The 1,153,433-nt window shown below is 35.3% G+C and overlaps 1 protein-coding gene across 1 annotated transcript; it reads left to right on the top strand.

Moving 5' to 3' along the window:
• Positions 1 to 200,797: 200,797 nt before the first annotated feature.
• Positions 200,798 to 944,249, top strand: nan (transient receptor potential cation channel subfamily V member nanchung). The gene is made up of 17 exons (XM_081734312.1): positions 200,798 to 201,006; positions 318,460 to 318,638; positions 323,148 to 323,235; positions 385,220 to 385,396; positions 457,115 to 457,304; positions 479,876 to 480,029; positions 615,746 to 615,896; positions 643,400 to 643,503; positions 669,119 to 669,201; positions 671,783 to 672,084; positions 675,577 to 675,968; positions 740,162 to 740,313; positions 800,507 to 800,616; positions 823,633 to 823,814; positions 928,890 to 929,006; positions 930,182 to 930,307; positions 943,434 to 944,249. Exons 1-17 carry the CDS (start codon positions 200,916 to 200,918, stop codon positions 943,674 to 943,676), a joined length of 2,841 nt encoding a protein of 946 aa, XP_081590438.1. The 5' UTR covers positions 200,798 to 200,915; the 3' UTR covers positions 943,677 to 944,249.
• Positions 944,250 to 1,153,433: the final 209,184 nt, after the last annotated feature.

Genomic DNA, 1,153,433 nt, shown 5'->3' on the forward strand with positions numbered 1-1,153,433 from the left:
TGATTAAAAATGTCCAGGCTGTTACACAACGGCACTTATGCTTTCGAAAGCTTGAAATCTCTTTGACTAGTAGCAGGAATTCTGAGACTTGCATAACTTTTCTTGAAATTTCAAATTCCCTGACTCTTCCAGAATACCTCGCTTACCTCGCCACCATATTGCAAGTAATACAAATCTCCTCATAAGAAAGAGTAAGCAAAAGGTTCCTGTAGTTTTCTTTTTAATTTTTAACAAGAACAAGAAAACTGATCCTTCTTTTTGTCATTTCATTTTGTTTTATCCTTCTTTAATTTTTTCATTTCTGGTCTCGAAGGGGGGGTCCGGACCCTCTGGACCGCCCCCTTGGCTACGTGCCTGCTCTCAATGCTGAATCGATTCCGAAAAACCGGTACACTTTGGAGGAAACCGATTCAAGTGTGACACTAAATTGTGGACGAGTTTATGCGCAAACGAAGTGTTTTTGTGTACAATTTAACCCATTAGTGGGAAAAAACTCTCGATCTCAACCGTTCTGGAGATATGGATGTATAAGGGGAAGCTGATGCTCCGATATTTTGCGAATTTTTGAATATGTAGCGATAATACAAGCAAAAGAGTTTTAAAAATAAATAATTCCTTCATCCACGAAACTTTAGTAATACGTCGTCTTAAACATGAGGATTACAAACCCGAAGAGTCCATGAAAATTCTAGAAGGTTTTGGAGGGGGAAGGCGAAATTAACGGAATTTCATTGCTGCCTAAAATAGGTGTGTAAGGTGTCTACGTATAGGATTTTTGGTACGCTTAATCGAATAAGAACATCGTCGGGTCAAATAGGATGAAAAATGTAAAAAATGGCGGTCGTCCGAACTTTCCATTGACCTAGTGTTTACAACTTTGTATCGTTTCACAAGGTATGCTCTTACGTACGACGGTATGAGGAACTACTTTACTTTGTGACGTCAGTGCTGTTTACATGCAACATGCAACAACTTTATGTTATATACAGTATATCAGGCGTACATGTTTTCAATTTTTAAGTGGAAGATACAATTTTTGTTTATTTATTCATACTTTGCGTTTTAATATATGTCACACAACTGCACACTGTCGTACTTACGTTTGCAACAATATGTGTTTATGTTTTATATTATTTGGTTTGTTTTTCTAAAACGCATTTGCACAATATAACCTTGTATTTTTGTTCACACAATAACGTCTCTAATTCTTTGGCAATATAATTAATACATTTTCATATCAATTTTCTCATTGTCTACGAACTGAAGACATGATATATTAGCAAGTAATATCATACAATGTTGTTCTTAGTGTCAATGGCGTTTATTATTCTTCATAGCACCATCTTTTTCTGGCCCTGGGTAAAATCTATACCACTCACCTCAACATTCTACACCACTTTTATTCGCTTTGGTGCATCTTTCTTAACGTTTAAATGCAATTTTCAAACATATTCACTCGCAACACAGCCGAAAATCCACAAAATATTAGAGGACCAGCTTTCCCCTTACCCCTCTATATCGCCGGAACGATTGAGATCAAGGGTCTTTTTCCTCTAATGGAATTCATTGTTCACAAAGCACTTCGATTACGCATAAATTCATCCACATTTTCGTGTCACACTTAAATCGGTTTCCTTGTTAGTATACCTATTGCCTCATTTGTTCCACCGTTTATTTACAGATAGACAGACGGACGGAAATAGTTCTATACTTTCTGACTAATACATAGCATGCTTTGTATTCTAATAATATCTTTTAAGAAATTATACCCGAAAACCAGTGTTGTATATCTTTTTAGCACGGAAAGGAAATTCAGATGACGTTGCAAAGGTTTCTACGTCCGGCTTATTTCGCAAATTCTGTTCAAATTTTTCCCTAGTAAATACGTCAAGATCGTCCCTTACACTTAATAACTTCTTTCACCATTTCTCCTCCATAACTTCTTCTTCCAAACTCTGAATCACATCTAGTAAATACTTGTAGCCATGTACTTCGAAAAGTCTCACCTGGAGGTCTTGATCGTTGAGCATTTTCTGGTCATGTTTGATGGCTGTTGTATCTGTTGTATTTACTGCAGATGTAAACTGTTTGAACTTGTCGAAGTTTTCATACAAGAAAACCGCACATCTTATCATGTACCCCATCTGGTTATGACAGCAAATTGTGGCAGAGGAAGGTCAATGATTTCTCAGTACAAAACTTGACGATTAGACGCCTTTACAAGAAGCTTCTTTAGAGCAGCGATGAAGTCAGTTACCTTCTGCATTCTTCCCTTATACTTTCACAAACACAGTGCAGACCATGTGCAGTACACGCGACATTATTAAGATTGAGGTACATGTCTTTTATTTGTTGAAAAGATGAAAGCATGTAACGTACTTGATCGGTCACAACCAGTCTGACTTTGTCATATTGTATGCCTTTTGACCACAGCTTCATGCATGAATCATTGAAGGATTGCATTACTGTGGAAGCATTTGCCTTCTCGAGTTGGTACACCTTGAACAACATCGCTTTCACACACTCGCCAGATATGGGAACACCAATACATTTAGTACATATCTTTGCAGCTCTTCAGTTGTTTCACCTAGTATGAAACCCACTTCATGTTTGCCGAACACTTCTTTGATTTATACGAAAACATCCTCATAAAATCGAATTTAAGTAGATTTTCCTCAGGATGCTCTCGTCTGGTACTGATCTTGGCGCATACTTTTCCAGAAACGATTTGCAGGTAAGATTATTTACTTTGTGCACTGGAATTCCTGATTGAATTGATGCTATAGTAGGTTCTGCGTAAAACACGTTAGATCAGGCCTGCCCATGAATTGGCTCCCGGAGCCGAAGCGTGAGCGACAACGAGTGGAGATAAGAACAGGTGAGCACAGGTGTTGGTAGCTCCGCCCCTTCCACTGCATCCGATAAGTGTTGCCAACCACACATGATGGTAAAAAACCTACGGCCAAGCCTGGTCACAAATTTGCACGATGTTGAAGCATTGAGCAGACGCAAGCGTGAAATGTGCAGGTGTGCTCTCCCCCTCCCCATTTCGAAAGCAGTGACGCGAAAACACTGCAGAAAATAAAATTGGTACGTTTTTTGATCTAGGAAGACGCATGATAGAGGTTACAGTTAGCGTTGAAGTAACTAACAAATGAAAAAGAAAGAAAGAAAGAAAGAAACTAATATTAAACATGTCAGCTTACAGACGTAAAAACGACTGCAAAAATCGGAAACGAATTGTTTCAGGCCTTTTTTAGCTTGCTTACACAATTCGTGACATTGCATTACATTAGCACTCGGTCTGTAACTTGTCACTCGCTTCACGTTTGCTAAGTTGTGAATGCCTTTCGTTGCTAGATTGATAGCAGAACGACGGGAGGTTGAAAATAATAATAATAATAATAATAATAATAATAATAATAATAATAATAATAATAATAATAATAATAATAATAATAATAATAATAATAATAATAATAATGCGTATTATTATTATTATTATTATTATTATTATTATTATTATTATTATTATTAATAGTAGTAGTAGTAGTAGTAGTAGTAGTAGTAGTAGTATTCGGACCAAAGACGGATGAAAATGGGGATTTGAGGAAATTCATAACGAGGAATTGCATAGTTTATACCGCTCACTTAACATTGTTAGGGTCATTAAGTGTAGAAGGCTCAGGTGGCCATTCCGTGTAGCCAGAATGGAAGAAATTAGAAACGCTATCATAATTTTAACTGAAAACCCAATTGGAAGAAGACCACTAGGAAGACCTAGACGTAGATGGGAAGACAATATTAAGATGGATCTTGCAGAAATAAGAGTACAGAGTAGAAACTGGATCCAGTTGGTTAAGGACAGAAGTTAGTGGAAATATGTTGTAACCGCCGCATTGAACCTTCGGGTTCCATAGGCCATAGAGTTAGTTAGATATTATTATCTAAAAGAAATGTTCAAATGTTGTTAAGAGACAATTACACAGAAGAACTGAGTTCCGACCAAACACTAATTTGCCGGAAGGAAATTCCAGTGCAGTTCAGCCCACTTTAAGCGTTATCCGTGCAATCCACGTTTCATGTTCAAGACATTGGGAATAATTGTTCGTATCATTCAGTTGGAAAGTTCCCTTCCAAGTTTACGCTGTTACAGTAGGCCTACAACATCGTGACTTTCAAAACCAGTCAGTAACTATCGAAGAAAGACAAGCATGTAGCTTCAGTCGTTGATATGATTTAACATTCTTTTTCACTTTTAACAAGCCACCGGCAAGCAACCAGCCAGGGACAATATATTTTTCCTTATTAAAAAGACACTCCTTGTTAAAAAAAAAAGAAAAAAAAAAAACTAATGGTACCCACTAATGGTCACTCTTAAAAATGGAAAATCTCTTTGGCTCTCTTAATATTTTGTTTGATTCTTTGCGATCAAAGTAACATTAAAAGTGGAAAAAATGAAATGAAATCTTTGGGTTTTACGTCCCACGGTTATACCGGTTAGGCTAAAGGAGACGGTGATGATGAGTAATGAATGAAATGATAGAATGAAGAAATTGGGAGGAAATGGGAAAACCCCAAGAAAACCCACGCATACGGTGTTTGTCCACCGCAAAGTTCACTTGGCGGGGGCTGGGATCGAACCCGGGACCCCAAGCACCAGATGTGAACGTTCTACCACTGAGCCACCCCTGCCCCACTTTAAAAGTGGAGTAAGAAATACTATTCTTCCTATTGATAGTGTAATAGTGGCTTCTAATCTCCACAACCAACCCCTTGCTAAGCCTATTCGTACACACATACATGCATAAGCTAATTTTCTGGAGATAATACTTAGATAATTACAAACAAGTGCTACAGTATTTTTTTTCGTATCAACAGATTATCTCTTTTCCTAAAAAGCGAAACAATATACCCACACTCGGATTAAGAACTTGATAATATATATATATATATATATATATATATATATATATATATATATATATATATATATATATATATATATATATATATTGAAAACTGGTTTTCCATTGGGCAAACTGGCAAATTTTTATAAATGTAAGCGATGGTTTGGTTCCACCACATCCTTCTTTAACAAAAGGAAAGAAAAAAGAAGAAAAGGAACGTACATAGTTTATCATTTGATTGCTGTTACCAGTTTGTGTTTTAACAAAAGAGACACTGACCAAAGCTTAAAATTTTACTTTATTTTAAATTATAATTTGTAACTGTTTCGGATATCTAGCATATCCTTCTTCAGTTACGTTAAAGTAAAATTTTAAGCTTTGGTCAGTGTCTCTTTTGTTAAAACAATTAATCCAAAGCCATGAATAGTCTTACTATCAGTTTGTGTTGTCTATAGTTAACGGTTACCACATTGTAAAAAACACTATACACTAAATGGCAATCAGTTATCATACATACTTTTTTTTTTTATTTGGTAAGCTAGTGATTACCGCCAAGGTTGACAACACTTCCGCTCCTCTAAGGACAAAACCCGAAGATTCACGAAGCACCAACAACGGTATTTGCTCGTAGAATGCTCGTGAGCGTTCACGAAGAGATTTTCCACTATCTGCTCGCCGTGGCCAGGGCTGCGTTAGATAATCGCAGTTTTTCAGATCCAGAAGCGAAAGCATTTATCAAGGTAATTTACTTTGGTTGTAACCTGCGAAGTTCCATGTTCTTAACATGCTTGCTGTAGTTGATATGAGGGTCTATTCTGTCTCTACTATAAATCGAAGAATTATATCATCACTTTCAATGCATCTTTTTTTAAATACTGCTGCAAATGCATGCAGCTTCTCCTTCTTGATCTTTTTCATGTTATCCTTTTATTGAGAAGGATAAGTTCTGGTTCAGATTGTTTCAGAACTGATTTGGGTAGGCAAAGGCAGAGACTTCAAACTCCAAAGTGCGAATAAAGCGCTCGACTTTCTTTTTTCCGAACCTTTTTTTTTTCTACATGAAACCTCGACGGCATGCGCATCAATGGCGCTAGAGAAAGCAGCTTTCTTTCTTCTATCGTGGAGTTTTGAAAGGCAAAGGGAAATTGCCATTCTTCGTCGTACATACAGAACACTATTTCTTGACTGTTTGTGCCGCTATTGTTGTCATTGTGTCGCCTAAGTTTGCCTCTAAATTTATGGAATTTCTTTTATTCTGTCCATTATTTTTTTTAAAAAAAAAAGAAAGAAAAAGTGCCAATAAAGGCGATGAAAGTTAAAAGAAGTGAAAAAAGGGAAATTTTATTAATCTAGCAGAAAAAGGTGCAACATTAACGAAAAACGTGCAACAAAGCACGTTCATTTCAGTTCGTTTTATGCCCGGAAATACATATTTTGAACTTTGGCTGTTATAACAACATTTTAAAAAAGGTGCTGCACCTTAAAATCCTCTCTCTAATAATAATGACTAACACTATGGTGTATTCTTTTGTCTCATAAATCCAAATTTCAATTAAATCTAATTAAAGACCCGGAACGAATTATTTTGTGTAATAGGTTAGAAAAACTTATAATTACAGCCATAATAATAATAACATGCAAGAAACACAATGATAATCGTTGTAGACAATAAGAATAGAAATACTGTAGGGCCTATGATGGTTAAGTGCTACAGTAAAGCTAAGTATTTCAAAAGTGTTCTGTTTTGAAGTTTCTAGGCTTGTTGGCTGATCTTGAGTTCTTGAAACTACACCACGTCTTAGCAAATATTTAGAAATAAATAGCTACAAAATAGACACGACATTATTACTGCAGTTCAAAAACGTATCATAAGAGAGTCAAACTTGGTGGAAAACTGTGACGTTCGTTATTTTGGGTACATCACCTTTAAAGAGGGATTTGAAAGGTGACTTTGTATTTGTAGTATCAAACGTCGTCACTAGATGGTACTACATGCTCCGTATTTCTCTACCATCTTTCGGCAAACTTCACAATTACATTCCTGATTCAACAAGTTAGGTTTATTGATGTTATCTTTTTTCTCCTTCAACTCTGGCATAACAATAGTAGAAGAGTTATTGTTCTGCTTCCACTTCGTTGACCAGCACTCTGAAATTAATTTCATCCACTAATATAAAATTTGTCAATTAAAAAATATAATAAGAGAATCTTGGCTATGACTGTAGCGGAAAATATTAGAAAGAAATTGAACAGGACGGAAGAAAAACTAGGTTTAATTACACTTTTCTCATTTTCTCATCTGGTTTTGTTTCTTTTCTAACTTTAGTATGAAACAGTGAAAAAGAATAAATGAAAATGGAAGAACTATGAAAAGAGGGAGCACGTTTTAATTTCAGCTAACGAAATATAAAAAACATTGTTGGAAAAACATACAGATCGCTCACAATTTAAAGGAACAACTTACAAGATCAATATGGCGTTAGACCACCTTTCGCCCTCAGAACAGGTCTGATCGTCTGATGAGACATGGAATGGAGTCATAGAAGCTGTGAATGCTAGCAAGTACAGTATTACACAATTTCGTGTGCAGTGTATCACTGAGTTCCATGAGAGAGAATGAAGGCGAAATTCTTCAGAAGAATGAATGGAATGTTTGAAATTGTGAAATTATTTTTAGATCCCTCCCGTTTTCCCTATTTGATCATTTTATTATAACGAGTTTCGAATTTTCATTATAAATAATGAAAATTTCGTCCTTTTGTGTATGTTTCACTTTACGGCTTTCGAAATATAATTGAGATTCGTCTTGCTTATAATGAAACATTTTTCTTATTACATTATTTCATTATTCAGATGATGTGGTAGCCATTTTTCATATATGCGCGCGATCAGTCGAACAGGATAGGGATTTTAAAGTAACCATCGAATGTTATTCCATTAAATAAGTTTTGTGAATCTTCCAAAGCAAGAAGTAGTACTACTGGATAAGTAGTAGCCCAGAGTTTAAAATCAACCAATGATCACTTCTATTTTACATCTCTGGCTTATCATTTCATTATTTACATCACATCTCGTATTATGTTCAGAAGAAAATCGGTCTTTTTTTTAATACGTTCAGTTCTTCTGTTTTTTCATCTGAAGATATTTCTTGATTATAAAATTCTCGATGAAGATGATGTGAAAGAAGCAGTGTAGACTTTGCTTTCATCACAGGCAACATGCTTCTATGACAAAAGGATACAAAAAATTGTTTCCCGTTACGACAATAATGACGGAAACTATGGGGAGAAATAATTTAAAGTGTGTTGTGTCCTATAGAAATAAAATAACTTGAAAATGATTTTCTTTTTCTTTTTTTAAAAAAAGAAAAAAAAACACTAGTACCTACTTTAAAACACTCCTCTTACCAGCATTTCCCAAGTCTAGATCGTCCGTGAATAAAATTTTATGAAAGTTAAAGCGTGATGTTGCAACACAGAAAGTTACATTTCATTTTTGTGTTGCTAAACAGGAAGATCGAGTTTTGGCCGATGAGATGGAACAAACTTTCTGAAGTTTTTCGAAACTTGCTTTCAGATGGCTTTCTCCATTGTTGGCAATTTCCCAAATGTCATTGCTATCTGAATTGCTTTCTCGTGCTTTTAAAATATCTCATTGAGTGTTGAATTCAGAAACTTTCTCCTGGGGAGAATTTGGGTTTTGGTAGACAAGTAGAACGTATTTTGTTCCTGTGTTTTTAAGTTTTGCCCTTTCGCATATGGTCATTTCCAGAGGCTCAGCCAATCACGTGTCAGAATTTGCCTCCTGTGGATGAACTATGCGACCTGTGTGGTGAAAGATTCTGTTTTCTCTCATTGAAGCATTGAAGCACTTTTGATGCACCGATGCCTATGCTTTGAAGAGGAAAAGGGAGCAAACGACCATTCGCCCCTCCCTGGATCCGCCTATAAGTATACAATCTTTACAATTTGTACAAATATTATCCTTGCATGTAGGTTGTATATAAAGAGGAACTTTGCGAATCGCGACCTATAAGCCAGAAAAGGGAGCTGAATTAAAAGTTTGTTTGTTATTCACAAGATCTCTGAAACTATGAGACATAGAACCTTCAAAGTTCAAATGAATAACTTCTCGTATCTTAGGCTGCACATAATAGAGGACTTTCGGGGTTGGGATTTAGGATTTAGATTTTTTGTTGGCTTTCGGCATCTATGGCCATTTAGCCCGTCACGTTTGAGGGATTAAGTCACTCGACGAGCACACTATCTGGGGAAAGGGAAGGAAGGAAGCAACTTAGGACCTATGTTAGGTACCATCTCGACATTTGCCTGGTGTGAATGAGTAAAACCCAGGAAAACCTCATTCAGAATTACTGGCCTGGAAAAGCGTTTTACACTCTTTCGACCGAGTGCTTCCACCAGAATCGAACCTGGGACCGCTCGCACCGAAGGCGAGAGAGTAGAGAACTTTCCGAGGTGTGATCCCTAAAAAGGGACTAGAAAGTTTTGTTTATTTTTTTATTTTATTGTCTTCTTTTTCTTTTCTTTCTTTCTACCGTTCTCCAGATCTGCGAACCTTTAGGAGTAGAACCTTGATAGGGTCTATTTGGAATAAATACTCTTCACGTAGTTACATCGTAGGATAACGATGAGATGAAGTTTCACCAAATGTGAAGTCTATGGGGGAAAACTTTAATAAACATTTAAGTTCATCCAGTAAAATCGAACATACCTTAAGTATTTTGAAATCTGAAGAAGGTAAATATCTTCCACAAACTAATATTTTTCACAAACTTTACACTCCTCATTCTGTTAGTTGATATTGTAAACCATATACTGCCAGGATTTTGGAACTTTTCGGCACTCAAACTATATGAAACACGAACATTTGGTTTAAGCTGTAATCTAAACTACGTCCATTCCAAACACGATGGAACTTGTCTCCAGCATGAAAGGCTAAAATTCTATAATAAGTATTCGGCTTAAAAAAAAAAAAAAAAAAAAAAAAAGCCTGGAGACGTAATAGAAAATATGGTAGCAACGGACAATATTATAGCTGATAGCTGATGAGCTATATTTTATGTAAAATTAAAGAGATTCACCGTACTTCTTGTATAACGTTTTATAATTATGTTCTGAGGCTTAAGAAGACAGTGATGATGATAATGAACGAAATTGTGGAATGAAGGGAGCAGGAGGAAAGGGGAGAGCAACGAGAAAACCTACGCACATGTATTTGTCCGCTACATGGCTTACTTGGCGAGAACTATGATCTAATCTCGAATCCTACGCACCATATATGAGTGCTCTATCAGTGAAGTAACGCGGTTTTTACTTGTAGTTTCGCTAAATTCACTTAGTCAATAATAATAAGATAGCGAGATTTGGTTTTGCTTTTCAACAATAGGGATTACCTCCAACGTTTTATACTTGTACTAAATCTTCTAGCTTCAACATTGATCACGATAGCAACGCATCTCAAACTCATTTCAAGTGCAGATAATCAGGAAGCACATTTTCATTTTTAACAATCCTTTGAGCACACGTTAATTTAAACTTACAAATAGTACTACAAATTAAAATTCCCTTAATTTTATGTTATTGGTCTATTAGGACTGAAGGGAGAAAATACATATTAGTTTCTTTAAATAATTAAAGGCTGTGAACAATGTCATGATTAGTTGTGGTTTGGCATCCCGTTCAGCATCGAGGCTATCAGACGTGGATCTACTGTTAACGTGGGATTTAAACCGCGTGTTCCCGCCGGGAATCGAATCCGTACGTTAAATATACAGCCACCAAATGAGCTAGGTTAATATTCTCTGATATAATTATACATTTCATAAGGCACTAATCTTGGGTGAGAAAGTGAAGGATACCTGTTAATGTGTAATTTCCAAATTCCGTTTGAGATTTTGAAGTATATTGTGTTATACCAAAATCAGTTGGATTTCCCAGGATCACAGTTTGAAAAGCATTTTCATAGAAAAGAAACGGTAATATTAATGGATAGCAAGTATGTTTTTACATATTGATTCAGCATCGGAAGAATAGATTCTAACTACTCCTCCGGAAGCAGTATAGTAGCTGCACGCGGCCGAGTGGCTAACGTATGTACTTATATGTGCATGATCCCTCATTTAATTCCCGTTGGGAATACTTGCCTCACATACAAACCCGAGTAGGAGTTCGGATCGCACATTAGACAGAACATTCCATATTGCTTTGAAAGTGAAGTTTTTAATTCTGTTTTTCTCTTGTGCAATAGATAGTTAATGTCCTTATCTCAGCCGAGTTCATTAAAACAGTTAATCCGCTAACATCTTCACGAGTAGCGATGAGTAACGATAGCCCATCCGTATCTTATTGTCTACTTTTGGAACAAGAGGCAGTAGAAGTTACACATCTCGCCGTTAGATGATAGCAATATTCTTCAGCAATTGACACCTACCGCACAAAAGTGGAAACTTCTAGTGAGTGATCCTCTTTACTGTCGACCAGCTTATTAAACATTAACTTAAGATTAAGAAAGTAAGTGATGAGGCTGTTAATCAACTGTGTTGTAAATGTAGGGCTTACTTTATATATATAAAGTACGCACTACATTTACAACATATCTATCTATCTATCTATATCCCTTTTAAGATCTTGAGTTTTGGGGGTATTTTTTAGACTTTCAGTCAAGCAGCTACTGCAACGTCACTATTTATCCTAGGATCATGGTTCATACCTCATTGTCTTCAGAATGGAGCAGGCTTTTAAATGGTAATACGAGGAAAGGAAAGTGTTAGGGGAAAGGTGAAAAGTAAAAAAAATCCAATTTTCCACCCTTTGGGCCTCTCTAGACCGGCTCTGTGTTAACGCAGAGTACCAAACTCACTTGAAAAATACGAAGTGGTGAACTGCGTACCTGTATCAAAAATCGATGAGATACCTTGAAAACTAAGGACGAAAAATATTTACCACTGTACAAATGCATATCACAAAATAAGCCTAAAATTTCCCCAAACTAAGAACATAATGTAAAAATTTCCTAAGAAGTCACTATTTTCGCACTAAAACGTAAAAAAAAAAAAAAGTTTGCAATGCTTCTGTGGCTGAAAAGAAAAAAAAATAACGGACAAAAAGACTCAAATTGGAGAGTTATAACGCAAAGTCCCAGAAAACACCTAAGAAATACATCATATTGATGACGTATATGATGTCACTACACTTACGGGGCGTACGCATTCGCTCTGAAACGTAAAGAAACTTTGCAATGCTTCTCTGGGCGAAAAACAGAAGAGATCCGGACGAAAAAGCTTAAATAGGAGAATTATAACACAAAGTTCCAGAAAACACCCGTGTAGTAAAAAGAATAACTATATCATATTGATGATGTATATGACGTCACTACACCTCGGGCATACGCATTCGCTCTAAAACGTGAAGAAACTTACTCTGCGACCCTTGTGTAGCTGAAAAAATAACGGACGAAAAAGCTTAAATAGGAAAGTTATAGCGCAAAGTTCCAGAAAATACCCGTATGGTACAAATTGTATACACGACTTCAAAAGTGCATTACCACCTGCAATTCTCGTTTTCCTGCAATAGCAGGCAACCCAAAAAGCTCGGCGGTTAGGTTGGTTCCGAATTCGAAAGGCGTTGGACCAAACCTCAATTTTGTTAAAAATATATCAGTGTGGCAAACTGAAAAATAAGGAAATAAAACAAATTGTTAAGAATGACAATTTTATTATCGTGACGGAGTTGGATGACATCAAAAGTTACAAAATGATCTTACTTAAGCAGTTCAAAAAAGATGAATGGCAAAAGACACATATCAGAAAAAACATTTCTCTCCTTCTCCCCCCCCCAAAAAAAGAATTTTAAAAAAGAAAAAGTTACATAAAGTAAAGGTTTAATATAAAAGACTCACCCAAAATTTTGAAAATTGACACGCGAAAGGCAAGAATAACTGAACCCAAGTGAATAAAATTGTGCACAGATATTGCAGACGTAAAATGTGGGAATACAGGCTTCATATTTTCCTGAAAAAAAAGCGGTAGGGTGGGGCACGGACCCCTCCAAACCCTTGATCACGAGACATCAAAAATGCTTGTAACAGTATGTCAGATGTGTGTAAAGGACATGAAGAATTGTAACGAAACTTTTTCTATGGACAACACGTAAAAAATAAAGGAATACGAGGTTTTAATGTTCTGCAGAAAACAGTTTTAGGGGGCAAAAGCCCCCACGAAAAATTTTGAAATTTGACGTCCGAAAGGTAAGAAGAAGTGAACCGAACTGAATGAAATTCTGCACAGATATTATAAACGTAAAATGAGGGAATACGGGTTTCTTATTTTCCTTTAAAAAATGGCTGGGTAGGGCGCGGAATCCTCCAAACATTTGATCATGAAATATCAAAAGTACTAGTAACAAATGTCAGATGGGTGTAAAGGACATGAAGAATTACAACGAAACTTTTTGTATGGACAATACGCAGAAAATGAAGGAATACGTTTTTTTATTTTCTGCGGAAAGACAGTTTTATAGGGTAAAAGAACCCACCCCAAAATTTTAAAGTTGACGCGAGAAAGATAAGAAGAAGTGAACCGAAGTGAGTGAAATATTGCAAAGATGTCGTAGGTTTAAAATGAGGAAATACGGGTTTCGTATTTTCCTGCAAAAAAAGGTTCAGTGAGGCACGGACCCCTCCAAACATTTGATCACGAAATATCAAAAGTGCTAGTAACAGTATGTGAGATGTGTCTAAAGAACATGAAGAATTGCAACGAAACTTAATGTATGGATAATATGCGAAAAACATACGAATACTGATTTTTTTAATTTTCTGCGTAAAAATGGTTTTACGGGGAAAAGCACCCACCCAAAATTTTGAAAGTTGACGAACGAAAAGCAAGGACAAGTGAATCGAAATGAATGAACTTGTGCACACATATTCTAAACGTAAAATGAGTGAATACGGGTTTTGTATTTTCCTGGAAAAAACTGTTGGAAAGGGCACGAACCCTTCCAAAGTTTTGATCACGAAATATCAAAAGTACTAGTAACAGTGAGGTGTGTGTAAAGGAAATGAAGAATTGCAACGAAACATTTTGTATGGAAAATAACCATAAAATAAATCAATACGAGTTTCTTATTTCCTGCGGAAAAACTGTTTTAGGGGTCAAAGGCTCCTACCCAAAATTTTGAAAGTTGACACCGGAAAGAGAAGAAGAAATGAGCCGAAGTGAATGAAATTTACACAAGTACTGCAGACGTAAAATGAGGATAAGGGTTTTATATTTTCTTAGAGAAAACAGTTAGGTGGGGCGCCGACCCTCCCAAACGTTTGATAACAAAACATCAAAATAATATTAATAGTATGTGAGATGTGTGTAAAGGAAATGAAGACTTTCGACGAAACTTTTTGTGTGGGAAATGTGCTGAAAACAAAAAATACGGGTTCTTCATTTTTGCGGAAAAATGGTTTTATGGGGCAAAAGGCCCCACCCCAAAATTTTGAAATTGGGCACCGAAAGGGAAGAAAAAGTGAACCGAAGTGAATAAAATTTTGCGCAGATATTGTAGACATAAAATGAGGGTATACGGGTTTCGCATTTACCTATAAAAAACCGGTTAAGTGTGGCACAGACTCCTCCGAATCTTTGATCACGAAATTTCATAAGCGCTAGTAAGAGTATGTCAGATGTCTGTAAAGGACATGAAGAATTGCAACGAAACATTGTGTATGGAGAATACGCAAAAAGAAAATGAATACTTGTTTCTTATTTTATGCGGAAAAATTATTTTGTGGGCAAAAGAACCCACCCCAAAATTTTGAAAGTTGATGCCCAAAAGGTAAGAAGAATTGAGCCGAAGTGAACGAAATTGTGCATAGATATTGTAGGCATAAAATGGGGGAGTATGGGTTTCGTATTTTCCTTGAGAAAACGGAAGCGTGGGGCGCCGACCCCTCCAAACCTTTGATCACGAAATATCGAAAGTACTATTAATAGTATGTCAGATGTGTGTAAAGGACAGGAAGAATTCCAAAGAAACATTTCGTATCGACAATACGCAAAAAATAAAGGAATACGGGTTTTTTATGTTCTGCGGGAAAACGGTTTTAAAGGCTATAGCCCCACCCAAACTTTTGAAAGTTGAAGCCCGAAAGGCAAGAACAAGTGAGCCGAAGTGAATTAAATTGTGCACAGATACTGCAGACGTAAAATGAGGATACGGGTTTCGTATTGTCCTGGGGAAAACGGTTCCGTAGTGCGCCAACCCCTCCAAACCTTTGATCACCAAATATCAAAAGTACTAGTAACAGTATCTGAGATGTGTGTAAAGGACATGAAGAATTGCAATATATCTTTTTGTATGGACAATACGCAACAAATAAAGGAATACGGGTTTATTATTTTCTGCGGAAAGACTGTTTTATGGGGCAAAACAACCCACCCCAAAATTTTAAATTTGAAGCTGGAAAGGTCAGAACAAGTGAACCGAAGTGAGTGAAATATTGCACAGATATTGAAGGCTTAAAACGAGGGAATACGGGTTTCGTATTTTCCTGGAAAAAGGGGTTGGGTGAGGCACGGACTCCTTCAAACATTTTGATCACGAAATATCAAAAGTACTATTAACAGTATTTGAGATATGTGTAAAGGACACGAAGAATTGCAACATAACATTTTGTATGGACAATACGCAAAAAATAAAGGAATATGAGTTTCTAATGTTCTGCGAGAAACGGTTTTAGGGGGCAAAAGACCCCATCCAAAATTTTAAAAGTTGACGCCCGAAAGGTAAAAAGACATTAGTCGAGGTAAATGAAATTCTGCACAGATATTACAGACGTAAAATGAGGATATGAGTTTCGTATTTTGCTGAAGAAAAAGGTTGGGTGAGGCACCGACCCCTCCAAACCTTTGATCACGAAATATCAAAAGCGTTAGTAACAGTATGTCAGATGTGTGTAAAGAACATGAAGAATTGCAACGAAACATTGTGTATGCAAAATAACCAAAAAATAAATGAATATTGGTTTCTTATTTTCTGCGGAAAACTGTTTTAGGGGTCAAAATCTCTCACCCAAAATTTTGAAGTTGACACCCGAAAGAAAAGAAGAAATGAGCCGAAGTAAATGAAATTTGCACAGATATTGCAGACAGAAAATGAGGTTACGGGTTTCGTATTTTTCTAGAGAAAACAGTCGGGTGGAGCGCCGACCCCTCCAAACGTTTGATAACGAAAAATCAAAAGTGCTACTAACAGTATGTCAAATGTGTGTATAGGACATGAAAAATTGCACCGAAACTTTTGTATGGACAATGCACTGAAAACAAAGGAATACGGGTTTTTTATTTTTGCGGAAAAACGGTTTTATGGGGCAAAAGACCACATCCCAAAATTTTGAAATTTGACGCCAAAAAGTAAGAAAAAGTAAACGGAAGTGAATGAAATTTTGCACAAATATTGTAGACATAAAACGAGGGAATACGAGTTTCGTATTTACCTAAAGAAAACGGTTAGTTGGGGCCCGGACTCTTCTGAACCTTTGATCACGAAATATCAAGAGTGCTAGTAACAGATTGTCAGGTGTGTGTGAAGCCCACCAAGAATTCGAAAGAAACTTTCTGTATGGACAATACGCAAAAAATAAAGGAATACGTTTTTTTATTTTCTGCGGAGAAACAGTTGTAGGGGGCAAAAGAACCCACCCAAAGTTTTGAAAGTTGATGCCCGAAAGGCAAGAAGAAGTGAGGCGAAGTGAATTAAATTGTGCACAGATATTGTAGACATAAAATGAGGGAATACGAGTTTCGTATTTTCCTGGGGAAAACGGAAGCGTGGGGCGCCGACCCCTCCAAACCTTTGATCACGAAATATGAAAAGTGCTAGTATGTCAGATGTGTGTAAAGGACATGAAGAATTGCAACACAACCTTTTGTATGGACAATACGCAAAAAATAAAGGAATACGGGTTTTTTATGATCTGCGGGAAAACGGTTTCAGGCGGCAAGAGACCCACCCAAAATTTTAAAAGTTGACACCCGAAAGACGCGAAGAAGTGAACCAAATTGAATCAAATATTGCACAGATATTGTAGGTTTAAATTGAGGGCAAACGGGTTTCGTATTTTTCTGAGAAAAACGGTTAGGGGGCTCGGACCCCTCCAAACCTTTGATCACGAGATATAAAAAATGCTGGTAACAGTATGTCATATGTGTGTAAAGGCCACGAAGAATTCCAACGAAACTTTTTGTATGGAAAAATACGCAAAAAAATAAAGGAATGCTTTTGTATTTTCTGCAGAAAAACAGTTTTATGGGGCAAAAGAACCCACACCAAACTTTTGAAAGTTGACTCCCGAAAGGTACATGTTGTCTCAAAGGTCGAGGGCATTCTTTATTGCTATTTTAAGGAAAAAATTTTCTAAGTCCAGCTTCGGGTATCTTCGGGAAAAAGTAAACCAGGTTCGAACCTCGAAGTCAACCTTTGCAATCGGGAGAAATTTTGCAGATGTGTTTTTCTAGTTTTAAATATAATAAGACTTGTTATTAATTGTATAAAAAAGCAACATTGATTGAAATACTTAATAATTCAATATTTCGAAACTTTGTATTAATATCAGCACATGCCTGTTTGTCATTTAGCTCTCCATACGTAATGAAACATTCAGATACGTAAACGAATCTTTCCATATGTGAAAGAATGCAGAAAATTAAGACATAGAACACAATTCTCGTCTGAGTACTAAAATAAAAGTCAAAATGGAACAAAAACAGCGTTTGCAGTGGATATGAATCAGAGCCCTGCACCAGAGCCCTGCACGGGCCGGGCGCGCCCGATTCGGCCCGGTGCCCGGCCCGGCCCGACCCGTTTCAAGTAATATCAAACTGGACCGGGCCCTAACCGGGCCGGGCACATTTCGGCCCGATAGTCTGAAAGACGGTTCGGAAACTAATGTTGTCAGCCTACTTGTTTTTTTAATGTCCTCCACTACCTCTATTTTTGCCGTGTTTGTACGGTCTTACTGTCAGCCTATGTTAATCGTAATGTGTTTGGGAAACTGACTCTTTATTCAAGACTGTGATGTACTGGTAATACTATTACTATTACTACTTCTACTACTACTATTACTACTTCTACTATTACTACTACGACCACTGCTAATACTACTAAAAGTGCTGCGACTTCGCGTCAAGTTGACATGTCTGATGGTACCGAATTTACCTTGTAAGTACAGAATAAAATTGAGAAATGCTAGTTATTATGGCCGGTCTGCGTAGAATGCTTGATCTACGAGGGAGAATAATGGCTCAATAGAAAAAACACTCACATCTGGTGCTAGAGGTCGTCGGATCAATCCCTGTTCATGCTATGTGAGCTTTGTTGTGGACAAACATCGTGTGCATGGGAGTTTCTGGGGTGGCCCCGCTTCCTCCCACTGTTTTCTTTCCACCAATTCATCCCATCATCATCCATTCAGCCTGAGCCATAGTTACCTAAAGAACGCATGGTAAAGTCAAGTACTTGACCTAGTAAGTAGAATTTGGTACGCTACCATTGGACCACGGAGGGCAAAACCATAAACTGGCGTGCTCATAAGATCAGTGCAATTTGTAGTAATGTTCAATTAGCAAGGCAAATATCGAATGGTGTTACATGTTCATGTATTGTTTATAGTATGATGCTACAAATATAACAAAATATAATTATCAAATAAATCACCAAATTGCCAGGGTCGATTAGGTGTTCCTGGAACGGTGGCTCAGCGGTTGAGCGTTCACCTCTGGTGTATGGGGTCCCTGGTTTGATCCGAGCTCTCGCCAAGTGAACTTTGTGGTGGACAAACACCGTGTGGGGGGTTCGCGGCGTTCTCCTGTTTCCTTCCACTTTATTTACTCCACTATTTCATTTATTTCTCACCATCGTCTCCTTTAGGCTAGTTGGCATAACTTGGAACCACCTACCAAGAAGAATAAACTAATGGATTGGGAAGATAGACATTCAGTCTCTGGTGAATTTGATGATGAAGTAGACATCTACCTCAACATGTCATCATGTGTAAGAGAACTAGATATACTGCAGTGGTGGAAACAACAAGAACAAACATTACCAAAATTGTGAAAATTAACGCGTCAGTATCTCGTCATCCCTGCTTCTAGTGCGTCTACTGAAAGAGATTTTAGTACTCAGGAACGGAGAAATACTCTAAAGCCTGAAACTGTTGAATCTGTTTCCGTGCTATTCGATGCGTACAAGGACATACAGTAAAGCGATGTTCATTTTGCACTATTGGTTTCTTAGGAAACCTTATATTTTCATTTTCTTAATATCAACTATCCCTTCTATTATATGTGATGTTAAGAGGCATTTTTGATAGCTGATATCTATACATTTTTCATTCAGGGGACTTTTGAGGTATTTTTTAATCAACAATGATATGTGTGGATTTTGTTTTGATTTACTGCCTCGCATTCCGTCATATAGCTCTGTTATTTACTTGTTACGCACCGTTCCAGGAACACTTCATCGATCCTGGGGTCTGGGTGATTTATTTGATCATTGTTTTTTGTTATTATTATTGTAGCATCGAATTATAAAGAATACAGGAACATGTAATATGATTTGGAATCTGCCGTGCAAATTGAACATTACTACAAATTGCGCTAATCTTATGAACACGCCAGTTCATGGTTTCGGCCTCCGTGGTCTAATGTAGCGGAACAAATTCTAATTAGTAGGTCAAGGACTTGCCTTTCTCATATGTTCTTTAGGCAATTACGGCTCAAGACGTATGAATGATGATGGATGAATTGGTGGAATGAAGACAGTGGACGAAAACGGTCTAATCCAAAAACTCCCACGCTCACGATTTTTGTCCACAACAAAGCTCACATAACACGAGGAGGATCGATCCGACGACCTCTAGCACCAGATGTGAATGCATTCTACTGGCCAGACTACGCAGACTGGCCATAATAACTAGTATTTCTTCGATTTTTTCTGTACTTAGATTGTAAAGTATGTACCACCAGACATGTCAACTCTGACGCTCGTAGCAGTTGTAGTAGTAGAAGAAGTAATAATAATAATAATAATAATAATAATAATAATAATAATAATAATAATAATAATAGCAGTAGCCAGCGTTGCCAGAGCTACTGATTTTGCAGGAGATCTCCTGCTTTTTATACGTTCTACTGATCTACTGCGAAAGAAAATGAAAAGTGAACAATCTCCTGGTTTTTCCTTACTTCGAGAAGTTAAAGAAATATATTATTATTAATATTGAATTTTCATTTTTTCCTTACATAAAAAGAGGAAATTTCTCTGTATGCATACACAAAGCTCTCTAGAAGCATATAGTTATAGAGCTATATAATATGAATACAAGGATATAACTGTGCGTCGTCTTCTATATGTATGATGGTTGGCGATCTTTATGTCTTACTGTAAGATTTACGAGTAAGTGTTGTTTAGATTGGGACTTGGGTTGGAAGCAGGGTAAAAGTGAGGGGTATGCTGGGGGGACGTCGTTACCCCACTTCCAAAAATATCTATGGCGTCCCCCACTTCCTAAAAATTACAGTAAATAAACATAGGCAATGAGGACGGCCTAGGGCCTATCATGCGTCACCCTACTATTTCAGAACCACTTTTACCCCTGGTTGTATCACTTCTCCACGATCGTCAGCTCTTATTTTGAAGTAATTAAAATTCAAATTTATGTTTTGTATGTATTGTTTTATTTTCAAATTAAAGTAATAATGAATTCTGGACCTCTTGTTTTGACCACTGTCCCCTTAATAATGGCAAATTTTTTGGTTCCCCTGGATTTGTACTCAAATGCCGCCACTTTATGTGCCTACTGCTTTCTCCTGTTTTTTATGTTCGAATCTTCTGCTTTTCCAACTGATCGGTCTGGCAACACTGGCAGTAGCAGTAGTAGTAGTAATAAGAGTAGTAGAAGTACAGTACTTTACAGTCTTGAATAAAGAGTTAATTTCCCAAACACCAGTGGCGGCGGTTGGACGTTAAAAGTGAGGGGGCAAGACATGATCTGAATATTTGTATATAAATGTTAGTTTTCCTGGTTGTTTCTAACATTTTGTTTGACGAAAGTTTGTATAACTAATAGGATACTATATTTTCAGTTAAAATACCGTATATCGTATATAATAGTTTATTAAGTAAATTGAGAAGAACAACGCAAGTAGATACTAGCCCTTTGTACTCTTAAACAACGAAAGTGTAAGAAGAGATTTGATTCCTTGCTCATGAACATCTTAAAATTCTGTCTGGAAAATTGTGTGATCAGGTTATTTAATAAATTTGCAAAACAAATAAATAGAAAGGATAATATTAATCATAGTAATGAATAATGATGCTTGTTTTGCAAAAGTTATATTGAAACTGAGGATTAATGAAAAACTTAATATTTAATTCCAAACATGATATTAAATGTATGTTATTACTCTTAGAAAATGAAAGACAGTAAATACTACAAGCATATGCTACGACATTTAAAGAAATATTTGCTTTTGGAACTTCTTGAAATATGTTCGTTGCCATTAGGTGCAGATTTCACTTTCTTGGAACACATCAAAACACAACAATACTTGCAATCCACACTTCAGTTATACAAAATAAACGTAAAACCTAGAATTGTGTTCAATTTACTAAATTTTATTGTATATACACTCGTACATCCTTAAACACAACACTTCACTCGTATATTACACTACAAAACAATGAAAAAGGTAGAAGTTGTTTCTTATCACGCTCTTTTTAATAGATATTCCTTACTTTAGAAAGAAGAAAAGACATTTTAGGAACTGTCAATTTTTGTGCAATTAAAGAATAACTTGTGAAATAGGCCCTACTTTCTTGCATAATGTTCTTTCGATTAGCTTCAAAGTGGCTCACTAACATATCGAGCCCTTGTAAGAAGAAATGAAAGTATGCTGAAATTGTGCTCCAATAGGTTATTTTTTTGGGGTTATTTTCTGTGGCGATTAAAACGCAATTACTGTAGCTTTCTTTACTCCACGGGAAGACAACCAATACATATTCACGCAACAGCAAATATTATATGCCAGCATTTTTTCCTATTAATCAGTAACACATACAAAATCGTTACATTTCCAAATGAAACTATATACATTAATTGGTTACTTAAAAAAAGTGCGGGGGCAACTGCCCCCCTTTGCCCCCCTAATCGCCGCCCATGCCAAACACATTACGATTAACACAGGCTGCCAATATTAGTTTCCGATCCGTCTTTCACAGTGTTCGGCCCGATTTGTGCTCGGCCCGTTTCGGCCCGATTTGTGCCCGGCCCGTTTCGGCCCGGCTCGGCCCGAAATGTGCCCGGCCCGGCTCGGCCCGAAATGTGCCCGGCCCGGTTAGAGCCCGGCTCGAGATTCGGGCCGGGCCGGGCCGGGTCGAGCCGGGCACAGAATTCAGATCCATTCGGGTCGGGTCGGGCCGTCTTCGGGCCTGGGTTTGCAGGGCTCTGTCCTGCACGGGCTGGACGTGTCCTGTTCGGCCCGGACACAAATGCTATAGGACCGAACCGGGCGCACGTATTTCCGGGTTGGAACCGGGCACTCAAGGACGGATTGGAAACTAATGTTGTCATTTTTTCCCTTAAATGTCCTCCACTACCCCTGCCTTTGCCGTGTTCGTACGGTCTTACTGTCAGTCTATGTTAATCGTAGTGTGTTTGGGAAACTGACTCTTTATTCAAGACTGCAAAGTACTGTAATACTACGATTTCGCGTATAACTGCTACGATTTCGCGTCAGAGTTGGCATGTCTGGTGGTACAGAATTTACCTTCTAAGTAGAGTATTTTATAATAAGACTTGTCAAACAGGGTGAAATATCCCTATTTTCATTTTCCAACCATTTTTGACCATAAATCGACATTTGCGAGGTGAGAAAGGAAGATACGACAGATGGAAAACAAAGTTATTGTAGAAGCATTATCATCAATATTTTGTATTCCAAAATACGGAATGTTACTTAAAAAACATAACTTTAAAAGAAATATCTACTAAAATGAAAGAACAATCATGGCATTTTAGGCGTGTGCGTAACAGTAATATACAAAATAAATATTACAATACTTTTGAGGGTCTAGATCATTTAGATTAGATATTGGTATTCCAAAGGTAAACAAATGAAATGTTTTTTTTCTTTTGACTGAAAACGTGATTTTGAATTATATATATATATATATATATATATATATATATATATATATATATATATATATATATATATATATATATATATATATATACAGACTGTTATACAATTCGTGTAATTTTCTACAGCACTGGGAGAAGATGAAGTTTTCACACCATTAATATAAGATTTGGCACTCTTATTGAGAAATATCTGAATTTTTCGAATTTCTAAAGGAAATTGAAGAAAATTAATGTTTAGCCCCTCTTTTGGAAGTGTAAACACAGAAGTTCATTTTCCTTATGGGAGGTTCAATGTTAAATTTTGGAAGCAGTTTTCTCCAATAATTATTCGTAAAGATTTTGGGGCAAATGAGTTGTATTTTTTACGAAATGCAAAAACACTCATTCACAAAGCTAGTAAAGCCGTCTCAAACAGTAATTTGGGAAGGCCCCCCTTCGGGGGGCAAGGGCCGTAAAAAGCTGGTGGGTGATGTGTTACCAAATCTCAAAATTTATTTTCGGAGTGCCAGTAAACGTCAGATTAATCACGAATGTCACATAATTAATGCTCCAATGCTCCTTACATGTAAGAGTGACTGATAATGGGGCTACAGCCCCCTTTCAAAAGTAAGAAAATCACCAGAAATATCCTTAGTAGGGACATACAAGAAGAAGGTGTTTTTGTTAATTAGTGTGAAATTTGGCGTCATTGTAGCAAAAGAGTATGCATTTTTGAAATATGGAATGCTATTTTGGTAACGCACCGCCTTAGGGGGGCACAGGGGACGAAGCATTAGATGATGTACCTTTATAAAAATTCAAAATTTTGTTCCGGAAATGCCAGTGAGCGTCAGATTTTTCACAAATGTCACAGAATTAATATTCTAATGCTCCTTGCATGTGCCAGTAACTTGTGTGGGGCTATAACCCCCTTTCATAAAATATCCCCATAATTCTTCAATTTATTTGAGGTGACCATTGTGCTGCCTCTGTACCATATCGGGTTGTGCATTAATGGAAGCCATGGCTAAAAATAATATACATTTCCTTTTCCCCGACTTCGATCCGACATTTTGTTCTCGAGTTACGGCTGTTTTGGGCATTTTTCCGACTGGTTTTTGGCTGGTCATAGCGCCAAAAGGAAGTATTGTGCACCCAGGTTGTCTTATCACGGCGTCAGGAATGAGCTCTCAAACGTTGTAAGTGTTGTTTTGAAACACCCTCTATATTTCTATCCTGTTTCTGATTAGCTTCTCTTTGCCAATCAATTTCCTGTATTCCCAAAATAAACCAAAAGTGAACTAAATTCACTAAATCGCCTTCCCCCTATGCTTTCTTCTTGTATAGTACTTATTATATATTTATATTGTAATTGACAGAGATTGCCAATATTGATTGAAATATCTGGTTAAAATTCTATTAGAGGAATTCCCTCTTCAGTACAGAAATTCCCTCCTTGCATCCTACCGCCATTTTAGGCGAGATGGGATTAAGTAAGATGGAAATTCCCATCTCGCCTAAAATGGTAGACATTCTTATTTTGGAGATATAAGTCGTTAGGCTAATAAATCGTTAGGCGAGGTGGGATTAGGCTAGATGGGATGGAATCATCTGAAAAGGTAGGGGTACGGTAGGTAGCGGTATGACGTCACGCCGTCCCCCATGCCTATCTTTGCTCATTGTAATTGCTTAGGAAGTGGGAGGACGCCGTACACAGTTTTTTGGAGGTGGGGATAGGGTCCCCCGCGTTCCAACGCGCTTTAACCCCTGCTGCTAAGTATTAATTGCTGTGAGGACTAACGAAAAATATTATGTAATAATAATAATAATAATAATAATATTAATATTAATAATAATAATAATAATAAAGTATCTGAATGATACAGATATTTTTCAACTTTTATTACAATTGCTGTGGGTTCCCATGAATCTGGTTATATTGTTTTTGAAAGGAATAAAGAGGCTTCAAACAACAATATGATTTGTATAAAAGAAAAAAAGCATTATCAGTTGCAAGAACTGACAAGTGGCCTTGTGTCTGTTTTTTTAAACACAATGTTACGAGGCACAGAAGCCACCACGCCTGCGGTGTGCTTGCTTTTTTGCCTCAGGCAGCTTTAGTACTAAAATTAAGACTTTGCCTCAGGCAGACAGTACTAAAATTCTGTCAATTTATGTGTAGCTATCAGCAACCACACAGGTTCTTTGAAACGCTGAATTTTACAAGAAAGGTTTTGTCCATCGGATAGGAAGCGAACGAAGCCCATCGTACGTTGTAATCCCTCCCCTCTTTTGCACACTGTGTGGAATTTAACTTGTATACTGTAGTAAGTTACAGAGAAGAGAATGTTTTTTTAAATGACATTATCGAATAAGATTGACCATTATTACAATATATTCAAGATGAAAAATATTCTTTTAACAGTCGTCGTACTTAGTTGTCTGCACTGAAATTCCCATAATGTGCTTTCTTCTTTTCTAATATGAGCTCCGAGCTTCTTCGTGTCTAAGTGGTTAGCGTACGTGCCTTTGGCGTGAGAGACCCGGGTTCGATTCCGGTGAGAGCTCATGTAGTTCGGGTTTGTCAATTAATCAGTAGGTCCCGTCTTATATAGCCTCGCTGCTGAAAGGGACGACAAAATCAACTCAACTCATATTGAGCACCATAGGAGATATAACTCCGAGGTGAATTTTGTCCCTGGAAAACCTCCCAAAATCATCAACGGTACGAAATATGTCTGCAATGCAACATGTCCATCATTTCCAACTCTATGCTCTGTGATCTAGTTTGCTTTTCATGTTTTCAGTAAACTAGACAGACAAAAGGAAGAATAGAGGCTTTCTTCCAGAAAATTGTGTTCGAGGGTGGGGGTCACACAGGCTCGTATCCACGGGGAGTCTAGGGGCCGGGCTCATCAAAACTTTTTACATTAGAATGATTTATGAGCATTAAAGTAGTCAGCCATTAGGATTTTTTTGTTTTAGGATGATACCAGATTCGACTCCTGGTGTAAGCTCAACTTTCAGTATTGTGTCATTTGCAGGTCTCGTCTCATACAGATTCGTTGAAAAACCTCTAAACATGTGCTATGACTAGTATGCGAACTAAAGTTTTTTTTAGCAAAAGAGAGAGAAATTTCTTGCTTTAGACTCTGCCCTGTAATCCAGTTTTTCTGGAGGCGAGATAGTATGGTTGGGAACGACCTATCAGATTCAAGTTCCGAACCCACATATAAAAGACCTTCCTTTATAACCTTGGTGTTGTATAAAGACGAAAAACAAAAATATACTGATAGCTCCAGTAATAGATATTATAGCAAAGAGATTTAAAAAATAGGTGGTTTTGAAATAGAGAAAGGACAGTACCTGAGCTTTATTAGTATTACTAGCATATATTACCCGCTTTGCTAAGTTAAAATGAAAATTTTAAAGCACAACTCCGTATTTCATGTGTTTAGTACCCGTGAAATATGCTGTTTTCGTTTTTAATGGCATCGATTTAAACAGCATCGGAAAGATCATTGATCAACTCGGCGACCCCAAAAATCATGGATTCGACACCAATAATGGTCATTTTCGGTCATTTATATATATATATATTTCCTCCTCCCCTATGTTGCGGGCCATGGCAACGAAAGTGTCACTGTTCATCTCAGCGACCCCCCACAAATGTGGATTCAGCACTAATTAACGGTCATTTTCCATTATCTTTAAATTTCCCCCAAGTTGTGGGGTTGAATTTGAATTTAAACATGATCGAAAGTACCACTGCTCATCTAAGCGACCCAGAAAACTATAAATTTGACACTGATAGTGGCCATTATCGATCATTTTATATATCACTTTCTCCCCTTCCCGCAAGTGGCGGAGCTGATTTTGCATTTAAACCGGATCGAAGATGTCACAGTTCATCAGAATGATCCCAAAAACTATGGATTAGGCACTAATATTGGTTATTTTCGATTATTATTATTATTATATATAGCTTCCCCTCCCCCGTGCTGCGGCACACGAAATCAGAATTGTCACTGTTAATCTCAGCTACTCCTAAAACTATTGATTCGACACTAATATTACTCAGTTTCGATCATTTTTAAACGTTTATCCCCCTCTCCTCCATTGTACCCTCCAACTTCCCAACTATTAGGGCTGAACTTGGATTGAAACAGCATCAGAAGTGTTACTGTTTGTCTCATCGGGCCCGAAAACTATGGATTTAACAGTAATATCGGTCATTTTTGATCATTTTTAAATTTTTCTCTCTCTCTCCTTCCCCTACGTTGCTTCGTCAAAGTGAATAGCCTAAAGTAATCCCTGCCCCTATACTCATGTATATTGAAAATTTGATTTAGATCGGTCGGGTGGTTCAAGAGTGATGAAGTCACAGAGACAGGCATTTTTATTATTATTTTTTTTACATATATCTGCCCCCTCTCCCTCCCCTACGTTGGCTCGTCAAAGTGAAATGATAAAAAAAACACCCAAGGCCCGACCCTCATATTTATTGAAAATTAGATCGAGATTGGTTGGGTGGTTCAAAAGTTATTAGGTTTTATTAGTTTCTATTTATACGTTCCCCCCTCCCCCCTAGGATGTACCGTTAAAGTAAAATTACAAAAATGTTTCCAGATCCAAACCTCATACATCTTGAAAATTTGATTGCGATCGGTCGGATATTCAAGATATAGTTCAAGAGTTATTAAGTTACAAAAATAGTGGCTTTCAGTCTTATATAAATTGATTTTTATATCTCTCTCTCCTCCTTCTCCGCCCCCACGTTACTTCGTCAAATTTAAATAACACGATCCCAGGCTTGAGCCTCATCTATGTTGAAAATTTGATCAAGATTGGCCGAGTGGTTCAGGAATTATTAAATTTTATTTATTTTTACACCCCCCCCTAAGTTGTACCATCAAAGTGAATAGCCTAAAACCAGCCCAGCCGTAAAACTCATCCATGTTTCAAATTTGATTAAGATCAGTGGGGCGGTTCGGGAGATTTATAGTCACAAACATAGTGTTTCTCAATTATATATATATATATTAGTAGTGTCGAATCTAGATTTTTTCCTATGGGTGCAACGTAAAATTTTACGGCACATTCCACCAGCCCCCCTTCCAACAGAACGGCGAATATGCATCGTTTTTACCACTACCACTCTACATTGAGACTTTTCCCAAATAGGCAGTACTGGCTTCGATAGAAGGAAAAAAAGTTTGAAGGGCCGGATCGGGACAGTGAAGAGAAGAGTGGCAGTGTTGGGCAAATTTCAATTGAATTGACATTAATAATTAATCTGTAAATTTAATTGTTAATTGCAATTGACAACGGAAGTAAGTAATGGTTAATTGTTAATTGCAGTTGCCCACTAATAAAGGAGAATCAATTGCAATTAATCAATCGATTGAAAGTAATTGCAATTGAAATTAATTAGCAATTAATTCAATTGCAATTTTTGATTTCCACAGCAATTACTTTCAATTGATTGATCAATTGCAATTGATTTTCACTGATTAATTTTCAACACTGTAGTTCAGAGAGAGTGTGGGGCAATGAAAACTTTAGCCACGACCAACTGACCCACCACTCACCGTGACCCACTCTGTCCCACCACCCACCATGAACCACTGTCACACACTGTGACCCAAGACCCACCGAAACCCATTGTCATCAACTCTGACCCACGAATCATGCCCTCTTCTCTACTGACTAAAGATTTTAAACTTGTAATAAAACAAGGCTATGAAATTATCACTCATTGGATTTTAAATTTCTACGATCAATCACTCAAGCACCGCTCTATTACAATAACGGTGGATCTGACCTTTCTAATATAAATAAAATAGAGTTTGCTTGAGTGTCTGTCTCTCTATCTGTGTGCGGCCCGTGGACCAGACGAGTGGACGAAAGTTTTTAAAATTTGGTCGCGGGTAGCTTGGTCTAGGCCACAGATCAATACGAAGAGTTTTTTTTTTCAACCGGGACCGGCCTGGGAACCAGACAAGTTGGCCGAGAGTTACCAAATTTTGGACACGGATACCTTGGTTCAGGACCCAGACCAAGGTGAAGCGTTTTTGACTAAATTCGAACCAGGGGGGTCTCAGGAGGGAGTTAACCCAGACATGTAAAAGTAGTAGAAAATGACCGATATTAGTGTTGATTTCATAGTTTTCGCGGTCGCTGAGATCAATGGTGATACTTTAATTAGCGATGATTTTCTAATTCAGCCACCATTGTATGTGGGCCGGGAGTCACCGGGGTGGAGATATGCGAGACATGCAAAAATAATGGAAAATGACCGATATTAGTCTCAAATCAATAGTTTTCACTGTCGCTGAGATGAATGGTGATACTTACACAGGCGTTGACTTCCAAATACTGCCCCCATCGGCTGCTGGCCAGAGGCATGGTTTTTTTCAAAATTGGAACCAGAGGATCATAGGGGCTTTTATCGGAATATGTAAAAGTAGTAGAAAATGGCAGATTTTAGTGTCACATTCAACGTTTTCGCGGTATCGGCTGGAGGCTAGAGGCGATTTTTTCACAATTCGAACCAAGGGGGTCTCAGAGGGCGTTTACCGGGACATGTAAAAGTAGTAGAAAATGACCAATAATTTGTCGAATCCATATTTATCGGGATTGCTCAGATGTATAGTGACAACCCCGATAGTGTTTACGTTCAAATTCAGTCCCCATCGGCCTTCCCAATGAAAACACATGTATATATATTATTTTGTTTTCCATGTAGTTAACATTAATGTCATAGTAGATTAAATGATAAAATTCGAATTAGTAATTCTGTTTTACATTGCTCCATACATACACTGAAGCAAATCCCGGGGGGATGAAGGGGACATGTCCCCTCCAATCTTGGAACTGGGGAGATTGTCCTCCCCAATAATCCGATTTGAAATGTGTTTTTTGGGAGAGAAATTTGATTATTTGTGTCCGATCGCTAGAAAGGAAAGTTAGATGAAATTAATGTCCACTCAGAATAAGCCTCAAATCTGCCCGCCTCCCAATGTTGAAGATAATTCTGCTCCCCTGATCCTCTACAGCATTGTTTCTCGGCTACAGAAATATTTTGAACATCGCTATATATGTATATATATAATATGGGAACGATCTTACCCGCCCCCCTCCCCTAATGTTGAAGACAGATTTGCGCTGTTGCATACATACCTGTCATTTCTCGTTTCTTTTTGTCCATGAACTCAAAATCCTGGACAAGGCTTGCATAAATTTCTCGCCGTGCTTTTTGCTTTTCAATCCTGTCCTTGAAAGAGGTGAGGTGATTTTAGTTTAGCGTCCCGTTCAGCAGCGAGGCTATATGAGACGTGGACCTACTGATTAACGTGGAATCCGAACCACATGAGCTCCCGCCGGAAATCGAACCCGGGTCTCCCACGCCAAAGGCGCGTACGCTAACCGCTTAGCCACGACGGAGCTCTGTCCTTGAAAGAGTCTGTTATCCCATATGCAAAGTCTACATTCCACAAGTTCAATAACGGTTAAAATATCGAATGGAAAAATTCCTGCCATCTCTAAAAATCTAAGCAAAACTAGAAAGGTAAGAATGCAATAATACACAACCTTTTGATCCAGTCACTGTAGCTAAAATGCAGAACTCTATCAGGGGGTCGATCCCGGTACAAAGGGGAGAGGGAAAACTTGGATACATAGCTTTGGTCTTTGTTTTCAATTGCCATTCTACACATTATTTTTTAAAATGGGAGATTTGGGGTAGTTTTGGAAGTGAGAGAAAAAATCTGTAACAAGTGAAGCATGAAGTCACATCCCTATTGTTGAGATCACAATCAAGAAAATGCCAAGTGAGTAACTTGTCCTTGGAGCTTGGGAAAGAGTGTTTGATTGTGTTGGTTTCGTTTCAAAATAATAATTCTACTTTGACTTGTCAAAAAATATTGTATTCAATCACTGCTTATTGAGTGGAACCGGGAAAAGTGATCTGCACACAATTCTAATGAAAATAAAAGGAAGTAATAATAATCAGGATTTTTTCCATATGCTTATGTTCACAGTGTATCAAAATTTGAAAATTACGCTTAAATTAATTTCCAGAATGTATTGAAATTTAAATGCATTAATAGATTAAAAAATATACCATCAAAGAGTGTGTGTGTGTGAGAGAGAGAGAGACAGAGAGAGAAAGAACAAAAATTAAAAATTAGTGGAAAATAATCAAGAACTTGGTTATCTAAATTTTCTATATTCTATTTGGTAATAGCTATTTAGAGGGAAACCAGTACTCTTCAAACTTTCCACATTTTATACTTATTTAATAAAGGGAATTAGCTACTCCAAAACAGAGACTGTAAAAAAATAATAAGCTGTTCCGAAGTTGTTTATAGGACAAGATAATAATAATATTATTATACAATTATAATAGAAAAAAATGGAAACAACAAAATTCCAAAGACAAGAAACGAAACAAAAATATACAGCGCCTTGTCACTCACTCTCTTCATCTAACCCACTGGCCGGCCGACATTATCGGCCACATGTGCATCCAATCATAAGAAAACATTGCCACCGACAAAATCGGTGTCGGCGATACCGCCGACATTATCTGGGGCTTGGCCGACAGCATCTGCGTGTCGGAGGATCGGCCGATAATATCGGTGGCGTGTGTAAGCTACGATTTGAGTACATTGAAGTCGATTTCACCGCCGACATTATCGATGCTTCCACCGATATTATCGTTGCCGTGTGCAAACGCACTAAGACTTCTCTTTGATCTGTATGTAAACTTTTGTCAGTTGATGCAAAAAATAAGTGAGTTTGTTCTACGCTCTACATTTCGAAACTGATTTTATAAGATGAACAGACTCCCCACACTTGAAAACAACATAGACAGATTTTCTGAAACTTTCGTACGTTGTTAGCTGCAATATTCCTGTACAGGTAATTATTCGCGGAGATATTTACATAGAATCAAGGAAATCTTTACGATCTATGAAGAGAAAGAAAACAGGCTTTGTTCTTATTTGCTGTCAATCTACATTCCATCGGTTTCTTTTTCTCCGCGGACAATCCTAAGTTCACGCACGTGACCTAGCGAGGGAAGAGAGAGAAAGAAATCTACCTGGTTAGATTCCTATCTGCTGTTCTGCACTGTTGCAAAATGCAGCCGATATCTTAAACAGCTTTTAAATGGAAGAAAATTAATTTTTAATTAGCGCGCTATAATATTACCTTAGCAAGAAAAAGTAAAAGTGAACATGCAATATTAATACTAATAAACATTTGGCCGAATTTTGAGCTCTATAAAATAAATCGTTTTTATAAAATTTTGGAAAGAAATATGCTATGTTATTATATATATTAGGGATGGCCAAAAATTTTCGGATCCGGATATCCCGGATCCAGTGAGATCCGGATCCGGATCTTGCCGGATCCGGACCTAGATCCGGATCTCGGATCTGGGTCCGGATCTCGGATCTGGATCCGAAATTCCAATCTCAGACCTTGATTCGTATCCAAACCTACATCTGAAATTGTGATCTTATAAAATTGAATATCTAAAATTCGTTAAAACTTTTTTCGGATTCACTGATATAGTAGGTTGCTGTGCTTTTAAATGTTTCCGTAACACGTTTGTGCTACCTTTGTTCTTTATTTTATTTTAACCTTGCAATATTTACATGTTGCCCTTTCTGTCGAAGTCGCTTTAGTAAAATGTTTCCAAGTTTGATTTCTTCCCATTTCAGAGTATAGTGAACTGTCTGAAAACTGATGTAAATGGTAACAAATTCTTCTGTTTAGCTGCTCTTCGAAACTTAATGTTAGCTTCACATTGATAATATTTATTTTATTCTTAGAAAATAAACTTTCTCCTTTTGTCAGATACAAATGAAATATCTTTTAGATAAGGCCCTTTTAATCGCAGGAATACTAGACAAAACAAATTCTTTATTAATAGTAGTTTCTGACTCACTAGAGTCCAACCATCAACAAATGTAATAATGAATATCTTTCACTTCGAAGGTATATGCAACAAAAAATATAGACTGGTTGGCGTGAGAATTTCAGGAGAGCGATATGGTTGTGTTCGTTGTATGACTTTATTACCTAACTTATGGCTTGCCCTTCTGAGGTCGGTCGTTTGTTGAAGGAGTAAATATAAAAGAGATTTCTATTATTTTTTCTTCACCCTCCATGTTTCTTTAAACATACATTGCAGGAGGTAACCAAAACATATCCATGCGTCGTATCATTGAAGCGTTTTGTGTTTTGTATATTAAAGTGTTCAAAAATATTTAACATATTCGCATTTGTTCATGTGACCTCAGGTTCCATTCTCGGTGGGAACATACATGAGAAAATTGAAAGCTGAAACAATATGAAAATAGTATTTAAAAGTCAGGAAATTGATATTAAAACTTTAGCTATATATTGGGACTGTAAGGCTGTAGTTAAATTAACCCACACGTTTCGTGAAGATATATTACATCGTTATTGTTTTTTCACTATAAGCTACCAGATACATCTTCAGAGGCTACTTTACACTGTAGTAATCAACAGATGAAAACATTGGAAAAGGAATGGAAGGAAGGTCTCCAGAGCCTTAGATCAAGGTACTAACCTAGCATTTGCCCAGTATAACTGAGAAACAACCCTGGAAAATCCTCAGTCAGGATGGCTGGTCTCCGAATTCGAATCCGGTATTATCCAATTGCGAAGCAAGAATCATAACAAGTAGCCTGAGCTCGCTCCGTATTATTATTATTATTATTTAATTAATGTAATGTTTTAAAATTAGTGCAAATTAAACCGTACTTTATTTATTGCTGATGTTATAGTTAATAAGTCTACATGAGACATCAGTCCGCTATCAAGAAAAAATACTAGAACTGGAATTCAGGAAGCGGGGGTAAAGAGATTAATGAGGATGAGGAAACTATGTACGATGCAAAACCTGAGTAATTATGACTTCGTCACAGATATATTCACTTACATACGTCAATTAATATTTCTCTGATACAATGCACTCTTACTTTCTATAGTGGCAGGAAAATGGCCCGCTTTTGTAAACGAACACACTAAGCACGTGGGTATAGGTGCAATGTCCGTGCAAAGAAATATAGGTAAAACCAGAAAAAAAATAGGGAAAGCGAGGGGAAATGATAAACCGCCCTTCAACTTTAAAAAAAATAACTAAACTTAGAGCTACGAAAGACGCGAGACGAATTTTATTGAAAAGATTGTTTTTCCTTAGTGATTAGTTCTTCTAACTATGAACATGAATTAAAAAGAAAACAAGTAGCTAGCTCCGAGTTTCGCAAACTAGTTGAAAATAAAATATTGGATAAAATTTAATAATAAAGAAGGCATTTATGATAATTAAAACAAACTAAATTCTTGGTACGACAGTCCTTTGGTTCCTACCAGCGGCCTTACGTTCAAAGTGGGGATGTGTAGTCAACGCATCGACACCCGAAGTCCTTATGCCGGCTTTCTAGACTGGAGTCCGCTACCTCTTACTTAAGATAACTCCCCCACGATGCTGGGTCAACATCGAAATTGTTGAGTGCCTCTCCGGAAATTGAACCCATGACCACGGGCACCGAAGGCAGTATTTCAGTCTTCTATAGACGAAAAGCTATAGTTACCCACATTATCTAATACAGAAATAAGTTCTGATTCTCTAATAGCTGCTGATGGTGATAGTCAAGGTTCACCGAAGCATGAACCCAAACCCAAACTGAGATATTGATGTCACTGGAACGCCTGAAAAGTCATTGTGGGTAAGTGAATTGCCCGGATGTCCGGAATTGTCAGGATGAAGGGCGATGGTGATGTGAAATGCAGGGCTGTCAGAGGTACTACTTATGATAATTGGATTTATAATCTATGTTGCCATAAACCCTCTTCAAGAACATAGCTGTTAATCTTAGCTTTGAAAATGTTACATAAGGAGTTTTATTGCTATTATTAGGTTGCATTAGGAATTATCGGATTTATTTTAACGCTTAATTTTTACATCTCTTCTAATTTACGAATATTTAAATCGCAATTATACCCTTAAGGTCAATTAGTGATATTTTAAATCATGAAATGAAATGAAATCTTTAAGTTTAACGTCCCGCGGTTATGCCGGTTAGGCTAAAGGAGACGGTGATAATGAGAAATGAGTGAAATGGTAGAATGAAGGAAGTGGGAGGAAACGGGAGAACCCCGAGAATACCCACGAGCACGATGTTTGTCCACCACAAAGTCCACACGGCGCGTGCTGTGATCGAACCAGGAACCCCAATCATCGGAGGTGAACGCTCTACCACGGAGCCACCGCACCCTTCATTTTAAATCATTTCGAACCAACTTTATATACGGATAGTCTTACTATATTTGAATAATTGAGACCAGAAGCAGTCTACACGCTAAGTCCAAAAGAATCTTGGCCGACCTCCTGATAAACCACGTCTTTCAGAAAGGTGAATTGTGGCAATCCGATACCCACATGAGGAAATCTTAGGTTCAGTGTGAAAGCTTCCATAAGAACCAGCACTCTCATCAGTGAAATGTGCTTTGGTAATTTTTATTCAATGTGAAAGAACCTAACTTTATTTCTAAAAAAATGGCATTTATTTCAAACATGTCGCCATTACAGTTTTCGTATTTAAACACAACACTCATGAAAAGTCATGTTAAAGCGCGACTTGCCCCTGAAAAAGAATATATATATGTTTTTAGTTTCTCGTGTTCCCCAAAGTACACCCGGACTTAGTGCAAGTGCCTTCCGCTCGCACTACCTAGGTACAAACGGCTACGATCTTGGTACTAGCACTTGTTTCGGTTTCCAGATCTCAAATATTTATCTTTCAGCCTGATTCTATGTATAAATCCAAAATTTCAAATCTAGATAAGGGGCACCAAAATTCATAGTTTATTCGGTGCTCATATTGTGATTTATTAAATAATTATTAAATCTAATTGTAAGTTATACATTTGATATTTTGAGCAGACTGAGCAAGATAAATATACGTAAAAACTAGTCAATACTTATCTTAACTGTTTATGTTTTCTTAACTGTCAATGAAATAGGTGTATTGAGGAATTTTAAATATTCGTGTTTTGTATTCCGGTTTCAAATATAAATATGTGTGTATTTCATCTCGGTCCTGCAACCGGGTGGACTTAGATTCGACATTCGAACTCTAATCCGGATCAAATCAGATTATTTTTTAGTTAGGCAAGCATTTAATCGTTAGTGTAGATTGAAGGAGACAAATAGACTTGCCAGTATTCTTCTTAATTTTCTGTTTTCTTCTTCACTGTCAGGACTTCGTGAAATTTCTTTCTGCGAATTTTTGATATTCAAGTTTATCACACTTTGGGTGGGATGTGGGTTTGGATAAGAATCAAGATCTGAGATCCGAATTTCGAACCCAGATCCGAATTTCGAATCCAGATCCGAGATTCGAGATCCGGATCCAGATCCGAGATCCGGACCCAGATCCGGATCTTCGAATCCGACCAGATTCGGATCCGGCCATCCCTAATATATATAACGTTACCCTCGCGTTCCCCCTCAGTTTTACCCGTACTATATATGAGAATTAACATTTCCCTTTATACTTATTATGGACATAACAAAATGGATACTCAGAACAGTTTTAGTTTTCAAACAATAATGCCAAGAAGCAAGCATATCTCCATGAAACAAGCATATCGTTTTGTTTCTTTCTTTCTTTCTTGACTCTTCGATCTAGTCGATCGCCTGAAGGCAAAACATCGCACAACAAACAAGCTGCTTCGACACGTGCCAACGACAGAACGAAAGTCGATTTTAGTAGTGAAACTACACTCAGGCAAAAAAAAAGCAAAATGCCCGCACGCTTCTGTGCCTTGTAACATTGTGTTAAAAAAAAACAAACACAAGGTCAGCTGTCAGACACCTTATAAGACTTTTATACAAATCGTCGTTGTTTGAAGCCTCTTTATTCCTCTTAAAAACAATATATCCAGATTCGCGAAAGCCCACAGAGATTGTATTAGAAAGTTAAAAAATATCTTTATCATTCAGATCATTTATTATTATTATTATTATTATTATTATTATTATTATTATTATTATTATTATTATTATTATTATTAGTAGTAGTAGTAGTAGTAGTAGTAGTAGTAGTAGAATTACCACATAATATTTTTCGTTAGTCCTTACAGCAATTAATACTTAGCAGCAGAGGTAAAAGTGCTTGGGAATGGAGGGGACGCCGTCCCCCACCTCCAAAAAATGTGTACGGCGTCCCCCCAGTTCCTAAGAAATTACAATGGGCAAAGATAGGCATGGGGGACGGCGTGATGTCATGCCGCTACCTACCGTTCCCCTACCTTTTCAGATTCATTTTATCTTTGTTTAGCAGGAAATCGATACAAGAGTTAGTAGGACAGCCACTCTTTATTGATAAAAATTGTAATTTGGCGTTATTAAGAACAAAATTTCTGTGTCTAGAGGTAGAAGAGAGGGGACCATGGAAGTTACTATTGCCACGTACAAAAATGAAACCTGTATTCAACACTGACTACGTATAATTCAAGGATTTTTTTTAAAGCAAAATGCTTACACCTTTTCAAAAGTAAAATTAAAATAATTACTAAGAAATACATTCATTGAAAAATTCAGGGGTGGCAAGTCCACCGTTTTAAATGTGCTGCAGAGCGTTTGAGTTCAAATTCAAGTAAAGTTCAAGAGTTCAAATTCAAAACATGGAAGACCGAGGTTCGATTCCCGGTGGGAGTTCATGTGATTCGGATTCGACGTTAATTAGTAGGTCCACGTTTTATATAGCTTCGCTGCTGAAAGGGACGTTAAGTTCAAAATCAACTCAAGAAAAGTTAAAACAATGAGAATGTTAAATAAAACTACATACACTATTTGATAATGGAAGCATCGTCAGAAATACAGTATCCAATAAATAAAACTTTTCACGGAGGGTTTATCTGAAGATACATACAAATATTGAAAATAGTTTGAAAAGGTGCATAATGCGGAAATACTATTTTATCGCGTATGAACTTAAGGCTTCTAGAACAGCAAGTTCTGACCAGATATTAACACCGCAGAACCAGAATATGATCGAGGGATGGACTAAACCAGCGTTTCCCAACCGGTGTGCCGCGAGGAAATCGGAACAAAATTATTAATTCTATAGCAATCAAATTGCAAGACATACAGAAAAAGGTATATTTGTATTTCAAATTATTACTATGAATCTAAAATTTAAAGTTTCATACTGTGTTACTTTTCTGTAGAACATTTTTCTGTACATTTCTAATTTTGAAAAAAAAAGTATTTGTTATCATTGTTATGACCATTATTGCTTCTTTATTGTTGCAGACTATTTCGTAACTTGAAATTTTAAAATATTATTCAATCCTTCCGGCAAAGTAAACATGCATACGAATTACCTATATTTGTGTTTTAAAAGTAAAAGAGATTCGTTTGTTCGTTCGTTACTTAGTGATCTTCCTTCTTAATGAAAGGTTGGATACACTTTTCGAAAAAAAAGTGTATTTTTAACAACTTGAGCCCTATATCTGATTGTAATTGTTTTCTATTTTTAAATTAAAATGAAAAATAAGCATAATGATTTACCACGGGGAAAAAACAGTGGTCTAGCTTTCTTCTCTGTGAGAAGGATGTCAGTAATCAGACAAAAATAATACAGTATTTTATATTTTCAAATAATAATAATAATAATAATAATAATAATAATAATATGTGTGCCGCGAGAATTCAAGTTACCCTGAAGTGTGCCGCAAGTTAAAAAAGGTTGGGAAACGCTGGACTAAACCATAGTTTCCAACTTTACCCAGTGTAAATAAAGTAGGATTGAAACCCACTCTATCCAGTGTACACCTGAGCGTCATGGGGGGGGGCTGTATCCCTATCCCCTATAAAATTCCTCTTGGATCCGCGCCTGTTGAAACCAATTCATATTTCATAACTTCATACACGGCACGATCAAGCACTGAATCTATTGAAATCTTACTACATAAAATAATTATCGAGTGTCTACACTTTTTCTATTAAAGCTCATAGTATATTCTATCATAATATAAATTGTCACTCATGTAGTGTGTGCTAATATAACTAGGAATGCGCACGAGACAAGATTTGTGGCTGTCTCGTCTCGAAAATGTGCTGTAAAAGTGATGTCTCGACTCGAAAAATGTATATTTCTCTATTGGAAGTGCCATGTCTCGACTCGAATTTTGTCAGGAAAATCCTGTCTCGATTCGTCTCGTGCGCATCCCTAAATGTAACTCATGACAAAGATGTTTTGTTTTAAAACAAAATTAAACGGTTGAAGTGGACTCCGCCGAGTAGAAGACATCCAATTTATTAAACCGTCTCGCAACTCACTTGGCAGCACACTTAGGTTACACTCTTCACCTTTTTCCCATGCTATCTAAAGTATCGGCTAATCTTAAATTCGCATTGCCGATTCGGGTTTTCTAACAAGAATTATTATGTTGCAACTTAATTTGGATGTGAAATCCTGACTTAATTAGCATTTAAGAACTTCGAAGTCTGCATTAAAATCATGACAGAAATATAGTTAAATCTCAGTTCTAAATTTTATGTCTACCTTGCATCTAAATACTTGTGCTGTCATTTCTTTCAATGTTGGTAGGAGCCGAAGTTCCAATTGATCCCAATTTTTCGCTTTAATTCCCTCTATTTGTTCATAAAATTTTAGAGAAATATTATTATTAACAAGCAACACTTCTGAAGTGTAACACTCCGATCTTGATAAAATTTGGAAGGTAGATACTATACATGAAATAAACGAATACGTGTTTCTTATATTCTGCGGAGAAAAGGGTTTTAAGGGGCAAGAGACCCCACCCACAATTTTGAAAGTTGACGCCCCAAAGGCAAAAGCCAAGGAAACCGAAGTAAACGAAATTTTACACACATATTGCAGATATAAAATGAGGGAACACGTGTTTCGTATTTTCCTGGAAAGAACGGTTAGGTGGGGACAGGATCCCTCCAAAACTTTCATCACGAAATATCGAAAGTGATAATAGCAATATGACAAATGTGTGTAAAGGACACAAAGAATTGCAACGAAACTTTGTGTATGAACAACATACCAAAAAATAAAGGCACACGGTTTTTTTTATTTTGTGCTGAGAAACGATTTCAGGGGGCAAAAGCTATCACCCAAAATTTTGAAAGTTAAGGCCCGGAAGGCCAGAGGAAGTGAACCGAACTTAATGAAATTGTGCACAGATATTGTCGACATAAAATGAGGGAATACGTTTTTCTCATTTTCCTGAGAAAAAAAGAAAACCGTTTAGGTGGGACACACACACCTCCAGAACTTTGATAATGAAATATCAAAACTGCTAATAACAGAAGTGTTTGAAGGACATGACGAATTGGAACGACACATTGTGTAGGGACAATACGCAAAAAATAAACGAATACGGGTTTTCTTTTATTTTCTGCAGAAAAACGGTTTTAGGGGGCAACATCCCCCATTCCAAATTTGGAAATTTGAGGCCCAAAATGCAAGAAGAAGTGCACCGAATTAAATGAAATTGTGCGCAGATATTGTAGACGAAAAACGAGATAATTGGGTTTCGTATTTTCCTGGGAAAAGCGGTTGAGTGAGGCACGGACCTTTTAAACCGTTGATTACGGAATACCAAAAGTGCAAATAAGCATACGCAAAAGTTCCTAAAGAATATGGAGAATTGGAACGAAACTTCGTAAAGGGACTATTTGCAAAACAGTATATGAAACGTGTTTTAATTTTTGCGGAAAAACAGTGTTGGGGCATAGGTCCCATCCCCCCCCAAAAAAAGGAAATATTACCGTAATAGCTCAGAAAGGAGTGGACCCAAGCAAATCAAATTGTGTGTAGACATTATATGTAAAATAAGGGCTCTCGTGTTTCTCAAGTGTTCCTATCCGTTTTGCTTAAATTTGGCATACCAATAGCAAACTGGAAATAAATCGACACGTGTTTTTCTTTACGCTGAAAAAACATTGCAAGGGTTAAAGGTGCCTCCTGAAATACTATAAAATACGCTATACTGTTTGTGTTTGCTGTTACTTGATCTGCCAAATTTGAAGAAATCGGATGGAGACACGACACTTGTGAAACACGAAAGGCCATATTTTACATATCCAATATCTACATACAATTGCTTTCGCTTCGGTCCACTTCTCCCGCGACTCAACGCCTCGGTTCACTCACAATTTTTTTTTCTTTCAGGAAAATACGAAACACGTATTCCCTCACCTTACCTCTACAATATTAGTGGACATTTCATTCACTTCGGTCCACTTCTTCTTGTCTTTTGGGGTCAAATTCCAAAATTGTAGACGGGGCTTTTGCCAACCAAAACCGTTTTTAACCAAAATTAAAAAATGTATTCGTTTATTTTTTGCGTATTGCCCATACTCGCAGAGCTCCTCCGTGGCTAAGCGGTTAGCGTACGCGCCTTTGGCGTGGGAGACCCGGGTTCGATTTTCGGCGGGAGCTCATGTGGTTCGGATTCCACGTTAATCAGTAGGTCCACGTCTCATATAGCCTCGCTGCTGAAAGGGACGCTAAACTAAAATTAACTCAACTCAACCCATACACGCATTTTGATGCAATTCTTCATGTCCGTTACACGCATCTGATATGCTGTTACTAGATATTTTGATATTTTGTGATGAAGGGTTTGGAGGGATCCATGCTCCACCTGGCCGTTTTTTCCAGGAAAATAAGAAAACTTATTCCCTAATTTTGTGTCTACAATATCTGTCCAAATTTCATTCACTTCAGTTCACTTCTTCTTACCTTTCGCGCGTCAACTTTCAAAATTTTGGTTTTGGGTTCTTTTGCCCCTAAAACCGTCTTTCCGCAAAAAAGAAAAACATATTCTTTATTTTTTGTCCACAAAGAAAGTTTTGTTGCAATTCTTCATATCTTTTACACACATCTAACATATTGTTACTAGCATTTTTCATTTTTTTGTGATCAAAGCTTTGGAGGGGTCGGTGCCCCACCCAACCGATTTCTAAAGGAAAATACGAAACCCGTATTCACTCACTTTATGTCTACAATATCTGTGCACAAATTCACTCCCTTCGGTTCACTTCTTTTTGCCTTTCGGGAGTCAACATTCAAAATTTTGTTTGGGAGGTTTTGCCCCCCAAAAACCGTTTTCCCGCAGAACATAACAAAACCCGTATTCATTTACTTTCTGCGTATTGTCCATACACAAAGTAATGTTGCAATTCTTTATTTCCTTTACACACATCTGACATACTGTTATTATTACTTTTGATTTTTCGGGATCAAAGGTTTGGAGGGGTCTGTGCACCACCCTACTGTTTTTCCCAGGAAAGTACGAAACTCGTACCCTCATTTCACGTCTGCAATATCTGTGCACAATTTCATTCACTTCGGCTCACTTCTTCTTGCCTTTCGGACGTCAACTTTCAAAATTTCGGGTGGTGGCTTTTGCCCCTGAAACGGTTTTTCCGCAGAACAAAAAAAGTATTCATTTTTCTGCGTATTGTTAATACACAAAGTTATGTTGGAATTCTTCAAGTTTTTTGCACACATCTGACATACTGTTGGTAGCACTTTTAATATTTCGTGATCACAGGTTTGGACGGGTCCATGCAGCACCCAACCCTGTTTTCCAGGAAAATAGAAAACCGTATTCCCTCATTTTACGTCTACAATATCTGTGTAGAAATTCATTCACTTCGGTTCACTTCTTTTTGCCTTTCGGGCGTCAATTTTCAAAATTTTGTGTGGGAGCTTTTGCCCCCTAATACCATTTTTCAACAGAACATAAAAGAACCCGTATTGCTTTATTTCTGGCGTATTATCCATACAAAAAGTTTCATTGCAATTCTTCATGTCCCTTATACACTTTCTACATACTGTTATTAGCATTTTAATTTTTTGTGATCAAAGGTTTGGAGGGGTCCGTGCCCCACACGACTATTTTCTCCAGGAAAATATGAAACCCGTATCCTTATTTTATGTCTACAATATATGTTCACATTTGCACTCACTTCGATTCACTTCTTGGGGCCGCGGTGGCTCAGTGGTAGAGCGTTCACCTCTGGTGCTTGAGGTCCCGGGTTCGACCCCAGCCCCCGCCAAGTGAACTTTGTGGTGGACAAACACCGTGTGCGTGGGTTTTCTCGGGGTTCTCTCGTTTCCTCCCACTTTCTTCATTCCACCATTTCATTCATTACTCATCAACGTCTGTCTCCTTTAGCCTAACCGGCATAAACGTGAGACGTAAAACTGAAAGATTTCATTTTTTCTTCTGCCTTTCGGATGTCAACTTCCAAAATTTTGTGTTAGAATTTTTCCCTCTAAAACCGTTTTTCCGCGGAAAATAAAAAACAACAATATTCATTTATTTTTTTGTCCACACATAAAGTTTCGTTGCAATTCTTCATGTCCTTTACACACATCTCAGATACGGTTACTAGCACTTTTGATATTTCGTGTTCAAAGGTTTGGAGGGGTTAGTGCTCCACCGAACCGTTACTTCCAGAAAAATACTAAAACCGTATTCCTCCATTTTATATCTACAATATCTGTGCACAATTTTATTCACTTCGGTTCACTTCCTTTTGCCTTTCGGGCATCAACTTTCAAAATTTTGGGTTTGAGCTTTTTTCCCTTAAAACTGTTTTTTTTTTCACAGAAAATTTAAATAAATGGTTTCCTTTATTTTTTGCGTATTGTCCATAGACGCAGTTTGATTAAATTCTTCATGTCCTTTACACACATCTGACATGCTGTTACCAGCACATTTGATTTTCCGTGCCACGTTCCGTGTCCCACCTAACCGTTTTTTTCGAGGAAAATACGAAACTCGTATCCTCATGTTACGTTTGCAATATCTGCGCTTAATTTCGTTCACTTCGGTTCATTTCTTGGCTTTCGGACATCAAGTTTCAAAATTTTGGGTGGGAGCTTTTGCCCCTAAATCCGTTTTTCCGCAGAAAATTTAAAAAGGCCGTATTCCTTTAGTTTTTGCGTATTTTCAATACAAAATCTTCCGTTGCAATTATTCATGTCTTTTACACACTTCTGACATACTGTTACTAGCAGTTTTGATATTTCGTGATAAAAGGTTTGGAGGGGTCCGTGCCCCACCCAACCGTTTTTTCCAGGTAAATACGAAACTCGTATTCCCTCCTTTTACGTCTACAATATCTGTGCACAATTTTATTGACTTTGGTTCAGTTGTTCTTGCCTTTCGGTTGTCAACTTTCACAATATAGAGTGGGGCTTTTATATTAAAACTTACGTAACTTTATGTAACTTTTTCTTTTTTATGAGATTCTTTTTTTTGGGAGGTGAGGAGAGAAATGTTTTCTTCTGATATGTGTTTTTGCCATTCATCTTTTTTGAACTGCTTAAGTAAGATCATTTTGTAACTTTTGATGTCATCCATCTCCGTTATGATAATATTATTGTCATTTTTAACAATTTGTTTTATTCCCTCATTTGCAGTCTGCCACACTGATATATTTATTACAAAATTGAGGTTTGGTCCAACGCCTTTCGAATTCGGAACCAATCCAACCGCCGAGCTTTTTGGGTTGCCTGCTATTGCAGGAAAACGAGAATTGCAGGTGGTAATGCACTTTTGGAGTCGTGTATACCATAAGATTTTAAAAGGATATAAATTATCTATCTATCTATCTATCTATCTATCTATCTATCTATCTATCTATCTATCTATCTATCTATCTATCTATCTATCTATCTATCTATCTATCTATCTATCTATCTATCTATCTGTAAGGGGTGCAATGGAATTGCGCAAACTTTCACTCTCTTATCTGTTGACACCGTTAAAGCGTTAATGAACAGGCAACAAAATTGGAAATCGCGCAAAAAATGTTGTGTGCAACGTTGCCATCATTAAATGCATCATTATCATAAACATTTCGACTTATAAAAGTAATAAAATCGTTTAAGCAGAAAGTATAAAGTAATGGATAATAATAGCATTTTCAGTTATCGCTATTATATGTGTGCACGGGCGTCACTTAGAGATGGGGATTGCAGAACATGTCCCAGACAATAATTTTCTGTATTATGTCTAATTGTAAGAGTAAAACTATAAGAAAATAGTCGTTGTAAGCAAATAGTTACTGGAAAACTGTACGGAAAATAAAATTTATAAAATAAAAGTATTTTTAGAAGTTCCCTTTAAATATCGTGGAGAGGTGTTTGCCAATTAAGAGAAAATAATTTGTTTACATTTTCCAGTTCTGGCCAATCACAAATAAGCCTTTTTGTTACGTATTTCAGGTGTGTCTACCATGTATTTAAGTAACTATCTTTCCACTTTCCATAAATGATCCATATATTTGCATATGCATCTTATGTTATTGTTCTTAAATGCTGTGAGAAAGATTTGTTATATATTATTATCGTGTCTACAAGAATAAGTGGTCCATGTACTGGTTGCGGATATAATAAAACAATAATATAACAAGCCAATGAGGAACGAGAATCATAATGAACCAATCAGGTATCCACCTGTCATGTGGGCATCTATACCATCCGTGCTGCGTCAGAAGTTTTTCATAGACACTACAGTAGTCAATTTTACTTCCCTGCTCCTGATGTTCATACGGTGATATGAAAATGACATTGATGGTGAAAGGAATATCAAAGGCCCAAAAAGCAGAACTCAGTAGGAGCGAGTTCGTCATGAGAAAACATGCAGAATTTAGGAATTAACAGATAAACCATGAGAAGGCACATATGCCAGTTTTAAAAGTTGTAGAATTTACATTCCAAGGTTTCAAACTGTAAATGTGAAATGTTCTCTCTCTCTCTCTACATATATATATATATATATATATATATATATATATATATATATATATATATATATATATATATATATATATATATATATGTGTGTGTGTGTGTGTGTGTGTTGCTTTGTAAATATTAGAATGCAATACAAGTATGGCGTTTACATTTTTTATTTTGGTGCAAAATTCCACACAATTTCCTGAAACCTGTTGTTGGCAACATCGCAGCGGAAATTTGTGCAATGTCAGCACTTTCTGTTCCTCGTTAGTAAGTCGAAGATTACAGAGATTATCAACCATCTAATCCTTAGAAAAATTTGCGCAGTGTCGTTGCACCGATATCAAGATCCGGTATAAAAGTCAATAAAGAAGCTTTTTTCCGCGACAGAGAAAATTACTACTTTAAAGTGATTTCTACTAATGCAACTTGGTAAGGAATGAAATTCAGTAAAGCAGTTGTATCGCAATCAGAGTGAAGGAGATATTTAACTGATTGAAATAGATATATCTAGTTCATCATTAGAAAACTCGCATGAACTTACTTGCTATGCATGATGCAGTAAGTTTTACGTGTGAACTTCGAATGGTCTCGTGCAAAAGCGCTTAATGTTTCTCTCACACAACAAAATTGCATGACCTTAACATTGATTATTCTGTTATTTACGTGTGCTTTATTTGGTTCACAAACATGCAACGTAAACGGAAAGCAATGGAAATGATTTCACACGCAATTTTATTAATAAATTAAACGTACGGATCTAATTTTTTTTAAAGTAATTCTTCTTACGTGGAACTACGGGCAAACAGATGGTGTACGTTCCACACACTGACACACACATATTGACCTCTAATACATTTTTTATTTCTCGGTAACTACTGGCCAGACCTAAATCAAATTTGGTGGGCAAGTACGTACATTTGGTCAGTGGCATAACTAAAACCTCGATTTCCCCCTTGGAGACAACGTGAACCCTTCTCCATATTTGTATTGAAAAAATTACGAGAAGCACTCCAATTATTGCAAATTTCAAAGAGGACTCACTGATGCTACAATAGCTTGTGAAATTCACCACTATAGATTGAAAGCTACCACTGCACAGTGCTTTAAAAAGTCTTACTTATAGAAATTGTTCAGTTCCAAACCGCCTTTTACCTTTGGTGGGTGGGGTCCCTGGTTCTATCCCCGGCCAAGTAAGTTTGTGGTGGATAAGATCGTGTTCGCAGGTTTTCTCAGAGTACTCACGTTATCAATTGATCAAGAAAAATATAAAAATATGCATGTATACAGAAGTTAAAGCACTTTCCGCCCAGTGATTTATTTAGTATCTTGGAAAACTATAATTCATCAGCATGTTTTGATAAAATTTGAGGTGCAAATTAATAGTAACATATTAAAATTAGTAACAATAAGTTTAAAATTAAATAAACAAGTGTTTACAATAAAATTAAACAATCAATAATCACAATGTGAACCAAGAAAAAAATCAGATTTGTAGCGATCAGTTTTCATATCGTTACAACGATTCAAAAGCAGTAATCGTTTGTTTCGGTCATACGACTAGGAAGAATATTAATAGCCAATTTAAGAAAATGATATGAAGGATATGAAGGCTGGATATGGATATGAAGGTTTATCCTGTAATAGTTGAGGCATGCAGATTTTTTCATAATTTCTCGCTATAATCTGCTTCTGAAAGCACAGAACTAAACTCAATGTGGTTTCATACTGTGTTTGATTGTAAGAAATCAAACATCATAAAGATAAACGTGATTTCGTATGTGAGAGAAAGAAACATAGAACACATACGTGTAGAACAGAATCTTAGGTACACTAGAAGCACTAAAAATTTTAAAACAATTTCGGCCAGGAGAAGACTTGGCTGAGCATTAGAGACTTTGTTCCATAGCTGTGTATACTGGGAGCTTCACCAACTGCATTATTTTTGTTTTGTATAGATCACCACAGGCCCGTATCCACGGGGGGCTAGGGAAATTTTAACTGGCCCTCCTAAACTTTTCACGGTAGGCTTGCAAATGAACTATAATATGGTGATAAACTGAGAAAGAAATGTAGGTGGCGTACTTAAAAAGATAGGTTACATGCGTAATTCCTGTAGTTTTTGGACTTAACGTACAGCAGACGTATAACTGAAAACGCATGTTTTATAATACTTTCTGTATAAGTGTTCCATCTATACGTACTTTCCGTATGAAATAATGTAGGCGGTCAAGATCTCACATACAAATGGACGTATATAACATATAGCTGACGAAGGTAACATAAGTATATGCATGTGATATACGGAAAACTGTTAGATGTCAGACATCCTGCAACGGTATGATGTAACATCTACGGGTAGTGCCTATGTAGCATACGGATAACGTATGCTCCGTACTGATTTCTATAGTAAGCAAGAGGATACCGTATATTTGTACAATATACCGCTGTCTGGAGAACGGATTTCTCTCTGTGTATAATATGGTTGGATAGGCCCCCCTAACTTCTACCGCCCCCTACATTTTTGGGCTGGCTACGAGCCTGGATCACACTCCTTGAATTAATTTAAACCACCAAATTGCTAACGATGCTAGGATAGCACCAATAATTTTGTGTATTTATCAGTAATCAAACTCTGGTCATGCACACTACGGCACGCCCGCTAATCTTGGTTACATGAGACCAAAAACTAGATATATCAATTATTTTATTTTTTTCTTTCTACTGATTGCTTTTAATTTCGTTATTTAATATTCGACTTAGGTATTCTTTAAATAACAAAACTGACTGATTTTTCTGTAATATTTAATTGCCAACTGAATATACAGCCATTTGAAGTATTACTGAGAAGCATGCCTACAGTTTAGTATACACTCACCTTCTTATTTTTTAAAATATTTTTGAAACAGAACATCATTGCAAAGTTTCTCCCTTTCGGAACAGGATTTGAATGCTATAGGACTCTGTATGGAAATAGAAGGTGTACACTTCAGAAATCATGGAGGTACGATGTAGTCACCATAAAGCGCTGGATTCCTTTATTTTCCCAGGTTGTCCCAAATACCATTTTAAAGAAGTTTGCTAAGACTCAGAGTCGCACTGGAACCAGAAAAGTTGACCGATGAGTTAGTGAACATTATTGTGTCTAGCTTAAACAACAACACGTTATCTATACATTCCCGTTGGTATATCGCAGGTACTTTTGTTGCGCACGGTCTCGGCCTTGATTCTCGATGAGAGATCAATAAAATTTGAATGCATTACAGTAGTTCGGATTCTACCTCAAATTGCAGATCCACGTCTTACATAGCCTCGGTAACGGCGGATACTAAATTTCGACAAATAAACTACGTCTGTCTACTCTATATACACATTATTTAGGTAATTTCATTAGTTAGGAACGAGTGTTATTGTTATAATAATTCACTATTGTCAACTTACAAGATTATAGAATTTACTAATATTATGGTAATGATACTAGAAAATACAACTGCTGAACAATAAAAAAAGACACCAACAACTGGAAGAACAGGGACATTGGAGATCCAAGGAACTATCATAGTTAACATAGAAGATTGGAATTTGATGGTAGGTCGCTAGAGGGCGAAGTAACTTATGGGGAGGGACAAGTCTATGCAAATGTAAACTTCTGAAGGTCGTATCTTCAAAAATCGAATAATTACAATTCAAGGAGATTCAACTTACTATGCAGAGACTTGGAAGGTTGGCGACGTAGGCACCACGCTAGTGAAGTTCTACTGTAGTATATTGTACAGGGTAATTCATCTAGAACTTTCATCACGAATAGGTCGGAAAGCGAAGATACATTCGGTACTGTTTTCACAGACATCAAATGTATAGAAGGTTTGATATTTGTAGCACATTAGAAAAACAGTGAATTGTGTTATAAGAAGAAGCTATGTATTTTTAAAGAGAACAATGCTTTGAAATGTCATGTAAAATAAGATAGAAGTGATGAAAATGTTAATGGTGTTAATTGTACTCGTCTAGTTCAAACATATCAAGAGATATTGTCGAAAGAAATCAAGGACGACTGTCCCATTCAACAGTACAAGACAAGCACCATGTGCCAAACGATTATCTGATGTTCTCAATACAATACACACATTCTTAAATTGAGATCAACATGATGTCCATTTGCTTATAAAACAAGCCTATTGGCTAGGATGCAAAGATTGGTGTATTGATGTACATGAATAATTTCAGTCGAAATGGTAGAATATGCTGTAGTAATACGGTGTTTCGTATTGTCAGAATTCTTGGTATGTCTTTGTTTACGATATATCCTTTACAATTCTCTATGGTAAAAAAATCCAAAAGGATCAAATCGGAAGAACTGGTTGGCCAATAAGCAGGTCCACTTCGACAATTAAACGATGAGAAAACATTTAATTAAGACAGACAGTGACGAATCGTGCACTGTGGAGTGGGACAGCTGTTGCGCTGGAACCATATTTTCCTTTTGGTCTCCAGTAGAATATATTCTAACATGGGTGAAAGGTTGTTCTTTAGTTAAGGAATATACATTCGGGAATCCAATGCACCTTCAATGAAAACGGCCCGATGATACTCGTATATTGGCTTACTATTCCATACAACACATCTACACTCCACGGATGTTGTCGTTCTACTTGACAAGCCAATGGGGATTGTCAACAGTTTAATAATATTGACTTTGAAGGTTCGCCTGTTTTTGATTAGTAGATGTCGCTTCGTCAGAAAACAAGATGCAAGACAAAATAAAATGCATTCTGGATTAATGTCCATTCGCAAAATTTTGACATATTTGATAATCGTTTCCATTTAGATCTTGGTGGAATAACATATGCTACGGGTGGAACTTAGGTCTTGGTGGAGTGACACATGATACGGGTGGAACTAATTCATGACACATGACACATGACAACCCACATGACAGTCACTAATTTGTTTCTCGTACGACGTCAAAGTGTTACATTTCTGATTTCCTGTAGCTAGTTAAACAGTTTCACGAATGATTGTCGGCTTGGTTTACACTTGTTAGGATAGACCTTGGAATACGCTGTGCACAACAATATAGCATTTCTTCATACACTCACTATACACTTACAGAAGGTCGGCTTTTTCAACATTCAAAAGCACCATTTTCTCGAGTAAATCCAGCGCATCCCGCTTCACTGAAGTCTTGTAACTTGTGACGAGGACGTCCCTACGTAATACAAAACACCTCCTTCCATCCCGAACTACAACATGGAAGACATCGTTTGGTCATTGTTCCTGATGTACTGTTGAATGCAACATTATCACTCATCTTCAATTACTTTCGACGACATCTCTTAATGTATTTGGACTAGATGTGTGCAATAATACCACAGGCATTCTCGTCACTTGTAATTTCTTTTAAATGACATTCGAAAGCATTGATCCATTTAAGAAACACACACAACATGTTATATTACAAAATCCTGTTCCAACTTTATCTTCTCTTGCTTAGGCTTCAAATATCAACCATTCTTAATTGACTTCTGTGAAAACACTGTACATTTTATTTTATTTCCGACTTATTTGCGGTAAAGGTTTTTAGGTAGAATCACTTTGTATAGAGCCTATGTAGCATATATATAACTAGATAGGTAGTATATAGATGACTATGTGAAGATGTTATGTAGATATATAGATGTTAATCCCTTTTCATCTGTAGATGTTCTTTGAATCTTAGATAAAGATAGGAAATTCATTATTAAAATCTTCTGAAATTAGATAATGGATAATTCGCACAAGAAACGTATATTTTGCGTTACTTCACTATTAGTTCCTACAATACACACAGCGAACATCAATACAATACACTGATATATGTATTATTTTCGCTTATTTTTTGTTATTACTAGTTTCAGAATGTATATACAGGTGATTACTCCATGCGAATATTACTGTTAACTTTTGTTTGCTTAATCCCACTTTTACACTGAAAATATCGAATGAGAAGTAACAAGGAAATGTTTGGAAGTAGGGCAACCAGAGACGTAAAACATTTATGATATGCTCTGGTAAGAAATTTATTTTAAAATTCTGGAGATATTGAACCGAAAACACTCAGTCAACCGAGGGATACGAACCAGGTACTTTCCGATTGATAAGGAAATGCATTACCAATCTACAAGATCTACTCGCTTTCGGTATTGTTTATGATTTTATATGCTATTTTGTTTATGAGAAAAAAAAAGATAACTGTTTAAACTTAACTTCTCTTTGTATAGTAATAACAGAAAGTAATGTTGAAACTGTCCTTGTACTTTTAAAAAGGGAATTGGCATTCACAAATATTTGCTTTTATTTTATTTTATTTATTTATTTTATTATTAGGGGATAATCATCGCAATAGTGGAAGAAAGTGATGAGTAGTGCTCTCAACGGGTCGGGTCGGGTTGAAGACCGACCCGACCCGACCCGACTGACCCGAACCGTGATCCGACCTCACTAACCTGACCCGACAACCCGACCCGAGCTGACCCGAATGACCCGACACGACAACCCGACCCGAATAACCCGACCCGACAACCCGACCCGAGCTGACCCGATTGACCCGACCCGAGTTGACCCGACCCGAGCTGACCCGATCCGAGTCGGGTCGGGTCGGGTCAACCCGATCCGTTTGAGAGCACTATGGTCGCGACACTGGGTGAACGCCAAAATGCACTCCCATTGGGAATAAAACCCGGACCACGTGTACCGAAGTCTTACACGTTAACCACTAGCTAGATCAAGCGGGGAATTTGTATATGCATCTTAATGAATATTTGGCACTTTTGAGGTTTGGTTATTTCTTTTTATAACTGATACCAATGTCCGACGTGGGAGAAATTTATTTTTTTCTTGCTTTAGTTCTATGTGACGAAATTTTTATTCAAGGTCAGTGTTCTCACCTGTTTGAACGGCAGGGGGTCTTCTCGGAAGGCAATAGCAAGAGTCTCTTGGCGGAGACAAAAGGAAATCGTTTAACTACAATGATAAGGGTTGAGGTAACAGGAGAACGCCTGTAATTTTTTTCAAGCCTTCAACTTTCATTCCAAAATAGGTTCTTATGATTCCGGGACCTGTGCCACTTTGATTTTTCTTTCTCGGTAATTAAAACGTATTTTACAGTATATATAGTTGCACGTAAGAAGATACATAATATGAATTTTGTAATTTAAAATTTAAAAACACATTATGATATTTAATTACAAAGTACTAATTTTATTTCATCACTTTCAGCCCAACAAATGAAATCCAAACAATTCGCTCCCTGGGTCTTGATCGTCAATACTGCGTCTTATTCTTTGTCTTGCAGTCAAGTCTTGGTCCTGCATTTCGTAGTTTTGGTGGTCTTTTATGCTATACAAGATCCAAGAATGCTCGCCTCATCGGTACAAATGAAGACCAAGTGTGATTTTGATTATGGTATTTCATACTATACGGAAAGCAAGAAAATATGCTCATCGCTACTTAGTGATCACCAAAACAAGGCCAAGAGCAAGATTACTATGCACTTCGTCTTGCATATCCAATCTTTATCTTGTTCTTGTATTGATGTCCTTGGGTTTGGTGAAATAAAATGAAATATTCAGTTTAAGGTCCCTCGATTCTGCACCGAGGCTAAGGGATACGGTGTCCATGAGAAATGAATGAAATGGTGGAATGAAGAAAGTGGGAGGAAACATAACCCCGAGAAAACCCACTACACGGCGTTTATCCACCACAAAGCCTACTTAGCACAAGCTGGGATCGAACCATGGACACCATGCACCAGAGATGAATTCTCTACCACTGAGCCACCGCAGCCCTGCTTGGGCTTGGTCATCCATATCCAATCTTTCTTTTAGTCTTGCTTAAACAACTTCTAGTTTTGTTCTAAATCCAGACTCCATATTGACGTAGATATTAATATTACAGTCGATTGGTAAAATCAATCTTCCACATTTACAAATTAAAGTAAACACAAGTACAAAAATAAGCATTTACCATAAAAACACTAGCTGCAAGTGTTCAAAATAGATTTATGTCTTCTATAAAATCAATTGAAAATTGCTTTTTTTTAATTAGGCAGCTAGTGAAAAACAGCAGCTTTCGACTCCAGATGAGTTTAAGCTCAACCTAAACTCAGTTGACTAAGTGAGCTGACCCGACTGACCCGACCCGATAACCCGACCCGATTGAGCTGACACGGTAACTCGACCCGATAACCCGACCCGATTGACCCGACCCGAGCTGACCCGATTGACCCGACCCGAGCTGACCCGACTGACCCGATCCGAGTAGCCTGACCCGACAACCCGATCCGAGTAGCCTGACCCGACAACCCGACCCGAGTTGACCCGACTGACCCGACCCGAGTAGGCTGACCCGACCCGACCCGTTTGAGAACACTAGTGATGAGTGAAGAAAGTTTCACAATGTTTAACTTTATAATAGCTGTAGACAGGGTCTTCCAGTGAGTAGGGCAACTAAGGAGATCGCCGAGGAGAAAAGAATAGGCCCTTTAGGGAAAGTAGCACGTTTACTATTTCTAATCTCTTCTTGGATTCAAAATATTTAAATGTGATGATGAATTATTATTTTGTAAATTAGCACAAAATATATTATTCATGCTGAGTAAAGAATTCTCGCTCCATCATTTGGCTCCGCAATTTGCGCACACCATGTAGATCGACAAGACAATTCTGACTATAGTTACCGTATGTTATGTGGATGAAACTAACAAGTAAGGTTAGAGAACATTGCTTGCATGAAGAATAAGCGTGGGTTGTACGAAGCTTTCCTTGGGAAACCTCGGGGGAGAATAACCTTTGAGTATACGAAAAGAAGATGGGTTAATAGTAGAAAGTAGAATTGTAGAAAATCACATAAGAGCAATCCTGATTCGATCGTATGATTGATTGATGGAATTTCGCTCCTTACGTCTTGCAATAAACCTAGTATGTTAAGGATTCTTCAGTTTTCACAAGAATACTGATTATATTCATCCTAGATATTTCTACATTACATACTCTACTTTTTAAATTGTTTTTTTAAACTTTACGCAGCATATGATAATTGTAAATTAAATACCAAATTTGACTGAGTGTTGTTTAATCTTTCGAGAAGCAAACGTGTAAGAGTATTTAGAATTCACAATATGAATCCTGAAGTGACTGTGATGTTTGACAAAATAATAGATCGACTGACCGCTCAATAAAACCTTTTGTTACCTTATCTCAGCATTCTCTGTGTTCCAAAAGCTCATTCGACACTCCCTAGTAAGGTGCCATTGCCTGCTACAGAATGATCACTCTATTTTGTCTCCTTCCAGTTTCACATACGACACATTTGTTTGACACATGACATGTATATGTAATACTTCATATGAAGATTCAATCTGGTATTTAATTCCATCAAGAGAAGTCTTATCGCTAACGAACTTGTGAAAAAATATGTTCCTATGTTTTTACACTCTGTTTGCTGGTGAAATATTTTTATGTTATAGTTGCATGTGTATCTGTGGTAAACATATTGTCGAGTTGAAATCTAGAGCTGAAATTTAAGTAAATACAGCAACTCTTTCTCATATATTTTTTTTTTCAAAATAACATCTGTTTTGTTACCGAAATGACTTGAAGAATTGACTTACCATCCTAAATCAATGTTTAATACAATACTTCTATGTTTTTCCCTTTATCTGTGGTAGCATGTTTATTTTCTTTCTTTCTTTCTTTTAATGTGATATGAGCCCCGTAATGTTGACTAGATTCGTGCTATCAAAACCCTGAAGCGAAAGTAAGGGAAGTTAAAAGTGTTTTCTTTACAGTACTTCGTTTGATTCTTGTTGAAATCTTATCTTTTGATTCTCGTATTACTTGATTTCAGTATTAAATTTAGTCACTCAGAAGTTTAATCATCATAGATATTCTGGCTTTGTTAGCACATCACTTGCCGCGAACTGAGAAGCGTCCATGTACCAGTCTTGAACTAACCTCTTCATCTTCACCTAAATTAATTTTCCCCTTCATGTAGCGGGAAGTGGTGGAGAAGAGAGTGGCTTCGTTCATTACACACAAACACACACACACGAAGGCAAGTTAAAAATTATCTACACTTTTGTCATAACTTTTCTTACATTGCGCACTTTGTCTTCTGTCCTCGCATACTTTATTGCTACACTGTTGTGGTAATGCTATGAAAGTGTGATCTTAATTCCTCCATTTTTATTCCTTCTCTTGCAGATATATAATGGCTGCTCCATTAGAAGTTTGCACCAAAGAGGAACAACGATCAGTGATCCGATTCCTCTGTTCAGAGGGTGTCAAAGGGTCAGACATTCATCGCAGACTATCATCGTAATATAGGAGAAGTTCACTATCACGTAAAACTGTGTTTTTGTGGCTCGAGAAGTTTAAAAGTGGTCGAACAAGAGTAACGCATGAAGAGGGAGCAGGAAGGCCATCAACTTCCACTACAGATGACAACATTCAGCAAGCTCGAGAGATGGTTCTGGCGAATAGGCGAATACTATCGACGAGGTAGTAGCTGTTTTGAACATCAGTCATGGCTCTGCCCATCAAATCATCCACGACGAGCTCGTTTTTCATGAAGTTTGTGCACGGTGGGTACCAAGAAAGCTTACTGCAGAACACAAGCTCACTCGTGTTAGGGTTTGTCAACGCTTACTCACTCGCTTCAGCAACGAAGGTGCAGCAGAATAGTCACCGGCGATGAAACATGGGTTCATCACTATGAGCCAGAATCAAAGCGCCAAAGTATGCAGTGGAAACACCCTGGATCTCCGACGAAGAAAAAAAAATTCAAGACTGAGCCATCCGCAGGAAAGGTTATGTTAACTGTGTTTTGGGATTCACAGTGTCTCATAATGGCAGAGTTCATGGAAAAGGGAAAGACGATCAACAGTGCGAGTTATAGTGAAATGTTGGAAAAGAACCTGAAGCAGGCAATTCGCAACAAACGCCAAGGTTTGTTGTCGAAGAAAGTTTTGTTGTTGCATGACAATGCACGGCCACACACTACCACACACGGCTCATCACACTATTGAAACCATCAACAAGCTGAAATTTGAGTTATTGGAATACCCTCCCTACAGCTCAGACCTAGCTCCATCTGACTTTCACTTGTTTGGGCCACTCAAGGATGCTTTGCGTGGTCGCCGATTTACCTCAGATTTAGACATGCAAAACGCGGTGCAAATGTGGCTTCACGACCAACCGAAAATCTTTTATTTGGAAGGAATACGTAAGCTCGTTGACCGTTGGGCCAAGTGCATAAGGAGGGAGACTACGTAGAAAAATGATGTGCATAGTATAACCCTAGCTTCATGTAAATAAACTGTAGAATGAAAAGTGTAGATTTTTGATTTGTGTGTAGTGTAATTTTTGATTTGCCCCCGTAAAAGTTTCGGTACAACATAGTTTGTGTTACTTTACATGTATTGGAGCAAAATGTTAATACATAACCATGAAGTTAATTTATACACGTATTTGTGAAGTACAAATACGAACTACAATATGTATTTGAGAGGATAAAACAGAAATAAAAGATAAAGGGACCTTTCTTTTGTCAAAAAACTTAGATATTTGATTCATGAAAGTAGCCTCCGCTCGCTTTGATGACAGCTTGACAGATTTTGGGCATTCTGCGTATTAGATCCTGTTAGTTTTCAGGTTGATTCAAATCCAGGTTTCGTAGAGGCACCCAAATGAATGCTTCTTGCTGGTGGGACACATTTTCGAACTACCCTATCAAGTTCATTTCACACATTTGATTGGATTACAGTCCAGTAATTTTTTTTAATTGTGCAAGTCATACCATATTCTTGAGATTCCCTTGTTTCTCTTTTGTTAACAAATACACTTTACAAGGTGTTTTGGATAATTGTCTTCCTCCATGATGAACCCACGACCAATGAGCCTTATACCAGATGACACGGTTTGTCTGATCAAAATCTGATGCTGCTATTCTTTTGTTAGTGTACTCTGTATTTGCATTAAATCCCCTTGGTTGTTACCAACGCATTCCTACCATCACAGTAACACCCCAGTGATTTTCCGTTGACAAAATACACGACGGAAGCAGCCTCTTGCCCCTGGAGCGATGCACGAAAACTCTGAGCTTATGACTCGTCAGTAGGTAAGCATTTTTCCAGTCCTCTAGTACTCAGCTTGCATATGTCTTTGCTCACAGGAATCTTTTCTTTTTGTTTTGAAATGGTTTCCTAGCTGCCACACGACCTTTTAGTCCCGCATCTGATTTGGATTAGACACGTCATGCCATCTGGGATGAGGCTCATTAGTCGTGGGTTGATTATGGAGTAAGACAATTATCCAAAACACTCATCCCAACTTTGTAAGTGGTATTCGTTAACAAAAGAGAAGCAGAGGGATCTCAAGAGAAATTAAAATAATAGATTACTTGAAAGGAACAAGATATTTTTAATAATTACACTTACAAAGGTAGCGAATTCCCACGCATCATACACGTTTCATTCTTTTTTTTTTTTAAATGTTAAGTCGTACACTTAAAGGATGTATCAAGGATGTTGTTCCTCCAAGAGTTTGTACTGTGCTGCAACAAAGTAAATCAAACATATATATTTTGCTTTTTTCGAATTCTAACAGTGTTCTTCTAACTTGAACGATATTAGTGAGTTTTCTAATGGTATCCCGTGTGAAAGTTAATGGTAGAGTATTGTAGATGGTATCATTTTGTTCCTTATAAGGTAGAGAATGAGAAAAGTGATGGTGGACATGTCAGACCAGCGACTGGGAGGGGGAGGGGGTGGGGAAATATGATGAGTCATCGCTCACTTAACCCATTATAACTTCGCTCCTAATCATTCGACTTTAATTTTTTTTTTTTTTTTTAAAGGAAGGTCTAAGTACATTCTACACATTCTGTTATTAGTCCCTTTTACGTAAATGTAGCCGTTTTGGTTAAAATTTCAAAAAAAGGATTTTTCCTAAGAAAAAATATTTCATTTGACAAAGTTATTATTTTTGTATTATTTATTTATGCGAAATAGCTAAATTTATAAAAGCAGCATGAAATACGAATAAATTTTTATTTTCAAAATCGTTGTTAGGTAAAACAAAAGGAAAAGAACAGTATACAAAATCTAATATTTTACTAAAGAAAAGCAATTTATATATTTTTAATTATCATTACACTTATTCCTACAATTTATTATATTATGTGATCATACGTATTAATATTAATTCTGTAGACGTTCATAAGTATTTTAGAGATGTGTTTTAATTATCATGGAATAAGTACTCCAGTTATGTGTTTTCTTGTTATATTCATTTACTGAAAAATAAAAGATACACTTCTTCAGGTGTGAGTCCACACGTTAGTCATCGGGCCACTTCTAGAATCCGAAGTTGTCCTTCTTACTTCAATCTTCATAACATTAATTCTTCTGAATATTATAATATACACTACCTACACCATGCCATCTCATTCAGAACGCACTAAGGAAAAATAAGAAATAGTTAAAAGGGGGACAAAGAATATACACAAACACTTCCTGATTTTCGTTCCTTCACGTCACAGGGATTTTACGTTGTTCAACCGATCGATAGCAGGTCGAAAGACGGACGGACTGGTTCACGAAAAAATAGAATAAGAAGCCACATAACAAAGGCTTTCCCTTAATCGAATTATGACAGTGCTCAGTTCCTTCTTACTTCACGAGAGTTTATTATCCTTCGTATTATCCTAGTAACGGATTCCATATCTGCATACTCCGCTTCAAGGTACCCATCTTATAACCATGATTCAAGTTCATCGCTGAGAGAATCTCTTTAGGTCTACAAGGAATATCACACATTATTGACCCGTATTGCCCTTTTTCATTAACAGTCTAACCCCAGTCAATCACTGTAAGTAGTTCAGGATTCGCAATATGTGCTTTCCTCCATATTAAGGATTGAAAATGTGCTCTTTTTATGGTCGAACGCAGAGTATCTTGTGTTGGAGACATGCATGATCCATCGACTTGCTTTTTAGTGAAACAGCACCACCGTAATTCTTTCAGGGATATTATTTTCGGGATTCTTAAGTATAGAGAGCGTATAAATGCTTGCAGAACTCGAAACGTTACTTTATTAAAAGTATCTGTTCCCAGTGATAGCAAAGGGTCAAGTATTGTCTCATTAACGTCCATAAATGTATTAAAGAAACTTCTTTTCGTTTTACCATAAAATGAGTCGGTGGTATCAGTCCCTGAAGGAGAATGCAGTCCAATCAAAGCATCATCTCGTTTGTGATCTAACGCTTGATATATCATACGAACGGAAATCTTACGTGTTTTAGTTCCTGAGACAACAAACCAGGTACCCTGTGAAAGTTGAGTGTAAAAAATTGTCGCCAGCGCTTATGAACATCTACAGAATTAATATTAATATGATCACACAATATAATAAATTGTAGGGATAAGTGTAATGATAATTAAAAATATATAAATTGCTTCTCTTGATTGAAATATTAGATTTTGTATACTGTTCTTTTCCTTTTGTTTTACTTAACAACGATTTTGAAAATAAAAATTTATTCGCATTTCACGCTGCTTTTATAAATTTAACTATTTCGCATAAATAAATAATACAAAATGATAATTTTGTCAAATGAAATATTTTTTTCTTAGGAAAAATCCTTTTTTTGAAATTTTAACCAAAACGGCTACATTTACGTAAAAGGGACTAATAACAGAATGTGTAGAATGTACTTAGACCTTCCTTAAAAAAATTAAAATCGAATCATTAGGAGCAAAGTTATAATGGGTTAAGTGAGCGATGACTCATCATATTTCCCCACCCCCTCCCCCTCCCAGTCGCTGGTCTGACATGTCCACCATCACTTTTCTCATTCTCTACCTTATAAGGAACAAAATGATACCATCTACAATACTCTACCATTAAATTGCACACGGGATGAGAAAAACATTAGAAAACTGACTATATACAATGATTGTTGTTCATTGAAACATTGTACTAGGTTATTTCTTATTTATCTTTTTCAACGTTTGATAAAATGCCTCAGGAATTCTTCAGTTTCCTTTGGGCGTCACACTTGCGCCTCCTGCACCAAGTCCAATTGTGCATTAATTAAATCTACAACAAAAATAATAGATATTCCCTTTTGTCCGACTTCGATCCTACAGTTTGTTCTCTAGTTACGGCTTTTTTTTTTTTTTTTGCATTTTTGCGTTATTGTATTAATATACGAAAACTCCATAAAAATATAATGATATTTTATATTGAAGAATAAATTAACAAGTGAATATCTGCTGTATCTTGCCTAAGTGCTTTCTTTACGAGAATGGAGATTCCAGTCCACTCAGCTAGCATAGTAATTGGGGTCAGTGAGCAACTTTGTTTACTCTGTGGTTCAAAAACGTGTATGCTAAACTAACAGTCAAAGGTTTGGTGTGAGAGATACATTAAAATTAGGTTTAGGGATACCTTGCATATTGAACAGACGTAATTATGATTTAATTAAAGCCATTCAAGTGCACATTTCAATTAATGTTCTTCCCATGTAATTATGGCTATACTAAACGTAGTCGTGAACAGCTCAATAATACTCTCACTATGAAACTATGGCTTCATTAAAGAAATTCAAATCCAGATGTTACCTAATGTTTTTCCATTGTCACCCAATCTGACTTGTTATAGTATAACAAACCAGATATTTCAAAGAGGACAACTTGCGTAGTGTAGCTACAGTAGTTTTTTTTTATATGCGAAAATCCCTAATCATATTCTAAAAATATTCTTTCAATGTCGTCTCAAATTTTAACTTTCTAATGCAGCCTTTTAAACCATAGGAAATATTAGATTATGTTAGATTTTGAGTTTAGCGTCCCTTTCAGCAGCGAGGCTATATAAGATGTGGACTTACAGTTTAATGTGGGATACGAACCATATGAGCTTCAGCCGGGAATTTAACCAGGATTTCACACTGCAAAGGCGTGTAATGTAACCACTTACTCATGATGGAGTTTACCAAAGGAAATAGGTTATGGCTAACATGTTCCGCCTCTGTTACAATAGTAATTCTACTGGCTACGTTAGGTAATGGAATTCGAATGTCCCTTTTGAAAGGACACTTAGACAGGACTTTTAGCATACTATTATTTTTTTTGCTTCTACTTATGAAGTATTTTTTACGCGCAGCGATTAAATTCTAATGTAATCTCTGCGAGGAGGAAGGGGGGGGGGGCGAATTGTCTAAATGTTATCTTGACTTAGGAGGGCAGAGTAAAGCATGTACCCCTGTCCCAGTAATGTTCTTTAATGTATTTAATATTAAATGAATTATGACGTTGGACGCGTTGCTCAGCATTGCTAGGTACACTGCATGGCAAAATTCATCATAGGTGTGCAAAACGAAGCAGACATATCTCTATGGTGCCATCTAAATCTCATAGGGCATGATGTCATTAAAAATATTTTTATTACATAATATTTACAGAATCCGTATTTTTAAATATTTGGGACCGATTAGGTGTAGTTTTAAGTTATCGACTTGGTTGGCGGGGAGGCGGCACACCGTATAAAATTGGTGGTATGGCTCAGCCCCTTAAGGCTAGGGTTGCCATATGTCCGTATTTTGTACGGACTGTTTGTATTTTTGGGTCCGTGTCCGTGTCCGTATTGTATAAAACATGAAATAGGAAAATGTCCGTATTTGACAGTTTTTGGAGCTGCCCGAAAATTTACGAGTCGGGAATCGCTAAAATCTCGGGCGAAAAGAATTGTAATTTTTATCACATAACTTATATTTTAGTTACTATCAATAAAGTAAGCTATATTTGTGTAAAGTGTCTCATTTCTCCATTCCAAGGTTCTTTGGGGTAAATTTAATATACGTAATTTAATGGCATGATTTATTATATTTGTGTTAATGAAAAAAAGTAAATAAAGCATGTTAGTTTCCAATAGTGTTTTAAGTATTACAGTAAACAATTGTCTGATAACCGAAAAAAAGGTGATTTTTAGGTAAGAAGTTTCAAAATATTTGTTTTTTTTTAATTTAGGTTCAATTTAACACAACTTAGTAAATTAACTAGTGTTCTTTGCTTTGAAAGAAGTGATTTTGTAGCGTCACATTTTTTTTTCTTAACATTCAGCAACTAAATTCACATTAGGGCGGAGCGAAAAATCACATTTTTATATATTGGAAACGCAATAGTGCGGAAAAGTTGTCAATTGATATTGTTAAAATACTGTGAAAATTTCGTCTCTGAAATCAAATATCTTCCGGTGCAAATCGCCAGAAAAGATTTTGTGTCTTTATAAGGTATGCAAACCCGCTGTACACACCACTTTTTTGTGTTTCTACGCTAAATGAACAAAAGTGTTACCTATATTTCTTAACTTAAGCAATCTATAAAATTGAAGAAATAATTTCTAGATGATTTAGGCAGATTTTGAACTACAAAATAGCCCATTTTAGCAAAACAAAGTATTGTATATCATATATTGTACTTGTGGTATCATATAAGGTTCTAGCATTAAATTAATATGCCGATAAAATGGGTTTATTGTTCATTATATCTTTTCCTTCAATACTATTTTTCTTTTTTAAAAAAATTCTCGTACTGCTTTATAGAACTTATCTTCCTCCCCTGCGGAAGAATTCTATTTGGACTAGTCCAATTAAGGGGGTCTAACCCACAATTTTAAGAGTAGAGAAAAATCAAGTTAAACACTTTTTTTTTGCAATACAATGACACATTCAACCACTTGTGGTTGCTTTAGGTACAAAAAGCACACGTGTTTAATTTTAACCTGATTTTTTTCCATTTAAAAAAAAAAATGTGGGTTAGACCACTGTTGCGCTCACCTCCTCAATTGATAGCAGCAGTATTAAAAAGATACAACGTTAGTATTCGATAACTTTGTTCGAGTGTGAGAAACGATTTTTTCAAGGTAATTTTGCGGTGTTTCAGAGTTTACTTCGTTGTACGTTGTTGGTAAGTGTATAAACAGTTGTTTGTGTACTGTAAATTAAACTATGTAATGTGTGTGAGATCTGTATTTTATATCAATAATGAAACTCTAGCTATGTCGAAGATAAGAATAAAATTAAGAACGACTTACCCCGTGTTTGGACATTCAGATGAGCTGCCAGGTGTACAGTTGCGCACAAAATTTGATGTAATGAAGCATTATTTTCAATTGGTAGAGCTTGAAAAGTGTGAGAAAGGGTATGATCCATGTGTAAAGAGACGTTGCTCAGTATGTGAAATCTGTTCAGGACCAGGCTTCCATCCCTACTGTGTCGTTAGAACGTATAGTTCAGCTTCTACTTTCCTTGCACGGAAAATATACAAGAAGTTTGTTAAATCTGAGAAGAAAACGAACGCTTCTGCTAGTTTCTAGAAAAAAGGGGATATACAGAATTTAAACAAGATTACACGAAATTCTTTGATATATGTTCCTATAAATGTCATGAATTTTCCATGTGCTCATGTGAATTGAGAAAGAAAGTACCTAGGAAAGAGTGGAAGGAGTGGCAAGATCAGAGAGCAACACGAGTAGGCACAATAGAGGGAGTTGTCTATGAGGAGATTTTAAAACTAATCGTACACACTAGAAGGAAATCACAAGAGACCACCCGCCTACAGTCTTCTTACATATGACAAACGAGTATTTCTAATGAACTCCAGACATAATCTTTTGATGATTACGTTGAGTCAAGTGTTGATGATTACGTTGCGAAACAACAGGACATTAGAGAAAATAGAAGCAAGTAGCAACAACATGTCTATAGAGCTCTCATTATGCTGGCAGACTTATTGGAATATCTCATCGTGCAACTGCTTTGGTAGCAACAGCTACGTTGCAATCTTTTGGGATAATTCATTCAAAGAATGGCCGCTCAAAAGAAAGATAATTGACTGCTCAAAAATCCGGCGAGAAAGGGAAAGGATATGACAAAAGGAAGTGCTAATGGAGAAAGGAAAGGTTCTTAGAGGCTTGTACTTTGACGATCTTAAAGATGAAACTCTACGCATGAAAGAGACTGGACTTCGCTGGATTTCAATAAAAAGATACTCTACTTGTAAACATGGAGCTAAATACGTGTGACTAATGAGAACGTCTTCAAGATACATACCACAAAAGGAGTGGCAATTGGTTCAAGAAATAATTCAACATAACTGTTAATTCTCACACCCGGAGAATATATTGTTCTCTATGGTTGACAATGAAAGATTTCACGTCAGAAAAGAGGCATGGAGAAAGATAGTCAACGCAAGGGGAAAGGCTAGGAACGAGAAAAGTAGAGTTAATGACGGTAGCAACAGTAGGAAGATGAAACAAGAAAGACCAGCTAAAGTAGACAATTAGTCACATGTAAAAGAAATCATGCTACCAAAGCTCAATTTCAAATGCAAACGATTACACAGACCTTATTAATTGACGCGACGCATCCTCCAGCGCTGTCTTGTTTCCCAGCAAAGAACTTGAAATTTACAGTAATAACCATGAACATCCAGGCATAAAAAGAGCTTTGAAATATTCCTGTCACACCCAGAGTGCAGAACTTGTAACAGAAGCTTACGCAGCAGTTCGTGACAGAGATGGTTTTATCAGACGTAAACTAAAATCCCAATGTGTAACCCCAAAAGTAGAAACAAAGGCAAACTGTGCTCTGCAAAGAACCAAAGATCTAATTTTGACACACGTGTATGGATGGTATGGTGGGCATGGGAGAGACTCGACCTGCACCCATGTCCTCGTCGTGGGTCCTGGGTCATTTCACTAACAAGCGGAGAGGCGCAGCAAAAATATGTATTTTGTATTTAGTAGATTGTTATTTTGATCAAATTGGCTATTGTGTGATTCCAAACGTGCCTAAATCATGCACAAAATATTTCTTAAATTTTATAAATTACTTAAGTTAAGAAATGTAGGTAATCCTTTTGTTTATTTACCATAGAAACACAAAAGAGTGGTGTGGATGGTGGGTTTGCATACCCTATAAAGAGACAAAATCTTTTTTGTCGATTCGCCACCCGAAGATATCGATTTCAGCTATGAAATCTTTACAGTATTTTATCAATATCAATTGGCAACTTTTCCGCACTATTGTTTTTTCGATATATAAAAATGTGATTTTTCGGTCCGCCCTAATTGACATATCTAATTGAACGAAATGTAGGATTATTTTCTTAATTAAATACTCCTAACATGTAAGTTAAGTGGAAGTTCCTCTATTCTTGAACATGTAACCCCCTCTAGCGAGCGGAAAGAGAAGAAAATAGTGTGTAGGATGACGAACTAGTTTCGAAGGTTCAAGATCAAAGGAACGTAAGTTCTGATAACACAACAAAAATTCAGTTTTTTCTTATTTTATTCAACCACTGTGAGATTTAACTGATTTAATAAGTTTTCCAGTATTTTGAAGTTCAAATTAGTATCAAACATTTGTTTAGTTAAACATGATAGTTAATAAAATTCAGTAACTGTATTTAATGCTTCATGAAAGTTTCAACTTGTTTCAAAGCAGTAAAATCGAAATGGTAGCGAAGTTGAACTAGTTTCAGTTTCACCGTTAATTAGTGATGAATGAAGAATTTTAATATGGTTATCAATCTTCAACATTTAGAGTACCTTTGCAGTAAGTTTTGAATTTAATTAGCAACATTGCAGATAAAGAAATAAATACATAATCTCTCACTTTCATAGCTAATACCGATGGCCTATACAATTCATAGTAATAATTTCTTGTACAATTCGTAATAATATCCATTAACAGAATTTCCAAATTGATTTCAGCAACGAAATCTATTTCTTCGATTACTTAACTTAAAAGGTTATGATGAAACAATAAGGTCTTGATGAAACATTTACAGTAAAACATATTTTACAGAAAATTGCATTTGCAACTGGATTTTACATGTCGTTACATTTTGAATAATAAAAAAAGGGCTTATCCAGTTTGCCGTAAGGACAAGACTGTGTCACGTGATCAGGTCAAAAGTCACGTTGTGTTCTAAATCGAGTCTGGAGATTCCAAATCCAGATGGGATATTTCAAGCACGTAATCTCCGCGTGGGGCGCCCTGGGTAATTCGCAGAAGAAGCATATACTTTATCACTATTATTAATTTTACTCAAACAACTCGAATTTTGACATTGCTCCATCCATATTTTCCTTACGCGCTATACATCGTTTTTAAGCTTTTCATTATGTCTTTGTAATAAGCTTTTAATTTGCCATCTCCTTATTATAGTTTTTGAGATATGTGGAGGACTTTATTTTTTCATTGATTTTCCATCTATTTTAATGTTAATATTTTGTGATGTTTTACTATGTTCCATCCATTCTAGGACAATTTGCTTTTCGAATATAGAATAATACACAGTCTCTTCTACATTTGAGCTGAACTTCAGGCATCTCCATCGTTTGGTGTTTGAGATAAGTGGAGGAATTATTTGTCCTCCCGTCGGTAGTACACAACTCAACAATGACACATGGGCTCAGCACACAACAATGATTTCAGGGAATTCGTGACGATCTTTTCACCAAATGAAGGAAATATTCCTCAGAAATCACTACTGTACAAGAGAAGCCATTATCCATGCCACATGGTTGTCAGTGAGGTACATCGACAAACATTGACGCGTTGACGGTGTATGAAGCCTTCCACACGTCTGGCAGAAGGTAATAAAGATGGGAGGCGATTACACTGAAAGAATGTAACAGGTATCCTAGTCAGATAGAAAAAGTCAGTCAGATAGAAATCATAACAATTTTGCTATTACGTTTTATCCTGTCCTTGTTACCACCGCAAAACATGTCAACACAGCTGTCTAATACAGAGTTTCGTATTTTATGAATTCCATTTTCCTATCTGTGGATTATTAATGCATTTTAGAAATTACAAAAAAAAGAGCAAATGCTCCGTACTTCGACTGAATTATTTTACAATAATTCCTTACACTCTACTTAAGAATTTTGTATGTTGAAAAATCTTGTTTATTACGAATTCTGAATAAGTTTTCCACCATCTGTTACAGAAAAGTAAAACTAAATTTATCAGTTTTTATGAAGTTTGACTGTGTAAGTAAAATTTACATTTAAAAGAACGTTTTATTTCCTAAACAATATTAGATTATCTTTAGTTATATAATTTGGTTTTATTTCGTATTTTCTGTTACAGACAGCAATAGAGGGCCCATGGAGCTATGAGAATACTTGAATAATTACATTAAACACTTTGAAGTTAAATTCCGCAAGATTTTCGAAATTAATTAGCTTTAACAGAAATAGTACTAGAAATTACTAGAGTATAACTAAGAAAATATTTCTCTCTCTGGCTGCTTGTTAATATGGGAATGTTTACGACATTAACAGTAAATCAATACAATTTATTTGAAATTTACAGAAGAAGCAACAAGTAACGTTTGAGTGTGTTCAGGAATGACTGGGAACTGAACATTTACATTTTCTGTGCAACTCTTTCTCGCTTAATGACCCAAAAAATGTAGGGGTCTTTATTTAAAACTACTCTCTGGAGTTGGACATAAATGCACATTGTACCACTATTCAATCATCAATAAAATATATAGAATTTCTTCTCACTTACCTCGGTAAAGTAAAATTCTATAGAGAAATGGTTTCCAAAATGAAACACTCAGTAGAGATGAAATCACAAAAATAAATGTCTTAACTGTACAGTTGTTATCTATTTTGCTTCTCTCAGCTGGCAACACTAGTCAGTTCACTTAAGTAGAATTTTTGTGCACACGCATTTAAAAGTTGATTCTATTCCACATATGACAACATTAGTTTATCCGCGATCAAAGTGGATAGAAACAAACATTTGTTCCTTGTAAGTTCTCTTTTCGCTTAAAGTTTTGCCTTTCTTTTCGTGGTTGTGACTTCTTTAGCTTCAAACATTTTTTTTTGTGTTTCTGCAAACGGAGAACTCTTTTTTACAAATAATGTAATAACGTCGCTTTAGAATACTTAACTCATCCCTTAATACAGACTGTCGTTTCAGTTACCTGTCTGCACTTCGTGATTTTTCTGTTCGTATAAAGTAGGGAAGGAAAGTTTTCTTTTTTTTTAAAAATAAGCTTTTTCTAAATGATCGATAAATTATTTTAGTAGAACGTTTCGTTTGATGTTTCCTCATTCTTTCTTTCAATTCTCGTTGATGGATGATTATGTGGTCTTTCCTTACTTCTGATGTGTGTGAACATTTCCTTGTGTGTGTGTGTGTGTGTGTGTGAATGCACTGTTTTTGCTTTCATTCGTCTAGTTTCGTAAGTTTTCGTCACGAAGTACAACCTTTTAATTCGTTCACCCATTAAAAGTTAAAGATGTAAAAATAAACTTTTTGATTCTAACAGCATATCTTCTTTAAACGCTGTTTTAATATGTTTTTAATTTCAGGCATTTCTAAACTTAACAAAAATAAACAAGCTTGTATAAAATCGATAATAACCCGTAGAAGTTTATTTTATTGTAATACTTCTCTTAAAAATTCTGAGATCGTATATCAATATAATTCTGCTATATTATATCTAATTGCTAATCTAACTGTGATAATTTCAAGCTTCGCAAATTAAAATATAGTGATATAGGCTATCATCTGAAATGAAACTTCGTATTCTGATTTTTACTTTATTTTTGAGTATTATTACTGTAGCTAGCTCAAGAAAGAGACTGGGGGACACGGAGGTTCAGTGATAGAGCGCTTACCTCTGACGTATGGGGTCTCTGGTACAATCCCCAGCTAAGTAAGTTTGTGGCAGACAATATCGTATCTGTGGGTTTTCTCGGGATACTTCTGTTCCTACATTCTCATTCCACCAATTCTTGCATTACCATTCACTTGCTTTAATCATCCGTCTCCCTTAGCTTAAAAGGCATAATCGTAGGAGTTTTCAGCAAAGGAACCTTTTGTTTTAAGGTTGATTTAAAGAAACACGTTTTGCCGATAGATGCCACTACAATCTTCGTATATCTCTGAGGTATTTGTTATCTTTTACGAACGTTTACAATTTCTCGTACAAATTTCAACCTAGAGGCTTCAATTTCTTTTTTTTAGAAGTAGCTTCATAGCCTATGGAACGCAACAATCCGTCCCGATCTTTTATTTAGAATTTTCTTCATTGTTAAAATGACTTCATTGTTGAAATTATTATTAAAACCTTTAACAATGGAAATGTTTCAACAAGTTTCAACCATTATATTATTGCTATTATTATTGTATTATACTTCTTTCTATAACTACGTGGATAACGACTATACGATAATTTTAAAGACGAAAATCTATAATTTTTGTTTCCTGAGGTTGGCAACTCTGGATTAGTTTTCATGGCATAATCACGTTAATGTGGTTCAACACCTACGCAATCCAATCGAAAATTGGTTACAGGAATCTCGTTCAAAGGGCGAAGTTGCCAGTCACTCAGGCAATCTGAAATTTATTAACATTTTAGAGCTATAGTTTGTAAAGATTTTATTTTTCATTTTGAGTTTAACGTCCTTTCACCAGCGAGGCTATATAAGACGGGGCCTACTGATTAACGTGGAATCCGAACCATATGAGCTCCTGCCGGGTTTGTAAAAATGTTACTGCGATTACACAGGTTGTTCGGTCTACATTTGACCAATTTCGACTTACCTAAAAATTTAGAAGAATCCATGGTTCTAGGTCCGTAAGTGCTCGATGTGTTTCCCTTGGTTCCTAACAATAGCTTGACAGCGTAATTTCCACTGTAATAGGCTTCTCTGAAGAACTGGAAGGGGAATCTTGTCCCATTCCCTTTGCACAGCTTTCCACAGTCCTTCCACAGTTGTCACACGCCGTTTTCCCAAAGCCCGCTTCAGCAATCCAAATCCACAATAGTCCATAGAACTTGCATCTGGAGATTTAACAGGTACCTCATTGAAAGGTATCACCTGTATACCACTTGCCTCCTCCATCTCCCTGTAGAATGCGAGGGACGATAGTGAGGTATGTGATGAGGCTTTGTCCATGCGAATGTACACCAGATTGGCTCATTTCCGTACATTGTTGGAATCTCATGCTTGTAGATCGGCCGCATGATCTGCTCCTGAAAATACTGCTAATTTATTTTGCAGTTCTTTGTCACCCTACGAATCTTCAGTTTACCTCGGTAACACTAGCCAGTAACGACCATGGACCCTTTTGGGAAGGATTCTTTACAGACGCGGATCCACCTTCTGACGTTCTTGGTGCCTTTCACTCTGTACATGATAGCTCTCGGTTCGGCGCTGTCGTAAAGGTTAATCCATGCTTCATCGAGTGTTATGACGTACATCCACATTTGTTTTGCCAGATGCCGTTCGTACAGCTTCCGGGCGTTAAACTTTCCTTCCTTTTGTTGGTCATCCGTGAGAAGATGGCCGCGAGCTTTCATGACTTTTTCCAGCTGAGTTGATGGTGTAACGTCCGGCTCTCAGTCCCCAAAGTCACGTCAAAACGATTAGCCATACACCTTTGTGTTGGCGGATTTTCTTGCATTGCCATTTTGCGAAGTTTCCTCTGCATGGTGGAGGTGACCTTGGTGCATTCCCGCTTCCTAGGCAACTTCGTTGGTGATCCAAATGGTGGAGCTTTTTAATAACATTTTTATTCGATTTAAACTGATGTTGCAACAATTCTTCTTGCACTGTTTTCTAATGACAGAAATACTAAAGTGGGCGTCATAAAGAGTCACAACATAGCCTTCCCAAAACCGGCTTAGTTTGGGCAGCATTTTGGTCACAGATGGGCGGCATTTTGGTCACAGAGCGGAAACCCACACACTTGGAAGCAAATTTAACACATCACTCACAATGGTTCTGTTTTGTATGTTATTATTGTCTGCGCGGAAAAACAACTCCATTCCCAGGAAGCCACTGCACAACACTGCAGGACGCCACGAGCCAGGTCGGGTGAGTCCATTCTGCCCGGCAGGGGGAAGGAACGAAATCGGCCAAACGTAGACTGAAGAGCCTCTGTACACCTCTAATATGATTATGCCAATTCTTGTAAATTTCGAGATTCGCTGATTGCTGGATTGGCTTCTATTTATGTCTCTGGTCAGCAACAAGGCTGTACAGGATGAGACTTAGTTTAAAAAGGGAAATTTCGATGATCTCCTAATTCCGAATCAAATCGAATATTTGACCTACTGCACTGAATGAATTTGCTCTAACCATTCGACTAGAAATGAGGGCACATCAAACCCTTCAGATATAATTTCATTTGGTACTTTTGCAATGTCTTATGATTTAGACTGAGTGGAACAATCACACAGGCATTATTGACTCGTTACAAGAGTACAGTTTTCAGGGTGTTTAACACGTTGGGGCGTGTTTCGACCTATTTTCGTCATACACAACCGTGCTTGTGGGTCAATCAGACAGAAGACTGTCGGAATTGCCTAGGTCCCTTCCTATCTCTGCATCAAACAAATTTAAGTTCTGTTCGTATTACATATTTTGAATAACATTGATATTTTGGTGCAAAACTTAGAATAACAATTGGTTACATGGCTAGTTAGGAACCATCACAAAAATATATAGGTAACAAAGAAAGTTCTGTCGCTTTTTGTGGAGGTCTGTGTTCAATTGGCCTTCACACACTGAGTTGAACGTGAATGCAGATAAGGCGAAGACCAGTTGTTGGTGTGGGTACATCGAACATACTACCTTGTTGTGGCAGTTCAGTTACGCCGTAAACTTGCGTAAGGAGAGAGTGAACATGCTACCTCCACGGAGCGTTATAAGAGCTTATACGCTCTACGAGTTCAAACTAGTGTCAAACGCCACTGCGGGAGGGGCGAAAGATATGTAAGGCCCTTGGTGAGGGTGTCGTAACTACGCGGACAGTACAGCAGTGGTTTAACAAGTTTAAGGACGGTGACGGAACACTCGAAGACGCACCACGTGCCGGAAGAGCAACATATGTTCAAAATGAAGATGTTCAGGCATCAATTGAGACGGACAGTGGCCAAACAAGTGAGGAACTGGGACTATATTCAATGTGAATGGAGAAACAATTCCACATGATTTGACTTTGGGCTACAAGGCAACTTGAGCACACACCCGTGTTTCTTTGCTGTCTCGTGTGAGGAAGGAGCTACTTCTGTACAGGTTGTTGATATGTGATGACAAGTGGGTCCTGTACGAAGGCCATGGCGCCGTCATCATTGGTTAGCATCCCATGAACCGGTTCCAAAACAGTCGAAACCAGCACTGCACCAGAAGAAGATTCTCCTGCGTGTTTGGTGGACTGCTCGCGGCATTGTTTATCGGGAATTGCTATCAGCTGGTCAGAGCATCAATGCAACTGTGTAATGTCAACAATTGAGCCCTATTCAAGCAAAACTCAAAACTCTGCAGCCAGCACTTCTGAATGGCAAAGGGATCCTCCTGTTGCAGGACAATGCTAAGCCCCACGTGGCTAGGATGACCCGGGACACCATTCTATACCTTGGATGGGAAACACTATTGCATCTGCCATACTTACCGGACATTGCACCATCCAATTATCACCGGTTTCATTCCTTGGAGAATCACCTTAGAGGACGCCAGTTCTAATCCCTAGTAGAGGTGCAAAATGTACTTGACACTTTTTTCGCTTCACGGCCCACTAAGTTCTACCGTGATAGAATCCATGGCCTTCCAGAACGTTGGCCGAAGGTTGTAGATCATGACTAGGACTAGTTTTGGTTTTCCAGGTACATCTTAGATGACATGTCGATGTTCGAAGGTGGTGGATGAAAAAACGAACTTTCTTGGTTACATTTATATGTTTGAATACCGATACTATCTTCTTTCTTTCCTCAACCATATGTTGGTGGGCAACAGTGAAATTTTGAAACTTTTCTTTCCCGTGGGAAAGTTGTTTCTTACCGACACTATAGAAAGATCAATAGTTCATAATGCAGAAGTACAAATTTTTGGTTAGATTGCAGTGGTTAATAAATAATTTATCTTTATAAATAATATATCTTTATAAAAACACTTTATTTTCGTTTTCACACCTCAATTTGATAAATAAATGGAAATATATGTACGTGCTATAATATCAAATAGCTTTGCAATCTACTAAAACGCCCCATAATATCTAAGTAAAAGAAACGTTTTATTATTGCCTTCGTCAGTTGTTTGTTTGTGTATATTTTGGTAAAATATTCCAGTGAACACAGAACGCAGAATTATTCGGTTTCAGTCAATCAATTTTTAATTAACACTGTAATGAATGTTTTATTTCTTGGAAAACCTGCCAATTTATTTTAATTAGTTTTTGCAAGAATCAATTCATGTACGTTCCAGGAACTGAATAATTGTACTTATTTCTTTGGTGATGTTTTATTAGGTACCTTTAGATCCATCATCCATTACATACGTTCCTAACTTATTACACCAAGTGAACTTTCTGATGAGCAAACACTATTTGCATGAGTTTTTTCGGGGTTCCCGTTTCCTCCCACATTTTCATTTTATCATTTCATTCATTCTTACCATCAGCATCTTCTTTAGGTTACCGGCATGGATACGGACGAAAAACTGAAAGATTGAATTTTTTAGTTACATATAAGTATATTAATCATAAGTCTTGCTGTGTATTATACTATGTTAAAGTTAATAAATATATACAGGACGCTGCATATTGAATGGCCACAAAATCAATTGATTTCACGTTAACATATGAATTGATCAACATTTGTTTTCACAAACATGTTAATAGCTATATTTGTATTATACTATTCATTTTATGCAATCTCCGTAGGTGCTTCGATTGGATTACGTATTAAACGAATTATGGAGTTGTTAGGATAAAAGATCCAACCACCATTAGTATCCCAGGCAACTCCCCCTGTCGTGTACCCGACATTCTAGCCAAAAGTCTTAGGAAATCTTTTAAAATAACATTAGGTCTATACGCCTCTAGACTAAAACAAAATAGAACAGTTTTTTTGGGGGGTTGTATGCAGAGTCCGTTTTAGTCTCGTCTTAAAGAGTTCCACTGATATGTGATGCTAACTTCCGCATTTAGAAACACAAGAGTCCGTTTTTGAATCGTATTAAGAGTCTGACTAATATGTGATGAAAACGTCCGTATTTAGAAACACGTTGTTGTAAATTTAGCAACCGTTTTTTTTTTTTTATCGAAAAAGACCAACCACGCCTTTTCCGCAGGATTACCCAAACGTTAGGAGAAATCAAACTAACAGAAAGGTTGGTTAAATGTAAAGGAGTAAATTTCCCAATAAAAAATAAGATGAATATTTAACCTAACGTCCCACGATTATTCTCTTTAGACTAAATGGAACGGATGATTAATGAAAATGAACGATTATAAAAGAATTAATTTATAAAAATATGAGAGGAAACGGAAGAACTCGAGAGAGAACCAATGAAATGATATCGAACCAGGATTCCTCGCACTGGAGATTAGTGAGCTTCAACCAGTGAGCCACTTTGACGCCGAATTTTTAGTAATAATAATAATAATAATAATAATAATAATAATAATAATAATAATAATAATAATAATAATCTTTGTTGTATAAAAGAATAGAAGTAGGTGATTCATCATCGTTCAGGGCATACTACTATTGATATTAATGTAAAGTTTAAATAGAATACTCCTTTTGTCACGAAAGTAAGGAATATGGAAATACCCATTGTAAGGGGGAAAAGAGGGTTCAAAATTTTCCCTAATAATAGTGCATCTCACGAATCCCTGGTGAAACCCGCTATATAAACTCTTAATTAAAAATAAAGTAAAGCGTGTCTCAGCGTTTTCTAAAAGTCTACTCCGGAGGGAAAGGGGGATAATTATATAATACTCAAATTTCTTTTTGTTTAAATCAGAAAGTGCTGAATGTTCGAATTTGCTTAAGTTGGAGATGTGAAATTCGGCATAGGAACTTTTTATTAAATATAAGGAAAAACGTGTTTCAGCGTTTTCGAAAACTCCCTTCCAAATGGGAGAAAAGGGGACATTTATAAAACAATTCAAATTTCTCCTTGTTTAATCAGAAGGTGGAAAATGTGAGGATCTGGTTAAGTTGGAGATCTGAAATTCGGTATATAGACTTAAATGTATGTGTGTATGTGTGTTCCAGCATAACTCTGGAACATCTGGGGTAATTTTAACCAAACTTGGTACACATAATTTATTACTTGCAATCTGGAAAACAACATTGATGTCGTAAGATCCCCCTACTACACCCACGGGTGGAATGGGAAGGGAAACATATTCACATAATTGACAATAACTGATACTATAATGTCAAATCTATAGTTTTTGGGTGCATAAGCTGATTGGTGACAATTCCAATTCAATTTAAGTCCAAGTTCATCCCCCAGTGAGGGTAAGACCTCCTAGCATAGTTTGAGGAAGTAGGAATTGTGACATATAAAAACGACCAACACCGACCAATATTTGTGTCGAATCTGTAGTTTTCGGAGTCGCTTAGATAACTAGTGATACTCTTGATGCCGTTTAAACCCAAATGTAGCCCCCTTAATATTTATTTCTGGGGGAGGATAACACCTAAAAATAATTGAAAATGACTGATATTCTTTATAGTACCGAATCAATAATTTTCGAGGACACAAGTTTATACTTTTGGCCAAATTTAGTTGGCTTAATTATTCTCAGCTTCTTTTCGCAACTTATTTTTATAAACATCTAGAACTTGCTCATCGTCTGAATTTGAGTTTAAGTGTAAAGTATGTAAAAACAGATTCAGTAAGTCTCCTGCGATGGACTGTCATGTTTCAAAGTATGTAGGTCCACGAAAGCAGGATACTTATCTATGCCAATGGTGTTCGTTGTCGTTTGACAAGCTAAAAAGTGGTCTTGTAATTCATCACACAAGCTAAAGTGGAGGAGGAAAGAAAGTAAAATTAAAGTTGGGTAAATGAAAGGATGATGAAGTAAATTTGTTGGTTCAAGTGGCTTTTGAGAATGTGGGTAAACATAATGTTAATACATTACATTAGTTCTTCCTAACCAGGTGATTGATGATGTATGAAATGAGAAATGTCGTCTTGTTTCGCAGAATAAGTTACCTATGGAGATTCTTAATAAGAACTCGGGTGGTGGTATTGTGGATAGGATTGAAGAAACTCAGAGTGTCTCTATTGGAGAAGGTTTGCAAGATTAGTATAATGCTTGTATTCAAGAGGAATGGACTAACACAGTTCCAAATGAATGAAAGTGTAGAGATTGATTATAAACGGGATTATGAATTGGGTTAGAAGTTGTATACTAAGCCGTGTAACGTGGGTTCCTGTCACCACGGCATGGCGCGTCCTCAGGTTGCGGATAGAGGAGAAGGCCTCTAGATATAGAGGTTAGCTGCGAATATACTGAATAAGCAGTCGCGGACAGACGACTAGGAGTGGTCCTCCAGCTTGGGGGTTTGGGTAAGGCTAACACCCTCATCCTGTAAAAAAAGGTACTTGTTCAGAAACATTCACAAAAGCCTCGGACAAGGACTGATAACTTGGCACGACATCAGCAAAAGAAAATGGACATGAGATTTGGAACATGGAATATTAGAAGTCTGTATAGGGCAGGCGCGTTAAAATCTGTAACGAGTGAGTTAGAGAAATACAGGATGGACTTAGTAGGAGTTCAGGAAGTTAGGTGGGAAGGAAATGGATCTGAGAATTCCGGAAATTTTACGTTCTTTTACGGGGAAGGAAATAAAAATCACCAGTTAGGAACAGGGTTTTTCGTTCACAAACGAATATTACCAGCAATTAAACGGGTTGAATTTGTTACTGACAGACTTTCTTTCATTACTCTTAAGGGACGGTGGTGTGATATTATTGTTTTAAATGTACATGCTCCAACTGAAGATAAGGGTGACGATATAAAAGATAGTTTTTACGAAGAAGTGGAACGGATATTTGACCAACTCCCGCGATATCATATGAAGATTCTATTAGGGGATTTCAATGCGAAGGTAGGACGAGAGGATATTTTCAAACCGATTATAGGGAACGAAAGTTTGCATAAGGAAAGTAATGACAACGGTGTTAGACTCGTGAACTTTGCAACATCCAAAAACCTAATCGTGAAGAGTACAAAATTCCCACATCGCGACGTTCATAAATACACTTGGACATCACCAGACGGAAAAACACATAATCAAATTGATCACGTTTTAGTAGATAGAAGAAGACAATCTAGCATAATTGACGTCCGGTCGTTTAGAGGGGCTGATTGTGACACTGATCACTACCTGGTAGTAGCGATAATAAGAGAGAGATTATCGTTGAATAAAGGTAATATTCAATGTCCGAAAACGGAGAGATTTAATTTAAAGAAATTAGAAGAGAGCCAGGTAAGAGAGGAATACCAGATTGAAGTTTCGAATAGATTCGCGGTTTTACAAGACTCGGAGTGCACTAGTGTTGAGGATACTTGGATTGAAATTAGAGATAGCATTAAAAGTTCAGCAATAGAAAAATTGGGACACGCGGAAATACGTAGGAACAAACCATGGTTCGACCAAGAATGCATTAAACTAGCAGAGAAGAGAAAACAGGCAAAATTACGGTGGCTACAAAATCCGAATGAAACAACTATACAAAATTTCGCAGATATCAGGCGGGAAACTTCCAAAACTTTTAGAACAAAGAAACGGGATTTTTTGAAAGCTAAAATTAAGGAACTTGAAGATAATAGTAAAAATAAAAATATTCGGGACATGTATAAGGGGATCAGCGAATTTAAGAAAGGCTATCAACCTCGTGCTTATATATTAAAGAAATCTGACGGAACAGTTCTCACCGATACGGATAGCCTCTTAAATAGATGGAAAGATTTCTTTGACGATTTGCTGAACACGCAGTCAAAAACTAATGTGCGTGGAGAAAAGGAGATACACACCGCAGAACCGTATATTCCAGAACCCAATCGAATAGAAGTGGAAGCCGCTATAAAGAAATTGAAGAAACACAAATCTCCGGGTGTAGATGAAATTCCGGCTGAGTTAATTTTAGCTGGAGGCGAAAAATTGTGGAACAAGATACACAAACTCATTCTCCTTATCTGGAACAAGGAAGAATTGCCACAAGAGTGGAAAGAATCAATCATTGTTCCAATTCACAAGAAAGGCGACAAAACTGACTGTAATAATTATCGAGGCATCTCTCTTCTGTCAACATCCTATAAAATCCTTTCAAATATTCTGTTAGCAAGATTGACCCCATACGCAGATGAAATTATTGGAGATTATCAGTGCGGATTTAGACGAAATCGATCAACTATCGACCAAATATTTACCATTCGCCAAATACTCGAAAAGAAGTGGGAATACAATACCCCGGTACATCAACTATTTATTGATTTTAGAAAGGCTTACGACTCGGTTAGGAGAGAAACATTATACAACGTTCTTACAGAACTTGGAATACCGAGAAAGTTAATTAGATTAATTAAGATATGTTTAAATGAATCCCAAAGTAAAGTCCGGGTAGGAAAATTTTTGTCCACGAGCTTCCACGTCGAAAATGGCCTGAAACAAGGAGATGCGTTGTCGCCATTATTATTTAACTTTGTGCTGGAATACGCCATAAGGAAAATCAAAGATAGCAACCAGGGCCTAGAGTTGAACGGTATTCACCAGGTTATGGCATATGCTGATGATGTAAATTTAATAGGGGATGATAGGAGAACAGTAGAAATAAATGCAGAGATCTTATTAAACGCTTGCAGGGACATGGGCTTAGAAGTAAATGCAGAGAAAACTAAATACATGGAAGTGCGTCGGGACCGTAATACGGCAAATTGTGGAGGCGTTAAAATATTAAATAATGCTTTTGATAAAGTGGATACTTTCAAATATTTAGGATCAATATTAACAGACGAAAATCATATTCACGAAGAAATTAAATGTCGACTAAAAGCAGGGAATTCGTGTTACTATTCGGTTCAAAATCTGTTGTCGTCGCGAATTCTATCGAGGAATTTGAAGCTTAAAATATATAAAACGATAATCATGCCTGTTGTTCTGTATGGTTGTGAAACATGGTCGCTTACTCTGAGGGAAGAACATAGACTGAAAGTATTTGAGAACAGGATCCTGAGAAGAATATTCGGACCCAAGAGGAACGAGAATGGGGAATGGCGGAAGCTTCATAACGAGGAGTTACATAGTTTATACGGTTTACCCAACATTGTTAGGGTCGTCAAGTCTAGGAGGCTTAGGTGGGCGGGTCATGTAGCTAGAATGGAAGAAAGTAGAAACGCTTTCAAAGTCTTGACTGGTAGACCCATAGGAAAACGACCATTAGGAAGACCGAGGCGCAGATGGGAGGACAATATTAAGATGGATCTCGCAGAGATAGGAATACAAAGTAGAAACTGGATGCAATTAGCTAAGGATAGAAGTCATTGGAGAGCTTTTGTGAACGCGGCACTGAACCTCCGGGTTCCATAGGCCATAGAGTTAGTTAGTTAGTTAGTTGTATACTAAGTGAGTTGCGAGAGTCGAATAAAAATATTGAGGATGTAGATCAATTGTCTTTACTAGATTTTATTTCGTGAGTTTCTCGGACAAATAATGTGTCAATTAGAACATTTGGTTATTGAGTCTTGCAGATGAATGTAACAAAGATATTTCCATTTACAGATAATCAAATGAAGGAATTTAAAAATAAGATTGAGATATTAGACATAAAAAAATTAAGGATGAATAGTGCTTCGTTAAAATTGGTATTAGAATAAGGAAGATAATGAACAACGGAACTAGTTGTAGCACAAGAAACTTTATAATGAGATATTATAAATGAAAGAAAGTAAATTTCTGTTTTAAAAATTCAGATTAAAGAAATGAAGGTGTACGTTTGTAGTTATAAAAATGTATTCCTTGAGTTAAGGAATAAAATGAGTAGGAATATGCAAGAAGTTGTGAAGAAGGGAGAGATTGAGGAGAATAAGCTTTCGCTAAATATAAGTAAATAAGAAAATATAATGCAAATGTATGTTGGAAAAAAAGGATTATGGTGTAACTAATGATAGGGTAGTCGATATGGTAAAGACAAAAACGAATACTGATAGGATTATAGAGGCTCCTATCGACCTGATAATACTATGTTGGTTCATAATCAATATAGTATGGTTTTCACCCAGCAGATGGAGAAGGTGATATACGGAGTACTTCAATTGAGGTTGAGGCACAAGTCTGTGTTGATAGTGGCGAAGATAAAGCGATTGATATTGTTGAATATTGCAATTCAATGCTATCGAGGTATATGAATGAAAATAGTAAAGAATTGGATGGATTTATTTGTATTTTTCAGCAAACTAGAGTAGAATCTGATTAAATTGATATGTAGTACAGTTTTAAAACTGATAAGTGTCAAAGAAATTAAGGTGACTTTTAAATGTAGAAGAGAATAACAATGGTAAAATTAAATGGAATGTTTATATTAAAGCGAGATATGCTAATATAAAGCATATGTTTAATACTAACCCTAATAAACTAAGCTCCTCTTTGAGGAAAGAATGTTAGATATTAATTAAGAAATGGGAAATAATAAAGAAGTAGGATCTAACGAGATTTATCGTTACTATGATGATGGTATAGTAAGAGAAATGCAGCGTCTTTCAACCTTCCAAAAAGTGATGAAAAAGGTTATGAAAACATCAGGTGACATTTCTTAAAGAAAAGACCTAACAATAATAAAGAAAGAAGTAATATATATTCCTTGTAGGTTATGTAGCGTTTTGTTAGTAGTAGGGAAGGTTTCAACTGCATGGTATTGTGATAGAACCTCCCTTATTCTTAAGCCAAAGGAAAAGATTAAGATAAGATCTCAAATTGAAGAGTCATTACATTTCTTCAATGATTTGTAGAGTGTTTTCGGTAATAATTGAAGAAAGGTTGACAAAGGTTCTGAATATCAATGAGTTCCAAAAACGGCTTATTCAAATAATATGTTTGTAATTGGTTTGCGTTAGTTATGCCTAATAAACTTGGGAAAGCTAAGAGAGCAGTATATGGAGGTACTCAGATGTCTAGAAGGCTGTTGATTCAGCACCACATGTAGCCCGTCTTCGGGAGAAGTCCACCAGTGTGATTCCCTTAGCCCTAAATTAAGCGAGAAGTTCGCCAAAGGTGATCCTGTTAGCCTTAAGTTAAGCGAGAAGTCCGTCAGGGTGATCACCTTAGTCTTCTAATTTCTAATTTCTTATTAGATTCAGCTGTTTAAGATTGAGTTATTATATAAAATTGGTTGTTATCAAATTCCTCTTCTGTCCTATACGGATGCTGTTCTTCTAATTAGTAATAATGAGAATGATTTACAGAAATTGGTAAATAATTTTAGAAATATTTTATCTAATATGGGTATGAAGATAATTGTTGAAAAATGTACATGTTTTTTTTAATAAAAACACAAATACAAGTACAAATACATATTATGCTTTCTTACCCAATTCCAACTTTTAATTTCAACTTTGAAATTAAGCGAATGGAGATGAATGATCCTTTCAGTTACTTGCGTTGTGCTTATACAATACAATATGGAGTGGAAAATAAATTTCTTATAGTTAACTATGAGCATTTCCTGATAAGAATAAATCGGTTGTAATTCTTTAATTACTTATTTGCTTCTTTCGCTTATATAAATATCTTTAATGACTTAATATCCACAAATTATTATCTCTCGAATAATATAATCATGTATTATTCTGATTATCAACATATTTCTTTCATACATATTCATTAATTAATACATATTCTTATTTGTTACTTAGGGGTCGTAAAAGCAGCTACTTACAATGATTGAGGATGAAACCCAGAAAACAGCTTTCTTATCAAACTTCATTAAAGCAATTAAAATTTTGAGGGTACGTTAATGTGAAGCTATACAATAGACATCAGGAACATTATGAGGACCTTATGGGTCAAAGGACTTCTAGAATTGCATTCGGATTAATTCCATACGTAGAGTTCGAGGATCTTAATATCTTCTTCTTCTTTTGAGGGGAAACTCATGTTCCCTCCCCTTTCATGTTCCGGGTATTCCCTTGACCAAACCATTGTAGTACACATGTTTGTAGAACGAAGTTATATTAGGGGCATGGTGTAGGTGTATCTTACTGGGACCACAGGACACAAGTTAGAGGTCAAGATGGTTGAGGATGAAGAGCTGTATGAGATGATAGGTTAATGTGGTGTGTTTCAGTGAAAGTATGGTGCTGATAGGAAAAGGACCATTATCAAGCAGAGTGCAAGGAGGTAAGAAATACAGGAGTTTGGGCGGTATGGAGTCGGAGGCGACTATATAAAATGTGATGTGCATGTGTCCAGGAGGAGTAATGAGACCATTTACGGGTAGTAGGAGATGGTTCAATCTGCCAGTAATATTTACCTGGTACTCCTCTTGTCTGCAGTTGGAAATTATACCAGTATCGGTGTCGTTGCTCGTTTAGTTGTGGTAGAAAGGTACTAGCCGGTAGTTTAAGTTTTGGGGGCTGTAAAAAAGGCCCCCGTTAACTTAGTTCATCATCAGTTTCATTGCCAGGTATGTTACAGTGCGAATAATTGTACAAAAAGTTTACCTGACATCCCCGTTCTTGTAGTTGAGGTACCTGTTGAAAGATGTAGAATATCCAGTTGTTCAGCATCTGGCGAGCGCTGGGTTGGAGGCATCGAAGAACACACTGACTATCGCTACATATGCAAGTGTTAATTAAGCGTAGACGGAGCGCATGCAGAAGTGCAGTTCGAACCGCCATTGCTTCTCCAAGGAAGATGGATGTGTAATCAGGTAATGCTTGAGTTATGCGCAGGTTAATGTGAGGAATGTAGACTCCAATACCTACCTACGTTCGTCCTGCTCGGTACTGATTAGAAGTGTCCGTGTATATGAAAACAACGTCTGAGTGGTGCTGAGTAATGTAGTCCTCCCATAAATGCGATGTCATGGATGTAGGAACGGTGCGTTGTCCATGTTGCGTACAGAACGGAAATTCCAGCTGGCAGGTAGTTAAAGATGTCTGGTAAGGAGATCAATAATAAGGAAGTTTAGGTCCTCGATGAATATAGTTGCACCATTGTTGAAGTTTGACATAGGCAAAGTATATCCAAGGAAGTTGGTGGTGATAAGGTAAGCGTTCTTGGCGATTACTGGAGTATAATAATTGCGTTTTTGGGAATGACCGGCGAGGTTGTCATAGCCATACGCTTTAAGAGGAATGCCTTAGCTACATGGAACTATACCTGCTTCTTCTAGGAGGGCCATGGTCGTGCGTTCCGAGGTTTATCGTAATAAAATACTGGCTTGCAGCTTTATGCCCGAAGCGGTAAGTTTTCGGGGTAAAGGCGATAGAGCTGGACTGCCGTAAAGAAGTTTTGCCTCCAGGCATTGACGATAAATGCACAGTTGTGGCCTTATATCCATGCCCCACTGTTTGGTGCTCAGTCCTGTGAGTAAATTGAATACAGATTGCACTTTGGTAACAAGGGAAGCAAGGTGTAGATTCCAGTGAAGCCAATGATCCAGTGTCATTCCAAGGTACGTGATGTGAGTCTACGGAGAAAGCGTTACATCTGGAAGATGCAGAGGTTCGTGTACGTTTCGACGTTTGCGAGAGAACACAATATACTTGCTTTTCTTCCAGTTAACTGTAAGTCCACGTTCTCGACACCAGGTTTAGAGGGGGATAAGAGCGTGACGAAGGGTACGGACTCCATTTGTCACTGTCGGCGAGCGATCGTACAGTAAAAAATCATCAACATACTGATTAATCCGTAGTTGCGCTCGTAGCTCTCGACGCAAGGTGACTGTGAAGAGGTTGAATAATAAGTGACAAAGGGCCGAGCCTTGTGGAAGTCTTTGGGATACTGTACAAGATTGAGTATAAGGGTGCCCAATTTTCCCCGAGACCTGTCGTTGAATAAGCCAGTTGTGAATAAAACGAAGATACCCTGCTGGAACGTGGAGATCAGAGAGTTCTTGAATAAGGACGTCCAACCGAATGCTATCGTACGTATGCGTTAGAACAATATGAACTGCTAGAAGATATTCTCGTCGTTGGAAAGTAGACCAGATATCCTTGACGAGGCTAGTGAGGGCGTCGTGTATACTACGTGCTTGACGAAAGCCATCGAGGGTCGGAGGAAAAAGGTCGTAATATTCAGCCCACCATAGTAAGTGCTGGAGCAGGATTTTCTCGAATAATTTAGAAATACAGGGAGGTAAAGTGATGGGTCTATAACTGGCTGGGTCCCCAGAGGGCACATTAGGCTTCGGAACGGGTACGACCAGGTGTTGTTTTCAAGCGACCGGAACCTGGGAATTGTGAAGAACATTGTTATATAATTGTAAAAGTCGGTCCAAACCTGTATCGGGAAGAGCTTGAAGGTGTTGGTAGGTTATGTTATCGTATCCAGGAACGGTAGAGGGCGCAGTAGAAAGAAGACACTTTAGTTCTGTAGATGTGATGGAACGCAAGACTGAATGGTCCTCAACAGGTGGAAATAGGCGTAGCTGGCGGATGGCACGATCTGGTAGGAGGTAACCGGCGTAACCATCGCATAAAAGGCGTCCAGCAATTCCGCTGTGAGAGTCGAAAGGAAGAAGTGTTTCGAGTTCCCATGCATGTTAGTCCTGATATAGTGTCATAACTAACGAGGAGTAGTAAATAACATGAGGCGTTGACAAAACTGCAGCCAATGGTTCTTTTTCTTGGTCTGTTGAAGGCGATGAAATTGGGCATGCACTTCCTTGTATTTAAGTAGGAGTCTCTAGTTCGAAGACGGAGGTACTCGTGTTGGCAACGTCGTCAATAATTGCATCGGCGTTGACATTCGGCATCCCACCAGGGTGGATCACGATGAGGGGTACGGCGTGTGCGAGCATGAGCCGACGAAGACGTCGGGGTCATAGACGCAGCACGCGCGGCGGAGATAATAGTAACCTGCAAAGACCTAGCGGCATGTGGAAAAGGAGCTGGATCCTTATTCTGTATGAGCTCTTGAAACTTTTAGGCGTATGTACTTGTCCGAAATTGACTAGGTACATGAGGAATGGCATTCGGTAGCAAGTGGTCTGAACCGAGTGGTTTGTAAAGAGCCTGTGCCAAGTGAAGAGACAAGAGGTTGGGGGAGTGATCACTGCCGTATGTATATCCATGGACCTGCCGTGTATGAACCATATACAGCTCCGGGCTGAGTAGTATGATATCAGGAGTGCTAGGCCGTTCACGTGGTGAGGGCAAACGAGTATAGGTACCATCATTTTCTATTAAGTAAGAACTAAGGTTTAAGGCAGTAACCAGTTTCGTACTCGCTTCGTTAGTGATCTTATCCCACAGAATGCTTCTGGTATTGGGATAGCCACAAATAATAGTGTTGCTTGGGAATTGCTCGAAGAGGTAGATCCAGTATGTCGCTGGAAGGGGATGGTCTGGTGGTGTGTACATATTGAGGAAAGTGGTAGCACCAATACGAACTGCCTGGATTTGGTTAGACAAAGAAGGTGTACATATGGCAATCCTCTTCGGATCCCCAGGTCTATACTGCCGTAACAGTCCTGGCGGTTCTCCTGTATAATGCCGTAGCCAGGTAACTTAAGGCGAATTTCTGGAAGGACCAAACTTCTTGAAGCATGATGACTGTGGGTTTATATGTGGATCAGAAACGCCGTAATGCCGCAAATTTACCTCATGCCTGTCGAATGTTCCATTGCAATATTTTAATCAGTTTTTGTCTGGCCATCCTAAAATACGAGATATGTTGTTCAATGCTGGTTGTAAATCAGCATCAGTGAGAAGATTCGTAGTAACCAATTGTTGAAGAAGGACATAGCGGATGGTTTTATACTGATTCGTGGTAATAAGTGGAGGAGGTATAGAGTCCAAACAAGGAGAGTGCTCCGTGCGTACAAGTTCTTTACGTGGTTCTTGTTTCTCTTGAGATGCTGTGATTCGTAGCGTAGGAGACAAGGCCGCAGAGTAGGAAATACCCATTTTTTAACATAGGATATCTTGAAGGATGCCAGGTGTATTGGCTCATCCTGCAGCTGTTGTAGAGGAGGTCGCTGAAGATGATCCTCTCGGAGGAGTCGGCGGTGGTCTTGGAGCGGGTGATTGAAAAGTTGGAGAGCGAAGTGGTGCACTGGAACCATCATTCGAGGTAGGAGTCCCTTGCACCATTTGGGCATAAGAGGTGTACCGTGGGAGGAGACGCCGAGCTTCATTATAAGATATTTTTGATTTAACCATCAGTTCCTGTAGGCGTTGTTGGTGCTTCCGTTCAGGGCAGTTTGGTCATCAGCAGAGTGTGCTGCACCGCAATGAGGACACACCACCGCGTTGATACACTTGTCAGATGCATAGGATTGGCCACAGTGGCGACATCTATTGGCTGATTTGCACGTCCTGGCCAAATGTCCGTATCGAAGACAGATGCGACACAGCTTGATCAGGGGAACATAAAGGTTGACCTTGAGCCGATAGTAGTATAGAGAACACTCAAATGGTAGAATTTGACTGTCTTTGGGTGGGGGCCCTTGTGGAAGATTGAGCCGAGGGAAGAGTAGAGTGGTGGACAAGAATCGATGTGAAGACTGCTGTAGCAGGAGAAGCGGTTGCAGGTTGTTGAGGTCCCACTTCGATGCGTCTCGCATGTGTAATCTTTGCTCTATCACACTGGATGTCCGCCATAAGGTCCATCATACAGATGTCCGTGGGGACACCCTTAATCACTCCCATGGATGTAACGGCGTAACGGGGAGCATACGCTTTCCATCCTTGTTGTGTTAGTAACTCATTGTGCAATAAACCATTGGAATTTGTGGCGGTGTCACAAGTAGCTTTAATTAAATTGAGTCTTATGATATCAAAATGCTCTATGCCAGCCACATTTGCCTTAAATAATGCCCGTCCTAGAATTATGGGATGAGTTTTGCTAACAGGCTTGGCGAGATCTTGGGATGTAATGTGTATAACGTACGGAGGCATATATTGTGGTTTGTAGGTGAGTTCTACTGATAGGGGGTTAGGTGAATCTATAATAATCTCTTGTCTTCATATGCAGTACAATTTTATATTGTTCTTTTTCTTTTAGACAACATCGTAAATTTATGGTACAGACTAAAATCCAAATTATCTACTGCCTGCGTAAATTTTTGAAATACGTATATTGTAACAATATAAGAGTACCTTATTAAATGGATAAACAACTAAACATCACAAAATCTGAACCTCCGCCATTTTGGATGGGGTCAACATAGGAATTTGAAACTTTCGGGAAAATATTTCTCTTGTTGAGTCCTTTCCAACGATATATTACTCGACCCCATTTGCCATTTAAAATTTTCAAGTTGACTCCACTTACCCCTATATGGGGAGTCTGGGTTGGATCTTTTATAGCTCAAAATTCAAGCCCCTTAAAATAATAATGGAAGTGTTTTTGCGTTTTTCTATGATTGCAGTCGATTCGAAGATACAGGGGGTGCCAATGGACTTTATGGACACCTTGTATACCTAGGTTTAAAGGTAACCAAGAAAGTTCTGTAGCTTTTTCATCTACCATCTTCGAACATCCATATATGTCACCTAAGACGTACCTGGAAGATCAAAAATAGTCCCCGTTAGGATTGACATCTTCTATCAACGTTCTGGAAGGCCATGGATTCCATCGCAGTAGAACTTGGTAGGCTGTGAATCAAAGAAGATCTCAAGTGCATTTTGCACCTCTACTAGGCATTAGAACTGGCGTAATCTAAGGTGATTGTTCAAGTAATGGAACAGTTAATAATAATAATTGGAGGGTGAAATATCTAGGGAGTTTGGTGGACAGAACAGGGTTTTCCATCCAAGGCATAGAACAGTGTACCGGGTCATCATAGTCCGTGGCGCTTAGCGTTGTTGTCCTGTAACAGAAGGACCCCTTTGCGATTCAGAAGCTCTGCCTCCAGAGTTTCGAGTTTTTCTTGAACACGCCTCAAGTGCTGACAGAACACAGTTGCATTGATGCTATGACCAGCTGGTAGTTTGTTCCAGATACACGATGCCGCAAGCAGTCCACCGAACACAGAGGAGGACTTTCTTCTGGTGCAGTGTTGGTTATGGTTGCTTTGAAACCGATTTATGGGATGTTAACCAATCATGACGGAGCCGTAGAGCTTCGTACAGGACCCACTTCTCATCACATGTAAACATCATCTCCAGAAATGGCTCCTTCCTCAGACGAGGCAGCAAAGAAACACAGGTGTCTGGCCCGGAGTCAAATCATGTGGAACACACGACCCAACTTGTAGTGATGGAGGTGCTGCCGAATTGTTTTCCACTCATACGGAATTGTAGTTCAAGTTCTTCACATGTCTGGCCACTGTTTGCCTCAATTGATGGCTGAAGACCTTCATTTTGTACATGTATTGGTCTTTTAGCACGTGGTGCCTCTTCGAGTGTTTGTCGTCCTTAAACTTGTTAAACAACCTGTGAACTGTCCCCGCAGTCACGACAGCTTCACCAAAGGCCTGACATATCTTCCGTCTCGCTGCAGCGACGTTTGACCCCAGTTTAAACTGATACAGCATACACACCCTATGACGCTCTGTGGAAGTCCCATGTTCAATCTGTCCTTACGGAAGATCACGGTGTAACTGAACTGCCACAACCATGTAGTATATTGGATATATTCACAGCAACAACTGACTTTCGCTGTATCTCCGTTCGCATTCAACGTATGGTGTGAGGTTCAATGGAACACAGACCTCCACAAAAAGCGACAGAACTTTATTGGTTACCTTTATATACAAGGGTATATCCAAAAGTTCCTGGACTGAATCTGTAAAATGAAAGTTTCTTACCTTTGAAGTTAAATTCCTTCATCACCATGAAAGTACTCCCCTTTTGCATTAATACAACAGTCCCATCGTTTCTTCCATGCTTGGAAGCATTTCTGGAAGTAGTTTTTTGGAATAGTGTCAAGTACCCGCTGCGATTCTTCTTGAATTTCTGTAATGATGTAGAATCTTCGCCACTTCATCCGAAGCTTCAGCTTGGGGAAAAGAAAAAAGTCACAGGTGGCTAGGTCAGGTAAGTATGGGGGATGGGGAACCACTGTCATATGTTCTTAGCCAAAAGCTGCGCCACTTTAAAGGCGCGAACTTTGCTGCAATGCGAAGCATGTTCATCTGTTCAGTGAGAATTCGCTAATAAGTTCCATACCCAATTCCAACCTCTGCACAGATATCGTGTATGGTACGTCGACGATCCTTGTTCAAAGCAGCCCTCACTTCTTCCACTTTTGAGGGGTTTGTTGCCGTGCACGGTCTACCCGACCGATCATCATCAGCAGTCGATATTCTGCCTTTCTTAAAACGTCCAAACCACTCAAATGTTCGGCTACGGCTCATGTACGAATCACCAAAAGCATGTTTCAACATTTCATAAGTTTCACTTCCCGTTTTACCCAATGGCACATAGAATTTGATACACACCTTTTGTTCTTCAACTTCCACCATATCGCCGAGATAAGAAAAATCGCAGACGGCTAATGCAACAAACACACGAAAATACGCGCAACATTCAAACGCTTCCACTTCAAACCACGCTAGTGGGTACACTGACTCGCAATACTCCACTGCAACACATCCTAGCGGGAAACTCGTGAACCGCAAGTGGTTTGCGTGTTATGAGCGCTGTCATGGAACTTTTGAATTCACCCTTGTGTATATATATATATATATATATATATATATATATATATATATATATATATATATATATATATATATATATATATAGGTAAAACAATTTATATATTGAAAAGATGCGTTAGGAAAAGTTTTGAAGAAATGTAATAAAATAGTTTATACTAGATTGTGTCACGACCTAGGTTTTTTTGTCTATCAATGTTTTCCATAAACGTATTCTCCCGTACGATGAACGTTCATTTCAGCTAATAATAATAATAATAATAATAATAATAATAATAATAATAATAATAATAATAATAATAATAATAATATTAATAATAATAATAATAATAATAATAATAATAATAATAATTATTATTATTATTATTATTATTATTATTATTATTATTATTATTATTATTATTATATACTGATCGATTCTAGTATGCTTTACATTATAAATATTTTGTGAGTGTTCATTGAAATTCTGAATTATGTGTGAATGAAATGCAGAGACATATGGATGGCTTATTTTCTTAAACTACAAAATATGTATTTTAGAAATTTAATTTTGTTTGACAGAGATCACATTTTACGTTATAAACAAATATGATCTTTAATTATCTTTAAAATTGGAATTTTATTTTGTTTGTTTTCTGTTAAATGAAGAGATAACTACACAAACTATATCCTAGGTAAATCATCCCCCTGTTTTCAAAACGGCTAATGTCAATATAATTTCAAATTCATTTCCACTAAAAAACATTCCTCAGAGAAACACATGAAAAAAGAAACAGAGTATTTTCCAAAGTAATATTATATGTCTGCATTCTATATTAATTTTTTGCTACACAGGATTGGAATGGGAAGAAAATAAACAGAGTTTTGATTATAAGTTTTGATTATTATACATTATTCAAATATTTAATACCCTTTGGGATTTTGTTGAGAGATTATAACACACAGGTTGATGTCTGTGTTGTATAGCATCAACTTTAGTTTCATTACAATTTAATTTTTGCATTTCTAGAATAAAAGTTTTTTGTCAAATAGGAAAGGGGAATAATAAATTGAACTTATAGCTTTCACCAGCGCGGAAATATTCATCCATCATTGTTCTTTTAAAAGAAATCTTTGTTATACATACTTCTATTCGCCACATAACTACAGGTTCGATTCTGGGTGGAGACACTAACTAAGTAACTCTATGGCCTATGAAACCCGGAGGCTAAATGCCATTTCACAAAACTTCTTCAGTGACTTCTGTCCATAATCAATTGGATCCAGTTTCTATTTTGTATTCCTATTTCTGCGAGATCCACCTTAATATTGTCTTTCCTCTGCGCCTAGGTCTTCCTGATTGTGGTTTCTGATTGGATTTACAGTAAAAAAAACTTCGAAACCGTTCCTCATTTCTTCCATTCTGGCTACATGACCTTCCCATCAGAGCCTCCTAGATTTAATGATCCTAACAATATTTGGTAAAGGTATAAATTATGTAGTTTCTCGTTATGAAGTTTCCTATTCCATTACCAATTCCTGTTCCTCGTGAGTCCGAGTATTCTTCTCAGAATTTTATTCTCACTCTCAGTCTGCCGTCTTCCCTCCGAGTAAGCGACCATGTTTCTCAAAATACAGCACAACAGCCATAATTATCGTTATATACTATTAATATTATTATTAAGTGTTCGGAATTTTGGCGGGCTCTGGAACCAATGAGTTTTTTTGTTTTTCTTCTTGTTAATATTCAGTTTGTCCTTGGAAATGTTTCTTCCATATTTCTCAATTTTCAGCTTCCTCTTTTAACTCCCAATACTTTCCTTTATTTTTCAAATCATCGATCACTTGTGTTCTTCCTATCCCTCGCTTTCCTTCCATCTTTCCTTCTATGACAGTATGAAGAAGACAATTTCTTCGTAAGGTGTGTTCAATCTATTTGGCCTTCCTACGAAGGATGCTGGCTGGAAGTGTCTTCTTCTCTCCTATCCGTTTTAAAACATCTTCGTTTGTCTCTCTCTGTCCATTTTATCTTCTCCACCTTCCTTTAACACAATGTTTCGAACCGCTCTAAATATCATATTTCTTCTCTAACATCTGTAATATCTAATTCTCTGAACCATACAGTCCAATACTTCAGATATATCACTTGACCAGCTTCTTCACTAGTACAATATTGAGCCTGCCTGATTTTTTCCTTGTTGAATGCTTCTTTAGCTATGGCAATTCTTGACCTGATCTCTTTGCTGCAGTAAACGTCCCTCGTCATACCTCTAATAGAACAATTTAATCTCAAACAATGTTTTCAACAATTTATTTCCCGTTATTGAATTAGGTTGTTTGCAATAGACAGCTGCCACCATCATTCTGTAACCACCACCATTCGTAATAATAGCTTCAATGCGAGGTCGAAAACGGTTTTATGCATGAAAAGGATGAACAAGTTTGACGTTGGACATTGCTTCAGCAATGTGGCTTCTGGAAAATGAATTGCATTGTAGGAGTGTTTATTAGTGTTCCATTTAACAACGCCTTACAAATAATAGTGGAGAAGATTTAAATCAGGAAAATTAGGTGGCTACATGTTTTGTGTGATGTGGTCGTCACTACCTGAATAGTCACAGCTTTATGCTGAGGTGCAGAATCTTGCTGAAACACTTACAGCCTTATTGCACATGCTGTCTACCAGGACTTGCTAACCATTTCCACAACTTTAATGTAGTCAATAATACTCACCCAAAGACCCTGTGGAAAGAAGTGTGATGGGATAACGTATCCTTTGGTACTCGCTACAGCTGTGGGAAACTTGGTGTGTATAACGGGAGTATAGAAAATATTTGTACTTAACCACGGATAATTTCTCTTGTTAATCTCTTGACTCTGATGAGGTTTTTAATCAGAAAAAGTCCAGAGCATGCGATGTTCTTCTGATGTTTGACTTTGTTCAGTAATTTCTTTGCTCAAGAACACAATTACGTGAACTGTCCGTTTCCCATTGCATTTGACTTGCAGCAAATGACCTCATGCATCACTATGCGAATTTTGCTCTCAGACACCTTCAGATTTCTGGTAATGATCCTCATAGACTACTTTCCAACGCTCGTATCAATAACGTACTTCGCCCTTTGTATGAACCTACGCCCCATATGTCCGAATGTTGTGTATTTTTAATTTTTTTTTTTTTTTGCTTGACAAAAGATGACATACTCCTGTCAGGAGCTTCCAACTTCCTCCAAATTAACATTCACAGTGTGTCTTTTCACTTGTTCCGTTAACTGTGGGGTATGACATTGCTGCTCTTAAATGATAGAACAACAGCAATTAATAACTGTAGAGCATACAATTGTAGATTGAACAGACTAACAATCACATGTCCTCAAGTAGCTTATGCATTGTGCTACACATTAAATCTGTAAAGAGTATTTTCTGTTTATCTGATTACCTATAATATATACTTTTCTTCTTCCTAAAAGTGTCTCTCTGTAGCATAGTGACTAACGCTATAGCCTTTGGTGTGAGTGGTTCCAGGTTCGTTTTCTGGTGGGGACACAGTTGGGAAAGTGCAAGAGCCTTTTTGAGGCAAACATCCAGAGTGAGGTTTTTCCTGGGTTTTCTTAATCACTCCAAGCAAATGATGGAATGGTACTTAACGTAAAGGTCCCAGGCTACTTTCTTTCTTTGCCACTGCTTTCTTTCTTCTCAACTTCTCCAGGTAATATTTTCGTTGAGGGACATAATCCTTTCTACATGACGGGCTAAAATGGCCGTAGACGCCGAAAACCCAGAAATAAAATTTCTTTTAATTTGTAATTCCTTTTCCTAAAGTTTTTGCTTCTTATTCTTGCATTTATTTCTTGGTCTCACACCAAATTATCGCTAGCTAAAGTTTTTAAGCCTAGACATCTGTTCCGCCTGTACTTCTTTTCATTTCCAACTTCCAAACTTTACATGGATTTTTTGTTCCATTTGTCATTGCTTTAGTTTTTGTTTTTAAATTTCATTATACATCTTTAAAAGTTCTTATTTCAAATATTATATCTTCTACTAGGATCTTCGTTTCGGTTATATTTTTTGTACTGATAAATTGGCTGAATGTTTAATATAATTCTGTTTTCCATAAGGCTGGGAAGGAGGGAGAAAAGTAAAGGTAATATTTTCCTGATTAAAGTAATTTTTCTCAACTGCACATATAGCAGTGGATTTTATCTTCTGAATCTCTTTCATCACATCTTGTGTAGCAACACAAGTAAAAGAACTTTTTCAATACTTGGGTTTTGTGCAAAACTTGGATTCTGTGTAATATCAAATGTTGTATTAATCTGTGTAATCAATTCTGAAAAAATTGAGATAAAAGATAGAGACAGGTGCTCCTTTATTACAACTAAAGCCAAGTAACTTCAAATTTCTCCAAAGATGGCTGGAATTCTCATTCTCAATCAGAGTGTAGGAAAAGTTTAATTTCGCATTGCATACAGCCTGATTATGTCTATCTCTAAGAATCCTATATCCCTCAAATTTGCCATTTGAATTGGGTACATTTAATTTACGCGCTTTTCTATATTTACTATACGCTCTCGCGACAAGCCATTAAGCTTGAAATTTCATCTGTAAACTAGGGTGCAGGAGGACGAAAAACACATTTATTTCTTAAGGGAATATTTAACCGATGCAAAATTAGCTCATTTAAAACGATAGTCGATCATTCATTCGATACCAAAGCAATTACACAGCATCACCCACGGAATGCTTCATTGTTAATGTTGGCTAAATTTCTGTATAAAATTAGTCTTGACTTGCATTTAGGAGTCTTAATAGATTAGTAAACAAAGATAAAATCATGACGCAAAATGCCAGGTACAGAAAATTTCCCGAAATGAACAACACTTATCAATCTTAAAAGTTAAAATTAAGTCGAGAAATTAATCAGAGGTAGCAGTATAAAACGTAGCTTCGAGCTGACAGGTGAAAAATATTTAATGATATAATAGCTACGGGGAAAGTTTCTACTTTACACTTGGAAAACAATAAATCAAAGTTCATGTCTCCAAGTATCAGACTTTGTCTATAAAATGGTTAGGTATGAGAATCTTCTTCAAAAGTTTTGAATGATTCTCCTGGTGGGCGGTACGCACAATATAAAAGACATTTTTGTTTCTCGGTACATATCTCACAGATGATGTGTTCAGATTCGAAATTATAATGGTCAATTGATTAATAAAGAATTTTTGCTTCAATGTCTTTTCGCAGGAACATTGCAACTCCACAACTAACTTTGTTAATTTAATCGTTTCAAACAATCTTTACAACATAAAATCATTAGAAAGAGTTGACTTCAACCATGTTTCAGAAACTAATATGGCATGCACATTCTCGAAGAAGTGAAAAGTAACTTCGAAAATAGTATAGTTACTGACAAGGATCCGTAAATTAATGTCTGCTGAATTAAAAGTTGGTTACCTCAGCTTACTGCGAAATAGTATAGTATAGCTTTTAAATGGAATGCGGATCATGGCAGACAAGTTCAGAAAAGAAATTGAAAACTAGCCTGCGCTGCCATGACCATGTTATACACGAACAAGAGTTTTGGATAAAATCGCCGATTTTGAGGCTCCGTAAAACCGATTCTATTAAGAAGAAAAATATGAGGTTTAGAATTTAAGAAGATATTTGAGAGATGTTCTCATACACCAAATCTCACATTTCTAGCTTTAACCATATTTGAGCACCGGACTCCTAAAATATGCAGTTTTCAGACTCACGGATTCATTGACTCACTCACCAAATTAATTAGGTACTTCCCAATGAGAGAGAGACGTGAAACTTTGCATAAACGTACCCTATAATGCCTTGAGTATGGAAAAAGTCCGAAATGTGAGAACATCATGGGATTTTTTTTATGGAGGAAAAATTGTCCTTAGCCAAGCAAGAAATCGTTTCATTCACTCGCTTATCACATTGATTAACTCGTTCAAAATGAGATAGAGACGTAAACCTCTGCATAAAGAACCTTATAATGATGAGTGTGAAAAAGTCCGAAATATGAGGAATATATTATGGGAAATTTTCATGGGTGAAAAACTCTCCTTTAGCAATCATAAATATGTTTATTCAGTCACTCATTACATTGATTAAGTACTTTTTAATCGGATAGAGACGTAAAACTCTGTGTATTGGCACCTGATAATGACTTAAGTATGAAAAAAGTCTGTAATTTAAAGAACTTGCTATGGGAAATTTTTATGGGTGAAAACTGTCCTTAGACAGACAGAAATAGGTTCACTCACTGACCGACTCATTCATAGCATTGATTAGGCACTTTCCAATGAAATATAGGCGTGCATCTCTGCATAAAGTTACCTCATAATGACTTGAGTATAGGAAATGTCCGAAATTTAAGGAATATGCTATGGGAAATTTTTATGGGTGAAAACTACTTTTAGCCAAGCAAAAATCTTTTCACTCACTCACTCATCACATTGATTTACTACTTCCCAATGAGATAAACCGTGCAACTTTGCACAAAGGTACCTTATAGTGACCTGAGTATGGGAAAGTCCGAAATGTGAGGAATGTGTTATAGGAAATTTTTAATGGGTGAAAAATTATCCTTAGCCAAGCAAGAAATCGTTTCACTCGCTCGCTCATCACATTGATTAGGTACTTTCCAATGAGATAGAGACGTGAAACTGCATAAATGTACCTTATAATGACTTGAGTATGGGAAATGTCCGAAATTTAAGGAATATGCTTTGGAAAATTTTTATGGGTGAAAACTACTTTTAGCCAAGCAAAAATCGGTTCATTTACTTACTCATCACATTGATGAGGCACTTCCCAATCAGAGAGAGAGAGACGTGAAACTCTGCATAAAGGTTTCTAATAATGACTTGAGTATGGGAAATGTCCGAAATTTAAGGAATATGCTTTGGAAAATTTTTATGGGTGAAAACTACTTTTAGCCAAGCAAAAATCGGTTCATTTACTTACTCATCACATTGATGAGGCACTTCCCAATCAGAGAGAGAGAGACGTGAAACTCTGCATAAAGGTTTCTAATAATGACTTGAGTATGGGAAATGTCCGAAATTTAAGGAATATGCTTTGGAAAATTTTTATGGGTGAAAACTACTTTTAGCCAAGCAAAAATCGGTTCATTTACTTACTCATCACATTGATGAGGCACTTCCCAATCAGAGAGAGAGAGAGAGACGTGAAACTCTGCATAAAGGTTTCTAATAATGACTTGAGTATGGGAAATGTCCGAAATTTAAGGAATATGCTTTGGAAAATTTTTATGGGTGAAAACTACTTTTAGCCAAGCAAAAATCGGTTCATTTACTTACTCATCACATTGATGAGGCACTTCCCAATCAGAGAGAGAGAGAGACGTGAAACTCTGCATAAAGGTTTCTAATAATGACTTGAGTATGGGAAATGTCCGAAATTTAAGGAATATGCTTTGGAAAATTTTTATGGGTGAAAACTACTTTCAGCCAAGCAAAAATCGGTTCATTTACTTACTCATCACATTGATTTACTACTTCCCAATCAGAGAGAGAGAGACGTGAAACTCTGCATAAAGGTTTCTAATAATGACTTGAGTATGGGAAATGTCCGAAATTTAAGGAATATGCTTTGGAAAATTTTTATGGGTGAAAACTACTTTTAGCCAAGCAAAAATCGGTTCATTTACTTACTCATCACATTGATGAGGCACTTCCCAATCAGAGAGAGAGAGAGAGACGTGAAACTCTGCATAAAGGTTTCTAATAATGACTTGAGTATGGGAAATGTCCGAAATTTAAGGAATATGCTTTGGAAAATTTTTATGGGTGAAAACTACTTTCAGCCAAGCAAAAATCGGTTCATTTACTTACTCATCACATTGATGAGGCACTTCCCAATCAGAGAGAGAGAGACGTGAAACTCTGCATAAAGGTTTCTAATAATGACTTGAGTATGGGAAATGTCCGAAATTTAAGGAATATGCTTTGGAAAATTTTTATGGGTGAAAACTACTTTTAGCCAAGCAAAAATCGGTTCATTTACTTACTCATCACATTGATGGGGCACTTCCCAATCAGAGAGAGAGAGACGTGAAACTCTGCATAAAGGTTTCTAATAATGACTTGAGTATGAAAAAGGTCCGAAATGTAGAGAATATGTCATTGGAAATTTTTATGAGTGAAAAACTGTCCTTAGCGAAGCAGAAATCGGTTCATTCACTCACTTATCACATTGATTAGATACTTCCCAAGAAGATAGAGATGTGAAGCTCCGCATAAAGGTACCTTATAATGATTTGAGTATGGAAAGAGGCCAAAATGTGAAGAATGTGCTATGGAAAATTTTTGTGGGCGAAAAACTGTCCTTAGCAGAGCAGAAAACGTTTGACTCACTCACTCATTCAATGATTAGGTACTTCCCAATGAGATAATGCATGAAAATCTGCATAAATATACCTTATAATAATTTGAATATGGAAAAGGTCCAAAATGTGAGGAATGTGCTATTTGAATTTTTTTATAGGCAAAAAACTGTCCTTTGGCAAGAAGAAATCGTTTCACTTACTCACTCATCACATTGATAAGTTCGTTCAAAATGTGATAGAGATCATAAAACTCTGCATAAAGGACCTTATAATGACGAGTGTGTAAAAAAGTCCGAAATGTGAGGAATGCATTATGGGAAATTTTCATTGGTGAAAAACTCTCCTTTGGCAACCAGAAATCGGTTTATTCAGTCACTCATTACATTGATTAAGTACTTTTTAATGGGATAGAGACGTGAAACTGTGTATTGGTACCTGATAATTACTTAAGTAAGGAAAAAGATCTGAAATTTAAAGAATGTGCTATGAGAAATTTTTATGGGTGAAAACTGTCCTTAGGCAGAAATAGGTTCACTCACTGACTGACTCACTCATAGCATTGATTAGGCACTTTCCAATGAGATATAGGCGTGCATCTCTGCATAAATTTACCTTATAATGACTTAAATATTAAAAATATTCGAAATTTAAGGAATATGCTATGGAATTTTTTTGGGGGGAATGGGTAGGTGAAAAGCTGTCCTTACCCAAACAAAGATCATTTTATTCCTTCACTCATCACTGATTAGCTACTTCATGTAGGACGTGAAACTCTGCATAAAGGTACCTTATAATTATGACTTGAGTATGAAAAAGGTCTTGCTCATATGAAAAAAGTTTGATTTCATGACTTGAATATGAAAGGAGTATGAAAAAGAAAACTGGAACTTGGTGTGATTTGTCAAGGAAAATTATGTTAAGGAGCCTTAGGGATAGTGGTGGTGGGCGTGTTGGGTTTGGGGCCATCACAAAGCTTAGGAATCTCAACTTCGCTAAGGCATATATACAGTATACTGTAGTGAGATTGGCGGTTCAAAACCCAGACAAGGAATACTTATAATCCTACACGAGGTGTAAGGAAAATTATGTTGACGAGCCTTAAGGATGGTACTTATGAGTATGGGGGATTTGGGGGCCACCACCAATCTTGGGGATGAAATGTCCCGCTCGTGAAACTAGGAACAGACATCTTGGTGTACTCGAATATGTTCGATATCTCGCGCCAAGTTCCAGTGTTCATTTTAGATGCAGTGGCCAAGGAACTTGGCTCATCCATCCTCATCTCAACACTTTTCGCACTGACGAACTTGGTTGCACTTTTTGCACCTCTGGTGTTTTTGTTCCGATAAGGTTTACATTTTTCAAGATAAATGCTAGAAAGCTAGCTTTCGATGCATGTGTTTGCAGATTTAAATTCTCTTAGAAATATAATGTCTTATTAAAACAATTAAGAGTAATTGCTATGTTTTGATTGCTAGTTCTCGAACTTGAAGGAAATATTACATCATACGGTATTGGTCTGAATATAAGCCGAATATTTCATTTAAATTTCAATTTTAAAAAATAGGATGCATCTTATATTTGTAATCTTACTGTATTTCTTCACAGTAGTCATGTCAGGTTTTGACAGGAAGGAGGGGCAAGATGATTCACTGATTTAAGATTTTCATGTTTTTTACTACCATATTAACATACAATTAGTTAAAAAGTATGGACTTTTCAAACTCAGAGAAGGAGGCAGTTGGTCCTCCTGCTCTCCCCAAATGACGCCTCTTTAGTAGCGTCATTTTAGATTTTGCCCTGGGGCAAGATGGTTCACCGAAATAAGAATGTCACGTTTTTTTAATAATATACAAGTTAATAAAAAGTATGGACTTCTCAAACTCAGGAAGGCAATTACCCCTCTTGATCTCCCCAAATTACACCTCTCTTCCTTCATATCATAGGGTTTCAAAAATGTGCTGATTTCTTGAATTGAAATAATGATAATTTAACAATAGCACTGTATGTACTTTAACTTATCAAACAATAGCATTGTCGAAATGAAATTTCGATGCTTAATAGGAAGCTACCTTTAAAGTAAAGTAGCACACAATTGTAATCTTATATTTAACAATGATGCTGAATTTTGTATACACTGTATTTATGATAAAGTAAAATATATACCTACCCAATTATATTTCCCTAAATCTGCCGGAAAATGATTACCGGCATTTTTTCTTATATAGATTTATATTCGGGTATCACTATTTTCTTTTCCACTCCATCAAATTTTAGGGTATGCATTATATACAAGGGGGGCTTATTTTTGAGCTAATACGATAGTACCCATATACATTAATGTCAATATATATATTTTCGTCGATATAATACATTTTTTAGAAAGTTAAAAGAGCTCTCTAATGGATATACAGTCAGCGTACGCACCTCTGATGTGGGACAGCCGAGTTCGATTCGCAGTGGGATAAGAATGATGTGGATCATATTCCAAGTTAAGCTGAAAATCTACGTCTCTTATAATCTTGTTCTGAAAGAGACGCAAAACTCTAATTCAATAAATCTTTAGAATGTTGAGAATAGGCATAGTTAATACTAGAAACACAATAAGTTTCAAGCTCAATTGATAAAAAGGACTAACAGGAATGATCCGTTTAATTGTTATGAATCTCTATGTTCAGATACTAACACCACTTTTCAACACAAAAGCTACCTATGGCACACTGACTTACTGGTACATAGTTTAACGTGGATTCAAATTAAACTACATAGACTCCCTCTAGAAATGAAACCAGGAACGCGTATCGATAAGGTAGCCTGGGAGTTTTCTTGGAAACGACTGAACGAAGATTATTAGTAAAGACAGCAAATATTCTTTAGGGAAGAATTTAATTAGAAGATCAGGTGACGTTACTTCTTTCTAACTTCACGGTTTTTATTTTTTGGCTAAATCTCCCTTTCATTATCGATTCCTGTAACCACTTTTGCCAGTAAGCCATCAGTGTTATTATTTGATAACAAGAGAGTTTAGATATTCTAAAATATATTTAACAGCATTCCTGCATTCCTAATTAATACTCTCAAATAAACCCATCTGTTGGTAGGATTAGAAAACTACTGCAAAAATGAGAAAAAGTTCGAAATCTGTTCTTTTTGCGGTGTTTCTTCAAGACGTCGCATCGTTAACATCAAGGAAGCAAAACCTTGATCTCCCTCAACACTTTTAACAAAGGTGACATGAGTGTTGCATAAGAACTAGGCTTTAATTATCGAAACACAGTGTGCGTGTTTATGGAAACAGAGAGTGGCATTAAATTATTTTCAGAGATGGAAGTGGTATTCATGTTCAAGTTTTAAAAAAAATAAAATAGACAGTTACAGACATCTAAAAAAGAATCGTAAGAAAAAGAGAAAATATAAATCAAATTTAAAGATTATTATTTTTAGAGATTCGAGGCATCGAACTTACAGCTATGTTTGAATCTGCGATTAGATATAATTACTTCCTTCACCAAATACATCAACATAGTAAAATTGCTTTATGGGATGGTTTCATGAACATGGAAGGAAGGAAACACCTATCTTGAAACAAAAGGGAGGAATGGAGCAAACCAATTCAAAGCTAAGGAAGAGGTAAAAATTCTTGTCTGACAATCAAGAGTTCCAGTGTAACAGATGACACCGACCATCCTCACGGAGTCTTGTCACGAATATGTTAAAGTTAACTTTAAATTGTGTCTTCGTCGCATTACTTCCACAATTCCTTCCATTGTAAATTTTTTAAAAAATCTCTTAGAATTGTATCTGAAAGTTGATTACTAAATAAATAAAAAATGTAAGTAATTGCTACATTCTGATTTAAAATTGATATAACAAAGACCGACTATTAATTACTACGACTACTAACTACAATGGCCGACTACTTTCTTTCTGTTCCAACAAGGTGAATGCCAAAATGAATTAATATATGCTCAAATTTGTTTTTTTAAAATGAAAGACAAAAATAAAATAAAGTAATTTGTACCAACCAATTACTTTTTCACTAATTCCGTACAGATATATTCTATATGTTCATAAGGATAATGACTATAAGTATTATAAATACGCTAGAGATGAATTACTAGTCCCATTAAAGGATATATTAATGTAGCGACTTACCATTTTCAGCTTAGGTTAGCTTACGATTAAGTTTTCTTACTTTTTAATAATTTTGTATTAAAAATAATAAATTTAAATGTGGTATTGACATGCCCAACCTAAAGTTATCTATACTAAAGCATACTAATCTAAGAATATCTAAATGAAACCAACCAAATCTAACATTACATAAAGTACACTAACCTGACCCATACATAACCTAAAGTTAACAAAACTAACGTTGCTATAGTGTGTAACCTAGAGGTGCAATGAAAATGAGAGGGAGTAATGAAACTAGAACTCCGACCGGTGGAGCCACGAAAGTTGTCTCATAGAGACTGGTCATGCGTTAGTTGCGTAGTGAAATACAGTAGCGAAAGTCGTTGAATCCCGGCAATCGAAGCTGGATACTTCGAACTGACGACACTCCCCGCTCTCTATACATTATCACTTCATTTGGAGCGTGTTGCGGAGATGAGTAGTCCTCTCCATTACTATTTAAACTCTATAAACAATAATTGCATAATATTCTTCTTTTTCGAGGACCAAACACTGGCTTGTGTTGTCGACTTTTCTCAGAACTTTCATCCGTTAAGATGAAGTAAAAAGAAGAAAAAAAGAAACTATTTGCCTCTTGTCCCAAGGTTAGACTGCTTTGTGAGCTTAATGAGTTAATAATCAATTATCGATAGTGGAGAGTGTAGAGAGATTTAAACAAGAAAGAAAAGCACCACAAGGTTGGAAAACAAAAACACCGCACTGCAAAGAGCGCTCGTAGCAACCATATTTAGAACGCATGCAGCAGTAGTTAAGAAATAAGAGCTTCAGTATTAAACCACTTTGGTTGCAATAATGATTCTTGTTTCCATAGTTCATAGATGAGTTTAGTGTGTGGGATTAAATTAATTTAATGAGATTTCTCTTACAACTTTTCATTTATAAAGAACAATAATGAAAAAAGCATTTTCTTCAATATTACGTTTACAATATAGTGTTCAAATTGGAGTACTTCGCATTCCAAAATTTTTGAAAATTAGAACAACATATTTGTGGTTGAAGAAATTATTCAAAAAATGAATAATTATAGGGATAGGTATTAATAACTCATGTAAAGTTTTTCTTTGTGTATTTTTTTTTTATTTGTGATACAGTAAGTTTGCCAAATATCAGGAAAGTCCATTTCCCATATGCAAAATTATTTTTAGTGGTATAATATAAATTTCCTTAATTTCAAGAAAATGCCTTTATTTTCATGATAAGAGTGTGTTCACCATTCTGCATAAAATATGGTCTTCAACAGTGTTGTAATGTAGAACACTTGTCGAAGTGCAATGAATAAACATGTAATGTATATGAAAACATGATATGAGGAAACACATGAAAACATGATATGTATATGAGGAAACAACTATTGATCATGAAACATACACGCACACACATGCAAAAAATGTAAACAGTTCATCAGCAATTTGATCTTTGAAATGTTTTCTAATGATAAACTTAACGAAGATGATAGGATTCGTTGATCTACATCACTTCCGGCGATCAGCAAGTTGTAATATTGAAGTTTATTTTCATGGTTGATCTAGTGCTTACATTTTGTAATGTACTCTTGCTTTTCATATGAAACCAATATAGTTCTATAATTTTTTCTGACAGTACAGGTGGCAGTATTTAAGAATTATATATAATCCTTTCGAATGCAGAATAACGTTCAAGACTACACGGACATAGTGTTTTGTAGTATTGGACTCCCCCCCAAACTTTGGACTTTCATAATCTTTGAAGCCATTCCAACAAAACATTTGGGTGCGCGTCTGCTGTGAACACTCCACATATGTTTGGTTTAAGTATTGGCGAAGTTAGTAAGTCATAGGGTCTTTCTTCCTAACTTAACAATAGATCGAATCTTTTTGTTTGTGTGGTGACATTAGTATCTCTTTTCGTCATCAAGATTATACATCAAGATTATATGAGAGACGAGCCTATAGTATAAGCAGGAACCTGAACCAAAGTAATGCGATTAAATTTTAAAAAGTACTCTCTGACTAAACATCAAGCTCCAGACCACTTGCATCTTACGTGCATGGACTAGTCAATAAACCAGCGAGGAAGGCAGATACAATCTGCCACTTAATAGTGGACATTTTTAGGTGTACAGCACATGTAGCACAACACTCTGACTCTGTGAATAAAAGCAACATTATTCTTATTGGGAACGAACAACATATTTTTAGCACCTTATGGTACGGTTATACGAAGTTTTCTTATGTTATTCTTCCCTTTTTCACTTTAATATCTCGAACGAACCTTTATTTTATATACAACATCGTGTTTATGCCGAATTTAGTGATCTGTTTTCCCGTCTCAAAGACAAATCAGAGTTGGCGGCAAAAATGTTCAAAGAGTTATCTGCGGCGCAGGCAGCAACAGCACATTATCAATAAAGACAACATCTTCAATCCTGTTTCGAACGTCAATGATCAAGTAGAATTGCTGTGTGTGTGTGTGTGTGTGTGTGCGAGTACTCAATTAGCCCACCATCCACTCGATCGTCCTCTAGAAAAAGTAAACACGTTTATTTTTTAAACAAAGTATTCAATTTCAGTTTATTTCTGCATTTTTGTGAATTTGAATTCAGCTTCTCTTTCAGCAGCGAGGATATATGAAGCATAGACGTGCAGCCTACCATAGAACCCGAACTACATGAGTTCCCAACGGGAATCAAACCCGAACTTCCCACGCCAAAAGCGCATACCTGAGTTTAGTGTCTGTTGAGAAGCAAAGCTATAAGGGACTTAGATCTATTACCTAAGGTGGGATTTGAAACACATGAGCTCCCGGCGAACTCCTACGCTGTTCACATAGCCTCAAGGGAGCTCTTTCTGAAAAAGGAAAGTTTCAATCAGCATGCCATATCACCAGGTTTTATTTGAAACGATGTATTTCTTTTGCTTTTCACGTCCTGTTGAAGGAAGTAAAGGGAAAATGAAATAGGAAACTTTCGGTATCACCGTACCCTGAAATATTTATTTTTCTCAATTTTCTCGAAAAAATTATAATCATTCTCAAGCAACTCACTATGTTTAGCGACTGATATAATATGTCGTATGTTTCTACAGTATTATAATTAAATAAAACTAAAATATAAGAATGATAATTTGAATTAAATCTCAGTAACCGTACTTTCCTGTCATGTTGCTAGAAGGTATGCAATAGTTTAACATAAACTCCACCTTATGAATTGACTTGGTTATCGATATCGATTTTATGAAAAACTAGGCATAAGAATGTTCACTCACATCATGTCATCTTGGTTAGCTTAATGAGGTCTATTGATTGATATATGCCTGATCTTTGGACATTTTTCGTTATACACTTGTGATACAGAAGTTCAGATCTTTGTTTGTCAGTACTAAAAGTTACGTTTAAATCTATAGTGTTTCAAACAGAATGTTTAATTTTATGCAATCATTAAAAGAGAAGAAGTAAATAAATCATGAATACTTCTAAATGTTGAAAGTAGCAAATGTTTTAATTACTTTTTCTGGCAAATATATAGGCTTACCGTTAGTGTTTTATAAAATGACAGAAAGCCCGCAAGGTATGTACTGCACTAAGAACTTAACAAAAAACCCAATTAAGCTCTTTCTGTCAATAAATTTAACTCAATTTTATTTACGTTATTTAAATACTCTTTTCAATTTGGAAGCAAAACTGTTTGCCAAGTTAATGACAGAATTTTCCCTATTTTATTTGTTTGTATCACGAGAGAAAACTTAGAAAAAACAATTTCCTTCTATTGCAAACATGAATAACGAGGATTTATTTGTTCAAGAGAAAGTATAAATAATTTTTGGTTGTTATAATAAGGAAACGGCCTGTTGATTTATGGGAATTTACAGATGCATCACAGTGTGCTTGGTTCTCAGCATATTGTTAAACACAGTTTCTTCTGCTGAATATTATCTCAAAGTCTCTCCAGACTTTAAGCTTAACTTTCGCTTTAATTAAAATGTCCATGAAAACCAGTTTGCTAAAAAAAAAGAAAAGAAAAACAGAAAAAGAAAGTAAAAGAAAGAAAGAAAAGAAAAAATGAAAGAACCTGACAGTGTGTTTTCCCTCATCTCATCTCAAAATAGAGTAACCTTAATAATAATAATAATAATGTATAACAAGAAAATGTCCCAAGATGAGATATATATTAATTAATAGAGTAAGAAAAGTTAAATTATTTAAGTGTTGAATCAATTCTCGTCATTGACCAATAGAAATCAGTAGTGTTGCTTTATCAACACAGAGAAAGTGATATAGATGTAATAAAAATACTATCAGTAGACTTCAATATCAATGTGTAACCTTACATTGGTGTGAGAAGAACATAACTATTTATTGGTTAGAAAATATTGGGTTTTGTGTAAAAATGCGAGAAGTATTACTTTTCTCCTTTTATCCCATGAAATCTGATGCTGAAAATCACCGTTTGCTAGTGAAAGTTTATGGAGAATACGCTCCATTTGAAACAACGTGCAAAACTTGGTTTTGACAATTCAATGAAAGCAATTTTGACGCGAATGACAAAGAGCGTCTTCATCAGCCGTAAAAGTTTGAACATGAAGTATTAGAGGTGTTTGCTGGAAGAAGGTTCATCTCAGACGCCTGAAGAGTTGCCTGGAATACTAAATGTCAATGTGTCAACTGTTAGTAAACGTTTAAAACCAATGGAAATGATACAGAAATGAGAACACTGGAGACCATATGAATTGACAAACTGAGAAGTTGCAAAACGTTTAACCATTTTTGTATTGTTAGTTCAAAGACAAAAACGAAAGTCATTTTTGCATCAAATTGTGGATGGAAATGATTTGCTACGGGAATCCAAAGCGCAGGAAATTATGGATGAATCCTGGCAAACCATCAACGTTAGCGGAACAACAGGATATTCTTGGAAAGAAGGTTATGCTGTCAGGGGTAAAAGTGGATCTGAAAAGGTAGGGGGACGGTAGGTAGAGGCATGACGTTGCGCCGTCCCCTCTGCCTATCTTTGCCCATGGTAATTTTTTAGGAATTATGGGGACGCCATATATACTTTTTGGAGGTGGGAGGACGGCATCTCACAACGTTCCCCCTCACTTTCACCCCTACATGCTGTGCATTTGGAAGGTTCAAGTCGTGTAGTCTATTATGAACAGCTGTAACCAGATCAAACTGTTAAAGCTAAAAGTTACCAAACACAAATACTGAATTTGAATCGAACACTGAAAGAAAAACTCCCACAAAGAGAATGAACGCATTGTCCTCCTTGACAATACTAGACCTCAATTACAAACCTAGTGAGGAAATCTTGGAGACACTTCGATGGATATCTTTCCCCACCCACTCTTTCACCAAATGTTGTTCCTGCAGTATACCGTTTGTTTTGGTTTGCCTTTCTGAATGACACTACAGATCTTTTGGATATACCAAGAAATTGCTCGATAGGTGTATTGCCTGAGAAAAACCTGATTTTTTATCGAGAAATCCATGAGTCACGCGAAAAGTGGAAAAGAGTTGTATCCTCCGACAGATAACGTAAGGTACCCTTTTTTTAAATATAAACACCTGCTTTTGTTACAGAAAAGAGTAATAATTAATCCAAGTACATAGTATTGAGTTTTCCAAAATCGAGAGAAAGATTTTTTTATAAACCTAAAATTTAAAAATATACGATAAAACTACTAGTTTAGAAGAAACATCTATTTGGAAGCATATGAGATATCCAGGTTGACAAAATACAAGTGGTGACCGCAGCACTGATCTGTTAGTAATGGTGTGTTAAGGAAACTCAGCACTACATGAGGAGCACAAGAACGACACTATGTAATGAACTGAACATACGGTGTGAAATGGACAATCTTTCTAATTTCAAACCGGGTAACTTGTTGGTGCCTGATTATGTGACGAAAGTGGCAGTATGTTGGAAGTGCCGTGAGAAACAGTGACCAGGGTGATAATAGCCTACAACGCACAATAAAATTCGCGGAAAAGAACACATCGGCGAAGAACAGTGGTCAGAGGAAAAAACCTCAGTGACGCCTCACCGAGCATTAAAGCGGAGTGTGTCTCAAAACCTCCGTATGACTGCGCGTAAGTTGTGGAGGAATTCAAACAACCTCTCCATCAATCTGCGTCGAGAATCACGGTTCGCCGTGAATTACTTACATGGAGATACGGGTCGAGTTGTATGGGTGAAACCGTTGATAAGACCATATGCTGCAGCATGACATGATTGCAAACCGTGATATGACCGAGTACGACATGGTTCACCTTATTTCAAATCACAGGCCATGTTTATGTGTGGTGGATACCCAAAGAATTGTATGATTCGCAGTGTTTCCGCCCAACTGTGAAACATGGCACCGGCTCTTCCATGCTGTGAACCTTTAATGCCCAGGTTTTCAGTGGGCCCTGTGGTGATCCTTACCGGTCGCTTCACTTCGATAATTGTGTCGTCCTTTTAGAGAATCCCATGCATCCTGTCGTCTACGTGTTGTTTCCGGCCAATGATGTCATATTCGAGGATAAAAACGCGCCGATTGACACAGCTGGACCTGTTGCTGCCTAGTTTGAAAAATATTGGGATGTTCTTCTGTCCCTGGCTTGAAGATAATTGAATATGTGCAGTCTGTTTTGTAGACACAAATTCTTCGAAGATTTCCGCCCGCATCCTCTTTCACGGAACTGACAAAGACAAGGCAAACTTTGGTAAGTGAACTTCGGGGCCATTTTTTGCGAGTTGGTAGTGGAAATTTAAGGAATTAATATTGCAAACTGGGAGAGCGCAATGGCCAAAATTAACGGAGAAAAACCGTCTTAAAGTTTTCTACTCGCTGCATATATTGTACGCCGCACACATTTATCAAGTGTCGGCGTGGAAAAGTGAGGAAAATCTTTGACTCATGGGAAAAGGGTTCCGGGTTCGATTCCTGTTCGAGTCATACATCTTTCTTTGCTTCAACCAATAAAGTAGTCATTTGTAACTATAAGTAAAATATTAATTCACTATATGTTTATAATGAATAAAACAATAGACATTTTCAAATCACTTGTAAAATCTTTCAATGTTCCATGTTAACTACGGTAGAAACAAAATTTAATCTATTCCGTAAATATTATTGATACCGCAGTCCTTGTGTAAAAAATGTTCTTGACGCTTCGTGTTTACATCTGTAGACAGTGTGCGAATTACAAGGGGAGTAAAGAGGAAATCTCCTTTGGTTATAGCAACATCCAGTATTAGCAAAGGGGATTTTCCTCTCAACTCCTTTGTAATTCGCAAACTGTCAACAGATGTAGTCACGAAGCGTCAAGGACATTTATTACACGACTACCGTAACCAGTGGCGTATTTAAGGGGGGCGCTTCCAGGCTTAAGGTTCCCCGAAATGTTATTTGCTATATTAAAGTAAATGAAATATCTCGGAGAATTTTCACATTTCCAGGACTAAAGTTGGCGAAGCCCCCCGAAATAAAATCGTAAATACGCCACTAGTCGTAATCATAATATAACTCGTAATATCAGTATATTTACGGAATAAATTAAATTTTGTTTGCCTGTTAACATGGAACATGGAAAGATTTTACAAGTGATTTGAAAATTTCTATTGTTTTATTCATTATAAACATACGGTGTATTAATATTTTACTTATAGTTACAAATGTCTACTTTATTGACTGAAGCAAAAAGAAAAAGTTGTATGATCCCACTTTAGACTATATGTCCGTGTCTCACATAACCTTGCTGTTAAACGGACGCTAAGCTCACACCAAACCTAAAACCAAAGTAATGACGGAAAGTCCGTTTTTTGATGCCTGGCTAATAATTTTACCTTACGATTCCCCTCAAATGGGTTCCATCCACCGTTTCTAGAAAATTTGAGAAAATTCATTATTGCATCAAGAATTTTATCGAACAAATTACATAAAATGTGATGAACTATTTTTGACGAGGGTAAGAAAGTAGAGAAAAAATTATTGAAGTAGAAAAACTTCGGAAAAATTCATTTCTCAAAGTCTAATGCTATTACTGAACCTAATTCTTTTGTTTGTATATTGTTGGAACATTGAATGGAACAAGTATAGCTTATTGTTTTTGATTTTTAGAAATCAATTTGGCTAGTTCTTACGCTGCAGGCTTAGGGCAATACTCCATGGGGGCTTAAGAAACACCTTGAAATCGAACATACGACAACGAGTATCCTACAACCAAACTCTATAAACTATTACATAATAATCTTTTCTTTTCCATCACTAATAACATATACTTCTGCTAGTATCGGATAATCATTGTTTCTCATTTGACGTAAAATGTGTAGACACACTTTCTTATATTGTATACAAAATCCTATGAAGGTACATATCCTATGAAGTATTACGAACAGCTATGCCGTGTATGCAAAAATGGAATGTTACGAAATATGTTCCTTCAAAATACTAACTTTGAGATCAGACTGAATAACTGTCTCAAATTAAAAATTAAAAATTCTTTCGAACTTTCAAAGAATACATTTCGATTTGCATCTACCTGTATACTTGTAAAGTTTTGGATCAGGCATTTTTAAACAATGTGCTCGAATCCCCATTAGGGAATATAATACACGTTTTAGAGAAAAAAATCTTACCTATATTTCTCAAAATGGTAACAATAAGTACTCATATTATTCGGTTTTTTTAAATACTAAGTCAGTTGCAGTTCCGTACGACATATCCTACACAGCGCAATGACTTTTATGATAAACAATACGAATGAAATGAAATGAAGTCTTTCAGTTTTACATCCCACAATAATGTAATTTGGGCTAAAGGAGACGGTGATGCTGAAGTTAAATGAAATGGTAGAGTGTAGAAGGTGGGAAACTTCGAGAAAAATCACGCACACAGTGTTTGTTCATTACAAGGCTCACTTGGCGCGAGCTAGAATTGAATTAAGGACCTCATGCACAAGAGATGAATGCTCTACCACTTAAGCCACCGCGGCCCTGATAAAAAAAGTACGAATAGCTTGGCATGAACTACGGAAAAATAAGTCGTGTTGCTTTGAGATTTTAAACTACACAATAACTGTGTCAAAAAAGAAACATTAAAAAACTGGTCTAGATGGTATCTTTCTTTCTCTCTCTCTCTCTCTCTCTCTCTCTCTCTCTCTATCTATCTATCTTTATATATATCGTAGATAGATAGATAGATATAGATATATGGGGTAGAAGGGGGAATTGGGAGGTATGTTTTTGTCAACATTTTTTTAAGGTGTTTTTCTAGTATTTAAGAACTGATTGTCTGCCGCAGGTTCTTCTGGATCTACTGTTGTAGTGGTAAGTTTTCGGCATCTTTACTTTTGATGCTACAACATTTTTATTTTTGTGATCTGATTTCCACCCAATTACTCCTAAGAGGTAATTGGTGCAAAATGATTACAGCCATTGCCAATGCACATAAACCTGTGGGAGTGATTGGGTGTAAATGAAGAAAACTCAAGCTTTGATTTGGTGTATTTAACTTTTATTCCATTTAAAAAATAGTAGTTTTATATGGCCTAGAACAAAATTATACCTTTGTTTACGCAAAATAACGAGTAATGTATTTCTAAATTTCATATTTCAATGCCTTTTCTAGCCTTTCAGTTATTGTTTGTAGCACAGTATATTGTTCTGTGAACTTAATCAAAACATATTACATACGAAAAAACCTATGAGTGGTCAAAACTTTGGCCGAAAACGTAAAAAAAAAAAAAAAAAAAAAACAAGAGAACAGTCTCTGATATTCAAACAAACATAGGAAAAGATAATAAGACTAACGGTAAATAACTATAAACTATTACAATAGAACATGAGTTGGAACTCTGGATTAATAGACAGGTCCTATTTACAGCATCAGCACTATTGGCATACGCAACGGCTGCTGGAGGTCTATAAGTTCAACAAAATAGCTTAACTCTCGCCTTCAGTGTGAGCGGTCCCGAGTTTGATTCCGGGGTAGGGGTATATTCGATCGAAAAGGTGTAAAACCCTTTTAAGGCCAGCCATTCTGAATGAGATTTTCCTGGGTTTTCCTAGTTCACACCACGCAAATACCGGGGTGGTACCTAACTTATAGGTCCCTGACTGCTTCCTTCCTTCCCCAATCCTTTCTCTCTTCCCTCGCCCGGATATTGTTCTGCCGAGGGACGTCATTCCTCATACGTAACGGACTAAATGACCTTAGATGCCGACAGCCCAGAAATCTAAATTCTAAATCCTAAAATAGCTTAATAAGCACAATGCACTGTGAAAGAAAAGTGTACGCCACAAAACATAAAGATAGCACAGCATTCAAATGAATTCTAAGCAAAAAATTTCACTTAACGCATTCCACCCATTTATTACCACATCATGCGCCCAATTACCCCGTGGGGGTAATAAGGAGGTACAAATTTTAACAAAATTTTAACTGCCTTACAGTGGGGATTCAAGATTGCTGTTCTTCACGGCACTATCCTTATTATGTTTTTAAGCAGCAGTAAAAAATCTGGCAAAACATTAATAGATGAGCAATTTATTGTAACTCAAATCAAAACACACACAAAGCTGAAACTCGATTTCAAATATGTCATTTCTAAACCAAATCAACCTTTGTTTTCTTGTCATTATTACAAAATTCGAATTCATCTAAGCTTTTTTTTTCTGATCAACATCTACCCACCCAAAATTTTGGTGCAATTAAATTCTATAAAAATATACTGAAATGCAAAATATAAATTTTAAAAAGTTTTACCCCAGCGCCTAACTACCCCTTCTATCCTACTACCTAGACCAGTTTTTTAATCTCTTTATATATATAATTAAAATAAAACCATATATGTAACTGCATGCCCTTGCAATGCTTCCTAATTTGTTATAATTTCGAATACTCTGTCTATAATGAATTGTGATGTGCTACTTGTCACAGTACAAGTTACGCTAACACGAAATTAAATGACTGGAAAAAAAAATGTTTAGCTCTAAAAACAACCCACTTCGGACTATTTTAATCTATTTTAATAAGGTTGAAAACAATTCCATATTCATTTTTGTTTTTCGTAGAGGCTCTGTTCCAATTACTTTTGTTTCTGATTATAAGAGCATTACCTATCATTGAATCAACATTGCTTTTTCCTTTTCTAAATATCATTAAAAAGTAATTTAGCTAACATGACACTTTTGAAAATTCATATATATATATAAAAGAGAGAGAAAGAGAATCATAAAGATAAACGTATTTTTGAAATTAAGAGAAAAAAAAATGCTGAGATTCTCATATGTGGAACTGAATCCTGCTGCATTGGACATTGATATAAAAAAAAGAGAGAAAAATTGATATTTAATAAGCAATTTAGAAAATATAAAAAATGTTTTCTAATTAATTGTTTGATATTTTGAGCCGCAAGTTTATTTTTACACATTTTTAATATACTGTATACATACTGTATGTTTACTATTCAAATGTTTATTTTGTAAACTGAAAGAATAAAGATTGTACGTAAAATTTTCTTATGTATTTTATATTTGCATAAGGTAGACAAACGTTATTTTGCGTAAACAATGGAAAGTTAGATCTACAAAGTTCAATTATCGTAAAAGAAAATTGTTGAAAAGCATGAAGTTATTTTCTTGAAAAACAAATAACTGCCATTCCTCATAGTAAAACTACGGAAAACTATGTGAATTCAGTACCGAAGCCGGAAGTAGTATATATCTAAAATTTCCGGTTATAGTTAAAGTTCTGCCACTTTCCGTTGCATGGAGAAAACAGTTGGAGATAGATCCTATTCCCGCAGTACTAAATCCATACGAGAAAACTGCTTCACGCTGTCTATTACTATTTTCTTGGCGATCAGTATAGAAACCGGAAATCATGATTTGCTACAACTTCCAGTTTGCTCAGAGGAATAAAGGTCAAAATGACACTTGCTTTCGGAATACTGAATCCACATCAAAATAGACATATTTCGCTACCTCTTAACCGTTTTTGATCTATGGAGATCGTCGTGTAAACTAGAAGTGGTAGTTGGTTTCTACCATTTTTGGTTGCAATAGGAGAAATAACTTGGAGAAAGCACTTACTTTTTTGGTATTTAATCCGTATCAGAAGACTGTTTCTTCTTATCTTTTACTATTCTTGCTCTATGTTGATTAATATTAAACAGGAAGTGAAGCATGCATTTCTACCATTTTCAATTTTATTAGAGAGAGAATGGTAAAAATGAAATCTGTTCTTGAGACAATGAATCAATTAAAACAACTGCTTCTCGCTGCCTATTACTGTTTTTGTTGTCAGATGATCAAAGTTGAAGCCAAACTGATTAACTTCTTCCACTTTCGGTTTGAGTATAGGGATAAAAGTCGAATTGTCACTTCTAGTGGGATCCTGAGTCCACATAGAAATTCGATTTCTCTCTACCATGTACGGATATTACCCTATTGAGATCAATATTGAAACCAGAAGTAGCAGTGGATTTCTTTTACTTTCGGTTTTAGTAGAGAGATAAAGGGATAATAATTATTCTTGAGAGACTGAATCGATTTCAAAAAGACATTTCACGTTATCTATTACGATTTCTGCTCTATAATGATCGACATGGAAACCGGAAGTAGCTGTTCTATAGCTATTTGGTTTGAATAGAGGATCAATGGAGTAAATGAAACTTTTTGTTGGTATGCTGAATCAATCCCAGAAAACCCGCTTCTCGGCATCCCTTACTTCTTTTCTTATTTTTTAAATTTTATTTATCTTTTTGCTCTGATACCCGTGAACAAATGGATGAACGGACAGAGATAACTGGCATATAAAACATTTTGTGTTTATGCATAACAAAGTTTGGAAGTCTAAGAAATTGCTTATAAAAGTGGGCTCATTAACATTGTGCCAACTGCATCTGTATATATATATATATATATATATATATATATATATATATATATATACACTATGTGATCAAAAGTATCCGGACACCTGGCTGAAAATGACTTATAAGTTCGTGGCGCCCTCCAGCGGTACTGCTGGAATTCAATATGGTGTTGGCCCACCCTTAGCCTTGATGACAGCTCTCGCAGGCATACTTTCAATTAAGTGCTGGAAGGTTTCTTGGAGGAATGGCAGCCTATTCTTCACGGAATGCTGAACTGAGGACAGGTATCAATGTAGGTCGGTGAGGCCTGGCACGAAGTCGGCGTTCCAAAACATCCCAAAGGTGTTCTATAGGATTCAAGTCAGGACTCTGTGCAGGCCAGTCTATTACAGGGATGTTATCGTCGTGTAACCACTCCGCCACAGACCGTGCAGTATGAACAGGTGTATGCGATCATGTTGAAAGATACAATCGTCATCCCCGAATTGCTCTTCAACAGTGGGAAGCAAGGTGCTTAAAACATCAATGTAGGCCTGCGCTGTGAGAGTGCCACGCAAAACAGCAAGGGGTGCAAGCCCCCTCCAAGAAAAACATGACTACATCATAACACCACCACCTCCGAATTTTACTGTTGGCACTACACACGCTGACAGATGACATTCACCGGGCATTCGCCATAACCACACCCTGCCATCGGATCGCCACATTGTGTGCCGTGATTCGTCACTCTATACAACGTTTCTCCATTGTTCAATCGTCCAATGTTTACGCTCCTTACACCAAGCGAGGCGTCGTTTGGCATTTACCTGCGTGATGTGTGGCTTATGAGCAGCCGCTCGACCATGAAATCCAGTTTTCTCACCTCACGCCTGTCATAGTACTTGGAGTGGATCCTGATGCAGTTTGGAATTCCTGTGTAATTGTCTGGATAGATGTCTGCCTATTACACTTTACGAGCCTTTTCAACTGTCGGTGGTCTCTGTAAGTCAACAGACGAGGTCGACCTGTATACTTTTGTGCTGTACTTGTCCCTTCACGTTTCCACTTCACTATCACATCAGACACAGTGGACATAGGGATGTTTAGAACTGTGGAGATCTCGCCTACAGATTTCTGACACAATTGACACCCAATCACCTGACCACGTTTGAAGTGAGTGAGTTCCGCGGAGCGTCCCATTCTGCTTTCTCACGATGTCTAATGACTACTGAGGTCGCTGATGATGAATACTTGGCAGTAGGTGGCAGCACAATGCACCTAATATGAAAAACGTATGTTTTGGGGGTGTCCGGATACTTTTGATCACATAGTATATATATATATGGGTAGCATTATTAGTGATAACAGTAAATGATAAGCGTTTAAGGAGAAGAATAGAGTCTATATCTGCGTATCCTTGAATAAAGACTCAGGAGAAACACTTATAAAATGTTATGTGAAGAGTATCATACAAATCATACTCCATGAAAAAATAGAAACAAGGATACTACGCAAAAGAAGTTTTAAAAAGGAGCCTGCAGGTTTTTGTAATCCGGATAATAATAATAATAATAATAATAATAATAATAATATAATACAGGAAAATAGCTAGGTCAAGGGAAAAATAAGTGAGGAAATGTTAGAAATATAAGGCAGGATAGAATAATTTCAAATGTAATTTTAAAGAGAAACTTATTGGAACATTTCGAAACTTATCTACTGCTCAAACGAAAGTAGAAACATTCACATGGCAGTTGTTATGGCAGTGACATATAAACTGTTTTTTTTTAACGATCTCCCAAAAGGAAAAAATTGAATGAGGTCTGTGAAACAATTTGCTAATACAAAAGAGAACATCAATAGCAAGGCATCTACTGTCGAAGAAAATAAATGAGGAATACTCATAAATTTGTAGGAACATACAGTGCAAAGAGCTTCGTACTGTCGAGATCGCATCTCAGATTTGAACAACAGACCTTTCTAATGGCACTTGTTACGTTCAGTACGATAGTAAATAGTATTTTTATTCATTTACAACATTCTTTTCTGAATATTCCATGAAAATTTGAAGCCCAATGTACTTTTTATATGTTAACAAAATTTAACGACCTTGAAATTTTCTTAACCTCGTAAATAGAGGTTGCCAACTGTGCCTATCCTTCCGTCATTTAGATTCCCTCTAAAAGCGAAGTTTAAGGAAAAAGTGTTGGAGAATGAAAATGCCTAGTAAAGTAGCGCATTGCCAATGTTTGGATAAGAATAATTATATTATTATTATTATTATTATTATTATTATTATTATTATTATTATTATTATTATTATTATTATTATTACAAAATAATTGTTTATTTGTTAATAGTACTTTGGAGAATCTTTGATTACGCTTCTTGGATTATAGATAGTATGAAACAAAAGGCATCTATTTTTCTCTATTTACAATGTTGTATTATTATACAGAAGGTTGTTAGGTTTAAATCCAACTGTATTTTCAATTTCACTGTCACCTATATATTTGGACATAGAAACATGAAACCTGTGTGATTATCAGTTTGCTGTTACAGCTCTCATATGCCGGAGTGTCGTAGTGATGCTAGTGGAATACCACTGAAAATGAATCATTTGTTTGGGAAGAATATATCATGGTTCTTTTCTAATTATATTTTTCAACAATCAAATAGTAAAACAGTAAAATGTTTAACTATTGGAATGAGCACTGATAAAGATATCATGATCAGTCAAACGAAAATAGCATCCATGCACAAATATTCAACAACAAAACAGGTCCATTCGACATTACCAGGGAAAATATCACCTGAAGTATTTCACGAAATTCGCCGACTGGAAGGGCAGGAAAATCCACCACCCCAACGTGACATGACTCAGACGGTGATCTCACGCGTAGTGCGTACCGAATTTTACCGCCAATGCACAGAAAACTTTTTACAGGGAACCGTGACTGTCACCGATTCCGATTCCAAAAAGGAATTTTGAAGATAGGCTTTCAAAAGGTAAACTAAAGTATGAAGGTGAATACTGCCTACTTCCAGTTATTCATCATGACCCCAATAAATAAATTAAATAAAAACACACACACCTCGTTCGCACGGAGCCAACAGGAACTAGGTGAAGATTCACATAGATCCAGCGGACACACATCCCTTCATATATTATTATGACATGAACAATAAACTGGAATTTGAGTTATTCTCTTTATGACATACCTGCCAATAAACTCTAATGCCAGAACAATTGATTTTTATGCGTTTGGACTGTTAAAATGACATCTACAACATCACCCTCATTGCCTATGGAAAATCTGTAGAGAAGAATGCAATACCATGACTGTGCTGCAACGTAGTTTGTTGCAGCGGAAATTGCGATGTCAGGTACTAGTTCATAGTTTGGGCACGATAGAACACAACCACTGGTGGTGCCATTACTTTTCATTGAGTAAATACATTTTAAAAAATACGTGGCAAATTAACCAAACAACTGCCTCTATTTGGGGAGACGATATAGAAATGAATAGTTATTAGAGACTGTCTGAGTCGTCATATTCCTAATTAGCTCTTGTTTAGTGTATATCTAGTGTATTTGCCGTGTTCGAGATGTACTATATATCTAGAAAAGTAATTCCACTTACTCATTTACTGATTCACTCATCATCAACTTTCCGAAACTACTAGGGATTTAACCTTGAGATCTGGTATTAATATTTTTCTTACATCCTTCTCTGTGTGGATAAGACAGCATTTGCCACCTTTAAATGGAGGTTGATGAAGGCTTGGTCGCTATCCAAATCTCCGGAACTATTAAGCGTTCAGCCTTGAAATTTTGTTGAAATAATATCTTTGTACCCTAGGCTGTAGGTAATTGATATTTTGTAAGTTGCAACTCTTAAACGGGGTAAGGAAGGAAGGTTAAAAGTTTCTTTTATTTTCTTTCTCGATCTCCAAATCTCCAAAACTATTATGCGCAGAAGTTTGAAAGCTTGTATTCTTCATATATACTTAAGCTTATAATAGGACGGAGTTTTCAGAAATGTGACCCCTAAGCGCGAAACGGAAGTAAACATTTACCTAACTTCAGTGTAATCAAGTTTACAGCAACAAGTATCTTGAAGCTAGTAATAATTACATATACTTTCCATAAAGTGTTTTTCTTCTTTTCGTGTGATGAAGGGCTATTCTCCTAGTTTATTATTATTATTATTATTATTATTATTATTATTATTATTATTATTATTATTATTATTATTATTATTATTATTATTATTATTATTTTGCTGTTTGGAAGCTCTTTTTTTTTCTTATTCTGAAGGCATTTCCACAAAGAAAAGAAAAACATACCGAAACTGAGTCAATAGAACGTTGGACACTCTGGCTGCTGGTAATGTCTGAAGCTATCTGGTAAAGGATTTTTTCAACTGTAAAAGCGTTTATGAAGGAGATTACTTCTTGTATCGTAAAAGCATGTTCACCGGTGTCATTCACTGTCTATTCTACTGATCGCTACCAAAAATCAGAGAAAGAAGAGAACTTGCAGAGAATGAATGAGAGAGAAAGAACAGGAGAGAAAATATATAAAACGAAGGAAGGGTCTGATTTGAAAGGTGTTCTTAGCGACACCTTATTTTGTCTGACAACCTTTCGCAGACGTTGATATGACATTTTGACGATGCTTGGAGACGAAAAGACATTATTCTTCCCCCCCCAATCTCCAATCCAAGAGTCTCTCTCTCTTTTCCTTTAGACGCTCTTACAACAACCAACTTCTTTGTCCTCTCTTCTTCCGTAGCCTAAAGGATGTTGATGATGACAATGATGAGCTGTAACATTAAATTGGATCCTCTCACATCATTCGACAAGGTGACAATGTTTCATAGAGTTTCTAGAACAGCGCCTTCGTTTCCTTTATGAAAGCAACTGAAGGAAAGATAATGCCTTTATGCTCCTACCATATAACGTAGCAAAGGCTGAGGATTGGGTCGTGTTACGTTTGTTAAAGGAAATATACGTAAGGAAAAAAAAGGAATGCATAAACACTGTATAATGACGCTGTACAATAATTTCCCGCTTCCTATTTTGCAGAATAACGAGGCATTAAAAGTTTTAGGCTTTCTAGCCTTTTGTGCCCATTATACTTTCCTTTTAGTTTTGTTCACTTTAAAATTTTATTGAATGCGTATTAATTTCAACAGGATATTGCAGTTAGCGAGTTTTTCCCTGAGCCACTTTCTGCTAAATTGCTTATTTTGCTTTGCAGTTCGTCCTTGATTTTCCTTTTGCAAATCAATGATTATATATATATATATATATATATATATATATATATATATATATATATAATTCTATGGGCTATGGAACCCGGAAGTTCAATGTCGCGTTCACAAAGCTCTCCACTGACTTCTACCCTTAGCTAACAGCATCCAGTTTCTACTTTGTATTCCAATCTCTGCGAGATTAAACTTAATCTTGACCTCCGATCTACGCCTAGGTCTTCCTAATGGTCGTTTTCCGATTGGTCTTCCAGTCAAGACTTTGAAAGCGTTTCTACTTTCTTCCATTCTAGCTACATGATCCGCCCACCTAAGCCTCCTAAACTTGACGACCCTAACAATGTTGGGTAAACCATATAAATTATGTAGTTCCTCGTTATGAAGTTTCCGCCATTCTACATTCCCGTTCCTCTTGGGTCCGAATATTCGTCTCAGGATCTTGTTCTCAAATACTTTCAGTCTATGTTCTTCCCTCAGAGTACGTGACCATGTTTCGCAGCCATACAAAACAACAGGCATGTTTATCGTTTTGTATATTTTAAGCTTCAAATTCCTCGAGAGAATTCGCGACGACAAGAGATTTTGCACCGAATAGTAACACGAATTCCCTGCTTTTAGTCGACATTTAATTTCTCCGTGAATATGATTTTCCTCTGTTAATATTGATCCTAGATATTTGAAAGTATCCACTCTATCAAAAGTATTATTTAATATTTAACACATTCATAATTTGCCATATTACGGTCCCGACGCTCTTCCATGTATTTAGTTTTCTCTGCATTTACTTCTAAACCCATGTCCCTCTAAACCCTGTTAATAAGACCTGTGCATTTCTTTCTATTGTTCTGCTATCATCCCCTATTAAATTTACATCAGCATATGCCATAACCTGGTGAATACCGTTCAACTCTAGGACCTGGTTGCTATCTTTGATTTTCCTTATAGCGTATTCCAGAACAAAGTTAAATAATAATGGCGACAACGCATCTCCTTGTTTCAGGCCATTTTCGACGTGAAAGCTCGTGGACAAAAAATTTCCTTCTCCGACTTTCCTTTTCCGCCTCCAGCTAAAATTAACTCAGCCGGAATTTCACCTACACTCGGAGATTTGTGTTTCTTTAATTTCTTTATAGCGGTTTCTACTTCTATTCGGTTGGGTTCTGGAATATACGGTTCTGCGGTGTGTATCTCCTTTTCTCCACGCACACTAGTTTTTGGTTGCGTGTTAAGCAAATTGTCAAAGAAATCTTTTCATCTATTTAAGATGCTATCCGTGTCAGTGAGAACTGTTCCGTCAGATTTCTTTAATATATAAGTTACGAGGTTGATAGCCTTTCTTAAATTCGTTGATTTTCTTATATATGTCCCGGATGTTTTTATTCTTACTATTATCTTCAAGTTCCTTAATTTTAGCTTTCAGAAAATCGCGTTTCTTTGTTCTAAAAGTTTTGGAAGTTTCCCGCCTAATATCTGCGAAATTGTGTGTAGTTATTTCATTCGGATTTTGTAGCCAGCGTAATTTTGCCTGTTTTCTCTTCTCTGCTAGTTTTATGCATTCCTGGTCGAACCATGGTTTGTTCCTACGTATTTCCGCGTGTTCCAATTTTTCTTTTGCTGAAATTTTAATGCTATCTCTAATTTCAAGCCAGGTATCCTCAACACTAGTGCACTCCGAATCTTCTAAAGTAGAGAATCTATTCGAAACTTCAATCTGGTATTTCTCTCTTACCTGGCTCTCTTCTAATTTCTTTAAATTGAATCTCTCCGTTTTCGAATAATGAATATTACCTTTATTCAACGATAACCTCTCTCGTATTATCGCTGCTACCAGGTAGTGGTCAGTGTCACAATCAACCCCTCTAAACGAGCGGACATCAATTATGCTAGATTGCCTTCTTCTACTAAAACGTGATCAATTTGGTTATGTGTTTTCCCGTCTGGTGATGTCCAGGTGTATTTATGAATGTCGCGATGTGGGAATTTTGCACTCTTCACGATTGGATTTTTGGATGTCGTAAAGTTTACGAGTCTAACACCGTTGTCATTACTTTCCTTATGCAGACTTTCGTTCCCTATAATCGGTTTGAAAATATCCTCTCGTCCTACCTTCGCATTGAAATCCCCTAATAGAATTTTCATATGGTATCGCGGGAGTTGGTCAAATATCCGTTCCACTTCTTCGTAAAAACTGTCTTTTATATCGTCATCCTTATCTTCAGTTGGGACATGTACATTTGAAACAATAATATCACATCACGGTCCCTTAAGAGAAATAAAAGAAAGTCTGTCAGTAACAAATTCAACCCGTTTAATTGCTGGTAATATACGTTTATGAACGAAAAATCCTGTTCCTAACTGGTGATTTTTATTTCCTTCCCCGTAAAAGAACGTAAAATTTCCGGAAATGACAGATCCATTTCCTTCCCACCTAACTTCCTGAACTCCTACTACGTTCATCCTGTATTTCTCTAACTCGCTCGTTACGGATTTTAACGCGCCTGCCCTATAAAGACTCCTAATATTCCATGTTCCAAATCTCATGTATATTTTCTTTTGCTGAGGTCGTGCCAAGTTATTAGTCCTTGTCCGAGGCTTTTGTGAATATTTCTGAACAAGTGCTTTTTTTTTTGTTTACAGGATGAGGTTGTTAGCCCTACCCAAACCCCCAAGCTGGAAGACCACTGCTAGTCGGCTGTCCGCGACTGCTTATTCAGTATATTCGCAGCTAACCTCTATATCTAGTGGCCTTCTCCTCGATCCTCAACCTGAGGACGCGCCATGTCGTGGTGACAGGATCCCAGGAACCCACGTTATATATATATATATATATATATATATATATATATATATATATATATATATATATATATATATATATATATATACACACACACATATATATATATATATATATATATATATATATATATATATATATATATATAATTTTATAATATAAATAATTTTATACCTTTTAGGTCCATGTCTGGAGACACGAATTGCACTATGTGGCATCGTCGCAGATAAAGAACCACAGAGACGATATACCAATCCATCAAATAGTTACATAGATTCTTTCGATGGCAGTTACAAGTCGACAAATATTCACACTAACACTACTTATTAGCGATAACCGCTTGATTGATTTGTGCAGCAACGCTAATGGGTTCCAAGTTAATCTGCAACTTTGACACATAGTGAAATTTTGATTACCATAGCGGCTGAAGGATCCCATTAGCTGGATAATAGTAATTGTTGGTATTTACTATATTTATATTTTGTTCGCTTTAAGATACGAAGCGTTAACATTTCTACACTTGAGTTTCGAATTTCATTAATGTAAGAATCTAATTTGAGCCATGCATATATGGAAGCCCGATACAAATGATCTACATTCAGATTTTCACGCAACAGTAAACAGTGGTTTTCGTAATTCAAGGTATGAACTGGAAAAACTTCGTAAAAAATGTTATCTGGAGGTCTCACAACGATTTATAAAGCCACAATTTTCGTTACTATCCTTCAGAAATTTGATAACTAATGCCCGAGTCAAGAGTGCAAAAAGAAGACTTTTAACCAGTGCTTATGTGGATAGCTTTTACAAATCTTCACAATTATGAAAGGTAGCCTCAGGATAGGAAATATGTGCTAATGAGCTGACTCAAGAGCAGGATAACTCTTTCTTGTTCCTCACAACAACGTCCCCAAGAAGGGAGAAAGAATCCCGCTTTTGGACTAAAATGTTACTTGTGAGGAGGAATGATAGAAATTGAATTCTTACAAACAATTGCCAGTAGTTCGGTATAAACAACCCTCGTAGCAAACAGCAAACACCATAACCTTCAGATAGGATCAACGAGTCTTTTCCTGTTTATATGTATATACAGACGAACTGACAACATAAAGTAGTTCGGCCTTGAATTTTTTTTATAACGCAGATTAATTCAAAGATGGAGTCAAAATCTCGACCTGGGATTTCCCATCTCTTTTAATTTTTTTGGTGCGCTATCTGTGGAATTTAAAATCATATGGTACATTTATAATTGCCAAAGCTAATGCCAAATTTCTTCGTAGTTTTCACCATAAATAAACATGCACCAACGAACTGCAACTGTCTGGTTATTAAATAACTAAAAGGGTTTACTGTTACTTCGTAAAAGATATAAATCAAAATATTTTCTATAAAGTCTTAATTTTCTCAGTTATTAAAAAGTATTTACATGTATAGAATGACAGTCGGATGTGTATAATCTAGATTGTCCTTTTCTAATAGGACCACTATATCTTGTCTTGGACAGACAGTGTGGCTTATGATCACGACGTATAATCACATTGAAAGCGTTACTTACATTTAATGATGCCTAAATAGATCTGTCAATTATCTATTCAGCTATGCTGGAATGGTGAAGATTTGGTATTAATCTGTTTCTCTTAATTCTTAATGGTTATAATGTCACTTTCAAATAAATTGAAGGAAAGTTAATTTTACTTGGGTACACACTTCGATATTTTATTGGTCATCTCCGTAACCTCGCTCCTGATGCGATTCAGCCTTTTAGTACACGTGGTAGAAGATTCGATTCTAAGCAAAATAAGTTAAAATTTCAAAGTATTACAGTGGTTCCTGATTCCACCTTAAAATTAAGATGAGTTGGTTTTGAGTTTAGTGTCTCTTTCAGCAGTAAGGTTATATGAGACGTGGACTTACTGATTTACGTGGATCCCGTACTAAATGAGCTCCGGCCGGGAATCGAACCTGGGTCTCCCACGTCAAAGGCGCGTACGGTAACCGGTTAGCCACAAAGGAGCTCTAAACCTTAAAATTTCAAGAAACAAACAAATAAAGTTACTTTCAGGAGCGTGATGTAGTAACACACTGACAGATAGAAACAAAGGTTCATGAAACAAATGATGCGAAGACGTATATTACGTTCAATTTAATCGAGATTTCCAAGGTGAATTATCACACAAAAGTACTTTCCAACCCTTTCCTAATTTGTTACTAATAGTAGGAAATACAAACATGAAAGTAAGTTAATCGAGGTCATGAACTATGATTGTAAAGTCTGTGCTAGTAAAAGAGAAAGTTAGAACACACAACTTTGGTAAAAAGTACTTCCCCCTTCCCCACAATCCGATAATATCATTAACTATTTTCTCAAGGGTGAAAATAAGACTCTCACAAATATTCAATAGTCCGTCAGTTCAGGCATTATAGGATAGCACGATATTAATGAAAAAACGAGTTCAAAATGTTATTCTCTAATTATGAATTCTAGTGATTTACAATAGCTCTGGAATAATTCACGAAATTGTGCTCCTAGCTATTGTTTTATTCCGTGCTCACATGTACGATTTTGTGTGAGGATTCGTATTCAGCGATAGAAAATTGCAAATTAAGTCTACCAACAGCTATACATGTAAGCTAAAGGAAATGGATGATTAATGAATGAAAGTGAATGATCATGAATGAAATAGACGGAGTGAGAATGTGGGACAAAATGAGATAACCTTAAGAAAATCCACGGAGACAATGTTGTCGACCACAAACTACTATGTTCTGGGATCGAACCAGGACCCTCTCGCATCAGAGATGAATATTCTTTCTGTGAGTCACCATGACTCTCTTCAGTAGTAACAGTAGTACTTACTGTTAGTATTGATTCTTATAGCGACGGTTCTGAAAGAGACATTAAAATGCAATCAATCACTTCACGATTACAAAGTCTTGATAGTGTCAAATTTAATTGATTTGAACACTTAGAACGCGAAAAACATAGCATAGGAGTACGTATGTGGAAAAAGGGGGATTTAGTTTAATACCTTTTCCTTCTTGAAATGTAACAGACTGCGAATTCATGTCTGTGACTTCTTATACGAAGAAGATAAGGTCACATAACAGAGCATTGGTTCTTGTCATGACTTATCTAATAGACCCATCACGTCGATAAATTTTGATGGGAGGTCGCGGAGAACTTGCCAAAGGCGGGACAAGCGAATGACGCAACTGAATTACGAGCAAAATATCAAGAGAGAAGACAGAGCAGGAAAAGAACGAAAGAAAGAGTAAGAGAACAAGTAGTGAAACATCGAGTTCTGCGTCGTTTTGGCAACCGACCAACTAAAGAAATTGCGTCTAACACGTCACTTAAAACGTCGCAACTGGTGCCGAGAACAGCAAGACACGACTGTGGTTGCTGAATGAAAGCCACAACAAGAACAAAAAATAAAAAGTAAAAAAATAAAAAAAAGAGAGAAGAGAGAATTGATTGAAGAACCTAACGCAATCACAATTCGTTTTCACTTTTCCTTCCTGCTCATAAGCGCGCAACGAACAGTAAAATCTGAAATAAAATGTAGAAAACTCAATTTTAAGCAAGAACATAATGACTAGTTAACACAGTTTTCCTCATTTCATTTCAATGAAATTTTTATTTTTATTAGCTCCAAAATGGTTCGAGTTCTCTCAATTGGTACGCTTACTTGTTCTCATTACAGTAGCTACGGTACATAAATTTTAAGATAAGGTTAACCTATTAGGAAATACTCTTGTATTTCACAGCATATCTTGTTAACAGAAACATGCACAGCATGAGTATGACTTATGGTGCATCATAAAATAAAACGTAGTTATTATTAGTAAATTATTCAAATAGCGAAGACAGCACAGGCTTCATAACATTGAAGTTTCATAATAACCAACAGTTATCGTATCTAATGCAGGTAAGTATGACATTCGTTATACAGTAAAACCTCTTAAATTGTGCACCTTTGTAATTTTTCAATGTGCTAAACTTGACAACTCATTCTCTAAGTTGGTTACCTTTCTATCTTGGAACATTATCGTATTGAAACAATGTTATTGCTTGTGGTCAAGGATAGATTTACCTCTGTATGTTGGACACTTAAATATTTGATTATACACATGATTAACATCATTTCTGAGAAACCCTAGCAGAACACATTCTACAGCTTTATGTTTCAGGAAGTCAATAAACTCTAGAAACAAAAGGGGAAAATTTGCCTGTTAAATGTAACTTCTGCATAAATACACGAGATATTGCTTTTAACATTTATTGTTCCTTTGAAGGTAGATATTCTAGAAGCTTAACAAATTAATGCCATATTAAATTTCCATCTAAATTTATTTGATATTAGGCATTAAGTTATTTGACTTGACACATACTTAATTTTTTATAGATTATAATAATGAATTATTAATCTAGTTTTAAGAATTTTTATATAAGAATGTTGGAAAAATTTCTTTCATTTCATATAAAGAATCATTGCCTGAAAATTTTCGGCGGAGTTACTTTTCACCCTGATTAACCACGAGGGATCATTTGTTTAAGGAACGATCGTGATCGAATGCATTCTTGAATTTCAATGCATCATGAAAATATTATCGTGCTTTTAATTAGAAATTAATAAATAAATTAAGTATATGAGAAAATAATCTAGTTAACTTTTAACAATCATTTAGTTGTTGTTATCCACTTCAAACTACACTGTTAATAAGTATATATGTGTTAATGGTATTGTAGCGAAATGATTTTTAAAGAATCTATTGAGAAATTAAGATGGATATAAAAAAATGAAATGAAATCTTTTTAAGTTTTATGTCCCACGGTATGCCGGTTAGGCTAAAGGAGACGGTGATTATGAGAAATGTACAGTGTTTGCCCATCACAAAGTGCACACGGCACGAGTTGGGATCGAACCAGGGACCCCAAGCACCTTAGGTGAACGCTCCACCACTGAGCCGCCGCACCCCCTGAAGATATAAAGTTAAACAATGTTGGGAACATAGATTATTTTCCACTTTTTGAATAGTTTGAATTCTTTGTGTTTTAGTAAGGAATTTGAAACTAAATTTAAGAATTTAGTACGTAAGACATATAGTGGATTCGTCCTAAATACGTAATAGAAATTTGTTGTCGTCTTTTCTGCAATATTTTTGACTCACATCGGAATTTAAATAATACCTTCAAAGGGAAAAATCACTGAAGGCCCCAAAGGTGGACGGAGGAGGCCGATATTTCTTCCAATGTCGATACGACTTCCTTCTTGCAGAAGTCTGGAGCCGCCACTGCTTGAACCCTACATAAGATTTCAGTAAATTAGTTACCAGTACAGTATGGTCTTTACCACTTGCTGTACCACGAGTTAGCTCTAGAAGATAAAGAGTACAGTATCCACATTTATCTTGTTAACTCACTCGTGGTTAAGCAGTTGGCATACGCGCCTTTGACGTGAGAGATCCGGGTTCGGTTCCCGGTGGGAGATCATGTCTTTCGGTTTCCATGTTAAGCTGTAGGTCCACGTTTCATCTAGACTCGCTGCTGAAGGGGATGCTAAACTAAATATTAAATCAAATCTATATTTTTCTAGAGCTCTTTCCCGTTACCATTTGCACCAAAGTTTGCCAATGGGTGTTCACAAATTGTTTTACTAATGCTGAGCTCCTGCTTAGCCGAATTCTTACAAGGGAACATCTTATATTTATAGTAGCATTGTCCAATCAAACAATGTGCAATCGATAGAGAAGTGGAGAAAAGTGAGAAATCCGAAGTTTTACGGGCCGACACCCAGAAACACAGGAGATACGGTGGAAAGAAGAATCTAGAATCATGTGAAGATAGCAATGCGAAAGATACACTGACACAGAAAGAACTTCAAAATAATTAAAATAATCAAAATGACATTTATACAACAATATAGTAAGCAAACATTGTACCCACATACATACTCAATAACATCATATGTAATGCAGTGTTGCCAACTGAGCACAAAATGAAGTTTTGTTAAACGGCACGGAACGCAAATTATAACATGCAGAAAATCTAATTATGTGTAGAACCACACCTATGAATTCATGGTGTACAGTATTGCCAACGTTTGAAGATAGGCCTATATGAATTCCTACATGAATCTCGGATGTAGAAGAGTGCATACAGGGCCAACACACTGCGGAGCGCTTTATCAACAGCAACACTGAAAAAATTGACTACCAAAAATGTGTGAGGTGATACAATATTATGTGCATCAAAAAAGTGAGCCTGCTAATCAATTGTCAATCCAAGAGCATGTATCATTTCAGTTTTGTGTGTTGTGTTTGTGCTATTCTGATTTTCCACTTGGAGAAACCTGCTTCGACACTGTGCTTTGTTCCTTATTTTCGTACTTCAGTGATTATCTTCTTGTTCGTGGTCTCATATTTTGGTTTTAGTTTGAATCGTGTACTTACTATTCTACATCCGAGATTCATATAGGAATTCATATAGGCCTATCTTCAAACGTTGGCAACACTGTACATCATGACTTCACAGGTATGGTTCTACACATAATTAGATTTTCTACATGTTATAATTTGTGTTCCGTGCCATTTAACTAAATTTCATTTGTGCTCAGTTGGCAACACAGCATTACATATGATGTTATTGAGCATGTCTGTGGGTACAATGCTTGCTTATTATACTGTTGTGTAAATGTCATTTTGATTATTTTAATTATTTTGAAGTTCTTTCTGTGTCAGTGTATCTTTTGCATTGCTATCTTCACATGATTCTAGATTCTTCTTTCCTTTGTATCTCCTGTGTTTTCGGTGTTGGCCCGTAAAACTTTGGATTTCTCACTTTTCTTCACTCCTCTATCGATTGCACATTGTTTGATTGCCCAACGGTACTATCAATATAAGATGTTCCTTTGTTAGCATGCACTGAGAAAAAAAATGTATGTGGTATACTTAAAATCGTATGTTACATTTGTAAATCCTGTAGTTCTTGGACTTAACATACAGCAAAAGTATAACTGAAAATCCATGTTTTATAATACTGCCTATATAAGTGTTCCATCTGTACGAACTTTCCGTATGGAGCAACATAGGCGGTTAGGATCTCACATACAAATGGAAGTATATAACATATAGCTAACGAAGGTAACATACATATATGTATGTAATATAACGAAGATTGTTAGATATCAGATATCCTGCAACGGCATGATGTAACATGTAAGGGCAGTGTCTATGTAGTATACGATTAATGTGTGCTCCGTACTGATCTCTTTAGTAAGCAAGAGGATTCTGTATATTTGTACAATATACCACTGTCCAAAGAACGGATTTTTTTCAGTGTGTGTGACTTCTATTTGTTGTGTGTGACTTCTATCTTGTTATATTACCAATGAGAATACTGAGTTTTTTGAAATTAATCCAGCATCATGAAGCAATTTGAGAACTACCTGAATTAAGAGGTATCGAATTCCTGAACGGAAATAAAGATATCAGAAAACCAGATGCTCTGACGACGCGTCATTACGTTGAATGTGTGGCATCTGGCCCGCCATAGCCTCTTATGGGATGTAGCACCGTAACTTTAGCATTAGATAAATTAGGTAAGTAGCAAAAACAACGAACCAGCGGAAGGGACTATTTTCTGCTCTTCTGTTGGTTGAAGCTCTAGTAAGGAATCTGTATGTGACATGTACTCTACATAGTTACTTCATAGCATTGCCACAGAAATAATAGCTTTGGGAGGCCTTATATTTTTTTTTACTGAAATAGTAAAAGGGAAGTAATATTCGGTTATCAACTTCTACAAACTAGATTGCGGTAACATTTGGCTAAATTAAAATATGTGTTACGAAATAGAAATGAAATGAAATCTTTAAGTTCTACGTCCCACGGTTATGCCGGTTAGGCTAAAGGAGACGGTGATGATGAGAGATGAGTGAAATGGTGGAATGAAGAAAGTGGGAGGAAACGGGAGAACCCCGAGAAAACCCACGAGCACGGTGTTCGTCCACCACAAAGTTCACTTGGCGGGGGCTGGGATCGAACCCGGGACCCCAAGCGCCAGAGGTGAACGCTCTACCACTGAGCCACCGCGCCCCCTGTGTTACGAAATAATCACATATGTGAAAATAAGCCACTTCTTTGTCATAGGAGTAAAGATTTACTTCGTGAGGTGTATAACGCCAATTTACTGTTTTTTGATGGCATTATGAATTACTAGCCCAGCCATGATGTTTCCCTGTCTACACTACTGCCTATTATAACATCATTCAACAATTTAGTGTGTATATTATACCGCACTAAACTCAAAGGTATTAATTTGCATATTATTTGCATAAAATATTAATACTTTTGGGATCACCTCCTATTAACATACTTAATAATGTAATTTATTCCTATCCAGAAAAAAGAGTGTAAAAAATAGGGATTTAGGATTTAGATTTCTGGGTTTTCGGCATCTAAGGCAATTTAGCCCATCACGGTTTGAGGGATGACGTCCCTCGGCGTGCACACTATCCGGAGAAATGGACGGAAGAAAGGATTAGAGAAGGAAGGGAGCGAATTTGCCTGGTGTGAATGAGGAAAACCCAGGAAAACCTCATTCAGGGTGGCTGGCTTGAAAAAGCGTTTTAAAGTTTTTTGACCAGGCGCTTCCCACCGCGAATCGAACCCGGGACCGCTCGCACTGAAGGCGAAAACGTTAGCGACTACGCTACGCGGGGCCACTGTGTAAAACATAATAACAGAAACTTGTTCAGATCCGAAGTCCGGATTTTTATTCAAGATTCAGATTCCTCTGCAATCCGGGTATCGGAGAATATCCGGATTTTATCCGAAATCGTAATTTCATCCAAAACCCGCATCAAAATCCGAAAAGTAAAAGATCCAGTTTCGGAAAATAAAGCTTTCGGATTTCGATTTTATTGGTCATCCCTAGTATGTACCCTACATTATTAGATCTGCATAATAGCTTATGCCTGGCCCATGATTACAAGGACCTAGCAGTAACTGCTCTTTTGTTCTAATTACCATACAATACTAAAAAAGTCAAACAAGCTATTGATTTATGCCCATTAAGCGTGACCGACCTCAGTCTTCTTATTAAAGTCCTTGTGGTCTCCAGAGTGTCTGTACCTCCTGGCTAAGGTAACTTCCCTTGCGAACACCAGTCTATCAGCATCTGCAAGTGGGTCACCTGTTTAAGTTGTCCATTTTCCAATGGAAATGATAGTGGATAACAGTGACTGGTTTCACAGTATTTGTGAGCAATGAAAATATGATGAAAAACTAGATTCGAAATTGTATTAAAAACGTTGAGTGCTCTCGCCATCTTTGTTTATTTAGCCCATTGACTGCTATTGAAAAAAAAAATCTTTTTCCTTTGCAATGAACTGCTATTTTAATGCTTTGATTTTACTGATTTGTTATTCAAGACTCGCTAAATATACCTTACTTTGTCGGAATATATTTACATTACATAAATTTAGCGTCATTGAATTTAAGTTATAAATATAAAAATTAGAAAAAAAAACAGAATTATTTTTTACAAAGCAATGTACTATTACGTTCTTCAATTGTCGTTTAACGAAAGAAAATGTCCAAATGTTCAAATGTCCAAAATGAGACAAATAGCAATCTATTGACCTTATTTAACTCACAAAATCGTATACATGACTAAATTCTCATAAGAAGCACGTCATCTATTAAATTGAAATTATACTGATGCATATTCTCACCAACTTCTTCCTTATGAAACTACCAAGGCGACAGTAATTGTTAACGAGATATAGTCTGAAATTAACTTTACCTATTAAATTTTAATTTATGTTTAACTAAAATATTGTCCAAATGTAAAATAAAATGAAATGAGATTCATTGAGTTTTTCGTCTCATGATTATGCCGTGTGGGATAAAGGAGACGGTGAATGAGAAATGAATGAAATAGTGGAATGAAGAAAGTAGGAGGAAACGGGAGAATCCCGAGAAAACCCACGCGCAAGGTGATTGTCCACCACAAAGCTCACTTGTCGCGAGCTGGAATCGAACCAGAGATTTCACGTACCAGAGATGAACGCTGTACCACTGAGCCACCGCGGTCCCTGTCTAAATATAAAATATATATCAATCAATAGGTCAAGTAAACAAGGTAACATGCTTCAGGGTAAATTATCATGCGTATTTTTCGAACAAAAAATCGAAAAAAGGTAAAGAACTTTTGTGCTAATAAAACGTATATCGTTTGTTGCCAAGTTGTTTTATTTTGCTTGAAGAAATTATTATTTATTTATGTACTGTATTATATGTAGAACAATATACTGTTAGCTAGCAGAATGTTATTTGTCTTTATTTAAGTGTAGTACACATGGTCTTTAAGCACATACTACTTACAAATTCGGGGAAGAAATCAGTAAAAGCAAAACATTAAAATCCATGTACGTTAAAAGAAAAAAGAAAAAGAATATTTCTGGATATGAGCCAATGGTCTTCAAATAAATAGACGGCGAAGATATCCAGCATCCTTAGGAAATCTTATAAAGATTAGGTCCTATATATACATTCAGAGAACTATAATACTTGTCTTCAGACGTTTGAAAGGGAATGTACGGGGTAATTTTCCTCTGTTTCAATTAAACCTTTTATCTCCTTCATTATAGGATCACGCAGTTGAGTTTTAAAAGTGTACAGTTAGTACGGCCGTCTGTCAGTCTGCTATTCCACACACGTTAACTCTTGAACAAAACAAAATTTTCGAATTCTGCTTTTTCGCAATAAACAGCTAGAGCTATCATTTCGGTCGATGAAATCAATCCGTTACATGTTCATGGTTAACCGCCAGGTTTGAGCCCTTTCTCATTATCCGGCGAACTACCGTGTACGGCGACGGCAAATTGCCAGACAAGGTAGAAAGACATTGCTAGCAATGGAGCTTTTCACATGTGCACGGCAGTTGCCGTTCATTTATCCAGCAAACAAAAACAGCCGGATCTCCCTGCTAGAATCCGGCGCGGCAGATCGCCGTGTATAGCCAAGCGGTACATTACAAGCAATGGAGCTCTTCACATATAAGAGGCAATCTGCCGGATTGATAGGAAAAAATAAATACAATATATAGGAAAAAATAACATGTGATAACAATCGAAAACGCCCGATACTACCGGTGTCGAATCCATAGGTCGTTGATTAAAGAGTCCAAATCAATGTAAATTATTTTTTTTCTATCTAATAGAAGATTGGGAGAAATAAATGTCCGGATACTACTGGACAAATGACCTTGTAATTTTATAAATTTGTGGTGCCCCAAAATTGAAATATACACTATCAAATATTTGAGCAATATTACATATTTAGTAATAATACCTTCATGTACTTTCGCAACGCAAAAGAGAATTCATAATGTGATATTTGATAAATATACCATACTTTTTATATTTTATAATTATCTTTAACACTTCTATGGTTGTAATTTCTTGAATAGTGATTTGAGCACAGGGACTAGAGCAGTGCTATAAAAACACTTGAGTCAATAGTCGGAACGCTTAAAAGAAAAGAATAAACCCGAAATACTATAATAATAATAATAATAATAATAATAATAATAATAATAATAATAATAATAATAATAATAATAATAATAATAATAATAATAATAATGCCTTCAAAAATCAGCCTTGGGCTCAGTGGTTTGGTTAAGTGTTGACTTGGGATTCTGGCAGTGGCGGATCTAGCATGGGGCCGGAGGATTTGCCCCCCACATTTCAGGGTGACGAAAATAATTTAAGCTATTATTTATATATTTTTTAAACTTTACAGCAAACTCATGATATACCGTACTTCTCATAGTCTGGGATCTGGCAGCCCCCAGTTTTTACCTTCTAGATCCGCCACTGGATTCTGGGATAGATCTCAACCATCGACTATCTTGAAAGGGCTTTATCCTGGCTTTCCCAGTCACAACAGGTGAATACCGGGATCGTATATTAAATATCCAAGAACCTGGCCGCTATTTTGCTCAAGTCTATCAATTGTGGAAACAGTATAGAAAAATCTCCTTCAAGATATCACTTCTCAAAAAAAAAAAAAAAAAAAAAAAAAAAAGTAAACGATATGTGTCTAACTTTCTTCTGTCTATCTTAACAAGGCGAGTAGAAGACATTTTGTGCATGTGTCCATTGCAACCACCACAACACGACAAGAGTCACAAGGTTTTGTTTCTTCAGTTGCATAGCAACCCTGCTCGCATATTTTTATCCACGGCAAAACGCCGGATAATATGAACGGGTACACTTCTCACACGGCAAACTGCCGGAAACGACGACGGCAAATCGCCGCATCAACGTGGAAGAAGCCTTAATGGTGGCTAATCTGTTTGAACTCCATAATATTCCCCGACTTCTGTACAATCTGCACAGTAGCAAAGAAATGTTGGTTGCCTACGATAAAACGATATTCAATTGTTGATCTTTTCTACTCTGCTTCTTATGAATTGCAATTTTTACTCTAGGGACAAAGTACGGTAGCTTGGATGTCATTGGCGGAGATCCATTCCGCAGCGATCCTCCTTAGTTTGGTTAGCAGAAGCCAATTCATTATTATTTCAGAAAACTGAGACAATATCGTAAAGTGCCAAAGAAATGTTATATAGAAAACAAGATACACACGTCACATTAAAATATCGTGCAGTATGCAACGATATAATAGTAATTAAAAAATGTTTGACCTTAATTATAATAGTTTAAGTTAATTTGTTTCCCTCAAGCTTGAGGCAAATTTGCTGCACACCAGCGACATATCGTGTTGTCAGGTGGAAGGAAACGCAGCCAGTAAAACCATTAGCCTGACTGAGAACTAATAAGAGCGTGACAGACTGAAACATTGTGCTATTATGATAGAGATTATCTTTTTAACAAAGCCGAAGAAAAAGATAAAAAGATTGATTGATTTTCAGTTTAGCATCCATTTTAGCAACGAGATAATATGAGATGTGGACGTACAGTTTAACATACTCTCTGAACGACATCAGATCCTGCCGGGACTCGAACCAGGGTCTTCCACGTCAAAGGAGTGTATGTGAACTGCTTAGTCGTAAGGAAGCTGAAAAAACAAAAGAAAAAATATCAATTTGCGATATTTTGTATAAACGATAAAATAGAGTATCTGAAGTGATATTAGTTTGTTAATTTATAAGCTATGTTATATTGAGAGGAAAACCTCGTTTCCTAAAGTTCCTTTACATGTTCCTGACATGTTAAGAAAATTAAAGTACTTACTCTTAGTTACCTATAGAGACACGGAGTATTACATTAAGATGGGATTAAAAGAGTTTAATAGCGCCACTCTTACTTTAATTGGTTCAAGGGTAATAAGAGATTCCGAGGCAAAGCTTTGATTTACAGTGCCTTTGCCGAACTGTGAGCTCAATATAACTGGGAAATTTCAAACAAGACGTCAGTATCATAACTACCAATAAAACTATGATATGATGTAATAAACCAGAAAATTCGACTATAAGAAATATCGACGCAAGAAAATGTGCTTCTTTCCAGATACGCTGTGTTCCAGGTAAAATATCCATTGCTTGTAAAATAGAAATGATTGGATGAAATAAGAACTGAAATCGGAAAGTATCAGAGGAAGAATCGAATGAAACACTCTGCTTGGCTGACAGAGGCTCCTACTATGGGATCTAGGGGTCACTAGAAAATTTAAATTTAAAAGGTGTGTTATTTGATATACGGTATCATTAGAAAGTAAATGAAAAAAGAAACTTATACAGGAAAAAGTTTTTCGTGTGAGACACTAGTTATGAAACGATCATTATTCACAGTGAATTCTCCAATCAGGTAAAAATTACTACTAAATAGTGACCATTTCGTAAACAGTGTTCCATAACAATTTTGATTGTTTTCCATAATCTTTTCAGTGGTGTATTAGATGACATTACCACAAAAAACTTTGGAATACTATTATTGGAGAGGAAGGGACTCTGTGGACCATACAGAGCCTTGTATTCGATATGCCTTTTGACATTTTCCTATGCCACTTTTTGTTTCATCCTTTTTATTTAGCCGTTGTAATTTACCAACGTTGAATATTTTTTATTTAGAACATCCAAGCCCTCTTCTTGAAACTCAACTGAGGCATTTAGGACTTAAAAGTCACACCTCTGTATAACAACACAAAGCCTCAGTTCGTACATATATCAGTACACATTTTAGATGCTAATCATATTGAAGATAACTTAAAGAAACATATACCGCTCTCCAATTCACAGAACTCTTTATTTTACGAAAATAGCTTGTTTCACTTCACAATTCAAAATTACACGTCTAATTATAATGGCGTTTTACACAATTATATATTGCAAACATGTCCTTGATAACAAATACTACCACCATAGCAACGTATTAACAAAATATATTGCTCAATCAATAGCTCAATGGTTGCAGATCTCGGTCACTATTACATGTACCGCATACGTGGACATGTGTAGGGGGTCAGCAATTTGCTGGATGCTCAATCGACAGTCGAAACGCAAAACTTTGCACACAGGATCCACGTTTTCGTTGGTTCCTGCCGTTGTTGGGGGTCCAGAGCGGGATTCGTCGGCGACCTCCTCCCGGCCCTCCTTGAACGCCTTGTGCTCCATCCCGGCCTGTGACCTTGAAATGCAGTCGTCCTTGAAGGCCTCTTAAATCAAGCCCGTAGCCAGCCCAAAAATTTAGGGGGGCCCGGTAGAAGTTAGGGGGGCCCCGATCCAATCATATTAGACTTCATCACCATATAATAGTTCATTTGCAAGCCTAGCGTGAAATTTTATGGGGGTCAGCCAAAGTTTAGGAGGGGCCCGGCCCCCTTGCTGCCCCGTGGATACGGGCCTGTCTTGAAGAAGCATTTGGAATGTTTCGATTTCATTCTTTCCAAGCTTCACGCAAATCTTGATGTTGTATCGCTGTTCAAGTGAACGCTCCATCGTGTCGTGTTACAAAGTCGAAAACAACACTTCACGCGGAGGCACGTCTTTCCGCTCACACTGCAACTAACAAATATATATATATAAAAAAATGTGCACCTTTCGAACATCCTTTGTATTTTAATAATTTGAAAATAAATTTTGATAAGGTTTCATCCTATTTATTGTGTTTTGAATAGCTGATGGGTTTGTCAGATAAATTTTCCTAATGATGTCATGGATTTTGATCGCCCAATTGTTTCTTTGTTTGCCTTAAAAAATACACAATATGGCGCCTTATGATGAACACATATTTATTAGGTACTAAGTTTTGCTTCTGAGAATTTATTAGTGTTTGATTAATTAGAACTTGTTATAAAATTCTGCATGTAGTGTCTTGAATAGGATTTTTGTTTAAATTTGATTGATTCATATGTTGAATTTTCAGGTCTGTTGCCAACTGATTGTTATTTGTTTTGCATACATGTAAATTGTTCTTTTCAGTTACATTTTCATGTTACCTTGTAAAATTATAAATTATTTAAATACATTACAATGTATACCTATTACTATCAGTGAAAAAAAAAATCCCATGTTTTTCATAAAATATATTCTAAAAATCACTAATAAATACATAGCGTTTTACTGTCCAAGCCTTCTTTACTGGTCAAGTGGCTGGTGTGCCCACCTTGGTGCATAGTCCGGGTTCGATTGTCGGTCGGAAAACATTATAAATTTGAACGAGTTACTGTGTTTTGCATTACACCTTCTACTCTAGGTAAACGTCTCGTATAGCATTGATACTGAAAAGGAACATAAAAATTCAAGAAACGACTAACAAATAAACTGAAACACTCGGAGTGTATATAATCAATCTGAAGTTTCTTAGATTCCTTTAAAAATACCTTATGTCTAAAAGGACCCAACGGTTGACAACGCAAAATTTGCTGAACACAATTTGAAAATGAAATAAAATGCAATTAGAAGTTTAATGTCCCAAGATGATGCCTTGTACTGGTATGCTTTAAGGAGATGGATGGGACACGTAACTGAATGAGTGGACTATCTGTGGAATGAAAATATAAAAGGAAATAGAACAATCTCAAGAAAATTCGTTGATACAGTGTTCTCCACTTCAAGCTCGCATCGTGAAGGATTGAACTACGAAACCTTCATACTACAGGTGAAGGTTCTACTACTGAACAGCTGTACCGACGTCCATAATTCTGGTTCAGTTCTATTAGGAGCTTAGTTTAAAAACAGAATTTAGCAAGTAACAATCTTATGTGTTCACCACGTGAAGGAAAAGCGTGAAATAAAATCTCTCACTTTAACATTGCACGACTATGCCCTCTAGGCTAAGGGAGGCTGATAATTAAGGTAAGTGAATGACAATGGAAGAATTAGTTGAATGAGAACGTTGGAGGAAACGAAAGTACCTCGAGATAACACAGAGCACTATCTATTACAAATTTCCTTTTTCGGGGATCAACTAGGGATATCACTCTTCAGAGGTAAGAGTCTACCACTCAGGCACCGTGTACGCCACTGCGTAAAGGGGTTTGGTTTGTGTTACGTAATATTATCTCAAGTGAAAGTGAAACTACCAGAAATTGTAGTAGATTTCTACAATTTTTCGGTTTCAGTACAGATATTAAAGATGGAATATATTCTACACTGATAAAAATCCGTTCTCCGGACAGCGATATATTGTACAAATATACGGAATCTCTTGCTCACTACAGAAACCAGTACGGAGCATAGACACTGTCCTTAGACGTTACATCATGCCTCTGCAGGATATCTGATATCTAACAGTCTTCCTTATATTACATACATATATGTATGTTACCTTCGTCAGCTATACGTTATACGTTATACGTCCATTTGTATGTGAGATCATGACCGCCTATATTGTTTTATACGGAAAGTACGTACAGATAGAACACTGATACGGAAAGTATTATAAAAATGCGTTTTCAGTTATACGTCTGCTATACATTAAGTCCAAAAACTAGAGGAATTACGCATGTAACCTACCTTTTTAAGTACGCCACCTACAATTTTTTTTCTTAGTGTAGGGATTGTTAATTCATTGGAGAAAATTTCTTGCTATTTGTGTCTAGCGATCAATGTTAAAACAGAAAATGCCTTCCCTCCACTTCCGGTTTGAATATCATCTCCATAAAACGAACTTGATTCCTGATCTTTGGTCCTCTACATTTTGATCGTAAATGATGATGATCTACCAAGTAGTTCTTTAGATTTTTTGTCTCCTGAACGAACGCTTAGAGAGGATAAATACGTATAACCAAATAGAGGAGTTTTCACAAGTTCTCGTAAAGCATTAAATTTTCTGAAATTATAGTGTAAACAATAAGTTGAATTAAGTATTTTTTCCTTTTCAAGTTTCATTTTTACAGGAATACATAAATTGAAAAATACTTACAATTAAGATTTAACGGTTAATGATAATTTTAGGTTATTTTATCTCATTCATTCTAATATATTCTGCAGTTGCGGATATAGCCCGGGTCGGGGAGCTTTAGGGCCCCAGATTTTTGAATGACAAAAATATTTTAAGTTATTATTTATTTTTGGAAGTTTATAATACGTAAACTCATGACATACCTATCACAGTCTGGGTTCTGGCTGCCTCTCATATTCTGTCATTTTGCTAGTGTCTAGTAATTTTCCTTTAATAGATAGCTCGTTTTTAACCTGCTTTTGTAGACGATGAATGATATCTTTTAGCGTCATGAAATTAGTGTTAGTCGACTTTATTGAAAAGTACGCGTGATGATTTGTCCTTGAGCACGTCATTTTTTTCCAGCTTATTGAGATATTTCGATTGATATATGTTTTACCTCTCGAAAAGATATTCCGATTATACACTAACACTCTTATAGAATATTATTACATTTTGTTTCTGCTAGGTATCGTGGAAAAGAATATTTCTTTTAAAAAATCATAGAGTATTACCTATTGAACGACAACAAAGTTTCTCGAATTTATAGAACAATGCTATTGTCGAATTACAGTAAAAAGGATTACCCTAGACTAGAGATCTGCATGGGCTTCAATTTTTTATCCCGGGCCCGTCCCGTCCCGTGAATTTATAATGTGAGGCTCGACCCAAGTCCAAAACATGTTTTAACATTTAGTCCCGAGCCCGGCCCAAGCTCGTGTGATAATTAAACGAGCCCGAAATAAGCCCGAATTACAGAAATTTTATAATTAACGCAAAATTTAATTTTTATTTACAGCAATTAGAAGTTAATTTTGCAGTTGTGCTTTAGAAGTTCTCAGAAAAAACAGTCTAAACGTCCAATAAATATAATTGTACAGTACATTTACGAAGTTAGGTCCGAAAAGGTCCGAGAAATATGACTGTATATTTGAAAATTTACGGTCCGAGTCCGGCCCGGGCCCAAAGTGATATATGCTTTTTAGGTCCGAGCTCGGCCCACGGGCTCGGCCCGAGCCCGTGTAAATCTCTACTCTAGAGATGTACAGTACATATGTATCTAGGTATTAATCAGATTGAAAGTAACATCAAATTTTAAATAGATAAATTGGTCTTAATGTGTAGTGAACAATTGTTCAGAACAGTGCAGCGGTACAATTTTGTCAAATGATAAGGGCGGCTGGTACTTTTTTTTAACACCAAATAATGTTTCTTAAAGTATTAAAGGAGCATTTCAATGATACATCTCTACAACATTGATTTTAAAAACTGAAAGAAAGATAGAGATTTACATTTCCAGTTGGAACAAGTGTTGCCACTGGATCCAGTAACATTCAGCATATGGCTAGGAGCTTCTATTTCATAACACAGATAACTGTATTTGTACTTGCATCGCTGCTATGTTCCCATATTGTCCACTAGCAGTTCCAATCACTTCGGCAGCCGGTAGTTAGCTTCTGTAATAGTTACAAATTCCTCCACATGGCTGCGCTCGACTCAATTGGTAAGATGGTTAACATTAGAAGAAAAGGAGACAGATTCACAAAACACACAATCTCAAAGGATAATATGAGTCTGGTGGTAGTACTGTTTGTTATCTCCGAGAGTTGGACAATCACCCTCCGGAGATGAGAACAATTAAAGTACTGTCCAGTTCAGTTCCCTGATATTTTGATTCGGCCCCTCTGACAAACTTTTCTTGAGGAAGCTTTAGTGTATTTTAACAGCGTGGAACTCTAGGGCCAGCAATGCAGAAGGGCTCGGCATGGTTTAGGCTAGCAGACTTCGTCTTTTTTCTGATTGAGAGACGCCAGACTATGTATTATGATAATATTATAGTATATTCCTAAGCATTGGCACCCACAGAGAGGAACAAGAGAGGGAAATTCCCTCTCTGAATTTTCGAAAGGGATTCTTTTCTTTGAAAAGCGAAATATATGTTAAAACATATTAAATTTGGTTACTTACTCACTACAGTATTTATTATTTTTACTTTAGATAATACTTATGCAATAGGTGTAAAATAATTGTTATTGATGGAGAATTGATTGCACTAAGGTGTGTCGCGACTTCATTTGTGTATCGGTCTCTCTTGCGGCCGGAGAAAATCATGCAGGCATTTCTGGTCCTAAATATTAGCTTAATTATGGGTAAAACAGAAAAATTATTAAAATATAAAATTTCATATTTTAATTTTGTGCTGTTATTAAGAATGTCTCAAAAACTGTCCAATATCGACTCTCTCTCAAGTAAAATGTTCCCCTTCCATTTGGTATTTTTGTGAAAACAGAAGATTCCTACATGGAATACCAGGAAGTATGTCTAATAAAAAATAAGTATAAATGCAGTTATAACGATGCACAACACTTTAATAAGACTTAATATCTATGATACTTGAATTCATTTATCCAAATTAAGCAATTAAAATTAATCTCTCATCAATATTTTTCATTGCCGTATAAGTAATTTTTATGCAAATAAATTTTTCAGTTTTACGCCCCATAATTATACCGTGTAGGCTAAACGAGACTTTGAGGATGAGAATGGATGAAATGGTGAAACGAAGAAAGTGAGAGGAAAGAGGAAAATTCCGAGAACACACACGATCACATCTAACCATATTATAATAGAATGCAATATGGTTAGATGTGTTTTAATTAAATACAATGTATTGATTATAATTATGATAAAGATTACGAAAATACATATATTTATTCAAACATATATATATGAAATAGAGGATAAATACAATCGAATTAACTACGTGGTGGTTTGATAGTTGTTCTCAGTGGTATATTTAAGCCCCTGGGTTTAAGCCACCCAAAATTTTATTTACTATTTTAAACTAAATGAAATAACTTGCAGAATTTTCACATTTCCAGGTATAAAGTTAGCAAAGTCCACCCCGAAACAAAATCGTAAATACGTCACTGGTGATTCTAGACTAGTATCTATAGAAGCACTTCATACTAATAGGTTTTGTATTACATGGCAAATTTTAGTAGAATTGATTCGAGATGGAATAATGTCATGGTACAAATGCACTTAAAGAACCACCAATTACCAACTTCACCTGCAAAAGAAAACTCAAATTCTTACAGTATAATAGATCTGAATATGTAATTAAATATTTGCTTAAACATTGTGAAAGGTCAGTTAGTTTCAGCAAATATGTCTCACCTAGCTAAATAAAATATCGGAAAGACCAAACACTGCTTAGTAGAACTGGTTAAGTGAGAGCATTGAAGTATTACATATGAAAACCGTAGGTCTCTCCTTACTTCCTTAATTGTTATTCGGCCTTCATATTATCATTACAGAGGTAAGGATGCAAGGTTTGTGTTTCTCCCTAGTGTTGTACACGAGATGAGATTTGAGGTTATCTCGTCTCGAGAAGGTACATATAATCATCTTGACAAGTTAAATATTATCTCGTGTCTCGTCTCGTCGGCAACACCAATTTTTGCAAATAATGACACATTCACTAGACACCTGTGATCGATAATTATGTTGCGTGGATATGCAATTAGATCTAAATTTTTTCTGGCTGCCTCTCATATTCTGTCATTTTGCTAGTGTCTAGTAATTTTCCTTTAATAGATAGCTCGTTTTTAACCTGCTTTTGTAGACGATGAATGATATCTTTTAGCGTCATGAAATTAGTGTTAGTCGACTTTATTGAAAAGTACGCGTGATGATTTGTCCTTGAGCACGTCATTTTTTTCCAGCTTATTGAGATATTTCGATTGATATGTTTTACCTCTCGAAAAGATATTCCGATTATACACTAACACTCTTATAGAATATTATTACATTTTGTTTCTGCTAGGTATCGTGGAAAAGAATATTTCTTTTAAAAAATCATAGAGTATTACCTATTGAACGACAACAAAGTTTCTCGAATTTATAGAACAATGCTATTGTCGAATTACAGTAAAAAGGATTACCCTAGACTAGAGATCTGCATGGGCTTCAATTTTTTAACCCGGGCCCGTCCCGTCCCGTGAATTTATAATGTGAGGCTCGACCCAAGTCCAAAACATGTTTTAACATTTAGTCCCGAGCCCGGCCCAAGCTCGTGTGATAATTAAACGAGCCCGAAATAAGCCCGAATTACAGAAATTTTATAATTAACGCAAAATTTAATTTTTATTTACAGCAATTAGAAGTTAATTTTGCAGTTGTGCTTTAGAAGTTCTCAGAAAAAACAGTCTAAACGTCCAATAAATATAGTTGTACAGTACATTTACGAAGTTAGGTCCGAAAAGGTCCGAGAAATATGACTGTATATTTGAAAATTTACGGTCCGAGTCCGGCCCGGGCCCAAAGTGATATATGCTTTTTAGGTCCGAGCTCGGCCCACGGGCTCGGCCCGAGCCCGTGTAAATCTCTACTCTAGAGATGTACAGTACATATGTATCTAGGTATTAATCAGATTGAAAGTAACATCAAATTTTAAATAGATAAATTGGTCTTAATGTGTAGTGAACAATTGTTCAGAACAGTGCAGCGGTACAATTTTGTCAAATGATAAGGGCGGCTGGTACTTTTTTTAACACCAAATAATGTTTCTTAAAGTATTAAAGGAGCATTTCAATGATACATCTCTACAACATTGATTTTAAAAACTGAAAGAAAGATAGAGATTTACATTTCCAGTTGGAACAAGTGTTGCCACTGGATCCAGTAACATTCAGCATATGGCTAGGAGCTTCTATTTCATAACACAGATAACTGTATTTGTACCTGCATCGCTGCTATGTTCCCATATTGTCCACTAGCAGTTCCAATCACTTCGGCAGCCGGTAGTTAGCTTCTGTAATAGTTACAAATTCCTCCACATGGCTGCGCTCGACTCAATTGGTAAGATGGGTAACATTAGAAGAAAAGGAAACAGATTCACAAAACACACAATCTCAAAGGATAATATGAGTCTGGTGGTAATACTGTTTGTTATCTCCGAGAGTTGGACAATCATCCTCCGGAGATGAGAACAATTAAAGTACTGTCCAGTTCAGTTCCCTGATATTTTGATTCGGCCCCTCTGACAAACTTTTCTTGAGGAAGCTTTAGTGTATTTTAACAGCGTGGAACTCTAGGGCCAGCAATGCAGAAGGGCTCGGCATGGTTTAGGCTAGCAGACTTCGTCTTTTTTCTGATTGAGAGACGCCAGACTATGTATTATGATAATATTATAGTATATTCCTAAGCATTGACACCCACAGAGAGGAACAAGAGAGTAAAATTCCCTCTCTGAATTTTCGAAAGGGATTCTTTTCTTTGAAAAGCGAAATATATGTTAAAACATATTAAATTTGGTTACTTACTCACTACAGTATTTATTATTTTTACTTTAGATAATACTTATGCAATAGGTGTCAAAATAATTGTTATTGATGGAGAATTGATTGCACTAAGGTGTGTCGCGACTTCATTTGTGTATCGGTCTCTCTTGCGGCCGGAGAAAATCATGCAGGCATTTCTGGTCCTAAATATTAGCTTAATTATGGGTAAAACAGAAAAATTATTAAAATATAAAATTTCATATTTTAATTTTGTGCTGTTATTAAGAATGTCTCAAAAACTGTCCAATATCGACTCTCTCTCAAGTAAAATGTTCCCCTTCCATTTGGTATTTTTGTGAAAACAGAAGATTCCTACATGGAATACCAGGAAGTATGTCTAATAAAAAATAAGTATAAATGCAGTTATAACGATGCACAACACTTTAATAAGACTTAATATCTATGATACTTGAATTCATTTATCCAAATTAAGCAATTAAAATTAATCTCTCATCAATATTTTTCATTGCCGTATAAGTAATTTTTATGCAAATAAATTTTTCAGTTTTACGCCCCATAATTATACCGTGTAGGCTAAACGAGACTTTGAGGATGAGAATGGATGAAATGGTGAAACGAAGAAAGTGAGAGGAAAGAGGAAAATTCCGAGAACACACACGATATTTAACCACCAGAAAGCCCTCTTCAAACGAGCAGGGATCCCAAAGAATTTTTAATATATGAAATAATTTGTTGAGTTATTTTGAGTTCAACTTCCCGTTTAGCAGCGAGGCTATGTGAGACGTGTACCTACTGTTAACGGGGAATCACATGAGCTCCCGCCAGGAATCAAATTCAGGTCTCCCACGTCAAAGGTGCGTACGCTAATCTCTTAGCCACGAAGGAACTCGAAATAAGTTGTGACAATGAAAGAATGATACTGGGGTTTTTGATAATAATTAATCTTACTAGGTATAGAAGTCTATTGTTTTTATGCCTCGTCCCTGCCTTAATTTTGATTGGATTTCGCCCAGTTTTCCGATTTTAAACATCGTTACAGCTCAGAAGTGAAATGAGGACGACTTAATGGGCAGACGTATTTTTAACATGGTGTACTGAATGAAAAATAAATCAAATTAAATCAGATGAACATTGATAATAGCAGAAACATCTAGTGTTTACAATTATTACACGTTCTTTTTCTCCTACCTTAAAATACTCTCAATACTCCTACCACTCACAAAAGAGAAATTCCTATATTCAGAGTGTTTTCAGCATCAAATTCAACAGTTGTCCCATTCAAGGGATTCATATTAATTGAAAACAGACAAATCACTCCAAATATTCATATCTATTAAATGCTGTCTCGAAGGGAAAAATGTGCTGCTGTACGTCTAATGAGTAGCGCGTGTGCCTTTGGTGCACATAGTCCCCGGTTCGATTTCTAGTGGAAGAGCGCAAAAAATTAATCTCACAATTATTCACTTTCGATATTTATCTCTCTCTTTTAGACTAAAGATCAACATTGTGGGACGTTAAATTAAAAGTTTCATTTCATTTTGGAAGGAAAAAATATAGATTTCATTTTTTACAGTAAAATTACAGGAAAAAGTAAGTGGGCACTTTGGGTTTTTGCCCCTATATTCATATAAAAAATGCTAACAAAATGACGAATGTCGGAAGAGAGATGTGGTTCTCTACCCTCAAGAAAATAAAGCTGAAAACATCTGCAGTAGCGATTCTTTCTATTCAGAGAGACTTGGTGAACATCATTCAAGATTTCAATCAGAAGGTACCTGAAAAACTATGATTCCTACCTTTCATGCATCAGGCCACAATTTGTACGCATAAAGTACTTCGCCTGTATCTTTACTTGGTACTTGAATACGAACATCGAATGTCAGCACAAAACTTCGAATAGTTTACAAAAGAAGGATTCTTCTCCTTTGGTTATTCTGCAAGATATTGGACGGGAGTATCCACTGATATGGTTATAGAGCAATCACTGAACCGCTCGATAAAATGTGTAGGTGGAATTATTCATGGTAGAGACATAACAAATGAGACTTTGTTGCGATGGATTTCTTTCTTACCACTTAGTACAGGAAATATCAAAAGTAGTAAAGAAATTAAGAACACATTTACATCTGAGCAGCATAAGGAAGAACAAACCTCTCAACTAATTCGTGATTACCGGGAGGCAGAAACATTTTAGCAAGTGGCTCTTGGAACGTAATCCAATTCATCAAGAATCTGAAGAACTAATCGCGTTAGGGCTGGATGCAGATGATACAGTACTTTGTGATCAAACCATAGAAAAGAGAATAGCTTTCTTAACAGCAAAAGAGAGAAAAGATTTTGGGACTAATCATTCACAGGAAAGATAAAGTAATTCCTTTTGCAGCATTAAACTCTGGGATTATCATAAACAATGAAACAATAATTGTCAATACGCAGCAACTTTTTTTAACAGGATAATTATTGTTCTTAAAGATCCTCAGGAATTGAGAAGGTGCTTCAAGTACGAGTTTGCACTAAAACAACCATCTTTATTTGACAGTGTATCATTAAGAAAAAGTAAAAAAGGCGTCTCTTTTCAAATATTTTAAGTCTACCGATATGTCGTATTTTCCCGAAGACTGCGTTCTCGTTTTTGATGGTGGCTACTTACTTCATTGTGTGATGTGACTCAGACCTGCAACTTATGATATTTTTTTTCAAAAGCTATATTTCCTACATAAAATCACATTATGGAGGATCATGTACGATACTACCATGTTTGATGGACATCCAACCAATCCAACCATTACGAGATGTGAACAGCAAAGGAGAGCTGCTAAGAGAACATTATAAATCTAAACTCTTCAGCAACAAGTACACATACTGATTTCCTTGCAAACAACAGCAACACAAAATAATTCATAGATATTCTGTCAAGTCACTGCCGAGAATCAAGCACAGATATTTATCAAGCCGAATCTGATGCAGACAGATTCATTGTCTCAGTAGCCATAGATAAAGTAAACACTGGAACGAATGGCGTTATGGTTAGTCAGAATATTGATTTGTTTTATCTTCTCACTGCTAAGTATTCTCTACCTGACAAAATGTATTTCTTCAAACCAGCTCTAAAGCATGGGAAAGATGCAAAAACTGTTCAATATTCCAGACCAAAAGGCTTTTTTGCGTGAGGTTTGGGTGTTCCTTCATTTTGCTCATGCAATTTCTGCATGTGATGCCACTTCAGGCCTCTACAACAAAGTAAAATAAAAGTTCTAGATATCCTTCAGAAAAATTCTGAACTTCTTTCGACTGTAAATGTTTTCAATTTGTCTTCGACTTCGAAAGATGAAATTACTTCAGCAGGAGAAAAAAATCTACTTTAGTTGTGTGGTTGTATGAAGAGTGAGAACCTCAATAATTTGAGATATTACAGGTACAGTAATGCAATAGCCAAACAAGTATATCAAACATTTGATGCTTTCATCGACCAGTGATGCGGCTTCACAGCACTCATACTGGGTCTATTCACAAATCCAGCATTAGATAGGGAACATGCAGGACCCAACATTATGGAGATGAATGATCAAGAATCCCGTGATTTTTTCAAAACAACCTGCACCACTCGAATTGATGAAACTAGTGTTCTGTGTACTTAAAATACTATGCACTAACAAATATTGTGATGCATAAAATGGGGAGTGGCCTGTTCACAAATGTGTGCCACACGTCAAGGACTATCTTGTGACAATCGTAGAAAAGTCTTCGATAATGATTTGGAAGATAATGTTAATTATAGCCTTTAGAAAACCATAGGGCTAACCTATGATATGAAATAACCCATGCTATATCGTCATATCTCGACATTTCATGCTATCAAGATCGGGAATATTTTAAAAAAAACTTTGTAATATTATAAATTTATCTACCTCTTCCTTCATAGCTTTCACTTGAGAAATGTAAAGAGAGGTATAACACAATCTTCTAAACTTTTCAAATAAAAATTTTGAAGAAACGACTTAAAGCCTTCTTGACTGCAATTTCACTTTTTCTTTCGTATATTACGATACAGTAAGAGCTCGACTACTGTGATCTCCCATTGTTGCTGGAAAGACTGGACATTTCCAAAATTATGTTTAATATCTGTTAATGTCGATTTACAACGTTTTGATCTTGTTTCTATGCAGTATTGCCTCTCTATAACAGCAATAATTCAAAAAGAGGAAATTTTTAGAGTTAAATTTCCGAAAATTCCCTCCAGTACTTCCTTATATTAAACACTTTAAACAACAGCGGCACACCAATTCAATACCCATTTTATTCTGATTTGAGAGATAAGTAACTCATTTATAGTTGCAGGTGGAATGGTCAAAAAATCTCTTTGCGAAACGTTATTATAGAGTTCTTTAAGCAGTTCAGACAAACGCAATTATAAGAACTAAATTATTATTCCCTTTGGTTTCGTCGAAATGGTGTGTAACTTTCAGAATATATTTATTATGTATTAATGTACTTGTACAATATTTTTGTGTTTGAATTCCATGTAGTGTTGCCATGTTACAGCCGAAACTATTCGAAAAAAGGGAATTTTGGGCACTATATCTGTAAATATTTCTCACCATTACTTCCCTTTAGTAGGTACTGCGGACAATTGCTATATGTCGTATAAAAGCTTACTTTATTGTGATTTTAACGAGGTACAATTTGTACCAATTGACCAATTAGTGTGCTTTCTATATTACTTTAAACCTAAACCTGCGACTTTCTTCATAAATATTGGGTGTCCGCCATTTTCCAAGATGGCGGCTTGAGCACAACTTTTATTATTGGGAACTTTATATATTTTGAGTCCTAAAGATATATAGAGTGTTCATACAAAGTCCCTTGCTTGTATGATTTTTTTTCCTAAAATTTCGTGTAATGACTGGACTAGGAGAGGAAATCACTTGCGCGTGCGCACATACCTTTGATATTGCAACCACTGCCTCTTCAGACCACGCTTCTGCACTACTGCTAATGACATCAAGGAAGATTAACTGACTACTGCAAATTACATTTAAAAGATTAACTAACATAAATAAACTGCAAACAAATAACTAAGTAAATAAAACATCCAAACAGAACGTGCATAGTTATACACGACTAAAGCATAAACAATTAGAAATCTAGAGCCTTATTATCATTGCATGGATGAAGATACGCAAATAAAGCTACTAGTTCCAGCTCTCTAGTACTAGTTCTCTGAACACAATGTCATGTCTTTATTAAGGCTCCATAGTTAAATATAATCAGTGAGACATTTAAAAAACTACTCTCATAGAGTTTTAGAGTAAAATTGAGAGAAAAATACACCCCCTCCCAACAAAAACCTTCTCAAAGTGCTCTTCTCTAGGGATCATCTTGCGACACATACCGGTAGGGAAATTGTGAATCCCTGTTGTAAGCAATAAAAAATAGGTTGACATTTATCAACAGCTACGTGGATGAAATAATTTAGAATTGCAACGATATATTTTATACGCGTCTGTTTTGATTGCTTCATTCACAACATGCAAATGTCGAAGAACTATCGAAAGCGTAAATGTAGTTACCTAAATTTATATTTAGCTATCATAACCCTTATGAGACTAATTAGTGTATTCTATACGTAGGTTGGCGGAAAGTGCTTATGAATCGAATACTAGTCTTGTTTTTATATTGTTGATATGATATTTGTCGAGATAATTGGATAGAGTTCAGCGGTGACCTCGTTAGTGATAACATCTCTTGAAGTGTTGTGGAGAAGAGGAAGTGATTAAAGTGAAAAGTGTTCATCTTACATTTAACATACACATCCACAATTACTCATAAATACATATACTTTCATCCACAAATATTCTTTTCATCTATATTTCATTTATTTTTACTTTTTTCAACTTTTACACCCTGATCAACTCGGTTGCTGGCCCTCTTAGTATCGCTAGACCTTCTCCCCGATTTTGACTTTGATACTTCCGTACTACGACAATTTTATTCTTCTCCCGATTTTGGCATACTACACACTTATTTCACGATTATACTGAATTTAATTTTTTAAAAACTTATTTCAATTTTTAACAATATAAATCAGGCAATTCGACTCTCAAGTCAGCCAATAATTGCAAATGGCTGCGTCCGCCATTTGTATTTTTAAAAAAATACAATTCTATATAAATAATTCATTTCTACACAAATAATTCACTATTTCTACATTTGTAGCACATAAAACCTTAGTTGTTGGTGCATCAAATAATTAAACACCATTAATGGTGATGAAGACAAGAGAAAAGATAATTGGATAGTTTTGTAAAATTAGATTTTAATGATTTGGTGGTAGAGTTTCAAACTATAAATAGATCTATCTGGTATAACATAGAGTTAGAGAACATCAGTAATGAGATAATAGCCCTACATATAATAATGTTAATGATAAGTTTTGGCACAAGAGGTATATACATATCATATTATGGATATCATATTATAATAGAATGCAATATGGTTAGATGTGTTTCAATTAAATACAATGTATTGATTATAATTATGATAAAGATTACGAAAATACATATATTCATTCAAACGTATATATATGAAATAGAGGATAAATATAATCGAATTAACTACGTGGTGGTTTGATAGTTATCCTCAGTGGTGTATTTAAGCCCCCGGGTTTAAGCTACCCAAAATTTTATTTACTTTTTAAAAGTAAATCAAAATAACTTGCAGAATTTTCACATTTCCAGGTATGAAGTTAGCAAAGTCCACCCCGAAACAAAATCGTAAATACGCCACTGGTGATTCTAGACTAGTATCTATAGAAGCACTTCATACTAATAGGTTTTGCATTACATGGCAAGTTTTAGTAGAATTCATTCGAGATGGAATAATGTCATGGTACAAATGCACTTAAAGAACCACCAATTACCAACCTTACCTGCAAAAACAAACTCAAATTCTTACAGTATAATACATCTGAACATGGAATTAAATATTTGCTTAAACATTGTGAAAGGTCAGTTAGTTTCAACAAATATGTCTCACCTAGCTAAATAAAAAATCTGAAAGACCAAACACTGCTTAGTAGAACTGGTTATGTGAGAGCATTGAGATATTACATATGAAAACCGTAGGTGTCTCCTTACTTCCTCAATTATTATTCGGCCTTCATATTATCATTACAGAGGTAAGAATGTAAGGTTTGTGTTTTTCCCCCATGTTGTACACGAGATGAGATTTGAGGCTATCTCGTCTCGAAAAGGTACATATAATCATCTTGACAAGTTCTATATTATCTCGTGTCTCGTCTCGTCCCGGCGGCAACACCAATCTTTGCAAATAATGACACATTCACTAGACACATGTGATAGATAATTATGTTGTATGAATATGCAATTAGATCTAATTTTTTAAAAATCTTTTAATTCAAACGTGTTTTATTCAAAACTAATGCTATTTTGAAGATACAAAATATTCACTCAAATAGTAGAGAAGCATTTAAGCTCTAAACATTCTCAACTGCCAAGTCGGAATGAAGCAGTATATTCTTTGTGAAATAAGCATTTCACAATTCCCTTCATTCTTTTATGGGAATTAAAAAGTGGATGTTCCAAAACATTGTTTGGGTTTTCAATATGCTCAACACCAATTGATATATAAATATATTATTATACTCATTTCGTGAAATTGGTGTGATCTACTTTTTCTTTATTTCTTTCATTTTTCTGGGTGCAAACAAAACAACAGCCTTTGGACTATCTACTTGATAACCTCTGGTTTGTCTGAAGGCCAAATGTCACACAGCAAACTAGAAAGGTAGTTCAGTAATGGTTTGCGTCTAAGGAAGCTAAATATGCGTTTTAGTTTGCGATAATATGCATAGCAGTTATAATTGATTTTTGCATGTAATACATCACTTTGCGTTGCATTACATTCAACGTCAAATTTTGCGAAGACAGGTACAGAATCAGTCCGCCAAACTTCGACACGTGTCTATTAACCTACCAACAGCGGATTAATGTGGAAACGCATTACGATTTTTTAAATAAAATAAAATATTTAAAAAGTAGAACCCCAACGATTTCTGTTTCGCATCTTTCAATCTACTCGGAGATAAGATATTGCTTTGAAATAATTTGAGTTTCAAGTTACATAAATCCTTCAAAACAAGTGTAAATCATTCCACGTTTAAAGTTTTCTAGATTTAAAAAGCCCGATTTTTAAGTGTTAATGTTTCTGAACCTTATTAAAGAGCATCTTCTCCTTGTTTATGATTTTGGCGAACGAATACATTCTTTCACTTCTGTACGCAACAAATCAAGCTAATAACCAAGAATAGGTTGATTTGGAATATTTTTGCATTCATTTGATTGTAATATTTATGTGTGTATCGTATCCTACATACCTGATGAAAGAAAAGATGAAACAATATTGAGTGTGTACAATGATGCACACAAAAATTACAAAGTGTAATGCGCTTATTTATTCATTGTACTCTCTACTATTGATTCTGAATATTTTACAAAATGCTTAAACTTTTGATTTTCTTTTAATAATGGAGTTGTAATCTACAAAACTGCTCTGAGTTCCTATGTTATATTGAATGTGAAAATTTTCATTTCCGAAACGTCATTTTATGATCCGAAATCGATTATAATTGCATGTTGTATATAGATATACATATATACATGGATGAACTATTTTGTACTGTGGTTTATTGTAGCAACAACTCCATTAAACTACACGAACGGCAGACACAATGTAAGTTGGTAATTGAGATAAATGTCTAAATATAGTTCATAGTTTAATTTATGAGGGTTGAAATACGTTCCTTCAATTCATTGAATGATACGTTTGTGGATAAACGAAAATTACGAGGAAATTATTTCGTAGCTGAAGTTCTCTCCTAAGTGTTCTCGTATTTGTAAATAGTTACAAAGAGCTAGGAATACAAGAATGGAAACTTGTATGCTGACTTTACATTGCCTATCTAAAAACGGCCAGTCGACCGTTGCAATTCGTACTTCGTATTGTTAGGAAGTTAATAAAATTAAATATTTCCCCTGAACATGCATTATATCCATAAGACAACAAAATGTAATTCATTGTTTAGGAACCATCAATATTTCAGATAGATTTGCAAGACAAAAAGGTGAATTCGTAAGTGGAAATGAACCTATTTTTTAGTTTTAGGTCACACATTAGTTTTAGTTTTAGTTTTAGGTCCCTATAGGCTAATGGAGACAGATGATTAATGAAAGTGAATGATTATGTAAAAAATTGGAGCAATGATAATGTGTAAAGAAACGAAAGCAAACTAGGAATAGCCGGAACCTAATGGAACCAGTCTTCGGCTCTGAACGGATACATATCTAGAAGGTCCGGCTCCTGAACCGGGTTTTCGGATCCAGGTCAGAAACCGGTTCCTAAGATCCGGTTCTGAAAAGAAGATCTCCAAGACCGGTCCCTAGCGGAACCGGTCCGGCCGAAACCGGAACTTTGTGGCCATCCCTAAGCTAAACTCGAGCTGCTGGCAGGCTGTGAACAGTGTGCTAGATGAAATGGTGACAGTGACAGGCAGGTGCCAGGGTGGCGGCCGCTTGTCTCATTTGGCTAAATGGGTAACTGGCAAACTCATTGGTTAAACAGGTAAACCGACAAATTCATTTGGCTGAACACCCACTGGTGGATCGAAATTTTTTTCTGGGGACATAAGCAGGTCTGAGCGGGGAGAGCACAATCGCGTGATTCTCTTTGCAGTGTTCTGAAGGTGAACTTTGTATCTCCTCTACGGGTATTTGGGGGGCATTTGGATCCAGGTCTGGAACCGGTTCCTAATGTCTAGTTCCGGAACCGGGTTTTCGAATCCAGGTCTGAAAATGATTCCAGTTTTTGAACCGGGTTTTCGGATCCAGATCTGGAAAATCTTATCTCCAAGAACAGATTCCTCGCGGAACCGGTTACGCCGGGAACCGGAACTTTGTGGCCATCTCTAGAGGAAACCTCCAGCTACGATATTATCCACTAGAAACTCATTTGGGCTGTCATCAAACCAGGACCCCTTCTTCAAGAGGTGATTCTGCCCATGAGCCGTTTTGTCTTCAAACTATTTATTTTATTGACAATAATGAATTAAGTTCTTTTTGTTACAAAATATTACAATAGCCAATGTTAGATGTATAAGTTACTTGATTTCATGGCAAAATAGACTAATCTTAACAAATGCTTTTTTTGAACAGATACTTCTAAGTTTAGGCAGGTATGATTGAAATATGCATTATCTATGCATTACATATATATTTAATGTAAACTTCTGTCTATTCTAACATGTTGTTTATAAGATAAATGCCAGTTATGCACGGGAAGTCATAAATCTTGCAACAGTTTTCAAATACAAACAGCAGGCTTGTTTATACGACATGATCGACCGTAAGTTGAAAATCAAACTGACCGAAGAAGCAGTGTGACAAGAGGATTATTTAATTAGGAGACCGCTACTTCCTCAGATCTTCAGTCAGTTTTTTTGTGGCAGTGACGATCATTGCTCAACAACGGTTGATGCGTGAACTGTTAATGTATGAGCTCCAACCCGGGCATAACGTTGCAGCAGCATCCCAATACATTTGCCATGCAAAAGGTGAAGGTGCAGTGATTCACAGCATACCAACTCGTTGCTTCCAGAAACTTCGTGTAGGTTCTAAGAATGTCGAAGATCAGCCAAGATCCGGCCGTCTCACGGTAATAGATTCTGAAGTCATACGACATGCCATTGGTGAAAATCCATCATTTCCACGAGGATTGTCAAACCAATTCGGTATAGCCCAGTCAACTTTAATGCCTCACTTTCATAAACTCGAAGAAAACCACCAGGTGCTGCCACACTGTGCATTTAAAGTGACCCAGCTTAGGTTCAAATGAAAGTAGACATGTGTATATAACTGCTGCAGAATCTGCGTGATATGCGTTTCCTGAAACAGATTGTGCAACGAAAAGGATGTTTTTCCTAAACCGGAAAGAGAAAAAATCGTGATTGAGCAGCAAGGACCAACTTCCAGAATTGATCGCCAAACAAAGTTGTTTCGAGCATAAAGTCGTCCCTTGTATATGATTGAACTACAAGGTTAAAATTCAATCTGAGTTAGTTTCTAACGGTCGTACCACCGAACCTTTATCCCGAACATTTGGAGTATATGGTGCACCAGACCAAAATATCTATAATTGATAAACAAAGTCTCCCGTGTTGGAACACAATAACGGAAATACAACAAAAAATCAGAAACTTGATGGTATCAACCTGGTACCGCAGCCGCCATATAATCCTGACCTTGGTCCTTAGGATTACTGTCTGTTTCAGTCTATAGTACACTTTCTGAAACCACGATGCTTCAAGAACTAGCAGGAGTTGGTAGCGACAGTGATTGACTTCTTTCCCTCTAAGTACAAGGCAATAAGCTTCTTTTAAATGAGTATTTGTGAAATTATATACTCGTAGTTCAATTGTTTCTGATCTTATAGTTGATTTTTATTTGGCTCTGTACACTCGATAGACCATTTATCTTGATATATCTTTATAACTTTTAAAGTAATGGATACCAAAGGGTGAAATCTTGTATCATGCAAATATCGATAAGGTGACATTATTTGGCATACTCTTTTACCTCAAGATTAACAGTGTGACCATCCCAACATAAAGTTGTATTTTTTTCAAATGACACTACGCCTGATTATTATATATATCAAATCTATATCTATATGTATCCATCTATCTATTATGTACAATACCACACTTGTTAGGACGCAGTGTTTGACACTGAGGACTCTACACTATCAAAAACAGAAATTTTTTTTTGAAGAGTTCTACAATAGTAATAACGCAAGTGAAACGGACGAGGCAATACACATCCAAAGTATCTTTGTGTCAAATACTTCGGTCATCATATATTGTATTTCGAACAAGTAAGAACACAGTTACAAAGAATTGAAAATATGACATTTTTAAAAGAACTTTATTTCGAAAAACTATTTAGGTGAGTGTCATAGTCAATTACGCACATGAAAATTTTGAAATGAAAATAAAAATCTTTCAGTTTTAGGTCCCTCATTTATGTTGGTTAGGCTAAAGGAGACGGTGATGATAAGAAATGAATGAAATGGTGGAATGAATAAAGCAAGAGGAAACAGGAGATCCCCGAGAAAGCCCACGCACGCAGTGTTTGTCCACCACAAAGCTCACTTGGCGCGAGAAGGGATAGAAGCAAGGACCCCATGCACTAGAGATGAGTGTTCTACTACAGAGTCACTGTGTCCACGTACATCGTTTTGAAAACACGTAAAAGTCATAATGCCACTTATAGAAGTTTGATATTTCAAACCATTCGAAAGGTATGAAAGAAATTATAAAATTTGACATATTATTTAAAATGGCGTACTTGTGGGTAGTATTGAAAACATTTTTTTTTCAATTTACTTACCTTGTGTAACATTACAGTAATACCCTTGGTAGATATAAATACAACAAGTTCTTGAAATTATATAATTTTGAGTAGTGCTGCAAAATTTACAATTGTATGTCATATCACCAGATCGATTTGGGATATTAAATTACTAGAAATGGCATTATGATCTTACATCTATTGAAACTCATCTCTGTGATTAGATGTTGTACTTATCTAAGCAGTTTTTCGGAATAAGAGCTTTTAAAAAAATCAAATTTTCAAACCCTTGCAACACTATTCATATACATTCGAAATCTGTCATGTCGTGATAGTATTACTAGGCACTAGAAGTACTTTGGACGTATATTATCACGTCTGTGTCACTTGCGTTAATACTACTGTTCCGGCCTTCAAAATTTGGATGTTTGTGATACTGTAGCGTCCTTGTTTATGTTTTCGTTTAACTGTAAAGTTGAAATATGCAAATACCTGTCGAAGTGCCATTAAAAAAATAGAATTTTATATTGAGTTGGTAACATTGTCAAACTTGTGATATCATACAACATTTCAAAGAATGTCTCCATGCCGATATTTGCATAGTGTAAAATGTCAGCGTTTTTTGTTCATTAGTTTAAAAGTTACAAGGGTGCATCAAGATGAATAGTCCATAGATGATATGACATTTCTGTATTTATATAACGATTCATACATACATTCTTTCTTTGCATATACTTTATACACATTAATTTTATTGACTTTTATACAACTAAAATAAATGAAATTTAACGGTGAAGATTAATTTATGGACAATTAATATAATTGGTTTGGATTGAAGTACAAACATTTATGAATAAAGCATAACACAAAAATGATGGAAATTCTGAGAAGAAAATTGAATGAAAACAAAAGAATAACGATGAAACAAACAAAGCTGTAAAAAAATCAGTAGAGTAAGCGTGGGCAAAAATCCGCAGTTTGGTGTTTGAGTTGCGCTGGAGCCGAAAGATATAACGGCAAAATAACGAATTTCGCACAGAAGTATAAGTGAACATTCCTCTATATGGTATTCCAACTCCAAGAGCAATTTTCACACTTCAACAGATGGATTCAGCAATACAAACAGGTATGTGTTCACACTACTGACTATTAATCCTAGGCTCTGTTTACACCGCTGAAATGTGAGTAGTGCCCTTAGTGCCATCGGTGCACTAATCAGTGCTGAGCGTGGCTTGTCCAAATTCAAAGATTAAACTCCATACAGGCCTACATAGCTTTAGTTAAGTTAAAGAAAGCCTGAGTCGCAAACGAATTTAAATAGGTCTACTGTGGGAAACTGGAATTTAAATTTAAGAATAAAATTATTTACAAATTTGAGAGCTGGGGCAAAAGTCCGCGTTCGGATTCTTGCTTCACAAAAATCGGACTTTTTCCCATTCGCACTTGTTTTAATTTCAATGAAATGCTGACGTAATACCTGATATCGGGAAAAGGGAAGATAGTGTATATTGTTATTCAAGAAGTGTTTTCATATGAAACAGCAATAAAATAAGTCGTGACTATAGTACTATTTCCCATAAAACAAAATATTACTTTAAAGTAAGAAAAAATATAATTTATCTCGTTGTATTAACAAATTTCACCGCACATCTTTACTGACATGGACAGTACACCGCCGCCATTTAATCTTTCTGCAGCACAAGCAGTGTTGCACAACTCCAACAAAAAGTACCCCAAAACCCCAAAAAGGACTTTTGCCCCCTGCGGACTTTTGCCCCCGGACACACTACAACAGAAATATTGTAATTTCAGCTAGGAAGTTTGTTGTTACCAGGTGTCGTTTCTGACTATGTTGTAGACGAAGGTTGTAAATCTATTTCAATATTGTATTCGCATTATTTGGAAATCTACTGCAGTTCACAACTGTGAAAGAGAACATACTTCCATCATTAAGATATTTTATCTTAGTGTTTTCATTGAAGGTGAGGAATTTACAGAATAGAACTTCAATTAACTACTCTCGTGGTTATTCTTTTCTGTGTTACATTTAACAGTAAGTGGCGAAAGTCTAACAATAACAATCACCATGACAGTTTAATGGGGTTCTTTTCAGATTATTGACACAGTAATGCATCTTTGTTACATAGAAAATGTGAAATTATATAGAGAATTTTTTTTTATTTTTGTTCGTGGTTTAAAGTCTCCTTTCAGAACCTAAAGTATCTGAGACGTGGCCCTATAACTTAACATTGGGTCCGAACCACACACATTCAAAGAAGAAAGTCATCATTTGAAGCAAACGAGGATTGTTTGCAAGTTCAATAGAATAGGCATTGTTTATATAACAATATACTTCCAGGAAAAATACATTTGAATGCTTTAGTTCACGTTTAAGTGTCTTTTTTCTTAGATGTAGAGTGCCTTTAAAGCTACAGCGCTACCGTAATTAATTGTTTGTGCTCATCGGACAACAATTTGCATCTCTCTAGCTAACGTATTCTGTAGCAAGCAGCCGAGAAGCTCTCGACGTAGTCTATTAACGTCAAGAGACGTTCAAGAGTTGTAAAGTTCTGTGCCATCCTCAATAGATTGTATTAATTTAGTCTATGATCTCAAGAATGATTGAATAAAACTTTCAAACTCTGAGCTACCTCAATGTGCTTTAATAGAATTACAGTTGTTAACAATTGCGAAGTCGGTAGAATCAATGGACAAAAGGATTTCTTGAAAGTAATCTTTTCTTTGGTTTGAAAAAAAAATTCCATTTTACGTAATGAAAACGTCTTTATTCTGTATACATTACAAACAGTACACCTCTATTTGTCTCTAACGCGGGCTGTTTGAACTAAGTGGACTCCAAGAACTGTTTCAATATTCAAGAAATCTTGTAGTTTTAAAAGATGACAAGTTTTATTTCAACAAAGAAATTCAAAAAGCATTATATTAGGTAGTCTAAAACGTAGTGAGCCATTTGCGAATGAAATGAGGTTAGTGTCCTAAATCTCAAAGAATTAGAGTTGCAGCAGGTCAGGCCCAACGTCATTTGACAACTGACAAAGCTTGTAGAGGTGCAAATAATGTTGGAATTCTTATGTCCAGACGTAAGGTGTTTTGCCGTAAGGATGAGAGAGCTTCTCCCCAAACTGAGCTACAGCTTACAATTCTGTTTCGTTAAAGGTGTAAATGATGCGCAGGCCTGTGAAGAAACTTGTGCTGCTGATTGTTCGTGTAAAGAAATTTGTGTTGCTAACGAAACTTATACGTTATCAAAAGCAACACTTAGAAAATGTTCAGTCATTTTCGTTTTGAAAGTTTCAATGTCCAAGATTCTCTTCACAGTGAACAACTAATCACTGTAAAAGTAGAGCAAAACTAGCATATAAGCAGTCATAACAGCATTAATTGACCTAAATACCCACCCTAAACAGTGTTAAACCATTTAGAGAAAGCTGGCTACGAAATGAAGGTGAAAGTTTGGGGGATGCATGATCTGACTCAAAAACATTTACTCGATCGAATTTCTTTCTGATCATCCCTACTGAAACGTATGTAAAGAATTCGAGCCAATTCTGAAGCAGTCGATCACGAGTGGTGAAAAGTAGATAACTTACGCCAACAATGTTAGAAAAAATCATAATCAAAGAGACTCCACGGTCAGTGCCAAAGTTCACGCTGACACCCTGGAAGATTATGCAGTGCGTTTGGTAGGATTGAAAGAACAGCGTGCACTACGAGCTGGTGTCGCGGGGCAGCATGACTGATTTGTTCAATTACTGTCGACCATTAGCACGAGTACTCACGGGTTGCTTTCACAATATGATTTTGTGAGCCGCTCACGTGACCCTGTTGTGTGAAGGCATTGAATACTTCTGAGCAGCTCAAAAGATCGTGATATCAAAATGGCAGCCATGCTAGACTCAGAAGAAGCTGCAGCTTTAATCTTGGTGATAATTTGCAAGAAAATAAGGAAAAAAAAGAAGATATAGAACAATGTGGATGCATCGATCAAGGCAGAAAGAATGCTCATTTTACAATCTATTTCCTAAACTGAGAGAAGAAAATTTTTCAATTACTGTAGGATGTCCATAGCTTTGTTTGAAGAATTGTATAATAGTATAAAGTGTGCATTTCATCAGAGTAACACCAAACTGAGAAAATTTTCATCAAATAGATGTACACTTTTCTCCATTCCAACTGAACTCACGCACACGTGTGAAGGGCTCTCATAAGACTGCATGTTATTTTCTTTCCCGACAACAGCCCGCTCAAGCCAGCTACTGGCAGGGTGATCTTCATAGTACCTCACTATCAGAACCGCAGCTCACTTTCACCAAAGCGCATGTGCGAAGGCATTATTTAAGACAAGGTAAAGCTAGCAGCTGCAGTTTACTCGAGCGGCTCACAGAATCCTAGTGTGAAGGCTACCTTGGAAATTCGAAATAAATAACCGGAACTGATCTACAGTAACAATTTGGTATACCACACGGATAGCGCTAGATCGCATACATCTTTAGCGACCTGTCAGTAATTGAGAGAGTCTGGCTGGGAATTTCACCATATAGGCCGGACCTGGCATCAGACCATTCTTTGGTTTTGTTTCTGTAGAACTCCACGAATGGTGTTAAGTTAATTGAGAGACCTATGAAAAGCCTGGGTTACAATTGTTGACATAGAAGTCCAACAGTGACGGGATTATCGTGTTGCCGGAAAAGAGGCACGAGGTCATCGAGCGGAATAGTGCCGTGCATATAAATTATTTTCAAATCACAATAAACATATTCCCCATTTTGATATCCACAGACTCAATACATTTTAGACAACCTGATATCATTTTATGAGACAGGCGTGTTATAAAGAGTGAACACAAACTTTTTCCTGGTAGAAATGTAATAGCGTACAAACTACAGAAGATGGAAACATTTGGGAACACTTGGTCGAAAAAGTACAAAACGTTTTTCAAACCAGCCATCCCGAGTAAGGTTTTCCTGTGTTTTTCTCATTCACATCGGGCAAATGCCGGGATATTACCTAATATAATAGTCCCAGGTCGTTTCATTTCTTTCCCAATTCTTTCTTTCTTCCTCCCCAATTCTCCGGGTAGTGATGAGCTAATAGAGCCATAGATTTCGAAAGTCCAGAAATCTAATTCCTAATCCTATACCTAACGTAAGATAAAAACATTTGGTTGTTGCTGCACCAGTTAATCTGATATTTGTAAGTTTTACCGCTGCACAGTGCTACCATCTACGTCACCTGATCTCATCCTTACATTGAGTTGTCCATTTGGGGCAAGAGTTGCTAAACTTAGGAGATTCGACTTTCAAGTTAGCGTCAAAAAATTATTCAAATTGTCAATTTTTAAATGACGATTTGCTGACATGACTTTCTAGTAACTTTCGTCCTGCGAACAACGTCAAATATGCCGTCAAAGATAGCAACGAGATCTCTTTCGGCGGTAAATACATCCTATAAAATGGATTTGTGTTGCCGCGAAATTGAAAATTACTTAAACAAATGTAACTGGAATTTATGTTGTATAGCTCGTATTATTGGTGATTGTGGGCATTTCTGAAGTTCTATCTGACAATCTATTTGATAGAAGAGGTTTATCGGTTGTCATTTGCAGTCCATAGGATTAGCATGGAGCTAAATAGAATTCGGAACGGTCCGTTCCAATAATATCAATTTTTAGATTGAACCCCTTCCATTTCCTCCACATAAAGTTCTCATAAGAAAGAGTAACCAAGAGTTTACTGTAGTTTTATATTTTTAACTCTGATTCTTCTTTTCCTCGTTTCTTCTTGTTTCATCTTTGCCTTTTTTCATTTATGGTTTTGAAGGGGAATTCGAACCCCCCGCACCCACCCCTTGGCTATGTGCCTGTAGCTGTACGTATGCGAAATAGAGGAAATTTAGAAATATTCGTGGCGTAGCAAAGTGTAGGGATTATGGTAAGCCCCACAATTTGGTTGAAAAGGGAGGAGAAATTGATATAGTGAAAAATTCGACCAAGGCGATTGCATCACAGCTGCATACAGAAATATATTTCGATACTTGGAATCAACAAGTAGCGTCCTTCTGATACAAAGTCTAGTATAGCAAAGTCAATAGGATTTCGCTGTAAATGATAAAATATAAAATTGGAAAATGTCTGTTTTAAGCTATTGAAAAGAAACTTTATCATACCCTGAATAGCTGCGTATTTTGTTTCCATATGGTAAGAAAAAATAACGCTCACTTTTGCGCGTTGCTAACACCTCGTTAACAGCATTCGTATATAGTAGGAGGCCCGAATAAGCTTATTTCATTGATTCATTGATTTTTCCCATAAGAACAATTATTTCTTCATGCGAATTGACTGAACTATCAAGTTAGGTGATTATTTGGGCAAATTAAAATAAATAGTCTGGTTCCGAGAAATGATGTATTCAACATTAAGAATTAAAAAAAAATAAATAAAAATGTTGCAGGTGGGTCATATTGTGAACAGGGTATTCGCAATATGGCCCACAGGGTATTGCAAACGTGGCCCGCTATATAAGATATAAATATTATATTAATACATATGTTTAATGCCAAAATTTGTGAAGTGCAAGGAAGTGCTATTAAAAATGCAAAACAAGTGCAAAGTGCAACAAATATTAACTATTCAAATAAAAGGGTACAGGGGAAACACGACAAAATCCAAAAGATGCAAAATTGATCCAAATGACATTGGGAATACGTCATGCCTTTGTGGTGTTAGTATCAGAATATCAATATTTATGAAAATTATGAATACTGTAACATAGGGTGTGAAACCCTAGGGGTAACACAAACTCAAAACGGGGGAAACATTTCGAGTGCTGCTCAAAATGACCCGCTGTGGCCATATTGCGTGGTGCTTGACATCTTCACTTCTGTGGTCACTTGTTACTTACACAATACAATGCATTGGGTCACACATATTTTATGTTCACTTTTGCACACATAGCTACATTATCCAGGTATAATACTGATTAGGCTCTCAACAATAGACACTGAAACACAACATTACTTATTTAGATAAAATAACAAGAGAAAATTTTCTTCTTCCAGTTGACACTATATATGGAGCTACTGCCGGTCACACCTCTCGAAAACAATTGAGCAGCGCAAAGATATTTGCTGTTGTCACGAGGGATAGTTTATATTGCAATCTGGTAGTACCAACGTAAATCTGGTGGGTGGGCCATATTGGGAACCCGGGCCATAATCAGTGCACTTCCATAGTCCAGGTAAATACTTAATAGCTTTCGTTGCGTCGAAAGTACTATGGTACCAGATGTTAGCTATTTTTCATTCAAGATTGGAATTATTTTATCTCTCGTTTAGCAATATCATAGTTTTGGCCACACGTAGTTGAAAAATTGTGTCCGTGCAAGAGTGCCTGTTATGAACCAGGAAACAAAATGTTACAGTGTAATGAACGTTCAGAGTTGCATTTCTCAAAATTCCTATGTAGTAATAACAATGTGAAAACTTTCAACATCATACATTTAATTATAGCACATACCATAAAATCATGAGAATTTTGGTATATTTGCGTTAGTATTTAGAAATTACTTTTTCTCTTATTTTAGTGTTTCTACTTAATGATATTTTACGATTGTATATAAACACATTACAAGACTAGCAGTTTTGAGAAATAGGCCTTAGGAGGATGAATGGACAACCATAATCACATCTTAAGTGTATACTGGATGGTATACGAAGTTCAGATGGTATGTTTAAAATTTCAATAGAATTATTAAAGTTCAGTGAGAAATGGATGGAAGATATGTACCAAGCTTTCGCAAGAAACCTACGGAAATATTTGCGTCTCGTGAACTGGGTATACCCATATTGAAAATTTTGTAGAAATTGTTACAATTATACAGTATGATATAATGTGCTTTACAAAAGCCCTTACAGAAGACAACATCTTGGCCTTTGTCCGTAACAACTTGGCAAAAATTGACAATAACAACAATTATCTGGAATGAGCATGTTTTTCGGGTGAAAAAAGTTCTACATCTCGGATAGGGATATACACATGGAAGTAGCATGATTAAAATTTTATCAAGGGGGATTCAAGCATTGACACTCACATAATTTCAGGAGCCGATCTATTTTTTTATACATATTGTGAGTAAATAGGTTATTTCTCCATATCTTGTTGAAGGGAGAATTGTGAAATTCTCAAAATCTTTCTTGTGTATATCGCTGTTATGTAAAGGCACATGTGAAATTGGGTGTCATTCGCATAAGACTTAGAGGGAAAAATAACGAAAATCCTGTTTACGCACTTCTCAATATTCGTGACGGGATTTTAGGAGAACTTTATTATTTTTGTTTTTGGCCTGGTGCAGGATAAAATATCGAAACACGTTGTTACATTCTGTTTACAATACGTAAGCTTAAAGTTAAATAACATTTTATGTTGTGAACATGAAAACCTAGTTTTCCGAAAAGTTTTTGTATGGTAGCAATACTGTGAGCTTCCAGACCTTATCATGCATGTCAGACTTTAGGTTCCAGTAGAATAAAAAGGAGATGATGAAGTACTGTTTCGTTCTAAAAATTATGTAAAACCTAATTATACACCTATCGTTACAGCAACACGGGTTTTTTATGTTATTAAATAAAATGATGCTTGAAGCGCCTCTATCCTCCAGGTATACATCACACGCAGCTGTAAAGTATCGAATTCTTGTTTCAGAACTTGGAGGCTAATGTTAGGAGCATGTTCAATGTTTGCCTGTAGAAATTCTGCTCTGTAGATTGATGTATTAGTCTTCACTTCACTAGCTCTACAAGAAGGAATCAAGTGGGATGAGACAGGAGAAAAAAGAGAGGAACCATCCTTTCCAAGTGAAAGAATCTATCTACATAGAACTACGAGATAATACCCAAAAGTTCCGACAATTGTAATACGTGAATTCCGTCCGAACCAGCAAGGGCGCCGATCCTGCGGGGGGAGGGGGGGCGCCCCAAAGCTCATGTGGGCTCCCCTATTGTATTTATGAATATACAATATTTGACATAATTTGAATGCAATTTGTCTTAAAATCCTCATATATATACCTTCTGCATCTGAATGCACCCCCCAAAAAAAATTACAGAGAAATCGGCGCCCTTGCGAACCAGTAACAGCACAAATTTCTGCTGTTGGTTGCATCTTTGCATGTGCTACGTCAGCTAGCAATCTGCCAAGTTGCATGTTCTGTGATTCTTAGTTTTTTTTTCTAGTATCGTTAGCCGTGCTCTATGTCTGCGAATTTCAAAGTTAAGGATTATTTGAAGCTTAAGGAAAATGCAACTGAAACTCACTATGCTGAAGGATACTTTTGCTGACCAAGCTTGAAGCTAAGCAAGAACAGTTGAGTGGTTTAAGTTTTTCAAAGCTTACTGGAACTCTGTGGAAAATTGCATACATTCAAGGCACAAGTCCGAAAACGATCGGAAAAGTGTATGAAATGATCCTTAAGGAGAGAGAACAGACAATCAATAAGGTTTGTAGTTGAATTAGACCGTCTTGCTATAAACGTGAACGCATTCTAGTAGATAAACTGAAGATGTAACAAAGTTTGATCCTCGTGTTTCAACGGCAATCAACGATACCATCGGCTCTAAGTCTAAAAACATAAGCACCGTCGCCCACCCATTTCATCCACTGACCTGTCCCTTGAGATTTTTACCTATTCTCCCTCGAAGAGATCCAAGCAAAGCTGAGACATTTCTTGAGTATGTTATAGCTAGCGAAGTTCCATCAGAGCATGGAAAATGTAAAGATTTGCTGGAATCGTTGCATACAAGTTCTAGATGAGAGTGAAGTATTTACCTGATTTGTTTTTGACAAAATCGTTTTTGACAAGTATCCCTTGTCGATTTTTACCAGAGAAATGATATACCACATGATAGAGTTGTTTTTTGGAAAATTGATTTACGAAATACAAACAAAATTAGGGATGGTATAAGAACAAGACGAGACGAGACTTTATATAATCTTGGTTGACAAATAGTTGTCTCAGTCTCGTCTCGGTAAACAGATGCATGTCTCGATCTTGGTCTCGGTCTCGAGGATCAAGTCTCGGTCTCGGCTCGAAATAAATAGTGTAAAATTGAAATTCTGAAATTATTATTATCGTACAGTCTGTTGTTCCTTGTTCTTATCTTTTGCTTTCATTCCTGACTTAATATTATGGTATGGTGTACCTCTTCATAGCTAATTTGCTAGCGCTAATGCTTTCCATGCGTGTGTTCCAGGTTCAATCATCAGTGGGTATATCATACCTATGATAAAACCCTAACAGTAATCTATATTTCAGTTTCAGCAATATGTCTCATATAGCCTCAGTACTGCCTATACAATTAAACTCTATTACATTAACTCCAGTACTATACAGTAGTTGATTTCCTTCCTTTGGATTACAATTGTTCAATACCTCCTAACGGATAACGCAACACACAGCAGCACGAATGTATTTAATCATATCGAAATTTGAATTTTACTATTTCTCATTTATTATCCAATACATTCTGCTTTCACTGTCATTTTAGAAACAGATTATAACGTTCATTATCTTAACAAATAGCGGAAATTATTACTACAATATATTTTGTTTCAAATTGATCAAGTGCTTTATCTCCGTTTCACATCTCTGTGTTTAATTCGCACTTTATAACACGAACTTCTTGAACCTTGTGGTGGGAGCTTATAACGACTCACCAAGGGTAGTCGTCAACCTGGTCCGTCTAAGTAAGATATACAAATATTGAGTGGTAGTATTAATTTGCATGTAAAAATTATCTTTAATAATTATATAGCATTATTCTCACCTTTTCTGTTAAAATGATAACGTCGATGAACGTTGCTAAAATGATTTATTAGCTGATATACTTTATAATATATTATCCTTCAAACTGTCAAGCACACAAACTTGCTGACTAGGTATCCATAAAACATTTACATAGCAACAACTATCCCATAATAATTTACATATCTCAAAAACATTCTTCTTTTGTTATTATCAAATTAACATTCTATTAAGTATAGTGCACATGTGTTAGCACTTTCTGCCCAAGGTACAGGTAATTATTAATCTATCCAAAGTATTTTGTTATATAAAATGTCGCCCGACAATTGGACTGAATGTAAAAGTCATGAGTGAGCTTGGCTTTTATCTTCAAGAACCACTGGTCCGTTCACAATAATGGTTTTACATTACATATGTCCATCACATTTTGATCGCCCCTCGTATGTATCTTCATTACATATTATAGATATAGATACATTTATAGCAAATCTTACACTTCATCAATACTTATTTTTCATTACATTAATTATATTTATTTCATTATCATTCATTACATTATTATTATATTTTATTATTAAAATGTCGTCGCCTATTTATTTAATCTTTGAAGGGTGCGAAGTCAAAATCGTAAGAAACAAACATGAGTTACCATTATCCAGGGCGCATTATATAATAATTATATTAGGTGATATTTTAAAATAAACATTGGATCAATAAGGCATCAAAATATAGAAGAATCTCATTCAAGATAGTCGTTGAATAATTAACTTAATAGAATGAATCTTACACTTAACATAATCTTTGGCAGTTAAGTTTTCAACACAAGTCAATCTAATATAAATAATCTTTGCTTTTAATCAATTACAAATCGAATTATAATTCTTCGCATTAACAAGAGAGAATTAAAAATCATTTGAAAATTAGCTTTTCAGTCTACCTAAAACTCTATTTAAGCACTTCAAGTATTCATAAGAGTCGTTTTCATTATCAACATTAACTCATAAAATTGAAAATAAAAGTTCACAAGAATCTATAACTGATATATGTTTAACCTAATTTCATTAACGGTAATCAGGTTACGTTCGTACTTGCATATGAATTTAATAAAGTACATTGTACTGCACAATCATTATTATGTCCCGTATTATTATTCGGTACAGGAATTACTTCGATACCTGGATCTTGATGCGAAGTGCCATCTCTTGTCCTTCCATTACGTCTATCCACGTAGTTCGCTGAATCCCTAGAATTTCGCCATACATTTCGTCTATTGTTAAACCTATTTTGATTATAGGGTCTAACATATGGATTACTACGATTAATTGGGTTAGGCGGATTCCCTACATAACTTTGTCTATTTTGCTCATTTTGATTGCTAGAGTGTACTCGGCTTAGGTTACGTTCCGTATTATTCACACTTCGGATATTTAAATTCCGAACAGGCACCAAATGATCTGAATTATTCCTATTTTTAACCATTCCTGCTTGTTGATTCATGGCATGGTATCGCGTTTCATAGCATTGGACAAGCATTAACAAATGCTTGAAACTCATACACTGTGTGGAAAATAAGGTCTGTTGCAATTTAAATGGAAGCAAATTTCGAATCGATGCGATTATTCTCGATTCCGATTGCAATGGATTAACGACCTTTAATTCGTTGTATGTATTTACAACAAATTCTACAATAGATTTATGCACTCGAGGATTGAAGTGTTGATTTCTAATGGTAGCATCTCTATTCGCAAGCAAAAAGTCATTTTCATAATTTGCGATTAGTGCCGCTTTGAATTCATCATATGTATTGATGTGATCACGTACAGCTTTAAACCATAATGAACAAGGTGGGAGTAATACATGAGGAATTAATTTCATATATTGTGATCTATCTATACACATAATATTGCATTCGTCCTGGAATTTCTCTAAGAAAGAAGTAGCATTCTCGTTACACTTACCACTGAATTTGCTCATAGCTCGAATTTCACTCATCTTAACACTTAATTTCACCTTCCTTTTATCATTCCGTGTACTTATTGGGTGATAGTTCTTATCCATAACATGATGTGTCGTTACACCATCTATGTTTCGCCCATCTGTACTCTTTGGATGTATTTCTTCCAATATAATATCATCATCAGACACCGGCGAAGGCGAGTTCATCTCTGGTGAGTGGGGAAACTCCAAGCGATCACTACACATGTTATTACGGTATGTGTTGTCCTTAACCTGTAGCATTCTAATTTCTTCCTGTAACGTAGCTATCGACTGCGTATTTGCTCGTATGTTGTTAGCATTATTGATGACCTGGATCTTTTGTTGTTGAACAGAAGATTCGGTTACTTCTAAATCCTTTTTTATATCACTGATTTCTTGGCTCAGATGGTTGTGATTACCTTGGCATTCCTCCGATATCCCTTTTAACTTTTCCTCGAATTGCGAGGTAATATCGCTCATCGTCTGAATAATTAATTGTTTCGTTTCATCCGACTTCTGTTCCATCTTCTGTTCTATCGTCTGCTTTAATTCTTCGTATTGCTTGTTAGATTCATCAGACTTCTGTTCTAACTTCTGTTCTATCGTCTGCTTCAATTCTTCGTATTGCTTGTTAGATTCATCAGACTTCTGTTCTAACTTCTGTTCTATCGTCTGCTTCAATTCTTCGTATTGCTTGTTAGATTCATCAGACTTCTGTTCTATCTTCTGTTCTATCGTCTGCTTTAATTCGGTAGACATCTGACTCAATTGCTGCTGTAAAACTAGCAAGATTCGGTCTTCCGATGTCATTCTTGATGTTACACTAGGTTCACCGTTGTCACTATTAGTGGATTCATTCTCCATTATTTCAGTGTCCATTTTCCTTATGATTATTCTACCACTTCTCAATATGGTCAAATTTGTATTCATTAAATTAATTGTAAAAGTAAATTCACCCTTACTTTACTTCGGGGTATAGAATTTATGAAAAGGTCCCGGGTGAGGTAAACCAAAATTTTTATAACGACTCACCAAGGGTAGTCGTCAACCTGGTCCGTCTAAGTAAGATATACAAATATTGAGTGGTAGTATTAATTTGCATGTAAAAATTATCTTTAATATTTATATAGCATTATTCTCACCTTTTCTGTTAAAATGATAACGTCGATGAACGTTGCTAAAATGATTTATTAGCTGATATACTTTATAATATATTATCCTTCAAACTGTCAAGCACACAAACTTGCTGACTAGGTATCCATAAAACATTTACATAGCAACAACTATCCCATAATAATTTACATATCTCAAAAACATTCTTCTTTTGTTATTATCAAATTAACATTCTATTAAGTATAGTGCACATGTATTAGCACTTTCTGCCCAAGGTACAGGTAATTATTAATCTATCCAAAGTATTTTGTTATAAGCTACGGCATTCATCTTTGCTACGTGTGGTCTCGGGTTGGATCACCTAACAAGTTAGATTCAAAATCCGATGTTTCGAATAGTTCGCATCTCACTTTAAGTACATTCTGTTTCTTATACAAGTTTATAAGGACATAATGCATTGCATAAGCATATATCCAGTACCGTAACTAGGCAGGAACAACTGGGATTGTGCTCCGGGGCCCTCACTTATAAGGGCCTAGAAAAAAAAACAGTAATGCTTACAAAATTTCTACTCTGAGAACGGTATAAAGGATAATACCTAAGAAATTGAAGAATTTAGTACTAAGTTTTTATAATTTGAATAAACTGTCACGGATATTGTAGACCTATCTGTTTGTATGCTAAGAAAACTGTCGTCCTTCGGTTTCGACGAAATCGGCTTTGGGGGCCATAGAGATATTGTTACTCAAGTAAGTAGGACAAAACACCTGGGTTGTTTAGTTTGAAACAAAACGTTTAAAACAAATGATTAGAACTTATTTTAAACAACTGATTTTGTTTAAAACAAATTTTATATACGTTTTAAACATTTGGTTTTAAACACGTGTATTTTTAAGGCTTGTTTTAAACATATGTTTATTTTTATTTTATTTTATTTTTGTAAAAAAAAAATTGCCAAAGAAAATTACCAAAAAGTGATCCCGTTCAGAAGGCTATTTTCTTAACGTACAGTGTTGCCACACTTGGTACAATTATCAAATTCAGTCATTTTTTCATTCATCGGTCCGTTGGTACTACACTGGCATTTTCAGCCCCTTTTGTGAAAAAAGTTGGTACAATTCTATCCAATTCAGCACCATTTAACAGATACTTGGCACATTTTCAAAAGTGTCAGTAAGACTTTTCCTACATCTCATAGAGGCGCGTTTGATTTTCCTACAATACATATCGAAGATGATAACTGCTTTCCCTTTTAATTTGTGGCCTCTGTTATACTTCCTACGTGCGAGAAAAGTTTCATCTAAAAATCATCTTTAACAAGTGGCCAATAAAAATTCATTAAAAAAAAAAACTATATAAAAGTCACTTTTAGTCAAACGATTTTATTTATGTTATCAATGTTGCACTAACCAGTAGATACAGGATGAATCTGTAATACTGGCTGCAATTAAAGAGTAAAAAGTCTTAACAAATAAGTCATTACACGATTTTGAAATATGTTTTAAACTGTTCAAAATGTTTAGACCATGTTTTTTTCGTTTGTGCTTTAAAACATGTTTAAAACATTTTGAACATATTTTTCATGTTTTAAACACATGTTTTGTTCTTTTTTTTTAAAAAAATCGTATTTTTTCCAACCCTGCAAAACACTAATTTGTTTCCTTTCGGAAAAATCTTGTTTTACTCTTCATACAACTCTTCGAAGTAGTTTGTATGAAGTATAAAAAAAGTTACTAAACATTTTTTTTTGCTCTGATTAACCATAGAATTTCAATGATGTCATCAGAGTAGTAAGCATAAATTTATTTTGGGGAAGGGGGAACCAAAGCTTTTCGAGGTAGTACAAATTCAATATCAGGGCAAATCGTATTAACATTTGTAAAATCGACACAAAAATTAGGTAAAATTTCCAAAAAAGTCGGGATTTCAAGGGAGGGGAGTTTGGACCACTAAGACCCACCTCCTGCGTATTCCTGATGTCATTTTCTTTTCATGTAGCTACGTTGAAATTTTAATAAATTATTGCCACATTTTAATTGTAAACAATGATACCGGAAAAACGCCATTTTATTGTAGTATATGTTCGATTCTTGTCATTTGTTTATAATACAAAAATATGAGAGGGGACCTCACGTTGTTAATCAGTCCCGGAGTCCCAACTACCTACGGTTTGGGACTATATACATATATATTTTTTTCTTGCGCATACCAGTGATTACTTGCCAAATAATTCATTTCTATATACTTGGACAACATCAAATCTAGTTTTGGAGCACAGACACAGTACTTCTTAATCTTCAGATATGGTAACACTGACTCAATGATTTAAATCAACACAAGATGAGGACTCATATTTGGTCTAGCGGCTAGCAGGCTTGACTTCGGTTCGCGTGGTCCCGAGTTCGATTCCTCTTGGAGGTACAGTTGAACGACCGAAGTGGTTCGGATTCCGCTATAGTGAGTAGCTCCACGCTCCTTTAGCCGCCATAGCATAACTATGGGACGTTAAACTAAAACAAGCTAAACCAAAAATAGACACAATGTGTATTACTAACTGTAAGTCCTTGAATAATTGCATATAGCTGTATGGTATGGATCGAGTTTGAGGTGGTGGTGGTCAAGCTAAAACAAGTGAAATGTAATTAGACTTGTGATTAGAACTTTTAATTAAACACGGTTTTAATCTAAAGTATGCACCAGGCCTAATGCTTAGGGGGAACAACTAGTGTTAGTGAAAATTTATCACTTACATTTAATTTCATTTACATGTATTGCTGGAACGAAAACTTTGACATTAACATTATAAGTAGTCCAAAGACTATGTAAAACGTCGTCTTTTGAAAACACTCTCGCAACATAAAACACATTACGAGCAATTTAAAATATTTTTGCAGTTTAACTACGTTATTTGCACTATATTTATAACTGTCCTGGGTTCTTGTCCATGTGAGGGAAAGACATATGTAACCGTACGTTCCTGTTAGTACGGTATCATCTATAACTGTTCTGGGTTCGTTCCTGGTTGTCCCTATTCGGGAAGACATCTATAACTGGTCAGGGTTCGACCCTTGGACGTTCACGTTAGAAAGGCAAAAATCTATACAGTTCAGGTTCGAGTCCGTTGCTCGTTTCTATTTAGGTTTAACGTTGGTTTGGAACTTCTACCAAATCTGACCATATAGCCACAGGATAATATGGTACGGAACACAGAGTTCAGGTCAGAATATTCTGGGAAACTTACATTAAAGGCGAATTCTAATTGTTTCTCCAATGCCAATACAATTCAATAATAATATGAATATTATTGTGTTGTATGGGCATTAATCTAATAATACTGGAAAGAGAAAGTAAATTAATTCTCTTAAACCTTAAAACAAATTTAGACCATTGCAATGTGTATGGTTGATTACTGTGAAAGGATACGTGCATTTGTGATATTGTAACTTTAATTAATAACACTGAAACTACACTGACATAAATTAGATTACACTTTGGCACTTCAATTTAACCAATTTAAATATGATAATACAATTTGACACTTGGCCCAATAATCATCACTACGATCGCGGAAGTCGCGGGTGTCGCGGGCTACTGGTTGAACTTCACAATATTATTTGTTTCCGTTATTTTCACTTTTACTGGTCACACATATTGATATGGATGAAGGAGAATTTTTGGATGGTTTCCTGATATGCTCTCCAAGTTAGATGATTGAATTTTCTTTGTCTTCCCATTCCATGTCTTCTTTTTAGACGGTCTTGCAGTTAACCTACAAGAGTAGTTCCGAAGGCTTCCGGGTCTAACGGTATTTTACGGTTAATAGAAATGTTAATTTACGTAATAACATAGTGCACTTGATTTTTGTTGCACTGTTGACATAACTGCACTAGCAATATTAATATACTAATTTTTAGACACTACATGGTTGTACGTTGTTATTCGTCTTGAAGTACCTGTCAGACTAACTTGGCTTTTGCCTCTACCGGGGGGCTTTCTGTTGGTAACGCAATGTAACCAACTGATGTCAGATCTAACAATAACCATCATAGCCTGAAAATAGGAATGCACCGAGAGGAAATTTACTCTCTACGTTACATTTTAGCACCTTATTTGGAGAAGCGAGAGGGTCCAGAAGACTTCCGCCGCAGACGCAACACACACACACTACTCATATTTTTCAGTTTCCGAAGAGAAAAATTCTTGAAACTGCGTTTGCAAGAAGTTCATTTAAAAAGTTAAAAATTTTGCACTGGATTCTTATGGCATTGCCAATAATGTTATAGGTTTAGAATAATATTTAGCAATTTAAATTGGCAACACTGTTTAAAATAATGTAACTGCGGCTTGTAATTAAAATCACCAAAAACTATTGTTATAATGTTATATAAGCAAAGCAAAGCAACAATCATTATAAAAATTTAACACAAATACGTAATTTTAACAACCACTACCCATCTGTTTGGTAACAATTGTTGTAAATGTCATTATGATCATTTAAATCTTTCGCAAGCATCTACATGATGAGACGTGTTATGTCAGTACGTTTTCCAAATCAAGTCTTTAGAAAAAGTTAAATTTTCCATTTCTTATCACTTTGTCCTTCCTTTATTTGAAATGCATTTGATGCTAAGATGCAATTGATGCGCATTGCACCGTCCTTGCCATTTGAGTTATTAGAGAACTCCAAAATGTTGACGTTAGTGATACTGTATTGATCTTTGTTACATTGCATAATGTATGTGGTATTGTGGTTTTATTTAATATCTAAATTAGAAATATGTCATACATTACATAGTGTAATTTGAGAAAATACAACTTTATGTTGCGTTGGCACTGCTTTTTTATCTAGTGGTATTACAAAGTATCTAGAAGAATTTTCCCTTCAATATTTCACACAACATGGTAGAAAATTTCAGCATTTTAATATATATAGAGTTGCCATATGTCCGTATTTTGTACGGACTATTTGTATTTATGGGTTCGTGGCCGTGTCCGTATCGTACAAAGCATGAAGTAGGAAAATGTCCGTATTTGACAGTTTTTGGAGCTGCCCGAAAATTTCTGAGTAAGGAATTGCTAAAATATCTGGCGAAAAGAATTGTGTCTTTATCATAGATTGTTTTTAAAAATGTCTCATTTTTCTATTCCAGTTTTTTTTAGTTAGATTTAATATACGTGATTTAATTGTATGATTTATTATATTTGTGTTGATGTTAAAAATAAAAAAAAACATATTGGTTTCCAATAGTGTTTTAAGTATTACAGTAAACAATTGTGTGATAACCTAAAAAGGTGATTTTTAGTTAAGAAATTTCAAAATATTTATTCTATGTTTAGGTATCGTCTCATTTTAAGGCTTGTCCATACTTTGAATCAAAAAATTATGGCAACCATATATATATATATATATATATATATATATATATATATATATATATATATATATATATATATATATATATATATATATATATATATATATATATATGCAGGCGCGGATCGAAGGGGATGGCCCCTTTACGATCAGGTATGCCGTAGATAAAATTGACTTCAATCCTATTTCATATTCCCGATTCGCGGCTATAGGTACAAGTAAGAAACATTTGTGTTGTACGTGCACAACACGAAAAAAGATTATAAATTTATTTCGGGAGGGGTTTGAGCCCGATAGCCACCCCCTAAATACGCCATTGTACATCAGTCAACCGTTTCCGTACTATCTAACACAGCAACAAAATAAATTTTGAGTGAAGGCAGTTTTAATAGCTATCAATATTCGAAACGAGACCGAGATTTCGAGACTAAGCTAAGGCTCGATCTCGTCTCGATTTATAGAGGTCTATCTCGATCTCGGTCTCGGTCTCGTCTCTGTATATAAAATTCGTCTCGGTTTCGATACCTTACCTAAATAAAATCGTTAGAGCCGTTTTTGGGAAAATCATATTAAAAAATATCCTGAAGTAAACATCCTGATTTAATTTAGTTAAAAACCTTTCTTGCACGAATTACTCCCTGTTGTGAAATCAAGATGAAATCAAGCTTAGATTAACAAGTAATTATTGCAGTTTCAGTTTACCAGATTGGCTTCACTTCGCAACATGGGGAAGATACAGCATCTGCCCATCTATCATCTATAGATCAGTGATATGATGATATGCTAGTAAAAGAAAAATAAAATATAATTGATATTTTCTTAGACAATCCATTATCATGTTACACACGACAACAGTAATTCAGATTGGTGCACGAGATTCTGGTGGTCGAAAAGTATTGAAATTTGTGCAGGATGGTGGCTCGCATTCCACCTTAAAAGGTAGGTGGTAAACATTTCAAATAGTTTTGGTCCTAAAGGAGACGCTAAACGCCAATTCTACCAACAAAGTAGGGATGATACCGAAACCGAGACTACTCTCCAGTCACGTCGAGTCGAGTCTCGAAATTCCGAGACAAGACCGAGATCGAAAAAGATTTTTTTTTTATTCGAGACGAGAGTAAGTTCTGTCTCGCTTAGAACACTGACAAGAAATTACTGAAATTACTTTACTCAAAATTTGCAAACATATTGAATTGTTAATCTATACTTAAGATAATAGAACGATTACTCTTGTACGGTCAGAATCATAGCCGTATACACAGGTTAAAGGGTGAATTACAACTTCTGGTCACTTGGTGGTAATAACATTGCTAAAAAATTCCTTTTATTGACCAATAAGTACTAAAATGTCTCTTTCCCTGTTTTTTCTACGTGGATTAAAATTTGAAATGTAATCCCAAAGATTCTGTGTTAGCAACACTGCATCTGTTTTACACACAATAACGTAATCCTATTCACATATGACTCTACTTGCTCCAAACATAGTCTTATACTAAATTAATGTTATTTCTCTATTAAACAGATTTTTTTTTTCTATGTATGAAATATGAAAAGTTTTCCTGATGCTTGCCCTGCAATATCCTTAATGTCCACCTTTCATTAAGTTGTATGCAGGTACACGGTACAGACACACTATGAAGTACGTTCATTTATGAACTTAAATGTTACAGGTACGCTCTGCTCTCGGATCAGAGCGAGATATTCTCAGGTAGTGTGAAGGTACGGCTTTATACTTTTATGAACTTAGTATTGAGAGGAGGTAAAGGGGTAAGCGCCACGCTCCAGCCACCATTATATCCAGGTTTCCCAAGTTACCCCCTTTTCAAAGATTTGGAGTAATTCTGGGAATAAATCCTGCCAGTCTCGGACTGGGGGATGTAGGACTCCGGCAGGAGCCTTACTTGGAGGGCCCCATTTTCTCTCCCCATGTAGCATGAAGGAGCTTTACAAAGTATATATGTTTTATCCTGTTTATTTTTATTTTTATTTTTATTTTTATTTTTATTATTATTATTATTATTATTATTATTATTATTATTATTATTATTATTATTATTATTATGCTTATTGTAATGTCACTCTATTTCCAATGGAGTTTGATAAAATACTAACTGAAATATTTTCAATATAACCTGAAATTAGAGTTAATAATCACATATCAAATATTATGAATAGTTATAATACAAAGATGAAGTGGTTGCTTAGGAATGCTGTTTCAGTGGACATGCAAAAGGCTTCAATTATATGCTGAAACATATTAAGATTTTATCTTATGTTTCTTAATGTATATATGTACCAAATTTTATTTATAGTCTATATGTCTTTAGGAAATCTAAAGCTGTTATAAACACACAGGCGTATAGTTTACTGTAAGTATTAAAGTACATATGGCATATTACTGAATCATATGACACTGCTGGTAGACTCAAACTTAAAAGAAACACAAGAAGTTAATAACTCTCTAAGTTAACAGCGCAACAATCTCTCCAGCTCTACGGAAGATTCACAGAGCACTTCTAACACCTTTTCAACATCAATAATATTAGAGACATCATATTCCATGTTGATAAACATAAACGTTTTCAAGTATGTTCTTAGACAGAAGAGAGCACAATTTGGTTTTAATTAATTGAGTTTTGAGAATACTCGCTCACAGCACACTTGTGTACATGATAATTTTAAGGCATATTTACAAGCGACATAGAATGAATTTAATGAACTAATGTTGTATAAAGTTTAAAAAATAATTTAAAAAAACCCTGCTGCACAGGACAAACAGGTTCCACAGCTCTATCAGTTTTTACACTTTTTTGTCCTTCCATTCCTTCGAAGTTTTTATCAAATCACCTTCGACGCATCTCTGGTAGTTTGTCCACTTTATTTGAAGGTTACGACGCCAACAGATAAAACTTAGTACACGTTTGTACAGGTTCTTTCGATAGTTAAGCCTTATCGAGGTTTAACTTTGCTGCAAATGTGTATCTGGAAGCCGTTCTCTTATTTCGTTGAAATATTTGGGATCTACCAACCACAAATCTTTAAGTAATTCAGAAGGAGGTTCAAACCTTTCTTCCATTCTGTTTACTGCTAAATTCAAAATTTCATAATAACGTTTCACTTTAAAGAGGTCTGATGGGGTTAAGTCTTTGCCCCTCTCATGAGATGATTTTCATCAGCCATTATTTTCTTTTTCGATAGCCGATGAGTAGGAAAATCTTCTTCAATCTCAATATCAGTATAATCCCTTTTATTGAGAATCGTTGCTTTGTAAAAGTCTTTCGCTTTGCCATATGCTTTTGTAAATTCTTCATCCTGGTATTGAAGTTTCTCGCGTAACTGTTCACGTAATTTTGCTACTAAATTCCAAGCAGTAGTGTAATTCAGAGTTTGCGACTATAAATATTTTGAGATTGGGGTTGTTAACGCAAATAGGTCATCGTACACAGAACACATCCCAATGGTTTAGAACTCACATTATTTATGCAACAAGGTCTGGACTTGAAACTTCGTTTTTGTATCGAACTGTGTGCTGGTTGTAATGTCTTTCAGGAACAGTAGAAAAGTCAGAAATCAGTTGCTTTGGAAGTCTGTTGCATCTTGGTCTTTCCCTTGATAAATGTGGGTATCAATGATCACATTTAAAGCTCTGTGTTTACTCCACCAACGAGTAGTTCCATTTTTTTGAAGCCTTCAAAGATTGTCACTTTCAGTATAATTCTGCTTTATTTCTTCCGTCCACACATCCATTCGCTTCTGTGATTCACACAGAAACACTGCGCTCGTCCGAATAAAATCAAGTAGCTTTACTGCTGATTCGTCTTTTTCTGTGGAATCTACCATTTTCAAATTAAGGACATGAGCCATACAATTTGTGTGTGTTCAGGATTGTCCTCTTTCATATAACTCTGTACGCCTCCGTAGCAACCCTTTATATTCGACACTCCATCAAACAAACAGCCCACCGCACTTGCCATAGACACGCCATGCTTATCGAACATGTCTTTCACCAGCTGATATACACCCAATCCAGTCGTATCATGAGCCAAAACAAGACTCAGAAAACGTTCAAATGCTTGTCCATTGATTACATAACGAACAACCACACCAAGCTGTTCCACTGACGATACATCTTGAGTCAAGTCAATCATTACACTAAATGTTTGAGCTTTTTATGTCAGATAGAATGTTCTTCTGACTGATATGTCCTATAATGCGCATAAGTTTGTTTATGAATGTATTCGACAAAACGATGACTAACGAACCACGTCCTTTTCCCTTTGCTCTCCCCTTTCTTTTTTCTAATTCTTTCCTACGCTTGTTCAGTTTTATGGACTCCTGCGTATATTCGTTCAGCTGATGTGTAGAACAAGCTCAAGGACGTTTCCATAATTAACCTCTGTTTTGAAGCGTCAATGCTGATTCGAAAGCACCCCTATGTGAAAGGTTCTGGCTCTCTATAAAGGTAATGATGTCGACTAGTCTTTTCATTACCAAACGCCTTCTTTCAATCTGTTTGCCTTCGGTTCTTTGCACTGATGTCAATCATACCAGAAACATCATGAGTTACTCTGGCAATAATGGCTGCCTCTGCTCCATCGGTATGGAATGTTGATTCCTCGTGTCGCTTAATGTCTTAATAAAGGCGTTACACGTTCATTCATAATCTGTAACAAATAAAGACTGTCTCATTTCTGCACTCGGTGTTTTAGGAAGTACCATACAACTTGCACAGTAAATTGAACGATTAGCACAGCAGTAGAAAAGCCAACGACATTTTACTTTCTCTCCATTTGATAAAACTCTGTTATACAGACGGTTTGAATCAAAAGGTAGATCATCTTCACTAGGTTGAATTGGATGATTAAAAAAATCTGTTTTAATTATTGGATCATTTCCCTGGGGTATGATGAAGTGAGCGATGGGGAGGGGGGAGCTTTTCTTCATAAAGCTGTCAGCTTCATTTACCCATGGTGGGGATCTGTTCTATTTCTTTATGGTGTTGCAGTAATTTGTCAAACGCAAACAGAGGGCCCCAGCAGGAATTTATAGAAATCAGTCTCATTTCAGCATTTATGGGCCCCCCATACACATTTAGACAATGCGATACTGGAAACCCATTCTTCATATTGTTGAAATATATTCTCACTAGGCCACAAACAAAGGGCCTCAAACAGGATTTTATAATACTGATTCCAATAATGGGACCCTACCACCGAACTCTGAGAACGGAACAAACTATAACGAGTAATTATGCTCCAACACAGCAGACATGTTTTATCTTATTTCCTATGTTATTCCATATTCACTATATTTATTTGTTTATTTAGAGAGAGCCCCGGCAAAGGATTCCTGCCTTCCTGCTCTGGCTAGTTCGAGCCTGAATCCTACCCTATTGAAGATATGGATGTCTTCCCGACTAGGCCCGGATGGCGCCTCTAGTTCTATCACGGCAGTACTGATTGATTCACAAAAAGTTAATATTTAAACTTATTGTGCAAACAAGTAACATATTTTGTGCTATGTTGCTCTTCGGACCAACTTTTAACACTATATTAATTCATATTTAGTTCAGTATTTAAAGTAACTTCTTTTGATATAAGAATAGAGGAAAAAAGAAACTGCTATGAAATGTGCCTTCTTTGAACGGGGAAAATAGATTTATTAACCCCTCTCCCCTTAAGATACGTACTTCAATAAGAGTGTAACGAAGTATATCTGTAATGTCATCTCCTTCCAACCTCAATCTTCACACCATCGTCCTGAGGGGCATTGAACTTGCTTTTAAATTGTATCAGAAGTGTCACCAATTATCTCAGCGAAAGCTATGAATTGGATACTATTTAGTAATATCGGTTGTTTTCGATTATTTTCACATATCACCACTTTCCCCCATGAAAATCCTAGATAAAGTTTGCTTTTAACAGCACCGGCAGCATGATTATTAATCTCAGCGGCCCCGAGAACTATGGATTGCACATCGAAAGATATCGGTCGTTTTCGATAACTTTTACACGTTATAACTTCCCACCAGCCTCAACTTTCATGATGAAAATTGACAACGCAATATCATAAGATCCTTGGAAGGCTTAAAGTTGATAATCGTTTCAAGTACGATTTTAATTTCTTTTATAGTTGCTACGTTATTCGATCAAACACATTTGCTTTTATACAGTATACTGTATAGGTCTTATACAATGATTATGGAGAAATCATAGATTATGCAGAATAGAAATAAGATCGAATTCAACCCTTAGAATACTATGTCTACTACCATTGATTTAAGCACTTATACTTCTATTTTGCATATCTCTCAGCACTAATTCGCAACTTTTCTTTTCCTTTAAGTTGTATTCAATAATGCTTCAATAGAAGAAATTAAACTAGTATTACAGCTGATTGATTAATGTTCCTTTCCAGAACCTAGGCTATATGAGACATATCTATTAGTTTTAAAGTGGAACCTAAATCACTATTCAAGTTTCATCCAAAGGTTTAAGTATTTACTGGGAATTAATCTCGAGAAAACATATACAGAAAGTATGACCTTCAGTCATTTAACTACGAAGGGGTATCGGCCTACAATAATTCTACAGATACAGGCAAGAAAGAAACGAAAAAAATAAAAAGTGCGAATGATAGGCTGTAAAACGATAATACTTGTATGTTTTTCTTTTTAGTTTTATTCAACTTATTTCGAGACATCCGGAACGAGACTAACTGTAAGATCGAGATAAGCATCTATTGTTCAAGACGAGAAAGAGAAGAGAACAAGACGATGATTTCTGACTTAAGATGAAAGCAAGTCTGAGACCGCTATCTGTAGATCGAGACAAGACCGAGATTGTGTGCAGTCTCGCCTCAACTTATCTCGATATCACCCTTACAGCAAAGTAATTCAGATTCTCTAAATGTAAACAATCTCGAGAACATTCAAAATGAGCACGAACTTTCACTGTATAATTCGCCTGCTTCCCCCTAGTAGTTGAGAGAAGAATGCGCAACAAGAGACAAGATTTCAATTTTTTTTTAATTACTGAAGATCAGATGACCTGAAATTAAACCAAAGGACTGGAACAGAGAAAGAACATTGAAATGAAATATTGCAGTTTAACGTCCCATGATTATGCACTTTAGGCTAAGAAGGACGATAATTCAGGCAGGTGAATGATAGAAGAATTGGAAAATGATGAATTGTTAAGAAATGAGAGTACTCCGAGAAAACCCATCGATACAATGTTTAATAGGTAAAGAGAATCATATTTATGGGTAAGAAGAAATACAGTTTGTGGGTTGCTGAGTAAGAGTTGAACAAAACAGTTGTGAATGAGAAATAAAATAGTTTGAAACGTGGAAAGAAGCTCATGAGAATGAAGAAGAAACATATATTTTGGGTCATTGAGTAAAGAGTTAAGAAGATTCATCAAATATTTTATGCTGATCGGGAACGTTACCAAAAGGGCATCCTGGCTGCTGAACAGGACGCTAAAGTCAAATACGAGTCCACGATACTCTCGAGATTTCTGTAATATGTGGATGGATTAACTAGGTAAAAGTTTCTTCAGAAATTTTAATAAGTCATCTAAGTTCATTGTTTTCTAATTATTGAGCTCCCTTGTGGTTATATTATTAGCAGACGAATAGATGGATAGAGATCTTCATAGTTGGCAAATTTTCTATCTCAATTATATTGTTTCTCTTTCATTATTTCGTAGTGTTTAATGCAAATCGAATTATGTAAAATTAGATTCGTTATTTTTCTATCGAAAAATTATCATTAATATGAGCCAAGGCACTGCATTTACAACTAAAATTTTATTCCTTTCTTGTTTACTAAATGAGTAGATAGTGGCACGTATAGGTATTTTGGATTCAGGGTCTTCAAGTTTAGTGTATCAACTGGAGATGTCAGTTGGTGAAGCCTTCCCTGTTAACAGACCTCTGTAGATAAAATAGATGCTTCAAATACATAAAACACACTAATACTTCATTAGAAACAACCATTGAAGCAACAGAAAATATAGCTTCACCATAACTTCTTATTTTCTGACATGTCTGAATCTGTATCGAAGATTATTCCGTCTAGTTCTGACTCTGGGATATCATCTAGAAAGCTACCTTCAATTGTTTCGGTTCTGCTACCATCTGAGTCAAGGGTGGTAAGAAAGTTGGAAGTGTGCAGAAAGCATGAAAAGGTATTGTTTGAAGGTAATTCGTCAATATCTTCAACATCGTCACCTGCTTCATCTGCAATTAACGAGCTCGAAGATTGATTACAATGTAAAGCGAGACAGTCGTCACTGGCATCGAGTCTATGTATTTCAACAAAAGATCTCAAATCAGATCGAATACTAACATACGGAAGTATTCAAGTCACGGACGTTTCTTGTGGATGAATCGAGAATACAGCATATGCTCGCAGAGTGAATATGAAATATTTTGTGACTACTTCTTCCTCGAACTTGAAGTTTCATGTAGTATTACCATTACTGTCCTTACTTTGATATTCGGTACCCCTCCTGTCGCAACTGATGGTATCGATAATATCGTCTATGTAAGGAAAATGTGCTTTGTACTTCGCAATATAAGAACTTCGAAACCAATTCTCCACATTTATTTACGAGCATTTTCTATATACGTCTTATCGATAACACCTAAGTCCCACCACTGAATTTTCCTGTTCTTAGCAACGACAACACTAAGCACAAGAATAAAAACTATGATTTTATCAACAATGATTTAGAATATTCTGTACTAGGCATAAAATTAGAGAATAAACAAGGAAGTTCAGCGGCGACTGTGATAGTGTTATATATTCCCTGGTGTGTGGTGCAGAAGAGGAAGGGGATAAAATGAAAAGTGCTCATCCTACGTTCAATATATGCATTAACATTTACTCGCAAATTCATCTACACTCACAACTATTCTATTCATCTATATTATATTTATATTTCACTTTTTTCCACTTTTCCACTCTGACCATCTGGGTGGCTGTCCCTCTTCGTCTCGCTGGAATTTCTTCCCAATTTTGACTTCAATTTTTCCTTATTTTGACAATTCTCTAATTTACCTGATTTTTGTAGGATATGGGAATAGGGCACAAAGTGCTTAAAAATAAGAAACAAGCTGTTACGGTTTGGGTTTGGTTAGTGTAGGGTTTGATTTATGTAAAGGGAGGAGAAGTGTAGGATATGGGAATAGGGCACAAAGTGCTTAAAAATAAGAAACAAGCTGTTACGGTAGTTAAGAGATATAGTACGTGGTAATAGAGTTAGATTATGATGGAACTTAGAATATAATGGAAGTTAGAACATAATAGGAGTCAGATTATATTGGAAGTCAGAGTATAATTGTAGTGATTATGATATATTGTTATTGAAGACATAGATAGATTATGAAATTGATGTGTAACAAGAGGAGTGTAATTGTGGAGTATCATTTAGATAGATAGACGTATTATAGAACGGCACAGATTGAGTAAAGGGGGAAGAATGATGGAATAAGAGAATGGTGGTACAAAGTGCTTAAGAATGTGACACTGACTTACTAGGTAAAATGAGAGATAACCTGTGCAAATAGAATGCATATTAGATACAGTTTGAAGATGGTTTGATCTTATGATTCAAGATTACTCAGAAGATTATAAATGTTAGTAATACGATAAATATTGGAATGATATGCTAAGATAATTAATTTATGAATGATGTAGAGTTGAGAGATTCAGAAAATAGTCAAGGTATAGATTGAAAATAAAGAGATTTAATAAGATATTGTCTTTTGTGGTTATCGAAGAGTTTTGGTAGTGTCACGATAGTCATACACTTTTTGTAACGCAAGAGATCGTAGAACTGATCTTCCTGTCTCTTTGTTTGGATAGAATTAAATAGATTAACAATGGCGCAGTCGCACGGAAACGGATCTACGTTTTCAGCAGCATATGAAGAAAAATACAAATCCTTAGATTGTGTTAAGAAACGATGGATGGCAGGAACTGGAACAACGAGACGTGCAGATAGCATTGTTAAAAGAAGAAGTTTCAATCCTAAAACAGATAATAATGTGAAAGCATGGTGTCTCAAACGAGAATCAAGGATCCAGCTACACAGGACATATTATACCGAATATTCCAACAGCTCATGTATGCAAAAGATGTAGTAGAGCACATGGAAACAATGTTTGCTCAGCTAAAAACAAAAGATGTCATCGTTGCTTATTTTTTGGTCATCTGGCTCGAGCGTGTCTAGCCAAAAGACTTAATCCAGCTTTTAAATATCATAAATATATCGAGGGTGATGAGGTCGGTTGTTTTTTGTCTGAGACACCAGCTACCCAGGAACCATACACTAACTCAACCAATAATAGATTGCGATCCAAACCAAGAAGAGATCCTAACAATTTAGGCGTAGGAGAAGATAGTAAGAATTTTGCTCAATCTAATAGAATAGATGAACATACTAAAGGGTCGCCATCATCGTTGGAAAAAGGCAGGAAGACTGAAGAAGGAAAGAAGATGGCTAATCAAAAGCAGTTAGTTCAAATATTTTCTGAGGAGTGTGATTACTAGTGTTATAGATTACAAATAAGTTTGAAGATAACTTATTATTAAGTTACCAACACTAGCCAAATATCCTTTAAGAAAGTAGCATCATTTCATTTTTGAAAGCTAACATTGGCGCAGTCGAATTAGAAGAAAGCTACGTTCTTACAATCGCACAGTTTAATTTAAAGGACTCTACACTCTCATCCTCATGGGAAAAACTCAAGAATTGCCTACACATAGATGTTAAAAGATGGATTGCATATGAGTTAAACCAGAGAGATCAACAGCTTGTTTCTTATTTTTAAGCACTTTGTGCCCTATTCCCATATCCTACAATTTTGACATATTCTCTATATATTACATAATTATACTGAATTCCCTTTTTAAACCTTTGTCAATTTCTCTACACTATAATTCAGGCACTTCGACTTTAATGTCGGCCAATCATTGCAAATGGCGACGTCCGGCATTTGTAAAATTTTATACAATTTCTTATACAAAAAAGTCAATTTTACACAAAAATTCAATAATTCTGCATTTATAGCACTCTTGACCTGAGTTGTTGGTGCACCTAATCATTAAACACCATTAATGGTGGTGAAGACAAGACAATAATAAACAAAAATATACACTAAAACGTATATTGTTATAGTTTAACATCCCTTGATTGTGCACCGAGGCTAAGGCGATGATGAGATGGATGATTGTGGTGGAAAGACGAAAGTGAAAGGAAACAGGAGAACAACAAGACACAGTGTACGCTAGGGTGGAGCGTTTTGCATTTTTGTTGGAAATTTGATGCCGGCTAGTGCGGAAAAGGTTCCATTAATGGCACCGATCTTACTATTTTTTTTTTATTTTTTGGACAACCCCTTACCCTGCCCCAACGGACAAGTTTTTTAAGTGTTTGGTTAGGCAACACGCACAACACCAATGACAGAAAAGCTACTTGTCGTCTTTTTTAGAGTTACCTGATGGCTATAATACAATTATTGTATTAAAAGAAACTTGTAGCAATGCCAGTAAATAATTTTTAAAATGTTTATGAGTCAAAGTACAGCCATATTAGCTCAGTTGTAGGAATTAATGTCCAGATTTTGCATGGAATGCCACGTTAACGATTAGTATAGACATAGCCCTTAATATAACACGATTTTCTCTGTGCTACTCTTCGCTTATTTTGCTCTGTACACAAAATAACCCTGAACTCACTACGGGGAGGTGGTTGCACATCGAGTTCCGCCCACCCACCCAGCCAGTACGCATACGTTGACATTTGACGTTAGGTCACGTAGTTCTTCTTGGTCTCGAAACGGGGCATTCTTGTTCTAGACTTCAGTTTGGCTCTAACGCAAATATCTCTTTTTCAACGCTGCCTCAGACACCAGCTTCACTGTGCGTTTCACAGCTTGACTATGGCAAAGGAATGTTGTTGTTAGAATAGCTGAAGTTCGGATGTTTTCTTCAAGCTGATGATTCTTTATGTTTCGTGTGATTGGCGACTCTGTTAGACATTTAGGCCAATTAATTATGTGATAGTAATTTTCAGCTGTAAAGTTAAATTTCGGAACAATGAAGTCACGTGGGCGGCTTGATCTCGGAGTCTTCTGTCTGCGGCAGTTTTTTTTATCCTTCTCCAGCCTAACGCTCAAATGAATTTTGTAATAGGACATGAGCTGATCTATCTTGGCAACTCCCCGAATACTTCTATTGTACAGATTCACAACTTCTGGACAAGTTACTTTGTCGTACTTTTCCTTTTTCTTGTATCTTTCCCTACTGTCTACTTTCCCAAAACACGACATTCTGACTGCTTTCTTATCAAACCACTTAGTAACCACTAAGTCCCCTTCTTGTGTTACTATTACGGTGGTCACAGTTTCAACTTGCAATAGTCGTGTGAATGAAGAAATATTTACTATATGCAAATGAAAACCAGGTAGGTGAGAAGACCTCGAATAATACTATTACGGAGAAGAAATAACAATACATTTCAATACACAGTGCTGAGACCCAGTCAAACATTATTTGTATTATTTTATGTCTGACTGTCCAAAACAAACACAAATAAAATTTTACACGAAATTACTGAATTTGTACTAGTAGCATAATTTAAGGTAAAAATCGCCAAAGAATAAAAACAATATTGATTCCGTTGTTTTGAAAAGACACGAAAATCTGCTTTCTCTTTAACAAAGGAAATAGAAATATCTAGATTTCTGAAACAAGAAAGTCTCTCTTTACTGGCTACCCTCACAATTGTGATGGCCGAAATTTACGACGTTCCAACCAATTTGATAGACATAACAAATTGCCCTAATGAAGAAATAGATCTTAATTCATAATGAAAAGCAGATATACTTACCAAATGCACTTTAGGCGATGAGTAACAGACCTCCAAAACTATGGTTCTCGAGGGTTTTCTTCAACTCCGCAGAACACACTACTCATAAAGGTTGTGATTTCCAATATACTCAACAGATGACCATTCAGTACCTGACAACTTGTCATTCAGACACTCACAAATGTGCTTGTTGCTAATTTGTGTACTAAAATCCTTTGATTGGGATTTTTTGAGACAGAGAAATTAGCACTCACAATTGTGAGGGTATCTGCTGAAAAGGATAAAAGGCGAAGAATACTTACTGGGTGTCAAAACCTGCAAATTCTGACTGATGTTGGGACGTTCTTTTTGTTTAATTGGTCTGATGTTTACCATTTGGCTATAGAGGAGACGTGCACCTACAGCTTTACGTGGAATCCATACCAGCGAGCTCTCACCGCGAATCGAACCCAAGTCTCCTTTACGAAAGGCGCATATACTAACCATAAAGCTACGAGGAACCAATAGACGTTTCTACTTGTGTTTGTCTACTCTCGTGGAGCAAGCAAGTGAAAATGAAATTGAGAAACCTAATGAGAGTCAACAAAGAAGATGATTTGATTTTAAGTTAAACGTTCCTTTGAGCAGCGAAGCAATAAGAGACGGGACCTACTGATTTACGTTGTAACCACATGAGCTCCAGCCGGGAATCGAACCCGGATTTCCCAAGCAAAGCGTGACCGATTGGCTTACTCTGCAAAGATGAATTGCGTGGTGAACGGCGAAATAAAATTCTCCCGTGTTCTTTTCCGAATCACTTGTCAGTAAAAGGAAAAAAAGTTTGTATTAATTCAACACACAGGTTTTGCATTTAATCTTGACTCATGCCTGATAATACTTCAAATCCATTGTATTTTGGAGCAATCTTTAAAATAGTAGTACTATGAAATTGAGTATCTGACATAGTTACTTGCACTTGTTTCATGTACAAGTCTCAAATAACTACATCTACGAGAAAACTCTCTTTCTCCCTTACTCTTGATGTATAATCGAGTTAAATTAAACTAAAAATATCTTATTAAATAAAAATGTCTGATATGAGTGATAAAGTGTGCCATAAATTATTTATAAGTGGTTACAGAGAACGAAATATAGTCGCGTGAAAGAAGAACATAATGGACTTTAATGTTGGGATTTGGCAATGACGCTTTCTGAATGAAAGATGAACATGAAGACATGACCCGCAAAGTAATCAGACACGATGAAATGTGTTGAATTGGCACTATTTTGAAGTCTTTGTGGGTTTAAATACACCAAAAACGTGTGTTGAAACATCGAAAATAGATTTCGGCATTTCTCCTAATACAAATTACGCCAGAATTTATACATTCAGAAAATCTTTTTTCATACAGTAATACTTGGTATAAATATCAAATATACAGCTTTAGAGGTTTCCTTACATCGCTAAACAAAAATTATTTCAAATTCTCATCATCAGTAACTTCGACACTTTTGGTATCTCCAAGATAATAATGTACGCTAATAATTATACTGATTCACTCTTTTTAGTAAATGAGAGAGTTGGCTGGTTGTTGACGAATACGATTTGGCTCTCTGTAGTTCTGAATATTAATACCTCAATGGCTAGTTTCATCATACGAGCTGGTGTATTATTTACAATATAAGATAGTCAACTAATGCTATGGTGCAGTTTCTTTCTTTATTTTCCTTCAATCGCCTAGTTATTTTGTACGCCAAACACTGGTTCAGCTCACAGATGACGAGAAAAAAAAACTAAAACAGAGGTAACGATGAAAGGTCAACGATACGGTCAAGTTCACCTTCGGTTTTTGAGGTGTGGTCTATACTTAGATGTCGTCTGCTATTCCAGGTAGTTATCTGTGTGCTATTCCGTGGTGTCATTTGAAACCCCCGTGCGAAAAGTGGGCGAGCCCATACCTACGTCACACTACTTCTGCTAGGGTTCTTCTCGTCATCTGTGAGCTGTACTGTGTTTAACCGGTAATTTTAAGACAGTACAATAATAGTAAGCAGATATTATTATTATTATTATTATTATTAATAATAATAATAATAATAATAATAATAATAATAATAATATTATAACAATTGGGTTTACAACTAGGGTTCTCTCTCTTTATCTTGCATGGAATGTCCGCAAATCTGCTACGTCACTGGTGTCCCTTATTCTGTGTTTGTCTCTCTTTTCGTTCAGTGTGGATGTTTGTTTTTGTGCTTTTAGGTCTTTCTATTAAATTTTTACATTATGTAACTTTTTCTCACTTACGAGATTTTTGTTATAGAAAGGAGAGAAACTACTTTTCTCTGATATCTGCTTCTTACCGTTCAATTTGTTTGAACTTCTCAAGTAAGATCATTTTGTAACTTTTTATGTCACCCATTGCCCTCACCATAATAAAATCGTCATTCTTAACAATTTATTTTATTCTCTTATTTGCAAGTTGCCACAGTGCTATATTTATAACAAAATTGAGGTGTGGTCGAACGCCTTTCTAATTCCCAACCACTCCAACAGCCGTGCTTTTTTGGGTAGCATACTATTGCAGGAAAGGAATAATTACAGGTGGGAATGCACTTTTGAAGTCCTCCACACAATGTCTAAAATGCCCATGTATTGCCTCGCTTTCACAAGTGCTTTTTCTTTCTCTTCCTCTGCGTGAAGACATCTGAATGGAAGATACATGGAGTCCCAATAATGATCTGTGTTATTATTTAAAAAAACGCTTTATGTATATCTCTCGTATTAACAGATAAAATCAAGAACATAAGTCAATGTTGCCGATTGCTCATAAATTCCAACACTGAGGCTGCTATCAACCACAATTATTTCATGAAAGTAGGACAACCAACAGAGTAATGTACTTTTAATCACACCACTACCCAATCTGACAATGCAAAATGCACGCTACACTGTACCTAGGCACATATACATTATTATATAGTTAATTCAACATTTGTAGTTTAAGTGACAATGGGTCTCACGCCGTAGCACTCTCTGCAAACTTTACATACGAGAATACAACTTGAAAAGATTTTAAAAGCAGTACCGAATCTAACTACGGACCAGGTGTGCCTAGGCTTTTCAGTTTTTGAGTGACAAAATAATTTAAAGTATTATTTATATATCTTTGAAAGTTTATATTAAGCTCATATCTATCATAATCTCGTTTCTTGCCTTCCCCCTACCGTAGTTTTTACCTTCTAGATTTGACATTGGCTAAAAGCCATTATAATTGCTATGGCCATTATCGCACACCAAAAATACAAATTTCGCATTGCATTTTGCAAATCATTACGATATGTACTTATAAGTATATGCAATTTTGAACTCTATATACACTGATGTCCAAAAAGATAGCATAATTACGAAAAATGGGAAAACCTGGAAACACACAATGGGAACAGCGGCATACAGCCGTCATAGAACAGTGGGATTAGAATTGACCTTACACACAGAAGAAAGCGTTCTGAAGGTCATACAAGGGCTGCTGAAGGGAGGGAAGAGATATGCCCGAAGAAGAGCTGATAACAGCACACCACACCACAGTCGATTGCTGAGTCGTAAGCATAGCAGACGTGTAGCGAATAGTGTTAGTGCGTCGCGAAGGCTTCAACTTTCCACGAGGACCCACATTAGACCCTGCCTTGCGGATCAGGATAATCGGAGGGCTGGAAGCTCGGCAAACACAAATGAAGGTGTCCAGAACACTGAGTGTACCACAAAGTGTGATCTCACGGCTGTGGCACAGGTTTCAAACAACCGGCAACATCGCATATGCATCAACTCCGAGTCGCCTAAGAGTCACAACCCCTCGACAGGACCGATATCTGTCAGTAAGAGCACGTCGGAATCGGTCGATGTCAGCACAGCAACTGTCATCAGAGCTTACAGCTGCTACAGGAGCACGTGTTTCAAAGCAAACGGTGTACTGGCGACTGCATGAGGTTGGTCTTTACGCAATACGCCCCGTCGTGTGTGTTCTGTCTCGTGTGCAGTACAGAGCCCGCTTGAGGTGGAGCCAAGAATACAGGCACTGGACCATGAAACAGTGGGGTCACATCCTGTTCTCGGATAAGTCGCGATTCAGCTTGCAGTCAGATTATCGACGGACACTGATAAGGAGAGAACACGGGGCGCGCTACATCCTGCAGAACATCATTGAAAGGAACCAATTTGGTGGTGGGGTGTGATGGTTTGAGCGGGCATCATGCTGAATGGCCGTACTGATCTACACGTCTTTCAGGACGGGACTTTGACTGCCCAGAGGTACCGTGATGAGGTGCTGGAACCGTACGTGAGGCTGTTTCGGGGTGCAGTTGGACCATCATTCATATTCATGGATGACAACGCACGTTGTCATCCGGTAGGTGTGGTGGATGATTTTTTGGAGGAAGAAGATATTCAACGCATGCGTTGGCCTGCACGGTCACCAGACATGAATCCGATAGAACATGTGTGGGATGCATTGGGAAGGTGGATTGCAGCCCCACGCCCCCCCACGAACGATTTCGGACTTGTGTATTGGCCTTCGGGCGGAGTGGCCAAGGATACCGATGGATCTCATCAACGAAATGATCGGAAGCATGGAACGATGTTGTGCAGCCTGTGAAGGCGCGCGGGGTGACTACACGTCTTACTGATGCTCTTGATGCACTACAAACTCATTTGTCTTCTCGCCACACACATTGGGTCATTTTCAATTATGGTGAGTTTTGTCAAATAAAGGTGTTGGAACTGTGTGCTCTGTATTTTCTTCTTCCCTTGCACACTTTTTTCACGCAGGTGTCCACGTTTTGGATCCCTAAGATCAGTCAGGTATGTTTGCTCCATATGGACTATGATTATTGTATCTTTTCGGCTGTGGACTATGACTATTCTATCTTTTTGGACACCAGTGTATTAAAAATGAAGATGTAAGAGATTTCTATTTTCTAATTTTAGAAATCCAAATACGTAAACCCTTTAAATTGCATGAAATTACGATATATAAAAGAAAATAAAGGGCCCCTTTCCTTAACGACTTACATAAACGCAATGCAAATTTTGCGTTTGAGTTTGCGATACTCGCATAGCACTTTTGATTGCTTGTTGCCAGGAGCATCATTTCAGATTTTGCTTTGGGGTGGGCAAGACCCCTTGATATAAGTAACTTTTCACGTTTTTCACTGATTTACTACAATTTTATTGATAAAATCTACATAAATCTCAAACTTGCCCCACCCTGTCCTCCCTAAATGACGCCCCTGCTTGTTATCTTTATTAGCGTTGCTTTTCAATCCATAACATTTCTAAAGTCTGTTACTGTTACTGAATGAGCCGCAAACAAAATGGTTTAAAAATTATGGGGAGGAAAGATAATTGCACTGCAGCTTCTATCAAAATGTTAATTAATTAGTCAATTCTTAAAAATGTTAGAAAGGAACATCCTTAAATAAATCGAAGTAATTACGTACGTGTTACTCCTGACATGATATGGAGAACCAGGCTGGTAGCCAGTACAAAAATGTACGGGGGGGGGGGCTGAAGTTAAGAGCGCCCGATCCAACCATATTATAGTTCATAACCATATTCTAGTCCACTTGCAAGCCTTCCGTGAAAATTTTAGGAGGGGGCAGCAAACATTTAGGCCCCTCCCCTAGACCCCCCTGGATACAAGCCTGCGGGGAACCGGCCGGTATGATATCGGATTACATCTGGTAGTGATTCAGGATCTCTAACGAAACAACGGTATTTAGTAGTGAAACAAGTTGTGTCTGTAACTTTTCTAAAGCTGATTTATAAATTATCATTCGAAGTGGTGATTCATTCATAATTTCAGAGGTTGTTACTGTCAATAGATTGCGCCTGCTTGGTCGCTCTTTACGTCCCCTGAAGCTTGCGTCCCAGTTTGAGAACCACAGATTTAGATCAACAACTTTTCTTTCGAAGTTCATGTTGTTTTAAAAATGAACTTTATGTTTTAAAATATATAGGTTCACAGTTTTTTTTTTTTTTTTTTGCATAAGTTACGTCGGATTTTCCGAGGAGTTTGGAAAAAAATCCTTTAAAACAAATATTTTTCATACATTTTTCTTCTCATCCATTGAAAATATCCCCTGCCTACGAATGTCTCCTTCTGTTTGTAACATGAGATTAAAAAAGGATAATCGCTGTAAAACACATCCACTTAAAAGCGAAATTCAATTAGGAAGCATGACGCAATTTGTGTGTGAGAGCGCTTAATTGTTTATGTGAAAGTGTGCAAGACTTTTCTTTACTACAAAGACTAGCACTATATTTAGCCATTTATGCAGTTATGTAGGGAGAAATTTCATTCAGGAGAGGTGTAAGAAATGTATATATATATATTATGGAAAAAGACTAATTTTCCATAAAATATACGTACATTTCCATTTCCATCATTCCAAAATAAACAAGGTATTTGGATATGAACAGTATATGACAAAATTCAATAGCGTGTTTTATACTGATTTTCTAGCTATTTGAAATATTCTGCTAACTTTTGTTGCGTATTTTACATAAATGTAATTCTTAATTACAAAATGTTTAAACCTTAATGTTTAAGGTAATATTTAAACCTTAGTAAAATTACTTTTTTCATATTTTTTAAACAAAAAAGTGCAAATGTTATACGGCTTACGAAATCACGTCGCGCACTATAGCAATCTGTGAAACCAGTTCTTCAGAATTTACAAAAATCTCCCGATAAACATTTAAAACAGCTAGGCTATTAAGTTAATATTGACCGATTAGATTTTTGGGTAGTGTTCCAGATTCTTTAAATTGAAGTTTCTTCGATATGAAGGAAACCGCACAGGTATACTAGCCAGTATTTGCAACATTTTCACAATTCGAGATATAATATTTGATTGCACTGTACCAATACGTCAATACTATTTGAAGTATCTGACTTTGCATAGTATCGATCCTCTTTGACTTTCATAGTTCAAATTCATTAACTAGTTTTAGATAAGGTACAGTATCTTAATAGAACTGTATACTTCCATGTTTAAATATCTTTACCTAAAAAGAAAAAAGCTCGAAATGAGTGTCGTAATATTTGTAAGGATGTGCTTGTCATCTGCCCAGTTCTGAAATGACAATCTAGAAATAATGTCAAAACAGATCTTCTGTAATATTTTTCTGAATCAGATATCTTAATTTATAAAGGTAACCAAGAAAGTTCTATCACTTTTTCACTACCACTTTCAAACATCGATATGTCATCTAAGACGTACCTGGAAGATCAAAAATAGTCCTAATCAGCATTGATGACCTTCGGGCAACGTTCTGGAAGGCCACAGATACTATCATGGTAGAACTTACTGAGCCGTGAAGCGAAGAATGTATCACCTCGAATGTAGAATGTAGAATGTGAAGCGAAGAATGTATAATGCGAAGTATTTTGCACCTCTAAAAGGATTTGAACTGGCATCCTCCAAGATGATTGTCCAAGGAATGAAACAGGTAATAATCGGACGGTACAATGTAAGGGAAGTATGACAGATGCAAGCTACTACGTCCATGTAGTATTGAACAGGTATTTTTCTGTATCTGACAAGTAATTGTAAAATACTTCACCTCTATTTTCAAAGAAAATGATAGAACTAAATTGTTGTTATAAGAGCACAGGTGAAGTGCAAAATGAAACATGCATGTTACATCAATGATTCCCCTAGTTTTATTAAGAAAATGTACAAATGTAACGAGTTAGGAAGTTCTGGGGTTCTGGACCTGGTGGACATCCCGTGAGCTGCACCCTTCCACTACACATTTATTTGAAGAGCTGGAACGCTTATAAAGCCCTTTAATCTTAAAACCATATTTGACAGGAATATTTTATAAAACATTTCTTACATATTTTGTAAAACATGTACATTTGTAAAATATGTAAATATGTGGTCTACATGTTTAAAACAACCATAAAAATTGTAATTTGTCGCTTACAAGCTATGTATACTATAGAAACACAATCCATAGAAAGCACACACCCGCAAGGAGCCCATTGAATTTAATAACCTGGAAACACAGTTGTTTTAGGAATAGAATTTAAGCTTATAAGTATTAACAAAGGAAAATTTAAGAGCGAAACAACGAGTATTAGAATTTGCTATTGTGCAATTGGATGGTCTTAGTTGATGCACGCAAGCTTCATTCTTTTAACATGTCCTGATTGGCTCTGCTCCTCACGCTGTTGCAGTGAAATCGACCTTTGTTGTACTTGACAAAGTTTACAATCGAGCTCAGTTGTGCCACATTCCACCTTGCGGTGCCAGGCACGGATGGAGAGAGAAAGATGAAAAAGTAGCTAATAAAAAAACTGTGCGTTTTGATCTACGTTTCTAGTATTTTTAACTTTAAAAAAAATATATTAATCCACCCCACTCCCATTCGAATAAAGCTTTCAAACTAGCAAACCACGATCCCTCTTTTTTTTTTTACCCCTTCCAATGTGTTGAAACAGTACTTTGCTATTGTGTATTTTTATTATAGTCGAATGACCGATCACACACACATTGCATGCTACTAAACAGTAGTTTCAGTTTGATTCTTGATAGAATCACGGATGGGTCTGACTTCGTTTTGTGCTTGTGCGTGTTTATAGAGAACAAACTGATATGTTGTGGTGGAGTTTTAGTTATTCACGCATATGTCTGTCAAGTTCTCATCATTATTCTAATTAATCCTAGTTTCGTGAAACACCCACAACCAAAGTTTCGGGAAGTTTGTTGTCTGTGCTCATTACAAAATGCAAAACAAATTACCAGTATTTACAAATCATGTTTCATCCACGGTTGATAGTGCTATCATTGAGTGCATCGGGGTTATGAAGTGCTACCCTTAACTATTGGTATTAATACGGAAAGATAAAGAATTTGACAGATTCGTTACACTTTGACCAACGAGCGACGTATTGTTCTTGTCAAACTATTTTCTTGATAGTAATATTATATCGTGCTTGTCTACCATAGAAGTAAAGTAGATATTTCTTGAGCAGATAATGATAGAAATTTTTAGAGTGAATTATTTTCAGTGGCATGTAAGCATCCACTATTGCTTGATAATTTGTTCATAAGAAATTTTTGTACAGTGTTTTTCGAAACCAAACGTCAGAAATAACAAGAACCAAACCGGAAACACATTCGAATGATTTGACAACTACCATTCAATTTGTAAAATGAAACAGTTTGTTCAGCTGGGAAATGACGTCACAAACATTTTAAATCAGTGATTAATTATTTAATTTTAAACCATTCAACAAGAGTGATAATTGTATCTACTGTGTTTAAGTTTAAATGGTTGCCAATATTATGATAATATTTTATGTGAAAAAGTGTCTGATTCTGAAGTATTGTCGTTGATCACGTGTCTCCAACAACAACATTGAATTGTACTGTATGTTCTTTTAATGGAACACTGAAAAACATACCTTGAATGAATCACTAATATTCATATTCTTTTTCTTCTTTCCTCTGTTTTCATTGTCTGTGGCATCATGGGAAATACCGAAAGCAATGTTACTAGTGGAGTTAAGAAGCAGGCTGATACTTCCTCACAGACCATCTACAAACTTGTGGATTTAAAAGGTATGACATCTTTCTTGTTAGATCTACTTGCGATTTGTGAAAGAAACAGTTAATGATTATCTGCTTTAATTCGCAAGAAATAATTATAAGAGTCGAATTCAGGCTTATTTCGGGTAGAATAGAGAATGAGCTAACGCTAAACTTTGCTGATAATAATAGCTATGAAGTATTTTTAGTTTAACGTCCTACGATTGTGCTTCGAGGTTAACGGAGATGGGGATAATCTAATGAACGAAATGGTTGAATGAGGAAAGTGGAAGCAAATGGGAGATCACGGTATTTGAGCGGACAGAGTCCACTTGCTGAGAGCTGGAGTCGATTCAGTAAACCTAGGCACCAGAGATTAAGCTCTCGATCACTGTGCAATCGTGGATAGTCGATAATAGCTATGAGAATTAGTAATGTATGATAAGTTTAGGGGTATATCTTGAGAATATAAAGAGAAAAAATTAAGGAAAATGAGAGAAAAGTATTTCCACTAATTTGACTTTCCCATGTTTCTCATTCAGAATTGAAGATTATCAATAGAAAGCCAATTCATGTAATTTGCTCAAATAATATTGTGACAAGTATCATGTATTATATTTACATGGTAGTGTATTTGACGTGCCGGTAGTTTATTGCTAAAGTGCTTTATGAGAAACACAGGACATCCGAAGCAGATGTTTCACGCACTGCATCCTGAAAGTACTAGAAAGCACTAACAATATCGAAAGATTCATTCTGATCTTACTTATGGAATCGTGGGCCTCAGTGCAACTTTGTGATTTGTTGCTCGGCAAAACTGGATTTTTTGAACGGCTCATTTGGATGAGTCAGTGAACCGTGGCTCACTAGAAATGAGCAATGATACCTTGGGCAGAACCCTCGCGTGGGCGGGGCGACTGCCCCAGGCGCCGCAACCAAGGGGACTTTGCGACGACAAATCAACAAATTTGGTTCTCGGTTTTGGCAATTCGCGTGGACTATTAAAACGTTCCTTCTTTCTAAGAATTTAATATAGACTTACTTCGGAGATTTAGTGCTAGTGTCTTAGCATTTTAGTTATCTGATTGGTGTTCTGTTGTATATGCATGTGTGTGCATGTGTGGGTGTTACATGTTGTATTTGGGTCAAATTGAGTAGAAATTTTCTTTTTTGTGTGTTGCATTGTATTGTGTGGTAAGTGTATACTATTTACAAAAGTCAATGCAAAAAGAATGTCTCGCTGTGCGGTTGCCAGGTGTGCTAAAAGTACAAACGTGGTTGTTGTTGTATGAGAGTTTAGCGTCTCTTTCAGCAGCGAGGCCACATGAGACGTGAATCTACTGCTTAAAGTGGAATCCGAACTTCACGAGCTTTCGCCGGGAATCGAACCTGATATTCGCGCCGCCGAAGGTGCGTACACTAACCATATGTCCACGAGGAAACTTGGGTGGAAACATATCATTCTTTTACAGAATACCCATTTTTACAAACATACAAATGGAATCCATCATGTTTACGTTGTACTCCTATGCTCTGTAGGCTTAAGGAGACTGGTAATGAAAGTGAATGGTTATAAAAGAATTGGTGGCATAAGAATGCGCGAAGAAACAGAGAACTCCAAAAAACACCCACACACACTATGTTGTTTACAAGCTTATATGGCCTGCGATTGAACCAGGGACCCTCGCACTACAAGTAAGAGCTCTGCCACTGAACCCTGTATCTTCCATGTGTACAAAACGTGGAATGGCCATTTCAATGTTTCAACTTTCACTATGTGTTTCGTCCAACATATCAAACTACTGGAAAGGTTGGATACATCGCTCATTGAGGAGGAAAATATGACATGTTAACGGGTATTACCTAGAGATGAATTTCCTCTTAATTAGGTAAAGCATTTAGGAGTTGAACAGAGTTTCTGTGTCACATGGTAGTCTCCATGAGTGCCGAGCATGGGGACTGTGGAAGGTCATCCCGGAAAGGTTTGATTAGACTCCACCTGAATTTGGATGTACTGTATTTGCTTGAATATGCTTGCTTATATGACAATGAAACATATACCTGAAGCCCACTTCCCCTAAGTCATACAAAAATCGGCGCCGCTGGTAGTATCCACGTTTGATCAGAAAAATAGGCGACAAGAATAAAAGGATTCTAGCTGATTTTCAATTATGTAAGTGGCAGCAAGACAGTGTTTTGTACATAAAATAAAAATAAAATCATAGCATAAACAAGTGAAAAATTCCTAATGTGCATGTGCATTAATCAAGCTATTGTGGAAATTAGGATGTTCATTCACATGAAGTACATGAATAGGAACAATAACATTCAGTCTTCATCCTAAACAAGAAAATCTCGTTAACTGAAATGAAGCTCAAAATAAACAATTGACCAGCAAGAAAAAGTACGCAGCGATTAATACGGGTATAATTAATTCTGCAAACGCCAAGCATCGTCAGCGCTCGAAAATTTCAGCAGATTTCGGTACTTAACTTTAAAAAATTGTCAAACATTGAACAACCAATCTACAAGCGTTTTAATGTAATCTCAGAGCTATATCGTTAAAGAAACATTTACAATAATGTTTAAATACACTGCACTAATTTATTCTAAAGTAAAGAAAACCATACACCCTTTTTCTTAGTGAATAATTAAGATGTTAGGATCATGTTTTAAGGAAAATAAGGAACTTTCCTTATTTATCTATGTTATTTTTTCAATCATTGATGCTGCTTGTTTAATCTCTTTTCTTCTCTCCTCCTTTTTCTGACTGTCGTACATGCCAACTTCCACTCTTTTCCTCATTGAACTTGTAACTAGAAACGAATAACAGTCGGAATTTGCAAAGAGTCTCTTGATATGTTGTGTTTATTTTTCCATGTTTTAGTTTTCCGCAAGCTAACTACAGAAAATATAAACTTCACTGCTGCGCTAGATTGAGGAAGGCTTAAAATACACCAAACGATTTTTAGGCAAAAGAGTAAATAAAATCTAGAGTTCTCATAATATTTTAAGGGTGTGAGGCAAGAATATGGTAACCCACGATTTTACTATTTTAAGAAATTAGAGGTTTTCTGCTGCATAATTCGTTTTCAAAGTCACAAAGCTGATTTTTCACATAAGACTATACATGATGGTTTAAACAGACAAGGTTAAACGTAGCGGTATGCGTTGCTCTCTATAGGGTGTGCCTCACACCCTTCATTTGTTTCTAACACTATTCGAAAACTCTTGTGTGCTGTTACCAAATTGAATGATACTGTTTCGCATCAACTGCCATGCAGTTCAACCAGTTGGAATTGTTCAGATATCACTATAATCGAAAACGTTTTTACAAGAGTAATATGGATTTAAATGACGGTATTTCTGTGGGATATAATATCTCAACATCTTTCATGATACTGCCTTGAAAATTAAATCTTTGAAGAAGTTTCCTATACAGAAGTCCAAAGACTTTGTTTTGAAAATATTTATATCTTGCGTAGGGATGTTTATTGACAGTGGAGAAGCTTCTGCCGTCGGGCCAGAATACATTTGCTTAAAGGCAAGATGCTACCAGGCTCTCGATAGTCCATACTCTCGATCCCTCCATTCTGTAAGGGCTCAAACTTTATGTAGCAATCAAAAATAGTTCTCAAAGAAATATAAATATCTCTGCGTAGCATGAAAATTTTGGGATCTTCACAGTGGCTGATCCAAAAGGTAAAAACTGGGGTGGGCAGCTAGAACACAGATTATGATAGAGATATCATGAGTTCACTTTAAACTTTCAAATCGGTGCAACGACATTGCGCAAATTTTTCTAAGGATTAGATCTTTGATCATCTTTGTCTTATTAACGACGAGCAAAAAATGCTGGAATTGCGCAAATTTCCACCGCGACTTGCCAAGAACAGAATTCAGTAAATTGTATGAAATTTTGCGCCGAAATAAAAACGCCATTCCTTTCTGAAATACACTTGTATTACATTCTAATATTTCGATCCTGATTAGCTCGTTGTGATTCTTGTTTCTCATTGTCTTGTTATATTATTGTCTTATTATATCAGCAACAGCACACTGACAACTCATTCTTGTAATAGTTTATACGATAATATTACATAACAAATCTTTCTACAGGACTAAGATGCTAATGCAAATATAAGGACCATTTATAGAAAGATGAAAGGACAGTTACTAAGATACGCCTGAAATATGTAAACAAATGCTTGTTTGCGCTTGGCCAAAACTGGAAATTGTAAACAAATCCTTATCTCTGATTGGACGAACGCCTGTGCACGATATTTAAAGGCAACTTCTAGAAATATTTTTTGTTTATTTTATATAAGTTTGCTTTTCTTATAGTTTTCCAATAACTGTTTTCTTTCATTTTTAATCTTATAAGCGGTAATCTTACAGGTAGACATGGTACTGAAATGCTTATGGTAATGATGGCAACGTTGCGCAACATTTTTTTCGCAATTTCCGATTTTGCTGCCTGCTCATTAAGATTTTATCTGTGTCATCAGATAAGGGAATGAAAGTTTGCTCAGTTTCAGTACATCCTTTCCAAAATATATAAATAATAGCTTAAATTATTTTTGTCACTCGAAAAAAATGAGATCCTAGTCCCCTCTGGCCCCCGGGCTAAATCCGCCACTAGAACTTCACCTTCATCTGTCTATTTAAATTAGAAAATATAGGCAACATAAAATCAAGAAATTGCATGGATCCACGAGATTCAAATTGCTTCAAGATTCACAAGACTTGTTGCCACTATTTATAGTTGAATAAATTTTAAGAACGAAAATGGTAGAAAAGCTACTTGTTTTGACCTTCCTTTAATATATTTTAGTCATGTAAAAAAAAGTGAGTCTTTTTAACAGTTTCAATGTGTACTAACAGTAAAAAGTTCTAATAAATAGAAGGTTTCAAAGGAACACACAATATTTCTTTGTTCTTATTTTAGGTATGCGCAATCAGAAAAAAAGTGAAATCTTCTGCACATGCTTCCCTTCTATCATTTATAATCATTTCCATATCCTTTTCCAGCGGAAATACACTGTACTATAACTTCTCAAGTGACAAAAGTAGTTTGAATGCTTTCGATGAAAGGGGAAATCGTGTTGGAGAAGTATACGTGACCTCAGAATTATTCAACTTACCGGAATCAAAGGATTCGATCCAGAGAGAAACAAATCATAGTCTGGAGGAATCAAATTGAGAAACCAACTAACTCAGAATCTTTCAATATTACGAAACGAAATGATTCGATCCAAATGAACGAATTTTTTTCTTGGAATGAGATGAAAGGAATCGACTCCACGTAAAAACCCAAACTACCCAATGCTAGTCAACTGCCCAGTTAATGTATTTAATTGTTCAAATTGCATATAACTGGGTTACGATTAGCGTATGACAACTCCGTAAAACAGTGAAATCACATGATTATTAATTTGGCATTGCATAATGACTATAATATATAATAGTATTGCTTTACTTTAGAGCGTAAATTTCAGAAGATGTAATAGTTCTCAAAATATCCATCAGTAGATCACTTGGAAAATTGAAAATTCAGTAGATCTACTAAAAAATCAGTAGGATTGACAACATAGTATACGTGTATTCAATCATTCATATATTTTGTGTAATATACATAGAAAATCTCAAAATTGTGGTGTATTAAATGAAACATATAATACTCGTAAGTTGTACGTACAATATTAGCTGAACCTTATGAAAGCACACAGGGTTGGGATGGTTAGGTCTTATGTCCCTGTTGAGAATATGTACTTAAACCATTATTAAACGCACAATATTATATAATACATAAAATTGAACAAAATATTGAACATTTACAGCAAAGGTGCATGCTATTCTTTGCCTTCCTTCACATCCTTAGAAACATAATTTTCGAAACCGCTGGAGTACTTGTCCGATTATTTGCAATGAGGTTTCATGTATCGAGTTTCATTTTCTAGCTTCGGAAACCCGAGATACTCTACTTTTGGCATAAATTTTGAATTCCCTCTCCACTTAGGAGAAGCATTAAATAGGTACTAACTGTGTTCCAAAATTATATTTAATACTGTGTGTGTTTGTATAGTGGGTAACTATATTAACTTGCCCATTTTCTGACATTAGAAGCTGGAGTTTCGAAAATGTTAGGACATGTGTTCAATTATTTTGATGAAGAGTTTATATATCCACTTTCAGGGTCTCCTAAAACATTCTTTTTCTTTCTCTCTCTCTCTCTCTCTCTCTCTCTTTTTTTTTTGAAAATTTTAAACCCACTTCTCTATTAGGAAATTTAATTTTAAAAATTCTATATAGCCTGTAGTATCTTTCCTACAGTTACCTAGAAATATGGCAAGCTAATGGTATCGGTTTATATACGGGACAAACGAACAAATATTTAGCTTTATGTAGAATATAGCTTAAGAATTTTACAAGATATTTTGCACAATAAAACTTCACAGAAAATTTTACATATACTCTTTAATAAGATATGGAAGTCCATTCTTAGTACTGATAGTTTATATAACTTATTTTTCTACTATGCTGCTCAACATATTCGAAATTGTCACAGCATTTCAAAAATATTCCGTTATATTTGTACGGAATGGATATAAAGGAAAAGAAAACAAAACATTAGGTTGGGCAACATGGAAAACATTCGCTGCGACGCTTACCAAATGATTTTCAAAAATAAATAATATTAGAATAATGCATTTTGTGCTCATAATTCTGTAGGTTAATGCTCTTAAGATGTGACGTATTGAGCTAGTGAGTATGAGCATTAATGTAACTAGGACACGAACATGCTAGGAGGGGGGGGGGCATGGGGACTTACTTCTGCAACGATCATAGAAGATTTAGTCTGTGGTTTTCCAGTTCTAGGGACGTAAAGGTTGTTCTAAGACACTCTGCGACTACTGGCTAATTCTAGTTACCCATATGAGTATCAAACACCGTCACCATTATTTGCTGATATTTGATTTATGTATGAAAAATGTTTTTCAGTTTATTCTGAAATAATGAAACCTTTGAAAATTTTGTATCTAATTTTAAAACTATTGTATTTGTTTTAAATATGAGTACAAACTTTCTCAATATTTCTCGAAAATAACATTTTTTTGCAACTTAGAAAGAAAATCCTGGGCAAATAAAACACTTACGGAAAGCTCAAAGTTATTTTATGCAAAAATAGGAAAGAAAAATAATAGTGACTAATGTACCAGCAAAGCATGTGAGGAAAGACATCCCTGGTACTTAAAAGCTACACAAAATTTAGATGCCTAGAGCATAAATTTCGATTTTCCTAATACTTTATTTTTAATTTTGTAAATTGTTCATAACTTTTGTCTGCGTTTAGTTTTATTTTATAATTAAACACCATCTCACTTTTTGACTGTAATAAAACGGAAGTGACGTTCAACGTGACGTTGTGCATTGAGACTAATAGTTGTTACACTGGTACCGGCTCAAGACACACACACGCACACACATATATATATATATATATATATATATATATATATATATATATATATATAGAGAGAGAGAGAGAGAGAGAGAGAGAGAAATAAAACACAATAACAAAACAACGGTGACTCAGTAATAATGATAACGCCGATGCAGCTGATCCAATTTCAGCATTTCATTCGTTATTTTAAGGATTAGTTTTTATTCTTGTCAATTAACAAATTCGCGACACAAATTCACTGAATTTCTCAAACATTCAATAGGAATTGTAAGCCATCCGAGATAGTGGCAGCTACTGATTTCCATATATTTACGCAAACTACGCTATCGCAAGGATTTTTTCACCACAAAGACTCAGCTTCCAATATCTTAATTGTTATTCTGACAGTCATTTTTATTTCCATCCTTTATCTAATGCAACAGTAACGTTATTACTTAAAGTTTGACGATGCACTTTTATTTGAAGCTTAGAAATCTGACAATCTCCCGTCCGTCATGCTTCTCTTTCTGTCGGATGCAATTAGGATACTACGCATACTGTAAAGCTATATACGTAACAAATTAAATACACACACCCGTAAAAAACCTTGATTTGGCTTTTATTTGACATTTAATTGCAATTTAAATAGCATTTATTGTTTTATTACGTCCAATGAATTGATGTCAAAATTCGATTGTGCATAACTCGGGAACCAAAAGCCTGCACATTATATTATTACGCTTATATAACAGGTCAAAGTCAGTTACAGAGATATTTATACAGTTTTATTTATAGATATTACAGTTCTATAGATATTACTGAGTCTGATAAGAACCACCATCCACAGTTTCTGGAATTCGAAATAGGGCCTTTTAAATTTGGCCTTTTCTCTAGCCATGGCTTCGCGATTTTGGACATCCCTAGCTCTGAAACTATGCATTTTTCGCCATAGGTCCATATGAACTTTTTTTTTCTTATTTTGATGTGAGGAATCACCTCTTACAGTTTGGCGGTATAGTTCATTAACACCCTTTGTATATATATATATATATATATATATATATATATATATATATATATATATATAGAACAAGGGTACTTAACACATTGTCATGTTGGCTTTACTTATTCATATTTTTAATAGATCTGATTCTTTAACAATTATTTCTTGGAATACAAGTACCAAAACAATAGATCCACACTTGAGCTTAGAAAATGCAGACGAAAATTTTTACTCTGAAAATGCGGAGAAATCCGTATAAATGCTGACATACGGTATCCCTATTTATGGAGGACGATTACGTGCATGCACGCTCACATTGCTTATACTTTGTTTTAGCTTAGTACGTAGTTTGTAAAAATAGGTTGCTTGGACCTTGATCTTTCTCTGTGCATGTAAAATTTCCATTTTTGTGGAGAATCTTCTAAACCAGTACGAAATATCTTAATTTTCAAACTGCCCCTACCTTAATTACATTGATCGGTGAAAAACATGAGACTTACGTATAGGTAGTTGTGCTGTTCAGCCGGTTCGCTAGAACCGATTGTTAAAATACTTCGAGTTCTTATTCCGGACATGAACACACACACACACACACGATCTAGCCAAGAGTGAAAGAAAGAAGCAAAACCAATTATGTGCGTGAACCTATAGAACCCATTTTTGGAAACCGAAAATAAACCAAGTAGATTGTTTGTTTATGATTGTTCTCATAAAATTTTCGTTTATTCATGATTTATGAACAATTTATATCAAAAACAAAATAGGCGTTGCCAACTTCACGTAACGGAAATCAATTTAGGAAATAGAAAATAAACCTAGCAGATTAAGCTGTCTTTATCTTTTGTATTTCTTTTAGCACAGGAAGTGTGTATGTGTACTGCAAATTTCATCTGGAAGGGAGAGCTTGTAGAATACAAATTATTCAATGTCATAACAATTGACCTATTTGAAGAACATTACTTTGCTCTGTACATACCAGAAGAGGAGGGCAGAGTGGACGAACAGTAAATTTTATTTTAAGTGTCTTTGTTCTTAGAAATTCTTACAGGTTTAGGGTTAACACATATGGGACCTTATGCAGAGTCGTTCTGACGCATGATTAATGCCATACTAAAGAGTTCGACTAACTTATGGTTCTTGTAGTAGTCACTCCTTTAGTATGACGCTAATTATACGTCAAAACAACTTTGCATAAGGCCCATGATCTTTAAGAACAAGGTATAGGCATTTATTCCTTAATCTCAAATGTTCAGATATCAATAATGAGAACTGGGATCATATGAGTGAAGGGGTGAGGGTTCTTTATACAAATTTGACACACATACAAACCTTTATCAACAACTGAGGAGTTTGATGCAATAAGGACGTAAGTCTGAAACATGCAGTTGGAGAAAAACGTTATTGAAAATTTAAGTAGTGTTTTTCTTACATAAAACAATGTAATATGCAGCATTGAAATGTTACCAGGAGGTTAAACAAGTACGGCAAAAGCCACAAATGCGTTTGATGCAAAAAGAGCGTAACTCGCTTACTCCTCAATTGTCGATCCGTTGCTGGATGAAGATATTTCCAACACTTTTTGACAACCATCTATCTTAGACAATTCGTTTCCAAGATACTCAAAGTGCTGTATAATTTTGTTATCAGTATGCTGTGTTGGTCACTACATGTAACAAGAGAATTATATCTATCTATTTACCTGTTGTTAAAAAATTAGAATAGCACCACTGTGCATAGGGGAAGGGAAAGATGGATATACCCTTTTTCTCTTCAAACATACAAAGTTATTTTTATTAAGAAACCTAAAGTTCTTACTTATCTTTTTCCTAAGTTATCACTACGTACTTAATATGAATTGTCCCGAATGAAGCGCTTGTTCAAAGGCTGTGGGAAAGAAGGTTTAAAATTTCTTTCAAAAAGAGAATTCTGAGTGTGTTCTCCACTCATTATAGATAATGTATGTGTTTTCAATTCATGGTAATAAAGGATTCTCTCGTGTTGAACAACATAGCTCTCCTCAATGTCGCCTCCAGAAGGGCGGAGATAAATACGTATTATGAAGCACTGCAGTCCACATTTTCAGTTAGCGACCCAAATATCGAAAAATGTCTCAAGTTTATTTTTTAGACCTGCTCCCCCCTCGAAAATTCCTGAACCCGCTCCTGGTATCGGCTGTTGACAATTGTAGTTACAGCGTACCTTTTGAAACGTTTTTAAACGCTCTTGAACAGCTTTCCGTATTCTTTTTTTTTTTCCTTTTACTGCGCGCCCTGGAGCAACTGCTCCACTCGCTCCATTGTCGTTACACCACTGATTATCACAGTCCATCCATTTCAGTGTGGAGCAAAAAAAGTTCAGTGTCCGAAAGACTTCCGAAATTGCATGTCGTATTTGTCTATCTTCAATATCATCAGCAGCACAAACGCTTCCATCTAGTTACAATCACAACGGAATACGACATTTCACTGCACTTCAATCGACAGCACTGAAACTACTTTGCTTCGTTCGACCGGTTTTCAGCGGTGTTCTTCCGACGTCAACAAGTTCTCTATTACTATTCTATAACTGTTGACTTTTAAGTTTATATTGGCCTTGAGTTTTCATAGAAAAATGAAATGAACGATGAAAATACCTTCATAAGTAACTACATAAAGTTTCTTGTTATATATTTGTTTGATTTATTTTGCGAATAGAGGCAATTGTCAGATTTTAAAGAGATATTGTTTAATAACACCATGCATAACTGTTATTAATAGCTCCTCATATTTCCTGACGGAAATGGACACCATTTGCTGATAGATACGGGATCAGGTCATTTCCTCAAGTATGTTTTGCCCAAGCGTTAAAATGTTGGACATTTGCTCAACTACCTTATCTTGCTATTGATCATGAACTTGAAATCCATGACAGGCACGAAAATCTTGACTAATGGCCAAAACGGAGGGTTGAGATTTTCATATATGATAAAATATACGCAGGGTTGCCACAAGTTAGATAAAAATTTTACTATGATTTTTTATTAATAATATTGAATGTTTTTCATGAATCATTTATGTGAAAGATCTGAATATTCCTGAAGTATGTGCATGCGCTTCCAATTTAGGACTCAATCCTAGCAGTTATCACATTCTCAGTATTATATTTTCCATACTACGAAGGTAAAACACTGTATCTGAGCAATTCAAGGTACAAACTGGATTTCTTTCATTGCTTAAAAGACTTATGAAAAAAGAATAATTAATTACAGACGATATTTATTTAAAACAAACTGTCCTTTTACACCGTATGTACGAATTCTTCAATAAATCACATTCATTTCTCAGGTTATGTCAGTATAATTCAAATGGTTCATTCCCGTTTCGCCTACGGACCTTCCAGCAATATATATCATTATCTCAATCCTATCGTAGATGTAAGCCAAACAGGCATTCCCGTTTCGCCTACACTCAATCGACGAGGGATATTTAGTTTTTTTTTTTTTTTTTTTTTTTTTACAAAGATTTATGAATAAGTTTAGTTTTCAACGTCAGCAACAGTTTTGATGTGATTGACTGGTTCTAACCAAGCGAGTGTCGTGCCACTAGTAGTTCAAAAGGTCATCATTTCAAAACAGATATACGTTCTAATTTTTTATGGGCTCACAGAACAATTTAAAACGGCGAGTGACTAGCTATTCAAGATCATTTTCTCGAACTTTACAAGGCTGGTCGGTACTCCGGTGATTCTGACTGTGAGAGATGAACCATTATGCCTCCCAACTGCCCTGCTAGTAAAATTTCTTAATGTAATTTTTCATCCTTAGTGGTGGGTGGAAGTAACTTTGTAGTTTTTCTGCCTGAATGCAGAAATAGTTGTAATATTGCAAGTAGAGTAAAACTGAGGCCCGGAGTGAAGGTTCAGGATAGCATGAATGCTGGTTTTTAAATTCAATTTTGAATGCTTGATTTATGTCCAGAGTGGTGGACAAGTATCGAACCAAAGGTAGCAGAGGTGAAGTGAACGGAGTCAATTCTCTCCCTCGTTCTTCCTGTTTGAATAAATTGAACACGAGTTTCTCTAAATGAAATGATGTAGCTGTTTTGCTTTGATTATATTTAACGCGGCTCTGGAGTAACGAGCGGAATACCTCGAATGAAAGCTAATTGCACTCCAAATCTGAATTTCTTTAAACTTATTTTAGCTAAATTATTTTTATACCAAATTTCTCATAATGAAGGTATTAGTTTTATAGGGTTAGTGGGCCAGGATGAGTCTTCAGTCAAGGCATATCGTTTAAAATGAATGTAGTGATAGTAGACAACGTCTAGATTTGAACGTTACTGAATCATATTTAAAAATATTATGGGGACTAACACATTCAATTTACCTCAATCGTAACCTTAAAAAATAAAGTTGAGAAATTTAAGCACAGAAACTTAGTAACACATAAGAGAGAAGTCAAACTTACTACAGCATTTATTAATTAGTATGAGAATTTTCGACAATTAAAGGATTACTATGCAGTTTTATTCTGGAATTCTTTTCTGAAAAATTCAAGTTAATTGGTTTAATTTATTATTCCCTAGATTAATTAATTTCCATCGATTTAACTTGATTGAAAAATCACATGACTGCATTTAGTCGATATATTGATATTTTAGTTATCTCTATATTGCGTTTCCACCTCAAACACTCAAAAATTCCCCCAAACTATAAATATCCCTCGTCGAGCGAGTGTAGGCGAAACATGAATAGGCGAAATGGGAATACCTGTTTCACTTACAGATGAGATGAGATTAAGATAATGATAGAAGTTGGTGGAAGGTCCGTAGGCGAAACTGGAAGACACCATTCAAATGGGTTATGAGCTGTATTGAAGGAAATTATATTAAATTTTCCATTGTTTGAAACAAAATGTTTTATGCGTAGAGTGTAACGAAGATTAAGAATAGTGTTAACCAGGAGACGAGATTTAAGGCTGTTTCGTCTTGAAAAGGAGGCGTGAAAGTGTTGTCTTTAAAAACGTGTTTATTGGAAGAGTTCGGTGTCATCTCGAAAAATCTCCCTCGACATTATGTTGGGCAATACTATTACCATAATCTATATAGAAGAGTGGAAGTGATTCGCTCATCATCGCCTAGATCATACTTCTTTAGGTAAAAAGAAATGTGAAATTTGGACAGTCCTTGGGTGTACCCCACTAGCTCACAAAGAAACGAAAGAAAGTGCTTATGGTATCGCGAGCACACAATATTCGATGCCCGCGTTGTCATGTTTGGATTTGTTTTACAAATTATATAAGAGATCGTTTCTGTTACATGGAGAGGCAAATATCAAGAAATTAGACGTTTATCATAACACGAGTAATTGCTACATTTTGATTTTTGAAAAATATGGGAAGATGTTTTTGTAAGAAAGAGTAAATAGCAAGAAGTACAACATATACGTATGTAATATTATTATGTCGTTGTGTGCATATGCTCCTGAGTCTTACCTGGTCTCAGGGCACAGCGCACATTGAACGTTCTTGTCTAGGTGAGGTTTCCGTACCTGCAACCTAGAACGTACCTTCATTTTTATACTATTAGGGAGAGCATTTTGGGTGAATGAAAGGTACACAGTTTTCGAGGAGGAAATGTGCGAGTAGAAAGGAAACATTCATTCACAGCAAAGGCAATGTGTGAGGCTTTAATGCGAGTGTCTTTGTTTCTTAAAACGAATCTAATTTGAAATTTAATTCCCGATAAAATTTTGGGTTAGTGTTGGATTGGAAACAACACAGCCTAAAAGGAAACATTCAGATATGAGAGCAGAACGGTGAGTATATGTATAGAAACTGCAACTGACTCGGATTTGCCAATAAATGAGTACTACTTACGGATTTAGTTCTATCCATTCCAGTTTGTTGTAGTCTGTATTAACATTCACACTAACACTTCACTAATACACAGTTCTTGAAGGTTATTCAGTGACATTTGTCTTAGTCCGAAAAATGAGGTGGGAAGGTTTTTAGTCCATTAAGCATCTAAATTGCTTGGAGATTAGCTCTGGGCGGTGACCAATTAGGAATCTGTACTCCAGCATCGTAGACTGCTAGGCAACCATCTCTTCCTTCTTTTCTGTATGGGCGAAGTTTTCGGTGATTTTCCCTCTTTTGGGAGGACCACGAGGGTGTCTCCTAAGGTTCTGAAATACCCTAAAAGTCTATGACAGTCCTTTTCTCATTTTAGGTATTTTCTTCTTCAGATTCGTATATGCTTGAATAACAAAGTACGACAAATCGGAGTATCTCGCACGCAGAGGTGTTGCGAGTTTGAAATATCGAGGTAAAAAGCTTAGTGTTACAAGTTGTTACTTCTATTTGTAACTTCGCTTGGCGTTGTTCGAAGGATCTGGCGTCCCTATCTCAGCAAACCAATTGCTTATGATGAGAACGTTCTCTTCAATGTATTTCCATCTTATGTCTGCAGTTTCGTTGTATGTTTTTTTTTCTTCTGCTCTATCTGCATGTTTGCTTCCGGCTAATGTTGAACTATTGAAAGCTAATTGCATGAGACACGAAAAGTAAACGTTTCTATGCAATGGAAAATTAAATTTAGAATAATCGCGTTTCTTTATTATTTCCTTTGTACTCTTTCTGATTTATTTTGTTTTCCTTTTAGAAATTACAAATTAGATCTGTTTTACGATATAGTAAATTTTATATCCACGATTTGTCTTTAATTGACATTTACCCATTTTTAGTTCGCACTTATAAAAAAGAAAAAAAATGAGCACCAATATAAGTACCGGCTACCACCACAGTATGAGTGCCGCTAAATGTGTAACTTTCGTCAAGGGGAAGATTTAAGTTTGTGTACCAGTTTTAGACAATTTAAAATAGGACTCTTGAATTTCATTTATGCACAATTATCCATGCTGTTCAACTTTAAAATTATTACCTTATATTAATGGAGAACAGCAGTTGACATTTTTTTTTAATATATGCTGACAATATGAAAGTATAAAGACATGATACGTAATATGTTGACCTATCTCCAAATTCTGTTTTCTTCTCCTGCGCGAAATAAATTAACTAATCTTGTACCCAATGATAATGCAATATTTGTTTCGAGAGTTGTGGATGGTGATTTTGAAAAAAAAAAATCACTATTGCCAAAAACTGTTTGACACAATGGACTATCATCGCATCATATTTTGTGCACTCGAGGTTTGTTATTTATATTGATTGCACATAGGCCCTTGTTTGTGTGCTCCCGGCCTAGGCCTATTCCTTTTATCACGGAGGCAAGAAATAAGAAAGGATTTTTTGGAGCATGTATTCCAAGGGAAATAAAGATATTTTTTAAAGTTTTTTTTGTTTGTTTAAGAATTTAGTATATCACACATTCAAGAAATTAGAGAGATGAAACTCAGCACATAAACTCTTCTTTAAAATGAGGGAATACGTATTTCAGCGCTTTCAAAAATCCCGTTTCTAACGGAGACATTTCTATAATATTCAAACTTCTCTTCCTTTCTTCAGAGGCTGTCGAATATCAAGATTCCCTTAAGTTGGAGGTGTGGAATTCGGTACATAGATTCTTAATTTAAAATAAGGGAACACGTTTTCAAGAGCAGAAATAAGGTCGTGTTTATTATATTGAAATTTCCTTTTATTTATACATAAAGTGCCGAGTGTGACAATTTAAATTTCAGGTTTTATATTCATTACACCTTATCTTCCCAAGAGGAGAACGGAAACTTCTGCTACTGTATGTATAATCAGAATATAATAAAATATATATTTAATAACTAGCTTTCTGTTAGCTGGGGACCTCACCCAGAAACCGTGGTGTTTTCTCGGTCTACGGCCTCACATCTCATACACCTGCAAGCACGGTCTACCGAATTTCAGTTCAAACATCAAGTTTCATGTTTCTAACTTTCAGGATCCCCAGATATGAATGTATTATTATAATAAACTCAAAGACCGTAAAGAGGAATACGTAATATTTTATCATTTAATATGGAATATGGAAGTTGTATGGTTCTTTCAATTCCGGTTTAAGTAGATAGATTGGTGTTGAGATGGAATATATTCTTGGGACACTTAATTGATTAAAGAAAATCGCTTCTCGCTATCTATTACCGTTTTGAATTTATAGTGATCAATATTATAACCGGAAGTGAGTAATTTCTACTTCCGGCTATACTAGAGTGTTAAGGATGGAGATTAAATTTGTCCTTGAAACATGTAATCGATTTCCAAAAATCGTTTATCTCTGTCTATTATCATTTTTCTTTTACGGTGATAAAAATGTTAACTGGAAATGACTCATTTCTACTACCTCCGGTGGGCGAATCACCTCCATCAACGAACTCCCTCGAGATAATAACTCTATCTATCTATGGCAAAAGAAAAACAATTTAAAAATTCGCATCCGTTCAAAAGTTATCGTGCAGAGTAACGGACGTACGGACGGAAGGACTAACATTATAATCTTATAAGTACCAGTACGTGATCCTAATAATTGTAATACTTCGACTAGCTGGGTGCTTCGCCCTCAGACTCTTGCATTTGTTCAGCTATTGCCTCGCACCTTATAAACCTACAAGCATATCGAATTTCAGTTCAAATACTAACCGTCCTGAATGCCCAGATACACTGAACATTTCAATCACCAGGGACTTCGCCCCCAAACCCACGTTCGATCGGCCTAGGGATTCACATCCCATGAACCTACAGATTACTGAATTTCAGTTCACATACCAAGTTTCATGCCTCTAATCTTCAGGGATCCAAAAATATGAACGTCTTATTGTAATTATGATACTCACCTTTTTTTCTTTCCTTCTAAGCCAGATATAAAAAATACATATATAACGTGGCATCTTACTATAATAACTGCAGTCCCTACCTTTTTTCCCACCACTTTTCTTTCTCTTTTTACTAAAATATCAGAAAACGCTTAAACACGTCTCACATTAGTTTAAATGAGAAAGACAAACACCAAATTTCAAGTCTTCAAGTCTCTGGCTTCATTGAGATTCCCAGTTTACCATGGATGCAACGCCCTCGAAAAACAACAATTCTCGCCTTCCAAAAGTAATAGTTGAGACAGGAGTTGTTTTTGATCAAACCCTGATAACTTGCTATGTAAAATAACTTTTATTCAATTTCGGGAATTTTTTTCATTCTTAACAGTATTATTATGGTACAATTAAATGTTACATCCTAAAACCTGCCTGAGGATTTCAAGTCAATACAGACACAAAAAAAGAAAGAAAAGATCCAGTAACAAATCTTGTATCCAAGCAACACTTGTGATACATAGCTCACTTCTGATGAGGACTGTTTAATCCCGGCAAGTGCAAGTTATATTTTGTGGTAAACAAATCTCGTGGGGATGGTCTCTCTTTGGAATATTCTTAATTTCATCGATTCTTCCATTATCATTAAGTTCTTTCATTCATCATGTCTCATATAGCCTTTGAGCGTAATTGGGAGATGTTAAATTTAAATATATATACTACATAGGCTTATCCAGAAGTATTCGATGGGAGGGGATATATAATAACTATGATAACAATAATATCTTCCTGTTGTGTTTCGTAGAGTGCATGTTCACTTCTGTTCTTAACACTCCCCCTCTCTACATAAACATGAAGAGTACGTGGGACGAACGATGAAAGTCATATTTTCACATATCTGAGATACCAGATTTTTAAAAAACTGTTTTACATAGGAAAATTGACTTTCATCGTTCTTCCCGCGTACTCTTCATATGTTTTCTCCACTCCTTGATATTCAGGTTCCAAATACCAAATCCCGATATTCCCTCTCCCCATTATTTGTTTATTTAACTAAAATAGTAAACTTGATTTTCCTTCTTTACTTACAAATAATAAAATATTTGGAATTTTATCTTATCTCCCCTTCCAAAAGTTCTTGAGGTACACTATGCAATACAATGCACCACTCTGAAAAACTTTGGAAATGTATAAAATACAATCGGGGATCTCATCCAAGTCTCCTGTCCAATGCAGTTATGGTGTGGTGCTTGAAGTAATCGTCTCTACATTTCCTTCACGGTTTGGTTAAAATAACCCTTAATCTCGTTTCCCTGGATAAGTAAAAACCTCAGCTTGTTAAAAATTTTCTAGACATTTGGAAGCGATGTAATGTAATGCCTATAAATTAACCCTCCTCCACACATTAAGATCTCACTTTTCAAAAATTTAAGTAATCTGAAATTCACTCTATTTAAGTAGTACATGAAAGTTCAATGCAATGGGTTACAACCCCCATCAACCCCGCTTAGATACGCCCCTGATATACTGTTACTAAAGAGGAATTTCAACCAAAAAGCAAGGAAGAAATGCATATATATATATATATATATATATATGTACAGTAATTCTTTTCTTTTCAGAAATTTCTTTACTCACTTTATAATGTTGAGATAGATACTGATGCACGAAAAACTTAAAAAGAATGAAGAACATGTGCCCATGTTTTCTGAAATCCCTCCAATATAGAATTTCCGAAAGTGAATGTCTGAGTTTCTTGAACATGAGTGCATATCACTATTTCTGAATAATACAAATACATAATGATGTAGCGACACAGAAAACTGTTGCCCTTTTGCTGGTGGTAAAGCCCCGGAGAATTGAATTTTGCAAGAGTCTACTTTTCCTCCTTCAGAATTCCTAATTATGAATATTGATCTTTCCATTTCCTTTCAACTAGTTAACAAACTGAATATAATCAAAATATATTATACTTATTAAAAAAAAAAATACAATTTTTTCCTTTGCCGAGGAATAAATGAATGTGTGCACTAGAACAGTTCTAAGTGGGTCGTATCCGTGGTGTATTGTTTCAATCTAGAAGTAGTATTTGAAATAAGCTTAATTATTTCGAAAAATGATACTAAATTTCTTTGTTGTTGTTGTTGACCTGTACCTTTTGGTTTATCTAGGTTGGACGCTAGTGACATGCGAGCGCAAGTATGAACCTTATTCAAGTTACAAGAAAGAATGTTAGTTACAATTAATAAATCTAAATTGAAATATAATACAAATAATACTTAACGTACGTAAAATTATGCATATTATTCATTATTCCAATGTTCAGATATGCTGCGTGGTTAATTTAATACTGAATTGCAGAATTGAATTAGTCATTGTTAAAAGGGATTATGTGTCATTTTGGGCCAAGTTGAATTATGAATAGATTCGTATGTACTGTATATTAGTAAACCTGTATGTCTGTGGGAAACTATGTTGTTATTTCACTCATAACCCCGCTTTTAAACACTGAAACAACTATGCTTAGTTTAACATATTTTTAAAAACAACACAATTTTATCTGACACTCTGCAACCCTGTCTATCGGAGATATTTCAGAATAGCCTGCAGCGAAATATCACCCATTCCCTTTCTGATATTTGCTAAGAATGCAGCAGGTGTCCCTTCTGTTTCGGTTGATGATCATCAGATTAAGAAAAAGATAACCACTGTAGGAAATGACCCTGGTTTAAAGACTTGAGGAAATAGACACTTGGGCAAATGACGCTATTTCGATAGATACATAGCTATGACATAATTTTACATACGTTCTGCTTTAGTATCTTCTAAAATTAACTTTGTTAGATACAGTTTAATTAGCCTTTTTTCCTTAGGAGTTAGGATTCTGATTTCTGGGCTTTCGACATCTATGACCATTTAGCCCGTCACGTTTGAGGGATTACGTCTCTCGGCGGCCACACTATTCGGGGAAAGGGAAGGAAGGAAGCGGTCTGGGACCTATAAGTTAGGCACCATCCCGGCATTTGCCTGGTGTGAATGAGGAAACCCAGGAAAACCTTATTCAGGGTGGCTGGCCTGAAAAAGCATTTACGGGAACCAAGTGCTTCCACCGGAAATCGAACCCGGAAACCGTCGCACCGAAGGCGAGAGTGTTAGCAACTACGCTATGTGGGGCCACTTCTTTCTTCTTAATACCTAACGAATGCCTTACAGCTGACAATTATCTCACGGATGTAACAACATTTCTGCCCTTTTTTCATCAATCAAAATATATAATTATACATGCCCGTTGCAATTAACGAGATATGTAGCTTAGCATCAACCAAGCTAATTAAATACTCGTAAAATGTTTTATATGATAGTTAATTTTGCTCATCGAATTTTGTCAAATTACTAGCGTCTAACGGAACACATTTTATCGAAAGAAGTTACATATTCCAATCAATATATATTATCGACTTAAACAAATTATATATGTGAGTGATAAATGTTGCGCTTAATTCTTCTGAAAATGGAGGGAAAACTAGTTTCTTTCTTAAACCTAAAAACAATAGAGTACACAGTACGATTAATGAGATATTCACTAAAATTGTAATTAACTTCCAAATTTTAATTTCTATTTAACGAACACACTGCACAAAAATAAGATATATCAATCAAAATGCGGCATTTAGTGGAGCAAAATAACGTGCTTGATGGTAAATTCTCATCCGTAATTTTCGAGAAAATCGAAAAAAAAAAAATTGTAGTACTATAAAGTAAGAGAAACAATCAAAATGTTCTCGGAATTCTGCACAGTAAGAAATTGTTGTGTTAATTCAACTCAATTTTAACACAGGACAGTGGTTCCAGCGTGACTACCACTATGCGGTGTTAGTTCAACACAGACCCCGCGGTGTTGACGTTTAACACAGGGAGTGTGTTAAGTCTTTAACACACAATTGCTGTTGAGCGGTGTTAAATTTGGATCTGTGTTAGTATTTTCGGTGTTGATTCGATACCATGTCAAGGTCGGTAGTGTGGAGAAAAGTGTTGAGTGTTACTTGTGACGGTGTTGCACCAACACGAAGAAAATAACACAGTGTATAGTGTGTTAATTTTTTTGTGTTAATATTACACCATGTCAAGTATCAATATAATACAGTCTCTGTGTTACTTTAACATCATTTTTTTATTATTTCAATACACAATTGGTCATAATTCAAGGTCAAAGCCGTATAAGTAACACCGTTTTGGTGTTAATCCAACACTCCCTGTGTTAAAATTCAAGGTCAGACCACCAGATTAATACAGTTTTTAATGTTAGTTCGACCCCTCTTCGGTATTACTACGACACCTATTTCGGTTTGAAATAACTCTGTGTGTGGTGTTGATGGAACCATTTTCCTGTGTTGGAAAATCAGGTGGTGTGCATGCTTACGCTTACCGAAGATTCTAATTTTAGAATATGAATAGTAAACTACAGAACACTTCATATAGAAAATCTTCATAAAAAATTTTGTCGTCCTCCCCAACATTTATTGTGAAGTATTTCTTGATGGTGCGAAACACAACCTTCACCAACATCTTGTTCAAGAATGATAGGAAACTTTTACCTATATCCTTATAATATGTTTGTCTCTTAATCGTGATTTTACTTGTTTTCTGCCATTTTCGAAGCACAGTCCCCGGAGTTGACTCGTGAGCTCTAGTGTTCTGTAGAAGTGACACAGTAATACGATGTTGTTTCTCGTTATTGACATATTTCTTTTGAAACATTATGTAAAACAATTGAGAACACATCGCGCGGTTTGCAATGTCTGTGAAGTTGTCCCGCCCACCTAACGAATTTTTCTTTTTCTTATCTACATCGTTAGTTTATCGTTAGTTTACGTTAGTTTGGCTAAAATTATCGTTAGTTTCGAAAAAATAAAATTTCTATTCAACAAATAAATGGGCAGGCCAACTTCACGGTTCCCCACGGTTTGCATGTTGAAATTTTGCATATACCTGGATTTGTTTAAGTATTTCTTTCTACTGTGTTTGTCTGTAGCTCCAATTCATAAGCCTTTATAATTAGATGCCCAACATATTTGGCAATCACGCAGAAAACAACACCCAAGATTCTACACTTGTGCTAATTTAACACACAGGCTGTGTGTCATTTCAACTACCGGCATTTGACACGCAACTCCAAATGGAGAGTGAGTTGTTCTAATTACCTCTTTATGTTATATTTTAACTCAATCGTGTTAACACATAGGTATGTCGTTGAAATAACACAACGATTTTTTTACAGTGTGTTGTAGCTCTTTATTACCGCAATATAACTACACATTTACATATTGGCCTTCAAAGTTAACACCTTCGGGACAACGCACACACATTTGTTTTACCGTTCCTGCGATTGGTGGAAACACCGACGGAAGTCCTCTTTTGGCATCTTTCGAAGTTCAGCCGTCGCATTGGTTTTGATCTCTTCAGCGTTGGCGAAACTAAGGAAGCCCCATTTTTAGCTTTGGGAAGAGCCAAACATCCGGTGGTACTGAATTACTTTTATTGCAATCGAACTCTCAATCAGATATTCCGCAATTTGCACATTAACTTGATATATACCCGTTACTCGATCTGTGAAATTGTACAACTCAGTGTTCGTAGGTTTCTTTAAGAAAATTTACCTCGACTGACGCAAAATTTTACCTTTTCTTATCAAATTTTGCCTTAGTTTGTCGAGTGTCTAATACCCTATGACAGAAGTTATATAGTAAGATTAATTGAGCTATATTAAAGCAACTACGAATCACATGTTTTATTTATTTGCTTTTTGCTTCTATTTTCCGTTTACTTTTCATTTACTTTTCTTTTTTCTTTTTTTCTTTTTTTTCTTACAAAAATATACACCTAAATACTCCCAACCAACAAAATGAAATGTAATGAAATCTTTCAGTTTAACGTCCCACGTTTATGCCTTTAGGATAAGGGAGACGATGTTTAAAGCAAGTGAAAGGTAATGGAAAAATGAGAAGATAAAAGGAAATGGGAGTAACTCGAGAAAACCCACGGACACGATGTTGTTTAAGGTTTTCTACGTACACGATGTTACCCGCCGACACGCACAAGAGGTAAGCGCTCTAGCACTGAGCCCACGTGACCCCCATAAGGCGAACAATGTTTGCAAATTATGCTACTTATGCCACACACAAACTATTTCTATTATATTAGTTTATTTCTGAAGAAGAAAGAAAAATTTAAGCATTGATATTAGTCAATCAGTCGCCTACAGAATTTCCCTGATTTTTATCGAAAAATTCCCTTTTTGCCAAATTTAGCTATGAAATTTCCCTAGATTATTGAAATTTCCCTCAAATTACGAACAGTGCACCAACTGGCTAAACACCTCTTCTTTCAGCTACATTACTCGTACAGTGCCTGCTGTAACGTGTTAACACTTGCTAAAATTCAGTATTGCACAAGATTCATTATGATTGCATCAGAAATGTCAGAACAACAACATTTCGGGAACTGTTTGATTGCCCTCGTATGTAATTCTTTTTTATAATTAATAATTTTTGTTTTTCTAGGAGAAGTTATTTATTTAGATATTTTATATGGAGCAAAGTACACCGATAATTAGGAAACTATATATATGATTGTATTGTGGGCCGGATTTACGGGGGTGCACGTGCACCTCTCCTTCGTTGTAAACATACACTATCTAAAATGAGAAGCTAGCAGTAAAAATAGCAACACTTTCCTAAACTTTCTGTCATCATGTTTCCATTTGTGGGCTAAAATAAAGAGGAGTTTTGCAAAAGCAACAGTTTAAGTCGATTTTCTGAAGGTTGAAGGAAAGGATTCACCAAGCAAACCAATATAACACTTCTCAAGTAGGGAAGAAAACAGAAGCCAGGAAGAGACAAGAACAATTTTTCCTGTAGATCACTTGCGACCCTCTTTAAAATACTCCCCTCCCACTTCGTTCGATGTATCAGCGTTGTCAGGTGAAAAAGAATATTGTCACATGTCACTTTGAAGTGTTTCAATGAGATTGGTTATTTTGGTACTTATAGTGCCGCCCTCACCTCAAAAAATACTAGATAAGACCCTGATTTATTTCTTTTCTTAAGAATGGCCCACATACTTCTTTACGCATACGCCATACTATTTGTATGTTCATAAACGTTTGTTATCAAATCTCTAACTGCATGAACATCATTTTCACGATATATGATCAGGAAATGAGATTTTGAAATTGCCAATTCGGAATAAGCTCTATACTCGAAAATTATGTCATTAAGAAGTTCACTTTAAAATTACCTTTTTAAAATGATATTTTAATATCATTGTACTTTATTACCGACTTGCTTTTATCTTTGTATGTAGTTCGATTCTACATAGTAGTACAAGATGTTGTCCTTGTTTAGGCTTGCAAAAGGGTCAGGTAACTTTTGAATTCCAAGATGGTGTTCAAAGATGCTTTCCAATGGACAAGAAAAGGGAGATATAAAAAAATTGCATAGTTACCGTCCAGTGCAAATTTTGATATTATTTCACAGTTGTGCAGCGTTTCTCAACTTTTTTTTTTTTTTTTTTTTTTTTTTTTTGCTTTGGGGCACACCAAAGTACGTTTCAAACTTTTGCGACACCGTGCATATGATTGTTTTCCTAGATGCAAAAAACCGCACACTTAAAACTATATACAAACCTTTTTTAAAAAAATAGGGAACGATTATGAGATATAAATCTCACAAGCAAATTACGTAAGACTCTTGAATAGAAACATATTAGCATAAAAGAAACTTATGACTCGTAATCAGGAATATGACGAAGGAATATTGCCATCAGAAATATATAGACATCAAAGTTAAAACTAGTGAAATATTTGAGGGATGTAGATGCAAAAATGGCAATCTCCACTCGTCCGAAGTTTTCAGGACGAGCGATTAATTGATATCTCGTAAACCCCATAAGATTTTAACAGACAGATTTTTTTGGCATAGTAGATCGTAGAAATATTAGAGGGTTGAACAGAAATTTTCCCCACAGAAAGTCCCTCAGTTTTTGTAATTACTGTTTCAAAATTGGAGATTGCAAGCTTTGAAAATGAACGTGGAGATTTTTTTTTTTTTTTACAAACATTTCCCTTTGGGGGAATTTTTTCCCCTCAGTTGCACGATAGTGATATGCATTTTATATCATTCGAAAGGCCAATTCATGCCGAAGAGATCGAGGTACGATGCATGATTTTAGGATACATAGTGATAATATTGTAGATACTTTACTAAACTCATTGACTAAAAATGTGTAAATAAAGCAAAAATTCAATCATTGAAAAAGTTCCTGGGACATTTCTATTTACTCTAGGATCATGATTTGTATCTGGCTTTGTTCCAAATAAGAGTAGGTTTCCAACGGTACCACTTCCATATGTCTGTAAATGTCCCTGAGGGGAGAAATTTAGGACGAAATGTTAATTTTCTCCTAAAAAGAACAAGCTTTTCTTTCGATTTGGGCGGGATTTTCCCGCTTCTGGTACATAATAGGGAAATTTGATTGCTACATTTGGAAACTGCTTTATAACGAAACCAACGAGGTACATACTATGTTTTTACGATTAATAGGGATGCGTCACGTGATGTTCGCTTTCAGTTTTTACCGGGAGGATGTAGGTTTTGATCCAAACAGACTTCACCGTTCGGTCGGGAACACTTAAAACAATACAGTCCTACCTCTAACACAATTTCTCAAAAAATTGGAGATTGCCACTTTTGCATCTACACCCCTCATTTGTCTCTGGCAATTTTTGCAAAACATATCAATGCATGGACGAAAACTTGACAGACACACCCATCTCGGCATCCACATCAAGGAGGAGAGACCTGTGGTTGCATTTTATGTTCTTCAATTTTTATTTTCTACTAAAGATATTTTTTGCGGAAGACCTTAGAAGATATTAAAAATAATTGTACAATTGGCCATTCACCTCTCTTTAGTCCTAACCGGTGTCCATGTTGACTACGAGCAACAATAATCAACTTGCGTACCGTTATTATATTTTAGTACCATATTGATATTGTTACCTCCCTTAGATTTCAACTCTATTACTCATGAAATACAGAGTGGACCAAAACATTATACACCCCAAAAGTAGGTATACGTTGATCAAATATAATATTCTAGTTTATGGGTTTATTTGCTTCGGTTCTTCCGAGCTTAAGATATAAGTAAAAACACATTAAGAACAAATAATAAAGAAACTAAGTCTGCCTGATGGATAACAATAAAAAATAATGTAAAACGAAATGAGCTGATCAGTACAGTACTGCATAATTACTTTTCAGCCATCCTGTACGTTACGTTGTATACACTATTCCTTAGAGTTGACGAAACTAAACTTGTCAAGTTTAAAATGCAAACACTTAACGATCAGTGTCTAGAGTGTAGAGAGAGAGAGGGAGAGAGAGAGAGAGTACAGACAGCTTTAAGGGTTAATTAAAATTGGGTTACCAAAGGTCAATCCAAGTTTATTTCATGAACTCCCGTCTAATGTTTTGTGTGTTTTGTAGTAGAAGAGAAAGTAATTAAGATCATAAATGTCAGCGCATACTAATGAGATTTAAACGAAAGAAAACAACAAAATGCAATAATAGAATTAACTGCAGAGCAAGAAAAAAAAGGTTACTTTGTAGGTTCTTCTCTTTTAAGCCGTTTTCCTTTGAGAAGAAAAGCCGTGGTTCCGCTGTGACGATACAATACAAAATCTGTTCTTTGTAGACGGCTTTTAAACTTCTCCCAAAAGAAAAACGAAGGGATTTCTTGTTTGGCTCCCAAGTCACTTCCAAGCAGTAATTCTGTTCACGTAGTCCCCTTTAGTGTAAACAATAGATAATCAGAAGACCATCTTTGCTCCTTTGTCTTTAAGAGCCCATAAACTTCGCAGCTTTCAGAAACGAGAACGCCGCGCCATGGAGAAAGCAATGTGCTTTGTTATATATATACTTTCACTCGTATCGTATTGATAAATTTTAAAGCAAATCTCTTCGTTATTTATTGCCAGCAATGGTAGCATTAAATTTCAGTGTTGCCATAATCTTTCACTATAAATGTACGTCTTCTAATATACAGGACATTTTTAAAAGTATGTGAATAAAAATGTTGATTTCCATTATATTAGGTTTTAGATGAGTTATTACGTCGAGTCCTCAGTGGTAGGACGCTCACTTCTGCTGCATGGGGTCCTTGGTTCGATCCCAGCTCGCGTCAAGTGAACTTTGCTGTAGACAAATAACTTGTTCGTGGGTTTCCTCGGAGTTCTTCCGTTTCCTTTCACTTTATTCATTCCACCATTGTATTCATTCCTCAACATCAGCGTCTCCTTTAGTTTAGGGTTGCCACATTTTAAAATTAGAAAACCGGGGAATTCTAAATTGTAAGTACTGATGTGAAATTTTAAAACTTTTGCTGATGTGTGCTGATTGATAAATGTGAAATTTTTGCTGAAATTTTAATGTTATATCTAATTTCAACCCAAGTATCCTGAACACTAGTGTACTCCGAACCTTCTAAAACCGAGAATCTATTCGACACTTCAATCTGACTTCCCTCTCACCTGGCTCTACTCTAATTTTTAACGTTAAACCACTCTGTTCTCATATAGACCTTATTGTATATTTCCTTTATTCAATGATAGTCTCTCTATTATTATCGCTGCTACCAGGTGATAATCAGTATGACAGCCAGCTCCTCTGAACGACTGAACATCATTTGTCGTACACTGTTTTCTTCTCTCTATTAAAACATGATCAATTTGATTATGTGTTTTTCGATCTGATGAAATCCATTTATATTTATAAACGTCGCGATGTGGGAATTCTGTAATCTTCTCGATAAAGATTTGTTGCAAAGTTCACGAGTCTAACGCTTAGAACGAATAACAAATCTATTTACTCTTAATCGATGTTCTATAGCCCTGATCCTTGGATATATTTTGAGCTACACAAATAAACAAAATTAATATGGTACCAAAATGACGTTTATTATACCTTTTATGTTCGTTGTGATCTCCCTGATGTTATTTATATTATATCTTACAGTAACTCCGTTTCTATGTCGACACTCAACATATCATCATGGTTACCAAAACAAACAAATACATACACGGAAACATCGATTTTTAAAATATAATAATTTTTGTCTTCTTCTTCTACCATAGAAATAGCTGACTAGTACATGTTTAAACGAATATCACATATTGCCCAGAAAAAAGTTTAAAAGATTACAATATATCGTTGTATTATGGCGCCTCGAACTTACCGACTTTCTTTTACTTGTTTTACAATTAAAAGAAAAGGATCCTGGACAGTTAAGATTTACATATTAATTATTTGTAATCTTCGGACATCCCTCATGTATAAAAATTACATTTCATAATACAATTCATATATCACATTTATTTTATATATCAATATTAATACTGTATTTACGTTAATTTCATAATTAGCTATATATATTTTCATATATTATAACGTCGATAAGGAATGTCAGAAGTCCGATCTATAAACTTATTTTAAGTCCGTTTCGGGCCATAAAATGTTTGTTAACAAAATTTAACTTATTACATTCGGCATGATGAAGAAGGATTTGACAGAGATGTATTTTATGATATTCATATGGTTGTTCTTTGTACGAAAAAGAATGAAATATAGAATTTAGTTAAACAAAATATAAATTAAGATTGAAATATCGATAATAATCAGAACATAACATAATAATTAACTTCTTATTAAAATCGTAAGAGTACAAATTGTTCCATTCGTTAATTCATTGAATTATCTTCGTAGAATTCAAACAAGGTACGAATAACAAACAAAATCATAACGATATTTACAGTGAAATAAAACAAAAATGAATTGAATATATTCTTTCGGACGCCACAACATTGAGTTACGTTGTTAAAATAGGATTGAGTTAAATTACATTGCGTAGCATAATCTTGTGTACAGTCTTATCATGTATTTCAACAGTATTTCGATTTCTATATTGTTGAATTCCTGCCACCTGTGAATCTATTAGTAAATTCATTTCGTAGAAAATTACACCCATTATTCGATTGATTCCTAAATGTCCTATGATTATTATTTCTGTTGTTATTCCTGTAATTAGAATCGGTTCTGGTACCATTCCTGCAATGAAGTTGGGTCTGATTACCGATAACACTTTGCCCATTTGCTCTATTGTGAAAATAATGATTATTATTGCTTTGTGAATTAGGAATATTTTCACGCTGGATATTCAAGTTGCGGACAGAAGCGTAATTGAGATAATTACGACCAAAACTAACCTGCCCTCTGTCCTGCCCTATGTTACTATTTTGCATCAAAGACTGACTTTCAAAATTCTGTACAAGCATGACCAAATGATTGAAATTAACATATTGGGCCGACATCAACATTTGCTGCAATCTAAAGGACAATAAAATACGGATCGAAGCTATTATTCGTGATTCAGGATGATTTGGATTGATAGATTTTAATTCGTTGTAAGTTGAGACTACAAACTCTGTAACAATTTTATGAACTTTAGGATTGTAAGGCCTTGTTCAAGGTAAAGCGTCCCTATTAGCCAACATGAAATCACTTTCATAATTGGACAACAACGCATCCTTAAAATCAGAATATTTACCTCTAATTGCCTTAAACCAGGTCAAACACGGGGGCAATAATATGTGAGATAGGATTTTTAGGAATTTGGACTCATCTACTCCCATTAACTCACATTCATCTTCAAATTTCTCGAAGAATACCCCAGCAGGCATATCCTCGGGTACCCTACTAAATTTTGTGAGAAATCTGATCTCACTGAATCGTAATGGTTTACCTGTACTATTGGACTTCGAATATCGGGAACCACCATGTGCGTTTTTACTTCTACGGGATGAACGCTTCGTTCTTCTTTCCCTCTCTCTACTATCGTCACTATATCCTGAATATTCGCTATCTTCCAAAGTTGTTCTGGGGTACTGTACAGATTCCACTCCAATAAGGGAGGGACGAATATCAATCCTGTGCTCTCCATCACGCTCTTCATTCGCAGAAGTACACTTTTCCTTGAGGAAGTTCACCTCATCCTGTAATTCTCTAATCTGGTTTGAATGTTCATTCACGACAGTTTCGATGGTTTCAACTGAATCCTGTACCACGGTGGACCTCTGTAACATTTGTTCCACTTTACGATCATACTGTTCGAAATTTGCACTAATTTGCCGATTCATCTGAGTTAATTGCTGCTGTACTTGATCCAATTTACTGATATTTCGCTGTTGTATTGCTCCAATTTGTTGTCAAGTAGTTGTGACAGTTTGTGGGCAATTTTGTGTTGAAGTTGATCCAATTTATCATCATTTTGCTGTTGTAACTGCTCCAATTTTTCATCATTTCGCTGTTGTAATTGTTCCACTTTCTCATCATTTCGCTGTTGTAATTGGTCTAGCTTATTATCAATTTGCTGAGACAATTGTTTTAGAAGATCAACTATATTTTCCGCTGAATTTGTTAATGATTACTTCATTTTCGGTAGCACTCATCATAATATTTCTATTTATTATCGTGCCACTTCTTAAAACGGTATAATTAACGTTAGGCTCAATGAAGTAATCGTTTTACTTAACTTCTAAACGATACACAACTTCCTGGCGTGTCGGCACCATTTATAGGACAAATAATAAATCTATTTACTCTTAATCGATGTTCTATAGCCCTGATCCTTGGATATATTTTGAGCCACACAAATAAACAATATTAATACGGTACCAAAATGTCGTTTATTATACCTTTTATGTTCGTTGTGATCTCTCTGATGTTATTTATATTATATCTTACAGTAACTTCTTTTCTATGTCGACACTCAACATATCGTCATGGTTACCGAAACAAACAGATACATACACGAAAACATTGATTTTTAAAATATAATTATTTTTGTGTCTTCTTCTTCTACCATAGAAATAGCTGACTAGGACATGTTTAAAGAAATATCACATATTGCCCAGAAAAAGTTTAGAAGAATACAACATATTGTTGTATGCTGTTGTCACAACCTTCATTATGCAGACATATATTCCCTATAATCGGTTTGAAAATACCCTCTTGTCCTACCTTCGCATTGAAACCGCTTAATAGAATTTTCATATGGTATTGTGGGATTTGATCAAATGCCCGTTCTATTCTTTCGTAAAAACTGTCTTTTATATCATGATCCTTATTGTCTTTTGGGCCGTGCACATTTAAAACAATATCACACCACCAACCCTTAAGAGAAGTAAAAGAAAATATATCGTTAACCCGTGTGATTGCTGATATTATTCGTTTGTGAACGAAAAACCCTGTTCCTAGTTGGTAATTTTTAATCTCTTCCCCGTAAAAGAACGTAAAATTTCCGGACTTCACTACTCACTTTCCTTCCCATCTAACTTCCTGATATCCTATTAGGTCCATCTTCTATTTCTATAACTCACTCGTTACAGATTTTAACGAGTCTGCCCTATAGAGGCTTCTTGTGTTCCATGTTCCAAATCTCATGTCGGTTTTACTTTCCTGAGTTCAGGCCAAGTTATCAGTCGTGATCTGAGGATTCTGTGAATGTATCTAAGCAAGCTTTTTTTTTTTTTTTTTTTTTTTTTTACAGAATGAGATTGTTAGCCTCACACCAAATCCTCAAGACCGCGACTGCTTATTTAGTATATTCGCAGCTAACCTCTTTATCTAGAGGCCTTGTCCTCGATCCGCAACCTGAGGACGATTTATGTGGATGCATATTAAGACTGTGTAAGCTTCGATACTGTAAAAATTGTAAATTAGAGCCTAGAATTAATGTAGTATTTCATTAATGTATCGCTCGTTTGGCTATCCGAACTATTCTTGACGTCTCACATTCTTTTGTTTTGTAAATACGTAACTTTATAGATATTTTTGTAAGTGATTATACTCTTTACCTGTTCTCTGCCAATAGCTACCGTATGAATTTATAATACAAAACTGGAATACAGAATAATAAAAAAAAACATTTATCTATAATGCGATATTTCGCAGGGCGCCTTTTGTAAAGGGCGCCTTGCTCCCTTTATAGGTTCTTTATTAACACCTACTATTTGAATTTATTATATAAAGCTTGTATACAGAATAACTGAAACCAGTTATCTATAATGTGACGTTTCGAAGGGTGCCTCATGTAAAGGGCACGTTAGTAGGGGATAAATGTATGTTCTGGCGCACTTTCATCCCCACCCCTCAATAACATAGCGCACCCCTGCTTCCAAATATCTTCTCATCTACCCCCTAATAATTTTTAACACTTCCTATCCCCCAAATAAATTCTATCTTACTCATAATAACTTCTAATGCATTCTATCACTAAATCTGGTTACAAAAAATCACTAAATCTGTTACAAAAAAAATCACTACATCTGAGTATCATAACCACTTAAGTTGTGAGTAAATACTGGAATAAAATTAGGATTTCGATAGCTTAAGTTACAATGACTGTGAGCTGAACCTCTAAACTTTCCAGTTAAATGATCATGATCTCTTACTTTTGCTTTATTTTTTATTTATATCCTTTAAACATTTTCCTAATTCATGTTTCCATTCTTCTAACTTTTCAATCATGCTATCATTACCTTTAGCGAATTGCATTTTCTTATTTAACATATTTATTTGTTTTTCAATTGCTGGTGGTAAATCATTCAAGTTTCTCTCACATATATGACAACTATTATCTCTCACATATATATATCTCGTTCTCATCTTTAGTTAGGTCATTCATTTCAACTTTTTTGTTATATATTTTCTTTATTTCTATTGCTTCTTGTTTTAACTTCTTCACAAACACCTTTGCAGCATCTAAACCAATATAACTAACAGGACTTTTATACATACCATTTGAGTATTTGATGTAATAACAGAAAGTCATTGGTAAATGCTTTTGATACTTCACAGTTTTAGAACAATTATGCTCTACTTCCATTTTACATAACAAACATTCAAAATCGGCATATATTGCAAATGGTATTCTCAATGATCTATTATAATTTTGGAACTGTATTTGATTGTCATATGGTTTTGGAAGTTATATTCTAACAGATTCATGCTCCTTACAATATAGCTCATGTTCTTGTAATTGCATCTCATTTCTACAACGTCTTGTTAATTGCATCTCATTTCTACAACACAGAAGTATAATTTTTCAGTATGTTTTGTTACTTGACTTCTTATTAATCTCGATAAATCCTTTATCCAACAAAAATGATCGTTATTTTCATTCTTTACATATAATAAATTAACGTGTCTGTCCTGCTTATTTTTTGTAATTTGAAGTGGGTATATATTATATTCATCATCATAGCTATACACGTTAATGGATATGTTACTTTTCTTTTCAAACTTTAGTATATCTTTTAATTGTACAGGAAATTCAATACCATTAGTATTTATTTTGTAATTCATCCACAATTTCTGTATAGTGTGAAGGTCGTTGATGATCTTTTTCTGCTGGTTTTGCAATAGAATATAAGAAACATTTATTATCTTTATTTTGAACATTAATTACTGCTTTCTTATCTTTCATTGGTTTAGGAAGGTCAATATAGGAAGAAGCTCTCAATGGTACATATTTATTTAATCTGATTTCTAAATATTTAATTTGGTGCAATGTCCATCCTGATCCTCTACCTTGAAATTCCTCCATCTCTCTACAAAGTTTTTGATTTGCGTGAGTTATGTATTCATCTAGGTCAGTTGATTGTAATATTCTTTCATTCATAGTTTTAAAATTATGTTCTTGTACTTCTTTATCTTTAATATAATCACAAATGAATACAAGGTTGACTTTTAATGGGTGGTGCTTTAATTCTTCCTTGATTTTGTTAATAACAACCTTTCCACTTATATTTAAAACTTCACCGGATCTTTATATCCTTCTATGTTTTCAATTGTGATAGTTTGTAATCGTTTCTGTATTGCTGTTCCCTTTGTTTCTGCTTTAATTGGTATTCGTTGTGGTTTCGATTCTTCAAAAACATCTTGTTTAAATGGGAATATGTTTCTAATTTGTGATCTGTTTTGTTCATCTTCATACTTTTTAATAAGATCAATAAGTTCAACCCTTTTTAATCTTGAATAACCCTTTATTCCTTTCCTTTTACAATGGCTTTTAGTTCACCAACTTTCATTGTGTATATAACTTTCAATTCATCTGGTTCATTTTGATATTGTTCGATTTCTTGATTAATTCGCTCTTATTTAAAGAACTATAGTTACGGATTTTCTTGACTTTACATATTAGTTTTAGTTTTGTAATCGACATCTCCCTCATCTCCTCACCAGTAAAATTAACATTATATATACTCATCTTACATGAAAAAATACTGTATCGTTTTTTTATATTCACCAAATTTTTAGATCATTTTCATAATATTTTTTTCATGTTATATATACCAACATTAGCATACTCAATTTTCCTAAGACAACTGCAATATTTGTACACCCCTGTCATTGTCTACATATATTAGTGTGTTGTCTTAGTACACGACTTTTATGGGATCACCCCATCAAAGTCACTATTAATATGATAAAAACTAAATCATTTTCATAATCTTATTCATCATCATAATCATCATTGTTACATTCATATTCATCACTCGCCTTCTTATCCTAATTATCTTTTATGGAATAACCATAAAATATAAAATTTATAATATTATATTATTTTTATTTAACTATTATGTGAATTATTAAACTCTAACCATTTAACAAACACTTTATTACCTTTTATGAAAATATTCATAAAAGTTAAACACATTAAATTTACACTACAACATTTTCCTTATCTATCAAACTATTATGTGAATTATTAAACCCTAACCATAAAATATAACATTTATAATATTATATTATTTAATTATTATATGAATTATTATACCGTAAAATATAACATTTATAATATTATATTATTTAATTATTATGTGAATTATTAAACCATAAAATATAACATTTATAATATTACATTACTCTTATCTATCCAACTATCATGTGAATCATCAAACCCTAACCATTGAACAAACACTTTATTACCTTTCTTTCTCAATATTTTTTCTATCAAATACTCATCCTTATATTTAGTTTTTAATAATTGTGGTTCATAAAATCTTCCTCTAACTTCTTCATTGTTTAAATCTTTAATATTATATGTTGGAGGATTAGATGGTATAACTTCGTTAATAACAAACACTTCTGCTGACCAATTTGGTGTATAACCTTTTTCAAACAAACCTTTAATTTTACTTACACGAACATAATCACCAATCTTATACTTTAACTTAACAGACTTATATTCTTTCTTATACACTTTTTTGAATATCACATGCTCATTTTTTTTATTCACTTCTACAGGTTTCACACCAATTGTTCTATGTACTTTGTTATTATATTCATCAAACAAACCTTGCAATATTTTTAACCACTTAAAATTATCTTGAACAGTAAATTTCTTCCACATATTTTGTTTAAGTGTTTTGTTAAATCTTTCAACAACAGAAGCTTTTTTACCCCTATATGTTGAGTAATGATTGATATTGTTTTTTCTCATGAAATCTTCAAATTCTTTATTGTAAAACTCTTTCCCTTGATCTGTTTGTAAATTGTATGGTTTTCTTACTTTTAACACTGATTCAAATGCTTCTGTAACATTCTTCCCAGTCTTATCTTTAACAGGAACAGCAAATGCATATTTTGAAAACACATCTATAATCGTTAGCAAATACTTATACCCTTTATTGATTTTGGAAATACCTTTTAACACACCACTATCCATTTCTACAAGATAAGCTTGCCAAAGATCATCAATACCTCTAACAATAACACTTAACCTGGGATAGTTTTTCCTTACAGGTTTATGAATTTCTTCTGTAATGTCTTCTCTAACACCTTTACCTTCTTCTAGTCAATCGGGCTTTTTAATGAATTGAGATTTATTAGCACCACATACAACACATATACCTTTCTTAATATATCTTCCATTCTTTGTTTGTTCTATTCTAATGTTATCTATTTTTGTATCTGTTGATTTCTTACACTTAACACAATACATCATACTATTTATTATATGGAAAATTATTAACCTCAATCTATAATTCAAACACTATATCAACTAACAACATCATTCTAAAGATCGGTCTAATTCAAACTATAACTTAACTAACAACATTCTAAAGATCGGCCTAATTCAAACTATAATTCAAGCATATGTCTGTTTGATGCTGTTGTCGATATTTGATGATTAATACTATAATTAAAGGGTGTCGGTATTTGATGATTAATACTATAATTAATGATGTTGTTGATTAATACTATAATTAAGGCTGTTGTTGATTAATACTCTAATTAATGCTGTTGTTAGTATTTGTTGATTAATACTATAATTGATCACGAACTTCAATCTATAATTCAATCTTTAATCAATCTATATATAATAACTTCTACAATTCAAACACTGTTCATCTATATAATTTAATCAATATAACATTCTATAACTTAGTCTATAATTCAAACAATAATTCGATCTAACGACAATTTATAATTCATCTGTATAATTCAATCTAGAATGTTGTTATATAGATTGAATTAGAATGTTGTTATATAGATTGAATTAGAATGTTGTTATATAGATTGAATATAGCAAATGGTTTTATGAAAGCCCTCTTTCTATGTACATTATAACAAACAATAATTGCCCTTCTTCCATAGCTGAATTCTTATTTGCTTTAAACGTAATTATATCACCCTTTTTATTGTTTACAGGTAAATTTTCAAAGTATCACCCTTTTTAATGTTTACAGGTAAATTTTCAATTAAAGTATCACCTAAATATATTTCTAAAAAGTATTGATCCAAACTTAATTCCATGCGCATTATTTTCCCATTATAGGGAAATTTATAACCATTAGATAGATTAAATATTCTGAAAATTGGATCTGGAACATTTCTAGTTCTCAATCGAAATAATAAATTTATAGTTTCTTTCTGCATAATCAATTTAGTAGTATCCATTCTAACCTTTTGAAATTCTTCTTTTCTTGTAAGTGTATTTAATAGGGATCATATTTCCGACTTATATTGATTAAATTCTTCCATATATTCACCTTTTAAAACCTCAATATCATCTTTCTTTATATATGTGTCTTGTAATGTTTTTAATACATCTTCAAATTTGTTTCTATCACCTTCCAATTGACTATTAACATTACTATTTATTGAATCTAGATGTTGTAAAATTACTACTCTTGTTGGTCAATGGCATCACCTACATTAACAAGTCTTTTTTTTAAATCAACCCATGTTATATTATTTGATGTAAAAACTTCACTTACATGATTGTGGTTTGTAGTCCTCCTTTTAGTATTACCAAAGATATCCATATTTATTATATAACAATTCAAATTATTTAACAACAAGGAGAACAGTTATACGAGCTCCACCAAAATCAATCAAATCACCATTCTCATCTTGAATTGAAACTATGAAATTATTAAATTTATTGTGATGTATTGAGAAAAATATCTTTTCATTAGGTTCATATATAATTGGTTCTCTAAACTCTGCATTTGTTCTAAATGTTGCAATTAAGTCTATTTCGTTGTGTATTGTATCATTGTGTTTTAAAATCATACCTTCTGCTAAATCACAGTGAATATTTATAGTATCAAACGGATGAAACCTTGGCACCTTATCTCCTACACGCTCTATGTTTCTGATAAAGTTTTTCTCACTAAACCTAATACAGTGTTAATGCTATCTAAGGTTATATCACACAATCTGCTAAATATTTTATCTCTGTTTTTCTTTCTATCCTCAGTAAATTTAATATCTTTTAAAACATCGGTGGAGTATGGAAGATTTGATTTAATATATTCTTCTAACTCTTTTAAATTATATTGACCAGGTTGAACGATAAGTTGTTTTGCAAGATTAGAATAGCCAGGTAAGTTACAAAACGTTAATTTATTATTTTTTCTGTAATGTTTGGAGTTAAGTATGTATAAAATCCTGCAAGAGCTACTTCTAATTCGTTATCAAATCGGTAGTGCAAAGATAAGTTTAATACAGACGAATAACCATTTAAATTAAATACTTTCATTTATTATATAATAAATAATTAAAATGAATAATTGGGATATTCAAGTAAGGTTACCAGATCAAATTATAAAAAAGAAGAAAAATGGGAAGTTGTTATCTGATGATATAAGCTGTTTAATTGTAGGACCTAGTGGTTGTGGTAAAACAACACTTCTGATCGATAATTTCTTGTTAGCACCTGAATGGTTAAAATATGCAAATATGTATATCTATTCTAAAAGTCTTAATCAACCTAAATACCAACAACTAATACAACTTTTTCGAGATATAGAATCTAATATTAAAGATACAATAGCAATAGTAAAAGGAAATAGTGAGGATATAATTCCATTAGATCAATGTGAGAACGATTCTTTGGTAGTGTTTGATGATTTCATTTTAGAAGAACAAAACCATGTAAGAGAATATTTTACTTGAGGTCGTCATAAGGGTTTAAACTGTTTCTATCTTGGACAAACCTATTCTAAAGTGCCAAAACAATTAGAGATAACTTAAACTTTCTTTGTATCTTTAGACAGGACAATGTAAATTTAAAACATATATAAGATGAATTTGTTGGATCTGATATGTCGTTTGAAAAATTACAATTGTTATGTAACAAGTGTTGGAGTGAAGTGTATGATTTCTTAACAATAGATATGACTAGAAAAACGAATAATGGTAAATACAGAAATAAAATTAAAGACTTTTTAAATGTATAGTGAATTAAAAACGAACCTAGATGAAGTCAACCTTAAACGTAAACAAACGCAAACTAACATACCTAAACATGATTGAACGTACCTAAACGTAGAATGAACATAGGTGAACGTGTATGTTACGTTGTGTTGTATTATGTTTTTGTTATATTATGTTTTATTATGTTTTTATTTTTTTCTTTATATAATAAATGAGTCAGTTAAATGTTGCTGAAGCTAAGAAATATATAAAGTTAGAAGAAGAACTTGTTAAAAAATTTAAGGAAATCAAAAGGAGTAATCGAAGTTAAGTATGAGAAATTTAAAGAACAAGATCAGCCTGTTATTGATGCAATTAAAGATTTAGGGCAAGATATATCAAAAGTAGCAGAAGAAAATAAACATCTAATTCAAGAGTTAGTTCCAGTTGTACATAAAAGTTCGAGAGTAGATTCAAGCTTATTAGAAACACCACCTTTGTATGACAGTTTTATAAATGAAAGTGATACGCCTATAACAGAAGAAATAAAACACATGAAAAAACAAATTAAAGATAAAGTAGAAGGAATAGAGTCTTTAACAACTACTCATTTTGGTAGGATTGCCTCGAAATATTATGCAACTAGAGATGATAAAAGTTTTGGAATACACACATATGATGATGATGGGAAAATCATACATATGATAGGAGATGCAGAAGTTAAAACTCATGGTGATGATTTAGTTATTAATAATCGACATTACACAGGAACAGAAGGTTTATGGGAATTACTAACAAAACATAATCCAAAAAGGTATAATGATGATGATCTAGAAAAATATACACAAATAGTTGTTGATTCTAATGTAGCATTTCACAACAATGATCCAAATACAAGAAAACAACGATCTAGTAGAAGCGAAAAATATAAAGAAATTATCAAACCTATTTGGGATACATATATAAAACCAACTTTAGCTCCAACACCAACAAAAAAGAAAACACCAAAGTCTGGAGAGGGAATAAAGATCTAATGAATTACCAAAACAATACATATGGGTGGATGATGTGAGAAAGTTAATTGATCGATTAATACTTATTGATAGAGAGGAAAAATCTGGAAATGATAACTTTTATAATGAGAAAGTAGGTAGAATGGATATGATTAATTCTAAACTCTCACAATTTATTCCTAATGATCCAAAAGGTATAGGTTATTTGATAAGGATATTGAATACGTTGCCACCAAAATTTTGGAATAATGAGAAGTATGGTAAAGGATTAATGAATGGGATTTTAAACATAAAGGCAATACCAGAATTACATATTCCAGGCTATGAATTTTGTGGACCTTTTACTAAGTTACAAGAAAGATTAGAAAGAGGTGATAAAGGTATAAATTTATTAGACGAAGCTTGTAAAGAACATGATATTTACTATAGGGATAATAAAGATACAGCTTCTAGACATGTTGCTGATAAAGAATTAGAAAGTAAAGCTTGGGAAAGAGTTTTTGCTAAAGATGCTAATGTAATAACAGAACGGTTACCAGCTTTAGGAACTGCATTAGCTATGAATACCAAAGTAAGGTTTGGTTTAGGCTTATAAGTATTTTTTAGATTTAGGTTTATAAGTATTTTTAGATTTAGGTTCATATGTACTTTTTATGGAAATTTTTCATAAAAAGTTTTTAATTATATAATCAATATGCAGTTAAAAGGTTTTGCATTTACGATTCCTAATGAGGAACTTAAACAATTAAATTTGATCACATTTTATCCAAGCAACAGTTAAATGATAAAGCTAAGAAAATTAAAGAAAGTAGAGATATGCAGTTTTCTCTTTCTATTCCACAACTTAAGAAAATAATTAAAGAAGTGAAGAGTAAAGACAATATTCATTATGGAGGTTTTATATTTTAGCTTTAATAGGTGCTCTAGGTTCTGTTGCTGGAGGTGCTGCTGCTATTGCTAAGACTGTAGATGATGTAAAAAGAATAAGGAGGAATTAGAAGAACAAAAGAGACATAACTTGGCAATGGAAGAAAAACAAGGTGGTAAGCTTTCAAAAAACGTAAAATCCAAAACAGTAAAGAAAAAAAGAAATTAACCCTTTAAGTAATTTAGACCTAATACAACTTGTTAAAAAATTTAAGATAAGAAACCTTAGAGGTGCATTTATGAGTGATGAATTGCCTAAACAACCAAGGAAGAATGAGTGTGGTATTGTTAATTTTGATACGTCTAGTAATATAGGAACGCATTGGATTTGTTATTGGAAAGAAGGAAATTGTAAGTATGTGTTTGATTCATTTGAAGGTAATCCGCCAAAAACACTCGTAAAATATCTTGGTCATAATATAGAGTACAATAGCAGCCGTATAGAACATTTTAACGAGGTAATCTGTAGACATTTATGCATTATAGTGTTAAAAATGTTTACAGGTTTGGTATAGTTTTCTAAAAATCATTACTCAAGTGAATAGGAATAAGGATATTTGGAGAAGTTATATTTAAGTTGTTTTATGAGTTTAATTCATAAACGATTACAAATATTTTTTCTGTATAATAAATAGATAAGATAGAGTCATATGAATTACAATCCTTTAAACCTAATCAAAAAACAATCGAAAATTTAAATAAATCAAATAGATGTATTGAGTTTGATATAGATGTTGGAGATGGGTTTGTTCATCCTTATTATGCTGATATTTATGTAACTTTTCAAATTAGAGGTAGAGATGCTAATGGTGAATATACTACTGGTCAAAATATTAGACTTATTAATAATTTCTTCCCACATTTGTTTTCTCAAATACAAGTTTGTAAACATGGACAAATATTGGATATAATAGAATATCCCGGTTTAACTTCGACAGCTATAAACACATGCACGATTTCAAAACCAGAAGCAAATCATTATGATGAATGTGGATGGGAAGGAATTACATGGCGAAGAACAGATGAAGAAATTGTATTTCTATTAAGACTTTTACCAGGCTTTTGTTCTGATTATAAAGATATTATGTGGAAAGGTGGATTAAAATATATATTTAAAAGAAGTGGTTCTGATGATAATGCATTTGCTATTTGGAAAACAAAAAAGGAAGATGGAACATATGAGAATGATCAACCACATCCAGGTAAAGTTAAGATTACAAATATGGAGTTAAGAATGCCTTTTGTTAATTATGAACCTAACTATGCTACCTTGCTATAATCTAATATTTTAAAAGAAGGTAAGATTCCTATTTCCTTCAACACATATCAATGTTTACAGAAATCAGTTAGTGGCAAATATTTAGAATTTGATTTAACCACACAATTTAACTCAAGTGAATTTGATATGCCTAATTTTGTGATTGCTTTTTTTCAAACTGATAGAAATGATAATCAAGAAAGAGATTCAAGCTATTTTGATCATTGTAAAGTTCAGAATATCCATTTTCGTAATTCTAGAAACGAATCTTTTCCATTAGAATCTTTGAACTTAGATTTTGCGAAACATAAGTATTTGAAAGCTTACGAAAGGTATACGATATATAAGAGAGCTACAATTGGAAACACTGAGATGTATTACTATCCTAAAGAGTTTTTAAAAAATAGACCGATGTTTGTAATTAATACAAGCAAACATAAATCAATAACTGTAAGTGATATAACTAATTTGAAACTGACTGTTAATTTTGAAAGCGATGTACCAGATAAAACGATTTGTTATGTTGTTTTGATTGGTAAGAAGAATTTAGAATACGATGTACAGAAAGAAAAAATAATTGAGAAGATATAAATCAATTATATGTTTATTAGATCTGTTTAGTTTGTAAGTGTTTTTATGACAATATCATAAAAACTTATTTAATAAATGAATATTCCAGATAACATACCACATGAGAATTTAATTGCGTTAATTGAAGATACTATATTAAATCTTGAGAAGTTATTATGAAAAACAAAAGGAAGTTTAAGAGAATAAAATGTGTTTATACTACTCTTATTACGTTATCAATTCTACTATCAGCTTCTACAGGGTTCATCAATGTGTTTATTCCTGTTACAGTATATTCAATTATTACAAGTGCATTTGCTTCGGCTTCTGCTGTTATCACTGGTCTATCATCACGGTTTAATATAGCTTGAAAGAAAGAATATTATAAAAATATGGTAAATCGAATTGGACTGTTTAAAGATGAGCTTAATGTAATTAAGCTAATGAATGGGGAATTGACAGATGAAAATGTAAGAGATATTGTTAATAGAATCAATGACATACTTAACGAAATTCAAGATTATTAGAAACAAAAAAGAAGCTCGAATACAAAATTAGAGAAAAAAATTAGAACACATGATGAAGAAGATAAAATTACCTATATAGAACAAGAGGTCTCGTTTCAAGACCCCTTTCAAACTCGCAACCACACACAGTCTTTATTAATGAGTCAGGATTGTATTCTCTTATCGATTTTTCATATATAATAAAAGATGGCTCAACGCATTGATTTTTTAAAATAAGCTTGGAAGTCTTGAACAAAAACAAGTTATTGGATTAAGAGAATTAGAATTAGATACAGAATATAAGATTGTGAAAATGGAAAGGATTAAAACTAAGTTTGGAAAGAGCATTTTAGTTGAGTGTGAGGAGTTTAAGGTATTTCTTCCACCTAGATTTACAAAACACTTAACAGATAAGATGATTGATGAAATTGTTAAAGATGGATGAAAAATCAAATATACTGGTTTAAAAGATAATTATCCGACTGTTGAATTCTGTATGTAAATTTCAAATGAGGATCGGTTTTGTGAATTTTTTCATAAAAATGACTAGAATATGTCTTCAGAAGTAAAAAAATTGAGTGGTTATTATGGATTCTCAAAAGAAATTTATACTTACTAATAATTTCAATGTAATTGTGAAAAATGTGCAAACCGAAGTTCAAGTTTTTTTATATTAACGGCTGTCTATTCAGCTTGAATTATGATCAGTGGACAGAGTTTAAGAAGTCATTGTTTCCTATAGAGAACGAGGTTAACAGAAGATTCCATTATCAGTATCCGAACTTGTAACTATCAATATACTAATTTGTAACTATTATGTAATTATGTAGAATTTAGTTAACTTTTATGGTAAAATCATAAAAGTGTTTTTGTAATTTTATTTGACTAGATTTAGCGATTTTTTGTAACCAGATTTAGTGATATTTTATTTTTGTAACTAGATTTAGTGACTTTTTTGTAATCAGATTTAGTGATTTTTTAATTGTTGTAACCAAATTTAGTGACTTTTATAACCAGATTTAGTGATTTTTGAAGTCGAAACCGGTTATAACCAGATTTAATGATTTTTGAAGTCAAAACCGGTTATAACCAGATTTAGTGATTTTTGAAACTAGATTTAGTGATAGAATGTATTGGAAGTTATTATAAGTAAGCTCGTAGAAGTTATTTTAGATGTGATAGAAGTTATTTGGGGGGATAGGAAGTGTTAAAAATTATTAGGGGTAGATTAGAAGATATTTGGAAGGAGGAGTGCGCTATGTTATTGAGGGGTGGGGGTGAAAGTGCGCTAGAACATACATTTATCCCCTACTCACGTTGTACTCTTCACAGGTTCTTTACCAGCAGTAACTCTGTGTATTTACTATACAGAACTGGGGGATAGAAAAGAATAAATAAAATCGTTCATCTTTGATGTGGTTTTGCAAGGGCGCACTGCAGTTTTCACGGATTCTTTTCCAATACAACTACAAAAATTTATTATTAAAAATTTGTACCTTTATTTATACTGTGATGTTTCGGAGGATGCACCGGGACGTGTCCCGGTGGGCCAGCACGGGCCTGCTCACAGCCTGAACCTGAGTGCGAGTCCAAATTTAACTCAATCGAGATTGAGATTGACACAGAAATGTAGCAGTTTACGTTGAATGTAACAACACTTCATCTCATCAAAGTCGTCTTAGATTTTTCTCCAATCCAAAAAAGCGGTTGTTTTTCTGTGATTAAGAGATGATTAAGCGGGGGACGAATACAGGACCTACTCGCTAAAATCGGGTAATATGGCAACCCTACTTTAGCCTAGCGGGCTTAATCGTTGGACGTAAAACTGAAAGATTTTATTTTTTCATTATGTTGATGATGTCCTGGTGACCTGGTCTATTATATCTGGATGGCTACATATTTTATACTCTGACTACAAAACTACTGAAAAGTTCAATTATATCAGAAGATTATTGAATTTTTCAGTTTTACCTTACCCAATAAGCGAGGTTAAGGTACAGTATATGTTGAAAGTCACTGAAGCAATTTTTATATTCTTTTGCAACCTTTAAAAATATACCGCGTAATTTAATGTTATGTCACTATCTGCATGAGTATTTACCTAATGGTAAAGAGGAAAGTTGTTTCGTCTGCATCTCATGAAATTTCAAGTGAAGCACGTGGATATATTCCTGTCACTGTGACTAAGCTACTCGTCTCAGTCTCAGACAAAATGGTCAAAGCTATATAATCCAGCCCCTCTATAAGTATTATTTTATCAAATTATAATTACAGGTGAAGTTACAATAATTTATTTCCATATTATCAACTAAAGGATTAAGTGATGACGCTCATGTGTAGACGTAAGCAAATATATTTATTCGTATGGGAAATTGTTTATTTCCTATTAAGTACCTAAATCATTAATCAAATCCAGGAATACAGATTATATATACATACATACAGATTATATATATATATATATATATATATATATATATATATATATATATATATATATGTGTATATATATATATATACATTAAATATCGGCTTAACCCTTTCGATCCAAGATGACCAAAGTGGCACACACGTTTGTGTCACTTTTTTAATCCGCTCCTGTGTGGACACCAATAAAGATATCGGGATAATATTTTTTTAGACAGATATGGTTGGACCATAGTTTATCATATTAGCATCTTTTTCTTTTGGGTGTCTAACTTCCTTCTCAAATTTCAGCCCAAAGTAAAAAAATTGAGAATTTTCTTTTCTGCTTTTTCCTCTAGATTCCTTCGTTGTAGAGAGATCTCCTTAAGACTTCTCAGGTAGATACCTAGGATGGATATCTAATTGTTGATATCAATTTATTCGGTTCTCGCGTAGTGATGCCAACAAGGGGAATTAAAATTTAGGAAAATTTGGCCAAAAATTCGAAATTTTCCACATTTTTGTTTATAAATCCGTACCTATACGTCTGAGCGCAAATCAACTTACGCCAGTCGAACATTGGTCCTGACGGAACAAAAGTGGGTACATATAGTTACAATGAGGTAATTAGAGGGCGCACGAAAAATTCGTATTTAGATCTAACCTCTTGATTTTTCTAGTTTTTCACTATTTTTCTGTTTACCGTAATCTATTTTTTATAATTAGAAGCTTTATTTCTTAAATATCATCATGATACTTGTGGGATATATTAGTGATGTACCAGTGTTTATTTTAAGATAGTTTTCTTTGCCTGTTAAAAGTGTTGCCAGCTACAGAAAATGTCCGATTTTAGAGGAAAATTTGGAAAAAATCTGTTTTTTGTCTCTATATTTCCCTCCTGTTGGCTACATTCGAACAAACGTAGCACTGCCTGAAAGCGTCGTTCTTAACCTACACAGCGCACTATAAGAAGTTTCAGTAGGATAATTAGGGGAAGCACAGTTGAGGTCTATGATAAACCATATTCTGTAAATGATAAGAAAATGATGTTTTTCTGAGGTAGAATAAGATATTTTTTTAATTTCATGCTTACTTTGTTAGATATCTCCATGATACTTGTAGGATATATTAGTAGGATAGCAAGCTTTATTTTCAGATAGTTTGCGTCTGTCTAGTGGCAGTGTTTCGAGCCAAAAGAAATTAATTTCCGATTTTAGGTGAAAATTTTGGAAAATTTCTATTTTTCCCTCTATTATTTTCCTTTACTGGCTACATTGGAACAAACGTACCACTGTCTTAAATCCTCCTCTTTGGCCTACAGAACGTACCATAAAAGCTTTCAATACAATAATTAGGGAAGATGTATAGCCGGTATATCTGTTGAGTTTTGCTTCTGAGGTGTAAAAGTGTCAAAATTTCATGTGTATGATGACAGAGAATTGTTTCCTTCTCTCATTCTATGGTAGCCAGCAACTTCAGATTTTCACTGTGACTTGCCAACATAAAAAAGAATTTTTTTAGGTGGCTTGGACTCATGTGGCGTGAGTGATGCCAGCTACAAAAGGTCTTGAAATTCTGTTAGGGAATTTTTGTAAATTTTCACTCCCACATTTCCCTCAATAATTTCCCTTCTGTTGTCAACAGTGCACCGTAATTTACATCAAAAACTAGCCAGATTTCTCTTTTAAAAAGAAGGTCTGAACTATATCAATGGGGTAAATAGTTTTTGAGTAATAAGTCACTAACTGAAAATAAAGGAAAACGCCAAAAATGACCTGGGTCCGAAAGGATTAAGGCTCCAGTTCCCGATGTGTATTTTCATTTTGTAGTGTGCGAACATACTTGTAGTAACTTCAATCATACAAACTAAACAAATTATTCTATTCTATTCTATTCTATTAAACAGATTCTATTCTATGATAACATGAAAATTACTTACTTAAGGTCTTGATTTTCTTTATGTGATTAGACGACATCGATATCACTTGATAAGCTATTTGATTTTGTCCTGGACTTAAGTAGAGCTTCCTCGTGCTAAAAGATTAGCGTATGCCCGCTTTTCACGTGAGAGACCGGGATTCGATTACCGAGGGAAACTCATGTGGTTTGGGCTCCACATTAAGCTGTAGGTCCACATCTCATATAGCCTAGTTGCTGGAAAGTCACTCACTTCCATGTTCGCATTGTTTATGTTTGTTAGAACAATTGGGAGCAATGGGCGACCTGTCTGCTTGCTTGGGCTGCATGTTTAAATAGTGGAGTTGCTATTTACTTATGGAAGAATCTACTGCAATTCGTGCCATTCTCAGTGCTGCTAACTTATAATGCTTAATTTTTCCTTGAAGAATCAAGGAAATTAAACTGAGACCAGCGATGAACTCTAAGAATAGTATTTTTGAACAACTAGAAGAAACGCTAAAAGAAATTACAGAAGAAATAAGAGAAGGACAAGTGAAAAATATATGTTAAGAGCATGTTAGGAAAGATAGAAAACAGGAAAGGCAAAAACAGTCTTGTTCACTGTAGATGTTCAACGCAGTGTTTCCCAGCATTAAGAGAGAGGCTGTAGAAGGCAATAGTGGACTCCTTTCGACCTCTATTTATATATAATTTGTTATTCTTGAATTGATATTCCAAAGTGTGTTGAAGGTAATGTTACCTTACCGAAACTGTTACACAAGTGCTATTAATGTACACATTTAGTGCTTTGATTTATATTTAGTTTTCCTTTATTATTAATATAAGTTGATTAATTTTAAAACTATAATGAGAACAGTTTAGAAATTTAATAGAGAAAAGTTAAAATAATAACTACCTCTGTCACATGGAAAAGGAAAACTTCCTTTAAATGAACTGAATTTGTATTTTAAGGGATCAAAAGATCTATCAGACACAAGTCCATCAATGAATCCTATCTGACAAATATCAATATAGACCCACGTCTCATGTAGCCTTGGTGCTGAACTAGACGCTAAAGTCCACACTAACCAATCAATCGGTCCTTCCAAATGTATTTTGCTCAATATTTTAAACAACGATCTCAAGAAAATGTTTATTTTACTTCCCTTTCTCACTTCAAAGTTAATTTTCACACACACACACAAAAAGGTGTATTGGATGTCGTAGTAATAGCCGATCATCACACCAAACATGATGATCAATGTAGTTTCAGGTAGTGATGATGAGGCCTAAAAACAGATGTTATCTTTTATATTAAAGTTTATTAGCAAATGAAAGCTTGTAAGAACAAATTAGAACTCTATATTCAAGTCATTTGATTGTTTTATGAGAATACAATAACTTTTTATTGTATACTTGTGATCATTTGAAGATTATGCATTAAAAATTAGATTCCACTTAGTGTACAATCCTAACATTATTATTCAATTTAACTCAGCTGCTAATGTATTTGGTTATGAATTTAATAAGCTTGTGCTGGATAATATGTTTGTGGCTGATTAATTTTTTATTTTTCAATAATCTTCATAAAGTGAAAACGTGAGAAATATGCCTCCTGCGCCTTCCTTGTCCGACCATATTTCATCAGCTGATGAAAACTTATTCAATCTTACACTCACAAACTATTCAACGTATATATTCCTATCCTACGCATTAGTATATTATAATAATGTTTTTTTTTTTTTTTTAGTTTAACCGGGACAACTTGAAGTATTAATTGATTGTAATTTAACGATTGTTTTAAGGAATCAACAGATCTATGAGACAAAAGTCCGTCAAGGAATCCCATCTCACGAAATTCTATAAGAGACAGGATTACTGTTTTAGGCAGAAACAGAACCATTACTCGTGTTTATAGGACGCAAGCACCCTTGCTCGTGATCGAACCCGGGAACAAGTATGTTAGTCACTTCTGACTTTATTTAGAAATAAAAATGTAAAAGCCACACAGAACACGGGGTTGAAAAGGGATCTACTGCCGATTATCATTCAACGTTAGAATTATATTGATTACATGTGTAAATGCGCTAAAATTCATCATTTTTATGACTTAAAACGCAAAAATCTACTTCCGTGAAAGTATTATTTCTGTTAGTTATTAATTACTAGTTTCCGTTAAAGTACAAACATTTTCCAGATGAGTAATTTTATCTTTGACATTTTAAATAAATGTGTAGAGCACATTGTTTGCTTTTGTTAAGAAGTTTAACGTTCTACGAGTATACAGAGAGGCTAAAAAAGCCTCTGTTGATGAGATGGCTGTAACAGTGAATGACAAAAGTGGGAGGAAACAGAAGAATTAAAGCAAAAAACACCCAAGCAACGTTTGCCCACCTCAAAATTCACTCGGCTAAAGCTGGAACCTATCCAGGAAAACCACGCATCAGTGGTGAGCACATGTTAGAATCATGTTACCAGATAATTGTTCAATAAACTTAAAGAAAATTTCCACCAGTTCAGTAGATTTAGCTTACCAGGGATGTCTATCTCCCCAAAGGCTTAAGCGCAGCTTCATAATTTACTTTTATGCCTCCAAAACTTATCACTCTGCCCCTCAAATATAGTTTAGGCAAATGTTACGCGGACACCCAACACTCAATATTACAATCATTGGCCAATTGCACCTAAACGTTTGAGAGGTAACTAGCATATTTTACTCTCAGTTTGTTGCCAACGCTGACGTAATTCGTAGATTTTGCCTGGTTTCGGGCAGTTGAGCATAAACTTGCCTCCAACCGATAAAAATATTGGCTTCTGCGTTACGGGGCCTGATCTATGGGATTAGATGTGATACTTATCGTAGAAGTTTCTTAAAAAAAAAACTTTTGAAAATGGTCAAATTTTCAATCCCGTGGGCTTTGTTCCCATTCAGTCGAAGTACATGATCTCATCATTCTAGTGTTTGACATAAGGATGCCATTTGCCCTGATTGTTTGACTTGCGCTTTCATTATAGTATAGTTCTCCAAAAGTTTGGTATTTATGATTATAGCGTTCGAAATTTGTAACACTGAATAATAAATGTGGCAATGCAAGTTTTACTTTAGCATTTAGATTTGAAACATGTACACTTCTGACTTAGCGTCATTTTAAAATAATAAAACTTTACATTTGTTCAGTAACACTGTTAATCTGGTCGAACAATTTTGTTCTTTCGATATTTGCATTGTACAAAATTACCGCGTTTTTCATGTATTAGTTTAAAGGTTAGAAGGTCTTTTCAAGACAAGTGGTTCACTTTGTATATTATAACTTCTTTGAAATGAAAATGAAAATGAAATCTTCCAATTTAACGTTCCACGATTATGCCTGTTAGGCTATGGGAGACGACAATTAAAGGAAGTGAATGATGGTGGGCAAATTGATTTAATGAGAATGTGGGATGAAACAGGAGTAACCTCAGAAAGCCCACGGGCATAATGTTTACCACCAACTTACTTGACCGATGATCGAACCAGGGTCCCTACGCACCAAAGGTAAGCGCTCTACCACTGAGCTACTGTGCCACCACTAAAACTTCTGTGATAACTTTAGTCATTGAGCTTCACTAATTTTTGTTACATCTAATAGCCTTTGATTAAATCAATCGACATATATAATAATGCTATTAAGAAAATTGAACCAATTTTCCTCTTCCAGGAAGAACTTTCTTTCAGTGAATGTTCACATGTAGTAAACGAATGACAGTAACTTGCACGTATTTACATAAAAATAAACAGAACATCCTATTTCAGTTTGTAGATACGGTAGAAGGAAATATTACCGTTAATTTCAGATGCTGAACTACATTATAGATGCTTAATATGCTTGATATATTTGAGATAAGAGCATGCCTCACGAGATTTATCTTGTAATAAAGTTAGTAATAGTCCTTCCGCTCTATTTGCAAAAGCAAGCTATTGGCGGACATTTTGTCTAATACGACACACATCAAACGTAGACAGGAAACGTGATTTCCAAGTTAACGTCGTTCTAGTTACAGTCTGTATATAGTATATAGAAAGAACATCTCCAAATGCAGCAAAACGGCGCCACAAGTTTTAGCTAAGTAGCACTTACTGGAGACTGCATTGTCCGTGGTTCGAAGGTCATTTAGTATCCTCTATATCTCAAGTTGCATACTCTTAGAGGAACATTGTGTTATTTTTCAACCGATGTGGGTATAGCATAAGAAATAAGGACGGAAAAGCTTCATACACTTAAACCTTGATACAGCTTTCTAAATATATATATATATAGTTATCCTAAAGTTGTATCATTTACGAAATGTGGCGTTTCTTCGCGACGACAGACAAACAGAGTAGAATTAGGGTAAAACCTCCTGCAACAAGATATTTGCTAAAATTACACGTTTTTATTTTTAGACATTCATCTTGTTGCTGGAGATTTTCCTTTTATTCTATTTCTCAAAAAGAAAAATGCACTTACCAAAAGTAAGCAGTAATACTCGTGTCTGCCTAAAACGTATAGGCTATACAATTAGTATTTTACTTTTAAAATTTTTAGGTATGGTTGACGTGCGTTTTCGACTCTTTGGTAATATCTGGCAACATCGTGCAACAGACATCGTTTTCAACGAAGACTTTAGATTATTTATTTCATACTATAATATATAAAAAAGCTGATAACTTGTTCGAAGGAATTCTCGGAAATATTCGATCGAATTTGATACTTCTTATCCCTTGATACGGCCATAGAGTATTTTTTATTACTCTCTAATACAGTGGAACTAATCAATAGCATAATCAGGGGAACAAGCTTTGTAAAACATTGATTGATTCCGCGCGAGAAGAATAAAGTTTTAGGAAAAACAGTTGAACCGATTTTCTTGCCTAATAACAATCAATGTAAAATTATAATTATAAATAGCTCGATGGAAGTGCTAATCATGTTCGAAAACTCATTTTTAAATGGTTCAACCGTTCCCTCATATCGGGAATTCTTTAAATAAGAAATCAGGTATTAAAATATAGAAATTGCCTCCTTCTCCTAAGGAGCTTGAGTTTTGAGAAGGCTGGAATATTTATCCAATTATTTCTAACGAGGAGTTAAAGTACCGAGTTTAGATATTGCTGAGATACTGTAAATTGGGATGCTTCTGATACTGGTTTTGAATGTATTAGATTCTCAAATAGGGATATTATGCCTAATTTTATATATAAGCAAGCACACATTCAGCATAATGTGTAAGATGAGATCCGCGTTAGAAATATTACCATAGTTACGAATTCTTCAATTTTGTATATACAATATCGAGCCAATGAAAATTTTAGAGAATTAAGTAGCCACTCAGTTAATTTACGTTCAATTATACAGTACTTTGACTTCAATTCAATAGACAACAGCAATAGAATGTATATATTAGTAAATCCTTACCTCGCAAAAGCGATCCACTACTGAGCCACCGCGGATCCATAATGTTTGTGAATTAGTAACAACGAATCATCGTATGTTGCAATTTCTTGTATTCAGTGATGATTTCAGGCGATAGTCCGATGGGGAATTCCCAACCCACATATATCGAAATTTTGCAGGAAGAAAATCTGAAATTATCGTTGGTGCTGTAATTGTTGGGTGATAGTATGTAGTACGCGAGGACAGATTTATGTGTTCAGTAAACCTGACGTTAGTGGTCAAAGTGGGACACATCTAATATATTTTCAAAAAGGGCAAGTTGAGGTGTGTGTGGTTGATTGAAGTAAGTATATCCAAGGATGATATTGTGTTAAATGTATAAAGAAAACAGCATCGAAGCTGATGATACCTACAGCCTAGCCCGCATAATTGTGGGACGTAAAACCCAAAAATTTCATTTTCATTTTTTCCATTCACCGCTTTTCGCCAGAACGAGATCGCAACCACGTTTTCAGTCGGTGCAATATGGATTAAAATCGTTCTGCACTGGCCACACTCGAATGCAGGGTTACAAGTATGCACAGCAGTTTTCGAATAGTTACGTGAAGATCTTCGTCACTGGTGGCCAAGGCTTACAACGCAGTCCGTGATAGAGTTTCACCTTCCTCTTTAATTCTCTTCCATTTAGAAGTACAGATTGCAAATTCAGAACAAGGAGGGAAGACAGCAATTTTTCTTCAGTTTTGATAGTTTTGTAAAGTCCGATAGTTTTAGAACGCAGGGGCGTTGCTCAGAGTTTTGTCAGTTGCACGTGTTGGCAATAGAATGTTGAGTCCGTATACGTTTAAAACTTCCGGTGCAAGACGCATTTTGAGGTCTTCTACGACCGACTCTATCAATGGAATGTAGACAGTTCTTCAGTAGTGAGATGTCGTGTCATCTGCCCTGAAGTGAGTACGATGTGTTTGTCTTTGGGTGAGATGAGGAATTCGAATCTGCACGTCGACACTGGCAGCCATTCTGGATATTGCTTCGAAAATTGCCTTGAATTCTTCTTTGCTGTTTGAACGCTTATTGTTTAATACTGCGATAGTGTCCTGAATGACATCTGACGCTGCGTTCATGTCTAAATCTGTCTTCTGAAAAAGTCGATGACGGAGAGAGTTATCGTGAGAACATCATGAAAACAAGTAATAGTTACGATAAACTCGCTGTCGTGCATGGCAGAAGAAAATGCCCGTGCTTTGGCTGTATCTAACTTGGATCACTTGGAACACACTGTAGAGTCTCACTAATTTTTTTGAAATTTCAAGTGAAATTGAAACACCATGTCGTTCCGTTCAACCCAACTCGTTTCACAAAATGTCTCCAATTGGCCACCAAGCGTTAGCTTAAGGACAGTATTACGTTTTGACGATGCGGTGGAAAACACAATGATCTCTTTCATTGTTCCCAGACATTTCCTCACGCACTATACTGACGATGACCTGAAGATGGACAAGTTGAGGCTGTGATTGCAATATGAACAGTACAGCGCGTTTGAAGCCTCCTTCTGGATCTTGCACTGCCTCGCGAATTTGAGAGGTCATGACGGTGCAACCATCTGTACCAATACCAACGCAGTTTTTCGGGTCGAGTGAGAAGTCTTGTAGCAAAGATAGAGCAATTTTTCCAATTTTTCCTCCAGTCAGTGAGAGTTCGGGCAGTTCTGTGTCTTCGAATTCCGAGTTCGAACCAATGTCCTCACGTTTCAGCTCTGCTGATCGAGGATCAATGAAACTCAAGCAGTCTTCTCTTATTTCACCCATGTGTTCGTACTTTAGAATCAAAGATAGCTTAGATATGTGCGAAACATCCGTAGTCTTATCAAACATAATAGAATAAAACTGATCCTCCCGCACTCGATTTACAATATTATAGACGTGATTTCTCATCCACAACCCTCAATGAGGGCATTTTGTGTGGTTTTATTGGCAAAAATTTCCCTTTTCGATGCTTTCTTCAAGTGATTCTTTAAGACATCGTTACCACAAGTCATTCTAAATTTGTCCAATTCTCAAAAATTGCCCTCGTTGAACTTAGTTTCTACACCGTCACCATCTGAGGTCCAATTATCCGCACAAGCATCTTCCCTGTGGCCTTGAAAAGCAATGCCTTGCCTTCAAGGGAATATCACATTCTACAAGATTAATTTCAGTTTGTTGCGATTTAGGATTACTTGTCTTCTTGACGAGTTGATTTGATTCTCGTCTGGTTTCACTGGTTCCCAGTAGTTTTTCAGAAACGCTTTTCCGACATCAACAGCGTTAATGTACTATTATGCCTTGTTGTGAGTTTCTAAATTACCGTAGAAAGTAGCGAATTTCTTCAAAAGTTTAGTCACAAGAGTTTGGAGAGGCATGTTTATTCGATAGCCCCCAACCAAACTCGTTGCAAAAAAATGAGCAATATTTACAAAAAAAAAAAAAAAAAAAGACCCCTCTCATGGGAAAGAACCAGCCATGGATAGTTTCCCTGATGTTATGGCCTCAAGTAAAATCGTCCTTCTTCCTGAAATTTATCTGATATTATGACTCGAGTTATCGTTAGCGTAAACGCGGCATGCTGGACAGTTTTTAAATAGAATTTAAAGAATTAACCCTTTTGAAATAACGCAAGAACGATCCCAAACTTTCGTTCGTGTGGCGGTAAGCTACAAGCAGCAGTGTGTGTAATTTTAATATTTTGGAGGGCTCTTGGGGGGGCCAATCGCCCCCCTCGCCCCCTTTAATCCGCCTTGGGTATCAGGATAAAGTATGCAACGCTCACAAAAAGATGCCGAACCAAACCGAATCTTGTAAGTGCAGTACAAGTCGCCTACTAAAGCCTGTGACAAATGTCTTGGCATTTCAGCTAAACGAATAAAACGCAAGCTTTGACGCGACGTTGTCGAGTGCTAAGGGGTGTAGCTATGGCTAAGCAGACAAACTACAGCGTGATCAGGTGGCAGAGGATAGACGTGGGTGTGTAAAAAATAAACGCGGCAATACCGCTGGCCTCTCATTTGCTAGCAGTATTTAAAACGAACTTGGAGCGACGCCTTCAAATGCCAAAATGTTTGTCGTGCCGTTTAGTTGAAACATTCCGTAAATGCGGCAATTGTAGTATATGTTCCAAGTGTGTTGCCAGGGTCTCACTGATGATAAAAAAAACTTCTAACTAATGTCAAATATTCCTCATATTGGAAAAACATCCCTACACTTAGTATGGAAAGATATCACATACAGGGCATCCACGGCGGGAGGAGTCACTGTGTCCGGATCCTCCACATCAAAAGTTGACAACTCTTTTTGAATAATATACTTGTGTTTTGCCTGCACCACAGATGTATTCACTGGGGTCCAACCAGTCTGGATCAACTCAAATCTTTTACTTTGGATCCTTTCAAGAGAAATTTGGCGCGTATCTGGTTGTATATTACCATACGCAACAACATATTAACATGAAAAACAGGAAGATTAAGTGTAATTTTTTAAAATTAAACTCCACGGTCCGTGTAAGGCAAAAATAATGCAAACATGAGACAGTAAAATCATAAACCATGCTCTAAACAGGACTCGATCCCATAAACTAGCTCATGTTTCACTCGTCGATCCTTTCTCTCATATATCTCAACAATTCGCTTTAAAGAAAAATATAGGGCATGACTTCAATGATTCGTTGTGGCAGCAAAATACATTAATGTTGATAGTGCAATTTTCCAACAATTTTATAATAGACTTTTGTGTTTGAAGCACGAATACAAATGTCGCTTAACACACCATATATTTTTGATCCCGATGACAGAACTTTCTTTTTCTTTCTGCGATGACCTTTTGTAAGTCAAAAATTTTCTGCAGGAATTCTTCAAAAATTTTCTGCAGAAGAAACACTTGTGATTGTTAAAAATATGCTTAACGAGACGTAAAAATAAGTTCAAATCATATTTATGTTAGTTATCCGAGCATTTCAGACACCAACACATACCAAGCATGTTTTTAAATTTTTCTGTTATCTATATAATTTTTTTCCTCTGGCAATTTTTCTGCACAAGCGCGGGAAATTTTCTGTGATCATATCGCAGATCGCGGCATGTTCTGCTATGGGTTTTTGTCTTTTGTCCGTTCACCTAGAGAATCAAATCTAAGCATGTGATAGCATCGCAAGTAAAACTATTGAAAGCTATATTAAACTAATATATGTACAATATGTAAGCCTACGTTTGTCATGTCGTCAAGTCTAGGAGACAGACCCAGTAGTACTTGCGGGAACGTTGATTGGCTTCTAAAATTCCGCTCAAGTTTCTTTTCCTCAGTAGCAAGTACATGTGGGATGGTACCTTTACAGCAGGCCAAATGATTGTATCTAATTCTTTCCCTGCATTCTGTTGAGCGTAAGGCATGTAATATCTCTCTAGACTTGAGATAGTATATTTAGGGTGCAGAGTCTATCACGCAAGTAATTAGAAATACGCAAATAATTGACAAACGGGAAAGTGGGTTATGCTACAATTTATTTTAGAAGTTATTTTAAATAAAGCATTAATTCAATCATATATGTACTACGTATTAAAATAAAGATGAAAACGACGTCATTTTAAATTAATGTGAAATTAATTTCTCTCTCCTCCTCCCAAAAAACACCAATGCCATATTTATATACAAAATATTAATTATAACAAAAAAATCAGAATTCGATACACTCCACATAGGAATAAAATTGTATAGTAAACTTCTAATTTCTGTTAAGACAAATTCCCAATTTTAAAATGCTGACAAAATTATGATACACAAACAACTGTTCTATAGCATAGTGGAATATACCAAGAATACTAACATATGTAAAGTGTTGTTACTATCAACATTGTGTATTGTCTGACGATACCATGAAGTCAGAGTTCTCAAGGTAGAAATAAATAAATAATAATTTTCTAGTTTTACATCTCATGATTATGCCCTTTAGACTAAAGTGACCGACTGAATGAAGAAATTGAATGATTATGAAGAGTTACTGAGAACGGAATGTGGAAGCGCTCCGAATAAGCCCAAGAAACACGGTGTTGTCCGCCACACATTCGCATGTCTAGGATCGAACCAGGGTCATTGCGCATCAGAGGCGAGCGCTCTACCACAGAGTTGCCTTATCTCCTTCCTCGGAAATCAATTTGAATCATTACATGATATGTAAGATATTGAAAAGCGCTGAGGTGTTTACACTACTTACGTAAAACTAATCGCGGATATGCTATTAATAATAAAGCAAGCAAGCAAATGAAAATATTTTTAAGAAAAGAAGAGAATTGGCAGGTCCTACTTGGCAGGGAAGGGGAGGTGTACAGGCTATACAAACGACCAGGGAGAAGAAATTGTGAAAACTGACATCCACTCAGAAACCAAAAGCAAAACTAAACTCGATTTAAGCATTTCTTCAAGAAAAATACATGCTTCAAGCGTAAGGTAACCAGAAAACCCTTATATTTCAGAGATTCTTCGTGGCTAAGTTGTTAGCGTACGCACCTTTGACATGGTGGTCCCAGGCTCGATTCCCGGTGGGAGCTCATGTTGTTCGGATTCCACGTTAATCAATAGGTCCACGTCTCATATAGCCTCCCCGCTGAACGGGACGTTAAACTCAAAATCAACTCTTCTCAACCTATATTTCAGACGCATAACCAGAATCTTCCTACAATTCCTCACCACGTCAAGAATTCTTACACCGCGGTATTTCTCAACATGGCAACACTAAATATTGTCCATCGTGTTGTGCACACATGTCCATACGATACCGCACATCTTGTTATATGAAACGATTTTTTTAGTTATAACATGTCATCATTATCAATGATACAAATAATAATAATAATAATAATAATAATAATAATAATAATAATAATAATAATAATAATAATAGAACAACATGTGTGAATACTAAAAATTATACAATTTGTTTATTGATTGACTGTCGATCTCGGTCGTCTAGAAGTCTTCAAGAGGCAAGGACATCCTTCACGAGGTTATGGTTTGAGTTCCGGACGAGCAAGTATTCGGGCTCGAGCCAAAAATTGTTAAAAGTTATAGGTCATGTGCTAACTATGTTCATAACTGGTCGTCCCGGGTTAAGGGTTGTCAACGGCTCGAGTGGCTCAGCTCACAGCTCATTCACTATCGAGCCAAACAAAGAAATGAGCTGAGTCAACAGCTCACTCATTCGACCCGACTCGAGTCCTCAAAAGTTGATTTCAAAAGTTCTCTCAAAAGCTTTTAATGTGCTTTCATATATTGACGTAAGAGACAATGTTTCATACCCATACAGCACTACAGGCAAAATAATTGTTTTATAATTCTAGTCGTTAAATTCTTAGAGAGTGCCTTGATTTGTTAATATTTTCAGTATAGATAAGATATTCCAATGAAAATTAACCCACATTTTCTTTATAAGCAATTAGCATACGTGCCTTTGATGTGGGAGAACTGGGTTCGAAGTCGGCAGAGGCTGCTGTGGTTCGGATTCCACGTTAATCAGTAGGTCGTGTCTCATATAGCCTCGCTGCTGAAAGGGACGTTAAACTCAAAATCAACTCAACTCAAAAATTCGACCGTGCAGGCCTGAGCCTAGATGGTAAGAACTACAGTAATTATATATTTATATTGGTGTTCACGACATTTGAGACTGTCTCGTTGTAAAGGTCTGTTATGTTCTCGTTAACGAGACGAGACGAGACGAGATGCCAGTATTGTCCCCTGTCGTGAGCAACACTAAAATTATTCAACATTACTGCTTACGTTACTCATGGCTTTCGCTTTCCAGCCTAATGAGACCATGATTTCAAAACGAGCTAAAACGAGCTGAACGAGCGAGCCATATATCAAACTCGACTCGACTCGAAACTCGACCTCAAAAACAGAGACTCGACTCGGAACTCGGCTCGAGAAAATTACCTTTGACTCGACTCGTGCCCATCCCTATTTTGGCGTCGGTATTCCTCGGTTATAATTCAACGCCATCATTTGTTACAATTTTTGTTTTTAAAAAAATCAGACTATGTGTCTACACCAGGGTTTCCCGACCTCGGGGTCGCAAAGACAAGCAGAAGATAGAAATATAATTAGAACCTAAGAACGGAAATATTTTAAAATATTATTTTGAATTTTGTTCTGATAGGCATATTTTTATTTTTATACATACTGTTCAGAACAGAAAAAAATAGGTCTAACAAACATTTTCGGCAGGTGCAGAGTTGTTTAAAAATCAATTTAAATGAACGAGATATGATATGAAACTAGTGAGAACTGCATATTGAAATACCAGAAAAATATAAATACAACAAAACCTTCAAATTGAAATACAATTAAAATTGAAAGGTAATGAGATACCTGAGCATGGTATGATTCCACTAGTGCGGTAATATCCGGTTCAATCTTAATGACGCACATTATCAAATCATTTTCAACTGATTAGCGATTTCTTGTCTTTGTTTTAATGGTTACTATTGAAGAAAAACCACTTTCGTACAGATACAACTTAGCAAATGGAATTATTACTTTTGAAACAGCAGGTACCAGGCCAGGATATTCTTCTCTCCTCTTCAGCCAAATCTTGTCCAAGTCTACGTTAGAGAAAACCAGTTGCAAGGATTTCCCAGACGATAATTCTATTAGCTAATACCTTTATCTTTTTTATCACATAACCCCCCAAAAAAAAAAAAAAATATGAAATTTTAAAATATTTATACGGCTTCTATTTTGAAATAGTATGACGGATTAGATTCGATATTTGTAATATAAATGAACTGACAAAATTTGGTTTTAATCCATTCACTTTTAGGGAAGTTACTGTATACAAGAAATGGATTCTACTATTATATAAATAGATGGATATCGTGAGATCTCCGTAATAGGTACATCTAAAATCCTATACAAGTTTATTACAAACCAGAAATTATAATGGGAGTGTCACTGGTGAGGGATGTGATAAAATTAGGGTCGTGATAGGAATTAGGTTGAGAACCACTGTTCTACAGTATCAGACAGAACAAAATATTTCACTAGTCTACAAACACAGTATTTAAAGTGAATATGCGAATTTGATATGAGAGAAAAAAAAGCTTAATGTCTTTGAAATATTATGTATCAGTTAACATTTCTAGTGGTCTGGAAAATATTTGTATCTCTTCGTAAACAGAGATAAATAATAAAGACAATTTCTTTGTTTATGTTTCATTTCGTCCAAGTATTCACTTTGGCTGACTACCAGCTACCAGCAAACAAACATACTTCAGGGGCAAATAAAGTCTTCTATCATCGAAAATAAAAGATGTTTTCGGTTGAATAAAATGATGTAATCTGAGTCTGTTGCTTTGGCTATAAAATGTTTAAAACAAATCCAGCCTTGTTTGTGATTTACTTTGAAGTATTGAGGTCAAGTACTACTAACTTCCTCCACCGGAAAGATTTTTCCTTATATCTTTTATAAATGCTCCATTTTTATCTTCAATTTCGAATGAATTTTCCTTCCAGTTGAAGTTTAATTATGTACAGTAGCCGTTATACGCTATTCGTTACAACTTCAATAAAAAGAATTCCGACAACGATCTTCCATCCATTCTTTGAAAACGGTTCTTTAAGATAAATGAAAAGCACTTTGATTTCTTTCGATTGCTTTCTGTTCAGTGATTAATGTGTAATGATATAATGCTAACGTTGTTGATTACCTATATCATTTTTCTTGTATAGTCCATTGATTTGTTTTCTGTGAAATGGACTGCACTGATTTCTTCGTCAAGTTTAGTTAAATGTCCCTTACTTTCTCAAAAAGAATTTTCAGTTTACATAAATTTAATATTACTTAAATTCAATTTAATGACGCCACACCCACATCTACATCTAAATACACACTTATACGAGGGTAAGTCAATTAGTTTATGCAATCAATTATTATTTATTACCGAAAGAGTACAATGCTTTTATTCATATCATTCTTCAACATAGTCACCCTGTTTTTCAATGCATCTGGTCCACCGTTACACAAGTTTCCGATATCCTCTGCAAAAAATTCTTTTGTTTCATAGGCAAGCCACGAATGCCCCACTTCCTTTACCTGTTAATCGGAGCTGAATCGAGGGCCTCTGAGAGCATCTTTAAGTGAACCAAGCAGATGTTAACTCGACGGGGCAAGATTGGGACTATATGCAGATGCTCCAACACCTAGAGGCGCAGTGTCTGAAGAGTTGGAGAGTGGTCGGCGGTATGTGGACGCACAGTCATGCAATACAAAAACACTTTCCGATAATCGACCAACTGCGTTTATTACGAATTGCAGGCTTCAACTTGCTTACTAGCGTTTATCACTTCACCTTTTACTTTTTATTGTTGACCTTCTTTCCAGGGAATGTTCCAAGATTGGCCTTTCTGAGTCCCAAAACACTGTGAGAATCACTTTCATTACATAAGGTTGACTCTTGAGTTTCTTTTTGACTGGAGATCCGCGGTGCTTCCATTCCATGCTCTCGCGTTTGCTCTCTCGTTCAAAGTGATGAATCCACGTTTCATCTTCAGTGATGATTCGCCTGAGAAATGCTTCACATTCGTTAGTGGAACGGTTCAGTAGGTGTGAGAGAAAACGGGTGAACCCCGAGAAAACCCACGAGCACGGTGTTTGTTCACCACAAAATCCATACGGCGCGGGCTGGGATCGAACCAGGGACCCCAAGCACCGGAGGTGAACGGTCTACCACTGAGCAACCGCGCCTCCCCACTCCAAAATAGTACCTACATATTTTTTCTGAACATGTTCGTATTTGAGCACCGTCTCTGAGAACTTCTTCTTTCGACTCTCTACTATAGGCAGATAATGTACATTATCACTTGCTGTACGTATACCATGCTTCAATTTGACCCTTCATTTCTTATGAATGTGAAAAATATATAACCATTGTTTGCCTGATTTTTTCCGTCCTTTCTGGTCGTTTTAGGTAGCGGGCGTTTCGTGCATGTTGTTCCACATTCGATTCTTAGTGAAAGATACTTGAAATTTGAAAGTATTATAGTAGTTCGTATTCCACCTTAAACTGTAAGTCTGTGTCTCATATAGCTTTGGTGCTGGAAAGGGGAAGTAAACTCTGGCTGATATTTGTTTTGTTGTAGGAAACATCTCCAACCTGTCTACTCTGTTTCTTGCAAGTCATTACCTCTCCCCTTCTCTCGAGTTATGCATCCATATAAACTTTGAATGTCATCTTGCAAGCGCTTATATTGCATTATATGTAAGTGCTCATTCCACATACACACACTCGACCTATATTTCCCTTAATAGTCCAAAAAATGCCTTTTGTTCTGTGGAGAATTCTTACGCACTTATTTTACTATTGTATTTTTAGGTACAGCACCATAGTGTAAAACTTATTTGAATTAGTTTTACTAGAAACTAATTTTGCAATAAACCATGTAGTGGATAACTTTCCACGGAACGTTTCTACTTGAACCTCTATGTATTGTACGGTCACCAACCATGTCATTATGATCACCCCCTTATATCTGGTATGCCCTCCAGGACAATAGCAATGCGGCTTGGCATGGAAAGACTGAAACCTTGGTACGTGGCTGAGGCATGACGCACCACATCTGTACATACAATTTACTTAATTCCAGTAAATTCTGTGGAGTGGGTGGTAAGCTCGATCTAACATTCAATGACACCTCAAAGGTTTTCAACTGGGTTAAGATCGGGTGAGTTTGGAGGCAATTAAGCAATTAAAATTCACCTCTGTGCTGTGCGAATTAGTGCAGCATATTGCTTTGTAACAAGGAGCTAAAAATGTTATTGTCATCTGGAAATATGGTCGACATGAATCGATATACATGATCAGGAGTGATCTGCCAATATCTAGAAGTTGTCATGGTGCCCTCCACACAAACTACAAGGCCCATAGATGACCATGTTATGGTTCTCCAAATCATAATGCAACCACCACCGGCCTTGTAACCTACTATGCACGTCTCGAGCAACTGTTTCCCTGGAAGGCGACTGATTCTGAGCTGGCCATCGATGTGATGAAGGCAGTATGGTGATTCATCGGACATGTAACATTGTGCAATTTCTTGCACTGTACAATCACCAATCAAGACATTATGATCACCCGCTTATATCTGGCATGCTCCCCTGTTGCACATGCCTATTCCAGTCGTAATCGAAGATCCTGTGCTGTTAAAATTGATACACATGTGGGATGTCGGCTGTGAAAGTCCATATCTAACAGGCAGTGGTGAACTATGGGCTTAGACACACTCTTTCTTTGTTCACTGTTAAAGTCTGCTGTTAACTGAGTCATGGTTTGAGCTTTAACCTATATTACCAACCATGACAGTTTACGACGTCCGATATATTTAATGAGATGTGGCTGTCCCACGCCTTGATCTTTAGTGTTGGTTTCATCGCTGTTTTCGCATCTTTGGAAAACACTAAACAAAGCAACTCCCGAACTCCAGCAAGTTGTGCTGTTTCCGAAATACTCGTTCACAACCATCTTGACATCACAATCTAGCCCCTATCAAACTCTGATATACTGCCGACCTTACCCATTCTAAACACAAACCTAACACTGACTGATTGACCGAGATACTTGTCAATGTCTGGCAAATGGTTCTGTTGTTGTTCGTGACTTTTACATCAACCCAACGATCTCGTTTGAAAAGTAGCAGTTGGCCATAATGATTTGGATTGTGTGTGCATGTTATGGAGGGGAGAAGAAAAAGCATTTGTTCAAGTTCGATATTTTGATTCTTTATAAGGTTACTTTATACATAGACATAAGTGACGTATTTTCTTAGATAACCATGAATGGCTGTGTCTTTACGCACTTCAATAAGAATATTCTTCATACCCGGTAGAAATTTTTAAAAAATGTGAATTTTGCTTCAATTTCACTTTTTGGCACTTGGATGAGCCAAATACCTTCAAAAATAAGGAAGTTATGGTAATTTAGTTCCATGATGCTGAGTACAAAAAAGTGAAATTGAAGCAAAATTTACATTTTTTAAAAAGTTCTGCCCGGCCCATTTCTTATCCAAAAAATCGGATCAAATAATTTAGCATATTTTCATTGGTATTTATGTATGAAAATTTTTTGAAGAGAATCTGAGACATTGATGATCAGTGCTCTAGGTGATTTGACATGGAATGACCCTATGGGACTGTTTGGAATCAGTGCAACGATTATACAGAAAGTAGAATGAGCTCTATCTAAATATCCATGTTTTACTCTCCGATACCAGCACAACGAACTTGATAAATGTAGCTGGGATACTGGGATAACACTTTTAAGTCTAAACTAGCTGATCCTGCTAAGTTTTGTTACAAATTGTGTCATTGCTCGTAAGTTACAAATATAAAACTTTTGAAACTTTTTAATAGAATCATCTTAGCACATATATGATATGGTTAAAAATTAAAAAGGGTGCTTTTGGTATTTTTGTAATTATTTTTTTCGTATTTTACGTATACGGAAATATACAGTTTTAAGTTTTGTTACAAATTGTGTCACTGCTCGTAAATTACAACTGTGAAACTCTTGAAACCTATTTTATAGGATCATTTTAGCACATACATGATATGGTTAAAAAATTAAAAGTGTGATTTGGTAATTTTGTAATTATTATTTTTATACATCAGACTGGAATTCATGAATCGCTCTGGGCCTTCTATATTCTACTGACCAGAAAATAAAAACTTTTATTGGATACCTTTTGAAAATATCATCTGGGAAGTTCCTGTTCCATCACTTACAAGCCATTTAGCCCCGACTTACCAAACTGAAAGCAAAATTGAAAGAAAACATCATATTATCAATGAAAAGATGAACTGTGAAATATAGGACACATTTTGTATGTAAATCTATGTAATTCTTTGAAGTATTACTGGTATGTATGTTTATTGTTTTCATCTATGTGCATTAGTCTATTATATATTATTTCCGTTGATAGGGTTTGTAATAATCACTCAACCCTTACTGTGCTAGGCCTATATTTTCCATTCACAAAACCGCAAGATTATTACAAAAAAGGTATCCCGTTTTGTTATTTAATCATACCTAGTAAATGCAAACTAATCCTATAAAAAGTTACAAAAGTTTGATAGTTGCAAGAAAATGGTACAATTGGGTAAAAAGTTGAAGGTCATAGTTAAAGTACAAAAATATAGTATTATGGTAATACCAAAACTACACATTACACCAGTTCTAATTTTAAGCATACCTACTATTTACTAAGATGATTATTTGAAAAAGTTTTAAAGCGTGACATTTGTCACAGTAAAGCGTGACAGTAGGTATGATCAATATTTTCCGAAATCGGAAACTTACCTTTCCGGAATTTTTCCGAATTCGTGATTTTTCGAAATCGGAACTTTTCCGAATTCCGAAATTCTTCCGATTTTACTTTCCGGAATCCGGGGAGTAAAAATTCCGGAATTGGCCATCACTACTACGGAGGAAAGGCATAATCTGTTAACAACAGTATATCTATATATTTCTGTACACTTAAAACACAAACAATAATAATAATAATAATAACAGCAAAATAGCAAAAACACCTTTTTTATTTTTTAACTGTGTCGTGTATGTGATAAAATAAGTCTATAGAAAGAAGCTTCAAGAGTATCATAGTTGTAACTTATGAGCAATGACACAATTTGTAAGAAAACTTAAAACTGTATATTTTCGCACACGTAAAATAATAATAAAAAATACAAAAATACCAAAAGCAGCTTTTTCATATTTTAACCATATCATTTATGTGCTAATATAATTCTATTAAAAGGTTTCGAAAGTTTCATAGTTGTAAATTACGAGTAAGGACACAATTTGTAACAAAACTTAAAACTGTATATTTCCGTACGTAAAAAATAATAATTACAAAAATACAAAAGACATCCTCTTTATTTTTAACCATACCGTGTATGTGTAAAGATGAATGTACAAAAAGTTTCAAAAGTTTCATAGTGGTAACTTTTAATTAGCAACGACACAATTCGGGAGAAAACCCTTAAATTTACTTTGTGTGCCCATAAATGTTTGGCAGTGTAACTTTTTGCAAGGTTCTTAGGATTTGTTGAAAGAGCAAACATTAAGCTTTCATTTGACACCTGGACGAGCCAATAACTTCAAAAATAAGGACGTTATGGTAATTTAGCCCCATGATGCTGAGTGCCAAAAAGTGAAATTGAAGCAAAAATCACATTTTTCAAAAATTTCTCCCCGGCCCATTTCTCATCCAAAAAGTCGGAAAAAATTAATTTAGCATAATTTCATTGGTATTAATGTATGAAAAATTTTGAAGAGAATCTGAGACATTGAAGCACGGTCATGTTTTAAAATTTTGTGATTTGGCATGGAATGATCCTAATGGAAGATTAATAGGCATATTAAAGTTCTAATTTATTATATTAATTATTTATTTCCATAGATTTTGTGTTGTTTCTAATTACTAATATAATAAAATACAACTTTAATATGCCCTATAAAGTTTTCAATAGTACAGCTTTAATAACTCTATCTGTCATTTGTATTAGACTATTGTGCCATTAAGAAAACAACTTCGCAGACCTGAGATATATGTATAACGAAAAGTGTGTGTAGTTCATGTTCAATTGAACCTTTTAATTCATACTAGCTTAATCCATTCCTGCTTCTTCTTATAAAAACAACTACCTTTAGACCGGTTACATTTTGACCAGTGAACAGAACAACTGAGCCGAGGTTCAGTACTGTGAGCAAGGAGCAAAGGCTTGTGCCACAATTTCAATTGAGTACGCACTAGACACTCTCCAACGTCATGATTGAGACACAGCCAATGCACTCAGACTTCTCTCTGCCTCGAATTAGTTGGTCTTTCTCTGGCGAATTTACGGCTGACCTTACTGGTTCCTCTGAACTTTCACACTGCTATTTTCTGAAGCTTTAAGAAATCAAAATTTTCCTATTAAGGACTGAATATACGTGGAAATGCTAGTAAATATACAATATGTGTTAGAATTAGTAAATATATGTGTAAAGAAGTCATAATTACTCATTTATATGCTATACTTTTAACCGATCTTAATTTAGATAATACTGTATATCTCTTCCCTTCATTCTAGATCTCTAATTTTTAGTTTCCAATATAACCATAAAAGAAATGAGTTGACAATTCTATCTTATCATTGCTTTTCTGAATTAGTGGCTGAACTCTCTTTTGTCTAACCTCCGGTGCTTGGGGTTCCTGGTTTGATTTCGGTTCGCGCCGGAACAAACACCGTGCTCGTGAGATTTCTCGGATTTATTCCGTTTTTTCCACTTTATTTATTCCACCATTTGCATTCATTTCTCATCATCACCGTCTCCTTTAGCCTAACCGGCATATCCGTGGGACGTAAAACTTAAAAAGTTTATGTTCTCTCTTGACTATATTGTTAACGAGCTCGTCTTCGTACTGGAACTCCTGTGTTCGATTCCCTGTTGGAGCTCGTGTGGTTCCGATCCCATGTTAAGATGTAGGATCACATCCCATACATATAGTCTCGGTGCTGAGAGAAACTCTAAACTCTAATCCTAATGTTATGTAAATTGATTAGAATAAACTTTACAGATTGAACACTTTGAAACAAACAGCATGAGACTTCCCCTAATTTCAGTGTGTAGTTCTTCCTTTAAATTTTATTGGTTTGATTTCTTTGAATCTTTTGAAACAGAAGTGTGTATATCTATCATGGAAGAAAATACGTGGTCGTGTTGTGAGTGTTTGGATCGTCTGAGTGGAAGGAAAACATCGGTATACTTGCTCATCATTAACTAATGTGACTGTGCGTCGTAATATGCTATTAAGTTACTGATAGAATATAAAGTAAGAGGAAGACAAGTTCAAAGGTTTAATGAGAGACTGATGAAAGACGTTACATAAGCTTCACTACTTTCCCTCATCATTAAGATATACAATTACCTTCTAATTAGCTTTTCTAGAAATGTCATTGGTAAATTATAAGGTTTCAAAACAACGTGACTTCTAAAAGTTTTCTTTATAGATAATATATAGCAATTTTCTTTTTACATTCAGCTACCTTTCTTAACAATATAGTAGCAGACCATTTTCTTTTTTTCCACTAATGATGTTTTATTTTCTTCTTATTTTCCCAATCTTTCCAGCAACATTCATTTATTTCGTGTCTTGAAGGCTATGTGCCGTTTATTTTATTATCTTTTTTTTTGCACCAAAATGTCTATCTTTATTTCCGCCAATTTAGATTGTCTTTCCAATTAAATAATGCGAAAACTGCGAATAGTAGTGTGCAATATATTCGAGAATTATCTGTGCTATATATATTACATAGAATTATCTGCCTAAAACCTACCACTTTCTATCATTCTATTAGAATTATCTATCACATTCAAAATTATTTTTTTATTTGCTAATTCATCAAAATCTGAATTTCAGATGTCCATGAACTTGGCAGACCACAATTTTGATTTCACACACTGTTAGTGTTTCGTTATTGCTGCGAACCCCATCGTTAGTGTTACAAAAATAACGTGTCAATATTTAAGAGTCATCACTGGCCAGCTAACTTCATGCCAGCAGGCCAACATATCAAAATCACCCCATAAATGAAACTGTTGGTTCGAGCAGCGTCAGTGCTTGTTAATGCCATAAACATTAACGTTAGTGCTCCCATATATACAGTTTTTAGGGTAACAAAATTGGTCCGTTTTATGAAGCCAGCAGGGCACCTATGGCAGAACACAATTTCGACCTCATATATCATTAGTTTCGTTAGTGCTCCTTAGTGCCATGTATCACATCGTTATTGCTCCAAAGACAACGAATATGCATTTTTAAAAAAGAAATCCTTTTCCCCACCTAAGTTCATGTCAACACGCCACACGGAAATTATAGCAGACCACAAGCTCTATTTCACTCTTCGCTATTACACCACCAATGCTCGTTAGTGCGCATGTCCTATTGTTAGTGCTCTATAAATAACGCCTAAGTGTCTGCACACCCTAAAATTTTTTGAAGGGTGGATCAAACACTAACAGTCACTGTGTTTAAGCATTATTGAAGTAGCATTAATCTACTTTCAATAAAATAATACGTAATTTTACAGTATTGTCACCTATATTCTCAGCAAAATAGTACACTAACTTCTTTTTATAAGAAAAGAAAGAGTACAGGGGTAGTTTAACATCAACTTTTCTACAGTATAACAAGCATTTCTCTTCTACTGCAACCATGATTTCCTTAAAAGTGTTGAAATATTTGTCAGGTTATAAAGTTTTAAATGTGGTCCGGGTCCAAAGGATCCCAAGCGTGGGTGCGCCCTTGAATCAGTGCATTTTGCATACAAGGTTATATGTTGTTTTTGATTTAAATTAAATGATTAAAGAAAAGTTTTAAAGTCTTCATATCATAAACTAAATACAATGTATCAACCTCACTGACTCCCGTTAAATGGACAACAGTTCATCATTCACTTACGTTAGTAATATCTGTAGAAATCTAATATAAAGTATTAAATACTTTCAGTTTCCTTCCATATTATTCGAAAATAATTATTTTTCTTCTAATGCACTGCTTCTTAAACACCAGTTCCTTCATATACCATGCAAACAACAAGAGATTATATTTACTATTATCAATTTATTTCTTTTAAAAGAAAACAATACATTACTCTCACTGACAATTCAGTTGCCAGTAATTCAGTATATTCGCTCTAACTATTATTTACATTTTTAGTTTAATGTTTGTAGCCTATTGAATTCTTAATATTACAATACTACAAATTAATCCGTTTATAAAATAATATTTACAGTTTACAGTTCAATTGCCTTTAATCTTTTGTAATTTCACAACTTACAACAAAGTATTTAGAACTAACATATGAGGGCCTAATATGTTATTCTACTCATTTACAATTGAATGCGTATGCTACAGTGTTTCACTGTTCATTTACAGAATTAAATAATTATTTATCTTTCTTCAAAAACATTTCAACTAATTCTTTAATATAACAATCACACTCTGTAATGTGCTCATATACCAGACTAAATTTTTTCTCCAGAGTATAAGTGTTCTTAATAGTACAACCTTAAAATGCTTAAACAAACCTTAAATAAAGTTTGTAAATTTTCTCTCTCATTTCACGTTTAATTACGATCGTCCACACCTTCTGTAATAATTCGTAATCGTACTGCAGCAAACACTTGTGTACTTTTTTATTTTCATTATGGTCAGAACATGCTTCACATAATAATAATGAATTTGGTGTATACTCATTAAATAATTGTATAACACATGTATTACTAATACTTTCACTAGTACACTCGCACTCATTCACTTCCACTTCAAAACAGTTAATATTTGAAACACTGTCATCATCACTTTCCGGGAGTATTTCATCATTATATCTATTATAGCATCTAAAATAATACACTTCTTCTGTTTCTTGTGATGGAAATATAATTCTCACTTTATCACGTAATTGATCAGGTAAATCGGCGTCAGACGGGTAAATTAACACCATAAGGTTTTCGTTTTCACATTGAATTTCTTTTTTCTCTAGGGGAAACATAAGCAATCTCCCTGCTAGTCATTTTTCTGCTCTTCAACAAAAACAAAACAAATACATTAATTTTTCAAGTGTGCTACATCTATTTATATACCTACGATAAAAGCTTCTGCGCATGAGTAAAACACACTTTTCCTTACATTTAATAAAGTGTTCTATGCATTCTCCGTCTTATATTAGAAATCAAATAATATTTTATTCGAATTTCCTGTTTAATAATATGTTTCATGGCGATAAAAAATAAATCGTTTCCAAGAAACAATTCGTTAATATGATATGACCACGTATGTTCTATTATTTTCCAAATCTACTCCATGAACTTATATTCCATTAAAATAAAATACATAAATGTATAGTAGTAAAATATAAAAATATATATTTGTCTTATTATTGTTATTGGCAATATCTTCTACACATAATGTACAAACACTAATTCAAGATAAAAAAATCTTTTACTCACAATAAGGTTACATTTAACACACTTTGTATATTCTTCTTGCCATAATCTTTGTCTAGTAAACTTTTAACTAATGTCGGCCTATATTCAAAGTCACCCAGAAGATCCCCAAAACGTTCAATAAAGTTCTATGTAATCTAAAACAAATGTCCATGTTTCTTCTGTAAATTGATAATTCTTTACGAACCACAACTTTTGTTACAACATCTATAGTTTTCCGTTCGAGAGATTCCGTATCCAACATCAAACAATCATGCTTTAACTGTCCACCTTCTAATAACCGCATACAATACAAATAAAAATTCGTCTGGTTTCCAATATATTATACACTCTTTTATACAATCCAATGATGTACGTTCTAGAGTACACTCACATTGTAACTTCAAAAATTCTTTCAGCTCCCAATTCTGCACCGGGAAATTACTCACTGTTGGTGAAGGTGTAGGGGGATATTCTTCTATTTCATGATCAACATTAAGTGGCGGGAAAACTTCTGCTTCCAGTGGCGGAGGTTGAGAGCTCACCACCGGTTGGAATGTCCCCGATAAAGACGTTACTACATCCACGTTGGCCGGGCTACCTTCTATTTCTAATGGGGTAATTGCGGAGTCACTTCCAACAATGTTGAAAACTCTGCCCTCTGCAAAGATGACGACTCTGTAAAATCACTCACCTCTTGTACTACGATCCAAAGGTTTCAGTGAATCCATGTTTTAAAACCAATCTATAACTCTTTTACCCTAAAATCTCCGCTATATTTCAACAGCAAACAATGCACGAAACTAAGTTTTATACTCCAGTTTTTCTATTAAGTTTTTTATTTCCTTCACTACCTAGAAATAACAATAAAAGAAATTGAATATTAGTTGTTTGTTCTATTACGATTTCCAATTACAATATATAAGTACAAAGTTTCCCTGTCAACTTTTTTGTTTTAATCACTACAATATTTCATCCTGGGTAATATGTTCAAACAATCTCGGATCTATTTTTATTGCATTAGCTTTCGGCAAGAAAAACCCTCAAGTTCGATCTGTGGTAACGTTAAGTGTTCTGTCTCCATATAAGCTCATTGTTGCACTAGCGTTTATGAAACGGAACACAAAAGTTCACAATAATAATAATAATAATAATAATAATAATAATAATAATAATAATAATAATAATAATAATACATACATACATACATACATACCGACTGTTAGTTTATCTCTGTTTACAGTTAAAATTCACGTCTTCTGTCGCTCTGCTTTTTTCACACTTCTATCGCTTTCTATTTCCTTCAGCATCTAAACAGAAAAAAACAAAACTGCAATTATTGTGTTACGACTTTTCAAATTACAAAAATATGATATTCAAAGTAACACCAGCGTTCCCAACCATATTGGCTTTGCATGTGAGAGAGCCATGGTTCGATTCCCGGTGAGGATTCTGCTAACTATCTATCCAATATAAGTTTGTTCTTACACAGTAAAATTTATAACATTTATAAGTGAAAAGTTCACAGTGCAAGCAAAAGGTTTAGCGTACGGTTTTCCACATATGAAATTCTTGTTTCGAGTCCCGGCAGTGTCATGGCTCCCTATTCAATATAACTTTCTTCTAACATATACTTTATAAATACTAGTTATACGTCTTACACAATTCATGGCTGCATATAAGTAACAAAGTCTAATAAGCAAAAGGTTTATCGTACGGTTTTTCACGTGGGAGAGCCCTGGTTCGATTCCCGGCGCGGATTTTGCTGACTTCCTGCTCAATATAAGATTGTTCTTAACATATATATACCTGTTATGTCTTACAAATTCATAGTTATATATAAGTAACAAGTTCGCACTGCAAGCAAAAAATTTAGCGTACGGTTCTCCACGTGGGAAATTCCTAGTTCGATTTCCATTGTAATGAATAATATAGATTCCATTTAACCTACATATTACATTACACTCTATCTTAGTCAAGTTATAGTTCCATAAAAGTACACCGAGTCATATGGTATCCAATGCCGGAAAATCTTCAATCAATTTCCGATTAAAACAAACACTTCTTTTTCTTTATACTCCCGGCAAATACAATGTTTTACATGTATTTCGTTTCCAATGTCACTTCCCATAAAAATAAACACGTATATAACAAAAATGGAAATACTACAAAGTTAGTACCTACCAATAATTTTCTCTTCCAGTGCCTTCTACGTGTCAATTTTCTTCTTCCAACTATACTTGCGCTTCTTATCTCTTATACGTTGTGCGAGTCATGCAAATGAATCTATATTAATATAACTCTAATAACCTTAAGAACCTTTGGAAACTTCGAGAACATTCTTTCCTCTATTCCAACGATAAAAATCTTTAGAAAATCTGGAAACTTTCAGCATTTTCTTTCACCCATTCCATCGACCAACATCCGCTGCCGTGTTACATGTCATGCATATAAATCAAACAAACAATATATTGCCTTGTTATACGTATGTGATCTGTATATTTCAATTCTAGAGGTCTTTTTATATTCTGCTTGTAAAATTAACATTCCTTCAAGCGGAAAACATTTATTATACGTTTTTCTCTTTTCCATAACATCCGTACGCATATATTATCATATTTCTTCTCTGTCATTTACAAGATCATTAAGATGCGGAAAAAAAGCTGTATCAATTATTCAAACTGTCGACCGCCTGTGAATATAATTACAACATAGCATTAAGAACACTTACAATGTCAAAAATATCCACACTTATGAATATTTATGAGTGTGGAAAACTGTCTCCACAACTACTTAGGTTCACACGAACTTACCTGAAATTTACGTGGACCAGCTACTTCGTTCTTTACGTCTTGGGCTCTAGTGTCCATTTTTCAGTACAGCATTTAATTTTAATACGATATCCGACAAAATAAATCTGTATAAACTATTGTAAATCACACAGTGCAAACTTGACAGAGCTTCCACTGCCGCGAAACGAAATGGTGTTTTGTGCGTCAGAGCAATTTTAACACTACTTTCAACATGGATCCTAATATGAAGTAACTAGAAACCTGGAGTAAGTGCGGTAGTACCTTTCTTGTGTCCACTAGAACACATATAAGGATACCGCATTGCCCAGGAATACTAACCAATTATATTTTCTTGAAAACCATAGATGTAATGTAACCACACCACAGATGTAAATGTAACCATAGACATAATTATTATCGTGTTGAATGTCATTAATAAATATTAATAATAATATTAATAATAAGTAAATCTGTGTTGAAACAAAAACATCCAATACTCGTTACCGAGATAATTTCCTGAGTAGTGACCTCTGCGAAATGACAGGGGTCCTCGGACCACATTTTGGTAGCCACTGCATAACCCCTTATTACTCATTATTTTTTCTAACTACAAAGACTTTAATTTCACATGTTCTAACACACTAATTTCTTATTTTATCTTCTTTAAAGAACTTGAGATGTAATTTGTGTCCAACACCAAGGTTATGAAGGATGAAACCTACTATCTTAGTTGGATCCAAACTACCAGTGGTTTTAATCCAGTAATTTTGGAAGGCACACACAGGGTTATGGAATACTGACCCCCACAAGTAAGGTCATTCCCCACCTTTCATTACTGGCCCATGCTATTAACCCTTGGCCCTCCTTCAAATAAAAGTTTTCGATATCCAACTTGTTGCGATTGTTTTGAATTTAGCAATTTTTTCAACACCGAAACTACATGAGACACGGACCGACAACTTAAGATAGTATCCAAACGACATGAACTCCAATTTAAAATTGAAGCCAAGATATCCACTCTGAAGGCGCATTTGCTAAATATTTAGCTGCAAGGGACTTCATTAAACTTACTGTTTCAGATTTTGCTTTTCACTATGGTTTTTCTGTTGGATACTCTCCTCAGAAGAAGAAATGTCAAAATAGAAAGAAAAAGAAAAAAAATTAAGTTCGTCAACTAACGGAAAGAAATTCATCAAGCAAAGAGAAACTACTACACAGACCAATGGCTAGAAGAGTGATAGCCATAAGAAAATTCTCTGACAGTGTGAAGCATGAATAGATGGGGAGCGACCAGCGACAAAGACAGATAAAGCTCACATCAATCAAGTGCAGTAATTAATTGTTGTAGAAAGATTGACGTTAGACCTACAAAGAATTCACTTCTTGGCTAAGGAGATAATAATTTCTCCTGAATCTGTTCATAGTAGCATACTAGCAAAACATCCAATCATGGAACACCCTGACAATATTGAGCTCTATACAGGTAGAATGAAGTGCAAACTTAGTACCAGTTTAAAGTTGAGAAATTACATTTGTCTCGATACAAAAGTAAACAGAACGTTTTCTAGAATATAACCTCATCATGGACGAAATATCAACACTTTCGAAGGAGCAGCAATTTTCAAACGACGACAAAGTTTTTCATTCTAGTCCTATAAAGAACGGTCTTAATAGTTTCTTTAAAAAATTTTCCTATTGGATACTTTACAATACACAGAGAATACTTTACAATACACAGAGAATACTTTACAATACACAGAGCACTTCTAATTTTTATTAAAACTTTCTCATCATCTATTGTTGCTGCATCCGGTAATTGTAATACGAATTTAAAGCGCTGAAATTATGATGATAAAAGTGCTTGTATCGATGATATTTTCTCGCCTTACTTTCATACCTAACTTTTAAGAAACATCTACTTCTTTTCAAAGTAAAGTTGCCTTCAAGACGAGAGTTGAAACTATCTCATCTCAAAGGGTTTTCTCGACTCGAAAAATACATCTATTTCTACTTTGTCTCGTCTCTTCTCCTCTCGTAGGCAACCCAGAAATACTCTGATATAAATAAAGATATTCCTTTGTTTAACATGGCTAAACATTACCTTACAATCTTGAAGCTTAATTTTTAATTAAATTGCTTACCAAAATTTCTTTATATATTTACTCTATCCGTCCATCCGAGAGGCTAAAAGTCCAACCAACTACCTGATGGATCAATATCAATTTCGGGTAAGATGTAAAGGACGAAAGTTAGTAATATATTCGTTTTCAATAGAGGTTATATTGAAGCCGGAAGTGATAGAAATCAACCATTTCCGGTTTTAACGTTTGTCTCTATAGAACAAAAACTAACTTCTAATACTTGTACGCAATGAGAAACGGTTTTCTGCAACCGATTAAGCGTTCCAAGAATACATTTCATCTTTAACTCTCTACTTAAAACCGGAAGTGATATAAATTCACTACAACTTCCGTTATCAGAATTGATTTACGAATAGCAAACGATATGAGATATCAAGAAACTTTTTGCAAACCATTTAGCGTTCTAAGAATAGATAACATCTTGTCTCTGAACCTTTAGCTGATTAATATAGAACAAAAACGTTAAATTTTAGAAAAATGCGGTTTTCTGCAATCAATTAAGCATCCTAGAAATATAAGCTTCACTACTAGTTAATCCTCTATTAAATGAACTAAAAATTGTTTGCACACACTAACCAACACATTGCATGTTCTTTATCAAAATATTTTGGTGACACAATCAGAAAATTGAGACTCATTTTCTTGAATTTACATTGAGAGTGAATAGCGCCCGCCCGTGAACTTTCGACTTAATCTCATATTGTTACTCTCCTGTTTCTCTCGCTCCTGCGTTTGTCGAAAGTCAGAAATTTTAATTATCATAATTTTAAAATCTTTCTGTAAAATGGAAGAATCTGAGTTTTGTGGATTTTTAAGGGAATAATTGTTTGGCGTTACATAACCGAGAATTACTTCTTATCGAGGTTCTTTTGCGCTATTTAAAAGGTAAAAACCTTGATTGAGAAAAGTATAAAGGTAACTAAGAAAGTTCTGACGCTTTCTATGATGGTTTGTGTTCAATTGGCCCTCATACCGTGAGTTGAATGCGAATGAAGATAAGGCGAAGGTCAGTTGTTCGTGTCGGTATATCCAACACACTACCTGGTTGTGACAATTCAATTACACCGTAAACTTGCGTAAGGACAGAGTGAACATGGGACCTCCACATAGCGTCATAAGGGCTTGTATGCTGTACAAGTTCAAACTGGGGTCAAACGCTGCTCCAGCAGGGCGGAACGTATATCAGGCCTTTGGTTAGGGTGTCGTGACTACGCGGACAGTACAACACTCAAAGACTCATCACATGGCAGAAGACAAACACATGTACAAAATGAGATCTTCAGGCAATAATTGAGGCGAACGTTGGCCAGACATGTGAGGAACTGGAACTACAATTCAGATTGAGTCAAGAAATCATTCGGCAGTACCTCCGTCAACTTGGGAAGCATTACAAGTTGGGTCGATGGGTTGCACATGATTTGACTGCGGGCGAGAAAGCAACGCGAGCAGACATTTGTGTTTCTTTGCTGTCTCGTCTGAGGAAGGAGCCATTTCTGGACAGAGTGTTGACGTGTGATGAGAAGTGGATCTTATACGAAGGTCCACAGGGCCGCTACCGTTGGTTAGTATCCCACGAACCGGTTCTAAAACCAACACTGCACCAGAAGAAGGTCCCCATGTGTGTTTAGTGGACTGATCGCGGTATCATGCATCGCGAACTGCTATCAGCTGGTCGAACCATCAATGCAACTGTGTATTGTTAGTAGTTCAGCCATGTTCAAAAAAACCTCAAAACTCTGTAGCCAGCACTTCTGAATCGCAAAGAGGTCCTCCTGTTACAGGACAACGCTAAGCTCCATGTGGCTAGAATGACCCGAGACACCATTTTACGCCTTGGATGGGGAACACTATTACATCCACCATACCCCGGTACATAGCACCGTCCGACTATCACACGTTCCATTCCTTGGACAATCACCTTAGAGGATACCAGTTCAAATCCCTAGTAGAGGTGCAAATGCACTTGATACTTTCATTCCTTCGCGGCCCACCAAGTTCTACCGCAATACAAGCCATGGCCTTCCAAAACATTAGAAGAAGGTCTTCGATGCTGATGGGGACTATTTTTGATCTTTCAGGTACGTCTTGGTGACATATCGGTGTTTGAAGGTGGTGGGCGAAATAGCGACAGAAGTTTCGTGGTTACCTTTCTAATTGTGTGAATAAAAGAAATCAAAATACGTGTCATTAAGTCCGTCAGCACATTTATTGTCCAGTTTACATTTTATATATATAAGGCACAGCTTTTTTCCCTTTAAACTTCTTGGTCATTGTTGGTGTAAGAAACTTTAGTAGTTGGCACTCTTTAAGAAAATTAGACATATTTCTGATTCATTCTGTTTTGTCTCGTAGTGTCTTTCGTAATATCTTGGTCGGATGGAACCCGATCTATCTCATGGTCTTCGTTGAAGGACCCTGATTGATTCTCACTTTAAATTTGCATATGAACAACATCCTGCTTACTGCAAGAAACTAAAGACGATGCATGAGGTGAACGTCTAGACTTTGTAATTCAGACAATGTTTTGATTATTAAATGGATGAGAGAGTACGATCGTCTCAATGTGACATTTTGAAGATTAGGATTAGCTATTATGTTTCTTGGCTTTCGGGACCCATATCCATTTTAGCTCGACACGTATAAAGGATGACGTCTCTCGGCAATCACACTATGCGAGAGAGCAGGGAAGAAAGAAAGAAATGTGGAGGGAACAAAGCAGCCTATGCCTGGTCTGAATTAGAAAAACCCAGGCAAAGCTTACTCAGAATGGCTGACTTGAAAAGGCTTCTACAAATTCTATGACCTAGTGTCCCCACCAGAATCGAACCCGGGATCGCTTGCACCAAAGGCGAGAGAATTAGCGACTATGTCGCACAAGGCCACACGTGACAATTTAAAGTCAGTGTCTGGTACAAATTATTGTAATAAGATTGTAATATAATAAAATCCAATATACATTTGTAAATACAACTATGTTTGCACTTACAAGGTACATTCGCGAAGTGTCCCCTAGGGATTTGTGTAAAATTGATCTAAATGGAAAGTTCTCCGCTGCCCAATATGTATTGGACTAATTTTAGCATCCCATATCGGTAATTTAAATATTTATGGGAGTTTCATATAACCGGAATTCAATCATACACTACAAAATTACTTTCGATGTAAAATCCGAAAGAATAGATCTTTCTATATTTAAAATGTCTTCTCGTATCTGTGTAACTGGACATGAATGTGGGTATATGGAAAACAAATTGGATCAAGTACTGCTTTTCTGACATATGTTACCCACGCCGGCCGCCATTTTGGATCTGCCATATTGGATTCAACTTTCAGTTTTTCAAATCGGAATAGGTGCAAATGATACATAAAATTCATGTACATTTTTTTTCGAAATTCATTGGAACAGTGATTTTTTTCGTAGCTTGTACCATTTGGAAGGTATTGCATGTTAAATCCCTCCAGGTACTTCGCGAAAGACATTGCAGAGTAATATCAGTTACGCTTACGTTTTGGATGTTCACAAATCGAAACAATTTGTAACTGAAAAAATACTGTAGATATAAACAAACTATTTATAACATTGGTATCATAATCTTATTATATTTATGTGAGTGATTGTTATTACTTCCATGTTATACCGGTAAAGAGCCGCTAAAATTAGTACAATACGCATTGGGCCGCGGAGAAATTTTCATTTGTATAAATTTTACACAAATCCCGAGTGAACACTCTGCGAATGTACCTTGTTAGACTATTGCATCATGATATTATCAGTTTAAAATTATGTGTGATTCAAGAGAAGTATTGATGTTTTTAAATGGTAAAAAAGCATTAATTGGACGATTACAATGGACATTGAAAGTTACGGAGCACTGTAGTTCTTGCTGGGATAAAATCTGAACATTTCCTTGTGATGTTATCTTGTACTTACAATGCAAATTCATACACTGCCAATGATGCCATGTTGTGACATGTATACGAAGACTGCTGAAAAAGTTTCTGCAAACTAATACTTACAGAGGCTCTAGTGTTTCGATATAAAATCCGAAGGAATATACCTTTCTGTATTTAAAATATCTTCTCGCTTCTGTGTAAGCCTATTCCATTTATTTTTTTATAATATTTTGAAGATGTACCTCGCAAACCGCTGTTCGAAATGCATTAACAGCTGCTTCCAGAGATGCAGATTGCTCACCAAGCATCTTACTTTTCATATATGGAAACAAAAAGAATTCATTAATTCAGACGAATACGGACAATGAGTCATTAATTACACATTTTTCTGAAGAAGAAACTTAACAGTTTGGCGTGGAAACTGGAGTTATTGTGGTGAAGAGTGATGAGACAACTTGGATTTATTTGATGCACTTTATTGATGACCTCTGGAAAACAAATTGTTGTCTATAGCTCGGTACTTACAATTCTTTGATCCAATAAAGCTACTGTTGCCACACGTTCGGTGTAACCGAATAAATAAGCAATGATTTCCTTGGTGGAACTACTCGAACGAACAACTTATGTTGCTTTTGATTCACTTTGAGACACCCAAGCAGTAGAATGCTGTTTAATTTCGGGTTCTTATGAACACATCCAAATTTCTTCTCCTGTAATGATGTAATATATCAAATTTAGTTCCTTTGGATATTTTTAAGCACTTCTTTACACCATTTGACACGAGCCTGTTTCTGAGTTTTGGTCAAGTTTGTGAGATCCAATGGCTTTAAAGTTTCCTTACATTCAGGTGAACACGCAAAAGTCGTATGTATTGCTTTCATACCAGTATGTAAGGATGCTTGAATCTCACGGCATGTCACACTCCGACCTCTTTCAATCATTTCAGGCCCAGTATCAACATTGTTGACAACAACAGATATGGATAGAAGACTTACTAAATTTATCACTAAGAAATGTGCAACTATGCTGGATTTTGGAAAGTCAATTGTATATATACATATATGATCGTACCTCATCCTCAAAAGCCAATGAAAGTCGTTTGATACATGTTTACAGTGTTGAACTACACTTGAAACCATAAAAGAGTAATAATTCAAAAGTGTTCATTTTTCGCATAGAGCTACTTCTTCAAACTAGTGTAAAAATAATCATATTGTTTAAAGAAGCAATCAAAGATAATTTAAACATAGAAAAATCTATTCTTCCGAAGCTTATAATAGCGGAAGGCTAACGCCATTGTAAGTTAGTAGTTCGTAGAAACTTTTCCAACAGCCCTCGTGTATATGTGGTGGGCAGGAAATCACATTTCCCAAAACAAGTATTCAAATATTGGTGTAAGCGACATTACACCCATCGCACACACACACACACACACACACGCATATATATATATATATATATATATATATATACAGTGGCGTATTTAGGGGGGGCTTCCGGGCTTAAGCCCTCCCCGAAATATTACTTACTATGCTAAAGTATATGAAATATTTTGCAGAATTTTCACATTTTCAGGCAAAGCCCTCCCCGAAACAAAATCGTAAATACGCCACTGTATATATATATATATATATATATATATATATATATATATATATATGTGTGTGTGTGTGTGTGTGTGTGATGTGTGTATACGTACATATGTATGTATACATGAGGTTTCTAAACAACACTGAGAACTTTCGGAAGTGATTTCTAATATAAAGATAAGCCATGCGAATGCTTCTTCTTTCGCTATTATTAGGCGGAAATTTGACAAACATTGCAAAAATAGCCTACGTCGAGAAAAAATGTCGATTCAAAGTCGGGTAAAAGGGAATGGTCAATTATGTTCAGTCGTAGATTCTATGAATATGCTATTGGTTGTGATGCAGGTAGGCGTAAGGGTAACCTCAAAAAAATTAAAGATTTGCTCGAGTATTTTAATAAAAACTGCAAAACAGACACATACAGAGAAAGAACACAGTTTTATTTAAATGTAAAACTTCTCATGAATTCTGAGAGAAATAAGAAAAGGAGTACCGCGCCTTTTGTGTCAGTAGAAGATCAGTGAAAAAGGTATATATATATATATATATATATATATATTATATATATATATATATATATATATAATTTTGTGTTGAGAAAGGTATTGAAGTGTTAAGCTGGCTTCAATGTAACTCATATACACCTACAGGGAGAGTAAATACATCTTAAAAGATGAACAAACGAAAATAAACACAAACGAACAAAACCGAAAGGAGTAAAAGAAATAAGAAAAGACAGATAAATACTTTAAAAGAAGCGAAGCGTATGAGAAGGACAAAAGAAGTGGAAGGTGTAGTTTAAGAAATAAACTGCGTCGTCTACTACAAACAGAAAAGTTTTCAACAGAAGAATAATTCGTACTCTGATCCTTCCCTTCCCCGCAGACGTTTTCCTCATTTTTTTTGAAGGAAAGAAAAATAATTTAAACCCAAAGAATGTAATCGGTTGTGAACGAAAAGAAAGAGGATAAAAGTAAAAGGTTGCATTACAATTTCTAGAAAGGAAGAACAGAAATCTCCAGAGAGCTGGAAAAGTGGAATTCGAATCGTTTTCTTCTCAAGCGTGCTCTGAATGGAAATCAAGAGATTTTTTCTGGAGGAGGAAATTGAATGATAAGAACGTTTACCGAATTTAAATAATTTAAGAAGAACCATTGGTAAACACGGCTGGTAAGTACGAGAGAGAGAGAGAAATATATACTTACACATTTAAGATCCCTTTTCTGCAACGTTCAAACTAAGTTCTCAGATTATTCTCTAAACAGTTTATCAACCTCAGCATTTGTTGTAGTACTCTTTGTACAATTTACAAATAGATTTATATTTATGCCGACATAATATTTAGGTTAGACATAATGTGGTAGACGAACTATTCCAAATATATCTTAAATATTCTATGAATAGACAATGAAATCTAATCCAGAAGCGAAAGGTAACTCCTACATATCATAGTAATTTTACAATTGGGTTAAGCTCTAAAATAAAATTTAAAAGAAAAAGGTAATAATAATAAAAGATCTTTTAAAAAGAATGTTTTTGCCTAATACACTGGAAAGGAGATGAGAAAAAATAAACAAGTGGGACTAAGAACTACTAAACGCGTTGAACACTCTTCCTTAGATTGAAGACTAAAAGTTTATGGATATTCGGTATTTAACCCATTATATTCAATCGCGCCCAATGTTTTCAGTTTTAATACAATTTCCATATTGAACCCAATACTTTCTATCCTTATCAGTACATTTTACAAAAGCACTAGCAGAATATTCATTGTTCATATGGAACAATAATTTTTATAACAAAAGAGACACTGACCAAAGCTTAAAATTTTACTTTATTTTAAATTATAATTTGTAACGGATATCTAGCATATCCTTCTTCAGACACGATCGATTTTTTTATTTTTATTTATTTATTTATTTATTTATTTTTCTCTATGTTATTCAAACTTCCTTGCCATGATTCATTAATTGGTAAGCCCCCTTTCCAGTTCATCAGTTTATCTCTTCCTACCTTCTTTATCCAATCCGCTTCTTTCCACTTCCTTATTATCATTCTTTTCTCCATCTCCAATACTTCCGTCTTATCCCAATTAATTGCGTGATTCGTCTCCTTAACATGTTTGTATATGGCATTGGTATCTTTTTTCTTCCTAACATCATCTTCATGTTGTTTTATCCTTTCTTTCATTCTCTTTCCTGTCTCTCCTATATATATATGACATATCGCAGTCCTCACACCATACCCGGTAAATGACCCCTTCTTCCTCTTCATTAATCTTTTTAGTTCCTTTTCTATTCTTCTTCTTTATTGATCTTAATAAAGTTTTTCCACTCTTTCTATAAGTTCTGACCCCTCCTTTCTTCAATAAATTCTTCAGTTTCTCCGTTTCTTCTCCCATACTTTCTATGCCATGCCATTTTCCACTCTCATCCTCTTCATTCTTCTTTCTCCCTCTCTTCCTCTTCCTGCGTTCTTCTTCCTTCTCTAACTCTTTCTTGCTGTAACCGTTCTTCTCTAACTGTCTGTAGAATTTCTGTATGCTCTCCTTCCTTCCTTTCTCTTCGTCCTCCATCATTTCTATTCTTCTTACCATATTTGTTATGAAATTTCTCTTTGTACTCCTATCCACGTCGCTCCTCTCATGGCAGTACACTCCCGCTGAGCACTCTTTCTGGTACCACCTCGGAACCAGGCCTTCTCCTTGTTTTATTATGGTCATGTCTAAAAAGTTTATTCTTCCATTTTCTTCCAACTCCATTTCCAAGCTTATGCCTTTTTCTTTATCTTCCACACTATCTTTGAAGTTCTCTAATTGTCTCCTAGTCCCTTTCCACAAGTCTAGACAGTCATCCACATACCTACAAAATATGATCAAGTTCTTACACCCTTCTTCTTTCACCTTTTTTCTCCCATTTGTTCATAATTATTTCTGCCAGTACTGGGCTCAGCCTCGAACCTACTGATTCCTTTATTAATTTAAACTCTGTTATAACAACATTTATATATATATGTCTGTATTTTCATTAATTTCGATCGTATCTGAAGAAGGATATGCTAGATATCCCGAACCAGTTACAAATTATAATTTAAAATAAAGTAAAATTTTAAGCTTTGGTCAGTGTCTCTTTTGTTAAAACAATTAATCCAAAGCCATGAATAGTCTTACTATGGAAGAATAATGTTTATGGAAAAGATTTGAAAGATATATATATTAACAATTTTTCCGGTTTCAAAATACTTGTTCATGGAAGTTTAGCTTCACTGCAATTATGGGAACTTCCAAATAATCACTTCCAAATGACTTTCTCGTTAATACCTTCTAGCAGTTTCGAAAATTAACCAAATCGACTTCTCGCGTGGGATACTAATATTCTGTACACCGAATATATAGTATAAAAATCCCTTGCTTTATGCTAAGAGTTCAGAAAACGTAATAGTGAGGAAAGACTTTTTAATCAATCTACATATGCCTCAGAGTAGAAATAATATAAATTCCGTATTAGACATAGTTTAGGTCTACAAAAAGTATTTGTACGAAATTTCAAATTCCTAGAGCAAGAAAATATTTAATATCTCGTCCCTTGCTCTTAGAAGTTCAGTTTCACAAATGTCCTTAATCAAAAGTCTGAGTATAACTTTACTTCAAAATTGCACTGACATAGACCAGTTTGTTTCGAATATATACTGAATGACGAAGAAAGCTGAAAGACCCCTTTTTCCTCTTAGTGGTAGTTTTTCTTAAAATGCTGTGTTATTCTCAGCCTAAGAGTTCAACAATAACATTAGCTCAAAGTTTCAAGTTCCTACACCAAAGAGTTCAGGAGCTCTGGTAATTGACTAAGAAGAAGTTCAACGTTTCGTTTTCTCGGTCATTTCAGAAATTTCAGACGTATCATTAACCTACTGACAAAATTTGTACGTACAAAATTTCAAGTTACTTCAAGTAGTAGTTTCGGATATATATAGTCTTACCATAAATACTATCTCAAAATTTTAAATATATTGAAAGAAAGTGGTAAGACATATTTTAAGATTCTAATAACATGAGTTACATGGATGCATTATATATAAAAAACGATTATTCGAAATTGTGACCATTAGCACGCACATAGTCTTTAAGTCGTTGTGGACACTAATCAATCGGATTACGCAACACATCAACTGGAAAATCTGCAGCTGCCTTCCGAAGAAACCGCTTCAAACTTTCAATACTGGGATGCCTCTGCTTCCAAATCATCTCTTGAAGCTTGGACATCAATTTGTTGTCCAAAGGTTCTAGGTTCAGTCTTACAGAAGACCAATCTGAAGTGGAAATGAAATCTGGGACATTTGCTTCCAGCAGCCACTTGTGAGTTGACCGTGCCTTGTGGGCTGGGGCTAAGTCTTTCTGGAAGTCCAGTTCTTTCCACGGAAGAGGGTGTTGCTGAGATTCTTGATTAGTCTCTCAAGCTCTGTCTCTTGGTACACTTTGGCTAACATTTTGATTCCTTTTTCACAGAAATGGAGCACCGTTGTGCCCTCGTAGCTCACACCTGACCACACATGACTGAAGCAGGATGCTGACTCTTCTGGAACCTTGGAGCCTTTCCACCATCTTCTCTAGAGAATGTGGCATATATCCTGTGATTGTAGGCATTGAAAGTCTCCGTTGTTTGTCTTCAGGTTTGTGGTCTTCCTTGCCGCGGGCGATCTTTCACAGTCCCAGTCCCAACAAAGCACTGGATAATGTGGTAAACGTACTTTTCTACTAATTTGCAGCTTCTGGAGTGTTTTGAAAATCTCTTCATGTGATTTGTCTACCTTTTGCAACGCTGTCACGGCCACCCGATTTTCATACTCGCCCCATTCCATCTTGAACATTTACAACTGACACCTTTGCACTTTTTCGACTCATCCAGCAATGACTCACCTTTCACGATACCGCTCTTGATGTCTCTCGTTTGTACGGGCGAAAGTGCAGCTACCCGCAAAATAAAATGTTATTAAATCCTCGTCTTTCCTCGTATGGAGTGTGTTTCGTAAAATTTCTTGTTGTTCTCAGTCATTTCGTTAGTTCCTATCATGGCCAATTTACTTTCAGTAATACGCGTATTGTGTTTGCTTTAGCCTACAGGCAGTGGTGCTATTCTAATTTTTTTTAACAACCGGTTCTCTCTCTCTCTTTATATATATATATATATATACACATATATATATATATATATATATATATATATATATATATATATATATATATATATATATATATATATATATATATATATATATATATATGAGAGATATAGTAGACGGATAGGTAGGTAGATAAGATATTATTCTCTTGTGACATGTAGCGACCTACACAGCATGCAAATCGTGTGGCGAAATTATGTTGCACTTCGAATATCTTGAAACGAATTATTCAAGATAGATGGTTGTTAAGAAGTACCGTATTTAAAAGACGTTCATCCAGCAATGGATCGATAATTGTTAATACTGGTATGTATGAGTTTCATATATAAATAATCCTCACTGCTTCACTCATATGATCCCAGTTCTCATCCTTGATATCTAAGCATTTGAGATTAAGGAATAAACATCTATACTTTCTTCTGAGAGATCTTACGTTTAACCCTGTAGCTGTAAGAACTTCTAAGAACAAAGACACTTAAAATAAAATTTACCTTTGAACCCCGTTCCCCTTTAATCGTCTCGTATGTACAAAGCAAAGCAATGTTCTTCAAATAGGTCAATTGTTCTGGCTGTGAAAAATTTGTATTCTACAAGCTCTCCCTTCCGGCTGAAATTTGCAATGCATACACTTGCTATGCTAATAGAAATACAAAAGATATGGAAAGCTTATCTGCATGGTTTATTTTGATTGCCGAAAATGGATTCTACTACGTGAAATTGCCACCGCCCATTTTGGTTTTGATATAAATTGTTTATAAATCCCGAAGAAACGAAATTTTTATAAGAACAATCGTGAACAAACGATCTGCATGGCTTAATTTTCAAATTCTGAAAATGGGTTCTGCCAGATTTAAATACATACTTTCTTTGGCTTCTTTGTTTCACGCTTGGCTTGGTGATTTGAGTGTGTATGTATACATGTAGGTTTATCTCGGTATAACAAACGGTTCTGCGAACTCGAAATATTTTAACAACCGGTTCGCCCGAACCGGTGCGAACCGGCTCAATAGCACCACTGCCTGCAGGGCATAATCGTTCAACGTAAAAGTGAAAGATTTTATTTTTCATTTAGAATGGAGGGCCTGGTGTAGCTTAGTGGTAGAGCGTTCACCTCTGGTGTTTGGAGTTCCGGGTTCAAACCCTGCTCCCACCAAGTGAACTTTGTATTGGACAAATACCGTGTGCGTGAGTTTTCTCGGGGTTCTCCCGTTTCATTCCACCATTTCAATCATCTCTCATCATCACCGTCTCCTTTAGCCTAACCGGCAAAACGTGGGACGTAAAACTCAAAGATTTCATTTCACTTTCATTTCATTTAGAATGTCAAAATATGTACGTATTTTTATTTTGTTTCTTTACGCTTGAAAGAGATTTCTGTATTATTACTTAGTTTATAACAATTCATATTTTATTTTCATTTTTAAGCTTTTTATCCTAAATTTTTGTGATAATGAAATTAAATTTGAACCCATTACAAATAGACTTTCAGTAACATAGTTTTGCATAGACGTTGTTTAGAACCAATCAACCGTGCTATACGAGGTACTCTTTGTATTAAACACGGAACTGACACACGATTGCATTGGATTTTGAGTGTAGCGTTCCTTTTATCAGCAAGACGATATCAGAAGTGGTCCTACAGCTTAACATGGAACCCAAACCACTTGAAGTCTCTACGGGAATCAAACTGGGATGTCCCATGCCGAGGACACGTACGCTCATCATATAGCCTTGAGAGAGCTCCTGGAACTGAGATTTACAGCAAATCCATTCTACCAGTAATGAAATAAGGTTTTCCGCCCTAAAAGTATCCTTTATTAATAGTAAGCAGAAACGGAATGCATGTTAGTTTGGTTATATTTTGTTGCCTGCTTTGTTATTTTTTTCAAAAAAAAAAAAAAAAAAAAAAAAAAAAAAAAAAAAAAGATGAAAATAAAGATTAAAGACTTGAAAACTTCGTGACCTTTGATCAGCATAAATTGTCTATGCTCTGCGGAAGTGAAATTTTTCTCTAACTCGGTGCCCATTTCCATTTGAATAATAATAACAATATAAAAAAAAGTTCTCGAAACTTTCTTACTTAAAAATTCACTTGTAACCCCCAGGAAATCATTTCCTTATAAAACTTTTTCTGCTACAGACTATTTTGTTCATGAAAAAAAAAAAGTGGCAGGAGTAGAAAGCGGATACAACAACTGTTTTTGAAGTTCAAAAACTTTTGTATTCCTTGTGTTACAACTGAGTTAACTTTCTTCTCTCTTCTCCTATTTCTTTAGTGAGAAAAACGAAAATAATTTTTCATTCATAACGTCGTCAGTCTTATGATTCATTCAGAAAAAAATTAGTGAATCCTATAGTAGTAAAGTTTTACGCTCATTTAAAAGAATTTCTCGTTGAACTACTAAGAACAACATGGTACTTTAAAACAGAAATAATTTGTGTGGAATTTTTAACTTTTGTAGTGTTTTGCATGCATCGTTCCTATTTTATATAGTCGTATTAAATATTCATTCTGTTTATTAATCATTTGTAATGTAGATGTAGATGTAATAGAAACAGGAAGAAAAGAAGCTCGCTCAAGAGAAATTAGCTGTTAGTGCTACTTAATTTGGAATCTAGAGAGAACTAACTAAATTCCCAAATCTTACCATTTTCACAGTTGAGTTTCTTTCGTGTCCTTTGTCTTCACGACACCAAATGAATCGGTGTCGTTCCAAAAGTTCCTTATCGTTTCCCATTGTTTACGTTTCCTGAGAGCTGATAGGTAACTTTGTGTTTTGAGTGCCAAATATACACAGGGTGCACATAAAAGAATATCGTAGTTTATAAATTTCCTATTGTGTCTCGTAGACGAACAGTGTTCATTGATGAGCAGATTCAAGGAGCAACGGTACGAATTTTAGCTGGATATGTACCTTCGCCACCTACAGGCCTACTCAATTTAGAGCGCAAAATTGCAGCAGTTGTGGCCTCCATTGCTCCAGACATACTGACTAAAGTGTGGGAAGAATTCACCTATTGGTTGGATATGTGTTGAGTGGTAAAAGGGGCTTACATTGAACATTTGTAAGGAAAAACTGTAAGAGTCGATCTTTCATTGCATCATTGTAAACCAAAGTTCAAACATACTATACAGCTTTTAATGATCGAAACTTCTTTATGTACTTTCTGTATATTAAAACTATAAGCTAGATCAATGTTCCCCAATTACGATAAACATGTGGCCCCAAATCTTGTTTACTAGTAAGATGGAGAGCTGCAGCTATGAAAAAAAGCATCTAGTTAAAAAAATAAAAAATATAAGAAAGATCTTATTTGAAAAGTGAGATATCCAGGAGTGCCCACATGTGGGTTTTAGGATGGAGGTTGCACCCTTGAGACAAATGAGAGGCTGGGGGCATAATTTCTCATTGAAAGTGGTACATTAATTATACCGTAATGCTGCTTTTATAAACAGTAACAAGTACCGAAATTGAATAAAACTTAATCTACAACCAAGTTATCTTAGTTTTGTCACAACCAATTCCGGCCCCTCTAACTACATTTCTTGAAGGGGGATTGGTAAATTGTAGGGAGTTGAACCCATACATTTAGAGGGATAGGTATTACTGAACATATTTGTTCAATGTGTGAAATGAGGGCCACCACAGCAGTGACGTGGGCTGCGGTATCCACATCAATTTCTGTTGTTGCGAGCTAGAGAAGATGTAAACAAGATACATCTCCACACAGTTTTTTAAGCGGTTCTTAATATTCGTCATGCTGGGGAAACTTCCTTTCACACAATTAAGTACTCCCAAATATAAATAATTTTTTCCAATCAAATCACAACAGTTAGGAAAACTTTTGTTAGAAAGTGACCTGAAGAAGTCTGCGACTTTCTCTATTCTTGTTTTAATAGTCATCCTGAAGGGCACGGAGTTCTTACTGTAAGTTAGTAGGTTCATCTTCAACGTCCAATGTCAATGCATTATTAAGCAATACAATACTTTTTCACTTTGTTAAAATCCAAGAATCTTGAATTAAACTCGTTCATCATATTCCATATGTCTGTACGGATGTCAGGGAAAAAATGCATCTTCAAAATCTTATGTCATGCAACAGAAGTTTGGAAAGTGTGTTTAACTTTTTTTTCCTAAATTAGAATGTAAAAGATTTTGGTTTATTTTGGAATTTATCGATATATTCCATAAGATCAGAAATTAATTGGCGCTTTCTCTGTAGTTTTATGTTCAGCCCATTTAGATGCTCTATGATACACCTATGTATCATAGATGCCAAATGTCGAAGAAAATAAGTACTTTCAGAATCTCTTCTAGGTATGCAGTATATGATGGAACAAACTAGTTAAGAAAATCAGGGATTGTCTTTCTTAGTAAAAAAAATCTCTGAAGATAATTTCATGCAATTAGCCACTGAACGTAACTGTAAAGAAATTGGCCTCTAAACTCTGATGTCATAACCTCTAACGTTGATGACATTGGTGATATAATAGAGACCTATTATCGCACCTTATCATGTTTGATAGTTTGATAATCTTTTGAGAATTTTATATTGCTTTAATGACTTGCCATAAAGAGCGAGTTAGTCCAGACCTCTCTCCTATCATCGACAGTGCATTATCTTTTACATTTGGTGAACATTTCTGAAAAAAAAAAAAATCCGAATTTGTCAACAGAATGTTTAACTGCTTCATAAACATCCATTCTCTTTACGTTACCATGAAGGAAACATACGTTTAACAGCTTCTCTTTACTCGAAAACCTTCATTTGATGTGCATATAAAAGTCAGAAGTTGACCTAAATCGGATTTATCTGTTGTTTCATCAAAGCTCAAAGCGAAAAAACGGCTTCAATTTCATTTGATTTTTAAAATTTAGTCATTCGTTAATTACGTTTTTCCTTGTACAATCTGATGAGAAAATAGTCAAAATGATTCACCTGCTTTATATATATATATATATATATATATATATATATATATATATATATATATATATATATATATATATATACATATATCAACTGAAATTTTTACTGTTTATAAACTAAATATGTCTGTTTGCTTTTTGTTAACCTTCCATCAACATTTTTCAAGCCTCACCTTCATATCCATTGTATTTGCTTTTATGTACATTTGTATATTGTCTCTTCTGATTATATTGTGTAGTAACACACAATCTGTATGCACATTAAACATGGCAGCTTACCCAGACGGTTTGTTTTGTGAAACAAGTCGTTTTCCCACCATTTGTGATATACTAGATTTTCGTTTTTCTGTTTTACATTTTCCCATTTATTTCACAAATAAAGCGAATACATGTTGAAACAAAATTAACACTTACAGAATATTTATCTCTGGAACAAATTTCACTGCAGGAATCACTCAACTGAATTGATGGATACTAAAAAGTAATAACTAAAATAAATAAATACTATAAATGAAGATCCACAAGTCAAATTTTAAATTTTATAGGACAGAAGACATTATTGCTGTTAGTAGTAATGAGCACTCAAATATTAATCTGATCCTTAAAAAATACATTCCATTTTTAGTTATATTGCCGACTTCGTTGTTGGGTGTATACAATAAAGAAATAAATTAGAATTAATAAAAATTAAAATCATATTAGTAAATCACAAATTATGAAACTAATAATGGGCCGCACAAAATGGTTTGACTGGCCGTCATTTGGCCAACTCTGATCTTGATCTAGTCATAAATTTATATAGTTCGTTTACAAACCCGATAGTTAATTTTCTTGCTCCTGAATATGTGCGTGGGTGTATTACAGAATATGACTTTTTCTCTCCCAATAAACAAGCTTTTGAAACGATGGATTCCTCTATTGCATTACTCTTTTTCTGTGGCAAAATATGAAACAAGCACATCTCTTTCGTGGTTTCGAGTTTGGAACAAACGTCCGAGTTACTGAAGTTGTAAATTAGCAACACGTAAGCCTCGTTTGGCCATTCTAACCACGGAAATGGATTCTGGTAATGTCCTGAAGCGAGCGATAAAAAACTCCCTCTATTTCCTACCCCCAAAAAACATATCGTTTGGAAATCTAGTGTGACTAGCTCCGTGATGGCTTTTAAGGTAACATTTCTCAATACATTTATTTTTTCACTTCTCCCCTACGTACCACGCTATATATATGTGTAACGTGGTACAAATTGAGTATGGAATTTCATGTGCTATTTTAGCCTCTCTTTTAACGTAGGCAAAGCAAAAATTCATAACGTCATTTTATTACTTAGCATGAATTAAAGTGCTTAAATGTGCGTGACACTAGAAGCAATTACGAATTTTAACGGTCCAAATTACACTTTATGACAATATGGAAGTTACAGCCAGTTTTACAAAAATACACTATGCTCAACGTGGAAAGTATATTATACATTATATATTATAATGTATAATGTATAATATATTATATATTATATTCTCTTCTATACCCATGACCCTTGTGACCTAGATTGGTATTTATACAGTAGAATAATATTAAAGGTTTTTTTCTACAAAAGTCTTAAAGACTTCAATACACCATCCGTTGAGGTATTTCACGGTCTAGTTCATAACATTATCCTCAAATCTTTAATAAATTTATATGAGTTCACCGGGAAGGTATATTCTTTCAAATAAACTAAAATAATCAAGTTTGGTTTACATATGTCGAAATTATTTGTGAACATACCCACAACATTTGTAGTACGTAAACGTGTTGAATTGAGAACCTCACCTTTTTATTTGAATTCGGTTAGAAACAAATGGAAAGTGCAGTTGAGAAGAGAAATGAAGTGAGATTATGTGTCTACAGCAAATTTCGAATTTCAATGCGAGGTCCACTGTAGCTATATCGTCAGTATAGGTGACTTCCACGAGAGATTCCCGATTGCTTTCCAGATATCCCAATAGACTGCAAAACCACGTTTCAAATAGGTTTGATGTTGAATGGGAACATTCTACTCTAAGCGATCGTATGTTTGATTCCATTCCATGTGAGTTCATTGATAAATCTACCAATTTGATAGAGATGAACAGCGTGATATGTGTAAGTGTAAATTCTTACGATTAATTTTAGACAAAATAGAGAAAAACTAAGATTTTCTTGATAATTAATACATTTACGTTGTAGATAACCACACTACCTATTCAAACGAAACTGGTTTTGAAATATACTCACAGAGGGCAAGGTGGCTCTGTAGTAGAGCGCTTACTTATGGTGCGTTAGGTCCCTGGTTCGACACCCGGCCAAGTGAGCTTGTAGTACACAGCATCCTGTCAGTAGGTTTCCTCGGAGTACTCCCATTTCATCCCACATTCTCATTCCACCATTTCATCCATCATCATTCACTTGCCTTAATCACCCGTTTCCCTTAGCCTAAAGAGCATAAACGTTGCACGTTAAACGGAAAGATTAAAAAAAAAAAAAAAACTCGCATCAAGCTTTTCATTAGGGGTCTATAGCACTAGCAGCGTCACTGTTTACAGGATGGTTAAGGAAACATAACCCAAAATTACGGTTATCCCAGAAACTTTGTTTTTCGTTTAACTATTAGATAACATTGAGGTGAAGCAAATTACATGCTTTGAGTATAAATCTCTAGCGAAGGATTCGAGAAAACCGAGAAAAACTAATTTTAATTCCGCTGAAAAATGTTTTTTTTTTTCTCGCATTACCAATAATAATTAACCCTTAACTGGAAGGATGATTTTTATTACTTAATTGGAAGTATGTGTCTAATAGACACGGAACGTCAAAACTTTGGTTCCCTTGGCAAAGTATTTCATAAATTTATTCTTATCACCTAATAATATAAAATTTGTTTCAAAATACGTACATAATGCAAGTGGTATGTAATAAAAAAGAACTATTATTCAGAAAAACTTTTCTTTTTTCATTAAAATGATATTTTGGAACACACTTTTTTTCTGTGAACAAAAGTTTTCTTGAAAGGACAGTGAGTTTCAAAATTAGATGCTTCTCTCAACCAAACACATCTGGCACTCTTTCCTGGAACATTCGAGACAAACTGGCTTTTCACATTTGACGTACATATGTGCTGTGTTCCTATTCTTCTGATAAGGACAAAGGCTACATTTTCTTTTGTGTTTCATTTTATCACTTTTCGTCAACTGATGCTTACGTTCCTTGTTCGATGTTGTCGTCCCGAGAACATTCTCGATTTTTGTTGTCAGGTCTCTCCTCAAATTATGAATCTTCAACCTCCTTCGAAGATGAGGTCTCATGAGGTTCATGGCTAGTTCTTTCACAAATATGCATCTGGAAATACTTGGGCTGTTTTTAAAATATGAGTACTGGGCCGCGGTGGGTCAGTGGTAGAGCGTTCACCTCTAGTGCTTGGGGTCCTGGGTTCGATCCCAGCCCCCACCCAGTGAGCTTTGTGGTGGACAAACACCGTGTGCGTGGGTTTACTCGGGGTCCTCCCGTTTCCTCCCACTTTCTTCATTCCACCATTTCATTCATTTCTCATAATCACCGTCTCCTTTAGTCTAACCGGCATAACCGTGGGACGTAAAACTCAAAGATTTCATTTCATTTTCATTAAAATATAAGTACAGAATGCAGCTATTTACCGTACTTATATTTACTAACGTGACTATAATGTCGTCATCAAAAATTAGAGACCAATTATCTTCCATTTTAGGATTTTCACCTCTTCCCCATTTGTCCTCGTGACAATGAAGAATCCATATACAAGCAACAAGAGCTGGTAAGCCATTTTCCCATTGAAAACTATTAACAATGAAAAATGAGAAGGGAATTTGAAAGATCACTCAAGTTAATTTTTTTCCCTTTTGTTTACTTGATTTTCTTTAACTGACAACGCTTCAATTTGCTTTGTCCTCAAATCTTGCAATCTTAATTTAATTTAACTAATTTTTTTAGACGTCTTTCAGTGATGAAATTTAGTATACTGACGTAAGTAAGGTGACAATGCTGTATTTTATTGTAACTTTCATATTTATATATATATATATATATATATATATATATATATATATATATATTCATACACTTTTCATGAAGAGAACTTTTAGTTTCATCGTGTGGAGATGGACTACATGAGAAATAAAATATAAGTAATAAATATGTGAAATAGAATAAAATGTAAATAGATAATTATTTGATTGTGACTAATGTGTGGAAAAGTAAAAGAAATATGTTTTTTAAAACATCCTTTCTCTAAAGAATAAAATAAATCATACTAAAACGTAAAACAAATCATACTAAAAAGTAAAAAAATATCATACTAAAAAGTAAGAAGCGTAATAAAACAAATCGTACGTAAAGTGAAACAAATCGTACTAAAAAGTAAAACAGATTGTACTTAAAAATAAAACAAATCCTGCTGAAAAGTAAAATAAATCGCACTAAAGGTAAAAACTAAAACAAACCGCACTAAAAGTAATAACGAAAATCAAACAGCTCACCGTCATCATAAGAAATGTAGAAATCTGAAATGGCAGCTTCATTTATCGCTATTATTTACTCGATCATATTTACATAATCTCTGTCTGCACGCTTAGTTGCGAATACCACTGCAGGACTCGCAAGTGGTTGGTCAGATTCTTAAAATAGAATGATCAGTGAATATCTCCACCTGTTTTTACACCATTCCTCCCTTAGTGTTTTGTTTATTTTTTTTGTATAAAAGCTCCAAAACAAACTATACAAGGTGTTTCAAAAGAACACCGACAACGTTTGGAAGGTAATTCCTGACACCAAGATAAAACAAAAAGCATAGACCAAACTGTGTGCACAAATGCTCCTTTCTGAGTTATAACCTGCCGAAAACATGAAAAAATGAACTTTAAAGGTCCATAGCTAAAATACTATGGGACCTACCATGTCGGGTCAATACTTTATTTAGGAACTAGTATGTGCCCTATCCAAATATCCATGTTTCAAAATCCTGCGGTACATCCGCAGCAATTTTTATAAAAGTAGTTAGTGAATACTTCAAATTATATGCCTGTAGCGAAACTGCCTCCATAAAAATTATTGCGTGAGTACCTTAGGATTCTGAAACATGTATTTTTGGATAGCGCACATTAGTTTAGTTCCTAGGTGAAGTCTTAGCCCGACTACGGCATTTCCCATGGTTTAGGAGCTATGGACCTATACATTTCATATTTTCATGTTTTCGGCAGCCTATAAGTCCGAAAGGAAGGACTTGTGCTGCCAGGTTGGTCTATACTTTTCGTCTTATCTTGGTGTCAGAAATCACCTCCTAAACGTTTTCGGTGTTGTTTCGAAACACCCTGTATATATTTAAAGACGTTAAAAGATTCGCATCGTTGTTTGTTCTTGTTGTTCGTTCATGAGAGTAGTATTTTTGTTTATTCTAATATTTTCTTATTTTTCGCTACTGTTTTTGTTTATTCTTATTTCCGAATCGTGTGCGTTTGTCGACGAGTATATAGTTTGATGCACCTCCTGTTTTCCTTGACTATAGGGCCTACTGGTCCTACACTGATTTTGCGGTGAGCGGTGTGCCTACGAGATTGCTAGAGAAGTACTGTTAATTCCCCTCAAGAACGCGTCGATGTGGTGTTGCGGTGACCACGCACAATTTTCGTTTATGAATATTGAAAACAAAACACTTTGATATGGGTAAAAGAAATCAATAATTTCGGGTCCGATTTCATTCTCTAATAAGAAGTCAGAGCTTGGTATGAGCCTGATCGAAAAGAATATGGAGAGGACTATGGCAATTTCTGTAGTCGAATATCTCGTCGGATATCCTGTACTCGGATATCTATGCCTAAAGTGTGCAGGACAAATACATTATTTCATTACACACATATCTTAAGTTTGAAACATATGAATTTTATATTTTCTATTCTCGTGAAATCAACTTAATTCACGATTCAAACAAAAATTGCGTTGGATTCGATGTGAGTTTAGCATCCTGTTCAGCAGCGAGGTCATATGAGATGTGAATTTACAGCTTAACCTCAAGATTCGAAGCACATGAACTCCCGCTGGGAATCGAAACCGAATCTACAACAGCAAATCAGACAAAAATAGATATGTCCTTAAATCAGAGGTGCGAATTACGGCCAGAGATTGAGGAGAAAACCCCTCTCTGAAAAGATTTTATCCCTGGCTGGAAGGCAGAAAAAAATCCCAGGAGGTTAAGCTATTTTCCCCTCCTACCCTCAGTTATATTTCTTACATCACCCAAATTCTTCAATTCAATGTGCTAAACGTAAATCCGTTTGAGTGTTGTTAATAGACAATTTATTGTAAAAAATAATTTGGTTAGTTTGGGTTAGAGTTGGTGTGTGTTGGGAGCTTTGTGTGTATGTTTTTGGAAAAAGAAATTTTAGTGAGATCTGCATCTGTAGGTTAGGATAAAAATGGTATAATGCTGGTGTACTTTCCCCCAATCCCAAACCAAGTTTAATCGTTGGCACGATTATAGCAAGTTGGTTTAAACTGGGTGTTTTTTTAACTTTATCCCCCCTGGAAAAATCGCCTAATTCGCACCCTGCCTTAAATACTTATTACTATGTTTGAGATTCGTACAATATAAACTTTCAGTTTTACGTCTCGCTCATATGCTGTGCGTACTTACAGAGACTGTGATGATCAAAATGAATGGAATGGTGGAATAAAGAAAGAAAGTGGAAGGAAACGAAAGAAAGAGAAGAAAACACTTACACGGTGTTTCTCCCACACAAAACTCAGTTGGAGCGAGGTATGAACGAACCAAGGACCCCACAGAGCAGAAATGAATGCTCTACCACGGAGCCTCCGCGTCCCCTAAAGAGATTCGAAATACATAAAATGGATAATCGAAGAATAACTAATGACATGTACTTGAGGTAATTTCTGAACACATTCTACACATTGGTAGCTTGCTCATTTACCTATTCGTAGAAAATAAAACTAGTTTAACGTTACACGAGTACACCCTTTTGGGCTAAAGATGAAAAATGATGATTGCAAGTGAACAATGATTAAATTAAATTTTTGTGCTCTGTCATCGGAAATCTAACCGCGGAACTACGTGCACCAATGACACGCGCAAGCCACTAAACCAGCGGCGAGGACTTACCTCTTCGTCTTTCAGTTCAGTTCATTCCCTCTCATTGCTGTGGGTGTGGTGAAACGTTGTTGCGGTGGGTAAGCACATTACTAATCTGTAATGCGATGGAGAAGTTTTCAGAAATCCCTAACTATATAGATATATGTTGTCTGTAATATTGTATAAAGATATAATTATGTAATTTCGTACACTATCTATGCCAAACAAGGACAAACGTCGTCTGCAGGGGCACTTATGACGTGGGCCAATATAATTGTGTGTGTGTTCTTTTTTCGGAGAATTCGTATGGTATTTCTTCCTTGATATCTACAAATTCTGAAAAGTATTTGAAGAAAAAATTAAGGAACGTTTTATATCAATGTTTTACATTTATTTTTGAATTTAAATGTTAAATCCGTATTTTAGTGGAAATCCTCATTACGATGCATATTTCAAGCACTTCATCTGAAATTAAGTGCTTTCTTTTAATTGAAGTTAAATTAAGTCCTTTTCTACTAAACCGAGTGTGGGACCATGTTCACCATATGCATGCGTATTAGCAACTGGACCAGCGGAGAGATAAAAGTATTAGCTTGTGGTACAGATAAAGTTGGCATATAGGCGAGATTCGAAATCAATACATTTTTAAAATGCATTATTCAATAAAGGATATAAGTAATTGCTTTGCGGTGGTGCGAGAAACTCGCTAGAAATTTGTACAGTACGCGAGGTGTAGCATGAGCTATGATCTTGAAAGCCTCAGTCAACACACTTGAAAGAAACAGGCAGTCCTAATGCTACCAATTGCGTCAATGCTGAACTAGAGTTTTGGCGATTTCAAGTATTTCTGGGAAAGAATAACAAACATATTTTGAATCAATTTGTAGCCTTCCTTTTCTCATCTTCATTTAGAATGATTTAAACAATAAAGTAGCGTACTTATTTAATAAGATGTAAAAGGTTTCCTTATTTGGTTATTATTTTCCTTTTTTTTTAAAAAAAATATGCATAATGATTGTAAAGTAAGTTTTCTAAAAAAGTAAAAATTACATCAGATAACATGACTTATATTGGTAATCCATTCATTCCAGGTACCACAACTCATGTCCTAGCCTTAAGGAAATCATAGCTACAGACCTGTCGATTCCTTCCCCCCTCATATAGAGAAGGTTGCTATTTTCGCTGGTAAAACAAAGTGGTCTTATTGGTACCCTTCCTCCCGGTGTGGTTCTTTATGCCACAGATGGGGAGTCTTGAAAGACAAATATAGAACCCGAACTGGACACAATGTTCTTGTGTTCAGTGAAGTGCGGTTTTCTTTGTGTATAGTTCTATGTAGGCCGGTAGCCAACCCAGAATGTAGGGGGGGGATCCATCAATATTATAGTTAAATTGAAAGCCTATCCTGAAAATTTTAAGGGGCCAGTAAAAATTTAAGTCCCGGCTCCCCAGACTCCTCGTGGGTACGGGCCTGGTTCTACGCTGTTATAATCTGTCTTATGCCATATCATAATGAAGGGTAAGAAAAGCAGGAAACTTGGAAGAACAAAAAGTCATTCACAACCAAAGCAGAGAAATTTTGGTTAATGTGAGTATCTGAAATACCGATGTTTCAGTAAGTACACTGAAACGTGTTTTAAGTGAGCGAAAAAAAAATAATGGGAACGAGCTTTTCTACTCCCAATAAGAAGCGATCACAACGATTTTAGAAACAGCATTCAGCCTTTATAAATACTTGAAGCTATAGGTAAGCCTATCGAGTTACATTAAGTAGTTATTATTCATTGTTTTTACTTATGTCTGAGGTTAGTATTGGCATTGGTTAGAAAAACTAGCAAAAAATTCTTCGTTCTCTCTCTACTGTCAACCTTCCAGAGGATAGTGTTCTTCCTACTTCTCATTTCTCATAACTCATGCTATCCTTCGCGCCCTTTAACATTAGTAAGTACAGTTATACGAAAGAAATCAGGGCATGTTACATGAAATTGATGAAATACAGGAAATTTTTTGTAGTTTTTCCTAGAATCTTACATATATCATTTCTAACTGGCTGTTGTATGGTTTTGAGTGGGAAGACTCCAGAAGTAAATAAGAAATTCAATATGGAAAAGAAAACAAGGAACTAACTATCTGTGTACAGAATCAGAATCTAGTGAGTTGAATAACAAAACGTAAAGAGAATGTGAACATTTACAGTATTTTTGTGTGAAGTATAGAGTTTAAATTGATTGTATTTTTAGTAATGATATTGTTAAACTGGAATGAAATTATAATTAATCCTATGGTATAATGTAGTAAGAAGACCAGGGATTGCTTTCATAACGCATATTATTATCTAATGAAATTATTTCTAGTCCTGATGAAGTCTGAATGTACTTCAGGGACAATTTCGAATCAGATATATTCTTTGTGTGGCATAGGACAACTGTATTAGACTCCGGTTACTTACAAATGTTTTAGGCTATTATGGTTGAAATACTGCACTAATGCAGTCGTTGTTGTAGTGTCTTAAGTAAGCAAAGAAAATTCAAAGTTGGAACTTACGAAGAGTCTCTTCTCCAACTCCTTGAGTCAACATCTCGAGGTTCTCACGTTATCTCCTCTTGGAGATAGCTGACCTCTTTGTCTCGATGCCATGTTTACTTAAATCCTTTTATGAAACTCCTTACACACATAGAAACAGTTTCCACGCGTTTGAAACGTGGTATGGTCTGATGCTTATTAACTTTTGTTTTCTTAAATAAGGATTTTATATAATTATACATATTGAATTATAAAATCTGATTACAAAATACATTTGAGAATAATTGTAATTTTACTTTAAATAGTTTTGTACTTTATAGTATTGATGATTTTAATTAAGTCTTCAGAAATCAATTCCTTCATCTGTTGTGTACTATAATAATCTCCATGTATATAACAAGTCCTGGGTGAGTGAGTGACTGGTCAATACTCAGGTCAAACCGTTTAACCTATAAACTTCTATTTGGACAGTATATAGGGCTTATGACGGAGTACATTATGGTAGAATTTTTGGAAATTCGTTTTAAGGTTAGAAACATGAAATTTGGTATATGGATATTTCACTTAAATCAATGAGACACGTGTTCCACCTGTTTTTGGTATTTGACCTTGAATGAAAAAAAAAGTAAGAAGAAAAACGAGAGGGAGTTACAATTATTATAATAAGATGCCCATATTTCGGAATCTCTTAAGGTTAAAGACACGAAATTCAGTTTTTGGTCTTCTTATGGAAATAATTAGAACTTTGTTTCAGAAATTGGCCCCCATATTTGATATAAAAAAGAAAATATGGTGAAAAGAATATGAGGTGGAGATTACAATTATTATAATGAGAGTCCATAACTAAGAATCTCTTAAGTTCAGAGACATATAATTTGGTATTTCAATATCTCATTCTTTTTTTTTAATGATGTTTCAGTGCCTTTTTTTTTTACTTAAAATGCAATTAAAGAAAATGAGGTGGGCAAGATGTTCACGTTATCTGCGAGGCTAAGAGTTCAGACGAATTTTATATGCAAGGTGCAGGAGGAGGAACGCAAAATATTTCCCACAGTAACACGTGGAGACATTTGGCAACACTGTATATTTTCGAACGTTATTCTATACATATGGCATTACGTAAGAATAACGTAATCCATCTTGAAATTAACGAACGTTGTTCCATACATGCGGCGTAACTTGAGAAACATAATCCATCTAGGAATTAACGAACGTTGTTCCATACATACGGCGTTAGGTTCGAGATAAGTGTTGAAATCAAAAATCGCTAATTTGAAGCATTTACGATTTGAATAGAGGGTTAAGAGAAGAGGGAGAAAGAGCCTATCTTTGGGACACTAAATCGAATGAAAACAACTCAACATCTTTTAGAATTGCTCTATGAAAATCTGAAACCAGATGTATTCGTAAATTCAACCACTTCTGCTTTCGATATAGTGCTGCGAGTCCTGATTATATATATATATATATCTATATCTATCTATCTATCTATCTATCTATCTATCTATATATATATATATATATATATATATATATATAGATAGATAGATAGATAGATATAGATATAGATATAGATATAGATATAGATATAGATATAGATATATAGATATAGATATACAAATGAGTGGTTGTATCCATTACAAATACCGTTTATTGCTATCTACTACCATTTGTTCTATGGTGATAAATTTTGAAACCAGAAATAGTTAATTTTAACCACTTCTGAATTGAACATAGAGTTGATGAAAATGAAACCAATTCTTAGCAAACTAAATCAATTGCAGAAGATCGCATCTCGATATCTCTTAACGTTTTTGCCCTATAGAAATAAGTATTACAACCAGAAGTAAGAGTAACTTTGAATCACTTTCTGTGTTGAGAAGGTGGTTGATAGTCATTTTATATTATCTTAAGACATTGAATCGTTTGTAAAACAAACCCTTCTAGCTATCTGTTACAGTTTGCTTTTTTGCGTCTATAAGCGTTAAAGTCGGAAACTGCTAATTTTAACCATTTTCAATTTGAATAGAGCTTCAACGAAAAAGATGGAACCAATTCTTGAGACGCTAACTTATTTGCTAAAGGACGCAACTCTATGTTTTTACTCTATGGAAATCACTATTGAAACCGGAAGTAATATAACCTTGAACCTTTTCCGTCTCGAATCGAGCGTTATAAGGGGTGATAAAACCTATTCTTGGGGCGCTGAATCGATTGCAATAAACAACATTTTGATAGATTTTTAGCATATCTTATCTAAGGAAATCAGTATTGCAACCAGACGTAATAGTAAATTTGAACTATTTGGTCTAGGAATTAATTCGTGCGGTTGGTACGCACACATTGAAGCTGTAGTACAAACACAAAATACATAAATACCTTAAGAAAAATATTGTCCATCGCTAGCCACCACTTTCGCCCATCTGTCAGGCAATGTACGGATTCCGTGGCGAAAGAAGTCCTCATCCTTGGAAGCGATCCAGTCAGAGACCAATGTTTCGATATCTTCTGAAGAAGTAAACCGCTGTCCAATCAAATCGTTGTTCATGCAATCGAACAAGTAGTAGTCTGAAGGAGCAACGTCTGGTGAATACGGCGGGTGGGGTAAAACTTCCCATCCGACATTTTCTAAATAGGTTTTGACCGGTTTTGCGACATGTGGGCGAGCGTTATGATGTTGAACAATAAGTTTATCATGTCTGTTCTCCCATTCTGGTCGTGTTCTGGCCAGAGCTTGCTTCAAACGCATTAATTGTCGTCAATAACGTTCTCCATTCATAGTTTCACCCGGTTGCAGCAGCTCATAGTACACCACACCTTTCATATCCCACCATATGCACAGCATAACCTTTGCACAGTGAATATCTCGTTTTGGTTGTGATGGACCTGGTTCACCTGGTTTCACCCAGGCCTTTTTTCGTTTAGGGTTCTCGTAATGGATCCACTTCTCATCACCCGTAATAATTCGATGCAGAAACCCCTTTCTGCTCTGTCGTTGAAGCAGCAATTCGCAAATGGTTTTTCGTCTTTCAACGTCTCTGTCTTTCAATTCATGTGGAACCCAATGTGACATCTTTAGAATCATTCCCATGGCTTTCAAGCGTTTGGAGACTGTTGTTTGATCAACGCCTAATGCTGCTGCAAGTTGTTCCTGCGTTTGACACGAATCCTGCTCGAGCAATGCTGTCAATTCTTCGTCTTGAAATTTTTTTGGCTGTCCAGCTCGCTCTTGGTCTGCCAAGCCGAAATCACCACTTCTAAACCGTGCAAACCACTTCTGACACGTTCGCTCAGCTAGAGCATGGTCACCATACACTTCCACCAAAATACGATGACTTTCAGTCGCACTTTTCTGCATGTTAAAGTAATGCAGCAGGACACCCCGCAAAAACACTTTATCAGGCACAAATTGCGCCATGTTCACTTAACTACAAACTGGTGTTGTTGACGCTTTAATCCACTGCCCTATACTACGAACGATACGCGATGACAGGGGTTTGCAACACATGTGTGGATACACGGAACTGTGGGACGCTCCGTTCGTTGCGCCATCTCTTGTCCACCCGCACGAATTAATTCCTAGACCAAATATTTTCGTTTTCAATATAGCGTTATGGACAGTTATTATATATTGTATTGAGTCGATGAATTGTTTGCATAAAACTGCTTCTCATTATACGAGGGCCACTCTTTATATTTTGAGCCTAACAATTAAAAAAAAGACAGTAATTTGTTATTGAAAATTGATTTATTGTTTTTCGAAATATTCTCCTTTATAATCAATACACTTTTGCATTCGTTCGAACCATTTGTCAAAGCATTTTTTCCAATCTTCTTCAGACACCTCCATGATATGGTTTTTGAACGCATCAACGGCTTCTTCCGCCAACGAAAATCGTTCTCCTCCCAATTTATTCTTGACATTCGGGAACAAGAAGAGGCCATTGGGTGCCATATGAAGACTGTACGGCGGATGACCCATCAATTTGATTTTTTGAGAGTACAAATAGTCGTTTCTTAGACGAGATATGTGAGAGCTCGCATTGTCTTGATGAAGAATGATCCTACGGCGCTTGTTTGTTTTCCGTATTTGACCGAAGCACTCCGGCAAAAAAAAAATAACATTCAAAGTTGACCCTTCTATGTTCCTCTAAAGGCACAGTTGCCACATGACCAGTTTTCATGAAAAAACAGGCGACCATTTGTTTCGATTTGCTTCGAGCGTGAATAACTTTTGTTGGATTTGGTTCACCTTGAAACATCTGTACAGTCGACTGATGTTTACGTGCCGGCTCAAATGCATATCTCTATTACTTGTTATCTGTTACAGTCTTATACACGTCTTTTGAAGCACCGCCATTGCATTTATTGAGCATTTGTGTGAACCAATCGACGCGAGCTTCTTTTTGAGTTTTTGTCAAATTATGCGGGATCCAACGAGATCAAACCTTTCTCACAGCTAAATGATCATATAATATTTTATATATGCTGGTGGAACTAATACCTAGGGTTGCCTCAATCTCACAGTATGTCACATGAAGATCTTGCAGTATTAGGTTTTGCACAGCATCAATGTTTTCTTGAATAACAACTGATTTTGGAGGACCTTCTCGAATTTCGCCAGTGAGGCAATGGCAGTACTAGTAAAATCGTTATACCAGCGTTTCACAGTGGTAAAGGATGGGACTTTATCGTCAAATGTGGAAGTAAGTTGATCGATGCACTCTTGTCTTCATAATCCACGTCGAAAATCGTAATAAATCATCGCACGAAAATTTTTACGAGTTAATTCCATCTATCTATTGTCACGCAATCTTCATGTCAACGTAAACAACACAAATAAAGCTATCGACAAAACATTTAAAGTACGTTATGGTTAACAACGTCAAACGTTTCTATGCAAACAAATAAATAGCGCCTAACTACAATCAGTGTTGCCAAGGCTCAAAATATAAATAATGGCCTTCGTATGTTAACATTCTTTATCTATGGCGATTAGCGTTAAAAGACATTGAAACCGTAATAGTAAATTGAACCACTTTCGGATTTGGTAGAGTGTTGTAGATAGTCATGATATATTGTCTTTGGAAGCTGAATTGTTTGCAAAACGCTGCTTCTCGCTATCTATTACCGTTTACGTTCTATAGCGATAAACGTTGAAACCGGACATGGCTAATTTTAATCAATTTTGATTTGAATATGAATTGGCGGCAAATAGAACATTTTTCGAGACTCTGAATTGATTGCAAACAACCGCATCTAGATATCTCTTACTTGATCTATAAGTAAGTATTGAAACCGGGAGTAATAGTTAATTTGAATCACTGTTTTTGTTAGAGTATTCACAATAATTATATAATGTTGTCTTCAGATTCTGAATCGTCCCTACACAACAACAAAACACTTTCTTGCTATCTGTTACTATTTTTCTTCTATGACGATGAATGTTCAAACCGACAATGGCTAATTTTTACAACTTCTCTTTGAGCAAAGTTTTAACGGAGAAAAAAAACTATTTTTGAGAGGCTTAATCGATTGCAACAAGCCGCTTCTTAGTATCTTTTATCGTTTTTGCTCTACAAAAATAAGTATTGGTATCGGAAGTGCATGTACTTGTAAATTTGAATCATTTCAGGTTTCGGTAGGATTATGTGGATAGTAGCGATATGTTTTGTTTGATGAATCTTTACCAAAAGCCGCTAATCGTTATCTGTTGCCGTTTTCGTTATATAGCAATAAACGTTGAAAGAGGTAGACTGTTGAAACCAGAAGTATTAGTAAATTTTAACTACAACCGGTTTTGGTAGAAAATTGTAGATTGTCATAATATATCGTCCTTAGACTCTGAATCGTTTGCAGAAATGGATTCCCGCTGTAACAGTTTTTGTTCTATGACGATAAACGCTGAAACCGGAAGTAATAGTAACTTTGAAACACTTTCAATTTTGGTAGAGTGTTGTGGATAGCAATGACATGTTGCCTTTACATTCTGAATTGTTTGCAGAATACCGCTTCTCCCTATATGTTGCTGTTTTCATCTATGGTGTTAAACATTGAAACCGAAGATGGCTAATTTGTACCACTTCCGGTTTAAATATAAAGCTAACGGAGGAGATGGAACCTGTTCTTAGGACGCTGAATCAATTGCAGAAAACCACATATTGATATCACTTACTGTCTTTGCTCTCATACCTGTTAACAGACAGACGGACAAAGCTGTTCTAAAAGACTTCCGACAGTTACGCACAGCACAGTTTGGAAGCTTTAAAATCTGTATTTTATTTCATAACCATAACCATTATCAGTGAAGTATTTAGGGGTGGCTATCGGGCTCAAGTCCCCGAAATAATTTCATTATTAGTTTTTCGTATTATACGTACAACACAAATCTCTCTTACTGGTTCTCAAGCCCCCTCCGAAACAAGATCCTAAACACGCCACTGACCATTATTAACAATAACTTAATCAAAGATACATTTGTGTATACTTCAAAGCGTCATCCGTAATATTATGCCAGATTCGGAACCAGTTGTGAGACAACCGCTGTGGTGTATCAGATTTACAGATGGTGATAAGAAAAATGGAAACACTTGTAGTTGGCAACACGTCAGATGTATCGGTTGGCAGTGGTGTCGTGGCGCCCGCGGCGCCGGACCGCTGGTGGTGGTGTGTTAGGTCGGTCTCCATACTACGTCAGGCGCAGTGGAACAGCAGTGTCCAGTGGCTGCAGCAGACGGAGGTAGTGTAAAATGGGAGACCTCTCAGATTTTCAAAGAGGGCAAATTGTTGGTGCGCGGTTATGTGGAGTGAGTGTGACAGCAGTGGCTACTGTGTTAGGTGTGTCGCGTGGGACAGTGTCGAAGGTGATGACGGCCTACACAACACACGGAAAAACCACATCGGGGAAGCGGAACAGTGGGCGGAAGAAAATCATGAGTGACAGGTCACGCCGGGTATTAAAGCGCATTGTCACGCAGAACCGTCGTGCCACTGCGGAGCAAGTGACGGAGGAATTCAATCAGCACCTCCCCCACCCTGTTTCGACAATTACAGTCCGCCGCGAATTACATGACATGAACTTACGGGGTCGTGTTGCACGGGCCAAACCGCTCATCAGGGACTATAACGCTTTCGCACGCCGGAAATGGTGCCGCGACCATGCAACTTGGACTGTTGAGGACTGGAAACGTTTGATATGGTCGGATGAGTCATTCTTCACCCTATTCCCAACCACGGGCCGTGTTTATGTGTGGAGAACGCCGAAAGAAGCTTATGATCTGCAGTGTCTCCGCCCAACTGTGAAACATGGTGGCGGCTCGGTGATGCTGTGGCCCGCCATATCCTGGTTTTCATTGGGTTCTGTGGTCACACTTAGCGGACGAATCACTGCCAACGATTATGTCGCTATTTTAGGAGACCACTTGCATCCTGTGGTCCGGATGTTGTTCCCAGACAATGACTCCATCTTCCAGGATGATAATGCACCCATTCACACAGCTGGCGTTGTTGCAGCGTGGTTTGAGAAACATCGGGATGAAGTTCAACACCTCTCCTGGCCCGCTCAATCCCCAGATCTCAACATAATTGAACATCTGTGGTCCATCTTGTAAACACGACTCCGGCGACGATTTCCACCTCCATCCTCTCTCACAGAACTGGCCGATGCCCTGTACGAGGAATGGTGTAAAATTCCACTTGCTATCATTCACGACCTTTATGCTTCCATCCCACGTCGCATCAAGGCTGTTCTGAAGGCGAAAGTTGACCCGACACCATATTAATTTGGTAAGTTGCAACTTTCGTTCAGATGTTTCCATTTTTCTGATCACCATATGTATGTGTGTTCAGGTAAAACCAATATAAATCTTTCTATTTTACATTGGGATAATAATGCATTGTCATTTTTACATCGTCAGGGAGTTAAGGAAACTTGTGACCTCAATGGAAAGGCATTTATTGGTCCTTCAAGATCGATACGAAAAACTAATAATACAGCTTCTGACACACTATGAGTATCTCAGCACGCAACTTGGCTACTACGATACAACAGAACTCTGCCTTAACTTAAGTGTTTACGTGCACAAAACTAATACCTCTGACATTTAGTGAAAGACATCTGGGTGGAAGACACGCGCAATAACTTTCTGTGTCAAACTTATTGCTGTGTAAAGAACGTGTTATGGGGTTGTTCTGTCTGTGGTGCATTCGTGACCACCGCTAACCCATGATCACTATAAATGCAAGAAATAAATTATTAATAATAAATGTGAAGAGATGGGAATGTATTTTGAAATATAGAAACAAAAGTGTATACATACGTAACCGAATCTGAGAATCTGAGAGAGAGAGTTCTGACTTTACCTAACCTATCCTAACCATGATCACTAATCTAAGATAATGTAGGAAAAATGCAATAAAGCAATTAATAATAATGCATGTGAACATATAGAAGTATATTTTGAAGGAGAAAAAGGTTTTCTTTACAGGACTTGAGGCCAGGACTTTTTACTCCAAACGCCGAACTGTTAAATACCAAGCCATCGAAGGGATCTTGTAAAAGTAGGTTGATTGTTGTGTTCACAATTAGAACAGGCGAAATTGGAAGAAGATGGCATCGAAAGGGTTCAAATAGTTCGTAAAGAAATCTGCGTGTTAAACACAGCACAATTCCTTCAAGAATACGGTCTGGTCGGGTACTAACCCACACCATCGGAAGAAAGAAACAAAATTGTAAAGATAAATGACCACGCCTTATTTCAATAATCCATGGTCACTAATTTAAGATAATCTACAAAAAGTGCAAGAAAACAATTATTAATAAAAATATGAACATATTGAAATTAATTTTGGAAGGAAACATCGTACCATCCGAGATTTGAACCGGGGTTGCTTCGCTCGAGAAATCGACACCTTACCGACTTATCTACGTCAGAGCTTACGTATCAACGCTACAAGATGACATTCGCCCTGTTATTGGTGAGACTACCTCCTTCAAAAACTAGAACTCATTTCGTACTTTTAAGAATCACTTATTTAATCCTTCATTAATCCAAGATGCATGTTGCTGTAACAGTAAGTTTTCAATACTGTGGATTAATTCTTGCTTGATATTGATCTACAGAACAAATGCTTTATATGAAACCAGGAGAGACTGAGTCATAGACGGTTAGAGGCCGTAAATGTAAGTCAAACTTCAAGTGGAATCGGGGGTAACTCGCTGAGATTTCGAGTTTAATAGCTGATTTAACAACACGTCTATGTATGGTCTTTGTAGCTAAGTGAACAGCGTGTGAAGCTGTCATTCTAAAGAGTCTTGGTTCGATTCCCTGGATTTACAGTTTTTCGTGAAATTAAGGATTGTTAATGATGTTGCCGTTTGCTACTGAAAGAGATTCCTCCCATATAGAAAGAATCACAAGAAAAAAGTTAGGAGCAGGGGAGGAAGATGCATATTATTTATCGTCAAATTTCATTTATTCCCATGTCTTTCGATTTTGCTTTCCCTCTTTCTTTTCCTGTTTATTTCACTCTTTCCAGGCTTTCTATGTCTGTGTGATGCATATTATTATTTTTCTGTCCTTTGCATTAATTTCTATCTCTGAGAACTTAACGTGAATGGAATGTCTGCCTATCTATGTCGAGTTCCTGTAAATGATGATAATATTTCTTGCTTCAGATTGAGGGAAATCCTGACATGTCATGTTTTGGGGTATGTGTCTGCTGTTATGTTGGTTGTCCAACTATCAGGCGTACACTGAAACAATTCTGAAACTATTCTCCTGGAGAAGAGAGCTATGATTTCTTTATGTTTGTAACTGTACAAACCTATTTTTAACTAGAATAATTAAGTAAGCTGTGGTTTAATCTTAGAGACGCCCGCAAAGTTCATTTTTTTTTAAATACGCAAAAGACCGACACACAAGCAAAGTCACTTGAATAGATACCAATCTTGATGCCCGCGTGCACATAATATTTTGTGTAAAGTTACATTTATTGAAACATATTGTATAATTTTATTAACTACACAAAGCATAAAAGAACAAATCATCAGGAAAGTATCTGAGCAAATTGCAAGGAAACACCTTACAAATGCATATACAGGGTGTTTCAAAACAACATTAACAACGTTTGGGAGGCGATACCTAACACCAAGATAAGACAACAAATATAGACCAACCTGGGTGACGAAATCCGTCATTTTGGAGTTATAGGCTGCCGAAAACATGAAAAAATGAACTTTAGAATTTCATACCGCCAATAGTATAGGACCAATACCGCCAATACCGCTAGAGTAGTCGGATCAAGACTCCACTTTGTAACTAGTAATTGTTTCAGAATTCTGCATTACTTAAGCAACAATGTTCGAATCTCCATCAATTATACATTTTTCTTCTTTTCGTCGAAAGAATAGCTATAAATTGTACCGTGTCCTGCGAAAACGAACTAAGCGCCACTTTCATACTTTTAAGAAAATTACGTTTAAAGGTTGATGTCCAGCATTAATGTAGCCGTAATCAAAAGTGAAATTATGTTTCTTTTTTTGGAAAGGTGTTGGTTTTCCTCTCTTTTCGATTGTGCAAAACGTTCTAATGCTTGTCAGGAACCAATCATCGCATTTACGTGGGTTTTCAAAATTTGGCGCTTAGTTCACTTTTGCATAACACGCTACAATTGTAGTATTATAGTTTTAGATCTGCTTTCATTCTATAAGATGTTTCCTCTTTGGGGTAAAATAGTACTATAAGCCAATGAGTATAATTCTAGAGTTTAAAAAATGAGGATATTTTAGATTTTTCTTCCATTAATAAACGGTGTTTCCACGTTATCAACAGTCAAACTGTGAATTTTGTCTTTAAGATTTCTTTTACGTTGAATTTAATCTATGACACTAATAGCAAATTTTATTTCCTCTGCAGCCATTATTTATCAATAGCTTACAAAACACTGGCACAGAATTTTCACATGCATTACTTTTAAAACCTTTTCCCATACCGTTTCCTCACTTTCTCAGATGTAGTTGAAAATTTTCCTCAACACCTTTTTAGTACTGAATATTGTTCATGTAATAATTTACCATTAGAACTTAGCTTAAGAAGTATTTTTGATAAATATATATATATATATATATATTAAACTGAAGACACACAGTCTATCATGCTTAAAATGAAATCAAATCTTCCAGTTTAACAACCCACGATTATGTCCTTTAAGATAGACAGATGATTAAGGCAAGAAAACGATAATGGAAGAAATGGTGGAATGAGAATGTGGAAGGAAACGGGAATACTCCAAGAAAGACCACGGGCACGATATTGTCCAAACAAACTGTGACCGTTGTTATGCCTAGCCAAACTTTTACAGATACTGCTTTGTGAAATATTTAAGCCTATGAGCGGTTTTCCCGTTTCAAAGATGAATCGTGTCAACTGAACACTTGCCATAGCCTTGCCGTTCTTCGAAAATAAGAAATGAAAAGAACATTCGAAGTTCGATTCTCATTAATGAAGAGAATACTAATATTAATGAAGATTCTTAAACTGCTATCGAGCAAATTTCTGAAGAAGTGAAGTTGTTCCTGGAGTATCTGCCAACACATTTTAACTGACAATTTGAAGATGAGATGGATTTCCGCGCAATTTGTGCCTCGCTTGCTGTCAGAGGAACAGAGAGACATTCCAGTGAATGTTTGTCGCGACTTGAAGACTGAACTGCACAATGACCCAAAAGTTTTCAAACGAATTTGGATTGGGAATGCGTTCTGCTGCTACGGTTAGGATCCTGAATCAAAACAATCATCCAGCCAGTGAAAAACTCTAAACTCAGCACATCCAAGGAAAACATGTCAAGTTCGATTCAGTATGAAAACAATGTTGATTTGTTTCTTGATGTGAATGATATTGTCCTCAAGGAATTTGTTCCCCAATGGCAAACAGTGAACCATCAATTTTCCTTGTATGTCTTAAAAAGATTGCATGAAAGTATATGACGGAAACGTCCAGAACTTTCAACAAGAGGAATGTGAAAACTGCACCACAATAATGCTCCAGCTCACACGTTATGTCAGTGCAACAATTCTTGAAAAGAAGCAACATGGTTCTTGTGTCTCATTCTCCGTACACATCCGATTTAGCGCCCTGTGACTTGTTTTAGTTCTTTTGGTTGAAGAAGAATCTGAGAGGAAAATGATTCAGTGAAGTCAATGAGGTAAAAAGCATTACGGGAAAAACTCAAATAGTATTGCACCATAAGAGTTTCGAAACTGTTTTCAGTAGTGAGAAAAACGTTGGGACAAATGCATTCAAGCACATGGACAGTACTTTAAAGATGACTAGAGAAATGTACATGCAGACATGCGTACCTAAATGTATCTATACAATGCACATACAAGTAAAAATAAAAGAAGGTAAGTTTTTTAAAAATATCCCTTCGTATGTGTCTAGAAACCATAAGTTTCAAGTTGTGCAAGAACATAGTTTTATTTTGTTTTTATTAAGTTTTATGATAGTTCTACAGATACTTGTGTAAACTGCAAAGAGAAAGATAATGGATTTATAGATTTTGATAGGGATTGGGTCTTTAAAATCTTCAAAATATTTAATCAAATCGCGAGGTGGTAGAAAGGTATTCGTATCACTTTCATTCCCATAGTGAGGGAAAAAAAATACTATCCCACGAAGTATATTGACTTTTTTTTAATCTTATTTTCATAGATAATAGATATGGGTCATTCTCATTTAACTCCGGCAGGTCATGCAAGAGAAAAGCTAGAAATAACTTTCAGTAAATAACTAAAAGAACGTTTTTGTTGTGATCCTTGGAACCAACAGTAAAGATTCCATGTTTTGGTGTACACTTTTCATCTCTATTTTACGAAAAATTAATGTTTTTAGAAATATATCATAATTCATGTCACTTACGGTACTGTATGCGCTTCTTTACTAAAGCGAGTTATTTTATGCTTGTATAAGTGGTTTGTTTTTCAGAATTAGACAAGATATGTATTATGGCGTTGTAACATATATTCTTTATATATTGAATGTAGAAAGAAAAGTATTGCGTATTAAGTATTTATTATTTAACCGTTCCCGCTATAAAAACAATACAAAATAAAGGGCCTGGTATCTTCCAGGGAAAACGAACACAATATAAAAAATAAGAGAAAAGAATGAGTTATGTGTGTCTGCAGAACTATCTGGATCTGTAGAAAATAGTAAAATGTTTTTCCTTTGTATACAAAGGTAATATATATATACAAGTACGAAAGTAACATATGTGACAAGAAAGTAACATATGTGACATGTACGTGCAATTACTGTACTAAAGTTCAGATTTTAGTAGAAGAAAGAGAAGAAAATTAAATTCTAAAGCATTTATCAGACTTCACATTGAAATTTTCCAATTTTCTTCCGTCTCAGTACCTACATATTTGCAGATAAAACACACCGAGTACACAGAAGAAGCTATGTTCATTACGGTCTTAAATAATGTTTCGTTTGCATTTTTAAATCTTAAAGAAAATTCTCTTATATTTTAATATAAAAGAATTGAAAGATAATAATGATATATGTTTTAAATAATTTTTCCTGTACTTGACACATTTATAAAAAAAGAATGAAAAAAGATTAGATTATATAATGAAATGGTCCATAAGAAAATCATGTTTAAGAATGTGACCAACATTTAATTTAAAACATATAAAAGCCTTATTTGGACTTTAATACCAAACGCGCTATTTAATAATTTAATAATTTATATTTAATAATTGTATTTAATAATTTTGGCACAGTAATTGAGTCAAAGATATCAGAAAACTGAGTCTTTATGTTAAAGAAACAATAAACCAATCCGACGATTTTTATTGCAGATGCAGATGCGTTTTTCATTACATTGAAGGAGAAAATTATTCATCACTTTAGTGATTGTTGTTTATATCATTGTGCTATAGAATGACAATTTATTGATGAAATAATTCTAGTTCTATGTCAGAGGCGTTCTTTGAAGTCACATAAGTTACCATGGTCACGTAAGTTACTGAGACATTTGGTAACATATGTGACAATTTGTATATTTTAAGAGAAACTTATCGGACTACTAACTTTGAATGCAATCTGTTTTAATACTTTAAAAACGATAGGACAGCGCTTCGGATCATACTAAGTATAATTTTTTAGCAACATAAACAGTCCTGAAACATTGGTAACTTACGTAACACATATTAAACCTACTTATGCATTCATTTACATGTTTTCTTCCACAAGATCAAAAACATATAACTGCCATCGGCACTACTGATTACACTGAAGCATGAAACATTCAGAGAACAAAACTAACTATGCCACGCTATATTTTGAATCCTGCCATGTGTTGGAAAATCATTGAACAAGAGAAGGTCAGTAGTGCAATATGGTTTAAAACCTATAATGCAAGGCGGTAGAGCATGAGGAGCAGTACTGTGGTTATGTGAGATCGATAAGTTACGTACTGACTGAGATATTCGGTATTTTGTTGAAGGTGAGAAGTGTGGTTTGTAAAAGATGACAACGCTGCGTACGCCAACGGCGTTTGCATTTAAAACATGTTTCGTCAAGTTGACACGGGTTAACTTTCTCGTAAAATGCTGCTATTTCACCAATGCGTGTTTGCAGCCACATTTCGCGGGTGTGTGTATCGTAACACGAAATTACCTTAAATAACTGACACCCTAATATACATATATAATACACATATAACTTATCATAACTACTGTTTGTCAAACAGAAATTGTAGTCGGCGAGATGCCTCCTTGGCGAATCTTGTAAGTGACATGCTCTATAAACACAGCATACATCTTACCCTATTTTGAAAGTCCAGAGGTCTTCAAATGCCACTCCTTTTGTTTCTGTTTTTACGGACAGCTATATTTGCTCCATGTCAAGTAATTTTACACATTCAACGCAAAATGCCTTGAAGTACGCACACGACTATTCATACACGAATTCGATAGGTTTAACTTCTTCCTTGTTTAAAAAAGCATACACGTGGAAGAAATGATAATAATGTTTGACTTAAAATCAATACTTTTGGCAATACCGGTATATGTCTGACTACACTTGTTGTCTTCTGCACATATCTAGCAGACGTGTAATACTTGGATACTAATTATTATTGAAATTGAAGGAATATTTTAAAATTATATATATAAAAAAAATCAATCCATTCAGCAAATTCACATTCTTTTGCGTTTCTTTCCAGGAGGAGGTTTGCTTGTAGAGTTGATGAAGAGAGCAACAAAGACAAAGCAATATGCTGAGCTGGACCACGCAATCAAGACGAAGGTGGAACCATTTCTCTACAACAAGGGGCAAGGGCGATTGATTCCCGTTTCACAGCTCGTGCTTCTTCGCAATAAAGAGCGGCCAAGGACAAAACAGGTAACAAAGGAAAAACGTTCTCTCTTTGAAAGAAACAAAAAAAAAGAAAGAAAGAAAAATAAAAACGAAAAGACAGAACAAACAAAGAATAGAAAAGAATAATAATAACAACAACAACAAATCGTTGACCGCTCAACTAGAATTAATTTGCAACTCGAACGCTAGCAGGAAACAAAGCCTCTCTTTCGAATTTCTTTGTGAGCGTCTTGTTTGTGTTCAAATAGTTGTTTGCTTTGTTCGAACACTCAAAATAAAAAAAAAATCTTATTTTTAGCTTGTATAGCACATTCTATTTCCAGCGTCAATATTGCTTACTCAACACGATTCCATAACAATATCACAATATTTAACGATGCAAATTAATTCTATACTCTTTTTTCCGTAAAATCAAATGGAACTAGTTGAGAATGCTCGAAGATCATTGCTTGAATGAACTTAAAATCAATTATTTTTTTTTCGAAATTTATATGAAATTGTATATTAAATTTATTTCATTAATTTCAAAGTATAATACAAATTGTAGACAATTAATTTAATAAAACAAAATATGATAATATTTGCATTTACGAAATCGGAACTTTTTAGCTATTATCTCGGGAATGGTAAGAGTGACGCGAAAAATTCCATAATTTCTTTCAGATTGATTTTTTTGATGATCTATCGAGTGGAGGGCTCAACATTGAATCATCAACACCAACATCATCTCTCTATGACTTACGTTTCCAAAGATATGGTTCCTTAAATCTCCCGAAATCGGTACTCTTTAGGCCAATATCTTGGGAACGATAAGAGTGACGCGAAAAATTCCATAACTTTTTTCCATATTGTTTTTGATACTATGTCGCATGGAGGGCTCAAAATTGAAAAAAAAATGCAAATAACAGACAGACAGACTCTCTCTTACACACACACGCACACATAGACAGAGAATTTAGTAATTAACTTTTTAAGTTCGTTTGTAAATAGAATAGAATGAAAACTACCAGAATAATAAGAACTACTAATTAGTATGGACAACAACATGCTTTCTTAATTTTGGTGGGAGGCCATTTTCTTGAAATTTAGAAAGGAAACATACTCTTACACACACACACACACATCTATCTGTCTATCTATCTATCTATCTATCTATCTATCTATTATTCAGTTCGTTGCCATCTATTGATTTATACAGTGGGACATCTATAAGTCGAAGGTCAATGAAATAGATAAAAGTGCGAGTTATCGAGTTTTTCGTGTAATCAAAATTCGAGTGATCAAAGTGGCAACAACAAAAATTCGAGATACCGAGGTTCCGGGTTCGTCATGGAAAATAACTATATACCCTCTACGACTCGAAGTTTTATTCATTCAACCTCTGTATCACGAAGTTGTAAAAGGTCCTTAAATTAAAAAGACGACTAGTAAAAATAAACATGAGTAAACATGAGTAAAACACAATTACAGTACACATTAGCAACATTGACAGGACTAGCAATAATGACAATTACGTAAAAGCATTAAAGCTATAGTTTCGAGCTATCTAGGTCGCATTAAGAGAAATTCGACACGTAGTGGTACGCTTATGGAGGTTGTAATTTTTAAACATTTGACTTACAGAAGTTATTTTAACATTAAATGTTATGGAGACTTCAAAGTAATGTGAAAAAAAAAATAGAATTATCAAGGAATTCGACTTATCGAGGTTTGAGTTATCGCTGTCGAACTGTATATATTTTTGTTTACGCAATATTACAATTAAAAAGTTTCGTGTTAATTATAATTTGGGTGATATGACAAGGAAAAATGAAATCTTTGAGTTGAACGTCAGACGTTTTTGCCTGTTAGGCTAAGGGGGAGAGTGATTAAAGCAAAGTGAATGATGATGGAGGAATTGGTAGAATGAGAAAGTGGGAGGGAACGGGAGTACCGGAGAAAACCCACAAGCACGATGTTGTCCACCACAAATTTACTTGGCTGGGATTGAACCATAGACCCCATGTACAAGAGAGATAAGCGATCTACATTTGAGCTACCGTGCCCCCTGGTAGTTATGCATTCAGGAGGCAGCTAGAGGAAATTTAGCCATGAAAAAACATTTCCCCAAGTAAAAATAGTCTAAATTCTGTACTGAATTCAACACTAGGGCACACAAACATAAGATGATAATCATATCCACGAGTTTTCTGAGAATTATCCAATGCTATTATCGAACACTTTTAAACATTAACAATGTAATTTCACCATAATATCTTCGCGCTTACCGTCGTTTTGATTAACGAATGGAAGATACTCGTAAATTATTTATACTAGCCTAGCTGAACATATACAGATAAACTGAAGTGTTTTGAACACGTAAGTTAACATTTAAATTAACACATAAACAAATATGACAGTAAATTAGTTCCAATTTGCTGATTATTGAATGAAATTTCTGGTTTCACGCCCCATGAAATATGGCCTGTGGGCTAAGAGAGTCGGGTCAGTAAGGAAAGTAAACGATTATAAAAGAATAGGCGGCTTTGTCATGTGTGAAGAAATGCTATAACAGCTAGAAAACTCACGGACAGGATGTTGTTCATCACAAACTCAATTACCTCGTCTCTTAAAATTTATCCCGTTGCTATAAATGGATTGGAGTGGATTTTTGAGTTTAACGTTCCTTTCAGCAGCGGGGCTATATATGAGACGGACCTACTGATTAACGTGGAATCCGAATCACATGAGCTCCCGCCGGGAATCGAACCCGGGTCTCTCACGCCAAAGGCGCGTACGCTAACCGCTTAGCCACGAAGGAGCTCCCGCTGCTATAAATGTTGTCCCTAACACATCACAGATTGTTATTGGAATTTATTGATTAAAATGGCTACTACAATAGATTTTTTATAAAGGGAAAAGATGGTATCTGAGGATATGGTAGTAGAATGATAGAGCGCCCAGCTTTATTTACGAGTGCCCCCTGGTTTATATCATGTATTTTATGTTATGTCTGTTTGTGATGGACAACTTCGTGTCGGTAGTTGCTCTTGATGTTGAGCTGTTCTATCCACATTCTCATGCTACCAGTTCTTTCATTAATCATCCGTCTATTTTTGCTTAAAACGCATGAACGTATGGCATTAAATTGAGAAATTTATTTTTAATTTAAGAGGATGCTTTGAACGAATTTAGGCACATTTAATAGAACACAATATTTATTGAATTAAATATTTCAGTTATGTATTTTTTTAATATGTTATGATGATAATTCTGTATGCAGGCACGTAGCTAGGATTTCGTAATAGGAAGGGGGGGTCCGTGACGAAATATTACGGTTATCACGCCAGGGGCTCGATCATTCTGAACTATTTTACTGTAAACATATATTGGTTCGTTTAGCCAGGATTTCCTAATGCTGGGGGGGGACAACAACATGAAGTACTCTGGTTACACACCAGGAGCTCGATCAATCTAAACTATTTTAGTGGCAACAAGTATATTGGTTTGTTAGGACAATAAAATGAGGATATGCTAGTGAGTATTTCAATAACGAACTATCTCTCGAGTAAAAGAATATTTAAAAAGTATTGAAAAATATATATTGCGAGTTTCTTAAGTTCTTCTTAGAGTCTATCTGATCGAACCGGTTTCTCGGTCATCATTTGTTGTCCATAGGTTTAGCATGGAGCTAGATGAAATTTGGAATGCTCCGTTAAAATAATATTCATTTTCAACTTGACCCCCCCCCCCCCACACACACGGTTTCCTCTACACAAAGCTCCTCATAAGAAAGAGTAACCATACGCTTGCTGTAGCTTTATATTTTTAACGCTGATTCTTCTTTTTCTCGTTTCTTATTGTTTCATCCATCCTTAATTTTTTAAATTTCTGGTTCAGAAGGAAGGGGTCCGGACCCGCCGGACCCACCCCCTGGCTACGTGCCTGCTGTATGTTGACTTGAGTTTGATGCGACTTTAAACTTTGCAATTTTACTTTCTAATTACAAAGTGTGCTACGTGTGATTCATGTTAAAAAATAGTTTCAATTCTGACAATTTACATTTCAGATTAGCATGCTAATTTATCATTCAATTTTCATCAGCTCGAGAGAGAGAGAGACCGAAACACATAAAAAATGCAAAATCCTGTTCTTAATTAAGGTTTTTTTCTATTTCCGGAATTGTTGGTGTATTTGAAGCTAATAAAACCACGAGTCTCTACAAAGTTGAAATTGGGTAATTTCTATTGCTTGTGTTTGAGGAATTATGATTAGTTGTAAATACACGAAAACCAAATAAATACACTGAGATTTGTTTGAGTTTCAGTGTATTGCTACCTAACTGCCTTTACACTGTGGTTTTCATTCATTGGATGGAGGATAGCGTAAATTATGAACATGAATTTTATTTGAACTGTTATCTTAACAAATTAAAACGAGCTACTTACTGTATAATGATATTTAAAAACATACCTAGAATAGATAGAAAATAAATTGTCAGAAATGAAGTAATAAAAGACAAATAATGTATGTATTCTTTTTTTTCTTTTCTAGCTTCCCATATTACGTGCTATGGAAGACCCAGAAGATTTTGACATCGACAAAAATTTGGAGTCAATAAACGGAGATATTGACAAAAAAGGTAAATGCTCTCCAAATAAATTACTATAAGATATAAGCAATTATACTGCTTCCCAATCAAACACTATATGCCTGAATTTCCCATCTTCCATACGGTGTTTCAATAGTTAATAATTCCTTATTACCTACAATGCTACAACTGAATCAAAAATTGACCTCTTTACGATCTGCCAATTTAATATTGCTTCTTCATTTGCTTCAGTAATTTGCACAATTTTATTAAATTTAAGTTTCGAGTAACTATCTGTACAATCGTCCACGAAGAATGAGTGTGTAAATGATTTTAGAACAGTGTTTATTCTCGTTCTAATACAGCTCAAAGGTTCAGACAGACTGTGAAAATGGTACCTGGATAATTCTGGAGGGTAAAAGCCTCCGGAAATCTGTGCTGACAAAATTACTTCTAGTATGTATGAATATCGAGAGCAACATCCACCCAGTTTGGCCCTGATGTAGCTAATTCCGAATAGAGACGTCTTTTACACTTTTCAGGAGTTTGGTTTACTAAAATTACTTTGTATATACAAATCTATGCTTAATGTTGTCAGACAAGTTGCAGTTCCTGTCTCGTAGTGATAACTCAGATTACGTGACCGTGATTTACGATTTCTTTTGTTTCTGTTATTCTTTCCTATAAAGTCTTGGTTCTGATTCCCTTTAAATTTCGTATTGTTTACGATCTGATCTTCGTATCTTTGCTTATTACAATAACTATAATCTCGTTTGTGCTTTTTCTCTCTGTGGCTCGTGGTAGTAGCTGTTTTAGTGCGCTTGGGACTTCTGTTGTCTACAATCATAAGTTCGTGATTTTCCACTACTACTACTACTACTAGTGGTGTCATTACATTCAGAATAAGCAAAATCGTTAACATGTCTATTACGAGGTTGATTCAAAATATCTATCTCTATTTGGGACTGTGATTCCTGTATTTCGTTTTCACTAGAAGTATTTGTGTCTAATTCAGGTTCCGATTCAGATGTTTTGTTTTCAATAGAAACATCTGACTGTAATTGATGTTCAGATTCCAGAGTTCTGTTTAGAGCGCTCTCTGTCTCTTGGTTATTTTCATGAAACATATCCCGGAAAGCGTCTATCTTTTGCCCTAATTCGCTCTTGTCTCAACGAGATTCTCATTGTCTTCATCTAGTTTTCGTTCTAACCCAGCAATGTTCTCATCATATATCTTTTCTAATCTATCAAAATGCTGTTGAAAAAATGAAGTTATCTTAGTAAACAAATCTGCTTCGTTGTATGCCATCTTGAAGAAAATATATTAAACTATCACTAAAGCATATGATTAGAATCATCTGAAAGAGATTATTTTTCAGATTACTGGTTTCAAGCTGGAAAAGAAATGATGTATTAAAATATTGATCTTATAAGTATATTCGATCACAAACGGTCTCGATTCGGGTCGCTAGTTCGGGCGTCATTTATTCGTAATCGATGAGGTTTCGGATCGCTGTTCGGGCTGCCATTTATTTGTAATAGCCAGATCGAAGTATGTCCTCCGTTGTCCATCGTGGTCCTGCCAATAAGTATTCTCCTGAGATCTGAATTTACCTGGGTAGGACGTTGAAGGACCTCTCCAACAAAGGATTACAAAATTGTTTCCAAAGTGCTTGTCGGTCTCAATGATGAGATGAGCATTAGGCGCCGAGAGGTTCGGATGGCTCGTTTCGAAAACCTCACGGACTATCAGACGGTCATCCAGACCATAACGCACACAAACATCATTCACACACATAACGAAAACACATTGGGTTAAATGACATACTTATTTATTAGAATACTATTAAAAAGAAAAATAATGAAGAGTAACGATCACAACACTTAACACTGGATATATATAATTATTTCCATTATCGAAATCGCACTTTACTTTTTCAATACACTGTAGTCCTTTATCACTTTGATTTATATATAGAAGATTATAATTGATATTTCACTATAAATGATTTTTTCACACCATTGACGCAGTTGGGGGATTAGCACTGGGGGAAAAGTTGCCGGGATAATCCCACGTAGTAATCTAGTTGCTGCTCCAAACAGTCCTGAAGAGTCGACACGAGTTTTCGGTAAAATAACACAGTCTCCAAAGTGGAATGCTAATGTTGGAGGGCGCGTTTATAACTTTTCGGCGCACTAGGTATATGAACCTGGGACGTATTGGGGCTAGCCGTAAAAAACGTCGTTCACCGGTTAATAGCTTATGCCCCTTAGCACAACATTATGGTTGAAGCTCGACGCAACGTGTGTAATTATTGCTTCAAAACCTGGAGTCACACTCTCCGAACCAAAAGGTTCGAGATACGAACTGCGTTGGTGGATTCGTCGATGTTGGCAGTTCATTCTCAAAAGCACTCAGGTTAGATCACCTGTAGATACATGCAAACAGAATATGGAAAAGAATTTATGTTAATTTTAGTCCACTGGCCACAACCCACGAGACCTTCCGATAACTCGGTCGTGTGAATGTACAGATAACGAACTGGAAAAGCGGTGTGGCTGGCGACGATCAGACGCTTGGACGCCTATTCTACTCTGATGTGCTCTAATCTACTGCAATATTTCCATAAACGATTAAAGAAAGCACTTAAATCAGTTCCAAATAACTGTAAAATATATACGGTGAATATTAATAAGTCAGGGAGAAACACTGAAAAGGTTCGTCCCTCACTGCAACGCTCTCACCACAAAGCAATGTTTTATATATATAAACAATGAAAGACTTTTTTGTCCAGTTGCGTGGGAAGGAAGCAATTCCCACCGAAGAAAGAACTTACATGTGTCGCAGAATAAAGCATAAATCGAAAAAATAATCACTGTCTTTACGAAATATACAGAGTGTCCACAAAAATACTTCCATAACCTTGTGGCGGTTATACAGTTTGGAAGAATTATGGGTTATTTATAAGATTTGATGTTTCGAAGTGCCGCTAGAACAATCGAAAATACTGTCTGTAAGATTTATGTGTCCATTTGCCTATAGAAAATAAATAATAACATCATTCTAAGTTCAACTAAGTTCTTAACTCGCTGCCAAATTTAACATTTGTTTCTCTACCTATTTTCTTGATATTCAAAACTCTCTGAGATCTTTTGAACTATCTTCCAACAAATAACAACAACTTACTTCAATTTCTCTTTTTACTTTGCAAGCGTACTTCTGACTTAAATCCACTTGTCGAGTTCCTGTTTTCATCGCTATTTTCTTCTGACCTTCGGCTCCACCCGCGGTTCGTTCCTATGCTGTTCGATAGGAATATATTTAATATTTTTTTCTAACAGTCAGCATTATGACATTTTTGAGTCTTCAGAGCTTGTATTTGGTATAATAAATGGGAGCTTTTCTAGGAAATGTCTGTATAATGTGAATCTCTAGAATCTTTTTGTCTCCCTCAATAATGAGGTCCTTGTCTTTCTTTCTTACAGTCCTAGAAAGTTTTGTGAATCCTTCCATTTCCTTCTCGGACCTCACCATTGTACTCAAACTTGATGTTTGATATGCTAGTTTAGGTTGACTTCCAACGCCAATGTCACCGGTTTTTTCTCCTCTGGGAATTTTTACCCGTAGAAACTTTTACTCTTGGAAATCTTTATCCCTGGAGACTTTTACAGACTGGAGATCTTTACCCCTTGTCGTATTTTTGTTATTTCAAAGAAAATATCAGAAATCACGTTAGAAATTGATAAAATTGAGTATGATATCTCAGGATATGCACTCACTTTGAGCAAAATAGCTTTACACGTATATCCAAAAATTCGATAGGGAATTCAATTTTCTTAGGAAATGAATACTCCCTGTTGATTCTTGATTATTTGAAAGAGAAAATCAAATGTTACATTGTAAAGTACTATCATTACCTGTTATTTCTTGAAAAACACACTCACTTTCCTGCAAGATGGATTATATCCAAAAATTTGATAAGAGAATAAAATTTTTCTGGGAAATTAATATTCCCTTCGTCGGTTCCTAGTTACTTCAAAGAGAAAATCAAATGATATTTTATAAATTGACATTATTCTGTGTTATCTCTTATCAGATGCAGTCACTTTGAAAGATTTTCCATAAGCAGGACACTTTCCTTTTGCACGTGCATCTTGTCACACAACTTACATTTAAACTTGCTTGCTATGATTTTGTACTGACAGCTAGAACAAGGTGGTTTAGAACATTTACAGCAAGGAGTTGACTTACCAGTTAGGATGGTTCCGACTTATTACTTTTGTAACTGGAAGACAAAGACGACTTTGGTGAATACTTGGGACGAAGCCACGCCTCTTACCAAATTACAGCAAGAACCTGAGCTCTATTGAGAAAAATACGTAGTTGCCTTTAGTTTGTTCAACTACCGAAGAAATAGCAATAACTTGTCAGAAGGTAATGCTTTTCGTAGCAATGAATCTCCTTCTTACTGTCTCGTACTTGACTTCCAATAGGAATCTCTCTCTTAGTGAGTGTTCCGAACAATTTTCGAAGTTACAAAGGATGCTCGATATCTTTCCATTTACAAATTGTAAGACGGTACGATATTTTGATTGGCTTAACGATTGGGAAAACGATATCTTGCAGCCATTTGATTTGTTTGATTCCATAGTAGTTAAATATTAATGTTTTTAGTTCTGGGTAGGCTATATCACGTTTTTTTTTTAAATGCTAACATGTCGATGGCCAGCCAGCATTTCAAACCGTAACTTCACTCGCTTAGGTTGTGGTCCAGGTAAATGGCAACGATGCATTTTTATTTAACATTGGGCGCACAAAGAATGTACAGCTCAAACGGCTCGTCCGTTTAAAAAAATCCTTCATTTTAGATTGAAAACATCACATTTGGAGACGGTTTTGCCTCTTACATTTTGTTGTAACTCTGATAATACCAGAGTTGCCCTATATCAGGGGACTTTTGAGACACCCTGTATATAATTTCAAAGATAAATTGGTATGCGGGATCTCCAATCTAAATATGTAACACGCCTGTTCCTATTAACATTGTCCCCTTTAACCAGCTGGGAGGTCTGACTTTCCGTCCCACTTATCTCCCCATATATATCATTCGTGGTATGCTGCATAGCGGTGCGCAAAAAAGTGTATAGGGAAAAACCTAAAAAACCGTCATTAATTGAACGCCAGGAAATAAAGAAAGCATTATATACCGGGTGAGGCATTTAAAACTGTTTTTTTGAATATCTGGAAAACTACAAATCGGATTTTGAAAAAGTTGTAATAAAAGTTATTCGTCTCAAAGGGGGTCATCCAATGATACCACACTCGACCCCCTGCTCCACCCCCCGGGGGCGGGAGGGGAGGCAACTTTGAAATCTTAAATAGGAACCCCCATTTTTTATTCCATATTCTGATTCCTCGTGAAAAAATACGTAACTTTTGTATTGAACATTTTTTTCGTTGCGTGATAGATGGCGCTGTAATCGATAAAAATCAAAATGGCTCACAAACATTTGAAAAATGAGGCATTTAAAACTGTTTTTTTGAATATCTTGAAAACAACAAATCGGATTTTGAAAAAGTTGTAATAAAAGTTGTTCGTCTCGAAGGGGGACATCCAATGATACCACACTCGACCCCCTGCCCCCACCCCCGGGGGCGGGAGGGGGGGCAACTTTAAAATCTTAAATAGGAACCCCCATTTTTTATTCCATATTCTGTTTCTCCGTGAAAAAATACGGGTGCTTGTTTTAGGTGAGTCCTCTTGAATCTCACCATCGGGGTGCTTGTTTAAGGTGAGTTCCCTTGCCTCTCACCATCGGAAGCTCCATATTTTACCGAAGCAAATGTTCAAAATGGTGTCCGTTTTCTGCAATACACATTACAACTCTGTTTCTGAAGAACAATTCTACTGCTCTAAGTGTCTCTTCGCTAATGTTTGCACATGCATTGATTATGCGCTGCGACATATTTTCTGGGGTTGTTGGTTCTTCCGTGTAACATTTTGCTTTTAGCGTTCCCCACAGGAAAAAGTCGGAAGAAGTTAAATCAGAGGATCGTGCAGGCCAATTTTGAGAACCACCTCGTCCAACCCATCGATCAGGATATTTTCTATTCAAAACCTCACGAGATATCCGTGAATAATGCGCTGGACATCCGTCTTGTTGAAACCAAATATTCATTCTTGTTTGAAGTGGGACATCTTCCAGTAGTGTTGGCAAAATATTATCTAAAAAATCGGCATACATTTGACCATTCAAATTCCCGTCTATGAAGTATGGGCCAATTATTCGAGTACCTAAAACACCGCACCAAACGTTCACACTCCATGTACGTTGACGCTCGGCTTGCCTTAACCAATGTGGATTATCTACTGACCAATAATGCATATTATGCCGATTCACTTGACCAGTATTCGTGAAAGTTGCCTCATCAGAGAAAAGTATCTGTGAAATAAAATCATCATTAATTGCTAATTGCTGTTGTATCCAATTGCAAAAGTTCAAGCGGTGTTGAAAGTCGTCCCCATGTAGTTCCTGATGCAACGAAACGTGATATGGATGGAATCTGTGTTCATGCAGTATGTGCAGAACACTTCTTTGCGACATTCCAGAACTTCGTGCGATTTGCCGAGAACTGATGTGAGGATTTGCAGCAACTGCAGTTAAAACATTCACTGCGGCATTTTCGTTCGTCACAGGCCGTGATCGGACTCGTTGTCTGGGTTGAATACTTCCAGTTTCAATAAATAATTGAATAATACTGCGAAAAGTCGTTGCAGAAGGAACATTCCTATCAGGGAACAGGTTAGCATACCTTAAACGTGCTTCTTCTACTGTCTATTTGACTCAAAGTATTCCTTAACTTCGTCACCTAATGTTACTGATATCTTCAATTGATCCATAATAAGAATTTTTCTGTAACTAATGAACAACTATTTTCATCATTATTGATCACAGACTCTAACTACATAGCAACGTCCAACTTCATCATACGATACGGACTATTGTCTTGTTGCCCATATTCTTTTCTTTCAGTTAACATCTCATTAAAAGTGAAATCCACAATCGAACTCCACTCAATAGAATTTCATCAAGAAACTAATCCTTGAAACTACATGTTATTCTCACCAATACAAACAACGACATAACCCTGAATGACATGTGAGTACGTTATGTAACATTGTCTTTCTTGGCGCTGTCTAATAGATAGCGCTCTAATAGACAACAATCAAAATGAGTAAACACCGCTGACAAGTGATAAGAAAATGTTCGAAATTGTGACTATTTTTTGCGATATATTTTGCATTATTCAAACTACCGTCTACGAAGCAAGAACTGCTATCACGCGTAGCAGTCCATGGTTAGATTTCCTGTAGGTGTAACACTTGCAATTAGGGATGGGCACGAGCGAGTTCGAGCAAGTTTTCTTTGAAACTCGACTCGACTCGACTCGAAAAACTTCCTCCAACTCTACTCGAAATTCTACTCGAATTCGGGTTAAGTTTCGAGTCGAGTCGAGCCAATTCGAGCTAAATCCTGTGTGTAGTTCCAAATACTCTTTTCAAATATCCTACGTAGATAATATAATTATCAATGATATTACTAGTAATATACTACCACTACTACAACTTATTATTATTATTATTACTATTATTATTATTATTATTATTATTATTATTATTATTATTATTATTATTATTATTATTATTATTACGCGGTTTGTATCTGAATACTAAACACTAGTTGACTGTCTATCTGCGTAGTTGACAAGTCTTTAGGAGGCAAGGACATCGGTCATGAGGTTCTGGGTTTGAGTTCCGGAGGAGCAAGCCAAAAATTGATAAAAGTTATAGGGCGTCGGTTAAACATGTTCAAAACTGCTTGGTCCGGGTTTAGGGTTGTCATCGGCTCAAGCGGTCGGCTCACAGCTTATTCACTATCAAGCCAAACAGAAAAGTGAGCCAACAGCTCACCGAAGCAAGCCGGCTCAGCCATAGGCTCAGTTAAGATGAGTCGAACCGAGTCGATGGGCTGCTTTTAATGGAGCTGGCTCGAGCCGATGGCTCACATGAGTCGAGTTGGTGGCTGATCCGAATGGAACCGGCTCGAGCCATCGGTTCAATTGTGCCGAGTCGCTGGCTCGTCCCAACCAAGCCGGCTTGAGCTGTTCGCTCAGTTGAACCAGCCGAGCCTGTTGACATCACTGCACGGATTGGGCTTCTTCTGGGGCTCAAAAAGTCGACCGTGCAGGTCTAAGCCTAGACGGTAAGAACTACAGTATATACTTATATTGGTGCTCACGAAATTTGAAGCTGTCTCGTTATAAAAATCTATTGTTGTCTCGTTTTCGAGACGAGATGACATATACTAAACGTACCCCCACCAGATGTACCTCTGTCGTGAGAAATATTGAAAGTATTCGACATTACTGCTTACATTTCTCATGGCTTTCGCTTTCCAGTCTAAACAGACCATAATTTAAAAACGAGTTAAAAAGAGCTGAATGTGCGAGCCATTTATCAAACTCGACTCGACTCGAAACTCGAGCTCAAAACAAGTCGAGAAAATTACCTTTGACTGACTCGAATTCAACTCGAGTCGAGTTTAAGCTCGACTCGCGCCTACCCCTGCTTGCAATGTGTAGTCTATTGCAGAAAAGGGGGACCATTTCGAACGTTTGTTCGTTTGTTCAGTAAACAATGAAGATGTGTGAGAGGCAAAGAGACAACCCCAAAACAAACACCCGAATGGTAGGATGCAAGAGGCTCAACTAAAACAAACACCTCGATGACGAGACTCAAGGGGACTTACCTGAAACAAGCACCTCCTTAGTGAGAGGCAAGGGGACTCACATTGAATCAGCAAACAAAAGGCAACAAACTAATAGATACTACGTCCACGTAGTCCAATTGAAGTAAATTTCACCTACATCGGTAACAGAAATTACACCAAAAATATGGGCAAAGTAATGAATTATGTTCTGGAGAATCAAGTGTTTTGCTTAAAACATTACAGTTTCTCATTAAAGATTTTAGAATAACCACCTTTCAGAATAACTGAGATAGCGTTACGGTAGTCAACTATGGTGTCATTTGATAGTATTTACAAAGATATCAAAACTATCTACTTTAATTTTCTTAATCTGATGCGTATTTCTTGGATATTTTTCAATTGTTCGAAACAAATTTTCGTCGATTATGTAACAAACCAAGTACCGGTTTGTTTACATTGGATCCGTATTGTTATGTGTACCGGTTGAAGTCGAAGTTGGTTCCCGCATAATATTACTGTGCCCAGTTTTCTTTACGTGTAAGTCTACACTAATTTAATGTTGATTTGTTTTGTATTGTTAGTACAAGGAATGGCACCAAAAGAATACACGCACTCAATTTTTATATGATATACGCATATAAACACATTCGGAGATCTTCTAAATCTAACTCTTACCGGTGACTGCTTCTTTACAGTTTATACAGTATCTTAGAACAATTAATATAAGTAAGACTAGATACAACTAAAACTTACCGAATATTTCAATATAGTTTATTATTAGATTTCATTCGTTTGTGAACTAGCTCGATGTTCACTTGTCACACTATATTACTGCTGACATGGCGATTTCTTCGGTTATTGCCGCAAGAGGGCGTTCGAATCGCTATACGTGGAACTAACAGTGTCAAAGATGGCGGCTCGGCGGTAAAAAGAAATCCTCTGTTACTATGACGATATCCAAATAATTACCGGGAGAGGATAATCTTTTAATTAGTTAATTATTGAATAGAGTTTTCGGTAAGTTAGATATTAAATTAGATATAGAAATTTCATGATTTTTACAGTTAGATTCTTGTGTTGATATGTATTTATGGTAAAATTATGCGAATTATAATCAAAGATATAATAGTAGAAACCGCGTTTATAGAGGCCTGGCTACGAGTGTAAGATGACGTAGTGGAATATTAGATTTCAGTGCGGAAAAACGATGGCTTGTTAGCTCCTTCAGAACTTTTGAAATTCTATAACTAAAAAGTGTAATTCGGCCTGTAACCTAATCAAAATCATGGTTTAGACTAACCTAAGACGTTATTTGGAAGAAATAGATACGGAGGAGTCTAACAAAAGTCAAAATTTAGTGAAAACCTTTTTCGGCCACAAGCCATCGAATGTCATCTCCGCCATTACTAGACATATGCAGTAATGGAATGGGAGATGTAATTTATCGAAGCTGATTGCTGCGGCGGACCGGAAAGATATTCTACGTTCGTGGAGTGTGTAGCCGGTGTACCGAAGGAGTCATTTCTCGATTTTAAATAAGAAAGTAGTTGAAACCTACTTTGCGAAGTTTGATCGCCCAGCTCAATATGGGGACTATTATTCTGTGAAACCTGCGGATAATATGGTAACATCTTTTCTTATTTTTCTTATAAACAGTATAGCAGTTCAGCAAATGGCATCTTTAAGAATCAGGATGTGTAACTAAATTAAAGTGCGTTACGCGTCTCTGAACTTGTCAATCGTCATTATCCACTTATGCTACGTAATTGAATTATTAAATCTTATGTGTGCCTCTACGTAAATTTGAAAAAAAAATATGTATGTTGATATTAGGGTAATATTTTACTTTGTACGTACCTTTCGATGGCAATGTACCTTGAAAATTTTGAATATTTAGATTAGATCGTTTATGTTAAATACATTACTGAATTATGTCTCAAATTATGTCCCGTGATGATGCCTTATTTTGTGAAATATTTGCTGTAGGTTAGGTTAGGTCTAATTTTGCAAATGTGTGATCCATAATATCTATGTAGGTGAGGTTAGATTTTCTTTTACCCGTGTTTTCCAAATTTAATACGTGTCTTTTATATATTGCAATGTGATATATGCTATTTTGTTGGGAAATCTTTATCATGAACGCACATGCGAATATTCCGCGTCTGAGAATTTAAGTATTTCGTAATTCATTTCATACGCTTCAATATTGCTTCATGATGTATGTCAGTCGTAAACATTAAGATGAAATTTCTTTGAGAGTGCTCTGATATATATATATTAAAGTGTCTTTTAATCGTATTTGTAATACATGCATGTAGGTTAGATAAAATTTCCATTTCTTACGTGTAGAACCGGTAACAATTGTGATTTGAGCGTGCTTTCCTATATTTTGTCGTGTGTCCCTTTGATATTAATTTGTAATGTATTTTTGTATCCGTGCTTGCCATATTTTGTCATGTGCATATTCAATACGTGTAATGTCGATAAAATTGCATTTCAAACGTGTCTATTATTATTATTTTTTTGTCGTGTGCCCTTTTATAGTATCTTTTAATACATTAGTGGTTTAAAATCTTCTTTCGTATGTATGATCTCATTTCGTTGCACCATATATTTAGTTTTGTAGGTTAGGAAAAATTGAATATAACATATCCTCCGATGTTAATATCGTATCTTGATGAGTGCGAGTAATAGATCTGTGCCGATGTGGGAGAACCTTACTCTGGACATACCTCCGGAGTTCGACATTCGACATTACTATTTACAAAATACTATTTCGTGCTATGTTTGTTTATTTTCAGTTAGGTAGATATTTACTTTGAACGTGCCATAATTACAGTGCAGAATTAAATGTTCGTGCCTACATTGATATTTGCCTCGTTGGAAACCAATAACGTTGGAATGTTTTTTCAACTTGCTATTCTCCAGTAGAGCGTATCCATCCCTCTATAAGTTTAATTAGTTGTAAACAGAGATAATAAGTTAAAAATAATAATAATTCTTTAAAGAGGCGTTTCAGTAATTGGACCCTGTCGAGCATATGTAGATTTTTTTTTTCGTTCTCGCTAGACATTTGTAAATATATTGCTTTCATTATTAGTAGTGCTTTCATATTAAATGTATTATGCGAATGATGCATAGGCTAACGTAAAGTAATACATGATGCTACTCGTATTTTTTTTTTATTTAATTGAAAAATGGAATTGTAGTAGCGATGATACTGCCTATGTCTGCATAACTTGCATATTGTTTGATGAATGACAGGGACATTACAAGCAATGAACGCCCAAGTAAAAGAATTTTCTGTAACTACATAAGTAGAGGGGATGGATCGCCAATTCTTTGATTGATAATGAGTTTTATATGTATTAATGAGATATGTTTGAGAATCATGTTGGAGACTAGATATGTTAAAACAATATAACAATATCATTTCATAAAATGTTGATAAAGTATCTTAGAGATACCACAATGGAGGCAAATGTTTTTAATTTTTTTTCTTTCAATCTGTTATGATGTAAATTGTTAATAAATTGGCACGAATAAATAGTCATAAAAAAAAATTTAGCCCTGTAATTTCAAATATAATTTATACAATTAGAATTTATGAAGTTTTTTTTTTCTTCTTAAAAGTACTCATTAAGCTGAACAATGTTGACTCTTATTCTTGGTTGGCCACAAAACAAGAATCTGGAAACTTCTGATGATAAATAATAGCTTTATCGTTGTGTTGCTCTTTTCTTTTGCTAAAGCTAATGCAACCTAAAAATTAAACCTAATATAACCTTGAATTTTTTTTTAATACCCTGAAAACGTATTGTTATAATTGGCTCATCTCAGCCAGGATTTGCCTGATATGTATTCATTTCTTTTACGACCGTAAAATCGGTTTGTTATAATTGGCGACCTCAGCTTTAGGATATTTGTTAAGTTGATAATTTGTGTATGTCTTAATATATTTTATAATTATTGTTTTGTGTGCCAAATTGAGATAAGCATGTAAAGTAATGAGTGGATAAAGTAATGAGTGGATATGACGATGACAAGTTGTTAGACGCGTGACCCGATTAATGTAAAAAAAAATGAGTGACGAAAGTCTTAGTGTAGATGGTTCTACCGAACATTTTAAATGCTGTGATAATAAGTGTAATACTAGTGACAGTGTATCCATACGCTGTGAAACTTGTGATCAATGGTTCCACATCCGTTGTTTGAACATTCCTGATGAGGAACAGGAAGTGTTACGTACCACTAACAATAAATGGGTTTGTTTTGACTGCAAATTGGATGGTGCGTTGGATACAGAAACTGAACCACCTGTGGTGCGAAATCCGAAAAAGAAAGGTGTACCCGAAATCGAAATTGGTGGGGGACCATTACTTAAAACCTTAATTGGGATCATTAAAGATTTGAGAACTGAAATGTCAGTTATGAATAATAAAATGGATGCTAACAAAAATGAATTGAAGGTAGACATTGTCTCAATTAAAGAATCTTTGTCCGTGGTACAGGAGGATTTATCCACTGTCAAACGTGAATTGAAACGTGAGGTGTCACAATTAAGAACTGAATTGGAGGAGAGTAATCAAAATTTAGGCCAAACTGTAGAAAATGTCAAAGAGTTTTGTAGTAGAGAAGTAGATAATTTGCATGTTGAAATTACCAAAGTTAGGTCAGACTTAGAAAATACAAGTAAAATTTGTAAAGAAACTGCCGAAACTGTAGATTGTAAGGTTGAAACTTTGGCTAAAGATATCGAAACTCTGAAGGGTGACATTAGTAAAGTAAATGTAAGGTTAAACAGTGAACTTCAAAATGTAAAAGAGAGGCAAGTTGAGGAACATAGACAATTTCGGGAAACTAATGAGAAGACAGTCAACATGATACAATCGATAGAAAAGGATGTAATTGATGCGTATCGTCATAGTCGTGATCGATGTGAACGAAATGCCGAAACCTTGAAAAATTTGATCGAGAACCGTGGTAATCTAAATTTAACTGAAACTCCTTTTGAAAGTTGTAGATCGGTTCGAAATGATAAGGCATTGCCGAGAACTCCGGTATTCAAACTCGATGAAATTTTAGCAAATGATACCGAGAATGACATGAATTATTCTTCATCTTCTTCGTCGGACTCTGAAAAATGCCGCAAAGAATCTCGCAGGGCTAATCGTTTGAAAAAGATGAAAAAGACAAAGAAATCGGTTCGTACGGGTATTAGTGAGAATCAGTGTGGTCATAGAGATTTGGTCATTAACGATCAGGACAATCCAGTAAGTTTGGAGCTAAATCAAAAGATTAAGCCTTGGGAAACTAGTCCTTCTTATAAAAGGGGGGCTGGCACGTATCTCAAAGAAATTCATCACTTCCCAAAATTTGACGGTCAATTGACGCAAGGGGTAGCACAAATTTTCTTAGATGATCTTTTACAAACGATGAGTATGTACGTTCTCACGGATAGAGATCGTGTATATATAGTGGGACGAGTTCTAGAAAAGTCAGCTAAAATTTGGTATCGTAGTGTCGCCTCTCAAATCAAATCTTTCTCTGACTTCGTGCGGCTTTTCAAGCTCCAATACATATCGGAACGACTAGAGAGGGCACAAAAGCGCCACCTATACTCGTTACGGTATGATAAGTCAAAACATGCTTCCTTGTTAGGTTTTGTGAGGCACATTGTAGAAAAATATAATTCAATTGTAACTTCCCCGTCAGATCAAGAGCTGAAGGATCTGATCCTGGACTGCCTTCCTGAGGAAGAAGCAAAGATTTTAAAACTAGGCTCAGTGAGTACAGTGCAAGATTTAATGTTAAGAATAGCTGAGTTAGAGTGTAGTCCGACTCCCTCGTTAGGAAATCAGGGCAATCAAAAATTTCAATCTAGGAAACCACAGGTTAGGAAAACATTCTTCTTACCTAATAGCTCTAGTCGAACTGACAATGCAGTACAGACCGAGCCGATTTGCAATGAAGGTAGTGTACAATTTGGAAATAAACCTCAAAATTTTAACGGGAAATTATACCGTAATAGCTGGAAAAGTAATCGGAACCAAAAACAAGGATGGGATAAAAATAGAAATAATAACTTCAGACCCATGAACGGTATTCAGCCGGTTCCGATGTATGGGGGTGTACCAGTGCCAGTACCATATACGGTACCGGGCATGTATAACTTTAGTAATATGAAACCGGTTATGATGCCAGGTCCTTCCGTTACTATGGTAACTTCTTCGTTTCCCCAAAACTTACCTGTTGTGACTACTGTCACTTCCGCTCTACGTCCACCGTACCCTTCGGTGACTGCGGAACCAACAAGTCCGGTAGTTGTTTCGGAAAACATGTTGAGCAGTCGTCACTAAGGGGAGACGACGGCTGCTCCAACCAACTTCTCTCCCCGAATCAAAATGTTAGTAAACTTTATTCTTTTGAGAAAGAAAATGTTTCGATTGAAAATGAGTCTTCCTTGAACTTACTAACATATTTTGTGTTAAAAGAGGAAGAAGGGAATATGTCCAAACAAGATTTCGAGATATTCCCTTCCCCTTCTATAGATTGCAAGGTGGGGGAAATGCAAATTAGGTGTATCCTTGACACGGGCGCTGAGTTAAATCTTTTAAATTATAATATTTGGCAGAACCTACAAAATTCCTTTCGTTCGGCAAAACTCAAACCAGTGCCAAGTGTGCACTTAACTGCGTTTGCAGGCAAAGATAATTTTCCTGTTAAAGGATTGCTTGAATTAACCTTAAATATACAAGATAATCTTTTTAATGTCCCAGTCTTTGTAGTGAAGGACATGAAAGCTGGACTGTTATTGGGCTCGCCATTCTTTGCTAAGTTTAGAGTTACTTTGGATAGTCATAACAGAAAGTTAATCTTGAAAAATAATAGTGAGGAAGAAGTAACTTTGGATATCTCTTATCCAAAGATACTCCTTGTTCATTTAGATACCAATTCTGAATCATGTGAACCTAACCAAATTCTTTCTTTTTCTAGCGAACAATGTAAGGATTATGGTGAGATTTCGGAATTAGAAATTAAAGAATATATTAAAGGTCGTGATGATTTGGATGATGATACAAAATTAAAACTAGAAAATTTGCTCCTTAAATTCAAGCACTTATTTTGCGAATATCCTAAGCCAATCCGATGCGAACCTTATAAAATAGAATTAACAGACCAAGAACCCGTGGTCGGAAAGATCTATCCAATCCCTCAGGCTATGCAAAAAGAGTTTGAGGAGGAGTTGAATAAATGGATGAGGTTCGGGATAGCTAAGGAACATCCCAGCAGTTATCGCAACCCAATTCATTGCGTGCGAAAATCCTCAGGGGGTGTTAGGCCTGTAATCGACCTGAGATTACTGAACTTAAAGGTCGTAAGTCCTAAAATACAGGTCGAACCTATTAATGAAATTCTCACTCGCATCTCTGGAGCTAAAATCTTTAGCTCCATGGATGCTACAATGGGATATTATGGTATTCGACTGCATCCAGATTCCTTCGCATCCACAAGCTTCATATATTTAGGTCGACAGTATGTATTATGTGTCCTTCCAATGGGTTTAAAGTCAAGTCCTAGTATCTTCCAAAATGTGATGAATTCATATTTTGGACTAGATACTAGACATTTTGTTGTAGTATATCTGGACGATTTAATGTGCTTTAGTTCTACTTTCGATGAGCATTTCATTCATTTAGAACAACTTTTTGAAATTCTAACCTTTGGAAATTTTGCGCTCAATTTCAAGAAATGTCAGTTCGTCAAGTCTGAAATTTTATTTTTGGGACACATTGTGAATGGGAAGGAATTAAAGCCGAATCCCAAACATAACGAAGCGATAAAGTACTTTCCGATACCGAAAACCAAGAAGAAACTTAGATCTTTCTTGGGCATTCTTTCTTGGCGGAGAAAATTCGTTCCTCAGTTCGCTGCTCTAACAGCGCCGTTTTTCGATTTGTTGAAGAAAGACAAGAAATATTGTCTAACTGAGGAATTGCTGAATAGATTCCAACAATTGAGAGAGTTGTTGAGTGAGCCTCCAGCGCTCAGTCAACCCAATTTCGATCAACCCTTTCACTTATTTTCAGATGCGTCACTAGAGAATTTGGCCGGCTATCTGGCTCAGTATGATGATACTGGGGAACTTCTCGTTATCGGATACGCAAGTAGAAAATTAAAGTTATATGAAGTTTCCTATTCGATCTTCCAATTGGAATTGCTGGCAGTATTGTTTCTATGTGAACATTTCTCATACTATATTTTGGGTAGAAAAGTCACGGTTCATTGTGACAACAGCGCAGTGACATACGCTTTTACGTTACAGAACCTAGATCCCCGAACCACAAAAATTTTGCTGAAGTTACAGAGGTTCGATCTTCGGTTCGAGCATATTAAGGGAGTTGACAATAAAATAGCCGACATATTGAGTCGCAATACTCCGGAACTCCCTGCCGAACCTGAAGAATACCATGTTAATTCTGTTAATTTTGTTAATTTTGTTTGTTATGATGAGAGTACGTGGTTCACTGTAGATGAGTTAATGCAAATGCAAGAGGGTGATAGGTACTGTAACGAATTAAAGGCGAAAATGTCAGACAGTACCGATTCTCGAATTCGGCTAGTGAACAATTTGGTTTATATTCAAAATTCAAAAACGAAGCGTTGGCTGCTAGTAATCCCAGAGTTATTGATTGGGAGGACGATTAGGAAGGTTCATGAAACGGGGCATTTTGGCGTTAGTAAATGTTTGAAATTAGTTCAAGAATTGTTTTTCTGGAAAGGACAATAACGTACGTTCCAAAAGTTCATCAATAATTGCGAATTGTGTGCCCGAACGAAGTTCTCCAACAGAATTATTGCTCGTGAGGATCTACATATTGAGGCAGATAAGCCACATATCAAGTTGTGCATAGATCTCGTGGGAAAATTGCCATGTAGTTATGGATTCTATTACATCCTCTCAATTGTTGATGTCTATTCACGGTTTCTATGTTATTTACCGTTGAGGACTGCCACAGCTGCTGAGATTGTTCGGACTCTAGAAAAGGAATATTTCTATCTCTTCCCTTACCCAAATTCTATCATATCCGACCAGGGCCCACAGTTCCTCTCGAACACGTGGAAGAATTACTGTAAGGACCACCAAATTCAGCATATTTTGGTCTCTCCGTACAACCCTTCTGGGAATGGCATTATCGAACGTTCGCATCGAGAACTCAACCGAATTATTCGATTATTGTGCAGCCATAATCACACTAAGTGGAAAACAGTGCTAAAGACGGCACAAGACCTCTTAAACTATTCTTATAATAGCACCATTGGATGCACACCTGCCGAGGTGTTCATTTCTTTTTCAGCTACCGATAGATTTCGAGAAAAATTTCCATGGCCGTCTGAACTGCAAACAGTAGAAAATTCTAAACGGCATATTCAGGTGGAACCCCGTTTGTTATCAAAACGAAAGCGAAAGTCGCAAAATAATGTGATTGAAATTAAGGAAATGGATTTGGTTATGGTTAAGACCCATTTTCACTCGGATGCATCTAAGAAGGTCACACACAAGTACATGCCTGTGTTCACGGGGCCTTTTGTTGTGACTCGAGTTCATCACAATTCCGTTTCTTTAAAAGATTTGGAGGGGAGAGAAGTGCCGACTCAAAATTTATCGAATGTAAAATTGTTCAATTGCTCTCCGGAAAAGAGAGAAGAATTATTAAAAGACTTTAAACAGTCATAAAAAAAATATAAATAAATAAAAATAAAAAATAATTGTTAATGTTCTAAGTAGTTAAAAAATTTTTTTTTTCAAAGCCGCCGGGAAAAAAATGTAACAAACCAAGTACCGGTTTGTTTACATTGGATCCGTATTGTTATGTGTACCGGTTGAAGTCGAAGTTGGTTCCCGCATAATATTACTGTGCCCAGTTTTCTTTACGTGTAAGTCTACACTAATTTAATGTTGATTTGTTTTGTATTGTTAGTACAAGGAATGGCACCAAAAGAATACACGCACTCAATTTTTATATGATATACGCATATAAACACATTCGGAGATCTTCTAAATCTAACTCTTACCGGTGACTGCTTCTTTACAGTTTATACAGTATCTTAGAACAATTAATATAAGTAAGACTAGATACAACTAAAACTTACCGAATATTTCAATATAGTTTATTATTAGATTTCATTCGTTTGTGAACTAGCTCGATGTTCACTTGTCACACTATATTACTGCTGACATGGCGATTTCTTCGGTTATTGCCGCAAGAGGGCGTTCGAATCGCTATACGTGGAACTAACAGTGTCAAAGATGGCGGCTCGGCGGTAAAAAGAAATCCTCTGTTACTATGACGATATCCAAATAATTACCGGGAGAGGATAATCTTTTAATTAGTTAATTATTGAATAGAGTTTTCGGTAAGTTAGATATTAAATTAGATATAGAAATTTCATGATTTTTACAGTTAGATTCTTGTGTTGATATGTATTTATGGTAAAATTATGCGAATTATAATCAAAGATATAATAGTAGAAACCGCGTTTATAGAGGCCTGGCTACGAGTGTAAGATGACGTAGTGGAATATTAGATTTCAGTGCGGAAAAACGATGGCTTGTTAGCTCCTTCAGAACTTTTGAAATTCTATAACTAAAAAGTGTAATTCGGCCTGTAACCTAATCAAAATCATGGTTTAGACTAACCTAAGACGTTATTTGGAAGAAATAGATACGGAGGAGTCTAACAAAAGTCAAAATTTAGTGAAAACCTTTTTCGGCCACAAGCCATCGAATGTCATCTCCGCCATTACTAGACATATGCAGTAATGGAATGGGAGATGTAATTTATCGAAGCTGATTGCTGCGGCGGACCGGAAAGATATTCTACGTTCGTGGAGTGTGTAGCCGGTGTACCGAAGGAGTCATTTCTCGATTTTAAATAAGAAAGTAGTTGAAACCTACTTTGCGAAGTTTGATCGCCCAGCTCAATATGGGGACTATTATTCTGTGAAACCTGCGGATAATATGGTAACATCTTTTCTTATTTTTCTTATAAACAGTATAGCAGTTCAGCAAATGGCATCTTTAAGAATCAGGATGTGTAACTAAATTAAAGTGCGTTACGCGTCTCTGAACTTGTCAATCGTCATTATCCACTTATGCTACGTAATTGAATTATTAAATCTTATGTGTGCCTCTACGTAAATTTGAAAAAAAAAATATGTATGTTGATATTAGGGTAATATTTTACTTTGTACGTACCTTTCGATGGCAATGTACCTTGAAAATTTTGAATATTTAGATTAGATCGTTTATGTTAAATACATTACTGAATTATGTCTCAAATTATGTCCCGTGATGATGCCTTATTTTGTGAAATATTTGCTGTAGGTTAGGTTAGGTCTAATTTTGCAAATGTGTGATCCATAATATCTATGTAGGTGAGGTTAGATTTTCTTTTACCCGTGTTTTCCAAATTTAATACGTGTCTTTTATATATTGCAATGTGATATATGCTATTTTGTTGGGAAATCTTTATCATGAACGCACATGCGAATATTCCGCGTCTGAGAATTTAAGTATTTCGTAATTCATTTCATACGCTTCAATATTGCTTCATGATGTATGTCAGTCGTAAACATTAAGATGAAATTTCTTTGAGAGTGCTCTGATATATATATATTAAAGTGTCTTTTAATCGTATTTGTAATACATGCATGTAGGTTAGATAAAATTTCCATTTCTTACGTGTAGAACCGGTAACAATTGTGATTTGAGCGTGCTTTCCTATATTTTGTCGTGTGTCCCTTTGATATTAATTTGTAATGTATTTTTGTATCCGTGCTTGCCATATTTTGTCATGTGCATATTCAATACGTGTAATGTCGATAAAATTGCATTTCAAACGTGTCTATTATTATTATTTTTTTGTCGTGTGCCCTTTTATAGTATCTTTTAATACATTAGTGGTTTAAAATCTTCTTTCGTATGTATGATCTCATTTCGTTGCACCATATATTTAGTTTTGTAGGTTAGGAAAAATTGAATATAACATATCCTCCGATGTTAATATCGTATCTTGATGAGTGCGAGTAATAGATCTGTGCCGATGTGGGAGAACCTTACTCTGGACATACCTCCGGAGTTCGACATTCGACATTACTATTTACAAAATACTATTTCGTGCTATGTTTGTTTATTTTCAGTTAGGTAGATATTTACTTTGAACGTGCCATAATTACAGTGCAGAATTAAATGTTCGTGCCTACATTGATATTTGCCTCGTTGGAAACCAATAACGTTGGAATGTTTTTTCAACTTGCTATTCTCCAGTAGAGCGTATCCATCCCTCTATAAGTTTAATTAGTTGTAAACAGAGATAATAAGTTAAAAATAATAATAATTCTTTAAAGAGGCGTTTCAGTAATTGGACTCTGTCGAGCATATGTAGATTTTTTTTTTCGTTCTCGCTAGACATTTGTAAATATATCGCTTTCATTATTAGTAGTGCTTTCATATTAAATGTATTATGCGAATGATGCATAGGCTAACGTAAAGTAATACATGATGCTACTCGTATTTTTTTTTATTTAATTGAAAAATGGAATTGTAGTAGCGATGATACTGCCTATGTCTGCATAACTTGCATATTGTTTGATGAATGACAGGGACATTACAAGCAATGAACGCCCAAGTAAAAGAATTTTCTGTAACTACATAAGTAGAGGGGATGGATCGCCAATTCTTTGATTGATAATGAGTTTTATATGTATTAATGAGATATGTTTGAGAATCATGTTGGAGACTAGATATGTTAAAACAATATAACAATATCATTTCATAAAATGTTGATAAAGTATCTTAGAGATACCACAATGGAGGCAAATGTTTTTAATTTTTTTTTTCTTTCAATCTGTTATGATGTAAATTGTTAATAAATTGGCACGAATAAATAGTCATAAAAAAAAATTTAGCCCTGTAATTTCAAATATAATTTATACAATTAGAATTTATGAAGTTTTTTTTTTTCTTCTTAAAAGTACTCATTAAGCTGAACAATGTTGACTCTTATTCTTGGTTGGCCACAAAACAAGAATTTTGGAAACTTCTGATGATAAATAATAGCTTTATCGTTGTGTTGCTCTTTTCTTTTGCTAAAGCTAATGCAACCTAAAAATTAAATCTAATATAACCTTGAATTTTTTTTTTAATACCCTGAAAACGTATTGTTATAATTGGCTCATCTCAGCCAGGATTTGCCTGATATGCATTCATTTCTTTTACGACCGTAAAATCGGTTTGTTATAATTACAGCGCTACCTATCACGAAACGTAAAAAAATGTTCAATACAAAAGTTACGTATTTGTTCCCAGGGAATCCAAACCTTTATTAAAAAATGGAGGTTCTCGTATAATATTTTAAATTTGACCCCCTCCCGCCCCCGGGAGGTTGGGCAGGGGTCGAGTGTGATATTGTTGAATGTTCCCCTTCGAGATGAGTGATTTTTTTTACGTTTTTGTTTTAAAAATCCGATTTTTAGCTTTCCAGATATTCAAAAAAACAGTTTTAAATGCCTCATTTTTCAAATGTTTATGAGCCATTTTGATTTTTGTTGATTCCAGCGCCATCTATCACGCAACGAAAAAAATGTTCAATACAAAAGTTACGTATTTTCTAACGGGGAATCAGAATATGGAATAAAAAATGGGGGTTCCTATTTAAGATTTTAAAGTTGCCCCCCATCCCGCCCCCGGGGGGTGGGGGCAGGGGGTCGAGTGTGGTATCATTGGATGACCCCCTTCGAGACGAACAACTTTTATTACAACTTTTTCAAAATCCGATTTGTAGTTTTCCAGATATTCAAAAAAACAGTTTTAAATGCCTCATTTTTCAAATGTTTGTGAGCCATTTTGATTTTTGTCGATTCCAGCGCCATCTATCATGCAACGAAAAAAATGTTCAATACAAAAGTTACGTATTTTTTCACGGGGAATCAGAATATGAAATAAAAAATGGGGGTTCCTGTTTAAGATTTCAAAGTTGCCCCCCTCCCGCCCCCGGGGGGTGGGGGCAGGGGGTCAAGTGTGGTATCATTGGATGTCCCCCTTTGAGGCGAACAACTTTTATTACAACTTTTTCAAAATCCGATTTGTAGTTTTCCAGATATTCAAAAAAACAGTTTTAAATGCCTCACCCGGTATATATGGAATTATCGTATATTTATATTCCAATTACATTTATAGAAAAAACACATTAGTTAATATTTTATGTTTTAATTTGCTTGAAGGGAAATAACTAAGCCATTGTGTTTTGTTTTTGAAATTAGTGCGATGCTGGACAAGGTAACCACAGAAAAAATAATTTCAATTGTTTTCTTTCTCCAGGGGCACACAGCTGAACTAATTCGCTACATATGGTTGTTTACGAGGTAGCAAGTCCTCATTGTGTGTGGACCATTTTCCTGAATAACCAGTTGTTCATTTCTCCCAAGGTGTTAATTCTTTTTGATGTTTAATTAAACCTTTTGTGATCCTAGGACTCCATGGGTACGATATGTTGTTGGGCTTCCAATGGCTGGTAACTAGCAAATTTAAATTACAATTTTCAAAACAAACACAATTAAGCGATGTTTCTGATCTTATTTTCCATCCTGCTGTATAGTGTGGATACTTTGATTTAATTGCTTTACATGTAAAGTTCAATAAAGAATTCAATAATAGAGCAATAGGATAAAATTGCTTTTTATGTTTTGAGAAGCAATTTAAAGCATTGTTTAAAATTTCTGATTATGTTGAATTTATGCGATTTATTGGTACATTCACAGTAATTTCTACCTCTGAAGATCATACATAAGTCAAGTATGAAATCAACCGTCGTAAAGTTTAACTATTTTTCTTTTATAAAAAAGAAATTACAGTTTCATTTACACTATGAAACTAGGATAGACTTTCAAACTACAGGTCTAATGTTCCAGCCAGAGCTAATAGATTTATCAGTTCTGGTTTCTATAGAGTGAAAAGTAGGGTGATGGAACTTAATCCTGAGTCTACTGTATACTAAAAATATTACTTTTAATTTTAACCATTTCGCTCTATTAAAATCTAGTGTTAAAGTCGGAAGATTTCTACGTCTTAAGTCTCAATAGGGGCAATTAAATAAACAAATTAGAGCTTAGATAGATCATATTTTTTAGAACATCAACGTGTTCGGGAGGAGTCATGAATCTTGACCTAAATTTACCAATCTCAGCACTCAATAGAACTTGAGTGTGTCCCAATCATCAACTTTGCCGGTGTCAACTCTCGCGCTATACGAAAACCATCTCCTGAGGCTGCAGTGTTGTCGGATTGCTTCTACGTTTTGTTTTGTTGTTGTCGTTGTTTTATATTTTGCTATTATTCTTGTTAGCAATTGATTCAAATAATTATTAGTGTTCGTATTAGAGTTGTTTAAGTGCTTTTCTTTCTTATTGTAGTTTGATTAAATGCTTCCTTTTGTCACTCGTTCGCCATATCTTTTAAGTTTGGCAACGTTTTGGTGCACTTCTGCTGCTTAGAGCTGTTTTGGTGCGTTCGGAAGGCAGCTTCACGAATTGTGCCAAATTCTTCCGATGCATCACACTTAAAGGAAACCAGCTCTACGATGCATACGAGGTCGTAGTCACTATAAATTCAAATCAAAAGCCGTTGCTTGTTATTAAGGAGTTTGTTATACCAAAACTTTTTATATACTTACCATGTCCATTCGTCCGACCGGCCTGGAGACAAAAAGGTCCCCAGTACTGTCAAACCAAATGATCACCAAATTTAGTCAGGATGTAGGCGGTGGAAGGGCAGGAATCGAATTCGTTATTGAAGCCGATATTCAAACCGGAAGTGAATGAAATAAACCATTTCTAGTTTTAACGTTGATTGCTATAGAGCAAAAACGGTAATATATAGCGAGAACCGATTTTCTGTAATCGATTAAGCGTTCCAAGAATATATTTCATCCTCATCTTTAACTTTCTATTAAAAATAGAAGCGGATAAATCCACTACAACTTCCTGTTTCAGGATTGATCTACACAAACTGAAAGCAGTGAAAAACGAATTTTTGGAATCGTTGTAGCGTACTAAGAATATGTATCATGTTCTCTCTTAACCATCTAATTGTAATGAAAGTGGCAGAAACCAACCACTTTCGGTTTTAACATTAATCGCCACAGAATAAGAACCTGATGGATAACGAGAAGTGTCTTTTGTGTAATCAGTTAGGCTCTGCAACAATATATTTAATTTATACTCTAAGCTGTCTATTGATACCGGAAGTAGGAGAAATCAATTACTTTTCTTTTTAACTGTAATCGTTGTAGAGTGAAACAGATAACAGACAACAGAAATCGGTTTACCACAATCGATTAAGCGTCCCAAGAATAAATTTCATGTCCCTTCTATATTTTTTTATTTAAACCAAAAGTGGCAGAAAATTAACCATTTCCGGTTTTAATGGTTATCCCTATAAACTTTAATAGATAGGAAGAGACGGTTTCTTATAATTGGTTAAACGTCCCAATTTTACATTTAATTTCAATCCTTAGGCCTCTGTTTAAACCGGAAGTGTTAGAAATTAACCACTTTCGGTTTAACTTTGATTGTTATAGAGTCAAAATATGATAGGTAACGAGAAGTGGTTTTCGGAAATCGATAAACGTCTCTAGAATACATTTCATTTCCACTGTATAACGATCTGTTAAAATTTTTAATGAAAAAAGAAAAATATTTTCTATCCGCGAGTTTCACCTCTAATAGTACACCCAATAGAGGAAGATTACGGTTTTCAGCCAGAATACTTATTGAGATTTAGTTTTTGAAATGATCTCAAATTTATTTGACTATATTTAGTAATTATTATAATTTTGAACCTGCCAAAACTCTTACTGCGTGGATGTGCCCGAAGAGTGCGAAGACGACGATATTACTTGTGTGGTCTTGGTATGTGAGACTCAACTGCATTACAACTGTAATTTCTTCACTGAAACAGGAAATGTCACTCTTATCAACCACTTTCAGTTTTAACAGTGATAGCTATAGGTCAAAAACGGTAATACACTGAAAGAAGCGCTTTTCCGCACTCATTTACGTATCCGCTACTAACTCTCCACCGTCATCTCTTTACGAAAATCGGAAGTGCTATAATTTACTACCCCTTTCTGTTTCAATAATTTAAAAATAGATTACCACACTAACCAAACTCCTCCACGTTGTGAACACGTGGCGCTGATACTTGTTTCTCTCTATGAAGATCAATATTAAAACCGGAAGTTACAGTGGATTTTAACCAATTCCGCTATAGTAAAACCATTTTCTCGACAGAACACATCCTAGAAGGTTTTGTGCTATAAATCTGAAGTAATATGATCTGTTAAACCAATTTCTACGCGTCCTTGAATTGACTATCTTTCTAGGCTAATGTGCTACATATTTTTCACACACCTATCATAGTTTCTCACCAATCCAATTAGTGTTCCTAGAGTACGATTTCAAAGCTATGACGTTATTGTTAGCATTTTGACGTTAAAGCCTAACTTTTCAACAACATTGTAATCAGACATGCTACATCGTTGTAACTGGTGGCTCAGGAGACTAAATTCGAGTATGTCTCATCTCAAAAAGATTTAGTGAAAGTGCTTTCTCGACTTGAAAGTTATATTAGTATATATTGGAAGAATCCTTTCGTCTCGTCTCTTCTAGTAGACATAAATTCTTGAGGTATTTATTGTTATATATTTTCAGGGACATTATAAGTAGATCAGAAGAAGACATTGTGAACTCGGAAAATGTCTTAGTATAGACTATAAAAATTTACCTGACCCTCTGAAGTTTTGAACTAGATTCTACTAACAAAACAATTTTACGAGAATACTTGTTTGGACTAGTGTACAAATCACGTAGTTCTGTAAACGAGACCGAGAATTCAATGGAGATAGAAGAAGGAAAGACAAGGAAAGATATTAGAATGTGTATTTTCATAGTTAAAACTCTGAGTCTAGTACACTGAAAAAATCTGTTCTCCGGACAGCGGTATATTCTACAAATATACGGAATTCTTGTGCTTACTATAGAAATCAGCATGGAGCATACGTTATCCCTATGCTACATAGACGCTGCCCTTAAATGTTACATCATGCTGCTGCAGGATGTCTGACATTTAATAGTCTTCCGTATATCACATATGTATAAGTACGTTACATACGTCAGCTAACTATATGTTACATCCGTCTATCTGTATGTGAGATCCTGACCACATATATACACAATGCTTTCTTTCGTACAGAAAGAGCTTCCTCGTGGCTAAGCGGTTAGCGTACGCGCCTTTGGCGTGGGAGACCCGGGTTCGATTCCCGGCGGGAGCTCATGTGGTTCGGATTCCACGTTAATCAGTAGGTCCACGTCTCATATAGCCTTGCTGCTAAAAGGGACGCTAAACTAAAATCAACTCAACTCAACACAATTTCGTACAGAAAGCACGTTTATTCAGAACACTTATAAGAAAATACGTATAAAATATATGTTTTTCAGTTTATACGTTTGCTGTACGTTAAGTTAAAAAACTATAAGATTTGCATATGTATCCTACGTTTATACGTACCCCACATGCTTTTTTTTTGTAAGTGTACCTTGTGTATTTTCATCATAATATTTCACGATGTTCTCTTCAATAGCCATCTAATCTCTTCAATAGCCAAAGACTCTAGCATGTCTTTGCTCTAACTGGCCCTTTGACTTTTTTCTCTAAGTCTTTTGAACAAAGTAAAACGTATGTTACACTACAGTTTGGTCATACTTTCGAGATCATTCCATGTTTTACATTGTCTCCGTTGTAGTTAGACAACGATCTGTAGGAGTCATTGCAGATGTATGTTTGACGTAACACATACTTAAAATAGAATCATAGGAAGAAGCATCGATTTTCTTGTTATAATAAATCTTTAGAATTTTTTAACGTATCGTGATATTTGAGTATACGAACGGATCAAACATGCACATCCTTGGTGATTCTCCTTCAACATGGAGATCTATGTACTTTCTAGCATTTCAATGTTTTTATTTACAATTTATTTTATGGAAGCTTATGACCTTACCAACCTCTGAATGTAAGTGGTCTAATAGCTAATTACGCACAGTTGTGTACACAAACGTCAAACCCAGATGGTCTAAATCTATGTCCAGGGATCGTTCTTTTGAAATTTTTATCCAAAATTCACAATATATCACTTACGGATGTTGAAGAGATTTTGAAAATGACTGTACTTTTCTATAATGATCTTCCTCTAACCTGTATCTTAAATTGTTTCAAACACAATAAAATATCTTAACCCTTATCAGGAAATGCTATTTTTAATCTTTTACGGAAATTGCGTGTCTGCGGAACATGGACAAGTAAGAAAGCAAACTGCCTTTAAAAATTGCTTATATAACGGACATTAATGTATGTTTATTTTAGTTGAGAATACAGTTTGACAAACAAAAAATAAAATAATAAAATTCCAAACATATTTCTCTAGAGCTAACAAATTTATTTTTTCCATTAATGTAGCAAATTGTAATAGTGTAATTGAACTTGACTGTTCTTCCTAGTACAAATTGCCCACGCTAAGTCGTAGTTGTCAACTCTACAAGCATTGTGTACTCACTTTTTGTGTACACTCCAGGTAAATTGGTCTCTCACTAATTACACATTTATATTCCTTGTTGGTGTTTTCCTAGTAAGGACATGGAGTGCATATTTTTTCTTTTATGTTTTTCAATGAACACAAGTATTTGATTACTCTTTTCACCCTGTAAAGTTTTCTTAGCTTGTCAGTTTCAAATTCAAGTGCAAATTTGGTATGACATTGTAATATCAAAGCTGACATATCAGTAGTTCTAAAGCTAATTCTTTGATGAAGATATGTCTTTATATTGAACGACTGTCTTGTCTATATTGAATCCTAAAGAAAAAAGCATCTTTACCACTGTATCTTAGGGTTTTATTATCATATAAAGAATCATGAGTAGACCTATTTACTTTTACAGGCATCTCACGACCTGAATACATCCGAATCAGAATTAAAGAATCATGAGTAGACCTATTAACTTTTACAGGCATCTCACGACCTGAAGACATTCGAATCAGAATTATGTTTACATTCACTTTCAGTAAATAAGTTTTGGTTCCTAGTTAAAAATGAGGATCATTTCATGAGAATATTATAAACTTCTGCTCCTCATTTTCGTATTTTACTAGTTTTGTTTCCAATTTTTGCCGCAAATTCGTTATCTGTTATATTTAATATCTCATACGATTCCTCTCTGAGGTAGTAAGATAATCCACTTTCTCAATTTAGTAAACAATCTAGTAAACGTTACGAGTATCAAATACATGCTACTGATAAAATTATTTTGAAATTTAAAAGTTACTTTCTAAAATTCGTTGTCTAACAGATATGTAATAAATTTACTTTAATGGAAATCCGTGTCTGACATCGTAGGAAACAGTTATAAATGCTCACACAGACGATATTCAAACAGTGTGCCACTTGCTTAAACGTGAAATTAAATAATGAGAAACTATTGAGAATATCAATACTTTATTTGAATCAATGTTACCAGGATAACACATTGAAAACACATACGCGTCTGAAAGACAAGTATTTCCTATTAAGGGTTAGGGCAGGGTCGATAGGGTGGGCCTCTAAATTTGCTATTTTAAGTTGGCGGACACAAAGTAGGAGATATGACTAACATTTAGAAGGGTCACTCCTAAATGGCAGGACAATAAATAGATGTTAGTCTTAACACATGTAGTGCTCACTTCAGTCACTGTGGATTTTTGTGGGAATTTCTGATTTGTTTCTTTTGCGATATATATTTAAATCTTAAGAGTCTTCATCCCGGCTAAATTAAAATACCACTAATTTTACAGTAATTATGTGATATCTTTAAATAGATAAAAGATAATCGAAATGTGGAACTAGAGCGCCCTAGACAACATTATTTTACATGAGAAACCGTTATCACGACTCACTTATCTGCTTTCGATTTCGAGCCATTTTGAAAATCGGTATTTATTTTGGCGTTTCTAAACAGCTGAAAACGGAAAGCCACTAGGTGACTTGTGATAACGGTACCTCATGCAAAACAATATTGTCTAGGGCGCTCTTGTTCCATATTTCAATTATCTTTTATCTATTTGAAGATATCACATAAATACTGTAAAATTAGCGGTATTTTAATTTCACCGGGATGAAGACTCTTAACAGGTGAGTAGAAAATGACTCTTACCTTATCTGTCCGCGTTACAAAAAGAAAGAAAGAAAGAAAGAAAATTAGGCAGTGCGAGGGTTAATATAAGACCCGACTTCATAACTTTGGTGTTGTATAAGGACGCAGGTAACGGTCAGTTGTTTTAGCAGTATATTTACTCGTCCAGAGGAAAAAAGAAGAACAAAAAACAACCAAATCTAAAACAAATAATTCAGTTGTAGAACTTGATGCTAACGCATTTTGAGCCCTTTTGCATCCAAGTCTATTGAATTGTTGATCTTGAAAGAAACTGTCTTTTACTTATTTTCTCCACTCGTTACATCAATTTCAAATTATGGAATATTATTTGTAAAATAGTGGAAAAATGTTTAAAGATGGAACACCTATCTATGGATTAATTAAAATGAGCTAAACAAAATACGAGTATACATTGTCATGCCTAGTTTTTAAGGAAATCGAAATCTTTCTATAAATCTAAAAATCGTTGTTGTACAATAACAATGTCACTTGTTAACTGGAAAATAATACTGATATTCTCTTATGAAGATTTTTATGATTACATTAGCAAAACGGTATGGTTAGTGAGATACAGCCCAAAATTATGATTAACTATGAACCTTCAACTTAACTCTATTAAGACTTGCAAATGATTTGGCTAATGAAATGTATCCGAAAATTATGATTAACACTGAAACTTCAACTTAATTCTAATATTTTCCAAAGATGTAATGTATACATTTGATAGATGTACCAATCGATATATGACATCGTTGCTGCAAAGGAAAGCTTATTTGTGTCTAATCATTTTCAAAAATAATGATCAAGGCATGTTGTGTGTGGCCTATTTAATTCCATAAGTTTGTTTGTTAATAACGGTAATTTAGATGCTCTCAATCTTCTGAATGGTTAGCACGCGTATGTCTATTGAGCATAATACAAGGTTTGAATCTCGTTTGGGATGCATGTTTTTCAATGTTAATCCATCATTTTTACGCAATCAATTCTCTTTTATTTGTATCTGTGTTGGGAAAAATGATTTGTGTTCGTAAATTGTGAACTAATGGAATTATTACTGCGTGTGATTTGAGGTTCGATTTGAGACGGACTGCAGAATTTTCGTTTTTGTCTTATTATGTGAGTTGATGGATGATAATATTGAATTAAGGGGCAACGAACTTTGAACTGGAGAACAGAAAGTTTCTGGCGAGACATAGGCCTTGATAAACAGTAAAAGTATGTAGGAATTTTCTAATAATGGCATATTATGCATACTTTCAGTATTATCGATCCAAAATATTAGATACATTTTTTTGTAGTTTACCAGATTACTAGAGGACACATTTGCCACACTTATTCCCCAATATGCCCAGAATGTCCCAACGGATTGTTCATGGAGTAGTTTCTGACTATGGCAACGATTCTTATTTCCGACACATCATGTAATAAAGTTTTTTTTTTAAAAAATAAGTTGAGCTTTGACTGAATAATATTGAAAACAATATCAGATTTCTGGTATTGCTATATTACTTATTTGTTTTTTTTACAACAAAAGGATTCATTAATATTATTTATTTATTTATGCTTCTCTTAACATTATATATGAATACATAGTTTTCGCTTATAAATGTTTGTGAGAAAATTACGTGTGGTAGTATTCTAAAAACAAACAATACAGTTACTTTTTGTGAACTATAAATACTGCATGACGAATTAAAAGTAATAACTTTTACTCTTCGTACAGCATTATATATATAAACTCTATTAAGCCTTGAGCAGTTTTCGTCCCATATATTTCACGTAACAAATGAGATTGTTTTCTAAAATAACAAATGAATCACTTAGAGGATACATATGTTATGTGACAGATTGTTCATTTCGAGAAAATTGAGATCGAAATTTTTATGTTTGTAATTTTTACTTGGATCAATACACATATTATAAATATGACTTTCCTTGTTGCTATATGTATGAAAATTCATCCTAAGGCTTCTCACTTTTAAAGATTTCATTTTTCCTCTTTCTTGAAAGAAATTGTGTACATAACCTTTTCATCCGCTAATAGTATAAACAGTATTGATATCTCCAAAAACTTCTTTAGATGCTATGAATAAAGTTATGATAATCACCTACATATGCTAGTATCTATATCTTAGAGCAACATATTAAACAGAAAAAAGAATTTTCCATAGATACTTTTAACACTAGTTCCATTCATATTTCATAATATGTTCGTAGTACCAATGATACTCGTTAGGAACAAATTGTAGTATTTTGCTTTTTTCTTTCTTCAACTCTCAAGTTTTGTGGCCAATAGTTGGAACTACAATGTTGTTGTGAACATTGTGTTGTGTGTCTGTTTCATTTCGAATAATGTCCACTTTTCTAAAAGGTGTGAAAGGATTCTAGTTTTTTTTGAACAAATAAGAAACAAATTCTTTTACTCATATGTATTTAATACATTCTCTGAAGCAAACGTTTTCACTAAGCATATCCTTTTTCCTATTTGTGAGTTTCAAGAACGACGCCAGGTTATCAACATCTCCAAAGTGTGGCTCTATATCGATTACACGATTTTCTTTATTTGCTTGGATATTAATACGATAAAATTTATCTGGCACATATACATGTGGATGACGTCACATTTCCTTCTCAATGAGACAAAATCACGATTGAGTAGGAGTGACCCATCTGGGGTAATTTGTGTTCTATTGGCTTAAAATAACTTTTCAAATTCAGTTATTGATACACAAATGACTTGAAAATTTTTATTCTCTCATGCACATGAATCTGTCCATGTTACAAGATTGTATTTTAATTGTACTGATAATTAAAAATTATTTATTTTGTACTCTTTATTACAAAATAAATACAAATATTATTTAAAAAAGTAGTTAACAAGGAACACAGACAACATTATAGGTCATCAATGGCCATTGAGTTCATTTTTCTAGTCGCTGTCATTACCTAGATTTTTGGGTAATTCAAATTCTGGTCACACTATAATTTCTATGGATGGCAACACTAAAAATTCTTCCGGTTCATATCTTCGGATGTAGAATAACATTATCTATTACTGAGGTAAGTTACATTTCATTGTCTCTTGTCACTTACGAAAAACTGGCGAAAGAAAAATTGTTAGCTATTGGAAAAATATTTAGTAGTCTGCCCCCTCTGTATGCGGTATATTCTTTGTAAAATTTATCTTTCTAATTGCTCTTATATTTGTAGAAGAAATATGTTATTGTTTCTTGTTTAAAAGTTAAATATCCATAATTCAAATTTCAAAAACATAATGGCCAATGTGATAGTTTTCAAAATGTGATACTTTCTCCAAGTGGTCGCATTTTTCTATCAAAAATGTAATTTATTATAGACAGTACTTCCTCCAGAACGTCATTTATCTTTTGCCACGAAATTCTTTAAAAATTCGAGGGCTAAAGGCTTCGAAAAAACTATGGCCATCTTACCTGAAATTACTCTATGCATGAAAGTTATTTTTTAAATTTTCAAGTGCCTTGTTTTAGAAAATTAATAATGCGTTAGTTTTAAAGGTTGTTCTAGTTGTTTAAACCGAGTGCTTAAAATTATCATAATATTTTCCAGATTTTTCTTAAAATATATTTTTCATTACATTAGATGATAACGGTGTCTTCCTGGATGATATTACCGTAGTTTGCTCCCTATTATTCCTGGTTAGACTCCTTCCAATCGAATTCACTGACAATGAAATATTAATTCTTGAATTAGATATGACGCACGGTGGTTGTATTAATTAACATGTGAGCTTATTATTCATCATCAGTTATTGCAACGTATAATCACATTCTGTTGTTATAACTGACAGTTCTGCTTCGCGCTTGCAGAGACGTGTTTGACATGTCATATAAATACAAACCACAATTCTAACAAACAACAATATGCCACAGCGTTGTCTGAGGTTTCCGTTATATGCCATGTTTTATTTACCTTCCAGTGCTCTCTGCGTTTTGTTTGACAAATGTTATGCCGTAACAACGTTACATACGAAAACTCTTATAAAGCTGCAGATAAAAATGTTGAAATTCAACATGGAAAGATATGGGCTTCTTTATTGATCAACAATATTTTAAAAATTGTTTCACTTTGGAGAAACACGCATAACACTGTCGATTTTTACATAAATTCTCAGTAACGAAGAATTATTTATATTTAAATTTCTAGGCTACAATTTAATCATGGTCCAACAATTTCAATTTAGTATATTAGACTACAACAATACTTAGAAAAAAGGGAACGGTAGTGTATAAATGATATACGCAGCTTCCTCTTCAAGCACAATGAACACCACATTACGAATATATTTTTGTGTTGTAGGAGAAATAACAGATAACTGCCAAAGTTTGCCAGCACTGTATTAGTGTGGGATGACGGTGAGTTTTGAAGCTAGGTGACTCACTAAGTGTAGAAACGGCATCTCTGCAGGACAAAGCTGCAGGGGAATGTGGTTCGAACGAGTGGTCAGGTACCAGGGCTACCTCATTCTTCTGATATAGCTTAGTACACTTTGTTTCTTTGGGGCTATACTAGGAATATTGTCTACTAGACAAAGGTGAGGTCTGTCGATAATTTTGAGAACAGTAAAGCAATCATGTAATATCACACATGAGTGCAATCGGACTATTTAGATATCCTACAGACACCAATGATGGTATGATGTACACAATTTTCACTTTTTTGCACATGTATGAGGAAAACAAGTTGTTTGCTCTGTCTACTACCAGGAAGTTTCATTTTGCAAGTAACCTTAAAATATGTACTTCATTCCTAGACATTTTGTATATTTAAAAAAAACTATATAAAATAGGGTCTAGTTACATACTTTACTAAATCTATGAGAACGTCATAATTTACAGAGGTCAGATATACTATGGAATTACATGCTCCTCTTGTCACCTCTGGTTGCCGTATATAGTAATTAAACAACAGATTTAAAAGTAATAATTATATAGTGTTTCAAAACAACACAGATAACGTTTGGAAGGTGATTGCTGACACCAAGATAAGACTAAAAGTATAGATTAACCTGGTTGTAGAAATGATTAATTTCGAGGCTATGGCCAGCAGTGCGAAAACAGACATAACTCGTGAACAAATTGTCAGATAGAAGTCGGATAAAAGGAAATGTCATTTTTTAATTGACAATGCCACTAATGCACAATTAAACGTGGTGCTGGATTGGCGCAAGGGTTGTCTCAAGAAAATGGGGAATTCACAGGTATTTCGTTAAACGTTGAATGAAGAAAATAAACAATGAAATACAATATTTCACCAAACGAATATCATAGTACATAGTTCAAGTTTGAAGAATACTGTTAGAATTTGAAAGAAACAGAGACATACATGTTTGATTGATCTATTTTATCTGACAAGGAACGGATATGAACGTGTCATCCAGACATCCGAATCGAACCTCGTCTATTCGATAAACATAATGAAGATATGCTCATGAACGAAAAAGTTGGTGCCATGGACAACAGCGTAAGTCCTGGGGTCCCAGTAATCCTGTAACTGAAGCACTATGTATTGGGGCCCATAACGTACTTGAACAGGGAAAATTGAGAGAATGTCGGGAAACTTCCCTTCAAAAATCCCTCCCATCAACTTTCACTCCCTCTGGAGTGACACCGGGTGAAAGCACACAATCCAAATATATATCGAAAAATATTATAGAGAATAAGAAATGAGTGTACCAACTTTGTTTTGATAGACTGAATAGGTATAAGGGAAAAGTTGTGTACCAATACGCTCTGTACATTAGAAACAGAACCTATGACCTGATTTATAAAGAGAACATAATTTAAAAAAATATAAACGCAGTACTATTTACCCTGATCTTTTCGTTTAATCTCACTCAATGGAATAAGAGTACTTTTGTTTGATCTCACTTCATGACAGTTAGTGGTGGACAACATCGTATCCGTGAGTTTTCCCGGAGTTACCCGTTTTCTCTTATACTAGCATTCCATGAATTATTTCACAATAATTGGCTATCATTTATCATTCGTCTCCATTAGCCTAAAAGACCAAATCGTGAAACGTTAATGATTTCGTACCATTTAGTTCTTCTTCTAGGAATTTATTCTGTACTGAGACAAAGAAGATCAATTAAAGTATGTATCTATGCTTCTTTCGAATTCTAATGTTCTTCTAACTTTAATGACTTAGCTAACTGTAACTAACTTTTATCCCAGCAATTTTGCAGTTGTTTAGAGGATTTCTATTATACTGCCCCTACAGTACGTCCCTACTTATGCAATAGTGGAATTTACGATTAACCTCATTTCCCTTTACCCGACTTCAATTTTGTAACTGTTTCTTCATTTTTCCGTCAAATTTTCGGTTATTTGCAAAAGCTACTTCGTGGTTAAGCGGTCAGCGTACTTGCCTTTGGCGTGGGAGACTGGGGTTCGTATTCCAAGCGGAAGCCGATATACGTCGGATTCACATTAATCAGTAGTTCCACGTCTCATATAGCCTCACTGCTGAAAGGGACGATAAACTCAAAATCAATTCAACTCAACGATTATTTGTAAATACGAAAAGTATTTTTTTAATTATATTTCTAAAATTGTCTGGTTCTCCTGTTGAATCTTTTACCAAGTAACTCACACTTGATTGATCTTCACCTCCTGTGGTCCATTTAAAGTTGATTCGTCTTCATAGTGCAACATGCTAGATTGAGATGTCACGCATATGAGGCATTCGAGCCTCTTCAAGTATTTGCTTCGACCTCTTTAAAGAAGATTCGAATGAATATGTTAAACCTTTTAGTTTCATCTACTCCTGTCTTCAGAGTAGAAAATCATAGAAGTATATATATATACGCACTTGTAACTTTAAACTAATGTCATGAAAATGCTGAAATTTTGTATCATGCAAATATTGGCAAAGGAGCTTTACTTAGAATACTCTATAATACCACAAGGCTAATAGCGTTGGCAACCCAGCTAAAGTTGTATTTTTTTTTTCAAATGTTACTACGTAAGACTATTTCATATTTCAAATCCAGACATAAAACTAAAACTTTCAGTACCACACTTGTTATGAAGTGTTACAAACTAAGGACTATATATTATCACAAATACAGACAATTAAACAAATTTGGGAGGGTTTTTACAACAGTAATAACACAAACGAAAAATGAAATGAAATGAAATCTTTGAGTTTTACGTCCCATGGTTATGCCGGTTAGGTTAAAGGAGACAGTGATGATAAGTAATAAATGAAATTGTGGAATAAAGAAAGTGAGAGGAAACGTGAGAACCCCGAGGAAACTCACGCACACGGTGTTTGTCCACCACAAATTTCACTTGGCGGGGGCTGGATCGAACCCGGGACCCCAAGCACCAGGGGTGAACGCTCTGCCAGTGAGCCACCGCGGCCCCAATAACACAAACGAGAAGGATGAAATAATGAGTGTTCAAATTACCTTAATGCCAGATACTAGTATCATCATATGTCGTATTCCAAGCTAGTAGAAACAAAGTCACAAAATGATTTTTTTTTAAATGTCTATATGGCTTAAAATATCGTACTTGTGGGAACTTTAAAAGACGATTTGTGATTTATTTTTTCTTCTACAACATTACAACAATATTTTTGGTTGGTGTAATTAAAAGTTCTCGGAATTACTTAATTATGAGCAGTGTTGCAAACTTTAACAATTCTTATATATTTCCTGAACGGTTTGAGGTATCAAATTGCCGTAAATGGCATTGTGATCTTCACATTTATTGAAAATCACCTATGCAATTAGATGAGATACTTTTATCCAAACAATTTTTCGTCATAAAGCCTTTTGATAAAAAGTAGTATTATCAATCCTTGTAAGTTTGTTTCTACTTGCTCAAAATACACCACATGATTCATTCATGCCATATCCGTCGTATCATGATCATTGTGTGAACATATCGTGTCAAACACGATAAATGGTGTAATAATAATAATAATAATAATAATAATAATAATAATAATAATAATAATAATAATAATAATAATAATAATAATAATAATACATTTTGGACCCACGATATATCGGACTGAAATTCTACGAAAATGACAAACATTATTTATTTGAAAGCAAGGACAGTGAATTCTCATTAGCAGACCATTGATAGAACTATATTTTAATTTCTGTTTGTTTAAAGCGTAACTTTCAGTTCATTTACACGCTCAGTAATGAAAGAATTACTATTTTGTGTTGAAATCTTTCTTTAATATATTTGTTAACCAATGGACTTGTAGATTGTTAACTCACATTTCAGTAATTACCTCATCCGACGTCAATCTACACACCTTGCACTTCATCAGCCAACTGTCGATTCATTGAACAGGGGATTCAAAGACCAAGGCCTTCTAACAAAACAACGGAGGAGAACACACGTCAAGAAGTAATGGAAAAAGTCAACGTACGAACAGAATGTATGACAGCAATCCGATATTCTCGGCTTTGGAAACGAAATGTTACCAATGTTTGTTAAGGCTAAAATCAGCATTTGCGCCTTCTTGTATCAACGATAAGAATGACATTATTGTCAGAAAAGCGTCCGGACTCCGAACTGTTTAACGACGTAAATCGATTTGATTTTCCTTGTATTTGTGCCGAGCTTCTGTTTGAGCCGTCTGACCGTTCATCACCTACATACATGTTCGTCAAGGAAGATGAGAACAACAAAAGAGACATCAATGGATAAGTACCGAAAGTTCCAGGCAAGTGTTGTGTATAGCTATCCTTACCCTTCCAAATCATACCCTTATTCTCTTTTAACCTATCCTCACCCCTTCACATCACAATCTATTTCCAATTAAAAGTGTTCAATTTCACTTGTAAAGCAACTCAGGTCACGAACTCATTACCTCTGCTATACAATTTTAGTTTACAAAGTTCTGAGATGGATTGTCCCTCCTAAATCCCTAACATATTAATTTTATCGTTGTTTTTTGAGCTATAAGAACTGACGAGACGATACCGCATAATAGTATTAGACGCCAAAGTTATTTAGATGGGTGGGGCCGCGGTGGCTCAGTGGTAGAGCGTTCACCTCTGGTGCTTGGGGTCCCGGGTTCGATCCCAGCTCCCGCCAAGTGAACTTTGTGGTGGACAAACACCGTGTGCGTGGGTTTTCTCGGGGTTCTCCCGTTTCCTCCCACTTTCTTCATTCCACCATTTCATTCATTACTCATCATCACCGTCTCCTTTAGCCTAACCGGCATAACCGTGAGACGTAAAACTCAAAGATTTCATTTCATTTCTTTAGATGGGCATTGCTCTGTCTGTCTCATCTGTGTTATTATTGCTGTAAAGGCTACCAAAATTTAGATGTTTGTGATCCTGTAGCTTCCTTCGGTTGCAAACTGAATCATAAATGCAACATTTAAGTTTTCATTTAACAAGTACATTTGAAATCTGTAATAGTAAGCTGACGTGTCATTTTAAAATTCAACCATATGTAGGTTGACAACACTGTTAATCAATACCAAACAATGTCCTACTATCGATATTTGCATCGTACAAAATGTCAGTATTTTCTATTTATTAGTTAAAACGTTAGAAGGAGTTTCATTGTCTAACTCCAAAAATATCAGATTCTGATAAAATTTATACGAAACCTGCGAGAAAGTATATGTTTCGAAACTAAGAAATAATAATCAAAATTCGTAAATTTATTTTCAAATTATGCTTCAACACGCACACAATGAAGTCAGTTATTTATGATATTACCATTCTGTCAGCTGTTGAATAGTTTCGTGGTGTAGTTCCAAAGACTATCATCAGACCATATTGAAATTTATATGGAATCACCGCCAAAGCACACTCTTTCAAACAACTGAAGAATGATTAATATCGATACACCTATGTTGGAGCTATGCGTGATTATACACACAATAATGGTGATAACACTGTCAGACACTGACAAGTTTCATGGTCTAACTGCAAACACTGTTGTTATATCCTCGTAAAGTTTATTGGAACTACCAGAAAAGAACATTCTTTCAATAAAAGAAATCAAAATCGGTGCACCTATATCGAAGTTATGCTCAACATAAACATATTTTAGTCAGTTAATTATAGTTAATTATGAGTTTTACACTACACTTGTTGAAGTGTTTCATGACCTAGCACTAAAGACTAACATTATATCTTGAAGAAATACATGTGCTACCACCGGGAAAGCATGTTCCTTCTAATAAAAGATAATTAAAATTGATGCAACATGTAAGTGGTTTGAATTTCACCCAAATTTTCTTGGTTTCTAAAAGCGCAAGTATAGTGAACCCATTTGAATTTGTTTAGAGCCTTTGAATAAGTTGTTTATGACAGTGCTTTGTCTTCTCTCTCTCAATCTCTGCCATCTGGTGGCACGGAAGCAAACCAAAAGATGAGGAAGAAGTGAAAGAAAACAGTAGCTCTGCTAAAATTGTGTGTTTGTGTAAAGTGAAGTTGGTTTCTAGAACGGCAAAACTGCAATGCATTGTTGTTATTGCACTAGATTGAATCTCGAAACAGATACAAAAGAAACTAAATTCATGGAAGAAAAATTCAATACAATAATTAATAAAAGTTTATTAAACTCTATACAGAAGTTTTCATAAACGTTGCGAAACAATCATGAACACTTCAAGAGAAACAAGTAATTATGTAAAAGTAGTTTCGGGACAAATTTACGTAAACGAAGCGCACTTATTAAAGTCAGCGAGACTTATTAAAGGGCTGAAAAAAAAACTTATTAAACAAGTGTTAGAAATCATGCTAAGTTTGGCACACACACACACACACACACACATATCTATATCTATATATATATATATATAGAGTATAACAAAAAGGTACGGCAAAATTTCAAGGGTAGATTCCTTATGGGTGGACAAGCAAAAAAGTTAATAGGGCCATATGCCGGGAAATGCATCGTTACAGAGTTACGCCGTTGAACCAGTTGAGGGTGTGAAATAGTCACATTTTGGTCGCCCATCCATATGACTCAATTTAAAGTTCAATAACTCAACCCCGAACTAAGCTAGGAAGATAATTTTGGTACATTCATAAAAATTGGTATATGAAGCAATGAAGTAGCTCACTGTATGGTAATAGCCTGTATGTGTGCTTGTTGCTTACATAGGGGAGGAGGGGGAGGGCATATTTGGTCAATTTTTTAAGCCTCAGTTTGAAAATTACATTTATTTTCAGGGCGGCTCCATATAAGAGCTCTACACAACAAATACGCGTATAGGGTATTGCCATATAGTGGACTATTTCATTGCTTCACATACCAATTTTTATTGAGTGTACCCCCAAAGGGAAAGGAATGCCATCGCCAAAATTCTGATACAAAAAACGAAAAAAATACGTACTTTATCCTCCCCTGCCCATCGTGGTACCCCTCATATACATAAAATGCATAACGGCGTCAAGAAACACATTGATACCAAAATTATCTTTCTAGCTTAATTAGAGGCTGAGTTATTGAGGTTTAAATTGAATCTCCGGTCGCATTGCGGGCGACTAGAGTGCGACTATTTCACACTGTCAGGTGGCTCAATGGCCGTAACTCCGTAATGATGCATTTCCTGACATAAGGTCATGTAAACTTCTTTGCTTGTTTACCCATAAGGAATCCACTCCTGAAATTGTGATATATATATATATGCATGGTTTAATTATTGTTGTACTTTCAGGGGAAGAATAGCGTAGTCGCCTTTATCTTTCCTTCAGCGACGAGCAATTTGACCAACTTACAATTGCTTAGTCCCGAATTCTCTGTATTACGAGTTTGTGTTTATTACTTCCGCGAGTCGCTATTTCTGAATCAACCGCAGCGGTTGAGACTGCTTTGCCGCACCTTCTCATTAGTTTGGTCTTATACCAACTAATTAGAGAGTGAGGTTCTGGACGGAGCTCAGCTTATGTTTCCAGGATTGTGACTGTAGGTTATCTTACATTGAAAAGGAGTAAACACAATACTGTAATAAACTATGTCAGTTATGCGTAAACATATACGTAACACACACACACGCACACATATCTATCTATCTATCTATCTATGAAATAGTCGAATAGAAACCTACTCCTTTTCTGAAGCCGTTAGAAACTCAGTTCTTGACACAACGTTCCAGATTAACTGTAAGTACACAAGATAAGCAAGACTATTTGGAAAATAGTACAAATAGTAGAAATACACATCATAATATTTAGCGCCATATAGTGTTCCCAAATCAAATTTGTATCAATGTGCGAACAGTTTATTAATGTCCATTAGTAGGAAGCTATTTTTGGCAGATATTTTTGGTTTCATAGAAGTCAAGGAAATCGGTCGGAAACTTACTATTGCAATAATATTTAAAACAGGTGATGAAACTAATTCCGTTTTAAATTATTACATGTTACAATATTACATGTAATACAATATTACACGTACAACATTCATTCCTACTTATTTTATAATTTGACGGAGCTTATAACAGATGTCGACATCGAGATTCTTACGCAAGATCTAATACAATATGTTCAATATGGCAATATGATAATTTCAATACAACGAGTACATTATATGGATCATCACATAAAGCTAGCGCCTAGGAAGAAAGTCACAAAATTAAACTCCCACACGTTATCAAAAAAGTTAAATCATACTATCTAAATTTACTGGTGAAAATATTTATTCCATTAATGAAATAATATAGCGGTGCCCATTCCTCTACGACTCAAGAAGAGCCTCTATTTTCCTGATAAGTTTCCCCTATATCAATGGCTACCTTTAAGTTTAATGAAAGATTTTTTAGTGTTAATATATCTCTTTCTCTGCAACATATAATGAATAAGAAGCATTCTTATATTTAGATATTTATCCAGGATATATTTTTGTTCTCCTCTCCCCTCCGCGCTCAAATAGCGTACGGGACAATGCTTAAAGCTTTAGCAGAACTCACTAGATCTTTGCTACTGAGGAAAGAAAAAGCTAGGAAACGAAGTTACTTACTTCCATTAACGAGTACAACATTCAATATGGTGCCTCATACATACAATATTCGAAGCACAAGGTGCTTAGCGAGAAAGATGACACAAACACTGGTCTCATAACAATTCTTTCCAATGTGAACTAATTATGGTCTGGATGTCTAACCCTTAGGAGGTTAATTCGAATTTTACCGATTGGTGACAGTAGGATCGGACCATTTACAAGTTAAAATTGACATTCGTTGAAAATACCTATATGATAAGTTCCGTGCCGTGCTCAGGTATTTGGATATATTTTGATCCATACTACAAATGTAGTTCTATGCAAGGACCGTTACATCTATTAGCAACGGAACAGCTAGAAATTCAAGCTAAAACAAACTGGATAGTTCTTAACTTAATCAATGCAAGTAACAGAAAGATAATCGAGTACTACAAATCCATTTAGAGAGAAAATGCAAAGGACTAGATTCTAATGTTCCTATTTCCAAGCCATTGAAGTGTAGGTTCGAGATAACTTCGCAGAATTCTAATAACTATGTGTCACCTAGCAATGAAAATTAAACTCCCAAATGCTACAAGTCTCAAGGATCAATGCAATACCATTTATATAGCTGTGACAACAGGTACATAATGTTTAAATCAGTGTAAAGAAATTGCCACAAGTTCAAAACAAATTCAGAAGGGTGTAGATAATATACAAAATAATATTACTGGAAATACACAAATTTACTTAAAAGTAATGTATCAAATACAGAGTTTTTTATTTTACAGGAAATTAAAATCAAAAAATCAAAATGAGAATCATCTGAAAGATCAATCATCCCCTCAAATCTCTATAATCAGACACTGTAGACGGAGTAGTTTAAAGAGCAACTTAAACTGAAGATTAATTAGAATTACATACCTATTGTTTTCATCAATGAATGGAAAGTCCATACACCGAGCAAGTGGAAAGAGGACTAGCTCGGGAGAGGAATGCTCCCGAAAGTATGAACGAAATACACGGTTCTGATTGGCTGGTGTTATCCATATCTTGCCACATTGCATTCATATAGCAGAAATCAAACGCATGTTGCTGTCGGCCCTCATGGCCGAGCGTGCTAGCGCTACGTGCTAATAACGGAAATCGCTTTAGACGTGGGTTCAAACCCGGCCCAAGGAAAGTTTTTTTAAAAACTTTCATAACATTCTTTTAAAGAATAAGATGAAAATAATACTCATAAATGTGATTTACTTACTTTTGTGAAGATAAGTATTAGTAGGAGGAGTAGGAGTAGGAGCAAGTCGGTAACCAGCCCAAAATTGTAGGAGGGCAGCCAAAATTTAAGGGGTGCCCGGCTCCCCTAGACCACCCATGGATACGGGCCTGAGTAGGAGGAGTAGTAATAGGAGGAGTACGTGTAGTAGGAGTAGGAGGAGTAGCAATAGGAGGAGTAAGTGTAGTAGGAGTAGTAGTAGTAGTAGCAGTAGGAGTAGGAACGGGCTAGAAGCTACGCAGGGCTCATTTTGTTCCACCTTGACCCCCATGATATAAATTTTGTGACCAACTTAACACTAGAAGGACGGAGAACCGTTAATTGACGGTTTCGATTTTTTTCCTACCTGTTACTTGCAATAGGTTTGGTATATCGTTTTGAAGAGTTCTGACTTTTAATTTTTTCTTTTAAGATTTATTGTGATGATTTACTGTGTAATACTTTTGAAAAAATAAGGATTTATCATCGGGGACGGAATGCCTTCAACTGATGGGTTAGTCCTATTACATATTTCTCTTTATTCTACCGCTTTAGTAAAATGATCTTCCTTGTAATTTGGTATTTGTGAGTAAACAATGAAGCTTTGGATAATTTCTAATATTTGTTTCAGGCAACCTAACCAAGCGCATCCATACTGTAAGTACTGCAACAATACATTTTCTTGCTATCAGATATATGATGAAAGTTCGTATACGTATTGAAGAGTATTTATTTCACTTGTTTTCCGGCAACTAGTGCTGACGGTTTTTGATTGTTCAGTAGTTGAATTTTAGAGCGCGCCACGAAACTACGCCAAGTTATGTAAACAAATCAATCAGTTACGTATTACGGTATTAGCCAAACGAGCATATCGTCGTATCGCCAGCAAAATGGCACCAGAGCGATAGAAATTATGTCAGAACTCTGGAACATATCACCATCGGAATGTGAAAATAAGTGTGAAGATGTGAATTCGGACATTATTAGTGATAGTAGTAACGATAATTATTGTCCTTCATATTCTACCAGTGCAGTGTTGACGAGGGAAAACTCGTGGTTTACAATGTGAGAATAGCAGTGTCTTGAATGTGACCAGTAGAGTTGTGAGGTATAGGGAGGACATGGGGTCATTCTAGTAGCAAAGTAGGAAGCCGATCAAAATCAAGAATTCGGAATCAACATTCTGCGACTCTTGACACTGAAGTTCAAGGTGAAGGAGATAATGGTGCATCAGGAGGCGTTAGCAGATCGACTTCATCAGGAAGAGCAGATATCAGAGAAACGCAGCAAGGATAGAACTAATTGGGTTCGAATCGCACCAGGTCATTCAACAGGTAAGCGAAGTAATCAAAATATTTTGAGGGAAACTTAGTGGGCCAAAAGGGCATACCAAACGATACATGAATAAAAATTCACCAGTTACTGCGTGGAGATTGTCCGTTAAAGGATCCCTTGTACCACACAGTTTGTACCAAACTAGTGACTGCACTTTGACATCAAACCAGGGAAAAGTTAACAAAAATGTTTTAGTTTTGAGCAGCATGCACACTGATGGAGCAATTGACGAAGTAAGCGAAAAAAAAGAAACCTAATTCTGTAACGTTTTATAATGAAACAAAGTGTGGCGTATATATAATTGTTCAAATTGCGCACAAATATAGTGTTAGAGCAATGACTAGGAGCTGGCCAATGCATGTGTTTTACAATTTGCTGGACCTTTCCATGATAAATGCACGAACGTTGTACAATTTAGCATTTGATTGTAGAATGTCTAGGTGTGCCTTTATCTTGAAAGTTATTGACGGGTTTCTACCTTCTGAAGCACCAACGTCAAAGGTCACTCCTCCCGAAGTGGTACACACTGTATGAAAGCAATGTCATATAGCTTTTTGCAATAAAAACAGAACAAAACTAATTTGTACAAAATGTTCCAGATATGTTTGTGGAAAATGCGAAAGTCATGCAAAGACCTACAGAAAATGTGAATAGGCATTACCGAAAAAAAGAGTTCAGAGCACTTTATTTCTATTTCGACTGAAAAACAGAACTTGTGTCTTACAAGGCTGTTACGTATCAGAAATGTATTTCAAAGTTTTCCTTTTTATGTTGGTATTATTTCCGAATATTCTTATTTCTTGATACATACATAGGTTGAATGTAAGTTTCTTCTCAAGTGTAGCTTCCATTTCATTTGGCATGTTCTGTACTATTATTTGTAACAATTGATATGTTGTGTTTTTCAAGGAAAGACTGATTAACTATGTATACTTTAACTTTGCATATACTGTATATTGCAATTTTGTGCTCAGAGAAATGAAAGTTTTTGAAACGTATTGGTGTTTATCCTTCTCTATCACTCATCTAACTTTAACAAAATTTATACTACAGCAATCCGATTTTATTAATTATAAAATATAATTCAAATATAGAAGCAAATACATTAATTTGCACTAAGTATTTGTAGTAAATGCATCAGCCGTCAATTGACGGGTGTTCGTACTTCTCGGGGCGTGGGTCTCTTCAGTCCTGCTAGTGTTAAAACAGCTGGCTAGCTTGGCGAGTAAATCAGCTGGCTAGAGTAGCGCTCCAAGAAAACGTACTTCCGGGAGCATTACTCTCCCGAGCGGGTCGTATTGACCAGTGTTGATTTATTGAAAGTAATAATTAAAGTTATTAACTAATAAACGCTCTTTTAACAAGTGCTATATTAAATTTCATTTATAAACAATTCTACTTAAAATGTTTATTACACATAAAATAATTTTACATTTGTAACTCACGGGAACCTCAAAGCTGAAGAGATTTCACCACCTGAACAACGGAGAGAAAGAAATAGCTACAGTTAGATATATTTGAAAGTTTATCATATTAAAGTTTGTGAAAAATCATATCAATACAGCTCTAATGGAGGAAACAAGAGTACTTTAGGGGGTGCAGTTACATTCATGAAATATTAACTTCTCTACGTACGAAATGCACCCTTACTGCCTTAAAAATGTTTCTTGACAGAAAAGTTGCATTACTGGGTGACGATTGACTTTAAGAGAGCTAAGCATAAAAGTCGAACCAACTTAAAAACCAACCTACTTATACTAGGTGGAAGCTAAAAAGTACAAATGCTATCTAAACCAGTCAGGGCAGGAGCGCAGCAGAGGGATCAGGACGAATTGCGTTCGTAGGGAACGGGCGCGTCAGTGATGGTGAGTATACACATACCAGGAAAGTGAAAAGAAACTTCACATGACAAAAATACATACCTTCCATATAGCACAACCTTCCGGCGCCTTTATAATCATTGTACTGTCTTCACATTGAATTTTAGTTTATCATGTCTTCCTTATGGAGTAGTACATGGTAAAGAGGACACTTTGTTTCATACTAGAACCTCATTATACGTGTGAGAGTTAATATCACGATATATTTCGATTACTTATACAATCCTATTGTGAAATCAAATAACATACTTATTCCATAGATTTTACAAATTTATGCTCCCCTTAAATAGGATAGCACCAAAATAAGAATATTTAATATTTGCTACTTAGTTTAATCAGAAGGAATCAAATGTAAAACTCTACTGAAATAAATCTTTAGAAAAGATTTACAGTAAAAGAAAAATTCGGATTACTGTAAATTGTAGATATACTTAAATTAACATAATGAAATGAAAGTTTTACGTCCCACGACTATGCCGGTTAGGCTAAAGGAGACGGCGATGATGAGAAATGAAGTAATGAAGAAACTGAAAGGAAATGGGAGAACCCCGAGGAAACCCATGCCACACAAGGTGTTTGTCCACCACAAAGTTCACTTGGCGTGAGCTGGTATCGAACAACTCATGCAACAAAGGAGAACGCTCTCTCACTGAGCCACTGCGGTCTCTTAAATTAATACAATATTAAGCTTTTCTTCTCTGAGCATTCTTTTATTTCGAAACGTAGTTGAAAGACAGTAAAATGAAGGAGTGTAATCGGACAAGAAAACATTCATTCTTTCTTTGTCTCCAAACTCGTCAGAGAAAGTAACTATTAATAGACGTTTATGAGATAATTAAGCGTAACGGTAAAATTATGGTTATAATATTACTACAAATTATCTGAAAATTAAAGAGTACAATTAGCAGGCATATGAATGAATATGGTACATTAATCTGTGAGCGAAATATAAAATTACGCGCTTAATATCCAGTATGCAAAAACTTTTCGAAGATACGAAAACTTTAGATCAGCAACATACTATCATAGTTGCTTTCTGAAGTATAACATACATATGAATATGTTAACTGATATAATACTCACGCTGTAAAATGGAAATGTTTGTGGGATTCTCCTGGAAATTTAAGATAAATTAATGAAAAATAAAGAATAATGTTATATTGAGCAACAATGCAGCAATGTTTAATATATTTACAGAAAATAAGTATTAACTATGAGTATTATAAGAGAATAATATTAAAATAATGCTGAATTATAAATTAATAGTGTAAATGAGTATGTACAAGTTATTAAGTTTTGACCAAGCATCCTTTTTCGCGTTACTTTTGCTAAGCTACGAGGACCACTATTTATATTTTGAGCCTTAGCAACATTGATTGTAGTTAGGTGCTATTTTTTGTTTGCATAGAAACGTTTGACATTGTTGAATATAACGTACTTCAAATGTTTTATCAATAGCTTCATTTGTATTGTTTACGTTGACGTGAAGATTGCGTGACAACAGAAAAATGGAATTAACTCGTGAAAATTTTCGTGCGATGATTTATTACAATTTTTGACGTGGATTATCAAGGCAAGAATGTATCGATCAACTTACTTCCACATTTGGCGATGAAGCCCCATCCTTTGCCACTGTGAAACGCTGGTATAAGTATTTTACTCGTGGTCGCCATTCTCTCATTGACGAAATTCGCGAAGGTCATCCAAAATCAGTTGTTATTCAAGAAGACATTGATGCTGTGCAAAACCTAATTCTGCAAGATTTTCATGTGACATACTGTGAGATTGAGGCAACTCTACACATTAGTTCCAGCAGCATATAAAAATATAACATGATCATTTAGCTGTGAGAAAGGTTTGTTCTCGTTGGATCCCACTTAATTTGACAAAAACTCAAAAAGTAGCTCGCGTCGATTGGTGTACACAAATGCTCAATAAATACAATGGCGGCGTTTCCAAAGACGTATATAAGATTGTAACAGGTGAAGAATCATGGATATATGCATATGAGCCAGAACGTAAACAGCAGTCAACTGTATGGATGTAAAAAAAATGAAATGAAATTTTGAGTTTTACGTCCCACGGTTATGCCGGTCAGGCTAAAGGAGACGGTGATAATGAGTAATGAATGAAATGGTGGAATGAAGAAAGTGGGAGGAAACGGGAGAACCCCGAGAAAACCCACGCACACGGTGTTTGTCCACCACAAAGTTCACTTGGCGGGAGCAGGGTTTGAAAACTGTATGGATGTTTCAATATGAACCAAATCCAACAAAAGTTGTTCGCGCTCAAAGTACATGAAAACAAATGGTCGCCTGTTTTTTCGGGAAAATGGTCATGTGTCAACTGTGTCTTTAGAAGAACGTAGAATAGTCAACTCTGAATGGTATACAATTTGTTTGCCAGTGGTCTTGGGTCAAATACGGAAAACAAACAAGCGCCGTCGGATCAACAACCGACTATTTCAACACTAAAAAAATCAAATTGATGAGTCATCCACCGTACAGTCCTGATTTGGCACCCAATGACTTCTTCTTGTTTCCGAATGTCGAGAATAAATTGCGTGGACAACGATTTTCGTCGGAGGATGTAGCCGTTGATGCGTTCATATTATGGAGGTGTCTCAAGAAGATTGGAAAAAATGCTTTGACAAATGGTTCGAACGAATGCAAAAGTGTATTGATCATAAAGAAGAATATTTTGAAAAACAAAAAATCAATTTTCAATGACAAATTACTGTTTTTTCACTGTTTGGTTCAAAATATAAATAGTGGCCCTCGTGTACAGATTATGCTAGTTTTAATTTAACAAGCTGCAACGTACATTCTATAACCATAATATGAAACCTAGTCAAGTATTTAAAAACATAATGAATACTACTAAAATGTACCAAGTGGATAGTAATACTAGTTTAATAAACTACTCAATTGTAAGCACATTAAAGCACATGACGCTGCTACTTACTATCGCCTTACTAAATAAGCAATTATATTTAGAACAAACATTTATGCGTGAAAATACTTTACTAATTGCTTATTATTATCTACCTAGGTAGTGTAACGTACCTACTACCCGATATAAGTTCAGACTTCGGTATCGTTCCTGGGAAAGGGAGTATTTAAAACTCCCTCCATATTTTATAATTAATAATAAAGGCAGGTATGGGTCTATCAAAAGGAATATATATTCTAACTGGGTTAACCAATCCCCGTAAACTATCGCAAATACGAAAAATTCCGTTCTCTTGTAGAGACTGCAAAGTGAAATGATTATTATACATAAATATATCTATAAATCTAAAAACACAGTGGATTCTAATTGAGGAAAAAGAAAAACTATATCCATGTGATTTAATAACAAATTTATATGATTAAATATCAAAATTGAGTAGATCCAACAATAACTTTGGTGTTAACTTCTTCAAATAGGACCTTACAAAAGGCCTGAAGGGCTGGTTACTACATCTCACTTAAAAAAAAAATATTTGCAAATTGGTCCCTATTATCTTACAAATTAAATATTTTAAACAATAGCGATATAATATGTAAATTTTACAACTTACCAATACTGCAGAATAAATAAGTACGTAATATATGAAAACTATGCCAACTTACTTGCTTCCCACTTAACAACACCAAAGATTTTAATTTAAATATCACATCTTTTAATTTTTCAACACATAACTATAACTTTTAAGAAACGTATACCATATGGAACTAGGATGAACTACACATGAGTTGAATACACCAAAAAAACCATACACTTAACTTTTATGCTTATATGTGTTTTATAAATTTGATTTCCATTCCATATCACAAACGTAAACCCGAAGGTAACCATGAACTAGTACAGTAAATCGACGTAATACATTATCAAAGTCTGATGTTCCCAGTTTGAAATATAACTTCATTATGACGCTCGCCTGTTATACACCAAATCATGTACAGGATAGTTCATCATAACGCCGCTAATGGCGCTACTAGTTTTCCACTAATCGTAACAGGAATTTTTTTTCTTTTTTTTTCCGAATAAACATGTAAGTCATTACATCAACTAACACCCCCCATAAAATCATTATGATTTTCCGGAAGGATGATAGTCTAGTTGTCGACATTAGTCATAATTAACCCAAGAATCTATTCTACTAATACTAATTCCAATTCATTCTACCATTCATTGCAAATAATATATAAAGAAAATAAAAATATCCCCCTAATAATCCATTCACGCAAACATTCATTCATCCCTTACATTCTATCTACATCTATACCTAATATTAGTAAATTCTAAAGTCCCAGGTCAATACCTTCCTAGAAATTCATAACCTTACATGTACAAAATGAAAATAGAATATATATATATATCCATTAACCAACCATATACATTATAAATAAATAACTTACTTTGAATATCCATAGTAATCCAAACAGGTCATGCATGACGTACATATATTCATAATATGAGACATACCAATCTAGGTTACAACTCCAGTATTCATTCCTATTACAGTCCGTACGTATATCCAAAAATACATATATGATATTTTCCACGATTACAAACATTCAAGGTTTACGGATTTTTTCCAGGCCTGGAATTTAAAAACAGACATTAGCACAGAATAACAACTACATTGACAAAAACATAATAACAATATTTATATTTTCTAATATAATTAAAATTCAAAAACACACTAAAATCCTCTAAAAACCATTCATTTGAAAGAGACTAATTAAAACTGACTATTTAACACCATAACATCTAGTTGCAATTATTAAATAATAATAAAACCAAAATATTATCCATACACACACATATATGTATGTATAATTAGACCAGAATTAAGAATATACCCAAAATTTATTATTGTTTTCCGAAATACACTTCATGTTACACCTGCGTTACGAGGTTGACGGTACAGTTTAGTTTGAGAAACATGAGCCTTCCTAATATCCAATGGATCGTCAACAGATTTTAATTGAAGTGAGTTAGTCCCCAATAGTCTTTCAATCCGATAAGGCCCCAGCCACCTTGGGCACAATTTCCTGGTTATCTTGTCAGCCAAAGACGACTTATAATGCGACTTTAATAAAACTTGGTCACCCACTGAATATGAAGTAGCAACTTTAGACTTATCATATATACGTTTGCGTCGAGACCAAGCTAGTTCCATGTTCTTCATGGCATTGGCCCATACATTAGGGTCCTTTTTACGTATATCTAACTCATCTATTTTCCAGCGAATATCCAATGGGTCGCACACATTATAATTAAATGTCATCTCCATTGGGGAACATTTTAATTCCGAATGTTCGGCAGAATTTATTGAAAACTCTATTTCATGAATGCCTCTGTCCCACATCGTCTGTTTGTTGGAAAAATAAATTCTAAGACTATCACCCAATACTCTTAGATATCTTTCAGCATTATTAGAAGCACAATGATATGGAGAACTACGAATATCCTGTATACCATGGCTATACAAGAAATCTTTAAATCTAGCTGATACATATACTGACCCATTATCATGACTGACCGAGAAAGGGAACCCAAACCTACACATGATCTTATATAACTTATTAATGATCGATTGACTCGATAATATTCTTAATGGTTCCAGCCAAACTCGTTTAGAACAAGAGTCAACTATGATCAAACAATATCTTCCCGATTGGGATTGACATAACGGTCCATAAATATCAGTGTACCATCTTCCATTTACAGTTTTATCGAAAGTGGATACTAATTGACCCATTTTCTTACGATTATCGCTTTTATTGAGCTGACAAGATTTACAACAGTGGACATATTCACGTACCTGATCTACCATCGAAGGCCATGTATATCTAGCTGATATTCTACTAATAGTTTTCCTTGCTCCCGAATGATTTCCTGGCAATATCGAATTATGATAAAATTCTATAATAGGTAATACAAGTTCTTTCGGAATACAAACTTTCCATGGATTCTTTTGCGCTTTAGTTTTCTTACATAATGTACCTTTAATTAATTTATAATCATCAATTTTTTCTTTCTTTTCTAACCTATCGATTATATTCATCAATTCTACATCTTTTCTTTGGTGTTCTTTAATTGACATACAAGCATATGGCATGTTCCACATATTGACTAACAACAAATTCTTTACCTCATGATCATCTGTTTGATCTATCTCCATAGGTTCGAACATTTCTCGATCATGGACCCTTGATAGGTAATCTGAAGAAATATTTAAATTAGATGGTACATGTTTGACATCAAAATCGAATGAAAACAATCGATACAATAAACTGCCATATTTCTTAATGCGCTTAATATTTCTTATGGCATACATTAACCCTAAATTATCTACTCTCAGTTCGAACTTTGAGTACAAATAGGTACTAAAGCGTTCAATAGTCTCAACAGCTGCCATAAGTTCCAACAGATAGATTGGTTTATTTAAATCATAAGGTTTTAAACGTCTAGAATAAAACCCAACAGGTCTTAATATATTATTCTCATCATATTGTTGTATCGTTCCGCCCAAACTTTTGAGTGTTGCATCCGAACTGACAAAAAACTTAGCATTTAAATCCGGTAATTTCAGAATTACATGAGTCTCAAATAACTCCTTAACTTGATCTAACGCTCTCTGTTCTTCATCACCCCACTTAAATTGTACTTTAGGAGACCTCATTCTATTTAATGGTTCTACTACTTCTTGAAAATGAGGAATAAACTTTGCATGGTATTGTAGAAAACAAAGAAGGCTAATTAATCCCCTTCTATTACGCGGAGCTGGTAACTTTCTAATTACTTCAACCCTGGAAGGATCCAGTGACATATTCCCGTTCTCTAAAATATATCCCAGATAAGATATTTTTCTCTGGAAGAATTTTGATTTATTCAAAGAAATTGTTATACCATACTCTTCAAATTTATTTAAGACCTTATCTAATAGTTTCTTATGACTCTCGACATCGGGAGTGAACAATATTACATCATCGTAGAACCATTCAAGACCTTCATTTTTCAAAGGATATAAAATGTCAGTTAATACCTTGGACAACATAAAACTACCAGAAGATAAACCAAAAGGTAAAAATTTAAATTCCATAAGGCCTCGGTGAGTCATAAACGCTGTATATTTATACGAATCTTCTGATAATCGTAAATGTAGATACGCTTTTTTAATATCAATAGCGGAAAATACTTTCCCACCAGATACGTTAGCTAATACATCCTCTATACGGGGGGTAAACTGCGGATTTAAATATAATCTCCGATTAAGACATTGGTAATTAATAACAAGTCGTTTTTTTTCTCCAGACCTTCCTTTCACTAAAAAACATGGGAAAGACCAATTACTATTACTCTTTTGAATTATTCCCTGTTTTAACCAATCATCTAAAATGGAATCAAGTTGTTTTTGATCGCATCTACTCATAGGATAAGCTTTCTTCCTTATAGGATCCTCATTGTTCACCTTAATTTCATATTGATATCCTTTAATTTCACCTATTTTATCTTTAAACACACTAGGAAATCTATTAGGGAGACCTTCTACATACCTTTCCAATGAGGAATCATCTTCAGCTAGCAGTGGATCGACCAATATCTGATTGGATGGCTCTTTTCCTTCCGCAACTTGAAACAAGTAATATTCCCTAGGACATTCCATATGATTGGCAACACTGCTGGTCTGCTCCCTTGTTCTTTGTACCTTATCCCCTCGGTATGCTATAGAAGACTTAAAATTTCCCGTATGACTGGAAAAGCTACGGAATAAAAATTTTACGGCAGAATCATTTAATTCGTTAAAGTCACTATTAGGATAATAACTTATGGGAATAACCACTTTCTCACTTGCCAGAACTAATTTATTCTCGACTAAGTCTATAAATGCACGCATATACTTTAATTGCTGAATTCCAATTATAAAAGTGGGCTCTAACTGGTCCATCAAAAAGAATTTAAGTCTATAAACTTTAGAGCGAAAACGTATTGGAATAATCACATATTGAGTCAATGTTATTGTTTGTCTATTAACACCTGTCCCTGTAAACTTTTCATTCATCACTTTAACAGGCACTTTCAATTTAGTATTCCAATCCAAAAACTTTCCACGATTTATAATCGAAACCGACGCACAAGTATCAATTCCTCCAACATAGTCATTCCCCAAGACGTATCCCTTTATAAACACTGCTACCAATTTATCGGAACTATCCCTCGGTTTGCTAGTCGCATTATTAAGTTTATTTAATGTTGACCCTGAAGCACTAACATCCAAAGGATCATTCAATTGTCCAGTCTGTTTACTATCTTTTTCTCCCTTTAAAGTACTTGTACCTAACCACTGCACCTTTCTCCTCGAGGTAGTCAAGTCTTGTTGTTGTTTTATCCGCCTACGTAAATAACAGTCTTTTTCCCTATGTCTTCCACCGCAGGAATAACATTGGATAGGTTTTTTCTCAGGAATCTGTTCCTTTCTAGTGATCGCCTGGTAAACCTCAACATTCTTTTGATATAATTCATAACGCTGCACTTCACTTATTAGTTCATATAAAGTTGTAGGTTTTGAATAACGGAATAGTTCGTGTTGTATTTCCGGTTTAATCCCTTTCCATACATACTCAAGTATGTCTCTATCATTACGTATACCCATACATATAGTATAACTATCTACTATACTGTTAATATATATAGAGGTCAACTCTGTAGGTGATTGTAACCTATCCACATAACTATGGATTAATTGCCTTTTTGCCAAAGGGGATATAAACCTCTCAAATAGCTGACCACATATCTCAATCCAATCATGAGTAATACAGAAAATATTCATTAATTCCTGATGCAAACAATTACTAGTTTTTCCTAATGCAGCTATTAATACAGACTCCACCGGAAATAAGTTCAGTTTTATTATCTTATGAACCTCAATAGCAAACAAAAACAATTAGTGGTGCTCTGTTGCATCACATTCTGGAATTTTATTTATATATTCCTGAAAACTATACTTCGCTGCATCTACGGTCAGTTTAGAAAAAGAAGTGCAAAAAGGAACGAACGGGTTACTAGTATTATGACTTGAAAATTCTTTAGTTTGTTTATTTTCAACGCCTGAGTTCCTTTTCAATAGACTACCAGAACTAACATTTTCTAACAAGCACCTGCTTTGTTCTTTTTCCTGACCTACCGCAAACAGTACATCACCACCAGTTGTTCCCTGGGTCATCGCCCGCTGAGTCGTACCAGCTAACACCTCCGGGCTGTCGCTCATCGCAGTACTTCTCCCCACCCCTCTTTCTACAAACGAGGTGTTTTCTTGCAGAAATGCTAAATCCCAAACATCGTCTGTTCTATCAACAAACAATCCATGATCACCATTATCGAAATTATTTAAATTCAACTGAGAATGAGCCATAATTAACAATAAACATACAATCTTAACAACCAACATATAAATCTTGATAATTTATACAAAATACAGCTATATTAATATGGATGTTATATACGGCAGTCATATACACTGCTGAAAATGAAAACTGCAACCGAATGTTGAGCTAGTCCCTTTCCTATTCTTTCGACAAAATGATAATTGATTACTGTCAATCGGTAAGGTATTTCTATACTTTTCCTTCCACTACTGCAAAGTCCATATAATAGTATCAAATTCCATATAATGTACCTCATAAAACCCAACCTGCTTCTAACTGCAAAAATGTAAGCAGTATAGAAATATAATGAAGTTATATTTTTATGTAACGTACCTACTACCCGATATAAGTTCAGACTTCGGTATCGTTCCTGGGAAAGGGAGTATTTAAAACTCCCTCCATATTTTATAATTAATAATAAAGGCAGGTATGGGTCTATCAAAAGGAATATATATTCTAACTGGGTTAACCAATCCCCGTAAACTATCGCAAATACGAAAAATTCCGTTCTCTTGTAGAGACTGCAAAGTGAAATGATTATTATACATAAATATATCTATAAATCTAAAAACACAGTGGATTCTAATTGAGGAAAAAGAAAAACTATATCCATGTGATTTAATAAATTTATATGATTAAATATCAAAATTGAGTAGATCCAACAATAACTTTGGTGTTAACTTCTTCAAATAGGACCTTACAAAAGGCCTGAAGGGCTGGTTACTACATCTCACTTAAAAAAAAAATATTTGCAAATTGGTCCCTATTATCTTACAAATTAAATATTTTAAACAATAGCGATATAATATGTAAATTTTACAACTTACCAATACTGCAGAATAAATAAGTACGTAATATATGAAAACTATGCCAACTTACTTGCTTCCCACTTAACAACACCAAAGATTTTAATTTAAATATCACATCTTTTAATTTTTCAACACATAACTATAACTTTTAAGAAACGTATACCATATGGAACTAGGATGAACTACACATGAGTTGAATACACCAAAAAAACCATACACTTAACTTTTATGCTTATATTGTGTTTTATAAATTTGATTTCCATTCCATATCACAAACGTAAACCCGAAGGTAACCATGAACTAGTACAGTAAATCGACGTAATACATTATCAAAGTCTGATGTTCCCAGTTTGAAATATAACTTCATTATGACGCTCGCCTGTTATACACCAAATCATGTACAGGATAGTTCATCATAACGCCGCTAATGGCGCTACTAGTTTTCCACTAATCGTAACAGGAATTTTTTTTCTTTTTTTTTTCCGAATAAACATGTAAGTCATTACAGTAGTAAGCAGCTCTAACGACTATCCACTAAAGTAACTAGAACAGGTAGCCTAACTATGCAAGAAACTAATTTACTGGACTAGAATTTTACCAAGTAATAAACTATAAATACTTACCTTTTCTTCTGAAGTATACTATTGATATCGATCAAGAATAAACTGACGACTGATGACTTCAAGAATAAGCTTCTTCGAAATTTTCATTATAAAAGTTTAAATTTAGATATATTCACATACTGAACTTACCTCTACGTGTTGTAATTTTATCTCTTACGAATTTTCTTTTGTGTTCTTGTGTCTGCCTATAAAGACATATAATATATGCACTTCTGATTAAATTTTGTTTCAGTTCATTGTGTAATCTATAGTTATTAGTCATAGTAATTATTGCAACACATGATACCATTAGATTCGGATTTATCGCTCATCTTCGTCAGATAATTACTCTCGCAGCGTTTTCTCGGCTAGCATACATCTTCGGTCGCTGAAATCTGGTTGTTTTTGAAAATTCCTAAAGCAATTAGATGTTGTTTTCAGATCACGTGTCTCGTAGCGATCCATTATGGCTATTTAATAATTAAATTTACCATGAGACATTGATCGAAACAGCTAGTGACACACTTCCTAATGTTGGAAAGTGTGTTACCCGTAGAATTCAAGTTTGTAAAGGATTAAGTGCTTAGGTGTAACAACTACTTTATTAAATTTAAGCATGCGTAATGTGTTGCTTATTTGATGTGATTAAACTTAATAAAATAGTTGTTACTCCCAATAAACCTTAATTCACAAATATAACTTTAAAAACGCCATGGAATTCCAATTACTGCATTCTTCAAAATTAATTGAAAAGGAATCTATCCTTTTCCCTGAAAGAGTGAAATCTCTGTGACGATGTGACATTCATAATAATTTATCCAACCCATGATAAGATAATTCAAAGATTCTTGGCGTAGAAACAAAGGCCGATACTAGGTTCTATCTTCTGTCCATACATTTACATCGGAATTGAGAAGGTACTTACTGTTTGACCTTGACTTCACGTACTGTACTTCAACCTTCTTCTGGTCTACCCAAAAGTCTCATTTAACTGAAATGTTATGAATTCATGTATACTGTTTATGTGTGGGAGACGTATCCTGTCCATTTTAAACATGTTTGGATTGTTTCCACATCAACAGAATGATTCGCTTGTGATATTTACATTTATTTGCACTTCTCGAAACGTTAGTAAATTGATACTTTTTGTTGCATAAATATTTGTGAGGAATATGCACACGGGAAAAGCAAACAATATCAGTTATTTGTTTCTATACTGATATATATTGCGTAACGAACTGAGAAATTTATAAACAGAGACAGAAACTAATCTTTCAGTCTCCATGCAACGTTATTTGTATAATCGTCAATTTGATTATTTCAACTCTATTAACCCATAAGTCATTATTTGAGTCATATATATTTCAATAAGGTTGATTGATAAAATAACAAATGCATGTACATACAAACCAATATTATTGTTTTTATTTACAGAAAACATCTGAAAAGGTAAACTAAAAATACCTAGAATGTCAGGCGCAATGATTACCTTGATGGACCACTCCCTATATTCCTAATGGTAATTCAAATCGTTCTCACAATGCAACAAAAGTGACTCTGCGACATTACCGGCTAGAGTTGTAACTGACTGCGTCGTCTGCTACTGGCAGTGGCTTAGTGTATCATTGGCTAATTCTATCAGACTCGCGCGCTCTGAATGATTTGATTCGTTCTTGCTTTTAGTTGTTCGTAGTGCCCAACTTCCTTGAGTGGCGGCGCCATAATCTTCACAGTTTTAGCGGGAAGAGCAGCTGAAATCTTTTATACTATATTATTACTTTATGGACAGACGTGTTTGGAATACACGTAGTGCAGTGTAAAAGATGTTTGTACCAGCCAATGCAATGTGTCTGTGTTACCCGAATTCAGTTAAACATTTACTCAACTATATTATTTCAATTTTCTCACACTTTGGGGTAAAATGTTACAATGGTAGTCGCTAAATCAATCACCTAATATGGTGTGAAGTCTTAGTTGTTGTTTGATATACAGCTGTCAAACACTACTTTAGCAGAAACATTTTCTTTCTTATTCAATAGGTATGACTCTTATAAACGATAATAAAGTGTGACATAAAGTCATAAAGACATAAAGTGTGACATAAAGTCATAAAGACATAAAGTGTGATATAAAGACTTTTGGATAAGTAGTTAGGGAGAACGAAATCTAGTCGGTGACGAAGAGTAGCACAGTGGACATAGGAACAATAGATGGTATTTTTATTTAAGTAAATATTATCAGAAAATTCATGCGCTCACAAAACTATTTTTGTGATCAATTACCGGAAATATAATTGTTCAATGCTTGCTACTAATTCAAAATATGTATCTTGTACATATTTGATCATAGCAAAAACTTAAAACTAATAGAAATTTTCACTGTCAGTTACGAGACATTTATGACATGGACGCCTGAAATTGCAGAATGGATGTACCTTTCTGATACACAGGATTTTGACGAAGCTGAGGAATGTAATTATTAATAATTATGAGTTGAGTTGATTTTGAGTTTAGCGTCCCATTCAGCAGTGAGGCTATATGAAACGTGGACCTAGTGATTAATGTGGAATCAGAATCACATCAGCTCTCGTCAGGAATCGAACACGGATCTATTACGCCAACCGCTTACCCAAGAAGGAGTTATTTATTAATATTAGAATATTAAAGGTTTCTATTCATCATATGCTAGCTGGAATGTTACTAACTACGCATGGTAACACAGAGAGATTATATTTTAACTGTTTCTAATTCCAGTTCTTTCGTTCATTCACCTAATTCTATAACATCACCTCTGTATCAAATCGGAACATAAAGCCTGCGCCAACCACAACATCAGATCCGTATTGTTGAAATAACACGCAAAAGTGGTAGTCAAGCGGGGATCATTGATCTGTTAAAATTGTGTTGAATTAACACTACCATATTTTACTGTTTCATAAACATATCTACAAATAAACAGTTTCGAGTGTCAGGGTTATGTCGTCCAGATCTGGGCATTCCGGGGCTAATTGGATCGTTTAGAATCAAACCATTTCAATCATAATTTTCTGGAAAATGGCTTTTCCCCGCGTTTCCCAAATTTGTATGGGATTGTAGCCTGTCAGTCCAACATATGAAAGATATAAAAGCGACTAGCTAAAACGCCCCTTTCTTCGCACGAGAAGAAAATGTTATGGAAAGTATTTAAACTCTCTTCTGAATAGTACTTGAACTTGGACTTAAAGTGCGTCTGAAGTATCATACCATTCATCTTAGTGACTCCAGAACTGTGAATTGGACTTTAGTATCAGTCATGGAGCCGTGACTGTTCATTAATAGAGTGCTTACCTCTGGTGCGTGGGGTTCTTGGTTCGATCCTTGCTAAATAAAATAGCATTTTGCTGGGACATCTTTTCTACATTCGATACGAAAGTTACACTTTGTTGATCATGCACATTGTGTACATTTATATGGCAAGCTACTTCCTGTAATTTGGATTCTACTTCTAAATACGTTAGTATTACGATGCCTTACTTATTGGATTGATTTCGCATAGTACTACAAGTTATACCAACCCCATACACTTCAGCCTTAAGAGATTATTTTCTGCATATAGGATAGTTACATTGGTTATTTACACACATTTATTATGATACATTTTAATGTTCAAAAATGTTTCCTGATTGCTCTTATGTTGATATTTGTTATGTTATTCTTATTTTGTAGACATGAGCAAATACAGAGATGTGTGTTGGAATCTGAAAGAACGGGGTGCTGTAGGAGAGACCATTCTTCATCTATGTTTGTTGAATGCTACATCTGTACATGCCGACCTTGCGAAAAGACTTGTTCGATTCTACCCGAAACTTATCAATGATATCTACATGTGTGATGAATATTACGGTAAGTACTATGATTTAACCTTTTCCCTCGTATATGGATGAACAGCTTACGTTATAGTGATAGTAGAACACTTCAAAAGTTATATTATAGAGTTCATACGTTACTATGTTTACAACAATACGTGTAACATACGTTTAAGGTACAGTAAACACGTAACGTATTAAATTCCTCTATGACTGTATAGTGTAGGATGCACTTAGAATTTTGCAAGAGATAACAGATCCTATGCTTCCGGTGCGACTAATCCTTAGCAGATGCAAAGATTGAAAACATGCATTATTTTTCTTTAAGACGAAATTTTATTTTCTCTTTCGATAAATAAATTTATTGTCAATGTTTTGTGCATAAATTGCATTCAGCAATAGAATCACTGTACAAAAGTTAAATAAACTCTGAAGGTATTTGATGAACTGCCGTAGATACAAGTTATAATTTGGTTTCGTGTAAACTCGTGAAGCTCACATGTATTCACAACTATGTATGACCTTCCGATGGGTTTTCGGAGTTGTAGGAGCATTTAATCATGACATACCATGCAATTTTTGATGGCCAATATCAATAGAGGAAAAGATTTAAATTGTGATTAGGCGTTTATGTGCTTCTGTAAGTAGTGACATCGCTATTGAGAATATTATATTATCATAAGAGTTTTAAGTTTACTTACTATCTCTGTTTCTCTGCCAGATTTCGATTCAGCATATGTGTGGAAACGTTGCAGAATACCAATGTTTCTTACTGATTAGACTAAATACAGAATGCCACTCTACCCGGTATTCTCCAAACCGATAAATGGAACCAGATAAATCTTACAGGATTTTATACTGTTTAATTATCAGTTCCTGAGTGCCATGAAAATGCAGCTTCACTGCTATAATCCTGCAACATCGTGACACCAACTCTTGCACGATATACAGAGTATATAAAATTAATGGGACCAATGTTTTCTGACTCGACTGTACGTCGCAGCACGCTTGCTCTAGGTGGGTTCGAAATGAAACTTTAAAACGCACCAAGCGTCAGTCACCTACAAGCTTACGTGCAGTGCGTTTCATGTTTTAAGAAGACGCCTCTCTATATACTCAGTCGAAGTTTAAAAGTGCAATGTCCTACGCCATTTAATTCTACATGAGACTCAGGAAATGTGATATGGAGACGTTGGTCATGATGCAACAACTGTTCAAGAGTGAAAGTCTGTTAAAAGTTCTTGTTTTGATATGGTGCAAATGCTTCAAAGAGGGTAGAGAGAGTGTGGAAGACGAACCCGCGTAGGATGCCCGTCCATGTACAAAACTGTGAACACGTGCAACGTGTGTGTGAGCTCAGACCGGTGGTGATTGGAGATCATAAGCCGACTGTGTGCACCACCATTAAAGAAAACCTGTGGCAAGTTCGTTCCGAAAGTTTTAGGTTTAAATATAAGAATTTAGTAAACCTAAAGTGTAATAAACTGATACAAATAATCAAACCAGTAATCTCGTAATATATTATTTCTATTTTAGAAGCATGTGAGCAACTACGAATTTGAAATGTGTTATTGTAGATGACGAAATTGAAGAATAACATTAGAAATCTTAATGTGCGTTATGTCATGGTTGCTTATAAGTCTAAGTTAAGACGTGTACGTAGGCTCAGTTGTAAGTGCTCATCTCTGGTACACATTGTCTCTGATCTCAAGATGGATGAGTTTGTGATGAATAGAGACCGGTTGTTTAGGCACTAAAAACCTGGAAAATAGGCAGGCAAATAGGCATTAAAATTTAAAAAATAGGCAGTAAAATAGGCACTAAAATGTAACTCAAAATAATGAAGATGAATACTCAATACCATTAAGAAATAGATTAAAGTCATAGATAACGCTCAAAGAATATAGAAACATACTTGTTTGTTAATATCTTCTTTTATTGTATATATAAAAACGAAGCTTGTTATGTATTCCATATGTACTGGGTGAACCTGAAAGATGTGCACATACTTCGGGAGATGATTGTTCACATGAAAAGAAGATAAAACGGCCTGTTGCATGCTGTGGAATTCCGCGTGGTGTGCTTGTGACAGGGGGGACAACTTGGAATTGAAAATCAAATTCTGACAATTGAAACGAGGCACAAAAGTGTGCACATACTTCTGGAGGTAATTCGTGACATTCAAAAATACATTTGGCTTCTTTTCATGTCACGAATCACCTCCCGAAGTATGTGCACATCTTTGAGGTTCACCCTACACACACACACAAACACACATACACACACACACACACACACACACACACATATATATATATATATATATATATATATATATATATATATATATATATATATATATATATATATATATATATATATATATCAAATATAACGTTTTAAAGTTTATATGGGAGGTTATAGTTTCGATTTAAGCCAATTTTATTTGGCCTATTTTGCCTATTTCGACATTCACTGCCTAAGTAATTGTTTTAGTGCCTAATGTTGCCTATTCTATGCACTTTCTTCAAAATAAACTTAAACTTCACTGGGAAATATATATCATTTATATAACATAAATAATACACATATATATATACGTATATTAGGTGTTTGTAAACACAAACACGTGGTACATTACAATATATATATATATATATATATATATATATATATATATATTGTCCGTGTGTGTGTGTGTATATACACATATATACTGTAATGTATATACATATATAAGGTTTATTTTGAAGAAAATGCATAGAATAGGCAACATTAGGCACTAAAACAATTACTTAGGCAGTGAATGTTGAAATAGGCAAAATAGGCTAAATAAAATTGGCTTAAATCGAAACTATAACCTCCCATATAAACTTTAAAACGTGATTTTTGATAATATCTTTAATATTAAATAAAGAATAGGCATTTTGCCTAACATCCGGTCTCTAGTGATGAACAACATCGTTTCAATGGGTTTCCTAAAGGTTTCGCCGTTTCCTTCCACATTCCCATTTCACCAATACTTCCATAATTATTTATTTTCATTAACCTAAAGGGCTTAATCGCGGAACGTTGAATTGAAAAATTTATTTGATTTAATTTCAAGTCTAAGTTAAGAGAATCATGGAAGCTGTAACGATTTTTAAAAGTTATATCTGTATTTTATTATCTTTTTATGTTAGTAAACTTTTATATTATTTTGCTATGAACATATTTCCTCAATTTTAATAGTATAATAGTTTAATTTTAATAACTTAGATGTAATTATGATTTAATTATTTTGTAGATTTAAACTATCAATTTAGATTATGTATAGTTTTTAATTGGTAAACAAATACTGTGTGAACGAATAAAACTATTTGAACACTTAATACAAACATCATAATTAATAGAATATAAAATATCAATATATGGATGGTATCTATGCATTTAATTAAATTATAAGCGAACAAGAAAATATTATAATGTAAATGATACTAGTAATTAGACGTAATGGGAAACAAAACGTTCTTAAATATTTCTGCCCTCAGAGAAAGTTTCGTTGTTTCAAACATTTAAATCACATGAACCAGGGTCTATGTTTCAACCACATTTCTCGTAATTACAAACTTTCCTCTTATTTAACTGAGAGAAAATTAATTATATTACAAATCAAATTATTTGCTTTTCTGAGTGAACATTGCTTCAACTTTACAGTAATTATGAAACATTGCACAATTAAGAGTAAATTATCAAATGCTTGCAAAAACTATATTATTTACTGATTTATTTTTTGTCTAATTGAAACTACGTATAGTGATTAATATTGATATATGTTCCCTCAGTTGTGAAATACTGCAACATAAGGTACAAATTATCAATCATTATATATATATATATATATATATATATATATATATATATATATATATATATATATATATATATATATATATATATATATATATAACGAGCTAAACGAGCGAGATAATTTTCAAACTCGACTCAACTGAAAACTCTCCCTCAAAACAATGACTCGGCTCAGAACTCTACTCGAATTCGCTTCAAGGTTTAGCTCGGCTCGTGCCCATCCCTAGGCAATATTACGTGCAAAATTCTACAGATATGTGAATATCTTGAAAATATTGTGAACAAAAATATGTATGCGCAAATGTTGATAAAATGGTGAGACATATTTCTTCTGGCAGTTACCCAGCCTAATTTGTTTATCTATATATTAAAATGCTAGATTTATATGTTTGTCTCCAAAGAAAAGTTTATATGTTTCTCTCCAATCCTTCCGACACTGAGATCTCGAAAACCACAAGTCCTAGAAACGTGCCCTTTTCGCTCGTCGATTTCAAAGTTTGTGTAGATCTTCCAGTTGTAATTCAATATTTTAGAAACCTTGCTGTTATTTCTTTATTACATTTTCTAGGAGTACACTAGAAATGTAATTTTTTTTAAAAAAAAACGTCATATCCTATGAGTTATACGTTCCAACAGAACATAGTTGTATATAGGGGTTGTATATCTCTCAAGCGTTTCTTTCATGGTTAAATATAATGAAAAACGAAGGATAAACATTTCTCCACCCCAAGATGAATCTTTATTGTTTGGAGTATTTTGCCCAATGAACACCTACATCACTGGCATTATAATTAATTGTGTGTGTAAACCTAAAAGGTTTTGAACCACCCAACCAATCTTGATCAAATTTTCAACATATATGATGGTTGGGTTTTGGGTGTTTTTTATCGTTTCACTTTGACGAGCCAACGTAGGGAAAGGGGAGGAGGAGATATATGTAAAAAAAAAGTAAAATTAAAATGACTGCCTTTGTGACTTCATCACTCTTGAACCACCCGATCGATCTCAATCAAATTTTCAACATACATGAGTTTGGAAACAGGGAATACTTTAGGCTATTCACTTTGACGATGCAACGTAGCGGAGAGAGAGGAGGAGGGACATTTAAAAATGATCGAAAATGACCGATATTAGGGTTGGATCCATAGTTTTCGGGGTAGAAGAGAGAAACAGTGACACTTCTGATGCTGTTTCAATCAAAATTCAGCACTGATAGTTGTGGAGGGGGAGGGTACAACATATGGGAGGGGGATAATATTAAAAAATGATCGAAAATGACTAATATTAGTGTCGAATCCATAGTTTTAGAACTAGCTGAGATTAACAGTGGAAATTCCGATGCTGTGTGTCGCAGCACGGAGGAGGGGAATCTCTATATAACGTAGGGGAGGGGAGAGAAATTTAAGAATGATAAAAAAATGACCGATATTAGTGTAGAATCCATAGTTTTCGGGGTCGATGAGACAAACAATGACACTTCTGAAACTCTTTTAATCTAAGTTCAGCCCTGATAGTTAAGGAGGGAGAGGGTACAACGGAGGGGAGGGGGATAAACATTTTAAAATGATCGAAAATGACTAATATTAGTTAGAATCTATAGTGTTAGGAGTAACTGAGATTAACAGTGACAATTCTGATGCCGTGTGCCGCAGCACGGAGGAGGGGGAGGGGAAGCTATATATAATAATAATAATCGAAAATGACCAATGTTAGTGTCAAATCCATAGTTTTCGGAATCATTCAGATGAACAGTGACATTTACGGTCCGGCTTAAATCCAAAATCATCCCCACCACTTGGGTAAAAGATAGAAAGAGATATATGAAAATGAATGAAAATGGCCACTATGAGTATCGAATTTATAGTTTTCTGGGTCGCTTAGGTGAACAGTGATACTTTCGATCCCGTTTAAATTCAAATTCAACCCCGCAACTTGGGGGAGGAGGAGGAAGAGATCTTTAAAAATGATCGAAAATGACCGATATTACTGGTGAATCCACAGTTTTTGGAGTCGCTGAGATGAACGGTGACACTTCCAATGCCATGGCCCGCAACATGGGTATATATGTAAATGATCGAAAATGACCAATATTAGTGTCGAATTCATGGTTTTCCGGATCGCTGAGATGATCAACGATCTTCCGGAGCTGTTTAAATCGTTGCCATTAAAAACGAAAACAGCATATTTCACGAGTACTAAACACATGAGATACGGAGTTGTGCGCTTATTTTTTTTTTCAAGCCAGCGAAACGGATAATATGTGCCAGTTAATAATAATATTTAAAATAAAGATAAGTATTGTGTAGACTAATCAACTATGTTTTGGAAACCTACATGTGATCATATTTTGTTTTCCTTTCGTCATCCTTCCGCGTAACTGTAGTCTCAAACGTTCTTTTTCATCGCGGGAGAAGAAATAGAAACTCCCAAATACATCTGGCATTACTGGAGTGTGGAGCTTTGGAAGCTGCAGGAAGCAGAAGAAATTTGGTGCATACCCTCAGAAACTCACTTATTTTCGCTTTATTGGAATATGACAACTCCTTTTCTCATATGTATGTAATAAAAGGAATGTGTGTGGATATATTTATAATGTTCATGTATAGTTAACTTTGTTTAACAAGTAATAAAAGTTCACTCGCTAGCAGGAATCTGTAGAACATCACTAGTTGCGCGCCATGGACGTAGGTAGTTGCAAAATAACCACGGTAGATAGCAGTAAAGATCAGAACAGCAAAACATGCTGACAGAGAAGTGTTTGTAAAATATTTAATATCGAATTAAAAAGGTATTGATTTAAAGGTGTTATCAGAAAGAGATCACTATGTATTTGGTATCGATGTAAAGCTAAAACTATGGAGTTTATGATACATTACCTAGTGTGAGATGACAATCAAGAATAATTATAAAATTAACCAATATATTTAATGTAAACAATATAATCAGAGACTTCCGTTACCAAAACCCATTAGGTGGTTAAGATTGAAAAGAAAAAGGGTTAGACCTATTTTTCCATATGAATAATCTACCATACGCGGAGCGAGTGTAATGTTTTTGAGAAACGACAAGAGAATTAAAACTAGAATCTTTAGGTTTCAAGAGTTAGTTCGGTATTGAACACGATAGTGTCATGTCAAGTTGTGTTATGACGGTTTAGACTCAAGAACTTCGTAATTTTCTAACTTCGGAAAGCATGGTCAAGACTCGGACAGTTACACTTAAGTTCTGACCATCACACTGCATTTTTTATTTTATGTAATTATAGGTGATTTGTCATAACAACTCAAGTAGTTTTAAAGAAAAGCTATAAAGGAGTCAGAGGGTAGACGTTAATTTGGATACTGTGAATTTTGAAGAAGTTTAGTGAAATATGAATTAACACACAAGGTGCTCTTTTAGCGTCCAGTTGATTCTTAGTACCAGCAAGATAAAGCATAAAACTGGTGTAAGAATTGAAATAGTGAAAACATATTCAGACTGTGTAGTATAGATACATAGTACTTCAATGGAAAGGATCTATCTTGTGACAATATACATAATCATCAGACCCAAGGAAAGTGACAATATTCTATTGCAAATTTTTAGTGGAACATCCGCAAAATAAAACATTCTTTTACACAAACTTTATTCCGTATATTTTTAATATACAATGGCATATCTCAATTAGTAGCATTATCGTCATTCTCAGGCAAGAAGGACGTTAAGTTAGCCTGAATGCTATCAACGCTGTAAGAAGGGATAGTTCTTTTTCAGGATAGAGAAACTATTCATCATCTACGAAGACAAAAAGAAGTGGAATAACGGACAGACTTCTCCAGAAAATTAAGAAGAGGACTGTTACAGAAATACCTGTCCGGAGTGATTTTAAAATATTAACTCATTAAGCTAACTTTCTAATGAAGACATTTGAGAGAATGTCAGAAAGTTTTTATTTTTTATTTTTATCGTGTGAAGTGTAATTATCAGTGCATAATTGTTTTATTAGTGAAGGTCAATAATAGTGAGTGAATGAAATAAATGTGTTTAATCTCAATTATCCTGGGCTTGTTCTCTTCGAAACTGAGTTTCAACCGGTATGGTGAGTACCAATGTACTAATTCTGTTCTCTTGCAGGTCTTCTGAGTTGCATTCTTTCTGATGCCAGATGTTCTACTGATCCGAAAGTAATTACATACCTATTCTTTGATACATTAAGGTGGCAGATAACTAATGCGTAAGTCCACATATCACACAAAGTCCGAAAGGGGCTACAGGACTTTAAATAAGGAACTCACACTTAGAATGGAATTATAGAAATTATATAAACATTTTGTTTTCATTTTGGCTCTACCAACTTTTATCTAAATCTAATTAATTCTTATTATTTATCTGCAATAATCTTAAAATTTTCATTAAATTTGTATGATACAACATTCCTGTAGGTAAAGGGGCAGTAAGAGAGACATTTGCATATGATTTCCATATGGAGATTTTTCTTTTCTTTTCCTGCACTCCACAGAAAATACTAATTTTTGAATAATCGCAAGGGAGTTGTGGTTAACAGAAAGATAGAGTGTTGAATAAGTAGTCAGGTTTAAATTCGTTTCTTTCTAATTTAAAGCCTTCGAAGAGGAGATGTTTCTGTGCTACGCATATCTTCTAATACTGGAAGGAGAGATTAGGATATTAAACACGTATAATAATATTAAAAGATAAAAAACAGAGAGAGAGAAGTTGCATTATTATATTGGCATTTTAATCACGTTTGCATCTCTGTACGACGTTTTTAGAAGGTAAGATTTTAAAACTCAATTGTCCTTCTTCTCTCTCTTATTATTATTTTGTGAGTCAAGTAGAACTTCAAGGCGTCATATATATAGTCTCCCTTGTCTCTGAACATGAATGTAAGCTCCACGTAAGCTCCAGAGGCTATTTTCAAAAATAAGACGATCTACACTGTTACTGATACATATTTTGTTGATTAGCTTAACGCATCAGACAAGAAATCAACAAATTGAGAATCTGATTTTTTCAGATATGATATAAATCCACTCCCTACTTCTGTAGTCAAATTAACAACTCTAACACAAATCCCTGTAACCTGCCTTCCAATACGTAAGTCGTGGTCACATAGTCTACAAGGTAATGGGTGAGAAGGCACTTTCGATCGTAAGGATACATTGAAAATCAAATGACACCATCCTCTCTGTCAGTACCGTGGCTACAAGATGAAGAGATTTCTGCCTTTTGCATCGCAAAACAGGTTTAGCATTGAGTGTTATACATTAGAGTTTAGCCCAGGAAACGGCATAACAATTTGGTAGTGTACCCGATTGTAATACCTTTACTGCAGTTCCTGGATGAAAGCACTTTAAGCATAATAAATGTGACTTCTTGCGATACTGAACTTCATGGGATTTCTGGAGAGCACAATGCTTTACCTCTTCTTTGGCTGCCGTGTTCACCTGATCTCTTGGCAATTGAATTTATTTGATCCAAGATTTCGCTTCTTGCGCATCATACAAATCTCTCAGCTACAGTTGATGAGCTTCAAGAAAATGTTAGGCCTATAGTTGCATAGATTCCTATATCTCACGAGGACATTGAACGTCTTTCCTTTTCTATGTCTTCTATTGCAGCCGTCTAGGACCTTCACACTACACTTTCGCATTATTGATCTCTTTCAATGTGTTAGGGTCCCGCGGCGCTGTCACTTTTCGTACAAAGCGATAAGTGTAATCCTATTACAATTGTATCTAAAGCCATCTGTGAGCAACCTGCAGCTGCTATCCGTTTGTTGCATTTTTAATATCCAGTAGTGTATTTACACAAGAAGGTATATATTCCATTTCGTCTAAAATTAGACTCTTTTAAATTTAATATGTGTATGTATGTATGAATGTAGGTGTCGTCACAAGTAATCTGATGTAACGAGAAGATTCATGTGTATATTAAAAGACATCTAGCTAGCTTACTTACAAAAAAAAAAAAAAAAAAAAAAGTGGAAATATTTTTTAATGAAAGAGGGAGTAATATTTCTGTTAAGATTAGAACAATTTTTCACAAATATTTTCTTTACATTTAAGCCTCAATTTAATTGGATGGAAGGGAAATGTAGAAAGATATTAATCATGCCAATTTATTATTGTTCAGAGTTTTAGCCTTCTTCTGTTCTTTCAAATCGATAACAAGCAAGTTGTCATTTCTAAGATTCATTAGTCTTCCAATGACGGTACAATCTTGATGGGTGAAAATAAATCAGGGAGATCGAATGCAATTTGCAAAATCTTCAAGCATAAAATCACCATGGGTTTAATACACGCGGAGGTCTTTTCGTTTTCTGTTTTTAACCTACGATAAAAAAGAAAATTGTATTTTAAACGTGAAAAACAATGAGTTTGAGATTTCAATCGATTTACATATTTCATGACCACACCACTACCTTGGAATATTATTATTTGAAATGAATTAATGAAACAACACATTGCGATCGGTAGATGAAAGGTAATACCAAGAAATTGGACAGAAAATATAAAATGTATCGAAAAATGAATTTTGGATTTCCTTCGTTTATACATCAATCGTTCATTTATCCGCTTGCAAAGACCCGTCAAACCAACATCTCTAATGTATAGAGATGAAGCATTTTATAAAATTTTAGAATATATAAAAGGATTTTATAAGATTGACATATTTTCGTATTTTTGAAGTACAACCGGAAGTCAGATAGTCTAAAAAGGGAAACAATCGTGAGAATTATGTTTTCTTAAAAAAAGTCTTTAACCAGTTTGTTCACACTGAGGAAAATAAAATATTTATAGAATTATTCTGAGCACGAAAGTAAAGAACCTCTAACCTAGTAGGCATTTTCGAGGAAAAGTTGGCATACAGCATTTGCACAAAAGTTCAATGTCTACATAATATAGATCCACTGTATGCCACCGAATTTAGGTCTCCGTTGTTTTGTAATATTCACCAGAAGAAATGTAACCATTACGTAATATTTTGTGTATCGATATTGATAGGTACATTGCAGAGTTATATGAAAGTCACTAGATGACAAGGACTTAAAAATTTTGTTTACTGCAAATAATATTACTCACCAGAGTTTTTTTTTTAAATTAACAACAAAGACGCATAAAATATGAAATATAATAAATGAAATAATTAAAATTCCTAATTTTTTATATAAAATTAGAAATTTTAATAAAATAATCTTTGAAATCCGCATTCGCTATTCCAACGTATTTTTTTTTAGGTGATTTAGTTTACTGAAAATAAAGTCAACACTATCATTAGTCTCTAGTTCTTTCATTCATAAGTGCTGGTGTCATTGAGGTAGTTTCGGATTTTGTTATGTTTCTGAATCGAGATTATTCAGATTCCAATATTGAAGCTGTTTGCAGCCTCAAAAGGAATAAGAAGCACGATGTTGATGAGTGCCCTATCTATCAAGAAAGAAGTTATAGTTTAATATGTGGCACTGAACGAGGTCTAGGGACTTTAAATCAAGGTTCCGATCCAAGCAGTGGTACAGAAGTCAAGGTATTGTGGTGGCATATGTCAAGTTTTTCATCCTTCACAATCAAGACTAAGATTCAGCGACTACAAAAGAGAGCTAACAGCTCAGGACCCGAAAGTTGCATTCACCCAAAAAGCTGAGAAGCTCAACATCATCAATCAATTGAAAGCTTTGTATCTTCTGACAGAACTCTAATATTAAAGATTTACCTCCGTAGTTTAAGGGTTAAAGGAACATTATGCTCTGTGACCAAATTCAAAATGAGTAACTATATATTGAAGTTGTCCCAATATGATCTACACATTTGTACACGAGCAGCCGGAGTTACTCATCTTATCGCAGCGGAAGGGAGATATCACCCAAACTGCTTCAAAAAGTTTCGACGAAATGCACCAAGAAGTAAACAAAATTCAGCTGAAACAGGCATTGCTATGGAATGGTTGATTGTTGAGATCAGAGACTCAGCGAGCAACTAAATGAAATGTGGAACAGATACTGTGTCTTAGTAGTAAAAGCAGAGCTGAGGTACCATCCTTCCTAACTATATATAAAACTACATGAACTGAGATCAAATAAATGGGTACTTCCGGTTGACATGGGAAGTTGAAATTTGCCATGATTGTAGCTTTCTGGGACTAACCGACAGGAAAATTGCCAAAAGTGAATATTTTTAATTTTTAGGGGGTCTAAAGGAGGGATGAAGAATTTCCCCATGTTATTTAAATGGGTCTTTTTTCGACTTTAATTTCATGTTTTAGGCACTTGGAATTGGAACAACAACTTGAAATTCTGTATGCTTGAACGCATTTGTTAGCATTACCTAAGTAAATCAGTAAAAGCAAAAATTTCCAACTTTAAAGTGGTTTTCTGGAGAACTGGAAAATCTTTCCCACGTTAATTATATGGGGCACCTTTTACACACCCAGAATTATTAGTCACTTTCTGTAGGGCTATAACTATTAAATTTGACATGATTGTAGCTTTTCGGGATTAACCGACAGAAAAATTGCCAAAAGTCAATATTTTAAATTTTTAGGGAGTCAAAAGGGGAGATGAAGAAGTTCCCCATGTTATTGAGATAGGCCTTTTTTTGGACCTATAATCTCATATTTTAGGTATATGGAATGGGAATACAAACTTGAAATTCGGTATGCTCGTACGTTTTCGTTATCGTTACTTAAGTAAATCAGCAAAAATAAAAATTTCCAAATTTAGAGTGGTTTTATGAGGAACTGAAAAATCTTTCCCATGTTATTTAGACCCTATATGGAACATCTTCTACCCCCCAAACTGTTTAGGCACTTCCCTCAGGATTAGAAAGGTGAAAGTTGGCACGATTGTAGACTCCCATGACTAATCGACAAGAAAATTGCCAAAAGTGAATACTTTTAATTTTGAAGGGGTCTAAACGAGATGAAGAAATTCCCATGTTATTTAAATGGGCGTTTTCTTGGGAAACAAAATCTTACATTTAGATATTTGAAATAAGAAAAGAAACTTGAAATTTGATAGAATTGTGGGTTTGAGTGGTGCGAGGCCGTAGACCGAACAAAGGCGGGGTTGTGGGGGCGAAGCCCCAGCTGGATAAGTTCAGGAAATATGACGAGCAAATGCACGAAATTCACTGTCGATGCAAAAGCTGATATAAAAGAGATGCGAGGCAGCAGGCCGAGCAAACGCGGGGATCTGGAAGTGGAGCCTCCAACTAGCCAAAGGCTAGTCATCATATAAAAGCAGAAGAATCATATTCAATGAAAAGCTTCAAATCTATGTGCAGGAATATTATGACTTCATTGTGGTGCCAAAAGGAGATGTATTGCTTGTTCCTGGGGAATTTGAGCATTTGCCCATTTCAGATCGCACTTCAGAGGAGGAAGAGGAGGAGAAAGAACAAGATCAGTTGGATGCCTCTATTATTTTATTCTGGGTTAAAACGAGAGCAAGAAACATTGTTGTCTCGACTACAGACACTGGTATCTTAATCTTTCTGGTTAGTTATTGTCACATGATGTGCCAGAAACTATGGATGACAGCAGGGACAGCAGAAGTAGAAAGTACATTCCAGTTCACAACATTGTTGGAAAGCTACAGGTGGAACCACAAGTTTTAAAGCTTATTCCAGCTTTTACTGGATATGACTCAACTTCGTACATTACTGGACATATGAAGAGGACACGCTGGGATGTGTTTGCACAACATAACCATCTGCTGAGATGATTAGGAGCTGATACAGTCCTTAGCGACCACACCATTAAGAATGGTGAAATCTTCTTCTGCAAAGTGTATGGCGCACTAAATGCTTACATCAGTGAAGTTCGATCTAGTATGTTCGTCAAAGGCATTACGGAAAAGGAACTGCCATTAACAAGAGATTCCCTTTAATTTCATATACAGTGTTCTCTTACTAGGAATTACTGTGGAGACAAGCCCATTTGCAGCACCCAGCTGTGCCTTCCTCTTTAACAATACGGTGGAAAATATAGAATAATTCACTTGTCCCTCATTTATTAACATTGCCACCAAATGCTTGTGACGAGTTGATTACCTGTACCTGTACCACTGGATGCTAGACAGTTCGGTGCAACTGTCCAAACTTATGCACAGCGTCTTCTAAATGTAGGAAGTTGAGTGACATTTGTATGAATTAGAAACTGAAATTTGATCGGAATTTTAACGTTCTAGCTGCTATAAAATCAATAGTTTGCTACAATGCATCAAGTACTTCACATATGTGTATTACCATTAGAAAATACCAAATACCCAAAAAACCGGTGCAGTGTCATTTCAAGAAAGTAATGTTCGTAGGGTACCGAATAATGTTCATATCAAGTTTGGAACATATTCGTTGAACGGCTGGGGGCCGCGGTGGCTCAGTGGTAGAGCGTTCACCTCTGGTGTTTGAGGTCCCGGGTTCGATCCCAGCCTCCGCCAAGTGAACTTTGTGGTGGACAAACACCGTGTGCGTGGGTTTTCTCGGGGTACTCCCGTTTCCTCCCACTTTATTCACTCCACCATTTCATTCATTACTCATCATCACCGTCTCCTTTAGCCTAACCGGCATAACCGTGGGACGTAAAACTTAAAGATTTCATTTCATTTTTTTCGTTGAACGGCAAGGAATGCATCAGAAAATGTAATTTTGTAATAGGTTGGTAACACTGACATCTGGATGCAGGAAGGTTTTGCAATCACTTTTCTAGAGCATCGAATAATATCCATGCCGACTTTAATAAAAAAATTGTTGAGTGATGTGCAAATTTTCGTCGAACAAACACATATTTTGAGTTCTGTATGTTACAAAAAATACTTTTGACCGCCATTTTGTTTTTAGTGACTTTTTGAGAAACACTGAATGTTACAGCGTGGCATACGGCAGATATAAATTGAGCAACAACAAATCATACTGAAACAGGACTTGAAGTGTTTTTCCTCACAAATGTCTACCCAACTTTATCCTTAAAGTTCATATGCGCAACTGAGTAAATGGAATTAATTGTTTTCTTCCCTTCAAGAAAAAAAAAAAAAAAAAAAACACTACAATAATAATTTACTAATTGAGAGGTCAGTTTTTGTACAGAGAATTTATGTACAAAAATTATAACGATTTTATTTATTATATGTCATAATAAATATTGCAGGAATTGTTTTACGATAATTCCTTTTTTGGAGGGGAAGGTTAAATGATATTTTACTGACAGGTTTAATTTTTTTCGGGCGAATTTAATTTGAATCACAGAATACGGCAAATACTTTACTCCTTTTTCATATACAAATAACACTTATATGGAGTTTTACTATTCATCTTAGCGACCCCGAAAACTATAGGTTCAGCACTAATATTGGTTGTGTTTTCTTTTTTTAACATGTGACCTCTTCTTACCCGATAGGTATGCTAGGAGTATCTTACCCACATAGTATTTGTTTCCAGATTGTAAATCACGTGTAGAAAATATATGAAATTTTGGGAGTTGCTCCAGACGTTCCAGAGGAATGCTAGAAAATACACACGTAAATTTACTCATTATATATATATATATATATATATATATATATATATATATATATATATATATATATATATATATATATATATATATGCACCCTTGTCTCCCTCTTAAATCAAAAAGAGAGAAATTAAAATGCTGGAACACGGTGTCACTTCATTTTTAATGTAGAGTTTATACATCGAGTTTCATGTTCCCAGCTTGATGGATTCGTGAGATGCTGGATTTTTCGTATATTTTAATCGATTCATCGTTTTCCCGTGGTCACAAACAAGAACACTTTTTTTTTTTAAATATAAGATTTGTGAAGCCATTGAGATGAAGATAGGCTTGATTTAACATCCATACATGACCTTTCCTGCTTGAAGTGTTCTTAGATAGCAACAAAGACACTTGTGGTGTGCGAAAATGCCTTCCATCTTTTCGACGTCATCTTCGAATCAGGAAGGCTACCTTGTGAGTGATTAACATGTTTACAGTTAATTGCATACTCTGTATTATTTATTTCAATAAATGCACTTGCTTAGAGGGCCATCTTATTTTATTTTCAATTTCAAAATAAGTCCGTGTTATTGGGGGCATCTTTACCATTATTATTCCCACCGACTAAGCTGTTATAACTGATTACTTCATACTGCACAAATACTAATTGTTTTCTTTGTTTTGATGTTATGTTTCTCTGATCTGTTTTAAATAATACAGTCCGTTTGCCTTACATACTCATATATTAGCACACATTTACTAGAAATTGAGTATATTTATCGCACATGTAATTTCTTTTACATCATTTACTTGCGTAACTAACCGAAATCCTATTTATCTCTATGTATATTACGAATCAGTGCGTTGATCAAGGACGGATTCAAGATTTACTGCTTTGAGGTGAGGGACAATACGTAGAGTTACTTTAGTTTTATTTAGAAACAGACTCTGGCTTTGCAGCACTGGGGCTTATACCGCTGAAGGCAGGGAAACGTACCCGAAGTCGCTCATGATCTCCGGAGCTCTTTAGAATCCGTTCCTTCACTGCATGCTGTAATTCATAGGCCATAGATCACAGTATCTGCAGAAACAATAAAATATACTAAATACAAACAACACACTACAATAATAAGAGGTGTCTGCAATGAAACATACTAAGTTAGAAGACTATCTGGAATGAAACACGTACAGGATGAACACATATGGACTATTCAAAGCATAAGAGAATGAAGTCCAATTATCAAATTGCGATACGCTTAAGTGTATAGGACAGTTAACACTGTTTTCTGGAGTTATAGGAGGTATTTTCAATATCAGAACGTGATTCTTTTAAACTATAAAAGGAGATAATTATCAAAGTGAACTTGATTCCCTTGTTCACTAATCTCGCCACTGCTCACATACATCGGGAATAATGGGACTTTCGACTCAACCTGTACTTCCTTAATAGTAGACTATTTTATAAGATGTGTTTCTATTGTAGGAAATATCAGTCACGTTTTGTTTGTATGCGTTAACTCCTTCTTCAAGAGTATTAACATATTGTGGATTTTTATCACCAAGCTGAGACAGAAGGAGACTTCAGAGAATTAAGTCCAGCTTCGGTCATTTTTGATATATTTCAAATTTAAGATCTCTATCTGGAACTCCTTGCAGAGCTTACGAGTAAAAGATTCATGCACAGAAATTGTCAATGATTTGTAATGCAGAAAACAGTATTAACTTTCCCATACAGTTAAGCGTGTCGTAGAAATTTTCTCTCTTCCTATCTCAACTTCGGTAAATTGAACTTGATTCTCTCGTGCTCTGAACGTTCCAGAAGCGAATTGATAAATATAATTAAATTGAGGAAAAGTATCATACTTGAAAATAAATCTTCATGTGTAATTGTTTTGGAAAATTAATTAAATTATTGATCCGTTAAAACATACATATATCATTCGTGGCCAACTTCAAAAGGCTAAAAAACATACAATCCATTAAGGTGAAAGTGATACTAAGATATTAGAAGGGTTGTTTTGTTAGTTGGTTGAAGATTAGTGACCGTTTCCAGCAACGAAACTATACGAGAGGTGAATCTACAGTTCAAAGTAGGATCCGAACCATCAAAGGCGCATGCAGTAGGCACTAGAGTAGGCAGAAGAGCGTATTAAGTATTTCTTTACGACACTTCACTGCATTCATTATGGTTAATAATATATGATAAGCCTAAAAATACTAGTAACTTTTAAATTTTAATTCTAAATATTTTTCAGTTAATATTTTCAGAGTTATACATACTTCTTACAAGTTGACAATTAAGTACGATGTCAGAATTGTATATGCGTCGCCAACAAAAATAAAATAAAACTACATTGAATGAACGTTATGAACGAACTAGATATGTCAGAAGTATGATCTGCTCGTTGTGGATGGGAAAGAAATCGGTGTGTACAGGGGCAACTGGTTATTTTAATCAAACCAGACTCATCATACATTGACGACATATTTATATGAAGCAAGAAAATAAATCGAGAAAGGCGCAACGGTTAACTGAGGATCGTAATATTATTTTTAATACAGCTTTTTTACAAAAAAAAAAAAACATACGGAATTTTATAGTTGACGGATACAAGAAAACAGAGAAAATAAATTATATACAAGTCCAATGAACGAGAAGGATTGAAACTTACCATAATTTGAAACACCATAATGTATTTATGAAAATTATAGGATTTTAACATGAAAGACTATTTTTGTTGGTGAGAACGATTGCATAATTTAAATATTTTTATTAGTCTCAAGAGTTGGACGGCAAAAACGGAGGAGAAAAGTGTTTCTCGCATCGTCAGTATAGGGATCTAAAGTACAATAAAGTAAATACGATGTAATTCCAAAATATAACTCGATTATTACACTATTACAATTTCACAAAGTACGTGTGTAGTGAAGAGATGTGTTTTGAAGGTTATGAAGTTAAAGAAATATGTATTTATAGACTACCAAGCTATACTATGCACAGAACTTGGTGGACGACTATATCCTCCGTTCGTCTGTATTTCGACATATATCACAGAAAGATGGTCAAATTTTAGGAGAAATGGTCTTTTCATACTAATTTAGTGTCCCAAGAATAGGCTCCATCTGCATCCTTCTCTATTAAAACCGAACAGATAGAAATCAACTACCATTTCTTCTTCTAATATTGGTCCACATAAAACAAACAAACAAACAAAAAAGACACGATAAAATATAACAAGAATCTGCTTTTTGACATAAATTCATCGTCTCCAAAATAAGATCCATCTGCAGCCTTATCTCGCTATTCAGAACTGGAAACCGTGGAAATCTATGCCTTCTGGTTCAAACATTAATCGCCATAATCTCTATCTCCGGTAATAGATGACGAAAAATAGTTCTTTGATATGGATTTAGTTCTAAATAGTAAGTGCTACTTTCTTCATTTCTGAACGTACTCAGAAAATGGTAGAAATTTAGTGTGTTGTTGTTTTAGTATTTATTCCAATATAGCAAAAAAGATAATAACCGAAGGCAATTTTTTTTAAACTTTTCTTTCTTGATTTTTCATTTCTTGTAAATGGATTCAATATCTCATAAATATATCCCATCTCAGATTTTATTCTTCTATTAAAACCGGAAGTAGTAAAGAGTAGTAGAAGTTCCGGTTTAATTGTTATTGATACCTGCAGAGCGACAACTACAAGATATAGCGGGGAGTTTTTTTATCATACGGATTCAGCGTTCCAAGAACACATTCCATATATAATCTTCTACCTCAATTACAACCATACTAATAGGTATACATTTTCTACTTTCAGTATTGAATCGTTTGGAAGTCTACTAAAGTTATACACCATCTTGTGAAACAGAAGTTACTTGTTTTAAAATAAAATTATTTCAGTTTCCTGGTAAATATCTCTTTTGTTTGTAATTGAATCAACTATAAAGTTCCATTAATCCAATGTTCTCGGGATTGCTGCCAGAGTAGGTGTTGCTGTGCTGAGCTTTCGTTACCATACAGCGGCAACATCTTCAGAGCTAACTATAAAGTTCCAATTGAACAACCTTCCCAGTGTTTTCTGATATTTCCTACGACAATGTCGTTTTTATGTTTATAGAAAGCTTGTAATTTTCTGTCTAGGAGGAAAACAAACACAAGGAAATGTGTACTAGAAAACAACTCTATATGTATACAAAATTAATTATTGACATGATTATGGCGTATATTTTCCACAGAAGAAATAACGTTTTCCTGTTATAATGTTTTAATTAACTACTATATGTCTAAACTTTTTGTTCCACTCTTAAGTCTAAACGTACATATATAGAGACGGAAAATGATGGTGTTATGGTATGTTTTAGAAAGAATAATTGGAACAATGTATCAAACTAGTTTCAATTCCTTCTCAAAACGTACATAATGAAATACTAACAAATCTCTGCTTTTAGAACACATGTAAATCTGTAACTCAATTATATATAGGAAACACATTGCTACAGGTGTTCTTTTCACCTACTTTTCCGTTTATTACCATTGCAGTAACTTCTCGATTGCCTTATGATGGTAAAGCGATACCGAGTAAATATTTCCTTACCAAGGGCTGAGCTCGTGATAACATGTAGAAAATGGTACGTGAGCTATCATTATTGTTACAACATTTGTTGTCTCAGACTTTATGACAAGTTTTCGGCATTTCTTGGCTTGTTTAATGTATTTATTATTATTTAGAACCAACCAACTTTAAGTGAAGAACCGTCGTGTGCTGCGTTAATAATAGAGTAATCTTTTCATGAATTCTGTAGTCAGCTTCTTCAGTGTCTTCAGGGACCCTGAGCAAAGTTTGAGACAAAGCAAGTAAAACGATCGATGGAACTAATACAACACGATATAATGCTGAAAAATAGCAAGAAATTACAATTAGGCCAGTCGAGGGAAATTTTCTGAAAAAAAAAAAAAAATACGAACACTGCAAAACCTAAGGGAAAAATACTGTAGATCAGTCACGACACTTATTCACAAAAATGCACATGGGATGCATTTTTGCGAAACCCACTAATATGTAACTCCCAAACAATTAAGAGTTACAGGTTGGATAAACATCTAGGCGAAATATTAATATATTCTTAATCCTTCTTATAAACTCAAACCTATCCTTTATACGATTATTTTATATTGTCTTTATCACAGTTTGTTTGGAACTAGTCTTCACTGTCGTAAGTGCAATATTTTGATAAGGATACCAAGACCACATACTTCTGAATATTGCAAGAATCTTCTCTGTGATCCACAGGTATTTTAGAGGGACCAGTCTAGTTACGTCTATGGTAGTTAGGTGTTAATGAAACGTTAAAGGCATGTTAATTGACAAAAAACGCTTTGAGAACACCAGATGCAACGCCATGTATGTACCGTGTTATGCAAAAGTGAACTAAGCGCCAAATTTTGAAAATCCACGTAAATGCGACGATTGGTTCCTGATAAGCATTAGAACGTTTTGCAAAATCGAAAAGAGAGGGAAACCAACACCTTTCCAAAAAAAGAAGCATAATTTCACTTTTGATTACGGCTACACTAATGCTGCACATCAACCTTTAAACGTAATTTTCTCAAAAGTACGAAAGTGGCGCTTAGTTCGTTTTCCCATGACACGGTACATATGTTCTTTCAATTGAAGCATGACGATTGTTCATTTCGAATATAACTATTGCTTAGGCATTTTGCAGACATTTTCTATTACCTTTTTTGATTCAAAAATGTAAAAACTGCAGTTCTAGCATACAGTATAATGATATTTATCATATATACCATACCCGAAATGAGTTTGTAACACTAAAATAGTGGGAAATAAATAAAATCGTGGTAATAGGAAAGCAATCAAAATGCGTGACGCAACGTATAGAGAAAGATCAGTAAACTACTCGCATATTACGTGATACATATTCGTTGCATTTAACTATTCTTTCCAGAAATACCTTACCTTGTAATAAGCGGAATTTATTCGTATTATTTCTTCGTATTTCCTACACTTGATAATTTTTATATAATAATAATAATAATAATAATAATAATAATAATAATAATAATAATAATAATAATAATAATAATAATCATTATCATCATCATCACTTCGTTATATTATAGAAATGGTTGTGATGTTCGTAAGAGAGACCATTATACGAGAAAGCGCCCTCTTCGTGTTAAAGAGACAGTAAGGGAAGCTTCTGATGCACTTGTTATCTTGTGAAATGATGGCCGTGGGATATTCCAAATCCTTGATTCCTTTCACACATTTTCGATGGGTTGAGCAGTACGCCTATTTGTGTTTGCGGCTGAGAATATGTCCTTCGCTGCTTTTTCCCCCCTTTCTTTTTGCTATTAGCCCTTCATCCGCATCGCATCACCCTGGGATCAACTGAAGCGACACAAAGCGACAAGAATCCAGCCTGGAGTGTAATGGGTGCATTAGCAGAACACGAGTGCTTTCTAGCAGCTGAGGTTAACTCATCAGTGTTACCACCTACTGTTATATTTTGTAGCTGGTCGAATAAAATATTAGAGGTTGGATGTGAATCCAAGTCTTCCTCAATGGCATACTGTTTAGTACACATGCAAGTATTTTTTGAGCTTCAGGTTTTGTGTTCGATTCTCCATGGGAGAGTGTAGAGTACACTACATTGGATTTTATCGTCTATCCAGCAGCAAGGCTACATGAAACATGGACCTAGAATTTACTGTGGGATCCAAAACCTATGAGTTACCGCTGGGAATCGAACCAGAGCCTCTACTGCAGCAAACTACGTGAGCAAAAATAGTAATAGACTTTCAACTTTCACCTAGTTTTAATAATCTCAGGAGGGAGAGGACATAAGTATTTGAAGTTCAACAATATTCATACAAATATGTACAACTATCTAAGTATATACAATATTAACGGCAAACAAAATGTTAATAAATATGTTACATGGAAACAAGGATTGTGAGCAGTTAAATAATTATATGCAATTAACGTAAAATATAGTTTAATAAATGGGTCATTGCAGTTCAGTGGATGATACAGCTCTGAGGATGAATGTTCACACTTGAAGTGACTTTTTTCTGTATTTTCTAAACAAAGAAACGTAACTTCAGACAAACAAGTTACAGTAAATTATCTAAATTTATTAAATGCAAGGTCGAGTATTTCCGTGGGATCCAAAAATGCTGTGATTAAACTTTAAGCCGTAGAAACATTTAGCCAGGGAAGCCAAATTTCCGGCCGGCAGGTCGCCACTGGCGACTAGAATTTTAGAACTCGCGACCAGTGTTTAATAGGAATTGTTTCTGGCTAAACTCACACCGCTACGCAGTTTCTGTTTTTCACGAAAATATTTGTCACTATGTGAGAGAAAACACGGAATGTGAAGTCTTCACAACGGACATGGAAAGTGAAGTCTTCACAACGTTGTAATTCGCCCCTCGTTTGCTTACGAGATTCTCAAATTTGCTTCCAATTATCATATTTTGTGCAGTTTTACCTGTAAGTACTGCTTCATGTGACAGAGGCTTCAGCAGTCTCAACAGAGTTAAGACTGCCTACAGGAATTCACTGAAGTCTCACACACTGAATGATCTGCAGACAATTTCTATCAATGGTCCTTCACTTACGGACTTTGATCCGAAAACTGCAGTTGACAACCGGTACTTCAGTGCAGAGAGAGAGCGTACACAAACGTGAAATCTTAAGGTAAGGTATTTTTTAACATGTAAAGAGGCAAAACCTGCTAAATCCATACACACTAATTGTTTGCTGAGCAAAACCATATATTTTCATTAAAACTTAAATATGTGTTACAGTTTCACCAACTAACTCTTTGGCTTCATCAGGCACTACGTATCTCATAGTGTCTGATGAAGCCAAAGAGTTAGTTGGTGAAACTGTAACACACATTTATTTTTTAATGAAAATATATGGGTTTGCTCTGCAAACAATTAGTGTGTGTGTAATTATATACAAAGCAAAGCTTCTACTTATGGAAAATATCACATTTGGTGTGGCTACGATGGCGAAAAGCAGCATAGACAAATGGAAGGACAGGAGGAGAGCCGAGATATCGAAGAAGCAGCAAGTGTGGTTTCTGAGGCAGTGTTTAGTGGAACAGGTTACACCAAAAGCTTTAAGGATGTACAAAAAGGGAGTGAGATGTGAATCACACAGGTACAAAAGACTCATCAAGAAGACAGAAAAAGAACTTATATGGAATGAGATTAGAGTTAGAGAGCGGTTTTTAGCTTTGAATGAGGAAAAGACGGAGAAACTAAAAATTGACATTAGTGATGATTTGTTGATATTTACTAGAGATGTAGTTATGAAGAGACTGGTGGTGTGGGAAGAAGATTTTAATATGGAAGTAAGGAAAAGGTTAGAAAAGAAGGGATGGCGATTTTGATGGAGGAGAGAAGAGGAAATCATTGACAAAAAAGTAGTAGTAATAGGTGATTTGACGTTGTCGGATGATGAGAAGAAAGTATTGAATTTAGAATATAAGTTTAAAGTGAAAGAACTAAGAGTGGACGCAGAAGTAGTTATATACTCGATAGAGCAAGCGATTGTTCAAGTGCAGGACAAGGAGATAAGAGAGAAGATAAGAAGAAAGGCTAAGGTGATTGTGGAAAGGAACATAAAGCAGCCAAGGGGGGACCTCTCAAAACAAGAGTACAGTGTGTTGAAAGAAATAAGGAAAAGAGGAGACTTATGTGTGCAACAAGCGGACAAAGGTAGCACCATCGTAGTGATGGATGAACAATGGTACAAAGAAATGTTGAATGATATCTGTGATGATTATTAGAGGTGATAGGTGAAAGGTCTATGTGGGAGGAAATTAAAGAAAAAGTTTTGGTGTCAATTGTACAAGCAGGTTTTGAAATAGGTTTCAATAAGGAAGGTAAAATACCGATACTGAAAGGTTTCCCAAAAATTCATAAGGAGGAGGTAAAACTGAGACCAGTATTAGATTGCAGAGGGAATATATTTGAACCACTGGAGGAGGAGTTAAAGAAGATTATAGAAATGTTAAGGAAGCACAAGACAGAAGCAGTTTGAAAATCTCGATGGAGTTAAAACGAAGGATAGGGGAAGTAGGATAGAACAAAGCTAAAACAATCATATGAAGTGTTGACTAGAAAGCTATGTTTTCAAGCCTAAAAAGGAACAACATTCTTAAAGTCATTACAGAATTGATGAAGGAGATAGGAGGATCAATGGTTGGAGTGGAGAAGGATTGAAGAAGGTCCTGAAGACTATATGGAACAACAGTTATTGTGCTATAGGTGAAAAGTTAGTAAAAATTAAGGAGGGAATAAGCATAGGTTCCAGGTTGAGTCCAGTGCTGGCAGAAATTGTTGCGAGCGACTGGGAAAATAAAAAAAGAATAAAATAAAAAAGGTATCTCATAGTGTCTGATGAAGCCAAAGAGTTAGTTGGTGAAACTGTAACACATATTTAATTTTTAATGAAAATATATCGTTTTGCTCAGCAAACAATTAGTGTGTATGTAATTATATACAAAGCAAACCTTCTACGTATGGACAATATCACTGCTAAATCCATTTTTCAATTTTGTCAAGAAACGAAGGAAAAGTGACGCCCTTATGTTTCAGAATTGCTGAAAACTTTTCTTTTCTTTTCTTTTCTTTCTTTTTTTTTTTTTTTTTTGTTTAGTGGTAGATTTCGCTCATTTACATTAAGTATTGACCACTAAACAAAAACATTGTTCAACAATTCTGAAACATTAGGGTGTCACTTTTTCTTAGTTTCCTGACAAAATTGAAAAATGGATTTAGCAGGTTTTTCCTCTATACCCCTGAATTGTCCAATTCAAAATTGATTATCCTAAATCTAATTGTCTAGTTTTAAAATGTTATGCCCTGATGTAATCTCTTTCTTTGACAAACCAAAGGGCGGGGGGTATAGGTAGGGTGTGGACCTCTCATAATTTGTACGTGAGAGATACTGGCAACCATCCTATTTGGATTATCGAGTGCGTCTGACTTTCAAATCTTGCGCCCTGATTTAGCTCTTTACAAATGTTACAAAGGAAGCTATAGAAAGTAGTACAATATTGCTGAAACTCATAACATATCCGTAAGTACTGAAGTGGAGAATCAACAAGCTTCTTACGTACTGAAAGTGAAATTTCGTCCTAGTGGCCATCGTATACCTTCATAGGCTATAGTACTCCCTTAGGAAGTTTACAAGAATATACATTAAAAAATAATTGGCTTTGAACAAAATTGAAGAAAACAGTAAAGTTTCCATGTTTTATTTAACAATCACCAGAAACAGGACACATTTGAAATAGTCAGTGTAGAAAGGAAACATATGACTATGTAACTTTAAAGCAATGAAACATATTTTCTTATAATAATAACAATTAAGATGTTTTCATTGGAATATATAAAAATATTTATTGTAATAAAATCGTTTGCTGTTTGCCTGTATATCTTACAAGGAAACCGTCCCAACCTCACACGTCCGAATTGGACGAAATTTCGTACAGATACTAATTTGAGGTCGGTGAATAACCTGGGAATAGTCATTCGTTTCGCTCTTGCGTATTTTACGAAATATACAGGGTGATGTAAAGCATAATGCAATATAAGACAACTATGTAATCCGAGTCCGAATTGGACGAAATTTCGTATAAATACTAATTTCGGGTCGTTGAAGAACGTGGGAATATCATTCGATTCGCTTTTGCATATTTTACGAGATATACAGGGTGATGCAAAACAGAATGCAACATAAGACAACTATGTAATCCGAGTCCGAATTGGACGAAATTTCGTATAAATACTAATTTAGGGTCGTTGAAGAACGTGGGAGTATCATTCGATTCGCTTTTGCATATTTTACGAGATATACAGTGTGATGTAAAACAGAATGCAACATATGACAAGTACGTAATCCGAGTCCAGCAAGAAATTGTAACCAGGGATTTTGATCCTCCGTATATTATCTGTTATGACTTATGATTGTCGGCGGAGATTAAGGTTTCATTTGTGCATCACGTCATCTGCGTTCACATCTTCAACGGCGATTTCGAATGTACTTGCATTAGCCTGTCGTATGAATCTGCTGTTCGTGGTTAAGAGAGAGACTTGCTATATTTAAATCGTGTGTGTAGAATGACATTCTGACACGCACAGCAAGCGACATTGACAAGCAAGGCGCGGCGTGTCGCAAGCGAACATGTGAGTTGAGCTGTTTCTTTTGCTAAACATTGTCTATTACTGTTTACAGTCATTGGAACCCAGTTTCCGTTGTAATGTTGACCTTCCAAGATGCTACTTCAATTGGTAAATGGTGGGATTTCAGGGACATATGTTCCCAAAGACTCGTACTTCTTTCCAGGATATCATCAGTGTTTCTGCTTTCATTTTCATGTGGAACCTCTTTTACTCAACGGGAGATTTTCCACTGCGTTCCTCGTTATAGCCATGATATTCCGCATATTTATTTTGGTATCCACGTGTGGGCTTTCATCGTTCTATACCGGTAAATTACAGAATCCGATGTTATTTTACTTTCGCGTCATCCTGCATATCTTGCAAAGTATTCAAAAGCGAATCGAGTGGCTATTCCTACGTTATTCACCGACCTCAAATTAGAATCCATACGAAATTTCGTCCAAGTTGGACTCGGATTACATAGTTGTCTTATGTTGCATTCTGTTTTGCATCGCTCGGTATATCTTATAAAATAAGCAAGAGGGAATCGAATGACTATTCCCACGTTATTCACCGACCTCAAATTAGTATCTATACGAAATTTCGTCCAATTCGGACGTGTGATGTTGGGACGGTTTCCTTGTTAGATATACAGTATAACAAATGTAATACACACCACATTTCCATGTATTCATAGTACATCAACATGCCACTTAGCGTATGATAAAAAGCAGTTCTTTACAAATAAAAATAATATGATATATCAGTTGGAATTCTCTTCCCATTTGGTGGAATATGCTATTTCATAAGATTTTGCTTCTTTGTTATGGCGGAAATATATTTTTCAAACAGATAAAAAGGGTTTCTGATTTGAAAATACATTCTTTTATAGTTTTACATTAGTGCTCTGTTGTTTCGTCTCAGAAATTTGACATAAATTGGTTTTCTCATTTTATTTATTGGTATTATTATTTGTGTGTGTAACATGTTATCACTATTGTCTTAAATATTTTATCACTATTTACTGAGCAATTATCTGCTGCCAAATTGGTAATGTTATTGCACCACAGTCCTGGCTATCCGGTTCGTCTTCTCTTAAGAATATCATCTTTAATAAAAGACTATACAATTTGCTTCATATTGTCCATAGTCGGTCTCTACCGTTTCTTTTAGTTCGTCATCCAGAATGCAACTACCTTTCAACAGTCTTCTGAAGTTCGCTTTACATATTATTTTCTTAGCCGCTATTTATTGGATTGGCCCATAAGTGTTTGTGTTTTTTTTTTTCAGTGAAAATTTTTGAATGAAAAATAAATATTGTGGCAATGCGTGTTAAGTTATTCGATAGGGCATTATGTGTTCTACAAAATTGTGTTTTCAGATTGTTTATGCTGATAATACATTCTGTTCTTTCAAGGTCATTAAAATGGAGTATCAAGTCCCAGAAAAAAGCATTTTCGACACCTTCTACTGTTTGGTTTTAATCGAGGTGCCAAAACTACAGAAATTGTTCGAGGGATTTGTGAAATTTATGGCGAGGAATCACTGCTTGTATCCACATATTGACCGTTGACGGTTAAGAAAACTGGCGGCGATCGTGGCGCGTTGATTTTCGTTGTTGTTGATCAAAGCATGCGGAACATATGCGCCCTAGTTTTGAACCTTTCCCATCGAGTGGGAACCTTTCGCTCTATAGCAGTGTGGGAGCGCTCCATTATCTCTGCCAATTCCCTTGTTTGGCGTGGATCTTCGTGAATAAGCTGATTTAGTCGTTCCTTATCGATCTGAACAGGGCGTCCGGTGCAATGCACGTCTTTGAGGTCGAAATTGCCGTCTTTGAGTTGCTTAAACCAATATTGAACCGTCCAAAGATGCATCACTTCTTCGTCATAAACTTCACAAATCTCTCGAACAACTTCTGTGACAATGATACCTCGATTAATTAAACCCTAACAGCAGTAGGTGTCGAAAAAGCTCTTTCCTGTCGACTTGACACTCGATTTTAATGACCTGAAAGGAATAGAAAGTATATCAGCGTAAAAAAGTGTGAACACACCATTTGGTAGAGAAATAATGCCCTATCCAGTATCATAACCCGCATTCCTGCAATATTTTATTTTTCATAAAAAATATGTACTGAAAGAAAATGCAATCACGTATGGTTCAATCCAATAATCCACCTCTTCATTGACATTTCGTTCTACTCTCATAGAAAGACAACTATTCTTTGTATTTACTTTCTAAGATATATAGCTATGTTTCTTTCGTTTTTCGTTATATCTAGGATTCTTTTTTGCATACTTCAATACCATACGCAAAAGATCCGATGGAACTTCCTCATAAATCCTTAATAACACAATCACAAAAATTTTCTTCTTTTCTCTCAGACATTCATACCTTCCTTTTTATTTCTGTATATGTTTTATTAACATTACAGAGATACAAAACACTACTCATATATTCCATTTTTCCTACTTCTGTAGTTTTCGCTATTCTCATTTCAATTTCTAGTACTTGTTTCCTCTAGGTATTTACTTTAATTCCATACATTACTTAGTTTTACTTAAAATTTTCTAACAACGTGTCAAGTTTCGATTTAAATTCCTAGAGAGAGAGAGAGAGAGAGAGAGAGAGAGAGAGAGAGAGAGCACTATCATATCTAACGCAAATACTATTACCAAGATTTCGTATCATCCATACTCAATGCGTTACTTCTATACTTTTATGTTTATTCGTATATTAAATAGTGATGAAACAGAATGCCCTCTTGCAAATATACCCTCCTTATGTAGTGCTCCTTATGTCTTCTTTTATATTCGCGTATGTCTACTGGTATATTTTACCAGGTGTATAAGTTTAAATTCCTGTTTGTTCATAGATGGCGTTCGTACGCATATGAAGTTACCATGGGCACGCCATACCTGTTGTTTGTATGAGTTGAGAATCTCGCAACACCAATCAGTGCATATCGTTAAGAAAAGCAGACAACAACACACAGCGCTCCGTTGGTAAGCATGTCTGGTTTTGTGCCAGACAAAGAGCATATGCGAGAAGCTCTGGTTTTCTGCTTCCATGTGAAGAAATCGGCTGCCGAATTGCATCGAATGCTTGTGGAGGCCTACGGTGACAGTACTTTATCGGAAACAACGTGCCGAGATTGGTTTCGTCGGTTCAAAGACGGTAATTCTGACCTGAGTGACAAGAAGCGTGAAAATCGGCCCCGGAAGTTTGAGGACCATCAATTGCAGATCTTTTTGAACAAGAACGATACCAAATCGTAAAAAATCTTTCCGAGCAATTGATGTTTATTCAAGCCGCCATTACCATGCGTCTACGTGCCATGGGAAAGATTCTAAAGATAGAAAAATGGGTGCCGCATGAATTGACCGTTCGGCAGCTGGAGAGACGCGAAAACACTTAAGAAATCTTGCTCTCCAAAAGAAAGTCGTTGTTGCATCGGATTGCGACGGGCTATGAAAAGTGGATATTTTTCGGGAATCCTAAACACAAGAAATCGTGAATTGATCCCGGCCAACCCGCAACACCTTCCTCGAGACCAAATCGCTTCGGATGGAAGACAATGCTGTGTGTTAGGTGGGATTAGCAGGGTATCGTCTACTTTGAGTTGTTGCAACATGATGAAACTGTCAATACCCACCACTATTACTAACAATTGATCAAATTGCACAGTGCTCTGTGTGAAAAGAGGCCGAAGCATTAATAAAGATATGACAAGCTGATTTTCTTTCACAACAACTCCTCATCGCACACGTCAATAGTGGTCCAAAACTACTTGGAGACACTCAACTGGGAAGTACTTCCCTATCCCACTTATTCACCAGACCTGGTTCCTTCCGACTACCATCTGTTTGAGTTGATGGGCCACATCCTCGCTGAGCAGCTAATCGATTCGTATGCATACGTCTGCGAATAGTTTGATGAGTGGTTTGCCTCGAAAGAGAAGGATTTTTTTGGCAGATTATTTGCAAATTGCCCGAGAAGTGGGCAAAATGTGTAGCTGGCGAGGACAATTACTTTGAATAAATTTGTTTTTTGCTTTCTACGAACAAAACATGTTTTTTTCTGACTACAAAACAGCGTATTTAAGCTTATACACCTGGTATAAATGCGAGACATTAGGTTATTGAATTAATATATTTATGGAATGTGATTCAGTAATGACACTTACGTAGTCTATCATTGCATAAGTGAGGCATATGGGGGTATTTTGCATTAGTGTCGGGTAATTCTATTATATTAGTAATGTAATGTTTCATCATAATGCTGCATTCGGTTTATTACGAGTAACACACAACCATTTTCTATTCATTCTAGGGTACATTGATTCAAACTGCTGGATTATCTTCAAAATATTTTTGTTTCTTAAAGACTTTGTCTTACAGAGTTATTTGACAGAGTTCCATGACAGGAACTGGAACATAGTTAATTATTGGTACTTTTCTGACATGTCTGTCGTTTGAAAAAAGACTCATATGCCTTCAGGCATACTTTGTAGACATATATAGAAAAACTCAAGCATTGATAAACCGTACAGAGGCGAAGTCACTTCTTTTTGGTTAAATTGAAGTTAGCTCTCGTGCACTTATTTAAAAAATTCTTTACATTGTACTGATGTAGATCGATATTCAAGGCATGCTGTATGAAGTATTTATTAATGTTTAATATGAATCTCTATGTAGTTGAGCGGTTAACTTACGTACTTTTGTTGCCCATGATCACTAGTTCGATTTCAGGTAGGAGTACAAGGTTTCTGGTTTTTCGTCAACATCATGAGAATATTTGAAAACTATTTAAATTAGCAGTTGGTTGATTAGATGATTTCATATTTAAGTAGCCCAGAATAAACATTAATAACTCACCTGACAAGAAATTACTGGGTGCTCACCTCTAATGCTCTGGATTGGTCCCAGCTCTCGCCAAGTGGGCTTTATGGTGCATAAACACCACTCGCGTGTTTTTAAAGAGGGTTTTCTCGTTTACTTCTATTTTCTCATTCCATTATTTCTTTCCTTCATTGCCATCATCGTCGTCTCGCTTTACCTCAGAGCATAATTTTGAGACATTAAAACTAAAAGAAAGGAAAACGATGCCTGACTAAAATTAAGGATAGAATTGAAACATCAAGGATTTCAGTTCAACGTTTCATGTAGTACAAACCATTATGAAGAGTTATACTCCATTGTTATCAAAACATGTACTGATATTGGTTAATAAGATGCATGTTTACACTTCAAATCTTCATTTAAGGAACTTTATATCTTGTATGTAATAGTATTGTAATAGTACCGAAAACAAAATGTTTGCTGTTATGTTACGTAATATCATTCAGAGCAAGTGAATAGGGTTTTAAATGAAACGCGGCACCTTTTTAAGATTTTATGTCAATTTCCGTTTGTGTGTTGCTGTCTCTTTTCCACAAACCTACCAATACAAGTGAGGTGTTTCTTTTCATTTTTAGAGAAAGAAAAAAGCAGTATAAGATTACATATTTATTTAAATATCTCATATTTTCGTCACTAGCGATAAGGGAAATTAATTATTTTGAGCATATGTCAACTTTTGCGCCTGTAAACAAATAATCACGAAAATGTATTGTAGTCATTTTGAGTATTTCCGTGTAAATCTTAAAATACCTCCTTACTTTGCAATGCATTCGGTGAGCTTCAGTATAAGACTAAATCACTTGCACTTCTAGTGAATACAATATGTTTTTAAAATCTGTTCTATTTTACCAGAAAGGAAATAAAGCAATCATTCTTTACTTCTCACTTCTTCAAGCTTGGCTCAATCTATATCTTACGAAGTTGCGTTGGAAGCAATATTCAGGCCCATGTTCTCTGCATTCATATGAAATCAACGGAAGGGCTGTCGCTATAGGCCTGGAAATATTCTGCGAATACGTTTGAGTAGATTGAGAAATAGATTTTCGGATTAGGAATTTTTGGTTTTGCAAATTAACTAATTATAATCCTTAGTATATTGGTATAAAAAAATCTTCTGGGGAATATTTAATGCATATTAAACCTCTGGATTTCTTAACCCATGGAGTTCATCAATCTGTAGAAGTAAAAGGCTATAAATTTACCCATCACAAGTTGTTGTTCTAATTCTGATCTGTGGTATGCTAGATGAAGAGAAAAGAAATTATTATTAAGTAAGACTCCTTTCTTTGAAGTAAGAAGATTGGAAACACTGCAAAAGACTGAGAATTAATATAGGTAACTAAAGTATGTGCTGTGCTTCAAATCGTAAGAAGACATATCTCAAGAGCTTTAACAGAAATCATAAATCTTTCTGTATGAGAGTGTATTATGAATACAATGGAGGTTCCGGAGTATATTTGCTTTTTCCTCATGATATTACATGTCAGTGAGTCTAGATTTAAAGGAAATCCTTTGTTTCCATCTATTTGACCTTTTTTCATGTTTTTAGTTCATATTATCGTTTCTCTATTTTTTTGGTTCTTTAATGTGATGCCTGTTTCCTTGTAGATGAATAAACATGAATAGAATGTACGTGCTTGTAAAAATAAGGAAAACATGAAAGTTATTCGCAGTGGTTTTATTACACAGTGCATACTTACATTTTGAAATTACTTTATTATAATTTACCGTTTCAATGTAAGGATGCAATTTTAGTTAGTATTAATTTTTATGAAAACTCATTTGTGAAAACAGACGGAAGAATTTTTAATTGGGGTTAAAGCTATTGTTTACTGATGTAAGAACATTATTTTAGCTTGAAGTAGACCGTGAAAAACCTCAGAAATGGGCAAATTAAGGAAATCCCCTTTAAAGAAGATCTAAGGACTTTCATGAAATGTAGTCGTTACCACTCATTCGTGGTATATAAAAAGAGATCTCAGTTTTCACTAAACTTATTCGAGATGAAGGGATGGAATTGGGTTTTCATAAAATGAAGGTACTGTACAGTTTTAAAATGTGAGAAAGCATTTCAACTAGATTTAATCTTAAAACTATTTATGGTCAACTTCGGGAAATTTCGTGTAAGAATCACTGGAATTACGAATAGTACTCAACATTACAAATAGTTAAATTTAAATGTGGAGCAATACTCATGCTTACACTGGACAACAAATTTTAACTTTTTTCATACTTCGGAAAAGAAAAGTACATTTTCCTATGCAAATGAGGACGCTGAATATACAAAAATGAAAATAAAAATGTTGAATTAGTTCAAGTTCATGTCTGCCGTGTCGCGACAAAACGCTGTAACTTAAGTTACATTGTTTTGTAGCTACAAGCATTTTTGAATTTCCCGCCACCGATATTTATGTTCACCAGTCCCAGCATTGAGCTGAGTCAAATACTTTTGAAAATATACCAAAGAGAATTTCGATGTAAGTAGGAAATTAGCCGGTCTGTAGGGACTTTACGGCTCTTTTTTCTCAAAACTGTTCCGCCAAAGTTACAGCGTTTTGTCGCGACAGGGCAGATGTGTAGTCGACAGAATTTGACAGAATGTGTTGACACTTTTAGATTCTTGAATTTTCTATTCGGCCTTTCACTTAAGCAGGTATTGCTTCAATTTTGTTCATCCGAATATCGTGGTTCACATGTAATTCGCATCGGAATAAACCGAGTTTGCAAATGGTACTATGCGCATGTGTACATGATGTATAAGAAGAGGGAAATTTAAGGTAAAACTGGAAATTTTCCGTCAAAAAATGGATTTTTTTAAAATGTAGCACCCTCTTGTACGGCCCCGGCTAAAGGTACCCAAATATAATTACTTTTAAAACTACTGTTCGTTATACGTAATACATATGTAAAGTTTCATTGTAATATCTATAATAGTTGTGAGGGAAAAATATTTCTCAGTTCTGCTTGAAAATACCAAATTTCATATAGGGAAAAGTGAGATATAAAATAAGCAGAATCCAAACAGTACTATTTATTTGAGTGTCGTGACTTATACTTCATTCTCTTCAGAATAAAACAGACGTTCATATGGTACCATGAGAATCTGTGTGTATTTGATGTACGAGAAAATGGAAAATTAGGAATTTTCCGTCCAAAGAATCATTTTTCAAATATAGTGCCCCCTAGTGCGGCCCCCAGCTGCAGGTATCAAAATACAATATATCTTGAAATTACTATGGTTCATCCTGTAATGAGTTACATTAATTTAGGATTCGGAAAAAAAAAAAGATGGAAACTTTTGTCAGCTGTTAAGCACTAGTTACTAGTGGCGCCATTAGCGGCGACCGGTAGAATTATTTTGTACTTATAGCGCTTTACAAGCGATAGCGTCTTAGTCATTCTGAAAGCTAAACTGAGAAAAAGTCTACTGGAAACTACAGGAATAGTTCATCTAATACGTCAATTTTTAAGTTACTTATCGAATGTACGTCGTTATAATTCCGATTGATACCAATGGTTTAGTCTGGGATATTAAAATATTAACGAAAGTTGGAAAAGATAAGTGTATTTTTCAAATAGTTTTTTTTAAAAGTGAAGTGGTTTAAATATTCCGAGATAGATTGTTATAGTAGTCTGAAAAGTCTAATTGATAGTGGCATATATAGGGGAAAATGAGTTGTTAATGTACTATCAATATATTGGTGAGATATATTATATATTGTCGTATCCAGCTACATTTGATGTCTATGGTTCGGAATCTTCAAACTGGTGAGTTGGAATTAATTATTTATTTTGGTTATTGGACCATTTGCTTATGATTAATCAATGTAGTCTAAAGCCCTTATGGCAGTATGTAAGGTCCAATACCGATATTCAGTTGGTTAATTGTTTCTTGTTCATGAATTTGATGCAGTTGAGATTTTTCATAAATCGTTATTTCATTATAACCATTGAGTTTCACTTCTGTATCCTGGAATATACCTATAGTTTACGGATAGATGAATGCGAAGATAAGAGCCATCATATTTGCTTATGACGGGAGACACGAAAAGCTTAGGGACCACTAGCAACAGGGCTTCTCTTCTTCGGAATAATGCGTACGGCGATGTTTCGCTTCATGCTTAGACGTGGAAAAACTTAAAATATAGTTACTAAGACAAAATAAATTACAGCACACGTTATGCAAAAATGAAGAACCGTAGAGCTGATAGCCCCTAACACTTCCGATTTTCTTCCGACATTTCATATCCACTGTTGTTGAGGGTTACCTTTTGCCTACTTGAAATCAGTCTTGAAATCGAAGCATTTCAAAGAATTCTGTTGAGATAGTGTGGTATGTTAGCGTAAGTATCCTGCATTTCCGGTTACCAGCATGAAAGTTTGCCATTTAGTTGCATGTCCAATCAAGATTGGAAAATTACCGGGAGACAGTTCGTAGGATCATTATGGTCGACACTGGACGCCATATTGGAAAATGGCTAACTTCTAGCAACTTAATCTAAATATTTACATGAAAGCTTTAGAAAACACTTTTCTTCTTCTCCAGTCTGCTGCCAAACAGAATAAGAAACAGTTAATAGCAAAAATTTTCCGATTTTAGTCATTTAACCCTTTGGGGACCGATGGAACAGATCTGTACCATAGCGTCGACCTTTGGAATTTGCCTTATAAATCTCTAGTTAAGCTTTCCTCACCGGGATTTTTGCACTTATTCAAGTGTGGAAGAATCAAAGAACGTGTTTCATGGGCATTTCCCAGTCACACGTGCGATGCCTACGGGTGGTGACGTCACGAACCTTGAAGAAGAAAAAAAATGGTAAATTTTAGAGCTTTTATGGGAATTTTTTGACACGTTCTCCTTTATTCTAGGAGCATGGTTCGTACCTCGTTGTATTCGTAATGAATCACTGTTTCCAACTGTACTATTACAATTTCCCTATTGTTTATCAGAAACGAGAAAGTCGCGTCCAAATTGAAAAAACGAGATTTTTTCAGGAAAAATTTCCCTTTTCGGGATTTCTCCTCCTCAGGGACACGATAGGGACATGTGAGTGGTACCATTTGAAAGCTACTCTAATTTGATACGAAATCGTTTGCGAATTATGATCCTCGGATAAATAGGGGCGTGTCAGGGATTTTTGTTTTTCCCTTAAAGTAGTACGAGTTATGCTTTCTACGTGAGGAGTTTTCTTTATCGCCCTTAGTTTTCAAGATATGAAATTGATATTTTCGAGAGATATTACATAAACAATGTAGTATGTTTTTGGCGATTTTGAGATCCAAGCGTTAACACAGGGGAGGGGAGAGGGATTCAAACTTGAAAAAGAGTGATTTTTCTAACAAAATTTTCCTTTGAAGGTAATTTTCCGTCCACAGACACATGGTACCCACATGTGACTGGTACCACTCGAAAGATTGATTCATTACAAAGACAAGTACGATTCATGTTCCTACGAAGGATAATCTTTATGCTGAAGCTCATTGAAAAGCAATTTACTGACGATGTATTATTGGGGGAAATTGGTTAATCGGCTAGAGCATCTACACTAATTTTGGGGGGACCATTCTTCATATCTCATTCTATGCACTGTAAAGCAAAGTTTTTTACGGTACCACTTGCATGTTCGTGTCATGTACCACTTGCATGTTCGAGGGGAAATATTGGTGCCATTATTTTTTGTAATTTCCGTTTTTCCCACTTTGGGTGGGAATTTCCCGCCTTAGGTACAAAATAAGGAAATTTGACTAGTACAGTTGAAAACGCAGCTTCATTACAAAGAAACGAAGTATGAACCATGATCCTACGATAAATAGTCTCATTGTAATAGCTGCTTGACTGAAACTCAAAAATTTACCTAAAAAGGCAAGGTTCCATAAGGGTAACTGCATGAATGGCTTCCCCGGTCACCCGACCTCACTGTGAGTTTTTATTGTAGAGGTGTTGTATATCAAGTACAAACTAATACAGTTCATCATTCTACAACTTTAATACGTTTGCTACAATGTTACATATCTACGTAACTCAAATACACTTTCACATTAAAAAAAGTTCAGCTGCTGTGTTCATAGTGATATCACTGTGAGTTCAGGGTTCAAAATCATGCACATCCTTTTCGAGCCACTGTCGCCAGATCTTGCACTGAAGAGTTGCTTTTCTTGTATGGAGGTTCAATGCGTCTTCAGTTGGAGGTATTCTCTCTATTGTGCGATTTTTCTTGCTGAATGGAATAGTCTTGTTTCATTGACTTCCTCGCAAGTACTTGATCTGTCGTACATGAGCGTCACAAACCGCTGGATTAGCATGCGAAATTGGTAGCTTACAACATTGTTAGAATGAACGACTGATAGTTCCCGGAAAGCTGTATCCACTTCTCTAAACGCCATCCACGTACTATTCCATGCATTTGTCTTGCCAACGCCAAGGAAGGCTAACACTGTGTCACAGCCAGTAAAACTGTGAAAAACGGAAGCAAATCAATCATTCCAGAATGTAAGTTCGTGCACATGGTGTGTATAGGAATGAAACGTCGCATTTTTGTAGAACCACAATCAATTCATAGTTTCTCCAGAGTGGGTGACAGATGCAGAAACGCAAAGAGAGCGATATCAACATCATCAGAGTCAACTGTACGAACTAATATTTTTGTGTCCCTTCTCGGCGGCATGACAGACGTGCAGAAGGATTCTTCCATCAGCTTCTATGTGGGATGAAGGAGAAATACCAGTAATATCTAAGTCTTAGGAAGAGGATAAGACTTGATTTCCTCTTGTGCAGAATATTTCTCTTTCTGAAATAGCTCTTCTAGCTTTCAATGTAGCGGTCAAAGACCACGTCTAAGCGTTTAGTGTCTCGAAGTGTGAATGAAACCCAGTTATTCACAACTGCGGCATATTCTGCAAATGTTTTCGCTGCTCCTGGTTGCAGTTAGTGTACCAGCATCGCTCCATCGACGACAAGACAAGAGGAATGGGGGATGATAGTACTTGTACACCCATAAAAGTTTTAAAAACATTTCAAAATATCTGATTTAGAGGTAGGAAGTCTGATTTCTCCAAATTCAGATATTGATGGAGGATAAGTTGTGTTCTCATGAGAAAAGAATTCTCTGATATCGCCCTCCCTTTCCTGACATGCTATGAACATCTTGCAGAACAGGTTAGAATCTTTGTGTGCACTAGCAAGTTTCATCTTATCTTTGCAACGAACTTTCAACGACCTACAGTTGAAAAGCTGCATATTAACTTTCTTTATAGCATCGTGTATGGACTACTTGCATGTCATTAGACGGTTATAAACGAAGTCCTCATACATTTTGGTTCCTCTGGTAGCTGCGATGCGGACAGACTGGCACGAATTTTCTGGCTATTTTCAACGAAATATTACTTAATGCAACAGAAACATGTATTAATAGTCGATACATGTTGCAATAATGGCAGCACTGTGACAACGCTAGATGGAAAGAAGGGGACAAGTGCCCTCTGGTGGCATAGTGAGCCAGGCTCGTAGCCATCGCAAAAATGTAGGGGGGGGGGCTGTAGAAGTTAGGGGGCCCGATCCAACCATATTAACTGTAATATCTGCTCTTGCAAGCCTACCATGAAAACTTTAGGGGGGGCAGTAGAAATGTAGTTGGTGGTCCCCCATGACCCCCGTGGATATGGGCCTGTCGTGAGCCCCCTATCCAGAGATGTTGACTTGATATATAGGTCAAGTAACACATTAGTCTTATCTTTGGTGTACACAAAATAACTGCCCCCCAGAATACCTGTGCCCTTTCACTAGCCCCCCTCAAGGAATTAAAGCTATTGCCGTTATTGTCTAGTTGTTCACAGTCTTTTATAGTCGTTTTGCCTGCGAATTTGAACCCAAAGACGGTGTAAATCGGACAAAATTTGGGGAACTTGTGAAAAGTAGGCCATTTTTCAAGATGGCGCCCAGAGTCACACAAAACATATTGAGAAGCTGTCTCCCGGCTTTTTTCTCATTTACATGTCGCGTTAAACACTCTGACCAAATTTCGTGCTGGTAACCGGAAATGCACGATCCATACAAATTATTGCACTTACGGACCGCACTAAGAGCAAGCCTGAGAATTATACCCTGCGTTTAACACCTTGTACACCCTTTGCACGTTGAAGAAATATGCATTTTTGGATAGCATATGTATAACTTATTTTTTTATACTAATATGGACTGCTGTTCCATGGTTTCTTGAATTTGAACTACGTGATGAAACAGCTTGTTCACAACAGCTTGTTCATGGACAGCTTTTTCACGATATTAGACAGCTTTTCATCACCCTGTTTATGGTCATGTTTTATCAAATACTCTTATTCCAACTGTACCCAGGGGCACAATTTCGATAATGATTCTAATAGAAAGATGCACTTTAATCAAATTTTACAAGTCAATCTCGAAAGGCAAACTTTCCAATTCTGTAATTTTTTTTAACATTACAAGGAAAATTTATTCTTCTTCATCTTTCTTCCACCGCCCAATCAATGGATTCAGATTCCTTGAAAAAAATGAAAAGATTTTTTGTTTTGTTTTAATGTAACGTCCTACAGATATAATGTTTAGGATAAAATAAACAGATAATTAAAGAAAGCGAATGATTCTAATATTACATTTTGGAAAACGAGAAAGAGATTAAAAGAGTGAATAAAACAAGATAATTACGATCCAAGGTTGAAAAGAGGCACAGGGCATTCAATTAACTGGAGTAAAGTGAAAGTGCTGGACCAAGAGAAAAGAAGATTAGTTAGGAAATGGAAAGGAACAAGATTTATTGAAATACAGAAGGTCATAAATACAACAGTATTGCTCTAGCCCAAAACAGCACTGCTATCCTGGTCAGGATATACTGGTTTTAATTCAGATTTCTTTCATTTGCAATTTTTCAAGAAAAACAAACGAAAAAAAAAATGAAGTGAAATCGTTATGTTAACGTCCTACGATTATGTCGGTTAGGCTAAAATGAGACGGTGATGATGAGAAATGAATGAAATGGTGGAATGAAGAAAGTGGGAGGAAACGGGAAAACCCTCAGAAAACTTACGCACACGGTGTTTGTCCACCATAAAGCTCATTTGCCGCTAGCTGGGATCGAATCAAGGATTTCATACACCAGAGGTGAACGTTCTACCACTGAGCCACCACGTACCCAAAATCAAAAGGATATCCTGAGCCAAGTCAAATTTAATGAAATCAGTCGCGTACATATTTTAAGTTGTTGTGCGCTGAATACACAAAGCTATTGAGGATTGGATGAAACACTAAAACATGTAAATGGTTGCTAACTTAACTTTCTCATATGAAAATAGAACTTCAAGAATATTAAAAAGTATATAATAAAAATATTAAATAATATCAAAAACATTAATTTAATATATCTATGAAAGTGCCGGAGCCAGAAAACAATCATGGTGCTAATAAACTGTCATGTCAAAGAATTGTAGACAAGCATATCGATACACTTATCAACCGTCACCAGCTGAAACGTTCCGCATGGCTGGATAGACTTTCATGTACTATTGCCATACCACTTTAAGTAATATATTTCAGTACACAGAGGTCAACCAAATTGCAGGGAGATAGACAACAAACAAGTCTCATTCTTTTTTAGGTTAGTTTATAATCAAACGGGCTAGAAATACTGATGAAATTAGTTAACAGATAGAAAGAAGTACACAATACACTGCCGCTAAATCTGTGAGGTGCTATTTCTAGCCAGATGTAACACTTTCAACGTGGAGATGAGTGGTTAGTGCATTAGCTCTGTTATCATTATCTATGAATTTCTGGACCTCAGTTGACTATTTCTTAAAATTCACATAGTTCCCCAATTGCCTCATGCTACGTGGTGGCTCAGTGGTAGTGAAATGAAATAAAATGAAATAAAATCTTTTAGTTTTAGGACCCACGTTATGTCTTAGAGGAAAGTGAGGTAATTATAATTGGTGGAATGAAGAAAGTCGTAGGAAACGAAAAAAACACGAGAAACCCTGAACAGTGGTGTTTATTCACCACAAAGTTCACTTGGTGCTTGCTGGGATCAAACCAGGGACCTCACGCACAATAGAGGAGCGCTCTACCACTGAGTTATCGCGGTTCTTCAGGATAATAGGTCAACACCAGAAAATGCTAGTGGTCTAGTTGGAAGTACAACCAAAGATTACAGACTATGAAGTCGCGTGCGTTAACCATTCAGCTAAGTAGTTAAATATTTAAAAAAAAAACGTTAACTTGAGCAACCTCTTTTTTTTGATGTTCTTGGGGGACAGTGTCTTAGTGGAGTCCCCTCTGGCGCGTGGTGTCCCTAGTTCGATCCTAAGTCGAATAAGTTTGTGGTGGACAACATTGTGTCCGTGGGTTTTCCCAAGGTACTCCGGTTTCTTTCCACGTTTTCATTCCACTAGTTCTTTCATAGTCATTCACTTGCCTTAATCACCCGTCTCGCCTAACAGGATAATCGTGGGATGTTAAATTAAAAGATTTCCTTTCATCTTTTCTTTTGATGTTCTTACTCTCACCCGTAGACAATACATTTTGATGCTTATGCTGACGAAAAAGGCCATCTTCCCCCACCCAAAAGAGAATTCTGTACATCAACTGTGAATTTGTTAAAATCTTGTTGGGGTGAAGGTCGCTTCTTTGAGTTATGTTTTGTTTTTAACAATAGGGAACTATAAAACTGTGACAGTGATCGATAGATGAGGTGCGACACAAATAACTGAGGGCTACTCTAACATCTTTCGAGGGCAGCCATCCCTGATTTACAGATAGTTAGACAGAAGTAAAATGTAGGAAGAAAGTGGTAAATTTTTTAATCCTTCGTGATGACACATGCTGAAGTTATTAATTGTTTATGGTATACAATTCAAAGTTGATAAATATTTAAGATAGTATTTGCAATACTTCCTAGTGATTTAGGATATCACATGCGACATTGGCTAATATAATTGAAAATTGTGAAATTATCCATTTTGTACAGTAAAGTTTCAAATGTCCATTGAGGCAATAGAAGTCAAAGTTGCTAGTTATCAGGTTCACACAAGTAAAAGTTGTTAATCATATAGTAGCAGAAATTTGTCAGTTTGCTGAGATAAATTAAAGTTGGTAACGAGGTAGACTACATAAGTCGAAAGAGACTAATTATTTAGAACAAGATCACTGGATCTCTTTGTCAATCTTCTTGACAAAGAGATTGTAAAATAAAAAAAAAACAATATTTCGAAAGTTCTTAACGAACTTAAAAACTCAAATACTCTGTGCCGAAGTAACATTAAAAATTTAAGTTCTTATTTAACTTTGTAAACAAATTCTTTAAAAAATCACGTTCTTTTATCTAAGGGAGATACTTGAATATTTCATGTTTTTTTTTGTTTTTTTGTTTTTTGAATCCCGTAATATCTCAGTTTCTAGTCAAGAAATAAAATGAGGTGAACTATCAAGTTTAACGTCTCACGTATATACTGTACATTTAGAGACAGTGAGAGTAAGAGAGACGGTGATGATGATAATAAATCAAATTGTGCATGAATGAAAGTGGGAAGAAACATGAGAATTAAAAAGAAACTGATACCCGGTGTTTGTCCACCACAAAGTTAATATGACACGAGCTGCGATCGAGCCAGAGACACCATACATCAAAATAAGCGCTTTAATATTGAGATACTGCGGCACTTTACTAATTAAGAGACCATCTTTCTCTGTCAAAGTTTTGTGGGATTATCTCAGCTCTATCAGTCAATTGCTTGGATGTTATTTAAAAAAAAATCTTAGCTTATTTGATTCCTGTATTTCACAGTAAATTGTCTTCAGTCTATAACTTCATAGATCTATCTGGAATAACGCTATTACGATATAATACGCATAATGTTTAAGGAAATATCTTTCGACTGTGACATTCAGTGCAGGGATGCGCTAATTTTTGATTTCCTTTATTCTTCCTGTCGAACATAAAACACAATCAACCGTAACATGATTCGACTTCTTAGACGACTGATCATACATAATAAATGCAAAGAAATGAATTGATATATCTATTTGTTCATATTGTGTTGATTGCTACCAAAGATGGACATTCTGTTACCTAGGTCAACAATTAGGTTTGACGTACTTCGAATATGTATTAATTCAAACATACGCCAATAAGTTTTCAGTATTTGGCTTCGATTAGCTCCGAGGACATGTGATCGGAATATAGCTCATAGCAATGCCATTAGGTCAGACAACATTACACTGATGAAGTGATAATGTGGTACAGAATGACTATGCAATTTGAGCTGTAATGCTTGAAGGTTTCTATTTATGTTCGCATTACATTTATTGGTAACTTTAAAAAAGATCTTGTCAAAGAATGGTGTATAAAATTCAGGGTTTCACAGGCTATGATAACTTTTAATGTATATACCTTGGTATCTTGTACAAACCCAAATAAAGTTATTCTTTAAGTCTAACGATTACTCGTATTCATGAAAGACAAACTATTTCTCAGAGAAAAAAAAAAAGAATTCTTTTAAATCTTAGTTCTCAAAAGCTTAAAGAAATGGAGTTTAATTTAAAACTGGTTATAATGAGATAAGTCAATCCGAATTATATTTATTTTTTTTTTGCTGTAGCATGAAATATGTGCATAGAACAGATATTGAAGCAAACAAACAAACAAACAAACAAAAAAACTGTAATTATTTCATGTAGTGAAACAGGCTTGCCAGTTCTTTCTTGAAACTTTACGTTAGTACAGGTTTCGAGGGCGAGATATTTGATAAATATTGATTCAAAGTTCGTAGATAACTAGGTTTTGCTGCGATCAATGTTCTCCTTCCTTATTTTCTGTCACCCACACCGCATAGTATAATCGATGGCAGCCCACAGAGTAGGCTGACAGAGGTAATTGGTCACCCCTGGGTTCTAGAAGAGGGTTTACTTTTTAGAAATAAATATAAAAAATGTTAAATGTGCATACTGAGGGAATATAGTAATTAATTTATTATATATTTAATATGGTAGTACTGTAGTTAATAAAGTTATATAATATGTACAAATAATTATTTTACATTAAATATTATGTGAACGTGTGCATTAATGTGTGTAAATACTCGTGATATGTGCTTTATGTCGGTCTTTTGAAATGAAATGAAATGAAATCTTTGAGCTTTACGTCCCACGGTGATGCCAGTTAGTCTAAAGGAGACGGTGATGATGAGTAATGAATGAAATGGTGGAATGAAGAAAGTGGGAGGAAACGGGAGAACCCCGAGAAAACCCCCACACGGTGTTTGTCCACCACAAAGTTCACTTGGCGGGGGCTGCGATCGAACCGGGGACCCCAAGCACCAGAGGTGAACGCTCTATCACTGAGCCACCGCGGCTCCGTTGGTCTTTTGCTCCCTCCCCCTCGGAACAAATAAAGCTTAGCTCAGGAATCTCTGCGCAGGATTCGTGAGCTAAACTATATTACGGACATTCTTGACTGAATATCACTTCAGTATGGATAATATGTCTGCTATGTGTTTGTTAAATCTTAAAGAACTAGACAGCTTATAAAAGTGGTTCAATTCTAAATTGCTGAATTATCTTCTTCTGAAGCCATAATACGAGATAGAAATCGTGGTAAAATATCTCACCTACAAAGTATGGTGGAACTGGCGATTGGTTCCTTTCCCGCTTCCAGATATAGCCCAAGAAGAATTACTCGACCGCTGGATGAATTAGAATTATAGCTATATATACGGGCATCAAATCGTCAGATAGCCTAATGAGGAAGGCAATAGCCAGAAATTATTCATTCATTTCTATTATTCTATAATTTCCATCAAATTTGAAGTTTCAGAAGTAACAATTTTTTCACTAAGAATTCGTATTACGGAAAATACTCATATATTTAGATAGAAGATGATCAGGAGCGATTATAGACAGAGTTTAAAGGACAGACGGCAAAGGGTTGGGAAGCTGTGACCTGAAAACACGTCAGAGAGGCAAGAAAGAGATGAAATAGGTGCACAAAGTCAGAACAAAAAGGGGAGGATATGCGCAATGCATACATGAATGTCAGTGCGTATGTGCATCTGCACATCCATCTCCTTACGTGAATAGATATATATGTAATCTTATTTTGTGTTTCCTAAGTCATTAAAAATAATCATGTTACGAGTTAAACGTAAGTTTGGTTGAATTTTTTGAAACGTAAGTTTGGTTGAATTTTTTGCAACACTTTGCTGGTATGATCGGTAAAACGCTTGTGTAGTAATAAGCATCAAAATCTATCAGTAGTATTCTAGGGTTAAATATTTCATGTTTCATGTTCTCTCTCCTGTCAGTATGCTTACAAGCCGCCTCCACGTGTCCCTTCCTCGTGAAATAGGAGCCGATCGATGGAAGTGAGTGTCTATTTGTCTGTAATTTGTATTAGGGGGTTTGTAGGTACGAAGGAGCTTATTGCTAACAATAACTACAGCATGTATAGGCGGTAATCAAGCTGTAAGGCGTCTTTTGACTAACCCTAGCTTCCAAAATACTAATTGAAATTGAAAGACAGAAGAAGTAGCTTTTTCGTCTTGTGACATGACTCTCATGTCTTCTTGTAGACTCCTATGTTTGTTTGTCGAAGTAGTAGCAGAGTGATATGGCTCTGTTCATGTCTTGCTGCTTCGAAACGAGTCCATGATACGGTCGGATTCACTCATAACTCAGTCATTAGACAGAAAAATGGTTGTGGTTCCTCCTTTTGTGAGCAACTATAGTTAACTGAAAGACAAATGGAAAGATGGAAGATGTTAATGTCAGATCAAATTTCCTCGTTTCTGTCAGCAGACATCCATGAGGTTGTGTGTGTGTTAAGGGTGATTATGAAGGCAGTTATGAAGTGAATTTAAGACACAACATTGATGTGGAAATGGCTTAATCTTCACAGGCTTCGAAGGCTACAAAATCACAAGTTTCTTCATTCGAATCTGATTGGGATCCCTCCTCAAAGAGAAAAATTGCTGAGTTGAGTTGATTTTGAGTTTAAAATCCCTTTCAGCAGCGAGACTACATTAGATGTGAATCTACTAATTAACGTGGAAACTAAACCAGATGAGCTCGAACCCAGGTCTCCCACGCCAAAGGCGCGTACGCTAACCACTTAGCCACGAAGGAGCTGAGCAAACAGCTGGTTTAGACCTTGAGGATAAAAGGAGAGCATTCCTTTGCTGGACAGTCGATTCAGATGGCAGGATCATCTAAAGAGGAAATTGAGGAAGACTGTGAAAAGGAATTTAAGTTGATCGAAAATATGAAAACATTGCATGAGTACGAGAGGGTCAATAATGAGCTGAAGATAACTATCAAAATAATTGTAAAAATTTGAGGGAATGGTGGAAAAGTATGCTGTAATTCACAATTGCATACAGTGTTTGTGGGCCTTGCAAACGAAAGTAATCATTGATTAAATAATAGTATGTTTTGGTCCTCACAATATTCATTTCTCCGATTCAAGCGTCGTAATATAATGGTTAGTCATGCCATAATTCATTTCGTCATCAACATTGGAGATCAAAGAAAGATAGATCTGACAAAAGTAGACAATGATTTAGTAATGTCTATTTGTTAGCTAATGTTGAAAAACTGTCGCCAGAGAATGTGTTGAATGCAAACCAAGGCTGCTTTGAGGAAGAGCATTTTCTGGATCTATCAGTGCACCCACACACACTCGTATATTATCTTCTCTGTCATTTTAATGGAGATGTAGATCATAAGATTTATGTTTGTACTCTTATCTAAATATTCCGGATCCTCCCCATCATCGAAATCCGACGATCCTTCGAACACCAAATCCTTCGCTGGGAGGTCTACAAATATGAACAAAACGGATCTCATAAGATACTGCAACGACTATGTGTGGCCTATTGTTTCTGCTAATCTTCCGAAAGTTCTATTAATTGATTTGCTGTCAGCAAATACTAATGACAGTCTTACCTGTCCGACTGTTCCATAATCAATTGAGCTGATGAAACGTCTCTTTTCGAGGAATGAACTGACTTAATCCAGTCTTTGGATGTCCTTTTCTTCCGACTGTACAAGTCATTTATTAGATATACAACTGATATAATGATTTCAGAGCCAAAGCAACACGCCCGGTACCGTGAAAAGTTTTTACACCCTCAGTCATTCAGTTCTACTAATTTTCTGTAACACGTTTTCGGAAACATGATTCTTTTCACTTTTTCTAAGGTTGGATTCTTTAACGGGACGACTGGATTTCAGAGTTCAGCACACGATTTCTGTTTTGATTATGTAGTGAACAATAAGTGCTACAAATGTGACACTTATTGCATTTGTAATACGTGTTCACTGAAAATAGAAAGTTTGCATAACTCACATATTCTCATCTGATTTTCCTATTGATTACTAAGTCATTGATTACCCGTCATTTATTGCCATCTGAACTGATTCAAACCACAATTTATCATTGTAATATATATTCGACGTCTAGGTGCACAATTGTTGAGTTAGAGCTTTCACTTGTAGAACAACAAACCCATAGTGTCAGTGTATGTATATATTTTCATATCAGAATATTCTGTATATTTAAAATCAAATAATTAAAATACCTTTCACGTTAAATATACAAACGACAACAATGCAAAACTATGATGCAAAATAACGAAACCTGCAGCTTTGTTTCCTCGCAACATTTTTTTTTGTAGTTGATGTTTCTATCGTTACGAACCGAAACTCTTATGAAATATTTCACTTCGGTATGCATTCTGTATCTATAAAATGCTTCACCAGGCGAGAAACTGTCAATCGCTGGCTACTACTGCTGGTGAAAGTAGGCTTCTACTCTACGTTCCATTGACAAAAACTATTCTACCAAGTTGTTTCGTCGCATGAGCGGAGAAAGACTGCGGCGAATTCAATATTTTGAAAGCACATTTGGCCCCTCGTTCTTGGAACGAAATTTTAGTGGGAATGACATTGCACAGCTCCCGTCACATTATAACATATCCATCTTAAAAGGTGTTATTGCTTATACGACAATGCAAGTCATTTGATATTGATACACAGCTATGACTTTTTTCAGCTTGTGAATGTGTTTGCGGATATACAAGGTAGAAATCCTGAAATTGGGACTATGTTTGGAACCAATGCTTCTGTTGTACGAACTTGTAATTTCTTGTATATGTAGATGAAATAACCAAATAGAAATTACGTTAAGTGTTATTTAATAAATCCTTAAGAAATTTGCTGAGAAGTTCCGAGCCAAATATTCTCATTACTGATCAACACGAAAACATCTTAAACCTTCGACTAATTGTAATATGTAAACCTATGGTAATAAAAGGATATATATATATATATATATATATATATATATATATATATATATATATATATATATATATATATAGGTATATTGGTTATTCTGCCTACGAATCAAGGAAAGATTTAATCGATTTTCTATTTCGATTTGATAGATAAACTCTTCCCTTAATTCAGCATATTTTAGAATATGTGTATACTAGCAACTTGTCCTATTTGCAGATGTCAAATGAGAGATACGTTGCAAATTGTCTTCGTTCACTAGAGATATAATAGTTCATGTGTTACCACCATTGCTCCTAAACCAAGCATTATGTTAGACGTCACGTATGCTTCAGCTAATGTTGAGGTCAAGATTTTAAGTGAACTTGTAATCATTTTCATCTAACAATGATGTTGCCAAGAATAAACTGTTATACTGTTGTTACTTGTCGACAATGCATATTAGTGATTCACTTAGGAAATATTAAATTCTCTGGTGAGTATTTAAGACAACAATATATTGCATGCTAACATATTGTTGAATGATTTACATGAAGTATTATTTATGTACTCATCCATCAATGTGTGAGTATATGTTTGTGTATGTTCGCGACCGTGCTCGTGTGTCAGTCTTTTTTCGTTCACTCCTGTAAAAAAACCTGTGAATTTCGTAGAACAAGTGGAAGACGTTTATGCTCACCTGGAGAAAGATGAGGAAAATCAGAAATATGATTCCCATGTAGATTGGCCAGTTGATTTAAAATAACTTGAAATCATGCAAGTGCTGTGTCCCATAATTTTCTTTACTTCTCAAACTTCGTAACCATTCTTAAATAATGCGATGCTTATCGTCCATACGATGACCATATCTTTTGTGTATGATACTTCTGTTAAAATTAAGCCAGACAGTAAAAGAATATACCTCATATTTTTACAGCTGTAATCATCGAGAAAAGACAATATTACATATGATTTCTAAAGTGTGTATGCAGCATGCTATTATCGTTTGTCGCAGATTGTGACATTTCTAACTCCATTAAGGGTTAACATCAGAAATGGTTCCTGTATAACTATTGTCAACCTACTGAAATATATTAATCTGTCTAATGCGGGATTTTTCAACCTACAGCTTATGACCCTAAGAGTTTGAAAAGGAATATATGGAGTCGCAAAAGGAGATGAAGATGATAAATGTAACTAGAATTTAGAAGTGGACATATATATTTTTAAAAATTATTTTGAGTTACTTATGCTGATAGACGTATTTTTATTCCTATATTTATTGTCAAACTGTTATTCTTGTTCCTGGGTTACACTTATACAGGGGATGGACAAAGATACGGAAACACCTGAAAAATTGCACATTACCTTTATTAATAACGAGTAAGACCACCTTTGGTACGCATATGGACCTGCAGTTGACAGGAAACGGAGAATTACAGGTCATGTATGGTTATTCCAAGGATGTTATACCATTCTTCCGCCGAAGCAGCTGCAAGTTGTAGAGACGACGAGTCTGGGTAGTAGACACACACCTTGATTTCCAAAACTGACCACAAGTGCTTAATGATACTGAGTGTTGGCGATTGTGAAGGTCATGACAGATGTGATATTTCATCTCCATGCTCTTTAAACTAAGGCGGATGATTTAGACAAGTGAATGATGATGGAAGTATTGGTAAAATGAGAATGTAGGATATAACGGGAGTGTCACGAGAAAACTTACGGACAGGATGTTTTCCACTACAAACTAACTTTCCGGGGAATCGACCCAGGGACCACACGCACCAGACCTTTTCGCTCTAGCACAGAGCTACCCTTGCTCCTAAATATTAATAACACGGCAAGTCTAATAAGAAGACCTGAGAGCGCGTTACTTATCCCGAATTCACGAACAGAAATGAGAATAAAGCCACTAGAAACTACTAGAATCGGAACCTGGCTAGATTTTCAATCATTAGTTAGCTTACTCTTAGGTCCGAGTATTCTGACTATTCTACCAGGATGGGCCGAATACTTAGTGACACGATAGTGTTCGAAAATACGGACGGTTAGTGTCACGGAATAAATAAGAATGCGTGAGACGTGAATGTCTAATACTCAAACGTGTTAAGATTACTTTATCTTAAGAAGTATTACGCGATGCCGTCCGCCATTTGCTCAAGAAAGACCCTGATGCTGATGTCCCCATTAAACCCCTACTCTTATTCATTCATTCATTGCTCAAGAAAGACGTAACTGAAAGTAGTTTATTTTCGTTTTCCCGATTCCATTATGCTTACCAGTGAGAGCGTATCCGTTGGAGAAAATAGCTACTAAGATCAGAGCACGGAAGAGAGTGCTCCAGTGGAATATCTACCAATGCTCCATTCTTGCCTTCTGTGTCGGAACATTCGTTTCCCTGGATGCCGATATACCCATCACTCAGAAGTCAATGACGCACAGCCCTATTGTTCTAGCTGACGGAATCTCACAAGTATAACTTGCGCTAAGGTACAAGGAAGCAACTGGTCCCAGGGGAGATGAACGTGGCTAATGAACATTTTGTGGATCCGGAGAAAAAATTCTTACTACCCCTTTATATCAAATTAGGGCTCATGAAGGTCTTAGTCAAGTCCCTGAACCGGGATGGTGAAGCATTTAATCATCTCAGAAAACTGTTTCCAAGACTCAGCAAGGCCAAGGTGGAAGAAGGTGTTTTTACGGGACCTCAAATCAGAGACGGTTTTAAGGATACTACATTTTCTTTTAAGCCTAATGAAGTGGAAAGTGAGGCTTGGGAGGCCTTTCGAGAAGTGTGTAGTAACTTTCTAGGGAATCATAAGTCACCTGATTACAAAGACATTGTGGGCAGGTTAATTACTTCATTTCGTAACATGGAATGTAGTATGTCCCTAAAGTTACACATCGTACATTACCACCTGGACTTCTTCCCTGAAATGTACAGCTTGGGGGAGGTCTCTGACGAACACGGGGAAAGGTTTCACCAGCAAACAACTACCATGGAGAGGCGCTACAGTAGTAAATGGAGTGTGAATATGTTGGCAGACTTCTGTTGGAATGAGACACGCGAAACACCCTGTAGTAATTACAAGAGGAGTAGGAAAACCAAGTGACACGTAAGTGTTAAACTTTAACTTTTTATGCAACTTTATCTGCATAATTTATATTGATATTTAAATTTTAACGTGCAAATTATTATGGGTGGAGAATGGCATCTTTGGGCGGATATTGAAACACCCCCCTTCTTCCTGAAAACTGGTACGTGCTGGAGAAAAACTGGTTACGGATTCGAACTCAGGAGCTCGAAACCTATAGGAATCATCTATTTTCGTTCGTGGGAGTGAAAAAAAGTTTCATTTTGCGACCAGTGTTTTTTTTAAAGACGCTTACTTCTTATCGTCCTTTTTTAACGCTCGGACGGGCGCACTTTGCATCAAGTGCGACAAGTGTGATTTTTTTTTTAAAAAAGCAAAATCTTTCATCATAATTTTAGATAAGATATAGCTTCTCTGTATTTCTCACAAAAGTTCTAAGTAATGAATTTTTGTAGTTAATGTTATCTCCTCAAACGACGATCATTGTTTATAACTTCTTATTCGGGGGCAGTCAATTGTGTCGCATAAAATTGACAGCACAGCAGCGTGTTATGATTCGCTTAGTCTGACGTAAATGAATGTTTACCAAGGCTAAAAAGAGCTCAGAATTGAATGATGTGAGATGTATTCTTGAGGAACTGTTTGACGAAGAAACGGACCATGAAATTGATAATGATGTTGACCTAAATGATGAAAACATAGAAGCAAATTACTATGAACAGGGGTCTCGCATTACGCTATACCACCAGTGAGAGTGTTGAGCATTTTGTGCGATATAGTGCACTATTAACCTTATTAATTATAACAGAGAAAGATGATTTTTGATTTAATTATTTTGTGTTGTAAAACAGCGGCATAATGAAAGTAATACCCATCTAGTACTCAGTATATTTTGAGTTGGCATTTTTCAATGTCAGTTGTTACATTTCTGTCCTAATATCCTGAAGAAAGTTCTAGATAATTGAGTCTCACAAGAACTCATGATTTACTGTTATAATTAATTTAAACTGCCAATATTAAACGATATCGCACAAAGTTTCCAACGCAACTGCTGGTGATAAGGCATAATGTATACCCGCTCAAAAGTTGAAGCGTGTAGCAGTCACTAACTCTAAAATTTACTCTGAAAATCTCATGTAAGTACTCCGGGGACTATTAGGTTGATTGTTTTCTGAGTACCAAAGAACAGCAGTGTACTTGCAGGCTTAAACTAGAAAAAAAGCTATTTTATGCTGTGTTTTGTCTTCAAAATTTGTTAAAGTAAATTTCACCTTGCACACGTTTTGAGAAACGTTGATTTGGAGATCATAGCTTTCGTTTATAATTGGTGTTACAAGGGTATTTCAGAACTATAACAAAATGATTGAGTGATTGTATCAACATAACTGAAATGCTACCCAGAGAGTATATTTATGAAAACAAAACCCATAAGGGGATGTCTACCCACTTGCAAGTGTTTCAGGATCCCTATAAGATAACACGTAGATATTTCTATGAGAATATTTAACAAGATATTGCACTTACCGTCTCAAAATTTTCCATGATATTTTCCAACAGCAATATCTATATGTTCATGGTTTCTGTTTTTGATTTATGCCCCAGATCAATTTAGATTAATTATAATGTATACTTCCGTTTACACTTGGCAACGTAGAGGATAGAATTTCTCCAGGAATTGAGAGCTCTCTGCTGAACCTCTAGCCCTAATAGTCTTCGCGTCACGTGGTAGTGATTTATGAGCGCTTCTGGCTAAAAACAAATGTTGTCTCTGTTTCTTCCTTCCCTTTTTTTTTTTTTGTCAAAAACTTGTTTTGGGCAGCTTTGTCCTTAGTTTTGTCCACTGCCTCTATCGAGATAGCAGTTATACAATGGAGATCGTTTGCAGATCTCATAGCAGATAATGTAACATTCTTTGAAGAAACTCGAAGACTGACATACGAACCGCGTGACAATTTGGGTAGGGAATCTGGAGCGTTGCAATTTTGTGTTCTGAAGTCCGCCTTATCACACAAGACGAAATGACCATAAACAAGAGACTTGTGAAGGAAGAAGGAAAATGTTCTTAGTAATTGTATCCAATTGTTTCCACATTTTTCACCTTTCCCCCCGAAAGATCCCTTCGAAAGGGAAAGAGGGGAGGGTGATTTTGTGACCCTTGAGTTTTAGAATAGTCTTGAAACGAACTGCAAAGTGCACTTACTGGAAATTCTACTGTCGTTGTGCTATAATATCTGTGTTGCAAGAAGTGTGACAAAATGAAGGAATCAAAGAGGAAAAGAATTTGGTACTCTCTCCTTCCAAAAAAAGAAGTCTCGCCAAGCTAATTCATATGTGTGGTCGATCTCAGAGTATGGAGTTCAGAGACTGGATAGTTAATATTTACCATTCAGGATTACCTTACAACCAATTAAATTCCATTTTCACCTAGCTTGGGCTGGGTTTGGGCAACTCCCTCTTGTGCAGTCGCCTGGACCCAGATCAGGCTCGTATTTATGGACATGTGTCTATTTCCGGATCACTTCGGAATTGATCCTTCGTTAATAACCATTCAAGTTCATTACTATATTTCCTGAATTATCCAGTAATCCTTTCTCCTCCAATCCTTTATCTTTCTTCATTCTTTCTCTTTTTCTTTTCTTCTCTGCCTCCCTCTGCCACTCTTCTTTCTCACTCTTCTTTTTCCTAACACTAACAAAACTGAAAAACGGTATCGTGACGGGGAGTAGTCGCTATCAGCACGGTCAATAAGTTGTTTCGATAGTTTTTTTTTTTCTTCGGGAGTCCGATATGGAATGATTAACTCGAAAATGAACATATACAGAAAGAAGAATAATAATAAAATTTATTCATGATTTCAATTATCAGATAGGAGAGTATTGTATTTCTTCCTTACTTCGGGCGACTCCTCCTTCCACCCACGAATAAAATTACCCGTATACATGATAATAGGAAGGTATTTCGTTGAAAAATATGCTTTTTGTAGGATCATTTTAATTTCAGGCATATAGTCATTCTACTCCTTTTCATAATGTAATTAATATAGATGTATGCACAGTATAAATGTAATGTGTTAGAGATGTAATAAACTATTTCGTTGATAATTGTTTTTGGTAGAATCATTTGAATTTCAAGCATAACGTCATACTAAGGGGTTCCATAGTCTTGTGGTTAGAACTTTTGACTCCTGTTCGCGTGATTCTAGGTTCGATTCCCTACTAGAATACTCAAATCATTGGCGTTTGCTCATCGTTGTGAGGCAAGCTGGGGAGCCACGTGATTAAAAGACGTGGCAGTCTATAGAATTAATATAAATGTATACACAGTACAAATGTTGTTTGACAGTAGTAAGGTATTTCTAGGATGTATACATTTCTTTGTATACGACTTTTATAATGCATAATGTATTCTTATAATCAAGAACGAAATTTTAAAATTCTTCTTCTTATTATTATTATTATTAAGTATTCTGCCTTTTGGCCGGTCCTGGGACTGATGAGATTTTTTTCGTTTCTTCTTAATTTTCAGTTTGGACCTTGAAATATTTCTTCCATGTTTCTCGATTTTCAGCTTCTTCTTAATAATAATTAATTATTAATGCTTAATAATAATTAGGCATAACAATGTTAGAAAACGGAAATATTTTAACAGAGCAGTTGATTTCCACGAATGTCTAATAACAAATTTTACCACCCAAGTGAGAGTTATACCACTTGACACTATGGTTCGGAACTCATGACTATCATATTTGTGTTACAAGGTTATTTTCTAAAGACAGCTGTTTATTAGTCTAAAATCTAAACTCAGCAATACAGCCCATAGGGGCCTGGACATGCCAGCTGGTAAACATTCACAACCTAGAAGATCGTGATCAGTGCAATGACATCAAACAATCCTTTCGTCTTTCTTGGCCAGAGATCGCTACCACTTTATTCGGATAGTTCTCCATTTCTTTCACGATGTTGACTCAACTTCGGAAGTTGTGAGCTTACACTGGCAATCGAATCCTATTCTACGTACAATGGAGACACAATATAACGAGATTCAGCTAAGGAAAAACTCCTAAATAGTCATTAGTAGGAAAAGAAGCTGAGTACTATTCAGGAATGAATTGTTGATCATCTCTTAGGAGGAGGATATTTTCGAGAAAATGTACGCATGGAAAATAATAATAATAATAATAATAATAATAATAATAATAATAATAATAATAATAATAATAATAATAATAATAATAACAACAACAACAACAACACAGCTACACAAAAAGAATAAAAGTTCTGTGCACCAGACCCCAGGGTATGGATTCAAAATATTTTGGTACCCAGAATCCAAATTTCGAAACCCCAGGACGATTGACCGTGATATTTTTTTAAATGGGCGATAAACATAAGCAAACGTAAAACAGCACTTACGTTCTTCGCCCATAAAACAAAGTTGACACGGTCAAATCGTCCTGGAGTTTCGAAATTTGGGTTCTGGGTACCAAAATACATCGAATCAATACCCTGGGGTCCAGTGCACAGAACTTTTATTTATTTTGTGTGGTTGTGTAATAATAATAAAACTGTATAAGGAAAAGGAATGAAGACGTACTAAAGGAAGCTAATGAAGGACGACAGATCATGAAGATAATAGGAAAAAAAAAAGAAACAGCATGCTTGGACATCTTATTCGGCACTCCGATTGGATCACCATGTTGATAGGGGAAAAGGCAGAAGAAAAACCAGGAAGTGGAAGATCAAGGATAGAAAAATCTATAAGTTTTACGTCCCACAGTTATGCCTGGTAGGTTAAAGGAGCTAGTGATGTTGTGAAAAGAAGGAAATGCTGGAATGCAGAAAGTGGAAGGAAACGGGAGAACCCCGAGAAAACCCCCACACATGGTGTTTGTCCTCCATAAAGTTCACTTGGTGCGAGCTGAGATCGAACTAAGGACGCCATGCATTAGAGGTGAACGCTCTACCACTGACCCATCGCGGCCCGATCAGGGATAGATACAGTTACGAAGAAGAGACCTTATCACATTATAAAACAGCTCTCCCAGGGGAGAGAAAAGTTTTAAAATTTCCTTCTTGCGCATCAACATATGATTGAAGTGAGAAAGATTATTATTATTATTATTATTATTATTATTATTATTATTATTATTATTATTATTATTATTATTATATCGAGAATGTACTTCTGGGTTTCCTCCTTAAAAAATACACACACTATTTCCAATTATGGTTATCCTACTTTTTACAAATTTGTCTTTTTTTCCTCTGTCTTTCATTTCCATCATGCGATGGGTGGGCCATAGAAGGTGACGCCTTTTCTGTGGCCAGAGTGATCAAATTTGTCTAATTCAATATTGGTTTAAATAGTATTAGTTTTCAAGCTACATATATGAGTTCTTTGACTAACTGAATAGTGCACGCCCCTTCTGGCTCACTCGCCACTATTTAACATTAAATTTCAGATGCCTCGATATACTTGCATAAGTTTATTATTTCTAAAATAAACATTACGTAAAAGGTTATTCAAATTGATATCAAGTTTTTCTGACATTTGTATATTACGCATATCTTTCTTAATTTGCATTACTCACATTACCCCAGAGAACGAACAAATTTTAGAGTTCTGGTTTGAACTTCTCTTACAATAATAAGCAAATATACGAGGAACAAATTTACCATTATTGACAATGCGGAGGGGAGGAGATTTTCTGGACTAGAAAGGAATGTGTGCGGGTGCAGAGCAGATGTCTGCACGGGCCGGAATTTTCAGCCCGGGCCCGGCCTGTGAATTTACAATGTGAGGCCCGACCCGAGTCCAAAATATGTCTTAGCATTTAGGCCCTAGCCCGGACTGAGCTCTGTGATAATCAAATGAGCCCGAAATAAGCCCGAATTGCAGAAACTTAATTATTAATGCAAAATTGTATTTTTATTTACAGCAATTCGAGGTTTGATTTTGCAGTTGTGTTTTAAAAGTCCTCCAGAAAGAACGGTGCAATTTGTATCGTTTTACACTATATTTACAAAGTTAGGCCCGAAAAAGTCCGAGAAATATGGTTGTATATTTAAAAATTCACAGCCCGAACCCAGGGGCATCATTTAGGAGGACAGGGAGAGGCATTTGCCCCCCTCCCGAGTTTGAGATTTATATAATTTTATCAATAGCATAGTAGTAAATCAGTGAAAAACTCGAAATTTTACATATATCAAGGGGTCTTGGCCCCCCAAGCCAAATCTGAAATGACGCTACTGCCCGAACCCCTCTCGGGCCCGAAGTGATACATTCTTTGTAGGCCCGAGCACGTGCAGACCTCTAGTGCAGAGGCGTTTCAAGTGGTGGGCGACTGCCCACGGCCTTGCATCTTGAGGGACCTCGCAAAGACCAACGAGCCTAAATCGATTTAGCACTCACTTTTGTCGATGCAACAATAGAAACAAATATGAATTCGGACTTAATTACAGAAAAACAATACGCTTCAAACTAACTTTTCATCTATTCGTATATATTAGATCGCTAGCATACGCGACAGGCGGCGAGTTTATTTTAAAATTGCAATAATGAATGTGTATAAGTCTTTATGGTTGAGATGAATTGTTTTCGATAAATTTTTATTATAATTAGCAATTTTTAAAAAAGGGGGCAGGAAGGACTCGTAAACCTTATTCGCCTTCTGTGCAGATGGTATGGTAAAAATCAATACTGGATAATGAAAGTGTAAGTGTAAAGGCTAATATGGAACAGAGAAACAAAAGAGAACTTCTTCAGAAGGGAATTGGGAGGGGAGGGGATGAGAGTACAATGCTGTGACACTTAAAATGCGTCTTGATTTGTATACTTCAACAAACTTTTCTTATTAGATTACGCAATTTCTAGTTTCTTACTCCGATTATTCAAAGTATTCAAATGTTCTCGGAGGGAGTGACCGCCCCTCCCTTTAATCCGTCCGTGGTGTCATTCAGTTTTGCTTTTCGCTACTAATTCAAAGTGCTTTCCGAAACAAGTTGTCTTCTTGTGACAGCAGGGGGTGGAAGAAACAAACAAACCGTGAAAGGAAGAAAGAAGAGGTTTTGGGCTCTTCCAGTCCAGACCATCTAACCACTGAGAAGTGAGAATCACAACGTGATTTTTCTGGTAAGAGCGTCCTTTTAAAAGCAGCTAACAAGCAAACAGATGGTCAGCCCTCTCCCCTCTGCATCATACTTTTTATTCTCTGTTGCCAAACTTACTGAAGAATATATTGCAATTAATCTAACGCATGTAACGTAAATTGGAGACCGTGGTTGGATTTATATGGGTCTTGTGTATTTGTATTAAAAATTTCAAGTTATTACCTGCAATACTTTGTTAGAAATTGCCATATTAAATTTTACATGTTATCAAATGGAGAGTTAGAAACCTAAGCGGAGATGGTAGAAGATCCCCATAAGATACTCTACTTTTAGGACATATTAAAAAAATATCCCTCCTAGAATATTGCTTTCAAACAAGGCGACATGATGGAATCCAACTTGAGAAAGATATTAATTATGTTCCAAACTTCACTTGTAAGGGGTCGGTTGTTTTCCTGTGATGTGATAACAAACAACATAACGCCGATATATATGTGGCAATAAATTGTCGAAATTACCCTTTTTAATCCCATTAAAACCGGAATGGAAAATACTGGGACACATTGCCACTTATTTGTAATAAGACAAGCTTATATACCAAGTCCCATTTTCTTACCCTGAAGTACTCGTGAGATATTCCATTTCTCGCATAAATTTTGAATCTTCCATAAACTCTTAGGATACGAATTTTAATCAAAGTAATGCCATGGACTACGTTAAACTTATTTATTAAACTTTTGTCCGTGATTGCACTTTTAGTTCATTCTCTTCCCTATAATTTGCAAAAAACTGTAAAAAACTTGTAATATTTCAAAACTCAATTATATAACTTAAAAATTCTTTACCTTTAACAACTATTTTAAAATTCAGTCTTTAAACTTGTTTCTACGTAGAAAAATCAACTACCTTACACAAACCATCATGTAACGTTCATGCATTGACAAACATGATAACAGTATATTTTTGTAGGTAACACGTAGTTACTATTTCACTACAAGTCAATAAGTGCATGACTTAGTCAAGGAACAAAACGACTTGGATTCGATTCCCTAAGTCTTGATATTGCATCATTAAGCTAAAAACTAAGAAGCAAGAATCTTAGGAATGATTCACAAAATGGGTCAAAAGATTGCGATCTTGGTCAATAATTAGATTTTGGGTCAGGAGCCACAAAATTTTTAAACGGTCCTAAAATCGAGTTTTACTTTTTTTTTTTTTTTTTTTTTTTTTTTTTTTTTTTTTTTTTTACGGAATAAGCACATCATATTGAGTTAAGTTATAGTTTGGGTTTAGCTACACTATATGTAGTTCTCGAGATATGAGGCGTACAAGAAAATGTTTGATTGAATGAAATATATTGGAATTTATTGGTTCAGGCGCCACAAGATTTTTGAACGTTCCCTAAATCGAGTTGTCGAATCTATTACGAAATAAGTACATCATATTGAGTTGAGTTATAATTTGGCTTTAGCTACTCTAAAAAGTAGTTCTCGAGGTATAAGGCGTACAGAAAATTTTTACCTGAATATTGAATATATTGATCCGAAAACACTGCGTATTCAACCGTGGGTCCGTGCTAAACATTAAAGTTACACCACAGTGTATCATACAAAACTTCTATTAAACCAACATCTATAGTGTAAGGTATGTACTCACTTTTTATGTGTCAATGCCTTCTCATCATACGTTACTTATAACAATTCTACAAACACAAATAAACATAAATTATACGGATTAAAATCGTTCTCCAAAACTCAATTCTTTTCATATCATCATCAATAAAATGTTCATAAATATTGGTGTAAAATGTATTTATTTATTTGCAATCAACACAACAGGCATAAGCGCAATTATAGTGTTGGTGTATTACATAGTACATTTACAATAGTTTTCTTTCAACATAGAGTTCATATTACATATGTCAATTTCTTTGTGTTGGATACATATTTTGTTATACGTATAGCACATTCTCCAGTTTGGTGATTTCAATAATACGTTGGTTCGGTTTTTCTTTTCTTTGCAATAGAACAGGCCAGAGTTATCAGGACCAGTTTTAAGTGTCGGGACATAAAAATTTAGTGTTGATATGAGATCCGTATAATTAAACTCGTTTTGTACTATTTTATGGAGAAAAATAATATCTATCACATTTTGCCTTTGTTCAAGTGTAGGAATACAGAAGTTGTCTATTAATGTTAGATAATCTTCTAATATGGATAGATTCCATTCTCTTGTACGTCAAGTATTTGATAAATTTAGATTGGACTTTTTCCAGTTGATGCCGGTATTGCTGTTGTGATAGGTTCCAGATCACAGCAGCATATTCCATTATTGATCGGACATAGGAATAATACATTTTTGTTAGTGTGGTACTATTGCTAAATTTCTTTCCAGTTCTAATTATGGACCCTAACAACTTGAGGGACTCATTAACAATGCTCCCTATATGGTTATTAAATGTCAGTTTCGTATCAAATGTAACTCAAAGATCTTTGACCGAATTTAATCTATTTAGTAAAATCTGGTTCATTGAGTAATTAAACTTTATTTGACTTTTGTCTCTGGTAAACGATAAAATGTTACATTTGTCTATGTTTACATTAAGTTTGTTAAGAGAACACTAATTAGCAATATTTTCCATGTCCATGTTGTAAATTTAGACAGTCATGGATGGTCTTTACCCTACCGTATATTTTGAGGTCATCAGCAAAAAGCTATTGGTTACTTAATAATATATGATCAGGGAACTTGTTAATGAAAACAAGGAACAATAACGGACATAGATTGGAGCCTTGGGGAATTCTTCAATATGCAATATAATCGGTTGATTTATATTCTTTGTAGATAACAGTTTGTTTTCGATTACTTATGGTTATTGCCATAACTACGATACCTTTCGCGTTCACCCGTTCTATGTTAATCGTAAGTAACCCATAGCATAATCGCATGTTGGAGGCGTCGGGTCAGTTTGAGGAGGATGATAACTATGTTCCAAAATTCTTCTCAAATTATTCAACCATTTTCCTGCGATCCAATTCCATGCAAGGTCACTTCCAGTTTTATACAGGGTGATTATGAGGTTTCGATCCATTTCTATGAAAAAAGATTTTAGATTCAATCCAATAATAGTAATTTAACCTCTAACTGTTAATAACACGTAGTAACTTATTCTTCTGCAGGTAATCGAAAAGAATATTTGTGCTTTATGGGCGTTTCAAAGGGAGTACGTACCGGATATTCAAGATAACTTTGAGCTCAAATTGTTCCCGTCACGACTGATGTCAGACTACTAGTATATATTTATTTATAATAGGTTTCAGATACAGCACTAGGCCATTTTACACTGAAACATTTTAACAATTTTTAACATAACAATAGAATAACAATTTGAAATCAAGATGGTACAGTACAATGGCAACATTAAAAAATAGTTTATTTATAGATTCATTCTGAAGGTATATCATTTGAAAAAACGTCTACAGTTTCTGGTAACTGATTATACGTGCTAACAATTCGGTTTAGAAGGGACCTTTGGACAATATTAACTCTCGCAGCTCGAGTGTTAGAGATCACTAGATCGTGTTGTTCTAGCGGGTACGCGAAAATTTATCTGACTTAATAACTGTGTCACATGATATATGGCCATTTACAATATTATGCAAAAATATTAGGTCAGAAATTTTGTTTCTCACTAGGGGAGATTTGATATTGAGGAATGTTAAAATATCATTTTTTGGAAGTGTTCGAAGTGAGGTACTTGGTAGGATACAATGGCTAAAAAGAAATTAATTACAGAATTTAATTTTTTCAGATGAGTAGGGCAGGCCATAGACCAGATAGGAGAACAGTACTCAATAGTGGGAGCAGCATATGACTTATAGAACAAGCTTAAGGAATTAGGATTTTTTAAGTATAGAAATTCAACACCACAAATGAAGTGTAGGATGTGAAAAGTTTCTGTAAGCCCAAGGTATGAGCTCACACTGTGCAACGAGTAAAGGAAAACCTAAAAGAATCAATCATAAGCCTACCTCGGGAGTTGGGTGTACCAGAATCTATAGTGTGAATGGATTGTCAGTTACTGTGTGTTAGAAGTTACATTGTTATTATTGGTTTAATTCTGATGCTAATTTCTCACAGAAATGGATGGAAACTTTATAATCCACTTTGTATAGTAGATACGGTTTGTTGTAAGAATGTTATTAAGAAAGCAATGAGTTGAAAGGAATATCAAATAACATTTACATTCAACATTCTACTTTCATTTCTGTGGATATTCTGTCAAATATTTCTTCAATGCTATACTGCATAACTTTATTGAATTGCAGCTATCTAGGCTGTTTAATGATATTGTGTAGTTACCTACGTTAAACATGGAGAATCCACACGGCCCATTTCCTTGTTTACGTAGTCACTAAGTGAAATATTTGTGTCAACATTACTGTTTCTGTCCAATTAATTAGGGAATAGGTTTCGGTTTACTATCTGAGTTGATCTGTTAATTATTATTAAGTTTCAGAAATTCTACAACGTTATTAGGGTTTAACGAAAAAAAATTCGTCCAAATATAGGACATAAACCAATTGATAGATGAAATAAAACTGAACAAAAGTTTATGAGTGAGCGCAAATCCCCATTATTAATTTTGGAGAAAACCGAGTAAAACAAAATGTTATGGCTCTGAAAATTGTGTTGTTAGTTACCAATCATAATTGATACTGACTATTCTGATGGGAAAGATTGTTTATTTATTTTTGAACCCTACATGTAAAATAATACAATTTTGGGCAGTGGCGGATCTAGAAGGTAAAAACTGGGGGACCAGCCAGCCTGGCACCTAATCTAACCTAACCTAAACCAAAGTGCTCCTATATCAATAAAAATCGCATTTTGTGCAAAAGCTGCACATACAGTAGTAGTTGTTGAAGGCGCAACAGTGATACAAGATTTATTAACTGGTATGTTAAAATATTTGGAAGAAATATGTATTTGAAGAATTACCTACACAAAACATTTCGTTCATTGATATAAATCTTTTGTCAGATCATCCCCTATATGGAGAAGAGTATTATATAAATATTTAATGAAATAATTTGATACTTAAAACCCGATATACCCTCTGATGTAGTTCTGAATTTAAACGATACTTAAATATTTTTGCTGAGAGTCATATAGGAATCAAGATCAATATATAAAACAATTCTCATCTATATTTTATTCCTAGTAATGATTAACATACCTCGTATAATTGCATTCAAGGGAGTATCCTGGGATACGGCTTTCTGTGCCACTTATAGCTGGACATTTGAGAGAAACAAAGCCTGAATCACTACATAGATGTGTTTTTACAGGATTCTTCATTTAAACAGATTATTAACCTTGGAATAGAAAGGAACGAGAACGAGTTTTGAAAAAAGCTCTCGTTTTACGTTTTTAAATTAACGTTAAGCTTCCATTGTAGAGTTGCTATTGTTTAACTCAAAGGTACGAGTAAATTAAATTAATGTTGAGAGAATTTGCTGTCATCGCCACTACCTTTTTCAATATCACCACTTTATAAAGTACTTTTTCTACTTTTTTTCTAAAAAAAAAAAAGAATTATTGTAGAAGTTATATCTTCTCTCTCTCTTTTAACATGAAACGAAATACTGTAGGAACGGTGGATGTGGCTAAGTCACATACTTCCATTAATAACAATGACGTTTTCAAACATAAAAGGGAATCCATTAGACTAAGTACATTTGCCCAGGTTCTCAATGCTAGCACAATCCAGCAGTGTTGCATATATAAAAGTTTTAATTGATGTAGGAATTTACTATTGAAAAATAAGACTTCTTTGAATGTTTCGGCTCGGAAAAGTTGATTCAAAATATATTGATTCATGTGTGTGGTGCGAATATGATGTTCGTTGTGCATCAAAGAAGCGACAAATCAATACTTTTCCTTCTCATTAATTTGAGTCATAAAACAATAGGAGTAAGGCCCTAATCTCTAACAAAGTACACTAACTGTCTTCACAGTTGTTTTACTTGCTATTAGTCATACTAAACTTTGACTAACGCATGGTTAAAATTTTCGTATTCAAAAAGACGATAGTGACGACTTTCACTATGCAGTGTTCGTAGTTCGAGGGAAATTTCAGTAATCGAAAGAAAATTCGTAGGTAAAGTTAGAGAAAACGGTAAGGGGGAATTTTTCGATACGAAAATCCAGTGAAATTATCGCGCTAACTGACTGACCAACATAAATACTTAAATTCTTCTTTCTTCTTTAGAAATAAAGCAATATTTTGTGTGTGTGTGTGTGTGTGTGTGTGTGTGTGGATGTATGCATCTGTTCAAAGTAGTATAATTTGCACCCATTATTGGCAAGTGAAGGAAAAGGTAAAAAAAGGAGCAAAAACTAAATTTACAAAATACATGTGTTTGATACGTTCTTTAATATAGTTAAATAAATCTTATCAAAAGTCCTGTCATAGGAATTGGAAATCAACTAACTAGGGAAAATTTGATAAGAAAATGGGGAAACTTTGTTTGAGTCGAGGGAAATTTTCTTTGCTTCGATTTTGCGCAGAGTTTTTCAAACACATTTGAAGAATATTTACAAGATACGAGAGAATATGAAATGAATAAAATGCTAGAAATTGATATGTATTTCAAAGTAATATGCTAAAAAGTAAAATGCAAGTATGTAGTGTACAATAATGAGATATTATTTAACACTAAAAATTGACAGAATTACAATCAAAACTATTTCACACTCGGTATCATTTTTTTTTACAACAAATTGTTTAAGAAATTTCCTTGTACGTTATCTGGCGATAATTTTACATCCTTCTAAACTTGGAAAACTGTTACCTATAATTTATTTAATTCATATTATGTAAGATAATCTCAAATAACACCGTCCCGCGTTTGCAACGATAACGTTTATGTATTTGTACTTATAGGACAACAAGGACGATAATCCGGTACCTTATGATAGCCAATCTTGTGGCGAGACGTGTTTAAACTTGTTTTATTTGTGGTGTTAAAGATATAAAAAGTGAGGAAGCCATAAAAGGTTGAAGTGAATTTTTAATTTCTGGAAAATGGATTATAAGTATTAAGGAAATGCTAAGTTTTATAATAACAAAAATGAATTGAGTTGATTTTGAGTTTAACGTCCCGTTCAGCAGCGAGGCTATATGAGACGTGGACCTACTGATTAATGTGAAATCCGAACCACATGAGCTCCCGCCAGGATTCGAACGCCGGCCTCCCATGCCAAAGGCGCGTACGCTAATCGCTTAGCCACAGAGGAGCTCTATAACAAAAATAGTTTAATTTATTGAAATAACTATCGTGATAAGTTTTGGTGATTATTAATGTAAATTTAGTCGAACTGGGACCGCAAGAATGTATGTTACAAGCATTCTTATTGTTATATATTACATGTTAGAAGCAAGAATGTGACACCAATAACAGGTCCAATATTGGATGAGGTTTTCTAATATTGAAGTGTTGTAAGTACCACTTCTGTTTTTCTTGATAATTTGTTTCAAAAATCGTTTGTAATATAATCTACTTTTGACTGGACTTCAGTTTATTTTTTCAGTTTAAATAACAGCTGACGATTGTTATCTATATGCTTGCATTTTAAAATTTAAGAATATTGCTTTGCTTGATTTCCTTTGAAATGTTAATTTTTAGCGTTATATTTTTTTGTTTAAAATTATCTTGTACGTATATTTTCATAATGTGTTTGAACAACCGTCCAGGAAGGTCTAGGCTGGACTGTCTCAATACGAATTTTGTGGGTAACGTCATTAGCATGTTTTCAAATATGGAATATATAATCAAACCTTAGTCAAACTCTCAGTACAACGCTAGTTACACATAAGAACGTCTCTGAATGTGGACCATTATATTTTACACGAATCGGAAAACTTTTACATAAGTCTTGAGGGAACTTTTCGTTTTCTTTCCCTTCTTTTCATTCCTTTTTTCTTTTCTTTTTTATTCAGGGTCTAAGTCAGAATTCATTCTCATATACGACCGATTAAAACTCAAAACTGTGGGGATAATTTTAAAAAATGTCTATTGTGAGTTCTTACTCTTGGCTGACTTAAACACAAAGCAGCGTTGATTATGGAAGAGCCTCAGGTAACATACACCCTGTTTCAAAATCTAATCCTAATATGAAAGTGGTATGATATCTCTCGTAAAATTTATACGATTTTAATCGAAGAAAAATCGTGTCTTATTCCAACTTCGCAAATAATCCCGTTGCTCGCGATCAATAAAGAGGTAAAATCCACATCACGTATTTTTACTCCTATAATTAGTAAGATAACAAAACAATTTTGTAGTATAATCTACATACGAAAAACGGATTTGATTTCTATGAAATATAGTGTATGTTATGTTCAGGCTTACCTGATTTTCCGTTATTTTTGGTTGAAATCGAAAAAGAATAAATGGTAAAAGGGTGTAATTTTCCACAAACTTCAAAGTTCTCTTTTATAAATATGAGAAAATAAGTTTCTACGATAACTCTCGAACCTTTTACGCGGTTTTGATACAATTACATTCAAACTTTCTGGCGTATGGGATGTTGAGTTAAAAGGAAAGAAAGACCCTCGACATAGATTTTTAACCCCATGGTCCCTAACCCTCACGGCATCTGTTCCTGGTGTGTACCTTCGCTGGTCACAGCCGTGCTTGTACCCTTAGATGTTGGAAATCTTTGACAGGAGCAAATAGGATCATTTTGTCCTCTTAGACGTGTTTTAAATTACCAAAATAATTTGACAATTTCTGGCAAGTACGTATTGGTCTATTTCATACCCTTACGTTTGTGTTAAAGAATAATTTGGAAATTTTTAATAGATATTTACAGTATCACCTTTCACCTCCAAATGGATGCATGGAGGTAATTGTTTAAAGTAATATTTTTTAGAAAGGCATGTCTTTTCGTTCAGAAATTTATAGGATTATCTTATACCTCTATATTTGGGAGCCATGTGTTTAAGTTATTATATATATTTATATATTTTTTTGTTTACGGAATATAGTAGTTAAAAGTGTCATAGAAAATATCGTTTACTGAAGAATTTTAATATGATGGAAAGATTTTCATTTGACAACTTTTAGTGTAAACTTTTATTGAATTTTCACGTTTTTACTTTCTGATTTATTGAATTTTTAAATTCTATATATTTAAATTGCAGATTTTCTTGCATTGATTTTTATTATTTAATATATTGTAATATCTCACGTGTTATTGTGTACAAACAATACTTTACACTTGTGTTTACAAACATCACAACATGGTTTTGAATCAGGATACTACGCACCACATGGATTCACTACAACCAGCAGACGACGGACTTCCGGCTCCTCCTACGAAGCAGACTATGACATCGGACCAGCAGCGTCACCGCCTCCTGGAGCCCAATAAATTTGGCAGCCACCAGCGGACCAGTACCAGTTCTCTGGTGTCCTTGACTGTTTGCCACGGATAATTAGGAGTAGGCTAACCTTAAATCTCTGGTCTGTTACGAGACTCTTGTCTTTGCCTTTCTCCTAGCTTAGCCTGCTACGGTGCTTTGTTGGGAATCCTACCGCCAGTTGCTTAGCCTGCTACAAGGCTCTGTGACTACTAACCTCCTCACTGCTTGCCACGAAGCTTTGGGGATTCCTTTCGCCACTCTGCTTAGCCTTCCACGGGGCTCTGTGGAGATCCTGTCCGCGACCTTGCCTATTTCTAACTAACAAATTTAGAGGAAAATAGCCTGCTCGCTACTTTATATTATTTCTGTAAATACTGTTATTTAGTGAATTTTACAATAAAAGCCGGTAGTGGGAGTCTATTCCGGCCACTCATTTTCTTACCTTGCTCTACCCATAAACTATATGTGATATAGTTTTACATGGTGAGGATTTGACTGGCTCAATTTTACTGAATACTCCCCTGCTGGACGCTACTTTCATTAATCGAAACTGAACTTTTTTAATTCATAGGTATATGATTGTTCTTGTCAGTGAGCTTAGTGGCGTAGACGTGACTGTTTTCTAGTGTGTGCCTCATACCGGATCAGGAAAAAATGCTTTCCCGGAAGACATTGCAAAAATGGCAGAACAAAATTCCCGCACTTCTTTCAATATCCCTCACCTTACTAAGTACTCTGGACACGTTATAGAAGATCCTGATAGGTTTTTGAAGATATCAGACCACTCTGCGCTATTGCATTCGTGGAATGTCAAACACAAAACCAAATGGACACAGTTACGATGAATCGAAAACCAAATTAACGGATTCAAGTAGGCCAAAAATACCAGCATATCGAACCGAGTTTGAAATTTTTCAGACGGAAATCATACATGTTCTCTCTCGGCACGTGCATGATAAAGAAAATCATGGTTGTGAGCTCTGAACAACATTTTGTGGTTATGTAAAGACACTACGCAGTCCAGAAAATCAGCATCACATCCAGTCCCATTCCTAGAAGGTGTACATGAGGTATCAGTCCCCTTGAAACTTTAATTTTTTGTTGATATATACAATATAGATAAACATGAACTCAAGTAAGTCCTCTCTAGCTCTCCTGTCTTAGTGTTCTAGTTACAAGGCTGACGGATTTTCGATGATTGTAGTTCTCCAATTGCACCAGAAACAGCACCAGGAAAACCACTGGAAGCCGGAATATATGGGTTTTCCTTGTAAATGAGCTCGAATTTTCTCTCCGTGCGAGAACAGGTAAATTCTACCTATCTTTCTTACACAATTCCAGCTGCATAGAGTGGGGATAATTGGGAGGTATCCAAGCAAATATTGCATTCAACTGGAATACTTCTGGTGAAAATAAATTATCGTTGAAATTAATTTTCTTACATTGTTTAATATGTTGACTGTCATACTAGAAAACTTTTCCTGGGAGTCACGGCCATTTATAGAATCAAATTGTAAATACGAGTATTTACTACAAGAATGAATACATAAATAATTGAAATTTTCACGAATAGAATCGAAACTTTTCCCTAAAAGTCACCCATCTGATTACATAAATATTACAGCATCATAGTGTAAGTCGCTTGTGTGGCACATGGTTCCCAAGATTAAAATACGTTTGAAAATGAAAAATGAAATGAAATCTTTGAGTTTTACGTCCCACGGTTATGCCGATTAGGCTAAAGGAGACGGTGATTATGAGAAATGAATGAAATGGTGGAATGAAGAAAGTGGGAGGAAACGGGAGAACCCCGAGAAAACCCACGCACACGGTGTTTGTCCACCACAAAGTTCACTTGGCGGGAGCTAAAATACGTTTGAGTTATATTTAGTTCACGAGATCCCTAGCTTACACGAGTTAAATTTAATTATTAGACCGTTAATGTATTAAGTAAGGCAAGTTCGAAATTTGAGACAACCTGGCCTCTTTTAACAGCGTGAGCGATTTTCACCGTTGCCAACCAGGGTGGTGACGATGCCTAAAGAAAATAGACACTACGTTGTATCAAAACTGATTAAAAAGAAACTGTATTTGAACTCTTCTTTCGATTAAAAAATGAAATCTGATCAAAGCAAATCACTTTTAAAATAGAATATTGTTACAGTTTCGGCAATATGTCATTGCCGATATTTTCCATAAATTGTATCATTTTTGGAAGCCATCTTGAGTTCTTGAGCACTTCTGGTGTCAGAATTAGAATTTAAGCATCAGCAATAAGATATTTTACTCTGAAAGCATAGGAAGTGATGCATTGCACTGATATGCAATATCTTTTATTTCTCGTGGAGTTTGGGCATCATCTGAGCTTTGATGGAAGTTTGAGGCATCTTCGTTATTCGAATTGAGATTCAGGGCTCATAAATGGATTTTTACCTCGAAAACGTAGCGAATGATATGTCACACTTGCAATATATGTAGCTATTTTGAAAACAAATTCGTGCAGTAGCCACTTTGACAGCCATTTTGAATCTTGCCCATAAGAGACAAAATTTTACTTGGAAACATTCTGATTCATGTTCATCAGGTCAAGTTATATTTAAAAGTGTATGTTGCTCAAATGTAGGGAAAATGCCTTTAACATCGTTTTAGAGTGTGAAATATAACTTACTTTCAAATTTTCGCCGCTATAACCTCTTAAGAGTTCGTGTTACAAAAATGTTATGGACCTTTCTTATAGTACATTCAAGATTTTTAAATAGTGTACTGAAACATTGAAATATCATGATTGATAATGGAGGTCAGGTCATTTAAACGAATTTATGTCTCTCACGATGGTGTCACAATAAGAGTTTCTGATTTCTAAATGAAGTATCTCAGTTTTTTAAAAGTTATTTGATCTATACACAACCACTGTGTAAAATGACACACTGGTGTCCATAGTTGAAATAGTTTGGTGATATTTGCATTAATTCCATCAACTATTATGGGGAAAACTGCGAGGAGTACATTAGTTTTCATTGTCACTGTTATCTAAAAGCAGTCTGAAGAGTTTGGCAATTTTCTTGCAATATTGTCAATTTTGGTTGTAATTGTACGAATTTTGGATATTAACATGTTATTTCCTGTAAAAGGCTTTTCTTCAAGGAAGTTATTTTCTTATTTTTCTGCCATTGGAATGGGATTAGTATTTTTACAAAACTAATTTGATGTAAATAATGCATTTAGATTTGGAAATATTACATTTTCTGAAATGGATAGGAAAGAACCCCACATCCAAGGTTGCGTCACAACATAAATCTACATCCTAAGTTACGGATTAACATCCATATATTTGAGATTTTGTAACATAACACTATGATCCTCTTGTTTCTTTCAGGTGAGAATGTCCTTCACATGGCCATTGTGAATGAGGATCCTGCAATGGTGAAATTTCTACTCGATAGTGGGGTTAATTTCCATGAAAGATGTGTTGGGAACTTCATGTGTCCTGAAGATCAGAAAGCATCAAGAACAGATTCATTGGATCATGAGTGGGTGAATGTCTGCACCGAGACAAATTATGACGGGTTAGTGGTTTCCCTTCAATTTAAATATGCATATAATAGCTTGTATACCCTTACCCGAAGTGTGTTAATTCTTACAGCTAACAGTCTCGTATCTTTAGCATGTAAAATAATGCGGATTCTAAGTTTCGAGAATTATCCCGGAACCACGTAAAATTACAACCAATCAGAAGGGTAAATAAAATTATAATACCGGAAAGACCTAATAAACAAATAGTTTAAGTATATATTATTATTTTAAATTTTCACAATTATTATCAACCATTTTCATTTGTCTTTAACGTTGTATGTTTTTACATATACTATCCAATAGATCAAATTAAGGTTTATGCATAGGATTCTTGCCAGAAACACGTATTCCTTGTAAAACAGGCATATATTACTAATCTGAAATATTTATGCAAGTGGAAAATTTGCTTACTTACTTCCTTTACGTCAAGTAACATCAGGAAAATGATAAAAATAACAGAGATATAGCTTACACGGAGGGTTTCTTGAGTGTATATAAACTTCTCAAGAAATAAAATCAAATATATGTATACCACAAACGATGTTAGTAAATTAAGACATATCTTGTACAACTTCTTAAGTCGGTTTTACGTGGAATATGTAAAACCATTTCACGTGTGATCATAACATTAAACACATGTAAGTGTTTGCTAACTTATAATTTTATATGACGACAAGATTAAACGTTGAATATTATATGTAATGATAAAGCTACAATAAGGTTTTGCATATTATCGTCATATGAATGTTTTATTTTCTTTCTCAACCAGTTTATTGGCATAAAATCTTAGCATTTCCTTACTCTCAATTAATATGAATTGGACTTTTTATATATAGGGGACGCGGTGGCTCAGTGAAATAGCGTTCCCTTCAGGTGCATGAGGTCCTTGGTGTGATCCCAGCTCGTGCCAAGTGAACTTTGTGATGGACAAACACCATGTGCGTCGGTTTTCTTGGGTCCCCCCGCTTCCTCCACTTTCTTCCTTCTACCATTCCATTCATTTCTCATCATTACCTTCTCTTTTAGCCTAGCTGGCTTACGCATGCGACGTTAAATTTACAGATTTCAATCCATTTTCATTTTTGGACTTGTTTGTTTCTTTATCGTCGGCAGCTCTTCCTGTTATTTTATGACCCCACATTTTTTGTTTCTAAATAATGTGCATACTATCCAAAAGAAATGCTTTGTGAATATTTTGTCGTTTCAAAATTTCTTTTCAACTCACAACATACGCACCTCATAATCTTCGTCAATAATAATTAAAGCATAATGGTTAGATGAACTGACATTTACTGTTACTCTACTGTGGCAACCCTGACAGGTAATGTAGTAAATCATCCACGTCTGACATCCCAACCTCCCGCTTACACCATTTATGCAACGACGACACACAGAGCTCTAGAACAAATCTGTATATACGCTCAGCTGATGAGTTATACACAATGAGATATTTTTTGCGTTGCTACAATTTTCCATACCAAACATGACAGTTTTGTGATGTTTGACTTACATTAGAGTACAACGTGTAACTTGTTTCACGTAAAGTTTGCAACTAACAATTAAGGTAACGTCTGCGCATGAAATAGTCGATTCGTGGTGGGAGAATATTCACATTTGAACTCATTACAGTGGTTCGAATTTCACGTTAAATGGTTTGTCTGCATTAAGCCTCGGTTCTGAGAAAGACACTAAACTTCTATCTAACCAACGTAGTTGAAGATATTTTAGTGAACCTATACGTAACTAATTACATCACGATCTGTTAGGGTTCAAAGAAATGTTTGGAATAAAATTTATGTATTTTTTCCCAAGAACTCGAATCCGAAATGAATAGAACGGGATTTCTATGTCATTTATAGTTTCCCCTCCGATCTCCCGGGGCAGGAGGAGCGGAAAGCTAACTGGAGCATAGGTAAAATTCTCCTTGCAAAATACTAACTTCTTATTCTGTATATTATAACCGCCACCAGGTTATAGAATTATTTTTTATGGACGCTGTGTATATTTCGTAAAAACAGTGATTATTCTTTCGATTTACACTTTATTCTGCGACTCAAATAAGTTCTTTCTTTGGTGGAAATTGTTTCCTTCCCACGCAACTGGACAAAGTAGTCTTTCATCGTTTATATATATATATATATATATATATATATATATATATATATATATATTTAAAACATTGCTTTCTGGTGAGAACGTTCCGTGAGTGACTAGCCTTTTCAGTGTTCCTCCCTGACTTTGTGCTCGAGGAGTTTAACTCCAGAATTGTGTGCAGCCACCACGAACGTTACGTCGGGAATTAAGTATGACTTTGTGTAAAGGGGCACAAGCTATTAGCCGGCGAAGGACGTTTTCTTACGGCTAGCCCCAACTAGTGAAGTCCCACGTTCACATACCTTGTGCATGTGTAATTATAAACGCGCCTTCCAACACTTTGGAAACTTATTAGCATTCCACTTTGGAAACTTATTTTGCTGAAGATACATCTCAATTCTTCAGGATTGTTTGGAGCAGCAACTGGATTGCTACGTGGGATTATCCCGGCAACTTTTCCCCCAGTGCTAATCCCCCAAGTGCGTCAATAGTGCGAGAATAGTATTTATAGTTTAATCTCAGTCACAATCTCCTAGATATATAATGCAAAGTGATAAAAAGGGCTACAGTGCATTAAAAAGGCAAAGTCTGATTTTAGTAATGAAGATTATTATAATATTCTGTGTTAAGTGTTGTGTTCATTTCTCTTCGTTATTTTTTAATAAAAGTATTCTAATAAATAAGTATAGTGTTATTGAATCCAGTGTGTTTTCGATGTGTGTGTGAATGATATGTGTGTGCGTTATGGTCTGGATGACCGTCTGATCGTCCGTGAGGTTTTCGGGATGAGACATCCGAACCTCTTGGCGCCTAATGCTCATCTCCTCATTGAGACCGACGAACAATTTTCAAACAACTGGTAATCTTTTCTTGAAGAGGTCCTTCAACATCCTACCCAAGTAAGTTCAGATCTCCAGGAGAATACTAACTAGTAGGACAACGGAAAGCGACATTGATCAATTACAAATAAATGGCAGTCCGAACAGTGACCCTATTCCTGGGTGTTTACAAATAAATGTCCGTCCGAACAGAGACCTCGAATTGGTTACAAATAAATAACGCCCGATCTACCGACCTGAATCGAGACCGTTGGTGCTCGAATATACTTGTAAGATCAACATTTTAATATATCATTTCTTTTCCAGCTTACAACCAGTATTGTCAAAAACTTCTCTTTCAGGTGATTTTAATCATATGTTTTTGTGATAGTTCATTTTATTCTAATCGTACATTTTAAGTTTATTTTTGTCCAATATGGCAGAGCAGGAAGTAGATTTTCTTACTAAGATAAATGCAAGTTTTGAAAAATTAACAAAAAATTATACAGGGAAAAATATTTATATACACATTTGCATATTTGTAATTGAAATCTAGTATGTAATCTCATGTGTAGAATATGAAATTCTACATTTATAATCAATCTCGATTTTATTTTTTAGTGTTAATCTTAGATTTTCGTTTTCATTTTGAAGTGTTTATTGTAAGTTTGTTGAATTTCATTTACGCCATTTACCCGATTTTGACTCATTTGAATTTCCAGGATTGACATGATATATTTCGCTCGAAGAGAAAAGTTTAGAAAGGAAAGTAGGCTTAGCCTTAAACGACTGAAACAGGCATTTCCTTGTTGGTTAGTGGTATTTGCAGGAATGTCATGTGAATAACATGTGTTCCGAACGAAAACAGTAATCTTTTTATTTAGAAGGAACTAATGAATAGATAATATGATGGAGAACGGTCGTTTTTCTTCCATATTAATATGTATGTGGAAATATATTTAACTTCTATATTTTCTTGTAATTTCTTAATAACGTTCCTTTCGTCTTCTTTAGACTACTGAACGACCGTAGGGAAATTTCTTCGGGTAGGATATTTCATGGGGATAAATATTTTTTAGGGAAGCAATATTTTCTGGAATTGCAAATCTCTTGCAAGTTGCACGTGGCTAATCCATTGAATATTCCGTAGCTAACTGTATTTTCGCCATCAACCGCAAAACAGTTTTTCATTTCTTTTCTTTCTTTATAGTAACCCGTAACTAAGCATGTGTATTCTTAGGTTAGATTTTTTCAGTATATTTTATTGTCTAGTAGTATTCCAGTGAATATTTTGATGTTTATGAATAGTAATTTTATCTTGTGTATTGGTATACTAATGTGTTATAATGTGTTTTTAATATTAATTTTGAGAAAGCTATCTTTTTAGTCACAGTATGCCCCAAAATGGCTTGGAATTTATTAGCAAAATTGTTATCGTTATGGAAGATTTTTACAAATCAAGATGGCCGAAGGCCTCTTAACACGAATCTTCAGGTTTCAGCCATAACAAACAGTATGGAGGATTTCCTTCCAGAAATCAACATCACCAAAGATTTTGAATACAAATCTTTAGGTTTCAACCATACCAGCAATAACGGATGATTTTCTTCAAAAATCGACATGACCCATTATTTATGAGGTTTCAGCCGTCTTAGAGATACCGATATAGATCCCGAAAAATAAACTTATTTTCTTTTTTTCCAACAGCATGAAGATATAACGATTTATGAAAATTACTTTCTGGCAATCATTTCTTATACTCGATGACTGAATTTCAATGTGTTCATAAGACCATTTTGAATACTTTGTAGCGAAGATGCCTAAGAAAGTTTAACTGTCGTGGAATGACATAACTGTTTTGTAGGGAAAGCTGTAATGTCGTTGACTATATTTTTACGTTTGTGTCCTATGTTTTTCTTTTAATAGGTCTCATGTATTTTGTTTTGCAGAGATATATTTTACGATGCTACGAGAGCATTTGTATTTTGTGTGTTTACACATCTTTTTCTAGGTGGAAGACGTACGTTATGTACCAGGGAACATACGTGTATTTTTCTGAATATTAAAGTGTTTATATTTCGGTTAGATATAGAAACATTTTTGTAAGTGTGTACGGTTGCAGACCTTTTCACGTTTCTATTTTTGCATCGCAGGTGTCGATTGCATATTTTCTGTGTAAGTACGTGTCGTATTACACATTTTCCCCACCATTGGTTTTGGTCAATTCATGGCATAATGACCATTTATTTTCAGGAATGTCTGGACTAGTGAGTCAACTTCCTTGATTCAGACCTTCGAGAAACTTGGATCAACACTATAGTTTTCAACGCTTTATTCATAAGTTCTTTTGCAGATATAGCCACCTATTCTGGTAACCCTACAACATTTACGTTTTTGGAAGCGAATAACAATTATTATTCTAGGCCTAAGGTAATAATATGTTTCAGAATAAAATCATTTGTTGTAGTGAGCATTATTGAATTGAAGTCTCGATTTTCACATGGCGAGCAGATGTGATTTTCATCTTATGGCGTACCGAATTTTCTTCATACAAGTCAACGAGATCACGATCTTTTTCTTGATATGTAGAATCATGCTTTCTTTGGAATTACTATGAACGTCACTTTTGTCATTTAAGTTTATTTTATATTGGAAAAACGATTTTTTTCCTTTTTCGCTAAACAACACAAGGCACTATTAAAAAAAGGACTTACAGGTGAAAACCTTATTTTGTTTGTATATTGTCGGTTTATAATGGTTTTACATCTTCATTCATTTTACCTTTTCAATGATTTTCATATTTTTTAAATTATTAATATTGAAACTTCGATAATAATTTTAATGTTTTAATACGTTTAACATATTTCCGATTTACATATTCATTCATTTTTAATGTTTTAAATAAAGATATCAGTATATTTTAAAAGAAGACATTTACTAATTTTTATTGAGATATTTGATAATCCTTAAAGTCGATATTTTAATGAATAGTTATTGAGTTGTATATTTATTTCCTATTGTACATAATAAAGTGATTGATACTGAACACAAAACATTTTGCGAAAAGCATTTGTTAGGGTTTAAAAAAAAGATAACAATTTAAACAACCCTATAAACCCTTTCTGCGCATTTTCTGTGAAAAAATATAGTTATCATACAGGTATTTTAACCATACATCGATTCTAACACCAGTGCTAAACGATCTTCCCTTCTCCCTTCATCAACTCATCATTGGAGAACCATGGAGAATATTCAACACAGGAAGTTAGCATGGTTTCAGCATGTGAAGAAACGGAAGATAAGGAAACTCAGCTGCACCAATCGTCCAAGAGGATCTTATTACTTCATCGAATATTTGGATTGGACATTGCTCATGCAGGAACCTCATCGTGTTGTAGTGAGTGAACGAGTTATTTAATTATTTTAATTAGCCCTTGTACAGGTGAAAAAACATTCAACGTTTATGCACGTAAGTCTCACACCATATCACAGTGTTGCCAACTAATTATAAATTTTTGGTGAAAAACCTAATTTATTCGAATCTCATTAAACGGCCAGGAGATCTCAACCTGTTTTCGTGTGTACTTAACAGGTCGTTCCACTTACAGAGCACCAATCTATAACAGCCACCAGGTTATAGAATTATTTCCTTGTGGACGCTGTGTATATTTCGTAAAGACAGTGATTATTTTTTCGATTTATACTTTATTCTGCGACGCAAATAAGTTATTTTTTGGTGGGAATTGCTTCCTTCCCACGCAACTGGACAAAGAAGTCTTTCATCTTTTTCTCATATATATATTTAAAACATTGCTTTCTGGTGAGAACGTTTCGTGACGAACCTTTTCAGTGCTTCTCCTTGACTTATTGATATTCACAGTATATATTCTACAGTTATTTTGAACTGAGTTAAGTGCTTTCTTTAATCATTTGTGGAAATACTAGCTGACCAGATGTTCAAGTGACCAGAGTGACGCCAGTCACATTGCTTTCCCAGTTCCTTATCTGTACTTTCACACGCCCGAGTTATCGCAATGTCTCGTGCATCGTGACCAGTGAATTAAAAATTAACATAAATGCTTTTCCGTATTCTATTTTCATATGCATGCAGGTGATTTAACTGAGTGGTTTTTAGAATTAACTGCCAACACTGTTCAGTCAACCGTTGCAGCTGGTATCTCAAACCTTTGCGCTCGAGGAGTTTGATACTGGAATTGTGTGCAGTCACCACGCACGTTGCGTTGGGAATCAAGTATGACTTTGTGTAAAGGGGCACAAACTATTAACCGGCGAAATATGTTTTCTTACTGCTAGCCCCAACTAGTGAAGTCCCACGTTCACATACCTTGTGAGTGTGTAATTATAAACGCGCCTCCCACATTAGCATTCCACTTTGGAAACTTATTTTGCTGAAGACTCATCTCAATTCTTCAGGATTGTTTGGAGCAGCAACTGGATTGCTACGTGGGATTATTCCTGCAACTTTTCCCCCAGTGCTAATCCCCCAAGTGCGTCAATGGTGTGGAAAAAGTATTTATAGTGTAATCTGTCATAATCTCCTAGATATATAAAGCAAAGTGATAAAAGGGGCTACAGTGCATTAAAAAGGCAAAGTGTGATTTTAGTAATGAAAAGTATTATACATATTCTGTGTTAAGTGTTGTGTTCATTTATCTTCGTTATTTTTTATAATAGCATTCTAATAAATAAGTATAGTGTTATTTAATCCAGTGTGTTTTCGATGTGTGTGTGAATGATATGTGTGTGCGTTATGGTCTGGATGACCGTCTGATCGTCCGTGAGGTTTTCGGGATGAGACATCCGAACCTCTTGGCGCCTAATGCTCATCTCCGCGTTGAGACCGACGAACAATTCTGAAACAATTGGTAATCCTTTCATGGAGAGGTCCTTCAACGTCCTACCCAGGTAAGTCCAGGTCTCCAGGAGAATACTTCTTGGTAGGACAACGAACAGTGACACCGATCAATTACAAATAAATGGCAGTCCGAACAGCAATCCGATAACCTGGGTGGTTACAATAGTTTTTCGTCCGATGTTCGTTTCTCCAAATATTTTCCAGTATGAAATAACAAAATGCACCGTATATATATACTCTCAACCGTCGTTTTAATGAACCTCATCCATTTTTAAGTCGGTTTAAAAGCGGTCAAATTTTCCGATTTTCCGTGAGTTCCTGCAGGGGCTAATATGCATTGCATTGGCTAATATCTAAAATTGCATTGCGCAAGGAAGTTGAATAATTCAGAACAGTGTACTTCTTATCAACCATAATATTCAATCTGGTCATGTAAAATGCAGGATATACATTATAATATAGTAATTTCAACATTTTTTGTTTTAAATCAGGACTTTCAGACTGTATCATCTCCTCTAGATTTTTTGCGTTGTTTCGGAAATTCGTAAAATCGAGGGATGAACATATATAATTATAATTGCTATTTTCCTATTTTATGAAAATGCAAAGTTTTAGGAAAAATGAAATAATAAAATTGCCGCTGAACTGGTAGACTTGACAGAAAATCTGCTCCTCATTTCTGCCTACTCCTCAGTTTGTAAAAACGCAAGAGTTGAATTATTATTTGAGACTGTATCTAGAATCCTAACCCTTGGTGGAAACATCAATACATTCATGTTTTTTGTTGATGCATGTATGCACTATGAATTTTTTTTAAACAAATGCATAGTTTCGGTTAATATTTCTTGTCATTCCTAAAACGTGTCTGGAAAACGAAAGAGTGAAAGAGTGATGACATCAAGGGAAGTCCTCTCCCATTTTTACTGCAATGCCGATCAATTTCTGTCACGAATAATAACATGGACGAAACATGATTGTACCATTATGATCCTGAAACGAACCAATAGTCAATGAAGTAGCAGCTCTCTTTTTTCCCCTGGAATAAGTAATCCCGTGGAATTCTTCTTCTGGAATACGGATAGAGTCTTATTGAAGGACTACGTGCCCAAGGATCAAATATTGAATGGAGAATATGTGCATTATTCACGGAACTGAAAGACAAATTGAAAGTTCAATGCCACGAAAAACTGAAAAAAATAATATTTTCCTTCAGGAGAATGCACCTGTATATCAAGCACTGAAAATACAACTGACAAGTACGATCTAGGGTTTCAATGTCTAGATCATCCACTTTATTCCCCAGTTTTGGTTCCTTCTGACTATTACTTATTTCCCAAACTCAAATAACGCTTGAAAGGATTCCATTTTGGATCTGATAAGGGTAGTGTTACGAACAGTGGTGCGAGGAACAGTCTCCAGATTTTTTAACTTGTCCTAGAAAAAAACTGGAGCACTATGCAAGGAAGCATTGAACTTTGAGGGAAGAATGTAAAATAACTCAAATTTCATCATTCCACGTTCAGTCCTTCAAGGTCCTCGTAAATTTCTCATCAGCTCCTCGTAAATTTCTGCTCAACGTGGTAGACAGTACGGTAGATGCCATGTCAGTGCTTTGGAACAAAAGGGAGGACTAGTACATACCAATTACTAACTAAAGATCAGCACTCTGACAACATAGTAGTTCAGTTTAATTGGAAGCTATTCAGTTCAATCCTATACATTTATTATTATTATTTGCAATATGGGAAAGGAGAACACTTTTCATCTACAAAAATTAAACCCTGGCACTCACAAATTAAGCTCATGTAAGTCCATCCTATGAATACTGATTGTCGAGAATAATGTTTTAGAAAACAGAATCTTTAAACAAAATCTGTAACTGAAAACTTCAAATCTGAATAAATACGCACAATTTATTTAATGCATATAATATAGTTAATGGTTTTACCTTTCTTTTATTTCTAATTGAAGTTTATAAAATGCGAAGAAAATAAGTCGGCCAATTCTACTATTATTATTCATTAGGAACAATGAAATCTCTGTTTTCAGTTGAATATTGGAAGTAGGATGTTGGAAATTCTCCACTGTTGGAAATTAATATTCATAAGAAAGAGCTATAACTAAAATTTACCGGAAAAGCGCTAAATTAGAAAACAGAAATATACGCGCATACCCAGCAGCTCAAAGAAGAAAACTTGAGCAGCATTCCGCCGCTTAATAAGTTCATGGATAAGACAATGTGACAGTGAGATTGGCTATGATACTGATATATAATACCATATTTAAAATGTTTTAAGATTATGGGAGTCCGGGGGGGGGGGGGGCAGTCAGGGGACAGGAGTAGCCACCAGGGTGCGCTCGCCTCCCTTGCCCCTTCTAGAGTCTTCACTGATTATACAGTAATTAAAATTGTTTCAATTTTTAAAATTACGAACTTTCTTTGTTATTGAATATGAGTTCTGACAACAATGCTTTAGTTTGTTAATGCTGTAAGAGTTATTCAAACCCTTTTTCATAATTATTCACAAAGGTTAAGAATACAATTAAAACAGTATAAAGAGATGTTCTTGTGCATTTCAATTATACTGGGTTTATAAAACATACACTAAAACATTATCTCGTCATATTTAGAAATTCCGAATCTTCCTTTTGACTCTATCCCTCATCCATCTTAGTAAGAATTACTTCGATTAGTCCTCGCGTACTTCTCCTCTATGTTTGAATTAATGTCTTCAATGTAATTTTTTTATGCGTCTAAACCACATATACAGACATTTCCCAAATAAACTATTTTTTCTACTGACCCATCGAAGAAAGTATCGTCCACTGTAGGAGCAGATGTTTGTATATCGTATTTTTGTATAGAAAAAATATCAAGTTCATACTTCGTTCTCTAACCTCGTTTATGCAGATGAAGACCTTTCTTTTTAATCAATCAGACCTTAATCTGAACTAAGTAAGCACATATAAACTCTTCCTACATCTCTTTCAATCTTCAAAGCGGACAAAATATGTTTCTTGGAAAAATTTTATTAACATTTAACTTTTTCTTTCACAACGTGAAATAGTGAATCTCGTTTCTAAGGAAACGAACTTCTTAAGCTTGGAAACTAGGCTATACATAAGTGTGGGAGTCTATATTGTACAACTAGAGCAAAAACGGTGAGATATAGTTGCGATATTGATTCAACATATTAAAAATATGCTTCGCCTTCGTTCTTATTTCTTTCTTGTAACAGCAGATGTTAGAAACCTACCATTTCTTATTCGAATGTAAATTGTAATGGAACTAAAACAGCATGAGATAGAAGCGTTTTTGGTATACATTCTGTATATTAAAAATATGTCCTTTATTTGCTTTTGCAACTACAAAAAAAAAAAAAAAAAAAAAAAAAGAAAAGAAAAAGATGAAATCCATTGAGACATGTGGTTTCAATATTGATCCTTATAGGGAAAAAGGAGTAACAAATAAAGAGAAACAATTTTTCTATATGAATTTATTATTCCAAGAATAAGTTCAGTCTTCACTTTAATCCCTGCTTTTTGTAACCGAAAGAACAAGAATATACTAAATTCCCTGTTTCTGAATATTTATCTCTATATTATGCGATAAGAGAGACAAGAGACAAGTGTGTATTCAGTATTACAATTATGTTTGGATTCAGAAACACAAGAACAAATCTAGCGCTCAGAGGTAAGCTATGCCAAGTCACTTTTTGACCGAAATTGAGTTATATTTTTCTTACTTACATTAGTACATACGGACACTAAGAAAGTTTTGAGATGTGGACAACTGGAACTCAGGAAGTGAACATTTTTTCTGTTAATAAACAATAATCGACGGAATTCGATAAAATATTGTCTTGAAAACACTTTCTCGCTTCTCCTGTGAAATTAATATTTTATGACTTATACTACTTTACTTCTCAGCCTCAGAATTATCATTTCGTCCCTTATTCCTCTTCTAATACAGAAATAGTAGAAATTCACTATAATTGTGTATTTCAATATTGATCCTCGTACCATTGAGTAAAGATGATAATAGATGACACAAAAACTTTTTCTTTCAATCTCAGCTCTAACGTTACTACTTTAACTTAAAATAGTAGTAATCTATCAGCACTCCCCATTTCAAAAGTCATACTCATGAATTAAAAACCATGATTAGTAAGTAGAAATAGTCTGTTTGATATAACGTTATTGACCCTAGAATAGCTTTATCTTGGTTTCAATACCTGTTTTAAAAGCGGAAATTATAGAAATATTTCTTCTGATTTTAATATATTATTCATATTAAGCAAGAAAGAAAAAGGATAGCGAGAAAATGTTATATATCTATACATCTATATATCTATCTATCTATATCTATCTATCTATTTACACACACAGACACACACACACACACACACACACACACACACACACACACATATATATATATATATATATATATATATATATATATATATATATATTAGCATCGTGTCCTTCCTTATCCAATCATGTTGAAATGGCAATTGATAAATCAATCACTTCGGGTTAAAATATTAGAGCCCTACAATTTGAAAATCTATAATATCATCTTTTGAATTGAAACTCCCATTAAAATATGCATACACACATTAAAGGGTCCAAGTATCTTGAACCCATTTTTTCCATAAATTGCAGAAGATACTAATAAGGAAACGACATGAACCTGTCAACGGGACTTCCTAATTAAACCCTGTTCATTCGATAAACATAACAAAGATATATTTATGCACAAAAAATTAGGGCCATGGACAACGGAGTAAATCCCTGAGGTCCATTGACCCTATTAGTATAAAGAAAATTGTATACTCGCATTGAAATAGCTATTGCATCAACACTGCTCATTGGAAATTCATGGTTTATAGTTCATTCTCTTCAGCATAAAATAAACTTGCCAGAGGCGCTATGTATTGGGGCTTCTAACGTACTTGAACAGGGAAAACTGGGAGAATATCGGGAAAATTCCCTCCAGAAATACATGCCATCAACTCTGGACGCCTTTGGAGTGGTCCCGGGTAAAAACACAATCCAAGTGTATCTCGAAAAATACTACAGGGGATAAGAAATGTGTGTACCAAGTGTTGTATTGCTAGACAGAATAGGTATGAGGGAAAATCATGTATTGGTATACAAGCTTTACTGCATGAACATATCTTTGTTATGTTTATCGAATGGACTAGGTTTAATTAGGAAGTCCCGTTGACAGGTTCATGTCCTTTCCTTGTAAGTTCCTCTACATAAATTGGCACTACATAATAAGTAAACATGCCAGCCATTAAACTAGCGAATTCCTTAAGGGTCTTCATTACAGTGAAATCACGACCTTTGTTAGAACTACGGTAATGAGCTTTGTGAGATTGTAAAGTCGGTACGTCCGTCCGTCTGTACATCTCTTACTCTACGATAACTCTTCAACGAAAAACGAAACTTTTGAATTTTGTTTTCCACAATAAATAACTAGCGTGATTATCTCGGCCGAATTTGTTAATGTAGTTAATACGTTAACAGCTTCTCGTGTAACGGCGACTTTGAAGTGTCTATCCATATCCCATATTTCATACTGGGAAATATATGCGTTTCATGTAATTACCTAACAACTAAATTGCTACAAGAAAACCCTAAAACAAGCCTCGTTTTTATCAAAATATTAACTGAGAAAAGTTGTAGTGCGACTTTAACTGGTAAACTTACAAAAATGCACTCCTACAACATTTCATAATTTTTATGATAATATCTCATTTTGACCCATCGCTCCTGACAATTATATACCATGTTCAGATGTTACACGAAAGACTTTTGTTAACCTCCATTGATTTATTGAGAGTTATTTGTGTTTTGGAAATAATTATCATTCACGAACAACCATAAAGTCTATAAGAAAACACTTACTTCAATTTTAATGGGAAAATAGTGACATTTTACTACCAAGGGAAATAGAGCATATAGAAGCTGCAACGCACTTCTAATATTACACATGTAAATAAAGGCCATACAATTAAAATTAGATGAACAGAAGCAATGCCGTTAATATCTTTAAAGATTCAACGAAAAAGTTCAAAAAAGAGTCGAAACCATCATTTAGGAGAATGACGCACAACACAAATAAATAAATAAATCGTTTCACTTTGCAAATCTTCATGAAACTTGGTAGTATACAAATTCAAAGGTGAAACTAGGAGCATTACATCCAGGGCCGGATTTAGGGGGTGTACCGGAGCACATGCACCCCCATCGATGTAAATATACACTATCTAAAATGAGAACCTAGTAGTGAAAATGCAACATTTTCCGAAACTTTCTGCTGTCATGTGTCTGTTTGAACCTTAAAAGAAAGCTTAGTTTTGCAAAAGCAATAGTTTAAGTCGATTTTCTGAAGGTTGAAGGAAAAGGATTCACTGAACAAAGTAATATTCCTCATTCTCACCACAGATTCCTAAAGGCATTAGAAACTTAAAAATTTATTGGTGCACCCAACCTTCAAGAAATCCTGGATCCGGCCCTGATTACATCTATAATTTCTGGTTGCAATACACGAATAAGATCAAAGATAAAAACATTTCTCAGACTGTAGCATAGTGGCTAACGCTCTCGCCTTCGGTGCGAGCGGACCGGGTTCGATTCCCGGTGGGGGCACTCAGTCGAAAAAATGCAAAACGCATTTTCAGGCCGGCAACACTGAATGAGGTTTTCCTGGGTTTTCCTCATTCACACCAGGCAAATGCCAATGAAGGTATGTTAACTTATAGGTCCAAGGCCGATTCATTCCTTCCCCCAATCCTTTCTTCCTTCTCTTTCCCTGGGTAGTGTGCTCGCTGAGGGACGTCATCCCTCAAACGTGAGGGGCTAAATGGCCTTAGATGCCGAAAGCCCAGAAATCAAAATCCCATCCCCCTTTCCTCAGACTCTGTCTCTCTTTATATATATATATAAAGCAGTCTCTTACGATAAATGAAGGTAAATGTTGAAGTAATATCTACTGTCTTAGCAGAAAAATGTGAATAAAAGAAGCTATTATTTCTTGAGACGCTAATTTAATTCCGACACACTATTCTCGGTACCGTACCTATCATCGTATTTGTTCCACGATGTTCAATGTTGGAATTGGACACGATTAATTTCTACCACATCCGATTTGAAAAGAGTGTTAACGGAGGAAATGGGATTTATTCTTCGAACTCAGGAATAAATTCCAAAAGACCGCTTCTCGGTATCTCAGACCCTTTTGACTCTATGGTGATCGAAGTTAAAAACGGAAATAGTTAATTTCCACTACTTCCGGTTTGAATAGAGGTTTATCGGATCAGACAGAACCTATTATTGAGACACTGAATCGATTCCAGAAAGATGCTTCTCGATACTTCTTAGCATTTATGCTCTGATGCATGTAGACAAAAAGAAGAAAATGAGACGAAATGAAATCTTTTAGTTTAATTTCCCATGTTTGTGTTCTTCAGGTTAAGGGAGACGGATGATAAAGGCAAGTATGGATGATGATGGAATAAGATTGTGGGAGGATACGGAAGTACACCGTGAAAATTCGCGAAGAAGATATTTACATCACAAACTCATTTGGACGGGAATAGAACCGGGGACCCAACATATCAGAGGTAAGCGCTCTAAGACTAAGATACTGTGCCCCCTCCAAACAGACCGACCGCGACCTCGGAAACCATGGTTTTGACACCAATAACGGTCATTTTGCTTTACTTTTACATGTTTCGGCATTCCACCATTTTCCGGTGATGGTAGCCTGCAGCCGAATAGGGTGAATTTGAAAGTTAATGCGTTTGGAGATTCACCATTGATCTCAGCGAACGCGAAAACTATTAATTCGACACTAATATCGGTCATTTTTTTTACTACTTTCACATGTACCGGTAAACGCACCCCCTGAGACCCCTGGTTTGAATTTTGACAAAAACGCTTCGTTTTGATTAGCGGCCTGGACCAAGGTACACGTGACCAAATTTTGGTAACTCCCGGTCCACTCATCTGGTTCACAGGTTGTACACAGACAGACAGACAGATAAACAAACTCTATTTAATTTATATTAGATTGTCTTTTTCTTTCTCCTGTGAGACTAATACGCTATAGACAAGCATTTTTAAAGAAATGGTAGTGTGAATGAAGAGAAGGTTGGAGGGAAACTTCCATTCGACAATCCTCAAATAAGTAATTCTTAGGCTAAAATAAATATATTAAAAGTGCATCGTGTATGAAAACTTTGAACTTTTATGATAAAACCTTGCAGTGATGCCAGAATAATTATAATGACTATAATAAGACCAATCTAGCTCTTTCTAAATTACATATTTGAACCAATATTAACTGTTGAAGAAGCACCGTGAATGAAGCGTTACTTTGAAAACGAAACTACGTTTATTACTTATTTAAGCTTTTCTTAATTACCATTTTCCAAGCAAATATTAAAAGAAGTGGAAACAAACACGAAAGAATCTCCCGCTCTTAATTAACTTTACCTAGTTCTAATTAACTTTTTTTTTTAAACTTTGTGGTGACTCAAGAGCTACGAAACCTTACTACATAGATTTATGTTGCAAATAACCAGAAAACAAAGCAAATTGCAAGTAAACAGCACCTTTACATTCAAACTTGAAGTATTGTATTAGAAAAAAAGTTACATTGGTTTTGTTTATATTGACAAAGAAGACTTAAAAAAATAGGCTTCTTTCTGACTTTAGATTTCGAAAAGCCTTTTGTTCTAATACGCCGTTCGTCCAGAAAGTATCCGAAACATATAAGTGTAAATTTTGAGACGGCGGGGACATTCAATCGAGAAAGTGTAAGAGTTTTTTTTTTTTAATTTTTAGGCCAGCCACCCTTAATGAGGTTACTCTCATTCCCACCAGGCAAATACCGGGATGTTGCTTGGTCCCTTCCCGCTTCCTTCTATCCTCTTTCCTGCTGTCTAATTCCCCAGGTAGTGTGATGGCCAAGGTGGGCCATCTCTTATGCGTTATTGGTTAGTATTGCCTTAAATGCTGAGAGACCAAAAATCTCACTCCTAATATTCTAAAAAACGGCCATTTCATATAGGCTTATATATACATTCCAATCTCTCTCCAATGTAATATATTTTTGTAAACTGCATATTAGTGCGAATACTCGCACTGGCTTATTCTACCAAGTGAACTTTGTGGTGGACAAACATCGTGTGCGTGGGTTTTCTCGGGATTCTCCCGTCTCCTTCCACTTTCTTCTTCCACCATTTCATTCATTTCTCATAATCGCCGTCTCCTTTAGCCTCGCCGGCATAATTGTGGGACGTAAAACTTAAGATTTCATTTCATTTCATTTGGCTTATTCTACTAATACTATATCTGGACCCTCACTGGGATATTCCGGACAAACGCCGTCACTCTTGATTATTTTATTTTAAAAAAGACAATTATTTCCTTATAAATCAGGAAAATAAAAATAAAGAATAAACTTGATGTTTAACAGCGGTATTTATTCTGATTATTTTTCGAGTTTCAAGATTCTTAGTTATTCCCAATTCAGCGTAAGCTCTAAACTCCGATAAACAAAATATTTGTATCCTTCCGCTTGTTAGAAATAGGATTGACTAGTGATGTATTACTCCAACTCCCCACGGAGAGGATCAAATTATACAAGTGCATTTTGACAATACTGTTTCGTGTTGTCCAGATACTTACAGCAGTAGTAAAAAAGAAGGAAAAAATCGAAAGATTAAAAGATATATTAATTTCGCTGGTAAACAATTGTTGCTTAGTGAGTAAAGGTTTACCTTGTTGGTGTTTCACCAGAACACTCGCGGAACCGGCATTCATGTCTGCTGTCTTTCAGGTTGAAAGCAGAACACGCGTCCACAGTTGAATTGGCGCCATAATTACTGCCCATGTTTAGTGTTTATTTCTAGTGTTTCATTAGCCACCCTCGTTTCCAGTATTATTAGATAATCCGTATTTTATTTTTGTCATTTATAATAATGTAGCAGTTTTATATGGAGCTTCAGAGTAAAAGTAATAATCAAATCATATGAACTATTTTGCGGAGGAGTACAAGCAGTGATGAAAATTTTACGGAAAATTCATGAAAACATACTCCACTTATTCCTACATCGTTGTATAGCCGTGATGTGAGGTGGAAAATTTTCTTCTATACTTTTCGGAAAATTTTCCGTTCTTAACAAATATCAGTGATCAAGTAACAATTCCCCAGTATTCATAAATTGATTAAATTCACGTATAGAAATGTTAAAAATTGAAAGATTGTTTAAAGAATCTGAAACTTTTCATGGCTCAGACAATTTTCAGTACTATGTAGGAACAAGTGAAACAATTTTTCATGAACCGAAGAATTGTCTGTTCTGTACAGTGATGAAAATTTTGCGGAAAATTTTGAAACGGAAAATTTTCCGATTCATAAAAACACACTCCACTTATTTCTACATCGTTGTTTAGCGGTGATGTGAGGTGAAAAATTTTCTTCTATATTTTTTCGGAAAATTTTCCGTTCTTAAGAAATATCAGTGATCAAGTAACAATTCCTCAATATCCATAAAATTGATTGAAATCATATCAGAAATGTAAAAAAGTGAAAGATAGTTTAAAGAATCTGAAAATTTTCCTGGCTCAGACAATTTTCAGTAGTATGTAGGAACAAGTGAAACAATTTTTCATGAATCGAAGAATTGTCTGTCCTGTACAATGATGAAAATTTTTCGGAAAATTTTCCGATTTATAAAAGCATACTCCATTTATTCCTGCATCGTTGTTTAGGCGTGATGTGAGATGGAAAATTTTCTTCTATATCTTTCCGGAAAATTTTCCGTTCTTAACAAATATCAGTGATCAAATAACAATTCCTCAGTATTCATAAAATTGATTAAATTTATGTGTAGAAATGTTAAAAATTGAAAGATCGTTTAAAGAATCTGAAACTTTTCATGGCTCAGACAATTTTCAGTACTATGTAGGAACAAGTGAAACATATTTTCATGAATCGAAGAATTATCTGTCCTGTACAGTGAAAATTTTTCGGAAAATTTTCCGATTCATAAAAACATACTCCATTTATTCCTACATCGTTGTTTAGCGGTGATGTGAGGTGGAAAATTTTCTTCTATATTTTACCGGAAAATTTTCCGTTCTTAACAAATATTAGTGATCAAGTAACAGTTCCTCAGTATTCATAAAATTCATTGAAGTCATATATAAAAATGTTAAAAAGTGAAAGATCGTTTAAAGAATCTGAAAATTTTCATGGCTCTCAGAATTATCAGTACTATGTAGGAACAAGTGAAACCATGTTTCATAAATCGAAATATTTTGTGTCTTGTATGGAAAACTTGAAGAATTTTTTATGAGTCGGATAATTTTCACCATTTTGAAGCAAAAAGTAAAACAACTTTTTGTGAATCGGAAAGTTTTATTGGTCTGTAGAAACAAATGTAAGGAATTTTCATGAATCGGAAAATTTTCATCACGATGTAGAAACTTCATAATCCGGACAGTTTTCGATATTATGTATAGTGATGTTAGGTGGAAAATTTTCCACTATATTTAACTGCACATTGAGATATACAATTCCTGTAGAGGAAAATTAGACAGCAACAAATAATTTTCAAATTAGATTTCGGGATTGAGAAAATTTTTTGATATTTCAAGTTGGGAAGTAAAAATTTACATAGTGTTTCTCTCTCTCTATTATATCTACTTATTTATAAATGTTGCAGAATGTAAATCTATAAAAGTAGTAAAGCTATGAGAAAACCGTCTTATGCGTATTAAAATGACGAAATGTAATATTGTATGATCAAATGTGGATTCTGGGGGGAAAAACGAATTGAAGTTTTTGAAACATTCTTGAAATGAAGAATCGTTAAATTTTCACTTCATGAAACTTTTTAAGACAATATTTATTACCAATAAATTTTACGGCTAAACAACGATGTAGGAATAAGTGGAGTATGTTTTCATGAATAGGAAAACATTCATGACTTTTAATAAATTGAAATTTTAAATACAGTGAAACCTCTACTAACGGACACCTCTATAAAGCGGACACCTCCCAAAACGGACATATTTTATAATCTCCAAACACTGTAATAGGAAAAAACATATTGGCAAACCTCTCTAAAGCGGACACTCTCTAGTACGGACACGGACAGTCTTTCTTGTCTTTTATAGGTATTATTTACCTCCGTATTACGGACACTTTCTCTAGAAAGAAGTTGGAAAGTGCACTAAAATACACTTTTAGTAATCCATACCTATGTCACCAAGGAAGAACATGTCGGTGTGACAACATTTTGCCTCCTCAACTGTCTGTTCAGCAACCCAGAGGAAGGGTCTCTGTTTCACGACACCCTCATATGCTTTGCTTGCATTCCACTCCCACCCAACCTGCTTCAGAAACAAAACTGATTGACCAGTTGTCCACTGTTTGAAATGACACATCATTCTATTGTCCCGCAGGAATCTCTAACCAAACAGAAGACAAGTTTGGTATTTTTGACCATAGTGTCTTTAAAAAAAATAATAATAATTGCTGGACTGCAATTAACTCACAAATTAAAGCAACACACCAAAAACGTAGTAAGTAGCGATAAGTGTAAAGTGCAGAAAACTATAACATCTTATCCTCATGTTGTGCCTCGAATTGGATGGCGCAAGATAATGCAGGTACAGTAACATTTTGGCAATATTCATAAACACGTGATTCATGCAAAAATATTTTTTTCTAATTGCATATTACCTTGTTTATTACTTTACGTAAGAAAGTATTGAAACCTCTCTAAGGCGGACACCTCTCTATAGCGGACAATTTTTGATTCCCCACGGCTGTCCGCTTTAGAGAGGTTTCACTGTAGTAAAATGGGATATTTGTACTCTACAAACTCATGTTCTCTGCACTTTGCATACACACACACACACACACACACACACACACACACACACACACACAGAGAGACAGAGATAGATAGAGAGAGAGGAGTTGAATTGAGTTGATTTTGAGTTTAACGTCCCTTTCATCACCGAGACTATATAAGACGGGACGAACTGATTAACGTGAAATTCGAGATACATGAGCTCCCGCTGGGAATCGAAGCCAGGTCTTCCATTCCAAAGGCGCGTATGCTAACAGCTTAACAACGAAGGAGCTCGCGGATGAAGAGAGAGAAACACTGTGTAAAAGTTTACTTCCCAACTTGAAATATTAGAAAATTTTCCGGTTCCCGAAATCTAATTGGAAAATTATAATTTGTTGCTGACTAACTTTCCTCTACAGAAATTCAATTTTGTAGCTGAATGTGCAGTTAAATATACTAGAAAATTTTCCACCTAACATCACTATACATAATATCCAAAATTTTCCGGCTTATGAAAAGTTTTGCAAAAGTTACTTCTTGCTTCAAAATGGTAAAAATTTTCCGACTCATAACAGGTTCTTCAATTTTTCCATATAAGACAAAATATTTCGATTCATGACAAATTGTTTCCTTGTGCCTACATACTACTGAAAATTGTCTGAGCCATAAACATTTTCAGATTCTTTAAACGATCTTCCACTTTTTTACATTTCTGTATATGAATTCAACCAATGTTATGATTGCTGAGGAATTGTTGCTTGATTACTGATATCTGTTAAGAACGGAAAATTTTCCGGAAAAATATAGAAGAAAATTTTTCACCTCACATCACCGCTAAACAACGGTGTTGGAATAAGTGGAGTGTGTTTTTATGAATCTGAAAATTTTCCGTTTCAAAAATTTCCGCAAAATTTTCATCACTGTACAGGACAGACAATTCTTCAGTTCATGAAAAATTGTTTCACTTGTTCCTACATAGTACTGAAAATTGTCTGAGCCAGGAAAATTTTCAGATTCTTTAAACAATCTTTCAATTTTTAACATTTCTATACATGAATTTTATATATATTGTTAACTGCATTTATCTATGTTAATTGTGTTTATTTTATTTATACTGGAATAATTTTGTTATACTATTTTGTAATTCTTTTGGCACCTTGTAGCCATTAGCTGTTTGTGAATAATACCCTTTTTCTGTTATTATTATTAGTGCATCACGAAACCTTGTTGAAACGTCTGTCTTGACTTCTTGTGTGAAGTTAGAATTACAAGTTGTAGGAAATATACCAGGAAGTTATCCTTAGTCGTAAACTATTTACATAAGCCCATATATTTCAATTTCTGTTTAAATGTATATAAATGGAAAAATAAATAAAAGCTCGGAGAAAGAATACAAACAAGGTGAGACAGAGTTACGCAATAGTAAATTAATGAATTCGTACTTCTGTGAATTCAGTTAGGCAAATGAGAGTAACGAACTCGATTATTAATTCGAGTTGTTATAATTATTTTAACATGTTGATGCGGTTTAAAATAGTTTCTTAAACAAATTTTCTTTCACATTCCATTAGAAATGCTCTTTATTTACTGTATCGATTAAAATCGTTCAATAAACACTTAACAGACGAACTCGATTCGGGAGGAGGAAACAATTCATTAGGAATGGTCGAGCTTCTATTTGTCCACTGCAGCTACACCTCAGATTCGTGACAATTCGTGTTTCGTAAATAATATGTTGTAAGTACTGGCTTGATAAAGTATTAAACCTTGTATATACGTAGTTGATAAATAATGATCTTAAAACGTATTTTTGTCAAATCACTTATGGCTTTACGATTTGTTTGGATTATTTTCTTTATTTTGTGCGAATAACTTAATGTCTTTCACAGGTACGTGTATTGGGGAGAGTATCCTCTAAGTTTTGCAGCCTGCTTAGCTCAAGAGGAATGCTACCGTCTAATGCTGGCAAGAGGCGCCAACCCTGACAATCAGGACACAAATGGAAATACTGTTCTCCACATGTTGGTCATCTATGATAAGCAAGTAAGTATTAAGTACAGAGTAATTACAGCCATATGCAAAACCAGCCCTCAGGCCGCCTCCGTCTCACTATGCCCTTTAATCCTGCCGGCTTGACTCTTTATTGAAAGTGAACTTGTAACAGTTTCTTGGATAACTGTTGTCCCCCTTAAAAATATCCTCCGCGTTAGAAAATCCAGTGTAGAGTGTACCACTAAACATTGGCAGACTATTTAAGTGTTCCACTAAAATGGTAAATAAATAGATTTTTCTGCTTTTCTTTAGTAAGTAAATATTTTGGTTACCGTTTTAACAGATTTTATAGTCCTGTGATATTGGTGTACGACAAACGATTTTATATATTGAAAATGGCTTTTATATATTCTTGTGAAATATTTTGTACTGCCCTCGACGCCAGTAAGTTCTTTACGGTTGACCCACTGTCTGTTCCAACTTTAACGTGCTTGGTGTAACAGTAAGTTCAATAATTTTGTTTGGCCTATGTAGATCACGTATAGATGTTTCTAATAATTTATTAAAATATTGGAGAATAAGAAAGAACATAATATTTTAGGATATGGCAATACTGAGTCAATCTACAGCACATGCAATGTAATTTCTGCCATTCCACCTAACAAACGTATGGAGTTCATGCTAGAGGAAAGAGAAATTGTGTTGGTCCATGTATATATATGTATATATATACACCCAATGCTTCTCTTGTACGTCTAGTAGTTCAAAGAAACAAGTTACAACAGAGAAGAAACAACTATCTCTTTATCTTCATAGTATCAAATTTCAGGAAAACCTTATCTAACACAGAATTTACAGAATTTACAGACGTTTTTGTTTTGTACGAAACTTAAAGCCTTGGAGCTCAACAAAAACGTGGTGAAGAGGAGAAGTTTCAACATTCTTTCCGTTAGTTCAGAAGTCGAAGTTAACGAACTTTCTTCCTATTCACAATGTCTAAGTTTAAGGAAAATATTGTATATACACAATTTCAAGATTCTAAACTAAACGGTTTGGGAGATGAGTTGATGCGCAAGTCAATAAGTACAACATCACGTTTGTATATGGTAGAGGTACTATACTGGGTGAACTGAAATTCCGAGGCCATAAGACAAATCTGTTATGAATATAGTTACGGAAAAATGGGGAAGAAGCAAAATCTTTGGGAACAGGTGGTTTTGAAACTAAAATTATAGATTTTTCCAGACCGCCTGACGTTTGGCACCATATAGGTAAAGCATCATACGTTACATAACAAGTGACTTTGGTTTCATAGTCTGTAACTACGAACTTGAAGTAGTACATCTATAACTGCGGGTTGCATTAATTTATTTATAATAGGTTTCAGATACAGCAGTAAGCCGTTTTACACTGAAACATTTTAATATTTTGATAATAGTAGGGGAACGAATAGGTGAAAAGTTGCAACCCGTAAGCTTTTCTTTGCTACAAGTGGCAATCATTGCTTTTATGATTCTTAAAACTGATTTTAATAGAAAATCGCATTCGCGACCCATCAATTCCTTGGAGTCACCAGAAATCAAAGATGACGGAGAAGATGGCCGTTCAAACGGGAAATAAGTTCAAATTAGCATATGGCATCAAACATGGTATTGATTTTCATACTTTTGTGGATGATAAATTAAAAAAAATATGTTGAAAATGTTATCAGGCATAGGCAATGTAAGGTATTTACATTATTGACAAGGATATCAAGGAAATTAACATATATACTAGCGAAAAATGTGATCACATTTCAGTAAAGCAAACTGAATGTAAGAATATAAAAACATCAAATCTCAGCAATAATGTGTATTCCAAATACAGTATAACAAATTTTCTTTAATACAAGAAGTATTGTAAGTATGTTGTGTAATCTTAACGATGTTTTAGTTTTAAATTTCTAATATATACGTATATACGTATATTATATACGAACTGACGTAACAAGCGTCCTGTTATATTTTAGTTGTTGGCTTCATACCTCAAATGTAGTTATCTTCCGTGTGATTACTAAAGAACATCCGACTTCTGAATCTCAATCGCATGAATAATTACGCAAGTAAGCAAATCATTAACTTTAAGCTCTACCACATTAAATATAAGAATACGTATCCGTAGCAATATTTATTCAACACTATCAAGTACTAGTATATCTGAATCATAACGAACTTGATAATATAACGTCACTTATTTAAATGAAACTTCACTTGAGTTATTTTTACAGTAATTGTATTCAAATCATCTGAATATCAATCTTAACAAATATACCTTTAAAGCGGTATAACTTTTCAATTTCACATTGGATTCAAAGAGCACCAAACACTCTTTAGTACTACGTATGACTAACAAATAAGTTAATGGATCTTAAAAATCACAGCACCTCCATATAAAAAGACATCATAAGTAGAACTATAAGGAACTACAATATTTGAACTATGAACTAAACAACATTAAAAAGCCTAAGCTTAAACCTATTCCACACATGGTGTACATTCATTCAGAAACATAAGCAATTTTATATACAGACTAGGATATAAACCCATATAGTAATAACATACTCAAGTATAATGAAACGCGAATATCGGAAGCAATTTTAAAAGTCTTGTTATCACTTGTTTGGTCATTGTATTTCATACATGAATTCATGCATTTTGTTCCAAACCATGAACATCCTGGAATACAAGTCATTTCAGCATTCTTGCAGTAACATGAAGCGTCAGAACTTCTTAAGGCATTTTTTGCATACTGACATACGCAAATGTTTTTTAGGTAAAGGAACTCTTGTCATGAAAATTAATTTGAGAGCACCATCTTCTAATTTCCAAGCACAATCAGTAGAAGCAGATAAGCAGGAATTCTGTTCAGCGTTAGCCCAAACTAATGGTTATTACGAAGCACGTAATCTCCCTCTTTCATTGTATGTTATTTCTCACCTCTGCCAAGCACTCTCTCGTGTACATATGTTGATAAGTCCTCCACATATTTTACAAATGTTGTTTACATGTTCCATTGCTTGATCTGACGGTATTCTGACAAATGGTTTGTCTGTAGTTTTAATGGCTAAGTTTCCTCTCAGAAATTGTTCATAAACTGCACGAAATTCTTGCTCCAAATTCTCCACATCTATTAGATAAGCAGACCCCACCGTACGTAATTGACAAGGTCATGAAATGCCATTAGCTTTAACATTTTCTTGAAATATGCAATGTATTCAGCCCATCGTCCTTCTTATGATGCTCTGATGAAGTTCGATAGGATTCAAATCAGTTCCATGTAAAGAACCCAATACTTCAAAGTATAATTTGAAGAGTTTTCCTCAATGAATTAAGAAGCAAGTGATTAATATCTTGTAGAAAGGAAGGGAACCCCTCAAAATCAACTCGAGCTTGCATAAAATCTGTGCTCCCAAACTCTTTACATATACGTTTTATATTGTCATCGATTATATGCAGCTCATCTTCGTGATTCTTAAGGAAAAGCCAAGTTTTAGATGGTGCCATTGAAGCTCTTCATACAGCTTTAAAAGTTATTTTATGCAGCCAGAAAAACGTTTGTAGTGCTTTTCCTCCAAGAAAGAAGCAGCTATTGTTCCTGACACTATACCACATTCTACTCAGCAGTATTCCAAGGTCTGAGCTGACATATTGCTTTCCAAGGGCGTCAAATAAACCAAAGGAAACCTACCTAGTAAAAAAATAACATTTTTTTCTTTCATCTTATCGGAGCTACATCAACATTTTTACTTTTGAGTAAAGAGCTTCATCAAAGGTTATCGCAACATCATTTTGGTTTATTTTCTCAGGTATAATTTTACATCTGGTAATGACAGTTCCTAATGTGTCATATTCGTGAACTGGATTAGGAATTATTGGACAGTACCCTATAGAAGTTTTGTGTCATTCATCTTCTGTAATACACTTGTTAAATGCTGTCCATGGTTTCACTACATTCTTCACATCATTTTCTGTTCATGATCTTCTAAATAGCAGAGTCAAATTCTGATTTGGTGGAAACACTGATATAGAGTCTTTAACAAAAAAGGTTAATGTATTTCTTTGTTTGGAAAATATTGATGGTATGAGTTTGTTAAAGTCTCCTGGGACACTTTCCAAAGTGCTGTTTTTCCCCAGTGGCAAAGACAAAGAAACAACATTAGGTGGACCTTCTTAATATGGAACAATTGCATGAAATGTTTCTCTTCTACCTAGTGTGTCCTCTAAGATGTCAATATTATCTGCTGCATAATGGATAAACCGGTTTAATACAAGACCACTATTCAGGAACCACTATTTTATTTTATAAAATCTTTTTAACAGTTTTTTCTGCAACAGTAATATCAATGCACCGAATTACATAATAAGAAACAGAACTTCCAGCAAGATGTAGTGTGTTAATTACCTACTTTGATCTGCTTGCTTGCTGAACAAGGAGGCCTGTGCTAATATGTTTAGGAGTTAATTTTTTTCCCTTTCGAAGGTGCATAAAGAATATCTTGATGTAGCAAAACAGTTTGTCAGTCAATTTTGATTCTAGGAAGTTTATTTTCAAAACCTTTATCGTCATCATCACCTTCACCAAATAGAAAAATCAGGAGAAACGTATATAGACTTTCAGGTAAATATTGGCGTTCAGCATTTAAAGTTAACTGATTGAATCGTCAATTTCAGGAAAAAGAAAAAGAAACAGTCAGAAAGTTTAAATTATGGGAAGAAGATTCTTTTAAACTGAAATCTATATAAAAATGTAAACTTTTCTACAAACAGAACTCCAGTCATCTTAAATAACAATATACCACTTTACATGAATGTTCCTTAAGCTTATAGTAATTTTATTGTTTCCTACATTACTCTATGCCCTGTGCGGATCTGACGCTATTTCTGATACCATTTTTTAATTCTGCGACCATGTAATCATAGAAATCGATACGAAACTTGAAACCACATGGCAACTAAATTTGTTTTTGAATTCGGACCGCCATAATGTCCACCATCTTGAATTTTTGGTGACTTCATGAAATTCGCGGGTGGCAAACATGATTTTCTACTTAGATAGGTTATGAAAAATATAAAAACAATAGTTGCCGCTTGTAGCAAAGAAAAGCCTACGGATTGCTTCTTGAAGCCTTGTTTGCGAAAACTTTTACCCTACTATAACATAAAAATTGAATAGCAATTTTAGCTCAAAATGGTGCAGCACAACGGCGATATTACAAAAATAGCTTATTTATAGAGGATCTGAAAATATACTCATTTGCAAAAACGTCTACAGTTTCTGGTAACTGATTATAAGTACTGACAATTCGGTTTAGAAGAGACTTATAGAGAATATTTACCCCGAGAGTAAAAGAAATCACTAGACCATGTTGTTCTAACGGGTACTCGAAAATTGATCTGACTTAATAACTGATCACATGATATATGGCCATTTACAATTTTATGCAGAAATATTAGGTCAGAAATTTTGTTTCTCGCTAGGTGAGGTTTGATATCGCGGGAATTTAGAACGTAATTTTTTGGAAGTGTTCGGAACTGAGGTACTTGGTAGGATACAATGGTTAAAAAGAAACTAATTACATAATTTAATTTTTTTAATGAGTAGGGCAGGCCATAGACGAGATAGGAGAACAGTGCTCAATAGTGGAGAACAGTACTCAACATATGACTTGTAGAACAAACTTCGGGAACTAGGACTTTTTTATGTCAGTGAAGCGATAAAGTTGTCCCAGTTTTCTCATACCAGTACAGAATATTGTGCTTGTATGATCCCCAAAAGTATGCGTACTACCAATGATAACATCAGAACTCTGATAGAGGTGACAGGATTTATGTTCTTACGACCAATTTTGTAGATGTGGTTTATAGGTTCCTTTTTTAGATAAATTGTAAGAGAAGCACATTTTTCGATGTGTAAGCTAAATTTTCAAGAATTACACCAGTCGAGAAAGAGTGAAATATGATACTGAAGAGCAAGAGCGTCGTACTCTGATTGAACTTGTTTGTAGAGTTTGCAATCATCAGCGAATAGAAGAATATTGGTAAAGCTGTTTGTGTACAAAGAAGGCAGATCGTCCATGTATAATAGGAATAGAAGTGGACACAGAACACCGCCTTGAGGAACTCCAGAAGTTACGGGAATAAAGTCATAAAAGTAACCTGAAACTAAAAATCGTTGTGTCCTATTACTGAGATAGTTTTCGAGCAGATAAAGTAATGTACCATGTATGTTGAATCTAGAAGTGAGTTTGTATATAAGAAGATGGTGTGGAAGGGAATCGAAAGCCTTAGCCAGGTCCAAATACAAAATGTCGAGTTGAGAATTTTTTGAGATGGTGTCCACAGCATCAGACAGAAGAATAGATAAATTGGTAAGACAAGATTTTCCTGGCAAAAAGCCGTGTTCGGAGGAGATTATAAATGGAGCAACAAAATAATAAGATCAAAGATTGAATGAATTTCATCGATCACATACAGCATATATTATTCTTCTGATTGATTCTCTTTTACAGAAAAATCAAATGCAGCACAAATATTCAACAGACTCTTGTAATACAAATTAGTAATAAATAAATTTTGCTCATACTATCTGGCATAAAGAAATAATAGTAAAAATGTTTGAATGTTGTTATTTATTAAATAGGTAGCTATATAATCTGAAACAAATATAGGTCATTTTTGAATGCCATAGCATTTGAAATAAATCTTCTTATACTTTGGATTCAGAGAAGGTTGTTTGTCATACAGGCATCTCGTTATCTAATCTCATTCCGCGAAATATAGTATGGGCAATTCTGAAATCGAATCACATCCCATGGAAGATCATACGAGATATTTTAAAATTTCGTCTCATGCCATGGTTTGTCAGAAGGGAAATTCTAACCATCGCCGCAACCTGTACGTTGAGAAAAGTCCGTTCTCCGGACAGCGGTATATTGTATATATATAGGGAATCATTTTGCTTACTACAGAAATCAATATGGAGCATACGTTATACATATACTACATACGCACTGCCCTTAGATGTTACATAACGTCGTTGCAGGATGTCTGACATCTAACAGTTTTCCGTATATCACATCCATATATGTACGTTACATTCCTGAGCTTTATGTTATATACATCCATTTGTATGTGAGATCCTGACCGCCTATATTGTTTCATACAGAAAGTACGTATAGATTGAACACTTATACGGAAAATATTATAATACGTGCGTTCATAGTTATACGTCTGCTGTAAGTAAAGTCCAAAAACTACATGAATTACGCATGTAAGCTATTTTTTTTTTAAAATACGTCACTACAATTTTTTTTTTCAGTGGGGAGTTATGAAATATCTAACAGTAATTTCTAAACAGAGTTTGACCTTAAAATGAAATTTCTCAGTTTAATGTCTGAAGATTATATTCTTTAGGTTAAGGGAGACGATAATTAACGCAAGTGAATGATAACGTAAGAATTGGCGGAATGAGAATGTGGGGAAAACGGGAGTACCCTGAGATAAAGCTCACGATCGGAGTTCGAACTCAACCAATGCGTTATCATGACAGGAATTCTCAACTACGACCTAAACTTGGAGATTCTGGAAAATATCTCAAATATGAAGTAAATCCATGCACCGAGAAAAAAATGTATGTGGCGTATGGGAAATCGTATGTTACCTTTGTAAATCCTGCAGTTTTTGGACTTAACGCACAGCAAACCTACAACTGAAAACGATATGTTTTATAAAACTTTCGTATAAGTGCTTCATCTGTACGTATTTTCCGTATGAAACAATATAGGCGGTCAGGATCTCATATACAAATGGACGTATATCAAATATAGCTGACGAAGGTAACATACATATATGTATGTAATATAAGGAAGGCTCTTGATATCAGACATCCTGCAACGACATGATGTACCATCTAAGGGAGCCTATGTAGCACACGGATAACGTATGTTCCATACTGATTTCTGTAGTAAGCAAGAGGATTCCGTATATTTGTACAATATAAGGCTGTCCGGAGAACAGATTTTTCTCAATGTGGATTGTTATAAGAATTCAAAACACTGACGTCAATCTCTGGATTCTGAAATTGAGCATTGTGAAATCTGAACTTAATCATAAAATTCCAATAATGTGTGTGTTTTTTTTCAAATTGTCGATACATGGCTTAAGCTCTTTTCACTGTTAGTGTGGTTTCTTTGCCACGTTACATTTTAACAAACAACATATACCTATGGCTAGTTATAAATAGAATTCTAAAATCTGACCTCTCTCTCCATGGTTTATTATAACTTTAATCCAAAATTTGACCTCAACCCCTTGATCAACATAAGTAGAATTTTAAAATCTGATCTCTGACAAATGATTTTCTTATAGGTAGTTATGAAATCAGAGATGCATCACAAGGGAAATTCGAATATTTGTTCTCAAAACTCATGAATTGTTACTGGAAGTATTCTGAAATAGAATTTAACCAATATGTTGTCATAAGAAAAAATCTAAAATGAAGTCAACCTGTAGAATGTCATTAGAGGAACCATAAAACCCCAGTTTAACCAAGGGATTTTTGGGAATCATCTTTAACACCGGGATAGTTGAAACTTTGAGGCTTCAAATTTTTCGTTGAAAAGAAAGGTGGTAATCTTGAAACAGTAAGTACACTCGAGAATTCCTATCCTGTCTGTAAACGAGTCTTTTAAGTGAAATCACGCTGATCAACTCGTCGCTAATCTTTGCCACTCACATGGTCTCACCTTAAAAAACAGCGCATTTTGCACACTAATCTAAACGTTTGCTTGTTCAACATTGAAGTCACTCTCGCACATATGGTTTCGAACCCGAGTGTTAAAGTTGTGAGCTTATTGAAAAGCATGATTGAGAACTATTGCGTAATATCTTCGAAATTCAAGCTGAGTAATTATGTATTTGTTCCCGTTTATGTATAATGCTTTCACAGCAAAGGCACGTTGTTGGCTGGTTCCCTGCTTCATTCCAACTAAATGCTCTTTCCAATAAGCTTCAGAATAGCAGTAGTAATTTTAGCCCTATTTAACTCTTGATTTATATCCTTCAAAGCAGGAGTGTATATTGTCCAAACATGATACTGGAATTCCGCTACGTAAAACAATCAATGAAGCATGAAAATACATTTGAGTAAATCTAATTCTTTTTACACTACATGCTATGCCAATTTGATATCATGTCAAAAGTGCAGGGAGAAAAGTCCCGAGTCAAATGGACCACACATCAAAGAGACCTTAGTGGATAGAACACCGATTCAAAAGAGTCCCGTCTTAAAAGCTCTGGCAATAGGATCACCTGTCAGAAGAACCATGGTCAAAAGAACTAAGAGTTAGAAATATCCAAATAGGTCAAAGAGAGTTTGCGTTAAAGAGACTGGGACTCAAAGGAGACTCAAATCGATAGCCTGCGCTACTTGTATCAAAAGCTATATACAGTAGTGTTCAAAATTTAAGGATGCAAGTAAGAATTTAGATTTCTGGACTTTCGCAACTGTGACTATTTAGCCCGTCACGTGTGAAGGATGACGTCTTTTGTCGAGCATACTATTCGGCGAAAGGGAAGGAAGGAAACGGCCTAACACCTATAAGGTAGGTACTACCCCGGCATTTGCCTGGTGTGAATGAGGAAAACCCACTAAAACCTCGGGGTCGCGGTGGTTCATTGGTACAGCGTTCACACCTGAAGCATGGGGTCCTGGGTTCAAACCCTGCTCCCGCCAAGAGAACTTTGTGGTGGACAAACACCGTGTACGTGGGTTTTCTCGGGATTCTCCCATTTCCTCTCACTTTCTTCATTCCACTATTTCATTCATTTCTCATCATCACCGTCTCCTTTAGACTAGCCGACATAACCGTGGGACGTAAAACTAAAAAAAATCATTTCATTTTCCACTAAAACCTCATTCAGGATGGCTGCCCTAAAAGAGCTTTCTACACTTTCTCTACCGAGTTCCCTACCGGGAATCGAACCCTGGACCGTTCGCACCGGGATAAAAGTAAGTTTCGTTTGCTACCTTACTCCCAAATGGCATAGATTGGTGAAATTTGAACCATACATAGAAAGTAGTGCTAAAGATAATATAAGAAACAACAAAAAACTACACATGATTGGAAGAATGGCAGTTTTATACAGAGGCTATAACTTACACTGAAGCAGTGCAACTCATAATGTCCCATTAGACATTACAGTACAAGTAAAATTATCTTTGAAACCGTGTGTGCTCACCGCGGACAGCGATGGATGCTCTACAACTTGCTTCGATCCTGTTTACAAAGTAAATAATGAGTTGTGATATGTAGTTAGTTCATTACTCCACCAGCGGTGCATATATATGCTTGATGATCGTTTATGAAACTGGACGCGCTGTAAGGTGTCTCCCATAGCATCGCAAACTTGCTCGATGAGATTCAAGTAGGGGAAACAGGCAGGCCAACCCGTTTAAGCAATATCCTCTTGTTGTAAGAGCTTCGCCATCTGCGCTGTTTAATGTAGCGCATTATCAACGCAAAGAAAAAAATGGGGCCGACTTCACTACTAATAGATCGTACGTGGAGAAAGAGCAGAGTATGACGTTAAGAGAAGAGTGTACCGCATTAAAAATTTAGCTCAATATGCGATTACAACATTATGTGTCCCTACAAAAGAACACTAAAGCACGAAACTGATCATTCTAGACAATGTTCCTAAGTTCATTAAGTGTCCGTACCTCTCGCTAGATGATGGTAGGTCCAGAAATACTATCCATACTGAAAATGCTCTAAACGGAGAAGAGAATGCAACCCCACTCCTACTGAGTACAATGCTGACCTTTCTGGTGCCGCCAAAATAGATACCAATGATGTGTAGGTGTCAACGGAAGGCAACGTAATGCTCGTTCGGCAAAGAGACCACTCACATGCAATAGGGGTGCTACTGTGAAGGGTGCCATTAGGCGATTTACACTTCCATTAGATGTGCCTGAAATTGCACTTGCTGTTTGACGTCGACCTCTTTAATAATGGGAGTAGCAGCAGAACCAGTTGAACTAGGAATGGCAGGAGGTGAAACAATAACAACAAACTGAACTGTTCCTACAACGAAAATTATATTAAAGTATTGGGGTAGCCAACTAAACATAGTTTAATATAATTACAGCTTTCCCCTTCCGAGAATAGGTGACAGAAATGTGCATATAGTTGTCACAGCATGATATTGAGTCATGTGAAGTTGGTAAAGCAGTAGATGCAGTTTGTGTGTTGAAAGTTTGAATACGAAAGAAAATGCGAGGGTCTTCCGCAGAGAAGAGAAAATCTATTGCGGACAGATGGTGTACCACTAAAGGGACTAACCTACAGACAGCTGACAAAACTAAAAGGTGTAAGTGTTTGTGCAGTGCAAACTGCAAATTGGCTATTATTTGTGACCGTGGCCCACACTTTCTTTCTAAACGTTTTAAAGGATATTGTAATCGTAATAGTATTGAGCATACTCCTACTTCCAGCTACAGCCCAAATGCGAATGGCCTGACAGAACGTAGCCATAAGAACTCAATCGTATCATTAGACCCGAGTGCAACGAGAAGCAAACACAATGGAGTCAAGTACTAAAGCTGGCACAGGACTTTTTGAACTATTCCCTTTGTAGTAGTACCAACTGTACACCTGCTGAACTGTTCCTGTCGTATTCAGCGGCGGACGTTTTTAAGAAATTATTTTCGTGGTCCTCAAATTTAGATAATTTGGATATTAGAGACCCGAATTCACCCGAATGTGACCTCAAAAGTTGAAATTAAAAAAATAAAGAAAACTGGGCGAGAGGTAATACTGAAAGAAGGACATCTTGTGATGGTAAAAACCCATTACCTCTTATCTGCAGCTAAGCACGGAACCTACAAATTTATGAAACTCTATGTCGGCCCTTACGTGCTCCAGAAAGTTTTAAAGAACAGCACCATTGCTTTTACGTTAAAGGGTGAAATTATAGGAACACAAAACTTCCAAAACCTAAAATTATTTGGCTGTACCAACAAGAAGCGATTAGAACTTCTCCGTGATTATCCTAATGTTATTCAAAACGATGTTACGTAACGATTGGAAGTTGAAAATAAATAGAAACCAGAAACAGATTATAGGATATGTAATTCTTAAACAAAAAGAGTTTAATCGTGTGTAAAAAATGGCAGGCGGGTGAGGAGGCCGAGAAGACTGCTATGATGTGAGTTAAATGTGTAAAATTAGAAAATTCGGGCAGAATTCCTCTGTCCTGCAACGATACACGTGCTTCACCTTTTAAGGATTGGTTGTGCGGAGGAAGTAACAAATTATAAATTTTGATTCTACAGCGCTTAAAATCTCGAGGTAATATTAATTTCTTTTCAACTGGGATGCGGCTGAAACATGTTTAGAAGATCAGGCGATGAAACTAAGAAGGCCATGCGACTCGGAAGGATCCAGGCGTAGGGGAAAGTGACTGTTGCTGGTTAAACTTTGGTTTCTGGATTAATTTGCCGATGACATTCTATAAATTGTTATAAAAGTTTCAAAATTTGAACTATAAATCTCCTTTAAAATTTCAGTTTCGGAAGTTCACATGTAAAGAAAAGGAAGAGGAATAATTTTTAATGTAGTCAGGCCTGTTTATTGCTAACTAAAGATGTTTGAAGTAACAATGGTTTATGTTACCGGTAAATAATGGAACCTAAAAACATGATCGCTTAAAGTAGCTAATTTCCAGTCAAGCGTGGATCCTCAGTCGCCTGGGTGATAGAATTCGTTCTTCCTCTCCCTTCACTTCCATTTCACTTGCATCTATCAGAAATTAAAATGTTGAATTTACGTGTAGGTTAGCACCTCTCCATGTCAAATCCGTGTTTAAATTTTATGTGAATTTATTTTCTCTGTTTGTTAGTTTTAGTGGTTAGGTTAGTTTTAATATTAACGACTTCATCCAAAGTTCTAAAGTTGGCTCTATCGTTTAATATTATTAGGATCCTCCTAGAAATTTCCACATATATAGGGATAAATCTGGGGTGATGTTTAGTTCGTTCGTTACTCTATCTACCCTGCTGTCATGTTACTACATAAATACCGTTAGTAATGGAATAAAATGAAGCTTGTTCACTCGCCGTGTAGCGTAAAGAAATACTAATTGGCAGATATAACCAGTAGTTGAAAATTGTATTATAAATGAGTGAGGCTGGAGAAGTGCAATTTAATGATCCATGGGCAAAAATAGTTAAATATCTGAAAAATGTGTGTATTCAGAGACGTGTTGCGCCTGAGACGAATAGGTTGCCTCAAAGGAGAATTATATTTTATTTCTTCCGTGTGTTTCTCTAGGCCCGGTCATTCTCTATTTCCACCGTTGCCACTTTCATAGGGTACTCCGCCATTGGGAAAGCTATTAGGTGAAAATTGTATTTAAATTTGTGAACAAAGCTAATATTTATGATGTGAAACCATGTAATAGATTTTAAAAAAATCCTTATTATATGTCAGCAGGCCAAGGAAATGTTACCATCCCCTTTTCTATAGGAGTGATGTAATTTTAAAAAAATAATTGTGAAATTTAATACTAAATTGTAACAAAGTTTAATTTGGCCAACTCAATAGTTCGTTATTGTTTATAAGTCAAGTCGATACAATTGAAATTATATTTTAAACTCTTAACTTGAAATTTTTAAAATTTTGGAATGTACTTGTACTAAGAAATCGGATTATCTTAAGAGAGTTCATATTGTACAACACTAAATCTAACCTTAACAAAATTATTCTTTGGAAATTTAAGAAGTGCATTAAAAATTGTTTCGTTGTGTCGAAATTGTTGCGAAAAGAAAACTGGCTAAGATAAAATCGGTAATGAGAACTAACCCAGACAACACGTACGTGTACGACACATGTGTCCTATCCATGCATAAGCCGTACATGTGCACATGTGCATTTGTGTGGATGATGAACACATACATAACCCGTACATAAGCCGTACACGTGAATTAGTGTGGATGAAGCACACATACATAACTCATGTATGTGCACAGGTGCATTTGCACGGATAAAGCACACATTTATATAAAACGTGCATAAGCCGTTACGTGTACATGTGCATTTGCGTGGATGAAGTACACGTACAAAACCCGTGCCTAAGCCGTTATGTGCACATGTGAATTTGCATGGATGAAGCACACATTTATATAACCCCTCCTTAAGCCGTTATGTACACATGTGCATTTACATGGATGCAGCGTAGTACGTAACTCGTGCTTAAGCCGTTATGTGCACTTGTGCATTTGCATGAATGAAACACACATTTATATAACCCGTGTTTAAGCCGTTATGTACACATGTGCATTTGCGTGGATACAGCTCACGTACGTAACCCGTGCTTGAGCCGTTATGTGCACATTTGCATGGATGAAGCAGAAATTTATATAACCAGTGCTTAAGCCGTTATGTACACATGTGCATTTGCATGGATGCAGCGCAAGTACATAACCCGTGCTGGAGCCCTTATGTACACATGTGCATTTGCGTGGATGAAGCACATTTAAATTCCCGGTGCTTAAGCTGTTGTGTGCACATGTGCATTTGCACGGCTACTGCACGTGTGTATGAGACGTTCATAATACCGTGCAAGTGTATACATTTACTTTCAGTCCTTTACACTCATTCTAATCAACAATATAAAGAAACCTCCATTTTTGGTAGGTGTCGCTTTTCTTTCAGGCGGTGTTATAGAGACTTTTCGACGAATTACAGCTGAATGATTGTAGAAACTCCATAACGCCCTCTGAGCTAGGAAACAAGATCAACAGGTGACAGTACTGTACCGTTGTAACTACTGTCAGACAGTTCATAGGTTTACAAAATTATTTTCGTGACCGATTACAGCAGAATATGTTGCGTTATTTGTTACTTGGCAAACATGTCAAAGATACTACTTAAAGCTTTGCTAGTTGCAAATAATAAACTCCAAAAGTAAAGTTCTCACTGACAATTATTATTTACTTATATAATTCTTTGAAGGTGATGTCTTTCGTGTTATAGCTGGTGTTACTGCATAAGGCACCAAATATATAAACTCTTTTTTCCGCTGCATCTCGAATATGCTTTTACATCACCTCTGCACTACGAGGAAATCACATGTGTCCTACATGTAAGTCATCTGGATACTGCGTGCAAATCATCTCTGTCCTACATGTAAATCTACTTTGTAGGCCCTACTGCGTGTCAATCACTTGTGTGCTACGTGTAAATCACCTCTGTCGTACATGTAAATCATCTGGGCAATGCGTGTAAATCACCGATGTGCTACGTGTGAATCACCTCTGTCCTACATATAAATCATCTGGGTACTGCGGGTAAATCACCTGTGTGTTACGTGTAAATAATCTCTGTTCTATATGTAAATTACCTGTGTGCTGCGTGTAAATCGAATGTGTGCTACTTGTAAATCACCTGCGCAGTAGTTGTAAATCACTTGTGCAGGAAGTGTACGTGTGCATTGCACATGTCCTGTGCACGTGAAGATGTTGATTACGACTTGTGACGTATATGTGCATCACATGTACAGGCGTTATACAGATGATGCACATGTTGCATCCGTGCAATTGTACATGTACTATACAGGTACTGTACGTGCATTGTGCTGTCTGGGAAGTTGAAACGAAATTTTGAACCTATTTTTTTAATTACCACTTTCAATGTATGCTTCAGTCTTTTCTTCCCGTGCGCGAAGATAAGCTTTGTCGTTGTAGTTTTTTTCTCTTGTGACAAAAAAAAAATTAATTTGTCCTTTATTAAGTAATAGTCATTGAATTATGAGATCAGAATATCCCTTAGTTATAAGTTGGATCAATAATATTTTGCAAGTGGTATTTAGCGTGAAAGAGATAAACATGAATTCTCTTAATAACAGTTACAGTGCTTCTCGTAGTGGTCTCAACAAGAGAAAGATTCTGATTCATCGAAAGTTTTTTTTTAACTTTTTTTCTTCCTTTCTTCATTATTGCAGATGTCCTTTTATTTTCTATCATTTTTCTTATATTTTGTTACTTTTTTGTTGCGCAAATACAATTAAAATTATGGTTTAATAGCCTGGAGTACCTTCAGTACCCAGGAGTGTATCCAACCTAGACCAAATTTTTAGGAAAGGAAGAAAACAAATTAGCTGTTCCAGGATTATATTTATTTTATTTGTTATACGCCAACATTATGCCAATCTGTGCTTGTTTGTGTTCATTTATTGCTTGTTCATTATCTTATGTTTATATATAATGAAATTTATATTTAATTTTAGTTGTTACTGTCTCTAGTGATACGCTTGATATTTTTTAGCTGTACCTATGATGATGTAAATTGACTTTCTAGATTTAAATAATCCTGTAAACATAGAGGAATAATATAGTTGTAGAAGTTGCAATATTCTTGCCGCTGAAACGGTGGAGACTGTGGCGCCGTCACTCAAGTAAATTGGGCACTACGAACTACTAGAAGCAAGAAGGATTCAAATCATTCAGAGCGCGTGAGTCTGATAGAATTAGCCAATGATACACTTAGCTACTGTCAGTAGGAGACGATGCAGTTAGTTACAAGTCTAGCCGGTAGTGTCGCAGAGTCACTTTTGTTGCATTGTGGGTACGATTTGAAATTCCATTAGGAATACAGAGAGTGGTTCATCAGGTTAATCAGTGCTTTGAAAGTTTTGTAACTAAGACGGAAAAAATGGTTTCGTGATATACATTGTGTCGTCGTCGTAAAAAACGAAAGGTAACGACAAATTACTTTGAAGGTAATTTTGTTTAATTTTTCGTATATGAAATCTATGAAGATGATATGTCTATAAAACTACTTTTCTTTGGAATCCTAGAGGTAAGATTTGTTGTACCAAAGTACATCGGATATAATTTTATTTTACTGTCATTAAACCAAGCATGTTGCCCATTAATATGTATTTCATGAAATGAGTCCTGAAGATAGCTTGAACATCTGATGTTCTTGCTTTAATATATTGAATTTTAGCAAAAGTAATAACCACCATTATTAGTCATCCATAATATTTCACCTGTAATTTCGATTACTAAATGGTACTGAATTTTGACCATTACAAATATAGTTGCATATGTGTGTTCAACGATATTTGTTATAAATGATTTTAAGATATTTATTACTACAATGTTGATTATCAGAGAAGTCTACGTGTTGTTATTTAATTATATATTGAGGTACTACTGCGACGATTAAAGGAAGTAGTTACTTCACCGTTCATTTATGAGGTCTTGTATAATGTCCAATGTGCAAATAAATGTTAATACATATATGTATGTAATATAAAGAAGACTGTTACATATCATACATCCTGCAAACGGCATAATATAACATCTAAAGGCAGTGCCTATGTAGCATACGGATAACGTATGCTCCGTACTGATTTCTAAAGTAAGCAAGAGGATTCCGTATATTGTACAATATACCTGTCCGAAGAACGGATTTTTATCAGTGTACGACTTCTTGTTTGGATAGAGGAATAGAAGAGAAAATGGGACCTATACTTCAAACTATGATTCGATGTTTTTAAAAACTGGTTCTCGATATCTGTTACCGTTTTTCTTTTATTATGATCAATATGAAACTTGGAAGTCGTAGTTGGTTTCAACCCTTTCTGGTTTTAGTAGAGTGTTACCTCTGGAGGTGGTATGTTTTCTTGAGACTCTAAGTCGATTCCGAACAACTACGTGTCTCTGTCTATTACTGATTTCGTTCAATGGCGATCAACGTTGAAACCGGAAGTATTTTTTAAATATTACCACTAACGGTTTTAGTAGAGTAAAATGGGTCAAGATGGTATTTATTTGCGATACAATGAATCGATTCAAAAATTCCGCTGGTGACAAAATCTATGACTATTTTTGTTCCATAACAATCAAAATTGAGACCACAAATTTATTGCCACTTCTGGTTTGAAATAGGGTTAACACATTTGACAAAACATATTCTTGGAACTCTGAATTTATTTATAAAAAAGATATGTTCATCGATATCTTCTATCGTTTTCGCAGTATGGAGATCGATATTGAAACCGGAGGTAATAGTAAATTTCTACCTCATTCTCTTTTGAATAGCGTTACGGGTGAAGGTGATGTATTTCTTGGGACGCTGATTCGATTCCAAGAACACGCTACTTTATATCTCTCATCGTTTTTGGTGTGATACTTGTCGACAGACGGATAGATTACAAACGGACAGACGTACAGACAGGCGAACGGACATTCTATAATATTTCTGATACTTATGTATAGCATACTTATGAAGTCTGATACAGTTAAAGAATCAGTTTCCAGTTTCTAAGGTGTTTGTTGTTTTGCTACCCTGTTATCAACAAAAAGGATAAGAATAGCTTTTCACAGAAAAGAACACATTTGTTTAGCTGTATGTTTGATTTATTTGTCATACTTAAAGTATCAGTGCTGAGTTGTATGAGATTTAATGTTAGAAGAACATTAACAATGCCAGTGTTAATTTCTTGCGGAAGGGGCAGAGGAGTGACTAACTTTTGAGAGAATAGCTATTTTTGTATACCGAAAATAAGACTTTTATATTACTTGATAATACATTACGATACAATGCCACAGGAAGGCTTCTGCCTCCGTTTCTTCCCTAGGGTCGTCACTGCAGAAGGGTCCAAAACAAAAGTGTAACGACGGAAAAACCCTGACTTTTCTGACAAGTCCTTTCGAGTCGGGCCTTTTTGAGACGGGTAGATCTAACTCGGGCCTTTCTGTTCTCGCCATTTTGCTCCCCCCTTCTGATGTGACACGTTCTTTATATCCACATTTTAATGGATGATTTCTAATTCAAAAGACTTCAGTACATGTATTTGACTAACTATTTATGAAAGAACTGTACAAAATTCTCCCTTTCGTCAACAGGAAATATATTTGAAATATTCCGCAGAAAAGTGCAAAATTGAATTAAAGTTCTTGAAAATCATGCTTTTGGCTTAAAAGTTGTGGTAAAATGCATGTATGTACCGTATGTCGTAGCAACTTATTTGTTTTGTGAGATATAGTTTGAAGGGATGGGATGGAGTGGATTTTACTTTGTGTCTTTGAACTTTAAGAGGAAAAGGAATTTATTTCAGAGAATCTAGTCAAAAGGAAAAAGAAAAGAGCCGTAATAAGCTCTTGAAGTGAATAGAATGGTGAAGAGGTGTACCGTTCTTGATGTGATTCAAATTGCAGATAGATTTAAAATCAAAGAGGTAGTAGAAATATGCTTCAAGAGAAAGGAATTTCTCTGAACTCTGATCAACCAATGAGTATGAAGTAATTTATTTTCTACAGGGCAATGGAATTTTACCATAGGCATTTAATATTGGACATTGTTCAATAATTCTCAGAAATGATTTTGTGTTTCAATCAGTCTAATTGCATTTGATCCAATGTTCTATTTTGTTAGACGAATCCCTAGCTATATTACTCAAGTACTTTTTATACATTTAAAATAATTTTACTCGTTGATTACTATTTCTAATATTCTTCTGAACGGGCTCGTTTCCATTGCTTGTGTTAATCCTTCAATATACTTTTATGTGCATAATGATTTTGTAAGATTTCCCCTAACTATTCGAGATCTTAATCATAAATAGACAAATGTTATTTTGACTATAAAATTACCAATTACTATATTTCATTTTAAAACATCTTTGGGTATTAAGTCTAATATCGATAAGCAGTACAATTTAGTCAAATAAAATAATTACCCAATGGAAATTTTCTGCGTTTGGAAAATAGAAAGTCTTTGTGACTACTTCGTAGATATTTATTTACAGTTTCGAACTTATTTCTGCACCTAAATTTACTCTAGCGTGGTGGCAGACGTCAGGGTCATAAAACATTTACAAAGGAATCGACAGTTTAATATAAAAATATTTGTTCTTGTTTCCCACTCAACATGACTTCAATATACACGGAATTTGGAGCTATGGAATTATTTTATGGTAGTTTCAGCTTGTTTTCTTTCAGACGTAAGTTTTGTGTGCTTCATGTATATATTTTTTAAATACCAAAAGTTGCTAGTTTAATCCTCTGTTATGAGATATTTAACACAAAAACAAGGTTTGGTTGGGTTAATTTAGAGTTTAGCTTCCGGTTCAGTTTCTGAGGCAAAATAAGATGTAAACTTATGCAATTCACTTCACCCTATTACGTAAACAAGGTATTGAGCTGATTTTGAGTTTAACGTCCCTTTCAGCAGTAAGGCTATATGAGACGCGACCCACTGATTAACGTGGAATCCGAACCAAATGAGCTCCCGCCGAGAATCGAATTCGGGTCCCCCAGGCTAGAACTAATTTGATGAGAATATTTTTATCTAAAGTATTTGAACCTCTTGCTTTTTATAATACACATTTTAATGAAAGTGTAGTGTTGTAAACCTGTAACTTTACCCCTTGCCCAATTGCACGCCCAATATCTTCTCACCTCCCATGTTGGCAGTGGCTGAAGTGGGACATAAAAAATGGCGTCGGGATGCCACTATTTCTTTCAGCGATCCCGGAAGAGATAGATTGCATACTAATATTGGTCGTTTTTCATTACATGTGATATGTGTGTCATTGTAAGGAATTTGCTGTCAATCTCTATATACAGTACATATAAAAGAAGAGATGATATGACTAAGTATCTGATCAACGCCCAGGCCAGAAATTTGAAATGTTGACAGTGCATATGATTTGAGGCGTACATTGCCAATAAGGAAGGATTTTTGGTAATTGAAAGGGAAAGGGGGACATAGGAGCAGTAATTATTATAGCACATTGTCCATATCTGCGAATCTCTGAAAAGTAAAGACATTAAATTTGATATATAGACTTACTATTTTTTTTTTAATGACACATGTTTCACCGTCTCTTTGGTATTTCCCTTAGAAGGAAAAGATACAGAAATTATACAGAATGGGGTTACAATTGTTAAGAGAGGATGAACATATCTAGAATTTCTTTAAGGTTAGTGAAATGAGATTTAGTAATTAGAACAAAATGTTTCAGCGTTTTCTTATTATCACTTTAGAAGGGAAGGAAAAGGCGGGAATAAAAAAGGATAAGGGTCACAATTCTTAAAACAAAATGACCATATCTGGACATCCAATACGATTAGAGATGTTAGTGATGTAAAAGTTGGTATGTTAGTGATGTAAAAGTTGGTATGTCAACTCTTTATTTAAAACAAGTTGGCATATGCTACAGTATTACCGAAAATTTCGCCACGTTGTTTCCGGAAATTGTACTTTTAACAATAGAAATGGAGCAATTTCTATTTTTTTAAATATGTAAAAAAATGACTTTGGGCTTTTCAATTTCGCCACCAGAGAAAAATTATTGAACCATTTGAAAGATATTTTTCTACACAGATAGCACTTCGGTTAATATGGTTTTGAAAATCATTTTTCTTTGATTGAAATATTCATTCTAGGGGGAAAAAGAGTTTAAATTTTCGCAAAGAATAATGTCATAACCCTATCCTTGGAGTGCAAAGAATGGAAGCGAAGCCTGAAATATGGGGTGCGAGGCATAGGCAGAGCAAATGATGGGATCTAGGGGTGATGTTCCCAGCTAGCCGAAGGCTAGTAGTATATATTTTCTTATATAGTAATTAATTAATTAATTCAAATCGATATTCTTTTTAGGTCGATTATAATTATTTTTTTCGATTTTCTCGAAACCGACCAAGAGATTTAATACTCAATTATGTCACTTAGTTCAACTTCAAGTGTTCCATTGACTATGTGTCTGCACAATATTTTATTCAAGCAAAAATTACATTTTAAGGGTCTTCACAACAGCGAAATTATACTACAGCTAATTTCAGAGCTTTTGTGTAATATCTTCAAAACAAATAAAAATATTCGAAAAACAGAAACGTAGTGAACTAGACAATACGATTTTGCATGTGATACCGTTATCACAACTCACCTATCTGCTTTCGAATTGCAACTGTAGATAGATATAGCATTTTTTGCGGGTTCTCTAAATAGCGGTATACCAAAAGCAGATAGGTGAATTGTTGTAAAGTTACCACATGCAAAATTGTATTGTCTAATTCACTACGTTTTTGCTTTTCGAATATTTTTATTTGTTTTGATGATATTACAGAAAAACTCTAAAACTAACTGTAGTTTAATTTCGCTGTAGCGAAGACCCTAAAATGTTAATTGTGATTTTGGGCTTTTACTCCTTAGCTTTACTGTGTACTGTGCTTTTGCTAGTGTCGTAACGAAGAGGTTCAATATCTGATTCATCTTAATAAGTGGTTTGGACTCTAAATAAGTACAGTTGGAACAATCAGAAATACGATTGAATGCAGCAATGTTAAACTGTTACTATGACGGCAGAAAAATGTCACGGTAGTTGACGTAAGGTGCTCATACATATTTATGATTATACTTTATCGTATAAGGACCAATAAATTTGGATTACTATGAAAATCACCAATTTGTAATGAGCTTAATGGTTATTTTGCATATTTTATATGTCGTTATGGCCCTCAGTCCGTTTATTTACATAATCTAGGTTACTGTTTTATCAAAATACATCTAAACACTTTATTTAGGTATTACCTTTCTTTTGAACAGGTATTTCTTCTTTCTTTTGAACAGCTTGTGCATATTTTAAAAGCACATTTTGCTCGTAAATACAAGTTATTATATAAAAGTTACACAATACCGTTACATAATGTCGCCCGAAAAATGGGACATTTTTGTGTAAAAATAATAAAGAAAAAATCCTGGACAGTTGGATATCACATGTTGGTTGAGTTTTCGAATGACCCTTATATATGCAATAATTACAATCCATACAATCATATATAATATTTTACTTTTATATCAACATTATTTTCATATGTATCTTAATTCTTATAATTAATTTCATTTGACACAATTCAACATTGACAATAGGAGATGCATTCAAATAACGTTATAAAAGTTGTTTAATTTAAGCTCCTTTCGAGGCCATCGATACGTGTTACAAGTTGGAAGTTACCAAACCGTATGTCATTTTCTTGGGCAAAACTAAGAAGATTGCGAAAAAGATATTATTATGATGTTTGTATGATCGTTTTCGTAAATGAGAAAGAATCAAATATATTATATATTCAAACGAAATGCAATTTATAAGTGAAATATCGACAATATCTAGAACAAAACACGATAATCAACATCATAACATAAACTAACATAAATAAAGAAATTTTCATATTAGGAATTAGTTCAAATATTAAATGTCATTCATGTTAACTTCGGTTACAACTTCCGAAGGAACTAATGTCTTAACTAATCGCATCCATTTGCTTTTAGTATACTTCGAAGGACACCATAACTTAAGTTCATCAATATTGCGTAAGCCCAAAATTCGAAAAGTTTAGGATTAATTTGTTTGATACCTAAATGTGTTACGATTATTTGTATTATCTTCATAGTATTCAAATAAAGTAGAAATAACAAATGAAATCATAACAATGTTTACAGTGAAAATAAATAAAAATCAATTGACTATAGTTTTCTAGGACGCCGTAACTTTAGCTTAAGTTACATGACCAACGAATTCGTTTAAGTTGCATTGAAAATCATAAATCGGAATACAATCTTAGAGGCTATTTACATCTACAGTTCTTTGTTTCCTATTTCGAGAATTTTTGTCATCTAGGAAATTTCTACGAAATCCAATTTGAGGGAAATTAGATCTAATGATTACATGCTTCCTAAGTGTAGTACGATTACTATTACTGTTGTTACTAAAATTACATTCGGTGACATTACATGTACAGGTGAATTTAACATTACCTTTTACATTGGAATCACACTTTAATCTCACATGGATATTTCGAACTTAGTTTCCATTAAGGTTAGTTTGGTTCAGGTTAGTATTGTATTGCGCCATTAATGGATTTACAAAATTTTGTAATGTCATACCTACATGATTGAAGTCAACGCTTTGCATCACGTTCTGTAAAAGCACCATTTGAGTTTTCACTATTACCGCTTTGGTCTTTTCGTTGAGTGAACATTTCAACAGCTCCAACTCAATCGACCAATCACTACAAGGATTGGTGGGAACACGCGTTCTCTTTCTGAATTTCTGGAATACTGGAACCAATTTTCTTCCTGCTATATGAACCAACGTTGTGTACATATCATTAAACGATTCCATTACAATTACTTCATCTCCAGAATTAATATCATGTTCAATATACTGTGAATACAAGCAACCAATAGCATCGACTAGACGAAGATGACCATAACTTTTCCATATTGATGTATACTGAAATCTTCGTTACACGTAGCATTAGTAGCATTAGTAAGAGCATCAAAAACATTCGAATGAAAGAGAAGTCGGGATATTCAAATTCAACCAAAACCGCAGTATGTTTTTGCGAACACTCAGCAAATTTCATCCACACATTTAAATCAATGACGTCATATTACTTCGTCGATGCAAATTTAGGATCTACATTCTCTATAGTTTCCATGAAAGGTTCAGGTCAACTTATTTGGTTACTGTGTTCATTAATTATAGTTTCTGCAACTTCAACTGAATTTGGCACTGGTAAACATAAGTAGTATTTGTTCCATTTTGTGATCCCTCTGTTCAATTCGCTGATTTGTATTCTCAATTTGTTGCGATAAATGTTGACTATTACTGTCGAGTTGTTGCTTCAATTGTACACTTTGCTGATTCATTTGCTCACCAAAATCTTGTTTCAATTGTCCTATTTGTTGATTCATTTGTTCACCAAAATCTTGCTTCAATCATTCTATCTGCTGTTTAATAAGGTCAGCTAGGTCAGAGAAAGTGTATATTTCCCTATTACCAGTTGCTTCAAGTGTATTTTTATTTTAGTATTTCTGAAAATTTTTCTTCCACTCCTTAATAAGGTATATTCCGTTTTGACGTATTTAATAAAATTATTAAGTAACCTTAAAATCAATCTGCAGTTATTTATTTAGGAGATTGTTTACTTATCTTCTCACAAATCTCCTGAACCAATTTATCCGACCACTAATTGTGTATTAGTATGAAAATCACCAGTTTGCAATTAGCTCAATGCTTATTTTGCATATTTCATATGTCGTTATAGCCCTCAGTCCGTATATTTACATAATCTAGGTTACTGTTTTATCAAAATACATCTAAACACTTCATTTAGGTATTATCATTTTTTATTGTAGTACGTAATAAATTAAGCATTTACACACTTTTAAATATTGTTCATGTATATATCACAAGATGGATTCTCTATGTATATTATATGTTTTTCGTTGCTATGACGACTTACAAAACATGTCATATCACTATCATAACAGAACATCAACCATAATAACAGAAACGAAATTACTTCTATTTCTCTTGATATTTCCTTCTTCTTCCTTTTGAACAGCTTGTGCATATTTTAAAAGCACATTTTGCCCGTAAATACAAATTATTATATAAAAAATACACAGTATCATTATAATAGTCTGTACAACTCGGTACCAATGCTTTATTTTCTTGGGGGAGTGCAGTGGTAGATATATTTTGGGAACATTTTTTTGCATACGGAAAATAATAATTTTATATCGCTTCACATACATTAACAATACAACATGTCTGGTGCAAATCTGTAGCTAATAGGAGGCGCACTGAGACCACCCCCAAGGGTTTTGTCAGTCCCCCCAAGTGAAAGATCAGGACAAATGGTTTGATATGTTTTATAACAGGTTTATTAGTTTAGAACTATCGTTCATCGGTCGGTATTAGTTTTTGTAATAAAGACATGGCTGAAGTAACGGGGGAATTGAAGAGGGACACCGAAGGACCAAAACCTAAATAAGAAGGACTTTTCACCTAATCTCAAAATTGTTAACTAATATTTATACTAGGTGTCGTTTGAATGAAGAAAGCTTTTTGAATAAATTCTATGACGTATTGCATCAGAAAAGTATACAGAAGTTGATTCAGTCATATTGACCTAAATGCAATGTGCAACTGTGTATGAATCTCACTTTCAACGAACTTTAAAAGTTCGTTACTGTTTCCTATATATTTATTTGTTTGTTTGGTTGTTTGTACGTGTCTGTTATTTGTGAATTTTTCAATTTTGAGTCTTCCATTTGATAGAGCATCAAACATTATCTGAGAATGTGATGGAATGTTTCGTGTCACTCTTATCGTTCCCGAGATATTGGTCAAAAAATTCTGATTTCGGGAGATTTAAGGAGTCATATCTCGGGAACCGTAAGGCATAGAGAGATGGTATTTTGCGAACTTTTCAATTTTGAGTCCTTCATTTTGAGTATGTCTTTCTAAAACAACGTATTGTAGAAACTTTTAACAGATTTCCTTCTATGTATAAACTAAACACTTACTCACCACTGCTGATTACGCGGTTTCAGAAGTTTTGTGGCTTGTTGATGTATGTCCTTGGGAGCTCTAAGCAAGCATGTATATGCGCATCTGTTAGTTTGACCTGGAAAGCAGAACAAATCATATGAGTACAGTTATATATATATGCACTGCATTCCAGACCTAAAGTTGTTTTCAGGTTAGTCGCAACCGCGAATGGGTTGGCTGCTTTCGCTTCAATAATAATAGATACATTTTTGTCTTCCGTTGTCACTTGCGGACTACTGAGTTTCGCTTTAGTTTGTAATTTCTGTTACCCTTCTGCTTCAAATCATTCAATCCAATATCTTACTGTTTTAATATCCAGACCAATGCTTTTTAGGCATTCCAGCCTCTCACATGCAAATTATTCTTTCTCTAGTTATAAAAGAATTCCTACTTCTCACATGTCTTCCATCTTTGCTTTTTTTTATTTAAAACAATTTGGCGCACATAGCAAGCACTTATTAAGTTTGGTCTGGGAATGCTCTTGAAGCATTCTCAACTGGATAATTTATCCTATAGTTATTTTTGTATATTATCATATTTTGTTGCCAATTTCGTATATTAATAATAATTATTTAATTTTTCCAAGTTTTCGTTCACATCAATTAGTCGTCTCGTTATTTTACTAATGTGTGGGCGTAGTGATACTAATTATCAATTTTGTTTCCCATCGAAATGCATATATTTAGGCCTTTTAATGTAAATGTATGTATTTGCACATGGTTATCCATTCGATAAAACTGGATTTTGCTTCTTTAATACATGGTAATGTGGATATAGCCATATTTACAGAGCGGCTGGAAATACATTGTTACGTAGTTTTAATGATGTTTAACGATACACCTACGACGAAGACATATAACTTACTAGTTCCAAAACCACAGTTTTACGTACAAAAAATTAGGTTTAATTAGAGCATTGAAACAGAGATTACATAATAATAGTAGCTGAAATGATCAGTATTTATCCAGGAAGAATAAATTCAATCAAAATATTTGAAAGATTTATTTTAACAACTTTATGATGTACAGTACGTATGATTATATAAGCAGGGTAACAATTAGAATTTTGTCAGAAAGTGTATATGGATGTAAATGAAAATATTTAGATGGAAGGAAATAGAATCATTTATTTTCACGTAAGTAGAGAGTTTGCTAAATCAAAGAGAACTTTACGTTTATTACAGCACTTCTGGATCTGAGTGCGGTGCCGTGAATGAAATGTGAAGCCACTGTTCTTGTTAACAAGATTAATTTATTTTTATTTCTATATGTGACTAATAATAACTTTTGAGTTTTGAGGATTTTATGTCAAATCATTTTGATTTAACACAGACAAAGAATATAAAGCAAAGATATGGCCACAAAGAAAATAATGTTTGAACCTAGAAAAGAGTATAATATTTTTTTAAAAAGAATACATTTATTGACTCTAGTATTAAATATGATCTGATACTTTTTGAGAAAAATGGGGCTTATACGTAACACAATACGATATATGTAGAGTATGTTGTGAAAAACGGACGATTTTCAAATGGATAATTTGACGCAGAGAGATGAGGTAGGAATATAGAAACTAAGGCATCAACACCACGCGACCGTGCGACTTTTGCACACTATGATTGCGCAATACAACGAATTTTTCACAATGGTTTGGTATTCCTTCGGTAATGATCGCATAGAAGTTATACGAAGGGAATTGTGCATAACGTTCAAATTTCACCAGGAAGATGCATCTCATTTTAGACGAATATCTAAATGCCATCCTAATGACAAGTGACGAAATACAATTTATTTCGTTTAGTGAAATTACAGAACTTCCAGTGCTATGTGCCAGCAAATTTTCATGAAGTCTATGAACAATCATTGCAAAACTCGAAGATGTACAGGAGTTATGCTTATTTGTTGCATCATTAAGAGGCTAAACGGATAATGTACCCACTTTGGCGTTCAGACTCGGGTTCAATTCCGAGTGGGAACTCAAGTGGTTCGAATGCCACGTTAAGCAGTAGATTCAAAAAACTGTGTAATGAGAGACAAAATCTAAATCAATTATTCAGTGATGCATTAAGGTGAAAATATATTTCATAATTATGGTTACGAACGGTGTCATCATGGCAATCCAAAATAACCATCATGTTCCTGATGGAGGCTGAATTTTGTGAGTACCTCCCTACGTGGAACTTTAGCACAATTATCTCATTTGGAATTATAGTATATATACCTTTTGCAGCATATTTTTGTGGGTTTGAATGATGTTAGTTGGTATAGACATAAGCGTAATTGTTCTAATTAATATAGTCGTACAAGACAGATATTTTAATGTTCTTTTAGAAATAATATAATAAAAGGAAAGTGTTCTTAAATTTATCAGATTGACTGGCTTGGCAACCAAATTTGATTCTGAAGGCTATTTGTCAGTTTTGATCTCAAAACTATACATTTTTGAATCCCTCTACTATCATTTGTGTTATTCTTTCAAGACTGAGTTTCATTTTTCAGTTATCTTCAGCTGCAAGAAAATTACAAGGTTGAAAAATATTTACCAATAGTTTTAACATTTAAACATTCTTATTCTGAAATAAAGCAATCTAAACACATAGACTGTTCTGTATTTAGGACGATACGTTAGCTCAGTGGAAGAGAGTTCACTCTAGGTGTAAGAAGTTACTTGTTCGATCTCGAGCCTTGTAAGTTTGCGGTTGGCAAGACCGCGATGATGAGTGGGCTTTCCTGTTCTTTTCCATATTCTCATTCTCACCATATTTTTCGTAATCTCATTCGGCATCATTGGTTATCCACCTCTCTTACAAGGAAGTGTCCGAAGTGTAAATATCAGATTTCAAAAATGTTAATGCTGATCGTTAGGGGGCTCATGGAATAAAGTTCAGCACAACAAATTTCGGCGGAACTTCATATTTGCGTTTGGCAGTGCCCATTTGCGATGTTCGGTTTTGGTAGTAAAAATCGGACTTTTGATTTGAACATTGACTTACTGTTGTCGACAATCGTTGTCATTCGTTTTCATTTGCGTAGGTATTTCAATTCTGGGTCGGGAATTTCTGTATGGAGGTCCCTCTCACAAGTGTGATACATATTCCTCATTCATTGTGAGGAGCTGAATTCAAATATGCCATTAAAAGTACTTTGTAGAGCACATGTGTATCACAGGTCCCTACCTAGTTTCTGGGATGCTGAATCAGAAGGTGAAAGAGAACCGAAGGGCTTGAAATAGGAGTTTGGCAGAATCCGTGCTTACTTTATGGATTGTATGTTTTATAAAAATGAAACTGTTCGAAACAGTGTTCCACTCAAGGACTTTTGCAGCACCAACTACATTTCAGGAGTGTTATATCTTCGCACTCATCGCATATGATAGTGTCGTTCCAAGAAAGTGAGAAACTCCCTGGATTAACAAATTCTGGCGGCCTCGCATCTACAATTCCGGATTTATACCAACTACATTTGAACACATCATGCTACCTTGACGATGATAGTTGTTCATAAACTAGAATTTCCCGTACAAAATTCTTCCTTATACTAAAGCCCCAAACATCCCATGGTTGTACAGCCTAAGTTGTTCCTGGTTTATAGAATCCGTGCTTACTTTATGGATTGTATGTTTTACAAAAATGAAACTGTTCGAAACAGTGTTCCACTCAAGGACTTTTGCAGCACCAACTACATTTCAGGAGTGTTATATCTTCGCACTCATCGCATATGATAGTGTCGTCCCAAGAAAGTGAGAAACTCCCTGGATTAACCAATTCTGGCGGCCTCGCATCTACAATTCCGGATTTATACCAACTACATTTGAACACATCATGGTACCTTGGCGATGATAGTTGTTCATAAATTAGAATTTTCCATACAAAATTCTTCCTTATTCTAAAGCCCCAAACATCCCATGGTTGCACTCTCTTTCAGCTTGTGATTCAGCATCCCAGAAACTAGGTAGGGACCTGTGATACACATGTGCTCCACAAAGTACTTTTCAGCGTGTTGTCGTCCGGAATGTGTTGCTGCTGCATCTCTTCCTTGTTAAAAGATGACCATGAATTTACGAGTAAGACTTTTTGTCCCCTATGTTAGGAACCAAAAGGTCATGGATCCACTCCTCCAAATGCAGCTTACCCATCTTTCCGGATTTTGATGCAGAAAGTTTAACATTTGGGGGCTGGAATAAAGTTTTCCTGACCTGTGGTCCAAATTGTCCTGTCGGTTTTTTGCAATACAATATATAATGACCCAACTAATTTTCCACTTGCAGATAAAGGGGCATTATTGTATAGTTATGAGATAAGGCACTCTTGGATTATGCATAAGCATCTACTTTTTTGACCTTGCATAGGTAACATACGACTATAGTACAATTTCATGGCAAAACCACTTTGATCGGAATTGTAAGTATTGTACTGTCTATATCGAATTCTGGTAACGTATCCCTGACTTCTGGCTGGAAAGATATTTCCGAAATTTCTATTTGTTCTGAATTGTCAACGCCTGCTCGCGACACGAATTTTCTTATTTCTCGCGACACAACATTGTTTCCGCTTAAAACGGACGCACCAACTTTTGGGACCCTTAAAGGTTTCGAGATTGATTTCTTTCGCTTTTTCAATTGCCTATTTCCGAAGATTCATGCCATGTACAGGCATGAAATCTCTTTAGGCTTCAATGAACTTTACATACACAAAATTGAAAATAATTGAACATTTGCCATTGCATGTTAATTGATTATCAATTTGAGCTTCCCACTGGTAAAGTTGCGACATATGTTTTACCTTTTTTTAAAAAAAAATAGTTTACACGCTTGAAAATTGTCTTTTACCTCCAGGGCTTGATTTAGATTTTCAAAATCGACGACATTTTTGCTTGTACTTCATTTTTACTACATCGCCTTCAGGGGAATCATCATCTTCAACTTCACATTCCGGATCGTCAACGGCTATGGACACTGTTAAACATTTATCGGTGTCGAGTTTTGCCGTCTTTTCGACAATAAAAATGGAATCTTTCATACCACAATCTAAAATATCAATGAAAGATGATGCCAATTCTTTTTCCTTATATATAATAATTGTTGCTACATAATTTTCAGCAGGAAATGCAGTTTGTAAAAGTAAAATGATATTCAGAGGATCCATTATGAGGCTTCACTTGTTCAAAACGTATCCAACTTACTAACACGTATGTAGACACATTGAACCTAAACGGCAGCGAAAACGCAATTCATAACGCTCTATAAAACACTGGCTTCTTAATGACAGATATGCAATCTCTATATAAAACGATCATTCAAAACAACATCTGCTTAAGAACGCGTGCACTTCACGAATGCAGTAAGCAGGTTTGTCGTGCATGATTTAAACAGCTTCAAATGAAATGTGAGTATATTAAACTTTGTGCACGCAACATTTTCCTTGTTTTAATGGCTGTTAAAGGGGTACTTTTTAATCTTGTTTGCACAACAATATGGAATTGATTGTGCTCTATTTTTGAATACTAATTTTTATAATTTTAAAATACACATACCTACCAAATAAATGCGTGCGCAAAGTTTGTTTATGTCTATATTAGTTTATGCATTGAGAGAGGCTAAGTTGAAGCAGTAGTTGGGTAAGCAAGTGGAGAGAAGTCCTCGCTCCCGCACACTGGGTAATCCAAAGTCATTAGATTAGCTGACGTCTCTGCCATTTTTTTTGTATTTTGTTTCTTCGTTGTGTTTCTATTAGTCACAGTAGTAAGGGCAGCACCCTATCTAAATCTTCGTTATCCAATTTAGGGGCCCTATGCACCATAACGTTAGTGAGAATGACTTATAGGTAGTTGGTCCGATTATTGCGTCACCTATTGAAATTTTGCTTATGCTTACTCAGAGGCCAGGGACCAGGGAATGCATATTACTACCTAGGGTACATAAGAATACCTTGCTTTGCCTCAGGAGGGACTTATAGGATCCCGTTTTGTTTGATGGGTATAAATTATTAATTTCGGAAGTTTTTTTAACCTATCCTGTTATCTTTGATGATATCTTTTCGTTATATGATTAAGTACATTGGTTCACTGCTTCTTAAATCTGGGAGTCGTCTCAATCCCTTTGATGAGTATCAATGATCAATTTCGGAGGTTTTTTGACATCCTCTTTGATTTGAAATTTGATATGGTATTATATGTACTTCGTGATCCTTTCTTTTCTTGTTATATACGTCAGGGGTGAACATGAATACCTTAAATGTGTATCGGTTTATCTTTAAATTGTGGTAATTACCATGTGATTACTACGTTATAGACATTGTAACCGTCCAGAGTTCGATTTTTGGTGCGAGTTTTAGGGAATTTCGAGGCTAAGGGAAACGATGATGATGAGAAATGGTGAAATGAAAAAGTGAGAGGAAATATCATAAACTTATTTCGTTGTACATTGAAGCATGAACCTCACACATCAGAAGTAAGTGCTCTACCACTGAGCCACCGTATTCCGTTGATAAGTTTTCGGTGTGAGCAGTTTCACGTATAGAAAGAACATGAGCAGGGTTTGAACAGGTTATGTTAGATTACACATGTCCGTTCGTTGTTACGCATACGAGTTTGTTGTTGTGAAATTGCAGAATCTGCTTTTACGAAGAGTACAATGTCTTACTATATCAGCATTTTTGTCTCACCTATTAGTGCAACAACGAACGGGCTTTCTAAACTCAGCTTTACATTTATATCAAAGACAATTTCGTAACATATGAGTGAGTGTTACATTTTTGAATCAAGCTTATGGAAAATGAATCACTTTTCTAGATGTGTTAATTTGAGCATATTTTTGTCAATAGGATGATGTTCTGATCAGAATTGCGACAAAAGATGATTAATTAAAATATATTGACTAATACGTCGTAACTATTGGTGTGCCAGGAGAAATGTGAATTAGCAATTGTATGATGTCACAACCAATGAGATTGCTTGTTACATGTCATTTTGTCTCATGACACATAATGTTCTCAGTATTGAAAGCTGTATTTTCACTGGCTCTTCGTGATGTCATTTATTAATTACCTTGTTTCTGATTGGCTGATAGTGATGTCATTTTCATAGAGGCCTAAATAAAATCTATTTTTCATTTCTCAAATCCTACATCGACGAAGATGGTGCATCAGAGCAGGTGTTCTTTTATGTCAGGGTGACTTTACATCAGCGAGTTTTCGTTCATTGAATTTGAGGCAAGTTCATTGAGATTTTATCCTCAGACAAGTTTATAAACAGCGTTAGTCAATACCCGTGGAGTACTTTTTGAACCGTATTATGCACGAGGATAAAATTGTTATCACGAACGTATTGTTTCACCTTTAGCATAAACTATTTAGTCTATGAGAGAGCAAATGAAAGAATTAGTGGAATGGGAACATGGGAGTACCCCGAATAAACTCACGCTTACTCTGCCGGGTGTCGAACCAGGAACCACACACATTAGAAGTAAGCGCTTTATCGTGTTCTTTAAACTAAGTACGAGAAATGATATGATTTGTTGATTTTAGTTTAACGTCCTTTCAACTTAATGTTGAATCTGAGTACACACTGGGAATTGAACTCGGGCGAGAGGAGTGTACGTTTCTGAAAGTTATCATTACGTAATTTTAAAATTACACAATTTTAGTTTTTCAAAAACTATGCACGAATTTGCTCCCCGAAAAACGTTTGACAGCGAGACGTGGACCTACAGTTTAACGTGAATTGAACCCAAGTCTTCCTCGTCACAGACACGTACGCTAACCGCGTAGCTCAAAAAAGAGTGCATACGAAGCAGAGATTTTTTTCCGTTTCATGTTCGTCATAAGTTTCAGAGTTCAGTGTGAGGGGAAAATGCTTACTACAATGATTCTCTCGGCACAGATAGACACAATTTGATTCGTTCTTGCATACTTTTTATCACTACAGAATCGTAGGTCAGTTACAAGTAAATCTCCTCGTTGATGTTATGTATACCACTTGGTCCCGGGTTTGATTTCCAGTATGACAACAATAAAACTTTTCAGCAGAAGGACTATTTGATATGCGATTTATAAACACTTTGCATGATAATTATTTTAGGATTGATAGGATAGTCATTTTGATATCGGTAAATGTTTCTCCCTCTCTCTCCCTCACTCTCTCTCTCTCTGTCTCTTTGATAAACGTGTAAGCGAACTCTGATTTGGGAATTCAATTTTAATTGGTGCTTTTTCTTTCTCGTTTTAGATATTTGTTTTCTTTGCTTAGTCATTATTATTGTGCAGATGCAATGAAAGTGGATGAGCGAGAGAAATTCATGACGTGGTACAACAAACATCAGAACGATGCGTTTATTTTCCAAGAAGAATTAGTGAAATATTGCGTTCAGGGCGTCAATGTATTTCGAATGTCTTGTATATCTTTTATGACCACTTTTGAACAGGAAACCCACGTCAATCCTTTCTTGGAGGCTATCACTTCGGCGAGTGCGTGAATTTAGTATTTCAACGAAATTTCTTAAAACCTAATACCATTAGCATTCTTCCCGCACGAGGATACCGCCACAGAAATAATTAATCACGGAATGCATTGCAGGGGCTTGCCTACACGAAAGAAAAAGGACATCCAAGCAGCAAGATAAGAGGAAGTTTTTGTTGCTAGTTTTAATCTGGAAGGCTACTATAAATCCCTACACTGAAGAAGAACACGTATAAGAGTTCTAAGGATGTAGAATCCATGACTGCTCTCTGTGTGTCCCTACATGCCGTGATCAGCCCATTTACGAAGATTACGGAGAGACTATGAACGATCGCTATGTAAGAACACAGCGTAAAATGAAATTATTACAATCCATTAGGTACAAAGTACACGAAATGTGGGAATGTGAATTTCGTCAAGTGTTAAAATCCAATCCAGCCTTGGCATTCTCTTTAAGGGCACACCCTTACACTAATAAGACACCATTAGATCCAAGGGACAGCTTCTATGGTGGCTGTGTTATGCCATTATATTGCATCACGTCGCAGATGAAAATGAAGGCGAAGATATTCGATATTCGGGTATTGTTTCGTTGTATCCGTATGTCAATAAATATGAACGGTATCCAATAGGGAACCAAAGAATTTATCTATAGGGAGATTCAAAAATGCCTGCTATTCAAGATGTGAACGGTTCAGTCAAGTCAAAGATTTTGCCTATCAGAAATGTTTTCCATCCAGTGCTCCCATTTCGCTCAAATAAGAAATTGTTGTTCCCACTCAGTGCTGCTTGTGCCACAGCATTATATCAAGATTCTGAATGTATACATTCCGACAGTGAACAACGTCTAACAGGAACGTGAGTATCCTATGAAATTCTAAACGACATTGAACTTGTGTATTAAGTAGTTGAGGTCTACGAAATTTTGGATTACGACATAACTGTATATGATCCTGAAACCAAGATCGGCGGATTATTGAGTGAATATATAAACACATTTTTAAAATCCAAGCTTCCATTTTTGAAATAGAAGCTTCTGGATGGCCAGCCAATTGTGCCAGCGAAGAAGAAAAATAACAGTACATTCAAACGGTTCAACAACGTGAATACATAACTTTGGATGCAGCAAATATAGAAACAAATTCAGCACGTCGTAGTCTCGCAAAACTCTGCTTGAATGCGTTTTGGTGACGGCTCGCCATAAGGGACAATTTCACTCAAACGACCATCATTAACGATCCCAAAGAATTGTATCAGAAATTAACTGCTATAGAAATACAAGTCAACCAAATTTTACCGTCAATGATTCGTTCTTATATCTTTATTGGCAGTATGAAGATGACGTTCCGGTACAAAATCACAATGCTAATGTTGTCCTCCTGGCACTTACAACGTGCCAAGCTGGCCTAGAACTGTACAAATATTTAGAAGTGTTGCAAGAAAGAGTACTATATTTCGATGCAGATTCTGTGATATTTACGCAGCGACTATCTCAGCACACAATAGAACCAGAAGTATTTCTTGGTTCAATTTCACATGAACTCGAATGGATAGGCCCAAAAGCATATATTAAAAAATTCGTGTTTGTTGGCCCGAAACAGAATGCTTTAGAAACCTATTACCCCGCCACGAAATTAACCAATTATGTGTGCAAAATTCGTGGATTCACACTCAATTATACAGCAAGTCAAAAGTTATATTTCAATAGTTTGGAGCAAAAGATCGTCAATCAGTCCCGTGAAAAAGTATCCATTAGCACGCCAAAAAATTTACAGAACTGAGGATCATAATCTTGTCACGAGGCCTAAAGAAAAGATGTATAGTTTCAATTATAAGAACGCCGACTAATACCTAGTACGTAGTATACATTGTCCTATGGGAACAAGTAAGCCAAAATATAGAACAATAGTCAGATTTTCCCCAATCCCACCAACATCACCTCTCAAAGACGGGCAAAGAGTCAACCATAATTACGCAAGACATATTTCAGCAATGCAGGAGTTCCTTCTTGCTCTGATGCTCGAGCGGAGACAAACTCAGGTGCAGAAGATGTCATCACCCTTCCACCTTGCAGAAACCAGTGGAGAAAACGAATTCAGGTACCAAAAAATCGTCAGATTTGCTTTTCTTTTTCTCAGCTCACTCTCCTGGTGTACCTGCTGATCAAATAATGTCTGATGTTATGTTCTTCTTAGATGATAATGTTTTTCTTCTTTTTCAGGAATCAAAATAAAAATTACCACGTATATTCATATGTTTTATTTCTCTTTACAAAATTTGTACCCCGCCAGAAGTGAAATCACAGACACGCCTTTCCTTGAAGAAAAATAAATGTATACAAACATGGAGAAAATGAAATTCTGTATTTTATTTCACATCCTAAGATAAATGTACAGAAACATGAAGAAAAAATAAATCCTGTATTTTACTTCACATCCTAAAATCAAATTCTTTTCCTGTACCGCGATTTCAATTTCTTTTTCTGAATTAGTTTACCGGTAAAATAAAATTTCTGAAATCAGTGTTTTGCGAAAAAAATCAAAACTAATTTACAAAATTTACAAAATTCACAGTGTACAAAACAAAATACTGTTTCAGAAAAAGTTTTGTGTAGAAAACAAAATTCTGTTTCAGAAAAAGTTTTGTGCACAAAACAAAATTCTGTTTCAGAATAAAAATTGTGTAAGAAAACATTCTGTTCTAGAAAATTTTTATTAAAAGTTTTCTGTACGAAACAAAATTGTTTCAGAAGAATTTTAACAAAAGTTTTGTGTACAAAAAATTCTGTTTCAGAAAAAAAATAAAAGTTTTGTGTACGAAACAAAATTCAGTTTTCGTCACGAAACTGCTCCGACTAAATGAATCGATTCATTCTGATAAAATATAATTTAGTGTTGGCAACACTGAAAAATTGCGTGTCCATTGTTACCGATTCGTTGTTTAAGACGCTGAGTTAAACCAAACACACTAAACTCGAACCAATAATAATAAAGGTCTGATTCATCTTTAAATACAGCAAAACTAAACAATAAGGTAATGTTTATACGTTTAAATGCCAACGCTTATCACTGCATTATGAGTCAGCAAGGTTTCCATCAAGATCAAAGTCGTACACGAAATACAATTAAATAGTAATGGATGATAACACAGACCATGTTTTCTATACGAAACAAAACTATTGTGAAAAACTGCTCGCACCGAAAACTTCTCAATTGAGTACGGTGGTTGAGAAGTAGACCGCGTGACTGATGCAATAGATCCATGGCTCAACCCACAACCAAGTAAGTTTATGATGTTTTGTCCTGTTTCATCCCACCATTTCTCATCATCATCGTTTCCCTTAGCTTCAAGGGGGACGTTAAAGTTAAATCGTTCAAGTTAGCACCAAAAATCGTTCAGATGGATTACAATGTCTATAAAGTAGTAGTCAACAAACTAAAACTTTTCAATGGAGTACGATGGCTCACAAGGGAATAACTTATATTGATAGTAGCATTGCCCAATCAAACAATGTGCAATCGATAAAGGATTGAAGAAAAGTGAGAAATCCAAAGTTTTACGGGCCGACACCCAAAAACACAGGAGATACAAAGGAAAGAAGGATCTACTCGTAGAATCATATGAAGACAGCAATGCAAAAAATACAATGACACAGAAAGAACTTCAAAATGATTAAAGTAATCAAAATGACATTTACACAACAGTAGAGTAAGCAACTATTGTACCCACAGACATGCTCAATAACATCACATGTAAGTCAGTGTCGCCAACTGAGCACAAAATGAAGTTTTGTTAAATGGCACGGAACACAAATTATAACACGTATAAAATTAATTATGTGTAGAACCATACTTAGACCATACTTATAGAACCATACTTATAGTTAGATTTTATACATGTTATAATTTGTGTGCTGTGCCATTTAACAAATCTTAATTTTGTGCTCAGTCGGCAATACTGAATTGCATATGATGTTATTGAGCATGTCTGTGGGTACAATGATTGCTTACTATACTGTTGTGTAAATGTCATTTTGATTACTTTAATCATTTTGAAGTTCTTTCTGTGTCAGTGTATCTTTTCCATTGCTATCTTCACATGATTCTATGAGTAGATCCTTCTTTCCTCTGTATCTCCTGTGTTTTTGGGTGTGGGCCCGTAAAACTTCGGATTTCTCACTTTCCTTCACTCCTCTATGATTTGCACATTGTTTGATTGGGCAATGCTACTATCAATATAAGATGTTCCCTTGTCAGTGGTAGAGCGCTTACTTCTGATGTGTGAGGTCCCTGCTTCAATCCACAACCAAGTAAGTTTATGATGTTTCCTCTCACTTTCTCATTTCACCATTTCTCATCATCGTCGTTTCCCTTAGCCTCGAGGGGGACGTTACACTCAAAATTGCCTAAAACTCGCACCAAAAATCGAAGTCTGGACGATTGCAATATCTATAACGTAGTAATCACATGGTAATTACTACAATTTAAAGATAAACCGATACACATTTAAGGTATTCATGTTCACCCCTGAGATATATGACAAGGAACGAAATGGATCACGAACCACATTTACTACCATATAAAATTTCAAATCAAAGAGGATGTCAAAAAACCTCCGAAATTGATCATTGATACTCATCAAAGGGAACGAGATGACTCCCAAATTTAAGAAGCAGTGAACCAATGTACTTAATCATACAACGAAAATATATCATCAAAGATAATAGGATAGGTTAAAAAAAACTTCCGAAATTAATAATTTATACCCATCAAAGAAAACAGGATCCTGTAAGTCCCTCCTGAGGTAAATCAAGGTAATCTTATGTACCCTAGGTGGTCTTATGCATTCCCTGGTCCCTGCCCCCTGAGTAAGCATCAGCAAAATTTCAATAGGTGAAGCAATAATCGCACCAAACTATCTCTGACTCATTCACACTAACGTTATGGTGCATAGGGCCCCTATATTGGATAACCAAGGGTTAGATAGAGTGCTGCCCTTACTACTGTCACGAAGTGACTAACGGGATTTCTAGTACACGTATCAAAAGGTTCTGCACGTATGTACTTGCTAATTGTTAATTACAAAATATCACATATTAACACAATTTAAAGTGAATATGACATTACCTACATTGTAGCATCGTTGTTACTACTAATTACTGTTGAACGTTTCGTTTCTATAAAACATACAATTCATATAGTAAGCATTGATTCTGCCAAACTCTTTACTTCAAGCCCTTCAGTTCTCTTTCAACATGATTCAACAACCCAGAAACTAGAAGAGACCTGTTGCGCACATGTGCTCCACAAAGTACTTCTGATGACAAAATCGAATTCATCGTGTCAAAATGAAAGGAGAACATGTATCAGACTTGTGAGGGAGACCCCCGCGCACACACGAGGATGCCCGACCCACAATTGAAGTATCGTTACGCAAATGTCGACGAATGACAACGATTGTCGACAACATTAAGTCACTTTTTAAATCAAATAGCCGATTTTTATTACGAAAGCCGAAACTCGCAAATGGGGCATTGCCCCACCCAAATATAGAGTTCCGCCGAAATTTGTTGTCCTAATCTTTATTCGATGAGACCCCTATGATCTGCACAAATATTTTTAAAATCTGAGATTGACACTTTAAATACCCTAGTTGTTAGCCTAAAGAGCATAAGCTAATGTAATTCGTTTTACTTTTCTGTATAGTGATGAAGTTGTATTTAATGGGGAATGGAACCTATTTCCGATCCTCTTTAAGCACCTAAATCACTTTTTACGGGACATTCAAAGCTGTAGGAAATCAAATCGAATCGATAAAGTTGTGAGACAAAGGTATATTAAGTTTGTATGGTACGCTTAAGTACGTATATGGAAAACTTAAGTATTCCTTGAAGATATTATCAAAACTATTTGCAGTATCTCGACGTAAATCTTTTAAACTCTGAAAGAAGTTTCAGATGAAATTCTTAAAAAATAAAATGTATACCTGGATGCAAGAATAGACTAACCAACAATAATTAGAAAAATAAGAAATATAGGCTTGAAATTCTCCATTCTCTTCTGAAAATCATTTTATAGAGATTATATTTCGAAGCTAGTACAACGAAACTCTCAGCTTATATGCTGCAATACAGATTTGTATTAGAAGTTGAAATTTGTTTTGTATTTTTTTTATTTTAGTTATGTTGTGGATCTAAATATGTGGATTCTCCTTAGATCACTATTGCAGACGATCTACACATATGTTCAAAATGGCCCAAAAGTTGAACTTAATTCTATTGTATACTGTACGCATCATATGATAAGTACATTGTTAAATATTTAATTTTACAGTAAAAGGATTTACCGTGACAAAAGCATGAAGGGTTAATCTTTTAATCACAAGAGCACTTATAAAGATTTAAGTACGCACTTCTAGATCTTTCTGTTGTTTATACATACTAAATTCTATAAATAATCACATATGTATGTATGCATGCACTAACCTCTATCTCGCTAATATTTTTTCTTGGCTTGTTGAACTCAAACCATCAGCTTTGAAACTTTGCCGTCACAGTTTTAAAGTGCTCTCTATTCGTATGGCCTTAGCAAATGCAGTTGTTAGCTCTTTTAATGAATTTGCTGGGATCCAATATACCAACTGCGGCTTTATATGTAAGTGCAGAGGGAATTGGGAACTTATCAGAACATTACAGAGGAGCATATGAAACGTGGAAAGAGACGGAGAAAGAGAGAGATGGAGAGAAATAAAGTTTAATCTCAAGCGCTCACTTTGCAGGCAGCAATGGAACCCACATACATATAATACACTCTGGTTTCTGTCTTTCTTCTACGAATGAGTTGTACATTTTGTTGTATGTCAAATGCAGGACATAACTCTGTATTTCCGGTTTAAACAAAGTTTTATTTCCCTACTTATTACTCTAGTTTATATTTAGCCTTTTTTTAAAAAAAAAATGGAAGGTAATATAATTTTAAGTGTGAAAGTTTCTAAAGACGAGTTTGCGTTCCCATTTCTGATGATCAACTTCTAAATATACATTGAGCAGAAAATGCTGTTATGAGATAATCGACAAGCCTTTTAAAGAAGTAGTTACACCATTTTTGTCAAAGCAACACAATAAAAAAAATTCTAGTTACGAGGGTTGTTTGATAAGTACAAGTACATTGTTTTCATACTAATAGATGGTGCTAGCGTCATCTGCATATGTTGTAAAGTTCCCTTTCTATAAATAAATAACCTATGGTTACAAGTCATCTTGGCCATAATTCATTGTTTGACAGTTGCTTAAACAGAACTGTTTCCATTAACAATGAAACAACTATAGAATTAGAATTTGTGGTGTAATTAAATTATTATTTTTTTGGAAGGGAAAACAAGAAGGTAATTCATGAGCGAATTCTACTTATATTTGCTAACTCATGCCCTTCCTATGAAACTGTTCGACTTTGGTTAAATGAATTTAAGCGTGCTAGATCAAATATTTGAGGATGAACCTCGTTCTGGAACTATAAATCAATTGTAACACCCGAAACTATGTCAAAAAGTCCATGATTTGGTTTTAGCTGATAGGTGAATAAAAGTGCGCAAGTCACCAGAAACTCCGCAGCCTATAACTCCGAAAGGAAGCATTTGCGCACCCACGTTGGTCAATACTTTTTGTCTTATCTTGGTGTCAGGAATCACCTCGTAAACGTTGTCGGTGTTGTTTTCAAACACGCGGTATATACACAGGGTGGTCCATAAGTCTTACTACGATTGTACTTGAACCTCAACCCACAAAGTGGGAGTGATGTATATTTTTCTTGAAAGCTTGGGTCAAGGTAAGATCAAAACCGGTTACCACAATTGGGGAGGTCTCAAGCATCCCGCTTCAGAGCAGCAGTTTACTCATTATTATTAAAATTCTTTAAGCAATCCCGAAAAATCTGAAACTTTGAGACAGATTTGGAAACAGAAAAACATGTCTTCCATCATTTCAAAACTACAATGTATCAAAGTAAAATAAATTGTCCCAGGGTCACCCACAGGTACTAGACGGGGTCCAACGCAAAACTTTTAAGTGGAAACGGGGTCAACTTGCATATCATATAAAAGTTGGTGTTAAATAGAAGAAGATAAATCACGTCAGAACTCTCTACGACAAGCCTGTGCAAAATAGCGGTGGGTCAAAATATCAACCCAATCTTCAATGCAAAGTCTATGGCCACTCGTCTGAATCTGAAACGGTGGGATAGGTGTAGAAACAAAAACACGGATATGTCATTAATTCAAATGTATAATGTTCAAAGTAAAAAAAAATGTTCCAGGGTCCCAACGGGGTCCAACTCAAAATGTTGAAATGGAAAGGGGTTCAATTGGAACATCGTATGAAAGCTTATGTTAAGTGAAAGAAGAGGAAACAAGTCTCAACTCTCAATGATAAGCTCGTACAAAATGGCGGTGGATCAAAATGTCAACACGAGCGTCATTGAAAAGTGTATGGCCACTTCTATTAATCTGAAATGGTGAGACAGATGTAAAAACAAAGCAAACAAACAAAAAACTAGAATATATCAAAAGAAAAACGAAATCTCCCAATTTGAAATCGCAGGATCCCAGACGGGGTACAACTCAAAAGTTTCAAATGCCAAGAGCGGTAAATAAGCACATCATGTGAAAGCTCGTGTTAAATGATACAAAATTGGACATTGGACGAGTCTCGACTATCGATAAGCATTGCAAACTGGCAGCGAATAATTTCCTTTGATACATTCTAGTTCCTGTTTTCTGTTTTTACACCTGTCTCACCGTTTCAGATTAATAGGAGTAGCTACAGACTTTGATATGTTGACCCACTGCCATTTTGCAGAGGATTATCATCAAGAGTCGACACTTGTTTTCTCTTCTTTCACTTAACATAAGCTTTCATACGATATTCAACTTGAACTCCTTTCCATTTCAACATTGTGAGTTGGACCCCGTCTAGGACCCTGCGGGGGACTATGGATCATTTTCTTTTACTTTGAATCATTATACTTTTGAAATAATGACATATCCGTGTTTTGTTTCTACACCTATCCCATCGTTTCAGATTTATATGAGTGACCATAGACGTTGCAATGAAGATTGGATTGATATTTTGACCCACCGCTATTTTGCACAGGCTTATCGTAGAGAGTCGCAACTTGATTTGTCTTCTCTTATTTAAAACCAACTTTCATATGATATGCAAGTTGATCCCCCTTTCCATGTAAGAATTTTGAGTTGGACCCCGTCTGAGACCCTGGGACAATTTTACTTCGATACGTTGTACTTTTGAAATGATGGAAGACTTTTTTTTGTCTTCATATCTGTCTCACCTTTTCAGATTTTTCGGGGCTGGACACGCTTAAAGATTTTAATAAAAATGAGTAACGTGCTGCCCTCAAATGGAATGCTTGAGAATTCCCCAATTGAGGTAACCGGTTTTGATCTTACCTTGACCCAAACTTTCAAGAAATATATATATTACTTCCACTTAGTGGGTTCAGATTCAAGTACATCCCGGATTAGTACAGTGGATTATTTTGGAAACAAAGATGATTAAAGCAAATCTGACTAGCGAAGGGCGGACTTGGATAAAGGAGCTACCGACTAATGTATGAGAGATGAATGGCGGCCATCAAAATGTGCACTGCATATTGGATCCAGGTTTTTTTTTCAAATAGGAAGGTAGGCATGTGACACATCAATTAACACTATTTATTGCAGGGGAATAGAGTCCTGCAAGGTGAAATGCATTATCATGTCCCATTTTAAAGTTATGGCGCCCCAAAGTTGACGGTTTTCTGTTTCCTTCCAGGGAGAGCGACATGGCACTAACGCTGTAAGAAAGACGTGAAGCCCAAAATTTGTCAGGTTTTCTTTTAGTTGCAGGTAGAGAGAGATGGCACTGACGAAGTAGGGAAGAATTGAGATCATTCTAATATCTGGGGAAAGAAGCAGTCGTATGATTGCCCAGGACTTCAACGCGCGCCACTCCGAAAAACCTGCAATTAGCCACAACACCGTTAGCTACCTCATTAGGAATTCAGTGTTACTGGTAATATTGCCGACAGACTATGGTCAGGTCCCATACGAACCGCGACAGGTGAGGAGAATTTCACAGTTTTGCTTGTTGAGAGTGGGATAAGTCCGAAGCGCAGCACAACACAACTATCATTGATAACAGGCGTACCACGTGCTTCCGTGATTAGGATTCTCCATACGAACAAGTGACAACCTTCCAAGCTGCAGCTTGTCCACAACCTTTCAGAGGATTATCCAGACTGGCCCATGGAATTTGCCAATTGGGCTCTGTCACAATATGACCGAGATCCGCATCTCACAGCCAGCGTTCTCTTCACAGAAGAGGCAAACTTTTATTTGCGTGGATAAATGAATCGCCAGAACGTGCGATATTGATCGGATGCAAACCCACACGATCAATCCCTGCAAGAGGGTCACCCCTTCTCATATCATGGTGTGGTGTGGCATATGGAACAAGTAGATCATAGGACTCTTATTCATTCCTAGTACCCTAAATGGTGTCCGATATCTGGACATGTTACAGGAGTTGGTGTTTCCGTTGCTTCTCCCCCCTGATGCCACTTTGCTACGATATTTTCAGGAAGATGGTCATCACCGTCTCCTTTAGCTTAGCCGGCACAACAATGGGACGTAAAACTCAAAAATTTCATTTCATTTCATTTCCATTTGAATATACAATAGCTCAGATATTATTGATAACAAGCATTTTACTTTCGAACAATGAAAGGAGAGAAGAAAACATGGTGATGGTGAACTTCTCAGATTTACCCATTTTATGGGCCATAGGTACTGAAAAGAATGACTTTTCAACATCTGTCCGTATGTTCGTCCGTTCGTCCTGGTTTACACTCATCTACAGATTATGCTGTCCAAAACATCTCAAACAAATTTTAAACTTAAGATTTTTATGTGATCCTTCAAAGTGAGAGGATTCGAATGTTCTTTTTATCCTTAAAAATACGGTTAGTTTACTTAGGGACAGAAATGAAGAATTACATTTTTTTTTCAAAAACAACTCTAATGGTTTTGTTTATATATTTCAAAAATCAACTTTCCAAAAGCAACCCCATTGTGCAGTATAAATCATCTTTCTGGAAAAATCGGAAAGGGATACTTTATTCTCAGAGTGAATTTTCTTTCGGGTGATTTTCTGAAACACTACTCAGGCGATTTTATTCATACTTTATAAATGAATATTTTATTAATACCATAACAGTATGGAAGAACACATTTGTCCTAAAAATTAAAGACGGGTAGTTTTTCCGAAGTGTTAAAGAAATTTTCTTAAAAGCAAGTTTTGCCATATTGTTCACATTTAATAAATAAATATTTCATTAATAACTTTGTAACATTGTGTATATTATTCCTTACAATGAGGGGGCCGCGGTGGACAAACACCGTGTGCTTGGGTTTTCTCGTGGTTCTCCCGTTTCCTCCCACTTTCTTCATTCCACCATTTCATTCATTACTCATCATCACCGTCTCCTTTAGCCTAACCGGCATAACCGTGGGACGTAAAACTTAAAGATTTCATTTCATTTTTTTCCTTACAATGAGAAATAACAAGGAAAATGTCATTCTTAGAGATGAGTTTCTTTTCAGACTACGTTCTCGTAAACGATTCAGATGATTTTGATCATATTTCGTAAATAAATATTGCATTATTATTCTTATAATGATGTATAAATCACCTCCGTGATGCTAGGTAGATATTTAACAATTATTCACACATTTAATCTACGATAATCACAGACCAAATATAATATCGAGCTACGTTTATTTTAAAAGGTAAACTCTACAAGAATATTATTCACGGTATATAAAATAACAGGTAGCTCCAGGCAACTTTGTGATTGGCTCCCTGCCCGTGACATCATGTGCAGGGACTTTTTCCCATCTTGCAACAATGTAAACGTCGTTCTTTCAGAAAAAGTGTTCCGGAAGGGGCACACTAAGTATTCCGGGAGCACTGCTGGTGCTATCCTATTTATTAATATATTGTAGACATATTGTTTTGGCCTCCTCCGGGGGGCACTCTCAGAGCTCCGGCGGGCAGTACCTCCCCAAAAAATAGGTCTGGAAGAAACGCTGAATGTAACAATAGCGTAATTGCGTATGGAGTATTTTTTATTTCAACCATATTCTCCACGTATCATCCGCGTCCACCTCTTTCTTCTTTCTCTTCTCCCTCCTTGGTTTGCTCTCCAGGCACATTTTCCAAGCTTCTTCCTCGTTTTCTTCCATCTCTTTTTCCTTCTCTTCTCTTTCCTTGGTTTGCTGTCCAGCCACATTTTCCAAGCTTCCTCAACATCGAATTGCTCCTCATATTTCTTGTTGTCACCATTTTGCTCCTCATATTTCCTGTTGTTATCATGTTTCTTCATCCTAGTTTTCCTCCTTTTTTATCGTTGTTTTGTGTTTAATTCCTGATTCACTGATGGTATTGGCGTTGATAACATTTTGCGTCCAGCCGTTATGTTATGAAAATATTTTTTGAATTCTTCTCGCCATCCGAGGTATATCATGTCAATCAATTTACGTTCTAAAATATTATCAATTCCTTTTGCTTTTTCCACAATTATTAGTAACTTCTTTAACTTCTTCGCGTAAAGTTACTGGACCTTATATTGGTCCATCATTGGAAATTTTCTTATTATTAGCAATAACAACCTAACATGGAATTGTACTAATTTACATTTGTTAAACTTCATTATTACTTGTCTGACATATGTAATTAGAGACTACAGTTACAGCTGCACCGGTATCCACTTTAAAATTTAAAACTTGTTTCCTACATTGTATCAGTACTTTACAACATTTGTTCCTTCCCATAATTCATTGTTGCAGTTCCTGTGAATCAAGTATTAATATACCTAATGTCTCCAATGCATTATCTTCTCCCAATCCTTCTCTCTATGGCTGACTTTCTTTGTTGAACTTTTATCTATTATGTGACTATCTTCAGTGATTTTGTTGCATAAATTTATGTCTTTCTTTATTGAAAGTAATTTTGTTGTAAGTCAGTGTTCTTCTCGTAACTTACTTCATTAGTACTTTAATGATCTGATGCTGAATGCAAATTCTTGTTATAACTTTTAAGTCAGTGACATACTTTAGCAAAATAATTGTATCTTTTACATGCATAAATGACACTGAATTCCCTAAGCTGGACATCATCGTAATTTGTTTGTCATTACACAGTTCCCAGAGTTAATGTTTAGAATGGGTCTTGTTTTTTTGATATTTTTGTGCTATTTTCATTTTTACCTATTTGTCGTTCTTGCTTTCCACTATTGAATACATGCAATTCTTTTTCGAATAATTTGTAAAGATATATTTAGCTATGGTGAACGTTAACTATGCTTCTGAAAGTAATTGCTTCATTGTCATTTCACTGTGGATGCCAAAGACCAGTTGATCTCGCATAGCTTCCTTTAATTATTTCTCAAATATACATTTATTTGCCTGTGTTTTTATTTGTACCAAATATTCTTGGATTGATTATCCGTATTTTTGTTGTAACAAATGAAATCTAAATCGTTCCACAATATACGGGGTGGCCATTACGCTATGTTACCTCTGAAAATAACTAACACAAACCATTAAACGTACGTAAATAACTACACGGAAATAACAAAATGACATGAAGAACAATGCTCGCGAGAAGTTTCATTGATATAGAAAACATTACGTGCCCAAAGGAAAATGTGTCGACTGTAATTTTCAAGACAAGAAATAATATGCTAGGCAAGTGGTGTGGGCTGATCCGGAATATCACGACGAATACAACATCCAAGAAAGCCATCCGTAAGATATTAGCGTACGGCGAGAGTTTATTGGACAAGTGCCCCATCATGCTGAAATCAACATGTTTCTTTGATACCGTGTTCAAGAGGTAACAGGAAAACTTACATCAGCATTTATCAAGGGGTAACAGGACATTGATACCGCCCTGTAGTTTATAGCTTCTCCATATTTTTTCATTAAAACATTCACTAAATAAGCATATATTAAATCAGCTACATTCTTTGGAGATACCAGTTGTCTCATTATATTGTACGCTGCCTGACCAATTACCGAAATTAAAACACGTAGTCGTTTCATTTTTGTACTATCATTGACACTACAGTGCTATTCATTTTAAAAAAATATCCTTCTATATCACCGTCTTCTGGATCGTCAGGTTAAAAATTGTAGTCTGCCTCCTGCGTGTGATTCTGCCATTCTTTCAATTTTTAGCAAAATTTCCTCGTCACGACTGTTAGGTATTTAACAATTATTCTAACATTCAACCTAAGATAGTTACAGACCAAATATAATATAGAACTACCTTTATTTTAAGGGTAAACTATAAAACAATTTTACTCAAGAAAGGTAATACATTTTGTAATTAACAAAGAATAACATAATACGATCGCACTATTGACTCCAACTACATAGGAACGTCCAACTTCATAGGGGACACGGTGGCCTAGTGGTAGAGCGTTCACCTCTGGTACATGGTCCTTTGCTTGATCCAGCTCGCGACAAGTGAATATTGTGGTGGGTAATCACCGTGTGCTTGGGTTTTATTGGGTTATCCCGTTTCCTCTCAGTTTCTTCATTCCACCATTTCCATCATCTCTCCTCATTACCTTCTCGTTTATCCTAGCAGCCATAACTGTGGGACGTAAAACTTAAAGATATTTCACTTTCATATCAATGCCCAACTTTATCATTCATTACTATATGGTACGTACTAAGTGTCCAGTTACCCATATTTTTAAAGTTAATTTTCCATCAGATGAGAATATCCACAATGAGAAGTTTACTCCTGGGATGATTTCGTTTACAATTGAAGACTGACTAAGACTTAAAACCCGTGCTAAGTGCCAAAATGAAAATGTTAAGTAAAAAGCCCAGATGTTACTTCAGAACTGGTGGGAGAATCGTCACATTCTTCTGACGATTATTTGAACAACTTCCGCAGTGAATACTAGAGAGCCCAATGTTCACTGAGCAGTGTTAGGTACATAGGCCACATTTTCACATTAAACTGAAGTTTTCTATTTTTGGCACTTAGCACGGATTTTATTTTCATTCCTAAAGTTTGTAAAATATCACTCATATGATTTGTTATTATTTTATAAACTAACATTTCATTAATAACCTTGACATATGGCATAAATTAATTCTTATGAAAAAAAATCTACAAGGTATAGTTTACTTTTGGGGAGGTTTTCTTTCGGTAAAGTTTTCCAAAAAATACCTTACAATTTTGTTCGTATTTCACAGGAAATTGTTTCATTAATAACTACAGCACAACATTGTTTAGCTTAATGAATTGGTGCTATGGACCGTACCTTTAAATTTTTGTGTGAAGTATTGTGTAACAACTAACCTGAATTCCAGTAGTTTATTTTTTATGCAGATATGGTAACTAGGAAATAATTAGTATGTACGAGGGCTATCCAGAAAGTAGATTACCTTTTTGGAATAAAAAATCAACAAAGTATAGGAAACAAATTTTATTATATACAGATGAAAGCCACACACAAATACTACTTTTCGACATAGTCACCATTCAAATTAAGGCATTTATCGTAGCGATGTACGAGCTTGGAAATTCCTTCGTCGAAAAATTCGGCCGCCTGCGACTTCAACCACTTCGTTACCTCTTCTTGCAGCTGTTCGTCGTCATCAAAACGCTGCATAGCCAGCCACTTCTTCATTGCTGGGAATAGGTGGAAGTCGCTCGGTGCCAGGTCGGGACTGTACGGCGGATGAGGAAACAACTCCCACTGAAAAGATTCAAGAACTTCACGCGTGACATTTGCCGTGTGGGGCCGGGCGTTGTCGTGAATCAACAAGATCTTAGAGCTCAACATTCCTCTGCGCTTGTTTTGAATTGCTCTTCTGAGGTTTTGCAGAGTTTGGCAATACCTTTGAGCGTTTATTGTAGTGCCTCTTTCCAGGAAGTCCACCAAAATCATACCTTCTCTGTCCCAAAAAACAGTCGCCATCATCTTCCTTGCCGACATTGTTTGCATGCATTTCTTGGGTTTTTGGGGAGAACCTGTGTGCCCCCACTGCATTGATTGCAATTTCGTTTCACAGTTCACGTGTTTCACCCATGTTTCGTCACCAGTAACGATGCGATCGAGTAAAGAGTCACCATCCTTATTGTAGGCGTCCAAAAAGTGCAACGCTGCAGCCATTCGCTGATTTTTGTGGTCCTCTGTCAAGATTTTTGGAATCCATCTTGCACAAAACTTGTGGTAACCAAGCTTTTCGCTGATGATTTCGTGCAACAAACTTCGCGAAATTTGTGGAAAACTCAAAGAAAGTTCCGTTATTGTGAACTTTCGTTTTTCACGGACTTTAACATCGACTTTTTCGACAAGTTCGGCAGTCACTTTGCTGGGTCTCCCACTTCGATCTTCGTCGTGAACATTGGTTCGGCCATTTTTAAATCTTATGACCCACTGTCGCACTCCACCTTCAGTGATAATGTTGTCCCCATACACTTCACACAGCTGCCGATAGATTTCTATCGGTTTACAGTTTTTTGCTGTCAGAAACCTTATTACTGCACGCACCTCGCAGCTCGCGGGATTTTCAATTAACGCAGACATTTCAAACCGTCACAGTATCTTAACGGAGCACAGCACGAACCTCTCACTAGCACGGCTAGATGCCGACTGAGCTGCGCAACGCTCTGATCCCAAGATGGCCGCGCTAGCCCCGCCCCTAGCGGACACAGACGAAAACGTAATCTACTTTCTGGATAGCCCTCGTAGTTAAAAATCAATTAGCTGAAAAACTTGGCGGAACAGTGCAATCATATTCAGATAGGTAAATATTAACACGTTTTCATATCATATACATATAATACTATTTATTCAATTTATTACCGTAATAAGAAACCGGAAATTTATTAAGAACTGGGGTTTGTATATGATTAAGTAATGTTTGTAGCATAAAATATTCAAAGTAGGTATCCTTTATGATCAATTGTATGTGAGATATGAGCAAAGATTTATATTCTAATGTTCAAATCAATTTTCTCTTTGTTCCATCGGCAGCGGTGTAGCCACAAGGTCAGTGGAGGTCCAGCCTTCCAAACGATAGTCGGGCTCCCACATTGAGTTTTCTGTTATACAATAATAAATTTGTTTAATACTTGAAGAAAATGAAAAATAATTATAATAGAAGGAAAGAAATATATGAGATGCATGCAGAAAGTAAGTTTCCCACGCGTCCCATAGGTAGGAAACGGTATGTTGCGCGAAGCGACTACGTGTACGTAAGAGAGTGTGCTTAGCATGGCACATGCACTAGCGGAACGTCCCTAGTGGTCTCAATAGCATCGTGGCAGTGGTTGAAGATGGGCGTTCCTATTCCAGCTCCCGCCGCGTGTGAAGTCCGAGCAGTGATAAAGTTTTGAATGCATAGGGCATAGCATCAATCGAAACTCATCGTTAGCTGTGCCAGGTCCATGGGCCTAACGGCATAAGCAAGCAGTTCCTGCAGATTTTCCGCTCCTTATTGCACACCTATGTCAAGGAGTGCCTGTTTATCAATAAGTTTTGTGTTGAAGCAACTGACCCTAGAGCACAAAGCAAGGCTCATAGTGTCAGCATTGACATTTTTGCAACAATACAGCTAACGATAGATTTAAATCCGTGCTATGCCCTGTGCATTCAAAAACTTTATCACTACTCGCACTTCACACGCGGCGGGAATAGGAACGCCAAAATTCAATCACTGCCACGACGCTACTTTGTGCATTAGGAAAGTTCTGCTGGCGCATGCGCCATTTTAGGACCTTTCTCTCTCACGTACACGCAGTCGCTTCGCGCAACATACGGTTTCCTAGCTATGGGACGCGTGGGAAACTTTGTGGTTGCGCCTCGTATTTAAAAATATTTAAATTATGTAAATACGTTCAAATAATTAAAACATCCACAATTAATCATCCACTTTGTTTCCTAATTAATAACACATGTCTCATTTGCCTAATTTGACGTACACTCTTGTGGATGCGCCTCGTATTTAAAAATATTTAAATTATGTAAATACGTTCAAATAATTAAAACATCCACAATTAATCATCCACTTTGTTTCCTAATTAATAACACATGTCTCATTTGCCTAATTTGACGTACACTCTTGTGGATGCGCCTCGTATTTAAAAATATTTAAATTATGTAAATACGTTCAAATAATTAAAACATCCACAATTAATCATCCACTTTGTTTCCTAATTAATAATACATGTCTCATTTGCCTAATTTGACGTACACTCTGAAGGTACTCTACTATGGTATTACGAGTGAGTTAATTCTTATTTATTTTTTCGTGGGAGTCCTGGGTTCAATTCCGGGCAGGAGATCATATCGTTTGGATCCCACATTACCCTACACAGCATAAACGTGCGTCATAAAACTAAAAGAACTCTCAAATTTCGTGCTCCATTTCGCCATGTCGACTGTAAATACGAGTTTGGCACCTTTTAAGAAAAATACTTCTGGAGAGGCGTCACAAGGCATCAAAAATGTTTATAGCCATGGACAAATATACGTATTATAGTTCCATTAAAAGTTCCTTGTATTTTCATTATGGATTTGTATTGCATACAACTTAATATTACAGATATTAACTAAATATCACTGTAGTCAAATATTAAAATTATATAAAAGAAACTCTTTTTTACCAAAACTAGTTGCATTAAATACATTTGAAGCCAAAATAAGTAAATTGAAACCTTAAAATATCAGTAGGAAACAGAAAATATCATTCCCCTTATAAATAAATGGTCTAACCAATAGTAGGATTATCACAGACATTCAACACTGTTAAATAGTCCCCTGAATAATTTAGCTAACATGCTTGGCGTTCAGCTGTTACCGAATGCCGTTACGTTTAATTACTTTTTAACGAAAGAGTACACAAAATTCAATTAATTCATTTTTTCCTTCATTAGCGATCAAAACATAGTGGAAACCGTTTCTTATTATTTTTGTATTAAAAAAGTTTAAATTTAATTACAATGTCAAGGTAAAATAGATGTAATCAACAGCACTTAATTGTAAACAAAGACGCAACATAAAATATAGAGATCGTATAATAATACACTTTAATTGGTATAATCTTTTGGGACTTTTCTATTAGTATGACATACATTGAAGAGTTGCACATATGTGTATATACACATACAAACAATACTAATAATAAAATTAAATTTGTTTGGTTAATCAACAGAAATGGTCTTTTTAAAATTATATATAATAGCATTTTGTTTCCTTGTTGACTTTATGTTTTTTTTTTTGGGGGGGGGGGTTATTAAGCTTGACAGGAAGAAATATTCTGTTACTAGAAATTGATTAAACCAATAAAAATTGATGGTTCGTTGTTACCCTAATTAGGCATTTGTTTCCTCTTTCATCAATGACAGAAAGCAAACAAACAACAGCTTCACTGGATAGCTGTAGAAGGGGAGTGCATTAGTGATTAAAAATTACGAACAACAAATGTTTCGTTTCTCATCGTGAACCTGTGGTAGGCTTCCAAACTATTGCCAATTTACTACAGCAACGAGAAGTAGTATATCTACAATTTACTTGCAATAGAAGAATTAGATCAAATACGAAACGCTCCTCGAACGCTAAATCAATATAAAAAAAATATTACTGGCAATTTCATATTGTTTTTGCCCTACGGTGATCACTGTTGAAAACAGAAATAGTAGATTTCCACCACTTTTGATCTGAATGAAGCAAGAAAGGCTAAAAACAAACTTATCGAAATGCTAAATTCATGTCAAAAATGCAACTTCTCTCCCTCTGTCTTTGTGGATTTCCTCTATGTTGATCAATATTTAAATAAGAGCAAATATACTTGATTTCTACATCTATCAGTTTTAGTAGGATAGACAAGATACAGGGTGCGGCACGTAAAATCGGCCGGTAAAGTGAACACATAAAATGAAATGTAATGTATTGAATATGATTAACTACAACACATAAATGAAATGTAATGTATTGAATATGACTACTCACCTTCACAGCAAGTGCTGAAAGTGTTCTCCGCCCACTTCAACACACATGTGAGTACGATTGAGGAGATTCATATATACCCTTGTCAGTTCTTGTGTTGTAATGCGTGTGGATTTTCTGTCGACCAATACCGGTTGTTTTGGGAATTTACGTACCCAGACAGGTGGAACCACGCCTCGTCACTCATGATGAGCATTAGTGGATCCAAGAAACCACTGGCAACATTGCTGAACAGCCATGAACAGAAATGCACCCTCTTCTGCAGGTCAGGTTCCTTCAGTTCTTGCACAACACTTATCCGGTACGGTTTTAACTTCAGTCCCCTTAAAACACGTCTGCAACTTCTCTCAGTCGCATGAACCTGTTGACTCAATCTCCTGGTTGACTTTGTTTACTTCTTGTCATTATCTCCTCCACCTGCATCTTTAATTCAGGTGTGCAGACAGATGGTCGTCTCTTCCTGGGAGCATTTCGGACCGATCCTGCACGCCGCCATTTTTCAATCAATTCCTGAATGGTGCTTTTTGCTGGCACAGAACGTCCTGGAAATTTCTCCCGAAACAAATTCTTTGTTTTCACAAAAGATCCAGTGAGAATGAACCCTTCAACAATTGCAACACGCTCGGGTATCGAATACGGCATTATCACACACTGACACTCACCCGGCTTAACACAACGAGGCCTTTTTCTCAAGTGGTTTCGACAAGTTTCACTGGCTGCGGCTGCGCGTGACTGCTGCAGGTCACGTAAGTCGACCAGACCTCGACACGCCATCTCTTGGTAGGAAGATAGATTATTTAAGTGTTGCCAAAAACACAATATACCAGAATATTACGACGGGTCGGTTTTACGTGCCGCACCCTGTACAATCTAATCTCGAGACGCTGGATCGATTGCAGAAAACCGTTTATGACTATCTATGACCGATTTTGCGCTATGGTGATCAACGTTAAAACCGGAAATATAGTTGATTCCTACCACTTCCGATTTGAAACATGTTGGGACGCTGAATCGATTTCATTAAATCACTTCTCGCTATCTCTGACTATTTTTTTCTGTGATATCTGTCGACAGACAGACGGACGGACTGACATAACCGTTCTATAAGACTTGCTTATGCGCAGGTAGTTTTTTTTATTTCTAATAGCAATAGTATTTTCGTATCACTGAACTAAGCATTTTCGCTTTCATTTTTTAAATTAAATCATCTCAAACTACGGCTGTTACTGAAATATTTATTTATGAAATAAGAACTGAAATTAATATGTGGGTTAAATAAAAAGTAGTAGCAACATTGTTATTTTGTACCTCGCTTCATGCATAGAATAACACCTGTCACAATCCTTCAATGTAAGTTCCCCTCTCTATCACTTTCTGTCACACGAATGAAAAGCGCTCTACACTATCAGCGCGTGAATCGCTAGGACTGCCATATGTCAGAGATGGGATAATCTTTTGCCGTAGTGCTTTCCGCGAAGTGTTTCCTTCATTTTGGAGAAGATGTCATCACGAAGTCCTTGAAAACGTTGGCCGTTGAGCCACTTGCTACTTCTTGATCCAGGCACTTTCTCTATCTTTCCGTATATACGAGACACGTTCGGAAAGTAACATCCGATTGGTCACTGTGCATGAAGTACAGGAGGTAGCACTACCACCTTTGCTCAGACGTGTGCAGTAGATCAGTCTGTATCCAGTCGTGATAGACTAAAGGTTGTCTGATCACTAGTTTCACTTTTGTAGCGTCTCAAAATGTGTGCTGCGGTACAAACTCCCGCCAAGTGCGAGGTGTGAGCAGTTATTCGTTTTCTTACGACAAAATAATATTCGGCAGTAGCTATTCGTCGAGAACTTGGTGCTGTGTATGGACCAAGTGTAATGAGTGAATGAGTTGTTCGTGAATGAGTCGGTTCATTTGAAAGTGAACGAACAAACATTCATGAAAAATAGAGGAGTGACAGGCCATAAGTGGTCACTGACAAACTCAATCAGAAAAGTGCTGGAAAAGTTCGTGAAAATCGATGTTTCACAATTCGGAGTTTTCCGAAAAATTTTCACAAATATCCAGGACTGTGGTATATGACGTGATGACCCAGGTTGGGCTACAGGAAGTACTGTGTCTTAAGGCATAGGCAGGAGATTTTTATGCTGGTGTAATTTCTAAGCTAGTACAGAGATATAAGTGCTTGAATGTTTATGGAAACTATGTTGAAATATAGAGCAAAGAATTAGTTTTCAGATGTACATAATAAATCTTTATTATTTGCTTTGGTGTTTCCTTTCTAACTATTTGGAGATTATTTTCCGAACAGCCCTCGTATTGTTATGGCGGTTCCGCTTAACACAATGCTACTTTTGGCAGAATTGTACACAGCGTTAACTGTTCCTACACCTCATCGCCTCCCATTCCCTTATCAGGTACGGAACTCTTGTAGTGCTAAGATACACCCTTTTAACCTAATAACAGTGTTGTCAATACAATTTATCCAACCTCTTTATAAGGTTTTTAGGCAAGTTTTAGGCAACAGGAAAATTACTTTTCATCATTTCTCAAATAGTAATAAAAATAATAATAGTATTATTTTCAGTACATACGCCTATTCTCTTCCTTAAGATTTTAACTACCATGTAAGTGTGCAATATTTAAAGGTTCACTCTTATTTTTTTTTTTAGCTCTGCAGTTTCTTTTCATTTTCAACTATTACTACCTACAGTTGAAATTAAATTTTAAAAAAAATCCAATTGATATCTTTATTTAGAGGCGAAATATTAACATTTGTTACGTACGTTTGCCAAAATATCGCCTTCTAAAGTAAAGAGGTGCGACGATTTTTTTGAATACGACCCTACGTTTTGTCCTTTGGATATGGGGCAAGTCTAGATGTTCAGATTTAAGGTCTCCTTAATTATATTCTTCTATGAAATACATGGTACAATCAGTCGCGTATTTAACGCTTAGTTTGTTCTTCTTTTCACATGCGTAAACCCACTGGTTATCAACAAGATATAGTTTTGAAAAACTATGATCCACAATATCTGTACCTTGTGTTTTTCAGTTCTGATTAGTGCACGTTGATGCAGTACAATAATGCATATTCATTTTCACACACACACACACACAACATTATAATACAAACACTAAAAAGGATATGTACACATAAAATTAAATATATACACACGAATCCAAGTTTATCACATCATATTGCAAATTGTTTTCAGAGTTTGAGCTTGTATTAAAGAACAAATGTCTGTAGGCCAAACCAAACTAAACAATACATTATCTTCCGAAATAGTAACTTTCTCATTATTTAATGATATTCATTACATACTCATAAACATACAATAAAAAGATATCTCCCACGAAAATTTGCCACTAGAAAGGAAAAAAACACAGCTTGAACACAACATAAAACTAAAATAAATCGTGGATTGTTTGCCTTGTGAGTAAATCTTGACATGTAAAACAGATAAGCTCAAGTTTCTCGATAGTGACGTCAATGTATACAGAGCGGAAAAGTAGAGCTTTTGCACATAGGTTACAAGCTCCTACTGATACCTACTTGCGAGGCAGCGCCAAAATCATTCATAATAAAGTTCAACATGGTGTCGTTAAAGGTGATTGATAACAAACAAAATATTTTGTAATTATTGCATTCTTCTTTTAAATCTTATTCGAATTTAAATAAGTTTGATTTCAAAGATAAAAATTGACATTAAGTCAGTTTTAAACACAATTCACAACTTTCCTATTATGATATATTTAAATCAGAATTGAGTAGACATTTGAACTTCTTTTTCTTTCTTTCTTTCTTTATTCATTTATTTCTTTATTCATGGTTTACTTTTTCCCTTGCGTTGGCCCATATGTTATGATCTTATCTATGGCAAGCGCAATTTGCCTCTTGCCTTTTTCTTCTATAACACTTCTTTATTTCCTTTTATCTATCCCTCCTTTTATGTTAGTTAAACCAACTGATTCAGGTCAGCCATTTTCTTTTCTTGTCGTGATATCTGAAAATTAAAATTGTCTCGTTTCTTCTCTATTTTGATCTTTTTTTTTTTTAGTTTTCAAATTTAGAAAAAACCTGCAAACAGATTTATATTAAAATATGTAAAAAGTAAAATAAAATAGTTGCGACTAAATAAAAAGTAGTTTCTCTGTTTTTCTTTGTTATTTATTAAACTAATTTTCCAGTTAGATGATTGCTTCGTAATTAACTCATGTTACCACCACCTGAAAATAAATAGAATACAATGTGATGTAAATCAAATTTAAAACTAGGGTATAGTGCTGACAATCAAGAGGGATGTTTGGTTAAATCTTGTTCTTGGTTTTAGTTTATTTGTTCCAAACATCATTTTGTTGTGTTCAGTTCTATTTTCCATTTGATTTGCCGCCGTATTAAACACAAACACTTCAACAATCACACACACATTCTATAACGAACACACACACATAGGAAAGTGAGGCTTAATTAACTGTTCCGGGTTATTTTCAGGAAAGTTTAATTTTGTTTGAAATAGATTTCCTTTAAAATTTACCTTTAAAATTTCATAGTTAGATATCATAAAATTGTGCTTCTTTCTCTTCTTTGTTGTATCCTCCTTCTCCACAAGAGCTCCTTCGTGGCTAAGCGTTTAGCGTACGCGCCTTTTGCGTGGGAGACCCAGGTTCGATTTCCAGCGAGAGCTCATGTGGTTCGGATTCCACGTTAATCAGTAGGTCCACGTCCCATATAGCCTCGCTGTTGAACGGGACGCTAAACTAAAATCAACTCAACAACTCAACTCTTCTTTGTTGTATCCTCCTTCTCCACAAGCGCTCCTTCGTGGCTAAGCGTTTAGCGTACGCGCCTTTTGCGTGGGAGACCCAGGTTCGATTTCCAGCGAGAGCTCATGTGGTTCAGATTTCACATTAATCAGTAAGTCCTGTCTCATATAGCTTCGCTGCTAAAAGGGACGTTAAATTGAAAATCAATTAAACTCAACTTCTACTCCACATATTTTTGTACTATATGTTTAGCTAACTTATGAAATTTATTTAATTTTATATTGTTCTTTCTGATGTTATTACATGCCTAATTTTTTAAGACAATTTTTAATTTCCATCATGTCGCCATTCGTTATATAATGTTCACATTCCCACCTTACATGTTCCAGTTTTTGGCCTAAGATTTGTAAGGACTATGGTCTGGGAGTACTTCCATTATCTCTTTGTGTAATTATCCTTTTCTTTCCTTATTCTAATAATAATCAAAATATATTTCTTTAATTTCTATCCTTTAATTAGATTTTCCCACTCTTGTTGACATTTTCTATTGATGATGGAGTCCAATTCTGCTTCAATATTGGAACTTCTCCAATTATTCTATTCGGTTTACTAATTCTTTGTTTTTAATCAAGTTTTTAATTGCTTCTCTAAGTACTTGAAAATGTGTGGATTCTCCTTGTGCCGGAAGATGTAAAGACTCTGTTGACATTGATTTAATTAAGTCCAAGGTTCTAATTAAGACTTCTCTGTGCTCTGTTTATAGTTTGTCTGTGTTTTATGTTCATAAAAAGTCATAGACACCAAAGTCATAGACAGCACAGTAACTTAAATTCTACATGATTATAATTTTGTTATAGATCCAGAGTGGAAAAAAGGAATTTGGTAATCCCTCCTTGCAATTGTCGGTATTTTGTACGTGACCTTCTTACTTTGTTGGTTTCTCCTTCAATATGTTTTGTGGAATCAAGTTTTCATCAATATAAACTCCCAGCTACTTAAACTCCTTGATGTTTTATTGTCTTATTTGATACTTATAGATCTCTTTGAATCTTTTGGAGAAAATCGTATACTTTGTTTTTGGTTCTGAAAGTATAAGATTATTTCTTTCTCACCTGTTTTATAATTTGACTAATATTTCATTTTCTTTTCTTTCTAATTCAGCTCTTGAGGATACTGATATTACAATAGCTTTATCATGAGCACATTTCTTTCCTTCCTCTCAGAGTTTATATCACGAGTAAGCTGTACCCTACCCTTTTCAGGATAGTTATTAGAGATGGCACAGAGACCGAGACGGGTTTTTATATACCGAGACGGATTTTATATAACCGAGACGAGACCTAGACCAAGACAGGCCTTTATAAATCGAGACGAGGCTTAGGTCAGTCTCGAAAGTCTCGGTCTCGTCTCGAATATTGATAAAAATTAAAATTGCCTTCACTGAAAATTTATTTTGTCGCAGTGTTAGATAATATGGGAACGGTTGACTGATGTACAGTCCTGTATTTAGGGGGTGCCTATCAGGCTCAAGCCTCTCCCGAAATAAATTTGTGATCATTTTCTTGCACTGCACGTACAGCACAAATGTTTCTTACCCGTTCCTCAAACCTCTCCCGAAACAAAATCCACTGCTGATGTAGTCTTCTCTCTCTCTCTCTCTCTCTCTCTCTCTCTCTATATATATATATATATATATATATATATATATATATATATATATATATATATATATATATATATATATATATATATATACATATATATAGGGTGTTTCAAAAGAACAGCGACAACGTTTGGGAGGTGATTCCTAACACCAAAATAAGACAAAAAGTATAGACAAACCTGGGTGCACAAATGCTTCCTTTCGGAGTTATAAGCTCCAATACTATGCGATCTACGGTAGTCGGGTCAAGACTTCACTTAGAAACTAATATGTACCCTATTTAAAAATATATGTTTCAGAATCCTGCGGTGCTCACGCAACAATTTTCATAGATGAAGTTTGGCTAAGGTCATATAATTTGAAGTCCTCATCAACTACCTCTGTGAAAACGGTTGCAGAAGTACCACAGGATACTGATATATGTATATTTGGATAGGGCACATACTAGTTCTTAGGTGAAGTCTTGACCCGACTACGGTAGATCGAATAGTATTGGTGCTATGGGCCATTAAATTTCTTTTTTTATGTTTTCGGCAGCCTGTAACTCCGAAAGGAAGCATTTGTGCACCCAGGAAGGTTTATACTTCTTGTCTTTATTTTGATGTCAGTAATCACCTCCCAAACGTTCTCGGTGTTGTTTCGAAACACCCCGTATATATATATACAGGCACGGATCCAATTGGGCTATAGGGGCTATAGTCCCCCCCCCTTGACGCTCAGGTATACACTGGATAAAGTGGACTTCAATCTTGCTTTACATTGGGTAAAGTGGCAAACTATGATTAAGCTTTTCCCTTGATCACATACTAGGTCCATCACTATATATATATATACAGAGAGAGAGAGAGAGAGAGAGAGAGGGAGAGAGAGAGAGAGAGAATATAAATAAAATAGAGTTTGTGTGTTTGTCTGTTCGTCTGTCTGTGTGAGGTCTGGGGACCAGACGAGTGGACCGAGAGTTGTCAAATTTTGGTCACGGATACCTTGATCCAGGCCCCAGACCAAGATGAAGTGTTTCTTTTATTCAAACCAGAGAGTCTCAGGTTGGTCATTTCCAAATTCACCCCATTCGGCTGCGGGCGGGGGTTACCGAGACATGTAAAAATATTAAAAACTGACAGATATTAGTGTCATATCCATATTTTCGTGGTCACTGAGATCAATGGTGACACTTCCAGTAGCGATGACTTCAAAGTCAGCTAGCATTGTATATGGGCCGGGGGTCACCGGGGGGATACCGAGACATGTAAAAAAATCCAAAATGACAGATATTTGTGTCAAATCCATAGTTTTCGAGGTCGCTGAAATCAATAGTGACATTTCCATTAGCGATGACTTTCAAATTCAGCTACCATGGTATGCGACCCGGTTTTCGCTTGCGGCGTGGTTACCGATAAGTAATAGAAAATGATTGATATTAGTGTCGAATTCATAGTTTTGGCGTTCGCTGAGATCAATGGTGACACTTCCATTAGCGATTACCTTCTAACTCAGCTACCACTGTATGCGACCCGGGGGAGGGGCCTAACAGCACAATTACATAGCAGGCATATGCCTATCATGTTTCCTCAGGAACGTGGGAATGTGTCCAGTATGTGCCTTATGTACAGTCATGTCCAAAATTATTGTCGCATATCTATAACTGTCTTCTTGTAAGAATATAATTTGAAATTGATTTTGCAGGGGACTTTTAATACTGATACTATGTGTATAATTGGAAAATGTATATTTGTGGTAAATTTCATAGGAAAAGAATTATAAATACGAAAATTATAATGAGTAAAATAAAATGTTGCTAAATGGACAAGAAAATTTTATTTTCGTTATATTGTTCTTGTTTACTGCTTTTTTGACATAAAATATGCCACATACATGTCTTTGCTGATTATACATATACTAACATTATAAGAAATGCCGGACGAATTCGTTATCAAATTATATTCCTACAACAACATATTTATAGACATGCGACAATAATTTTGGACATGAGTGTACCTCTGAGAGAGAAATCACATGGGTGGCAAATAATAATCACAGTCCATGTCCGTCCCTCGCACATGCCTGACATGTACCTGGGGAACGTGCCTCTAGGTATGTTCCCCATGCCGTAAGCGCCAACGAATCACAAACTTAATCCCCCAAAATATGTTAAATTGCCTATATTCGTGATATGTTTATATTATTAGAGTCTAAAAAACACTTTAAACACGTAAAAAACTGTACCCCAGTTTGGGCGCAAACTACCAACTTTGGATTATTAGCCGCGTGCTCTTCCGAGTGATGACGAGAACGTCGCTTGTAGAGGAATAAATTGTTGAGGTCATTTGAATTTGGCTAATCAGAATGTTCCTTTAACCGCGTATATCGACGATAAGCGTTTGGGATCAGAGAAAATCTGCTCGCCATGTAATTTTATAACAAAATGACGAGTGAATATTTACTTTATTTCATGGTTCTTACATATTCATTTTCAAATGATCGGCGACAGTTGCCATCGAATAACGTTGATGCGTTTCTTGCTTAGAAAAAGAAGTAACAAATGCATCAAATGTGGAATATGAATTTAGAACACCTAAATGGCGCATGCCTAGCACATCTTGTGCTGTTAGGGTATCATAAGCAGAATGTACCTAAAGGACATACCTAGAACATGACAGATATATGTCCCAAGTGGCGACATTGAAACAAATGACTGTTAGAGTGCGAAACTGAGCCAAAAATATAAATGCTATATTTGTGGTACATAGTTGCAAATATAAATTAGATGTAACAAGTACCTAAAACTGTAAGTAACTGAAGTACATACTTAGCACATGGATATCTTAAGTGCCAAGTGTCGGGTACCTAAAAAGTAGCTGGGACACCTAAATGGCTCAAGCCATGCTAATCTTGTACTGTTAGGGGTTACCGATATATGTAAAGGTAGTAGAATGACCGATATTACTGTCGAATTCATAGTCTTCGCGGTCGCTGAGATCAGTGGTGATACTCCCACAAGCGTTGAGTTCCAAATACAGCCCCTATCGGCTGGCAACCAAGGGGTCTCAGAAGGCGTTAACCGGGGCATGTAAAAGTAGTATTGACTGATATTAGTGTCGAATTCAGTTTTCGCGGTCGCTGAGGTGAATGGTTAAACTCGGATCGCATTAACTTCCAAATTCACCCCATTCGGCTTTTTAGCCGGGGTTCGCCGGGATAATACCGAGAAATGTAAAAATAATCCAAAATGGCCGATATTAGTGTCAAATTCATAATTTTGGCGGTCGCTAAGATGAATGGTGATACCCCCATAGGCGTTGACTTTCAAATACAGCCCCCAACGACTGGGAACCATGGTGTCTCAGGGGATGTTTAACAGGATATGTAACAGTAGTAGAAAATGGCCGATAACTTTTTCTTCCGTTGTTCTGTTTGTTTACATAGATATTTTATCTGACCCGCGCAAAGAATGGGTATTTCAGCTAGTGTATATATAGACCCTACTGATACTGTACTTCCATAGTACAATTCGTTTTCCAGACACGAGTCGTTGACACATTGACATTTTGATCGGCCATATCGGGTTCAATACTTAAACGTCCGCGAAATTTCAAACCAATAGATATGTACTGTTCATACATATATCAATCTGCAAAACATTAAGTCAATCTGCCCATGGGAAGTGGACGAGAGAATGCTTGCAAAAGTCGATTGGTATGACCTTAGGGCGGCCATATTGGATTTATCCCTTGCTGTCGGCCCGGCATATTTCACCAGTATTCCTTCGTGGCCCTCCTCTATCTAAATATATGCGAATTTTTCGGATTCTCGATTCTTGGGGAAGAAACTTTACTTCTTAGACCTGGTATACACTTTAGATTAAAACCGTGCTTAATTAAAAGTTCAAATTACACACTAATTACATTTCACTTGTTTTAGTTTGACCATCGACCGCCTCAAACTCGATCCATACCATTTAGCTACACTGAAAAAAGCCAAGTCCAGATATAAGGAGGATACGAGGATAAAATACTTTCTGTTGGAATGCCATGACAAGACGGCGATGTCAATTGTAATACTGGGTGTAACACCCTTATTTCATGTGGCTACGTACGTCAGTAAGTGAGAGCACCAATTACCCCTGTGAAAACAGTAAGCACCGCTCTCACTTACTGACTATGTCGCCATAGGAAATGAGGGTGTTTCACCCAGTATTACGATTGACACCACTGTGTTGTCATGGTGTTCCCAACAGAAAGCATATTGTCCTCGTTTTCTCCTGAAATCTGAACTTAACTTTTTTCAGTGTATATGCAATTATTCAAAGACTTACAGTTAGTAATACGCATTATGTTGATTTTTGGGTTGGTTTGTTTTAGCTTAACGTCTCACGATTATACTAGAGCGGTTAAAGGAGACGTGGAGCTACTGATTATAGTGGAACCACTTCGGTCGTTTAACTGTACCCACACCGGGAATTGAACTTGGGACCACGCGAATTCTAGTCAAGCGTGCTGCTTACGGCTCTGCTGTAGTCTGCTTACGTCTCTGCGTGACGTCATTGAAATTTTGTGGTTAATCAGAGCAAAAAATAAATAAAATAAAATAAAATAAAATAAAATAAAAATAAATAATTAAAAAAAATTTTTTATACTTCACATAAACTACTGCGAAGAGTAGTACGAAGAGTAAAACTAGATATTTTAAAAAGGAAACAAATTATTCTTGTGTTCTACTTACATGAGTAACAATAACTCTGTGGGCCCCCAAAACTGATTTCGTTGCCACCGAGGGGCAACATTTTTCCTAGCGTACAAAGAGATAGATCTGCACTATCCATGACAATTTATTTAAGTTATAGCACTAAATTCTTCAATTTCGTATGTATTATCCTTTGTTTAGTTATCAGAGTAGAAATTTTGTAAGCCTGACTGGGTGCTTCGATGAGCTTATGGGTGAGGACCCCGGGACACTGTCCCAGTTGCTCCTGCCTAGTTACGCCTCTGGATACATGCTTATGTAATGCATTACGACCTTATGAATTTGCATAAGAAACAGAATGTACTTAAATTAAGACGCGAACTGTGCGAAATATCGGACTTTGAATCTAACTTGTTTGGTGATCCAACCCAAGACCACACATAGCAAAGGAGCAATACTAATCCAAGCCTTAACTCCCACTACAAGGTTCAGGAAGTTCGTGTTATAAAGTGTAAATTAAACACGGAGATGTAAGACGCTAAGAAAGCATTAGATCAATTACAGTAGAAACAAAATATATTGTAGTAATAATTTACCCTATTTGTTAAGATTATGAATGTTATATTCTGTTTTTAAAATGAAACAGAATGTATTGGATAATAAATGAGATATTGTGAAATTTCAATTTCGGTCCGATTTAATACATTCATGCTGCTGTGTGTTGCGTTATCCGTTAGGAGGTATTGATCAATTCTGATTTCCCCAAAGGAAGGAAATAAACTACTGTATAGTACTGGAGTTAATTTAATAGAGTTTAATTGTATAGGCAGTACTGAGGCTATTTGAGACAAAGTCTATTGTTAAAAAGTGAAATGTGGGTTTCTATTAGGGTTTTATCCCAGATATGATACACCCACTGGTGATTGAAACTGGAACACACGCATGGAAAGCATTATCGCTAGCAAATTAGCTCTGAAGAGGTACAGCGTACCATATATGTCAAGAATGAAGGCAAAAATAAGAAGCGGAAACGATAGACTGTACGATAATAATACTTTCACAATTTTAATTTCACACTATTTTTCGAGACTTTCGGGACGAAACCGAGATTTGGTCCTCGAGACCGAGACCGAGCTCGAGAGAAGCATCTGTTGATCGAGACGAGAGTGAGACCGAGACACTATTTATCAACCAAGACGAGACCGAGATTGTACAGTCTCGTCTCGTCTCGTCTCGTCTCAATATCATCCCTAATTTTTGTTTCGTAATTTTCTGAATTTTGTTCCTTTTTTCCCGATTATTGGGGTCCCTGGTTTGATCCCAGCTCGCGCCATGTAGACTTTGTGGTGGACAAACACCGTGCTCGGGGGTTTTCTCGGGGTTCTCCCGTTTCCTCCCACTTTCTTCATTCCACCATTTCACTCATCTCTTATCATCACCGTCTCCCTTTTTGCCTCACCGGCATAACCGTGGGACGTAAAACTTAAAAGATTTAACTTCATTTCATGTATTTTCTATTACTTTGGGGACAAACATGGTTTCTTTAAATTTTATTCAACGTTTATATTTATTTTCATAAAAGATATAATCAACAGCAAACTTCTATTGTTTCTTGTTTCAAAGAAAAAAGATAATCGAGAAAATTTCCCTTCTTTTGTCAATACATCTTATATTTTATAAAGTTCTAAATCATTTTCGCCCTTATTCGTTGTTTCGAACAAAGGAGAACTATATTTTTTTTTATCATTTTCCAGCCTAATGTCTCAAACTCTCATAAGAGGCGCTTCAGCTAGGTTTACTCCCCCCAATTCTCGAAATTATCCGCCAAATGTGTAATTGATCTATAAATGGTCATCGGCTATCTGAAGTTGTTTATACAATTTGATTAGTTTTTTCTAAACTGTAAATTGTTTTTGACAACTTATGTATTTATAACGCTGTTCGAACGCAGAATTTTAATCTCTACTCCTCGATTAAGCGACTGGGTTCAAGAATTCGCAACCGGTTGTGGCCCTTGTGAATTGGTAAGAATAGGCATTCTGAGAAAAGCCGTGTCTGAACAATTCCTACGATCCAGGAGTACTCAGCATATTTTAAACTAAATTGCGACTTTGGCATATCTTCAAACAGGACAATTTGACTATAACTGTGAATCTGTTAACACTTATGTATATTAGCATTTTCTTTTAGTTCAGTGAAACACGTTGCTGCTAGTGCTCTGCTATTTCTACGCTTAATTGCATGCATGGAGAGCATGCCCGCGAACGGTCTGTCTCATTGATGGGGGGTACGTCAAAACAATGCACCCTGTCCGTAGTTGCTTATTTCTGGATCTTAGTCCTCGTGCACGAAGTGCACCGCCAGGATTTGTCCCCTAATCCTGACTCGCCTAAGCGATGTAACCCCTATTCTCTGAGGAAGTGGCATACGCCCACTACGCGGCCAGACCAAAGTCCTGAGTGCCTACAAGCTAACCTCCCCATGCCGTAAGCGTCGGTGGACCACCGATCGGCAACTAGAGATATCTCGCCAAAAATTCGCCAGCGACGATTCGCGGTGTCCCCACCTCTGTTTTGAAAATTATACCAGCAGCGGCCCACCAGCAGCAGAGATGCGACGAAACGCCAATGAACAACAAAATTATTCCCCAAAAATATGTTAAATCGCCGATATGCGTAATTTGGTATATTAAGGAGTGCCTAAAACACTTTTAAAAAAGTAAAAAGAAAAAAATACATTCTCCGGTTTGAACGTGAAACACCAACCTTTGAATTACTAGCCGCGTGTTCTTCCGACTTGGCCACGGCGGCGATGGAGAAAAGGTCGCTTGTAGAGACATAAAACATTGAGGTATTTTTAATTTAGCTAATCAGAGTACTCCTGTAACCGTGTATATTGGACGATAACCGTTTGAGATTAGATAAAACCTTTCGGCATGTAATTTTACAACAAAATGTTGCGCACCTTTTTACTTTATTTCATGGTTTTCCCATATTCACTTTCAAATGATCGGCTGCAGATGTCATCTAAATTCATACAATTACACGCACTTATGTCAAGATTTTTCACTTCATGATGTAGAGCCAGAGGTTACTCTTGATCTCCGTTAGGAAAAGTAATATAACATAATAACCGCATACACATGTTTGGCGATAATTCGTGTTGGCGATAGTGGCGTGTAGCGATTCTCCGCGACGAATAGAAAAAGCGTTGACCAAAATGAAGTCCTTGCTGCTAGGTGGTGGTAACTTCAATACCCCGACTCTAGATATCTCTTTCGACTCGACGAAACCCTGCCGCCAGTGGCACACTACCGGCAGTCCTTCGACGCGTCGCTATAGCGACATTTACCGGCAAGGGGGCCACTAGCTGTTGGTGACGTTTACGGCATGAGGCTACTGGTGGAGGCAGACTGCTAGCGATCCAATCCTACCATGCTTTGCAGGCATGGCGCCCGAGCATTTCAAGACAAGCTCACCACCCGCCTATGCTCACCTTTACCCAGGTTCCTGGGATTGGTTCGAGTGAACTACCGAATCCCGCGGTATGACCACAGCCCGGCAAGGTCCAACCCAAATCCGGGGCTCCAGGCAATGCCCGAGTTGGTTTGTTCCATCCCGGCCCTGCCTACCTCTATCGTTCATCTGCCCACCGTCTTGTCATGTAGAGGTACCACACACACGTCGAGATCTTCCCGCATCTCATCCCGGATCCAATGGTACATGTTAAGTCACCATTTGAGTTTGGTGCCGGCTCATATCCTATAGAGTTTCCTCCTTTCCGCGGGATCAGAGCCGTTACCTAGATTTCTGGGATTGGCCCCTCCCCCACCTCCGTTCAGTCCCCCGGCAGGCAGGAATATGACACTTTCCTCCCGGCAGGATCGTTCACGCAATACGGGATTTCCTCTAATTACGGTAGAGGTACACCGTACAGAACCAGAGCCAATGACTGATGTACACCATCTGCTCAAGGAAAACTTGGGAGCCTTGTCTCCCCTAGTAGGCCCGCCCAAACAATACGGGACTACTTATCTTTAACGTGTTTAGGTTCCACTTACACGTTGTAGCTATACTACTTATCCGAAATCCAATGGTACGTGTAAACCACCATTAGAAGGGGCATCCACACACTTCCTCGTTAGGGCAGTTCGAACAATACAGAACTTCCTCTAGTTACGGTAGAGGTACACTACACATTACCAGACCCAATGGCTGATGTAAACTGTCTACCTTTAAAGTTAATGGCCATTTGTTAGCGGCGGCTCTCCTGGTAGGGTCGTGGCTCCTGCACGCAATGGAGCTTCTGGGACGAAGGATTCCCACTTCCTCAGCGCTCCTAAGATACGAGTGTGCGTTAGGATACTAGGTATCCCATTCCGGACCCTAGGGCACGCACTACACGCTCTTTGAGGGCAGTACCTACAATTATCCTCCCAGTAGGGCGTGTGATCCGCCCACACTTTGGGCGCACCAACTACCTGCTATTTCCCTCGTCTTAAGGTACCGCGTAGCCTTATTTCTCGGATCCAAGGGCACGGCCTAGTTGCCCATTTCGGAAGATAGCCGAAACCTCACCTCCGCCAGTCGAGACGGCAGTCAAGATTGCCTCACTGAAGACGTAATGAGGTCACACGTACTTTCTCGGATTGAATGGCACGAGTTAGTCGCGCATTTTGTAGGATAGCCGAAGCCTCACCTCCACCGGTAGGTTGTTGACCCTGCATGCTACCAACTGTCATATGGCAGTTCAGGTTCCGGCAGCGTGCCCGGCACACGGTCGCCCTATCTCCCCCTCAGAACTTCCCTTAGCCCGGAACCAGATGCGAGCCCAGTAAAGCAATAAGGGCGCCTCTCTCCCTTTCTCAGCACGTGCTTGGGACCGGTCAGTGCTGGATTAGTTCAGTGGCACATAGGTTGCTAGTGGTCTACTACTGCCATGCTTAGTTACATGCATGGAGAGCATGCCCATGACCGTTCGGTCTATTTGATGGACGGGTTCCGCCAAACAAGGCACCCGCTCGTAGTTCCTCGATACTTATCGTATCCACGTGCATGTGGTGCACCGTCAGAATTTGTCCCCTAATTCTGACTCGCCTAAGCGATGTGACCCCCATTCTCTGAGGGAGTGGGCTACGCCCACTGCGCGACAGACCGAGGTCCTTAGTGCCTAGCAGTTAACCTACAGGTTGTGGCAGACTGCTAGCTAGTCAGTCCTACCATGCTCTGCAGGCATGGCACCCGAGCGTTATAAGGCAAGCTCACCTCCCGCCCGTGTTCACTGTTACCCAGATTCATAGGATTGGCTCCCACAAGCTACCGAATTCCACGGTATGACCACAGCCCGGCAGAGTCCAACCCAAATCCGGGGCCCCAGGCAATGCCCGAGGGGGCTTGTTCAATCCCGGCCCTGCCTACTCTATCGTTCAACTGGCAACCGCCTTGTCATGTAGAGGTACCACGCACACGTCCAGATACTCCCGTATCTCATCCCGACCCAATGGCACGTTTTAAGTCACCATTTTGAGTTTGGTGGGCTCATGTTCTACACGGTGACCTCCCTTTAGCAGAATCCGAACCGTTAACAGATTCCTGGGATTGGCCTCTCCCCCACCTCCGTTTGGCCCCCCGGCAGGCAAGAATCCGACATTGCCCCCCGGTAGGGTCGTCCAAACAATGCGGGATTTCCTCTAATTACGGTAGAGGCACACCGAACATTACCAGAGCCAATGACTGATGTAGACCATTTGTTCAAGGCAGACATTGCCATTTGGGAGCCGTGTCTCCCCTGGCAGGTCCGCGCAAACAATACGGGGCCACATATTTTTAACGTGTTCAGGTACCACGTACATGTTGTAGCTAAGCCACTTGTCCGAATCCCAATGGTACATGTAAGCCACCATTAGAATGGGCACCCACACCCTTCCTTCGGTAGAGTCGTTCAAACAATAAGGAACTACCTCTTCTTACGTGAGAGGTCAACCGTACATTACCAGACACAATGGCTGATGTAGACTGTCTACCTTTAACGACAATGACCGTTTGGAAGCGGAGGATCCTCTGGATGGGTCGTGGCTCCTGCACCCAGCCCACACTACTGGGACGAAGGAGTGACCTACTTCCTCAGCGCTTCTGAGGTACGAGTATGCGTTAGGATACTAGATATTCCATCTCGAACCCAAGAGAACGCATTACACTGTCTTTGAGGGCAGTGCCTACATCATTCTCCCGGTAGGACGCTGGATCCACACACACTATTGAACACACAAGCTACCCATTCTTTTTAGCGTGTTGGGGTACCACGCAGCCTTATCTCCCGGACCCAAGGGCACGGCCTAGTTGCCCGTTTCGGGGGATACCTGAGGGCTCACCCCGCCGGGAGGTACGGCAGCCAAGACCTACCTACCCCACTGAGGACGTCAAAGGGTCACACGTACTCTCCCAGATCCAATGGCACGAGTTAGTCGCCCATTTCGGAGGATCCTAAAGGCTCACCTCTGCCTGTAGGTTGTTGACCCTGCAATGCACCCGCTACCTTATGGCAGTTAAAGTATCGACAGCGGGCCCAGGCTACAGGGCCACGCTATCTCCCTCTTGCAACTTCCGCTCCCGGAACAAGATGCGAGAATAGATAAAGAGCACGGGGGCAGTTCAGAGACACATTCTGAGCCAGCGGTCTACTATGCCACGCTTAATTGCATGCATGGAGAGCATGCCCGCGACCGTTCGGTTTATTTAATGGACGGGTTCCGCCTAAAATGCACCCCGCCCGTAGTTGCACAATATACGCTATTGCTCGTGCACAAAGTGCACCGTCAAGATTTGTCCCCTAACCTTGACACCTAAGTGTGTCACCCCCATTCACTGAGGGAGTGGGATACGCCCACTGCGCGGCCAGACCGAAGTCCTGAGTGCCTACCAGTAGACCTACTGGTTGAGGCAGACTGCTAGCGAGTCAGTCCTACCATGCTCTGCAGGCATGGCGCCCGAGCGTTATAAGGCAAGCTCACCTCCCGCCCGTGTTCACCGTTACCCAGATTCCTGGGATTGGCTCCCACAAGCTACCGAATCTCACGGTATGACCACAGCCCGGCAGAGTCCAATCCAATCCGGGGCCCCAGGCAATGCCCGAGGGGGCTCGTTCAATCCCGGCTCTGCCTACCTCTATCGTTCAACTGACAACCGCCTTGTCGTGTAGAGGTACCACGCACACGTCGAGATACTCCCATATCTCATCCCGGACCCAATGATACGTGTTGAGTCACTATTTGGGTTTGGTGCCAGCCCATGTCCCACGGGACTTCCTCCCTTTAACAGGATTAGAACCGTTACCCAGATTCCTGGGATTGGCCCCTCCCCCATCTCCGGTTGGTCCTCCCGCACGCTGGAATCCGACACTCCCCCCCCCCGGCAGGGTCGTCCGAACAATACGGGACTTCCTCTAATTACGGTAGAGGTACACCGTACATTACCAGAGCCAATGACTGATGTGGACCATTTGCTCAAAGCAGACATTGCCATTTGGGAGCCGTGTCTCCCCTGGCAGGCCCGCGCAAACAATACGGGGCCACATATTTTTAACGTGTTCAGGTACCACGTACAGCTACCTGTCCGAATCCCAATGGTACATGTAAGCCACCATTAGAAGGGACACCCACACCCTTCCTTCGGTAGGGTCGTCTAATCAATACGGGACTACCTCTTCTTACGAGAGAGGTAAACCGTACATTACCAGACCCAATGGCTGATGTAGACTGTCTACCTTTAAAGACAATGGCCATTTCGGAGCGGCGGCTCCCCTGGTAGGGTCGTGGCTCCTGCACCAAGTTGAACGCAAAAGACCTGGGACGAAGGAGTGACCCACTTCCTCAGCACTCCTGAGGTACGAGTATGCGTTAGGATACAATTATCCCATCCCGGACCCAAGAGAACGCATCACACTCTCTTTGAGAGCAGCTACAACTCTCCCGGTAGGGCGCTGGATCCGCCCACACTCTTGGACACACCAGCTACCCACTCTTTTAAGCGTGTTGGGTACCACGCAGCCTTATCTCCCGGACCCAAGGGCACGGCTTAGTTGCCCATTTCGGGTGATACCCAAGGGCTCACCCCCGCAGGTAGGTACGGCAGCCTAAGCTACCTACCCCACTGAGGACGTGATGGGGTCACACGTACTCTCCCGGATCCAATGGCACGAGTTAATCGCCCATTTCGGAGGATCCTTCCCTCCGCCGGTAGGTTGTTGTCCTCCCTTAATCCAGCCCATAAAACAGGACCGGCCGAATCGGTTGGACATCCAAGATGGAGCCTGTTTCCAAGATCCACTCGAACCAATCTCCCCCACTGGGAAACTCTGTGGTCACTACACATGGCACAAGGGGGGAACCAGTGGGGGTCCCTCCCCCTTTCACAGGGACACAGTCAAAATTTGATTTTTGAATCGTCCCTTTGTTCCTAGCTCAGCGCCATGTTGAGCTGACGGACATAAACTGTTTGATCGACTGAGCCATGTTGCGCGGAACCCATCGTAATTGTTGAAACCTAAGTTTGGAAAATAATTAAAACTATTTTGGAACATTTGTTTCACATACGCTTCAAGAAGATTTTGGACTTAGAAACTTCTACAATTATTAGCATTTCAATCTCCCAGAGTGTGGTGATTATTTTCAGTTTGTATGTAGTATGCCCTTTTTCGTCTGTATTGGATTAGTTGGACAGTGAATGAAGTGAAATACAAGAACTGTAGGTATTCTGATGTTCAACCAGCAGAACAGATAATGTTGTTATGGTTCTATTCTTAAGTGAATTGAACGTTGACACAAGACATGTAATCCTTTTTTTAAGTCCTTTCTAATGGCGGTAAATTTAGCAAACATTATGAAGTTTTAAATTAGCTCTAGGCTATTCCTCCAAAGGGAGGCTTCATTACATAACTAAATTTTACAATGTAATTTTATAAGGCTTTACGTGCATCTCGTTTTCTGGTGTCGCTTGTCCTACCACATGTGATTATGGAAAACTAGGCACACACAATTTTATAATCTTTAAACTTTATATGATTTTTTAGAATACCAGTCATGATATTTTTTCAAAGTGTGTCTTATAAAATCCTGGTTTCTTTTGAATAATTTCAGCATCAATTTTGACATTACAGTTTCCTCCACCATTTGCATGGCTGTCTAACACACTAAATCAGCGTTTCCTAACCGGTGTGCCGCAAGGAAATCGAAACAAAATTATTAATTCTGTGGCAACCAAATTGGAAGACATGAAAAAAATGTATATTTGTATTTCACATTACTATGAACCGCTACATTAGAAAAAAATACTGTAATTGTACTATATTATTGTACATACATTACTGTGTGAAGGACCCTTTGCGCATTCTGTCCTACAGTCAGAAGAATTAAATGTCCAGGAAAAAAGTGCATTGTTTGATGTGAGGAATAACCAAGGTTTGAAGGTCCAGCAATCATAGCAAGACATGGCATCATTCTGGATTTCTCTCCGGAGAGAATCTCGAGCTATTTCTACAAAGGCTGTGAAAGTTCTCATTCCCTTTTCAACATCCTGCTAACTGAAGCAGGATTTTCTGCAATGAACATAATCAAATGTAAAAACAGGTCACAATTGACGGATAGTTTAACATTAATTTTGCTTCGTGCACCAACTTGTCTTACTTATTTTTGAAAATTTATAGCTTTCATATATTGATGAACAATTGTAACTTTCAATAGATATTATGGAAAAATTGTTACATTACTAATATTATTGAACAATTGTAATCTTCATATATTATTTAAAAATTGTAACGTATATTAACCATGTTAATAAATTTTTGAATTATATTTGAAGCATATTTGAATTATAAGTTTCAGGCTGTGTTACTTTACTGTACATTTTTAATGTTGTAAAAAAGTATTTGTTATTATTATGATCATTATTTCTTCTTTATTATTGCAGACTATTTGGAAACTAAATGTTGAAATATCATTCAATTCTTTCGGCAATTTACTTACATTTGTATCTTCAAAGAACAAGAGATTTGTTTGTTCGTTCGTTATTTAGTGATCTTCTTTTTTAGTGAAAGGTTGCATATTGTTTTCGAAAAACAAAGTGTGTTTTTAAAAACCTGAGTCCTATATTTCATTCAATTGTTTTCTATCTTTAAATAAGAATGAAAAATTAGCATAATGATTTACCATAGGGAACAAAACAGTGATTGAGCTTTCTTTTTGTAAGAAGATCAGTAATTACAAAAAAAAATTGCCACGGTATTTTATATTTAAAACTAATAATAATATTAATATCATCCATGTGTGTGCCGCGACAAATCAAGTTCCACCCGTAGTGTGCCGCAAGTTGAAAACGATTGGGAAACGCTGCACTAAATTCTTATAGAGATAGTTTATAAAGATACTGAATGATTAACTCTCCCATATATTTCGTTCCCTTTAGTGTGTTTAGCGTATTTTAATATATTTTGTAAAATATACTCTCCCTATAAAATATTACAATTTTTGGTATTTATTTGTCATATATGTGTATTATGTAGCACCTTGACGTACCCCGTTTATTTTTGTGTAATTTTATATTTTAATGTTTAAGAGCTTCAAGCTCTTGTGAGAGTTGTTATTCTCAAAGGAGGTTACGATCTATTTGTTTCTATTTAAAGTGTATTTTGTTTCATGTATGGGTTGTAATATAAAGGGGACGAATAGTAAATGAACACGCTAAATATTTCTTATTCGTTAATTTTGGCTGGTGTTTGAGCGAGCTGGTGTTTGAGAAACTGTCGTAAAAGAATATTTTGTTTTCTGTATTTTCCTTTGTTTAAAATGTGTGTACAAGGCATTCGAAAACCTTTTTGACAACTGATTATAATAGCATTCCTCAAAGCACTCTCTTGTGTAATACGACTCCTTGCTAGAGAGAAAAATAAGTGAAGTTTCAAAAGGTTCACTTCATATGTAAATTGGCATATAAAATCGAACCTGTTGCTCGGAGAAAATTTCTTACCTCGCTGTGAGCAAATCAACTGTTCTTTCTGTTCTTTTTTATTGTTGCTAGGGTTTTAAGACTATAGCTGTTGTCTGCAGTTTTTAAATATGAAAGTTGCTTTAACAGAAATGTAAAATTCCTTACTTAGATGCTTAAACAATGAAAGAAGAAAAAACTAAAGAGTGAATTCTTATTTCTCTATCAGTGATGCCAATTTAGCCTATTTTTGGCTAAATATAGCCTATTTGGAGAGGCATTTAGGTTAGCCATAAAAATCTACGAAATACCTATAGCCTTAAATATAGCTTATGTTATGAAACTCTTTTGCCATTTTGTCTTTTTTATTAGCCTTTAAATTAATTCTAAAAATTATTTTCTCTTTGAAATTAAAGTGTTTTTTTTAAACATTAGCCTATTTGTCATTATATATTATCGTATTAATTGATTTCTCTAGACAGAAGGTGTTTTATTACGCAAAAAGTACTTGCTTTTCATTCTTCCTCTCTCTTCCTACACATATTTACAACTAGTTAACAATACTTATCAAGTCAGAAAGAATTTTAATGTCGCTCTCGTAAAGGCCCCGTTTGATACTTTTTAATTATTTTAATTTTCGAATTTCATTGCAAGAATGAAAGTTTACTAATACAAATTCAGTAAACTGTTCGGTTCTTCAATCCACAGAGATTGTTTCTGATTACAAAAGGAGAAAAATAGGGTATCTAATTAGCTTGAAAACTCTCAATGCAATCATGATGATTCATGTGAATGTACGGAGAAATAAGGAGTGTTTGTAAGGACTATGACCCGCCGATAGAAGTAATACTGAAAATTGGGACAATGGCAGTCTACACAAGCACAACCAATCCACAATCCAGCGATGGTGCATTCAGTTCCAGCGCCTTGGCTAGCTGCGACATCATCGATGATGACTTATTTCAATTTAATTGATAATATGGCTGTTGACTTTCACAGATCAGATTAGTTGTTGATGAATTTTATTGTAATTTAAAGTCATTGACCATGTTGCTTGTTAGTCTTTAGCGAATAAAATTCAATATTTCTAATTTTACCATAACACACTTATAATCCTACACACAAGAAAGGGGTTTAATATCTACAATGTGAGTTATAGATTAGCAGTTCAAAATCTAGCAATTTTTTTTGCGTAAAAAGGCTTATTTCTGAAGGATACTTGGCCTATTTTCTTCAGATATTGTTGGAAACACTGTTCTCTACTTAACTATTTGTGATGTGTTAATGTTTCAGGTTTCAATTAATTGAAAGTAAAGAAATTTCTATGTGTGTCTGTGCGTGTCAACCTAAATTAAATTCATTAACCGCGTTTTCGTGTCTGGTTTATGATTGGACAGCTCCACATCTCTAAGGACCCGGTCGGAACCTTTCCTTTTTTTAAAATTTAGAATCTTATTCAAATTTTAGATATTTTATGTACACATTGTTTATTGTATAGAAGAGATTTATTTATTTTTTTTTATTTCAAAGCATTTAGATCCCTGTAGGCTCCTGGTGTACTTCTGGTGGTTATGCCATCATTTGGTGATCTGTCCGTTATTTCCCCTCTGCGCAAGAGTTCAGCATGAGTTCATACTTTTATTTTGGTAATCCTATGTTTTGAACTGTTACAAAAACGAGGACTCCATTGGTTGCCAAAAGCTCCACTTATTTCTATGTATATCACTACCTGGTGTATTCTTTTTTCCTTTCTCAACCGTAGTTTCCTAGTTTCGTACTGCTTTTTTTCTGGAGACCATGTTCATCTTTCTCCGTGTTCTTAACCTTTAACTTTCTTTTTATGATTACTGCTCCGATATATTTAGGAGAAATGGTGGTCTAGACTTTGGGTTATTTTCACTTCATTTTCTTGATAATTACCAGCTTTGCTGTTTTCCACTCTCCTCTGATTTTTGTTTTAGGAACTGGTTCTATAGCATTGGCAAGCATGATACCCATTTCTCCATTTGCTCTTCGAGAATTTGTGATTTTCTTTTATCGGTCCTTTGGCTTACTTGTTTCCCATTTTTTGCAACTTTATGCGTTCTTTTATTTGCCCAATTATAGTTTCCACTATTGCTTCGTTCCGTAATATGTTTATCTGGTTACTTATGATTTAATGCTTTTCATTGTCATTTGATTGATAGTCCGTAGGTAAAAGTTTTGTCATTAGGTGGTTTATTGTTTTTTCTCCGTTGTCAATATTTATGTTAGAAATCGTTGTTCGTTTATTTATGTTTTAACTAATTATTTTGTAAGATTTTTCCTATGTATCAAGATTTGTGTAATGCCTTCGAGCTATTTAGTTCCGATTCCTTTATTTCCTTCTGATATTTGTCTTTCTTTTTTCCATATTTGTAAATCTTCTTTGTTTGAGTTCCAAATCTACGTACTGTAGCTTCATATAGTTTTGCAGTCTTTCTAATTTTAAGTTTGAAGCTTTGCAATTCCCCATTGCAATTGTCTAAAAATTTAATTTGGAGTTCATGTTTTGTTTAAGTTTTCGGCGATTTTGTAATCATATTTATCTCAGCTAATGCTCCTCCGTTACTGTTTTCTTCTATTTCTGGCAGATTTAATTTCTGACAGTGTTTTTACTGACTAATTCTTTTGACTTTGAATGTTATCTGGCAAACCCAAGTTCATATTTGTAGCTTTACTATTTATTTCATTATGTTCATTTAAAGTGTACGCGACCAGTTGCTTAGTTGTAAAGTTGAAACGGCCATGTCTATGTTAGATTCTGCCCCTTCCGTATTCTTGAAGATAGAAGGATGCCCTTCTTCATTTATTATGACTAATTCATTTTGTGTGACCATTCTAGTTTCTGTCCTTTTTCACCAGATTGATGATAGTAGGTTTTCGTCCATACATTCGTTTTTCTAAGCTTCACATTGTTTCACATGTTTATTTAAATTGGTTCGATACCTAGACTATTGTTAGTATCAGTTTATAATTTACTTCCAAAATGAGTTTAGAATTCAACGATAACTGTCCACTGTTTTCTATATGGTACCAAATTCAAAGTTTTATATTTTTTTCTTTCTGTTTATTATCATGGCCATAGATTTTTCTCCTGTGTGGTTATCACCTGGTCTTTCTCTCGCTCGTGCTTGCGTTGTATTTCTCTTCTGGGTAACACCTCTATAGTTACTACTATTGTTAATTAAAGCGTTTTCTCAGTGTATGGCTCCTGTATTATAATTGTCTACTTCTTCTTTTTCTGATTCTTATAATATGTCAGTTACCATTCTTGACCACCCAGCTGTATTGATTTCCATTGCCTGGATTTTATCTTCTTTATTTAAAATAACCATTCTTTTGTTGTCAAAGTCTAAAAGTTTGGTAACTTGGCAGTATAGCTAGTCTACTTTGTGGTCAAGAATGATTTGTCTGTATTGTTTTGCGAATTCCATATACACTTCATCCAGTTCTAAATCTTTCCTTTTTTGTAGACCATTTTGACGTGATTTAATGTTTTGCCAGAGTATATTCCATTACCTTCAAGATCAATTTCGTTGACGTCTTCCAGTTAAGCATTGCGTCTTTTCTGTACGATTTCGCGTGTAATGCCTTAAAGCCGTTGTTAATTGTCCTGTTTTTTCTTTAGGCGTGTGCACCAACGTAGTTTAAACGAGCGTTTATTCAAACGCGTTCAACATTAAACTTTCATGTTTAAACGTGGTTTCAGGACTTTTGTTGCATCACTGAAAGTTGAAGTTCAGTATATCTCGTTTAAGTAAACTTTGGTCAGTTTCTAAAATCGACTCTGATTGGCATCACCGAATTTCCCAAGTGGGGTTAAGCATATGAATTTGACCATCAAAGAGAGAGAGAGAGAGAAAAAAAAAGAAAATGTACAAATTTGACAATTATTTATGAAAACGGCCTAGCTAACATCAACCTCAAATTTCAAACTTAGTACCTCAAATGTTTCTCTTTAACATATAAAAAATTAGGAAGGTGCTTTTTGGTATGATCAAGAAAAACAAATTATGACGCAATGTAAGTTGAGGGCGGATTTAGGCAGTTTTTGCATAAAACCCCTAAATTTCCAATGACTGTTTACAGTTTTCCATGCTAAAAATGTTATAATTGTTAAGACTGAAGTGATTTCATAAATGAATTGTGCCAGAAATTTGAACCTTCAAGTACCATTGCTGAAACTACTCAGATTCTGTCATTAGTTCTAATATCATGGTCTATAATAAGACATGTGTTGAAACATTTCAAAGAACCGAGTATCTCGTTAGTAAAGCCCAGATGATCAGAAAGGAGCATGGTATTTTAGCCAAACCTGATTCTAAAAATGACAGTATTCCTGCAAACAACTTTAATTTAGTCACAAAATTTTACAACGGTGATGAACTACTCTGAACTAGCTGGATTCAGTGTCAGTGTCGGTAAGTATATGAATTGCACCATGAAAGAGAAACAAGAAGAAAAATGTCACAAGTTAGCAGTATTTTCTGAAAATGGTCTACCTATCATCAACCTCAAAATTTTAAATAAGTAGTTTTGGTATTCATGTTTATCATATAAAAAAATTAGGAGGTTGTGTTTTGGTATGTTGAAGGAAAATAATCTAGTCAAGTATGATTATTTAATTTTCTAGTAATACGACTTGCATGTCTAAGTACGTTCCTTTACAATGGTTGATGATACTTTGAAAAAAAGTTGAAACTCTTACTTTAATGTAATTTATAAAGTTATATTAAAACAATAGGTGCCTACTACACAGTGTGTATAGTGTTGTTTGATTTAACGAAAGAAACACTGAACAATAGTAAACTATCGCCACATAATACATAATTACACCTTTGGTTGATTTTAAGCAATTTAAAATATTGAGTGTAAGATCTCTTATCCCCAATTTCAAAGAAACTCTCGTCAATATATTTAATTTCATCTTCAGAAATGCTGGAATTTGTGCCAGTACCAGTTGAAATATACTCCAATATTAATGATGCAGGATTCGACACAGAAATCCAGCATGTGTCAGTTTTTTTCGCCAGAAAAATATTTTCTTGGGTCCTTCTGGATGAAGAAAATTCACATTAGTCACGATGTTTCTATGAATTCTCAACTAGTTTTCCAATCCACCTTTTCTTTTCATAAACGCACGCAATAAATTGCTCACATGAAAGGTTAATATCTTTCGATTCTGAATGAGTATTTAGAGTGAATGTTGTCTTTGAAGAAGATACACGACTGACTTCATGTTTTGACAGGTGATGTGTTTATAATGATGATTTCCTTGCAACGTGATGGCTTTTCCAGTCTCTTGTGAAGCATTTGGACGAACGTTTCCAACCTCTTCCGTCATAAAAAAGCGGTTGAATTTGGTTACAGTTTGATAAATTTTGAAGAAATCGGCAATAGCAACAATCTGCTTTTCAGTGATTTCTGTAAACTAGCATGTCTAGCTAGACATTTTAGCGTCCCACCTATGTCATCGTAAAAGCTTTTGTCGAGGCTTGTTTCAAAATAGTTCCACTCACAAGTTAGTCCAAAATCACTCATGGTGGCATAAGTTGACAAAGTTTTCTTTCCAGATTTTATATCGGGCTGCTGATCCATCTCTAAAGAAGATAACGTGTTTAATCTGAGGAAGAACATCGTTAACGTACTTCAAAAGAATACCTTGGAAAGCATATAATGTAACTGTATAGCCCTTTCTGATCTTCTGGGCTTTACGAACGAGATACTTGGTTGTTTGAAATGTTTCAGCAGTTTGGTATTAGTCCATGATTTTGGAACAAATGACAGAATCTGAGTTCTTTTAGCAATGGTCGGTGGATTTTCAAACTTCTGTTACAATTCATTTATTAAGTCACCTCTACCTTGACAATTATAAATATTTTCAGCGTGGAAGACTGGAAAGAGTCATTGGAAATTTGGGGTTTTTGGGCAAACAATGCCTAAATCCTCCTTCATAATTGCGTCATAATTTGTTTTTTTGAACATACTAAAAACACCCTTCTATTTTTTATATGTTAAAGAGGAACATCTGAGCTACTAAGTTTGGAAATATGTCGTTGATTTTAGGTAGGTCTTTTTCAGAAATAAATGCCAAATTTTTACATTATCTTTTCATTTTTTCTCTTTGATGGTCCAATTCATATGCTTAATCCCACTTGAGAACTTCATTACTACAATGTTTTAAATGCTACAAATTCTAAAATTATTTTAGTGAAAACCGTTTCCAAATAGCTTCAATATCTCCGGAGATCTAGCAGTTTTAGTACTTTAAGTCGAGGGACGGATTATGTGCAAAGCAGTGTTTTTTGCACACAATCCCCGAATTTTGAATGGATCCTACACGAGTCCTCTTTGAACTAGAGCCGTAAAATTTTACAAGTGCGTACAGTTTGGTTACCATAACATTTGTACAAAATTTGAAGAAAATCTAAAGCATAGTATGAACCACCTTGATTTCTTGATTATTTATGGAATGGCCGTTTCAATTTTGCCTGTTTTATGATCCATCCAATGAGGTGTCTGTTTATACTACAGGTTATTGCAGAACTTACCGTACTTTTTTAGCGGTGAGCTCTACGAAGCCTAGAACTGTCTCATATTCTTTTATTATTTTTCTTCTTTCTTTTTGACATATTCATAACTTTTGCTTATTTCTACACTGTCACTATCTATTAAAAATTTGTCATCTTTTGTGTTGATATTTTTGTGTGTCGTAGCGCCTCTTTTCTTCTTCTTCTTACAATCCCTGTTGTCGGGTGATCCTGTTCTCTCTTGTGTCTAAATATTGTCGCTTTCTTGTCTAGTTGTTTTATACTTTACATTCAGTCTAGTAACGTTTACATGTATGCTGTTTGTTGTTTTTGGTCGTCCAGCACCTCCAAGTAGGAGCTGACAGAAAAGGTTAGTCTTATATCCTTTTCACGATCCTATTTTAGTGCAAAATAGAACTCTACGACTTGGAGGGTGGCTAACACCCAGGAAGACTAAAATGAAGGAACGTTTGGTTTACTAATACCGTATTTATTATTTGACAAAAGAATAAAATTACCCGATGTATGCAACCCACATTTCATCAAAGAAAATTTGGTTGCCTGTCATTGAGGGCATAATTTTGTCTCTGTGATTCTTGTAAAATATTTATTTATAAGATAAAAACGGGAAACCATTTTCTCGCCCTTTATTTAAATTTGTCTACTTGAAAAGATCCACCACTACAAGATTTTTTCTAGTCCTCTAAAAGATATCAAAATTCGCTGTCGAAGTTAAATGGATGTTGGAAAGGACCCACAGAATTCTATTTGCAGTATAATAGAGCAATCTTTAATCGGTCAAAGAATATAAGACAAACCTTTTCTGTCAGCTCCTACTTGAAAGTGCTGGATAAATACGACCAATAACAACAACAAACACTCTACATGAAACCACAAGTAAACATTACTAGACTGAATGTAAAGTACAAAACAACTAGACAAGAAAGCGACAAAATTTAGACACAAAATTACAAGAGAGAACAAAATCACCCGACAACAGGGATTGTAAGAAGAAATCAGGTGCTCCGACACTGGAGAATATCAACACAGAAGATGTCAAACTTTTAATAGATAGTGGCAGTGTAGAAATAAACGATGATTATGAGCAGACCGCTAAAAGAGTAAGGCAAGTTCTGAATAACCCGTAGTATAAAAATACACCTCATTGGATGGATCTTAAAACAGGCAAATTTGAAAGTCTGTAGCTACTCTCAGTTTTCTTTTAGTCGTTACACTTTCGGATTGCGTGGTCCGCACTTTGTGCGATACTTTTCATGTTCTTTTTTGTCAGAAGAAGAAACTCAGAAAAAAATAAACGCCCACTCGCCTTGTTATTAGTTCGTCTTCCCGCCTCAATTGTTGTCAACACTGCAGCATGTGCTTTACCAAAATATCCACTATACGAGTAGTTTAGTATGGTCCAATACTATTTCTCCACTATAATAAATACACGATACCCACTTAATTTCACTCCAGGAGAAGTCATTTTCAAGTGTTAGATGTTTATAAACACCGATTGTTTCTCGCACTCACGCTGCGCTGATACTACATACATGCTATTTACGTAGTTTACTGCGATTGTATTACTATAGTAGGTCGTTGTAGGAACATTTCTCTTCCTCTTGAGTTCACGAACTTGATGGAGGATTCACTCACTCGTTTCAATTTCCTTTCAGCTCACGAAAAATGCTTACTTGTAATTACTTGTGTGAACGTGTATGTTTTAAGTGTTTAAAATTGCACAGTAAATAGATTACATAGCTAGATATGTTTTCTTATATCTCCGTAAATAATAAAAGCTTTGGAAATCATTTCACTCACGTTTTTGTGGCACATTCACACTTCTACAGGAAAGCGATTACCTCCTTGCGTTGCCTATAAAATATGTTGTTGCTGTTGTTGTTGTTGTTGTTTTTTTTTTTGCTACACTTAGCCACAGCGACATGCACACATATTACTGAGCTTACTTATTTAATCAGTAATCCACGATGTTTGAACAGCAATGTTTGTAGTTTTTATTTAACTAAAGGATTAATAATAATAATAATAATAATAATAATAATAATAATAATAATAATAATAATAATAATAATAATAATAATAATAATAATAATAATTATTATTATTATTATTATTATTATTATTATTATTATTATTATTATTATTATTAATATTATTATTATTATTATTTTACACCATTTATCGTGTTTGACACGATATGTTCACACAATGATCATGATACGACGGATATGGCATGAATGAATCATGTGGTGTATTTTGAGCAAGTAGAAACAAACTTACAAGGATTGATAATACTACTTTTTATCAAAAGGCTTTATGACGAAAAATTGTTTGGATAAAAGTATCTCATCTAATTGCATAGGTGATTTTCAATAAATGTGAAGATCGCAATGCCATTTACGGCAATTTGATACCTCAAACCGTTCAGGAAATATATAAGAATTGTTAAAGTTTGCAACACTACTCATAATAAAGTAAATTATTATTTTTATTATTATTATTATTATTATTATTATTATTATTATTATTATTATTATTATTATTATTATTATTATTATTATTATTATTATTATTATTTTAGAAAATTAATAGTTCCAAATGAGATCCACCTTCAGGCGATGGACCTTGACTCTAGTTACAATAAAAGCCACACACCTTTAATTACTATACACTACACATTACTGTAAGGAAGACAACAAGATGATGTAAACATATACATGATAAGTAACGGACGCGGATAACGTGGGTACAGGTTGAGAATGGATCATATAGAGTAAAACAAAAATACAGTCACGTAGGTATAAACACTATTAGTTACATATTTAAAGAAATTGTATGTTTTACAATGTAACCTGTTTAACAACAAATTCAAGATATTCAAAACTGAATGATGCTTTTTAAAAGCAAAAACGAAGATAGAAATTGGTGTGGGTACTGCACCCACTATGTGACCACCTATATACATCTGATACCGTGCTGCTCCGAATATATACATGGTTTTCCAGAATATATTTATTAGATGATGAGAGGACCGCAGTCGTGCAAGAAATACGATCAAGCTATATAGTCGCGACACGTTACATGTCGCAAGAGTATAAAAGTAGAGGAAACAGACCAGCAGTGAGCTTGAGAAACACACTGATATGCAGGAAGCAATCACTAGCGTGCCTTATCTAATGGTTGCAATCGAATGTCAAGAACTACTAACACCAATATTTGCTTAGTGAAGGTTTGGGAATTACGCATGTCTCTCAAGGAGAGAGGCAGTAATATTATCATACATTGGCCGCAACCTTATTAGGGGAATTGTTCAAAATGACCTGCATCAATAGACGGCCGTCATGTTATTTGCACAATGGATGCCCTGTCACCTAGTAAGCATACTCTCGAACAACCTGTATATGTCCAGAGCGAGTGTCAGTTATATATTCATTTAAAGTTTCCTGTTGTTGTTCTTAGAGTAATCACCTGCTAAATTTAGTCATACCTTAGCAATTTACATTGTATTCGAACAACATTCCTAATATTAATTCAATAATGACGTTAGTGTACTTGTATGTCTTATTTTTGAACTAATGTTAAGTACATTTTTGTAAAAGGAGTCGGCAGTATATGTATAAGACGTCAGCATCCCGAAATGTCAGGACTAGCAGAGCACATAATTGATTTTACAAATACCACCATAGTAGCTAAATGCAGCAAGTTTTGTTACAGAACAATGAAGGAAGTCATAGCTATCTCACGAGAAAGGGACAGTCTCAATACATACATTGAGTTTCAACTCAGCCCTATCTCGTCAGCATTTTTCAGGAACAAAAACAGATATTCAAAAAAGCCATTCTTCGTAGCCACAACAACAGTCAATCAGGAGCCAGCATCTCTCAGCGAATCAGAAGCCAGTAATTCCCTCAGCCAATCACAAGTCTCCATTCATAGTTCTGCCCATAATAGTCACCATATATACATGCCCATATCTCCGGTCTCATCATTACAATCACTGAAGATGAATTTAATGTCTGCATTCCAAACGTCGGATGTCAATACAGTCGTCTGGTTGATAGTCCGAAAATACTTACTAACATATATAAAAACACGTTTACAGTAATGTCGACTGTATTCCTTACGTAATTTAATAACAATATAATGTTAAAGAATTTGTCAATAAATCTTTGTAATTTTGTTAAAAAAAATGTCTAAAGTGAACACTATCTGTAATAAATATAAGTAAACCAGTATGGTATGCATTATTAAATGAAAGCAGACATGCAGTACTCAGAACAGCTTTAAAAATGGAAAGTAGTGCTCAATATTTAGAAAATAAGAGTAAAATGTATAGAAAGTATAGTACATTGTAGAGCAAGGGCCAAGGGAGTTATAACTTCCTTCTGGAGAATTTTCGCCACTATGTTTGTAATGTTCCTTAGCTCCTTAGAATCTAAAAATAGTTGTTGGTCAACATATAAGTGCAACGCTTGGGTTCTGCGGCCCTTAACCCTTTAGCACCAGTGTACATTTACAGACATTGATAGGATCTCTTTAAATAGCCATAGATCATACCGTCAGTACAAAACTGGAACAAGTTATACATCGATCAATGAGGGTCTAGGCTTTCATTTTACTTATTGAACGGGACATTTCTGAGTAGAAAGAAAAAAATAATTGAGGGATATTTAAGATAATTTCTCTAAAAAGGTCTCTTCTTGCGATTGTTTTACTTATTACGTAGCAACACTGCAAACTCGGTGAATAATGAAATGTATTTACGTGTACTATTTTATATTCAACTTAGTTTGAAAATTTTATCGTGATCGATCAAATAGCAGCACAGGATATGTATGTTTCACAGCCTTCCATAATCGATTTTCATGGAAGTACGAGTATGACTGTGTCAATGTTCCGTTTTATTTTTCTATCGAAAACAAGGATACAAATTATTCTAGTTGATTTTCTTATTCTTTATATTACGCCAGATTCACGGTACCGAGAAATTGCCGGGAAGGTTTTATGGTTTATTGGTCCATGGTATAATAGAAAATATTTCAAAGCAATAATTTTATTCTTGTGCGGTTACATTATGTTCTTTTGAAAATATTTGTTGTTCTGATGCTCTACACTAAATATAACTTCCGAACATGTCTGCTCTTATGTGAAGTTATCAAAAAAAGACCCTCGAAGTTTTTGCATACATATTGCTATATTGTATTGTATAGTGTATGTATTCTTATAGCATATGCATACAGATAGTCGTACCTAATATTGTATGTAATATGTTGTTTTTTTAATTGCCGTAATACTAAACAATCCGTTACATTCTTTGTGTTCTTGTATGTTTTTAAGTTGATAATAGCAGCTCATTTGCTCTGAAATTCACGTGATCTCAGTTATTCTTAAAGAGAATGGCAAACAAAATGAAGCCAGTCAGACGGACGACAGTTGCAACAAAAACAGGGATTGCTGTTGTGAAAAATCGAAAAATCTGGGTAATATACTACACATAAAACAAAACTGATATGAGGACGAGAAATGTCATCGAAAAAAGCTGCCATAAAACTTTTCAGGTCAAAGAATTGGGGCAAGATAGAGGCACTGCAGAATTGCACCGCTTAACATCGATTTCCATCTAGATTCCTACAGAATACGACACAAACACAGTCTATCGCTGGGACTACCGAAGTTTCACAAAATTACCACGATTGCTAAGTTATTCTGCTGAATCATGTGGAGCGGAAAATTATACATTCATTTTGGATAATTTACCATATTTAAAGCGTACTGCTGCACGACAATATGTAGCAGACATCATATTTAAAAGAAACATTGCATAGTTTACCAGAAGCAGCGAACAGGGATCACGAAAAAACGGAAGGGGTGTTTCATGGGAATATCTGGTGACATGTGTCACTAGAATTGCTGAACGTGCCATTAAAGGAGCACCTATTCGGAAGAAAGATGAATCACTACTGTTACAGATCCGAGAAGTGGATTTCATTGCAGCCAAAATGAGGTAATACAACTTATGGCATAAAAGGGTATACAAGAAGTGACCAGACACTAACCCGGTAAAAACGAAACATTAAAAAAATGCAAACATGACACATGAAAAAGCTTTTATGCAAGATTTGTGCGTATGTCCAGCGCACATAATTAAGGTGTACAATGTAGAAATTTCAAGTTCTATCCAGGAAAAATATCTGATGTGTGTTTAAGAAGAAGAAAAGGCAGTATTAATTAGGAAGGAAAAATGCGTTTATTCAAGAAGTTACTGATACATTTTGCACGTGCATTACAGTTTATTTTACCAGGTCGTCGAGGTGAAATCGTTTATTAAAGAAACACACCTAAAGATAAATTCGTTGAGACGGACTCTGTGCAGGTATGTCAGTGAGTGTTTTGGTTGCTGAAGCAGCTTTACTATTACTGCGAGCTGGTATTAATCACCATCGACAAGCGTGAGTTCTTTCCACGGCAAAAATGCTCGTTCCAAGTGCTAAGAATTACCTCATCTCCTTATTTAGTTATATTTACCCTTTTAGCTACAAATAATACAGTCGCAAGTCTTTGGAAAACAAATGGCGGCAAATGTTTAGCGCAAGATGTTTGTTCAGCTGTTCCACGTGTACCACGGCTCATGTCAAAACAGATGTTCCTAGGTATAACAATCAGATATGTAACAAACAGCACAGAATTAATAACTCTGCTCAACCATACGGGCCACTCATCTTCATGGTCACAAATAACAGAATTAGAAACAGCAATGTATGATAGTGTTGTCGAAAGTGGTGATGACCTCCAGCCATCAGTCTTTAAAAAATCATCTGTGTTCGGCCCTTTTTGATGAGATAATTTCTGAGGATTTGCATATCACATTCAGTTAAAAGGGTAAATATAAACTGCATGAGATGAGGTTAATCTTACAAGGAACGAACATGAACTTGTCATCCGGATATCCGAATGAATCCTTGTCCATTCTCTAAATATAACAAACATTATGTTCGTACGCAAAAACTTAGGTGCCATGGACAAGGGAGTAAGTCCCTGGGCCCATTAACCCCTTTAATATAAAGAAAATCGTAGACTCGCAGTGAAATAGCTATTGCATCAATACTGCTCATTGGAAAGCCATGGTTTATAGTTCATTCTCTCCAGCATGAAACAAGGTTTCCAGAGGTGCTAAGTATTGGAGCCTATAACGTACTTGAATCCGGAAAATTGGGAGAATGTCGGAAATATTTTCTCCAGAAATCTCTCTTATCAACTTTGGAACTCTCTGGAGTGGCCCCGGGTAAAAGCACACAATCCAAATTTATCCCGAAAAATAAGAGAAAGAAGAAATGTGTGTACAAAGTTCCGGTTTGATAGACGGAATACATAAGGGGGAAAGGTTGTATACTAATACGCTTTGTACATACAAAACAAAACCTATGACCTGACCTGTAAAGTCAGGCCTTCTTCGTCTCAAGTAAATATTCTCCGAGTCTTTTATTTCTTTTTCTTCTTCTTGTTCTTGTTTTTGTTCTTCTTCTTCTTATTTGCTTGCAACGAAATGGGCTTCACTATTAATTTTTATGTGTGAATATTGTGAATATGTAAACCAGCAAAGACGAACTCATAATATTCTCTAGCACGCGAGAAGATGAGAACGATGTACTTGTCTTGGTAGAAGGGGTCTCCTCATTTTCCTTACAGCTTCTTCCTTAACCAGCGACCCAAAAAATGCGTGTATCGTACATCGTCTAAACATTTGTTCTATTCTGCGTCTCCTGTTTCTTGTTTCATGTGTAGATATGGGTACCCCGAGGATGGAACAAAGAACGGCAATTGCCCCCTCTGGATTTAAAAAAGGTGTCCAATTCTTCCAAAATACATGAAAGAAACACTAATTTGTTTACCTAGACTATAATATTTAATAAACGATTTCTTACATTATTTATATAGAATACTGTACTATAATATTATAATGTGTGTAAATAACTGTTTTACGTCAAATATTACTTGGATGCATGCATCGAAATGCACATGTATATGTCGTTTGTCCTTTTGTGTCGGCCTTTTGCCTACCCTTGGGAAAAAATCTTGTGAGCATGCTTGTGCTTAGATCTGTTAAAACGTCTGTTGAGAGGATATGTTTAATAGACTTCCTAAGGAATAGGTTAAAGAAGATTTTCATAATTAAAAATCAAAAATGAAATCTTTGAGTTTTACGTCCCACGATTATGCCAGTTAGGCTAAAGGAGACGGTGATTATGAGAAATTAATGAAATGGTGGAATGAAGAAAGTGGGAGGAAACGGGAGAACCACGAGAAAACCCGATATATATAACCCGAACCAGATATATATAAAGAGATAGATATAGATACAGATAGATATATATGTAGATACATACATATAGACAAACCCATTTTTTTCACATGCGAGGCACATGAAACACGCTTCCCACGGGCCAGATCCCCGGGCCTTCATTTGGCTACCATTGATCTAAACAAACACCTGGAAGGTTCAGTGCAACTAAGCACCAGTAACAAACCCTTGAGCTACGAGTCTTACTTGCATTGTAATTTTAAAAAAATGACTGATGAATGTAAAACCACGGTATTGGTATTAAATGATAAAAAAAGTGTACATTTCGTTATAATACTATATTAAATTATAATTAGATATACCTAGATAACATATTATTTGGAGTACGTTGCGGATTGCAATTTGATAAGGAATCCGTTTCTCCACATTTGTTATTGTTATTATTAAAACCACGGTAATAGGCGTTATTACGTTGAAAGTGATTTTTTTAAAATGTATTTTTTGTTGTAATAGATATTTGCAACAATTATATCGGCCGAGTATGTTAATGAATTCAATCCATTAAGATCTTCAAGGGTAAGGATGGCTTTAATGTTGGCTATCCATACCCCATACATAAGAGTATGTGGTGATGTAAGAATTTTGTTTTAGTTAACAGAGTTTTGGGTTAAACGTCAAAAAATATTGAGGTAAAATTTCACATATTTCGGATATGGGAAGTGTATAATACTGGCTGCTTCAATTATCACCATAGATTCATTCATAAAGGTAAGATTCGCGTGATCTTATCTACTATCTTCATAGAACATATTAGTGTACTATTGTTATTGTTATTGTTGTGTGAGAGTGTGTGTGTTTTCGTAGGATGCCTCTCAAGCAATGCTGACGCTAGAGGTAACTTTAAGTAACTACAGCTCGAACTATATATATTACTGTACAGCAGTGGTTACAAAATCGGGAAGTGCGACTACTTGGGGTTGTGGTGCAAGCAACGGACATAAATAAACCGAAAAATTGTCAATAAAGTACCATGTAATGACAATTTATAATTTAGGTTTAGCAAACTTTCCAGACTGTGTTTGATTACTAAAAATTGTTTAAATACTGCACTCAGCGGTGCCCATAGCTATTTGTTTTAAGGCTTTTCTTTAAACAATAGTATTGCCTTCTTTCTTGTTAGAAGAGTTCTCGATGTTGTTGGAAGTATTTAGGAACTAAAAAAACCTACATTTAAATCATTTTTATCTGATTTACATCGAGTCAAAAAAGTAAACTTAATTATACTGTTTCTTACAGTTGTTTACCTTACTAACACTGTATTATGAAGGTTCTAATGAAGCCTTATATTCAAGGTGACCAGAATTTTTACTTAAAAGAACGGGACACATACGAATCGGCGACGCGGGGGGCGGGTAAATATATGACTTTCAGATTGTATTTTGGGACTCAACAGTGTTTTCAATTTACAAAATACACAAGTAAGGATGATAACACAGCGTCTCTAACTTAAGTAATACCAAACAATACTTTTAACTACTTGAACACTCAGAAATCGAACTCAATTCCCACTTGAACAACAGAACACTTAATTCTCATTTGAACATTCATAAGTTTCAGACACGGCTCAACCTTCCCAATGAGTGTTGGTACGGAAGAGTGTAGAATTTGCATTGACCATTATATTTTGAATAATAATTACGAGACACCTGGGTCATTTTTGCTTAAAAACGGGGCATTTAGGCGTCCCATTTGAGAATCAGATAAAAATGGGACAACGGTTGAAAAAAGTGACTGTCCCGGTTAAAACGGGACGTCTGGTCACCTTGCTTATATTTAATAGCGTATAAACACAAATAACTATTTAGTAAGTACTAAGGTTACGTTAACAAGAAAGATAGTAAACAAGAATTTTAGGAATGATACAAAAAAATGCGTCAAAAGACTGCGATCTTAGCCAATAATTAGTTTTTGGATCAGGGGCCACAAAAGTTTTGAACGGTTTCTAAACGAAGTTTTCTTATTTATTTATTTATTTATGTATTTATTTGCAGAATAAGTACATCGTACTGAGTTAACCTATAATTTGGATTTGGCTACACTAAATGTGGTTCTCCAGAATTAAAGCCTATAAGAAAATTTTGCCTGATATATATTGGATCATTTGAACCAAAAAAAGAAAAAAAAAACTACAATGGTATACAGAAGTTTTACGGTAAATACTATGCATACTTATATATTATTATTATTATTATTATTATTATTATTATTATTATTATTATTATTATTATTATTATTATTATTATTATTATTATTATTATATTGACTCATAGACCAAATTAAGTACCCAGAAGAAACGGCTAGATGTCCATGTAATTTCTTACGTATGTAAACTATCACAGAGTATGTAATGATTAGAGCAATGGTATATAATAGAAGAACTACCAGAACTATGTTGTCACAACATAATTACGTGAGTTTAATTCAGCTTCCCCTAGGCTTGGATGCTTGCACTGATTCGATTGGGAACTGCGTCATATAGCTCTCTCTCGTGAGTGAAGTCGACCCACGACTATTGCAACTGGCCCTCGATTTCCTGAATATTGACATTGGGGCAAATTTATATATAACGTCGACAGATGTCTGTGACGTACCGCTGTTCCGTCAGAGTTTGTGAATCACTGCCAGAGGTGACCTGAAGTCTTAATGGATGGTTCACAACATTACGACGCCACAAGTAATATCAATATGGTTTCGAAACATTGGTACAGTGTATGCTTTGCCCTCAGCGCCACCACAATTTCAGACTAAAGTCTTCCGAGGTGGCACCAGACCGAAATTCATTGCTGAAAATGATGCGATCCCACTGGTCAGCATCTTTATTGCTTTCCGGCTATGGCACCAATCTAAATGCAGCGCACGTATTGAACTGTCGATGGCAGTCTATGCAGCTTATGCAAGGGACGGCGATTCATATTTTGTCTGTTGTTTGTCTCTGGCCAATAGTACGGGATGATACAAAGTATTGTAAGAACCCATTAGTTCTATCCAGATGGCAGACACGGATATGAAGGGGTTACTAGGTGCGTAGGGCACAATATGTCCATCATCCCCTGCTGTGTTCAGATTTGGTGGACCGAAATCTTGACGATGCTTGAGGTTTCCTTCGCCTATCTATTTATTTCAGCATGGAGCCACTGTTACACTTGGATGCCCCACATGGCTGGATATTGCACGATTTGACCAGGCAACCACGTGCTGGTAACTTTGTCTCACAGAAGTACACGCACATCTACGTTATTCTTCACAATGCTCTCTAATTGTCTGACGCTGCGTACTGACAACGTCAAGCCTAATAACACCCTTATGTACTCTATCAAGCCTAATAACACGGTCTTGTGCTGACAACACTACTACACTCTGGTTTCAGTTTTAACCGCTACAGATTATTTCAATCCTATCATTTACATACCCTCCGATGGTATGTACGTGTAGGGAATTACAGTATGTTGACATCGAACCATTCTTTCCATATGTTTATATGCTTTATGTAAGTCAGTGTGTTATATTATTATTATTATTATTATTATTATTATTATTATTATTATTATTAATAATAATAATAATAATAATAATAATAATAATAATAAATGAAGATTTGAGAATTCAATGATTGTTCTGAAAACGCATACGGGTTCAGAGAAAAAGAACAGTTATACCCAATGAGCTGGAAGAAGCGGGCGTAAAGTGTGCAGTGTTTACGAAGGGGGGAAGGGCTCCAGTTAAACAAGATTGAAAATCACGGCTCAAGAGCTATATCAGTTCCAAATGATCACTCTTTAGTCTCTGAAAGACTCCCGAAGTGTCATCGTAAGTTCACGTTTGAGTTCCGTGGCGTCAATTGATTTATTGGACCAATAGCTGGAACATATTAGAGGAACTTTCCAGACTAGGAAAGTCTCTACAGAAGTCTGGCAATTTGTACATTTATCTCTATTGATATGCCCAAATCACAAGGGTCACGATTACAATTCGTTCCTTCAGTGACGTAAGTTAATTCATTAGCTTTTCAGATTATGTGTGTAAAAACTTAAGAAACTTATTAAAGTAGTAAAATTAAGTGATTTGCGTGATAACTTGACATTTTATGGATATAATATATATATATAATGAACTCCTCCGAATAATAAAATTAATGACGAATTCTTAATCTAAATTATGTTATTAATGATAAATGCAGAACAAAGAGAAGAAACTTTAGAATTTAATGTTGATTTATTGGTTTCTATGAATATTTAATCATGACTGATCTTTTAATGGAATAAACCCTTATTGTGATACGTGGGAGGTATTTTTAATCTCCCATGTTAAGCTGATTTAATTAAACAACTGTGACATTGCCACACACTTCAATGCAGAGACCTATTATATTACAAAGAATTCTTACCGTGTATCCAGGATAAGATTATTTTCCATTATCCATAGAGATTATAATATGTTTTTCAACTGATCAAGTGAAGACAGAATATACCATCTTGAAGATGAGAATTTGTATGCAAAGATTTAAAAAATGGTAGGTGTATTACGTATATGCAAATTTGTAATTATAATGCTGAAAGTAACAATTCATGTTAGAGATGAAAAGTTTGTGATTATGCACCCGGTTCCATTATTTTTTCACTAGTCATGTATAAAATTTGAAATATTGACTCATACTTAAGGAAATTGAAGATATTATGCAGACTCATATCAATGTATCTATATGAGTAGTCTACAGAATTTTTGGGTAGGTGCTCAGAAATGTATAGCAATAGCATTTGAACGATTTTACCTTGAAAGCAGTAAAAATAAACAATTTAGTATTATTTTGTCTAATGGTAAAATAAAGTATGTAATTGGATCTATTTGTTCGTTTCAAGTCCTATTTTGAAGCAGGGACAACTTTCCTCAACCATACATATGCTAGAAAAATTGTAAGCTTACTTGTTTGTGATTTTGGCAAGTGCTGACTTTACACTAGTATAGTTAATTGGTTAGGATTGGATTGGTTAGGATGAATCTGATGATTCTGTGATATAGAAAATCTTAAAAAGAATATTTACCATATAACACAGATACGTTTACAATTTAGTGTTACGTTCTGGATTGAGGTTATAGGATATGACATAGAGTTAAATTGAAATGTCTGGCACATGTACTGTCAGAAATTGAACTCTCACACCAAAGTCGAGAATTCTAACAATTTAACAACAAATAGCTCTCATCTCATATCTGTCTCTATGATAATGCTTTGTAACCTGATTTATTTGGTGCCTCTTTCCTGAATCCACAAATCCTGCATATTTTAATCCTTCCTTCTGACTGCTCGTTGCTCTTTGCTGGAAATAAATAATAATAATAATAATAATAATAATAATAATAATAATAATAATAATAATAATAATAATAATAATAATAATAATAATTATTATTATTATTATTATTATTATTATTATTATTATTATTATTATTATTATTTATTATTATTGTTATTATTATTATTATTATTTATTTGTTTATTTCCGGCAAAGCTTGTATACATACATATTCTAATAAACATAGTACTGTAGACCGATGCATATTTATTATTGTAATTATATTAATTTTGGTTTACAAAGGGCGTTACGGAATGGATTAGGTTCGTAGCCTAATAGTCTGCTGCTTTCAAATATGGTGTAAAATTATGTTGATTCTACTTCTAAATGAGCTCCAACCTTTAACTTAGCATCTGCTGGGTTTTACATTTGTGAATCAAATGCCGTTGGTTAAATATTAAACGACTGTGTATTTGTTCTATAATAAGATAGGAGGGTCCAACCATTTAAGCCTAACGCATAAAATATTTCAAAGAATAGAATTATCCCTCTCGTAATAACTCTTTTGTTTTTCTATCGCAAACACAGACCTACTCCATTTCATTGAAACACCACGAGCTCAAAGACTTAATGGTTTCTCACAAATTACTTTAACACATATCTTTACATCTTCATATAACTGCCGTACCGTTGTGATTGTAAAAAAACAACCCACTCTTGAAAGTGCGGCTAGTCTACCTCTCTTCAAAGCATGTATAAATTTAGAAAACACGTATTTTGCGGTTTTTTCCAAACATTTACCTTCCTTGTAGAAAATTCATTAGTAGTATCTTCTTTCCTACAGTTTTAAAATCTCTGATTCTTGTGTTTATCAGTGTTCTAGGTTCTCATAATTATCTATCATTTATTACTACCTACCCCTCATATTCCTTCCCCTGCTCAGTTTAGACTTATTTTTTTGGATGAAGTTTCGGACGACTGAATTTCTACCTTCCTCATAGATTTAACCAGTGTACTACAACACACATCAGCTGAAACCATCTTTTGAATCTGGACTACATCTTAATTCTGTGCTACCAAAGATGCCTTCGGTACCATATCACAGCTCCGAAAATAAATTATGTCGGCTTCCAATATATCACAATCTGCTTTCTCTTGTGACGTCGGCCTAACGCGGCCCTCTATTAATTTTGATGTTCTGTCTTTTGTAACTTGCCATTAGGTCAATGCAAGGACACCCTCAGTTCACAATGATTCTGATGATAACATAAGAAACATCATCTACGATATTTTGGGCACTGTTTGACATCATGCAGAAAATCACATTGAGCACATTTAAATATGTTTGGAGATTGCCTCGTGCTCTCCCCGATGGATATTCATCTGTACTTGCAGTGGCCGAATTTCAGCATCTCTTTTGTTCAGTTCCTAATATCAAGATATCAAATTCTTATTTAGATAATTGTCCAGATGATGCTGGAAGTCCTTTAGCATAGATAAATATTGTGTCGGCTACACAATTCCAGATGTATGTTGATCCCACTCCCGAATGAATTCCAACCTGTAACTTAGCTTCAAGTAGGTTTTACCTTTGTAAACCAAATGTCGTTAGCTAAGTATTAAATGGGTGTATACCTATTCTATAGTAAGATACGAGAGTCCAACCATTTAAGCCTATTGCATTGGAATATTTCTAAGAGAAGAATTAATCTCTCTCGTAATAACACTCTTATTGTTCCTACCACAATCACATGTCTACTATATTTCATTGAAGCAACATGAACCCATTCTCTAAATTGCGACAGGTCCGCCACTATTGAAGGCATGTAAAACGTACGAAGCTCTTGTTGTAAGCTAATCCCTAACAGGTGGTTAGGATTATATCCATATGGATGCATATTTCTTTCGTTTGGAAATTCTTTAAAAGCAGAATAATAGGTAACAATAAATTGGTTAATCGAATGTTTTATATTCACGCCTTATTTCCAAATCAGTGTCTACTCTTGGGTCTGTTTAAAGTTAACTTTCATTAATTTTGTTGGAACATAGACATCGACCTATCGTAGAAATCTTAGAAAGCGAATATGAGCCGAATTATCAATGAATCATTATATCTGAATACGGTTACGAAATAGTGTATTGTTCCTTTAAAAAACATAACACATTAATTACAAATAAACTTCACTTTTTTTCTCTTAAAGGAGTAATTTTTATTCGTCTTGGTTCATAGGAAATTGTAGGTAGAACGCAACAATATACTGTGGAGTACATGTTTATACAATTACACTTACTTCTAAAGCGGTTTGTACACGGTGAAAGAAAGCTGGAACATGACTCTTGTCCAAGTATATGGACTGTTTGAAGAAAATGATGCCAGAAGTGCATCGATTTTGTTTTAAGTTCAATAGTTTCGTTCAAGAAATATTGTATCAGTCGTTTCCATTCTAAATAATAAAATTCAAGAGCATTCAATATATAATCATTGCTCGAGTTTATAGCAGAAAAAGTCAAAGTAACGTAACTATTGATATTGCTAATATTCTTGTCAGGATACACAACTAATAAACACAAACGGTTATCCGCACTACACGATTTATGCCCAACAGTTATCGTTAAAATTATGAAGGCAATAATAGATATAAATTTTAACTTTGGCATTTACTATGTACGAACATCAACTCGGTTTTTGTAGAAAGTCTGAAGCAGATATGGCAGTAAGTTCAGTAGACAAAAGAAAAATATTATTGCTAGTATGTTATTTGCTTGTTTTCCTGTATTTTAATACTACTTTTTATTTCTATGATCCATTCTAGAATACCGTTTACAGAAGGGTTCTGCAAAATGCGTATTGTCTCTTTTTTAAAACAAAGCCTTCGATACTGTAGCAAAAAAATACATCAAAAGGTAGTCATTACCTCGTGTTAATGGTCCACAATTTTTGGAAAATGTTCGATAATTTTTTTTTCTTGGGTGACACTTTGTTATCCATATGAAATACGAACACGTGATAGAAAAGAGCATTTCCTTTCAGAGGAGTCGTAAACTACTTTCAAGGGATGCCCAATACACAAGAAAATTGATTCACGACTTTAGAAATATTGATATGATTCATAATTTTATCAACCTTTAAAATAAACATTTGCATATGTGCAGATGGATTTTTAAAACTATGGGTTTTACTTATGACATGTGATACAAACTAACTCTTGTACTTTTTGGGATCCAACTTTAACTTTTTATCCTAAGAATAGGCCGTGACAAATGTTGATCAAATTAAGAATGCTTATTTTCATTTTAAAGTATATTTAACGGATATTTTTCTGTAAAATTATGTGTAAGTAGCTAACATCTCAAATTAAGAAATGAAAACAAAATACAACTGTAACAAAATGTAACTGTATTTCTATATAGTAACTTTCTTCAATAGAATACAGAGTACACTTTATTGTTGGAATTCCTTTTGTATCTGTTGGACCAATCACTGTTCTATAAGACTAAAGATCACGCAAGATGTACTAGGGCACTATAAGAACTTCCAGACTTTCGTTTACCACAAAAATGAGGAATGCTAACATAGTGACCAACTCAATTAGAGGACTGTATTTTACAGATTGTTTTTAACAGTTATTCACAAAAGCACAGTTTATGATTAAAAACTGAGTGATTAACAACATTAGCAGCTCGGACGAATGATTATTTATGAGATATAGCAGTAAGAAAAAAATTTGATAAAATTCCTTTGGAATTTATATGACCAATGGAATAAATGAGATTTATTAAGTAAGTAAAGACAGAAAGTATAATGAAGTGTACAGCACACACACACACACACACACACACACACATATATATATATATATATATATATATATATATATATATATATATATATATATATATATATATAGGATGTTAATGAATTTGACCGACAAACTGGAACAGGTGATTCCTTACATAAAAATAAGGGAAAACGTTCATATGAAGACATTGTCAAAAGTGCATATTTTAAGAGCTAGGACTGTCCAAAACCATGGGAAAATGAACTTTGAGACATTGGAACAAAACCTATTAGCTATTGAGCTGAGACGGTATGTTATTGTCTTAGACTTGTAATCTGCTCTATACAAAAATGCATGATTCTGAATTATTCAGTGGCGGAGCAAGGAAGTGCCACGCAGGAAGTGGGTGGTCCGAATATTCCGTTAGGACAGATAGGTCCGATCCACAACAGATGGAACAACATCCCACTCAGTAACAAAAAGTCGTTGACCGATCATCAATGTTTAGAATAAAATCAAAATGGCGAAGGATTTTCGGTGCGATGTGCATGTTTGCATAACTACAGTAGGGACAATGCAGTGAATAAAACGAAATTAAATTAAATCATTACATCTGTAAGCTCATGACCCAGAACCATAACCTATGTGCTTAAGGAGACAGATATTGATAATACGTAATGATATTGGACTAATTGATCCTATGAGGACTTCCGAGAAAATGGGAGTCTCCCACACCAAAAAAAGTAAGAATAGATTCAATGTTCTTAATCACAAATTCACTTGGTCCCATATCTAAAGTGAGACCCCTTGTCATAAGGCACACACTGAGTTACCATGTACCCCTTTTGGCCCTCCCCATAGCGAAGAACAGATTGTTTACAACGTATGGGACTTAATACATAAAATCAACAATACCTGTTATGTAACAAAAGGAGGAAAAAGTTGTGTTAAGACGATAGATATCTCGAGAAGAGTTGGTAACTTATCGTCCCAGGTTTTTCTTAAACAGATTAACATTTCACAGTTTTCCCTCTTAGGCTAAAGGAGGAGGATGATTAAAGAAGTAAGAAAAAAAAAAGTTGAAGAAACAAAGATATGCTAGAAAATTTGAGAACCGCGAGGAAACCTATGGAAACTTCTGTAGAAATACTTGCTCATTGTGATAACCAGGGCCCGGATCTTGTTGACAAGTCAACTTTTTTCTGTTACGCATAGGACAAGGCAAATTGAAATAAAAACGTTATTCATCAACTCTAGGTTCTAAAAATATATCTTTTTAGGGTCAACATTTGGCCACTTTTTGTCGTTTTGAAGTTTTAGGTCATTTTTAAATATTTTAAGGTAACTTTTAGGTCACTTATGGTCTTTTTATTATTTTTCTTCAACATAAAGACATCTTAAATGATTTCTTTTTCTGCTTCCTGACTATTGGGGTGTAAAAAATGCATTCCTAAGAAGCTAATGAATACTAAGCTGTAGCTGGTTGACGAGGGGTGGAGGTTGGTAGGTGGTGAAACAGATGGGTTTGGGTTGTTGACCACGTAAGATATGATCAGGTGAATAACTAAAAATAAATTGGAAAGCGTTCAAAGATTTTAAACTTTTTTTTATCTATTATTCTCGTGTATACAGTCTACTTGCGAATTTTGATTCCTAGTTTCAAACTTGTACTGAACTTGTACTTCCTAGTTTCAACTCGCGAGTGAATTGACACTTTCAGTACTTACAACACAGTACAATGGACTGATCATTGAACACAATCTTTGATCAATGGGCTACAGCTAACTGAAACAAAACTTTTGAAAATAACAGAAATGATATTTAAAATCCAATAGATATTCAAAAAATGTCCGTTTAAAGAAGTAAAAGTTTTAAAAAACGCAACTTTTAAAAAAGTCAACTTTTGTGAATTTTAGTGTCATTTTACAGGAACTTTAGTGTAATTTTATAGGTCACTTTTTAGAAAAGTTAAGGTCAACAAGATCCGGGCCTTAGTGATAACCAATATGGAAAGTTTCTTGTCCATGTGGGTCACGATGTAGGTAGTAATAGGAAATAGGACACAAAGTATTGCCAGGCAGTCAGAATGGTGAGAATGACATTGAACTGACCAGGAGTACACGGACATATCTGGGAACAATTGCACAATCCGAACTGAACGTAATACCCTCCCTTCATTTCCTCCTTCACTCTTTGAGATATGAACATATGAGCTTATCACAGGAACAACGAAAGCAAATTCAAATAAATTGAAACCTCGTTGTTTAGTGGTGCACTCACATTCGACAGAACGGATGAATAATATTACGCGCCCCCTTGTAATCAAGGGATCTCTGGTTCGAACCTTAAGCCACAACTGGTTCGAAGCCAACGGTAGGTCGTGGAATTATTTGCAGTTCTATGGGTACCGTGCTCTGTTAAACAATAATTATGGTCCACATGTGAAATTCTATGACTGGTCTAATCGAATATGTGAGCATAATAATGTATTTTCAACACAGATACTACTCTTCAGTAATGAAGCATGTTTTACAAAAGATACTGTGTTGAATAGCCGGAATAGTCGTGTATGGGACGAGGGAAATCCGCACACTATAATTCATATCGGTCACTAATACACGTTCGCAGTGAATACCTGGGCTGGTATTTTGGGAGATTATCTTATTGCTGCATATTTTTTTACCAGCTCGATTAAATGAACAGTTTTATTTTTCTTTCTTGGCAAACGTTTTACCAGAATTCTTGGGAGAGATTCCGTTAGGACTTCTTCAGTGGATATGGTTCCAACATGACAGAGCATATTCCTATTTCTCACATAACATGCAGGAATACCTGAATCATGTATATCCGGAACTATTGATAGAGCGAGGTGGTCTCGTGAGTAGGTCTGCTCACTCACCGGACCTAAACTCATACGACTTTTATGTATGGGGGCATATGAAAGCCCTGTTTTACGACAAACCTGTACTGTATGAAGAAGAGATAGTTGCAAGAATTGTTACTAGGGCACCAAATATCAAGGAGACTTTACAGGGAGGCACCACATAGTTAAGACTTGTTGGAGACTCATTGGATCACCGTTGCAATATTTGTTCCACGTCAGAGAACGCCGTTTTCAGCGCCTTCTGTAGAGATGCGTATGTATTGTTACACAATCATACACAGTTATATATCATACAGTTTTATTGTGACACAATCAAGCACAGTTGGCACAATCATCCGCATCTGGCCTCTAGATCGATTTCTCATTAACGTGTTTCGTCAAGGTTTACGTTTTTATATTTTGAACAATTACTTCCGAGCATGTCTGGGATTCCCTTATGCCTTATGCGTAATCGTTTCCACATTCACTGGACATTGGTGGCATATGCATATTCATAGTTTAATCTAATGACTTAGTCTATGTAATGGGGTTATAGACTGCCAGATCCACGATTCCTCGTGTTCGCAATAAAACGTATTGCATTTTTTTTTTTACCGTTTTAGGGCCGCCCTAACTAGAGGTAAATTTTTACTGCACTCGTTATGTTATAGTCTTATGATCACCCTCAGTACCGATACAACTAGAAATAAGTTCATGACTTATCTTCTCTTTGAACCTCTTGTAATTCCCAGGAATCAAACCCGGGATCCCTTGATTACAAGGCGGTGCGTGATATTATTCATCCGTTCTGGACAATGTGAGTGTACTCCTAAACAACGTGTTTTCAATTTACTTGCATTTGTTTTCGCTCCCCTGTGATAATCTCATACGTTCATACACTAAAGAGGGAATGGATCCCAGGTAACTTACTTCATACGATATGTAAATGATCGTAATTGCAGTGTTTTCTGACTCTAGAGCGGTCACCGGATGCATTAGTGATCTTACTAATTTAATGTGTGAGTTTCATTCCACATCGTTTGGGAAGAGTGTCCTACAGCTCTTGTGCCCTCTCATGTAGCAAGTTGATCCACGACTGTTCCTATCGATTTCCTGGATATTGGTATTTTGACAGATTTACAATAACAGATGGACATAAACATGTTCAATCGCGGACAGATCCGGAGGTGCTCCTGACTTAAAAATAGCCTCAAAATCATAGAAATAGTTGGTAGATGCGAGTACAGTGTTTGACAGGCGTTGTCTTATTGAAGGATGGACCGAAGATACTATCTTCTGAGAGAAACACATGATGATGCAGGATATCCGTGACATATTTTTGTTCCATCGGAATTCTTGGATCACTATCAGAGGCGACACAGAGTGATACTCCGTACTTCCGCACATCATGACGCCAGGACTAACACCAACGAATACTATCGGAAACACTTTAAGAATCTATTTTCTCCGCTGAACCACAGATGGTGGTCATCCGAGGTGATGCCAGACCAAACTTCATCGCTGAAAATGAGGCATCTTCACTGGTCAGCAACTCACTTTTTCTGGGGACAGTACCAATTCGAATACAACCGCATATGTTGTGGTGTTAACGTAAGGGTAAGAATGGTTGGTGGTAATGTCTGACCAGTGATGCTGGATGATAGTGAAATCATTCTTTGTACCCGGATGGCAGATGAAGGGATTCCGATGTACTTAGGGGCAATACACTTATCCTTTGTTGTGGTCAGCCTTTGTCGACCGAAACCTTGACAACGTGTGAGGTTTCCCTCAGCTTGTCATTTATTTCAACATGGGGTCATTGGCACATTTAGATATTTCTTATGTCTAGATATTGCACGATTTGCCAAGCCTACCACATTTTTACCCAGAATGACACCACTTTCAACATCTGTTAACCGGTAACATTGTTTCAAATGGGCACGCTGCGTTTTGCGTTGTCATCTACAATGCTCGCTCATCGCCTACGCTGTGCATACTAATTTTATGCCTGATAATACAGTCTCATGGTGACAATATTAGTGCACTCTGATGTAACTAATCATTTACACAGCCGCAGATCGTATACACTTGCACGAAACTACGTTAACCTTTGAGAAACTTAACTTGTTTTTGTCAGCCAGTGTATTATTATTTATTAATGAGGATTTAAAATTGAATGTTGTATCTGAAATCATGGAAGGGTTAAAAAAACGTATAATCAACTAGCTGGTATGAGGAGGAGTATGAAGTATGCGAGGTTTAGAAATGGAGCACCAGGTAACTAGATTGAGAACCATTAGTCTAATAGGGAAAAATAAAATTACCCTTTTAAACTTTTTTAATATCAAAATATCTCGAATCAACAATTATTACATCAAAATGTTAGATATAACTGAAAATGGAAGGAATTATAAATTTCTGAAGTGGTCTTCTGCTCATGTCACAATACAGAATACTTATGAAGATAATGATTGAAATTTAAGAACAGAACTTCAGAGGAAGAGCTTCACAACTAGTAGGAAACGTTAGCCATAATTTCTAACAGAATTGTCTGAGGATTCGAGATGCAACTTGACATGTCTCGGTAATGAACATAATTAGTTGTTTTCATTTTACCTTCGAACGTCTCTTATACATACGGCGTCTCCAATTAACTGATTTTTTAAAAGGAATATTGCAAAAAGATAAGAAATTGACAGTAATTGGTTCTTATCAGTGACTTATTACGTAATTTAATTTTAGTTTCGTTAGTGGTCTGAAACAAGGAAAAGAGAACATCATCCGAGTAGGAACAAAGGGAATATATATACGTAAATGTGACAAACGTTAAATTAACTAGAAATGTGATATACTCGTACACGACATTATTAAATGCTAACTACAGAATTTTCTTTTTATATATAATTACAAACTTTTACGAAGGATGTCATATTGTTATAAAGTAACAAGCATGGAGCAGTACATCTTTAATTAACGCACACCAACGCTAAGGGTGCGGTTAACTTGCAAAGCTATGTTATTGCAATCGGAGACAGTCCAGACAGAGATATTAGGTTGGACGTTCACGACAAATGTTCATTAAATACAATTTTAACTTTTGTGTTATCATACTGTGAACATGATAGTTATAAAGTCTGAAAATTATATCTACACTTTTTTGTGGTCAAATGACTTCGCGATCTAATTTTTTGAGCATGGTCTGGGCTCAATCTCTGTTGAAAGCACGATGTCTGAATGGTAGTGTGAGTCTAACTTTCGTTTGTAAGTCCTCTTAAAGCTGAAAATAAGAGTTTTAACTTACAGGGACGCATGGTGAAACGAGCTATGTCTTTTTCTGACAAGCTTAAATGAAAAAGTAGTTATCTAACACGAAGTAATATTCTAATCTTCATTTCACTCTAAAATCAGATGTATAGTATTCTGTCCTTTTTAGCAAACAGAAGATGACTTTTCCATTAGAGATTCAGAAAATAATACAACGCCTCTAATCCATCAATTCAGGTTTCTAAATGAAAATAAATATACCCCATAGTTTTATGTTCCAGGAATATGCCCTGCTTGGTAAAGTGGACAAATAATTAATGAAGTTAAGTAGCTTTGAAAGAATTGACGGCACAAAATGTATTAGAAGACAATAAATTCCCGATACTATCCACCACGAACTGACAGAGCCTGGGATCGATCCATAGACGTGCTCGTGGGTTTTCTCGGAGTTCTCCCGTTTCCTCCCACTTTCTTCATTTCACCACTTCACTCATATCTCATCATCACCTTCTCCTTTGGCCTAACCGACATAAGCGTGGGACGTAAAACTTAAAGATTTCATGTCATTTTCATTTCGATCCGTAGTGTCATTGCATCGGATATGAGCACAGTACGACAGAATCCACATGTCTCCCAACTCAAGTTTTGATCTAATATGACAATTGGATGACATGTTTCCTAGAGGCTGTATTGAAAGAAAAACTGCAGAATGGGTTCGGTTCGTGTCGATCTTATTGACTTCATTATAAAATGAATTTTTGATTCATATATGCTATGATTATTTACGGGGGAACGACTGTTAAAAATGATGATGATCATATGGAACACGTTCTGCACAAAAGTAAATGTGCTGTTATTCCGTTTTCCCAGTATGCGGAAATTTTATACTTCAACATAAATAAAGGGACGTTGCACGCCTTATTCGCGAACTTCATCAGAGAAGTGCTACATTTTTTTAATTATCTGCTATTTGGGACAGAGTTCAGCGTTCCTTTCAGCATCGAGACTCTATAAGACTTGAAAGTACAGTTCAACGTATGATCCAAATGACATGTTCTAACACCGGGAACTGAACTAAGATCTTTCATAGCAGTAGCGCGTAACAAAGGAACTCTATTTCTTATTCATTAAATAATAATGTTTGAGCCTTTCTTAAAATTCTCAACACTATATCATGGTTAAATTTCAATTTAATAGTTCCTTAATAGTTAATTATAATATTAGTTCATTCCCTTATTATCACTACTGACATGCTTTTCGTGTCTTTTTCTTCTCTTTGAATCAATAGAAGCATCTCCGAGTCATTAAATATGAAGTAGTGAACTAGAACAAGATTGAAAATTTTATTGGTAATGCAGTAATATGAATAATAATAAGGGAGAAAGAATAGTATATGAAATGTTGAAATTACAGTGGACGAACATATTAGACAGTAAAATACAGTTATACAGATAGAAACAAGTATAACGGATTATGCATTGATTAGAGATTAAGGGTTCTTGTTGAAGAGAGGAGAGTTCTTCATACATAGAATGGATTTAATAATGAAAGTTCAGAGAAGTCTTAGAAATATAGACTTAATAATAATATAGAAAAGTAGAAATGGAAAAGAGTAGGACAAAAAGAAGAAGCTTTTATATTGTAGTGATGTGTGGGTGCACCTACTGACAAAAAAGAAAAATCAAAAACATGTTATCCAATAGTCAAATATCAAAAATAATATTAAATTTAACCATTGTAACTTGTAATTTAAAGGAACGATGAATTATAGCTGTAAATCGCAGAACACTGATATTAAATGGTGATTTGTTTTTCTAGGAAAAGCACCTTAAATCATATTGTAGGGTAGTTCCCAAACGGTATGTCGCGAAATGTTTGAATTTGAAAATAATTTTAATACCATCCAGAAAGTATAATAGAAGGGTGAAGTAGCTTTTATTATGTAAGATTTCGAGAAAAAACGTAAAATAAAGTAGAAAGGACAAAAAAATATTATTTGAATCGATCTTGTGAACCACAGTTTATAGACTACTGTTTTCATGTTGACGGCCTTCTTATGTTGCTTCGGCGGCAGGCTGTATAGTGTTTATCATCACATTATCTGAACTTGTCCACAACTGGACTATGAAGAAGAGAAGCAAGATACAACATCCTACTAACTATCAAGGACAGAAAAGAAACTTTTAGACTCGTAATACGTTTCCCGCACATAAAGAAAATTTCTATACACTTTAGGACAGCCACTTTGGAGCTTTGGGAAATATCAGTATCCCTTAATTTCAAATGGAATTATAAAAGTTTTCCTGACATTTTCAACTTATACTTTTGCGAATCAGAATTTTATACAAGGAAAATAGTGAGATTTAAAGAGAACAACACATTGGTACATTTTAGAGATCATTCAGAGTGCGTCTATTAACCACAAGACTGCGTATGAAGAAACCGTGTGGAACACACCAAGTTTAGATATGATGTTAGTTACAGTGGCGAGTTTAAAGATAATAATAAAACATATCATGCATCAGTAAAGATAGGTGGGTATACTAGGCATTTATCTTCGCCTTTCCCTGAAACCGCCCACATGCTGCCTGTATTTGAAGAAATTAAACCTATGGCTTAACATTGGCCGATGTACACGGAATCTCTGATAGTTATTTTTAGATATATTATATTATTATTTATTATTATTAATAATATTATTATTATTTTATTAATTGAAAACAAATATGCGTATCCCCGGATCGTGAGCATTCAGAGAAGTGTATCGTTACCAAAATAGATTGGAAACCACTGAAGTAGCTAATGAAATACTTATTTATATGCTTACTTATTTGAAATATGCTTACTTCCTGGGTCATTTTTGAGAAAGTAGTCTGTAAAACTCACAGCTCCGAGAGTAAACTATTCCCTTTATGATGTTCAAGAAAAAAATTATTTATATTGTAGTGTAGAGTTGTTAATAAAATATTATTTTGTGAAATATAAACAAAGTCACTACAACTGTTTCCAAGAAAATCCCAGTTATTGATCTTTTGCCTCCAGTAATGTACACTTATTTTTCGGGCTAGAAAGAAAAGACAAACGCCCTTTCAGAAGAATAATTAAAAAAATAAAATTTAGAAACTGGTTTGGATGTGTTGTACAATCACTTCTAGGTGTGTGTATATACGACATAATACGACAAAAGAAACAGACACAAGTGCATTTTTCGGCATGTAGAGGCTATGGAAATTGTAAGTACGTAAAAATCACTCCTTTGTTTGTTTTTATAGTTACCACATTTACTTCTGTCCTATCATTACTCGAAAGACAAAACTTATTAGAGAGTAAAATTTAAAATTGTAACACTCCCACAGAATATTATTTAAGGAATATACAAAGGTTTCCTTTTTCTTATAAAGTACTGTTATGATAAGGATGACTGAAGGTTACAATTTATACATTCAGGCTTATCATCTCCATACCATTTTCTCCTTAAAGCGTTTGACTACATACGCCATCTGGTTTTCTGAACCATTGATACATATACAGGAATTTAATAGGAATTTAAGTATTTTAAAATTTACAAATGACACAAACAGATTTTGACAAAGCAAGAAATCTTTTAATACCCTTAAAGGCAGAGAAGTTATTTTATTTCAGTTATTATTGTTTTTAGTTTCCTCACAATAAATCTATGACCTTAAATGTAAAGGTAGTCTTGTTTGTTACTCCTTTATTGTATTCACATTTCACATACAACAGTTAAATTTATATCCAATTTAATTTTTCTAAGAAGCGATTAATTTTATTTTTTTATTTTGCTCAAGGCATATGTTTCTCACCTTAATGATTAATTCATTCTCTCTCTTAAGAAACGAAATTAAAAAAAAAACAAATGAAAATAAATATAAAATAAAGAATTAAAGAGGTGAATATTGAAATTAAGAGATACGGTACTAATATTTCTCGCAACTCTTGTTAAAATTAAGGTATCTTCTACTCTCGTTCTCATACAAATAAATATATATGAAAAGGAAGCGCCATATATTTATGAACAAAATTATAATAGGCATTGTTGGAAAACCGTTTGAAAAAAAAGAGCTCATCATTAATTATATAAACTCACATACGCCAAAGACTATCTACAGTTTTAGAATTACATTCAGCTCTCTTTTTAGTTTGATCAGAACAAGATTATGGACAAGAAAGAAAATCAGGGGTAACGAAATGTGGAAGAGAAAGAGAGGTACCCAGTACTACTGGTGACAGATCGGGTTTCTCCGGATGAAGCACTAAAATTCTCTTAGCCAATATCAGAATTATAATTTAATATAAGGAGATGAATTAGTTTTACTTTATTTTTGTTATTTTGTATTTTATTTGCTTCATTCAGTAGTGAACATTTAGGATCTTTATTTTTTTATCGACTTCCGATAAATAAATGTTTATCAGCATTTTCTATTCTTACACATAAAGCACTGATAGTTTCATCCTACTATACTACGTACATTTTTTAATAATAAATTCTTAATTCTGATGAATACAAATAACTAACATCAACACGTCAAAATAATATCAACGATTGTAATAATTATAGAAGGAGTTTGTTTCCTGTGATCTTTCTTTGTGTATGCAGAAGGATGCCATGTGTGGCATTTTCTTTTTCTTGATTATTCACTACGTGGAGATTAATAGTTTATCTTTGACATTTTTTTCACGATTCAGCACTCTGTACAATATCTGATTGGAAATTTCGTAGCTGCATATTTTTCACACCATTTTGTCAATAGTGACGCTTGTAAAGAATCCTGCTGTTCACTATAAAAACTATTTTAAAACGAAATAATATGAATATACTTTATACTATTTACTACAACGAATTCAATACTTATATTTAGCAGAGAGGTAATTTTGCAAATAAAATTTCCCGCATTCTTAGATTATGCACTCGCACTGAGTTCTTTATTTCTAATTGAACATTCCCTATCCCATTTCATCTCGATACACCCAGATGGAACGGTCACTGCTTTACTGTCATACGAACGAACAACACACATTTAACACTGATTGTTTTACATAAGTGTGACAGCTGACAGCACACACTTATCTCAAACGTAAGAAGTCTCCCTGAAATTTTTATTAGTTAAGTAGGTTAGTTATAGGATCAATATATAAGAAGTGATCTGAAAAAGTTGTTGCTTGACCATTTTATTTTTTTATATTTATTTTATATTCGTTTTAAGCACAAAATTGTTTTCTTTTTAAATAATCCTATCTCACTCATGGTGCGGACATTTCTGTTAAGCTCCGCGTGCCAATTAGTTGCTTTGCAAACGTTAGCGTAAGGTTCTAAAAATTTCAACAAACAACATGTTCTTCAGAGCACTTTCAGGTCTTTAATTTTATCATTTTGCATGGAAAGACTTAAATGAACCATAATGGGTAAAGTTTACTTCCTAATTTATAGTAATGAAATTTAACAATCTTGAATTTTTAGAGCTGAAGTTTTTACAGTACCGTATTTAAGTTTCTCAGTTGTGACAAAGTGACCTGCCAATAATAGTAATATATATATATATATATATATATATATATATATATATATATATATATATATATATATATATATATATATATATATATATATATATGTATATATATATATATATTGTTACATAAGGCGCGTAAGCCTGAAGGCCGGCTTTCGACTACTGGATTGTGAACTCCGCACTCCTTGTGGAGAACGTAGAGCCATTGAACGGACAAAGGAGGTTCGGGATGGCTGTATCGGGAAACGCGTTATTCACTTCTGTTAACCTGGTTGCATATGCCTCCAGCCGGCTGAAGCCAACAGAAGGGGCTTCAGGGCTGAGGAAATTATGCATAAGTACTTAATATAAATCGTACTATACCTTGTGTAACACAACGGTTACAAACAAGGAAGTGAAAAAAAATAATTAGCAAAATAAAATAAATGTGTAATATCCAAAAAATCCTTAACGAAGCATTTCTGTAGCAAATACAGCCGGTTGGATTAGCCATTTCTCCACCAGGTTGAAACATGGCGCTGGTGTAGCTCTCTCGAAGCATACCCCCACCTCCCTCCTTCCACTCTCTTTTCTAGCTCCCCACTCCACCTCCTCCCACCGTCTTTTGTTCAAGGTCGACCTTGAGCAGGTATTATATAAGGAGGCGAAAACGGCCTTGATCAGTTCCGGTCTTCATTTCTGCTCCAACTTCCAAGACGATCAGACGTGCTCCGGTTAGTCTCCAATACCAATCAGGTATGTGTGGACTTAGCCGCTGCGCTGAGTTTTTCTGTAAGATGTAGTTTTCGGACTTAGAATTTGGCGACCGGCCTCGCCTTGCACATAGCCTGGATCAAGCAGACTTCTATGCCCCTTCGGAATAACTTGAATGACTTTAGCTTGACTTTACTCGTTTCTTCGTTTTCTTTTCCTTTTTTATGATTTTTAATCTTTTTCGCGACTTCAAACAGAACTTAGGAGAACAATGGAATCATAGACGTACATGAGAACTTAGTCGTTTGGGATAGCCAATAACAACATTGACTTGAATATTGTTCACCTAAGTGGTTGTGAACTTAGTATTTATTGAGAATCTAGAATAAATTGAGAACTTAATAGTTATTTCATCCGGTTTTCTCACTTGTACTCGTTCTGTATACTATCCTATTATTGTAATAAACTCTACTTTTCTGAAATTTCTCTCTTCATTGAACTTCTCCTAGAGTAGAATAGAACCTGGGTAAATTCAGGTACCGACAATGAATTAACTGAGCTACGACTTCGATGCGTTTTCTCTTTCAGCCTTACTTCATACCAGCGAATCTATGAGGATAGGATTATCCAAGATTAAATACGATATGTTATTTATTCACAGCCCCGTCTGGCTGGGCGAAGAGAGAGAGAGAGAGAAGCGATTCTTAACTCCGTATAAGGCAGGGTTCCTGATGATTCTTGTCTTAAGCGGAATAGTGTGTGCTCACGCTCGTCACGAACACACACTGTGTGGTTTCTATCACACGTCTTAGTTATGGTGGAGCCCCCGAGATGTTAGTATTTGGCCACCGCTTCCCAATCGGCGGCCCGCGCTAACCACTAACCACAACTACTCGTAACAGTTGGTAGAGTTTTGCCGGACATAAGTGGTGAGTTCAACCACTACACCCCCATTCTCGTAACAGATGGTGGAGATTCGCCGTGTGTGAACGGTGCACTCTACCACTGAGCCCCTGATGCCGTAACAGTTGGTGGAGTTTCGCCGGGTACGAACGGTAGGCTCTACCACTGAGCCCCTGATATCGTAACAGTTGGTGGAGTTTCGCCGGGTACGAACGGTACGCTCTACCACTGAGCCCCTGATATCGTAACTATATATATCGGGTGTTCTGAAAATGGCGTCCACGGACCACAGAGCATTATTCTACAGCTCAAAATAAAGCAAAAAATATTTATAATTGTATACCTTTCTGATGGTCGTCTAAAGACGTGATTTGCACTATGTGGCAACATCGCATTGCTGATAGAGGACCATACAGTTACATCAATTCTTTCCAGATGGCAGTTATTTAAAGCCGATAACGTTTATACTACCACCATCTTTTAGCGTCGGTAGTAAATATGTACAGTCACTTGCGAACAGAAGAGCAAATATTTACAATGTCAAACCAATTAGTTTTTACAAAAATACCTATATTCTAGCTAAGTCAGTATAATTTTATTGTTGTGTAATGAATCGGAAATAAACAATTGTTTAAAAAGAGAATGATTCAGATGAGAAGAGTTGCTAAATTCCAATAATAAAGTCTGCTTCAATACTTAGATGTGATATTTTCATAATGGCTCACCTTAATCTAGTGAGATCTCAAAATATAGGTCTATACATAAATTTTTAATTTTCTTTCTAAAAAAGATAAAGAAAAAATAGCGACACCTCAATTCTTAAAGTAACTGATACAGAAAACCATGGTTGCAGCCCGCTAGAAAAGAAATAGAAGGAAACGAAGAGTGGGATAGTTCATTTGCGTTATCAGTGATACTTGTGGTGTACGACAGCGCTTGCTATTTTTTTATGTATCAATAATATTCTCGTCAGATGACAGTGGGAGCACCTCACAAGTTATTGTAGTGAGAATTCTGCTTTGAATTTGTGATGTGTAGGCCCAGGTAAATAGTATTTTGTGATTGTTCTTTGGATTCTCAATGTTTGGACGACAAGAATACTGTTTTTTTTTTTGTTTGTTTGTTTGATATTGTTGATATATATGGACTGTAAACAAATAAGGTGGGTAAGAAATGTGATTTGTCGTCATGTGAACAAGGCATAATTCTTAGTTTGCTCAGCTACGGTAAATCTCTAAGGGAGATGGGTGGAATACTCAAAATCCACCACTTGACGGCAGGAAGAGTAATTCACAAGCAAAGACAGCACAACAATCGTCCCTTCGTCAACAATGTGATACAGAAAAGAAAGCATTACCCACAGCAGATGGCCAAATAAAATCAATAGCATTGCACAATGAAGGAATGAGTTCCCGACAACTCGCTTCTCTAATTCGAGGTGACCTGGGAACTTCAGTTACTTCTACAGTTTTATTGTCTTCACTGTATGAAAGGATATTACGAAGAAGAAACTTCGTAAGAACCTGAAGCTGACAAAATCACAGAGGGCATTAACACGTAGGTGTGGGAGCCGATATGCAACTTGGACTTAAGGCAACTGGAAACACGTCAATTTCTCCGCGAAAAAGAAGTTCAGAATAGTGGGAAACGATGATGGAGTGAAGTTATGGATACGCACGAGCGTGGAACTTGACAAGGATTGCGTTTAAGAGGTGCAAATATTCACTCATTGAGTGATGGTGTGGCTTTGCTAAAGGTGTCAAAACGATTGATATATGTGAAGGGTCAGTTGATGTACGAAACTATCTTCAAATTCTGATACGTAAAGTTTTTACAACAGATAAAGATTACTTTTGTGAAGCAAATATGGACTATTACGTTTTCCAGAACGATAATGCTTCATGTCGCCGAGCGAAAATCGTTAATACGTGGTTCAAGAATATGAGCATTCAGAAACGCATGTGGCCTCCAAACTCAACTGACATGAATCGAATCGAAAATTTCTGAGTCAATATGAGCAGAAGATTGAGTAGATAATTATCTCGAGTAGAATGAAAATCACGGAACAGGCATTCCGGGTGTGATTCCACGAAATCGATGTTGGATTTTGCAATAACCTTATCACCAACATGCCTGGATGATTCGCTACACTGCAGAAATCCCCTGCTGGACATACAAAATACTATTTATAGTTTGCTGTATTATATCTCCTGATGTTTGTACACAATACATCTTACCCTTAAAATATTCATTTTTTTGTCTGTTCTTGTTCACCTTTCTTATTTTAATGTGTAACTCTTTCTACAAATGATTTGGTACAAAACACACATTGGTACTAACACATGCATATACATTAATTATATTAATCTCAATAACCTAAAACTCTGGTGCAAGTAGCAAGGATGAACTTCTCATTGAGAATATGCATTTTAATGTCATTAGGAATTCATGTAAAAAATCATTTTGGTTAATGTATTTTGAGAAAACCATATCCGTGCAAGTGTCGCTATTTTTTTGCGGAAGAATAACGTGTAATTTGTATTCTTGAGTGTAGGAAACTGACACTAAATTTTCAACTTATAGATATTTATTTACAATTTTAAAAGTAACAGGAGAGTATCGTTCTTGATCACTAATGATTAGCATAGTATACAGTTTTACGAGCTGTTACCTACGTTATTATACTATTTTATTTCATTTCCCTTTCTTAAAACAATACCTATCCATTCTAAATTATTATTATCGTGGTGCATATCCAAATAATATATCTACAAACTGATATGCCTTAAAAAAAGATTATTGATCCGAAAAACAGGCACAAACTGTACAATAATTTTATATAGGGTGTTTCAAAACAATACCGACAACGGCCTTAGTGGGAAAGGAAATTTACGTATTTTTTAATACTTGTTACTAGAATATCACCTTTTACTATATTCAGTATAGACCCTGTTTCCTTAACAGAATGCCTTATTCACCGACGTATGCAAATGAATGTGCATTGAGACTATGATCATTCAGTTCTTTAATAGAGACTACAATTATTTTAATTCTCATTATATATTATGCCACTCCACTCTCTAAGTTCCATTTGTCGTATAATTGGTAAGTGATATGCTTTGGTTCAATCGCCGCTCGCGTCAAGTGAATTTTGCTGTGAACAAACACTCTGTACATGGGTTCTTCCGTTTCATTCGGCTTTCTTAATTCACATTTCGTTCCCTATCATCGTTGTTACCGACTTTCTTAGCCTCGGGGCCATAATCGTGGAATACTAAACTGAAAAAATGATAACCGAAGACACATAATGTTTTATTCTTCTGTATGTTGGATGGACAACAAGGAATATCGTGTTAACGTTTTATTATAGATAGAAAAGTCATTAAATGTTGTAAAAGAAAATATAATTTTGAAATCAGTTTACATGAATGAAGATTTTTCCATGAAGCTCTTTTCAGTGTTTGAAAGGTTAACGTGCAGGTATTGTAAATAGTCTTATATTGTAGAAAACAGTGCTCATTCTTCTATGTGTACAAACTTTGTCATTTTGTCTCACAGCTTCGATAATTGAACTTGATTCCCTTGTGTTCTGACACCCCAAATGATAGTAGGGCGCGGTATTTTCATAGAGTACATAAAAGTGATAAAATTTGGGCTGAGATTTAAGCAGAAATGGAAAAATTCGGAATTGTGATCCTGATGGTGAAAAGACAGCAAAACTTAAGTTCACTTTATTTTCTCTCGACGAAGTGGAGATTCCTTTAAATGACAAATTGAGCTATAATTTTTGATCACAAACCGCAGGTGTTGGTAAAAGCGTAAGGAAAACTAACGTTGGGGATAAAATCTTAGAAAATTCCTAGTTATACCACCATAGTCTCATTCAAGAATACATATTTTCTACTGTGAAAAAAGGAGAAAGACACGAAAAACTCTATTCATTCAAAAATACCTAAAACTGCATTTTTAGTAGGGCCAACTTCCATAATTATCCGGAGAAGAGATCTCCTATAAGTCCAAGTGGTATCCGTACCCAGTCCTGAACGATTATTTTAAAGGACACCTACTGATTTAAAAAACATCAATTTTGCATGAAAATATTCCTGAGGATTGGCATTTTTTGCTCCTGTCTCACAGAAGGTACTATTCTCGAAATACTAATGTAGAAATAATAAAAAAAAAGTTGTCTTCAATAGCACTTTATCTTCAGTTTTTACAATTATACTTAACATGACAATTATTTTACTACTACAATTATCTACAAATGCATTTTATTGTTATCACGTGAAACAAGTTAGTAACACGAGACTTGCTTTTTCATCAATCCGCTGCGTAAGTTCTGTAACACACACACACATACATATAGATTGCTCTAGTTGTGACTTTTCTTAAACCATGATATAATGCTACCGATGCTAAGAGATGGCGTTAGTATCAACGTCTATCAAACTAAAGAAAAGTACAAGCAATGACAAAATATTCTGCAATTGAGTAAAGATTAGTCAATGAAAGACGCTGGAACAGACGACAAGCCAATCAGCATGTTCGATATAATCCCCAGTTACCCTCAATATTACTGTTTGAAATATATCATATAATTTCCATTTACTCTGCCCCTGTCAGCTATAACTCCATCTGGCGATAATCGATATAACTACGCTAGGAATTCGTAGAGTAACTGCTAATATTTCAAAGTTAATCTACAATGTTGCCAGATTGTAAATTTGAGTTCTCCGTAGCGGCTGAAGGAGGCCGCGGAAGATATTTCATCATATAGCGTTTTCGCTTTATTTTGACCTGTAGAATAGTGTTCTGTGGTCCATGGGCGCCATTTTTAGAACACCCGATATATATATATATATACGAGAAAACAATAGTAAGAATTTTAACTTTTATATTTGACTGTGAAGAAAGTTGTAATTTTGACTACTTGAAAATTAACAAAAAAAAAAAAAAAAGAAAAAAAGAAATCTTTAACTTGCACACCAATAGACATATCTTAATTTACTTCTACATATGAGAGAAGTTTTTGATGTTACAGAGTAGTTTTTGGAACGTCATGTATGAATAACATGGGCTTCCTTCTTTGATTTGCATACAATTTATAAATCTCTTTTCAAGTGCTTTGATATGTGCAACAATTTTGTCTTACGTGACGAGAAAATATATAATATCTTTGTTGTTTTATTTATAGAAATCGAACATTTCTTCTACAAGGAGGATTTGATTTCTAGTTGATCTTTGCAAGCCGATTTTTGTTACTTCACGCTTTATTGTGCCATTTACTACATCGCAGACATTCTTGTCAAGACAAGAAGCAAAATAATACAACTTAACCTCTATTCAAAATCTGTTTTGTGGTTGCATATACATGAAAAATCTTTTCTATTTTTATATTAGCTGCCACTCCAAAAAAGTATAAAGTATATAATAGGCAAGCAAGGACATTCTCCTTTACCTGCTGTACGTTTTCTTAATTCAATGGCAATCATTAGTTTCATGTTTTACACTCCTCTTTTCTATTTCTTATTACTCTTAATACACTAGTTTTTTTTTATTTTTTAGAGATTGTTTAACAATTTTATTTAAGTTTTAAAATTAATCTCTTCTATTTGAATGCTGTAGCATTATTCTAAAGAATGAGTCGTTTAACATTAAAACTCAAATAACAAATTAAAACAATTTGTTCTGTAATTCAGTTCGGGAACGTATTTAGGAAGTACGGTATGCAAATAGTTGGTAATTTAGAAAATATGCGTTTTCCATGCATTTGATTGGAAATGTATAACTTTCTTCACAGCCAAATATACAAGTTCTAATTTTTACTATACTATTTTCCTTATACAGATACATATTCTGAAAAAATAAATGGCTTTTATTACGGTGTTATCATGCTTCAAACTTTGCGCAAGTTACAGGTATTATAAAATTGAAAGTGACTATGTTGTTTTTTGAGCTCTAAAATGTTGAATTTGTTAAATTTTGATACTAAACGCAAGGAGCAATATCAATCTATTAAGGTCCAATTATGTCTTTTCAAGCAAATAGGCAAAATTAAAGAAAAGAAAATGGTGTTTGTTGCAATTTTTGTAAATAACCCAGCTCTAGGATTTACAAGTTTATTCAAATTGCAGAGTCACTAATTGGCACATAGTACTCAATAAAAATATCCATCACTGACAAGCAAACTGGGATTCCTTGTTAAAACCAGCTTTATGCTGGTTGTAAATACATATCGTAATAATACATAACACATTTAAAAATTTAACAAAAAGGTCAACCGACCCTCATTGTACCACTTCATGTGGATTGACTTATTAGAAATGAAAGTTAGGAAATACGTTGAAGCTACTTTTAGTACCAAAAAAGCATAATTAACATTATATTCCCTGCTAAAAATGAAAATTGAAGAGTCCAGGGGGAATGTCAATTTTTACTAATTTTTCAGGAAACAATTTTTAAAGTCCAAAACATTTTGTTTCCTAAAATTATCGTGGAAAATTCTTTAAATTTGGTCTAAAAGTTCGTTATTATATTGGAAACTTTTTTGCAAAGTCTTATGCTCACTGTATATTATTGTAAGGAAAACAATACAAAAAAGAAAACGACATGATGTTGGTTTATACTGCGGGAAAAGAGGTCTATTGCAGGCAAAACAATAGAAGAAAGAGGCGATTGTTATTTTTTTTGAATTATAAGCAATATTATTAAAAATAGATTGTTTTTTTCCTTTGTCGTTTTTATTCTCCCTTACTCCGCTAATTTCTTTTTTGGTAGTTCCATACTGAAACTCTGTGCATCCAGGCTCTATAAGACCTTCAAAGCTTGCAAATTTTCTTCCGAGATAAGCAACTTCTCTTTAAAAAAGAGGAAATGAGCTTATAAATCACACCAATACAATTATCGTGTTGATCCTATTTAAACCGTTCCCAACCGATTTAACCTGGTACTTTAATGGACAACGAAAATTTTGAACATGTATTTTTATCCTCAAATCAGTCAAGTGGGGTACAAAGGTTCATTGACTTTGATGATTTGATAGTCAACGTCGTATAAACGACTATCTGACATTGCTTACAGAAAGGTGCAGTTGCTTAAGCAAGTTTGACGACCTTAGAATGTTAGAAAACAGGTTTTGGGAAAAGTGATATTTTTTTAACTCATTTAGTATATACTAATTCATTGAGTTGAGTTGAGTTGATTTTCAGTTTAACGTCCTTTTTCAGCAGCGAGGCTCTATGAAACGTGGACCTACTGATTAACGTGGAATCCGAACCACATGAGCTCCTGCCGGGAATACTAATTCATTGAATATACCTGTATTGCATACATGTACGTGACAGAACAAGATGGCATGAAAATCTAAATTTTGTCCAAAGTGCACATCCCCTATTTTTCCATTGAAAGTGATGACGATACCCCTTCTTCCATTTTACAAGGATTTTTTTAAACTCCTATAGCAGGCTAACCGTAAACCTTTTCCCCTTTTTCGATATATTGAATGAAACTACTCAGCGTGCCCTACAAGATGGGATGAAAATCTAAATTTTGCCCAAAAATGGACATCCCCCTTTTCCCCCTGGACTTTCCAATTTTGAATGCTCGAGATAATTGAAGGGCCTTGGCTTTGCTTTCTTGCCGCAAGAATTTCAATTGTTGTTGTCCTCAGCGATAAGGAAAGAGGTCAGGTCTTCGCTCCAGAGCATGAGTTCAATGGGGCAAGTCCGAATGTAACTAATGAGCGCGAATACGAACGACTGCAAATCTAATTACAAATAATAAGTCTGAGTGCGTATGATATAAGAAGCTAACTAGCCTCAGACCGAATTTAAAGTGTTGGAGATTTTGGAGGAACATTCTCACACGCCACATTTTCCGGCTTTTTTTCGGTCCGAGGTCGGCTAGGCGATTATTTTCTCAGCGCTTAACCAATTGCTCAAAATTTGATATCCATATTTGAATATGTTTCTATCCGGAACAGAAAATGTCGGAAGTCCGAATCGAATGCGAAGTGCCCGCTGAGTAGTAATCACATAAACACCATTACAAATATACTCCTCCACAACAAACGCACGATGCTCACCGCGCCACGGCATTGCTAATACGAAAATGATACGTATACTGCTACCCATCAATACTTCCGCTGCTGCCGTATACCTATCCTAACTCACACAATACCTTATCCAAATACGGAAGGTCTCTCTTTCTCTCCCTCTCTCTTTGTCTTGTAACTGACAGTTTCGAATGTGGGAGTACCAGGTTCTGTTTGGAACCCCTGCCTCCTATTTCAGCTGAAAAGGCATATGAGTTAAACGCATGTAAAGTAATTTCGAAGGGCAACTGTCGCACCTTTATTTGTAGTATGGGAAGGGTTATGATGATGGAGAATGAGGATGATTCTGAATGATTGGTGAATTTAATGAGAAGTCGCTCGTGTTTGGCTGTTGATCTTGCTCATTGCTGGAACTTGATTGGCTTGCACTTATCCATTGGTGTACACTAGAGTGGTCCTCATAAGGGTGTGGTCCTGATTAATTTTATAATAAGTTAAATGATGTCTGCAAGAATTTCGATGAGAATCATAGATTTCATAAATATATCATTGGCTTGACGGATTTCTGGTAATTTCTTCTTCACTGCTTGCAAAAATGCTGCTAGCTTTTGATCCTTAAATATTTGCAACAGTTCCTTTAAAGATGAACTTGAATCTTCTGTAGTGGTTTCCTGGGGCCGGACGCTGGACCTGGCTGGGGGTCCTTAGATGTAAGTTGTTTTGCATATTTAGTTTTCTTGACTGAAGTCGATGGTACGGATGGTTCTTTAGAATGATTTAATGGTGGAAAATCTTCTGTTACCATGAAAGTTTGCCCAGTGATTTTGACCACAATTACAACAACAATAGTGTTGATCTTCTTTATTAATTGTACACTGATAAGTGAAATGATCTTTGGCTCATTTCATGTATTTTGGAGAAGCATGACAGAAGGATTGGGTATGTCCAAGCTGTTGACACTGGTAACACTGAATGAAGGCTTTTGGTTTATATGCTTCTACAGTAACTTTGTAGAATTCAAGGTATGTTAGTTTAAAAATGACCTTGGACATCTTGGTCTTAGTGAGTGTTATAAGAAATAAAGGAAATGGAGTTTTATTTCCTCCTGTCAATTGTTGAACATTAATTACTTCATATCCTCTGTTAGTCAAATCTATTTTAATATTAGTCAGTTGAGTATCTAAAGGTAAGTTCCGTATCACTACTTTGAAGTGTGGTGTTGAAGGAAAAGTTTCCATTGAATAAGACTATTTATGTTCTTGACAAAAAATTTCTAGGGCTTGATAATCTTTCTGATTTTGGCATTGAAATATCATGCCTGTTTTCAGAATAGCACAATAAGGTATATCCTTGCATAGAGATGAAGCATGACTAAGTTTGTATGCTTTGTCTTTAAGGTAATAATATATATAGAAAGTCTTGATATATCTGCGTGACGATTCCTGTCGAGGTTCTTTATTGGCTGGAGAATTTTCCACTATATCCATGGTCGTTTCGTCTTGAATGGTACTTGACGGGGCCGCAAATGTATTTGCAGTAGAAACGGGTTTCGGCACTGGCTAAGTAGTGGGTCTTCTGGTACGATTTGCAGGTCGAAAAGAGATTTCTTGTATGGAGTTCTGATGCCCGATCCTGTATATATACATACCTCTGTTTGCGCATGTGCGAGAAAGGCCCGGACGCTATCTGCAGTAAGTCAGTAAACAGTGAGCACTGGAAGGAGAAGATTGTGTTGCAGTTCAGCTGTCCACTATAACAATTGAAAATGAACGCTCCGATAGAAAACCCCGTATAATATGAAGTTCGTGCAGTAATACGATTTCTGAGTGCGGAGAAAGAGCATTCGGCAGCTAGGAATTATCGCGAACGGACTAAACATGATGAGAAAAGTTTTCGTACGTGAACGATGTCACATGTTTAAAGACGATCGAACTGACGTGCAAGAAGTGGGTACCCATCTGCAGTTAGCAATGAACTCGCGCATGAAATTGACAAAACTATCTGTGAACTCCATCAGTTTACGATATCTGAACTTTCTGTTCGCTCTCTTCAAATTTGTCTCACTGTTTTGTACGAGATGGTGACAGAAAAGTTGGGATAAAACAAGTTCTGTGCTCGTTGGGTTTCAAAATTACTTTCTGTGGAACACAGAAATTCCGAATGGCTTCTGCTTTGGACTTTATCTCCCGTTATTCCAAAGAAAGATTGTGATTAACAATAAGACCAGCTTTTCGCACATGAAATCTGAAACCAATCAGTAATCAGTGGAGTGGGGTCACACGCACTCACCGAAGAAACGCAGAAAAGCTCTCCAGGCATTGTCTGCCAGAAAAGTTATGGCAATAGTTTTCTCGCATGCCAAAGGAGTACTGGTAGTGAAGCTTATGCAGCGTAGATCGGACATCAATTAAAAGTATACTGGGAAATGTTACAACAACTCAGACGAGCAATTCAGAACAAGCATCGGGGCATGCTGACTTCCAGTGTGGTGTTGGTTTACAATTGTACTCGTCTTCACACCGCTGCAGGTACTCAAAACCTTTTGAAGCAGTTCCATTGGAATGTTTTAGATCATCCTCCCTATATCCCAGATTTGGCGCCAAGTGACTACCACTTCTGCAGTTACATAAAACAGTAGCTTGCGTCAGACACCTTCGACAATGACAAAGTGCTTCACAATGCTGTAAGCGTGCGGCTTAAGTTTTGCATGTGCGAGTGTATGTCATTTATAACCAAAAGACTGTATAACAAAATTGCCCTGTATAAAAAAAATGAAAGGTCTATGTTCGTGACTTCACAACTCTTGAACGACTAAACTGATCTCGATCAAATTTCCAATATAGATGAGGTTCGGACCAGAGATGGTTTTCGTAGTTTCATTTTGACGGTACAACGTAAAGGAGGGGTATATATGATGATAAATAAAATTTAACAACTCTTGAACCACGAGACCAATGTCGATCAAATTTGCCACATGGATGAGGTTCGGTCCTGGGATCTTTTTGATCATTTCATTTTAACGATGGAGCTTAGGAGGTGGGATATATTTGATCTAAAATTGCCAATCGATATAAATGATCGAAAATGACCGATATTAGTGCAGAATCGATCATTTTCGGTGTCGCGAAGATGAACAGTAACACTTCCGATGCCGTTTAAATCCAAATGAAGTCTTTTATGTCTAAAATGAAACGTATTCTCTCCGTGCGAAGAACGAGTATTTTGCTAGTACATATGAGATTGATGATAACGATAGAACGATGGAAGAGAAAGGAAACGGAGAAATACCGAGAAAATTCATGTACACGATGTTTGTCCCTATAGAGCTCATTTCAGGAAGCTGAGATAATGGATTCTTGCCTACTTTACATATTGAATATATGAAAATGTAATTACGATGCGGCGCAATATGTAATTCAGAAATAGTATCTTTTGAAAATTCATATTGAAAAGAAATCAAACGAACTTGTCGAATATGGCTTCTCCATGCTCTGGTGGTTAGTGTAAGCACATTTCGAGAACGTAGTTCCGGGTTTGATTTCTAATGAGAGAATATTAAATGTATTACGTTAGTTCAATTAGCACCTTAGACTATAGATCCGTGTCTCATATTAACTCGGTGCTGATAAAGGTAGTTAAACTTCAACAGAAGTAATGTAATATAGCCATAAACTGAACAGTGTGATGAAGAACAATTACAAGAACAAGAACAATTACAAACCTTGTTTCTGTGTTTTAAAAAAGCAACTCGCAACAATATTAACCAGAAACATATATATGGTTTCCATTTGTTTATCCACCTATAAGAGAGAGAGAGAGAGAGAGAGAGAGAGAATTTCTGTCCAGGAAACAAAAGCCGCATATTTAGTTCATTGCTTGGAGTCTCTTATAGAAAAGTTTATTTCGTATTGTACTCGCAGTGTTGTATACATCTACATATGAAACATTTACATGGAACCTTTTGTTGTACTTGCATACGAGAAAATACCAGTTATTTTTTTAAAAGAAAAAATGCCTACAAACATTGTTTTTCAACCTGATTTACATCTAGCTGCAAAAAGAGGTTTGAGCACACCGAACATACAAATCTCTGGATTTTTCTTTATTAACATGGCTTCAATAGACCAGCTTCAGAGGTGATTATCCACTACAAGGGCAGCACTGTAGGGAGAATTTTTTCTCACTAACATTTGCATGTGATTGTACTCTGAAGTAACACGTCATTTCATGAAAGGAGAGAAATTTCAATGCATCAGTCATCACATATTTTGTCCCTCAGTTCTCTTGTTCTATTGACGAATCATGTGTTTTAAGAAGCATATTTCACAGTGAATTTTGTTTGTTATATAGATTACTAAGGTACTATTGTGTTAGATTTAATATCTCAAAACTTAAAAAATCAAATGTTTGAGGGTATTATTTCTTTCTTTTACAATGGTTTTACTAAATTCTTTTTTGCTGCTTTGACTGTGAAAGTCAAATCTCGGTATTTTAGTAACTGTACTCTTACATTAACCAGAACTTTGAAAGTAGTTATGTTCTGATATGTAAACTTGACAATAAAATATTTTAATATTTTTTTTTGCTCTATCTTATTATTTTATTATAAACTAGCTGAGATACCAATTCTTCGCATAGATCAGATAAAATATCTTTGTAAACAAACTGAACAACGAAAGGAAAAAAATATGGGTCATTTTCTACTACTTTTACATATTCCGGTAAACGCCCCTGAGACCCCCTGGTTCAAATTTAAAAAAGTGCCTCTGGTCCCTAACCGATGGGGGCAATCCCCCCACAGGTAGTGATGGGTAAATTCCCGGGAAGATATTTTTCGGGAATATTCCCTGGGAATATTCCCGGGAAGATTCCCAAAATGGGAATTTATCTGGGAATTTATGTACAATCAGAAAGTAAATTGCATTCTATTACTATAGTATGATTTCAAAGTGGAATTAATTTTTATACCACAGCATATTATTACTGTTGTCCACAGAGGATTCTTTAAAATGTATATTCTGAACGGTACTATGTTACTTTATTAACACTTTAATATGTTTAGAGAGTACGCATTAGTGTATATTTATTTACAATATGTTCTATCAATTAAATATATGTGAAAAATTATATAGTAACAGTTTAAATTTATATGTAAGTGGATTTGCTCAACTTGACTATTACTGATATTATAAACACATTAAATTTATAAATGTTATAAACCAATTAGATTGGGTAAATGCTAGAAGATACATGTCTCACCAATTTTCAACATTTGCGCATACATATTCATGTTCACAAAATTTGCAAGATACGTACATATCTTTATATTTTAGCACGTAACATTGCCATACACGACCTTTCATTCTACCTATTTCTCGAAATTCCATACGTTATTTCACATGTAAAAGAAGTCCGAGTACCTCTTCAGAAATTCGATCAGAGAGAGGAGACAGACCGACATCTATTACTAATGGTAGTTCAGGGTTTATTAATAGTACTTCATCTCTATTTCTACATAATTCTAAATTACTTTACAAAATGGTTCCATCATTTGTAAATTAGTACTTTACTAATTTTGGCTGTTCTTTAGCATTGGGGGCCAGCTTTTGCACCTACTTTTTTGCGATATTCTATTCCGATGCGGTTGTTTTATGGTTTCATACGTTAAATTTCGTTACCAACATTAAATTCAGATAGCATTGCAGAGCGAGCGTTAGCGAATGAACGCGGGTTAGAGCCCCGCATGGCACGTTGTTTTCTATATTCGTTACCAACAAATTCACTTTCTTTTCTCACATAAATCACTTCCACTTACCTTTCCGTTGTGTATAAATCTCCTACTGGCCTTAAAAAAAAAAAAAAAAAAAAAAAAAAAAGACAAGTGTTTGATACTTTCTTGACTACTTGAACATCACTATCAACTCATTTCTTCCGTAAATCATTATACTTTTTGCTAGTTTTGGCCCCCCAAGACTAAACAATTACCTTACTTTTTAGTGCAAATGGAAATGGAACTTTAAAAATCATATTATTAGTTATATAAAGTACCGTCAAATAATTTTAAATTTTTTTAACCTGCAAATTCTTTAAAACCTAGAAGTAAATCATAATGTCTTATAATAAAGTAATTAGTCATATGGTTCTTATAATTTGGAAGATAAAGTAAAGAAATGGAAATAAATTCCTTCTCCTGAATTTATAGGCCAGGGAAAAACCCGGGAATATTCCCATTTTTTAAATTCCTTCCCACCGCGAATATTCCCACTGCCCATCACTACCCACAGGTGGCTTCCGGCTCGCACACAATGGTAGCTGAATTTGAAACTCGTCGCTAATGGAAGTGTCACCATTGATCTCAACGACCAGCAAAACTATGGATTTGACACTAATATCAGTCATTCTCGATTATTTTTACATTTTTCGTCAACTTCTCCCCTGGTGATCTCAGCGACCGCGGCAAGTACGAATTTGACACTAATATCGGTCATTTTCTACTACTTTTGCAGGTCCCGGTAAACTCCCCCTCCTAAGACTCTTTGGTTCGAATTAAAAATATATATATATATGCTTACAAGGAAAGCTATCCAACTCCTCGACGAGTATCAAATTGAAACTTGCACGAGTGGAAGGACATATTGAAAGATGGAAATACACTTACTCTTACGATTCGCAACGTCGTCGAGAGCTCCTCAGTGGCTAAGCGGTTAGCGTACGCGCCTTTGCCGTGGAAGGTCCGGGTTCGATTCCCGTGGGAGCTCATGTGATTCGGATTCAACGTTAATCAGTAGTTCCACGCCTCATATAGCCTCGCTGCTGAACGGGACGTTAAACTCAAGTCAAGTCAAGTCAAGCAACATCATCGAACCGGAAGTAGAATGATCGTTCTCCCATAACCCCTGAAAGGCATGTACTCGGGTCATAGATACCATAATGCAATACACTGGAACCTGTTTTCTCAAGAAGACCCATATTGCAAACTCAAGATAATAACAGTCGGTGGTGATTGGTATCTCTAGTATGTCATTGATGAGAACTGTTGTCAAATGGAACACTATACGATACACCGATCGTAAGTTCCAAACGAACACGTTTATCCGGTGGAGAAAAGGGACACGGTGAAAGCACAACGCAAAAATGGCTTTCTATGGTTATTATTCTTGCTATTAGTATGACGATTATTATTATTATTATTATTATTATTATTATTATTATTATTATTATTATTAGTAGTAGTAGTAGTAGTAGTAGTAGTAGTAGTAGTAGTAGTAGTAGTAGTAGTAGTAGTAGGATGATTACTGTTATTAATATGAGCACTATCTATGATGAGTAAAAATAATAATAATGAGAAGAATACAACAAATAGATTATATTGTGGGGGCCGGAAAGTCACGAAGGACTTCGGTCAATTTTGAGTCTCCTCTAACACTGCTGTAAAAGTTTTAAAATCCACAAAAAACCATACCCCAGCCGGGATTCGAAGTCGGGACCCTTGAGTCACTGGCTTGACGGCTCAACCCACACGAACACGAAATCTGCGAGAAGAAGAAATAGTACAGGACAGGGTTTCTCAACCTGGGGGTCGCGAAGATAAGTGAAAGAGATAAATATAATTAGAATCTAATTCCGAAAAATATTTTTAAATAATTATTATTTTGAATTTTGTTCTGATACACAATTTTTATTTGTATATATACTGTCAAGAACACAAAAAAATGGTCTACTAAACATTTTCAACAGGTACAGAGCTGGTTAAAAATCAATTTAAATTAAAAATGTACGATATGAACCTAATGCAAACTGCATATCGAAATACCAGAAGGATGCAAATGCACTTAATTGTTATGCACTTTATTATATGACCCAAAATTTAGAGAGTTATCAAGTTTTAAGCTTTTCAAACTGCCTCCATTTTGAAAAAAGTATGACGGATCAGATTCAATATTTCTAATACGAATAAACGGACCCAATTTGGTTTTAATCCATTCGTTTTTAGGGAAGTTACTGTATCCACTATATACAAGAACTGGATTCTTCTCTTATAGAAATAGATGGATATATCGTGAGATCTCCGCAAATAGGTACATTAAAAATGCGACACAAGCTTATTACAAGCCAGATATTATAAGGGGGTCACTGGCAAGAGGATGTGATAATATGGGGTCGTGATCGGAATTAGGTTAATAACTACTGGTATAGGATTATTATTATTATTAATAATAATAATAATAATAATAATAATAATAATAATAATAATAATAATAATAATAATAATAATTCTCAAGGGTCCCGACTTCGAATCCCGGCTGGGGTGTTGTTATTTGTGAATTTTAAAACCTTTATAGCAATGCTAGAGAACACTCAAGAGGGACTGAAGGCCTTGGTTACTTAACGGTCCCAACAATATAGCCTATTTGTTGTCTTCTTCTCATTATTCTTATTTTTATTCATCGTACTACTCATATTAACAATAGCAATCATACTACTACTACTACTATTACTACTACTACAACTACTACTACTACTACTACTACTACTACTACTACTACTACTAATAATAATAATAATAATAATAATAATAATAATAATAATAATAATAATAGTAATAATAATAATGACAGTAATAGTCATACTAATATCAATAATAATAAACATAGAAAGCCATTTTTGCTATGTCCTTTCACCGTGTCCCTTTTCTCCACCGGGTAAACGTGTTTGTTTGGAACTTACGATCGATGTATCGTATCGTGTTCCCTTTGATATCGGTTTGCATCAATGACGTACTAGAGATACCAATCACCACCGACTGTTATCATCTTGAGTTTGCAATATGTGTCTTCATGGGAAAATAGATTCCAGTGTATCACATTCTAGGATGTATGACCAGAATACATACCTTTCATGGGCTACGGGAGAACGATCATTCTACTTCCGGTTCGACGACGTTGCGAATCGTAAGAGTGATTATATTTCAATCTTTCAATATGTCCTTCCACTTGTGCAAGTTCCAATGCGATACTCGTCGAGGAATTGGATTGCTTTCCTTGTTAGTCTTGGTTTGGGCCCTGGACCAAGGTACCCGTGACAAATATTCGGTAACTATCACTTTACTCGTCTGGTCCCCAGGCCGCATACAAACAGACAAACATACAGAAAAATCGTTATTTTATTTATATTAGATAGATTATATATATTTGGAGACAACTCAGTTAGACCCCCCCCCTTAATTCAAAATGATTTCAATACAGGATAGAGTTACTCAGTACTGGTTTAAGTATTTTATGTGACATTTTGCCTTTAATACAAAAGTTTCGAACTATGTCCTTTTGAAAGTGTTTTTCTTTACAATGTTCTTCTGAAGAAGATTTGTAGATGAGAAAAATATTGTAATATGATGATTTTGTAAGAAGTATTTACAAATTATCCAAGCTCACACATTGAAATCATGTAATGTTTTAAGAAATTAGGATATTGGGAGTAAAGAATCGATATATTCACGATTTCGATACTCTTGATTATTCAAGGATTTGTAACAATCCCTTTCCTACTCCTACTTCTACTCCTGGATTTTTCCCTGCGAAGTAATGCTATTTGAATTCGAAGAAACAAACTTCAGATGATTTGTGGAAATATCCGGCAGATTACATTACTCTAGAAGCAAATCACAAACAATACTCAATTCTACTGATTTTTTTTTCAAATAAGTTGTACTAATATATTTAAAATCAGGTTTAGTTCTTACAATTTAAATTATCAGTTATAATAATTATCATAATGCTACTATTTGAGAAAGAAGAACGTTATTTGCAGTAGGGTAACGTATACGATAATTCAATCAAATATTTACTATTCTCCAAATATCCATTCTATATCTGAATCAGTGACCCAATGCTAGAATTTTTGATAGATATACGATGAACCGTTTTTAAAAAAATAAGTGAATTTACGTTAGACTACGAAGTTATTAGGTGGGTATACGCCGTATACTGGCCCGTATTCAGGGGGTCTAGGGGGCCGTCCCCCTAAATTTTTACTGGTCCCCCTAAAACTTTCACGGTAGGTTTGCAAATGAACTATAATATGGTTGGATAGGCCCATCCTACATTTTTGGGCTGGCTATCGGCCTGCCCGTATACTCGTTGCGTGCCACATTGCACCCCTAATCTGGGTATCTGACTTGGGCAAAGCCGTAAGGAATAAGGAAAAAGATGTTTTATTTTTATAACATCTATATAGTAAACTAACAGAAACTTCAATTTTTAGTAAAACTCAGTAAACTATTTACACTCTGAACAAAGTTTTATTGACACAGAAATTTTATATTACGCGTAAAACATTCCTTTGATAGCATAACGTTGCCAGAAAACAGAACACCGGAATTTGAAGAGTAAATTTATACATATTTCATGCAGTATAATGTTGTGCGTTGGATTTGTTGATGCGATTGTGTTTTGTCCTTAAATAAATGAATAAAAACAGTAAAACAGAAAATAAATATTTAGCAATATAACTCAACAAATAAAAGCATAGATGTAAATACAAGAAAAGAGAAGGAAAAAATAATAAATTGTAATAACGGAACTCGTGTGCAATGATAATTATATAAATTACGAAAGAAATTTTTTTGTTTGTGTATGTTTGATTTTTTATTTACTTTTAATGTATTTTATGTGTGTCGAGAAACGATGTAATATTTATAATAACATTGGGAAAAGCAATCACCATTTATTGATTTTTAACGTACCTTTAGTATAAGCACACATTACTGTTGCACCATTTACTTTATTATAACTTAGAGTTTGTTAGATATATTTTTGTTCGAAGCAGGGGCGGATCCAGGACGGACTTCTGGGGGGGGGGCGGTCGGCGGTAATACTGCTACTTTTAAGAGCTCCAAACTTGTTATGGATGGGTTTATTTATATATAAAATAAGAAAGTTTTCTCTTGTGGGGGGGGGGCGATCGCCCCGATCGCCCCCCTCTGGATCCGCCCCTGGTTCGAAGTAGCAATTACTGAGTTCATCTTTCCGAAAACTTGAGTAAGTTCAAACACCATCTTTGTTGGCCAATAACACTGGTACCAGAAATTTGCATAGAAAAATGCTTCAAATGTATATTAAAAAGACAAAGTGTCTTATTATATCAAGATTGGCTAAATCTAATAAGTTTAGTAGATCAAGTGCAAATTAAGCAGTGTTCTAATTCATTTCTTAAAAACGAAAATAACCAATTAAAGGACGAATAGACAAGACATAAAAAAGTTTTCGGAAGATACGATTTAAAAGAAATCAGATTCCATAATATAAATCAGACTTAACCTCATCTTGCAGAGAGAATACAATGTTAAATATCAGAGATATAGAAATACGACAAATGAAGCAGTCGATTCTCCCAGCAGTACAACATAATATGCAAAGGCAGCGGAAAGTGAAACGCTTTAATGTAAACCTTATTACTTCCCTTCGCCATGTATATACATACTTTTTGTTGGTCGGTTTGTTGCACTATCTGAGTAGCTAGTGGGTTGAAAGTTCGTGATTTTTAAGAAACTCATTTTACCAAAATTCTAATGACTGTCCGTCTGCCTGCCCACGAGATAAAAATCTCAAGTACTACTTGATGGGACACTATGAATTTTAGCCAGGATGAAGAAGGTCAAACGTAGCGAGAACAGGTCTGCTTCAATCGATTAAGTGTCCAAACAATACATTTCAATTTCATCCTTACTTCTCCAGTAAAACCGGTCATGATAAAAATTTACTACAACTTTGGGTTTCAGTATTGATCTACATTGAACAAAACCAATAACATAGCTAGATACGTTTGTTAAAATCTGATGTAGCGTTCTACGAATAGGCACCATCTTCTCCCTTAAACTTCTTGTCAAACTAGAAGTGGTTGAAACCAATCACTTCCAGTCTTAAGGTTGATCACTGTAGAACATAAACATGTAATAGATAACGTGAAGCGTTTTCCTATTATCAATCAAGCGGCCCAGGGTAATTAGAGTCAATTATTTTATCTTCACTCTAATCTCTTTACTCAATCTGGAAGTGGACCACTACCGGAAATCACCAGTGGAAATCTAACACTTCCGGTTTTAATATTAATTGAGAAAACATCACGTCATACAAACCAAACTCATTCACGTGGTGTATACGTGACACTGCTACTTGTTATTCTGATAATGGCAATGGCTATTCTTAAAAATAACATACTATAACATAAACATTTATTTCATGCATTATCTCATTATGCAACTTTTAATATATATATATATATATATATATATATATATATATATATATATATATATATATATATATATATATACATATATATATATATATATACAAGGGCGGATCTAAGGGGGCTAAGGGGCTATAGCCCCCCACCTTGATGCTCAGGTTTACCTGGATAAAATGGGCTTCAATTCTGCTTTACACTGGATAAAACGGCAAATTATGGTTTAGCCCCTCCCTTGATAATATCCTGGACCCGCCACTGTATGTATATATATATATATATATATATATATATATGAAATTGTAGATGGATGCAAGAAACATGAAAATGCCTAATTATTCGACTCGAAAAATCATCTTAAACATTGATGAACAACAAAGTGACTAACATTAAATTTTAAATAAAGTCCCAAAGTCGTCTTAAGCTAAAGGAGATGGACGATTAATGAAAGTGGATTATTGCAAAAGAATTCGCGAAATGAAAACGTGAGACGAAATCAGAGACCCACCCGAAGTCACATAGGTAAAAATTACTGTACAGCATACAGCACTAATTTAAAAGTATAAAACGCCTATTTCGTAATTAAATGAAAGTTACATACCACCAAAATTGTGAAATATACCTTTGCTATTTCATGGATGTTGTAAATTTAACATGATTTCGTAATAAGTGCAATCAAAATTTCAGGGTACATCTTCACAATAGTTCACAATAATCCTCAAATGACAAATCCAACTTCACGTTTGGTTTTAGTTTCACAGACTCGACTCAAATAACTTCCACATCACAAGCATGTTTCCACAACCTAAACAATATTCTCTGAAGATACAGTAACAGATGAAAGTAGATGAATTTAGCTCAGTGTTGGGAAGAAGAGTGAGAAAATGTCATAAAATGTGGACATGTATATTCTATCTATAGCTATGAGATAATAGATGGGAACTTCATCTTTAAAGGTTGAGTGCTGACAAACTTACAGATAGTTATAAATGTTAAGTTACCAGCTTAAGTACTGCAAAAGAATACAATACTTCTACTACAAAACCATCTTTTTATGAAAATTATGTTAAATATAAATATCTTCATTAAATCAATTGCATTTTGTAATTTAATCTTCAATATTTCTTTCTTTACAGAGCACTTTCGATATGGCTTACGAAATGGGTGCAGCTATAAGTGTCCGAAACCTAGCTAATTTAACTCCGTTGACGCTTGCTGCCAAATTGGCACGACGGGATATGTTCTTTCATATCCTAAATATAGAACGTGAAATCTACTGGCAGATAGGTAAGCATATTCTGTATTTCATCCTAGAATAACATTTATTTATACACAGTTCAATCAAAGTGTTTCACTCAAATATGTAAAGAATTGCCTGTCAAGAAGAAAAATGGGAAGTTGTACTTTTGACGTTGTGGAATTGAATGTAGTGCTTTCTGTTGATTTTGATTGATGTTTTTGAGTTTAACGTCCTTTTCAGTAGCTAGGCTATATGAGACGAGACCTACTAATTAACGTGGAATCCGAACCACATGAGCTGCCGGGAATTGAACCGGGTCTCCAAAGCCAAATTCGCGTGCCCTAACAACTTAGCCACGAAGAAGCTCTCTGTTGTTGAGTTTGTGGTGTAAATAATCAGTCCTTATTGCATAAATGTTTTTCATAAATAGGTAAATATTCAAATCAAGTATCAAAGCGATTATCTGCATCAAAATTAAAAATGTACATACACTGAAAATTTCATTGAAACTATCTTAAATTTATTAAAATGGTAAAGACACTTTAAAAAGAAAGAAAATTTTTTTCCGTGTACGCCAAGAAAGTTTAAAGAAAATTCTTAGTCTGCAAATTATGTAAACTGACAACGATGTTAAGGATGAAAATATGATTATATAAGAATTTCATGCTTAAAACTAATATGTTTACATGGTACATGTTTAAATTAGGTCTCATAAATTTATATTATGCATTTGTGTTGAAAAAAAAGGTTGTGGATCAGAGGATCACGAAAGAGAAAACTTAATAAAAGAAGAGGAAGAAAAGAAAGAAAAAATGTCAAAAACGAACTTTACTACAACAGCTATGAATACAAAGGAATTAGTTAAATATTATAACATTGTTGCATATATTGTACGGAAAATAATGAAAGAATATTCAGTGTTACAACGTGACATTTTAGGCCCAGGTATCCAATAAATTTGGAACATAGAGGATAGCCTTTTCTACTCAAAAGATCAGTATATGATTAGATTGCAAATTGCTTCCTATTTCCTAGTGACTTCATCAGTAGAGTGTTTGTAATGCTCCATTGCATGAAACATCATAGTTTATACAGAATTCTCAGTTTAGGTTGATTTTTATGTTCTTAATTTTATGTCTAAAAATTGAATTTCGTATCATGTTACATGCTAAAGTAGCCAACATAATGCATAACAATCACCTTCGCGGTGGAGAAATGTCTTTGTATTGGACAGGTTGATATGCATAATCATTTTAATTACATCTTAATCTGTTAACGGTATTTGGAGATACATCTTAATTAATATATTACATCGATAGTCGTTATTCGGAAAATCATATATGAAGAAATGTAAGGATGAATATGTAAATAATAACTACTTGTATAATATACGTTACAAATAGAATAAAAATATGTTAAAAGGGAAATACTACGTTTAAATGTAAAGGTAATACAATATATAATAATAATTACAATAAATCGGATAATACAGTAATGGATAGAATATATGGAGACTTTCTAAACACGGTAAATACTCACCTCACCTCCACTTCTCGATCTCGAAATGATACTACTTACTACTACCTGTATAGCTAATAGAATATGGATTTAAATACATATTTGTAATATACAACTGTATACTACATGATTATACTAATACTTACCTGCAATTTTAATAAACGATGTGTTTCAAAAGTCCCTTACCATCTCTTTTAAAATACATACGGATGTATTTATATTGATGTAAAAATTTGCTCAGAATGTCAAATCTGAAATCAGATTTCATGTATCTTTATTTGGTGAGAAGTTATGGACAACGTCAATTGATGTTTCCCTGTTACACGATGAGCTCCACATTTTACAGGCTGACGTGAATGACGCTGATTGAAATTGGTTTCTACTGCACGGGCACTCCTTCCACCCCTCAGTTTGACGATCTGGATGCATTCCTCAGTTGTTAACTGCATGGTTCACAACCTGCAGAAAGAGGAATAAACACCAAATAAAAAGGAATAACTTGGCAAATAACAATTTATGCATCGTGGAAAATTAATTAGCAAAATACAATATATGCATCGTGAAAAATTAATTGGAATTTCTATTTCCTGGCGACGTGATGGCTTGGTTTCAGGGCAATCATCTCTGGTGCGTGGGGTCCCTGGTTCAATACCAGTTCCTGCCAAATAGGCTTTGTTTTGCAGAACACCCTATACCTGAGTTTTCTGGAAGGGGGGGTCCTCGTTTGCTCCCACTTTCATCATACCACCATTATCATCATCCCATTATTATTGTCTTTCTTAATCTCGGTACATAACTGTGGGAAGATAAACTAAAAAGAAATATTTTTGTTATTCTCTGCGGATTTAATTTGTCCAATTGATTTCTATAATTCAAAAATATTTTTTGTTGGAAAAGAACACAAAGCTTGTTCAACATCTGTTAAATTAATGTGTAGCAACAACCAAACAAAAATGAAAAAAGAAACTTTGTTTTCGACACTCTTACACTTTAGAAAAGGGATCTCTCCGTTCTTTCCACTTAGAGCAGAGTATAAAATGAACATGGTGTGTTGTTCTCACCAGGCAACCATGTATCCAATGTTTAAAAATACTTTATTATAAGTGTAAAAAGTTTTACAAAGGAATGAGTTCAGATCTACTGGAGAAGATGGAAATTATATATTCTTTTTTACACTTTACGATCGAATGAAACGGTTAAAATTAATAATTCATGATTCTACATTACAAAGGTAGAAATTTGAGCTGTATCTTAGTATTCCTTTTTCTTTCTATTGTGGTTGAAGTTACGAGGACTAGCAATGAAAAGGTAACCATATTCCTTTCTAACGTCATAATTTTCCTTTTAACGTTCGTTTTAAGGTATTATCTGTAGCAAATTACATTTTGTAATCGGGTAAGCGCGGTTGCTTTGAAATTTAATGGAGAAAGAATTTGCAAACACAAAAGGGAGAAATGAAGAAAATGTGTGTAGCGAACTGTCAGGTTTCTGTTACAATAGAAGAAATTTAATTTTAAACGCATCGACTTTGACTTAAGTAAGAACATTTATTTTTTTCATTTTATTATTAAATAACATGAAAAATCTGAGTTATATAGGCTTTTCCAAAAACAAGGCCAAAACTTTGAAATGAAAACTACAAGTGATTATTTATTTGTTCTTTGCTGTGAAAACTAATCAAGGGCTTACCAAGAACCGGGCAGCCCGGGCATCTGCTTGGAGTGCCACACTCAGGGGGGAGGGGGCAAAAACGAGCCTCAAAAAGTAAATTTTATAATGTTTTCAACTGACTTTTTTGGTTTATATTCTTGTAAAGTAGCGTCAATTACATTATCTTTTTCCATTGCACCATGGAAGAAGAGAGTTTCTTAGTACAAGGGGGACAGTATCGACAAATGGAGACATGCATTTAGAAGAAAGAGTGGAGGGGGGTTGGTATTGTTTATAGCAGGTCATGTTCTTTACGAACTTCTCCCCAGGCATGAATGTTATTGGATTTTATATATGCTACTCTTTTAAAGTGTTATTGGAGAAAAAACAATATAAACAGCACTTACGTTTGATTTCTTAGAAACGACACCGCTGCGTCAAACTGGCGGCCTTTGTTGAAAGTAGTGTCTAGGAGATGTTATTGTTTCGCAATGTACAGTTATTGCCAAATCATTTATTCCGATAGTGTTTGTGAAATTTAATATACATTCTGGAACAAAATAGGAGGGGGTTAGAAGCGGTACTACGAGAAAAATGTAGTACTAGTATAGTAATAACATGTAAAATATAGGCTAGGACTAGGGAGCATCAAAAAGTCACTTTACCTGGGTGAAAATTTTCCCTTGGTTCCCCCTGAAAACAATCCATATGTTTTGAGGACAATATCATTGAAAAGCCCTCCTCTGCTTCAGTGAATAGAATGTATTCTGAAGGGTCAATTTTGCATCAATTTCACACAAATATTGCGCGGGAAATACGCAATGATCCGTCCAATCCTCCCTTCCAGTTCACTAGTTGTTCGTGGCTTATTTGCATAGTCCTGAGACTTAACACAACCCCATGCAAAATGTTCCAGGCAGAGAGATCAGTTGATCTGGGCACCAGTTTACATCACGATGCATCTACAGAACGCGTCCTGGTAACTTTTTGTGTAATAAGTCCAGAATCTGGTGACCAAGTCTTGTTCAATTGTGTAACTATTCTTGCTTATCTGCCAGAAACCACTACACATTATCTACTCAGCTGACAAACTTAATTTCGCCAAGTAAACCAGTGTTGCCGGAGCATAATTTCTAAGTTTCGACGGTCATATTGGTACACTCTTTATAACTAATGGATGGAAATTGTAATGGTAAGAAAAATGGCCAATTTCCTTATAGCTAGTGACGTGTAGCTACTCGACCGTTTCCCTTCTTCATTAAACTTAACATATTAAGTTTTTCTTAAACTAATTTCTATATTTCTATCCTTCAAAGACTTTCTCCAACTCCCTACTTTCTTTTCCTTGTTTGTGTTCTATCGGCAAATATAATACATCAGGAAGCTTTATCCCTCACACCTTCAGTTATAACATCGATGACAATGTTGAAGTTGTACAGGTTTAAGGGCACGACCTAGTGTAATTCAACCCGGACATGAGTTTGGCGATTGAACTTACTTGGTTCGTGACCATTATATTGTAAAATTCTTTCAGTTTATAAGGATAGAGCAATTAAATGTGCTCTGAATTTGGACTTCCCCTTCACCTTTTTATTATAAAAAATCTTATATACACAATTATAATAAGTAATTCACCTAATATAAATTTGGGTAAGATTAGGATAGGAACCCGGTGACCAAGCGTCGTTGGTTTTGCAGGTGAGGTTCTCTGCCAAGTGTCGTGAGAGGGGTCTAGATAAGGTGTCTCTCTCTCGGTGACCAGGCGTCGTGAGAAAGAAAAAGGAACCCAGTGACCAAGTGTCGTGGGCTTAAGGATGGGTACCTCTCGGTGACCAAGCGTCGTAAGAGGGGTTTTAGGTAGTTCGATCAACTTGGATAGATTGATACCGGTCGAGGAGTGCAGCTCCATTTTATCCTGAAGTGTCGGCTTACTTCGGTGTTCCTCGTCCTTCCGACTATTGGCGACTCCTCTTCGGGTCCGTCGTCTGCGTTGTTTTGTTTTCGATTAGCACACCTTAGTACAAATGGTTATCGCAGATTACGGGGACATACCGAACCTTACAATATACATAACTTTCCGCTTGTCCTTTCCCCTTCAGATATCTACATATTTTCTAACATGGTACACTTTTGTAGGCCTTTTCCAAATCAATAAAGACTATATTAGTCTTGGCGCTAGCCCATGTCACGTGTGTATTATTTGTGCCCCCATTTTCAATGCTGGGTGTTATTACCCCCTTCAAAGAGAGTTAATTTCTTTGGTCACGTGATCTGGTTCATGGTCGTTTATTCGCCATATTAGATTCAAAATGGCGAATCATGACATTTAAACGCTCATAACTCTGCCATTTATGGATCAATTTTATCCATCCTTTTTCCATTAGAAAGGGAGAATTACACTCTACAATTTTGTATTCTTCCACTTTTCGGGAAATCTGCGCCATTTTCCCGAAAAATTGAAAAGAGTAGAAGTGAAGATAAAATTTTATTCTGTTTTCGTAATGTTCTCGAAAATGGCTAATAATTCAACATTTTAATAAAACGCAAAAAAAAAAAAAAAAAAAAAAGAATTTAATGAGTTTTAAAATGGTATACAACTTGCTGTATTTAGTTTAAAACTAGTCTATATATATTGAAGGAAAAGTAATAGTATGTATGATTTTAATTGTTGTTATAAAAATAGACTCTCCTCCGTTTTTACCTACCAGCAATATATCTGTACACCAGGCACTAGTCCATCTCAAGTGCGTAGTTTTATGTTCCCTAAGTCTTGTTGTGGGGTTTGTTAAACACCTATACGAGTATAAAAACGGTCACATGATCCAGATCATAGTCTTTTGGTTGCCATGTTTAAAAATGGACGCCAAATGACTAATTTTTTTTGTCAAAGTATATCTCCGTAACCAGTGGTCCGAATTTACAGCCTGGTTGCTCATTTTACTCCTTTGTAAAGTAAATCTCATAGTTCAAAATTATAGTGAAATTTGAAAAAATAGAACAATGACATATTTTCAGATACAAGTCTTAAAAACGTGGATTCAAAGAGCAAAAATTGCTGACGACAATGATGTTGATTGCGGATTGTCATAATCTCCCTGGCTTCCTTCCATTTTCTCACCAAAGTTTTGTTCTCTACTTCTATGACTTCTGCTACTTCCCATCCTATCCTGTGGTTTGTCTCTTTCTGATGCTTGTGTTTCGCATAGTTGTCCCTTTTCAATCTTACATCATCCTGGTTCTGTTTAATCCTTTCTTGCATTTTCTTTTTTGTTTCTCCTATGTAAATTTTGTTACACTCCGCGCATCGTACTCTATATATTACTCCCCTTTGATCTTTGTCCGCTACTGCTTTTCTCTTGATTCTTCTGACTAGTTCAAATATTCTGCTTCCTCCTTTCCTGTACGTCCTAATTCCTGCTTTCCGAAGCATTCTCTTTATCTTCTCTGTTTCTTTGCTTAGGCTTTGTATTCCAAACCTTTTTTGTTCTTATCTTCTTCCTCTTTCTTTCTCTCTCTTGCTATGTCTCTTGTGACCCTATCCTCTTCGTTTTATCCATTTCTCCTTAGTTGTGTCCAGAAATTCTTTAAATCTGTTTTCCTCTGTTCTTAATTTGTGTTTAGGTCTCCCATTCTTTCTCCCATGCTTTTTATGAAATTCTTCTTTCTACCCTCATCCACATCACTTCTTTTGTGGCAATACACTCCCGCTGCACACTCTTTTTGGTACCAGGATGTAATAAACTCTCCTCCTTCCTGTGATATTGTTTTTTACATATTATCACATACCCTTGCTCAGTGTGTTATTGTGTATTAATTTTCTCTTTCTAACGGAAAAAGGATGAACAAAATTGGTCCATATATGGCTGAGTTATCAGCGTTATAAAAGGTCACTATCCGCCATCTTGAATCCAATAGTGCGACTAAACGACCGTGAACCAGATCACATGAACAAAGAAATTAACTCTCTTTTAAGTGGGTAATAACACCTAGGAGTCATAATGAGGGCACATATAATGCACAAGTGGCACAGGCTAGCGACCGCACTATATGCATTGTAATACAACACATTATTTTTCCTGATTCGTTTGCATAGTTTGCATTACGCCTGTTGTACTAGTTTCTGGCATAAATCCAAATGTCCTTCCTCTGTTGATGTTTCCCCCAACAATTCTCTTCAAAACCTTCATCGTATGTGACATTACTTTGATTACTCTGTTGTTTTCACAGTTATGTACATCTCTCTTCTGAGGACTTCTTAACTATGAGTACAGAAACACTATGAATTTATTGATTCAGCATTATTTCCTGTTTATTAATTTTCTACATCAGTTGCCATCTATACATTCTGGCCTTAAACTCTTCCATGTTTCTACTTGTCTGCCATCTCTACTTATTGATTTTCTCTCTTCATTTGCTTCTGGCTTATTCTTACAAGTAAAGGGTCCAAATGGATGAATCGAGTTGCGGGATGAGACAAAGTGCGCCTGATAGAGGATATGAAAATATATATATGTGCAAAGTTAGAGCGGCTGAGCACCATAAGAAAGGGAGGGGGAGAGAGTCAAAGTTGGTGGGAGAAGGGCTATGCTATGTTATTGAAATATATCAAATAAACTGATGAATCCTGAAAATAGTGAAAGATAGACAAAGCAAACTGTGGTAGTTTTATATATTGCCAAAAAAGAATGAGCAGAGTAGATCACGAACCTCCACCGGCATCTTAAAATCCATCATTTTGAAATTTGATATATTTTCTCGAATGGAAAGGTACTCATGTAATATACCAATTAGGACCAGCATGTTCTCACAAAACCAATAATGGACTTTTGTGTTCGTTATCTGTACTTATTTGGAAGATTTAGGCTCATTTTTATAGTTGTTTACGAAAATCTAGGAGACTGATACTCGTATGTTGAAAGTTTGGATTATCATAGAAACACATGTAAGTTAGACATACCCACAAGTCAAGAAAACTAACATTGAAATTTAGTATTCAAGTTGAACATTATTATTATTATTATTATTATTATTATTATTATTATTATTATTATTATTATTATTATTATTATTATTATTATTATTATTATTATAAAATTTCACTGTTGGATATTTTAGTTTCTTAGATTTTCGTAAATAACTATAAAGATGCTTCTAAATCTTCCAAGGAAGTGCATATAACGATCACTAAAGTTCATAGTTGACTTTTGACTACCTTTCTATTTTAGAAAATATCACAGATTTCAAAATGGTGGATTTCAAGATGGCGGCGGAGGTTCGTGATCTACTCTGCCCATTCTTGTTTTGTCAATATTTGAAACTATCACCGTTTGCATTGTCTATTTTTCACCATTTTCACGATTCAATAGTTTGTTTGATGTATTTCAATAACATAGCATAGCCCTTCTCCCACCAACTTTGACCCCTACCCCCCATTTCTTATGGCGCTCAGCAGCTATGACTTTAAACATATAGATATTTTCACATCCTCTATCAGACGCATTAAGTCTCATTTCGCAACTCGATTCATCCATTTGGACCCTTTACTTGTTAGTGCTGTGCCATGTTTTGGGATTCCATCATTGAAAACTTTTCTCGGACTTACTTTTACTTAACTTTTAACGCATCAAGCCTAAATCGTCAACCTTGTTTTCCAAACTGGGGTCTTCTAGGGACCCCAAGTATTATTTTAATTTCTCAACTTTCTTTGCACTTTCTAACGAACGTATCATTGATTCAATTATGTAATAGATATCCCAAAAGGATGTAGGACACATTTAAAAATCGAGAATAATTTAGTTCTTATAGTTGCAGCAGTATCACCCTCTGAGGTCCCTAGAGGACCCCGCTTGGTGTGTTAAGGGTTAAAAGCATTTCGAAATAACTATTCCATCTTTCTTTGGTCCTCTCTTCATCGGTAAGAACCAATCCTTAGTCATCTTTCATTTTTGTAATATGTGTAATAACAGTTGTTGCTCTGTCTCTAGTTTTTGTTAAACTGTTTAGGCTTATCATTCCACCTGGTGTTTCAGAATGAAATGAAATGAAATCTTTCAGGTTTAGGTCTTATGGTTTTGCTGAATACACTAAAGGAAACGATGAGAATGAATGAAGAAAGCGGGTGGAAACGGGATAACTCCGAGGCTACTTACTCACACGGGTGTTTGTCCGCCAGTAAGTACACTTGACGCGAGCTGGGATAGAACTAGTAACCCGATGCACCAGAGGTGAGTGCTCTACAGCTGATCCCCCTGGTGTTTGAGGTTCGTCACACATTTTATCCGAGGCTTGCGCTTTTGACTGCCCCCTTTGGTGTTCTATTAACCGTCTTGAAGCTTTTCCTATCCTCTTTTGTACCAGAACCATCTCACTTTTCTTTGTTTCTTTCTTCACGTTAATAGTTTCTTGCATTTCCTCGTTAAACTATCAAATTTCTTTTCCTACTGATAGGCTCTTTCCAGAAGTTCTACTGAGAATCTTCTCTAAGGCTATTATATGTTCCTATTATTTACCCTTCACAATTTTATAATCCTCTGTTTGCAGATTTACTCCTTCCATAATACTTATTTCAACGATTCCCTTATCCCTTAGAATCCCGGAAAATAATACTGACAAACTATCAAACATAGTCTTGGGGTCCATTGGACCTCACTGGGAGTCCCAGGGTTAATTGCTTCTTTTTAAGTTTCTAACATTTTATTTTCTGTTTTCTATTTCTAGACCTTTTATTTTTGCGAATTTCTAGTCTCCACTCACTATTCTGTACTGTGGGGACACGCTTTCACCATTTATTACCTTACGGATTCTAATTTCCGTGAGATATTTTATTTGGAAGAAAATGTAATCGATTTCGTCTTTTCCACTATCTTGTAAGTTAAAATATGTTCCTTCCTCTTCCGAAAAAGTATTGCAAATCACAAAATCGAATGCCCTCGCAAAGTCTATTTCTCATTCTCCTTCCTTGTTCCTTTCTCCCATGCCCTAGTCACCGTTTATTTTGTTAATTCCTCTCTGCTTCTACCGATACGCTCATTAAAGTCACTTGCCTCTTTATTCAAGTTCAAGTCACTTGCCTCTTTATCTTTTCTCTTTATTCAAGTTCTCTCAGAATTCTGTCTTTTCTTTCTGCTCGCAGCCTACTTGCGGAGCATATGCGCACTCTACATTCATCATTTCGTCCCTGAATATATTGTGGTCTATGGCTTAATTCTCTAAATGAATGTGAGGCAGATTTCTAATTATAGTGCAAAATAAAGCAGGCAACAAAAATTAGCGAAAGTATTGAATAAAAGTTTAGTAAGTGAATAAGATTGAATAAGATTACCAAATTAGAATTGATGGGTAATAGAATAGTAGAGTTTTTATGTGTATAATTGTATCAAGTATAGCTGGACTGATGATCTCAGCGATGAACTGAGGGACAGAAGAAGAACAATTCCTTTCTTTAATGTAATTCCGTCACTTTTAATGCAACTTAATTGCGCTGTTTCATAGTAGTGTCATGAATGGGAAACCGTATGCTAATGAAAAGTGGATTTGCAGGGTAAAATTAGCTGTTAATAATAGATGAGTCTCACACAGTAATTTATAGTACAGTAGTGTTTTACTTCGAAGTCACAAGAAGAGATGTTGATATTGCACTTAATAATTTGTCTAGGTTATTTCAACTCTGAAGGCTAAAGATAGAAAATCACAATATTTCCTGTACATATTACGGATAATATATTGAGCTCTTGTATACTAAATAGATGTCAACAATGTAAATATTGTGTTCTTTAAACATTTCATTTTTTGTGTATCTGAAATCAATAATAAATTTCCTTGGAAATAGTTCGTTCCCTTTAAACATGTTGTTCTTGTATAGTTGTTAGATAAGAAACTAAACAGTACATACAGATTTTTACTTTGTCATGGATTTTGTGCATTTTAACTACCATTTACTGTAATCTCATTACGAACTCGATTCCATATTGATGTTTACATTAAATTAACAAGAAAATGGAACCTGAACAACAACCAAAACAAAAGTTGTCAGATGGTTTCTTAAATAAAAGATCATCCGGATCCCCTAACATAATGTCCTTACCTGATGAAGTGCTTCGTAAAATATTTGCTAATTTGCCAAGTGACAGCTTGGTTAACAGTGTTTTTCGTGTTTGTCATCGCTGGAGTCTAGTTGTGAATGATGCAACACTTCTGAAGGATTCCAACATAACATTTACGGACGATAACTCCAGAAGTTATATTCTGGACACGCTTAAACGACTGAATAGAGTAGGAAACTTACGAATAAGAACTTCGGAAAATGTCAATTGGATACTACATATAATATCGGAGCATTGTCAAGATCTTGGTGGAATAAATATCAGAAGTTCTGAGAAGATAAACATTAATTTTGTTAAGACAATAGCTGAAAAAAATCCTAATATTTTGAATTTGGCTATCAATATTGACTCTCTGAATGTGGAGTGTGTATGTGCAATTGTACATTTCAGAAACTTAAAGAAATTGACCATTTCGAACCAGGATATTCTCAACCAAGAATCTATAATAAGCGGGCAATGTTTTAGAAAGTTAGTGGATTGCTGCAATTGTCTTGAAGAAATTAATATTTCAGAATATCTTTTGGATGAAGATATAATATATTTAATAAAGAGAAAGAAAGATGTTTTGAAATCTCTGAGCGTGAGTGCATTTAAACTAAGCGATACAAGTGTTACAAAATTCAAATTATGCAGGAAATTAACCAGATTAGATCTTTATAAATGTTCTAATATTCAAGATTCTTCACTCTACAGTTTATTAGAACTAAACTTTCAGCGTTTGTCTATCACCAAAGCAAAGCGTTTATCGTCTAGTGCATTTTGCAAATTCTTTATGGAGATTAAGTCACGGACGATTAAATATCTAAACTTAAATTATTGCTGCAGCGTTGACGGGCGCAGTGTACAAAATCTTTCCCGTAACTGTTCGCGGTTGCATCATTTAGAATTGGCGTACTGTAAGAAAGTTACGAACTATTCTCTTATTGTTGTCATTAGAAACTGTTCCGAACTTAAAACTCTTAATGTCTCTGGGTTGGCTTGTGTTACTATGGACCATCTGTTACTTATACACCTTCATTCAAAGTATCTTAGGAAGTTAAATGTGACAAATTGTTGGAGACTCAAAAATAGTGATGTAGATCTTTTACAGAAATTTGAACCATTTTTAATTATTTACCGCAGTTAGATAACTAAATAGTATTAGTGTTTGTAAATACAGAACAAGACAGTGGATGGTTTTGTATAATTGCCGACGAGTACCGAGGTTCACGTAGCACGGAACCGCTCGAATCTTTACTTGTATTATTATTCTGTTATGGAAAAGACGATGTTCAAAAATAAATAATAATATTGGTTTAAAGATAAATATTCAATACTTTACTTGTTATTGCTGAGAACCCTGGAAAAAATACAACAAAAAGGTTATAATAGACCAACTAGGAGTGTACATTGTGTGCATATGCCCTGGACCTACTTTGAAAAATTTATTTGCGGAACAACCCATAAAATTTATGACGATCACGAATACAAAAGTGTTGAAGAGAATATATAAATGTTCTTGACATGACAATTTGATAATAAATACTCTATGTGAAAAGCAAGGTCGGCTCTATCATGTGTGCAATATGTGCATTTGCACGGGGCGTTAGGTTTCGAGGGGTGACAAAGTTTGTCATAACTATATTATTTAAAATAAATATTTCTTGTTGGAAACAAATTTATGATGATAGTTACATTTACTATACATTATTCGGCGTAAGCTCTAAACTGCGATAAACAAAGCCACGTGAAACTAAATCTCGCTGATTTGCTGTTGTCCTACCGACGCTTGTGCTCCTCCGCAAAATAGTTCATGTGATTGCATTATTACTTTTACTATGAAGCTTCATATAAAACTGCTATATTATTATAAATGTGAAAAATATAATACGGATTATCTAATAATACTGCAATCGAGTGTGGCTAATGAAACAATAGAAATAAACACTAAGCATGCGCAGTAATTCTGGCGCCAACTCAACTGTGGACGCGTGTTCTGCTTTTAAAGTCTGAAAGATGACTGGCATGAATCCCGGTTCCGCGAGTGTTGTGGGGAAACACCAACAAGGCAAACCTTTACTCACTAAGCAACAATTATTTACAAGCGAAATTCAAATACTTTTTTTAAATCTTTCGAGTTTCTTTTCTTTCTTTTCTGCTGCTGCTGTAAGTATCTGGACAACACGAGACAGTATTGTCAAAATGCGCGTGTATAATTTTGCTCCTCCCCGTGGGGAATGGGAGTGATACATCACTAGCCAATCGTATTTGTGACAAGCGGAAGGATACAAATATTTTGTTTATCGGAGTTTAAAGCTTACGCCGAATAATGTATAAGCTGACTTTCTATTTGAATAGTACATTCATAAATCATGTTTAGGTCTCATTCCTTTAAGGCCACACGCACAGTGCTGAAGGAAAAGGTCAAACAATTCCCAGAATGAATTGTTTGATTGTTGCCAAATTCAAGAACTCAACTCTCGAACAGTAGCGAACACATGGCACAGCTATTTGGTTATCGGATTTAATATGAAAACTCGTCTTGTCTTTGTTACATACAAGTACCTTATCATTGAAGGAGGAAACACATTTTCTTTTTAATTTTTTAACAGATATAGAAAGAAAATCAAGAAATAAAGATAAAAGGGCTAGTTGTACTGGAACACCAATCTGATATATTGAGATTGAAGCTCGATATTGAATTCTATAAAAAGGATTACTATCTTTTCTCTGCAGGTGTGTTTGTTTTATCTTTCACTAACATAATTGATTATTATTTAAAGTCATAAATGGACACTAGATTGTATTTGTGGTGTTTAGGCCTTTCTGAATGCGACTTTCGTTCCCTTCCCTTCGTTGTTAATGATGCGGTAGCATACTTAAAATCGTGGCTTTTAAGATTTGTTCTTTCTGTAGAAATGGTGAGGAGGGCAAATGATGTCATTACACGGGGCGGCAAATTGTCTAGGGTCGAACCTCGTAAAAATAGTAGGTGACACGACAAATGTCTAGATAGTAATTAACACTAGAAGGACCAAAACTTTTACCCTCCTAGAAGCACCGAGCCGTCATTTTGACGGCTATTTAATTCCAAGAGATGTATATCATTTTTCTTTATATTTCTCTTATTTTAGCTTGAATTTAATCTGTTTAATCGACTAGCTTATGTTTTATGTAAGTTTTTCTCGTGATATAATACAGGGTGATCTACTAAACCCCGTCAATATCTTAAATATAATATTAATTTTCGCCCACACGACAGTGACATGAAAAGTTAAAATAAAGGAATAATACTTATATTCTTACATATGAAATCCTTTTCATACTAGTCACGTGATCATCCTACCTGTTCTGTAGACATTGGCTGGGCTAGTTTTCTTTAGCACAAACCCTACGTATAATGAACCAAAATAATTAGTTTTATATCGACCTTTTTATCACATGGAAGTGAATTTACATTTTCAATAAATTTTTCTTTCAACTTGTATGCACTGAACTCAAGACAGCAACATTTTTCTCGCGCTTACACTTGTGTACTGTGAGTGGATTTCCTGATTGCTATCCATAAACGTTTGTAGTGAATATATCCTTTTCTTTCTGTTTCAAGCATATTTTGGGAAGTTCTCTTCTATTGGACGCAGACTACCAATTAAGGTCATCTGTTTCGTTTCCAAAGATTCGGCTCATTTTTAAACTGTAAGAGAGGTTATCGCAAGTAGCATTCAGTCCTCTGTTGAGAAAAGAATCCATCGTTTTCAGAACAATATATTCGCCTAAATGTGAGTCCCGGCGTGGTTCTTGGTCGTTTCCCAGGTAGGGAAAGACTTTTAGTTCATACCGTGACTTTACAACTGCAAGCAACCAAATTTGAATCCAAATTGTTTATGCTTGTTAGGCATACATTACATGAATTTGCATCTCATTTTAGTAGAGAATAACTGTTCATCTACACAAACACTGTCGTAGGTTTTATAGTGCCTGATACAATTCTCAACGAATAAGTTCTACACAAATGAAGTTTGCTTTTAGACTTGAAGAGCTAGGACATTTTTCATCAAATCGAAGATACTTCATTATTTCAAGAAATACCTTTCTTCCCATAATCTTTCTGTAAAGCACTGGTCCACAGCTTACTTTCTATAGTTCCTTTATGGGCATATCTGAAGCTACACGAAATATCAATATTGCTAGAAATGAAACCGGTTCTGCAATTGACAGTGGCCAAAGAGAATCTCGACGCTGTCTGAGCTTCAACAACGGTGCATTTCAGAATCTTTCTCAACATTGTTTCGTCTCTGAACAAGCGAAAAGTACTACCAAATTCACCATCTTCAATATGATGTAACGCATACTATAACAAGCAGGTTTCTCGCGAAGTATGTCGTGTGAGGCACTACGCCCAGCATTGCTCTGTGTGTCCACTTTACTCCAACGTGTCCCGTGAGCTGCTATAAAAATATTTGATCGATTACTTCTGGAAACTTCTGTATCTGCTTCCTTCCTGTTATTCGAAGAAGCTTGAGACACTGCATTCTCGCTACTACTGTTGTCTTCATCGAAGCAGTCTCCCTGTTGTTGTTTCAAGCGAAATTCGTTTTCACTCAAGGGCCGCGGTGGCTCATTGGAGTCTCGGGTTCGATCCCAGTCCCCGCCAAGTGAACTTTGTGGTGGACAAACTCCGTGTGCGTGGGTTTTCTCGGGGTTCTCCCGTTTACTCCCACTTTCTTCATTCCACCATTTCATTCATTACTCATCGTCACCGTCCCCTTTAGCCTAACCAGCATATACGTGGGACGTAAAACTCAAAGATTTCATTTCATTTTCACTCAAATCTTAGAAAGCACGTAACATTTTATCAGGTCTTATCTTGCTTTTGTAACCATTCATATGTGCCTTCAAGAAAATTTTTATTTCTACAGAGAACAATGTTACCAACGAGATACGAACATAATTGAAGAAGAAAATCATTCAAAGAAGTGCCATGTGTATTTTTCCGTACAGCTTTGAAAAGCAGAAATAAAACATATCAAATAGCTAACTCGTTGGACGAAAATAATGTAAAATATTTCAAAATGTATTATTTCCAACAGAGATACTATCATATAGCGTACAACCTAGAAAACAGTCCACATCAACAACAATATATAGATTTTTCAATGAGGCAGTCAAATTGACGGTCTGGTCCTTCTAGGGGTATACAACAAAAATATGTATTTATTTAAAATATACACAGAATGTTCATATGCTATATCAAACCTCCCTTTAAAATAATAAAAGTCCTAAAGTATGGTTGCGTAAGTCAAAGAAATTTATGAGATATATAAAATTCTTTTACGTAATGCCGTCAAAATGACGGCTTGGTCCTTCTAGTGTTAAGATTTGTTCTTTCTGTAGAAATGGTGAGGAGGGCAAATGATGTCATTACACGGGGCGGCAAATTGTCTAGGGTCGAACCTCGTAAAAATAGTAGGTGACACGACAAATGTCTAGATAGTAATTAAACTCCTTCGAAACACGACTCTACGTGTTCGCTATAGCTTTACCTGTTATCTGAGTTATTCCAAGTTCCACATCACGTGAAAGGTGAAGAACATAAATTATGTTCTTGGCATATCCCCATCAAAAATCACAGGGGGTGATATTGGCGGACCTAAAGACTGCACACTGGCCACTATTTCCAGCACGACCAATTCGATGGGTTGGAAGTCCTGCGTCTTTTCGTTTTAGTACACAAGTACCTAGTGTAAACAAATTTTCGATGCTAATTGAGGGTCATCTTTCTGCTAGGTGTTTCTTTTCTATACTTTGTGCTAAATTTCCTTTGGATATCTGTACCACTTCTTTTATGTCTGAAAACCAAGCACACACAAGGCGTTCTCTCATTGAGAAACGGATGTGATGAATGCGGTACTATATAGCGACAGAAAATAGATTTATTCAAAACATCTGCAAATTAAAAAAATATAATTTTAGTCTTTGAAATAACATTACTCTTTAAAATCGACTTTTTGTTACTCGCTACTGACAACATTTTGCATACAATATTTTTTTCAGCTGACCTGGAGCATGTGTCGTTAAATACAAAACTTTCCTTATTTTTAAAAATACTTTGTAAACTATTCATACATTTGTAGGTGGGGTTTTACTCACTTCTCCATATAATCCCCAGTGAGATTCAGGCATTTGTCTCATCGTTCCACGAATTTGTCCAAACCCTTTGCAAAAAAATCAAGGCTCTGGTTAGCACCATCCTCATATTCTGCTTCACTTCATCATCACTAGTTGACAGCAGACTATGTTGAAACTGAAGTCTTCTTCAGGGAGACTCAATTAGAAATAAGCGACCTGGTCTCTTCTTGACGATAACGCCCAACCCCTTTCAGCACACAAACAAGACACAAAATTGAAGAATTAAGGTGGGAACGGCTGTTCCACTCTCCATGCAGCCTCAATTTAGAGCAGAGATACTTCCGTCTTTTTCCGATGTTAGTCTGTATTTCAAGGTGAACGTTTCGATACAAAGAAGTCAAGTGGAATGTGAGGAGAGAGTTAAATAAGCAGAACCCTTATTTTTTGCAAAGGGTTTGGACTAATTGGTGCAACTGGAATACAAATGCCTTAATCTCCATGGGAATTATGTTCATGGAGAGGAGAGGAAAAACTCACATACACACTAGTGTATAGTTTATAAATGCATCTTAAATATAAATATTTTACAGCTCAGAAAAACATATATTGAACGACTCATGTACAGGGTGAACCTGAAAGATGTGCACAAACCCCGGAAGGTGATTCGTGACATCAAAAGATGACAAAACGTCCTCTTGCATACTGTCGAATTCCACGTCATGTACTAGTGATAGGGTTGCCGACTTGGAATCGAGAATCGAATCCTGACAATTAGAAAGGAACAGAAAGATGTGCACAAACTATCTCTGCTTACGCACCTGCCTAATGTACAATTTTGTAGATGTTCATAGCAACATTTAACTAGTTTTTTGATGTCACTGATATTTGAATGCATTCTGATGAAATTTGAATGATACGTTATTATTCAAAGTAATTTGTTATAATTCAAATTAAGAAGTATTATCAAAATTAAAACACAAAGTAGTTGAATAACATTTAATTCATATATATTTATAAAAATTCACCTGCTTAATCTATCTGTTGCTACAAGGTTTACTTTCGTAAAAATTAGAATTACGCATGCCACCTCTGCTTGGTTTTACACTTATAAGTACAGTAGCAATGTTAATAAATGAAAGTAAAGTGTAAAAGGAATAATTAAGGAGAAAATGTTATAAAGTGTTTAAAAAACATACACCACACCTAATTTAAACTATTTATTACAACAAAGCTTACTTTCCAAGCACTTAGAATTATACACGTCACCTCTGCTTCTACAGCTGCATTTCTTGCTTTTATACTTAGTGGTACAGTAAAAATGACGATATCCTTGTCCTCCACCGAAGCTTAACAAAGACACCATCTTGCAAAGAGATACTTCCTTACGCGAAACGTCTTTAATGCCCATATGATTTTGCATGGTGACAAGAAACGTTTTTCTAGTATACAGCTTATTAATAGTTGCATGCGAATTGCCAATTTGATAGAAGTCATTGTCGTCCGTAGTCAACATCAGACACTGGAACTGTTACTATATCACCAATCGAAGCTGGGGGAAACTTCATATCAGAACTGCAGAACATTTTCTTGGCTTGTTCTTGCAAACCTGTTTGGATTTTTTCTCTTTTGATAGACATTTTCCTTTTTATGCACAACTCACAAGTAATTGATGCACCATAACCTTCCCCTTCTGGTAGGCCCTATGTCTCATATTGTGTGAACTGTCTTGTACACTGCGCACAATACTGAGTTCCTAATAACGGTGTCCGAAAACGAAGAACTTCTCAGTTCCACTACTATTACAGGGCAGAGTTGCCAACCGTCCCGATTCTGTCGGGACTTTCCCGACCTTACACTCGTGGGGACGCATATTCTACCGATTTATCGATTTTCAAAGTTGATTAATATTGTACTTGGTCATTTTTTACAAAGAAATAACATTCTTTTACACGCACAGTTTTATGTATAGAATCAATTTAACAAATTTGTGTTTTAACTTGACTCATGAAAGAATAGTTAGCACCTCGTCCTTAATTTACTGTTATGTCCTACTTGTTTTGAGTTGATAATCCAGCCGATTATGATGATAGTATATTCCATACAGAAAAATAAAAAATAAAGTGCCACATTCATTCAGATTCGTGTTATTCAGCCGATTATTTACATTGTTTGCAATGACCCGCCGTACGAATAGTCGTCTCCGAGTGAGGGAGAAGGGGACTCCAACACCGATTGTCCCAACACCGATTTTACACTTTATTGCTTATTGATTGTTTAAAAGATTCATGAATGTTTTCAGCTTCAAAATTTGTTGGAAATGAACTGAAAATTTCCCCCTGTTTTTTTTTTTTTTTTTTTTTTTTTTGCCTAATAACATTTTTATTTCGGCTGGTTCCATGTTTTCAGTACGATTTTACTCATCGGTTTTGTTTATTAAATCAGAATAAAAATTCTCTTACTCAAGAGCATGAATCTTATCATGATGTAAAAGTAACGTTTGCATCAAAAATTTGTTTCATATGGAGTTATCTGAATACCCTCATGATAAATTATGTGTTTTATGAATTGTACGAATTTTATACCCTCCAACCACTTAGATGTACGCTTATCGTTGAGCCGTGTAATTAGAAGATTTTGAATGTCTTGATTGCCCCTTTCGGTAGACCCTTGGCTCTGACTATGGCAAAGCTTACCGTGGACCATTTTGACTCCGTCTTACATAGAACAAACTTATTTTACTGTGCTGTTAGCAAACTCACGTCCATTGTCGGATTGGAGTACAATAGGCAACCAAAAATTAAACATATGTCCAGGAGGTTATATGTCACTTTCTCAGCTATCTTTGTTTTCAAAGCTCTTAATTAGAGGAATTTTATTAAATGACCTTGATATATCATAATGAGTTTTAATTCTTGATGCTTTCTTGACTTCATGCCAATCAAATCAAAATGTTCCTTGAATTAAGTACTGAAGAAACAATAGGTTCTATAATCAATCCTTTCTTGGGAGCAATGTGTTTGAAATGAAATCTTTGAGTATTACATCCCAGGAGCACTGTGTTTGACTTGACGCTGTTTACAAAGAGAGATGTAGAGTGACACAAGTTCGTACGTGATATTTTTATATTTGCCTTGAAATTCTTTTAACATACAAGTTTTGCCTTAATTCCTTTAGAGAAAATATAAAAAAATCACCATTTTCTACAAAGTACTTGACTTTAGTATCATCTTATTTTAAGGGCGCTATCAGTTTCCTACATTCTCCCACGCACTGCACAACAAAACGCTGTAATTATTTGTAGTCCTGAGTGTTATTTCCTTTTGTTTCGTCTTTAGCAGCGTTTACCTCCCCAACTAGCTCGGAATACTTCTCTTTGCTCAGAAAGACACTGTTACTACCGTATTTACAATCCACAATGTTATTAAACTTTTGGTAAAAATCGCCTCGTGAAACATAATTGATACTGTATTCACTTATGTTGCAGCTTTGTATGGAATAATCACTACAAGAAAAGAGAAACATACATATCACTCACACGCAAAAATAGCTTTTGAACAAAACCTCCGCGTTTTAGGTGCACACAGAGATGTTCACACAAATAACAATACACGCTCTTGTACAAGGAAATAAGGGACATAGAACATTTTCGAATTCCATTGCGTAAGTTCAAGAATATGTTATGCTCATTAATTTCCAAGAATCACAGGCATGACCTGACTATTATTGACAATGATTAACTGAGATTTGGTGATTACCAATATTCACTGGCGATTGCAGTAATAACATTTCAAACTTACAGTAACTCTCTCTCTCTCTCACACACACATACAAATATAGTGTATAGGGCCTATTTTAGTTGTCTAATTTACTTTAATTGTAGCAAGAGAGAGACTTGATTTGTTATATAATCGATTATGTTAACGTGTATCGAAGAGGGTTTATTATTTGTACCTGATTTGTCTTTGGATACGCGTATAGACCACATTTTATTAACTTTATATTTAGTACGCAGCGATTCTTCAGAGAAAACGATGTATGTGTTGGCATTACTCTCTTGTAGTGGTTTCTGCTTTTTGGATTGAGGAAAAGGGACCGCTGTAACCCTATTTTACATGTTCTTAGCATTATCTGATGTTGATGAAAGCGCATTATGTAAGCTATTTTCCTGATTATAACCCATTCTTATTTGCCAATTCGCGTTAGATAGTTAATTCAGGATCTGGAACGTTTAAACTTTTTCCCACAGGGAACTGTTTTCCTTAATTGGGAGTAATTTTCCTCAAATCTAATAATTAATGTAAAGTTTTATCTTACATCACCACGTATAGTGTGTAATTGCGATCGTTTCTGAATGTTTATTTTATGGTTGTATAATCCCTTATTAATTTCCAAGGGAGGCTTCAAGCTAAACATGTTTTCTTTCATTTTATTAATGAACGAAGTAGTTTCACTAAATTATAGGTGTTGAATTTCCATGATTTCCTTGATTTTCTTTTGCGGAGTTTTTTAAAAGGGCAATTGGTAGCATCAATCTCACATCCTAAACTAGAGTGTAATCATCTTGTATCATTGCTGCATTGCTCAATTTCATGTGAAGTATCTCATCTTGAATATATTCAACTAACTAAGGAAGTTCGTTATTTAATTTTCTATGTCTCTCTCTCTCTCTCTCTCTACGTATGTATGTTGCCTGTTTATTATTCGCAAATTTCTCAGTTTTAAGCCCTCCATTTGATGAAGCATCAAAAACTATCTAAAAGAAGTGATGGAATTTTTCCCGTCACTCTTAGAATTCCCGGGATATTGGCCAAAAAAAGTTCTGATTTCGAGAGATTTAAGGAGCCATTTCTAGGCAACCGTTAAGTCATACAGAGATGATATTGGTGTTGATCAATACCAATATTATTTAATAACACCAATTTTTGATTCAATACTTATTCCGCCATTAGTTATTGATTCAATAATTGTTCCGTCATTAGTTAATCAAATATATTTAATACACAATTTCATATAAATTTCGAAAAAAAAAAGTAATTCTTTTCAAGTTCGTTCTGGCAATGCTCTTGGAGCATTCTCAACTGGTTTTATTTTTAGTTATGGAAATATCTGATTTTCAACATTGTTTACATTGACATACAGTGGGCAAAAAGTCTTCATTGCTAATACTTGATTTCACTCGGCAAAATTATGAAGTAGGAATATCATTATAGAATTGCCTTGAGTTCTACAATAGATTCTATGGACAAATAATATTGGCAAATCACATTTTATGTCTTGTAGAATGACATTTGTTGGAATAACAATGTCTTCGTCTTTTACGACAGCAGTTGTACAGGGCAAGCAATTTGGGATATAAGCTTCACAATTATTGTTATAAATTTTTTTATTACTTATGAAATTGTTTGCTTCTTGTCCAGATTTGAGCTGTATTTTTTAATCATTTCTTTCCAATGGCATCTACTTTTAATATCCCTAGTAAATCAGTGAAGAACAATTTCTTACCAACGTATATTTGCAATAAATATTTCTTCAGTATGTCTCACGTTCATAATTTCAGATATATTAAAAAATTCAAATTGACTTATTAAATATTTATTTAAAAACAGTTGCTGATATTCAAAACTAACCGCTAACCTATCTTGAGTATTAATTGTTGATTTGTTCTCTAAAATTTTATCGCTTTTCTTTTTGTAAAATTTGTATTATGAATAGGTATCTTGTAAGTCCTTTTAGACTTTTGAAGATTGGTTTATTTGAAATTCCATAGTTTCAGATTGAATTCCAGGTGATTTGCATCCAGGGATGAATTCAGGGGGTAGCCCGGGGGGAATCTCTCCCCCGAGGAAAATTCATTCCCCCCGGAGAAACTCTCAAAATTTCAATCACAAAAAGTAGAAATTACTTCACCGAAGCTCATACATACATACACACACACACATATATATATATATATATATATATATATATATATATATATGTAATATATATATATATGTAATATAATATAAATGAAAGTAACTATTTTTGTAACTTCATAACTCTTGAACCACTCGGCTGATATTGATCAAATTTACCCCATAGATGAGGTTCAATCCTATAGTTTTTTTTTTTGTCATTTCATTTTGACAGTGTAACTTAGGGGAGGGAGTAGATATTTCAAGATGATCGAAAATGACCGATATTAGTGTCAAAACCATAGTTTCTGGTGTCCCTGAGACGAACAGTGACACTTCCGATGCCGTTTAAATCAAACCTTAGCAGTTTATATCCAAAATTAAACATATTCTCCCCGTACAGAGAACAGGTATTCAGCTAGTAGAATATATAAAAGTAAAACTGAACGGAATCTTAATTATTCGTTAAGTTTGAATGTATGTCACCCGAACAAGCGATGAATCGGGAATATTTCCTTAGAAAAACTTTCGGAAAATTTAGCAATGACAACACAATTACTATCACAGTAAGTGTAGCATGAAACATTAGTATATTTTATAATATTGAAAGCAGAATACTAAGATTGAATATATAATTACCACGAATATTCTTATATTAACATTAATACATTTGTTACCTATTTCTTTCATACAAATTTAATAAATGAATGCTAAATAGAAACTAACTTACTTGAAATGAAATATATAAAACAAGTAAATATTAACGTAATTGAAATGAAATCATCAAGCAACATTAAATATTAGCATATAAACTTCGTCCATTAGGAAAACTGCTGGTACATTTAGTGAAAATGTACACTCATGTCCAAAATTATTGTCGCAAATCTATAAATATGTTATTGTAGAAATATAATTTGATAACAAATTCGCCAGTATTTCTTATAATGTTAGTAGTCAATAATCGGCAAAGACATACATGTGGCAAACTTCATGTAAAAAGAGTAGCAAATAAGAACAATAAAACGAAAATAAAACTTTCTTGTCCATTTAGCAACATTTTGTTTCATTCATTCTAATTTTCGTATTTACAATTCTTTTCCTATGAAATTTATCACAAATAGACATTTTCCGATTATACACATAATATCAGTATTAAACGTACTCTGCAAAATTATTATCAAATTATATTTTTATAAGAAGACAGTTATAGATATGCAATAATAAATTTGGACATGAGTGTACACAAGTTTAGAAAGTGTACATAAAATATATTAAAGTTTACATTCAGTAATAATTATGGAATTAATTACTTACTGATTAATTTAATATAAAAAGCACTATTATTGACACAAAAAATAATATAGTACATAGTATATGTGTAGTAGATATACTATTGTACAAATATAGACATGTAAACATTGAATGTAAAAAAGAAATATTTGGGACCATAGATCAACTCCATTATAAGTAAAGATATAAAAAAAATGGAAAGACAGGAAATGCGTTGTTTTGAATCTAAAATGACAGTTTATTTTTTCATTCGCATGAGTATTATGAGCCACACAGTCCTAAAGTGTTCTATGTTGAATGGAAAAGCAAGCTTGCCAGTTGAGGAGGCTCTTCTCATGGGCTCTTACTACACCAACAATGGAAAGCATTGTTGAGAAACTGATTCAAAGTATTTTATGTTCCCTCACATAACAGGGTACACGTTCTCCTTGTCAATTTTGCTTGCCCTTACGTTTCATTTAAGCACCGTGATGAAAACATGGGTTTTTCATTTAACATAAGGCGCCTTATCAGTGGGGAATCTAAGCGACTCTTGCAATTCGAAAAACTCCACCGTTTGTAACGATAACTTGTAGAAATCTGTATATGTTATTAAGGATAATGGTCTGTATCCGATATTTCCTATGATTTGTATCGTATGGTATCATTTATTTTTTTGTGGCCAAACATGTTGAAACTTGTTCTTTCTGGATAGTTCTTTATATAGTATGTAGTTCATTTATAAAGAAGTTTAATCATAAAAATAATAACTTAAATGAGAAAATCCACGAAAAATGCAGTAGTTAGTTAAATTCGATTTCTTGTGTTATCATTTAACAAGTTGGTATATCAATTATTTTTGAAATATTTCCATAATGTTAATATACGAACTCAGAGCTATTGTATATCGCAAAACGTTATACAATTTAGATTGAAAATTATCTATTTCAAATAAATTTCCTCTCTTTCCATTTCTTCGTATCCTTCTTACATCCGACAGGATGTTTTTTCTTTAAATTTCAGACTGCCAAATATCGAGAGAAATAAGCATTGGAAGAAATAAATGTTCAGAATTAAAAGTTATTATTTTAAGGCGAAGTTATTATTTATAGTACAAATCTTATGTTTTAAACGTTTTCTCGACTAGTAGAATGTGACGTGAAGTATACGTTGTAGTTCTGGACTACCAGTTGAAAACAAATGAATTAGACGAATGTTGTAAAAATATCCAACTGAGGGTGGTGTCAACACTACTTAATTTGCGAAATAAAATACACTACAAAAATAATAATAAATAAACGAATGAGATGGTTGTAATAAACAAACTTCTTTATGAATAATGAGATTAACATCTTTCTTCATTAAAGAAGTGAGTATCAAATATAAAGAACATATTAGATAATCTCTAAGGTATTGTGGGAGTGGACCAGGGAGAGATACATCCGATAAAATGCTTGGTAGATAACTACGATTTCCGCCACACTTTGCACGTAATTACGCTGCCACATTTCAATTAATTATCTAAATTCACACCGAATGAAGACTCATATTCCATGCCACCTATCACGCTATAGAAAAAGTTTAAGAGAGTTTGTATTATTTATCGGATATTTATTCTGGAGTGAAATATGGGAAATCCGAATTCAAGAAAACTTAATGAAACTAATATTTATGTATTACAGCACCATTTATACCAGATAAAAAATCTAATAAAATTCACTTATTTTTTTGCTGTAGAATCCGTATCTGTAATAAAAAGTGGAAGTCCCAATGTAAGTTTTCAAACTTTCAACCCATCGTGCCCCAAGCAGGAGTGTGGAAGGTAAATATTATCTAAGATGAAATTTCTACATCTAAAATATTAACTTTTTATTTCGAACATTTTTCCCCGTCTGATACTTATTTCTTCAGATATTTTGCAGTTTCAAGTTAAAAAGCTTACTTATAAAGAAATATAATCAAATCAGATGATTATCAAAATATGTTTCACAGCGAAGTTACTTCCTGCCTATTAGTTTATCTTGCTGACATCAGAAGGACGCACAAAGGCATGAGCCTAGGCAAATCAAATACTTAATCTGCTACCACGTGCAGTATTTATTCAATAACAGAACAGAATTTAAACATTAGTAAACTAACAATATGCATGATTTTAGGTGTTCAAGATCTTCCGATTTAGCACAACATTACCAGGTTTACACCATTTGTCAAGTCAGAAATTGTTCAAAACTCCAAATGACTCGATTTCCCTCCAAAACATAAGTCAGTATCATTCGTGAAAAATCTAAGTAATTCCTTAGATATCATTAATCATCAATAATGAACTGATAATAATAATCTAATCTTTGTCGCTGACTTTCGGTAACCGGTAATCCATTATTTAATTAATTCTAATATTTTAGCATTAAACAGGTAGAATGCGTAAGTATGAATATGCTATAAGTTTTCTGGATCCGGAATTTTTAGTCTAGAAATACGTAAGCCCTAATCAAGAACAGGAACTCAAATAATAGAAAAAATAACGCTAATTTCTCATCTCGTTTTCTTCTCATAAAGACAACGAAGAATGCATTGACTTACTGCAAACAATGATAACGCAACTGGATGCCAATCTCCGTTCTTAAGTTATAAAGAAAAAAAATCCATTGAGTTACAGGTGCGTACAAAATAAGTAAAAATTGAGTATGTGTTTATATTTAAATGTGCAAATCGTTTTCTTGTAATAACACTGTAACACATTGAAACGTAATTTGATTTCGTAGAGTTTCTACACCATGTAACCTATTACAGAGATACATGTATCAACATGCATGACAAAGGTACAAGTTTGTTTATATATATATATATATATATATATATATATATATATATATATATATATATATATGCTGTAAATTATTTCTTCAATCATTCTTTGAATGATAAAAGAAATTATTAATGTAAATACTTGCCTGACAGTTTTTCGTTCGTAAGAAGTATAATATATTGATTTTGGAATTTTACTCGTAGGAAGTATTACATGTGCAGCCTATCCACTGTCTCTCATAGACACGATCGATATTGAAACAGGAAGAATCAACAAAAATTCCGCCTTGAACCTGGTTGTATTTGGGGTAAGTATATTCACTAATGTCATGATTTATGACAAAATATCAAGTCTACAGATAAAGTTCGGTAAACAATCTCGGTAAATAATATAGATATCCAAGAAAGAATTTTTACGTATGTGGTTCAGGGTTTTGTCTGTAGATTTTGATTACTTGATATATGTGCCTTCATCCTGGACACACTTTCCCCAGATTTCCTAACAGGCCTGACATGCATTGCAATAAAATTCGTCACATTGCGGGTAAAGCTAAGTTTACACTGTTGTTTTGAGTTTGGAAGTTTATTTATATTGCTTGCTTGAAAGATATATCCTTGAGCGAGGTGTGATTGTCCATTCTAGTTAAGCTATTTTCGTCTGTATGAGGTGGGCAATATGGGATTTTGGCATTGTTGTAGCGTATTGTAAGCTTTGGGCAGTTTATTTTCTTGTCAACACTGTGTTCCGTTTGTCTAATGTCTTACAATATATTTCCTTGTTTATTGTCTCATATACCTTCAAATATTCTATGAAAACTACCCCACTTTGTACCAAACTATTGTCAGCACAATTTTTGCTTGGTCTGAAATGTCTAGATTTTTTGTTTTTGAGGATAATTTATAACGTTATTACATATGTTGTTGTTTAGAATAAGGTTCGTAAAACTATACCAATGCAACATGATTAAAGACCTCAATTTACATCCCCTATTGCAATTCGCAAGGTCTTTGAAAAATCGTGCCAATCGTTATTTTTTGAGCCATTATATCCTATGTAATGAGCTTAGGAACCAATGTGGCGCATATCTAACTGTAACCATTTACCATTGTTAGTACACTTTGAAACAGTCCAATGGATTCATCATGACATACATGAAAATATCCTTGTCATTTCGAATCAAATCATGCAGTTTACCACAATTTGGGTCCGTTATCACTGATTAAGGTTTTCACTGCTGGATTCCTTAGATTTCGGAGCCATCAACGGGTACTAATGACATCAACACAATCATCATCCTTGTAAACAGCCTTTACCTTCCTATGCACTACCAGAACATTTTCCTTACTACTTTTCATGAGTAGTTTGTTGCTGCTGCTTTTTAAAAGTAACTTAATGATGACTGATCATTACTGTTCAACTACTGAAAAAATCAAAATAAATTTTCGTGTCTATAACTACATATAAGTAAAAATAAAACATTTGAAACTATTAAAAAACAAAGCGATTGAAATGCAACAAATAGGGCATACTGACAGCTCTTAGTATAACAATGATGGCCAACGTTCAACACTCTGAAACTGCGATAGATTTCCAAAATATGTGAGACCAATGTTAAAACAATAAGTGATACATCTATGTCTGGCTGTGTCAATATAGGAACAATAGAGGATAAAGGCTGAACCTATTCTCCGGACGCTGAATCCACGTTCAGAAAAGTTTCTCATATATTAGTTTTTGCTCAAATGGGATCAAATACTAAAACCGGAAATGGTTAAAGCTATCACTTATGGTTTCCAAAGAGGTAGAAGAGAGGACATCTAAATTATTTTTGATATCCTCAACATATATTGAAAATCTGTTCCCGCTATTTCATTCTGCTTTTGCTGTATCAAGATCTAATCTACTACTTACAATTTCTTTTCCTTTTTCCTTTTTTGGTTTACATCCCTAAGGCTACGGGAGACAGTGATGATAATAATAAAGAAAATGGTGTGATGAAAAGTGAGAGGAAATAAGATAATTCCGAGAAAACCGATGGACAAAGTAGTTGTCAATCACAACATCCACTTGACGCGAGCTGGGATCGAACTACACAGAAAAAAACGATATGGTTGAATCAACAAAAAAAGTTAAATTTACCAAAAAAATATAGTTAATATATGGACAACTATATTATGGGTTAAATTTACCATAAAATATAGTTGAAAAATATGGTTGAAACAACTATATAGTGGTAAAACCAAGCTACCAAATACCATATATGAGTAAATTCAACTATTTCAATCAACCCTAACATAGTTGAAAAATATGATTGAATTTATCATATGGTAAAAACATCCTATATACGGTAAAAACGACGATATAAATGACATCATATAGTATTGTCAACCATAATACGTGGTTGAAAATTGTGCTACGCATTCAACCATATATGGGTTCAATTTACTATCTTTATAATAAAAACAACTATATTATAATTGCCAAGTAGCCCAGACGCCGAAAGGGAATACCTGAAATATATATTTAAATTTTTGCAAGATAAAATCTGTCTAACAGTGTTATATTGATAAATATTTAAAAAATTATTCTTAAGTTTTTATTAAATACAGAACTCATATAGATTTTATACTACAAAATTTTAAAATATGATCAATATTTTACTCGGCTTTTAAAAATTACAAATGAAAATTGAAAAACGAAATTACACAATATTCTACGTACCTTTGGCGATTGTGTCATGTAATCACCACATATGTTCAGTCCACGGTTTGTCGATGTCCATTGCCTAGAAGGCTGCCTGCTGATCACGAAACCAATGACAAACAACGTTCTCCACATTGGTATCGTTGTCAATTTCTTTCCTACCCGGAACTTCTTCCCTGCCATGGACCAGACTATAATCAAAAGGGTTACGTTGGGATTGTACGTGGGATGCTCCATAATCTTCCACCCAAAGACTGAAGCCTGGCATTCCTCTCCCCCTGTTCCAGCGGTTGGGCGCTGTCATTTTAGGACGACAACACCGCTTACATTACGATGCTAGCAGATGCACAAACGTTGATCGTCTCATCTCTTGGCAGGAAATCCAGTAGAAGAGGTCCTCAGAGTTCTCGAAACATTGTGGTCATCAGTTTACTAGTAGATGGTATTGTTCAGAACTTATTCCTCATTAGCAAGCCAGGGTGATTCTACACTATGTTCTGCAGTTTTGACTTAGAGATATAATGCAGTTACCAGCAACAATGAGGTTCAGGAAACTGACGCCTTTTCCCTCTCAATGGTGCGAATGGTTCAGTTACAATCATTCGTTTGCCCTTGTAGATATAATTAAGAATGCCACAAAATATATTTAATTGAAATTAAATGAAATCTTTAAGTTTTACGTCCCACGATTATGCCGGCAACGCTAAAGGAGATGGTGATGATGACAAATGAATGAAATGGTGGAATGAAGAAAGTAGGAGGAAACGGCAGAACCCGGAGGAAACCCATGCACACGTTGTTTGTCCACCACAAAGTTCACTTGCCTGGGGCTGGGACCGAACCCGGGACCTCAAGCACCAGAGGTGAACGCTCTACCAGTGACAGCGTGGCCTCATATATAATTGAATATTTAATATTCGTTAAACTAAGTCACTCAGTGTATGATTTGTGATTTACATCTCAATGCAAACGATTTATAAGTATAAACAACACAAACAGTATGCATCTAGTATCACTAGCAAGCATAATAAGGTGTCAGAAAATAAGAGATCCAACGCGTTGGAAGTACGTATCAATTTATTTCCATGATTTGTGATTTATATCTCAATGTAAACGATTTGTAAGTATAGACGACCAAAAAAAGAAGAAAAGACAGTGTGCATCTAGTACCACTACAAACATAATAAGGTGTCAGGAAAATAAAAAGATGCAACGGTTTGGTAGTACGCATCAATTTATTTCCAACCCTGAGAGTCTCTCCCTCCAGTGGTTAGTTGGATATAAACTTTATTTTCACACTACAATATTTGGTTCCTATTTAAAGAAAATATTCTTGTTGTGCATGTAAGATAAATTTGCAGGTAATAGATAATCTTATTACATACATTAAAGTATTTCACTGAGTAAAAGATATAAATAAATATTTTTGTGTATAAGAACAATGCGCAGAATATTTCACTAACTTACATTCACTAAAGAAACACAGATAAAACAACAAACGTCATACATAGATCACATATAGAAACTGTGACGTCTTCAAACAATGCATCAAGTTCTTATTTGTTTCCAAGTTCCAGTTCTTGTAATGAAAATCATACTACTTAGAGAACATGTAGACAGCGACAGTGATGGTAAACTACTAGTTGCAGTGAGTTCGAGAAAGCAGTACACTACTTTGTCTTACGTTTCGTGTGTGTTCTGTACAATATTCCAAATTTCCCAGGGAACGCTATATCCCAAATACCTGAAAATGCCACTTAGTCATTTAGTGATGGCTTTTTCCATATTATAATGCAGATTACTTATTTCCATTCAGGACGACAATTTCATTAGGTCAACAGTTCCTGTCAAAGAAATTATTAGCAATAAAGTACAGATATATAACAGATATATATAACCACTTTCAATTCTGGATTTATGAGCAAAAACCTCGACGTGTCTACAGAATTTATATGATTCTTCATTGTATAGAGGCATTTTTAATTTTGATGTTCAATATGAACAGAGAAATAGATTGGCAGTGATTGATGAAAATTGACCGAACACCGGGTGTTCTACTATGATAGAAACTTTCTAAACAAAAAGGAACTAAATTAAATAAAAATTTAAAAATTACCTAAGTTCTCTACTTAAATAGGGAAGATAAAAAGTAAAATTAGGTATCCTAATTTTCAATTGGATATAGATTATGCACGTCGAAATTCGATTATTACAAATATTATTCCATTATAAAATGATTTGTAATATATAGTAGTATAAAACTTTTTCGATTATTTTTCATATTGTTTTTCTTAATTATAATATTCTACGTTCAAACTTTAACCTCACTTTTGTTTTAATATGATGAAGAAAACAGAAGGTAACACATATTTTATTTAGTCAAGAAAAATATATTTAGTATTTACTTTAATGTTTCATCTTTAGTATACGTATTATACAAGTGCTCCTTTAATGCACAGCGCTCATCCCAAAGATATATTAACTTTTTAGCTTAATTTTCTTCAGAAACATTAATCACACCTTTGAATACTTCAAAATCTTTGAATGGATATGTTTCATGAAGAGAAGCATGCACCAAATGAATTATTCGATGTCTAATTATAGCATCAACAAATTAAAATTTAGCATGTCTCTCAGCACAGAGGCTATATTAGACGTGAACCTATAGGTTAACGTGGGACCCAAACTTAATGACCTCCTCCTGTCAAAAATCAAACCCGAGTCTTCCGCGCCAAACATGCGTACGCCAACCATATAGCCACCAAAATGGAAGTCAATACCCAGTATGTTTAGAAGCCAATATGAGATGGAGGCACCGTGGCTTAGTTGTACAGCACTAAACTCTAATACAAATTTCCCTGATACTGTATCCGACCACGTTAGTTTATAGTGGATAGCATCATACCGGTGGGTTTTCTCGAGGTTGTCGATTTCCTCCCACAGTGTCATTCCGCCAATTATATCATATAAGTACGTATTCAGTCTTATAAGTCATCTACTTCTTTTAGCCTTAAGGTGTAAACATTGAACGTGAAACTATAAATTCCACTTCATTCTACGCTGATTGAGGCTAAATAGATCCTGATCGAGATGTGGCTTGTTGGAATTGATACAGCGTCCCAAAATAGGTTCCATCTTCTCCGTTAACCATCTATTCAAACCAGAAGTAGTTCAAATAAGCCATTTACAGTTTCAATATTTATCACCTTAAAACAAAATGGTATTAGATAGCGACAAGCGGTTTCCTGCAAACGATTTAGGCTCTTAAGAGAACATACCATCATAACCCGTAACACTCTACCAAATCCACTGAACCCAAATTTACTACTACTTCCGATCTCAATACTGATTTCCATAAAGCAAAAACGGTAAGAAATCTCGAGATGCAGTTTTCCGCAATCGATTCAGCATCTCAATAGCAGGTTCTATTGAATCCGGAAGTGATTAAATATCTGCGGTTTCAACATTTATCGTTTTAGAACAATAACAGTAAGGCATAGCGAGTATTGGCTTTTTAATTTGTATTCTGCGTCTGAGGAAGAGGTTCTACCTTTGATCTTATTAACCTATTGCAACCTGTAATTATAGATGCCCTACTTCAAATTAGAATATTGAATGACCATGGTTTGGAAGTCTAATGTAGTTTCAAACTTTGAAACAAAACTCACTTGTTATTTGCTATTATCATATTCATTGGGTACACAAAGCTGTTTTTCGAAAACTTTAATTCCTGCGTGATCGTAAATGGAGGTCTATTCTGTTGAGTCCGGCGTGCTAATTATTGAGTTTTCAGTCGTTAGCGTATCTTATATATATCTTAAGATTGGATTATTCAAAAAACATTGCAACAAACAGAATTTTCTTTAGCACCTTCTGTGTGTTAATTTTGTCTGTTCCTATGAAAAGTCTTAATTGAATTCTAATAAGTGAAAATTATTACCTAAGTGTAGCACGAAATATAACAAATTCCACTTTTGAGTCATTCTATGCAACTATTTAAAGTGCAACTTGAGGAAAGGGGAGAGGAGAAAATGACAGATATTAGTGTCGAATCCATAGTTTTCTGGGTCGCTGAAATGAACAGTCACACTTCCGGCCGTTTAAGTCCAAATTCAGTCCCATTAGTGCTCTAAGGGGGGATGGTGACATGTAAAGATAATTGAAAATTACCGATATTAATGTCGAATTCATAGTTTTGGGGCTCCCTAAGTCCGTTGGTGACAGTTTTGGTTCCCTTTGTGTTCAAAATGAAACCTATTCTCCCCGTGCGAAGAACGGGTATTCTGCTACTCTGTAATAATAACGAACGGAAGTTTCACATACTCAACCCTTTTATATATTTCTCGCTGATCAAACTTCTCACGTGTGCGGTATATGTGTGTATGTGTAAAAAAGATCCTCTCTCTCTTTTTGAGTTATTCGAAAAATATACAAAGAATAAAGAGGGACTTTACTAGAAATAAAAAAACTAATAAGTAGAATTAAAACCTGTTGCTTTAAGTACTTTTCCGTTAGCGAAATACATTGTATATACAGTAGGACGTCGATAATCTGAACGTCAAAAATCCGAACGCGGTCCCTAGAAGCTTTCTTAACGCTAGCGATAAATAAACAATAGTGTATGCGTCGACGTTGTGTGAAGCCAGTGCTTTTACAAAAGTATATTCATATGTAATTGTTTGTCATAAATATTTTTATTTTTATTTTCTCTGAGGCCTATAAGTTTTAAGTGTGACGTACAAGATCAGTGTAAGTTAGTGTGCGAGCAGGTTCTTCAGAAACATTAAATGTAAGTAGCCTTACGTACGGTATTGTAGTTACTGTATGTACTGAATAACCACTGTATCGATAGAAGAACATACCGTATAGTATATGTAAGCCTAAATGGCATTTTCTTGGTCATTTTCGAAAATCCGAACAATTTGAAAATTCGAACTACCTGTAGTCCTAATTAGTTCGGATTTTTTTACTTTCTTCTGTATATGCTGTAGACATGTTACAGCAAGTAAGATGACTAGCATTAGGCCAAGAAATAGTTTTTAAACTATATTTTCTTGTTTTTGCCAATATTTCCGAACAAATGATTTTTCTAATGGATTCAAAATTTCCGGAAATTTTACGTAGAACAAGGAAGATATCTCAATAAAATATATGTTTGGTTTAACATATTAACTAGAAATGATTCTGGCCCCGTTATTTTAACTCTTTCCTGCCATCAAAGGGGAACTTCATAAGATTGCTTAAGATAATTTTAATGTGTCTATACCAAATAAGCTAACTAGGACTATATTTTAGTTTCTTTTGCAGCCGTAACTCCATTCTATCACGGTGCTAACTTTGAAGTGTTTGATTGAGTTGTGTACAAAATTTCCCTATTCTAATACAAGAAACATAAGTAATCATTTATCTTAACTCTAAAGTAGTAAATACAAAATATGTAGTTTTAATTTTGAAAGCATAATATAATAAAATATTCGAAAATTTCAGTTTTACCCAAATTTTCTGGTTTTTATTTTCAAGCTCGAGAAGACCGTAAAAATTGTTTTTTTTTTAACCCAAAATTTCCGTTTTTTCCCAGGCCTTCACAACATTAATCTGAACACACAGTGCACCGAACACTCCTAACAATGGGCCTCTGCAGCCGACGACCCATTCATCTTCGACATCGACCCATTCTAACATCATGACATCGGCAACTACGACTGAAATGAACACCTGACCATCGCTACTGGACCTTGGCACAGTGACAGAGCGTTGCATTGTCCGATAAATCCCAATACCTTCTTCATCATGACGATGGTAGTGTGCAAATCCGTCGTATTCCAACGTAACAGCTCATTGACACCTGTACTGCGGGACGGAGAGAAGCTGGCTGCGGCTTAATTATTATCTGGGGAACATTCACGTAAGCATCCATGTGTCTAGTGGAGCTCGAGCAAGGCACAATAACGGCCAAGGTGTATCGCACTCTGCTTGCAGACTACGTACACCCCTTCTTGATGACCATGTTTCCTAACGGTAGTGGCATTTTTCGACAAGATAATGCACCATGGCACAAGGCCAGAAGTGTGATGGAATGATTCGAGGAACGCAGGAGCGAGTTCTAAGTGATGTGCTGGCCCCCCAACTCGCCGGATCTGAACCCAATCGAAGGTGACGTCAGGGCGCATCCCCCCTCCCCGGAGTTTACGGGAATTAGGTGACCTGTGTGTGCCTATGTGGTGTCAACTCTCTCCAGCGACCTACCAAGGATCATTGCATGCATGCCAAGACGCGTCGCCGTTGTTATCCGTGCCAAAGGTCGACATATTGACAATTAGGTAGGTAATCATAATGGTCTGGCTGATGTGTGCGTATATTTTAACTCGTAAATTTTGTGTCGACCCGAATTCGAGTCGAGTCAAGACAGAAACATATTTTCGAGTCGAGACACGAGTCGAGACAACATTTTCTCGAGACGAGTCGAGACAGGCTTAAATCTCATCCCTAGCTGACAGAGGTTTAATAATTCAGTTTGGAGAACAATGAAATGTGTGGACAATCTTATAATCCTGCAGAACCTAGAAAGTAATTTAAGAAGTTTGTTAGTGATCGTGTGTGGGTACCTATTAAAAATATGCTAACGAACATATCAATTCTCAATCTTATAACTACAACAAACAGATCACATAACGTTCAACAAAATCTTTCTGAAAAAATTATCATGCTACTTAACAATCATTCAGATCAGAAAAATGTCAATGGTGTTTGTTACAATATGTTTGAAAGTGTAGAGTCACTAGTTAGCAAGCGGTGATAAAAAGAAAAAGTGACAGCCACGCACAAGCAGGCTGGAGGAATTTTTGTTTTTTAAACCAAGATTTGGGCTGCAAATGAATACAGTAATAGTACAGTATATAGAAATAAAAAATAAAAGGAATAAAAATGGTCAATCAACCAAAACAAACTTCTATTAGATCACTTCATATGTATTTCGTCATGACCCTAATTTTCATTTCAAGTGAACCTTAATGATACAACTTACAGAATCTTATTATGCAATTTATCTATAACTGTGTAGATTTAACCCGCCGTTGCACGCGCCGCGGAGTCATACTCCGCGTATAGAGGAATATTAGTTTTCTTAAAACTGTTAAAAGAGTTTATGCTGTAAAATATACTTGAGCAATCGTTAAAAAAAATCAAAGAAAATATTAAACAATTTAATATCGCTTCGAAACAAAATACATATTAAAATAAGATAAATAAATATTGCGGAGTGAGACTCCGCGCTCGTGCCTTGATGTTACAATTGACCACGCGTGCTATGGAGGGTTAAATTTAAATAAGTACATAATTAACTAATTATGCGCAATTTGCATTATCCTATTGGTCTTCAATAGATTATTTCATCTTGCATCTTTGGGAGAACACACACCCACGAATTCAAATATCAGGGAAGTTATTAGCAAATACAATATACTGAAGGTGAATTATTGAAATGAAAGATATTTCTAGCATTACGTACGACATTTATGCTCCAAGACTAAGGGAGATGGTGAAACTGATAATGAGTAAAATGGTGGAACAAAGAGGAGATGAAACGAGAGGAAACCAACGTATAGTATTTGTTCCCCACAAAGTTTACTTTGCATGAGCTAAGATTAAAAGATGAGGCCCAGCGTTGAACACTCTACCTCTGAGCCACTGCGGTTTCTACTAGATGAATTCATGTCTTAATACCTAAGTAATACAGCTGCTGCTCGTCAATAAAATACAACTGCTCGTCACGCGAATAGATCATTTTATTCATTTGCTACACTATGAATACGAAGAAAATAAAAACTAGTTGTTGCGTGCTTATACAGCGATGCTTCCGCCCACATCGACATCATTCACAGGACTGTGAGAGTAGGGACTTCTTTTGTAATAAATACATTTTCGATCATGTGATGCTTTTGTTTTTAAACAAAAATCCGAAAGAGTAACCCTGATTTGTCTCACTCTCTCCTATATTTATCCACACTGCTTTTGCTTTGAAGTTTTCACTAATTATATTTTGCCTAATTAATTAATATTTGCTGGATTAATATGTTATTCTTTGTTTCCATTGAAAAAAACAACGTGAGTGATTAACCTACCCCACAAATGTTCCAGTACTTTATTTCCTCTAAACATATATGTGCATGTAGTTGAATTTATTACAAATATCTTTGTTCCTACCATTGTTATTAAGGAAGAATCATGCTCCGTAGTAATTTCTTTTACACATATATTTTTAACAAAATATACGATGGAGGCTGAAGATGAGAATAGAGATCATCACTATTGTTAGGTGGAGGTTAAAGATGACATAAGGAAACGTTTTACCCCAAAATCTTGGATTTACATCTCAGAACATTGTTTCTCCACTACTCAACAGGTTTAGAGGATTACTAATATCAAGTTACTATGTAACATGTAACATGAAATAGTATATTTCTCTCATAATATACTATTATAGAAGGAAATCCAATCTAACAAAAAACGTACAAAATTTTCAAGAATAGAATTTTCAGTTTCTAAGAGTGGAAATAATCATTAGATGTCATACTGTAGTGCAAGCTTACAGCATACTAAATTTGGTATATTGAAAGTTATATCAGTCAACATGTAAATGAAGATATAATCCTATTTTGAAAGCGTAAAACGGATTATGAAGAATGTTTAAATGAATCCAGAAACCAAGATTACTTTACGGAACATTAAGTGCAAATGACGAACATGTATTGTAGTTCGATAACAAAATATTCGTATATTTAACTGCAGTTTAAATCTCGCTTTTATTATTTTGGTGCACCGTACTCGTATCCAATAAAATAACTGCTATTGTATTTCAATAATATTGAAAAACAACTTGTTTCATATAGTATTCATATTTTTAACTGATATTTCAATGAAAAATAAGATGCTTTGATTATATTTTACAAACTTGAAATTTTATTTGGTTTCTAATACCCCGATTTCTGTTTTCTCTCTCTCTCTCTCTCTCTTTTTTTTTTTTTTTTTTTTTTTTTTTTTTTTTTGTAATATTACCCTACGATCAATTGCATTTGCTCATTTTTGACAATTCTCGGGTAGAGCAAGTGTTAAGAATATACGACAAAAATACACTTGCACATACAAAATATACACACACTGGTTTTGGAATATGCTAGTTATATACAGAAATTTAAGAGTTAAAGCAGATCTATTAAGAATATGATTACAAATTATATTCAATATAATATCCATTGTCCAGAATGTATGTATCAAATCCTTTGACTCAATAATTTGAATTCCATGTATTTTCCACAAAGATACTGACAAGGGACCATCCCGACTTAATGAATTCAAATGCTGAAAATGATTGCTAGCACTGGATTCAGCACCAAATGAAACAGAATTTGTTTAGTAGCGACCGTATACAGGGTGGGAGATAAATGAGGGCAAAGTGCGAAGATAGAACATACATGCCATGTTAATTTTGAAACGAGTAGAGGGATTGAATTCAAATGTTGGATATGAAGAATGCATGTAGAGCTCCACTGAATAGGCGTAATGTGAACAGTATTCTAACTGTCAATTGTATATAACTGCTTGTGGACACCGCAGTATTACAACTGGCACGTTTTGTTGGAGGGTGTCATAGATATATTAGAACCCTGAATGGAATAGGTGTCTTTGTGCAAGGTACCACGTAAGCATTCATCCAGTGGAACTGTATTTCTTATTCCGTTACACGTTGCAAACATTCTACTTGATATTTGGCTTCATGGCTTGGCTTGACCATTGAATTTTTGTAAAAAAAAAAAAAAAAAAAAAAAAAAATGCTATTAAAATGAGGTGTCACATGCTATGGTTTTCATTTTTCAAAACTTCACTTTAATTCAAAATGGCGAATTTCAAGATGGCTGCCCTCAAGGTTACCCTTACCGTACCACTTCCCTCTAGACCTAATATGTATTACAGAACATTTTATTCACTTATTATCATTAATACGCGGGTTAGAAGCGGAGGTAAGGGACTTACGCACATAGTAAGTATAAACAATTAATATGCCTGTAACTTTTCCCTAAATGTGTGTATCTTAAAACTAACTTCACCGTTGTTTTTCTGATTAAATTCTAGTCGGAAATTATGTATCATATTACCCTATTCTCATTTAAAAAACTTGACCTTAATTCAAAATGGCGGATATCAAGATGGCTGCCGTCAATGTAATACTTATCATGCGACTTCCTCCTAGGCCTTATATGTATCCACATGGTTTTTCTTCACTTTTTTCATTAACACTCCGTTTACAAAGGATAATAAGGCACTTCTGCAGTAATCTCTTCTAATAACCACATCACAACTCTGCGTTCCACGAATAACACTAAGGTCCACCTCCTGAAGAAACAAAGGCAGATAGAAACATGGAACCTTTTGAAACCTTCAAGGGACATAAAAGGCAACATTATGCTAGAAGGAGAATCCCCCACAAGGGGGGCTAAAGAGGCTTACTGGGGGTAACTCAAAAATTTTAAATAGCAACCCCCATCGTGTGGTACCTCGTTTGAAAGGTAATCACGAGTAAAGACCACTTGTGAAAATTGTAAGTCACTAGCATGTACGTAGCCAACATGGCGGTCATCCGTAAAGGACGGTCGAAGTGCAAAAATGAAATGAAATGAAATTTTGAGTTTTACGTCCCACGCTTATGCCGGTTAGGGTAAAGGAGACGGTGATAATGAGTAATGAATGAAATCGTGGAATGAAGAAAGTGGGAGGAAACGGGTGAACTCCGAGAAAACCCACGCACACGGTGTTTGTCCACCACAAAGTTCATTTGGCGGGAGCAGGGTTTGAACCCGAGACCCCTAGCACCAGAGGTGAACGCTCTACCACTGAGCCACCGCGGATCGGTCGAAGTGCGTTCAACGAATAACACTAAAGCTCGTCTCCAGAAGAAACGAAGGCAGATAGAAACATGAAACCTTTTGGAACCTTCAAGGGACGTAAAAGGCAACATTATGCTGAGAAGGAGAATACCCCACAAGGGGGGCTAAAGGGGGTTACTGGGGGTGACTCAAAAATTTTAAATAGCAACCCCCATCGTGTGGTACCTTGTTTGAAAGGTATCACGTGTATTGACCTGTTCTGGAAAGTGCATGTTGATTGCATGTCCGTAGCCAACATGGCTGCCATCCGTAAACTATGATCGAAGAAACATTGCAAACATGTAAGCAGAGAGTAACATAGTATGATTTGGAAAATGCCTCGTTAATGCAGGAGATGCTCGAAGTGTGCACCGCCCACTTCCTGGCTCCGCCAACACTTGTATCTGTGTTTCTTCCGTAGCAACACTAGGGTTTCGAGGCTTTGGGGCATTGGTCACACTGCCTGTCGTAAAGAATTTGATTAATAAATGGCGTACAGAAGAAACACTAATTGGGTTGCGCACATTTTGTTCATTGAACAACCGTGCTGTTGCATTGTACGAACGATTCGTAGCACCAAAGAGTAAGACAATTTCAATTCTCTGTTCAAGAGACCACATTATGTATGCAATGTAGGATGGTCAAACGCACCAGCACAAACATACGTCTACGTCCTTCAGATCTACTGTTCCGGGTTGTAATGTAGCGCACTGTTGGTCGAAAAAGCACATCTGAAAGTGGCGCACGAGTAAACAGAGTATTAATAGCTTTGCTAAAGTACGTGTGTCCAACACCAAAGCGCCACCACGAGCAAATCGTCGTCATGAACTACATCTCCTCGTCCGTAAGAGTAGCAGTTCGACAGTAGCGCAATGGTAAAGTGTTGGTTCAGTACACGTGCGGTTCGGGGTTCGAGCCTCGGAGGGTTCAGATTTTTCAATAATATTGTTGTACTCTCTTTTCTATCGGTTTCAGTTCAATTTGCATGTTTTGTATTTGCAATACTGTTATAGTGTTAGTTGTGTGGTATGTGTATTGTGCATTCGTTCCGAACTAGACCTACGTTAGACTTTAGAGTTTGTTGTGGACACGGCCTGGTCTCTATACCCGATTACTTTTCCAGCGAGGTACCACACGATGGGGGTTGCTATTCAAAATTTTTGAGTTACCCCCAGTAACCCCCTTTAGCCGCCCTTGTGGGGGATTCTCCTTCCCAGCATAATGTTGCCTATTATGTCCCTTGAAGGTTCCAAAAGGTTTCATGTTTCTATGTGCCTTCGTTTCTTCAGGAGGTGGACCTTAGTGTTATTCGTTGAACGCACTGTATATAACATGCACCATGACAAAAATTTCTGTCATCGCACATAATGCATACATGCCCTCAATCAGCAAAATAATAATAATAGTAATAATAATAATAATAATAATAATAATAATAATAATAATAATAATAATAATAATAATAATAATAATAATAATAATAATAATAATAATAATAAGTAATTGAAGTCGGAGCCGGACATTTTGGTGATATCCCTTGTCAGAAAAGAAAGTACAAAAAATGTGAATAATTTAATAGCCACTATCTTTCCACCTTTCAGATTCACGTTCCGCCATATAGGCTGAAGGGGAATAAATGAAATGATGGAAAAAGTAGATAGAATCGAGAGATCTTCGAGAAAACGCCAGATTTATTATAATGAACCATAGTTTGTTGATCACAACGTATGTTTTGGTTTGTCATTGGTTGACAAAAAAATTATTGTAAGATGTATCATTCAGTCATAAGTTCACAGGTTACATTAACGAAGTTATATACTGTAGGGTGACATAATCAAACGTACTCTTTTCTAAAGAAACGTTACACAAATACTTATATAACAAACTTTTCTACTTTATTTTGAATAGGTGTGACACAGCATGCCGTTTGTGTTACATAGAAAAAATCACATCTTCAAGGTGATATTTCTTGTCCATCGTAAGTCATGCTTCACACATGTTCTAATGTCTCCTGAGTAATGTGCAATGAATAGCTTTCACAGCTGGTCTAATGAACGAATCAGTCAACGTAAACTTCCTACTTTAAATATAACCAGAGAAAGAAGTCTCATGCTGATAGACCGAGGGAGCCAAGGCATATCTAGAAAGCTGGAAATAAAATGACCAGGAAGCAATAACCGTTGGATGCTTATGGAATATCTCTAGTGTTGTAGGCTATAGTTCCATATTATTGGAGTCACACATTATGTTTCAGTAATTGTAGAAGAAACATAATGTTGATAATTTGAATGGAAGGATTAGATTTCACTGTTTTTGTTAGACCTCATTTAAAAGAAATAAGGACTAGTAACGATACGCTTAAATGTTGCACATCACTCGAGGTCAACGGATAGGTCGATTTTACAACATTTGTATCATAGCTGTTTATAAATGTAATCAAATGACTGTCCAAAAAAGATAAATAGAATGAGTATTTTCTTGTATTACTTTGTATACAGATTTTAAAATAAATTTACCTTTTTTTCTTATAAAGTGAATATTGCAGCTCTCATATTACGAATAAAAGAGGAAAAATGAAATGTTTACGTAAAATGAGATTCCATGGAAGCGTTTCCAAATCAAATCACTGCTTGAGAACGATTACGCAAAAGACAACAAAAACATCCGATACTTAATTTGCTTTCACGATAATTAGTGTTCTGCTTCTTCTATCATTAGTGTTATTGGACAAGTGTGAGAAACAAGATAAGCAAGTAATTTAACGTTGTCTTTTGTAGTAGAACTACCCAGCAGGAAGTCGAAAGCAAAGGAGGAGAAAATAAAGGTGCAATGGTTGCTTACAACATTTTCAAGTTTCAAATATTCAATATGTATATTTTTCTAAAACAAAACTCTTTTCTGATTCATTTTTTCCCCATGAAATTTACTAAGAAAACCAGTCAAGGGCGAAACAAACATGGAAGAAAGTAATGAATTGCCCAAAGGGTAACAACGTTAAAAAAAACAGGAAAATAGGAAAAAAAACATTTGAGATTTTTTTCATTTTTTTCTACCTACTTCTTTAATGTAATTTTACGTTGATTAGCAAAGGCGAGAGCAATTTGTTTAGGATGGTCTTCTGTGAAAATGCTGAATCAAGAATGCGTGAATGGGAAATTTTCCCTCTTATAGAAAGAAAGAAGAAAAACACAGAAGGGAAATTAAAGAAGGGACTGAGAGAAGCTGAAAATAAATGAATATTTTCCCTCCAGTATTTTTCTTTTCCCAACACTTTACTGGATGAGAATGAAATGCCTGTCGCTATCTGCTGACCTCACGACGCTGAGAGATTGAGTTCTTTTCCCGGCTCTAAGCCTTCTTTTCAGGGGCCATGTTCATTGTATTAAACTAGTGAACGGCTGCAGATGAGGTTCTTTATATCATCACAAACAGGAAGCTTAAAACTAAATCCCCCGTTGAGAGCATTTCACTTGAGAAATATCCAAATAAAGTTTGTTGCAAGGTTCGCATAAACTTTCCGATGACGAGATGTGATTTCTTTGGAGACTCACGTGTCAAGCGGTATCGCAGGAAAATACTATATTTAGCTGAGGAAATGTAGCCTCTGTAATTTATTTACACGTAAGAAATGTACGGGGGCAATGAGCTGACATTTGTCTTTACTAGGACTTACAAGTGGAAATTGGAATTTACTGTTTAGTTTGCAAAATGGAACAAAAGAATTTTGAAAAGAGAAAACAGAGTGGAAGGTAAAAGAGAGAAATTAAGATAGCTTGTGGGATTTAGATAGCTTTAAGCCATGGTACTGTGTGTGCTTTAATGTATTCTTTTTTTCGGTTATGAATATGATGTTTGAGATGGAAATTCGCTGGGCATATCGCTTATATACAAACAGATTAATGAAAGTGTCTTACGGGGAACACTTAATTTGTTCAGGTGTTTTGAAGATCATTTTTCGGGTAGCAATTTGGGACACAGTTACTTTTTAATTTTTGGCCCTTTTAAACATTTGTATTTTAGCCTTGTGAATCATTATTTTGCCTCGATAAACTCAACGGCTCTTCGAGTTCCCGCATTACTCGTTACTTCCTGTTCTGGTCTAATTTTCTTTGGTCTGATTTGTTTGATCTAAATTCATCGCTCTCCTTAGGTTTTTACTAAACCGGCAAAAGAATGTCTTAATATATTTATTTTCCATACTTTAATTTTCTATTTCGGATTTGAAAAATAGGATTTTTTATTTTCCCTTGTGAAAGTCTTCCGTGTTTATAGTATTTGTTTTTAACTTTCACTATTTTTACCAGGATGTTTTTTCGATATTTTATTTAAAATTTTTCACTTTTACTTATTGTTTATTGTTTGGTTTCCCCGAGAGATTAAGAAAATACTTCAGTTTCTTAATATTACAAAATAAAAAAATGTCTTACTGTTAGTTGTGTGTAGAAAGACCTGGATCGTATTGGAATCGAAAAAACAACAACTTGTATGTTGTTTATTATGAAAATGGTTTCAGATAGTATTGCGAGTATTTTACGTAATGTCTGCATTTTCTGGAGTCTAGACGACATGTAGTTAAAGGGTATTTTTAGATTTACATGACCTGGCGCTTTAATAGTCCTGTTATATTTTACACTATGTCGAGTTCAATTAAATTTGAAAAGGTTATTTGAATCTTGTAAAACGAAATACCTACATGGGATAAACTTCTTATTTCCCCCCATATATTCCGACGATATAGCAAACCTTACACAAAACATTCTGTAATTTTGACTTTCGGTTTGGAAAACCACTTATGATCTGTTGCGGAAGTTGAAAATTCACTTTTGAATACAGCATTCAGAACTTAGTATTCGTAGTATTTGGTATTATGACAAATTTACATTTCTCAAATTTACATGTTGTAAATATATGGTGTCGAACGCATAACGCCTAGTTTTCTCATTACATTTTCAACGTTATTTTAGTTCTCCCAATGTTCTAGTAAATAGTGTGTGTCTTTGCTGTATTCAGTTCCGGTGGGAAGGTGCTGGATATGCTTTCAAAATAATTAACCTTCTTTAGCCTAAAGGATATAATTATGGTACAAAAAACTTTAAAGAAAAAAACATCATTTATAATGTTATTTGAAAAAATACAGTATTTTTACAGAAAATAAACTATGCTAAAGACAGTAAAGGAGATCACGCGAAATGTGTCTTGATGAATGTTTGGACTGCGTTTATAATAACGATTAATAACGGTTGTCCACTCAGCCATAAAGGATTTTGTGCCGGTGAAAGCATCAAAATCGAACAGGTTTCCGGTCTGGTACGACAATGAACTTCGTGACCTTCTTAAAAACAAAAAGCTTGCCTGGACTCTATGGAAATCACATCCGAGTGACTACACATATAAAAACTTTGCTAGAATTAGAAGTCTTGCCAAGAAGGTACAGCGACGTAAATATTTTGAATACATGGACTCAATTGGTGATTTTACTGTTAGTAACCCTAAAGTCTTTTGGTCTGTAATTAAATCTAGAACAAAATCTCCGGGCATACCGGCAACAATTCAAGATGAAAATACTGAAGCGAGTGATGATCAAAGACCAGACCTCTTCAATAACTACTTCTGCAAAACATTTACTTCCCTTTCCTCTACAACCCATCTCCCCCCTCTCCACCCCATCTGTTCGGACACCTTATCCATTCTCTCTACCACCCCGGGCGAAGTTCTGGCTCTCTTGCTATCGTTATCTCCACATAGATCACTTGGACCTGATAAAATTAGTCCTCTCTTTCTCAACAAAACTGCTTCAGTTATTGCGGTTCCTCTATCTATCTTATTCAATAGATGCTTCAAGGAAGGGTATTATCCCACCAGTTGGAAACTGGCTCACGTGACCCCAATATATAAATCAGGACTTAAAGATCATGTATCCTCCTATAGGCCAATATCTCTTCTTTCTGTAATATCAATTATCTGCGAAAAAATAATTAAAGACAGGCTACTTAAATTCACCTCACCTTACATCCATAGTTCTCAGCACGGCTTTCTACCGAAAAGCTCAAGTCTCTCAAACTTAAGTACTCTTCTTTCCTGTGCAGTCAAATGTATGAATAACAATACTCAATTAGATGTTATCTACTTTGATCTCTCGAAGGCCTTTGATTCTGTCAGTCACATTCATCTTCTTCATAAACTCTCCAATAGATTTAATGTACATGGCAAATTTCTCTCTCTAATCACAAGCTACTTGAAGGACCGTAAACAGAGAGTTGTTCTTTCAGGGGCGACTTCTAACCCCCAACCCGTGATCTCAGGGGTGCCTCAGGGGAGTGTACTTGGGCCTCTACTGTTTGTCCTGTATATGGATGATCTCTACACGCACTTATCAGCTCAACCTAGTGGTCTTCTGCTTTTTGCTGACGATTGTAAGTTATACAGAGAAATATCGTGTCTCCATGACACAATTGCTCTACAGGAAGACATAAATTACCTTACAGGCTGGTGTGAAATGTGGCACTTGAAACTCAACAGTAAGAAATGTGACAGTATTACTATTACTTTGAAAAAGTCTCCTATTCCCTCCACATACCATATCAACGATTCCCCTATCACACATTCTGCTAGTCATAACGATCTTGGTGTCATCTTTGATTCAAAACTCACCTTCTCTGACCACATCTCCTCAATACTAAAGAATTCAATGCGCATGTTGGGACTTCTTTATCGATTCACCGAACTACGCACTGTTTCTTCATTAGCAACTTTTTATAAGACTTTAATAGCGCCCAAGATCGAATACTGCTCTCCCATATGGGCCATGGCAGCACCTACACATCTCTCCAGACTTGATTCTGTTCTCAATTTCTTCATTGCTATAGTCCGATTTCGTGTTCCTGCACTTCGAATATTATCTAAGAAGGAGCTCTTGCGACATCTTAATATTCAGACTCCTGAAGTACGCAGAATTATCTCTGACCTGAAATATCTACATAAAATAGTTAATGGAACCTTAAGATCGGAAATATTACTTCAGGAACTATCCTTACGTGTCCCTTCCCGCATCACTCGGAATACCCACCTATTCCATCTTGCCCGTCCTAGGTTGGCTGTTACACAGAGGTCTCTTTTTTATAGAATACCAAACAGTTATAATCAAGTAACAACTGATGTGGACATTTTTTCGAGCTACCCAGTGTTTGAAAGAGCAATTAAACGAGCTTTGACGGAATAGTTTTACTTTTACACTCTTTTTTTCTATGTTGTTGTTATTGTTGTCTTGTTTTTTTTTTCTTTCTTTTGTTAGCATGTCCCTGTGTAAAATGGCAAAGTTATGCTGTATCTGGGAAATTGTTCAATAAATAAATAAATAAATAATAACAAAATAGTTTCGTCTGCATGTTGATGCAACCAGTAATTCTTAAATAGTTTGATAATTGCGTACTAGTGTTACGCTGAATTTACATTTATGAATGAATGCGACGTGGATAGCCATCGCTAAGATCAATGTTACACTTAAAGTTGACAGCAGATGGACTTCATTAACTACTTCGTCGAGATAATCGTTCTAGGGTGTTAAAAGCTTAAATCAATTTTAAAAAATAGCTTTCTTTCAACAGTATCGTGTAGAGTAATTCTTACAGCCCGGATTTATTTGCAAAATGCATGTTTTTATTAGCATGTAGAAACGTTCCGACTGACTTGTAAGAATTTGTTTGAGATGCATATGATAGCGCATATAAGTGCGTATTTTGAGTGAATTTCGATGTGCATGCATATTTCGTAAACTTTGCAGGATACTACATACTTCCTAAATTTATTGCTGCATATTAGCATATTTCAGATTATATCATAAGAAAATAGGTTATATTTAAAGTGAACTGAATCACTCTGTAAACGCCTAAGCGGTTAGCGTACGCGCCTTCGGCGTGGGAGACCCGGGTTCGATTCCCGGCGGGAGCTCATGTGGTTCGGATTCCACGTTAATCAGTAAGTCCACGTCTCATATAGCCTCGCTGCTGAACGGGACGTTAAACTCAAGGTCAACTCAACTCAACTCACTCTGTAAACGCAGATATAGAATAAAATGTTGTATATATAAAATGCTGTATATGATAATAGAATAAAATGTTGTATCCAAAATTAGCCCATCTGACTTGTCTTGCATACGGTCTTCATCGTGTAGCAGAAACAATCAGATGTCAATGTCTGGAAGTAGACGTGCTTGTATCAAATTAAAGAAAGCTCCATCCCCCGTACTTATCTTTCACGAAACTGCGAAAAGTGTTCCGCTACCTCGGCAACCAGTTTTAACCCGATGAGGCTCGTTTTAGAAACTGTGTCGTATATGCAGAAAATTTAAATTATATGAAGACAGTTGTAAACTCACTAAACCCTGATGACGCAACTGCTATTTATGTGTAATAAAAATGTTTTTCTACAAGTGGGACTGAGAACAAAATTAAGTACATAAACAATCACTCCTCGAGAATACATAGAATTATCAGACAGTTGGAATGCCACAACAATGCTCTGCAGCATTCACTCTCCTTGTTGGGCGAATTATCGCAGACTTCGTGCAGTGAAACTCACAGTGTTGCAAAAATACGTCAGATAAACTTAGCCACGTATTCGGTAAAAATCCCGGGTCTAAAATAATCTGTCAGATTGTAGATATACTTAATGGTGAAATCTTGGAATTGGAAGAGGACTTAACAGAAGAAAATATTTGGTGTTTTTCACATGCACCAGTGATTTCTGCTGATGTAGAAAGTAACGTTTCCATCTCCAAAACTGTTCTCACTGAAAACGAAGAGGGTTTACAGAAGAAAACTTCTGGAATACGTTCATAGTTCAAGCAACAGAGGTCATTAAGGTGATATATTTTTATAATATATTAAAATTTTATTTTCTTAGTATATATTTCAGTACATATGTTAAAATTTTTAATGCATATTTTTGATATTTTGCGTGCATATTTGCATGCATATTTCGGGGTTTGTTTGTGCATGGAAATCCGGGCTCTACTTATTATTATTTGTCCATATTGTACCTTATTCTGGTAGAAGGTTTGAATATGATCGTAGAAAATTCGTAGAACGGAAAATAGTAAAAAATATAGACTATGAAAGCGCAACAAAAGACCACAAAAACTAACTGAATTTTGTACGAGAAATAAGCGATTAATAGCAAACACCTTATTCAAGAAACATAAAGATTTATACTAGTCAATTGCCAGAAGATCTGTTGTCAATTGTCAGAAATACCAGATAGATTACAAACATGTGAACGAAGGATTCAGAAACTAAATAAATAATTGCCAAAATTACCCCGATCAAATGTGGACAATGACCAGAACTAATCACGGTAAAGAGTGAGCTAAAATTCAAAAAGATGTAAAATCAGGAGAAAAATGGAGTATTAGAATCAGGCAAGTTGAATAGTAGAGAAAGTCAGAAAAATTTCGCGAAGAAAACAGTAGGGAAGATAACACAATAGGTTAATCCGTGAAGGAGAAAATTAACCAGGGAAAATCGTAGAAGAAACTGGGTTACTTACTACTTGTTATTCCCCCCCCCCTCAAAAACAAGCCGGGGGCCACGGTAGCTCAGTGATAGAGTGTTCATCTGTGGTGCTTGAGATCTCTGGTTCGATCCAGTCTCGCGCCAAGTGTATTTTGTGGTGGACAAATACCGTGTGCGTGGGTTTTCTCGGGGTTCTTTCGTTTCCTTCCACTTTCTCATTCCACCATGTCCTTCATTATTTCATCACTACCGTCTCCTTTAGTCTAGCCGGTACAAGCGTGGGACGTAAAATTCAATGATCTCATCTTTAAAATCAAGTCTGCGCACACCTCGCTGAGACTCACAGTCTTAGCTTGGCAAACCTTTATAATGAAGCTTCCACTTGGCGCTACTGTCAAGTGTGAAGTTCGCGGAGTTCTTTTTCTTCTTTTCTTTATTTTTTTTATTTTATTTATTTATTTATTTATTTATTTATTTATTTTTGAGAGCAAAATGCGTTAAACCTATTTAAATTCATCGCAAGTTGACGAAAGTGTGTAGCGAGTCATGCACGGATGCCAAAAGCGTCCACAAGAGGCATATAGAGTTAGCCGATAAAGTCATGAAAACTACGTTTTGGGATCGAAGGGTTTTATTATTGCTCGACTTCGTAGCTTCTGGGAACACAATAAAAGCTGACATTTATTGTGGCAAACTTCAGACGGCCATGACGAGCTTCAACAACGACGGCAAGTTGAAAGATGAGTTTGAACGTTTCCTCAAATATATAACGGCGAACTGATATGAAATGGGCGACACAAACTGACATAGCGTCTACAGAAATATGTTTAATCGAAATGCTGATTATGTTTTTAAAAAATAATGAATATACATGCTTTAAAATACATGATTGAAAATAAACGTTTCTTCGTATTCCCAAACAATAAAAGTCTCATTTTTGAGATTATCCTCGTGTGAAATTAAGTGTTTTGCGGAACTCGACTAGGGTCTGTCGCTTAACAGTTTCGTACGCTATCATCATGCCACAAATTCTTAAGGGATTCTCAGATATGAGCACCTTATTATCTTTTAATCATTTTTCTTCCCATATCCTCTGGTCCTTTCTAGACCAAATATCATAAGAGACTAAACATTTCAACAACAAGATATACATTTTTAATTATTTTAAATGACAAATCTAAGCATCAGATTTCACGTATATAACCTTAAGTGATTTGTAGAGCTATAATCATTTTGTTATAGTTATTGCAACTTCCATCTCCACATTACACTCCCAATTTTCAAACATCTTTATGAAATCTGTTAGAAATCCTATATAGTATCTGAATTACAAGTTTCTAACACAGTTTGATTTAAGCATTTATTATTATTATTATTATTATTATTATTATTATTATTATTATTTTGATACACTAATGGTAGCAGGAGACTTGACAACTTCTAACCGCAATTTATTTTAAAATGTATTTATGACACAAATATTTAATATAAGACAATCAAATATATAATGAAAATTTAAAATGAAACAGTAAATATCTATTCTTCAGTACTTTGTTCCCATAATGTTCGGCAGGTAGTACTAAATCTTCTGCTTTCAAAGGCTCCAACATGTCTTGTTATTTCACTGTCTTGACGTATGGTACAACATTCATGCCGTAATTTTTCATATAAACATATGGACTGTGAGCTGTCTCTCCATACTCCTTGCTCGGTTGCTATATAAATTGATGCACCAATGATGTCTGTTTTTGCTCCTAACCTCCCTTCTCCGCAATTACAGAAGAAAGATTTCTTCTAGCTCTTTACTAGTGGGTAACGTTCCCGTTATAGCCGACACGTTCCCACGTTGAATGGCTATGCTTATGCGTTGAATCAGGAAACCTTTTGCTCGATTATCTCCTGATTTAATTGATAGACGGTGGCCGATTTCTTTTATAAATTTGAGGCCTCCTTCTTCCCAAGAACCGCTAGACTCAATTGCTATTGCGACAAAGTAATAGTTATCAAGTAGATTGCTATATTTATTCCGCTTTTCGAGCAGCTACGAGTCCAGCTTGTACTGAGGCATATTCTAGGTTGGAGGGGGCATAGGTGTTTGAACATGTGAAGTCCCAAATCAATGCCTTTCCTTTCTTCCAAGGTACTAATGTCATACCATTGGATCTTTTTCCGTCAGATCGGCTACATCCAGTCGGTTTCGTCACTGCTGGGACTCCTGCTGATATTAATGCTCTTAATATTATATCATTTACACTTGAATGACGTGGGTGTCTGCCTGCGCTGCTTTTGCACGACAAACCGTGTAATCCTTTTTTTATCTACAAAGGTGTTACAAATGGGGCAGTGGTATGGTTCACATATATCTGCTCCCAACCGTAGTGCAACTGATACTCGGAAGCTCTCATTGGATAGGTGTAGGCCCAGAGATGGTGATGGTAGAGCTTGAAGCCATGCTCCGTTTTCTGGGGACATGACCGCTAAAAGTCTGGCTTTATCTTCAATGTTATTTGTAGTCTGCAATAAAGAAGCTGCCTGGCAATTAACGATGGGCTGGTCCCAAGCCGACTGATTGTTACAATTTTCGAGAGCCGGAGGGTCTAACCCCACTAAATTTGTCTATTTAGCTATGCAGTCCATCACATCTGGATTGGAGATTTCGTCGTTATCCCATTGAAGAAGAGAACTAACTATTTAAGACATATTGATAATCACGGAAAAGTGAATAACATATAGCATTTAATAGGAACCAAATCTGACGTATGTTTGATGTTGATTGTTTCTTCTCTTTCAGGACAAAGAAAGCCATCTAGAACTGATGGATGGCGTAGTAGTGGATTTACTAAATGCCAAGTGGAATGCATTTGTGAAATTCAGGTTAGCCAATGTGTTTAATCATCATAACATGTTTTTGTCGTTTATTGTGTGAATTTATTTCTTACAGAGCTTGTCCGCAAAGTAATGAAACTGGCTGCCGCGCAGCGCTCCAGTTCCAGCAGCGCGCTCTCCGGCAGGAGAATTTGTAGTGGGGTCTCTAAGCTAAGCAACGCACCGGACGGCAGTCGTGTCCGAGCTCTGACGCAGTAAAGATCACGCGTGGCGCAAAAGCTGTTTTTGAGGTTTTATTACGGCAGACTTTCAGAAATAATTTTGTGAACCGTTATTTTCCACATGTTGAGGTCTTCAGCGATTAATCTTACGATCAAACGACGATAAAAGTCCAGAAGATTTTTCACATTGACCACTTTTTTTTTTTTATCCAAACCACTCGTTGAAGGGTGTTGAGATCGCTTCGTACCTTCAACAGTCTTCCGTCCGTTTTTGAACTCCCTGAATCACCGTAAAATCTGGGTTCTTGACAGACTGTCGTCTTTGTAAGCCTCATTGACCAAGGCAAGTGTCTCAGAAGTGCTTTTGCCCAGGCGAAAGCAAAATGTAATGCAAATTCTTCATTTGTCACGTTTTCTGCCGTGACAAAACTCAAAAACAGCTTTTGCGCCATGCGTGATCTTTACTGCGTCAGAGCTTGGAAGCGACCACCGCCCGGTAGGCGTACGATGCTTAAATCCAACGGCCGGTGACCGCGTTGCTGGAGACTGGGGTGCCGCGCGGCAACTAATTTCATTACTTTGTGGACAAACTCTATGAATCTGCTACGAAGTGCATACTGATAATAATTACTGTAGCATTGAATATTTTAAAAAATTAAAATTGACTGGAAGCCTTGTACCACGAGGACTATTTTTTCAACCTCCGTTAAGCCACCATAGGATAAACGTGAGATGACGAAGCAAGGGTAAGACAAAGTTGTTCATTGGACGTTATCTTCTCGTCATCCCGTTCTACCATCCAATCACTGTGGAGTATCAAGTTCAGTCAAAGCACCCTCCAAGTGTAAACTACATGATACAATTCGATTGCACCAGTCTGATGGGCGTAACATAATTCACAGCCGACGCAACTCATTGTCGAATGAGTAAGGGTTACGGAGGGAACTTTATAGGTGTGATATCTCTCTGCATGCATTTTACAGAGTTTAAAGGAAGGGATATTGACGTACATGACGAAGATGGGTAATGGTTGGGAAACTATAGCAGGAGACGACTTTGCTGAACACGTGAATCATATGGTTCGGGCTAGGTGTAGATTGTGGTTTATGAATTGGCTACTGAGTTTCCTAAAATGATAAGACCAGCGCCTGGAGAAATCGAATTGCACTTACTGAACACTTGGATGCTGCTTAACACGTTTTTAAACTCGATAGTGTAGAACAGGATTTCTCAACTTGGGGTCGCGAAGATAAACACAAGATATAAATATAATTAGAATTTAATACCGGGTAATATTTTTACATTTATTTTAAATTTTGTTCTGATAGGCACATTTTTTAATTTTTATACATACTGTTAAGAACGACAATAGGTCTACTAAACAAAATAGTTCTACTAAACATTTTCAACACGTGCAGAGTTGTTTAAAAATCAATATAAATGAAAGAAGTACGATCTGAAACTAATGAGAACTGCATATTGAAGTACCAGAAAAATACAAATGCATCAAAACCTGGATACTGAAATACAATTAAAATTGAAAGTTAATGAAATACCTGAGCATGGTGTGATTTCACTAGTGCGGCAATGTCCAGTTCAACCTTCGTGACTCACGTTATCAAGTCATTTAAGATATTCAATATTAAAAAAAAAAAAAACTGTCCAAATTTTTAAAAACCAAAATTAGAAATCACTTTATGTTTTTATCATAAGATCTAAAAATTAAGGGAGTTATAAAGTTTTAAAATTTTCAAACTGCCTCTATTTTGAAACAGTATGACGGATCGTATTCGACATTTGTAATATGAATGAACTGACCAAATTTTGTTTTAATCCATTCACTTTAACGAAAGTTACTGTATCCACTATATACAAAAAATGGATTCTACTATTATAGAAATAGACGGATATCGTAAGATCTTTGCAATATGTATATTAAAGATCCCACAGAAGCTTATTGCAAACCACAAATTATAAGAGGGTCGCTGGCAAGAGCATGTGATGAAATGAGGTTCATTATAGAAATTAGTTTGAGAACCAGTGCTCTAGAACAATTGAGCGGCATAGTCTGTCTATCAGTGTGTGTGTGGGTGGGCGACCACAAGGAGTTTTCTCTTGTCCCTGTTTCGCCTTCTTGTGTGGTTTTTCTCTGGTGGCTTAAAAAAAAAGAATAGCCCCATAGGATAAAAAAAAAGAGATAAAAAAAAAGAATAGCCCTGTAGTTTCAAAGTAATCTTTTGAGCTGTGCTTGAGAGCTTCCTAGTTTAGGAGCTATAGAAGTTCAACTTGATTTTTCATCATTAATTCACATCATCAAGATGTAAGTTAACTTCAAATCAGTATTTAGTAGTTATACCTGTATTTATGTTTTTATATATGTCCTGTGTATCGCATTCTTGTTGTTTCAGGTTTTATCGCCAATTTTTTCTCTTCCTCTTCTATTTCTTAATATCATTGGTTTGTTTTACTCTTCGACCGGGGCCTCCTGTGAACTATTGGAATGCAACGAGTACAAGTACAACCTATACGACTCCAACCACCACCATATTCAGCACGCCGATGCCCAACCTCACAGCGGAAGGTCTTACAGGACCTAAGCATAGAGGCATTAGTATGGGTCTCACCTCTATTGAACTTATTCATATGGCTCTGGCAGCAACGGGACACGTTAAAAGACATGTTCCTGAAAATGTTTCTGCGGATATGGTTGGTATGTATATATTGCCATATTTTATTTTATTATTATTATTATCTGTTCTGTTATTATTATTTTCGTTTTGCTTTCAGATGGTTATGCTGTATCATGGAGAAGGTTCTTCAACAGTTTAGTTTTTCTTGTATCATTATGTTATAGGCAAAAAGGAAAACTTTTATCATTCAACACGACAATTATTTGTATACGCAGTGTGAAATAGGGAAGGGTTCCCAATGAAGTTTATTTATTACTTGCAGTTGAGTTTGGTTAGAAGTAAGTGGCAGATCTTGTTCAAGAAATCCTGGCCACATATCTCTCTCTTTAGGATCTACATTTTAATCCATCCGGAAAAAAAAAATTGAAACATAAATTTGAAGTAAAGATTTCCATTTGGAAAAGATGATTTCTGTGATATAACAGCACCTATAGAAACACATATAAAGTAACGCGTCTCTCTTCAGCGGGAGAGATCTTGGAATCGATTCCCGGTTAGAGTTCACGTGGTTTGAATCCCAAGTAATACTGAAGGGTTATCTCCCATATAGCATCGATCCTGTTAGAAACGTTAAGTGTTTTCGGACAGAAATGTGTGGGGCATTACCTTCCAGTCTTGAAACTACAGTATGCACTTTGGGGCCTTAGGACTCTTGTGGGATTTCCTGTAGGAAAGAATTCAAATTTGAACGCATCATGATGGTTAGAAGTTCATCTTAAACTGTTGATCCAGCCTCATATGGCCTCGGTGCTGTAAATAGCGGCACTACCACATCCATGTGGTAAGCTCAACAACCAAAAGAATGTGTGTCTAGTTGTTTGCAAAACAAACTATACCTTCATCATCAACTTGCTAATCTTCAATTCATAGTGGACTGCATCGCTATTTTACTTTTAATTAACATGTTTTCTGACACAGCTATACATACATTTTAAGTTGAATTAGTAATTTAATAGATTAATAAATTTTATAAGAAAATCAGCCAATGTCTCACTTTAAAGCTTAGATCTCAAAATTTATGTGATGAGACTAACGAAAAGTGCAGTATTTTAACCCAAGATTAATTACCAATTAAGAATATTACCGCCAACTTACCTGAATATTTATTTTACTTCAAGACAAATAAATTTTATGTAGATATTAATAATATGTTAAAAATATTAATAGCGAAATGACCTACACGTGAAAAAGAAATTAAAATATTAACAAAGGTAATAAACTCGGTGAACCAAACTCAGAAGCTCCCTCTTGTGCGAAGCTATGAAACACAGCCTCTGTTGCCCTGATCTTCGTTTCTTAGACGATGTGTCACTCGCTCACTAAATTTCGTTCAGATACTGCCAGTACCTACCCAGTGATGTTATTCTAATTTTTTAACAACCCGTTTTGTATATATACATACATATCAATATAACGTATATATGCGAGGTATGCACAGGCTTGGACACAGGCGTAGGCCGAGTTCGGACCGTAAATTTTTAAATACACAATCATATTTCTCGGGTTTTTCGGGCCTAACTTTGTAATATACTGGACAATGATATTTGTCGGACCGTTCTTTCTGGAGAACTTTTAAAGCACATCTAAATTTGTAACTTGTCAAGTGGATCTCGATATTCTTTTATATAAGGGATCTTTGGTAAAACGAAGTGCTTAAAAATCAACTTGTTGAATAGGGATTATATATTGTTTTATAATACATTTCATGTATGGCAATTTTTTTTTTTTTTGAAATGTATATTTTCATTCCCATCAGAAGATGGGCGGGCCGTACAACGTAACGCCTTCTCTGGGGCACATTCATTGGGAGATAGATACCAGGATTTATTTATTTATTGCTATATTTATCTGGTTAGGCATACAGAAGAAGTCGACCTGAGCATGGTATGTAATGCATACGATGACATGAAATGCAGTAACAGAACACAAGGATATACATATGATGTTAGTTGCAACGAGGGTGTTAATCTTCTGCTCTTGGATTATTCAAGTGAGAAAAGAGCATATGCAATATTGAGAAAAGAACAAAGTACATAATAAAACAATATTTTCCTGCACACGACACTACATTTTACATTGTTTTGCCATAGCGCGAAGAGAAGCGGTCTTGATGTAATCTCTTCCCACACTATTTGCATAATTTAGGCACAATATGTTTGTAAAAGGCTGTCCTCTCAAACACATATTGTATTGCAGGTCAAGTAACATAAATACATGTATATTATTTTTGGTATACAACATAATAGCTGCTTCCCAAATGTTTCTCTCTTACTATACTTCCCTTCTCCCAGGGAATGAAGGCTGATGTAATAATTGATTGTCACCCAATGGGGTTTCCAAACAGCTAATCATCCTTTCTAGTGTAAGTAACCTCCACATTCTGGCAGAACTTTAGTCACAAATCACAATTGCATATAAGACTAATAATATATGAATATCTATGAACTATGGCTATATTTGTTTTGAACTTAGATTGAGTTAGATTTAGTATTTTATACCTAGACTAAATATGAAACGCAGACATTGTGTAAGAATAGCATAAGCTACCATAAGAATTAATTTTTTTATAACAAAAGGTGAAACTAAATATGCGTCGAATGACCTCTGAAAAGTTCGGAAACTCAACTTCATTTAAATCAATTTTATTGTCATCAAGTGTGGATATTATAAATAAAATGGTGTTTCAAGACGCACACACATTGTTTAGTTTAAAAAGCAGACAGGATAATAGAGAGAATTAGGAAATTTCTTATGCCAAACCGCGCATTAGCATATATATCGTTTCAGGCCAATGTTCCAAACATAAAAAACTCTAAGGAAAAGATACTCAGCTAATTACAATATAAATTAAAGACGGGAAAAACATTATCCTTTGAATGACACAGCATTAACTTAAACAAACACGTAAACTTCATTTTTTAAAAAGAAACTCTACATTTACAGGAATTAAAAAAAAAAAAAAGAATATAAAAGCTAAAATTTCCTTCTCTTTCATATTACATAGCTCGCCCAAAAAAATATAAGAATCGATGGTTTTAAAGATATTTGCCCTAGCTGATGTGTTGTTAATACAGAAACGTAAATTTTTACAATTAAAAAAATATATGGCAGATATGTATTGGAAAGAAAAATATGCTCTAAAAGTGAAACATTGGCATGTAAAACGTTATAAGTGTCACGCAGGAAGTTTTACAATGTAATCATATGAAACACTTAGATTTCTCTTACACATTTTTCTGTTTTCCCATTATGTATATTTTAAGACAAGTTTCTCTCGAAATTAGAGCCTTCGATCTGCCTTAAGTAAATTGTATATAAATTTTTATTATTTTTTTTTTGATTAGTTTGAATGCTAATTTATGATTGGTGTTTTCATTACTTTTATGAAGAAATTTTAAAACTACAATAGAAAAGTAGAACAATAGAACTTTTGAAGTGGCAAGAATGTCTGATCATTGAAGAATAATTAACTTATTGTTTTCAATAATAATATTGGGATTGCTCTTTTGCAGAAAACAGTACTTACAGAAGCACAGGATCTCCTGTGATTAGAACAGTCGATCACAGCATCACATCTGGAGCTCTTGTCTCATCAGAAACACCTTCACCTGCTGTAAATGTCACTGGTAGACACAGAGCAAGGGTTACTGAAATTCCTTCAACATCCAGCCCTTCATCGTACGCCACAGGAAGTGTGCATCCAACATATACACCCTCCTGGTATGACGACTGGTTGAACGCCACTGGGAATGGCTCAGAATGTAGACTTCTAGCACTGGACACTGCAGGTGCTAAAGTTAGAGTCACTGGAGAAGTATTTTTGGAGTTCGGGGCCATTTTGTATATTGCAGCTGCACTGCGGGAAGCTAGATTCCTTGGGCTTAACATGTTCATAGAGAATTTGGTAAGTAGTTATTAACTTTTAAAAATGTCATTCTAAAATATCTTGTACTCTTCCGCAAAGGTAAGTAATTCTTAAACTTTTAATTCAAATTAAAACTTCTGATTCTCAATTAGAATTTGTCAAAAGTTAAGATGAGCTATTGCTAACACAGCGGCGTCCATGTCTCCACAGTTAATGACTTTATTGTTAACTCTTTTGTCAAATCCTTTTCAATAAGAAAAGGGGCAAAAACTGTTTCGAAAATTAGTAAGTGGTTTAGAATGACCCCTTTTTGTCCTAGGCTGTGATTAAGCCATATACTCCTTGTACTAACTATACACTTTTCGTGCTGAATTTTAGTTGGTAACTTATTTAAATGACTCAAAAATTTATCTTGACCTCTCCAAAATTTCATTATCTCCTCTTTGAACAAACCTGGAAAAGTATTATTTTTCAAAAATTATACAGAAATTTGCATTTGCACGAACTAGTAAGAGAAAATGAATTTTTCTTCTTTATCGTGGATCTTTTGTCTTTTACCGAAATGATTAACATTGAAGTCTGCTACCTAAAGTTAATTCCTGGCAAATATAAGTATTGTTTATATTTTACGTTCAACAGTAACTGCATGTCGACTCTAGTGGTCCAATTAGGAATGAAAACAGTCATCGGTACACCGTAGTTATTTAAGCAGGAGCACAATAATGTATAGGTTATATTGTATATTTTTAACACTGAGACATCCAGTTTCTTTTTCAATTCTTTTTACTCGCAACTGCACATTGTCAATTTTTATACTTATGGTAGCAAAGAAAAGGTAAGAGAAAGGAAGAATACAGTATGTGGCTAATTTGCAGAAAACTTATGTAGAGTAAAATATGGAGCTACTGCAAAGTTCATACCTATGAACAAGGCTGACTGTACGTTTTTTTTCTTTTTGATAAATTCTAAAAAGAAATCGTCGTAACACGGGATTACAAATGAAACATACTGCATGTAAGCAGAATCCATTTCCGATATACTATAACAAGGACGGCGGGAGGCTTGAACAGGACTCTGACTTCGCCAATATGTTCTGGTGACTGTATCTCTTGTTCATTCACGTTTTTTTTTTTTTTTTTTTTTTTTTTTTTTTTTTTTTTACAAATACCCATATGTAGGTAGTTTACAACCCTGGATTTAAGAAACTGCAACCCTTTTATTTCTTCGCATTCAGTATATGGCTAAACAATAGGGCCACGTCCGCTCACATTGAACTACCAGCAACGGAGTGCAGCGCGCAAAACTAAATACACTGCTTACGCTAGCAGCCAAATAAGCAATAGTTTGAGCTTCTTCTGTAGCACTAGTAACGTGCTAACTAGAAAATTAGGTAACTGAGGGACTGTTTTAGGTATATATCTTTAAATTTCTCTCTCGTGGAAAAGTATTTTTCTCTGCATAATATTCTTCAATCTTGGCTTTTTAAATTGCTTCCATGAGACAGGGATCTTGTGCCCAGTGATGCCAATGTACCCTATTTTTCGCTAAATCTAGCCTATTTGAAGAGGCATCAGCTATAGAAATCTACGAAATACTTATAGATTTAAAAATAGCTTATTTTATGAAACCCTTTTGCAATTGTTGGCTTTTTTTTATTAGCCGTTAAATTAATTCTAAAAATACTTTTTCTTTGAAAATTTAGTGTTAGTTTTAAAACTTAGCTTAGTTTTCATTACGTATTATCGTATTAATTCATTTCTCTAGACATAGGTAGGCTTATTCAGAGTCGTTCTGAGGCGTGATGTTTCCTGCAGTAGTCAAGCCTTTAGAATGACGCTAATCGTGTCAAAACAACTCTGCATAAGGCGGCCAGTGTTTTACTACACTTATTTTTTATTCCTCTTCTCTCTCTCCCCACCCACAGATTTACAACTACATAACAATACTAGCCCTACTTAACTACAACTTAAAAAGAATTTTAAAATCGCTTCAGTAACGGTCCCGTTCTCTACTTTTTAATTATTTTAATTTTATCATTTCATTGCAATAATGAAAGTTTTCTAATACAATTTTAGTAAACTGTTCGGTTCTTCAAACTACAGAAATTGTTTATTGAAGGAAACAAATAGGATAACTAATTAACTTAAAAACTCTCAATGCAATCATGATGATTAACCTGGGCAGAGGCGTATTTAAAGAGGCCTTCCGGGCTTAAGCACCCCCCTCCCCCGAAATCTTAATTACCATAGTAAAGTAATTCAAATATCTTGCCGAATTTTCACATTTCCAGGCAAAGCTCCCCTCCCAAAAGTTAGCGAAGCCCCCCGAAATAAAATCGTAAATACGCCACTGCATGTGCGTGTTCGGGGAAATAAGAAGTGTTTGTAAGGAGTATGACCTGCCGAAAGAAGTATTACTGAAAATTGGGACAATGACAATCTACACAAACACAACCAAATCACAATCCAACGATGGTGCATCGAGTTCCAGCGCCTCGGCTAGCTGCGACGTCATCGATGATGCCTTATTTCAATTGAACTGATAACATGGTTTTAACTTTCATAAATCAGATTAATTGTTGATGGATTTTAGTATAATTTAAAGCCATGTATGTGCTTGTTAGTCTTGAGTGAATAAAATTCAACATTTCAAATTTTATTATAACTCATTTATAATCCTACAAACAAAAAGGGGTTTAAAATCTAGAATGCGGGTTATAGGTTAGCAGTTCAAGATCTAGCCATTCTTTACGTAAAAAAGCTTATTTCTGAAGGCCATCTAGCCAATTTTCTTCAGAGGTTGTTGGCAACACTGCTTCTGGCACATGCAAAAATAGGTAGTAATAGGTGGTATTATCTCTCTCTCTCTCTCTCTCTCTCTCTCTCTCTCTCTCTCTCTCTCTATATATATATATATATATATATACAGGTAGTTTCAAAACAACACCGATAACGTTTGGGAGGTGATTCCTGACACCAAGTTACGACAAAAGGCATAGACCAATCTGGGTGCAGAAATCCGTTATTTCGGAGTTATATTCTGCCGAAAACATGAAAAATGAACTTTAAAGGTACATTGCTTTCATACTATGGGACCTTCTGTAGTCGGGTCAAGACTTCATTTAGGAACTAGAAATTTCCCTATCCAAATATCAAAGTTTAAAAAACCTGCAGTACTTCCGTAGCAATTTTTATAGTAATAGTTGATGAGTACTTCAAATTATATTCCCGTAGCTGAATATACAAATTGTTGCGTGAGTACTTCAGGATTTTAAAGTCCACTTTTCATGTTTTCATCAGCCTATAGCTCCGAAATAACAGATGTCTGCATCCAGGTTGGTCCATACTTTTTTTCTTATCTTGATGTCTTGTGGTGTATATATATATATATATATATATATATATATATATATATATATATATATATATATATAGGGTGCGGCAGCTGCTTCAGAACTCATAATATAAGTGACACAGTATCTTGTAGATCATAGTAACACATCCCTTTTTGTTGCAGGTAAACATGCAAACCTTAGGCTATTTCAGGTAATTAAGAGGCATGCAGTCTCCTTGGCTGCAGGACACACCGATTCCAACATCGCTGCCTTCTTGAAAGTCACCCGGTCATTCGTCTTCAAAGTTCGGAGAGAACTGGAGGCTGTGGGTGATGATGTAAAAACCGTTTCCCACAGGAAACGACATTGTCAGCACTCGGATAGGACCAAGACGCCCAAATTCGTCACTTCCGTCCAAGCTGTTGTGAAAGCGGAACCAGCCAGGTCCAGAGTGCACCTCAAGTGATAAGCAGGTTGACGAGGCCACCATTACCGTATGGCGCATGAAGACCTCCGTTACAAGTCGTACATGATGTGAGGAGGCCAGTTCATGTCCACGAGTACCAGGGAGAATAGAATGGCCCGCGTGAGATGCCTTTTGAACAAGTTGAAACATCCGGAGCAGCCATAAATGCTCTAGTTCTTCTCAGGTGAGAAAATTTCATTCAGGACCAGAAGGTGAACCACAGAAATGATCGATGCCTGTGTAAAACAGTCGAGGAAGTTCCGACCGTCATGCACGCCGAGTTCCCCGCCTCTGTAATGGTTCTGGGGGTCGTGAGCAGTGAGGGCGACGTGATGCCTCCACATTTCTTTAGTCAAGGTGCCAGATCAGATACCATGACAAACATTCACAGGATCCACCTAATTCATGCCTCTCGAGGGTTTCAACACCCTTTAGAGGTTGCTATTGCTTCAGATGGCAGTTTCATAGAATAATACCCTGTATTGGGTCTGTCTTCACGTGTACATAAGTTCAATGAACATTCAATGCTCTATCTTCAGTCTCTGCTCCTTTTCTCAGTGGATGTTATTTTCTTCCCAAATAGCTATCGCACTCTGTATATATATGCTAATATATATACCAGCTAATACTCTAATACTCTCTCTGTATAATACTTAGTATGTAAATGAGAAACTTTAGAAAACGGCAAAGTATTGGCTAGAAACAAAAGAAATGTTTCAGTTTATTATATTTCGTTTCTGTCTTCTAACTTTTAATTCTACTCGGACGTAAATGAGCACCCAATTCTACGAGAGAATTTTTTTATATCTTCTGAAAGTTCCTGAATAAACCATTATTTCGATCAAAGAAAAAAGCATCCAAAAGTACAATAAATAAATAGTATTAATTAATGTTCTAAAGTATATATAAATGATATGTATCCTGTACGATATTGACATAAGTGAAAAAGAAAGTAATACATAAAACCTCTTTTGAATAAACAAAATGCAGATTATTTGTATTATGTTATGATGTATCCAAAGTTCTGAAATTTAGTAAGTACGCTTTGTGTGCTATGTATGAAACGTACTGCTTTGAAAGTGAATATAAAATAAACTTTTTTGAGCTCTTTCGATTAAAATGGAAACTAATTTTGCTCACAAATGCGTTTGTCGCGTTCAACAACGAACCAGATAACCATTGTAGAATTACATTATAACGCTTATGAAATCCCTCTGGCAAAAGAAAGCGTCTCTCATCTATGTGCACAGACCATCGCGCAAAGCTTTATGAATGTATTTTTACCCCAAAGGTAAAAGAAATGTATTTTTATAGTTACTTTGTTACTCAAAAGTGAACTAAAAATGTTTTTAAAAAATCAGCAATAGATCTATATCAAATTTACTTCATGAAAAGTATTTATTCACAAGTGTAAATTCAAAAACCTACTTTTACTCCGAACCTATATGTACTATGATTAAAATTTAACATTAGTTCACAGTATGAAGTATACATATACCACAAATATATCAGCTCTATGTCCCACTGTTATGCCTTATAGGCTAAAGAAAACGGTAATGATGAGAATGAATGAGGTGGTAGTGGGAGAAAACGGGAAAACACCAACAAAACACATGCACACGATGTTCATTTACCACAAAGACTACTGGGCGCAAAATAGGACCTGACCTGGAATCCAAACCACTAGAGGTGAACATTCTGCCACTCAGCCAGTGGCGGCCGGTGAATGCTAGTCTCGGGTGTTGCACTACGAACAATCGGAGACAGAAGATAGAAACTCTATTCATTTATTAATCAACATAAATTTAGACGCACTATAATTATGACAAAAACTAAACATTAAAACATTTTATCCAATTACTCATCTTATATTAATAAAAAATATATATTCTCCTCCTATTGATTGCAGGAAATTTTCTATTACAAATCGTTAAAGTCTGGTATTCCCTTTATCTGGTCTTTTTTTATGAATACTAATACTGATAACTAGAGCTCGTGATTTTATTCCCTATAAAACTGTAATATATGTATGCAAATATGTCATAAAAACTTTAAAAAATGTAACGATAATTTAAAAAAGTCAAAAAATGTCATCTTCCAAAACAGAAAAAGAAATAGAGTATGAGTACTTAATTTAAAAACTCATTTTTAGGGAACATTTTGTGGTTTCATTTTTTCGGTATATTTTAAAATGTTTTATTTGAACTTAGTTGACAGCTACAAAAGGAACATTTTCCAGTTGTGTTTCTAAACAGATCTTTAAAGGAAAGTTCTATCGTATTTTTTAATGTTTTATTTTACTTACGTTACGGTTACAAAAGGAACAATTTTCAATAAGACAATAATTATAGAAGGTTTCTTGAGTTAATTTGCACACCTTGTAACGAATCTCTAGGACTTGTCATTTCAGTTTCTTTTAGTTGAACACACATACACAAATGGAGAGAATTTATATATTTTAATGTCATACTATGTTATAAACTTGAAAATGAAAAATAAAGAACGGACAAATCAATAGGCAAAAGTAATTTTAAGCACTGCATTGTGACACGAAAATTTTCAGGTTCTCTTTCGTGAAAGTTCGCCTATTATCTACAAGCAGCGACTTGTAGCGTGAGAATGTACGTTCTACATAGCACAAAGTCAAAGGAGCAAACCTCAAACATACTGTATCTGCAGGTGTTAAATCTTCTTCAACATTTTTGAGAGTTAATTCTCCGTCACCATTCAGAACAGCAGCGATGCTGGTGAAATTGCCATATCCAGGATTATTGTTCAGGCTGGCAGCGAACTTCTCTTTCACCAAGTCTGCTATTGGACCCTTTGCTGTTGACAACTTTGTTCTAACATCTTCAACGGTTTCAAGACAGTGTTGTACAGTGAGACCATTTGTCCCCAATCGCTCAATAGATGACACCAGAAATCCAAAATTTGCAGAAATGTTCACAATATCATGTTTTAATTTAATATCACCAAGCATTCCTGAACAACAATAATAATGCTCGATCTTCAGTCTGAAATCCAGCAACTATTTCGGCAAGAATAGGCAGATTGGTGCATTAATATTGAATTGCTTTAACCATTTTCCCTACCGTGTCTCCATAAGCGTTGTTGACGAAGCAATATCCGGTGCAAAATCCTTTGGGGCCTCGCGTCCTGATGGACACTTCAAGAACATTTTCTTCATATTTGACACAAAGCGATGAACGTTGGGGTATCTTGCTCCAATTTCTTCATATACTCTATGGACTCCTTGTGTCAGACAAGTAATGTGGATCATTTTGGGAAGGCTTCTCCTGCATTCACCATATACCTAGCTGCATCCGTTACAAGTACGGGAAGCCTGTCACGAGGAACGCCTTCTGGATAAACCATCTGCTTTGCGTTTTCAATACAGCCAGCGATTGTAGAATGGTTAACTTTCTTCAACTGCTGAACATGCACAAGGAAAATTTCTCCAGCCTGTTCCGGTTCCAAAATACCAAGCACAAAATTGGCTATATAACGTCCGAAACAGTCTGTCGTTTCGTCCACTGATAACCAGAAATTTTCATTTTGCACTTTCTGCCGGACGTTATACATAGTTTCATTATAGATATTTTTCACATAGGCCTTCCTAAGTGTGTATTTTTGAGGAATTTCCTTGTTTTAGTAATTCTCCAAAAACTCACGAAGATTACGGTTTTCCAACTTTCACAAAGGGATGTCAGACGCGATAAATGCTTTACATAGGTCCTTCGAGAAAGAGAACATTCGACTACTCTGGGACGATATCAGATGTTAAAGTAGCGTTTGTGATTTCGTTTTCTTACTATACACATTTGTTTTATGCTTCGTCGTATTTAAATGTTGTAATACAGAAGATCCACACTGGATTCACAGAATATACAGAACAATATTTTGTCATCTGTAGAGTACACATCGCTCTCAAATTGTGCAACGTATGCTCTCAACTTCAACGAAACAGATTGCTTCACAGGAGGCATTCTCTACACTCACTCCGCTGCACCCCTGGCTTAAACTACTGCTGATTTTGACTGACGCAAAAATAACTATTTTTTCAGCACAAAATGCTAATTTGTTTGTTTTTGTTAAAAAGAAAAAAATGTAAAGAAAAAAGAACAGTTGTGATTGTCGTCCGCAAGTTTAATAATGACCAGAGTGCTTTTTGTTTTAAACCATTTTCGGTATTATAACGCAAGGTGTTATTACTTATCCCGTATTAAATTTTAACCTGGTAGGAAACCAAATGCGTTTCGCATAGTCTGATGCAAGTTCAATCGATCACAACGAGAACGCGGATTTGATTACTTTGACAGAAGGCATATAAGAAAAAGTTAAAAATATCGACTTTTTGCAAGTATATTGCAAAATATATACAGAAATATGTCTTATCATAAGAAAAGTGAAAAAGTGTGTTCCCAAATTGAAAACTGTGAAAAATATGTCAAAAAATGTTCTATCAATTTTGCTTATTTCAGTTGGCTTTTGCTTGAAACGTAAAGATCTCACCCCATTATTCGATTTCCATGTAAAATAAATGTATGTTATAACATAAACTCCCTAGCCTTACTGATAACGTTTCTTGAAACAGAATTTTTTAAAATGTTTTAATTCTATTCAATGTGCAAAAACGCCTTTCTCCTTCTGTTGTCGTCATAGGCACAGTTATTATCAACTTCATAAGCTTTGTAGATTCACTAAATTATTTCTTAGATTAATGTGTACAATTAATTCTAACAAACCCATATCCCTGACAGTGATCGAAATTTATCTATAGCGTAGACTGAAAACAGTTCGTGGCAGCATTGAATTACATACCGTAAAACAATAATATCGATTCAATATGAAGTACATTTTTTTGAAATATACTTGAGATCATTTGTTTTATCAGCTATAATAGCCAGGAAATCAGCTTCGTTAATTTCGTATGGTATTTCATCCTGACAAACCTCAAGCATTACCTGTAGGAGCTCATTCTAGATCGTTTTGGATGTCCCTTTAAGCTCTGTAAGTTTTCTAAAGGTTTTCTCAAAGCAACGTCTAATTGTGAGCTAAAAATTATTAACCTTCTAAATACTCCCGGGTTGGAGGTCGGGTCAGTTTGGTCGTGTTCCCTTTAAATTAGTTTAAAACGGCTCGAAAATGAACATAGTTTATGATCATATTCAGTATGCATCTTTTCTGTTTGATGTTTTCTATGTGCTCTTCAAATTTTCTACTATGAGAACTGTCCAACTGCGAAGTAATATTTACTTTTCTAAAAAGTGTGAATTTTACATCACTTCACAAATGTGAACCCGAAGATTTGTATTTTTATGTTCTTCATGTTTGAGCATAAATGACTTAAATCTGTTATACCTAATTTTGTCCACAATTCTTCACCACCAAACAATAGATACGGAAAGCAAAATATATTTCTGAATAACCTCTTGAATTAACATTTGCCTGTTTTGATGCACTGCGCATTGTCTCTCTAGCAAAGGCCATCCAAGTTCATTAATTGGAAGTTTTTCTTCAACGGAAAGCTAGGAAAATGACTTATTTTGGAATTATTTACAGAGTTCATGGCGTAGAATTCATTCAGAATTTGTAACTCACGGAATTAGAACACACACAACGCAATAAAATCTAATAACTAAAAACCAAAAGCCCTGAGTAATGAGATAGAGAAATGTATCCAAATAGGGGTAGTAAAATTCTTTGTTCTCTATCGTTATTACAATGATGAAGGGACTATAATTGGGTTTATTACACTATAGGTTTTATATCTTTCTAGTGGTACGATATAAAAGAGAGCAATAAAAAACGGAGGAAATGAAAATATATTTGTGTAGACACCATTTGGTTAGTGTGTCTGTAATATTTGTATTCCAATTGTTGTAGTAATAATGATATTCTTGATCCTTAGCGCTATAGTGCTCTATATAGTACGTATATTACTATAGTCCATTCTAAACTAGAAGCAAATTGACGTTTGGAGAAGCACGTGGTACGCTGTTGCCACTTCGTGCGCATCCCGGTTAGTTCTCGGGCTAGAACTGTCTTGTGAGTCAACGAAAAAGAAAATCTCTAAATATTGATTTGTTTGGATGGATGAAAAGATATGTTTGTCTCCCAGTTTCTGCATGTTTGGAAGGGGGAGGGCTGTGTGTGTGTGTGTGTTTATGTGACAGAGAGAGAGAGAGAGAGAGAGAGAGAGAGAGAGAGAGAGAGAGAGAAATGAAATCTTGCTTGTGATTGTAAAGAAAGTATTCTTTTTAAATGTGTTTTTTTAAACAGTAGAACATCTTTTAAATGCTTATAAGGAAAAAATAAATGAAAAATATAAACAAATCATGAGGATAAAAAGAACTTACAAAACACTTCTGAATGTCCGGATTCATCTGAAATTTGGAGCTGGTAGAAATATGCATTTGTTAGAAATTTGTCAACAAATATTTACAAATAAATGATCTTTAGTTTTTTACTTTTCTATGTTGTTTCTTTAGCAGATGCTAAAAGCTATAACTGCGTACTGTAGTCACACCAATATAACGGAAACAGGGTTCTGCAATAATTACGTTTTTACCATTAAGCAAATTTGTACTATACACACAATCTGCATGCATCATACTCTAACTTTCTATTCTCAAAGATCTCGTGTCTAATCACCCTTCTTTTCATGATATATTTCCTACACTCAATTTGAAACGATAGGTGACAGCACTCTTTCAATGTAGGTGTGTGCTAGTGATCTGTTTCACCCCGTTCTACGGTACTATACTGACCAAACATAAGAAACAAGTATTTCTGCAATGAGTTCAGTAAACAATTTTTGGTTCCCGCGACGATTTTGCTTTTTCAATTTTTTGTCACTGGAACATATTATATATATTGTGCTGTCCAAAAAAAAAAAAAAAAAAAAAAGTGTGCTTTTGTCATTCAGGGTTTCTTCCAGACATGTTTTTGGGGTGGCACTGCCCCCCCCGGAGCTCTGAGAGTGCCCCCGGACGAGATCAAAATAATACGTCTTATCATATAATAATAAATAAAATAGTACTAGCAGTGCTCCCCAGAATACTACATGTGTCTTCCCCCCGGAACAAATTTTCTGAAAGAACTACTATTTTCATTTTATTTCAGTATAGGCCTAGAAAAGTAATGCAAGCATAATTTAGAATCAGACATACCTGAAATGTAATTTATTCCAGTGGATAGACTCCACTCAAGTCATCATCATCATTACTAGTGATGTCAGTGCTACTAAGCTCCAATTCACCAGATGAATCACTGGAACCACCAACACTTATTATTAATTGTTCTAGACTTTCTTCAAGCACACCTTCGTTTTTCCATGCAGCTTGAATAACTTTATACGTATGGTTAACTGCATCTCTCCAGTTTTCTGGCGTAATTGAGGCTATGACTTCTTCTGTTAATTTTACAACAGACGACATGGTGAAACTTTTATTTTTACGGCCAACGTACCCTTTAATTTGTGCCCAAATAAGTTCTATGGCATTGAAGTGACAATGGTAAGGGAGAAGTCTCACTACTTTATGTCCATGTTGAGTTGCGATTTTGTCAATGACGTATGTGGGGAATTGGGGTTTGTATCTTTGCACGAGTTGCATTAATTCTGCTTTTCTCAAATCATCTCGAACCTCCACGTTGCGTTGAATTAACCAACGAACAATGTCATCTTTTCTAGTGGCCATAGTAGGAGCTTTGTCAGCAATAACTGAATGGTATTTTGCGTTATCCATAGCAATAATGGATGGCGTGTGCAGTTCGGTTAGAAGAGATTCCTGAAACCACTGAAGAAATTGGTTCATTTCCTCATGATAATCTCCTGTTTTCTTCGATGTGAAGAGAAGGGAACAGTTTGGGAGGAACCCAGAAGACGTACCGGCATGAAGAAGTATAATCCTTCCCCCTCTACCTAACGACAATCCCATTGTGCCCTGAAGCGTGTCGTCGGTCCATCCTTTACTAACGCTGTGGTTCACGTTCACCCAGGTTTCATCAAGCCAGACTATATTATCAAAATTATGTTTTAATATTTTCCGAAGAAATCTACATCGCCACGCAGAAACGTCCGGCTTCTCCCTTAAAAGTCTCCTTCCATTTATTTTCTTATACGAAACCCCCAACTTTTTAATAATACTATACCAGGATGTTTTGCTTCCTTGAAAAAGTTCGTTTTCTTGGAGTGACGCGTGTAATTTCAGGAGAGTGGGGTGCTCCTTCTGTTGATAATAAGAATAAATATGTAGCCGTATTGCGTCTTTTTGGAAAGTATCCAAATTCGTCACACGTTTACTTACTTTTCTCTTCTTACCTGGAGTTTCTAATTTTGAAGACCCGGATTGATTTTCTTCATTTTCGAACTTCTCCTTGCCAATTTTCACGATGGTACATTTATTTACTTTTACAGCAGCGGCAGTCCTGTCAAGCACCTTATTTACAGGGATAATCGGTCCTCCATTGTCCCTTTCCTGTTCGAAATAGTCCCGAACCGAGCAAATAATTTCCCTTGATTGTCCTTTAATAGGAATACCTTTCCCTAAAACGTTTTTTCTTTCAGAAGAATGTGTTCTCGGCCGTTTTGCAGGGAGAATGTCCTCCATTTCACTGGACATTATTTAAAATAGCCTATATATTCGTTATATACACAAATATAAATATATATATATATACACAAACACACAACACCACACGATATATACAACAAAATATCTCACATATACAAATATGTTTACAGAATTGTACACAAAGATAAAACTCGAATGCACAAGAATAATCTAGAAATCACTCCCACACACAAGGAAACGAAACACTAAAAATATCTTCTTTCTTTCTGAAAACACGTGTTTACTAGCGGCAACATTGGAATGTTAAGGTCTGTTGCCAAGGAAACCCTCTACCCACTGTTGGTAAAAGGGCGTTTATGATTCGACCCTCGCTGAGTGATGCAATAGCTGTGTGACGTAGACTCCTTTTTTCAAAACAAACTTGCACGTGTTTTTGAGCTGTCAATTTGCTTCTTGTTTAGAATGGACTTTAGTATTGAGTAAACAGAGTTATAAAAATATTATATTTTAAAATGAGGGAATGAAAATATGTTTCTGTGGAGACCGTTTAGATAGTGTATGTGTATTGTCTGTGTTTCAGTTCTTGTATTAATAACGTTCTTTGATTCCTTGCGTTATTTCTGAACCATCCTGTGAATGGTCCTATAAATAGTTTTATTACTTGGAGTGCAGGTATAGTGATATTATGTGAAGAGAACCGCGTTTTTTGCAATCGGTTTACGATGTTTTTGATTTTTCTCGCGTGAATGGTACATGCGTTTGCATTGCTCATCTGAAGCGGCGTTAAAAAGGAAAAGATCACAAAAAGCGACGCCTTTAGATGCAATTTATGTTAAGGAAAGAAATTGGCAATAGTTATTGCTTTAGTTTTTGAAAATAGCAAAGGGCAAAATTATTTTTCAAAACATGTGTTGTCCCGAAAAAACTTGTTATTTAGAATGTGGGTCGCTGCCAGGTAAACAACAACCGGACTTTTTTCGGACTGCGTGGCATTTCCTCTAATTGTGTAAAAGAATGTGGGTAAGTTATGCTAATGTAAGAATACAGTAAACCGCATGTGTTTGTAAGTGATGGGTGTGTGTGGAAGAAGAACATTAGATTTTCCTTAATGCTTCCTATTTCTCTTATCTTTTTAAGATACAACTCCTTATGTTGTTCAGGGAGTAAGGCAATGTAAAGAACCTATCATTTACTGTTGACAAACTTAGAATACAGCTACATTACGATTCAGTATTGTATTTGGTCTAGGAATTAATTCGTGTGGTTGGTACGCACACATTGAAGCTGTAGTACAAACACAAAATACATAAATACCTTAAGAAAAATATTGTCCATCGCTAGCCACCACTTTCGCCCATCTGTCAGGCAATGTACGGATTCCGTGGCGAAAGAAGTCCTCATCCTTGGAAGCGATCCAGTCAGAGACCCATGTTTCGATATCTTCTGAAGAAGTAAACCGCTGTCCAATCAAATCGTTGTTCATGCAATCGAACAAGTAGTAGTCCGAAGGAGCAACGTCTGGTGAATACGGCGGGTGGGGTAAAACTTCCCATCCGACATTTTCTAAATAGGTTTTGACCGGTTTTGCGACATGTGGGCGAGCGTTATCATGTTGAACAATAAGTTTATCATGTCTGTTCTCCCATTCTGGTCGTGTTCTGGCCAGAGCTTGCTTCAAACGCATTAATTGTCGTCGATAACGTTCTCCATTCATAGTTTCACCCGGTTGCAGCAGCTCATAGTACACCACACCTTTCATATCCCACCATATGCACAGCATAACCTTTGCACAGTGAATATCTCGTTTTGGTTGTGATGGACCTGGTTCACCTGGTTTCACCCAGGCCTTTTTTCGTTTAGGGTTCTCGTAATGGATCCACTTCTCATCACCCGTAATAATTCGATGCAGAAACCCCTTTCTGCTCTGTCGTTGAAGCAGCAATTCGCAAATGGTTTTTCGTCTTTCAACGTCTCTGTCTTTCAATTCATGTGGAACCCAATGTGACATCTTTTGAATCATTCCCATGGCTTTCAAGCGTTTGGAGACTGTTGTTTGATCAACGCCTAATGCTGCTGCAAGTTGTTCCTGCGTTTGACACGAATCCTGCTCGAGCAATGCTGTCAATTCTTCGTCTTGAAATTTTTTTGGCTGTCCAGCTCGCTCTTGGTCTGCCAAGTTGAAATCACAACTTCTAAACCGTGCAAACCACTTCTGACACGTTCGCTCAGCTAGAGCATAGTCACCATACACTTCCACCAAAATACGATGACTTTCAGTCGCACTTTTCTGCATGTTAAAGTAATGCAGCAGGACACCCCGCAAAAACACTTTATCAGGCACAAATTGCGCCATGTTCACTTAACTACAAACTGGTGTTGTTGACGCTTTAATCCACTGCCCTATACTACGAACGATACGCGATGACAGGGGTTTGCAACACATGTGTGGATACATGGAACTGTGGGACGCTCCTTTCGTTGCGCCATCTCTTGTCCACCCGCACGAATTAATTCCTAAACCAATAGCATTGAAGGGAATGGATAATAATACAAGTACATAAGATAATACAGAAATTACATAAGACTACGAACACATAGCAGAGCAGAGAATACATAAGATTCATTCCCTTTTATGAGTATTTTTTCAATCCCTATTTTAACTATAAACATAGCAGACAATGAATACCTATGTAACATAGCAAATGGGGTGTACACAAGATTACGAACACACAACTATTTAACATAGCAGGGGTGTATTCGATCCACCCCTATTTAAACATAGCAGAAATTACGTATTCATTCCCTTTTATGAGCATTTTTCAACCCCAATTTTTAATTATAAACATAGCAGACAATGAATAACCATGTAACATAGCAAACGGGGTGTACATAAGATTACGAACACACAACTATTTAACATAGTAGGGGTGTATTCGTTCCACCCCTATTTAAACATAGCAGAAACTACACAAGACTATGTAACATAGCAAGGACTACTAAGACAATAATGAGGGTGTACTCGCTACCTTTTGTGACCCTATTTTAACTTAGCACATAGCAGGAGTGTATTCGTTCCACCCCTATTTTAACGTAGCACTGTTTACACAAAATCATTCGTTCCCAACCCCTTATTTAACATAGCGGAAATGACACAAGCATCGAGAACAGAGGTCAACCTCAAAAACGGAGCCACATTTAGTAATAGGCCATCAAAGACCACATGTCCCAAAAGTGTTGGCCATCGAGGTCAAACGTCAAAATACTTAAAAGCTAATAACTCGGAAACGGAGCCACACATTGAGGTGGAGTTTCCACATTTAGTAATTGGTCATCAACTACTACAAGTTCCAAAATAATGACTATCATGGTCAAAGGTGAAAATGCTTAAAACCTAACAACTCGGAAACGTAGCCACATATTGAGGTTGTGTTTCCATATTTAGTAATTGGTCATCAACTACTACAAGTTCCAATATAATGACCATCGAGGTCAAAGGTAAAAATACTTAAAACCTAATAACACGGACACGTAGCCACATATTGAGGTGGTGTTTCCACATTTAGTAATTGGTCAACTACTACAAATTCCAAAATAATGACCATCGAAGTCAAAGGTTAAAATACGTAAAACCTAATAACTTGTAAACGAAGCCACATATTGAGATGACGTTTCCTCATTTAGTAACAAATCATCAACTACATGTACGAAAATATTGACTATTGAGGTCAAAAGGTCAAATCACTCGTAACAGAGTAACGGATAAATTTGTGTGATCTATTCAATTTTCTACCAAGCAGAAAAAAGTGAAGAAGGAATAAATATGAGTGGCTTATTTACTTTTGTATTAACGAGAAAGAAATCAAAGAAAGAATTTTAACTAGCGCAGAATTTCTGTACCTTTTTTGGCTATTCAAATAAACGCAAAATTAATTTGGATGGAGTATTTATTTTTCTACTAACAAGAAAGAAACAAAGATATGCCATATTAACTACCTGAGAATTTTATATCATCTTATACTATTTAAACAAACGAAGGGATACATTTAAGTGATCTATTCCTTCTGTACCAAGGAGAAATGCCCTTTTAACTAGCTCAGAATTTATGTTCCGTTATGTGCTAACTTAAAAAAAAGCGAAGAAAGTCCATTTTAACTAACTGAAAATTTTATATCTGTACTATTTAAATAAACGAAGCAATATATTTGAGTGGTCTATTCAATTTTATACCAATGACAAATGCCATTCTTATCGTGCTCAGAATTTCTAGTGATTGTTGTATTATTTAAACAAACGAAGAGATAAATTTGTACTAAACAGAAAAAACAAAAACTTGCTCAGAATATATGTATAATCTTTGTACTGCTCAAATAAACGAACGAATAAATTTGGATGTCCTACTTTTATAAAAACGATAAGTTCCAGTTTAACTAACTCAGCATTTTATACCATTTTGAAATTTTTAATAAACAAAGAATGTCAATTTTAACAAGCTCAATATTTTATACCTTTTGTGACATTTAAAAAATGAATAAATATATTGGAGTGTCCTATTTATTTTGTACCGACGAGAAAAAAGCGAAGAATAACCATTTTTCAGTGGCTTAGAATCTTATACCATTTGTAAAATTTGTACCAAACCGAAAAAAGCAAAGAAATACCATTTAACTAACTAATATATTTTGTGCTACACAAATAAACAAAGGAACAAAAAAGCGAAGAAAGATAATTTAAAATAGGTCAGCATGTTATACATTTTCGTACTACTCAAACAAACGAAGCAATAAATTTGAGTGGCTTATTTACTTTTGTACCAACGAGAAATGACATTTTAACTAACTGAGAATTTTATAACTTTTGTATTACGCAATTAAAGGAAGGAATAAATTTATACCAACCAGAAAAAGTGAAGAAGGACTATTAACTAGCTGAGTATTTTATACCATTTTGTACTCCTCAAATAAACGAAGGAGCAAATTTGACTGATGTATTCAATTTTGTACCAATCAGAAGAAAAGCAAAGAAGGGCCATTTTAAGTAGCTGAGTATTTTTGTGCTACACAAATAAACAAATGAATAAATTTGTACTAAGCAAAAAAGCGAAATAGGACTCAGTTGTTATGTACATTTTGTACTACTCAAACAAACGAAGGAGTAAATTTGGGTGGCACATTTAGTTTTGTACGAAACACGAAAAAAAGTGAGGTATGTTCACTTCAACTAGCTCAATAATTCTGTACCATTTTGTGCTACTCAAATAAACGAAAGAGTAAATTTGAGTGACCTATTCAATTTGATACCAACGGGATATGCCATTTTAACTAACTCAGAATTTTATACCATTTTGTGCTATTTAAATAAACGAAGAAAGCGAAGGAGGACCATTTTAACTAACTCAGAATTTTATATCTTTTGTAGTAATCAAATAAACGAAGGAATAAATTTGGGTGTCTCATTTAGTTTTGTTCCAACCAAGAAAAAAGCGTAGAATGTCCATTTTAACTAGCTCAATATTACTGCACCATTTTGTGCTACTCAAATAAATGAAGGGATAAATTGGGTGGCTCATTTATTTTTGTACCAATCAGAAGAAAAGCAAAGATGATCCATTTTAACAAGCTCACCGAGTTCCTTCTTTTTTTCCGGCTTGAGAGGAAAGCGAAAACTTTTATTCTGGCATAGGATACGAGTTTCTTCTGTTTCTGATTGGTTCAAAAATAAATGCATTTATAAAATAATATAGTTAACAGTTCAATTCTCAGTAACTTTCTCAACTTACATGAAAGTATTTAGCCCTAATATATACATGAGGATAAATATGTTCTTCTATTCATACACAATCAAATTCATATGCTACAGTGTCTCATTGTTCATTTACAGAATTAAATAATTGTTTATCTTTCTCTAAAAACATTTCTATTATTTCTTTGATATAACAATCACACTCTGTAATGTATTCATATACCAGATTAAATAAGTGTATAAAGGTCTAAAATTGAAAACTGTAATCCGTGGACCATAGGTAGTTCTTAAAATCTATTATTCTGGTCCTCTGAAACATTAGTTCAAAAGAACAAAATAAAATTCATGTAATCTGTGTATCACATAGTATACTAAGTATCTCAAACAATTATTGATACTACTGTGGAATTATAAAATATTCTTTATTGCCTTCAAAATCGTTCACCTCTGGCGCGTTATGTGCCTATGGTTCAATCTTAGCCCGCCAAGACATAGAAATCTTTTTATTATTCAATTCAAATCTTTTGTCGATGTAAAATTCTATCGAGAAAGTTGAGATTTTACTATATACAACAGTAATCGTACCTGATGTACTATATATTATGACACATGATAGCTTCCTTACTCTGAAGGAGGTCTTTAGGATAAAAGATTAGCTAATTAAGCCAATAAATAAATGTTATAGAAAATGGAAGTACCAGGAGAAAAAAATATGTTCACCACAAAGTTCACTTGGTCGGTTTTAAATCATTAACATCAAAATGTCGTTCTACTGGGAAATACAGTGATATGGTGTAAAATTGTAGAAGAAGAATGTACGAAAGTACTTTAAAAGTAACCTTAGTGTGAGTAAAAGATTTTTATATTGAATTAGACTGTAGGATATATTGCCATTAACAATAAGACAAATATATATTTTTGCATTTATGTACTTTTATAATGGAATATAAGTATGTAGTATATTTGGAAAATAATACTAGAACATACATCATGATATTATATTAACGAAATTTTTCTTGGGAAATATTAATTTTGTATTGCCTTGAAACATATTATTAAACAGAGAATTCGAATAAAATACTATTTGATTGTAATATAAGACGGAGAATGCATAGAACAATTTATTAAATGTAGGGGAAAAATGTGTTTTACACATGCGCAGAAGCTTTTATTGTAGGTATATAAATAAATGTATCACACTTGAAATAATTATTTATTTGATTTGTTTTTGCTGAGGAGCAGAAAAATGACTATCATGGAGATTGTTTATGTTTCATCTGGAGAAAAAAAATTCAGCGTGAAAACGATAACCCTATACTGTTAATTCACCCGTCTGATCCCCAGTTGCCAAATGAATTACTCGATAAAATGAGAGTCATATATCCATCACACGAAATAGAAGAAGTGTATTATTTTAGACGCTATAATAGATATAATGATGAAATACTTCCGGAAAGTGATGATGACAGTGTTTCAAATATTAACTGGTTTGAAGGGGAAGCTAATGAGTGGGAGTGTACTAGTGAAAGTATTAGTGGTACATGCGTTATACAATTATTTATTTAGTACACACCAAATTCAGTATTATTATGTGAAGCATGTTCTGAACATAATGAAAATGAAAAAGATCACAACTGTTTGCTGCAGTATGATTACGAATTATTACAAAAGGTGTGGACGATCTTAATTAAACGTGAAATGAGAGAAAATATATAAACTCTATTTAAAGAAGCATTTTAAAGGTTGTAATATTAAGAACACTATTACTTTGGAGAAAAATTTAATCTAGTATATGAATACATTACAGAGTGTGATTGGTATATCAAAGAAATAGTAGAAATATTTTTAGAGAAAAATAAACAATTATTTAATTCTGTAACTGAACACTGAGACACTGTAGCATATGAATTTGATTGTGTATGAATAGAAGAACATATTTATCCTCATGTATATATTAGGGTTAAATACTTTGATGCAAGTTGAGAAATTACAATGGGTTACAGATAATTGAACTGTTAACCTTATTATTTTATAAATGCTTTTATTTTTGAACCAATCAGAGAAAGAAGAAACTCCTATCCATATGCAAGAATAAATGTTTTCGCTTTCCTCTCAAGCCTAAAAAAAGAAGGAACTCGGTGAGCTTGTTAAAATGGATCATCTTTGCTTTTCTTCTGATTGGTACAAAAATAAATGAGCCAACCAATTTATTTCTTCGTTTATTTGAGTAGCACAAAATGATACAGAAATATTGAGCTAGTTAAAATAAACCTTCTACGCTTTTTTCTTGGTTTGTACAAAACTAAATGAAACAACCAAATTTATTCCTTCGTTTAATTGATTAGTACAAAATGGTACTTTCTACCTTTTTCTGTTTGCTACAAAACTGAATAGAACACGCAAATTTATTCCTTCGTTTATGTGTTTACTGCAAAAGATATAAAATTCTGATTTAGTTAAAAATGGTCCGTCGCTTTCTTCGTTTATATAAATAGCACAAAAAGGTATAAAATGCTGAGTTAGTTGAAATGGCATTCCTCGTTGGTATCAAATTGAATAGGTCATTCAAATTTACTCTTTCGTTTATTTGAGTAACACAAAATGGTACAGAATTATTGAGCTAGTTTAAGTGAACATACCTCACTTTTTTTCGTGTTTCGTACAAAACTAAATGTGCCACCCAAATTTACTCCTTCGTTTGTTTGAGTAGTACAAAATGTACATAAAAACTGAGTCCTTTTTCGCTTTTTTGCTTAGTACAAATTTATTCATTTGCTGATTTGTGTAGCACAAAAATACTCAGCTAGTAGGATTGCCCTTCTTTGTTTTTCTTCTGATTGGTACAAAATTTAATAGATCACCCAAACTAGCTCCTTCGTTTATTTGAGGAGTACAAAATGGTATAAAATACTCAGCTAGTTAAATGGTCTTCCTTCACTTTTTCTGGTTGGTATTAATTTATTTCTTCCTTTAATTGCGTAATACAAAATTTATAAAATTCTCAGTTAGTTAAAATGTCATTTCTCGTTGGTACAAATGTAAATAACCCACTCAAATTTATTGCTTCGTTGGTTTGAGTAGTACGAAAATGTATAACATGCTGAGCTATTTAAAATTATCTTTCTTCGCTTTTTTATTCCTTTGTTTATTTTTGTAGCACAAAAGTTATTAGTTAGTTAAATGGTATTTCTTCGCTTTTTTCTCGTTGGTACAAAAGAAATAGGACACTCCAATATATTTATTCGTTTTTTAAATGTCACAATAGGTATAAAATATTGAGTTTGTTAAATGGACCTTCTTTGTTTATTAAAAGTTTGAAAATGGTATAAAATGCTGAATTAGTTAAACTGGAAGTTTTCGTTTTTATAAAAGTAGGACTTCAAATTTATTCGTTCGTTTATTTGAGCAGTAGGAAGGTTATACATAAATTCTGAGTCCGTTTTTGTTTTTTCTGGTTAGTACAAATTTATCCCTTCGTTTGTTTAAATAATACAACATACACTAGAAATTCTGAGCTCGATAAGAATGGCATTTGTCATTGGTATAAAATTGAATAGACCACTCAAATATATTGCTTCGCTTATTTAAATAGTACAGATATAAAATTTTCAGTTAGTTAAAATGGACCTTTTTAAGTTAGCACATAAAGGTACATAAATTCTGAGCTAGTTAAAAGGGCATTTCTCCTTGGTACAAAAGGAATAGATCCCTTTAATTTATCCCTTCGTTTGTTCAAATAGTATAAGATGATATAAAATTCTCAGGTAGTTGATATGGCATATCTTAGCTTTCTTTCTTGTTAGTAGAAAAATAAATACTCCATCCAAATTAATTTTTGCGTTTATTTGAATAGCCAAAAAAGGTACAGAAATTCTGCGCTAGTTAAAATTGTTTCTTTGATTTCTTTCTCGTTAATACAAAAGTAAACAAGCCACTCAAATTTATTCCTTCTTCACTTTTTTCTGCTTGGTAGAAAATTGAATAGATCACACAAATTTATCCGTTACTCTGTTACGAGTGATTTGACCTTTTGACCTCAATAGTCAATATTTTCGTACATGTAGTTGATGATCTGTTACTAAATGAGGAAACGTCATCTCAATATGTGGCTTCATTTACGAGTTATTATTTATAAGTATTTGACCTTTGACCTCAATGGTCTTTATTTTGGAACTTGTAGTAGTTGATGACCAATTACTAAAGGTGGAAACACCATCGTACCGTACAAGTATCGTACGAAAAGACTAGACGTCAAACCATATAACATACTACTGTGAGAAAAAATCACACTATAGGAACAAACTACATATCACTGCTAACACGTACACACTAACTTATTAACTGATTAATTTCAATGGTTAATATAAACTCACTCGTGGTGCTGTAGTCAAGCATATATTTTACATACACCGTTTGGCGGCGGAAGTGAGACTAAATTAAGATACGTAGTAATAAATATGTTGGATGATACCAAAATTCCTGAGTACAGTACATTAAATGTTAAGGAAAAAATAAACGCATTATTTCTTTTAAGTAGTGTTTGCTGAATTTAATAATGCTTGCAGACCTGCTTAATTTTAATGCTTAGAAGTGAACACTTATACTTCTTTTACTAAAATGATGATTTTAAAAAGTATTAACGGTATAGATATTTCTATCGTTATAATTTCAACTAGAGAATCAAACTGTGCATACACAATCAATGTTATAAGTTCATATACATTTTCAGCAGAGAAAACATTAAAATTCACAGGTGCATCACGCACTAGCTCCCAAGTACAATCATCAAATGATGTTGTAGATGATAATAGCCGTGATAAAGAGTATAGTTGTGTGGATAATCTCCCTGGCAATAGTATCACCTTTATAGTATAAACCACTACCGAAAAACAGAAAGGTACCTTAGAAGCTACAAACGCTAAGAAAAATCGGAGTAAGGGGATAGGAAGAAACTATTTTGATCCGACATGTAAATGATGATTTTTAAGGTGTTGAAAATGAAATGGGCCTAGCTCGGATTTCTTATTAAATGCCGAATTAGAAACAGGAACGTTGACAATACCCTTAGGTACGGAACCCCCAAAAATATTATCCAGATTGTATGAATTAACGTCTGGTGCAATAGTACAAGATCTTGTTTGAACTCTTGTAAGAGCATAATTAGTTTCTTCACGAAGTATATTAGTATTGATTTACGTAGCTAAATGGTGTGCAACATCTATAAGTTGTGTATCTAAGGTAACATTTGCAATTTTTACTTCATAAGAGTATTTGCAGGAGACATTAAACAAAATGCATCTTTACTATGATCTAATTTTATACGAAGACCCACTTTATTTACTCCTGCTCGAGGTAAACCAGCAATATCTGTATACAAACGACCATACATTTCAAACGATTTACTATTTTTAACATAGTTACAACTTTGTTGAGAACCCACATTATTAGCACGTATATTATCGAATTGATTAGCGGTATGTTTGTATAACATACCCAGTTTCAAAAGTGTATCACTAGTATCACGTGAATAAATTAATAATATTTCAAGGTATGCATGATAAGGATAAAATCCTGATGAAAAATAATTAATTTATCATTTAATGAAAGGTCAATATGACTAAATAATTAATGTCAGTGAATGAAGTTACTTGCAGTGTTCCTACATCATTGTCATCTAAAGGCGTGTCACCAGGTTTTGTAATTTTACAACGAAGATAAAAATAAAGATACGCAGTATGAATAAATTTTCCTGTTTCACCTGGAATAAAAAATCAATAGTATCATTGGAAGTTAATGTTGAAACTGGTCGTTATTCAGCAGTGTTTGAAGATTCAATTGCAGTTTGTCATCGGAGCACTAAATAAATCAAACTCGTTGAAGAAACTTTCTACGCTGTTTGAATTCAGTAATATCATTATGGGAATATATCTCTGACACGACTTATTTTCCGCTTTACTTTTCTTTTCCTTTTACTATTATTTTTGCTGTAGCGTTTTCGTTTTTATGAGGTACAAATTGAATATTTACCGGTGCCTTATGTTTGCGTGCCCGTCTAATACTACTACCAGTTAACAACTCATCAACTTTGTTAACAGATTTTGTCTTTAATGATTCTCCATCTTCTATTTCCCGTAAACGTACGGATACTTTAAACGGTTTATCTTCTAATACATCACCCGCTACTTGTATACCCATTTGTAATGCATACTAAAGTTTTTGCACCTTGTTCAAGAAATGGTAATGCAAAACGAAACATTCCTTTCAGGAAAGTACTTATACCATGTATTCCTTGATATACAGATATCCAGATATAAGTATGGAATACCGTAATTTCTGAATTCCATGTCCCTAATATCTATGCTTGACTTTGAAATAAAACTAATTATTTAATTTTTAATAGGAGGGAACTTAAAATGAAGTGTTACACTCAATATCTCAGTACAAAATGGGAAATTTCACCTTGCATGGTACTTCAGTTGTATTTCAATAGTGTTGAAGAAAACTTGCAATTGGTAAATAATGTATATCTTGAAATGTTATTATTCGTACTTTAGCATATTTATATTTGATATTATTGCAATACGTAATAGTGGTGCTTTTGTAACATCTAAAAACTTATATTGTATGATATCAGTATAAATAAAAATTTCTAATAGATAAAAAATATCAACGTACGGTTGTTTTGCTCCGCGAGAATGAGATACAATATGTTTATTTTCAGGAAATCCTAGTTGTAGTGATAATGTTGGTGAAAGAGTAACCGACTCAAGGCGTTGACTACAAACTACTTAAACCATACTTGATCATGAAAATTTTATTTCTTTTGATATTTCATTTAATTCTTCAATGATGTGATGTACGGATGGGTATACCAACTTACAATTTTACTTTTCTGCGGTTCATAACTTTTTGTATATACCATACATTTTCCTCATCGGTAACATTATAACATATTAAATGAATATATAATTCACTCAATTCCAGATAAATCTCATTTTCTGAACATTCAATATTATCTTTAATTTGATTTATAATTCTGTGAAAATTTATCTTTGCAATTTAATATTTATCTTTGTAATTCAGTGAAAATATTCCTTTAATTTCTTCCCCATTAAAATTTTAATTTATCAGTAATTGGGATTGATGGAATACATTTATCATTAAAAATACTTATGACCAATTTGCTAAATATCATTTTTCTAATTTATGTTGATATTTGCTTATACATAATGTCTCGGATATAAATTACATATTAATTTCTTTTTATTTATTTTATCACCATAGAACGTATTCCATACTTCATCGATATTAGAATCATTTATATCTGCAAGTTCCATTTTAACACTACTAAGATAAGTGTGATTATACTACTTATTTTTGAGCTTGATTTAAAACATCAATATAACGATACCTATTTTAGCAGTAAAATAACGATACAATTTTCTTTCCATCTTCTTATACATCGCTCTGCTAATGCCCGCTGTAATTATTAATTGAATATTCTTTAAATAAACGTTCTACATGTCGATTAAACGGTCCTGTACCTAAATCTGTTTGCACATTACTTTAAAGTTTTATTTTTTTGTGATTGCATTAACCTTTCAGGACTTGTTTTTTTTTGGAAAGGGAACAAAATACTCGTATAATGAGAAATATCTATACAACAATATATATATATATATATATATATATATATATATATATATATATATATATATATATATATATATATATATATATATAATTTTTATTGCAATATTTTGCATATCTGCTAAATGCATTTGTAATACTTCATTCGGTACACTAACAATATTGTTTACGTTTAAACACTTTACGTAGTTGTGAATGTAATATATACGCATCTTGAGATGCTAATCAACCTTCAGTTTCTTTTGATAATTTTGTTTTCTGTTGTAATGTTTTAATAATAGATAAAAGAGCAGGATTCTTATGATCATAAAAACATTTTGAAAATGTTTACATTTTTTACATTTTATATTATTTCCAATTTCTAAATATATTTTCTACTCCTGAACAACTTCTTGATTTTTAACTTTACAATGTGATTTCACTAAAGGTGTAGAAATAAATTCACGAGGTACATTAAGTACATCTAATAAACTTTTGAATTCATGAATATTTTCGATTTCATGAATATTTTCGTATACGTGCAACATCATTTATTAAATCTGTATTATTAGAACCTGTTATTGTTTCCCTTTGAATACGCATAATTCTCGATTGTTCTCAATGAAATTTATTACAACCTGTCCAAGTGAAATTTATTACACTGTTTGAATAATAGATCTCTTTAACTTCGACTTGCTTTGGGTGCTGATTGTAAAATGTCTGATACAAAGTGTAAAACAGAATTATTTTTGTTTTCTTCAGATCTCTTTCTTGAACTTCTTTTTAAATAATGCACAATGTAATCGGAATTTTTAAACGTATGAAATATAATTTAAATATTGAAGTGACGCTTCCTGATCCAATATGCATATTTCTTCATCATTACGTTTCAAAATGCTATTCATTTTCCCACCTAAACGCGATTGATGTGCATTTTCAGATTTCATATTTGTATGTACCTGGCGGAACGCATTTTTAGGAAGTAAAATATTTTACGTTATTCTGACATATTTAAGTTACATATAAACTTCTTGTTACAGCTTTAAGTAATGGTTCTAGTATTAATGGTTAAAACGCACCATATTTTTGTAATAAAATTTTCTTTTCCTTGTTTAGTGTTGTTCCTTGTGTAGATAAAGAACGAATGATATTTTGTGTCTACGTAAACATTGCTCCTGACGCAAAGTCAATGGAATCTTTCCTTTTATTGTATTTTAGCAACTTGTGAAATACTACTCATTAAACCACCGGATGCATGGCTTATAATTTGTTTCCCCTTTTGCCCTTTTACATTTGCGCAAACACGAAGAGTACCAATGTTTTGTTCCACTTTCTACATCTTAAACTAAACTAAACGTAAACTACTGCATTACAGCCTTTAACATATATATATATATATACAGTATATTAACAGGAAAAATATTTGTACGGAAACGTAATGCGTCACTTGTTTTTGCGATAAAACTAAATAAGTTTGATTTTCAAGTGTAACATCTTCGAACACATTCACAACTTGCTTAATATGACGTGCCATAATTTGTTTAGCCTTAAACGTCACGAGAATCCTTAAATACTATAATATTATTTGCTTTAAATCTTATATAACGTGCATGTTTTCCATTCGAAAATAAGTTTTGTACGATCAGTATTAAATTAATTTTTATGATTTGAATATTTTATAAATAAGTTTGCAACATCACCATTTCTTAGTGTATTTATATCGTCTAATGAATTTTCTGAATCTGATATGAAATCATCTAATGAATCATAATAATGAATTTTCTTGTATTTCAAAATTAATCATATCTGTAATAACTACGACAAAACGAATTTGTGAACTTGCATCCAAGTTTGGTATTACTCCACCATAGCACCAATTTCATGAACTTTGATAATACAAATTTCATCATCTTCATTTAACCTCTACGGTCCCAAATTTTTTACTGCACCAAAAAATATTTCTGAATATTTTCTAGTTAGTAATAGGTATTTCAGTGTATTAAAAGAAATTTCATATTAGAATGTGCCATAGGGGCAGAGGGAGGGCATGTACTCATTTGAGTACTTTAGGGGCATACTACATTTATTTATTTAAATACAAAATTAATAAAGGATGTTTTTGCTAGAAACGAAGCAAGTATTACAAGCCAGTTATCAATAAGGATTTCGTTATTTTGTTTTGAAGCAAAATTCTTTATTTTACCATCATTCGTGATACATTTTGCGCGAGTATAATTACTTATGAAAATTTAGTTAAATTCAGTGCATACCATAAACGACATGATTAGGGCATTAAAAATATGTGTATTCTTACTATGTACCTTTTTCTTTTGTATACAATAATCTTATTATTCTTATTATATGTATCGAATAAACTCAGTGGGGGTAAAACATTAGTAATGTTTTATATCAACCAATAATGGTGTATACGTGTTTGCTACCTATGCGCCCTACTTTTCTCTTGTATACAAAAGGTTATTATTATTTTATGTTACCGCTTGTATACATTTCCTGTCAAAATGACAAACAAAAAACATGTGTATGTGTCAACTCCTTTTCTACATATACAATAGAAATTTTATTCTCTTTCATGTTTAGCGCTTAGTAATATGGAAGCTTTAAAATGCTACATATATTTACAATAAGCAATTTCTTTCCAAAATATCATACAAGGAAACCCAGAAAACCCGATTTCTCTCTTTTAATAAACACCTAAAGGGAAGCAGATTTGCTCTAACAAAATACTTATCCCATAAATCCAATCCCATTATTTCTTTGTTTACAAAATAGCAAAATACAAGCTTTTTCTTTCACCTACTTCCATTATTCCTTAATTTACATACCGCCAAAGTGACAATATGTAAGCTTCTCCCATCCCCTTCTATTATTCTATTTGTTTACATAACATCAAAGCTCAAATGTAAGCTTTTCTTACGCCTTCCGTTATTCCCGTTGTTTACATACCGCCAAACGGTTTCTATTATACAAATAGCAGGTTTATTACACCATATTCTTCAACATATATATTAACAATAACTTTTATGATACCCTGTTCTTCTAGACATATATTAACAAAAGGTTTTGTGATCCCTTATTGTTCTACATCTATATTAAAAAGGTTTTATGACCTCGTGTGTATGCAACAAAAGATTTTACCTTCCCAATGTTGAATAAATTTCTCTATCTCACTACTGCCCTAATTCAAATCACTCGACAGGTACATGAACCACGACTATCCATCCGCATGATGTTAAACAATGCTTATCCATATCATACGTTCTGGAAAGCAAATTTTGGAACCCGCCAAATGTACTGTAGGTTCAGCATGTAATAAGTGCCAAAAGTCAAACCTCTTTGCTAAGTAGTCAGAAATGCATTGTGGCGAATACATTACACAGTTTCATATGGAAACTTAAATCTTTTAGTTCAATGTCACTCGTTTATGCCCGATATGGTCAGGGACATGGATCATATAGAGAAATGAATCATGACGTAATAATTTATAGAATGAGAATGTGGCAGGAAACGGGAGTATCCTGGGAAAACTCACGGACACGTAGTTGTCCACTATAAACTTACTTGGCCGGACAGCGAACTAGGGATACCACGCGCCAAATGTAAGTACTACCACTGAGCCACCATGCTCCCGTATGAAAAGCTATCAACAGTATATGATACATTTCTTTTATAGAAGATATACATATATACTAAAATACTATCTACAGAGGAGGAGATGCTATACCATTTTTAGCATAAACGTCTGTTTCGTTAGTGTTTTGGAAAGTAGAAATGTGATTTATCATTACATCAACTCAGGTTCTAAGGATTACTAGAATTTCTGCAATTTTTGTCAAAGGTAAAAACACCAAAGTTTTTGCTCAACGAATTTCGCTGTCTTCAGAAACAAAGGAATCACATTACTAATTCTTGAAATATAATAGTATATATTGACTTATTATTTGGTTCACAAATTACTGTACAAGAAGTCTTCATTATCTATATAAACTAATAATTAAATTGCAAATACGTGTTTACTTTGATTTGTTTTCCGCACTACTACATATTTTCTTACTTACTTTTTAATTCTGCGATCACCTTTTTTTTTTTAAAAAAAATGTATTATATTGGTTTGCATCAGCAAAATTCCATAATTTAAATATAATTGTGAATCGCTAAAAATGAATGGCACATTTAATTGATAGTGAAATAATATTCAGAAATGTTATTTAGCGCGAAAAGTCTTTTCGTTCACTGAAAACCGTCCCATGTTGCACGATTACTGCAACGACCAGATTCTTTAAGTCCTAAAGTAGATTAAAAGCGACCTAGCATTCGCTCCAATGTCCGTTTTGCAGAAATCTGGTCGTTGTATTATGGCTGCTCTTGAAAATTTTTGGTTGTTGCGCAACGCTGCAACACTAACATTAGCTGCCACTGCACTCAGCCATCGGGGTGCTTGATGGAAATTAGGCGTCTTACATTATTATTATTATTATTATTATTATTATTATTATTATTATTATTATTATTATTATTATTACGAGTAGTAGTAGTAGTAATTAATATTAGCATTAGACTCGTTCATTGTAAAAGCAAAATTGTTCCTTGTTCAAAAGCAGTAATTTCACTGCATGAGTTACGTCCCGTTTTCTAAGCTGAGTATTTTATAGAATTAAGATCAGTAGTAAACCATAGGTTTACGTATTACCCTAGGCTCCATGTGAAACATAAGAAAAAACGACCATAAGCGAGAATAACGGAAGCCCATCTTTCTGTTATATCTAGAATTGGGCAGAAATCGAATAACGAGTAGGACTCCATTTTCTGTAGTGTCGACCCCGTAGCGTTCTAACTTGATAGCTATTAAATCCTACGGAATTACCACAATTCGACAGAGTCAGACTTATATCTGGGAACTCAGTGGAAGCCAGGGATGGGCTACAGTACCAACCACGCCTACCTCAAATTACAGCTTAGGTACCATGTGGGCTACCAGACACAATGATTCGTCCATGTTGCCTATTGGGAGTAGGACTAACCTCTTGTTTCCCAGCAACTTGACAGTATAGCAACGCGCTACTTAGATGTGTGCTATTCTCTCAGTATACAGATTGACTGAGAAACTTCCCTACATCACATTCACACTTTTGATTTCCTTTAATGGAATTGTTACAAAAATAAGAAATGATCAAGACAGTAATTGAATCATTATCATCATCCAGAATGGTTTTCGAAACAACCCTTTTACTCTCGAAAGCTGTTGCTGTGCTATGGAGGTTAACAGCGCTTCCTGGAGGCAAAGTCAATCACAATAGTTAGTAAGAAGCTTGGTTGCCTTTGATACACACGGATCAGGGTTCGATGGGAGAGACGTAAATATATATACATTCCACCTTAAACTTCAGTCCCACGTCTTATATAGACGCTGTTCCAAAAGAGACCCTAAATAGCAATCAAAGCAACCCATCCTCGAGGCGAAATCAACACCGTGGAACATTATTGTGGTCAAGTTCATTACGTACCCTTCAAACATAGTAATGAACTAAAGGTTATAACGACAATCCTGCGGCGAGGACCACCAAATTATATAACGATGAAATCACAGTTCATATATTTATATGTAACTAAGGATACTGATTTAACAAAATCCATTTACACACGACATTATGATATTACCTTTTATTATAGTATGTGAAACATTAAACTTTTACACTCTTTAAATATTGTACATGCAGTGTACACAAGATTGATTTTTTTATATATTTATTCTTCGTTGTTATGACAACTAGAAAAGATATTACATCTGTATCTTTTCTTTTTTATAATCTTTTTCTTCCTTTCTAATGCAGCTTGTGGATAATTTAAAAGTACTTCTGCCCATAAATGCAAATAAAGATATAATAAAGAGTGATGAAATACAAGTATTGTTATATATAGCGCCATGAAGTAAAGGACCTTTTTACAAAAACAAAAAAGAGAGCCTGGACCGTTAACTATTACATACTAGTTACTTGAGTTTTCGAATGACCCTCATATATATAAGAATTACAATTCATATAAACATAATATATGTCACTTTTATAGCAATATTTTTATATTTTATCTTAACTTCTTAATTAATTTTATTTAAAATATTTATATATTTTAATGTCGATAATATAAGGGTCCATTCAGATTACGACATAGATGTAATTTAATTTCAAGTTCTTTTGGTGGCCAATAATACGTAATATAAGTTGGAGTTTAACAAAATTTATATTATTTAATGGGCAAAACTAAGAAGATTATGAAAAGGATATGTAAATATCATAATGATATTTATAAATATCATTATGACATTTACATAATTGCTCTTTTAAACAAGAAAGGATCAAATATATATTATATTCAAACAAAATACAAATTAAAATTGTAATGTCGATAATATCCAGAACAAAACACGATAATTAATATCACCAAAAAACTAATGTTACGGTCTGAACGAGAGAAATTCTTATCAAGATCATGGATGTTCGAATTGTTCCGTTTGTTGATTCATTGAATTATCTTCATAGAATTCAAATCAAGTACAAATAACAAACGAAATCATATTGTATTAAGTTACATGGCCAACGAATTCGTTTAAGTTCCATTGAATGTTACAAATCGGAATACAATCTTGCGTTTTATTTACTTCTACAGTTCTTTGTTTTCTATTTTGAGAATTTCTGCCATCTACGTAACCATTACGTAATCCAATTGGATGGGACTTAGATCTAATGATTACATGCTGCTTAAATTTATGTAATCGTACTACACTAGGATTAGGTTCGGTTACGCGATTACTGTTACTGTTACTAGTAGGTTAGGTTCGGTTATCTTGCCGGTAAAATTAGGTTCAGTTCTCATTCGTTTTACTGGTGGTGTAATGTTGTGTCCCCTATCAGATCTGTATCCATTCTTTCCACAATATTCACGGTAATTTGTCCTACCACGGTTTTTGTTTCCCCTGTGATTAGGTTCGATTACATTACCGGTACACGTGAATTTAACATCACCTTTTACATTGGGATCACACTTTAATCGCACATGGATGTTTCGAATTTGGTTTCGATTTAGGTTAATATGGTTCAGGTTAATACGATATTGTACCATTGATAGATTTTCAAAATTGTGCAATGTCATACTTAGATAATTGAAGTCAGCGCACTGCATCACGTTCTGTAAAGTCACCATCTGATTGATCATTATTATCATTTTGGTATTGTCGTTGAGTGAACATTTCAACTGCTCCAACTCAATCGACCAACCATTACAAGCATTGATGGGAACACACATTGTATTTCTGACTTTGACGAATACTGGGATCAATTTTCTTCCTGCTACATGAACCAATTTCGTGTACATATAATTAAACGGTTCTATTACAATTACTTTATTTTCAAAATTAATATCGTGAATACAAGCAGTCAATAGAATTCACTAGACGAAGATGACCTTTACTTTTCGCATATTGATGCATATCAAAATCTTTCATTACACGCAGCATCTGTAAGGCAATCAAAAACATTAGAATGAAGAGAGAAGTCGGGATAATCAGATCCAACCAATACCGCATTATGTTTTTGTGAACACTCAGTAAATTTCACCAAAGCAAACTCAGGGACTGCATTTCCTGTTGTTTCTATGGAAGGTTCAGGTTCATTTGAAACATTGACGTTAACCTGTGATGACATTCCTTCGGTGAACCTCGTTATAATTCGTTCCATTTTAAGGTCACTTTGTTCAATTCGTAGATTAGTCTGGTCGATTTTATTATCAAGTTGTTTCACCTGTTCACCAAGATCTTGCTTTAATTGCCCCATTTATTGATCCATTTTACTATCAAGTTGGTTCATTCGTTCCGCTTGTTGATCCACGCGATCACCAAAATCTTTCATTAATTGTTTAATGAGATCGGCTAAGTCAGAAAAGTTCATTTCCCTGTTACTATTTGATTCTATTGTATTTCCAATATCAGGAAGACTCATTGTGATACTTCTGAAAATTTTTGTGCCACTTCTTAATAAAGTGCACTCCGTTTTGATATTTCTTTTAACAAAATCACTAAGTAGCCTTAAAGTCAATCTGCACACATGGAATTTATTATTTAGGAGATTGTCTAGTTAACTTCATACGAATCTCCTAAGGTCCTGGCGGCAAACCACCAAATTTATATAACGACAATCCTGCGGCGAGGACCACCAAATTATATAACGACGAAATCACCAGTTCATATATTTATATATAACTAAGGCTCTGGTTTAATAAAATCCATTTACATACGACATCATTATACTACCTTTTATTATAGTATGTCACACATTAAACTTTTACACTCTTTAAAAATTGTACATGCAGTGTACACAAGATGGATCCTCTTATATATATCCTCCTCTTATATATACATTCTTCATTGCTATGACAACTAGAAGAGAAATTACGTCTATATCTTTTCTTTTTTCATGATCTTCGTCTTCCTTTCTAGAGCAGCTTGTGCATAATTTAAAAGTACTTCTGTCCAGAAATACAAATAAAGATGTAATAAAGAGTGATGAAATACAAGTATTGTTATAAGGTGGGTTAGAAAGGAATGAAATTGATTTTCGTTTGACAAAAAAGTTTTTACAGATCAAAAGTGCGTTGACTGCAGAAAACGTGCAACCTCTATGTATTAGTATGTACTCAGGTTAACACTTCATAAATTAATTCGATAATAACAAATGAGTGATACTTTTTTTATAATAAAATATTAGTGAACACAACATTGGAATAATCTCGCCTATAGGGAGACAAGCCGAATGTCTGTTCTTTGCGTCGGGAAAGTAGGATTATGGGACATATTTAAAAGGTGTATATTTGGATGCGGATTCGTCTCAAGAGTTTAACATGTTCACTTGTATTCCTCTGTTTCTAACCTCTTTCGAGTAGTTTTCCACTTCTTCTGCTGTTCAGAGTCTGTCTTTTGACTTAACATGCACGATTTTCCTGAGTAAGTTTCATAGTTTTCTCGTTGGCACAATGTTATGAATGATGAAAAGCTACATTAGAAACAATACTTTAAACGTGTATGTATTACGTTTACATTAAAATATGCAAATTTAATAATTAATGAATCCATTGTTTTCAGCGTGAAATATACAATTGTTTTTCGGATATAAATTTTGAACTCATGTTACTCAATTACTGTTGGCGTTTTAATACAGGTGACATGACTAAAAGCAGTTTGATGTAGTTGCTAGCTAACATTTATATAATTTAATCGTAATATGATAACAAACAATATTAATTAGTACATATATCAATTCGATAATTAATCGCATTTGAAGTGGAAAACCGAGTAATTGGAATCATATGATTTACTTGTGTATCACCTGAAGCATAACATCATTAATTGTGATGTTCATAATTATTTTGTCGGCATTTGTCGCACCCTCTTTGCGTTCTTGCTGCATACTAACGTAAATAAGCACTCAGAATGAGATATTACATTATTATATACAACAAAATAGTCTACATTAAAATGTAATGCACAAAATTTACATTCAAAATGTATGGCCTGTCAGTTGGAAATAATAATCTTTCTAGCTGTCCTACAGGATTGTATCTCAGAGATACTGTATTGCAAAGGTTTAATTTAGAGGATATCAGTGCCTTTTCAATGGTTTGTCGTCCACTTCATTTATCTCTGACGGTTCAAATGAGATAACATCATTCCATGCGAGACATCATCATCTATACTTTGAACACTTTGTATTGTTAGCAACGTCACGAGCTGTATTCTCGAGCATTTTATTGTTGAGAATCCAAATGTGAGGTAATTTCATGGATTACAATAGAAAAAAAGAAATATGTAGCTAAACATCAGGCAGCAGCAAATATATTTTGCTTTGAAACTGAATTCTCAATATAGCACACATTTTTCTCTTGAAACTTGCAATTGATGGTGTGTGAATTGAAAAAAAAAAAGTAGAACATTTATCATGAAGTGAACAAGAGAAATCTATTTCACGGCGCTGTATAGGTACAACTGACACTGACGATTAATCACTCTAATGGACTTCGTGAAATAAACTAAAGGAGAGCAAAAATGTAATATTGGTTTTATACATTTAAAGAAAGCATTATGACCATTGTCATCGTATTCTTCTTGTTTTTTAAAATCCCCTTGTAATGGACAACTTGAAATGCCATTATAAAGTTACAAATGAAAATACAGATTTATCCATATGATTTATCAAATTGTTTATTTGTTACCCTTTAATTGTGAATTATGACATTAAATTGTGTATTGTTAGTTGTGTAATTATTAGTTTATTATTATTATTATTATTATTATTATTATTATTATTATTATTATTATTATTATTATTATTATTATTATTATTTATTCGTAATATTTATACTAAACTCGGGAGTAAGTGGTTTAGCAAGTGGAATTTGAATTCACAATAGCAAGCTCCGTGCTTTCCTTTCTCACTGGAACCTGTCTTACTCATTTCTGAACAGGTGATCATGGTATGCGGAATTCAAACGTAGTTATTATTTTAATTTATTGATGCAACTAGTCGTAGAATATTAACATTCTTTATTTTAATAATGGGGGCAATAGTTGAAGCGTCAAGTTGTTCACAAATATGATCTTAAGATTGTCTATAGAATGTATAAGTATTTTAAAAATGAGGCCGAACAGGAAGTTGCTGATTTCCAGTATAGTTACTGTTGCGTTGCCAGGTTTCAGAATTTAAAAATAAGAAGAATGAAATGAAATCTTTAAGTTTAACATCCCTCTATTATGCCATTTAGGAGATGGGCATTTCAGAAGAGAACAGTAGCCGGGTGTGATGTAAGTATATGAACGGTGTAGAGGATTGTGAGCAAGATGAAAGTTTGGGAGGTCTCCGTCAATACCCTGGCTTCGGGGCTGTTTATGCATATCTTTAAAGATACGGAAAGAATAAAACAACTTACAAACAGATAAGATAAAGATTTTTTGAAGTCGCTGATCTACTGGGTAGCGCGCACGCCTTGAGTGCACGGAGTTTCAGGTTCGAATGGCAAAAGGAGAGCAATAAAAACATTTGAACGCATTACTGTGATACGGATTACACCACAAATTATACTTATCGTTGTGGTGGACAAACACCGTGTGCGTGGGTTTTCTCGGGGTTCTCAAGTTTCCTCCCACCTTCTTCATTCCAGCATTTCATTTGTTTCTGATCATTACCGTCTCCTTTATCCTAGCCTTCATAAACGTCGGACGTAAAACCGACTAATTTCAATTTTCATATAATTATCGTGTAGCCTTGATGCCGAAAGGGTAGGCTAATCTTCAATAAACGAATAAACCCTTCCATCTCGTTTTTATTTCATCCCCTGCCAAGTAAGTTTGTGGTGGCCAACATAGTATTCGTGAGTTAATTCTGGGTCCTCCCGTTTTCTCCCACATTATAATTTCACAAATTCTCCAATCATCATTCGTTTGCCCTATTAATCATCTCCCTTAGCCTAAAAGGCATATTCGTGAGACATTAAACTGAACGATATCATCTCATTTTTCATTTCATTTCAAATAATTGTAACCGAAGCGAATGATGCTTCTACGAATCGACTCGATTGGCATTTGTATATCTATCCATCTGTCCGTCCGTCTGTTTCATGGTAAGTCTTCTAAAACGCAATTGCTTTTATCTCAATTTAGTATGTGTTTTCTTTCGCTATTGCAGAAATAATCTACCTCTTTAGGGTTGTAATCAATGAAGAATAAGGAGTCAAAAACACCTGCATATAAAATATTTTTGTCGGGTAATCTACACAAAAGTTTTTCCATTTCGACACAACTTGTTGTATAGTCTTCTAAGGGAAATCCAATGATCTCCAGGGTTTGGAGTTAAAATCTGCCTACAATGAAAGACTGAATCCCTACCCTAAGTTTATGAAATACATTTCTCCAAAATTTTATGTTTTAAAAGATGTTTGATTTTGATGCAATAAACCGAATAGTTTCTTTAAGGATTCTGAACCATTTCGTCTTTGTTATTTTTGTATTTCTATTCGTATTTCCAACAGCTCCAGCTTTCCCATCTCCCAGCCACTAATGTAGCAACATTGTGTGATGCTCTTTCCGCCACATTGCAAATTACTAGCAGACGATCCGCCTTGCGACTTGCTCTCAACCCTAGTTACAAGTGAGCAATTTAAAGAGCTGAAAGTTAGGCAGCAATAGCAATATCTACACGCCATATAATTTTACCTGAAAAGCAAAAGAAATAATTCAAAATTAGAATTGTTTGTAGACTAAATGGCAACTGATTTTTTTAAAAAGTAAATTAAATATAATTATCTGATTTTAATTCTAAAAGGAGTTGAGAAGCTATAAATAATTACTCCAAGTGAATGAACATAGTAAAAAATAACACGCCTGGTGAGATTTGCAATCAGAGTGATCTATTAGAAAATTTTTATAAGTTTATTAATCTAATATAAATAAAATAAACAGTTTGTTTGTGCGTCTGTCTGTGTGCCGTCTGGGGATAAGACGACTGGACCGACAGCTACCAAATTTTGGTCACTGGTACCCTTCTCCAAGTTCCAGACCAAGCCTATGCGTTTTTTTTCCAAAATTCGAACAGGAGGAGGCCTCAGTGGGGTCGTTTGCTGGGACATGTAAAGGTAATAGAAAATGACCAATATTAGTGTCAAATTCATAGTTTTCGCGGTCGCTGAGATCAATCACCACACTTCCATTAGCGATAACTTTCAAATTCAGATACCATTGTATGCGAGCCCGGGGTTAGCTGTGGAGGGGTTAAAGAAACACGTAAAAATAATCCAAATTGAGCGATATTAGTGTCAAACCCAGAGTTTTTGTGGTCACTGTGATGAATAGAGATACTCCTATAGTCGTTGATTTCCAAATACACTCCGCATGCGAAAAATGGGTGTTTGGAGCTAGTTTATTTTAATATATTGAGTTCTACAACTTACAGAAACAAATAGAAATTAAAATATAACGTATCTAAAACTATTAGTTTTCCGACATTCTTAGATGAAAAACTTGGCTGAATATATGATTGTTTCCATATTTTTAAAGTAATAATAATCATTCAAATTGAGATCGACGACAATAATATTATCAAAATACTTTCAAACAGCGGTTGAAATGTTGATATCAACTGCTCTTTTCCCGGAACGTCTTCTGCCTTCAATATCTCCATAACCATGCTGCTTTCCTCTAGGACATTGCATTTGATCTGCTGTGCTCTCAGCTCAGGAAGGGCAAATCAGATTTTTTTGGGTTAACATAATTCTGTTTAATGTACTGCCTGACGCTTTAACTCCCAGAAGGTTTGGGGCTTAAATGGGTTTTATATTTCCCTAACTTTTTTTTCCAATATTTCACTGCTGATAGAATACTAGTGGCCGGCAGATATTATAAAAGAAAGATCTCTTCTAATTCTTTAAAGAAGGGTAACGTACTCAAAATAGCGGCTACGTGCCCGCGTTTAATGGCTTTGCTGATGCGTTCAATTAGAATTGATATAGCTCGATTGTCTCCTGATTTGATGAATATACATTTGCCGATTTCATTAATAAATTTAGCGTCCTGTTGATCCCAGGAACCACTAGATTCAATTGCTGTTGCAACAAACCAATACTTATCTAGGAGATTAATATATTTATTTTTTTTCTTTAGCTTTTCATGCAGCGATAAGTATTGCTTTGTCGATGAAAATTGCAGATTGGAGGAGGCATAAATATTCAAGCTACTTAAATCCCAAATCAACGGCTATCCTTGCTTCAAGGGCACTAAAGTCATACCATCTGATCTTTTTCCGTCTAAATGGCTGCAACCAATTGGTTCTCTCAGTGCTGGCACCTCTGCTGCTGTTAAGGCTCTTAAGATGATGTCATTCACATTCGAATGGGTGAATGTCTGCCGGTCTACGATAGCGTTACAACTTGGACAATGATGTTGTTCGCATATTTGCTTCTAGTCGAAGGGCGACGGATACTCTGAAGCTTTCGTTGTCTAGGTGTAGGCCTAGAGAAGGTGAAGGTAAAGCTTGCAGCCATGCTCCGTTTTCATGACAGCAAGTAACCTAGCCTTATCTTCCATGTTATTAGAAACCTGCAATAATGAGTCCAAACGGTAATTGACGATGGCTCGTCGACCGACTGATTATTTCGACTTTCGGGAGCTGGGGAGTCTGACCCAACTATATTTGACCATTTGGTTATACAGTACTGCACATCGGAGTTAGTGACTTCTTCATCTTTTTACAGTTATCTAATATGGTCTAGTAACGTTAACGTTTTAGATATCTATTATATCTAAAATTAATCTGTTTCTTATATCTAACAGATATCGATAGCTATTGGCATGAATTATAAATTTTATAAATTTTACTGAATATCATTTAACTTCTACTAACCTCATATGAAATTTTCACTACTTCAATAATGTAATGTGTTAATGAAAGTTAATATGTGCTCCATAGTATCAATATGTCTTCATAGTTGATCTATTGCAATCTATAGTCCCTATGTTGCTTAAGTAAGGTTTAATGTAAGTGCTGTCTCTATATAGAAACTATGTTTGTATAGATATTGTCATAGGTTTTGTTGGAATGTGGGAATAACTTCGCCACGGAACTACGAAATAGTATAAAACATGTTATAAGATAGTAGAATAAATGTAATAAAATGATTAACGAATATATTTAAAATAAATATAAAATACATAAACATAGATCTAAATGAAGAAAAGTAAGCTAATAAATATACAAGCAGGGGTAAAAGTGGATCTGAAAAAATATAGGGGCACACATGATGTCACGGCTTCCCCTATGCCTATCTTTGTCCATTGTAATTTTTTAGGAAGTGAAGTGACGCCATTCATTTTTTGGAAGAGCGGTAACCCCTCACTTTTACCCCTAAGAATATGGAATAAAATAAAATAAATTATTGAATAATATATAGACAGTTAGAACTACGATGGAACATTGTAAAGCTGTATTCTAAAACTAAACATACTCTACACTACTAGCGTATATGTTAAACAACAATAAGTACGCAATTATTCTAAAAAATATTAAAGTAATGAACTACTATAGCCTACTAACCTCTAACTACTTTCTATCGTACTAACAGGTAATATCTAACTACTTCCTGTAGTGCTAATATCTAATTACTTACTACTACCACTTGTTTATTATAGCCTATGAAGTTCTAATGCCACTATAATATTGAGTTGAGTTGATTTTGAGTTTAACGCCCCTTTCAGCAACGAGATTATACGAGACGCGAGCTACTGATTAACGTGGAATCCGAACCACATGAGCTCCCACCAGGAATCGAATCTGAGTCTCCCACGCCAAAGGCGCGTACGCTAAGTGGTTATTCACAAAAGTGCTCACTATAATATTGAAACCTAACTTCTACATAAATAATATATATTACCTACAGTAAGAAAGTACACGGAACACTCACCTGTACGATCCAGAAAGTTGTGTTCTACGATGAATTAGAATTACCTGAAGATTACAAAACTTGAAAGAGAAACAAAACTGTACGATTCATGAACATTCTGAAATTGCTAAAATTGAAGTAGTACAATCGATTTTGCTTGTAGCCTCAATTTTCTTAAATAATTACGCTATTCTATTTAAATGTTGTGAAATGTCACTTTAACTCATTATAAGTAAATTCAGGTTTGTTTTGGTTTGTTTCGGTCTACATTTGTACTCGTTACCTTCATTTGAACATCTTAATTTGATGACAGTTTCCTACCTTTATAGCGTTATTCGTCCGCACTTACTTTCTAGGGAGTATCTCTAAATGGCGACCAAACATTATTATTGTGAATAACTAAATTTTATGATGTCGTAGAAAGCTATTTATAAAATTTAGAACACAGATTGAAATTAAAAATTGCAGGTCTGAAAGGATTTTATTCCGTGCAAATTAACGGGGTGATAAAATCATCTCTCAAAAACAGGTATAACTTTTACATAGGTAGCCCCACCTACGTGTCTGATACATTGAAATGTTCCATTTTTGCTTACTGAGTTGAGCGAAATATAGGTTAGCCCTTTTCTTGGCAAGAACATTTGCGTTGCTCAAGAAAATATTGCATGCGATTTCTGTGAAATAGTTATAAAATAAAACATAACTGCACATTTTAGTTACATGTTTTATTTAGAGAAGGCTCTTACGTAATGTATCCTATATGATACATTGCCAGGAATAGGTAGTCAGAAATTTTTGTAAATATAAGTCAAGTAATTACACTAATTCCATGTATATATCACTAAATACAGATTAGATACATATCAAAAGAATACTTTTCGTTAACACCAGGTACCAACATTAGTTTTGTTTTTCCGATCTTAGAAACAGTCGTTTGTTTGCATTGAATTCTGAGAAATAGTTTCGATTTTTAGTAAAACATAACTTCACATCGCACTTGATGCAAAGCACGGATGTTTGCTCTTTGCTGCAGTGCCTACACCATCCTTGACCAGAACTGTAGCCTGGTAGGTGGCCGACACCATCTAGCCATCGTCCGGTCTGAGTTTGACAGCTTCTTTATTTTTATTTATTTTGGGTAGGAGAAGAACCTTCTGATGGACGACTTCTTTATCTGTTTTTGAGCAATAGCGCAGTAGCTACTTTGATCTGGAAATCCTTCAATGAAAGATGTGTGGATTTTGCGCATTCATTTGATAAGACTACGTCCCAACGACACACAAATCAAGCATTATTTATACAAACATCAAGTAACTGGTAAAATATGGCCATGTACCACCGATGAGTTCTGAAAGAGGGAAGAACTAATATAAATCAAACATTCAACTTTCTTTTTATTTCAGAAATACATTTTGTTATACAATTATAGAACTTTCCAGAAATCGTAAAAATGGGCAATACTACACACCTTATAATATGTAGTTGAGTTCGGCCCAACAATTGTTGATCCATCGGCAAGACCGGCCTGCAGAAGTAACTATAACTTTTAAATATTGGGTAGCATTAGTACGGTAAGCTAGTCACGCCGATGCATAAACAGTCCTTGGGCCCAACTCAGGGCTTGTTACCCAAACTTGACGATGTATGTTCTAGGATACGTCGCATTTTCAACGTGAATTCTAACACCGGGAATGCAATTATACATAGAAAAAGCAACAATGAACATTTCATCTGTACCTTCGTAAATTGTGTAAACAAGTGACAATTAACGGTTTACGATCGCTACTATAGAAAATGATAATACAAACCTGTGCACCACATGATTTCTTCCTATTGGAATTCTCTCGTCACTACTTCGCAATAGATAAGCTGCTGGCAGTGCACCGTTCAACCTAGAGCTGACAATCCAATCTTGCTGAGCACATAAGAGGTTGTTTTCGAAACATAAGCTCTAGCAATGTTGCCAAATCCAAACATAAACCCAAAAGATTTCAAAAGCGTTATGTATCCCACAGGATACAGTGTCAAGAAAAGAGTTAGTACCTGGGCTCTGATATAATGCATTCGTTCTAAATTTGTATATATATATATATATATATATATATATATATATATATATATATATATATATATATATATGAAGGTTAGGTTATTCTTGGGCTTGAGTAGTTTCGAACGATTTTTCAGAAATGATTTGGACGAATTTGTTCATATTTCCTAAGTAATCACTTTCATTAATAAACATATGTGGCTTAAGTAGTTATTTATTGATACACCCAGAAGAGATGTCATAGCGCATAACTTTCTCAAAACGCCTTATAATTTTATTTGTATCTCAGAAGAAATATATCATTAATAACTACAGTATAACATGATTGATTCGAATGCAATGAGACTATTTCTAAGGCCTACCCAGGGCTAAAAATGTAGCTTCGCTGCAGCAGAAAGGATAAAGCCTATCAATCTGAAATTTAGTGCGCAGATAGAGACTTAAACGGGTCAGATCTGAAAGGACGCTAAGATTGAGAATATAGTTAATGAATCGCTGAAGATACATATCACTTATAGGTGGCATTACTTACGTACATATTCGATTTATTAAAATGTTGCACATGGTTTCTTGAGTTTAAGAATTTATAGGTTAGTATATATGTAGGCGCGTATAAGAAAGAAAATATGTATATTTGAAGCAAATATTATAACTGATTTCAACATTAATTGAGATCGTAATTAGTGTTATTACTTGGGAAGTATGGTTGTGGGGAGTAGAAACAAGAGGATACATGATAACAGTGTATTATCTCGTATAACAAATTTTATCTTCATGTTTTACTCGTACTTTGACCATTCGTTGTATTTTGTCTCCCTATTAACTTCATATTGATCCCCCCAGTAACTGGAATGTAGAGGAAAGATAGTAAAACTTTCTCTCGACCACAAATACGAAGCATTGTTATGGTATGAGTATGCATTCATTACGCAATGTAAGACCTTGCTAAGAGTTGTTATTCATCTGTGAGACAAACATTGGGTTATAAAGTCGTTAAAATTGCTTAGAGAGCGTTCTCCTGAAATGTTCAACAGTATACCATCTGCTTCAAAATGTTCACCGCTATAATTTCTTAACCATTCGTGTCACAAAAAATTTACTAACCTTTTTATGTAGATTAATTCAAGTTTTTCAATTGGTGTATTGAAACATTACAATAAAATGATTGTAATGAACGTTTAAACGGTCCTATTTCTCTCAAAACTACTACCCTGTCATACTCCCTGTATGAAGATGCTGTGTAGTTCTCTACTTGTCACTTGTGGTATCCAGTACAAAATTTGCTTTTGTATATCTATATATCTATATCTATCTATCTATCTATCTATCTATATCTATCTATCTATCTATCTATCTATCTATCTATCTATCTATCTATCTATCTATCTATCTATATATATATATATATATATATATATATATATATATATATATATATATGGTGTTAATGAACTATACCGACAAACTGTAAGAGGTGATTCCTCACATCAAAATAAGAGTAAAAGTTCATATAGACCTATGGCGAAAAGTGCATAGTTTCAGAGCTAGGACTGTCCAAAATCGCGAAAACGCCAAATTTCTACACTATCTGTTTCCAATTCCAGAAACTTTGGATGGTGGTCCGTATCAGCGTAAAGGAAGATACGCATAAACAATCCAAAAGTGCATGTTTCGTCAATTTTCAATATGTATACAATTTTCGATATGTATACAGGACATTCTTTACAGTTTGTAATTCTCACATATGCTCTCGATAGAGTCTTCAGATATACTCTGATTTCAAGGAGAGTCCATAGTAGGCAGAAGGTAATCCATGGCAACAATGGACATCCAATGCTTCGGAGGGAAGTCGCAAGTGATAGAAACTGGCAGCTCAATCCTTTTTTGTGTTCGGAATAATATGTGATGCAATGAATTCTGTCACGGTATATTTCACGTTTTCTTCAATTATAAGCGTGACAGAAAACATTGCAGCATGAGATTTCCCGAGTACGTGAAATTGTGCTGCTGACAATCCTTTGCAACAAACATTTTGTTATAATCTTTAATTCGTAGGTTTTCATTCCTACCTCTTTTTTTATTCTTTTCTTTCCACTTAAAATCTATTACAAATTTTTAATCTAATAAAAACTGCGCTGAAGCCTTCTTTCCATCTTTAGTCCTCATTTCATATGAATATTTTAATTATTAAATGTAAAAATCGCCACTGTAATAAAATAAAAAAAAACACATCTTACAATATAGAAGAAAAAAGTTAAATAATGAGCAAAACATTCTGTTGTGTTTAAAAATAAAGCAAAAGAATTACAAATCGCAAAACAGTCGCATATAACTCAAATTTTTTTGGAAACTTCAAATAGTAACACACACACACACACAAAAATAGGCTAATTGTCGTGAATCTCTAAATAGCGTCCCAACTCCGCGCTGTGATTGGTTAAGAAATAGACTTAGCAGAGTGACGCAAGAAAAGCATTACACTTCGTTGATAAACACAATAATGTGGATGTCAAGTCCAGTCTGCCAAATTAAAATTTGCGTTTCGACGATTTTGCAGAGTATCTCCAAATTGCACGGTGGGTAATGACTTCAGGTAGGTTGATATGATGAGTGGTGTAAAACAGTAAGAAAACAAAAATTACTAAATTTTAATTTTGGAAAAGGATAGTGATTTTAAAAAGTTCATATGGAGTAGGCCATTTAAATAAATTCACAAATTCAGTGTTAAAAAATTCCTATTCCTCTCTTACATAAAATAGCCTAATATACTGCAAGCTCATTTTGTAAATAAACGAAGAAAATGTAATGCTTTTAAATGTCATGTTTGTGTAGTCAGTGTATGCGAGTTAACATCGTAATGTGTTGATATTTTTTTTTGTATAGCGGACGAACATGTCATAAGTATTTCGACAACTTACTAAAAGTGCAATGTATATATACCGGTATTGAATATATACACATTACACACTTTAATATAAATATCAAGATGTAAAATTTACTTTTGTGGGCTTTCCACCGGGGAAGCTAACATTTCACCTCCCCCCTTTCTTTTCTGTGAGTTGTTTTTTTTATAAATATGTAATAGAATAGTATCTACCAGTCCCCCTTTCTTCGATCCTGGTTCCTTATACTAAATAATAACAAATATAAAAATCTTGTGCCATGAAATATTCATTTTAAATAATATTTTACAACTGTTATTCTGCGTTTTTTATGTCTTAGGTTAAGTTAGTTTTAAGTATAAAAACCTGGTTCAAAACATATATACTCTATACAATTACGTATATGTAGTCTTGTGTTTCCATACATATTGTGTTTATTTGCTATATGCGTTTCCAATGAGTGAATCTTTACAAAAATGGTTTTTGGTCCTTTTGTCATCTTAAAGCGTGCAACTTCACAAAAAAATATTTTTTATTATTTAATTTTTTTCAGTGAATTCGTGAATAAACAAGTAGGTCCTAAGTAGTCACTGTTCTTTATTTTGGTCATTATACTTTTAATATATTTTGCTTATTTACGTTAAAATTTAAATGTATAATAACAGTGTTTACAACATCGCGTTATGTTATGTAAGCAAACAGCTTCCTACTTCGGTACTTTACCTGATACAATAGTGCATAAGTTATAACGGCAAAATAAAACAGTGCTTTTGTTACAAAAATAAAAAAAAATACTTAAGCATAGAACGTAATACGAGCATCTACTTTCCTTGTAGAGGGTAGGGCTCTAATGTTGTTTAGGGGGACAGTGTTTACAAAGAGTAAATTATAAACAAAAAAGAGTTTAAAGTATTCTATCCATAGTTCTCAAAAGTAAATAAACATTTGCGATTACAAACATAAACAGCGCTAGGATTTTCGTTTTATTTTAGTATTTTTCAGTATATTTTCAAGTATTGTTCCTTATGCATTCATGCATATGAAGCAGGCATTCTAAAAGCTCGCAAAGGGTTTGCAACATTTTGCTTTTCCTAGCGATTAATCCTAATCGGCTTAAAGAGGATCTCTACAAAATTTCAAGTATTTTTTATTCTTTTCTAAAAATGTGTGATCTTTTTGGATGCAGATCCACATATGTTTCTAAAAAAGTGTTGTTTTCGTAGTATTTGGCAGCCCTCTGAAATCTTAAAAGTAAACATAGCAACGTAGTCACGGTGAAATGGCCCTGGCGTTGGATGGTAGCGTCCAGTGGTCCAATTTAATATAATTTTTAAGCCTTTTAGAAACAACAGATGTAAATATTCATATATAAAAAGTGTTTCATTTTTTGCCATGTAATAACATGCGAAGTTTCGAATTGTTTCCTAAAGCTATAGCAATTCGTCATATTGATTTATTCAGAAATAGTTAAGAATACAATGCATAAAGATTTAATAATTTCGTAATAAAAAATACAGTAAAATTTCTTAATTTAGGGATAGTTGGTGAGAACAATTTGAGCTTTGTGCTCGAAAGCTTTATGATTTCAGGATGTATGGTCATTAAGTATTTGGTACACCTAGCTAGGAAGATAGCTAGTCAACTTTTATAGATGATCAATAACTAACAAAATCTATCAATTTCGTATAAAGTAAAGAAAGCGTTAATCTTCCAGATAGTAACTATGGTGATCCACGGATCACGGCAATTAGTACAAATATTTGATACTTAGATTTTGAGAGTGGTGAAGTGAGGTTATTGTTATTACGTAAAAGTATGTTATTTTATTATTAGCGCTGCAGCCACCGAAGCTTGTAGCTGCTTTGGAAGCTAGATACTTCCTTATTATTATTGTGGGGCTTCTGACCCTCTTGTAGCTCCCCTCTGATATGATATAGTCGTAATGTACAAATGTAAATAAATTAAAAAATATATAATATTCTCTAAATATAAATTTTCTTTTGGCTATAAATCATCTATAAGAAGACTTTGATCAATTAATTTACTATAATAATTAAAAATAAATATAAAAAGCACATGTAACTATCCATAAATGAAATTTATATACAAAATAATCAAAATAATATAAACAACAAAGCTTATAAATAATATAAACAACAAACAACAAACGACAAATACTACATTCAATGCATTGGTGCAGTGCAAAGCTACAAGCCATCATTCATGGTTTGCATTTGGTCTTCAATTACCAAATGCTAGTTACTACAGAAAATCAATATTACTCAGGGATATTAAGTTTTCTATAAAGATTTCAAAAGCCTGTTTTGTTTTCTCTTTCTTAATTTGACTTTTTTTAGTTTCAATGCATAAAAAATATTTCTTAGTCAACCTCAACTAGCTAAGCCATAAGATGTTACTTTCAGTTATTTTTTCTTTTCGTACGTTCAAAGTCGGAAACATTGACGGTCTATGACCTTGTGTTTAAATTTAGATCCTGAATAAATAAAACAATAAAAGTTTTTTGTGATCTGCGTACCTTAGTTGATATAATTATTGTAAAATAAAAATAATACAGTATAAATGAAAAACAAAAAAATTTAAAAATCAACAATTTTCAGTTTTACCCTTTTTCACTTTATTTAAATCTTATTGCTGGAGGCCAAACTTACCCTTTTCTTTTCTTTCATTCTTATCCTATTTTATTTATTATTCTGCCTCCGGCGGTAGCGCATAGTTTTTAATATTTTTGAAACTTCTAAATTAAAGAAAACAAACACCATCCCGGATAGTCCGGAACCTTCGAAGGCGTCAACCAGATTACAGCGATAAGAGGGCATGTTAGAAAGGGGAGTTTTAACAACTTTCTTCTTTGTAATATATCCAAAAACACAAACTTGTTGCCATCTCCAAGCGGATAATAGGCCTGGATGACTAAAACCGTACATCTTTAGGCACAAAAATATTATCTTGCTTCAAAATTAACACGATTACTTGTATATATATATATATATATATATATATATATATATATATTTAGATTCAAGACCCCGGGTGCATCAGTCACTTTTTATTTCTCTCTTCATTCTTTTTAAATAATCATTCTTTGTTATTCTATCTATTTTCATTTAAATTTTTAACCTCCCCTTCCCCCTTACACTTACAGTAAAGCATAGTTAATTATATTTTATTTTAATTAAATATCTCTTTATTTTAGTTAAGTGTACTTCCTTGCTTAAACGTATTTGAGGACGAGAAGTATAAATCAAATATGTTTTTTTCTAGTCTTCTCACTCAAATTGTGTAGTGTTCAGGCTTTGGAAAAGCAAGGTCCATGTCACCACTAAAGATTACTAAAATATCTTAAGAGTTATTTTTATTCATTGTGAAATATCATAAATAGCCTCATGCCCCACGACGCGGTAGTTTATAAAATATTATATAAAAAATATAATATCTCAACGCCGAAATATTTCTGTTAGGCTTAACGTTACAGAATTACAACATTTTGTACGTATAATAACTTTAAAAATGGTTGCACCAAAAGTTATTTAGAAATGAGGTGAATAAAATAATTTTTATATAAATATTTATACACACACACACACACACACACACACACACATATATATATATATATATATATATATATATATATATATAAAGAACCGGTTATTAAAAAATTCGAATAACACTAATGTCTACGATGTATAAAAATTAATAGACATTCAATGATGTACTTTTTTTAGTTTTACAATACACGTCCAGATTAGCGCTAGTACTGACATTGTTGTTCACTAGTAGGCGGTTAGCGGTCAGCAGATGTGTCCCCTGCGGTCGTGCAAAATATAGAATAAATGCTTGGTACATTTTCATATTTATTTTTCTTTCTTCCCTCTGGCAAACTGAAACTGACAATTTAATTTATCCTGACTTACATTTATATGCGCATTGTTTAATTAGTTTTCAGTTCTGCTTTTTATAAAAGATGTACAAGAATAATATTTATGTGCATAATCTTTTGATGAAAATTACATAGAAGGAAATACCTATAGAATGAAAATTATGTAACAGAAAAGCTCAAAGCACTTTGAACCCAAAAGTTATATCTAGTATTATAATAGTATTAGTATTATTAGTATAGTTTTATAATTTACTTTTTAAAGTATACGTTCACATTGTTTCCAAAGGATATTATTTTAAGTCATATTTGCATGAAATCATATTAGTTTCATAGAAACTGATTTCACTCGTTTATGGACAGTGAAAATTAAATTTATAGTATATAATGTGAAGTGTGTATTCTCAATTAAACTAATAGTAAATGATGGACTTAGTTTTTCATTTGTCTTTCAACTTTATTCTTGGATCTGAGTTTAAATAAAACATATACCGGCAGAACTTTACAAAATGTAGGATCATATAAAGCGTTTTCCCACGCGAATCAAACGTAGTGCAACATACATCATCCTGTAATAGTCACTTGAGTGGTCTAGATAACTATTTCATTTTTGATAAATATCAACATTTCTTCAATCTGCATCAACTGATTCAGCGTATATTGATTGACTATTACCTATCATCGATAACACTGGTCGACATTTTTCAAACGTTGAGCAATGTTTTGAAATGAATAGGTAACTTCGAATAGATTTTTAATGCTGATTTCAAAAATGAAATCACTTTCTCTCTATCACATCACATTTTTTCACAAATCGTTAAAAAAATATTAGTATCAGCAGGTGTATTGTTTTATTACTAAGCCTATAAGAGACTTAACGAAACGTATTACATATTAAGTTCAGGCATTTCTCACAATTTTTGTACAGTTCTTAAATGTATGCGACGTGACACAATTAATGTTAATGTTAATGTAAATGTACATTTTCATTTACACCTACATACAAAATCACAAATACATTACGTGACTTAGCATCAAACTTCATTTGCTTCGATTTCCTGACATCGCTGACGCTCGACACGGGAACATCCCTTTTCAACATCCAGCAATAATTTGCCATCATGCTAACCCTTATCCGGTCCAGACATTTTTGTAACGTAAACGGGCAACCGGGGCCTGTCAGGCCCAGTATATATTTTAAGTGCAGAACACTCAAAATTCAATGTCTGTTGCCGCATACTGTTCCGACTAAAGGTTACAATAGTCACGTGTTTAATATATAATTATGTGACAATTTGATCTAATATTTGACAGGAATTTCACTAAAGTTTTACGGGGCCTCCTAGGCCCCGGTTGCCCGGTTACGTCAGGAAAAGATTTTCAAATTAAAAAAAAAGCTTTACCAACTCGATATGTTCATGTTTTTAACTTCGACGAAAGATAGAATAATTCAGTATTTTATGTCTTCGAAATATGTATGGTTATTGAGAAATTTTAGAAAAATGAAGCTACTGGGCCTGGGAGGCCCCGGTTGCCCGGATAAGGGTTAATGTTTCATCTCCCCTGGTATCTCCTTTCCATCCGTGCCATGTCTTTATGAAATGTCGCCCCATGCTCTTCACTGTAGTCTCCGAGATTACGTGGAAAGAAATCAAGATGGGAGTTGAGTTGACTTTAGGCTCATTTTGCTTCCAAGTTTACATAAATTTTCCAAAAGGTTTTTCACGTAACGTTCATAGTTCTTATGTTTTTCATTTCCCGGAAAATGGGCAACTACCAGTTTGAAACTAACCCAGGCCTCCCTTTCAGTTTCTGTCATTATTTGCTGAAATTCACGGTCAAGCATGAACTTTCTTATTTGAGGGGCAACAAAAATGTCCTCTTTCAGTTTCCCATCACTGATTGCTGGAAATTTACTTTGCAATGTATTTAAAACATTCCCCGTCCGTGGTTAATGCTTTAACGAACTGTTTCATGATTCCTAACTTAATGTGCAATGGAGGGAGTAGTATTTTAGACGATAGCACCAATTGCTGTTATGCCACATTCTTCTTCCCTGGAGAGAGAGACTTTCTACGTGGCCATATTTTCACTTTCCAATGATTCTTCCTGTCCCGACTGTCCCATTCACACAAAAAGCAGGGAAATTTTGTGTTCCCAGATTCTTCATATTTCACTTTTACGAGCATGTCTCAACGTTTCATACGTTTCCTTCAAGAACACAGAATATGCTATGGGAATCGATGGTAATACATTACCGTTGCTCAACAAAACACCTTTCAAACTGGCCTTCGATCCATCAATAAAGAATCTCCATTCTGTTGCATTGTACGCAATACCATAGAATTCTATCACTTTTCTTATGTTGTTGCAATACACTAAATTTTATTCTTCAGTGAAGTATGGTAGAAGTTCTTTCTCTCGGTGCCTGTACCATGAAAACTGTGTTTCAGGAGACAAGAGACAATTTTTCTTCAACCGGGAACCAAGAAGTTGGGCACTCTCTTTTGGTAAATTTAAATCTCTCACAAGATCATTAAGTTCATGTTGTGTAAGTGGCTTTGGAGTGATAGTACTCGTACTAAGATACAATGCATCATCATTACGCTGTTCTAATTCTAACTCAACTTTATTGTCACTAGAACAACTTTCGACAATAGTAGGTACACATGGTACAGGTATATCTGGCTCATGAGCTACATGTCTGATAGCTGATTGTATGTAGTTTGGATAGTTCACCTTACTTTTGTTCTTAGCACTAAAACCACTAACGTTAACAGCACAGAAATAGCAGTCTTCAACATATTTTTTGGCTCACGCCATACCATTGGGATTCCAAACGGCAGGGCTTTCTTCTTGCCACATGTCCACAATTGCAAAGCCTCCACACAAGTCTTGCAAACTGTATGTGGGGCCCACTTTTTGTCTTGGTCACCTAATTTCATTCCAAAATATGCATTGTATGCATCCTTCACAAAGTTTTTACACGTTGCCTTTGTCTCTTCACTACATAACATCCGCAAATGTAACAAAAATGTCTGGAGAGTTCACACACTTTCTACATGACATCGTTTTACTGTTTCAAAGCAACAAACCGCAGAGAAACTTGATCAAAACAGCGTATCCTAGAGCTGTGTATACATAAATTGTTTGCGTGACACTTACCGTGATTTCTATAGAAAAACGGGGTAATGGGAACAAACGAAACATAGTTTTGGGATCAATATCAAAATAGTTGTTCAAAATAGCAATTAGTTTCCAGACATCAAAACCCATATCGACCAGTGTAATCAATAATTAATAAAACTATAATGTAGAAAACGATTATATTTTTTAAAATTTATTTTTGTATATTAGGTGAGTGTAAACTTTAGCATAGTCAAAGATGTTTCATTGATCATTGATCGGTCATAGATGGCTTCGGTAAGTTGGAACTGACACTCCTCGCATTCATAATTCCTTTTTTCTCTGATTTTGTTGTATGTGCAACTTAAAGCGAATCATGAACTTTCTATGTGAGTTATTAACGGCAGCCGACTACGCCAAGGGATGCTGGCATAAATTCTTTCTTGAGTAATTTTCTGTAATTTTTATAAAACTTTTGAGTAATCTTAAATTAAACATCTCCCATTTCTCTACCAACCTAACCAACTTATCCACACTGCAGCGCCGATTTTCGGCGATTTTAGAAGTCACAAGTGGCTTCTTAATAAATCTTGGATTTTGGAACCTCTTGGCAGGTGGTTAGAGAGCTGTTGGCAGTGTTTTCCTTGGGAGGTACTGGATTTTGTCTTGAACACCAAGGGACAACATAATTGGTAACAGGTTTTTGAGATCGTCATAATACCACTATAGCTAAGGCTAATACTTGTATATCTTGGAAACTGCATTAGTAGAAGTAATAGTAAACCGTGTAGGGAGTAACTGAATAAATTGAGCTGGAGAAGGAAGAGAGATCCTAGTGCCAATGCACTGAGGGTCTGATGAATGAAAGTCTTTTGAAAGACGCATTTGACTAGAGAATGTCGATCGACACATGATTCAGATATTGATGATAACGAAAAGCCGGGACAGTGAAAAGCATGGGCAACTAGATGCCATCAGCATGTAAACGATATTTCTACTTATCCCAAAACCTGTATCCTTTTTCTCACAGAAATTTGTGTAAACGTTCATTTCATGCCTTCTGCATAGATTGCTAACTGCAGCTTAAAACCCGTATGCAACACTGCCTTGAAACTAGTACTGCTCTTCTGAGTCACTCAAATTATTTGTCAAGAGCTGGAGAAACTGAAAAGATCCCGACTTTTTCTTTACCACTTACTATACTTGACGGTATTACCCCTTTCAAGATAGAAGCCGCTGGACTACAACCAAGCATTATTAAGAACTTGGCAGTTCCTCACTCACTTCCCTCATATTAAACAATTACACAAATTGAAGGAAAATTTTAATCACAAATAGTACGTGGATCACTGTGATGCCATTGTTGTAACTACAGGTGTTACTGTTAGGAAAATCAAGCAATGTACACCATCCGCTAGTTAACAGTGAAATGGAAATGAAATGAAATTTCTCAGCTTTTTACGTTCCCCAGTTATGCCGGTTAGGCTAAAGGAGACGGTGATGATGAGCAATGATTGAAATGGTGAATGAAGAAAGTGGGAGGAAACGGGAGAACCCCGAGAAAACCAACAAGCAGGGGATTTGTCCACCACAAAGTCCACACGGCGCAAGCTGGTATGGAACTAGGGACATAAAACACCGGAGGTGAACATTCTAACACTGTGCCACCGCGCCTTCACTACTTAACAGTTTTTTCATATACAATATATATATATCTATAAAACTAAATCCGAGGATTGGAACTTCAATAGTGGCAACTATTTATTTACAACTAATAGGCAGGCTACCCCGGTGTAACACGCCAATTGTGATAAGATTGCACAGACATAGAGAACATCGGAAAACAAGCTACACGTATGTTTATATATCTGCCAAGAAGCGCATTGAAAGGATCAAATAAGGGCATAAAAATGGGGTCAAAATGAGATTATGTGAAATATAGCAAAAGCGAGAAGAGATATCGGAAAAGGTTAAATGTACGAAATACTATCCATAGTCGATGCAGGGCAATGAGATAGAACACACCCATACGAAGAAAGCAGTACATTCGGAAATTGACCAATACGCGTACAACATTGTCACAGTGTGTTACGGAAATGAGCGAAAAGGGTGGTGAGCAGCAGGAAGAAAGAAGTAACGAAAACAGAAAATAAGTGTTGAATTGGTTGCATACGTTGCTCGTATGCAAAAGAGACAGATTCATCTCAATGCAACAAGATGAGAGAACCCGCAGAAAGGATGCAAACGCCGTTCGTATAGACAGTCACCGAGACAGTACTGCGCAGTGGGTTGTATATAACGCGTAATGAGAACAAAGATGAGTTGGATGTTGAAAACGAAAATGTGTGCAAGTAGCAGTAGTGTAGTAACACGAACACAAAAAGTTTTAGTATTACTGTTGTGTTGTACGCGTGTTTTCGTTGTGATGTAATGTTGATACCCAAGCGTATTACTGATATTACTGTTCCCGTTGATCTTACGTATGCAGACTACATGCTATTACATTCTACCGTGCTATGCATTTTTGTTTTCATTACGCGTTATATGCAGCCCACCAATTTAACATGTGAAGACAATAGCTGTCATTCTTTCGAGTTCATTTTCTTCATCACGACCTTTAAGATTCACTACCAACAAAAATATGGAACAAGGATAGTGAACGAAAAAAATGATAAAACGAAATGAAAGTTTAGTGTTGCGTCCCACGATTGTGTCATGTAAGCTAAATGAGGCAATGGTGGGGAGAATTAATGAAATGGTGGAATCAAGAAAGTGAGAGGAAACGGTAGGATTGCGACAAACCTACGCGCACAGTGTTATGAACCCAATCCGAAAATCAGCAGCAACTAAAACGTTGACGCTCTAACTCCCGACATGATACACCTACTTTTTTACCCACTAGGGTGGGCCGAAAACAACTTTTTGAGGAATTTCAATTGGCCGGGTTGCGGAAAAGTTGCCTCGTGTTAGTAGTAGTCAACACACAGAATTTGGATTTTTTGGTCAACATCTTCCTTTGCCTGATGAGACTTGAAGAATATTTTATAACTGCAGTTATAAAAATATTCAAGTCCTATGAAGCAAAGGAAGGGGTTGACCAAAAAAATGTAAAATTTGTGTGTTGACTACCACTAACACGAGGCAACTTTTCCGCAACTCGGCCAATTGAAATGTGAAGAAAAGTTTTATCGGCCCACTCTATTACCCACGATGGCTTGGAAGCACGTTGAGATAAAACTGTGTTGTAGTTTAGGGCAAGCCCATGAGTTTATCTAATCAGTTACGGCTGTACAGCATTTGCTTATTGTTATATACATGCATTCTTTTTTCGTTATTGTTAGTGTTACGTTCTTATTGTTGAGACTCAGTTACTCACACCACTCTTTATATTAATACAAAAATGATTTTCTTTAAATATTGATATGCAGTCGAACAGGTAAATATTGTGCATATGGAATTGTTTACAAGACCTGGCTACAGCTAACTATCAATGGCCAACAGGAAGCGCGTTATCTTCTGCTTTAGATAGTAGTGTGATGTCTTTAAATGCATTGTCAAGTATCAGTCAGTCTGTGAAAGACATCACTATTCGTTTAACGCGTACATGGAACAGATTGAAGCACAACCCACTCGAAAGTAAAAATATATGTCAGTTAGTCCATCGGAAGTGGCGTCCATTTGTCTGTTGCCGCTTGGAACATTTGCGGTTATGCATCAACAGAACAAGATAGGCCGGTAGCCAGGCCAAAAATGTAGGAAGGCCCGGCTAAAGTTAGGGGGCCCGATCTAACCTTATGATAGTTCATCACGATATTATAGTTCATTTGCAAGCGTTCCGTGAAAATTTTTTGGGGTGGAAGCAATAATTTATGGGGCTTGCTCCCTACATCCCCGGGATACGGGCCTGGAAGACGATGAGAAGGTATCCATCCCACCAGTCTAACGTTTATTAGATATTATTGAATTCTCGACGTAGACAAGTCTAGGTACGTTAGTTCCTATGTTCCAGCGTGAAGTAATACTGTCGCGTTGCACCATGGTTATGTGTGTCATCTCGTAATATTGTTCATTTTCACGTATCTACTAATCCATTTGATACTACACCAAATAACATTATTTTATTATGAATTCCTTTTCCTGTCCCATCATGTTTCTGAGTAAGAGAAGGATCAATCATAATAAATCTTGCAATATCACCAAAGCCCAAAGAGCAGATGTGCCTAAATGCCGTAATCTATAGTAAGTAGAAGGCCAAACTAGCCTAAGATGTAGTGCGGTAAGTGAACTGTTCAACACTGGGGCCACCACTTCATCAGTATCTCCAGTTAGTTTTTAGTCGCAGCAATGATGAGTACTAAACGAGTTCGAAATGTGAAATGTTACTTTATAAATTCAGACTCTGGCAGGAGCTATTTCCAAATATTGCCATTTGAAAGGCAAGTAGCAATGCTCCACAACACATTAACACTATTACTACTACTACTACTATTTCTACTAGTACTACTGATACTATGACTAATTTACTACTGCTACCATCATCACCAATAATAATAATTATTATTTATATTATAAAAGGAGACACGGTAAATCAGTGGTACAGCGCTTGCCTCAGGAACGTGGGGTCCCTGGCTAGATCTCCAGCGAAGTAAGTTTGTGGTGGACAAGGTCGTGTCAGTGGATTTTTTCGGGATACTTTCATTTTCTCCCCCTTTGTTATTAAACTAATTCTTCCATCACCATTCACTTGCCTTAATCATCGTCTCCCTTAGTCTAAAGAACATAAACGTGGGATGTTAAACTGAAATATTTCATTCCTTTTCAGTAATAATAATAATAATAATAATAATAATGAAAGCAGGGAAAACAGTGAAATTTTACCTTATTGTATTAGGAATACGATTGAATATAAACCAAATCGGGCAATGGATTGATAATACAGCACATTTTCAACTTTACCGATGTTTAACGTAGGGTCATGCTTTCACATTAATAGAGTGACAGAGGAAACAGATAGAACAAAAGAAGGACAGATGATTTTGGTGAATTGACTAAAACAAGTTTTAACAGTGAACGAGTAATCATTGATCCACGACTAGCATATCTGCAAAACAATTGAGTGTGCGATCTTTGTTCTTGTCTCCCTATCACTACTGATTTTATAAACGTAAGATTTTTTGTCTGCTCCTTGTTTTTTTTTTATGGTTCATTAAGAAGGGAAGCAAAGAGCTGTGACGTCACAGAAAATTGTGTTGAAAATAATTACTGCTTATGAAGAATTGTAATTTGTAACCGAGTACGAACATCGGCGTATATTTTTAAGCTTGTACAGTGACATGTAGAAACAGAAAGAGAAAAGGAAAAATGAGGTTAAGGGGGAAGAACACAGTGGAGAAGTAGTGGATCTACGTGTAGGGGTTCTGCAGAAACGTTAACTCTACCAACGATATGCTTGTTTGCCTGTCAGCACTGCTTTTGTCTACGTCAGCTTTCTCACACTGTTCTTCAAGTGCGTTCTGCTGACGTTACAAAGCTTCTTTTTGAAATGACTGATACTGTTACAAGGCTAGCCATATTAGGTTTAAAGATGGACTATGATAATTCCTCTTAAACTTCTATTGACCTCCTAAAGCAAAAACTGAACTTCTGGAGAATACTTTTCTACCAAACTGTTCAAAATTTTGCACACTACCCGATTTTCACAATCACCTAAATTATACTAGTATATATATTTTTAATTACTATCTATTGCGTAAACTGAACATCACTCTCAATACAACAACTACCTATATGTATATTTCTTTTTCACTATAACAATATCATGATATTTGAGGTATTATATGATCTTATTAGCCGTCCTCTCATATTTAACAGTGCGCATCTTTACCCATTCGCGAAATACTAAAGCACAGTGATAGTGATATGTATATATATAGGGAAGTAGCCCGTGTCCATTTCTGAATAAACTCTTCCTCTTTATTGATACGTAGTTACTGTTTTCCGTCCATTTTGTATGGCACAGTCATCTTTGGGGATATGTTTCACATATTGAAAAATACTACTTCCCAGGGATGATCTACTCTTCAACTGAAAATTGCAATTTACTATGTGTGGTTGTTTCTCAGTCATTTTTGACAAACAATTTTATATCGAAAAGTGTACGAAAATACTCGCTGGTAATTGTGTGGCCTTTGGAATAGGGTGGGATAATATCACTCCCTGGGAATTACAGAAGATAGCGTACAGTACCTTCTAATTGGACACCACCTGTCTGTGACTCAATTAATGCCACCTAGTAAACAAAATCTACCCTGTTTAGATACAAAGAATAGGGGTCTCCGATGCCGCAGTTGAAGAAGCATCGCTTTTACAACATATTTTGGAGAAGAGACAGTCTCAACTTTTTTCTTATGAACACCCTTACCAGAAATCCGTCCGAGAATGTACTCGAAATGATATCGTTCACTACAAATCCACATTGGCTTGGTCAAATCAACGACTTTACCACTGATGCATCATGCAAAAAATGGTAAAAATTCCTAAACAAATATTAGAATAAAATTTATTTTAAAGTGGATTAAATTATACTTTCATTTAAATTAAGCCTATGATTTTAACAAATAGTAGTCTTGTGTACACCAGACGAAGGGGCTTGGTTTGTATGGTATGATATGTTCTCAATTAATATTGAAATCGCAAGTGGTACTAGATTTCTACCATTTCTGGTTTTATTAGAGAGATTTAAATGGAGATGCTATTATGTTCTTAGGACGCTTAACTGACTGCAGAAAAACTGCTTTCCGCTATCTATTATCGTTACTCGATAGCAATCAAAGTTAAAACCGGAACTAATTAACATCTACCACTTACGGTTTTTAATAGATAGCTAATAAATAATGGGGAACATATTTTTAAAAGGTTAAATCGATTCCAGTAAATTGCCTTTCGCCATCTCTAATTGGCTCTGCTCTTGATCAAAGTAGAAACCCGAAATGGTTGATTTCTATCACTTCTAATTTGAATATGGTAATTTCATAAATAACGCACACTATGACAACACTGCGGAGTAGATGACAAAATCAAGGTAAACATTTCGTCAGTTGAGGCTGTGGTCTTGAGGCAGGAGGACGTATTCTTGTGCGTTCTCTAGTGAACACGGTGTGACTGTGATAAGTGTTGGAAATGTAGGCGGCAGATGTCTCAGATAACATATCTATTGAAGATCAGAGATCATACATAAAAATTGAAACTTTACGTGGTAAAAACTCCACAGAAGTTCGCAGTGCCGTAAGTGAAGTTTGTGGTGAGACAACAGTGGACGGCAGTTTTCCTTTGGGCTACACGCTTCCGTAGTTGTCGTGTGAGCATAAAGGATGATGCAAGACCAGCAAGGCCAAAATCATCAACCGTTAAAGAAGTGTCCAAGTTGTGGCAACGCACTAGAATAAGGTCGCTGTATGACATATGAGGAACTTTCTGACATCACCGGAATTCCATATGCATCAGTATACCGAATTCGGACAAGTGCTTACAGAAGAGAAAAATTTTTGCCCGATGGGTATCCCAGTCCTTGACTGCTGAACTCCTTGTCTGGGTAATGCAACGGTGTCGAAACAAAGATTCAACGTGCAAAGTGAGAACCTTCTGCGTCGCACCATTGCTATTGTTGAAATGTGGATCAGAGACCAAAAAAGGGTCACTGATCTCAATCAAAGTTTAAGCAGATGATAAATTTTGCTTACGATCATAAAAGAATTTTCATAGCGTACAGAGTTCCATATACAAGAAATGTCACAGCAGCGTATTACTGTGAATTCCTGAAACTGCAGAGAAAAAAGCACAAAATCCGAGAATTTTTAATATTTAAATTTCAAATTTTGCAAACATTTAACATTTCATTTTGGTTGAAATGTACACTCATGTCCAAAATGATTGTCACATATCTTTAACTGTCTTCTTGTAACAATATAATATGTTAATGATTTTGCAGGGTTCTTTTAATACTGATACTATGCGTATATTCGGGAAATGTACTGTATATTTGTGGTAATTTTCATAGCAAAAGAATTGTAAATACGAAACTTAAAATTAGTAAAACAAAATGCTACTAAATGGACAACAAAGTTTTATTTTCGTTCTATTGTTCTTCTTTACTGGTCTTTTGAGATGAAATTTGCCACACACATATCTTTGGCGATTATACATATAATAACATTATAAGAAATATCGGGCGAATTCGTTAGCAAATTATATTCCTACAACAACATATTTGTGGACATGCGACAATAATTTTGGACATGAGTGTACATCCTAAGAAGAAAAGATAAGAAGGGAAGTGAGGTTGATATATATTTTAAAGATATTTTCCATAAAACTATTTCTCGTACGATGAATGGGTATTTCAGCTAGTAAGTAAATTAAGCAAAACAATTTAATTGCGTTATATAAATAAATTAACCGAAACAAACATGACATTCAGAGCTGATTAAGAAAATAAAATTATACTGAAAGATTCCTGTTTTGCATATTAACATACCATCTATACTGTATGCATAGAACTAAGTATAGTGACAAAATATTTGGTCTAGGAATTAATTCGTGCGGGTGGACAAGAGATGGCGCAACGAACGGAGCGTCCCACAGTTCCGTGTATCCACACATGTGTTGCAAACCCCTGTCATCGCGTATCGTTCGTAGTATAGGGCAGTGGATTAAAGCGTCAACAACACCAGTTTGTAGTTAAGTGAACATGGCGCAATTTGTGCCTGATAAAGTGTTTTTGCGGGGTGTCCTGCTGCATTACTTTAACATGCAGAAAAGTGCGACTGAAAGTCATCGTATTTTGGTGGAAGTGTATGGTGACCATGCTCTAGCTGAGCGAACGTGTCAGAAGTGGTTTGCGCGGTTTAGAAGTGGTGATTTCGGCTTGGCAGACCAAGAGCGAGCTGGACAGCCAAAAAAATTTCAAGACGAAAAATTGACAGCATTGCTCGAGCAGGATTCGTGTCAAACGCAGGAACAACTTGCAGCAGCATTAGGCGTTGATCAAACAACAGTCTCCAAACGCTTGAAAGCCATGGGAATGATTGGGTTCCACATGAATTGAAAGACAGAGACGTTGAAAGACGAAAAACCATTTGCGAATTGCTGCTTCAACGACAGAGCAGAAAGGGGTTTCTGAATCGAATTATTACGGGTGATGAGAAGTGGATCCATTACGAGAACCCTAAACGAAAAAAGGCCTGGGTGAAACCAGGTGAACCAGGTCCATCACAACCAAAACGAGATATTCACTGTGCAAAGGTTATGCTGTGCATATGGTGGGATATGAAAGGTGTGGTGTACTATGAGCTGCTGCAACCAGGTGAAACTATGAATGGAAAACGTTATCGACGACAATTAATGCGTTTGAAGCAAGCTCTGGCCAGAACACGACCAGAATGGGAGAACAGACATGATAAACTTATTGTTCAACATGATAACTCTCGCCCACATGTCGCAAAACCGGTCAAAACCTATTTAGAAAATGTCGGATGGGAAGTTTTGCCCCACCCGCCGTATTCACCAGACGTTGCTCCTTCGGACTACTACTTGTTCGATTGCATGAACAACGATTTGATTGGACAGCGGTTTACTTCTTCAGAAGATATCGAAACATGGGTGTCTGACTGGATCGCTTCCAAGGATGAGGACTTCTTTCGCCACGGAATCCGTACATTGCCTGACAGATGGGCGAAAGTGGTGGCTAGCGATGGACAATATTTTTCTTAAGGTATTTATGTATTTTGTGTTTGTACTACAGCTTCAATGTGTGCGTACCAACCGCACGAATTAATTCCTAGACCAAATAAGTAGGAAATTATTATCCTTAATCCTAAAATCGGAGTGTTAGGGTATAAGGTGTGCCGCCGTTAGTTTTTACAATCTGAAAATACAGTTTAAGTTTTCAACTGCCGCTAGAGATATTTGCGGATTGTTTCTGAAAAGTGAGCTGATTCGGGCGAATATGTTTCGTACATAATTCAGAGATAAAAATAAGGGGAATGTCGATCTCAACTTTCAGAAAATACTTATGGCGTCCCTCCACTTCCTAACAATTATACAGGGTGACCCAAAAGTACGTATACAGACTGCATCGGTCACATATGACATTCTAATTTATTAATAATAATTAATTTATTTGCTTTGGTTTGTTTCGAGCTTAAGGTATATGTGAAAATAAATTAAGAACAGATAAGGAAGAAATTAAGTCAATACCTAAATGGATAACAATAAGAAAATATCAAATATCATGACCAATCAGTACGGGACTGTCTATCTAATTTTGGGCCACTCTGGGACAAAGATAGACACGAAGGCGAGCGTGACGTCATGCGTACCCCTACTTTTTCTAAACCACTTTTATTCTTGACACAATTAACTAGAAAATATTCCTTGTTTATTTGAAGTGGATACGAATGGGGAACATAATGACATTACACAAAAATGTCATTGATTCCAAACCTGCAAGAAATCCAATGTAGTTGGCAATCCTAGGTTTATCAATATCAGTCTCATTATTTCATCAATGTGATATACGTCGAGACTATTTTGAGTTTAACGTCCCTTTGAACAGCCAGGCTATATGAGACGGGAGTTACTGATTAACGTTGAATCCGAACCACATGAGCTCCCGCCAACGCGAAACTCCCACGCCAAAGCCGCGCACGCTAACCGCTTAGTCAAGAAGGAACTCTAATGTGATATACGTGTCTTGTAACACTAAAATGCATGAAAGTAAAGTTAACATACAACTGTAGCAGGAAAGATATTTCAGAATATGTAAAGGAAGAAAATTCCATGTAATTAGCAGCCCTGAGTATAATATTAATTATCAAACTTCATGTTTGATGAATTATGAACAGTTCAGAAGTTCATAAATGTTTATGTGCGTGTGATTGCTAACTGCACGAAAATAAACTGTGGAGTATGATTGCTAGCATTATTAACACACCAGCTTAAGGGTTAATCCATTTAAAGTACTAAGGACGTTCTTTTTCTTTACAGATGACAGCACCCTCACGAGTGATGTTTTTGTTCTCCTGTGTTTTAATGCTGTGTATGCCATTCCTGAGATTCCTCTGCCTCACGGAAGCTGAAGACATCGTGGCAATTGTTGTGATGTTGACGACTGCTCCTTACTTTCTCTTCTTCTGCCGGTAAGTTAAATGTTTGTCTACTTACATGACGGCAAATTTCTCAGAAGAAATTAGAAATGCTTCTTGAACTCGACAGAGGGATATTCGTGTTAAAAGTTTCATCCTTTGTAAGTAGTTTCAACGTAGAAACTCCCGAAAGTACCCTACGGATCTTTGATCATTGTAGCTTAATTTTTCGGAGTTAGTGTTTCCTGCAGTTGTACAAAATAAATGTAACATGAATTGTATTATCCATGAGTAGTATATAACAGAAATTGAGGCATTCAGAGATGCGTTTCCTACTTTTATAGTAGCTACATACAATATATATTACGTAGAAAAGCCACATTATTCCTTGTTTATCAAAATTTACGATTCCAAACTAAGTATGCTTTGTTTTCATTTTCAAAATTACAATTCATTATTCTTTACCTGATTATTTCTTTGTGAAAAAAAGAAATGAAATGTCGTTTGATTTTAGTTTATCCTTCAACAGTTATGTCCTTAAGGCTAAAGGAGACTGTAGATCAATGAAAATGAATGATCGTGAAATTACATTTTTTTTTTTTTTTTTTTGCTTTCCAACGGGAATCGAGTCGGGTACCAAAAGTAACAAAGGCACACTCGCTGGCCACAAGACCAGCGGGAAGGGCATGTAACCTGTTTATTGACTTAATATGAGGAGTACCCAATATAAATTGAAATTTCGGTAAGGAGTGTATTTTTAAGTGTTACAAATTGATTAGTACTCGAAGTGGTGTCTATTTGATACGTTGCATCGGTCTAGACGTGTCCACTTTTTAAAGAAGCTCTGGAACTCCTGCAAAGTGAACATTCCTATACCTCTGTTTTATTATTATTATTATTATTTTTATTTTTATTATTATTATTATTATTATTATTATTATTATTATTATTATTATTATTATTATTATTATTATTATTATTATTATTATTATTATTATTATTATTATTCACCTCTTCCACGACCCCGAAATATTATTCTTTTTATCCAGCTAAAAATAGTGAAACCGTATGATACGTAGTGGTAAACATGGCGGGCAGTTAAGCTGGAAAATGCTGTTTGTGGTTAAGAAATACTCGACAGTTAAGGCTTTCTGGGCTGGTGTTGTCGTGGCCACGTGAACATTTTCAAATTTGTCAAAATTTCGTATATTTTCGTCTCACTTATTTTAGGTCTCCAAAGTTCTGCTTACAAATTTTCGCGATTTTTATATGAGTTCGAGTTAGAGAGGGTAGATAATCATCCTGAGCGAGGTTGGTCTGCAAGTGGCACTTCGCCATTCTTTCAGGGGGAAAAGGTTGAGTTGGTTTGATTTTGAGTTTAACCTCCCTTTCAGCAGCGAGGTTGTATGAGACGGGACCTACTGATTAACCTGGAATTCGAACCACCTGAGTTCCCGCCGGGAATCGAACCTGGGTCTCCCACGCGACAAGCGCGTACGCTAACCGCTAAGTCACGGATGAGCTCTTGAAGGGGAAAGGAGAAAATAACTCTTGAAGTTGTATTTAATAATTTTCTAGAGTTGTGATTTTAATGATATTATGTTCTAGGACTTTTATTTTTAGGCAGATCATTTATTTCATGAGTGAATTTTGAATCTTTATACTCATGAGTGGCATTATTATTATTATTATTATTATTATTATTATTATTATTATTAATAATAATAATAATAATAATAATAATAATAATATTAATAATAATAATAATAATAATAAGTATTCTGTCTTTCGGCAGGTCCTGGGACTAAAGAGTTTTTTCTTTTTTCCAAATTTAGATATACGCCTGAAAATGAGGGACATGCAGAAAGTTTTTTTGATACTTTTTGAAAAATCAATTTATTTACATAAAACTTTCTATAATTTCGAAAATAGTCCCTGAGTACCAATACACATTTTCATTTTTAAAAAGTAGAAGTAAAATATTTTTAAAACTTTGGTTTATGGAATATCAGAACTTTCATTATTATACTCTGCGATGACCTCTTCACTTGTTCCAAAGAGCATTCTAGAAGCTTCTTCTTAAGTTTTCGGAAGAAGGCTAAGACACACGGAGCTAAATCTGGACAATATGCCGGGTATGGTTAAATATGGACTCCACTTTCCTGTCGAAACTCCAAAGGTTCGCTTCTGTGTCTTCCCGAGCATTGTTGTGATGACGAAGGAAATGAGACAGAGGAGGATTTTGTGGGCAGATCTCCGAGCTTCAAAGACACTCGGAAAGCAATAAATACCGTACCTTGCCGCTGTCACTGTAGTCAATGATATAACTGTGTATTTTCTACATAGCCTGTCCTAGAGAAAAAGACAGATGCTACCAAAACTTTACCCATGGCCGTGCTCGTTTAACTTTCGATGGTGAATTTTGAGAACATCAGACTGTTTCGGGATCATAATTATAAATCTATGTTTCGTCACCTGTGAGAATTTTATAAATATCTTTACTTTGCTCCTGCAAAAAACTTTTGAGCATATACCGGCACCACCACACGGTCATCCTTTTCCTCAGGCGTAAGGGCATGTAGGATCCAGCGACTGCTATATTGAAAAGGTCAAGATAATTTTTGAATACGGAATGGGTTGCAGATTATTCAGTTTTCAAGGTAAACTGAATTTGCTCGTATAGATATGGCGATCTTCTTTTAAATTCTGCGTTTAAATTCTGAAATCCAATTAAAAATATTTGTGGGGTGAATGAACAGAGGCTCCAAAATACTTTTCTAAAAGATTATGGTAGTGTCTTTGCGTTAAACAATACTTTTTGAAATGTACAAGATCATTGCACGAAAATTACGTCCCTCGAGCTCCATTGTTGCCAACTGACAGGTTCAGCCTAACCTAAACTTCCAGCTCTCTAATCTTCAAACAATCAAAGCTTGCAAATATACCTTTCATGTATTAGAGAGCATACGCTTTTAAACGTGAAATATTGCAGTGCGCCTACACAATATAAATTTATTGCCTTAAAAACCTTCAGTATATATATATATATAATCCAAAATAATCCTACATATTTTAATATATTCTTGTTCTTTTCCTTCAACTTCAACAATCTTCAGAATCAGTACTTGGACATTTCGTTTTTAGCAACAACTTTTGATCATTGTTTTCAACATTTTTAAGACTGTCCTGACTCAATGAATGAAATATATCTAGAATGCATCGTAAGACTGTTTAGTAGGAATTACCTCAAATATTCAAAATGCACCTGAAACGAACCATTGAGTAGACTTTATTCCGATATTATACAGGTACTATACAGACCAGCATATTTTAACTGTTAGGGTTCTTCTTTCTCTTCTTCTTTCTTATTTATGTCACCATAAAGAAACTGCACTGCAAACAGTTTGAATATTATGTTATGTTTAGCAAAATCAACAGCTAGCCCCTACTCGATAGTTAACTTCCGTAATTTATGTGACCTTGAATTTACGGGTTATGTGTGTGTGTATGTATGTATGTGTGTGTGTGTGTGTGTGTGCGTGTGTAAAAGAGAGGGGTCTTGTGGAAGTGGTTCTATATTATATTTTTCTTCACCAAGTTTACCTGTTTTTCATAATTTTCAATACTTGGCATTGCTACCTACCGTCTCCCTTGGGTACTGGCTCCTAGAATAGAACCTAAAGAAACAGTTGATAACAACTGGTTCGGAGTTCACGTCCTGTTCAAGCGCAAATTCATAACAATAGAAAACAAGTGATACGACATGGGTAGCCTCACTGGTTCGGAAATTCACGTTTAACTACTTTACTTTCGCACACATGTATGATTGTATACGATGATTCCATAAATATTCACAAACACATAAATTAAAAAGAAAAAAAATACCTTAAACTAATTCCTATTTATTGAATGCATGCGTATATATATGTAGTAAAAGAAAGGAAACTGCTAACACACAAATTTTCACTTGACAAAGCATGAATCCTTGAGCGAACAATATTACGCACACACTTCAGAAATATGAAACTCTTAGTTCGGTACGGCAAAGATAAGAAAAACACAAGGTATATGTATGGTAAATGAAAGAACTTAGAATAGCCTATACCTCTTATGGTTATTCCTTTTATCAAATGAACTAAAACTCTGTTTACGTTGAAATTGTGCTTTGAATGTAGAAGAGGGCAGTCAGTATGGAGGTTAAGTAAAAAACTTATTTTCAGCGAGGTCTTGTTATTTCAATAACGACGCACTTTATAAAACTATAAAAAAAATACATTTAGTTCACTTTCTACGTTGAGGCTGTGGTTGTAGTCACACAAAATATTTAATACTAGCCGACGTCATATGTATACTACAATATATATATAGAAACTGTTAACTGTTATTAGCGATGAACAACATAATTTCTAGTGCCATAAAAGTTCGTTTTTTACGACTTTGTCGAAAACTACTCATGGTGAATTCTAGTCAAGCTTAAGTATATATATATACTCAACTTGACGGTAAATCACCATGAGTAGTTTTCGACAAAGTCATAAAAAACGAACTTAAATAAACGAACGGAAATAAAATAAATAAAGTAAGTAAACTTAAAGTTTTAAAAATAGTAGTTATACAATAAGAATTTGTTCTGACATATACCGATATATTCCTAAACTAAACTACCGACAATGTAGACTAAAATACTTTATTTTTGTGTTTCTATCAGTTAGGAATAAAAATATTTCAAATTGTGTTCAACCCTGAGAAAAGTGTGTGAAACAGTGTAAATTGTAAAGGATGAGACACTCAAGGCAATCGTGTCCAAAATGTTTTCAATGAAACGGTATTTTAATTAGTAGAGGTTAAAGTTAACAAGAAACATAATGGAGGAAATCTGAATGTATTCATCACTTACTATATTTCGAGTTAAGTTTCTAAACTGGATTACTTACAGCAACTAACTTTCTCTTCTATTTAGAAAAGAATTTACCCACTTAGTGTATCAAAGCTTTTTCTTCAGCTTCTTGTTTTGAAAGGTTCAAACTTTGCTTAATGGGTGCTTTGTCTAAAGTGTATTTTTCCAATAACATTTTCGAAGTGAGCTTTCCTAAGTACCTTTTGAACATTACAAATATTTACCTTAAAGCCTTGCTAAATTTGCACTCAAGGGAGATTTTCGCTCTTGTGCAATCAAAGTGCGTTAGATGATTAATTTAACTTAGCGCTCTTTTGTTTTCTTTGTTTGAGTAACAAATTTGCACAACATATTGACCTGTTATACTGTCGTAAATATCTTAAAATTACCTCACTTCTATTTATGTTTAGTCGTAGCCTAGAGCTTACGTAGGCATTAACTACCTCATGGGAAAACCACCACTAATAACTTATGAGTATTAATCCATGTGTTGAATTTATTGATTCGAATACACACAAATCACTACGTATTTATAATAACTAGGGCTCCGAAGTTGAAGACTTAAAAAAATGCCTAATGGACCTCTAAGAGACCTAGAATATCTAAAAGAAACGACCTAAAATTGGCAAAAAGGACGTAAAAACAAGATCCAATTTAATTAGATGAATATAATGCTGAAGAAATACCAGCTTCTGGTAAGTTAAAGGTCTGTCCTTTATCCACACATAGAAGTACAAACTAAAATAAGAAAACTTTCCCATCCTCACATCACTCTTGCTGGAGGACATTGTTACGCTTCCTTATCTGACTTCTGATTGTAATAGATCTGATGTCCCGTCGTTGAAAAAATGTCTTTTCATTGGAATTTTCTTTACTAAAGAAAAGATGTTTAAGAGGTGGTGGTGATTCAAGTTAATGGTCAGTAAATTTATTGTTCAAAGATGAAGTGCAAAGAAAGACGTTACGACCTATAAAAAAGCTTTAAGAAGACCAATAAACAAAAAACCGTCGAAAAACGCAGAAAAAGGATAATAAAATCCATAATTGTTTTGGTCTACAATAGCCCAAAATGAACATATATTATGTTAAGCCTCGTCTTCGGGCACTTGTAAGAAAGAGGATTTTTTCTCAACTGCCGGGCCCTAATAATAACTTTAAATCACAAATTATGCTTCTAAACCTCTAGGTATACTCAAATTAGAGTCAAAGTTTATTCTCTATAACACGATCTAAATTAATAACTGAAAACTCTCAATGTAACAGCATTTTAATAGACTATTTTAATATGCCAGTTTTGTGCCAAAAATAGATTAGAGTTTTTGTCCGTTCCATACAGCTTATTTCCAACAACTGTGTTCAATTCTTTTCTGTCGACTTGGAACTGAAAAGTTAATTCTTTACTTTTATGTATTACAGGTAAGTATGTCCTACGGGCTAACGGAGATTTATGAATAACGAAAGAGGAGGATTACCAGGAAACTTTTATTATGAGGATATGGGAGTGAAATGAAGAACCCCCCACACACACAAACCTCACGGAAACTTCTTAATGTAACTTATGATAAATATCTCACATAAAGACCTTACAGATATTTTCAGCTTAAATATAACGTTAGAAACAGCCCTTCTTCAAAAACTGGCAGTATAGCAAACAGTGAACATTGTACCAATTTTGGAAGAACAAGGTTGTTTGAATTCACGTTCATAAATTATTCGTTTCTGTGCCTGAGGGGTTTAAGAAAATGAAAGGAATGGAGCATAATACAAAAATATTTCTGAAATTTTGCCACAATCATTGAATAGGCGATCACTGAAAGCAGTAAAATATTAAAAGAAACGCTACCCGTTTATTCAGACACAAGAAGAAATAATAAATAAAAATGTATTACGAGAATAGAAGGAAAAGATTATACGAAAAAAATGTAAAATTATAGACTTAATGAAGAATGTACAAATAACAGTAATAGGCAATGACTAGTATAAATTTCTCAGTTGGAGAAGAGAGTCGTTCTTCATTGATATTTAAAGCTAAGTTTGAACGATCATAATCAGGGGCGTAATTGAGGTAGGGGAGATGGGAGTATTGCTCCTCTTAAGTTTGAGAAACACATGCTTTTTAATAAATTATATACATAATAATAAAAAAGTGAAACTGTTATGGGGTGGACATTTCGCCTTAGCAAATTCTGAAATGACGCTACCGACCATAACGTGAAAACCATAACCTTGCACAATACAGTACTTCACACAGTTGTATAATGGCTCAAGATCACCCAGATTGGATCCATATTGAATGAGTTCGATGATCGTGTTTTTTTTCAACGTATGTAACAAAATTTAATGGCAAATAACCCAATAACCGAAAGTTGCTGAACATAATATTTTACACTCATGTAACAGGTCATAGTCTAATATCATATCGAGTTTGGTCCCAATTCGATGATTCCGTTTTATGTTCTTTCATTAAGAAGCTTGGATTACCAAAACTCCTATTTACTATGTTCTTCTGTCCGAGATACATAAAATCTCACTAACTACTCCATCAGTCATCATTAAATTTAATCAGTCAAAAAAAAAAAAAAAAAAAAAGAATCGAGTTCATTTCTTGAGCCCATATTCAAACTACAAGGGGTACAGTCCGCGGCATAAAAGTCCAAATGAATAACAAACTCTTGCCCAGTTTTCTTATGCATTCCCGCAATACATGTATCAATCGACTAGTTGCTTCGAGTATTTATTCCAACTCCTACCCGTCCTCCACCTCTCCTTGTCTAAAGCAGTTTGTGTGACGTAGTACACTCTTTCCATTCAGCTGAAAAAGAAACAGGAATCAAGTTTACAACGTTATAGCTTTAAAACAGTCTTTTCCATTCGTTTGTTCTGAAATATTTTTAAGAGCCTAAATTAAAGGAAAGTCACACAATCTTCCCAGAGCTTCATACATATCTTTAGTTTCATTCTTTTCTTTCTTTAAAGAGTGCAAGCTAGTAAGATGCTCCCTAAGAAATCTATGGAAATTGCCAAGAGCTCTAAAATATCTACGGACAGAAACGAGTTTTATTCAATGACTCATTTAATTTCTTTTCAGTAAGTGCAAGCAAATGTTTCAGGGGCGTCATTTGGGCAGGACAGGAGGGTGTAATTCCTCCTCTCTTGAGCTTCATAAATACGTATTTTTTGATCAAATGTATAGTAATAAACTAATAAAAAGTGAAAATCTTATGTCGCCGGAGAATCTCTTCCTCCCCCCCCCCCGAATAAAGTCTAAAAGACACTGGTTTTAACAACAAACCTATAGAGTTACGATAGCACATTGCTAAAGAGCTTACATTTGGTTTCAAGAGTCGAAGGTTTGATCTCAAGCCATATGACTTCCTGGGTGACATTGAGAGCAAGAGAGAGAGAGAGAGGATTCAAGTATGGAGACAGAGAGGGATGATTTGTATACACAGATTTAGAATTGAGGAAAAATGATCGGACAGCATTCGTATTATGACGAAAATTATGACTTTGTGAAAGATAAGAAGGGAAGTTTTCGAACTGCGAGGATCACATTAGACAGTTGTCGAATTAATGTGGAGAACTCTTTTTAGAGCATCAGATGATTGCGAAAGGAGAGAAAGATCTTCAGAACTGAGGAATTAAGATTTTAAAAAATCTGATTTCGGCGACGGGTTTCGAACCACGAACCTTGTGCTCATTGAACCATGACTTTATCCATTCTGCTACGCATAATTCTATTATTGGTTCACATACGTTTCCCTTAGCTCCGTTAACTACCTTAAGGGGTAAAGGGGATATTCCAAAAGTTGACTTGGTGGATGCGCCGTTCAGTTAGGACGTAAACCTCTTGCAACTTAGTTACAATGTGCAAAATGAACATCCTCTTCTTCAGGACGCTTTTTAAAGCTTTAAAATTTGTTACTATTGTTTTAATTAAGTTACATTTGATAGAACCATCTGATAAAGTAGTGCCAAGCCCTGTGCGTCATTGTCTGTTAGGTGAATGGTTAATGTAAGTTACTTTTACTTGGATGGTCCGAGCTTCCAATCAAGACCATTCTTATTGATTATTTTATTTGAGCTACGCTCATACTGTATATTCCACAAGTTCAATTTTGAAGTAATGTAGTCACAGCTAGTTTAATTCGAAATAATTTTCCAATATTATATTTGTTACTAAATTTATATGGCACTCCTCACTTGTTTTTAGCCCTGCATAAATGCAAAATTGTTTTAAAAGTATATTTTGCTGTCAAGTATTAATGATTTTTTTTAAAATTGTCCAACTTTATTTTATAATTATTTTCTATTTGTTAATTATAACATATTTTCTATTTATATTGTATTCTATGTTACACGTTTATTATTTATATTTTGTGTCTTACCTTTGAAGAGGAGCTTTTGACAATTCAGAGCAACAGGGACATACACAGGATGCAGGCCTTGGCAATCCAGAGCTTTTGCCCTCACGAAATCACTATTTTTTTGTATATATATATATATATATATATATATATATATATATATATAATTTTACAGATGGTGATAGCAGGGGAGGATCCAGGGGAGTGTGTTGGGGTGATCGCATCCCCCAGAATAGGGAACTTTTTATACTTTTTATTTTAAAAATAAAACATATCCTAAGTATTTTTCATCTTTGTATTATAAACGTAAATTAAAACCTAAAGTAGATAGGCCTTACTTTCTTAAGAAAGTTAATTCTGCAGAAGAGCTACTTCTCCTTTTCTAAATTTGTTTTTTCTTTTCTTTTCTTTTCTTTTCTTTCTTTCTTTCTTTTTTCTTTTCTTTTTTTGCAATCCGCTCTTACCTTGATTTGACTTCGAACGACCGCCCCTCCCAAACAATCATCCTGGATACGCCCCTGGATGATAGACATTTTAGTAAAATATGCTCTCAATCGCTGAAATAAATTCCTGTCAAGCTTTCGATCGCTGAAATAAATTCCTGTCTACGGCCCTGCAAAACAGTGACGATTTTATAGAGTGATCAGTTAGTAATGCCTCCCTGCAGCAACGACACTTCCCCAGAAGTCATATCTCCGATAATTCAGAATGTGATTTGTGCATTATCACTTTTCACTGTCAGTGTCTTGAAACGCACCAAAAAAGAACTGTTCTGAAGTATTTACTGGTTCTCCCTATGACCCCATTTCAATATGGCCAACCTTGGACATATACACATCTGAAATATCACCTTTTATGTCAGTGATCCCGAAAACTATCCATTCGACACAAATATAGGATATTTTCGATTCTTTACTCCTGTCACCCTCCCATCGTCAACTCGAATACAACCAAGGCTTATTTTGGACTTACGCAGCATCCACAGTGTCACTTTTCATCTTTGCATATGAATTCGACACTAATTTCGTTCTTATTTGACTACTTTTACATGTCACCTTCACCTCTTGGTAGGGATTTTTTCAGTATCTCGCCCCCACAACTATGGAGAAATTTCAACCAACTAAGTATAATTATAAATTATCATCTGAAACACAATAGTACGGGTGATCTTTTTCGCAGAGGAATTCGTTAACTACTGTTTCAATATCAATGTATTGGCGTTTTTTGCTGTCCATGCTGAAGATTGCCAAAAGGCTAAACTTCATCTGCACTATTGTGCAATGAATATAAGTTTTAGTGGTTTAATTTATTGAATACTCGCTTAGATGTTGGTCTCGTCACAGAAAAAGTGATATACACTTATAAAAGAAAAATGAAATGACATATCTAATTTTTACGTCCCACGATTATGCCGAATATGCTAATGGAGAGAGTAATGGTGAGAAATAAATGAAATTGTTTAATGAAAAAAGTGGGAGGAAACGGGAGAAACCCGATGACACTCATGCACACGGTGTTTGTCCATAATAAAGTTCATTCGGCGTGAGCTGGGATCGGACCAAGGACCCCATGCACCATAGGTAAAGTATAAAGGTAGGCGTCTAAACAAATACGGAACACTACTATCAATGAGAGTTATATAAGATTATATTTTTAGTTATTTCATTCTAAGTTAAAATTTCAATCAATCTTGTTCTTCATTACTGTTCGAGAACTTAAAGTTGTTGCTGCAAGGACGTGATAAATCTTTTCAGTAGACTTCCCAGTCCCCTCCACAGCTTCTTTTTCATGTAAGGCTAAAGCAGTCTCATTTTAGACATCGAGGAAGAATAGTGGAATTACGAATTTTCAATGGGCCCCGTTTTACTCTGGGTTCCCTCAACGCACTGCCGTTAGTTACGTCACTGTTCAGGATGTTTGATGCAGCTCTGCTTTTAGGAATACTTTCTAAGGCAGTACGAGTTTTTTTTTTAACTGCTGTGTGAATTAAGTTGTATTTGCTAGAAGTGTCGGTTAAAGGAAACTAAAGATCCTACACTCAAACACAAATAATCTCTTTCGAAACTCTAATGGAAAACGAAACGAATCGTCCTAAACATGTTACGCTTTTGAAGAGAAAAAGAGCAAAGCAGTAGTTGCACATATGCTTAATGGTGTTTCTTGGATACAAATTTATAACTTACAAAAGTCATGTTCACGTCATGGTTTGATAGATGAAGGGTTAGTAAAAGGAATTCTTACGCTGGTGGTCGTGGGTTCGAATCTCTACTCTTCTTGTTACTTTTTTCTCTTAGCTACACTTAGTTTGTGCATTCCAAACCTCGAAGTTTGGTTTGGATTATTTATGAAAGCAGGTAGAGAATTAATTGTAGTCGAAATTAGTTTCAAATATAAGATTATAATTACATATTTTGTCTTCAACTTATTACGTATCAATTTTTATATCAAATTTTCCAGTCTTTATTTAATTCATCTTCCGGTGTAATACAATGAACATTTGCAGAGCGACGTCAGTCGGACGAAAGTACTATATTCCATTGTTACTCTAATATACCTAGGTATTTGTTCATATATTTATAAATTGTTTACTAAGTAAAAACTTATGGCGGTCCACATTATGTGTCATATAATAGACCGTACGAAGGCCGACATAGCAGAAGGCGTATTGCAAATATCCCTGGTGATAAAAAGTAGGGGTCTTCTTCACTAGATTCGAACCACTGTTACAGGCGGTTTTGGTTTACATAGCAAGCATAATATCACTCGGCCACCAAGTCTCGCACGTTAGCCTCTTTATTAATGCAGAACATACTGAGACACTTACATTCACTGGTGTTGCGTAATGTATTTCATAACATTTAGTTAATAAGTGGGTCGAATTAGGTAGCTCTCGAGAGGGCTGATGGTGTTGTGGGCGAGCATTTATTAATAATGTGTGTAGTCCCCTTGGGACTCGATTACAGCTGCCATACGCCGTGGCATTGAATCCACCAGGCGAGAGATATAGCGTTGGGTGCAACAGATCGACCACGCATCTTCAACACGCTCCCAAAGATCATTAGATATTCGTGGAGGATTGTTCGACCAGGTTTCCCGCAATGTTCTTGCAACAGAGGCCCACATATTTTCAATAGGGTTCAGATCTGCTCCATGAGGAACCCAGTCAATTATATCGACATCAGGTTGCCTCTGCAACAATGTCTGAATCACATTTGAATTATGTATCGAGCTATTGTCCTGTTGCAAATATAATATGCAGTCACCTACATGAGCTTTTATTTCCGGAAGCGTTTCATCCAGATGTTCCACATACTTGTGGGCGTTTAGGCGACCAGGAATCCTGTAGATTCCTCCGATATTTGCAGCCTTGCATATCCATACCCAACAGTGGACAGTTATATGTCCCATTCGACCAGAACGGGAAACGTATTCAGAGGCATACCTTTTTCCAGAGGGGCGGTAAACACGCTTCGGCCCGAAGTGTGCACTGGAAAATATTTTTTCGTCTGTGAAAACGACCTCGTCCCACACACGTGCAATATTTAACTGTGCAAACGCCAGACGGTCAACCATGTGGTCTTCTGTTAGTCGCTCCTTAACAGCTGCCCTGTATGCTCTCAAACCAAAGGATTTGAGTCTACGACGGACAGTCGTAAAATCGCCTGGGAAATTGGTTTCCTCTCGTAACTATCGGGCAGACATGAAAGGGTGCTCACGGCATTGAGCAATTAAACTCTGGTCTTCTTCGGCAGAGGAAACTCTTTGTCGCCCACTTCCTCTTTTACGTCTTACACCTCCTGTTTCCTCATATCTCCTCCACCACATCCGTGCTGTAGCACGGTTAACGCCATATCTTGCGCCTGCCTCGCTATAGTTCATGCTCGCATGCTCAATTAAAGCAATCACGCTGCTTTTAACAGAAGAGTCGTAGTGAGCCATTTTCACACCAGAAGCAAAATGATAGTTTTGCTTAGGTGTTTGAACGGAACGTGCTTCATGTGACGTCACGTAACAAGGCGGAGTTTCCTCTCATTGCCGTAGACGATATCGTACGCCCTCTGCTGGGTGTTTCTTGACGAAAAAAATGCTTTTAAGCAGTTCATGGCGACCGCTTTGAAATCAAATGTAAAGTATGAGAATTAAGTTTGTCATACCTGTAGTTTGGTGTAGAGACAAAACAAAATTGGAAACCAAAGGTTTAAGAACAACTCAAATTATTAATATAAAACAAGTCAAAGATTATTAACTTGTATTATCATACAAGAAATGCGAGAATTTTGAAACAAAGAAAAATAACTTAGAAATTAGCAACTGAAGACAAAAAAAACTAACTTAAACACACTAAAGGGTATGAGTAGGGGGATTAATGGGGACGTCAGCAATGAGGCTCTTTGTCCCCGTCTCGATTAACGCGAGGGATGGATTTTACCATTTCACTATGACGGAATAACGTAGAGGATGGAGAGGAGGGGGAAGATACCTAACAGCTATAAATATAAAAATAAAAGTGACAATGTTCGGTGGTGAATAACTCTTGAACTACCCGATCGTTCTCAATCACATTTTGAACATAGATGAAATTCGAACCTGGGAAGCTTTTGTTATTTCATTTTGATATTAGAACTTGCGGAAGAGGAGGGGAGGGTAAATATATGAAAATGAATAAAACTTAATAACTCTTGAACAATCCGAGTGATCCCAATCACTCAAACATTCAATATAGATAAGGTTCGGACCTGGGATGTTTTTATTTTTTGCCTGGATGGCACAATGTAGGGGAGGGGAAGAGGGGACTATGTAAAAAATAAAAATAAAAATGCTGTCTTGGTGACTTCATCACCCTTAAACCACCAAACTGATCTTAATCAAATTATCAACATAGATGAGGTTCGGACCCGGGGTGGTTTTTATCATATCTCTTTGATGGTAGAACGTAGAGTAGGAGGAGGGGAGGGGAGATATCTACAAAAATGAATAAAACTTAACAACTCTTGAACCACCTGACCGATCTCGATCTAATTTTCAACATAGACGACGTTCGGGCCTAGAAACTTTTGTTTTAATACTTTCACTTTGACGGTAGAACATAGGAGAGGATAAGAGAAGGGGAGATTAATATATAAAAATAAATAGAACAACTCTTGAACCATCCAACAGATTTCGATCAAATTTCAACGTACATGACATTCGGCCCTGTGATAATTTTTGTCATACCGTGCCCCCAACATGGAGAGGAGAGAGGGATACATAAAATCATCGAAAATGACCAATATCAAAGAGTGCTTTAGTAATAGTAAAACCATAACATACTACTATTTTTCTTTAATTTAGCCCAGCGAAATCAGGGTAGGGCTGTTCCGATAATCGAGTAATCGATAACAATTCGATAAAATTTCAAAACCGTTTCATCGATAAAGAATTTTAATTTTATCGAATTATCGAACTTTCGAGACTCCCGAAATGTTCGAGACTCCCGAAATGATCGAGACTCCCGAAATGTTTGAGACTCTCGAAATGATCGAGACTCTCGAAATGTTCGAGACTCCTGAAATGTTCGGGACTCCCAAAATGTTCGAGACTCTCGAAGTGTTCGAGGCACCCGAAATGTAAGAAACATTAGACAACTTCGAGACACTCGAATTCTTCGAGAGTCTCGAATTGTTTGAAAGCAGCGATTACAGAAATATATCAATATGATCGCATTTGTCGAGTCGCTTGAATATTTTGAAAAGTTCGGGATTATCGGAGTGTTCGGAAGAAACAATGAATTCGAGGTTATCATAGTTGTATATAATATGTATTACATATATGCAGAGTGTTTATTTTAAAACTTCTCTCCTTAGCAATGAAGTGAAGGAAAAGTTTTTTCATTACAGATCTGTATAAGGTTTAAGCAGTCTGTCAGAAGAGAGAAAGAGAAAGAGAAAACATGCATCACCTGAATGGAATTGGAATCCAAGACACCATTAGTCTACTAAATCACTTTGCCGATTGCGCCAATAACGGGGCAGGCAAAAAAATAATTTTAATATGATTTCGAGGTTTTAATTTAAAGTTCTGTATAGAGATAGGTACTGATATAGGTAGAGGTAAGGAAAGTCGATAAGGCTGAAGACTTATCAAACTTCCGTTTCGAAAATTTACTCTCCGGCGCTCGAATGCCTTCGAGTATTTGAGATTGTCGTGAAACAAACCTTGAGAATTTTGGGTGTGAAGCTCCCTATTACAGGCCGTTCTGTCTGTCTGTTTGCATGTGGCATCCGACGATAACTTTCGAACGGATTGTCCGATTTTGATGGAACTCATTTTAAAATGCTCTCTTTTGCTTTTACCAGACACCTATTGTTTTGGTTGCCATACCACAAGGGGATTTTTCCCGAATTGAAGTATTTGTTCTTACTTTGGGCGTAGGCGTGTGAAAGCTACGATAACGTTCAAATGAATTATCCGATTTTAAAGAGGATTGGTCTAAATGCATATGTCAGGTATCTGTTCTCTTGGTTACTTTACGATATTTGATTTTGTGCATAAGATGCCGTGCGGCTCTGGGTATTACCAACCTCAGATTCAATGCGTACCTGGGAGGGGGGGATGCGGCGAAGCGTGGTGCCGACAACACCACATTCATCTACGACTGAGGGCACACTCCCTACATGCCCTCATGGCATGATGGTATGCACAAGGGAGAACTTTACATATGACAGAACGAAGACTAAAGGAAAATGAAATGAAGTGAAATCTTCCAGTTTAATGACCTACTATTATGTCTGTTAGGCTAAGGGAGAAGTATGATTAAGGCAAGTGAATGATGATGGAATAATTGGTGGAATGGGAATGTGGAAGGAAACGGGAGTACGCCGAGAAAACCCACGGACACGATGTTGTCCACCACAAACTTACTTGGTCGGGGATCGAACCAGGGAGGGACAAAAGGGATGAAAGGGAAAGGAGAAAAACACACATCCTCTGACTTACATTTCAATGGCTCTGATTCAATTTCCATATCAAATTAAAATAACTTCCGATCACTTCTTAAGGAAAAATAGAAAACATTATTTCCTCAAGAGTTCTTTTAGCTGCTTCGTATATTGTTGCAAACAGCCTTTCAAAGAAAGATGGTCGTGCAGTTACTTGCTTTGCAGTTGTTGAAAGAAATATTAGACCCTATCTCTCCTGTTGTGTCCTGCATACAATAGACTACTTATCATTGTTTCTTTCAAGAAACAAGAAGCCAATGTCTTTAAAACCGATTACGATTACATTGCACTTCGGTTGTAATCAGATTTCTCTATGGGAAACAAGGTTATAATGCTAATTCAAGCTGAAACAGTACTGGAAAGTGTGTTCAAGTTACTGAAGTGAAAATGTCAGCGAAAAGATCATATGGGATATTTGGATCATTCTGAAACTTGGATATTTGGATAGGGAACATACTAGTTCCTAAATAAAATCTTGACCGGACTACGGTAGATCCTATAGTATTGGAGCTATGGACCTATAAAATTCATTTATTCATGTTTTCGGCATCCTATAACTCCAAAAGGAAGCATTTGTGCACCCAGGTTGGTCTATACTTTTTGTTTTATCTTGGTCTCAGGATAGGGTTGCCATATTTTGAAATTAAAAAAGCGGGGGATTCTAAACCGTAAGTACTGATGTGAATTTGTGTATTAGAAATACTGACGATCCTTCTGACTATTTTTTTTGTTTTTTTTTTTTTGTTTAGTGATTTCTTTGCTAAGTGACACTTCCAATGTACTTTTCTAACAAAACTAAAGTAAAGAAAATTTAGTTTTTGCCTTTAATGTTTTATTAAGTTCAACAAATGTGAGTCTCGAATTGTAAAGTAAGTATTAAATAAGTATTACAGTAAAATATAAGAATTTCTCTAAGACAAGTTTTCAAAAAAAAAAAAAAAATTAAAAAAATGCAAACGATATATGGCAGATGTTGTTCATACGGTTTTCTCTCTAAGGAATACAAAATAATTTCTAAACTTTTATCGTAAGAAAGCTAAAACATATTTAGGAGTCTTGGTCCATCTCTTATAAAATTTCTGATCATTTTCAAAGATTTCTACTTGAAATCATACTAACATACGAAAATACCACAGTTTCACATTTTAAAAGAAAAAAATACTAATAATGAATCTAATCTAAACAATACTAAGAATCCGTAGGTTCAATTTGCAATCATTTCTGAATATATAAAGACTAGTTGAACATATAGATTACGTAACAACATAGACGTGTTCAGTTGAACTGGACAAAATGTTATCAAAGAAATACGCACCCATGAGATCATACATTAGTATTCATGGGTTGAACCAAAATGTGTAGGATTACGCCAAATTTTTTACATTTTTCATTCCCTTTAACTTCCTTTAAAAAATCTCGATGGCATAAAATCTTATCATAAAATTCTACGCATGATACGTCTTTTATATTGTACAAAACCAGTAGTAATAATTTGACAGTTCTTGCGTTCATCTTGTTTCTGTCATCTGTCTATTCGCGATTGAGATTAACACAGAAATGTAGCGGTTTACGTTGAATATAACAACACTTTATCAACAAAGTCGCCTTAGATTTTTCTCCAATCCGAAAAAGCGGGTGGTTTTTCATGATTAAGAGATGATTAAGCGGGGGACGAATATAAGACCTGAAAATCTGGTGGTATCCGCTAAAATTAGGTAATGTAGCAACTCAAACGTTGGCGGTATTGTTTTGAAACACTCTATACAAAATAATGCACCACGTTATTCTAAATTGATGCAAAACTCTTACATTTTTAAAACCTACATTATTCGTCCAGGAAGCAATCTAACGACGCCAAACGACGCTTCTGGATCCGCTAGTGTGTGGATTCATCATAATGTACAAACCAACTGTATAGAACATATGGTACACTGTATATTCACTGTCGAAGAAATAGATTTATTTCCGTTTTTCACCTTCATTAAACTTAGTGATGATTTCAAGGTTTCTCCCGCGTAGTCTTATCATACGTCCTAGATTCAAGCCCGATCCGGAAAATTGTCTGGGATTAACTAATGCCCGAAATTTTAGGGAAAATGGAAGACTGGGAAATTTCGCTGTGTTTGGTCAAGTGCTTGGCTTGCTATTCTGTCTTGTGCTGATATTTATGAAAAAATCAATAACGATAAGGTGTCCTTCGCAAGAATACTTTACTCAGGAAAATAATTAAGACAATAATATAAAAAATATGTTTTAAGTATAGAAAATGAGCATAAGCATTTTAGGAAGTTAAGATTAGACTTTTCTTAACTTCTCAATAAACAGACACACCATTCTTAAAAATATCCAGAAATTATGGTAATCCTACCCCGGGAGATTTTGAATACACGGACGGTGAAAGTAGCAAAAATACTGGTAAACCACGGTGAACATGATCAGAGATATGTTTGTGGGGAAATATTCCTCCTAAACAACCCCTGAAATCACCACTGATTTGATTAACATTTATTTTACTGAAAGGCTAAAGGAGGAGTTTGTGCCCAAAGCATCATCATATCTGATTGCGGCAATGTGTGAACTAGTGGCCATTAAGAGAAAGCAAACACGACAGAAGATAATACATTTGGCTTAAAAATAAAATTTTGCTATAACATTTTAGCAACACCGTGCGTGATTAATATGGTTGAGATGTTGGGCGTATACTATATCGTATGAAGAGCAAATTACCATATTTGTACGTTTAAGACCGTATCTCTGGCAACACTAATACACTAGCTGTTAGCAAATAACAAACAAGAGATAAAATTCAGGGGAAAATGAACGCTTTCTGTGTGGGGGGGGGGAGAGGACGAAAAAGCAATCCCTTTGTGCACGCTTTCCTTTCTACTCGCTTTCCTTTGCAATAACTTATCAGATAAAAAAAGTTGTTTGACTAGTTTGGCTGCAAGAAGGAATCATTGGAGAGGTGAAGGAACCGAACTGTCCATCACTACTTTTGATAATACCCGAAACTTCGATAATACTCGAAATTTCGATAATACCCGAAACTTCGATAATACTCGAAATTTCGATAATTTCCGAAACTTCGATAATACTCGAAATTTCGATAATACCCGAAACTTCGATAATACTCGAAATTTCGATAATACCCGAAACTTCGATAATACTCGAAATTTCGATAATACCCGAAACTTTGATAATTTCAAATACTCGAAAGGTTTCGAGTAACCGATGACAACTCGATAAATTTTCAGTCCCGAAGTTCGATAGGTCCTCAGCCTTATCGAACACCCCTAAATCGGGGTGCGACTTAGATTCGAGGACGTCTTAAGTTCGAGTAGTTATCGAGAAATAATTAAAGATATTAACGTGTTATTGAATTACTTTGCTAATAGTAATAATAATAATAATAATAATAATAATAATAATAACTATTATTATTATTATTATTATTATTATTATTATTATTATTATCACTATTATTATTGTTATTATTATTATTATTATTATTATTATTATTATTATTGAAGATTTGATCATTCAAATATTGAAAGACAAAATATTCAAATACCTTAAGAGAATTAAACGTGTGTCATCGCCGACTAATGGTCACCAAAACTTCTAAATTTAAACAAAATATTCACACATGGTTCCGACTTGAGAACCTCCAGATTATTAGCTAGCGCCTTGAGCACAGATCCACGCTCTATATGCGCTAAATTGTATGTTTTAGTATGTTTAAATTAGATTTCCTTGCCTCCAGTTACAAAATTTTAAGTTAGTATTTTTCGTTCTTTCAAAATTTCTTTCGATTTTTTTAATCGTATAAGTCAATAATCTTTGGCATAGTTTATATTAATAACGTGGTTGTTCTTAAACCTTTCGTTCGCTATTTGGTTTCTTCTCCACACCAAACTACAGATATGATAAGTTTAATTCTCATACTTGTCATTTGGTTTCAAAGCAGTCACCATTATCTGGTAAAGCAATTTTGTTCGCCACGATTCATGAGTTTTGTAACAAAACACGTCAAGAAATGAGTTAAATGAAGGCTGCAAGAGTTTATATCAAAGTTGAGTATTGTGAACTAGTGACAAGCATGTAATAACGTCTGGTATTTGAAAATAATGTTAGCTACTTTTAATTCACTAACTGGTATTAGATTTAATTCAAGCTTAAAGAATTGGAATGAACAAACTCAGTGTAGCTTAAAGAAAAAAAACGTAAGAAGAACGGACGAGATTCGAACCCTGGACCACCAGTCCGAAAAACCTGTTTACTAACCCTTCACCTAACAAGCCATCAACTTCTATAAGTTTTAAATTTGCAAGCAAATGATACCATTATACGTTTGTGCAATCAATGTTTTGCTGTTTTCCTCTTCAAGAACGTAACATGTTTACGACGATTCGTTTCGTTTTCCATTAGAGCTTCTAGAGAGATGATTTGTGTTTGAGTATAGGATCTTTTGTTTCCTTTAACCGACAGTTCTAGCAAATACAACTCAATTAAAACAGCTGTAAAAAAATAGTACTGTCTTAGAAATGGGTCTAGGTCAAAACCACCACAGCCAAAACCCCCACACTCAAGAAATGTCAAAACACCCACACAAACGGTCATAACCCCCACACAAATGGACAAATCTCCCAAACGCACGAACGGTCAAAACCACCACAGCCAAAACCCCCACACTCAAGAAATGTCAAAACGCCCACACAATCGGTCATAACCCCCACACAAATGGACAAATCTCCCAAACGCACAAACGGTCAAAACCCCCCACAGCCAAAACCCCCACACTCAAGAAATGTCAAAACGCCCACACAATCGGTCATAACCCCCACACAAATGGACAAAACAGCCACACATAGCAACGGTCATAATCCCCACATAAATGGACAAAACTCCCACAAAATCGGACAAATCCCCCACACTCTGAAATTATCGTCATTTCACGTCTTTGTTGCGGCTCTTTATGACGCCCAAGAAGAATAGTTGCAACATCAGTTTAAGTGGAATAAAAAATGTTATTAAAAAGTACAAGGGCAATACATGAGTATGCGGCTTTTGTCAATTTGTGTGGCAGTTGTGACTATTTCTGCATGTGGGAGTTTTGTCCATTTGTGTGGGGGTTTTGTCCATTTATGTGGGGATTGTGACCGTTGCTATGTGTGGCTGTTTTGTCCATTTGTGTGGGAGTTATGACCGTTGGAGGTTATGACCGTCTACCAGTGTGGGGTTTTTGGCTGTGGGGGTTATGACCGTTCGTGTATTTGGGAGATTTGTCCATTTGTGTGGGGGTTATGACCGATCGTGTGGGCGTTTTGACATTTCTTGAGTGTGGGGGTTTTGGCTGTGGGGGTTTTGACCGTTCCCTTAGAAAGTATTCCTAAAAGGGAGAAACTCCATCGTGCACCCTGAACAGTGACGGGAGTGCGTTGAGCGATGCCAACAGCAAAATGGGGTCCATTGAAGATTCGTAACTCCACTTTGAACGGTTTTAATTAATTTCAAATTTTTACCTCAATGTCTAAAATGTAACTACTTAGCCTTAGATGAAAAGGAAGTTGTGAAGGAGCTATAGACTGTGAAGTCTACCGAAAAGATTTATCACGTCCTTGCAGCAACTATTTGCAGCAACTATTTCCAGCAAAAGGGAATAAGTACATCAGACCTTCGTTTTCAGAAACGCTAAAAAAACCTTCCCGAGGCGTATTTGTATTTGTTTCAACAAGTGTATAAGTGATTAATTGTAGCAAAAGAACTGACAAACTCTAAGACAAGAAGAAGAATCTTGTATTGTAGCACTGCAATTGGTGAGAAAAGCTTAAAAGTGGAAAAAATTATTTTATGTACTTGTTCCCTTTTTCCAATCAGTGGTTCAATTATGAGCCTATATTTTTGAGGTGTTAAAAATAATAATAATAAGAAGAAAACTTATTAACTGGTAGGTTACGCTGGACTCTTAATTGTGTATATGGAATAATGGAATGTGGGGTTATACAGAGGATTTTGGATTTCTGTTGGCGATAAATTAATCTTTACCCTAGTAGGGAATACTGGTTGGTCCGGATTTCGAACAGTAATGGAGATCAAGATTGATTGAAATTTCAAATTAGAATGAAATAAATAAAAATCTAATCTTATAAACTCTCATTGATAGTAGTGTTCCGTATTTGTTTAGACGCCTATTCTTTTATAACTTTACCTATGGTGCATGAAGTTGTTGGTTAGATCCCAGCTCGCGCTGAGTGAACTTTATTATGGACAAACACCTTGTGCATGAGTTTTCTCGGGTTTCTCCAGTTTCCTCCCACTTTCTTCATTAAACTATTTCATTCGTTTCTCACCATTACTGTCTCCATTAGCGTAGTCGGCATAACGTGGGACGTAAAACTTAAATATTTCGTTTCGTTTTTCTTTTATAACTGTATCTCACTTTTCCTGTGACGAGAGCATCATCTAAGCAAGTATTCAGTGAATTAAACCACTATATTCATAGCACAATAGTACAGAATGAAGTTTAGCTCTTTGGCAATCTCCAGCATGCAGAGCAAAAAAAGCCAATACATTGATATTGAAACAGTAGTTAACGAATTCCTCTGCGAAAAAGATCACCCGTACTGTTGTGTTTCAGATGATAATTTATAATTATACTTAGTTGGTTGAAATTTCTCCATAGTTGTGGGGGCGAGATACTGAAAAAATCCCTACCAAGAGGTGAAGGTGACATGTAAAAGTAGTCAAATACGAACGAAATTAGTGTCGAATTCATGTGCAAAGATGAAAAGTGACACTGTGGATGCTGCGTAAGTCCAAAATAAGCCTTGGTTGTATTCGAGTTGACGATGGGAGGGTGACAGGAGTAAAGAATCGAAAATATCCTATATTTGTGTCGAATGGATAGTTTTCGGGATCACTGACATAAAAGGTGATATTTCAGATGTGTATATGTCCAAGGTTGGCCATATTGAAATGGGGTCATAGGGAGAACCAGTAAATACTTCAGAACAGTTCTTTTTTGGTGCGTTTCAAGACACTGACAGTGAAATGTGATAATGCACAAATCACATTCTGAATTATCGGAGATATGACTTCTGGGGAAGTGTCGTTGCTCCAGGGAGGCATTACTAACTGATCACTCCCTAAAATCGTCACTGTTTTGCAGAGCCGTAGACAGGAATTTATTTCAGCGATCGAAAGCTTGACAGGAATTTATTTCAGCGATTGAGGGCATATTTTACTAAAATGTCTATCATCCAGGGGCGTATCCAGGATGATTGTTTGGGAGGGGCGGTCGTTCGAAGTCAAATCAAGGTAAGAGCGGATTGCAAAAAAAAAAAAAAAAGTAGAAAGAAAGAAAAGAAAAGAAAAAAGCAAATTTAGAAAAGGAGAAGTAGCTCTTCTGCAGAATTAACTTCCTTAAGAAAGTAAGGCCTATCTACTTTAGGTTTTAATTTAAGTTTATAATACAAAGATGAAAAATACTTAGGATATGTTTTATTTTTAAAATAAAAAGTATAAAATGTTCTCTATTCTGGGGGATGTGATCGCCCGAACGCACTCCCCTGAATCCGCCCCTGCTATCATCATCTCTAAAATTAGATATAATCTACAAAAAAAAGTAGTGATTTCGTGGGGGCAAAAGCTCTGGATTGCCAAGGCCTGCATCCTGTGTATGTCCCTGCTGCTCTGAATGGTCAAAAGCTCCTCTTCAAAGGTAAGACATAAAATATAAATAATAAACGTGTAACATAGAATATAATATAAATAGAAAATATGTTATAATTAACAAATAGAAAATAATTATAAAATAAAGTTGAAGGACAATTAAATAAAAACAATAAAAGTTGAAAGTAAAATATACTTTTAAAACAATTTTGGATTTATGCAGGGCTACAAACAGTGAGGAGTGCCATGTAAATTTAGTAACAAATATAATATTGGAAAATTATTTCGAATTAAACTAGCTGTGACTACATTACTTCAAAATTGAACTTGTGGAATATACAGTATGAGCGTAGCTCAAATAAAATAATCAATAAGAATGGTCTTGATTGGAAGCTCGGACCATCCACGTAAAAGTAACTTACATTAACCATTCACCTAACAGACAATGACGTACAAGGCTTGGCACTACTTTATCAGATGGTTCTATCAAATGTAACTTAATTAAAACAATAGTAACAAATTTTAAAGCTTTAAAAAGTGTCCTGAAGAAGAGGAAGTTCATTTTGCACATTGTAACTAAGTTACAAGAGGTTTACGTCCTATCTGAACGGCGCATCCACCGATTCAACTTTTGGAATATCCCCTTAAGGTAGCTTTCAACGCAGCTAAGGGAAACGTATATGAACCAGTAATAGAATTATGCGTAGCAGAATGGATAAAGTCATGGTTCGATGAGCCTAAGATTCGTGGTTCGAAACCCGTCGCCGAAATCAGATTTTTTTAAAATCTTAATTCCTCAGTTCTGAAGATCTTTTTCTCCTTTCGAAATCATCTGATGCTCTAAAAAGAGTTCTCCACATTTGACAACTGCCTAATGTGATCCTCGCAGTTCGAAAACTTCCCTTCTTATCTTTCACAAAGTCATAATTTTCGTCATAATACGAATGCTGTCCGATCATTTTTTCCCCAATTCTAAATCTGTGTATAAAAATCATCCCTCTCTGTCTCCATACTTGAATCCTCTCTCTCTCTCTCTCTCTCAATGTCACCCAGGAAGTCATATGGCTTGAGATCAAACCTTCGACTCTTGAAACCAAATGTAAGCTCTTTAGCAATGTGCTATCGTAACTCTATAGGTTTGTTGTTAAAACCAGTGTCTTTTAGACTTTATTCGGGGGGGGGGGGGGAGGAAGAGATTCTCCGGCGACATCAGATTTTCACTTTTTATTAGTTTATTACTATACATTTGATCAAAAAATACGTATTTATGAAGCTCAAGAGAGGAGGAATTACACCCTCCTGTCCTGCCCAAATGACGCCCCTGAAACATTTGCTTGCACTTACTGAAAAGAAATTAAATGAGTCATTGAATAAAACTCGTTTCTGTCCGTAGATATTTTAGAGCTCTTGGCAATTTCCATAGATTTCTTAGGGAGCATCTTACTAGCTTGCACTCTTTAAAGAAAGAAAAGAATGAAATTAAAGATATGTATGAAGCTCTGGGAAGATTGTGTGACTTTCCTTTAATTTAGGCTCTTAAAAATATTTCAGAACAAACGAATGGAAAAGACTGTTTTAAAGCTATAACGTTGTAAACTTGATTCCTGTTTCTTTTTCAGCTGAATGGAAAGAGTTTACTACGTCACACACACTGCTTTAGACAAGGAGAGGTGGAGGACGGGGAGGAGTTGGAATAAATACTAGAAGCAACTAATCGATTGATACATGTATTGCGGGAATGCATAAGAAAACTGGGCAAGAGTTTGTTATTAATTTGGACTTAGAATTTTTGTAACAAATTTTATGCCGCGGACTGTACAAATAAACCATTATCGTTTTAAATATTGATCGCTATTGAACGAAAAAAAGGTAATAAATAAAGAGAGGTTGTTTTCAGAAATCAATTAAGCATTCCAGTATATGCTACTTGTGCATCCTTAACTCTCGAATGAAACTGGAAGTGTTAGAAACCAATTACAACATCCTGTTTCAATATTTATCTGCATAGAACAAAAACGATTACAGATAGCGAGAAAGAGCTTTTTGGAATCTATTTACCGTTTCAAGAATACATAATGTCTCTTTAAAAATATGCACTCGTAACCCTATGATCAAAGCGGAAGTAACAGAAATCATTAACTTCCGGTTTTAACGTTGGTCGCCATTATATTAAAATCATAATATATAGCGAGAAACGGTTTCCTGTAATGAATGAAGACGCCAAAGTACACATTCCGTTTCCACCCTAAACTCTCTATTGAAACTGAAAGTGGTATAAATCAACAACTTCCAACGTAACCTTGATCGTTATAGAGTGAAAACATTAATAGATAAAACAAGTGACTATCTGTAATCAATTAAACGTCCAAAGAGTGAATTCAACATCTACTCTAATCTCTCTATTAAAACTGAAAATGATATAAACCTACTATCATTTTGGGTTTCAACAATAATTAGGAAAAATCACCATAAAAATCAAACTTCTTTACGCGATGTTCACGCGATATTACTACTTATATTAACAGATGTTACCCGATGGTTCATAAATCGGGAACGAAAAGAAGGCACATGGAAATATTTCACACGCTTCTACTGGAGGTTAAGGTGTATCACGCACTGGACAGATTTGATCCATATCAAATGAGGTAGATTGACCTAGGAAGATATTCATACATATACACCGAGTAAAATAGAAACATTTTAGATGAACTCAAAAATATTGTATAAACGTAAAACCTCTACTTCGGGATAAATAAAATGAATTTTTTGAGTTTTACGTCCGACGGTTAAGCCGGTTAGGCTAAAGGAGACGGTGATGATGAGAGATGAATGAAATGGTGGAATGAAGAAAGTGGGAGGAGACGGAAGAACCACGAGAAAACTTACGCACACCGTGTTTGTCCACCACAAAGTTCATTTGGCGGGAGTAGGGTTTGAATCCGGGATCCCAAGAACCAGAGGTGAACGCTCTAACACTGAGCCACCGTGGCCCCCAATCTCTACTTTGATGAGTTACTTAGTACCAGTGTTGGGCAAATTTCAATTGAATTAACAATTAACAATTAATATGTAAATTTAATTGTTAATTGCAATTAATAATTGAAGTAAGTAATAGTTAATTGTTGATTGCAGTTGGCCATTAATAATGGAGAATCAATTGCAATTAATCAATTGATTGATAGTAATTTTAGTGGAAAGTAATTGCAATTGAATTCAGTCATTCAATTGCAATTGAAATTAATTGGCAATTAATCCAATTGCAATTGCTTTCCCCAGAAATTACTTTCAATTGATTGAACAATTGCAATTGGTTTTCACTGATTAATTTTCAACACTGTAGTTCAGAGAGGGCGTGGGACAATGAAAACTTTAGCCATGAACAATTGACTCACCACCCATCGTGACCCACGACCCACCGTGACCCACTCTGACCCACCACCCACCATGAACCACTCTCACCCACTGAAACCCACAGACCCACCAAAACCCATTGTCATCAACTCTGACCCATGATTCACGCCCTCTTCTTTACTGACTAAAGAGTTTAAACTTGTAATAAAACAAGCCTATAAAATTATCACTCATTGGAATTTGAATTTCTACGATCAATCGCTCAAGCACCGCTCTATTACAATAACGGGGGATCTGACCTTACTAATATAAATAAAATAAAGAGTTTGTGTGTGTCTGTCTGTCTATCTTTGTGCGGCCTGTGGACCAGACGAGTGGGCCGAAACTTTTCAAAATTTGGTCACGGGTAGCTTGGTCTAGGCCCCAGATCAAGACGAAGAGTTTTTTTTTTTAATTTCGAACTAGGGGGTCTCAGGGGGATGTTTTCCGGGACCGACCTAGGGATCAGACAAGCTGACCGAGAGTAACCAAATTTTGGTCACGGGTACCTTGGTCCAGGTCCCACACCACGGAAAAGCGATTTTGACAAAATTCGAAACAGGTGGTCTCAGGGGGGCGTTTACCGGGACATGTAAAAGTAGTAGAAAATGACCGATATTAGTGTCGATTTAATAGTTTTCGCGGTCGCTGAGATGAATGGTGAAAATCCGATCGCATTAATTTCCAAATTCACCCTATTCGGCTGCGGTCCGGGGGTCAATGGGGAGGGGGAGGGATACCGAAACATAAAAGTAATCCAAATTGACCGATATTAGTGTCAAATTCATAGCTTTCGCGGTCGCTGAGATCAATAATGACACTGCCATTAGCGATGACTTAAAAATTCATCCACCGTTGTATGCGGGCCTTAAGTCACCAGAGGGGGGAATTCCGAGACATGTAAAAATAATCGAAAATGACCGATATTAATGTCAAATTCATAGTTTTCGGGATCGCTGAGCTCAATGGTGAAACTCAAGGCCGCGTTTACTTTCACATTTAGCTTCCATTAGCTAAGGGACGGAGGCATTATAAAGAGAATCAAGAGACATGTAAAAATAATCCAAAATGACCGGTATTAGTGTCAAATTCGAAGTTTTCGCTGTCGCTGAGATGATGAATGGGGATACTTCCACAGGCGTTGACTTCTAAATGCAGCCCCCATCGGCTGCGAGTCAAAGGCGTTGTTCTTTGAAAATTGGAACCAGAGGATCATAGGGGCTTTTACCGGCATATGTAAAAAGTAGTAGAAAATGGCAGATGTTAGTGTCACATTCATAGTTTTCGCGGTATCGGCTGGGGGCCAGAGGAGATCTTTTTCACAATTCGAACCAAGGGGGTCTGAGGGGGCGTTCACCGGGACATGTAAAAGTAGTAGAAAATGACCAATATTTGTGTCGAATCCATATTTATCGGGGTTGCTCAGATGTATAGTGACATCCCCGATAGTCTTTACGTTCAAATTCAGCCCCCATCGGCCTTCCCAATGAAAACACACGTACGTTGTTGGATGTATATTCACACAAAATATATCCAATTTTAGAAATGTTTCTTAATTGTTCTCCCGTTGTTCAGTTTGTTTACATTGATATTTTATCTGATCCGTGCGAAGAACGGGCATAACAGCTAGTACGAAATGGTAAAGTTCTTGCCATGGACCAAATTACAATGAATTCAATTATATAGATAATTATTATAACTATCATTGACAATTATTTCCTTGTTGAATTATAGATACTTTTCAGTTGAAAAAAAGAATAAAATTCGAAAGTCCCAAATCAACGTAAAAGAGACCAACGTAAAGGAAAATTGTATAAAATTTTCCATATAATTAAGCGTACCGTACCATTTTTGTGTCGTTTTGTGAGCTTATTTCCACGTTTTGTGCGTCACCGGAAATGGTTCAATGTTATCCTACAAATATGGCGGAAAAAGTTAATGCTGTTCCGTTAGGAACGATTTCGAGGTCGTTTCCTTCACATCGTCTTGTCGTGTTTTCTAACGTTTTCTAAGCCTATTTCCACGTTTTGTGAATCAATGGTAGTGGATCAAAATGGGCATTCAATGTGGGAAGAAAAATGACCAACTCTCCCACCAGTATCGAATTTCGAGGTCGCTTTTTAGGCATTGTTTAGTGCATGTTTTGTACCGTTTCTGAGCACATTTTCACGTTTTGTGCGCCACCGAAAGTGGGTCAAAGAGGACCTACAAAGATGGCAGAAAAAGACATATTCATCCCACATTCAAGGACCATTTTGACCCACTTCCACTGATGCACAAAGCGGCACAAATCATGCATAAAAAATGTGAAGGAAACGACATCGACATTCGATGGTGACGGAACAGCATTAAGTTACTCCTCTATACTTGTAGGCCATTTTGACCCATTTTTTTGTCGCACTAAAGTGGAAATAGGAGCAAAAAACGGTACAAAACAGGCACTATAGAATGCGAAAGAAGCGACATCCAAATTCGTTGGTGGCGGAACAGCATTAACTTGTTTCGTTATATTCATAGGTCCATTTTGACCCACTTTCGGTGACGCACAAAACGTACAAAACAGGCACTAAACGATGCGAAATAAACGACCCAGAAATTTGATAGAGGCGAAACAGTGAGCCATTTAACTCCCACTTTAAAGGCCCGTTTAACTCACCTCGGGTGATGCAGAAAACGAGAAAATTGATGGAGAAAACTTTTTTTTTTAAAAAGAAGGTACTAAGCGATGCGAAAGAAACGATGTAGAAATTCGATAGTGTCGGAACAGTAGGTCATTTTCGTCACACTTTGGAGGCTAATCTTGACACACTTCTGGTGACGCACAAAACGGCACAAAGCAGGCATTAGTCAATGCGAAAGAAGGACCTCGAAATCCGGTAGTGGTGAAGCAATGAGTCATTTAACTCCCATTTTGAAGGCCCGTTTAACTCACTTCCGGTGACTCACAAGACGAGGAAGTAGGCACAAAAAACTTTTTAAAAAATAGTCAGTAAACGATGCGAAAGAAACGACCTAGAAATTCGATAGTGGCGGAACAGTGGGTCATTTTCGTCACACTTTAGAGGCCCATTTTGACACACTTCTGGTGACGCACAAAACGTGGGAACAGGGGCACGAAACGGCACGAAACATTCACTAGTCGATGCGAAAAGAAGGACCTCGAAATTCGGTAGTGGCGGAGCAGTGGGTCATATTCGTCCCACCTTCGAGGCCCATTTTGACCCTCTTCCAGTGACGCACAAATCGTCGAAATATGTTCATAAAAGGGTACGCGATGTGAAATTAACGACCTCGAAATTCAATAGTGGCGGAACTTTGGTCATTTTTGTCCCATCTTGGAAGCCCATTTTGACCCACTTCCGGTGACGCACAAAACGTGGAAATAAGGGCACGAAACGGCACGAAAATTCAATAGTCGATACGAAAGGAAGGACCTCGAAATTCGGGAGCGGTGAAGCAATGGGTCATTTTCGTCCCACCTTCGAGGTCCATTTTGACCCTCTTCCAGTGACGCACAAAACGTCGAAGTAGGCGCACAAAAGGGTACGCGATGTGAAATTAACGACCTCAAAATTCGATAGTGGCGAAACTATTGATCATTTTCGTCCCATCTTGGAAGCCCGTTTTGACCCACTTCCGGTGACGCACAAAACGTGAAAGTACGCGCTCAAAACGGCAAGGAATTGGCACTAAACGATGCGAAAGAAGCGACCTCGAAATTCGTTGTTGACGGAACAGTGATTCATTTTCGTTCCATCTTGGGGACTCATTTAACCCACTTCCCATGACGCACAAAACGTGGAAGTAGACACACAAAACGGCACAAAACGATGTGAAGGAAACGATCTCGAAATTCATTGGTGACGGAACAGCAATAACTTGTTCCGCCATATTGGTAAGCCCATTTTGACCCACTTGCTGTGACGCACAAAATGTGTGAATAGGGTCACAAAGCGACACAAAACACGCACAAAAGATGCAAAACAAAGTACCTCGAAATTCGTTGGTGGCGGAACCAGTTAATGACGCCGTGAGCACCAATATAAGTATATATTATAGTTCTTACCATCAAGGCTGAGAACTGCACGGTCTAATTTTTTTAGCCAAAGTAGAAGCCCAACCGGGATAGTGATGTCAACCGGCTCGGCTTGGTTCAACTGAGCGAACAGCTTGAGCTGGCTTGGTTCGATGACCCATCGACTGGGCTCAATTGAGCCGATGGCTTGAGCCGGCTCGGTAGGGACGAGTCATCGACTGGGCTCCATTGAAGCCAATAGCTCAAACCAGCTCCGTTGAAACGAGTCCATAGTTTGGGTTCGAGTCAGCTCAACTGAGCCGATGGCTCGATCCGACTCGGTTGGGGTAAGCAATCAGCTCGGTTTGGTTCAGCTCGTGTGAGCCACCGGCTTGAGCTGGCTCGGTTGGATGAGCTGTTGGCTCGGCTCACTTCTCTGTTCGGCTCGATAAGTTAATGAGCTGTGAGAGAGCCGCTTGAGTCGTTAACAACCCTAAACCCGGGTCGAGCAGTTTTGAACATGTTTGGCTGGAGTCCTATAACTTTTAACAATTTTTGGCTCGAGCCCGAATACTTGCTCCTCCTCAACTCAAACCTAGAACCTCGGGACCGATGTCCTTGCCTCCTGAAGATTAGTTGACGACCGAGATCGACAGTCAACTAATTTTTAGTATTCAGATACAAACCGCCTATATTCCATGTTTATACACAGTGTTGTAATAATAATTAGTTATAGTAGTAGTAGTAGTAGTATCATGGATAATTATATTGTCTATGTAGGATACTTGAAGAGAGTAGTACTTGGAACTACATAAAGAATTTAGCTCGAGTTGGCTAGTTTTGGCTCGACTCGACTGGAAACTCGATCCGAATTCAGTCGAGTTGGGGGAAATTTTTCGAGCAGAGTTCTCGAGTCGAGCTCAAAGATGTCTGTTTTGAGTCGAGTCGAGTTTTAAAGAAAACTCACTCGAACTCGCTCTTGCTCATCCCTATTGTATGCATGACGGGCATATAGAGTTCTTTCGAGGGGATAGAGTCATAAACATAGTATATTTAAAAATGTTTAGTTTCAAGGCTTTCTTCCCAGGGGGCGAAGGGATGCTAGTTATCCAGCATTTCTTATAAGTAGCTTTTTTGAAATATGTAAAACAGTAACAAGTGGACAACACAATATACACATATCTTCTTATCTTCAGTTTTAATTGCTGATTTCAATTATAATTAACAATTACAAGTTTCAATTGTCAATTGCAATTAACAATTAAATGTTTCAATTGCACTCTTTGCAATTGACAATTAACAATTAAAAGTTTCAATTGCCTGGTGACCAATTAACAATTGACGAAAATTAATTGCAAATTTTATGATTGATTTCAATTGCAATTGAAATTAATTGTCAATTACAAATTGAAATCAATTGCAATTGATTTTCAGAGCAATTACTTTCAATTGATTGATCAATTGCAATTGATTTCAATTGATTTTGCCCAACACTGCTTAGTGCGTACTCGTGATGAAAGCATAACGCCAATTAGTGCGGAAAATACTAGGAAATTAGTAACGTATATTGAAAAGATAGAAAGTAATTATTTCTAGGAGAAATCGTGATAGCGAATTAAAATTATAACAATTTCAGTTAATAAAAATAAAAAATAGAAAACACGATACACAAAGATTTTCATAAGATTTATAGGTCACATCAAAATAATAATTAAAAAATGTTTAACGACTTTGTACGAAATGCCCATTTTTATCGTGATTCACTTATAAAATTTAATGTTTTTACTTTTCACACTTTCCCACACTGTTTCAAAGGGAGAAAGAGGGCAGCAACTACAACGTAGCTACTGTATCTCCTGGTGACGATGCCGTTGTAGATAAGAATTCTCCCACAATACATAGTGTTACTTAAGATGCTATTGAATTTCAAATTCACAATTCTTCACAGTAGAATAACTATTATACTATAATTAAATCCGATTATGTGGTTTTCCTCGGGCACTTTACCAATGTTCTACAGAAGAGAATAAACAATCGACAATGCACTGAAAACTAAGAGAACGGTTTCTCAGGGTGGCTGATGCGTTGCTCTTCCAACCAGGAAATTCCCAAAAGGGTTGTCAGTATTTTATTTAAATACTCAGGGTGAGCAAATGTAATTTCATATGTAGAGAATATGTTAAACATGCCCTAAGTAAAATATTAAGTCCCAGCACCATTGATTTTGTTATCGAGGAACTACGTTTCGTGAGCCAATCGCTGGCTATGGTTTCCCAAGCATGTAAAATTTTGCTAACTCACGATATAAAAATTTCCTAAATACCGCTGTATATTCATAAACAACGTAAGTATAAGAATGCTTAATCCAAAGAAATGTCGATTAGCAATATTGTCCATCTTCGCTAAGCCTAGTGCAATGAAAATACGCTTTACTCTGTTGGCTACGACGACTAAAGGGATTTGTTTTCTCATTAATGTTCACCAACACAAAGAAATCTCTTTTAAGTATAAAAAAATATTAAATTGGATTTCTCTCTAAGCTGCCTTGTTCTATATACGAACTTACATTTCTTCAAATGTATGTAACCGGGAAGCGGTTGCAGAAGCAAAATCTACACATTGTTCCTTATCACCATGAAATGTTTTCATAAATAGCGGAGTGCATGTATTTTTAGGGCTTAAAATTGGAAAAAGACCAAGTAAACCTTTTTCTCAAAAGTGGATATATTTTTCTTAAATCTATGTTCCTTTCCCTTTATTTTCTCTTTCTTTCCTTTGATCTTACGTAAAGACATATCTTCTTAAGTGTAATTAACTCTGAGGATATAAATGAGGAACTGTTGTGTAATGGTGATGACTAATCAAGTTCCGAAAATGTATGAATTATTTTTAACTATTTTGGAAGAGACAGAGAGTTCTAATATTCTCGCTTCTTTTATTCGTATTGGTTGCACACATAATTCAGTGGTTGAGACTGATAAATAAATAAACATGTGACTTTAGAATGAAATAAAAATAAATGTAGGCCTATTGCATATTATATGAATATTAAATTCATGCCTATTTTCGACCTACTTCGTGGCTGAGTAGTTAGGGTACGCGCTATAGCATGGGAGACTCGGGCCCGATTTCATGTACGAGTAGTTCGAATCTCACGTTAAGCTATAAATCCACGTCTCACATAGCCTCGCTGCTCAAAGAGACGCTAAACTCAAAATAAAATAGAAAAACCATACCTATTCAATATTAATCGCCTTCCAGTGAAAATGTTAATATATGCATCCCAGTCTCGGGTTTAATTTATCTTTTGCAATTAAAAATACCATGATTCTACTCATCCGTGTATCAATAATTATCCCATAAGGCATATGGTGAGGGATCCCCGAGGGTTCCTTCTCCAAATGCGTGGCAAGATATCGAAAGTAAAAGTATCGAGGAGAGAATCGTGCTCGTCAAAATATCCCCAAGAAAGTAGAGTATTAGTGTCGATTTCATGGATGTCTTTGGTTACAAATGGCATAATCAGTATCATTCGAACAAATCTTGAATAAAGTGTAGTTTTTGTTTGTTTGTTTCTAAAAAACTATTCTTAAATTTTTGACTCCGTTTGCCTTCGGTTTTGTAAGTTTATTTTAAATATTTCTTACAAGATGGCTGCTAAATACCAAAGTGTGGATTTAAATACTGAAGAATGGTTCAAATATAGCTTGTCTAAAATATATTTCCACGCTATTGTTGTGCTTGAATTTCAATCTCTGATTTGTAGTGGATAGTTGTAACAGACTTCGGTTCTTTTCCAAGACTAATCCAACACTCTGTGTGATGCTTATTGGCTAGCGTGTGCATCTTTGGTCCTTGATTCGAATCCCGGCGAGAGATGACAACCCTTTTTGTCTTACGGTAGTTTGGATTCTTCATTAACCTGTAGGTTCACGTCTCATATAGCTTTGGTGCTGAAAAAGAAACGCAAAACTTCAACAAACAACAATTTAACAAAGTCAGTCATTCACGTCAAGCAGACTCAAAACGAAAGATTGAGAAAATTATCCTGGAAACTATAAACAAATATACGAAAATAATCATCTGGGTCAAAAGAATAACGAGAGTGACGGTTATTATATTTAAAAAATAGATCAACAATATTGCAGAAAGAAAATATGATGGGTGGACGAAAGCAAAGCTTGATTAGATATCGAAAGACAAGGTGTGACATAAGAAATGGCCTTATGCAAGATGATATGAAATCAAGAAGCACTGCAGTAACCTGAAAAAGAATTCCCAAAAGTAGATTATTGTGGAGAAGAGTTCGAGAGACATCCATCCAACAGTAGATTAACAAAATGGTTCACTATGTTAAATATAACTTGTTTTCGGTACCCAATAACATGTGTTGAATCGCTCCATACTTTTCAATTCATCTTTGACAAATTGTCATTATGATTAGGAATTATTGTCATTTTGATTAGTTAATTCTTTACTACACTTAATATCTTGTGTTTATAGTGTAAATAGGTTGGTTAGTTTGGAATTTTACATTCCTTTTATCACCGAGCCTCAGTGAAAATAAACTTATAACTTAATCTACGTTCCGAATCGCATCAGATCCCAGCTTGAATCGAACCCTTCTTCAATGCTAACCCTGTAGTAAGGAGTAGTATGTAAGATAGATGGCAAACTGAGGAACGATTATAAGAATAATAGCCAATAACATAATATTATTCAAATGTCAATATCTTTAGCAAATGGAACTTGCACTCGCGATTTTGTCTTGCTTATGCCAGCATACGTTTGAAACCCTCAACCTAGGAAGATGCAGGTTGAGAGAGTAATGCACTAAGATTTTATTAACGATAGTACTCAAGAAACACAGGAAAATGTACTAGATAATGCACTTCAGTTCATTTGAGATAACATGAAATCCCGTATCTAATAGATGAATGGTAGTACACACAGAGCCGAAGTACAAGGTATGGCATAAAAATATATGTCAAATCTGTCCGTAATAGGGCACACACACATGTCGTAATGATAATAAACACACTGCCAACAACGAGAGTAATACTGTCACTAAACACACTGCAAGAAGACGCTAGAAATATTAATTTTAGTGGAAATAATACTAGTTTAGTCATTAGACAACATTTAAAATGTGCTAAATTTCTATTCTAACAATATAAATGAACCAATAGTTTTTGATAAAAATGTACTTAAAAATTTCTAGATCAAGCAACAAAGTTCTACATTGGTAACACTGATAACAAGAGACAAACGACAACCGCCTCACGTTTCCCGCATGTGTATAAATTTTTGACGTACAGTTATAATATCATCTCAAACATTGCCCAGTCATCAAAACAGAATATACTAATCCGTCAAAACTAATGAAAACAAGGCAATAGATCATTTTGTCTTGCTATGGTTGCTCCCAGTTTTTATGTTCATGGCGGACATATCCGTAATGTCAAAAAATCGACATATTTCCTTAAGTCCACCATTAGAAGGCAATTCATTTGTACACATTAAAGTATGTCCAAATTTGAAGACATGTATTTTGTCTCGTTTTGAGTCGTTTCGGGCTCTGTGTGTAGTGGAAATCTTTGGGTAAAGATATACGTAAGATACCTTGCTATCGAGGTCGAGGTTTAGTCACGGTCGCTACCTCGATGTGGATAAAGGGCGCATCTTCGTTGTAAGTTCTCAGTTTGAGGAGAAACATTACTGCGATGCGTGTGAAATTATTCCGTCAGAACATAAAAATCACTGCGAAACCATATTTTAGAACTGAAAGGATTCAAACAGTTTATAAATAGGAATGGACGCGAGACGAGACTTGAGAAATGCCAAAGTCTCGTCTCTTGTTTTAAAAAAATGAGTAATCTTTTGTCCATTTCTAACAATAAATCAAAGACTTTTACCTTTTATCAATTTTCTGTGTAGAAATGCCCTCTTTCAGCACTCAGGCGAAAATCATTTCCCAGAAAAAAAAAGAAAAAAAAAGGTATGTCTTCAGGTTTCGAGCTGGAGAGGTTATTAACTTCACGAAATGAAGTTCCGTCACTGTAATTCCATTATTAAACATTGCCTTCCTATGGATACGTGCCTGCCTTCATAGGTATTTTTTAAGCTTATATCAGAAATGAATCTAGAAGAAATTCTTTTTATTCAGGATTCCCTGTTCTCGGAATTGGGAGGTAGCGACCGCGACTTAAATCCCGAGTTTGATCGCGAGGTATTTTCGATATGTCTTTACGCTTAGAGTTCCAGTTTTGGTATATTGAATTCTCTTAGCAGGACACATTCCGTAATGTCTCCTTTCTGTTTTCCAGTCCATGAGTCAAAAACGACATGCTTGCGTGTTTTTCAATGACACATAAATTCTGCGAAATCATTCCGTAAGTCAAACTTCAATCAATGGTTCCTTATTTTGCCAGATGTGATATGAATTATTTTTGTTTTAAAATGAAATCTCTAGATACTTAATTTTGTTGTTACGATGTCATCAAACATTCGGTTGGTTCCTTTAGACACACAAGAAAGGCAACTAGATAAAGATGAACAAGAATATCAAAGTACAAAATGCAGTAATGTTGTATACTATAAAAGTAATTTAAAGAGACATGTTGCTCCAATCCCAACCCTTGATCGGAATGGACCAGATCCAAATATTGTACACACTTATTACACTTATTAAATATAATTGTATGTTCTGACAACACCTTTTTTTAGGCTACATATACTTACACTTGAATTTAGGAAAATCCTCTACAGGAATGCTTTAATCGGATATGGTTAACCTTTGTAAGACGTACCTTATATTAATCAAGGCTGTAGCTATGAGTTTTCAGCAAAGCCGTTACGTGCATAACAAGGTAGAAAAGTCATTACTGTTTCATGTTAGCAGTTGGTAATATTTCACAAAATTATTAACCCTAGAAAGACCAAGGGGGAGGCTTACTTTTCTCCACGAATTCTTCTTTTTATAGTATATATCGATTAATATGTATTCAGGATTCTCTGTTTTTTGTGTTATTGTTCATTTTTATTAAATGTTCATTTTCGCTTTTCCCAACTGGAATAGACTGCATTGTTTTATGTAAGAAAAACTAATTCATGTTATGCTGCCCGATTAAACATCCACTTGGGCATAGGTAATACAAATGAAAGGAATTTTCGGGAAAACAAAGATAAGTAGCAGCTATATATCTTTGTTTTCCCGGAAATTCCTTTCATTTGTTTTTTAAATATCTGAAACTTGTATTACTTTTTCAAAATGTCACTTTTCTAATTTATATAAACATTTAGGCTTTCATAGAACTTGTCGAGTTTTAGTTATAATACTGATATTCTGCATAGTAACATAAAACAAATTGCTATAACCAGTTTTACATACTATATTTAGATCATTTTTTCAAATAAAAAGCACAATTTCATGAAAAGTTTCTCGTTAACTCAAATTGAACAAATATACTCTGAAAGCTACTTAAAAGCAGCGTGGGCAAACTTGAACCCCCCTTCCCCTGGTCCTTCACATAGCAGATGCGAGCATGGACTTTCTACGCTTAAGTATTCTACAATACCCGAATAATTTTCGAATTGCAAAAGGAAACCTAAAATAAGTGAATGTCGTCAAAATTCGTCCGTAATCTGTGGCGTATGAATCCGATATAGTCTTCTAGGACAAAGGAATTATGTCATATGCGAGGGTGTTAATAGAAGATTTATTTAGAGTACGTAATTAATTTTTCAGAAAATATTCTGGGACAAATAGCAACTCGTCGGTAAGTTAAGAACAAGTACAGTAAGTTATACATCGCCAGATTATTAATGAACTATATTTTTGTGAAAGATGAACACAATTATCTGAGTCACTTTTAAGAAACTCTTCTGAATACTCACCGCCGTGAATAAGTTACTATTCGTAAATTCTTCCCAGAGTAATAAGTTTAAAATTTAGTTCAAATTCGTTGAACAATATGATTTCAAGGTGAATGACCATAGTAGATTGGAACGGATTACACTATGAGACCTATGTGTAAAAGTCATAAATTCAAGTACAAACTACTAATATAATACATTTGCTAAACATAGCTTTTAAATATGTCGACACCTAATGATTTACGGACGTCTTGGTACAATTTAAGTCTAGAAAATAATGTCTACTATCTTTTCTTATTTGTAGACTACAGAACCAACATTAAAATCTCAGCCTCAATTTGAGAAACGTTCTGAGATCTTTTTGTCACTACCAAAAGGGTATTTGATCTGGTTTTGAGTTGAAGAAGGAAGTCGACTAATGATTGTCTTTTCATAAATGACTTTATATCTGCTCTAGTCTTACTGAAAGTTTTTCTCCTAGAAAACAATTTTTTGTGTGTGCAACATTAAGTGGTCAGCGTAGGCAAGTGGTTACCTCATCGATTTTCCTAAAATTACGCCCGGTTTCGAATCTTCACAGGTCCTATATTTTTAACATGCTTTAAGTTTAATTTGAATCCATAATACGTGTCCTATGAAAGGTATACTTCCATGGAGAAGAATAGAGATGTTCGAATAACTAGAATGATGTGAAATTGGAGTAGATCTATGAATGGAAACATAAATTTATATGATTTCTCTCAATCGTTTCAGAGTTAATATTTTAAATTAATTTCAACCATTTTCTAACTCATCTATGATCAATGTATTTTTTCTTCTCACATACAGAATGTACTGCAATACTACATTACGCATACAACAAACTATAATGTTATTGTCATATGGCACTCATTGAGCAACACACTACAAATAATGGAGATTAATTTCAAATTGGATAAGTTTCTTCCTGAATCAAATCCACACAAACGTTGGTTTCAATACACCAAGACTTACCAACTGCTCTCTGCTGGTTGAAGTGCTAGGTGTAAATTAGTTATATCTGTCCAGGGATTTGTAATAGCAGTAAAAGTGCTGGAACTTTTTTAATGTAGTTACAACAGTCAGGGGAAAATACTTCAGCTGCTGACTCCTCATATATATATATATATATATATATATATATATATATATATATATATATATATATATATATATATATATATATATATATATATATATATATATATATATATATATATAGCTAGGACATAGATTGAGGATTTCAATAGTATTTTTAGTTTCCTACCACTCTATCTGTCCATGAAAATTGTAGCAGGTCAATCTATTGCTCTCGTTTAGAATATTACAGTCTACAGTTTAGAAGTCTATTGTTGTTTCATAATATGAAACGAAGCTAATTTGTTTACCTACACAGGTACTTTCCAGGTATTCGTCGGAAGCTTACTTAATTGTAGTACTTTTTATGCATGTTTTAAGAATAAATTGTTGAATAAACTAGTGTGCTCGTTAGATATGATTATTCTTATTACATATCTTCGAAACTCACAAGTAAACCTTACGTTTGGGTGAATCGAGTTGCTGACTGAGACACATATGAGAAAGTAGTACTAATTGTGGTCAGTATTTCAGTGAAGTTATAGGTGCGAAGCTCCAGGGGTTTAGGAGATATAGCTACCAGAACATCACATGGAAGTACAGAATAGTCTTCATACAGTTGGAGGTAAAAGCTCTGTAAGACCTCTTGTAACGACAAAAGATGAATAACAAATATATGGGTACATATTAAGACTAGGGGGAAGTCATATAGTAAGGGTATACCTGACAGCAGCCATCTTGAAAGCCGCCATTTTGAATTAAGGTTAAGTTTTTAAAATAGAAATAGGGTCATGTGATACATGATTTAAGGCGCAAATTTAATCAGAAGAACAATGGTCACGTTAATTTTGATTTACGCGCAATTGGTAAAAAGTTACAGGGAAATTAAGTATTGTTACAGCATATGTATTAGTCCTTTACCTCACCTTGTAAATTTTGTGTTAATGATAATAATTAAATAAAAAGAAGGTGGATAAATATTAGGTCTATGGTAAGAGTTGCTTTGCTGGCGGCCATCTTCAAATCCGATATTTTGAATCAGACAAAAATTTTAAACAAAACGCATAACATTGACACCTTATTAATAGCAAATTTTACCATAAATCCAACGGTATAAGAATTTTTGCTTTATCATTAACTAGCATTGTTATCGCGTAAACAAGTTGCTAATTTAAGGAAAAATGACCAAAGTGGAATTGAGTCATAATTGAACTTGGGTCTTTCTTCTAGAAAAATCCTCAATTAGTACAATCAATATGTAGTTCAGAAAAGAGTGCACGACTTGCACTAATGCTCTGCTCACAGTGAGCACACCTGACAAATTCAATCGAGTTATACTTGACACATTTGTCGTTAACATTTCCGTCAAAGCAGTAGTCGCAAGGAGCGATCCATTTAATTTTGTGCTGGTTAATGATAAAGCAAAAATGGTTATACCGTTGGAGTTATGGTAATAATTGCTATTAATAAGGTGTCAATGTTATGCGTTTTGTTTAAAACTTTTGTCTGATTCAAAATGGCGGATTTGAAGATGGCCGCCATCAAGGCAACTCTTACCATAGATCTAATATTTATCCACCTGCTTTTTATTTAATTAATATCATTAACACAAAATTTACAAGGTGAGGTAAAGGACTAATACATATGCTGCAACAATACTTAATTTTCCTGTAACTTTTTACCAATTGCGCGTAAATCAAAATTAACGTCACCATTGTTCTTCTGATTAAGTTTGCGTCTTAAATCATGTATCACATGACCCTATTCCTATTTTAAAAACTTAACCTTAATTCAAAATGGCGGCTTTCAAGATGGCCGCCGTCAGGTATACCCTCACTATATGACTTCCACCTAGTCCTAATATGTACCCATATATTTTTTATTCACCCTTTGTCGTTACAAGAGGTCTTACAGAGCTTTTACCTCCAACTGTATGAAGATTATTCTGTACTTCCATGTGATGTTCTGGTAGCTATATCTCCTAAACCCCTGGAGCTTCGCACCTATAACTTCACTGAAATACTGACCAAATTTAGTACTACTTTCTCATATGGGTCTCAGTTAGCAACTCGATTCACCCAAACGTAAGGTTTACTTGTCAGTTAAGTTGAATAAATTTAAACGCAATTAATTTAATTTATTCAAAGAACATACGGAAAATAATACTAAATTTTCATACGTTATTTTAAAAAGAAATGAAGCTTCCAGCATTAAATCTTGATACGAATATATTATTAGATTTATACCTGAACATTTTAAAAGAGTAGAAATATTCTGAAAGAATCCTTTCATTAAGACTATCACATTGCTGTAAACTCTCCAAGGAGTAATCACTTTCTTATATCTTGATATTAATTGCGATATTCTGAGCACGTTTTAGAAAACTCGTTACCTAAAAATCTTTTAAGGAAAGAAATAAGGCAAAGAGAGTTGTACCGTCACGATTTTGTGGTGATTATTTATATCTCCCAAGTCCTTCAGGGAAATTAAGAGAACTGAGTTTCTATATCTCAACTCCCAAAAGGTTAACTTCTTTTTTTCTCATTAGATTCTATTCAAACAAATTTTAATCTCTTAAATGGTATGTTTCTATTTACGAGCTACAATTTTGCTGTCTTCCAACTTGGCCACTCGCACAATTTTCAATCCATTACTTTCTGTAATGAGCAATTCCTAAAAATTTACACATTATCTTTTTAAGTTGGTCACCTACGTATAGTTTATGTCGTTTCTTCTTTACTTCCTGCCTAACTTTGTAGTAGAAACCATACTTATCTAATTGCTTTCCGACCTACACAAACGTATAACGCGGTCAACTTACGCAACTTTGACTGCAAGTTTAGTCTACCCTAGTCTAAATTTAATTAGTCATCTACAAGATTGATGAATGCACATAAGTATCCGCTTTTTTTATTTAAAGAAGTTTGTTATATATGCATCCTCAAAAGTATGTTTGGAAAGCTTGAAATCTCTCTCTCTACACATACTCACACAGAGGCAGATCAGGAGAAAAAGACGACTATCCTGACACTACCATTAATTTCGATATTCTTCATTAGGGTTCTTATGTTGTTGCGATATTATATCTTCTTGTCTTGCGGTGAAGGTCTTCCATTTTCTCTTTTCTTCTTCTTCTTCTTCATGTTGTAGATGACATGTAGAGGATACCAAATGTCTTGTAATCTTGGAATCATTTTTTCTTTCTCTCTCATACAAGTTCTTTCATCGATTTGCTGGTATGTTTATTTTATTCCCAAAATATATTTCTGCCTCTCTTGCTTCAGTTGTATCTTGCAGGAAACGCAATGAGCTACCGTTTTGAACGTGATAATCTATATCGGTGTCACCTATGAAAATTACTGTGAAACGAAACGTTCATTTTCACATATAATGAAGTTTTTACCTCTAAGAGGTCTTTGTCAGAATTTATCGATGTTATAACTTGGCTTATTTACTTTCGAAGACGATAGGAAACTCGAGATTTCAACTAATTTACACAGTTTAAGTTTTCTCAAACATCTTTCCGTCATTTTATCTGTTCATTTTTCCCATGTAAACACATGATCAAGTGTCTAGGAATCATACCGTTAAACGTATCATGCCTAGTTTTAAATTTAAACTTAACTAAGAGTTTTCTTTTCAATTTTATTTCTATTCCCAAAATCAAGGATAGTTTATTGAAGGACGAACATATAACACTGCTATTATCTTGAAAACGTCTTCTACGATATTGTTTATATTTCATATATATCAATATTTTACTAACAACTCTAGACTGTGGTAAATCCATGGAGAATAGTTCGTTCTTAAAGGTACGTTCTCTTAGGAGAATATTCTCAAAAGCGACTCAGGCAATTTTGTTCATATTTCGCAGATAAATATTTTGCTAAAAGCTTGCCAATATTATAATTCATTTGTTCTGGGAAATTCTATAAGAGGTAGCTTACTCGAGGATGTGACTTTTTTCAGGATGTTTCTCTCAAAAGTGGCTTAAATGATGTTAATATTTCATAAACAAATATTTCATTAATAACCTGGCAACATGGTATAAGTCATATTTTGTCGTGCTAAAATCCGCAAGCGGTTGTTTAGTCTTGGGGTGAGTACTTTTGAGCGCCATTTTAAAACGTGACGCAGCAGATTTTGTTTATATTTCATAAGTAAATATTTTATTAAGAACACTACAATATAGGAGGAGTCACTTATGATACAAATATTCACAAAATGCAGTTTACTATTGATGATGAGTTTACATTCGGACGACTTTTTCACGAACGACTCAAGCGAATTTGTTGATAATTCATAAGTAAGAATCTAATTAATAATCCTATAATTTTGCCTAAATCACTATTATGAACATATCCACAAGGTGTAGTTTAGACTTTTTGTGATTTCTTTTCGGATACGCTTTAAAAGTTTTCTTGCATCACATGAAAACGTTTTTCTAGTTGCTGAAACATAACATAATTTATTTAAGGAATTCGACCGAGAAAGTTTAGTGAAATACCCTATCGTATACTTATTAGTTAACATTCGACGATTGTGCTCCGAAGATAAGGGATGGAATGGTGTAAATAATAAATGAAATATTAGAATTAAGAAAGTGGAAGGAAACGGAAGAATTCCGAGAAAACTCAGACAATGTTAGTTCACCATAATACCCACTTGGGTTCGATCCAGGAAACTAACACACTAAGGTGAGTGATTTAACACTGACACATCGCTGCTACATGGCTTAGTCGTTTGATCGAGCGAGACCAAAAAATCAACTTGCTACAAAGAATCTTGGAAAGAAATATCGTGAAAGCAAAACTTTTTAATTCAAGAGAAAATAGTAGTGACATTGTAGATTCTAACTGTAGAAGTATTAAGAGCTTAGTTCCTTTTGTTATGAATAATATTATCAGTATATAGCCGGACAAGTTAAGGACATGTGGAAACAACTTAATGGTACAATACTACTGGCACACAGTGAATCACAAACGAACAGCAAAGTTAATTGAATTAGAAATGATATTTTTGAGTTTTACGTCCCACGGTTATGCTGGCTAAACTAAAGAAGACGGTGATGATGAGAAATGAATAAAATTGTGTAATAAAGAAAGTGAGAGGAAATGGAAGAACCCCGAAGAACCCACCCACACGGTGTTTGTCCATCACGAAGATCACTCGGCGGGAGCAGGATTTGAACTGTAAACCCCATGCACCAGAGGTGAATCCTCTGCTATTGAGCTACAGCGGTCCCTACTTGAATTAGACAACGACGACTTTGCGAAATAGTAGAATTTCATCATCTACTGAACGTTAGCCACGAATAAATTTAATTTTGAGGTCTCCTGAAGATGAAATTAAATCAATGTTAACTGACCAACATGTAACTGAATAACTGAAACCAAAAGTAAGAAGTTAGGTGAGCTGTTTTCAGTCCATCACTGAGTTTAAATTTTAGTCTACGTACGCTCTCGGAATGTATGAAGACTCCTGCTTCAAAATTCGTTTGTATACACGACTCAGAAAGTGCATTACCATCTGCAATTCCTCTTTTTCTGTAGTAGTAGGCAACCCAAACAGCTTAGTAATTGGGTTGGTTGAGAGTTAGAAAGGCGTTGGACAAAATCTCAATTTTGTTACAAATATATCACTGTTGCAAACAGCAAATAAGAGAACAAAATAAATTGTTAGGAATAACAGTTTAATTATTGAGGGCGAAATGAATGATGACATAAAAGTTACAAAGTGAGCTCAAACAAGATGAATAGTAATAAATAGATATCAGAGGAAATCAGTTACTTTCCTCTTTCAAAAGAACTAGTAAAAAACGAAAGAAGGTTATATAGTATAAAGTTTTAATATAAAAGCTTAACAGCACCACAGCAAACATCCACAAGAAACGGAAAGAGAAGCAAGCACATACTAAGGGACACCATTGGCGTAGCAGACATGGGGCTTCCCATGTAAAATAAAGGTATGGGCCAATTATTGTAAAGCCAATTTTAATAATAATAATAATAATAATAATAATAATAATAATAATAATTATTATTATTATTATTATTATTATTATTATTATTATTATTATTATTATTATTATTGAAAACTCATTTTCTTTCGAAATCTCTGATTATGTCTAAGAGCATCTTGGCATATAGCGGTCATGCGCGCACTTTTGTCAATGAGTGGTCTCAAAGGCTAAATGGGATGGAATTTTATGAGAGAGAGATTAACAAAAAACTTTCTTATGGTAAATTCTAAGTGAAAGTTCGGGAACAAAAGTTTTCGCGCCTAAGAAATTACAATATATAATATTGCAAATTTGCAAGGGATTTATTTACATTGCCATTTGTGGTAATAAAGAAATTGTCATTGGAATATATTATTGTGAAAATTAAGTTTTGTTTCTTCATCCATCGCAAGTGTTTGAATCTCCCTATGCCTTACCTCGAATATCGATATCAAAAATTTAGGATATAGTTATATCGATGTCGATATATATATATACGATATCGAATGTTGATATCTGTCAATATTAATATCAACGATATCGATACATCGACATATCGCACAGGCTTAGATCCGAGAAATGATGGTTGAAATACACTGGAATCAATAATCTAAATAAGTTATTGCATTTCTGTACCCAAGGCTGAGGAGGAAGGGGTGAACCCTAAGAAATATTTTAAGCCAAAAATAATTGTTAAAATAAAAATAGTTATACTTCCTGCTTAATAGAATACTATTACTGAAATCATCTTTTACTTCTGTCTCTGATTGTTATCAGAAATCAGCAACAGTACACATACTTTTCATAGCAATATGTTCTATAATTTTGCACAACTAAAATAATCAGAAGATGAAATTCCTGTGATATTAAAGTGGAATGTTTCACAAGATAATCATAATTCATTGTTTTATATCTGTCACTAATTTTGACACAGACTGAGAACTACAAGACTAATAAAACTAGAAATGAGAGATTTAATTAATTTTTCTCTCATTCTAAAAGACTTCTCCATTTTTCCGAGATTCACATGTTTCTTTAAATATAAGTCCTCTACCCCGGCTAATTCTGGCTACCGGAGTTTGGAGGTAAACTATACCGGAAACTGTAAAGTTTGTCGACTGTTTATTAAAAGAGATTTCAGATTTCATGTTGTTATTTCTTCGTTACAAACACTTCTGTTTGACACTATTCATGGTAAATTACTGAACGTATACACTCTGCAACAAAAAAAGCCACAGATAATACTTTGCAGCTCTGCCGTCCATCACATACACATTATCCCATAATCTTGTCTTGTAAATAGACCCTTCTCTTTTCTACTTTCCTCTTGCATGTTTTAATTACTGCATAGTTTGTTATTATTTCTGTATTTTGTCAACTAAATGTTATTGCTTTTATTACTGTGCACTAACTTGTCTCCAACTCGTGGAATAAATGAATTTCCGCGTGCGGTTTGGTGTAAATAACCTTACTAAAAGAAACCGGTTCTTTCCAAAGAGCAGAATTAAGATTTGAGTCATAGTTTCAGGTGGCAGGGTAGTTAAGGGGTAACGTCCTGGTTTTATGTGTAGTATAAATTTAAAACATAGATTCAAGTCCTAGTCAAGCCAAAGGTTTTTTCACAAAGGGATAATGAAGAATCGAAGAATGACTTCTCATACTAATCGAAAGATTCGTAAGAATGTGGAAGCAAACACCTGTATCATGATAAAAGACAATTTGCAAATGTTGGTTTGAAAAGGGTAAATAACAACTATGGGGGATACTAGGACTATTCGAAACACTTAATTAGTCTGTAGTATCCACTTTTCATGTTATTATTCTTAGAAAGAAACACTGTACCTTTGTTAAATATGTTTCTTGTAAAGTGGCAGCTGGTGTAGTGATACTCTCCAAGACTTCCAAGCGAAAAATCGCAGTGCGAATCCAATTCTGGTAGTATCTTCTTTTTAAGAAAACAACATTCGGTACCAACGTTAGTTGGAGACCTTACAAGACACCACTGGCGAGAATGCGAATAAATAGTGTGTGCGCTCTTCATCATACAGAGTAATAATAAATAGTTTTCATATATATTCGCCTCTCTTCATCTCTATATATCCATCTTTCTTGACGTTTCCTTATCATGTCTTGTACTTTTCTCTTCTCTCTCACAGACACATTCACACAAACATACACTTTATGCAATGGTTACCGAATAACCGTGTCACTGCGACGACTCGTTTCATCTCTAGCTTGCTCATTTTATCAATACGAATTAAAACGTTATCTGTGCAATAGATGAAATCAAGGCTAAATGTTTGGAACAGAAAATTACTAGAAAATGGCTCCCTTTTCGGTTATTTCAATCGATTTTATTTATATTAATTTGTTACAAAATTTGTTTCTATCCTATACTTCCTCAAGTTTGTTTTACCCACATATGAAATACGAAATATGCAAGATTTGCCACGTATATAAGGAACCAACATCCAATTTTCTTTATAACATTTGTAACTGTTATTGTATCATACACTTTGGACTTTTAATGTAGGCTCTTTCTGATATAAATAGTGTAAACGAAACGAGACACAAGATGAGACAGAACCCTTTGAGCGGAGACAGAGTCGAGATAGACTAGTCGTCCCGTCTAACCATCGAGACGAGACACGAGGCGAGACGAGACGTGTTCCGAAATATCTGGTCTTTTCTCGTATCTCGAAAATGCAAGCCCAATTTTTGAATTCCTTTAAATAAGTTGTTAACTCGGAATAAATTATTTTCCTTCGAAATGTATATAAGCGCTTATTATTTCAAATGAGGACTATCATAGAAAGAACAGGTAATACCTAAAGTTATTTTCTTAAATGATTCGTACAAAGAGCTTTCATTTTCAATCGATTCAATTTTAATTATTTTGTGATGGTGTTGTAGATTTAAGTACAACGTCAAAACGTTCATTGAGATCAGTGTTACAGATTTCAATCCGGGGACTGGTGGCGATATCTATGTGAAAGCATTCTGTTCTAGAATTACAAGTTCTCTTAATGGCAAGGGTATCTGTAACTAAGAATTATTTCATGGTCCTCCTTGTTCCGAACAAAGACAGAAACATGTCACCCTTTTTCAGTACTGAGTTATGCAAGGATTCTAGTTGGACAATAAAATTGAATTTTTCATTGTTTTATGATATTATTCGAACCCAAGCCATTCTTTAAACCGGAAAGTCACATAGACGCCAGAAGTTTGTTTGTTGAGGTTCAGAAAAAAGAATTTCAGAATGAGCGGGCAAACCTACGGTATTCACAAAAATTCCTGTCGTAGAAATTAATTACTGGTTCAGTCGAAACTAAGCTGTCGTTAATGGAAGATTGTAATCGTGTTGTGTGTTGTGCTCTGTTAACTAAACCAAACTTTGTTAAATGTTGTAATTATGACCGCTTGAAAAAACAATTATTTTTTGTGGGCCGCAGCCGCTCTAGTGTTGACATGAAACCAGACATTTGTCGTGTATCGTCTTGTAAACGAGACGGAACATGCTTTGCACGAGACGAAACACCCAAATCTCGTCTCGTCTCGCCTCGTGATAAAACTGGATATAATTTTTTGCAATAAAATAGCATTCAGTCAATTTATCATTCTGTTTTTTTCTTTTTCTTTTTTCCTTCAGTTTCTATTATTAATCTGGAATAAGGTATGACCTACCTTACCTACTAGGTTGATCATAATGTTCTTCAGATCAGTACCATTAATGAACACTACCGTATTTACAACCCAACCACTCGGAAGACAGGGTGTATGTTAAACTTTTGGTATGATCCTAGATATGCCTCGGAAGTCTACAGTTTCACTGGAAAATGTGAATTTAATTTAAACACAAAGTTTGGTATTCATTTTGAAATTACCTTAATGAATTTTTCAAGCATCCTCTATATATTGGAATGGTTTGGAAAAAATAAAAAAAACGTTATTTCTGTATTTTTGTTGAATTTCTGGAAACGAATCTTTATAATGTTAGGTTCTTTTCTTACGACGTTTAAATCCAATAGTTTTTCTTTTCTTCTTCTTCTTCTTCTTCTGCCTCCTTATCTCTCTCTGCCTCACTTCCCTACCTCTAATAGGTATCTATTAGTTTCAATTTTTCATTGATATATGTTTAAGTTTCCCCTTAGATCAACGTATGAATCTCGTTTCGTATGACTTTTAACTTTTCAGTTTATTGATACTAATATAAATATATTTTGAAAATGGTATTGTGCTTATGTTCTTGATTATTTTAATATTGTAGAGAGGGAAGGAGGAGAGAGACGGGTCTCCTTACAAGACACGATTATGGGATAAGAAAGTGTATATGGATGACAGAGCTGCAAAGTATTATCTTAGCTTTTTCTTTTATGCGGGGTGTATAAGTTCAGTAATTTCCCATGAATAGAGTCAACCAAAAGTGCTTTTGTAACGAAAAAATAACAACATGAAATCTGTAATTTCTTTTAACAAACTGTCGACATTTAAGAGTCGACAACTTTTACACTTTCCAATACCGATTACCTCGAAACCCCGGTTGCTATAATTAGCTCGAGATAAGGGCCTTATATTGAAAACATATCACAATCTCTCCAAATGCAGAAGTCTTTTAGTCCGAGAGAAAAAGAAATTAAACCTCTTATTCATAGTTCTATTATTCTTGTAATTCTTGGTTTGTGTAAAAATTACTGATAGAAATGGGAACCATGATATATAATTATTTTGTAAAACATTCCACTTTAATATCATATGAACTTCAATTACCGATTTGCTTAGTTGTGAAAAATTATAGAGCATATTACTATACTATATAAAATATGTGTACTATCGCTGACAGAAGTAAAAGCTAAATAACAGTAATAGTTTTCTATTAAGGAGGAAGTATAACCCCTTTTATTTTAACAATTATTTTTGGCTTAAAATCTTTCTTCGTGTTCATTCATCTCACCCTCAAACATAGGTACGAAAATGGAAAAACATTCTGATTTTGATTGTTGATTGAAGTATATTTCATATCATAAGTTTTCGATATAGATCTTCAGAGGGGGAGCGAGGTATAGGGAACGCTAAGGCTTGCGATAGATCAAGTAATAAAACTTAATTTTTATAATAATTGCAATGTAGATAAATACCCTTGCAAATTTGCAATATTATATATTGTCGTTAGGCGGGAGCTCAGGTGGTACGGAGCCGACGTTCATCAGTAAGTCCACGTCTCATATAGCCTCGCTGCTGAAAGGAACATTAAACTCAAACTCAAGGAATATCATATGTTGTAATTTCTTAAGCGCCAAAATCTGTTTCCGAAAATAAAGATGAAACAAAAAACACCTGTCAAAAGCAAGTGCTTCTAACTTTGACCTAGAATTTATCATAAGAAAAATTTTTGGTCCCCTCTCGTGGAGATTTTAATCTCTTTGGACCCGCTCATTGTAACAAAGTGTACACATGACTGCTATATGCAGATATTCTCGTAGGCGGAGTCATAGATTTTGAAAAGGGAACGAGTTCTCAATAATAATAATAATAATAATAATAATAATAATAATAATAATAATAATAATAATAATAATAATAATAATAATAAAGGATCTTTTTCAACCTTCTATTAGAATTCTTGCGGGTTTCCCTGAATTTGAATATATTGTTTATGTAGTGAATAAAGAGGCTTCAAGTCAGGATCGTCATTTCAGATTTTGCATGGGGGAGCAAAACCCCTTGATATAAGTAAAATTTCGCGTTTTTCACTGATTTACTACTATTTTATTGATAAAATCTATAGAAATATCAAACTCAGAGGGGAGGGGCAATTGCCCCTCCCTGCCCCCCGTAAATGACGCATCTGCTTCAAACAACAATTTGGCAAATATAATTAGTATAAAAGAGAAAACCTCCTGGCCATTTTTTTTTTTTTTTTTTTTACAAAGAAATAGGGAACTGACATATAAGTTCTTTAAACAGACTGTTGCAAAGTACAGAAGCAAGCAGAAGCGAAGCCGGCGGGCAATTTCAGTACTAAAATGAAGACTTCCATTTTCTCAATTTACGTATAGGAAGGCTTATTTCAATTTAATTTGCGATTTCAGTTCGTGTAAACATTATTTGATATTAGTATCTTTGTCTTCGACATACTTATGACCAATTTATTCTCGCGTATTCAAGCTGGTAAAACAAATTTTAATGCTTCAGAATGTTAAAGAAACAGTGTCGAGGAGCCTGAGACCAGCGACGTAAATCTGTCTTCAACAGTGGGCGAACGGACGGGCAAGGTACTTCTCATATATATTTCTTTAACGATGTTCAAAATATTTATGAAGTTAAAAAATAACACTGTGTAGAATCAGGGGAGCAGAGTTGTCTTTAACATGTCGAGGCGGGAAGATTTGAGGCTTATTCTGAAGGAGAGATTCAAGTTTCATACTATGGTAGATGAACCTAATTTCTGAGGTGAACCTGTTGTATATTATATATCAGGCGATGAAGATGAAATGGCAGTCGGAAACAAATTATCACATTTTCCGCCAAAAGCACATTTCAAATTGGGATATTAGGGGGTACTGTCCCTCCAGTTCCAAGATTGTCAGGATACATTTCCCCTTATCACCCGGATTTGCGCCAGTGCTTCAGAGAATTAACAGCAGAGTAATATTCTTGTAAATACTTGTCCTTGCCTTGTCAACTTATTTGAATTTATTTTTAAGGCCTTAGGCAACTTTGACTCACGCGGAATTGATGATGATGAAAAAATTAGTGGAATGAAGAAAGTGGTAGGATACAAGACAACTCCTAGAAAACACACACATTCGATGTTTGTCCACCACAAAGCTCACCTGGCACTAACCGCGATCGAACCGACTACCACACACACCATGGGTGAATGCTTCACTGCGAAGCTACCGTGACAATTTTTGTCTTGTGTATTCTGGGTAATAACTTTGTGCATCTTGATCAGCATGGTCCAGTCTGCTACATTTTGCTTTCGTTCATATGATATGCTGCAATATCTTACAAGACGAGACAAAACGAGACAAAGGAGACGAGACAAAACGTTGGACGGGTGCTACTTTCTTGTGTAGCATTGGTTGCATCTGTTTCAATCAAGTAGTTCATTGTAGAATGGGAGCACGGTGTTGCCGTGTATGGCAAAAAGGGTTCAAATGATCAGAAATTAGACCTGGAAACAACATCAGACCTGAAATCCCTGAACGGCATATCCAACCGTACCAGACTTTCCCCATGCCTCTTGGAAAACATGTCCAAAATGTCCAAAACTGAGTCTGGTTAGTTTCATTCCAACGTGACAACGCATCCACTTGTTGGCCGCAGACATGTAACAAACCTTTAAAGCTTTAAAACACACCGGTCGAAATGCTGTAAGCGATTGGTGTAGTAAGCAGGCAGACAGTGGAGTTCAATATCATGTGCTTCGCAAAATATTAGAACATTACACTTTTTGTGCTTCTGTAGTGGCCATCCGAAAGCAACAAACATTTTACAAGGATACTGCAGCGCTTAAAATGATGTAGCCAACGTAAGAGTGTCTTGTTTTGCATATCCACTGCCGCTCATATTAAGAACAGAAACTGGGAGATCCTCGCTCAGATCATTACGCTGCATTTTTCCGCCTAACACCAACTACGGAGGAATGAAAGACCTGCAGCAATACAACACACAATTAAAGAAACATTTTCTTGTTTCTCGACGAATATCACAAAGACTGCATTTGAACTACCTTTTTTTCTGCCACAACACGCTGTGGTTTATTGTTGAGAGGAAGGCTAGTCTCGCCCACGATGTAGATGTGATCCGGAGAGTTGATCAAGCTAGTGCCTTCTACGGTTTTACGCAGGAGATCAAAATATTCTGTGACAGCTTCCTTGCTGAAACCTTTTGACTTGCAAGAGATAGCTGTTGCGGGGTTCGTAACGATAAATCAGGGTGTTGTTTAAGAAATAATCGAAGCCAAACATTTCCTGCCTAAAGCTCATACATTTGGCATTATATTGAATTGCAGGGAAATGTGAAACCTTCTTTTCCAAATTACTCGAAAGTTAGAAGAAGTGTTATACCATTATGATTCCCCGGCTCGCTCATACATTGGGAATCCTTTTTTTTTTGGGGGGGGGGGACATTTGATAGTCGTTAACGTTTCATGAGAAGGAAAAATAGCCGCCATGCTGAGGATTCCATTATATACTGCTTTCAGGCATCGATCCATCAAATTATGAGCTTTTGTGCATACCAAAACACAAATTAATAACACATATCGTTACATGGGTTTGTTTGAATTTAAATTGTGTAATGTTAATTTCATTATCTTGTTTCACGTTTCTGCATTAAATCTCCACCTAGATTACTAAAATATTACACTTTGCGTCGTATACTGATATATTATCTAGTTCAAATCTTTAACATGTAGTTCGTTTCAGTGGATTTTGTTATAAAGAGAAAGAAGATAAAACTGTAGAAGGAGAGCAAGTGGAACTCACATGAAGCTATTGCTACCTGTTTTGTTCTAATGATAGTTTTCTTTATATTAGTAACGGAGTATTTGTCACATATTTAGCAAATGGATTAGAATACATTGCTCTACCTTTTATATAAAAAAAGATCAGATAATCATGTTAATTGTAAATCAGTCTTCACATACAAGTAAAATAGTTTGTCAACTTCTTAATTTATAGAACAATTATTAAGTAAATAGATTAATAATATTTTGTGCTAATGTTTAGTTGTGTTTTCCTGTAATACCAATTATACTTCAAACACAATTGGAGATCTACACATAAATTGTAAATATATAAAGCAGCTTTAATCAGATTTAAACTACTCGCTGAGCAAAACATAAAGTGTAACCGTTTTGTCAACTTTCTATTTGGCTTCATCAGACACTGTATCTGATAGAGTGTCTGATGGAGCCAAAGTGGATAGTTGGCGAAACTATTACACGATATTTATTTTTACAGTAAACGTATTGTTTTGCTCAGCGAGTAGTTTAAATCGGATTTAAGTCTACTAAAGCAAAACTTGTACATTGGAAAATATTAAAGTAAAGCAACGAAAAGTTCTGCTTTTCTTTCTTTCACTTCTGATGTTCTCTGATAAAGTTTTTAGAAGTTCCCTAAATCAATTAATTTTCCACTACCAACAACCTTATAATGAAATTCTAGAGTTATCTCCGTTATTTGCAGAAACACGGTTCTTTCCGCGAGAATTTAATAGATTGCTATTATGGAATATACATTATTTTATCAACTTGTTTTCTCCGTTGTCTCTTAAATCCCAACGCTAAAACTTTGACTATATGAAAGGAAATAACACGTGCAATATAAAACTTACGTTGTTGCCTTAGTTAAGAATCTGATTTCTTAATTATAAGAATTATTATAAATCATTCAGTATCGAGGTTTGGTGTCATGCAATTATTTCGTACGTAGACCCCTTTATTGAAGTTAACGGTCCTTCTCTTTTCTCCAGATTTGTAATTTGCAGCTTTTCTGTACTCTTAAACCATAAGTCTAAGTTACCCCTGTTGTCCGGGATCCCGGGTTCGATTTCGATTAGCAAATTTTGAAAGAAATCGAACATATTATGGTGCTTCCAATTCCAAGATCCACATCTCCATATAACCACGGAATTAAAAGGGAAGCTAAACTCCAATTCAACAACCACAAGCCACTTCTCTCCTGGACTAGAACCTTATTCGGTCAGAAAACCTCGGACACCTGAAGGTATGCTGTATTATTAATGGTGCGAAAAATATTTTGTTATGTCCCATTCCGAATGAACAATAAATATTGTATATTGTGGATTTACTTATTTCTTTATTTCTGTTGGATTGGACTTGTGAAGAATTTTGAATGAATTGTTCTACTTGAACTATGGAGGTACCTAAATACACTGACTAAAATTCAGAAATTAAATTAGTCATATATTATATCCGACTTGACACTGTTTTTATAAGACATGTAAATGTTGATGACAACTTGGTTATCAAGAAATAGCATAGAACATACTATATGAATATTCACAAGAATAGTTCTTTTCAACTTCATGGTTTATGACGTCACACTTTTGTGTTGTATTCTCATTGAACCACACACGGAGAAAATGAAGAAGATAGTAAACTAGTATTGATAGAATACAGTGTAACAGGGTAACATGGCGTAGTCGATGCATATACAGATACACCAATTGTGGATGCAGACCAATCGAGCACTGCCATCACTTTCTTATTCCATTCCACCTAATTCGTTTCCCCATCTCTTCTTAATCTGTTTTCTTGTATCTCTCTCTAATAGTTCTTATCGCTAAACCTTGATTCTACGTCACACATCTCCAAGTGGAAAAGATCACATTAGATACTCAGTAAATGTTCAATTTGTTCTTACAGTACAAGTGATACACAACTATTGGACGTTCTAGTATTTTACAAACCTTCATTGAACGTCCATTTTACTAAATACAAAGCCTTTGTTATTATATATCGACCAGTGTCGAAATTAAATTATAACTTCTTACATTTAAAGTAATAATTTGGTAAAGATTCGGACTTCTTATGCACATATATTTACCAATATTACTAATACTGATCTGAACGATGAGGAGAAACTATTGAAGTATTTCTTTTCTAACCGATATTTTAACTAATATTATTCAAGACAATTTCTCAGACTATGGTTATATTGTTTCTGCCGTTTCTACAGAAGATAAGTATTTTTAATAAAGAATCAGACATCAGAAATGATTAAAGTATCAGAATCAGTTAAATACTAAGCTTAATTTGTATGACTATGGATACGGGAAAACTAAGAATATTCTTTTACTCCTTCAACTTTCAAAGCAAGCTTAACTTTGTTTACCATACATTATATATTTTACATGCAGCAACTCTTCCTTTTCTTCTCGGATCAACAGTCCGACCAATTTGACACAAGTTTCCGATCTTCCCTATCGTGAGTCAGACAATTCATTTCCGTATACTGTTTCTTATCTTATTTAGTTGATACATTCCCTAAGTACTTTCTTGTCACTCACTCCATTACCAATAGCGTCACTTCTTCATGTGTCATACTGTGTACAATCATAAAATCTATTTTTGTTTTTCGAAATAGCCTTTAGAACATATCTTTTTTCTCCAAACTTTTCTAATTTTCTTTCATTTGATTACTTATACTTATCTAATTCCCATCAGTTTTCAATAGTTCCACATTTTGAATGATTCTCATCTACGTTTTTCCTCTTCCTTTTCTCCTACAGTCCATGTTCCGCATGCATACAGTCACACTTCAACATACGATCCACTTTTCCTTTATTTAGTTTTATGTTGATGTTTCAAGTAAGAAGCTTTTGTTTGTTTGGATACTTTATTCACCTGAGATATTCTGGATTTTACACCTTGTTTGCATCTCTTATCGCTTTGTTATCTTCCTCCCATAAGTTCTTAAGCATCTCATAACTTTTGTTTTGCTCTTGTTGATCTTTCCTATTTTGTCTGCTGCAAGTAACTCTATGAATTGTTACAGTTCAAATTTCTGTACATAACATACCATATATACCACTTGGATCCAAGTATTCTATGGTATACTAACTCAAAAACTCTAAAACGAAAATTTTCAAGAGACAACTTTAACTCTCCTAAGGCCTTGGGGTCAATATGACCCCAGAGGACACCTGTTTCTTAAATAATTTCTTTGTAAAATGTTTTCGGTTACTGATTCTTTTAGTATTCCTCGGCATTGTCTAGTTTCTTATATAATCCAAATATTAAAAGTTAGTTATTTTAAATAACATTGTTAAATAAAAAGGTAACATATCAGACCTTGGGGTCATATATAATATTATATATTTCCCAATGTCTAATATTATATTTTTCCTATTATTTTGTTTTACTTTTGCACGATTTTTGGGTACTCATTATTTTTGTATTCCTTTACTTAGTCTAGTTCTTTATCTAATCCAAAGTTTAAAAGATAATTATTTTAAGTAATGCTGTTAAATGACAACCCTTGGGGTCATATTGAACTCAATATCTAATATTATATTTTCCCATTATTCATTATTATTATTATTATTATATTATTATTATTATTATTATTATTATTATTATTATTATTATTATTATTATTATTATTATTATTATTATTATTAAGCCAACTCATGAAACTAGATTAATTATTATTTCGTCTATCTTTTATGTTTGCATGCCCTTATGAGAAATTAAATAATTGGAGTCAAATAGAACTTAAGGAGGGGCAAGTGTGTAGATTTGAAGGGCCATAGGAGGGTTTAAGTTTGATATCTCATGAAAAAAATCATAATTCCTTTATTGTTGCAATCAAAAAACAAATTATGAAATGTATTGTCTAATGCTGAGAGTGAATAAGCTTCTCTTGATGGAATATTCATTAGATACTGAAGTTCAAAAAACTCTCCCGGAAAAGTTCAAGTTTGGTTTTTCATCACTTGGCATCAAGGCGATCGATATATTTATTTGCATATCTGTAAATTTTACTTGTCTTATTCATTAAGTAGACTAATTTTAGTAGTTGATTAAGATAAAGCAGATTCACATCGTTTCCTGCGTGACAACATTACGAAATAAGGTTCTGTAAATACGTATTGTTTTTTATTAAATTTCTTAAGCTTCTTTATGATATAGTTAGAATGTCTCTATTGACGCTTGTTACGTTTTGAGATTTCGAACATAAAATGACGGATAAATGCAACAAGCCATATGTATATGCATTCCTTAAAATGTGTATGAGTTTACCTATTTATTTAATCTAATGATCTTGTCTTTCTTGAACCTTTAAAGTTGTAAAATTTGCACTTTTCTTTGCTATTTCTTTATGTTTAAGAAGAAAAAGAATATAAATATATTGTATTAAGATTTTCCTATAAATCAAGTGAAGACGTTATTGATTGAAAAGTTTAATTTTAAACTATCATAATAACTGTGATAGTAGCATACTTTTACTGTTCACTAAACAGTTTTTCCTTTTTATTGTTAAGTTTAATGCTTAGTTTCATTATCATGAAGAGTGGTTTACATGTCCAGTTCAAATCCCCTTTCAACTGCTCTATAGACCGTTTGACGTTACTTCATGGCTCTTAACCTCATAGTTATAGAAGAGCTCGCATCTAATTAACAATTACTGCCATTGATATTTGCTTACAGTCATGCTCATATTTCACTGTATGTTCATAAGAGCAAAAGTGCTTTTATTAAATCAAGGAGATAAATTGTTATTATAACACTGTATGACAAACTGGAATTCTCCCAACATGCCGGTCGAGCTGCATAAACACGACTGAAAATCTTCAAATGTTTAAATAAGATTGTAATTGCATGTAAATAAATTATTTTGTGCTCAAAGCAGAGCCTGTATCAGTAAAGTAATCAATTTAGTGTTATCAGCTGTTGAAACGATAAAGTATTATAATGTATAAAGAATTGTGCAAGACCTTGTAGTCGCTTACGACGCTCTACCGAGGTATACTTCTATTAAATCCTAAATGTTTTGACCCAATACAATTAATAACTTGGATATTTTCATATGCTGAGATTTACGCTCTAAACATATATTGGCCTGGGAATGTTTGAATCATTTCTAAACAGTAATTCAATCGTAGTATACTTATCTAGACATTTGTTTGTTCATAGAGTCTGCATTGCATAACAAGCTTTCTGTCTTCGCGAAGTCCCTGTAGCATGGAATTTAATACCATTGACTTTACTGTTATAGTATATCTACTGTTGCCAAAAGTAGGAAAATGCTACTGGATGGGTTATTGTTGTTGTATTATGCCTGTTATTGGTTGAATAGGGAAAATAATTGTAATTTCTTTGTACCTCAATCCAATTGAACTTACAGCCTTTGAAGCAACAATAGTTATTATACACTAAGATACTATAGAAACGTTTTATTCCCACTGCATTAATCTTTATTTCAGAGGCTTCAAAACAGTCGGACCTTTCGTGGTGATGATTTACAGGATGGTGATGGGAGATCTTCTTCGGTTTGTTTCAATCTATTTAGTGTTTGTGATGGGATTTTCGCAAGGTATGTACCTATTGGGTCTACTTAATAATAATAATAATAATAATAATAATAATAATAATAATAATAATAATAATAATAATAATAATATAAGAATTGATCAAACTAACAATATTGATTATTTATTAACCTATGATTGTTTCCAGGTAAAATTCTTATAAAACTACTTCTTATAAAAATATGATAAAACAAGAAACCTTGTTCATGGTCTGAACGAATTCGAAAAGCCATGCTAAGCTCAGGGATGAGCATAGACAAATAACTTAAAATTATACACTTCACGAAAAATGTTATATGTAATGTAAAGATTAATTTAGTATTCTGTATTCATGAGGAAAATAGGTACCAGTTCGTAGGAATAAATGTAGGAAGAGAATATTTAAATTAGATTTTAGTTCTCAAACATTTTAACGTGGAGACGTGAAAGAAAATTCAACAATATATTCATAGAACATGAACTAAGTATGGTGTTGTTACTACGTATCTTGCTGCGAGAACTGAGTGTTAACTGTAGGAATGATCCGAAGAAGAGGAGCTCAAAGTATTTAGTTGCACGTTATTATCATTGCATGTGCATATATTTTAATACACGAGGTTGTCCTGTTATAATACACGAGGACTTTTCACCGGCCGTTAGAATGATACGTAAAGAACTCGTAGTGTACATGAAAGAAGAAAGATCCCGTGGCAAACGAGTAAAGTTACAATTTGACAAACTGCACATTGATAACAAAGGATATACCTTAGGTGATTTACAAGCAATGAAAACTGAAACGTCTTCAAGTGTTACCTTTTGGACACCGAACAACCAAGAAGAAAGTGATATAGCAACACTGCAGCAGTTTCCGGCAAGTGAACCAGGGCAGCGGACAAGAGGACAAAGGAGTGCTGGCTCCAGTCACCCTCGGGGTAGAGGAAGAACCATCTTATGCCAAGCTGGCTCTTCAGGTAAGCTACTAACAAGTGAAATATTGAAATATGAACTACAAAGAATGCACCACAGACGAAAGGGGGAGCCTCCGAACTGCAATTTCTAAATGTGGGCGGGGATCAACCAGTTTGTCTATTCCTGAAACTTCTATTGTGTTAAATAAAGACAACGTTCTTAGAAATAACAAACAGAAGGAGAAGTGTACCCTCATAAACATTTATGTGCAAAATTGCAGAGGTTTAAGGACAAAGATGTCATCGTTCCTTTGTAATGTGTTATCGTCCAACTTTGACCTAATTGCAATCTGTGAAACTTGGCTTCAAAAAGAACACTATGATTCAATGATTCTTGACGATCGCTATTATGTGTATAGGACAGATAGAGATAACAAAAGAACAGGGAGGACCAAGGAAGGGGGAGTACTGTTAGCGGTCTTAAAAAAGTATAAAGTAGTAATGATTGATTGCTTATCAAATGAATATGTAGAATGTCTGTTGGTTAAATTTGTATGCGAAAAAGTGACTATATATATTCTGTTAGTATATTTTATACCGGAGTCACCTACTGAAAAATATGAAGAAGTGTTCGACATAATTGATTCAAAATGTCATTCAGGTTGTACCCTTCTCATACTTGGTGACTTCAATTTACCGGACGGAAATTTCAATGACTACAATAGTTATCTCAAAATTCCGGCCAAACTACAATGCATTAAAAATTTCATGTCATTTAACAATTTACAGTCATTAAATAATGTACATAATAAATTCGGTAAAACTCTTGATCTAGTTCTAAGTAATTTAGACCACGTAAAAGTTAGCAAAAAACCTTATTTCTTTGTCAAAGAAGATGAACATCACCCTACTCTGAACGTTGAAATACAATTGAGTCGTATAAAACAAGCAAAATCTAAGCGTAATGTAACGGGATATAATTTTAGAAAAGCAGACTTCAAAAAACTTTACACTGAGGATAAACTGGAACTATCTTACAGGATACAGTGATGTAGACGAAGCTGTTAAATGCTTTTACGACACTATATATAGCATATTTGACCTCTGTGTTCCAAAGAAAACAAAATCTCCGCAAAATTATCCAACGTGGTTTACTCTGGATATAATTAAGAAAATTAAATCAAAAACATATCATCATAGGAAATTAAAAAATAGGGAGGGGAGTAAAAGTTTCCATCAACAAGAATTCAATAGATTACTGAGGGAAATTAAAAATGAGGTACGGAATGCATATAAGAATTTTGTACTAATGTCTGAGGCATCCTTAGAACAAAATCCATCCCAATTATGGATTTTTGTAAAAAGTAAGACACGGCATTTAAATGCCGAATTCATGTCTAATAATAGTAAAGAAATAAACAACGACGACGAAATCGGTAAAGAGTTTGCGGACTACTTTCAGTCTGTATACAGTAAAAGTAAAGACAATACAACAGAACAGTTAGTGTGGGTAGATAACGGTCTAAATATACTTCGTATATCATCGATAGAAATACAGGAAATTGCTAATATAATAAAAAAGATGAAATCCAAAAGAGCAGTAGGACCTGATGGAATCCCAAGCTATATTGTAAAGGGTTGTATAGATCACTTCCTAACACCATTGAAAATCATATTTAACCTGTCAATTAAATCCGGAAATTTCCTAATGAGTGGAAAACAACGAGAGTTTCACCTATTCCGAAATCGAATAATAATAAGAGAGAAATTAAAAACTATAGGCCAATTTCAATCTTTAGCATCTTTGCTAAAATTTATGAAACAGTCTTATACCAGCGGATAATAGCACACGTGCGACCATCTATATCATAATCACAACATGTCTTTCTTACAGGCAGGTCAACGGTCACAAATCGTAGTCTAATATCTACCTTTATAAGTAAAACACTAGACTTGGGGGGACAAGTAGATGTAATATACATAGATTTCGCGAAAGCGTTCGACAGCGTAAATCATAATAGATTGCTCAGCAAGCTTAAACAATTTAGCTTCAGCAGCGAACTTATTGATCTATTTAAATCTTACTTGGAAAACAGAAAACAATTCGTCGTGTACAAAGGATATAAGTCTCAGGAGTATGTACAGCTATCAGGGGTCAAATATAGGGCCATTGTTGTTTCTACTGTTTATCAATGATCTACCGCGAAGTATACAAAACTCTCACACGCTGATATTTGCAGATGATGTTAAAATATACCTGGCAATAGAAACATTAAATGACTGTAAAATGCTTCAAAATGACTTGAATGAACTGATGGAATGGTCCAAAGAGAACATCATAAACGTGAACACTAACAAATGCAATGTAATGTCCTTTACAAACCACAAAACCCCTCAGAAATTTTCGTATAAGATGAATGACATCACTTTACCAACCTCGGATACTGTCAGGGACTTAGGGGTGGTATATGACAGAAATTTAACATTTAGTAATCACATAAATCACATGATTGACCAGGCGTACAGAAACCTTGGATTCATCATCAAGATCAGTAAAGAATTTACTAGTATTACCGCTATCCGAAAGCTATATGAACAGTACGTACGTACAAAACTCGAATACGCAGCCACTATATGGAACCCTTACACAAAAACAAATTTAAATAATATAGAAAAAGTTCAGAATAAATATCTAAGGTACTTGACATATAGGGAGACACAAGTATATCCGAAAACATATAATAGTCAATCTTTAAATTTAAACTTTAATACATTAAGTCTAGAACAGCGACGAATAATGCAAGATATGTTGTTCCTATATAAGTTATTTAATAATAAAATCGACTCCACCAATTTACTGCAAGAATTTAAAATACGCACTCCTACAAATGTAACTCGCCTTGAAAATTTCAATTTCTTTCGCTGTGACAGATTACACACAAATGCAAACAAGAGGTCACCAGTATGGAGATTGAGTACAACCTACAATAGGTTAACAAAATACAGAATAGATTTGGATATTAATAGTAACAGCGTAAGTCAATTCAAGGAAGTTCTTTGTAATGCAATAAGAAATAATTGTAAATGAAAGAACATCAATGATATTGCAATTACATTATAACTATAATTGTATTATAATATAAATGTATGAATGTGTTATAGTCGCTTAATACATGTAACGGACACTGTAATTGGGTTATATATAGTCTGTTGTGTCTAGAAATAAATAAATAAATAAATAAAACATTTTAAATACATTCTTTTAGATTTCTTTCCATATCTTCCTCTTCTAAGTAAACCCTCTAGAAGAAAAAGTGTAGTGTTTACAACTTTCCCTCATAACTGTACGATTATTTTAAACTAAAAGTCTCGATACTGTAAGACGAGTGGGTCAAAGCAAAAATCAAAGCCTCCTATTGCATAACTCTTCGCACTTCAAGGGTCAATCGACGTCTACAATTTATTTTTTTTCCACTTTTTGTAGTAACGCGTATTATATATAATAAACACAGTTAACATTTATTGTTTATTTCTTTGTTGATTGAATTTTATCGTCTTTTGAACATAGAGGCTATATGCAACGTGCACCTACAGCTTAAGATGAAATCCGAACCTCAGTACTACTTTCTAAATTCAGTGCTTACCACGGGGAATCGAACCTGGGATCTCATATACTGCAGCTCTTGGTACGCATTAGATCAATGAGGATATTTGTTTACTTTTATTGTTTAGTTATTTATCTAAACATTCTTGTAACACATACATGGATACAAATATTCATTTTCACTCTAACGTAATCGTAAACTCACACCAAATTTTATCTTAGGTTAATAGAAATAATACTATCGTATTATTTGTTCCATAAAGCACCTTAAACCGAAAATTCTCAAATATATCTAAGGGTAAGTTGAATAACAGCTCTAAACTAATCGGTTTCATTAAGATTAATCATGTCATCCTGTATATGTGCCAAGCAATAAATTTACTGGACGAAACTTTAAATCCATAGGCGGAACTAGGGGGTCGGCCCTCCTCAGAAGCAAAACTGCCCATAGATTTTTCTTCTGGACGAAAATAATGTTATTAATTTACCTCAATTTACGCAAAACAATTTTAGTGATACTTGCATTCGACATATCTAATAGTGTCTATGCTCGTCCGCCCATTGATTTTTTTTTTAAATATGGTATGGTGCCTGGATGTAATAAAATCCCTGGACCAATGTGATATTAGGCAGTTTATCGACCTCTCAACTTGCCCTACATGCATTTTTTATTTGATAGTTTTATTAATGTAAGGTTTTCTTGTTTATTTAAGTATGATAAACCAGTCTTATTGTTATTATTTTATTCATAGCATAGTAATCTTTGTATAGTTAAGATTCTCAGAGCAAATTATTAAGATAGAGTAAAAAAGAACAGAATGGAAAGAACGAAGAACCCGAATTCTTGTGCTCAAGCGGGATCATTGTGAGAATATAAATGTCAAAAACCGAGGTAATTCTTTAGAAATCAGCGTAACCTTCGCGAATTATGAGTAAAATATCTCAAACCACTTCGAACAACATACGAGTTACTGCAGTCCGAAAGTTCGAAACGAAATCATAGATATTATAGATCAACTCACTGTTTAAGAAATAGTGTCAGAAGTGCGTGTGTATATATATATATATATATTTGGTCTAGGAATTAATTCGTGCGGGTGGACAAGAGATGGCGCAACGAACGAAGCGTCCCACAGTTCCGTGTATCCACACATGTGTTGCAAACCCCTGTCATCGCGTATCGTTCGTAGTATAGGGCAGTGGATTAAAGCGTCAACAACACCAGTTTGTAGTTAAGTGAACATGGCGCAATTTGTGCCTGATAAAGTGTTTTTGCGGGGTGTCCTGCTGCATTACTTTAACATGCAGAAAAGTGCGATTGAAAGTCATCGTATTTTGGTGGAAGTGTATGGTGACCATGCTCTAGCTGAGCGAACGTGTCAGAAGTGGTTTGCACGGTTTAGAAGTGGTGATTTCGGCTTGGCAGACCAAGAGCGAGCTGGACAGCCAAAAAAATTTCAAGACGAAGTATTGACAGCATTGCTCGAGCAGGATTCGTGTCAAACGCAGGAACAACTTGCAGCAGCATTAGGCGTTGATCAAACAACAGTCTCCAAACGCTTGAAAGCCATGGGAATGATTCAAAAGATGTCACATTGGGTTCCACATGAATTGAAAGACAGAGACGTTGAAAGACGAAAAACCATTTGCGAATTGCTGCTTCAACGACAGAGCAGAAAGGGGTTTCTGCATCGAATTATTACGGGTGATGAGAAGTGGATCCATTACGAGAACCCTAAACGAAAAAAGGCCTGGGTGAAACCAGGTGAACCAGGTCCATCACAACCAAAACGAGATATTCACTGTGCAAAGGTTATGCTGTGCATATGGTGGGATATGAAAGGTGTGGTGTACTATGAGCTGCTGCAACCGGGTGAAACTATGAATGGAGAACGTTATCGACGACAATTAATGCGTTTGAAGCAAGCTCTGGCCAGAACACGACCAGAATGGGAGAACAGACATGATAAACTTATTGTTCAACATGATAACGCTCGCCCACATGTCGCAAAACCGGTCAAAACCTATTTAGAAAATGTCGGATGGGAAGTTTTACCCCACCCGCCGTATTCACCAGACGTTGCTCCTTCGGACTACTACTTGTTCGATTGCATGAACAACGATTTGATTGGACAGCGGTTTACTTCTTCAGAAGATATCGAAACATGGGTCTCTGACTGGATCGCTTCCAAGGATGGGGACTTCTTTCGCCACGGAATCCGTACATTGCCTGCCAGATGGGCGAAAGTGGTGGCTAGCGATGGACAATATTTTTCTTAAGGTATTTATGTATTTTGTGTTTGTACTACAGCTTCAATGTGTGCGTACCAACCGCACGAATTAATTTCTAGACAATATATATATATATATATATATATATATATATATATATATATATATATATATATATATATGTGTGTGTGTGTGTGTGTGTGTGTGTGTGTGTTTCTGTGTTTTTTTCTTTGATGAAGCTAGATGCTACAAAGCAGAGATATTGCCAGTGATTATTAGATATGTCAAGGATTAGGAGATTGAACGATCCATTCGTTTCTTAAATTGTTGCTCAACTAGAGATTCAGAAGACTTCTCAACGTAATTTTATAGTGTTTAGAAGAATTTAGTCTGAATGACATTCCGATTATAGAACACTCACATGATGGACTCAGTGTTATATCGGGGAATAAACAAGGTCTGCAGGCAAAAACAAACAAAAACAAAAAAAAAACAAAAAAAAAGAGATAATCCTCATGCACTGCTTAACACATAGGCTGAACTTGGTAGTTATAGATTCTTGTGCAAAAGTTTTGACAGCAGCTGAATTCTTCATCATCCTTGAAGCTTCACATGTCCATTTCTCACTACTGTGGAACTATGTGCACTTCGTTAAAGCTCGTGATGTTCTGGGCATCAAAATCAGATATAAACTTTGAAGTTTGAGTAATACTGTAGTTATGAAAATTGAAAATCTGTGTTTAAAAAATTACACTGTGATCAAACAGATCTTGGAATAGGAAATCCACCAGCCTCGTGATAAAAATTCAGTGGAAGTATTTGAGATACTGAATTACATCACAAAGCCAGAATTCGTCCTTAGTTTTTGTGTTTCAGTCAGTCTTCTTATTTACGAATGTATTAAGCAATTACTTCCAAAGCAAAGAAGCTATCCTTGGTCGAGCAAGTGAAATCGTAACTGCCACCATTACTAATTTCGAGGAGAAAAGGTATGATTTTGATAATCTGTGGAAGAAAATAAGCAATTTTGTTCAAGAACAAGAATTTTTCTTGCATTAGTTCACGTTTGTAAACAAAGTGTTGCGACACAAGTTGAATGTTAGGATAGAAATGAGAGGCACCTATGAGGTGCGGGATAACAACACCAAATTTGATCAAAATGAAACTCATGATTCTAATGATATTGAATGGTAGGTATAAGGGTGTTAAAGGAATTGATGGTAGAGCAAGGATTAGCAACTATTTCGGAACAGTCTCACCCTGATACGTAGTAGATCCAATCTTCTCCTTTTAACTCTTAGATGATGATAGGCGTAGACTGGTAGGTAAAGGCGTCTTGAATATTTCCATGATGAGTTGTCCGACAATCGACCAAGGCATTGAATGCCGGACCGAAGGAACGGTGAAGCTGATGTATTCCCCGATGTGGTTGAGTTTCAAAACCAAAAAACCAAATGACCACACTCAAGCTTTCTGAAGTCTATTAGTTTCGACTGTCCCTCTGACGTCATGAAGGAAGTGGAGATGGTAACATTCACTCGATGACATGCACATTCAATTGCCAAATTGGCACAACAAAAGTACGCATGTCCTCCTAACGATAATACAGCATAAAGCAGCTATAATTCCTACTAGACTGCTAACGTCGTCAGGATTACACAAACTGAAAGCAGGAAAAGACTTGACTTTGCAGAGTCAAAGTACTTACTACTCAAGAACATTATTTCCTAGTTGTGTCAATGTTTCCCAGGTTGATGATCGGAGCGAGCATTGAATCGAAACCGGTGCATGACAATGAGAAACAGTAAAAACAAACTTATTGAGAAAGCATGTGATCTAAAGAGAACTGAATTTCAATCAACTCGTGTGAGACTTAAGGGGAAGGAAATAGGAAGAGCTACCAGTGTTTGCTACATATCTTTTGCAAATATTTCTTGCGTATACATACTTTCTTGTAAACAGTAAAATAATGAATAATTAATTTCTTGAAAATGATGACAGCTGGTCAACGTGTACCAACAGGTTGATGTGAATAACCACCTGACAATGTTCTCTGCAAAGGCTGCTTCTCTTTCCATTGCTGTAAAATAGAATTTCCAACATGAATAAAGATGTCTTGGCGGGTTCTGAGTTCATCTCCCGTTACAAAAGAAAACCAGAAGGGATGACGTACTACTTGACAGAATCAACTCTTGGCCAAGGTAGTTTAATATGGCTGCTATCAGACACGAAGACCTGCGAATACTGGAAGATAAATGCTGATTATCAAGTGATGGACAATGTCATTACTAGCATCAATAAAAGGTTAGAAAATTTGCCATTAGCACAGTTAGTTGATGCTTTCCTAACTATCAAAATATTGTGAATATCAATATTTCCATCCTACAAGCTGAAACTGTGGTCATGAAAAATATTTTGAAAAACAACAAAATGGAAGTCAATATGGAAAACCTTAAAACTAACTGTAAAATCGAAAAAGAATTCACCCCCAACCTATATAAACTGCTTCAAGTTGCCATAGGACTAACAGTGAGTTCAGTTGGTTGTGAAAGAAGTTTTTCTGCTATGCAACGCATCAAGACATGGCTAAGGATTACTCTGGTTCAAGAAAGATTTTCGAACTTGGCTCTGCTGAACATAGAGAGTAATATTGTTAAGCACCATGTGATAAGGGAATGTGTGATTTATATATTTTTCCAGCAAAATATCGAAAGTCGAAGCTCGTCTAGGTTTAAAATGTAAGATAATGAAATCTTTATGTAGGACGTATAATTTTTCTCCTAGACTAGCATATGTGTGCAATCATGTAAATAGAGATTGTATAAAAATATATAGCTAACTGCAATTTAAGGAATTATGCTATATTAATATTTAAAAATATTGCAGCGTACTAATGCGTAGCTCAGATTATGTATAGTAATTATTTTTATATTCTGAGGTTGTAGATAACACCCACTTAGAATCTTTAAGAGAACTAATATAAATTTTCACTTTATTTATTTATATAAGACATGTTGATTTTTAATGTATTGCATCTTAACTAATAGACATTTATACTTACTATCAATCTTAGAGATATTGCATTTGATAAAAGTGATGTCTTCACTACAAATGACTCGATGAGTTCTCCACATTTTGACCAAATTAAGATTATGGTACTTTCGAGCTCATCTCATGTGGACACACATTTAGAATGAAAGCAAATCATCTCTCCCCACTAGTTATAAAACATTTAGAGCATAGATATCCCCCTATAGTTTGAAAATATGACATCCTAGAGATGAGTATTTCTTCGTCTCTTCTGTAAATTGGAGATGACGGGTTTTCGAACTCAATGATTCAAATTTAATTCGATTGCTATTGCTGTCCATCAATTCCATCTACAAGTCTTTTCCTTCCGTATTGTTGATCTGTTTCTCTTCTAATTACATTTTTTAAAAATATTTAAGTTGCACAGAAAGATAGAACGACATTTCTCCGATTCGCTAGTTTTACATGCCATTATTTTTTTTTTATTTAAAAATGTTTTGTGCGTAACAAATTCTTTGTTCGCAAAGGTTTTTGTGTAATTAAGCTGCAACACTAGTAAAGGACAGCAATGTATTGTAAAACTTGAAATGAAAAGATTTTACATTTTCCTTTAAATACAGAAATGAATAAATATTAGCTCGTGACTGATTTTAAAAAAGTTATAAATTTAAATTATGTTATTTCTTGTATATTTATTTGTGTTTCTAATAGGTGTAAGAATAAAGTGAGAACATTGTAGTAACGTTTACGAATAATGTACTTTCGCTCAGAATTGCACGAGTAAAACAATAATAGAAAATTATGAGTTTTAATAATTAGAGTAGATTTTAGGTAGTTATTTAGTAGCAACAGAATATACGAAATATGTAATTTTGTATGGAACTCAGAAGGAGGGGTATATATATAAACAAGGTCTTCCGAAAAATTCTTCTAATTTTCAAAACTAAGGGACCATGTTCCCACTCTAGGAAAATATCCTAGTTATACCAATGGTTAAATGAAATATAACAGTAATGGTTATTGTTGAAACAGAGTATCAGACTAACATAAAAAAGTCTGAATGCAATGATTAGGAAATGACTTTATAGATTTAATCTTGAAGTTCTAGGTGAAACATTTATTTAAAAAATGTGTATAAATAAAAGGTACCGGAATTCACATATATGTCTGCAATTGGCATTCTGCCTTAAGGCGTGGCTGTAAACTGCATAAATAATATAACTGCATGGGTCACGAAAACACTAGAAAAGTGGTATAGTGGCCACTTATTTCTGCTATATGTAAAAATATATATATATATATTGGAAACGATAAACTATAACGCCAGGATAGAATAATACACTGAATAATACACTAAAAATCAATAGAACAACGAGTAATATCAGGGAATAATAATGGATTTCCTACACAGATAACTTCTATCGTCAACTATTTTCATAAAATAAAAGTCATTCTTACTTGGCATTGGGTCAAGAAGCAGGGTTTTTCACGGGAGTGTACATATATTTTCTTGTTTGACGCTAATATTTCATGCTTTGGTTGCTTTGCTTATTGAGCTATTCTTAGACATGTCAATTTGATTGGAGCGTCTTACATGATTTTGATCAGATTAAGATGAATTTCAAACACAATTAAAACTGTTAGATATTGCTTTTTTGAAGCATGTAATCAGTGCCACAAGGATAGGTCTTAGCCCTTTACTGAAAGCAGAAATAATTGAAATCAACCATTCCTGGTTTCATCGTTGATTACCATAGAACACAACGGTAATACACAAGTGGAATTAGCGTTCTGAAATTGATTCACCTTTCTAACAAATAGGCCTAGTTTTCACTCTTATAATGGAAAGAAGAGAAGTAAAAATATACTATCATTTCCGGTATGAATATTGATCTTAATATAGCAACATGGTAACGGATACCGATAAATGTCTTTTTAATATGGGTTGAAGGTCTGAAGAATAAGTTTAAATTTCATCCTATTCTTCTAAGGAAATGGAAGTAGTAGAAATGTAGTATCTCAATTTTCAATGATGTCGACTTGTGTGGTTCGAAAGATGGTCTCGAACTCTTAGAGAAGAACGTCGACTGAAATAGTTTGAGAACAAGAGTCTGAAACGAATATTCGGACACAAGAGAAATGGGAGTGGGGAATTGGCAAAAAGGTCATAACGAGGAACTGCGTAATTTATACCGTTTACCAAACATAGGGTCATCAAATTGAAGAAAGTCAGGTGTGAAAGTCATATAGCGAGAATGGAAGAAAGTAGGAACGCTTCCATTGTCTTAACTGGAAGACCAACCGGGATACGACCATTAGAAAGACCTAGACGCAGATAGCAGGACAATATTAAGGACAACTATAGTTGCCCTCATGTTACGAGGCGTTCAGTCCCGGAGACAACTTTAGTTGCCGTGCACCCATCAAGGCCAGCTCCCGCACTTCAGCACGCAGTTGACGAAAGAAGCCAACAGCTTCATACAGCTAGTCCCTTCTGTTTACTTTTCACTAATATTTATCACCTTCATGCCTACAGGTCACGTACTGCGTAGATTTATATGAAATGCTGTGTCAAATGTATATACCCCAAAAAGATATGAGTACTCAGAAGGAAAAAAACATGTAGTTATTTTTTTCTCCTGTTTTATAAGCCAGTGGAATTGTGTGTGGTTGTTTCGATATCCTTCTTGTAATTTGCTTAGGCTTCACTTCCTATTTTTAGTTGAGCTTCTGGCGATGAATACCACCGCAATAAGTCGTGGTTCTTATGATAGTGGCGTATTTTCGCCCGGAGAAATTATGGAAATAATAGATGATAGCGACTCCGATGCTTTTGAAACGGACTATGAATCTAATGTTTAGACATTGCTACAGTATTAGAATAACTAGAATCTTCCGACAGTGACACGAAAGCAACACTCGATGCTGTTCTTAGCACTAGTTCTCAACCATCGCGTCGCGCTTCTAAACGTCCTCGCACCTAACATGTCACCAAAAGGGACAGGAGGGGCGGAGTGACATATTGTGATATGTAGTGTATATTTAAACTTATTTATATTTAGTTGTATGGTCGTTTGCAATTTACACGAAATTATCGGACAATATATCTTTCGATTGGATTTCCAACATACAAAAAATATTCCTTAAAGTTTGCAACACTGTGTATTCAACGGTAACAATGCTAAGTGCATTACTGTTTTTCTGTTATATTAGTACATTTTTATTCGATTGAATCTGAAAGTGTCATTCACTTTAAAAGGGTAGTTTCTGAGTAACAAAATTTTAAAAATACATTTAAAATGGCCGGGATCCAAGCGTTTCTTCATTTAAATCCCCTCCGGGTCTTTAAGTGTTAAGGCATACAAAGGCAGAAACAGGCATACAAGGTAGAAACTGGATCCAGTTGGCTAAGGGCAAAAGTCAATAGAGAGCTTTTTTGAATGCAGCATTGAACCTTCTGGTTCCATAGGTCATAGAGTTAGTTAGTGAGTTATACTGATCGTTTTTAGTAAAAGGTAATAAATAGTGAGAATAGTTTTATACCTATAAAAACATTAATAAACAAAAACGGTAATAAGCATTGAGAAGTTATTTTCCTTCATATAGATTCAGCTTCATCAGCAGAGGTTAGATTCCTGACCTTACTTTTGTATTGCAACTGAAAATAAAAGATAAACCACTTCCAGTTTCAATTTTAATCCCCTTAGTTTGGAAGTCAACTATAGTCTCACGGTGTGTAATTCAATTCATGTCAAATAAGTCTTCTAAGTAAAATCTTCGACGAGTTTTAGTCATGTTTTTTTATATAAATATCTTATTTATTGGGTGCTTTTCTATTTAAAGGAAATTCTGATAATTCCCTTCATTTCTATGGATTCAAATCTAAACTTTGTAAGTTCAAATGTCTTTGTAATGAGCCCGTTGTACGATTTCCCGCTCATAGTAAAAGCTTTTAATATGAGTATTTTAGAAATAATATAGCTTCATTATCTGTTTCTCCTTGTGATACATCTTTCCCTTTTATTTTGATACGAACGTACTTAAGTGATATTTGAACCACATTCACTTCCACTAATACACTCTTCCTTTGTTTGTTATATTTAATCTGATTTAACTTCTGGAAACGAAGGATTTTTAAAATCTAAGTTTTGTTTTCATGAATTCTAAACATTACAAACGATTTTACTTTAAAAGTAATATATTTTCTCATGCTTAGTTATGGATCCCGAGTTCTTAAACTCTAATCCTCTTAACGTTTAACAAAGTTCCTATTTAGCTTCACGGAAATGGTATATTTTTATTTTGCATTTTTTTAGATATTAAAGAATAGGGTTAAAGATGTTTCCTTTTTAATGACAACGGAAACTTAATTTAGAAATTAAATGATTCAAATTGTGTGAGATAGCTATGTACTTGTTTATTTTGCTTAACGTAAGCAGCAAACTAGGTATGTAATGGCAATACATATACAAGGTTATTATAAATATTTTTTTATTATACAAACATGAACAAATCTCGCTTAACAACACTCGGACACATGAAAGTAGTAGCAATGAAAGTGGGACCTTAAGAATTTTCATTAGTTGGTAAACTGTTGCGTAGTTATCGTTTCCACCGCTAAGACTATAGGAGAAAAGTATTATCCAATATTTTCGTGTTCATATCAAAGAAGCCATTAATTAGTGGATTGTCCAAAGTTACGACATGCATGGCAAGAAATGGACGACAGGTTAAATGTATAAAGCATGACAACGGGAATTCACATTGAAAACATATGATGTTCTGAACCAATTATGAAAAAGAACTGTTTGAGTTCCCATTGATACCAGTCTCACATGTATGAGCATGGTTAAGCCAGATTTGTTCAGATTTGTTATCGAGATAATTTTTAATAACATTGTATGGATTAGAAGGATTAGAATATTGTAGATTATATTGGGAGGTTGTTTGGATTGTGGATTTCATCCATGATAAGATCCAATTTCTAATTGTTAATTTTTGCGGTTAAGGAAGAAGTAACAATTATGTTAGTAATGCAGCCATGGAAGTTACTTAAATATGAAGGAATATAGCGATAGCGTTGGTTTAGAATTCCTTTTCTCTTGAAGCCTAAGGTATATTGTAGTTGATATTTATCTATCTTTAGGCTCACTTGGGTGCTTCGGTAAAGAAAGTAGCTACCTGATTCTCGTTATATTTTCCAGCATCAACAGTAGTGATGTAGTTCGTAAATATCATCATTCAATATGCATCAAAACAAGATAAGTTCATTTGAATTAGTGGTGTACTCCCACACTTCTTTCGCCTCAAAGAAAGAAGTCCTGTCTCTCCCCTACTTAAATCATTAAGGCTGGTATCGTTAGATTGCATAACGTGTTTCTGCATTCACCTACAAAGTAGTTGCTGTAATAGAGGTGCACTCTTAAGGTTCTGTTAACATTTATCTTTTTATTTAATATATTTACCACATTTTTGTTATTAAAATAAAAAAATCAGCTTACCGTAGAATAATATCTATGTATTTAACTTTTTTCCTTTCATATTACAGCTTACTCACAAAAAGTCTTTTCAATTATAATCTACTCAAATCAAGATATATATCCAGAAACATCCCGAAACAACATGACTTTTTTCTTATTTCTTCGAAGGCATGTGTATTGAACCATAGCCGTTTCCGCCTTCAACATCCTCCTCCCCTTCAACTATAGTTCCATTGTTTTTCCCAACAATTACCATTGGAGTATCCCAATCCGTTGTGAAATCTTCTTTAAAACCCTACATAAATTATTCAATTTCTTCTTAACTTGCTTCTGTAATGAATATGGTAAGTCATATGCATTTCTAAATATTGGAGTGACACCTTGTTAAAGGAATAGCCACTTTAAAATCTTTAATGGGAACATTAATAGAACCATTAAAAACTTCACCAAATTGCTGCAACACCTGATTCTGTAATACTTTTACCGACTGATTGCTCACAGCTTCTACTTGCTTCAATTCTTCAGCACTTCCAAACACGTATGCTAACTGCCTCCTCCACTGCGGAATAATCGAATCCAACCAACTTCTTCCTAAAACCGGCTGGAACATCTCTTGTTTAACTACCATTAAAGATAGGTAGTCATTGTTGTTTAAGTGCTCTACCTTGATTGTACATTTACCTAATGTATTAATGGGAGAGCCATCAGCATTATTGAGTCGACCCTGAAATGTCTCTATCAACATTCCTTTTAATAACGGTTAAGTATAACTAACGGCTGAAACGACCGCACATGTATCGTCCAGAAATTTTGTTATTTGATCATTCCATCTTAAATTAATATATAATGAATCTTTGCACATTACCACGATTGACATTAAATAAAAATATTGCACGTAGATTGAAAATATCGACTGCGCCAATTGTTAACATTTATCTTTCTATTTAATATATTTACCAGGTTTTGTTATTAAAATAAAAAAAATCAGGGATTGAGTATAGCCCGCTCCCCCAGTGATTTTTAACGAATCATAGTGATTCTAACGATTCATATTAGTTCATAACGAATCGGAATCGCATTATAAAGATTTAAGCTATAAATCTTGTGGTAAGGAAGCTTTAGTATAAGTAGTAGTAGTAGTAGTAGCAATAGGTTAGAAGCCCCGCAGGGGTTGGTTGGGTTATGTTCTCGATATAAGTAGTAGTAAGTACTTAGTACTAGTGACTCTTCCAGTTCCGGTGACAAAGAACTGGGGGGAGCGGGCTATACACAAGCCAAAATCAGTTTACCGTAGAATAATATCTATGTATTTAACTTTTTCCTTGCATATTTAAAGCTTACTAACATAAAACCTTTTCAATTATAATCTACTCAAAACAAGATATATATGCAGAAACATCCCGAAACAACATGACTTCTTTTTATTCTTTTTTCTCGAAAGCATGTGTATTGAACCATAGCTGTTTTCGCCTTCAACAGGTTCATTCCTCAAACCATTTTGTTCTACACCGGTAACTCCATTTCACTAGTAGAAGAGTGAAACAGCCTATTGAACAACAGATCGAAGTTCTGTATGTCTCCTAGTTACTAGTTATACTTACTGTTGGAGGAGACTACGATACCAACAGAAGTCTATCAGCAAAATGTTGATGTTTTTAGTTCTCTCTTCCCCTCAGCATTAGTATCCTAGCTTTAAAAGGCAAACTCATCTCTCCTTAGTACAAGTACCATCTACTGAATCGCAGGGTACGAGTGGTCAGGAAGAGTTCAACCCAAATCATGGAAATCCTGGGCACAAGAATGGCTTGCATTTGGGGTCTATCTCCTCGTGCTATTGAAGTTCCCTCAGAGGTATCGTAGACACCACTCGGTATTTCCTCCCGGACCCACTAGAACATGTAAGTAGCATTTGGGGATAAGCTGTAACTATTCCCCGGTAGGGTCGTCCATTCTAAATGGGACATCTGAAGTTAAAGTGTTAAAGCACCACGTATACGTCACATATTATGTATTTTTACGGAATCAATAATACATCTAGGTCGTCGTTGAGAAAATATCAATCTTTCCGCTTGGTGGAGGCGTGTAAGCAGTATGTGACTTCGTTTAGTTACGAAACGTGTACACCATACATTACCAGATTCAATGACTGATGTAGACTGTCTGAATGCAGAAGCTAGTTTGAAATCATCTGAAGCTTCATTCCGGCATAGGTGACAAAGCCTCAACATTACATCTATCTAGTTACGGAGTAAATTACCGGTCCCTATGACTATACGCTATCTCAGACTAGTTGATAGGAAAACAAGAACACTCCCCTACTCTCCACCTCTTTCTCGCCGCAAGAGGGGAAAGTAGGAATACCACCCCTGACAGGGAAGGAAACGTTTGAGACATTCATATCAGTATTGTTTAAAATCTAAATTTTCCACTTCACTACGCGCGCGCTTTCTGTCAATGTGAAGGAGTTTGCTGTTCCTTTTAGCTACTCTTAACCCACCCATGATTCACAACTTCAATTAATATGTTATTTTAAGAAAAGGATATAGCATTGTTTATGTATTTTATAGGACTAATAAATATTGATTTGACCATAACAGTTATTTATAAACCAAATTTATGCTGATTCTTTTATTTGACATATGTTCCCACTGTAAAGAAAGAAACAAAAATAGTTGTATATTCGATTGGACATCGAATACGTGGAATATCGCTGTGAAGATTGTATGAATTTAGCGTGTGTGAACTCTGTAGTGTGTGAAAATACTGTTGTGCTTGTATATAGTAGGGATTGTATTAGTGGATGTATGTGTAATACATACAAAAATATATTTATTTATTTATTTGTAACGTGTTTTTAGTGTGCGTGTTAAGCAAGATTCTAGAATCTCTTCCAGTTCTGTGATAAAACATAAACGCGGAAAAGCTTTGAGAAGTGGTGAGAGGCCTGCGTTTTGAATGTGTTTAATTCTTTGAGAGAACATCATCCTCATTTAAAGGTAGAACAATTGGCCGACATGACTGCAAAACAGACAGGGGTGGGACAAGCAACTGTGTACAGAATCCGACGGGAGGCTAAATTTAATGAAAATAAACTGAAAAGTCAAAAAGACGCGCAAAAGCACTTCCCTACTTGAAAAATACGACGATTTTACGAAGTCGGCTATTCGATCGAAGGTACATCAGTTCTTTTTCCGAAATGAGTTGCCAACGTTAGATAGGCCTACGTTAAATAAAATTGTCAGCAATAAACACCAATGATGACCTTCCATTTTTCTCTCGTGCAACTTTGCACAGACTATTAAAAGTTATTAAATTTAAATACGCGTTGCGCAACAGGAAAGGTTTCATAGTTGATAGGGATGATATTGTGATCTGGAGGAGAAAGTATCTCCGCTATCTTCATGGAAAACTGCAGGCCAGTAGCCAGTCCAAAAATGTAAAGGGGGTCCGGTAGAATTTAGGGGGGATCCAATCACATTATAGTTCATCAACATATTATTGTTCATTTTCAAGTCTACAGTGAAAATTTTAGGGAAGCCAGTAAAAATTTAGGGGGGCCGGCCCCTAGACCCCCTTTGATACGGGCCTGAAAAGGAGTCGACACACTTTTTAGTTTTCTTGTCATATGTTGTTATATTATTGTTGCCATATGTTACGGAGGAATGGGGGCTCAGTGGTACATTATTTACTTCCGGTCCGGTCCTTGGTCATGTAAATTCGTGGCTAATGGCATTGTGTCAGTGAGTTTTCTCGGGGTTCTCCCTTTGCTGCCACTTTCCTCTTCCATCAATACTTCCTTATCATTCATTTTCCATTATCATAGTCTCCTTTAATCTATATGGCATACGTGCGAGACGTTAACTAAATATGTCCATTCATTTTTTTCATGCATATGTTGGTGTATTAACAAAAAAGAAACCTGATAAAATCATCGTGCTGATACAATAAATTGTGTACAAGGTCCAACCCTGCCATCAGTTGTAATGCGCACTCGAGTAGCAGACATAGTCCGCTATTCCAACGCTTCTGCACACCCCCCGCTTTTTAAATTAATGAGCATACTTAAATTGAGTTGACAGTTACTTGTTAACCTGTTTTGGTTACTCTGTTTAATGTGTTAAGAACGAAGAAGTACGTACACGTTTACCTGAGAGTTTCAATCCGTTATTTACACACTGTTTTTTTTTAAGTATCTACATAGCAGCGAATGGGGGCTTGTATTGCTAAAGAGAACAGCAACACAACCCCCGTCTCAAACTGTAGGCAGCTAGCAGGTGGGTGGTGGGGATAGAAGTTCCTATCAACTTGTCTGAGATAGATTTTAGTCTAGGCAGTATGATTACATAAACATGGTCATTTAGGAATCTGAGCTCTGCCCTTTACATGTGTTGAAACATTTCCGGCACTCGGTCCGGAAAATCCTCACTACCTCAATTTTACGTGCCATGAATATGTTGAATATTAGATAATTCTTCCAGGACTACCGGACGTATCAAGCTCTGTTAAGAGGTCAGCGGAAATTCACTTCTCTTGGTACGAGCGTTCGAATTAACCCATATATGGGCAACCCCAACTATCTTAAATTTAAGTAATGATATACTACGCTCTCTTATTTCCCGGTCCCAAGGCACGAGCTACTTGCTTATTTTGGAGGGTAGCAGTTCAAACCAGTTCCTAGCTAACCATCTACCCCAAAATGCCATGTGAAAGCGACACTGTTCTCTCGGATCCAAGTGTCAATGTGCTCTCATAATTGTGCGGAATTTTGATTTAACATAACTTTGCGTATCATTCTCCACAGTGTGACAATTTTATCCAACTTCTTTAGTGTCTACAATTTGTCACCTGTTTAATAATAGCATAGGGATGTGTGTGTAGGCAAATGGAAATATGGCAAAAAAAAAAAAAAAAAAAAAAAAGAAACAGTGTCACATGATAGTCCTACTCGAAACACACATAGCTTGATCTACAACATGCTTGTATACTAAGGATGTGCATTTAATTTCCATATTGGTGTTGTATAAATATAAGGCTCCTACTACCTATTCTTGCGTGTCCACTTCGAAATACTTTCCTGTTACATCTACACATCAATTCCAATATCGGAATTATCGATATAAGTAATTAGAACACTAGCCTTCGAGATCCCTCATTATGTTTTCCTGTATAGTGTGAATCATTTTCTATTTAAGACAAAATTCAGTGTAGAGAATAGGAAATAGTCACATTGAGATAGATTCGGTAAGTAAGAGAGATTGAATTGACGAGAATGTTGATTTTAACCAGGAAGTCGGGTACCATTTTTCAAGTATTTCACATCATTGCCATGGTGCAAACGCTGTTCTAAAACCCACTTGTCCGGCTGTTTACGACAAACTGAATCACGTAAGGTGGAACACATTCGAGATTTTCTATCCATATAGTATTAAAAATAGAATCAAAGTTTTATTTTTACAAGCGCTCACTAATCTGACCTTTATGGTGCAGGGAATATATGTGATTTTCATTGAAATCGCATTGCACTGGTTTCGTGATAGAAACTGTAATCCTATAAGTTATTATCCGTAATTATACTATGACCAGAAATGCCAGACCGATGGCGGACATTCTCTACAATTCCTGCTGATGGCAATACGGTTGTTGTTCTGCTATTGTATAATTCTCGACACGAAGTTTGCCGAAAGATGCCTCATCCAAAGTTTTCACGCAAGATTTGGTGACTTTTACTGATGAAAATGTTTAAGATCTCCGCAATTTAACAGTCAGTCGACGATTGAATCTTACATTTGCACTGACGATGACAATTTTCTCTTCATTTGGACTCACAGACTAGCAACCAATCCTGGGGCTATTTTCCTAGCTTATTGATGCACCTTGCAACATTCCAATCGTCTTTGTAATTGTTACTTGAATTTTAAAACGAAACATATCTCATTATTGCTGGTCCTTTTCGATCACTTATTTTAGAATCTAATACAGACCACACAACACACGGCACACACTGGTGTCACACTCAACATCTTTTCTCAGTTGAGTGATAGAGCTGTGGTGTCATCATGAGATAAAATCTTAATACTGTTTATTTTAGAAGAAAACAATCTTGTAATGAACATCCCTTGTATTCTTTTCCCAAATGCAGTTCAGAAGACAGTGTGCGCTTCTGTGTAACATTTTGATTGTGTTGGGATAAAGTGAAGCGTGCTCACGGTATCAATGTCGTTACACATGGGCCATAACGTTTTACTTTAAGACGTGAAGACGTGTGGGTACGCTTTGCAATTAAAAAATGTCGCGAATTTTTCATTAGTTAGTTTAGTAAGATGTAGATATGCAATTGGATGTAACGACATGAGAAAGGATGATTGAAGATTGGAAGTTATGAGTGCAGTGGCAAAGATTTGTCTTTGCAATAAATGAATAAAATTTCTCGTTTATGCTTAGATCGTAATCATACTCTCTGAATTCCTTTCAAAGAAAAGAATTTGTAAATCTTCCAATTATAAAATTAACGTATAGTTACTTTCAATAATAGTCTGCTCAGCGTACGAAAAATGAAAATCACAACATGAAACTCTCTGAAAAATACTCTATAACAAGTCTACAGAATGTTTAGATTTTCATACCTGAGATATGTGATGAACAGTATTCATAATTAGAAAACATGAAGCTTCTCTACCTCTTCAAACATTTAAGTAGCAGTTACACACACACACACAAACATTATATATATATATATATATATATATATATATATATATATATATATATATATATATATAAGATAGATATAGATGTAGATATAAATATGTATAACTACTATAGATATACAGGGTGAAAGGAAACAGGACCGAAAATCTTCGGGGTGTGATTATAGCTAAAAGCAAGGAAAACAGTTAAAATAAACATAGGTCCAAAACAGTGACTTTTTCAGGCAGCAGCCGTGGAATGTTTCGCCGGCCTCCTTCTAAGTGCAATATCTGCCAATATTGACGTCGGAACAAAAGAATGTGAAGAAAGTCATACCCACCAAAATAATTTTCGGGAGGGATACCATTTTTCTTGCGTTATCGTCGGTTCAACAAACCTCCTCGTTCGTGATGTATTCTGTCGTATACATTGCTTCTTGACGTTGCAGTGGGGAATCCCCTTTGCACGTTCGAATCGATCATTCACACATACGGTAAACATAACCAGGTCATTTTACTTTTGTGGGTATTATTCATTTTCACGTCCCCAACTTCTAAGGGCGCCGATTTGTCTGTAAATTTGGGGAGGTGAGGTAGATTTTAAGACAAAGTGCACTCAAATTATGCCAAATATTGTATATACATAAATTCAATAGGGAGCCCACATGAGCTTTGGGGGGCTCGGGCCCCCGCCCTCCAGAATCGGCGCACTTGCCTACTGCATCTCATTTGGTGAAATCCCTTCTCCCTTTGGGGGGTCCCCTTGTGCAGTTCGCTCCGCTCCTTTCTGTTTGCGCCGTCCTTTTGGTGGGGTATAACTTGCTTGACATTCTTTTGACCCTACATCAATATCTCTATTTGTTCGGTAGATACTGCACTTAGAAGTAGGAGGCCGGCGAAACGAAACACAGCTGCTGCTTGAAAATGTAACCGCGTTGAACCTATGTTTATTTCAACCTTTTTTCCTTGCTTATAGCTGTAGAATTACCTCCCGAAGATTTTCGGTCTTGTTTTCTTCCACCCCATGTATATATACCTGTTATGTTTTGTTTTCGTCTAAATCAGAATGTGAAATATTCTTTTAACTTGTTTCTGGTTTCAGCGTATTATATTATATTCTTATCGTATGATAATCCGGACACCCCTCCTGGAGTTGACGACACATTGACAAATCCAATGCCCAATCCAATGGAATCAATAATGGCCATGTTTCTGATGTCTTTAACTACGTTTAGCGACTATTTTGAAGCTTTCGAAAACACAGACCACGACACCGTTGCCAAGGTAAGAAGTTACGCGATTTTATTTGTTGTGTGATATCTCCCTTGTTTTGTTAATTTCTTGGCTTATGTGTGACAAAATCTTACAAAGTAATTTTTGTTTATGTATAAAGTAAGGTAGATACAGTAAGACTCTAGTAATTATCACCCAATTTATACTAGAAGTCCGCTTCCGGGTCCTTTTTGACTCCAACATAATGTATTTCATGATATTTCTTACACTTTAACTTGTATTAAATATTGATAATTATATGGGTTATGCACATATATGCCTTACTATTATCTAAAATGATTTAATTATCCTGAAATCAGTAAATAAATGAATATCCGAACGTGATTGCTGCTAAGATAAGTGTGGGGTCGAATTTTACAATGTGTGTTACAATATTCAATGCAGACTTCTAATGTTAATGAGGATACGTTAATGTATTTACAAATTAAGTTTATTAGTGTTAGTTCCAGCCACGTAACGTAAAAAAAGAATCAATTTGATCCCTCTTAGCTATTGCGCCACGTAGAGTAATAATCATCCATTTTAAGCATTCGTGCTAGAGGCAGATCGAGAAAAAATACAATATTCCATTGTTTTATAGTGCTCATTAAACATTGAATATTGTAACATTAAGTCCTCGTGGGGTCAAATTCGACTCCACACTTATCTTAACAGCAATTACTTTGGTTATTTATTTATTTCACTGATTTCGAGTTAATTAAACATTTTAAATATTAGTAAGGCATACATGTGTATAACCCATACAATTATCAATTTTTAATACAAGTAAAAGTGTAAGAAATATCATAAAATATATCATGTTGGGGTCAAAAAGACCCGCAAGCGGACTTCTAATGTCAACGGGGTCTACATGTGCAACCGCGCAAAGATAAAAGATAAGTTCCCGAGCTATAGTGCATGTGGAGTAGAAATGAGATATGTAATGAATAGTGCACACACACACACACGCACACACACACACACACACACACACACACACACACATACATACATACATATATATATATAGGGCGTTACAAAAATGTATCACAATGTTTCGGGAACAGATTTCTCACATGAAAATAAGAAAAAAGTTCATACAGATCTGTGTTCAAAATGGACAGTTTCGGACTTTTAGGGTGCTGAAAATGTGAAACAAGTTAACTTTAAAAGTTCGTAGATCTACTACTATGGAACCTATCATAGTCGGATCAAGTTAACAGTGAGGAACTACTATGTGAACTATCCAGATATTCATGTTTATGGAAGCTCCATTACTGGCACACCAATTTTAGAGCGATCACGTACTCCGAAACAGCCTCTCTAGAAATGATTGTGCAAGTACGTAGGTTCTGGAAGATGGATATTTGGATAGTTCACACACTAGTTCATCAGTGATGACCTGACTTGACAACTATCGGTGCTGTAGTAGTGAAACTATGGACCTTTTTAAAGTTCATTTTTCATGTTTAGAGCACTCCATAACTACGAAACGAGAGAGAGAGAGAGAGAGAGAGAGAGAGAGAGAGTATCCTGTATATAGACCATACAGTGTATACTCGTATGTGGTTATTTGGGAAAGTCTTGTATTTAAAAATGGCTAATTCTCGTTCTTGTTGGTTACGAGATATTATGTTGAAGGTATTTGCAATTAAGGAGTTTTGAAGATTAGGTTGTTCGTGAGCAGTTGATGTGTTGCTAGAATATAACGTCTTGATTTACAAGTCTTGTCTCCACATAAGGTAACTTAAACATACTGTAATTTTAAGAAATACACGTAATTAAACAGGATATATCTTTACATTGTCACCCGTTTCAACCAGTGCATTTTTCTAGAAAATGTTGACTTTCGGTTTAGTAGCTACAACTTTAGTACTATTAACCCAAGTATCGTGATTAATACGCCCTTCTCTTGGAAATAAAGCTGGAGTTCAAAGGCAAAATGTTCAAATGTGCTCTAAGTACTAGAGAAGGAAGAATTAATGTAAAATAGAGATATTTTCCTCCAATTTTCAAGTTCCGTTTTGAAAATTTAGCGATCCTTGAAGCAGCTCATACTCGACCCTAATCTACCTTAAAAATTACTCTGTTATATACGTAATGCAGTGACAAGTTTCAATTCAATATTTAGAGTAGTTACTGAGGAAAATATTACTAAATCATTTTGAAAATACCAAATTTCACATGTAAATAGGATAAATCCACGATATGAATTAAAAATTTCTAAACACAGTACTATGCATCCGACTAATATGGTTTATACGATATTTTTTCAACTTTCAAGCGATACCATGCACATGTGTTCACAATGTAGAAACAGTTACCTTTAACTCACTATTATACTCACAAATTTCCTACTTTGACTCAAAAGTAACTACAGATTCAAAATTTTCCGAATGTAAGGAAACGTAATGGGGCTTGAAAATCCCTTTGATTCATTTGTAAGTATATTCCCGCAAATTTTGAAACTGGGGTATTAACAAACAGTACTGATAAGGCCTATAACCTTCCACTATTGCTAAGTAAAGAAGGAAATGTTGCTATTCGCCAACAATAAGCGTGGGTTTCGTTTCAATGCGAGGCTTGAAGTGATGTAAACAACGTATATCTTCGAACAAAAAACACGGAAAATGCTCTTCGTTATTGCGTTATACCCTTTAGACATGAGGCAAAACTACCTTCGAAGGAAGCAAATAGTTTTTATTGAATGGTAATCGATGATACGTGTGCGTGGAATAGCATATATATTGCAGAGGTTTTAAAAGGAAAGATGTATTCTAAAAATCAGGTTGTAGGAAAATGCAATTTGTTCTCCATTAGCAACCGTTTGACCAAGCTGCAAAGAATACCAGTCAGTCTTACTCGCTAATGCTAATGTGAGTTTTCTTGTAACGGAAGAAATCACTAGTTTGCAAGCAAGTCATATCATTAATATGTCTTCTTAACGGCCATCACAGGAATATAAACGGAGACTTCTTTACAGTTTGTGACAAATCTAACAAGTTGTTATTCCATCTCGCAATAAATATTTTTTTCTCTTAGATGAAGTCATTCAAACCGGAAATCAAGTTTTACTTGTATAATTTACAAAAAATCCTACTTCATTTAGCGCTTATAATAAATCATAAATATAAGGAAGTTGTTAAAAACCTTTGTGATATTAAAAGGATTTTGTATTGTGGTCATAAATTGTAAAGCGCTTGTGCTGAACAGAATCAAACAAATCAATATCATTTTTCTTACTAATTTCTCTCGGTACCGGAATAATTGAGTGACATTTTTCAATTATGAAGTAAACACAGTGTTATAAATACAAATTGTACAGAAATTCTTCTCATCCAGATTTTCTTAGACTAACTCAGAAATATAGAGCAAGCTTTCCATCTGTTTACATATCATTATCAAAAAATTCAAACCTTATAAAATGATTTTGTACGCAAGATTTAAAAAAAAGGACAAAATTTATCAAGTGTACTAGTTTCACAAAGGTTTGCACTATCAGCTAGATTAGGTTACACTATCCAAAATTTATTTGTGAAATAATTTTACAATTAGATGTATTTCTCTATGAAAGCTTTACTCTAGTAATAGTTGGTGAGAAATGCAATTGAATTAAAAACCTCAAGGAATATTTTTAAAGTCAGAATTTATACACTTAGTCATTACAATTGAATATGAATATTACTGAATTCAATAATACATTTACTTACAATAGCATATTTACTTACGTAGCACACTTACTTACATTAACGCACTTACTTACTTGTCAAGAGTAGAAATTGAAACGAGGTCCATTTCACCACACCACGACTTCAATTTGCTCTCTATTTCATTTTTATTATTAGAACTCCAATGCAAATGTCTATCTAGATTTCGTCTTTCTTATTTTTCATAAAATTATTACAGTCTGAGGCTTATGAACCTAAACATGCTTTTATGATTCAGATAAGAATAACGAAAAGCAGATAGCACTAGATCTAGACAAATGGAAATAACAACACAAAATATTAAGGTAAATGTAACAGAAAGATTAAATGCAATAGTAAAATTGCGTTGTATATTGAAATGTTCTTTTGGTAGAGTCAATAATGGTCTGGGATTAGATCTTCGCCAATTGTATTACAAAATTAATCCTCTATAAAAACAATTTACAACTTTTCTTGTTAATACAATATATGAGTGTTTTAAAGTGAGTCCTTAGGTCATATAAAATGACTTCAGATGACGATGGCTTAGCCTAAGTTAAATATATCCTTTTAGCTTTAGGAGACGGTTTATAAGCAAATTCCTTAGCTCATGACAGCCTCAAGCAGTATGGTTGTGATTAGGAATCAAATTCGCCTAAGGCTGCCTTTAAGGATTATATAAGGTAGGAACTCCTTTGTCCAATGCGACCTCAGGAACAGGTGCTGTAGGTTAGTTGGTCAGTCGTGAACTGATAGTTTGGTTCTCTCCTAGTCCTTTTTTATGGGTGACATGTGGATGGTTCGTTCGTCTTCAGTCTTCCTTCGGGCCAGCTTGGTGGTTTCCTGTTTCTTCCTTGTATCATCTACTTGTAATCGTGATTATAACCATTAGCACGTGTTTACATTTAAAACATGTGCTCGAAGGAGTAATACACACTGAAAGATGGGGATCCTTACAATATGGAGATTAATTACCCGTTTTGAGAATACATTAGAAACAGTCGGTGACATGATCTTGGAGGAGAGATGGTCTAATGGCTACCAGACTATTATGTGAAGGTTCACCTTCCATGATGCTCTTTGCATCCGTTAATTACAATGAATTCAAGCTCCGCGTGACTCCGAGTCCACATTAATAGTACTACTGTCCTTCAGCACATTGGTGTTGCATAGGGATATAAAACACGAAACTCCAAACAGCATAAAACCCTTCCGCTGTTCTACAGACTAGCGCCAAGGGAGAGCAAAAATAAATAGTTTCAGAATCATCCACTTTCGTTAGTCACCCATTTTCTTTATTGGTTCACAAGAGGAAATGTTATTAACAATTTATGTAATATATATAAAAAACATTAGACTTGCTTCAAATTACATCATTTACTAACTCTTTACATTACACGTTCATTCTTTAATATTTTCCATAAAGCATGGCATGGACCTAGTAACATTTTTCCATACTACAACATTAATTGTTTTCCTCCTCACAATTTGCTCTTGCTTTCAATTTTTACTATTTACAATTTATTACTTTCGACAATTTTACTGTTTATTACAATCTTAATACACTGTCTTTCAATTTTAAAAATATTCATGCGCCGCTTATGCTTCCTTATTACATTAACAGTGTGATAAACAATTATATTTGAAACAGGTAATTTCGGCCATTTTGGCACGTGCCACTTTAGTACATATACTTACTTCAAACAATTTTTATTGAAAACAAATTTAGTGAAGCAGTCCACAAGGCTCTGAGGCTGGGACTTCCTTTATAAATCTCCCGTAAGGGAGAAAACTGAAACTGAACTGAAACCTACTACTACCTACCTAATTAACCTAAAACCATAAACGTGGGATGTTAAACTAAAAACAGCATAGATACTAAATACTAAGTATTATACCCATGTATTTTGTTAATTTGAAAACATTCTAGACATTTAATAAACATCAAACTTATCCTCGTGTCAATATCTTTAACAGTGCTGCACTATATTTATTTTAAGTTCATGATTAACATAAAAATATTTTTCTATTTTCTTTCAAATGCACTGGAACTTGAATGAATATTTCTTCAGGACTAATTAAATGATTCCTATGGAATTAATATGGCTTAAATTAAAATTGATAACTATCTATTTTAAAAAAATAGAGTAAAAGAGAGAATACAAGAACGTGGACGTTTAAGAGTACTATTGCCTATTTCTAGTAGTTGACAACACTGAGCGCGTTGATCATATCACCAGACAGGAGTCTAGATTATTTTGGAGAGCTACAACATAGGACATCATAATCATTGGTATAATACTTCTTGTGACTAATTTATGCATTACAGGCACGTCAAATACTGGGAAAGGGGTCAATTTTCCCACACGGAGTTGGAGATACATGTAATTTTTTATTACTAGTATAGTAATATACTGATGAAAACGTGAACTGTTGCCCCTCCCCACACACATGCCGAAGCAAAATATGCACTGATCTAATTGAACCATTAACACAACGTACCTCATTGCAAATACGTGATACTGAAGGCCATGAAGAGAAATTCTTATTATATATTGTGTACGAATGACTGTACTAGAGACACTTGTAAACTATTTTTCAGTATTGGGAAAATCGTCTGATATTGTAGAGGAAGAGCAGGGGTTCAGATGCTTGTTTTGGCAAGAGTAGGTTTCCATACTGCTGTTGGGAAGGTAACGCTTGGGTACATATCGCTATTGAAAGGGACCATATGCTCTTAATCAATCGATCCTGGACTGCCGATGTATAAAGGTAACTAAGAAAGTTGAGGCGTAACATTTTACATTAATTAGAATTCTGGCTGTGTACGTCAAACTTGAAAAGCGCTATTTTCCCTTAAAATCCTGGCTAGTGTTGCCAGCCTGAAACGAAACATCCTAGGCTACGGGAAGCCAGCAAAAAAAAAAAAAAAAAAAAAAAAACTATTTATCTTAAGACGTATCCGTAGCCGACGTTAAGGGAAAGGAAAAGGAAAGAAAAAAAATTCGGTCGCCGATATTATTCCTTTCTTACGCTATAATTATAGACCAGTAAACACAACGCTACTTAACTCCAGATTCTTGTACACTAATGGCATCGTCGATGTTGCGGAAGAAGAGATGGAGAAAAAAGAAAAAAAATCATTCAGGACAACACCATATATCTTGCAACTCTGTTTATTTAACTCTCCTGTAATAACGTATAATACTAGACTCTCATTAACATTTATGATCATGGATAGCTAGATTCAAATAAAAAAAAATTATATGTATTCCGTTTAAAATTCTCAAACCTTTAATGCCAACACAACTCAAAGATGAGTAACAGTAGAAGTTAAACAGTACTGTAATAACAGTGAAAGAGTTGTTTACAATTTAACTAAACATTAGCACAAAATCCTCGGTAGGCTACTTCACCAAAAAAAAGGAAATTTACCAATTACATTACTGCTCGTAAATATCTCATTGCAGAGAGAGAGTAGACCTACGGCTGTGTCGATTGACCTTCCCCCTTTAAGTACATAACATCTCCACTTTGTCCGCATCCAACTGTTAAGAGGGCATTTCCCTCAACATAATTTACAATTAACAGCGGCGGTAATAACAATACACACTGTAGAACATTACGGGGAATACAAGACCAGCCAGTGAAATTAGACTCAACTCCTGACACTTTCGCATTGAAGTACGAGCGGTATCGTACACACACCGTCTTAGCGCGCCTCACTGAACTAGTGAGCAACATTATAGCTAAAACATGACATGAAGACAACTCGAGGATTTAACACAAATTTTGTGGTGTGGCGACTTAATACTTGGATTGTAAACTATATATATATATATATATATATATATATATATATATATATATATATATATATATATATGTAGATATTAATAAACAATACGGAATACCCGCTACTGGACAGACATAAACTAGCCGCCATCACTAATCAATCTTTACTTTATCAAACGGAGCATTTAAGAAAATAGACAATACGGAATGCCCGCTACTGGACGAACATGAGCTAGATGGTAGCGAGTAATACGTTGTACATCTAAACAACTCTAGGAAATGATTTTATTCAAAGCAGAAAGAAACGGTGTTGATATCAGACTACCCCGCCGGCGTATGATTCGACTTACTGGATAGAGACTCACTTTCGTTTACTCGGACATGTTACTGACGAGACTCATTTTAGACAATATTATAGACATTGTGAATTGACGCAGATAATATATAAATACACTGAAAACCAAGAATTATTGAATGTATATTGTTGTTTACTTATAAACGATCTGTATCAGTAGAATGAACACATGAAGATATTATTTTGACATTAGATATTGTGATCGGAAACGATGTGGACGGATTATAAACGGTGAACAAATTTCTTTCACAACTTCCTGGACGATATCAGTTTCTTCACGAGACGGAATAAAAATAGTAGACATAATTACCTGGGTAACAGTGACCAAAGCTCACCAAACCTTACTCTCACTTCACGAGTAGGAACACTGCAGAAACATTGTGAAACAATGTCCCAGGGTGACAACCGGTCCTGACGACTTCGCCAACATCTCACCATACAGCAATCATAACCATAACTTCGGCACAGGTTGACCAAAGGGTGACATCTCCTTAGTTGATGCCAAGTAAGCATATTTCACCACTACTTTCACCAGGTAGACAGAAGTTCGCTGCAAAGCTGCCACAACACTGTTGGTGAGTGAATAGGCGACGAATCACTCAAGAAACTTCAACAAATTTGGAGGAGGACCGTTTATCCATCGGCAATCCAGGAACGTTTAAATTCCACAGAAGCAGGTATGACCAATAACCAGTAACATAGGATGGAGTCCCTTATTAAGGAATCTGATAACAATGAATCACCACGTCAAGAAGACGAGGAATCACTACTTCAAGAGGATGAAGCCATACGCAATCGAATGCGGTTTGGAGACAATAGAGAAAGGCTATTAAACTTCAGATCTCATCACAGCAGTGATTAACGAGTATTGCGCCAATCCCAGTAATACGTCAGACGCACACACACTGAGCAAGTTTTAGATGAATCCCTTATAATTTACTATATATTCATTCCTCCAACATAATGTTCAACCATAGCAATGCTTAAGAGGGCACTGACAATAAAAAGTACGATCGTTAACTGCATAATTTGCAGGAAAATTTATGTCCAAGGACATGGACAAATTATGCTTCTCACTACGCTTCCGCCATGTTCGCTACAAGAAGCTAAGTCAAAAAGGGGGGCTCCGCAGCCCGCTCGTTTCCTGATTGGTCATTCCATACTACGCATCAGAGCGTAGAACGGAAACGACAACTTTAATAATAAAATATATATGACTGAGTGGAAATAAAAATTATATAAATAAACGTTTATATACTCACGTTTATAATTAATCTCTCTGTTTAAACGAAACACAAAATTCAAATTATTTTAAACAGTCAGAGCTATTCTCAAAGGCCGCTCAACGCAAAACAAAGACATATAAAGAAAAGTAGCACACTATAGCTACGCACACTGGCCCAATTGTCGACCATCTTGAATATTTCATGAGAGTCGAGAATTGAGAAATATAAAAGAAATAACATTAAGTAAGAGCTGATTAAACATTTCCACAAATAATCTCTTTGAGAAAATGTAACGCTCAAAGAGGAACGTTACAAAGTTCTGTCGCTTTTTATGGAGGTCTGTGTTCAATTGGCCCTCATAACCGTGAATTAAATGCAAGTGGAGATAAAACGAGGGTGCGAGGGTCCGTTGTTGGTGTGGGTACATTCAACATACTAGCTAGTTGTGGCAGTTCACTTACACCGTAAACTTGCGTAAGCACTCAGTGAACATGGGACCTCCACAGAGCGTCATAAGGGTGTGTATGCCGTAGAGTTTAAACTGAGGTGAAACACTGCAGTAGGGCGGAAGGTATACTATACCTTTAGGGAAGATGTCGTGTTTACGCGGACAGTGCAGCAGTAGTTTAACAACTTTAAGGATGGTTATGAAACACTCGAAGACGCACCACGTGCCGAAAGATCAACACATGTTCAGAATAAAAATCGTTAGGTAGCAATTGAGGCGAACAACGGCCAGACATTTGAGAAGCTGGGACTAAAATTCAGTGTGAGTGGAGAAACCATTCGACAGAACCTCCATCAACTTGGGAAGCACTATAAATTGGATTGATGGGTCCCACATGATTTTACACCGGGCCAGAATGCAACGCGAGCATATACCTGTGCTCCTTTGCTGTCTCGTCTGGGGAAGGAGCCATTTCTGGAGAGGGTATTAAAATGTGATGAGAAGTTGGTCCTGTACGAAGCTGCACGGCGACGTCATGGTTAGTTAGCATCCCATGAATCGGTTCGAGAAGAGCAGAAACAAGCCCTGTTCTTAGGTGACATATCGATATTCGAAGATGGTGGACGAAAAACCGACAGAACGTTCTTGGTTACCATTATACATATAAGAATTGTTTAATGTTTCTGACTCCATTAAATTCCAATTCCTTTTATGAAACTTTCAATAAATACCATAAACCTACTGGCGTAGGATGCCGTGTAAGGCTTCATCTAAATTAACGAAACCGTCAATATCTGGAGGATAAAGGGGCATCAGAAATTTTTACTAGACCACTATATAAGAACAGAAAGAACAAATGAAAATTTTTTGATAGAGCTCAACAACAGACACACGAAACACGTCAAATGAATATTATCAACACACATAAAGATGTTCTTTGAGATTTCCATCTCCTTCCACTTCAAAAGAGCAACAAGTGAGAGAACGTAGTAAAACTTTCTGTGCTGATTGAAGCCAATTCTTCGACGACGACTGGGTCCAAAGTGGCGTTTATCAAGAATAGTGGCATAAGCATGTGAGGATTACAATAAGTGAATTTAGGCGTTATGCATATCACGCTAGTTAATGCGTATTCTTATCTGATCTTTTTACCACTGTTAGGCGGCTAGGTATCCCAGAGGAAACATTTGAACTACTTGTATATATATATATATATATATATATATATATATATATATATATATATATATATTAATATGTGTGTGTGTTTCTATTACGTGCACTTCTGTGGTTTGAAGTTAGTATTCAAGCAAAAGGACTAAATAATATCATATTTCGTATATTATTTATCTTCCAAATAATAAAATAATGTGTCTCGCAGAAATCGTAGAAAATTAGGTGCATTTTCCTAATACCATTTAAAGAAATGGAAAAATAAGAGACATTTAAATAGATTGACTAAGGAATCAGTAAATCCAAATTATTAAAATTCCAGTCTGTTTCAAAGACTAATGGAAGTAATTTCCCCTTTGTAAATAAGCTAAGATCATAATTTGAGTAGGTAGTCAACATCGTTGATAGTTGCATATTAGGTAACACAAATACACACTCAATGTTGTAAAACAAATCGAAAGTCCTTTTCCGAAATATTTAGTTACAAATTCAAGGAATACCTTTAAGTTAGGAACAAACTGTAAAATTGATTCTATAATGTATTACAACATAAATACCGTAAAAAAGTCGTTTTTTTGGCATCTGTACATACTCATTCGTAACACAAAAAGATCTTTTCCTCGATATGCATCACTTTCCGTGATTTTATGGTACATTAGTGTATTCCTCTGTTTGTTACAATGCGTATGGACAATATTTTTCATCTTTTCCTCTAGCTGTGTTCCATTCTTTCTTGTCTTTGATATCGAGTGTAAGTGAATAATACAAACACGTCAAAGATATGTAAATCTTCCCATACCACTTTCGATATGAAATTCCCAAGAGCTGGTCTTATTTGCAGTTTAGGATGCAATTATAATACTTATACAAAATTTCCAGGTTACACGTTGTTTCGGAGTTGCTTAATAGTTTAGGAGAACTGGTGAACTCCAAATAAATAAATAAATAAGCCTCCAACCATCATTGGAGTACGTATTTCTCCAACCTCTGTCTCACCTACAGCCTTGGGCGCAGTTGGAACATTTCCACAAAATTACAAAGTTTTATCCGTAGCTGTTTAGAAAATTTGTTGATGAATGAATAAGTGAATATCAGTTTTTATATTTCTACAGTTAAATGAAACGAATAAAATTCAAGATGAACATTCTTCGTTTGCACTTACTTTGCACTCCACCATAGTAAATGTCTCTTCAAAAATCTCACCGTAGCAGAATACTACGTTCGTTTGTCTTGCACGCGCTTTATCTCCGATCACGTTTGCCAGTGGGATACAAACTATATTATTTTGTCCGAGTGTAGGAAAAAATGTAGATTTGAATGAGTTGAACAATGCATTTGGGTCTAGGACTCTAGAAATATAGGTAATTCAATTCAATGTGTTACCCCAATACACCAGATAGGTAAATTTCATTCACGCAGCGAAAGTTCTTTAGTGGGCTGTAACGGGGCGATGTTAAACTAACACAGTAAACTTTTAACCCTGTAACTAATACATGAGTCAGAATGGTAATTTTTTCATTTTAATGCATTTTGTTTAAAATTTCTTATTTTATTAAACGGGTGTATTTTATTGCAACCAAGAGTTTTAATTTCCTTCTACTTTGTATTTACTTTGTTCACAGGGCAAGTATAATTGAAAGGTCACAAATTTATGCAGTGTTTACGTGCAGGGAAGAGAGGCAAATACTGAAAAATATTAATTACCACTTCCTGTCGTCATTAGATTTTTATTTTATTTTCGGTCTCTTTCTTTCTATTTTTAAAATAGAGGGAAAGCATAATGATATCTTGATTTCGTTTGTCAAAACCAATAGAAGTCTTGCGTCGAAGGTATAAGACGAAGAGTATTGAAACATGCAGCATAAAAAGATGTTTCATTTCAGATGTCGTGAGAGTTCTCAGTACACCAGTTAACTGCCAGGACGCTTACGAGAAATTGTGGCTACAAGAGATGACCTATACATTACCTCATTGTTTCATTCAACAGTAATCGCTGTTTACAGATATTTTCGTATGCAACTTCATAAGGGAGCACCACGTGTAAAGATAATAGCTATGTGTTTGGTATTCCAAATTTACAACTGGATATCTCTGTAAGTAGAAATCCATGGAACGCTACTCTGTTCCTGATTAAACTGTTGAGTACGTAAGAAAATCATATGTGTGAAGTTCTAGTAAATCTACTGTTAATAGGGGCAGAAAGTTTATATCACAGTGGACACTGTGAAAAATGCTTTGGAAACTATCATTGCAAGCTGAGCTTGATGACCTGAACAATGAAACAGGAGGTATCTTGGGGTAGAGATGGCCAGGATATGATGCGACGTTTGTGGATGGAATATGCACTATCATGTGAACTTATAACATTTGAAACTGAAAGCTTTCTTCAGTTTTTCTTTCATCGCATATGTTTCAATACTGTACACTTTATATTTTTAACACGATATACGACCAAAATTAGGAAGAACATGTATATTTTGATATCAAGTATATTTTGAATGTGATCGTACAAGCCTCATTCAATTCTGACAAAATTTCAAATGAAGTAGACAATTTCAATAATAATATGAGGTTGAACTTTATGTAAAGGGGGATTGTCCCTATAATAAACATTTATAAAATCAACGTAGACGATCTTTTCCTCTGCAATACAACCACTTATTATTAGTATCACATCAGCTTGATTGCACTTCATTTATTTATAAGAACAAAGAATTCATCTCGAATATTAGCGATTAATATATATTCAAAAATAAATTCTGCTTAATGTACTCTTGATAATCTCACACAGGCAGGAATTGCTGATGGCGAGGAGGAAATAAAGTGCAGAATTAGTATGTCTTATATTTCGTCATAATGGAGACGTAGGGGGCTCTTGAGAAGATTGCATTCCTGCCAAGAAAGGACTCGCAGATGAGAAAAGAAGAAGCTGTTTGTCCTATGTTCACTAGGCTCTTGTAAAAGAGGGAATATACGGTAGACGACGTCACAAAACAGTGAAGAAGAAGACAAAGACAAGGCGTCGTTCTAATTCCGCTTGGATGACATTGAAGACGAATGGCGTAAGAAAGTTCTTCACATACCTACGGTAGATAGTTCTCTTTGTAAGCGAAGCTGCGTTTAAAGGAAAGGGGTTGAACGTCCTTGCACGCTTCCTTTCAAGATGAAAGAAAAATATGCTGCGACGTAAACAAGAGAATTTTATAAAAATACTAGAATTTAGATATATATTTTTTCTGCACCTTTCCTCTTCATTTCCTCTTCCTAAAGAAAGCGAAAAATCTTTTTTAAAAAGTGGAACCAAACCAGTATTTGTTTTCTTCCAAATATATAATCCCTTTTCCAACTTCGTATGATTTTTCTTTTAACTATAAGGCAATATGGGAATAATAGACTATATCGTGCACTAACTTGATCTTCGCTACACTTAGCATAGCAGTAGATCATGACCTCTTTCGTATGAATATGAAATATCTATTCTTCTGTACACACGTTTGGTTCCCAGGGATTTCAGGATTAGTATTCACTGAACATTTTGCTAAAAATACAGTAGGCTCATGACTGTTCGGTTCAATGTGGTGGAAAAGCAAGTCGGATAATAAAATTGCCAGATAGGCCGGAATTTTATAATTTTCATATCCTGCCCCACTCATACCATTAAAAGAATAGACTTTTTTATACAAAACTTGCTTTTACTCATACTTTCTGGTCTCTTAGTATAGACCATGACTTTATAAATATTTGTTATACACTATAATCTGTTTTAAGGTTTCATTACAGGAAATCCTAGACTAGGAAGTCCTTAATACGAGTAAGTGATATGGTTATAGAATAACATCAGTTTTTTTAGGTTTGCTAAAAACAATAAAAGTTTTTTTTTGAATTTTCCGAAAATTATGGATCAGGATTTACATTCGCCCACATCATTCTGTTCAACTCGACAAGATCTATCAATTAATATATATCTCGTCTTTGGTCAGTTTTTCCTTTAAACACTAATGTACAGGGGTTGGACAAAAAAAATCTAAAACGTTTCCAAAGGGGGAAAATCATACCTAGTATGATGTGGGGCCTCCTTTTGCGTCCGAAACAGCTTGGATCCGACGTGGAATGGATATATACAGCTTCTGAATCGTGGTGTGTGGAGTTTTGTACCATTATTACTCCAAAACATGCTTCAGTTCCTTAAGGGATGCTGGTGGAGGGTAATGACACCTAACACGCCTGTCTAACTCCGACCACAATGGCTCAATGATATTCAGATCTGGTGATTGTGGGACCCAGGGGAGTTGTGATAGCTCCTCAAACCATGATTTCACCGTTTTTGCACCGTGACAGAGTGTCAAATCATCTTGCTAGATGCCATCACCATCAGTCATCACCATCACATCAGGGAACAATATTTGGGTCATGGGTAGAACCTGTTCCCCCCAAATGGCCTCATACACCTTAGTATTCATCATTCCATGCAAGGCTATGATGGGACCTGCAGAAAACCACAATATCATTGCCCATACTGTAACAGAACCAACCACCCCCATGCTTTACATTTGGGAGCAGACAGTCTGAATCATAGGCCTGCGACGGTGTTCTCCATATGTAAACACGACCGGTTGTTGGAAACAAGGTGACGGTCGATTCATCGGACCACATTACGTGTTTCCACTGCTCATGAGTCCACGCCTTGTGGTCCTTGCGCCACTGGATACGCCTCTTCGCATTTACTGCTGTGACCAGGGTTTTTCCGATAGCGGCCCTGCCATGAATTTTTATTTTCTGAAGTTCCAGTCGCACTGTTTTCGATGAAACCGGGTTCTGTAGGCCGGAAATGAGTTCAGTCGTAATTTTAATTGCAGTGATCTTCTTTTTAGCTGCTCCTTACATTTACTTACATTTAGGTGCTTACATTTACTCCTACATGCTTATTCAATCAATTTATTTCATAATCATTCATTTGCATTAATCATCCATCTCTTTTAACTTAAGTGACATGATCATTGGACGTAAAACACGAAATTTCATTACATTTCATTTATCAAGTTTCTTGAGATTTAGACCTACAGCTTACAGTGGGATCAATTCTAAATAAAATTCTAACGTAAATACAACTCGAGTCTCTTGATTCAGTGACAAACGTTAACAACGAACACACTCATGTATCGTTCTGTAGCATTTGGATTTTAGTGTCCTTTCTTTTTTCAGATTTTAAATTACAACTCTCAGAAACAGAAAATATGTTGGCATTTTACCTGCAAGTGCATTTCATTTATAATACGCGGAAACCGAATTGATATTTTGTGTTGAACTAATGAGCTCGGGACATGCTATTGCGAAACCTCCTGCAAAAAGTTTTGACTTCAGTAGACGAATACCGCGTCATGTTCATAAAGTTCTCGTTTCTCTAAGAACATACAACATATCAGCCTAATCGGATTCTCAAACAATGGTACTGGCAACGTTGCTGTAAATAGGTTGGTGAACATGAGAGCAGTGAACAAGGTTAGAATTCAATTCGGCTTCCGCAAAAATCAATAGCTAAAAATATCTTATCTTTTGTATTTGTTCATATTTATCAAACTACTTCAATTCTTTAATATACCTGAAACCTTCTTTTGTTTCTGCCATTGCAACAAAGTTTATAACTAGGTTGAAGAAACCTGTGACTGGGACTTGTTCCGTCCACCGAAATTCGACTACATTTTCATGACACAGGTACTTGCTAGTATCCTCAAAACGCGCTCATTTAATTACGCAGTTTTAGAGTATAGTTAGAACATGAACTTTGAAAACCCATAGAAAACTAGGAACAATTAGGAAACTAAATTAATATTTATGGCGTATAGTGTAGATTTTCAAGAAATTATATATATTTTTCATTGAAGAGGATCTGAGTGATAGAAAGAACGTTATTAAATACGAATCAGTTTCTTAACCAAAGATACTGGGACATTATTTTTAGATATTATTTCCTGAGCTTACAAAGCATGAAGTTCAGAAATGCCTTCAAGGATGACCATATTTTTATAAACACATCGTTTTTGAAATACCAATTTAGAGAACGACATAAAACCATAGCAATCAGGGTTGCAACTTTCTGAAGGTTTGTTACGCTTATCATAAAAGAGCCTAAACACAGACATACGTTGACCTATTCTGTTTCGAAAACAATTCCGCTGGAAATCACAAAATACATTCACAATCTCTTTCCTTGTAGAATGATCTCCGTTTTGGTTTGAATCAGCGCAGTTTATTGTATTATTTGTCGCGGGATACTAACTACCAATACGCTTTTGACTGGTGAATCCAAATTACAAATACTCTCACCTAAATCAGCTAAGATGTGAAACTAATGTTGTTGTTGTGCTGTTTTTATTCACAGAACCAAAAGGTTCACTTTCTGATAGCTTGAGTGTATAGATTCAACAGCTCAAGTTACCAACAATGTTTAAGAATGTGGCATAGATTCTCTCACGTCATATTTTTGAAAGCAGAATGAGATCCTTTGTTAGAGGAGTATTGGACATTATTAGATGATTTTAAGTTTCCGGAATCGACACAATCAACCATATGATATTCCGAGAGAAACTTTGTAATTGAAACATTTCGATATATAACACACAATAAATGAAATATTTCACTTTTTGTGATTAATAAAATATTCCCTTAAGTTATATTGAGTAGCATTCTTTAACACCTGCCATATTTTGGTCTCTATCTGTGTACTAAATTTTAGTTTGTTTGGCTGAGTCCTTTTTTGGGTTTAGCAAAGCTCCATTCGTTATTTCCACAAAGGAATAGTGTCATTGCAATCGAAGCAATCATGTTGTGCTGAAGTTATAGGTATAATGCTTTCCATTGAATCAGATAAAAAATTATAAACCGTTTTGGAAAAATTTTGCCCTAAGAATACTCATCCTCTAAAGTTAACTACCTCTTGTAGATCTTTCATAAGAAATGGATTATGTCAAATATTAGGGCTATCGATGAAATTATTATTTATTTGTGAAATATGAACAAAATCACCAGTCGCTTTTGAAACATCGTTCGGAAACTAACCCAGAAGAGAAACTAACCGTTCCAGGCTTTTTCAGGACATATAGAACATGACATACTGCGGAGTTATTAACAATAATATTTATTTATCAAGTATGAACTCATTAGAAGAATAAACTACATGTTTTCACCAGTATACTCTAGTTTATAGATTAACATAGGCGTGAAGCATTATATATAGATCGTTTAACTTCCTGAATTGAAAGGGGCGCGCTGGCTCAGTGGTAGATCGTTCATATTTGGTGGATGGAATTTCTGGTTCGATCCCAGCTTGATCAAAGTGAACTTTGTGATGGATAAATACCGTGTGCATTGGTTTCCTCGGGGTTTTCTCGTTTCTCCCAACTTTCTTCATTCCAACATTTCACTCTTTTCTCATCATCACCGTTTTCTTTAGCCTTTCCAGCATAAGCGTGAAACGTAAAGCTCAAAGATTTCATTCCATTGTTTCTCCTGAATTAAAAGCTAACATTTTAATATATCACACATGTAGGTGGCGACACCTATGTATGTCCTATATTTTTTTGTGATTTGATTAACAATGCCTTTAACCTGTATTTAGTGACGTCCGTTCAAACCTGACACTTCTTTCTCTTGATCTGTATACTAAACTTCAGCTCGATCTGTATACTAAACTTCAGCTTAACTTTTTGTTTCAGCAAAGTGGAAATTTTACATTCGCCATTCCATGTGAAGGTTAACGTTGAAGCAGAATCAAAAATTTACAAAGAACTAAAATATGTCATATTTATCTCATAAAATAATCTGTTACCAAAAGAAGAAAGATGCACAAATAATACCTGTATCTTTAAAAAAGGAAAGAAGAAAAGAAAGGAAAAGCCTATATATATGAAAACAATAATCCTTTGGGGAAAACGTATTTGAGTTAGAAATAAAATAACCAACAAGGAATTCCTGCAAGTTAAAATTCAATAACTATTTTCGAGGGAAAAGAAAACAGAATCTGTGACTATAACGAGGTACAGAAAAATAAGTCACTATAAATCGCAAGAAGTGTAGATACAATAACCAATGTATCTAGTGGTGTATAAATAATAATCTGTAATTATGAAACTTTAAGTAGAAAACGACGACATTTAATAATAGAAGAGACATAGATGTGAAATGAAACATCTATGAGAGATATGGCAACAGATAAATAGAACCAATCATAATACACATGTAGAAATAAATCTAACAAGGAAAAACTAGAGATACAAATAAACATATCAGAAAACCAGGAAGCCATATAGATTAAATATATCAGGAAAAGAAAGATTAAAATCAAAATTTCGAAGAAGAAAACTGATACAGAAACATCGTAGAAATTACAAAGAAATAATCAACCGGAAGACACACACACACAAAAAAAAACATGAATCAGAAAGTGTAGAAACGTCACTATGGCAATGCGTAAGGAAAATTGAAAGATGTCATAAAAATATCTGGTAACTGTATAATAATATTAATAATAATAATACTCTTAAAGTGGGACATAAAATAAGTACTGTGTTAGACGAGAAGAGAGACATAGAGATAAAATCAAAACAAAAGAGATAGAGACACAAAAACAAAAACAAAAAGAGAATACAAATGTATTATCAAACACATGTTGAAATCATATAAAATAACTAATAATCAAACACTGTGTTAGAGGCAGACGATGAAAATATGTAGATATTTATTGATAATGAAAACTACCCTATGTTGGTTTATATTATGTTCTATACGAAGACCTGTAATACAGATTCATGTGAAAATAGCTCAGTTGTAGGTGACGCCGAGCAGGAAATTTTACTGATTTTGAAAATGGAAAATTAAGGTGACGAAGAAAATAACAACAAATGTACAGAACTCGTGGAAACTATCACCAGTTGACCATGCAAGAGGAGTGTCACTAAGAATTATAAGCCAGACGCAGTGTAACTAATGATGAAGTTCATTCACCATCTTGAATGTCTCACTTCTCTAAACACAATCTAATGAAAGCTGGATAATCTTCAACGTCCGCGGTGGGTCACGATTTCAAAATCTCTGATCACTGCTGCTAACTCAATAACATGACCAATGGGATGAAAACATAAAGAATGTATTACCGAAGCGCACACCTTTGGTGTACGAGGTTTGGAATACATTTTCGGTAGAAAAACTTTGAATTTTTTTTTAGAAAAAACAGTGATTCGGTTTCTGAACAAACTTTAGGTAACACAGGCCTACAGAAAAAAAAATTTCTTGGTGCCTAAAATTTTAGAGCTGATTTTAACTATGTGTGGGGCGCTGAATCCAATAATGTAAGCAGTTTTTTTCTATCAGCTCTACTTTGGTAGATACAGGCTACTGTACCAGTAGTGTTATTTACGTTACAATGTATGTGGAAGAAATATTACAATCCAAAATAAATATGTAAATTATAAATGATGTAACCACTATTTCTGCATGCTTCTTGCAATAGTATACAAAATAAGCAAAAGAAATACAAATATTCTCGTAATAACAACTTTGAATATGATCTTATAAACTCTGCAACTCAAATAAATCCTACTGTGCTCTATAGAGATTTCTATTTGGAAGAACGGCGCTCTTTTCTCATTAGTGCTGCTATCTGTCGGTACTAAACGGAAACTAGTCATATAGTAGTTCCAGGAACGTCCACTAGATTGCATTGGTATTCTACTTGGCTAGTGGATCGTAGTTGTTGTCTTGCAGGTGGAGTGACATGTTGCAACATGTGAGTTTTGTTCTGAAATCATAACTTGTATCGCGAATACTAAGGCTTTATATTTAACATCCGTGTTAGTGGCCTGAACATAAAATGAGTTCAAGTCGAAGAAGTTGTGTTAACCATCCTGATGTGTTTTGATACATATGTGGTGAGTACACATTTAAAGACAATAGAAAACATATCAGTGACTTTGTAAAAAAAGCATATCATGCATATTTTGGTGTACGCCTAGGGGACCAAGATAAAACATGGGCTCCACATATTGTGTGTAAAATGTGTACTGAACACTTGCGACAGTGGACAACTGGAAAAAGAAAAAGTCTTAAGTTTGGTGTTCCAATGGTTTGGAGGGAACCCACAAACCATGTTGATGACTGTTATTTCTGCCTGGTAAATGTTACGGGTATGAATAGAAATAACCGGAACAAGTGGACATATCCTGATCTGTCTTCAGCAAGACGTCCAGTTGTTCATTCCGATGAAATACCAATCCCAACGTTTCACCACTTGCCAGAGCTTTGTGAGACTGAAAACTAACGTAGTGAACATTCTTGTGACATGGATGATGGAAGTGACAGTGATTATGAGGGAATGTCAACAATTCCTCAACAGTTTAATCAAGATGAGCTAAATGATCTAGTTAGGGACCTTAATCTTTCAAAAGAATTGTCTGAATTACTTGCTTCCAGATTGAAGGAGAAAAACGTACTAGAACAAGGAACTAAAATCACATTCTACCGAACAAGGGAAAAGGACTTTTTACCATTTTTCACTGAAGACACAAATCTCGTATTCTGTCACGATGTTAGAGGTCTCCTAGAACACATGGGTCTTCCAGAATACAATCCAGATGATTGGCGCCTGTTTATTGATAGCTCCAAGCGAAGTTTAAAATGCGTCCTTCTACACAATGGCAATAAATATGGCACAATTCCAATCGCTCATTCAACACGACTGAAAGAAGAATATGAAGCAATTGCTTTGGTTATGGAAAAAATTAAATATCAGGACCATCAGTGGGTGATTTGTGTGGATTTAAAGATGGTGAACTTTCTTCTTGGACAGCAAAGTGGCTACACAAAATATCCTTGTTTTCTATGTCTGTGGGATAGCAGAGACAAAGCAAACCATTTGTCAAAAAAAGAGTGGCCGCAGAGAGACGACATGGTTGTTGGTAAGAAAAATATTATTAACATGCCTATTGTTGAGTGTGACAAAATCATTTTGCCACCTCTACATCTCAAGCTCGGTTTGATGAAGCAGTTTGTAAAGGCGCTAAATAAGGACGGGCCGTGCTTTGCTTACATGGGAAACAAGCTACCTCAGATCAGCACAGAAAAATTAAAAGCTGGAATATTTGATGGTCCCCAAATAAGACAACTCATGAAAGATCCGGCTTTCGTGGAGTCCATGAATGAGACTGAACGTAGAGCTTGGACCTCATTTGTAGAAGTTATCAAGAATTTCCTTGGCAATAATAAAGCTGATAACTATGTTGAGCTAGTGAACCAGATGCTTAATGCATTCCAAAAACTTGGATGTAATATGAGTATCAAAATTCATTACCTGCACAGCCATTTGGACCGTTTCCCAGACAACGTAGGCAGTCTGAGTGAAGAACAAGGTGAAAGATTTCACCAAGATATTAAAACAATGGAGGACCGCTACCAAGGAAGATGGGATGCCCATATGATGGCAGATTACTGCTGGAACCTAAAAAGAGACTGTGCAAAGAAACATTCAAGGATGTCACGAAAACGAAGCTTCCGAAGTGTTGAATAGATCGTTTTGAACGAATTATTTGATTTTTTATTCATAAAAACTATTATAAAATGTAGTTACAGAGTTATTATGTACTTGATGTTTGTGTTTATATGGTTTTCATTATTTTCAAAGTGTTCCAAATAACAGATTTAAATGTCATAGTTTTCTTTTCACTTACAGTAAAACAGCACCTATGCAATTTTCAACGTTGTAGCAGGTCAGTCTTGCAATTCCTATATCTCAAAAACTAAAGCTGTTAGGGGAAAACTAACGCCATATTTGGATTCAGCGTCCCAATTCTACTTCAAATCAGCTAAGAAACACCCGGCACCAAAACCACTGTAAGCCAGTGTAATTTTCTATTTACTATTCGAAAATAGTACTATTTAATTCAGGATTCTCTATTTAATATAAAATGCGCAATTACATGAGTATAGAGCTGTGAGTACCGTTATTATTGGCATGAACCTTACGACAAAGACAAAGAATTTTGAAGTCATTTAGTTCACTTCTGGTGCTTGGGGTCCCGGGTTCGATCACAGCCCCCGCCAAGTGAACTTTGTGGTGGACAAACACCGCGTGCGTGGGTTTTCTCGGGGTTTTCCCGTTTCCTCCTACTTTCTTCATTCCACCATTTCATTCATTACTCATCATCACCGTCTCCTTTAGCCTAACTGGCATAACCGTGGGACGTAAAACTCAAAGATTTCATTTCATTGAAGCCATTTTTCTTGGGACGCCATAGGTAGGTAGGTTTGGAAAGTATCATTGGATTTATCATCCTCATACTAGTTTAAGAGAACTGCTATTGTAATTTAACTAACTTAATTACATAAAATAGTTTGAAAAAAATAATAAAAATAACGCCGGTAAAACCCACAATGCCGGGCATTAAAGCACGTTGTCACTACAAACTATTGTGCAAATGTAGTGAAAGTATTGGTAGAAGTGAATAATCGCTGCAAGTTATATGGTTAGGACATAATAAGTCTGCCTTTTTTGTGTTCTTTCCCTTGCCTCACTTCCCGTCCCGCGGTGGCTCAGTGGTAGAGCGTTAACTTCCGGTCCTTGGGGTCTCTGGTTCTATCCCAGCACGCGCCGTGTGGACTTTGTGGTGGGCAAACACCGTGCTCCTGGGTTTCCTACGGGTTCTCCCGTTTCCTCACACTTTCTTCATTTCATTCATTTCTCATAATCACCGTCTCCTTTAGCCTAACCGGCATAACTGTGGGACGTAAAACTTAAATATTTTATTTCATTTTTCACTTCCCGTCCATTTGCTGACTCTTCCGTTCTCATTGGTGGGAGACGCTTTTTACCTCAATCTTTTTCCCTCTTTGTCTCTTTATTTTCATTATTTATCTATCTCTCTCCTTTGGCTTTAAAATTTTCAGTAGGTTGAGGTGCGGCTTTTTCTTTTCTTTCTTTCTTTCTTTCTTTTTTCTTTTTTTTAGCATGACATCTGAAAAGTATAAGTCATGTCCTATTTTTCTCCTTTTTTTTGTTCTTTACTTGTTTATTTAATTATTCATTTTACAGAGGTGTATGATTAAACAAACACAAAGACAAAAAGATAGAAAAAATAAATAATTGAAAACAAAAAGATAGAAAAAATAAATAATTGAAAACTGGTTTCCTTGTTCCTCTTTCTCATCTTGGAAAGTATTTAATTTCTTCATCTCCTCTGCAAATTTTGTTTCCTTTATTTGATACCTTCAACAAAAGACACGAGAAATATTATTTTTTGGTACTTGGGAAACGGATCTCCATATCTCCTAGCTATTTAGTTTATTTATTCCGTGCAATTTTTTTTTCCTCTTCACACTATGATATAAAGAACACTGGACCCACCGAGTTGGGTTGCACAGGGAAAACCACTGATAAAGGACCATAATTCTTTAGAAGGATATACCAATGGAGCTGTGGGTATCCAGGATGGGTCTCTGATGACTAGAAACATATGACATGGTCAGATGAATCATCGTTCAACTTATTTGAAACCACGGTCCTTGTCTTTCGGCTTACGGACCCCAAAGAAGCCCTTGCATTTCTCCATTCCCTGCGCACTGTTTGAAACATAGCGGCGGCTCTGTGATGCTGTCGGCCGTAGTATTTTTGTTTTCGATGGGTGATCTTACCGGTCATATCACTGCCCGTGATTACGTCATTTTAGAGGATCATCTGCATAATGTCTTCCTACTTTGCCTAATTCCCATTTTAATCTACCACTTTATCAGATGTCAATCACAGAAAAGAATCGCATCCGCCATTTTAGGCGAAATATTTATTCCCATTTTGCCTAATTCCCATTACGCCTAACGATTTTATAAGGAAGGAAATACCCTCTACATAGAAGATCTGGCAGTGTTTTCATACTTATATTAGTACCAACCCCCCTACGTACTAAACTTAAAAACTTACGTACAAAAGCTCGTATTGACAAAAGCAATGATTATCTATTTCACATGTGCACATCTATCTCATGCCGCGATTCGTTATAATTAGAATCCGGATTGACCTAAGTTGCAGGGATCATGAAACATATCTTCGATTTTGTTTCCTTTAGCATCTGAACATAGCGGTCTTTGACGTAGGTAATGTTTTGTTTATTTGAAATATTTTATATTATAGTTATTTTGAATATATATGGTTTTGTATGTAAGTTTCTGTCATTTATTTATGTATAATATGGAAATATTGTCAGATCTTGTATATAAATCGTATTTCCTTTCTGATAACATCATTAGACGTAATGGGAATTGGCATTTCACCTGAAATGGTGGGTGTGATTTTTATCTGCGATTGACAGCTAATGAAGTGTTAAAGTGGCAAAGTGGGAATTAGGCCAAATAACGAGGAATCAATTTTCACAAAACAAAAGTGTGCATGGACATGATCGCTGGTTGGAACAGATTATTTAGTACAATAAATGTTACCCTCGCGATGTGTCTTCTTAATTCCTGGAACACCTCAAACGAGCGACGATATCGATTGTGCAAATAGGACATTGTGAAGGATTTTTTTATTGCTATGAAATAAGTCTTTGTTGAGTTCATACGGTAATATAGCCCGCAAATTCATAATCATCAAAATCGTAGTTAAATACAGTCGAAAGTTTATTACTTGACCATATTTAACTCGAATTTCAGTATTTCGAAGTGATTACGTGGGAAAACGTAAGCTCACATATTAACATGTTTCCTTATACTATTCTTTTTTCTCATTGTCTTGGCTAAGATTTCATGTCTCACATGTAAAGCGTTTAATATAAATCACACTTTCTCAAAAAAAGTTATGCTGAGGAATAATAGATAAGTCATACCACTGTAAAGAGGTTCTTAAAAGCTTTTATGAGCATGTTTTTCTAGTGAAATATAATACTAACTACCTTTCCTAGTGAAGGAATAGTTTAAAAATGAACGAGGAAACAATAGACTACAATTATCGTTATTATCAAAGCTTCTAAAAGGTTTATAAGGAAAAGAAAGTACCAGCACAAGTCTCCAGAGATTTCTTTTTTAGAAGTGTAAATCGCGAAATTCTAGCATTATTTTCGTTCTGTATTAATTTATTATTTAATCAATAATGTTCCCTCATGGCAAAACCTGAAATGACGCAACTGTTTTATTAACTTACAGTTTAGATTTACTCATCCCATAACGCCTTAAAGGGGTGTAGCTAAGCTTAATACTATTACATCAATGTTTTCACCTTTCACTAACAACGTTTAAAGTAGACCTCGTGAGAAAGAAAAGAAGATAGGAGAGACGCATGAATTATGAATATGGAAGAGAAAGGTGAAAACTAAAATGAGAGTACACAGCAACTGAAGACATTGTGAAAAAAGGTAGGAAAGAAAATAACCAGCTGGATTTTTGCAAAGGGAAAAGAATCTGTTTTGACAAAGGGAATAGTGAAAGAAAAAACAAGTACGGAAAGGGAAATGTATAATTATAGTACAGCATTAAAGCTGATAGCTCCTACCTGCAGACGAAAAGTTCAACAAAGCATCGTGTTGCATGAAAATGTCATTGTATTTGTGACAAGTAATTTCTAATTAATCTAAAATACTAACGACGATGTAGATCAGTAGGAGGAGGGAGAAACGAAAACCACTAGAAAATTATCTACTGGAGGCAAGAGTGGAGTAACCATTAAGTAAAGTAAACATGTGCTTAGGGTATCAAGGGAAAAGGGATACAACCGAAATTTTTCAAACTTGAACTTACCGAAGTTCATTGATCATATGGTGCAATACTGGACATAGTAGAACTGAACCAGGAATCGGAAAAGAGGCCTCAACATGAAATAAAAAAGAAGACAATACAATACAAACATATACAATAAGAAGAAGAAGCATCCTCAGAAAGTACAGACCTGTGTTAAGGGTTATGAAACTGAAGGGCAAGATCTCACTATATATATCCTAAATGAAAACAGGGGAACTTTGTATGCGGTTCGTAAAATTCACATACTTCCTATACAACGTCAATGGAACACGGGTTACCTCCTGTTTCGCAGAATCTTGTTTCCCAGAATTCATTATATGTGTGCAACTTTGTTAAGTTACCCATTCATGTTTCGCAAAATAGCTTGAAAAATTTTAGCGAAAGGAACAAAATACCAACATAAATCAAAGAGGTATAGTTCACAATAGAGCCTTGTCGCACTAGTGCAATCGTGATTTACTTCAACAAGAACAAATTACAAACACATAGACATATAAATAAAAAATAATAATTTGCATTGAACAATAAGGACATGAATCTTAATAAATTTAGTATATAAGTGCGTCTTTCAATATCACCTTGTCTTCATTGTATTGTAATCTCAACTACCGAAGTGAATACAATGAGATACTGCATTAAAGTACGGAATAAGGCCTACCTCGCCACACCTAAAGCTACTCTTAAGAACTCGAGTACAACTGTCTAAACATCTGCGCAATCTTTTCCGCAAAGTTAAAGTTGCATGCTTCTAGCCGCACTTTAGACTGCTCTTGCTTCAAAGGTAGAATGAATCTCTATATATAGGGATGATTTATGTCTACTTCCTATTAAGCTTGAAATGCTAAAGCTCTGCGTTGTCCGTACTTTCTTCGCTGTTGCTTTCAAATTTGTTTCTTAATGTCCTGAAACATTAATAAAAATATAATTAGTACAACATAAGGAGCCAATAACAATCTAATAAAAAAGTAAACTTTCAAATATTGCTGTACTTAGGGGTAGAAGGCAGGGGCGGATCCAGAACGAACTTTTAGGGGGACGGTGGGTTGTAATACTGCTACTTCGAGCTACTTTTAAAAGCTCCAAACTCTGGGATGGGTTTTATTTATATATAAAAAGGAAAGTTACCTCTTTTGTGGCGGGAGGTGATCGACCCGATCACCCCCTTGGATAAGCTCCTGGTAGAAGATTGCATTCAGTTCGTCAACATAGGTGTTCTTCCAGTAGTCTAGTAAAACTTGTGCCTCTGGGATGTCGGGTGCATCGTCTTGTAATGGAAATGCACCAGGAATGTCTTCAAGAGGAACGAGTGGAAGTGCACCTGCTCTCCTAACGTATTTTCTCATATGATTATCAGCCTAGGTAAAGTTGAGCCAACCCAATATCTATATAAACTGGATAAAATGAAATAAAGAAATGTGTAAAGTCGTTTGCTGGAATGTTTCTCTTGTTGCATTTATCGCTGCTTGTTGAAAGTCAATCATAAATTCTTGCACACGAAATTGGAAGTAACAATCTTCAGCTTTTGCCTTGACTTCTTGAAGCATGCGTGTATAAAATGACTTACTTTTGATTTGCAATAATCAGAAGAGGAGTGGAAAAAATATACGAAATACTTTCCGTGCAATGTATGAAACTATGAAAATAGACATGAACAAATTTTAAATGTTCTGTCTGTTCTTTCTTTTCACTTTGCAGAAATGTCCTTTCACTTTACGGTGTGCTGATATACCAGCCATCTTGACTTTCCCAATAATTTGTTTGTTACTTACAATTTGTATACGTGATTACAATATTACGATGAAATCCATTTCTCAACATGTAATACAAATATCGGCGTACTTCTGGTGCATTACAGGCTTTCCACAAACTTATGTAAAAAAAAATAAAAAAGTAGATGCTAAATACCTTTAATAAATTCATTTTAATATTCAGTAATTGACAAATAGCTTTGCAGTTAAAAATATTTTATTTCTTTTGTAGAAATAATTTTTAACAAGGAACGTCCATGACCTATCATCCGGATATCCGAATCAAACCTAATCTATTCGATAAACATAACAAAGACATGTTCATGCACCAAAAGGTAGACTCCATGGACAACGGAGTAAGTCCCTGGGGCCCATTAACTCTGTTAGTATAAAGAAAATCGTAGACTTGCATGAAATAGCTATTGCATCAACACTGTTCATTGGAAAGTCATTGTTTATAGTTCATTCTCTTTACCATGAAACAAGCTTTCGAGAAGTGGTGTGTATTGGGACCCATAACCCACATGGACAAGAAAAATTGGGAGAATGTCGGGAAAATTCCTTCTAAAAATCCCTCCCATCAACTTTGTCCTCTTCTGTAGTGGCCGTGGATAAAATTACACAATCCAAATGCATCTCGAAAAATGCTGTTGGGAATAAGAAATGACTGTACCAAGTTTTGTATTGATAGACGGAATAGATATGAGAGGAAACCTTGCATACCAATACACGGTTTCCCCTCATACCTATTCCGTCTATCAATACAAAATTTGGTACAGTAATTTCTTATCCCATATAATATTTTTCGAAATACATTTGGATTGTGTGATTTTGGCCGGAGCCACTCCAGAGAGGTCCAAAGTTAGTGGAAAGATTTCTAGAGGGAATATTCCCGACATTCTTCCAATTTTCCTCGTTCATGTACGTTATGGGCCCCCGATACACATCACTTCTGGAACGCTTGTTTCATGCTGAAGCGAATGAACTATAAACAATGACTTTCCAATGAACAGTGTTGATGCAATAGCTAGTTCACTGCGAGTCTACGATTTTCTTTATACTAACAGGGTTAATGAGCCCCAGGTACTTACTCCGTTGCCCATAGTGCTTAACTTTTCTCTCATGAACATATCTTCGTTATGTTTATCGAATGGACTAGGTTTGATTCGGATATCCGGATGACAGGTTCATGTCCATTCCTTGAAAGTGACAATATCAACATTTTTCTATTCTTTTGTTTTTAAAATGGGATGTCTTCAAAGAGGTTCACCTAGTTTATATTTTGATGTGCCATATTGAATTGTTTCTTTGTTATGTATGTGTGTGTTTCTTCTTGCCTTAATACATATAAATGCTATGTTATGAGCATGGCCGGATTTAAGGTTCCGCTGCTGTTGGGGCGGACCTTCCAGGTGTTTGGAATACCTCACAGTCGAGTAAGGGACCGGAAGTTTTCATGCAGGAAATTGTCAATATCCTCATCCGGGTTTTGAGCGTTTTCCTATATAATTCTCTATAATAAAACATACGAGTATATTTTTTTTTCAGAAAGTTGTTGGAGGGGATCAAAGTCTCTCCATATCCCATTCTGCGTTACCACAAAGGGGCTCTCCAATGGTTTTCAGTCCTTATGTAAATAGAAATGCAATCTTTTAGGCAACATACTCTCCTTGCATTTCAAGATTTAGATAGCCGGTATGTCGAGTCGAAATCGTAATAAAATATACCGGCTCTGCTTTTTTTCACTTCTAGCACTCTGTGTGTACAGAGGAAGTAGTACTGACATGTGAGTGAAGGAGATTGATTAATTCCTACACCAAACCGTTTGAGCTAGAAATTTCAAATTTGACAATGTAACGAATTCATGATAGAAGGTGCCGCTAAGAAAGGATCTTTCGTGAATTCGACGAGAAAGGGAGGAAGGTAGGAGGGGCAATAATTATATTAAAATTGCCATATCTCTGAGAGTTAGAGGCGTGAAAATTAGTATACGGTCTTCTTACTAAAATAATTAGGTACATGTTTCAGCGCTTTTGTTCTTTTTCTATTATAGTTGGAAGAGAAGAAAAGAGTAGGGATTACAATTATTATAATAAAAGTCCATAACTGAGAATCACTTAAGGCTACAGATGAAATTTGGTATTTGGACTTCTAATTAAAAATTTTAAGACAGATATTTCAAATTTAGACAGTACATAGTACTAAATATGTAAGATATCACTAAAGAAGATTGTTTTAGAAGTTGGACAAGAAAGGTGGAAGTAGGAGTGGCAATTATTACATAGGAATGTCCATATCTCCGAATCACTGATTGTTAGAGATATGGTATTCGATATATGAACGCTATTTGATATACACTAGAAGATAGTATAATGTAAGAGCAAATTTACTAATGTTATATCGATACTGAAAGAACTTCATTGGAAAAAAAGTCGGGATAAAATAGTAGATTACATTGTAGAATATAACTTAATTTGTTCTATTTCTAATGTTTGATATTCCATAATGCTTGTTATTCTAGTTCTAAAGTTTTGTAGGGATGATAATTTAGAAACCCTGTCACTGATGACAGATAACGATACAGTTTTCTTTCTTTTCTTTTTTAAGTATTGATTTACCAAAAAATGGTTCAACTTATTTCGTAGGTTTTATTTCAATACTTTCATTTATTTTACTGTTTCTTTGTTTATTGTAGCCAGGATTCGGACTGCATTTGCCTATTTTGTTTCCTCATCTTATCCTTTCACTTTCTTCTATCTACGATCTTTCTTCCTTATATCTGTAACCATTTTCTGCTCACCAGATTTCATGGAACTGCACGTAATGTGTTTTTCATTCCGTATCAAAAGTCAAAGCCAAGATCTAGCTTGGAGATCCGTTTTTGATTCAAACAGTGACTGATAAAGACAAGACGTTTGATGTTTTCTAAGTTTCTCCTTACCTTATTTTGGGAAACGAAAACTGAACGCGTGACTTAGCAAAGTATTCCCAAGCTTGAAATTGCTTGACTTCCTCAAGACTTTTGAGATAGTGTGTCCAACCCCTGCAAAGGTTTACATTACTTAAAACTATAGACCTGGGAGAAAGTAATGGGCTGGTAAAAATGCATACATGATTTAATGTAGAGAGATTGGTATAATTTAAAGGGACAAGTGATAACACAAATATAGTTTCTTCATGCAGTTAGAAGTGCTCAAACTTCAAACTATCATTTTTCGAACACTGAGGAGCACGTGTGTATTTCTACTGACATCTTCTGAAGTAGCCACACGGATCGCTAAGTGATTTCAATTTCATGAGCAATTTCGTTAGCGACTGTGGCGTTTAACTGTAGAGTACGTTCTTGCCTGTTATTCACATGTATAAACGAACTCACTCTTGGCTAAGGTGTTAACGTACGCGCCATGGCGTGGTGACAATTTCTGGCGGAAGCTCTTATGGTAATCAACATAGCGGTCGGACACATTAGTGTTGAGCCATCACATTTTTCAATTTTCTTCTTTTAAAAACGTTTACCTTTAGATATTTGTAGTAGTTTGGTACAACCTTTAGAGACTGAAAACAATTTTTATGTATCTGGGACCAGCAAGTTTAAATTTAACTGGCTATTTGTCGTTGTTGATCGGCCATTTTGGTTCCAATTTATATTGTAGCTTTTAAATAAATTCGAATGTTGAAGATCTACATGATGAAACATACATTACTTAACCTAAGGTAAGACATTTGGGATTCTGCACAGAAACCAACCAAAAACGTTATGCTACAAACTAATACCACTTTGGATTACATTTGTTAACTGAAACAGCATTAATATTTGCACAATATATTTATGTAGTGCGTTTATTATATGCACCTAAATTGTATCATACACTTCGACCATACAAAACGTGTAGAACAATTATAGCTATTACATTTCAAGGAAGGGAATTATAATTAACAATTTAAACTGCTATGTCCAATTATTAAATTAAACAAACTTACTTTTGTGTGCCTTGTAAATGCCTATATTCTTTGTCCCTGGTGTATATTAGGCTCGATTCGGCGTAAAATTTAATTGGGCAACATTGATATTCGGATTTTTTTCATTTATACGATCAACGAAGCCTACTGGATTATCTATTTCATATTTGAATGCAAAGTAATATAAGCCATCAACAGGAGCTGTTTAGTTAATGAAAGCTATTTCATTTATTTTTGTTAAAGACTAAAGATATTGCTTGCTCCTTAGCTGTCGACTTCAATGAAATTGCTTCTCATTACTTAGCTCACGAAAAACTCGTTAGCAACAGTTAAATAATCTGAAACATAGCTCTTTCGAGAGTCTTACGTCACTTATCGATAGCCAGCTCAAGAAACGACCATTACAAAATAAGCCCGCTGAAGAAACATGAGGAAAATGATTGAATAGACATGTGGATAAAATAAGTCAACACACATAAGATTATATCCTTTGGAGGTTTTTAAGACATACTTTTCAATTTCTTAAGTACCAGGATTATGTTTTGAGATAGAAACGGATTATAGCAACTTTGAAGTTGGGCCAGTTACGAGACACCTTAGAATTCCCATTGCATAGGTCTCCTACAGGTCTAAAAAAGCTCACAAGAACACCGTACCTCAACAGGTTAGCTGTGAATGCTTCGATGCACCCGTTGCAAGCCCACGGCATTTCTCATCGCTGTAGAAAGTTTGGGGATCAGGAAGGATTCATCCTTTCTAAATCCAAATAAATACTGAAAAGTAGGATTAACATCTGTTCAACCAAATAAAAAGCTTGGTGTAAAAATTATTATAACCAATGAAACTAATGAAATTTTGGATTCAAGTAGTAACTTTTAGTGGGGATAACATGTGCTCCTTTCGAGTACTAATAGTTAATTGTAGTTTTCACTGCTTATCTATGCTTTATATGCTTGTCGAATTACTAAATATTGCAAACCGCAACTTCATAAACTTATATCTAATGTTTCTGGTTTCAAATAGCCATTGGGATAACATGGTAACATTACTACGCACACCATGTGAAAGCTTACTATGAAATGTGAATGCATTAGTTTCAATTTAGAAAAGAATTGACTAAATAATAATAAGAAGAGAGTGGAAGCAAAATACATTACTACTGCATTGTGTATTACCTAATATTTCTACGAATAAAGCTTGAAAGGAGTAAATATAAATATATAAAAATGGAATAAATAATAATTCTATTATAATAAGAACCAGTAAAGCAATAAGTATACATGTATGTTGATTTAAAATATTATACCAAAACATTTTAGTACCAAGCCATCTTATAAGTACTACTCATAAGCAAGCCAAAATTAAAACTAAGCATGTAACTAAGAAAACCAAACAAGAATAAAAAATCAATAACATCTAATGGTTCTACTAATATTTAAAGCATACAATCCAGCATCATGATTATGAAGAATATATAGGCGAATTTTAAAATATCTAAACTTGCGTAAATACAACTGACTGTAAGATAAACAAAATCTAATTAGCTGAAGAAAACAAATTAACTGAAGCGAAATAAATAATGATGTCAACAATACACGTTACTACTAACAACTAAAAGTGAGAATACTTTTTTAAAGAAAATTCGTCCAGATGTTTTCCCATAGACTTTTTGAAATCAGTGTATACTGAAATGATAAAATTCATTGATTACAAAGTTATTATTTTGATGGTAATGTATATGATGTTACTTACCGGAACTTAACTTTCAATATTATGATTGTGTACTGCGTACTTGTAAATGTATTTTGCTGTATTGGATTACTGTTTATCTAAAAATTGTTTCTTAAGTTTATGCAATGTATTTTTTTGAAATTTATATTCTTAGTTTTGTCATTCTGTAGATTATACTTATTGTTATTGGTACCGAATATTTGGTTTCGCAAAATTTCAAAGTATTTAGAGTTAGTATTTAGTCTATCCCCATAATAATCCCCGTTGATGTTTCCCGGGTACCACGTGTCTTTCAGTCCCCGGGCCCCAGTTTTCGGTTAAGATTTTTCATACTTTTATCCAGATCTGTTGGCGACTCAGTCCCAGGGCTACCTCCATTGATATGTACTCAAAACGAAGTATCATCAATGTAGTCATTTATAAACATTCCACATGGGCAACATCAGCAATCAACTTCCACAACCGGAACAAAACGTTGCAAGTACTATTTTCTTGGTTTCTGTGGTGAATATATCTAACATATGAAAAGATGAAGCTTCACTCGTGACTTACAAGGCCGCCCTAATCTTCCTTTATGCGTATCCATCAATTTTCCTTCCCTTTCAAACTTATTGCACGGGCAAGCAATGATTAGACGTGTTGCCAGTTCGGTTCGATAGTCCTGTCTCCGTTGACGTTGCGTTTTGTAGATATACTTCAACATTTGATACTATTTCAGAAATTTTTCGCTGCTCAAATGACAGCCATATTTGCACAATTGGTGCACTGATTGCATCTTATCACGTAACATAACTCATTTCGTCCATTAACATTAATACCATCTTTGGCTGTTGCTAAACTAGTACTACTATTGAGCCCATATTCAATGCAAATTAAAGCGTATCACATTTTATTAAGGTATATATACATTTTTTTAAATAGATTGGTTTAATTCGTCTGATATACAGGATTTGTGTAGATGGTCTGATACGAACTAATTCAATTGTTTTCAAGTAACATCAGATATATAGTAGTGAGGTCAGAGGTAACATTTTGCATGAAACTTCTTCTATGTGTGTACGGTTTTCTACAAATTAATAAAGATAAGTTCAACCTAATCAGATTTATGTGAGAAAAGTTATGTATACACATACTATAAGCGGTCTTGAGCTGAGTGTGTCATAGGCCCTACTATTTACAATAGGATCAAACATTAAACCATTCGTACGGCTGGTGTCGTAAGGGTCCTATATGAATGAAGTATTTTAAAGAATAAATTATATTTATTTTTTTACAAAAGCGTAGGATCCTCTCTGCAAAATTCCTGTACTTCACTTATAAATTTTGCACAATCGAACCGAAATGTTTTGTGTGGCAGTTTTCTACAATTTCCACTTTCCTCCTCAAATGGTAACAATCTATGCAATGACAAAATGAACACAAAACTAAACTACGCCGAATGACTTTTACTTCCTTTATACTCCGACAGTGATGTAAAGTAATACAAATAACAAGTTATATATCTCCTTCCAGCAATATTTTCAAACAAGCACACTACGTAAATACAATAGCTAAAACTCTTCCAAACAAAACAACTCTTCAGAAACCCATAAGTTTATTTTCTATATATATTAAATTGTACAAATTGGATTCAGACATTTATCTGGATGTTATTTACTGCATACCATCATGTCTTCTACGATTGCATCTATATATGGGCCCTAGTAGTTTTAACTTGTTTTCTTAAACAAACAAAATGAATTTCATTCCATTACTTAGGAAATTGGCAGGCACACCAGATATGTTTTCGCATATATTGATCTCAAGTTTATTAACATACGGAGATATACTACAGTATAACTTTTCCTTCCTAACTACCATCAAAGGTTATCAAAGTAGTGGAACTTTGGACCTTGTGTTTTCTACTTTGTAATCCTCTACAACTTATCGATCGTCCTAGAAAAATGTATGTTAAACGAAGAGAATAATGGACTTACTTTGAAAGAAATTGTGTTAAATGGCTCGTTTCTTTCTTGAAGTTTAAGATCCATTTTTTGCATTGACATTATAATGTACTGTATCAACAAGTTAAGGTAGAATACGAATCACTGCAATATGTTCAATCCCTTCCCTATTGGGAACCAAACCCGAGATCTCACGAACTAAAGGGCGTATGTTATATGAGGGTGCAGGACAAATTTTGTTAAAATTAACGTGTTTTAAAATTTCCAAAATACAAAAGGAATTAGAAAACGGACTAAATATGGCATAGTTACTATGATAAGATTTCTCTAATATGTCCTTATTGCAATAATTTTGAGATTCTTCAATACTTAGATATCATTAAAATATCAGAGGTGCTAGTAAAAATTGGCACTTTTGTGCAGATATTTTTTAAAGAAGTGTTTCTCTTTAGCCTTTATTTTGTTGCTAAATTCCATTATCTTTTTGTAAGAAACGTAAGTTTTAATTCCGAAGACAAGACCTCCTTCTGCATTCAATCTTAATCTCGCACATCCGCGAAGTCTACATATAATATGTCAGGCCTTGCACTTCAGAAACATGATTAACCTTTTGTCTTTCTACTGAGTGAGTAGTGTATTCATTATTACAAGTATCATATGTATCACTCTTACGATATTGTGACATTGTTAGGAGTGTTATTAGGAGTATATATAACACTGTTAGGATTAAGTGTGTCACTGTTATGAGAATATGTGTCACTGTTAGGAGTATACTATCTGTGTTTTAAGATGCATAGCGCATAAACGATCTACTGGAATAGAACAGTTATGATTGGCAACGAACAGCGTACTTTTAGCAAAATGAAATCTTCCACATTAACGTCCCAAGTTTATGAATGTTAGGCTAATGGAGATTGGTGATTTAGGCAAGTGAATAAGGAGGGAAGAATTGGTGAAATGGTAATGCGGGATAAAATCCTCGGACACGATGCTGTACAGCATAAATAATTCCTTTAGCTCCATAAAACTATTTCTCTCGAGTCATACTTTACTTTTAGGGAAATATTATAGTTTCCAAAATTAAAGTTTGAGAATTAATACACATTCTTGAATATACCTCATTAATCATAGTATATTCTGTCATCTTATTAAGTGTCCTAATGAAAAGGTTGAGGGGGTTATGTATCACTATATCATAATATCAATTTTAGTGATGTAGTTATCATACATGGAATTTTTTAAATTACTACACAGTGCTTGGAATTTTCTCTAAAGCTACGCATGTAGATTCATAGCCAATCATATCATTTTTAGCTTAGTGAGAACTCTTGTTTGATATATTTTTGAATTATCTTTGGACATTTTTTTCTTCTGGTTAAACGTAAATAATAATATAGAATTACCCCTTAAGGGTTGCAGAAAATGATGGATACAATTTTGAAAATATACGTAGCTCGTCCAATTTATAAAATAATCTCTAATGATCTCATCCCGATAACATTCTCTTTAATTTCACGTACAAGTTGAAACATATTTATAACCAAGACTTCGATACAATACTTTGGTGCTATGCATGAAGAGTTTTGAAATAGATCCCATGTACGTTTAAGTACGAGTCCTGCTGATTTCTTAAAAAAATCTTCACTTTCACTGTATAAGGGCAAAAGCCTGTCTTGCTTGGGTATAGATTCAAAACTTTGCGACCAAAACAACTCAGCCAGAACCTCGCTTAGTCAAAATCCTGCCGTTCAAAATCTCGAAGGATGAAATATCATTTAACAGAAACCTTGTGAAACGAACTTTTTCCTAAGACATAAATCACCCTGTACAAAATATCGGGGTATGTTTATATAAATATTAAAATAACTAAGTACATTAAAATAAAGCGAAAGATAATCTCTGTTGCAAAACTTGAAAAATAATTATTATAAATAAAGAATAAGATATAAAACTTAATAACTTATTTTATTAACTTTAAAGAAAGAAAGCACAAAGATAACTTAGCAGTTACTTCCCTGCATAGACCTATATTAATAAACACTTAAACTTTGCAGTTTACGTCAACTAAATAATTTAACTAAAAGTGATTCAATAGATAAGAATCTTTCCAATTATGTTTATGCTACAGTTTCACCAACTTTGAATTCATCATTTCTTTCGCTTCCTGTCTAAAGTATTTTTGATCCCATGTTGTGTAAGTATTTTATCTCCTTTTGTGCTATTAATACTTTTATTTTGACCTAAGAAACTCATATGTGTTAGTTGACGAGGTTGTGTTCTGGCGAGGTTTTGGCCTACGAGTTTTGGCCAAGCAAGATTTGGTACGCGAGGTTTTCGTAAGGAAAGATTTTATTCTCACAAGATTTTGGGTGGTACAGTTTTGGTTACACGAGATTGTGTCCAGGAAAGTTTTGGGCGTGATATTTCGGCCATGAAGTTCTACCTCTATATCAATGTGGTTCTATTTCGCAGTGAAATATTCAACTAACCCAATTTCACAAAACCGAAACAAATATTAATAGATAAATCTTTACCTGCAGCTTATTTTGATTCTAAATCACCTCTGAGACATCTGAATAGCGAAATCACAATCAGACTAGGGAGCACTGGCGCAAATCTCGGGAGGATGAGGGATTCATGTCTCTCCAATAATCCGATTTGAAATGCGTTTTTCTTTTCGAGAGAAATGTGGTGATTTGTGTCCGACTGCCACAAAGGAAAATGAGATGAAATTGATGTTCCTTGCTGTATAATATACAACAGGCTCAACTTAGAAATTAGATTTATCATTCGTAATATGAGTTTCACTTCTACAGCCTAGAATAACCATAAAATCTTCCCGCCTCCCAATGTTCAAGGTAACTCTGCTCCCCTGGTCCTCCACAGCATTGTTTTTCCGCTTCAGAAATATTTTATCACTACGCTGGTAACGTTGGTCCTGTAAGACCCAAGCCTTTACAAAAAATAATATAACTTTATTTGGTAACACTCGAACTGCTACATCCTCCCCTACCCCCCGCTCCTAAGTTGTAGTTTAATCATACGTAGCCTGTTTTAGTTTTCGCTTGGTCGTTGTGTGCCGCGTGCTTTTTCATAGACTGGGCCAGACAGACCCAACGTTACCAGTGATGTTATTTTTACTAGCACGATTAAATAATGTTAAGTAGCGATTTTAGAAGAGAAAACTTCATATTTCCGTATGTTGATTTGCATGTTTTTTAAGCACTTGTCGTATAGTTTTTTTTTATATATTCAAGTGAAACATGGCCGAAAGCTATGAGGCATATGTTCAAAGAATGAGGGACATGTTAGAGCAAGAACTAAGTAATGTAGCTTGCAAAGAAGATGATGAAGATTGTGATCCTGATTTTTGTTTGCCTAGTGATCATTATACTAGTGATGAAGGAGGAAACAGTGATGGAAGTTCTGATTTTGAAGAAACTGTGCACAAATATTTTGTAGGTAGAGACAAGGACAGGAAATGGAGGAAGAAAAAAGGAAATGTGAAATTCGTTCTCGTTCTAGTAACATCGTGACTGCTCGTATACCGATGTCTAAAGAATTGTCTAAGGAATTGGTACAGGGCCAGTTGATGCAGAAAGCACAAAATAAACGCAATCCTACTGATCTTCGAAAATCAGCTGCAAGATTATGTGGATTAACCCTTGAAGAGCATGCTCCTATGCAGCAAGAATTGAAACGAGGACGTTGCAACATGTGTAAAGACAGCAAAACTAGGTACTTTTGCCAAAATTGTGGTAAGTGGATTTGCCTGGGTTACGCAAGAACGTTGTGTGGTGAATGTTCAGATCATTACATGTAAAGATGCCAATTAAGAGTGGCCGCAGTTTTTCATAAATTCGATGGAAATTAGTGCAAAGAAAAATTGAAATAAAGTTAAAAGACATATTTTCCTTCAGTTTCAAGTAATATCGTCATTACCTAACACTTTTCATTTTTTGTATCATGTCTGGAATATTGTTTTACGTATTGAATACTGTGTTTAAACCAAACCTAACTAAATAATAGCTGAATGAAAACTGTTCGTTAAATACTTTCATAACAATAAGACATATATTAATTTTGAATTTGGCATTCAAAATAAATTACTGTACTCTTTCGTTTAATGTAACTAAAGATAATTTCGTCAATGTAAGCTCGAAGTAATAAAATATTCTTCTTTAATTGATTTCAGTGCGTAAAAACTTGAATGGGTCCCGTAGACCCAACGTTACCATTTATGAAAGTTTCCTGAACGTTACCACTGTAGTGTTAAACATTGCTTTAGAAAAAAGATTACGGGAACGGTTTTAACCGCCCCCCCCAGCAATGTAGAAGACAGATTTGCGCAGATGCTAAAGAGTAAGCTGTTTTCGTTTTTTTCTTTCTTCTTTCTTTTCTTTTCTTTTTTTTTTCTTTTTTTGTCTTTTGATAAAGAACTTGGCACGATTCTATATTATTTCCTTTAAACATTTTCAGTTTAGATCAGAAATAAACAAGCATGTTACATGCGTATATCTTAATTTTCTAGACTTAAATATTGATTATATATATATATATATGATATATTACATACCCTATCATTCTATCATCAACCGTGTTGTGACTTTGTCTATTGGTTGAAATACCATGAAAACAGTTTCAATTAACTTCAGTCTTTCTTATACTGGGATAAACGTAACTTTTCCCATATGAAGCACTTAATTACTACAATTTTCATGTATCACCATTTCATTGTCTCTCCCAGATTCTTATTTCTTGTATGATATACATGAGCAATGGAGTAAACGATAATTTATACTTCATCATACAGGAGCACTTGTTAGTATTAAAGATAAAGAAAAATTGACCAATATTTAAATAAGCCTTGTATTTTAAGGATAGCTATGGACGGTGCAGTGAAAAAAATTACAAGAGCAGAAACAAGGTGCATTTTGTGAATACCACTTAAAAATAACTTATAAGTATATTACGAGACTTACACTGTAAGAATGGGAAGAAGCATATGTAGGGTAAGCACTTTCAATTGTAGGTACAAATTGCTTGACAGTAGTAACGAAATTCTTATGATAAAATTACCCCTCTTCCAAGTAGAGAATACCAGAGATTTTGTTGAACAGAACTCACAGAACTAGTATAGTATAGAAGTTTGCTAATATCTATGTTCTAAGATAGCAACACTTATAAGGAAGCACCTCAAGAGAGATCTTTCTACTATTTCTATTTCCTGTCATGGTTCTCAAAGCAAATCTGGAATTCTGAGGCGTATTCGGTTTTCTTTCTTTGTCAAAGCAGAAATTGTAACCCATATTTTTCTACTACTACTGCATACACAGGCACACACTAAAATATGAGATTGCAGAGACAACTTCAAATCTTTTTGGGTATGCTGGAAGTTTAAAGAGAAATATATTCGTTGCATTTTCCAGTTCTCTTCATTTCGATTCTATTTCTATTATTTTTACATGTCTTTGCTTCATGTTTTTAAATCTCTGAGGAAAGTAAAAGAAAGTCATATACTCGTGCTTTGTTATTTACTTTTGTTCTTAAACATTCAATTCTTTTTACTATAATTTTATGATTCCATTCCATCTCGCCTAATCCCACCTCGACTAACGATTTGTCAGCCAAAGATAGAATGTCAGCCATTTTAGGCGAGATGGGAATTCCCATCTTCCCTAATCCAATCTCCCCTAAAATAGCGGTAAGATGCAAGGAGGGAATTTCTGTACTAAAGAGGAAATTTCTCTACTAGCATTTTAACCAGATATTTCAATTAATGTTGGCACTCTCTATCAACTATAATATAAATATATAATAAGTACTATACAACAAGGAAGCATAGGGGGAAGGCGATTTAGTGAATATGTGAGCGTGTGGCCCCCCTCACTCCCATTCCATTTTAAATTTTCCCAGTTTCTCTCGGCTGAATTGGAATGAGGCTCCATGTTCCGTTCGTCGACGCAAATTGTGCTCTAGTTTTATCTTTTTGTAAGTTGGCAATCCTGTGAGTGATGACTCGTGCTTCCTGTTCACTGAACAAAGGAGGCGTAATATGGTTAAAATGATGCAAAACATAGTTCGTCGAATTCAAACATCATCGAGACTTATTTTTACTGTTTTCAACATTTCAATTATTTTGTTTTAATGGTGAACTTATTTAACGCCCTTTAATATGCGTATTTGTGATAAAGAATATTTACTATGAACATTTGTAAAATCTTTTCTGGTGTGCTCGGCGCAAACATACTGACGCTGAGGTAAAAAAGCCGCGAAGGTGTGCTAAGCAGTTATGGTGGTTTAGATTGTTCTATTTTGTGGCGCCTGTGAATAATATCTACGTTTTTCTTTGCAATCGATCACGATTTTTGTAAATTCAACTATGGGAAAAACAAGTTAAACCTACACAAATGATAAACATAAAATTAACACAAAAATCAACGCTTGTGTGCTAAAATAGCGTATAATATGTGAATCTATGAAATCAACGAGGCATTAGTGAGGAACCAACACAGGTAAAAGGGCGAATTGCACGCACAATTAAAGAGTGATAACTATGATGGAACCTTAATAATAACTGTTCGACGATCAACAAAAAGCACCGAGGAATCCTTTCCTTTTTTTGAAGAATAGCTACATGATTCCCCCCCCAAATCCATCAACTTATAGTGTAGTTAAGTGTGATACGAAAATAGCGTGTGTTTAATGCTAGTGCATCGTGTAATGCAAATTTCAGCCGGCATTCGTAGTGCGTCATTTTCTTAAAAAGAAAATAAACATATATAATAATTTTTTTTATTTTTTTCTTTGTATAAAATTCCACATTATTAAGATTTTGGGCTCACGGTGTTTTGGTACATGTTAAATAAAAATCACTAATAAAATGTCGTAATGTCATAAACGTAAGTATTATACATAACTTGTGTTGATTGAATAAAATTTACATACAATCTATTTCTTTATGTGCAATTACCTTTACAGCATCTCTGCACAATCACTACCCAAAATGGTGGATGTTATGTTTAGTAAATTGTATTCATTCCGCTATCGCCAGCAGGCGTGGTAATGACGGTGGGCGCTCGTAGTCGCAACCTCAATGAAATAGTATTTTGGTACGCGATCCAACTTGGAGGTTTGCGCACTCTCTATTGTAGTATTATCATTTTTATTGCGAATGCCTTCTTCATGCCAATTACTAATATCCACCACAGGTAAGCTGTATTGAACGGGAGTTGTTTCCAGCAGAGTTATAAGATTTGGTTATCCCGAGTGGGATCAGGTAAGGATCAGACTCTGCTAGTCACAAAAGTGGTTAGCTCGAACAAGAATCAGACCCTGCAGGTCACAAGAACGGCTGCCCCGAACTGGAACCGAACCCAACACGATCCAATCGTGTTACAAGAATGGCGCTCCGAAACAGGAACAGAACTCCTTCACCGTACATGTAAAAAGTAGTGATTTATGTGTAGAAACGTAAAGGTATAAAGTATCTGACTCGTACTGAGAAATTTTCTGTAATTGTAAAAATGGATGAAAGTAATGTTAAGTTAGTGCTGGATGCACTTAAAGCAAATAAAGAGGAACTCATTGAACAAACTAATATGGTACGCGAATCATTAGAAAATAAAGTTGAAAAAGTTAATGAGTCTTTAGAAAGCAAAATTGAAAAAATCAACGAATCTTTAGAGAATAAAATAGAAAAAAGTAATATATCTTTAGAACACAAAATTGAAAGGGTTAGCGAGCAAACTAATAGTGTACGTGAGTCTTTAGAAAGCAAAATTGTTGAGATCAATGATTCCTTAGAAAACAAGATGTTAGAAATCTCAGAGGCAACAAAACAACAGATCGACGATAAACTTGAGGTGCAATTAGAAATATTCAAAAAAGAATGCGTAGGTAGATATGAACAAATATCCAAAGAAATAGATGAGAAATATGAAAAGGTTAATGATAAATGTGAGAAAATATGGGGAAAAACAGTTCAGAATTATCAGGAACTTGAGAACATCACGGTCGACTTGGGTAAATGTGAAGAAAAGGTGGACCGAGCTTTTGAGAAAATTGAAGCAATCGAGGGGTCAGTAAATAAAATTGAAGATAATTTAGAACATAAAGAAAAAATGTTAGTGGGATTAAATGATACGACCCATAAGTTAGAAAGAAAGGTCGCTGTATTGCATAGTAGGGTTGATACTCTATCACAGAACACTATCCCTTCTGGTATTGACGTTGTTAACATGAACCAAAATATTGCTTTGATAGGTGACAGGTTGTTAGGTTTAGAAATTAAGGTAGATGAAACCCAAACGAAGTTAACCTCATTAGCGGAGAGCGCTAGCAGAGAAGTGAGTGAGCGTAATTGGCGTAGATTAAGTATATCCGGTGATGATAGGAGTAGTCATAAGTCGAAATACAGCAGTAAGGAAGAAACTAGTAGTGCCAACCAAACAGATTGTAGTTCTTCGACAGCTAGTGAGACAACGAAACTAAAGAAGCGTATTAAAGTAAGAAAATCAGATAGGGGTGACGTAAAAAGGGCTAAACGATGAATATTGCGTCACGGTGACATCGAAATGTTCCCGAAATTTTCTGGTTTAGAAGATGATGAGTCACCAACTTCGTTTTTAGAGCAGTTTAAGATCGCAGCGCACGCTGTAGACGTACCTGAGTCCCAATATTTAGATGTATTAGGGTTTATTTTTACCGGTAACGCTCGTGAGTGGTACAAGTCAAAATTAGGTACATTTTGTTCATTCAAAGATTTCACTAAAGAATTCAAAGCTCAATTTGGTTCTGAACAAGTCATCGCAAGCAAACTCTCAGTGTTGCAATCGCAAGCGTTCAACCCAAAAACTGATGGTACTGTTACCGACTTTGTTCACAAAAGGTTCAATAAGATACGTGGTTTGTCACCTAATATACCGGATACTTTCATTGTGAATACGATTAAACAGTTAATCTCTATTTCTTACCGACGACAATTAGCATTGTTCCCAAATTTAGATTTCAGTTCATTTTTAACCGCTATACAAAATCTTGAAGCACTGTATTATGACAGCAGAAATACTAACGATAGAAACAACTTTCATGGCAGAACTGTACGTGTCAATCAGGTAGACGAAGTGCAAGGGAATTACGAGAATTTTAATAAAAGGGGAAATTATGGTAATGAAAACCGTAAAAATTCAGGTAAAGGTAAGTTTGACGGACCCAGAAGGAAGGGAACTCCGAACAAGAGAAAGTTCCATTGGAACAAAGGTAAGAATAATTATAGAAGAGATAATGATCGCAATGAAGGTCAAGGTAATAATCATAGTAATTATGAAGATGATCACGAGTATGCGCATTCAAACCAAAGCGAAAGGGTGAACTTTGTAAACAGTAACCATGATGAAGGTATGAACCGAGCACAGCCAATGTCTACATATACTCAATCTGCACCACAATTTCCGTATTATAGCCCAAGAGTTATGTTTCCACAAAACAAAGATCAAACTTTAAACTAAAGTTGCTCTCCAACGCGAGTGCGGTTGGCAGAGTTGGTAATGTAAATGGTAATTTTGGTACTGAAAGTCAAAATGCACTCAATGATTCGCAATGCGAGCTTGTTGTAATTGGAAAGAATGTAGTGAATGTAGTAAGCTGGGACACTGATTCATCTGAAAGTAGTGATGAAGAACAGAAATTTAATAGCCAAGCTAGGTCAGCTGAAATAAAAGTACATATTTTAAATCAACCGGTAGTAGCCTTGTGTGACTCTGGAGCTTCGGTTAGTATTTTGTCGTTAGAGACATGGAAACGTATAGCGTCAATCATATCACACCCTCACTTGCGACCAGCTCCACATATTTTGTTGGTGGATTTTTCAGGTAAGAAAAAGAAACAGGTGCAAGGTGAAACAATATTGTGTATTGAAATAGGGAAAGTTAGTTTTGACGTACGTGTGCTAGTTGTCTCTGATTTGAATACTGAATGCTTATTGGGTAGAAATTTTCTCACACAATCCAAGGCAAAGATAGATTTTGGTGATAATTCTATTACGGTTGAAAAGGAAGGAGAAATCGTTAACGTACCTATGCTAGGTGCTCAAGCTGACAACATGAAAGTTACAAAAATTCTGACTAAAGGTGATGTACAGAAAAAGGTAAATTTTGTATCTCAAGTTGGTATTGAAGCTAAAATGAATGTTACCAGCGACAGTGATGATGAATCAGAAATTTTATTTGAGATTGGAAAAGTAAATGTAGAGTGTCCCATAGTAAATAATTTGGTCAGTGAAAAACAAAAATTAGAAAAAGAATGGGTTAATCACGTTGTTCTTTCTGATCGAGCTTATAATAAAGTTCGTAATTCTTGTAGTAATGAAAAAGAAATGAAAGTGTTAAATCTAGAAGTTGCTAACGAAGATAAATTTTTGTTTGATTACTATTCACAGCAAATTTCAGAAATAGACTGTGAGATTGAAAAATCGCATTGTAAATCGTTAGGTAGAGCTGCAGTTTGTAATACATTTGATAGTAAAATTGAAAGTGAATTTGTTCCAATTTCAGAAATACGGGAAAGGGTTATGGAAGCACAATTGTCTGATTTTGAGAAAGAGAAATTGTTCAAATTGTTGTTGAAACATAGGAAAATTTTTAAAAATATTCCCGGACGTTGTACCAAATTTGAATATGAAATTGAGGTAGACACTGATCAACCTTTGGTTAAAAGGCAGTATACATTACCATATAAATTCAAAGAACATATTGATTCGCAAATCGATGAGTGGTTACAATGTGGCGTAATAGAATCTCGTGTGTCAATCCATTCTCACCCAATCTTTTGCGTGCCAAAGAAAAACACTAGTAAAATGCGAGTAGTAGTCGATTTAACTGTCTTGAACAAGCATGTAAAAATAAAACAATTAAAGGTAAATAAAATTGATGATCTGCTGTTAAAGTTTCAGGGTGCTAAGTACGTATCAAATATTGATTTAGTAGGAAGTTACACACAAGTTCCAATTTCTGAAAATTGTCGAGATTACACAGCCTTCTCGTGGAATGGCAAAATGTATAGATTTACATCTATCCCTTTTGGATATGCAAATGGAGGTGTAGGATTAATGGCTTGTCTTTTGGTTGTTTTAGGTCATGCATTGTTTGATAAATTAGTTACGTACATCGATGACATTTCTGTACCAACATTTTCTTTCGATGAACAGTTAGAAATTTTAAATTTGTTGTTTACAAAATTAGAAGAAGCCAATATGACTGTAAATTTAAAGAAATCTTCATTTTGCAATACGAGTTTTCAATTTCTTGGTTTCGTAGTCACACCTGAAGGCGTGAAAAAGGATCCGTCGTATGTAGAAACAATTCGAACATTGCCTCGTCCGAAAAATGTAAAGGAACTTAAGCGAGTGTTAGGTTTGTTCGAGTGGTGTTCAAAATTTGTATATCATTTCGCTCATTTAGCCAATCCATTGTTTGAACTTCTGAAAAAGAATAAAAAATGGGTTTGGACTGGCGAATGTGAGCAAAGTTTTACTCAGTTAAAAGCATCGTTAGCTGAAGAAGTGTTGTTAAATCATCCGCTGTTAGATCACGATTTTTGTTTAGTGACAGACAGTTCCTTGGTAGCAGTGGGGAGTATATTATTTCAAGAAGTTAATGGTGAAAAACACATACTTGGTTTTTACAGTAAAACTTTGAATAGTGCACAGCGAAATTTCACTATCACAGAATTAGAGGCGTATGCAATCGTTACAGCCGTACGTAAATGGGGACATTTATTATATGGCCATCACGTGAAAGTTTACACCGACCATAACTCATTAGTGTTTTTGAATAAAATTCGCCATTGGAACTCTCGTTTGGCTCGGTGGAGTCTTGAACTACAGGGATTTGATTTAGAAATAACGCACATTTCAGGTAGTGAAAATGTGGCTAGTGATGCATTGTCCAGGATAGTTTTAGCTCCTCCTTGTGAAATTCTGGATATAAACAATTTAGAAGTACTTCCATCATTCTTCAGAAATCTCACACCAGGAGAGTTAACTGAAAAACAAAAGGAACATCCTGAGTATAATAAAATTATCAAATTTCTAGAGAAACCAAACGATCCATACAGTAAGATACAAAACAGAAATGTAGAAAAATTCTACAAACTAGAAAATGGTATATTGTTGTATAAGAACTTTCATTTTCCTAATAGTTGGAGAATTTGCATCCCACCATCTTTAGTAAATCTGGTTATTGAAGAAATGCATAATAACCGTGGACATTTCGGGTGCGAAAGAACAGTAAGTTTCATCAGCGAGATCTGTTATTGGAAATCTATGCGGCGAGACGTTATGAACAATATTAACGATTGTCTCGAGTGTAAACGAACTAAAGTCGATACTCGACCACCGGCGAGACCTTTAGAAACCATACAGGTGAAAGGCCCTAGGAGATTAATTTCGATTGACATTATCGGACCTCTTGTCCCATCTCCCTCAAAGTGTAAATTTATACTCTCAGTTTTGGATGTTTTTACTCGCTACCTTGTTCTTTATCCGATCCGGAACGCTACTACGAAGTGCGTCGTTAAATGTTTGGAATCTTTATATTTTGTGCACTTGGGAATACCTTCAGCTATATTGGCGGGCAATGGTAGTTGTTTTATCTCTAAAAACTTCAAACAGAAAATGGAAGAATATGGTGTTAAGATATTTTATTCAACGCCTTACCATCCGGCGTCGAACGCAGTGGAGAGAATCCATCGGGAGACGAACAGGTTGTTCAGACTATTTTGTAAAGATGATCATGGTTCTTGGGAGAAATTTATACCACAAGTCGTTGTGTTGCTGAACTATTCTATATCTAGCAGTCTTGGCGCGAGTCCAGCCAGTTTACATTTGAACATACAGGCTGAAAAACCTATCTTCGAACATTTTGGCATTTTTATGAATGATACAAACGAAAATGACAATGAAAGTTGGGACAATAAATTGGTAATGACTGATTTTAAAAGAAAGGAAGTAATCCGAAAGCGAAATGAAAGGTATAACTCACAACAGGAGAGTAAACGCAAAATACAGGTGAATGATCTGGTTTTTTTGAAACAGACAAACTTAAGTTCCGCAACAGACAAGAAAATTTCCAAATTTTTCAATGTGTTCAAGGGACCCTATCTTTGTGTTAACAAACCATCAAATTCAGAAAAGGTGTTCGAATTGTTAGATCCTTTAACTGGTAAATCAATTGGTTCACATTGTGTGGATAGACTTAAGGTGTGGAAACCTACGAAACAAACTCGTAAAATCTGGTTAGATCTTGCAGTAAAACATAGTTCTGAGAAATACCATGATGTAATTTCAAGCGAATTTAAAAATTCAGATCTAGAAAGTAGTGTTGAAACTGTTCTTTGCAATGCATTAACCACAACACCAGTGTGTTTATCTCAAAGTGTTCAATCCAGAAGTAATAACCAACGAATACATAAAATCTTGGAGAAATTGTTGGATATTGATAAGTATTTGAATTTTCTGTACTGTAAAAATTTATGTTCATCTGATGTATTGGAATTTGCGTTAGTAAATCTACAGAATCCTTATGTGGCACTAAATGAACAAGTACAAGGAATGTAAAAAAAAAAAGGTCGTTTCATATGATATATGCAGGCATCTGTGACCCGCTATGCGACTTCCAGATGGCCGTTGATATTTCTTTTCCAAAGCAATGGAAAAACCAGCAAAGAAATATGCCAAGTCATGGAGATGAGGTTCTCCCCCCCCCCCCTTATGTGTATTGGGTAATGTAACATTATATTTATGTAATGCTCGAAGTAAGCTATTTTGGTAAATCCCATTCTTTATTATTTTAAGTTTTTAACCTTGTATTCTTTAATTCGGCCTCATCTCGGGGTGGTAAGACAAATAATTCATTGTGGGTAGGTCTCTTCAAAATTTAGCCAGGCAGATCCTGTCGAGTGATCAGAGAGAGTCATAACTAAATTATTACGTTGTAAAAATTTAGCTGTGAATCTTAAAGGCGCCGATAAATTTTATTAAATCTCGACTTAAACGTATATTATTGAATATTGTGTAAAAATAAAGTTCTTAACATGTAGTATGTTTTAAATAATTATTTACTAATGAGAGAACTCATTTCGTATATTCATGTCACTATACTATTGCATTATATTTGAAAATTAACTTGTAAGTTGATATAGTGTTGCTTAAATATTGTATTTTAAAGGTTTGAAGAATGAAAATATTACATTATTAGGAGTTATTTTGAGAATTAGTTATAAAGAAGCACATATTGATGAAAAGGTTATTTTGCATTTCATGTGTCATTTTTCTTAAAATATTGAATATTTCATATGTTTAGTACGATAAGAATATTTAGTGTAAGATGTAAAAACACGAGTCAGAATCTTACAAAAAAAAAAAATTGAAAATTTTATGAATTAAGTAATAGTGTAAGAAATATATTGGTTTGATGTTAACAAATAGAATATGAATAGGATATAATATAAAATGAAAACATAAATAATCAATGTATTATTCAACTTATATTGAAATATTGTATTATGAAAACAAATGTAATCTTATATTTACACATACAAAAGGAGAGCCCATTTAAAGTATATAGCCCATAAAATAAAAAGCCCATCTACGTCTGTGTAAAGTGTTAATGAACCATAATGGATCAAATGTTAATAATGGAAGAAAGAAGAGGAATAATAACCGGAAAAATAACTCTAAGAAGAGGGAACCCAAGATCTCAGGGTCCTGATAATCTTCAAAGAAGATCATCGTCCATGTCGCACGCCATTTGTGAGCGTGTGGCCCCCCTCACTCCCATTCCATTTTAAATTTTCCCAGTTTCTCTCGGCTGAATTGGAATGAGGCTCCATGTTCCGTTCGTCGACGCAAATTGTGCTCTAGTTTTATCTTTTTGTAAGTTGGCAATCCTGTGAGTGATGACTCGTGCTTCCTGTTCACTGAACAAAGGAGGCGTAATATGGTTAAAATGATGCAAAACATAGTTCGTCGAATTCAAACATCATCGAGACTTATTTTTACTGTTTTCAACATTTCAATTATTTTGTTTTAATGGTGAACTTATTTAACGCCCTTTAATATGCGTATTTCTGATAAAGAATATTTACTATGAACATTTGTAAAATCTTTTCTGGTGTGCTCGGCGCAAACATACTGACGCTGAGGTAAAAAAGCCGCGAAGGTGTGCTAAGCAGTTATGGTGGTTTAGATTGTTCTATTTTGTGGCACCTGTGAATAATATCTACGTTTTTCTTTGCAATCGATCACGATTTTTGTAAATTCAACTATGGGAAAAACAAGTTAAACCTACACAAATGATAAACATAAAATTAACACAAAAATCAACGCTTGTGTGCTAAAATAGCGTATAATATGTGAATCTATGAAATCAACGAGGCATTAGTGAGGAACCAACACAGGTAAAAGGGCGAATTGCACGCACAATTAAAGAGTGATAACTATGATGGAACCTTAATAATAACTGTTCGACGATCAACAAAAAGCACCGAGGAATCCTTTCCTTTTTTTGAAGAATAGCTACATGATTCCCCCCCCCAAATCCATCAACTTATAGTGTAGTTAAGTGTGATACGAAAATAGCGTGTGTTTAATGCTAGTGCATCGTGTAATGCAAATTTCAGCCGGCATTCGTAGTGCGTCATTTTCTTAAAAAGAAAATAAACATATATAATAATTTTTTTTATTTTTTTCTTCGTATAAAATTCCACATTATTAAGATTTTGGGCTCACGGTGTTTTGGTACATGTTAAATAAAAATCACTAATAAAATGTCGTAATGTCATAAACGTAAGTATTATACATAACTTGTGTTGATTGAATAAAATTTACATACAATCTATTTCTTTATGTGCAATTACCTTTACAGCATCTCTGCACAATCACTACCCAAAATGGTGGATGTTATGTTTAGTAAATTGTATTCATTCCGCTATCGCCAGCAGGCGTGGTAATGACGGTGGGCGCTCGTAGTCGCAACCTGAATGAAATAGTATTTTGGTTCGCGATCCAACTTGGAGGTTTGCGCACTCTCTATTGTAGTATTATCATTTTTATTGCGAATGCCTTCTTCATGCCAATTACTAATATCCACCACAGGTAAGCTGTATTGAACGGGAGTTGTTTCCAGCAGAGTTATAAGATTTGGTTATCCCGAGTGGGATCAGGTAAGGATCAGACTCTGCCAGTCACAAAAGTGGTTAGCTCGAACAAGAATCAGACCCTGCAATTCACAAGAACGGCTGCCCCGAACTGGAACCGAACCCAACACGATCCAATCGTGTTACAAATATAGTTGGCCTTTGGTTTGTGTTGGGAATACTGGAAGGTGATTGGCAGACAGGAGCTAAACAGGAATAGGATAGAAGTATACAAGGTGATACCAAGATAAGAGAAAAAGTATAGACCAACCTGGGTGCACAAATGCTTCCTTTCGGCGCTATGACCAGCCGAAAATCTGTCGGAAAAATTAAAAAAAAAAAGAAAACAGCCATACCTCGAGAACAAAATGTCGGATCGAAGTCAGGAGAAAGAGAATATATATTACTTTTAGCGGTAGCTTTCATTAATGCACAACTATATGTGGTACAGGGGCGGCGCAAGGGTCGCCCCAAAGAAATTGAAGAATTCCTGGGATATTTACTCAAACATTGACTCAGGCAAATTAACTACAATTGAATACAACAGTTCAACCAACAAAAGTCTTAGAACGTGGTCCAAGTTACAAGATCATCGTTAGAATTCGAGAAAGAAAAGATACACATATTTGATTGATCTACTTTGTCTCAGTACAGTATTGGCTATTGAGGAAGAACTGAAATTATATGAAGTCCATAACGTTTAAATGTTATGTCTTCTAGGCTAATGAAGACAGACAGATCATTCATGGCTAGGTGGGTAGCGTACGCGACTTTGGCATAGAAGACCCGGCGGGAACGCAAGCAGTTCGGATCTCACGTTAATCTGTAGCTCCATGTCTCATATAACTTTGCTACCGAAGAAATGCTAAGCTCAAATCCGATCCAATAATAGAAACAGATAATAGATGGAAGCTCATTATTGGGAAGTAATTCGTGAAATAAGAATGTAACAGAAACACGAAAAAACATGATAATCCCGAGAAAACTTGTGGGTACAATTTTATCTATTACGAACTTTTATAGTCTGGGATCGAACAAGGATTGAACGAGGTTCATTCCGCACGGACGTAAGCGCTCTATCACAAAGCCACCGTGCCCCTACTTTGGAGGAAGCATTACGATTCTGGCAGATGTATGGGTCTAGTCTCATTGTGTGGATAAACCAATATACAAGAAGTACAAACGATCAAAATATGAAATTCGTTCGGGAACGGTAAGTACGTTTTTCTAAGTCGGTTATTTTTAACTGTTGCCCGTATCTCTCAGGGATTGGAGGAGGAAGCACGGTGTCTCAGTGGTAAACAGCTTGCCTCTGGTACGTGATGTCCCTGGTTTGATCCCCAACTAAGTAACTTTGTTGTGATCACCATCCTATCGTGTCTGAGAGGTTTCTGGGGACACTCCAATTTCGTTCCGCATCCTCACTTCACTATACCTACCATCATGGGCGTCTCTGGCGGGGGGGCGGGGGGACGCGTCCCCCCCCAATATTTTGAAGTGACACAATCTAAAATTCCACTGAGATACTAGCAGTTAGATCATTTCCTTTGATGTCCCCCCCCAAATTTTACATGCCAGAGACGCCAATGCCTACCATCATTATTCACTTGCCTTAATCATTGTTTCCCTTAGCGTAAAGAGTATAATCGTTGTTCGTTAAACTGAAATATTTCATTTCATTTCTCAGGAATTGCTTATAGTTTGTCGATGGGTCACCTTTAAGATAGTTTTAATACTTTGTATTATTGTTGCTATTATTTGTAAGGAAGAGAAAATCTATGGGGTTCATAATTTTCGAAAGGCTGAGAACTACAGTTGTAGGTTGATTGTAAGAAATGCTAAAAGTACGAACTAAATTCGATTTTTGAGTCTTTAGCATTATTAGTAGTATTAAGGACAAGAAATAGTTCAGACAATTTTGTATTGATGGAGAAACATTGAAAATAATTCTACAATGACTGAGTAAAGAGGTTCTAGTCAGGTTTTTAAAAAAATGGCAGGATAGTGCATCGAAAAATAGAACAGGTTACTTCAATTCATATTTGATAAAGTCTAGACATTAATATGTAAGGATATGTATTGAGCACCCTTATTAGGATATTTCACATTCTGATTAAATAGGCGTTTCAAGGTCATTTCTACTTGTCGTTGCTTCATCGAGTCAGTAACTATTTCTTAACCTATAAAATATTTAGTGAAAAGTAATTTAAATTCGGATGAAATTGATACAGGAACAGATTCTTAACATTGACGACGCCAGATTTAATTAATTGGGTGTGGAGATAAGTGGAGGGACAGAAATTATTGAAGGACAGCAAAGTTTTGTATACGAATGGTGAGTTTATATTACTTCACCTATAACATAATACAATTTGTTTGCGGGGGTAAAGCAACATCACTGAGGACGGACGCTCGTCCTCCTATTCCCCTCTGGTGTTGTCCCTGATTCTTAACTTTTACATAATTCGGGGTATCGCAAACGTATTAGGGCATGAAAAGTGGAAGTGCACCGCGAACGAAACGTGTATATGGAACTTCTAGTAGGAAAACTTATAAGAGTAAGACGGAAAATAAAGTCAGGTAACATTTATAATAAAGTTGGAAGCTCAATAGTGAATTAGTTCAGGAATGTAAACACACTAAGGATATATTATAAAATTAAAAGAAATGAAAGAAAAAGATAAAAGAAAGATAAGAGAGGGATTAAAGTACTAGATTGGTTAAAAAATACAACGCATTCTTAATAATTATACTTACAAAAGCTGTGCTCTCCCATGCAGCATACATTATTTTAGTATTTTCCAAAAACGATAAGTCATACACTCAGAAGATACATCTATCGGAAGGACAGTTACTTCTCGGAAAATTTATTCTGCTCTGAGGCAAACAAGATTAATCAAACATGTGTATCTATTCTTTTATATGAATTCTAACAGCGTTCTTCTAACTTGGACAACGTAGCACGATTTTTGTTCGGTGACGTAATGTAGTTGATTATAGCGAAATTTCCTCACTCGACTTTTGATTAAATATCCGAGGAATTCTTTAGTTTCTCTGGGGTTTACCCTTGCGCCATCCCTTCACCTGTTGTTAATCGAACACAGAGAGAAAAATCACTGCTGTTCAGTTCCAGATGAACCTGCCAAACGTATGGCTATTGCAACTGAACATATTCAGTTAAAGGTATTTAGCTAAACTTATTCAGTAACTGAGGTAGACTGATTAGTAAGCACTTTTCTACTATACTATTGAATTATATGCGTCTAGTAACACATAAAACATAACGTCTGGTACACTGCGTACTGAATACTTCACAACATATATTTATCTAAATATGTTCAGTTGCCATAGCCATACGTTTGGCAGGTTTATCTGGAACTGAACAGCAGTGACTTTTTTCTTTCTGTGAATCGATCACTAAAAATAATGATCTTTTCCTTTTACTAGACTTCTATCCGACATTTTGTTCTGGAGTTACAGCTATTTTTGCATTTTATCGACAAATTTTCGGTTGGTCATAGCACCAAAAGGAAGCATTTATGCATCCAGGTGGTCTATACTTTTTGTTCTATCTTAGTTCCAGGAATCAGCTTCCAAACCTTATCAGTGTTGATTTGAAACACCCTGTATACTTTAATGAAATGTGCTGCTGATATATGGAAGTAGCAGATACTCTTCATGAGATTGTTCTAGTTAAAACATATCTGTGACTTACTTGCAGAATATACGCTGTGGGAAGTTACAGAATGGAAACAGAGATTTCCAATATTGATTGAAATATGCTGAAATTAGGTTATTGATTTTCTTATGTATGAAAGATTTATACATAGAGTATTTATTTTCGGAAATGTGCGTATAATTTCACAGTTTCTTAGTGTTGGTGGCTAAAATGTTAGCATAGGAATTGCTTCTCTAGTGCAGAATTTCTCTCCTTGCGTCTTACTGCCATTCTAGGCGAGATGGGGTTAGGCAAGATGGAAATTAGCATCTAGCCTAAAATGGCGGACATTCTTATCTTGGAGACATAAGTGGCTGATAAATCGTTAGGCAAGATAGGGTTAGGCGAGATGAGAGGACACCAATATTATATTTTATCTATTTGTTGTTTATTTATTTATTCTTCTGTAAAAAAAAAATACACAATTTAAAATCTTTATTGCAAAATCTAACAATTTTCTCACTTGTCTTTTCAATATTATATTTAAGTTTCAACATAGCATTTTATAAACACGACTTTTGTCGCAACGTAACGTCATTTTGCTAATCTTTTGAATTATTATTTTCTTTATTTTGATTTTATATCCAAAGACAGCCTACATCTTACGAAAATAGGCTCCAGATTTGAGACATTACATTTTGATTCATTGAATGCGTTTAATGCAAATGGTGCTGATACATAGTGAATACATTTTAATAATCGATACAAGCGATTGTTAGCAAGCTTATAACATTCGATTCACTTTGTATTTGTATGTATGTCTAACATTCTGACTGTCTGTCTATATCACAACTTTCGAAAAACTTTATTGATTTTAATAAAACTTGGAATCTACTTTCCACCAGACTTGTTTGACAATGTAATCCATCAAGAACAAGGAGGTAAATTGGTTAAGATCATCTGCGTATTTTAAGATTCCACACGAAGATAACAACAAAATAGGGCAACTTTCTACTGTAGTTACCCTAAAATTACTAAATTTGGACGCAACATGGTGTAAAATTTCTGTAGGACTTCCTCATCATCCAATAGTTTAGATAAAATTGCATAAGAATGGGTAAATACATCCCTAGATTGGAGTTCTTTCTTAATAGTACACAATAAGAAAATTTTGCATGAAACCTATTGTTGAAACAATACTGAATGAGTTGATTTTGAGTTTAACGTCACGCTCAACAGCGAGGCTATATGAGACGTGGACCTACTGATTAACGTGGAATCCGAACCACATGAGCTCCCGCCGGGAATCAAACCTGGGTCTCCAACGCCAAAGGCGCGTACGCTAACCGCTTAGCCATGAAAGAGCTCTGAAACAATATTGAAATTATGATATATATATATATATATATATATATATATATATATATATATATATATATATATATATATATATATATAAAATATGTTAAATATGCATCTGATCAATTTTAGCTTGGTATATATTTTAGCCAACCAGGCTAAAATTGAACAGATGCATATTTAACATATTTCCTAAAAAATACCAAGTTGATTTTGTGTTGGATGATAACTCCTTTCTTTGCTAGACCATTATTAAATATGTTTGGAAATCAGGGAGCTCTCCCATATTTAGCTGAGAGCTCCTGATATATTGACACGTTAATCTGTACTACACTGACAAGGGAACATCTTATATTAATAGTAGCATTGCCCAATCAAACAATGCGCACTCGATAGAGGAGTGAAGAAAAGTGAGAAATCCAAAGTTTTACGGGCCGATATCCAGAAACACAGGAGATACAGAAGAAAGAAGGATCTAGAATCATGTGAAGATAGCAATACAAAAGATACACTGACACAGAAAGAACTTCAAAATTATTAAAGTAATCAAAATGGCATTTACACAACAGTATAATAAATAAGCAAACAATGTATACATATAAATGCTATATAACATCATACGTAATGCAGTGTTGCCAACTGAGCACAAAATGAAGTTTTGTTAAATGGCACGGAACTAAAATTATAACATCTAGAAAATCTAATTAGAAATAGAACATACCTGTGAAGTCTTGATATACAGTGTTGCCAACGTTTGAGGATAGGCTTAAGTGAATACCTATATAAATTTTGGATGTAGAATAGTACATACAGTGCACGATTCGAACCGATTGAAACCAAAATATGTGACAACAGAAAAAAATATATAATCACTGAAATACAAAAATAACGGACGAAGCACAGTGTTGAAGCATTGTTGCCAAAGGAAAATGTCAGAATAATACCTAATCACAGCACATAATCTGAAATGATCCAGCCTTTGGATGACCAGTAATAAATATCGGATAAGAGAGATATTGATATGATATATATCGGATAAGAGAGTGCTATTCTTCAGATCAAAATAAAGCGAAAATATTATATACTGGTATAACTTCCGGAGCCTCCTTCAGCAGTTGTAAGAAATCAAAAGTTTCACTATATGGCAGCGTCGCATATTAACTTAGAACCATTAGAATTGCCCTAGGAATTCATCAAACAGTTCCATAGATTGTTACGCTAATAACAGTGCTAGTGTCAACGTGCATCGACTTTAACTGCTATGGGGAAAGAATGTGATGTAGCTATTTGTGAATTGGTAGAATCTACTCTATAATTCTTTATCTGCAACGTTGCCACATAGTACAATTTGTGTCTATATTGTTGATGTGATGTTTACCCAAGTTTGAAAACCTTATCATATAATATCTTTCGGATTAAAGTAGTATGTTGCTAATTTAATATTTGCAATAGTATTGTATAGTAATGGAATAATCAATAGTAGAATAATATAATAACGTAAAACGTGAAATCCTTCTTATATTTGTGGAGAATCCTATCCCCCTTAAAGCAAAACCTGAAATGACGCTATTGTTTCTCAATATGCCATTTAAAGATTTGTCGGGTAATATAAATCCTTTAGTGAAATCTTAAAATATGTTAATCCTAAAATTAGATATATAGGAACCAATAGATTGTGTCAATCAGAACAAATTGATTTACTTGAGACTACATTCTCATGTATGTATGTAGAGAAAAATAGTAAGAAAAAAGTAATATCTTAAAAATATATAATTCCTTGCCAGCAGTACGTATATGTAATTGATTCTTTTATTCCTCGGAAACAGATTCTTTAGTGCATTTATTTGTATTCTATATAATGCAAAAGACGCGTTGTTATCTACATGATATTTACTGTTCGTTATCGTCTCTCAACAGTGATAGATATACACTGATCCTTCGTTTTAATGGTCTAAAGAGGAGCAGTAACGGTTCTATATTACCGATTGTCTATTAAGTTCCGACACTATATGCCAAATAGCTGCTGACCACAATTACATTACGAAATAAAAGTCAGTAATACAGTACAGCACTTTTGATGAAGCACACTACTCAATATAGCGATGTAAAAATAACTGATACACTGTAAATATAGATTATACCACAGCAAAATCAATAAGTTTGCTTTAGAATCAGAAGAAGCTTCGAACTAAATCAGCTGCTCCACATATTGTCCGTTGCTTTTCAGATCCTATAAATTGTAGTACGTAAAACCGAGGGATCACTGTACTCCTTACAGTGACTCACATACTATTAATAAACACTTCAGCAGAGACCTTTAAGTTGTTAATAATCCTTCATTTAAGACAGCAAATAAAACGAATATCTAATATTTTAGGTTAAGCTAAATATAGTTTATCGTATATATTTATCACATACAAAACATTTAAAGCATGCGTAGTTGTCTTGCTAGTCTGTACCGTAAGACGCAGCTAATTAATATCGTAATTTCCTATTAGTGGTGAAATTGACAGTAAGGTTATGCAACCCTAAGTTTGAAAAGCGTACGTGGAAATTTGATTCCTTTGGAAATGGCTATTATAATGACTGGATCAATGTTGTAGAGGCTAAAGGGAGGTGTGTGCTACGAGAAATTCTTTTTCTAAAAGAACTTTCAAACGAGGAGGAACGGCTTTCCAGGAGCAAAAGAGAAGGAACATGATCTCTGAACACTTCATTGCCACTCGTTCCCACCGCTGAAAACATTTCCTCTTCGTTTTTTGCCTTCTTTCTCTGACTCCCAATATATTCGGCAACCATACGGTTGGAATATTTCGGTCGGGTAATTTTATCGCCAAAGTTTCTTCCGAGAGGTGGAAGTTTTATGGCCCTCTATTCAATAGGGTAGTGAAATTGGATGTTGAGGGAGAATATTCTCTACCCGATTCGAACAGAAGGAAAGAGAAGTAAATGGCAAAGAGTACATTGGATTACATGTCTACACTTCTCGAAAAATAGAAAATAAGAAAACAAAACCACAAGAGAAGTTGAAGGAACTGATAAAGAATTTCACCTTATTTTTATGTCGATTTTCTTTCTGACACCGAGCACGTGTAGAAGTACGTTATATACCGGATTTTCCCTTTACAAGACCAAGCTTAAAGAAAGTTAAATCAATTATTTACCTCATTTCTACTCGGATAGATATTCTTAATGTTTTACCTATAAAGTAATTTTAAAAGTGTGATAAATAAAGAATAGCATTACGTTTTTAAAATATTATTCATAGAAGAGAAACGTCTTAGTACATCAGACTAATTCCTAATATTAAAAATGCTTCTCCGCCGCTAACGCTCATGTATTCTGTGGGAGCGGTTCCGGGTTCGATTCCCGGTGGAGGCACTCGGTCGAAAAAGTGTAAAACGCTTTTTCAGGCCAGCCACCCTGATTGAGGTTTCCCTGAACTTTCCTCATTCACACCAAGGATATGTCGAGGTGTACCTATCTTATATATCTCAGGCTGCTTCCTTCCTTCTCATTCTCCAGATAGTGTGCTCGCCGAGGAACGTCATCCCTTAAAAGTGACGGGCTAAATGGTCATAGATGCCAAAAGCTCAGAAATGTAAATCCTAAATCCCAATACTAAACACTAACAGTAATAAATGTCCTTAGGCATGCAAGCGGAAATAAAACTATTTTGTGACGATTTGATTGAAGGTCAAAAACTATTGTTTCTATTTAATTATTTCAAAATGGTTTGTGATGATACTGAAAATAAATATTCTTTGATGCTTATTATTAGGATAGAGGCAATAATCATATTACCATTTGAGCGTTACTATTTGTGTAACCGTATGTTGGTTAAAGGTCAAGTTAAAAAGGAACTGAAATTATAGTAATAATGAAATAAAATATGTTATACAATAAATTTGTGAAAATCAACTAGAGCTTCTCATTAAGCAAAATTTTGACCCATAATGTACAGCGGGCCAAATGCTCGACTTCAACCGTAGTAAAATGTGCTAATCGCAATTACTTCGTACAAATTTTTCGAACCGAAATTGGTGGAGAGGACTGAAACACGATGTTACAGTCTTGACAATGGGTTGTATATACATATCTCTGAACAACCAAATAAACTATATCAATCACGAGCCAATGAACAGTAACGTGTGTGATAATTATATCTGAACATTTGAGCACCATTACTAATTGCACTTTAATTAGTGAATGCACAAAACGTCCAATATAACTTACCATATTACATTAATACTTAACAGATATAAATACATTTACGTAACATTCTATTCCTTTATCCATTTTTCCGATGATCCACCTTAACTACATATTATATTGATACAACGACATCATAGTATCATTTCCCCTGGTTTCCTGACATACGTTTAAACAACAACAATAAAAATCGATAAATATCCTGTTTTTTCCTTCTTCTGATTCAAGACCACTATGTAATATCAAGGCCTCCCGTGTATGATTACTCCTATATATATATATATATATATATATATATATATATATATATATATATATATATATATATATATATATATATATATATATATATATATATATATATTCATTCTATACTTACAATTCTACAAAGAGTAGTTTTCATTCCATTGAGATATCATGATTTTGGGTCACATATTTCGTCCAAAGTTTTAATTTTTAGTATAAAAGTGTTTGGTTAATCCGTTATATATTTATCCTATGCGTGTGTTCGTCCCGGAGATAACGAAAAACTCTCAACACGTACTGATGAATAGCCATAAAATTTGGTCAGAATGATAAAGATCATATTCGTTGATGGAGGCGAATCCTTTATATCATCCCGGCCCCAAGAGTACGCACGAGGCGCTTTTCGAGGTTTATACTACATAATGCTCCCGGTAAGGGCGTGGATCTGCCTAGGTAGGCACACCAGTACCTATATTTCATACTTGTTGGGGTGCCACGTAGACTCATCTCCCGGAGTACTTGCCCGAAATGGGCAACGTAGTTGTGCGTTTCGGAGGATAGCCAAAGCCTCTCCTCAGTCAGGTAGGGGTAGCGCTTTTCACAACCTACTTTCTTTGAGACCGTGACGAGGTCGCACGTTCCCTCCCATATTCAGTGGCACGGATTACCAATCATTTTGAAGGATAACCGAAGCCTCATCTCTGCCGGCAGGTTGTTATCCAACGAAGATATGTAGTTTATAAGTGGAACAGCAGTTCCAGTTGAAAATACGAGAATGTGACGTGTTACGCACTTTTCGAGTCCTATCTCTTTATCAAAGGGTCACCACTCACCACAATGCATACGAGTGGTACCTGATATGGGGTTTATCACCCCTTTTCAGAATGAACTTGGAACTGGCAGTGGCAGTGTTTAGAATTAAATAGAAATATTTTATTACTAACAATGAGAACATATTACAATTAAATTAATAATTAATGAAGCCATAGTTACGGCGTAAAACATTCGGAAGTTTTTACCTCATAATAATTTCTTACTCTACACATCTTAATAAAAATGACATGATAAAAATCCACTTTTATTAATATAGTTAAACGGTAACAATTTAAAGAATAATCAGAGTGGTTTGTATACAACTCTCTGTCAATTTTGTATCTTTAGCAAATCCATAGAATTCTAGAGCCTTTTACTATTTTATATTGTGTAGCACTTAACAGGTAACGAAAGTTCGCTGTATGCATATGTTCTATCAATTCATGACTATATTAATGTATCTAAATGTTGAAATATGTTTCCAAAGAAAAAAATAAGTTAGTTTCAATTTACATTAGGAAGATTCGATAAGTTTTCAAAGTATGATAATTTAAGAAATGCATGATTCTTCTAAAACCGGAAATAGCGGGAAAATGGCGGAGATGGAAGCCAATCTTAGAACTCAGAATTTATCACTAATGAATATCACTATCTCAACTGTATTAACCGTGCCTGACAACAGACAGACAGATGAACGGACATAGTTGTTTCATAAGATTTCTCTTGCTTGTGCATAATTTCCTTTGGAAGATTAGGAGTTTGCTGTGTGTGGGGAACATTGGTCAACATCAATTTCCTGAATGTATGTTTACAGATGTATTTCTATGACTTTCGGTTAACAAAGGTTCCTTTCCTTGTTTAATGAAGTTAGAGGTTGCATTTCTCCTCAAGGTTTAATTTTAAGACATTATCTGCAAAATAATAATGATAATAATATACTAATACCCAACACATGATTGAATATCACAACACTGTTCATTTTTTGGAACTACATAAATAAAGAGCTGCAACAATTCTAGAACCCATTAAAATTAATTTTATTATTTTCTAATGGAAGCTTGTTTGCAACAAAGTTAATGTTATTTGTAGTAAACTTTACGCTTATCATATATTAATATGAGAATAAAACTGCGTTTTACGAGAGACATTGAAATATCGCAAACGGGGAAAGGCTAGAAGTTGAAAGTTATATAAAAATATTGTAATAGTAAAAGTGAATCTAATCCTGTTTGCAATCTCAACACTACCAAACGGGTGAATTAATTAACATGGATTGTTAAACATAACAATACCTACTTTCAACTGGGATTTTATCATGCCACGTCCATTAAAATGCGAATAGTTAAGAGAAGAACGAAGTTCGGAATTTATTCCAAAAATAAAATATGTCCAACTGCAACCATGAATTATTTAATGATTAAACGTCTAGATATTTGTCCTTTCGCTTGGACGATGTTGTAGCCCCGCTAGTAGGAGATAAACGCCCTGATAGCAAGTGGGACATATATTTTGCGAGACTATAAAATTTTATTGTTACTGTATTTTGTACTTTATTATTCTTATTTTATCGAATATATTTATTGGTTAAAATTTACTAATACAAATAGTAAAGTTAATAAGAAATAGGAAACCTTACATTACATAATAAAAAATAAAATGATACAAATGACTTTGCAAAGGACATACATTACATTTGAGTAAAAATGAAGTATGCTATAATTATCTATTCCTTATATATTTATTTATACCATCCTTATTTATAAAGTAAATACAAGATAATAAAGCATATTCACTTACATGTTCTACAACAGACCTGGCTTCAAAGCTGATAATGAAGGAACAATTACACTAAATTGTATTGAACATAAAACGTACAAAATCAACGAGAAAAGAACAAACATAGAAATTAATTTTGGGATATTTTCACATTAGACTTGGAACAGTAGTAAAAAAGGAAATTACACAGTTCTTAAGACCACGTGGGGAAAGAGAGAACACATTTTGTTCAAGGTGAGTACCTTACATTCTATTTCGTTTGAAGTACGCTGGATATCACATAAATCTTTCAAATATACTATAAATCGGCTTCCTCGTGCTAGAAACAGGTTTCCAGAGAGTAGTATCTAAATCAAAATAACTAGTCTATATTTAATATATATATATATATATATATATATATATATATATATATATATATATATATATATATATATATATATATATAAGAAAGGGTTAAACATTGTTGTGCTGAACCCTGTTATTGGATAGAATAAGTGGATGATAACCACCGTAGACACCGAAAAGTTAAACGGAAAAAATTCTTGTGCTCTGTTTACAAGAAGAAATTATTTTGTTAGGTGATAAATTATCTAGAAATATAAATTAGAACTCGAGAACACAGACAGTTTTGAAGCTACATTAAAGTTCTCATATATATACTTATGTATATACCGGTAATGTTTATTAGTTACATTTGCATGTCATGTTTTAATATAGTTAAGGACATAATTTACCGTTTGGTTAAGCTTGATTTTACTTTCATATGGTGGAAAACCCTAGCATCAGTAACTAAGTTTTCTTATGCAATGTGATTATGTATATTTACGAAGATGGGTAGCCGTAAGCAGTTATAGAGAGAGAGACTCCTCTAAGTAATACGCTGATTACCAATTTTACGTGAGTGAATATTTAAATCGATAGGAAACTAAAATTTTATATATATGATGTGTTAGTTGCTTGAGGGAAATGGGGAAATGAAAATCATACTCCCAAATATCAGAAGTAATTTATCCTCCAGCGTTTCTGATATTTTTAAAAGCCAGATTCATTCTACCTACGTTATAATCTACATTTTCGAAAAAAAAAAATATCATGGCAAATATACTGTATATGGAACTTAACTGATTCAAATCAAATATTGTTTTGCTGTAATATATACAGCGTTGAAATTGAATATAACCCATTGGATCATTTATATGTGTACAATTGAAGGTATAAAGTTCCCTTTGGACATAAATAAAATGTAAAATGTGATATCGACTGCAAAAAATGAAGAAATATTATTTTCACGTTTTCTGCCTCGAGGATAATGAAGATTAAACGGAATTAGTAAAACATTTATTTTAGCTTTATGTTTTCGAGGCAATAAATATGAGCTTAATTCGTTCAGTGTGTTGAATTTTAGCTTAAATAACACGATTTAGCTGTTTTTTTTATTTTTACAAAAAGTATGATACACCTTACTTCCGTTCTAAATATGATTTCTTAATTAACAATAGGTTGTGCTGAAATGAAATTAAGATTCGGTATTAAATGTATAATTAAACTTTTAAAACTTTTTAATCAAGATCATCTGCAGATTTTCATTTCAGACGCTACTGGTCTTCAGTGTGTGAGAATCTGCCTTTTTTAAACAACTACAGTAGCATTAATAATGGATATAACATTTTCTCTTTTCAAACTTATGTCATTTTGTAATACATAAGACAACATGTAAATAGGTGGCTTACAATCTTAACTAGAAATTTTGGGTAGAGAGGTCATATTGTTGGTTTATAACACTATATTAAGATAACCATATTTGCTTTTCAATTCCCGGTGGGAGCTCATGTGGTTCGGATTAAATGTTAATCAGTAGATCCACGTCTCATATAGACTCGCTGCTGAACGGGAGGTTAAAATCAACCCAACTATTCAATTTAGAAAGAGAGGAAAGTTGGAGCCAGAAAATACAGCCAATAACATTCAATTGTGACTTCAAATTAGGTCGAATGGTGGTTCATAATATGAGAAGTTCTAGTACACAAAAACCTAAATACACATTTGGTCATTTTGGACATATTTTATCTTTAAGAACTCTATCTGAAGCTCCTTTTCCAGATTGAAAGATTCATGTCCAAATGTTGTAAATAACTCTTACAAGATACAATACTGTAAACGTGTCCCTGGAGTTAAGCATTCTGTAGAAATGTATATATATATATATTCTTAAAACTTTATCAATATGAATTAATTCCTTTGCGCTCTGAACGTTTCATTTACGTTCGGTCCGCTGAAATTTTCTTTTACTATGAGGGATAGTTCGTTATTAGAATAATGGTTCAAATTATAGTTTCCCTTATTATTTGAATATTGATAACGATCTTACAAGTCTACATATTGATATAATTGTTCCAAACATACGCACAGTATTGATAATAATAACAATAATAATTCTTTGTACTTAAAATTGAAACAAAATTTAATATATATATATATATATATATATATATATATATATATATATATATATATGTTTATTCTTACTGCTAGTTGAAAAGACCATCGGGAATTATCAACAAGTGCCACATATTTCTTATACACAGTATAAGAAAAGAAGAAATGAAATTAAATTTTTGAGTTTTACGTCTCACGATTATGCTGGCTACGGTGCTGCTGAGAAATGAACGAAACGATGGAATGAAGAAAGTGGGAGGAAACGAGAGAACCCCAAAGAAACCCACAGACACGGTGTCTGTCAACTACAGTGTTCACTTGGCGCGAGCTGGAATCGAACCAGGGACCCCATGCACCAGAAGGGAACGCTCTACCACTGTGCTACCGCGGCCGCTACGCAGTGTACGAAAAGCTTTTCAAATAATTCTGTGAAGTACAAATACGTTTTATGTACTAATTTAGAATATAATTTCAGTAATTTTGAATTTAATTGTATAGTGTATGTATTTACTCGTAACATATAGGAGAAATTCAAGGATGTTTGTAAGTTGTAATCCATCTATTTTAATTTTTAGTTAAGAAAGACTTTTTATATATTCCAGTCCTAATAACACTCTTTGCCGATCCGAAGTTTTTTTCTCCTTTTCCTCGGATAGCTTCCATAGCACTTACCAATAATGAGTTGTTTTCTTTTCGCTGAGGAGAGAAAAAAGCAACGCATACAATGTCTCTATACTCTAGAAAATAACTAACGTTTAACGTGAGAGGCATAATGGTCGGAAAAAACAGGTGTGTTTATGTAAAAGCTCATGCACAGATTTCAAGAAAACCAAGAAAAACGATTTTTCTTTTAACATATAAATATATACGGTACGAGAATCACAGGATCGAGGAAGATTAAACTGACACTAAAGTAAGTCATCAACTTTTTTTTTTTTTTTTTTGAGACACTAACATCGCGACAATACATGCTACAGTTATAGCCCAAAATTATTATATTTTAAAATTTAATTTCTGCTGAATTGAAATGTTGTCGAAAGATTTTATATATATATATATATATATATATATATATATATATATATATATATATGTCTGAAAGTCGACACAACGTTACAGCCTGCTCTATCGCCCATATTGATGATGGTATAAGTCACTGAGTGCTTTCTTAGTTGTCTCCGAGCTTTCTGTGGTGAAAAAGGGGATGATTTGTATACATCTGTTTCGTCACTTGTACAAATCACGATACAGCGCTCACTGGAATAAAAATGTGCGATCAAGTTTTGTGTGAAACTCGGCAAGTTTGGAGCGGAAAATTTTCCAATGTTCAACATGCCTTTCCGGATGAGTGTTTATTACAAAAGGAAGTCTGTAGATGGTACAAGGCGTTTTAGCATGGTCGTGATGAGGGCGACAACAAAGCCGTGCTGAACGGGCGTCAATTTCCTCGAACGACGAAAATGTGATTCGTGTGAAAGAGCTTGTGCAAAGAGACATCGAATGAGTACCCTTCAATGTCCGACGTATTAAGTATTCATAAAACTATGGTCCACGAAATAGTGACCAAGGATTTGCAAATGAGAAAAGTGTGCGCGAAGCTTGTCCGAAGAATTACCACCGACTATCGAAAATCTCTCCGAGATGAAATTTTTTAAGAAGTTTGGGAAATGTGTGAAAATGATATCGTGGTATCGCTGATCCAACCACCCTACAATACCCACTTGATCCCCTCAAACTTCATTTCGTTTCTCCATTTGAAATTCCTCCTGAAAAGACCCTTACAAAACATCTGACAACTTAAAAGAAGCTTAGCAAAGATGTATCAACGCAGGTGGACTAGTTTGAAGAATATTAATCTACAGATATTATTATTCTTAATATTACTTAAATAAATGATTGTTTCATACTTGAAGGCTTCGTGACATTACTTTCCCGATAGACTTAATATATATATATATATCGACCAACAAATCTCATCGAGTTGGATAAAGTCTATTCTTGAGGATAAATTCTCATGTGTAAATTTCGAGAAGATCGATGGAAATTAATCTTAATGAGGCTAAGTTGCATGTTATTAGTTGGCAATCTGGTAAAGTTGATAATTTTTCTTGTGTTGAAACAATAGTTTTTAACTATTTATATACTGTACGTGAAAAACAATATTATTAGGTAACAGATTGTACCTATTTTTGTTTCATTCCTCTTAACAGCTATACATATATTACTTGCAATTCAGCAACACATGTCATTACTCATGTGCGTAATATAAGAGGAATCACTAGAATAAATTCAGTTTAAATCTTTATTTTGACACAATCTTTTGAAATATTTTTAGTTATAATTAATTGAGCTTGGCATCATATCTACCTAGTTGTAACAAATTGCAATACAGATTATATTCATTAAATATCATTTTGTGTTTTGTTCATGTCACATGACTCAAGCATTCGATTTTCAATAATTCCTTAATTCGCCATTAATGAGTGGATTAGAGAAAAAGCCGATCGAGATTAGTGTCGAACAACGATTTTAAATCGAAACAAATTAATGCAATCGTTATGTAACTCAACTTCCGTGTTCATTTAAAACAGATTAAAGAGACAATTAGTATTTATGAATGTGTATAATGAGGTTGATTCGTTGACCGAAAATCCATTTTATATCATAACTTAATAAAGTACATTTGATAATGCATTACAAATGTTACGTGAAATATAGGCTTCATTTTAGAGTATGATATCCTCCAAATTGAGCTTAATCTGTATTAGCGAATCACTGGATACATCATCATTATTTAGAAAGGGACTGTATGATCTAAATTGTTGAGAAAAAAAATGAGTTGAAAGGGTATGAAGCATTGGTGACAAGTTTTGGCTTTGATATTCAGATATTATACAGTATGCAGCAAATCAAATAGCGCTAAGAGTCGCGATTGGGTGCCGTGCAAGTGTAATGTGGTATGAGGTGTGAGCTCCGTGTGTATACTTAGTTGTGTGTGGACTAGCACAGTTTACAGTTCGCGCGAGGATAATGTTACTCATAAGAGAGCAGAAGGTTTTTATTGTCGAGCACTATTTCCGCTCATACGACTGGGTAGCGTCTCACTGTAGGGGATCAGCAGGTATGCGTACTGTATTGCTCTGGGGCTATGGGATATGAAGATGAAGTTTTCATCAGCAACATATTGTTCAATCATGAAAGTCATGTATAGCCTTACCCTGATTGCTATATCAATCGACAGTTGATTGTTGATCCATTCATGCATGATTTGTGTCGATTTTTACAACATCTAAAATCTATCGTTAAAAACAGAATGGATGCAGCAAGACGGAGCTACTACCATACTGCAACTGAGACACTCGTTTTTCTGTTCACGAGTGTTTGGACATAGCTTGATTTCTCATGAAATAGATTTTCCATGCCCTTTCCACTCCCCTGACCTCACGCTTCAAGATGCCTACATATGGGGTATGCTAAAGGAAGCAATTTTCCTAACAGATACCCGTACCGCCATACCGGAGTTAAGAGAGAAGATTTGTACATATGTTTCATTGTTCCAGTAGCCCTGTTCACTAACACACTCTTCGATCTACAAGACTGCTATTAAGAATGTGTGCGATGTAATGGATGTAATGGTCAAAATGTTGAACTCTTGATGTACAGTCGCGATTCCTCTTAAATTTAGAATATACATTGAGTAACGTTTAGTTGATATACATTTGACGAAATTTCTTATGTTTCATTATGTTGTACAACAAATAAATAAATAAATGTCATTGATGTGATTTCAGCACAACACTTTTTGTTTGTTACATACTGCATTATATAGTTGCCAAAGTAAACAGTTTGTATCATTGCCATGTTATTAGTTAGTAATAAAAGGTTAATGATCAATGTAATTTAATTTTGGGGTAAAAATTAAATTAGAATATTGCTAAATTGTGATGAAGATTCTAGAATCTTGAGAAGTTCATATACAGTCTAGAAAAATTAAGTTTAGGAAGATAAGTAATAATGTGAATAAGTTTGTTTGAATTTATGCCTACATATAATATTGCTACAATTTTATCCCTATTTAGAATAATGTGAAATTGAACTCCTTATTAGAATGTTTCAAAACATTTCACGTGCCAAAATACATAATCTGCCATTGATATCAATAACTATGACATTTATTCATCTAAGGAATAGGTACACTTTAACATTCATGTCAGAACACTTGGATAAGGAAATGTTTTATATGCTGAGAATAGTGTTGAAGGAAATGTTTTATAAAGGTTAAATGTCTATCTGAAATACATTTACTCAGAATATAAGCACGAATCCCTAGAATACATAGTTACACAACACCATTAAGTTGCTAATATTAAGCCTAATTTAAACATAGAATAGATAAGGCAAGTATTCTATGGATTAATGTCTCATTTGGAGTCTTATGAGTAAATTCATTTAGCTTAGTCACGTTATGCTTTTGTAAAACATTTACTTGAAGAGTATGTTCAAAATTAAGCTAATTTTACGTAACAGTTCCTATAACAATGTTAAAACTACACACCCATTCCTTGGTTGTAGAGAGTGTATATGCTATGGATTTCTATTGTCGATAAAAGTTTTGAAACATTCTACTGGGAATGTCTTTCAAAATCACACCGTATATCACATTACTCTAAATGAGAAAATGCCATACCACGGGAAACGGAGACAAAATGAACAAAATGATTATTTATGGTGTAGCAGGTATGTATTTTCACTGCACTTCATCCCGGATTCGATTCCAGGGGAAGTACCTGTCACGAAGAATAGAAATTTAAGTAATGTATTGGATCTATTTGAAAAAAAATATATGTCCTGCTTTATGCAGTCTTGGTGTTTAATTGAACGTTAGACCAATTCAACCTTATTCAAAACCAATTATATTAATTAATGTTTATTGAGTAATTATTCTTATGTATTTGGATCAAATGGTGAATATCTTCAAATTAATGGACTGATTGTCAAAAATGCGAACGTAAATTTAAATCCCGGGAATCATGTAGCACGAGTATGATAACATATCATCGGTTTTATTCTCGACAACCTTACTTCTTGTTTAAAAAAATAAATTATTTTATTCGTAGCGTATTACTCCTGCTTAGATATAAAGCTTCATTTAGATGCTCAACACCCTTGGTTTCGTTTCCGTTTTGGACACGCTCTTTCCCGTACAAGATAATATTAATGTAAAGCTATTTTTGCAAATCATCAAATACCACTGTATTTCAAAATATTTCACATGGTATTTGCTACTTTGAGAATATCTATACTTATCATAAAAATATATATGTGAATAGAGAAAGTACTTTTTAATGAGCAACGAAAATGCATACATTAATTAGTGTAATTCAATTAAAATATAAAGGATGTGATACTGTTTTATGCTATAAAACTATTTTATGTTGTTCTTTAGAGAATAGTTCAAAGATAAATCACTTCATTAATAATATAAATTTGTGTTGAAACATATAAGGAACCAACCCATTGCTACAAGGAGCTAACAAGCAAAGGGTACGATATTAGGACTCGAGTTGCGCAATAAGAGTTATATGTTCTTAAAGAGCATCAAGTAGTTACTTAATTATCAAGTTATTAGCTGCAGTACGCCAATAGGGAAAAAGAGTGATGGGGCTTCAAAGGTAACATGGGGTCTGTGGCAAACACAAGAAAGGAAGCGTTTCTGCCGTCTCTCTTATTTATCTGGGAAGGTGAGATGGCGATTCGATTCAAATAACATGTTCAAGCCACACAGTTGATGAAGAAAGCAATAAGGTTCTAGTGATCCAAACAAAAGCAGTTTGTACAATATGCACATCTTACAACAACGAACAAAGGCAACGAGCTTTCCGACAAATTTGTTCCTGCGAATGTCACATTCACGAAGAAACTGATCCCGGCTGGATGCACAGGAGTAGTGCGGCTCCTGGACGTGTACTTTTTTGTCCTTACAAGAACGTTGACAAGTCCATTAGTGACACAGTCGTACTTCCCCAGGAAACGAACATCTGGCACTGTGACAAGTTCTTAAATCTCCAATCATTTACGCTGTATCAGTTTTCTGTTCCCCCATTCCGCAGCATGGTTCGGTTTGCTTTCTACAAAACGGAATACCTGGATATGGAAACCGGAATACCTGTCTGGAAACATTCCAGATACCCATTCAGTGTAACTTCAACTCCCTTACCACTGAACTGTATTAACACTGCGAGTCGATGACCTTGTAAGATGTGCATATTTTACACTCTGTATATATATATATATATATATATATATATATATATATATATATATATATATATATAAAATGCGACAACCAAGGCCGTGCAGTTAGGCCACCCATTATACACCTTCCGAAATACATAAGAGAGACGGGAGAAACACTTTCTTTCTTGTGTTTGCCATTGACCCCCATGTTACCTTTGAAGTTCTGTCATTGTTTCCCTATTGGCGGACTGTGGCTAATAACTTGGTAATTAACTAATTACTTGATGCTTTCCAAGGATATATGTAACTCTTTTTGCGCAACTCGAGTCCTGATACCATGCCTTTTGCTTACAAGAAACTTGTATATTAAGATAATCGCGAAAATCAGAAAAAATTAAGAAAATTGTGCTAACGAGTAGAATATAAATACCAATATCAATTAAGCAAATATTTCGTAGTGATATTCACTGATCAAAACAAGACAAACTTGGACAGCGGCGGAGAGAATCTTTCCCTTTTTCTTTCTCTTTCATTCTCTTCTTCTTCTTCTTCTTCTTCTTTCTCTCTCTCTCTCTAATCGCAGAGTAGTCATTAATCGAAGATATACGATTTCCTTGTATGATTGATGTAATTGGACAGCGACTAAGAATAAGGCAGAAAAGAAAGTGATATTGTTACTTTACTACTGAAGTCACGACCCAATTACTCAGTAAATAATTAGATATAAACGAAAAAAGTACTATACGTCTTAAAGCAGAAGACATACTCTAATAACTAAGATTAAGCAGGGAGTACACGGTGTGTACCGCCTCATACCTCGATTAGAACTCTGTCTTCAACGTATTTTTCGCTTCCTCCCCATTCCAAATACACTACATCACGTGTACTCTTCTAACGTAGTTGTAAATGTCATTGTGATTTTTACCAAGAAGTAGGACCAGTGTTAACTATGGAAGCAGGTAAATTTTTAAAATAAAATTTATAGTTTATAATTACTTCAGTTAGGAGTTTTATATTCTCTTTAGTTAGGATCTAATATTACTAACACTTACGGATAATATACTCGTAGCACGTATACTAGTACTAATGAATACGAGATACCATTGCATCATAATTGGTAGACTTAACTTTGTAAGATAATTATAAAATAATCTGTTTTACAGAAAAACAGAGCGAGACTTGTTACTAAAAGTAACAGTAATGACATCATAATTGAGTTATTAAGTTTTGTTACCAATATAGAAAAGAATTTCTATGCATTTAACAGCTAATGAAATTAATCATATTAATTAAATGTTCCATGATTATGCACTTTAAGTTAAGGAAAATATTATTAGTTAGAGTGAATTATTATGAGGAGATAGTAAAAGAGGAACGTGAAAGAAACGGCATCACCTCGAGAAAACGGATGCGATGTTGTCGAGCACAAACGTACAAGACGTGGGACCGAACCAGGGAAACTTGGAACCAGAGGTGAGCGTATATTGCTAAGCCATCATACTCCCCTTTAATAGTTAATGTTCCACCATGTAAGAAGGAAATGTTGTACTTTTATCATGTATCTTTTCCATTTTGTGTTCTTTATTCAAATATAATAATAATTGAAAGGAAGTGTTAATGAATTTTTTGCAATGGGTTCAGCCAATTACAAAAAGTAATTTGTATTACTTTCTGAGGTTCTAATATATACATATCATCACAGCTTTTATCTCCGCCAAGTTTACCACCAGGACTTAATATCTATTTACTTTACACATTTATTCACTCGTCCTTTGTGGTTTCACCTGCATGGTTAGATGCTTGTTTCTATATGGCTTGGTTAACGTTACTCGTAAAGTTGGTTTATCATATCCCATAGTAATCCTTAGAAGGCATCATTGATCTCTGTGTGTATATAATGTTCCGCATCGTATATCCAATAAAAGTTCTACACATAAATTTTTCACGTAAAGATTAGGTCGGGAGCTCCCCAATTTTTTTATTCTATACATAATCCACAACGTGAATCAAATGGAGACTTGAAACACTGATACGCATCGAGGAACATCATACCACTGCCTACATATGCATACCTATGTGTATAAAGTGAGATAGTTAATAATTTATTCACTGTATACAGAAAAAGAGATTGAAATTTATATACTGTGTACAGAGAGAGAGAGAGAGAGAGAGAGAGAGAGAGAGAGAGAGAGAGAAAGGGAGAGAGAGAGAAAGAGAGAATGAGAGAGAGAAGAAAGTATACGCTGTAGTCGCATTACACGGAGTGGTGTGTTCAAATTTCTGGACTTAAATTAAGATTTTGGACTCCAGTCAAGAATAACAGAATTAGCAGCGATGGGACCCAATATGTACATCTGTTTAGTCGGTAACACTCTTTTCTGGTATTTAATGCTACGAAGCTATTGTATCTGTTGTTTGTAGTTGTTGAATACAATACAATATACAACATTTATATGATTCACAATAAATAGCAGTCTTGTTTACTCGCAGTGTTGATATATTTTTATCCGGTTTTCATTTCACATATTATACGCAAAATACTACGTAGGGGGAGACCAGCAAAAGCTGGAGTAGATATATATATTTAGAATTATGTTTTCCTCAACCTAATGCCAATGGGAAACTGATCTGTTTTTATTTGAACATAGATTTTTTTTTTACTTTGCTGTCTCATAATTATGCCCTTTAGGTTAAAGGGAACGGATAATTAATGAAAGTATAATTAATTTTTTGTGCTCTTCTTCCGCTAATTATACTCGGGACAACGTGATACATTTCATATTTGAAAGTATTGACATTGTTAGCTAGTGTAATATTACAAACAATAGAATAACAAATTTATAACGTTGAAGTAGATTACATACTGCATAAGATATGTTACCATAACCTATATTTTAATTCCAGTTCTCACAATATGATTGAAATAGGCTTGAGCAACCGTCTTAAGTGGAGATGGGAAGTAGAAAAAATACGCACTCTAACATCTCCGTTCACAAATCGTATTGAACAAAACACAATTTTGAACATATTAAAGTAATTTTATGTCTAATAATATGAGGATCAGTCAGGTATAGCAGCTTACCAATAGATAGGGTATTTTAGTTTACATACACCTGGTACACTTAAGATCGAGTCACCAAACACAGAAATTAAACTACCTTTGTATACTGACACAAAGAAGGACCTCATATAATCAACGTATAATTAATATTATGTGTTCGTCCTCTTTTGGTGTAATATGAATGTTACTAATATTAAACTAAGAAAATGATTGTCAAAACTTAAAGCAAAATACATTAGCATGGCGTTTATTATATTTAAAAGAAAGCAAATATATATCGCAAATAACAGTTAAACAGCAAGATATATTCGACTTCTTATTTAGAAATATTTTTCGTAACACTAACATAGAAATCATTTTCTTTTAAAAATGTCCGATTACTGAAATAGCAATAACGAAACCGTGTGCAAGATAATATAAAATTTCTATGTAGCAGTGATGGAACGAGTCATGGGCCATCAGGTCACTTGAGTCAGTGTTTTAGTCAGAATCATCCGGGTTTTGGTGTCGCTTCTCAGGCACGGTCTGACCTAGTGACCCGAACAATCCCGTAAACACAAGCAGACCAAGAAGCAACCAAAATAGCAGCCCTGCAAAGTTTTATAATGGTTTAATGATGCCCACTACTTGAGCTCGAACATTCATTTTCTAATGATTCCTGGCGTGCCAGTTCTTTATCAAGATACAGTAGTTTGAATATTTCAAATATAATGTATTGGAGGCACGGTGGCTCAGTGATAGAGCTCTTACCTCTGTTGCGTGGGATTTCTGGTTCGATCACCGGTCAAGTAAGTTGTGTTGGTCCAGTAGTGTCCGTGGGTTTTCTCGAGATTCTCTCGTTTCCTTTCCCAATATCAGTCCACCAAATTTTCTATCATTATTTGCTTGTCTTAATCTTTGACTCCTTAGTGTAAAGGGCATAATTGTGAAACGTTAAACTTCAAGAGTATATTTCATTTCATTTCGAATTTTGTTTAATTTATTGCGCAGACATTCTTAGAAAGTCAAAGATTATTCACAACGTATTCGAAATCCTCCAATACGGAATTATTTCTCCTTCAATGAGAAGATTAAATAAAAGAGTTTACTTCATGCCTTGATGCAAGAAAGAGAAACACTTATTATTTTTTTCAGTTAACGGCAATGTATGAACGATTGAACTATTGTACAAATGTACTTAGCCTCCCTTCGTCTAGCCGGCATAGCAGTGAGACGCAAAATTGAAAAGTGTACCTGAGTTTTCTTTAGGCAAATGCTGAAACTGTTTATAGTGTTACTGCATTCAAGAGTGAAAAGATGATCTGCAAGAAGAAACACGATAATAAATCGGTCGTGAAAACAAAGTACAACAATGGTATCAAGATAGAACTTTTGGGAACTCCGTAATAGGAGTAAAAGCTGCGCAACAATGTATCATTAAGCCAAATCTTGTAATTCTGTTTGTTATGATAGGGCCCAGATTTTTATCTGCTAAAAAACTGTAAAATATTTATTTTTAATGTGCTAAAAATGGAAAAGTATTTGCTAAATATTAAGAAATATTTTACAAAAAAAAATAACAAGGAAATGTATGGGAAACTCTGAACATAAGAAGAATAAATACTGCTACTCACGAGTAGCTCCTGTTCATCAAATGTCGAGATTCCATAGGCATTACAGTAAATAACTAACAAATTGTCCATGGTAAAGCCATGCCTATTGTCACGGAATAACACCTTATATTGAGAAAAGGAACGTTCTGCGTCACACAATGATAAATTAGTGTATTTGAAATGGGGTATATCACGAATATTCACACTAACTTCACTTCTTTTGGCCTTCTCATAATTCAGATATTATACATAGGGTTTTATCCTATGTTTTGCTCAAACAAAATCCTTAATTTTTTTTTCTTACGACTTCAGCTTTCGAAACAGAAAGAACATTCAGCTTTCTTTCAACGCACTGTACTTCTTTACCCGAACTACTCAATAAATCTTCCATAGTTTCTAGTTACTTTATAGAGTGAGTCAAGAAACCGAAATTGGGAGATATGAAGCCAAGTCACATTTCAAGCTACTGTCACTTGATCCATCGTCTAGGTATAATTTAGTTACTACACATACAAATGCTTCAAAATGATCTGCATAATAAAGCACTGCATTAAGCCAGGTAAGCCCGTGATTATGGGTGTTATAGAAAGTGAAAGATCGGGATTTCTTTCTTTAAAAAGTTCAATTCTAGTTTACGGTTTTACGAAAATGTTTTAACATTTGGCACTAATTTGTCCACTTCAGGATAAAGGGTTCGGATTTTATCACACAATGGATGTAGGGAGTGTACGACAAATAGGTCACGTGAATCATGTTATTGAAGCATATGGTAAGAGCTTTACCAGCTTTCCTCATATAAGGAGCACTATCAGTCAGAAAAAATATAACATTTCCGTATTTCACATCATTCGGCCACAAAATGTGCAAAGATTCATCGAACAACTTGGTAATTCTCACCTGATTCGTAACTGAAAGTTCTTTAAAGGCTACCAGTGCTGTGCCTACGATTACTTCCCCTTCACCTACGGTCACTCGTCCTCTCCTCAGTTTTGGCTTCAAAGTACAAAGCTCTCCTTTAGAAGTTCTTTGTTTGGCACAAGTTACCCCAGCGCTAATGAGCAGAATTTATGACGACGCTGTTTCTACAGTAGGAAATTGCTTGTAAATACTTTGAATTAGCCTATTCTTTTCCCGATGTTAATTTCTTTCGAGCAAAAGAAAAAATCGCTGTGACATTTAGAATAAAATAACGTAAAATTGTTAAAAAATATGTGTTTACATCAAAAGTGTCCAAAATATTTATTTACATAACCTTTTTCAGAAAATATGTATTTTTATGTGAAATAAAATTTGTAATTTACACTTCCAGACTCTTAATCGGGATAATAAAATTTGCTTTGGGCATGTACTTGTTTGAAAAAATATGTTTTTTACATGAAAACGCGGACCTTAGTTATGACATTATGAATCAATCGGAAGTAGGCTAGATGGTAATTTCAAATTGTGAAATTTACATTAAGTCTTCACAACAAATATTGAATGCCTTTTCTATGTTTGGCAGCAGCACGAATATTAGTTTATTCTTGTGATATTGGTTTGTTGTAGATGTAAACACTGTATATGAAGTAAATTAATACTGATATTGAATCCCTGGAAGAATAATCTACATAAATCTTTGGAAGAAAATTGTAGTTTTGAAGATGAATATGGAGGCTTTAAACAAGACTTTTAAAAGATTTAAACAAGATTGATAGTACATCTATCCAGATTCTGCTCTATAGGATAATAGTTTGTTCGGAATATAAAATTGCATGGCATTACAAGTCTCTTCAGAAAGTAAGAGAAGCGTCTGTCTAGCATGCTAATAAATAATGTCGAAATCTAGGTTGGAGTTGCATTCCTTTTAAGATCGCCATACAACAACAACGTTTGTTCTAATATTTAGTTTTGTTAATTCATGTTCATTATTTGTTACATATGCAGTAACAATACAAACCTACGGGTTATTAAGATATGGTAACCCTGGTAATGCTGTAATTACGTACGTATTATCGTGATTGGAGAGGACAGAGCAAAAGTTGATATTGAAAAGTGTAAGAGGAAATTGACAATTGCTTGGCGGAATTGCATATATGCTATGGAGAATAGTTACAGGTTCAGTTTTGTTTAGTTGAACCCAGAACGTGATCACTAAACAGGGGTAATTGACATTCATACTCATTAGTGTGTTTACAGATCGGAGGTTGGCTCGGTGGTATTGTCGTGGCTTTAAGTTGAATCCAAGTTAATATCAACTTAGTTTTGTAGTGGTTTAATATTTGTGAGTTTCATTTGTTTTTTTTCTGTTTTTCCTCGCTTTCTTTGCTCCACTCTATCTTCTACTCGCATCCGTTATCATCTCTTTTACCTTTGTGTATAATTGTAGGATGATTTCTTGATTTTTTCTATTTATGTTAGTAAAATATCAACAGAATCTGATCCTTAATACACCAGGTGAACACTAAATGTAACATGTCTTCTTGCTTAATGAAACGATATTTTAGGTTGTCCAGAGTAAAATAGGCGACCGCGACAATCCCAAGAGTCACGAACCTAAGAAATCTCAGATCGGAGATGTTTCAAAGAAAATTTATTTACCTCAGATCTTTAAGGCTTAGAAAGAATAGAGCATAACAGAACAAATGCAAATTACTATTACTTATATCTTGAAATTTTGTAAGTCAAGGCTCCGAGAAAATTTTAAAACGTTACTTCAGCCATGACAGGATTAATGTTGTCCAGGGGAAAAGAAGTTACGATTATAGTAACTTAGTCAATAACAAGATCAAAGACACATTTACCTCCTATAAGGTGACGTCCCACTAGGATCAAACTCAGCTGCTGGTAGTTGGAGAGTGACTCTCAAATTTTGTAAATTTTTAAATATATTTTTTAGATAGGGTGTTGGCCGGAACATACAGTCACATAATGTTAATTGACGTAAATAGTAAGGAAGGGGGAATCGAATAGTATGCTGAGGCGGATTTTATGGTGATTCCTTTGACATGTTTATTCTTCATCGGTTATGAACTTGAGTATCAGAACATAGGTAAGATCGCATAGCGACGTAGAGATAGGAAGAAAATCCGTTTTCCGTTATTTTCCCTATTTTTCTTAATTTGATTATTCATTATCAATGATGACAAAATTTCTGTGGTTGCTACAACCACATTTTCCGTACAATGCGTTTCCCGTAGGAAACCACAACCATCAAAATTTAACTTAGTGGTTTATGCATTTTCAGGATAATATCTGCCATTCTGTTATTCCTGGAGCGTCGAACAAATGTAATTCCATTTCTCATCTAAAATAATAATGAAATTTAAGTCCAAAACCAACCAAAAGAAAATAAGTCTCTGTTATAAGAAATATAATGATTCAGTTAATACAAAATTAGCTATAAATTATCCAAATCAAAAATATTTCTTGCATTAACATTGCTGAATAAATGATTGTATAAAATTGACATTTATAACATGATGTCTGTTGAAACACATGTAATTTTCTAACACTGAAGAGATCAGAAAACAAAATGTTACTAAATTATATAAAACAGCACAAACTATGCGAGCAGTTTGTACTTGATATTGGCTTTTGAAACCTTCATTTCTTTGGAAATTATGGTGCGTATATATCCTAGTATCTTCTAACATTGAATAGAGTATGTACAATGCCTTAGATTTCCTTGTTGCCTGCCCAAACTATTTTCCTAGGATTATAAGATTTCGACTTACTACATCATTTTCCCAACACCTCGAATTTCCTCACTCCTCAATCAATCATTTTTGGACTAGTTATTTTGTTTTTAAATCTTCTTCATAGAAAAAAAAACCTTACTTCGAAATGTTGGTACACATTTCTAAATCGTCTTACAAATATTATATAGTATTAAAAAAAACATACATTAGTATCTGAGCTAGGTTAACTTTACGTAATTCGAACAACGTCTGTTATTACCAAATTATGTTATCGGTAACTAGACGTTATCGACTTAGGTGGTAAAAGTTACCAATAGTAATTGACTGGTGCGTGGAAAACTATTCACTGTTCTTTCGTTTTGATTGTTTAACAACTACTAACAATACGAGTGTTCTATCTTAAATGCTATCCTACTTTCAAACCTTTAAGCTAAATTGCGTTTCTGGCTTTGTAGGTACAGTAGTTGAATTCTATGAATTACTTTAAAGAATAATACTTTATTTCCAATTTGAACTCGAGTTAAACTTTTATTAGGCTAAATTGTGTTTCAAATGTTATTTTTCGGAATAAAAAATTAGGTATAATCAATTTTTTTTGTTTGGTTATTCTTACCAAATAGTTCCGTTAATAATGTAGATTTTTTTGCTAGCTTTGTATAAATTTAGCATGATATGTTTTATATTTTATTAAAATGGATTGACCAGATAGCTTTAACTAAAATTACTTCGGTGTTTTCTCTGAGAAACTTATGTATTGCTACTTTCTTTCAGTTTTTGTTTATTGACAGCGATTTTTAATTTAAGAAAAAAGAATGATAGAAGAGAACAACGTTGAAGTAAATGGCCAAATTCATTACCTTAGCTTTTTTACAGAGTCAGGCTAGGAATTGTAGGATAGAAAGAAACATTATCTTTTTCTAGCTGTTCATTTGTTGACGTTTGATAAAGCACTTCCTATTTCAAGAAATTTACGTTTCATTTATTTCTGATTACTGCTTCTTTCTCTCTCTCTCTCTCTCTCTCCCTCTCTCGATATATATACTACCATGTGGTTTTGGCATTCATTTTCACTTCATTTCATTCCAATATCTTTATCCCTGCGTGTGTTTTTCTTCTCTGATGAAAACTTCCGCTTCAGTAGTACTACCAGATGTACCAATTGTGAATATTAATAGTGGTGTATTCTTGTATGCAATGCTTCAACCAGGAAAATACTATTTATTTCTCACTATTTCGTCTTTGCAATTATCTATTTCCATTGAATCTGATTTCTAATTTACACAAACCACAAATTTGTGTTATAATGCGAAATACACACCAAAGTTATATAGTAAAGAACGTAAGGAGAAGCAGTAGTATAGATAAGTGATGTTCTTCAAATTGATTATGTTGATAGTGATTTATTGTACAAGACATTTTTTAACCTTCTAGTGAGTATACTACTGTATGGACACACAATATTTTCGGATGGAAGATAATTGATACCCTTTAGTTATCTATGGGTTTCCAGTTTGGCGCTTTAACATTCGAATTCAAATTTGTTCTGTCGTTAAAAATAGTTTGTAAACCATAAAGTAAAAAAGTCTATTGGATTATGTGAATAATTTTAAAATTGTTTATTTTAGTTTGGCACAATGAGTAATGCAAAACTTTTGCAAGTGAATAAAGCAATTGTTGATATGTTGTGCATAAAATATGCCGTTAATCTTATCAGAAAAAAATCAATTCCACAGAGACGAAGAACCCAAGATGTTACACATGAAGACATTTATGTGAAGACAATAAATCATCCTACTGAAGACCATGATGGATAACATTAGTTTTCTTTGATCCAACCCTTTAGTGACACTGTAAAATACTATATAGTGGACAACTATATAAAGAAGGTTGTTCACTCTATACCCGGCCACTTTTGAGTGGTACTCACCTTAAGAGATACCGCAACTGTCACCACCGATCATGTTCTATTAGACCTCCAGCATTGTAGACTGTCTTGCAGCATCGCATTTTACATTGCAGTACGCTCCAACACAGGACAGGCATGTGCATTGTATCCCACCACTCCCTACAAGCTTTCCAGAGACCATCTGGGGACACAGACAACGATGTTGAAGACGTCGTACAGCAATCTTAATGCACAAAAATTCATTGGACTGGCATCGGGACTTTTCACAGAAATGTCTTCAAACAAAATGACATGAATTTTTAATTCCTATGCCATTTCCTGATAGAAACACAGTGGTGATCTGTTGGTGTGACTCAAAGCCATGTCCATATGGATCGTCATCTGGTTCGTGTCTATTCCATACAACTGGTGGATGTCTCTCCGATAGGTAGGTATCAGGTTGAATTCTTGGAAGTATTCTGCATTCACCTTCAAGTTTTTGTGAATCTTGCTTATCATCAACTTAGATCATATCCGAATCCCGTGACAACCATAAAGCCACAAGGGAAATTTTCCCTGCACTAATGAACAAAGTTGATACGCCTTTGCCGTCAACGTCATGGTATATCATTGCCTGAATTTACCTCTAAAAATAAGATGAACATACATCCGTTGTGACAAGTCTTCAATTTGGATCCATCCAGGTACTTCTCATACACTTTCCTGTAGTTCAACTTACTTTCAGTATTGTGACGCGGTAGCAAGTGGTGTACCCCCTCTTTCCACATACATTTTAACTTGAGGCGTCTGCAAATTGTTTGTTCACAGTTGATGATGGAAGGTTGAATTCGTGGCTCTTATCACGTTGCGTCGGGACATTTTCTTAGCATATCAATTGACGGATCCATCTTAACACTACGGATATCACTTTTCTTGCAACCCTTTTCCTGGCGGTTTTCGTCGGTGAATGATTCGCAAACGGAGCCTGTTTTGTGTAACGTGCTACAATAGCTTTCACAGTAGTCAACCCGAGTGGTAACCTCTTTTCCCGACATTTTTTCACAATGCGTTCATACGAAAACTTAGCATAACGTAACCCTCTGAATAGCGGTTGATTTTCGGCGCCATTTGATAACACTCACTACCAATCCTACCGCACCTATTAGGGCAAACAAAACACTACTCCCACCAGCACACTCATAGTTCCAGCATGATACGCCAGGTGGCAGCATCGAATCGAAGATAGTCGGATATACAGCGAACAACCTTCTGCAGAATGCCATGACCAAGATAGATCATTGTACTTACAGAAAATACACGCAAATTTTCTCCAAATATGAAATAATTTATAGTTAAAATGTATGTTTTCCGAGCAGAAATTCTACGTTAATTTAATTGAAAATTATAGCTCGACTATCTTCATCCCTCTTTAAGATGCGTATTTGCATCAAAATGAGATGCTAAACTATCGTTTGAACTCAAATCTATCATTTTTCTTGAAAAGCTCATTCAATTGGTGAATCCTTGTTCCTTGTCAAAAATGTTAAAGCTCATCTTCTCTTTGAAATATTCATTTGAATCAGAATTTAGTTATTAAACTCTAGGTCACCTACGCTTTACTATGTTCAGAAATTTACTGGAGTGGTCTGAAGGAAAACCACTTCCTCAGATTCTTCATTTTACGAGTGTAATTACAATATTTTACATTTTTCCCTTTCCCTTTTTACAAGCGAAATGTTCCGAAACGCTGTGACACTGTCAACTTATATTTAACAAGTACACAATTGTAAGTAATTTTGTAAATTGTATTCTATTTTTAATAAGTAATAGAAACTTCCTGTATTAATTTTAATGAGAATTTCTAAACTGACAAGGAAACCGATTCAAGTGTGACACGAAATTGTGGACGAGTTTATGCGCTAATGGAGTATTTTTGTGCACATTTAAACCAAATAGAAGAGAAAACCCTCGATCGCTACCGTTCCTGATATATAGAGGAGTAAGGAGAAACCTGGTCCTCTGATATTTTGTGGATTTGCGGCTATATTGTGAAAGAATATGTTTGAAAATTGCATTGAAACTTTGATGCACCAGAGCGGATAAAAATGGTGTTGAATATTGAGGTGAGTGGCGTTGCTTTCACCGGTGGCCGAAAAATAGAATGGGTTATGAGGAATAAGAAACGCCATTAATACGAAGGAGAATATTGCGTGATATTATTTGCTAACATAGTATGTCTTTAGTTCGTAGGAAATGAGAAAAGGTGACACAAAAATGTATTAATTATAATGCCAGAGGAACAGAGAGACGTTATTATTGTGAACAAAAATACAAGGTGATATTCTGTATAAAAAGCTATAGAAAAACAAATCAAATAATAATAAAAATAAACACATATTGTTGCAAGCGTAAGCACGACAGTGTGTAGTTGTGTGACATATTAATACGCAAAATATGAGTCAATAAACAAAATTAGTATCTTCCACTTAAAAAACGAAAACCTGAACGCCTTATCTACTGTACATCATATACAGTTCTGCTCGGTTAATAACTGTAGAAATTATAAATGTTTCGAAACTTCGGACGGCCACATTTTTTTTTACATTTTTCGTCCTATTTGACTGATGGTGCTTTTCTTTGATACAGCGTACCAAGAAACCTATACATAGATATTTCAGGCAACAGTGGAACTCCGGTATTTTCGCCTTCCCCCTCCAAAACATTCTTCTCCTAGAACTTTTACGGACTCTTGGTTTTATAACCCTCATGTCTAAGGAGACGTATTACTACATTTTCGTGGATCAAGAAATTCTTTGTTTCAGAAGTACCTTTTAATTGTACCATCGCTACATATTCAAACATTCGCAAAATATCGGAGCACCAGCCTTTCATTTATTTCTCTATATCTCATAAACGGTTGAGATCGAGGGTTTTTCACTCTAATGGGTTAAATTGTACACAAACACTCTTCGTTCACGTATAAACTCGTCCAAATTTATTGTCACATTTGAATCTGTTTCCTTCTTAGTTTTATTTGTCTAACTTGAAGAACTCGTGAGATAGGATTTCTGTTTTTGTGATAATTTTAGACTCCCCTCTACATTCAGTATATCCTATTTGATGAATGTGACACGTTAGAAACCCGGCAAGAGCCAAGTGCTATATTGAAAAATGTATTTCAAACGGTATAGTCGTCTCCACTCTCCCTTAGAAGCAGAATTTTCAAAAACATGGGGCAAATATCCAATGATTTTTTAATTGAATACCGCAAATTTTATGTCCGTAGGATGGGGACTGCTGAGGTATTCTACTTCTGGTGTACTTTTTTGACTCATCGTTCCCCCAGAATATACTGATTTCAATAAAATTGATATCATAAAAATTCGGGACAGATCCAACTGGTAACTATGTTCTTAAATTTCTTTCAAATGTGTGCAGTCTTTTCCATGTTATATGAAACATACAAAGTCGATTTCCTCTCAGTATGAGTAAGGTCTCTCGGACCAGGGGTTGTATTTTGTCTTCAAGTGTCTTCGAACTGCCGAGTGGAAATGATACAACTACGCCCTCTAACAAGGATTCTCTTTTAACTCAGGGTTGCAAATTTTTGTATAATAATACTACTTTCAACTGTTCTAGCAATAAAGAACTACCGTTATTGATAAATCAAAGTTAATTTTACTTGTTGAATCAAGAAAAGTACAAGCAGTTGCTAAGAGCAAAAGAAAGTTGTTTTTGAACCAGCCAGTTGTTCCTCAAGCATTCGAACTGCTAATAACTACTGGATCATTAATGGCATCAGGCACGCGACACAGATAGCAACAGCTATCAGCGCGACTTCTAATCATTAAGAATTAGCGTTGCCTACAGTTTCATATGTTTTACAGCAGTAAACCTAAGGTATAATGTTACCAACGAAACGAGAGTAGAAGTGAACATACATACAAATTCGAGACGAGACAAGATATACTACTATTCTCGTACTCTTTTTAAGACCAGTCGAAAAAGTTTTCGAACCTTGTGGCCACCATTAGTTAATCCAAGACTTAAATCTCAAAAATATTTTATTGTTATATGATTCATAGTATGATCTTACAAAATGGTAAAATGATTGCGTGAACATAACATTTATTAACGTTTAAAGATACGCAACATACTTCAATGATAAGTAATATTTGAACGTTCATATATACCGGTATATTACACCCTCAGTGGACCTCACGTGACGCGAAAGATTCTGATAACTTTTACATGAAATCCAAATAAATTGGAGCATAAATTGTGTATAAACATTTACAAAACAAGGCGAAACCAAAATTCGAGAGGGAACGAGTTAAAAATCGAAGTGAGACGAGAAAGAAGTTTTCGACAATCGAAATGAGATTCGTCCAGAATTTACGATATCAAGGCGAAAAAGTGTTATTTTTGTGTTGTGATTAATATTAAACTGAGAACCTGATTCACACTCACTAAAACATAGTATGATTTACGAAAACACACCATACTTAGGTGTTATCTGTTTTGTGAATTAGTAACGTAGGTCTTCAGTACAGAAACAATACTTCGTTCTTTCGTTTTTACCTTCCATTACTACTAGCTTGTTTATAATTATATCCCTAAGTTTGTGCTCTGAGATGATTATAACATTGTAAAAGTGATTGTGCACATGTATTACCGAGAAGATAAGAGAGCTTATCATTGAGTCGTTCAGTTCCAAACCAGCTCTTGTCCATCTACAGAAAATATTGGAAAACGGAGGAACACTGTAAAATTGATATGTTTTGTAGAACTGGATATATTTGAGGATGTTCAAGTAATTCACATAAACACACTCAAGTATTTTGAGTTCTACAAAACAGAAGGATCGTACTGTTTTTCTCAGTTTTCCCGAGATTTTCTGTAAATGAACAAGACCTGGTTTGGAACTGGATGACTGAATTAAAATTTTACAGTACTAGTAACGTTACCTGAAAAATATTGTCAAGGATATAACATGTAATAATACATAAATCCCATTAAATTAACATTTAGATGGATGAATTTAAATTCTAACTTGTAGTTTTCGAAAATCATCGAAGGAAAAATATTTTTGTAAACATATAATTTGTTTATATACGATAACAGTGGCAACTCTTGATATGAAATTGATACTGAAGCGTAACTTAATGAGACTTTTAGGTTGTGACGCAAATAAAATAACATGATTGAATGTTGATACTGATGGAAATGTGATACACTTCTGCTTATAAAGACGTAGAAACCCTTTCCGAGACTAAATCCTTAAAAACAAGTGAGCCTAGATCTATCACAATTCCTACAGATCTATACTGAGAGCATTGTATTTTCCCTCCGTTCTTTATATAGACACTAGCTACAAGAAGTATTTTTGCCGAATTTGCGAACCTTGAAGATCGAGGATTGGAAACTCAAATTATTTTCTATATTTATTTCTTACATGAAAATATGATTAAATAATTAAAAGTGCAATATTTGTTACACAGGTCAAGTTCAATGCTGTGGTGTTAAAATTGGCGTTGGTTACTATATTGTATTTTGATTCACTTTTAGTTCCAAAGCAAATACTTATAATATTTCTCGGTTTAACTTTTCTAGAATAATCAGTGACACTTGGGTGGGTATGAAATTAGGATGCAGTAAACGCAAATAAGCGTGTAATTAGAAACTTGTACACCAAACTAATTTTATATCTAATAAAATACATTTCTATTGCAAGTATATTTGATAACTAATTAATCATACAATATTGACAAATTAGAAATATATTTATGTTAAAGTACATTCACTGCAATGAAGATACCTTCATTTTCTTAAGTATCACAAATATATATCCATTACTTACTGTAAAACAGAGTTATGCTCCCAGCTTTATGAAGAATGACCATATCATTTTTCTTAATAATCGTCCGATATGAATTTTCAAAATATTTTGTAATATATTAATGGCAAGGGGTGCGAAATGTAAACAAGTAAGAAAAAAGATATCTCTGCTGTGGCGTAACGTGTGAATGAAAAGTTTGAAACTTCTTCTCCTTCCCCAAACATGTCCTTCTTGCTGTTGTAAATGCAATTATGATCATTAATGAAATAAAAGGTAAATATTCACAGAAACAGTTATCATGACATTTTTAATAAAAGCCAATTCTGCAAAAAGTGGCTATAGGAACGGCCTGTGAGTCTTCGGTCCAGTGTTACAGTATAGAGCTGAGCAGCAGTACTCACATTACTGTACTTTTACACATGTTTTTACTACAATTATAATTATATCTATTATAATAAGGTTGAAGATGTAGATATTTAGAAGGATGGAAAAATCAGTTTAAAAGAGAGAATAAGTAAAGAAGCTCTGAAAAAGTAAATGAGGAAAGAAGAATACTGATGTTAGTAGCAAGAAAGGAAAAGGGCACTGTCTGAGGATAATTGCCTTATAAGGGATATTTTCGAAGGATTAGTTTTCGTAAGTAGAAAGACGGGAAGAAGAAGGTGTCAGCTCCTAGACGATATCAAGATTCTGATGTCTTAAAATCTAAGGCTGAAAATAAAAATGAATGGAGAACTATTGTTTATGTGCAAGAACTCGTCAATGAGGCTTAACACTGATGATGATAGTAAAGTTAGAGTATGCACATAATAAAAATATCTAGGATTTGTTGTCTTCATTACGATATATAGTAATGCCCTTAATAAGCATTAATAAGCAAATTTTACCATAAATGCAACGGTATAACCATTTTTGCCTTATCATTAACCAGCACAAAATTAAATGGGAATAGAGTAATTCAATAGATGACTTCGGGCTAGAAGTTATTCAGAAATACAATGGTGGCGTTATAATGTTAGTTGTTTATTGCTGTACTTGCACGCCATTTCGTTGTTTTTCTTGTATCCTGTTCACATCTATTTCTCGCTCGCTCTTGTCCTTTGCTGTTATGCGTTTTGTTTAAAACTTTTGTCTGATTCAAAATGGCGGATTTGAACATGGCCGCCATCAAAGCAACTCTTACCATACACCTAATATTTATCTACCTGCTTTTTATTTAATTATTATCATTAACACAAAATTTACAAAGTGGGGTAAAGCACTAATACATATGCTGCAACAATATTTAATTTCCCTTTTAACTTTTTACCAATTGCGCGTAAATCAAAATTAACGTCACCGTTGTTCTTCTGATTAAATTTGCGCCTTAAATCATGTATCACATGACCCTATTCCTATTTTAAAAACTTAACCTTAATTTAAAATGGCGGATTTCAAGATGGCCGCCGTCAGGTATACCCTTACTATATGACTTCCCCCTAGTCCTAATATGTACCCATATATTTGTTATTCACCTTTTGTCGTTACAAGAGGTCTTACAGGGCTTTTACCTCAAACTGTATGAAGACTATTCTGTACTTCCATGTGATGTTCTGATAGCTGTATCTCCTAAACCTCTGGAGCTTCGCACCTACAACTTCACTGAAATACTGACCACATTTAGTACTACTTTCTCATATTTGTCTCAGTCAGCAACTCGGTTCACCCAAACGTAAGGTTTACTTGTCAGAACCGAATGAAAATGTGCTTAAATTATAAATCGAAAGTCCCTAAAGCAGTGGTATGAGCAATTTCCATACAAAGCACAGCCGTTGTCTGATAGACTCATTCGATAATGATATGTTGTTTCTGCACGAGCAAATGTTACTATAATTGTGTGAGTAATATAGTTGTAGTAGGAGACCTTCTTTTGGAGTGCTCATTTGTGGATTGTAGTGTAAAGAGTCCTCCCATGTGATTAAGATGTTAGAGGCCAAGTTGCGACGTGCTGAATATTTAAACGTAATTGGGGCCTAGGATATGGAGTTCGTGAATATTATATATAACATAATAATTCATAAATACAATACGGATTCCTCAGAAATGCATGAAGATAAGCTGGATATGTAGAGCATAGTGATTTTTAAGAACAAGCCGTACCTGAAGTTGACCCGTCCAGTAGTGCAAGATTTTCACTTCCAGAGTAACAGGAACATTCACGTGAAAGTGAGTACGAACCATCGCCACCCAAAATGTCGAGGGCCAGTGTATTACAAGATATTGATGACAACATACTGGAGAACATTTTTGAAGACTATTACAATCTTTGTTTCATCTGCAACAGCAAATTTGTGGGGCACTATAAGTGCATTCAAAGTAAATCAAATTGCAAGGTAATATTATATTGTATGACTTTCCAAAGGCGAGACCGGGTGCACTTCAGGAAGACTGGCTGACACAATTAAAAACGATAAAAGAGTATGTACTGTCACAATTTGATAGGGAAAGAGTGCATGTTACTGCTGTTCATTATATGCATCTGCAAATGTGTTTGGGGCAAATTATCTTACAAGCTCTATATCTTATTCTGAAGGCCATAAGACACATTGCCCCAAACGTTTGAAAGAAATCTGCGGCAACATAACCACGAAACATTGGTGTGGAGGCAAGCAAAAAAGGCAAAACGACAAAAGATCATATATAAAGTTTTCTAACCGTCCTTGGCGTAGATGCACGTGAAGATAAGAAGAACATATTTTTGTGTCATTTGTATGGCCTGTGTGAGTTCTGGTCAGGCCATAGAGATTACACTCTGATAGCTGAAAGTTTCTCGAACAAGGATGTTACGCTCAAGATATTGCCACCGAAAACAACAAAATATTGCCAATCTTTTATTGTGTACTTTAGGTAATATAAGCTCTATGTGAGAAGGATCGTTGTTCCTGTAAGATTACAATGTAATAAACACAAGCACAGTTACACGATCGTCATTTCATCTTCAGATTTCACTCGTGCATATATAACAAACTTTCTGCATGGAAGTACAAGCCTATGTTACAATATCCTTGGCAAAATGCAGATTATGATCTTGACATACCAATAACATCACTTGGAAATATAATTAATGTGGCATTTGATATTGGCTGCTTGAATACAGAAATACTGTTTAATGTGAAAAAGTGGCTTCAGTCATATGTACTGTTCTACTTTGCTTTGACCACGTCATTGAAATCCCACACTCGCATTTTGAAGACAGCATAGGAAGTCAACACTACCACGTCAGTGGAGAAGGTTTTTTGCTCAGATAGCGTAATTATTTTAAGCAAAGAGAAATATAGCAATCGGCCCCGACATTAAAATATGTGTGTTCTTGGTCCTATTATATCGATGTTTTGTTTCTTCGCGTTACCAAGGTTCCTCTCTTGGACCTTGCATAGTTGACCATGCAAATGTCTCTCGTGGTAAAACGCAACATTTTGCGTGCAAATGGCTCATATCACTGCTTTTGAGATGAGCGATTTATATTCTAGGCGTATTTTCGTGCGGTCTGAGCAGTTGAGGTCACGCATATCTTTTGTAATAATGTCAAGGGCTACCTACGTCCATGAAAAATTTAATCCAGATCGAATTAGTTCTGTACAGCACATATGGTACATACTGTCCTTAGATAGGTGCTTTATATTTTTTTAAGAAAAAGAGGAAAATAAAATAAGGAACTAGACTTGTGATTGGAAGAAAACGATATAAATACGAGAACTTTCACTTAGAAGGAACAATATGAGAGGAATATACATACTTGTACGTTTAGTCCCAAATATAAAAAAAAAATAGTATCCTGCCATTTTATTTAGGAGTTGAAAAGAGTTGAAAGGTATATAACTAAGTCAAATCTTTTAGGTTTGATAATAGTTGCTGTTGTAAGTTGGATTTCACAGGCCCACCTCGGTTTCATCTCGTCGCTGTTACATTTCGTAATCCTTCATGATATTAGCAGGGTATATTATACGTGAAATGTGTTCACCAAATTTTAAAGTTCTATATCTAACAGTTGCGAAGATCTTAGGTACTACAACAAAAATATAAGATCCCGCTTTTAACTTTAAGGGCTTCATTTCTAAAAATCTCGTCTTATCTTGAACTTAGGGTACCTGGATATTATTTCTTCAAAATTTCGAAGCTCTTCTTCAAATAGATTCAGTAATGAGAACCTTCCAAGCCTTGCCTTTTGTAGTCGAATCCCAACTTTCGTCTTATATGCAAAGGAGATTATTTTTTGCAATTTTTTTGTCAATCCCCTAGTAACATCTGTTGACATTCAACCACAATGCTATTTTCTATTCTACGTTCTATTTCTAATTAGAGATTTACTGTTAGGGGTCTGGAAGTTGAATCAAGATCATTCATTCTGCATTCAATTCCATTATTATTGGCTAAGTGCAATGCATTTATCATAATGCAGATTTGAAGCAGGAAACATTAAATTTAAAGTTCATTAAATTGACCTATATTTGGAGAAATTATACACAAAAAATATCTTTCCCAAATTTTCCAATTTTTCCACAATAGAGGGTTCCTTTGCAGGAAGCTCAAAATTTTGCTTGAATTTTGCAATACTAAGTAAGACTGAATTCATGTCTAAGAGAAACGAATTGCTGAATGTTGAACAGAGTTATCACAGAAAGAAACATAGAGATAATGGGCATGTGACTAACTCCAGAATACAATCAGGGTCTGGAACTCTGTGCCTCAATCATAATCTTACATAATCACGTTATAATTTGAAAGCATTTGATCTCCCCTACCACGCAATAACGCAAGAACACTGAGGAGGTTAAGGACATAAAACATAGACTTCCAATGATTGGAAGAAATTAACATACTGTAGTCCGAAGAATCACATAAATCCTTATTTCAAAAGGCATGTATTTCGCAAGTATCAAGAGGCGTGTACTTCGAACTGCCTATTTTTTATCGTTAAACAATGCGGTGGGTGGGTTTTAGTGTAGGTCAAAATTTTTAAATATTTATTTCTCTTTATTATCAGACCAAAAATCATCATTGTCAATGGGGTCATTCTGTTGGACATTTTAGTTGACAGATCCATTCTGTTACACAGATGTTCTTCCTAAACATAAAGTGGTCTTACATGAAAACAATGATCAAATACACATAGTGAAGCCTGTTGAGGTCTGATTTGAGAAACATCAGGGTTAATTTCAGTACATCTTCTGGCACGCCTCAGCCCTCACGCCTCATGTTTCTATTCCGTGAGTAGTCTCTCAGTACCTGTGCGTTGTCTGTGCTCTTGGTTGGTTGCGGGATTAGTGCGAGAGTGAAATGGAATTGAGGAACTTGTAGATATGTTGATTTTAATGGGTTAGCTAGTGAAAACAGTCATACAGCTACAAGGTTGTATCACAACAGATATTAAGACAGGTGACATCCAAAGTACTTAATGTTTCCGAGGCTGGTTCGGCGTTTATGGGAAACGGGAAACTTCCGCCGATTACTTCACGACCGCGGAAGGAAAACACAATCAAGACTCCAGACCTTAAAGAAGAGGTTCTTGATCGTGTGACAGAACATCCTTCGACAAGCACTAGAGCATTAGCACATGAAGCGGTTGATCACAGTATTGTTTAGAGAGTACTCCGTGAACAACTACACTACCATCATCCACAGAAAGTTCAACACTTGCATCGTACAGATTTCACACCCCGTGTGGTGTTTCGTGAATGACTAGTGCAGCACTGTTTGCACGACCCGCAGTTTCATGCCTCAATACTCTTCACAGACGAAGCCTGTTTTACGAGAGAGAGTGTACTCAATAGCCGGAATAGTCATGTGTGGGCCGACGAAAATTCCCATGGTACCATAGTGCATGGACATCAACACAGATTTGGGGTAAATATCTGGGCAGGCATCGTCGGTAAGAAGCTTATAATACCATATATCATACCCCCTCGCTTATCTTGTACGCATAATACAATATACGCATTTTGTACGCATCTTAATACCATATATCTTGTACGCATGGTTCGTGCAAGAAACACTCCCTGAATTACTATATGTATCTTTTGATGTTCGTCAAAGTATGTGAATTCAGCATGACGGGGCTCCAGCACACTTTGGAGTAGCTGCTCGCCAGTTCCTTGACTATTCCTTTTAACATAGGTGGATCGGAAGGGGAGGTCCTATTTCTTGGCCGGCACGATCCCCTAATCTCAACCCAATTGATTTCTTATTGTGGGGTTATGTACAATCTCTCGACTACGACACACCTGTACAGAACAAAGAAACCCTCATTGCACAAATCCTCACTGCCTATGACATCATTAACACGAAACCGGGTATCTTCGAGTAGATGAGACGAAACTTCTTACGGCGATGCCTTATCTGTATCGAAACCAGAAGTGCTACTTTGAGCACCTGCTGTGAATATAAGTACATTTGCTCCTTTTACCGGTATAATTTTCCACGCAATGTACGATTGTTGCACTTCTCCTCATGCGTCACTCCGTTGTAATTTATTACATACATATCTGTTGCTCCAAGATCCAGCTTCCTAGGATCGCTCTCAACCTTCGGTGATATACCGGTTTTCAGATCCCACATTTGCCACAATTTATACAGCTTTCTTAACGCCGAAAAATCTCCCCTGTTTTGTTATGTCCTCTTAAATTACTGTCAATTTTCCCTACCCCTTTTCCCAACGCTTCGATAGCGATTCAGTACATTTCTGCGATTCTTCTCTTCCGCCGGCACTGTTTTTCATCGATTTGTACATGAATCGAATTTCCAGGTCAAATAACGCACGATTTGCTTTGATCCGACCTTTCTCCGACAGTCGTATTTTGGTACATTTTCGGCAGGCTATAGCTCAGAACTGACGCATTTTCGGATAACAAATCTTCTTATCTTAAATAAATTCTTTTGTCATCCTCTATCATCCCTTGAAGTTTGACCCATCATTAAAGATACACCCTATATATATATATATATATATATATATATATATATATATATATATATCAGTATTTTATGTAGATATCGCTTTATACTGCAGTCAGAGACAGATAAGAAATCTTCCTATTTCTACTTTACCAAAGAAAGTTTTCTTCATATTAATATCTTGCCATCATCTTAAGAAAGATATTACTTTGAAGCTAAGGTTAAAACGATTACTTACAGGACAAAAGAAAGTAAAATGAAATCATACAAACGACAAGGAGTGTGGAAGTTCCAAAGTTGCGCGTCAATGAAAACTCGATCAATCAAATACCACCATGTTACATTTTATACTCTTGCTTTAAAGTAACAACGTTCAGTTGATGGAGTTTGTTTCTTAACTACATTAAACGTTTTTAAAGGATTCAGCAAACACACTCACCATGTTTAAGTAACGTGCAAAGATGTAGAGGAAAATTTTGGAAACTTGTCGAGGCGGTTGCTGTGATGTCAAAGCAACACTTAAGAGGACAGATTAATGACATTTTAATGTTTCCTACCCTTAATGTTGTCATTTACTCTGAGATTGACGCTCTCTTTCTTGTGCGGAGAATATTTTCAAAGTATTCATGCCACAATTTCACCAGAAAATTCATTTGCGTATGCCTTCCATTGGCCTGTATATTTACGGCTCAAATTGATTTATAAACGTTATTTAGCTCTTTCAATACATATTAGTGTTGAGTCTCTGTTCCAAGCCAGGGAATATTACTACAGGTTGTTTAGAAACAAAGACTGCTTGAGAGGGAAGTCAAATAGGTAAAATTGCTATCCACTGTTTAGGAGAGAATTTCTTTTTTTCTTTTAAGTCGAAATTTATCTTACTATATATAAAAATTACATAGTAAACTAGAACTTAAATCTATAGGGATCTTTAAAACTTCGATCCAGATGCCGCAAATCTTAAATATGTTCTATTAATATTACCATTGCTGTTCAATGTTCAGCGGTTCTTAAAGTTCTACACTCAGTTGTGCTGTATGAACTCTATTTTCATGTCTCAACTCTATTCAATGTTCAACTGTCCTTCTCAGCTAAACAAGAATTCTCTTCCCATATTCGTTTTTCTCTAATGTTGTTTGGATAAGAATTCTGTATGAAATCAACACTTTGAACATTGTTGTTCTCGATAGATCTAATAGAGGTAATATTTTTTAACTAATTGCGTATCCACAATTTTCTCCCTTTTTCTAATATTGGGAGGAAGTTTCCACTTTGAATCTCAAACATCTGAGCCGTACGATTGTGCTCACGAATCCGTACTACACTACCTGACGTACCCAACTCAACACTAGTGAAATAAAATATTCAGTAATATTCAATATTCAGTGTTTTCAACTTGGTTATATTACATATAGCATTGTGAATATTTAAATTATGTTGAAAACTTTCTATATATGATGATAGGTGTCCCTTCTTAGTCAAGCGGGAAACCGCTAAAACCAATTTGGAAACTTAACTAACGGTAGTTTTACACAATGTTATTTTCCAAAGTTGAAGTAGTTATTTCTACATTCATGATGGTTGTATTCTCTTTGCGTAATCTCAATCTTCTAAGTAGCAAAAAGCATTGAATGCATTTTCTAAAATAAGTTATTACAGTATGCAGACTAAGTACATAATACTGTATCTGCAACAATTAGTAGTGAATGAGGTCATTTTACAAATGGACCAAGTTAATTAAATTTATATGTTCAAAGGTTGTTCGTTTCAATCCGACCAATTTGGAAATATGCTGTCACTCGCGAACTTGAGCTAGATTAATGAGACCGGGCTAGTTGTCAGTGTGGTATCTCAACTTGCAGATGCCATATTGTCTGTTGATACTAGTAAAATGGTGCCGAAAGTGAACCGTTGTGTTTTATTAGGAAGGGTACATTATAGCTTTTTCCAGCAAAATTTATCAAATAATCGAGTATTGAAGCAGCGTCGGGAAAATTATTCAAACATTCGATGGGCTGTACTTAAACATAACATAGCGAGACAAACAAAAATGGGTCTGAATGAGAAACATGGAGAAATATTCACCAACAAAAGGACCATTCCAGTTCATCAGCGAAAGCATCGACTGAATTGTTTCTTCGCATTCGTCGACTGTAAACCTAAAATGATCCACCACTCCAACGTGACATGGCCCAGAAAATTAAAATTACACAGTCCACGTTTAGCCACGTCATTCGCGTCGTTTTAATTTTCAACCACATCATTTTTATTCTCTCGCAACATCTGTTTGATGGTAAACTTCCATCAGAGAAAACTACTGTGATTACATTTATCATCATAGAAATACCAAACTAAGTCAATCAATAAAAAATTTAATGTTGCTACGTGAGAACCTCTGTGTTAAATAAGTCTGGATTGGGTCGTTCTCTTTAAAGGTAAGCATTCTACTCGTAACACTGATTATGCAAGACATACACTAGTGATACACTCACTTTAGGAAATGAATAGTGATTTTGTTCGCGTACAAACCTAAGCATTATTCTATGGTTGCTCTTTATGTTGAATCACAACCAACGCAATATATATTATGAACATTAAATGTGTAATTTTCAATATCATGTACAAGTGTTACAAAGTAAGTACGATTGGTAAGTTACATATATTCATTGTTTGTATTGGTGAAATCCACTTTCATTGGAGATAGATAATTGTAACTATGTGAAATGAAGAGAAACGAACATTATCTGGTTGAAGCACTGCAAACCAGAATTCACCACAATTATTCCGTTGTCGGATGACTTGGTAATATCACTGAAGCGGAAGTTTTCATCAGGGAAGAAAGAACACAAAAGGAAAAAGACTATATGAAATAAATGCAGTGAGAATGATTTGCGAAATGGACCACACTGGAACACAGCGTTATATATACACAATGTGTGTGTGTGTGCAATCAGAAATAAATGAAACGTAAGTTTCTCGAAATGGCTAAAGCTTTTTCAAATTCCAGACAAATGAACAGAGAACAAAGATGGACATAACTTCCTTTCCTTCTTAAAAGTGTTAACTCTGCAATAGTTAGGTAATCCATTTTACTATTTACTTTGTTTACTCTCTCTCTCTCTCTTTCTTATTTTCTTTATATTGGTTGCCCACACGAAGCATTATTGAAAATCTCGTAAAATAGACTTTTCTTCCTTCTAAAGTTGTATTTTGTCCATCCTATCCTTGATTCGTATAAACGAATATTTTACGACACATAGCAATTTTTATTATTTATTGTTTAATATTCTACAGCCTGTTCTTCAAGCAATATTTAAATTTAGCTGTTTCCTATATTCCAATACTTTAGTTATTAATATTACACTTTCTTTCCGTTTTAATTATCAGTTCTTTACTCTTACTATTTCGTAAAACTAAATTTGTTTCTATTTACATTTAAATTGCCAATACTTCTCTTGCTTGCCTTCTAAATTGTCTTCCTCTTACTGTAACCTTGTTATTTTCCCGAGTTCTCCTATCTTCGTTAAGAGAGTGTCTTACGGCAACCCAATCTATTGAAATAACAATGTCTGGACGTTCGTTAGATTTGTCTATTTAGACTGCAAACGGAGTAATGTAATTTTATTGTGATAAACCTAATTCAAAAAATGTTCCTTTAGTTGTTGTCTTTATTTTCAATTATTTAATTCGTAATAGCGACATTTATTTATTTATTTATTTCAGAAAACAACAGGCGGATGCCTAATTACAGTTTTCCATCATGATAATATAATTTAAAATACACTTATGATAACAAAATAATACGATTGCAAAATACTTTAAAATACATATAACATGATCTACACCTTATTTATTTAGAGTAAAATTCTGTCTATAGCTAAAAATGTCTATCTCTGGGTGCTTTTCTGACATCTTATTATACAATAAACACATTTTTCTGACAGGCGATACATCCAATGCATTAGTCCTTTGCGTTGAGAGATGAAATATGCTATTATGGGGTCTGGTTGCTCTATGTGGGACGTGAAGTTTGATTTCTGATAGTAAATATTCTGAATCTACTGTACTATGTATTATTTTATGTAAGAAAGATAAAATGAAGTGAGTCCTCCTGCTTTCAAGTGATTGTAATGAATATTTGCTTCGAAGATCTTCATACTTCTCAAATTTCGGATATATCCCTGTTTCTTTATATGTTAAAAAGCGCACAAATTTATTTTGAATGTTTTCGATTTTACTTGTATATTTCTTACTATCAGAACCCCATATTATCGCTGCATATTCCACCTTAGACCTTTCATAGGCAATGTATAAAGTTTTGAGGACATCGGTGTTAGAAAAATCACTTCCTAATCTCATCACAAAGCCAAGGTTCCTAAAGGCCTCACCAACTACTCTGTTGACATGAATATCAAATGATAGGTTTGACTGCAGAGTGACTCCAAGATCAGTTATATAATCCACTCTTTCAATTGGTGTTTGATTAATAGTATACACATTGCGGACATAGTTCATTTTCCTGGTGTATGATACTACTTTACATTTTTTTTAATATTTAACAGCAATTTGTTTGATTCACACCATTGGAAAATATAATTTATATCAATTTGCAAAGAAATAGCGTCTAACTCCGTGGAGATGCTACGATAGATTTTTAAATCGTCAGCAAACAATAGTTTGTGGGAGGATGTTATTACAGGTGGTAAATCATTAACAAATAATATAAATAATAGAGGTCCTAAGTTCGATCCCTGAGGCACACCAGAGTCTACGACATATTCCTCAGTTAGAATATTTTTGTATCGAACGCGATGTTTGCGTTGGCAAAGATAGGACGCTATAAATTGTTGAAGGTTTCGTGAAAAATTGAATGTCACAAGTTTGCTTAGAAGTATATCGTGATTAATTACGTCGAACGCCTTGGAGAAATCTGTATAAATTACGTCTACTTGTTCCTTTTTATCAACTTGATTAGCTATAAAATGTGTAAGTTCTGAGAGATTAGTTACAGTTGACCTCTTTGGCATGAAACCATGTTGAAAGGGAGATATTACTGACCGTACATGTGAGTAAATTTTTTCATATATAATAATTTCAAATACCTTAGATGGGGCAGATAGCAGTGTTACCGGTCGATAATTTTTTATTTGGTCAGTAGAACAACCTGTCTTGGGAATGGGACAGACGTCACCAATCTTCCATTTCATAGGAAACGTAGAAGAAGCTATTGACTTGTTAAAAATAGCCTGTAGGGGATGTTTCAGTATTTCTGAGCAGCCTTTAATGATGTACGGTGGTATTTTATCCGGCCCACAAGATGACCGTGGCTTAAGTTTTTTAATAGCATTCTCAACATCTTCGATGTCTATAAAGTTAATATTTAATTTGTCCAGAATTTCCGAATTATTGTATTGCTCCATAGGAATAAGATTATAAGTTGATTTATTGTGTGTTACTTGAAAATTTGCCATAAATGCATTTGCAATAGCAGCATCGTCACTCAAAGTTTGATCGTTATAGTGAAACAAATTACTTCCCGAATTACTCTTTATTTTTAACATACGTCCAGAAAGTCTTAGGATTGCTTATAATATTGGCCTCACAGTTGTTTAAGTATGCATTGTATGCCTTGAAATTTCTTTTTGCGAAAGAGCTCTCAATTCTTTAAATTTGTTGTAGTGATACAGTGCGTCCCAAGAACCCTGCTTCCATTTCTTATGGTGATATGATTTGCTCTTAATTAATCTAATTATGCCACTTGAAAACCAAATAGGATAATTGAATCTAGCTCTTTTTTTCGGAATGCACCGGTCAAAAATACAATAGAGTATATTATAGAAACAATCCACAGAGCCGTCCACAGTCAAACTACCTGTGATAGGTTCCCAATTTGTTTGCGATATTTCGCGGTACAGTTTATCAAAGTCAGCTTTAAAAAAATTATAATCTCTTACTTCGCTTTTCGTTGTACATTAAGCATTTCTAAAGTTAATATATTTATATTCGATTAGTAGGGCTGGATGGTAGGCATCCTCGGATACAAGGGGAGGGTGTTCGTGTATGACCTCTACGCTAGTAAGGTTTGAGAGTATTAAGTCAAGTGTTTTGCCGTATGAGTTTTTAATATTATTGAGAGTTCGTAAATTATAAAAATTCATTAAATGAAATAATTCTTGACAGGTTCCAGTAGATGCTAAGAAATTAAAATCAGTTCCCGTGACCTGTGAGAGATTATAATCGCCTGTCAGAAGAATGTTACTCCCTGGTTGTAGTACGCTAAATATGTATTCAAAATATTCTCTATATGTTGATTGATTCGACCCAGGTGCAATATACACAAGACATATATATATACAAGTAACCGTATCTACAAAAACTTTTACTGTAATACAGTCCACACTAGGAATGCTTGGGGGAGGAATTTTCTGTACTCGATATTTTTTATTTACTGCTAATACAACACCACCACCCAATTTTTTACCAGAAGTAATACTATTTCTGTCAGCTCTTAACACGACATACCGCAAATCAAATAGTTCAGAGTCATTGTGACTGTCAGTAAGCCAAGATTCAGTTAATGCAATTGCCTGATAGTTGTTACTTAATACATTTTCAGTCAGTACTTTTAGCTTGGTACGAATTCCTCTTACATTTTGAACATATATATTAAAATTATCACCTTTTCCCCTAACTATGTTGTCACTTTCACCTCTTACTTCGAATGTTTTTGTACTTACGGAAGTGTCCTTGGTGCACCCCCCTCACGCTGATATATTTCTTCTTACCTTGGAATGTCCAGATGGAGGGTTGGGGGAGGGAGCGGATGCTTCGTTTTCTTGTCGCAAGTTCTGTCCAGATTTTCCTTGTTCTTTATTGACAGGTGCCTTAGGCGGTTCAGGTGTCTGATTGTAAACTTCCTCGGCCTGGTCAGTTTCTTGGAAATACCTCCCTTCATTGTTCTGGAGTTCAGTAAGCGTGAATCTTTTCCCTTCAATATACAAATACCGGAAATTGATATTTGCATATTTCCCTTCTTTGCGTGCTTTCATTAAATAGTACTGTAGTTGTTTACGCTCTTGTCTTACTGAACCAGAGTAATCCTGATCCACGTAAATGTTTGTTCCACGAAGGTTATTTCTATTTTTTAAGACGTATTCCTTTTCTTGTCACTCAAAAACTTACACACTATGGGTCTTGTTCTGCCCTGACACTTTCTTCCAACGCGGTGAGCCCTCTGTATAAGTTCGTCATCAGTTCTTAATTGCAGTCTATCACTTAACAAATCACACACTTTTTTCTCTGTAGTCGCCCAGTCTTCATTTTCTTCTTCCTTCACCCCGTAAAACACTAAATTTTGTCTTCGTGATCTGTTCTCGAGGTCATCAATTTTTTGTTCTAACAATGCATTATATCGATGTAGTTCACTTAATTCACTCGACACTTCCAATAATTTCGTCTCGATGGTATCTACCCTATCAACCAATTTCGTTACAGTTTCCCTCAATGTCTTGATTTCCGTTGTTAAGCGTTCATTAGCACCACAAAGGGATGCAACTTCGGCCACTACTTTTTCATTGGACGCGCGAAGAGATGATACCATGTCTTTGATTTCTGCAATATCATTACGTTGAGTGCTTGGAGGACCAGGATGCTGTTCTACACCACCGATGATTAATAAAGTAAATATTATTAATCCGTAGGCAAAAAATACCTTCGTATAGCCTGATGTATTCACTAACACAGAACATGATGACTCTTTCAAAGAAATTCTAAATAAGCCTATTCTGGCTCTGTAAATTCCAAGCTCAACACCCATCACGGTTCACTACACTCAGGAGCGAGAGAAAACACGTCCACTCACTACGGCGACATATAGCTTCTTCCAAATTTATCATTATTTCTTATAAGGAAATTCTGAGTATAGTTAGCTAATTCATAAAGAAACCTTACGTAAGCTGTCTAAGTTGGACTGAGCCAACCAAACAGTTGTTATTTCAATCAACTTTAGTGTTGAAATAGCTACTTTTGTAACTTCACACATAATTACAGATAATTTCAAATATTCTGTTCCAATAAGTAATTTAAGTTCCAAAGCGAAATAAAATTTCTAGTTTTACATCCCATGATTTGTACTCTTTAGGTTAAAGGAGAGAATGATTAATGAAAGTGAATGATAATGAAATGATTCGTGTAATAAGATTGAGGAAAGGAATTTCCACTAAAAAGGCGTTGTCCAACACAAACTCGCGAGATCAGCGATCGTAGCATCAGTCCATTGCAAAAGGGGTTACCACTGATAGGTTCATTACTATTTTCAGTGATTTTCAATGTTCCGAACTATCGGACTCAACAAGGAAACGGATACAGAGAAATCGACGACAATTAACAAACCATCTATGCTACTGCAAAAGAACTTGAATACCAAATACGTAGATTTTGGTTAGATCATAACATTAACGCCTCATACCGGACCACTACACGCAGCGGCTACCATCGAGCAGTCGTATTTACAGAAAAAAATCAAGTTTGAGAGTTTCATATTAGCGATATGGTTATTGTGTCTTTGGCGTGGGGAACCGGGTTCGATTACCCGCGGGAGATCATCTGGTTAAGATCTTACGTTAAACTGTAGGCCAATGTCTCTGATAGCCTCGATGCTGAAAGGAATGCTAATCTCTAAATCAACCGCCTAACAGATCTATGTATTATAAATAAGAAATGAACGTAGCGATATTTGACGGCTAATTCCTTCTAAATCTCTACACTCATTTTAATGATTTTTGGTACATAAATGGGCACTGGGCAAACTTAGATTTCCAGTACAGTATCTTTAAGTAAGAGGTAAGTGGATGACATATACAATAGCCAAAACTGGCCGATATTAGAGTCCAATATATTTTTCTGGGTCGCCCTAATGAATAGTGCACTCCGGATGCTGTTTAAGTAAAAATTCATTATGTATATTCGAAGGAAGTGCGAAATTCAAATGCTTTTCAGAAAACTGTTTAGAGAACGAGACCTTCAGCTTGTTAGTATTAATAAGTATTTAATTCCTTAGGTTTTATTTTTATTTAAATTTTACATAGTTCTCAAGCTTGATGGAGCAACATTCAATTTATTTTTCTGTATAAGTATTTGATGCTCTTTAAATAACAAATGTTCTCTCTGCTTTAGAATTTTTGTTGTTAAAATATTTAATCCATAAAAACGTTTTTATTTACTGCTTTACCTATAGGTTTAAGCCTTACTGCCATTTAGTTTTAAAATCAACTTTCAATATTACTTTTCTCGGTTTCGTATTGCGCTTATTTACAGCATATATTTATTTCTCCACAGTTGCTCTTCGTCATCTATATGGCCATTGTAGCCATTCTGTTAGTAAACATGTTGATTGCCATGATGGGTAACACCTACCAAAAAATAGCGGAGACAAGAAACGAATGGCAGAGACAGGTAAAATTCTACCTAGTTCAAATAATACAGTATTATGTAGATTGAGTATTATGTTAAAGTAAAATGTTACTCAAAGAACTTTGTTTTATAACGACGTACCCTTAATCTAGAAATTACTCAACACCCTTCAATTTTTGCGTAAATTTTCAGCCATATCTTGAAAGACCTAATAGATTTCGTACAATCATGTTTAAACTTTGTAACACTACTCCCTGTAAATGTACTAGTCATTGTTTACAATATTCGTCACATATTACGCGATAAATTAGTTCCAAGAAATCGTCTTGTAAGCAGAAAACGCGAATAGTGAATTGATTTTAACATTCAATACATGATGATAAGAAATAGGATTCTAAAATTTCAATCTTTTTAATGGAATACCTTCAACTAACGATATAATGTCATCATCCAGGACATTCAAGGGTGTAACAAAGTGACTCTAACTCACCGGAATGAGGTCTTATATTATGTTACTGAAGCTTGCCAGCTTTTATCAACCATAACATAAAAAGTTACCAGACTTCAGTAACATAACAGAAGAACTGGATTGAATTATATAGAATATCATGAATTGCATTTTGATTTTAGGAAATTAAACTCAATGTCCGACAATAAATAATAAAGACAGTTTTCGCGGTAAAATTGCCATCCGCATGACTAGCTATCACAAATAATGCCTGACCTTTGCTTTCAGTTACACTCAAATAAATACAAAATTTTGAAATATTTGAAGTAGGAGTAGCTGATTGATGGCGAATACATATTTGTGTTATTCATTTACAAAAACCAAATGATTCTTGCTCAGCGATAACACGCTTTCATGTTAATGTGAAATGAAAGAAGCGTAATAGTTTACTTTGTGTTAACAGAGATGTAAATAAAAAAAACTCTCTCACGATAATGTCGAAAGTTAAATGGATGTTTACGTTTCTCTAAATCTAAAAAAAATGTTCAGAAAGCGACTCGAACAAATGGTAATTAATACCATTACAGAGAAAATTCTCTATAACCTTCGGAAACGAGTGACTAGTGTTTACTAAAATATTTGCCAATCAGTTTTTTTTTCATTATGGGTGGTTAATTATTTATTAAACTATATTTATTAAAGTATATTTATTACCGTAATTAAAGTATATTTATTAATAAATTAAAATACGTATTTCTATATTTTACAGTGGGCAAGAATAGTTCTTGTAGTGGAAAGAGGTGTTAGTCCTCAAGAAAGACTGAAAAAATTAATGTTTTATTCCCAACCAATGTCAGATGGGCGCCGAGCATTAGTTCTGAGACTTAATCAATCTGTAAGTAATACTAAATAAAATTTTAGTTTATGAAAAAGGAAAGTGATAATGCAGTTGAGCTGATTTTCAGTTTAACGTCCATTTCAGTAGCGAGGCTATTTGGACTCACTGATTAACGTGGGATCCGAACCACATGAGCTTCCTTCGGGAATCTAATCCAAGTCTCCCACGCCAAAGGCGCGTACACTAACCGCTTATCCACGAAGGAGCTCTGAAAGTGATAATACAGAAACAGTTATAAGAATTGCTTAATTATTATAGAAACATAATTCCTATCCTAGTGTTTCTATAATAATATTAATTCTAATAATAATAATAATAATAATAAAATATTATTTACTTTCCTTTTGTAAATTTACATAAGTTGTAATATGTACTATACCATTTTAAGGAAATCTTATATTTGAGACATGCACAATGTTTGTTATGAAAAACAATAATAAAACAATGACATGACTAGAACAGTAAGGCGAATAATACTTTCCTCAGGACAACGAGGATGGCTCGGGAGCGTTTTGGGTGGTTTCTTTTCTTCCAACAGTTTGGAAGTATGTCGTGGTTTCGTAGTATAGAGAAATTTAATATACTAAAATAGCGAATTTTTATTTTCCTCATATTGACCTATGGTAATACAGAGATTTTTTCCGATCTATGGTGACGATTTCAAACTTCACTTGCCTTAAGAGAAACCATGTCGTCACCATCAAGAGTGCTTTATTTGGTGGTCCTGCATCTGGACAATTATCCGACAGCAAAGTTATCACTGTAGGAGACAGGAACACGTGTGGTCATATCAAGATCCAATCACTGCTTCTGACAGGTTTTCCATAGCCCTTCAACGGTGGGAGTCTCCTGTGAGACAAGGCTTGTTTCAGGAGGCTGAAGGCGCAAAGTCCATCAGTGATGCATCAGGTTACTTGCGTGGAATGACTGTGAATGGAATGCCACGAACTCCATGCACGCATTTCTGCTGCCATTTGTTGGAGGAAAAGGCGGGTTGAGCAAGATGTGTGACTTGACATCTTGTCTTGATTCACCCACACATGATTCCTGTTCCTTCTGTTAGAGATGTTGAATGTCATGGCGATAAACGGGAGTCAGGACGTTAGCCTGATAATATTCCGAATTCACTTTCATACTTTTAGCTACATAATGTATGGTCAACTTGCCATGGTAAGAGTCTCCAGCAATGATCATGAAACCTGTGCCAAAATTTTCCTTGCATTCAGTGAACCATCTTTGAAAGTCCCTCGCACATGTCCATCGATACAAAATTGCATGTGGGTTATGTCAGTCATTTAGATAAACACATACCTTGTCCACTGTTCTACAAACTTCCACTTTTCACCGGCCAGGTCCCGATCATACAGCTTTCGACATTTGGTGCGACGTCCCTGGATGTGATTTGGCAAGATCTTATGAACACGCCCCCTCCGTTGCTTTACTAACCTCAAATGAATGGTGTACAATGTCTGAATGGTGTACACGCTGTGATGAACGGTGTACAGTGTCTTTAGTAATGTCTTTATCCGGCTCGCGATATTCCTCTGTGTGCGTAGATTCTCCTTGGTGACCAGAGTTCCGACTTCCAGAATTCTGGCTCGTGTCCGGCTAGTAGTAGGCCAGGGGTTGGCCTGTTTCTGCCCCACGGGAATCATCCCAGCCTCGCCTTACCTGCACCTTCCAACACCCGTGATATGCTGTTTTCGAACACAATGAATCCATGCTCCTTGCATAATTTGTTAATGACACTGTATCGCTCAGCGGCATTTGTCCCGATATGCAGGTACCACACTTCACGCACAGTCAACGGTCTAAGGTGTCCACACAACGGATAACTTCATTCTCTTCATGCTTGGTGGTACTACACAAGGTGTGTAATTTCGTCACCATAGAACGAAAACAGTCTCCGTCGCAATGCTTAAGGTAAAAAAAATGTTCTAGGAAGTAAACCTTAAAAAAATTATTTGGAAATACAAGTTAGTTAACTGATTGGTTAGTGGGGGCTAAATGGGAACAAAACTATCTCCTCACGATAAGGCCAGGGGTGGACGCACACCACATTAAAAATTAAAAAGACGCTTCTAGAAAGGGAATTTGAATGTAATTTCGAAAAAATAAAATAAGAAAACAAAACAAAAAGAATTATAAAACTTAAATCAGAGATTACAAAGAGATCAAAATAATAAATAATACTGTAACATATATATGAACAAACTGTCTTTAAAAAATAGCAATAATAGTAACACGTAACAGGAAAAATCTGAAAAGAAGAGTCTCAGAGGACATTGTACTATTCTAAGCTCACAAATAAAAGTGAAAATATGAACATTAAATAGAGTGTTATCACCCAACACTTGATTAAGATATTTTTAGAAACTTTCATGCGTTCTCTGAGATCTGAGTATTCTCGAAGTTTTTCTACGATCACAAATAAACAAATGGAAGTCACAACGTTCCTATGTAGTTTACTTCATTGTTCGTAAAAGTTTTTTTGCGACACGAGTATTCTATAGTACTCAAAGCAGTTGATTTCAGCCAACGAATTTTCATTTTTAATAGACCAATTTACAGTAACTAATTTCGTTGAAATCCAGCACCTAATACTAACTGTATGACCAACGTTTAGTTTTGGTGGTTAAGTTGAAACGGATTGTATTTTCGGTGAAAATTGAATTGCTGAGAACTGTTGCGGCTAAATGCATACCATCAACGTGTTAGCAACGTTCAAAAATGGTGGTCACCACCAAATATCAACCGTTGTCCAACACTTGTTTGGCTACTTGGGATGTGCCAAAATATAGGAGGTACAGTCTTCACAATACAGATGGTTAACGCCACGCACTAAACAGGAATGTGTGAGATTAGAGTCTTCAAGACACAAGAGTGCTACAATTACTTCATCTCGGTGACTAATACAAGATAACGTCTCTCAATTTTCGGAAATAAGTTTTATTGAGTGGAGCTTATTTCTATTTGTTCAATTCACTTCTCAGAGGGAGTGCACTCATTTGAAGAAATATACAAGGTAGCCCGAAAGTAGATATACAGTACCGTACTGATCAGCTCAATACATTTTATATCATTTCTTGTTGTTATTCATCAGGTAGACTTAGTTTCTTTGTTATATGTTCCTAATGTCCTTTTATTTATACCTTAAGCTCGGAACAGCCGAAGCAAATAAAATCATAAACTAGCATGTTATACTTGATCAATGCAGGGGGTGTATATCCAAATTAGAGCGCACGATAGAATGATCCAAAGAAATACTTGTGAATCCAATGTCTTTGACTGCTATGTCATATGTTTGTTTCCGCGAATGTAGGCGAGGCCCAACACCCAGGAGACAAGGACGACACAATGTTGTTGGTGTAGCTCAGCGTTTCCCAACCTTTTTCAATTTGCGCCACACTACGGGTGTTACTTGGATTCTCGCGGCACACTTAAAGATATTATTTGTAAATATCAAACACAGTGGTATTTTTTCTGTGATTATTGATCTGCTCACAAAGAAGAAGCCCGAACACTGGTTTTTCCCCGTGGTAAATCATTATGCTTATTTTTCAATTTAATTTAAAAATAGAAAACGATTGCAATAAAATATTGTACTCAAGTTTTTAAAAATACGCTTTCTTTTCAAAAACTGTATCCAACCTTTTACTAAGAAGAAAAATCACTAAATAACGAACGAACAAACAAACCTCATTTATTTTTAAAACACAAATGTACGTAATTTGTCGAAAGGATTGAATGATATTTTAAATTTTCAAGCTACGAAATAGTCTGCAACAATAAAAAAGCAATAATGGTCATAAGAATGAATACAAATACTTTTTTGAACATTAGAAATGTACATAACAGTAACACGGTATGAAACTTAAAATTGTAGATTCATAGTAGAGGTTCATAGTAATGTGAAATACAAATATACATTTTGCCCTACGTTTTACAATTTGATTGCTATAAAATTAATAATTTTGTTTCGATTCCTTGCGGCACACTAGCGGCCATTCACGGCACACCGGTTGGGAAACGCTGGTGTAGCTGATGCCATCTCATGATAATGTATGTTCAGTTAGCCTACGGCATTGTGATTAAGGAGCTTCTCCATAACGGGATGATTAGCGTACGTGCTTTTTGTACTAATAGGCCTCCCTTGATCTCCGTTTCGAGTTCATACGGTTGAGAATCTACAATAAGGTTTAAGTCCAAATTTCATATAGAAAAGAACGTTAAGCTACAAATCAACAACAAGGACGAGATTTGTAAAAAGCATCGATCTTTAAAGATGTGAGCGATGAGTGTTAAATGTTTCAGTCTATCATGCCAGCAATTCCATTCATTTAACGAAAATGATCCTTTTATGATACAATTTGTTATGCTATGAAAATTAACATTGTTTTGCGCATGTACAGATATGGAAAATACAAAGAACGTTTACCTTGATATTTCTTAACTTAAGTTGAGATTAGAGATTATTTCATGCATTTCCACCCAGGGATTCCCACTCCACCTGGTTTAGTCAACTACACTTTTGCTATATTTTACAGCTTCTTCGTGGTTAAGTGGTTAGCGTACACGCCTCTGGCGTGGGAAAACCGGGTTAGATTCTTGGAGAAAGCTGAAGTAGTTCGGATTCGACATTAACCAGTAGATCCACGCTGCTGAAACGAACGCTAACCTCAAAATCAAGGCAACTCAAGCTTTTTTTAATATAAGAAGTACCCCATGTGTTACATTGGGCAATATGTTACATTCCTCCTTGTGTGTTTTCATATAGAAGTCTAGAAGTTTTCATAACTCAAGTCTAGCACGAAATTTGAATATTTCATATGGACATCTTAATGAATCATCCAAATTCCTTTCCTTCATCGTCTAGGTCAAATATAAAAACCGCTTTCTACATGTTTAACTATTTTAAATCAAATGTCTAAGTATCAAATTTTATGTTTACATGATTCAAGATATGAACATCTTAATTTAATGATCGGAACCCCACCCACTTTTATTATCTTGTATTCTTTGCTTTACAGTCACATGTAAAGAGCTGATAAAACATACGCTTAATTATTTTGAATGAAAAATCCAAATATAAAATTTCATGTATCTTAAGTGACTCCGAAAAATTGAGAGTCTATTGCAATAATTGTTGGTCGATACACCCATTTCTATCTCAAAATTCCTACATTTCCTTCTTAGTAATAGCTTATACCACAAATCCTATGTACTTTCCAAATTCGATTTTTTTTAGTTTAAGGAGTTTGGGACATGCGTTGATCAGTCAATTAGCCATAGTTTCTTCATTTTCATTCATATATAACATGTTCATAATGCTAAAAATATCTTTTAGTTAAAATATACTTAATTTTTAAAGCTTGTAAATGAGGTGATCTGCAACTAAAACAACAATCAATGTAACATATATTATGTAAGATTTTGATAAGATATATCTAAATCCGTTAAATGAAACGTAATAAGTGAACTGTTGCCTGTGCTTTCACTTTCATATTATATTGCCAGTCTGTATTGATTTTGCATTCCAATCCTCTTCTTTCCTACAAGGTTACTTTGTATAAATTTAGGGTATCAAAAGTCTTTCTCTTATAAGAGAAAGTTTTTTAATATTCCAGCGGTGTATCCTGTGACAAGTGAAATTTAAAATGGCTAAATTTGTGCAAAGAGCCTAACGTAATTTCATTTTGTGGTACCAAAAAAGATTTTCTTATCTTCTTTCAAAATGCCAATCCTCCTGAGAAAATCATACTTCAAAGGAAAGCGGAAGAAGATGTCATTTAAACAAGCATAGACCAAAGGGAGGGCGTCATGCTCTGTGTAATAAAATCGGCACATGACTTGGAAGACGTGACGCAGATTTCTATTCCCACCAACTGCTGTCAACAAACTCTTATTTTAACGGAAGTTGCAATTTCATTATAGACTGACGTGATTATTCAAGATGTATAACTGAAGCATCTTTTATTTCAAACTCTTTCAGGATGCGCATAAATATTTCATTGAATTCTGATTAAAATATTATCTCTCAGAAAATTAATTCTTCGTTAAAGTACATCGTTTGTTCCTTGTTGCAATAAGTGGTATTACAATAACTGCTTAAAAACCATTGTTTCCTTATTTATTTAATTGCTTTTATCAAAGTTTTTGATTTATAAATTTAAACACACTTAAAGGAACTGGAATTACAATGATGTTATTTCACTGATATCTTCTTCGTTCTAGCTATACCCGTTTTTCTCAAATGAATTGGTATTGTCAATAAAACATTAAGCAAGTTTATGGCGTACGTAACCCTAAAATCCAATGTCATTTTCATAAGATCCCTCTATTGACTTCTGTCTTTAGCCCATTGGATCCAGTTTCTACTTTGTATTCCTATTTCCACAAAATCCATCTTAATACCGTCCTTTCATATTCACCTAGGTCTTCCTAATATTATTTTGCCATTTGAGTTTCCAGTTAAAATATAGAAATCTTTCCTACTTTCCTGCATTCTGGCTACATGTTCCGTCCACAAAGGCCTTGACAATTTTTGGAAAAACCTTTCCTGTTCCTCATTCTGGGCCTGACCTTCTGCTTATTTCTCACGAACCGTCTGCCAGACTTATTTAGCCAAGGGCAGCCGGATCCACAGATCAAGCTAGGGTAGCTGCCCCGCCTAGACAACTATCCAAACGGGGTGTCCCACCTTGCTCATATCATTCATATCTCACTTCATACATCACTTCTTCATTGTTTAGGCTCACGGCTCTCCATTATGGCTGATTCTCTTGGTACCGCTGTACCCTCGGTGGATGGACGCCATCCTGGCCTTCCTCCTGTGTTTGCCATTCCCTCTGCTTCGGCTGCGAAAGTAGTCATGCAGAAAGATTTGGGCATCAGACAGCGTACACAGTCAGGCAGTTCTACTGCCTCCACAAACTCAAACGTATCCACGAGATCCGTATCTCAACGCTGTCAACTATTCTATGCCGACTGTGTTAAGCAGCCTCTCCAGCCGGCGAAAAAACAACATCGTGAAAATGCTTCAGATACTTCAGACATGGAAGCCTAGCCAACGGTCATCAATGACTCATCTCATATTTCATCTTCCTCAGCAACTGTTCCGGTACTTCAGTCTTTTCTCCTTCAAAATTTTGATAGCAAGTATAGTAACGAGAAATTCATAACTATTCAGCTCCGAAAATATCTACCGAAGCCCCTCTGTCTCAGGTCATCAAAACACGCAACGGCGTGATACTCAAATCACCGTATCCTAACTTCGCGATCTTAGTTCGGAATAAAGCATCTTTTCAAATATTTGGGAAACAAGTTACCCTTACATCCCCTAACTCTGTCAAACGGAAATAACCGCCTCCACCGAAGCGGCCTCCACCACTTTATGTGGTAATTCGTGGGGTTGTCCCGACGTATACCGATGAGGAGATTCAAGAAGAGCTCCAGTTCGAAGGGCATACTACTCATAAAGCTGTTCGCATATAAACAATGCCGGTGTCACCTATATGGTGCGTATACTCTCGTCCTCTCAAGACACAATCAACAATTTGTTATCTCATCGATCATATATTTATGAACGTAGACACCGTGTTGAGCTTTCCCGGTCGTCCGCACCTTAACAACTACGCTGTGAAAAATTTCAACAATAAAATTCACATCACACAACCGCATGTAAAAATCCTACCGTTTGCGGATTTTGTTCTGGACCTCATCAAACTCGTGCTTGAATAAACATGACTAAGCCCCCGAAATGCCCTACTTGCACCGAACCCAATCCAGCTTATAGTTATAAGTTTAAAGGCAAACCTTCTGTTTAAGAATCACACCTCGAATTTGTTGTTCCTCTGCGAACCGCCAAATCATCAACTTCCACTGATCACTCCGTTGACGACCCCGTAACAGTTAGTAAGTTACTAGAATTTCTTCCTCTTGTTTGCAAAATATTCACCCTTTTCGCCGCCAGCATATTTTACAACAAATTATTGCCGCAGCGAAATCTACGTTTCATGTACCATTATACGCAACTTATTCTAAAAACTATGTTCACTTTCACGCCACTCACCCCGAAACATCAGTATAATTGTACTCAATATGGATGTAGTTTTCTTGTTTCTCAACATCTGATCTCTTCCTAAACATAAAGTAGTTTTCGAAATACTCTTACTATAAGAACAAGTCACAGCTTTCCTCCTGAATGACTCTACTCTCAAACCCACTTTATCCTGCTCCATAGCACGTTACACATTACTTCGCCACGATAGCCCCATGCCAGCCCTCAGAGCCAATGGTGGAGCTGCAATAGGTTTCCGTCACACCATTCCGTTCCGCTCTCACAAATGTTCCATCTTACATCTCCCTGAATATCTTATCACCACATTGTATTTCCGTAATATCGCTCTCACTCTTGCCGCCATGTATGTGCGCCCCAGCCTTCCTATACCTCATGTGTTCTTCTCACACATCTCAAATACGTACAAACACTTCATTATTTTGGCCGATGTCAACTTTTTTTTATAGTCGTTCAAATGCTGATCAATCCTATTTTACTGACATCACAGTTCATACCACAGATAGTCTTCTCAATCTTCCTCGCTGCACTCGCCCTATCAGTAATAGCACTCCCGATATAGCAATAGTCTCTAATACCATCATTAATCGCTGCACTATTGATGTTTTAAACTTAATGGGCAGTGATAATGCACCCATCAAGCTAATCTATCATTCAGGTCTGGCTTCTATCAAATCCTTACTTTCACCACGTATATTGCCCCGTTACGATAAAGCCAACTGGCCACAATATCGTACATATCTCGAAAACACCTTGGCCGATTACGAAGCTCCTACTACACCAGACGAACTTTCCCATCAGGTCAATATCATAACCACTTCCATTGAACAGGCATCTGCACTTTATATTCTTCAATCCGAATCAATTGCATACCGTCCAAAACTACCACCACAATATGTAGAATTAGTCCGTCGATCCCCGAAACTTACTGCGAATTTCTTTGCACCACAAATCCAGAAGGATAAGACTTCATCATCAACTTCAACGAACGGTCCGCAACAATATTTTTGCTTACAAATTACGCCAATGGGTTAAAACTTGTAATCAACTCTCCGATACAACTCATCCTACTCACTACTGGAAACGCTTCAATGATCTTTGTAGCAAACACTCGAAGACTCCATATTCGATTCTCTTACACGATACACCATTGCATTCCGACAGCGAGAAAGCAAATGCATTTGCTGACTATCTTCACACCCACAGAGTCCGACAACATTCCTAATCTAGTCAATCAAGTCGATTTTAACCGTCATTCACTTCAACCTCATATCTCTCATACAGTCCCCAATCATGCTCTTACCAATCCCATCACAGTCTTAGAAATCACCAATGTCATTCAGCACAAACGCAACACCTCACCAGGTTTCGATTCGATCAAATGTCTTCATATTAAAGAAAGTCTTGCTATATTACTCACTCTTCTCGCACTCATTTATACTTTTGTCTGACGCACAGGGTTTTTTCCTACGGACTGGAAAGTATCGAAGACACTCATGTTTCCTAAACCTGGTAAACCACAGTCCGATGTTTCTTCATATCGATCTAACCAGTTGGCATCCACACTGAGCAAAATGTTCGAGCGCATTCTTGTGAAACGCCTCCATCCATATTTACAAGACCGCCAACTTCTTCCGACTCATCAAGCAGCTTTCCGTCCCTCTTTCTGCATTACTGATCAGCTCCTTCGACTCACCACGCTCATAACCAACCATTACAACTCCATTCAAACCTCGTGTCTTGTCCTTTTTGATCTTGAGAAAGCCTTTGTCAAGGTTTGTCGTATGGCGCTAATCTATAAGCTTATCAAATTTCAGATTCCGATGGCATACATTCGCCTCATTTATAATTTTCTTGTCTGTCGTATATCTTATATTTCCATTAACGAACAGCTCTCACATCCCATTTTCCCCATGTGCGGTGTTCCTGAAGGTTCCACCCTTTCGCACTATTATATATCATTTTCGTTGCAGACCTTCCACATCTTCCTCTTTACGTCCATCTGTTTCAGTACGCTGATAATACAGCTTTCCTCGCACTTGGCAAAACTATTCACAACATCAGTCATTCATTACAAATAGCTATCAATCGATTCACGCACTGGTGTTCTAATAGGAAGATTAATGCCACCAGAAACCAAGCTATTGTATTCATAGCGCCCCGCAAACGTACCAAGGTCCGCCAGAATTCATCTCTTTTGTCACTCCATGTTCATAATACAGCCGTCGTTCCAACCCGAACCGTTACATATTTAGGCATACTATTCGATCATCATTTAACGTGAAAACCACATCTCAACCGTGTAAAAATTAAAGCCTATAATCGCCTCAACCTCCTGAAACGCCTAACAGGCACAACCTGGGGTCTCTCATCACACATAGTTCTCAACACATACAAGACATTTCTCCGCCCAGTTCTTACTTACGGTTTTCCAGACTGGATTTTTGCTCCTTACTCACACTATCAGAAATTAGCCATTTTTGATAGACATGCTTTCTGCATCGACTACCGCATTTCTCTCTCTAGTCCAACTCGAGATCTATATTCTTTAATATCATTTCCTACACTTACCTACATCTCGAAACTCTCCGCCTAAAATTCATTACTCAACGCTACACACATCACCATCCTCTATTGTTTGAAACTATACATCATCTTGCACTCCAATCATCCCCTGCAAGTTAATATTATACTCCACTTCACCTTCTCTTTAGTTTATGTTGCTACACAGTCCCTTCCGACCATCTCGATCTACAGATTCTCCAAGATTATCGTTTGCATATTAATCTACCACATATCTTTCCATCATATGCACAGTGATTCCATTTTACTAACAGGGTTCATCACGTCTCCATTGGCCCGCCTAAAATTCATTACTCAACGCTACACACATCACCATCCTCTATTGTTTGAAACTATACATCATCTTGCACTCCAATCATCCCCTGCAAGTTAATATTATACTCCACTTCACCTTCTCTTTAGTTTATGTTGCTACACAGTCCCTTCCGACCATCTCGATCTACAGATTCTCCAAGATTATCGTTTGCATATTAATCTACCACATATCTTTCCATCATATGCACAGTGATTCCATTTTACTAACAGGGTTCATCACGTCTCCATTGGCCCAGAGCAGTCTCTAAACAGAAGATAACGGCATTGGTCTTTCTAACAATTCTTGTGTCGTGTTGTGGCGTCAAGTGTACCTCATCTCATCTCTCATTTTCATCATGATTTACATATTGCTTACCTATACCTTAACTTTACATTTTGTTGTCTGATTTCTCACGCTTGTCTGATTTCTCTTCACAATTCTTGCTATATTATATATGATATGTAGTCTGCTGTATCTTATATTTCGTATATTATATTATATGTAGTTTCTCACGTATAATCATGATTTATGTTCCAGTTGGGAACCGGTCAAAACCCCCACAGCCAAAACCCCCACACTCAAAAAATGTCAAAACGCCCACACAAATGGTCATAACCCCCACACAAATGGACAAATCTCCCAAACGCACGAACGGTCAAAACCCCCACAGCCAAAGCCCCCACACTCAAGAAATGTCAAAACGCCCACACGATCGGTCATAACCCCCACACAAATGGACAAATCTCCCAAATACACGAACGGTCATAACCCCCACAGCCAAAACCCCCACACTGGTAGTCGGTCATAACCTCCAACGGTCATAGCGCCCACACAAATGGACAAAACAGCCACACATAGCAACGGTCACAATCCCCACATAAATGGACAAACCCCCCACACAAATGGACAAAACTCCCACATGCAGAAATAGTCACAACTGCCACACAAATGGACAAAACCCCCACACAATCGGACAAATCTCCCACACTCTGAAATGATCCTGGTTGCATGGATTGCCCTTGTACTTTTTAATAACATTTTTTATTCCAATTAAACTGATGTTGCAACTATTCTTCTTGGGCGTCATAAAGAGCCGCAACAAAGACGTGGAATGACGATCATTTCAGAGTGTGGGTGATTTTTCCGATTGTGTGGGGTTTTTGTCCATTTGTGTGGCAGTTGTGACAATTTCTGCATGTGGGAGTTTTGACCATTTGTGTGGGAGTTTTGTCCATTTATGTGGGGATTATGACCGTTGCTATGTGTGGCTGTTTTGTCCATTTGTGTGGGGGTTATGACCGATTCTGTGGGCGTTTTAACATTTCTTGAGTGTGGGGGTTTTGGCTGTGGGGGTATTGACCGTTCGTGCGTTTGGGAGATTTGTCCATTTATGTGGGGGTTATGACCGATCGTGTGGGCGTTTTGACATTTCTTGAGTGTGGGGGTTTTGGCTGTGGGGGTTTTGACCGTTCGTGCGTTTGGGAGATTTGTCCATTTGCGTGGGGGTTATGACCGTTTGTGTGGGTGTTTTGACCTAGACCCTTCCAGTTCGCCTACAAGTATGTATATGATCGCAAAGATCATAATGTCCTTCCAATACTAAGTTAAATAATAAAGATTAATACATAAATAAATGACAGCCCATAGCCCAACCACCCATACCTTCTTCCCATAATGCTCCAATCAACTCCTTTCAATAAAAGAGGTTGTAGCCCTCTTAAAGATGCTAGCCTCCGGATAGCCTGAAAAAAACTTGGTGTTGTATTGAAGTGGTAGTGGCTAAAATGGTAGTCATTTTGTGTTGTTTCTATACCTCAGTTTTTCCTGTGTACAAACAATGAAAAAATCTGTAAAATTATATACTAAAATAACGCTAAGTCCATACGATTATTTATGACCTAGTTTCGAATCCTATCCATTAAGGTCTTACAAAAATCCTACCTTTGTAATAAGCAAACATTGCAATCTGATTTGGGCTTTAGCGTACTTTGCTAGCTAATGGTTAAGTAACAAATTGTAATCACATTTTTTTCATTCTAGCCCGACAAAAGTTAAAATGCGGATGGATTACCATCAATTATTAAGTGAAAACTCAAACATTCATTTAGAAGTTAATAAATAAGTTGATGTAGAATTTAAAATTACTTTTTCTTTCTCTTTTCTTTTAGGAAGCAGATAAAGAGGAGATGAAAGAGATTCTTGAGATGAAGAGAATTCATGAGAAGAATGTAAGACGAAGGTTAAAAGGGAGTAACTTTCTATCATCAACGACCAGTCAAAGTCCTAAACGATCAACAGTTAGAGCTTCCAGCATTGTAAACACAGCAGCCCTCACGGCGGCAACGAACACAATCACAAACACAATTAATAGCGCTGTTAAGAAAGATGGCACCTTCAACGCTATTTCATGATTTAGTTAGGATGTATTTGTGTTGTGCCACGAAAGAAAAGCTGTACGTATATGATTGTGCTGTGATAAACTTCAATCATGAAGAAGATGCAACTGATTTTCATGTTGCATTGCCTGCTGTATAAAATTTGATTCTTGTTTCTAGAAGAAACTAGAGTGCCTTGTATAAGAGAAATAGTAATTGCCTTGTAAAAATGACTATTGAATAATAAATAATTACATAGTTCTTGTACATAATACACTTAATTTTGTTTCTTAATCGATTCTTTCACACCAATTTCTGGACTCTAAATTTCACTAAATCCGAATGAACCAGTGCCTTTTTCTTTGGTAAGATTTAATGGTATGCAGTTTGAAGTTATAGAAGAATATGGTTTATCGAATAACTTTCTTCTCTGTTTTTATGACAAAGTGTGTTTTTTTTTTAATCTAAAATCATTTCAAGGTTGGGACAAATGTTTATCACCTGTAAATTGGATATCTGATTGCTTTCACTTGTTAAGATTTTGACTTGTTTTTGATGCCAATCAGAACGTGTACAATAAATAATACAAGTGTTTCCCAGCAAATAAAATTAAGGACCACTGGTTTGAACTAAGGAAAAAGAGAATTTATTCACAGTTTTAAAACATTCTGTATTAAATCATTTATATACTCATTAATTGTAGTAATATTTCTTGTGCTCTCTCTCGTTTTTCATTCTTTCTTCCTCTTTCACTTTTGTTTGCTAGAGCAGCAAGATAATCTCTGTATTGTAAACATCTTTAGATCTCATGTTGATAAGGAGGAAGTGACACTACTTGCGTAATAGAATTTCATCATTTACCTATTTTAGTATTCTATATTTCTTATTAGTTTGATTAAGAGTGAAGGTTCAATATTGAATCTTAAATGCGGGAATCATTTTTATTATTTGATTTCTCGAGAGATATTCTTCCTAATGTAAACTAATGTAACGTAATATAGGAATTAATTTAGACAACCAATTTCCTATCCACACTTCCAATTATTGACCAAAAATGATTTGCTGATTTATTGACTATTTTGTAGTTATGAATTTAAACAGGGGCGTCATTTCAGACTTTGCTTCAATAGGGAAAGCACCACCAACATAAGACTTCGATGTTTTGTACTAGCGTATTAGTACCCAATCAATTTAAGTATATATATATATTCCTCAAACTCTTGGAAGGGGGCGGGGGCAATTGCTTCTCCTGCTCCTTAATGACACCCTTGAATCTAAATAATGTGTGGATTAGATACTAAATACTCTGATCATTGTTGTTGTTATTTACTGAAGTATTCCATCGTTATATTTTCTTAAGCGAGGAAACTATATGAAACGGAATGTGAAGAATATGAGCCAACGTCATCTATCCAATCTTCTACTACCGAGAACTCCTTTCACAGTAGCAACTAGATCAGATCGCTTCTCATATTAAATAAATCAGTTTAGTTATGTAAGATTGCGGGGAGGATGTTTACAAACAGTGATAATTCTGAAATGCATTGCACTGATACAACAATTAGCAAGAGGCCGAAATGATAAAAAGTTGCTTGATGATTCATTTGGAATTTGACATATCCTCCTAGCAACAAAGCTATAGTATATGACATGGAGAGTTAAAACTTAATGTAGGTTCCGAACAGCAAAAACTTCTTTCGGGAATGAAAACATTACATTCTGCTAATAAGACGGATATGCTTATCACATAACTTCGAAATTGAATATACATATATATAACAATTGAAGATAAATTAGACATAATAATAATAATAATAATAATAATAATAATAATAATAATAATAATATCTTCCAAACATTGTAAACATTTCATACTGTATATCTATACCATCTCCTGTAAAATATTATTTAATGCACTTGTTTTGCACAAATGTTATATGAAACATTATATATATATCTTACATAATGATGTAAGACGGTCTCCCCTTCTTTTATCTCGTCTCTTCTTAACATGAAATTTGAGGCTTATGAATTCACAAAGAGCCTTCTTCACTAAGAAAGAACACGCTAATCATTTATTCATGAAGAAGTTCAAGTAACAAAGAAGTTTATCCATCTCCAACTACATATACAGTTGTTAAAGGAGTGAAAGCAAGTTCCATAGAAGAAATTACGAGCAATACTCTATATTTCATTTAAATGATAATGCGTATCATCAGACACCACGGTGACTCAGTGTGACAGATTTCCTTTTTAGTCCAAAACGTTATCTGTTCGACATCTCCTGTTACGGAAAGTTTCATTTTGTTAAAGGATAAGAGAAAATGTAAGAATAGTAATAATTCAAGGAGAGGGTTTAATAAAATTCACATTTCCCATTAGTGTTTTAAGACTGCTTGTAACACATAAAAATGTTATTAGAGAATTAGATGCCTCAGAGTCAAATTACGTACATCCATTGCGGAAGATTTCTTGTTTGATCGCAGAGTATGTAGACTTGTGAACTACATTGAAAGGTAAGTTTTCTCAAGAGCAATTCCACCCGCAGAATGGGGCAAGGAGGGAACCAACTACCCCTTCCTGGATTTTCAAAAGGTGGGATCAATTCGTTGAAATACATGTCAAAATATATTTATTTATTCAATAGAACACAACAAATGCTATAGTATGCAAATGCCATACAGAGCTCATATCTTTCGGTATAATTTAGTTAGTTCATTATATATATCCGTAAGTTTTCTCAAGGGCAATTCCACCCGCAGAATGGGGCAAGGAGGGAACCAACTACCCCTTCCTGGATTTTCAAAAGGTGGGATCAATTCGTTGAAATACATGTCAAAATATATTTATTTATTCAATACAACACAACAAATGCTATAGTATGCAAATGCCATACAGAGCTCATATCTTTCGGTATAATTTAGTTAGTTCATTATATATATCCATATATCTATATCTATATCTATCTATCTATCTATCTATCTATCTATCTATCTATCTATCTATCTATATATATATATATATATATATATATATATATATATATATATATATATATATATATATATATATATATATATATATATATATATATATATATATAGATAGATAGATAGATATAGATATGTATTGTATGTATGAACTTTAACTAACACCATGGCCTATGGAACCCGCAGGTTCAACACCGCGTTCACAAAAACTCTCCATTGACTTCTATCCTGAGAAAGAGGCATCCAGTTTCTATTTTGTTTTCTTGTTTCTACCAGATCCATCTTAATAGTGTCCTCAAATCTGCGCCTTGGTCTTCCTAATAGTAGTTTTCCGATGGGACTTCAAGTTTAGGCTTCGAAATCGCTCCTAATTTCTTCCATTCTGACTACAAAGCCTGCCCATGAGTTTCCTAGATTATAATGAACAAACTCCATGGCTCTGGATAAGTAGAGTAACAAATAAAACACAGTTCTGACCAGAGCAGAATGAAATATATTAAAAACTATACTTACAATGTTACAGTTTCAAGGACCTAACGTCCTCTTCATCAGACACAAACACTCATCGGAGTGTTTGTGTCTGATGAAGAGGACGTTAGGTCCTTGAAACTGTAACATTGTAAGTATAGTTTTTAATATATTTCATTCTGCTCTGGTCAGAACTGTGTTTTATTTGTTATTCCTAGATTAATATGATTACCCTAACAATGTTTGGTATACGGTATAAATTATGTAGTTGTTCATTGTGAAGTTTTCGCCATTCCTCACTCCCGTTCCTTTTGGGTCCGAATATTCTCTCGGGATTTGGTCCTCAAATACTTCAAATACTCCTCAAATACTTATGTTCTTCCCTCAGAGTAAGCAACCATGTTTGGCTACCATACAGAAAACAGGCATTGTTTCCGTTTCATTTTTATTTTTTTAAGCTTCAAGTTCCTGAACAGGATTCGCGACGACAAAAGATTTTGAACTGAATAATAACAGGAATTCCCTGCTTTTAGTCAACATTAATTTCCTTTGTTTATACAGGTTTTGTCTAGGTATTTGAAATTATCCACTTTATCAAAAGTATTATTTGATATTTTAATGCATCCATAATTTGCAGTATTACGATTCCAACGAATTTCCATGTATTTAGTGTTTTCTGCATTTACTTCTAAACCCATGTCCCGCAAGTGTTGAATAAGACCTCTGCATTTCTTATACTATACAGTACCTTAACTATAGTATATGATGTAGTCTGTTCATATACATTATATTTGCTTACTGGGGCCGCGGTGGCGCAATGGTAGAGCGTTCATCTGTGGAGCTTGGGATCCCGGGTTCGATCCCACCCCACGCCAAGTGAATTTTGTGGTGGACAAACACCGTGTCCGTGGGTTTCCTCGGTTTTCTCCCGTTTCCTTCCACTTTCTTCATTGCACCATTTCATTCATTACTCATCATCATCGTCTCCTTTAGCCTAACCGGCATAAGCTTGGGACGTAAAACTCAAAGATTTCATTTCATTTTCATGTACTGAGTCGTTCTGCTTACCTATTCAGTGATTACAATGGCGAGTACTCTTGGCAATAATCTTCTTTATCCATTAAAGCATGCTTTTGTATCTCTATTTTTTGTTCATTCTGATCTACAATGTTATTAAATGTGAAGCTTGTACCAGAATGTATGTGGCAGGCACATGATTGGTTTTATTAGACTCATTTTATACGGGTGAGTTTTAAATGCGAAACATTTGCAAACATTTACACAAACGAAATAAGAGAGTCAAGAAAATGGAAAGAAAATATTTAAGTTTTATGTTTCATACTGATGTCCTATATACTGAAGGAGATGGATGAGTAACGAAAGGAAATGATAATTCAAACCAAACAGGAGAGCCTCGAGACAACCGACGAACATAACGTTGATCAAAACACAAGGAGATCTATAAAAACAAATGTTTCTGCTTCTGGTGGTAGACACTTTTTTCCTTTCAATGACAACTTTATTTGAAAGAAATAGGTGTATATTTTATAATATATGTAAACGTGTGTTATGTATTCATATGCCAATGGTTCTCAAAAATTTTATGAAACTGTATCTTTGTGACCAATCAAATTTGTTACACCGTATCTTCCTAATCACTGCTTGAAAAAAAAACTACACCGAGCTCCAAAAGTTCGTGGCGGGGTGGAGTATCTTAGGTGACCAAACAACTACAATTTATTCGTATGGAAAATGATCACCTATTCAATCTAGAATAGATGTAGAAACTTTCGCATCAAGAGTTCAACAGTGAACTAATTTACTCCCATTACGTGGCAAAGAGATATACAGACATTTTTATCCATTAGAGGAAATGAACACGAAATGTTACTGTTGGTTTCGCATCGTTGAAGGGTGAAATTTATGGAATCCATATTAATGGTACATACATCGACGCTAAAATGTATTTACATAAAAAGTAATAGCAAATATATATATAGTTTAAATGATAGAGAGAGGAATTGTGCTCGTGTTGGTTGTACACACGTATATTTTGAAATGTCAATTCTGTCAATAACATTGAAGATTGTTTATATGCTTTTGTGAGATAAAAAAAGAACACTTAAAGCATGTACTTGGCACCTTCGTTTCGTTTCCTCGGCTCAATTCCAAATTCGAAAGTAATTTACAACGAAAAACAGCAGATCCTGGCATCTCTCGGAACTTTCACTTTCCCTTCACTTACATTTGCCAGATTTACAACGATATGCGAATGGTGTTTTGATTATGGGTATTTTAAATTGTTCAAATCAGTGCGTGCGTAGAGTGAAGTTGAAAAAAGTTGTGTATTCTCTTCGGTAAAGGAAGGAAAAGAGTTTGTAGGGGATAATTAGTTTTAACTCAGAGAAAATCCAAAATTGAAAAATATTTCTAGCTTAAACTTCGAACAATACAACAACGAGTTTAATAATACTTTTGAGGTGCTTTGCAACATGGGTAATTAAATGCAATTCGGAGTTTTACAGATCAGGGTTTCTCTACCCGGGTCGCGAGAGGGTTTCATGAGGTCGCGAAGATAAGCAAAAAAGATAAATATAATTAGAATCTAATACCCGAAAATATTTTAAAATATTATTTTGAACTAGTATATGTTACCCACTTTGCTGGGTTGAAATAAATAATTTAAATGCACATTTTGCTAATTATTGCTAATTTTCGATCATTTTAATGTATGTCACCCCTCCTTATCCGGAAGAACTATAGATTCAACACTAATATCGGTCAGTTTTGACCATATATATATAGTTCCCCCACCCCATGTTGCGGGCCATGGCATCGGAAGCGTCACCGTTCATCTCAGATACCCCAAAAATGTGGATTCAGCACTAATAACGGTCATTTTCTATGATTTTTAAATATCTCCTTTTCCCATCCCCAAATTGCGGGTTTGAATTTGAATTTAAACGGGGTCGAAAGTATCACTGTTCATCTAAGGGAACCAGAAAACTATAAATTCGACACTGATATTCGCCATTTTCGATCAGTTTTATATATTTATTTCTCCCCCTTTCCCAAGTGGCGGAGCTGATTTTGTATTTAAACTGGATCGGAAATGTAACTGCTCATCTGAATGATCCTTAAAACTATGAATTAGATACTAACGTTGGTCATTTTCGATCATTATTATATATAGGTCCCCTCCCCCACCTCCATGCTGCAGCACACGACATCAGAATCGTCACTGTTAATCTCAGCTACTCCTAAAACTATGGATTCAACACTAATTTAGTCATTTTCGATCACTTTTAAATGTTCATCCCCCTCCCCTACGTTGTACCCTCCACCTCCCCAACTATGAGTCCCGAACTTGGATTGAAACAGCATCAGAAGTGTCACTGTTTCTCTCATCGACTCCGCAGACTATGGATTCAACACTAATATTGATCACTTCTCATCATTTTTAAATTTTATCCCTCCCCCCACTCGTACGTTGCATCGTCAAAGTGAATAGCCTAAAGTAATACCTGCCCCTAAACTCATGTATGTTGAAAATTTGATTGAGATCGGTCGGGTGGTTCAAGAGTGATGAAGTCACAAAGACAGACATTTTTATTTTTATTGTTTACATATATATCACCCCTCTCTTTCCTCTACGTTGGCTTGTCAAAGTGAAACGATAAAAAAACACCCAAGGTCCGACCCTCATCTATGTTGAAACTTTGATTGAGATCGGTTGGGTGGTTCAAGAGTTATTAGGTTTCATATATTTTATATATATATGTGCCCTCTCCTCCCCCTCCTTAAGGTCTACAGTGAAACAGATATAGTAGAAACCACCCCAGATCCGAACTTCACCCATATTAAAATTTTTTAAAAGATCGGTCGGATGGTTTAAGCGTGATGAAGTCACAAAGACGGTCACTCTTGTTTTTATTTTTTTTTTTTTTGCATATATAACCCTTCCCTCCCCCTCCCCTAGGTTGCACCGTAAAAGTGAAATAACGAAAACATCCCAGGTCCGAACCTTATCTGTGATTAATAATAGGTCTGGTAGCTCAAGAATTATTGTTTCTTTTTTTTATATAGATTTATCTACTTCCCTTCCCCTCCCCTAAGTTCTACAGTTAAAATGATATAATAAAAACCACTCCAAGCTCGAACATAATCCATATTGGAAATCTGATCAAGATCACTCAAGTGGTTAAAGCGTAATGATGTCACAAAGACAGTCACTTTTATGTTTATTCTATTTACATATATCTGCCCCTCTCCCCCCTAGGCTGTGCTGGGAAAGTGAAATGATGAAAGTTTCAGGCCCAAACCTTATCTATATTGAAAGTTTGATCAAGATAGGTCTGGTGGCTCAAGAATTATTAAGTTTCATTTATTTTTAAAGATTTACACCATATCTCCTCCCCTAAGTTCTACAGTTAAAGTGATATGATAGAAACCACCTCAGGTCCGAACCTCATCTATGTTGATTTTTTTTAAAGATCAGTGGGGTGGTTTAAGCGTGATGAAGTCACAAAGATAGTCACTTTTATTTTTAATTTTTGACATATATCTCCCCTCCTCCCCTTCATTGCACTGTAAAGGTGAAATGAAGAAATCATCCCTTGCCCGAACCTTATCTATATTGAAAGTTTGATCGAGATCGGTCTGGTGGTTCAAGAGTTATTAAATTTATTTATTTTTATAGATTTATCCCCTCTCCTCCCCCTTCCCTAAGTTCTACAGTTAAAGTGATATTTTAAAAACCACCTCATATCTGAACCTCATCCATGTTGAAAATTTGGTTAAGATCGGTCGGGTGGTTTAACCGTGATGAAGTCACAAAGACAGTCACTTTTATTTTTACTTTTTTGATATATATATATCTCCCCTCTCCCACTTCCTTTCATTGCACTACGAGTATGTCAGCGAGTCAGTGAGTCAGTGAGCCTGAAATCTGCAAATTTTAGGTGTATAGTATTCAAATATGGTTGTAGGTAGGAATGTGAGATTTTGTATATTAGCACATGTCTAGGATATATCCTTAAGTTCTAAATCTCGTGTTTCTGCCCTTAATAGAATTGTGTTTACAGAGCATCGAAAACGGCGATTTTACCCAAAACTCTTGCTTATGGCAGTGCAGGCCAATTTTCAATTTCTTCGCAGGACTTGGCTGCCATGCACTACCGTGTATGTTGATAATATTTAAACAACTTTCCAAGTTTTTAACCAAAATTAGAAATACTTTTTCTTTTTATATATGACCCAACATTAAGGGAGTTATAAAGTTTAAAAATTTTCAAACGACCTCCATTTTGAAGCAGTATGACGGATCGGACTCGGTATTTGAAATATGAATGAACTGACCAAAATTGATTTTAATCCATTCGCTTTTAGCTAAGTTACTATATCCACTGTAGTTATACACCCCTGTGTTGATCAAGTATAACATTCTACCTTATAGGTTTATTTGCCGGCTTATAGGCTGTTCCGTGCTTAAGATATAAGTGAAAAGACATTAATAACAAATAATAAAGAAACTAAATTTACATGATGGATATCAATAAGAAATAATATAAAGAGCAATGATTTGATCAGTATGGGACTGTATACCTGCTTTTGGTCCACCCCGTATACAAGAAATGGATTCTACTCTTATACAAATAGATGGATATCGCAAGATCTCCCCAATAGTTATATTCAAAATCCACACACGATTTTTACAAACCATAAACTATAAGATGGTCACTGGTATGAGGATGAGTTAAAACGAGGGTCGTGACAGGAATTAAGTTGAGAACCAGTGCACTATTTCAATATATAAAATTTCATAATTTTGATTCAACTTCTTCAAAGTTATTGACACATTTCAATTGGTATAATGTTACAATGGACTACAAATTTAAACCAAAGAAGGAAAATATTATGCAAAAAACTGATTAAACAAAACTGACAAATAACTCACCAAGTGGTTCATGAGGAAGTATCTGTGGACTATCAGTTTCTCCTCTCTCTGTTTCCTTTTACGTTTTTGTTTACAATTTTATGGTACTCAACTTAAATAGACCAAATTAATAAAAAGTAATTTTACTGAGATCATTTTCTGTTTCGTTAAACGAGAAACTGAAATTCAGTAAGTCATATTTTTTATAAACCATACTGAACAACTGAACAGTTTTCAACGTTTGTAAGTAAATAAAATAAGTAACAATGTCCTGTGTACCAAGGGGTGTAGCCACGGGTGGGCCGATCGGGACCAGGCCCCCCAAATGATTTCCTGGGCCCCAAATGACTAGCTTTTAAAACATCATCGTAAGATTACCTCGCTCCATTCATTTAAAACTAGCACAGTTTACATATAATTAATAATTTACGGTAAAATAGTATGGAAAAATACTATTTTACCATATCGATCGAAAAATAGTACGGTATCTCTTCCTTATACGGATCGAAAAATAGTATGGTATCTCTTCCTTATGCCGATGGGAAAATGTATGGTATACTTTTTGTGACAGCAAATTACACAATTCACTACGATTTATATTTGACAGTTTGAAGACAAACGTTTGAATACGTTACTATAATTATAAAGTAAACCAAGTAAGTTCTGTTGCTTTTTCACCCACCACCTTCGAACATCAATATGTCACCTAAGACGAACCTGAAAGATCAAAAGTAGTCCCCATCAGCATCGATGACCTTCTGCTAACGTCCTGGGAGGCCATGGATTCCACCGCCGTAGAACTTGGTGGGTGGGGAAACGAAGAACATATCATGTGCAATTTGCTCCTTTACTAGGGATTTGAACTGGCGTCTTATGGAATGGAACAGGTGATAATCGGAGGATGCAATGTCTGGGGAATATGGTGGATGCAATAGTATTTCCCAACCAAGGCGTCGAATGGTGTCCAGGGTCATTGTAGGCACATGAGGCTTAGCGTTGTCCTGTAACAGGAAGACCCTTTGCGATACAGAAGTGCTGGATCCAGAGGTTCGAGTTTTTTATGCACACAGTTCAACTGTTGACAGTACACATTGCATTGATATTCTGATCAGCTGTTAGCAGTTACCGATGCACGATGCCGTGAACAGACCACCAAACACTCAGGAGGATCTTCTTCTAGTGCAGTGGTGGTTTCGGTAATTTTTGTAAACTGTTCATGGGACACTAACCAATGATGACGGCACCGTAGAGCTTCGTACATGACCAACTTCTCGTCACATTCAGCACCCTGTCCAGAAATCACTCATTCATGAGACGAAACAGCAAAGAAACACAAGGTGTCAGGTTGCCTTCTGGCCAAGATTCAAATTATGTCAGACCCATCGACCCAGCTTGTAGTGCTTCATAAGTTGATGAGGTGCTGCCGAATGGTTTCTGACTCACACTGAATTGTAGTCCCAGTTCCTCACATGCCTGTCCACTGTTCACCTCAATAGCTGCCTGAAGATCTTCATTTTGGACATGTGTTGTGGTCGTGCGGTACGTGGTGCATCTTCGAGTGTTTGGTCATCGTGCTTAAACTTGTTAAAGCACCGCTACACTGTCCGCGAAGTTACGACACCTTCACCAAAGCTCTGGCACATCTTCCACCTCGTTGCATTGTTATACCCCAGTTTAAACTTGTACAGCATAAACGCCCTTATAACGTTCTGTGGAGGTTCCATGTTCACTTTGTCCTTACGCAAGTTCACGGTGTAACTGATCTGTCATAACCAGGCAGTATGTTGGATACAACTGCTGGAAAAGCAACAACAGACCTTCGCCTTATCTCCATTCGCATTCAACTCACGGCGTGAGGGCCATTGAACACAGACCTCCACAAAAAGATACATAACTTTCTTGGTTATCCTTATACTACCAAAAAATAATGGTACTAAACTAATTAGTAAGTACATTATATTTTTATGTGCTGTAAGTAGTGTTTTAAAAAACATATTTTATCATATGGAAAATTGGTAAAGAACAACGTTTTTATTCAGTTTTTCAGTTAGGATTTCATTCGCTATTTTAATGTTACTTGGTGTAAAACAGGAAGTGAGATATACCTGTTAATAAAATAATTGTTTTTGAGTCACGAATAATAAATAAATATTTTCGTCAGGAAATCTTAAAAATGTACGTGCAATTGCAAAGAAAATCAGTCTTATGTGTAAATTTAACCAATAAAGTTCTGTTGCTTTTTTGTGAAGATATGTGTTTCAGTGGCCCTCCATTCTCTATTATCACGTGTTCTATTCTTTGGACAGTCAACCTAGAGGATGCCAGTTAAAATCCCTAGTTGAAGTGCAAAATACATTTGATATCTTCTTCGCTTCACGGCCCACCAAGTTCTACCGCGACGAAATTCATGGCTTCCCAGAACGTTGGTAGAAGGTCATTGATTATGATGAGGACTATTTTTGATCTTCCAGGTACGTCTTAGGTGACATATTGATATTCGAAGGTGGTGCGTGAGAAATCGATAGAACTTCCTTGGTTAACTTTATAGATAGGTTCTGTATACAAGGGGTTAAATTGAAATAGTTATGCACAAGGGTATAATGTTCGGTCAGGGCCAGTAATTCTTGGTTAAACTTAATTAAAAAATTACCTGGAACATAATTTATATAGAAAAATAAATAAATAAATGAATAAATAATAATAATAATAATAATAATAATAATAATAATAATAATAATAATAATAATAATAATAATAATAATAATAATAAGCTAAAAACAGTGTTTTTACTTTTCCGGAAGGGAACCAAAATTTTTCGGATTTTACGGCCTCAAAAACACTAACTGGAACACAATTTTGTGTATTGTACATTGTATCTGGCCCCTCTTAAAAAACTACGGGCCCTCCTATATGTACCTTTTGGCTACACCTCTACGTACACCCATGTGAAGGAGTTTTGTTTGTATGGCGTGATACTTTTTCAATATCGAAACCAGAGTGGTAGTAATTTCTACCACTTCCTGTTTTAGTAAACATGTTACAATGAAGCTGGAATATATTCTGTGACGCCGAATTGGTTGATGAATCCGCTTCTCTCTACATATTACCAGATCTACTCTATACCGATTCCCGTTAAAAATTACAAAGACTGGTTTTCTTTATTCTTCAATAATGGCTTCGTCCTGGTACAGTTATGCAGAGGAACTCATTTTGTTAAAAGCAATATGGCCCGAAATATGTCGCATTAACATAAGATAGTGTTGTTTGAACGTGAATTCGGAAGCAGAAACATGGCTAGAAAAAAAGGCCTCCTCTAATATGACTCGAACTAATTCTCAGCAAATAAGGGGAACACCTGTGTTGGAATTGTAAATATGTAGGATTATTGCGTCAAAGAGAGGAAGTGTAGCACTCAACCATTATTCGGTATGGGTGGTCTTAATTATACTTGCTGAAAGCAGATGTACATCAGCAACACGGTACATTTTAAACGAATTGGATCGAAAGGCAATCCACCGAAAAAGAAAGGCATCCATGTAATGATAGAAAATACAATATACCTTTACAAATTCGAAAGAAGAAACTTCTCCATAAAATCACAGCCATAAATAGAATCGAGATGGGCTATATAGTTCTGTTATCGCAATAAGCCATAATTTAGAACTGACATAAGTATTTAAGTACCGTGTCAGGAAAGTAAATGTACATCTCTTTTCTGAGTCTGGCATTCCTGCGCTCTAACCATGAAGAACATGAGAATTAAATCAATCAAATATCAAGTAAGGGTAAAAAGAAAAATCTAACCTGAATAAGACATTGCAGAGGGGCACAAGCTGTGAATACGAATAGTACACACATAGCATAAATAAAGGACGACACCGAAAGTGAAAGCCAGAAACTGCTGCTAAACGGAGAGAAAAGAGTGAAAACTGTCGAAGTGGAAACATAAAATACAAATACAAACATATACGCCGACAACTAGACGGCTGCCAAGCAATCATGTTGATGTAGGGGTTAAGGAGATAGATTACAATCAGGCGGTCACGTTAAAAGGACGTCAGTTCGAGTCCACTCCAAGGACAATTTTATTTTTATTTTTGTTAGTAATGCATAAAGTTCTTCAGAAATGTGCCTGTTGGAGAAACCATCATATCAGAAGTGTAGCAAATTTTTAGGCACTTTTGCCGATCATCACCCTCTGGGACGAAAACCTCCTTCAGTTCAAAAGTTTCTCTTTCTTTGTGTGTCTATCTATGTATCTGTATATATATATAACGTTTTCTTGTGAATGCCATAATCGCCGTAACTTTTAGCGGATTGAGACCAAACTTGGGACAAACTTGGGAGTTAGTTCGTTAGCCAGAATAATAAGATGAAAATGTTCAAAATGACTGCTCTTCAAACCCTTAAAAAGTTCCAAAGTCCCAAACTCCCAAATTTCGCCCATAAATGGGTATTCGCAATGTTTGAGTGACTTTTCCTCTTTTACTGAAATATTTGTGTGCAAGGACTTATCCTCTTTTATTGAAATATTGGACCCGATTAATCACCTAAGGAAGGCTCACGCCCTTTCGCTACGGTCAGGCTTTTTTTGCAGGGAATATTTTCCTATTTGAACAAGACGATTGCTAATGATGATACGAGTTACACATTGAAAGTGAAGTAACTTGTGAAACATTTTATTTGAAAGTATGGTGTAAGAAAAATGCTTTCCCCCAATACAGAGAAATGTAAACCATGTATTTGGAGTTCGAGAGTGTGAATGGCAAGGATTGTTATTTGATTTGGTTTTCAGAAACACATTGCATTGCAAATAGTGGTAGGCAACATTAGTGGTAACTACAACAACAACAGCAACAATAATAATAATAATAATAATAATATATTACGAAAAGGTATCGTTTGTGGCAACGCAATATCTTCCTCAATTCTTCATCAAACGTAATGATTGAAACACCATATTTCCTTTACAGGCAAAATATTAATAATTTATATCGAGAGAACGGTAAATGGTAGAGGGATGAGATAAACATTGGACAGTATGTACTCAGGACTCATAGAAAAATAAGCGATTCCAATTGAAAAAGAACGAAGAGGCATTGTCATGAGGAGTCATGGGGCCACGGCAAAGCCCTCTTTAGACAAAATGTCGATAACTTATATCAAGAAAACAGGAGGTGATAGTGGGATGGGACCAACGTTGGAACCGTGGATCTATAGAGCACATTGAAAAAAATATGAGGGGGCGCCAGCCAACCTTACTTATTTCCACATGATAATATACAATTATGTTGTGCGACATATACGCAGGAGTTAGCTAGTAATATTTATTTTTAATATTATTAGTGTTATTATCAACAACGTCTTTTCATTACACGTGCATGTTTGACATGAAACCAAAGAGAAGATCCATCATTTGTAGAAAGCAGAAGAGTAGACGGTTACTTTAACTGTGAAGGACAACAAAAAAAATGAAAAGAGTGACTTCCTATAGCGAAAAGAAACAATACTTTCTCTCAAATGGATAAAAAATCAAGCCAAGATAGATTACACTCGGCACGAAAAGCCAGTGCTTTGTCCACTCACCAAGTGTGTCGTTAGGGATTAAACCACTGCATTAACAGCTACTACTATGGGTTGTATACTATAATCACGTGTTCCTTCTTTCCTGGAAGTGGACAATGATCTTAAATGTAGTAGTTAAGTCTACATGCTATGTAATAAATGAAATGTTTAGACCTACATGTTATCCATATAATGTAATAAAAGGGTCATGATGGGAATAAGAAACAGAAGATTGTTTGGAAAAATGGAAACTATTGGCATCAGAAGAAATATTTATCTACGAGGCATGCGCAGTAACATAATTCAGAATAGTTACTGTTTAGTTCACTAAACGAAAAAAGGGCTATAGAAAGCAAACATGCTGAGTCAACGAGATTGACTAGAGTTGACAGAGGCGGAAGATGTGTGGTAATACAACTACTTTGGATAAATTAATAATTCGTTCTGTATTCTGTAACATAAGTTATACATCACAACTTTACGGGAGAGCAGAGAAAGACTTACTGTTAGTAACCCTATCATATAGACCAAATGGATGTAACTGTAAGCGCTACAACTTGGATTTAACAAAAGCCGTTTAGACATTCAGTGGTTTACAGGGTTGTATATTCACTAAAAGATAAGACATAATACAATTCCTCATACCTATCTAGCTTCCAGTAGCTAGATACATGCAATTTCTGGTTAGATAATGAAACTGCTATCCGATTGTAATACATGACTTATTGCAGAATACAAAATGCTTTCCATTACTTGTTTGTTTGTAAACAGCTAATAGTTTAGTGTTCTGAAAGGTTGTGTGTAAATTAGGGATGGCCAATTCCGGAAGTTTTACTTTCCGGACACCTGAAAGTAAAACTGGACAATTTACGGAATTCGCAAAATTCCGGATTTCGGAAAAAATCCGATTTTGGAAAAAATCCGGAATTCATAAAAAAATCCGTAATTTAGAAATTTCTGATTTCGTAAACTTTCTGGAATTAGGAAAATATCCGGAACTTTTCCGATTTCCGGATTTTTCTGAATTGCGGAATTTTCTAAATTCCGGATTCTTTCCGAATTCCGGAATTTTACCGAATTTCATAATTTTCCGAAATCCGGAAATTGAAATTTCCGCTTCCGGAAAACGATTTTTTCTCGGTTAATATGTGCATGATTCTTGCATCTCATCTCTAGATGGATAACTGTGCAAAGAAAATTGATGATTTACCTTCCGTGCAGCCATTATTTTATGCGAAAAAGATATTACCTGGTGTGGAATCGAACCGAGGTTTTCTAGTTGGAAACCCAGCATGATACCCAATGGCGGCTTCAGAGGATACGCACGGGCGTACCCAAAAATTTAGAAAAAAAATTTAAACGCTAAAAGAGACGATAAAGAGTAAATATATTTTCCACTATTTATACTAATGTTAGATAATTATTTAACAAATATCATCAACCACTCCTGTAAAAATTGTTTCCTCCTGTCATTAATCAAGCAAATGTGTGTATATACCCATAAGTGAGGGAGCGGGCCTACCCAAAATTAAAATCCGCCCCTGATGATACCGATACCCTACATATTATTCTATCGAAAATGTGTTTCCAACAAATGGTGTAGTGATTCTTTCTAAGACCAGTAACATGAAAAGAGAATACTTCAGATTAGTGAAGTTTCGAACGGCACTGGTAATCCCCGTAGATGTTGTTTGTCCTTTCCCAACCAACATTCGTAAATCATCTCCGTAATACAGGTGTACGATTCCACTCTCTTAAGGATTGCTTGTTTAGTATGAGAAGTCACTCTTCAATTCGTCACGACCGCTTTGCAATAAAATCTTTGAGTTGAAAAGGACTTGAACCTATGTTGATTAGCTGTATTACTCAGAAGTCCAGCATGTTACTCCTACATTATCTTCCCACAGGAAATCATAAACCAAATATTACTAAGTTCAGCCCTGATATTTCGAACGAACCGGTAAGTTTCTTCCTGTAATGATATTTCCACCAAAGTGCATGCCAATCGGTGACCTATTAGCGCCCACTATTAAACTAAATAACATGCAATGCAGGAAAATTACAGAAATATTAATATATTGTGCAGTAATTTCGCCGTGCATATTCAAAAGTACGCTAATAATAATAATAATAATAATAATAATAATAATAATAATAATAATAATAATAATAATAATAATAATAATAATAATAATAATAATAATAATAATAATAATATTATTATTATTATAAATATTCACCTTCATTGTATAGTTTTAACTTCAACGAACTACTTACGTCTTCCTGCGAGTGGACATTGATTCGAGTCCTTTGGGGACAATTTAATAGAGTGGTTCTTAACATAGTTTGGCCACAACTGTAAATCCTGTCGTTAGGAGCTCAGCTGTTCGTTTTCGTGTTTCGTGGCAATTATTATTGCTTGTTTTTGCGTATTGTTTTTATGTTTGTCTTCATGTCGAAAGAGAGGAATATCCAAATAAATGCCACCATAATTAATCTTATTTTGAATGGAAACGCCATTCGCAATTAGTAATAAAACAAAAAATGAACGTTTCGACTACTGTTGTAAAAAACGATTTTTTTCCGTGAAGTTTTTTTCAATAAAAAACATTGTTCTTTTTCATGTTTTTTTTTCAAATGTCTGTTTTTTATGGCAACTATTATTTATTGATTTTTTTGAAGACTATTGAAATAATCAACAGAACTTGTGTCGAGGCCTTCGTAACTTACAAATCGTTTGTTTTTTTGTATTTATACGAGCAAAATTGTGTGATTATTTCTTTCGGACCCTGGCCATTTTTGTAGTTTTTCTACATTTTCACTTAGTGACTTATTGCTCAAAAACCATTTATTCGATTGATATGGTTAAGGCCTTGCTTTTAGAAAATTAATGTGGCTACTTTTTGGTTAAATTGCATTGCAATATTGCCAACGGATGGGAAATTATAGAGGGAAATGTAGGGCTGAAAATTTACAATAAAATCCCTAAAAGAATTTCAATTTTTTCTTGTATCTAGCATCACTGATGCCATATGGGTTAAAGTCACCTAAACATTTTTTGGTGTATTGACAAGGTACAGTGAAATCCTGAAGTTCCTGGCTTCCATTCAAAGAGGGAACGAAAAAATCTGTCATCATATACATGAAATTTTGGGCACTCAGAAGCAAAAATCAACACATACGCCAAGGCTACAGATTCTCTAATTCTCCTCTTGAAACTTTTTATGATGCGTTCTGTAGGCCAAAGAGGAAGCTTTTAGGTAGTGGTACGTTTGTTTCAATGTAGCCATCAAGAGGGGAAAATGGAAATTTACCGAATTTTTCAACTAAAATTGAGACTTAATTGTTTTGACTGGCAACACTGCTACTAAGCACACAAACACACACACACAAACTATCTTAAAATGAGCTTTGGTATCCCTATAATATATCCTACAAGTATTGTGACGATATAAAGTAAACAGGTCAATAAAAAATACCTCATTCTAACTTTTAAAAAATCACAGTTATCTTTCCAATTAGAGAACAAAGTCTAGTGTAAACCTTAAGTGTACATCCCCAAATTATTCTATTAAAACTTTCTATAGTGCGTTGTGTAGGGCAAATACAGGACTTTCACACACTGCTACGTTTGTTCCGATGTAGCCAACAAGAGGGAATTAATAGTTAAAAAACAGATATTTTTTCCAAAATTTCCCAATAAAATCAGGAATTAAAATTTTCTGTAGCTGGCAAAGCCACTACTAGACACGCAAACTATCTTAAATTAAACATTGGTACACCACTAATATATCCTACAAGTATCATGGCGATATTTAAGGGACAAAGCTTCTAATTACCAAAAATATATTACGGTAAACAGGAAAGTAGGGAAGAACTAGAAAATTCAAGGGTTAGAACCTAAATACGAATTTTTCGTTCGAACATTAATTATCCCCATTGTAATGATCTGTACCCGCCTTTGTTCAGTAAGGACAAATGTTTGACTGGCGTAAGTTGACTTACTCTTGGACGTTTAGATACGGATTTATAAACAAAAATTTCGAATGTATTGCCCAAATTTATTGAAATTTTAATTTCCCTAATTGGCAATACTGCACAGAGGCCCGTCCAATTGATGTCAAGAATTAGGTATCCATCCTAGGTATGTACCTGACAAGTCTTAAGGAGGTCTCTTTACAACGAAGGAAGCTACAAGGAAAAGTGAAGTAAAGCAAATTCGAAATACGAAAATTCTCGAATTTTTGACCGGGGTGAAATTTGAGAAGGAAATCCGACACACAGAAGAAAAAGAAATTTATATGATAAACTATGGTCCAACAATATTTAGCAAAAATAATATCCCGATATCTTGATTAGTGTTCACACAGGAACGGATTTAAAAAGTGACACACCCGTGTGTGCCACTTTGGCCACCTGGGTCCGAAAGAGTTACGAGTGTACAGTACATTTGATTACATTATTTTGACTACTAACCCGTGTTGTTGTATAAGTTATAGCCTCTACTAATAATAATATCGTTGTTGTAAACAATAACTTTATAAGGAAAATTTTCTCTCCTTTTTACATCTTAGTTCCAACACTGTTGGTGAGAATTAGAGGGTGTTTCAAAATGAATATCGGGGTTTTTTTCTTCGTAGTACTTATTACAGTTTACGTACAATTATAAACAATACAGCAAGTAAAAAACCACCTTAAACAGTCTTTGCTACAAGTGTTTGATGTGAGATACATTTGTTACACGGCACACATCTAGTCGATAGGCGAGAAAGGCCCATAAACTTTCCGCATATGGTACAAAACACATTCAATTTAGGGAAGTCTCATTTCAGCTGTACCATCTCCTGAGGATTTGCTGACCGCCAATGCGAACATTATGAGTGTTCACATTAGCTCTTAGGTGAAATGTCTATTTATCACTGAAGACGACACGATCCAGAAAATCTTCATTGTTGTACAGCAATATTTCATTTGCGAAATTGGCACGTAAACCGTAGTCTGTAGGCTTTAGACCTGGAGCAACTGCAAACGATAAGGACGTAGTTGAAAGCGTCTCCTTAATATTCTTCACACAGACTGTTGCACTGTAACCACAGATTCAGTCTTTATTAAAACACAAAAAGGTTTCAGCTCTCTAGTTTCCATCTCTGCTACTTGCTCTTTCTATCGGCAGGAAGAAGAAACAATGCATGTGCATGTGTGCGTATAAAACCGTTTGAGTTGCTCTTTCACTTGAGTATTTATAATTGTAAGTTAATTGTAATAGATACTACAAAGTTTCAAAACCTTAATATTAATTTTGAAACACCGTACATTACTTCAAATTGTGTCATGTCTTGCATATACGTATCATCAGGGCCGGCCCTAGGCAATTTGTCGCGCCATGCAATAGCATTTTGCCGCCTGCCTCTTTCTCCAGAAAGAACAAATTTTAAAATTCATGATTTTAAGTATGCTACTCCAGATTGAACAACGAAGGGGAGGGTAAGTGCAGTGGCACTCAGAAAAACTTAAATAGTTACTAAAAATATTATCTCGTTGTCTGTTTTTTTCTTTACATATGTTATTAAGTATATTATGTTATTGAAAGATAAAGCAAACACACATTGCAGAAGAAAGTTGGTAATCATTTTTATATAATTCAATATCGAGCTTCAATCTTAACGTATCAGTTTGCAATTCCAGTGCAACTAGCTCTTTTATCTTTATTTCTTGACATTTCTTCTACATCTGTTAACATTTAAAAAAAAAAAAAAAACTTGTTTTTATCTTCAATGACAAGGAACTTGTTTGTGACAAAAACAAGACTAGTTGTCATATCAAAACTGTGATAACTAACTAAATGGAACAGATATTCGCTACTATTCGAGAATTGAATTCTTGCATTTGACAAGAATCAAGCAATTTGTGATCAGATATATTTGACCATTTGCTTTAGCATTGTCCATGTTACCTTAAACTTATGCGACCTAAACATAATTTATGAATGTAGTATTCAAATAGAAAATCAGCTTAGTAGTGGGATAGCTAAACCTCCGAAGTCGGGAAAATATTTCACTTCCGGATACCAGTCTGTCCTTTTCAGCGCAGTAAGTATAGGTCATAAGAAATCGAAAAAGACCGGGACACAGGTTTTCCCTGGCCTAGGGTGACCATGGCTGCCATTTTCCAAAATGGCCGTTCTGTACCACAAAGTGTAGATGTAAGTCAGGTGCAAGTATCTCAAATGAGCAATATCGGTGTCTATTTATTGGTTTTTGGTGACGCTGAGTCGATTGGAATAGTTTCTTAACATGTAAAATACATAATGAATGACAAAGCCGCCATTTTTGAAGATGGCGGACCTATAATGCTATTTATGGAAGTAAATCAGGGAGTAAAAGTCCTACAAGTGTAAATTTGGTGTCCATTTATAGGTTTTCGAGGTCACTGAGTTGATTGGAACAGTTTTTGGAATGGTCAGATAAATTCCTTACAATCTGACATTTATCAATATAGTCTCATTAGTAAAATTGCTTCGCATCTATTTTTGGTAGTAAAATGTCAAGGAAATCAATATGGTGTGGCATGACCGTATTTCCCGGGCGTATCTTTATTATTTATCAGGGGTTTTCAAGAAAATTTTTATAACTGCACATTGCTCCCTCCCAAATATATACAATGACAATGACATTTCCCAGTGTTAAAATTTCTGGAATCAAGTCATGGAGCTGGAAAGTTTGCTTCTATGCTTCATTTTTAGCATTCGAACATTTAATTACCACATGTTTTTGGAGACATTAGAACTTCTATGCCCATGGACATTTGCCCTGGATGCTGTTCATTATTTTCGGTGGTTGCCTGTATTTGTTCGCACTCTGAAGGAGTTACCAACCAGACATCCAGAGATTTACGCGGAATTCTGCTACGGCCATTTTACTAGTTCTAGACCTGAGCATTGTTTTCATCTATCCCAGATGACCAATACCACAAACAAAACAATAAGCTTGTGAAAGGAAATGGAGGTGTCATAGAAATTCTGGATAACAAAGACGCTTTATTGAAGTGGATGTTGGCAGGTCCTACACTTTCTGTAATGTTATCCAATTCCGAGGAGAGTATATTTTTCCAAGCGCAATCAACATCATCGCGACCACTGGATCATCACGAAGATACTAATGTTCATAATGAAAGACTTCGGAAACACGTGAAAAATTTTATTGCTGCTCTAAATGAACATGGAAATCCATTTGAAGGCGATGTGTTGGTATAAACTGACATTCGGCAGATAATGCCAAAAGATGAAATGAGACAGAAAATTAAAGAATTGCATGAGAAGGTACTTCAGCAGTATAAAGAATACGTAACAAATCGTCTCAATTATATTAAACTCTCGATACACGATGTCATTCCGAAAAACAATATTTCAATATTCAATACACCCATGAAGAAGAAATGTGCCACAAACGAGAAGACAGTGAATTTGCGAAGAGATTCAAATCTCTTTTTGTAAATTGTTCATCGCATCGCAATCACGTGAAAGTGATATTTATCAGTTCTTTGCTCTCGAGAACCAACCATGTCCCCCGTCTCTCTCTGACAACGGAAGACTACGTCAATCTGCTAACAAACAAGACGTACTGGAGTGTATTCACATCGAAGAGAAGGAAAGATTTGACGCACCTGACTTCAGTGCTACTGTTCCAGACGGTGCGGCTATAGTGCACATTCTTAAGGTCGGTAAATCTAAGACGTTTCAAGACTACTTCCACCAAGTTTTAAAACCATATATAAATTATGTGTTGAAGACCGTAACTCGAGTAGATGTCGTCTTTGATACGTACAAGTCCACTTCTCTTAAGAGCGATACGAGGCAGAGAAAAAACTGCAATAGAGGCGTTTACATACGTGTTCGGCCATATACTCAAGTTCCTAGAAATTTTAGTGACTTTCTGAAAGAAGGCAGTAACACAGAACAGTTATTTACGCTTCTAGCGGAGCTGCTCATCCTAGAAATATATGATGGTAAACAGGTTGTGTGTACTGTTGGCGAGAATGTTATGACTTCATCCTTAGTGCTAGATGTAAGTGGTATTTCACCATCATGACATGAGGAAGCAGATGGGCGACTTATGTTACACGTCAAACATGCAGCTGAGCATGGTCACAGAAAAGTATGTATTCGAACTGTAGACACAGGTGTTGTAGTAATTGCGATCGGTGTGTTTAGCAAGGTACAGCACCTTGATGAACTATCGATTGATTATGGAAAGTTCAGGCACTATATCGCAGTTCATGATATCTGCTCCCGCCTATGTCCCCAGATCCAGAAAAATCTACCTGCATTTCATGCTTTTAGTGGGTGTGACACTGTGTCAGCATTTTGTGGAATAGGCAAACGAACGGCGTGGAAAGCATGGATGCAGTACAGAGAAATGGATTCAGCATTTCAACATATGTGCGAAATGAGTTTTGAGGTAGAGGAAGAGGTGCTTGCTGTTATTGAGCGGTATGTCGTTCTCTTATACGATAGAACGTCTCACTTGAATGATGTGAACGAGTGTAAATGGATACTGTACACGAAGAAAAATCGCGCAATAGAAAACATGCCACCTACGAAGAATGCACTTATTCAGCATATAAAGCGTGCTGCTTTGCAAGCAAAACTATGGCACAATTGTACAAATCATGAATATATGACACCAGATCCAGACAGCTATGAATGGAAACGAAGTGGGGATCAGTATACACCTATTTGGACAACAATTCTAGACATATCCAAAAGTTATAAGCAACTCGTTGCATGTTCTTGCAAAAAGCGCTGCTCTACATGCAAGCGTGTGAAAAAGAGTTTACCATGCTCCCAATTGTGCACATGCGAAGGACACTGCTCTACAGCTGATTTTTCGTAAAATTAAGTTCAAATTGTTCACAGCGTTTTCCTTTATTAACTATTGTAAATGCACTTAATAAATGTAAATGTATTTGTTTCAGTATTAAACAACTTTAAAATATTCTAATAAACTGAGTCACCTCTGAAACCTATAAATGGACATGAATTTTACACATGTAACGCTTTTCCTTCCTAATTTATGCTCAGCTTGAGCCTTATACGTCAGCCATTTTTGAAAATTGCGGCTTCCGGCAATCAAGCATATGTCTCACCATTCCAAAAACTGTTCCAATCAACTCAGTGACCTCGAAAACCTATAAATGGACACCAAATTTACACTTGTAGGACTTTTATTCCATGATTTACTTCCATAAATAGCATTATAGGTCCGCCATCTTTAAAAATAGCGGCTTTGTCATTCATTATGTATTTTACATGTTAAGAAACTATTCCAATCGACTCAGCGTAATCAAAAACCAATAAATAGACACCGATATTGCTCATTTGAGATACTTGCACCTGACTTACACCTACGCTTTGTGGTACAGGGCGGCCATTTTGGAAAATGGCAACCACGACCACCCTAGACCAGGGAAAACCTGTGTCCCGGTCTTTTTCGATTTCTTATGACCTATACTTACTGCGCTGAAAAGGACAGACTGGTATCCGGAAGTGAAATATTTTTTCGCTAAGCTATCCCACTATAGTAAATGTAACTACCATCATCGTGAAGTCTGTTTCCAACAATAAATATTTAATTTAAATAATATACTTATGACAGATTTTGCCGGACCCTCCAAACTTGCCGCTCAATGCGAATGCACGTGTTGCACATATGGTAGAGCCGGCTCTGCACATCATATATATCTAGTCGACAAATTATTTATATATATTTAGAAAAATATATATTTAGAAAAATACTATTAGGCGAATTAGTATTAGTTTTTACCTTTAGACAAGTCATTTTAATTTTATACTGTTTGTGATATTATTTTCGTAATTATTAAAGGCCTGCTTTTACGAAAAAAACAAATTTCACTTCTACTTTTATTTCTTAGTTGATATTGATGAAAACTGCTGAAACCCGAATTGTTAGTACGTATGCTATTCATATAAATTGTAAAATATTTGTAGCGTATCAGTATCTTTCGTTTAATTTATGTTGCGTTTTACTTGATTACAGGTGCATAAAAGTATTTCATATTTAAATAGACCAAAAATGAATTACAAATAACTATTTGAAAAAACGAAATTTAGAAAAAAACGAGAGGCAATGTTTTTTTCTAAAAAGCGTACATTTCTGAAAAATACGAACGTTTTTTTTTTTTTTTTGCCTATTTACAACACTACTTCCAACGTATGTGCAAAACGTAAAAAATGGAGGTGGTGGAGTTCAAATTCATACTCATGGTCATTAAGAATACAATAACTACATGCCTTTACTACGGTTTCTGTGCTTAGTAAAATATAACGTATTCAATTTCTATACTGCTCCCATTGAATTAAGTTTGTACGGATGTTTTTCTTTCCTTATTACAAAGAATTTGAAGATGTGGAAATCATTTTCATACCTCGCGATCACTAACAAAAATGCGAGTAAACACTGTGTGCATTCTTTACCATAATGTGAATATAGGGTGCATGTCTTCATTCGTCTTTCTCTCTTCATGCCTTTCTTGACATTTCTTTATCATGTCTTTGTTTCTCATTCTTCTCTCTCTATTCATCTTTATCTCTTACTGATCACTTCTCTCTTTTACACACCTTCTCACTTCTCACACCTGTGCTGAGTCAGAGCTAAACCAGGCCTCTTTGCAAAACGTATTGACCAGCATAACTTAAACACAAGCCTCCGAATACTCGAAGTAGAAATCGTAGTCGAGAAGTTTAAAGCATGTAGTGATTGTATTTTTAATGAACTGAGTATAAGTTCGACAAAAATTTAAAAAAATATCCTTACAGGGGATTCGATCTGACGTCCTTTGCATTTGTAATCTAGCACCTTGACTACTCAGCCAAAATCATTGCTTGGTAAACGGCCAGTTGTCGGCATATTTGTACGTATTTGTATTTTACGTTCCCAGTTCGACAATTTTTACTCTTTTGTCTCCGTTTTGCTGCTGTTTCTGGCTTTCGCTTTCGGTGTAGTCTTTTATTTACACTATGCACTATTTGTATTCACAGCTTATGCCCCTCTACAATGTCTTATTCAGATTAGAATTTTCTTCTTGCCCCTCACTAAACATTTGATTGATTTAATTCTTATATTCTCCATGCCTGAAGCGCAGGAATACCAGACTCAAAAAACAGATGTACATTTACTTTCCTGACAGATGGTACATGACTCCCTAAGATAGAGAAAGACAACAAAAGTGATTGACAGGTAATAACTTACGGATTGCATGAATTAATGATTCAGATGACATGTTTATATGTGGAATCTATGTCAGACTGAAAGTGGATTCCTAGGAGTTTAAGTTGATGAACATGTGAAGGGGAAGTAATAAATAGGGTAGATTATGGAGTGATAATCATCAAATGAAAGAATTGGGGCTTTTACGATGCGTGATGTTAAGTTGGAGCCCACTAAACACTTGAAAGTGAGCAACTTAGGTAAAGAGACGCGTTAGTTGTTTAGGAGTTGTATAAGTAACAGTTGTGCCATGAGCACAAGCTTCGGCATTTAACTGTTGAATACCATGTAAAATACCAGCGCAAAATTGAACAGCGATCTTGACGCTAGACAAAATAAGGCCATGCACGAGGTGGGAAAAAAAGTTTGGGGACGGAGAGTGGAATTTTCATATAACCTATGAAGTAATGATATAAAGCCAAAATACAATTTGTAAGCCTGTAAACAGGATAGGCTGTTGAAATCTCGCTCAAAATCTAATACAAGGCCTCCACTTTCATACGTTTAACTGACCAATAAAAGACCGTTTCCTATATTTTCGAAACCGCTGTATAAATGTAACAGGTCCAGTGTAAGGTAGCTTGGAAAGGGATTATAATTTTCTGAGTGATACAATGAAGTTGTTTTGACATAATGTTGGTAAAAATCCTGAGGTCCATATGAAGTAGCTTCATAAACCGGTGACACTGAACTAATGGAAAAGTTGTTTATTTGAATAATAGGGAATTACAATCTTTCCATTCTGTAAGTTAAAACCGTCTGCTAGAAAAAAACCTTTATATATCGTACACGCGATATGACCAACAAGATCGAGAAACTCTCTACAAAACAAATAGAAAATACCATATGGGGGTCAATCCAAATGAAATCGACCAATGATGGTTGCTGACAAAATTTAGTTTTTGGTTAATTTTTTACCTAATTTTGAACCATATTCTGGGAGTTGAAAATGGGGATTGATTTATTTTTTTAACCACGCAGTTTTTATCGTATCGGCCATTTTGTATAGGTGTCTGAGCGTATTTTAAACTTTTCAGAGGATTCCGTTAAACGCTGTAACTTTTTCGGTTTTAAAGAAATGTTCAAACCAAATCCATACGAAAGATAATAGAATGGACAACATTCTGTGTTCTGTGACATTGAGAGGTACTTAAAACGTCGGAGAAAAAGCTCTAAACATTGATGTTGGAAACCTAAAAATGTCCATTTTGGAACGTACATTTTGAAACAAAATAAATGAGACTCACCTTCAATTTTTTGTCTACATAGACTAGATAATAGACAACGCCCCAAACAAGTTTCAGACTTGAGAACCATATATTTGGAAATTATTCAACATTGCAAATTTTCGAAAATCTTGTATTTTCACAATCAAATATCTCTGTAAGTACGCATCGAAAAACTCTGAAATTTGCACAAAATATACAACAGTTTTGCAGTAACAAGTGAGTAAGATTGCATTACTGAGACTTGAGTGGTTTCTGAGTTATAAGTTTTTTCTTTTACAGGGACTTTATATCATGATGCGCCATGAGGCGCGGATATAAACCTTGTAGCAAAAGTCAAACTAACACGACAGTAATGTAAAATTAGTAAAATATGCACAATTTATGAATCATATCTTGTACAAAAAACGAAACGCGTCTGTTATTTCTTTTCTGCATATGACATCGGCGAGGTAAACGGTTGACTAATTTGTGTACAGGGTTTAGCACTGATATTGAAAGTACGACCATTAGGACTTGTGAGCCCTGTGGATGTGAGTTTTCGGAGAACCTTAGTGATTGGCACCCACACTTTTTCATTCGTCGGTAAATTAAAAGAGGTTCCTGGGCCATGGGAAAAAAGTGAACAAAAAGATCTTCCTGACTGATGTCTTCAATTCTCCCAATCCGCCATTTTCTCGTCGCAAATAAAGAGCTGAAAATGACATTAGCTGAAAATGACATTAGCTGAAAATGACATTATCTGAAAATGACAACATGCTATGTTCTGGAAGTATTGAAGAACTGATATCTGTACATTCATCTGATTGTGACAATTCATAACAACTGATTTGTGTTTGCGTCAAAGGTAAAAATCTATGATTGATAATTCTTTTACAAGTAGCAAATCTCGAATGTCTTGCTGTTTGACTGCACTTCTTCTGATGAAACATAGATGAATTATATGCCTGAGATTGTATCAACAGAAAACCTAAATATCTGTTCACCTGTTAAAATTTCGAATTTCTCATCATTGCAACAACTTATAACTCAGAAGCTATTCAAGTCTCAGTGATGCAGTTTTACTCACGTATTACCGCATAGTCATAGTCTATTTTAAGCAAATTTGAGATTTTTCACTTGCGTCCTTCCAGGGATATTTCATGGTGAAAATACACGATTTTCGAAAATTCGCAATGTTTAAAAGTTTCCAAAAAATCATGTATATGGTTCTCAAATCTGAAACTTATTTGGGACGTTGTCTATTATCTAGACTTTTCGTAGACAAAAATTGAAGGTGAGTCTCATTTATTTCGTTTCAAAATATACATTCCAAAACGGTTATTTTTAAGTTTCCAACAACAATCTTCAAAGATTTTCCCTGACGTTCTGAAGTACGTCTCAATGTCCACAGAACACAGAATGTTGTCCATTCCATTATCTTTCATATGGTTTTGGTTTGAGCTCATTATCTATAAAACCTAAAAGGTTACAGCGTTTAACGGAATCCTCTGAAAAGTGCAAAATACGCACATGCGCCTATACAAAATGACCACTACAAACAAACCTGCGCGGTTAAAAAAATAAATGAATACCCGTTTAAAACTCCCTGAATGTGGTACAATCTTAGGTAAATAAATAAATACATTTTGTTAGCAACCTTTGACCTAGAAATTGGTCAATTTCATTTGGATTGCCCCATGGAGCAAGGCAAACATATGACTTGCTTGTGTGAAGCAGTATCTGTGTATCCGAAACAGTATTAAGTTGCAACAAAATATTATCTACATCAGAAAGAACCTGATAAGATAATAATTGCACGAAGTCAGGGACTGCCTTAAAATTGACATTAATCAGCCATGTGTTAGAGAAGAACATGTAGAAAATTCGTTAATGATTGTCGTGGTATCGGTGAGTAAAGAACCCTGCGAATCATGAATCCTGTCAATATGTTTCGACGACATTTAACTTTGTGAACACGGTGGTACAATGAGAGTTTTTTGTTTGAGAGACTTTCAGGAGTACCTTTGAATATAAAATTACTTAGAAGGGTTTGTAATTGTAAACTTTCATATTTTATTTAATATTTTAGATATGTTGGGAAGTGTCCATGATAAGAGGGCGAGTTAATAGGTCACATAAGATGGAATAATAACATTCCCAAATACCGGTAAATAATTTTTTACGTTCAGTACCTTGACACTGAAAGAAGTATCTGATTTTGAACTTGACAAATCAAACACATCGGTGACGGACATCACGAAAATAATTACGTTGGCGTAACCAAAACTCTAACTTTTGTTGAAATAAGATTTTAATGACAGGTTGATATAATAGTGTAGCATAAAGTTTCCGATAAGGACCATATGAGTGAGAGAAATCCTGTTTTTTTTTTTTTTTTTTTTTTTGCAAGATTAGAAACCGGAAACAACCTGTGAATATAGTAGTGGAAATATTGCTTTCATGAGCCTTCCCACGACGTAAAGCGGATATGGAATATCAAGTATGTGTATTTCGGATAGGGCCAATAAAGAAAACAAGATGTAACTGTGTCACTAATTGCTTAAAAGAGTAGCAAGAATGGTATTCATCAGTTGTATCTAAAGGATTAGACTTATAATTGAAATCGGTTCCAATAATAAAAGGGTACTTGGGTCGGTAGTAAAGTGATAACTGTTTCATCATAAAACTTTCTTGTTATTTTAAATTGATTCATCCCTGAATGACCATATACATTTATGATTCAATAACTTGCTAATGTAGCGGATGCATGACCATCATCCAAAAACAAATATCATGAACAGAAGTACCTTGTCCACAAAATTAGCTGTTCCGCAACTATTACAACCAAGGATAACCATTAAAGAAATGAGAATTTATTGATAAAATGTAAAAGTCACAATTATGGGAATAAACAAACTGCTTCAAGGGAAGTTGGTTCTATGCTTTGTGTATGTGAATGAGGTTTAATGTCATAAATCACCGGATTGAGAAGAAATTTTTGTAGTATGTCTGAATCACATTATTTGGGTGTTGAACAGAATAAATATCCCTAGCTACAGAAATAAGAGACTTAACATCATGTTTGAATGATAGAAAACCCTTTACCATAAGAGCAGCAGCAACGTACTTTTGTTTTACTTAAGAAGCGAAAAACATCTTTAGAATAAGTATACCATTACTCATACACAAGAGAATCCCAAATGCATGAACATGTCACGGGAAAAAAGAAAAAATGTAGGCACATTAATTTGAAAGTCAAACTTGTTTGCATTTTAAATGTGTATTCTTAGATTGATCCATTTCGTTATCATTCTTCGTACTGTGGGGTCACGAAGCACACATCTTTCTTTTTCCGTTTCTTTGGTTGTGAAATAATGGATATGGTAGCACTAGAGCAGACAGATACATCAGTAGGAAGTTCATTGGCATTCAATGTCGATTGATTATTCTTTTTTCCCTGTGAGAGGGAACATCGATGCGGGACACCTGTTGTGTGGAAGAAGTGACCTGATATTGACAGCATTAGTTCTGGAAAGCTGGTTGTAAACAATTGGAAATAATTGCACGGTTTGCCTCGGAAGGAGAGGGGGTAAGACATTGTAAAGAGGAGTCCTTCTCTTCAGGAGATTCAGATTAGATCATCGGAGGTGATAATGCAGGAACGCCATTAGATCGGAAGATAGGTTTCATTGCAGGAAGAGGTGCTATAGTTTTAAAAACCACAGGTAGTAGAAATAGGATCGTAAACTGTCACAGATGACATAGAAAAGGAATATATAGAAACTTTACCTAGTTCCGTCATTATCGAAGGATGTTGGTACGTACAGACATTGAGAGATGAGCTGCGAAAAGGATCGACATTTCCAACAGGTAAATGACTATTCTTGATATTGAACCACAGGGAAATGTGAAGAGATATGTTGATAATTTCCATGTAAACCACATGTATTCCGTTTTAAATAACATTAGAAGAGGACTGCCGTTCCCAATTCTCTTGATCTGCTGAATGCACCGTTTCATAGACACTTAAAGTCCCTGTTAGTGTATTCGAAGATAAATCGAAAGATAATCTATGACTTTTACTTTAATCATATTAATATTAACACTAGAGATACGAACATAATTGATGGAGTTACGGAATGCAAAAATGGTACCTGATCTGGTGCAGCGTGTAGAAAGATTTCGTAGTCTTTTGGTGAAGAAAACTGAATGTAGACGGAATAATTCTCATTGTGTAACTGAAGGGCATGAATCGCTAAAAAAAAGAAAAAAAATTGAGCTTTAAGCCAAGAATGTAAGTTAGTGAGGCTGGGTCTTAAGTACCAAAATTTCTTCTTAAATGCAATTAAATTCGTAAATTCTTAAATTCTTAAATGCAAAATTTCTCAATATTTTGAGGTAATTATTTATTCTTGACATGCAGAAAACACTTTAGAAACAAATATAAATTCACTATGAACGCAACAATGTGATCAATAACATTCAAAACACCACAGCGAAAGAAGTCATTGAGCTATTTAAGTTAACTCTACAACCATTGTGTGTGACTTAACTGGAAAATACTTGGAGAGAGTAAATATATAATGGAGTGACGGCATTCTAAACTTCTTAAATAGAACTTTTTGACTCTAATCAAAGAACTTATTTACGACATATTGCAATCTGTTAGATTTATTTGCAACTACATTGTTGAATGAAAAACAAAATACACACACACACAAGGTATACGAACATTTTGGAACACGAAAGTTTATAGACTGGTACCTTACCAATTTCATTCCACGAAACATCTTGAATGAGGATTATTTTTTAAAATGTATTTTGAACTCTTCTTGTGCGTTGTGTGAACCGTATTTTGTTTGAAATATAGTGGTTGTAAACTCTACTAAAACCGGACTTACGATCTGGCGATGAGACCAAACACCATATCATCTTTGAGATTGTGAAGTCACAGAAGTTGGTCTTAAAATTATAATTAAAATAAAAATCGACGTTTCAAAAAGATAAATAAATTTAGTAGACATTTCCCATTATGCTTTGGGCCGCAGTGGCTCAGTGGTAGAGCGTTTATCTCTGGTGCATGGGGTCCCTGGTTCGATCCCAGCTCGCGCCAAGTGAACTTTGCGTTAGACGAACACCGTGTGAGTGGGTTTCCTCGGAGTTCTCAAGTTTCCTCCTTCTTTCTTCATTCGACCATTTCATTCATTTCTCATCATCGCCATCTCTTTAGTGTACCCGGCAAAAGCGTGAAACGTAAAAGCTTAAGGATTTCATTTCATTTTCTCATTATACTCTCTGCAAATAAATCTAATTGCCTGTGCAAATGGTGTGCGAGGAATTAGCCGGGAGTTTCTAGCCGTTCCAGGCAAGAGTTTATTGGAAAATTTAATTGTATTAATACGAGTATATCCATATATGACCTTGGCTTCTGGTTCCATTTTCAGGTCTCAACCGCAGGGGATAGTCCCCTGGCTGAGAAGTCTACCTCTCTTCAAGAACCAATGCTTAAATTTGGGTGGAGGCTCGAGTTAATCATGCAAATTTCGTGTAATGGAAAGACATAGATGCAACATTATGCAACTGAACAGGAACATCAAAATATGAAAAGTAGGGCAACACTTATCACATGATTTTGGCTAAGCCACTAACCCTAGATGCCTAAAATTTAGTCAAAGTGTAGTACAGATATGTAAGATTTAGATGATCTTGTGCAGAGGTCGCATCCTGATCAGAATTCTAGGTAATTAATTACATAAATCTTTCCTGATTCCGTCATAAGTTTCCAATGATATCAGCACCGTACTTGCCTTTTTACTCTTATCGTCTAAATTTTGAACTCAAAACCCTGATAGTTGTTTTACTCAGGTACCGTATTCTTTTTGCCCAAGGAAATCGAAGAGTATCTTACCAAATTTTATATCCTTGTAGATCCTCTTCACAATTTAAAAATCACACGTTCTAGTCAAAATCTTGGGACAAACTTAATTTCACACTGTTGGTTCGAGGCGAGCGGCAATCACAGTTCACTCATCAGACTATATCGCACGCTGTAATTCGTTAGTGGTTTACATTGTTTATTTGCGGGGCCATTCACGTTGTGCTAATGTCCCTTATCTCTGCCTTCTTCCGTGCTACCCGACCTTGTACATCCATTTTATTTAACTCGTGGTGGATAGTTATTGTTGACACAGGCGTGGGATGCCCTGTATAAGTTACTCCGCAGTCGAACTAGGATTCTTAGTGACATTCCGCTGAAGTTATCGGCGGGCCCTGTTACTGAAGCTTTTCGTCTAATCACTGTTTCTTACTAGTGGTGTGTTTTACGCTGTCACTCGCTTAGTTCACTGCACTCTCTTGTTCTAATGCTGCTTACGTAGTACAAAGTTTCCTAAGCAACATCACAAACGCTGTGGTGGCCACCTGGACAAGAAATTAGTAAAACTAAAACTAGTGGTTTTATCGTTCAATATATCCTCACAAGGAAGTGAAACCTAGACCATTTCTGCTTCAAGGAAACCAGCACACCCGTAGCCAGACATACAAAATGGAGGTTCGTAGAATTTAGGGAACACCCATGCTCTTGTGCTCCTAAATCATTGACGTAAGCAGTGTTGGGCAAATTTAGTAGTAGACATATAAAAGTAGTAGAAAATCACCGATATTAGTGTCGATTTCATAGTTTTCGCGGTCGCTGAGATCAACGGTGAAACTCCGATTGCATTAACTTCCAAATTCACCCTATTCGGCTGAGGGCCGAGGGTCAACGGGGAAGGGAGAAGGATACCGAAACGTAAAAGTAATCCAAAATGACCGGTATTAGTGTCAAATCCATAGTTTTCGCGGTCGTTGAGATAAATGGTGACACTACCATTAGCGATGACTTTCAAATTCATCCACCGTTGTATGTGGGCCAGGAGTCACCGGGGGGTGGAGAATTGCGAAATATGTAAAAATAATGGAAAATGACCGATATTATTGTCAAATCCATAGTCGCTGAGATGATGAATGGTGATACTTCTACAGGCGTTGACTTCCAAATGCAGCCCGCATCGGCTGCGGGATAAGGGCGTTGTTTTTTGAAAATTAGAACCAGAGGATCATAGGGGCTTTTACCGGGATATGTAAAAGTAATACAAAAGGCAGATGTTAGTGTCACATTCATAGTTTTCGCGGTATCGGCTGGGAGCCAGAGGAGATTTTTTTTTTCACGGTTCGAACCAAGGGGGTCTGAGGGGGCGTTCACCGGGACATGTAAAAGTAGTACAAAATGACCGATATTTGTGTCGAATCCATATTTATCGGGGTTGCTCAGATGTATAGTGACACCCCCAAAAGTGTTTACGTTCAAATTTAGCCTCCATCGGCCTTTCCAATGAAAACACTTGTACGTTGTTGGATATGTATTCACACAAAATATATCCAATTTTAGAAATGTTTCTTAATTGTTCTCCCGTTGTTCAGTTTGTTTACATTCACATTTTATCTAATCCCTGCGAAGAACGGGTATAATAGCTAGTACGAGATTGTAAAGTGTTTGTCATGGACCAAATTACAATCAATTATTTACATAAATAATTATTATTATCATTGATAATTATTTCCTTGTTGAATTATAGATACTTTTCAGTTGAAAAAAGAATAAAATTTGAAAGTCCCAAATCAACGTAAATTAGGCCAACGTAGGAAAAATGTACAAAATTTTCCATATAATTAAGCGTACCGTACAAACTTAAAATGTCCATTTAATTAAGCTAAATTTCCATTTTTGTGTCGTTTTGTGCGAACATTTCCTCGTTTTGTGCGTCACGGAAAATGGGTCAATGTTATCCTACAAATATGGCGTAACAAGTTAATGCTGTTCTGTCAGGAACGATTTAGAGGTCGTTTCCTTAACATCGTCTTGTCGATTTTTCTACCGTTTTGTAAGCCTATTTCCCCGTTTTGTGAATCAATGGTAGTGGGTCAAAATGGGCATTCAATTTGGGAACAAAAATGATCAACTCTCCTAAAAGTATCGAATTTCGAGGTCGCTTTTTTCGCATTGTTTAGTGCATGTTTTGTACCGTTTCTGCGCATATTTTCACGTTTTGTGCGCCGCCGAAAGTACGTCAAAGATGATCTACAAATATGGCAGAAAAAGACATATTCATCCCACAGTCAAGGACCATTTTGACTCACTTCCACTGATGCATAAATCGACACAAATCATGCATAAAAAGTGTAAACGAAACGACCTTGACATTTGATGGTGACGGAACAGCATTAAGTTATTCCGCTATACTTGTAGGCCATTTTTACCCATTTTTGTTGTTGCACTAAAGTGGAAATAGGAGCACAAAACGGTACGAAACAGGCACTATACGATGCGAAAGAAACGACCTCCAAATTCGATAATGGCGGAATAATGGCTCTTTTTCCTCACACCTTGATGGACCATTTTGACGCATTTCTGGTGATGCTTGAAACGTGGAAGTAGGAGAACGGTACAAAATACACACTAAAAGAAAAAATGAAATCTTTAAGTTTTACGTCCCACGCTTATGCCGGTTAGGCTAAAGGAGACGGTGAGGATGAGAGATGAGTGAAATGGTGAAATGAAGAAAGTGGGAGGAAACGGAGAACCCCGAGAAATCCCACGAGCACGGTGTTTGTCCGCCACAAAGTCCACATGGCGCGAGCTGGGATCGCACCAGGGACCCCAAGCACCGGAAGTGAACGCTCTACCACGGAGCCACCGTGCCCCCTATTCTGCACTAGATTTATTGAACCTTACTTTGCTATAAACACTAAGAAATAAGTTTTCACGATTTAAATTATTCATTCTATATATTATCCAAAAATGAAAAGAAATTGAAAACAAGGATAACAAGATTATTGTGAGGAAGTATTACTTTATTTCTTTACACTTTCAATTTTCGTCTTATACGTATCTTCTTATTAAACCAAATTGCCTCGAGAAATCATATGGAATTAAATTAGAAATCTCATGAAAATTTCATGAATTTTACAAATACTTCGTGCTAGATGGAGTGATGAAGTTAAATTACAAAATGTGCACTTTGCATGCTTAACCAAACACAAAATGGAAAAAGTTAGTCCCCCAGTGATTCTTTGTCATGCATTTCTATATTGGAAATATAACAACCAGGTTGTACATGTAAAATTAAGACAAGGAATTCATATATATTGTCTTCTATTTATAAGCATCTTAAGGGAGAAGTAAAATTTGCAGATGTTTGTGACTTTTCCAGACGGTATTTTTTCGTAGCTATTGCAACTATAAGGAAGAAAATATTGTCATGTTACAGGGAAATGAGTGCCTTTTTATTGAACATTCGAAATGAAAGAGCAACCATCAGTTAATATTATTGCTGAAACTACTTTCATTAACTACGTTACTTGCCATGAAGAACTGATTTTATTATCGTCAACGTTTTTAAAGTATTATTAGTGTTCAACGAAAACAAAAGTTGTCCAGGAATGAAACATATGCTCATAGTAATCGTACATGTAATTGAGCTGAGAAAAATTGTAGTTGTCAATGTAAATCCTCATGTGTAGACTTGGAGGAAACCAACGAAAGCAATTATTTCTTAATCTAAATTTTGACGTATGACATCCACGTCACATACTTATATGAAACTGATATTAGTAATAAAATACACTCTCATCTCATAATATTTTTCATTGTAACACTAGCAAAAGTATAGTACAAAGTATTGTGGAATGAGATATTTTGATTAATTCTCAAACTTTAATTTTTAGTTAGTTATTATCCAAAGGTAGGATATATATATATGTAGGTTGGCGTAGAGAGGCGGGAAAGTTTGAACGTTAGAGTTCGGAACACTCTAATGCTTGTACTTGTTAGGAACCGAAGCTTGTTTTTTGTGAACACGTTACCGTTTAGTAATCATGCAGCATTGGAGTGATGTGGAGAGTGCTATTGCTGAGAGAGTGGTTTATAATCAAGATTATACTGTGACTACTGTACAGACGGCACTTTGACAGCACTACCAGTGGAACCTCATGCACGTGTCCCATCTGCTCATGCGATTAGAACATGGCTGCATAATTATTAAGAAGAGATTCATATTTTTAAAGAAAACCTTCAGGTGGCGTTCGAACAGTACGAACAACAGAGCAGAGAACATTGTAGCTGCACGATTTTAAATCGAGAGGAGCCCTCACATTTGACAATATGATCTACAGACTGGGCGACGAAGAGTACAAAGAATACTGCAGAATTAAAGTGCCATCCCTGTAAGTTACAGATTGTGCAGAAATTACATCCTCGAGACCCTCTGTCGTATATTTAGTTTAGTGAACGGATGGTGGCTAAAATTAATTTAGGACGCCAACTTGCTTAAAAACATATGGATGTCAGAGGAAATTCACTTCCCACCTTAACGAATACGTTAACAAACAGAATTTCCGTTACAGGGAACACGGCGCTTCACAACCGCCTAATACATACCGTAAAGATTGCAACACTGTGTGTTGTATCATGTCATGAGGCCATTGACTCTTACTTTTTTGAACGTGAGGATGGCATTGCAACAATAGTAACATGTACTATATATGTTGATATCCTTGAAACATTCTTTACACCACGATTCCACGTTCTTAAGATCGAAAACACGTATCTTCAGCGAGACAGAGATACATAATCTACTACTCGACAATAGATGGTAGCCGTTTGGAAGGCCCTTCATTTCACTTCATTTCACCTAACAGTCACATTCCATGGCCTGCAAGATCCTCTGAACTTGGTGTTTGGTATTTTTTCCTATGGGGACATGCTAGAGGAAGATATACAGTACATGACATGTAACTATTTATTAGCTGAAACAGAAGGATAAGGACGAAATTACTACCACTCGCCGAGATATGCTACACCGAGCATTTCAGTGTTTGCATAACAGGTTATTAGAATGTAAACGAAGAAAGAGAATACATCTTTCCGATATCATCTCTAAGAAGTAAAGAGAGGGTTTGTGACATTTTGTAATGAAAAGATAAATGGCATACGGTACTGTATGAATGCTCTTTCGTGCAAATGTCGTTGCTTCAAACCTACCCATTTCCCTGTAGCACCCTATATCAATATATACTTGTAATCTACTATTATAAAAATACATTTACTTAGCGAAAGTGCATACTTTATTTATAGAATAAATGATATGGATAAATATTTGAGCAATCATAAACAATAATTCGCTGACATTACCTACTTTCGGTCAATTCGAAGAAAGTATTTGTTGTAGTTTTGAGGTGTAATTTCACTCTATGTTATATCTATGATTACTCAGTTTTTTTGAGCAAACTGAAAGATTCTGTGCCATTTTTAAACAATGGGAAAAGTCAAATGTACTACATAGACTATGGTATATCTTTAATTTAAAGTAGGAGGAAAAGTAACACATTCTTACCAGGAACTATAAGAAAATATAAAAACTAACCACTTTCGTCCTTATTCGGAACAAATTTTCAGAATATTTAATTCAGTATTTATATTTCAAAGCTTAATTCAACTAAAGGGTTTATATATTAGAACAATTACATCTAAGAATAATTCTCCTCACATTTACTTCAAACGAAGGAAGTAAGAAACTTTCGAAAAAAGAAATAACTTTTTTTCCTTCTTACAAAGGCTTCCGAATCTGGAAATATTTACATATGAAAAAGAAAGTAGTCTTGGATGTAATAAATCAGAATGTGCTTGTAGAAAAATATTTGTTTCTGCAATTAGGCAATAAATTGTATCTAATTAAAATATCAAGCTCCAAGAACTATTTCTTTCTGATCCATATAAACACAAATAAGAATGGTTTGTTGAAGGAAACACTACTACATGTCCATATTGTACAGTAAAAATGCAATATAAACTCATCATAAAAATAAATCCATCTTTTTCTTCTTCTAGCAGCTTTTCTCCAGGCTCAGATTTGGCAGCAAACTATAATCGTGTTTAAGATATGAATATGTATATTTTCTATGCCATGTGAATGTCCTTCTATACTTCTCTCTATTTTCTACAATACACTCTTTGAGCCTTCAAAGTAGTTACTTCAATTATAGGACAGAAACTACAGTGTTCAAAAGCTGCTCTTTCTCGTTCTCCTAAATTAATAATCAGAAATAATTATATAGATCCTCTCGTTCAATTTTACGTAGTGTTTTCAATTCCGTTTAACATTTCTGAATATGAAATAATCGTTTTGCTTAACGTTCTACGGGAAGAGGAAAGCAAATTATATATTTTCAAACTGTCAGGGATGTAATACAAGGTATACTTGCTATACGGGTATATGCACTCAATATTTTTATAGTTCAGCGTATTTTCACTTTCAATCAAAGACGTAATGGAGAACATGAGGGCAGAGATATGCATTATTTTCAAAAACGATCAACCATACCAAACATTAGAGCAATACATCACTGTTAGTATATATATATATATTAGAGTGAGCTCGAAGAATATGATTCAAAGCATTGCATGAAATAGAGCTCAAAGCATTGGCTAGTTGATAAAGGAACTGGAAAATGTAAAAAGACAGCATTCTTTTGGTTTTGGTAAGGCAAAATATGGAAAGAAGGGAAGGAAGACCTATTAACATGATTCATAATATTTAAGAGTAATTGATTTTACCACTCCCATTTTGATTGAGCATGTAAATATTATTAGTTGCTGAAAAAAGAGAGGATGTTGGGGGGTTTAATACAGTAAATACTTGAAGTAGAAGAACATGCTTAACTGTTTTACACTTGAAAATAATATAGTATGTGGAAACAGTTTTGAAGAGAACTTATTTACATTTTATGAATGATATTTTATAAAGTAAAGAGATTCAAATTAAAAAGTAGATATATGGTTCCCTATTGTATTGTTCGAAAGGATTACGTATAACAATCAGTGATGAAAATGTCCCGAGTTATAAAAACATACACCACTTATTCCTACATCACTGTTTAGCCATAAAATTTATTGCTAATGAATATTGTCTGATAAAAGTTTAATGAAGGAAAAATCTAACGATTCTTCAGTTCTGTAAAAAGTTTCAAAACCTTCAATGTGTTCTTTTCTTAGAATTCTCATTTGATCTCACAAAATTATATTTCGTCAGTTTAATACGCGTAAGACGAAGTTTTTCATTGCTTTACTGCTTTTCTGGATTTACATACTTGCAACACGTATAAATAAGTAGAGATAATATAAAGTACCTATTGTATATTTTTCACTGTCAAAAATTTCAGCAGCTCATGAAAAAACAAATACTGAACATTCTCTGGAAATAAACATTTATTTATTCATATATTCATTCAGGAAAAGTAAAATATAACTAACAAACAAGCTGACATGTTTAGTTATTCTTCCAATAAAATGATAAAAGAAACATAAAAAGCCGCACTATTACCCCTGCGTTCTAAATGCAACAAGTAATTTTATTTGAATTTACAAAATTATATATATATATTGTCATATATGTACATATTCTATCGAAGGTTATTGTTTCTAATACATTTTACACATAATAACGGTAGTTTTACAATACAAAGTACTTGCTGTAAGATATTGAGCAAAACTCCAGTATTAAAGTTATAATTTGCGAGTGTTAAACGCAATTAAGTCAAAGTATTTCTTATTTTCTGTTAAAGAAATAATCTTTATAAGGAACTTTTATGTAGTTATTTCATTACATAAGCAGATCTATATATGAAGAAAAAGTGACATTTCTGTTTTTGAAATAATTTATAAAGTCACAAAGGTTTCTTGTCGCTATCTTGTGGAGATATATATATATATATATATATATATATATATATATATATATATATATATATATATATATATATATATATATATTATATATATATATATATATATATTAAACAATGTGATGGAATAATTGTACTCTACGAACTCAATATGTGTTCCCTGCAGTTTACACACAAACACACACACACACACACACAGAGAGAGAGATACTATGTAAATTTTACTAGCGAACTCGAAATGTTAGAAAACATTCAGGTTCGCGAAAGCTAATTGGAAAATTGTAATTTGTTGCTGCTTAACTTTGCTCTACAGGAATTCAATTTTATAGCTCAATTTGCAGTTATAGTAGAAAATTTTCCACCTAACATCACTATACATAACATTCACAATTATATGGCTTATGAAAAAAATTGTACTTGTGAAAATCGTAATCGTAATCGTAATGAAAATTTTCTGATCTCTTAAAATTCCTTTCACTTCTTTCTACAGCGCAATAAAACTTCCCGATTCACTAAAAGTTGTTTACTTTTTGCATCAAAAAGATGAAAGTTTTCCGACTCATTTTCAATTTTCAGTCTTTCAGTTCTTCCATACACGACTGAAAATTTTTCGTTTCATGAAAACGGTCTTTCCTAATAAGATAGTGAAATCGGCCCTTGATCCAAATTGGGTCGCTATTGACCCAAAGGGTTACCCTGGACCTAAAATTACCTCAAAAAACTTTTGACCTCCACCCCTCCCCTTACCGAATTATCGTATCATACGTGCTCAAAATTGAATATTTTTTTTTTAAATTTTGGTGGGTGTGAACGAAAAATTTTGAAAGTTTCACAGATTGTAGATACTATTTAGGTATAAATGTGCATTTTTTCAAAATCATCGATGCGTATTTTCTTTGTTTTTTTGCGTGTTGAAAATTTCAAAAAATTGTAGGAAAACTTTTTTTTGGGGGGACACGTCGCTGATTTCTTGGTTATAAAATTGTTATACCCTTAGGTACAACATATATTTTTTCGGGACCTGAAAATGATAACAACATTGTCAAAAATAAATAAAAGTGAAACCAAACATTTTTTTTGCACAGTTTTTCCACCATTTTATTGCCCTGAAGGTAAAGGCCCCTTCAAACAATCCTTTGCCAAAGTTGATAATTTTTCTTTCTTTTGCGTCCCTTTGTCTTCTCTTGTTCTTCGGCTGCTTCGATTGGGTCCATTTCGGGATAGAAACACCAAATATATCTCCGTGAAAGTGCTTCCACTTCAACGACTCTTGCACAACAAAGTTACACTCAGCTCGAGGTAGATAGCGCTACCGGTAGAGAGCGCCACTGTGTGCTGTCAGTGAAGCAAGCACTGATAGATACGTTCAGCGGACGCGAGGTTTTTTGAGCCCGAAAAAACACGTTTGTTTTCAGTTTTATATATTTTTCACAATGTTGCCATCACTTTCAGGCCCCGAAAAAAAATATATGCTGTACCTAAGGGTATGGCAAATTTTTAACCAAAAAATCAGCGACGAGTCCCCCCCCAAAAAAATTTTCCTACAATTTTTTTTAAATTTTCAACACGCAAAAAAATAAAGAAAATACGCATCGATTATTTTGAAAACATTCCACATATACATATAAATAGTATCTATAATCTGTGAAACTTTCAAAATTTTTCGATCACCACCACCAAAATTAAAAAATATTCAATTTTGAGCATATATTGTACGATAATTCGGTAAGGGGAAGGGGTGGGGGTCAAAAAATTTTTTTGACGTAGTTTTAGATCAAAGGTAACCTTTTGGATGAATAGCGACCCAATTTGGATCAAGGGCCGATTTCACTATCTTACTACGAAAGACCCTTTGTTTCACTTATTACTACATAGTACTGGATATTTTCCTGAGCCATGAACATTTTCAGATTCTTTAAACGATCTTTCACTTTTAAAATGTCTATACTTTAATTCAATCAATTTTATGGTTAATGGAGAATTGTTACTTGATTACTAATATTTGTTTAAAGCGGAGAATTTTACGGAAAAATATAGGAGAAATTTTTCAGGAAACTTTTCCTCCTCAAATCACAAATAACAATAGTTTATTGAAATAACACAGAAGACTGTAGGAGAGACTAAATATAAGAGGAAATACCACTATGTCTCAAATATCGCATATCTTACTCACTTGTCAGTGTTCAGCCAAAGTGTATTTATATATGTTATTCTCGTTATACTACAGATGTAAATGTCTTTCTGATTAAGAGGAAACATTGCTTTAGATATTACAGAAGAAAGACACTTTATTTATGTTTGCTAACAAGAAGCAACAGTTGCAGAATTAAGAAAGAAATAAATAACTTCGTAACTGCAGTGAGGATGATGAAGACAAGACAGCTGAAACAATTTTAAATAAAAAATAAATTAGTAACACTTGGCAGATTTATTGGACATCGTACAGGTTCCAACATTCTCTGCTGTTTATTTGGATAAAGTTTGAGAAGAATGTATCGGAGAACAGTTGATTGAAGCTTGAAGAACAATCTTTAAATCAATACAGTATTCAGCAAGTTTGGACACTCTGTTTTTTAGTCCGAAAATTCTTTGATCTGAAAGTGAATTTGGAACATAGAGTTAACAATGTTTCTCTGCTAATACGTCAGTGTTTATTTATTACTCATTCTAAATTAGGAGCCATATCAAGTTGTGTTACATATTATTATAACTAATTTAACATAGTTTTACATATATAAATAACATTAATATTCATTCGGCTATGGATTTCCCATATTGAAGGCCGCCATTAATATGACAAAGGCAGGACTATTGATTCCATAATTAAAATTATAATAATTTGAACAATTTTATTATACACACCGTAAACCTAACACAAGCGCAAAGCTATTTTCCTAATAACAAAAACAAAATAATGGTAACAAATATAAAGGTTATGTTTAAGGCACAGATACAAATAATTGGATAGTTTAAAGTATATCAATAAATACATCATAATATTCTATGCACTAATTGTAAACTATTGCTAATGATGTTTCCAGGAAAAAAGAAAATCTTCTACCTTTGTTTAAAGTGAATATTTTACAGAACTTTCCATTAAAAAAAGCATGTCATTAGCTTTGTCATTTGATATGTTTCCTAACAAGATGTAAGAATAACAATAGTAATAGTTAATAAAAGTGAATTTTTGTAATATCACAGGAAGATAACTACAAAAGAACATTCAAACTTTTCTTTCAATAATTTGTATTCACCCTCGTTAGTGAAAGGTATCTCTTACTCATTAAAGAAAGGTACTTTGTCAACCATTCATCTTCAACATACAGTTCCAACATTAAAAAGTGATCGATTAGTTAGTTCTTCGGAAATTTCAACGAGCAAATGTCTCGTTATCATGGTTCAATGATCAATAATATTGACAGAATGTTCACTTGAAACAGAGATGCTCTGAAGGAAGGAAAGACGATGAATATATATGAATGTGCTACAACAATAAATTATTCTTTTCCAAAAATTATCTGTAATAAGTTGTTGAGAGTAGTTACATAATTCAATTGTTACATACAAATTTAAAGAAAGGAATTGTACACTATGCTCACGAAACTCTTCTATTAGTCAAATAAGGAAGTTGATGCACTTAGTTCCACCATAATAATTAAATTGATATGTACACTTGTTTATAGAAAATGTGATTAAATTTACATTACGCTGCGCACGGATAGGTGTAGAGATAAAGCAAGAAGGTACGGCAAGATGCACGAAGGTATAATAACTATTACTACAAGAAATCAGCATCCGTGATTAGGACGTCATACAAAATGATAAGAAGTGTCTTTAAAAGTCACTCGGTATATTGCAATGCTTAAATGCATGTGTGATATACCCAAATTTTAATATGATGAATACAGTCCTAGAAGGTACTTAGAGCTGTACAAAATGCAACAAGGATTACATGTTAGAAAATGTGATTCCAAATATTTACAAGGGTTAGTCATAACTCTTTCAATATTTTGGTACTGATCATACCTATATTAATTACCATAAATTGAAAGAACATGAACATTCAAAGTATAGCCTCTAACAATGGACTATTCACCGTAGTTTCTCTATTAAAACAGTAAGTGGTGGAATATAAATCACTTCCTGTTTTAGCATTGATAGTTATTGAGTAGAAACAGTAACAGATAGACAGAAATGGTTTCTTGCAATCGATAAGGTGCGTTCCATTTTCATCCTTAAGCACTTACTTAAAGCCGAAACGGTAAAATTCCTCTAAAACTTGCTTTTGGAATCTATACAACCGTTTTAAGAATGGGTACAACCTTCTCTCTTAACCCTCTATTCAAACCAGAAGCGCTACAAAACCACTTTCGATTTTAACACAGATTGTTATAGAGCGAAGATGGTAACAGCTAGTAAGAAGTGGTTTTCTGTAATCAGTTAAGCGTCTATAGAATATATTCCTCTAATCTCTCTATTGAAACCGAAAGCAGTATAAACCTACCACCATTTTCGCTTTACATAATAAGTGACAAAATATCACACTATACTGTACAAACCAAACTCTTTTGCATGCTGTACACGTAACACTACTACTTATTTATATGTATATGGATTGAGTATAACCTGCCATGAGCTTACATCTAGAATGAGATTGATTATATGTACCGTGTCCTGCGAAAACGAACTAAGCGCCACTTTCATACTTTTGAGAAAATTACGTTTAAAGGTTGATGTCCAGCATTAGTGTAGCCGTAATCAAAAGTGAAATTATGTTTCTTTTTTTGGAAAGGTGTTGATTTTCCTCTCTTTTCGATTGTGCAAAACGTTTTAATGCTTATCAGGAACCAATCGTAGCATTTACGTGGATTTTCAAAATTTGGCGCTTAGTTCACTTTTGCATAACACGGTACATATGCAAGCGAGTATTTTGATGAAAGGATTAGTGGAATGATCCAGTACAAAGAAACTGAAATACTTCTAACATTTACACGCGCACAAGAGGAATCAGATTCCCGCATTGACCAGTTGAATACCTCGGGCAAAGGTAATAGTATGACATATTTTCTAACTTCCGAGTAAACTCTGAAACAAAGTTCCAACATTTCCATGCAATTGAATGCAATAACACGTATCAAAGAAGTTTTTACTGCGATCTGCAAGTATATTTCTGAAATTAAACTACGTACTGCTGTTCTATTGTTCAATCCCAATTCATCCAACCAAATACAGTAGCCCAATTTAAGTGAAATGGTGCTTACCATTATGTTTGTCCGAGCCAGTCAATTATCTTCCCGTTTTAACAATAAAAATTGAATTTGGAAACATAAATACAATGATAATGTATTAAAATTTGAATTTTTGTTTTTCTCAAAATAAAGATTCAGGTTAAAAAATGAAATGAAATCTTTGAGTTTTACGTCCCACGGTTATGCCGGTTAGGCTAAAGGAGACGGTGATGGTGAGTAATGAATGAAATGTTGGAATGAAGAAAGTGGGAGGAAACGGGAGAACCCCGAGAAAACCCACGCACACGGTGTTTGTCCACCACAAAGTTCACTTGGCGGAGGCTGGGATCGAACCCGGGACCCCTAGCACCAGACATGAACGCTCTACCACTGAGCCACCGAAGATTCAGGTTAAAGCATATATATACAGGATGTCCATAAAGTCCTTTGCCACCCTTAAAACTCGGTCACGGTGAAATATATGTCAAGACGAAAACACACGTATTTCATCATTTCAAAAGTATCGCATATTGAGTGAAACAAAATTGCCCCAGGGTCCCTCAGAGGGTTCCAGAAGGGGTCCAACTCAAAAGTTTCAAATCGAAAGGGGGGTCATGTAGTATATCGTTTGAAAGCTATTTTTAAAAGAAAGATGATGGAATAAGTTTCGATGTTCTCTAGTACACCTGTACAAAATGGTGGCAGGTCAAAATGTTAATAGTTTGCACTGATAAGTCTTTGGCCACCCCTAGAAATCTGAAATGACTCAGAAGATATCAAAACTGAAAAACATGTCTTTCATCATTTCAAAAGTACTACCTATTGAGGGAAACAAAGTTGCCGCAGGGTGCCTTATAGGCTCCCAGACGGCGATCAACGCAAAAGTTGTAAATGGCCGTTTTAAAGCAATTGTTAAAAGAAGGAAGATGGAACAAGCCTTGTGAGTATACTAATCCTTTGTGAAATGGCGGGGGACTGAAAATGTTAACACAGCCTTGTAAAGCAAATTGTAGTAATACTAATAATAGTACTACTACGTGTAATACGAATATTAGTATTTATAATAACGTCAGAAGTAGTAGTAGACACACTTCTACCTGAAATAGTATTGTCTCAATTAATACAGACATGGCATCCAGTTAATTAAGCCTTTCAATAAATGTGACTGTTTACATATCTCTCAATTTACCCAATCCCTGTTCTTTCGGACACACTTTGATAGCCGTTCCAAAGTTGTATCATCTTCATTCTTTTACCGATAACTTTCAAACAATATGGTACTTGACCCATTTCCTATTCGCAAATTTTAATTTGGACCCCCCTTGGAAACCTGCAAGGATTCTGGGACAAATATTTGTACATCGAAAATCTGAACTTTACAAATAAGGAAACACTCCTTTTAGCATTTTGACATCTCATGTTTTACCATTTCGGAAAGTGACGGACTTTTCGATGATTGCCGTTAACATTTTAATTCCCCCGTCATTGCAAGCAGGGTTGGTATTGAAACATAAGACCTGTTCCGTCTTCCGACTTTTAACAATAGCTTTCAAACGATATTTGGCCCCCTTGTCATTTGAAAATTTTGAGTTTGACCCTGTCTGGGACTCTCGGGGGAACCCTGGGACAACTGTGTTTCCCTCAGTACAGGTACTTTTGAAATGATGAAATACGTGTTTTTCAGTTTTGATATCTGTTGAGCCATTTTAGGTTTATATTGGTGGTCAAATACTTTTTAATGCAAACTGTATTAACATTTTGACCTGCCGCCATTTTGTAAAGGTTTACCATAGAACATCAAAAATTATTCCATCGTCTTCCTTTTGTAAATGAAGGGCTCGGTGCAATAAGGAGCTAACCCTCAAAAAGTTGTTTCCGAGATAATAGCTTTTGAAAGTTTGAAAAAATCCATAAATCGGAATTATTATTTTTATGTTGTGCAGTTCATTCGAAAAGCTTCACTAAAGTTTCTAGTTTATATAAAGACATACAATTATGTACAATTAAAATGAAAAGAGGTTGAATTTGTTCTTTTTGTAATTCAATATTACTCATTGTTGGTTAGCTCCTTATTGCATCAGAATTTTAGGAGTCAGTTCTGTGGGATAACAACTAACATAAATGCACAAGAATTATATTGTGAACAAAAAATATACATAATAATGAAAAATCAAACTGAAGTATGTAAGGAAAACTAAATACTTTACAAGTTTAATGAATATGTAAGTCAGTCACAATGCTCTTAGCGCTGACATGAAATAGTGGCATATTATTGCAGGTCACAAATTACATTGAATTCAACCAAGGTTGACCCTTCTTATGCATCAATCATCAAGTCCATCCAACATTTCTACACACTCTTCTCCAGCTACTTCCGTCGGAACAAGGCTACGATAAAAATTATGGTATATTGGGGGGATCCATTCCAACAGAGACATTAGATCAGAGTATTTCCGGATATCTATAGGAATTCCTTCCTGGTACTTGCATGGCAAATCGTTGAGGTTCACTTCTGGCTGTGGGCGGCCTCGTTTCTTTAGGTTGCACGTAGTCCATACAGGTGCTTCCTTCTGGTACGAATAGCTTACATGCAAAACATAGGGAGTAGCTGATTCCATCTTAAACACGGCTGCATCTGAAAACTTGAGAGGCTGTTTGGTGTCTGTGGTTATTTTCTTGGAAATTGATGACACAAGTGGTGTGAAATCCTTGAAGTCGGTTTGCTGCATGCGAGTTACATGAAATTTCTTCTTTCTGTTGGCACTGCTGATTACATGTGCCCACTCATCTGTTGTATACACAATGGGGTGATGCCTACGTGCGTACAGTTCTATGCGGCCAAAATCACGATCGCATGGCAGTTGTGTGTGGCCTACGACTGGAAAATGATGAAAAATTTTCTTAAATCGTCCACACCGAAGCAGTGCTTCATATAAGGCAATCAAGGTCCAATTCTTATTTTGCCCTTTGCAATTGTCACTAATAATATGAAGTTCTTCACTTTGCACGTTATTTCCCATAATGTATTTATGTATGCAACTAGAAATTTCAGAGGAACCGCGTTTAGCTATATTTTCACTCCAGAGAAACATAAAGCCAATGTCCGAGCCACAATCATGAACTGCGAAATTATAACTCCAGAGTTTTCTCTTGTAGAAAGCAGGACCAACGGTTAATTTTGGAGTTGGGAGGGTCTTTTGTAAATCAACGCAGATTACATGATATTTCGTAGGATCTGAAGAAGCAAGCTGTGAGAGATAGGTGAGTTTCTCCTTAGCGGCTTCTGCCCTAGCTAGGTGTAGCGCTCTACTGGCTTCTAACTGTTTGGCTTCGTTTTCGTCATGTACAGATTTAGCATGATCCAAATTTATTTTATTCGAGTCGCAAAAGGAACAAGTGTCTGACTTAGGTAATTTAAACCCTATACAAAATTCCTCACAAAAAAGCCTTCGGAATCTGTCAGAACTAATGGACGTTGTCTGCTGAGATGCACACCACGGAATATACTTTGTCTCATATAGAGAATTTATCGTGAGATCGCAGTCCAGGTACTGCTTGTTCGCGTTTTGCCTCCGGCTGTAGTGACTGGCATATTTCGGTATGGATGTTATAAACTTCCTTGCAGATTCCAAACTGGCTTCTGTAAAAGCATTTGGCCGGTTGTGATGCCTACCCCTTCCATCACTTTTGGCTGTGATGTTTCCACCCTTGATTTGTTCCTGAAGTAGCTGTATTCGTTTTCTGCTGCGGTGAAGTCCATGAACTGCAAGAAAGGCCTTCTTGCACACACTAACATCTACACCATTAATTTTCAAATTATAAGAAAACGTGAATGATCTCCTCGAAGATTGTCCTTTTGTGTAGGAACGTTTCGTATTCTGAATCCTCATATTTTGCATGAGGTAGGTGTTTTGTGTTGCATAATCAGCCAAGTCCCAGAATGAATGAAAAATAAACTCTATGTCCCCTTTAATTTTTTTCCAGCAATTTTTTGGACATTTACATGGTTCACCCACTTTCCTGGCTGAAACAACATCCTTCGAATGACTGGAGGTATATTGCTCCCCTTTATTTCTTCTTCTCTTACGCTTCACTCTCTCCCAGTTATCCCTCTCACATCGTCTCTTTCTGGCTGGAGGACGTTTGATTGGAGATCCCTCTGTCGTCCTTGTGATGTGAAGGTCATTCTGAAAAGGATAAGAGTACGATTTTAATAAATACACACTAGGTTCTTTACAACAGGAAATTAGAAATACCTAATGAAAATATTCTGGCCATAGTGCTATTGAATCTACTGTATTTCTAAACCGATATGACGTCTCAACCCCACTGCTATTCTGCGTGCGCGAAATTTAGCAAAAATCCTAGTCAGTAACAAAAATTATTTCCATTTGATGAAAATTGTTTCGTAAATAACTTCAGAATGTAAGGGAAATTTGAATACATTTTTAGCAAATTGAAAAGACTGTAATTTTCTGTACATTCCAGCCACACTAGCATTATTCCCAAAATAATTTTACGAAATGGAAAGAACTTTTGTCACTGACTGTACAATCCACTCGAAAATCATAAATATTCGAAACAAATTCATTATTGAAAATGACAAAACAATTCTGATCATTTATCGTGACACAGTGTTGTCACACTTGGTGCAATTGTACCAAATTCAGCACTTTGTCATTCAACGGCCCATTTTCATCCCCTTTTGTGAAAAAGTTGGTACAATTGTACCCAATTGTACCCAATGTAACAAATACTTCTCACATTTTCAAAAATGTCAATAAGACTTTTCCTACATTTTACAGTACTCATACTGTGTGTTGGACTCTTAAAAAATGCTGTTGGACATTCATTCTTTGACGTTGCATCGCTTAACGCTAGAAACTATACCAGGAAATAAATGACGATACATTGGCGCATCCGAGCCCCGTATGAACTAGACGAGAAAGTAACAGTGTTGTGGAAATATATTCTTAAAATAATAATAATAATAATAATAATAATAATAATAATAATAATAATAATAATAACAACACACAAATACGTTGAACCAAGTGTTGAATATTCTGAAGAAAACCAGCCTATGCTCAAATAAGTCTATAATTTATGCGTCGTTGCAAAGATTTTACACCAAACGAAAATAGCACGAAAAATATATTGACATAATTCCTGCCTTACCGCGGTAAGTTGTTTCTAATTACGCCATATTGACGTATATAAAGATACCCGAACATTTCTCCGTTTTATAGATCTGTATCGACGCGTTGATTTGGACCCTTGAAAGAGGGGGGGGGGAGGTCTAGAAATTTACTTATTTTAGTTTCGTGTTACAGAGTCATGTATTACACTGGAATAAATTCAACCCTTTTTGTTTCAATTTGGTACTATTTTTCAGCTCCCTTCAGACCTAGGACTGTGGCAACACTGTCCTGACATGATTGCTTTATTACCTTTCTCATTTCATAGCATTTACAGCACCGTTCTTGACGCTACATTGTCAGAATTTGTCATAATCAGAGAAAAATGTACATGTGTAATGTCGCTTTCTTTGTGGTTAATTATTTCAGCAATATGGCGCTAACCAACATTCATTATATTAGCAGCTGTTGTCATCAGAAAAAGTTCAAGATTTTTCTGTACCAACTCGCTAGAGTCCTGACGAATGCATAGGGAATTGATTTGCGTATTAAGATGCACGTAAAAACTCACACTTAAAGACCGTTTTTTACAAGCCTATATCTGAGGCAATAAGGTGTTAACCAACATTTTAACAAAATAACAAAAATAAAACTCGTTTCTTACCTCAGAGTCGGTGCTGTTGTTGCTTGACACTCCAAACACATACTCTGGGTCATCAAAGCTGTTTTCACCGAGTAGGGGGCCATCTTCTTCATCAGAAACACTAATATGTGCGGAGGTGCTCTGCATAACATTCTCGATAACTGACATTTTCCTGTGGCTTAACACCTTGTTGCACACAACTTTCCGCTTGTACGTTTCTTCTCAAGAAGGATATCACGTGATTGCGCGCGATGACGACACAGCACAAGCACAAGCACCATCGATGAACAGGCAATTTTGACAAAAGTGAGGGTTAGCTCCTTATTGCACCGAGCCCTTCAAATAGCCTTTCAAACGAAATACTACTTGACCCCATTTCAATTTGAAAATTTTGAGTTGACCCCTTCTAGGGCCCTCCGAGGGACCCTGGGGCAATCTTGTTTCACTCAATAAGTGATACTTTTGAAATGATGAAATACGTGTATTTTAATTTTGATATATATTTCACCGTTTCCGAGTTTTAACTCCTTCAGTGTGGGTGGCGTGTTAACTCGTGTCTTCAAAACGCACCTGCTGTGCGGATGGCGTATATATACGCTTTCATTTTGCTTTGGCTTTTTTGTATTGCGTATGGCGAATATACTTGCCCATAGTATGAGTAATGTTATCCCGACAATATTTAGCGGGTTTGCGCTCAGCTGGTTTCAATTGTTGCTTAATTAAAAGAAGAAGAGGAAAAAGAAAGAAATTAAAATAGAGTTTGGGCTTCGTCAAATCTAGTTTTCTTTCTTTGTTTTGTTTGAGAGCAGACAGTACAGTAATGGCTTCAAAACGATATTTCAACGATGCTGACATCGAGGAAGAGTTATCAATTAGTGATTTTGATGTAAGTGATTTTGAAACAGATTTAGAATCAACATCCAAAGTTCTACAGCGGTTCGCATCTGAAAATTACGCACTGAAGAGGTTAAGGATGGCAAAGGACTTTATGGACACCCTGTATATATATATATATATATATATATATATATATATATATATATATATATATATATATGTGTGTGTGTGTGTGTATGTGTGTGTGTGATAATATATAAGCGAGCTTCTTCGTGGGTAAGTGGTTAACGTATGCGTCTTTGCGTTGTAAGACCAGGGTTCGATTCCCGGTGGGAGCTAATGTGGATCGGATTCCTCGTTAATCAGTAAAGTCCCATCTCGTCAATAACCATGCTTTTCATATTTCCTTGTTCGGAAGCTTCATACGTATGTCTAATAAAAGAAAATAAGCTATGGGTTTGTCTCAGGAATCCGGATAATTTTCGAAACACCTTGATTTAATCCATTCAATACAGGCAATTCGCGTTTTGTACTCAAAGTAGCCTAAAATGAAAATACAAATCTAAATGTTCAACATTTACAATAATTTCGATGTTTCTAAATTTTGGTATATTGCAATATATATTGTAAAGATATGTGAATATTTGATTCATATCATGTGACTGATCAAATATTGCTCAACTATTGACTGTTACCAACCATCGATAATCAGCGGATTGTAGTGTGAAAAGTTTTTATTTTTTATTTTTGTTAATTTTTGTATGTGCCTTATTTATAAACAGCGATTGGTACAAAGATGCATACGGTAACCATATAGCAACTCATGATATTTCTTCTGTGAAATGACACAGATGCAAAATACATAGAGTGTTACTTTGAATTGAGAATGCGATAATTTATGGTTGTGGTTTGGTCTACATCCAGCTTAAAAGGCATTATTGAAGTTAAATGTTATGACAAGTGGTCCGTATTTAGTTTCCGTTATTCCGTAACGTCAATACAAATATATTTTAAATCAGAACTGATTCCTCTTACGAATGGATAGGATCTACGGAAGTTTAACAACGTATTTTTGTGAAATATCCCTCTGGCAATTTTTTCACCTTTATATCAGAGGAGATGCAAATATTTTCATAAAATGACAAACTTATGTTAACTTAGATTAGGTTCTATGAGCTTGTTACTTGCCCTAATTACGTAACATGTCAATTTGTTTGGATTAGGTTAAACAATGATAGATTGATTCTGGACCCCTACTGCCAAACTTACCTCTTTCATATATATATGGACGCAAAATAATAATGGTCATGTTTTTCAAATTTTCAAGAAATGTGGATTCTCGAAGGATTTTTTAATAATTTTATCCCGATTCTCGAAAAGTTTTCTCTCATCTCGAAAATTTCTTCTCTCGTTTTTTCAGTGTAGAGTCAAGTGGAGTAATTGCGAAACACAGAAAAAGTGGAGCTATTGTGAAACACTCTTGTTTATCTCAGAACTGTGACTTTGAAGTCTCAAAAATATTACAAGGCATTAAAGTTATTGTTATATCTATTGCATATGTATGAAATATCTGAAGTATTACAGTTTTTGTGAGAAAAGATATAATCTGAAAGGATCCACTTTTCAACGGAAAAACGTTATTTTTTCCTGCAAAACTTTTGTTATATATCGTATATTAAATGCCTGACTAACTAACTAGATACATCTTTTTTGTAGACGGTGTTTTGGGCTTTGGCTACACGTAAATGTGTGAAATTAGATATAGGGGAGAAGCAACATGGGGTCAAAACTCAAGGCGTTATTATGGCATACATTGTGGGGCTATTATAAAACACTGTGTGGGATTATTATCATACATAATAACATTTAAGTATATGAAGGAGTGCATGCTAACTTTGATATTTTGTTGTCACTATGTTGTAGAACATACGAGAATAAACATTAGAAGACTCGTGACTCTTCGAGCAGAGACGAGGAATGTCTTGGTGAAGCTTGCTGAAGAATGCTTGATTGTCAGACAGCATCTTCTGATGATAATAACTTAAATAACCCACAACGTGACGATTTTGTCGAAATAGACGACCATGAAACATAATGCATTAAACCAACAGACTTTGTTCTTGCAAATGTTAAAGGCGGTCGCCAAAATAGTACAACATGTGACAGTATTAAGAGTCTTACCACATGATGAATTTGAAGTTATCTGCTTCAAATTTCCCGCAATGGTATTAGATCTAAGTACTGTTTTGAAAAGATTGTTCATGTGCTGAAAGTGTAAAACGTAAAACTGTTTGTAGGCACTCCAATGAGAACATGATAATCTTGAATCTTTTCATATTATGCAACAGAAGTGTGTGTCTACGTTTATTGTTCAGTACAAGGTCTGAAAGGTTAATCTTTTTTTTTCACTTTTCCGCGTTTAATGGGAGCATATTCAATAATGAAAACGGCATGATATTTTATAATTGACATTTTCTATAGGATATGCAGCTTTTCATGGAAGAAAGGCCTTTTTGATAAAGACAGAACATGAAAGTATTTTTTCTGAACTCTAAGTCTGCTCTCTATCATCACTTGCAAAGTTATTACTAACAAAGTAGGTACCAGAAAAGCGAGTTATTATTAATTTCATATTTGATGGGGAATAATTGAGTAATTATCATAGATTATTACACCAAATTTTGTCATGTGAAACCGTATAATCAAAGCATTTTCTTATACCCCAGTATTCTTTAGCGTCTTCAATCCTGTAAGTTATACAGGTGTTTCCAATAGTCCCATTGTTGTTTCGAAATAGCCCCAAATGCAGGGGTATTTTGAAACACGTGTTTTCATTTTTCTCAGCAAAACTAAATGTGATAATGAAAAGCACCTGAGTTATTTTCAAACATATTTGTGTAACGTATATAATGGTACTTTTTTCATGTTTCTAACCCGAGCAGTTTTTCTGTACACTCAAAACTATGGTTGTTATTTCACAATTACTCCAATTGACCCTATTTATTTGAGTTTTGATGTAGTTTCTGTAGAATCTTACTTTTAATAGTAGGAAATTCAATGCACATAACATATACATATAACTATTAATCTCTGTTATCAAAACGTTCGTGCAATCCCCTACAAGGGTGACGAACTACGAACCCTCTTGGATATGCATTTTATACCTAGGTAGTTAGGTTCTTGTATGTTAACCATGAAAATTCTGGGCTCGTTAGAAGATTTCTTGCAGGTTAATCACCGAAGGCGCGATGATTGACAAGCTTGCGGCATAAAAGAAGTCTATCGCAATGAAAGTCCATTCTATGAGATGATATCGAAGTGGAAAAGCGGAATTCCAAACTGGACACATGACCACCGTGGACACCTCTAGAGCTGGAAGACCATTTTTCACTAATGATGTCGAAAAAGTTGAGAAGATTATAATGTAATACAAGAGGACAATCATTGAAAGTGTTATGTGTGCAATAGATATGTGTTATGGGTCTGCCTGGAGTATCATTCACAAGCAGCTGCATCTTGAGAAAGTGACAGCACAGTGGATATCACCACAGATCACAAATTCTCAGAATAGTAATCGCGAGTATGCTACAAGAGAAATGTTGCCTTGCTGTGAGGTGGATGAAGAGGACTTTCCGGCAGACTAGTTGGATGGACGAATTGTGAAATGGATGAAAATTGGGTTTATCTTTATGAATCAGGAACAATTGAAATGAACAAACTATGGGAACACCCCTTCTGCCCCACTCCTAAAAAGGCACGAATCTAGAAGTCTGCCGCTAGGGTGATGCTTTCCATTTTCTGACACTGTGAAAGAGTCATCATGGCAAATTATCTAACACAGGTGCAAACTATTGCTAGTGCCTCTTATTCCTAACCACAGGGCCTAGTACACTAGAAAGTGCGGAAAATATGGTCACTTCAAGCAAGGTTTCTATTAATATAGTAATAGAAGCTAGCTAGTAAAACCATGCGAGGACCCTTCCGTAGGAAATAGGCTCATCAACAATGATGAATGACCACGAAAACAAATGTAGTGGGAGAACATGTGCGTTTTCCCCCCACATTTTTGGGAATGCTTTATCGTTAGAGATGAGAAGAGCGTCTGCATTTAAACAGAAATCGAGTTCATAATGGCGTCCCTATGAACTTTTACGTGCTTACAAGCGTACAGTTTCTATTAGGTTTTTTTAAACAGTATTAGAGATGTAAGAGATAGGATTCCCATATTTTTTGCTTAGATACACATTCCTTGTATTTATTTTGTAAATTTTCAAAAAATGAAATGAAATCTTTCAGATTAATGTCCCACGAATATACCCTTTACGCTAAGGGAAACGGATGATTTAAGCAAGTGAATTATGATGGAAGAATTGGTGGAATGAGAAAGTGAGAGGAAACATTAGTACTCCGAGAAAACCTATGGACACGATGTTATTCACCACAAAATTACTTGGCCGGAGATCGAACCAGGGGCCCAACGGACCAGCAGTAAGCCCTCTAGCACTGGGCTGCCATGCCTTGTAAATTTTCAGAATATTGTTTCCGTAAAAGTATATAAAACTTGTATTATACAGATAACCTTACCATAAAAAAATATAGGAAACAGACCAATTAAAGGTAATGTTGACATCACTGAGTGCATTATATGAGTATATTGATTCGTTACCTCTTTTTGGTTCTGAGCACTGATTGTGTGTTGCAAGAATATCTCGAAATCCATGACTCTATTTTCCTAAAAATATAATTAATAGTGTCCGGTAACATTCTCACCTAATTCAAAAAAATTATCAGGATAATTTCTCAACTGCTGAAATTGATAGTGATATTCTCCAAAGAACTTCCGTTCATTTTTCAATTACATGAATCGTGTATGTAAGCTTTCTTCCGGTAGTATTCTGCTAATAAAGAAAAGCACTTCACAGCAGTAGAATCACTATATGAAATAGTCACGGTGTAAATTTTACAATGTGAACTGTGAGGTGAAATTTTTAAAAAGTTACTTGAAAGAGGGTATAAAAAGTAAAACAGATGATCGTGCATTCAGCAACCTCAATTACGGGATGAACTACAAGGTAAAATTCCTCAGCATGTACATAACCTTAAGGCAGATGATTTGTGCTGAGTATTACTTTAGAATCATTTGTTGCATATAGGGATATTGAAACAGAAGGTTCAAATCCGTAATGAATTCTGCTTTACAAGGGATTTTTTTCTAACGTTTAAAAAACTTTTTCTATATTCCCTTTTTCTCTCTCTGTCTGGATTATTTTTTGTTCCTATTCAACCTTCATATATTTTTATCCTTTTCGTGTGTGATACAAGACAGAGTAGCAGCATGGGATGTGTGCGCCTTTTGTGAACCGGAATGCTATATGTATGTAAATCAGGGCTTACGCTGAGGACAGATAGCACCACAAAGTGTGCAGAGTTGGTTGCGAGAGTTCCAGAAAGAGGTAACTTTCATCTCTCTCTCTCTTCTCTTCTTCCTCTCTTCTCTTCGTAAGTGATTGACTTTGATTTTCCATTCCTTTCTTCTTATCCGCTGAACTCTAAACCACACAATTCACCTATGGTTGACAGCCTCATATACCATCAGAAGGGTTTTCCGGATTGCTGACAACGAGATATCTTTGCTTTTTTTAAAATTTTTATGTGCTTCTTTAGAGGCATTTGGTTTTTGTGGTTCTCTCAAATACTGTTAAGTATTGAACAATTTCATTTTTAATTGTCGATTCTTTTCTTTTTTTTAAAAAAAAGATTGTTATATCTCCCGTAAAATATAATACTTTCTCCATTTGAGACCTTTTTCCTTTGTTTCTATGGCCGTTTTCTTCCCTTTATTCTTTTGTATTATGGGCGGCGATACTTGAGACCCATTTCAAATTTGAAACTCCTCTTGTAAATGATCAGGTACTTATGTAAAATAAATCACCAATTGTAATTTTGATATTTCCGATAAAGATATAAATAAATTTGGAGCATGGTGGCTCAGTGGTATATCTCTATCTTCTCGTGCGAGAGATTCCTGATGTAACTTTAGAACAGGTGAGTTTGTGGTGACCAACGCCATGACTGTGGATTTTCTTGACATTCTCCTTTGGCCTTTTTCTTTCCCAGTCATTCATTTTCATTTATTATTCATCTTATACAACCTACAGAACATAAATGTAGCAAGTAAAATTGAAGATACAAAAATTATTTCCATATACATTGAAACTTCTCAATAACGGACACAAATGGGACATGAATTTTTGTCCGTTACAGAAAGGTGTCCATTACAGAGAGTTTACAGAAATTTAATATCTCACAACGGTGATTGTATGCAGCAATATACAGTAAATAAATTATGTACGAGCGTAAATATGTAAAATTCAATATGGAAAATATTATATTTGAATTACTGGGAGGGATGAGGGAGAAATTCATTTCTGCTAAATAATATTATTGCTAGGGGGGATGTGTTAATATATTCGTATACAAGGGTAGTAAACTCATTAGCAAGTGTACTTTCAGAATCCTCAGTACGGTTACGGAAGAAACATGTGTGTGTGTAGGGGGGGCGGTGTCTGTGTATGTTTGTGTACTGGCGCGGTATCTCCGTTGGTGGAATAGATGAAAAGGCAAGTTATTGCGAGTGCATATGTTTATTGACTCAGCCCCAATCATAAAGAATATTTTCTTAGAGAAAGTGAAAAAGAAAGCCGGGAAAATTCCAACCTAGACTTGTTCCAGTATCATAAGTAAAAAATAATGTTGCCCCCCCCCCCCAAAAAAAGACGAAACACTGTTCGTCAAAAATGTTATTGTAAAACAATGTTTGTTTTGTTATCTATGAAACTGTGGAAAGATGCAATGCCCAGATGGTAAAGGACTAAACTTGTTAGGTAAGGGAAGATCTTTCACATAGAATCCTTGGCCATACAAATGACCTTACATGAGTGTTTTTGCTTATTGAAGATTTTCTAGAATTTTCACCAGAAAGCAGTTTATTGTGGGCAGAAAAAAAGAATTTCATGTTCACTTTGAAACTGTTTTCTTTGATGGTACGCCAGATCTACACTCATAATAGATACACTTGTTGGGGAAAGACTTTTCTGTCTACTGTATATTTCGCAGAACCGAGAATAATTCCTGTCCGTTGCGAAGAGGTTATTAAAACGTTTGGGGAGAAAAAGGACTGTCCGCGTCCGTATCTGAGAGTGTCCGTAAAAAGGAGGGTTTTGTTCCGTAAGAAAACATATACTTTTGCCGAAAAAAAATATGTTCCTATTACGGAGGTGTCCGTTATTGAGAGGTGACCGTTAAGGGAGGTTTCACTGTACTTAAGATATTATTACCAAGTATTCTGTCTGTCGACAAATCCTGACATTACTAGTATTTTTTATTTTCTATTTATTTTTTTACTCCTTAGATTAGGGTCTGTAAATGTTTCTTTCACGTTTTCAAATTTTCAACACCTCATTTAACTCCCAATATTTACTTCTGTTTACTTCCATTTTCTATTCTTAACGATCAGTTGCATTCTTCTCCTCCCTTCTCCTCGCTTTCCTTTCATCTTCTCCTCTAAAGCGTTACGAAGAAGGCAGTGTATTTGCAAGATGTATCCAATACAAATTAGCCTTCCTGCAAAGGATGCTGGTTAAAGTGTCCTATTCTTTTCCTGCCTGTTGTAAAATATTTCTGTTTGTTTCTCTATCTCTGTCTATTTTGTCTTCTTCCGCTTCCTCCAACACCACATTTCCAAGCACTTTAAATATTTCTTCAACTTCTTCTCACTAAGCGTTCTACATAACTTAGATATTTGATATACGAGTATATTTAGTTATTCAAAGGCAAGAGATCACGTGTGCAATTCAAAGTTTATAATCGGATTTTGTCTGCCACAACGAAAACTAACTAGGTCTGTATATTAAAGAAATAACAGCTCTCCATTTGATCACCATATTTGATCACTATGTTATATATATGCGTAGTTACACTATTTTCTTAATACTCTATCTCGGTAAGATTAGAGTATCAGAGAGATCAGTTAGTACACGCCCATAGGAAAAACGAAGCAAACCTGGTAGTGAAATACCGTAATCAATTATGGGGGAACTTTTAGATAGTTTGGGTGAACCTTTACATTGTGAGGGTTAATTTTTCATTATGATTTGTACACTTGTTAACTATATTGGATTAAAGTTTCAGCCGTGGTTCTGAGCCCTCGTTCATACTAAGTGTTGTATTCCATAACGTCTAGCTGCTCCAGAACGCAAACACAATAGCTTTAACTCAAATTAAAGGGAATTTAGAGAAGAGAAATTAAAATAAAAATCGATTATGTTAGTAAAAGTTTAACACTTTCTAAGATTTCTTACATTATGATTAATCGCTAACGCATGATAAAATTCGTAGGTGAGAATTGGTATTTAGAGCACGTGTATATTTAATTTTGTAGCAGATAACCGTTTTTTAAAATTAATAAGGAATGTATGTTTATATCCAGCTATAGATTGGTTTCCCATTAGTCAATAACACCTCAGAGATAAATCTGCGTAATATTTGATAGCTTTCTTTAGTGTAAAATATCGCTCTATGATATTTAAATCTGACAAAATAGATCACAAAGGGAGTATCTAAAATTCTGTCGACGATAGCTTGAAAAACGGTAGTACTACTTACAAAATGGAGGATAGATTTCATCTGTTCTTAGAAACCAATAGTTTCGTAAAAGTTAGCAGAAAATTTGCTAGGAGACTTGCGTTGCACCTTTTCTGGTAGAATCTAGTTTCACTGAAGTTGCTTGAAGATTAGCGTTTCTTTAAAAAAAACACCGAGGCTATATAAGACGTGGACCTACAGTCTAAGATAATATCGTAACTACCGGAATTTTTTCAAATCTCTCCCAGTAGAAATAAACCCGTGGGCTGTGGACCGTGGGATGTGGCAGCCACTAGACCAATGTTAAGGGCTAGTCTCACTATGGGCTAATGGCCGTTAGAACCCTATTTTGAAACACAAGTTGATGGCTAGATGGACAAAGAGGTTTACATAATCATTTTAAAACTTATCATTAAAAGTTAACGTTTAGATAAGTTAAGAAAATGTATCAAATTTAAATGAGTTTTCTTTGGTGTAGAGAAGAAAACATCTTTGAAAAATAAAGATAGTACTTTATTTGATATATTAGTAAAAAAAAAAAAAAAAAAAAAAAACCCTCGACCTTAAAATCTCGATTGGAATAGTACTTGTATGGAACTTAGTTCTTAGTTACGTACTTTCTTTCCAATGTTAGAATAAATTAAGAAACTCAGACAATTTTACAATAAAACATATTGAATTACATAAAACTACATGACTAACTCATAAATTGTTTTCAAACTTCTTTCGTTTCTAAATTTTTGTTCATTGTGACTGGAACCTCTCAATGTTCTATTTTCATCGTAGTGTAGAACTATCTGCAGCAGCTGTTTCCTTCGAGTATTTAGCAGAAGAGAATTGAAGCAGTTAATTCAGATTTAGCATCCTCCATGTGATCTTCAAGTACCCTATTCCATTTCTTCATTACGCTTCAAGGACTCTCTATTAACACCGCTCATTAGCACTTAGAGAACTCGATGAAAACGCATATCCAGGAACCTCTCCTCAATACAAAATCGAACAATGCGGATTTCCGCTTATTCTTTTTTTATTTTGTTTAATTTAAAAGAATAGCTTGTGAACTAAAGACATATATCCATTCTTTCTTTTATATGTGCAATACTAACTAATTAAATATACAGGGTGGCGCACGAAATGATCCACCATTTTCTTTTTAAATAAAAACTTTATTCACAATCAGAACAGAAAGAGGTGCACGCCACAAGAAAGAGTGTACTGTGGAGAAATGTTCTAATTCAAAACATGTTCAACGTGGCCGCCATTGTTGATCTGAACTGCATTTAATCGTTCACTGAGGTTATTCACTACTCCACGACACATGTTTTCATCAACTTCATTGTAAGCCTGAACAAGAAGTTGTCTGAGCTCTACCAAATTGTTGGGATGTTTCAGAAATATCTTTTCCTTCAAATGCCCCCACAGAAAACAATCACATGGGTTAAGATCAGGACTATGAGGAGGCCAAGATTGTCCAGCATGAAATCAGTCTAAAAACCGATCAGAAATAAAGCGCAAGTGAAAAATTTCGTGTGAGAAATCCAAGACAACATTCGCAGTGTTCGGTTTGGCTCCATCTTGCATGAACCACTCCGTGTTGATGGGCAAAGCGGTAGCAAGCAACTACGGGACAAAGTTATTTCGTAGCATAGTCAAGTACCGCTCACTGTTTACTGTTTCTTCGCAGAGGAATGGCCCAATCAGTCCATGGCTGGAAATTACAACCCACACTGTAATCCTGGGAGCGTTGTGTTGTTTTTGATGAATCAACCGTGGATTTTCTCTGGCCCAAAAACGCACATTTTGTTTGTTGACCACTCCGTCCAAATGGAAATGCGCCTCGTCAGAAAACCAAACATTGTGAAGGATTCGTTGCTTACCCTCTGCCCATTGCGCGAACACTAATCTCTGCTGCTTATGATCTTTTGTGAGTCGTTGCACAACGGTCATCTTGTATGGATAAAAATGGAGGTCACTCTTCAGAATTCGTTGAACCGAACGTCTTGAGATGCCAAGTTGCACTGCTGCCTTTCTTGTCGACTTCCCGGGACTCCTCTGATTGCAACTCTAACGGCTTCAATATTCCGAGGTGAACACATAGGCTTCTGTCGAGGACGCTTCGGCTCCAATATTTTTCCTTCCCTCTGAAAGTTTTCATATAGTTTGTGGATGGTTTTGTTGGAGGAAGACAATCGGGTATTAAACCTCACTTGAAATCATCTTTGAGCAACAATTAACACTTTTTGATTCATGGAACAAAAGCACGATTGTTGAGCGCTGCTCTGTGGGCAGTCTGCTCTTGTCAGCCATCTTGAAAACTAGCGCTCTATGGGCGGCAGGGTGAGTTAGGTCACAATTTCTTCTTGAACTGTTTCTCCAAACTGTACTGCTGTAAAAGTGTACATTGCGATTTCTTGTTCCCCTGAAACGATAAAAAAAATGGTGGATCATTTCGTGCGCCACCCTGTACTCTGAAAATTCCATATATACTCTGCCTACTCCCACTGAAAAAGACTCTGCGCCATATTTCCGCGGAAACGATGTAAGTGATGTCTCAGAGCTTACAGAAAGAATAAGGGCTTATCTGCATAAGGATTAAATGTTTAAAGTTTGAAAGATTTTTCAAATTTGTTGATATTCTAAAACAGCACTATAATAATTACCATTCTACCATCTACGTTAAAACGAAGTTACTCTTGACGTAGAAATTTTAATTATAGTATCCATGATTTAATTTGGTAAGTTTGATTGGTACATAATAGTTTTCTAATTTCACGATCACAGAGATAAGCTTAAAGTATGTTACTATTCTAGCTATTAAACCTTTTTACTGTATGCAATATATAATTACTTCAGGTTCAAACTTAAAAATACCGAAACAAACAAGATGTTAAGAAATTAACCTTCAACCACCACAGCTAATTTATACTAACTACGATTTTAAGAACTTATTATTAAATACATGAAATTTAATTCATATAATAAAGACCATAGTATGCAAATATGAATACAGGACAATATATTAAATTTTGCTTTCTCACTACACAATCATTCAAGTTTAAAATATCTGTAAACTTAGTATATTAAATTCTCTTGAAATCGATCTAATTACAGAAACAAGCAAGTGTCACAGAGATTCCAAATCAATTAGAATGATAAACAAACGGAAACATATTTTAAGTTGTTTTTAGACAAATCCTTTTACTTTCAGATAGTTTATTTATCTCTTGTCCTTTCTCAATTTATTTAAGGAAAAAACTGTTTGTTTTATAAATATCAAATGAATAATGTATTATAATGTGTACGATAGGGAAGTAAAAACTTCGGTAGAGGATTGAGAATTCTGTATTACGAGAAAAGAATTTAAATTTATAACTGGTACGCTTGAATAATCAATTTTTAAAAACCGTTATTTATATAGTATTTATATAGTAAAATTTACCTGCAGAAACACAGAACGATGCCAGAAGAAGGAAAGTGGACGGGCGCCACCTAATGGTATAGTCACTGCCGACTGAACCCAGAATGCCCTGAAAATATAAACATCTATTTATCTATCTATATCTATATCTTTTAGATTTTGCTTTCTGCTTACTAATTTCAAAATCCGATTTAAATTTACATCAGAATTTATAATTTATGTAAAATATCTCATTTTCGGAAGGGAAGAAAATTATCGTCTATGTATTTCACTATTTTTGTGGACATAAAATAACAAATAAAATAATTTCTTGTATGTAAAAACTGTATGTGTTGCCATTCTGCAAATTGTCTACGAGGGTAGTTGGTTTAGAATATGGAGGGTTTTTTTTTCTGCTGAATCCGCAATATTGTCAAGCAAGGAGAGTTAATAGTACGTAGCGCATGAAATGAACCTTCATTTTTATGTCAAAAAGTGTTAATTTTCTAACTCATATTTTACCCAAATGCTACCCGTGTCCATTTCATACTTCCATTTTTTAAAAGTTGTAACCGAGGACTAATTTTCTTTCGCCATTTCAATGAGAAACAAGAGGAAGTAAGGTAATGACGTTTCTGGATCAATGCGATGAAATAATTATATAGAAGTGTCATTTATGAATTAAAAGTTCAGCAATAGAAAAATTGGGACACGCGGAAATACGTAGGAACAAACCATGGTTCGACCAAGAATGCATTAATCTAGCAGAGAAGAGAAAACAGGCAAAATTACGGTGGCTACAAAATCCGAATGAAATGACTACACAAAATTTCGCAGATATCAGGCGGGAAACTTCCAAAACTTTTAGAACAAAGAAATGGGATTTTTTGAAAGCTAAAATTAAGGAACTTGAAGATAATAGTAAAAATAAAAATATTCGGGACATGTATAAGGGGATCAGCGAATTTAAGAAAGGCTATCAACCTCGTGCTTATATATTAAAGAAATCTGACGGAACAGTTCTCACCGATACGGATAGCCTCTTAAATAGATGGAAAGATTTCTTTGACGATTTGCTGAACACGCAGCCAAAAAGTAATGTGCGTGGAGAAAAGGAGATACACACCGCAGAACCGTATATTCCAGAACCCAATCGAATAGAAGTGGAAGCCGCTATAAAGAAATTGAAGAAACACAAATCTCCGGGTGTAGATGAAATTCCGGCCGAGTTGATTTTAGCTGGAGGCGAAAAATTGTGGAACAAGATACACAAACTCATTCTCCTTATCTGGAACAAGGAAGAATTGCAACAAGAGTGGAAAGAATCAATCATTGTTCCAATTCACAAGAAAGGCGACAAAACTGACTGTAATAATTATCGAGGCATTTCTCTTCTGTCAACATCCTATAAAATCCTTTCAAATATTCTGTTAGCAAGATTGACCCCATACGCAGATGAAATTATTGGAGATTATCAGTGCGGATTTAGACGAAATCGATCAACTATCGACCAAATATTTACCATTCGCCAAATACTCGAAAAGAAGTGGGAATGCAATACCCCGGTACATCAACTATTTATTGATTTTAGAAAGGCTTACGACTCGGTTAGGAGAGAAACATTATACAACGTTCTTACAGAACTTGGAATACCGAGAAAGCTAATTAGATTAATTAAGATATGTTTAAGTGAATCCCAAAGTAAAGTCCGGGTAGGAAAATTTTTGTCCACGAGCTTCCACGTCGAAAATGGCCTGAAACAAGGAGATGCGTTGTCTCCATTATTATTTAACTTTGTGCTAGAATACGCCATAAGGAAAATTAAAGATAGCAACCAGGGCCTAGAGTTGAACGGAATTCACCAGGTTATGGCATATGCTGATGATGTAAATTTAATAGGGGATGATAGGAGAACAGTAGAAATAAATGCAGAGATCTTATTAAACGCTTGCAGGGACATGGGTTTAGAAGTAAATGCAGAGAAAACTAAATACATGGAAGTGCGTCGGGACCGTAATACGGCAAATTGTGAAGGAGTTAAAATATTAAATAATGCTTTTGGTAAAGTGGATACTTTCAAATATTTAGGATCAATATTAACAGACGAAAATCATATTCACGAAGAAATTAAATGTCGACTAAAAGCAGGGAATTCGTTTGTTTGATTGTTTGATTTTAGTTTAGCGTCCCGTTCAGCAGCGAGGCTATATGAGACGTGGACCTACTGATTAACGTGGAATCCGAACCACATGAGCTCCCGCCGGGAATCGACAGGGAATTCGTGTTACTATTCGGTTCAAAATCTCTTGTCGTCGCGAATTCGGTCGAGGAATTTGAAGCTTAAAATATATAAAACGATAATCATGCCTGTTGTTCTGTATGGTTGTGAAACATGGTCGCTTACTCTGAGGGAAGAACATAGACTGAAAGTATTTCAGAACAGGATCCTGAGAAGAATATTCGGACCCAAGAGGAACGAGAATGGGGAATGGCGGAAGCTTCATAACGAGGAACTACATAGTTTATACGGTCTACCCAACATTGTTAGGGTCGTCAAGTCTAGGAGGCTTAGGTGGGCAGGTCATGTAGCTAGAATGGAAGAAAGTAGAAACGCTTTCAAAGTCTTGACTGGTAGACCCATAGGAAAACGACCATTAGGAAGACCTAGGCGCAGATGGGAGGACAATATTAAGATGGATCTCGCAGAGATAGGAATACAAAGTAGAAACTGGATGCAATTAGCTAAGGATAGAAGTCAGTGGAGAGCTTTTGTGAACGCGGCACTGAACCTCCGGGTTCCATAGGCCATAGAGTTAGTTAGTTAGTTAGTTACTACATACAAGAGCTGTAAACAACAGAATACAGACAAGGAAATACAGGTAAACTTAAATAGTTTTGCTAGTTATCTATTTTCACAAAATTCCCAGAGGCCTTGGATTTTTAAAGACAATTAAGGTGCTTGATTTTTATTATGTTATAAAATGTTAAAGTGCACATTGTTTGTTTGTCTTCAATTCTTAGGCCAATCTCAACTAATATAGTTTTTATTCCATAATGCATTAATATGCTTTAGTTGGATCCAAGGACGAACCGGAAGGAAAACATCATATTTTCGAGTGGATAATTACCAGAATTACACGTGATTCAAACCAACATTTCTAATGCAGGAAAGGATATTGTATGCTGTCTTTGTCGTAAAAATACTTCACTTCCTTGGTAAATTATGATCATGATAGGTGTGTCGCATTCTGTGATGTAATTTTTCATTTTTGTCTTAGTTTTGTGATTTTGTGATTCAAACTACAATGAAATATCGCTTAAAAAAGAAACCTCTGCTTACTGCTTAACCTCTGTACTATTTGAATATCTGAGAAAGCAGATTTCTCGTCGATTGATTATAATGTGACGCTGTCACACTAATCGCATGTTTCAAGAATGTATGAAGCCGTACACCGTAAACAGTTCGGAATAAAGTGGGTACATTTTTAACACAGAATTGAAAATACTCATAATTTATCTAACAAATTACTATAAAAAAAACAAAGAAGTGCTCCTCTTCCAGCCTCTATAGCACAAGAAGTAATAGAACTCGTGCTCAATGATTAGATAAACTTCCTACCGTTTTTAATCGTAGAAAGCGTCCTCAAGACCTAACTTCATCTGGTTTTCCGAGATGCATTTCTTGTAATGCACTGTTAGCTGGCTCATCGTTGATAGGATTTGTCACGTTATAGAGCGGTAATGAAACAGATATCTAATATGCAACACTTTCTTAAAAGTTCTCTGGCTTCAATAGATAACTCAGTACCTAATCGAAATGATTATCTCGGATAACTCAGTGTATGTGACCTAATTTCCCTTGTGAAAAGTACTTCAGAACAGTTACTCTATACCATCAAAATGCTCTTGAATAATTTCACTGTTTCGTAATATCCACTTCTCATTGAGCCATCAACTGATTTCACTTTTGGTCTTTGTACATGATTGATATTCGATGGTTTTTGAGAGATTCTGTATGACAACTTGGCGAATTCAAAATCTTGTTGACATTAGGAATCTCTGAACAACTGTGTATTATTACAATATGAGGATAATGATTATAGCAATGAGTATAATGAACTAGTTTTTGACGTTCTTCTTGGGATACCTTTGGAATAGTTTTAGAACATCTGATTTACATCCTGTGATCACACTAACGCCGTCATAACACTGACAATTATTTCTTCTTTTCAAAAACTTAAATTGCATAGAACTTAAAAGACGTTTCTAATATATTTTTAGATGATAAATCCGACAGTTGAAATAAAGATAATAAATGTTCATGCTCCTTTCTTTCTTCCTTAGATCTCACAGTCACTGACAAATTTTCCACAAAGAAGAGTCTTGTGTTGCATATGCTTTCAGGGAAAGAAACTATGATTTACTTTCATGGTATCTGTTTCTACTTTGTCCAGTACCATTTCTGCCAACACATCTATTATTTCGTTTTGAGCTTCACCTGCCGTAGTTGGGCGTTCTGAGCAATATGTGTATCTATGGACTTCAGTTTCGAATCATTTTCTATTGTGAACTAAAACAGTGCTGAAAAAGATCAAGTAGATCTTATTTCATAACGTTTTAATTTTTGCAGAGCTTTGAGTTTACATCCTCAATCCCCAAGATGTGGTAGCTCATTTACAGTGAGAAACTACACTACCTTATTATACGCTTGACATGATACTTGCTTCTTGCTATGTGTTCCGCACTATGAACTCTATTAACACATTTAACTCTTTGCGGCACGGAGTTTCGCAAACGTTATGTAAAAGGTGATATAATATAAACAGCACCGTGCTTCAAAGGGTTAATCATGTGCTGTCTTGGTTTAAGTTCTTCCCAAATTTGAATATCTTATATGTGGCATACAGGATAACCATGCTCATCAAATCCTTTTCGCAGCTCAATACTGAATTCTGTTTGCAAAACATTCTCACAATAAAAATCTAATCCTGTAGACTGCTCCTTGAAACCTTTCTAGAAGAATAGCGGAATGATCGGTTCCTTAAAATGACATATTGTAACCAAGGGCTTGTGTGAATCAACTGACTTTCGAACTAAGTTCTTTTTCGCAGAACTTTGTTTTGGGGTACTCAAATAGATTGAGATGAACAAATCTTTTGTGCCCAAGATCTGTCGCTTGTGCAATGTAATTCGAGCATGAAGCATTTGCACTTGACACCATGCTCTGAACATTATCTACTGAATCGTCAACGTCAGGTATTTTACTATGAATTTTTAAAGTTTGTCATTTGTGGACCATTGGTTTGAGCCTTTCTTCTCTCGGTCGGCGACTATGAAACTTATGCATACTATCTCGAAAATATGTCTACAAAAAAAAAAAAAAAAAAAAAACGATGTGTGTTGATCATTTTCAATGTATTTAATACAATATCCGGATCTCCAGCTATTGCACCATCATCGAGGTACCAGATATTTAAGTCTGTCTTGATATTATTGACTATAGGCTGCAATGTTATGGCAAATAATGCTGGACCTAATGGATCCCCTTGTTGAACTCCTCTTTCTGATAAAATTATATCTTTGGCATAATATAAATTACTGGCTTCAGCATAGCTTTGGTGTACATAGGGATATATCGAAGTTTAATAAATTAACCAAGAAGATTAATACTTGTAATTAAATATCACCTACGCCAAAATTACAAAATTCAAAGTTTACGTGCATGCACAGACAAGCGACAATACTAATCACAAACCATATTAGTTTGATACTGTGCTTGTATACTAAACGTTTTGATATATTCCAAGTGAAATGATTTTTTCAGGTGGCTAAAAATATCATATAACACTTACTGCTCAGCCTTTCTGAACTAATTACTGAGTCACTCACTCAATTCGCAGTCGTTCTTGCCAATATGATCGGATGGGATGGTGGAGTTCACAAGTCCGCTTCATCAAGCAAACGTCCCAAGCGATGTTAAGTCTTTCAGTAGTCTCCAGGTCAAGTCCTTTAAATACACAAATTGATGTGTTTTTCACTCTGAGCGCACACTTACGTTAAATTCAAAACAATTTTTCTTGTTGTAATGCTCAACCCATTCATACTGTGGCAACGATGTGGGGAGCGTACTTCATCACAGGCACACTAATTAGTTCAATGTAACACACCCTAATTGTGCTTGTGGGTGGCTGGGAGCAGGAAAACGAGTGGGGCCCTGCTCTCTCGCAACTAGACGCGCGAATGAATAGTCTCTCCAACCAGCTCCTGTATGTAACGAAGTGTAGGTAGAAAGGTAAATTTCCCGAAGGTTCAGATTTGAAGGACCAAATCGAAAGTATAGCCCTAAGGAACGCAGTACGCCCTTGTTCTTTATATTTTGATTAAAAGCAATAAATGAGCCTGAAAAGATGGTGATAAAAATAAGCAGTGTTTGCTCTGACAATGTTCTCTGTGAGGGGAGAAACTAACCAGTGATTATAATAGTATTTACCGATAGGTGTACATATTAAACAGCTTTTCTAGAAAGATGTTTAAGCGGTGGGCGCAAATAATCAATTGCCAATGTACAGAGACGACGAAACATCCATGAAATCATACGAGACAAGACGAGGTAGAGCAATAGCAACATCATAGGCCGAACGAGACGAGTAAGACTAATCTGTATTGAAAACGATACTTGACAGTCAGAAATCTTGTCTCGTGTGCAACACTACAATCAACAGTGTTTTAACTACCAATTGTATGCAACTAGTTGTGAGGAAGGTCACCAGTGCCACAACCGGCATGTTTTGTTGGAGGGAGTTACTAATATATCAAAACCCTGAATTGAGTAGGCGTCTGTGCAATTTACTACGCCAGCATTCACATACTGGAACTACTTCTCATTCCATTACACGTTACAAACATTCTCCTAGATGTTCCAGGATTCAATTCCATCTCTTTCTACCCCTCGTGCATACAACGTGGTCATGGACCATACTACAGGGTCTCTAGTTCCTCATTCACGTCACCTTTACGACAGTATTGATACATTTCCATAGCGTAGAACGCTTCTTGTTACAGAGGTCTCTAACTATGTTGGCCACAATTGATTTCAATAGACGGTCTGTGTCAAGATCCATATGTCACATGACCCCTTTCCAATATATTCTTACTGCGCTAAGTCGGATATGGCGGTATTCCAGGTGCTCCCCATTATTCACATGACCTATTCAGTGAAGCTCTACATGCGTTCCTCATATCCAAAATTTGACATCAATCCCTCTATTCGTTTCAAAATTAACATATCATTTCTAGACATTTTCTACGTTCTATCTTCGCACCTTTTCCTCAATTATCTCCCACCCTGTATACGGTCTGCCACTAAACAACCTCTTTTTCTCTGTTTCTTCTGGTGCTGAATCCAAAGGCGAAGAAATGAAAAGAGAACGAAGCTGTTGCAAATATGTGTTTCCAATCGAAAATCTTATAATTGCTAGTAAAGTAGTAAAGCATGTTCTATATTAAGTGAAAAACGTTAAGTTTCTAGTTAAGCAGGCTACTCGGATGGTATCTAAGGACACTGAAATACGACACGACGGATGGGCATGTAGTTGTGTGACGGAACCCCGAACATCTTGAATCCATAATCCAACAATGCTGTGTTGTCGATATGGTGAGAAACCAAGGAAATTGTTTTATTGAACTGACGTTACTTTTTCACGTTAACCTTTTAATTGGCAGGGATTGATAGCATTATATGTAAAGTATTTATTTTGCTTTTATGGTTCAACTATGTCTTCCTGATCATAATTTCGTACTTTTAAAGTATTTTGTACTTTGGTTACAAAATACAGGATGTTTATTTCAAACCAATATTGCCATAAGATAGGTCTTTTGTGTAGCTACTGAACAGCATTGCCCTATTATGGTAAACATCATAAGAATACATTCAGTAATTAACAACATTTTCGTTGAAATATTTTCCTACAGAGCAAGAAATCACAAATGAAAATAAAAGAACTTTGGAACACAAGAGATAAAGCTTTTACAATACTAAATTTGGCTGTCCCCTGTTAACGAAAATTAGAACTATCTAAAGAAGCGACCAAGTCATGTATATGAATATTGTATGAAAGGAATAATGCCAATAAAATGATCACTGAAGTTATAATTCGTGCGGATAACGCAACAGAATGCGACGTTGCTTGAGACTGAGAGAATATTGCCAAGTAAAGGGTTAATGTAGTGGTCTTTACCAGCGTGAAGCCAAAACGTCTGATCTAATTGCATCATTTTAAGATAAAAAATACATATTTTATATAACGTTTTTCTCTTTATATTTTTAAGTACCTTTACTCATAATTGTTAGTCTTCGACACCGGTCTTTTGCTACACCGTTTGCATATTGTCATTGAATGCAACGAAGAAATGGAACTAAGATGAGAAGCAGTATTGGGTACAAGCAAACTACTTCCCTAATATCCATAAAAATTCACCCTCAACTCAACTCTTTTTCTTAGTCATATTTCTTTATTTTACCACACCAACAAATTACTGTATTTTTCAAGTTTGAATATGATATACCTCCAAGTTTTCCTTTGCTTTGAACTAAATGAATTTTATAGCTTTTTGAGGCAAAAGTTGTAATTAGTTTCCCAGAACTACTATGTTGACCTTATCTTGAATTATTCCTTCCTCTAGTAATATTTACAAGTACATGCATAAAATACACACATTTGTATATAGAAAAATTGTTCTGTTAAACGTTTTCATTTTTTGCTTATTTAATTACAAACATATTGAATTTCGTAATTGAACTTTCTTTCTCAAAATATTTATAAAACAAATTGAATGATCTCGATGGAACACAGAAGTAAACATATACATGTTTGTTTTAATAACAGAGGTATTTTTCTTGTTTTTAGTTAGAATAATAAAATAATTGATTTGTATATTTGGTTGTGTTTTATATTCTGATACCATACATTCCATTTTCAACGCCTAGCAAGAAAAATACGTTGAATAAACCATTTTTGATACACGCAAACTTAACAAATACCACAACCGAACATCTTTATTAGTTTTAAATTTTCCTCAAAATTAATTTCCGACCTTGAATTCATTTCTTTCCCTATAAATAAAAGTAAATTAAATCAAAAAGGTAGTACATATTTAACATATGTGATCAATGAAGCTCGATATCGTATGTGATCAATCAATTGAACCTCTGAGGTGACATTGCCGTGCGGCAAAGAATGCGACTAAGCAGACGCACTAAGGCTCTATCACGTGAACAGATGACAGATACATTTCGTCTTCTTTACAGAAAGACGTGGCAATACCGGAGATCTCTCATTTTCTACCAGCCTTTATAAGGAACTCGAAGCACATTTTCAAAAGCCATTAACACTGACGTTTAGCATAGGTTCCAATCTCAAAGATGTCTTGGTAAGAGTTGTACATGCTCCTGTCACTCTGGAACTCGTCGTCCTAAATACACTTTACACATATGCATCCTTGGATAGATTTGATAAAGTCAACTGTATGCCCTTAGTTTTATTGGAAATTATCTCATTTTAAATTTTCCAAATCTTTTAGTACCCACCACCATTGTCTGACCTCTTCATATACGAACCTTATCGCACGCAGCTACTCAAAACTATTTAAGTTCAGAAAGCTCATCTAGTGACTCTGGTGCGCATTATCACAGAGTCAGTTTCCATTATGCTAACATTAGAATTGGGATTCATTAATTGTCATTCGAATCATTGATGTTTTTAGGGATGACCTACAGGAAGAAATTCCCCACGTTGGAACGAAATTCTACCGGGACACTTCTCCTATCAGGTTTAGCCAGCGTGACCAGTATATTTGTAGGGACCCCCGCTTAGAGTAGTTCCTAATGCTCTCACCTTTGGTGCGAGCGATTCCGGTTCGATTCACGGTGGGGACAATCGGTCGAAGAAGTGCAACAGCTGTTAGAGGACAGCCATCTTGAGGGAAGATTTTCCTGGGCTTTCCTCATTCACACCAGGTAAATGACGGGGGACTGTACCTAACATATTGTTTCCATGCTGTTTCCGTCAAGGACATCATCCCTCATACACCTGACTGCTAATTTCTACTTCTTCAATATTTCTGCAATAATAATTTCACTTCTATTTATTCACTTTCATTAGATAAAATCTGAAATCATTACTGATTCGGATACCACCTTAACTTGTAGGTCCACTTCTTATACAGCCTCAGTGTTGAAGAAGGAGGGTAAACATCAATAAACAACAACAATCGTTACCACGTAACTTAGTAGTAGCAAAATACATTCGTATATTGTAAATATTCAGTGATTCTATCTAGAAATATTACGTAACACAGCTCATAGTTTTTTCCATTATTTTAATAACTATCTCAGCATTTAATTTTCATTAAAGTGTAGCCTAATTTCAGTTATAATAATTAAAACAGTATACTAGGATTTCAAACAAAAAAAATAGTTAAGAACTAAGAACGCATCATATCCAGGGAGACTAATTATTTAAAACATTCATTAGGTGACCTTGCTTCTTATTTAGTTTGTTCTTTATATATCAGTGACAACGGGTATTATTATTCAAAATATTCATAGAAATAATGTACATAGATAGTGAGTAATTTTTAAATTAAAGAACAGAACAAATTCTTGCATTTCTTTTTACTTTACTAATATACAATTACTCTAAAATGTAATATTCTCATTACTGTTAACAGTAAGATATGTTACACGAATTTAATTAAAACAAGCGTAATTTAATCCAGAAAGTAATTAAATCTGCAGACTTCCAGTGGTTTAACAACGTGACTGTTATACACAAATAAGGATAGTAAAACCAAAGAAGTATGGATCATAACAGTTGTGATAAAGTTCACATAAATATTATATAATTATCACTACTTATATAACTACTATAATTATCAAGTTGAACAAAGGTAATAGTGGTTTCAATAATATTACATAGAGAACACTTCTACAGAAAATGATCTCAACAGTAATTTCCCAAAATATGGTCTCAAATGAAGATTTGCAAATATTGAGTTACAACAATGACTTTTGCATCAAAGTGCCCATATATCTGTCAAATAATATGTGACAAAATGCATACTTGTCACCATTAGAAAGAGACAAAAAACATTTACTAGTTAACAGTGTATTTTGCTACATACTAGCACGAAAAAAAAAATTATTTCTTCCGGCAAAATGAAAACTGCATTGTAACATCGACAAACATTCTAGCGCTACAGATGTTCTTTTTTTTTATTTTCTCGAGAACTAAACATACAACAATTTTACCTTGAGCATGTCAATTTGTGCAGATCTGTGTCATCTATTGAGTGGTATATGCATTATATATGGACAATACTTAGGAAAATTTTTAAGAGATTAGTTAAACAAAACATAAAATTTAAGGGCTTTAAAATTATTAATGAGACAGATCTCATTAACAATTCTATGTTTTGTTTTCTTACTACTAACTTTATAAAAAGTATAATAGTGATATACTTCAGTGTGAGTTTTCCTTCAAATAGTAGCGTGGTTCTTGAACAAGTTTAAAAATGAATTAGTTTTTCTTTGATTTTCGCGAAAACTGTGTTTTAACGTTTAAGTTTCTCAATATTATTTTGTTTCGTAAAATAAGATCAATCAATTCATATATGTCTCATCGTTGGATACTTTTTTCCCGTTAAATGCAAACAATACTGTAAAATTTTATATTTGACAATATATTATCTAATAAACAATAAAACATTGGAACGATATTTTTTTTTTAGATTTTTGTGTGATTATTAATTCCTTCTATCCATGGTAAAACAGAAATCAGTGTTATTTCCTCTAAGTAAGTAAACATAAAAAATCAACAAAATATGCTACGGAATTGTATATATGAATATATATATATATATATATATATATATATATATATATATATGTATTTATAACGATCAATGCATGTAGTAGGATAAATCACAAATAGAACAATGAAGCTTTCTGGTAACAAATCTTCCCACATCTTCATTCTCTACTCTTTTGTTCAAAGATAACTTGTTCCAGAAGTGTAAAATTAACCCATGCCCAGTTACGAGAGACAGGATAATCCACTTTTATGGATTCTGTCCAAGATTATTCCCTTTCATGTGTTAGAGTTGCGAGGTGTCTTTATTTTTAGGTGTATAGACTAATTCCTTGCCTCCCAAACAAAACTTTGGCAATTTCCTTCCAGATTATATTTTGTGCCCCTACTCTCATTTTGAGAAGCATTGTAGACTTTTAACTCTCCATAATGTGGTAAATTCTGGATGAAACTCTTTGTTTCTCCTAGGGTTAGGTCACATGTTTACGATTGAGCTTTTTATAGCTTGTAAATTTGGATCTTAGGCTAACATCGTTGACACATACCCCCAAATTCTTCAAGCATCTTGATTGTGTCACTTTTTCAAATTTTCATTTGAGTTACATTTATTTTATGCACACATTCTTTATGAGTGGGCCTTAGAATAGCTTTTAACCTGAGGCCTACCAACTATTATGATAGGATCTGGGTCTTTAATGTTTCATGTAGTTTAGTCTAAATTTTGAATCAGTTATTTTCATAATTTGTTTACACCCATTAAATTTGGTAACTTGAACTATCTTTTCAGAGATGTTTCCTTTTATTGGCGTCTGATTTTGGTAAATCCTAAAAAATAATCTCAGAGATGCTACCATAGAAGTCACAAACGTCGATTGTATGAATACGAAATTCTCAAAATTAGAAATTGTTTCTTTGGAACACGAAGATCTGTACTCTTCAACAAATGGCAAATGATTGCACAAAAGAAACAAGGAGTTATGAGAGAATCCCGTCAAATAGAGAAGAGAAGCTTTAACAGAGTTGCTAATTCCAATGCAACAACGCCAGACCGAAAAAATGCGGTCTACAATGCACACGGAGGAGATAGATATCAAAGTACTGGAAACACCCTAATGCAATTTACCTGAATAACAATATGTTGGACTACTTTTAGAATGCTATTTATCTATTATTAATTTCTTATAGTGTAGCGAAATTGAAACAGTATTGCAGTGTACATATTGGAGATTTCGCTTCCCTGTTTTTGTATCATTATTTAACAGATAAAAACGGTTCTCTTTTTTAAAGAAACATAAGAAGCTTCCTTACTTTTCCTTCTTCCATATTTCTAATCATCAATTGTTTCCATCTTTTTCGTACGTACTTCTGATTTTCTGCAAAACGCTGACTGCAGCTCTTACATTAGCACACGAAAGAATCGAAGTTTTTATTTAAACGCTAGTAGAAAGATTTGACGTAGCCACGGAACTTCAACTGATATCAGTGAAACTTTTTGTTTTGAAGTTGTCGGAAGAGACAATTAGATTAACTAGATCGTAAACTGTTGGTAACGAAACGAAGAACAAGAAAATCCTAGCGAACTCAGAGTGAGGACCATCCATCAACAACTTTTCAGCCAAGTCCGTAACAGACATGGAACAATAAGAGATAAAGTTAATGATGTTCATTCTATCAGTCCATACAAAGAGCGAAGAACATTTCCCAAGTCTGTGCCCGAAGAAAATATAGAGTTGACCATTCATATTCAAGTGTTATAGGATAGATACGAATTAGAAATCACAATAGCCATTCTTCACTACACGCTACTTGATGGAACCAGGGAAGGAAGAAGAAACCTTGCAAGGACAAAACAATCCTGATAAGCCTGAAGTTTTAACAGAATTCAACATCAAAAATGATTTGTGTATAGTACAGAGTTCTCTTATCAACCATCGTGTTGTCACTTTGAACTTATATTTAAGTTCATGTATGTTGATTGTCACAAACTATGTTAAATGTTTGTGCGTAACTATACTTTTAGTTTATTATTCTTCAACATAGCTTGTAAAATTTTATACAAGGTGCGTTCTATATTGATTTATACTTTCCTTTTTTCTTCTTTCAGAGTCCACTATTGAACTCGTCATTACAATTGGAAGGAAGAAGTACTTAGGTCTACCTTCAGGTGGAAGAACAGTACAGACAAGTGTAATCCCTGAAAACTACTGCACATTTCACCAACAGCTCTGAAATATACGTGAGTGGACAACATGGAAGGTGATCAGCAAGGACAGCGCTGGCCAACGTAGTTTTTGTGGAAACAGGGTGTACAGAGTGCGGAAATTTCCAGGCGATTGGTGGCAGTGTGTGGAGAGTGCGAACCTTTACGAAAAACCGTATACAACTGTGTGGACGACTGGAGATGAGAAAAATACTCAGGACCTTATCGTAAATGATATGAATAATGAATCAGATAGTAGCGCAAAAAATATAAGTGAACAAAGTGAAACTAGAAGAGAACATAAAAAGAGGTAGCGATTTAACGTTAAAAATCCGTGATTGAAAGTGATATTTAGCAAGAGATGCTGCGAGTTTAAAATTTTCTTTTAGAGACTCAAATTAAGGTTTATAATTAATCGTAAAGGATATCTTCTTTTTAAGTTTTATTCCCATGATTTTGTCGGCTAGACTAAAGGAGATGTTGATGATGAGAAATGAATGAAATGGTGGAATGAAGGACGTGGGAGGAAACGGGAGAACCCCGAAAAACCCACTCACATGGCGTTTGTTCACCCCAAAGTTCACTTGGTGCAAGACGGGATCAACCCGAGAACCTCATGCACCATAGGTGAACGCTCTATCTTTTAGACCATAAATGAAGTGGTAAAAGTTAAGAATTTGATTCGTGAATCTAACAAATAATCGATTAATTTTCGTACAATTGCTTATTGAAGGCGGAGTCCTAATCTATAACTAAATGTTCTAGAGCTCTATAACTAAGTGTTTGTTAATGTTCTAGTTGGAGAATTTAACGAGTCAGAGGAAATGTTAGGGTTTATGTGATACTACTCAAACTAAGCCTAAGAGCTCCTTCGTGGCTAAGCGGTTAGCATGCGCGCCTTTGGCGCGGGAGACCCGGGTTCGATTCCCGGCGGGAGCTCATGTGGTTCGGATTCCACGTTAATCAGTAGGTCCACGTCTCATATAGCCTCGCTGCTGAACGGGACGTAAAATTCAAAAATCAATCAATCAATCAAACTAAGCCTAACAAGTTAAATTATATATATTGGCGTATTACCATCCTGGAAGAATGCGTTATTATTAAGGTCCAACATCTACATAGAATGCACATGGTCTCCTAAATTATCTACATGATCACTGACAGTAATATGTTCTTTTAGAGTAATAATAGGGCCAACTGTTCACCACAGAACATCTTAATCTTACTCACCAATAGCTACAATTCCAGTCAGTAAGAATAATAAAACTCGTAACTTTGCTAATGATATATCCTACAAAACTACATCCTGTGGCTTGAATCGAACAGTGCATATGCGGTGTTTATAAAAGTGTTTCCGTGAGTGTATATATAATGAAGGTGATAAACTAAGTGCTGGTGCATTTTGATTTTGCGTACCCTCTACTAATAAATCTTCAGTAATAATTTAACCCGTGAAATGCAAACGAGTGCTTAGAAGTAACACAAGACTACATTCACATTTCCCGACACTGAAGTTTCTAAACGTAATGTACGGTTAGTTATACTATTGAATAATGTAGTTTGTTTCATAATAATATTGTTAATAAACGATGATACGTCATATCATGAGCAATTTAGATCTCTCTATTAGTAACAATGAAGAACCATTAGCATATATATTGTATTCAGAATACATTTTGTGTAAAATTGAGTTCTTATTGCCATAGTTTTCAACTATACAACAGTTTGGTATCAACGTTATTCTATTTGAGATTATTTAATTTGAGTTTAGTGATTTGTCTCTGCCTTGCCTAGTGGTTTGTCCCACAGTTATTTTTGTATAGTGAATTGAAAGATCAGGGCAAGTATGACAATAGTCATCTTGACCGTAGCATTGAATAGATCTGCTCTCGTAACACGAATCAGTCAGTTTGTGTTACTCAGAGAGCTGTCATGGTGCATTGTGGTGGTGTTACTCATAACAGCATGACCCGAAGAAAACGTTTGGATGACTTCACACCGAGAAGAACCACCGGGAAAGTAGAAGGAAGGATGAACTGTGACGGATGTTGCGCAGGAGATTAGTAGTGTTCACAGCAAAGCTTTCACACGCATGCGAGAGCATCAAACCACAAGAAATGTTATGTGAAGGTGAGATGATTATTGACCATGGTCAACTACAACAGTTAATGACTACTATGCTGTGAAATAGACCAGACGATACAGACGTAAAAATTTATTTTAATTGTAAACACACTTGATAGATTGATTTGCACTCAATCTTGTGCTTTAAAGTGGAACATCGACTGTATGGGATTAGTCTTTTTTCCGGAGGGCACTACGTTGTATTCCGTTCACATTCACAACCGATTGCTCCGTTTGCACTGCTGACAAGAATGTCGAGACCGGACTGAGAAAAAGTGGAGTCGCGTTCTCTTCTCAAATGAGTGCAAATCCAGCATGAGTAGTAACTCTGGACGTGTACTCATCTGATGAGATGTTAACACGCAATAAATCCAGGAGCATTGTCGTACATAATCGTCTTGGTGTTTCACGTGTTCTTTTATGGAAAGGTATAATGCTGTATGGACATACCGACCTTCAAATTTTTGAACGCTGTACGCTCACAAGTCAACGTTATGGACATACTGTGTTGTGTCTTTTTAGAGATCCATTTGGCCCAACGTCATATTTGTGCATGATAATGTCTGACCGAATCGAACAGCACAGGCGGCGAAGATCTTGGAACGAGAGAATATTCAGCAAACGGACTGAACTGCCCGTTCCCCGACTTAAGCATCATCGAGTACACTATAGGATTATAGAGATACATCTTCCAGCACTTCTAGATGCAATAACTACCACCAAGTAGTTGTCTACAGTCCTGGTGGAGGAATAGAACTCTATACTATAACATATGACCAATCTTTTAAATAGCATAGGAGCAAATTGTAGAGAACGCATTGGCCTTTCTAGTAGTTTCACATCCTTATAAGGACAAATCCATTTTTTCTCCAAAGTCAAGGAAACATTATGTGTCGCAGCGACTTCAGTGTAATTTGTTTTTCCTTGTATTAAGAAGTCATTTTTCTTCATCTAATCATTTGTTTCTTTCTATTGCTTCCTGTATCATACTGTAACACTATTTCTATGTATGATTAAAATTTCACAGTCTATATCACTTGGAAGTAACACCACATGAGAAACGTACTTTTGTGCTTAACGTTCTCACACCAGTGTACTTTAGAAGTTTGTAAAAAACGTATAGTTCTACTACCATGCCAAGTACCATCCAGATTGAATGAATTTGGTTGAACTCATACAATTAGCCTGTAGAGTACGCTTGCTTAGTCAGCGTCTGCTATTTTTCCATTATATGATCCATAATTTCCAAGGAAACTTAACATTATTATTTCATAAATCCATTTTAGTATTGAAGATCACACAACATATGTTTATCATATAGCGTCCATAAAGGAAATCACATTTAATTTTTTCGACACAAAAGAGCATTTAACACTTAACGTTTTATGGCGAATTAATTCCGGCAAGAACTTGGAATGGATTCGAGAGGAAAGTGTAAATTTGTGAAGTTATACGTCAGCATTTCTTCTCATAGGCTGAGAATGTGTGTTTAAAGGAGGCCATGGACGAAACAGTATGTATCTTCCTTGTAATGTGTAATAAGACTGCTATAAAAAGTTATATGTTCGTGCTTTTATGTTCATATTTGAGGAAACAACTTGTGGGTTAGACGTAATGATTTGGACAAATGTAGCAAAAGAATATATACATACATATATATCTGAGTCGTAAACGAAACTATTGTATATAAAAATGAAATGAAATACTTCGAAGTTCAACGGATCTTTTAAATCTGTAACACAAGTGACATAAACATTTCAAATAGTCTACTGTGAACAGCAAGTTCAGACATAATAACATTCAAATTGCTGCCCGAAAATCATATTCTGAATTAGTAAAACCACTAAACACAACGTAATATCAATAACTTTCTGTTCTTCTACAAATAAAATAGGTTTAAGACATAACTAATAGCTTTTAACTTAGGCTGGAAAACTCTCTGAAACATCACTGTAAAAGAATGTTATATTTTCTTCTCTCAAAATAGATGTAATGAATTGTACACTTTCTGTTTGATCGTATTTCTTTCATTTACTACGGCAATTTAATACAACTTTTATATGTGTGTTTGTTTATCAGTAGTTTCCATTCGAAGTAGTTAAATTCGGGAACAACTATTTATAGAAAATATGGCATCACTGTACTTTTAACTTGAACTTAGTTTCACTGGAATTACCTTAAAAGCTCACCCAACTGCTTCTAATTACATTTTCACAACATTATTGTCAAGTTCAATGGTATCTGTTACCTCAAAATGTTAGACTTAAATCAATTTATGCATATCGTTAGTTACAATCAGCCATGATTGTCTGAAAATTATTTTCACAAAGACACAACTAAAAGAGTTTTGTCGAACTTGAAACCGAATTAAATAGCATTTGTACACTAGCAATTGGGAAATAGTTTTGTTGAATCGCCTTTGGCGTAGGAGACGTGAGTTCGATTTCCGGCGGGAGCTCATGTGGTTCAGATTCCACGTTAACCAGTAGGCCCCGTCTCGTGTAGCCTCGCTGCTGAAAGCGACGTCAAACTCAAAATAAACTCAGCTTGTTTATGTTGAAATCGTTATTCCGTCCGATTCTTATTCCTTCTCTAATCTTTTGAGTCTGTCACGAAAAGTCTAATTATCGAAACATCCTATTTAAAAGAAAAGAAATTCAAAATAAAAAAGATGGCAAATACAAAGACAAGCAGCCTTCTTGCTGACGGGTCTGTTAAATACCAAAGTCAAATAATTAAACAAAAATATTTTTAACTTTCTCAGAACAGAATTTCAAATTGATTATATTTAACATTTTAACTTTCATATTATTTACTTTCTGATATACAACGTTACTAAGAATTCCAAATAATATTTGTTTATTGCCCAATTATTCTTAGCCTATTTATCCTATTATGTTATGCAAAAACACATAAGTATGTAACGTTGGGTACATGCATATGAGAAACATCGTTAGAGGCAACCAGAAACGTGCATGCATTTTGACTTGACCGAGCCGAAAATCGAAATGGCTTCGTATGTAATTAAATTTGCCGAAGATGTGCAATATTTGGTGGCTATAGATGTGTTGGTCTTACATAAAAATGTTATGCCAGACATACAGATGGTGATCAGAAAAATGGAAACACCTGTAGTTGGCAACACCTCAGATGTATGGGTTGGCAGCGGTGTCGTGGCGCCCGCAGCGCCGGACCGCTGGGGGTAGTGTGTTAGGTCGGTCTCCATACTACGTCAGGCGGAGTGGAACAGCAGTGTCCAGTGGCTGCAGCAGACGGAGGTAGTGTAAAATGGGAGACCTCTCAGATTTTCAAACAGGGCAAATTGTTGGTGCGCAGTTATGTGTAGTGAGTGTGACGGCAGTGGCTACTGTGTTAGATGTGTCGCGTGGGACAGTGTCGAAGGTGATGACGGCCTACACAACACACGGGAAAACCACATCGGGGAAGCGGAACAGTGGGCGGAAGAAAATCATGATTGACAGGTCACGCCGGGTATTAAAGCGCATTAACACGCAGAACCTTCGTGCCACTGCGGAGCAAGTGATGGAGGAACTCAATCAGCACCTCCCCCACCCTGTTTCGACAATCACAGTCCGCCGCAAATTACATGACATGAATTTACGGGGTCGTGTTGCACGGGCCAAACCGCTCATCAGGGACCATAACGCATTCGCACGCCGCAAATGGTGCCGCGACCATTCAACTTGGACCGTTGAGGACTGGAAACGTCAAATGAGTCACCCTTCACCCTATTCCCAACCACGGGCCGTGTTTATGTGTGGAGAACGCCCAAAGAAGCTTATGATCTGCAGTGTCTCCGCCCAACTGTGAAACATGGCGGCGGCTCGGTGATGCTGTGGGCCGCCATATCATGGTTTTCATTGAGTCCTGTGGTCACACTTAGCGGACGAATCATTGCCAACGATTATGTCGCAATTTTAGGAGACCATTTGCGTCCTATGGTCCGGATGTTGTTCCCGGACAATGACGCCATCTTCCAGGATGATAATGCACCCATTCATACAGGTAGCGTTGTTGCAGCGTGGTTTGAGGAACATCGGGTTGAAGTTCAACACCTCCCTGGCCCGCCCAATCCCCAGATCTCAACATAATTGGACATCTGTGGTCCGTTTTGGAAACTTGACTCCGGCGACGATTTCCACCTCCATTCTCTCTCACAGAACTGGCCGATACCCTGCACGAGAAATGGTGTAAAATTCCACTTGCTACCATTCACGACCTCTATGCCTCCATCCCACGTCGTATCAAGGCTGTTCTGAAGGCGAAAGGTGGCCTGACACCATATTAATCTGGTAAGTTGCAATTTTGTTCAGGTGTTTCCATTTTTTTATCACCATCTGTATATGTTATTTGATATATCTCTATCTATGTATGTATATATATATATGGGGGTGTATCTGTGTCTGTATCCTGGGTTATTAGTTGCTGGACTCCCACCATGCACCTTTCCTGGTGGCGAATAGGGGAAAGCGCATCATATATGATGAGTGCTGGAAATCTTCGGTGTGGACCAAAACCGGCATTGTTACTTTGCAATTAATGGAGAGATGCATAAATCCATAGGGGAAGAGGACTCCCACACAAAACTCCTGGTCCTTCAGGTTGGGGGTTGTGCATCGGGCTAACGACCCAATCACAGAAAACTACAATTCGTTCAGAAACAGAAACCAGAGCCTCGACAAAATGGGAAAGATTCATTAAATAGAACTAGGAAATGGAAGAAGGACCTGAGTAAAGCGTGGAACGTCCAATCAATGTTAATATCAGGTAAAGCAGAAGAAATAATACTATAAATAGTCATGAATGACATAGATGTTATAGCACTTCAAGAGATAAGATGGGTAAACACGGGAAAAATTAACAAAGAAAATTACACTGTCTACTACAGCGGAATACTAGGAAAAACCTGTCAATTTGGTACAGGCTTTATGATAGCGAAAAATATCAGAAATAACGTACTGCAATTTACATCCATAAACGAGAGAATAAGCAAACTAAGGATTTAGGGAAGATTCAGAAACATGCCCCAACAGAATATAAGAACATGGCAGTAAAGTAACACTTCTACGAGAAATTAGAAGAGGCATATACGCGTAACAGAATTCCCAGATACAACAAAGTAATAACAATTGAAAAGTTCAATGCAAAAGTGGGAAGAAATTATGCAAGAACCAAAGTTACAGGAAAATACTCACTGTACGAAGAAAGTAACGACAATGACAACCTACTCATCCAGTTTGAAATAGAGAACAATCTCACAATTAAAAGTACACCCTTCCCTCACAAGGAAGTATATCTAAGAATATGAACGTCACCTGATACCAAGACAGTCAATCAGATAGACCATGTTCTCATTAACAACAGATACTCATCATCTATAACGGCCACAAGAATGTACAGAGGATATGACTGCGACACATACCATTATCTGATCAAAGCTAAACTTAGAAAGAAGATTAGTAGAAAATTTGTATATACAGAAAATACGAAAACAAAAAGGGACATAGATCAAGTAAAAGACCAGGAAAATTAAGAGGAATGCAAACGCAGGATGAGGATAAAATTGACACAGAAATCAAAAGAAGAAAAATACCAACACTCCAAGAACAATGGAATCAAATCCAAGAAATAATAACATAAACAGCAGAAGAAACCGTAGAATGACGGAGAAAAGCAAAAAGAGAACAGTGGTTCGATGAGGAATGCCAAGAGGCAATGGAAAAGAAAAACGCAGCAGGAAGAAAATGATACAACGATCAATAAGAGCAAGCATAACAGCATATAGAGACCTGAGAAGGCAGGCAAACAAAATATGTAAAAAAAAGAAAGAAAAAGAAACGAGACATGATAAAACTACAAATGGAAGAAGTGAAGAGATGAGTGGCAAAAACGAAACAAAGAAATTGTACATAGTAATCAAAAACATGAATAAATGATTCCAGGCACAACCGATTTGATGTAAAGACCATAAAGGAAACATAATATCCGATGAACAGGGCATCGTGCAAAGATGGATAGAATACTTCAAAAAACAGCTAAATCCAGCATCAGAAACAGGCGAAAGAAAAGTATTACCATAGGAAGAAATGAAGAAACGCAATGTCGTAGATCATCAACAAGTAGAAATACCAAGCGATGAAGAATTAGAGAATGCTATCAGAAACCTTAAAAAAAGAAAAACAAAGCGCCCGGAGAAAACAATATAACAGCGAAGCTAATAAAATATATAGGTGCAGAGATAATGAAGGAAACAGGCAACATGATCTGGAAAGAAGAAACAATACCATCAGACTGGATAGTGGGGATATTACATCCAATGCACAAGAAAGAAGATGAAACAAACTGCTCAAATTACAGAGGAATAATACTATTGAACAATGTCTATAAAATATTCACAAGCATACTAAATAATAGAATAAAGAGATTCAAGAAAGGAATAATTGGAGAGTGGATTCAGAATAAACAGAAGAACAACTGATCAGTTATTTGCGATTAAACAGGCAATATAAAAATACTACGAACATGAGATAGATATACGAATAGGGGAGAAAAATGTTACTGAAGGGGAGCATGTAGTGAGTTGTGTGGTTCAGATGTGTGGTTCAGAAAATTAAAAGAAAGTAACTGTGACTCGTTAAAAATCAAACATACAGGAAGACCTCAGACCATCAACATGGAGGCTGAACACAATTCTGTGGATAGCACAACCACCTTATGTTGACTGCCGAGGAGAGTACCTAAAAATTAACCCTAAAATGGACATTGACCACAGCTGGCAAATTGCACAGACGATGTTAAATTGTCCCGTAGGAAATAACTTCTCAGCAGACACAATGAAGGTGAAGCATCCAAAGCACTTGGATAAGAAAGAAAAGTTTGTTGCATTTTAATCCAGATAAAAAAGCTTATGTAATATATAGTAAATTCCCTCAATAGATTGAATCATTTATGTAACTGCTGAGACGTTAAGCTTTCGCCTTCGCTGTCTGTGCGATGTACTTCCATGTCGCTGGTTCTGTAACTGCAACACGTCATTGACTGGGAGGCTTTAATGCATTCTCCGTATAGAACATGCGTGAAACCATGAGCTCATCATTTTTGTAGATCTCTGTAGAGTTCCCTGAAAGAGTTTCAAAAACAGACTGTGAAAACTGTGTGTCACACTTTCTTACCAGAAACCACAGAAGTTTCATAGCGAGGGAAAATGAAAAAAAAAAGCCAATGGTAAATAAACAAAATTTTCAGAGCCCTTTTTGAAACATTCATCTTTTTGTTTTCACTCTTCAGTATGGTACACTTATTTTAGGGGAAGAAACATATTTCTGAAAAATAAAAACGTGCAGAATCATTTATTTTTTTAAAAAAAAAGTAAGGTTAAAACTTGGTTGGGTTACGTTGAACGGTACTGTGCCTTGGTGCGTGAACACGCATATATCGGACGAACGGACAGACAGACATCTCAAATTCCTTTTTTTCTGTATGTAGAAGCAGTAAAGCATGTAAATATATTTAAATCTCGAACTAGATTTTTTTACGATCATCATACTCTCCTTTCTTCTATCGCAGCTCTAGGATCGCAAGATGGCTCAGTGGTAGTGCGCTTACTTCTGTGCGTTGAGTCACTCGATTCGATTCTCGGTCCCGGATTCGTTGTGGTGGACAAAATCATGTCTGGTTACTCCCGTGTTCTCCCACAATCTTATTTCACTAATACTTACATCATTATTCACTTGTCGTAATCACTCGTCGTCTTTAACATCTAGAGCATAACTCTAATGTGTAGCGTTAACTAGGAAAATTTCAGATTTTCTACCATCGTTCGAAACTATAAAAAGGTAATAAGAATCTTCCTTGCATATTCGTTGCTATGGTAATTAAAAAAACTAAATTAATTAAAATAAAAATACTGTAGATGAGGACATTACAAGTGTCTGGCTTAAGTGTTATACATACATGCGTTACATTTATTAGCGTGGGAATAATATACATGAATGGAGCTGAAATATAAGTATGGACATGTTGCAGCGCTCAATTAATTTAATACGATTTTCTATTTCTCTCTCCAACTGCATATATGCTGATTGGAATTTTACATATATAAAATTACTTTCTGAAACATAGTGAAATGTTTGGATCCGAATCTACTGTAAGTTGACATTCATGTAATACTTTTCCAAACATGGTAGTGATGAAAAACCAAACAAAGATTCCAAATACATGTTTTTGTTAAATTAGTAATTTGTTGGATCTAGGCCTACACTAGCCTGCGATGGTTCTGTTTTTCAATATTTGATGACGGATTCCTATGTATCTTGATGTGCTTAATCCAAAAATGACCTTAGTTTGTTTACGTTACGTCAGAATTGTTTGCAAATGGTAATGTACCAAATGTCGAAAAACAAAATAAATGTGCGATATAATGACATAGTTTCTTATGTAAAACATGTGGCATTGTGCGGCTGGGCAATGGAAGGAAATAGCATAGAATATAAAAGAAAAGAAATACTTAAGAGTTTAGTCGTTTTGTCGACGTCTCTTTAGACCAGGCATGCTGTGTTTCCGACTATTCCGCGCGTATTCTTTTCTGCATTCATTTCGGTGCAACATCGAGAAAACCCACGAGCACAGTGTTTGTCCACTACGAAGTCCACACGGTGCAAGCTGGGATCGAAACAGGGACCCCAAGCACCAGATGTGAACGCTCTACCACTGAGCCACCGCACCCTTCTTCGGAGGGGGTGAGGGGTATTTCTACTCTTGGAAGTTGTTTGGAATCTCGTTGATAATTGTGGATCCAGGTGTCATCTACTGTTATGAATCGAGTGCAAAAGGCATCTTGTTTTGTCCGGAAGAGATGAAGATATTGCGTCTAGTGAGCTTTTGATCAGGTGTAAAAAGTTTTAGAATCCGTCTGTTGAAAACCTTGCTCATTTTCAGATGCGGAATACTAATTCAGTCAACCTTACAGTAGATAAATTAACTGTCTCTGCCATCTGCCTGATGGTCATTTGCCGATCATTCATAATGATTTCATACACTTTCTCAATGTTCTAGTGAGTTAGTGCTTGCAAGGGTCTTCCTGATCGAGTGTAGTTTTCAATGGAGGTTCTCTCCTCTTTATTCACCTGCTCATTTCTTCAATTTGGTATATGTAGGGTCATTATTAATTGAAGTATCAAGCATATTGTCGTTCATCTTCGTAGCTTTAAATCTTTCTTGTGGAGATATTCAATAAAAGCTCTCGCCTTCCATTTCCCCATTTGGTCACACTTTCCTTACTCTTCTGTTTTTCTGGACCTGTAACAATAGAATAAAAGTCGATATTAATACTGTTTGGTATTACACTATAGAAAGATAAAATAAATGTGTCTAAAAGCGTTAGGCATACATGCCTAGTTCTAATATTCTTTGTTAGGTTTGGAATTTATGTAACAACCTTCGAATATTAGTGAAACTGTCCCCATCTTAAATCTAACAGTAAGAGCGGAAGTTTTTGAAAACACATGTAGAGTCATTTTAATGAGGCGGAGTTTATGTTGCATGTCCCTACATGAGGGACTTGTGAAGTACTATTCTTGTCAGAACATGTAAACCCTCCTTTACCTTACTTAGGATACGTGTTTCAAAAAAGTAATTTTGTGTTCTTTCATACACAGGAATTTTCTTCTCCAAATTCGATGATTCTTCTATAGTAGCAAGGCGTGAACGTTGCTGAGATAGTTACTTTTACCCTTTTGTATAATAGTATGAATGTATTATTTCTGTTTACTATTCGGAATTGGTATGCTTTTTAGATATGCTATATTAAGCTACGTGCAGATAGTTGTACATTCCTTAAGGGTACTGTCCTATGCTGTTCTACAAATTAGCAACACGACGAGTACGAATTGAGAAATGTAGTGTAATCTTCAAGGGAGTTCATAAGCTCGTTGTTAGTAGATTTTCTGATATAGTAGAATGAAATTGTGAACTGTTTTATTTAATCCTTAATAACATGTAGCCCTAGTTACTGTTGTAAATGTAGAACCTACACTTATCTTTGTGATTCTCTTTTTTGTGTTTTAGGTACTAATGCCTTCTGTTTGTGAAAGTGCAATTTAATTTATTCGTGAGTCCTTTCGTGTTAATCTTCATTTCAGAAACGTTGGTCCGTCTTATTATGTGTTCATATAAAGTGCTTTTAAGAAAGAGTTCTACAGTTCCAGTGAAGAGCATGTCACAACTGGCGTCTTCCAGTTCGTGGTTTCCTCCCGAGAGTACAGTAATCCATTTTTATTTTATTTTTGCACAATATGTTGACGTTCTATTTAGTTGGTGTTTTTCATATTTCCAGATGTCAGCGTCTTTTAGTGACAATTGAACAAGATTTTGAGTGAACACACGGGTTTTGTGTTAAGATAGTATATTTTATGAATAATACAAATTTGCAAGCAGTTTGCTGCTTTTTCGTAGAGAGCAACGAAGTTTAATTTTTATGTAATTGGTTACAAGTCTGAATAAACTTTAATATTTCGTCCGGATGTTTTCTTTAGTTTATATGATTCTCCATCTCTATAACAGCTCTCTTCGTGGTTTTATTTAATGTGGTTAAAGAGTCTACTACTTGGTTTTACTAAGTTAGTATGTAATTAATTCTTGAAAACTCGTCAAGTTAGCTTTCTCGCATATGAGTATTTTTGGCGTCCTTTGCTTCGCATGTTCTGAATTAATCTACTTTATAAGTACTAAATTATAAAAAGACTAATATGAATTATTCACTCATCAACCCTAAGAAATGTTGATTTTATTTTCAGTTTAGAGTCTGTTTCACCAGCAAGGCTATGTGATACGTGGATCAGCAGCTTAACGTGGGAGCTGAACAAAACGAGCTCCCTCCAGAAATCTAACCTGGGCGTCGCATGCCAGAGGCGTTTACGCTGATTGCTTAGCCATGAGGGATCTAATAACTAAAATGTGCATTTTTTGTCATAGAAGGACAGGATAAGAAAGAGTTTTTTTTTAAAGTTCGTGAACTAGAGAAAATAAAGTTTGTTTGGTCAATAATAAATTATCTTATTAGTTCCTGGCGTTGAGGAAATGAAACTCTGTACATTAACCTCCTCATTTAAAATAAGCGAAAACTTGTGTAGGCGTCTTCGCAAATTCTACCCCGAATGAAGTAAAGAAGCAGTGTATTTAGTTTATTTTTATCAATTTGATTATCTAATTTCCGATTTTACATTCACAAAATACTAAATATGGTGAATAGGTAATGTTAAGACATATATTTAAGTTATAGTATCAATTACAAATGAACAAAAGGTTTGAAGCGTTTTCGAAATTTCTGTTTCGAAGACGAAAATGGACAGTATTTATAATGTTTTCATTTTCGATTTATTTGCATTTAAAAACCCAATTCGGCTAAGTTTCGAAAGTAAGAAAATACATTCTCAATGGCCAATTCTCAATATGGGAAACGAAAGAGTTGAGAGAGCTGTATTATTTATCATGCACGAGTTACTCTTTCTTCTGCATGTTATTTGCCTTTCCTCTCAGTCGCAAAGGGCGCCGCTGGATCCGCAAGAGGTTGCTGGGGGTCTGAAAAGTGGATAATCAATGTACGGCTTGCTACAATTTAGGTGAATGTACACCCATCCTGACCTGCTTGTGTTCAGGTTCACTATCTTTTATATTATGCTGCATACAGAAAAATGTTTTATAAACAAAAATAGAAAAATAAAAATATGTTAAACTTCCCGCAGTTCTTCTCTGTTCCTATTTCCTTTTGTTATTTTCCGAAATATTTGTATTAATTCATGTTTATTTCTTTTCGGTTTTTTTTAATCTCCCATCGTCATATTTTATGACTGACAATGATGTTTTTTTCATCCTGAATTCTCCTTGAGCACGTTAGCTCAACAATAATCCAATGATAAATCCGTAGCTATGTTATTGCTGGGTCAGTAGCGTTAGTTTCTCTGAACATATATCTGTCAAATATTTGAATAAGGAATGTATCAGTCAAACATTTCAATATTACCTACCAAGTATTAGTATCTAGATACTATTTCAGTTAGCTGTTCGCTAAATGCTAGTATTTACTTGTTTTACCAGTGACATGATTAAGGGAAGAATGAGTGTGTGCTACCAAAATGTAGTACGAAGTTTTCTATCCTGTAATAATAAAGCCAGATCAATTCTTTAGCATTTTCATAAAAAGTTGGAACTGATACCTTGGGTACGAGTGGGTTTGTTCATTCATATGGTTGTTCATGACCATGTGAATATCTTAGTTTGTAAGTAAGTGGTGAGACTTTTCTTCATCTAATGAACCATCAAAAATGAGTGAGGTAATTTTGTTTGGTCCGGCATTGAATACGAGCACCTTACAAATATATTACTCTCTGCTCACGGAATTAGAATTTTTAGTATTTTGCTTTCTTATGTTCATTGACAATCTTAAATTCTAAAAATAGCTACTAGATTTTTTACTTTTCTTTCGAGTAAAACATAATATTAATATATTATGGGTTTATTTTGAATATTTCCTTCATTATTAAGTATAAGTTAAATCTCGATTTTGAAAAGTAATAACATTAACACTGACATTTATCGCTAGACAGACAGAAAACGAAAGATGCCACAGACACATACCAAGTAGAAGAAATTTAAATTCTCATTGCAATGTACACGACCCAATTGACGTGCCTTGATATCCTTTAAAAATCTTACTACCGTCAGTGTAAGAGAAAAAAAGATTACCTTTATTTATATATTTACTTAGTATCTTTTCATGCCTAAACTTGCACCATCAATAATCAATTTATGCTATTTTCCAATCATTTCTTCTATGAGCAACTGTTGACATGATTCTCACATTCTTTGCTAGTTAACATTTTCTATTATTTAATGAACCTATTTCCTTTCACGGAAGGAAGCCTGAACTAAAAGAGATATTGAAGCAGATATCCTTCGCCAGTTCCTATTCTATTACCCTGATGCATCAATCAATATCTTAATGTAAAGTTAATATTGCTCAGAAATTTGAGAGAGATTAGGGTGTAACTTCCCGTAAATGCTTGCAAAATCTAATTGGCTTGATTGAATTGAAATAAGATTTCATGGGATGATCTAAGTACGATGCTAATCTGAATAAAGTATGAAGCTCTTAATCTCTATAATTTAAAGGAAATCTCACATTAAAATTAAATACGTTCATGAAAAACATTTGAATTTACATTTGAATCTATTATAGAAAAGTTTAGGAATAATTAACTAATCATTCAGCAGATTACGAGTAGCCCATAAGATAATTAACGATAACAAATATTAATTCAAATAATATAAGATCAACTAAAGATGTATAGTATATTATAACACATATTATAAGTGCAATCTGATAAATTGCTAAAATAAAAAATAATACATAATTTATTAAAAATGATAGCATTATTCTGTTATTTGCTTTAAAATTCACACAGAAAGAACATAACATATGAAATTCTAATAATCTGGAAGTGCTATTAAGGGAGGTAACTTATAAGGTCGAACTTCAATAGATTATTCAAAAGTTCCGTTTGTCAGAAATGAGGTAAAGTTTGCTGTATCAGCAAACATTCTATGATCTAACACGCATCTAGAGAAAAATTGCCAAAGTTTATCGGGAACAAAATTATAAAAATATCCAAATATCAAGTAGTAATCAACAAAGGTATGTATGTTCAAAAGAAAAAAAAAACTTATGTTAAAATTGGTGTGGACATTGGCACATATAATCGTCATCAGACAGCGAAGAGCACTCCGTTTCTGTTTCCCAACTATAAGTTAATTTACATATCGATTTTTTTACACAAGCTCTTGTTTCTTTAATAGGCTAAGCACCCGTTCACTATGTAATTAAGTTGTTCAAACCCAGAGAAATTAGACTTTTACATGTGAATACTTCTCTTCGTAACATTGTTTAGGAAAAGTAATATCTCATAGTTGCCTTTACCGTTATAGTTGCCTCTTGCCGTTGCCGTTGCCTCTACTACTCATCAAGATGATAGGACCGTGAGCTTTTGACAAAGGCTTTAGATAACATCAAATTGAGTACCATATCAGAAATCATTGTAAATCAGTTGTAGTATGATAAATAGAATGTCTTGACTTTATGATGCACTAGTTAAAATAAACATTAATTTAATCGCGAAATCCGTGATATGTAAAAATACTGATCATAACGTTAGGTACTCGATAATTGAATGGCGAAATGCGCGCCTCCAATGGCAAAGGAAACTCTGGCACGGATTAGATTTAGTTACTATAATAAATAAGAATGATGAATAACCTGAATATTTATGTACTGAAATTGTAGTTATTCGTAGCACACATTTGAATACTAATTAATCGCAGTGTTTCTTTACTTCTCTCGTTTTCGGTGACGATTAATTATGGTATTAGAAGGAAATTAAAAAGCCTTGAGCCCAAATGTTAAACGAAAGCTTTAGTCAAAAATAAAGACTATTTTAACCTGAAAAACTAAAACTGTTGACAGATTTGTTTGTAAAAGAAAGAAAGAAACAACCAAAGAAAATAACAAAGAAAACAAAGAAAGATATTAAAACAACAAACATTTAAACACAAAAAACGATTCTTTATTAAGTCGTAATTGTAGTTGTTGACTTTCTGTTGCAAATAAAAGTGTTGGAAATCATTTTTGTGTTGATTTATATCATTTTTAGGTCATTTTGCTAGTTATTTGCGGTTTTCGCCCCCCCTACTTCCGCAGATATGCAGTAATTTTCCATTTTTAGTTATGTATAATCCTAATTTTTAAGACATGTCCAGCTCTTTTATTTCTAGCTTTCTGTCTATATACCATTTTCAACTCCAAAGGAAATCAACTGAAAATAAAACACATTTTCTATCGGTTTAATGGCTCAAATACCAGTGTCAAGTATAATGTGCCTGAACATGCCTTCGCATTAGAACACATTCATGGAATTGATATTATTTTATTCTCACACACTTAATATGCGTTTTTTGGGAATATGGTAGAGGATTTTCTTTGTTTACTTACTTAACATTTACAGTTTCAAAGGAACCATTTAAGTTATCATGTTAAACACCTACGTATTAACCCGCTTCAACAGGCAGCTGTAGACACTCAAATATTGAGATATCATTTATGGCATAAAGGTCAAACTTCTACTGTTTAATCTGTTCCATAAATTAACCGTTTAGAAACAGGCCTAGTATGAAAACAACAACCGGCCATTACGTTGGGAACATTTGTGGCATTTAAATATTTTAAGGCAGAAGACGAATGTGTTTTTGGTGGTTTGCATAGCTTTTAGAACATCGATTTGTATTGTGTCACTGAAGAACCATCCCTAAACTCTTTTGAGAAAGGCGTGTCATATAAACACACAGACGTTCAGGACTAGTGTAATATATAAAGATAAAACTTGGACGGAAAGTAAGGTTGTGGTCCACATGTTTAGTTTTGTTTTATTTGTCAAATAAGTCATTATGTGTATTGCGATATAATAAAATAATAAAATATATTATTTATTTACTTATTTTTTATTTGCATCTCTGAGGAACGAATGATTTAAAATAAGCCTTCCCTGAAAAGTTAATGATGGAGTAAATGTTGCTTTTGAAATATTTTGAACGATACCTTGAATGTTATGCAACCCACATAATATTTTTGTAAAATGGGTTGCATGACACGGGAACCTCACGAAGTAGCATTAAGATTAGTGATGGGCAATGGGAATATTCCCGGTGGGAAGGAAAATAAGAAACGGGAATATTCCCGTTTTATTTTCCTTGGCATATAAATTCTGGGAAGGAATTTATTTCCATTTCTTTACTTTATTTTCTATATTATCAGAAAAAAGACTAATTAGTTTATTTTCATTTATATGATTTACTTTTAGGTTTTAAATAATTTGGGGGTTAAAAAAATGAAATTCGTTGACTGTACTTTATATAATAAGTTTATATATTGATTTTTTTTATTTCCATTTCCATTTACACTAAAAAGTAGCAAAATACTATATTATAAATGATTAAAACATAGCAGTTTGTAAAGGTATCTAGAAATCCTGTACATATAGAGATGAAGTACTATCAATAAACCCCAAACATCCTTTAGTAATAGATATAGGTCTGTTTGCTGTCTCTGACTCGAATTTCGCTTTCTGAGGAAGAATCACAATTGAATAAAGAAATCTTCGTAGTTGTAAATATATATACATTTAAAATGTAATGTTTACGTATTAAAATTAGGGTTACTTCTCAGAATGTTGGATTAGTACAGGTGTTTCCGGACCTGTGTTAATTAGGATTTGTTTGCTTCTTTTTACTTGTGTGCATGTATCAACCGTTGTTGGAGAATTTTTTGTAACACCCTAAATATTGTTCGAAATAGCTAATTTTCTTAAATTAGAGATTTAATACTGCACAGTAAGAATACAGTAATAAAGCATAGTGTACCTTAGGGTGGTCCTTATTTTACAACATTGTAATTTTTTGGGGGGGCACCCCTTCATTTGGTGCCACTTGTCGAAAAACTATCCTGTGCAAAATTTCATTCCAATCAAAAGAAGGTAAATGGTGTCGTATAGAGCTTAAAGCTTCTGTTCAATAGGAGCTTTTGAATTATTCAATAGATCAGAGTACCTATAAAGATATAACAAGGAGTTACAAGTGAAAGTTTCTAATTCTTTCCTGTAATTTTCAAGAAAAAAATAATTAAGTGAAAGTGAATCACGAGTATTATCACTAGTAATGTCACAAATGGTAAGTGAAAGCGAATCAGGCTTTTACTCCAGTGAGAATGAATCACAGAAGAGTAAACACTTCAAGGAATACATGGCTTTTGCCATCCATATAACATGATCCCTTTTCCATGATATTCTAGACAGTGATATCGACTACGCTCCAGAACATCCTGTCCACCACTCGCCACTCTCCCTACTCTTTACTTTATATCGTTATTCAATCCCACCAAATCATCCTGATGAAGACATCGAGTCAGCCCTTGCCATTCATTCAGATTCGCACTGCATCTTCCAATCATATGCACAGTAATTAATATCTTCTAACAGGGCTTATTGTGTCTCTCGTCATGATCCTGAGCAGCCCCAGGATCGGAAAATAACATTCATTCATCGAACTAACCCTTCCCTTTACTGTGTTGTGGCGTTCAGTGCACCTCACTCTCATCTCCATCTCATCACTCATTCTAATGATTATGGCTAAAGGTCATAATGTCTGCTATACTACTTGAATGCTATGTAATTTATGATCAATAAAGTTTATATAAATTATTAAATCACTTAGACCATCCCTGCTGCCTACTTTTCATATTACTATTCCTTCTCTTCGCGAGAAAAGGGGCCATCAGCATGCATTCTTAAGAAAAACATATGGCATGATGATAAGCTCCTGGGAAACGTAATGATATTCTTCTGGATGGAACTCCTCCGAGAAAAATAACAGCAATTTTAATAAGTTCAAGACAGTCTTCTCTGCGTAAGTTATTCTAGATATTCAGCATAGCAATCTGAAGAACGTCATTGGCCGTGTCGTGTAGTTTTTTCTTGAATGCGTTCATCTTATATATCGGGCTTGAATTTAGTTTTGTCAATATTACTCCAGGCTTGTTCAAAACGATTGAAAATAGAAATGTTTGGTCCGGAGAGATCATTGATCTTCGACTCGAAAACAACTTTTAAAACGAGTTCATAAATGTGATGCCTCCGTATCTCTTCCGAAATGTTGTTCCAACAAGATGCAGGCACGTTTTATTCGTCCAGTATTTGCGGAGGTTGTGTCACAGCAAAGAGCTTGGACTTTACCAACAAGACCACATTTTTCAGGAGTATTATACACACCAATCACTTGATATTCTCCTGTGGCAGACGGTAACTTCAGAACTGCTAGTAATCGTTCCATTTCGTTGAAACTAATAATACCCGGTAGTCTGTCAACGAACTTTGTTAATGCAGGAAACATCTTTTCATCCCAGTGAACTGAACGGTAACATTTATTTTTTTCAATTGCACCCAAAAAAACTTCTTGCAGTTGCAGCTTCTTACTGACGCAAATGTTGACGACAAACGCGAATAGATTATCTATTCATAGCCAAAGCATCTATATCTTGATTCAATGCTTCGGCAACAGCAGTTAAAATGTGAACCGCACTAACTTTGCATTTATCCAAAATTGCAACAAGTTTCGATCAAATTCTTTTCCCGTCCATCACCATCACCAAGAGTATTTGAACAACTTGAACTGCTGAACTCATCTTCTTGTGCAGATGTTGCATCTTCTTTTTGTTCACTGTTACATTACGCCAATTGAGTTGTCTGTAACACCTGTGCTTGCTGCCCTTCGGATCGCTCTCTTCTAAGTAGCTCTTGTTCTTTGCGAACACACTGCCTTCTCTCTTTTTCCAGTATGGCAACGTCAGCTCCAATCATGCATTCAGGTCGTCGTTTTTCCCTCTGTTTATGAAGAGTCTTCATCCCGGCGAAATTAAAATACTGCTAATTTTACAGTTGCTATATAATATCTTCAAATAGATAACAGATAATCGAAATGTGAAACAAGAGCGCTCTAGACAATATTATTTTACATGAAAAACCGTTATCACGATTCACTTATCTGCTTTCGATTTCGAGCCATTTTGAAAATCGGCGTTTCTAAACAGCTGAAAACGGAAAAAACTAGGTGACTTGTGATAACGGTTCCTCACGCAAAATAATATTGTCCAGGGCGCTTTTGTTCTATATTTCAATTATCTATTATCTATTTGAAGATATCACATAATTACTGTAAAATTAGCGGTATTTTAATTTCGCCGGGATGAAGACTCTGAAGAAACTTTTTGTCTTCCTTATTGTCAATGAGATCCAAAGGTGAAAAATGAGTAATGTCGAAATGATCATCCAGTTCTTTTCAGAAAGTCTTCCTCCTTTTTCTTTTGTAACTCAATTCACCGAACAGGCAAGTTTTGCAAAGACCACCATCTATTGTAAAGTTTTTTTCCAATTTCCCTACAATGTGTTCGAATCTTTTGGTTTTGATACGGACCTTTTCCCAGAAAACTTCAACCCCTATTATCATTAAAGATGCACTACGACGTAAACGTTACTTTTCTAAGGTTGTATAATAACACCGTGAGCATTTATGCATTTGATTGTAACTTGGAAGTAACAATTTGGCGATTGTCGTGCTCTAAAAAATAAATCATATCAGTGCTTCTAGTTTCCATTGATCTAAGTTATTCGCTTTTACTTCAATGACCTTCAACTAAAACCAGAACTGGTCGAACTCACCAGAAAGTTAAGTTGTTTTTTTTACAGTCTACCCGTTTAAAGGGTTGCGCCCTTTCTTCGGGGAAGTGTTGCATTGATATTGTGGAGGCTACAACAATTATGGTTGGTCTAAGGGTTTTTCTCTTTATTCATTATTTTAAAGACATGAACATATATACATTAGAAATAAACTTGAACTGGTGATATACATAAGTAAAATAATAACAGAAAATGTGCAGGGAGGCGATTGGTAATATGAAACAAGAAAATAACAAAATTAGTGCAGTGCATTAGGTTCAGTGCGTGAATATAACAACAAATATGAAAAACATTAAAAGGAATAACAAGTCATCGCAAAACATAGCAGGAATAATAGAACTCATAGGAATAATTACTTGAAATGATGATGAAATGAGGATGAATTGTTCTGGACGCCACAACACGAGGTTCTGTTAGTGAACAGATGCGGTTATCTTCTGTTCCTGGGGCTATTCAGGAACTGATGTAGACAGGAGAGGCCCATGTTAGTAGGTATTTACTGTGCATATGATGGATATATGGAAGATGACAGATGACGTGGATGATATATAGAAAATACTTCTGGGTCGCGGTCGGCAGGATCTATTTGCAAGTGATACAATGTAAGATAGTGCTGTAGCGGTGAATCAAAGTATCGTGGTGGTGCATCATTGTCTCGGTCATAGCGTATTACGTCCTGAAGCATGGGGTGTTGTAAGTCAAAACGTTGCGTAATATAACGGATGCGAAGCTGTTCTAGATGGGCAAGCAATGGTGGAAAATCTATGAGGTCATAGAGGAGCCTAGTTGGACTTGGTAATTTAATTCGATAGGCCAATCTGAAAGCATGTCGCTTTATTATGAATAACTGTTTATAAAAATTTGTCGGAAGCAGTGGCCCAAGCTGTATGGCCGTAAGTTAAAGTAGTCCTCACAAAAGCTTTGTAAGTATGGAGGACAGTAGGTGGTCGTAAACCCCAGCTGGTTCCAACTAAGCGTTTAGGGAGATTTAGTCTGTTCTTGGCTTGAGTAATAATTTTCTTAAGATGCGGTGTCCAAGTGAGCTTTGTGTCAAATATCACCCCAAGGTAGGTAAGAGAAAATGAAAGAGGAACTGGCGTGTTGTCCACATGAATGTTTAATAGATTTGGATTGCGAAGCACTCTGGATCGTCTACCAGGTGGTAGAAATACAATAGATTGTGTTTTCGCAGATTTAATACTGAGTCTCCATACGTCACACCAGTGGACAAATGTGTCGATGGCTGGCTGCATTAGTCTGTTGATACGTTGGATAGTACGAGCCGTTGTTAGAAATGCTGTGTCGTCAGCGAATTGATAGACTTGGACGTGAGGAGTGACTCTGAGATCAGCAACGTAAAGTAAGTACAGCAATGGAGACAAATAAGAACCTTGGGGTACGCCAGAGTGTAAGAAAATTGGGTGTGATAGAGCGTTGTTGATAGAGATGTATGCAATACGTCCGGTTAAGAAGGCATTGATTAAGCGTATATAAGATATGGGTAGCAAATAATTATGCAATTTGTATATCAAGCCAGGATGCCAGACTTTATCAAATGCCTTTTCCAAATCAAATGTAACTAAACAAGAAGGAAATCCCTTATTGTATTGGTTATAAATGGCAGTGGTAAGTCGCAATAATTGATCTAGTGTGCTGAAACGAGGTCGGAAACCAGCTTGATGGATTGGCAGAAGATTATAGGTAAGGAGGTGTTCGTGAAGCCGTCGAACGAGTATACGTTCAAATACTTTGCAAAGACAGCTTGTTAAATGGATTGGACGATACGACTGTACTTCGGATGGTGGTTTCTTTGGCTTAGGAAATAAAAGAACTTTGGAGTATTTTCAATCGAGCGGAAAGAAGCCAGTTCGAAGGATGAACGTGTAAATATGACTGAGAATCAGAATGAAAGAAGGAGGTGCATGTTTGATGAGAGTATATGTAATAGAGTCGAATCCAGGCGCCGTATTGCGTTTAGTTGCTAAAATAGTTCTGATGTCATCTGGGTCTATAGCCTGAGTTAGTGGATTATTAGGTTCCAGAACATGCTGGTCAGATGGTTGTAAATGAGCAGTATTAGGAGCTTGATTGTTGTGAATAAGAGGATAGGGCGTGCGAGACGTTTTGCCAGTGAGTTGATGGAATTTACGCCAATATTTGCTGGGATGAGTTTCCTTGCTAATTGTGTTACACGTGTGAATCCACTGTCTTTTCTTGTAGGCAATAATATAATTGTGCGTTATTCGGAGATATTGACGGTGTAAACGAAGTGCCTCCAAGTTGCCGCTTGTTCGATATTATCGATAAGCTCGGCGTGAAGCAGAAATTAATGTAAGATACCTTGGCGGCAACGTAGGTTTATTCGGATGGACATGAGTAGATGGAATGGAATGATCCGTTGCACCTTTAACTGCGTCAGTAAGTTCCGTGATGACGTGATCAAGACTGTGTTGCGAGGTAGGTACAGTGAGTGCGGTAATGGCATCAACGATGGTAGATCGATATTGATCCCAATTAGCCTTATGATAGAGATAAATCTTCCTAGCTGGTAAGGGATCTGTTGGCTTTGCTGTACATTGTAGTTCCAGCTTAATAGGAACATGATCACTACCGATTGAGTCCAGTACAGTAATGTTGATAAGAGGAGATAAAGAAGACGAAGTTATTACTACGTCAGGAGTCGTGTTACTAGCTGGTCTAGTAGGCTGTGGCAAAGTGTGAAATTCCCCAGTAGTGGAAGTATGTATAAAATCAAGGAAGAGCTGCTTGTCGCGTTGTGTTCGACTATGGAAATTTAAGTCAGCCATGATAATATAATGCCTAGATTGTGTATCAATGAAACGAAAGAAAGCGTAATTGATAATTTTTCCAGGACGAACATAGATTGTAGCAAATGTGATTGTGCGACCGCGAAAGTAGATAGTTGCTATATTGTATTCAGGCAGATTGAAATCCTGCGGTATTGTAACAGTGCGGTATGGTATACGACTACTAATGCCGAGAGCTGTACCCCCATATAGTCGTGCTCCGGACGGAGCATCATGGCGTAGTATATTAAATTTTGGTATGTAACACTGTAGGTAAGGAGCCAGGTAAGTTTCGTTGAGCGCAAAAGCTGAGATGTGTTCTTCCTGTAATAACTGCGTAAACAGCACTTGATGTGTCAACAGAGAACGAATGTTCATAAATAATAAGTTGTAAGTCATCACGAAAATACAGAAATAGTAGCAAATAGGAGCTGCCATATTACACGTAGACTTCAAGAGGTTGAATTTGAAAATGGACTGTTGGTCCAGAGTAGGTGGCATGTAGCTGGAGATTAAACAAGATTTTAGCTGCGTAAATGATTTGGTTGAGAATGTGAGTGCGAAGAAACGGATGGATATTCTGTAAACTAATTGTGAGAAAGCGGAGCAGATCTTCGACAGTAACCGGATAAAGTAAAGAATTAGCGGGTGGAGTTGGACGGTCAGCAGACCTTATGGGTGCTACAAGTTCTGGTTTGGATGGCTCAGGTTGTGGCTTAGCCTTACATCTGTAGCTATAAGTTGGATGCTTCTCAGGACATGTACTGCATTGAGGCGGTGCCTTTTGATTGGGACAATCCTTGGTAGAATGTTGTAAGGAACAATATCCACATTTAATATCATTTGTACATTCGGATGTGGGATGTGCATTATAGAGTTGGCATCTCTCGCATCGTAACGGGAGAGGAGGAGGTGTGCGAGAGGGTTCGACGTTATAACGTCGTCGATAAATGTAAGCTCCTGTGGATAATAATTGGTCTATTAATTGTGGCTGATCTGTGAGTACCCTCACAAGATAAGTTGCACCATTGTTGTTCCTTATCCTGATACATCGTTTTACAGGGAATCCTTCCTGATGCAATTCCTCACAAATTTCCTCATCGGTGAGGTCCGGTTCTACCCCGCGTATAACTACTGAGAGCATTGGCGATCGTCTAGGAGGAGGAGGAGTTTTGCGTGTGGTAGGAGTTAGTGCTGTTTGTTTAGCCTTTGGCCCAAATATTTCAAAAGTGGCCTTGTTACGCACATGCGATACAAAGTTTGAATTGCTAGACTTTATGATTATGCCTCTGCGAATTTTGACTATTTCACGTATCTCAGGACGAGGTACATATTTAACAAGCTGCTGAAAAACTGCGCGAACTGTATCATACTTCTGGTCATAATCTGTTAACAGAAAATTATATACGGGTTCTGGTTGGTTGCGTGTGTTAGAAGTATTTACTGAAGTTGATGCCCAATCCATGTTGGAGCTGCTACTCTGATCGATTATAGGATTTATGCGTTGTTTCTTGGGATCCAGAGATTGTTCTCCATCCGAAAGAGACCGAGGTCGAATGCGATGGCCTTTACTAATGCAATCAGCGTAACTAAGCGAACCAGAGGTGTTGAGTCCTGATCGTGAAGTGCCGGTAACAATCCGGGGTTGAGTTTTCTGGCGTCCATTTGGTCCGATGTTAACAGGAAGTTGTTCATCGACATACAGTGGTCCGGAAGCGTTGCCAAGGTCAGTCATGATGAGTAACGAACCTAGGGCCGAAGCCCAAATGAAGATGGAAGCGAAAAGGAAGATCATTAAATGATGTTCAAAAAGCAAGCTTACCCTCCTAAAGTGAAAACTTTAGTCAATCCCCTAAGTGTCCTAATTGTGTTATGCTCGCAAGTACGTGTTGCAATACTCGGTCCTCGCTGACACAGTAAGAAACACAAGAGAGGCTAGGCTTCTTGCTTAAGTATGGAAAGTTAAGTTCAAGCGCCTGAAAAATAAAAACAATAAATGAATGTCGTTTCAGGTGGTTAAATAAACTTTATGCCACCCCAAATAACATAGTAAATATGACAACTATTCATCGAAATAATTTATTTTCGTAGCACAACTTAACTTACTATTTTTTCTTGAAAATTGCATTAAAGAATTTGAAAATGTCGCTTCTAATGCTTGTTATTATACCTTTATAGGTGCTGCCATCTATTGGATAATTCAAAAGCTCCCATTAAATGAACAAGAATTTTAGGCTCTATACGGCACCATTTATCCTCATGCGATTGGAATGAAATTTTGCACAGGATAGTTTCTAGACAAGTGGCACCAAATGTTGGGTGTCCCGAAAACAAATGCAATGTTGTAAAATAAGGCCCACCCTAGTGTGCCTGAAATCAACATTCTGCATATATGTCATTCCATACACTGGCAACCTTAAGAATTTTTCGACAGATTACTTATATCTTCTGGCAGTTACTTGACCTAATTTCTTTAAAACACTTAAATAACTAATATATTTATAATACCAGTACTAGTGCCTAGTTTAAAAAATTCACTATCATATAAATTTAAACTTTAGCGGTGTAGAAGTATATGGGCTTTCTATACCAAATGTTTTTACATCTTTACTCGCACGAAACATATTGTAAACAAATATACATTTAAGGATATGCGTAATCTCTAAATATAGTAAAATAACATAATACTGTTCAGAATATACATTTTAAAGAATCTTCTGGAGAAAACAGTAATAAATATACTCTGATAAAAAAAATATCGTGAAATCATAATATAATAATAGAATGCAATTTTCTTTGCGTTTCTACATATATTCCCGGAATATTTCCATTCTTGAGAAACTTCCCGGGAAGATTCCCAGGGAATATTCCCTAAAATATATTCCCGGGAATTTTCCCATCACTAATTAACCCTCGCACGGCCAAGCTCAAAATCATGATATAAACGATGAAGTGGGTGAACTAAGTGACCCCATTAGAGATTGTATTAAAGTTTGTTCTTATTGCAATTTCTCTTTACACAATTCCTTTTACATCGTCTATATCACTGCTTTTACTTGATAACATACTGTTAAGATATGCATGCAACTCCAAACATTGCTTTCATAACAAAGTTTTAGTAACACATTTTTTGTGTTCCTATCTACATTGTATGTCTCACTACATACCTTCTTTGCAATTCATCTCTTTTTTATTATGAATTTATGCACAGTTGTTACACTTCACAATTGTTATAGTCTTTCTGTGCACTACTACATATCCATCGCTTACAGGTTTCGCATTTAACCTTTGACTTTGTGTCCTGCTGTCTGCCGCACATGAAACAGCTTCCACGTTTTACTTCATTCTGTGTTTTTGTTTCAATTTCATCATCAGACACGCATTTTAGGAGTGTTCCAATAAAAGAGACAATCAAAGCCTCATGAAAGGCATTTCTGTGTTTCTTTTGATATGTAGCCGACTATTTCTATATTACTCCTTGTTTATAAAATATATTATATGCAAACAATTCATGATTTGCATTCATCGATCTATCTTCCTCTCTATTTATACGTTCTGTCCATCCATCCATCCATCTCTCTATAAATCTATCTGGTCTCGCCTTTAGTGAAATCAGTAGAGCGTCTGACTGGACACCCAGAAACCTGGGTTCGTTTCCCGGAGGGTGAATAGAAGGAACCTTCAGAAATGAGTTCCGGGGGCAACCCTGGAGAAAGCAGGTACTCATGAAGCAACTGGAAATAGCGGTACACTAACCACGTGTCACCCACTTAAAGCCGCGTGACAGGCCTTAACCCTTTAGGGCTGTTGTGCCACGTGGTTTGGTTTATATATCTATCTACATGTTTGTGTATCTCTGTCATACAGGTATAGTTAGTTACTAATGTTCATTTATTTTTATGGGCATAAAGATATACTGATAGTTCTAATAAAAGATACGTTCTTGGTATTTATTATATGAGACTGAAAACGAGAAGGAAAGTCCCAGTGATGATGGCCGACCTTGGAATTCGAACCTTGAATTTCCCTATTATACAGCGAGCGCATTCATGCACTTCCTTCTGATTATATAAAAACGTCATTTTTTTAAAAAAAATATTATACTCACATGACTAAGAAAGTAAACTTGTAATAAAAGAATATAAAACCTTAACTTGATAAATATGGAGTGACATGCAAGCGGTAAACAACATGTGGAATAGCTAATTTCTTGCAAAGTTCCTTAATGAAAACGGGAACTTTGAATCTGACTCTAATCAGGGTACTTCGTAATGTAAATAATTCATTTATCAGCAAGTTAATAAGTCTTCATAAGGATCGTTAATATTCATGGGGTTCCTAGGGTCCCCCACTATATCCAAAAGTGAAGAAAAAATGTAAGACGACGTGAAACTATACAGTGGGGGACCTTAGTTCCCCCAACGCTTATAACCAATAAACCGTGAGATTCATGAGAATGACCATCACATGAACATATGCATACTTCGAAAATATTACCATAGCTAAAGAAACAATGCTCTAAGAAAATAACATACAAAATGATTTCAAAAAATAATAATCTGGGGGTTCTTAGATATACCACTTGACCGTGCGTGGGTTAAGATACCGGAGCCCAATAGCACCATTAGATAGTCATTATCAGAAAGCTAAACACTTTATTGGAGTGTTTTCGAGAATATCAACGTTTAAAGTTCGTTGAAGAATTGATATAATGCGAATCATCTCTCCATAGCGAAAAGATATCGATATTGAGTCAATAGGTTACAGAAAAAGCCATACACGGCAAATACAATTGCAGGGAGACAGAAATGTGAAAGTGAACAGGCAAAGGGGATCTCCACAAAATGATAATAATCCCCAAATGACAAACATGTGTCAGACTGAATAAAACGTTAATAGGGCGACACAACGTAAGATGAGATTCACAAATAGCGACAATGTAAGAAGAGAAGCTCAATATATTTTTATGCACAAAGAAATATTTGTTATTAAATTCCACTTCTTCATGCTGTAGCTACTTATTGTGGTTTTATTATAGAGAAGACTCTATATGTATACTTTGTCATTTAATTTTTTCTGTACACCTTCGTTGTATTTATTAGGGCATTATTCTAATTCTTTCTCTCACTTTCAGTTTGGTGTGCAATCTGTGTTTAGTAATAATACATGTTTGGAAAAGTTTGTAAATCTTTAAGTTTTCTTCATTTCTTAGAATTTTTGGTGTAGGTTTTTAATTAGTTTTTCTCTGAGATAATTTCTTCTTTTGACCCAGTTCCTCACCGTTCCGTAGTACATATTGCAGTGTTTGTTTTTGTCTACAATCACATAGTTCATTGAAAGTGATGTTTAACACTTTTAAAACTTGTGAAAGGACCGTAAGCGGAGAGGCATTCCACGGTCTCTTTCGAGATGTCTCTGTTTCGTTCCTTATTTATAATGAAGGAAATATATATATATATATATATATATATATATATATATATATATACACATTTTTTTACATAATGACACAGCTTTGTATGTGGAGTTGCAATCTTGTTTCAATTTCACTTTTAATATTCTATGTAGCTCTTAACTTGTTAGTGGTATATTTCCTATTTTCTCAATAATTTAAGTATACCCTTTCTTGTTTAAATAGAATTTTATTTTATACCTTGAGATCTGGCATTCGATTACCTTTTCAATTGGTAATATTTGAAAGGGTGTCTATGGAGAAAGATGTCATTATTCAATGAAATATAATTAGCATACTTCTTTGTATTTGTTGTAATGTTTGTTTCATATTAACATCAACAAAAATTCGATGTGCCTATATTCCTGCTGCACATATTATTCTTGACATTACTTTTTTGTGCAATGTCAGTATGCTGTTTCGTACTTTAAAGTCTTAAAATTTATTCGAATGTTGAGATTTTTTCCAGTTTACACAAAAGTTTAGAAAGTGTGATATACTATTGGCTTCCAGCGAGCTGCTAATATAAAGTAAATCAATGAAAGACATTCACCAAAAATTCTGGTTTCATCATGGATATAGATAGAGTAAAAACCGTAAGAGACAGTAAGACACAACTTTCCGCGACCAATTAAGCTATTCAAAGCAAATACCTATCTCCGGCCTAATTTCTCTACCTAAATCGAAGGTGTGGTAGAATCTACTACAAATTATGGTTGGAATATTGAGAAAATATCACGCCATACAAATCAAATTCTTTACCGGGTGTATATGTGATTGCTATTTGAATATTTTATTCAATATTTGATCGAACTTTTGTTCCTTTTCCTGTACCATTCCAAAACCATGACTTTGATAATTATATTTGTCATTAAAAGTATTTTTGTAGGTATTTCTTCGCCAGTAGCAATTTTATTCATTAGTCAAATAGATTCGTTTTTGATGTCCCCATTAAATACCCAATAAACTAACCCAGGATTTAAAGAGATTCGGACGACCGACAGAAACGAATGAACACCAAAAGAGTCTCAGTAGACATATATGAATTGCAAGAAGTATTTAAAGTAGTCCAAATGTCCATTTCTGAAATAATTTCAAATCTCTATTAAACTATTAAACTTATAAATGAACACAAACAAGTTAAATTACGTAGATGACACAATATTTCGCTATAGTAATCAATTATTTATAATTCATAGCAATAAATCATACGTCGCTACATCTAGAGTCATTATTTGTTGCTAATCACTCATAAAGATTCACATGGAAACTAAACTGTTTCCTTGGTAACCAAATTAACATTAAAACATTTCAATGACAACCATTAAACAACAGGCAACCAAAAAATAAACATTAGAAATCAACATTTTTATGACATTAGATATTACACTTTTTCTTCTAATAAGTAGCTAGTGCATGCTAGAATAGCACTTTTGCCCTGAATACATAATTAATAAGAACAAAGAAAATATATATTATCGTTGTAAATTTCTCGGAAATGAAATATGCTCTCGTACTGCGCACATTACAGAAAATTTCTTGTGTTATAAGTGCAAAAACATATCTTGTATAATCCAAGAAAACATAGTGTTATATTATTATTATTATTATTATTATTATTATTATTAGTAGTAGTAGTAGTAGTAGTAGTAGTAGTAGTAGTAGTAGTAGTAGTAGTAGTAGTAGCTCTTGTTGTTCTTTTTGTTTTCTATATGAGGGAGACTATCACAATAGAGTATTATTATTTCAATATTTACTTTATTCTGTGAGATTGCATTAAAGCTTGTAGTTTAAGATTATTATTGTAAGAAAAGTTTCCTTCAAAACATGCATTTCTAATTTAGTTTTAAGATTGTAATTGTGTAGAACCTTATCCTATTAAGGTACAATTTTATGACAAATTAATAGCTGTAATTATCTTAAATCATTATGAGATAGTATCTGTTTGGTTCTAACTTGTAGAAAGGTGGTCGTAAATATAGTAAAAGACAAATATTACGGTAAAAATAAAGCTTTCTAATTGATTCAGTAATTAATTGACTTAGAAGAAAGTTGAACACCTGTTTAACAGAAGAATGAAGCTGAAGAAGATAAGATAAAAAGGAAAGCTTAGTATAAGACGGATGAGAGGAGAATTGAAATAAATAGGGAGTGAAATGAGTCCTCTCTATGCTTGGTGTATTAAAAGCAGAGGAACGAACATTGACTGTATTTATTCTCTCTTCAGTTTCTATTAGTAAAAGAAACTTAAGGAAATAGACGTACAGAAGGGAATTGCAAAGGATTCTTTAAGCTATCTTTTAGAAGCTGAAGCCAAAAGAACCAAGCGAATGAAGGTAGATGAAGAATAAAGATAATTAGATTAGTATATACTTCCCCTGTAATTCTCTTTTTTAAAAGAAAAAAAAGAGAGAGAGAGTATTTTTATTTCTTAGTTTCCTCTGAAAACGAAAAGAATTTAAATTTCTAAAAAGAGAATAAAATAGTAAATTACTGTTTCTTCTTTAGGAGGAAGTTTCTTAAAAGGAAATTTCACTCAAAACACGAATGTTCTTTGTAAGCAGTATATATGCATGTACTTTACTTTAACAATTTTTTATACTTTTAAATATATTGATCTTTGTAAAGAAAAAGAGTAAGCGGAAATAAAATTCCTGTATCTATCCTATATTGACTTTTCGGAAGATCATTTGAGAAGATTACCAGAAAGTACGAACCCATTACTTTTGTATTTACTTACTATTTTAAGTGTAGTTTAGTTTCATGAATAATAAACTATGTCAATGGTGAAAGTACCTATGCTTGGATAAATGATTGAGTAGATTTTGAGTTTAACGTTCCGTCCAGTAGCGAAGCTATATGAGACGAGAATTTCATGGAATCCGAACCTCATCAGCTCTCACCGGAAATCGAACACGGGTCTCATGCCACAGGCGCATACACTAACTGCTAGGCTATGAAGGAGCTCTGGATAAAGTTTTAATTCCCTGTTATTTACTAATATGAGAACGTGAATTCCAATGTAATTATTTTAAAACGTATCCGAAAATTAGGTCACGAAAGAAAACGACTTAAGTACGGACATAAATGTGCTTATTCCTAAAATGTTTTTGATCATAATTTAAAAAATCCATGAACATATGATATTAAAATTATTCTTAACCATGTACAAGCACTTTTGTTAATAAACATCAGGTTCGTTACTAGAATAATTTATTTAAAAATTATACCTTTTTAAAATACAAAAAACATATTAACTATTTAAAGTGCAACAAAGATATGAACTACTGTTCGGAAAGCAAAAGTCATAACAATATTAAACTTATTTAGGTAAATAATAAATGGTCAATTTTATCAGTGCAAGTATTAACTATTGTACGTCCCTGAAATGTAATTACAGTGTCTCCTCTACGTTTCAAGTTTATTACTTTTCAATACTCTTGCTAATTATTTGTGAGAATATTATATGAGCATTAAAGCAGAACCATGTCCGGTACCAATCTTTAATAGACTTGTCTTGCACTCTATTTCCTTTTTATTCTTTTTCCCGACAGTAATGCTGCTAGAGGAGGAGTAACAAGACGGAATCTATCAGAATAATCGTTCCGTCCCTCTTACCAGAAGTATGGTTCCTTTTAATATACACTAAACCCTTTTCTCCACCACCTTTACTTTTATTTATTTTTCATTTTGTATATAAAACAAATACATATACATAGCTTGACACATTGCTAATATACAGTGTTTTTGATTACATGTTTTGTTTGCAATTTGGTGGTTTTACTCTAGTATTTGAGTTCTTTGTTACCAGTCTACACAGTATATTACGACACAATACTCATACATACCTAACACAAAACATAAAAATTGAAGAATTAAAGTTCTTAGTATTCCAAAACTAATATGTGGTTGTAATTTCAGTTGAATTTCAGAATTGGTTAGACTGTATAACATTCTTTAGTTTTGTTTCTTCTTTCGGTTCTAATTTTCATAATTAATTTTATCATATAATTTTGTTTAGCAGTAATCACGTGCTTAGTAATAATTTGTAAATCATTCAAGTTTCGTTCATTTGTTAGAATGTCCAGCATATTAAGGTTTCTCACTGTGATCATTTCTTCTTTATAATCTAGTTCCTCACAGTTCCATATTACATATTCCAGTTTGTTCTTATTTACAATAACATAGGTCATCCAAAATGACATTTAAACTTTTAAATTGCTTCTAAAAAGCCACGACCCGAGAAACGTTTCCTAGTCTCTTTTGAGATTTCTTCTGTTTCGTCTCTTATTCATTATGTTGTGATTTCGTATTTAATTTCTCACCTTTGTGTGTGTGTCGTTCCTCAATCTTGTTGACATTTGACATTTATTATTCCATCTAGCTTTCCCTTTGTTTGTGTATTTTAATTTTTAATAATTTTAGTATTCTTCTTCTTCTTAAACTAGTGTGTTATTTCATATCGTCAGATCTTTTATTCTCTAAATACCAAAAAAATTAATCTTAAAATACTGAATTACGTTAAAAGACAACATGTCTGAAAAGGTCGTAGGAGAAAGGCAGACGATTCATCAGGGGAGTGGTCGCCCTGTTTCTCCTTCTCTAGCGTCGTCACTGTCTGGAAGAAGAGCAAAATGGAAATATAATGGAAAATAAGAAATTCTATTAAAGATTGGTACCGGAGATTGTTCTTCTATTAAAAGTTTAAATCCCTATTAATAAACGTTTAATCTACTAGAAGCTTTTAATAAATGTATAAATGTTTATTAATATATACAAGTTTATAGTTTTTATAAGAACTTTCAATCAAATAATTTCCAGAACACTGAAAATTGAATGAAGTTTAATGTGGGTCCCAACGATTTCATTGTTTGTCCCTGCCAAGATAAGATAAACTGCCGATAATGTTTCTCATGGTATAAATACAAGATGAATATAAACGTCTGAAAAATAATGAATTAGTAATAAGTTCTATAGAATAACAGATTTAAAAAAACATAAGAGATAAACGAGAGATCTCGTAAGAGCTTACAAATAAATAACAAAATAGAAAAAATGGAAGAATAAATAACCCATACAACAATAATAGTAAAATATAGACAATAGAATCTAAAAAGAAAAATAATGAACGTTAAATATGTTAACACTAGAATCCGGTCATTATAAATAGGGTTATCGCCCAAGACCTGATTAATATTTTTAGGTAGTCCTAAACATTTTTCTCATCTGCTTTTTCGGGACATTCTAGAAGATGTGTCTACTAGATAGTGGAACGATGCACCGTTCACAATACTAATGATTTGCACCATACTCTAAATAGGAACGCCTGGGTAAGAGTGTCTGATACGTAAGTGAAACAGTATTATTTCAACACAGTTAAATATTTCTCTCTTTAACTGCTTAATAGTGAACAAAAATAAGAAGTCGAGCTCCTTCGTGGCTAAGCGGTTAGCGTACCCGCCTTTGGTGTGGGAGACCCGGGTTCGAATCCCGGCGGGAGCTCATGTGGTTCAGATTCCACGTTAATCAGTAGGTCCACGTCTCATGTAGCCTCGCTGCTGAACGGGACGTTAAACTCAAAATCAACTCAACTCAACAAATAAGAAGTCAAACTTCGCCTACAAGTGCACATCTATGTTTTCATTCTGAATATTCTCTCCGATGACACGTTCCTTCCCAATTTATGCATAAAGTTTGGAATTCTGGGGAATGTACAGAAATTTCCCTCACTATTTTTAGAAGAAAAATCCTCCCACTAAAACCTTTCAAGGGGTAAATAAACCAACACAACTGTCAAAACTTCTCAAATTATTTACAGCAATTTATATAGACCTATTTCGCATGCAATTACTGCGTGAACTAGCAATTAACGGTATTTCTAGTTTTACACAGTTTTATAATTATGAATGCCCAAATGTGAGAGATTCCTATGGTCAAACATTCCAGTGTGAAGAATTTTTTTTGAACTCTTGTTTCTTCCTCACGTGGACTGTTTAATTTCGTACGCTTTTCTCCTGCGTAGCTGGGGAACCACTAAACCAACAGGCAGTACTACAGCGGAAAATTCTCTCTTGTAGGGCACAAAGACATATAAATGAAAGGAATGCATCACCACACTGAACTTTCTAATTCCTATTCTCTAATTAAATCACAGCATGCTGCAGCATTATTTAGAATATATTTAAAAATTATAACAAACGTTTTCGTAAAATTACCCAAATAAAACTCAGTCCAAGAACAGGCAACCACTTGTAGGTTTATTTTGCTAGAAATGAATTATGACATGTTAAAGAGTTAAAAACCTGTTTATTTATGAAATATAAACAAAGTCCATTGACAAGTGCTTGATCAAAGTATCTGAAACAAACTTACCCTCCAGAATAAACTACTCCTGATGGACTGTATAAAAATAAATTACTTAGACTACATTATAAGGTTGTTGATATGACCTTTATTTATGAAATATGCTCAAAATCACCTGAGTAGTTTCTGAGAAAATTGTCCCCAAAATAGCTAATTTCGAAGCATAAACTACTGCTTGTTGATTTTCTGATGACAAGGTATTCACACCACATTAAAACCATGTAATGCAGTATATATTTATGAAATAAGAACGAACTTTCTGAAGTAATTTTATTTGTGCATATTAATACCTACATTTATTACAATATTGATAAATATATATATATATATATATATATATATATATATATATATATATATATATATATATATATAAGTAATTATTTTAATTATTATTATTTTACTTTATTACAATACATATTTACAACAATATTTAGTGCTTTAGAGGATATTGTACAGCCACTTACATAAGTACCTGGACCTCTGACTGTAGTAATTCCATTACTTGGGGTCCAGGTCATTTCCAGTTGTGAAAACGCCTAAACAGATGCAAATGAAATTACATGTAACTTTCTCGGCACTGACAGCAGTTGGTAGCACTGAGTCAAGTCTTTATGCAAGTAAAATTTAGAGTAAATGACGCACGAAACATTTCTCCATTCTGAGATCAATGTGTCTGGTTCAGACCGTGTTGTTCAATAAACATCATATATTAATCTCAATATTGCGGTGTATGTAATATATCAGTTCATTATATACTGTATATTCAAAGAAATAAAAACACTGATCACACATGAATCAGAAAATGCTTGAAAGTAAACGAAAATATCAAATCTAGAACAACTGCTGGAAATAAGTCTCTAAATCACTGTCTCCATTGACAAACCTTCTCCAATTGTCCTTATTCCAACATCTTTTTTTTTCTAGGGAAGAGAAGACCTTGCTTGTCACACTGAGTATTCATTGGAATTGAAATTGAAACAGAAACACTTGAAAAAGTTTCAGCCTGGCCCAGATTCGAACCCGAGTCTATCGGATAGAAGTCAATGTGATAACCACTCACCTACCGCGCCACTTAACCTTCCACACAAACTAATACCTACTTAAAATTGTTTCATGGAAAATATAAACAAGGTACTAATGCTTGTGTGATTATTTTAATGGCTTACTCGAGATTTTTATGTTTAACTTAAAAACAAGTTATATAGACGTTATTCAATGAGGAAAATATCACGAAACATAAATCAATTTGAGGCTACGTCATAGGTTACAGGGATGGTCCCGGTTTACAGTAATATTCTTCCTCATCGTAACTTTTAATTTCCAAAGAAGAAAAGATGATAGAAATTATTTTCACTTTCTTTGAATTGTATCAACACGTGTATAAATAGACAGTTCTATGTATATATTCCATAACTACTAGTTTATTTTAATATATTCATATGATGAATTAGTGGCAAATTGAGCCTGTGGTAGTAGCCGAGTGATCTCGGCCGTTCGGCTTCTGATCATGAGGCGCAATCTACTAGGGGTTCCAATTCCTCTGAAGAGCAAGGTATTTTCTTGAGTGCAAAATAATGGACAAAATTTTGCAAAAAAACCTGAGCTAGCTAAATATCGAAATTGAATATGTCACACAGCAAGTGAACGAAGTGGCCCAAAATTTTGGAATGTGACTCCTCGCTTACTTTAATTCTAAAAAAAAAATCTTGGGTGGACAAAATTATACAAAATAGAAAAAAATTCTGAGTAGGAATTTTAACTGCCCTCAGTATTTCTGTATTCGTGTCCCTGTAGTGTTTGGAATAGGTAGAAAGTACATGAGGTGCTAGTGGCTAACAATACTCTGGTTGGGGCGATTTGTTTACAAAAAAAACGTAAAAGCAGGAATGTCCCATTGCAGGTACCTGGGTTCAAATCCCGTCGTGGCAATTATTAATTTTTCTGAATAGGAAGATAATGTTTTTGTAATTGGTATTGTAAATATGTTATTCCTTTATTATTATTATTATTATTATTATTATTATTATTATTATTATTATTATTATTATTATTATTCCTAGGAACAGAAAAGATATACAGTATGCCAAACGTCTCTTAGGTTTACACATGAACGGATACGTTCTAGATTTGTAGGTGTGGAAACGTCATCTGGAAAAAAGCGTCTAGTGTGCGCTGTGCCTCTGACCCCAGGTAATTCTTAGTAGCATAGGCACAAAACGATATTATTACGTTTATGGATTTACAGATAGAATTATCATTTTATGACAACAAGAAATGGAATATAAAGATTTGTTAGCTGATAACAGTAACGCATTTTGTTTCACCCTTCTTCTTGCTGGCATTTCACCTGTGAAGGAAGTCGTCTCAACTCTTAGACCCAGAAAAATTGAATATTTTTCATATTAGTATACATAAGAACTATCAATATTGCAATGTACTGCCCTACTTTCATCACATTGCAGAAGGGTTATTACATTTCGTAGTTTTTACATTTTAGGTTCTGCGTGTTGATGGAGACTTCCACAATAAAGAATATATCATTTCTACTCACCATATTAGATGTACATTCATTGTATGATTCCTTGTACTATTTACTGGATGATATTCAATAAATGACGTACTGGTATACATATGTGTAGATATATTTTATTGGAGATTAATTCAGTTACTCCTTTATCAGCCTCTTCATCAATTTAAACATTATTATTATTATTATTATTATTATTATTATTATTATTATTATTATTATTATTATTATTATTATTATTATTATTATTAACATACACTTATCACTAAGGCCCGGATTTTTATGTTTTTACATATTTTTTCCTTTGTATGTACGCTGGTGAAAATATGAAATGTTTGCAAATTGCGAAGTAAAGAGCCATATAAACCAAAATCACGTTACATATTTTTACATATTTTGAAGTCTGTTACATATTTTCCGTCTACTGTACATATTTTTACATAAATTCAGTTTCCTTGCTCCTTTTCGCTAATTTTCTTTAAATAATATGCAAATAAAAATACGCCTATATATGGAATAATAACTCAAAAAGTACTTTATTTAATTATCTGTATTTTTTCTCTCACTTTGTTCAACCGATTTGCATTGCGGGAAAGGTGGGTTAAAACAAATCGTGCACCCTACAATATGCAAAGAAACGTTGTCAGTTATCGCTTCCAATCCTGAAAAAAGTTTTTATATATAAAGAAAGAAAACCCAAAACAATACAAGCAGACGCCACTCGGATGTGTGCCGACAAAACAAACTAAAACGCACATAGTTGGCTGGCTTTCTCACCTTTCTTTGTATGTGCAACCTCTACGGGTTGGGGTGGGGGTGGCGGTGAGAGGGAGGAGATTGGAGCGGCTAGGTTTTATCACTTGTTTCTTAAATCGATTAAAAAATCGCTTTTGTATGACTCGATGGCTACTCCGCCACTTCTTCTTTCAAACAAAGGGAAAAAGAATTCAGTTTCGCAACCGGTTTGTTAGTGTGCAGCTTGTGACCGAGTCAGTTTCTTGTTTTCAATGATGGCTTCCTCTTTAGCGTCAAAATTGAAATCGTGGATAGCTATGGATGACGCTTATACCACAGATGGTAAAATTGTATTTTGTCTAGTATTCCATAAGAAAGTGGGCTGTTCAATAAAGTCGCAATTGGATCAGAACATGAAAACAGCTATTCACATGAAAAACATGGTGTTACAGCGTGCCACAAAGCAAAAACTTTTAACCCAAACAAAGCCAGCATCTGAAAACAGTAGTGAATTTTACAAAGACCTTGCCAATGCGTTCATAGCAGCAGACATACCGTGGTACAAATTGCAAGTCCCACAGTTCGCGTCCTTTTTTGGAAAAATATTGCAAGAGACACATTCCTGACGAATCTACTATCCGCAAGAATTATTTGGATGTGTGCTATGAAGATACTATCAAACACATTCGAGCTGAAATTGGTGATTCGCATATATGATTTACGGTGAATGAAACTACATACGTATGAGGATGTTTAGTTGCCAATCTGGTGGTAGGAAAGCTTGACCCTGATTCTCCATCACGACCATTTCTGATCTGTTCAAACGTTTTGGACAAAACAAAAAATTCCACAGTTGCACGTTTCGTAAATTATGGACTGAGAGTGTTGTGGCCAGAAAGTGTTCCTGCAGAAAAAGTGCTTATGATGTGTTCTGATGCTGCGGCGTACATGTTAAGAGCTGCCGATGAGCTTAAAGTGTTCTACCCAAACCTCATTCATATGTGCTGTTTGGTCCATGTATTACATCGTGTAGCAGAGGAAGTGCGGATCAACTTCCCTGAAGTCAATGAGCTTGTGTCTTCTACTAAGAAAGTTTTTGTGAAAGCCCCTGGTCGTATGCAGTGCTACAACAATATGCTACCAAATATAGCACTACCACCGCAGCCTGTACTGACACGGTGGGGCACCTGGATACAGGCTGTTAACTTCTACAATGTAAATTTTGATGCTATAGTCAGTTGTCACCACATTTCCTGCAGAATCCAGTGCAGCAGTGCGTGATTCTCAAAGTGCGTTCAAAAATCCTGTTGTTCAATGTTCACTAGCGTACATTGCAAGTAATTTCGGGTGGATTGCAAACGTTAGCAAGAAGCTAGAAAAAAGTCAATATTTTTTTATGTTCAATAATGTGATTTTTTACTTTCTTGATACATATGTTCATTTGTTTCTCTTGAAAATTTGTACGTATCTGTAGGAAGTTATTTACACCTGTTAAGCTTTTATTACATAAATATGTTACAGTATATTTATTAGCTAAGAAAATAGCAGACACAAAATAAACATGAAAAATATTTTTACATATTTTCATATTTTTAACATATTTCTTACATATTTCATTGATTTTTGTTACATATTTATGTACATATTTCGGTACTTTGTACTACATAAAAATCCGGGCCTTACTTATCACTTATCATTACATTTATTTTCAATATTTATTCACATATTATTATTATATATAGATATATCAAATTATATTCTGTTGAAGGCCGAATTTAGTAATAATACACTAGGATCACATGTCAACATATACAAGTAGGCATCATCATCCAGCTAATTATCCATCATACCGCGTTATTAAAATTACTCATTGCACTATCTGATAGTTCAAATTAAATCACAATATCATATACAAACTACAGTTGGGATAGCGTCGATGTTTGACCCCGAGGCTTACAAATTTTAAAGATACATTTCTACACAATGCATGTTAACTAACTCAGAAAATGTCTTCTTTACTATAATATTTATCTCAGTTTGTTTACCCAATAACGATTCGAAAAAATGTAATTTCTTTTAGATTTGGAATGTTTTAAATCATCCGGTACGGACCACTATCCCTTAAATATTCTCAAGAACAGTTTGTAATGCGTCGCTCAGCTATACAATAGCGGCGCATTATAGACTTCCCCTTGTCTAATAAAAAAAATATATAAATATATATTTTTTTCATGCAGAGCAATCTCGTGAAACTTGTAACAGTAGAACTTGTAATATTAGAAACTTGTAATTAAGTTTCTTGAAACATTTAGATAAATAAAATTAACATAAAATAATTAACTTAAAAGGAACATTAACAACATTTAAACTTTGCCAATTTAACACAGCATTCAACAACAACAAATGCGTACTATCCGTCCTAACACCAATATTTTTTTCTTTTCTTACGATGGCAGTTTCCTCGGTTGTCCTTACACCGACATCGTCCTGTCATATCAAGTTTCTTCTTTTGCCTCTTCCTGGGAATCACGCATCTTTTTCTTATTTTTCTTAGTTTGTGCGGTTTCCACTGCTCCAATTGTCTTTTCATATTTCTTTTGTTCCTCCTTCGTCTGTAGCTTATCTTTTCCTTGCACTTCCGTTTCTTCCTTTCTTTCTTTCTATTGTTGTCCTTCTGTTTCCTCCTTTCTTTCTTTCTATTTCTACTTCTTATACTTCTTATCCTTTTTCTTTTCCACTTTGGTCTATCGATTAACTTTTCTTGGCACTTCCGTTTCTTCCTTCCTTTCTTTCTATGTAAGTTTCTCCCATCTCTTTCTTTTCCCAGTTTCTTGTTCCATCTTTCATCCGATTTAGCTTTCCTTCTTCTCTTCTTCTTTTCCCTAAGGTTCCATACATAATTTCGAGTTTTCTTTTTCTTCTTCTTCCAGTACTTTTTCCACTTCCTGGTTTTCTTCCTATCTGTATACTTTGTCACGGTTGGGAATCCTTGAGAAAGTTCTTCCTCAAAGTTGCTATAGATAGCCGGTATAGAATTGTCGGTTCCTTTATCACTAATTATTTTCTGTTCATAATCATTTTCTGCTTCTTCTATTTTAGTTACATCACTTACTTCACTTGGTTCTTCAGATTCTATCATATATCTTATTTGTTCATCCTCGTTGCTGTCTTCTTCGACTTTTCCAACTTTTCAAAATCCTCATTCGTAGTATCTATTGCTTCTTCTTCTCCGTCAACGATCCTTTTAAGCTCTTTTCTACCTTCAAGCACCTCATGCCGAAGTTCCAAGAACTTATTATCGAGTTGCATAATCAGGGATGACAACTTTTCATTAAGTTTATTTCTGAAATTTTGTTTCAAGTCAACAATGGGTCGTTCGAATTCATTCCTCATACAGTCCAAGAATTCTGAGCAGGTGTTATCAGTCCTAATAGCATTTTCTGTCTTCATTATTTTCATGACGTTACCTCGGATCACATCTACCGCTTCCAACTGTATTAGATTTTTACAGGATGTTTTCTTTACTGCCGTCGTACTCTTCATCTACACCCAAATGTCCTACGTCACGGTCGCCATTTTGTACTGCCCTACTTTCACCACAGTGCAGAAGGGTTATTACACTTCGTAGTTTTTACATTTTAGGTTCTGCGTGTTGATGGAGACTTCCACAATAAAGAATATATCATTTCTACTCACCATATTAGATGTACATTCATTGTATGATTCCTTGTACTATTTACTGGATGATATTCAATAAATGACGTACTGGTATACATATGTGTAGATATATTTTATTGGAGATTAATTCAGTTACTCCTTTATCAGCCTCTTCATCAATTTAAACATTATTATTATTATTATTATTATTATTATTATTATTATTAACATACACTTATCACTTATCATTACATTTATTTTCAATATTTATTCACATATTATTATTATATATAGATATATCAAATTATATTCTGTTGAAGGCCGAATTTAGTAATAATACACTAGGATCACATGTCAACATATACAAGTAGGCATCATCATCCAGCTAATTATCCATCATACCGCGTTATTAAAATTACTCATTGCACTATCTGATAGTTCAAATTAAATCACAATATCATATACAAACTACAGTTGGGATAGCGTCGATGTTTGACCCCGAGGCTTACAAATTTTAAAGATACATTTCTACACAATGCATGTTAACTAACTCAGAAAATGTCTTCTTTACTATAATATTTATCTCAGTTTGTTTATCCAATAACGATTCGAAAAAATGTAATTTCTTTTAGATTTGGAATGTTTTAAATCATCCGGTACGGACCACTATCCCTTAAATATTCTCAAGAACAGTTTGTAATGCGTCGCTCAGCTATACAATAGCGGCGCATTACAGCAAATTATAAAAATTTCCTGAACTTCCACACCTGGAATCAAACCAGCATCCCCAATATTACGAAACTAACGCTTAAGCCACTACTCTAAGACATCACTGTTCGGGGAGAAGGGAAAATGGATGTGCAGTGAATTCAGTAATTGCACACTTTTACGATTCCAGTGTAACAATACTGATACTTTCTGATTTCAGTCATGATTAAATAGTAAAGTATTATGCAGAAATAATAGTCCAGATAAGTCAACTTTAAATTGATAACGGAGGCGCTGCAGCATGCTTTCGCCTCGGGCCCTGATTTTTCACGGCATGGCATTGGACAGATACTCATATTGATTGGAATCTGGTGTTTCAGGGCACTGGGTTATTTTTTTAAAGTTAACTAATTTAACGATCCTTCCTCAATACCTCGTTTCCTATTATTACTCACTCGTTTTACTCACTTTTACAGTTTTCCACTAACTCATTAAGGACAGGGTCAAAAACACAGAAACATTGAGGACAGTAATAATCACAAACAGTATTCGCGCATTCTTCCTTTGCCTGAAGTATAGCAATAAAATATAGTGCGCGTCCAATTTTTGGTCTTATATCTTCTATGTGTTGTCAAATCCAGAGTTGGAGTGAGTCAGTGGGTCAAATGGATCCAGTTTTCTGAGTGGGTCCGTGGGTCGTGGGTCAAGTTTCATTTACCCATGCCATCTCTGGTCAAACTTGTAAAACCAAACCAAACAAAGAGCAATATTAATAAACAAACATTCAACATCTTAGCTATTCATAACAACTATTGCATGATCCGAATAAGTCTAGTATATCCATAAATCATCATTTGTTATATTTTACCGAAATATGTCATGACTTTTCCGACAACCTGATACTTTAAATGTTGCTAATACGAAAAGTTCATTGATCTCATCATTTATTCACTTACTCTTTTATGATCATCAGAACCTTTAGGGCAGTTCCTGTAGATATAAAAAGGTAAAATGTAGTATCCAGGCTTGGTGTATCGTGCAAGTAGATAAATAAAAATCAATAGGATAATATTTTCCTCCCCCAAACCAATACAATGGAGTTGAGATGTTGCGGGTGGTTTGCCCCTAGACACCTACCTCTAGTTAAGGCACTCTGTCTGGCTTCTCAGTCATACATTTCCATTACACCTGTGTAGAAGTCATATAGTTAACGTTAATAGTCGCCATATTCGGGGCGTAGTGATATCAAGTACTGTAAGGCATCAATGTTACTTAACAGTAACGCAGTATTAAGATAGGGTAAAGATACACTATCAGGTCTATGTAGTCCACTAAAGGGCTAATAATATTAGTAATAAAATTCTGTATAAAATCAATTTTCGCACACCTTGTTCCATTTTTACTATTATTCAGTTCATAGAAGTCAACCTAATAGTCTCTGAACTATTGGCAATCAAATTTACATACTTGTGTGTACATATTACCTCATTTGTTAGATTTTACTCTATTAGAATATATTTATTTGCTTTACCCAAATATAAGAAATAAAGTGATTTGTCGTAATTAAGCAAACAGTTATAATAACATTTCACGGCAAGAAACTAAATTAAATCTTTGTAAAATACAATTCCAAGTACCACTCCGTTCTAATAAAGAATTTAATTGACTTTCTTGAGCAACTAACTAGCATTCCCGGAAAGGAAGTAATTTTTTTTTCTGTTCGTTTCTCTCACTTTCTTCCCACCCAGTCTTTTCGACTGCTGTTATTACCAGATGTTGATGGCTGACAAAATGACGTCAAAAATGTAAAACTTGACGTCGGTTTAATGTAAATCTGCAAATGCTACTCCTTTCTGACTAAAATCGTCTCAACGGAAAAATAATACAAAAGAATGAAATAACTTATGTATTTACCTAAAGTAAGAGAAAGAACTAGAAATGCATGCTTTAATGGCAGAAAAGGAGTTAGTGCTGTTCCATATTATGTAGAAAAACCTGTGTAAAGCAAAGGAAGTGTATTATGAAGTATTATGTCTTGTGGAAAATGAATCTGTTTCCATTCTGAAGACTCTACGTAAACGCTATACCCATTTTAGTTCAAAGAGCTCCAGAACATGATCTTGTTAACTGCCTCACGTGTCTTTAATTAGACGTGAGTGAACTGGGGTTATTCCGTTAGAATATGTGATTATCTTCACAAAGCAAAATTATGTTACAACGGAGAAAAACAACTTCCTTCATCGTACGTACACAATACTCTATTTTACCTAAAAATATTTAAGTATATCTCACAAGTATAGACACCAGGTTTCGATTCTTGGTTATGACTTTGAACTTTCTTCGCCAACCTAATGATGAATGGTTGGCAAGTCACTATAAATAAGAGGGAAAATAAAACATAATTCCAATCCAAAACCAGAAATAGGTGCATTCCGGCCAATATATTGACTACACATACCAAACGTAAACCAATATCGCAAGACATTAGTCCACCTTGGGATTTGGAAATAATTAAAACTGAAAGAAATACAAATGCAACATGTAAATGATAGGATTTCTTAACTCTTTCTCATGCTTGACATTTTGTTGACTTTTACGTATGTGTACAGCGATACAGAAATATATTGCTCGATCTACATAAGGAAAGAATAAACTTAACAATATTTGCTCGCTAACTCCTCCTAGATCCTAGATGGATCTTTATGATTTTTGGTGCATGACTATATCTTGGCCTATCTTTGGCTTTCAGTAATGGCATGTAAACGTATCGGACACAAATAATATTATCATTCAATATATATCTTTCGGTTTGGCTGAGATAACTAATGAAATCCCCGATGCCATTGAAGTTCCAATTCACCCTTCATGTATCCCTAGTGGAAAGGGGTTCAAACATTTCTTATAAATATTTTCCAACGCGCAAAGAATTCCATTTCAAAAAAATGTATAAAAAACTTAATTTTAAAAGCAAGTCTATTTGTCAATGGGACGTTCCTGTTGGAGATAATGGAGGGAATTTTCGGTTAACTTACTTTATGAAACTTTCCTATACAGAACTTAGAAGTCTCTTGTGCGTAACATGGGTCTTGAAATCCTTCTTTATGGGATAGAAACGCCGCGAGCCTATTCGCACATTTGTAAAGGTCGGCTGATCTATGTGATGTATGAAGTCAGACCATTCATCATCTAGGGAAAGGAACCAAAACTAACCTTTAAGGGTTAGGAATGCCAACCTGTGATAATCCTCACACTGGTGCTGGAAGTTGAAGAGAATGTTTGTATTTTCTGCCCTCGCCCTACTATCGGAATTACACCATATGATCAGTCATGTGGCGATTGTACTTCGACATCTTATATTGTGTTAAATTTGTATGACTAGGTAGTCTATGGTTCTGATTTGAAATACACGTACATCGATAATTGTGCATGTAAGTAACTACAGTTATATGTTACATTGTGTCATCTGTGCCTCTGTTCGGATTTGAATATATGCCACACGATCACATGCTCACCCGTTATCCAAATAGAAGTGCAATAATAACAATAATTTACAAATACGTAGCTGATACATATTGTTAGTGTTGTTTTTAATGCCTCAGTCAAGCCAAATATTGTCTGGAGTTAGAACTTAAAGGGAACTATAGTTAGGCACGTTTATGCGTTATACGAAACTTCGTAAAGTAGCTTGGATGCATTCCAAGTGTGGATTTTCAATCTCATTGCTGAAACATTATCCATATAATCAGAGGTTCAGGAGATTAGAGGGTGTCTAATTTTGTTCAGAACAATGTTGAGACCTGACGCATTTGGGTCTGTCTCACAGAACATAATGAAACCTTACCGAACATAGAACTAAAAGATTTCGTTTGAATCTTTTCAAATTATGGAGGGACGCGGTGCATCAGTGGTAGATTGGTTTCCTTCTGTATGTTTAGTTCCTGGTTTCCTGATTTAATCCTCTCACAGGTAAGTTTGTGGTGGACAATATTGTGTCCGTAGATATTATCGGGGTACTCCTATTTTCTCCACCATTCTTATTTCACCAATTCTTCCATTATGATTGACTTCCCTTAACCATCTATTTTCCTTAGCCTAAAATATATAATCGTGGGGAATTAAACTGAAAGATTTCATTTTTATCATATAGACGGGTCTAGGTCAAAACCCCCACAGCCAAAACCCCCACACTCAAGAAATGTCAAAACGCCCACACGATCGGTCATAACTCCCACACAAATGGACAAATCTCCCAAACACACGAACGGTCAAAACCCCCACAGCCAAAACCCCCACACTCAAGAAATGTCAAAACGCCCACACGATCGGTCAAAACTCCCACACAAATGGACAAAACTCCCACACATAGCAACGGTCACAATCTCCACATAAATGGACAAAAACCCCACACAAATGGACAAAACCCCCACACAATCGGACAAATCCCCCACACTCAGAAAATACCGTGATTGCACGTCTTTGTTGCGGCTCTTTACGATGCCCACCTTAGTGTTTCTGTCATTACAAAACAGTGCAAGAAGAATAGTTGCAACATCGGTTTAAGTGGAATAAAAAATGTTATTAAAAAGTACAAGGGCAAGACATACAACCAGGATCAAATGGGTGTGGGAGATTTGACCGATTGTGTGGGAGTTTTGTCCATTTGTGTGGGGGTTTTGTCCATTTATGTGGGGATTGTGACCGTTGCTATGTGTGGCTGTTTTGTCCATTTGTGTGGGAGTTATGACCGTTGGAGGTTATGACCGATTACCAGTGTGGGGGTTTTGGCTGTGGGGGTTATGACCGTTCGTGTATTTGGGAGATTTGTCCATTTGTGTGGGGGTTATAACCGATCGTGTGGGCGTTTTGACATTTCTTGAGTGTGGGGGTTTTGGCTGTGGGGATTATGACCGTTCGTGTGTTTGGGAGATTTGTCCATTTGTGTGGGGGTTTTTGACCGTTTGTGTGGGCGTTTTGACATTTCTTGAGTGTGGGGGTTTTGGCTGTGGTGGTTTTGACCGGTTCCCATATAGACCCCCTAATGCTTTTCCTTAACAAGATTTGAAGGTTGTTTGGGCGAGTGAAGAGTAGTACATTAAAATTATATCATTCACAGCACAGTGAAATATGTCTATATTGGCCAGCACAGGTTTCATTGCAAAGATACCAATGTATATAGGTGGCCAATTTGCAAAAAATAGAAATATTTTAAAGCAAAATCTATTATAGACCGTAATGTTACAGCTTCTGCTGAAATAACTAATTTATCATCTACGTTTTATCTACGTATTTTAAAATGTTAGTGTTTGCATAGTAATTTGCGAGACAAGTTTGAATTTGCTTTGCAGTGTATAAATTTTGTATAGCATTTTGCACAGCAATAGATATAATAATTACTTACTTATTTTACTGTTTTACCTAGACATGAAACAGGAAAAATAAGCAGTCTTTGTAAAGCACAAGGAAGTATGGCAATGTAAAGGAAAACAGCTTAAAATTAAGCAATATATATATATTTACAGAGAGAGAGATGTTAGGGTGTCCCTTATTTAAGGTAAGTTCATGTTGCGATATGCACACCCACTAAATGTATTCTATGTGACCTTAAACATGCATTAATGAAATAGAAGCTCCCCACGAGAACGTTAATCCGTGCCGACTTGACGACAAACTTATGAAATGACGTTTCCGCATTATAATATAATTTAGAATGTCCAACCGTCATAAAGGAGAAACTTAAAAAGACAGAGAAACAAAACTTTGCACGAAGGAACTAGAGAAAGGTCATCTGTAAGTGTATTGACGAACATCACCGGATGAACAGTGTTGCCAACCCAAGAGAAAGTTGTGCTTTTGTAAATCGAGTGACCTGACTTGAACATCATCAATGGAAGCAACAATGAAAATAAAGACAAAAGAGATGGTAAACGTTTCACGCAAATCTGTTTTGAAAACTTTTCGAAAAATAACGTGAAACATGTGTTAAATACAAATGCCGTGGCGCACACAGAGAGTGAGGTACTAACGTTTTGTATACCTTAGAACTGTTTACGGAGACTCTAAGTGTAGAAGGTTCCTTTGAACAGTGTTGCCATGAACAGAAGAAAAAAATTGAGTTTGGAAATTGGATAATTTGGAAATGGTCATTAGTGCAGTATGGTTTAAACCTATAATGCAAGGCGGTAGAGTACAAGGTGCTGTACCATGGATATATGAAATCTATAAGTCAATTTTGACGTCATTATCACTATCAGCGACCACGAAAACCGACGAGTCCATAAACCCATGTAAATTGCGCTGTTTTCGTATCCTTACCAGATTGTTACTATTCCAACCCACTGTGCAGCGTTTCGTTTATTACAAACCTTAATTCTCAGCTATAACAAGATATTGAATATATCGGTCAGTACGTGACTTATCGATCTCACATCTGGGCTATATAAAAATACATGTTTCATTATCTTAAGATACTCATGAAGCAATTTTTATAGAGGGAGTTTGGCTACGAGCATATAATTTGAAGTACTCTCCAACTATCTACTTAAAAATTGTTGCTGAAGTACCGCAGTATTCTAAAACTTGGATATTTGGATGGGGCACATATTAGGTACTAAGCGAAAACTTGACCAGACTACGGTAGGTTCCATAGTTTTGGAGTTATGGAGCTTAAAAGCTCAATTTTTCATGTTTTCGGCAGCCTATAACTCCGAAAGAAATATTTGTGCACCCAGGATGGTCTATATTTTTTGTCGTATTTTGGTGTCAGGAATCACCTTTCATACGTTGTTGTGAAACAACACTTTATATATATATTTTTCGAACATCCTATATATATATATCGGGTGTTCGAAAAATGGCACCGACGTACAACAAAGCAGTACTCTTTTGGTCCAAATAAATTGAAAATATTATATAATGGTATACCCTAAGGAGCTTCTTTCAGCCGCTATAGGGAATCGAAGTTTCACTATGTCGCAACGTTTCATATTAGGTTAGAACCATTAGCATAGCATTTGAATCCATCAAATGTTTACATCTATCAATACGCTAATAAGTAGTGCTAGTGTGAACGTATATCGACTTCCATCTGCAAAGAATCGATGGAACTATTTGATGAATTGGTCGTTCTATTCTATGTTTCTTCATCTGCAACGTAGCCATATAGTGCAATTGGCATCTGCAAATGAGGACCCGAAAACTATAGAATTATATTGTATATATATATATATATATATATATATATATATATATTGACTTGTAAAATAGTGCTTTGTAATCTGTGAGCGCCATGTTTAGAACAGTAGATATATATTGTTAAGTACAGAGCTGTTACAAAGTCCTTGCCATGAAACAAATACTTATAACTTTTTTTAAAAAAAATAATGATATTTTAGTGAAATACATTTTAAATTGTGTGATGATCTATAAATTTTTGATTGGCAATCCTATCGCACTGATAAGGTTGACAACACTGGTGACAAGAAAAGTCATAGAAATGGCGACGGTACAATGAAAACACAATGTCCGTTTATTGGTATGCAGAAATGAAATCAGATAAGTTGGTGCAACGAAACTTCAGACGAGTGTACAAAAGTGCTTCTTGATGTCAGGAGTATAAAGAGTTGACACAATAAGTTTCTGGCTGCCGGGAATGTTTGAAGTAAGCAAAGTAATGGTCGACCAGTGAGTCCAAATAGGGTGCGAAAGATTGCCGACAGCCTCGGGAGAAGTCTAAGAAAATCGATTTCGTGGCGATCGCTGGAGTTGGAAATTCCTCAGTCAACGAGTAAAATAATGCGTAAACATTTGAAAGTCAAACCTTAAAAGATGAAATTTGTACATGAAGTGACAGAAAAGATCAAAACCCGAGGCTGGAGTTCTGTGAACTGATGCTGAAAAGTTTGAATGATGACAGGGAAGTTCTTCAATTATTCATATTCTCAGATGAGGCAACTTTCCATGTTTCAGAAAGGGTAAACAGGTACAACTGTAGTTTGGGGAACTGAAAACCTTCATGAACGAGAAACGCACGAAAGATACAACCCGAAATTGAATGTGTATTGTCAGTGGAAACGCGACGAATTGGACGAAAACAATGTGACAGGGGAAACATACTTTCAAATGCTTATATATTTTCTGATGCCCGAATTGTTTAGGTTGGAAATCAAAATTGCATCTACTAGTAACAAAACGGAGCCCTCCCCACATTTTGCACAACTCGTCAGGAACTGTCTTGACTGAGCTATTTGGTAGGTAGTTTGGGCGCAGAGGCCCAAATCCTTGACCCCTTAGGTCTCCCAATTTATCACCTTGTGATTGCTGGTTATGTGGTCACGTAAGACACATACGTATGCGGACTTGAAGGACCTGAAAGCTAAGCTTAGTGAAGTGATCCATGACATTTTTGACATTGCAGACGGAGTAACATTCACGGATTTTGCTGGAAGTTGCAGAAATGTGTGTATATCAACGGTGTCCAACAGGAGGTGTAGCGATGATGGCGGCGAGGTATCTATGGATGGTGATACAAAATGTAAGTCTCAATAAAGATCTTAGCATTTATTTCACTGCAATATTATTATTTAAAAACGTTATAAGCATTTAATTCATAGCAAGGACTTTATAGCAGCCCAGTACTAACTTAGTCATTCCTAGGATGTATCCACTTTACCTAGAATATATCCACATAGATTGTCTAACAAGGGAACCTTCCGAAAATGATGAGCATTCCCAAAAAATTAGCTGCCCATAGCAATAGGTTCAAGAAATATAAGGGGTGGAAGTTCGGGAAACAGCAAGGTTGGACAAGGGGGAAAAGTGCAAAAAGGGGGCACGGCAAAATACAATGCTGACAAGTGATGTATAGAAAGAGACTTGCCACAATAGGGAACAAATTAAGGCCACCAGTAGGGTTAACATTTTTGCCAACTGCAATAAAAAGTACATGTTTTGCAAAGAACATTATATGAAGTGAGTGCAATATTCAGTGTCATGTAGAACATAAGATATGACGTGTATAATCAGTGATACAATCTAAGAAAAGAGAATATAAAAAACAGAAGTACGAAAAATACGGAAAAGACGAAGTTGGCCATAATGCGCCACATTTGATCACGAACTGTGCATATTAGAATGAACAAGAGAACAAAGCACGAACTATGCAGGAAACCGACGTACCTAGAGTCGAAAAGAAAAACGAGTTCCAAAGTTGGCAACACTGGCCATGAAAATCCAGACAATTCTAATATAGTTAGGCCATTCGCTTCACAAAAAGAAAATTCCGGCAAGAGGCACTAGCCTTCGCATCATTTGTACATGCTCGTCCACATTGTACGTCGAATTGTTCGATGAGACAATGGTCTAAACAGAAGATACATTTGCAGTGAGCACAGCGGAATACTGTCAATCCGTCACACATAGTACAATGATCGCCTGCGAATGTCTCAAAACAGTACTCTAGAGGTGTCGGAACCTTTGGTGGTCTTTCTGTCACATATCCACACCTGTAGAAAGCAAACATAATCAAAGGCTTGATCTGCTGTGTGTTGTTGTCTGCAGTACTATCACCGCCTATATGATATATCCAGAGTGTCCCACCTAACTCTGCGACTGAAATATTTCAAAGCGAAAAAAATGTGACACATCCAGTTGTGCAGGAATGTACCCATGTCAGCGGGCGTCAAACTTCTGTGATACGCAAGTGCCACCAAGCCCCCATCATAGGGTCCCAGGGGCCAACTTCAAAATTTCAAATGGCACCATCGAACGAGTTATATTTCTTTTCGATAAATCTTGGAATATGCAACAACGCATATCAGTAATATTTACTATATGGGATTTCAAAATGGCTGCCAAAAATATCTTCTCGGTGACAAGAACAACGTGCATTTTTGGCGGCCATTTTGAAACCCGTGCTTCATATGGCAAATGTTTCTTATAGGCGGTGTTGTATCTATCCAAAGAAATATCATCCGCCCTCTGTTCCCATTTGAAATGTTGCGGTTGACCCCTCGAGCCTTATGATGGGGACCCTGGGGGACTTGGTTCTTACAAAGTTTTCTTGGCCCTCGACATGAGTACAATCCTGTGCAATTGGATTTGCAACATCTCTTTTCGCTCAGCAGCAATTTGAGATCAGAATGTTCGATGCCAGTTAAGACACAACATATATTTGTGGCGACCATTTTAAAAAACATGCTTCATATAGCAAATATTTCTTATATGTGTTGTTGCACATTCCATGATCTATCGAGAGAGATACCACTCGTTCCCTGTTGCCATTTGAAAGTTTGAAGTTGGCTCCTGGGGCCCTATGATGGGGATCCAGGGGGCACTTGCTTCTCACAGACTTTTATCACCCCCTGACATTGGTACATTCCTACACAACTGGATCCGTCACATTTTTGTTCGTTTCTTAAATCTTTCAGGTCACAAAGTTTGGTGGGACACCCTGTATATTCCCACATACGACCCAATCATGACATAATGTTTACTTCTATTATAGGTTGTTGGCTCAACCAACCATTTCATGTTCCCCGACTTGACATTGCCTCAATCACTCTAGCATTGATGCATTCGGAGTGATGCCTGTTACCGGAATTTTCTTTTTGTGAAGCGAGTGGCCTAACTATATTAGACTTGTCTGGATGTTCATGACCAGTGTTGCCAACTTTGGAACTCGTTTTTCTTTTCGACTCTAGGTACGTCGGTTTCCTGCATAGACGGTGCTTCTTGTTTTGTTCATTCTAATACGCACAGCTCGTGATCAAATGTGGCGTATCATGGCCAACTTCGTCTTTTCCGTATTTTTCGTACTTCTGTTTTTTCTATTCTCTTTTCTTAGATTGTATCACTGATTATACACGTCATATCTTATGTTCTACATGACACTGAATATTGCACTCACTTCATATAGTGTTCTTTGCAAAACATGTACTTTTTATTGCAGTTGGCAACACTGTTAACCCTACTGGTGGCCTTCATTTGTTCCCTATTGTGGCAAGTCCCTTTCTATACATCACTTGTCAGCATTGTATTTTGCCGTGCCCCCTTTTTGCACTTTTCCCCCTTGTCCAACCTTGCTGTTTCCCGAACTTCCACCCCTTATATTTCTTGAACCTATTGCTATGGGCAGCTAATTTTTTGGGAATGCTCATCTCTGTTACAGCTCTTTCAATTGGCATAGGCCACATCTTTCACTGCAACTATCATTTTCGGAAGGTTCCCTTGTAAGATGTATCCACGTTTAAACGTGTCAATATTAGACTTTTAATTAAGTGCTGAATTTATAATGCCGTCAAGAAACGGGATATTGGTATTATGCAAGCCACAAGGTAAATCTGTATTTTTTAAAAATAGAAACACACTACCTTAATATGACAGAAGCGATAGTTGAACTTCTATCTCATATCGTAGCTCAATGATAAACAGAATAAGCTCGTTTTTCCCATACTTTTCTTTTAAAAAAGTAAACTGGACACTACTTATATTTCATCATTTCACTGAAATCAAGAAGGCGTAGAAAAGAAAGTTTTATGTGAACGCTATGAAATAATTAATATATGTGTCATTTGTGAACTCCTTACCACATAGCTTGAAAGAAGAAAAGAACAGAAAAGGGAGTATTGCAAAAGTCCCGTAATCGCTACTTATTCCAAAAAGTAAGCTGAAATCTTGCATTTCGAAAGTTGCTCTTTATTTCGCTATGCTATTAAATGTCGAAGTACACATCCCTTTTCGTCCTTTAGTAATATATATGAGATGTAACCAGTTAAATCCATTTTAAAAAATTAGATAGTGGTTGCTGTGGTAACTTTATTTGGAAAACTTTTATTTCGAAACAGTTTTCAGTAGCAAAGGTCATTTTAACTAGTTGAAAATTGACATTGAAATATGTGCCAGTTCCACAAATTTGTTAAATTCGTCAAGGCTACAGATGCAAAACCAGTTAAATCCATCTTCCATGAAACCCAGTTAATTTCATATTTAAGACAATTTGAGGTTTCGTACTGTATAGGATTAATTTAGTAGTCTAAATATTTATTACAACTCTTGGTAAATCATTCGAAATTTTTATTTTTCAACACTGTCAGTCTGAACTTTCGTTATTGTTGTGTTTTTGGACTGAGAATTCGTGACGTGCTTCTGCGCTAATGAGCTTTCCTTTAATAATTACTAGACAAATGGACGCAACATTGAAAGAAAATAATACTGTAGGCAGCGATGATCATACTTTTGTTCTTCAGACAACACTGGAAATGTATATAAAACGTGCACGACGCCTGGAAAACTGGAAACAAAATGTAGCCAAAAAGACAAGTTAAGTGGATTATTCCATGGTTTGAAGTCGTTTGTGTTATTTTGCAGGGTAACACTTTAGTTTGTTAGGTGCAAGTCCATATCTGTTCTGGTCCAAGATTCAGGAGTTCTGGTCCAAGAAGAACCATTTTTCAATTTCCATATAGGCACCCTGAAACAAAATAGTAAGCGATGAAAAAATATAAGTAATTTCCCAATCGACACGGTTCCGAGGCCACATTGTGTCAAGAAAGAGAAACTGCATGAAAGCGGCTTTTGTTGTTACATTTTGGTGAAAATTGGAAAAAGAACCCAAAGTTTACTGTTTACAAATATATTTCTGCAGAAATACGAAACCGGGGAAATGGTGTTGCACCAGAGGACGACTAAGATATGAATTTCCATTTGGTAAAAGGTGAAGACTCAATTTTTGCTAATTTCGATAATTTGTTTTCAATTCAGAACAAAATTAATGTAGCATTTATGTATAATTTGTGTCAATTTGTATAATGTACAATAATTGATAATATATTTTTTACCAATGTTAGTAGGCATAATACGATTTCTGGCTCTGGTTCCCTTACTTTTAGTAGGTTTTGTATCTTGAGCATCACCATAAACGGCCGCTCATTCAGATGCAAAAGTTTGTATTTCCATTTACATGTGCAAAATCTGTTAAATCCGAACTATTTTATTCAATAACTCAATTCAGAGACTAGTGTGATTATATAGCTTTTGACAGACTAACATTCACATTATTCTTTCTTTTCTAAAAAATGTTTCTAATGTTATTTTACAATTACGACGTGTTTAAACAGTTTTTATCGATTTACTACAAATTTTAAAATGTGGATTTAACATGTTTTGCTATTGGGCTACTTATATATATAGGTGTTAATGAACTAGACCGACAAACCGTAAGAGGTTATTAAAGAAAATGTTCATATGGACCTATGGCGAAAAGTGCATAGTTTCAGAGCTAGGGCTGCCTAAAATCGCTAAAATGCAAAATTTCAACAGGTCCTATTCCGAATTCGAGAAACTGTGGATGGCGGTCCTTATCAGAGTAAAGAAAGTCAGGTATACGAAGTTCAAAAATTCACATTTCATTAATGTTCAATGGGTGTACAAATTATTCCTTGCAGAGTGAAATTGCCAGACATACCATCTACAGACTTTTAAGATGTGCTCTGATTTTATGTTGGGTCCAAGGTAGGCATACGATACGTCTTTATAGCAGTGAACACAGAATCCCTTGGCGCGATGTCGGAAGTGTTAAGGATCGTCAGCAGCACGCTCTCTCGTACTCGAAAAAATGCCTGTTGCGATGTTTTCTTTCACACTTGCAACTGAAGAAAATGTGAAATATACCGTGCCGAAATATATCGTATCACATGTTATTCTGAACAGAAAAAAACAAGGTGCTGCCGGTTCCTAACACTTTCAACTTCCCTCTGAAGCATTGGATGTCCATTGTTGTCAAGGCTTACCTCCTGCCTAGTTTGGACCCTACTTGAAATCAGGGTTTATCTGAAAACTTTATTAAGAGCATGTCTGAGAATTACACCCTGTAGGGAATATTCTGTACACCTACTGAAAATTGAGTAAATATACACTTTTGTAATGTGTATGCGTGGCGTCCTTTACGATGATTAGGATCACCATCCACAGTTTCTGGAATTCGAAATAGGGCCTTTTGAAATTTAGCTTTTTCGCGATTTTGGACAGCCCTAGCTCTAAAACTATGTAATTTTCACCAAAGGTACAAATGAACTTTTTCTCTTATTTTGATGTGAGGAATCACCTCTTATAGTTTGTTGCTATAGTTCATTAACACCCTGTAAATATACATATATATACGTGGTGTGACGGAAAGTTATAAGACAGTTGGTAACACTGCTCAGGATGAGTAGATATAATCGCCCGTTAGCATGGAAGCGGTGGCTTGGTCTGTCCTTGAGACATGTTAAAACATGCACCGAGATATCTTTATTCAGTACGGCGTGGCAACTAGTTGAGTGCGAGGGTATGTGTCTTGGCGGATTCTTAACTGCGCAAAATGGATAAAAAATTGAAACAACACGTTTGTGTGAAATTTTGTATCAAAACTGGAAAATCTATTTCGGAGACTTACGAACTCTTAAAAACAGCTTTTAGAGACAAATATCTCAGCCGGTCAAACGGGTTTATCTGGTTTCACAGATTCAAAGATGGCCACGAGTCAGTAGAGGATGACCCCCGGTCTGGCCGGCCTTCAACATTAAAAACTAACGAAAACATTGCGAAAATTGTTAATTTAGTGCGCTCGAACAGTAGACTTACAATTAGGGAGATGGCTGAAAATCTGAATTTAAATTTGTATGTAGTTAAGTCAATTTTAACTGATGATTTGAACATGCGTCGAGTGTCCGTGAAATTCATTCCAAAGTGTTGTCACACGAGCAGAAACAACACAGACTTGAACTGTCCCAAAAATTGCTTAATCGAGCCGAAACGGACTCAGATTTCTTGAATAGCGTAATAACAGCTGATGAATCATGTGTTTATGGGTATGCCCCAGAACCAAATTCCCAATCTTCTCAGTGGAAGAGCCCAGATTCACCAAGACCAAAGAAAGCGCGACAAAGTCGGTCGAATGTGAAGACAATGTTGGTTTTTTTTTCGATTCTAAGGGTATCGTGCATCATGAATTTGCCCCTAAGGGAAAAATAATTGAATTCTCCACCACGCTAATGCACCAGCGTACTGTGCGTTCTCGATTCAGGAATTATTGGCCAAATTCAACATTCCTGTACTAATGCAACCCCCGTATTCCCCAGATTTGGCCCCGGCCAACTTCTACCTCTTTCCTAAATTAAAACTGTCATAGAAAGGGAAGAGATTTGATTCAATAGAAGACATTCAAGCAAATACGGAGAGAGTGCTTCACACCATTACGGAAAATAATTTTCAGGAATGATCCCAGAAGTGGAAACAATGTTGGAATCAGGGTGTTCATTCAGCAGGGTACTGATTTAAAGGACATCAATCACAATAACCTTAAGTACTGTCATTTTTAAATTACAAGCCCAGTCTAAAAACTTTCCTATCACATCTAGTATATATATATATATATATATATATATATATATATATATATATATATATATATATATATATATATATATATATATATATATATATATATATATATATAGGTGTTCGACAAAAAATCTAAAACGTTTGCTAAAATGTGAAAATCATACCTAGTATGGTGTTGAGCCTAAATTGCGTCCAAATCAGCTTGGATTCGACGTGAAATGGACGTATAGAGCTCCTGAATTGTGGTGTGTGGAATTTTGCACCATTGTTCCTCCAAAACATACTCCAGTTCCTTAAGGGATGCTGGTGAAGGGTAATGAGACCGAAAACTAATTTCTAACTCAGACCACAGTATCTCAATGATGTTCAGATCTGGTGATTGTGGGATCCAGGGGAAATGTGATAGCTCATGGTCATGCTCTTTGTGGTCCTTGCTCCACTGGATACGCCTCTTCGCATTTACTGCTCTGACTAGGGTTTTGGCGATAGCGGCCCTGCCATGAATTTTCATTTTATGAAAGTCCCGTCGCACTATTTTCGATTAAATTGGGTCTGTAGCCCGGACTTGAGTTCAGACGTAATTTTCAATGCAGTGGTCTTCTTCTTAGCAGCTACAATCCGTTTTAATGGCCTCCGGTCCCTATCTGACAGGATTTTATTTCGACCACTGTTGTGTTTTGCTGATGTTTGCCCATGAATTGTGTATGCCCTCGTGACATTGGACACAGTGTCTTTCGATACCCCCACAATGTTCGCCGCTGTTGCCACTGAAGCTCCAACCAGACGGGCACCAACAATGCCTCTTTGGAAGTCTGTCAGGTCGCCCATTTTACCGCACCACATTCACACCACGACTCTTACAGGTGAACTGGTTACTGCTGACGGAAGAGGAAGATCCATATGACGCATTGAAAACAAAAAACGATCGGCAACTGCAACACGTGTTGTACAATGGAGGGCCAAACTTACGTATCCTGTATGAAGTGTTTTTAGATTTCTTGTCTACCTCCTATATCTATCTATCTATCTATCTATCTATCTATATATATATATATATACACTCTTGTATATATACACTTTATGTAAGACATTATATAAGTATACCATATGTAATAAATATTCTAAAATGCAAAATTGCCATCCCACGCAATGTTTTAAATCTTGTCACTTCGGCATGTTAATTAAAAATCATACTGCACAAACATTATTTGTTCGTCTACCTGTGGGGGTAGATCTGAATTAGGTCGTTAATTCTACGAAATACTAAAAATATCCATAGTTTTTCATTGCTCATAGTAACGAAATGCCTGAAGTAACACTATGATTCATTTCAAAACATGAAAACAGGTGTTAGTGTACAGTATGTTCACCTGAAAGCAGTGGAATGAAACAAATGTGTAAATATCCTGTCATAATATATTTCTCTCTTTTTATCAGTGTATAACCTGAATCCGAGCGTTTTTTGTTGTCAATTTCCTGTTAGCCTCTGGATGATAAATTTCTTTTCCTAATATCTCTTTGTTTGAGTTATATAATTCCTAGAAAACCAATCTAAAGATAATATTGAATTTTTAGAAACTTGAACTTTCCACTTGAACTTTTAGAAACTTAATAAATCTACGTTGATATTAAATTGAGTTCTTTTTTCCTTATATGTACATAAGTTTTGAAACGTAAAAAATGAAGAAATAATAATTTGTTACTGTTTTAAAATATTGTTTTATTATAATTTTAAGAACTCCAAGTTGTTCATATAACAGATGAAAATACACTTCAGACAATTAGTTTCCATTAAATCAATGGCAGAAAATATGGAGCCTTAAATTCAAATTGCATTGCTCTCTATTTCATTAACCTACAGGACCGGAATGAAGTTCTGTCGCTCTCATTAAGTGTAAAATAATCACATTATGTAAATTTTAAATACAGTGGCTCAATAAAGAAGTCGGACACATACATATTCACACATTCAAGAGGGAATAGACATTTGAAGAGTAGGCTTCAAAGAACAAAAAATATATTTTAAGTACTCTATATTATTTACTTATGGAAAATAGAAACATCAATGACAAAACTCAATTTCATGACTATGAAAACTACAAAAAATGAAAATACAGCTAAAATCCATGTCAAAAAAGAACTCGGACAGTTAGCACCACTCTCTTTCTTTTTTGGGCTTAATAAGGGAATTTCCAAGAGTTTGTCTACTTGACAGTTTTAGATGTCCAAAAGAAGCGAGTTGAAGCCGCACTATTTTTACGTGGATGAAACTGTGTGTTTAAAAGTTAAAATGGGAAGTCAACGTGGGCAAACATCTTTAGCAGTAAGAGAGCTGTTTCAAAAATTATATAAAGAGGGAAAAATCAGTTCGTGATACTGTGAAAATAGTAGATAGGTCACTGTCCACAGTTCATGATATTATTAGACGTTTTAAATCAACTAAATCAGTGGAAAATACACCAAACAGTGGTAGATCTAGAGTGTTTTCAAAGTCATACGAGAGATGGATTGTACTATAGGTTAATAAAAACTCCAAAACAAGTGTCCTAAACTGGCCAAAGAACTATCAGAACATTAAGATAAAAGTTTGCATTCCGAAACAATAAGATTTGTTTTAAGGGAAGCAAGTTACATGGAAGAGTAGCCCGTAAAATACCGTTCGTAAGCAAGTGCAATAGCCAAAAGAGACTTAGTTTTGCAAAAGCTTATAAAAATAAAGATTTTTCGTTTAGGAGCACTGTGTTATTCGCGGACGAAAGTAAATTTAATTTGTTCCGCTCAGATGGTTAATGTTTCCTCTGGCGAAAACTTAATGGAGAACTCAGAGCGAACAATCTACGATCCACTGTGAAACATAGAGATGGCTCGGTAATGGTTTGGGGCTGTATGTCCTCTGCTGGTCCAGGAAAACTTTGTGTAATCGATGGTATTATGGACCAAATAAAGTATTTAAATATTCTGAAGCAAAATTTGGTACAAAGTGCTGAAATATTGGGAATAATAGAAAACTTCCATTACTACCAGGATAACGATCACAAGCACAATGTACTCAATGTGCGTTTGTGGTTCCCGTATAATTGTCCGTATGTGCTGGAAACACCTCCGCAATCTCCTGATATTAATGTTATTGAGCACTTATGGGCTTATTTGGAAAACCAGTTAAAATATCATACTATTAGAACAAAGGAAGACTTGGAATCAGAACTTCAGACTGAATGGGCAAAAGGTGATCCTTCCTTCTGCAAAAAACTTGTAAAATTCATGCCAGGAAGATTGAAAGCGATCGTGAAAAATAAAGGATTGACTACAAAATATTAAAAATATCTAATAACATTCTAAAATTTTGTTACAAATTAAGTGTCCGAGTTCTTTTTTGACATGGATTTACGCCATGTTTTCACTTTTTGTATTTTTTATAGTCATGAAACTGAGTTTTGTCATTGATATTTCTATTTTTCATAAGTAGATAATGTAGAGTAATTAAAAATATTTTTTGTTCTCTGTAGAATACTCTTGGAATGTTTATTCCTCATGGAATGTGTAAATATGTATATGTCCGACTTCTTTATTGAGCCACTGTATATATATGGCTGTTCTTTTCGTTTTTGTTTAGCATACTGAACCATGGCGTGCCGATATTGCATTGAGGAACGAAGAAAATTAGTTGCCTGAATGAAGGTTCTCTTCAGTCCCCTAGCATTGTATAGTTCGAAGCATAAAAGTTTAAATCCTACTTAGGAACAAACTCCTGCGGCGTGTGCTTATGCATTTCGAAATACACTTCTCATCGACTAGTTATCTCCGGTATTCAACCTAAATTAACCCTCCTCCACCTCTCCTTATCTAAAGCGGTGTGTGACGTAGTGTACCCTTTCCATTCACACGAAAAAACAGGAACCAGTTTACAAGGTTTATTACCATAAAAACCGTCTTTTTTATTCGTTTGTTCTGAAATGTCTCTCTAGAGCCTGAGTAAGACAAAACATCACAAAATGTTTCCATAGCTTCCTAAACACCCTTATTTGCATTCTTTCCCTTCTTCAAACGCTACATATCACATCAACCTAGAAAGATGTTACTTGTCAATTCTATGGAAATTGTTAATCATGGCAGTAGGTTTTGTGCTTCCCAAAGTCTGTAATGCGGGCGCAGAGCTTTAAAACCTACCGACAGAGATGAATGTTATTAATTTCTTATCAGTAATTGCAAACAAATGTTCCAGTTGGCGTCACTTGGGCAGGACAGAAGGATGTAATTGCCCCCTATCTTGAGGTTGAGAAATACATATTGTTAAATCAGATGTGTAGTAATATAATTAAGAAGTTCGATCCAGCTCTCGCCAAGTAAACTTTGTGGTGGACAAACACCGTAAGTGTAGGATCTCCCATTTCCTACCACGTATTCATTCCACCATTTCCTTCATTGCTTATCGTCAACGTCTAATTTATAAAAAAATGAAACTATTTTGTTGGCAGAGAATCTCCGTCTTCCCCTCAGATCCGGGCAAAATCTAAAATGAAGGTGCTGTTAACAACAAACCTATATAGTTACGATAGCACATTGCTAGAGCGCTTACATTTTGTTTCAAGAGTCGAAGGTTTGATCCCAAGCCATAAGAGTTCATGGACGACATTCAGAGAGAGAGAAATCCTAATATGGAGAGAGAAAATAATGATTACAATTTAGAATTGAAAAAAAAAATGATCGAACAGCATCTGTATATTGATGAAAACTATGACTTTGTTAAACAGAAGAAGGAAAGGTTCCGAAATGCGAGGACCACATTAGGCATTGTTGAATTGAGATGGAGAATTCTTTTCAGAGGAACAGGTGATTACGAAGGGAGAGAAAGATCTTAAGATCTGGAGAATTAAGAATTTAAAAAGTCTTGAGCTCCCGAGCCGGGTTTCGAACCACGAACCTTTTAGTTATCAATCCATGACTATCCACTCAGCCACGGAGAACTCTACGTAGCCTGTCACATACTTTTCCTTTACCTACTAGAATGGGATATTCCAAACGTTGACTCGGTGGATTAATATGGGACGCAGACCTCTTGTAGCTTAGTAATAGGATGTATAATGAACTTCCCCTTGTTCAGGAACACTTTCTAGGTGAGTAAAATTTATCGGTAGTTGTGCCATTAATATGGGACGCAGACCTCTTGTAGCTTAGTAACAGGATGTATAATGAACTTCCCCTTGTTCAGGAACACTTTCTAGGTGAGTAAAATTTATTCCTATTTTGTTCATTAAGTTACATTTGATAGAGCTACTCTATATGATAAAATAGTGCCAAATACTTTTCGCCGTTGTCTGTTACATGAATATTTCATGTAAGGGATTCCTACTTGGATGGTGTTAGGTTCGAATCCCGACCCTTCTTATTGACTTTTTCTTCTCGTACTGCAATCTAGAAACTCAGTTTTGAAGTAAATGTAGTCACAGGTAGTTTAAGACCAAATTATATACAAATATGATAATTGCTATAACATTCTTTTATTTAACTTACGATGTTTCAATGTTGATATTAAATCCTACTACCTTAATGTAATTCATTTTCTTACGCCATATCATGCTGAATGTTTGCACAACGCCGACAGTCGAACAGTAATAAAAAAAAAACATTTTTAGTCTAATATATGTAACTTACAAATTTATGCAAATTTATAACTTACAAATGGGTATGTTCACGTCGTGGCTTGTCAGATGAGGGTTTAGTGAACGGTATTCCTTTCCTAGTAGTCCTAGGTTCGAATTTCGTCAATTCTTGTTATTTTTCCTTTTTGTTACACTTAGTTCATGCATTCAGACTTTCAATCTTGAATCAAATATTGTATCAGAAAGTGAATTAATTGTAGCTGAACGTTATTTTCAAATATGACAAATACATGATTTTCATTATCTTACAATATACAACTTTGAAAATAGTATTACATTCAACTTTGTAGCTTCATTTAATTCAGTAGCTGTAATTGTATTTGGTTCAAGCTTGAAGATTTGGAATGCATAAACTAAGTGTAGCTAAAAGAAAAAAGTAACAAAAATGGACGAGATTTGAACTTAGGAATACCAGTTTTGAAATCGCGCTCTCTAACCCCTCATCTGATAAGCCATGACGTAAAAATTACTATTTGTAATTTATAAGTACTCATTCAAATGACACCATTATGAGAATATGTAATAACTTTTTTGCTAATTTCCTCTTCAAAAACGTAACATCTTTAAGACAATGTGATTCATTTTCCATTAGAGCTTCGAAAATGGTGATTTGTGATTGACTATATTGTCTTCTTTATCAGAAATTTCTACTCAATACAACTCAATTCACACATCAGTAAAAAATACTTTCACTGCCTTAGAAAATGTCCCTTAAAAGAAAAACTGCATTATGCACTCTGAACGGTGGCCTAACTAATTTAAGTGCGGAGCGGGATGCTCATGGCAGAAGGGGGCTCATTTAAGTTTCGTATTTCCTTTTTTGTAGGTTTTTGTATAATTTCACTTTTTCCTCAATGTCTAAAATGGACATTACTCCATTCTTAGAAGAAAAGGAATTTGTAAAGGAACTGTAGACTGTGAAATCTATTCAAAACATTTATCACCTCTTTGCTGCAAGAATTTTAACGGACAGTAACAGAGGGAAAGATTGCGTGAAATTTCGACTTAGGATGAATTAGCTAAAGTTTTATTCTTAGATAACTGTCATTGCTAGTAGTGTTCCGTATTTGTTAGGACTGCTACTCATTTATAACTGTATCTCACTTTTCCTGTGACGAGAACTGCACCTAAGCGAGCATTCAGTGAACCAAACGCCATTAAAACATATAATCATAGCATAATTGTGCAGATGACATTGAGCTTTTTTGCAATATACAGCATGGAAAACGAAAAAAAGCCACCACATTGGTATTAAAAAAGTAGTCAACGAATTCCTTTTCGAAAAAGATCACATGCACAGTTGTTTTTCAGATGGTAATTTATAAGTATGCTTAAGTTGGTTGAAATTCCTGCATAGTTAGGGGCTAGACACTGAAACCATCCCAAATAAGGTAGGAGGGTGACATGTAAAAGTAGTCAAACGATATTAGTGTCGAATTCATAGTTTTTGGAGTCACAAAGATGAATAGTGACACTGTTGACTATGCTTAAGTACGAATTAAGCCTTGGTTGGCATGGAGGTCAGAGTGGGAAGGTGATAGGCAAAAAGAATCGAACACGTTCTATACTTGTGTCGAATGCATAGTTTTCGGGATCACTAACATAAATAATTCCATTCCAGATGTAGTATATGTCCAAGATCGGACCCATTGGTATAAGGATCAGAGGGGAGAACAATGAAGATTTCCAAGCAGTTCCTGTGGCATGAGTATCAATACACTGGTAGTGAAAAGTTGTAATTGCGCAGATACTGGTGTCACATCCGGACCTATCAGAGATATGATCTCTGGGGAATTGTTGCATTATCCCCTGATCACTAGCTAAATCGTCACTGCCTTGCAGAGGCATAGGTAGAAATTTATTTCAGGAATAGAAAGCTCTTTGAGGGGAACAAGTTCAATATAAGGACATACTGTACTAAAATGTTTAACATCATCTCTAAAATTAGGTGAAATTTCAAGATAAGTAGTGGTATAAGAGGGCAGGGGGTTTTGGACCGCCAGGGTCTATATTATGTGTATGTCCCTGCTGCTCTGAGTCGTCATAAGCTTCTCTTTACACGTATAAGACATATCATGTATATAATAAGTGTAGAACATAATAAAATATCAATAGAAAATATATGTAATTATAACTAAGAGGTAGAAAATAATTACAAACTTAAGTTGAAGATTAAACTTTTTAAACACACTTGAAGGAAAAACTGTATTTATAAAGCCACGTTCCATTTATGAGGGCTAAAAACAAATTGGGAGCGCTCATCTGAAATGCCACTATTCATCTCTTCGAATAAGAAATCTATGAATTCGACACTAATATCATTCGAATTCTACTACTTTTTTTACATGTCATCTCTTCCCCTCCTAGGGAAGGTTTTAGTGTCTTACACCCCACAAAAAATTGATCAGATGATAATTTACACATTATAAATTCGTTTGAATTTCCTCCAGGAGTCCATGTTGTATCCTATGGTTTATTGTAGTTTTTTTCTGAGTCAAACTTCCTATATATATAACAGTAAAAATTGATTTTTTTACCGCCCGACTATCGTCGTTGTGCAAATATTCAGCATGATATGACGTAGGGAAATGTATTACGTTAAGCTAATTTCGTCATAAACTAGCTGCGACTACATTTACTTCAAAATTGAGATTCTCGATTGCATAGTATGAACGTGGGAAAAAGAAATTTTTAATCAGAATGATCGGGATTCGAACCTAAGACCATCCAAGTAGGAATCCCTTACATCAAACATTCATGTAACAGACAATGACGCAAAGTATTTGGCACTATTTTATCATATATTTCTATCAAAGAAACTTAATGAACACAATAAGAATACATTTAGCTTACTTAAAAAGTGTTCCTGAACAAGGGGAAGTTCATTATACATCCTATTACTAAGCTACAAGAGGTCTGCGTCCAATATTAATCCACCGAGTCAACGTTTGGAATATCCCATTCTAGTAGGTAAAGGAAAAGTATGTGACAGGCTACGTAGAATTCTCCGTGGCTGAGTGGATAGTCATGGATTGATAACTAAAAGGTTCGTAGTTCGAAACCCGGCTCGGGGGCACAAGACCTTTTAAATTCTTAATTCTCCAGATCTTAAGATCTTTCTCTCCCTTCGTAATCATCTGTTCCTCTAAAAAGAATTCTCCATTTCAATTCAACAACTGCCTAATGTGATCTCCGCATTTCGGAACCTTTCTTTCTTCTGTTTCACAAAGTCATAATTTTCATGATAATACGGATGCTGTCGATCATTTTTTCCTCCAATTCTAAATTTATATATGTAAATCATTTCTTTCTGTCTCCACAATCGAATCTCTCTCTCAATGTCGCCCATGAACTCTTATGGCTTAGGTTCAAACCTTCGACTCTTGAAGCCAAATGTAAGCGCTCTAGCAATGTGCTATCAAAACTATATAAGTTTTTGTTAAAATCAGTGTCATTCTATATTTTGCCCCGGTTCGGGGGAAAGTGGAGATTTCCCATCGATATAATAGTTTCATTTTTATTAGTGAAAAATGTAATGAAATCTTTAAGTTTTCCGGCTCACGATTATGCCGGGAGGATAAAGGAGATCGTGACGTTAAGCAATGAAGGAAATGGAATGAATACGTGGTAGGAAATGGAAGATCACACATTTACGGTGTTTGTCCACCACAAGGTTTACTTGCCGCGAGTTGGATCGAACTTTTTTATTATAGAGCTATTACTACACATTTGATTAAACAATATTATTTCTTAAGCTCAAGATAGGGGGCAATTACATCCTTCTGTCCTGTCCCAGTGACGCCAACTGGAACATTTGCTTGCAATTACTGACAAGAAGTGAATAACACTCATCTCTGTCGGTAGGTTTTAGAGCTCTGCACCCGCATTAGACTTTGGGAAGCACAAAACCTACTGCCATGATTAACAATTTCAATAGAATTGACAAGGAACATCTTCCTAGGTAGATGTGATATGCAGCATTTGAAGAAGGGAAAGAATGCAAATAAGGGTATTTATGAATCTATGGAAACATTTTGTGATGTTTTGTTTTACTCAGGCTCTAGAAAGACATTTCAGAACAAACAAATGAATCTGACGGTTTTACAGCGATAAACCTTGTAAACTGGTTCCTGTTTTTCCGTCTGCATGGAAAGAGTACACTACGTCACACACCGCTTTAGACAAAGAGAGGGGCTAAATTGGGTTGGAAATAATTAGTCGATGAGAAGTGTATTTCGGAATGCATAAGCACACGGCGCAAGAGTTTGTTCGTAAGTTGAACCTAAACGTTTTGTAACAAGAAAAATTCACGGACAGGGTGCACCTTCACGCATACAATTGGTAGGATCTACGAGAAGTTTGTAAGGACAGGGTTCGTTCAAGACAAAGGTAAACAATGATAGAAAGAGATCTGTCCGACTGAAGACAATGTAATTCTCGCTCAAGGAACGATGGTAGGCAGCCCAACTAAGTCCTCGTGCAGACTTTCTCTAGAGACTAACCTTTCTCAAAGATCAGTGGTTAGAATTTTACACCTTGATTTAAGAATGAAGACATATCACTTGCAGATTGTACAGTATGTCACAAATGCGGACAAGCAAACACGTGTGAATGTTGGAAAAATTTTCTTGAAAATGGTGCGCATGGAGCCGGACATTCTGTTCATGTTTTCCAACGAAGCAACTTTCCACATTAGCAGTCGTTTCAACAAGCACAACTTTGTCGCATCACTAAGTTCATCGCTGCTACCCTGCCCAAATGGCGCAGAGGATCATACAATCAATAATGAACAGACCCCATAAGTGCATTAAGTGAGATGAGTTCCAAATTGAAACCCTATAACCAAATCCTTGCCTTGTAATTTCACATGAGTAAATCTCCATTTAATGTTATAATCTTGCCTCTCTCTCTCTCTCTCTCTCTCTCTCTCTCTCTCTCTCTCCATATATATATATATATATATATATATATATATATATATATATATATATATATATATATATATGTTTGTGTGTGTGTGTATGACGGAATTACAATGTATTTCTTTCTTATTTTAGGTATAAACAACCGGTGATATAAGTGATTATATCATTGAAGAATGCATCGTCACAATCGTTTGGGTTCACGAGAGACCCAGAAGAGAGACAACGTTGAAACAGGTGTGTTTGGATTTTCAGTCTGAATTTGAAGGATAGCCTCCTCCAAAGACTACTCATTCGCATTGGGAACAGGGATTATTTTCTACCAGCAATGTGAAAAATAAACCACGAAGGGATAAACCGTCAAGCAGAGATGAACAATGCAGAGAAATCGCGCCTTCAGTAGAAAGATAACTAATGAAATCAACTCGCAAACGCTCCTCGGAACTTAATATACCCCGGTCAACTCTGCACGATCACGTGAAATATTACTTAAAAATACACACACATCGACCGAACTTTGTTCAAGGGTTATGTGGCAATGATTTAAATCGAAGGACCGCGCCAAGTGACCCACTTTTGCAGGTGTTTAACGTATCCGGAAAAGTGATTGTCAGTAATGCTTGTGCCATGTATTTAAGCTCTAGAGGAAGAAATGTCTTCTGGTCAAAGGAAAGCCCTCGTTTTTATAAAGAGACAGAGAATAATTCTTCCCATATCATGATATGGATTGGCGTGTGGACAGCGAACCAACATACTGTCCACACGTCTTTAATAAATCTGTTGACCAACAACGATATCTTGATATTCAAAAAGAAATTTTCATTTCCCCTTTGCAAACCCGAAGGGGAATAAATAAAGAAACACAAAGAAACCAAATTTACATATTATACCAATAGTACATCATCGGTTCTTGGTTCGTTTGAAGTTTAACGTCCCTATCAGCCCGAAGGCTTCATGGGACTTGCATACATTACTAGAAGAGTCAACTTGACTGACTTCGGACTATTTAATTTTTCCTCAAATTACAATCTTCTTTTTAATTAAAAACTTCGACTTAGTGCATTAAATGTTTCATTTAAACGTTGTTATAATGTCTCTTTTCTTTCATTTGGTGTACTAAAAGTATTTATATATGTGCTACTATCAACTTTGAATATATTTTAGTCTTAATAAAATGGCACACTTAATTATTTCGTAAGGATTAAAGTTAAACATCAGCGTCTAGTTGAAATATGTAGAGTCTTACGGAGAGTAGATTTTAGCGCTGTATTAAGAGGTTTCTTAACACGTGATACTAACTTTTTTTGAGTTAATCGTAAGTGAAGTTAACAACAATATATATCAGAAAAAGGCCAAGGACAACCTTGATCTTTTAACAGGGTTGTCCAAACAGTTTCGGAATATTCAAGTTAAGTAAATCCTATTCTCTCTTATATTGATTTCTTCCATTGCATAAGGATCATACACACTCGTGAACACACACAAGTGCAAAACAAGTAATTTTCAACAAAATTTATTTATAATTTCATGTAAACTCAAACGTACTTATTCACATTGCAAATATATAACCCTTTCAGACAAATTTTGATTGCATGTAATAGACAAAATCCGACACTCATTCGATGACGAACCAATTTGATATTAGACTTACATTACAAAATATTATTTTATATTTTTGCTCGAAAAAAACTGGCTGCTATTAAATCTTATCCTTTGCATTTTACTCATAACTAAGTTTAAACATGTAGTCTGAAGGATCATGTGGGTTACTAGTAGTGGAGAATAGAACTAACAATTATATTAGTAACGTAACTATAGCCCAATGACAACAAGACGTAACTCGAGAAGGAATTGTTCAGAAGCAAACAAAATTCAGCGTAAGAGAGTATTAGTAATACCACAACAAGCAAGTGTAGTTTCAGTGTAATTTTAGCTGATAAATATAATATTTTAGAGACCTGGAAATTTGGTAGGCTGAAGAGAGTAAACACTGTGGAAATTATTCAGGCAGCATTCATTTGGTGAAAACATTGGTGAAAATGTTTTTGGTTGAATCGGTAATATTTAATAGTTCCTAATCACATGTTTCAACACCAACGGAAGTCTCATATATATATATATATATACATAATTTACGTAGGTGTATGTGATGATTGCTAGTATGACCCTTACTACATTTTCAGCTATAAGGGCTAAGGGCTAAAATGCTGCGAAACCTAACTACTTTAGTCCATGGACGGATTTCACTCCTCTTTTCTCCCTCTTATTCGCCAAGCGAAAACCAATTAAGTGTTCCCATGGCAACGCCAAGAGGTTAGGAGACAAGGAAGGCAGGACGCTTGCTTTGAATATATATCTGTCGCCTGCATCACTGAACTTCGAGCAACGGTGAGAGATTTTGACAAATTGACTCGTTATGCCTTTCTCCTACCCTTCTTCCTTTACTGCCTTACTTTTAAAAGAAACTCACTTGTAGTTAATTAACGAACTGAAAACATCTTCGACATCTCCAGCAATATTTAAAAAAAATGTCTTATGGAAAAAATATATATCTCGTCTTTTATATTTTCTGAATATACATGAACATTTTTCTTTGAGGTTGAGATGTAAAACGGTCGTTATTACTTAGTCAATAAAATAAGTAAGATTGATAGATAGATAGATAGATAGATAGATAGATAGATAGATAGATAGATAGATAGATAGATAGATAGATAGATAGATAGATAGATAGATAACATTCATTTTATTTTATAGTACTTACAAATGCGAAAATTTATTTGTTTCTTTACGTATTTAGAGAACATGAAACCATTTATATTAATGCATCAATACATTTTTTCTATTCTCTTCATTTAAGGTGACATTTTTGTGATGAAAGTGGTATTCCTAGCTTTCACCATCACTAACGTTACTAGTTACATTTTCGTTCTTAAATGTTTTCGGTTTTGCAACCTTGCATCCAGAACAAATGTGCAGCGTGCCTCATATCATTTGCATGTGTTCTAGGCAGATGGAATCTAACTCACGGTGGTCTGAAGAATTTTATGGCTGGTTTCTTCTGCAGGTAAGATGAGTTATATTTCCCCCTATTCAGCACTGTAACACAGATTTATGCTATAAAAATAATGTAAAACTGATACATTAAGCGTATATTTGGTAATCCTTTTATATCAGTTTCTTAGTTCATTCGTTTCTACTTACCACCTATAAAAGGTTTTCTTGATTTTGTTTTGTAACACAAAAAAAGGAAAAAAATCGTTAGTACAATAACGGTCCTTACCGCTACGGGAATGACTTGTTTGGGTAGTGAAAATCAAAGGGCTATGTTATACTGAAAAAAGTGCTTAAATATCAAGTGTGGTGTCGTCTTATTTTGCAGGAAAAACATAGCCTTAAAGTGAACTAAGCGAATAAAAATAAATCAGTTGTCATCCTGAATCATCAGTCTTAATATGTGATATTGACAGTGGTGACAAAAACAAAATTTTACACGGTAGAATATTGATTTCGTATTCACTTTTATCCAAGAAATTGATTTTTGATTAAACACTGTAGTTTCTAGTACAAATTTCATGCAAACAATGTTTTAGAAATCTTCAGTGTTATTGATATGAATCAAAATTCAACATCTCTTACCAATGTTATATCCTTTTAAATTAAATTGCAAGTAGGATTTGTTTTTTTTTTTTTTTTTTAACTTTCAGTTAAAACTAAAATATTTTCTCTATTATTCATTTTTCAGATAAATTTTAAATCTGTATTATCTTATTTATTTTACTGTTCATTTATCTTACAGATGTCATGATTTCTTTGTCAGTCCAGGCTCATTTTACTAGGAAAATTAAAGGAAATGCAGGAAAGAATAAAGAATGTTTCAAAAAGGAGAGACAAAGATACAGAGAAAGACTAGCAAGAGGCAAAATAAAGCTAGTTGGCAAATTCACTCCAATGGAACACAGACGAGTAAGAAGATAATGGCGGAAAAGCCAAAGAAGAAAGAGGCAAAGAGATAATCAGATATTGACCATTTTTAATGAGACACTAACTGCTTCTTCTTCAACATTACGAGCAAGGTAAGTTTTCTATTAAAAAACAGGGGGAAATTGAAAGCTGGTTTCTGTGGTTTGATTTTTTTTATTTGTTACTAAAGCTGAAACCTTCTAAAATAGCCAGTTTAAGCTAACAGTACGGATGAGAGAGTACCCTAAATTTAGAGAAATTCTGAATGTCAAAATGCCTAGTATCCTTTTGTCATATTGGGGGCGTGGTGGCTCAGTGGTAGAGCGTTCACCTCTGGTGCTTGGGGTCCCGGGTTCGATCCCAGCCCCCGCAAAGTGAACTTTGTGGTGGACAAACACCATGCTCGTGGGTTTTCTCGGGTTTCTCCCGTTTCCTCCCACTTTCTTCATTCCACCATTTTCATTCATCTCTCATTATCACCGTCTCCTTTAGCCTCACCGGCATAACCGTGAGACGTAAAACTTAAAGATTTCATTTCATTTTCATTTTGTCATATTATAGTAACACCTGCTAGAACATTTTAAAGAAAACCAATTTCTGCTAGCAGTTAAAAAATGCATTTCTCAAATTACTTAAATGAAATCTCCAATATGTTCTCTTCCAAATTTTTTAACATTCTATCAATTTGTATCTGTTTAATTAATTTTCTTCACATTTTTAATGTTAATTTAATGATTAACTGAACAGAGTTGAAAGCAAATCTGTTTTTTCTTTCTTTCTCACAGTTCGTGCAGCCAAAGGAAGACAGAGAAGAAACTTGTTCGCAGAGATAGAGCATGTACATACAAAAGAATTAAGCAGTTCTAATAGGAATTGAAAAAGGAAAAGAGAAGAGTTGCCAGGTACAAGAAAACATACCAACATCTACAAAAAAAAGTGTGAGGATACGAAAGACATTAAAAGACGTAAAACTTTACCAGCAAATAATTACCAAATAATAATATGGCTCTTATTTAGTAATGTTGTCTTATTAACATTGCGTAAAAGGTGTCAGGCTTTGAAACGTGAGAAATAGACATGTTTTTTTTTTCTAACGCAGTGCGCTAGGACATTCTGAGAAAGGCTGAAGAGGAAAGTTCTCTCTGCTCTGTACTCTCTCCATCTTTCAAACGCCAACGTTCATCGTCATCAGCATCATCTGTGAACGTCTTCTCATATGAACGTTCTAGACGTAGTGATTCAATTTCTGAAGGGTTGAAGGAAGCAGTAACAATTTTTCTCTCCAATGATTCAAATAATCGTCAATTGCCAGGTAAGAGAGAAAAAAGAACAAACAAGGGGATTTTAAAGCAAGTTAGAGTATTCTCAGATTGTATGCGATCTCTGTATAGGAAATTTCTCCAGCAACATCCTCACACAAGCATAGGCTATACAAAGTTTTGTGCTCTCAAGCCATTCAATATTATAGAACCAAAAATACAATCACAAGAGACCTGCAATTGCAAAACACACTCAAATTTACAATTTAAAGCTGATGAATAGAAACTTTTAGGGTGTTTTATACAAATAAACAACAAGAACTTGCTCAAACTTTATGTTGTGATGCCAAAAATAAATAATGTTCATACCGGGAATGTATGAAGTGCAAAAGCCAATCGTTGAACATGGCAATTGTAGATCTACTTCTTGGTATTGTTGGAACAATGTAACCAAAGAACGAAGTACATGGCCGATGGCACATGCAAAACAATTATTGTACGACTTAAGAAAAAAGAAAAGCTAAGAGGTTCCATGATTCACTTAGCATTACACATAATTTCATCATTAATGTGTGTTAGGAAAGACACTTAAAAAGGCACTAACACAGGAACAAAACAATATGTACTCTAATTTGATGTCTAGGAGAACTATCAGTACAAATGTTTTAGAGAAATGCAGCCGATGCATTGTGAAGCTCCTCGCAAGCAGGTATCATCGCATACATTTGTTGTCTGTGTTTCTTCGCCCCACTGAGAAAATATTTTGTCATTTTGCACTATCTCAGAATGTACAAGACATGATGAATCCACCATAAGGACTTACTTACGTCCCGTACTAACTTACATTAAAGTTACACCAGAGGTTGATTATTTACATATTGTTAGGGCTGGACCGACAAGCCAGTATCGTTCTAAAGAAAACATATTCTCGTTTTCAACTTTGTCTTCTAGCAAGATAGTACAAATGTATACACCTCCTCAGGACGCTATAGGGTTTCTGTCGTTCTCTATTTGTTTTCAGAGACAATGTACAAGCGATGATACAAGGTGCAACTTCCAAACAATAGTAATCGTTAGTCTATGAAATGTTAATTGTCTCCGTTCATAGAAAATGGTTATTATAGAACATTATTATAGATAGCATTAATATATATATACCGTACTATAATAGCATAACCATACAATAAATGTGCATTAGTAATGATACGATTGTCATTACCAAATAAACATGTTTAAGAAGACATTATATCGGTATCTGATTTTATCTTGCAAACTTGTCCTAATAATTCAATCTTTTTTGTTTTACCACAGAATGGCCAGAAATAATGTATCCAATGCAATATAATTATATCAATGCAACATAAATTACATTCGAAAAAACTTCAACATTCCATTACCGAACCTGTCCTGTTAATATGATTTTGTCTACTTTTATGATGAACAAAAAATAATAAAACCCTGTCTGAAATTGTTCAATATAATATATAAACTTCAACTAATATCATAATATAAGATAAAAGATATTCCATATAAGTGTTGCAGTGCTGCATATAAGTATAAGCAGTCTATAACCTCTTCAAGCTATTTAACGAAGCCGCACCTGAGATTCAAAGAATTTCGACAGATGACGCCAGCTTATTAGGAGCATCATTATCTATTGAGGCAGGACGAACAATATTAGAAGACAAAATTTCTAAATTAGAATTATTCTTTACACGTCTTTCCTTGATTTCAACTCACGCTGCCTTTTAACTACTACGTGCCACATTGTCCATGCCAAGGCTGCTATACTTTCTTCGCTGTGCTCCTTCTTGGCCGGATGCTGATCTAAAGGAATGCTATGACAACACCTTGAAGACCCGTCTAGAATCTATCCTCAATTGTTCACTCAACAATAACTCTTGGTTGCAGGCGTCCCTCCCTGTCAACCATGGAGGTTTCGGCATTTGCCGCGCCATAGACCTAGCTATTTCATCCTTTCTGTCTTCATTCTATGGCGCTAAGCCATTGATCGAGACCATTCACCAACAAGATCTTAGCCTAGTATCGGATTCGGATGTCAACGATAGCATTGCTAAGTGGTTATCTATAGTGGGATCAGATCCCCCTGATCTTGATGAGAGAGGACTACAATCCACTTAGGACGATAGTTAGTTTTCAGCTCTACTTTAGTCATCCGATAACCCAGAAGATAAGGCCAGACTCCTAGCTACATCATCTCCAGAAGTAGACGCTTGGTTCCATGCTATCCCGTCACCTTCTTTAGGATTACATCTTTCCAATGACAGTTTTCGAATTGCCAGTGCACTGCGTTTGGGAGCAGATGTTTGCGAGCAACACAGATGTCTTGCCAGTAGAAGTGTCGTAAACAAGATGGGCCTTCATGGACTCGTCTGTGCCAATAGTGCGGGTAGATGTTCACGCCACTCCAGTGTCAACGACATTATAATGAGGGCCTAATTTCAGCAGGCGTTCCTTCTATATGTAAACCGTTGGGATGCAGTCGTGCAGACGGCAAGAGGCCAGATGGTATGACCATAATACCGTGGAAGAAAGGAAAAGCACTTCTATGGTATTTCACTTGTTCCGACACCATTGCCCCTTCAAATCTACATTCTTCCTCAGCACAAGCAGGCAAAGTGGCTGCAGTCCGGGTAACAGAAAAACGCAAGAAGTACAGCAATTTACTCGACAAATATAATTTTGTCGCTATAGCTATCGAATCAGATGGTTCATTGCCTTAACTTTATAAAAGAATTCGGTCACCGCATTTATTTATCGTCAGGAGACGCTAGAGCAACCTCTTTTCTACTACAACGCTCAGTATGGCAGTACAAAGAGGGAACGTTGCATCAGTTTTGGGAACGCTACCCTCTGGTAAGGAACTGGAGGAGATCTTTTTTCTGTAATCTCGGCCAAAGTTTGAAAATGCTGTTGCAGAAGCTTATCATAATAATGTATATTAGTAAATAATTATATTTTAATATTCTGTAAAGTATAAATTAAATTATAAAGGCACACAAGTAAATCAAATCGGTAAATGAATTACAATCATATTAAGCAATTTCTGAGATGACCAACCACTGCTTTGCGAGCCCACGCTACAAGTAAAAGGCAACAATTAAGGAGCCTAAACAATTTAATCAGTAGTTTTGTAAAGGTCATATCAGAAAATTTAGATTTTGCTTTAGCCCAAAGTTTTATTTGTTTCTAAATATCAATTGCTCACAAAAAGTTGTTAATTTCGTATAATGACAAGAAAGTTGTACTTTTTGAGACAGGTCAATCATTTCATGTTTTAGGATTTTCAAAAATTAAAGTTTTCGATTTTCTCATTAAAGTATATGCATAAAATATGTAGCTGTATTTATTCAGGAAAAAGCTATAATTCAAGTCTAAATATTTAGCATTAATTATGTATGAATAAATATGATTATGAAACATATTCAGTATAGATTTATACAGTATAGAATATCAGTTGAGCTGAATTAGAATAATTCGAGATAACAGTTATATCTCACATCTGTGAGATTTCTCAGGGTTTTCCCATTTTATCTCACATTTTTATTACAAAAATTCTTTTATAATATATATTTTCATTAATTATCTGTCTTCTTTACCTACAAGGAATATACTTTGGACGTAAAATTAGAAATTTCATTTTCACAGTTACTGCATATTTCTGCTTCTGGTACGCTCTTCATTAAAATAATTTATTTGCACGCAGACGAATTAATTTTTAATAAACAATATTAAGTCTTTGTAAATGTATAGAACTTTTTTTGTGGATTTAATACCAACAAAAAGCACAAATTGGGTCTAATTAACATATTGCGAGCTCTTTCGTAATTATACGGTTAACGAAAGTGTCTTCGGACCTGGAGACCTGTGTTAGATACCCAGTGTGAGCTTAAGTTTCTGGGATTCGATGCTAAAATATAGATTCATGTCTCATAAAGCCTCATTGCTGAAAGGGATACTAAAATCAAATCCAACCCCTTCAATGTAGTTGCGGAGAAAATCAATTGCATGTACGAATTCCGCTTAAATTTCTCACCTGCAAAAAATCAGAAAAGCAATGTGCACGTAATTTATTTAACATATTGAACATTTCTGATGAATAAAATAAATACCAATATTCTTTATGAATTAGTTTATTACAAACTATAGTTTCTAAAATTACCGTCGAAAGTCAATCCTTAGGAATTAGCGATCCAATACACGTTCGATGGTTAAGATCTTTACAAAAAAAAACAAAAAAAACTTTATTTTACTTCCTTTTTATAGAAAAATAATTATTTTTGTACTCTTCCCATATGCAAATAAACATCAAAGCTCCTTCATAAATTTAGTTTATAAGCCTGCATAAACAATTGAAAAACAAATTTGTTATAATACATTCTCTTCTAAGTTTTGTTCTGAATGCAAGGAATTAAACACAGAAACACAAAAGAGCTAAATGATTGCGGAATGTTAGAAGTAGTTATTGTTTTCAAAGTGATATACACGCAAAATTCCTTTGTGGTATTGTAGTTAGAGAATGTTCAGAACATTGTTCCTAGAATTGGAAGAGAAACGATTTGAAAGTTAGGTATGTCGTAATTAATTTCACAGTTCGCATGAAACGATTTCTTTATTGATTTAAATTTGCACGTTGTTTGTGGTCGCAAGTTTTAATTTCGCTTTATATTGGTTTGATTTCTTCATTATTAAATTTGTTCCTATTTGTAATTTTAATTAAAAACAAAAGCTGTAAGCAAGGAAAGAATCTAGAATTCGCTCAAACAGAATGTCAATTACGCTTGGTATGTAAGGTGAACATTGTATGCCCCTTCTGAGTTATGCATAACTTAACAATAGTAAGTTTGGTACTATTGACTTTTCTTGGAACAGTTCTCTGGGTTGTCTTGGAATTATCCATTAAGTTTTCTTGGAATTACCCAATTTTGTCATATTTTCAAATTTCATGAACTTTCTTCCTTTTGTGGTCAGTGGCTAACACCCATACTGTGTTTGCTCATAGTTTGGGTTGAGAACGCATTGCTTCATGCAAAATTATAGAAAGGGTCAGCAAAATAAACATAGGGCACACAAACTGGAATGCACGGTTTACGAAGGAGGTACCACTGCTCTAAAACAATAAGAAGCTAACTACATAACTGGAATAGTGTGGTGTGGATAACTCTTTTTATAAGATACAGAAAACTTACAAGAAAACGTACTCTATAAGTCTAAAATTGTCTTAAATAAAAAGTCGAATTTGTTTATATCTTTTCCTAGATAGCCTCGAGCTAACACGCGGCTACACAAATATTAATGATCAAATCTAATTATGCTTACAACCCATGTTCTGATAACAAACAGCAAACATTTTTTATGTTGAACATCCTTACTATAAATGTCAACCAGGGAGATGGTGTAGGTAACGAAGCAGTGAGTGATATATATTAGGAAATAATTTTCTATTCATAAACATTATGAAAAATCATTATTATTTATTTACATTCCAGTTATAAAATAGTGAAAATCTTATGTCCTACTTTTAATTGCACTATAGATAAAAGATTCGCAGTTCGAAGTATGAACGTATACACACACACACACACACACGCACATATATATATATATATATATATATATATATATATATATATATATATACGGTATATCTTACGTTATATTCAGATTAGTAGTTGCTGTAAGTATATGATAAGCCGTTTTATTAATCCCATGGGGAAGACCATTACGATTTTCAGGCGCAGGATTGTGTACCACAAGTCACGTATGTAAGATCCTATCTTGATCCGCTTTTTTGATGGGACATTACAAACAGAATTAATGTTCTAGAATTAGGAAGAAAGACATTATGTGGCAAAGTGTGTACTACAGTAGAATTTCGCGTAAAATAATAACCGTATTTCTGCATGGTTCTTAACGAAATCATATTTCATTCTATGCCCAACTTAGAATGCATACCAAATCAATTTCAAATAAGAATACATTTCGCTACTTTAAATCTAAATTTCAAATATGAATGATATGTATGACAGCATATACATATATATGTCTTGTGTATAGATTTATAATTTGCGTGTAAGCTAATGGGTCATAATAAAAATTATTTATGTGAAAAACACGCATCGACCTGTGTTATGTAGCCATTAGAAATAAGTATTATATCTACTTCACGCCAGGGTACAGCGAAGCCACGGGGTCGAGTGAGGCTACATTTTTATGAAGTAGGCACTAAGCGACGGTAGCTATACACAACACTATTATTCCTGTCAAAGACAGGCATCAGCCTGGCTACATACTCTTGTAAGCAAACCTTCTAGATACATGAGAGGATGACGAAACTGATGGTATGCATCAAAGTGTGTCCTTAGGAAGATGGCGAAAATCGACAGTGGATACAAGCACATACGATAATTGATGCTAAGAAATAGCACCAAACTGTGCTAGGTTGTCATTATATAAAACAATTATATCCATTTCAGGGCAGGGCAGGGTTGCCATTGCGTGGCGAAGAAGGCGCGAAACGACCGTGAATATACCCATAACCTAACATTTTCTTACGGAATTTTGTCACTTTAGTAAACGTATAATTTTTTCATATGAAATTTCAAATATACGTATGAAGACCAAAGAAACGAAACGTCGTGAGTAGGAAATTGGAAATATATTATTTTGAACTGAAATCTTGTAATTATGATAATTTAGTAAATGTGTAATAAAAATAAAGTAATTTTGGAATTCTTACTTCATATGTATGTTTTAGGATTAACTAATTCATATTGGACTTCCGAAGAAAAACATCAAAGCAATTTAATGACCGTGTCTGTAGCGACAATTCCAAGTCAGGACCCCTCTTCAGTTTTATTAGAAAGAGGAAAAGAAAGAGGGCCAAAGAGGAGAATAAGGTAGGAGAAAGGAGAGAGGAAGAGGTAAAGGAGAGAGGAAAGAACTAGAGATAAAGGATTTCTGGATAATTATGGAAATATAGTCAAGGGACTTGAATAGTTATTGAAAAGGTGATTCATATTCGAAGGGTATTACTTGAGGATTAATTCTGAAGTGATCGCGAAGAGACATATGTTCCCTCATACTACCCCGACCTGGATCCAGGCAACTGCACAAGTGGCAATTGCTCTAACCCAGCCTGGGTGACGATAAGTTTTATTTTAATCGTTTGCCTGTTATTTCCATACTTTAAATAACCTTTTATCCAGTAATCCATGGTGGAGATCAAACTCACATTTAAACTAGCCAAGGAAAAAAATGACATAGTTTTGAGATTCTAAGCATTTTATTTAAAGTAGTAGACATTTAATTCGCAGAACAAGCACGTAAACACAGAATATGTATAAATATATGACTCTAAAGTGTTAATACTACTTTTGGGCCAAAACAACTACAACAAAATTCACATTTATAGTAACTAATGGAAACAATAGTAGAAAAACTGATAATCCAACGGAGAATTTTGAACGGGTATTGATAAAGAAAAGAAAATAAAATTTAATCGTGTACTGAACCATCTCTTGCTATTGCAGTGGGTTACAATGTGATGGAAAACGATCCCTCGATATTCAACATCAACAAATAGCTCCACGAATCGTATCTCGCGACATCTCAGTTGGTAATTCAGGTTCAAAAGATATATGTTAAATGGTTGATATTTGTCAAGTTGAAAAACATGGGGGGAGTTGGAAAATTAAACAAGATCTTGAAGAAGAGAAGAGAAATAGATAGAGAAGAGAAAAGATAAGCGGAGCGCCAAAAGAATAAGCTAGGACTCTAAAACTACAAAGATAAGTGGTCGAATTTCGACATACAACAATCCACAGCCAAATATACTTTAATATGCCGTAACAGCTGGCCTACAAAAATGCGTGACTTTAAGGGATCTCTGAGTGCCTAAGTACAAGTCCGTGTCTTTTAGGCAACCATCTCACAAGGAATAGGCCTTGTCGAATAATTGACTATTAACCGTTTCCAGTACCAATTCAACCAGATTAGGCCGGTCCAATGTGGCCTCTTAATTTAGAATTTCTAAAAAGCAATTATTCTACCCAACAGAAACAGAGAAGTTTCGAGTAAAGTATGGAAAAGTAACATAAATTCGATAAAATAAAAGAAATCTTAACAGAGATTTGCCCAAATTTTAAAAAATAATTAAAATAAATGTTATACTAGCAAGTTGTCTGCCAAATCTTACTAGTAGCTCCCAAATCCGCAAGGGCGCCAACCTTCAGATGTCATTTAATTTCAATCACTGTCTAGTTTAAAACTAAGAGAATAAAAATATTGGGAAGAGGGAGATCGACACCAGGGTACGGAATTACGGGATTCTACTGTAATACATTTTCTCTATTATTCAACCCTATCCACCTCGTCACCTCTGCGAACAGCAATGAACTAAGTTTAATCAGGTGACGTGAGAAAAATCAAGGTTGCAGAGTAGTATCGCAAACGCAAGCTGAAAGCGTATATTTGAATAGTACCAATTTTGAAAACAGTTATTCTGTTCTGTGATTAACTGGAAAATATCCGGAATCATTTGCTATATGACCACTATTCGTATCGTCAGGCCGGATGATCAGTTAGTATGTCCAATTACTATTAAATGTCAAGCCACAAAGTGAAAATACAATCCATCATATTTCACAACATACTCTCCTCACACAATATTCTAAGGTAATGGTTAGTGTACTAAATATTTATAATTACATAAATACAATCAATACCTTGTAGCAAAATTTACCACTGGGCAAATATATGTACGGGTGTTCTATTATTTATTCATACTCACTACCATATACATATACATACATACATGCATATATATATATATATATATAGATTGATAGATAGATACATAGATAGATAGATAGATAGATAGATAGATAGATAGATAGATAGATAGATAGATAGATAGATAGATAGATAGATAGATAGATAGATAGATAGATAGATATTCACTTTCTACAACGTCTATTTACTTTCAGACACCATATACTCTACAATTACGCCAAAGACTGTTCAAAAGTCTTATGGTATATTAAAATCAACAAATTATTATAGTACACTAATCAATACACGTGAGCTTGTATGATCTGGTATTAGATTCTTTCAAATTAAACCACACTATGTTTCACTTTACGGCTTCGAATTATTTTGTATGGAATGAAAATTCAATATCATTAACTATCCTCTGAACTACATGCTATTATATTTTCAGAAAATGTCAACCTTGTGATTGTTCAAAGAAAGCAACGGAGAGAGAGAATTTGAAACTGCAGCTTGACAACAAAATAAAGCCATATAGAGAAACTTCAGATTAAGGGAAAAAGCAAAGTTTATTAATAATTCGATTAATAAATCGTTTATTAATAATTCGATTACTAAACTGTATACATGCTTGTTATTTTCAAGAACGGTCATTTATAATGTAACTCTTCTAAATACCTATTCATATCGGCCGAAACTAATATTTACGCATCAATAATTAAAAAAAGAATTTTCATCTTGACCAGATCGTTAAATCTCGTAATAACAAAATCATAGCGGCAAATAGTTCTCAACCCGACACGAGATGGTATTGATAGTTAACCAACTTTGCGCTATTAAATAAACTTTGTACTATGTCATCATTAATTATAAGGAATCTACTACGTAATTACGGTACAAAATTACTACGAATTTGCGTGGCGAATTGATTTATCCATTTAAACTGACCACAAAAGATGACTAATTTAAACAATACATTATCCGTAAAGAAATAAATCATACTTTCATTCACACATCACTTCTACTGTCAAAGTATTAAATTACACACACATACATGCTACATCCCACATAAACTAAGAAGACAAATATTAATATATATTACTACACATGTTAAATCATATTATCACACCACTCGACTATACATAAATCAAACAAATCACTAAATTTCACCCTCTTAAAACGTCTCTATTAAGTATGAAAAGGAGAAGGAATAATCAGATCCCAATGGCGCTACTATTACCAAATCATGGTTTTCCAATTACAGAATTATTGTCAATGCCCCAGAAATGACATATTGAAATTACTAGTGATAAGGGTCTCTTTCCTGAAGGGAAAAGAACCCTTTTTGATTCTTTATTTAGCTCATAATGTGTTGGAAGCTGTGATCAACTCAGAAATAAGGAAGAGTTCCTGTTCTAACTTACACTGACTTTATAGTAATAAATTCAACCACGAAGAAATCTGCACCTACAGCCATGTTACAATTAAAAAAACACATTTACTACATATATAGACAAAGCTATGTTAGGACAAGAATATCGCAACCTAACAGAAAAATTTTGAGGATAACGGCAGTTGTCAAGAGGAACACTACTCTACAAACTGTATGGAAAAGATCAAACACTACGATGAATCCTGTCCATCACTATTAACATTTACGAACATGGGTTGGGTTGAAGTCCATGTGTCACTGTTGATTGTTTTAAAATGAAAATCCAATATTTTTGGGACTCTATACGCTCTCAACGGATTTATTTATTAATTGAAACTGGCTTTGCCTTATACTTCTGCATTGTTTCGAAAAATCCCAATATATATCTGGAGCAAACTAGCGTGTGTTGCTTGATGCTTTTCCAAGTAAAGAATGACAAGAGACGTGCCTTAACACTAGAGCATCGGAAAATTTTCCAATCAGAGCAAAGAGTTTGGCGGCGGAAAATATAAAGCGAATAGAAAATAGTAAAAACTTAATGAGACCGGATTTTGGGAGGATATGGGCATCTCAGAGGGACGAAGGGGGTCTAAATTATTCTGTTAAATATCAGATTTGTGGATAATTTTAAGAATTTCTGTCCAATTGCGGGCCTATGTTTTTGTATAGCATTAAAGTGTATAATTTCAATAATCATCCATTTGAAATGCTCATATATAATATCTACATTAAAGTAATGTATAAATAAAGATATTATTCCCAGAAATATAATTCCTACTAGATTATTACGAAGCCCCCTCATCAATTTTGATATGAATAACAGCTGAATTTACTACATGGACCTGAAAATTATGTATTAAAATTTACAGTACGCACTTTATTCCATTATTTGCAGATGTTTGTTAGTTCATTTATTTTTTACGATTTTACTATGCATAATACAATCTTGAGGCAGAGAACGCGTACTTAGTTCTCGGGTACCTCTATACTTGCACATCATGAGTTGACACACTGCTTTCACACTATATATAATGGTTCTCTTATAGAGGATTTCTGGTTAACATGTATCATTTCTTCCTTTGCTTCGCCATTATTACCAGTAAGAATATCATATATATATATATATATATATATATATATATATATATATATATATATATATATATATATATATAGATTATTTAAATTACGCTCAATCGATCTGCTTGTAAATACGAATATCAAATACCTTTAAAAAAACTATAAATACCAAAAGAAACCCAAGCAAATGTTAAATGCAATCTGAAATTTGTTATACAAGGGAAGGACATTTATTGCAAAATTAACGAAAATTAATTAATGTAAAATTAAATTCTATTTGTCTCGCATCAAAAATTGAACCCGGGATCACTTGTACCTAAAGCACACACATCAGATCAACAGGGAGTAAATATAGAAGCAAAGATAAATAACACTCCTTTTAAGGTGAAGTAGCAAACCCGCACATCCTGCACAAGCGCAGGACACTTTTGTTGTCTGAATGATTGAATATGTTACAAAATTAAAAATGTTTATGGCTAGCAAAGTAGTTTTAATAACACGTTAATAATATCTTAAATTAAGAATTCTCTAAAATTACTCGAATTTAAGATGTCCGTGAATCTAAGATTCACCCCGGTGTCGCTGGGTTAAATTAAGGAGAAATAATGATATGTTCCATTTTTACTATTACTTAGGCGCTCTTTGATATTGGTCATTTTCGGTGATTTTATATATCTCTCTCCCCTCCCCATGTTGCGGGGCACGGCATGATAAAAATTATCCCTGGCCCGAATGTCATGTATGTTGAAAATTTGATCGAGTTCGGTTGGATGGTTCAAGAGTTAAGTTCTATTTATTTTTATATGTTAATCTCCCCTTCTTCTTCCTTCCCCCTAGGTTCTACTTTCAAAGTGAAAATATTTAAAACAATAACTTTCCAGGCTCGAACGTCATCTATCTTGAAAATTTGATCGAGATCGATCAGGTGGTTCAAGAGTTATTAAGTTTTATTTATTTTTACATACCTCTCCCCTCCGCTCTTCCTACTCTAAGTTCTACAGTCAAAGGGATATGATAAATACCACCCCAGGTCTGAACCTCATCTATGTTGATAATTTGATTAATATTGGTTCAGTGGTTTAAGCGTGAAGAAGTCACATAGACGTTACTTTAATTTTCATTTTTTATAATTATATTTTCCTCCTTCCCCTCTCCTATATTGTGCTGTCAAAGTAAAATGATAAAAACTTTCCAGGTTTGAACTTCATCTATGTTGAAAACTTGATTGAGATCGATCGGGTGGTTCAAGAGTTATTAACTGACGAACATAGCCATTTTTATATTTATATTTATTGATTTTTCTATACCTTCCCCTCCTCCCAACCCCTTCGTTGTTCCGTCAAAGTGAAATGGTAAAATTCATCCCAGGCACAAACATTATCTAAGTTGAAAATTTGGTCGATATTAGTTCAAGAGTTATTAAATTTTATTTATTCATTATAATTCCCCTAATCCCACTCCCCTAAGTTCTACCGTCAAAGTGAATATCTAAAAACACTCCCAGGCCAGAACTGCATCTAAAATACGTCAAAAATTTGATCGAGATCGGTTGGGTGGTTCGAGAGATTAAGAGTCACAAACATAGTCACTTTCAATTCTTATCTGAAGGTTTTTGTTTACAGACACCGCTATTAATATATAGATGTGCAAAATTTTATAGAAAATATTATTCTATTTATACCAAAAAATCGTTAGGCTCTCTTGAAGTTACCCAACAGCAACGAATGCAACGCCACTCATAAAAAGTGTGTTAATGTCCCAGTGATAGATTTGCTGTAAGTGACACTGAAAATAAAAGAAATTTATAGATAGACCCCTACTGTAGTTCTGCACCGTTGCTTTTAAAGAATACACAGTTCATTAATTTAATGTGCGAGAGACTCTGTCTATCCTCAGAAAGTTATATAACTAATTATCATAGTATTATAATTCTTATACATCTTATAATATTAAAATTATAATTAATGTTATAATTTGATATTACAGAGTGCCTTTATCTTTATATGGAATGCGAAGAAGGTACAAAGGCAGTGCACACTTATTAATGTGAAAAAATTATATTAATATGCATAAAGTATTATTCGTATAAAGACCATATTTCACTGTAATGTACGAAAAGAACTTTTTTGTAAATATTAAATCTGTCAAAGGCAAGTATTGAACTATGTGAAATTTTTCATTATGAACTATTTCTGTGAGCAAAGAATTCATATCAGACTCATGCCTTGAACTTCTGTTTCAAATTAGTGGCCCCGAGTAGCGTAGTCGCTAACGCCCTCGCCTTTGGTGCGAGCGGTTTCGAGTTCGATTCCCGGTGGGGCACTCGGTCGGAAAAGTGTAAAAATTTTTTTCAGGCCAGCACCATGAATGAGGTTATGGGGTTTTCCTCATTCACATCAGGCAAATGCCGGAGTGGTACCTATTATAGGTCCCAGGCCGCTTCCTTACTTCCCCAATCCTTTCTTCCTTCCCTTTCCCCGGATAGTGTGCTCGCACAGGTACGTCATCCCTCAAAACATGAAGGGCTAACATGGCCATAGATGCCGAAAGCCCAGAAATCCAAATCCTAAATTCTGTTTCTAATTCTGTAAAATTTCCATTATTTGCACCTGGGTCTCTGAAGATGAAAAAAGGCCATTTTTTTCTGTAAATTATAAGGAAAAACACAGTGTAAAAACATTTCTTGTTTCCAAGTTAAAAATGTTTAAATCAATTTATGTACCTGTCAATCATGTTCTCAAGTTTGTACTATTTTATCAGGTGTACCTATTAAGTTTTGAATCAATAAAATATTACTTTAATATTTTTTCTACATTTAGTAACTTACCAATTCATAAATGATTCATCGCGTTTTAAGGTGAAATACGTTGAAAAGTAATAACCCTATAGATTTGTGGTAATAATGAAACGAAAGAATGAAGTTAAAAGTTGAATTTTTTATTTTCATAATATTGTCTTGTGGCGACTGATTCTAAGAGAAACCTAGTATCCAAATTTGTATTTGTGGAATAGAAATTATTCGTTTTTAAAATATGAGTTGTATGTTTCTTTTTTATTATACAGTGTGTTTCCTAAACAGTTAGCAGCTGCGTTATTTTGTTACCAAAGCATTTTGAGATGGTATCGAAAGTTCATGAATACTGGCTGCTGTGTAAATGTAAAGGCACCCAAGGCGTTGGACTGGGTGCTGTGCTAACTATGATGTAGTGTGTTTCCTATAGGTTTCTAGATATCCTTATCGGAAAGTTTATGACTTTTCTTTGGGGATACATATGCCTCCATTACAACTTTGAGTGTGCTTCAGGATCACATTACAGCTGCAATTGCGATCGTTTGGAGAGAGATTCTATGTTAGAAGCGCGAGGGGCGAAGCGGATTGTCGCATACATGTTTGTCGTGTGATGAAAGATACACACAGCAAACATTCAAAATAATTTTTCTCAGTTTCCGCATATTTTCATGAATCATTCATTACTGTGTGTTATAGATTTTAATAAACCCCTTTTAAAGACATTCAATGATCTCTAATCACTCTGTATACTCCTGACTTAAAATTCTGTTTTGTGTGTTGTTTATTTAACATAACAGGAATTTCAGTTCTATTGAAGGGATACATGAGTAGAATCATGTGAATGAATATGTAAAGTTCCATGGAAATACCAAGCATTATAAAGAGTTTAGGTAGAAGTGGGTTTAATTTCGAAATATAATAAACATGAAACAAGTATGTCGACTACCTATATCAAATCTACCTTTAAACAAAAGAATATAGTATTGGAGAATATTTTACTATTGTTATTAATCATTGCTCGGTTTCTAGCTTCACACAATTTAGCATCAAAGTGTTGTAAGGAGAATTTAATCACCGATTTTAAATATAATTGTTTGAATTTTGTTAAATAATACGGTAGATTTGTTCTTACTTTACGCTAAATAACAAGCAAGGATATTACTCCAAGAGCAATTGCGCGAAAAATAATCATAGCTTTATTATTCTTGAGTGTAGAGATATTGTACATGGTGTTAATCATCACTCTGTAACATAATCATCATTCTGTGAACAGACATCACTCAACTCGAAAAAGTTTTCTATATTTGTTTGTCGATATTTTGATGAGTACGTCGACACATCTACTTTTGATGTGTCACGCAACCGGCGAAGAGAACTACCAGAATTTCTCGCTCTAGGGTCCGAAAAGACCAAGGCCGCATCTGTTGATCCATTGAAATCTAGTAACTTTGAACGTTTTCTGATCTTCTACTAGTTGCTGCACTTCCTGAACGTTAATCACTGTTAACAAATTTCCGGGTATTGCTAGCTAGATTTTGTTCTACCCGTATTAGTTGTACTAATTTGATTTCATACTTTCAGAAGACCTTCTGAATCAAATCCTCACATTTTTGAGGACGAATGTTTTAGCTTATTACGAACTTTAATGCAGAGTCTTTGCTCTACTCTCTCAGGCTTTGCAAATTTGATTATATCGCATATGGTCTAACTTCCTTACTCAATTGTAGCTAACTTCCAGGGCGGTAATAGGCATCCTATAATCATCTTTACATTCCACATATATTATGAATAAGGTAGAGTAAAATTTGTGAATAAACGGGTAATATCTTATATTTTGTTCTTTTGCCTGCCTAACTATTTCCACAAAATGGGTAAACCCCGCATTCTAAAGCGTGGGAAATTGATATATATATATATATATATATATATATATATATATATATATATATATATATAAGTAGTTCTTTAATTTAAGAAAAATCACTTTGTTGAATGGTCAAAGCTAGCCTACCGATATGAATAAGAGAGAGAAAATTAGTTACATTGTTGCTATTAAGAAACTGATTTATGCTCTGTTAAATTGGCCGCCTCTTTAAGTTGACCAACTGCCTAACTTGACTTCAGTTTTTGACCTCTACATCTTACCATACGACAAGCATGAATTATCATACTGTAAGTTGGCCACCTGTGTAAGTTGTTACTTGGCCGTATTGAAGTAAAGTTATTCCTATGATGTTAATCGTAAATTCACCTCTATGTGTTTCATACTTACATAATATTAATTTCTTAGAAACAATTTCAGAGCATGTTTTGGGAGGTGAACAAAATCAAACGATAAACGGGTATTATTTCTGTATTAAAAGGAACATCTCAAAAAATACTCGAGTCGATGATACAGTCTATTGTTTTTCCTTATTGTTGCCTAGTGAATAAATTTCGAACTTAATATTTTAAATTGCAGAGATATGGCAGTTTAGTCGTGCATTTATTGAGTTATTTGGTTGATGTAGAATTTAACATCCCTTGATCAACACTTATTAGCATAATGAATGCAACTGGCTCTAGGTCACTTCTGAAAGTCGAAACTAGAGGGTTGAGACACTCCGGATGATTTGAATATTTCTTAAAACTGACGATTTCGTTTTCGTCTGCCTTAATAGATGAAATAGAGGAAAGATGTCAGTATGTGCAGCGTAGTACAGAAGATTAATGAAGAAACGAACATTCATAATAACAGCGATGAAGTTGTTGAATTTTTAGGCCGTTTATTCATTTTCATTGTCTTGACCTGTAACAAAATGTTCTAACAATATTTTTCATTTAAAGTAGGAAAATTAGATGACATAATATTTTGAACCAGTTGATTTTAACTGATTATGGGATATGAATGGATTAAAATTAATTATAAAAAGATTTGCTGAGTTAATTAAAACACGGATTAGTATTTTTTTTTTGAAAACCACAATAAACAATTAAATGTCTCTACGTCCATTTCCAAATCGGATTTTCCAAGAAATATATATCCGAAATTAATTGGAATAGTCACAAACATGTTTGAAGATTACATTACGGCTAATTACCAACTTTGTAGTTAGATGCATATATTGAATACACTTTTATTACATTTACATATTCTTTCCCTTTTGAAAGTATATGTACCTACCTACGTACATCCAATTTGTTTATACGTATTTTCACTTAACTAAAATTAAATTTTCCCTGGACCCAATATACTACTAGATACTCTTATTTACTCCCAAGCATATGATACGAAGCGTTTCATTATTTGAACTTCCTGTGTCAATGGTAATACGTTTTTAATAAAGAGTTGAAAATAAAAATACCATATTAACAATTTGCTTAAATAAACTAACCTGGCTTGTTGATGAATATTCTTAATTACAATTTTCCACATCCATGTTTTATAATTAACTAACTCCTTGGCCTATGGAACCTGGAGGTTCAATGACGTGTTCACAAAAGCTCTCCGCTGACTTCTATCCTGAGCTAACTGGATCCAGTTTCTACTTTCTATTCCTACTTACTATTCCTCCCATCTGCACCTAGGTCTTCCTAATGGTCGATTATCGCTTGGTCTTCCAATTAAGACTTTGAAAGTGTTCCTACTTTCTTCCATCCTAGCTAGATGATCTGATGTAGTTCTTTTATCCTTCCATTCTTTCATCCTAGATGTAGTTCCTCGTGACGAAGTTTCGGACATTCCTCATTCCCGTTCCTCTTGGGTCCAATTATTCGTCTCAGGATCTTGTTCTCAAATATTTTCAGTCTGCGTTCTCCCCTCAGAGTAAGCGACCATGTTTTGCAACCATACAGAACATCAAGCATGATTATCGTTTTTTATTTTAAGTTCGAAATTCTTAGACAGAATTCCCGACGTATAGAGATTTTGAACTGAATAATAACACGAATTCCGTGTTTTAGTCCGCATTTAATTTCTTCGTGAATATGTTTTTGTCTGTTAATATTGATCCTTGATATTGGAAAGTATCCACTTTATGGAAAGTATTATTTGATATTTTAACTCATCCATAATTTGCAGTATTACAGCCCCGACGAACTTCCACGTATTTAGTTTTCTCTCTGTTTAGTTCTACGCCCATATGTCTGCAAACATTTAATAAGACTTCTGCATTCATTTCTATTGTTCTCCTATCATCGCCTATTAAATTTACATCATCAGCATACACCATAACTTAGTGAATACCATTCAGCTCTAGGCCCTGGTGCTATCTTTGATTTTTCTTATAGCGTATTCCAGGGCAAAGTTAAATAAGGCATCTCCTTGCTTCTGGCCATTTTCGACATGAAAACCCATGGACAAAAAGTTTCCTTCCATGTATTATAGTGAAATCTATTTTATTCAACATATAACTACTAGTTTCAAGAAGACTTGCAACTAGGGTTTGTGTCACCAGTGGCAAACACAACATTGCCTCATTCCTTCCCGATCTTTGGCAAAAGAGTGTTTCTGTTAATAACGGTAAAAAGAATACAACAGCTATTCAGCTTCAGCCTACTTCACAACTTTTCAAAAAAGGTTGGTGAAACGTTGAAATTCGTCGGGTGAGGTAGGGAACAAGCTTCTAACAGGGACAGTGGTAAAGGAAGCCTGTGAGAATGTCTTTGCATAATTACCTTTTAAGAAGGTACATTTAATTATACATGATATTCATTATTCATTATCGGTTTGCAATGATTCAATTTTAGATTTACGTTTATATTTTTTTCAACAAAAATCTTAATCTTCTTCAGTACAACATTTGTTGAGATGTTTCATGGTCTAGTACCAATGATTACAATCTGGCTCAACGGAAATTTATGTAGGCTTCTGCATTTATTTCTATTGTTCTCCAGCTAACTATACAAAGCTGATGTTTAGTTAAATATTTGACTTCTGCAAGCAAAATGCAAGTAAAAAATTGAACTTAAAGGAGATAACAGTGTAGACGATTCTCCGAAAATGTTTGAAAATTTACCCATACCAATTGAAGTTGTTGCAGATTTTGAGAAGTATTGGAGACTTGGGTTCTGAGTTTCAATGCAATACCTTATTGGAACGTGATGGTTTCATTAAGTCAATTCTCTTTAGCGATAAGGCTGCTTTCCACCTTTAGAAGAAAGTGAACAAGTTAATGTGAGGATCTGGAATTTGGAAAGTAGCCTTAACTTCGAACGATAAGTGTTCCGTCTTCTACAAATTACTATAAACGAGTGTACGAGGCAAACAAGTTGAAGCTTTCTCATCTTGGAAGAGTTTGCGAAAGTTGTACCTCGCCTTGGAAAGTTGTACCTCGCCTTTCTGTGTTGGAAGAGTTGTAGCTTGTCACGAGAATACTCTTCCGTCACAGAAAACGTAATTCTTTAGAACTTTGAATGAACAAACCTCATCGTCGTATTTTTTGCCTAGCAATCTCTGCAATAAGACAACCTGATTGTCTTTGAAGTCAACCTGGAAGGCAATCAGATTACCCTGATTCATATATATTTGCAGCATATAACGCAGATAAGCCGCTGAAACTTAAATATAGTCTTCCGTATTTTGGGTTGTCTTCTATTGCTGGATATGATAATTTCTTGAGTTTGCTATTCCAGAAGTTTCCATCAATCTATTAACTCTGGAAATAATTTTCCTGAGACAACCAGCTTTTCTGAAGACATATTAAAAGTATCTTTACTGATATAAACATTCTAAAAAGTTTGTTATAAAATATTTAGTGTTCATACAATTTCATTAAGCATATCAAAACATTGTTTTTCTATTAATAAACTGGTAGCCAAACCGTAGAGAAGTGAGAGGCATGGATTCAATTATTTACCAATTGAACGACAAGATTTCTGTTTACGCATATCTGTACCTTCTAAAGGTGAACTATGTTACAATCATTCGCTTGCATTAAACAATTATGATCATTAGTATTTCCACATACATATGATTGTCAAACTTACTAGGCGTTGTTATTATATTATTATTATAATTCAAAGTAGAAGCAAATTAGTACACACAACCTTAAAAGTTTCCTACAGCAAATATTAATATCGAAATTTCATTCCGCTTTATAATTAAAACCTTTTCTTTAAAGATATACCATGTTGTTTGTGGTTATATAACTCTTGAAAATAATAATGGCTGCTATATGAAGACAATAAGTGATATTAGTTATTTTCGATCACTAACAGAGAAACGAAACGATGTTTAATTGACATTCACTTGAATATTGTCATGTATTCTTAATTATTACTTAAAAGTGTTTTCTCGTACCCCAACGTCCTCTATACCATTCACTGCGTCAAGTACCGCCTGTGTAACTATATATTTAGTTAGGGCATATATTTGTTCTTGCGTAATTATTCTCATTGTTTGAGATAAGTCACGCAGTTCTCGAGCTATGTTGCTTTAAAGTCTATTATCCTTCATTTTCGGTAGCTCGAAACTCAAAAAAAAAAAAAAACGATTTTCCGACCCATCTTCTCAGGCCTTTTTTCAATTTTTTCAATATAAGGAATCACCTCCCGGAATTTGTGTAACTAATTATAGAAATAATGTCTATTGTTCTTTTAGGTGTCCTTGCAACCAAGAGCCCAGGGCACTGTCTCTATTTCTAGCACTAGTTCCAGCCCTAGCATTGCGCGTTAACTTTTAGAGGTTCTTCTGTTTGTGGGGGTGTGGTCTCATTTCTCAACTCCAATAAGAAAACATGTTATAATTAACGGCCCAGTCAACACTGAATGAAGAATTTATCCTAGTTTTAGGTATTTGCTCATAGTATTTTCTTAATATATTCAACATCAAAATGAATATGCAATACTTTAATTGAACCATGTCGAGTAGTGAAGTGATATTTAGTTTCTCTATTAAATAAAAATAACAAGAGAATAGATCCAGAGGCAACCACCTTGAAAATGAATCTGCTTGAACTCCGCGTATATTTTGTAGAAAAGTTCACGCACACTAGTCTCAGTACTGAAAATATAACATTACCCTAAAAACAAATAGTGACATTGCACATTTGTAACTGTACCCTTAGTTTAAACTATTTCAATTAAGAAAATTAATTTTATTTTTATTTATTTATTTAACAATCACCAGATACAGCTCCGAGGCCATTTTACACTGGATATACAACAATAACAATAACAATGGAAAGGATTTGGGAAGGTATCGGCCAGGGCCTGTTTAGTAGGTACCATCCCGGCATTTGCCTGGTAGGACTGAGGGAAACCCTGGAAAACCTCAGTCAGGATGGTCGGCAGCGGGATTCGAACCCACGACCTCCCGAATGCGAAGCCAACGCTCTACCACTTGAGCTACTTCGCTCAATAGATAACATATATTGAATTTATACACTGGGATGAAAATTTAATTGCTGGGGTCATTGCTGGGATTACTGGGGTCATTATTGGGATTACTGGGATCATAAGAATATACACTATTTTAAAACAAAATTTAAATTAATTACTTTAATGCTATAAGAATGGGAAAAATATATACCCATTCATCTTTCTATCTATTTTGGTATACTAGTTGACAAATATATATTTACAGGGTGCGGAAAATGTCCCGGAACGGTCCAATATCTCGCGAAATATACAGATCAGAGAAACAAAAATAGCAGGGTTAAATAATTTTGAAAAAAGCTATCCAATGGTAACAACTCAACCCGCTATCCCCAACTTCTTCGGGGGTACGGAGGGTAACTTTAAAATTTTAAATGGGAGTTCTCATTTCTTACTGCATATTTGGATTGCCAGCCCCCATTTCAAACCGTAACTTAATTCACTTATGTTGTGGGTCCAGGTAAATGACAACGTTGCATTTTCATTAAACATTTGGCGCATAAAGACTGTACAGCCCAAACGACTCGTCCACTTTTTAAAAATAATCCTTCACTTTAGAATGAAAACATCATATTTGGAAACTGTTTCTCCTCTTACATTTTATCATATATATATATATATATATATATATATATATATATATATATATGTGTGTGTGTGTGTGTGTGTGTGTGTGTGTGTGAAGAGGAAGACAGTGTAAAACGAATATGTTGTCATATTACGAATTGACAGAGATAGTAACTGGTTTAGAATGTCCTCACACGGAGTATTTCCTTTTTTGTCTTTTCTGCTGAATTCATAATATCGTTAAAAAACGGAGAGTTGATATTACGTAACCCACGAAAGAACCTTCGTTTAACATCAGAAGCACAGTAACCTAGTTCGCACAAGTGTTAATTTTCTAACTCATATTGAAGCCAAACGCAACCCGACTCAAGTTCATTTTTTCATCTTTTTCTTTAAAGTGGTACATCATTTTAGTGGAAAACAGGATGAAGTAGTAAAATAACATTTCTGAGTCACCACTATGAAACAATTATGTAGAAGTATTAATTATGAATTACTTACCAGAGCTTCAAACAACAGAGGACAGAAAATGAGGTTGGTGCTCAAGTTGCATCGTTAGCTAGTTATCTTATTTCCAAATAGGTAGAGGGCGGCGATGGCTCAGTGGTAGAGCGTTCACCTCTGGTGCATGTGGTCCCGGGTTTAATCCCAGCTGTATCAAGTGAAATTTGTGGTGGACAAACACCGTGTACGTGGATTTCTTCGGGGTTCTCCCGTTTCCTCCCACTTTCTTCATTCCACCATTTCATTCGTTTCTCATAATCACCGTCTCCTTTAGCCTAGCCGGCATAACTGTGGGACGTAACACTCAAAAAAATTGATACAAGGTCTGTATGATAAGTAATGAGACTCGCCGCGCCGCGGCGCGCGTGTCGCTGGAGCGGGTTTGTCGGTGATGGAGGATGTAGGGGGGGGTCCGAGCAAAGCAACGCACCGCGCGTCAGTTGGCTCCGAGCCTTAGTGGAGCGCGGACAAGCCTTGGACAAAGCCCTTGTGAACATTCTTGTCACGGCGGAAAATCAACAAACATGGAGGGTTCCATCGAACAGCGTTATGCGATCAAATTTTGCGTTCGCCTGGGGAAAACGGCTACTCAGACGCTTTCTCTCATCACGGAGGCCTACAAAGAGGAAGCCCTATCCAAAGCCCAGGTGTTTCGTTGGCACAGTGCGTTCCGGAACGGCCGGGAAAGCGTTGAGGATCTGGAGAGGGCTGGACGCCCGACAACAGTGACTACGGACGAAACTGTGGCAAAAGTGAGGGATCTCCTGAACTCAGACCGTCGATTATCGTTGAGATTGATTGCTGATGAACTCGATATGAACCACACAACAGTGCACAAGATTGTGACGGAACAATTGGGAATGAGAAAAATCTGTGCGAAACTGGTGCCGCGAGTGTTGACTGACGAACAAAAGCAACGACGTGTTGATTGTTGTCAGGAACTGTTGAACCTCATGAACAGTGACCCTAACTTTGAAGATGACGTCATAACAGGTGACGAGTCGTGGGTGTTCCAGTACGACCCTGAAACGAAACGTCAAAGCGCGGAGTGGCACACTCCTGCGTCCCCGCGCCCCAAGAAGGCCAGAATGTCGAAGTCAAAGGTGAAAACAATGTTGATTGTTTTTTTTGACAATGTGGGGGTGGTCCACAAGGAGTTTGTACCCCAAGGACAAGCCGTCAACGCCGCCTTCTACAAACAAGTCCTTGAGAGACTGCACAGGAGCGTCAAGCGGAAAAGACCGGCGATCGCTAGCCGGTGGAAGTTGCATCACGACAATGCCCCTGCCCACACCGCCTTCTTAGTGACCTCCTTTTTGACCCGGATTGGGGTGGAAGTCCTTCCACAACCACCCTACAGCCCAGATGTGAGCCCGGCCGACTTCTTCCTCTTCCCGAAGCTGAAGCCACGCTTGAAAGGAACCCGTTTTGCAGACGTCACAGCCATCCAAGCAGCCGTGACCACATTTCTAAAGGACATGCCGGCTGCTGACTTCCAGGGGGCGTTTGCAGCGTGGAAACATCGATTGCAGAAGTGCATCGACGCAAGAGGAGAGTACTTCGAAAGCTTTTAAGTCCCTGTACAGATCAGATCAATAAAACAATGTTTCCAGACCTGGTCTCATTACTTATCATACAAACCCTGTATGTGTTAGTGGGAGCCAAAGAGGAAAGTAAAGCAGAATTTCTCAAACTTTTTCATTTAAGGAATTCTTTTACTTTCAAAATAAAATGGCGGAACCTACGAAAATAGTATTAAATTATTCGACAATTTATAATAGTAATACCAATTATTACGCATTATCATTGAACAAAAAATATCTTTTTTAGATTTGGTATTATTATGTAATTAAAATCATACTATTATTTTAAAGTGTAATAATGGAATTACTCTAAATATGACCACTTTTAAACTGCTTTATATGCACAAGAAAATCTAGGTTTTCATAAACACTTCAAAAATAATGAATCACTGCAAGTAAGAAATTTTATATGCATACGAGAAATTAGGTTTTCATAAACACTTCAAACTATTAACATCTTTTATATGCACAATACAATCTAGCTTTTCAAAAATATTTCAAAATATGAAATTACCGGTACTGTAGAAATGATTACATTTACAGTAATTTAATATTTTGAAGTGTTTATGAAAACTTAATTTCTGAAATGTGACATGAGAATCATTTTTCATACAAAACATACCAGATGTGCTGAGACTTCAGTGGGAGGAGTGAGTTTGTTTTTCGTGTCTGCAGAATTTCCTAATATCTCGTTTAATCGCGGAAAACGATAGTATCATATCTGGTTCCGCAACCAGTCTGTTTCGGTATTTGCTTTTAGTGGATGCTTAGACGGAAAATCCAGTTTTACATAAATAGGTACTTAGAAAAGGAAGTAGCACCTGAATAGCACGCTTTCTTCGATAAACCCGAGTATTCTTTTTTCAACTGGTATCAGAAGTCTATCAAGGGCAGCTTCTTCAACTGAAGTTGAAGGATAGAATCGTACTAGGGATGCGCACGAAACGAATTGAGACAGGATTTTCGTGACAAAATTCGAGTTGAGACACGGCTCTTCCAATAGAGAAATATACATTTTTCGAGTCGAGACATCACTTTTACAGCATATTTTCGAGACGAGACAGCCACAAATCTTGTCTCGTGCGCATCCCTAAATCGGACGTCAAGTCTATTAGCTTCTCGTGTTCTTCAACAGTGAGGCGAGAAAGCTTTTCTTGGATGAAATATAGATTTTTGACCCACTAATGTTAATGATATTCACTTTTTTGTGTGGAAAAATACTGATTTACAGTATGCTGCAGATTCTCCAAATATTCAATAAATTCTTTATTAATGTCATCGAGTTCTCCGACATTCTGTTCCTCCTCAAGGAAATCTTTCAATACAGGAAACACGTCATATTGAAACTAAGTGATACTTCTGCTCCAGAACCCTAACTTTCTCTTAAAAGCCGTCATTTTGTCCTCTGCAGTAAACACATTTGCGTTCTTTCTTTGAATGGTCAGATTGACCTAATGCATCTCAGTTAGATAGGCAAGCCTAAACAACCACTGTTGATCACTCAAAATTTCTTCTAACTTGAAGTGATGATTGATGAAGAAAACTCTTACCTCATCTCTTAGTTCGAAGAGCCTGCGTAAAGCTTTTTCCACGAGAGTCATCTATCTGACTTCTGGAGAGATTGACGAAGTCTTCCCATGTCGTCGCAAAGAATTTTGAAGAGTCTTGAATTTAGTGCTCTGAACTTGATAAAATTTATGATTCTGACTTCATCAAGGACGCTTCTGAGGGACTATGGCATTTCTTTATGGCCAGTGCTTGACACTGCAATATACAATAACTATTTGTGCAGTTTTTTGCCATTTCCTTTATGGGTATAACAGCTCCAGCTGTTTTTCCTATCTTGCCTTCGCACCACCAATGCAAACATCAACGTAGTTGTTCCATGGTATCTGACTTTCTACTAAATACTCGTTAATAATTCTAAAAGTTTCTGATCCAGACGCATTTGATTGAAGAGGTTTACATAATAGCATATCTTCTTCTACAGTATCTTCATCATGGTAACATGAGAACAAACACAAGAGCCAGAACTGCTACATCGGTTCGGTTGACTCATCTATTTGTAGTGCAAAGGAAGATTACTTGAACCAATGGTTCAACAATTGCTTTATGTAACATGTCGTATTTTCTATACAATGAGTGACTGTGTCATTTGAAAGTGGCATTAAAGAGATTTGTTTACCAAATTTTTCATTTATCATGCAGTTAACCATGTCAATCGCACAAACTTTTATCAGTTTCTCGGCTCCAGTGTAGGCCTCGTCTGCCCTTGCTAAACTATAAATTAGAATGAAAGAAGTTCTGTTGCTTTCTCATTCACAGTAATTGACGTCTGAGTTAAGCTCTTTTGTGAATTTAGTAATTCACAACTTTATTTGTCAAAGAAACAACATTCTTGTTTTAAAAATTAGAATAATTGGTTTCAAAATGGCACGGTAATTCTGCAGGGGCCTTGGAACCGTTACGTAAAACACCACATTTTACACATTGAAGACAGGGTTTAGTATCAAAGAAGCCCATTGCTAAATAACTCTCATCATATTTACGTTTTATATATATATATATATATATATATATATATATATATATATATATATATATATATATATATATATATATACTTATACGTACTGTTTTGGATGCTGGACTCTCCACATTTTGGAACGATGAATGATTGTGTTGCACATCAGGATCTTGAGTCCTCATTTCCTCTTCATCGGGAACATTTTTTGCTTCAGCTGTATTAGAAGATCTAGAAGGTTTGTTTACAATTAACTGAAACCTTTAATTACTTTGTTTTGAGCCAACGATCAATTTTGATTGAGATCAAACTCAGAACTGAATGCAACGAAATTCGAGCTTAATTGAAAGAATATTTAAAACTGAACCTTAGAAATCTGCAGTTGTTTTCCCCTCAAGAAAAATAATAGAAAAATTCATGCATTGTTGCCAAGTTTGCAATATAGAATTAAATCAGTCATTCTTAGTGTTCACATGTATAAGAAAAATTATACATTCGTACATTGTTGTACTGCTTGCGGAGAATATAATTAAACATCTCTCTCCACAATTGACTTTATGGTGCACATACAAGTACAATCACGAATAATTGTCAAATGGTTTGAGAAACGACATTGTGGAAACATAATCATTGCAATCAGTGATTATAACCTTTTTCACTGGTCACCATTGTTAATGGAATGAATGGATTTTCTTGTGTAAAATTAAATATATTTTGTGAGGTTTGGAATCTTATTGTGAACCTAATTCGAAAATAATTCTTTCCTACTTAGGTAGGAATCTAGATCTCTTATCTGAATTCTAACTCACTTCTAGATGAGATAAAGACTTACGTTTTCATATTCATTTCCTTGATATAGGTTTTTACATCGAAAAAAGTTCAGAGTTGAAATTTCCCACTCGAAAAAGGGGAAAACCCTCCAAGACAATTTTTAGGTTTTCAAATTTCGAAACCTTTTTTGTTACCGTGGCAAAGAAGTGTCGGAGAGGAGCTTTTGTTATTTTCTATTATTTTTTCAAAACTTCATATGTATTTAATTATTACGCTTTAAACTTCCAAAAACAAATTCGGAAGGACCCAAAACCAAATTTTAGATCCGAAAGAGACTTGGGAAATTTTTATTCGCTTCCTCGAGATCGGTTTATATGGAATTCCTGGGAACTCTTTGCAGAACTTCTGGGTTCCTCGGAACACACTTTGAGAAACTGACCTAAAAGAAAAAGTCCCATTTTCGAGTGTAGAACTACAACTATATATGATATCAAAAAATAACTCTTTTCTCATGGAGGAAAGGCTATGTTATCCTAGTATCATAGATTATGTGAATTGTACCATAGATGCATCTAATCTTGCAATGAAACTTTTCGTTGCATCACAAGTATGTAAACTTGTGTAGCAAACTACGATGAGATATCACTTTAAAAACGTTGACTGTAAAAATATATATGTATATAACAGAGAGAGAGAGTAGAAAGTCAAGAAATACTATATCCAATTTGCACTACTGCTCCGTTTAACACTGTAATATTTGAATACCTGTGTAAGGTTAACGAAACAGTAACTGTGTACATCCAGTTAGATAAATGAAAGTAACAAAGTTGATGAATGATCAGTATCAATTAAATGGGCAGCCCACTGACTCGGTTCAACCTCCTCCCTTTGGTACAGTATAGTACAGGTCTCAAAATTGCTGGTCGTCAGGTCGCCATTGGCGACTGGAAATTTAAAGCTGGCGACCAGTATTCAGTACAAATAGTTTCTGTCTCAACTCACAGTTCTGCGTAGTTTCGGTTTCGCACGAAAATTGTCACTGAGTGAGAGAAAACATAGAATGTGTAGTCTTCATAGCGGACACGGATAGCGTTACACAAACGTGAAGTCTGATAGTAAGATATTATTTAACATGTATATGAATTATCCAATTCAAAATTGATTATCCTGAATCTAATTGTCTGTTTTTGAAATGTTATGCCCTGATATAATCTCTTTCTTTGCCAAACCAAAGGCCGTGTGTGAGGGGGTGCTCTCTTAATTTGTAAGCGAGATCCAATGGTGACCATCATTTTTGGATTGGCGAGTGCGTCTAACTGAAATTTTGCGCCCTGGTACAGTACATTACCTACATTTACAAGAAGAGAAATGCACCAGCAAATTTTAATGTACAAACTATCAATGTACCAACAGAAAAGCAAGAAATTTAAAAAAATTAAAATTCAACGTGTACAAAAATAAGTTACACATTTACGCAAATATAATTTTTCCTTTGGACTTGCTTTGCATTTGCAAAAAAATGAACGTTAGTCACCACAGCTGGTAAAAGTATTGTAAAGTATAAATGACGGTGTGAAACTGTATAATCAACTTTTATTCCTGATAGATATAGGTGGACCCTGTTTTCCTTATCGTATCCCTCAAATCGCCAATATAATAATAATAATAATAATAATAATAATAATAATAATAATAATAATAATAATAATAATAATAATAATATTATTATTATTATTATTATTATTATTATTATTATTATTATTATTATTATTATTATTATTATTATTATTATTATTATTATTATTAAGTATACTTGATTCAATAGTCGGGAATCTACGATAAGCTTCCAAACTGTGGGAATTCAATATTGAAACACATCTATAATTTCCAGCTGCAATAGAAAGATGGTGTAAGATGAAACCTTAAAGTGCAGGATGTTTCAAAATGAATATCGGGGTTTCATGGTTATGTAGTATTTATTACATTTAACTTACAATTATAAATAATACATCAAATAAAAGAGCAACTCAAACAGTAATTGCCACAAGTGTTCAATTTGAGCTCCATTCGTCACATGGTACACATCGAGTCGATAGGCAAGCAAGGCCCATAAACCTTCTGCCAGGATATAGTACAAAACACAATCAATTTAGGGGGCATCTCGTTTGCAACTGTACCATCTCATGAGGATTTGCTGGCCTCCAGATGATGACATTATGAGTGTTCACATCTCCACATACAAGGGAAATTTGGAAGAAAGCTCTCGCCTGCAGAGAAACTGCACATATGAACACTTTATATGTGCAATTGCGTTGCATTTGTCAAGGGATCAGTTCGAATAACCAAAGCGACAAGCTAATTCGACAGGTTATTCAAAAGGTATTTAATTTGTTGGGTAACCTGCCTTGTGGAACGCAAACTGAAACAATCCAATGTATCGCGGTGATCGGAACTGATTCATTAACATAGACACGAGCATTATTTGATTGTTTCGTTGGTATATCATAACGTCCGGGTGAAGAAGTTTCACGGCATGTACAAATCTCCTGCTATAATCTTCCATTTGTCGGAAAACTACATAATAACGGTAGGTCGTTAGGTGATTTAACGTTGAAACTCTCAAAACGTTCTCAGCCGTACAGGAATTTTATCAGCTTGTTGTAATCAGCATAAATTGGTCTTTAAATAGCATGCTTAATTTATCTGCAGGCGAGTACTTTCTCCCGAACTTCTCTTGTTAGATGAAATGTCGTTTCATCATTAAGGACGACACGATCCGGAAAATCTTCATCGTCATGCAGTAACATTTCATTTGCAAGGTTGCATTGTAAACCTTAGTCTGTAGGCTTTAGAGCTTGTAGGAACTGCAAACAATAAGGACACATTTGTAAATGTCTCGTTAAAATTTTCCAAACAGACAGTTGCAATGTAACTATAGATTCAGTCTTTGAAAAATGTAAAACGCAAAAAGCTTTCTGCTCACTAGCGGCCATCTCTGCAACTATTGCTTTCTAACAAAATACAGAAGAAAAAGAATGCACATGCATTGGTACAAACCTGTTTGTGTTGCTCTTTCATTCGATGAATTATGTATACTTGTAAGTAATTGTAATAAAGACTACAAAGCCTCTAAGCATTGATATTCATTTTGAAACAACCTGTAGTAAATTTCTACAACTTCCGGTCTTAGTTGTCGATTGGTACAGGACGAGATTGAATCATTTCGTAAGACATTGAATCAAGTAAAAAATCCTCTTCATGTTATCTGTTACCGTTTTTGTTCTTTACCGATCAACGTTAAAACCAGAAACGGTTAACCTCTCCCATTTCTGATTTCAATAGAGGTTAACAAAGAAAATGGAAACTATTCTTTTGTCACTGAGTCGATTGCAAAGAAAATATAAAATAAAATAAAATAAAATAAGGAGGAGCAGAAAAAGGAGAAGTGTGGCTGAATCTGTTTCTTTTTTTGTATTTCCTGTTCCTTTCTTTCATATTTTTACACAAAATAGAAACTGCAAGTGTGCATATTCATGATAAATCTTCAGTCCTGTCTCCCATGATACATGCATGTACGATGTGTATTACATTAGGGATTCCATGAGTAATTTGAAAACTTCAGCTCTCACCAGAGACACAGAGAGAAACAATTGTGGCTCATACGCGTAACAATGCTGGGTGGAAAGCTGGAATTCATATGTGTCACCAGAAAATGAAATTTTCCTTTTGGTGTTTGCATGAGGGAATTTTTATTCCCGTCGTTGTTCATGCTATTTCTATGCATAACAGAAATATTGTGAGTATATGGGACTAATTTTTGTGTTATATCATTATTTCTCAGAGCTATAAAGTAGAAAGTGAATTTTTACCTTCTGCTTATACGAAATATCATATACAAATCATGTACACTTTATGCTTATATTCCAGAGGTGGCTAATGGCAAAATTAAAATGCTACAAATTCAATTATAAAGTGAGAACACAGTATACGAACATTTGCACAATGGTAAGGAAAGAAAAATAAATTAATGTTTCTCAAATACGTAATAAATAATTGAATTCCTATTCACGTGCTTTTGGTAAGGATATTGCTTGAAGATCCTGACTAAAATGGAATGTTTTACTTATATATTCTTCAAACATCAAATTAATCTATATATAAATATATATATTGATTTTCAGAAGCACATAAGGTTCACATGCTTCACTTAACAGTTTTGTGCATATTAGAATATTAGTTTACCGTCCCACTATTTTGCTGCGAATCTATGGGAAACAGTTCTTCTGATAATGAATGGTATGGTGAAAAGATAAAAGCGGGAAAGTAACGTTGACCGTCCGTGTGAAACCTGGAAACACCGTGATTCACGTATACGGTGCTTGTCTATTACAAATCCGAGTTTTTCTTGAGATAGGATTGAACCAGGGATCGTGAACACCAAAGATAAGCGCTTATTATTGGTTTACTGTGGATCCCAAATACATATTATTAGAAACAGAATATGTGATACGTTGAGGGTATTGATATGCACAGTATGTTTGTTTAAGGCCATTAATTAATTAGGAAATAATTTTCTTTTTTACTTTGAGATAAACTGGAATTTTAATTTTTATGATTTCTTCTTCAAACTAAACTGTCCTTTTTCGCCAAAATGAACCGTCCTTATGTATGAATTTAAAACTTTAAGGACGACCTCTTTTTTCAACAAACAACGGTTTCAGAAAAACATTTGTTTTTCTTATAAACACTTCTGAAATGTTCGCCATACAAGTATGAACAAAAGCCAAGTCTACTCCCATTATCTGTGTTACTGGAAGTTAGATGCCAGTTCTCATTAGAAGTTTAATGAGATAAATAATTACACACTGTGATTGGCTTAGTTGTTTAAGGTGCTACGAAAGAACAATGTATGATACTTTTATATTAATACAAAATAAAGAAACAAGTGTTAGAAGATATGACCATTTCTTCCCAATCCTACGTGGTTATGTTCTGATTAGTTTATTTTTTGTAAATGCGTAATTAGATTCGCATAACAGAAAATACTTGCGAAACAAAGCAACAAGGCTCACACATTGTGTAAGGGTATAATCTCATTCCCTCTAAATGATACAGTCACAGAAGGAAGAATTCTGCCATTTAAGTCATACGAGAGAGGGCAATATTTCCAATTATGTTCTCGTAAATTAACTTCATCGACAGACCTGCTGCTTTCCCTTGAGATCTCCAAGCACGTGGCTCTCTCAAGCAAACCAAAAGTTTACTGGAAGCTAATTTCTTCCTGATACTAAGCTTAGAGCTTTCACAAAGAGAGGGAAAACAGTCCTTGAAATTATTTTTGACGAAAAGAAGAAAATAGGCAAACGAATTTTTACACAAAGTTAAAAGTTGTCTTTTTACTTGCTATAATATGTTTACAAATGGAAATATTTATTTTCTATCCTAACGGTACTCTTCTTCTGGTTATTTAAGAGCAACTCGTTTAATTTTACCACTCCTCCCCTAAGAAACATATAGGATTCTAATTCACTTGGCAGGCTTTGGACATTACCTTTTAAGCAAAATCAGTCCACATCTTACCTGTCTCACCTCATTTTTTAAGTGTAATTTAAAGATAATGGTTTGTTCCTTTAGTTTCGCATCCTACAATCACGCACGAGGTTAAAGGAGACAAAGGTAATGGTAATGAGTGAAACGATAGAATAAAGAAAGTGGGAAGAAACAAGGAGAACGCCGACAAAACCAATACGCACGTGTTTGTCAATCATAAATTCCAGTTGTAGCGAGAAGGAATCGACAGGGTTGGGCGGGGCTCTAAAGATTGCTTTATTTGCTATGACATAATTATTTGAAATTATTACGTATTCATTCTAATTTCTCCTTTACTGTTGGCGTTTTGTACAGTTGCAGTCATTATGATGAAGTTCGATTGTTTCAATTTCAATGAAAATCTAAGACTCACATAACACTAGAACACCCAATATCTTTGACTCCCTTTTCCACTCGCGAGTGGTCATCTTGACACCACTTAGTTTTGTATAAGGAAACTAAATTTAAAATATGTTTAACAATGTTGGAATGTACAATCCAAATAAATATATTTAGAAAACAAAAAATGTTATTCAATTTACATGTTATAATAGGATTTAGGTCCAAAAATTTTGAAAATGCTACATACATGGAAGTCACTGTTTTATTAAGTATTTTATAGTAACATCTTAGTAAAAAACCTACTTTTACCTATTAGTCAATATTCTTTATTACACAGAAAGGTAAATGAATAAATGACACAAGAAAAACTCTGAAATTTCGACTGCCCAATTTTCGTAGCAGTTGATGTAAGTATAGCGAACCTGAGTAGCATACTTCCCACACATCACATTCTCAAGCAGGTAGAGCACCTTTTGATCGTGAGATTTCTCTTGCATTTTTTGATTTGACATTTCATCCGTTTTCCAGTATCCTCTGACGCCGAATTTGCCGCAACCACTGCTATATTATTGGAGATAGCTGGGGCTCCATGCCTTCTCGTCTCTCCATAAGCTTGTCCCAGTTCTTCGGTCAAATATTGAATAAACTTTCTTCAGGATTTTCCTTCACTAGAGTCTCCCTATAGTCGATCCAAGCATTGATGGCTGCCAAGTCGAGAACATTGTAGAAACTGTGAAGAGGACATCGTCGAGACCCTGCCTTGACCAAATACTTCCTGGCCATCTGGTCAATAATATCAACCCCGTATTTAGTAGTGTTGTATAAGGAAACACTTTCTGGAGTTTTCTTGTTATTGCTGCTAATTTGGACGCCACCAGAATGTAGAGAGGAGAGAAGGAGAATGTTTTTTTCTTTTCTTGTACTGGTAAACTGTAAGAGTTGTTCCCTCGGGATGATATATTGACGAATCATGGCGTGGCTGTTGAGACGTTCTAATGGCATCAGGTATTTCTCTTCTCGCCTTATTCAAGGTACCAACAATGCTGATTTTCTTCTCCCGGAGTTCCTTTGCAAGTTTGAGTGAGATGAGAAAGTAGTCGCAGGTAATATTACGCCCAGTATTTAATATAGGTTCTACTAATTTCATAACAACGTAATATGCAAGCCGTTGGTTTTGTGGCCTCTGTTCATCCTTACCTAAGTATGTTCAACTTTACCATATACTTTGATTTCACATCCACGAGCATCCAAACTTTCTGGCCATATATTTCTGGCTTCGGTGTCATGAATTGGGTGAAAGGACATCTAGCTTTGCTAGGAAATAATTGTTCATTGATTGACAGATTTTTCCCTGACTTGTAACAAGCTAAACAATTTTCTATGAATCGGTTCCATACGAAAGAGAGAAGAGCGTAAAGATCACTTTTGAGACATCTAGACCGCGTCTCTTTCAGGTCGAACCTAAGAAATCGCATTACTTCAGGGAAACGATTTCTTGATATGGTATACTTAGCAAAATCTATGCTCCATTTTTCTTCCCAAAGAGAATGCAAGTCAAAACTCTTGCATCCACTTACTCCTCGATCATAAAGAATAGATATAAATGCAAAAGGTTCATCTCTCGTCATAGACCAATCATCAGTTTTCAAGACTCGATGTGACTCAGCTTCAGTGCAAAGCTGAATGTGATCCCAAACTGGTTTGTTTAGTAAACTAACAAACTAAGAAACAAGGCACTAGTAAAACTAACAACATTAGTAGTAGTATTATCAACCAAAATCAAAAAAATATATAGATACCAAGCAATTGTAGAAGGTTTCTTTTCGTGTTATACAATATATGGTACATACATTCGTCTTTTAATAAACATACATTGTTGGTAACACAACGCTTTTAAGCAATTAGGATTTATTATAAGAAATACGAAAATGTTTACAAACATTGATGTTATAGGAACTATTTTTAAAAGTATTGTATAATCAAAGATGGAGTATGCCTTGGTGATCTGGACTACGAAATACGTAACTCAAAATAATCAGTTAGAAGCAGTTCAGAAAAGGTTTTTAAAGAATCTATACTACAAGAAAACTGGACAATCTGCAATTACTAATAAAATTTGTATTTCCGACTACTAGGTGAATTCAATTACGCAACTTTTTCGGATAGATGTGTTATTCTACAAGAAATGTGTTTATTTAAAATAGTAAATGGTAAATTCGATAACAGGAGTTTTTGCAGTATATTAAATTCAATATAAAATCAAGAACTTTAAGAACGAGGAAATTATTATGGTATGCAACTGCGAAAACCAATACGTACAACAACTCACCTTTAATAAGATTATGTTCATTATATAATAATATAGCTGAAAGTATTGATGACATTAACTTAAGTTTGAAAGAAAAAATATTTTAAAAATTATTGAACAGATATTTATGCGAAATTAAGTGATATAGAAAACATAATTAATATTAGATATTACTACATTAACTATGGTAATCACATTTGATTATTTTCTATTTTCATGTTATTGTAATGTACAATATCCATGGTGAGCACATGAATGTGTGCATGTGAAATGTGCGAGATACATATGTGTGTGTTCGTCCATATATATTTGTATGTATAAATATTGGTGTATGTATATGTATATATATGTATATGTAAGTGTATATATGTATTATGTATGTATGACTATTTCTAGAATCAGAGTATGAGTTTGTGCTTCATAAAATGTATGCATTGATGTATGGAATGTCCGCATACAAATTTATGTATTGTATTTGCTTATTGCTTTTACAATTTTTATTATTATTATTATTGTCATTTATAAATTTCTGTTTTACATATTATTATTATAATATAATAATGTAATCAATTGTGTACCCTCCTATAATTGGAGAGATATCTCTGTTGAAGGAAATAAATAAATAAATAAATACTTTCCAGACTTTAAAGTTTCGCTCAATACATGCCGTACTTGCTCTTTACTGTTCTTTATTTCTATATACTTAAACAAAAATTACTTTGGAGTGAGTATAGGTGACACATGGAGATATTGACCACGGAAAGGGTTCAAAAGATTTTCAATAATAGACCTACATCCTTTCACAGCAAAGTATTGCTCTACAATCTCGAAAGTAATTTTTGTCCACCAGATCTCTCTTCAGCCAAGACAAGACTCATTATCGTTTGTTGTCTAGTGTTGTATGCATGATCAGGTGAAATGTTGCTACACTGCAGCCCTGGAATTAGGACTTGCAGCTGTTCGTGGTCAGCCGGATCCTTCCTTGTGCACATCTTTATCTGCTAAGTCGGCTTCGAACTTACAGCGAATGTGGGCAATTGTTCGACGTGGTAGTGGTGATTTTCCAAATTCTGCCAATGCTGTTGTACCTCGCGAATGTTCTCGTACTTCACTGTACTATTTCAATAATGCCTTGCGTTCAACAAATGCTAAGCGAACCACAGCCATTATAATACTCGACTGTCTTCTGCTGTACTTGCTAATATGAATGACTTGTTCCACCACCATCCTGACCCCGCGCAATCACGACATAAATTAACAAGTCCGCCTACCACGACAAATTTAATATCTTACACTATGCTACGCATTTGATTAGTGAGTGTAAATCTTTTTGTATAGAAATTATTTAATTACAAACAGTAAGTACATTTTTCGATCCCTCCGTATATGGAGATTTTTGAGCTCAGAGAAATTAAAGTTTTAAGAATATATATATATATATAAAGTTCGTATCGTACACTTAGGTGCATGGAAAGGTGAAATCTTGATTTATATAGAGGTTATTTAAATATCTGGGCATTGCTCTTAATCTGTGAAAGGATCTTTAGACAGTAAACTTGATCGAGAGAAGATTAAATATGTCCAGAATGACATAAATTTTAGATTAAGAAGCTATACGATCCTTCTATCGAATATATATAAGTGTAATATACTGTGTCGTTCTCATTGAATGAAGCCTTCAAGAATTTTTCTTTAGTGATTGGTGTTTCAAATGCTAAAGATTTTGCATATTGTTCACTCTGCAACTATGTTGTGTAACATGCATTTTTAAACTTCCTAACTATACTATGAATAAACATCGGAAGTTCTACGTATATACAACAATATATTTTCCGTCTATTAACAAGTATCAGCAAATGTAAGATATATTGAGAACCGACTTTAATGAATAGTTTCTAAATTCTATGTTGCATAACTGTATTAAAACAGGAAGTGTTAGAAATATATCATTTTCACTTTAAATGTTGATAGACTAAAAAAAAAAAAACGTGAACGTAATAGATAGCAACAACCGTGTTTCTTTTGGGGGAGGCATTCAAGGTCTCAATGGAAGATACAATCTCAACTCGTATCGCCGTATTACTAGAGTTTCTACTACTTCTAGTTTTAATATTGATATCCACACAACGGTAAAAGATACCAAGATCTGGGTTTTTGATATGGATTTCGCGTCCTGAGGATAACCTCATATCTATCTTAATCCTTCTATGTAATTTGGAAGAGTCACAAAATTTATGATTTCGAATTTTAACACTGATCGCCATAATGCAAAACAGTAATAGAATGTGAGAAGTATTTTATAGAAATTAAATTTCTCAAGAATAGGTTCAATTTTCTACTTTTTGCCTGAGCTGCACTCGAGAGCTGGAGAATTAGACTATTATTTTTGGTTTCAATATTGTTATTCCCAGAGCATAACTGGTGAGGATAGAGAACAACGGGTTTTTGATTTGGATTCAACGCCCTAAGTGTAAGTTTTGTTTTCATTTTTATTCCTCTATTCATATCGGAAGAGGTGGAAATATACAATTTTCGGTTCCAACCCTGGTCGTTATAGAGTAAAGCTTTAATACATAGCGAGAAGTATTTCTCACTATGGATTTACTATCACAAGGTTAGGACTCTTTTACTAGGACTATTATTTTAATTACTAGATATTACTTAAACCATTCTTTCAACATAAATCTCTGAAGACTTTTAAATCTTTAATTAAGGTTTGAGAAAATATTTAGCTTCTTCAATAAAATCCTGTATGTATTCATCTACTAGCTATTTGTAGCCTTTGTTTTATTCAAGGAAAAAGTTTTGAAGTAGAATACGGAATTTTACTACCATAATATATTTACCTGGGATCATCCATCTAATTTACCATGCATCAATCGTAATAACGATGGATGAATTTCATCAGAGACTTATTTTTTTATTTTTTCCTTCCTAATTGTACATAAATATACTCTTTATAGATATGAAAATGCCATTGATGATGGTGAAATACTTTACAAGGCAATAACTTGAAAAATATTTCAACTTGACATAATAAAATGCCTTAAGCGTTTACCTCTTCATGCTATATCAAGGTATCTATATTTTGTATGTATTGTTTATATCTGTATTTGTAAATTTCATTTACTTGTTCTGTGTGTAATGAGTGTTGAAAATATATTATACAAGTTCTAGAACACACTCATTCTCAAGATTTGCATAATAACTTCAACGAAACTTATTTCAAACTTTGAACTTTTTTTTCGTTTTCGAATTCTGTGTTGAATAGTAATATCGAAGAGAAAACTTGAAAGAACAAGGGATATCAATATCGATCGCTGATGAGGTAATGTCGTATATATATACAGTATATATATAGTATATACGAGGTAATGTCGTATATATACAGTATATATATGTATATACTGTATATATATGTATATACTGTATATATACGACATCACCTCATCAACGATCGATATGAGCGACATAATGACTTCTATCAGCCGGAACAACCTTCTAAGGAAGTACGGTAATTTTAAGTATTGTTGTATATTGGTAATTTCAAAAATAAGATTTTGAACAACCAACACTTTGACATATTTTAGCCACTAGTTTCGACATGCTGCTCCCAATCGCAAACTTCCTTCTTCCTTAGAGGTTTCGTTGGAAATTGAACACATTGGAAATATTCAGGAAAGCGGCAATTATAAAAACCAGTATTAGCAGTCAACTAATCTACCGTTTTCCACTGTTGTACTCATTGTCTGTGGTATTTAGGTAAATTTCAATTAAACTACCGAATCATTCAATATCATGTAAATCATTATACAGAATGGCCAGGAAGTCCCTTTATCTGTAACGTTAATGTAAAACTGCATTGTGCTCCTTGCCATTCCAAGTTCTACAGAACGTTTTCTGGTCGACTTGCAGAGTGAACACATCATTGACTTACAAACTTCTGCACACATATCCTTTCTGATTGATGGACGACCAGAACAAAGACCATCCGAAATACTTCCCAGACGAAACGCTTTCTTCTCGCACATGATCAAAGTCTGACGACTTGTTGGCTCCTTACCGAATCGTTCATTGAAGCTATCCATCATCTGCTTCATATATTCGTTGTCGTGCTTTGTTAATGGGCCCACACACTAACCACTAAGAGATCCTCCAAATCGATGTTACTGGTATCAGCCATTGTTATTTATCAAACACAGAAAGACAATACTACTAACTCATCAACGCACAGATTTTATTCTTCTCCCTCCGCGGGTAGTCGAGTGGCGATTCACGCGAAAAACACTGTTTCCATATCAACGATCAGGATGGGAAGTTCAAATTATAAACATCCCCACTTCTTATATTCAACAAAAATAGATTGCAGCATGCCATCTTCTACTCACTTTACTCTACATTTTATGTTATTGGTTCATTCCATGAAATCTATAAGTAATTGAATGTAATCAGCAGCCTTCTGAAACGTGGTTTAAAAATTGGTAAATGTTTCCATTTCCGCCGTTTAGAGATTTATAAGATGTACAGATTATTTGTTAACTTTATGTATATTAATAAATAGATTAGTCAATTAAAGTAAACGACAAAAATAAATGACCAAAATTATCGTTCGTTTTAACGACGTTTTTGCTCGTTCACTTTTGTTCTGTACTTTTCTTCCATGTTAAGTTCTGTATAGAAATTAGATTCTTCAAAGTCAATTTGTTCGCAAATTTATGTTGTACCTTCAAAGAACATCCGATCATGCCACTAGTGGAAAGTTCAACACTTGGGTACATTTAAGATTGGAAATTACAAATTATTATATTAACTGAATTCAGGATTCTGAACCCAAAGCAGCTATTTACAAACTTAGCAGTCCATGGCATCACGAAAAAATTGACCTCAAACTTGGAACATTTGAAATGCCGCTTATGCCAATACTAAGAATGTCCACGCTTTGATACTTCTCTAATTGCACTTTTCATACTATTTTTTTGTAATTTTCATTAAGAAAAAAGGATCACTATATGACTAAGTAATAACACAATATGTATGTTTGTGTACGATCCGTAATATGACATATTCAATGAATTTCCTTTGATGATCAATAAAACAAAGATCTTTATCTCAATTTTTTAGTTATTTAAATGGATAGATGAGCTTTCAAATAATTCCGTTGTATTCAGCACCCTCAAATTGGTGTAAAAAATGCCATTAGAAACGCATTCAAAATAGGCACTTTTATCATTGGCATAAACGTTAGATCAAATATCCCGAATTTAAATTGTTATTGTGAAAAATTTAATTGTTATTGTGGAATTTCGCTTTTCTAATACGTTGACTGATAACTTTGTGAGTCTTTCCTGATATGTGTTAGTTTACGGTTTTCATTAGAAAACACTTTCCACTTCTTAACCTTTCTCCTTTTATGATATTTACATGATATTTATTTCTGGTTTCTATATACCTTCCTAATCTTTTTTGAGTTCAGCATTCCACGTACCTTAATGCAATTTTCGTGCTTTGATTGGTTTGCTTTTGAACTTTTTTATCTCTCTATTCCATTTCTTGATCTCTTCGTCCTTTCGCAAAATCTTTTGTCCAAATTTTGATTGTGCTTATTATTTATTTTTCAATTGTATGGGACAGTTCCTTTATTTATATAAAGGTAACCAACAAAGTTCTGTCGCTTTTTCACCCACCATCTTCGAACATAAATATGTCACCTAAAACGTACCTGGAAGATCCCAACTAGTCCTCAGCACCATCGACGACCTTCTGCCAACGTTCTGGAAGGCCATGCATTCTACCGCGGTGGACCTTGGTGGGCCGTGATGCGAAAACGGTATCAAGTGTATTTTGCCCCTCTACTAGGGATTTGAACTAGAATACTCGAAGGTGATTGTGCAAGGAATGTAATAGGTGATAATAGGACGGCGCAATCTCCAGGAAGTATGGCAAAAGCAATAGTGTGAGGGCCAATTGAAAAAAGACCTTTAGAGAAAGCGAATGAACTTTTTTTGGTTACCTTTAAAATCAGCTTATATTTTTACTACGTTTTTCAAGTGATTCTTTTCGTATTGTAAATTACTATATTATCTTGTAATTCGTTTTTTTTTTCGTTTGTTTCTTGTTAATTTGGAATTGGGAGTTATTGTATCTAGCACTCTCCATTTTTTTTTATTTTATTACTCCCTTGTAATGTTGATAACGTGATACCTATATTGGATTCCGCACTTTGTGTATTTCTAATCGTTTGCGGTCTCGGCTATCCTTCTTCGTTTATCACTACTAATTCCTTTCGTGTGATATATTAGTCTAGGTTTCGACCATTATGATCCACTTTTTTGTTTCTTCAGATTGAAAAATCGGCATTCATATCCATGCATATTAATATTTAATTATTTTTGTAAATTTCACAGAACTTCATCAAATGATTAAAAATGACTCCATATTCAAACTAAAAGCACAATAACAATTTACAATTCTAAAGTTTTCAATCTTTGTTTTTAATTCGATTCAAACCATCCACTAGAGCCTCTTCATTGTTAAACAGTTAGTGAACGCACCTTTCTTGTGGAAGACCTGGGTTCGATTCCTGGCGGAGCTCATGTGCTTCGGATTCTACGTTAATCAGTAGGTCCCGTTTCGTGCAGCCTCGCTGCTGAAAGGGGCGTCAAACTCAAAATCAACTCAATTCAAACCATCCTTGAGTTTCTGAATTGTGTTAAGTTTCATGTCTTATAGTTCTTGACTATCTTATATACTACTGCCATGGATTTCTCTCCTGTTTGATATTCGTTTGGTTTGTACCCCGTGATAGCTTTTCCCCTTTCATTATTTTCTAATAGCTTATTTCCTGCGTAGATCACCTCACTTATTTTCATTATTGTTAAAATTTTATTATTGGTGAACGATTGCTCTATGAGAACTACAAATATTTTTTCAGTCAATTCCTGAATTTCTTCCATGCATGTCCTTGCATTTTTGCGTTGATTTTCATATTTTTTTTAAAAAAAAAAAAAGTGATCCCATTTGTCAATTCAACAATTTTGGTTGTCGATAATTAAAAATTTTAATGTGACAATGTGAACACTCTGTCTTACAATCACAAACAATTCTATCATATAGTCTAGCAAATTTTTATACACGTTGCTTAATTCTAAAATTTTCCTCTAAGTTCACATACTGCATTGACATGTTGCAAAAGATTGTGAGAATTGATCCTATTTGCTTGGAATTCGAAATGTTGATGTGTTTCAACTACGGGAAGATGATGGATTTTCCAGGTTCAGTGTGATTCCTAATGTGATGTTTCAAGAACATAATTCGCATTTTCGAATTCTAACCTTACAAGTATCATCTGACGTTTGACATATATACGTAGGTATGAAGTTGTTCCGTGTTAAAAGATCATTTGATTTCTTGTTTCTCTTTTATTAGTAGTACCTTGCTCATCTTATCAGTCCCAATTTGTTCTCTTTTCCTCTTCTATAATTTTTTCTTCCATTAATTTCGTCTTTGTACTCGACTTGTGTTTTGATATTTTCTTTTCTATATACTCGCACATGGGTGTCTCGCTGCTTTCCTTTCCATAATATTCTTAAATAACTTGGCATTTCTGAGGAGTCTCTTAACTACTATTTTGGTTTTCATTTTTATCTTTCTTGAGGTTTCTTGTCTTTTGGGTTTTTTCAAGAAATTCTTGTGGTTTCGGACTCCGTAACACAATCATAAGGATTGGAATTTAATTTATTTATATTTTAACTTTACTTATCTACAAAGTTATGATCTATTTTCATACTATATTTATATCTAATATTGCAGATTCATTATTTGATCCGATATGTATGTATGTGCAAACCATCTTGGAAATAATATAAAATCGGTTTTTATAAGATGTGTTATGCTAGTATGTCTGTGTTCCTCCTTGCATTATGAAGTCCTTTTCTATGCTGCTTACTGGGATCGTTTCTTCTAGCTGAATTTCAAATTTTGCCGTCAAAATTTATGGCTTCTATTTCCAGATCTTATTTTGTCTCTTAGTTTACTGGATTGGCTTTTCCTTCTAGTTTTTGTTTCTCCATCATGTTGTTTTGTAAAGAATCTTTCTGCATAATTTTCCCTCATTATTCAATTCTAGTGATGGAGTGCTCATGAAATAAATTATCTTGTACGTCACGAAGTTTTTTTTTCTGTTTTTGCTTCTCATTTCGTTGTGGTTGTGTTATGTGGTATGTGTATTTTGGCTTTTTTCTTTATAGTTGCAGTTAGCTCGTCAATGAATCCTCTGTCCATAGTGTGAGCATACTCTTTTTATTATCATTATTATTATGTAAGTCATCGCAAGAAACACACCTTGGAATTGTTATGTTCTAATGTCATAGACTTCATACAGTAAATATTCTGTTCCTTCTTAAATCGGTATTCTAACTATTTAGACTAGTTTCAATTAGCGATGACATTTGTTTTTATTTTTTGGTGCAGTTTAAAATGTGGTGTATTTGCTCGTTCACGTTTCAGTTTTCCTTTTTAATATCGGAGATTATTCATTTTCCTCTTTTAGCTTTCCAGTACTGACATGCTGATGAACTATCTTGTTGTTCATCACCTTTTCCATGTCAGAGTTTGATTAGGTCTCTAGGACTCTCTACTATTATTGCACTTTCGTTTCCTCCACAGTTGTTATTTTAAACTTTTACTTTGCAAGGTCTAATGCTTTCATCCAATTTGCTCCTTTTTCATACACACTTATATCAAATTATGATTTTTCTCTTGCATTGTCAGCTTTTATCTGTCCCTTGTGCTTTTTGTTGTTGTTTTTTTGATGCTAGTTCTCTTGCCGTTATTGTTGCGTATAGGGTTCTGGTATACTTTTTGTGTTGTTTTACTTTCTGATTTTCTTCCGTCAGTCGTGCTTTTCTCTTTGAGTTCCTTGGTCTCAAATTTGAAATGATTGCTTAACTCTTCTAATTTTGACTGTTTCATAACCCAATCAAACAGTTATTTGGTAATGTTCAGACTTATTTGCCAACTTGTCATACTTTTCTCTACGATTTGCTCTACAAAGTTTAAAACTATTTCATATTCCATCTCAAATTATTTTTTCTTGTCTTTAATTTGGTTGTCATCATTCCTCGTTAAATCGTTGTCATTTTCCATCCAAGAGCAATAAGTTCTGAAGTTTTCTGTGTAGTTTAGTTTTCTTCTTTTTGCGTTTTTATCTTTTCTTAATATCATTATAGTCAGGCGATTCAGTTAATCTTTTGCCATTTTGTGAAGATGTTTTTGCTCCTCCTTCTCTAGTTGATCCTTTTGTTGTATTTACAATATTATTTACCTTTCCTGAGGTCTTTAATTTAGTGTTTCACATTGTTCCTGTTCCATTTTGACATACATTTTCTATAGAGGAGCTAATCAACACATAGTAGGGGAGCTTAAGGCAAAAAAATTGCCAAACCCTGCACTTTGTGTTAAAAAGGTGCCACTCGGATATGTTGTTCCCCTGATCCAACTAAGCAGGAATCAAAGTGGCCCCACTCCGACAGGTGACCAGAATCCAATATGGCGGCTATCAAAGATGGCCGCCGCTGCGAATTCATAGTGTTGGTTTTAGAGGCATATATCTCCTTAACTAATAGTTCAATCTTCACGATTCAAAAACTAAACAACGTAGAGGATAACAGGGTCTAACAAATTAGCAAAAGGTTTTACCTAACACTGAAATTAACACCTACAGAAATTATTTAATTTGGAACTTTACATTTCTTATGATGGAGTTCACTCATATTTTTTAAAATAACAAGTAAACGGCTGGGATTATCAAAAAAGATGTCGTATAACTTTTTAAAGCGTGTTAAAATATCTTTCGTTTGGTGTATATTTCATTCAGATTGGTTAATAAACAACGAAGTTATGACAATTTAAAGATTCGCATTGAGTCGATTGATTTTCCCAAATGTCGAGCGAGGGTTCATTTAAAGTAATAAAACATCACTGATGGATGCTGCATTGTACGAAACAAATCATTCTCTTGTGATGTATTCGTCATAAGTCCCATTTTCACCAGAGCACAAGACAGCCTGACCGAACCCAGTTATATGAATCCAATATGGCGGCCATTAATTATCATTCATAAAGATAAGTCTTTTTCGAAATATTTATTGAAGTATCTAGATTTATAAACAAGTACGACAAAAACATACATTTTTCTCTCCCCCATCTTTTTGCCCCACAGAGTAAGTATGGGAAGGAATGAACTCCAAATCATGTTCCGAAATACGTCAAAAAGAATCGGATAGAACTGAGTGTTTAAAAAACTTGGAGTAATAACAACTGCACTATTCTCGAAGTATTTCCATTGAAAATAACAATGGCGTAAATCCCGTATAATGCTTCGACGGGAATACTTCGGAATCACACACAGAAGGAAAAGTTTGAGGCGCCTCCGCAATTCTTGTGTTACCAAAAAGTCGTCGATTCAAAATGAGCGATGTTTTTAAATTGTACAAAACACGGTTAATGACGATTATGAAGAAGCCTGAATCAGAAGAAATAGAAGTTCATAGTACAAGATTTCGTGAAAGGATTCTTCGTCACAGGTCAGAGTTAAGAGCTCATCTGTCCGGCAGAGATGTTATGCTTTCAGAAGGATCTGACATAATAAGTGAGCTGGAGAAAGACATTGATGAAGATGCTATGGCACTAAGTCGTGTTGTTAAGATGCTTCGAAAGGATATGGTAAACCACAAGAGTCATTTTGCAGGAAAATTTGAGAATCACTGCCAGGAAGATTCTGTTACTCCTTCACTAATAGTTGCTGTTAATATGTTACTTTATGATTCATCTGTCACCCCTGATAGCAACGCAAGTCAAGCAACTTCAAGTTTATCGCCTGATAGCAAGTCAACTTCTATTTTATAACTTCTATCAGAAAGTAGGCGCTATTGAAACAGAAGCAGCAAGGCATAAAGCAATCGCGAATCACCTCTTTCTCTCTATGTTGGGCTGAGCGTGTATGCTAAAACTCGTAAAAAATCTCTCATAAATGAACTGCATTCACAAGGCAATTCGTTTTCACGTGTATAGGAAATATCTTCAAGTCTTTCTCAGTGCTTGATAAATTAAAGTGGCGAAATGGATTTTTCTTTCCAATCTTCGTCGAAGTATTTTAACCGTTGCAGCATTAGATAATATTGACTACAATCCTTCTAGCACAACATCAAAGGATTCTTTTCATGGTATGAGCATTTCTATTTTCCAGCATCCTTCTAAAGATAACCCTGGCATTCGACGTGACCATGTCCCACTGGATAAGTGAATATAAAAATGAGAACTGCTCCTGCTCTCGCCGATAATTATGCTCTAGTACAGAGATGCAAATAAGCAACAAAATTTTACTCACCCAAGAAAAAGGCTACTAGCCTACATCCCACAATAGAAATCATTTACTTACCTTGGTTATGATATTAAATACTCGCCCGCACCGATGAACCACTCGCCCCGGGCGAGTGGTTATTTGCATCCCTGCTCTAGTACCTCCTGCTTATATCATTAATAAGAACCAGTTTTACCTCAAGAGAATCCGTAGTTTGTAGAGAAAGTTCTTCCGTGAAATGGATTTTTCGTAGAAGAAAAAAACTGGGAGTGTTGGCTTGAAGCATGCTTAAAAAATGACACTATTTGCGCTTGGTCTGTACACCATGCCTTGAAAACTGAAACTCTGCAAATGCCAAGTATATGCTGCCTGCTTCCGTTGTTTAAGGAAGACTCTAAATCTGTTGCTATGATACGGCACGAAATGAATGCTCTACGAGAATTTACAGACAAAGTCAGCAAAGGACAAGTTCCGGTTCTTATAATGGATCAACCTACAACGATACGTTTGTATATTTTCTTGTCTTGCATTATTATTGTCTTGGACAATAAGTTATTCGAAATATGTACTAGGCTGACTGCAGAAGAAGAGAAAGATATTCAGATATTCATATGCTAAAATAATGAAATTGATAATATCTAGTTGGCAGGCAACCAGATAAACAATACATTTCTAAAAAGAAATAAATGGAATCAATATAAAAGAAACGAAGTGTGTGTTATTTTAACGTGGCTCAATTTTAATTATATAAAGAACCAGTTATTCATCGTTGCAAATGGTACAAGAAACCCGGGAGTTGAGAAGGAACTGAAAAACAGTTTTTGAAGAATAGTAAAAAACGAGCAAGATTGAGCCAGACATTAATTATATTTGTCTAAGAAGTGGCCGAATTATATATCAGAACAAAATGAATGACACAGATAGTGAAACAATAGACAACCAAACAGTAAATTCATCCAATAATATATTGGAAATGTTAAAGGAAATGGCTCGGGATCAAGCTGAACAGTTTGCTAGGGTGAACCAACAGTTAGAAAAGCTAGATCAAAAGGCGAATCACCAATCCCAACATGTTGATGAGCGCCTGGAACAATTACAACAACGGAATGACGGTTTGCAAAAGCACTTGCAACAAATTAATCAACAGATCAAAGCTAAATTTGAACGTCATGAGGATGAAATGGGCAAAATAGTTCAAAGGTGTACTGACATTCAAGATTCGGTGAATGTTGTCGAGGCGGTTGTAGAAGAACATGACAACCGGATTAAGCAACTGCAGGAGGAATTGAATTTTATAAAAGAAAATCGTATGTCAGAAGGCGCAGTGCAAGATGGTGGGCACATGAATCCTTCGCATCCCACTTCCAATGATTGGGTATCTGCACGACATCACCGAACAACGCTTGAAGATAACCAATTTCGTATGTCAGAAGGCGCAGTGCAAGATGGTGGGCACATGAATCCTGCACATCCCACTTCCAATGATTGGGCATCTGCACGCCATCACCGAATAACGCCTGAAGATAATCAATCTTCGGACAATGAAGATAGTTCAGAAGGAGAAAGAAGAGCGAGGCGATCATCTCAGCAGAAGCGGGCACATCACAGGTATTTAAGGGTTAAAACAAAAAAATCTTTGCGTGTTAGTGAAGTGAAGTCAATCACAAAATTTAGTGGTGTACCAGAAGATATAACTGCGAGAGGATTTCTCGAAAAGTTCGAAGATGAATGTGAATTGATGGATATAGATGAATCTCAATATTTGAAATTACTGCCTCATGTATTGTTGCCACCATGTTTAACGTGGTTTAAGGCCATTAGAAATAATCTCCATACGTATGCTGACTTTAAAAATGCATTACTTTCTAATTATGAAAACGACTTCATAATAGCAAATAGAGACGCGTTGTTAAGATCGAAACCCTTCAATCCAAAGCTGCATAAGAATATTACAGAATTTGTAATTTCTACATTTAATGAGTTGAGAGCGTTAAATCCGAGTCATCCAGAATCAAGAATTATCGCCTCTATTCGTATACTACTGCCCTTTAGATTACAACAGCTTTTAATGTCCGCGCAATGTGTTAACTTTAGTCATTTAATAATGCTTGTTCAGGGGTATGAAAGTCAATTTGTAGCACAAAATTGTAATAGAGGACAGGACAAAGGTCAAAGCAATTCTAGTCGGAGTCATGTACAATATGCCCAAGTGTGTAATTTAAGTATACATTCCGAAAACACATTTGATGGCAGAACAAACAATGCTACCGGTAACCCGGTGCAAGCCAACCGTGGAAACGTAAACAGGAATTATAGAAATAACTACCGTAACAACCGTAATTTTAACAGTAACAACAACTGTCGCTCTTTTGTGCAAAATAGAAGTTCAAATGGTAGAAACTACTTTGATAGAAGATATACAGATGGCTGTAATTACTCACGTAGGAATCCGAGTGTTGTAACCATGCATAATCGTCAAGAAAATACCCAGGATTGTGGAATACAGTGTAACTTAACCGAAGTTATGATTCATCGTGATTTGGGTTAGGTTGTGTTGATGTAAAATGGATTGAATCTGCGTTGAGGAAACACGAACATACTTTAAGGATATGTGAATCGGTTTAATTTATTTTATTTTATGTTGTTTAATCTTGAACTTCTGTCTATGATCGTAATTATTCAATTTTTATCAACATATGTGTTAATATAAGGAATTTGTTGGATATGTAACTTAGACTGGAATTACGGCGTCTGAGGGGACCATACTCAATTGATTTTGCTTCAAACGTCATTATGATTTCATGTGTTGTTCGTATCTTGAGTTCATGTATATGATTGCAATTACTCAAATTATGTCTACAAATATCGTAATGTTCCATACTATTTATGTGTTTTTCTTATGATTGCCAACATATAACATCAATTTCATTATTCATGTCATGATGTTAATAAGACGTTAATTCTTATGTCTTGATTATTATCGATAATTCAATCTCAATTTATATTTTGTTTAATTATATGTTATATTTGATCATTTTGGTGTTCAAAGAACAACTACATAAATATCACATGCATCTTTCTCGAAATATTCTTCATGAAGCCTAAGTAATGAATTAATAGCTTGTAGCCAGCATTTAAAGGCCCCGAAAAGGAATCAAATAGCTTATAACCAACATTTTTATGGACCCGAAAAAGAACTTAAAAATCAAATAACTTGTAAATGTAATTTCGAATGCGCCTCATCGTCGATGAAACGTATAAATATATGAAGAGGATAATAAAGTTTAAAATAAATATGATAAATAAATATGATAATGATATTGTTATAGAATTAAATATGATATATATGTATGTATAATTATGTGAATTGTAATTTTTAAATTTACGAGGTGCATTTGAAAACTCGAATGATTCCCATGTACATATATTAAACGGTCCAGAATTCTTTTTCTTTTTATGAAGTTAATGAATAAAAAGAAAAGTCCGTCGGGCGCCATTATATACAACGGTACGTTGTATATTAGTATTGTAAATATGCATTTGTTTATGGTTTTGGGCCATAAGATATTTCAAATTTGTACTAGGCTGGCTGATGTTTACTATCTGAAGAAGAGAAAGATATTCAGATATTCATATGTTAAAATAATGAAATTGATAATATCTAGTTGGCAGGCAACCAGATAAACAATACATTTCTAAAAAGAAATAAATGGAATCAATATAAAGAAACGAAGTGTGTGTTATTTTAACGTGGCTCAATTTTAATTATATAAAGAACCAGTTATTCATCGTTGCAAACCACTATTTGCCTTGGGGAAACGAATTCAATGGAATTGGCCAGAGTTATATGGCGAAGATCATCAAATTCTGATGCTGGGAGGATTGCACATCGAACAAGCCTTCCTGCACTTATAGGCAAATAGTTAGATGGAAGTGGTTTGGTAGAAATTTTATACAAGTCAGATGTAACAACACCAGGAACCGCTGACAGTATATTGAAAGTAACTCACATTACCAAAGCTCGTTTTGCTCATCAGGTTACTCTGACAGTTTTACATCATTTGAAGCGTGATGCATATCAGAATTCTTCATCAGGGCAATCTTTCAATGACTCGTATACTGAAAATGAATCTTCGTGTCAAACGTTTAAGTTTTGGATAATATATTACAGTCTCGTGATTTTACTCTTATTTTACATCAGAGCCATACGTCAAGGAAATTTTAAGCTCTACATTGAAACACTAAAACTAATGGCAGAATTGTTTTTCGCAATGGACCACCTTAAATATGCTCGTTGACTTCCCGTTCGCATTTTTGATTTGAAGAAGTTGGAAGAAACACATCCTGAGATTATGCTTTCGAAATGGGTTACCTTGTGACAAGAAAGACATCAAAACCTTTCTCGACAAAAGCTATAGATCAGGCTCACGAACAGAATAACAAAATTATAAAAGGGGATGGCGGAATGATTGGTCTCTTACACGACGACAATGCTCTTGTCAAATGGATGACAGCGGGACCACAAATTAGTAGACTAATTAAAGAATTCAAAATATCATATAATGAATATGATCCTGATAATAAGCACCATGAAGATTACTCGTCGATGCAAGAAAGATTTAAATCGTCCGTTGAAAAGATGAAAGAAGTTTTCGTCGAATTGGGAAATCCATTTGAAGAAAGTAGTGGGCTTGTTAATGTTGCTTCCAGAATCATCTATAGCGGTGATATAATTGAATCCGTATATTCAACAGAAGAAAAAGGGTCTAATATGTACAAGGAATTTGTGCAAGAAAGATTAGTAGAATGTACCAAGCCATTCATTTCGCCCATGAAAAGATCTTCTCTAGTGTTTCATTCTTCCCTTCAAAAGAATAAAACAAATACAAATGAAATAAAATTACTTAAGATGGACGTTGAGCTATTCTCTCGCTTACTACGAGTCAGTCAAAAAAGACGACTTGACTTGGATGAATTCTTTCAGCATGAGAGTCAACCAATTCCACAGTCTCTCTGCCATAATTCACAATTCTCAAAAAAGTCCGACTTAGTTATGCTCCTAGAGAATGAAGCCAACATCAAAGAAGAACACTTTCCTATTTTTTGTGATGTTTTGTTATTTGATGGAGCAATTTTGGTTCACATTTTGCAACTAGTATCAGTAGAAACATTTTGTGATTATTTCCAGTGTAATTTCTTCAAATATGTTCAAAGAGAAGCAGACACATTCCATGCAAAGCAAGTAGATCTGATATGGGATAGATACTCTTCAAAGAGCATAAAATCTTCCACAAGAGAAAGCAGGGGTGTAGGAATAAAGACAAAAGTAACACCAACTACACCAATTCCTAGCAATTGGAACGATTTCTTTCGTAATGACGCAAATAAATAAGAACTGTTCATTTTTCTTGAAAAGTTTATGTGTAAAAAAGAAGGAAGTGACTTTGAGGTAGTAACCAGTAATGGATATCACATAGAAACTTCAAGAAATCTTCCAACATCTTCAAACAAATCATCAGGAAATCATTTAGAAGAAACTGATAGTAGGATCATGTTACATTGCTTTGATACAGCATTAAATGCACACAAGAAGATAATTATCCGCACAGTAGTCACAGATGTTGTAATACTTGCTGTATCGTTTTTCTACGACTTTGAGCGACAAGGTTTAGAAGAATTATGGATATCTTTCGGCACCAAGAAACATCATTGATTTTTCCCAGTCCTCATATTTCAAAAGCATTAGGAAAAGAAAAATCAACTGCGTTACGAGGCCTCCACGCGTTTACAGGATGTTATATAGTGTCATACTTTCTCGGACATGGACAATCATAAGCATGGAAAACACGGCTTTTGTATCCAGAGGTGACCACAGTTTTCCTAACTATTTCACACCCTGTAATCAACACAGGCAAAGATTGTTTTAATTCACTGCAACGATATGTTGTTCTATTATATTCAAAAACAAGTGAAAAATTTAAACTTAATGAAGCCCGGCGAGAATTCTTTTTGGAAAAGGGCAGACCTCTTACTGCACTTTCTCCAACTTGTGATGCCTTGCCTCTTCACACCAAGCGTGCAGCACACCAAGCTGGACAAATCTGGAGCCAGGCAATAAAGAAAATAGCACATATTCCTTCACCAGTAAACTGGGATGGACTGACAATGGAAGTGAACTTTCTCCAACATGGACTTCTATTCCATGTATACGAAGCATGTAGGAAACTCTTTTTGAAATGTGCCTGCAAGACATGTAGCCCAAGATGTCGTTGTAGAAGTGCGAGCGTCCCGTGTTGCTTTTTTGTTCTATGTGTAGGGGAACATGTGGAAAGGTGATGAAAACTGAAAACGAAGATCTAGACCAATAGAACTTTCATGTAAGTAGCACTCATAATTTTTGAAAATTCAGTTGATCTACAGTAAATTTACATCACGTTGGAAATGTACCAATAAATAAATCAACTTAAATGTATGATTTTTTATAGAATAATTTGTACAAAAAGTAATATTAACTGTTCGTCGAAATCATAAAACTGTTTGTACACATAGAAAATCCAAAAGATATATTGTGAATTTAAAATTATCGAACCAAGTGTTTGTGCTGTGTTTCTGTTCTTACATTACGAAAGAAATTATTTACTTTCTAATTTATAACAATATATTGCTTTATGTAATTTCCTTATAATATTGTAAAGGATATAAAGCCAATGTATATGGTTTAAAGACATGAATTTATTTCTTAGTCTTCTTGTGCAGTTCTCTTTCAATTCAGATGAAACAATAAAACTTTTCTATCGTGACGCTACGCACCTAATTTCTTAACATATTCTTAAACTTCATTCATGTATAAAAGTGAATAGTAATAGAATAGGTGATATTACTTTGTCCGTATTCGTTTACAAATCTAGATACTCGGGTCAATATTTCGAAAGAAACTAATTTTTATGAATCATAATTAATGGCCGCCATATTGGATTTACAACCGGGCTTGGTCAGTAGGCCCGTAGCCAGCCCAAAAATATAGGGGGCTCCGATCCAGCCATATTATAGTTCATTTGCAAGCCTACCGTGAAAATTTTAGGGGGCAAGTAAAATTTTAGGGGGGCCGGCCCCCTAGACCCCCCTGGATACGGGCCTGTTGGTCAGGCTACTTTGTGCTTCTGGTGAAAGTGGGACTTATGAAGAATACATCACAAGAGAATGATTTGTTCGTACAATGCAGCATCCATCAGTGATGTTTTATTACAGTAAATGAACTCTCGCTCGACATTTGGGAAAATCAATCGACTCAATGCGAATCTTTAAATTGTCATAACTTCGTTGTTTATTGACCAATCTGAATGAAATATACACCAAACGAAAGATAATTTAACACTCTTTAAAAAGTTATACGACATCTTTTTTGATAATCCCAGCCGTTTACTTGTTATTTTTAAAAAAATATGAGTAAACTCCATCATAAGAAATGTAAAGTTCCAAATTAAATAATTTCTGTAGGTGTTAATTTCAGTGCTAGATAAAACCTTTTGCTAATTTGTTAGACCCTGTTTTCTTCTACGTTGTTTAGTTTTCGAATAGTGAAGATTGGACTATTAGTTAAGAAGATGTATGCCTCTAAAACCAACACTATGAATTCGCAGAGGCGACCATCTTTGATAGCCGCCATATTGGATTCTGGTCACCTGTCGGAGTGGGATCACTTCGATTCCTGCTTAGTTGGATCAGGGGAACAACATATCCGAGTGGCACCTTTTTAACACAAAGTGCAGGATACTTCCCCTAAGCTCCCCTACTAATATGGGAATACTACATATAGTATGAGCCATAATTGTTCTCTTTTATGTTTATCATACCCAGAAAGGAGAAGGAGCCTTATAGGAGAAGCAAACTTTCTACTTAATCAAATAAATTGATACTTATCTGTTTGCCAAATACACAAAAGTATCCCTTCTGCAGTGGTATGTAACCGAATCTGTTTGAGTCAAATCTGATTGCCTCCCATCCAAGTCATCAAATTTTTTGCTGGAATTCTACTACAAGGCACAGCCATTACGCGATATATGCAACCCACTGCGCAGTACTGTCTCGCTGGTTGTCTATACGACAGTGTTTACATTCTTTCTGCGTGTTCTCCCATCTTCTTGAATTGGGATGAACCTGCGTCTCTTTCGCATACGGACGACATATGCTCCCAAAGGAAAAACGTGCATTTTCGGTTTTCATTTCTTCTTTCTTCCTGCTTATTGCCATCCTTTTCGCCCATCCGTAACTCATTGCGACAATGTTGTACACGTGATTGGTCCATTTCCGGATGTTCTGCTTTCTTCGCATGAGTGCGTTCTACCTCATTGCCTTGCGTCGACTATGGGTAATATTTCATACATTTAACCTTTTCCGATATATCTTCTCGTTCTTGCTATATTCCATATAATCTCAGTTTCACCCATTTTTATGCCCCTATTTGACCCTTTCATTGCGCTATATGAAATAACACGCGTCGCTTCCTATCAATGTTCTCTAGGTGTGTACAATCTTATCACAATCTGCGCGTTACACCGGGGTACCCTTTCTTGTAAGATTACTAGCACATTTACCAAGTTGGCTCTTTAGTACTAAGTGTGTTCTTGGAATGGTTCAATGAGGCCGCGGTGGCTCAGTGGTAGAGCGTTCACCTCTGGTGCATGGGGCCCCGGGTTCAAACCATACT

The sequence above is a fragment of the Thermobia domestica genome, chromosome 12, assembly GCF_964235325.1.
Source record: "Thermobia domestica chromosome 12, izTheDome1.hap1.1, whole genome shotgun sequence".
NCBI classification, from domain to species: Eukaryota; Metazoa; Arthropoda; class Insecta; order Zygentoma; family Lepismatidae; genus Thermobia; species Thermobia domestica.

Excerpts from the sequence above, each read along its gene's own strand:
- nan (XM_081734312.1), top strand. The coding sequence starts at position 200,916 with ATGGGAAATACCGAAAGCAATGTTACTAGTGGAGTTAAGAAGCAGGCT. Across the intron at positions 201,007-318,459 it reads CAAACTTGTGGATTTAAAAG|GAGGAGGTTTGCTTGTAGAG; the intron begins GTATGACATCTT and ends GTTTCTTTCCAG. Across the intron at positions 385,397-457,114 it reads CATGTGTGATGAATATTACG|GTGAGAATGTCCTTCACATG; the intron begins GTAAGTACTATG and ends TGTTTCTTTCAG.